This window comes from Colletes gigas, unplaced genomic scaffold (genome assembly GCF_013123115.1).
Source record: "Colletes gigas isolate AHSC1104 unplaced genomic scaffold, ASM1312311v1 Colletes_gigas_Sc00017, whole genome shotgun sequence".
NCBI classification, from domain to species: Eukaryota; Metazoa; Arthropoda; class Insecta; order Hymenoptera; family Colletidae; genus Colletes; species Colletes gigas.
In genome coordinates this window covers 2,956,885-4,110,317 of record NW_025106646.1, presented here as the reverse complement: position 1 = coordinate 4,110,317, position 1,153,433 = coordinate 2,956,885, and the positions used below count along the sequence as shown (strand labels likewise).

At 37.9% G+C, this 1,153,433-nt stretch overlaps 11 protein-coding genes and 1 long non-coding RNA gene across 20 annotated transcripts in view; 6 read left to right on the top strand and 6 right to left on the bottom strand.

Annotated features, from left to right (window-relative positions):
* Positions 1-380,062, top strand: part of LOC122400377 (E3 ubiquitin-protein ligase MIB1) — a 704,083-nt gene extending 324,021 nt beyond the window's left edge. Inside the window, exons 10-15 of one of the 2 annotated variants that reach the window (XM_043401814.1) lie at positions 375,122-375,341; positions 376,238-376,548; positions 376,843-377,017; positions 378,072-378,240; positions 378,539-378,696; positions 378,877-380,062. In XM_043401814.1, the coding sequence (XP_043257749.1) occupies positions 375,122-375,341; positions 376,238-376,548; positions 376,843-377,017; positions 378,072-378,240; positions 378,539-378,696; positions 378,877-379,017 (1,174 nt within the window). In that variant the 3' untranslated portion in view covers positions 379,018-380,062. Of the gene's footprint in view, positions 1-375,121; positions 375,342-376,237; positions 376,549-376,842; positions 377,018-378,038; positions 378,241-378,538; positions 378,697-378,876 lie in introns of both variants that reach the window. The other variant, XM_043401813.1, reaches the window with a different exon arrangement.
* Positions 348,572-350,977, bottom strand: LOC122400380. The gene is made up of 3 exons (XR_006259347.1): positions 350,402-350,977; positions 349,872-350,213; positions 348,572-349,100 (listed from the first exon to the last, which is right to left on the bottom strand). It is a non-coding gene; the product is annotated as an uncharacterized LOC122400380 (long non-coding RNA).
* A 3,444-nt stretch (positions 380,063-383,506) lies between the features above and the next one.
* LOC122400329 (cytoplasmic dynein 1 light intermediate chain 2) lies at positions 383,507-389,266 on the bottom strand. Of its 2 annotated transcripts, none has more exons than XM_043401724.1 (10): positions 389,118-389,266; positions 388,853-388,926; positions 388,229-388,345; positions 387,913-388,143; positions 387,523-387,733; positions 387,248-387,436; positions 387,065-387,179; positions 386,864-387,004; positions 385,265-385,418; positions 383,507-384,903 (listed from the first exon to the last, which is right to left on the bottom strand). In XM_043401724.1, exons 1-10 carry the CDS (start codon positions 389,204-389,206, stop codon positions 384,788-384,790), a joined length of 1,437 nt encoding a protein of 478 aa, XP_043257659.1. In that variant the 5' UTR covers positions 389,207-389,266; the 3' UTR covers positions 383,507-384,787. The 2 variants fall into 2 exon arrangements, with proteins under 2 accessions (XP_043257659.1, XP_043257660.1); XM_043401725.1 differs by having other exon boundaries at positions 386,888-387,004.
* A 3,195-nt stretch (positions 389,267-392,461) lies between these two features.
* On the top strand, positions 392,462-394,716 carry LOC122400344 (WW domain-containing oxidoreductase). Its single transcript, XM_043401753.1, has 7 exons — positions 392,462-392,873; positions 393,010-393,074; positions 393,300-393,536; positions 393,598-393,793; positions 393,866-394,051; positions 394,152-394,407; positions 394,475-394,716. The coding sequence occupies exons 1-7, from the start codon at positions 392,779-392,781 to the stop codon at positions 394,694-394,696; spliced, it is 1,257 nt and encodes a 418-aa protein (XP_043257688.1). The 5' UTR covers positions 392,462-392,778; the 3' UTR covers positions 394,697-394,716.
* A 669-nt stretch (positions 394,717-395,385) lies between these two features.
* LOC122400351 (MICOS complex subunit MIC27) lies at positions 395,386-398,595 on the top strand. 3 transcript variants are annotated; one of them, XM_043401769.1, is made up of 6 exons: positions 395,386-395,524; positions 396,127-396,308; positions 396,592-396,716; positions 396,832-397,065; positions 397,865-398,004; positions 398,546-398,595. In XM_043401769.1, the coding sequence occupies exons 1-6, from the start codon at positions 395,507-395,509 to the stop codon at positions 398,573-398,575; spliced, it is 729 nt and encodes a 242-aa protein (XP_043257704.1). In that variant the 5' UTR covers positions 395,386-395,506; the 3' UTR covers positions 398,576-398,595. The 3 variants fall into 3 exon arrangements, with proteins under 3 accessions (XP_043257704.1, XP_043257706.1, XP_043257703.1); XM_043401771.1 differs by lacking the exon at positions 395,386-395,524 and adding an exon at positions 395,693-395,855; XM_043401768.1 differs by lacking the exon at positions 395,386-395,524 and adding an exon at positions 395,693-395,855 and having other exon boundaries at positions 396,109-396,308.
* A 1,561-nt stretch (positions 398,596-400,156) lies between these two features.
* Positions 400,157-401,406, top strand: LOC122400367 (probable 28S ribosomal protein S6, mitochondrial). Its single transcript, XM_043401796.1, has 4 exons — positions 400,157-400,318; positions 400,750-400,889; positions 401,005-401,169; positions 401,245-401,406. The coding sequence occupies exons 1-4, from the start codon at positions 400,274-400,276 to the stop codon at positions 401,345-401,347; spliced, it is 453 nt and encodes a 150-aa protein (XP_043257731.1). The 5' UTR covers positions 400,157-400,273; the 3' UTR covers positions 401,348-401,406.
* Positions 401,407-402,263: 857 nt separating this feature from the next.
* On the bottom strand, positions 402,264-420,888 carry LOC122400338 (myophilin). The gene is made up of 4 exons (XM_043401745.1): positions 420,693-420,888; positions 403,848-403,984; positions 403,564-403,768; positions 402,264-403,105 (listed from the first exon to the last, which is right to left on the bottom strand). The coding sequence occupies exons 1-4, from the start codon at positions 420,747-420,749 to the stop codon at positions 402,935-402,937; spliced, it is 570 nt and encodes a 189-aa protein (XP_043257680.1). The 5' UTR covers positions 420,750-420,888; the 3' UTR covers positions 402,264-402,934.
* Positions 420,889-426,869: 5,981 nt separating this feature from the next.
* LOC122400373 (dystrophin-like) lies at positions 426,870-1,129,451 on the bottom strand. Its single transcript, XM_043401810.1, has 61 exons — positions 1,128,798-1,129,451; positions 1,125,980-1,126,333; positions 1,125,152-1,125,242; positions 1,109,840-1,109,901; positions 1,109,554-1,109,646; positions 1,108,788-1,108,865; positions 1,108,612-1,108,704; positions 1,108,335-1,108,424; positions 1,108,067-1,108,265; positions 1,107,590-1,107,738; positions 1,107,123-1,107,518; positions 1,106,369-1,107,010; positions 1,104,688-1,104,810; positions 1,104,124-1,104,603; positions 1,103,886-1,104,043; positions 1,103,435-1,103,802; positions 1,103,003-1,103,355; positions 1,102,480-1,102,914; positions 1,102,235-1,102,387; positions 1,101,551-1,101,712; positions 1,100,965-1,101,267; positions 1,100,754-1,100,897; positions 1,100,486-1,100,656; positions 1,100,192-1,100,374; positions 1,100,011-1,100,127; positions 1,099,773-1,099,892; positions 1,097,996-1,098,917; positions 1,097,457-1,097,941; positions 1,097,031-1,097,255; positions 1,096,431-1,096,946; positions 1,095,711-1,096,348; positions 1,095,200-1,095,347; positions 1,094,323-1,094,436; positions 1,094,041-1,094,217; positions 1,093,860-1,093,967; positions 1,093,295-1,093,381; positions 1,084,898-1,084,912; positions 1,050,036-1,050,045; positions 1,019,684-1,019,895; positions 1,007,027-1,007,125; positions 976,549-976,654; positions 939,099-939,350; positions 906,918-907,129; positions 903,143-903,297; positions 902,345-902,534; positions 798,202-798,258; positions 575,290-575,462; positions 536,481-536,625; positions 523,893-524,016; positions 515,085-515,251; positions 434,038-434,297; positions 432,756-432,914; positions 431,849-431,985; positions 431,088-431,292; positions 430,912-430,997; positions 430,508-430,835; positions 430,266-430,377; positions 429,533-430,171; positions 429,187-429,301; positions 428,714-428,821; positions 426,870-427,954 (listed from the first exon to the last, which is right to left on the bottom strand). The coding sequence occupies exons 3-61, from the start codon at positions 1,125,240-1,125,242 to the stop codon at positions 427,854-427,856; spliced, it is 12,750 nt and encodes a 4,249-aa protein (XP_043257745.1). The 5' UTR covers positions 1,125,980-1,126,333; positions 1,128,798-1,129,451; the 3' UTR covers positions 426,870-427,853.
* On the top strand, positions 1,127,290-1,127,925 carry LOC122400374 (H/ACA ribonucleoprotein complex subunit 3). The gene is made up of 3 exons (XM_043401811.1): positions 1,127,290-1,127,450; positions 1,127,677-1,127,719; positions 1,127,787-1,127,925. Exons 1-3 carry the CDS (start codon positions 1,127,397-1,127,399, stop codon positions 1,127,882-1,127,884), a joined length of 195 nt encoding a protein of 64 aa, XP_043257746.1. The 5' UTR covers positions 1,127,290-1,127,396; the 3' UTR covers positions 1,127,885-1,127,925.
* Positions 1,129,452-1,130,728: 1,277 nt separating the features above from the next.
* Positions 1,130,729-1,137,231, bottom strand: LOC122400326 (trafficking protein particle complex subunit 10). 2 transcript variants are annotated; one of them, XM_043401721.1, is made up of 12 exons: positions 1,136,894-1,137,231; positions 1,135,932-1,136,149; positions 1,134,763-1,134,956; positions 1,134,486-1,134,681; positions 1,134,289-1,134,400; positions 1,134,022-1,134,209; positions 1,133,719-1,133,937; positions 1,132,866-1,133,629; positions 1,132,094-1,132,760; positions 1,131,564-1,132,010; positions 1,131,015-1,131,336; positions 1,130,729-1,130,872 (listed from the first exon to the last, which is right to left on the bottom strand). In XM_043401721.1, the coding sequence occupies exons 1-12, from the start codon at positions 1,136,970-1,136,972 to the stop codon at positions 1,130,748-1,130,750; spliced, it is 3,531 nt and encodes a 1,176-aa protein (XP_043257656.1). In that variant the 5' UTR covers positions 1,136,973-1,137,231; the 3' UTR covers positions 1,130,729-1,130,747. The 2 variants fall into 2 exon arrangements, with proteins under 2 accessions (XP_043257656.1, XP_043257657.1); XM_043401722.1 differs by lacking the exon at positions 1,130,729-1,130,872 and having other exon boundaries at positions 1,131,113-1,131,323.
* Positions 1,137,232-1,137,490: 259 nt separating this feature from the next.
* LOC122400340 (RNA polymerase II subunit A C-terminal domain phosphatase) lies at positions 1,137,491-1,142,150 on the top strand. Of its 3 annotated transcripts, none has more exons than XM_043401747.1 (7): positions 1,137,491-1,138,114; positions 1,138,352-1,138,655; positions 1,138,714-1,138,958; positions 1,139,373-1,140,138; positions 1,140,210-1,140,377; positions 1,140,495-1,140,774; positions 1,141,752-1,142,150. In XM_043401747.1, the coding sequence occupies exons 1-7, from the start codon at positions 1,137,888-1,137,890 to the stop codon at positions 1,142,027-1,142,029; spliced, it is 2,268 nt and encodes a 755-aa protein (XP_043257682.1). In that variant the 5' UTR covers positions 1,137,491-1,137,887; the 3' UTR covers positions 1,142,030-1,142,150. The 3 variants fall into 3 exon arrangements, with proteins under 3 accessions (XP_043257682.1, XP_043257683.1, XP_043257684.1); XM_043401748.1 differs by having other exon boundaries at positions 1,137,892-1,138,114; positions 1,138,426-1,138,655; XM_043401749.1 differs by having other exon boundaries at positions 1,137,977-1,138,114; positions 1,138,344-1,138,655.
* Positions 1,142,151-1,142,537: 387 nt separating this feature from the next.
* On the bottom strand, positions 1,142,538-1,146,410 carry LOC122400364 (28S ribosomal protein S17, mitochondrial). Of its 2 annotated transcripts, XM_043401793.1 has the most exons (5): positions 1,146,394-1,146,410; positions 1,143,247-1,143,337; positions 1,143,061-1,143,177; positions 1,142,868-1,142,944; positions 1,142,538-1,142,758 (listed from the first exon to the last, which is right to left on the bottom strand). In XM_043401793.1, the coding sequence occupies exons 1-5, from the start codon at positions 1,146,408-1,146,410 to the stop codon at positions 1,142,581-1,142,583; spliced, it is 480 nt and encodes a 159-aa protein (XP_043257728.1). In that variant the 3' UTR covers positions 1,142,538-1,142,580. The 2 variants fall into 2 exon arrangements, with proteins under 2 accessions (XP_043257728.1, XP_043257727.1); XM_043401792.1 differs by lacking the exon at positions 1,146,394-1,146,410 and having other exon boundaries at positions 1,143,247-1,143,416.
* Positions 1,146,411-1,153,433: the final 7,023 nt, after the last annotated feature.

Genomic DNA, 1,153,433 nt, shown 5'->3' with positions numbered 1-1,153,433 from the left:
TAAATCTGGACACGAATATTCAATAATTACACTCTAAATGTGCTTACTTAGTACTTTAACATCTTGAAAACGAATTTTATCTCGAGTGAATACCATACTTAGTTCCAAAGAAAACCATTATTTACGAAAACATACTGGATAGTAATTGTGCAAACATCCTGTATGCGAATTTAAATTCATTTTCAAGTAAATAAACAATGTGTAATCCGGTTTTATCGTACACGAATTGTATAATCAATTGCTGAAACTTCTTTGAGTATATATCGTCAAAGTAAATATCAAAATAAACATAGAAGACAGCATAAATTATAACAATAGTTATATTCATCGGATTGGGGATGAAATACCCTTTAAAATGAGTGGTAGTTCAAGTCGATAGCGTAATTAGTTCCGGAGATATAACAAGTTTTATTTTAAGTCGATCGCGTGCCTAGTTTCGGAGATATAAGGGTTCGAAGCGTTTGTTTACTTTTCATTGTTGACATCGTGAGGTCATTGAACTACTTAGAAATGGTAGGCCACTCGGTCACGATTTTGAGGTAGGTCAGCATGATGCACGTGCAAGAGAGAGATCCGACGCGTTAAACGGGGACAAAAATATTCGAATTGGAAAAATTGCCCCTTCATTTAAATTATGATATCTCCAAAACGAAAAGTCGAATCGACCTAAAACAAAAATCGTATTAAAAGGGAAGCTTTGCCGCTTCTAATAGTCTGTCAATTATGAAGAAAACACTAGTAGCTTCGGAACTGCACGGGTTTATAATTTTAGTATTTTTAATACGCGTTAATAGACTTTTGTAAGATTGAAAAATGCTTTATTTTTATAAACTTGACAAATCCAACAGTCTCCATCAAACTTCTATTACATTGGAATCTTTCACTTAGGAATTATCTTCAAAAATACAAAAATAAATCTAAAAATAATTGAATTATAAACGTAAGTAGAAAAGAATTTCTTTTACACAACGATCGTAAACAAAGGTAATCTAGTTCATTAGACACAATTACATTATTTACATATATGTATTGTCAATATTAGGTTCTTTCACTTTTTTTGTAATTATGAACAAATAAATTGAAGGCATTTAAGAAGAAGCTGGGAAAATAATAAACGCAAAGTTAATTCACGTTCTATAATTTGGTATAAACACATTCTCAAGTTAAAAGAAATATATTTTAGATTTTATATATCCCATACATCGCATATTAAGTTCCAAGTTTTGAATTTAAAATTTTGTATGCTCATTCTATAAATGCCATGCACCAATGTGAATAAAATGTACTATATCCACTTTTAAACGTAGAAAATATGAAAGTATGCACACTGTCGTATATTTTTGTTCCATACTGTAAGACAAAGCCGATAGCATCTCGAAAACCTTGAATCGATGCGTTTCGGAGCTCCTGGCGCACCAACAGGGGCCTAATTCGCGAAACATCCCTCGTCGGTGGTAACCCTGAAAGTTAACCCCAGGCATCGTGCTACTTTATTACCTCCGTACGGGCATGTACCGCGCAAGAACACGCACCGCGTCTAATCGCAATAATTGCGGCATTTCAAGAGCTCACCGGTGAATGCATTTCCCGCGCGACTCAATACACCGGAAGAACAACGTCGACTCGCTAAAGTACAGCGGCGCAACTGTGTAACGGAAATTGCAGAAACACCGGCACCGAAATCCAATTATCATTCGACGGTGGCTATATTTTCGTGGTGGCCGGCGAATTCTACGTTCAGCGGTATCAACTATTATTTAAATTCTCTCGAGATAGCGTTTAAACCAGAGCACAACAACCTACGGGCCCGTAAAGTGTCTCAACCTGCTGGGTCTGTAACCCTATTTCAACCCTCGAGCAAACGTAAATTGTTATCCGTTGAAGTTGAAGGTTCATTAAGTTTCTATTCCTGTTACGGCGCGAAATAACAATTAGGACTTATTCTGTGTTGTAGCGTAACAGTAAATTCATAAAGCCAACGGATGTAGAGTCACACCTTCCATACATGCAAGTTTTTGTCTGTCACCAAGTGCCACTAAGACGGCTATTTAATTATTAAATTCATTCGAATCTGCATGGCCCTCCAAATCCAGTTGTTCTATGACTTTACTACCTGCAATAAGTCAGGTATTGCAGGAAACATTTGGGCACCAAGTGCTGACGTGGGCCCGTAGCCGCTTCACGGGAAACCTCAGACGAGGGAAAATTATTAAAAATAACAGTTAGGTGCCGTCTCCTAGCGACCAACTTCGCCTCCAAACTGATTGGCCGGCATATTAGCAATTTTTAATCAATCTAAGACCGATGCTTCCTACCATGGCCTTGGGTATGCCCATGGCGAGGTTAGCTTCTTAGGCAACCTTGGCCCAGACAGAAGATCAAAATTCACGTTTACACATAACTCTTCAATATTATATTCTAGACTTTGTACATTTCGGCTATCTGACGAAGAATAAATAGTTACTGGTCGTTACCATATTCGACTGATTGTGATTAACTTCACTCGTCATTAAAGTTGACGTGTGAAGTTGAGCATATCAGAAAGTTTCTTTCACAAAATAAAAATTAGTTCGCTCAACCCCTCAACAATTCCAAACTTAGCGAATTTCGAATTCATAAAATCATCGACACAGTGTCGTGAAATTCTCGTACAATTCGTCGGTAAGTTGCACGCCAGACAGCGCGTTATCGATTCGGTAATATTTAATAATAAGATGCGAAATGAAAATTATAATATTGCGAGAGAGCAAACGTGTAACGGAAATTGCAGAAGCGCGGAGAGTATCGGGATCCAATTATCACTCAACGGTGGCTATATTTTCGCGGTGGCCGGCCAATGCCGCGTCCAACATTAGCTCGGTTGCAATAATTATTATTTATCGTTCCCCTCCTCGGCGTTATATTAGTACGCGTTACTCCACAGCACGGCTCGCCGCGCCTTCGTTTCCCAGCCTCGCAAATCGAATTGATTTCCGGAATTTATCGCGCGACAGATTTTCGCTTTGTCCCGGTCCCCTTCCAGCCCCGAGCGGCAGAGTCGAGCTTTGTGCAGAAAACGCGCAAGCATGTAGGTACATACGCGCGACCCGGCCGTGGCTAGGTGCAAATAATAAATTTTCTACGAATAATAAATCAGCACGGTCGACCGGTTTACACACGAGCGCAAACAGCCGCGGAATCGCGCATTATACCTGCGAGCTGCAATGACGCGGACGAGCGACTTCTACTCGCGTTGTTTTCTACCCCGAGTTTAAACGAAGCTGAAGTCCCTCTCGCGTGACCCAAAACGTTTGAGCGCGAGTCATTGATACTAGTTGTTCCTTTCCATGTTTTTTGTATTTTTTTTTCTATTTTTCACTTTTATTTCGCAGTTCTCCGTTTTCATCCGTTCTGTAGCAAAATTCCGGCAGAACGGAAACGAATATTACAGCAGTGATATTTTTGCTCGGTAATATTTTAAAAACATATTGGTTATTGAGAAAGTCTAGGTATTTTTATGCCCTAAGGGATAATACCACAGACAAGGTATAGGAGTAGACCTTTGACCTTATGGACTTTCGTGGACCAATCTGACTACCATACCGACTTGAAAATTTGGAGGTGATTTTAACGTCCTCTTCTCATAGATGATGGTCAATTGAGAGACTATTCACTGAATTAGTATTGATGGGCAGATAACTGTATTGTGTGTGTAAATATATGTGAGTTTACTATGGGAGGGATTGAAAAGTACAGCGTCAAACAAATTTATTAAAAATGAAAAACTAATTTAAAAAAAAAATCTTCAAGGGTTAGGTGCTGAAATTTTTCGGCGAAATAAAAACTAGAAATAGTGCTGGAAAAATGATTTTCGGTTCCGGGAGTCAATTTCAATCAGTTTTACTGAATAGACATACCCCCGAAATCCTACGCGTTTTCGAGAAAAAAATTCTTTACGGAAAATATAATTTCGGGTCAGAAATAATTGCCCGAAATTACATGCGTATCTTCGAAACATCATAACTCCCGAATGGATTGGACGATTTTCATTTTTCAAAATGCAAATAACGCGTATTATGGCGAAGAATATGTAGAAATTCAAAGAATGTTCGAAAACTTGTTCCTTAACCCCATAAAGTGAGGAAAACCCCATAAAAATGGTCCAATTTTCAAACAGCCATAACTCTTACAATAGTGAATATATTTCAATGAAACTTTTTTCTGAAGTAGAGCCCATGGGTACCTACAAAAAAGTATTAGACAACTTTTCTGTAGGGCGTCAAACATAATCACTGCAAATCAAAAATGAATTTTTAAGAAAACTCGACAGGGTGCCTAAATTTTGCGACGAAAAAAAATTTCAAATCGTTCTAAAAAAATTATTTTCAGTTGCGGGGGTCAATTACAATAATTTTTGGCGAATAGACATACCTCCGAATTTCTACTCACTTCCGAGAAAAAAATTCATTACCGAAAATATAATATAATAACCAGAAATGTCTCTCTGACGTATATTTTAATGTTTCAAAATGGAAACAATACGTATGCACAACTTTCATTCTGTTAAAAAACAATAGAATTTGTGTCATTTCATTTTCTGTCTCATTTCCTTTTGTATCAATTTCTGTAATCTATTGGTAATGTTACGAGTGACACGAATAATGGTAATGAAAGACAGAAAAATGGGCCAAAAAAATACATTGGATGTAAGGTCTACTCGTATACATACCTCGTCGTCTGTGATAATACATCTCAAACGATAAAAGTATATTTAGTATATGTTGTTTGCTCTTTATTAAATATTCATTAAAGCGAAAGGTGTCTAGTTACTCTTAGAATAACATTTAAAATCTTTGAGAATGAAATAAAAATTGTTCGATTGGATTACATGTTAAAATGGCGGAACAGAGGTAACCTCCCAAAAAATCAAATACGTGCAGTGTCGTGTAACATGTTGATTAATTGATTAAAAACACTTTTAATTGTTATGAATCATGTTGTATAATTATTTAAAATAGAAAGAGAAGTAGTTCTATTGATTACTTACATCGCTTTTATAATAAGACGAGATATGGTCGATTCTCACGTGGCGATCAGCCTGTAGCGTCTTTACAAACGAGTGCACACTTACGATGATAATTATAATTGCTTTGTATTAATTTCAACTGAGAATAACCGAGATTAATAGAACACTAATTAAACACAATGAAAGTAACTTTTAAACAATAAACACGTGTAACTTCATAACCATAAAAGCCGTAAAAATTAGCCAACACGAAGCATCGATAGTTCTAGGAGAAATCGATGCGCGCGCCTGACCTCTATGCGCAGATGACAATAATAATAGGACCTAGAGCGCAATTCTGTCAAATGCGCTCATTGGTCGACGTAAGTGATGGTCAGTCACATGAAAACTATTAGTAAAGCCGAGAAGTGCTGCCATCTTAAGTGAATTCGAACTAGAAAGTAATTATCTCTCAACAATCTTATTAATTCTATGGGTCTCTGAAACACGTTGTCTCCTTGTCAGTCTAGTGTACGATCAGTTCTATCCTTTGCTGACATATTACGAATTAAACCTGTACCTGTATACTCTCTTCCTCCAGAAACTGTCATCCGTATGTATAATTCGAATGTCTTATACTTTTGTATTCATAACCTGTCGCGGTACTTTATTTTCAAGATCACGAATGTTCGACAGAGAATTGAAAAAAATGGCGAAGCGTGGTATTACCATAATCATCGTATTAGCCGGCGTCTCGTTAATTCAATCCTGATTCCTTGAGGCTGGTGCAGCAGCCAGTTCGCGGGGATCCCAGTACGCAAGTAAAACACAATTAACAGCGGCGCATCGGGCGCGGTAATTAGCTCGAAGACGGGCCGGGAAGCTCGCGGCAGCCAATGTCGCAGGAACACGCGCTGAATTTAACGAACCGTGCGTCGGGCGATAAAGTTCCGTCGACCGGGAACGGAATAACAAGTTCATCCTCGCGGTCGGGGCGTAGGATCCGGGCCGCGGATATTACCCGCGAGGCCGACCGTAAGCGAGCAAAGAATATCGTTTCATTTCGCTAAGGTGCAACGCGTCCGTAAATCCGGCGCGGTCGCGTAACGACGAGCGAGGAAAACCGTCGGAAAAACCGTGAACTCGAGGAGCCCCGCGCGGGTCGAGCGTCGTGGGTAGCGGCACGGAGGCGGTCGCTCGGCGGTGAAACGCGCTCGAAAGATAATTAAAATGTCTTGGGTTGCCGTGCCAGGCGCGAATTATGGCCCGAACTTGCCGGTGGTGGCATAAGCGAGCCCATACCGGGGCGGCTTTCGTTCCCGCGATTCACCGTCGCGGTGCCGCCACTTAACGAGCTGAGAACTCGTGAACCGGTTGTAGTGTCTTTGTAGCGGGAAAACGGCGCGCTCTGCCTGCTCCTCGAGGATGGGAAGCATCCCTGCCAGCAGCGGATCAAAGCAACCGAAACTTTGCCGATTGAAATGCGGGAATCTAGTCGAACGCTCGTGGGAATGACAGCACGTGAGGTGTTAATGGCTCCGCTGCGCGCGCGTGATCTATGCAGACAAAGTTGCTACCCCCGGGATCAAGGTCGACGCGTGCATGACGAACGCGAATCCTATCCAACTGAAACGCATAATTTTCGGGAAAAAGAGCATTCGATTACGCGACAACGGGATTCCAGGTAAAATGGCCTGCTTTGTTTTTCTTTCTAAATTTGAATTTCGCGCTTTTTTCTTTTTTATAATTTTCAATATATACTGGGTGGGTTACCACGTAACGAAAAATATTTCAAATGAAGTTGAATGGGGTTCGAGAGAGTTTTAATGATACTAATTTTCTTGAGGGTCATTAAAGTTTTTTTAAATGGGATTATACAGGGTATTACATTTAAGTGCGAATGGAATCCCATGAGGTATTGAAGACATCAAAAAAGTGTTCTTACAAAAGTTGTTTTATTTAAAGGAGCAAATTATGTGGTATAAATAATTTTTATATACATAGGTGGAGTGGTAGGGGAGATTTCAAGGTCAAGCTAATTTTTTTAAATGGAACCATATATTCTTTATTGCATCAGTTGAATCACCTTGATGTTCCTTACAAAAAGTATTAACATATTTATATTAAAAAGTAATTAACTTAGGAAATGTGGAATTATTCTTCTGTTCATACATACAGGGTGTTCGGCCACCCGTGGGAAAAATTTTAATGGGAGATTCTACAGGTCAAAATGAGACGAAAATCAAGAATACCAATTTATTGATTGAGGCTTCGTTAAAAAGTTCTTAAAAAATTAAATGAAAAAATTTCAAATCATACTGAAAAAATTATTTTCGATTGCAGAGGTCACTTACAATAATTTTTGGTGAATACGTATACCCCTGAAATCCTACCTGCTTTCGAAAAAAAAATTCTTTATCGAAAATATACTGTGTGGTCAGAAATTTTTCCCCAAAATTGCCGTTCTACGGGCGAAGCTGTAAACGTTAATAACTTTTTAACGAGGCCTCAATCAACAAATTGGTATTCTTGATTTTCATCTTATTTTGGCCTCTAGAATTTCCCATTAAAATTTTTCCCACGAGTGGCCGAACACCCTGTATATTTCGAACGCATTATTCAACATTATTATTAATTATTTTGTTGACGATAATGTCTCTGTTATTTTCAACAGCAGATAGTTAGTCTTGGTTTTAAGGCCAGAATTAACTTCATCGTTCGATACTTTTTATTCCCGAATGTTTATGAGTGTCCATGTTTATAAATCGATGACTGCGAGTTATAGATAAAATTTAACGACCGTGCAGCTTGTTTGTACGGAATATCCGTATTAATCTTTTCGCGGCGCTTTAAAAATATGCAAACACATTTCGATGCATAATAAATAATTTATAAAAATATCGAAGACACGGATTTTATAGTGAAATATGCATAAAATGATATTGGAATCAACAGGATAATTGGAACGAAGCGTCAATTTGAGCTCGACGTTCCCATTCACGCGAGTCCGAATGAATATTCAGTAGTACGGCGTGGAATAAAATAAATTATATAACAAAACGAATAAGGTAAAAATTTGTTGCGAAAATCTATACCGGTTGAAATAAAAATACGCGGCGAATTAGAACGTACCCGGTATATAATGAAACCGCGACGAAATAAATTGGATATGAAAAAAAAAGCTACTGAGTAAAGTGTGCTCAGTGGGCGATGAAAATTGAATGCAACGCGCGGTTAATCTTTACGAAATATAAATTGATTTGTCGATTATTAAAAGACGTATTGCGCGAAGGCCTCACGCTAGCCGAGAGGCAAAGCGAAACGGTGTCATAATAATACAGAGAAGCGAATTACGTATTCTGAAAATCAGCTTGCGAGCTGCTGGACTTCTGGCAACGGGGCGAGTTAACGAACTGTAAATTCGCGAAGTTCGCGTATCCTTTTGAAGGCGAGGGAGTGTTGAAAATCCGTGAAGCAGCAGGAAACTAGCAGTGAAATGGTGGTTGCAGAGGCACAATCGAGAGCATGAAACCGATGAATAGGAGATTGGTAATGAGTTCGAATTGACGTTTAAATATTTGAAATGTTTTCAAGCATTTTCCACTTCGTCGGCTATATTATTTAATCCCGCGAACGTTTCGTCGGAGATTTCTTGTTTGTCGAGTACAGAACGTTTCAACTCAACGCTTAACGATTCTACTACGAATATATTGTCTGTTCGAGACTTTTAGCTTATCCAAAAGTGTCCTTTTTATATAATAATTTAGGACAAAGTGTTATAAGGAGTCTCTTGACTTTTCAAATTCTGATTATAATCGTAAAAAGATTTAATTTCTCAAAAGTTCCACAAAGATTCACTAAAGTAATAATAATAGCAGTTTGAAGACAGAAATATATTTGAAAATATGTTGAAATTAAAAAGAAACTAAAAAGGAGGTGAAACTGTTCGTATCAGAATTATCATACTGCAGAACCTCGATTATTGTACGCGTTGGAGCCTCGCTAGTTGCACTGCATCGACAAGTGGTCATTTATTGTTAGTAAACAGAAACAGTTACAAGAATTTTCAGCGTTATTTCTATATAATAATGGACGTTTTACTGTATTAATATTAATCAATGTTTGTGGTACATATTCATGAGGGAGAAACGATCGTAATGTGGTTTGAAGAATTCCTGATTCGAATGGAAAACATTATAAAACGGATTTCACAAACAGAGAACAGAACGGTGACAAATATTTTTCTTTGATAAAAATTCTACACGATCTTTTTAATGCCGTGGTTTCTGGTAGAATACCAACGCGCGCGTATTTGAGAGATTGTCGCTTGGAAAACCGAGTCTCAAAGAAGTAAAGAGAGACTTTTTGTTTTTTAAGGTAGATTTAAATTTTACGTGCACTTTGCCAGCAGCTTGCAGGTATTTTAAGAAAAGTTTGCCGTGAATAAATACGGAGGCTCCACTTTCGAGTAGCAACGCAGCGCTTTTCAATTTCAGACGTTACAAATATTGATCGTAAACAAGTAATTTGTACAACGGACGTTTTTCTCGAAATGAAACAAAGGTGTCTCGATTTTCATGTCGTTAGACACGCTTCGGGGAATATTTACCAAGCGTTGCTTCTTATTCTTCTCGTCGTTTCCGAAGAGATCTTTGACAGTGACGAATGCACTCGGAGCACCAGGCATCTCTGTTTTTACCCAGAGAATCTGGAGTAAAAAATGTCACAGTCTTTACAAAGAAACGTAATGAAAAAGGTAGGACCATTTTTTACGTTGATACAGCTTCTACGAACTACTGTAATTTCTTCCTTCTCTTCTTTAATTTCCGGTTGCTTTCAACCTTACGAGATTATCGTTAGACGTCGCTAGCTATTTATTTCTTTTATTAAATATACAAAGTGTTCCAAAATTAACTAGTTAATAAGTTTCATTAAAAGAAAGAATATTTTCAATATTATTTCTTTGTTAAGTTAAAACTGTTTTATAATTTTGTTCAACTAAAGGCACGTATACATTTTGTTCTCTGACTCTTCGTTGTTTTTCCTCCGGATTCAAGATTTTTTCTGTACTTTTCCTTTTTTTAAATATAGAAAATTCTATATAGAATTTATTTTTATATAAAAAATATAGAAATGTGCACAGTGTTCTATATTTTTATCCAGCATTCGTCAAAAATGGCTTCATATTTTTCACTCGTGGTGGAAAATAGTCTGACTCGCTGCTGACCAGCGGTCGAAGGTTATAGAGATTTATCCTACAATGGTCGAAGATAGGAGGCCGTCAGTGGCTCGAAGTTGCCCAAAGGACATTGTCGAGTTACTGGTTCATGCAGAATTTCCACAACAGACCGGGTTAACGAGCTGTGAACTCGTGAACACACCTTGGAAATGTTACGAGGCGTCGCAGGGAACACAGTAGGAAGTGAACCCCCGTGGTAAATTGCGCGTGTATAATGATAATGGCGGGAGACATGGAATCCATCTGCGGTGACACGTCTCTTCTGCGAGTGTCAGCCCGTTAATAGGCGATTCGTGATTGCGAATTGGGAGTACGGCCTGAAGCGTGCATCAGAAACCTTGGCCTCCTATCAAAGTCGCACGAAGCGTCTACGACGCAATTTAACACTTTGCTCCCCAATGTCTTTGATAGAAGACATCGAAAATGGGCGTCTCTCATTCTGAAATATGTCTTTTTTAACTTTCTCTGGGTGAATGTTATTCAACAAAATTGTAACTTCTTTTGCTGCAAATTCACAAGGTTCATTCATAGGGAAATGTAGGACAAGATACGGAATAGCGAAGAAAGGATTATTACAGAATAGTGTATTTACTGATAATATATTTATAAAAAATATTGCAGTTAGTATTAATATTTATTTATTCTATTATATTAAAATAAACTTGCAAAATGTACAAAAGAATGATTTTTATCTTAATGACAATTTTATAATATTTTTTATACAAAAAATTTTACAAAAATTGGATCATCGATGAATAAGGTCTAACCTGTGTACAGTAAGGAACAAAATTGAACACACATACGAAATTTTATCGAAAATAATTTGTTATTCAATATTTGCATGTAGAATACAAAAAGGCAAAATACTTCTTTATTACGAAAATGTAGTATTAAGTATGTGTAAACGTATCGAAGCAATTATCAAAGTTAAAGGTTCATAAACGAAATATGAAGTGTATCAAAATCAGAAAAGAAAATTGTACGAAGCGAAATAATAATGATATCACAAATGTTAAATTTGTTTTGAAAAGCCAGAAAATTATAGATAATACTAAGTACTTTGTCTTTTTTGTATTCTACATGGAAAAATTGAATAAAAAATTATTTTTGATAAAATGTCGTATATGTGTTCAGTTTTGCTCCTTACTGTGTATGTACATATCGTATAACGAATGTTTAATTATTTTATTTTCGAAACAGAGGAAACATTTTAAAACGAGAAGGGGGAATGTAGTTGCAGAAAATATTCCATCCATGCCCTTTAACGTATCGATTCCCGACATTTGCATGGACACCAACGAGCCGAATTGCAAATTTACCGAACGATTTCATTAAGAGTGAAAAGAATGACGCAGTACAAGATTCCGCGATGTATTGTTCGGGAGGGCGAAAGCAAATTTCATTTAGTGGCGAGCGTGTCCGGTATCCGGATTGAAAACAACAACGATATTTTAGGACGGTCTGCGTTTTAAAATCAGCGTATCGACGATGTCGCGAAAGTTTTAATTGTAGCCCCGCCGATTGCATTATTTCTATCGGGTCGGATTTGTGGAAAACACGTGATTAAAACGACATGCACGGCATACGAAATTTTCCCTCCTAACGAGCAGAATTTTTACGAAACGCTAGCATGCAAAAATCATCCGATCGATTGCTACGCGTCAGCCTATTTTTGCATTTTCAACGTTTCACAAATTTTTCACAAATGGTTTTTTTTACAAATATTTCTCATTAAACAGATTCTTCTTAGTTGACGATTAATTAGAATAAATTACTTAACATATTTTCCCAATTTTGGACTTTATATAAGAAAGTTCCCTCAAACACCTTCTCTATTGGTCATCCATTGTACACCTCAACTTTGGGGGTGGAAAACAACCCCTTAACGTGAATATTAGCAACTGAAGAAAATAAGTGCCCTATCGATGGATCAAGTTTCATCAAAATTAGAGTTTGATGATGTCCCTTGTTAGCAAGGATATCTTCTGTTTGGCTGATAGAACATTTTGATAACGAAGGGAGTATCGTACCTTCCATCGACACATTGGCTAATGAAGATAAACGTAGTCCATGCGAATTCAGCCAGTTGGAGCTCTTTTTTTAAAGATCGTACCTTGCTAGGCTAGGCTAGGGCAGAGTTGCGCACGATCCGTTCGATCGGCAGGTGCATCCCGGCTGATTTGTTGCTCGCCTTATCGCCGCCGGCTACAGGCCTTCGATACCAGTGATCGTTTCCTATATTTTACAGCGGTCCTGATTTATCGTTCGTTTCGCGAGTTCCCTGCTGCAATTATCAGTAACTCGCTCCCGCCGGGCCAGAGATTAGAAGCCGATCTCGTTGCTCGGCTCTTGCGGTGTTTTATCGGCTTCGGCTGACGATTTACCCTGCTTTGTTTATTGCACGTCCCACGGGAACGCACGAGTCTCGCGGCAGTCGACGAAGGAAGTCGCTGGTGTTTCCGTCGTTCATCGATAAGCGCGATGAAAAATAGGAAATTTTAACAAGGAACGTCGTACGAGAGTTCTACATTCCTCTAATTATATTTTTAATTAGCACGAATACATCAAATTACACTAAACATTTTTGTCTTCCACCTTCGTTTAGGAAACTATTCTTGAGAACGTTGTTCGTAGAGAATATTGCTCGAATGATCATTAAACGTGATATTTAAAATCGAGATTGAGATTTTATGAGAACTGCGTATACAAAGACTGTCCGCTTTCACTGTGGTAATTGTTGATTTCCCGTTGGATTCTACGACGTCGTCAAATTACGTTTAAAGTCGGGGTTGTTTTAGAAACGCGAAAGTTCCATCGTACTTTGTACTTTCGAAGCTTTCTTTACTTTCAGCTTTGTTTCATCCCTTTAGCGAAGTTTGTTTCTTTCGTTTGAGAAAATTTTGTTGAAAGGACGTCTCCATTTTGTCGCGAAACGTCATTCAATTTAAAAGAATTTTGATGCCGCGAGAGAAAAATTGTTTTCGTATCCTGTAATGTCTCTTTCCTGTGCGAGGCACAAAAAGATTTAGGCTTGCGTTTCCATGAAACGAATCTTGGTCTAGAATTCGCGAAATTTGTAATATATTTATAGAAGCCAAAAAATGTGTTATGATCTTTACTTTACTTACGATCTCGAACATTTAACGAACGTATAATTTCGTTCACATAATTTTGCTCCAATTCTAACAATTTCCGAACTGTTCGATAATGCTAATGTATGACATTGTCCGAGTTATGTGCTGTGTATGCCATTAATAAGCGTAACATGAGTGCGTACTTTCGGATCTGATTCGAATTTGCTTTGTCACGTCATTGTATAATCTCCTTGGATTATTCAGGAGCACGTTACGCTTTATATTTTGCCCCGTAATACTGTGAAATGTATACTGTATCACAATACGGCTGTTAGTAGCCATTCGGAATTAACCTAATAATTAAATTATTAGGTACTTAATTATAATTAAACAATACGTTTACAACCGGACTTATCACCCCAATGAGCGAAACAAGGTTAACATTATATTCCAATTCCTACTAAATTATTATTTATTAGAATACTTTTACCTGGTCGTGTTTCTCACCAAAATGTTTCAATTGCTATGGCTGTAATAATTTATACAATTTTCTCTCGTATTGTACAATTTACATAAAACAGAAAAAGACACGAAGACATAATTCTCTATACATTAATTTTCTATTAAATAAAATAAAAAAACATAAAGAAAATTGCTAGGGACACAGTTATTGGAATGTTTGTAAGTTACAAAATTTACGTTATTGCTAGATATTTAGACCATTTGTACGGTCCAAATGTTAAGCATTTCTCAGATCACAGAATTCGATTAATTAACGTGATTATACGAGACCGAGGTGTACGTTATACGTTCAAAATTACATTTCCTTCGTTTCCAGTCACCATACACCGCATCTTTGCCCAGAATTCGCAAATACCGTTGCAGCTAAAACACAGTTGCTGCAACTATAACTGTAAACCCGCTACGTCATGTGCGCTATTTGTTCAAACGGTAGCGTTCATTCGGTATACAAATATACTTAACTGCGTGGCATTATCTGAAGTAAATGTGGTGTATAATCAAGCGACGGAATTGTCTTGCTATTTGCCACTTCACGGAATCGAATCATACCGTATGCAATAGAGTGCATCTAGGGAAGCGAGCTTGTGGTATTCCTATTAGCAATCCTTTGGTGGGATGTTTAATTTAAAATAGAAATACCGAAATTTCGCTGTCGTACTTTCCAAACATCGTGCATACGTAAAAGATAATAATAATTGTACAAACAAAACGATATTTAAGAATTAATTGCTCGGTTAAATGTGTGATAGAAACGTTAAGAAATCACATTTCGAATTAAGAAACTCACATTTCTATGCTCATCGACGATCTCTGGAGGCTGTTTGAACTCACCTTGCGATGCCTGACGAAGTACAGTTTGAAAAAGCAACGAATGCGAGATGAAAGGTTTGCGCAGAAATTTGTCTGACGGGCCCGTTGAACATGTGAAGAACGAAAGGAACGTAGTAAAGAGCAGACGAGGTATTACTTACTTAAAAAGGAAGAGAACTTTCCACCTGTAAGGATGAATTCAGGTTACTCCTTTCAGCTGTTACATTTAATAAACGAATTGTGAATAATCTTGCAGTTCTCGGTTCGTTATTAGTTCACTTCTGACTTCTGCTAATACGAAAATCTATATCCACGCTTCTGTACTATTATTTAAATCGTTTCATTTGAATGTATGCATGTAGAGATGTTCGTACATCATGATCTAGATAAAAGTTTGGTTACTAGATAGTTTATTCTTTTAGTTTGAGTATAGATTAGGAGTCTGACACGAGTACAACACGTATCTTTATTTTTGTTTAACTAAAGGTCAAGTCGTTAAAATAAGTGTGACATGTTTGATACACCACCGATCGATAAGCCGTTATTTTAATTTTTTAATTTGACGTAGAACATTAAAAGTCACAAATGCATTGATTTCTTAGACAAAAATAATCGTGGCTGATAATATGTACTAGTCATTTATTTAAACTGCAGATATTAATAGATCGTTCACGTGCGAATCTTTTAAGCTATATTCAGCGACGATTATAATTTGTTTATCAGGAAACATTTAGTATTATGTTCCATCAACGTCTACCGATAAGAATTAAATATTCTGGCAGACCGAAATTACAGCTGAAGTATTTAAAAGCTAGTTAATTCAAATTTGCCCACCAGAAAAGCATGAAGACTACTTTCTTACGAGTGTCCATAACGTTCCCTAATCTTAAAACAAAGTTTTCGTATTAAACTCTTGCTCCCTTCTTCCGCGAGCACACATTTTTCAGGATTAAAAGCATGGACTTAAAAAGAACGTTCCTACGAGTGAAGTAGACTTTAATAATAAAGTACATTTTTGACAGACTAAAATTATGATTCCAAACTGAAAGATCGCTGGTAGTTCATTACGCAAATGAAATATATTGCCTTTTGAAACTCTCGTCCCGAATTTAGGGGGAACAACCATATCTCCAATGTATTAGTTAATTAGTTCTATTCGAAATATAAAAAATATTATAAAAACAAAATTGATGATTCGTCCGTTTTTTTTATAGATTCCACACATATGGATAGATAGAACATGATTCAGAAGGTGTACAATTTACCAGGAACTAAACGTTTTAGGAAATAAAATAAAAATAAGAAATAGTATGAAGTTTCACCACACTCAACGTTCCCCAATCGTCTTTCGTTGATTCCCTTTCCGTCCCTTCCACACTTACGCGCTGAAACACAAACACACACACTCCATTCTGCACTCACACCCTCTTCATTCATATTCCCGATACTCCCTACACTTCCACTTTAAATTACCTGTCAAACATTTTACGATAAAAGGAACGCTAGCGTGCAGAGAAATTTTTATGCTCCGCGGTTTCCAAAACAGGAAACTACGAAAGGAGGCTCGCGTCGAAACTTTGAAAATCACGAATAATCTTCGTGCGATACGTTTAATTAGAATCGCGGTATCGATGTTGGGGCAAAATCTAATTTTAATTTACATCTGGCAATTGCCAATTGACTGTAGAATTCAACTTATAAGACGTATGAATTTGCTGCTGTACATAATTTGTCAATTTGTAACAGGCTCGAGCACATTTATACAATATTTATATTCGAGCATGGTTATATTTGCAATAAAAATTTGTTATATTACCAAACGAACTTCAAATTATCAAAATTGGGAAATGTCCAGTTATAATGGAAACAAAGGAAAATTTTCTTTCTGTTTTATGGTTTGATGTGTATTTCTAGTTTGAGTGAATCACTACATACCTGAATTTATATATTTTTATTATGAATTTCATTAGAATTCATCGAGTCTCATATGTTAATTTACTCAGAAATATGAAATAACAAATAACATATCTCTAAGAAGGACGTGATCAATAATAGAGACATCTACATTAAGAATTCAGAAATATTGGAGTTAGCAATTTTTGCCAATCTCGTATCAGAAAAATGGCCTGCACGTAACGCGAGACCAGTCTCTCTCGTTTGCGAGTTTCTACGGAGGCGGCGTTTCCACCCCCGCCGACCGCGAGAAACGCGTTCGCCAACTATTTTCTCCGCTCATCACGAGGCAAAGGCCACGTGCTGCGAAACGCAACTGGGAAAAGCAACGAATGCCAACGGGACGGTTCATATGGAAATTCTTTCCGGGGGTGGTTGGCGAGCCACGACTCCGGCGAGGGGTGGCGCGGGGGAGACATTATCTATGTGAAGGGGGTGGAGAGGTCGTTATGGAATTGCGGCGCGCGACTGGTTCGTCCCTACCGTTCTCCCGTACCAAAGAGAATGTTAGTACCCGTCCCTTTTCCCTTTCGGCCCTACGTCCGATCCCGTAGCAATCCCTACCAGCCACTCTTTCGCCCCCGCAGGGGTTGCTTTAAAGTATCTGGCTGGCGCGGTGGCGTGACCCCGCGATCACCAGGGCGGACTTATCCACAGGGGTCTAGTGGTTCTCATTTCTGGATTCGGTTTAGGTTCCAAGGTCACCCAGATTATGCTCTATGCCTTCGTTCTCAGGGGAATGGACGGCGTGCAAGAAAGTAGTCGGACTGGATCAAAGTAAAGTTGCGTGTCATGAACCCAGTTTCACGGGAGGTCACGAACGGTGTATTGGAAGTCCTACGTGGACCGTATCGTCAGGGATCGCGTGTTTATTTTGTATTTCAGAGACCAGACTTAACCCTCCAATGGCGAACACTTTCTTCCAGAGTCCTGTATCCGCTTTAATAAAATCCACATTCGTATCCTGCGTTTACTCTGGTCTTCGAACTTTTCATAGAAACATTTTTAACTTCAATATTTTTTCATAAAAATCACTCTTCGTTACTCTTTGAGCGATTTCACACGTTCGTCAGTGATTTAAACGAGCGCAGAAAAAATACCTCCAAATCGAACAGAACCTTGATCGTTCATGCAGAATTTTAATTCTTTCGGCATTTGACGGTAATCGACATGGAGACTGAAAAAATTCAATATTTTTAACAATTGTCCGGATCAAAATTTTGTGCTGTAACCGAGAAGAGAGAAACTAAGCGATAAACAGAACAAAGATTTGTTTTATTCTTTCGAGAGCAATACTTCGTCGAAAAAAAAGTACAATGGAGTAAATCGTTCTTTTCACTTTTTCTTGGCACCATTCCATGGTTCTCGACACTTGTATCGTTGTATTTCCTTTTCAATAAATATAAAACATACCGGGGGCCACCGAATCGCGTGAAGTTTCAAACGTGTTAGGCCAAGTTGAAATTTGTGGCAACAGCGTTAAAACAAAATGAAGAGAAGTGACTTCACACACTGTATCCCTTATGCTCAGGGTCGCCGACTTGTTGCTTAATGACTATCCCCAACTTGTTGATGCAATATAATAATTGAGGTTCTACCTAACGTATGTACTTACATCTACCTATCTACTAAACTATCTAAGTCTCGTGCAATATTCAAAGTTTTGATGTAACTAACTTATGCATCTGCAATTATCTACGAACTATTCAACTCTCGTGTAATACTTGAAATTCTACCTCGTTAACCTATATACCTGCAAAGAAAACATGCAATATACAATATAACACTCCGATAAAATTTCTTTTCACCAAGTACATTGTACATGATATGAAATGTTTTATATTATAAAAATTGAGTAAATGTCTACAAAAGGATACTTGAGTTATTCACAACTTAAAAAAGAACTCTAATTGTAAGACGTATGACCCATATTGAGTTTAAACATTTTAAACCGAAAAATGTTACGTTTGAACTAATCTTTCCTGCCTCCGCGAGTTTGTTAAAAATATTTTCGCCGTGCGACAAGTATTTTCGCGCAGAGAAATGGATCGTTTCGAAGTTCACGTCCCTTAGTTTCTTCTTTATGTCGTTCACGGACTTCGGACTGTACTTCTTTGAGCATTTGCGAGAGATTGGTAAAACAAGGGTGGAATAAAGTTTCCTTCTATTTTATGCCGTTGCATTGGTTTTATACCGTCGTGTTCCCTCGACGGCAAATATTGAAATATACGAGTTACCGGTAGTTGCCAAGTTATCACCTATTTCACCGAGAGTTTCGCGTTTGGCTGGCTCGCGACTTTTGGCAACAGCCCGCGCACTCGAAAATACAAGAGGCAGTACGGAAATTGATAGCCGATCCTGGATCCTTGCGTCAATGGAACGTGCTGATGTATTTAATTGCGTAGACATTTGGCACTCTTGTTGGATAAAAATATCAAATCTCGCGTAAGGTATCGCGGATATACGAAATCCCGTGTTTGCCGGTATTGGAAAACGATTGAATCGAATGGAATAGTAAGATGTTTTCGAGTAAATCTGTGTTCTTAAATATACAGGGTGTTCGGCCACCCCTGGGAAACATTTTAACGGGAGATTTTAGAGGCCAAAATAAGACGAAAATCAAGAATATCAATTTCTTGACTGAGCCTTCGTTAAAAAGTAATTAAAAAGTGAAATTAAAAAATTTCAAATCATTCTGAAAAAATTATTTTTGGTGAATACACATACCCCTGAAATCCTACGCATTTTCGAAAAAAAAATTCATTACTGAAAATGTAATGTCTGACCAGACATTGACATGTTTCCCTGAACTTTTTCGGCGAAAAGAAATTTTTTCAAATCGTTCTAAAAAAATTATTTTTATTTGTGGGGTTCAATTTCAATCATTTTTGTTCAATAGACATACCCAGGAATTCCTACAGAATTTCGAAAAAAAAATTCGAGTAGGCTGAAATTTTAAATGCTGAAAAATTAAATTAAAAAATTTTAAATCGTTCTGGAAAAATTAGTTTTAGTTGTGAGGGTCAATTACAATCACTTTTGGTCAATAGACATACCCCCGAAATCCTACGCATATTCGAGAAAAAAATTCTTTACCGAAAATATACTGTGTGGCCAGAAATGTTTCTCTAACTTTTTAACGGAGCCGCAATCAACAAATAAATATTCTTGATTTTCGTCTTATTTTAGCCTCTATAATCTCCGAACACCCGAACACCCTATATACAGTGTAAAAAGTACTGATACACAGGATGATTTCAGAACAATTTTTATAACAATTTATACATATCTCTAATAATATATATCATCTTTAAATGCAAAGAAACATCTATGATCGAAGTAAATTGCGAGTAAAGTATAAGCAAAAATAAAGCATCGCAGAAAAATTAAGGAACCGCGGTATTTTATTTGACAACAGATACGATATGCAAAATATTTATGGTGGGCAAAGTTGCCAGCACGTTTACCATTACATTACCGAGTTCTTCGTGCAGCATCGCGTCGGGCGAAAATTCCTGACATCACGAATCACTGGAAATTCCGCTCGAACTGACGTTGAATCCTATCGCAGAAATATTTTCTGCACAGCTTGACGAGCATCCCAGCAGTAACGTCTTTATATGCTCGACAAGATTGCGAATTATTTCGATTGGTCGATGCCTCCCCACAAGCAACTTACTTCTTGTCGAGCGGTTTATGTTTTTCCAGAAATTCTGTCGGTGGTATCACATATTATTTTATGCTTTCCGAGAGCTTTTTCCGGTAAATTTATCGATGCGTATCGCGATTGAAACAGGTCTGGGACCGTTTCAATAATTTGATACACGCATAGTTTATTGATACTCGAATTTGACTCGACTTTAAATTGTATAAATTGGAGTTCACTCGTTTATAATTTGCAGAAAAGTATTAACTCTCTGTTATTTCTTTAAACAAAACATAAGAAGGTGTTAGTAACGAAAACGTGTTACTGAACCGAGATACCAAATGAATTACAAGCAAAGTTCCGTCATTCTTTGGGATAATGTCTTTCTGGGCGACATCGTCGTATTTTGCAAACGTATCACTTCATATCGAGGTTTCCAACGGTCTGGAACGTTACCAGAAATTGCACTCAAATCCGTCTATAGTTCCAAGCTATCGCTGAAATGTACCCATCAGGATTCAGACCTCTGCGACAGCGGGGAGCAGTCGTTAGGTTGAAGAAATAGCGGCCTAACGGGTCTAAGAGTATTGTGAAATCCCACGATAATCCATCACGGAGAGGAACAAACCCGTCGGCCGTGGTAACAGCTCCGCGATTCTCACAATGACGACGACGGCGACGACAACGTTCCTCTCCGTCTCCCGTCTCTGTTCTTCAAGCCTCTCTTGTGTCTCTTTATCTGCATACTACCTACGCGCGATGAGCAGTTATAAATTAATGCACGCTTTGTTATGAAACGTTAATTAAAACGCGTGAATATTAATTAAAACGCGAATTTTGCATGCACACGTTTACCCAGGCGTTCGTGTGTCGACGAGGAGCAGTTTGTTTAGAAATTCTCGATTCCCAGAAAGACGTTTGTGGGAACATAAACAAGAAGGACTCATTATTTTGTTGCTCTATTTTTCCGAGAAATTTTTATTACGTAACTCTTGACAAAAATGTTAAACAGTTTAGAAAACATAGTAAAATATTACTAGATCTTATCAAGCTATTGGCAAAACTTACATTTAGGTATATCAAAAGTAAAGTTAACAATTTTAGTAAATCGTTTCTCTAAAACGGATCTTGAGTAAGAACTTGAGTTCTAATTGGTTCCTAAGGCCTCTGACGGAGCGTACCGCCATTTGCATTGAACGTTGAGTCCTCGTAGCTCTCACGGTGCGTTCTACTTCTACCGAACACCTCTGTAAACTAAAATCCACGAGCTTAAAAATTACACGGAGCCCGTGACCATGTCACGAGCCTTGCCAGCGGCTAACGTTAACACGGAGCACGAAATTGAAAAAGAGGCGAGGATGGCGAAGAGGAAGAGGGTTCGAGCAAAAGGAAAGAGACGTTTGGGGCGGAAGGGAGCAGCTGGATCCTGGTTCTGCAGGATCAACGTTCAACGCGAAGAGAGGAGCAAGGCAACCTAGCGGAGCCGAGGCAAAGTCCCTCAGGACGCAGTCTGCCCTCTGATTACTGCATTCAACAGAATCTCCGCCATTGTCTCTGGCGCAGCGAGTGCTGGAGACTATATTAATATTACGTACCGGGCCAGAAGATGTCCATTTCATGCTAAATAATCCAAGGCTGCACGCGGTGAGGGCTGGCCTGGCAGCCTCGCAGGACTCGTAACCTCTTCCGTCCCTGCCTTTCCGTCCTCGTTGCGCCAAAATCGAGTGCATCGGGAGTAGAATAATCAAGGGATACGTGGACGCGAGGGAACAACAGCTAGTCGAAGAAAAATTAAGGAAAATGCACGAACAGAATTGAGGGAATTGGATTTGTATTCAATGATCGACGAAAGGAGAACTGTTATCGTTGCAAACTGCGTAAAGCGCAATAAATTTAAAGATCTCGCTGAAATTGAACCTTACTTGGAGCGAAATAAAAAAGGTCAGCCGACAAAGTCCCCGAGCATGTGCGCGATAAATTCCCGTGTTTCGATCGTGATTGATTTCTCGACTGAAACTCGATTATTGACATTCCGCGCGGCACGGTCGGTCCAATTAATCGGTTCCGCTTTTTTCGTCGTAAGGGTCGCTAAATCGGGCACGTATCATAACTGGTGATTTACGCCGTTCATTACGTCCGTTCTAACATCACGCGAAGGTAGTATATCTTAGCTCTGACTCGCCGTAACTGGACGCAATTGATGGCCGTGCAGATCTTGTTAGTGACAAGTGAAATCTCTGCGACCTATCGATGTTCTACTTAGCCCGTTATCCTCGTCCATAATTGAATCTTCTGTACGATAGAACCGTACGCCTGAATACTAATTATCGCGTTGAATGTCATTTACTTAAGATAGGCAAGCCGATTATCTTCCTATTACTCGCGATATTAGCAAAACGTGTATTGCAAATCCCGTATGGGCGAGGGAAATACGGCAGACGCGCTCCAAACGGTAATTGAATAGTTCAGTACCGATGAATAATCGTCTGAGAACGGCGATGCCATGGCAACGGTATCGGTTAGTCCTTTTAAGAGATTTACGGACATCAAAGTCGATGGGAAACGTTCTATTCGCACCGAATCAGTTGCCCGTATCATCAAATTTCTCTAGATTTTTCCCTTTATTCGACCCTATATTTGATTAAATCCAGTGCTTTTCTGGACGCTTGAAAACGCTTCGTTTCAAATAGCGTTATGATTAGATTAAATTGTGTGCAAAACGAATTCGACGGAAGAACGACAAATTAAAAATATGTTTCGCGTAACGTTTCGAGTACCTTGGGCAAAGCCAGAATAAGAATGTGCCGTAACTGTATTTTATTAAATAAAGAGCCTCGTAAAGGGGACAATAAAGGCGGCTGTTTCAAATTCTACTATGCGGAAAAAAATCATTCGTTCCTTCGTGCGCCACTAAAAGTTCTCATAACTTCCGTACCGTGTATTTTACCTCGCGAGTTGGGATGCCTAGTTATCTCTGTTACGACTGTATGGTTGTGTTGCAACTAGCATACTTGTCACTATTGTCTTCACCGCGATTTTTTACTCAGTCCAGTTTCACGCAGTTACTTGTATCCTCCTTGTTACGCTTTCGATACCCTCGGGAGAGATCTAATAGTATACAACTGGCGAAAAAAAATTTATTGCAATATACGAATTATATTATTCTCCATTATAGCTTCACACTTGCTCGGATTCCAGCAATATTTCCTTCCAACGATCAAAGGAAACCAATAAATGGACACTCGTAACTCTCCGGGTTTACGAGCAGCGTCCTGGCGTCGTGTTGCTTCGAACCGAGGCGTTTAACACTGTCATCGACGACTAAATGAAAGCTGCAACGTCGGTGCACCGGTCTCGTAATCTTCTCGAACAATTAACGTAGGTCGCGACAACGACGTACGGTCGTCCAGAAGCCTCAGGTGAAACGAAACCGGGATATTTACGGCGCGAGCTCGCGGCATACGTGCTTTTGTCGACGACGCAGGACGAGAGGGGCCGAGAAACTGTATGCGCTGCCTGCTGGTAACAAGAACAGCGTTCGGGGAGCGGTTGCCGCCCCTCGGGGCCTGCCAGTGCGACTTTATTGCAGCAATAAGAGTTATCACCTGGTGATAACTGCCCCCATAACGCTTTCGCGCGATGAATACATTCCCACCCCTTTTGTCTTTCGCTGGTAGTTTCGTCTCCTCTCGCCCGTGGTATCCGCCATCTTATCCACGCCATCGTCACGGACTTTAGCTTCTTGCGTCTCTTTTTCCATCCTGGCTGCCTTTCTTTTCGCCTTTTTATTTATTTCCGCCCCGTTTTTTGCTCCATCCTTCTACTCTCTTCTTTCCCGACCTCCCATTTCTTCCCCCACCTGTTTATTCTTATTCGTGTATTTCTTCCGGCTTTTAATATATGGCGGTGCGTTTTTCATACTTTAAGAGTGTTAGGATTTTTCGATAGCGCTATTTTTTAGAACAACTGCAAACAATAGCCATAAATTCATTTAGCCGTGTGGCGAGCCACCAAGGCACAAGTTTGCTCGTTGTTTCTGGCAGACACGTGCAATTCTTGCGTCTTGCCGCCTCGTTATCGATAGCACTTGACGCGAGTCCACGGTGCGTGACTCGTAATCGTTACCAAATCTTCTGCATCGCGACCAGATCACCCCCCACACATGTTAGGATAAGTGAGAGCGAACTATAGTAAAAACTACACACACAGGGATACTCTGCATAGATTTAATAATTGTGTCACTATCCTTAACGAGTTTATTTTTATTTGGTCGTTGATGATGGTGGGTAAATTTTGACCCGTATTCTGTCTGTCGCAAGACGGTTCATAGATTCTTTAAACAAAATGTTAAATAAGTTCAAAGTCCGCAATACAATTTTGTCGCATAATGCTTCGTTCTCAAAATACAATTTGCCTGACCCGTCTGACTATTACTCGATATTTCTACTTGCGCTCGTATCCAAATCGTACTTCATTCACACGGTGAACGTAATTTTGAAAATTACTAAGATTTGAATGAACAAAAATCTATTCCTTGACATTTTCAGACCAAAATAATTTATTATTTCCGAACTGTATTTATTATCGTGAAGATTATTTATCCAAAATTAAATTTAAGGTTGCATACTCATACTCATTTCAACCGTAAAATACTATGAAACATGGTCACGTAAATCAAGCATGAAATATGTATTTTTCCAACGAGTTAAATATAAAATTAATCTATTTCGTTTCTGGTGATAGAGAAAATTCCCTTCGTCGAATTAAAAGTAACTGAAAATTCCAAAAATATTTTGCTGACATATTAATATAATGCAATTCATAAATTTCTGGCTAATTTTTTATGTCGCTAATGGAACCGCGTCTTTCTGTGAAAAATTATACGATAACCGAGACTATGTAGGCGAAGAGAAAATACAGGCTTTGATAAATGACGCTGAAGAGACGAAAAATGCTTTGTGTAAAATTAAAATTTCATATGCCAGACGTTCGTATGTAAAATGCGGCAAGTAACGTGGCCTTCGGAGAAAATGTGTTATTCATCACCCCTATCTACCTACATATAATAATTTTAATAAGCTGTTTTAACACGTTTTGCCTCCATTATGCTATTTATTTTGAATAATCTTTCTATCATCGCCTCGGAAGCAAACTACGTTAAATTTTCAATAATTTGACGATTAATAATCGCGCGTTCTTCTAACTTCGAATAGATAGTCATCCGAAGCCGAGTATCCGTTGACGTTGGAAGGCGATCATAATTTTGATAAGAAAGCTGTTAGTAATTTCTGCGCAATGTGTGTGTTAATTGCTGGTTAAGAGCTGTCGTGAATATTATCAAATTCCCTCATCACATAAATTTCCACAATGTAAAGTTACTTCCGTTATTACACATCTGATAGCTCACTGGTGTAACTAATAGTGGTATTACAAGCGATTTTGTTCTAACAAGCGACTTTAATTTCACAAATAACCGATGATCTTGGAAGCTGTTAATTTCCTCTGAAGTTTATAGTTTATTGCCAGCCTGCATCGATTCCCCATTAAATCACAGAAGCTCCGGGTAGCTTTTCGATTGGCCGATGCCAAGTTTCTGATGAGATTTAACACTCTTCTACAGTTTGCTTCCTGTTATGCAACTTGATCTGTTTATTCTTCGACTGTTCGTCGAAAGAAAAATCGTTCGATCTTCTTCCAGCCGCTGCCTTTATCCTTCGTCCTCGTAGCGAGATCTGGCTCTGGTTGTTGTTGCAACACGTATCTCGACTTATTCCCGCTCGGGTCACAGCTGACTGTTCTCACATTCTCGAACGACGGATAAGCAAGCAGAGAATTCGCCCGAGAACCATTCCAGCCGGTTCTTGTTGGCTTTGCTTTCGCCTCGATAGTTGGAGGACCTTGGTTCCTGGGGAACACGCTGGCTTTAATTAACTTTTTAGGGGGATCCCGCTTTAATTAATGGTTTACTTTATTTTCTTGTTTTGCAAACACTACGCCAGAGCAGGACGGAGTATATAGTTTCGTGCAAAATTGATCGCCGAAGGAGCCGTAGGACGAGATAAAATTACTACACGAATTAGAAAATGCTCCGGGACTGTTACAATCTCTACTAATAATAATAAAACTGAATTATACAATTTTACAGACATTTTTCACATAGACAAAGTTTAAGATACATTTTGCTTTTCATTATTGCAGTTTAAAACAATTAGTCATCATTTTTTAGCAATTTTTAACAAACCGGTATTTTAAATATACTGCACTTCTTCCAGTGTTTTTCCAAATCGACGGCAATCTCACAGACGACTTTTTATTTATTTATACGTAAAGTTTTAATTATCACGATGTCGCGAGGTATTTAGCGAAGTCAGCGCGATTTCCCGCGCAAGTTTTCGACGCTAGTTGATTAAAAGTTTCCACTGTACCTCGGTGAATTCGACGATCCAGCGCAAGGTCCAACTTCCTGACGATTTTTGTGGAAGGATACAGAGAAGGGTTGCGTTCCCGCGAAACGAGAATCCCGAGAGTGTATGTATAATTGCGAAATAGCAAAGAATGTACCGCGATACCGTTAAATGAAAGTTTAATCTAATTAACGGAGTTTCGTCGGAAGCGCGACTCTGCGGGATAAGTAGTTATATCGATTCGGACTTCGCTATTGGTTTCCAATTTCGTTAGTGAATACGCTTTGCATCGAAATTGAAACGGTATCGGGGCATGATGTATTGAAATGTTGAATTTGAAGTCAAGTGCTGAAGAAACAGTAGACGACACGCGCCGGTATCTACATGAAACGATTTTGTTCTTTTCGTTATCGTTTCTTGTTGCTTTCTTCCTTTTGTGTTCTCGTATATTTCCCTTACAAAGAACAGATTGCTACGAAATTTTGTACACTGATCGGTGAAAAATATTAGCTGCCTTAATTTCTCTTGTTCGAGGGGTGAAAACTACCCTTCAAATCTTGGATAAAATATCTGTTCAAAATTTACGATGAAATTTTTCTTTTGACTCTATGAGTGGAATTTATTATACGTGTATGTATAAACGAAGTCCAAAAAATGTATTTTCATTAAAGAAATATTATTAACACTAGAACTACCGACAATTATAGTGTGTTTATTTGTACTAAAGAAATTGAATATATAATGCAATGGAAATAAGTGTTTAGACAGGGTGTTTCCTTAACTTTTGCCCACCTTTTTTCGAGCACTTCTGTTAATCTGACAAAAAAATGTTTCCAACAAAAGTTTATCAATGTCTTATGTATTACAAGATAAAATATTGTATTTAAAAAAATTATTATTTTTTCAATAAGAAATCGAGGTCACCTTGATTTTTTTAAATAGCATTGCATATTTTTTACTTCATATTATTATAGCTTGTGTTAAGACGAATTCAACGACCTGCTATACCATGACCTTCGGATGACCTTGAACTGAGAAAATTGACTCCAATCAGCAAAAACGATCAAAGATGAAAATTGCTTTACTTTAAGATACATCAATTGCCAAATTGATAAGTTTATTTCAAAAAATTATATCATTAAATAAACTCAACGAAAACAAGGGTACCAGGTCGGCTATGAGGATGAATCTTGAAAGTTTAGATAATCCAGTTCATAATAACTTGTGACAACATTGTTACAACCTATGTTCAAACTGCAATCCATCTTCTACAGCACAGAACTCCGCTCTCTGTACTACACTTCTAGTTGTCACATCAATTAACACATTCCGATCTATGTTACTACATGACTGTACAATGCGTTCTCGAAGATCTTGAACATTGTCAATTGGTTTTTCGTAAACGATGGACTGCAGATGTCCCCAGAGATAAAAATCTAAGGGGGATATATCTGAAGAACGCGGTGGCCAGCGAATTGGACCATGTGTTCCTATCCAACGATTTCCGAACTTAAAATCGAGATATTGACGAATTATGCGAGCATTGTGGGCAGGGCATCCATCTTGTTGTAAATACATGCTGTTGAGAGGAATATTATCTAATAAGCCTGGGAGTTTTTCTCGCAGGAAGTTAAGATATCGCTGCTCTGTTAAGCTTGCTTCGGTGAAATAAGGTCCAATTAAATAGCCATGTAAAATTCCGCATCAGACATTGACACTAATTCGAACTTGAAAATTACGTTCTCGTATCCAGTGTGGATTTTCCACAGCCCAATGATGTTGATTATGACGATTAATACGTCGCTCGCCCCACATACACGCATGCATACACTCTTTCTTACAATATTAAACTGCCAGCAAGTTAGTAAATGGTTGAAAATCTAATAACAGCCTTATGATGAAAGTAAACAGTAGATTATCGTAAAGCCGCAACGGAATTCTGTGACATACAACATTTTGATTACGCATATCGTTTCTGCTGATTGAAGTGAATTTCTTCAGTTCAAGGTCATCCGAAGGTCATGGTATAGCAGGTCGTTGAATTCGTCTTAACACAAGCTATAATAATATGAAGTAAAAAATATGCAATGCTATTTAAAAAAATCAAGGTGACCTCGATTTCTTATTGAAAAAATAATAATTTTTTTAAATTCAATATTTTATCTTGTAGTACATAAGACATTGATAAACTTCTGTTGGAAACATTTTTTTGTCAGATTAACAGAAGTGCTCGAAAAAAGGTGGGCAAAAGTTAAGGAAACACCCTGTATATTCTCTTATAGAAAATTACGATAAATTTTCAAAAATTCAGTCGAGTAAATTTTTTACAAGTTTTATTAGAAATTACGAATGGGTCATTTTGACTGGTTTGATGGTTCTAGTGTTCAGTATACCCATAGAACAAAGAAGAAATTTTATTTCATTGTAAATTTGAAATGATCGTCTGATTATTGAATGGAACTTGTGTAACAAATAGTACAGTACCTGTTTAATTTAATTTATTACCTATTTTACTGTATCGTTTATGACAAAAACGAAAGAGCGATCGAGGCAACCACTGCCATAACATAAAATTGTATTCCTCGCGGAAAATTTATTTTTTGTTCGAAAAAAATTCCCAAATATTTATTTTTCCAGATTATGATCGCGTTGGTAAAAAACCGTGCTAACCGACTGGAAAAAATTCAGTAACCATTCGATGCAGTGTTTCGATCGGAGAAGATCGTAAAGGGTCGCGTTTGATTCTCTCGTGGCATCGATTCGACCGTGATCGTCGCGTAGGTCGTTTTACTTGGAAAATTGTGATGAGGTGTCAACCGAAAGTTGGACACCGAAGAAACTCGAGAGACGGGATAGAGCGCAGGTATCTCGAAAGCTCATGAGTTGAACCTGCGGGATTGCAAGTGCTGTCACGTGCCGACGAGTTGTATCGATATTAACGACGACAAGTTGAGACCACGCACCGTGGACACGCGAACCCGACAGTCACGGAAATTACTTCCTTCTTTTTTCTTTGCCCCGGCCACGGTCGGCCGTTCCCGCTACAAACAGCATAATTATTCCCGCGAAACGTTCCCACTTGATAAAGAGTAATCTGATGATGTATTTTAAAACGTCGAGGCGCGAAAACGGCCGTGTAATCATTTTTTCTGCGCCACGCGCGGGATTTGTGTGTAGTTTCCATTTCTTTTCACCCTTTTCCGACGTATCCCCTTTTTTCTACACGCTGGACTTTTGTTTTCGCAGTCAGCGTACAGTATCAGGCGAAATAAAGCCGAACTAACTATTATTGCACTTCGAACAGATCAACATTCCGTGATTTTATCCGCACGTTTCTCTCGTTGTCGGATCTGCATGTACTTCGAGGCTTTAGAATTCGAGATACGTGTGCAGCAAGCACGCAGAGTTTACATATGCACGTCACGCGAGAAGTAAGGATGCGAGAAAGAATGGTCAGACACGGGTTAAGGAAAATATAGTGCCGTGAGTAAGTAGAATGTAGACAGCGTCCAGCAATTCCTGCTTAGTTGCAGGCATTTCCACTGAAACGTTCGACGCAATACGACGTGACGTTCTTGAATGGGAATGACTATTTTTCTGTGGTTGAATCAAACAGTTTAAATTTTGATCATCGTTTGAACTGCAACTATTGAGTCGTTTAATTAAATTGCTATTCTTGAATTGAATAGCTATACACAGTTTTCTAGGTATCGAACATATTTTATCTTATTATTCTCTAGATAGTTTCTAATTATAACATATTTGCAAATATTGTTCTTATATTAGGAAAGAATTTTAGGAAAACAAATGTCAAAAAGTGAATTTGGTTAGAGAATACCACCACCATTATTTTTGCTGACAAAATGTAGAAAAATATTTTTACGAGAAATCACAAAAATTTCAAACATTGAGAGAAAAATATATTTGCCGAAAATATGGGTAGTGAAGCGAGAACATTTCATAACATTCAAAAATATTCCAAATATTAATTTAAATGGAGTAATGAGCGACATGGGGTTTTATTAACCAATCTTGAAGCTTCGAAGTGCTTTCGATTCAGTTGTCGATACGTAGCACGTTATTTTGAAAAATGATGAAACAGGTGGCGATGAACTATCGCAAGCTGACTCTATTTGTTCGCGCCGATGAAGGAAGACATCCCGTGAAGTTTCGCCGGAAAACCAGATCCACTCGATCCGATCAAACATCGTCGTGGTTTCGGATCGGTTATTACGGTCATGGCAATTTAAAAAATCCGGCAACGGGGATTCCAGGCTCGTGCCCGCGCCAATCGTTTCGCAGAATCGCAGAAATAGCCGGCGAGATATTTCGGCTTCCAATGCGACGCGATTAATCCGAAAAGTGAGGCGCAATATCCGAAATTACGACACACATTTATCTCGTTCTATCCGTAATAACGACGAGGAGAAAACGACGGGGACCCCAGGACAGCGTATCCTACGATTAACGAGACGGTGTTTCCGCATTTTGTTTCGCGTCGGGTACACGCTTTGAACAGCACCCATCATCCCCTTTCCTCTTCGTCGTCCATCCTCTCGCCGATGTCGAAATTTTCCACGTTGCACAGCTCGTGTAATGCGAATTACGCGCGGTCCGTGTGCTTTATTAATGCATCTGGATCGTCTGGTCTACGTTCGACAGAGAACCGTGAATTCGTATTTCGAAACGGCTTATAAACGTCGATCAGGAATAATGATCGTGTTTGTATCCGACCGATCGATACGTTGCTTGCGTTCATTTTGTATAATAACGCGCTGCTTTGGCAATAGTTCTAGGCCAAAACCCTACAGGGACACGAACGGCATTGCTAAACGTTTGTTATCATTTTCATCGTATACAGAAAACAAATGATATTTTGAACGTTTGGTCTCTACACACAGAAAATCAGATGTCAGGTGATCGTGGGTCTGAAAACTGTTCCTTTTCGATTTATAAACACCTTATTTACACCATTTTTAGTTTAGAGATAGTCCTACACAATGCAGTGTATTAAATATTATTTCATTTGCACGTCATATTCCGTGTCTGGGTTAATATACTCACCTCTATCATTTTTCCTATTTTTATCATTTGATTTTATAGATCCTATATCCTACGAGATATTCCTATGCAATACAGTGTATTAAATATTATTTCATTCGCATAATTATCTTCTTCGATGAACCATGCCTGAGTCAACATAGACTCATGTCTATAACTTCTCCTATTTTTATCATTTGATTTTATAGATCCTATATCCTACGAGATATTCCTACGTAATGCGTATGAAATATTATTTCATTTGCAGAATTGTTTTCTTCGATCAACCATGCTTGGGTCAACATAGATCCACGTCTATCACTTTTCCTATTTTTATCATTTGATTTTATAGATCCTATATCATAGCAAATAGTGTTTTTAAAATTAAGACACTAAAATTTGTAAGGATGGTCGAAAACGGGATAGGGCAGAAAGCGTATACAAAAATGCGAATAGCTACTGAGGACGGTTATCTTTTATTTCAACTGCCCCTTGCCGCGGGCCTAGCTCGACTGACTCCTCTTTTCTCAATTTGGAAAAACGGGACCCACCGCTAGGGTGGGCCATGTGCAATCTGACGGAGCGCTTTCCCTAACCTTGGCGACTACGGGTCTCGCTCAGGCTAAGTGCCATAAACCAACGGTCAGGGAGGTCCTTGGTGCCGTACGCGCTCTTGTGGCTTACAAATTTATATTATATTTTCGATAACAAACACAGTGTTTGAATAAAATTAAAAGAATTCAAAACAGTATCTACTCTTCCCAATCTATACTTAATAAATAATTTGTTGATATCTAATCTGTTTTGTTGATTTCAGTCACTCTTGCAAACGCGAGTCAGAATAGACCAAGTCACAAAGTTTTGTTAGTATTAAAGCGACGCTACGCGTTCGATTGAGTTAATTTGAAAGCCGTTGCGCAAACTCGAGATACAATATATGAAGTTTGAACAACACTTTTGGCTCCGTGTGTATTTAATACCGATATCAAACGTCACGATTATTGCAGCGGCTGGTCGTTTGATCAGTTTCTATGCGGTTCGTCATTGTGCATTAATGGTATTGCTGTGTTGCTTGATACTCGTCCCGGCGTGCCGCGGCGGTGGTTAGCTGGCACGTGCATTCGTACCGGAAAATGCACGAATGACAAGCGTTTCTGAATTACAATCTCACGTTTGCCGAACTCTATGGCAGAGACGTGCACGTATACCGGGGAACGTGAACATGTCCCAAATACCTACGGCCCGCCTCGCGCTGCACATTTGTCTTATAGTTTCGGAGATATTTTAACCCTTGTCCGGATAACCCGATTCTCCGACACAAACAACGAACCTTTAAGCCTCTCGTTATAATATATCCGCCTCTTTCTTAGGATTCAAAATTTTATCGTATCAAATTCAAAAAATTCTTAAACTCGATCAGACGAGAAAATTGCAAAATTTCATTCGATTTGTCGTTCTAATGTTTTATTGCTTTGTCTGTTGCAGGTAAGAGATACGTCCACTTTTTAATCGCACGGTGCATCGTTATTGGTGAGTGGTTAAATGGTACTTAAAGATTATCGAATAGTTCTTTGTTACGAATTCTTTGCCTCGAAACACGTTCGACATAGGTAACGAGCTTTCGACCCAGGAAGTGGTCGTAGTTTAGTCGATATTAAAACGTGACTTCATATTGACAAAACTTTCGCGAAGTGTTATACCAGTTGCCGTGAAGTGAACATGTTATAGATCTCTTTTATTGGATATTCTATATATGTTCCTTTAAATATTCTAGCGATAGAACGAAGTGACATGTATGGTCAACATATTCCTTCTGATATTTAACAATTTTGACATGAAATGAAAAATAATGTTCGATGAAAGAGACGAAAGCAATCGCGATAAAGCTTTTACCAATAAAAGTTATGAATCACAAGTTATAATATTTATGATCTTCGATTGACAATTGTAAACCGTTTTATTGCGCGAAATATAATAAATGAATATACTCAAAATTTTCATACATCGACTTATCGTGATTATTCGCTGATTTTCATCGAAATGAAGCACTTTGTTATTCAACGATTGCATTTCGAGGTACTAATTGCTATGGAAAACGTGCATCGGTGTACTCGTAATACATATTTGCACTCGGATTTCATTTGTTTTTTTAATCTTAATTGATATTGACGCTTCCACCGTTTTAAAAATATAGTGTTCTCTCGTTTTATTGCTTACTTCACGGCAACTTGACAACAATTCTTTCATAATAATCGGTTCAATTCGTAAGCACATATTCCTTAAGCAATGTGTTTTCGTTTGTATCGGAATAACTGAATTTCGACATTATCCTTGGTTCCGTGCGTTTGGAGCAGTTTTCTTAAACAAATTTATTTACTTGGTCTTCTCGCATGGTGCTTTCCTCGCAGCGTTTCCTCTTTGTTTCCATTTCCCGCGAGCGAAACCCTCCCCCGTAGCTCCGTTTCCTTCGCGTTATTACGTTCGTTCCTGAATTCAAGACGATTTTTCGATATTCACCAGCACCGGTAATGACGAGCCTCTTACGAATATTCAGTCGCCCTCGCCGTTATGAATATCATCCAATTATGGGGGAGGTATCTCTGTATCCCGAATATTATTACGGAGCTTGTACGCTTTCGGAAAAGTGTATCTAAAAATATCGAACTTCTCATTCCAATTTTCTCGTTCCAATTCGGTTTAAAAGTCTTTCGTCGATGTAACTCTCGTCGTTTGAAATCGAATTTACTTTTAAAGTTAAAATACCGACGGTACATATTAAAGCAAGAAACGATTTAAAAATTCAAAGACAGGAAATAGCTCTTACATACAAAAATGAACAAATTACGAATACCAAAAATAGTCATCTTTTGACATTGTTCTTCAAACTCCTTAAATAGTTTCTCCGTCAAGCGTACGCGAAACGTTCTTTATAATTTTCACTTGAAATTTTAACGGGACGGATAATGAAGTTCCCTTGAAGGCGCGTTTACATAATTGCAAGACAAGGTTTGCCCGTAAGAAGAGACAGGAGCGTAGTCTCCTCCTAATTTTTATAACTTCGAGGACAGAACAAGGGACAGGTACATCGAGCAGTGTGTACTCTGCCTTACACTGAAAATTATACTTAAATATTTGCACTTCCACGTTTTTCTATCACGCCAAATACCTTGCATGTTTGCTAATTAGACGCCTTTTCGCTTTGAGGATACTTCCGCGCGGCCACGTGAAACAGATCAACGATTAATCAGACAAAAAGCAACAGTGGAACGAGTGCCTGACGATTCAATTTTATACACTTGAGAGGATAAGTTCAAAAGCTTAAAATATGTAATTTGTAAAATTTGTAAATTACGCAATATATCGAAATCTCCTATTCCCACTCGTATTCGTGCACTATAATGGTGATTCACTGAAAATGAAAAAAGCTTGTTTCTTGTGAATTGTATTTCAAACTGGAATGAGCCCATTTCTTTATATATTGAGATATTGAAGGGTTTAAATAAAAAATAAAACTTGTCAGCAGTCGTGATATGTTGTAAACACTGGTGTTCGTTAAATCACCAAAGTTAAGCATCATTGGGTGTAGTCAGTATTAGGATGGGTGATCGTTTGGGGAATATTGCATATTCTTAGCATTATTATTATTGTGTACTGTTTATATTACACTTCTTTTAAAAACAATAAAAACTATTTCATAAATAGAAGTAACACAATGAAACAATATTCATAAGAAACAATGACAGAATGACCATTAGTGTACGAATACGAGTGAGAGTAACTGTAAGACGGTTGTTGAGTATATATAATGAAATTTGAAGCAATATTCTCAAATTTGATGGCCAGCAAAGGATAAGCGTTGGAAAGGAAACACGCCGACATCGGCAGGATCCTGAAGGATCCTATAGCGCGTCCAGGGACTTCGTTCCCGAGAAGGTCGAGCAAACAGTTTTAAAGAGTCTCGCAGCCTCCTTCTCCAGGACGAGTCGAGGTTGAAAATGGCGCGACGAGGGAGTGTACGGTGGGTGGTGGATGTGGGGGGTGTGCAGGGAAGAACGGGGGTAAACAGGAATACTCTCAGATATGCGGGCTATGGTGCTAGTAGCAATGATACAACAAAGGCAAATGGAAGAAAGTATTGTAGCGTGAGGGGGGCGGGGCGGGGACAGCTGCGGCGGAAGAAAAAGAGCCCCGGAAAGACGTCGCGCGTTCGAAAGGAACGAGGGGGGGTAGACACAACGTTTAAATGCTTTTCGATACGAGAGACGGAGATTTCATCAAAGCGCGAATTCCTACGAGCTCGAGGGAAGAGCCTTGTGGGAAGAGGCCCGTTCCTCGGCCCAGGTGGCCGTCGAGAGGAAGGAGCGACTGGAGCCGCGGCTGCTGGGAACCCTGGCTCCGTTGCTGGCGGTGGTGGGGAGCTTCGTTGTGAATCGAGAGGGGCAAAAGGAACGTAGGGGGAGGATGGGGGACGGAGAAAGACACAGGAAGAGGAAAAGAGCAAAATGGGTGACGGACAAGGAGAAAGGGAGAGAAAGCTCGAGGGAGTGAGGTCCACGGGATGCGTCAGCGAGGAGAGATGCAAAAGGGATGAAACGGAGGAGGAAAGACGCGGGCACCGTGGCCGAAGAGGGACGACCGAATTCACGAAACGAAGAGAAGACGCGTCAGAGGAGTTGGAGGGAGGCGGCGGGGGCTTAGGTTGAGGGGGCGGAGGTGGTTTGGGCAAGGTAACGAGACAGAGAAGGGGCTGAAAAAGCCAGGAAGACCTCGAGGGGAACGCAGACGGAGGAGACACCAAGGCGGTGTGGTGGTGGAGACACTTGCGGGGAAAGAAAAAGACGCACGCTCGGGAGACGGAGATGGAGAGGAATTCCCGTGAAAGACAGTCGACGGGAGAGAATGTGATAGAAATTGCGTGTGCTGTGGAAAAGGGTTAGCGGCAAGGGGGAAGGATCAGAGAGCGAGGGAGAAACGGAGAAAAAGACCGAGAGGAACGGCGCCCGTGAGTCTTTGGGGGAACAGGGTTTAGTTCGAGAAAGAGGGTGTCTCTACTGTACCGACCGCCGTTAGAGTTCGAGAGACAGAGTGGCTGCAACGTAGGGAGAAATGGAAAGAGATAACAGAAACTAGGCTAGGATAGAAAGAGTACGAGGACAGGGTCGAAGGGTGGAAACGAGAAAGAAGGAACACCCCAGGGGTGGTTGAGAAAGAGAGAGAGAATAGAGGTGGAAGAGTAGGATGTATAGAGGGGGGAGAGAGAGAGAACGGCAGAAGGGGTGCGAGCAGGCGTGTTGGGGGTGGATGGGCGGTTGGGTGGGTTCTGGTACGGTTTTCAAGAGGAAAGAGAAGGAGAGGGGTGAGCAGCGAGTGGTTGGTGCATTATTGATCCCAGTGTGTGCGAACTGGGCAAAAAGAGGAGCCTCCGGCTCAACTCGAGAAAGAGAGGGACCGATACACGAATAGGGATGAGAAAGAACCGCCGATCGCAGACAAATATTAGAAATGCGTTCGCCTCTTACCCGGCGTGCACCATATTGACGAAAAGGGGGAGAAGAAACGTCTATCGTAATGCGGCGAATTCACACCTGGCTGGATAATCCGGCAAGAAATTATAGGAGCGCAAGGAGGTCTCGCCTGTTCCCTGGTTACTTTGGCCATTTTGGATGGTCCTGATGCCACGGTTCGCGAAACGATCCACGATTTCGTTAACGACATTTACGCTCGCACCGTTTGTCGAGAAATACGTTTGCGATACAGCTTTACTGTTAAAACAACCAGGAGCCAAAAGCCTAACTTTATCGTGTTCGTTAATTCGACGGGTTTTGAAATTTCGTTTGTCGTTACTTTTAATACTATAATATTTTATCCTTTGCTGGTATCAAACTAGTGTTCTAAGTTCAGAGGGGGGTAGTTTGCAATTTTTTTAACGGCAATTAGAAATTATATTGCTACCTTCTTTTTCTATTTGAAGTAAATTGACTTGTTAACAGTTGTGATTTATATAAAATCTGAGCAAAAGCAATGTAATAGTGTAATATGTAGGACAAAGTTTATAAAAGATAACTTAGAGTTATTTCTCTTGAAAAATAGTAAATTCTCTGGTAACTCCTATCTTCTTTAATGCTTTAATTTCTTCGTGAATTAATCGCAAAAGAACTGTTGAATATCTCTGTTCACACTAAAATTTGATAAAATCTTGATAACATCTCTAAACACAGTAAACGGGCAAAAATCCTTTAACAATGAAATAAATTGTCAATTTTTATTGAAGTAAATGAAATTTATTCTTATCTATTACTTCGGCTATGGAAATCTTTACTGCGCACAGATTTTACACTTTGTTATAACTTTGCACAATTTGACAACATAAAAACGAATGACGACTGATAACGATCAACTTACTCGCTTGGAGTCTCGTCGAGAACTGCTGTTCAGAATACAAGCAATTAAGCAGGACATTCAATAAGCAACTAAAAGAATAGCAGCAGCTTCTGGTACGATCCACGATTCGTATCTATGATTGATCGCGAAGTGGAACAACAGTGGCCGGGAAAGACAGCTCGGAAACCTGCCACAGATGCGATCAAACGACTGATTGTGAGATTAAAGTCTGATGTTTGGGAAGAAAGAGGGGCGAACACGAAACAGGAAAGATGCGAATGAAACAAATTACCGGGTATGAGGGAAAGCTAGCGGAAATACTCGTACAACGCGTAATTTATAAAGACTTAGTTGCTCGAGATAGAAAATATCGTTTCGACGAAAACATTATTTCAGTACCTGATACACAACGCTGTTTCATTTATTGACGTTGGATATTGGTAGTTGCAACAATTCACTTATTCATTAGACGTTTTTATTATACACATCTGAAGGTATGTAGATACAAATAATTTCTATCGAAATTGCACAAAATTTTGCAGTTTCAAAACTAATGTAATTAGACTATTTTTTTTATAACAGAACATTGCGATGTTTCGTTTATAAATTGATTTCTTGCTATTTTACGTGTATAAGATGACAGGTTTATTGGAAATTTAATAGCATTTAAGATGTTTTATTTGCTTTGAAAATGTATTACCATGTGACATTTTATTTAGAATTTATTATAAACTAATTTATTTTATTTTAAATCATTTACAATTTTGCCGTTTCTCGTAAAATTTCTGTCATAAGCAGCGCCGTACGGTTAAGAGGAGTAATTTGTTAGAACGTCTCGTGTTCCGTACGAAATGTCAACCAGCGCAAACGAATTTCCTCGGCCCGAATAACCAGAAATTACGTATGCCGATGAAAATAATTCAAGCCATTAACGTCAGCGCATTTTAAACGTTTGTCAAATAAATGGTAGGAATTCTACGGATTCCAGAAATGTCGGCGCGTCGTCCGGTCGAATATCAAGCCCGAGTATTTCTGAAGTGTCTCAGAGCATCGCATGAAATTCACGTGTGTGTTTTCCCGCATTCTTCGCGACCATCCAACAAGAATTACAAAGTCGTAATTCACGCGGGAAAGGGATTCCCGGATTTTATTCGTGCCCCTGCAACGAAAACGTTGGTCGAAGAAAAGGAAGAGATTCGTTCTCGAAAGCGAAGGACAGAAATATTTCTGCAATTTCCCCGCGAACGTATAATCGGGTGCTATCGTAGCAAACCACTGACTGAAATATTATCAAACACGTTCTCTCGCATAAATAAGTTACGTTTAATAACCAACGCCCGAGAGAACGTAATATTTTCGACATTCTTGATAAAATAACCTATCACGAATGTTTGTATGTTACTATTTGGATGTTAAAAGATATTTGTCCATTATAAAGAATTTTAACAATTTTTTTTATTTCATTGAGTATTATTTTGTAAATACATTATTAGCAGTAATTTGTAGTTGACTGTGTCGATTCATAATACAGAAACTTGCTTTTCGTTAAAAAAGAAAAGGGGGGGCAAAATATTAAACAGGGTTGCCAGGGTATTTCGAAGAAAAGTAGTTTTTTGGTGAAAAATACTTACTCTGCAATTCATGATATAATCTGAGGAGTATCAAATTAACCACCGAAACAAAAAAAAAACATTCAGAAACACTGAGAATTATATTATAAAAAAAGTAATTTTAATGAGAGCAAGAGGGAATGCTCGATACACAAATATCAATTTAAAAATTTTGTACTGTTCCAGTTTTATTTCGAGACTTTTCACTATTTTTAAATCTTCGTTTCTTTATGACTCAATCTCATTTTTGTTTTCAGAGAATTTATGCAATCTTAAACAAGCTTAACCAATATTATTTTTTGAGCAGAGAAACGTCAGTTACGCTTCGAGGCAGTGTATTATTTGGGCGCGTACGCGGGAAATCGAGATCTCCTAATCACTATGCGGTGTCACGATCGAGTTATCGTCTCTCGTCGGTCGTCATAAAAGTGTTAACGGTCAACGGGTGACCAGCGCGAGGGGGAGGGGAACGTGTTAAATAGTTTCCGCGTGAACCGAGAACGACGGCTCGTTCTTCCCACCGAGAGGTTCGAAATCAAACGCGGCGCTCGAGGATCAATTCATTCGCGTTTGAAGTGTTCATTGTGCCGCGTTCGCCACGGCCTCTTTGCAGCATTGGGAATCAATAGACGGAAGGATACAGCGAACGCCGCTCGGTCCGGGCAACAATATCCATAAATTTCAACCCCGGTGAACAAACAGCCACCGACAATCCGAAATCGAGAAGTTTCCACACGTAGGAGCGTGGCGGGTTCGGGGGCCGCCTTGGTCTCTGAAAAATCGAGCTCTCGATTTGCCCCTTTCATTTCCCTCCCGATGGTCGCGTTCGCGTCTTTCCGTCCCCGTCCGCGTGGCCCTCGATTTTTCTCCTTCTTCCCGTAATCCATTTCTGCCCTGTGGCCCTTCAATCAAGCCCGCGATAAGTGGCGAACCGGATCCCCGAATCCCGTGAACGGTCGTCCCGGGGAACGCGTTTTTGGTCCTTCGAACAATGGAAATTGCGCTCCTCTAATTCCAAACTTCATTATGTAATTATCGTCTGGCACAACAGCGGTTTACAATCGACTGACATCGTCGTAACTGGTTGACTCGCGGTTACTTGGGACCGTCATCCGTGTGCAGGGGGTTTTATAGATCCTTCGAAACGAGTGTCCCGTAGTCGTCCGTCGACTATTAACGGCCCCGTAAGCCTCGACTTCCGGCACTTTATGGGCCGGTTAGTGGCCGCTGCAACGATGTCGAAGCATACGTAAATTATGTACAGCCGATTGTGTCCACCCCGGTAATGGTCGATCCATTGTTATTTGAGAGATAAGGGAATCGGGCGTGATGTCTCCAACTGTGGCGCCCTGGAGGGCTGCTCTTTCGAGCAATTTGTCGTTTTCGAATCTTCAAGCTCTTTTAATACTGTGCCATTTACTAAAACGAAATTTTAATCGACACAGTGAACTGGAGACAAGCAATTATACAAACGAAATTCTGTTTTGTTGCAGTTGTACATCCAATAGTGGCGATTGTGGTAACGAATTAATTTCTAGACACATTCGCTATTCTTCAACTATAGTTGAATGTGAATAAATTCAATTTACAGTGTTTGAAACATTTGATGAGCCCAGTATCTGTAAAGTCTTTAAATGAAAATGATTAATTTATAATTTAGGAAACATACAGTATATATCTTTTAGTTGTCGTTTAACCAAATAAAGAATTTATTTACCAAGTTTTTATTTCGAGCTATAAAGTCTCCCTGACCCACTTTGTACCACATAAATGGGATAAAAGGAACATGTTTCGGTGCAAATATACATCCCATAATTATTACATACAATTTTACATGCTACTATTTAGATAAATGTTTGTACAGTTGCCAAACATTAACTGTTTCCTTCGGTACAAGAGTATCGAATTCTCTAAGTAGGTACCTACTTAAAGCTAGATTGTAATTCTCGTAATTGGCAACGTAATAGTAACTATAAAATCTTTATGGCGTCGTTAAGGTTCGCTTTATTAGCGACACGGCTGCGAACTTCAATTAATAGTTAAACATCTAAATTGATTTAATTGCAATCTTGAGCCATGTTAGTTGCTACCTGGTGATCTGCCATAAAAGTTCCGTGTGTAGAACAATGTTTATGTAATTCGTAGTTCAGAAAAACTGAGCAGACATCTGTCATAATTTTAGAAACTGCTCGTATTACCAATCAATGTTGTAAGAATAATTCGTGCACCATTCACGCGTTCATTACAAATGTAAATTTCATGTAAAACTTAACAATACATTCCTACGATTCTAAATCCTCGATATCAATTCAGATCGTATCTCGGATGCAGCAATTTGCTCCTCCATTGTAAACAAAATGCAATAATAAATTGTCACGTGTTTATGTAATGGTCAATGTTTATGCAATTCGTAGTTCAGAAAAGCTGAGCAGACATCTGTCATAATTTTAGAAACTGCTCGTATTACCAAACAATGTTGTAAGGATAATTCGTGTATTCATTCACGCGTTCATTTCAAATGAAAATTCTGTGTAAAACTTAACAATACATTCCTACGATTCTAAATCCTCGATATCAATTCAGATCGTATCTCGGATGCAGCAATTTGCTCCTCCATTGTAAACAAAATGCAATGATAAATCATCGCGTTCGCGTGCCCGTAAGGTGATTCCGAAGCGCGTATCCTGCACAACAAAGAGTCGTCGCGTTATCATCTTCGTAAGAATTCCGCGTCCCCACCCCCTCTTCCCTTAAAAACCGATAACAACCCTCCTTTCGTTCTCGCATATTCGACCCAGATTTTCATTCGAATACCGCGCGTGTGCGTGCGTTGCAAGACTCATTGCACGCGACGTCTCTCGCCTTTCCCTTTGTTTTTCGCTTTTCTCCTTCTTTCGACCCTTGGCTCCTCTCGAGCAGCTTCTGAACGTTTCAGCGTGCATCCGGCAGCGTAGTCTGCCTGAAAACGTCGACACAATGGCCCGAAAAATAGTTGTTCCCATACTCGTAGCGCTACCAGCGAAGAAACGATGAAACATAACTGATATACCTACGCAGAACGTAGAATAGTCCCTTTCTAATAGTCGCTACTTCTCCTTCGATATTGTTCGCGACGTTGTCCCCATCAATTCTTCGAACATTGCAAGCTTTGTCATTAAATAATAATAATAATTCTCTATTTAACGGGTTAATTACCTTTTGTATACATTTAGAAACTGATATTTAGAAATTAAGAAGGGTTAGAAAGTATTACGAGACAAGTAAACGCGGATTAAATAAAATAAAAATATGTTAAACCTCAATATTTGGTCGAGTAGCAAAATTTCCACTTTATCAGTTGCTTAATCCAATGCTAAAGAGTTGATTTCTCGTCCTTTCCTGTCACATTCATGCTCTTGCTTTTTCCGCCTTGTCTCCTCGGGGCTGAGCGCGATGTCAAACGGTGCTTGCATCGCGATGCAGCCGCTGAAGGTGATAGTTCCGCTTTTCAGGTCAATATTTAGGTCATCGTTGAGATTTTTTTTACGAAAAACTATGAAACATTCGAAGTTGAACTTCCACACAGCTATTCGAGTTTCTCCATACTAGATGAAAATCAATTTTTATTAATAACGTAGTCGTGTCTCGCCATATTGAAACATTAGATCGAATTTTAAATTCAACTGTATAGCTCGTATTAAGAAAATTAGAATTATTTCTAATAAAATGGCAGCTTTGTGCGATTTTCTATTTTCAGTAAAATTTAAAAAAATTACTGGTGCAGTGTTTCTCGTATATTTGAATGTCTGGGATAGTTTTTAAATTTTTGTAATCGACTATTGTCCGTCTTTTCGATACCAATACCCGAAGGTCCGTTGTCGGCGGAGCGTGGCCACGACTTTTATCGCACGTGGTCCTTTCGCGCGTGAAATCGTTCGTTAAATTGACAGAAACCGGGAGAAAAAGAGAGAGAGAGGTCCTGTCCTTCGAAACGTGAAGGAACGTGGCCCGTGGTAACTTTTATTAAGTTTCCGTTCTCCTTGGAGAAATTCGGCGACTTTCAGCCGGGGGAGCTTTGCGATAGCTGTGTATGCACCGGGCATACCCAAAATTGAATTGTATTTGCGCGGTGGATTTTCTAGACAATGTTTTCTATTTCTTTTTTGTCGTGTATCTGAATTCCACACATAGGATAGAATTTATTATCAGCGTCACGATATCCTCGGAAAATACTGCGAATTCCGAAGCTGTAATTTATTATTCCATACGGAAGCTTGTGGCTAAGAGGAAAATAGACTCTTTAGTCGGTCCTATCGCGAGCAGAATCGAGGAAATTAAATTTAAAATTTAAATTCAATTTTGAACATTTCGATTCGAGTACCGAGAACGAAACAAGAAAATATATACGATTATAAAAATATAAAATAATACGAAGAATCAAAAGTGGATTTAAAACTGAATTATTTGCTGTAAGGACGAGCATAACGAAATATTAATGATACCAGGAAAATATCGCGTACCATTTGCTATATCGTTGGCCGTGAAAACGCGGCGAGGCCAGGCGCAAAAAGCTGAACATCGCCTCGTTATTTCATTAACCAAATGAAAAAGCGACTCGCCGCTAAGAAGTATTTCACCGCTGAACAAGGATCGAACGGCTCGTGTCAGGGCTGCTCGTCGCGAAAGTGCCATAAAAGTAAATACACTTGGCCGGAAGCTGGACGGGAAAAGAGACGAGGGTGAAAGTTACGAGATGGCGGACGAAAAAGAATGGAAAGGGATGCTGGAGAGTGCTGATGGAGAGGAACACGGAACGGTACAGCAATGGGACTCTGATGCCGTTGCTGGTGATTGTTCGAGCTCTCGCGTAATTGTCACGCTGATTAACAGCACAATGCTGGTCGAAATTAGGCTCTAAACACGAAGGTTCAAAAGATGATGAATTTTTCCTGCATTAAATGCTGAAACTGATTGTCGAATGCTAATGGAACATTGAAATTAGTCGTAAATAATTGTGGAATTCTTATTACAAATACAGATTTTCTTCTTCTACTCGCAATACATATTGGCGCAGCTTCATTCGAGAAAATTCAGAATCGAACAAATATGTACTCTATTAAAATTCCGACTCGACGTCATCGAGTGACTGCTAGGTCCTGCATCGATTGGGAACTTTCAATTGCTAATTAAATCGGTTCCGTGGATAGGAACGCGAGTTCTGGGGGCAGACAATGATCGTAAGATAAAAAGACTGGGGAAAAAGAGCGGAAGGAAAAGCAGGGCTCGGGAACGGCGAGAAAAATCAGAGAGAAAAAGGAGATGGCGCGGGGTTACTTCTCGAAACATTTTGTACACGAAGTACCCTCTTCGTCCCGGTGGACCCGTGGCCATTCTGCTAATTAGCCCGATTTAGGGTAACGTTGTTTTTACTCTTGCAGCGTCTGCACGGCATGCTCGGCGCTTTAATGCAGCCGACGCTCGTGGGCGTCGCGGCGCATCTGCCGCTGCTTTTAATTTTCGGCGTCATACCGTGGATATTGGCCGAGTAGCGTTCCGCTTCGTTTCGTTTCGGCTCTCATTGTCTCGAGAAACTGTCGGCTACGCGCCGACTACGCATGCTCCTCGTTTCACCGGGATATTGCGGAAATAATGGCGACATTAATATTCCGTGGCGCGGCGTTTTCACCGTCGCAAAAACTCCCCTGGCTTCCTGCGAATATTCTTCTGGCTAATGCATCATACGCCGCGAGTCCTTTTTCCTTTCTCGATTGATTATCAACGCTTGTTTTCGCCGCGGCCTGTCCTTTTTATCGATACGAACCAAGTACAGTCGTCGCGACACTTACAGGCGCGAGACGTTGAAAGGAGGATGTTAAAAAAGTGCCAAATTTGTACCCCGCCAGGCATCTAAAACATTTATAATATACATATACAGATTCTGCACTTCGAATTGTGCACAAATGTTTATAGCAAATGTGATGGGAAAGTCGTGAGAAATGTAGTTGAAGTTGACGATGGTACGAAAGACGAATCATAACTTTCTTACTTCAAATGACTATAACTTCGAAGTGAATGCATGAAACGTAACAATTCCGACGCTATTTTGTGAAAATGTACTTTGTAGCCTAGTATAATTTGTGTAATGTACGTGTAATATTGTAGCGCACGTTATAGTGCAAAATAGCGTCGGAATTGTTACGTTTCATGCATTCACTTCGAAGTTATAGTCATTTGAAGTCGGAAAGTTATGATTCGTCTTTCGTAGCATCGTCAACTTCAACTACATTTCTCACGACTTCGCCATCACATTTGCTATAAACAATTGTGCACAATTCGAAGTACAGAATCTGTAGAATGATACCGTATAAATATTTTAGGTTCATGGCGGGGTACAAGGCATTTTGTTAACATCCACCTTTGGTCACTCCAAGATTTGTTCACAACTGTTAGAGAAAAAAGTTATTCTATATTTTTATCATATTTTTGATTAAAGAACCACCTGATGGCCTTTCGTGCAAAACTTGGTTCTTTTTTCTCCAAAAATTGATATTTCGTTGAGAATCGTCGGGTTTAGGGCGCTCTGTATTCGACATCGAGTTTCGAGCGAAAACGGGACCTCGTTTCCCGCGAAAAAGCTATATCGTTGAACGTTCTGAACGATCGGGCTGTCGAGCGTGTCAGGGAAACAGGCGGAGATCGTAGAATTGACCCGTTCATCTTCGACGAGTCATCCTGTTTCGTTGCATCCTTGCGAGACGAACGAGGTCCTTTCCGCGGAGAAATTGCTGACGCACACCGAGCGACTGGAAGCGCAAAGAAGCGGAAGACGCGCGCGGATTCGCACAGGAAGCGGATACTTTACGAGGAAGGACTGCCATGCCCGGTCCGGTAAGTGAACGAACGAGGCTCGACGCCGCGGCAAAAGGCGAACGAGGCCGAGGAAGTCAGTTATGGGTGCTCATAAAAGATGATCAGCTCGTAAAATTGATCACGACTCGATAACCCTGGCTGACGCTAGACTACCCTCGGGCTCTCACCTCTTTATCTCAGGCCCAAAGGTGGCTGTACAACAGGTTACCCGGAAAATAAGCGAGGCGGTAACTTTTGACTCCGCGGCTTTACCGGAAACTACCGCTTGGGCGATATCCTTCCGGTGGATGGACAAATTTACGAGGAATCCTTCGATCGGTATTGGCATTATTCTCAGGTATCGACCGACCAAAGTAAAGTAAAGTTGCGGGATAACAATTATTTTCTCAACAAAAATATTTTCATATCCATTTATAAGTTATATCTTTGTGCCGTTAGTGCTTAAAATTCAACTAACTTTGTATAAACGCACAGAGAATAATTTTTCAAATTATAAATGGCCTTTGAAACGCGCACGGTGCTCGAGTAAAACTTTCGAAGCAACTTTCTGCAACTTTTTCGAGGGAAAACAACTTTCGTTTGTATAATTGTTAAAATGGCACGCTCTGGATGCGAAAGTGAATAAGGCAAACGAAATAATTAGTACTGAGTAAGAGTAGTTAGACGTTGGAGGACAGCTTTTCTGTTCTGTGGCGAACGAACGTTTCTAACCGTTTTTTGCGACTACCTTTGTTTACTCTCGCGTTCGCATTATCTTATTTTTCCATATATGTATATGTATATCAATAACACAATTTAAGTTTTTGAAATAATTGAATATTTACGCGAATGTATGCGAATGTTTAAGAAGGCGTTTTCGAAGAATGAAGAATTCGTGCTGGCACGATCGCGCAAGGAACACGTTTCGATCGTTGCACGATCGAGGCAGTTTCAATTCCTTCGAACAATGTTCTCCCAGTTGCGATAAGAGCCCTTCGAGAAGCCGCTCAAACCAATTTCCACTCGACAGGATTAAATATTTTCTGTTTAAACACGGGCGGTGATTCTCTTTGGTTCGTCGCGAGTTACACGTTCGCGAGGTTCCCAGTGTGCGTCAACCCTCTTTTGCTTTCTCGCATACTGTTGCCAGGAACAATCATTTCCGAGGGACGATCACGGGCCACGAGTTACGTTGTAGAATAATACGCGGAAAGGTAGCGTAAAAAGGTGGCTCGAACCTCAATTAAATTCGACGAGAAGGATAGTAGGTGTTCCGATGTCCATTTACATAATATCGGGTCGTTGGACGAAAATACGATCCACGTTTTATGATCGTAGACCGTATCGAGCCAGTTTATTCATGTAACAAATAAACTGTATGTCTGAGTCGAAATTGTTTAAGAATTTTACAACTACGTAATTAAAATTTCATTTATACATAAAATGAATTTCGTACTAGAAAGCACACGGTTCTCGTGTGTTTTCTATTAATTAGAGAGAATCACAGGTGTCTTTGACTACGAGGACTTTTAAAACTAAATTTTAAAATGGTACAACGTGTATTCTACTAAAGAACAATTCACGATACAGAATTATACAGTAACCTAATAAATGTATATACGTAATTACGAAATAGATAGTTGATAATGTACGGAGAAATATAAGGAAGTAAATATAGAAGCAAAGGAAAAATTCCCGGGGTTCCGGAATCTCGAGGAGCAAATAATCGAGGAAAAACACAATCACTAGTTTGTACGTGCGTGCACGAAATTTCGAAATTAATTTTCGTTCCTGTTGAGGGTCTTGGGGTAGCCTGGAATAAATTTCCGATGCGGCGGTCCGAAGAATACTGATTCAATTTCCCCGGGAACGTCGGCGCGTCGTGGAACGCCGTGGAGGGCGTCTAAAGATGCACGGTGGGGTGGAGAAAGAGCAGTGGGTGGAACGGATGTGAACGGAGGATGGGAGGAGGGGGGCGGTTAAAGCGACAGGGGCACGTTTCCGCGCAAAGAATTAAATAATACCGTTGGGCGGTTAGAGATCCTCGAGAAATGTACGGCACGTTTGCAATTTTATCTCCTGATTTGTTTACTCGCGTTTATTCTCATGTTCCTTTCTCCGGGTGGACGCAAATGTATTCCGAACGAAGATCCTCGCGCTTGGAGACTGGGTTAAGATGCATTTACGAGCACGAAACGTTGACGAACGACGCTAACCGAGTCATGACGAACATTAGCGATCTATGTCCAAATTAGTACTTCTCAAACTTTTCGACCACCTGTTAAAATAATTGCAGGAAATTTTTCATTGAGATTTCAATTGCCAGTAAGCATCTGTTCATTCACAAACCCAACATAAAGTATAATTATTTTATTATATCACGACGAACACTAATTGTCTACGTTTATCCAAACTAGTGCTTCTCAATCTTTTCGATCACCTGTTAAAATAATTGCTGACAATTTTTCATTGAGATTTCAATTGCCAGTAAGCATCTGTTCATTGACAAACCCAACAAAAAGTATAATTATTTTATTATATCACGACGAACACTAATTGTCTACGTTTATCCAAACTAGTGCTTCTCAATCTTTTCGACCACCTGTTAAAATAATTACAGGAAATTTTTCATTCGAATTTCAATTGCCAAGAAGCATCTATTGTAAAATTATTTTCTCCTCAAAGAATGTAAATTACAAATTTAAAAACTGCTATTTTTGTTCGCCATTGTAAAACACATAAACCTGTATATACGGTTTCAAATGCTTAATATAAAAAAAGAAAAGCAAATGATAGGATGCTGGAACAACCTGTGCTCCATTTTAAAAATTCTTCGCGACCTTTTCTTCGACGTTGCGCCGACCTGGTGCGGTTGAAAGGTCACGTAAACAGCCCGGGGAAAGGGCAATTTCCTCTTTCCACGTCCGTCATCTTTTTTGCGGATTCGCGGAATACACCAAGGTCGTATCCCCATCCGGTAGGCGTTTGTCAAACCGTCTTTGTTTTTATTTCTCCGGTCACTAGCCATTCCCTATCGTTGCTCATCAACCCTCGACGTCCTCCATTTTCGCTCGTCGCGATCCTCGAATATGTTTACGATTCAGTAAAATACTGAGAAATTTTAACGTGACTCGGGCCATCCCTTTCCAGCCTCCTCCATAAGTAAATAAGATCAATTTAAATACTTTATCTTTAAAAGATCCAAATTCCATCGATCACAGGAGATCGTGTCTTAATTAAAATTTTAGCCAGTAAATGATAGATTTTTACAATTTTTAAACAATTTTATTATTCGTTTTATGTCACTAGTTTGGACTATCATCTTTGAGAGTTAGATCCTTCCTCTATGATCCATGGATCAAAGTAGGTTGTGTTTGATCTATAGCCTGACTAGTTGGTGTTGTTTGACGTTATTTGAAGGAACCAAGATTCTGGAAAAACGAGAAAGGCGAGAATGTTGCGCCAAAGCACAAGGGTGTTATTTAATTGTTTGGGCTGTACATAGTCGCTTTGATCGCATTAGTAAAATGATCACAAGGTCGTAATCTCGCACGCTTTCGGTGGCAAATCACGGAACGAACGCGGATCATACAACGTACACATACACGCCCAGGAGCATCGAAGCGTTTCCTGGGGGCGGATCGATACTGTACATACATAATCCTTCTATATCGATACACCGCAATTAACGTCAAGATAGAATTCTCCATTAGATGCTGCTCTACCGATCTCGTATTTCCTGTGGATGTTTGGTCATCCGTGTGACCCAATTTTAGACATAACACGTGTATTCTAACATATTAAAGTTATTCAACTTCGACGACTTAGCGAGCATTAATTAACACATTCTGGATCTTTAGACCATGTTCTATACAGAATTATATCTAGACACTGAGTGAAATAAACTGTGTTAATTTTGTCTAGTTGATTAAATCGCGAACTATACATTTTTTTAAATTTATATTATGTTCCCATTATACCTGAACAGGACTTGGTACACAATACGTTGCAATAAATAAAAAAATGCGTTTGGACTATTGCTAAAAAATAACCAACGAATAGAGACTATTATTTTGTTCTATAAACAAGTTTGAGAGCGTATGTAGGGGTTTGCAATGAAAGTATTAACGTTTTTAGAGGTATCCTGCGAAGGCAAGATCGTCCAACGAAGTATTAGTATGAAAAATCGGCAGAATGGCGCGCGTCGATCTTCGAATATCGTTGTTTACTTTCCGATTTCCTTCCTACGAACGGATTTGCGTCGACGATATCTATTCGCTTTCGAATTTGTAGCCCCGATATTGCAGATAAATTATCCATCGCGTTGATCAGTCATGCGCGAAATACACCAAGATATGCGCCATAGTGGGTGGAACGTATGCATGCCTCGGGCATATCATTGGGCTTCTGGAATGGCGGTGTGTTCCTTTCGGATATGACACTGGGGAATGTCCGCGTATATCCTTCTATTCTGTCACTTTACCCGTATAATTCGAACGGGATTTCTGGCTGTATATCGCGAAGTCGTTGACATTTCCATCAGAATGGCTCAACGTTCTATGTTTACTTTCACGAGTTTCCGTAGAATTAATATTAGATGTTCCGAACTGTTCAGAATTATAATATCGCGTACCATTATGCGATATTACGACGTCCTCGAAGTACAGAGCTATTCTAAAAACTAGGACAGGCTCCAGCTCTTTTCTAAACGGTGTCATGACTTTTTCTACCTTTTTTACTAAACACATGATCTCTAATATCGTATGAGAGTTTTGAAACAATGTTTGCAAAATTGATGGAAATTGGTCTAACTGAAGTGGAAGTCTGTTAGAAATTAACCTAACTTATTGTTAGGCCTATATATATCAGTTAATTTTAGTTTCGATATGTTCAAATGGTTGACGTTATTTAAGAATGTTTGTCTCGTGTAGAAAATTGTTTTTATTGTTCACATGACTAAACGAATGCCTCCCGGAGAATTGTCTACATTCTTGTCATCAGAGAACGATTCATCTCATGTATAGACAACGCTGAATCGAATGTTTGACGTTGTTTGAAAATGTTTGTCCCGTGCACAAAATTGCTTTTATTATTTACATGGCTAAAACGTTCACATTCTGTCAACAAGAAAGGATCTTCCGTATAGACAATATATCGCATATTTTATGACCCCAAAAAAGGAAGTTAAAATGAATTGAGGAATTGTAGAATATCGTGTTGACCGAAACAAAAACCACCAGTTACGATTATCCCACGCGTTTTAAAACTCTGATCTATTGAAAAATCCGTGACAAGATTAAGAACCGCTGCTCCAAGGTGAACGCGTTACGCGGTTTACCCTGTATAAAGCTTCCGTAGCACAGCGTTCAGCTTTGGTGTGCATTAACGCAGAGTTATGGGTTCCATTAATTTTCGAACGGCGTTGATACGGTAGCCGCGGTCCATGGAAAAAACTTGGAAATCTGGCGTAACAAGACCGAACATGACGATATTCGCGAAACATGGTTACGTGCGTTTGTGTGGAAATACGTACGCGCGCGCGCACCGAATCCCGGCTGCATCGTCGGTGCATCACCGGTGCATCTCACGTAGGCTTGATCGATGCCATAGATACTCCCCGAGGCATGTCGTAATTTCAACTCGCCGTGCGATTTGCAATATCGCGCGCCGACCGGAGCAAGATGGGAGAAACTGCGCTTCCAAGTTACGCGGTTATCTTTCACGCGTGCACCGACATTGTCTTGCAAGAATGCAAACTTCGTCGCCCGGCCTTTCGTCGAGATTAGGTAGCCATACATCGACGTTCTCTCTGCGAGAAAAACGAATTCCTCGTCGCGAAGATTATTCCTCGACATGATTACATTCATGTTGAAATTCGAGGCAGTCGATTTTATTTCTTATACAAAATTATAGTTATTAATATTCTGGTTAAGAGAAAGCTTCGTTCATTTAGATCCTTTAGTCTTGTATTTAATATTGTGCAAGTTTTTGAGACAACTCGACTTTAGGTATAGATTTCGTGAAGTACTTTGGCGATAGTTCCAGAACTCGGCACCAGAGGGGCACGTTCAACTTGTACCTCTCTCACAAGTACTCGATCCAAGAATGATAGTAGATAGAAACTGCGATGTTTCAAAAACACTTTAAACATACCTGTGTTTATCGTAACACGAATGAACTGTTTTAAATACAGAAAAAAGGAAGTAATAATGAAACGGTGCATAGCTCAAAAATTAGTATCCTCTTTACAGTGCATAGTTTGCGAAACGTTAACTTGAAACAGCTCCGTTGTGGAAAGTCGTTAAAAGATTTTATGCGAAATAGTAAATAATAATTACTCCATTCCATTCAATGCTTATTCCGAAGCTCGATAATTGCGAATTTTCTCGACGGGAATCGTAGGAATACGGCGTTTTCACGACGCTATCATTCCTTTTCCAAGGATTCTAGCCACGAGGCGGGCTCCGAATTCGCCGAGTAATAAAGTCGACGTTCGGCGAGCATGAATTTTCGAGAATTTACGCGTTTCGCGGTGTTTTACTGATGTCATTACCGACGATCGCAGTGCCCGGATGAATGTAGAGTGGATTCCGGCATTGACGTCATCGGTGAAATGAAAATGTTTATGTCTGTTTACGAACGGAGCCCGTGTAACGGGGAGAAATTGTACAGCGGAATTAAAAATTGACCAGCATACGCAAGCGCGACGATATTGAGTTTACACACTTTCGTTCCCGTTTCACTTTGTCGCTACGAAAATTGAAAGAGATATTGTGTCGCTATGTTTGATCGATTGAAAAGACAACTGCGGAACGCGTACGTGCATAAAGGACATTTCGAACAAAGGACTCAGATTCGACGTTTAACATTGCGTGAATCGTAAGTAGACGTTTTCAGGAACACGTCAAACGTATAGAAGTCATAGAACGTTAGAACGTAATCACTTAAATCATTTCGTCGTCGTTTACGATTCTGCAATCAACCTCCGGGCTCTAAAACTCTTGTTTCAAATTAATTTGAAGCTTTATCAAGGAGGATTCGCTTGTAAATCGTAAATAAACTGCATCGTCTAAAACAGCGTTTTCTGTTTTCATGATATAATTGTGTTCTATTAGAGAGTATTTGGCAAACCAATGGAACGTTTTCTCTCGCTTTGGGAGTCGAAGAAGATTCCTAGATTGTTTAACCGTGACTCGGTTGACGATCCATGCGACTCATCAGGCTCGATCGATAGCCCTTCAGGATCGTTCGTCCATATTGAAGGCAGAGTGCATCTTCCAATAATGGCAGTTCATTACTGTATAGTTTCGACGAAACACTCGAGGCAGCGCCATAATTCGGCCGTTCGTGCTGGACGAGCGGCGCACAAACTGCACCTGCACCGTTACTGGCCGTATCCAGGAAGACGTAGCGGCAACAACGGTGATATAAACGGCAGCAATCAGGGGATTGATTACGAGCGATTAGTGAGGTGTTCCGAACGGCTAGCGCGGAGAGATTACAATGTGCCAATTATTGCGAGGAGCGTTTTATAGCCCTATTATTATCTGCACCGTTTCCAACCGGGATTACAGAGCTGCCCCCTCTCGATGAGTCGATGATTGAGAGTCATCGTGAACGATAGGTACGTGTCGCTAATAAAAGAACTCTCCACGAGTGAGATTCGTTGTTGATATTTCGCGATTGCCAATTTTTATCATTCCACAATCGAATTCTGACGTTTTATTCATTTATAATGGGTTCAAAAAGCATTCGTTACTTTTTTGTTTTTGTAATAACTTTATTATGTATTTTGTATAGAACTCGTAAAAAGATTTGCCTAACAAATGGATCGATAATAAGATCCAAAATTGGCCAGTTTCAGTTATTGTTCTTTTATCGAGGTAGAAATCGAAACTTTTAACGAGGAGCGTCTGAACTACGACGATTAAGATGATTTTGGAATTGTGCGACGAGTATCTTCGAGAAAGTAATATCTTAAGCATGTCTTCTCGTGATTTTAGTGAACTTATCGAACCTCGAGCAGCTTTTTGTCAATTAAAGTGCCTGCCACGATCAAAGTGCCACGATTCTGCCGATTAAACGTCATGTTTGATAGATTAGCCGATTTGCAGTTACGTCTTTGTTATCCGTCCGACTTAACAAACGGCTCCGGAGTCCCATCCTGTGGTCTCATCGAACAAAGCAAACGCACAGACGGTTATTAGAATAGTTAATGCGATCAGAGGGAATCCGCAAATGGATGATCGAGACGGATCCTTCAAAGCTGTTATACCAGAGTTCTTAAAAGACCCACAGAGAATCTACATTGATTATTGAATTGAATGAAGTTCACTCATCGAGAAAAATGTGTTCATAATTTTATAAATTATTTTTTTTATAAACGATATCTGAGGAAGAAGTTGCACATTGTTTATTAAAAAGTTATAGACAGAGTTCTTTTTTGACAAAGAATAGATTAGAATGTTTAATGTTGGAATAAGAGGAGCCCCATTCGGTCATAAAACCATATATCAACAGTTTTAGCGTTTCAAGTACTATCACTATGCAACCACCCATTAATAAATGAAGAACATCACACTCGGATATGTCTTCTTGTTAGTGAAATTCATTTATCATTCTCGTTGCTCTTTCCTGAGTCATTTATCCTAGCGTTGAAATGATAAGGCGGGTTTCAACACTTTTAACGAGCGGAATGGGTATTCTAGCCGCTCTGAATAATCTTTCTCCATTATTGCAACACAGACCTCCATGAGTAGAACAAACGCTACAGAGGACCTCCATTTTTAGTTCTATTATTCGTAAACCTGTTAATGCAGCGAATGATATATCCTATTATATTTACAATGAGAGCAATAATTTTATTTAATAACACAAACAATCACTTTGTATATAAAACAGCCCTAAAATTTTAATAAGACAAAGTTTGATCGAGGATTCAGGATTGTTAAGTCGACACAAAGAAGCTTGACGAGAATTTGAATGCAATTATAATGCATTGACTTTACATATTAAAGACATCTCTTTGCATACTTAACACTAGATTTACAGTGAATTCCATACTTGAAGTTTCAGGATTCATAAATATTACTTGTTAGCAATTTATATTAAATTTCGTTACTGTAATCGACTCTATATTCTAATTAAAAGAAAAAATATGTGCAATCAACATCCGTAAATCTAACCTTAATACAATTTCAAATATGGCATACAGTGGAACATTTATCTGAACTCTGTTTACAGAAACGAGATCTTAATTAATGATCTGGCGAACTTCTGAATTTTTATTGTCTGATCTACTTCATATAAAATAAATAAAATAAATTTCAACAGTATACAAATATAAAAAGTGATTTTGTAGTAACGACACGTATAATCGTAAATATAAGAAATTCACAGTGATTGAATTCGGTGAAATGGCCTGAATTTTTATTATCTGATCTACTACCAAGCATCACTTCGTATAATATGAATAAAATAATTTCAACAGTAATTATAAAAATATAAAAAGTGATTTTCTAGTAGCGACACGTATAATCGTAAATATAAGAAATTCACAGTGATTGAATTCGGTGAAATGGCCTGAATTTTTATTATCTGATCGATTACCAAGCATCACTTCGTATAATATGAATAAAATAAATTTCAACAGTATGCAAATATAAAAAGTGATTTTCTAGTAACGACACGTGTAATCGTAAATAGAAGAAGTTCACAATGCTCGAATTGGGTGAAATGGCCAGTTCGTGCGAACATGGTGCAACAGTCGCGCAATTACGATACATCGGCGAAGTTAGCGCCAGTCGAAAGTGATGATGACGTCTAATCCGTTTACATTCAGGACGGGTAAGTGTGTAATAAAGTGGGCTAGCCGGTCCCCCGTGTTCCGCCCTCATAAATTGCTGCTTATCTTGAGCGGCGTGATCCACGCCGCGCCATTGTCATGCTAATTCACGATTACCTGTCCTCTCCGCGTCTCGGGGACGCGGGATTCGGTCGTGCGCGGTCGCGTTTGTATTTGGTTTGACGCTGCACCGATGGGTTTGGGCTCGCTACTTGGCGGCGATGACGAGGAGAAGGGTATACGCCATTAAGCCGCCACTCTCAAATACAACGCGCAATTAAACAGCGTCGCACGTGGTGACGCGTCGCTTCTAAGCTATTAATCAGCCTAGCTGGATGCGAGCATGCGTGCACGACGTGCGGAGAATCTTTAATAACGGGATTATTAATTGTTTTTAGTCGTGACACGCTCACGCTGCCCGGGCGCATTTCTGCCACGAGAATCCCCCCGTTTCGACAGTCGGCGGTTTTAATTTCAAATTTTTCGCCGAAAGTCAAAAGTCAGTCTTTGTTCGCGTTTGTAAATAGCAACTTGTTCTCTCGTTGAATAATTCGATTCACCCGAGAGTCAGAGCAACGTAAGTGGCCGCTCGATGGCCCCTGGAAACGCGCGGGGAATATTTAATTACGGGATTATTAATTGCTTTCGGTTGCGTAGCTGCGTGGGATTTTGAGCAAGCGACGGTTTAAAATGTCGTCAAAGGTCGAACTCGTAGATTAATTGGTCCAAAATAGATTTCTGAAGGTAGAAATTTTAACAAATATATATTTTAACGATGCTTTGACATTATGACTATTATTTGAAATTCGACTATTATACAGAATATAATATACTATTATATATCGTAGTACGACGAAATACTGATACATAAAAGTGTAAAAATATTTGTGGTGTTGGAGTATTTTTGCAAAAACATAAATAAATTTCTAATTTTACTAACATGATCTTGAGACTTCCAATTTGCTATAGACGTCATATTGTTTTAAACGCTCTGCTAAAAATCATAAATCTAAGCGTTGTGATATGCTACTATGCACGTTAAACTCGAAGAATGTCCAATGGAACATAAATAATATTTCAAGCTATGTGTCTAGATACATTCGTGACTATTTAAAAGTGTCAAATGTCAGGTGAAAATGTCTGTCTATTCTTGACCACGAACGTCATATAACAGTTTTCTTCGTTGTATCTGCAATGCCTGACTTTTGCTTCTATATTGTAGTGATTATACATATTTCAGCTGTCTCGGGTAAAAATGAATGCCGGGGTTGAATTCTTTTTCGCCCAGGAAAATATTACCCAAAGAAAGTCGTTGACGTTAATTACCGTATTATCGCTCTCTAAGATCAAGTTACGCGATTCCAATTTCTATTCGCGTCGCCAGTTTAGAAAGAAGAGTTCATATTACTATCTTCGAACTTTTCCTTATTAAAACAAGTTTTTAAGCATTAATGTCATCCTCAACATGACGGGTTTCTAACCAAAATATGAGCGATTAATGAAAATATTATTAAATATTTAAATCAAGAACAGTTCATATGTCTATCTTCGAACTTTTCCTTATTAAAACAATATTTTAAATACATATGCTCCGCAGTATTTTAAACAAAATTGCATTTTAACGTCATCCTCATCATGACGGGTTTCTAACCAAAATACGAGCGATCAATGAAAATATTTAAATTTGAAAATATTATTAAATATTTAAATCAAGGACAGATCATATGTCTATCTTCGAACTTTTCCTTATTAAAACAATATTTTAAATATATATGCTCCGCAGTATTTTAAACAAAATTGCATTTTAACGTCATCCTCATCATGACGGGTTTCTAACCAAAATACGAGCGATCAATGAAAATATTTAAATTTGAAAATATTATTAAATATTTAAATCAAGGACAGATCATATGTCTATCTTCGAACTTTTCCTTATTAAAACAATATTTTAAATATTTATGCTCCGCAGTATTTTAAACAAAATTGCATTTTAACGTCATCCTCAACATGACGGGTTTCTAACCAAAATATGAGCGATCAATGAAAATATTTAAATTTGTAAAAATTGTGAAATATTTAAATCAAGTCTCACACATTGAAATCAACACGTTTCTACACTCATGCGGTATTCGTAAAATGAATCTGTTTACTTTTATGGTCATTCTTCTTACGAATGAATTTGAAGGAAATTAAATAGTTTGAAAATATATTTGGAATAAAATCGTACGTCAAGGGTTTAATGGCTGACTTTTTCTAGGCAAGGGCACGTGGACGGAACGTGTCGAGGATACTGTACACGACGATGAGAAAATATGTATTAGAGCCCATTTGGTTGCTGGTGGCTTCCGGGAAAAGTGATTTAAATTTCGCGGCCGCAGGCTCCCGGTTGGCAATCCAACGAGTAATATCGTCGATGTAAGGGAAACGTTATCGAGGTTACGCGGATTCTTATTACCGAGCTTCTGGAAATTTTCCCGTGCAAATTAAAGGTGGAAAACTCGTTTGTCGGTCCGTGGGCTGCGGGATCGAAACAAATTCGCCCCGCGGAAGCGGCGCCTGTAACACAGCCGGTTTCCATAAAAATCATTTCTACTCTCGCTCGCCAGAAGACCGGCTGCGCCTTTTTATTCTCGCACTTCCGTGCTCGCTGTAATTGGATTTCGTTGGCATTCAGGCCCCGGGAAAGTCGCGACGGTATAGTGTTTTTATGAAAAATTATTTATGCATTTGCCAGTTTTCGCGTATGTTAACGCGCCCGGCAAATTGATTCTGTGAATGGGACGTTACGAACATCGGGACCGGTAATAAGTGGCGGCGAACGAATTAGGTCAAACTGTTTGCCGCGGCGGGGATTTAATTAAAAATTTCAATACCCATCCGATGCGTGTGTTTGGTTAATTTCTTTTCGACGCCGGGCGAAGTTTCGCCGCTCGGTACGCTCGCAGTTAAGCGTGGAAAGGCGAAGATTGTGTAAATATTAATTTTTCCTCGTTGCTTCGAGCCTTCCTTTCCTTTCACCGTCCGTCCAATGTAATTTCCAACTACGCGCTCGAAAATTGCCTTCTCGATACGTTGAAATTAATTCAATCGATATTGCCGTATTGTTATCAATCCGTTCGTGTAACTCGTAAATCCGATGCGTTTGTATTATTAGCTTTCCGTACGTGCAAACATTACCCTAGCATATATTTACAAAATAATATATCTCACGTTACATTGTAAATGTACATTATGTTAATATATGTACATATACAACGGTCAGCAACCACGAATTCATTACGCTTGCATTTTCCATCGATCCTTGTCAGGCATCGAACTAGGCGAAATTAATATAACGTAGCATTGTACTCTCGATATATTTTTTTCGAGTACGTTGCAAATGGAAGAACCCCATGGCTGTATACATATTCATTTATTCACGGACAAAACGATTTAGTACAAAGAGAAGCAAGGAAAAAAAAATTGGTAAAATAACTATCGTATGTTGCAAGGGTGGTTTTAGACTTCTTGAGGATTTACCGATTACATCTATGAATAATCATTCTACTTATATATTTTTTGAGATCCATATGTCGTGTGGTGGTTAAAAGACCATTTGGGTCCATTTTTGCGCGAAGAAATTTACCATTTACAATGAATCAGATGAAGGAGACCTCGTGTGGGAGGTCACAGATAAGCCTGACCGTAGTTGGAGAAAAGAGAAACCTCGAAGAGGTCACGATGGAGGAGGCGGTGGGCGGTAGAGGGTAGAAATAGGAGGTCGGACTGGAGGCCGCAAAAAGTGCAGCCAGCGGGACGACAAATCAAATTTTCGCTCCGGCTGCACGGGGCCGTGGCCCATTGTTGCTTTTTATATGCAAAGCAAGGCTAAATTATGGCGGGAGAAAGGAGGCGGACGGATCCTGCGGACGGGTTGTACCCATTGTGGTACTTGCTGACCGGAAGCATCATTGTACTACCACCGCTGCGAGTGGTAGCTTCTATTTAAATATATTTCGTACGCTGTTCCAGGCTCTCGCCCCTTTTCGGGTTTCTACGTGTTCTCTCTTTTCAGACGGGAGCCCAGAGCGCGCTGCTCGCTAAATTTTTATATCCACCTAACAATTTAGAGGGCTTTTTCTTCAGACCCCTTTCGATCGTGACGGTACTCGTGGCCCCTCGGTTACACAAACTTTCTTGTCACTTGCGAACCTTTTCTATTCTGATGATAAATCGGTTGTTTAGTCATTATTTGAAATAGTTTAATTCTTGCCACTTGTTAACGGACCTTTTCAATTCTGATTGAAAATAATGTCCATGTGATCGGTTGTTTCGTTCGATAAAAGCATTGATAGTCGTTAACCTTAAAAGTTTGAGAGACTCTGCTAGAACCCAAAAGTAATTTTTGCACACAGAAATAATGCATATTCTTTTCTTTGCGGAGGGCGAGTCACGTAGCCTGAATTTTCTTGCGAACACAGGTGGTTATAAATATGTAAAAAATGGACTGTATTAAAAAAGAAAGACCCAAGAGAAAACGTGTCCCTACAAGTGAATATACCCAAGAAGACTCGTTGCTCTGAATCTTCGATCCAAGGTTCTCAAGTGAACATTGTACGGTCGTAAGGTTCTTAGATTCTAAGTTATGCCTCTAATATTTGAGTATTCCTTCTGCAGGTATTTGGGTCGTTAAGATATTTATAACACGGGCGAGAATAATAGGATAGGACAAGGTTCAGGGCATAGTATTTCGGAACATGAATCAAGCTCCGGTAACGCATGGACTAAGGTGACGCAGGAGTCTGTTGATGCAGAGATTAGATAATGCAGGATTTGGATAACACAGGGGAAGGTCGGGTTGGTAGGTAATATTAGGTGACACGTTTTCAATACATGCATCCAGTGTACATAGTTCGCTTAATAACTATTTGATTCATAATCTGTTTACTCGGTACGTGTAGGATGGAATCACCATTTTTAGCACGTTCGATGTCAAGGTTTGAACGCTTGGTATACGCCTGGAGGTACAGATATAGCCATATTCATTATTTATTCAGAATTTTTTTTAATACATATAGTACCAGAAGAGAATTTTGTTTCAAATTGTTTTGTATTCTATCAGAGGATAAAGTTTAAAATATCCAGTAAATTCTTTCGTTTCATTTGTGAGATCTATACAATAATCAGGAAACGTCTGTACGTAGGAAAGAACATAGAAAATTAATGTGTTCGATTATGTTTCGGATATGGTTGATCCTATCACTAGTATTCTCGCCTCATCGTAGCTCGCTTCCGCATGGTAATGTGCCGTAGTTACGCACCTCATTGTCTCGGTCATCGTCATGATCATCGCCGTCCACGTTATTATCGTCCGGGTCGTCGTTGTCGTTCGCACGATCATGTTCACTGTCATCAGTGTTATCATCGTCATCGCGCTCTTCGCCACAATATTCGTCGATGATCGCCGGGGCCGCAAGTATCGATTGAATTTAACATAATCTGACTCTGTATGCATGATGCAACTGACTGCGAGTAGCCATAAACCTTGCACCCGGAACGTCGACAAATTTCTTCAAAATTATCAATCAAATATCGTTTTATTATCAAAGGCCTCAAGGCGTTGACATTAGTAAGAAAATTCAAATTTATTTGTAAACCAATTTTCCATTTTTTCCCTTGGCCAGCAATATCATCAGATCTCTATTTTTAATATTAACGTTCGAGTTTGAACTCGTTTAAATTATTTGAATTTTTTGATATTCCATAGTAAACATAAACGATTTTTAGTCTCGTGTACTGTGCGGCATTAACGAAACATACGAAGTCGAATTACCAGTATGGAAAATCTGAATTGGAAGTAAAGGCCATTTCATTTACGACAACCAATAGCACAGTTTGTGAGGTATGGTTGACAAAATCGACCTGCGAGGTCGTATGCATTGCACGAAGGGATTTTTAGGTATATTTCGCTCTTGCATGTTTCGCCTTTCAAGTCGCAGTTGCGACCATTCGAACAGTTTCATACGCTGCTATAGCAACGAAAACATTTCCGTAGATCATTATCGTGGCATCCAGAGAACGTTTATAGCACGCAGCACGTTGCAATTATCCATCTTGAATTTTTTGATCCGCCTCGAAAATTAATTAATACACGTTCGACCGGGGTTGGGTAGAAAAATACAAATTGTTTGGGCTTCGGCCGTTCGAAATCCAATCGCTTCATTTTTCTGCGAGCGAATCGAGTGCTCGTTAATAACAGCGAACACAATGCGGCGAAGAAATTGCAAGGCCCCCGTGGCAGTGTGCGTTTCGAAAGCGGCACAGCGTTTCATTCGAGGCGGCTATTGTGAAGAAAGGAAACGAAGGAAAAATTCAATGTTCGACATGCGCTCGGGGGAACCGCGTCTCTGCTGCCTCTCTCACGACATAACTTCTGCAAAATTTACTGGCGTGCAGTGCCGTACCACCCGCCACGATTTACCTGCACTTCTATCGTCCGGTACGCTTTACGTGCCCACACCCACGTGTTCGCGTTTCGAGGGAAAGAGAAAAACAGAGAGAGAAACAGCTGTCGGTTGCACGAGGTCGTAAGTATTTCTACACACTCCGCGAAATGGCTGCATACAAATGTGCCTACACACACGTTCCTGTGTACGTACGGTGCTCGTATTATCAGTACTCAACGTTTCCCTCATATACAATTTATTTATTTTCTCGTATACCCTTTCAGTCGATCAAGTTAGATATGTTGGCCGAAAAGATGTTGATAGAAAATTTTTTTTAATCATTTAGAATTTTCTACTTTTTATCATAAGCCTGGTCGTTGAATGTTTCAAAGAAACTTTCTGGTAATCGTGAAAAACGAAGTTTAAAAATAAGGAAGAAGTAATTGAACTCATTAAAAACGTACAAACAAATAGATTGATCGTAAACATAGAAGGGAAAATTTGTCTGATACAATCGTTTTAGACATAGTAAAAAATATTCACATTTAATTTCAAGGAACCAAACGGAAAGAATTCTGTGTAAAATGATTTTTCATGGTTTACTTACCACCCATGAATTATATTTTGGTTTTGAAAAGCTGAGTCATTGACAGGCATGGTCACTGAATGTTTCAAAGAAACTTCCTGGTAATCGTGAAAAACGAAGTTTAAAAATAAGGATGAAATAATGAACTCATTAAAAACATACGATACAAACAAATAGATTGATCGTAAACATAGAAGGGAAAATTTGTCTGATACAATCGTTTTAGACATAGTAAAAAATATTCACATTTAATTTCAAAAAAACAAAAGGAATGAATTGTGTGTAAAACGATTTTTGGTGGTCTACATGCCACCAATTATATCCTGATTTAAAAAATACAAGGATACGTGTTTAACGAGTAATGATCTGTTCACTGAATCAACAATTTATTATAAACTTTAAATATTGTCTTAAAAACACGTCAATTAGAAGAATTACCGTCTAACGGTCGACGAGATATAAATAAAGATTGATCGGTTTAACATCGACTTAGTTAATCCACCGTGAATCGGTAGTTAAACCAGCCTTGCTTAGAATTTCTGATCGTTTCGCCTGTAATCCATTTTAAGCTTCAATAACGATGCACGGTTGATCATAAATTATAATTAGTCGCTCATAAACCGACTTCCATACTTCAGTCAAGACGTTCCGGTTATAATTAAGTATCGAATCGCCGGGAGTTTCGCGAAAGTTTTTCATTTCTGGGTAATCAGATGCCATTGCGTTTAAACTCGGAAGTTGAACAGTTTTGCTCGCGAAATGCATTAACTTCGATATTAACCTTGGCTCGGTGGCAGCTACGGCTCGCGCCCGTTAAATCTAACGTTAATATAATTTTGTTTTTATGTCGTCGCGCGTAAATCGAACGTAACTACCCGGCTGCTGAGGCAAGTTGTCGGGGTCGCGTATTTTCGTGCTCGGAACTCGATTACCGCGAATAAATTTGCCCCGAAATCGCACGTGCGTCTGATCGATCCGTCTGGCAGTTGGATTTGAATCGATCGGAAGAAAAATGCCGAGCAGCCAATTAAACGCTTAGTAAACCGAAACCGATCGGTTCGCTGATCTAATCGCGTAATGGAAATAATTGGTCAATTACAAAATCGGTTAACCGCTTTGTTGTGCGAGGCTGCATTCTATCGTTTTACAGAAACTAAATAAGAACGAACGAGGTGAAAATGTAATTGAACGTTGGACAATTTTTAAATTTCTATGAAATTACGAAATAGCGGATTGCTCTTATTTCAAGCATTGGAAATAATAATACCAGATAAAATAAAATCGAGTATGATAATAAGGTTCGTTGAGAATTTTGTATCTCGATTAAAATTGTGAATAAAAGATCCTTCTGACGTTGTATTCGCTTATGTAGTCAGTTACTATGGCATGGGGAGGTCATTGTTTGACCTACGGGTCATAGGTTGCCAACCACTGGTCTAAAATATGACTTCTAATAAGCCAGAAATATAGCGATTGTGTTATCTAAAGTAGACTGTACGATTTATAGCTGTGGCTATTAGTTAAGGTCTCATCGTATATACTCCTCAGTGATACAAGATTTACTGTGAAGACGATAAAATTCAATTAGCATAAAGACGTGTGGTTTACTGCGACAATGATTTATGTGCCAGTTGAGTCTACTCATCATGGTGCTCTGTAGCAACACGTTCGAGTTTTTGAAAAGATAACTTTCTAGAGCGATATAGTAACTGATGTACATACGTATTTCTGTAGCTATTTCGTGCAGTAAAGTCCAAATGATGCTCACAAAAATAATCAAATATTATTGTATTATTTTTATACGTTTCGGAATTCTTTAAAGAATATTGTCAAGTATGATTTTACAATAGAAAATCGTGGTTTTACGAACTTTTATTTATTGGGTTTCTGCCATGTTTTCGAGCTTTTGCTTCACTGTACGGCGTCGCGTCGGTTCAACAGTTCCGGTCGCGTGCTTCGAAATCCTCCTTTATCTCGCGTTTCGTGCAGCTAATATCGCATCAAAGGGCATCGTTGCATCCATAATGTTCATAAGTTCGCGGCATGGAGCGAATAACGAGATCGTGGCACGGTAACGAGCCGTCAGGAGGCAACATGGGGTCCCTGGGAAAATCGACGGACCGACTGCCAAAATGGTTACAATTGAAATACTATATAACCCCCGTAATTCGAATTAATAGGGGAACGATTCAAAATATATTGCACACAATTGGACAAAAATGTTATTAGATAGTTTAAACGAAAAAAATTAGAATTTTCTATTTTATGAAAATCGCTCTTTTCTTAAAATCTTGAAATGCTAGATAGATATTGTTGAAATGCAAAGGAAAATTCAACCTCAAAGGATATCGTATTTAGTTTTATTAAATAGAGACTAACAGATTATCGAAGCAAATGAAACTTCATGAAATAATCATTGTCAGTAGCGTAAAAAACCATTTAATAGAATTGTTACGAGTGAAATCATCCGAATAATTTAATTACAGATTGTAATATTTTAATGAACAGATCAGTAACACGTATTGAAAGTAGTAAAATTATAGACGCGTGCAGTGCTGATTGTGAGCCATTGTTAGAAGCGGTAAACCTTCCTCTTTGAATTGGTTTTTGGGTTATGTCGATCTGACTTTTCGTTTTGGAGATATCATAATTTATGTGAAAGGGTAATTTTTTTAATTCAACTATCTCTGTCTTTGTCTAACGCGTTGGACTTCTCTCTCGCACGTCAACGACCTTGCCAAGGCCGTAGTGAAGGTTCATTAACCTCACTTATATTTCCGGAACCAGCCACGCGATCAACTTGAAACAAAAATCGTTATATCTCTGGAACTAATTACGCTATCGGCTCGTATATACTCGTTTTAAAGGGCACTTCATTCTCTATCCGATGAACATAATAACTGATTATAATTTATGCTATCTTCTATGTTTATTTTGATGTTTTACATGGTGCTCATTCTAACAATCACACCCATTTTTGAGGCGTTTACACTGATCTGACAAAAAATGTTTGCAACAAAAGTTAACAAATACTCTGAGAAGAACAAAGTGCAAAAAATTTTTTATTTAATAAAAAACTCGGATCAACTTGACTTTTTTAAATAGCATTATGTATTTTTGACTTTGTAACATTACAGCTAAACAAATAACTAATTGCACATACTGCACAATTACCTTCGAATGAATTCTAGCTTAAAAATTCACAGTAATTGAGAAAATAATTTTTCTAAATCATCTGAGGAATTTTCAAAATAATTAAATGCTACAGTTAAAAGCCATGGAAGCATTTCGGCACAAAACACTAGGCACTGTTTTTGTGACGCCTGTGGCTAAGCAAGGCCTATAGAAAATGTCTAGTGGTGGGTCGCATCGTCTGGTCTCGCAGACACTTGCTTGTACCTAATACATACGTTACTGTTAAGTCAGGTGTACATTGGCGTCACCATAACTCGAGCTGGCGGTCGGCTGTGTTTACATTGTCGCTGTAATCCGATCCACGGGCGACGCCCAACACACCCTTACCCCTGGCACCCCCGCAAATTTTTTCTTCTCGGAACATAATAATAAATGTTTTTCTCTCTTGCACCTTCAACGACGCGTTAACCTTTAAACTACACCTATGGTCCTTAATTTAAACACGAAATTATTATTTTTTCTAGATTGATATAGAGGGTGTTCGGTCACCCCAGAAAAAAATTTTCATGAGAGATTCTAGAGGCCAAAATAAGACGAAAATCAAGAATATCAATTTCTTGACCAAGGCTTTGTTAAAAAATTATTAACAAAATTAAATTATAAAATTTCAAATCATTCTGAAAAAATTATTTTCGGTTTCAGGGGTCAATTACAATCATTTTTTGTGAATACATATACCCCCGCAATAGTATGCACTTCCGAGAAAAAAATTCGTAGGTGCAGAAATTTTTCGGTGAAAAAAAAATTTCAAATCGTTTGGAAAAAATTATTCTTGATTGAAGGGGTCAATTACAATCATTTTTGGTGAATATGATATACCCCCGAAATCCTACGCACTTTTGAGAAAAAAATTCTTTACCGAAAACACAATGTCTGACCATACATGACATGTTTCACTGAAATTTCCTGCGTATATTTAAAACATCGTAACTCCTGAACGGATTGGAGCACTTTAACGTTTCAAAATGCAAACAACGCGTGTTAATAGATCTCTAAAGCCCCAGAAAAATTGGCCGAAAGAATACATTGGATGTAAAGTCTACTTTTACTTTAATGTTAATAATTTTTTAACGAAGCCTCAATCAACAAATTAGTATTCTTGGTTTTCGTCTTATTTTGGCCTCTGGAATCTCCCATTAAAATTTTTCCCAGAGGTGGCTGAATACCTTGCATATTTGTTACATATCAAAAAATACTTCATTCAAGAAGAATTTTTCCATGAGTTAAATTCCTTTTAAAGTTGCAAAATATTATGTGTATAGAATTGCTATAACCTTCTTTAGACATCTTATGCTAGTAAAAAATTATCAAAACGTAAAATAGAATTAGTTTTATTTACCAAAATCTGGGAATACTTTTAACCAGAAAAATTCATAAATTACTGTGGACTGAACTATTCTTTATTTCCCATATATTATAAAAAAGACTGTAAAAAAAGTTATAGTGCACTATATTCAAGCCTCACATTTCAAATATTTAAATTTCACTAACATTTAATGGTTTAAAGTTTATATTAATATTTTACTTTTGTAAGCAACAATGTCGATTTTTATCGATCAGTAACACGGCCATAGTCTGCGAGACTAAATTTGGATTTACGAATTGAAATAAAATTTCATACTGGCGTAGTAGTATTTTGTTTTTCAGAAATTATACTGACGAAATATTGTTACGGAGGGCACTATTGTAGTAATTGCTCGAAAGCACTTGAAACTATGATATTTCTCGACCGTTACTCCCGACCGCAGTACTTCGAATTCGAACACAATACCGGACGTCGTCGAATAGCAATTGTAACTGCTGCGCTAAATTCGTTAAATAAGTCGTAACATTACGTTTGCCAACGGTGGCATAACTGCTGAGGTTGCATACGTTAAGTAAGTTGCAACACAGGGAACGTCAGTTGTTCAATTAACACCCTGCCACAATCGGACTTCAAGTTTCCACGAGAAGTTTAAGCAAAGCAGTAGTTACACGTAGTTGTTGATAGATCTTTAAGCGTACCTACTATCTACTAGTTATTAAACTGTTCCCTGGAACACGGTTATCACCACGAATTACATCTCGTTAGCAACGAGCTGCGAGCAATTTAACGATACAAGGTTTAATCGGTTATTCTTCTTATTCGTATACCTGTTGGTTAACTTGGATCTGAGATAAACTGCAATTTTCTAGTTAAATTAGGGTACGTGTCTCCATCATAAGAATATCGATTACTTAAAATTAATAATTTTTTATTAATATACAATGATACCTGAATGAAGTATGTAATCTTGTACTCATTAAAGTTTTTAGTTTCATAAGTAAATTAATTCTAAAGTATTGTATAACTGTTTGAAAATAATTTATTAAAACTAAACACAAAATAATGATTTCAAAGTATTTGAAATAATCTGATTATTTTAAACGATTTGTTATCTTATTTTAAATAAAATAAATAAATCACTTTTATGCAAACGGGCGAATTTAATTTGCCAAAAATTGAATTTGAAGCGCAAAGCCTGCAGTTGATTAATTATTGTCACTGTCGGCCTATTACTCTCCCGTTAGGCAAGAAAACTTTTTACACGCTCGTCTGTTCTTTTTCAGAGGCGCGACATCAATGGTAATGTTGACGATAAAAAGTTTGCGTCAAAGTATACTTTTCCGGTATCAGTTTAAAACTTCGCCCCATGAATTTAGGCAGGAAGGAATTTTATTGAATAACTTTCGCCATTACAGTCGCGTCTATCGATTGCAGTTTACGGTGGCCTAAACTTGGACGCACTTAACGAACGTCGTTACGAAATCCGAAACGAGTTCTAGTGTTTTAATCATAATTTGTTCCGGTAATGACCCGTCGTTGAGAGCCACTTGACGTAAGACTTTATTGCTGGAAGTTCGGTCAAGCATCACTTGACTCGACGCTTATCATGCCTCGTTATCTGTTAACAGTAGTAAAAAAAAAAAAATAGGAAAAACTATTTTATTCGCTTCAATTTTATTTTCTATTTATTCGAACTATATATCATTTATTATTTCAGATAGTATTCGAAATTTTTCTTTGAATTTTATTCAATTCTAAGTTGATTCTCTGATTATCGAAATTGGAAATTAGAAATGAGTTCGTGCCAATTACGGTTACCCGCGTGCAAACATCGACATCACTGATTGTTCAGAGTTTATTACGGTTGCCGAGTGAATCGTGGAATTAAAAAAAACCTGCGGAAACAATGGAATCGTTGTAATTAGTGATTAAATCGTGCGACCACAGTCGTCGTTCCATGTTCGGTTCAACGAGGCGGCCACGTCTGCCCAATATCGGCCGTGATCACTTGCGCGCCGTCCGAGTGACTGACAGACTAGCCACCGACAACTCTGCTGTCAGTTTGATAGACCAAAGCAGAGCCAGACGTACAGTTAAATGGACGGGTAAACGGATGACCAAATAGAGACAGAAGTAGACGGATAGATAGCTGAAGAGATAAGAGACAGAAATAGATGGCCACGTAAATAGATAGACACACAAAACGGATGAACATATGGGTAGATAAGAAACCAACGCCCGAAGGCGCAAGAAACCGGAAATCGAAACTAAATGGAAGCGAACTAAAACACATTTCCTACGTGCGGGTCTTCTTTAGTAGACTCGTTACTCTAATTAATTAAAATAATGACGTTACTCTAATTATAATATATAATCATATTTATAAATTAAGTATTGGTGGTTTGATTAAATCGAAAGAGACACCAAACTATAGTGCATTGAATTATTTTGGATCTCTCTAAGATAACATACGGGGTTTGCTCAGCTTCTGAGCTGTTATTATCAGACTATTAGTCTCGCAACCCTAACTTGAATATTTATTGTACGCTTCTGAGAAATAATTCAGTATACAGCGAACCCTAGAGTAATAGGGTTAATTGGTTCCGCCTAGTCTAGGGAACCAGTTATCTCGATAAATATTAACAACATCGTCCAGAAATATAGACTATAGAACATTTTATAATCAGGAACACTGGTGAACTCAATAATTCGAGAACCAAAATTCTGCAACTCGAAGATTTATCTATTGAACTTCGTTTTCGAATCGCCAAGGTTCGACTGTACATGTTCGTATTATTATTAAGAAAAGATTCGATATAAGTGCCGTGTGAAAAAACTCGATGTACGGATCTTGCATTGAGAAAAAGCAGCTCCGAGGCAACGTTTTGCATTCGCGTTCCTGCGTTATCTCGTTTCCAATTTGTTTCCGAATATATTATATCCGTTGGCATATTTAAATACTTTTTCAGTATTTTACAGTCCCCGTGCGTGTCCCGTGTCTCGCGATGGCGAATCACGATCGTTCTCGCGCGCGCACGATAAAAACGACCACCGCGCGAGCGGGCGCGAGATAGAAGAAGGATGAAAGGGCCCGGCGGGGAAAACGAGCCGTGCATCGCCGGACTATCCCGTTATCGTTCCCGCTGTCCAATTATTACATTGTAAATGGCGCGATGAAACCTCGACAGCCGCGTTTTACCGAAACTGTCGCCGAGGGAGCGCGCGTGCATGCTTCCATTCGGCCAACTCCTGGCGGTATATCGTTCCCTGCCGATAAGCTGCCGTCACGCACCCAGTCGCGGCCATTTCGGCCCGTGCACGGTCCCAGAAATATTATTTGGGAACGCGAATCCCACTCAAACGGTGCCATTTTCCACCAAACTCTGACTCCTTATTATCTTGTTTCGTTTAACTCTTTGAGGCATGCTGGGATTAAAAGTGTCCCACCTTTTTAATGCACCGTAATGCATGGTGGGACATTTTTAGTCCCACCTCGAAGTATTGCAATAGCTGCATGCGCATAGGTTTATATTTCCTCATCTTCAACAAATGTTACAAATGTATTCACTTGCATTGGCAACATTCAATATGCCAATACAGGTTCATCGAATGTTGCAAGCTAAAGGTTAGCTTAAAGCTAAATTGCGACAACTATTACTATTTTTTTTTTTTATGTTTTTACATTATGTGATACCTTTATTAATAAAAATATAGCAATTTTGTTTAATTTAAAACGCAATAAAATTTCTATGCAACATGGTTCTATTTTATTATCTGAATGCCTGTGCCCCAAAGAGTTAACAAGTGAAGCAACCAGTTTAGCACAGTTTTTTTAAGTTCTTTCGAAAGCCACCTGCGGCCGATCAACGCGAAATTTGGAATAGTTAAAAAGGAGGGATGAACTAAATACAAAATTTCAGCTCCAGGAGTTTAACAGTTTCCGAGATTCTATGTTAGGTTTGACTATTTTTTGCCTTGACGCTATACATATAGAGTGTCCGGCCACCCCTCAGAAAAATTTTAATGGGAGATTCTAGAGACCAAAATAAGATGAAAATCAAGAATATCAATTTTTTAGTTGAGGCTTGTTAAGAAAAAGGACGAGATTATTTTTCAGGCACTGGATACATATACATTCATTGCCTGCTGAGAATGTTCCAGTTACAACAAATTGTTTTTGTCTCGAATGTTTCGTTGCGACGAGTGACCGTCGCATTACATATTTTCATCTCCAACAGAACGTTTGAGTACTACCATAGTTTTGCTTTTATATAAATTCACATTTTGTTCGTTTTGTGTCTATGTTTATTATCTTATATCCTGACCTCATCAACAAGGCTTCGCAAAAAAGTTATTAAAAAATTAAATTAAAAAATTTCAAATTGTTCTAAAAAATTATTTTCGATTACAGGGGTCAATTACAATCATTTTTGGTGAATAGACATACCCCCGAAATCCTACGCACTTTTGAGAAAAAAATTCATTACCGAAAACACAATGTCTGACCATACATGACATGTTTCACTGAAATTTCCTGCGTATATTTAAAACATCGTAACTCCTGAACGGATTGGGGGATTTTAATGTTTCAAGCGGCAAACAACGCGTATTTTGGTGGAGAATATGTAGGAATTCTAACAATATTGAAAAAGTTGTTCCTTGATCCCGTAAAGTGAGAAAAACCCCATAAACTTGGTCCAATATTCAAACGGCCATAACTCCTGCAATAGTGAATATATTTCAATGAAACTTTTTTCTGACGTAGTGCTCATGGGTACCTACAAAAAAGTATTAGACAACTTTTCTGTCGGGCGTCAAACAAAATTACTAAAAATGAAAAACTAATTTTTAAGAAAAATCGGTAGGTGCCTAAATTTTTCAGCGATATTGAAAAGTTTCAAATCGCCTTGGAAAAATTATTTTCGGTAGCAGGGGTCAATTACAATCATTTTTGGTCAATAGACATACCCTCGAAATCCTATGCATTTTCATGATAATAATTCGTATAGGTGGACAAATTTTTCGACAGAATAAAAAAATTTTAAATCGTACTGAAAAAATTATTTTTGGCTGCGGAGGTCAATTGCAATCATTTTTGGTGAATATACATGCCCTCGAAATCCTATGTATTTTCCAGAAAAAAATTCGTTACCGAAAATATACTGTGTGGTCAGAAATGTTTTCCCGAAATTCTCTGCGTATGTTTAAAAAATCATAACTTCTGGACGGATTGATAGATTTTAATTATTCAAAATGCAAACGACGCGTATTAATGGAGCTCTAGAGCCCCGGAAAAATGGGCTGAAAAAATACATTGGATGTAAGGTCTATTCGTATACCTCATCTGTAATGAGAACTAATGTAAGGCTGTCGATACACCAGAAAGTAGAATTTCTCATGCTGAGTGAGAACCACTATTATGCACTCGCAGATTGTCGTTCTACATGCGAAACTTTAAACGTTAATAACATTTTAACGAAACCTCAATCAACAAATTGGTATTCTTGATTTTCGTCTTATTTTGCCCTCTACAATCTGCCATTAAAATTTCTCCCAGATATGGTTAAACATCCTGTATATGTATATTTAGATTGGATTAGAGTAATGTATTCCAAAGTAACATTTTTATATTGCAAAATAGCAGTAAGCTTCGTTAAACCAGTATAGCGTCGTATTTGAAAATATAATAAATCAATTAAAGAAGTTACGTTTATGATGTTTATGCGGCGCTGGTAAATGTGTAATGGTATACTTATGATCGATGGTGTTATGCGGCCAGGCTGGTACACGCATAGCGATGGAAGGTACGCCGAATCCCGCCAAAAACGTTGCGTCGCGGCTTGCGACCGTGTTCGGTGGTTATAAAGTGCACAAGGTGATCTGCGTGTGAGTGCGTGCGTGTGTGTTTACGATAGTTGTCGCGTACAGGGATTTCATAGTTTGTTGGTCGCTATTACTGTCGCCCGATGCACTGGAATTATTGCGCTTATTGTGTCGCGCGTGTTCTCGTGTTGGCCCGATGCACTTGTGCGCGCACACGACACGCGAGTCACGCGTGCGGTGAAAGATAACTTCTGTGGGCGTGCTCGGGTATAAAATGCCCCCCCATAAATGCTAGCGGGTTCGAGGGTTTCGCACACGTACAGGGCCGCTGGTCGAAGAGAAATCGTTCCGTGCCAACCACGCCATCGCCATCGCGTCTTTCCTTTGGAATAACGTTCCTCGTTTTGTTCCCTTTTTCACGCGTTATGGTTACAGAATTTTCAACTCCAAGCTCGAGACCACGAAACCGTCTGTTTGAATTCTATTCAAAGAAAATGGGATCTTTACTCGTCACACGTTTTGTAAACATAGTTTTTTTACTTTTAAACCGTCTGATTTTTTCATCATCGACGCAGCTAGCGAATCGAAGAAATAAAATAGCAAAAATATACACGAGATCGATACGTAAATATCGTATTTAAAAAGATTGGAGATATTCCGATTGAAAATAAAATTGGCCAGTGAAATTCGCGCGCAAAAGAGTAAAATATTTATGAAATCGTATCAAGAAATTGGGGACGTAGATATTCGCAAAAGTGAAACTTAAATCGTTTTAATATCTGTATCCGACTGCAGAATTGAAATTCCCACGTTGTTTTGTACTTTTATGTCATACTTCATGTATTACCGTGAGTGTCTTTCGTGTTCAAACAACAGCGCTCCGTTAAAATCTCTGATTTCACTGTTTATCTTTGACACGCGACATCGATGAAATCCAATCACGAAACTCGTATTTCTTCGTTTGAAATGAAATTCGTCATTATTTAGTCTGATTAACGCGGGATTGCTTTCCATCGACGACAGGAAATGTACCGTAGTTTTTTAACCCGTCAAATAATAACGAATCGAGAGGTAAAAAAAAAAGAATCGCGAGAAACACATACCTCGTGGATTTATTTTAAGGTCGCGTCTGTTTTATTTCGGCCGCGCGTTTGTAGGCCGAAAGCGCGTCAATTCTTTTCTAATCGATTCGACGGTAATTCGCGTTCGAGATAGCTCCATATGCAGGTGTTTGAACAACAACGCGGCCACGGTTTGCTGCGATCTCCCATAGTGTTGCGTAACTCGTCGGATCCGTCGCTATTTATATCATAATCGTCCGTTTATATCGCTTTGTACACTCTATCTTTCGGGCTGTTCGGCCGTTCGAATCGGATTTACGCTGTCGATACGGGCGTTACGCGCTCGAAAGAATTTCTTTCCAGCCACGCTGATTTAAACGCGCAATCGAAACGTACAGCGTCGATAAATCGAGGCCTTAAATCAGTGTTTTTCGAAGCACCGCCATTCCTATAGAAAGTCGCCTTACGCTCCAAATGGGGCGCGAACGAACATCTTTGACGCAAAAAAAACCGTGGATAGCTGTAGGGGCATTCCAGACATCAATTTTTTACGCGTTCCTTGGAATTTAAAAGAAGAAAAAGTTATGGCATATTTTTGAGGAGATTCTGATAACGGTTGTAACACTGTTTCAAAATATATAATAAATATTAATACAAATTTCAGATATGTAGAGCAAAATTTATTTATTTAGTATACGGGTAAAAATCCAGTGTACAAGAGAAAATATACAATTTTTATAGTTGTGGTAGACAACAGTGCTTGTAGATAAACAATATGCGGGGTGTTCGGCCACCTCTAGCAAAAATTTTAATGAGCGATAGTAGAGGCCAAAATAAGACGAAAATCAAGAATACTAATTTGTTGATGGAAGCTTCGTTAAAAAGTTATTAACAATTAAATTCAAAAATTTCAAATCGTTCTGGAAAAATTATTTTCGGTTGCGGGGGTCAACTACAATCATTTTTGGTGAGTACACATACCTCCGAAATCCTATCTACTTTCGAGAACAAAAATCGAGTAGGTGCTGAAATTTTTCGGCGAAAAAAAATTTTTCAAATCGATCCAAAAAAATTATTTTCGGTTGCGGGGACCAATTACAATCATTTTTTATCATTACACATACCTCCAAAATCGTACGCACTTTCGAGAAAAAAATTCCTTACTGAAAATATAATGTCTGACCATACATTGACATGTTTCACTGAAATTTCATGAGTATGTTTAAAACGTCATAACTTCTGAACGGATTGAGGGATTTTAATGTTTAAAAATGCAAATAACGCGTATTTTAGCCAAGAATATGTAGAAATTCTAAGAATATTGGAAAAGTTGTTCCTTAACGCCGTAAAGTTAGAAAACCCCCATAAAAATGGTCCAATTTTCAAACACCCATAACTCCTGCAATAGTGAATATATTTCAATGAAACTTTTTTCTGAAGTAGTGCGCATGGACACCTACAAAAAAGTATTAGACAACTTTTTAGTCGGGCGTCAAACAAAATTACTAAAAATCGAAAACGAATTTTTAAGAAAAATCGACAGGGTAAAATTTTCGGCGAAAAAAAATTTCGAATCGTTCTAAAAAAATTATTTTCGGTTGCCGCGGTCAATGTCAATAATTTTTGGTGAATACATATACCCCCAAAATCCTACGCATTTTCCAGAAAAAAATTCATTACTGAAAATATAATGTCTGACCATAACTGTCTGTTACCCTGAAAATTGAAAAGTTTCAAATCATTTTGAAAAAATTATTTTCGTTTGCGGGGGTTAATTCAATCATTTTTTGTGAATACTACGTACTTTCGAGAAAAAAATTCTTTACCGACAATATATACTGTGTGGAAATGTTTCTATAACTTTTTAACGAAGCCTCAACCAACAAATTAGTATCATTCATTTTCGTCTTATTTTGGCCTCTAGAATCTCCCATTAAAATTTTTTCCAGGGTTGGCCGAACATCCTGTATATCATAAATATTAACACAAGTTTCATATTTATTATACGGGTACAGATCCAGTGTACAAGAGGAAATATACAATTTTTGCAGTCGAGGTAGACAACAGTGTTTATGTATAAACAATATATAATATAGAAATATCTGTAGAATAAAATAGAATTCGAGACTTATAATTTAATTATAATTTATAGACCTGATTTTTAAACGAGAATTTTAATGTCGAAAAAATTCAAGCCTTGATGTTTTTAGACAACTGTAATAGCTTTTCGATATCAAAAAATTATTTCTTTTTACGATTCTAAAATTCTTTCTGTAGCTGTGAATGAATTGGGTTTGAAGGGGTTGGAGAAGGATGTTGGAAAGTTTTGATCGTTGGTATACATCGTGGATGATGCGTCGAAAACACGGACGGTATCCCGCTAAAGCATCATAACCTGGCGAAGAATTCACCGCGTAATCTCTACCAATCAAACGTAAAACAAACATGGCCGATGACAAAAGCCCGAACACCGCGACAGCCCTAAACCAGCCTAGTTTCGGCCAATCCATATTTGTTCGGGAAATCCGCACCTGGCTCGTGTTCAGCGACTGTGCAATCGCGCCGCAGTCAGGATGCAGCAACCATGGCCGCCAATGTTACCACACTCTAGCCGTGAGACCTGTCGGATTAACGTTAGTGTTATTTATGAACGTGCTCGCTCGTTTTGAATAATATTTTGTGGCTCTGCTTTGGCCCTGTGGGCGCATCAGCCGCGATTTTTGTTGGGTTTCGGGTCGATACGGTGCAACCGAGGACGATGGAAGGTACAGGATAATACGAAAACTGTCGCGAATGCATTTTATGGCACGACTATGGTTCTTACAGAATATTTGTTAACCCTTCAACATTAATGAACTTTACGAATTTTTTGCAGACGATGTATAAGCTCGTTCGAAAGGACCTTTTCAGTATGTGTGAAGCATATTTCGAACGTTGGAAAGCAATTTTTATTACTTGTCTGTAATTATTTCTAGCGAAAGAAATAGCGATTGTCTTCTACTATGTAGTAGTATGCCTGATGATAATGATTCTAACTTTCTCGGTAACTGGAAGTCAGAATTTGAATGTTGCTCCTATTTTTAATCGTATTTTCTATGGCTAATGAATTTTTGAAAACTCGAACTGATAGTTATTATTTGAAGTAGTCTAAAAATTAATTCTTACCACTTGTTAACAGACCTTTTCAATTCTGATTGTAAATAATTTCCATGTGATCGGTTGTTTCGTTTGATAAAAGCACTGATAGTCATTAACCTCAGTCAGAATGTGAATGTTGCTCTTATTTTTAATCGTATTTTCTATGGCTAATGAATTTTTGAAAACTCGAAAGATTATAGGAATTATAGCAGTTTGAATAGAAAATTGTTTTCGGTCAATATTCTGTTCAATATCTTAGGAACTAAGTAAAAAAAGAAATAACAGGAAATACTATGATAACTTAAAATACGTGAAATAGAGAATGTTATCAAAAATGTGTGCCAAATTTGAAGTATAATGTCTCTTTAAATAATAACAAAAAAAAAGATATCAAGGAATTACTCTTTATATCTTCTCTTACAACTCAAGTTAAAGTTAATAGACATCTAATATAAAAAATTGAACAAAAATTGGGGAGAACGAACATACTGATATAAATTTCAGTGTTATCCATAGTTGCATTCGTTCCTAAATAAATAAACACGTCTTGTGTAGAAAAAGACCAGAAAATTGCCTAAAACTGTCATCAATTTATAGAATTATCTTTGACAATAAATAGTTTGAATTAGTGAAGACTGTATAAATAGTATTAACCCTTTGCACTCAGAGACCTTTCTTCGACCACTTACTACTAACTCGAACACACTTTCTTACGAAATAAATAGTAAATACTCCAAGTAAACATCTTTTTTGTCCATTCTCCTCTTATATATTTTGTCTTACATAATCACTTTAAAACTATAATATCGTTTTGTTTCCTTAGAGTGTACATCCAAATTCGTTGCTGGATGTCCCTTCAGAGGGGGCAACCCAGTACAAAGGGTTAAAACCCAAATGTTCTAGACACTTTTCGATTTTCATCCATTGTTCGAAACACGCAAGGTATTTATCCAGTTAAGAACCAACGTTCCTTTCGACCCAATACGCGTTTCAGTCGAACGATGGATGACTTCGCGAGTCAGTATCATGCCAAAGCAGTGACAAGAGGCGTGGTCGTCGCAGCGACACCCGTTATATCAGGTCTAACACCTGCCACGGACGTACGTACATGCATAAACCACGATACGTGTGTACGTATCATTACGCAATTCGTCGTAAGGTATTGACACAACGGCAAAATACATAATCTGCCGGCACGAACTTAGCTCCAGCGCTGCCAGATATTCAGCGTGAGTCAATATTTGCGAGCAACGTGGAATTTCTCATAGCGCACCGCCGTACGTAACCCAACAGGTACGTGAGCGTGCACTCACTTTGTCGGGTGTACATATCACAGCGAACGATGTCCTGTGAACTGGGTAAGACGATCAGGTTGGGGATTTAACCGTCCACCTATCGAAGGGATGCTGAATGGATTGATTGGATCGATACCACTGTCCGTATCATGAACGAGCTGCATAGATGTCCCATGAATCGGCGATCGCGATACGCTCGAATTCAATTCGAAACGGTTTTAATCGAACTCCTGGAAGTTGTAAATAGAACTTGCTTATTCTCAATATTTTTTATCCTTCGTCGGTATTTAAAACGCATACCGTTGAGGCGTTCGTTCTGGGGGAAATAAATGTTATCGTTCCTTTCGATTTGCAAAATACAAAATTAGCAATACGAATGGACTGTAGGAGACTCTCTTGGGAAAGAATACACTCGCAAATCAGTTTAAAAACTTCTATCGCGAAACTCCGCTATCTGTGCCAAGATTTCTATTCTTATCCTCCCGTAACCTTTGACCGTTCGCGTGAGTCTATGTTTGTGTCAGACTATCGGTATTCATAGTCAGCGACGAAGGTGTTTATGTGAACATCGTCTGTTTCAAAATAGCCGATGGTATCGCGACAACGTCAGAAATAGGAATTATCAGCGAAATCTAGGATTCTATCATTTTGGTGACCGCAAATGAAGTTTTGTTATTAACGAAGGAGCTAAAAGGGGACTAAATAATCTATTTAAGTTTTGATAGTTTCAACCACCCCTTAATTAACTCTGCCAGCGATGGCTGGGTCAGTTGTGACCCATGCGTGGACTTGACTTTACTTTTAGACTGAAATTGATGTTGAAAAATAAATTACTCAGAGAATATTCGTACAGAAAAGCCACAGGACATATTTTCTTTCATAATGTTAATATAACATAACTAGGTGTAATATAATATAGAAAAGCTCATTAAAGAAATAGAAAAAGTATAGAGAGCTGTATTTGGGTACTGAAAATAAGGGTAAAAAAATAAAATGGCAATAAAGACCATTTCCAGCCTTGCAGAAATGTGAAGAATATTTTAAAAATATATTTAGTGTTGTATGTACACAAAAAAGCACTCCATGGAAGAATTGTATATTGCATTATATAGAAATTTATAATTGTTGAAAAGTGATTTTTAAAGGAAGTGTGGATTAGAACCGAGGGTTAATCGATACAAATTTAACAATCCTCGAAACTCATAACCCTTTTATTTTTATTTATATTTTTCAAAGGTATTGAAAATTCTCGAAGTCTCGAATTGTTCCCATCTTTCTCAGTCCCCTAAATCCGGCACTATACCGAATTGCATGGGTCGCTCGCCCCTAAATCCGGCTTTGCTCGCAGCCAAAAAAGATGCAACAAGAAGGGAGTCACCTTTTCGCGAATCGGTTCGTTTCCTCGAGGAATCGACGCTCCCGACCCTGTGATTCGTCCCTGACCTTGCTGACCGTCCCAGCGAACGAGCATTCGAGTGACCCGGCCACGTATTCATCGATCGCATGCAAAGTATTCGAGTCTATGCGAGACCTTCCCGGCTCGGAGCCTCGAAAATACGCGAATCGTTGGAAATGCTAGTCGAAAATACGCGCGGAGAAATCAACGTAGATCGAGCGAACGATCGAAGGGGAAGCGATTGCCCCGGCATATCGATGAGACTCGCAGCTTCGCGAAGTCGACGCGAATTTCTCAGGATGACGTTATCGCTCTTTGGTGGTGAGGGGTGGGGGGGTGGGGGGGTGGGGGGAGGTTAGGTGGGACGAAAGGAAAAAGACGCTCGGTAAATCCGCCGCAAGACATGTAAATCGTTCGCTGGTAGCTCGAGTTGCGCGTACACCGTCCCTCGAAAGTCTGAGGATCAGACGTTGCTCGCGAAGAAATCCTTGAATTACTCATGATTCCAGATTAACCCTTATGCCAATAACCGAATACGCGAATACTCTTTTGCATAATTTAATTTTTTTAAATTTGGATGTTGAAATTCTTGGATTTTGTTAGCATAATATTATATTCGCTAAAACAACAAACCATATTTGCAAATAAAATTCTATCATCTCCGAATTTTAGATGAATTTTAAGGAACGATCTTGAAATATTTATAACATCAATATTTTCTACTTATCTTTTGAATCGAGTTGTGACTTCGAGAGTACTCAAATGTGGCTATGTCGCGTTTGCAATTAATTATAAATATTCTGAAATTCACCCCTTTACAAGGAAAGACCATTGTTCGTCTAGAGTAGAAATTAATATTCCATCGCGTGGATAGAACAACACCGATACCGGAAACGGACGCGCGGAACGGTGGCTTCTTTGCCGGTCGTCTAAAAAGGTCAGCTACACGGATATCGCATCACGATACCGCAAAGTCAGGTTGCGTTGGAAATTGCGTCAAGTCACCGCGGCTTTTCTTTCTTTCGTCAACTTTCGCGCGAGCGACGCCAGTCCCGGATGCACTTGCGACCCAAAAAAGGGATGAGGAGGCCCTTAAGTAAAGGGAAACATTAATCTGAGCGCGGGATTGGAAGTTGGCTCGAAGGCGGAGGGTGTCAGCTGTGAGTGACGCACCTTCAGCTATCCCCTTCCGCAACCATTTCTATCAACCTCCTTCAACACTTTGCGCCCTTGCGCCATCAATGTATCTCGAAATACAGCTCCACCCCATTTTTCGCGACTTCTTTCCCGCTGGGGGGATTCGCCGCCCTTTAAAAACGCTGCCAAGACGCGGCGAAGGGCGGACAGAATGTTTTCTTGCCGATGACACGTTCCGTCGAATCGCGCGATACAAACGCGCATTATTTCTTCGGCGGTTAAATCAGTGGTTTTAAGTGGTTTGAATAATATCTTGCTGCGAATACAGATCGACATTTATTTTATACGCAAAGGCTCCCAGAATTTAACACCAAACTTTTAAGGTTTATTAAAAAGTAGTTGCAATGATATGGAATACGAAAAGAACAGCAACTGCGATACAAATGTAAAAATATATTTGAAATATTTACACTTTGTTTATCTGGGAGTTTCAAAGGTACAGTAATAATTCTTAGAACGAACACGTGATTCGTAAATTGGACATTTCTATCCCTCCCAACTGGGGGGATGCCCCTTAGAACTAACGAAGAGTGAAAAACAACGTGAAACACGATACGAGTTGGGTTTTTTTCTTCGATTGTCGCCGAAAGACAATGGCGACTCCAGGGCTCAGCGATATCGCTGGGTTTAAACATCTGCTGGTGTCGAATTTCGTTTCAGCTGTACGAAAGATGAACTCGCCAACCTCAAAGCGATGTTCATCTTAAGAATCATTACTATGCAATGTAAACATACATCAGAAATATTTGCATTTAGTCTGTTTATACGAGTTGCATTTATTACCTGGGGTTTTCAAAGGTAACATGATACTTTAAACATTTAAAGAAATAATTGGGGCTGCGTTTCAAAATGTCCATCGTTTTTAAAAACACAAAATATGGACTGGTTTTTTAGCAAATACAGCAATATGCTACAGATCCCATGTAAGAGATGCGAATGATATCGCAGAATTTATGAAATTGCTCTAAATATTTATTAGACTTTCAGCCCTCCAAAATTGTCTTCAACAAAAATTACAGAATTCAGCATCGCAAACATGTCAGAGTCTTTTGACGGCTAAGAACATAAGCTTCCTTTGAACGATTTGAATCTGTCATTGATGGCAGATCAAGACTATTCATCAGCATAATTTTTCAATTATTTATAAAACATTAGCAAGAAGTTTGGGTCAACACCGTGTATCTCGAATGAACTTAATCATTAGCTCGTTTACACGAGGCATGAAAGAAAGCTTATAGTCAAATATTATACCCAGAGACTCGATCAGACTGCTAATGTTAATAACTGCAAAGAATATTTCTTTTATTGCAATGGAAGAAGATCGAATTTTTTAATCGTGATTTTTGATATTCTTGATCAAACTGTTTTATTTTAGAGAATACTTTGTAAAACCAGCGCGCAAAAATTATATAGAGACACTAGTAACGCGTCCCTTTTTTCTCTTTTCAGGTGAGTAAGGTGATCCTGTTCACCAGCACAGGTTCGCGTTAACGTCACCTGAACGGTGAGTAACTGGATTTCTCGGTACGCCAAAACAAGGACTCTCGCGAACAATTTGATCGCGGCGAAACGCGTTTATATTCGTTTGTACGATACAAAGTGTACAAAGTCAGAATGTCTTCGCTTCGAAGTCCTCGGTAGCTCGTATCCGTCTTACGAGCACCTTCTTTAACATAATTCGTCGCTCGATTATTTACGAAAGAACCGCGGTCGTACCAACATCTTTCACGTTCGAACGATGACTCGGATCGAAAAACTCACCGACAGAGGATGAACTACGGATAAATAATGCTTTGTAAAAGTAGAGTTCGGTTCGTCGGATGCATAACACAACGCGCCTGTGTACCGGCGAGTGATGTATGTCCGCGGTACCGCGTGATCCATAGTTCATCGCTAATTAACAAAACACGCGGTACTACGTGATCTATAGTTCGTTGCTAGCCGGCAGAGAACGTAGTACTACGTCGTGCGCGATTAATTACTGATCCACGGTGACGCAGAGCCGCGCGATCCGTTGCTTCATCGCTGATTAACAAAACATGCGCTACTGCATGATTCATAGTTCGCGTTTGATTGATGCGAAACAGGAAATCGCTGGATGTTGAAATTTAAAATATAAAGTTGCGCAGTGATCGTTAATCGACATGGGTGTAATTAAAAGAGTATTATCAAACTCTGGATTCTGTGGATCGGTCGATTCGTCTCAAAAACTATGTCGTATTTGGTTGGTATTATTGTTCGACTTTGAGAGAAAAAGATATAAAACTCAATCATTGGACGAACATCGAATGATGTACAAACTGAATTTTATTCATTTTTATTAAGTGTCCCTCGGTCAGTGTGTTTACTCCATCAGTTATCGTTTGATCGAACGTGAAATCACTTTGTTGTAGTTAATATTATTAAACGTTGAAATTGCTAACACATTTATAAAGGTATACCTTACGCAGCAACAAGTTACACACTTTGATAATACTATGTGAATATAATTTTGTTTTCAGTTTTCATAGAATTTGTCGAATGTTTTCGTTATTTAATTAATTGTTATTGACACAGAGAATATGTACTTCTTAATGCATTGTTCCTAGGACTGCAGTCGAATGTCACACTGGACAGTCGGGAGAATCTTGAAGATAATTTGTAAGAAGTGATAATATTAATTGCTACTCTAATACACACGAGTGTTTTCCATTTTTTCAAATTTTAGGAAAATGAACCGAAGTAAATTTGTAATATCCTCGTTAATGGCGGCCAAGAGTCCGCCGCCTCTTCCACCCTCTTTTTACGGGTCGATGGGAGTTCGAACAAACTCTATTGTATATTTCAGCGTTAGAACGCCTCGATACAATATGTCCCTATGATTCAGCCTTTTCTCGCGTAGGAAACTTTTTTTCATACGCGTAGAATGGCAAAGCAACGGGGAGGAACGTTGTAACGCGGAAAGCGAGAGCAGAAGCAGGAAAATGTGCTGAGCGCTGGAGATGAGAAAAGTTTTGTTGACTCGTCAAAAATTTAATTTCAACTGAAATTTACTCGAGTCACCGAAAATCTTTCGCTAATTCGCCGTAGATTTAATTATACCCGGGGCTGAAATTGAATTGGATCGTCGGTTGATTTAATTGGGCCGCGTAACTTTTTGCTAAAACGGAACTTTTCTCCAAATTCCCAAGGAATTATCTCGCCGGGCGACAAGCACGTGTATATCCCGCTTTTGCCCGGATCCGCGCGCGCCCTCGTCCTTTCGCTTCCTATTTTACCGCCGTCGTGTCGTTGATTAAATTATTAATTGGATTTTAATTACCTTAATATCGAAACCGCGCGTCTGTTTTCACGCCTCGTTAAAAATTCGCTTAGAAAGTTGGCTCGTCGCGTCTGATCGCCGACCGCGGTACAAACGAAAGTTCATCGTTGTAAATAAAAATCCTCGCTGAGAATATCTCGATGGTCTGGTCGATTATGTATCTTACAGTAATATTAATATTTACAGTATTTTTCTAAATTCGTTCGTGGTCCTCCGTAATACAGTAATGACTCTTAAAATGAACGTGATTCGTAAGTTGAACATTTCTATCCCTTTTATTATTGCTAGATAAGGCTGTGGCTTGGGTACTAAAATGGGATCCCTTCTTCTTTAAGTTGCGTAAAAGAAAAAGAGATCCCTTTTATGGGCGCTCCTTGCCCCCTCCCACGCCTTGGGCTCCCATTTGATCGTAATTCGAATCGCCGGGGCTCGTGGCCGAGAAAGTCGGATAGGAATCGCTGATGCCGTGAAAGGAATAGTGCATTGATTGAGTTAACGCGATATCGTGCAAGACCACCTGGGCTTCTTGACGTTTTAAGGGCGGCCCAGCCCTACGTCCATCGCGAACCCCCTATCTCACGACACACGGCCTAACGTTCTCTATAATTCCGGTTTACAGGATCGTTTGTAAAATTCGTAGCATTAAAAAGATAATTACGTTTCTGGGTGAGTGATTTTTCAGTCAGATTACACTCTTATTCGTTCAGATTTGTGAATGTATCCTTTTTTTATTAATCACAGCATTCCAGTTTGTCCAATGAACCTTTGGTAAATTCTTTTATCGTGTACAACCCCCCATTGAGCTATCACCACAAGATCTATTTTATTCTTTGGTTACCAAGTTCGAGGGATGCTTTCTCTTTAACCTTCTTTCTATCAATGTTTCGTACACTTTTACATTAATTTGATTAGAGTACATTACAATTCACTCCTCTTGTTTAACTGCATATTTGTTGAGAAATCAGATTGTGAAAATCAAAGCAAAGAATATACGTTGCTCGAAAATCATTTTATTTTACGAAAACATTTACGAATCTGATTGAAAAGTCAACATAAAATTCAAGTGTAAATTCGTACCAGCGACTTTGTACCTTTCGGCTCGTGGAAGAATACAATCGTAAACATTAACCTTGATGAATCAGGTTCGATGCTTACTTGGAAAACGTTCGAAACACACCTTTCCCCCGGAAAAAGCGTCGGTCTTCCTCTTCCATTGGAAGGGCGAAACGTGTCCGACCTAACCCAAACAATCGTCACCGATAGTACGAGTACGGTCGTCGCAAGCTGAAGACGACATTGACGAAGCAAATTTAGCTATGTTTACATTCATTACAACGTCGAACGTTCGAGACGGTGTATCATAAATCGTACGTTTATCGCGCACGCATCCGCTATCGGTAATTGAATTAGTCACTCAAGATTAATTTGTCGAGCAATAGTTGGACTAATGGCGCCTGCAACGGTCAATCTTGTGCATCCGACCTCAAGTGGGTTTAATCAAGAATCAGTTAGTTCGCGAGTGATCAATCGTGTATATGTTGAGAAGATCAAAATGGCAACGTTTTACGGAGACGAAGGAAAAATTGGTGACAAAGGAGCTGGAGCATCGGTGAGTAAATGTATCAACGTTGTTTATTTAAACCTATATTTTAACTCTGGGAAAGGAAATTTCAAGTTCCTGAGATTTTCAGAGATATTTCATTTTATGTTTATTTTATGAACTTTTATTTTATTATACACTGAAGGAATTTATTTATTATAGTACAATCTTAAACAATGTTTGAGCACCTTGCACAGTTTTCTTATTTATTTATTACTTACGTATAATATTGTTATTTTATGTAATTAGAAATATAATTGATAAACGTCACTGCCCTTTACTTAATGCTACTTTGTGCTAGTTTTTATAAATGTTAAAATACTATCTATATATCTATTTTTCAGAAATTTAATAAGATCTTTTAATTGTGAGTTTGTGCCAAGTTATTTCAAAGTATAGCAACTCAGTTGATACGTAGACATTAGGAACTTATGGCAGCAATGATTCATTTTATTTATTTATTTATTATACAGGTAAAGACCCATTTGTATACCAAAAAAAAATATTTTCTAAGGAGTAGGAAACATTGTGAGCAATTTATATTATACAAAAAATACCTGTTTCTATTATTTCACACCTGCTTGGTATCTTGATAATTCCATACTATGATCAATGTTTACAATTACTAACACAAGTAAAACTAAGTAAAGGACACATACGAATAGAATATATTTCCACATAACTATTAATGAAATATAAATTGAAAGGTAAATTTCAAGCTACACAGATTTTCAACTACACTCATCTTAATGTGAGATACTATAAATTGTATGTTTGTTTGTGCACTACACTGTTGTTCCAACACCATAATTGACACATATTGAACATGTGATTTCACAGCTACGTTGTGTTGTAAACGGTCGAAGGAAACAACAGTTGGCCGAGGTTTGCGCGATCGCACGTAATTGCGATCTTCTCGATAAATCCACGCCGGATTATTTCGATCGTGATTTTCGAACGCACCGATATCGTTGCGGGTGATTCGTGATAGCCTACAATGTTCACCGCCGCGTATCAACGGGAGCCCATTTCGGTTGGCTGGCGACTAATCGATTACGCCACAAATTATGTCATTCTGTTCTTTTTATTGCCGTCGAGAAGTGATTACTCGTGTCGTGAACGTGTGCTGAAGCGTTTCCCGGATTTCCAAACTCGTCAGTAAGTATCGAACAGTCTCTGATACGTAACAGCATGGATTTTTAGATCGCGGCTCGTACGCGAATCGGTGTTATTTTATTTCGGATTTATCGTTTCATAATTAGAGGCGTGAAGGAATTCGAAAATATCGAATCGAGTTCCTGAGAATGTTTGGAATTTTCCACGGATTTCTGAAAATTTCGAGATTCCTGAGAATGTTGAGGATTTCCCGGAATGTTTAGGATGCTATAGAAAGTTCAGAGCTTCCGAGAATATTAGAGATTCTCGAGGTTCCCGGAAAAAATTAATTATTATTTGCTACACTATAAAATTATAAAGGTTGAAATTGAGGTGAAATTTTTCTCTCACAACTTTTATGATTTTATAATTTTATAAATTCTAATTTAGTTTTTTTTTCAAGTATTTTGACATTCTGGAGAGTCCTGAATATTCTCGAAAATATCGAATATTTTCACACACCTTTATTTGTAATATTTTGTTCAAACTGAAACTTTTCATTGGCAATTTTCTTTAGCCGTTCGTTGCTTACGCAACAAATTCAAACTTACATTGGACGCATTGTGTTTGCGTACGTTTTAAATATAGTTTTTCCTCGTGCATGAATTGTAGAAATAGGTAGACTATTGTTTTAGCTATTTACAGCATTCGTACGAAATGTTCAGAATATCATGCAATGCAAAGTTGGGCTTATTTTATGAAACGTAGTTAAAAGTATTGAATAAAATGGAAAATTCTTAGTGTAGATTAAGATTTATATATTTTTTAAGCCTAACTGTGTAATATTCCATTTAATTCACTGCTAACTGCTTGTGTAGGAAAATGTTACACTAAACGTGTTTCTAAATATGTAGGTAGCTGTAAGGTACGTGATAATCGTCATTTCTTAATCGATTATCGAGCACGTTGCATTTTGCATACATCTATTGAATTTTGTCATAATTGCATTTTCAACGTGTACTGTATTGGAGAAAGCTGTTTATCAAAAATTAATCTGTAAAATCTCGAACAGATCTCGAGTTCTTCGTTTCTCGACGAAGCAATTTTAAACGAGATTTTTCCAGAAAGTAATTATTGCCACTGTCGTTCAACGAAAGTCACAAATTACTCGTACGTGTTCGCCTTTATTTAAATGACGGTGGAAAAAACGGATATCAATCAGAACGAAATGACCCTTTTTTCGTCGTAACTGCCAATGAATTTCTGAAACAAGCTCCACTTTGAATGCTGGTCTGACCCCCATTCTATTCTATCCCATCCTATTGGTTTGGATTGCCATCTAAACTATTTGGAAAGCATCAGTCGTAGCAAAGTCCATAAAAGAGTTCCCCGGGGACCAGGTTGCGTTTCCATCTGCAGAGAAGGGAAACACAGAGTGGTTTGATTCGGCAAATAGAAGATACCCGATTGATATGTGTTTCCATTTCCATGTATAAAAGGAGATGTAATCTGTTCGAGGTCTGCGCTTTAACGAGTAAAAGGAACGTACATGTTTGATAATGCGATCTTTCTGCTCGCGTTTTTACTGTTTATTCTTTTGGCATGTTGCACGATGGTTATCTTCGAACTATCCATTCCGATACTTTTTACGTTGGAACGTAGAACGTTCAGAGCTTGATAAAAAATGAATTCGATGAAGGATTTCTAGCTACTTCGTGTGTACAAAATTTCTTTTTCTATATTTAAATTCATTTAATATGAAATACCCTATCATTTAAAATGTTTTATTAGTCCTGATATTTTCAATAATACAATAGTAACGAATAGGACTTCAAAATTTGTTGATACGGAAGTTGTGAAATTATCATTTTGGTTTGGAAGTTCATTAATTTGACTACTCGCTAAAAACGAGGTTTTATAATAGTTTCTCGATTATTAAATGTCATTGACTCACACGTACAATTTATACTTATCGTTTCTCAGTTTTAATTTTGTATTTCTCTATTGTTTAGTATGTTTAAAAACAAAAATAGGAAAGTATTTGCTGATAAGAGAGGAATCTTATGGTGCCAAGTGTAGCGTTTCTAACCTTCCATGTTGTTTAGAGACCATCCCCACCACTTGGCGTCATGTAATGAACGCAGCCGTCGCGCAATAATCGAGACTGTACTGTTCTGGCGCGTCTACCGAACATCCTTGCTTCTAGCGATCGGTGGATTCCTCGCCAGGATTTCAATCGGCTCGTATAGTCACGTAAGGATATCACCGTGAGTTAGATCACGTCCTAGTCCCGTCTGGAGGACTCAATTCGTAGCGGGTACGGTCTGGAGAATAGGTGAATAGATGGATGTTGTAAATGCCGACGTATTTAGGGAACCGATTCGACGCTCAAGGCTGGGGCTGGGCTGGCAGGCAAGCAGGTTCGCGTGTCTAGACCGGAAGTGGTTCTCGTGTTAGGCGTGGCTCCTTGATATACAACCCCTTGTATCTCACGCAGCTACCGAGTACCCCGCCTTGGTATGTGCCTCCACATATACGAGGTGTCCAACAACCTTTGCCTAGCCTCTTCGGCCGGAACGAAAGCGATCGATTCTGTCCTGGCTCTAAAGTTACCTTGAGGCCAGTGATTTCTGGTTATCCATCGACCATCCACTTGCTTATTTCGGACGGCGTGTGCACTGCAGATCCCCCCTCACTGAACGTCTCCCGCAGTGTGGGCACTTGCGAATGTAAATAGTTTGTCGGAAAATAGCACGGAGTCCATGTCGTCCAAAGCAGCGATTCTTAGGGGTCGTAGATAGATTTTTTGGGGTACGTAAACTTACAGAAATGTTGAATGTTTATCTAAAAATAGTAACTTTGTCTTTTCAATTTTTTGACATTTCGATTCGTACGAGAGTGAAAGCTTTAGTAACATCATTTTTACATTACCAACTTTTTGATATCAGGATTAAGAGGAGATTAGAAGCTTTACTGAGACACAGATGACATCCAAATTCTATATCATTATTTTCACATTATCAACTTTGTGACATTAAGATTAATAGGAGATTAGAAGCTTTACTGAGACATAGTTGATGTTGACAAATTCTGTAACATTATTTTTACATTACCAACTTTTTGACATTAGGATTAAAAGGAGATTAGAAGCTTTATTGAGTTTACAGTTGAAATCTAAAATTCTTTAACATTATTTTTAGGAAAACAGAATTTACGAACACTCGACAAAATACTGAACATTCATTTAACAATTATTTTCATCTCACTGACGTTAAAATTGAATAGCTTTCTTATAATTCTTTATTAGGTTTTAGTAAACTACTTTTTGCACACTACTTAATTTTATATTTTCAGTTCCTTAAAAATCCGTAAAGTTCACTATTTTCCCCAGTAATTTGCACATATTGTTAGTTTTGCTGGGTCCTTTCCTCGCTTTCTCTTTCTTTTTTATTTATTTTTCGACCGTGTTCGACAGATTTTTCTACATCATTCAAAAGTATCTCAGATAGAAATTCATGTATCATGAATAGTAACGTTTTCTATTGATCCTGAATAAATCGTGGGATTCTGTGATTTCAGTAGGTTAACGACGACCCAATTCACGAAAGTAGATTTGTGTACGTTAATTACCATTTGTAACCATAAAAGTGAATTAAAAAATGTTGAATCATATTCAGTCTTTGGCCAGGGAGAAGCCTCGATAGGCTTTAGCGTTCTTCAGAGTTTCTCGAGGGTCCATCAAGGAACAAGTAAGCTTCCTTATGAGATTATACTCTTCTTGGAGGGCAGGCAATCGCGCACGCTGCAGTTGCCTTAAAGTTTCAATATCCTTAGGCGCCATTTGGGTGGTCTAGTAGCCCTCGGCTGGGTATGGCATCCCGTTCATTATTGGCCGATTCAGGAGGCTTCGCGGCGGAGGAACGTTTTGAAACCCAGCCGAACGCATAGCAAGGTATCCGCACGACCGCAATACCTACTCGAGATTCACAAATTGGCTGGCCACTTGCAACTTCGACCGCCTATATGTCCAGTCTCGTGAAGAGTCGTAACTGCTGCTCGTAGGCTGCCGTATAATTTGGCTCCAGCGTCGATATCACACATTTTCTTTATCCAAACGAATCGACGCTACTTTGGAATCATCCGTAGTCAAAACTAGCTGATCGTTCTTAAAATTTTGGAGTTCATTTTTGTGCAATGGTACTTTCATTAAGATTCAATTCACCACTATTTGATGTTAATAACTAGACTGCGGATGCTTATGTCAATAAAATATGTCAAAATATGTAAGTAATATATGTCACATATGTATCAATAATATGCCAAAGCATACAGGAATATGCAAAATATACTCAAAATATGTTGAAATAATTTTATTATTTAAATGTAATAATAATCAGTTATAATTTAAATTACAATATGTTACGAGTATTTTTTCAATATTGTTGAAGAGTAGTTGATGTAATTTATCGCTACAAAATGTGATTGGGGCATATTTGAATTTGCAGAAGTATGTTTTAATTGTTTTAGGTCCTTTAACAATCTGACCTCATAAAATTCGTTTTCGTAGAACCTATCTGCCAAGAATGGCATACAAACACCAGCAAATACTTCAGAATAACTGATTAATACTATCCGTAGCATCTATCAACTGTTACTATTAATGGTTCGCTATAAGTAAACACGACATGTATAAATAGCTATGTTGACATTTCTGCCATGCCCATCTCACACAAACGTTGAATTAATAAACTGGAACATATATTCGGAAGCCCATACAAGCATTAATTTCATGAAAAGAAATGCAATTAATATATATGACATATGCAGCATGTTTCGACATATGTTTTTATAAAAGATATATCAAACATATACCTTATGCAAAATATGCAAAATAAAAAATATATTTTTGAAGGTCTCTAGTGATGAAACAAACTTCTATTTAGGTTTCACTCTTTTATCTATTTCCTAGAAACATATGCATCTGCATAAACATCCACAGTCTATTAATAACTTAGCAGAACATTCCTGAAAAAGAAATCTTCCAGATTCCAATCGATTATAGAAATGCCAATAATATCGCTGTTTGCGTGAGTTCGAATGGAATTACGACAGGACTCGAGCGTTTTTAGATCGGGTTGAACCAGGAAATATGTGTCCCGTAGCATTTTCGTCATCGTTGCGGAGGACAGTTTACGTTTCCGATCCCCGAACATGTCTTTGGAACTCCAATTAAACGGTCGACGGTGCTCCGTTGGAATGGGACATGAATTAGGATGTATATCGGGAAAATCAGAACGTGGCAGCCGAAACTGTCCTTAATTCCAGCAGCCAGGAGAAACGGCCGCGACGGCGAGCCATTATTAAGTCACGTTAAGCCGCGGCATTACGAAAATCTGTGCTGCGCGCAGCAATATCGCTTTCGACCTATCGACGATGAGCTGTTACTCGTCGTCGATACAACTGCAATCGTGTCAGGCAATTTTGCAATTTACGAATGACCGGATCATTTCAAATGTTTGGCCCCCGCGTAATTTGTTTCATCGTATAAACTCGATCGAGATAATGGAATTACGAATGTAAATCTCTGCCCGAAAAATGATTGCTGTTATTAAATGTAATTGTTAAGAATACAATCGTGTTATCTCTAATCTCTTTATTTTTTAAATAAAATTAGATAGATGTTTCAGTTATTTCACATGTGTACACAAAAGCATACAGAAAATTAAACTTATAATATTTAGTGAACAAAAATTGCATCAATTTCAAATCGTGCTATTTGTTTGCCCCTCAGTGTAGAGCTAGACATTTTAGATACGTAAATTCATTTATAAATTACAATCTATTAACGAATTTTTTAAATCAACATTCATATAAACAAAGCTGTAGGCAAAAGCTAGTTTATGAATAAAGGTATTTATTTTAATAATAGCAATAATAATGAATGAACATTAGGTTGAAATAAAATTGTGTCGAGGCATCGGATTGGGACTACTCGATAGTTTAAATAAAACAAATTTTCGTGCTAATGTATGGAACGTGCAGCTTCGATATTGTAAAATAGAGAAAATACGAATGTCTTTTTAGATTTTCCGGCGTCGAGTTATAATCATTCACGCGGGCACAGCGAACCAGCTAAATGGCCGTCAAACTTACACGGGAACGCAATCTCGCAATGCAACCTCCGCTTACCAGGAGCCTTATTACGCCTCGAAGTGGCATAAATTTCCATGCAAATTTAGGTTGAACGTTGGTCTAAACTCTCGCCGGTTCCAAAATGCGACTTCGCTCCCGGGAAAGCATTCAGCTCCTTCCTGATGATGCCCGGGAGAGTCCACCTGCGCCGGTCTACCTATGAAACACCGGCCGTTATCACTTCGCGAACAAAGTTCTGAGTGCAAACGGTGAATGCACCCGTTACGTTGGTTATTTCACGGTAATACGTGCGTCCTATCGATGCATTCGGAGAACGTGCTTCCTTACAGTCGTTGTCGCGATCGGCGCCCTTAAAGTTAGGGTAAGGCCCAACGCCCTCCTTTTATCCCGTATAATCTTGGTCAGTTAAACAAACGATCGATTAATTCCATAAAATCAAACAAAAATCTATGTACACTCCCAAGACAGAAAGTCAGCACAAGCGTGCATTAGATCTGGGTTAGGTTAGGAAATTGTCTCGACTTGATCCAAAATGCTAACTCAAACTCTATCGTGCAAAACGTGCAAAAAATCAATAGTAATTTAATTCGAAAGCTCCAAAAATTCAAATCTTCGATCTAAAATTTAAACATCCCTTTAACGCGTATTTTGAGCAAATTCGACACCATCAAAACGTTGATCAAAACACTTCCAAGACTTCCAAGATAAATGGGTTGTCTTTAACTTCTCAATTTGATATGGAAATTGTCTCGACTTGGTCCAAAATGGTAACTCAAACTCCATCGTGTAGAAAGCGCAAAAACTCAATAGCAATTTAATTCGAAAGCCCCGAGAATGTAAAGCTTTGGTTTAAAATTTCAACGTCCCTTTAACGCGTATTTTGAACAAATTCGACACCAACAAAACGTCGACCAAAATAGCTGACGGCTGTGGGAAAAAACGTTTGTTTTAGCGTGGATTGACCCGTATAGAAAAGGGAGGTACGAATGGCAGGCGCAAAAACAGCGTTGTTCCTTAGCGCCCGCAGCGCGAACCCAATCAAGCGTCCTTAAATAAACTTGAACACGGTTTCCAAAATACAGTGCTGGGCGTCAGCTCAATGCACGTCCAAATTGGGTAATTCCCGAGGCCACGGGAAAACTGGGACAACGTCAGTAGCACGTATGTCACCGCATCCACCAGCAACGACGATAACTTCAGCCTCACCGCCAGCAACGACGACATCACCGCGGACGAGATTACATTACTTAGGGGTCTGCTACTTTGCGGTCCCGTCAAATGCGCTCAAACTAATTTTCGCCACCGTCGGAGTGGCAGAGACGACACACCGTCGTCGTTGTCCTCGCGTTGCTCTTGATGCTGTAACCTGCACCACGGACGCCATCGAAGGCTGCGTGGAAAAATATGGCTCCGAGAGGAAACCGAGTGCAGCAGAGAAGAGTCCTTCGGGTCAGGTAACAGTAATTTACGTATTAGGTAATAATTATATCAGCTTTTTATTTATTCTGTCGTCAGAGGTTTGAATAATGGTGTTCGATAAAAACAAGGGTTGGTAACTTTAAGGGCGCATATCACTCATCGAGTGAGGCAGAAAATGTTTAACGCTAGAACTACCAAAGCAGTTAAAATGATCAATTCGTAATTTCTAATAAAACTTGTAGAAAATTTAGTCGACTGAATATTTGAAAATTTACATTACACAAATAAACACTTATTTTCAATGCATTATACATTTCTTCGTGTATCTATCGTTTCAATTTCTTTGGTACAAATAAATATACGATAATTGTCGGTAGTTCTAGCGTTAATAAGCATATGCATGTCCTAAAGTAAATTCTTTTGATGTAAAATTAACCTTGGAATCGAAATTTTAATTTTCATTAATGGATGCAGTATCGATTCCAAACGCGTATTTCAAATTAATCTTTCTTCTACTGGAAGTATTTTAAATTATTTAATTCGTGTATTATTTTGTATTCGAATTAATCCTTTTTTAAATAATTTATTAGAATAGCGTGGAAAAAAATTAAGTTAATCTGCTCTTACGTTACAGCCCTTCGTGCATACGTTATAATTCGCGTGATCCTATAATCTTTACTAATAAATGATTGGCGGTCGCGTGTATTTTCTGAATAAGCCGATGTACGAGAGAAAACGCGTACCATCCTTCAGTTTTACCTGATATCCTAGGTAATCTCCAATAACGGATCGTGTATCCACCGAATAAACGTTGTGTTCGAAAATATCGTCAGTGTTTGTGAAACATTTCTGTCGTAACTATAAATGCTCCGTTTAATTTAAATTAACTTCGCGAGTTCGACAATTCACGCACCGTTCGTTTGAACTTCTTCTAACGAAATTATATCTTTTCGCACGGACAGTATAAATTACTAGATAATAACTATTCGAAATCTAAAGAAATTAAACGTTTCCTCTATTTTTTCAAATGAAGGCAAAATTATAGAAAATCTTATCAATTGCTTACTGAAAAGGAAAGGAAAATACTTTTTCGAATCCCCTGATCACGTCTTAACAATTTTCTTAATTTCTTATACTTTCATTTTAACCTTTTCAAATTTTTCAAACTTGTACTCCAGATTTTTCAATTTATATATTTATGAAAATATTGTTCCCTTTGAACAACCATTAGCTTCGATTAATATGGTATTAAAGGGACGCGTCGAAAAGCATTGCGACGTTTCTACTAATTTTTTTCATTTCTTTTTTTAATTTTTTCACCAGACACGGATTTGTGCCCATCTCAATTATTAACCGTTATTAGTCCGTCGCGCTAATGAAATGTAGCGGGATGATATTTAATTAAAACGAATATTTAGGTCGAGCTGGCAGCCGGCTGCTGTCCCTGTCGACGGATTACAATATCGGGCCTTACTTTCCACCCTCTCACGCCATCGAGGGGCGCACTCGTGTCCTGTAATTACTATATCGCGAGCATGAACCCGAAGAGAAGTCGAAATTTCATTCTGTACGGTCGAAAGAAAACGCGTTGATCGTTGATCTGTGTTAACCTTGTCACGACTGAAATTTGTCTATAATAATGAACAAAAATGTTCATATAATTGTAATTAATTAGATTGATGCATATGAGATGTCGATTTTGAGTTAACCAATAATTATTCTATTTTCGATTCTTTTTTACAAGGAAGCACAAGTAACTTGTAAGATACTAAATATTAAAAACTGCTTAAAAATATTAAAACTCCATTATTAAGAGCCGTCTATATTCGGAATATTCGTATGAATTTTTTATACGAGTAGAAACTTGAGAAAACGGTAGAAGTTGTTAAAGTTAGCATTTGAAGAATTTGCATAATTCAAAGCTACGGATTTTTCACTAAAGAATTAATCAAGTAGTTTATACCATCCATGTCAATGATACGAAATTAATTGGTTCGTGACAATTGATTTATCGCAGAGTATCTATTTCTATCGTATTGCATAATATTGCGTTGATTTCTGTTGCTTTCCTTGTTGCAACTTCCACGTAACATCTGCCTTAATAAAAACAAATTTAAGAACCTTACCTTGAAATTTAAAAGACGCTTTAAAATAAAGAAAGAAAGTAGTAAATTTAAGAAACACAAAAACACAATTCAAATTAAATACATAAATTCTGAAAATTATTCGTTCATCATTGAATTGAAAATCCTGGTTCTTCCTGCCTACTGGAAAACCAAATTCTTGAATCTGTGTTTATGTATTTACTTATTTCATAAAATTGTTTTTCAATGTATTAGTATATCGAGAAGGATAATTCAATCGAAAACGTATCACGAAATATAAAGTATTTTATTCGACTCATTTTAAAGCGAGGAGAGATACAAAATGAATTTAAAGCCCGTTTTTGCCCATATCGAAACGCTCGCGCGATCAATTTTATTACACACACGCCCTTAAATATAAATCACATTTCCAATTAACAGCAGTCGAGTTTACCCATTCTTCTCCCGCGCACGCGATTATATTGCGGCTGAAATTAGAAGCGGGACTAATTACGAGCCGCGATCCCATTGCCTCGACAACGGTGATCTATTCAAAAAGAATAAAGAGAAAACACAGAAAGAAGTCATCTCGTTTATAGAAATGCATGCTTCCATTAAATGTGACGGTGCCACGGAACGTGTGCAAAAACCGACCACCGGAGAGAATTGTTTAAATCCAGCGTCGATCAATCAGCACGAAAACACTTCGGCCAGCGGCTGCAAATTTATACAATTAAGTGTAACAACTGTCGGAATAATTAGAATCGTTTATTGTCGCGGCGAATAATTTAAAAATAATTGCACTCGTCCTGGTGGCCCACAATTCGACGAAGTCGCGACGCTGTAACAATTCTCGCGAATGATTCAAGCTATTACAGACACGTCCCCGCTTTCAAGTGACGTAATTGGAGGGGGCATGTCGCATGAAAGCGGGGTAGTCTACAATCGTAGTACAATGTAAAAAAAAACGTACTTGAAAGACGAAACAAATTTTACTTTGGTTGTAATGGCAATGATATGAGCAAAGTAAAATAGATTTTATTTATTATATTATTTCCTGTTCAATTTTCCACAATACGTTTGCATTAATTTACGTATTTTACAGTGAAATACTGCAAGAAAGAGTCAAATGTTTTTTGGGGCAAATTTTCTTTACGAATAATGAATAAAAATTGTATGTTCTTTTGTAAGTCGTTGGTGGTTTAAGAAATTTTTTAACGAATTTAGGTGCGTGAATGAATTTATAAATTAAATATAGAGGGAAGTTAGTTGACGAATGAAATTCGTATTAATTATTTATAAATTAAATTTGTCTAATCTGAACAATACATATATTGTTGTGTGTTGTTCAGATTCATTTCTGATAGAGAAAATTTGTATGAACAGATATTAAAGTTATACGAAAGGCGTAAGAAGCCAAGTATCTAAATTTTAAGTCAGCTTTATGACGAGGCTGTTTAAAAATTCAGATGTGCAGATATAAATTATTACGTAGTGGAAAACAGTGTTTTGCTTGTTCGAAAGCTAAGACTAGTTTGTAGAAAAGAAAAAAAGATATTAAAACAAATTAATCTCCAAAGATAAATTTCTAATTGTCATACCTTAAAGTGAACTCAATTAAATGAAGTATGTTTGAAAATTCTCGAAGATTCTTTTACACTACAAAGAAAAACTAAAAATGATTTTGAAAACAATTAGGGTAAAAGCACCAGTAATGGACATCTTTATAGAAACTAAAATATTTTCTTTATTATTCATTAAATTGCTATATACTAAATCACTGTACTTGATAGTGTCTTCTTCACGCGACTCTAATATTGTCCAAATTCACAATTCTTTTACTCGTTGTCAGAATTTGTCACAGTTTCAGTCTTATTCGCATCTACGTGTTTATCGTTACTACGCCTAACACACAGTATTTACGTCACATTTTTTGTAAGAAAAGTGATCTTGAACTAATTTTGAATTTAATAATAAAAAATAGGAATCCTTGAATTACCTTGTTAGTAATAATAAAATATCTAAATAGTAAAAAGAACGGGTCGATGCGTTACGAAAATAAGATTACATCAATTATAAAGCAGTACATCGGTTTTGCGTTACGTTCGAAAATTATTAATACAACGATCGATTGCTTCGATTAATCGTAGATATGATAATAATTATTTTCAAGAAAGTTTGACAGCGCTACAATATTCACAAAGACTTCGTTACACTCGATCAAATGTTTGAACGCAATACTGAAACGTCAATGCCTTCGACGATAATAAAAAAGCTACATTCTGAACGCTATCCACGCTTCCTCGATCCCACTATAGAGTATTTAGACAGTACAGCAGAACAATGGAATTCCAGTGGACTAGTCGTAAATTGGAATCACACTGAAATTCCCCAGCAAACGTCTACGGTTGCACAACTACCGAATCACACGAACTCTACACACAGAAGGAGCGAAAAATTAGGTTAACAGGGAACGTCAAGGAAAACGACAATTCGTTCTGCGTTACAACGTCGAGGCTATTCTAAGAACAAGGATACTACCATGCACGAAATACCATGAAACAGCACCGATGTTTCGCGCTGTCGATCAATGCGCGTCATTAACCTCGATCTTGAGTCTAAAACGAAGAAACACCCCGCAGTCTATCACCGTTTTACCACGTAACCAGTGACCTACCATTAAAACAATTGATTTCTCCTTCCCCCGGTTACACGATTCCCTTTCGACGTCTCGGAAAATTCGTAACACCGTTTGCAAATACTATCGCTAATCGACGCTGCCCGGTCACACCTACGCGAACTATGCTCTTAAACGATAATTAATCAACACCGTCCGCTGTCACGAACACTTCACGTTCTCACTGCTCGTCGTTGTTCTCTTCCGGCGGACGACTCGCGGTTGAAGTCTAATGTCAACTACAGCTGGTTGAAGGGGACCAAATGCGTCAATCGTGCGGTATATTTGACCCGTGTTCAACCAGCTAAGCTTAACATTACTCGCGGGGCGCCCCCTCAGGTTGCCCTCCTCTTCGCCATCCTACGGTCGTTCCGGATCCTCTCCGTCTCGGCGTTCCGACAGGAAGCAAAGGAAATCAAAGTCGAGGGAAGAACGAGGTCGGTCACGGTGACGCCCATTATCCGCGCGATCTTCCGCCCGCGCCGTGTTCCAGCCCGCGAAACGTCGATTCCAGAAACGTTGCCCCGGCTCTGCCGATGACATTTCGTGCTCCTCGACCCGTAATACCAGATACCCTCGCCCCGTAATTACTGTTCTTTGCATCGGGCCTGCTCCTCCTCCGGTTCTCGCGCTGCAAATACACTGTGAAATTATCAGAGAGCGCTCGATGACAGAAATCAACGGGCACGGTTTGCCCGGGACAACCGTCGTCTCGTCGCTCCAACGTTTCCAAGGGAGATTCTTAACTCTTTGCAATCACATTTTCCAGACTTGTCTCATCTTGCGAATCATTATCGGTGGATGATGTTGGGAAGAGAAATAAATGCGTTACTAGGAAAATTCCCGTGTTGCAAAGAGTTAATCCTGAGCGGCGAGAAACCTTTCGACGCGTTGACTGGCCCACGACACTTAAGAGCTACACGATTTTTTTCACCGAAGAGAATTCGAATCGTGGATAGTTTCAAAGTTTCCCGTTCGCGGACAGTTGGAGAGGTTCGGTAGGCGGCAGTCAAAGCGTTAAAGGAGCTCCCTGGTGATTCGTCTCGCTTTCGCCGGATAAAATTCATCGCGATCGACACATGTTCGAAACAGCTGGGGAGCCGGGTAGAATCGATCTGGACACCCCCGATGGAAATAGGTGAGCGAAGACAATGGCGTTGTCGCGCATCTACGCCGCAGCGTATCGAGGGAAGAAGGCAGACAGGGTCGCGCCTCGAAACCGCTGCCTTCTGGGCGGCCATTAAGAGTGTCATTGTGCGCGCGGGGGGGTTATTGGCAGGAAGAGGGGCATTAAGGCGGTAACAATGGACCCCGTCTGGATCCTCCGACGCCCTTCTTCCCCCCAGCGACTGTCGCCCTCTGCTCCCCGGGCGATCTTCCATCCGCGACGCTCGAGGTGCCTCGATGATCGGGAATGTCGGTCATCGTAGATCGCGACGAATCTGGCAACGGAACGTTCTATACCCTCTGGAATTGGATTTTTCAATGAACCGGTGTCTCGCGATGACGTGCCTGCGCGAATAACTATTCTCGGCTCGGCGCGATGCGCGAGTAACACGAGACGCGGCCGTTTAAATATATCCCACGCGTCGGAGACCGCGACCAGATCGCTCGATCCGCGTACATTCTCGCGTCGAGAGTCGGTACGATTATGGAGAAACGTTTCTCGAACGATTCCGGAGGATCCAGAGCACGGTAAATGGTATCTGTCAACGGGGGGTTTTCGGGGATAACGCGATATACCAGTCGAGAGAGAGAATCTCCCGTGGAGCGAGGGATTAATGGCGTACCTTGTTCTCGGTCGATCGGCTGCATCCACTCGAGACAACACTCACTGAACGAATTCTCCGGCACCGTACGAATCCTCACTGACGCTGCGGCTGCTCGTTGGATCACTCGCATCACAGTCGACGATCCGTATTCGCGTTCCTCTCGAGCCGCCGGCACTTCACTGTCCCGCTCCGTTACCGCTGGGATTTTACTTTACGCGAATTATTTCGGAACGCCTCGCGCAACCGCGCAACCCGCGCGGTACGTTTTCGCGTATTTTTAGGAAAATTATGCAACGCCGGAAAACTCCACTGTCCCGTTTCTGGCTGTTCGGGAACGGGTCTCGTACGATCCGGGTTACTCCGTTGGATCATCGAGACTCTTGAAACGATCGTTCCGGCGACGGAACGGGCGAACGTTGCCCGTCGACCTTGATCTAGCCGTCGACTCGACGCTGGTTTATCGCCGTATCGACTAGACGCGACTCGGTTACACGAGTACCCGGGACCCGGCGAAGTTCCGTTGGACGGTTCCGCGGCACTCTGCGTGCGTTCCTTCGTTCGACGATATTTTCGTCGTACGCGACGACGACGACGACGTGGCTTGCACGGGAGAGGGAACGAGTCAGAGGGAATATCTATCGGTCGGCCTATATCCGGAGCGACTCTTCTCGCGCGGTTAGTTCCTCTACCAAGCACACGGTGTTCAGTGTCAATACGAGAACCTAGGAAGATCGTTCAACGACGCTCCGAGTCCACGAATTGTCGCGACAGACAGTGCTCTCGGACACGAAATCCTGACCAACAGTGTTATTAGCCGGCTATTTTCATCGCCACTTTCACGTTACTACTAAAATTGTCAAACGTGTTATCATTCTGATGTCACGGTTAGTTAAGGAACCTTGATTTGAATTCCTATTTGAATTCCAGTTATCTCTCCAACTCTTGGATGTTCTATACTCAACTACGAAAATTGCCCACGGAATACGTCTTTGAGATAGCAACGTCGTTAGTCGTTTGTTCGTCCACCGAACGCACGGATGATTTGACAGTTGCAAATCGCTAAACACGACACTCGTTTTCTCTAACGAGGCTGAGAAGAGCTTCGTCCTATACAGTTGGAATTTGAAATACGAATCTTCGAATTTAGCGTTAGAACGATATCCACAGTAATAACCTTTTTGAAAAATTCTGATCAGCACACCTGCGATCTTTTTGACTCTATCGTGTACCTGTTCCTCTCGAGTAGCCTTCGAACCTCTCGATTTGCAATCACGAAACAGTGATTAGAGGGAAAAGTCGATGGAATGATAAAGAATTTGCGGGCGAACTACGAACGGAATTTGAATAGAAATTTGTCCGTTTTCGGATAAATGGAAGCGAACGAAATATCGTAAATATCGACAACGCGTGGCATAGGGGCAAGAAGAATGGGAAAAGAGCGACTCGATCTGAAAAGTTGTCCGCAATATTCCCGTCCGGCGCAGGCAAATGGACGGGCAAGTTCAATATCGAGTATTCTCGCGTCCATTCAGTCCGTTTCACTTTTATCTGCTTCGATTTTCTCGTTCAGCCGTAGCCCGGCCGAAGAATGTCGGCTAATCGACTATAAAATTGTCAATAGCTCGACGCGTTCCGGGCATTGTCCAGCGTTCTTTTCATCTTCGCGCGAGATTCTCGAGTACTCGAAAAATTGTCCTCGTAAACGTACTACCTTCGAAAGAGCAACGATACCGTGGTTAGAAACGCTCGGAGACCAGCGACTTAAAATTAGACGGTCTCGAAGGAGGTTGCGCTAATTCTAACAGGGATCGTCCGTCACCTTCAACTTTGAGAATTGCCTGGTCGATTGGAAAATCTTACGTTTCGATCACTGAACCGTCGAGGGGCGGCCGGATGACCGCGATCAATAATTTCGTCGCACTATTTCGGTGCACGAAAAGTCGCTAATTCCAGTCCCGATGATGAAAAATTGACGAGACTTCCAGAATTTGTCCTCTAACGAGAAAAGAACGATCGAGAAACGAAGCGGGTAATTCTATTTATCGAGGAGAAAAATGCGTTTTCACGGTACCGCTAAGCACTGTTCTTCACGAACGCGTCTCACGCGATCGAAACAATTTCCATGTTCGTTCCAATCGTTAGCGGCGAAGGAAAAGGCTGCTCGACACGCAGAAACGTCTCTCCGCGATGGAAAATTGAAACCCGAAAAGAATATGCCACGTTAGCACAAAAGGATCGTTTGAGATCAATGAGACAAATTTTCAGGAACATTTTCCACTACGACGACAGAAGTACGGAGAACCGAGATCTCCCTTTAGTCGACATTTTCCTCCGAACGGTTAACAAATTCTCGAGTCGTGAAATAATAACGTCGCCCGAAAACTATCGCCGCGACGTCTTGCACGAGTTCCACTTACAGTTTCCGTTCCGTTCGCGGCGAAATTCGAACGCCACCGGAGTCGAATTAGTTATTTAACCCCGAGGAGTTACGTCGGGCACACGAACGGTGCACACGAGCGTTTCGGATCTTTTAAAGCCGCTGCACCCTCGAGGGTAGGCTAACGCTTCTTGAACACGCCGCTATTGTTGCAACGACAATGGCCGAGGCCGATACTCATCCTTGAGTAGCCACAAAGCCTTCACACTCCCTGTCGATCCAGCGTCGTTCCTGACTCGACGTGCTCGCGTTTCTGAAAAATTAACGCGGAGCTCGACAGCGGCCCCGACCTCGAAACGATCGCGCCCCTTTAAGCCGCCTTTGAAAACCCGCCCCGTTACGGATCGCGGACACCGTCTGCGCCTCGACGATGTTACGCGAACCAGCCAGTTTTCTCGCGACGGAATCCGCACGTATCTCGACCGAGAATCTTCGGTCGCGAACGAATGGCGTGTTCTGTTCGACCGCACTGTCTGTGGCAGCTTCGCGCGAGTTGCCTCTGTTTCCGCTTTTCCACGACGAATCGTACGATGTCATACGCGACTGGTTTTTCACCTCCTGGAGCGTCTGGCCACGCGTTACGCCATGACTACTGTGGACTCGGGGCGTCCGCTCCTTTAGCGAGTCCATCGCGGACAGTACCTCTGCAGCTGCACTCTGCTGCAGCGCTCCGAATGATATAGATATGTGTATGTGTGTGTAAGTGTGTGTGGGTATGGGTGTGTAGGTAGGTGTGCATGGGTGAGTATGGATGGGTGTGGGTGTAGGTGTGTGTGTGTAGGTATTTGAGAGGGACAGAGATAGAGTAGGAGAGGGTTGGGAGTGAGGGGGACGGTGCAAGTAAAGGAGAGAGAGAGAGAGAGCGCAGCAACGGCTGCGGTCAGACGGTCCGACCAAAACGTGAACGTACTACTTGGTGGGCGTCCGGGCCCGCACTGTGCAGCCGACGGCAGGCGTCGCGACGCTTCCCCGTCCGAACACGAGCTGGTGCTTAGAGGGTAGGGGACGAGCAAGGGTGGGGGAGGCGCCGGCGCCCCGCACGCTTGCGCCAGCGTACCACGACCCTTTGGACGGAACGCACCAACCCTGTCCTATCCCCCGAATACCCACCCATTCCACAAGCCCGCACACACTGGTTTCACGCGTGCACACACGCTCGCACACACCTCTGATCCCTCTCCCTCGCGCCACCCTTTGGAGTGGGCCACCCACCCCCGCGTGTTCAGGCAAACCGAGCCACCCAACCCCGACCTGCTTGTCAGCCAGCCAGCCTGCCTGCTTGCCTAACTGTCTGCCTACCTCCTACCTGCCTGCCTCTCCCCTCTCCGCGTCCCCACGGCCGTCACTATGGAAAATATGAATTTGGGTCAGATACCAGCCGCCGTGCCCTAATGAACCTTTAATGTGACCTATTTCTTTTTTTCCACCCCCTCGTCCTTTCCGCCTCTCTTTCTTCTTCGCCTCCGTTTCTTTCCCTTTCTCTTACTCTTTCGACGCTCGTACTCGACCCCCGGCCGCCCTTCCCCCCTTTTTTACTCCCGATCTCTGCTACCCCATCCATTCATCCTCTCCGCCTTCTTCTTTACACCTGCTCCACACGGCGTAAACGCGCCGGGCACACGCACGCCTACGAACGCCTCTCTACACCTTGCTTCCGCTTCTTGTGTCCTCTGCCCTTTTTTTTTTGCTCTCTTTCTTTTTCTTTTCCCTCCGCGCCACTCGACCAGTCACCCTTCCGTCGGATCACCAGTGCCACCGAGCACGGTCGTCGTCATGGACGAGTTTGTTGGCATGGTCGGATCGCGCCCGACCGATTACGATGTTCCGCACCACCTATCCGCGCGCAGAGCCCCACCACCCCCTGGACGATGAATAGGATACGCCGTTACACGACTCTGCCTGCGAGTTTCGTGCTGTCCGAGTCCGGCCTGTTTTCTGGCTGGCCACCGATCAAACGATTCGGCCTTGTTTAATGGCCGACGACCACTCTCGTTTCTTTTCGACCGCCTTGCATCGATACGTCCTCGCGAGACTCGATCCATCGAGACGTGGATCATCGTAGTGTTTCTCGGTCTGTGGGTCCAATTGTGGAATTTTATTTTGTTGTAGTCTCGATTAACGATATAACTACCGACGCTTATGGTGTATTTATTTGTACAAAAGAAATTAAAACGATAGATACTTGACGAAATGCATAATGCAATGGGTAACAAATGTTTATTCGTTCTTTTATAGAAAATCATAGTAAATTTACAAAAATCTGGTCGAGTAAATTTTTAATAATTATTATTAGAAATTATGAATGGGTCATTTTAGCCACTTCGGTAGTTCTAGTGTTAAAGAAAATTAAAGATTCAAGTCGATCGGTTGAAAAATCCTTTTATGCAAGTTTGAGAAATGTAGTTTCATGAAAATCGTGTTTAAAGTTTTATATCGATTCTACTACTATATTGTTGTAAGATTCGCTATCTTGCTGACATATTCTTGAGTCGTGTAGTAAACTCTCTGTTTCCTCAAATATCTTTTGTCGACCATGCCAAACTCTCGTAAGATCTCGAGTTTCAGAAATAATTTTTGACAAAATGACGTCTAAAGTATTACTTTTAGTACCGACAAATGTCTCTCTTTAAGTACAAAAATTCAAACTACCAAAGAAGTTCCTTCGAAATACTTGGAATTGGAACAACCTAAATGTTTCAGGGCGAAGATCCATACAAATGCATTAAAGTTCTCATTGTTATTTTGTGTATTTCGGCCAAGTACATCGTTTCTGAAAGTTATTTGCCTTCGTGTGCAACAAGACAAATAAAAATGAAGGAACTGCAAAAGAGTAAAGCATGAATAAGATGCAGATATTGTAGAGGATCGACTACAGGGTTATGAACTCGGGTTGCGTGCCAAGTACACCCCATTTTCACCCCGTGCAACGTTCTATTCAAGGGCTCGTAACTTAGATAATTTTTCAAATTTCAGGAAACCTGTTTCTTGGCATATTCTAGACACCTAAAGGATGTACAAAATTGAGAATAAAAATTTGACTACTTTCTATTCAAGCTAGAAATTTATTTAAGGGATGATTCTCATTAGGAACGCGATTATTTATTGTAATTTTGTTTTATGGAAAATTTAAGTAATACATACGAGGACATTCATAGGTAGATTCATTGACTATTGAATTTATGGTCTCGAATTTTTGCAACGCGATGTTGGAAATATTTCATTCAACCGTTGCAATAAATAATCCATGCAAAATTTTTTTACTGCTGATACGATTTACGCTATAACTTGGACTGAAAGCAAATGGAACAAATTATTAATGCATGTAAATCTGTACTAGAATAAAATATAAAAAATGTAATTTAACAACGTGGTGAAATTTTATAGAATTTTGATGTTATTATAAAATGTTTTTTATATTGGATGGGGGTTGAAAAAATTTTTGATTGATAGATACGAAATTAAATCCGCTACGACCTGTAAACATTTATGTACGCGAAATTTTAGTTTCATCGATTTAGTAATAGTTTTGCGAAAAACGTTTTGAAAATGTTTATTAGACCATGCGTTTGACCACTATTTGACAAGCTTTTAAAAATATTTTATCACTTTATTATTTTTTCAGATTTCAAAATGAAACTTGTGTAATATATTTTGTAACAATTAAACTTTCATATATCGTATAGAAAACTTAAAAATTTTCCCATATGTGCATCAGAACGATCAAAAACACGAATTTATACCTAGTATTCGTTGCATTCGTCGTTCCTCTTTAAGTATTATAGCTTCGGTATCTTTTCATAGATCGATAGTAAATTCACAGGACATGTTTTCATGAATATTATTCGAAATTCAATAAAAAGTAGATCAACTTTCTAAATATTCCTAATAAAAATTCACTCTCAAAGCAGTAAAAGTGCATTATAGCCTTTAAAACATTTTTATTACTGGAGTAACATTACAAGAAACACACACCGGACAGTGTAAACAATGTTTGAAGCTTTTTAGAAGCATCGACTGCATTAATTCCATATTATTTGGGTTAAATAATCTCATCGATATTATCAAATTCGAGAGAAGAAACGAATAGAAAGATGTATTTCAAGACCTCGATTAAACCAGTGTTTTTCACGTTGCTTTTTCATAACGAATGAAATAGATGAACGTTTTCCACATCGAATCTCGCACATTGAGTTTCGACAACAAATAAAACAAACATGTGTGCTTCCAACACTGCAATACAATGATTACACCGGTCCGAATCAAAATGAATTTTGTACAACTGGAATGCATGTTTGTTATTTGTATAATGTTACAGAAAAAGCTGAGTGCATTCAATATTTATTATTATTATCCATTATGAATATTTCGTATCCAAGTTGATAGATATTCTTCAAAATGTAACACAGAACTTCTATTTCTTTTTTTTTAACGTTTTGTTAGTAGAATAAATTGATTTTCGTTCGATTGTACTCTCTCTAGATATTTATTTTGATACACCAAAACTTTCATATTCTTTTTTCATTATAGACGTCGCGAACGATTGGATACTAAATATTTAATAACTGTATAAAATGCATATATTCTCCACAACGGATCCACCTTTTTGTTTTCAGTCGTAATTATTAACTTTAAAAATGCCAGAACACCAATTTCAGTTAAAATTAACCTCTTGTACAATAACAAGTCTGACTCGTTACAAGTTCTTAATGTTAATAAATTGTAATGGCAGATTCTAGAGGCCAAAATAAGATGAAAATCAAGAATACCAATTTGTTGATTGAAACTTCGTTAAAGAGTTAGTAACGTTTAAAGTTCCGTCTGTAGAACGGCAGTCTACGAACAACTGCGTGCATGCAATAATGGTTCTCACTTAGCATGAGAAATTCTGCTTATTGACGTATCAACAGCCTTACAATTTTGTGAGTGAGAACCACTATCACGCATACGCAGCTGTTCGCAGGCCGCCGTTTTACAAGCGGAACTTTAAACGTTAATATCTTTTTAACGAAGTTCCAATAAAAAAATTGGTATTCTTGATTTTCGTCTTATTTTGGCCCATAGAATCTCTCATTAAAATTGTTTCCAGGGGTGGCCGAACACCCTGTATATTTGTTTTTAATTAAATTTGAAATTGTGTCAAAGCTGAATACAACGTTAAATTTTCTCTTATACCATAAGCTTTTAAGTGAAATTTAAAATTTATTTATTTATAATTGAATAACGAAAGTAAATTCATAAATTTGAGAATCATATTACCAATACGAATAAATTTAAACAAAATTAAATAGTATACGTTTGAAAAATTATTTTTCATATCGATGCTTTGGAATTGTGTCCGATATCGGATTGGGAGGGTTAGAAACGATGGGGCAGAAGCGACCCAGCTTCTCAGATTAATTGCCTTGCTAATGAGAACCCGCTGCACGTAATCCATCGTATTTTTTAATCTCAAGGACGCATTAACGAGCGAATAGTGGAAGCGTGCGTTAGGTTGGTACGCATTGACAGTGATTTTTCAGACTTTCAGGGATTTTCACGCGGGTAATTACGTAGCGAAATATCAGGGCGACGTTATCGATGCTGTCGCTGGGGCCCGATTAGAATCACACTTTCAACGCTTTCTCGGCGCTGGCTGGTATCGAAACTAAAATCTGATGTAAATTGCATGTAATTACGTTGCCGCGCATGTATTACACGGCATAAGCATTCCGCGGCACGCCATGTTAGCCAAGAGTGCCGGTTGTACCAGCGAAAGAACCACGTGTCACAGCCGATTACGCGATACGTATCTAACAATCGTAACAACAGAAACAATTAATTATCGTCAGGCGTGTTCGGATGATCCGTCAATGATTATGGCCTCCGGCTACGTAATATTATGGTATCGATTTCGGGCGCGCAGTTTACACGGTATTGAAATATATTCTCAGTAATTAATTAAGTTTCGTTCCGATCGCTGGTAATTATACAAATATGACGTTGCTTCGCGCTTTTTGTGCTTTATTAGAGTTAACAAATTATTGTAACTTTCGCGTTGTACGATTAAAACAAAATTAATTAGAATTATTCCATTAGCGACGAATGGCCCTGGAAGTTTAATTTAAAATCTTTATTAGCTTTTGTTCGTGTATGGATAATTATCTCAAATGGTAATATTATGAAATTATTAATTAATTTTGTACGGTCGTGGAACGACAATAGCGATTTAAAATCCTCCTGTTATTTTTGTTCGACGTAAGTGGAATTTTATTTATATTCTTATTCTATTCGAGAAATCGAAACAATGTTTTTATTGTTCGGAAAAGCAAGGAAAACTTTCAAAAGACAACAGAATTTTTACTGGGGATGTTCATACAAATATTTAAAAAAAATAATTACACATCTTTATCTTCAGTTTAAATAACATAAGGACGAAAGAATAATAATAAAATGTTTCGTTAAAACTCGACAGTCGTCTTGTTAAATCGGTGCAATTAACGGTGCCGAAGAGACGTGTTTTCGATTGTTTGAAGTTTTTAATCACGTTACGACTAGGCGGTATTTAAATCGTCAGACGCATATTAGGATTAATAATACAGTTTCGTGAGTTAATTACGAAACTGTATGCAAGTACATTACGTTTCAGTGCTTCATGTAGCAGAACCGCGATAAAGCGACGAGATAGGTTAATGGAAGGAAATTCAGCTTACGCATTTTTATTAAGCCGAAAGCACACCAACAGTGTCAAATATTAGACTTTTGCCAAAACTTCTGTCCGTTGGTACATATACAATAGGAATTTCATTTCTGAAAACACCTGCTCGAAATGAAACTGCGCGGCGGTGTTTTGATAATTACGTTTAAAACGGTTTCTCTCGAACACATTAAGGACGCGGGTATGAATATTTGTTTAAAAAATTCTACGAAGTTACATTTCTAATATTGCGTACGCAAAACGAACCGTTTAAAAGGAAGCACTGGAATATCTTCGTTGCTTGCGAATTTATAAAAATATTGTTCGATAATTGTCTAAAATATTCTTTAAAATTTACTTTCGCTCAGAGACTAATAAAAGGTAAACTGTTTCTTTAAATAGAAATAGAAATTCAATATATATTGAGTTTCTTTGTGATTTATTATTGAAATAAAATTTTACCCAACTTTGCTTTTAATTAAACAATTTTATTAGCGAATTCGTAACGTAAATTCTGTCTAACCGACTATAGTTTTTTTTCGTTTCGAAATGCTCCTACTACTTTTTCCAAGCTGTTAATAAAGATTACACCGACGAGAATATCCTCGTTGTGTAAGGGCACTCTTGTTAAGAGTGATGAGATTTTTACTTTGTATTTAGCAAAAAATTAACGAGCAGAACTTGCGCTGCAATATTTATGATAAAAATCTGGATAGAGGGTGTTCAAAAAAACGTCACAATCCTGAAATTACCTTTCGGGCCGTCGTTGCGCGTGACTTCTGCACAGCAACCGCTAGCAGTGAAAACTTTGATCGTTGCCCCGTAGCGCTCATAACTCAAATTATACGTACTTCGAATTCTCCTTGTACGTGGAACCTCAAGTACGTATCTGAAGTACGTAGCCCGCAGATATTGAAACACAGAACTCCCATAACTTTTCATTATAACGTCGCGTTATCTTCTTATTATCTTTTATTTCTCGTAGGACTTACCTCATCTTCCTAAGGGTTTATCCTTGTTCTCGAAAAATCATTTCCTTTCGAAGATAATATTTAATTTGAGTCGCAGTCTCTTGAAAATTCAGTACTTCGCCTTCAAAGTAAATCGCTATGTGCTAAATTGCACTATTTTTATTAATACAAAATTAAATGCTACTGTGCAATACCATGGAAATCTAACCAATATTAATGAAATTTCATATCAGATTTCTAATACAAATTAATTAAAAAAAAATATTTTAATGTAATAGATACTTTGTGTCATTTTTCAATTAAATTAAAATAATTATTTTTGGTTTTTCACTGCTACTGAGAGTTTGAAATATAAAATATTAGTTTCCCTATGGTATTATACAGGGTGTTCGGGCACCCGTGGAAAAAATTTTAGAGGCCAAAATGAGACGAAAATCAAGAATACCAATTTGTTGATTGAGGTATCACTAAAAAGTTATTAAAAAATTTCAAATTGTTCTAAAAAAATTACTTTCGACTGCAGGAGTCAATTACAATCATTTTTGGTTTATAGACATACCCTCGAATTCCTAACCATTTTCGAGAAAAAAATTCATTACTGAAAATATAATGTTTGACCATACATTGACATGTTTCACTGAAAATTGAAAAGTTTCAAATCAATCTGGAAAAATTATTTTTGGTTGCTGGGGTCAATTTCAATCATTTTTGTTAAATACACATGCCCCCGAAATCCTACGCATTTTCGAGAAAAAAATTCATTACTGAAAATATAATGTCTGGCTATAACAGTTTGTTACCCTGAAAATTGAAAAATTTCAAATCATTCTGGAAAAATTATGTTCGGTTACCAGGGTCAATTTCAATCATTTTTTTTTAATACACATATCCCCGAACTCCTACGCATTTTCGAGAAAAAAATTCATTACCGAAAATATACTGTGTGGGAATGTTTCTATAACTTTTTAACGAAGCCTCAATCAACAAATTAGTATCCTTCATTTTCGTCTTATTTTGGCCTCTAGAATCTGCCATTAAAATTTTTCCCAGGGTTGGCCTAACACCCTGTATAATATTTTATTTACTCGCATTTTTCCACTAAAGTTTTGTTAGTCTTAAACAAACTGGTGTTCCAAGCACGCTGCACTTCCTCGATTAATAAATACTACAGATTTGTGATCGAAGGTTTTAAAAATACCGTGCCCAGTGTACTAACAATCAATGGCCGACTTGGTCCAGAGGCAGACGCGTCGAATATTTTTTTCGAACAAGGTCCGCAGTCAACTGACGCTGCTTTGACAGCGACTTCTAATACGAACACACGCGCTCGATGCTACAGAAGAATATTTGACGTGCTGCTGACTTGACGCTGACGTAACCATAGTGCGAATCGGCCTTTGTAGTGGCTCGTACTGCTCAAAGGACAAAAAAAAAAAATTTCAGACCTTAAAAAAATCCAGAAATACCCGTATCTCAACGTACATTCCATATCTCCAATGTTGACTCCAAATCTCTGGGGTTGTTTGTATTGATTTCTTTTCAAATTCAACACTCTTGTTTAAACAAACTACTAACACATTAATCAAATAATATAATGAATTTTGTGCTGCTCTGTAATTTTATTCGATGTTAACTCAGGTGCAAAAGGGTTGAATGTGTATTTTGTTACTGAAGACAGCGAGACAACTTCAACAACAGATGTTTCAGATGATTTAACACGTTGACTGCCAGTCTATAACCATAACATTGTTTACGAGGCTAAAACTTTGATTTTAAACAATTGTAAACTACATAAAACTTCTCGTAGAACTTACTTTCGTGACCTCACTAAAATTTATGAAGCTTATTCAAATTTATTTTTAACATTTCAACTCGAGAATTAATTGTTTTAGTTCCACTGTTAAAAGTTCTGTCACCCATATATGGATGACATGGCAGTCAAAGTGGGGGGAATTCTCGTGCATCAGCGTCACAATTTAATGTTTTATTTTTTATTTTTTTCGCACAGAATTAAAAGTTCTACTGTACTAGACTTTTATGAACTTGAAGAAAGATCCTGAAACTATAGGAAAATATTTTTCTAGTCCACTTTTTATTATCTTTTATTAAATAGTAGTTAATCCTATCCGACGATGTAATAGTTGGTGTACAGCGTAGCATCCATCATAGAGATCAGAACGCAGCAAACGAACAATTTGCTTAAAGCTGCTTTCCACTGATACTGAACCTATTTTAAACAAAAAATACAGAAAATTGAAAAAATTATAACATTGAAGAAAAAATTTCTATACCAAAAAGAAATTGAATCTGTACACCAATTCTGGTTACATCGTCGGATAGGATTAACTACTATTTAACCCCTTCCCGTACTTTAACGAGTCTGACTCGTGATGAAGATTTTGGCCCAAACGTAAACATCACAAGTCAGACTCGTGGACTGAAAATCAATAATAATAAAAAATGGAGTAAAAAAATATTTTCGTACAATTTTAAGGTCTCTCTTCGTGTTCCTAAAAGCCTAGTACAACCAAACTTTTAACTCTTTACGAAAAAAATAAAAAAGGAAACTTTACATTTTGACTCTGTTACATGAGAATCCCCTCTTAAACCGTTCGTTCTCGTAATTATATTACTTGTCGTTGAAACGAATCCCGGAATCGCACCTGTTCGTCCGAGAGCTGTCAGCGGGTCGCGAAAAGAGGCTGACGGGGAAGGTAGGAAGCGCGTGGACGCAAATGAGCTTCGTTCCCGCCGCGTGTCGTGTCCCCGACAACGGCCACGACCCGACAGACCCGCCCTCCGCGTATCGAGTCTATCTATTTAGCGGGCAGCAATGTAGGACGAGTAGCATACGTATGTATATGAGTCAATTAGCATACAAAACAGTTGCATTTGCGTTGATATTAGACCACGACTCAGAGCCGGTAGCCGGCTTTATTAAGCGTATCTTTCAAAACCACCGACGACGGTGTTGGTCCAGGCTCCCCTCGAGCCCCGAACCCGTCGACCCCTTTGGGGTTCTCGCCCCCGTTTATTACGTCACCTTCGCCGCGGTCGTAAACTTATTCATTCCGGAGCGGGGCTGATACAGCCGGGCGACGAGCGCGAATACACCTGGCCCGCGCAAGACGCCTCCGCGACATTGAAAGCTAACGACGTGAAATTTTTAAGGGTCGTTTTCCCACCGAATAGGATCGCGCGGATCTGCCGTGGTTCCCGTGGTTTTTCCAGCGGGATACTTTCTCGAACCACGGGGGCTCGAACTCAGCGCGAACCTGCGTCCCGGAACTAAACTATGCTAACGACCCGAATTACACTCGCGTGCAGGACGTTATGAAAAAAGACGAGACTTTGAGAGTTCGCGATGCTCGCGCGAAGGAGCGAAAAGTGCTTAGCTCCTTCGTTATTGGATAGGAAAGATATCTCGAGTAATGGGTCACGGCGAAAATTAAATATCTCGGCAAGCAAATCGATAAACTGTACATTTTCCAGATTTAGCCAAATATTAACAGAATGGAATTTATGTGGTCAGTTTGTGGTTTTGTTCGAGAATACTCACATTGTTCATAAATAAAGTAGATAACAAGTTTGTAGAGCAATGCATAAAAGATGATAGTAGAAGTATGTATTAATATATTAGCTTGTCTGATATGTTTATGCCGAGTTTCGTACTACAAAGCAATATTTTAAACATATGGAAATTTATGGTGAACAGTAAACTCCTTGTTTGACATCTTCCTCCCCTTACTTTGGTAAAGCCATCGTCGCTACAATAAAACTTAATTTTTTATTAAAATGTAGTCCAACGTTGATATTTTCATTTTTTATCCACTAATAAACCTGCAAATTTTTGTATACGCTCCATTTCTTATCTCTATTTATTGAGTGGATCAGAGAAGGTTCAGTTTTATTGTATGCTTACAAAAATATTCATGCAGTATATTTTCATCCTATGGGCCCATACTTCGAACTTCGACACAATATCAATTTGTTTAAAATTTCTATGAATTGTTGATGCTAGTATGTTTGAAATTTCAGAAGTACCCTGAACTGACAAATTTTATTTGTTTTCTACTAAATTACTAATTTTATCCTCGTCAAGTTCAGAATATCGAATGATACGAACTTATGGGACGATCTAATAAATAAGCACCTCTATTTATATTATCGGTGCATAAAATGCTTGGAAATGCAGGTCAAGTATGAAATTAACATTAACATACAAAAATATTATACCCAGTGTTTGATAACTCCAGTACCTCATACGTTCGCTATAGTAAAAATTGTGTTTTTTATTTTCGTCAATTTGAGAACGTCGAACGTCACGAACTTATGGGACGATCTAATATTTTTTTAAATTAGTTTTTATACCGTGTTTGGTATGCAATGGCCCCGCTGTATGTTCGAAAGGTGTTGAAAGCGACTTTCAATTTATTTAGCGACGAAAGCAAGGACGAGTCGCGACAAAAAGGAGAAAACATAAGGGAAAATAATTACAGAAGCAGTCCTCCGGTACGGTCGAGTGGATTTCGAAGGTAATCCATCGAAAATGGATTTTCCCAGTAACCGGGAAAAATTCTCCTCGCGCAAGATTGCATTTTGTTAAATGCCAGAAGCGAAAGACGATAACATCCATTACGCCACAATCGATACCGTTATGAGCCCAATAATTGAAGCTCGGCGCCTCTAAAGTCTGCTAATTGGAGGCCTTTCACTTGAAGGCACAGAGCGCGCGAACGATTCACGCGGAAGTTTCGTTTCACCCCGAGCGAGCGAACTTCCGATTTCGCGCTACCGTTCCAGCGCCGCGAAACATCACGAACCCGGAAAAAGACCACCAAATTACGAAACTATAATATTTTTTGTGCACATATCTTGCTCTGAAAACGGATGAAATTAATTCACTCGTCAAATATAAAGATTTAAACATCACAAATATGACTGCCTTATAACGTCACAATATTTATTTACATCCAAATCTACGTGTCAATTCGCTGCTTTCTTCTCACAAATATTGCAATTTATTCTATCGTTAATCATGAGGCTACTCATTCGTCATTAACTCTTATATACTAAAATTAACACATTTTAACATTCGCGAGATTCCTTGTACGAACAAATTTAAACAAAATTAAACAGTATACGTTTGAAAAATTATTTGGTATTAAATCGTACGTTAAGGGGTTAATTATTTTTAAATTCTTAATTCTTTATTTTTAAAAGAAAACCAATCGTTTAGAATCATTAAAAGCAATGTTACGATCAATGTCCTGTTACGATAAATTTTGTTTGCCTTAAAAGAAATTTCTTTGGTGGGTTTACGAATCCAAGGGAATAGTCTGAAAATTTGGAGAGGATCGATAGTATAGTATCCTGGAAAATAATTCCGAAACATCGGTTACTTTTCGACGCGCGTTCCCCTCTAGAAACGACGTCCCTTTGCCATTCTATTTGTCGAATGTAGCCATCGCAGGGGAGTTTATTCGCGACATTATCGGGCAACAGAAAAGTGTCGTCCCGCTATTGGGTTACAGAGTGACCAGGCCCGTAACGCGATCCTCTAAAGGGGATGTACAGGGGCGAGCGAATTGCTCGGAAGAACTCGAGTCGCACGATTTTTTCGTTGTCCACTTTATTCTCCTCTACGGTTTCTCTCTGTTTACCGCGCCGGTGAATAGCCGTATCCGGGGCTGATTTAACGCGGGCTCGGTTATTCGCGGCGGTCGTTAATATCCAGCGAAAAAATTTCATTTAGCAGCAATTCGTTCTTCCTTCCGTTTTATTGGCATCGATAACGGGACTTCCTCTCAGTATTGCGTCGCTGCATAATTTAACATTCACCGACCGAATGACGAAACTTTAATAAAATTATAATCCATAGACATTCCATCCAAGTTTATCCTTTAGTTACTTCGCGTCGCGAGGGTTGAAAATTCGATATTCGTTCGCCAATTGCAATCCGGGCAAGCGGGTAAAATGAAGTATAAATGTAATGGGCTGCATTTGATTGCATCGTTGATTTTTAGACGAAGAATATCGTGTCTTTTAATACATTAACCCCCTGTGAGTCTTTATTAACATGAATAATTAGCAATTTTGTGATGTGACCTCTAACAATAAAAAAATATTCTACTTCCCCACAAAAATATATAAATACTTATAATTAAAATTTTATTCATACACAGGGTGTTTTGCTACCCCTCTGGAAAATTGTAATGGGAGATTCTAGAGGCCAAAATACGACGAAAATTAAGAAGACTAATTTGTTGATGGAAGCTTCGTTAAAAAGTTGTTAACGTTTAAAATTCCGCCCATACTGAATTTTTTTCTCGAAAGTGGGTATGATTTCGGAAGTATGTCTATTGACCAAAAATGATTATGATGGACCCCTGCAACCAAAAATAATTCTTTTAGAACGATTTGAAATTTTTTAATTTTGTCGAAAAATTTAGATTTTTCTTAAAAATTCGTTTTTTATGTGTAACTAATTTGTTTGACGCAGTACGGAAAAGTTGTCTAATACTTTTTTATAGGTATCCATGTGGTCTACTTTCATTCTACATTTTAATGAGATACGTTTACTATTGCAGGAGTTATGGCAGTTTGAAAATTGAACCGGTTTTATGGGGTTTTAGTCATTTTACGGGGTCAAGGAACAACTTTTTCAATATTGTTATAATTTCTACCTATTCTTCACCAAAATACGCGTCGTTTGTTTTCTGAAACATTACAATCCTCCAATCTGTTCGGAAGTTATGGCGTTTTAAAAATAAGCATGAAATTTCAGTGAAACGTATCAATGGTATGGTCAGACATTATATTTTCGGTAAGGAATTTTTTTCTCGAAAGTGCGTAGGATTTCAGGGGTATGTCTATTCACCAAAAATTATTATAATCAACCCCTGCAACCAAAAATAATTTTTTTAGAACCATTTGAAATTTTTCAATTTCGGCGAAAAAATCCACCATCCTGAATTTTTTTCTCGAAACTGTTTAGGATTTCGGAGGTATGTGTATTAATAAAAAATGATTGTAATTGACCCCTGCAACCAAAAATAATTTTTTCTCAGAATGGTTTGAAATTTTTTAATTTAATTTTTTTATAACTTTTTAATGAAGCCTTAGTCAAGAAATTGATATTCTTGATTTTCGTTTTATTTTGGCCTCTAGAATCTCTGCATGTTATGTTTATGGAGTACTAAAAGTTAATAAGTTTTGTATGAAATATAAATGTAATAGGGTGCATTTCATCGTATCGTTTATTATTCAGTTTTGTTCATGAGAGACATGCCTTATGGGACTAAAGAGACAGAAACTATCGCAATAAATATATGTTAGTTAAACTTTGGGAAGAAGTTGCGAAGGAATATAATTAATTAAGTTTTTTTCGGGTGGTGTAAACGATAAAATTCTCCATTTTTTTGTCCATTTCCATTAATGGGACGAATTGACAATCTTCTGGTCCTGTTCTTAAGAAATATAGCGTTAATATATGAGATTCAATTGCAGTATTTCTACAAACACGAGCTTTCTTTCGATACTCAACTATACTCGTGCACGAATTATAAATACATAGACTGCAGATCTTTATACAAATTCATATTTTTATTAATAGAATTAATAAAATGGGAGCTTTGTAGAGGGTTGTCTTAGCCCCTAAACATAATGAATCATATCTTATTTCAAGTATTTCTCATACGTTTGCATGCATGCATTACTGCATTCTGTAGGTTCTTGAGAAGTAAAGTTTCCCACAAATACATAGGCATTCGCAATCTAATTACAAGTCATCGTGCTATAGAAAAGTACATAGCGAAAGAATTTCCACAGGTTGACCTTTCAATTTCTGCCAATCGAGCAATCCAATCCAAGGCGCCGCGTATCCCTCTCCCGGATGATCCAGAAAACAAATCACCCTAACGATCGCGATCCATCACTCTGATCCGTCTTAAGTAACAAGAAGTCGTGTCTCTTCTATATGAAATCGAATAGCTGCGCGATATGTATTGAATATCCGGACGAGGCGGAACACGCGGGGGTTTCGAGGACGACAATGGAGTACTTTTCTCGTAGGGCGCGCACAGAGGCCCGCGTCTAACGATTACGGAAGCCCTGTGAAAGGGCGAGGACTGTCAATAAGATTATACTGGCCCGGCGGCGTAGCGCGATTCCTTGATTCATGCGGGCAAAGAAGTTGAATCGTCGATTCGGAGCGTAATGGGTTATAGGTACGGACAGCCCCGAGTCGTCTGGGTGGGGTTTCCAATCACTTAGCTAATCACGCCAGTCAGCCAGCCACTCGTCCAGTCACCCAGACGAGCCGTTGTTCTTTCGTTTATCGGACGTGGCGGAACAAGTCCCCCGCCTGATTCCTCAGGGCGTGTACCGGCGTCGCTAACTCGACTTAATGGCCCGCCAACCCCTTTTATGTACCCGATTACCAGGGAAGAAGTTTCCACGAATTTAGGCCCAACAGTTTTTAACTACATACTATGTTTAAAAAACTCGATTCTTACGAAACCTAGCGATAGTAAAAATAAGCGTTCTTTTTCAATTTTTTACGAAAAACCTATGAGATTTTTCTGTACGAAAGTTTTGTGTACTTTGTTATTTATCTTTCGAGAAAACACACAAATTTTTTTAATAGAAAATAGTGGAAAATGTAGGAGTTAAAAAATATTTGATGATTACGGAACCTGAGGATATCTTTTTTTATGGTATTTTAGTAAAGTACAGTATTTTCTCTATATAAGCTCGGAACTCGTCCACGATATAGGCAAATATCATATCCCCTCTACTTATCCCCACTGCGTACCGTTAGAACTAAGCACTCGCTGTATCGGCGAGTATGCCTTCCTATGGGCGGTTCCCCAAGATAGCGGCGCGTTTGACAGTCGGTCGTCGAACATTGTCATACGATACGGGCTCAAATTACTAAGGCAACACTAGTGCAGTAATACAAATTTTTTATTTTTCGTTTTCTTGTTTTGAAACTTTTAACATGTCTGTGACAGTTTTCTGATTTAATTAAGATCAAGTACAACATAATTTTTATTATTGTTTTTCATAAATTATAATATACATTTGACCTTTCTTTAAAGTGTATCCTCATCTGAAAAAAGGAATTGTAATTTAATTGACCTATCATTTATTTGCCGAAATCGGGAGACAACTCAGAGTAAAATAAGTTGGTTAAACAGTTTAAATTCGCAAGTTATGTATATCTTTTCGGGTTATATCACTATTGCAGTAAACGATCGATACATACATATATGTACTGAAGTTATGACACGATTTAACTAGTACATATACAATATTAAATCAACAACGAAATTCATCTTTATTTTTGTTCTTCCTTTTTTCAAACTTCATCAACATATTCGTGACACTTTTCTGATTAAAATGACATCAAATACGATATACAATTTAGGTCCTATTTACTAACGCAATAAGAAATCAAAGGCATGCATCGCTCAAGTGACTCCACGTCGGCTGTATCGAAACACAGGCGATGTTTACGCGAGCCTATACAGAATCAGTATTTCATTCTGCGACCTCTACCAAGAGAGGTAGAAGTCAGAATTAGAACACCGATTTCGTATAGGCTCGCATAAACATCGCCTGTGTTTCGTTACAGCCGACCCGAAGCGAAGGAAGCGATAGCAAATTCGGCGATGCTCGGCCGCTCAGTCCCTCTTTGTCATATGCTCGCTGTTCTTTTCTATACTCGCCGCCTCCAGTAGGCGTCAACAAAGTATCAAGAATCGTTTCTCGTCCACGATATAGCCGAGCGTTGAGCCCGAGAGCGTCGCTTCTATAGAGACAATACTGTAGACTGGAAAAATATGCACTATTTGAGAATTTTTTACACGGAAACCATGAGACTTTCCGATACGAGAATTTCGTGTACTTTGTTATTCATCTTTCGAAAAAAGATACAAATTTTTTTAATAGAAAATGTTGAAAAATGTAGGAGTTAGAAAAATTTGAATCTTACGAAACCTGACGATATTTTTCCGTAAGGTCTCCTAGTAAAGTAGACTGGAGAATATGCATTCTTTGAGAATTTTTTACGAAAAACCCATGAGACTTTTTGATACGAGAGTTTTGTGTACTTTGTTATTCATCTTTTGAGGAGACACACAAATTTTTTAAAGAGAAGATAGTGTAAAATGTAGGAGTTCAATAATGATATGTACGGACTGTTCTTCAAAAAACAAGTCCAAATGGCTGACATCATAGCGGCTATTTTGCGCATCACAAACAAATGAATCGATGTCTATTCTTCTCAGTAAGGATACAGTTATATTTCGAACTAAAAAAAATTCAATATCTCAATATTTTTCAGTTTTTTTTAATTCGTACCATCAATTTTTCCTCGTTTCTCCATCTTTCAGATTTAAACAAAAATATAATAAGACGTCAGATCTTAATATCTGTAGTTCCAGCTGTAAAGGCATATCTCCTGAAGAATAAATTTCAAGTCAATCGATCAATTAGGACTAGCAATATCGTGTCAGCTTCGAAAATGTAATTTCAAGAAAAACTCGTTTAAAGTTTCTGGTGTCTTAACTTCGTTTTATAAATTCCCTCAAATGACTTTATAGACATATTTTCAATCTTCCAAATTTTAAAAAGATCAAATTCCTGCCATGGATTACCAGAAGACCCCCTTAAGGCAATGAACACAAATGGCATCGTACACATATCTATTTTCAAGTTTTCAAACTTCATTTTTTTTACGTAAATTATTACAAGACTCCCTTAAGGGAACGAACACGTTTTGAACGGCGTACCGGAATGCGAGATCGATAGGATCGAAACGCGGAGGTCGGGAAACAACGAACCACGAGGGTGCGTCGAGGCCGGGTGAAACAGGAACGAAGCAGAAAAAGGATCGTCCTCGTTATTCCCCCGAAAACGAAAAATCTCTTCGCGTCTCTCGCCGCCCACGCACATGTTCTCCGCGGTACAAGGGAGTAGAAAAGAAAGGTACGGAATCGGGACAAAAACGGGGGCAGACAGGAGACGGAAGAGGTGGAACGTAGCGGTGTCCATATTTTTCGTCGCGCGAGCGTAGTATAGTTTTACAAAAACAGCGTAATTCGTCTTCCTATTTCCACCGAGTAAATCGTATCCGTGGATGTTGGCGAAGGGGGGGGGGAGGGAGGGGAGGGGGCGCGATCCTGTAAGGAAAAACAAGGAGAACGGGCAAAGTGGGGCGAACAAAACCGTTAAGCTAACGAACGTGTCGGGGGCAAAGCCGAGATAAAGCCAGAGGTACAACGGGGCGCTCTTTTCGTGCCAGCTGCATGCATGCACATGCGAGCGCGGAATGCATTGCGTATATCATTCCGCGGCCGCGTGTACGCCGATTGAATTGAAGTTACGACGGCAGCGGCGTTCCACCGCTGGCGATAAAACGATTCACGGCTACGCCACGTGTGTGCATTAAAAGCCAAGAGAGCGAAAGAGATGCTCGCCTGCCTCTGCCCGATAGGAAGTAGGTGACGGACTAGATAACGTGCCCGTTACGTCACGCTGGGACAATGTTTCGCCGAGGGGTTGCAAAAGTGGGTATTGAAACGGACGATTCCAACGGGGGACTGGACCTTAGGCTCTACCAGTCTCCTCGACCCTGTCGATAATTTTTAATTTTATTGCAATGTCGCTAAATCGCTTTGGGATTCTCGTTTTTTGGACAGTTCGTTGATCAGCGTTTTCAAAATGTACTGTTTGGGGGGCCATCGTTCGTTACGTTTTGTCCGTGAGACGCTTAAAAGGGAAAATAAAAGGTTTTCTGACGAGAGACCAAGTGTTATACTTTGATTTCGATGACACTTGAAATTGAAGAATATTACATATTTTTGTTAGCTGCTGGTATTCATGCTTATAGTGTATTTCCCATCCCCAAAGTTGGGGTGTGGAACAAATGTACAATAGATGAGAATGTAACTTAGTGTTTGAGAAAATATTATGTTTTTTTTCATTATAACACGGAACCCAAAATTGGGAAAATATGTGAATTTATCTGTTTGTGTAATGTTGCTAAATTGCTTTGGGATTCTTATTCTTTGGACAATTCGTTGACTCGCGTTTTCAGAATGACAAAATAAAATACTTGCACTGTTTGGGGGACCATGATTTGTTATGTTTTGTCCGTGAGGCGCTTAAAAGGGAAAATGAAAGGTTTTCTGACAAGAGACATCACCCAAGTGTTATATTTTGGTTTCGATGACATTTGAAATTGAAAAATATAATTTTTGTTAGCTGCTGGTATTCATGCTTATAGTGTGTTTCCCATCCCCATAGTTGGGGTGTGGAAGAAATGTACAATAGATGAGAATGTAACTTAGTGTTTGAGAAAATTTTATATTTTTTTTCATTATTACACGGAATCCAAATTTGAAAATGTGAATTTGTCTGTCTGATGAGAAATGTTTGTAAAAAATCCATTAACTCGAATATAGTGGCACCACCTATGATTTAGCGATATTTTCATTTACTCTATCTTATTATTCATGAAAAACCATACATTTTTTACGTGTACCAGTTTTACTAGCGTCGTTAGTTTTCGAGATTAACGAAATGAGTTTTCCACTCCAAACCAATAAAGTTAGGGCAATCCATAAATTTTCCTTTTATAATTTTACCACCTTAAATTGAATTCTATTTATTAATAAAATTAATTAGACTATGAAATTGACTATGAAATAATTTTTATGTTTTTAATTATATCTTCGTGGCTATGTTATCGATAGATCGGTGAGGTTTCCTCGATTAAAACGCGCTCAAAAATGACCTCGTTCGAACCAATTTTAATTATACTAATTAGTTTAAACTAAATTCAATTGATTATATTAAATTCAGAAGTAATTTAATCAACGTATAATTTAATGTGGTCTGAATGAGGTCATGTTTGGACTCATTTTCATCGAGAAAACCTCGTCAATCCATCGATAACATTTTCGTAGAAGCATAATAAAAATATAAATATGTTCGTTTTTCGTTCTGAAGTTGGAGCCCAATTCAGTGTCCCATTTATTAGTACTAATAATTATTATTGTTCAAACACCTTATTTTGGTGTCAAACTAAGTTACTGTTGGCTCAAAACATTGACTGACTAACCAACATAGTGTCAATATATTAATAAGATTGGTTTATTTCTCGTAATATCCATAATTATCAAGAAACAAGATTTTAATGGAATTTTGCAGGGCGATCGATTCACGTTTACAATAAGCATTAATATACTTATAATCCAGAAATATTTTTTACTTTCATTCAGAATAATAGTGCAGTTCTGAATTTTTGATAAAATGAAATCTCATAACACGCTACGTACGAAATATCTGTCGAAGGTTTTAGAAATAGCACGCTGTGTTTTCACGCTTCGGCAGCAACGATGACTGGCAATTACGCCAATAATTACGCTCTAAAGATTCTTCAATTCTTGAACGGCCATTGTTGACGTCGAATGCTTTGATTCTGAATTGTGCTTTGCTGGGGATTTTATTGTTACGAGTGTTTCATTTTATGAATAGAACGAGATACAAAGGGATAAGAAGCGAGAAGCCGAATATAAATCGCTCGAATGATATTCATTAGTAAAAAATTTCAATGCAGCTTCAAGAAGACGACTGAAAGAGAGTAACAGTAATTTCTTAACAATGGATAAAGTATGATTCGACAATAGCGCTAGTTATTGCGCGCGAATGCCCAAGGGGCAATGGATAAAGTTATTTCATGGTAATTTAGCTTTTAATGAAGGGTAAAATATATTTGTGACTCTATTGTCTGCTCTGATTGTGCGAAACCTCGTGGCCAATTTCATTAAATTCTTTGTGTCGAAACTCTCGAGTTCATCAAGAAACATCATTTTATCCGTATTAGTATCCACCTGACATTTGTATAGTACAATAACGATGCTAATAAATTAACGTTTCAATAAATAGATTTTTTCCTATCATCACAAACAACGGAGAGATATTTAAAGTGCAATACCGAAGATTATTTGAAGTTACTGGTTGGTCAATTAGCGTTGTTCCGCGTAAGGGCGCCAAGTGTACCTGGGCGATTAGCCTACAACTACATATTTGCTTCGAAGATCACGAGCACGTTCCAAATCCAAGAGGTTTAAACTCAGAATTACCAGCCCTTTGCACTACGTATCATCGAAAAGTACTTACATGACACCACCTTGACTTCAAGTATTTGATTACAAGGACTTCGTTCTGGTTTGAGTCTATTTTTCATCGAGTGACTCGATTGCCAGTTGGTCAGATGTGCCCTCGAGAGCGAGAAAGTCAAAGGAAATATGCAGTTTTGGAAGGTTCAGTCGTCGAGGCAAAGGGAGACAGAAACTAACGCGCGAAAAAGGAAACACGGGGGAAACGGAGGAGCAGAAAGCAAGAGCGGCACGAGAGACTCGTCAACGGATTGTTTTTTTTTTTTATTTTTAATAAGAGGAAAGGAAGAAGAGGCGCAAAGGACGGGAACCGAGCGCGAAGAGCGGCGCGTTATCGGGCCGCATAATTATCAATGCGACTGATGCATATTTCATGCCGCGGCACCGTGAGCTTTTACATCGCGGAGCAGGCGAACGAAATGAATGGACGCGCTGCAGACAGCGATAGCGCCCCTCTCATAATTACACGCCGCGGCAAGACCGTGCGCTCGCTAACCGACCGACAAAATGTAATAAATGTACGCCGGGAGTCCAATAAACGTCAAACGCCGATGACAAATCGTCAAACAATATCCGTGCCATCGACCACGTCCGGCGATTTGTTCCTGATTAAGAACGGGTTGATTAACCCCGTCGATTCGTACGATCCTCCGTTCTCGTTGCATCCCAGCGCAAGGAGACTCCGAAAGCCTGAAGTCCAGCGAAGAATTTTATTTTCAAGATTCAAGAGTCTCCGTGCGCGACAGATTTCTATCAGTTACGATTTTCATCCGTTCCTCTGATTGAAAAACTTTCTTGGTAGTCGTTGATTCTCGTTCGACGATGGATACATCAATGATTCGTAAAATGAGCATCACACCTGGGTTGGCACGTTCATCTTTCGTACAGTGGATGTTTAAACCCAGCGATATCGCTGAACCTCGGAGTCGACTTTGGCTTTTGCCGACAACCGAAGAAAAAACCCAGCTCGTATCGTGTTTCATGCTGTCTTTCACGCTTCGCTGGCTGCAAGGGAGATCCCCCCCAATTGGGAGAGACTGCAATGTTCAACTTATGAATCATGGTCCGGAGTGCATTTTAAGAATTCAAGAAATGAATTTGCAAAATTGTACGACACATCGCTGGATGAAACGAATCGAAGATAAAGGAGATTATATTCAAGACGAAATATTACGCTTTCGTTGTCGACCCTCGTACTTCTGAAGAAACTATACCTTTTGAATTTTTGGGGACATTTTATAAGTAAATTTTAAAACGTGAAATTTTTCTGTACGAGTTAAGAAGTATTTATTTTATTTGATAATATCGATTGCAGCGTGTCAATTGCATTTTCCAAGAATTTAATTCTTTGTCTAAACACCTGTGCGGACACCTGCGAAACCGTTTAGAAGCGCCACGAGTTATTACGGGCACGTTGTCGCTACAACGAGTAATCGAAACTTGTAACTTTTCGAAAAGTTCAATTTTAAACTCGCCTGGGTTCCAAATTGCAGGCCGAAGTTTTCTAGTTAACTCGGAATAAACACGAATCGCTCGTCTTCCGTAATTTCGGGGACTTGAAAAAAAAGGACAACGAGCCAGAAATGAAAATACCCGACTTCGTAAAACTCGACAAACTGTGGGCTCCTATAACGAATACATTGACCTAGATAGCTGTAAACTCACTTCTCGTTTCGTAACGATTCAACAATAACCCAGGCACGGGCGAAATTTTATTTCAATAAGAGATAACGAATAGAAGCAACGAACAGCAATTTATTTACGACTAACGAACGAATTTTTACCCCTGTAACACTTCGCTCGATTGAACCGGCATTTTTGATAACGCTTTTACCTAAATAAGCGTTCGAATAATATTCCGGAATAGCGCAACTACGCTCCTCGAATAGAAAAAAAGTTTGAAATTTTTTTGTTGCGAGAATCGAATAAAAAATAGTTATCTTCCTGTTTGGAAAATACAATTTTTACTGGAGAACACGTATACGGTATCGGAGTTATCAGACACTGGGGATAATATTTTTTAATATTAAGTATGCAGTTACAGAATAATATAATATTATTAGTTTTATATTTGCAAGAATCAAATAAAGAAATTTTTATTTTTCTATTTGGAAAGTACAAGTTTTACTATAGAGAACGTATAAAGTAACAGAGTTACCAGATAGGGGAAATAATATTTTTTAATGTTAAATATACAATTGCAGAATAATATAATATTATTAATTTCATACTTGATCTGTATTTCCAAGCATTTTTTGCACCGATAATATCTATTTATTACGCAGTTTTTGTTAATCAACAAACAACAGTTTTTACGTACAGTGCCCGACTTCGTAGGTAATATTTTGCGAACAAGTTATCCGAAATCCAAAAACCAAAGATATTCTTAATATAGATAAGTTTGGTTATATATTCGGGTTTTTTTTGTTAATAAAAAAAAAAGTATTGCATATATCACAGTTATCTTAGTTCATATTATAGAGAGACCAGTTCTAAAAATACTATACATGTATCTATATACACTGTATATATTGATGAGTGTCGAAAAATGTAGTTTCGAGAAAAATAGCTTTAAAGTTTTACGCCCAGTTGTTATACCTGCGCGTGGTGCGTTTCAGCAGGCTATAACTTCTTTAGCTTCCCGAATTTCACTTCAATATTTGGTAGATTGTGGCGTCGCCTCCCATGCTCACCACCAGAGGGGTCGCGCTCTCACAAGCGCTCGATCGACCCCTCGAACGACTTTCCAATATCCCAGTCGTCTAAGGCAGAGCATGCTAGAAAGCCTTACCGATGAGAATATTATAAAAATGCTTTCGATATTGTAATTATTTTCACGAGGCGATCGAGGCGAGTTTTCATCCGTGACAGGCGTCCGTCGAGAGCAAAGAAAAAGAGCGATTCGCGATGTCGAAATTAGAAGAACCCAATTACCGGGTCGCGTAATCTCCGGCTGGAGGATCGGATCTGGAACGAAACACGAGATCCTTTCATCGCTCAAGCTCAAGAATGGCTCGCGGAACGAGCCGACAAACGGAACACGGAATCGCTCGCGAATGGCGAGAAAATATTAGCCATAAATTCTCGGGCTTTCGCGCGGAAAACAAACTGGAGGCTGCCTTCGTGCTTCCGCGGTAACGAGGATCCGCGTGGAACGCAGAAATTGCCGGGGACTTGGTCTCGTCGCGTTGCAAACCGCAGCGCGGGACGTCGGGGGAATCAAAGCCGGTTTAATTGGGTGGCGTTAAAAATTAATTAAAAAGCTCACGGGATAAATTCGGCGGAAGAGAGGATCGTTCGAAGGGCCGGTCCGAAATCCTTCGTTTCCTTTGACGGTCGCGGAATCGATAACGAGGCCATTAACGTTGAACGGAGCAATCTCACGCGCGGAAACGAAAGCGATAAGAGTGGTTTAATATTTATCGGACAGAACTGGAGGGGGATAATGGATTTTATAAACCGCTTTGAAGAGAGGCGTAGAACCACGCGGATAGAAAGGGAAAAGGTATTCCGAGAGGCGGGAGAAGACGGAGCTTGACAGTGGCGCATTAGCCGACAGGCACGCTGGTTTTGTTTGCAACTTTCCGAATCAATTATTTATCGACTCGTTAACGGGTTTTCCACCTGGACGAGTGATCCACTTCCCCTCGTACCTTTTTCTTCCGCTTTTCTTTCGTTCGTTTTCAATTCCCTCTGACGGTTCCTCTTTTTGTTTTTCTCGCGCGCGGAACAAGCGTGCGAGAACTCGTTAATGCGGTTCCGGGTGCGATCCGACGTCGCTGTCGGCGAACTTTCCGCGATCTCGTCGCGTCGATGCACAGATACTGTAATGCCTCGCTAACTGCCGCGGTTTCTGCCTCGTTAGCTGCGCGGCCCTCTCCCCACCATTCGATTGTTTCGAATTCTTCGACTGTACATCGCTCGTTTTCGTCGTTCGTCGCTTTAGCGACACGGGGATCGACACCGAGGGGCAGGTGAAAGGCCTTGAAATCAATAACTTTCGGTCGCTCAATTTATTTTTACCAACACAATAACAATTGTGAATCGTGCAAAAAAGATGAAAAGTCTTTTATAATATAATTATGCCGATAGGTGCATTCAGTCTCTTATTCATTTTCGCGTATACAATATTTTTTAATGAAAACAAATATTTTTTCTGATTTTAAAATGTTTTAATTAACAGATAATAACATTTTCTCCGCATTCGGAATTATTCAGATTCTGCGACTTTTTCTCTTAATTACGATATGGCCTCCAACTATGCGGCCTTTTCATATTCAAATTTTCGAACGAAAATTGTTGAAACGTCAAGCTCGTAGATTAAACTAATGAAAATCTACCTGTTCTTTCACATTCCCGTAAAGTAAACCTTTACAATATTCCGTGAAATCATATATCATAATGAAAGTAATTCTTTATCGGATCTGAGCAGGATATATTTAACTTCGAAAGAAAAATGTGTAAATTATCAAACGTTTCGATCTAATTTTCCAGAAATATTCAATGCATTCATATTCATTTGCTGTGCGTAAATAAACATGTTAAAATGCAGGTGGAGGTTCCATTATTTATAATTCGTGTAACATTCCTTTCTTGTTTCATTAACAAACGAATAATACAAAAATTCTTCAATATAAATAAATACTGTTGAAATAATATCATTTCACAGGAACGTTGGCACTAGCAATACTCGAAAAGATAAGAAAATCAAGAAGAGTTGGAAAAATGTAATCAGCGAAACATTCTTTTGTTTCGTAAGCAAAATAAAAATCCATTCCGAATACAATGGAAATAGCACAACGTTGGAATACAAATTACTTTTACGTCTTACTGTGCTGCGCGTGAAACCGTGATGTACCCTTATTAAAAAATTTCCCGACTTGGGGAAAAAAATTATAAAATTCACGGATGCACTGAACCCAGTTGAGCAATCAGTGGCATTATTTAACCAAAACAAACGAAACTCGAGTCACTTTGGTCTAAAAGACGCAGTTGCACCATTGTCTGGCCAGTGATATGACTTACTACTTAAATCTCTTAATGTTTCTTTATTTTATTTATTTATTTATAAAGTTTCATCCAGCTGAAAGAGTTATTCGTAACGTTGATTTTCAGAGGGCGTCTGTAGGTAAAATTTTTATAATAACTGATGTACGATTATTCGTTTTAAAAGCAAAAGTCTGTTTGAGATTCTCGGTTCCTTTAAAGAATCAATTTTGCAGCTGAAACTAGCTTCAATTTAATTATTTTGTCAAGATTAGAATTGCACCTCCCAAAATTAAAAATTAAAAATTTTAATTATAAAATGATACATTTCATGACGAGTACAAATTTAATTGCTTCGTAAAATAAATTCTTATACGTTGGAGTTAATGGTTATCTATTGTTCGAATAAAATTTTGCCCTTTTCTGTATTCATATTAGATGCTTTATTGTTTGCGTGAAGCTTTCGATCGAAAACATTAAATCATGGTTTCTTATTTTTCCATGTGGAATCTTTATGGGTTTTCGTCGGTGGTTAGAGTCGTTGAGTGTCGCAGGGCCGCAGCTCCGACGGTCGTTTTTCGTGATTATTGAAAGCCACCGGTCAAAATTATGCTGATAAATTATCGTACGCATTTGTGCAGCTGCTCTGCATACGTTTAACGTGCTCGCGTTACGACAACAAGGGCCTCATTTCGTTCTGAAACTGAATCACGTTAATGCGCCCGGGCATATTATTACACGTAACACTGCCGCAAACAATAATTAAGAGCCCGGCCACAATTTATCTATCATTAACGAAAATAAGCAAACCGTTACAAATTTCGAAAGGGTTCGCCCCCGTGAAATTCACGTTGGCTGTTAAAGCTTCAAATTTAGATTAACGTCCAACGACAAACTATAAACAAATGATTTAGAGAAAAGTTGACGCGATCGTTCCATGTTTTCGTGATCTTATCATATACGTGGAAATTTATCATACAGTTCTTTTTAATATTTGTTGAAAGTAGACTTGCACTGTACTTAATTTAATTTCTTTATTTATGGATATGAATCACTTTGTATACAAATATAATAACGAGACATAAGTACAAAAATATCTGTATTTATAAAATCTTATAAATTTATAAACCATATGACATATGAGCCAGTAACGAAATGACGTATTTAAAATTATAAAAATTTCTTTTGTATTACTTTACGAACTTGTGGTCTACTTTATTTAGTAATTATTTGAGTAATTTCTAGGAGAAAGAGAAATTTTGCAAATTCCATTCTTTTAATTATTTGGATAACATTGAAAGATTTACAGAAATTCGGTTTTTCTATTTAGTTTCTGAGACATTTAAATCGAATGAGTAATTGAACAAATTGTTGTTATATTGTACTTGGTTGTATAACATTGTACGTAACGCCCACGCAAACATCGCGGAACCAGAGTAACCGTTGCTAATGTTGATCTCGACCTAAGTCAGTAGACAAAGCGACAATCCTCCGAAATAGGCTAAGTGGTACACAACGTTAACTGGAATTTCTCTTAGCGAAACCGTCTCGCGATTCTTCCGACTGAATGAAACGGAGTTGGCTCGCGACAATCTTAATCGTAATACGCGGTTAACGATCGACAATGGTTGTTCCTTTATTCATAACGGACGCTAAAGCACGTTCCATTATGCGTCCAACGCTGGTGAACTTGAGCAGGAGGAAACCAAGCATGTCAGCACGGACTCGCCTCATTTTACATCCCAATAAACCGGTATTAGCCACCGCAATAAATACTCCTCGTGCATTGTTTGCGCCGATAGGAGCTTCATCCGTCTGCCGATTAAAGCTGACGTTGCAGGAGCCGCCTGGTGACCTGATACGAATGTTATTTTACGGAACAGATCATCCGTAGTAATTGAAATTATATTAATAGAAAGCCTCGAGCCTCAAAGCCTCAACAAGCCATTTTGTAACTTTCGATGGCTGCTAACAGTGCAAGGTAATTCATCTCAAAATCTAGTGAAAATGAAAACGAAGTAGTTCCGTGCATAAAAATTTCGAGAATTTATTAAAACTGTAATTCGTCGAGACTCGATCTTTCATCTAGCTTTCTCTGTCGCTATATTTTTGCATGTATTTTATCGTCGTTCAGCGCGACGAAAGTCCGAATAAAATTTCGAACGAATTGATCCAGGCGATCGTTTCAACTGGCATATTTGGTCGCGCGATATTCGAGGAACTGTAAAAATTAGAAGCGAAATTCAACTGTTATCGTTGCTAGCAGGTTGCTCGGTACTTCCGTTTGTTTCCCCAGCCATTTTCTGCGTCACGTGGTCGGCTTGTTTGACCGATTTAATCCAGGAGATCGGCCGGCAACTGCGTTAGTTTTAACGAGCCACCGTAAAGGATGATCTAAATTTATTGAACGAACGGTAATGGCCGTGCACTTTCCAACTGCAATCTGGCTGTGGATCAGAATTCACTCGATTCGTTTGAATTTCCAGAGACTGTCCTGAATAGAATTGGGCGTGTTCGGCTGGAATATTAATAACTTCGGACCCCCCTCCGGAACACACGGGTACATAATCATTCATATTCATGTATTTTTTTTTTTTTCTTTTGCTCCTCTACAATAGTGACGAATCCGGGTATTAATTTCTCCTATCCTTCCCATTGGTATTCGTCGACGACATTTTCTAAACGACATCGTTTACTGCTTATGGCAACGAAACTCGCTGAAAAATATTTCACGGCAAATGCAGTCACGAATTATATATTGAGTTGGTGCGTACGAAACTTTAGTATTTTTAAAACATAGTTCGTTTAATCAAAATAATATCAAAACTTGGAAGTTTATAATATTTTTTGATATTTTACTTATTAGACGCGGTTTTAATTTCGAGTAATTTTCGAAAATTGATAGAATGAAATACCATTGTTCCTAAATTACAATAAATTCGAGACCATACGTACCGCTGTTATTTAAAGATTAATTGGACAGTTATTTGTTCGCGATACGTTTTCCAGAGTTGGAATTGTTGTAATAGGACGTATAATACCATTGAATTTCAATTTTGTTACGGCTTATTGTCGTTTTCAAATTAGCCATTCCCTTTATATAAAATTATTTCAGCAATGTTTTCTCATTCGCGACAATTATTACGTTATGGCAGCATTATAGTAAACTGTTCATTTATGAAATCGAGAAGGCAGACATTTTCATATAACCGATCATTAGTGATGTCCGATTTCACGTTTTTCATGCAGTCTCTTTAAATAAGTTTAATCTTTACCCACGTGCATTGATTAATATTCGCATGGATTTCAATGAGCCATTTTCACGACGCAGCTTTGCATAATAACGACATAAATATTGCACGACACGTTCACCGAGTTACATGTATATTATAGCGTCACTTTTATTCTGTATAAAACGTAATGCCATAGGTTTTTAACAGGCATTTATTACTCCTAAATTTTACATGAGTTAACCATTTTATTTAAAATTCGTTGATACTGAGAATTTCTGCCAGAGCCAACTTTAAACTACGAGGATGCGAAAGAAACATAGCAAACGAGTTCCTCTGCTTTTGCACCACAGCGTTCGCGTTGCGTTAATTTTATCGTTTGAAATTTTTTTATATAAGGCTGCACAAGCCTGGAATTTTATTATAATATGGCTCAATATTTGGATTAACTTCTTCTGTTATTGTTCTATTACTTCTTGTATTATTCTTGATTATTGTCACGATTCGTCCTTTGAAATTCTTGCAAATACAAGATACATACATAAACAACGTTGCTCTATTATTCACTTTCCAAATAATTAATAGGAAACGACGATATCTCTAAACACGACTGCGCCATTAATATCTCAGAAACCGTTTTCTCCGTTTCCGGTTTGCAACCACCGAACAGATATACATAGAAATGTAACTGATAGCAGCCAGTAAATTATGTTAGCTAAGGAAACAGCTTGTAACAGTGTTAATAGAAACATTTCATGAATTTAAACTATTAAACATGTTATTTTGTGACTGGTTTCTACTCCTATTATTATAGGGCAACTTCAAACAGAGCAATTTACAAAATTTAATTAGTTCGTAGATATGTGTATATTATTCGAGAAACGAATTAAATTTTCTCATAACAGACATGCTTCGTTCCGAGAAACTTGTTTTCATAGAGCGTAATTTTGTACAGGTAATAAATAATTTTCTGCAGCGAATGCTTCTAATTATAAAATGCTATTTATCGAAAAATATTACAAAAAAGAGCAAAACGGTGTACATTTTACCATCGTTTTTAAAAGGATCAAAGGGTTAAGAAACGAAACTAACAAAGAAATGAAAAATTCCGCTCTATGTGAAAACAATAGAGATGCAAACAAACAATTTAACGGTGTACATTTTACCATCGGTTTTAAAAGGATCAAAGAGTTAAGAAACGAAATGAACAAAAAGTTGGAAAATTCCGCTGTATGTGAAAACAGTGAAAATGTCAAGGGGAAACGCAAACAAACAATTTAACTGTTCTAAAAAATCTGTATTCCAAAAATGCTAGAAAATACCACATCATAGATTTCATATGTTACGCTATATTTTGTAATTTTTTATACTCTTACATACTTTGTCAAAATACAAATACTTATCTCCGATCTTATATTGAATACTGTCTGTGAAAAGCATAATTTAAAAATATATTAATGCTGATTTTGATAACAATAACGGTCAAAGGTGGGTAAAAGTGGTACGTTAGACTATGCAACGGTCTAGAAAAGAATTGATAATATAGTGATAAACAAATTGTGCGTTAAGGGGTTAATTTGTACGCGTATACGTGAATCCGTGTACACGTAAAATATGGGGCTGTAGTTGCCTCGCAGCATCGTGGATGAATGGCACAACAAACAGTGATCATCGCGCGGTTAGATCGGCCAGTTCGTACCGTCTGACCACGCGTGGCTGTTACTACTGGCGCGACCCTCCGGTCGTTCTGTCCATAGCTCGTCGATAAAAATACACCATAAAATGGCCCTGTGACGATCGTAACTATCCAACGGACTCTTGACGAGCCTGGATATCGTCGTCGATGCGTCTACCCTGTTTAGAGCCATTGCAACGATACAAATCGCTTGTTATGCATTCTCTTCATGGTCGCGATATTAGGTTACGCCGACAAACGCTTCGATCTTACACACGTCAAGTTTATTTATATCGCGTTAAGAGTCGTTGAAAAGCTGACGAAACAGAGTTTTCATCGATCGGAATATTACTCGCAACATTTTTAAAAGAAACTTAACGATTTCAAAATTTCTCGAGCGTACAAGTGTAACATTTTAGAATCGTTGTTTTATTTGCGTTTCATATTGTATTATAATTTTTTTAATCGCATGAAGATGATTCTAATTCACATGAAGAAGAATGTCGTTTTTCTATATATTAATGTTATGTAAGAAGAACTTTGGTTCGTAATAGCGTGGATAATGTGACTCGAAACGGAGACGAATGGAATTCTCTAAACAGGCAAACGTTAACTGTATTTATTAAAAACTAACGATTCCTGCGTCGAAACTGATTTAACTTTCAATTATACGAAAGTGTAATTTGGCCGGCTAGAGATTGCTTAACGGACTTCATAATTCCATTTTATTTTTGTCCGCGAATAGTTACTGTTGGGACACTGTGTCTCTTCGTTATTCTCCGTCACATTACAATTATAATCACGAAATATAGCATTCGCAGGAACTTCGTTTGGAAATTTTCGTCCCTTGAGTCGTAACCGCGGAACTTAGTAATTATCAAAATTATTACAAATTCACCCCCAACGGTACGAAACCTTTTCCTCGTTCCGTTTGTAATTCCAACCGACGCAACTCGTCGCGAAACAAGCAGAACTTGTACGTCCGTTTAGGACCGGGTGGACCTGAAATTCCATTTTTGGTGTCTCCGTTCTATCGATCGGCCTTCAAATCATTAAACATTCATGATTCTCAATCTGCTTTTCAAATTGAAAATTCAACGAAGCAATTAGACCAAAGAGTTCCCGAAAATAAACGTAGAGGCGACCAATATTTTTCCTGCTGTCTCCCTGCAATACTACTTCGAAGAATCGAAAAACTGTCGCGGTAAACTATGAACAGTTTCGTTCCAACGTCGGCTATGCCATCTCTCCGATGAAATTAAATCATTCCCTGCATCGCGAGCGAAGTTTCAACTCGATCTCTTGGAAAGTGATTCAAACAATTTTCAATACTCGACAAAAACTTCCGTTCTCTTAATACAAAGTCTGTTTATTTCGTCAAAGTATCATAAATCTCTAGTTTCTTAAATATGTGATTCGAAACGTCAAAACATTTTAACTTTCGTTTACATGGAAAATGCAATTTTGCACCTTCGTCGATTATAATTCCAAACCGATCGAAGAAGACTAAACGGAATTATTCTTTCCAATTGTTTATCAATGAAAGAAGAAATTCGAAGTATCTCGGGCTCATGGATCCCCAAGCTCGGGCCAGGGAGCACACGATTTATGCGTTGCCAACGACGGGTGGCGTCGCACTGTCATCAAACCGAGGCTTGGCCCGCTGGAACCCCCAGCCGACGCCTACACCACACCGCGCATGCGCGTCCAGCGTCCCAGAAACTCTGAACACGGACGGTTCGTGTTTCTGAACACTTTGCGTAAACCCGTCCACGCGTCTCTTCATTGCGTGGCTCCGCCACCGTCGGCAGCACTGTCGCCCTCCGCGCTGCCACCTCTCCGGCAACGTCGCCGTCGGTAACCACCCGCGATCCTTCTCTCCCGACAGGCTCCAGCACGTACCACGCACACCCTGCTAAACCCGGTAGACACGTTTCTTTTACTGGCGTGCAAGGCCTAGCTCGTCCGTTGGTAGTTTTATTGAGGCTCCTAGGCTGTTTAAGATGTTCAGTGGAGTGATCCCCGGCCCCGTGGCTCGTGAGCTGATTTTTGGTTCGTGTCTGAGGATTATTGATTCGATTCCTCCCGACGATTCAGTAAGCATAACATTAACCATTTATTATCCGTCTCTTTCGGAGCCAGGACATCGCGGATAAAATCGCCCGCGGTATCGTGGCGGTCGTCGATCGAGGACCATGCTCGTTTCAGGGGGGAGGCATCCTCGTTTGATGCTTTTCTCCGAATTTTGTGAGACATGTACAGGTTAGTTCTAATAGCTGGGACGAGCTGTCGGTCCTTTCTGAAGGAACTAGTTTTTAACGATATAATTTTTTATTTTTCGATTTAGGACTTGTTGATCACGTTTTGATCGTTAAATGAAAATGTTTAATGTGCGTTTGTGTATATATTCGTTTGGTGTCTGTCTGTTAACACGATTGCACTCGAACGGCTGAGTGGATTTCAATGGAACTGTATGTTTGAGTTACATAACCTCGTTTCAAGGTCTGATTTAATTCCGTACAAAATGGAACCATGGCTAATAATGTTTACCTTTTTTATTTTTCTTTATTTTTCTGATATTCGTTATTTGTAAAAGATCAACAAAATTTTCTGAAGTGACTTAAAAAGAAATTTTTACATTAATACCGTGTACCATAAACGTGTTGATTAATATATTCATGAAAATGTTGTTTTGTGTAAATAATTATTATTTTCAGTTAAAATAGTATTAATACGATATATTTTTTAATTCCTTTCGGTACAGGGGTACAAATAACAATTACCCAAATTATTTTGTAATTTATACAAAAATAATTTGTATACAACGCATATTCTTATTTTTTAGAATTTACATCTGTTCTTGTAATGTGTATTACAGATATCCTCGTTTATGCTATAATTACGTTGTTTATATAATTAAACTTCTAATTAAGAATCTATTTTCGTTTTTCAATTTCAAATGTGTCAAACTATGGGAACCATAAAACTTTTTTTTTTTATAACGTTCTAGAGTACACAAAATTATTAATATTTTACTCTGACAAAATCTGTACGTATTTCAAGAATGCCAAAGAATTATCAAGGGCCTAATCGTGAGTTTGAGATATTCGATATTTCGAGTTTGTCTAGATAAGTCGATCGAATAGACCGCTGTGATTCATAGCAGTGCCTCGTTTCTGAAAACGGTCAGTGAAGGTTTTATATACCAACGTGTCCGTCTGTCGCGAATGGTTTAAGCGTCGCACCGGGCGATGATTCGCCACGATTCAGACGTCCCGACGCTCGACGTCGATGCTCGTCCCGATTTCGCCATCCCCTTTTCCGCTTTTTGTTCGCCCCCAGCTGTTGGTAGGCTACCGTTTGATTTATGCCCGGCACGTAAGCGAATTAAAAAGTAATGCTTTCGGTTCGTAGAGGTGCGCGAGGAATGGGTAAGTTTATGGAGATCAGGATGGATAGGTCGTTTTGATTCGAGCTCAGAATGCAGTATGACGCGCTGAAACGTTTACCTGACAAAATATTTGATCGAACGGAAACATGCAGGATTAATGTTGAATAAATTTCGTACTTTCCGACGGTGGATTTCAACTTCTAACTAACGTTGATCCGAAACGAGCAAAGAGTATTAATCAAAGTAAATACGATACGAGGATTTTTATTATTGAAATATCGTATGAATGTAAATTTATCGTCTTATTCGATTTTAACGTTACAATCTCATTTTTTGGGCAGGCTTAAAAAACCAAAACTTATGTTAGATGTAAAACGCAAGCTTCTATTATTGCATGGTCTCTAAGCAACAAGTAAGGCTTGCTGTACTAGTGGGGCTATTGGTACTCTAGGAGTACTAAATTTCTTCCAATAATCGAGATTCTATAGTACATACTTCTGTTTGTATTTAATTTCCTGCAAAGTGTTCAATATAGTCCAAAATCTTTTCTCACACTTTATTAATAATAATAAGGTCGAAAAAAATGCAAATAATTAATCGATTTTGTAAAGTTTGGTCTTTTTCCGATTGAATCTATTCGCTGTCGTTCAGCTTGAAGATTGAGTACATGTATAGCGTACTTTGTTGATAACTCTGTTCAAAACTAGTTCTTTTCCTACGTGTTTCTCTACCCCACGTAACCTTACAAAAAAAACTGGACAGTCTCGTTCCATCGGAGTCAGGCTAATCTTGTTCGACGGTAGTTTTATGAAAGTTCTCGGGCTATTTAGGATGTCCAGCGAAGTGACCGGACCCGAACAACCGTATCCGATGTTCCATTTATGTTAAAGAAATATTGATCTGATTCCGTTCGATTTGAGCAAAGCACAACGTTATTAATTTATTGCCTTTCCACGGGTCGCTGGACATTCAATCTTCTAGTTATGAACAGCCTTTGCTTTCTATCCACGATGAATTTATTGATTTGATTGCCTTCGCTTTGAGCAAACAGAGCTCTGCTCTTTTGTTCTGCTGCACCCTTTTCCAACTTACTTATCCGATTGCAAAGCGAAGTGGAACTCGAAAACTTAATTACGATGGCAACAGACCCGCTCTCTCAACCATTGCTCGGTACAAATTTCAAAATTCTCTATCGCTGCTACTTACTTGCTTTATAATCCAGCAAGCAAGTCGCATCTTTCTAAATCTTTAAAATTATCTAGTATTACTCGATTAAATATTACGTAAGATAGCTGCAAAGGAGACTCAAGTTCCCTTTATCAGTCCTCGATAAACGTTCGAATACATTTTCGAATCGCTTCCCTTATTTTCTATCCTTGGAAAGAGGATTCGACCATTTCGGTTCGAAGTCTCGCGTCTTCTTCGTTTTATCGTGGCCTCTAGGATGCCCTGAAATATCCAATCAACCGACTGGACCTGGCAGTCGCGACACGGATGCTTTTTAGACGAGCCAGTTCAAATAGAATTGATCCTGCCCAAAAAACGAAACCGTAAATATTTACTGACCTCCTTTCCAAATATATCGGGAACCGCGTCCGGAAAAGTCCGCGATAACCTGGAAAGATGTTACATGATACAAAAACATCTCCGTGCAGAGACCAGTATACAATTTAATCTCTGGAATTAATATATCACGGTGTTCGTTTCAGCGTCTAAAAGAAGGACCCGATAAGAGCTGAAAGCTCAAAAGGAAGCCTTTTGAAAAGGTCAGCCCTGCGCCGACCAAAGCGATAGTTTTTCGTGGAAAGTATCGGAGAAAAAGCGTTCTCCAAAGAATTCAGCTCCGCGCTCGTAATTTTCATAGAAAACTCAAGAAATTGAGATATCCTGATCGTACAATTTCGAAAACGAATAGTGTTTGCGTTCGCGGATTTTCCGTATCATTCGCTGGTTAGTGCACTTGCTTGGATTAGTTTGCATCTCGTTTCGCAAAGGATTCAAAGTGTTTTGGTGAATAATTTGGTTCTTTGAAATACCACCAGATTTTAAATCTAACTCGTTGAAACTTCCTTTAACCCTTTTAGTGCCGAGCGAAAAAAGGGTGCCTATGCGAAGAATACCGAGCCAATTTGACGAGTTTGTTATGGTTAGAGAAAAAGCTCATAAAAACCAAACTAAGAATGATATTTACAAAATTCAAAAAGCAGCATATTACGAAATAAAGAAAGAATAAAGTAATGGCAATTGCATTTCAATATTTATTGCAAATCATATAAATAACATAATTATAAAATATGATAAAAAGCATAGAAACAAGTTTCTCTTCTACAAACAATATTTACACATAAGAATAATCATTGTTTGATCACAGTTTTATGTAGGTCACGTAGCATAAAGTATAAGTATTTGATTTTCAATGATTTTTTAATAAATACTCAATTCAAAATTTGATGAGGCTTTGTTAAAAAGTTATTAACGTTTAAAGTGGAGCCTGTACTGAATTTTTTTCTCGAAAACGCGCAGGAATTCGAGGGTATGTCTATTCACCAAAAATGATTGTGATTTACTCCCACAACCGAAAATAATTTTTCCAGAACAATTTGAAATTTTTTTTCCCCGTTGAAAAATTTCACACTTGCTCTAATTTTTTTCTAGAAAGTGAGTAGGAATTCAGGGGTATGTGTATTCGTCAAAAATGATTGTAATTGACCCCCGAAACCGAAAATAATTTTTTCAGAACGATTTGAAATTTTTTTTTTTCGTCGAAAAATTTAGGCACCTTGGTCTGGGTTAGGTTTGGGTCAGGTCTGGGTTAGGTCTGGGTTAGGTCTGGCTTAGGTTTGGGTCATGTCTGGGTTAGGTCTGGAAGAAAAATTAGATTTTCGGTAAGAAATTTTTTCTCGAAAATGTGTAGGATTTCGGGGGTATGTGTAATGATAAAAAATGATTGTAATTGACCCCTGTAACTAAATATGATTTTTTTAGTGTGATTTTAAAGATTTTAATTTCATCTAAAAAGTTCAGTACCTACTCGAATTTTTTTCTCGAAAGTGGGTAGTATTTCGGAGGTATGTGTATTTACCAAAAGTGATTTTAATTGGCCCCTGCAATCGAAGATAATTTTTCCAGAACGGTTTGAAATTTTTTAATTTAATTGTTAGTAATTTTTTAACGAGGCCTTAGTCAAGAAACTGATATTCTTCATTTTCGTCTTATTTTGGCCTCTAGAATCTCCTATTAAAATTTTTTCCAGGGTTGGCCGAACACCCTATATAATATGACGACTCCAGAATACATACGTTTCCGCCACAAAATAGTGTCGAGTTGCTGGTTCGCCCGAGCGAAAAGGGCTTCTAGAGCAAAGGGTTAAACCCAAAAATAATTTTTTAAATGCTTTTGCAATAAAATTAGACCCTTTATAAAGTTTTACAAATTTTTTTTGAGACAGATCTTTCTCCTAATGCGAAGAATAAGGCACCATCGCATACGCAACGATATATCGTCGTTGGCACTTTTCGCAAGTGTAGCGAACGACGATATATCGTCGTTCAGCACTAAAAGGGTTAAGGAAACGTTACAGTTTGTTACAATAAATAGCTTTCGATAAAGACAAAAATATTCTCGTACTGGACGAGTAGTTTATATTCATGTTGTACAGAGGTCTTTCGAACGCGTAGATTCGCTGCGATAAATCTTTAAGGAACATAATATTTTACGACTCTGACCTGGTAGAACCGCTCACAACGTTTAAGGAAGTAGAAATAAATTCATATTGAAATAATCGTTTCGATAGAGATTTATTGGAATAAACTGTCGTTCACGAATAACGAACAGGGATTTGTTCTCGATAAAAGTTTATAGGAATAAAAATTTCTTGGACCAATATATATTTCTCACGAAACACGAATTATTTTGTGTTTGTACCATAAAATCTTGGAACCTGTTTTTCTCGTACTAAAAGTAATATGCAGTAAATCATCGATGTAATCCTTTCGTTTGAAATTCCAGTGGAGCAGAAATTGCATTTGTCTCTGTGCTCGGTTGCGAAATTCTGTTACATTAAAAAATGTATCGCGCGATCGATTCGGTTTCACTCGTTACAACGTCAAATGCGTATTCCATTGTTCCCGGGCCGCAATTTCGCATCACAGGCTGTGATCCCTGGGCTGTGTCCGCGTCAGAATGCAATTTTGCGTCGTATTTTTCTCGAACACAGGATAAATATAATGCTCATATATTTGCTTGCCCTCGTCAGTTCCCGTGGAACAATTTTATTCCTATATTTCTGTCCCCGAGAGAGGATATACGGTGAAACTTTACAGTTATAACACTTTGCGTCGACAAAGTATGACGTTTCGATGTGTACGTGTCTGCGTGCGTGTGTGTACTGACCTACATCGTGTATGCGTTACGCGTATCTACGATGACGTTTGGTAGAATTTCCCGCACGATCCATTGACGGCTTACTTTGCATAATGTCGTGACATAGGAGAATTTTCCAGAAAATCCTACGATAGCGAGAGAAATTATGGAACTTCTATGTCACACGGTGACCCAATGACGACGGTTACATAAACTAAATTTATACGATTTTCTTTTACGGTTCATTTTTCTGTACTTCCGCAGTTCTGTCCCGTAAAAGTTCTTTGTAATTTTGACGTTTACGGTTGACGGGCACGAAAGAAAGAAAAAGTACAGATACGTGTCTCTTTATTTCGAACATCATCCTAATTTCTTTCAATTGTACAATGGTTATTGTTGGTCTTTCAAAAGCTGTTTATTCGGTGTGCCATCTTTTCTTCAATTCCGTTATGGATCTATTGAATCTGAATTAGAGAATCATTTATTTTTAAATTAGAATGCATCTCTAATTAAATCTAAAGGCGTTATATCCGTCACGTATTTTAATATTTGCATCTCAAAAACGTCCAAGTTTTTTAACGATCGTACATCTTCATGTTGCTTCGAGAGAACAATGTTGAGTTGCTCGTTTCGACTTTTCGAACGAGTCAATTTATGTATCGCGCACTTCGCACTTTAAACGCCATCGTAAATAATACTATAATGTTCCATAACACGGGAACAAAATATTTTTGCAGCAACGTTGTTTGAAACTTTTTAGTTAGCTTTATGAGTGCACTCCCGCAAAGTTTGACATCTACATTTTACATTGTTTACATTCATTTTTACGTCTCTCCGATTGCACGTATATTTTACGTATGTGCAGATTTTTACGTCAACATTTCTCGCACGTTATGAAATTATTACGGTATATTTTTGTGTAAACGCAAAATATTTTTAAAGAAACATAAGATAAATGTGTCTTTTAATATTATAGAAAAATTAATTAACCCACGAAGTATCAAATTACTACTTTTTCAAATTCGATGTTTACCTTTAATATCCAGTATTCAAAAATACTTTGATAAACAAATCCCATTTTTGTGTAAACGCAAAGTATTTTTAAAGAAACGTAGAATAAATGTTTCTTCTAATATTATATAAAAATTAATTAACCCACGAAGTATCAAATTACTACTTTTTCAAATTCGATGTTTTACCTTTAATATCCGGTATTTAAAAATACTTTGACAAACAAATCCTATTTTCGTGCATTTCGTCAAAGTGAAATTTCCGTGCAGCTCGAGACATTTTTATTGTGAAAATCTGTGTCTCGAAGAGTCGACACATTCATTTCGAATGGTGTCTGCTTGAAAAAGTCGTTAAACAACTGTCCCATCGGGGCAGAAATCCCTACCCTCCGGAGTGGTTCATAAGCGTTTTACGGCATTGATACATCCATCGATTCGGTGTTTGATTTCCAACTGACTCGGTGCGAAACGTTTGCCGTGTTCGAAAAAGGACGAGGGTGGAAAAAAAAAAAAGAGAGAACGTAGGGAAGAAATGACAAAAACGGAACGGGGGTCCATCGACAGCAGGGTAGGTAGAAAGGAATAACATAAAAATGTTGGCGGCACTCCAAAGAGCTTGCCAACTCTCAAACGACTACTAAATCAAAATACCTACGGGGGCCGGTGCACCATCCGAGGTAAATTTTATTCCAAATCCTTTTATCGCAAAACCTATTTCCCCGGAAAAATGTAAATCTTGGTTACCCGGCCGCGCCCCTCGTTCGCCTTCTCTCAAATCGACCATTTCTTCTTCCGTAACAGCACCCAGGACGAAACTGTCGTGTTGCAGTACTGTTTCTCTTCCCGCACTCTTTTAAAGTCGTTATGTAGCCCATGCACGGGATGGTTCGCCTAAACGTGTTACTCGTCACAACAGAAAAAATATTTTCATTTTTTACGGTATCAAAATATACTGTAAAAGCATTCTTCTCTTTTGTGTATCGTAATTTATTTTTGTGCGCTGTTTTGAATTAACATTTCCTTCAGAAAATATTTTTGTGCTAAAATTACCTTTTTTTTATGTTTACAAGGTCATTAACCCTTTGCACTCCTTTGTTGAATCCCACTCGACATTTTTTCAAGTCCAAAGAGATATCATACACTTGAAAATCACAAAATACAACAGTAGTGTAAATGAAACAGATATTCAATTGAATTTGTTTAAATTGCCCTATTTTTTAGTTAACGTAAATTTCAAATAAAACACTTAAAAGCGTTGAGAGGTGCTGGTAACAAAATTGAAATATAATTCGGAGTGCAAAGGGTTAATTGTTCATTTCCTCATAAATATATTGTATTTGTCTCCTTTGCGTATGGTTGCAGAAATTAAAATGTATTCAACGATGTACTATATATTTTTCTATTAAAGTCACTTTGTAAAGTATAAACATCGATAACATTGAAATCTCGTAAAAAAATAACCTCGACGCAGAAATATTTTTTGCATTACTTTGATACCGTACGATAGAAAATATTAGTTCTAAGAGAGATGTCGTGACGAATACCTTTCGATCACCCTGTACGTCTACATATATAGAAAGAGAGTAGGTAGTGGGGTAACATTAAATCGCGTGCTAAAAGTACCATAGGAACGAAAAACGAGAACCGAGTAAAATACGAGCTACGAGCAGATGTTTTCCTTGTTTGAAGAAACAAAGTTTACTGCACTTGCCAGTTTATTGTTTCGGATGATACCGTTCACGGAGTATATAGGTCGAATATGTAAACTTCGTTCTTCCCGTCGGGCGAAACGAAAATGGCGATTTGAAAGCTCTCGGGTTTTCAGTTGTTGCAACTTTTACGGTTGGTCGAGCAAATGATTTTTAGAGTAGAGTCACAGGGAGGCTGCAAATGGACTCGTTCTTTCATTCGGTCACGTAAATGCTATAAAACATATGGGGCTGATTCTTCGAACAATGCTTGGGTGCAAAATGCAACTGCACTCCTTTTGTATTTTTTTGCGTATACTTGATGTTGCTCGACATTTTGTAAGAAACGCGAAAAAATTAATACTGTGCGCTTTTGTCTCGAAAATAAGACGTTTTCAACCCCCTGGGAACACCCTTGTTGTTCTCTTGAAACCGTGGACACCTAGAGTATTCCAAATCCAGTTGTTTGTAAATTGATTTAAACATTGGAATAGAAATACCACGTATTCTTATTATTTTATCAAAAATTATACTTTTACAGGGAATCGAAAGAAAAAGGGTATTTTAAAAAAGTTTGTGAAATTCACGTTCTCAATTTATTTAAGTAGTATTTTTTTTAAAACCGTCTTTTACTATTCACTGATTTTTATTACCGCAAGATAAATGCAAATGAAAATGTTCTTTAACTTTGTTCGAACATTTTAATCCCATATTCTCAAACAACATACTTGAAAATGTTTCAAAGAATTTTCCACTTATTCAAAATGCACGAAACTCGTGTCAAAGCTGAAAGACCCCGGGTTTTAGAATGTACCAAAGGACTTTATATTTTCACACTCTATTAGTTTATTTTCATCTGGGTGAAAATTATCTTAGTACGAAAAATAGGAATTAATAGCAAAGCTATGGATCTCTTATTGCTCGAAATAAATACAGGCTGTTTGTCTGCGTTTATTTGTTCGAGCTTATTCTGCGCTAAAACGAAGTTTCCCTCCGTTCTCTGGTTCGTAAATTTTCGAAAACGGTAGATACGTCGCGTGAATAAATAACATGGTGGATAAAATAGCCACATAAATAACTGAACTTTTGAATTATTTCGTTATCCATAGACAACTGCTTTACTGAGCCACTTCGGTGTGCCCCTATTTATCCCTTGGCAGTAGATCAAGTTTCCTTTTCACGTGTTTGTTCGCTATACATACCCGTGCACGTCTGATATAAAGCATAATGTTGAATCGCATATTGAAAACAGTATCGCATAGAAGCGGCTTTACTTTCATTCAATGGCATTCAACGGCGCTCTTACCATTCATAGGTAAATTTTCTTTCTTCTCGTGAAAACTGAACGTTGTGGAATTTTTCAAATTTAATATAAGCAGTTCACGAGCTCTTCTCGCTCCAGAAGAGAAAGAGAGAAAGAGAGAAAAAAGAAAAAGGAATATTCCCGTGCAACATAAACGGTCCCGTTTTCCCACAAAGAATTCAACTTCGCTTTTCCAGTGTCTTTGATTTCCGCGCGAAGTGGCTGAAAGTTCTCTCTTTTTTCTTCTTCTTCTTCTTCTTTTCGCGAATCATGCATTCAACGAATCCGCATATTTTTCTTACGAGAGTTTTGCTGGATGTGCGCGCCCCGGAACGTCTCCTTGCAAGAAAGCGAAAAGTGAGAGACGTTAGCGGAGTTTCCCAAATTGTCTCGACTCTATTTTCCCGCAATTGTTCCCAGAACGAGACTGTCACGTTATTGTCTTGTTATTCTTTCAACTCTCTGCGATGGCTACTTGAATTTTTCCTTTCGCCCTCGAAAGCAACGCGTTACTCCAGAAACAAAACGGTTAGTTTTGTTTCCATGTTGTCAGTTCAATTCTTTTTTTTGCGATGTAAGAGTTTGTCAAATATTAGAGTGCAACATATTTCGACTATAGTTGGTAATAATTTTATTATGTATTTGACAAATTGTTTATTTATTGTTTAGTTTTTGCTATTCTTTCAACTCTCTAAGACGACTACTTGAATTTTTCTTTTCACCCTCGAAAACAACGCGTTACTCGAGAAACAAAATGGTTAGTTTTGTTTCCGTGTTGCCAGTTCATTTCTTTTTTTTGCGATGTAAAAGTTTGTCAAATATTAGAGTGCAACATGTTTCGATTATCGTTAGTAATAATTTTATTATCTATTTGACAAATTGTCTAGTACCATTTACTATCAAATCAAATCAAATTTTATTCCAGAAGCTAAATCAGATATATTTTTTGTCGAGCATAGAAGACCTTTTCGATTCTCTGTTTGCATCCGATATCTGATGCTTTAACGAGAATTACTCTTGAGAATCAAGAGATCCGTCCGTGTCGCATTTTGACGACCTATTTTCCACGTCGTCGACTTATACTGACAAAACGTGATAATTGAAGTACTTATACATTCATAGTGAGCTTTACCGGCGAGAATAAAATGTGTATTTTAAGCTCGAACCCTTTCTCTGTTGAAGTTTGTCTACGTTTACTTGAATTTATAAAGATTCTTGTTCATTTAATATGCTATTTCAAAAATAAACGTCAGCTTTTGTAAAGTGTGTCGATTCCTGTAACAATTTCGTTAAGAAAATGTGTCTACGATCCATAAATTCGAGAACGTACTTTAACGAAGAGGAATTGTATTTTTTTATCGAACAAGAGAAATTTATTATTTCACACGGGATAAACATTATTCTAGATTATTTGCTCTGGGAACGTCTGAAATTTTGTACAATAATATTGCATGCAGAATGTTGATCCACGTTAATTAGCTGTCCAAATTTACGTTCTGTTCGGAACTACTGTTTTGTCTTCGCAAACTCATGATTGACGTTTATGTGTTTTCGAATTAAAATTACAGACACGTAATTACCAGAGCTTTTAAATTAAAAGAATTCTTACTAAGCATTTATTAGAAAATTAATCGTTTCATGCATATCCAATTTTATAATTTGTACATACCCTGTCGTTACAGATTGTTTTATTTATACATGTAGCTTGGACAATATGTTTAACAAAAAAAGATTATTCTTGAAATGGTTCGTTTTCTGACATAAATTTATTACTGTTTACAGTGTTTTGACGTTACTACTTTTTGTTAAATTATTAACTGTCTCGTACAAGACTTAAAATCTTTTTAATTTTACTTTAGCGTGTTATACGGAGCTTATAGTTTCGCTTTGATCGTATTAAAACTAATTTGCACATCCCAGTTAGTACGGTTTGATCTTGTATTCTCGAATGAGACTGTTCAAACCTTTAGTAGAAATTCAGCCACTAGTTGGCGGGCCCTCCTCGCCTCATAGTTTGATCTAAAAGTTCCTCTTATAGGAGAGAGTTTCCAACTAGGAGGATCCGTTAGATAAACCTTACTTAATGAATTCTCTAGCAGATCTGGGACAAAATACCATAACTTTTCAAAATTCAATTCTATTAGTTAATCTACTACGATGACAGTACTCGAGAGAATTTGTTTTATCTTGAGAGAATTCTGAATGTTGCTATTGTGCGGAACTTTTCTTCCTAAAATACTGCAGCTGGAAACGTCTTTATTCTAATTCGCGGAACGCGTAATCCGTCTCTATTCTAACTCGTCGCGAATCTGCTCGAGACAAACGCAGCTAAATAGAGTACCACAAAGACGTTGCAATTTGGCAATGCACGAGGGACACTTCCGAACGCAACAAAAGGTAACTTGACAAATTTCGATTCAATGTTGACGCCTGGTAACGAGTGCTGAATTGTGTTTCCAAAGCACGTTTGTTCTAACATTACCAACTTGAATAAGAAACAATTACGCCGAGACAATTAGAGTTCTTTAATCGCCAGATTACTGCACTAATTGCAGAAGCAAATTCTACGACAAGCTTAATTCTATTTCAGCCACTGTAAAGTCGCTGAAATTCTACGAACGCGGAAGGAATTCTGAATTATATTAAAACAGTACAAATACAAATACGTAAGTGATTCAGCGAGTAAGACTGTTTTACAATCTAATACAAATTATCCTGGCTTAGGTCTATTTTTCAAACTGTTTCGTACCGAAAAATCACTTTCTCCTTAAAAGTATTTATGAGGACGGTTGGCCTCTATAAAACATTTCTTATCTCTTATACCTGAGTCAACCCCCTTAGTTAAGACCTTAAAACGCTTTTCGTGTAAGATAGTTGAATTCAGTCTCTTCGAGTCTCCTCTTTCTTATGCGAAAAAGGATCGAGCGGCCAACAATGTTCCTTTTTTTTTGTTATTAAAAGAGAGGGACTGTCGTTTCAGGGAGTGAATCACCTTTGACACGATGCTACGTCTGTTTCCTTATTGTAATTTAACATTTTTTTTAGATCTCAAACCTCGTAATGTTAATTCTCGTTATCCCTGTTTTTATACATATTCATTTCTATTTGTTACTGTTCCCTTTGCTTCGATATTTCCAGCTTAATAGTCTTATTAAAATTATAAATAAAATTAAATCTTGAATTCAGATCAAAATTTTTTGCTCTACGTCTAATCAATCGAACTATTCATCGAGTATCTATTTCGATTTCGTACTTCTGGTTCGTACACGTCAAATACATTTAACCTAAACTCGTAAATAATTCCATTTACGTATAGCCCTGCAGTTGGTAAAATTTCCTCGAATCGTTTATTTGAACTAGACGCGAAGCAAACTTACGTGTGGTTGTTTCAAATAATTCTGTTTGCTTATTTCCGTCATACCTCTCCAGTTTACCTCTAGAACACTTAAATAATTAACCTCACCAATGTATGCTCGTCATTAATCGAGCAGTTTCATTGTCATTCGTCAAAATTTTCTTATACCTTTGTTGCCGTTATATTTCATGAAAGCAAATTTTCATTCAACAAAATTCTTGGATTTTCAGTTTTGTGATATTTAATTATATTCATTTTGCTTGTTAAATTCATATAAAAAATTATTTGTTTCGAAAATTTCTTCGAAATTTATATCTGACATACACCTATAATACAAAATTAATTTATTTTATGTCGACAAAATATAAATAATGTAGATGTTACTGTTTTTATATAAAAAAAAACATTATGTAGTAAAATTTTTACAAAACTATTTTATACGTGTCTCACATGTGGGCTCTGTTCTAATGTTCGGCCACCCCTGGAAAAAATTTTAATGGGAGATTCCTGGGGCCAAAATAAGACGAAAATGAAGAATATCAATTTGTCGATTGAGGCCTCGTTAAAAAGTTATTAATGTATCTATGTATGTCGTGTGTGAGTGTATACATATATCCGTCATTGAACGCATTAGAAATTTTCCTCGAAGGGAAGAGAGCAATTAATTTTAAAAGGAAATTTTCAAATCAGTCTGCGTTTAGTTGCGTAATTTCGATCGAAGGAGCATCGGAGCACAAACGCCATTCGTTTTAAAACGGAAAGAATGGCGGATACGAGCGACTGGGCCGCGGGTAACGCGGTAGAACGATAAATTGTTAATAAATTATTCATTAGAGACTGGTCGTTAAGCGGACCGATCGATCAGACGGCCATTAATCGGATACAAAAATGTAAGGAACGCAGCTTCTTATCGCCCGGAGGGTGAAAACCAATGAACGAACAACGTCGTTCGAGGTAAAGAATACATTCGCTCTGTCTGCTCCCTTTTTTTCGGCCATCGCGTTGACGTCTGTTCACTGGCAATGATTAATTAATCGCGTTCCAATGAAAAATCGAGACCGGTCCCGTCGACAACTTAATCCGTGAATTTGTTTCACGGAGCTGAGCTTTTTCGATTGTGTTTTTTCCCCTCCCTCTCCATTGGCTCGCTTGGAAATTACGCGGAATTGGACATCGTCGAGAGGATTATCGGGGGACCGAATGCTCCTGTACTTAATCCGTTCGAAGAAGGACGACGATGTTCCCGCTGGTGCTTTCTTTGCCTGCTTATCCCTCGCCCGTTGGATTTGTAATTCATCCTGGATATAAATCGGGGTAATATAGATCACGAAACCGACTTAATAAGTACTCGCGAGTAACGATTCTTCATCGATCTCGTTTCGAACCGACCGACAGTCGGCATCATTGTCCGACCGTTCCCGTTGTTGTCGCTCGAGCTTTGCTCCCGATACTCGGAAACGCTTCTGCCGTTTCATCGGTTTTAATTGTGTCGCACGGCTCGAAATCGTGGACGCATGCTGTAACGGTATCTCTCTGATTTCATTTAAAATAACGAAACTATACCTTCGGAGTTTTTATCAATTTTATGCAACTCGTCTCCTGGGAAGGATATCACTGTTCTTAAGAAGTTTTAACACTAAACCTACCGACACTTCATGTTAAAAATGCAGTAATTACGCAAACATACTGTATACAAATTCATTTTCGATTAAATAACCAATATATAACTCAGTTTTATCGCACACTAGTTCTTTGGATACATAACATCAAAATAAATGTCAAAATAAATATAGAAGGCAGTATAAATTATAACAGTAGTTATAATCGTACGATAGAGGATAAAACGCCCTTTAAAATGAGTGTTCGTTCAAGTCGATAGCGTAATTAATTCCGAAGATATGACGATTTTTGTTTCAAGTCGATCGCGTGGTTAGTTTCGGAGATATAAGGGTTCGAATCGTTTGTTTACGTTTCATTGTTGACTTCGGCGCGAGGTCAATGACCGCACGTGCTCGCAGTAAGTAGGTGACTCGGTCACGACTCACGTGCGAGAAAGAGGTCCGACGCGACGCGTTAGACGGAGACAGAGATAGTTGAATTAGAAAAATTACCCTTTCATATAAATTACGATATCTCCAAAACGGGAAGTCGGATCGTCAAAAACCAAAAGCCATTTTGAAGGGGAAGCTTTACCGTTCCTAACAGTGGTTCAATTATGGAAAAACTACTAGTAGTTTTGGAACTGCACGCGTGTAAACTTTTACTATTTTCAATACGTGTTGTTAGACTGTTCGAAGACAGTGGAGACTGAAGATTCTTTCCTATCATCTTTGCTATATATTTCTTATTTATGTTATAGTATTTATGGCGCTAAAATAACATTGTATGTTAAAAATTCTAAACGAAATTTTAAAAACTGCCATTTGAACGACCGTGGTAGGTTTAGTGTTAAAATTTCTTTCGTGCAATTTTTCGAAGAATGATATTTTACACTTATTATACCTATTGTTCATTTAAATAGGTCTTCTTTATTAGTATGAATGGCTTTGAAAAAACTGCAAGACTGGACAGTAATTAAATATTAATACGATTATTGTATAAAATATGTAAGTTTAAAAACAAGCATCCTTTTTATATTTACCTTTTCCGTTCTGCTTCGTACGATCGATTGTTCCGTTTATCCTTCTATAATTGAATGTTTTCGTAATAATATAAATCTTTAATGCTGTTGCTATTATTTACTTTCTCGTAGAAGCTCAATTTTCTTCAAAGAATTGTATATTCTTGAGGTTTTGTGGATCAATTGAATAATCACACTTGATTATTGAATAATATATTCAAAAATGGAAGATACTATTGTATAGAGTACAATGTAAGAATACATCATTCACTCTTTCACTCCGGAACAGCTCTCTCGTTTACACATACAAGTCTCTCTCAATACTCCCTTTACAGTGACAGTTACACACTTGCCTCTCTCTCCTTCACTCTTCGATCATACCATATACAAATCACCTAGTCCAAACCACGCTACACTCATTACACGCATACCCGTTTCCACAACGCGAACTTTAGGCTACATTCGTCGAAACAATATTTTCATACACGCGCGTCACACTCATCCTTCCATACAAACATCACTCGCTTTCATAACATATTATTTCATACTGTATGACAACCAGTACCACAGGTTTTTCCTTTCTAAGTCGCTGGAAGCTTAACAATAAAAGTCTGGCATTTCTCGCGAAAGATATCGCGAAACTTGACAAGTGGAAAATATTTTCTGCGATATTACTAATATAAACTTTCTCGACTAGCACGACATGTATATCTTCGAGAACGCGATGGCCTTCGGATTCTCGTAATTATCGGATGTATCGAAAAACTTAAAAATATCGGAATTTGTAGTATTTTTGAGAATTTCGAACATTCTTAGAATCTCATCCTGATCGCGAGAAAAATTCTAATTAATACTCATTGTAAGACTATATTCACACACTTTCTTATTATAATTTATGGAGTAGCCTCTTTAACTATAGGGTATCATTTTCTAAAGTAGGAAACATGATTTTTAGGGTGTAACGCGGGGAAAATTTGTTTCTAAAAAATAAAAGATACATCGTCGAGGTGTAATAATTGTGGTGTACATTTTTTCGTATGATTTTAATTTCTCCATCTACTGCTAATCTCGCCTTAATGGCATTGCAACCGTAATGTAATTTAAAAGGAAATATCTATTATGTTTTACTTTACTAGATGCGATATCATGGTGCGAGAATGCAATCAGTCTAATTGTTTCAACGAATTAACTTTGATTGTCTCAGTCTCTATCTGCGATCTTTTGTACTGAAACGCTCCTTTTGTTCTACGTCTTCGCGCTATGCCCCTCAGTCTTACCAACTTATTGCTAATTCTGTTAAAATTGTATCCACTCCAACGGAGATGAATCGCTATGCATAAACTAAACTGAAAATGTCACTGACATTGACCCATTGCACCTATCAGTATTATTATCATCTAGTATATAATTCTGAATATTTTGGTCAGAATTATAATAACTAACTACGTGTTATAATATTTTGTGTAACCAGAGAACTAAACAGTATTTACACTTGTGTCTCATTGTCAGTATCTTTGAGCATTAAATATCTCATAAATCGGTCATTATGCAAAAGCATAGAATGACTTTATAAAATAAATTTTAGGCAAATCAGATATTTTTGGATTCATCGACTATTGCAACAGCTCGTTTTTAAAACAAAAGATTATACTTTCTTTACGTGACAATTCCTTTTTAGTTTATTGTGACTTGTAATTTCTTATATTTTACTCATCGCAAAATTCGGATATTAATTCAGTTTTCAATTGATTTTTACTATTTTTCAAATACACTGTTTTGAGAATTACTAAAATCAGCAATTTTGAGGCTAGATTGAATTCAGTATTAAATAATAATAAATTTCGTTGGAGTTACCAGAAAGTGCTCAATGTTTTCTTGTATAATTAATGGAGGGGAAAGGTATAAATAGATTCGTATACGATTAGCCGTCGAACCCATCGGGGACGCAGGAAAAAGAGAAATCGGTGCCCGACGACCATCAGGGAAAGAACGTTGACGCGATTACACGATGCTGCCTGATAGATGAAGGCTGAAAGAGGGCAAGAAGAAAGTAACGGAAAGGCTGCGAAGGGACGTTTCGTGGCGTGTGAGGCGCGAGAAAGAAAGAAATGGTTAAAGCTGCAGAGATTAGGTTCGGGAGGGGATAGATAGAGGCCCGCGAGGCGAATAAAGAAGGGTAAGATTGATGCCACCGAGTAAATTGAACGTTACGAGTGACGACAGCGCGACAAAGCCTGCAAATAATTCTCGTCGAAACCGTAATTTATTTCGTCAGAAGGGATCTCGTTGCACGGTCGCGACGTGTTACAACGCTCAGACCGGAAGTCGCTGGATTACAGCGATTTAATGGACAGGTGTCCCGCGACGGAGGGCCGTAAGACGACAGACTTTTATTTCTTACTTACGAGCCTTCCACTCGCGAGCTTGTTGTTCAACGTCTTCAGAAATACTAACACACGCACAGTATTTGAGAAAATTACAAATTTTAAAAACAAAATAATAGACTGAAAGTATAGGTTCAAACTGAATGATTAAAACACCCCCCTTTAATAAGAATTTTTAAGAAGCAGTTAAAAATTTATTTTCTAAGCTGAAATGCATCCTTAACATACAAAACAAAATAGTACAAATTCTTTAAACATAAAACAAAAAAATATGGATTCAAACTGAATGATTAAAACAGCCCTCCTTTGATAAGAATTTTTAAGAAGCAGTTAAAAATTTATTTTCTAAACTCAAACATATCCTTAACAGGTAAAACAAAATGGTAGAATCCCTTGAAACTCAGAACAAAGAATGTAGATTCAGTTTGAATAATCAAAACACTCTCCTTTGGCAAGAATTTTTAAGAAAAGAATAATGGTCGATATTTGGAATTTTTATTTTGAAGTTCTTGCGTAGAGTTTCGTTCGGGAATAAAAACGAGGTAAAGGTAGAGGGGTCGAGTGGGTCAAGGAACGGGGCTCAAACGAGAACTTTGGCGCTGTCGAGGTTTTTAAAGTTACGCCGCAGGAAGGGTTTAACCGATGTCACCGGCGGGCCTCGTTTTTCCGTGCTTTATCCGCGATTTCTCGTCGCAGGATCGCGAGAGGAAGAAGCTCACGAACGAGACGCAGGTTATCAAACGACGAGGGAGGGCCGGGAGAAAGTAACGCGAACTCTTTTAAGACGAGAAATAAGAGCGACTCGGTTCCTTATCTAGATAGGCCGCCATTCCGTCTTGAAGCAAAGAACGAAGAAACGCCAGCGACAAAAAGTCACGAGCACGACACAGTCCGTGGGTAAAGGGAAGACGAGAGGGAAAGGGGAAAAATAGGGGGAACAGGAGGAGGATAACTGCTCTATTAAGATTCCTAATCTGAATGAACGCTCGTTCCGGTCCAGTGGCAATGGCGGTTCATCCAGGCGTGCCTGCTTCGGTTACATCGCGCTGCCTTTGAACGACTTAACGACGATTTTCGAAACGATCGCGCCGAGTTACTGGGATTGAATCGAATACTGGAGCCACGATGCGCCATGTAAACAAGTAGGTACTTCCTGGCGAACAGCGGAGAGCAAAATTGAATCAATAATAGGGCTTCTCTCGAAAACGATCATTCGTTTGTGCATACTCTGATTTAAAGAATGTCTAAAGAAGCAATAGGTAGACCAATAATAATCATCATAAACAAATATACAAATGAAAGTTACGTAGAGCGATGATATCTTTAATTTTTTCTTCATAGATTCCATTTGTCAATTTTACACTCAGTTTTAATAATCATTTTCCTGTTCCTATGGATAGTTCTATAGTTTCGTTTGTATTTGTATTTCTAAAGAAGCAATAGATAGACTAGTCTACAATAAATATACAAATCACAATTATGCACAGTGATGATATACAGTATCTTATTTTCTTTAATTCTTTCTTAGATGGATTCCATTTATAAATTTTACTTTTATTTTTAATAATCATTTTCCTGTTCCTATGAACAGTTGTATAGTTTCTGTCGAATTTGTATTTGTAAAGAAGCAATAAATATACATATCAGAATTATGCACAGTGATGATATACAGTATCTTTAATTCTTTCTTAGATAGATTCCATTTATAAATTTTACTTTTATTTTTAACAATCATTCTCCTGTTCCTGTGAACGGTTATATAGTTTGTTTCGCTTCTGTTTCCCATCAGTCTTACTATCTCCTAATTATACATAGCATCTTGACTGTTCCGTAAGATTCTTGTTCGTTGCATTGACAAATGGAAGGGATGGTCACTTGGCAACGAGTGAAGTTGGAAGGGGATGTAATTTGTAGTGGCGACCATAGGTAGCAAGCTAAATAGGTAGATTATGTAATTGAGGCTCCTTCTCGTTAGATTGCTTACCTTGATTGCCTCAGATACGTTCAGACCGTTTTGCTGCAATAATACATGTTCTCCGGTTGGAATCAATTGAAGCAATAATAGTCGTCATTTAGAAACACCGGGTAGAAATGTAATAACGAAGATCTACGGATTTAGAAAATCTGGCCAGTTCCCGAGCACATCGACTCGATCGATCGTATATTTAACTTCTGCTCTCGTTTCGATTCTCCTTCGTTGCGCAGCCTAAGTTTCAGCCGTGGAGAAAGAAACAGTCGATGCCTGCTATAACGCGATATCCGGTTCCGGAAGTTCGCGTATAGGTGGACGTCGCATCGATAAAAGTATCCTCGGGTCGGCGAAGTTGCTTTTATTGCGACGACGTTATTTTTCTATTGCTATTGAAATAGGTACTCAACGAAAGATGCTGATGCCGCCCGCAATACGGAAAGGGAACGATAAAAATCTCTGAAGTTGCTTTTACCGTTATAATGGCGAACGTACACGTTTTATGCCGTACCGAGGAAACGAACGATTATGTACTTGTAGTTCGTATAAACTTTTTCCTTTCGTTCTCGATACGTATTGCCATACGCGTTCGCTATTAACGCTAGCTGCCCGTGAAACTGTTTTACGAATGGCGTGATCTCGTGCACAGAGTGTCCCGTTAGAAAATAAGGCAACCTTAATATTATAGTTGCTTTGAACGAAAACTTTGACAGTCTTGAATGTGCTTCCATTAGTGTGTTTTGATTTTTCAATTTGTGGTTATTTTATATCAAGATTTGGATAACAGTATTATTATGATCACTATATTTCTGCAATTACAATTTTGCTTTAATTTCCTGTATTATAGAGGGTGTTCAACCACCTCTGAGAAAAATTTTAATGGGAGATTCTAGGGACCAAAATAAGACGAAAATCAAGAATACCAATTTGTGGATTGAGGTTTCGTTAAAAAGTTATTAACGTTTAAAGTTCCGTCTGTAGAACGGCAATCTGCGTACCACTGCGTATCGACAGTCTTACAGTCTAAAGTTCTACAGGCGGAACTTTAAACTTTAATAACTTTTTAATTAAATTTTAATTAACAAATAGGCATTCTTGATTTTCGTTTTATTTTGACCTCCAAAATCTCCCAATAAAATTTTTCCCAGGGGTGGCCGAACACCCTGTATATTTATTTTTAATTAAATTTGAAATTGTGTCAAAGCTGAATACAACGTTAAATTTTCTCTTATACCATAAGCTTTTAAGTGAAATTTAAAATTTATTTATTTATATTTGAATAACAAAAGTAAATTCATAAATTTGAGAATCATATTGCCAATATAAACATGCTTATTTAAAGATTAAAATTGTTGCAGTGTAAGGGGCAACAATTTTGCGCAATCGAATGCTGCGACTTACGTAACTTCTCGACGTCGTTTCGTTTTAACTTTTCGATGACCGTGAGGTACAAGTTTAATACGCTGCTCCACTGTATAAAATGCACGTGTATCGGGTATAAAAAAAAATTAGACTCCTGAAACTAAATTATACTGCTGGCACTTTTATTACTAATCTCATTATAGGACGATGAAGAAGGCGAATTAGTCCGGAGTAAATTTATAAGTTGAGGGTCATCCGTTTTATGTTTCTTAAAGCTTACGGTTCAAGAGTTTCGAATATCGTACAATGTGATGAGAGAAGGAGATAAAAACTGCTTAGCAAAGGAGTCTTAAGTAATATAAAAACGAGAATTACTTTAATAGAAAGGCAAAATATGAGATTCGTATTTGAAAAAAAATTATTCAAATCGAAAATTTGCAATATCCCACAATAATTTGTTTAATAGTTACTTAAAACATCTTAAGTAATAATTCAGAACAAATTTAATAAAATACATAAATTGTATGGTTTAAAAATTAAATACTTTATATATTTGTATCAATGGAATTATTGAATAGCTTTTTAAGAGAATAGAGAACCGTATATAATAATGAAAAGCAAAAAAATCAATGTTTGGTAACCTCTTTGTACGCTTACAATTACCGTAATATTTTTAAAATGTTTCAATTAACAGTCTAATTAATATATTCGTCGTTTCAGTTAATTAACAGAAGAAAGATTAACTTTTTTTTACGATTAAATAATTTCTATTTGAACTACCTTATTAGGTGTTCATGCTCGTTAAACTACCATTAATATTGCACAGAATTCAAAGTGGAGGAAGCTTGTAACGAAATCTGTTTCGATTAAAAAGAAGCAGGTTCCAGGATTGAATCTATTGTTGAAGCATTGCACGCAACGCAATAAAAGAGAAAATGAGAAACGATCGAGTGAATAGACTCCATCAATTTAGTTCTTTATAATGAAACTGTTACAATGAACGGTAATTTACCATTTTTAAATTACGTAGCCTTTTATGTCTGTTTGGTTCATACTTTGTAAATGTTACAGTAACATGTGAAGACAGAAATAAAATAAAGAAATATCTCATATGCAACGGGAGATTATTTACTTGCTAATGCAAAACGAAACTTTGATAGATTGCGTCGAACGAATAATTTTTTAAATTATTCAGTAAAAAATAAAGTCGAGAGTTTGTAAAAATTCATTGGTTGCAGATAGTGGAGGGACGCTAACGTAAATGTTATTCAAAGGATTAAAAAACAAAATTCAAATAATTTGAAATATCGTCTCATCGTATACCGACTTTGAACCACGCAATTAGCGCAATTTGTTTTCAATATTTCAGCGGCGTCGCAACTTTTATAAAGTAATCAGGAAAATCCGAAACACCACGGTAATTAACACGAAGTCTGTCCACCGCGATCTGGTATAAAACCACGTAACAATTTCTCTCGATTCCGTCCACCAGGAATCATGTCTGGCATCGCCTATCACTTGTTATTAAAAATAATTTCCGATTATACTTACAAATGAAGTTGTCAACGCCCAAATAACGCGCTTTCTTCCATATTTATATCGTACGTAATTAAGGAATTACAAATTCAATATACGCTCGAATTAATTATTTATCGATATTTATTTCTCGCTAAAGTTTATTGAGGACTTTACTAATTCTATCGAAAACACTGGAAAATACTATCGTGTACTTTTGTAAAATATTTCTACGAAAATGAAATGACAGTTTAGTTGTTGGAATTGTGGACTTAAAATATCAGTGTCTTGGCGTGCATTATACTAGAATTTTTTGTTTATATACTTAAATTAGGACCTCGTCTCGAGGTGGGATATATTCATTATTTTGTAAAAGTAAAAATAGATCAATGGTTTTTGCAATATAGTTTAATTTTTACATACAATACTATTTTTTAGGTTTCAAGAAACGATAACATACAACAGAGTTTTAATTAACAAAGTTTAATATAATAATCGTCTATTTTAATGTAGAAATACAAGTATATCAACAAATCTACCTTTATTGGAAAATGTTCAATATACTTGTTTACTTCAAATCATTGCTATTGTATCAGCTAATTTCGAGGAGCAATACTTACTAAAAAAATTATACAATTGAAAATACGAGTATTTTATTTTATATAAAATAATTGCACAAAATAAAAAATATTAACACTCAGGTACATACGTTTATAAAATACACGTTCAAAACCATCTCTAGTTCTAAACTATAAAATAAAAGAATTTCTGAAATTAATTGGCGTTTCGTCCAGGATTTGCGAAGAAGATTGACCCGGCGGACTTTGGCCCAGGAGTTAAAATAACATCGATTTGCATGAAAAATGAGGAAGTAACGGCGGCTTATACTCGATAAAGGAACGCTCATTCGGTTTATGCGGACGATTTCTGATGCGATTCGAAGTATTCCGGGAAGGCGGGAATTTCGAAATGTTGCGAAGAATGGTTTTAATTGGATTCGAATTCAGAGGAACGTTCTTTCCGGGCGAAATATCGCATCAGCGAGTTATCGATAACTGAAACGAGTTGGGTGGACAATCTGTCCGCTATTAAATCCGCCGCGCCTCTACCTTCAATTTTGCCGCAAGCGGCTTCCGCATGCGGTATGCAGGAGTGGATTCTTTCACCTCTGCCATTCGAATAATTTTGTGGACGCACGATGACGAATGTGCGGGGTTGGAAGCGACGTCGAGCAAATAGAATTGGCGTGACGAAATTAATTACTTTTATACTCGTCTCTCTCTTTCGCTCTTTCCGTCTCTTTCTCTACAGTTTTTACTCCGCTTTCATCCCTGTTTCCCTCTCTCTTCGCCTGCTTCTTCCACGCTCCGTCCATGTTTACTCTCGATCACAATCTCGCCTCTCCTTTAACATCCTTTTTCCATGCTTTCGAAATCTCTCGACCGTAAGTCGATCCGTATATCGATTCAGCCGGTAACGATGATCGATTAATTTGCGCGTATACCCGGATAACTGGTGAAGTAGAAGTCGAGTTAACTTGCAAGATTGATTATCGATTTCCGATATACTTCTTGCCGTTGATTCCGAAATTCAGTTATTTTCCTTGCTCCGATAGCTTTTCATATTGTGAAACCGATGTGTATTATGTTCTTCGAATCGCCACGGTGAAATAGAAAAAACGAACGATTCGGGACGAAAATATCGAATGCCGTGTGAAATTGAAATCAAAAATTTTTGGGTCATTTTCACCCACGATAGAAATTTTGATATATTCGATTCTAGTATTGCCTCAAAGTACTTTTTAACGCAGTAAATTCGCTTCGAATATGTATTACATAATTTTATGAACTTCGAGGGAAGTTACAGTGAGTGTAAAAAATATTCGTACAGTGACTAATTACGACTAAAATGCCGACTAATAATATTTATTAAACAAACATGTTACGTGTATCCTTCAAAGTCTGTAGAACAACAGCATCAAATAAACAAAAGAAATATTTATATTGTTTATATAAATATCAAGAAAAGTGAACAAAATGACAGAAATGAATGTGTAATAAGTATTCTTATTAATTTACATAACCAGTGCAAAAGTTTAGTCTGTATTATAAAAAGAACAAGATCTACGATACAAGGAAAATAATTTTGTGCTCATGCATCCTTATATCGCGTACAATACAAGAATATGGATTGCATATAATACGCCAGCACATTTAAAAAACTCCCACAATCACCAGAAAACAGACTTTTAATCAACGAATGGAATAATATTACTAATAAAATCACATCTAATTGAATTAATTCAGTACCTAGAAGGCTAGCTGCAATAATAAAATCAAAGGGAAACCCTACTAAATACTAATTCCGGTTATTAATTTTACAATTATTTGTTGTTTTTATTACAAATGTTTAAATTACTTATACACTTGATAATGGCAATAGAACTGTACGAATACTCATTACGCGTTCATTTCTGTCACTTTATTCATTTTTCTTGACATTTGTATATGAATATTTTTTTTGTTTACTTGATATTGTTGTTCTACAGACTTTGAAAAATACATGTAACATGTTTGTTTAAAAAACGTTATTATTCAGCATTTTAGTCGTAATTAGTCACTGTATGAATACTTTTTACACCCACTGTATCTGTAAGAATCTGTTTACGTCGTCTCGTTGAAAACCAGTAGAATAATTCACGTTGGGAATGTTTACAAGCGGCGCGAAGAGGGATATTATTGTGTCAGGTAAGGTCCTTTGGAACATGGTGGGGCCTTTATCGAACGTAGTCGGCTTCGAAATTTTTTTTGAGAAGAGTGACGAGTCAGTCTTGTCTGAGCAAGGGCAGTGGAAAGTCGTACGAAGGACTTTTCGTAAACGGTTCGAAAGGACTCTCGGTTTCGTTTACGTATAGACGAAGTGAACTTGTGTATTGAAAGTGTATTAAATATTACTTTACTATAATTAATGTGAATAGTGCTGGTGAATCGACGATGGGATTTTCAACTCATTCTTCGACATATACAGGGTGTTCGGCAACACCTGGGAAAAATTTTAATGGCAGATTCTAGAGGCCAAAATAAGACAAAAATTAAGAATACCAATTTGTGGATTGAGGCTTCGTTAAAAAGATATTAACAAAATTATTAATAAAATTTGTCCACCTACTCGAATTTTTTTCTCCAAACTGCATAGGATTTCGGAGGTACGTCTTTTGACCAAAAATGCTTGTAATTGACTCCTGCAACTGAAAATATTTTTTCCAGAACGATTTGTAATTTTTTAATCTCGCCGAAAAATTTCAGCACCTTCTCGAATTTTTTCCTGGAAACTGAGTAGGATTTCGGAAGTATGTGTATTAACAAAAAATACTTGCAATTAACTCCTGCAACCGAAAATATTTTTTCCAGAACGATTTCAAATTTTTTAATTTCGCCAAAAAATTTAGGCACCTTTCGATTTTTCTTAAAAATTCGTTTTTCATGTGTAACTAATTTGGTTGACGCTGCACAGAAAAGTTGTTTAATACTTTTTTGTAGGTACCCATGAGCACTACTCTAGAAAAAAGTTTCATTGAAATATATTCACTATTGCAGGAGTTTAGGACGTTTGAAAATTGGAGCAATTTTATGGGGTTTTTCTTTTTTTGCGGGGTCAAAGAACAACTTTCCGTATATTTTTAGAATTTCTACATATTCTACACCAAAATACGCGTTGTTTGCCTTTTGAAACATTAAAATCCTCCAATCCGTTCGGGAGTTATGATGTTTCAAAGATTCGCATAAAATTTCAGGGAACCATTTCAGGCCTCAGATTATATTTTCAGTAATGAATTTTTTTTCGAAAATGCGTAGGAATTCGGGGATATGCCTATTGACCAAAAATGATTGTAATTGAACCCCGCAAATAAAAACATGTCAATGTCTGGTCAGACATTATATTTTCGGTAAGGAATTTTTTTCTCGAAAATGATTGGGATTTCGAGGGTATTTCTGTTGACCAAAAGTGCATGTAATTGACTCCTGCAGCTAAAAATAATTTTCCCAAGGCGATTCGAAATTCTTTTTTTTCACCCAGAACTTTCAGCACTTACTCGAATTTTTTTCTCGAAACTGCGTAGGATTTCGGAGGTATATCTATTCACCAACAATTATTGTAATTGACCCACGCAACTGAAAATAATTTTTTCAGAATTTTTTTAAATTTTTTGATTTCGCGAAATTTCTGGTCGGTATGGAACTTTAAACGTTAATAAGTTTTTAAGGAAGCCTCAATCAAAAAATTGGTGTTCTTGAATTTCGTCTTATTTTAGCCTCTAGAATCTCCCATTAAAATTTTTCCCAGGGGTGGCCGAACACCCTCTATATTTACCTGTGGCGCACACGTATGTAGATTGTATACTAAAAGAATATTATATTTCTATATTTCTATACAATGACACTGATTTTATGTTACACGAAATGATGGTACAATTTACTATGATTCTAAAAATGTCTTGTATATAAAAACCCTGTTGCGTCGATATAACAGTGTAGAAGAAGTAGGAAGTAAGTCAGTGGTGTCGAATGGAATACAAAGCAGTGCAGAACATAATGCTTAGCATGCAATCTATCGTGCCACATACGCGCACGTATAAATCGCTGTGATCAGTGAGTCGTTGAGAATCGTAACGATCATTCCTTCTTCCCTTTCATGGCTCGCTCTCATTTTCCTCCCATTTCTCCTTTGCTTTTGAAACTGAATTCCTGTCACGACAGTAGCATGAAATGGAATTGTTGAAACAGCGGCGATACGAACGGAAGAGAAAAAAAGGGAACGAAGACGAGTATTATAAACGACCAGTACGAACGGTTCTTTTAATAAAATACGTGGGTAATTTAATTAAATTGGAGTTTAATTTTACTTCGGCCATTAACGAGTTGTTTTTTCTTTTCGCATTTAAAATTGAAAATTACTACGTTCGAATTTTTCTCGTACGAGGAATATAAGTATTATTTATTCTGCTAACGATAACATTTTCTACCAGGGAGCGAAGATATTTTCGTATAAACTAAGCATCCGGGATTCATTATAGAAACTTCTAACTGAAAATGTTTCCTTTCGTACCGTGATTCCGCTTTGTTTTTTCCCCCCCGAATGCGATGCATTCGCCGTTTCCATTTCCAAGCAAATAAACAAGCGAACTACTTGGCAAGAAAACGTCTTGGATGGAAAGACTTCCGGGCCAGTAAACGGAGAAACGTACGATGGTAGACGAATTGGATAACAGAAAACGAACAAAATTAAATAGCGGCAACTTCCTACCGGAAAGTAGAATGTTCGCGAGTAGAAAAATGTTTTATAGAAGAAATTACAAACGTTTTGTAAAAGTGTATTCCAATATTAAAGTAACGCGAGGAAAAACGACTTGATCCGCTTACCATGTGTCCAGAAAAATGAAAAATTTATGTTAACGCAGTGGAAATTTCGTATTACAATTTTATTCGTATTTTCGAAAAAGATATTTCACGCATTCTTCTGACATTTTAATACTCGGGTTTATAAAGCGTAAGGGACGTTCATCATGTAGTGTGTTACTAAAATTTTTGGTACCAATTAAAAAGCAAAACAACTTTAGATTTGTCATTATGATGGGAAAATTTAGTAGAAAAATGAATGCAAAATTGATGCCAAGAGTGACCATACAAAATAATAAAATTATTTAACGTTAAGTTACATTATTGATTATATCCAAAAACACTACTTTCTCTATGTTTTGTATTTTTTTTTTTTCATCAATATGACAATTCGAGGCATATGTCAAATACGTTATCAAAAATTTATATCATCGGTAAGAGTTTAATTAACTAAAAAGTATAATAATCATGATAAATTTCGTGTCTCGAAAGAGGAAAACGTGGTACAGAATAAAATACAGAACATTTTCTACCGAGCTATCCGTCTAGGCGAAACGTCACCTTCGTCGGAGTACGGTTCAACGATTGTACCATGAGTTATGCTTCGCGGAAAAAGAGATAGAAGGCCAGAGTCACTGGAAATCATACGTTCAAGATCCAACGAGAGGACACGCGTCCGTTCTCATTAGCCGACCCTGGCCGATGAAGTCAGCGAGGAAGCAGTTTTTCCTCTCTAATTAGAGTCTGGCTATCATTTTCCCTGCAGAAGGCTTCGTAGCGAACTTACCGGACAAACTGTTCGGATTTTTCTCGAAACCCAGCTGTCGGTTGCGTAAAAAGCGAGGCGCAAGAACCGCCACAGCCAGCAACAACTGTCGACCATTGTATCCGCATTAGGTGCGTCCCGACGCCTGTATAGCGCTTCGAAGAACGACGACGGTTGGTGTCGTATACAGCTGAGTTGTATTTCATAGCACGGCTCCGTTCATCCTCTCAGTAGGTACCCGGACTCTTTCCACTTTTCCACATTTCTTCCCTCTTGATTTCCACACATCCTCTCGTTTTTCGTCCACCTTCGTTCTTTTGTCCTTTTGCACCTCTCTCTTTCCTACGTACCTCGTTCCTTTTGCTCTTGCACTTACTTGTTTCTCTCTTATTTCCTAAGACATTCTACATTCATTCTTCTCATACTGTCTCTTTGGTCATTTTACTTTTCCTGCAAACTATTATACTGGTCACAATGTAAGATCGCCTTCTCCATAACACCTGGGTACCTAAATAAAACTATACAGGGTGTTCTGCCATCCCTGGGAAAAATTTTAATGGGAGATTTCAGAGGCCAAAATAAGACGAAAATCAAGAATATCAATTTCTTGACTAAGGTCCCGTTAAAAAGTTATTTTCAAATTAAATTAAAAAATTTCAAACCATTCTGAAAAAATTATTACAATCATTTACAGTCAATTACAATCACTTTTGGTGAATATACATACCCCCGAAATCCTACCCAGTTTCAAGAAAAAAATTCGTTACCGAAAATATAATGTCTGATCATGAATGAACGATTCCCCTAAAATTTCATGTGTTTCAAATCGTTCTGAAAAAATTATTTTCGTTTGCAGGGGTCAATTGCAATCATTTTTGGTGAATAGACCTACCCCTGAAATCCTACCCACTTTCGAGAAAATAATTCGAATAGGTACTCAAATTTTTAGACGAAATTAAAAAATTTCAAATCATACTAAAAAAATTAAATTTAGTTAGAGCGGTCAATTACAAGCATTTTTGGTGAATAGACATACCCGCGAAATCCTATGCACTTTTGAGAAAAAAATTCTTTACCGAAAATAGAATGTCTGACCATACATAACAATGTTTCACTGAAATTTCATGCGAATCTTTAAAACATCATAACTTCTGAACGGATTGGACGATTTTAATGTTTCAAAATGCAATCAACACGTATTTTGGTGAAAAATATGTAGAAATTCCGAAAATGTTCGAAAACTTGTTCCTTAATCCCGTAAACTGAGAAAACCCCCATAAAACTGGTCCAATTTTCAAACTACAATAACTCCTACAATAGTAAACGTATCTCATTGAAATTTAGCGTGGAAGTAGAGCTCATGGATACCTATAAAAAAGTATTAGACAACTTTTCCGTACAGCCTCAACCAAATTAGTTACACATTAAAAACGAATTTTTAAGAAAAATCGACAAGTAGGTGCCTAAATTTCTCGACGAGATAAAAAAATTTCAAATCGCTCTGGAAAAATTATTTTCGGTTGCGGAGGTCAATTGCAGTCATTTTTGGTCAACAGACATACCTCTAAAATCCTACCCAGTTTTTAGAAAAAAATTCGAGAATGTGTGAAATTTTTTGATAAACTTCAAAAATTTCAAATCGTTCTAAGAGAATTATTTTTGATTGCAGGGGTCCATCATAATAATTTTTGGTCAATAGACTTACTCCCGAAATCCTACCCACTTTCGAGAAAAAAATTCAGTACGTGCGGAATTTTAAACGTTAATAACTTTTTAACAAAGCCTCCAACAACAAATTGGTATTTTTGTTTTTCGTCCTATTTTGGCCTCTAGAATCTTCCATTACAATGTTTTCCAAGGAACATTACATTAATGGAAATATGCTAAATACTTCTAAACAAAGTCGTAATATTGCTTTCTGTGGAGAAAAAATTCAAAATGGTAGTCTTTCTAAGGCAAATAAAATATACGATATAGTTGTTGCCTTTGTATATAATGAACACCTATTTTTAAATTTTGTTTTCCATCGAATTAAAATTTCTTAATTTTTACAAATTTGGTACAGTAAATACAATAATGTCTACAGCTCGTACAGTTGGTTGATATGTTGGTAGTTACATTTTCAACTGTGAAATGTCCTCTTTCCAGCGTTAACAATAGGTTCACCGTGCAACTAAGATCCGTGAAAATACAAATCATGTTACAAAAGAGGATGGTCGTTTGTTCCGGGTCGCTGTAGTATTTTGTTCGGATTAAATTTTTCGTGGAAAGCGGAAGCAACACCCGGTGGCGGCTGAAAACAGGGGAAGGAAGAACGGAACACAAGAAAAATAACGCTGTTGTATGTTTCGGGACGCCTCGCGGATGATCGTAAAATGCGAGTTTATAATGGACAAGAGGCGAGCGCGTGTTTAGGGGGATTTTAGTAAACGGTGGAAAGCAAGCGGCGAAGTAATTATCGCGTGAAAATCAAACGCGTAAAAACGACCAGTTAAATTACTCGTTTGAACAAACGGTCGTTATAAAGCTCGTTTCGCGTGTTACTTTTTTGCCGAATCGACCGAGCTCCGGAATTCGTTGCTCGAGCGAAACGCACGCTCGTCGCGACGTTAATCGGTGTATATCGCATCGAGTTAATTGTTTTCCCGACTTGTATTAGACAGAATTAGACTTTTAAAGAGCTGATCAAGTTTAGAAAAAAATTAAACGACGATAAATATATTACGACATTTAAATTTTCACTAGGGAATGTGAACTGAAAATATTAAAATTCACTTATAGAATTAATAAAGGTCATTTATTAGTAAGTGTATACATACATAGAATTCTACTTGCACAAGGGAGAAACTCTCGATGAATTAATCGTGTAAGCCGAGGACTTAGTATACTTCCTTTTGAGCCCCACGGAGTCGTTTTTACACTATAGTCCTGTGTCTTACGAAATTCTGGTACGGATTACTCGACTATCCCTCGAGCTTTGCGTTATCAGAACATCCATATCTGACGGGCAGTAGTTTCAGAACCGTGTTTCAATTTTCCGCAAAATCTGCTTCGTATCAGCGCAAGGAACAAATATAAGACGAGTCCATTTTCTAGTCTTCCTGTTGATCTGTGGGAGCTTAAATAGGAAACAGTTTGCAATACGATTCTCAATTCATTGAATTTTAACGTTCTACGCAGAGTCGAATCCTCAAAATAAATCACAAAAGTAGAGTGCTTTTATTTAGAAAAATAAAAAAAATTGGAAAGGTCTAAGTCAAGAAATTGTTTAAACGGACCTTCACAATTGGCAGATTTTTAAAACTACAATTTTAAAAATTTTAATCATAAGTAATTGCCCTTTTTCTTTCGTTTCAATTTTCTCTGGGTGAGGAATGTTCGCTAACGAACTAAGAATTATATCTGCATAATTTCAAATCAAGGGAGATAGTTACTGGGGAATAGACGTTGAAGGATAGACGCAAAATATTTCGTCCGCAGTGTCGCATAACAGAAATTGTAACACGAGATATCTCGTCCATAGCATCGCACAAGCGACATTGTAGCAGCGAGATATCTCGTCCACGGTTACGAAAGGGTTAATGAGGTGGTGCAGTATCATAGTCAAGTAAATGGGATTATTAGTGCCCACAAAACGAACGTTCCTGTTACTTTCCTGTATCTCAATTTCTTTAGGACCTCGTCATTACTGAACTTAATAATGAGACTTTTCTTTGGCTCGAGAATTCTCACATAATAAATGCTTGAAATCGACGATTCTATTTCGTAGACCGAGATATAAAAATATAATTCAACGTTCGACGTTTCGACGAAGAGATATATGTAAATTTAGTGTAGATTTATGTTATTTTTTATTAAGTATTACTACACAAGTATAATTTTTATTTCATTTATTGCATTGTCTAAAATTTCTAGAAAAATTTGATTTGCAAAAGGATGAATTTAATTTGTGAAAATTAAACATTCTTTTGCAAGCCTTGTCAAAGTTTAAATTATTAGAAAAATACTTTTGATACATATCAATAATTAAAATGTAAATGCTTACGTGCATAAAAATATAGCACAAACTAGCATTTTAATATTCTGTAACGAGAGATTAGAACAATTACTTTCAGTCTATATTTCAGGTCAATATTTAGAATTTTGAGATTTTATAAAGCTATTAATACGTAGGAAAAATTTTGTTGAAATAACGTAAGTCGAGAGGAGGATGTCCCTTTCATAAAAATCTGAAAACACCAAATACTAAGTTTCGTTCCCCAGCATCTGCGTTAGACTACTCGAATGTTCGCAAAAATATTTGGCAAATTCTCCGGCGTACTGCAAGGTTTTTTCCCCTTCGAAATACGTACCATCCCAGGTTATACTGAGTAAGCTACTCGTTATCAAAGGATTCACACCGAGGCGGCGGTCTCGCGTGTGCTCAGAATTTCCCCAGAAAGAATTGAATGTTCCCTGAAAAATCCGTATAGCTCCGATACGGAAAGGAAAACCGGGCGAAACGGCGTTAGTACTTAGGGCCCTCTAAATCAGGAGAAGCTCGAGTATAAGTGAAACGAATAAAACCATTACGGTTATCCCTGGTTGAGGGTAGGAAAGCCGACTACGTCATTAGGATCCAGCGAATGGTCCACGTATTGTTGCGTGTCCCCTTCCTCTTCGCGTTCCATTTTCACCTAACGGACCAACATTTTCGCGCGTATCCTTACCTTGATATTGCATCAACAGGACGGTTCTCACGCTTCCTCTGATCGATTCTACCCATTGTTCTGGAAATCGTCCGCACATCTTCATCGTTCGGTCGAACAATGGCGAAAGACTCGCATTTTAAGGGCCCCATATACAATCACCACGATTTTTTAGATATTACGTCATCCCCTAAATCGCATTCTCATCGTACCTTACATAAGCTTTTGTGTATTGTTTAACCTACGTCTTTCAAACAGTATGTATTCGAATACAATTCATTGTCATTTAATAATTATATTCGATAAACCCATAAATGTATATGGATTGTCAAACTCTCAGTATATATCAATAGATTTATATATACATATATTAACATTTGTCTGAATACTTATTTTCTTAACCTCGTTAAAATTTATGAGCCCTATTCAAACTTATTCCCTATAATATTTCAACTTGAAAATTAATTATTTTAGTTCCATAGTTAAATTAATTTGAATAGGGCTCATAAATTATAACGAGGTTAAGAAAGTAAGTATTAAGACAAATGTTAAGTTACGTATGTTATTATTGTCTAAAATCTCTTGGTTTCGTGAAAAATGTTTTAGTCCGACAGTCGACGCGTTAAATTATAAGAACCATCGATGCTCGTGCTTCGCGACAACTTGCAAAATCAGCGTGTATATGTATTATGGAGAAGATATTGCGTAAATAGCTAATTTAGGAAGAACGTGTAAATATTTGTGCGAACTCTCAGGTTCCGAAGTTCGGTTTAATATGTTGTTAATTTTGTATTCATAACACGAAATGTATGCACATACATTAAACAAGTTCACAGAGCGTTTGGTAGTGGTGGTAATTAAGGGTTAGAAACCGCCATCGCCTCAGAGGAGCACAGTTCCACGAAGACTCGTAAATCTGTACCGAAATTATACCGCGTTGCGTCGAATCGCGCGTTAGTTTGAAAATATCGCGCAACAAACGTCAGAAGAGCCGCCGGCGGTCGTTTCTTTCGCAAAATTGCGGCTCGTTTTCGCTTGGACAAACTGAACCATCCCCGACAAGTTCCGCTGGCACGTTCGTTGTACGTATACAAGCCATTTTATGTCCACCTTTCGCCCTCGCCATAAACAGGTGTACAGTCGTCAGCGGTTAGCACCGGTTTCTGTCGAGTTTGAGACACACACGCCACCGCGTAGTTTTCTCTCGTTTATAGTTAATTGTACACAGAATCTCCTAATCATGAAATTATCAACACAATTAATTCTCGTTCCTTTGCTTCGTTCTTCGACAAACAATTGTGCAAATTTCTGCAAATGTTTCTACAAAACCTGGAAATAATACAAAAATTACTATTCAATATATTTTTTAATTCAGAATGTATTACTAAAGATTTGTAAGAGAAAGTGTACTTTGTTGAAGATTCACGTTTACTACTTAAAATTGATATTTACATAAATTTGAATACCAGTAAATTTTTATAAATGTCCCTTTAAAGAGGTCAGTGATACTTAATGGATTAATTCAAAGTTGTATTTTAAAAATTGTTATTAAATATCGGTATAAATTTCCAAAAAATACTTTTGAATCTAATATCAGTGGCTAAGAGAAAATGCACTTTATACAGGACTCACGTTTGTACCGTAAAATTGATATTCACATAAATTTGAATGCCAGTAAATTTATCTAAATGTCCCTTCAAATAGGTCAGTGATACTTAATGGACTAATGCAGAGTTGTATTTTAAAAATTGTCATTAAATATCGGTATAAATTCCCAAAAAATACTTTTGAATCTAATATCAGTGGCTAAGAGAAAATGCACTTTATACAGGACTCACGTTTGTACCGTAAAATTGATATTCACATAAATTTGAATGCCAGTAAATTTGTCTAAATGCCCCTTCAAATAGGTCAGTGTAAATGGATTAAGGCAGAGTTGTATTTTAAAAAGTGTTATTAAATATCGGTATGAATTTTTAAAAAATTCTTTTGAATTGACTGTGTTTGATTAGGAAATTTAAATATTGACGCTAACGGGAAATCAATTTTTGGTCGAGGTTTGCGCGTTTCTCTGCGAGAGACTGGAAAGTTGAAAAATTCGGGCGCCTCGCTGGAAAGGGACGATAAGTACGCGATGATAGAGACGCGAAAAACTGGTCTGTAGCGTTTGTTTCGGAGAGCCGCATCTTGTGTCGCTTTCAGACACTAAAATGTCTCGACAGCTTCTGCTGACACGGTCTCGTACATACACAGCGCGTTTTATACGCGGTGTTCCGCCACTCGACGTAAAAAAAGAGCCACGATCGCCAGTGGTTAACGCCAGAACGCTGCCACTGAACGTCCCTGCACTTTATTCCTTGCTTTCCGCCCCAGTGTCGTGCCTCTTGGATTTTATACGACTGCCATTCACTATCGTCCACCCTCTCGCGCAGGGCTCTTCTGCCTTTTACTGCCGAACAATACGTAATTCCGACCTCCGTTAAGTGTACCGTCTGGTATGCAAGCCTGTTTGTTTCGCGAGCAACACCCTTTTGATCGCATTTACAATAAGGTCACATCGTAATGTTCAACCCTTTTTTACATTTCATTCAAAAACAATATCTCGAAATCCCTTTGCAGGCACATTCTTTGGGCAGTCCCACATCGATCTACGTTTTAAAGATAAAAATTTGTCCAAAAACTAGACTGGCAGTACTGATATAACGAAACTTTTATTTAGGGCTGTTATAAAGATTGACACCGATAGAATTTTTTTAATAAAAATTTTCACATCTTATAATTACCATTAGAATCTATAAATTGAGATTAAAAATAGTAGCGGTCGTTGATATTGGATTTAAAAAACTCGTGAAACAATCCGTTTTCCGCGAAATCGATGGTAACCTTGGTAATAAAAATGGCGATTTCGTCGACATCCTTTTTTTTTCGCGCGCGGATCATCCGCGGCGAAGGTAGCATTTTAGGGAATCGTGTTTATTTTTATTTTCAAAGGAAAACGGACGTCCGGTTGTTTTGCAAAAAATATTACGAACATCGGATCACGCGTGCGGGCGACTCCGAAACAAGCAAAAAACCGCGTACGTTTGTTGTCGCCATTGCTGTAATCCTCTTTCTTTTTGTCAGAAACATATGTACACGCATAGACCATCGACCATGAATTTCAAACTCGAGAACGTCCGCAGCTGTTCCGCTTTTTACCGCTGAACAATGCACAATTTCGCCCTCCTGTAATTCCACTCTTCTTCTGCGAGCAGGACACGTCCTTGCTGTCCTCGCAAATTACACGCTAACGAATAACTTCATTTATATTCGTATATGCGATTCGTCGCGACGAGGTACGAGTCTAATAGCAATAAATGTAGCAACGTTAAAGCGCCCTTCTGACGCGTACGCGGGATAAAACCAACTTGATTTTCGTTTCTCCGGGTAAAAAATTACCAAGCGTACGGATATTTTTCTCGCGTGATTAAGTACTTGCCCTATTTAGCGACGTTGCGTGTCATTTTTTTTAATAGCCACTTTATTTTCAAGCACGTCCATGTAGCGCTTCCTTTAAAAAGTCGCAGAAAGTTGAACCTGTCAAGATTTCAGAACTGTAGTTAAACAAATTGGACAGTTGCGTTGAAACTGTTTGAATTCTACAGTTAGTTGGTATACTAAAGGAGCGCTTTTTTAGATTCTCTATGGTTTCGATGTTGGAACGAGCTGCTTACGATGACAATTTTCACTTAACATTACATGTCAGAGGAGTCCTGGTGTAGGATATTTTAAGTGGTGGAAAGACTTGGGAGGATACAATTCTATAATTGGTGCTTGGAAAAGTCGTGGAATGGTTTTTTGGAGAAGAAAGTGGGATGAAAGTGGAAGAACGATCGGGATTAAGAGGTGGTCTTGGAAAGAAAAAGTCGAGGACGATGCAAGGGGTGATGATGCCTAGGTGGTAAAACATGCTGCTATTTTCTAAATTTGGGAAGGTTTTTGGCGATCAAATGTCGTTATCGCAACAGACAGTCTCCACATAAAACATCGATAACGCTTGTCTACTCATCTGTAAACATTTATACTTATATTTATAAAAGCTTGCAATATTGAAGAATCATCAGAAGGAGTCTAGTACTTAGTCGACCTAATAGTTGTACGAGTTCCATAAGAAAATAAAGTGTTGACAATTCTACTGGAATCCAACAATAACTCATGCCATATTATTTAAACACCCAGAATTTAATTTGAAGTGGTTTTGCACATTCAGAAACCAGAAACAACTTTTCTAGAGGACTCGTTATCGTTGTATTTATTGACATAATTATCAAACAGCTATTTTAAATTAATGGTTAACTTCTGGTTCCGAAATGTCTGTACTTATCCCTTATTTGGATATTTTTTTAACCGCAAACGTTTGTCTTTTTATTTGTCGGTACTGGTAATTTTCCAACATATTGCTTGATAATTCAAAAAGGTTATTAATTCCGCTTCGATTAACGGCACCTCGGAACAAAGACCCTTTTCCACGGATTTCTGTTTCATTTCGGGCGGTATGAGTTATGACCGATAATTATTTGAAGGTTCAGAACAAAGGAGGGTTGTGCCAGAGACGGGATTAGAAGGGGGAAAAGCATGTAAGCCGCGTAAATGATAACGGCGAACACTGTGCGCGGCAGACGATAAGACTTAATTGCCCTCTCGATGTCTTTCTCGTTCTCTAAGTTCCTCATTTCAAGGAACATTCGGCTTTCCGAGCTGTTCCGTTTTCCTGCGCCATAACCTTAAATTTGTTTCGTCGGTGTACATAATATTTTGTGAAATTAGCACGGTAGAATACTCGATTATCCCAATATTAATCGATCGATTATCCAAACGTCATGTTTCCATCGTATTTCCTTCGTAATTTCTTTTTTTCTTTTTTTTTTGGAATGAGAGGCGACGCGATACTTGGTATTTTCCGGGAGCAAATACATCTCTACGATAATTACGATTTCACGTTTATTCGAATTCAATATTTAAACACGTAATATGCGAATATAATTCAGTACTAACGATCAATAAACGAGTACGTTTGTATACCAAAATGATTTGTTTGAATTTATGAAATAGCCGCTGATATTTCTGTGTACATTCTTCTGCGCTGAATCCATCGTAACGCGTGTCAAATTAATGCGAATACTCTCGTTGATTGAGTTCGTATATTACTTGTTCGGAAATTAGTTTAGGAAAGCTTCTGTGAATTCCGATGATTTTTGCCTGTATTCGCATAAATAAATAACGTTGCAATTATAATCTGTTTAACAGAGTAAATTATCGTTAATGAACAATATACATTTTGACTTTTCTTCTTTTATGTGCAAAAATTTATCTCATTCTAGATATTCTAGTATTTTTAAATAAAATTCTTTTCAAAAGAAATTAAATACTTTTTCTTTTAAACTGATGCTAGAATAACTATTTAACAGGAATTAATATATTTTTCGAATATTTCATTTTACCCAAACGTCAGTTCTCTTTTCATATGAAACTCTTCGTACCTAAGCTGCATAACGCTGAAAAATATACATCGAAAAATAATGGAAAATCATTTTCAGATACCCTGAAAATTGGAGTTGGTTCGAGAATATTTTTGAAAAATAGATACACGTAATTCGCGCAACGTATAATTTGATATACGTATATCACGACCAACAGTAATTATAAAAGTAAAATATTCTGTCAGAGAACATAAACTCGGAACGTTTCATTTCTATTTGGGTGAAATTCTGCAGAGCAGTTTCACGAAAATATTTTACCCCGATCCGATTTTTCCCATTGTGCATACGCATGTGGAAACCACCGTTCGTGTCGCGACGCGTTAGATCTAAAATGCTGTGGAAATTATGTTCTCCATAACGACGAAATTTTCGAGAAACTCGCCTTAAGTAAACGTTCGTGTTCGATAGTGTTTTTGCTCGTTTCTTGAAAATATGTCACTGTCGGTGTTGCATAATCGTACGTCACGCTACATCGTTGCGTATTCCAATTAAATTGAATTGCGAAACGCGCGTTAAATGCCCGAATCGCTTTAAAATGGCCGACGGCCAGTTTCTACCTTCGTTCACTCTTTATTTTATTTTCCGCGCTACGAAATGTCTTTATGTAGGGTGGCTGCGTAGCAATTTAAAATTAATTGTGAAAGTCACGAGGTCCTGAGAGCGAAGAATTTCCGCATGATCTTTGTACTTCCTCCTTTCGTTACGCCAGATTTATTTCCGAGTACAATTATGCTTCAGCGTGGCCATATTATTTAGCCTACTATTCGATCTGTTATGGTGATTTATAAGTCTTTTTTGCATTGAAATATTAATCGTATGTAAAGATTATTATAGTAAATATAGATATTGGATAATAACGGCGTTTCTTTTGAAAAATTTAATTTTTTAAATAAAAGCGACTCAGTATTTTGTTTGATTTTGAGGTTCAGAGTTAACTCAATGATATTTCAGAAAATGTAAAGTATAAAAAAAATCAAAATTGCATAAATTTTTTGACCCAATCAATAGATAACGAGTAATTTTAGCTATTTTAAAATTACTTTTATGCATTTTTAGGACTGTGTATTTCACAAAATTATGTTCGGTGGTAGTTTATAAACGAATGAAGTCGCGGAGAGAATCGCTCACGGAGCGTTACTTTGTGTTACAGATACGAAGAGCGCGTAAAGACGACCATAATGTCTCCAAGTGTCCAATTCCATTAACGTGTATAAGCGGCCAAAGTGCTCGCAATTATATACCAAAAACAACTCGCGTATATACTCCCGTAGTACTGAAAGGGTTAATATTTTGGCTTTATCACGATCCTTCCTTAGAATATACCTACAAACACCAAAAAGTATAAAGAAACTATATTTATTTTAAATGCAATAAGAATGATTCTAAATAGATAAAAACAGCTCTAGCAACGCGTATCAAAAATAAATAATCTTTATTTTATAATTGAGCCACTGTTAGAAGCGGCAAACCTCTTTGAAACGGTTTTTGATTTATGTCGATACGACTTTTCGTTATGGAGATATCGTTGTTTATATAGAAACGTAATTTTTTCTAATTCGACTATCTCTGTCTTCGTTTTACGTGTCGAACCTTTCTCTCACACGTGTGATGTATAGTTACTGTTTACTATGAGCACGTGCGGTCAACAACCTTGCCAAGGCCGTAGTGAAAGTTCGTTGACCTCGTAACATAAACGATGAAAGGTAAACAAACGCTAATTATGCTATCGGCTTGTACGAACACTCATTTTAAAGGGCATTTCGCCCTCTATCCTATGAACGTTACAACTATTATAATTTATGCTGCCTTTTATGTTTATTTTCATATTTACTTTAACACTATACACCCAAAGAAGTTACAGCAATTTCTATTGACTATGCAACTGGTGTGCGATAAAAATGTATTATAAATTGTTTATTTAATTGAAGATGAATTTAAATTTCTATACAGGATGTTTACACAATTACTAGCCAGCATTTTCTCGTAAATAATAATTTTCTTTGAAACTAACTACGATATCGACTTGAGACAAAATTCGTTTCCAAGGGCGTTTTATCTTCTATTCGATGAAAATTAAAAAATTTCGACGTAATTTGTACATTTTCTATATGAAGTTAAAGTACTATGTATGCACTGGCTCCAACGGGGTCCCCCCAGTTAGAAAAAAAACAGAAATATTCAACTTACAAATCAAGTCGTTCATTTTACGAATCATCGCTGTATTTGCAATCTGTTTCTGAAACTTTGTATAACATTTATCGCTGAGAAATCCTCCGTATCGATAACATTTGCGCAAAGGGACGTCGTTAGAAAATTCACAAGGTTTCGCGCCAGGATTCTCCGTAATTAGGCAGACGCTGTTGGCACCGGAACGCGACCGAAGATTGGACTCGGTTCGAGGCTGAAAATTGTTGAACGCAGCCAGCCGGTAGGCGAGGATCGGAATTGTTAATGGTAGACGGGAGGGTGAGACGAATAAATAAAATGGTAAAGAATGAACGAGACTCGTAGGCAAAATGGTCGACGGATCGGTTCGCTGGCGGTGCGAAAGGCAGCGCATTTCATTTTCGGGGAAATTACCTCTTGGCGCCCGAATGAATTTAAGTTCGACGGGGACTGGGTGTCACAATTCTCTCAGCGATATTTACCGCGACGGTTTCGCGCAATAGGAGGGTATTTCGTTCGAATCGGTCGACCGAGAAACTCGCCAACTTTGCGAACGCGTATGTTTGCTTCGCGGGAATTAGATATTTCTGGCGAATTCCAGCCAGCCGAGCATCGCGGAATCGTTGATCGCGTTCCTCGAGCACGCTCCGCCGTTCTTTTGTAGCTATTTTAATTGTATTCAACCCTAACCCCAATAGTGTAGCAACTATGCCTCGAGTATCAAGTTCGAATAATAGTAAGCTTTCTGAATAAATATACCATCGTTCAGAAAATTTGAGTAATATTCAAATTAATTATTGCATAATATTACAGCGACAGGTAAATATTACGAAATTGTGCTACATCCAAAAATGTTCAAATTAATATCATTATGTATACGTAAATGGATGTTGATATACGTGGAAAATCCTTCGATAATAATCTTTGTGTAATTTTAGGAACAGGATGGTTAGTTATTACGGATACGCCAATTAACGTAATGAAACTTCCACTGATACCTTTATTAATATTACGTATAGAACTCTATTATTTCTTCACACGCTTTCCTCGATCCTTTCACATTCTCCCCGTTCCTCTTTGGTTTTTGTGCTCATGCACACATGCATATGTTATTTCTTACAGTAGCAAAAAAAATTGAGATTCATTAAATTAACTAGTTCGGTAGTTACAACCTCTGAAAAATTGTTAAATAAAAAATATGGAGTTACGAGTCACTTTGAGGCTAAAATATGAAAGTCTTGGAAGCTTTTCGAAGATAAAACGAGCTTATCTATGGCAGTTTCCATTTTATTTCAAAGTTCTGTCGCTCCTGTTGGAAAACCGTGTATATATATATATATATTTACGTGCGAGCAGCCTTCTTTTACGGTATTGATCCCTTCTGAAAAATTAAACGAGAATTCTACCAATTTCGCGGTATTCACGGCGCGTTCTGGAAACGAAGAAAAATAATCCGCCGGTAAACTTCGGTAGTGCGTTCGCGTGCCAACGAAGATAATTAAATCTAAAAAATACGTAGTTTCGGGAGCCGGCTTGGCACCGGGACAATTTATACGTCTAATAAACCCAATTGCGCCTTACGTAACGTACACACGGTCAGAGGGGCGGGGAACGGGCCAGAAATTCTCGATATTCCCGCGGGGAACACGGACTTTTCCAAACGAGTCTTGGCACCCGTAGCCCGTTCCGTTTCGGTTTCGTTGATCGCCAATACCTGGCCGTGGCTGCATCGATCGTAAAAGGATTTCCTGGCGAATTGATCAGCCCAGTCGCGAACTGTCGAGGACCTCGACGCCTGGGATTACGCGTGCAATCGGAAACGCCTGTTTGGTCTTCGGTCATAATCTCCGCGGCCATGGACTCTCGTCGTTACACGCTCGACTTCCTTACTTTGTTTGCACGGTAATGTCCATTAGCGAGCCAACGATCCGTACGTACGTGATAATTAGCGTGGAGAGGAGGAGCGAGCACGACGATGCCGCCTCCATTGTTGCGTCCTTGCCCGGACGATGAAGCGTGACCAACGATAAAAGTTAACAACCGAAGCTTCGCAAACACGGTTAAGAACCGCGGTTAATTACGTATCGCTACTAACGCGACCCGACAGATTGTGTTTTCTTGCCGTGGACTCTGTATTTCGTTCCCGTTCGACGAACTCCCGCATTTATTTGTCATCCGCAAATTAACTGACCCCTTGATATCATTTACCTTTTCCGATCGACCAGAAATACAATATTACATGTCTCATTTAGCGCGGTACCCGCTTCAGGCGCGCACAGGACGATTCACGTAGGTACTTTGGAATTACACTATTTACACACCCACACAAAATGATAGCACACGCGTGATATCTTCAATTTCTCGTGTTAGGATTATGCTAGGAAACTCTGAGTTATATGTGTAACGTACCTTCTACGAATATGTAAACATAACATAGACTGACCTTACTTCAATAGGTTCTCTTAGGAGAGAAAGACATAATGATAGTACACTTCAAAGATAAAGACATATATTTCATATAACACAATTATATGTTTCATGTAACAAAGGTATACATACTTTATATGACAATATATATACTAAACTACTTTTCTAATAATGTGTACAACCTCCTTTGTTTTCTATGACTTCCACCATCCTTTTAGGTAAAGAATTATAGAATTCTTTAATTTTTGTTTGGACTACATTTTCCCATTCAATTGCAATGCAAGTTTTTAATTCATTTATATTCGACAATTGTCGGCCTTCGGTATACGCTGCTCGTGAGAACATTGTCCAGCAATTCTCGATGATATTAACCCTTTGCACTCCGAATTATATTTCAATTTTGTTACCAGCAGCTCCCAAAAAAAAAAATTATTAATAATTATGTATAATTTTTAGTTTTATAATAAAAATTGACTATATAGTGATATTTTAAAATGAAATGACTCAATCGAGTTAAGTGTTTTATTTGAAATTTACCTGTTAAAATATCTGTTTTATTTACACTGTTGTTGCATTTTGTAATTTTCAAGATATCTCTTTGGTTTGGATTTGAAAAAGTGTCGATTGGAACTCGACAAAGGAGCTGCTGAGATAAAAATTGATGTCGAATCACACTCGACATAGGAGTGCAAAGGGTTAAGGTCGGGTGAGCACGCCGGCCATTGAAGAGTGGAAATGTTCACCTTTAAAAAATACATAATCTAACACGAGAAATTAAAGATAGCACGCTTATGCTATCATTTTGTCCGGGAGTGTATACATCCACGCATTGAAATCACTAGAAAATGTCGTATTCCCTTGGTAGATGGAAAATTAAAATTTTTTTAACACTAGAACTACCGAAATGGTCAAAATGATCCATTCGTAATTTCTAATCAAACTTGTTACAAATTGACTCGACTGAATTTTTGCAAATCTTCCATGGTTTTCTATAAAAGAATGAATAAACATTTATTGCCTTATACATTTCTTCGGGAAGCCATCGTTTTAATTTCCATGGTATAAATAAATACATAATAATTGTCGGTATGCACCTTAATAATCTCCACAAAAATTTTTCCAATTCTGATCTTGTAACTTCGTGTCGATGACATATATACACAGTGATCGCTCGTTAATGCTAATAGTGTTGAGGTATACTATTCTGAGAACTACTAACTGTATACATAGATAGAACTGTATAGAACATTTTAAGGCAAATTAATATTTTTTTAAGAATCATATGCACCATAATAATTTTCACAAAAATTTGTCCAATTCTGATCTTGTAACTTCATGTCGATGACATATACAGTGATTCCTCGTTAATGTTAATAGTATTGAGGTACACCATTTTGAGAATTGCTAATTGCATAGATGGATAGAACAATATAGAACATTTTAAGGAACATTAACATTTTTTTACGAATCATATGCACCATAATAATTTTCACAAAAATTTGTCCAATTCTGATCTTGTAACTTCATGTCGATGACATATACAGTGATTCCTCGTTAATGTTAATAGTATTGAGGTACACCACTTTGAGAATTGCTAACTGCATAGATGGATAGAACAATATAGAGCATTTTAATGAACATTAAAATTTTTTTACGAATCATATGCATCTTAATAATCTTCACAAAAATTTGTCCAATTCTGATCTTGTAACTTCGTGTCGATGACATATACAATGATTCCTCGTCAATGTTAATAGTATTGAGGTACACCATTTTGAGAATTGCTAACTGCATAGATGGATAGAACAATATAGAGCATTTTAATGAACATTAAAATTTTTTTAAGAATCATATGCACCTTGATAATCGTCACAAACATTTTTCCACTTTATTCTGATCTTGAATCTGAGAAATTCGAGCCCGAAATATCACCTACCATCGTAAAGGAACGCGACAGAGGGAACCAAGAGTTTTTCAAGTTTGAATATCGAAGGTGCATCCGCCAAGGAGTCCGTGTCGCTGAGAGTTTGAAACGATTCTCAGAAAGGAACGTTCGCATTGAAGTACATCAATAGCTCCATCCGTGAAATGTCTGTCCATTAGAGGTACACGGAACGGTTCCTCCGCGCAGACAACGTCGTTTCCTAGGCTCGTTTTGAGAGTACTAAAATTTTTAAGCGCGCTATTAGGTATCCGTAAGTACGGTGCGTCGGTCGCGCAGATGTTTCGCGTTTGACACGCACTGGCGCGGTACATTTGTATCCGCGGGGACATCAATTCGTCCGGTTTACGACGGCTGGTGTGAATAAAATCTGATCCAGTGCCTCTTGAATATTAATGATCCCCTCCGTGTTCGCGCTGTCCGCGATAAACGCGTTTATGGATGTATCGAGGTACGTTTTGCTTTTCTGTTCCTCTTCATTCCACCGCGCCTTTTTACGATTCGAGTTCGTATGCTTCGTCCTGTGAGAAACAAGCAGAATGTTCATGATTTTCAATGAAAGGAGGAACGATTTGTTCGCCAGTAAAGTTCCTCGTTCCTTCGGGACGTTTCTTTTACGATGAATTTCGATTAAAGTCGAAATATTTCATGCTATTTTGTAGAAATTTTACGGGGCAATTTCTGAAACGCTTCGAATTGAACGCTGAATTACGCTTCGTAAAGTATAGAAATATGTGCACGACTTTTGCTTTGTGCCACTGACAGCAACGTATTACGGAATTAGTTTCCGTACGATGGCGGAAAAATTTAATGTAACTCCTGCTAGCAGAGCCATGTTATATGCAAGAGCATCGTGTATTCGAACAGCCACAAAATTTCTAAGTGACAAGCTGTATCGTGGTGTTCGCGTCAAAGTCGTGACGCAACTTAGGAAATCTCTATCTAAATCATCGGCTTAAACAGCCTCGTCGAGCTCAGCAAAATTGGACGCCACTATCCAAAGAGAGATTCAGCAATATTCTCCTTGAAAATTAATTACTTAAACCAGCAACGAGAAAGCAGGGTCGTACGGTTATTAAATTACGGCGCTGATAACGCGAGTTTGATAATCGTCTCACGGTTTTTCGAGCAATTTCGGGATCACCGTACGAAAAAAAATCGTATAAATATTTCGAAGCTCGCGGTGAAATTTAAAGGGAAGCGAGTTTTTAATTGCTTTGAACGCTGCGTTACTCAACGAGACAGATTATTTATTAATAATTTAAAATACGTTTCGGTTAGGAATACCATTTTACCAGATAGAAAAATTAAATCTGTGTAAGACTTAAAAGTCTCAATAAGGTTTTACAAATTTTAGATTACGTAGTTTCCAATTCTTAAAAAATAAGACTTTAGCCTCGTGAAAAATGTCAGATTTTGTCTGTCAGTCGATGCATTAAAAGTACTTATTACAAAATTTTAATCACTTTAATTATCAAGTATTTTGACAGATCAGTGAAAGTTAGAAAATTGTTACGTCGAAGATTTATTGTAAATATTTGGGATTCATTTCTAAGTAAGACAGCAATTATAATAACGTGATCGAGAGATTGATAGGATCGATTACTTTCACTGTAACGTTGAAGCTTGGGAATTTCCATTAGTTTCGCGTCATCGTAGCGTCCGAGGAACTTAAATTGTTCGGATTTAACGAGCTGTATCGCGACCGAATCAAAGCGAAATGCGACTTTAGCAGATCTTGCAGTAGATCAGCTTAAAGACCCTGGTAGAGGGACCAATGAAATCAGCAAATTCGGGCCACGCGAACTCCGTGAACCAAGGTTCGGCTGCCGGTAGCTTCTCAAAGTTGGAAACGACTAAAGGGATAACGATGGCTGGGGAATCGGGAGAAGAAAGAATAGAAGAAGATCGGCACGACCTCCTTTCCACGCAAGTTTGGAGATGAACAAGTCATGCGAACCAACTAGCATTACTGTCAGCCTGCCATCTTGGGAACTAAAAGAACCAGACAGAAGAATTGCAGGAATGAGAGGGTGCCAGCTGAATAAGACGTGAGTCACATACATAGAGCCACCACGACAAAATACCGTACCTCTCGTCGACAGAAATTTTTAGTTCATGCTTCCGCAGATCCAAAGTGGCTGCATACCATGCAAAAACGATTCTTGTTTTCGTAAAAATATTACATTTTCAATAATGTGTTATCTTTCTAGATTCTCTAAATTTTGCAGTAAAACAATTTTTATTTTCGTATCAATTCTTATATTATAGGTTTACCGTGTTATCTTACTACATTTTCAAAATTTTAAAAAGAAATCGCTTTAAAACGATTTTTGCAGTAAAATAATTTTTATTTTCGTGTCAATTCTTATATTATAAGTATACCATGTCCTAGTATATTTTCTAAATTCAAGAAGATTCTTCGAAAGTCGTTCCTTTACAGTGAAATAATTTTTATATGCGTACCAGTGCTTACATTGCAAACATGAAAACATACTACGTATATCAACTCTTGGTTTTATGAAACAATTATTATATGTTAAATACTATGCTGTTTTACGTGTTGGTTGACACAGGTAGTAGTGAATATATTTATTTGTGAACGTGTTTACCTGTTGTACGAAATTCCTTGGTATTACACGAAATACCAGTCTCGTCGATTCTCCTTCAATTAATTGTCTCAATTATGTTATCACATCCGACATATTTCGTTAGAGCCGGCGCATTTAATCTAATAAGACAGGTATGTCGAACTTATGGCTTTGCGGTTCGAATAGTCTGCTATTAGATTGTATGCGGTTTCTGTTTAACATGTCCGAATTAATACATCAGTAGGTTCCCCTATTAATTAGCTTCTATAGAGGTACGTTCGTGGTGAACCAGAACGTAGAATATACGATATCGAGCTGCGCGGCGTTATACATTTAACGTCTCAAAGACATAGATTCAATACCAAGCAATTACGAATGCAATTAGTTTCGGTAAAAACTCGGAACTCGGCCACTGGAAAGGATTATTTCAGGATTATTTTAAATATGCAAGAAATTTTTAATTCAACGTTCCTGGATTAGAGTCGAATTATATCAGTTATTTAGTCGTTTCTCTAATTTATTCAGCCTTTTAAGTAAACGAGAACTGTAACTAAATAAAACATTCGTTCCACTTTTTAACGAAGCTCCATTAAGAAATATTTTCGCGAAACCCAAATAACAAATAATTAATTTCGTGGCTGGAAAATAAATCGTCCAATTGGAAACGCATTAATTTATTTTCCATTCGAGATGCTCGGTATTTTTCGAACCTTGAAAATTAATTTTATAATAATATATTTCGAAAATTTCTCAATACGCCCAATCCTGGTCGTAATCGACGGCGAATCGTTTGCAGAGTAATTAATCAAATCCCCCATGACGCTCGACGAACAAAATGGCGACTAGGAGTAGTTGCGCGAAAGTCGAAGGCGTCGTGTAATTAATACTTCCGAATGGTAATTAACGAGCCACGACAGAGTCGCAGCGAAAGGTGGCGAGGGTGGGATCGATTAAGGAAAGCATCAACACATTCCTTGGTCTTCTTAAGGGGATAATGCCTTCGGAGAGAAAATGATAACAGCAGGCACGAAATAAGGCGAACCCCAGGAGCCCTGACGGGAGCCGCATTGGCATTGGCGGCAGATTCAATTTAAGATAGCCGTGAACTCTGGACTCTCTGAATACGCCGTACTATATTAGAGTTCATGGAAGTTTACTGTACCAACACCCTATACACCCACGGGGCGAGAACCGGTTGAATTGTGCTCCGCGGCGTTAACCACTCCGACGATATATCCGGCGGTCTCATAATTTCTAACGGACACGCAAACATTGTTGCACGCCAATTATGGACTCACCTGGCACCTTTGGCTTCTTTTTTCTACGAGATTCGCGACGTCGATAGAGCGCGATGTTTGTTCGAACTAGCCGCGAGGTGTCACGATGATTTATCGTGTCTCAAATAGACTCGTCTAGTTTTCGCGAACTGAAACGTGGACGTAACTCATTGTCGACGTGATAAAATTTTCTGTAGGACCGGCGATTTCAGTCATCGTCCCATATTTTATACTAGAATTTCAAGCAATATTTCAAACGTTGCCCCATAACGTTAATTATTCAACACTGTTTTTTTGATATTTTCAAAATTTATTGCTCGTCAGAAAGCAAGGATTTGATTTCCATTCGAGAAACATGTGTTTTTGATTCCATGTACATTTTTCTCGATTCTGTTCGCACGGAACACTATTGCTTAAAGTTAAAGCAAAAGTTTCACCGTCCGGCTCATTTAAATTTCCCGATATTTTAACACGAGCGCAAAAGACTACGGTAAAACGATAAATTATCTTGACGTGTACCTAACAAAGTCCAAACTGCAGGGGAAAGTTTCAGCGATAGGAAAATTGGTTTGCCTTGGGCAAAGTTATTAAAATTCGTGTTCTACGCACCGACTAGCGATCTTTTCGAAGTTTCACTCGTAAATTTTGCCCGCCATCGACGCGATAGAAAATACGCGTGTCCCGAATTAAATTGTTCCTCGTTTTCTCGCTCTCGATTTTCTGAGTCGATTTTCAGCCACCCGGAATCTCTTGGCGCTTATTTCATTCCGTACGTTAACCCGAGCCGCGTTACAAGTTCTTAACGTGACCATACTCTGTAACATAAATCCATTTTACTACCCTGCAGTGTAATCTCCCAAGTCAAATTCCTATCTCGACGAGAGACAACTATGTTCTCGACATTGATTAAAGTTTTAACCTGATTCCTGGCCAATTACAATAACTATTTGCCCTTATCTGCATTCTTAACCCGGTTGATATAAATGCGTTCAATTTTTTCATTAATTTTTTCATTAATTTTTTCATTAATTTTTAAAAGTATGTATTCCTATTTGGAGATAGAGAAAATTCAATATAATAATAAATTAATTATGCAAAAATCGTAAAAGTTTTATTATACGTTTGTACAAGTTTATTATAGCATTTAACAATATTTTATAGAATATGATTGTTATATATTTTTGTGAATATTTTTATGTGTTTGAAGTTTTTTTTTACTGTTCACTGAATGAGATAACTTGAAATACGCTTAAAATAATTCGTTCTCTTTCACATTTCGCGATAAATGACTTATATCGTGAGAATTAAAAAATAAAAGAAAAATTTTTAAAAAGAAATAAATACTAAATTGCAACCAGGGTAAAATCAACTGTATAAATGCATTTATCTCAGATATTTTATTATACATTTGTACCTATTTATTACAGCATTTTGCAATATTTTAAAGAAAACGACTGTTAGATATTTTTGTGAATATTCATAAACGTTCCAATTTTTTTTTTTACTGTTCACTGAATGAGATAACTTGAAATACGCTTAAAATAATTCGTTCTCTTTCACATTTAGCAATAAATGACTACTGTCGTGGGAATTAAAAAATAAAAAAAGAATCTTCAAAAAGAAACAAATACTGAATAGCAACCACGGTATAACCGACTGTTTAAATTCATTCTTCCGGGCAAAATAAATATTTTTCGCTCCCGAAGACATCACAGAACACGCTACGAAAGATTGTTACGTTCCCCGAGGCAGAAAATCAACGAATTTTAACGTCCTCTTTCGCGCTTCCGCTTATTTCGCGTTCCCCGCGAATAAACGTAGCCGCGAACGAACCCTCGCGGATGCTTTGATGGGGATAAAAAGTGGTCCAGCGTTGCTCTGGCTCTAATTATCGTTACTGATCGCGGAATACGAAACTAGCTCGGCGTCTTCTGTTTGCTACGCGAAGCCCATTAAAGACAAACCTGGGGTAAGCGGGATCGATCGTACTCATCGAACCTAGCAGAATTCTGCCAGCAGCTCTCGGGGCCGAGTACAGAATAGGATAGGTTTGCATAGGATTCTCGCTGATTCGAAAAGGGCCGGGCAGACGATGACAGATCAATACGCGCGCTATCTCTCCTTGTGCTTCTCTTCTTCTGCGCGGAATCTTCCGCCCTTACCAGGATTCCTTTCGTGCACTCTACTCCCCTATAATGGAATGCTATATAAGCGGCCGTCTTCTACCCCAGACTGATCCTTTTATATGATAATTGCAACGTATTTGCCAGAGATCGTGTATAAACTGGCGGGCTTTATTGGGACGAAGCACTGCATTGTACCCGTGGCGCAAGGTCGACAGATTCGTGTGGCGGTCCTCGTCCTTCTCCATCTTCCACGATCTTCGACCCTTTGCTTCGGTCGACCTTGTTCTCCCGACGTTTTCCACCTTGTCCCTTTCGCCACGGCGTTCGCCGCTCGGCTCTTCGCCCGATTTTCTTGCCCCCCCCCTTTGCAGTTTCTCTCATTTTTTTTTATTTTCGCGAGACACCTTTATGGATGAATGCTTTACGAGAGTAGCTTTTTCCCCCATTGTCTACGCGTAATACGGTTTATAATGGATTTTTAATGCGAAACGCTATTACCCGATCTCCGCTGTGTATGATTTATTTATTTAACGTCGCGTCGGCTTCGATGCCATTAGCAATCGCGGCGAGCTTGTAAAATGTACATCTTACAGTACTTGTAATATTATTTACTTGTATTTTAGGTTTCTTTTTTTAATCGAGCATTGCCATAGTGGATCACGAGTGAAACAAAAATATATAGGACAAAATTCCATTCTTCTTGACCTTGATGATAACACAATTCTTTCGTTCAAATGGCAAAAATTTTATTGAATACACAGCATAAAATTATTACCCGTCAGATGTATTGCAAATCAGAAGCAATACTTATACAGGGTGTTCGGCCACCCCTGGGAAAAATTTTAATGGGAGATTCTAGAAGCGAAAATAAAACGAAAATCAAGAATATCAATTTCTTGATTGAGGCTTTGTTAAAAAGTTATTAAAAAATTAAATTAAAAAATTTCAAATCATTCTGAAAAATTATGTTTGACTCCGGGGGACAATTACAATCATTTTTTATGAATAGACATGCCCCCGAAATCCCAGTTTCAAGAAAAAAATTCGTTACGGAAAATATAATGTCTGATCATGAATGAACGATTCCCCTGAAATTTCATGTGTTTCAAATCGTTCTGAAAAAATTATTTTCGGTTGCGAGGGTCAATTACAATCATTCTTGGTGAACAGACTTACCTCCAAAATCCTACGCACTTTTGAGAAAAAAATTCAGGAAGGTGGACTCTTTCAGCGAAATTGAGAAATTTCAAATCGTTCTAAAAAAATTATTTTTAATTGCAGGGATCGATTACAAGCATTTTTAGTGAATAGACATACCCTCGAAATCCTACGCACTTTTGAGAAAAAAATTCTTAAACGAAAGTATAATGTATGGTCAGAAATGTACCCCGAAAATTTTATTCGAATATTTAAAACATCATAACTTCTGAACAGATTGGTCGATTTTAATGTTTCAAAATGCAATCAACGCGTATTTTGGTGAAGAATAGGTGGAAATTTTAACAATATTGAAAAAGTTGTTCCTTGACCCCGTAAAATGAGAAAAACCCCATAAAACTGGTCTAATATTCAAACTGTCATAACTCCTGCAATAGTAAACGTATCTCATTAAAATTTAGCATGGATGTAGAGCACATGGATACCTATAAAAAAGTATTAGACAACTTTTCCGTACAGCCTCAACCAAATTAGTTATACATGAAAAGCGTAACTCTAGGTACCTAAATTTTTCGACGAAAACAAAAATTTCCAATCGTTCTATAAAAATTATTTTCGATTGTAGGGGTCAATTATAATCATTTTTGGTCAATATACATACTCCCGAATTCCTACGCACTTTCGAGATAAAAATTCCAATAGGTGGACAAATTTTTCGACAAAATTGAAAAATTTCAAATCGTTTCGGAAAAATTATTTTCGGTTGCAGGGGTCTTTTACAATCATTTTTGGTGAATACACATACCCCCGAAGTCCTGTGTATTTTCGAGAAAAAAATTCTTTACCGAAAATATACTGTGTGGCCAGAAATGTGCCAAAGTTCAAACAATGCGTATGAATGGAGCTGTAGAGCCCCGGAAAATGGGGCAAAAAAATACATTGAGTGTAAGGTCTACTCGTATACTCGAAACCTCAATCAACAAATTGGTATTCTTGATTTTCGTCTTATTTTGGCCTCTAGAATCTCCCATTAAAATTTTTCCAAACTCTATATTCCAAAACGTTATAAAAAAAAATTACTTCATTAAAATGGCAGACATTTCATTCGATACACAGCGCAAAACTATTACCTTTCAAATATATTACAAACCCGAGACAATACTTATGACTCCTTATTTACTCCCTTACCTTTGCCAAACACTCAGCTAAATGAAACCATCAATTGGACCAAACAAGCACAAAACGAAGTTACATTTTAAATGTTTGAGTATCTCACATGTATGACTGTATGTGCACGTGTATGACTCCCCAAAGAAATTATTGCTTGAAAATTCCACTTAAAGGTCGAGTAAAATCTTTGCAACCCCAGAAAACATTCTCCTATTCGAAACGACGACAGCCACCAGTGATTCGGAAGTTGCTCGAGACTTGCTTAAGGTTATTCCACAGAGGCCACGAAAGAACAGTAACGTTTCTAATTTATCCGCGGCACCTATTTGAAACCCCACTTACGAGGTCACTAAATATTCATGTAGAGTCATCTTAGAGACCGCGGTGGCCCAACGCCCGGAGGGTTCTAAGCAATTTCGAAGAAAAGATTATGTTTCAGCGAACCAGCGTCGGTCGTCGAACGAAAGTACCTAGATGGCGCGAGGACGGAGGATCGAGGAAGAGAAGAAGAAGAAGAAGAGGGAACGTAAGGGCTTCGGGAGAGTGGAAAGACCCTGGAAAAAGTGAAACTAATTTTCGTTCGAGCCTGAACTCTCGCCGGTCTCTTCTTTCTCCTGTTGCCTCCCGGTTCGGAAAGTTTCCTCTGCTTACCTAGCAAGAAGTTGGTATCCGTGGTACGTTAATCCCGCAAATAGATGACTTTACGAAATGGTACGAGGCTGTCTGAGTGAACGGCGCATCCCACGGTGAAAAGGATAAGCTCTGCCTTCCGGATGCGGCAGAACGTTCCTTTTCCGAACGTGGCCGAAACGCGAGCGCGGTTTGTAGGCTGCCGCCTGCCTGGATATCTTTTCGAAGACCCCGACAAACCATTTCTTCGCGAATCTGGCGCTCCAGTAATTTCCCGACTACGGAGCTCTTCATCGAGCAACGAACAGTTGCGCCAGGTGGGACGCATGGGGAACGCGCGTTGTCGATTTTGCACGGGTAGAAATTGGAAATCGCGAGAAAATGGGAACGTTTTGTAGCGGCTCGCCTGAATGATTTAGTTTTAAAGATACGTCGAAATGCATGCTTCAGATTGGAAATTGTTCGATGTCGTCTTCATGTTTATCTTTTTTTTAAGTGCAAGCTCTAATTTTGATTTACCTTCTAATACAGTGGATGAAATTTCTATAACTGTTTTGATTAAAAGTGGAGCATTTTGATAATGAAAGGAAATGCTGAGAACTAAATAAAAAATAATAGAAGACAGAAAATCTGTGAACATAGTGACGAAATTTGTATGAGAACAGTCTTTCTTTGTTTCGAATATCTTATTTAATTCTCTAATTTTTTAATAATTGTGCTAAAAAATATGCTGTGGTAAAAGGAAAGAATTTTTCGTTTAGTAAGTGTAATTTTATATAGTATAAGTAGATCTTATGTTTCATCGACAACCGCAACGCGATACAAATTACAGTCGATACTGCTCGATGCTTTCGAGTATGAGATACGTCCTTTTGGAACAGCGTTGTTTCATCGATATTACATTTATTGGTACAGTATCGGTGTGTCATTCTACCCCCGATTCAGTTAGCTGCATCGCTGGCGAAACGTCGAATCAGTTTTCCAAAAAGATACGGTTTGTATCCGAATGCTTCGAGCAATATCGACTCGCAGAATCTGTACAATGAAAACCTCAAATATCTCGTAATAAAAATGGACAACAACTTTCATCCGTTCAATGATTCCGCAGCTATTTTCTCTCTTTTATTTTCAGTTACTTTTCCGTTTTATCCCATCTTGCGTGACCAGTTTGTGTCGTTGCTTCTCACAGATTTAGAATTATTACATTTTAATATATTCAAAATTTAATTTATTATATTCAAACTTTAATGTTTCCAAAAGTTCAGTAGTGTCCATACACAATGCAAATGCATGTTTTAATGCAACTCGTAGTTATCATAAATGTATTTTCAGATATGAGTATTAGCATTACATAGGTGGCAAATGATTTATTTTTTTTAATGTTAAGTGTATCATATTGTATATAGTTTATGCACGAAAAAATAAACGCTTGTATATAGATAGTGTTCCATCTGTTAATAAGTTTTATAATTTACAGTCAAATGTGATATCTATAACAGGTATAAAAATGTATTTTTTTTGTTCAAGCAATTTGTTGTACTATCACTTATAATAACAATTCGTTAGTATACAACAAGTAAAAAGTTTTTGCATTCTTTTTAAATGGAAACAATACCGTAAAATAAAGTATCTTTCTCGTTCAACGTACGTATACTTAAGATACACAATGCATACAGTGTATCAAAACTATGCTGATATTCGAATATTTTCAGGATCGAGCGTAGATACGAAACATATGAAAATTTTTCCAGGCTCGTTTTCTTAACGCCGCCGTCCGTTTTAATCTTACAAATCGTGCAATTTCCATAGCGACACTTTTTTTCAGATGTTTCGGCGAGACCCATTTTATTCGCAGCACGTTACAGCCGTTGAAACGCCGGGAAACTCGACCGCTTTCACAGTCACTTAGTTTCTCAAGTAGAGAGGGATGGATAAGGAGGGCAGAGAGGGTGGAAGGAAAAGGGCGAACAGAAGAGCACTTAAACACTCTGACAGTTAAATTTAAACTGCCCCGTGTTGCGTAGACTATCATCCTACGGTGTTGATCTGCACGATAATGTCGAGATTCGACCGTCGCCATCTCCCTGTTTCTCCAGTTCCTTAACCCACTTTGCCTCATAGTTCCCTGTGCTTTCTTAATAAGCACAATATATTGTTTCCTCGCTCAAGCTTACTATAAAAGTACTATTTCATTAATATTAGCTTTGCACGAATCAGAATTTTAAATTAAACTTAATAATTCAGAATTGTAAAATCTTAAGAATGTACATTTATTATTCAATTTCACAAATCGAGCATGGACCTCTCGATACACCCATGCTCTTCGAATAATTTACCGAGTAACACTAGAGTGGAACAATATTAATTTGTTTTTCGCGAAACTTTCTGTTCCGTCCATTCAACGTAATAAGTTTTTTCTCACAGTTTCTGCGAATTAATATTTCAAATGCGTCAACAAGAATCGTGGTGAAAGAAATTGTATAATATAATGAAATATCGTTTGAAAATAGATTGCAGTTATTGTTAATGTCATTGATGCAACGAGAGATGAAGTTGTTTCAGATAGAGCGATAACACGACATCGTACATTTCGATACCTTATTCGTCACATTAACCCTCTCCTAATTCACTTTTCGCCCCTCTTCCGGTGCCCTCGTATATCGTATTTCCCTCTCGCTCCTTTTATAGCGGCTCTGTTGAGTTCCCTCCCCTGCGTCCAATTTACATACAATTTCACCTTTGCTCATTAACCCACACGTATACAGACACCTTCCAGCTCTACGCGACGGCATAAACGTTTGGGCGTTACAGCTCTGCGGCAGTATAGTGCATCACTTATGCGCGAATCCGATGGTCACTGCCAGCAGAGGGGCCTCGAGGAGTCTTTTACGTTGAATCTTTATGCGGTAATGCGATTCCATGATAAGGCCTCGAATAACCGGTTAAAGGTTCTCCAATGACCGTAGCTGCTGTTTACAGCACGCAATTCCCGCTATCTACTCTAAGATGTCTAATAAAGAGCAGTTGGTGCAAGTAGTTTTCTTTGTCATTAAACACTCCCGCAACGTTACCTTTCCCATTCAAACCCCCCTGACCGTGTGGTCCTTCGAAAATGTCTGTAAATAAAGGCGACTTGGAATTTTCTGTCTCTAATTTATTGTACCCACTTAAGATATACCTAGTGCACCATGAATCCTTTTGCTATCTTTTGAAATTATCAAGCGAAATTTTCATAAAAATTTCATATTTGTTCCACAGAAGTATATCGTGGAGCATCCTTATTACTAAAGCTAATTTTAAAAAGAAATTACATTGAAATTATGTTTCACAAGTAGTATAGCTTGTGCAATACTATTTCATTTGTTTTTCTTTCATTAATTGTAATATATAAAGTGTAAGGATGTACCTAATATGAGACCCTTATATTCCTGTTTGTTACATTTTCAGATAATTTATGTCTACCATTTTTCGTTGAATTTTACAATCTTATTACACAAATAAATTATTATAACTGTGAAATATAATGTAACTTTTTCACACACACATAACAAACATAAACATACTTATGCTGCGTAAGGTATACGTTTGATTTGTAAATTGCCTATTAAAACGTCGACTGCTATATCATTCACGTTTTTCGTGCGTGACTAAAATGTTAAAACGAATTATATTTTGTAATAAAGTAATTTTAGAAACAGAATTTAACGCTAACAGTTGTTCTTTTCGTTTGTTTCAGGTAAGTCGAACGATCCTGTCGCCAGCAAAGCACAAAATTCCCGGTAAGACGTCCGGTTTTGATTCGCGGAATTGTTTTTCGAAAATGTCGCGTCCGAAGGTTGGCGTTTCTCTCTAAATCCGATTAAAAAGGAGTCGCCGATGCACTTTGACGATTAATCTTCCTTTCGTGCTCGTCTCTCCGCGTTATCACTTCAATTATAATTATGAAATCACGAGGCCGTTCACAAAGCGACAATAGGAACGCGTCATTGTCGCAAGTGGAAATGGAGGATGAAGGAGGCACTAATGAGAGAAAGGAAGAAGCACATGGCTTGTTAAATAAACTGTCTCCGATTCAAGGAAGGTGACACAAAAGGCTCGATTATCTCTCTATCAACGTACGTACAATGTTCATACAAAGTAACAAGGTAATTAAAAAGCAGAAGTCCTTTTTCCAATTAGTAAAAATATTGCTTGATCTCGCAGTCGGCTCGACTTTGCGTAAGATTTTCTACTACGATTTTCCCTTTGTAGCGTCGTTCGTGCAATGACGAGTAGAAACGCAGATATTTTTAGAAATCTTCACATTGCTGACGTCATGCGATGATGAAGGATTTTCCTAAACATTGATTATTAAATACAGAGTTTTCTGTACAAAATATTCCCAAAGAAAAATAACGCATTTCGTACTAGCAAACACCCTTAAAGAAAAGATACATTTATCTTGATATCTCAAAAACTATGAAATATCAGAGAATTAAATTTATTTAAAACGTTTTTTTATGTAATCAGTTTAGACGGAATATAAAACAGTGTTGTGCTAATAAACGCGTAATATAATGTAATAAAGTAGTACTCAGTGTTTGCGAAGCATGCTCTGGCATTACTGCTGAAATGAGTTCACAAATGCAAAAGGTTATTAAACGTACCGTACATCCTGAAGAAAGTTTTCGAAGTCAGGAGTAATACTTTTGAACATTAATCTTTTAAAGGAGCAAAGTAACGAGAAGGTATATATTACTTTCATTATCAGTTTTATTATCCCCCGTACTTTATAAACATGAAAGAAACTATATCTACATTTATAATTCCTTAATAATGAAAGTTTTCGAAAACCTTTGAGTGAATTTTAAATTCGGAATAATATAAATTTAATACGAAAAGAATTAATTATAACACGATGAAGTGTAATTAACTTTTTTTAAAATGAGTTTTTTGAGTCCTTTGATAATATTAATTAAATAGGAAAATTGCAAACAATCTGGGAGAATTATATATATTACTGTTTTAAAAATCTTAATGTTAACAAAGTACAGATCCAGGATGAGTCTGTTAGAAGTTTTACCCTTGACGGTTCTGGGGTAAGTCCCGTGCCGTTCCTCACAGTGCTCTTACCGGAAGGTCCCACGCCTTCCCCACTCCGTGGCCAGATCCTTCAGGACAAAGTCTTTATTTTTCTAGCAGTACGACGTCAGGTCGTCTGCCTCTTTTAACTACTCTCTCTCTATCCCTGAACAATCAATGCCTTGACACGCGCTAGCTGGAGACCCAACGCGGTTGTCCGCTATCGCGTCGCCCGACGCCAGGCCTGTTTAGTCTCATTCGCTCTTTAGGCCACATGCACCCCAAAACTCTGTCATAAATCTATCGTAGACTGAGTGTCCTTCGGTGGTCCTTACTTTCGATTCTCTTGGAAAATGCATTGCCGCTAACACGGCCAATCTGACATGCATCACGCTCTCGGGAAGCATCCATTCGCACATCTGTTTTTACTTCCCAATTGCAACCCACTTGATTACTATGCACTTCACACCAGTATATGACAATCGTACATTCCATGCTGTATATAGGCCATATCCACCACACAATCAGATGTCACCTAGTCCGACGTCTCAGCGCTTTACAGAGTTCGTGATCATCTTTCCCATCGCCCTTTCCGACGTCTTTACGCTTTACGGAGTTCGCGAATGTGCTGTATATTATCTCTTTACTCAACTCTTTTCTAATCTGCAGCCTCTACGCATGTCACCTTTACCGACGCTATGCCGCGCTTTACGGAGTATGTGATCATGCTTGTGCTACCAATAACAATATGCAACCAAATGTATCTTGTAATATCTCAATAGTCAAATACATCTCATAATAATTTTGTATAATGCAGTAAATTACTCAACCATTTCTTTTAAGTAGCTCTTGTATATTTCTATTACAATATTAAGTTACTAGCGCACATCGAAATAGACATACTTTTACATAAGGAGTACATAAATACAATTCAACTAATGCAACTAAAAGAAACGTAATAAGCGAAATGCTACTTAGCATAGTTTACAACACTAAAGTATTAAACAACAAAATATTATATTTGCGTACGCTAACACGGCTATTAAACCGACTCGATATCTTCATTTTCACTTTCAAAGTCTCCTTGCCAATCACCCCTCCAAGCTCTTAAACGGTCTTTGGGAACCGTTTGGGGTCTACCTGACTTCCCTAAAATTTCATAGCGGTCGTTTGTTAGGACTTTTAAAATGGTGAACGGGCCTATGTATTTATCCTCTAATTTCGCTCTCCTGTCATCAGCAGGTTTAAGAAATACTGTATCGCCCTCCTCGAATACAACATTATTCCTGCGTGCCTTATTAAATCTAGTCTCCTGAGCTATCGCGTTTTCCTCTAGTCGTTTAGCTGCCACGTTTCTGTCGCTAAGCACATCAACTATCTCATTTGTCGGTGGTAATGCTTCTTCCGCGCGCATTATAGTACCTGAGCCCTGTTCTAATCCAAACAATAATCTACTAGGCGCGAATCCAGTCGACTTTTGTACGGTTGTATTTAAAGTGAGCATTAGCTTAGCCAACTTGCTCGACCATTCTGACCCTTTTTTTGTTTCTACGGTAAGGAGATTCGTTACGGTTGCCACATACCGCTCGGCTTGCCCATTGGCCCGTGGAGCCCCGGTAGCAATGAAATGTACCTCACTTCCATGTTTTTCTATAAACTGCTTCACCGGTTTATATGTGAAATTTGTACCTCTGTCTAAAATTACTAAGCGCGGTATTCCGAACAAAGTGATTCTTTCTTTGAACACTTGTAATGTCTCCGTGCCGCTTAAAGTTTTTAATGGTATCAACTGTATATATTTTGTGAACGCATCTACGATTATTAAAATATGTTGATAACCTTCTTTGGTAGCAACAAATGGACCAACACAATCACAGTGTATAGTATCAAACGGTAACGATTTTTTCGGTATTGAATGTAAAAATCCCTGACGCGGTCCTGTATGGCGCTTGGAGACTATACAAGTGATGCAATGATCGATATATTTTTTTACAAATGTACGCATCCTTGGATACCAATACTTCTGTGCTACACGATCATATGTTTTGTCGAACCCAACGTGGCAGTTTTCATCGTGATACAGACGCAGCACTGCAAGTCTGCTTCCTTTAGGAACAAAACTACGATATATTATCCGCCCGGTGTCCCTACGTATTTTCCTACACAAAATTCCGTTTCTTATTTCAAAATCCGACGCGATGGTATGATTTGATTGTACTTTGCTTATAATATTTTGAGTCTCTTCGTCTTTTTTTTGTACTACTTCTAACCAGGACCCCTCGCAAACAAAATCCACTCGGTAATCTCTACGTGGGTTCCTACTCAGGTAGTCAACATGTTCTACCTGCTTGCCTTTTCTATATTCTAATTCAAAGGTGAAGTCCTGCAGAAAGACCCACCACCTAGCAATTCGCGGCACGATATCCCTTTTTGTACTGGTGGCTTTTATAGCATTGCAATCGGTTACAATTTTGAAATTGATTCCTATAAGATAGACACGGAAATGCTTCAGTGCATTCACAATCGCTAATGTCTCCAATTCGTAGGAGTGGTAACGTGATTCTTCGGGTGTCGTGCGTCTACTATAATATGCTATGACTCTAAGTTCACCCTCCGCCTTTTGAAACAGAATTGCCCCATAGCCAATAGAACTAGCATCGGTATGTAGCTCCGTCTCCCTTCGAGGGTCGAAAATAATCAAAAGAGGTTTTGTGCTCAAGCGTTGTAAAATATATCTTCGCGCTTCCTCCTGTTCATTACTCCAAATCCACGGTTCATTTTGCCTAGTTAGCCTTGTAATGCACGCCGTCCGCACTGCAAATTCAGGTATGAATTTGCGGAAATAGCTCGCAAGTCCCATAAACTGTCGAACCTGCTTCACGTTGGTCGGTACGGGTGCCTCTAACAGAGATTTAATTTTCCCCGCCCCTGGTCTAATGCCGTCCGCGGATATTTCCCTCCCCAGATACTCTATGTGTGTTTTAAAAAAGGAACATTTTTTTAGATTCAATGAAAATCCCGAATCGTCGAGTGCCTTTAAAACAATATCTAAGCGTTGAAGCGCCTCTTGAATCGTTTCTGCCAGAATCAGTATGTCGTCTATATAAACCAATGCTATCGTGTCTCTCAATTTTCCCAGAGCTTTGTTTATCGCGCGCTGAAATACGGCAGGTGCATTACAAAGCCCAAACGGCATTCTAAGGAACTCATAATGTCCGTCAGGTGTTACAAATGCTGTCTTTTCTACTGAATCGTCCGCAATTGGAATTTGATAAAATCCTGACGCCATATCTAGTGTTATAAAATGTTTCGCTTTTCCTAACCGGTCTAATTGATCTTCAATTAAAGGTAACGGAAACCTGTCCCTCACCGTGAATCTATTCAAAGCCCGAAAGTCCACACACATGCGATCCTCGCCATTCTTTTTCTTTACCAGGATAATAGGGCTCGCGTAAGGCGACGTACTCTCCCGAATAATGTTGTTTTCGAGTAACTCCGCTATGATTTCCCGAACCTTCTCTCTTTCCGTAATGGATAGTCTATAAGGTCGATAACTCACCACGCGATTATCCTTGGTAACGATTCGCATCTCCCCGGTACTTACGCTTCGGACCTTGCTTCCTGTTACTATCATGTGTTCGTATCGTTTTAGTACTTCCATCAGGTCCTCGCGTGTCTTCCCTTCTAATCCCTCTGCAACGCAGCAAAGTAGATCGGCTTCTTGTCTACCCTCTTCGATCTCCGAGACGCGTTGCAGCTTCGTCGTGCCGTCGGGATTGGTGACGATCCGTATTCCTCCATTGCTTAATACGTTCTTGCCCACTATTAAGTCGAACGGAATGGCATCCTCCGGAACAACAAACAGGTCCAGTTCGACCGCTACTCCTTCTGTTTGGATCACAGCCGTCGTACTCCCGATTGTCGTGGCAACAGAGCTTGACAACCCTCTAATGGTGGTCGCGTATGGTTCTATTTTGCAATTAGCCCGTCGAGCTACCCCTTCTTTAACGAGGGAACAAGTTGCTCCACTGTCTATAAGACTGTCTTTTATCAGAGAGTCATGTAGGAGAATGGGTGTGAGTGTATGTTCTATCGAGTAACAAATATTTGTCTGGTGGTTTGCTGCGGTTAGGTCAGGTTTTCTACCTGAACCGTTGTTTTCATGTGCTGTACGTTGCTTGATCCAACAGCTATCTTCCGCGTGCCCCCTTTTGGAACAAAAGGCGCAGGTAACGACTCGTCTTTCTGGGCTGCGCTTCGGTGACCTGCGTCTTTCTGGCGTATGACCCCTGTCCAACCGTGGTCGTTTCGGGCAAAACTTGGTCGTGTGCCCCACGTTGTCGCAGGTATAGCACCTTTTATGTAGGTATGACGATCCTCTTCCGTCTCGTCGTTCGCGCGCTTCACGCCCCCCTGCTTGACTGGTTTTAGCCTTCGTGAATTGGGCCATCCCTATCGACAATTCCGCGGTCGTTTGATAATGCGCGTTTATTAGTGATTGTCGCACAGTTGGGTCCGTCACATGCCCAATTACCAAACTGATCAGCTCGGACTGCTTAAATTGTATCTGCGTTTGACTGTAGAATTTTAGCTTTTCCCGTGCGTATTCGGAGTATGAACTGGCCGAATCGCTAATGTAATTTACGGCACGCATTAAACGATCACACAACCTGTCCTCGGAAACGAAAAACGAACAAATGTCTTCGCGAAACTGGACCCACGTTCTAGGGTTGCCTTCCCACGTGTTGTACCACCTCTTCGCGGGTCCGGATAAGGCATGCGTGGCAAGACTCAATCGACTTGACGAAGGTAATTTTTCCGTAATTCGCTCGACAATGTCGCACCACCTATTGGCGTCCTCACCAACATCCTCACCCCCGAATTCAGGAATCGCGTCGACCTCTTTGGTCGAGCCTTCGGCAGACATAGTCGGAACTGCACTTGCCGCATAACTTTCCATAAATTTACGGAAAAGAGTTTCAATGGATGTAGCTCCTTCGCTTGAATTCGCCATTACCACACACTCAATTGTCTAAACGAAATTGTTCACAAGCACGCGTAACAACTAAATTTAAAGTAGTCTAGAAAAAGGGTTCAAGTCACTAAAAACACAGAATAGAGTCAAGTCTCAGATAGTTGCACGTCACACAGACACGTGTTGAATTGTATCGCGGTCAACGCACCACAACAACCACACCTGTAAATCAGGATAACACTTTGATCAATTCGCGTGTTAGATTCTATCCCACTTCTGATGTTAGAAGTTTTACCCTTGACGGTTCTGGGGTAAGTCCCGTGCCGTTCCTCACAGTGCTCTTACCGGAAGGTCCCACGCCTTCCCCACTCCGTGGCCAGATCCTTCAGGACAAAGTCTTTATTTTTCTAGCAGTACGACGTCAGGTCGTCTGCCTCTTTTAACTACTCTCTCTCTATCCCTGAACAATCAATGCCTTGACACGCGCTAGCTGGAGACCCAACGCGGTTGTCCGCTATCGCGTCGCCCGACGCCAGGCCTGTTTAGTCTCATTCGCTCTTTAGGCCACATGCACCCCAAAACTCTGTCATAAATCTATCGTAGACTGAGTGTCCTTCGGTGGTCCTTACTTTCGATTCTCTTGGAAAATGCATTGCCGCTAACAAGTCGATATTTTGTGTGACGAAATAATATTAAAAATTGAAGTGACTAGGTAGCTTTCGTTAACATTAACTCAACATTCGTTGAAAAATTGATTCGCTAGCCTGCAACGGGAACGATATCACGAAATTGCATCGAATCTCTTCCACGTTGTGACGAGAAGACATTTCTTTGAAGGAGCCCTTTTGTTTCATCCCTTGCCCCTTCCCTGCCACGTGAAGGCTACAGGGAAAGGTTTCCTTGGAGAATAGGTGCTCGTCGAATCGGTATTTAATCTAGAGCCTTCGCCTCGCATTCTCGGCAGCTTTTCCCGCACCATTCAGTGTCTGCTCGCGTGTACGTGGCTATGTTTGCGAGCGTTTACAGTATCGGCGTTTCACGTCACGCTCAACCCTTCGTCCTTTTCGTCGTTCCTCCATTCCCGGCCTGAATTCTCAACCGAACGTACAATGACTAGCGGAAACATTAGTAGGAAACGTTTATTTCGTTCTAATAAATATTGTGCACCCGGGGCTCAATTAACCAATGAGCAAAATAAACACGTGTCCCTTTGCTGTCTAAAACATTTCTGATATTTCGTTCTAGCAAGCTTTTTTCATTTGTACGACTCAAATAGTATTCGATTAGACTAATACGAAATTTACTAAAAAGATTTGTATTTTAAAATTATTAAATATTATTGCACAGAGCGTTCCCTTCAACTAGAAAAGTTCTTACAAAAATTATTTTTGTAAGTAGCGCAGTAGGAGAGATTTTAAAGTAAAAATAATTTCTTTAGATGGAACTGTATGGATTCAGTTTCTTAATTTACATGTATTTCTGAAATATCCTGTATAGTATGATTTTATCTTATCAATAGTGAAATTTTATAGTGTGTAGATAACATTCAAATTAATTTCGTTCTAGCAAGCTTTTTTCACTTGTACAACTCAAATAGTATTCGATTAGACTAATACGAAATTGACTAAAAAGATTTGTATTTTAAAATTATTAAATATTATTGCACAAAGCGTTGCCTTCAACTGGGAAAGTTCCTAGAAAAATTAATTGGTATAAATATTATTTTTGTAAGTGGCGCAGTAGGAGAGATTTTAAAGTAAAAATAATTTCTCTAAATGGAACTGTATGTTTTCATTCATGTAGAACTCATTCTATGACAAATTCATTTAGTGTATGGATTCAGTTTCTTAATTTGCATGTATTTCTGAAATATCCTGTATAGTATGTTTTTATCTTATCAGTAGTGAAATTTTGTAGTATGTACTCGTAGATAACATTCAAATTGCCGATTTTAAAATAGTATTCGAATTCTTTCACAGATATTTAAAATATGGGACGACAAATTCAGACACTTCCCTCTGTATCTTTCCCCGACCGGGCTCCCTAATCGAAGTCTATGCACGTCGGGGCAAAGAAAAGATAGGGCAATTACTGTTAAACGAAAGTTTCATATGCGCCTCGTGTTCCCGCGGCGATATTGGTTGTTTGTTTATGTGCCGCACATGCACGATGGTGTTTCGTTCCTTCCCCAGGTGTAGGGTTCTGCTTTCGGTTAACTAACTATAATATGGTTCGATGCGGGTGCCAATTTTGGAAAATTAACAGAGACGAATATGTAACAATACTGTCTTCAATATTATTTTGATCGAGGATAATAATTGTTTAAGCAAAACAATATTTTCAGAATTTAATATATTTTACTAATTTAGTCTAAATATACTGCGAATAAGATTTCGTTTAATTTTTCCCTTATCAGAGAAGATGAAGGAGATATTTACTTAACTTTTCTATATAGAATTATCCACCCACGTTATTGCCAGGTGAATATTTAATTCGAAATGTATTGAATGGCAGGATTTTTTATTATTTTCTTTGTTGAAAAAACTACATCAAATAAAATATTTTTCATTATTCCTACACTAACAAGCAAATATACGAAAGTCATACGATTCGAAGAACCATATTCCCTTAAAACGAAATATAAAAAGTACAAAACAATTTAAAGTTTCATTCAAGCATCGCCAAACGGAAACATAGCTTGCCAAAAATAGAAAGGAAAAAAAAGACAATGAACTTTGATCGACTGTAATCACATTTTTAACGTCAAATTGATTTCTCGATGAAAATACGGAACCGGTTTTTCTCACGCAATTTCATCGATCCCCGCTGGATCCGTTTAGGGGTTAAACGCACCCTTAAAAGCGTCCGCCAAGAACTCGTGCAATCTCTGATAATCTCAGAGGCAAAATGACGTTTTTCACGCTTCTGAAGAACTCCTTGCTTTTCCGCCAACGAGTCGGTGGTCAGGTCGGCGCGTTTTAACCTTTTACAGCTTTTTTTTACGACTTGTTACGACAATGCATCCTTTGACCCCTCCGTCGCCTCTTAGTCGCTTTTCTCGCTCGCGCCGCCACTCAACACGCACTCATTCATAACAGCACCCACGCCCACGCCCGCGTACGAACTTTTATAAATATCTATAACCGCCCCCCACCTGTCTGTCAAGTGCAAACTCGTTTGTACGTTAATGTTACTCTGCCAAATCCCTGTAATTTGACAATATTACTTATGATATTACTCGTTTAAGAAGTCAAGTTTGGTTTTTAAGATAAACTTCGCCCTTCAATTGCTTCTTTATTATCGTACTTTTACCATTAGAATAATCACGATATCTCAATTTGATTGCTTGCTTCGAATTTTTTTGCTTGCTTTATCGCGATATTTTTTTCCACTTTCAAGACTTCTTTTTTAATTTTTCATAATATTACCCGACGCACAGTGGTGCCGTTTCCCGAAAATGCGGTAAAAAACATTTTCTGACTGATCATACACGATACTTTACCAGGTATTGCAAATATCAAAAAAGTGTTTTTACGAAAGCTGTGTTCTTTAAAGGGATGTATTATTTGGTGTAAAGAATTTTTGTGTAGGTAGAGTGGTGGAGATTTCAAGGTCAAGGTAATTTGTTTAAATGGAACCATATATTTTTTTGTTCATAATATGATAGTGTTTTGTGTGACAAATTCAATGACCTACTACATGATATCATTATGAATTGGATCAATGGAAATCAAAAGGCAAAACATCAATCTTCAAAATGAGACCAAAACGATACCTTCAGCTCGCTTCAGTCCTAATTAAAAAATGAAATGAAAATTTCAAACGTTGAGTTAGGCATAATTCAAAAACTATCATAGATACAAAAATGTAATTTGTTATAATTCAAGTAAAATTGATTTCATCGCTCATCATTTAATTTAAAAAAACAAGAAAGTTATAAACGACGAATTTAGTTTCGGACGATTTTGAAATTGACCACATCTAGTCGTTTTCAAAATTAACAAATCGCAAAAAAAATTATGCTAAATCATGACTTATACTTTTTAAAAAATGACGTATTACCAAAACCAAGTATTGTAGTATTCTCACTCGTCATGTGATGTTTTTATTATAAGTTCCGAATATTTTTCCGGAATACGTCGTTCTCGTCGCGAGAATTCGGGAATTCGGGAGTTTCGAGGGAGGAGCAAAGATGACGCGTGGGTGTTTGGTTTGGTCCCCGGGGCCATTGGTTCGCGAATCGATGACGCAACGTTGAAATTGGAAAGGATGTCGAAGAATTATGAGACGAGGAGAAGTGGATCTCGCGACCTGTCCCAGCATCGATGACAAATTTGCTTTTCGTCTCGGTCGGAACGAGGGGTAAAGCTCAGAGTCAGAGTTTCCGAGACTCGATTCCGTTTCTCGACCGCCTGAAACGTTGCCACGTGGAAATCAATTATTGAGCCGAGTCATAAATATAAATTCCGTTTTGCCTTTCTGCGTCCATTCTTGTCTAAGAAACTTCCCGTCTGACTTTAATCTATTATAGAAAGTATCTCGAATAGATATTCGGAAAATACAATCTTCTGTTATTATAAAAAGTTAACATTTAGTGTTTGGTCCATGATTCAAGGAGTGTTTATTTTTTTCAAAGCAAAAATTGTATTTCATTTCGAAACAAACCGATTCAAAATACTATCTTTTTAAACAGTCGAAGTAAAATATTATTATTAATGTAAAAACTATTGTTTCTATTTAAATAAATAACACACTTATATTGAACTTGTATCAATCGATTCTAAATAATGAGTGGATAAAATCTGAAATATGTCTAAAATATTTTCGTACAACTTGTGACAGTAAAACAAGATAATCTCGTTAACCGGTTTGAAAAGAATTTCAAGCAGAGAAATATTTGTTTATTCGTCGATTGTTTCGATTGACTCGTCGTACGAAATTCGAAGAATTTAAACTTAATTTGCACGAGGTCAGTGATTGATCGAGAAACTTTGGCGGCGTGTTAACGACTCTACTTTAATCGGTTTCGGTTCAGTACGGGCTAATGTAATTCATGATGATCGGTTTAGTATTTATAATTAAGGGTAAGTGACTAACTATCCGACGATACCCCGCTTACGCAGCTCGACCTAAGTGAGTCAATCAATCAAGAAGATTATATTCTTGTCGGCGAAAGTTTCAAGTCAGCCGTAAATTTCAAACGAGAGTAACCGATACTTTATCTTCGAAGTAGCTCTCGCGTTTGCTCGAAATTTCGAAACGTCCGTTTCCCGAATTTTCTTGAACTTCGCCTCTGCCTAAAACTCCGCCGAACGAGAAGTTTTCGAAAAAGTCGGAACACGGCGACGCTGGTTGCTGATAAATTCGTTCTTGCGCAAAGGGACCCAGTTAACGCTAACAAAAGGAGCGGAAAGTTATTTGGAACGCGAGCGAGTTTAAGAAAGTAGTTATAAATCAACAGTTTCCGTGGCGATTGAACATCCGGCGTTCCCCGACCCTTTGTTTCTGCGACTGTTGCTTCCGTAGCGCGCCTCCAGTTCCGTACATTTCATCGGGAGATAATGGAATCAAAAGTACCTTGGAAATAATTCACTTTTCGTTGTAATGCTACGCAATTTATTATTAATCTTTATTGTTAGTTGAAGGTACTCGTTGCTTCTGCATTTGTTCGATGAAACTTTTTACGGTTTAAAATAAGATTTTTATTATTTAATGTCGGAGATTTGAAACATCTGTACCTTTTCTATAATTCATGTTTTACGTTGCATCGACCTTCGGGTAATTAGCGACGACTTGATGCTGGATTTCTCATAGATATCTTAGGATATTTTCTATATGTTTCTATGGCATCGAGGCTAAAATGATGTTTATCTTGTATTTTTGTCTTTGGACAATGTATCTTCTGCATTCATACAGTAAATGGTTGGTCGTCATGATTTTGTTGCATAGGTTACAAGTTAGTGATTCGGTTTTTTTTATTAGATACTCGTGTGTGAGTTCACAGTGTCCTGTTCGTAGCCTTGTCATGATTATTCGGTCTTTCTTCTTCACGTTATTAGTGGGTAATGGTTGAAAAGAATCTTGTGTTATTTTGTGCGTTTTTGTTCTTTTAGACGAGATCCATAATGTGTTCCATTCTTGTTTTCTGGCGTGATTTATTGCAACAGCAAGGTCTTGATATGGGATTTGTCTTCCATCTGATGGAAGCAGTGTTGCTTCTTTGACTGCAATGTCAGTTTCCTCTTTGCCCTTGATTCTCTGATGGGATGGGATCCAAGTATGTCTGTGTATAGGTGTTGAATGTTTGTTATGATTTGGAGTTTGGGCATACTGTTGGTACTTCCCATCCCGTTGATTACGCTCATGGAATCTGTAAAAATGATGGAGTTTTCGTGGTTATCCTTTAGTGTATGACGAAGGGCTTCAAGAGCTGTATAACCTTCTGCTGTAAAGATTGACACAACTTTTGGAAGATGGTGTTTTTTGGTCGCGTTGTCGCAAACGATGGCAAATCCAACCCCTAAATCTGGTTTGGATGCATCGGTGTATATTTTTTAGTAGTTCAGATATTGCTTGCATAATTGTTGGAAATTGTGTCTATGTACTGTGTCACTTATTTGATCTTTAGGAAGTTTTGCAAGATCTATATTTATTTCAGGAATTTTTAAGATCCATGGAGCTGTTTTCTTGTGACTACGTACAATAGGTGATGACGTTGTGATCAGAGCTAGGCTACTGAACTTGGTTATTCTACTATAGAAAAGAATTGGTGATTTGGGTTTTTGCCTTAGAAAGTGCATGTATCTATTTGTAAATATGTTGTTGTACGTCGGATTATCTAGGGTTGAAGACATTTTTGCAGCGTATTTTAAACTTAAGTATTTCCTTCTTTGGTCGAGTGATGTTTTCTTGGATTCAAACAGTATACTACTTACTGGGCTGGTTCTGTGTAGTAGCTAGTCTTAGAGCGCCATTTTGGGTCTATCATTTTTAGTGTACTTGGTTTTGCCCAGTTGTAAACTGTTGAACAATAGCCTAGTTTGGACCGTATTAATGCCTGATAGGTTTTTATGATAATTTCCTAATCAATTGCCCAGCTATTGTTTGCTAGAGCTTTTATAATATTCATTTTTTTTTGTGCAAGAAGTTTTTAAATGCTTCATATGCGGCACCTAGGTTAATTTGTGGTAAAAAATAAGTCCGAGTATCTTGATTCCACTTTCTCAATTTCGAAGTTTCTCATGTAGAGCTTGGGAGGGTGTTGGTTCTGTTTGTGATGACGAGAGAATGTGATATACTTTGTTTTTTAGCAAGAATATTTCAGTCCTGATTTTTCGAATCATGTTAGGAGATCGTTTATGCTTCTCTGTAGGAATTTTATGGTTGTTATAATCTTTCCGCAGCAAGTTAAGGTTCGGTCGTCTGCAAACAGGATTCCTTGTACTGGAAGTCTGATGCTGTTTAATATATCGTTTATTACTAACAGAAATATATTTTTTTTTCAAATATATCAAGTAATATGATTTTGAAAAGGTGATAGTCGATTGCTGGTATGAAATACGAAATCCATACTTGGGCGAAGAAACGAATCAAGCAATTAACTACCATCGACTAGAGAGGCGTGGACCCCGGGCAGAGTGCAGGTAACGGAAGACAGCCACGTCGAATGAGAAGTTTCTAAAAAGGGCGCGGGATCGGAACACGCTTTTAGAAGCTCCTTCTCTCGGAAGACCTAGTTAACCGTGCCGTTGGAAACTACGCCGAAAGTTCCTAGAGACGAATAGGATGGCTGCTAATTGTTACTCGGAGCGGAACGACCAGGACGCGCGTAAAATCATAGCCAGTGTCTCCCTGCGAAGGGACCAGCGAAAACCCGGGCCCCGTAGAGCCCGGGGATCCTCTGGACCAGGTTGCACAGAGAGTTTGGATAGTTTGTTATAATTAGCGAAGGAGACGGTGACCAACGGTGTCGTTTCGCCTCAAACAGTGGGGCTAATGTTCGCGATCGGGCCACTAATTCCGTGATCGAAGTAGACTCGAACTTCAGGGGATCGTACCTTCGTGCGCGAAGAATCGCCAAACGGGTAGCAACTATTTTAACTGCGACCTAACAATCGGATCTCCATTTGCTCGGTTCCTGCTTTTCCGATCCGTAACGACCAACTCCCTCTAATCCACGTTTGCCCAACGTGTTTGACCTGGAAACTTTGTTCCGACATTCGTTCCCGGTACCGCTCCAGTTTTTCCTGCTCCCAGTTAGGTTATAGTCGCCTCTTTCCTCCGGGATAATCGGATTTCCCCTTTGATCCCTTTGCGAGCATTTCGCCCGTTCTGATTGTTTCCAGCTATTTCTGGCCGGGGGTAATTGTTTATTCTCGGATTCGATCTTGTTCCTTTGTTCGAACGTTGCTTCCATTGTTTCTCCACGACCATGGTAACGGGAATATAATTATTTCATTAATTGAGTCTCTATGGTAATTGAAATTAAAATTGTGTCGGCTGTAACGCTGTAAAGTCAAAAATAGTGTTGTTTAAAAAAGTACTTTGTGCTTCTCGAAGTACTCGTTAACTTTTATTTCAAACATTTTTTTGTCAGATCAGTGTAAGTGCCTAAAAAATGTACAGCGTCAAAGTAAATAACAAAATAAACATGGAAGATTACATAAATTATAGTAGTTGTTATGTTTATCGGATTGAGGATAAAGTGGCCTTTAAAACGAGTGTTTAATCAAGTCGATCGTGTAATTAGTTCTGGAGATATAAGGGTTTGAAGCATTTGTTTACCTTTCAATGTTGACATAGGCGCGAGGTCATTGGCCTCACGTGTAAATAGTCACGTTAGACGAGGGGGTTAGACTTTTCTTTACACGTCGATATTTCCAAAACGGAGAATCGGATCAACGTAAACCAAAAAGCACTTCAAAGATGAATCTTTCTCACTTCTAACAGAGGCTCAAATATGGAGTAAACACTTGTAACTTCAAAACTTCACGCATTTAAAGTTTTAATAATTTCAATACGCGTTATTGGGCTATTCTAAGACGCTGAGAGACAACGGAATTTAAAATAATTACTGCTTCATCGAAACTACGATATCTCCAAAACGGAAAGTCGGATCGTCATAAACCAAAAACTGTTTCAAAAAGGAAGCTTTACTGCTTCCAACGGTGGGTCAATTATTAATAAAATACTAGTAGCTTTAGAATTGTACGCGTCTAAAGTCTTATTACTTTTAATACGCTATTGTAACAAATTGAACGTGACCTTTTACTGACGAGTACGGGAAGTGTCGCCGCAACCCATAAGCGATTATCGAGGCAGGAGAAGATATCGTCAGCCTTCATCGAAGCACCCATGATTCGTGATCATTCTAATGGAAGTTACCGGTCTTTTTCCGAGTTCATTAGGGCCGTGATAAAACGCTAGTATCGATTTCGCATCAATCCCGTGGACTATCGCCGATATACATCGTGTTCCTGAATCTGATACTCGGTCGAAACGCTTACGCTAATTTTTACTTAACTCGACTGAATTCGGCTCGGCGTGTTAACTGGAATTATTCGGCGCACACAGATACGTACCGTGTAATTTACGATGGTATCAGTTCGTACTACTATTTCGTGCGCGTATGTACGTGCTACCGAAAACACCAGATATCGCGATGATTAATTGCCTTATCGTGCAACGGGGCTTATGAAACATCGTTGCAACAGCATTCCAGCTATCGTCTAACGTCTGCCGAGTTTAAACTATGAATTTGTGCATTCGATGTACGAAGTGGGAAGCAATTAACGTTAACGTAAATAATCGAAATTCGGTGGGAGAATTGTAAACTATGCTTGCACCGCCATTATCGTCTCGTTTTGGACTGTGAAGCAGTTTCCAACCGTATATTTCACCCCAAAGCTCTATAGGTTTCGATAGCTGTTGACCTGATTCTTTATTCACAACCAACGTACGCGAGAAGTTGACATAGATCTGACGGTGGTATTTTTATTCATAATTATCTTTATTTGTCAAAAACTGTCACATTGATTCTTTACATATTTTTTTGTACGTGATTACGGTTTTAGACAATGAATCGTCAATTTTAGTTTTAGCACGTGTTTACTTTGCAGACTTCTTATCACAGACTGGGTCACTCACACGCATACTCATACTTGTATATATGATCGTCGGTACAGTAGTTAGGTATATTACCGAATTACAGATGCTGGCAATATCGATACACATTCTTTTTCTTTTTGTGTTATTGCTAAATTAAGATCAGTAACAATATATTTATACCTATTTTGATTACTCATTATAAAATTACTCAGGTATAAAAAGTGCATTTTTGGAATTGTTAATACATCTTTATAATTGATTTTAAGTCAACAATCGTTGCAACGATAAAATTGAGCTTTTAGTTGATCTGATGGGGTTCTTGCACATCGCTATTTCTTTTCTTGACGAATATTTTTCTACAATAACACGTCTCACTATTCTAAAGACAGCTTGAAACTAGGAGAACAGATAGAACAATATTTTGCATTTACATATAAATTCTTAATAAAAAATATTATTATCCAGTAAAAGCAACTTAAGAAATCTTTTAGTGTGAATCACTAGCAACAAAATAAATTGAACTGATCAAGTTACGCGATGCAGAATCTTATGGAAAAGACTTCATTCGTTAAGAAAGCAACCTGACAATATTAAACGACCCTAGCTAATAGACTTAAAGGGTTGAGGGTTATATAACAATTACTATCGTATCGCTCTAGACCGAAAATCGCGTCGTGCTCGATAGATCGAGTTAATTCAACGCAAAACGAAAGAGTACTCGAAAGAATTCCGCCGCTCTAAGAAGTAGAAATACTAAATCGTCGCGCAGGCGAGGGGTGGGGCGGGCGCAACTTCGAAATACCGAGTGAAATAAAGGCCCCGGTCGGAACTTATCGTCGTCTCGCAGTTCTAGAAGATTCATTCGGCGGAACGCCGCTGGCGAAAAAGGATTCTCGGTTGTACCTAGAGCCAGTTGCCCTCCAGTGGGGGGAGGGTTGCTCGAGGCTACGACGGTGCCACCGGAGCAGCTTATCACGATTACCAGGCCGCGTAACAATATTAATTTAAAACTTGGCCGCTGGAAACTTCTCTCTCTCTTTCTCTCTTTCTTCCCGTCATTTAATTTTCTTCGAGCCGTGCCCTTCTCGAAAAAGAAGAAGGTGCCGAGTTCACCGTGGCTCTTCGTCACGCGGCAACCCCCTACCCCCGGAGCCTCTTCTTCCCTCTTCTGCACGGTGCCCTCGCTTTCTTACCGAGCTTAGCGTCCGACCCTTATTTATAGTCCTCCCACTCGGTTCACGGACTCCTCGTGAACTCCAGCTCGAGTGGAAGCCGGGGTCTCTCGTTCCGCTCGGCTCCGATCATTTAAAAGTACAATTTGTCAATTTCTTCGTCGGTGCCAGGCCACTGGCACGTAGCCGGTTGTCCGGGGTAGACAAGCCCGGCCTGCAAATTACCGTGTTTTCAAGTCGACCTGCCAATACGTGAAGACGAACTACCGATGAATTTTCCTAATTAATATGTATCCGCGCTTTCGGGTTAGCGTTGAAAAGTTCACCGTGGCTCTTCTTGCCTCCAGACTCATCATCCACCCGTTCTGTCGGTTAACTTTCTACCGATACTTCGTTCTTTCGCGCCCCCCCCCCTCTTTTGCTCCTCTTCTGACGCGTCGTGGACGCTGACGCTTCCTCGCGATGATCCTTTTGGACTCGAAGATCGACCTGAAAAAAAACCACCTCTACACGGTCTTCGATGATTAATGTACGTCCGGTGACGTCAAAATTCCTGGCCAGTGACGCAAGATTTTCGGGAAGAAGTTCTCGGACGAGCGAATTCGAAAGCTGATTTACGAGCCACCGGCGTCTCTCTCGTTAGTCGGAACCGGTTATTGATGGCTAGATGCTCGCGGGTCAGTTTATGGAAACCGAGTTCCGGCTGACTTGTTCACCTGAGCCGCACCGATACCGTTCGGAAAGTTCCTGTTTACAAGAGACGGACGCGAAATGGTCGACTTCGATTTTAGTGTGCATTTGCAGAACTATGGTAGAGTGGTCCCTGTTAACGTATGTAAAATATTGGGTGCAGATACTCGACAGTTTTTGGAATATAAATAATCAAAGTGGGACAATTATAATATTAGTTAGTATAATCCCATGTACAGGGTGTTCGGCCATCTCTGAGATAATTTTCATGGGAGATTGTAGAGACCAAAATAAGACGAAAATCAAGAATACCAATTTTTTGATGGAAGCTCTGTTAAAAAGTTATTAACGTTTAAAGTTCCGCCTGTAGAACGGCAATCAGCTGTTCATGCAAGCAGCTGTTCGCAGATTGCCGTTCTACAGGCGGAAGTTTAAACATTAATATCTTTTTCACGAAGCTTCAATTAAGAAATTTGTATTCTTGATTTTCGACTCATTTTGGCCTCTAGAATCTCCCATTAAAATTTTTCCCAGAGTTGGCGGAACACCCTGTCTTCACAGGATGATAGAATTTAACAAGGTTAGGACACGAACTGTTTGTAGAATAGCCCCTGTTGACGTATGTAAAATGCTAGATGCAAAAGCAAAAAATAATTCTTCAAATAATTTGTGACACAAATCCTATTCTTTAAAAACGTAATTATCACCCCTTTTGAAAGTCGAAGTTGATAAAGAATTGTTATCATTATCGTTTATTTAATTGTTTAAGGCTTCTTCGGTCCTCTCCCTTATCAGGTACAGCATCAGTGTAATTGCACATAAATTTTTAAAAAAATTGTGAAAATACCGTGTAAAAGGAGGGGTGCTTTTGTGGCTGCAAGTGGTTAATACTAAAAAATACAATTAATTAAGCTGTCGAAGGGTTGGTAATTATTTCGAGTTAAGATTTGCTGGATGCCTTTGGAGCGCCCAAGGGTTGGGAATCGGAATGACGTAGGTGGGTAGACGAGGCGCGGGGGTGGAAAGGAAGAAGAAGAGAGTAGAAAGAGCCCCGGAAGTTTTTTCTCGTAACTTCTGGCAGAATTCGGACGAGCCCAGAAGGGGTAATTGTTGGATCGTCCGATAGGGGCGATGAAAAACGTAAAGGGACGGAAGGGTGTAGGGATAAGGAAGTTACGTAAAATTAGAGATCCGATAAAAGAGCCGGGATAAATGGTGGACGAATTTCATTAAGCGACGCTTCGGTTGAGAATTCGGTTTTCTTCGTCAGTTTTTGTTATATCGTTCCGCAACGTTTCCCCGGGCTATATATTTTTTAGTTTATTTCGCTGGACGTCGTTGTCGATGAATTCGCGTGATGGTAAAGCGTGAAATACGACCGTATCGTTAATATGTTTTTCGTGTTCGAGGGAAATAAAAAAAAACGAAAGAAGCGCAACGTTTTAATTGTCTTACATTTTGGAAAATATTTTTGTTAGAGTTGCATCTGAGCAATTTTCATTTTTTTTTTTCTGAAACATATAATGTTTACGTTCTATTGATCGTAAGCGACATCCGAGTCCGTAGTACATCTCGCTCTGGTTCGCGTTTCTTGCGAAGTCACATCTGTTTTTTACCGAGACATCATCGTTCGTAGCGGCGCGACACTTTGATACAAGATCGGAAGTTTTCGACAGGCCAGGGTTACGAAGTTTCGCTCGGTAAAACGGCGAAATTAATTACACCCTAGTTGCCAGGGGAATACGCCAACGGCGTATTATCGGTTTAATATACCGCCACGGTAGTAGCAGCGGAGCTTTTATCATGGATCGATCACCGATATTAAATGAAAACTGTAACGAAGTGTTGCATCGTCCATCAAATTTCCCCAAAAGTTTCATCGCGGCTAGGCGAATGATGAAACTGCCGATTGACTTAACGTCATTGTTGCTGCGTTTACCAATGCTCCGAATTAAAAAAAAAATAAAGAAATGCACAACAGAAAGAAATATTACAAAATACGCTTAAATGCTTAACTTTCAGACTTATTAAAATCTCACTGTTGTCCAATATTAGACGCTTAATTAATTTACGTCTAAAAATACTGTTTGTACGGTGGTACTTCTTCGTAATTAAACAGAAAAACAAATCGAGAATTTGTGAGAAATTTTATTTACCAAGAATTTCTTATTTATTTCAATCAAAACAATGGAAAATTTGTGCTATACAAGTGTTATCTAAATTTATTAAGATGTTCTATATAAAGTCAGTTAAAAATAGTAATAGACACGAGCATAAAATAATACAGTGGCCTTAAATATAATTAAATAATCTATATTTCTAGCCGCCAACAAAAAATTTTTAAATTCTAGTTCAGGAAAAAACTATATTCAAGACAAAATCTCAAATGCTCTCTTTCTAGCTAAAATATTCGCAGCAATGGCTCTCTGACAGTTTCATAATTCCTAATAAACTCTTTGCACACTTTCAACTTTTTTTAAATTTGAATGTTATCGATAATTGATGGATGAGGGGAAACAAACATACCACCCTTGCTATTCGGTACCATTGAAATTGTTCGAAATCGTTCGTTTATCGGAGCATAATTAACTTATCACATTTTCAGTCGGAATTTCACCTGTAAAATTTGCGTTTCCGCTGGCAACAAATTGCAAATTACACCGGCCTCATTATGATTCATGGAATATTCCCTAAGCGGCAAGGTACGCGTCTCTGCATCCACGACGGTTCCGAGTTCCTTGGCTCGTTCCGGATCTACGGTAACATCGAAACCCTTTTACATTCCGCGTTCGTGTTAACCAGCTCTGTTGCAAGATTAACGCGTTGTAAATTTTCTAATAAATGTCAATCGTGGAAATTATCCATCTCGGGACGATTCAATCGGTAGGAAATATAATCTTTCTTCGTGAACGACTTCGTTGCATGAAATACAAAATCATTTATTTTTGTATTCAATTTTTAAGTCTTCTTGTGTTTTTTTTTTACTCACATTAACATGTTCGTTTGAACTTCGTTAGCGTTTCTATCTTTACTCTGCAGCATAATGAAACGTATACTTTGTTAAGGGGCACGTATTTATAATTCCGCGTAATAAATTAGGGAACGGCCTGTATAAGTTAGAAGTTTATTACGTGCTCGTCAAACATTGCATAAATAACAGCGACAGAGCGTTCACGCGGTACTATGTAATATTATTTCCAAAGCCAAAGCAAACCCTTTTAATTGCAATACTCATGCAGGCGCATTACCTTTGCAAATATTCGTACACGTAAATTGTAGAACGGAACGTCAGCATATTTTCATTTATAATGCACATTACGTTTTGTTTACGCGAAAACATTCGCAACTTCACTGTTTGTTGCACGCATGTCATTAAAAACGAGCAGTAACTTTATAGTCTAACTAATTTCAAAAGAGTCGCTTAAACGTTGTTATTAATGTAAAAGAGTTATACGCCTAATAAACGCAGTAATTCAAACAACGTGTATAATGGTGCTTTAATTAATTTTTTCGAATAGTTAAAGTGATTAAAAACGGATAGTATATTATTTAGACTACGCTACACTTAACTGCATGTAATTTTAATAATTCCATAATAGCGAAAAAGTAATATCTTCGATGAAGAATATTATTCAGAAAATTTTGCTACGCATAGTCGAGATATTTCGATTGAAAAAACGAACCCATTTTTAAACCTGAATCGTGTGTTAGCCGTACGTTGCATTTTGTCTCTGTGACATCGTCATAGTCGGTCGTTAACGCGTCGCATAAAACGCAGTAAAAGTGAAATAGTGCGACCGTTACTTCCCGAAGACAGTGAACGATGTTTACGAAGTTATCGTTCGGTATCCGAACCGCATCGTGCGATCACCTATTTGTTATGGTTTTATGGGGTGATTTAGTATCTCTCGATATCATGTTAGTTTAAGAGTCAGTCAATAAACTTGTCACGTGACAGACTGAATTACTCGGCTGAGACTAGAATCTTTAAAAAAAACTACAAGTTTGTGCAAATCAATTCATATTTATTTCGACCTAATGAGAAAACTTTTTTTCTGATTCAATTTTGGTCCATCGTGTTTGATTAATATCTCGAAACAAGTCTCGAAAAACGAACATAGTGAAATATTTTTTAATCAATTGCAACTTAAAAGAATTATTAATTTTATGTTAAAACGAGTTTAAAAAAAAAAATTGACGACGTTGTATTGCTTTGAGGGGCACGTTGAACCATGGAAGGAATTTTATTTCAGTTTCTTCTTGCATACTATGTTAATGAGAAAACAACTTTCTTTCTAATACAATTTTGGTCCATCGTGTTCGAATTAATATCTAAAAAATATTTTTTAATCAATTGCATATTATAAAAGAATGGTTTATTGAATTATTAATTGTGTGTTAAGACTTAAAAAAAAAAAATTAATTTGCTCTGCTTTGAGGGTTACGTTGAACCATGGAAAGAATTTTATTTTAGTTTCTTCGTGCGTGCAGTTATTTGGTCTATAAAAAAGTTCGTAAATCGATGAAACGTTGTCTGGTATGCTTGAACCGGTGGCCGTTGAGAGCTCATCAAGGCGGGCCGTAACCATTATCGGAATTAATTATTGCCAGACGTTATTGTCGCCGGGGCAACATTAACTTTGGCGAATTTCGGTAGATTACTGTACGAAACTCGTGTAAGAGCAATGGACCATTCAGTTGTAACAAGAGCAGATGCGCAGTCTCCGTGCATGCAGGACCGAAGGAGGATGCTGGCTGCACCCTCCTCGAAGTGCAGCGTCGAGTTAAGTTTCCTCGAAGTGCACCACAACGAGGCTCTGCCCGTGCCAGGGATGCTGCACCTCGCGGTAACTGGCATCGCGTGCATGTCGAAGGCTGCTCCCGTAATTCCTGGAATTAGCAGAATCCAGAACGGCTTCTATCGGCGATAATAGCGCTTTGACGCTATTCCCGGTACGATCAGATTGTCCTCTCGCCTCTAGTCGAGTCCTCGTCGTATCCGCCAGAGCCAGGTGTATAATGCTCGATCGAAACGAAATGGGGAGACACTTTACGTTTGAATATCTCACAACAGGTTGCTAGAAAACCTATCTACCCTGTTCTATTCGACAAAACATAATCTATTACCTATATTTAAATCGCTAGAATTTTATTAGAATTCTTCATTCGTCGAAATATTGCATCGAAATACATTTCTATTTATTGGTGATTTAAAAGCGAATTTGGTACACTTTCCATTATTAAATTTCTTATTTCACAAAAATATTTAAAACGTTTGAACACATCAAAATCACTAGATACAACTTCCTAAAAATTTCAGAAGCTTTCCTATTAAGTTTTACACAAAATTCTATAGCATACTGTTTCTTATTATTTTTCAGTTTACTTTTTTGTGACACGCTCATCTAATAATTAATTGATTAAGATGTACATAATATCAATACTTTAATAAGGTTCTTCAAAATTATCAACTTTAACATTATCAACAAAACTATCAACAATAAAGAATACAGTCTCGTAGCTATAATATGGGCAAAAAGTTACCAAAAAATACAAAAGTATTTCAAACGTTTGGATACATAAAAATCATTCAATGCAACTTCCTAAAAATTTCAAAAGCTTTCCTATTAAGTTTTACACAAAATTCTATATCATACTGTTTCTCAATATTTTTCAGTTCCATTTTCGTAACACGCTCATCTGATAATTAAATAAATTAATTCTGATAAAATAAAAATACAGTTTCGTAGATATAATAGGGGCAAAAAATCACTAAAAAATACACTCGAAATAATAGAGATTTAACTATTGCATATGTTGCACACATAATATACGTGCACATACAATTTCTTTTCTATAAATTTAAAATATGGAAGCTTCTTTTTATACTCGAAGCAAACACTGCATTAATTATGGACAACAATTTGCATAAGGAAACATAATCCAAGCAGGTGTAGCGGAAAAGCTAGTATTCAATATTCGTTCCCCGACATTAATTACTTGGCACGATTTCTATAATCCTACATTGCTTACATAAGAATTAAATCAAGCCAATTAAAATCTTTTTATTCGCCCGGAGACTTCTTCAGGATACTGACCCAGATTGTTCGTTGCTATCTCTGTGTGATTTTTCCCCCCTCTTGGAAGCTCGTTAAATAAAATACGTTTCTATGAATATTCATTTACTTGCACCGGCGTCCCCATTATATTTGTCGAAACCAGTTGCTATGCGTAAACCTCGTTAACTTGGCATCGATATTTATGATGCGTCGTCTTTCTTTACAAATAGATGCACGTATAACAATTATTCACAGTCGTGGGATTTATAGAATCGTCTTCAACGTATCAGATTCTTTTCATTTATCGATAAAATGCTGAATTACATAATCTCCATTACGATTTATAGCAGCTCCCCATTTTAATTCGGTTCGTTAGAAGTCTTCATTTGCAATCGAATTTATTTTTGTTAGAACCTATAATTGCAAAAGAGTCGTGTCAAGTTTTCATCATATATTTACATTGTTTCTTTCTTCAAACAAGTTTATACGTTGTACAAAGTGCAAATTAGCCCTCAAGCAAAAGTGAGTTTACCATATTCGTGCATATTTAAAAAATTGTTTACTTTTATTCCAAGACTATTATTGACAAAATGATACTGTACGTAAACAAAATATAACAAGAACGAGAGGAAGAGTTTGAACGAATTGTTTCACAGCCTAGCCCACCATTTTTGCTATAACTATGAGTATAACTATGAGCAGTTCGTTCACGAGAATCGTTCGAATCCGACAAGATCTATTAAAATGTTATCACCCGCGTTTCGTTTTGATCAACAGTACAGGATAAACCTATTTGTACATCCGCCGGAAATAACACGGTGACATACTTTCCTGGTCCTTTTTGTCCTGCCTTTATTCGATATGCGACCTGTCACGGCGCAAGGACACCCGGTGAAAATATTTCCACGTCCAGGACGAGCGTACGTAAATTATCGTATTACTATTGTATACATTACTATCGTGCGCGATAGTACAGGGTTCATAAATCGTGCAAACGATGATACATTGACGTCGGACGATCGGTCTCGGAACGCACACGGCTGCGTGGCAGTACAGAAAAAGGCGATCAATGGTTTAAGCCTCCGAATGGAAACGGAATAAGCGTCGAAGCTCGATGGTACGACGCGAGGAACGAAGATAAGGAGAGGACGGAGAAAAACGAGCCCTCGTAGCACGCGAAACGAGCAATTCTGACGTTCGCTACTCTTTTTGGGACGCTTCCGATCAGTTTCGAAAGACCATTGTGTCCGCTCTGCTTCTGCTCCCTCGTCGGGGGTGGATAAACTTGGTCGAAAGACGGGATGTTTGGATAATCGGACGCCTATCGTTCGGGATATTAAAAAATAATTCCAGGTTAGACGCTACACGACTTTATATTATTATCAGAAATTAATTAGGTATTCTAGCGAGAAGCTTTTTAAACTATTGGAAATTTTTTCCAAATAAATTGCAACCCCTTTCGCGGCAATTTTACAAATTTACAAACCCTACACATCTTTATAATATTATCAGAAACGTTTAAGGAGGTATTCTAGTGTGAAGTTTTTTAAACTATTATTGGGGAATTTTTTCCAAATAAATTATACCCCCTTTCGCGGCAATTTTACAAATTTACAAACCCTACACATCTTTATATTATCAGAAATTAAGGAGGTATTCTAGCGAGAAGTTGTTTAAACTGTTCTTGGGGAATTTTTTCCAAATAGACTGCAACCTCTTTCGTGGTCAAATTTACATGATTTATTTGTACATATTTTAGAGACAAATTTGTTGAGCGAAAGAAAGTGAAAAATAAAGAATACCACAGCAAAGAAATCGAAGTTTGACACGTTGACTTCCATATCTGTTTTTCACTTATAAAAATGCATTTGATATTTGTTCAAATTTCAATCTCAGAGGCAGGAAGACTCAGTAGTTTGATGGTATACTTGGAATTTTATAGCATTCTTAACCTTTTAAGCGCTGAATACTCCTAGACAGACGGAATATTGTATGCTAGTGTGAACTCTGTTGATTACAAGGCGTAACTAAATTATAAATGTAATTCTCTTAACAAATTATTTTATTGAATACTTAAAAATTTTAAACATGCCTTAACCCTTTAACGCTCATATTTTTCGGATTGACCAAGAATGATCAGTTTTCTATATTAGACTTGTTCCTAAGCTATATAAAAATGCGGTTTTTGTTAATTACAATGTTGTGTCTAACGTATAATTTAAAGAAAAAGAAATGTTGTCATCTCTTAAACCGTTAAATTAAAAAAATTTCGTTTTTCCAAGCAGTCAGACTCGGGCATAAGCGTTAAGGAGTTGAATAATTGTGTTACAGTAAGTGGAAGATAGAAAAAATTGCCCACACAGATAGCTTTCGTAGGGTGTGTAAATGCGTCCATAGCACTCAGAGGGGTAAAATACTCATATTATTTAAAAATTTACATTACAAGCGTTTGAAAGAAAGATTCAAGGCTTGAAATGCCAATCACCAATGACCACCGTGGCACTCAACTAGTGTAACTACAATTTGATACTCAATTTTGTATCTTTTATTATTTTCCAGTTACCTACTGTGCATTACTTTTCCAAGCCATTCCACATAGTTTACACTGTAGAATTTCTCAGTTATCCTTCAGAATCTCGTACTGTTCCATATTGCAGGTCGACCCCACCTAAGGAAAATGGCGAGTAAATGCCGAGGGTTAGCTATTCGGTGGTCCTTCGTCGTTAACCCGACTAGCCGTGTGTCTTGCGAGGCTGCATTTCAAACAGATAAGCCGACAGATGCATCCCAAGTCTCTCCGCAAGGTGTGTGTACACTCCGGGGCCCACGCAAGCACACGGCGTGCAGTCGTGTCGCTCGCATCAGCGCAAAAGGGACGTTATGTACCAACAAAACATTGATTCGCTAAACTCGTGATGTAATACGTCCATTTGAAATGAGCTTGGCCAACGGCCAAAATCCTCATCACAAAACACTGTGTAGGCAGCTAGCAAACAGGCCCGCCAGTGGAAATAGGTCTACCGGTGAGTCGCGGCTTTATTCGGCGATCGATACGGCCAGCTTTGGAGAAGTATCATAAACCTCCATCCCTCTCTCAACCCCTCGTCTCCGCCACCATTCCTACCATCCTTGTTCCCCGTCTCCCTTCGCCACGCGTACCCGCTGTCCCTTCGTTTCTCTTTCTTTCTCTTCGATGTCCCTTCTCGTCCCTGTTCTCTTCCTGTTCTTTCGATGTTTCGATTCCACCCTCCTGCGTGCGTTTTTACCTCCGCCCGGAGCCACCCTCTTCTGCTTTCCGCGCACTTGCCCGCTGCCTCCGTGGACCAGGATTAAGGGTACTTTGGCCGCGTTCTGGTAAACACGTTCGCTCAGTTTTTGACGCGACTCGCTCTGGAACTGCCATTAACCGTGTCAAACGATCAATTTTTCTTTTTTATTTTCGATTAACCCCTCGTCTCTTGAGCAACGTGGAATTTGCATTCTTCAAATTTTTCTCTATTATTACGGTCGTCTATCTTGGGATCTGGTATCTCTCAAACTTTACCTTCTCGTGAACGTCCTCCGTGAAGGAACGTGTTTAGTAGATCGATGGCAGAATTTTTTAAATTTAATTTAATATTGTAAGAATGATATATTTATGTTTTAAAAATTGTTCCCTATTTTGTAATTTAAATTTGTATACGTTGTTTGATTTTAACTAGTTAGAATTACAAAATACGTAGGAAATAGTTGTGGTACCTTTCGATTTAATTATTCTAGCCTGTTCGGAGTAATTAAGTTTTCGCTGCTTAACGAACGCGTGCATATATTTTTTCATTACTCGATTTCACCATCGGATAAACACAGCATTCGTCCGTTTGACTTCCTTTCCGTCTTCTCTTTCAATTACCCTCTCGTGCTTTCCAGCCATTCGTTCTTTTTCTGGTGAACTAGTTTCAGAATAACGGTACGCCCTGGCTTTCGCTATAGACAGACTCGAAACCGACCCTTTTCGTTTTGTTCGGTATAGGCGAAATATTTATTTAATTCCATTTGCTCGACCATTCAGCGTTCGAGAGCTTTAATTTGAGACTTCGTTGGAACTACGATCCGTGATTGCTCCCTGCCGAAAATATGCATTGATTTTTCTTCGATTCTAAATTACTATCTAGTAATAGACTTTAAAAAATATCTTTCTTCACACACCAAATGAAAAATGAAATGAGATAGTGGTATTCAAGCAATTATTTTGTACGCTACCAATCAGAAATTCAGATGCACTTGTGTCGTCCATATTTTGTATAATAGCGTGAAATTCAGTCATTTAACTATTTTTTAATTTTGACACGTGAACAGGTATTCCTCTAATTGAGATTTATTTTAATAAATTTGACATATCTAAATTACCAATTTCCTCTCATTATTTCCAATCAATTTTATTCTTAAGTTATTAACGTGTCAAAAAGAAAGTGTAACATTTGATGGGCCCAGACGAAGACAGGGAGGAGTTGAAGCGCGATTTCTGTGAAACAAATTCCGGAGAAGAAACGTTGACCGGGCCATTTAACGAGCTGATAAGCCTTTTTCTATGCACGTTTGGGTACCCGAAACATTCTCGACGTAGGATCGTGGGCGTTGATGGGTTAAGAACGAGCCCCGGGACTACTGGCGCTGTCTCGTTTCTATCGACGTTTCATATTCGACTTCTAATGGCCCTTCGGGAACAGCACGGCGCCGGTATCGGAGATCCATCGATCCGTTCGTTCCACTGATACACGTGGACATCGCGATCCGAATTCAATCCCATTCGATGCGTGTCTTTACGGTTGTCCGTGCACGACTGCACATGCATGTGCACTCGTGTGTACCGTATTATATTGGTTCGTACCGGTGGCCACGTATGGATTCTGTTGGAGATCGTCTGCAGATACACGCTCGGTCGACGGTAACGTTGCCGCATGCCAATAATCTGTGATTGTTATTATGGGTGTAATTGGCATTCGGGCGGAAATTTTGATCAGCTGAATGGCGGAACAGTTTCTTTCGACGGCCATCTTGAATCGATGCGTGACATCAAACGCCGCTTTAATCTTTCAATGCGAGGCTGAGGGAGGCCTCTCTTAACACTTTGGATTTAGAGTACCATTACGTGAAAACTATTGCACCTACAACTATTCTTCTAGGAATATATTACACTCTTATATGGTTGGAACGCTACAACCCCAACTGTTAATGTTGTAATTGCTATTAGAAATTTTACTTGGGTCACAAAATACTGCGTAAAAGACAAGGTTATACCGGGTGTTCGACCACCCCTAGGAACAATTTTAATGAGAGATTCTAGAGGCCAAAATAAGACGAAAATCAAGAATACTAATTTGTTGATGGAGGCTTCGTTAAAAAGTTATTAACGTTTAAAGTTCCGCCCGTAATGAATTTTTTTCTAGAAAATGGGTAGGATTTTGAGGGTATGTCTAATGACCAAAACTGATTGTAATTGACCCCTGCAACCGAAAATAATTTTTTCAGAATGATGTGAAATTTTTTAATTTAATTTTTTAATATCTTTTTAATAAAGCCTTAGTCAAGAAATTGATATTTTTGTTTTTCGTCTTATTTTGGCCTCTAGAATCTTCCATTAAAATTTTTCTCAGGGGTGGCCGAACACGCTGTATATCTGTTTAAATAAATTCATTTTACTGTTTACAAGGTATTAAATTTATTCCAAAAGTGAGATGCAAAATTTTTATCTGGATTCAAATTTCTAATAACGAATAGAAAATTTAGAAATTTTACTGGGGCCACAAAATTCTCTATAACTTAAAAACAAGGCTGTATATGGGTTCCAATAAATTTATTTTATTGTTTACAGGTGTTAAATGTATCCCGAAAGTGAGATACATAATTCTTATCTAAATACAATAATAACGAATAAAAAATAAATACCCATGAAACTTTTAATCTTAGGATGAAATTTTTCACAAGAAACGAATAATATATTTACTTGACCGTAGAATAAATATTGCAAGAGAATTACTAGTTACTTAGTTTTATTAATCACCTTGAAATAAAAAAAAATTCTCATTTCAAAAGAAAAATGTTCCCTCGTACGTGGATCATCGTAAGCGTCGGCCTTTTCAATTTGTTATTCGTTGTTGAACGCAAAGCCCCAAACTTTTTGACCCAAACGAACGTCGCGCCGAACAAAGGTGGTACACTGAGAAAAGTAATTTTCTTTTGCAACCCATCGGACGAAGTCTAGCCTTGCATCGAGCTCGCGAAGGCGCAGCAACATTCTGCTTTTTAGTAATCAGTAATGCACGCCGTCTCTCGTTTCTTTTGCAAGAATTTTCTATGAGAATGAAAGATGCACTAGGGGCCATTAAGTCAGATGACAGTCTTTACCTGGGCTACCAGCTACAGAGAGCGTTGGGTGACGTTCCTTGAAGACGAACCATTGCATTCGCGTGCATTGTCACGCACTCCTCTGACCTGAAATAAATGATTCTCCGTTCTTTGTATGCCGGCGACCCTGTTTCACCCTTAACAAAAATAAAACGCGCGTTTATGAACGAAAACAAAAATAAGAATCCTTCGAAATATGAATTCTTAACGACTAAACTGACGTGTAAAATATTTTTTATAAATACAGAATGTTACCAGAGTTAGTCTTGAATTAAAATAAATTAATAAGTATTAATACTTCTTATAGTAAGACTATTTTCGACTCTATAAATCACGAGTTAAGAGGGTTAATATGCTAAAAAATATATAAATCTTTATTTTCCGTAATACTAATATTATTTAGTAACAATGCTCATCATATTTAGAATTGATGATTTAAAATAACTTTTCTGTTTGTTACAGGTAAATAATAATGGTACTTATGGTTGAGTGGAGTCGAGTACGAGTAAGTACCAGATTTATCAATTTTTATCTATTGTTTAGACAGTGTTTAGCGAGGTCACATTTTATTTCAACATCGTGTTATCATATATTACATTACACAGGTGAATGAGTAATGAAGCTCAGAATATTTTTAAAATATTAACTTTCAGTTGTCTAAAAAAATTGACAGATTATTACATGATAGATCTAGTTTCAAGAAATAACTTTTGACTCAAAATTTTATTTCTGTCTCGTATAATTTCAAACTTGCAAGAAAATGACAAATAGCCAAATATTTGAAGGTAAATTTCTACCCCTTAAAACGAATTTGGGGAACAAAAAAAGTGTGATCTATCTATGTCCTATGTAACCCTAAAATTTTAGAATTTTTTGAATTTCCGAGTTGAGGATCATCTTTTATCGGTTACCCCCTTTTAACACGCCATCATCAACCCTTCGTTGTCTTGATCTTCCTCTTTTCTTTGATTTACATTTTATTAGAATATCTTTCTTTCGTTGAATTTATAATTGCGCTAATAGCAGCCTAAATTTATTAAGTGAGCTGAAATTTGATAACGTTGTAACGCGATTAAATACGAAATGGAACTTTCTGTTCTCCATTAAGGAAGAAATTTTGTTCTCAAGTGTGCTTCTCGAGACGGATGCGGCGAAGAATAAATTCCCAATTTCACCATGCACCATTGCTACATTGTTGCTTGCATGCACTCCGAGAAAATGAAATTTCTCGCAAATTAGATTTCATTCATGTATTCCCCATTGAATACACATAATTGCTTCCGGCTAAATAAGTTAACCTCTGAAATTTATACAGGGGTTTCGATGGAAAGTAATAATACGCTGAAGAATGGAATAATGCTTTTATTACATATACAGCATTAGTTACTGCGAAATCCAATCCCAAATATTAAATACGATTATTATAAACATATGTGTCAGACTGTTTGAAATAATTTAGTTTGGAATATTTGAATAATTTGGGATTATGCTATATAAATATTCAATTTCTTTCAAATCACAATTCGAGGTACAAATTGAATGTAATTGTTACTTAAATTACTAATAATTTATTTGCTTGGTCGTTTACTATTTTATCTGTTTTACATTTCACATAACCCGTTAGTGGATTCTAATTTACGAATGAAACGTAAATCGAGCATCTATAGACATTGTTCTCAGCAAAGGGTTAATTTTCGCGTATAAGGAAGCTTGTCGAACGCTAGGTACGTCGTTGTTTCAATTAATTGTACGACCTAAAGCACGATATTAGAACTTAAGGTATTGAGACGTTATTACACGTACCAAATTGCTATTTATATTCTATTTCATTTACCGGTTCGGTTTCCTGAGAAACGAGACGGTGCGTTTAATCTCAGAATGTCGATTCTCATCTGAAACAACGTTCCTAAAATGGCTGCTGAGTAATTAAACTGAGAGCTGTAAGGTGCTTGTTATTGAATAGGTATGAAGAGCGTAATGGCATCTCTGGCAACGTCTAATTGGACGCAATTGCATTGGCAACGGTTTGTGAGCAGGAGATCTAACATCTCAGTTACAATAATACTATTTATAAAGTACAGTTTACCAAAAATTTAATTCACAATTGCCGGAGCAAAATAGCTTAACACTTTCTAATTCTGATATTCCATCGGTTGTTTTCGTCGCGCTGGTATATTTTGGATCCGTTATTCCGGCAACACGGATAAGGAAATGTCTGTTTTCGACGATAAAATAACTTCCCCGTTAGATTTCGCGATAGAAAACATCGGATCGAAGTTCGGTGGAAGTAAGCCATGCGAGTTTTCTGCAGAAAATTTCAATGCTCCATGGAATGTTCGCTGATAAAGAAGTTGTAAAGAACCTTTTCAATTCGTTTGAAATGTTACTCGTAATGCGATTGTAATCTCGATACGTATTGCAAAAGTAGAGCTGGGGGAAACGAGAACGTCGGTTTACATAGATTTCTATATACGGTTTTGATCTTTTGCTCGAGGAATTATGCCACTGGGCTGATATTTACCAACCCCTAACTGCTATCGTGGCTTATTACAAAATTAATATAATTTCGTATTCTCCTAATTCAGGTTATCTTTAGAAAAATAATAGAAATGGAAAAATTATGGAAAATATTTATGATTTTATTTTGCTTCTCGAAACTTTGCTACGTCCGTTGAATAAAATCAATTAGTATATTTCATGATATATCTTAACACTGAACTTGCCACAACCGGTCAAATGACCATTTTTAAAATTTTTGACATACGATGTTATTTTAGCGCCATTTAACTTCACGACTTTTCTTACAGTATACGTACAATGAATTTCTCAATATTCACTTTTCTTTTTATTGTTTGTTTTCTGAGAAAAATGTGTACTCTATTTTGTCTACCACGGCCAGTCATCTGACCGGTTGAATGATTTATGCTTTTTGTAAAAAAACTGAACAAAATTTGGTATCAAATTCTGATTAGCTTCCGATGTAAATAGGAATATCAATATACAGCGAAGATGAAAGGTGAGGATCTTCAGTTTCCACTGTCTTAGAAGAGTCTAACAACACGTATTAAAAATAGTTAAACTTTAGACGTGTGCAGTTCAAAAACTACTAGTGTTTTATTAATAATTGAGCCACTATTAGACGTGATTTTATTAATAATGGAGCCGCTGTTCGAAGTAGTAAACCTTCGTCTTTGAAATGATTCTTAGTTTAGGTCAATCTGGCTATCCATTTTGGAAATATCGTAATTTAAATGAAGGGATAATTTTTCAAATTCCATTCTCCGTCTTACAGAGGTCTATCAATGCGTATTAAAAGTAATAAAACTTTGGACGCGTGCAGTTCTGGTGCTACTAGTGTTTTGTTAATAATTGAGCCTCTGTTAAAAGCGCCAAAGCTTCTCCTGTAAAGTGATTTTCGGTTTATGTCGATCCGACATTTTGTTTTGAAGATATCGTTGTTTATATAAAGACGTAGTCTTACGTGACGGACCTGGAGCACGTACTGGTCAACGACCTTGCCAAGGCCGCAGTGAAAGTTCATTGACCTCGCGACGTAAACAATGAAAAGTAAACAAATGCTTCGAACACTTATATCTCCGGAACTAATTACGCTATCGAGTTGAAACAAACTTCATTTTAAAGGGCTTTTCATCCTCTATCCTATGAACGTACCAACTATTCTAATTTACACTGATTTCTATATTTATTTTCATATTTACTTTTTTCACTATGCACCCAAAGAAGTTTCAGCAATTCCTATTAATTGTACGACTGGTGTGCGACAAAACTACACTATCTGCATTAATTTACGTAATTAAAAATTCATTTAAATTTGTATACAGGATGTTTGCATAATTATTAACCAGGAGTTTGTCATAAATAATTTCAAGGACGTTTTATCTTCTATCCGATTAAAATTAAAAAATTCCGACATAGTTTGTCAGTTTTCTGTATGGAGTTGAAGTACTAAGTATGCACATTTAGTGTAGAATTATTGAATATTTTTGTACAGATTTTAAAAGAGAAAAATGTCTTACAAACGAAGTGTCGGTAGTTTTAGTGTTAAAAATAAATGTGACCGTTAATGTCACTCGTGCAGAAATTGTGCTCGCGAAGAATCACAAGGAAGCTTCGTAAAATATCGACGCTACTGGTTTTCGATGCACATCCTATTCATCTCGCGTATCGACGCACAATACGTGCAAAATTGGAAAGAAAAGCACTCGACGTTTTATTTCTATCATTATTTAACCAGTTGCTTTCAACGTTCCTTGCTCTTTGACCGTCGCATTACTCCCGTGACGTCTGATTCAATTTTATTTGATAGCAAAGAGCCGCGCGCCGAGCGTTTCCTGGTGCTTTTAACGGGTCTGTCGAAGAATAATGTCGATCATCTCATGAAAACTTTATTCGAATAGGAACCGTGTACAGTCATTATAAGAAATTGATGATCCGAGAAGGGGACAGTTGGATGGGAAACGGAACAAATTTTCAGGTCGCGAACAAATGATAAAAACAACACGGTTAATTGAAAAAAAAGGAAATGAAATAATATCCTTTGTTATCGAACTGAACGAGATATATAAATTTACCTTAACTCCGTGCTTGTTCGTTCTTTCGCATGGATGTAGTTTATTAAATGAATTGCTCGTTTAGAGGTTTCCTTTTCTTTGGCTGCGTCTCTATTCCATTCTATAGATACTGACTCGAAGTTATTCAAGTATTTCTGTAATTGCGCGCCATCGTTTCTCCGTCCATATTTATACAATTAATTTTCGTGCAAAGCAGTAGCGTACTCATGCAACTAACAATGGTGTTATCAAAAAATTTCAGAAAATAGTTTGTAGTTTGTCAGTAGCTGCTTCGTCGTTTCTGTATTTTTAATTTCTCGTTTTCATTATTGTATCCTCGTTGGAAGTTATCAAGCACTTTACGCGTGAATTTCGTTGTTGAATTATTATCCCGGCGATTATGGCGGCCACCCGCGCTGAAATTCTGAAACTCTGTCGACATATCCGTTTTTTAAAGTGTCAGTCAGTGCGCCAAATGCTGCTTTCGTGTAAAATAAAATCCTATTAGCCGTTGAATCTGCTTCCATTGCTATTCCTCCCAAAATCCATTCCGATCGTCGACGAAACAGTTATTTTTTCGCGCACAGATTTAAAAGAGTTTTTCATTTAGAAAGAGCGAATTTCTCTGTTCCATTTTTTATCTCGAATAACTCTAATTTTCTTTAAACGTTACCTTTAATTTGGACTAACTTCCTCTGCCTGGAACCTTATAGATTACCAAAAATATACATATACGGTTGAAACGTTAAAACAAATTAAAATAGTTGGCAAAATAGTTTAATAAAATTGCAGTTAATTCTAATAGTATATAGTATATTCGTCACGTGTTTGTCTTAATTTATTTTATAGAATATTTTTAAAATGGCGTAAGGATTTCAAAAACGGCTAACAAGCATCTCGTTGGTTTCTTCGGTCTATACTTGAGAATTAAAAAATAAAGCCACCTTGCTTTCCGTAGCGTTCTGCGTACGTGCAGAGATATTTTCGCTCATCAATTTTGCAGACCTACGTGGGAGTCGTACCCATCTTGCAATTCTCAGTTCCCGAACTCTGTTCGTCGACAGACGGAATAGCAAAAGGTGAAGTGAATTTGCCGAAGGAAAGGCACTTACTCCGCGTTACGTCAGAGGAAACTTTCTTTAGAGACTTTCTTTTTTTATACGTATATATTGACAAATGCGACTCGCGTCTTACCTTGATGCAAGGTACTTCGAGGGTAACCGTGATGTATGTTCGACGTTCGAAGAATAGAATTCTAATGGTCTTTTCCCTGGGACGTTCAAAGGACGAGAATTCGAATTTCTTCTGCAATGTTTCAACGCCGATCTAATAAATCGATATCTTTTTCTTTCGTATATTACATATTTCTTATTTTCTACCAACTAATTCTTTAGACAGAAACATTGCTGTCTTTTCCTTGGGACGTTCAATGGACGGGAATTTGAATTTCTTTTGCAATGTTTCAACGCCGATCTAATAAATCGATATCTTTTTCTTGTATATCATGCAGGGTGTTCGGTCACCCCTAAGAAAAATTTTAATGGGAGATTCTAGAGGCCCAAATAAGATGAAAATCAAGGATATCAACTGAGGCTTCATTAAAAAGTTATTAAAAAATTGGATTAAAAAATTTCAAACCATTCTAAAAAAATTATTTTTAGTTGCGGGGCTCAATTACAATCATTTTTGGTGAATACACATACCCCTGAAATCCTACCCACTTTCGAGAAAAAAATTCGAATAGGTACACAAATTTTTAGACGAAATTAAAAAATTTCAAATCATACTAAAAAAATTAAATTTAGTTACAGGGGTTAATTACAAGCATTTTTGGTGAATAGACATACCCCGAAATCCTGTGCACTTTTGAGAAAAAAATTCTTTACCGAAAATAGAATGTCTGACTGTTTCACTGAAATTTCATGCGTATGTTTAAAAGATCATAACTCCTGAACGGATTGAAGGATTTTAATTTTTCAAAATGCAAACAACGCGTATTTTAGTGGAGAATATGTAAAAATTCTAACAATATCGAAAAAGTTGTTTCTTGACACCGTAAAATGAGAAAACCCCCCTAAAACTGGTCCAATTTTCGAACGGCCATAACTCCTACAATAGTAAAGGTATCTCATTGAAATTTTTTTCTGAAGAAAAGCCCATGGGTACTTACAAAAAAGTGTTAGACAACTTTTCCGTAGAGCGTCAAATAAATTTATTAAAAATGAAAAACAAATTTTTAAGAAAAATCGACAAGGGGTGCCTAAATTTTTCGTCGAAAAAAAAAAATTTCAAATCGTACAGGAAAAATTATTTTTGGTTGCGAGGATCAATTACAATCAGTTTTGGTCATTAGGCATACCCTCGAAATCCTACCCACTTTCGAGAAAAAAATTCGAAAAGGTGTGAAATTTTTCGATAAAATTAAAAAATTTCAAATCGTTCTGGAAAAATTATTGTCGGTTGCAGGGATCAATTACAATAAGTTTTGATGGATAGACCTACCCCCGAAATCCTACCCACTTTCTAGAAAAAAATTCAGTACGGGCGGAACTTTAAGCGTTAATAACTTTTTAACGAAGCCTTCATCAACAAATTAGTATTCTTAATTTTCGTCTTATTTTGACCTCTAGAATCTCCCACTACAATTTTTCCCAGAGGTGGCTGAACACCCTGTATATTCTTGATTGTCTTACAATTAACACGTTAGATTGGAAAATTGCTGTCTTTTCCCTGGGACGTTCAAAGGACAGGAATTTGTATTTTTCCTGCAATGTTTCAACGCCGATCTAATAAATCGATATCTTCTTTTTCGTATCTTATATATTCTTCATTTTCTTATAATTAATACTTTCGTATTAGTATTCTTGAGAATTACAATCGTTAGCAGGTCATTTGCTCCTATTACATACAATATTACTAATTATACAATTTTAGTATTTTTTAAGATACTTCGATATTGCCAACAGTATTCCATGATAAATTTCCTTTAGTAGCAGAGTAAAATTCGCGTTGAAATGTATATCAGTGGAAAGTGTACATTTGCTCGTTCGCGGCTAATAGATGTTTGATCGTACATCGAAAACGGTCGCAGTGTCAAAATTAAGCTTCGTCAGTAACGGCAATCCCTTGAACCCCGAAATGCGTGGAATTAGATTACGCACCAGCATCAGGAAAAAGGTCACCGCCGGAATCCAATTTACCCTTATCGCGGGACAGAATGCGCATCGATATTTCCAAATCACAATTTGGAAGCTTCGACTGCAAATTACGGATAGCAATTACTATTCTAATTGTGAATTAAAACGTCCCACCCGTAAATCGACGATGTTTGTACCTTTTTAATCTCTTCTCCCGCTGATTTTCGTTCATCCTTGGCATTTTATGTTCCGTCCGTTATTACGGCAAAACTTGTTTACGATACTCGTAAAATATCATTATAAGAAATATAATTTGGGCAATCGCGCAAAAACGTAACGTATCGAACACGCGTATAACGTGTCCATTATAATGTAAATTAATCGCCTGTCGAGAAAATTTAAAGTATTTACTAAATATACGGTCTTGGGTTGATTTTAAAATACTGAAATTTGGTTTAATTGCCTTCGTAAATAGTTATTTAAATTGGACAGTTTTTACAAGATAAAGGAGATTTGAATTTGGAGAATTCTTTTGAATAAATTATGATCCTTTGCACTCAGAGTAGAAGCTTTTGTACGAATCTTGACAGAGCTAGTATTTGTGAAAGAATGTTCGATTAGTTTCATTTCTAATGCAAAGTTCAAGCGTTACCAAGGATTACACGATCCTAAGAAAAATAGAACTTGTACGGAGCGTAATATAATATATTCAAAGCTGAAATTCTCTTGATAATAATCCCTTATTCATGAGTACCTCGATATCAAACTTTACACGCTGCTGCTTACGCATGATGTATTCTGCAACTTGGCACTCTTCCATATCCGTATTTGTATACGTAATAAACAATAATAATAAGCTTATGAATCTTCCTAGATTTTTAGGTCAACCGCATCACGCGAAATTGCTTACACGTACCAGTAAAATGAGAATTTGAAAAAGCTGTTTACATACTTGAATACGAAATCTGCCCCATACGAAACTAAAAGAAAGTTCGCCTCGTTGCTCAAAATAAATTCACGTAACCATAGATATTTTTTATCAGTTCTGTTTAAATTCCTTCATTATAACAAATAACAAAGAAATTTGAATTACTCTGTCAGAAGCATATCTTATATTACTCAAAATCACTTAAATTCACGTTCGACGCAATCTCCAAGAATCTCATCGATCTCAGCAAAGTAGTTTCACAATGCAAAAGTAAAAAAACTTTTCCGTAGCCTCAGACATTCTCGATCGCGTGTTGGAGCACATCCAGAAAGGTGGAAATAACTTTGTGGCGTAATGAAAGGATCCACGATGCTTTATTTGTCAAAGAACAAAGAAATTTGAATTACTCGGTCATAGAAGCATATCTTATATTACTCAAAATCGTTTAAATTCACGTTCGACAAAATCTCCAAGAATCTCATCGATCCCAGCAAAGTAAAAAGCACAAACTTTTCCGTAGCCTCAGACATTCTCGATCGCGTGTTGGAGCACATCCAGAAAGGTGGAGATAACTTTGTGGCAGAATGAAAGGATGCTTTATTTGTCAGAGAACAATGATGTTGGTTCAAAGTTCTCCGATGGTCCAGTCTCGGGTCGAACTTAAATAAAAACTCGATTTTGGTAGGAGATTACAAAGCGGAAAAATTTCGTCGGACGTCTCTTCGTCTGGAGTAGATTTTACGAATCCAACGATGCGCGCAGCTACGGAATTAAATTATACATTCGCCATCAGAATCGAGTTTGGCCCGGCGTTGGGCGCGATGCACACCGGCGGTTCTGTTTGTTTCGTTGATTTATGAAGCATGGCGGGGACACAAAACACAACAACTCCCGCGCTCGCCCATCCCAGCCGCGACTATCCACGGTAAAATAGAACAACGAGCCGGTGACGTCACGTGTAACCACGCCTACCAGCTGCCCACCTTGCCAGTCCACCCCCGTTCTCGCAACCCTCCTCTCAACCCTTTGGTATAACGCCACTACCAATTCACTTTGTGCAGTTTTATGCATATTCATTCGGCGTCGTAATAGCCCCCGCCATTAATTCGAGCCGGTCCTACCGCGCGCTGGTACATGTAAATCCAATATGTCGCTCTCGTGTAACCGACTTGCTTGCCCTCTTCTCCACCGCTCCCTTTCCGTTCCTCTGGGCTGCCTTTCTCCGCGATACAAAACGAGAGTCCGTTCAATAAATAATCTCAAAGACACTTTACGTTTTATCGTTTCATCGTTAATCGTTTAGCCAAACTTACCGTAACGAGTGATCGCGGGAGGGATGAAAGGACAGATCTCGAGCTGCTTTCGGGTTGCTTTCGAACTTTGAAAGACCCAAGTCGAGTAACAAGTAATCTCTGTGTCTCGTTGTACCATTATGACACTCGGTCAGTTTGTCCCGTATAATGTGTAACTGTAGAAAATGGGACGGTCCAACAAGTGAGTCGATCGCAACAGCGAGAGCCCATTAGTCCGGCCGGAAGTCTGCGGAGGAATAAACCAGGACCAGGTCAGTCGTGCGGTTCGAGGCCAGACGAGGGAAGAAAAAATCTGAAGGAACGACTGGAAACAATGGCTGAACGAAGAGGGAGGTCGCGGGAGCGTTTCTAGCCGGGCAGCCGCTCCGGGTCCTTGTTTGGCATGCTCGTTACCCAGAACTAGCCCCAGAAGACGACGACTTGGCCGACGTCTACGACTGGGCAAGGGTGGTTTGGAAAATTCAACGAAACAGCGAATCGATTTGGTCACGGAGCAGCTGGCCGGGGACAGAAGCAATCAGAAGTCAGGAGGAAGCAGCCGGGGAATGAGGCTGGTCCTCCCGACAACGAAGAAGGGGCAAGGGGAAGGGGGGTCGAGTAGGTGGTCGATCGGTGGGGTAGCCGAGGGGTGGAAGACGAGAGACCGTCGTCGAATTCGGTCAGAGAGGGAACACCCTGACCGGAACACGGGAACCAAAGGAGCTCGAGAAAGAGGAACGATAGCGGGGAAGAGCACCCGAGGGGGGGAAGGGAACGAGAAAGATGAGGGTTAGAGGGACAGAGTGCCGGGGTACTACTAACCGGAGGTTAGAGAATGGGTTGGTTTAACTCGCGCTATTTGAGATAATTGATAGCCAGAATGGGTTCACATCCCCGAATGGCCTATATAGCTGCGAAGCTAGATGTGCCCGACCAAATGCAATTTCCTTCCAACTGGACAGAGGACTGCATTAGCGATACCGCCCCATACTATTGCCCGGTGTTGCTGGTCCAGGCTTATTCCGGAGGAATCCGCCCCTCCTCGCTCGCCCTTGGAACGGTTTACGGGTTTTCTTTTGGGATTCTCTGCCATTGACCCGTGGGAGGGGGGAGAGACCGTGAAACATTTATTGCGTCCACCGACCGGAAGAAAGATCTGATCCTCGCCAGAAGAAATCTCTCATTGCGTCAGAACGGACCTGACCTCTGTTTTTCCTGGGGGGGCGTTTTTCCTCGCTTATTGAAAATGCAGACCTGGGAACGATTACGCGTATTGGGAACGTGGGAGGTCTCTGGGGGGTTTTACTTTCAAACGAATCGTACCGGGTCGATCAAAGGAAAAACACCAAAGTTAGATCTTGGGGGTTTTAGTTTCTTATTTCTGGTAGTAATTGACTTGTAAGGACAATTTTGTTTCGTCAGTAAGTCACCTCTAGCAGGTCCTGCCTCAGACGCTTGGATAGTTGGTCGAGGAGCGTATATAAGGTGTTTGATCACTCCTGAGAAAAATTTTAATGGGAGATTCTAAAGACAAAAATAAGACGAAAATCAAAAATACCAATTTGTTGATTGAGGCTTCGTTATAAAGTTATTAACGTTTAAAGTTCCGCATGTAGAACGGCAATCTGCGAACAGCTGCGTGCGCGCGATAGTAGTTCTCACCATAGACGCAGTATACGAGTAGACCTTACACCTTATGGACTTTCGTGACCCAATCCTACTGCCATATCGACCGAAATTGAAAAATTTCAAATCGTTCTGGAAAAATTATTTTCGGTTGCGGGGTTCAATTACAATCATTTTTGGTAAATAGGCATACCCTCGAAATCCTACGTACTTTCGAGAAAAAAATTCTTTACTATTGTAATACTATGTGCCCGTAAATGTTTCTATAACTTTTTAACGAAGCCCAATCAACAAATTAGTATTCTTGATTTTCGTCTTATTTTGGCCTCTAGAATCTCCCATTAAAATTTTTCCCAGGAGTGGCCGAACATCCTATATGTTGGACTAGGCAGGCGGTCGAACAATTGTGAGAGAGAGTAATTGAGCGTAGCACTCTGCTGGCGAGCGCGGAAACTGAAACTGTCGCCGCAGACTGACTTAAATTACACTTTGCCATAGAAGGTTCATGAGTTTCTTAAACTGAAGTAACCAATGTTCTATGATAGATTCGATATAATAATAAAGATAAGAAGATATACAGTGACTCACAGATTACAGTATTAAATTTGCAAAATACAATCTCATTTTTGGAATATTAGACAAATTTATTATTTATTATATAGTAGATCCGTAAATCAAACGATGCTGTTTTCTCCGAAACAAATTCCATTTTACAACCGAAATAATATAATATAATCAATAACAACTGGATTTGCTTGTGAATCCTATAACTTTCTTTTTCAAATCTTGATAAATTTGTCTCATTTTACTTAACCAAAGTTTATGCAATAAAATAATAATAATTTTAAATATCTACTTATGTCTCTAAAATCAACATGATTTTGTCCGTAGAACCACTGTATAATACAGTCTAGAATTCTGAAGATTAAAGATATTCCGGAATCGAGAATGGAAACTTAAAAAATTTGGAGAATTCCGACGGTTTCTAGTTGCACAGAATGTTTTGGTAAAATAATAAATAGTCCCATGGCAAGTGGTGGGGGTTCGAACTTATCTCGTATGCTAATTTTTGGGCACGCATTCCCGAGTATAAATAGCCAGCAACAAAAGCATCAAACCATAACCGATGCTCCAATTTATACCGGCGCCGCGGCCTCGCGGTTGACAAGCGTTTAGCAATTCTAGCTCGAATTTATCGACGAGGCGGCGAAACGCAATTACGCTACCGAAAACGATCTGCCCGGTAAATATAAAAACGGTCGCCGGCTCTCGCGCGGCTCGTTACCCGCGAGCTGTCTCGCAGCGCGGTGTCGATGCAGTAATCCAATTTGCAGCTCACCAACGGCATCCAGCAACAGCAACGCGGCCTGGGAACTCGAACGAGCTGCAACGTTGCACCAGAAGCACTTCCACAGCGTCGCCTGAAATTAGGAATAGTTTGTCTCGTTATAGCTCGCCTTGGCAACGCGAACGCTGCTACGGTCGCGCGAACGTTCCTTTGTGCACGCTGATCAACGGCCGTCATTCTACGTAATATCGTTTCGTTATCGGCGGTTATGTGTATTCTTTATCGGCTTTCGGTTTGCTTAACGTGTCATCGATTCCCTCTGTTCTCTTCTATCGGAAAAAGCTTGGTTGTCGACGGTTTGTCGCGGCTGATGGCAGTCGAACGAATCGATCGTACGCAGATGTTGACTAGTTATTCCGTCCGTTTGGAATCGTACGTAAAAAAATTTTAAGTCTCTGTGTTTTGCGCGAGATGGTTCGAAAATATAATTTATATGTTTTCTGGATTCACCACGGAGCAAGAACAGTGCGGTACGCTCCGTTTCTAATTCATAATTGTGTGTGCGATTCGTTTTGATGTGGTGGTGCTGTTTGTATAGAGGTTGCAGCACGTGTTAGCAATAATTTGCACTTCTAGGCGCGTGTACGAACCCTTATTGCCGGGGCGAAGTCGCAGTAATTGCATACTTATATTTCAATTAACGTTCGTTTTCCACGCGTCAAGGAAACAATGCCGGGAGAATATAACAACTAAACATTTAAATTAACCTGGACTACTGCTGCACAATATAAGCAAGACATTTGCATTGGAAAACAGGCCTCTTGCATTCTTAATACGTTGGCTTGCACATGAAATATTTCATTTTTACGCAAAAAATCGCATGACCGAGTACGGTAGAACCGTTATTACCAGGCATAGATTAAGAGGAAGGCTAAGGGGGGTTGCTGCCCTTGGCCACACCCTATAAAGGGCCTCTTAAATATTATTAACGTCAAAATTATTTTCATATTACTAACTCCAGTCAATTCAATCAATTTTTCAATTATTTTTTAATAATTTTAGTCCAAAGTAAACTTAACTTTCTAAAAATTATTTTATTAATTACAAGTAACACTTACATGTACAGCCTTTGGCTTCGTCCTATCAAGGTCCTCTTACATATTATTAAAGTCAAAATTATTTTCATAGTACTAACTCCAGTCAATTGAATCAATTTTTAAATTATTTTAACGCGTCCAAAGTAACCTTAATTTTCTAAAAATTATTTTATCAATTACATGCAACGTTTGACGATAATATCGTAGCAAAAAGAGAACAAAGTTGAGAAACGTACGTAGCGTGAAACGTTTAACAATCAGTCACGCTGAATTAATTCGCCCGGTTGGAATTTTCATTCGTGAAACAGCTGAGTCTCGCAGAAAAGTTCTTGAACGTAAGCTCACCACAAATAAAATGCTTAGGTTAAACTGATATTACTTAGATTAAAGGATATATCGCTGTATTACGCTCTACTAACGGAAAAGATATGAAACACAAGGACTTTCTACCAGACTTGATATATTTCAGTAATAAGTGATTATCGATCCTCCTGAAGAATGGGGGAACGGCTACAGGTCTGTCTTCTTGAAAAGAATAAGTAAGCGCTACTTCAAACATCGTCGGCAAGCTGGTATTTCATCTTCTCGTTTCCCTCCATCATCGACCTCGTTTTCATATTTTATTCTTATCCCTCTTTGAATCTTCCCTCACTTCGACGCAACCATGAGGAACAGTTTAATCGCAGGAAACGCGTAATATCTTTTTGAATCGCCTTACGGGTCCCACGGTGCGCGCAAGTCTGTTTATTTATACAGGCTCTTTCATTACACGTGGCTCAGCGGTGGGCAGTGGACGTAGAAACGTCCGTATAAATATTTATTCATATGTCACATTTCATCTTTCCTCGAGTTAAACCAATTCTTGTGCTCCAGTGTGTTATGTTTTCTAAATAGAGAATTACTATATTCATTATGTGCCACTAAGACACTTATAAATTACAAAACACAAAATAAAAATTTACTGTAGCTTTTGACAAAATTATTTAATATTATTTAATATTCATTGATTTATAAATGATAAATTTATTGTATATTAATTGAGGATTATATATTTATAAATTGGTTAGGAATTTGATGAATCCATAAATGATATACAGATTTAAAAATGGGATACCTTGTTTGGTTTATTTTTTTATTCAAGGTATTTTTTTTAGTTTTTTTATTTTATTATGTGATTCAAAACCAAATAACATTGATTCATTTTCTACATGAAATACTGTACTTTAAATAATGGCACTATTTTGAAATGGATAATTTTTCAAACAACATTGAAAACGAATTTTAAAATGATTTCAAAAATTTCTTAAAACGGTCAGGTCTGACACGAATATTCTACCGCAAAGGCGATTCAGGATTGGTCCCAAGGGTTCGATAAGAATTCCGGCGCGCGTAACTTGGTGTCCCCGCTTTGAAGTCCTCTCGATTCGTCGTAAAACTTTACGATCATAACGGACACCGAAAGGTAACAGCCCTCGAAGACAGTGTGTAGGTCACCAAACGGTGGCAGCTGTGCGGATCGTTTGCTCCGCGGGTGCTCTGTTATTAGAATAAACACCGAATGCAAGTATTCTTAGGCCAATGTCTGCCGGAAGCTCCTGCCAGACGATAACTCAGCGGAAACGACGAGTACAGGGCTAATATGTGGCCAAGGTTACTGCTGTCGTTTGGGAACAGGGTGCAACCTTTTAGTACGGCTCGACCACTATTCTAGACGATCTGTCGGTTTAATATCAGACTTGGTCACAGTATATGTATAGTTGACTACCGTGAACCAAGTATCCACTTGTCCGCGCGAGTCGCTTCCTTGCGAGGCGCTCGTAAGGAAACTGGAGCGATGAATCTATGGGTATAAACACCCAAGTGTTTCGCATATTGCTCGTAGTAATTTTATTTCCTTCGCTGCCGCGTCGGAGTGAAATTTGTTGAACGATACGGTGTCACTTTTCGCGATTACGAGAAATTCACAAACACACAGATTTTTAATATTAATAGGTATAGTATCAGTTGGTCGTAGTTGTCGAGTTCAGACGTAGGTGTGAATCAGCTTGTGTCATAATTAGACTGCTGATCTTTATGCAAACTCATATTTTTATTAAGAGATTTAATGAAATTGGGGTTTTGTAGAGGGATATCTCAACCCCTAAATATAATAATTCGTATCTTACTTTAAATAATCTTTATATTTTTGCATTCTGTAGTTTTTTATAACATAGTGGAGCAGTGTTAGTGTTCATTGCATCAAACTGCAAAAAAATCTTCCAAAATAGAACCTAACAACACCTGTCGAGGAACAGTGTCTCTACATGTATTTTCTCTAATAACTCTTCAGTGGCAAACTCAACCAATAAAACAAGAATCCACTATGACAAAAGATCAAGAGTTTTACTCCATAGGATTTGCATAGAGTTCGAATACTTTTGTGACCTTACTATTTCTCCGTTCCTTGTTTATCGCTTATGTAATCGTGTAGAATAAGTAAAAAATGTTTGCATTTTTTGAAATGGAATAATAGTGTTGGAATATTTGCAGCAGCACTTAGGAGTATAATTTGACGAGGCATAATATAAATTAGGAGCTCCTCACGCGTTTCCAATACAGGTTATCCGGTTATAGATCGCTCTGGAGAGAATCCTTGGACGCGAGTGGAAGGACCGAGTGGGGGTTCTAAGTGCGTGTAACGAGATCCTGGGTAATGTGGGATAGGGCCAGGGTGTTGTTACAGCCATAATCACCATAACGTATGCCGCGGGGCTTGCGTCAATGTTGACTCCCGTGGTCACGCATACACTCAGTCTGGAATCCTACAGCGACGCCTTCAGTCGCTCAGGATTAAAGGGATCCTTTCTGGGGACGAGCAGCAAATTAAGGTGAAGTTACTTCGGACCGGTGGTCTACTTTGACCCTCTGACCACTTCGTTGCTTTAATGATCGCGTGCGAGATTGGTTCTCCGGGGAGTGTAATTCCCGGTTGAACAATTAACCCCTCGTTCCGGGATTTTGACAGCAAAAATGGCGAGAATTCGTGTCCTGCGACACCCAGACGCCTGGGCGATCCGAAAATGGCACACATCGATCCTTGTCACAGTTTGCCTCAATCGCTACGTTGCTAGAGCCTAACTGCCCCGTCAATCGGACCATTAAGAGAAAATATTCTTCCCCAGAAATTCGTTAAAACAATTCTTTTAATATTCATTTGTTTCATTACTATTTGTGCAACACTTTATTTCTATATTCAATTGATCCCAATATTATCAATTTTTTCACTTGTGCCTTTCTTGCATTTCTCACAATCTTTCGTCATATATTATCTTTTTAGAATTTATGCATATTTCCCAGAAAAGAAATGAACCAACTCACATTAAATTTCCAAGTCTTCCCATACACGAATAAAGTAAAGTATCAAACGTATACAAACTGTAAATCGTAGCCAAAGGAAGGAAAGAAAAATTCGATCGAGATACGTTTGAAAGTTCGAGTGCATTCGTTTAAATTTTTACGTACGAACGCGACTGGAGAATCGGATCGCTTACGTTCGAGTAATTCCTTCTTAGAACAGATCTAACGCTGACCGTAGATTCTGATTTTTCACGGGGCGACGCATATCAATCTCTCGAGAGCTCACGTACACGGCTTTCGGGGATCCAATTTGCAAGATTCTTCTTTCCCCCGGGAGGCTAAGACATTCTCGAGATCCGTATCGAATTGGACGAGGAGTAAATCGTTGCCGTGGAATTTCCCCGATCCTCTGACCGTCGTGTCCGGTACATATGCAAACTGTTTTTCTCCTACGTCGTTACGTGAACGCGCGGAGACGAAGACGGGATCTTGGCCCGGGAAAAGTAGAAGATTCCGTAAGATGGGCAGCGTTGCAGGCCGATGCTAGGCTACTTGACGGACCGTGCTCGAGATACTAAGTCGACGGTGGTCTCGTAAAAGGAAGTCCCTGCAAAAGATTATGCTGACGTTCCGAGAGTGCCTTAGGTATACCTTTTCACAAAATGTGCCTCGACTCGGTATGTATCTTTACGAGTTCAACGTCACCCTGAACGCCACGCTCCTTCAGTAATATCTCTGGATTTCACCTCGTCCGTCTAACTGTCTCAAGAGGTATACGCAATGTCAAGATAGCGTAACATCTTCCCCATCTCGTCCGTGTATCCAAATTTCGCGAAAATCCGGATCACTGGCTTAGAACCAGCATACCCTTGTACAGAAAACATCATAGGATCTGTTAATTTAATGGAATTTGATCGCGGGTTAGTGAATTGGTCCATTAATAACATGGTGCAATAATCGAGGTTCTACTGTACGTGTAACAAAAATCGTGAATGACAAAATTTTACGTGGAATTTGGTCACAAATTGGTAGTTTGGTCGATTAATAACATGATGCAATAAACGAGGCTCTCATGAGTTGCAATAATCGAGGTTCTACTGTACGTGTAACAAAAATCATAAATGACAAAATTTTATGTGGAATTTGGTCAGGAATTGGTAGGTTGGTCGATTAATAACATGGTGCAATAAACGAGGTTCTCATGAGTTGCAATAACCGAGGTTCTACTGCATGTGTAACAAGAATGAACAAATTTTACAGAGATCGTTACTTGTATTTTATTGTATTGCTTTTCAGATTTTAAATAGTAAAGTTTTATTTTGTTTTTACTTTGTTTTAGGAATTTCATAAATATTGGGACACTCTTTTTAAAAAAAACTTTGTGTTTAAGACGGGTAATATACATATATAGCTTCAATATTTGTATAGTTTGTCTTTAAATTTACTTGATCTGTACCACGAAGGAATTATTTTTTTAATCCAGACTTTTTTGTCCTGTAAATATTGATATTATTTTTGGGTGTTTCGTTCACAATATGTAAATGAATTCTATTTTACTTTGCAATATTTTCGTGTAAAAATACTGTTACTATCGATGTAAAAACATTGTATGTAAATACAGTCGTAAAATTTCAAATATCTGATCATAAAACTCCTATCACAGTCCAGATTATAGAGAAATTATTGTAGAAATGCTTTTTTTCGTTGGATACGATTTAACAGTAACGTTCTAATTCAAACAATAATTCTTTGAGCGCAATAATCTGCGCTATAATATCGACCATAGTAACGTATTAACCCAATAATTGCATGAAGAGAGCTGGCGTAAAGTGCTTTTCCAGAAACTCTCGTTCTCTAATTTATTAGCCGCGACCACAAGCAACGCTAAGTATAATTACATTATCGTTCACGATTATGAACGTGCCGGGGTTTGCGCGAGGCATATGCATATTATCAACTTGGCTCGAACTATACAATCAATTTTAAACTTCTTTTATATAATTTATTACGGACAGGACAATTTCATTATACGCTATATTCCCTTCTTTTATAAAAACTAGAAGCTTTTAAAAACAAAAACAACAGAGAAATTACAAACAAAAATTTGTATTACACGAGTATTTAAATTATCTGCAGAGAATGTATATAGCGAACAAAAATTACGAAATAATAATAATATACTTTTATTGCACCAAATAATGTTCCAACGTACAAATAAATTTACCGAATCAAATATAAATCCATGAGACTAATATTTAGTTAATAGAACACTTAACTATTTATATGGTTTAACCCAAAAGTGATTGCTAATGATTGAAATAATTAAAATGGAATTATTTTGGAAGACCTCGCCAAGCTCTTCAGTGTCTAAAATTTTTACCAAATTTAAAACAGAGCTAAGAAATTATTTTCGTGTATTGTCGAGGTTAATGGCAACTGTTCTCGAGTTCCAAAAAGTGTTTCGTATTTTACGGTCGGAAAGAATAAAAGAAGAAAGCATAAGTACACGGCGAACTTCTGTCTGAGTACCTCGAATATCCAGTAATTGTCCGGCTATAAAGCGACCCTATAGTCACCGGTGTCCGGCCCTAACTGCGAAAGTCGCGCGAAGGACCGGACCATAATCCGGAAGTGACGTGACAAGAAAGTCAGTGAACCAGCGGCCGCACTTTGGCACTAATTACTGGTCTACGCGTCCGTCGTTGGCGTGTAATTTCCTCGCATGGCATCCTTTATCGCGTCTAATGAACCTGGCACCAGTTTCAGCCAGACAATTGCCCGATAAAATCGAACACGCGTCCAGACGCGACCACCGGATCCTAATTGCAGAGCTAACAATTTATCTGACTTTTCGTTCCAGCATCTTTGCTGGCAAACCTTCTAATCGAGCCCTTTGGTTAACAAACGAACCAAATCAATATTCTTCATATTGCCAGAATATTACCTTTCCTGTGGAAAAGTAAATTGAAAGAATAGTGTTAATCTTTATACAAGGCGTTCCACACTTTTACACACTTCAGCAGTGTGTTCTACGAGTAAAAATAAGACTGTTATATAACAAAAATATGAAATGTGATGTAAACGCTGTTGAATATATCTATGATTCCATTTCAAAGTGAGTTCAGCCTTTGTTGAGGCACTTTTGGCATCGACGTACTATTGAATTTATTGTTGACTTCAGTTGGTTGCGATTTTGTTGACATTCTTCACACACGATATTGATTTTTTCAGTTAATTCATCTCTTGTACGTATTTCTGTATTGTAAACTAGTTCTTTCAGAGTGCCCTATAAGTAAAAATCTGAAGAGGTCAGGTGATCTAGGGGGCTACGAAACTGGCCCCCCTTGACCAATCCATTGTTGGGGATAGTGTCTATTAAGCCAATTTTTTACTGTCATAATGTACTGAACATCCATCTAATTGTATCCAACTGATTTGACGGAATGATAAAGATACATTTTCTAACAATGGCGGGAGATCATTTGTTAAAAACGTTAGAAAAGAACCGCTCAGGAAAAAAATGAAGTTCGATTAAGAAATCATCACACATGCCCAACCAAACATGTTCAAATAAATTCATTTTACTGTTTACAAATATTAAATTTATTCCAAAAGAGAGATGCAAAATTTTTATCCAGATACAAATTTCTAACGAATAAAAAATTGATCGACTTTACTGAATTACAAAATTCTCTATAACTTAAAAGCAAGGTTATATATGTGTTCAAATAAATTTATTTTACTGTTTACAGTAAATAACACTTTAGTCATATTTTCACTTGTAGAACACACTGCTGAAGTGTGTAGGGAAAAATGTGGAACATCCTGTATAATAGAAATTCTATATCCACAATTTATAAGAATAATTTCTTAAGTTAGTAAAAAATTATCAGATTCTGCACCCTCCAAAGAATCCCTAAAACCTAGCAATTCGTGACGAAATTATTAATAACAGAGGTACCGATTTGTTATGCATGTCTGTTGAAAGTTGTTCGTTGCAAAGAATCACGGAAGCTGTGACTGTTGGTAACGTTGCACGTGACCGAAGTTATCTCGAGCACAGATCCAATTTGCGAAGATGATTTTTGCCTCTGAAGGTGTTCGAATCGAAGAAAGAGTTTTCGGGCGAGCTGCTCGTAAATCAAAGCCAGCTCCGTTCCCATGGAGTCACTAATTGCCGGCGCTACACGCCCGTCGCCTTCCTGCAATTTCCTGCAGGTGATCCTTTCTCGAGCTTAATGAAGCCGGCTGCGATTCAAGTCCGACAATCGTCGCGATGAAATTGAAGATAATCATCCTCGGGCGAGGCACGCCTGCCTGGCAGCCCACCGCCGGGTCGCGACGACCACGCACACAGTATTCCAAGACTACGAAAAGCTGATCAAAATTCAATTTCCGAAGCAACCAATACGATTCCATTACTTGGAAATTAGCAGGAAAAATTAATTTTAAAAAATTGTTAAATCGATGCTTGGTTTTAATTTTGATCGAGTTAAGTGGCTTTGAAATACTTTGTTTATTCGAAACGGCACTCGTATGATTAAATAAAGGGTGGTTTTATTGTTATTCTGATGGTCGTACGCGAGCACGTAGAGAGCTTAAAATTTTATCTCCGATAAAAAAAAAAGGAAAACACGTTGGTTTCGTATGAAAGGTATTCTTGGATGTGTGTACAACAGTATCTGAAAAGAAAATCTTGTGGTTGGTCTAACAAAAAAGAAATTAGTAAGGTTTGCATCTCGTTATCTACGTATTTTGTAACTTTATTAGACATGTAATTTCTAATTCTCTTCTTCAAGAATGTATTCGTGGATAATTAAATTTGTTAAACGTGTGGAAAAAATAATTTTTGACGTATCCAGCCCGTTGCTGATGAATAACCATTAATTTAATCAATAGTTCAAGCGTCGCGAGCTGCTAACGATTTATTGAATCGCCTATCGTTGCAAGCAATTAATTTCACTAATCGGTTAACGTTAATTGCGATCAATCCTGGCGATTAAATTAGCTCCGGCTGTTGCGCTAAAAAGTACAAAAATCGAGGGTATTATAAATTTATTACCTTCCTTTTAAAGAAACAAAATGCCGAACAATTACGAAAAAAAATGATTCGAAATTAAATTTTGTACGAAAATAATTTTCTATCCAATACTATGTTCAAAAAAACTGTATTATAAAGAAAATAATACTTAATATTAATATTATATATTTTACAAATAGAGTCATTCTTACTCAAGTTATCTTTTCCACATCAAAAATAAAAATTTTGCAATATCGATTGCGTAGGCTTTTCGTCTATAAGCAAAGAAATGTTTGAAAATGAAATATCTCGAAATATTTTTGTAGATAGGCCCCTCTTTCAAATAGTTATTCGATCAATGACTAGGAAAACGACTTTTCGAATCGATGTTCCAGGAATTGATTTCGAGGCACTCGATTTTGTATCGAATCGATTCGAAATCGATTCTGGAATCGATGCATGACCTAGCGGACAACGGGCGTCGAGAGAACTCTCGATTCGATGTAGCGACTCGATCGAGTGTGCTCTTCCGATGCACATCGAGAGTGAATCACTTCGCTACAGGTCAGCTCAAGCGTGCACTTCACCGGATACTTCACTCGAATTGGAACGCAGTCCCGGACACGGTTCTCTTTCGATTTCGAAGCGTATTAGACACTCGGTATTCTTCGACCTACGCACACTAATAGAGGGGAAAGTTCACTAATGCAGAGATTCCCCAAAGGGGACCACATCGTATTTTTTGGGCGCCATCAGTGAATAACATAAAAAAAATATTACCAACAAATATATATTTTGATTTGATCATTTTTTGGCACGGAACTATAGAATTTATTTATCGAAATATCTCACAAATATTTATCAATATTTATGAAATAGGTGCAAATTCATTTAAATATGAAATTTTAGACACTTACGTGTTCTAAAACGTAGTTCAAATTTCATGATTTGTTTACACTGTTATTGGTAAATATTTTGCTTGTTTTATTCCTGAAATTAATTATTACTCTGAAGTTGAAATTTCTAAAAACATAATTTAGACTGTATTTCTTTGGTAAACCTACACCCCTCTTAGTCAAACTAATCAATCTCTGCATTCTTCTGTAAATTTTGAGAAGGACTTTGAACAAACACAATCACGAAAATGAAAGGTGTAACAAACTCTAACAAATTATATTCTTCTAATCACGAATCATTTAACCCTTCAAGTTCAATCTAATGCATCCCCTTCGACCTTCGAACGTGTCGTCCAACGTTTGCAGCAATCTCCTTGCTCGATATTACCTCGAAAATTTCGAAAATTAATCACTCTTTGTCTTAACGCAGTCGAACCACTAATTAATGCGCTTCGTGTATTCGAGAGGGATGAAATTCTACCAGGAGAAGATTATCATTTTACATTTGCCGGATTTATGGTAAGGGTCACACAAAAAGCTAAGAGCGAGCAGAACATGTGGTCGTCCCGTTGGCATAAATAATTCGTGAAATTGGACACCCGAATTAAACGTTTCCAAAGCCATGTCAAAATGTTTTGTTGCCACGTGACCTGAGGAACATTAGAATTCGTCACATAAATAGTTTCTGTACAAATGATAGATTATTAGCTGGAATTGTTTGGAAATTCAAATAACCCTTAAAATTCTCAGTGATATTACACAAATGATAGGTATTTAATTACCTGATGCTGACGACCTGAATTAAATTTTTGATAGTTCCTAATAGCATTTTCATTTTTTATTATGATCTGCACAATATTGTAATCATTAGAAGTTTCTATTCCAAATTGCATCTTTATATCGTTAATAAATTTTTCAACCAGTGTGATTGCAATTTTTAGGATACATTACTGTATATTTTAGGATCATATAGAATAGTTGTGTTAAATTTAATGGAATTTGGTCACGAATTGGTAAGTAGGTCGATTAATAACATGGTGCAATAAACGAGGTTCTCATGAGTTGCAATAACCGAGGTTCTATTGTACCTGTAACAAGAATCGTAAATGAACAAAGTTTACAGGGATTGTTACTTGTATTTTATTGTATTGGTTTTCAGATTTTAAATAGCCAATTTTTACTTTGTTTTTAGAATTTAATAAATATTGGGACACTCTTTTTAAGATTTAGCTTCGATATTTGTATAATTCGTCTTTAAATATTTACTTGACCTGTACCACGAAGGAATTAGTTTTTAATGTAGACTTTTTGTCCTTTAAATAAGATCAGATTATACAGAATATGTAAATGAATTCTATTTTACTTTGCAATACTTTCGTGTAAAAATACTATTATTACTATATATTTTGAGGTCATATAGAATAGTCGTGTTAAATTGCATCTCGTGCATCTTGCTTTAATTTGCCAGCCATTGCATGTTTACAATATTACAGAAAATGGATTCAAACTTAAACAGAATATATTTATAACAATTTGCTCGATCGTTGCCTTTCTTTTACGGTAAATAGCCGCACCGTTTTTGTCAGGTTCATTACTATTAAACGTGTTTCCACGTTAAGCGTACGCCACGCGGAACGCAATTCATAAAAACGTTTCTCTATCGTTCTCGACAACTTCGAAAAACTGATAAGCCTCCCCCCCGTACGGTTGGCTTAACTGTTGCACGACAGAAACGAAACGTTAATCGTTATCAGTCTACTTCCAACTTCCATCACGCGCCATTAAAGTTCACCGCTGGCACGGCGAGTAGACGGGAACTGTACCAAAACTGCCAAACTTACAAGCAGCGGGCGGCCACTTTTGCCTCGCATCGCCAAGTGAATTAAGTAAAATACACGACCGTCTCGTAGCCCATTAATGATTGGCCGGAAGTCGAGCGCGATCTCGTTACGGTGGCTCGGGGGACACCGACCGGGGGAGGATTATGCCCCGGAACGACGTAGTTTCGCGATATTCTTGCTTCGACGACCTGGTCAGGGACAAGGGTTAGGGAGGGGAGGTAAAATGGCGAACCACGTGAGTGCTTCCCTGTCTGGGATAAGCCTGGAAAATGCCGATTTTGTAGCCAGGAACCGCGTATACCAGGCTCCCAGCGACCGTGGGTTACACTAACCCTGTCTCTGCTCAACGGATCCAAGCGTATAGCTAGAGTTGAGTATCTACTTTCGTATACGGTCTCCGTAGTGTCGTCAAGAGTCCGGAGCTACTTTATCACTGCAGCGTGGCTGCTGAGTGGAAAATTTAGTAAAGATAACTGGGGAGCATTAGCTTGCTCCGTCGAAACTTTGTCGTTGGTTGCTCGCGGCTCGTTGTTGATTTCGTCGAAAAGTTTACGAACCATCGAACGTCTGTGGGGAACTTTATCAGCGATGGGACGCGTGCCTCGATTCTCCAGAATTTTGATGCTCGTCGATTTTTAGCATCCCTTCGATGCTAATATGCATTCGATCGCGGCTGTGCAGCGTCAGTTTCGAAGGTTGGGTCGGCGTACGTTGTTCTAAAGTGAAGACAAAATTATAAAAGTATTTACAAACGTTCCTAAAATATATTGGTTACTATGTAATTGCGGATTTTTCTGACAGATGGATTTAGTTGAATTGTTAGGTATTTGTATGTATTCGAATCGTCAAACCCATATTGTTGTCTGATAGTTAGTACAGGTAACCCACCTATAACACGGTAGATAGGATGTGCGATTTTTTGTATCTATAGAAATGTTAAATCAAACTTCGTAAAAGTGCTTACTGTATTGTACACTTTTTATTATTATAGGGTAATCATATCTAATAACATTTTTTATTTTCATGGCAAGCAATTAATAAAAACCAATTAAGGGGAGAGACTCATGAAAAATGGTAAAACGAAAAGTGATATTTGACAATTTTTTTACCGCATAAGGATTTGATGAAACTTTTTGCCACTTTCGACTTTGGATGAAATAATAAATGTTATTTCTGACGTCGACGGCGTTAATCGGTGTTCAGTCTAGTATTTTTTTCCTTTGATCTAGAATAAAAAATCAAACGACATTTTGTTCATAATAGTACTACGCGTCGCGTGAACTAACATATTTAGGAGTTGAAATAACCCTCTACAAAGCTCCCATTTCATTAATTCTATTAAAAAAAATATGAATTTGCATAAAGATCCGCAGTCTAATTTTTAAATATTTAAGAAATATCTAACTACGCGTTATGTTGCTATACAGATTGAATGTTTCAAGTGTCCGTGAGTACCCTTCCACTGTATGCGTTCGCCAAAAACTCGATTGATTCTCGAGCACGAAGCATCTTGTCAAAGGAAATCCCGTGTTCTTTACGATTGAACTCTCCTCTGGCAAAAAGTTCCACGGCAAAAACCTCCGGAGTTATGCATTATTTCAAGCGACTGGCTTTCAATAACTGGTTTTTTATGAAAGACGTCCCTAGCAACCGTAAAACGACACTGAATTATAGAACCACGCGATCTCTCGCCCCGGAACGGTGCCTTTTAATTAAAAAATTCAACCGTCTGCTTACGCAATCAATCAGCCCCATCCTAACACAATGACGCGTTAAAACGTCGAAAGGAAGCAATGACTTCGACTCATATTCTATAATTTCAATTTGAAGAGAGATTCTCGTTCAGCCTCCACCGAACGATGTCTTCAGAAATCTATAGAAAGAGAATCGATTCGATTGTGTACAAAGTTTATTACGAGAATTGTACGTGTAAAAATATATTTTAACAGCCGATTGATTTACAATGTAGAACATTGTAGGCTCGTCCTGTAAATTTCTGTGGTAGAACAGGGATTGTGGAAAGGGTCTCCGAGCGTCTAGAAGACACGTTGCGTCTGACGAGAACACGAAGATAATGTTCTCCGTGCAAAGAGTCGGCGACGATTCTCTGTCGTTATAGTATTCACGCCATTCGCGCTCTTCTCTTCCGCCAGAGAAGAAAAGCTCAGATAGTGGGTTGCGTACGATGCGCACGCCGTCGTTTTCTACTTTGTCGCGAGCGTATTAAAGTAGATTGGGCTTTTTATAGATGCGTAAAGAACGAGATAGCGACGGTAAAAGTACGCTCGGCCAGTGTCGTGGCAGTTTCCACTGTTGCTGTTCGTTTGTTCTGTGACGCGTAATCTAGGCGCGAGTGCCTTCGAGGCTCTTATTGGTCGCTGTTCGGCTGGACCATTTTAACGACGCTTTCCGTTAGCTTTACGTATGGCTTATTGTACCATCCTGTGCCCAAAGCAGCAAGAATTTCCGATCATTTCAAGTGCAAACGGCCTTGAAACAAGTGCACTGCAAATTGACTTAAAAAAACTAGTGATGTACCATTTCAATAAAAAAATATTATTTTTTTAAATTATAACACTTTAAATATCCAATTTTTTATCGTGAACAATTTCAGTACACTTCAGGTGATTTTTCCATTAAAGTTTTGTGGACGATCCTGAAACAAATGCACTGCAAATTGACTTTAAAAAACTACTGACGTGCCGTTTCAGTAAAAAGATATTATTTTTTTAAATTATAACATTTTGAATATTCAATTTTTTATTGTGAACAATTTCAGTACACTTCAGATGATTTTTCCATTAAAGTTTTGTGGATGTATCGAGATACGATTTCAGTGTTTGACAGTTCGTTGAAGACGATTCCAGAGGTATAAATGTCTTCGATGTTACGACCGATGTCGACGTAAAAATAAAGGAACTTTCGAGCGGTCGTTGGGCTTTTTTTTTTGTTTTTTGCCTCGAAACGCTCGTCACTCTCGGTGCCTTTGTAATAAAATCGAGGTCCTGGACACGCGCGCCACCCGAAGAACTGGCGATACGCCAACTTTTTACATTCCACTTATTCCGTAGCTCGCTGTACATTGCGGATCTTGTTACGTAATTTCTGTTAATACGAGCGACCGTCGGGGGGAAACGATGCTTATCGTGTTTTCTTTTCGTTTTTTGGTCCCCTGTCGCGGTTAACCCCCGATTTTAGGATCCCGGTTTAACTGGCTTCGGATTTCATTGGCGTAAAAAGTCCGAGTTACCTACAGAGATAGTTCGATGCACGTCGGTGAAGATAAGATTGGAAGGAAACTCGTTAGTCGCGTTAACTAGATTTCCTTTTTGTCGGGGAACTTTGTTGCCGGATTCTAAGTGATTGTTTAACGATCTGCGGTCGGGAGAATTTTTGTACCGCCGCGGAAGGCAATCAGAGTTCGAAAGTAACAGCGTGCCGGATGTTTAACTCGAAATGAAGTCGATTATGATAAAAACGCGTTGCAAGGGATAGTAGTGTTTACTCGAAAAACCAACGAATGTCGCGTCTTTTTGTTCGAGCAGATAAATCAAGTTCGTTTCGTAGTGTTTAAATTAATTTCTAACGTTTTAAATGAAAATTGTACGATTTTATAGTTTGCCTATTGGCTACTATATTATTTAGATAAAAAGATTTTTATAATGATAAATTTAACTTTGTCATTTCATTACAAGACTAATGAAACGTTCATCTATTATAAATACATAAATATTAAAAATTTTATAATTTTATAAATAAGATTCGATTTTTATCAATTTGAACGAAAGACGCATGTTCTTGTTACGGTTATGGATCAGTTGGTTCCCAACAAAATTCAGGAACGATGAAATATTGGTAAGAGAAGATGGCGTGGTCCCAAACTTTTGCATTTTGCTTATTTTCTATTCCCGCATTGTGGCATGTAAATTACAAATGTACGGAGAGCCCCGTGGCAAAATTTTTCTCCTCATAATTCATGCGTGGCTCGCTCATGATATATCGCGAGGTCTCGTCGAGCTAAACGGCACCCAGCGACGCTTAAAAAATTCGACTTTCGGATGCTGCCAATAATTCATATCAGCTCCGGTATTCTCGTTTCGCATTCAAAGCCCTTTGTCACTCTGCTCGTCGTCGGAATAACATGTCTGACCCAAAAACGAGGGTCGTTTCGACAGGGTTTGGCGTAACTCCAACTTTCCCACAGTCGTTGTTCCAATCTTCCCTGAAACCCGTAAGAAAATTCAAGTTTCACGCAGTAATGTCATTCTTGCAACCAACCGGTTAAACTGAACGAAAAACATGGTTTGTTTCATGTGCATACATACGATCGTCAAAGTTATTTCATAAGTCTCGATACAACCGAATTTCAATATGATCTGTGTGATTGATTAGAATAGCTTCTTATATGAAAGTACGACAGCTTCTAAGGATTATTTTTGAGGTCTTGTTTTCGAGAAAATTGTATTTGAAAATGTATTAAGCATACGTGCAATAGAATGCATCTTGGGCATCAAATCAAGTAGAAATAGTCAATAATAGTCGGGCAAATCGTATTCGATTCAAATTTAACTACTTTGTAACACTTTCTCAGGATAATTTTAAGGCCATGTTTTCACGAAAATCGGTTTTGAAAGTGTATCAAGCACACATGCAATAGAATTCAACTTGAACGTCAAATCAAGTAGAAATAGTCAATAATGGTCAGACAAATCGTATTCGATTCAAATTTAACTATTTTGGAACACTTTCTCAGAATAATTTTGAGGCCTTGTTTTCAAGAAAATCGTTTTGAAAATGTATCAAGCACACATGCAATAGAATCCAATTTGGACATCAAATCAAGTAGAAATACTCAATATTGGTCGGGCGAATCGTATTAGATTCAATTTTAATTACCTTGGAAAAGAAGTGTCATACGAAAAAATGATATTCTTGTTTTTCGACTCATTTTTACATGTGAAATAACCCCGTGCAAGAATTGTACCACCTGTTCCATCTCATCTTGTGTATCTAAATTAATCTGTTTTCTACCAATTTTATTCAAATATCTGTTGTAAATTAAAATATACTTGGTAGAATTTTACGACGGAGCAAGAAATATTGTTAACACAATGAATGTTTTGCGTTAACAAAGAAATATTTGAAAGTGAACGTAAATTTTCGTAATTTCCTAATGAAAATTTGTATTCTAAAAAAACTTTATTTTTTCTTTGCAGAAATTACAGTAATGTTTATAACTATATGACGCTGTAAACGTACCAAAAATTAAGCATTCTTTCTCGAATTTTTCCTTTAGTACACGCTGCAGCGTATTCGTTATGATCGTGTGATCGATTTACGCGATTCAACGTAATGGTGGATGCATTTATGATTGCACGATAAGCTTTCAACATTACCGCAGCCACGAATAAAACGAAACTTGGTATACGATAGTGTAAACAGCAAATTCAGACCGCAACACCTGCTACTTAACACTTTCGCCGGCTATGCTGTTGGTGAACATAAATAATTCATTCGGCGCAACGCGAAACACCTTACCGCTTGCCGAGAGTCTTCTATCATTCAACGTGTACCACCACCGTCAGAATTACATGGTTCGAGCTGAAGCGAAAAATTAAAAACATATTCCGACCGCGTTGATACTCGCCTTGGCACAATATTAACAGTAGCTCATACAGCGTATCGAGTCGTTTCATTAAACGTTTGCACGAGGTTTGTTTAAATAAATTATACTAATGAAGAAGTACAGAGAATAGCAAAATTGAACCAATAATATCTACATTTTTAAAAAATGATAATTTGCGTGGTTACTTAAGATTTGACAAAATTTGACGTAGCGTTTGACAAAGTTTGATATAAGGGGCTATTGCAAACGATACAACCTCGCTTTCAAAGACAAATATAGAATCTACTTCGTATTTAGAGAATAGAATGCGTCATAAAATGGTGCATACGATATCAAACTAACATTTTGGTCAATGAGATAAGCATAAGCGTATCTGAGAACGTGGTCCGTAAGTTTGGAGAAATTCATTTGGAACGGTTACAATGTCTCGCGGAGTTCGCCAACTGGAAATTGCCGTTGAATAACGAAATCTGCGGCGAAACGTTGAACGGGACGGTAAATAAACCGCAAGCGTCGCGGTTAAGAAATGATTAAAGATTCGCAAATGCGTTACAGCGCCGAGGGAACTTTGCACGTGCCCGGTGTATTTCCGCGGTGCCGTTTCGCAGCTTACGGGGCTTGCATTAGCGTAACATTTGTAACGAACTGCTCAAGTTGGACGAAGTTCGGTCCGATGGAACCGCGGCGTACTTGTTGTTACGGGCGTTTATTAACGTATTATGCAACATCAACAGATGCACGTAGGAGGAATAAAATGGCGTACAGTCGGACGTAACATCCAGCTCCGACAACAACACCTGTTACCGAGTACTTTCGTTCTCGCGGTGATCATAAATTATTCATACGACGCACCGCGAGCTGCATTAACGTTCGTCAAAACTTATTTTTACCGGGAACTTCCTCGTCCCGAAACCGTGACGGCGAATCTCGCGGAGAAGCTCCGGAGACTTTCTTAAGGATTCCCGAGATTAGCAACCATAATGCTTTGTCGGTGAGCTCTTCCCACCAGGGACTCTCATACTTCTCCAAATTGTCCGATTTTTATGCGTATTTTTTCATTCTTACTCAATATTACAGTAATGTTTCTTAAAATGAGCACGTGATTTGTAAATTAAACATTTCTATCTCTCAAAACCAGTAAAGATCGAAATACTGATATCGAATTTGAGCTCCGCTGTACGAAAGATGAACATGCCCAACGACGTTCATTTTACAAATCATCGCTATAACAGGAGAACGCATAATAGAAAAACTGAGAAAATCGTAGGCAATTCGAACAATTCGAAAAATGTTTTATATCCTATACAAATTGTCCTATATTCATGCGTATTTTTGCATTCGTCTTACTCAAAATTACAGTAATGTTTCTCAAAATGGACACGTGATTTGTAAATTGAACATTTCTATCCCTCACTGCCAGTGAAGCTTGAAAGACTGATATCGAATTTGAACCTCCGCTGTACGAAAGATGAACATGCCCAACGACGTTCATTTTAAAAATCATCGCTATAACAGGAGAACGCATAATAGAAAAACTGAGAAAATCGTAGGCAATTCGAACAATTCGAAAAATGTTTTATATCCTATACAAATTGTCCTATATTCATGCGTATTTTTGCATTCGTCTTACTCAAAATTACAGTAATGTTTCTCAAAATGGACACGTGATTTGTAAATTGAACTTTTCTATCCCTCACTGCCAGTGAAGCTTGAAAGACTGATATCGAATTTGAACCTCCACTGTATGAAAGATGAACATGCCCAACGACGTTCATTTTACGAATCATCGCTGCAACAGGAGAACGCATAATAGAAAAACTGAGAATAATTCGACACGGTTATAAGAGTTGTGATCCGGTGTCGTTCAATTAGGCGAACAACGCCATTTTTGTTTTTCTTTTTTAACAACGACGCGCTCGTATAAACCATCCTCCCGGGCGGACGGACGAACCATAATATATTATATTCGGTGAAATCGAACTGATCCCAGCCGGATTCCGCGCGAAGTGGAGACGACCGAGTGATTTATTTTGTCCGGTGGCGCGAAGCGAGCCATTGGGAACATCAAACGCTGCGCGAGAAATCAAAACGACGGAAGTAGAACAATGGACTTTACCAACCGATGCATTTCGATACAGTGGCCGTTTGGTATGTTCATCGCGTGAATTCTTCCAATCAGAAATCGAGTCGTTCGTTCGTACTTGAAATTCGACGAAAATAATAGGCAAAAGAGTAACGTGCCCGCGAAGCTTTCGAGACTTACGAGTCGCAGCGACAAAAATGGCGGTGTAATGTACGGTAATTCGAAATACTTAACAAGAGGCGATTCGTTGGAGTGGTTGCGAACCGCTTTTAAAAACGACGCGAATCTTGCGCATCGTTCTTTTACAAGCAATCTACGGGAACCTCGCTATCAGTTAAGGTTTCAAGTTATGCAAATTACGTTCTTCTGTACATACTTACCGCCGGAGTGCTGTTTACCTTCGCATCGCCGCCAGAAGAAACTTCGCGTTCCAGAGTTTCGGTCTTATTTCCCTGTTTCGTTCGTGCCTCGAAATCGCCTGTCGTAAATTGATCGAATTACGTCCATCAATGTTTCAGCGCGCGGCAACGCGCGATACAAAAATTTACACCCGTTCAACATCGATTTTTTTTTTACTAACGAATTCTTCCGAACGCAGAAGCAAAAATGGGATACGGATTCGCAAGAATGGTCAACGTCAATTTTGAACGTTTTATTCTGTGATATTTGGTCATTTTTGTATTTTATATTTCATCGAATGGCGTCGACTAAGACATTGTTAATGAAATGATATAATTAGTAACCAAAAGAATGATTTTTCGAATCGGTTTTGTAGGACGAACATAATTTTTTAACAAGAATCGAACATCCTTATCGTGAACTCGATCGTTAGATACGTGTTACACGACGTTTCGCGTAGAATGTTACTTTTCACCGTGATTTATGAGATCCGTCACTCGGTTCCCACGTCCCACAGCCTCCATTGTTACATTTTACGTCGATCCCTCTTACCTTTTTCTCTGGTGGCGCTCTAAGTGCTTCGTCGGGTCATTAATACAGGGTGGATGAAGGCGAGTTGTACAGATGAGCATATGGTGATTATGCAAATATTTCTCGATACCAATCGCCGTTTTTTGAGAAAAACTGTCATCTAACCAATATTCTTCAAAGTCAATAAGTAACGTCGAATTTGTAAAATAGATGATTTTCCCCCTGTTGAGCGCGGAAGCGGGCACGCCGCTTCCAGTACCGCGCTCAGCAAAAAAAAAACCTCGAACAAAGCGAGATTTATGCCAGGGAAGAACATCGATGTTAGGCACTCAAGAAACACACGTGCGTACCAGTACTCAGCCCTGGCATAAATCTCCAAAACTCGCAACTAGCTCCTAACTCCTCAAGGCATTGTAACATAACGTGCAGGCCTAAACAAAGGCACGGGACTTGGTTCTGCAACATCTACGAACACATCTACGACCATCAGTACTTGGTTCAGGACTTGGAACAGAAAACCTCATCAGCTACGCACACATCTTCGATCATCATCATTGCGAACCAAAAATAACCTGAACCACTCAAATAAAGCTTGTACATAGTTAACTCTCAAATCAATCAATCTCTAATTCCTCCAGCCGGAATAAGTAAGTTATTTCGGAAAGACGCGAGCCCGACGTTGAGTGCCGATCGTTACTCAACGGATACCGCGAGCCGCAACACCCCCCTCTATGGAAAGTACTGTTCGTAAAAAATATTACGTATTTTGAAAGCTGACATTTCAACGCCTCGTTTTAACGTACGATCCTATTATAAATCAAATTCACCTCGATTTTTTTATGTGGAAAAACAAAATCATAAACTTGGTTGCTAAAATATGTTATCATAAGGGAAGTATAGTCAGTGTCAAGTAATTTTGTTTATTCTCAGGCTTTGCGAAAGCTGACTAAAATGTCTGACCCAATACGGCTCGCAATTCCTTCCAAGACTGATCTTCCTCTCTCCCCGCAGTATCAAATCGATTTTCTAGAAAACAAAGCCTCGTGTCAAATTGCATTTCGTGTTTTTTTTTATTTATTTTTGCGCGGAGGATCACCCTACGCCAGGTCGTACGTACCAGCCGCCTTCGTTCGCTCTGTATATTCCAGATGGTCGTACGATGAACCGTGAGGGAAAGCAAGGTGGAAATAAAGAACTGGGAAACAATAACGCGATCGAAACGAAACGAATTAAAGGGGATTGCCGGGGCCCACGTCCTTCCCTGGGAAAACGAGCAAAGTGCTCCAGTGGAAAACACGAAAAAAGGAAGTCTCTCTTCGGCCTGTTTTCTCGACTTAAATTCGAGAGACGTGACCGAACGGTAACTTGGTCGTAGCCTTCGCAATGGAATTAATGAAAATACGACACGGCTTAAATGTTAATGACTTTCCTTCGTTGTTCGACCTCCCTTTGAAATCCTTAACAATCCGTCGGCGAAGATGGGTTAATTTAAACCCCTATTCCGTTACTCTGAATCGAAAACTCGAACTCTAAGTAACGAGAATTATAATCAGCTGAAGAAGAAATTAATTTCAGTTGGGACGTAGAACACCGAATCTTCGTTTCTTCTATTCGAGCTACAGACATTTTTGTATGAATTAATAATTTCTTTGAATTTACAAATTACATCAGCAGTCTACAATTTTTAATAATTATGTAACTTAGACAGTTATAGATTGTAGAAATTAATAATTGTTTTGGTCCACTAACTTTAAAGAAATTTTGCAAGTTCATAGCCAACCAGTTATTATAAAACTGTTAATAGTTATCGTGTTTTAAAATATTTGTAACTAATAAAATACTGTTTAAATTATCAGAGCATAGCATTTGTGCTCGTAAACGTACGAATCGTATAATTAACAATTGTTAATGCGTCGAGTGGCGAAACTTCGCCTTAAAAATTTAATCCTTAACGCGCAGCGAAGGGAAAAAATTAATCTCTCTACTTAATAAAGTAAATATCTCCAGAGATTTAAACATGTCCTCTGCGAATGGGTTGTAAAATACAGGAAAGTTAATTTCCTCGGATACACCAGGGAAATCGGTCGTTCTATTTCTGGTGTTTATGTAATACTTTTAAGAGACGATGAGAAACATTTATCTATGTAGAAGTTTATAAAACTAAATGAAAATTTTACATAAAATTTAACGTTCGAAGTGAATATTCAATTCGATTCCCATAAAAGTACGTTGTAAAATTTGTCTAATGTCAAATTAGTGAATCGATGATTGCTTAGCTTGATTTCCGAATCGGTGCCATCTTGTAAACACGTTGGCCAAGAGTGATGGCCAAGTCGTCAAAGTTGTTACAGTAATTGCAACATACCAACTTTGGTAATACATTTGAATCATTCATAAACGTTGCTTGAGCATGTATTTTTTACTATTAAATAGTCAAAGTTGACCAATACAAACCTGTAAAGAAAATGTCAAATACATGTGTGCAACCAAAATTCAAAAAAGGATTGTCCCTGTCGAAGAACCTTTTATTTTGCAAACCAGAAGCGATACTTTTTAAAAACAAAAAACAACGTCTACTTCAAAGATTCTCTGGGTCTCATATTTTTGTACTATAAAAACATCTTACAAAATCGTCTTTTATTTATCGGGGCATATTTCTATCCGAGGCTATTCAAACGAACGCCACAGTACGTATCACCGACCGATTTCACGGCATCGTGATTCTGTCATCTAAATTCTGCCACTAGTAACTACCCACCCCTATTCTCCTCCCTCCACGTGTTTCTTGTTTTGTTTCTTTCTCTCTCGCCCTGTCGATCGTTGGTTCCTCGTCGTGCCTCTCCTTCCGCTTCATGCAAAGACTGTGTATTTCTCTCGAAATCCCTCAGCCCCTCTGTCCGTTCATCCCCCTATTTCTGAGCCGTTATCCCTCTCTCTTCATCGCGACAGCCACTACGTAACCATTGTCCCATGAAATTGGACGTCATTCACGTACCGAATGTCCATGACTCTTTCACAGCGCTCCACACCGCGTCGAGGCTGTAACGATCGGGAAGCAGAAACTACGAACGCGTGTCAGTCGATTTTTGCGGAAGATACGATGCCCGATGTCCGATTCCCACTTACTCGCCGCATAATTGGAGAACTTATTTCCAAAGCGTCATCGAGTCGCGTACAACGTTCAACCGGTCGTGCAAAATCAATTTACGAATGTTAGAAGTTTGGCAAAAATTATTTCATTAGCAATAGAATCAATCTCATGACACTAAAAATTCTTTTTTTTAACCATACTGGTTCAGTTGTCATCCGATTGAAATGCTAGGTATAATAGAACGTCGATTATCTGAACTAACAGAGAGACAAATTCGTTCGGATGATCTCCTTTTATGGATTATTAGAAGTTACGGTTTCCATTGTGTACAGTCCTGAACGAAAATATAAGATTTGTATATTTCTGTATTTTGTACGCTGAAAAGTAAGAAATTGTATAGGGCGATTCTCTGTTTGGTATACTTGGTCTTCAAGTACGCTGGCGAGCGAATCGCCCTATACATTTTGTGACAGTATTGGTGAATTAGATGTGAATATTTTCTGACCTGAGGTGTAGATCAAATATGTGACAAATTTTCTATTCTACGTATGCTTGTGTCATTATTCTTTGATATCAGTTTTATAAAAGACAGTGTGTGAATTATTAAATGCGACAAAATATGAACCAAACACATTTGGCATCTAACAGCAAGAATCCCACTAACAAACAATTGCACCACCAAATTTTATATTTTTAAATATAATGTATATAACAAATATAATATACAAATTCGTGGGCCCCCGTTGATTAAGAGCTGTTCAAGAGGGGTTCGCGGGGAAAAAAAGGTTGATAATCGTACCATCGTTAAAAACAAATTAGACATTTAAGGTGCTCGAGTGTGGGTGGGTCGGGCAATATAACCGGATGATAACGGAAAACCCGCGGATCGTTGGACGACAGTAACGACGCATCGATAGCGGGAGTCGCATTTTTCTGCCACCGTGCGCTTATAACCTCGTTCATCAGGACCGGGTAAAAACACTGGCAGTGGCGGTGCAATAAAATTACTGCAAATCGTATTTATTACGAGCACTGGTAATTTTATCGGGCAAATCCGAAGACAAAGTGCGTTCGCGAGTTCGTTCTTTCGTGGCGGCGCGCTCCGGTTCCCGCCATGCCAGCTCGTTCATCATGATGATCTAATAACTGACCGCGGCAACGCCGGCGAGGGGAATAAAATTAGCCGCCACTGTATTTATTGCGAGCACAATTATTTCGCCGCGCGAACGCACCGGCCTTCGAAACGCGAATTCGTATTCTACGCTCGTCCCGGCTGGCGCACGAGTAAACGGATTAAGTAATTACACGAAACGATGCCACGGTGCAACGAAAACGCAGCCATCTGCGCACGTGAACCTTTACCACGCTAATTCCGCTACGTTGTTTTTTTTTTTATACTTTTTTACTTATCAATTTTAAAGTGCTCGAAGATTAGCCGATGCAACGAATTTACAATGTATAGTCCGGACAACGATATAGCAAGCTCGTGAAATCGAGTAGGCGTCAAAGTAAAGATGTTTCAGCTGCCGGGACAAGCGAGTTGATAAAAATATGAACAGATAAGGACCTTTGACCATGGTCAGGACGGTTCAAAGAAATGTTTCATCCAGTGTCGTCATTTTTAGAAAGCCATTTTTAAGGTACCGCCAGAGGTAAAGGTCTTACTGAAGTCTTTATATGCAGATAGAAAATTAAAAAAGGTAGTGCTGTTACAGACACAGAAAGACATTCCAAATATTTTAGGTAGTGAGTAGTATTGTTGGATGGCCAATCTGATGACTCAATGCTGATAAGCGTATCGGAACCGCTGCGTCCAAAATGACTGAGTCAGTCTTGTTTTTCACATTTCTATCTAAAGTACAGAATCCTGGACGAAGTTCATCCAGGGCAAATCATCGACAGCCAGTCATCAGGTACTAAGGATCACCGACATCCCCTCCTCAGCGAAAAGCCTAACATATAAGGACCAGCATCATTAGAGCACGAGCTTTTTTCTTTCAACCCTATTACGGTAGCGGTCTATCGAAACTGTTATTTCCGCGTCGTTCTGCGTCTGTCCGGAGTGTACGTTTCTGACCCCATGTTTTCAATTTGTAAATAAAATACCATTTATTAATTGAAATACAAAATCATACGTACGCTACCATTAATTTATTATTGACACCCTCGAGTAGGATGTCATCTAGGGCGCTAAGTGCCGCAGCAGCAGTCGTTGTCGACTTTCAAGGGTTTAGTTTACGAGCTCGCTATATCGTGGCCCGAACTATACTTTGGAAGGCTAAAAAAAGGAATTTTTTTCGAAATTTTGTACGCTTCGTTAGTTGCAAACGACCACAGGTTGCAGCAAATGTGCATAGAAGTGCTCTGTTTCGAAGATAGAAAAGGTGTAATGTTTTATCAATTCTTAACAGAAGGAATAAAAAAAGATAGATTTTCTTATTACGAGTTTACTGGTACAGTGTAACTCGTGTAGTAAGGGTCTAGTAGTTGCCACGATAAACTCGGTATTTTCTTTATTTTATCACCGCTTCTTACGAATAGAAACGATCGAGAAGGCTTGTAAAGCTTTTTAGTCGCCTCGTTATCGTTGCGAAACGATGTTTCTTTGCGTCGAATAGCTCGTAAGGTTTGAAATTTGTTCCAAACATATAGAAAGTTAAGAAGAATGTAAACCAAAACGTAGGAAATTTACAATCGAAGGTTTTCTTTTACACTTCTTTTCTGTGATCAGTAGTTTCTGAGATGTTACGTCAATTATGTTTTCCACCCCCAACATTCGATGGTCCGTCATCCCTTCGATATGGAAACAGGTCGATAAAAAGAAAAGGAAACTCGTGGAAACTAGTCTCTAGAATTCTATGAAGTTTTATTAAAATTTGTTATATATGTGCTTTGATTTAGAATAAACGTTGAACATTTCTATCCATTTCACTCATTCTCAGTGTTCACTGTTGCCCGAAATGCGATGAAGCCTAACAGAGATTAGACTTGGCAAGACAAATCAAAAATATTACACCTCCCTCGATAATGTTCGCGTCACGGTCCCCGAACAAACGTTAACAAGGGATCACTGTAAATTGCTATTTGGAATAACAGACGAAAATATCAAAACTATAAAAATAGCAAGATGTCTGTCTCATTAAAGCCTTCCCGTACTTTAACGAGTCTGACTCGTGATGAAGATTTTGGCCCAAACCAAAATATCACGAGCTAGACTCGCAAACAGAAGGTCGGCCCAAACGTAAACATCACGAGCCAGGCTCGCGGACAGCAAATGACGATCGAATTGAGTTTTAGTTCCTACCGGTACGCCGCAAGAGTCAGTCACGATTCATATAATCTCTGTTACAAAGCAGTTTAGCATCAGTCTGGTCTGTTTACCGCGCGTTGACGCCTACCATTTGCCACGGGATGGTTAAACCTCAGTTATTCTCAATAGTGTATTTGGTACGCCATTTAATTACCAGCGATCGAAAGAGAAAAAGAAATGGATCATCTAATGAAGAGTAAGTAGAAATTCAGTCAATTGACGAATATACTTGTTTTAAGCTTCATTTATATTAACTTTACTTATATATAAGACCAGCTGAGTATATAATATTGAACAAGTTGTGTGGTCAAAGATAATCGTTTTATTTTATATTCTATTGTCAGTTGTTACACAATTTATACTACTATAATATTATAATAGAAATATACTCAAATTCATTTTTCGACCCAACATATTATTTACTCGATCACAATAAGATTAGAAATGTTCAAAAACCAATGCACCAGTCATTCTCTAATATCCACTATATCGATTTGCTTGATTCGTAGAAACTGTTTTGAGTTTGTATTTTTCAGTCACTTATCTGGGCAATCATTATGAGAGTTATGATATCTAACAAGACACAATACTGTAAATATAATTGGAGTATAGTTCGAGCCTCGATATAGCGAGCTCGTAAAATCGGGGTGACGTCAAAGTAGACATGTTTCAGCTACCGGGGCAAGTGAATTGACAGAAATACGAGCAGATGAGGACCTTAGACCATAGTCAGGGTCGTACGAAGAAATGTTTTATCCAGTATCGCCATTTTTAGAAAGCCATTTTTAGAGGTATCATAAGAGGTAAAGGTCTTATTCAAGTCTTTAATATCTTAATTTACTGGCTTATAATATATGCAAACAGGTATTGCAGTTACGGACACAGAAAGACATTCCAAATATTTCAGGTAGTGGCTAGTATTTACATGTTTTCCATTTGTATATAAAATACCATTTATTGATTAAAATACAAAATCATATGTACACTCAAACAAGATGTCATGTACGACCCTAAGTGCCGCAGCAGCAGTCGGTGCCGACTCTCAAGAGTTTAGTTTACGACCTCGCTATATCGTGACCCAGACTATACATATTTGAATGTGTCTTTAAAATCGCCCACGTCAACCAACCCCTTTTTTAGGGGTTGTAGAACAGTTTGCAAACACAATTTGGATATGTTCAGAAGTTTTTCGATGCAATCTGGGAGATTCCGTGAGATTAAATTTCGAAAGAATATACTGTATGGAGGATCCCAGTCTCCGGTGCGCGATGCAAGTGTTCCCCTGTTACACGTATCCGGGCCGTTACTCGCGACGCAACGCTCGAAAGCGGGCGCGGCAACGCGGGCTCGTTCATCACGACGATCTAATAACCCTCTACACGGAGGGCGGTGCAGCGGCGTGCCGCCTACACCGGCGAGATGGACGGCTCGCTTTGTTGCAGAAATTACGGGATTCCAGCCACCGGTGCCGAGTGTCCTCCGCGACCCCCCCCGTGCACCCTCTTTCGCTTCCCTTGGCCCGCCTAACCCTCGGTGGCGTTGTTGTCCGTCGCCGACGATCTCCGTCGCCGCTTTCTCGCGTCCTTTTGTGCGCGTCCTATCTTTCTTTGTCTACGATCGAAACGAACTACCATCGAAGCTCCTCTTCTCCAGCGTGCCCGCCGACCGTACCCCGATATTTGTTCGGGTCGAACGCAGAGAGACGCCGAAATATGTTGCTCTCTGGTCGCGCGGTCCCTTTGTAGCTTTTATGCCCGTCCCGTGACGAGCGACCGCTTCCGGACGCTGTCCTTTTGTTTGAATTGCGATCGTGCGGGGGTGAGATAGGTGCTCGTCGCTGATAGAACCCGGCTGTAATTAAATTCTTTTTTTAAACGTACTGGCTCGATTGTCTCCCGGTCGAAATGCTAGGTATAATAGAACGTCGATTATCCGAACTAATAGAGAGACAAATTCGTCCCGATGATCTCTTTTTACGAATTATTTGAACCTACGGCCTCCATTATAGACAAAAATATGAGACATCTCGTATATTTCTGTATTTTTTATGTTGGAAAACAAAAATTATATAGGGCGATTCTCAGGATAGTGTAGTTGGCCTTCGAGTACGCTCGCGAGCGAATCGCCCTATACATTTTATACGTCTAACTAAGCCCAGTTGACTTTTTTTAGTTTCTCTATACAGGATGTTCGGCCACCCCTGGGACAAATTTTAACGGGAGATTCTAGAGGCCAAAATAAGACGAAAATCAAGAATATCAATTTCTTGACAGAGGCTTCATTATAAAAGTTATTAAAAAATTAAATTAAAAAATATCAAATCATTCTGAAAAAATTATTTTTGGTTGCGGGGCTCAATTGCAATCATTTTTGGCGAATACACGTACCCCTGAAATTCTACTCACTTTTGAGAAAAAAATTCGAGTAGGTGCTGAAATTTTTTGACGAAATTAAAAAATTTCAAATCATACTAAAAAAATTATATTTAGTTACAAGGGTCAATTACAAGTATTTTTGGTAAATAGATATACCCCGAAATCCTACGCACATTCGAGAAAAAAATTCTTTACCGAAAATATAATGTCTGACCATACCATTGATATGTTTCACTGAAATTTCATGCATATCTTTAAAACGTCATAACTTCTGAACGGATTGAAGGATTTTAATGTTTCAAAATGCAAATAACGCGTATTTTAGTGAAAAATATGGAGACATTCTGACAATATTGAAAAAATTATTCTAAAATAAAACTGGTCCAATTTCAAACGGTCATAACTCCTACCATAGTAAAGCTATCTCATTGAATTTTTTTTTCTAAAGCAGAGTCCATGGGTACTTACAAAAAAGTATTAGACAACTTTTCTGTAGAACGCCAAACAAAATTACTAAAAATCAAAAACAAATTTTTCGACGAAAAAAAAAATTTTAAATCACTTTGGAAAAAATATTGTTGATTGCAGGGGTTAATTACAATTATATTTAGTGAATACACATATCCCCGAAATCCTACGTACTTTCGAGAAAAAAATTCTTTAGTATTCTTGATTATCTTATTTTGGTTTCCAAAACCTCCCATTAAAATTTTTCCCATGGGTGGCCGAACACCCTGTATATAACATGATTCTGGACCTGTCCAAAATAAATAGTCAAGGCCATAAAATATAAATCAAGGTATACAATTTCTTCCTTTATGTATAATTCTACGATGAAAATATATATTCTCCTTCCATTGTATATTTTTGAAATTAAATTTTCTCAAATCTAACGGTATTCATTCTTTCATAAAATGAATAATATGTACGTATAAATAATCATTGTCAATAACATTTAACGTTCTCCGATTTTCGATAAAGAAAGCGTTTCATCGTCCATCGTAACGATCGAGCAGATTATAAAAGCAATTTCTTTCGACGATATTTACCCTAAATGCTTCCTCTATCGTCAAATTAACCCTTCGCTTCAGTGTTCGAGCACGTCGAGCCCGCCGTAATTGTTTTCTTGCTCCTGGCGGAGAATAATAACGATTTGTAACAAAAGAATGCAGTTGTCTGTTTCCGTACCACGATCGCGTCTTCGGTATGTAAAGCTAATGCTTCGAGTCATTAAGGCTCATCCTTTTAACGTCTCCATAAATATTCCCTAATGCGTTCGCAAATGGCACGTTCCCCTTAAAGATTCATCAAACGAACTATTTTTTGCGCGGAGTAATTGCTCTGTACAGCAATCAGAAATAAATCACACTACGCGAAGCTAGTATTCAAGTAAGATAATCGCAGCGTGTGTAAAATAAATATAAGAATTGGAAGGAATTATCGTCTCATGAAATCGTGCTGAGCAGAATTAAGGTTTTTATTTACTTTTGCTTGCAATGCTGTACGAAAAAATTCTTACCTAATTTTCTACAACGAGAAATATTTATTTCTTAATTGTCATATTCTTGTATCTACGAGGACCGTTCAATAAGTCCTTAGAAAATCCAAGACCTGACGCTCGTAACATCGAAAATGGTTTGTTTTTAGTAAGCATCATGACTCACTAAACAGTAGTCAAAGTCTCAGTTATATCCACCACATGGTTTCATTTTTCCCAGTGACTTTTTTTTATTTCCAAACTTAAAAAAATGGCTCAGCGGACCACAATTCTCGTCGAACGAAGAGGTCGATGCCTGTTATGAGGACCTTTCGAAATCTTACTTTTTAGATGGCTTAAAAAAGTTGGAGAAACGCTTGGAAAAGTGTATAGAGCTAAAAGGAGATTATGTTGAAAGATAAAAAGAAATCTCTCTAAAATAATTTGTTTTCCTATCTTTTTCTAAGGACTTATTGAACTACCCTCGTAGTGTCTTGTATTTAGTTCTATGAAGTTATCGAGGGTCGACTGAAGTAGAAAATAATAAATTGCACACGTATGAAAATATCAAAGCGATCTGTAACGCTCATTATTAACGTCTCTCTTTTATATGATATCGACGATACAGCAAGTATCAGCAACTATTAGAGAAAAGTCACGCGGGCTCTGACTGTTCTCAAGGACGCTGACTGAGCTCGCAGTCGGATCAGAAGCCGTGCCGCATTGCGGGGTGCAATTCTCTCTCTCTCCTCTCTCCCTGTCCCTCTCTTTCTTTCTCCTTCTTCTGGTTCAATCGTTCCTTACTACCCTTCTCGAACGTGCATTGACAGCACGCCGGCAAGCATTCCACGTCCTTTCAGAATCCCTTCGTTACTCGTCCTTTGCCCCGTAATTACCATAAGAATTATGGATGCCCGGGCAGAAAGAATCGTCATTGGTATTTCATCGGGAGAGCAAATCCGACACGAAAAAAAAGAAAATCGAACGAACGCAAGGAATTTTATGCCTTTCGGGGGAAAGTAAAGCGAAATCCCCCGAGAGTTTCTAAGTTCTCTAATTGGTACTTATATCAATTAGACGGGGATGCTTCGTCGGACACCGCGAGCTTCGAATTTACGAATCGAAAGGGTGGATCTCAAAGGAAAACACACGGGCTAACGTGCTGATTACAAGAGTACTTTGCACAAATAATCATTAGTCCGATCTGAAAACTATTCATCTAGTTTGCGTTCAAACGATTATTGTGGAAATATTAAAGATATTCGAATAAAGTATTTCTTAACAAAACTAAGTTAATAAAGAGTAGGTTCACAAAAGAACTATTTAACGTTGAATTTACGAAAACTAATAATTTTATTCAAAATCGTTCTGTTGACAGTTGCAGTAAAATGAAATTTTTCTTTTGACATATGTCGATCAAATACAACATAATTGCTAACAAATAATATTTATGAATTCTGTAATTTTCTGTTTGAAATTTGAAACCCATCAAATTAATAAGTGTTGTTTTAAAAAAAGGGGGAAAAATAAAGTCGATATCTTCATTGATCGATACAGAACTGTAAGAAATATTGGCAATAGCCGACAAACAGTGGACGATTAAGAGTTCCAATTTGCAACGAAAGGATTAATAACAGTGTCCAAAACGCCGTTACGGTTTACAGCTGAGAATTTCGTTGCCAGACTTCTCGTAAAGTGAATTTCAAACGTCATTTAGTATCTGGCTCTTTGAACGGCTCGTCAATACCTTTTCCTCGTTCTCCTTTTACCTTCAAACTACTCAAACGGGTTATTCGTGGAATTAACGTCTATGTATCTCCGTTGAAGGTTTCTTTTAAGAGGAAATTGCGAAGACGTTACCATCGAAGTTGTTTATGAAGTCCTTTCAAGTCAGACTTTGCCAAGATCCGTAAAGGGAACTTTGCAAAGTGAATCGAAAAAGGACTTTATTACTTCTGCTGTACCTCCTTCGTGTTTTCAATACAGAGAGTAATCTGACCGTGCTGGTGTATTATACGATTACTAGATCTTCCATGATTATGTCTAAATACGTAAATCTGCGTTATTTCTTCGCGACAGAGTACCGCTTTTAAATAATTCTCGTTTTAATTACACATCCTCGAATTTAATTCAACCATTAAAAAGTCCTGGTTTTAAGGATTTAGCTCATTTTGGTTTACGTAGAATTATTACGCTTATCTAAGTAACATGCTTGCTCAAAAATTCCATTAATTACGTTATCCACAAGTTCGAGGCGATATTGATTTTGTATTAAAATATTTTTTACAGTATTATTTTCCTGGAATTATAAGATTGATAATAGAAATGACTAAGGCTATGTTGCTACTCTGTTTCTCAATATTTATTTTATATATTTCGCGGTGTTACTAAAAATTGCCTAAAAATGATACTCCGTGTATTTATCGAGACCGTTTGTTTCGTCGAATGAGTCTATTCGTCCCTTATCATCCCTTAAAGCGCCTGCAGTCTAGTTGCTTCCTCGAAATAAGAGAGCCAGGCGATTCTGTGAGGGCAGTGTATCACCCACGCCCTCGTAATCCATTCCCAAATCGACTGTCCTTTCTCTGACCCGGCGTTGCCTCGTGAAAAGAGTTAAATAAACCATTCCACGTGTCGTTCTCTATTTGGGTGGAAAAATAGCCGCTGCGTTACAATTGTCAAGCAGTGCAGCATGTAGTCAGTTTATCTGTGCAATAGTACCACCCGGCGCGTAGCGATTCTGGACTGGTGAGTATTGAGCGTAGGATCAAGGGGTGGTTTGGACGAAGGGGTTACCGGACCGAGGGTGGATATCACACCGTCCTGACACGCCAATCCTCCGTGCTTTTGCCTTGACGCTCCTTTCTTCTCTCTCCGATTGTCGCTGGGGTTTCGTTTCGCGTGTGCTGTAAATTTTAATCCGCCACCGACGGCAAAAACCAAGCGCCAGGTAAGTGGTGGGACTAAACGCTCCGGCTTGCAAATTTTTAACGGGCGAGTCGAGCGGAATTCGAACGTCAGAATTCGCTGTTTGACAAATTGGAACGATATTAAACTTGGGGTCTCATCGAAATCAACGCTGACGAATCAAACGCAAGTCAAGATTTGATTATATTTCGTTCTTTTCTCTATTTTATCTCCCTGTTTTTTTTTGAGGAAATCAGTGAATTACATTATTAGTATTATTTACATTTTGGGTACGATCTCAATTATTTCTATTTCCCACTCGTGGGTAAATATAATACCCAATCGTGTTCGAAACGACTAGTCAAGTAATAAATTACTCGAAACTGCTTCCTCGAACTGGGTCAAACATCGTTGGACCCATTTTGCAATTGCTTTGACTCGATCACTTCCCTTTCGGTTCCCGCGGAAGCGGAACTTCAAACGTACAGAATATATATTCTTGTCAGACAGAAGGAGGAAAAAAAACGAATCTTCACCGCACGTCCGTTTCACCGTTAACCTCTGACCTAACCTCTTTCACAACTCAGCTATTCACCTCTGAAATTATCAAAAGAGGCTCTTTGAAATTTCCCCGTAAACACCGGTGCTGCTTTTGATTCTCTCTCTCGTCCGTCATCAAAGTGCCAGCGCGGCCACAAAATGCACGCAAACCGTAAAAAAAAAAAAACGAAGAAAAAAAGGGAACAGTACCGTCCCGCTATCGATCAACGCGGAGTGCCTCAATTTCGCGAGCAGCCTGTTTTTCGATCACAGAGGCCCACCCCGGGCACAAAGAACCGACCGATCGACGAATCGAAGCTCGCGAAACGAGGTTCCACGACGACGCGGAGGATCGAGAAGCGGACCGGGAAGACGATGAGGATGGAAAAATAAAACAGAAGGTGGAAGACTGTCAGAATAGGACGAGGCGTGGTTACCTCGTCCGGGTCTGTAAATCAACCGAAATGCTTTGGAATTGAGTTGTGGTACTCGAGGGGCCAACAGCGCCTCACCGCAAACTACGCCTGCAGGGAGATGAGATACTTCTAGTTATACATACACGTCTCCGAAGAACCGCGAGGCGAAACGCCGCTTGGGAACAAGCTATCGTCTCGTGGAACCGCTCCGATCTACACCCGAAGATCTCTGCTATACTCGCCCAGCTCGGACGATTAAACGCTCTACCAAGTTATTTAACCCTTTCCTTACCAGAGCTTATATAGTCGCAACGTTCAACGCTTCACAGGGGGGACCTCGAGCGCAAATGAACAGCGCAGAAGCAACGTTTAGTAGCCCCAGAAATTGTTGAAGGTGCTGCAAAATAGCACTGGGTCTGTGGTGACTGACAAAAGATGGAAAAAGTGGCTTTTGATGCAACGAAATAGTTATACCTCGCAAATAGATGAGCCAATTACTTATGGAAGTGGCCTAGAAAATTGAGAAAATTGTGATTTTGACTTACTATCATGTCGTGGTGAACTATATTCCCTTATTATGGAAGAATTTGTGCCAAGTTTCCTCAAAGTAAACAATAAAATAAAATTGTCATTTTCATTATTATCTGCTACATCTTTATGTTTACTTTGAGCACAAGTTATTTTCCACCCTATATTTGGTAATAATATTTGGTAAAATACTATTTATTTACAAATGTAAGAGCAACAAAATATTTTTCTCCTTCTGACTTTTGACAAAATTTTCGTGCTCCGATTTGTTCAAATTAAAAAGTACTTGCAACTCTATAACGAAGAAAAGAATATCGTGCGTGTCCCGGCGAAATTGCGTTTGGAAAATTTACCACTATGTAAATAAGGGCAATATAAATGTCCGAGCAAGAAACTTTTGTCTAGTTGAAGATTTAAATTTGTGTAGTACGCGTACACTATATTTACAGTTTCTCGCCCTGCGCACAGTTCTACGTTTTATTTTGCCAATAAGTTAGTTGCTTTGACGTAACCGCGTAGTAAATTACCTACTTTTAAATTATTCACGAGCTCATGGCGTAGCGGTATCCTACACTGCGACCATATTTTTTCGTGCGGTCGCAACGTGTATACTCCCGAGTTTTCATTAATCGCTAAAAAGAAGGGACGACGCGATATAAAAAAGAGATTGCTGCTAGCTTTTAATAAATTAACAATAAATTTAATCTGCCGCAGTCCTCTTTAATTTATTTATATACTCTCCCGTTAATTTATCAGTTTGTCCATCGGATATTCAACTACATTCCTCGTATCTTTGTTTTAAAAAATTTCGTGTTTGCCTCGATTATTTGCAATTATCGTGCAACGGAAATAGCTTAACATTCTAAATTGCTTTCATTAAGACTCGGTCTCATACTTTCAGTCTACAAATTCTTTCAATCAATAATGACAGTCATTACGTATGCATTGGTTCTGCTAAAACCAAATTCCTCCATTTTACGCCATTAAAATGTTCGTTCGATGAAATAGCGAGTAATACGTTAATTACTATCGTGCGCCGAAATTTGTGCTAAATATTAAAATAAACGTAAGTTATGCATAAAATTTCGATATGCATAGTACCCGAATCGTATAGATTGATTGTATTTTTTACGAAATTTATATTTCCTACCGGGAAAAAATCCGACGAACGACAAATTATTTGAAGGGTAATTTCTTCCATAAGATAAGAATCAGCCTTTCTACGACCTTTTTTTGTTTCACGCAATGAATAATGAATCTCTCGTGATAGGAAATGATTGGAAATCGATTTTTCTGTACGAACGGTGGATTTCTACCTCTTTGTCAAAGTATGTAGATTCGAGATGGAATTCTTCATCGAATCGAAATCGAGGTAATAACAAACGCGAAATTTATCATGTGGAACTTTCGAAGATACGGAACTTTATTCACGAGCGGAATTCGTTCTCTTCATTTCAACTGATATGATATTCATTTGATACATGGATCGACAAGAGTCCAACCGGTGGCTGAAAATCGAAAATTTTCTTTATCGCGTTTTAAAAAGTTTAATTACTTAGAAACATACTCTTCAACTTCTTATTCTGGAGTTTAAACGCCATTCACTTCACCGCGATTTTGAAACTGTTTGTTAATACTTTTCGAAATATTTTTTTTTATAAATTGTTTTTTATAAATGGAAATAGAAATGCATAAAGCTGAGGTAGAAGTATTGTTAAAAAATATAGAATGTTTTTCGTCGTATCCAGGATATTTCGTAAATATTCGAGGAATTTTTTAACCAATTTTCGGATGTTTAGATCCGAGGAATCTATCGCTGGAAGGAAACGTACTGGGGCTGCTAGTTATTCCGGGCAAATATTGTTTCGCTTCGGTTTTGTCATATTTTTTTAATTCCGGGAATAAATTCGCCGGTCTTTATCGATTATTCCGTTTTAGAATGGATCGTAAACATTCGAACGGCAGAGGAAAACGAACGAAACTCGCAGTTTTTACAATCTCACGCGTAGCGTCGACCGCGCGAAATGTTGAAGCGGCAAACTACTTCGGTATCGCAATTTCATAAATTGTCCAGTCTGGAAATGTCGCGCGACGACACACGATTTCTCTACTTCCGCGGTACGAAATTTATGCCCATGCACGTCGAAAACCAGAGCAATGACAAATCATTTCGGCCACGCGTGTTTTCTCTCAATTTTACTTGTGAATTATCGTCCGGTCGCGCACGAAAATCACACGTATAATAATAAAACAATAAACGCCCTCGATAACGTTAGATTTATTCGGTCTTGTCGCCGACAAATGGGGGAAATTAAATTTAAATTTTAAATTCGATTCGAGTTCGAGTGCCACGTTAAAAAGATCGAATGGTACGTGAAAAGAAAGAGAAAAGAGAATTCTCGATCGTGTCAAGGGGGGGATTGTCGTTACAAATTAAATTGGTTTTTAATTTTAATTTTAATTAAAATCGAGATGGCCAAAATTCTCCAATGTTAAAAACCAAAAAAAAACTTTAGAGAAAATGCAATTTTAAATAAAAAAGTTAAGAAACATTTTCTTTCCTCTCTAGTAAAGAATAGAGTAAATAAAATCGTATTCCACGCGTATTTAAACCACATTAATAAAGGCATTGTTTTTAATTAAAAGCGCGATGTCGGGAAATAAAGTCACGCGTTCGTCTCTGTTAATTATCGGTCTTTTTAACTTTAATTAATTAAAACAAACATCATTTGGCGCGCAGCGTTATGTAGATACTTGATAAAATATATAGGAAATAGACGCTTCTGTTCGCTCTTTTAGGAGCTCGAAGGGAAATAACGGGTCACAACGGCGCAATATTAAATCGTGGAACCGGAACATCCACAGAAAACGAGAAATATACTCGACGCGCCCTTTGCTCTCCCATTATTACCGAAACACGCCACACAGCTCTGGGATCTCGGAAGAACGTAATGTTTCCGCGTGCAAAATGTCCGGCGAACGGACAAGGAAACTCAGGATTTGTGTTCCCACGTTCGCGGTAGTCCGTTGCAATAAACAGCCCCGTGTTTCATAAACTTTTAGCGACACACTTCCTTTGTCGCTGTCGCGCGATAAACACGTAAATGCTTCTTTCGCGCCGGACGAAGTTCGACTGTAAGTCACCATTTACCGTACTCGGCGTGGAATGTTTACAAGCGCGGGTGTTGCGAACAGTTGGGCTACGAAACAACATAAATCGTACGGAAGCTAGATTTCATAGAATCGCCCGACAAACAAAAGAAAAACTAGCGTCGATGAACGAATAAAAAATTCGACAAATTTCAATAACCGGTTCGATAGAAATTCATTCAGGAAAAGTAGTCTCGTAATTTCTTACGTCAGATTTATGTTCTGATTCCCTACTTGTAATAGAAAACGAGAACGTAATAAAATTACATAAAATTTTTCCACTCGTATTTTACAAGCACATTTTGTTAAATAAATGCTCGACTAACTACAAATCAGAGTTAAACTTGTAATTTCTATCTTACGATGGATCTATCTACCGACTCCTCACTTGTAATAGAAAACGAGAACGTAATAAAATTGCATAAAATTTTTCCACTCGTATTTTACAAGCACATTTTGTTAAATAAATGCTCGACTAACTACAAATCAGAGTTAAACTCGTAATTTCTATCTTACGATGGATCTATCTACCGACTCCTCACTTGTAATAGAAAACGAGAACGTAATAAAATTGCATAAAATTTTTCCACTCGTATTTTACAAGCACATTTTGTTAAATAAATGCTCGACTAACTACAAATCAGAGTTAAACTCGTAATTTCTATCTTACGATGGATCTATCTACCGACTCCTCACTTGTAATAGAAAACGAGAACGTAATAAAATTGTATAAAATTTTTCCACTCGTATTTTACAAGCACATTTTGTTAAATAAATATTCGACAAAGTACAAGCTTGGGTTATGTGTTTCACATTTTTTAAAAATTAGTTTTACAGTCAAGTTTAAGTTCTGTATCGATGAAGACCGATTAAATTTTTGAAACGTAATTTGTTTGCGATACTTACGAGCGTGTAAGGTGTCCCTTTATGAATAAAATCTCGAGAATTCCCCTCCGATTAACCTGTTTCGACGATACAGGTCAGCTGTTTTTGTTCTGTTTCTACGTTACGGTATGATTAATAGCGTTGATGAAAAGAAGTCACTATCACAATTTTCTCAGCAGTATAATCTTTCATCGGTACCTTTGTCCACAATAGGGCACCCGAGCAGCATTTATCATTGCAGCGGCGCATGAATAATTGTCCTGCGCTTTACACGAAGAAACTTCCTGTGTGCCTTACATTCTCTTCCTTTATTACAACTTCTCCTCGCTTTCCATATATCAAAACCGAATCTACCGATCGCTGATTACTTGTGCGTTTTCGAAGAGCGTAAAGCCCGTCGTACAAGCGGAAACAAAAAAAGAAACTAATCGAAAACACAGTGAATGTTCCATCGTTTTATCGTCAGGAAATTCTATTATTTAAAAGCGTATTTCCTTCGAAGACGTTGAATTCTATTCTCAACGAAGCAAGTTCGATCTCTTGCAAGGTATCTTTTATTATGGGGTTTCATTTAATTTATTAAAAAACATTCTCGCTTTAGAAAAAGTTCTGATGACTTATATTGCTGAATAACTGTCGTTGTACTTCTCCAACAACAATTCTAATAACGTCTTTGAAAGAATTGTTTGCAAATAATTGGCGTAAACTTTTTCCTAGAGTCTTTGAAGCTATGTACAACAGTTTTATTTATACCAAACACTTGTACCATTTTTATTTCGTTTTTTTTTTTAAATGCAATCGTATCGCTTTTCCAGTTTTGTCTTTAAAATTATTATGCGTTGCAGAAGTATAACGGGGAGATAACAAAAGGCTTTCTCTCGAAACTGCTAATTAGATTACTTTAAAAGCCTCCGTCATGCTACGAAACGTGTACAAATCAACGTCACGGAAACTGGGTCAATTAAATTAATATTTTTCAGCACAAAGTATAATTATCTACTTTTATCGTTACAGCGCAGCTTAATTAAAATGTTATCGAATCGCCAATTTCAATCATGGAAGTGAACCCATGGTAAGTGCGCGGACACGAACAATAATAATCCCAAAAGTGCTGGAAAACAAGAATATTTTAATTACACAGGCATTGTTGCGCGTCCATCTTTCTTCGCTAATCTCCTTCGCGAGGATGTTTAATTACCTCCGCGCTAAGAAACAAGAAGCCGCGCGAACGTAATTTTTGCAGTCAAAAGAGACACGAGGAGGACGTCGTGATTCCGACGTGGAAATTAGATTAAAACGAAACAGGCGCCCGGGTATAATGAAAACTGAACGAGCTTCCGAATTTTCGACGTGGAAATTACGTCACAGTACGAACGCACACGCCCGGAAGAACATTTACAGCAGGCATGTCAAACTTAATTTTGCCCGAAGACCAATTTTACCGTGGATGTAGAATTATTTCACCGCGCTCAAAAATATTTTAAAAGACATTATTCGATCGTACCAACGTCAATTACGACACAGTCGTTTGTTGTGCAGAATGATTTTGGTAAAACTTTGGTAAATAAATTATGAAGAACATAATATTCTTTATGTTCCTCAAAATTTTCGAGATATTATTCGAAATGGAAAGGGGTAGAATTTTTCATGAAAGGTTTAGTATCGAAAATGGGGCGGATATTAATATTGCCTAATATTTCATTCGAACTCTATGAATTAACACTGGATCTGTGGTGACTGAAATAACATAGAAATATTGACTTTTGCTGCATAAAATTAATTTTTGATGCAACATTCTGACGAAATAGTTATATCTCGCAAATAGATGAGCCAGTTGTTTATGGAAGTGGCCTAAGAAATTGAGAAACTTGAGATTTTGATTTAATGTTATGTCGTGGTGAACTATATTTCCTTATTATGGAAAAATTTGAGTCAAGTTTCCATAAAGTGAGCAATAAAATTGCATCTTTAAGTTTACTTTGAGCACAAGTTATTTTTCCCCCTATACTTGATAGTAATACTTGGTAAAATACTATTTATTTACAAATGTAAGAGCAATAAAATATTTTTCTCGTTCTGACTTTTGACAAAATTTTCGAAAACGATTTATTACTTTTGTCGAAATATTTTACACGGTGTTGCAATGACCAAAATTTTGGTAAATAAATTATGAAGAACATAATATTCTTTATGTTTTTCAAAATTTTCGAGATATTATTCGAAATGGAAAGGGTTAGAATTTTTCGTAGAAGGGTTTAGTATCTAAAATGGGGCGGATATTAATATTGCCTAATATTTGATTCGAACTCTATGAATTAACACTGGGTCTATGGTGACTGAAATAACATGGAAATATTGACTTTTGCTGCATAAAATTAATTTTGTATGCAACATTGTGACGAAATAGTTATATCTCGCAAATAGATGAGCCAGTTGTTTATGGAAGTGGTCTAAGAAATTCAGAAAATTGAGATTTTGATTTAATGTTATGTCGTGATGAACTATATTTCCTTATTATGGAAAAATTTGAGTCAAGTTTCCATAAAGTGAGCAATAAAATTGCATCTTTAAGTTTACTTTGAGCACAAGTTATTTTTCCCCCTATACTTGATAGTAATACTTGGTAAAATACTATTTATTTACAAATGTAAGAGCAATAAAATATTTTTCTCGTTCTGACTTTTGACAAAATTTTCGAAAACGATTTATTACTTTTGTCGAAATATTTTACACGGTGTTGCAATGACCAAAATTTTGGTAAATAAATTATGAAGAACATAATATTCTTTATGTTTTTCAAAATTTTCGAGATATTATTCGAAATGGAAAGGGTTAGAATTTTTCGTAGAAGGGTTTAGTATCTAAAATGGGGCGGATATTAATATTGCCTAATATTTGATTCGAACTCTATGAATTAACACTGGGTCTATGGTGACTGAAATAACATGGAAATATTGACTTTTGCTGCATAAAATTAATTTTGTATGCAACATTGTGACGAAATAGTTATATCTCGCAAATAGATGAGCCAGTTGTTTATGGAAGTGGTCTAAGAAATTCAGAAAATTGAGATTTTGATTTAATGTTATGTCGTGATGAACTATATTTCCTTATTATGGAAAAATTTGGGTCAAGTTTCCATAAAGTAAGCAATGAAATAAAATTGCAGTTTTAGGTTTCCTTTGAGCACAAGTTATTTTCCCCCCTATACTTGATAGTAATACTTGGTAAAATACTATTTATTTACAAATGTAAAAGCAATAAAATATTTGTCTCGTTCTGACTTTTGACAAAATTTTCGTAAACGATTTATTACTTTTGTAAAAATATTTTACACCATGTTGCAGTGACCAAAACTTTGGTAAATAAATTACGAAGCATTGAATTATTCGAAATTAAAAAGAGTGGAATATTTCGTAGAAGGGTTTAGTATCTAAAATGGGGCAGATATTAATATTGTCTGATATTTGATTCGAACTCCTCTATGAATTAGCAAAGTTTCAAGAATGTCGAAATTGCCGAAGTTCCCTTGTTGGTTGAAATTATGGTCGCATACTACACAATAGCAGTGGAACTTTTGCTATTCTCTAGGCGGACCTAGATTCCATCGATACCATTCCATCGTCTTTCACATTTTTCCGGCGCTACTCCTGCACCGGTGGTCGAGAAATCAGCGTCATTCCGCTGTTTCTTACCTTCGTTTTTCTATTGTCTTATCGCATAGAGCCGGAGTATCCCCGCTATTTGGGAGATATTAAACGAAGACTGTAATTACTCGAGTCGTTTCGGGATTTCTTTCGTTGGGCTAATCCTCGTCGACCGTATCAAAAGAGCATTAGAGTATACTTTCGCGCGAACAACATACCCCGCCATGTTTCGCGTAAACGATGAACAATATTACACCAGCTACAAATTTTATTTCCGAATTAAAATTCTTTCTATTTTGTATAACCTTCAGGAAAAGGATTCGATAACATATAGAAACAATAATTGCAACTGTGCTATTAATAATATTAGTAACACTAATATCTACTACATTATACACCATCAGTAATATCGACTATGATATTATTCATCACAGGAAAAATTTGTTTCGAGCTTTTTCGTTCAGAACCAAATAACAAATAATTTATTTCGCGAACTGTCAAATAAATCATTCAATTGGAAATGCATTAATTCATTTTCCCCGTTCGAAATATTTCAAATTTGTTATTTCGAAATACATTATTTTTAAAATAATTGAAAATTCCACCTAACGTAATAGCACATAAAAGTCCAAGTCGAACGATTCGTGGAATTGTTTTCTACTTTCTACCGTTTTGACGCCGCGACTCGACGCCCCGCAGAACAAACAGTGATTTTGTAATTAAATACCGTCCTTTACGAAATCATTTATGCGCCGTAATATGCGGTGCTCATTAATTCGCACAAATTTACCCATTATGCAAACGAGGAACGTGTGCGTCGGAACCCTCGTCGATACTTCTATTCGTGTACCTGACTATTGTCGAAAGTAGACGCGAAAACCATCAGGAAGTCGATTCGCAGTAAAGTGGATACGGAGAGAAACGAGCAAATATTAGAGCTTCGGCATCAGCTGTGCTCTATGATCGCGGCACGATCCACCCTTGTTTCCTCCCTTTTCCCTTTTCGTGTGTCCCTCAAACTCCTCCCCCTCTCCTCCTCTTCCTCCCCACGTCGTTTCACCCCTTTTTCGCGTCACTCTCTCCTCTGCGTTTCTTTTACACTTTTGTTTCTCACCAACGTAGCCCGCTGCTTTTATTTCTCTGGAATTTCTAACCCCTCTCCAACCCCCCTTGTCGCGCTCCTTTCCTTTTGATACTTATTCGTGCCGAGTTTCAATCATCTTGTCGTTTACACCATTCTTCTCTTTCGCTTCGCTTTTTTCCCTCCCTCCTTTTCACCTTTGCGGCTTTCTAGCTTTCAGCATAATCACATACACCCCCTCCCTCCCCTTCCTTTCCGTATACTTTTCTCGAAACGTTTTTCCGCCCTATTTTTTCACGCTCCTTAAGACTATTTTCCCCCCGAATAATCCCTTTTTCTCCATTTTCTTTTCTCGCCGCGTTCTTTTTCCACCCGTCTCACCTTTCTACACGTTTTTCACCTGTTCTTTCGTTTCACAAACGTTTTTGCTTCTCGGCTTTCTTCCTTTCTTCGCCGTTTAAGTGCATCGCGAGCACAACCGACCCCTCCTTCGTTTTATTTTCGAATAAAACCGACCAGTACTTTGAATTTTTATAGAATTTTTGTATTACTCGCCATCTGTGTATCTGTGATTTTTCTGTAATTCTATTTTTCTTAAGTTGCTCTTTATGGCATTGTTAAAAAATCTATAGACGTACAAGAATCATCAATCGAAACGATGAAACTAAAAACTTTTATTTCCTTAAATGAATCGTACCGGCCCTCCGTGGTTATCTTTTGTAATTTATTTGCACGTTGTTTAATTAAATACCTTTTCACGAGAGATGTTTTTATAAAACAAATGATTAAACAGTTCTACGATCTCCTCGTTTACTCGTTCCCTCGCGGAAGCTAAAGGTAAGATTTGGATGTAAGGGGGTCATTTCTTAAATGTACAGAGCAAGCAAGGATCTTAGCAGGATTAGACTTGATTTATACATTACAGGGACAAAGGTAAAACGGGGCATAAATCTAGCGACTAGAATTGTGTGAAGCACGAGAGAAACAAAAAAGTTTATATTCACTTAACGTCGGTAGAATTAGCGTCGCTGTAAGCGAATGATTATATTACGGAAAACGAGGGTAATTTAGTTACGCGAAACATTTAAAATAATTTAGCACTCGCTTGATCGTCCAGAGATTGACCCAACGTTGAACGAGTTAACCTCGTGGCATCTAAAACGATCTGAGCATGTAAAGGTGAAAGAAAAATGTATGATGAAGGAAAACTTAAATCAGATTTCTTTATTTTTACATCCCCTTAACAAATAATCCCAAATAATAAACCCAGACCATAACTCCTATAATAGTGAGTATATTTCTATTATATTCTATTATATTTTATTCTAACACTATTATTCATTTTTTTATAATCATAGAAAGCACCAAGAAATTCGTTAAAGCAGTATTACTCCAAGAATGATAGTTGACAGAAACTGTGATGAAGTCTGAAGGCCATATTTAATGATTTTATATTTCCAATGAATGAAAGGTGTTCTCGTATACCTCGTCTGTGCTTTAGCCAACGTATACTCGTTTATTTATCCTCTATCTAATTGGGAATCTACGTAGCTAACCAGGAATATATCTAATTTATCGATCGACTATATCTATATAGTTAGATCTGCTTTGCCGGCAAAGTAGGCAGATCTGCTTTACCAGCAGAGTATATCTACTTTGCCGACCGAGTACTTAGATCTGTGTTCCAGAGGTTCCCAGCTAATGACTTACAGTTTGTTGATGATCATGACTGATCATTAGACTGCAAATGTTTATGACATAATGCATTTAACATGCAAAAATATAAGAAATACTTAAAGTACGATACGAATTATTATACGTAGGGGTTGAGACAACCCCCTACAAAGCTCCGATTTCATTAATTCGATCAATAAAAGTATGAATTTGCATAAAGATCCGCAGTCTACTGATTATAAAAAAATCATTAAAGGCGTCGGGCGCTGTTGCACCGTGACATTGTTGTCTTTATACGCGCGTGTTGGAGTCACAAAAGAGGAACGTCGTTCACCGGATGCCCTCGAACGCGTGCACACACACACAAGGACGTGCACGTACACCGTCAGCACGTGCACACTCGCCCATGGATATATCGAACTCTTATGCATAATGCATTAAGGGATGACGGGAAGTATGGATATATTACTCGCCAGAGGCCAATGTTATTCTCCCTGGCGTCTCACTGGTTAATGTTGATAAGGAACCAACGTAACCTCGACGAGCGTGCGGAACGAAGATGGTGGCGAGGGCGAGGGCGGGGGCGGAACGTTCATTAAGGCGAACCCTACTCTCTGTTATTCTTCTTCTTCGCTCGTCTGAAAAACGGCGTCCCTGAAATCCCGTGAAATCGCGTTACAATTCCGCGGAGAAAGCTCGCTGGTTATTCGCGACGGGAGAATATCGTCGGAATATGAAGTCTTGGTCGCGCGGCGTGCTTTCTAACCTCGCGTATAGATGATTGTCACGTACCACGGAAACCCGCAGTCGACTGACAAAGCGTTAAGTCTTTTCAGCGAACGTCGCGTTTTCAAATTCAGAGTCGAATTCTCCTTTCCGTAGATTTCCTGATCTTTGGAAAACTAACCAGTCGATCGCGTAAGCACGCAACGATGTTTCTATTTGAATAGCTAAAATGATAGAACTCTATTCATTTTGCAATCTTCTACCATTTTAGGTATCTTGAAACATTTCTTTCTCCGTGTCATTCGATTATTAGCAAATTGTTTTATAAAATATTTAAATAATGTTCTTTACAGGTGATGTACTAAATTTTAACTAAAGGACCTACTCTGTTATACTTAAAACAACCCCATATAATCGATCCACCTCCAAATTTCATTATTTGTGTAACTTTTAATTCATTCGATATTTCATCTGATTCGAAACGATTTATTTTGGCCTCGTCAAACCATATAACTCGTTTCCAATCGATGTCCATGCTAGCTTTCTTAAATTTATATTTTTCGACCGACTTCACTTTTCGAAAATTTTTCCATTTCATAAAAGTTTTACGAACATTGAAATAAAATTGATACCATAAATGTTCTTTATTATTTATTTAAGGATGTTGGAAAATTTTGTTTTTTAGAGTGCGACTGCGATCTGAATAATTCAGAAATATTACGGAATAATTATAAAATGTTGTCTGTAATTTCTCCTGCAATGTTCAAACGCATATCGTGCATATTTACAATGCCTCGGAAACGTTTATTTGCATGTAAACATAAACCTTGCAACAAATGGATTTCATTTTATGAAATTGCTCAAAATATAAAGTTTACAGATGTTTGATTTCGAAAGAAAATAAATCAAACTTTTTTTTTATAAACAAAATTCATATCGATATTACTAATTTTTTTATCGCGATATTGAAACGGGAAATAGATTTATATTTTTAATTGATTTAAAATTCACGTTCCACTCGCCCGTATTTCCAAAGACGAAATTATCAGATATTGTGTTAAATTTGTGGAAGATCATGCATTTCGAAATAATTTCAACATTCCACGAAAAATAAGCAAGAAAGACAATTTAACTGTAACTTCAGCCGGCGCACTAAATACGTTATTAAATTTGTATTTGCAATATGGCTTCTGCAAGCACAGTGCAAATATGAATTTAATATGAATGTAATAAATTTTGGAATAACGTATGCCTGAAGAAATGTGACGAATGTAAACGGGAACAATTTGCTATAAAAAGAGTTTAATAATTTTAAAACTGCGCTACTGGAATACTTAGTTACGTATCTTTACTTTTCCTGTATTATTACGTTTGTAATATCAAACATTCTAATTTAATTACGAAAATATTTCCGCTATGTAAAGAATTTGAAGTAACATTATAGCATCATAATAATTTCGAAACCTTTTCTGTTTTAGGTAAGTCGAATGCTGAGCTGACTTCATTTCAGAGCTACTTAAGTAAGTAATAATTTCCCCTGACAACAATTTGGCAAATAATACAAAGTAAAACCATATAGATGAATAAAATTAAATAAATATCAAGGATAAAATTATACGGTTAACATTAATGAAATGCTGCATTTAAAATATTTCATTACAAATCAAAAGCTTTCGTTAGTTCAATTTTCAGCGAGTTTCATCTCGTTGCATTATGTATCTTATATGTCTTTGATTTCTATAGTATTAAGTATGCAATTACGGTAGAAAATTTTCGAGAAATTTTAAAACGCAATTCCAAGACTTCACCACAATTTAAAAAATACATTTTCAACACTTCCGGTTTAAAGGCTATTTTCACCCTTTCAAAATGGATATCAGCCAATAAAAAAATCAAGTGTTAAATATTTTGTTTAAAAACTACCTCTTTCACAAATTTTATCCAAATCGACGTTTGCGGGTTTGATATGTTACACGTAACGCTATTACTACGTCAGTGATCGTGATTTTTAACGAATCAATTAATAATAGATGTATAATTGATTTATAATATAATTTTTATTGAGTTAAAATTTTCTTAGAATTTAAATAAAAATGTAGAATGAGCCAATTATAAATAAGGATATGATTGACTAGTAGGACAATTTCTATTAAATTTGACGTCGTATCAAGAAATAACGTACGACGCTACATCCTTGTTATACTATAGTTCCGGGCTGTCGAACTTATGGCCCTCAGGCTACATATTACTCCCTCTACAACCTAACTACTCCCACCACATCCTGCGTAATAACGTGACATCGTACACTGTCACCTTCATTCGATGACTATACTTCGTTCGACAAGAATAGGTAGCATCTATCTTCGTTCGCCGACCATGAATAATTCAAAATGCCTTTTAAAAGATTTAATTTTATTCTGCCAAGACATAAATGTCCAAAATAAGAAATCATTTTCTAATTCCGCACGGAGATCGAATTTAGTAAAAGGTAGAAAAAAACTTTGGAGGGATGAATTAAATACGTCAGTGTCTATTTTTCTACGACCTGGTTGTTTTCATAAGTGCAACGACGCAAACGCACTTCGTTTTTAAACGGAATCGTCTATTTTTTTTTTTCAACTTGCATCAATTCTTCGTACAATGTTTAAAAAGTCAATATTTTCTGAGATATCTCGCGTGCTCGGTGTTACAGCGACGGTCAGAACGATCCAAAAATCGAAAGTTACAATGTCGATCGCGATGAACGAGGCTTATTCGACTCGAATGTGAGAACGGTTTCATTAAAAGCGAGCCGTTTTAAAATATGCGAAATTTTTAATCACGGACAAAGCAACAGATTCGAAACGTCGACGGCGCCGCGAAACATCGTAATTTCTCCGCGAAACGAGACCCGCAAAAATATAAAAGGAATAGCGAATAGACTCGTCCATTGATGACGAACCAACCAAAAATATGCTCCAGAGCGTTTTCACCATTGGAACGGCGGCCGGGTGCGTGTTGTCGGGGATTCCTCCTGTCGGCCGAAAATCGTACAGTCAGAATTCATGCCTCGAAAAATCCGATGAAGGTTGCACCATTAAAATACGCGAACCGATACCGAAATTTTGACTGTCGAAAGTTCCCGGGGGAACGCGGTTTCAGTTGTTAATTCTGAATCCGCGGTTTACCCGTACCTGTTTCGATAGAACGAGGTTGCCCAAATTGGAACGCCTTCGGCATTTCCTTCGATTCTAACATTTCGAGAAGGAAATATTCTTGTATTAATCGCTTCTGAAATTAAAATTTTGATCGTAACAATCCGATATCACTATACGGAGAATTGCTTTAAAAAATTCTGAAGAGAAAATAGAGTACACAAAAATTAATATAAGAGATTATCCTCTGTTAAAAAATTTATGCCGTTTGGTTGCCACGAGAATGTGGGGTCCTTAGACATTGAAATATAATTTTGTTAATTTAAAGGGGGATTCCCGTGTAACAGCGTTAAAATTTAAAGTTTTCTTTAATTTTTTTCGGAAAGAATTAAAAGTTCTGTTGTATTAGACTTTTAAGGGCATGAAGAGAGACATCTAAACTATACGAAAATATCTTTTTAGTCCATTTTTTATTGCTGTAATTTCTTAAAACTGGTTGCTTTATATACTGAACCTGTTTTAAACAAAAAATATGGAAAGTTTGAAAAACTATAGTAAATTGGTTTAAAAAAATATTTTCGTATAGTTTAAGGGTCTCCCTCCATGTCTTTAAAAGTCAGGTACAATAGAACTTTTAATTCTATACGAAAAAAATAAAAAAGGAAACTTTAAATTTTAAGGCTGTTAATCCTCCCTCAATATAGAAGAAAACGATTGTTCCAACCATATTTATCTCCCTATTAGTTTGGATGTGGGAGTCTCTACGCTATGGGTGTTTTTACCCGTGTAATAAATGAATAAAATAATGAATTTAAGTTTAATTTGGTACGTGGAAACATGTGAAAGAGAAACAGATAGAAGGGGAACATCGTATATGGGGGAATATCATTCGGCGGAGTTTTGCGAATTTCACAAATCAACCGTGGCTCGATTTCAAAGCCATTAGGAACGCGCAAAAGTACGAGCCAGGGGAGAACTTTAACGTTGATCTCGTGACGGAGGGGATCGGTCTCTGGCTAGCCACAACTCATCGTTAACACCTAACGCAGACTCGTTCCTGCAGACGTGCGCCCGTTTATTCGCTCGTCTCTCTCGTCTCGCATGCACCGCGCGTATTTTCACGCTCCTACGAACGTGTTCGAACCAAAGGGCGGCTAAGGGGTTTCTATAGTGACCATTCGGCGATAGGTTTTTAACGGGTTGGTCTGCGTCGACGTCGATCTCCCGTTTTGGCCCTCCAAATAACATCCGTTTAGGCGAGCGTCCGCTCATTCCCATCGTTCGATACTTTCAAAATTACTAAAATACGCGAGATTCATTCTTGTTAAACATCACACTGCAATTACAACTACACTACAGTGTCTGACGAAAACGTTTTCAACCCACCGTCGACCGTGCGTGGGTCTACTCCGACCCACGTCCCACCTAAGCGCTACAGAGGCTATAGAAACGAATTATTTATTATGTGCATACATTGCAAGGAGTAGATATTGTTTTTTAGATCTTTCTTGATACACTGTTTACATTTTATTTTATCTAAACACTATATTTATTCAATGTCGTAATTTAAAAATATTATTAATACAGGGTGTTCGGCCACACCTGGGAAAAATTTTAGTGGGAGATTCTAGAGGCTAAAATAAGACAAAAATCAAGAATATTAATTTGTTGATGGAGGCTTCGTTAAAATGTTATTAACGTTTTAAGTTCCGCCTGTACTGAATTTTTTTCTAGAAACTGGGTAGAATTTCGGGGGTAGGTCTATTCACCAAACATTATTGTAATTGACCCCCGCTACCGAAAATAATTTTTTCCAAACCGATTTGAAATTTTTTTTTTCGCCGAACTACCCCTGTCGATTTTTCTTAGAAATTTATTTTCCATTTTTAATAAATTTATTTGACGCTCTACAGAAAAGGTGTCTAATACTTTTTTGTAGGTACCCATGGGCTCTGCTTCAGAAAAAAATTTCACTGAGATATGTTCACTATTGTAGGAATTACGGACGTTCGATGATTGGGTCACTTTTATGGGGTTTTCCTCATTTTGCGAGGTCAAGGATCAACTTTTCGATTATTTTTAGAATTTCTACATATTCTTCGCCAAAATACGCGTAGTTTGCATTTTTAAACATTAAAATCGTCCAATCCGTTCAGGAGTTATGATGTTTTAAAGATTCGCTTGAAATTTCAGGGAAACATGTCAATGTATGGTCAGACATTAGATTTTCGGTTAAGGAATTTTTTTCTCGAAAGTGCGTAGGAATTCGGGGGTATGTCTATTCACCAAAAATTATTGTAATTGAGCCCCGTAACCAAAAATAATTTTTGCAGAATGATTTGAAATTTTTTAATTTAATTTTTTATAACTTATTAATGAAGCCTCAGTCAAGAAATTGATATTCTTGATTTTCATCTTATTTTGGGGTTTAGAATCTCCCATTAAAATTTTTCCCAGGAATGGCCGAACACCCTGTATAATACAGAAACTATAAACCCAAATAATAAAAATAGAAAAAATGGTAGATGTGGGTCCATACTGACCTCAGGCACATCAACGCAAAGCTGACTGAAAATAATTGCAATCTTTTTAATATTTTAACATTTAACGCGACTCTCGGAGTAATTAACAAAAACAAATTGATAGATTATCGAAACATTATATTTATTCAATATCATAATTTTAAAAATATTATTTACTATAACAGAAACTATAAACTCAAATAATAAAAATTGATAAAATGGTAGACGTGGGTCCATACCGACCCCAAGCACATCAACGCGAGTCTGACCGAAAGTAATTCCAATCTTCTTAATATTTCAAAGTTTAACGCGACTCTCGGAGTAATTAACTAAAACAAATAATCAAAATAGGAAAAATGGTAGACGTGGGTCCGTACTGACCCCAAGCACGTTAACTCGAATCTGACCGAAAGTAATTGCAATCTTTTTAATATTTCAACTTTTAACGCGACTCTCGGAGTAATTAACAAAAACAAACTGGTAAATTCCGATTTCAATCTCAGATATAGCCGCAGACGCAACCAGCACGAGCACGGTATTTACGTTGGAGCAAACGAATAGGATCGCAGAGAGAGTTCGTTTCGTGGGCGTTCAATTCCGCGATCGTTTCCCAGCGGCTTTTATAAGCGCGGAAATTAATTGGCCGCGCAAAGGATCGTCGCGAAACGCGGAGTATAATCATGTACAACAGTCAATATTTAGATGTATGACGCCGTGCGTCTATGGTATCTTGTTTACTGCATCGAGTCCGTAATTTCAACGTTCGGTTTGAAATTCTGGCGTACCGCATGACCAATCGCGTTCGAAAGGAAATTACGATTTTCCAGCGTGCGCCTCAGACTTGGCTTGCTCGTTATTGGCTCGCTATAACCCAGATTATTTCGTGCGCGAATTATATGGGGACCCGTCTTGATTCGCGATCGTTGAACCTCTCGCGAATTTTTCCGAATCTGGCGCCGGTTCTTTATTGATCGTAGTCTATGTCTCTTCGCGTTCGTTCGTTTCAATCGTACCGGTAATGTATTATCCGCCGGTCGTAAATTCAAACGACGAAGAAACTGGTCATCTTCCCTGTAATCGTTTAAAATTCATGCAGTTTTTATTATTGCCGTAGTCGGTGTTCCGCTACTTCGTGAAATAATAAATTAGGATGCTGGGAGAAATATTCTTGCCGCGTTACGTTTACTTTGTGCCTGACTAAGCGAGTAGCTTTTATACTTTAAAAGCTCGGTAAATATTCATGGCATCTATTGGCCTCGAGTTCCCTAAATTATGTATCATTATTAAATATTTTATACGGTATAGTAAAGTACGTTTTAGTCAATAGCGTATAGATTGAAAATTCGTGACGTGATAGCTCTGTGTTCGACGGTAATTTGAACAGACGGAGGCTAAGACTATGATCGAATAAAAATTTTACATCGTTAAAAGTTTCGTTCTGTGTCGTTAACTCGAACGGAATATATTTATTCGATATCTTAAAGCAGTCGTTAACGTGGCTTGATATTGTTACGAGTTGAGAAGTGGTCCCCTAAGAATATTGTACACGCGCCCAACAGACTCGCGGAGCTTTTATCTTCGATCAACATTTTAATGATGAAATAATACTATCGCGAGATAACGAAGAAAGTTTCCAAACTATGTACATCTCATTAAAATTCTGAAATTCAACAAATCCACCGTTGCATTGCTAAAATCCCAAATAATATGGAATTCAGCAGGGTGTATTACTGTATAACGAGCTATGAACGTAGAGTAAATTAAATAATGTTCGAATTACTTCTCCACGGTGCTTGCAGTATTTCTGGCGGAAGATAAAATCGCTTATCGGTTAATTTATTGAAACTCAACTTCGAGTTCGTTTTATCCCCAAAATCTCTATTGTTTTCGATAATGTAGATGCATTAAAAATTCATTTTTGTCCAGAATATATTATTAATTAAAATAGATTTGGTGAAATTTAACAACAGATTTAAAGTAATGTATTGTATACGTAGGGGTTGTATAAAAATGAATGGCAATTTAAAAATTAAAATTTCCTTATTGTACAGTTTTATTTTCTTTAATACGAATAATGGAGGACTGTGCTTCGTTACGATGAGCTGTTTAAAAATAACAGGAAGCTATGCTGGTGCGTATAAACAATGTTCCGGTAGCAGCATCCTCAACAGTATCATCAAAGATTAAAGCTAAGAGGAGCGTACCCGTAATTCCAAAGTGTGCTATGCTAACATATATCACAATATCGGGCAAACAACATTCTCGAAAGAGGTATAACAAATTCATGGTAAAAGACCCTGGGCAACACTCTTCGAACACAAATCCCCGTTATAAATTGCTTTTCGACACAATTTCTACGCCCTACCGACGTTCCCATATTTCTCTGTTCGTGCATTCAGGAAGCTTTCGCGTGCATTGACGAGACGAAGTCCTCGTTCGAACAAAATGTAGCCAAAATCGTGCAATCTCACGATCGATCCTCAAAAATGGAACCGTATCTAGTGGTTATGCAGTCTGAAAATGCTTGAAAATCTAGAGAATTTTCAAAATACAATAATGATATATTAATAACTAAACATTTTTATTTAAAATTTAATTTAAAGCTTGTGGTATGTAATCGAAGTCCTCGTTCGAACAAAATATAGCCAAAATGGTGCAATCTCACGATCGATCCTCAAAAATGGAACCGTATCTAGTAGTTATACAGTCTGAAAATGCTTGAAAATCTAGAGAATTTTCAAATTAAAATAATGATGTATTAAAAACTAAACATTTTTATTTAAAATTTCATTTAAAGTTTGTGGTATGTAATCGAAGTCCTCGTTCGAACAAAATATAGCCAAAATGGTGCAATCTCACGATCGATCCTCAAAAATGGAACCGTATCTAGTGGTTATGCAGTCTGAAAATGCTTGAAAATCTAGAGAATTTTCAAAATACAATAATGATATATTAAAAACTAAACATTTTTATTTAAAATTTCATTTAAAGTTTGTAGTATGGAGACGAAGTCCTTGTTCGAACAAAATGTAGCCAAAATGGTGCAATCTCACGATCGATCCTCAAAAATGGATCCGTATCTAGTAATTATGCAGTTTGAAAATGCTTGAAAATTTAGAGAATTTTCAAAATACAGTAATGATATACTAATAACTGAACATTTCTATTTAAAATTCCATTTAAAGCTTTTAGTATGGAGGAACAATTTAGCTATTTCTCAGTGTGCAATGTTCAGTCTAGTTTGTTGAAGCGACCAGCAATGCTGGCGACGCTAAGCTGCGTCGTATAGCTGTCATATTACCTAATAATACGAATCTACGGCGGATTGTAAAGTAGCCGTGCGAGTCGACTGGTAGGAATGGTACAAACCGGCCAGCTATAAAGACGAACGCGGTTATTAAAAGGGATTCGCATTGTCAGTTGCGGCCGGGTGTAAATCGACCAGGCGCAAAATTGCGAGAGTAAGCCACGGATCGGAATGGTTAGGTAACTATTGATCAAAGGAATCCTTCGTGAAATATGTCGCGCCTGATGATAATCATCTCGCGTGAACCGCCGCGCATAGATGACGTTATGACATCATGAACGAGAGGATGTTGCATCGATCGAGAACCGATTGCGGGCCAACGAGTATTTATTGGAAGCTCTGCTCGGCTAGAAACATCAAATACCACGCGTGTTAGGGTCCATGATGCAACCTAACCGTTTGAAAGTAGGTTGTTTCGAGCGTGTGTCGCGCACAGTGGAACAGATCGATCAAGTTAGTGTCACGATCGTAGATCTCTCGATAGAGACGAAATGAAGAGATGATCTTCTGTTTGAATCGAAGTTAATGTATTCTAGAATACGAGAGAAATAGAAGGAGTATAATCTATTGTAATTGACTCCAGTAACGAAATACAATTTTTCTAGAACGATTTGAAATTTTTTAATTTTGTCGAAAAATTTGTCCACCTACTCGAATTTTTTCTCGAAAATACGTAGGATTTGGGGGTGTGTCTATTCACCAAAAATGATTATAATTGACCCCCTCAACCGAAAACATTTTCCCAGAACGATTTGAAATTTTTTAATTTTGTCGACAAATTTGTCCACCTACTCGAATTTTTTTCTAGAAACTGAGTAGGATTTCGGGTGTATGTGTATTCACTAAAAATGCTTGTAATTGACTCCCGCAAACGAAAATAATTTTTCTAGAACGATTTGAAATTTTTTTTTTTCGCCGGAAAATTTCAGCGACTCCATTTTTCTTAAAAATTCGTTTTTCATTTTTAGTAATTTTGTGTAACGCCCTATAGAAAAGTTGTCTAATACTTTTTTGTAGGTACCCATGAGCTCTATTTCAGAAAAAAGTTTCATTGAAATATATTCACTATTGTAGGAGTTATGGCTGTTTGAAAATTTGACCATTTTTATGGGGTTTTTCTCACTTTACGGGATCAAGGGTCAACTTTTCGAATATTTTTGAAATTCTTACATATTCATCACCACAATACGCGTTGTTTGCATTTTGAAACATTAAAATCGTCCAATTCGTGCAGGAGTTATAATATTTTAAACATACGCATGAAATTTAAGGGAAAAATGTCATGTATGGTCAGACATTAGATTTTCGGTAAGGAATTTTTTTCTCGTAAGTGGATAGGAATTCGGGGGTATGTATATTCACCAAAAATGATTATAATTGACCTCTGCAACCAAAAATAATTTTTCCAGAACGATTTGAAATTTTTTTTCGTCGAAAAATGTAAGCATCTACCCGAATTTTTGTCTCAAAAGTGAGTAGGATTTCGGGAATATATGTATTCACCAAAAATGATTATAATTGACCCCCGCAACCAAAAATAATTTTTTCAGTATGATTTGAAATTTATTAATAACTTGTTAACGAAGCCTCAGTCAAGAAATTGATATTCTTGATTTTTGTCTTATTTTGGCCTCTAGAATGTCTCATTAAAATGTTTCCCATTTTGTATAGAATGTTTTTCCGTGCAATACGTACTTTAGATGTTAAGAAAGGATCATGTTTAAATTCGGTAAAATCCCCTCCCCTATGGATTTGTTTCAAGTTTTGTACATTCGTAAATCTGTGTGACCGTCATCAATTTCTGCTGTCAATTCCTTCCCTCCAAGTCTGTAACGGTCGAATGGGACATACGGGCAAAAATCGAAATAAATGCATAAATATTGAACGATCGGGGATAATTTAATGCGTCTAGAGTTAAAAAATAGTATTAAATCACTGCTTTCGAACGATATACGGTTTACGGTTATTTCAAACGATTTATGTTCATATTTTCGATTTATCTGAGGACAAAAAAAAATGGTATCGTTATTGCAAAAATATGTATCGATTGATTTCGATAAAAAAAACTATCTCAATTATACTTTGTTCGATACTCTTTCGGATAACGTAACTGGTATGTTTGGGAAATTTATGGTTTACGAATTGTATCCTGTAATTCGTACCGTGTTTCGTGCTCGTAACACAGAATTTGACACTAAACTTTTACTGTGTAATAACTTCGACCAATAACGTTTTACGGTTTATTAGATAAGAGTATTTTTTAACTTCGTAGATAATTTTTATAACTTATCTATCACACATATTGCTACCGGCGTATTTCATTTTTAGTGCGTTTCTTTTTATTCGTTGGTCATTGTGTATTAGGTCGTTGATTTCGTTTTCTCTTCAGTCACAATGTTATAAAGTCAAAAATACATACTGCTATTTAAAAAAGTAAGGATGACCTAAGCTTTCTATCGAATAAAAAGAATGATTCAAAATTTGTATTATTACACTTTGTTCTTCTCAAAATACTCGTTAAAGTTTCATTGGAAACATTTTCTGTCAAATTGGTGTAATCGTCTGATAAATCGATGCGACTGTTACGATGAACACTCTATAAAGCGCCAAAATAAATATAGAAAACAACATAAATTTTAACAGTTTTTATATTCATGGGATAGAAGATGAAATGTCCTTTAAAACGAGTGTTCATTCAAATCGATAGCCTAATTAGTTCCGGAGATATAAGGGTCCGAAGTGTTTGTTTACATTTCATTATTGACGTCGCGAGGTCAATGAACTTTCTTACTACAGCCTTGGCAAGATCGTTGACCAGCACGTGCTTGTAGGAAATAGTAAACATTGCGTCGCACGTGCGTGAAAAAAGTCCGGAAATTATGAATAAAACACGAGTAATTTTAAAACGGTTATACATTTTATGTTAATAATTTGAATACGCGTTATTGGGCTGTTTATTAAAATATTACAACCTATAAGTAAATTATTCCGATAATTTTATTCGTATCATTTCTATTAGATGTTTTTTTAGATTACTAATAACAATTATTCCATAAAATTTGCTTTGATAGTTTGTTAGCCTCTATTTAATAAAAACAACACAAATTCAATTAAACCTCCCTTAAATAAATTTCTCTTCTTAAACTTGTTGGCAATTTTAATCGCATCTGTATTTCTTAATATTTTCACTCGAACTCGTCGCCTGATAATTCTTAACCTTCGGTCGGAAGTGTCTACAAAATTTAATTCGTTTTACGCAGAAATATCCACTATCGCGTAACTCTCTAAACGTTCGCAGATTTATGAGGAAAAGAAGAACAAGAATTTCGAAACTCCCAGTAACTATACCCCTTTCCCCATATAATAAGGGAATGATATTCATTTCTCATCCTCGCGGAACTTCCGTCCAAGTACGGATCCGTGGTGTATATTAACAAAGATAAGCCCCAGGAACGTCGAATCTGAAGTTGAAGCTGGAGTTGGTCCGTCGAGCAAAATGTCGACGAAACTCGAGCTGGAGATGAGATTGAAGTTTCAACTCCGACCTAGGACTTCAGCAAGGACGAGCGAATGGGAGGTAGAATTTCATAGGTGAAACCGTGCGCGGGTCTTGTACCGAGACTGTTAGCGACCATCAAAGAAACCCGGTCTCTGAATAATGAACGAGCTTCCGTTTAGATAAGAAGTTGGCGCGGAACTCGATTGGCTAGTCTCTGTTATTAATACGCGTTACTACTGTCTCTATGGGAACGTTTCTGCAAGTTATTTAATTGTACCGACTGCTACGAATTCCGTACCCGTTCTTGCTATACCCTCAAACACGATCAAAACACTGCAAACATATTTTACCTTTCTTCTTTCGGACGAACAAAACTTGGAAAATTAAAACTAAAAATGCGTAGCTTTTTCACCGTGGTCCTTCGATTATATATTTTTTCTTTCACAACATGGAATGTGGAGTAAATCACTTTTACTTTCTATACTCAAACAATTTAATTACGCAGAATTTAATTACAAGACCACAACTTTGCATACGAGAAAACGGGCAATATCTTGACTTACTTTCTATTCTCAAGCAATTTAATAACGCAGAATTTAATTAAAAGACCACCACTTTTCGAGCAATATCTTGAGCAAAAATAATACAGTGATTATTTGTCCTTGATTTTCGCCACTATTGGAATGTGGAGTAAATAATTTTTATTTTCTGTACTCAAACAATTTAATAACGCAGAATTTAATTAAAAGACCACCACTTTTCGAACAATATCTTGACCAAAAATAATACAGTGATTATTTGTTCTTGATTTTCGCCGGAGGATCTACACGACCCAATTTGACCACGATGAATAAGTGAACGCTCCGTACAACGGATTCAATTTTCCGAAAAGGTCGCGCTCCGTGAACGATCGTACGGAAAATCGGCGAGCGTGTTTGCGAACAGCGTGCTTACACGATTTAGAGAATACTCGTCGAGATCCTTGGGCGTTCCATCGGCCGAATTCGATGTCAAGATTGTTGAACAGTTTATGGGTCTCCCATAGCGCCTTCGTCCGTTCACTCGTTCGATCGACGCCCCGACCTGGCCCGTTCGTTTTATTTTCGTGGACGATCGTCGGCAGCTGTCGCAGGTTGTGCGAAGCGTAGTCGCGGCCAATGGCCCTTCGGCCCTCGAGCCGATCCGTCGATTCAGCAGGGCGACTGCTGGTTGCTATGCCATCGACACGTCGTCAATGCCTCGAAACAGGTAATAAATCCGAGGCAAGGACCGTAACTCGGGCGAACAGCTCGAAAGAAAAGTTGAATCTCCGGGTACGAATCCTCCCGCCGAGTCCCTCCTCCCTGGTCCCGGGTTACGTATCTTAGCAGTTTATAGTTTTCTGAAGCGAAAGGCATTTGAATCTCGCCCGGGATCGTGCTCGGGAATTCTTTCTTTTCGACGCGGGACAGAGACGGACGGATCCCCATAATAGGAGCGATTCAACCGGTGCATGGAACTCGTCGAACTTCTGGCTCGAAATCGGTGATTACGACTTCGACGGAGGAAGTTGTAACGCCACGCGAGTACAATGGCCCCCGGGGTTCGGGTGTAATTCCTGCCGAGGGAATCGGGGGGATACCGAATTTTTCGCGCTCGGAGACTTCGGCGGCGGAAGTCTCGTCACGACTGACGATCCCTGAAATTGTTGGAAGTTGGAAGTTTAATGGAGGCGGCTGAGACAAAGGCCCCGACGGTCAAAGCTATCGGTTATTCGCGACAGGGGTTAATAAAGCGACAAAGAAATTGTGAAGAATTTAATGGAAGTCGACGGTACACGGTTGTCGTTCGGGGTTGTTCTAAGAAATCTCGTGGCCCGACCGTGGGTGTCCTTAATTCCACGTACGAGCGCTCTTCCGGCTCTTTCTTCCTTCCTGTTCATTCGCGTTCACGTATATCCCCGCGGTACATTTTACGGGCGGACCCGTAATCGAACTGGCGGACCTCGACTCCTTTCATTGCCCGCGTAAAGCGTTTCGATTTGCAATTTCCCCGCTTAACTGCCGTGCTGTCTTCCGAAGCAGTTTAGATAGAGGAGCTATGTTCACCGGAATCGTTCGTTCCCCCGTGATCGTACACAGACTTGTCTTCCTCTTTTCTCAGGCGACCTGAAACGCGCCGGGTCTACCGATTCTAATGGATACCCACTCCCCACCCTTGCTCTGCACTCGTCTCGAGGCGCTAAAAGTGTATTACGAGCGGAATCGTACACGCTTATGGGATTCATCGAACGACTAACAAACCGAAATTTTTCTATATCATATCGTATACAGCGTGTTTGCTTCAAGCCTCTCACACAGTTCGTAATACTCAAGGAAGTGAACATTACGAACTCCAATACTATAACAGAACATTTATAATTAATTTAGTCACCTGTGTATATCAATTATTTACTAAAAAAGTTAATAGAACAAAGAATTTTACATTTGGAAATGGCATAATATTGTAAAACGAATATTGTTTGCTTTAATCCTCTTTTACATGGATTTTATTTTATCCTTTCAAAGAGGAATTCTTTCTAACTAATATTTTTTGTGAAAAATAAATGGACGAATCTGCACAGTTATTAGATTTTTTCTTTATTTGATTCTTTGGTAGAGAAATTCATTTAACTATTTACATGTGGTTTATGATCATCTGTGTGTACCAATTATTTATATATATGAGAACTTCACATTTGTAATATTGTAAAACGAAAATTGCTTGCTTTAATCCTCTTTTACATGGATTTTATTTTATCCTTTCAAAGAGGAATTGTTTCTAACTAATATTTTCTGTAAAAAATAAATGGAAGAATCTGCAAAGTTATTCGATTTTTAGTTAATACAGAAGAAAGAAATACCCTTTTACATTATTTAAAAATTACTTAAATTGTAAAACAAAAATAACTTCGCTCAACTCTGAATTTTATTTCATTTTACAAGAAAGAAATTAATTTTTGCACATTTGAATATGAATAAATTACCTAACTTTCAGGCGAACAATATGCGATTGAATCTATAGAATTATTAAAATTTTCATAATTTACATTTGATTTTTAATCACCTATTGTAATCGAATTATTTACTAAAAATACTTCTACATAATATGACAAGAATCCACTTTCGATACAAATAATTAGCCTTTACACGCGTTATTACAAATTATTTAAAAATGTTATTACTTCAGAATGACCTCTATCAGAAAGTAGACCTAAAAATATTAATGCATTAAAACAATCAATAAAGGAAAAATGGAAAGTACAGTTACTTATAATCGATGAATGCAATAACATTAAACATTGTGATTACCGGATATTAAACCAGAAAGATGTTCTTCTGGTTTCGTTTATCATACTTGTGTTTGTATTTTCTTCCTTCGAGTCGACGTTCGTGCTTCCTTATTTTATTGTGCATTTCTTAACGAAAGGAGGGAATTAAACAAATAACCTTGAAGGATTTCTGCCACAGTTTGCTCTCGTGTTCCATGGCGCTTCCGTGTCTGATCCAGGCGTCACTGTGTCTAGCAAAGTTTTCGGTTAGTGTGCAGGGTCCTCCTCGGCGACGATAGTTTCTGTGAAATGGCTGCACGGAATCGAGGAACACCGTTTGCTTCGGTAATTGTCAAGCGAAGATCGATCGTCGAGCAGGGGCCGTTATCATCGAACAAAACGCGGGATTCACTTCCTGACGGACCAATTTGAACAGCGTTTCTTCAGCACTTACGTAACAGTCGGTACGTATCTCTAGGATCACGCGAATATCTGAGTCTTTCGTCGGAATTTCGAGACAACGTTGTCCGTACGCTTCCTTCCATTCGAAAGAAGTCTCTAAATTATTCAGACACGTGAAAGATATAGAGAAAAGATCGATTACGATGATTGAGAATCTCTGAGACGAGGAATTGTCTTATTAAAAAAGATCCTAACAATGGGATCGCTATTTTCTAATCAACTTTTTCCCCCTTACAATTTCACGATTTCTTCCATAATCATAGATCAGCCATCTTAAGTATATATTCTTTTACAACGTATTTAGAACACATTAATTTTATGTTCAATGTTGCTATTTCGGAGTATCGAAGTTGAAAGTGAATAAAAATATGCCACAGTCAAGCTTTCCTGCAAATTACAAAAAAGAATGCATAACAGTATTCTTTGTTCTATTAACTTTTTTTTAGCAAATAATTGGTACGCACGGGTGAACGTAAATCAAATGTAAATCATGAAAAAAAAAAGAAAACGTATAGAATGGGTCCCCAGGGAAATTTGTATAAAATTGGCTTGACAGTCGATCGTGTTGAGCGTTAAACGTTTCGATACACGATAAAATGCATTACGAGGGGGCAAACGAGCAGGAGCAATTTCAACGAAAAACTTGGTTCGCAATTGTGATTGTCGCCACAATCGTGCCACGGAAAGCTCTCTCTTCTTACGTGGTCTCCTAAATTTCGGACGCGGAATTGTTGAGCGCGCACGCGGCAGACAAATGGCGTTCTTACAAAAACTCGTAGTTCCACGCTGCTGCTGGCTGGGCCATTACGATTTAAATTAGTTTCCTCGCGGGTCTGGCCACCCCGGAGGAAGAGAGAATGATAATAGAGGGAAGAAAATAAAACTGAGAAAAACTGGAAGACAGAAGATGGCTAGCGTATTCAAAAGGTCTTTCCCCGGGAATATCAACGAGATATATGTATACGGATAGATATTTATTCAGGAACTAGAATAATAACGCTTTTAATCATGCTGCTTATTTTTACGCGATTTCACCGACGAAATATCCGGTCAACTCGTTAGTGTCGCCAGTTATTATCCTTTGCGAAGATTGTTAAACAAATTCACTTATTTAGAATCATTAATTGAGACTCAAATTAAATTTAGATCATCGAACTAAAGAATTTAAATATACAAAATAATTTTGCGAAGATGGTTCCAAAGAATCTCACTGTTGAGCTATCGAAATCTATGTGTATCAATCTCTTTATGCGGGTAAAAATTGAATCGACGTAATTTTCTTTTCGAAAATAATAAGTCGTATCAAGAGTCGATTTTCATCGATGTCATTTTGGAACAGTAATTAACATTCAAAAAATTGCAATCCACCGACTGAACATGATACAAGTTTATTTTTAAATTGCAATAGGCACCATTATAATTTAAATTTCTTTTTGAAAATTAGTAGAAAGAAACTATTTCTTTACATTATATCAATGAAAATCTCGTATTTAAATAAAAATGTGATTAATATCATTTTTTAAATTTACTGAAAGCGGTTCTCAATCGCCCACGTTGCTGGACACCTTAAATTGGCTAATCATCGAATGGAATAAAATTTCGAGGATCCAGGCAGCAAACATGCCACGGAATTCGTTGTCGTCTGCGGGGAACACCTGTGAATTTCTTCCGGATTTACAAGGCAGTCTAACCCGGCGCGTTCTTCGCGACTCATGATTTATTAAGGTACCACCACTACTGGTGTTTCGGGCTTTCACGAATGAAATATCGTAGGAGCTGATTTAAAGTTCCCCCTTCCCCGCTTCCTGAAAAAATGGGCTAAGGTACATAGCAAAGGCGCAGAGACGACAGGGCATAAATTAAGTCGCAATAAAACGGATCACGTCGTACTTTCGCGCCCGCGTGTTTCTTCCGCGACGTTATCATGGATAGTATTTGACTTGTAAAAAATACGCGGGCTCATCCGGCCAGGGTACACAAAACGCCAACCGAAAGTATTATTTGTTGCGGGGAGCTCAGCCTCCATTGTCTTTCTTTTCATTCGAATATTACTGGACAGTGAATCTTAATTTTATCTCGTGATTATTTTTACGTTTTACTCTTTTTATACAAAATTTTAATGGGAGATTCTAGAGACCAAAATACGACGAAAATCAAGAATAACAATTTGTTGATTGAGGCTTTGTTAAAAAGTTATTAACGTTTAAAGTTCCGACTGTTGAACAGTAATCTGCGAACAGCTGTGTACGCGTGATAGTGGTTCTTTAAACGTTAATAACTTTTTAACGAAGCCTCAATCAACAAATTGATATTCTTGATTTTCGTCTTATTTCAGCCTCTAGAATCTAACATTAAAATTTTTCCTAGGAGTGGTCAAATACCCTGTATATTAGGTGCATATAAAATGTTTATGTATTTTTACGAAATGAATTTATAATAATAAAATAATGTCAATAGCTAAGAAGGACATAAATATTATTTTTAAAACATCAAAATTTTTAGAAGATATACAAATATTTGCCCACCACTCGTTAAATAAAAATGAGAATTTCAATTATAGAATTAAATATCTCACGAGTTATGAAACTTATTTGGATAGATTTTTATTTTGTAGGTTAATTGCGTTCTTTACGAACACTTTAATAAAAAGCATCGTAAATGCGAACAATTACTACATATAATAGGATCGGAAAGAAACGTTCCCGGCGCGTTTGTCGCGGCAAGAATTCAAGCCTTACGTTGCATTTTCCTTCCAGCAGTGAGAAAAGTTTCTTTCAAAGATCAGAAATTTCTTTGGACGTGTTCCCGTAAAGGCATGAATCGTTCCCTTAAAACTGAAATGAGTCTTGCCGCAGATAAAGAAGATCAAGACCCGGCGCAGAAGAAAAGCCAATTTAAGTCGTAATGGGACGTTGGTCGACAAGTTTTCTCGCCTTTTCGAAAGCGATCGTAGTTCATGCGGATCTTCATAGGAAGGTGCAGTTACGAGCTTCGTTAATTACCTTCCAATTAACTTTTCTCCGCGAAAAGGGATTTCGGGGCACTCGGTGATTTTACGACGCGGTGTCGTCGATTCCCCGTAGCTTCCGTCGATAACGCGAAAATCAACCTTTAATCCCGACGATGTTGTATAACGAGACGACTATAAGCGTAGGATCGTCTTTTGAAATCTTGCAGAAGCTAAATTCCATCCGTGAACGTTGATACTCTGATATGTTTTTCGCGAGAGGGATTTATATCAACATTTTTGCGATACTTGTTCCGTCTTGTCAGAATATAGTAGACCAAGGTTTTGAGTTTGGATTAATTATAATTTATTCAATACTCAAAATATAAAAGTAACGCCACACTCCACGACACTACGCTGTTACATTGTAATCCCCCTTTCTCACGCGCATGCGTAGTATACGCAAAGCTCGGAAGGGATTAGGGGCGAAGAGCAACATCGATCGTGGATTGATCTATTCTCACACCCTTCCTATCAATACGATCGATTCACACATACTCACGCGTACGCACATACAATATTTTCATTCGCTTAAATTTAACGTACGAGTACATGTAACATGAATCATCCTTGGTAACGTTGTGGGATCGGGAAGATAATGACTCCGCTCTGTTCCGTTCCGCACAATTTTATTGTTGCTGTCGTACAACGACGTGACTCGTGGTGCGGGTTACGCTCGACTCTCTGGTACGATCATCGCCACCGTACCAAGAGGCCTTCGAAAACAAAAGACGGTCAGAGACGACGACAACGGCTTTTCGGCTCACGCGGCTCTGGTCGTCTCGTGTGCAACCATCGTCTCGTGTGCAACCATACATTGTAGCGGCTTCGAACGACTAAGGCGTATGTGGTGCCTTGGCCGCCACACTACCCCCCTGCCAGTAATTGGCACAATTACGTAAAATTGAACGACTACATTACCACTACCATTTACTCTATTATATAAAATACGTTATCCTAACTAAGATTTACATTACAGTATTTGAACAGAGTTGAAAAAAAAAAAGGAATTTACATGGAGTTTAATATATAATACGTAATACCTAAAAATACATGAAAGTACATAAAAGTGATGGATAAAAATAAATGGTATATGATACTTATTATAATAATGCGCAAGCCTTAAGTACTACCGCGTAATTTGAAATCGCTCGGGAAAACGTACGCGTCTACCTGAACGCGTAACACGTTGTTGTATAACCGGCGCATTGTCAGGTACGTTTGTTTGTGTGACCGGCTGATTTTCTATGCTCACGGGATCCGGTCTGTTTTCTGCTAGCATATAAGCAGGCTTTAGCCTTTCAATTGATATATTTATTTCCTTACCTCTAATGTTTATTGTAAATGTTTTTTCGCCTCGGCGCACTACGGCGTATGGACCTTCATAAGCGGGTTGTAAAATAGTTTTGGCTGAATCTGTTCGGATGAAAACATGTGTTGAACTGCTAAGATCTTTGAAAACGAATGTACGATTAACGGAATGGCGTGATGCATTAGAGGGACTCAATTTAGAAAAATGGTTGCGTAGTCTATTAGTAAAATCGGAAGCATTTTCTGTGCTTTCCGCTGAATGCGAAGACAAGAACTCTCCCGGTAATCTTAATGGCTCGCCATAAACTAATTCCGCTGAGGTAGCGCCGAGGTCTTCTTTCCAGGCGGAACGAATACCGAGTAGAACCGTCGGAAGTATTTCTGTCCACTTGTCGGATCCGTGGCACCTTATAGCCGACTTGAGCTGTCGGTGAAAACGCTCTACCATCCCATTGGCCGCTGGGTGATACGCCGTTGTGCGAAGGCGTGTGGATCCAATTAAATTGTTCAGCGCAAAAAATAATTTGGATTCGAACTGCCTACCCTGATCGGTGGTAATCCGTACGGGAGCACCAAACCGCGCTACCCAACCGTCATAAAAGGTTCGAGCTACGGTTTGGGCCTCCTGATCGACCATGGGGAAGGCTTCCGGCCACCGCGTATATCTGTCTACACAGGTCAGACAATACCTGAAACCTTCGGACACCGGTAAAATTACTATGTCTAAATGAATGTGTTCGAATCGCGCAGAAGGTTTAACAAATGTAGCCAATGGTGCAGTCACATGACGGGAAATTTTTGATCTTTGGCACGGTATACAGCAACGTGTCCACGTGCGAACATCTCTTTTAATCGACGGCCAAACATAACGTTGCGTTATGAGCTTGATCGTCGCGTTAATACCTGGATGTGATAATACATGTAACATATTAAAAACTGCGCGTCGGAAAGGAGGGGTGACATAAGGTCTTACATTCTTAGTCGAAATATCGCAAAAAATTTCGGAAGACGTGCCAGGCAACGAGACTTTGCGTAATCGCAGGCTAGATTCGCTATTCAACAACCGCTGCAACTCCTCATCCTGGGCTTGCGATTTTGCCAATTCTTCGAAATTAATCGAGTGGTTAACCGTTTCCACTCTGGACAGTGCATCGGCAACGACGTTGTCTTTACCGGAAATATGTTGAATATCTGTAGAGAATTGCGCAATGTAATCTAGGTATCGGAATTGTCGAGGAGAGCATTTATCTAATTTCTGTTTGAAAGCGAAAGTTATGGGTTTATGGTCTGTAAAAATCGTGAAATGTCTGCCTTCGAGCATATGTTTGAAATGTTTTATTGCTAAATAGATAGAAAGTAGTTCCCGGTCGTAAGCTGAATACTTCTTTTCGGCAGATCCTAATTTCTTAGAAAAGAATGCTAATGGTTGTCGTTCGTTGCCGACGCACTGATGTAAAACAGCTCCTACGGTGTAATCAGAAGCATCGCAGGTAACCGACAATGGAGCGTTGACCGCAGGATGAGAAAGCAGGGTTGCGTTTGCTAAACTATTTTTGGTATTTTCGAAAGCCTGACGCGCTTCCGAAGTCCAGGCTATCAGGGTCTTGCCCTTTAAATTGCCGGCTAGAAGGTCGTTCAAGGGTGCTTGAAAGCGAGCGGCATCTGGGATAAAACGGCGGTAAAAATTAAGCATTCCCAAGTACTGCCTCAAATCCTTCGCGTTTTTCGGAAGGGGAAATGACTTTATGGCTTGTACCTTGCCGGGCAAAGGTTGAGTGCCGCTTTCATTTACCCGATAGCCTAGAAATTTAACTTCTTCCTGTCCGAACGTGCATTTATTCGGATTAACAACAATGCCATAATCTTTTAATCGTTTAAATAATAATTCTAAATGGCGCAGGTGATCGGCTTGGGATTCTGAGGCGACCAAAATGTCGTCTATATACGCGTAACAAAAATCGAAACCGCGTAAAATTTCGTCGATAAAGCGCTGAAATGTTTGCGCGGCATTTCGTAACCCGAACGACATGTACGGGAATTCAAAAAGCCCGAACGGCGTTGTAATGGCCGTTTTTCCGACGTCTTCCGACGCAACCGGAATCTGATTATAAGCTCGGACGAGATCTATTGTGGAAAATACCTTTTTGCCACTCAGTTGTTGCGCAAAATCCTCAATGTGACGCACGGGGTATCGGTCGGGAATTGTCCGTGCGTTTAACGCTCTATAGTCACCGCAAGGCCTCCAAGCTTCTTCGCCCTTCTTCGGAACCATATGAAGGGGTGCTGACCACGCGCTCTTCGAAGGACAAGCGATGCCCATCTTCACCATCGCGTCGAACTCCTTCTGGGCAGCCCTGAGCCGGTCCGGTGCAAGCCGCCGCGGCTTGCTGGAAACGGGTGGTCCAGGGGTTGTCTCGATGTAATGCACCGTTTGGTGCGTAGTCCTCATCGGGGTGCCGCTAGGCCGTGTAAGTTCCGGCATCTGCATCAGGAGCTGGTGGTAAACGGTAGTCCCTGCTACTGTCTTCACCGACGGCGTTTCATCCTCGGCTCGTGTTCCGCGGACCGTTAACGACGTGGTCCGATCGACGAGGCGACGATTGCGGATGTCCACCATAAGATCGAAGTGATCGAGAAAGTCTACCCCGATTATGGGTTTGTAACATCCGCAACCACGAATCGCCACACGAAATCCCGTCGTAGGCCGAGGTGCAGGTTTAACGACACTGTCCCGTAGGTGTTAATTACACTCCCATTCGCCGCCGCCAGCTGGTACTCCGATCTTTCTCGCAATCCGCCTAGCAGGCGGCGCGGAAAAACGCACAAATCGGCCCCGGTATCCACTAAAAATTCCGTCTTCGAGCTGTTGTCTAAGATGAAGAGGCGGCGTGATGCTGGATTTGTGTCGCTGGCCGCCATCAACGACTCCCCAGGTCGTTTCCCTGATCCGTGGCGTTCCAATTGCACGGTGCAACGCACCTCTGCGCGGCCGGACCGAACCGCCAATGGTACCAGCATTTCCCTTGATGGTCCATTTGTCCTCCCGCGGGCCGCTCTCGCGATCGCGATAGAGATCGTCTGCGGTAGCGCGAGTTTGGGTGATTTCGGTGGGTCCACCTGCGACGGGAAGATTGCCCCTGGTCCACCAAGGATTCACGGATGGCAGAAATTTCCTGCCTCAAGGAAAGAGCCAATTGTGACATCTTAATGTTTAACATGGCCTCGATGCTCGGGCCCGGCGGGGGTATTTGGCAGGATGCAGATACGCCCGTAATCGCGGCCTCCGTGACGTGTACCCGCTGTGTCATCGTATCCGCAACAGCGTCTGCCAACTCTGCTACCTTATCCAGCGGGGTGTCCCGCTGCGTGGATAAAATCACCTGCATATTAGCAGGTAGCCGGCCCATCCAAAGCGTCCGCAATACACCGTCCGAAAAAACCGTACCGGCCAATCCGCGCAGGTGACGAAGAAATTGGGACGGTTTTCTGTCCCCGATTTCCTCGTGTTCCAATAACCGTCGCGTTTTCTGTTCCTGCGAAGCACTAAGCCGGCGAATAAACTCATTTTTGAGCGTCGTGTACGGATCCGTGGCCGGAGGATTCATGATAATGTCTCTTACTTCCGCGGCGTGTCGCGCACTTAACGCGCCGAGAATGTACCCGAATTTCGTGGTCTCCGACGTTACATTGGATACCTCAAAACTTCTCTCTACTACAAAACTCGGGTATCCGTACAGCGACGCGATCAACTGCCAACGGCACACCCGCGGATGTCCCTGCGTTAACGTTAGGGTCAGTCATTTTACCAGTCTTGGTCACAAAAGATTAATTTCACCGCACACACACACCGCGCCTACTATTTGTCAGACCGTGTCCTTTCCTTATGTTCTTAACACTATACACTTATTTCTCTACACTAACTAATATTGTCCGTATACAAAAAATGTCCAAATTTTCTTAAAAAAAACTTTACTTGCGCGGCGAGATCACGTCGGGGTCACCAATGTGGGATCGGGAAGATAATGACTCCGCTCTGTTCCGTTCCGCACAATTTTATTGTTGCTGTCGTACAACGACGTGACTCGTGGTGCGGGTTACGCTCGACTCTCTGGTACGATCATCGCCACCGTACCAAGAGGCCTTCGAAAACAAAAGACGGTCAGAGACGACGACAACGGCTTTTCGGCTCACGCGGCTCTGGTCGTCTCGTGTGCAACCATCGTCTCGTGTGCAACCATACATTGTAGCGGCTTCGAACGACTAAGGCGTATGTGGTGCCTTGGCCGCCACAACGTTTTGGTTAGAATGTGTGCTATCATACAGTCACTTCTTAAATATTTCACCTGTATCTCGCCGTTTTCACATGCTTCACGCGAAAAATGGTACCTAATATCAATGTGCTTATTTCTACCATGATATACGCTGTTTTTACGCCACTGTATTGCACTTTGATTATCGCAAAACACAGTCGTAGCACCCGCGATCGTTTCTTTAAAACCCATATGGTTTAATAAACCCCGCATAGCATTTGTTAAATAAATTAACCCTCCAACGAGTTACTGATATGGAACATTTTTCATATTGTCTCGTTCTTGTTGCGAATTCGGTGTATCTTTCTTGGTTAATTTGATATTAGATTCGGTCGGAGTCGCAACAGGTTTTCAATTTTCCATCCCAAATTTTTCTAATAAATTGTCGACGTAGCTTCGCTGCATCAGTTTTATATTGCCCGTTTATCCATCTCTCTCGACATTGATCGATGTTGCCGATTGATCCAGTTAACGCTACTATTTTTCTTTCACGCGAGAGACGCTATTACAGTCAATCGTTTACTTTCACTTACTAGCGTAGCTCTGGACCTGTGACCTGTCAGAATATACGTTACGACAAGGGGTTTGGATCGAGTAGGTAGATATCACAAAACAATTAACCAATTTATTCGATACTCAAAATAGAAACGTAACAAACACGGACAACGTGCGCGGTCATAGTCCTCCCGGACAAACCACGCTGCACTCCACGACGCTACGCTGTTACATTGTAGTCGGCCTCTCTCACGCGCATGCACAGTATACGCGAGGCTCGAAAGAAAGAGACCAGGGGCGTAGAGCAACATCGATCGTGAGTTGATCTATTTCTCACACGTCTTTAGGTGGAACGAATTTGTAAATGTCTGCGAAGAAAGTTATTGCTCGGCGTATCAGTTCACCGGGCACAAGCATTTCTTCCCGCGAGCATTATGTCACGCGTGAAGATATAGATCGTGTGCATGACACGGAACCGGAAAATCTGAGAAAAACTTTTATTTTATATTTATTTTTTTCACGTACAATCAACGCCTTCCCGGCTCTACCACGATTACTGGAACATATAATATTTAAAAAAGAGAATTTTATTTGTGTCAGAAACGAGTTATAGTAATTATTGAAATTTCTGTGAGAAGTGTCTCTTAGATTCGTTTCAATATGATACCTTTCAGGTTTTCGAACATTTAAAATTTGATTTTTATTCTACACTGATTTGAACTTTTTGTTGCTCAGAATCTGATCTATATTTGTTTTATCAAATTTATCTGAATCATATATACTCGTCTATAATTTCGATCGCAATTTTTATGCACGAGAAATTTTTCTTCGACCTCCGCGGGTGCATCGCGTCTGAATCATTTAACCGCGGTCTGGATAGTTCTAACACGGTCTTCGAAGCTGTCTTCGTTCATTTTTTTCTCCGCGCCAACTTTTCGAGACCTCGTGAGAGACGCGACCGGGTATCCATAGCTACTTGATAATTCCGTGTCTGTCCCGCGAATCGCGAACTTGCCGACTGAAAACTTGAGCGTTTAGTCACGTTTAACGGACGTGATTTAAAAGTTTCTAAAGCAACGTACAACAAGGCCAAGGTAATTGCGTTTTATCGCGCAAATAGTCTCGGCGTCGTGACGGGGAATCGATAGAAAACTCGCGATATGCTTTTCGATACGATGGAACGTCGATTAATCGACGCAGAATTAATCTACACGCATATTCGAAGCACGTAGGAGGTGAATCTACTTGCTAAAATAAGTAAACAATGTCATATAAACATAAAGTAATTCGCGAAAATTGTCACTTTTAAGTTTTCAAGATAATAAATAGAAGTATCAAGACAGTACGTATCAAATTTCAAGTCAATCGAATAATCTATGCAGAAGTTATAAAGCATTAAACAGGTGTACTGTAAGAAGGTCATAAAAATGTTCGAAAAGTAGAAATATTATTTATACCTTGCTCGATATTAACTCTGGATCTTTCGTGACCTCGGTAAAAATTACTGTATGAATGAATAAAAAGTGGTTTATTTTACGAGATCGACTTGGCACTAATATATGTGTAAGAGGGTTGATTAATAACTGAGGCCTACAGCCCTATAAATTATGTTTGAGATAAGAGGAATTAATGAAACTGATCTAAAAATAAAGTAAATTTATCGTGCTTTAAACGTGCGTATTTATTTCTCTACATAACAATATTTCCATTTCGTTCATAGAAAAACATTTTGGTTCCAATTGCATATAGCAACGTGAGCTTTGATAATTGATAAAAAATGTTGACTTCTGAACACCTCCTACAACTTTCTGAAGAACTAGATGTCTAATAATAAGACTGCGAATCTTTACACAAATTCATATTTTCATTAATAGAATTAATGAAATGTGAGCTTTACAGAGGTCTCAACCCCTAAATATAATAATTTGTATCTTACTCTAAGTATTTCTTATATTTTTGCATGTTAACACTAAACCTACTTGCACTTCAATGTATACCCATTCCCACCATGACCGATCAAATGATCAGTCCTTTTTCCACAACCAGAAAGTTGTGTTTTGATGTTTATTCGTAAGATATTCTTCTTTTTTATTTTCATCGGATAGAAGATAAAACGACCTCGAAAACGAATTTTCTTTCAAGTTGGTATCCTAGTTAATTCTGGAGAAAACAATTATTTACGAAAAATGACATAGTAATTATGCAAACACCCTGTATACAAATTTAAATTCATTTTCAATTAAATAAACAATTTATGATTCAGTTTTATCACACACCAGTCGTACGATGAATAAAAATTGCTGAAACTTCATTGGATATATAGCGTTAAAATAAATGTCAAACTAAACATAGAAGATGACAAAAATTATAGTAGGTGATATGATCATTAGGTAGAGGATGAAATGCCCTTTAAAATGAGCGTTCGAACAAGTCGATAGCTCTATTAGTTCCGGAGATATAGCGATTTTAGTTTCAAGTCGATGCGGTGGCTAGTTCCGGAGATATAAGGGTCCGAAGCGTTTGTTTACGTTTCATTGATATCAATGGACTCGCGCGCGTGAAAATAGTAAATAGTAAACAGCCGAAACTAGGTCACTCGGTCACGACTCACGTGCGACAAAGAGGTGCGATTAAGTAAAATACCCTTTTACATAAATTACGATATCTCGAAAACGGAAAGTCCGATCGACAAAAACCAAAAGCCATTTTAAAGGGGAGGCCTTGCCGCTTCTAACAATAGATCAATAATTAATAAAACACTAGTGGTTTCGGAACTGCACGCGTCTAAAGTTTAACTATTTATGAGGGGGATTCCCGTGTAAGAGCGTTAAAATTTAAACTTTCCTTTCGTATTTTTTTCGTAAAGAATTAAAAGTTCTATTGTACTAAACTTTTAGAGACATGAAGAGAAACCCTTAAACTATATAAAAAAATTTTTTTAGTCCATTTTTTATTATCTTTTATTAAATAGTAGTCAAGTCTTTGCATCCATCAGCATTCATCATAGAGATCAGAATGCAACAAACGAAAAATTTTCTTAAAGCTGGTTGGTTAACATCGTTGAATAGGATTCAAAGACAACTACTATTTAATAAAAGATAATACAAAATGGACTAAAAAAGTATTTTCGTGTAGTTTAAGGGTCCCTTAAAATCTAGTACAATAACTATTAATTTACGAAAAAAATAAAAAGGAAACTTTAAATTTTAACGCTGTTACACGAGAATCCCCCCTTAAGTGCAGTCTGTAGTTTTTTGAAAATTTACATTTCCCATAAATACATAAATATCAGCAGTCTACTAATAATACATTATTCGAGTCGTACAGGTACAGTATTCCAGAGTTAAAAAGTTTGTGTTGGCTCCCACAAAGTTCGTGAAGTCGATTATTTATCAAATAGAAAAGAAAACAACCTTTATTTGCCAACACAGTAATTTATTAACAATTCGAATATATAAACATAAAACGAGTTAACAGAAAATGTTCAGTATGGATATATAAACGGTTCAATTCGTACAAGTTCTTGAAAAGCTGAATCTAATCCTTTAAATCTTGAATTCTCAGCTCGTTCTGTTTGGTCATTGCTTAAATACAAAAATTCTATTATGGGAGGTGTCTTGATTGGCAAATCGGAGCTGGCCCATCCCCCGTATAGGGGTAGTTGGTCACAATGTCAAGGGTGCAGATATCTGGGCTCAAAATACCCCTTGAAAACTACTTAGTATACGTCAATTTCCTATTGTCGAGTGAGGCAGTAAGATGGTAAAGTTATAAATTCCTTAAATTTAAATAAGTCCGATAAATTCTGTGCTATTAAGTAATTTGGAGGATCTTAAACCTTAAACCCTTAAACTATTAATATTTGAAAGTAATAATCAACGCGTCCTAAGCTGTTTAGAAGTCCAAACACTGCTAATAATATATTATTCGAGTCGTACAGGCGCAATAATCCAGAGTTAAAAAGTCTGATAACGTTAGAATTGTTTAAACTTTGAGTCTGAAAATTGAAATAAAAATTCGTTTGGTTTTTGCCTGGAGATTCGAGGTTGGTCCTTCGAGCCTTACCGCAACAGGAGGGTTTCTCGTAGAACAATGCCATTATGGGAACGCGGAAAGAACGATCGCACCCCCGATAATTCCTAGCAGCCTTTCAATTCCCTCGCACGAATCGGCCCGCGGCGCTGTTTAAAAATTAACGACGGTACAGGATGAATCGTGTAGCGGCGCTGCACTCGATTGTCTCCCACCCCGCCCGTTCGTCGTCCCCCTTTTCGCTCCGGACCAACCCTTTTTCGCATTGAAAACCATCAGCCGACGCGCGCTTGGTCTCCGCCGGCAAGTTATTCAAATCCGAGGCAAGTTCTCTCCTCCTCTTTCGGCTCGCGGAACGACTCGATCCCCGAACGATTCCATCCCTTTCGCCTTGGAAGGGACGCCGTGAACCTCCGGGCCGGTTGCCTCGTAAATAACGTTATTTATTCGCGAATTTGTTTTTCCTCGTGCGGCGGTGCACGATATGCCGGGAACGACGGCGGAATGCATAAAACGGCTTCCGCGTCGTTTTTCAGCGTGAACGCCGACTGGATGGCCGTATCTGCCACCGGGAAATTTTCCATTTGTTTGAACGAGAGATAGCGAGCGCGATAGCTGGCCCGATCCGTGGCACGAATTTCGCTCGCGAAAGATGGCCGAGTGGCGCGCAGGGAAATATCCACGGTTAAGGGCTCCGTCCGCGTTGCATTATTTTAAAAGCCGCGTTTTTCGTAACGCGAATGCATTTTCCGCGAGCTGCAAAATTGAACCGATAGCACTCGTTCGGCCTTGTTGGCGATTATTTTTATTAGGGAGATAAATATCCCCATTAGGGACCTTTTATTTGTGTTTTGTTTAAGTAACGGGGAGGATGCGCCCTACAAAAGCTGTAAATACTCAGAAGTATATTATTTGTTATTTTATATCTCACTTCTTTTCTCAGTACATTTATTTCTAAGTATATTAATTGAGACCTGGTCATTTCCATTAAATTTGAAGGATTCTGATAAGATAAAGCTACGTTAGATTGTTATTGAAAACATGAAATTCACAATATAAAATATACAAACTTTCCATTGAGACGTAAAGAGCACCCGATTAAAATTTCATCCAAATCGGATGAAGATAGTAGAAGTTACAGGCAAATCACAAACACACAAATTTTTAATTTCTTATTATAATTCCGCGTAACGCTGAGACTAAATTAAAGCTAGGAACATGGAAAATGGATTCATTATGAGAACAATACGATTTCTCGCAAACAATGGAATTCGTTACATAAAGAGTAACATTGGCACGAATTTATGGATTTGCCTGAAATTTACGTAATTTTTCTGCGTTTCTATCGTTACCATGCGGCTCGAATACCATTTATCGAAACTTTCGCAGAGTGAAACAACTCTCCCTTTGTCCAGCATCAGCAGTAACACGATAATTCGTTTTCGTGCACAGTGGATTAACTAGCAAATCCAATTTTTTCCAAAACAACGCGCCGGAAGTCGTGCATCCCAAAGCCGCGCAGATCCTGCCGTGAAACAAAATGTGTAATCGACTATACGGTACCAGAGACGGAGCATGGATCATTTGTTTTATTAAATGACGACCGGGAACGTTCGATAAAATCCTGATTTATTGTTTAATTAATTACTGTTAGAAGTATCCCGGGATAGTATCGTCGAATCGACATTGAAATACCTTCTGTTTGTCTATAGTGTTGCGATTTTTGTCCAACGCTTGATACTACCTCGAAGCCACCCCCAAAATATTTTGTTTCTAAACCGTTCAATACTATCTTGCTAAACCTTGTTTACAACTCGTACGTGGAGAACCAATTTCAGTAAGTAGAGTCCATTCATTGCATTCCGTAGCTCTTGCCTAATGTTTTGACGTTTCAATCAACCCTTTATCTTACGTTGGTGGGATGAAACACCATGTTTATTAAATTACCTCGCGTTAAACCCGGAGTATCTTAATTGTTGACACGATAATAATAAGCCAGAAATTTGTCAGTACGATAATTCAGCAAAAACTATGATTTGCATCCAAGTTATCGATTGGAAACTTTGCAGAGGGAGTGGTAAACTGGTTGCTACTAGTGGCGCAGAGCTCGCAAGAGAAACAGAGAAAGGGTTTCAGGGGTTGGGGGCATAAAACTGCGCTAAACACTCGATTTATGAGGTTGAGACAGCGGTGCCGGTATGAGCGTTCACCCTAATAAATAACTGACAGTCTAGGGAGCAGAAAGGACGGGGGTGGGTGGGCTGCGAGTGGATGTGATCCCAGCTATGCGTGGAAGCCTCGGGCTATTCATGATGCAGCCATCGCCGGATTTGCATTGCCGTCATTGTCGCGATTTGAATCGGTAGCTCGTTCGCTTGCTCGTACGCGCGGACCTGTCGCGGCTTGGCCCTATTGTTGCAAACAATTCGCCGGTACCGCGAGATTAAGGGTTGCTCTAAATCGAGGACGAACTTGAGCCACGACCGCGGGCCAAGAACTTGCATTCTCTCATTTGACACGTAAGTGTGCCTAACGAAAATATCCCAACGTCCAGAGTTATCATTTTTACCCTTAACGATCCAGAAGAATTTCAAGTTTAAATATTTTTATTAAGAAATATTTAATTTTTGCATTTAAAAATAATGGACAAATTAGAACTTGTAACATAGATGGATGAGTGAAACCCCGCAGAAACATATGGGTCAATCCAATATTTGACACATCGTCTGCTGTCCAAGGGTTGAAAGAAGAAACAATGGGAATCGTAGAGAAACTTGAAGTATACAACTTGGGACTTGCAGCAAAAATGGATGAAAAACTGTAGGAACATATGGGCCGACCGAATATTTGACACGCCATCGTCAGCTGTCCAAGGGTTAAAGGAAGAAAAATTCGCGAATTGATTATTCCCGTTTCCGTCAGTCGGGCAGCGAATTCCACAACAAGTAGTAACTCGATTATTGACTCATGACTTTAAACGGTTACCGTTTTATCGCTAGCCGAATTTCGCTGACCGAATGCACGCGCTATTCGATTTCACAGACTATTCATGGGGATAGAAAGGGAGAGAAACGCGACCGACCAGGTGAGCGCTGGAGTCCAACGGCGCAGCATTAAATTTGTCGACGGTAAAATAGGTTTGCGTACAGCGGCGGTAATGCTCTTGATTAAGCCGAATGAGTTACGCTGATATTATTCCCGTAAAATAATAATATTAGTCCTCGTATTATTGGCTAATGCTGGCATTTGCATTAATACCGGCGCCTCTAATTTACGGAACGCCTATCGGTCGTGCATGTTACACTGGCTGCCGATTACGTTATTGCTCGTCGGTACAAAATAGACACCGAATGGACACTACGCAGACTCGAGCAAGAAAACGGGCTGATGTATAGGACGATCGTGTTGGGAGAATATCAAGAGCACTGGGTGATCGGAATCGATGTTATGATACGGAAGTAATGGATGACTTCCAGGGATTTTGCTTTCAAGTCTTCGTCCAAGTTCTCTGTCCAAGACGAGGTAAAGAATATAAACAGAAAGTTCCAAACGGGTCAAAATGACTTGTTTTGTCATTTGTCATAATGATTACCAGATTTTTAATACGACTTAATTTTTTTGTTACTTTCGTTAAAGTATATCAATATTTAATTTTGGGCGTTGAGTGTTGTTTTGAAAAGAATTTCTGTCATTTTGGTATCCATCATTTTAGGTCTGTTTAATTAGAGTAACATCTGAGCTATTTTTAGGGAGTTAATTGATTTTCTTTTACCTGAATCCACCACAAAAATAATATTCCCTGGTCGAGGGATAAACGGGAATAAGAAACGAACTTATTTTTATTCAAATAAAATTTTAAGTAAAAGTTTGAATGGAAATACACCCTAAGTTTGTTAACATAGTAATGAAGGAATGTTTAACGGGCGAAACGTATGAAAGAGAAGGACACTTTGCATGAAATCGACTGTACAAACTCGATCGTTTCGCTTGGATAAATGCATTGGTATATGTGAATCTGTAGTCAAAGCCGGCAGGGCGGGTGGTCGGGCGTGAAACGTCAAGAGAAGCTATAGGGGTCAAATGACAGACACGCGCATCTATTGGCTACTCAGTACGATCGTCACGTTCCCCGCGACAATTTATGACGATTGGAATAGCGGCCAGTTCAGCCATTACACGTTCGTGCAACGGTACCGGACTACTAAAGTCCAGAACGAGACACCTTGCCAAACTAGTTCAATTAGCGGGCCGGCGTAAAAACGGATTCACCGTCATATCAGTCTCTAATGAACTTCCTGATAGGAATAATCCACGCGTACTCCACCATTCTTCCCGTAAACCTCGATTTTCTAGTCGACTTTTATCTCGGCCGACTTCCTGAACGGAATTTAACCGAATATACTCACGAGCTATCCCCCGCCATTTTTCACAGATTTTTCCTCTAGTCAAACAACCTCGGTGTTATCCACAATCTGCATCAAATTTTAAACCAAAAGAGGATATTTGACTTGATGGCTATATTTATATTAATTTGAAACCAAGCAGATAATATAGTTGATTAAATAATTAGCAAAAGAAGAAGGCATATGTATGAACAGACCAAAGTTTATCTTTAAGAGATGTTTCATTTTTACTTTTATACATTAAATTTCTTTGGTTTCATTTATATTTAATTCGTACAACTGAAATTATAAGGGGACGTTTAAATTGAAAGTGTCATTTCTTAGTCATTTTGGTGTCAGTCCTGGGTAGTGAGTATGAAATTTTGAAACAGCTTGCTCCGTTCGAAAAAAGCATTCGAGCAATATCGTGCAGTGACACAAAGATCAAAGGACTCGATTACGAGCGGTCGCTGAGCAATGATTGGGGGCTGACGAGGATAACGCGCGACAGACTCTCGATAATTGGAGGACTTCGGCAACGAATAGGATTTTGATAATATGGAAGTTCTCAAAGAACCGTGGTACCAAGCCTACGTACAATAACCGCGTTTTGCATTCGCGATTCTGTTTTTTACCCAAGTTTTAAACAAAATAATTTCCATTCTTTCCAACGATACAACAGGTACCAACTATTTACATTCAAAGTCTGTGTGTTTGTGATGTTCCTAAGACTCCTCGTTTAATCTAGATTTAATTTTATTTGATTACTCTTTGTGTTCCGCCGGTAAGTATAAAATTTAATAAACAATAATGTATCAAAAATTTTAGTATACAGGGTGTTCGGCTACCTCTGGGAAAAATTTGAATGGGAGATTCTAGAAGCCAAAATAAGACGAAAATCAAGAATACCAAATTGTTTATTGAGGCATCGTTAAAAAGTTATTAATGTTTAAAGTTCCATATTGAAAAAGAATTTCAAATCGTTCTGAAAAAAATATTTTTGGCTGCGGGGGTCAATTATAATCATTTTTTATGAATAGACATGCCCCCGAAATCCTACGCAGTTTCAAGAAAAAAATTCGTGTAAGTGGACAAATATTTCGACAAAATTAAAAAATTCCAAATCGTTCTAAAAAAATTATTTTTGGTTGCAGGGGACAATTACTATCATTTTTTGTGAATAGACATACCCCCGAATTCCTACGCACTTTCGAGAAAAAAATTCCTTAACCAAAAATCTAATGTCTGACCATACATTGACATATTTCCCTGAAATTTCAAGCGAATCTTTAAAACGTCATAACTTCTGAACGGATTGGACGATCTTAATGTTTAAAAATGCAAACAACGCGTATTTTGGTGAAGAATATGTGGAAATTCCAAAAATATTCGAAAAGTTATTCCTTCACTCTGCAAAATAAGAAAAACCCCATAAAAAACGGTCCAATTTTCAAACGACCATAACTTCTACAATAGTGAATCTATTTCAATGAAACCTTTTTCTGTAGTAGAGCTCATGGGTACCTACAAAAAAGTATTAGCCAACATTTCCGTACAACGTTAAACAAATTTATGAAAAATGAAAAACGTATTTTTAAGAAACATCGACGAGGTACTGCCTAATTTTTCGATGAAAAAAAAAAATTTCAAATCGTTCTGGAAAAATTATTTTTAGTTACGGGGTTTAATTACAATCATTTTTAGTTGATATACATACCCTCGAAATCCTACTCACTTTCGAGAAAAAAATTCGTGTAGATGAACAAATCTTATTAATAATTTTTACAATAATTTTGTTAATAACTTCTTAACGAAGCTTTAATCAACAAATTGGTATTCTTGATTTTCGTCTTATTTTGGCCTCTAGAATCTCTCATTAAAATTGTTCCCAGGGGTGAACGAACACCCCATATACATATGTGTAAATAGAGATATGAAAATACTTTTTCAAACTTTAGTCCTTCTGCGGATTTGACGGATATATTAGTAAATAAATAAAATTCTGAGATATATTTTCCGTTCGTTAATGACGCGCATTATACTTATGGCGGCGAACATCGAAATAAAGAAAATAATTAATGTCATTGCAGGCGCGGTATCGACAGATATCGCAGAATGGTTCTTCGCTTTCATGATTTTCGTGCCGTACTGCAAATCACATATACGCCGATAATGAATTTGCTGGCTAATAAATTAACGTTATCAACGCATCTGGATTAACGTTTCGGCTCGTCATGTTAATATAGTGCACACTGTGAGTGCTCGTCGACGTTAGTGCCGTATTTGCAAATGTTATGGACACGTCCAAAAGCCGCGCAGTGTACACGATCAGAGCACTGACATAATAAAGATTTATTTACTCCTCCAACGTATACAACCCAGTCCAGCCTGTGTTTCTATCCGAATATATGGATCTAGTGGACTAATACGGAACTTAATCTATCTTCATTTTCGGTGCGAAACTGATGGATAGATTTACATACGAAAATATGTCAGACGGGAACGGCAGGGGAGATGGAATATAAAAATTTTAAAAATCACCACAGACTCGTTTTATCACCTCTTTACGAACGAGCACTTCTAAATACGATTATTTAAATTCACGAATTGCTGTATTATTCAAAAATCGCGTCTCTGCGGCCCCATCCGAATTCGTGGATCTAGTGGACCTAATTAATCTTTATTTTCTCTGATTTTATTGGAATTAAAATGCCTCTGATAAAAATTACCTTATTTCTTCCTATTCGATGAATTATTAATTTGCAACGAAACGATTTCGATCAATTTTGTAATCTTAACAGTTTATTATTTGATTTAAAATAATAATTAAATTACACAATAAGGAACAATATTATTCAAACAATTAATGTTTGCGTCACACTCAGCTCCGGTAGCGTTGTTTAAATATTTCCGTCGAGCGTTGGAATACTTTCGTGAGCCACTGGAAATCGGTATTTCAGCGTCGTTGCCCCGCGAGAAGTCGTAGCCTCGGCTTCGAAGCAGAATATTACCTTCTTCTGAGGAACGCGCTAGAACGCCAAGCATTTAGGGGCACAATGAGAGGCGGACGTAGACACGAGACTCGATACGCCGGGAATGGAACACACCACGGAGATTGTACTAATTAAGCCCCACCTCCCATTAATTGCCAACGTTCCTGCCTTGTCAATGCTCGCCGTTCGTCGCTATGGCTGCGGACACCAGCCGTTCATCGCTGTGGCTGCGGGTACCAGTGATGTAGTTAACAGAATTTCGATATCGACATGCTCCACTTACGTAACTACTTGCTTCTGGATGCTGGATCCAGAGTTGCTCCAACTTCGATACCACACCAGGCTCGGTCAATAATAACAAGTCTGGTTCGTCGCGTGATAAGATGTTTCCAAAGCACGTTTACCGGACACGTTTTAATCGCCACCAGCCTCGAAACATTATCGAATTTCAACCCCCGATATTTCTTTTCCCCGGTAACACGCGCCAAATTTGAAATTTAATAGTTCAAATGAATTCTAAAGTAAAAACGAATATGAGCTGTTTATTTTGAAAGTGGCGTAAGTCCATTTATGTTCGAATCGAGATATTGAAGGGTTCGCGTTGGATTAAATTTAAAAATATGGGGAACAGATGACATAGTAGAATAATGTTTTTGTATTTCTAAGGGTGTCAATTAGCATAATTAACATTATTTAAGAAATAATGTTTTTGATGGCTATGATTGGACTTACACCACTTTCAAAATAAACTTTTTCATCGCTTCATTAACCAGCAAATTTTCGTGTTACAAAATCTTAATGATTTTAAATATATTAGTAACAAGTTGCTTCAGAATGAAAAGACCATGTAAAAATGTAACTATTAAGGTAGCTAACTCGATTTTTTTGGATGGACTTACGCCACTTTCAAAGTAAACGGCTCATATGTACAAATGTATTTGGACGAACACTTTTAGCTCTGCAATTTCAGTATTTGCGATACGTATTGTGATAAACTAATGGCTTGTAAGGTAAAAAATCATCGTCTGATTTAAATTCATCGATCGCCCGGAAGCGCCGGTTCCTTCAGTTGATTATTTTCGAGCCCTCCGATGGAAGAGTAAAGAAGACCAAAGGCACCGGGCGCAGCTTAATTAGTCAGAAATGCATTCGCCATCGGAAATCTTTCTTCGGGAGGGAACTTGCAAGTATTCCCGGAGTCATCGAGGATACTTTGAAACATTAAAGAGCCCTGCCCTATCCTGTTTTTAATTAATTCTGCATAGAATTCGAGGGAAGCCAGTCGGTAGTTGGATCCTCGTCGAAGGCGAACGATATTGAATCCACGGATAACTTTTCATGGAGTTAGACCTCGCCTATCCTGGCACGTCGTTAAGAAAGCCCCAGAGGGTAGGAAGGAGAAGTACGATTTTATTGGACTGACGCTCTAGCACGAGGGAAAAAGGGGTGTACGTGTTTACATTACCAAGTAACTGCGGCTGCCCGCGTCGCACCGTTGCTTCGTTTCGTTATTGTTCAAATACGATAAACCCATTGTTATTATTATTTCCATTCCGTGTCCTTTTTCTTTTCCTAAACCCTCCACACCCACTTTTGCACCTGTGATACAGAGTACTTTATATCGTCGAGTACGAAAACAGTCTAAATTAGTAATTCCGTTTTATATTTTGTTGTCTCTTGTTTCTCGAGATACTGAAAAATATTGTAAAATTAATTCTTCCCGGATGATACTGCTAATAATTAACAGAGAAGGTATATTTAAGCTGTAATTATAATTATACTTTTTGTTTACGAGGTGATTAGAATTTCTTAGATAAACGTTCTCAATTTCCTTTTTAAATTTAAGATTTGTTTTTTTTTTTTTACCTAGAAGGTTACTGGGGATTTTATATGAAACTTCAAGAAAGATAAAGTATGCTGGAGGAGTGTGATTCTTTTATGTTTATATAGGGTGCTCTGCAGCGAGTGGTACGACCGAAAAGGAAGTGCTTCTACGTGCAAAAATAAATCGAAAACGTGGAATAAAACTTTTTTGCGGGGAGCTTCGTTTACAAGAAAATCGATTTTCAATCTCTCTACGCCTCTCTATTATGTTTACGTGTTTACATGCAAAGCATTGAACTAAAATTATTATTCTATATCTTCCATTTAGTTTCTAATGAATTTTATCGTCGTTGGAGTGACCCAACATTTAAAAATAGTGAATAAAAATTTTAGATGGATAAAACTTGACCCATTTAGTAATTTTTCACTCCAAGTGCATAAGTTATACTTTAATTTAATTTTTATAATCGATGATTCCGCCCTAAATATTCCTGTTCCACGTTCGAATAATTTGCGAAATCAGTTCAGCTTTAAATGCCAGAATAAGTAATTATAATGCCGATAATAACTTTTACAATTAATTTCAGAACTTTCAACTGTGCGCTCGAACTCGAATCCTTAGAGTTTCCTACAATACAGGTCCATTATTCATCCATTTCCGGCTTCGGCTACGAAATTCGACTTTTAACTCTGGGACATGGGTTTAGTTTCTATAATCGAACGATCGTCCAGAAACTTTTTAACGATCCTCGTAATGGTTTAGACAAAATTATAATAGCATTAAAGTACGTTGTTTTCGTCGTGAATCATTGTTTGCGCTATATCATAATTATACCGCAACAATATTTAAAGCTTTCGTAACAATTGCAATCATTTCTAGAAAAATCCACCTTTTTTTTATCAAAGTCAAACTTGCTCAGATTACTGCAAATACGAATCTTTATAATATTTAAAATTGTTCTATCAATTTGATAGCGTTCGTAAATTATAGATACAAAGTTCACAGACTGATACAACTCGTTAAATCCGAAAACAGCAAATATTTGTAAAATAATCCCTGTACGATTATATGTACTCTACGTAATATAATACACGATACAACATTTAGTTCTTATCTGCGTTATCGTGCTTATTATATGCTCCATTAATGATACTATCTAGTGGCAGGTAATATTTACGGTGGATAATACATAAAGTAAATTCGCTACATGGAAGTTGCAGCTAAATGCAGTTACTACTAAATGGTTACAGCGTTATCAGGATCAATAAATTTAAAGTATATAGCTCACTGAATTGAAAGAAACATAATACTCTAATTGAATGTATCGATGTCTGGGCAAAAATCAAATACAAAATAACTGTTCAAAATTAACTTTTGAAACTAGAGTGTTAATACGAAAGTAAACTTAAAATGGAAAAGGAAATAATTTAGAAGTTAAACGTCTACTAAATAACTTACATTTGTAAAAGTTCATAGTTAAATTCAAGTCCCCTGATCGCAACAATTTTTTGAAGAAACATTCTTTGCTTTAACTGAAGAGGGAAGAAACTGTTAACGCAGTATGTCATGGTTAATGCAAGTTAGTATATAAAAAATTCACATGAAAATGTGTCGCCTCGTTATAACCTCGTATTTTTGTTATCTACGTCGTCTCCCATCTCCATTGTGCAACTATCTATTCGAACGTGGCAGAGTTGCAGTTCCGAACTGTGCATTCCAAAAGCTCGGATGTCGTTCGCGGGTAATCGTACCTCCACCGGGATTTCCAACGGTTGAACCTCCACAGTATAATACTTAGTTTGGTCTCAGCGGTGGGAACGGTTATTCCAGCACTCGTTTATCAAAGTCAACGAATGGACGATTCTAGATTGAGTCACGAACTGCTACGCTTCTGAATTACCTAGCTTGCGCTAAGAAAAAGATGTCGACCGTGTCTTTGCTAGCAACAAAGACAGATGTGCCGCGTGCCATTTTTTATTTTCCCCCGGATGCAGTTAGTGTCGTTTAAAACTAAACAGCAAAACGTTTCGTCTTCCGTTTACTCTGTAATTTGCATTAGTGTCCCTTCTTCTTCACCCTGGGAGCAAATTTAGTTTATTGTTTGTTATTCGCTCTACGTTGATATTAATAACGATGACGTGTGCTTGTCAAATATTAAAAGTAGCGATCGAATGAGATTATTTAGTTTCCTTTTTCTTATTTATATGTTTCTTACTTTTTGCGAAATCTAAGGCAATCCTGTTGAACCTCGAGTAGCTCTTAAACACGTTTTTAATTTTTCTTCCAATACAAGTTCACTATACCAGTCAAATGTTAATTAATATACGAGACATCGTTGTTCGTTGATTGCTCAACCAACAAAATTTAAATCGAATTAGTGCCAAATTAAAGAACATTTGTGTCTATAGCTAAAATTTATGTTCTTTCTATGTATGATCGATAATCAATTTCACTTATCAGTATTTCCATAAATAATCGTTGAAATCTAGTTGATAAATGATTCACTATTTTATTAAAGACAGAAATATAAAATGTGACCAATTCACGCGAACCAAGGATTAGTAAGTCGACAAAAGCTTAAAATTCTGTTAATCGTATACGCATTAATTAATAACAGTTAAACGTGTCTTGACCCGACAGTTTTATGTATTCTAAATTTGACTGATGATCTACCTGTTATTACATATTTTCATTTATTCCATTATAACGTAGGAAACAAGTGTTATAGATACTTACAAATTTATTAAATAGACATTACACAAATGTTCGTAGAGGAAAAATAACAGTAAATGCAGAATTTTTATTCAGATTTTAAAATGACTCATTTGCAAACTCGCAAAAAAGGATAGATTTTTTACCGTTAGAATGTGAAAATATTAATATATTAGACTTCATGATGAGCAGACTGCGGATCTTCATACAAATTCATATTTTTATTAATAGAATGAATAAAATGGGAGCATTGTAGAGAGTTGTTCCAACCCCTAAATACAATAATTCGTATCTTACTCGAACTATTTCTTATATTTTTGCATATTAGGTGCGTTTTGTAGTGTTTTAAACTTTAAATTTCTCATAAATGAATAAATATTCGTTTGAAACTTGACGTGAAAAACTTACGAGTTAGACTCGTCGTTGCCAAGGGTTGAAAAGCGATAAATGGATTTTTTTGAAAAATGTCAGGTTGGATGTACCCCTTAATTTCTTCTCGGCTCTCTGACGTATCGGAAACGTCATCCCTTGAACCGCAATCACTATTGGGACGCAGAAACACGAACAGCCTCTCGCGGTAGATCGAGTTTGGATGGCTGCCCGTGAAAATTCGTGATTGTCGCGGAAATTCCAGTCCCTCGATTTTCCAGTAGCCCGACATCGGTGGTATTTATCGGGGCCGGGTAGGTTTCGGTATGCGGCTCACGAAACAACCCCTACTTCTTGCTTCCCTACACAAGAACGCCACCCTACGGCCCTGACGCGTTGCACGTGACCCGTGGATAGCGATGGGACCAACACCCACCCGTACGAATTCGATAACTGACGGGAAAATATTAATTTCTCGTGGCTATCGATTTATCGACGCCTTCGTTAATTAATCACTTTACTGAAATTTTATCCCGGTGTTTTATTAACGGCGTTATCGCATTATATTGTATGATTTTACTTCCGCTCTGTTTGCCCCGTAGTGTAGATTTATACCAATATAAATCAAATAATATTTTTGACGGGCTAATAACATTAATTTTCAGCTGTGCTCCGATGGAATTTAATTAAATCTTTTAGTTTTTTACGTGTACTTAAACGGAAAATATTTTCCCTCTACGTTCAAAGGATATTGCTATTTCGGGAGCTGAAATTGCAACTATTTCTATTGCCTTTACAGGCTTCTGTAGCACGAGTTAGCGAGCACAGATTTTATTAACATCGGGAATTTTTATGAACTGTTATTGCGTGTATTTATTTCAGTTTTATCGTCGTATATTGATATAATTTTTAAATATTGTTGAAGCCTTTTATAAAATGTCTCCGGTAATTGAAATTGACAAAAATAAAGCCTTAAAATGAGTACTTTTGATTACAACGTATACAAGGTTAAAAATAACAGTTTTAAAATTTCTGAATGTTCTGGTAACAGCATCCAGAATTAACAAGGGATAGTGTTAAGAAATATATTTATTTCGATGCATAGATATCAATGGAGCAAAAGAACTGCCAAATTGGGCATTTCGAGGCCCATCGAACGTATCTTATAATTTTATTAAGCAAGGAAAAGGGTTAGGTCTGGGTTAGGTTTGTTCTGAATGTTCTGGTAACAGCATGCCCATCCAGAATTAACAAGTATATTTATTTCGATGCATAGAGCAAAAGAACTGCCAAATTGGGCATTTCGAGGCCCATCGAACGTATCTTATGATTTTATTAAGCAAGGAAAAGGGTTAATAAAAGCGAGTATGACTTGTTTCGAGTTGTACACGCACAGTTCTGGTCCCATCGCTATTTAGCAGCATCCCTGGACAGGGTACAGACGACGTGCTGCAGTCGAGACGAATGCAGTGGGACGGGCGGAAGATGGCGGCGGAGGGAAAAGGTGCCATCGAGCACGTGACACACATATTGCCTACCTTTCGAGAATCCCGAGCCAAAAGGCTCCCCTTCTTCGTGCTCGCTGGCTGGAATGATAGAAAAACTAATCTCCCAGATTAAATCTCTAATTCACGCCGTGGTCCGCGGTCGATTCGAGAAAATTTCCTTCGCAGATAAAACCAATAGAAGTATCGTGCGTTTATGAAAAAGACTGGCTTTATCTTGGGGCTTGTACGCTGACTGGGTTCGCCAAGAACACGGTGGACGAAAAAAAAAAAAGAAGTACGCGTTGCTACGCCAGCACAAGGGAGACACGGTAATTGAATTCCTTTTTGATTCAGCAGATTCTGCCACACTTTTAGAGGCAGGAATGTAAGTTTCAACGTGAATTTTAGAACGGTTATTCGGCGAACGGATAAAGAGCGTTCGCGTTCCTCTGTTACAGTTACGTTCACCCCGGACACGGTGTCTAGTTACATTGATTTGTGTCTAATTAATGTTGCTGGAACTTCGTCGTAAAAGCGACGCTGACCACGCAGAGGAATTAGGAACTTTCAGGAATTTGATAACCTAATATTCTAATTTTAGCATCAACGTGAATTGAGGGACGAAATACAGGTTCCTTAAATATCATTTTACATTCAATTTTCTAATTTTTACGTTCAGTCAATTAAAATAAATAGAAGTAATAGTCTTCTATTTAAAAAGTTATTTTATTTAGAAAATATCCAAATGATTCAATAATCGGACTTTTAAAATTTATAAGGATGCAATGCAATACTGAATAAAATATATTTCTAGATTTCAGCTAAATCAGATGCTTCAAATAGTATTATCACAAACAAATCAAATTCAATCACGAATTAAAGCTCTGCACAAATGGAATACGTAAAATAATTTATTAAGGTAGGATTGGAAATGTGACTTCAATGTAACTTTATTTCTATAAGCAAAGAATAAGATTCGTTTTACCACTTCAATGAAAGTAACAGTAATCGTATGCAAAGTTCCGATCGAATTTCCTACTGCAAAGTCTGAGATCTAACGGGACGAATTTCGAAAAGTTCCCAAATTAATCTGAGATATCTATCGAGTAATTCTGAGAGCATCGAATATCCATAAGGGGCGAAGATTCGATCGTTCGAGCAAAAGACAATGACCAAGTGACGTTAAACAACCATTAAGTCCAATCTCAAACTCGATTCGAAGCGACGTTAAAGCCGACCAGAAAATAATATGTTCCGCGAAGTACTTTCGAAACTAGCGTCGAGCGAGATAGTCCTATCAAGCAACTTCGATAAAACGCAACGAAACGTATTTCAATGATCGAGTTTCAGGGATATCGATATTCTTCGATTCCTCCAACTTCGACATCTGCTGCACCCGCGAGCTCGATGTTGCTTTCTCTTTCAACGATAAAGTTCATTAATTATTTATACTTAAGTCGCCGGTTTGTTCGAAGTATTTGAATATTGAATACAAATGAATCCTCGTAACATTTCTTTTCTAGCAGAGTTGGAAGTTTTTCGTTAAGAAATCTTTGAACAGAAAGCAATCGTTGTAAGAAGACGCGTATAATCATACATCGTATAACTGATTTATGATAAAATTTGAGGTAAATTCTTGTACTTAGATTTTGTTCTCATTTTTAGCGTGGTTGCAAATGCACAGTAAAATTCACAATTTCTCTTCGAGTTTCCCCCAGCTTCCGTTCGAAAGATCGCCGCGCCCCATAAAAATCGATCAGTAAATAGCACTTTCCGTGGAATACTCGGTGGATAGAAATTTTCCATACACGGCCGCCGCGCGCGATCTATTCTAGCGCCGTCGTGGACCGAGGTCACGATGTGCCCGGTAGATTATGCATAACGCACATGCATATATGCATCAGAGAAGACGCGTATCGGGTCGACAGGTGTGACCTACGGATTTTCGATGCGGCCCCCGAAGTCTCTCGACTTCCGTCGATGCGAAATCGTCGATGCAAAGAATGTCCGCCCGGTCTAACAAGGCGGAGGAAGAGAATTTTCGGATGAGAAAAGGGCCAAGTGATGGCCCGGGAGAGGGGAACGAAGCGGGAAAATGTGAAGAGGAATGATGCGAGGATAGTGTAAAGAGGAATCGAGTATTAGATGGCCTGGCGCCAACCGGGTGCCTTTGCCTTCCGCAGCCAGCTCGGTACTCTTGACCCCTGTCCACTCGATCAGCCTATACAGGGCGTTTCTAAACCGTTTTACTCAATTTTACCGCTCTCTGTTAGCCCCACAATACGTCGATATTTTCCCAACTTTTCCATAAGTCCATCTGATGGAAAATCCACCGAACAGTGCATCGATCAAAGCCTGGAAAACAAGAAATAGTCGATAGAACATAGTGAAACTAATAATTAATTGGCAATCTTAAACGATATAATCAAAAATCTTTTTTTATTATCACACGATTACGATCAATTCCATTGGGAAATTTTTAATAAATATGTTTACTAAGGCAATGACATGAATAGTATACTGGTGAATACATAGACTGAGATATTAAATAACAAGGATGAAAGAAAAATAAAAGACAGAGAAGCAAACAACAAGATATAAGTAGCTAAGGGATAATCAATATAACCTTGATACCTTTAAAAAAATATTTTTTTTAAATATAGAATAGAAATTTAATAAATACTGTATATTATACGTACGATTATTTATATCGATATATTATACCTGTGAAATAAGAAATTCTTGATATACAGGGTGCTCGGCCACCCCTGGGAAAAATTTTAATGGAAGATTCTAGAAGCCAAAATAAGACGAAAATCAAGGATATTAGTTTGTTGATTGAGGCTTCGTTAAAAAGTTGTAGGAACATTTCCGGCCACACGGTATATTTTCGGTAAAGAATTTTTTTCTCGGAAGTACGTAGGATTTCGAGGGTATGTGTATTCACCAACAATGCTTGTTATTGACCCTTGCAACCAACAATAATTTTTCCAAAACGATTTGAAATTTTTTTAATTTTGTCGATAAAATCTACCTTCCTGAATTTTTTTCTCGGAAGTACGTAGGATTTCGAGAGTATGTGTATTCACCAACAATGCTTGTTATTGACCCTTGCAACCAACAATAATTTTTCCAAAACGATTTGAAATTTTTTTAATTTTGTCGATAAAATCCACCTTCCTGAATTTGTTTCTCGAAAGAGCGTAGGATTTCGAGAGTATGTGTATTCACCAAAAATGCTTGTTATTGACCCTTGCAACCAACAATAATTTTTCCAAAACGATTTGAAATTTTTTTAATTTTGTCGATAAAATCCACCTTCCTGAATTTGTTTCTCGAAAGAGCGTAGGATTTCGATGGTATGTATATTCACCAAAAATACTTGCAATTGACCTCTGCAACCAACAATAATTTTTCCAAAACGATTTGAAATTTTTTTAATTTTGTCGATAAAATCTACCTTCCTGAATTTTTTTCTCGGAAGTACGTAGGATTTCGAGAGTATGTGCATTCACCAAAAATACTTGCAATTGACCTCTGCAACCAAAAATAATTTTTTTAGATTTATTTGAAATTTTTTATTTGAGTGAAAAATTTCAGCAGCTTATCCTGTAGATTTTTCTTAAAAATTCGTTTTTCATTTTTCATAAATTTGTTTGACGTTCTACGGAAATGTTGTGTAATACTTTTTTGTAGGTACCCATGAGCTCTACTTGAGAAAAAAGTTTCATTGAAATACATTCACTATTGTAGGAGTTATGGCTGTTTGGAAATTGGACCATTTTTGTGGGGTTTTTCTCACTTTACGGGGTCAAGGGTCAACTTTTCGAATATTTTTAGAATTTCTACATATTCTTCACCAAAATACGCGTTGTTTGCATTTTGAAACATTAAAATCGTCCAATCCGTTCAGGAGTTATGTTGTTTCAAAGGTTCCCATGGGGAATCATATTAGATTTTCGGTAAGGAATTTTTGTCTCGAAAGTGGTTAGGATTTCGGGGGTATGTCTATTGACCAAAAATGATTGTAATTGACCCTCGCAATCGAATATAATTTTTCTAGAATGATTTGAAACTATTCAATTTCGCCAAAGAATTTAGGTACGTATTCGAATTTTTTTCTCGAAAATGAGTAGGAATTGGGGGGTATGTCTATTCACCAAAAATGTTTGTAATTGCCCCCCGCAACCGAAAATAATTTTTCCGTGAATAAGTTAATCACATAAATTGATCAACAAATTGATGTTCTTGATTTTCGTATTATTTTGGCCTCTAAAATCTCCCATTAAAAATTTTCCCAATGGGTGGTCGAACACCCTGTATAAATTTTCTATCAAGAATTTTATTTACAAGGTGTTCGCATTAAATTCACCCCGTGTAACGTTGAGAGCGAATCAGTTGATTAAAAGGACGAATATATTTCTTGCTAAAAATTGAATTACATTTAATGATAATATTCCTCGCGTCGCCATAATTTGCCAGGGATGAAATTCTGCCACGGTGCGGGATATGGTTCTCGATCTCAAAATTTTACCGTCCCTTTTGGAAAGAGACGTTAATTCTACATATTACAGTGGTTCTCGACGAAGATGCCAGGAATGTTATACAACAACGTATTTAATGCGAGAGCTTACTGTCGGTCGACCATTCCGAGTGAATTCCTGCCTGTAATTTCGTACCTTATTAACCGACGGCGGTGTCTAATATATTTTATTCGAATTTTCCGCCGGTGCGCGTACAGCGCGATAAACTGACAAAGATGTGCACGATATAGCGCACTGAAGTTTCACAGAATTACCACCGTGCTTTGTAATGGACACCGAGATATTTCATATTCGCTTCATTGGCAATACCGAGGCAAGTATTTAATTAAATAACGCGGACGGTTCGACGATAGTTCAAGTGTGGCGAATTAAGATTAAGTTGCACTGTTCTGCTCATCGAAAAAATAATTCTCCGTTCCCCGTTTCGATCTTTCGTAAAAAAAAATTCTGTCGTGACATGTTTCTACACATCCTTAAAAGCAAAAAGTATAATTTTGCTTAAAAATGAATAGAAAGTTATAAAAAATGCATTTAAACAGACTTTTATCGTTGCAATTCGTTCAGTATTTTTAGGTGATATTTTTCTTTAATAAATAAATCCAAAAAAATATAATTAAAATTATAATAACTACTGTTAAATTTTTGCAAAATAAATTAGTCAATACAGTTAATGTTTTTTTTTCAATGATAGTCGATTTGTTTTTTAAAAGAAATTTGTAAAACGTTGAGAATTTAGTTTTCGTGTTCCAACGAAAAACAAAGTTCTCCTATTACCGGGTTGATTTATAGCAACGGAAAAATATCTCTTGTTGCACTTAAATCGATTCGAACGATATGCAAAATACTTTTAGTCGGATCGACGGGAGAAAAAAAATTTATTTTATCACTTGATTACCCGCAGTATTCCCATGCGTCCACCTCTCCTCATAAGTATTAATCGGCAATATATCACCGGATTTAATTGAATCCTGCGGTTTTTCGTCCGAATAAATAATTCGACCTGCCTGTATTAATGAAAAATGCAATATTCACGCGCGAATAACGTATCTGTTGGTGCAACTGCGCTTTGTGAAAATGGAAACAAAGAAACGATACCAATAAAACGTTCCCTTTTGTTCTTTTTAGTTTTCATCGTTTCGTATACCTTTCTGTTTGCACAGGGTATTTTAACATTTTCATACATTAAAATTTTGAGCTATATTGATATATTAATCTGTATACTGTACTTTAGAGCAGTAAAATATTTAATTTAATTGACCATTAATAATTACAATTAACGATTTATTGATAATAGCAGCATTTCCAGAGATTAGGACATTTTCCTTAGCAAATGTACGAAAATAAAATCATCTAATGAAAAAATAAACTTCGTAAGATCATAATCGATGTGTATAAGTGTAGATACGCACGTATAACAGTTGCAAAAGCGCAATGAATGCGCACACACGATACCTCAATATCAAATTCTCATTTGTTACAGTGAACTTTACATTCCAGTGGCAATTAATTCGATAACATTGAGTCATCCGTGGAATTCTACCGTGGCATCGGCGATCTCAAATTTCCCGTGTGTTTTCCCAGGTGAATGCTACCAAATCACGGCCGATCGATCGAATTCGGTATCGTAGCAGGCCCGATATCTGCAGGAATTGTATTCCCGCACCGATACGCTGTAACAACGCTGTCCGAAGAATGCCTCGTTCAAATCTACTCCCCTTAAATCGCAAAAATCACCATTTAAATCACGACAACCGATGTGACATAAAAGAAATGTACCCAAAACCAGCTTGAAACACCAAAAAGGTACATTATAAATATTCATTAAATTTATGGTGTTCAAGATTTCTTGTATACGACAAGTAGAATGTGTTATTTTTTATTCAAATAATTCTGTCATTGATTTTACCACGTGTAAAATACTTACAACATGTATCCAAAGTTTCTTGCATACTCAAAACTAGCCAACTTAAAACACCAAAACAGTACATTATAAATATGTACTCATAAAAATGATGTTCAAGGTTTCTTGCATACGACAAATAGAATGTGTTATTTTTTATTAAAACAATTTTGTCATTGATTTTACCACGTGTAAAATATTTACAACATGTATTCAAAGTTTCTTGCATACCATAAATTTTATGAATATTCATAATGTACTATCTTAATGTTTTAAGCTCAAAGGGTACATTTTGTGCCGGTGTCTTTATGAAATGAATTTGAAAAAATGCAGTATTTTTTAAAGTCTCGAAAGTAAGAACACCTTAAGTTCGACCAATCCAGAGACAAAATTCTCATCAGAGTTTCGATCGAATATAATCGACGATCCTGATTTTCGATTTTAAGGGGGCAGTTCATGTGAGGCCCCCAAAAATATCAATTTTTTTTTTATTTCATTTTTTGAACGTATATATATTTAAGAATGTACTGTTCAATTTTGAGAGATAAATTCTAGCGTTTGTGCCATCTGGGTGCCAACATTCTGGAAGGAATTCTAATATGGAGCTGGGATTGATTAGTATGATCTTGCAGACTTTAAACGCGTTTCCCTCGAAATGTTATTTTCTTAACTAGCGTAGATAAAATCTCAAAAACTATACGTTCGATTGCTCTGAAATTTGTTCACGTTAGTCCACTATAGCTCTCGCCCTTCCCAAAATTATTTAAAATTTTATTAAAAAGTTTGCGAAAAATATGACAAAATTTTGCCAATTTTCAACATAAATTAATTATTTTGTTAAACAGTTTATAACAGGAAACCTACTGAATAAAAATCTTTTTCATTTTTTTGATATACTCAACCTGGAGCAATCACCTACGCCAGTGTTTAAACACATGTTTACTGTGGGCGTAATAAAAACATGAAAAATCAATAAAAATGATTGAAAAATTTATTTTGTATTCCCAAAGGATAGTCAAATAAATTGCAAAAATGAATTATAGCGTTAGATGTAACATTTAGTTAAAAAAAAATTAATAAAGATGGTTAAATTTTCTAACGTACACATGATACTGAGACTGCCCCCTTAAAACATGGATCGTCCCCCTTGGCGCGGATAGGCCGTCATCGGGGGCGGAGAAAAACTCCCAGTTGTAAGGGACAATTCAATAAGGTCGCCGGAGTGTGGATTTTTCTGATTAGCCGGCAAAGTTGGACAACCGGCGGCGCGTGATCGTCCTGCTGAAACGACCGCCGCGAGAGCTAAGAGACCGTCGTGCCTTTGTCTTATTTTAAAACTCGGGGGCTCCGCTCGGCCATTCGTGTCATGCCTCGAGAAATGCACTCAACACCTCTGGCACGGACACACCAAGTTTCAATCGGTGTCGAAGCGCTGCTCCGTGAGCTGCTTACTGTTTTTCTCGGGCCGCTTCCGTAACCGTTAAATCGATTCCACCTACCATCCGAACGATGATCTAATTCCGAGATACATTTCAAAGTCGTTGATTGAAAATCAAAGGGGAGCAGACGGTACCTCGCAGAATAGAACTATATGGAAGCTGCTGGCTCCTTCGCTGAACTATTCAGAATTTTCCCAACGATGGAATTTCAGGATTACGTTCAAAATGAATTCGTCGAACTTAAGTTTATTGGCTAACCCTCCGGGTGTTTTCCAAAGGGTTTGTCGTTCTTCTAATCACTAGACTACAGATGTTTATGCATTGTAGGAAATTTTAATTCTAGAGAATACACCTAATAGGCAAAAATTATTATATTTAAATTACAAAGCTCCCATTTCTAACCCAGACCTAACCCACCCTCAGAGTGTTTTGCAAAGGGTCGTTCTTCTAATCACTAGTGTACAGATGTTTATGCATTGTAGGAAATTTTAATTCTAGAGAATACACCTAATAGGCAAAAATTATTATATTTAAATTACAAAGCTCCCATTTCTAACTCAGACCCAACCCACCCTCAGAGTGTTTTGCAAAGGTTCGTTCTTCTAATCACTAGAGTACGGATGTTTATGCATTTATAGGAAATTTAAATTCTACAGAATGCACCTAATATGCAAAAATTATTATATTTAAAATTACAAAGTTCCCATTTCATCAATTCTATTAATAAAAATATAAATTTGTATAAAGATCCGCAGGCTACTAATCCTATTCACTATTCCTCGTGAGGCGATGGATCCTCGCCAAGTGCACCTGGAAAAAACATTCTTTGGCGAAAGATCCCGGTGAATGTCTTCCAAAGAAGAGCTTTGCAGAAGAGAGTGGTAGCACGTCGGAAATATTTTTATTCGGAAATCAGGGAATTCCTCGATACGGGTGGTTTTGCATTTAGATGACGACGATGGCGCGGAACTTTCTCGTTTCCCGTTGCAATTCGGCATGCAACGTCAACACAGATAATGTGGTGGGAGCCGCGTCGCGTCCGCAGTCTCTGTCTCATCAAGAGGAACGCGACGGAATCGCAAACCCTCTCGCGACGACCAAGTGTCTCGGAGCTCGTGCAAGAAAGGGGGGGCGGGGGGACAGGACAAAGCTGTAAGGATTCGGGTCGTCAGGAGAAATAGGAAGAAGGACGAGGCGAAGGAGACAGGTGGCGGACGCCCAACTCGAAGGAACTCGAAAAGCTGACGTTTCGCTTACGTGCGGGAACTAGCAAACGGGGGATACATTCTGCGCATCCAGATGAATTTGTCAAGTGAGCATCGAGGGCCCATTGAAAACGATGAAAATTGGACGGCCGCGCGGACGTACGTCGTCGACGAGCTCTGATCGCGTTTTCCATGGACGCTCGATCCAGTTTTCGCCCCATTTAAATATAGCAATCAACTCTATTCGAACGTTGACGGAATCGTTTGACCCAATTCGACGCGTTGCTTCCGTTCCAAATGTTTAAATATTTCTACGTTTCGACCGTGTGTCGTATCGAGTTCGGAGGACTGAAATAACAGGATCGTTTATTACCATTTATTATCATGTGGCGCTACTTTGGCTGCAGGATGAAACTCGTGAGAATCGTAGGAGAACTGAAAAGGAAAGGAGGAGGCGCGTTTCGTCCGGGACTGCTAATGGCCCTGCCTTAGACGACTAGGATATTAGGAAATCGGTTTAGGATTGTATAGCAACCGAGGGGTTGGTCGAGCGCTTGTGAGAGCGCGACCCCTCTGGTGGCGAACATGGGAGGCGACGCCACAACTATTTTCCTTCCCTACCTCGGTGTTGTTTCAACTTCGAGAACTCTTTTTACGGCGTACAGTTTTCACCCGCTTGAAAACGCTTAAACTACGGGGGCAACGATTCCTCTTTCTCCCTCTCGTTCTTTTCTAGTAATCGTCTACTCGAGGATCGCTTATACCGTTGTGTCGTCAGATTTCCAGAGTTCAAGTAACGCGAGAGCAGCCTTTTCGCGACTGTAGCACAATATCGGACCGCCGGAGTTCCCTAATTGCCCATCAGAGAAGTTATTGCTGGTAATACTCGTTCGTAGCTACTTGAATACGAACATAGTCGTTGTCGTTTAATGCGCTGTACAAAGTGTTCGATTAGTATGCAGAATTTCGCGCGAGGCTGGAGATTACACGGAATGGGTAAAAAGAATAGTCTATACATAGATAGGGTGTTCGATTTTAATTTTAAGGGTAACTTTGTACGCCAAGATAAAATAAAAATCGAGAAAAAGTTATAGTTAAAGCCTCAAATATCAAAATCAAATGATATTTTTTAAACTACGTTAGGTGTATAGTTTGAATAATTAAATATAAAACGTAATAATTTTCTGTGATCTTCGCTTTAAGTTTCTATCCTTCTAATCTGCTACTTTCATATTCATTTTAAATTACTCGTTTCACTGGAATGTAACATAATTTCCTTAAGAAGGGTTTAATGTCAGCTGCGTATTTGAAACGAAGGTATTATATAATCAAAGTTAATGTACAGTAACTTTAATGTGCATTTAAAGTTAAAAAATTGATATTTAGAGTTGGTCTAGGTGAAACAGAATTTTCCTTTAAAGGAAAGGGAACTTTAGACGCTTACGTATATGTAAAGTGACGGTAAAAAATGATTATTCAACTAAATATTAAAATTCGTATAACGTATACTTCTTATACGGTTCGTGCACATGTGTGCTTAGAATACTCGCCATTTCCAGAAAATTTCCTAAGTACTTTGCAAAGTTTCATTATTCTCATATTATATTGCGCAACGCGTGTAAGATACGTGCCTCTTTATTCGATTCACGTGTTCGTGTATTTGTGTGCCCACGCTTTCCTCGCGAACATCATTGTTTTTATAATACGTAGATGCATAGAGAGGAAACGCGGATTTCTTCGTTTAATGTGCAAACAAACAATCGTACGAAACGTGACAATTAAGACATATTTAAACACAAGTTTTAGAAATGTTTTTTACAATGCTTGAATACGATTCTCAAAAATAATAATCAATTTCTTTTTATTGAAACACTATTAATCCTTCGTGCATCGAAGAACAGTAAAATTATTCCCAGTCGATCTATAAATCACATGATTCGCTTTAGAGGCCTTGTAACGATCCCTTCTGCCCCAAAGACTGGTCTTTTCAAATAATCGTTATCGGGTACAAGACGATCTGGGCCGAAAGGACGATGATTCGAAGTAGCTCCAGAAAGGATCTTCTTGAAGAGGGAACGAAGGACAGCGGCGGGGGTGTTTGGACGAGCAAGAAAAGACGAAACAAGGGAAAGAATACGCGCGTGCATCTCTTTTCGTCGTATTACCATAGCAATGGCGGCAAATCAAATTGAATAAAAATTTATGTATCAGAAAGGCAATAAAACGGAATAGATTTGGGGCAGAATGGGGCCGAATCCATCAGCCGGGATCCCGATAAAGGTGGATCGTTTGGGTCCAGGACTACGTCCAGGGTAGGATCTCCGCGCGCATATCCCTTCCGATTGGAGCGGGATTGTCGAATTGTTGCCACGAAATTTATTCCACCTACACAGCCGCGCATACAAACACGGGGGCGCTGTATAAGGGTATAAGCGTGCACCAATGCCGCCCTTTTCCCAGTGAAATCGGCTTTACGATATTACGCTGCCTGGGGAAGCTTGGGACATCCGGTTTATGCGGCCGCCCTCTACCTTCGTTCTACACCTTCGCGATATGCGCGCCGGCCATCCCACCCCACACCCACCCCCTTTCCCCCCACTCGACTGTGAGTCGGGTTTAGTGATTTCTTTTGGAAAATTCTTCGACAGGTTTTTCTGCTCGAATTTCCCGTGCCCTTTCTATCGCGTAAAGATTTAATTTTTACGTTCGCCTCACATTCTTAACACTGCATGTCAATTTTTTTTTTTAGTACACTATTGAATCCTATACGGAGTTACCAAGCAATATATGCAAACATAAACGTAAATATATGGTCAGTGTAAAAAGTATTCGCACGGTACTTCATTACTTTCAACCTTTTGGTACAAAAAGAATGTAAAATATTATCGTTTTCAAAAATTAGTAAAATAATTATTCTGCAATACTGTGCAAGGATAGCTAGCATGAATAATAATTCTATTTATACAATTGTAAGATCCATGTGTTCAGCGATGGCTTACAGTATAAAATACAGTGTGGTAGATAGGCTACAGATATTTAGGCATTTATGGGAAATTTTAATTCTCAAAATACTACAGAATGCACTTAATATGCAAAAATAGAAGAAATACTTAAAGTAAGATAAAAATTATTATATTTAGGGTTTGAGACAGCCCTCTATTAATAAATACATGAATTTGCATAAAGTCTATTCATTAATTTGATGTTAAAATGTTTCCTGACAATTAGTCTCATAATTTTCCATTTCTTTGCGATTTTTTGCACCTTAAAAATTTAGCGATCGTTATTAAAGTCTCTACGATTGTTCAAACGACTATGTTTGCTTGAATCGAATTAAATATTCGCGTGATATATTCGAACGTACAGAAATGATAGTGTAGGAATCGCGATTTTTTGTGGGCACCTGACATTTCTGGAATCACCATTTTACAAGAAGAATAGCCGTGACAAAAATGGCTGCCACCGTTCAATCGAGACGAAGACTTCGCCAGGTGAAGTATTTGATCACCCCATAGGAACGGAACGATGAAGAGAATCCTTTTATTCTTTCGACGACGACATCGTTCCGGTGAAGTATTGCTCTACTACGAAATTCGGGAGGAATCCATATCCAGGATCATTCTGTGTCACATTGAATCAGGCCGAGCATCGTATGAGCTATGAGATTCGATTTCATGAGAATGTATTCTTTACGACAGTAATTTTAACGTTTTTAAGCCTGGAATGGCACTGGGGTCCTCCGTGACCCTCCAAAAAGCGTCTTTACAAATAAATACAAAGTGATTTATTTTCCTAAGTCATCATCATTCTGTACAAAAATTTGGCGTCAACATAAAAGATTCAAATCAATGGAGGATGTGGAGACCCCGGTGTGCAAGAATTAGTAAACGATATTTCATAGAATGAAAGATAAAAGAAACACTGTAATATGTCGTGTGTGAAAACGTGCCGTTGGCCAATACGCGTGGTTTGGTGGTGGGGTGCGACAGGCCTCGCGGAACCTCGCGTTGAGCGGCTCTCTTTCGCTACGGATCCGTTATCGTGTCAACATCATCGTCTAAGGAAAGGAAAGGACTCGCCAAAAGGCTTCGACACGCCCGGGAAAGGATCTTCTGGCACAAGCAGCTCCAAATCCAGCTACGTGGCCTCTTCTTCAGTAATCAAGGCTACCGCCCGCCATCTTCTTCTTAAAGAGAGTAAAACCAATTTTATTTCTTTACGAGTCGACCAGCAACGTGTAAATTCTACATAAATCAATTGTCGTGCAACCACAATAAATCATTCTCGTTCTAATTCGCGAGTCTCTTCAATCGGACACCCAACATCGACACTAGCCACGAATTACATACTTTTCGCCCCCACGCTGCTGTACTTCCGTCGAATAGACATCTTGAGGCTTCCTTTCTTGCTCTATATTACCTCGAACATGATTCTCCCCCCGAAGTCTCGCTAAAGGAACCGTCGAATGGATAGAGACGCCTTTTCTCGGGCAAATTTTAAAGCTGGTTCTCTCTTTCTTCGCGAAACCATCTGATCAAAGCGTTTCTCTCGCGAGTTCGCGAGGCGCGCGAAATTGCTTACCGCATTTTCTAATTCGAAACGCCCCCTCGGAGCTACCGATAATACTCCCGTTTCGAAAATATCGTCGAACGCGTTGCGTCGGTGGAAAGAACGAGAGGATTTTTCTAAACGGAAAATGAAAAAAAAACTACAAAAAAGAAACAGAAACTGCTCGAAACAGTCCCGGCTCCCTTTACGAACGAACGCGAAGCCGTTCCCCGTCCAAATGAAATTATTGATCGTCCATAGTGTGCGATCCGGTTTGCAAGAGTGGCCACGTTAATTCGCAACACATGCGGAAGTTCCAGGCATCCGATGCGGGGGGAGGACGAGAGCGGTACATGCGACTGCAGTCGCGCAGCCGGAACGGAATTTCGCGAGTGCAATCGACCGGCCCGACGACTCAGCGCCGATCTATTCGATGCTATTCCAGCTAATGCGGTTTCGGCGAGCGTGCAGTTTTGCGACGCGATACAACGCCGCACGGCCCGGACGGAATATCAATCTTAAGCCAAGCGAGAAGATAATCAGGGCTCGCGGGCTCGTCACCTGCGACGCTGGTGTTGGCGATTCCGTTCCAACGATCACGAAACGCCCTGGCGAATCGTTATCTTAGCGTTTGATTTATCTTCGGGACGAATCGCTGCATCGGTGCGCCTGGAAAGTAGTCACGATATCGGTTTCGATCCTTGAAACGGCGTGGAGGATGTTCGTTCTGAGTAGTCAGTATTAGTAATTTGACAGGCGTTTCAAAAACGATATATAGCGAGGTCGTAAACTCGAGTAGGTGTCAAAGTTTACACGGTTTAGCTCCCAAAACAAGTGAATTGACAGAAATACGAGCAGTTAAGGGGCTTAGACCATAGTCAAGGTCGTACGAAGAAATGTTTTATCTAGTGTCGCCATTTTTAGAGGTATCGTAACAGATAAAGGTCTTACTCAAGTCTTTAATATCTTAATTTACTCTGCTTATAATATATGCATGTAGAAAATAAAAAAATGCAGTGCACAGAAAGACATACAGAAAGGCACCCTCAAGCAAGATGTCATGTACGACCCCAAGTGCCGCAGTAGTTCCCAACCCTCAAGAGTTTAGTTTACGACCTCGCTATAAATTTTGTTTAGAATTAGTTTAAATATTAACAAATATACAGGCTGTTCCTCCCTCAGATTGATGCTAAAATGATCTTTCTCTCACAGCAGATGGATTCTCAGTTGCCCATACATGATTATTGTGTAAATTAAATATGCCTCGTCAGTCCGTAGCACTTTTGATTGGAAAAGATTGTCTCTGTTTACAATATTTATGTACCATTCACGAAATTGCGTCCTCTTAATGAAGTCACTTGGTAATAAGTTTTGCACATAAGTGTAAGAATAAATGAGTTCGAAATTTATAGTATTTTTACAAAATCGGTTGACAAACGATCATTGTATATTATTTTTGGATTATTTTCCAATGCAACGTGTTTCTACTTGAACCGGTGCTGCATTAATTTAAAACTATTAACCAGAAAAGTGTCAAGTAGATTATCTCGGTTATCGCAAATCATCCTCTTACTTACGACGCGATCCATTTCCTTGGATAGCACGGTATCCCGCGCGCCAATATTGCTCCCGGGGAAAATTAATGTTCCGCTGCGAGGATATTAAAAATACACCGCAGTAAAACGCGAATTCCTTCGGAAAATGTATTCGATCTGACATGAATTATGAATGCTTACACAGATAGAAGTTACCAGTCATTGATCATCCCTAATGACATTCGTTCCTACCCTGTACACACCATTCTGATTGTCATAAATCACCGCCTGTAAAACCTTGAAATTAGGTCACCATAAAATTAATTCCTCCGAAAAATATTCTAGATAAGAAATCATCCTTAACACTAAACCTGCCACGACCGGTCAAATAACCATTCTCTAAATTTCGTTTAGAATTTTACAATGTTATGTTATTTTAACGCCATTTAACACTAAATAACCTTCCTTTTTCTCTTTTATCAGACAACGTACTCCTAACGTTTGAATGGTGTGTATAGAATGTTGTATTTTGAAGTTTATTCATAAGCTTTAAAAATCTGTACAGAAATATTCAATAATTTTCATTCAAATGTGCATACTTAGTACGTTAACTTCGTACAGAAAATTTACAAACTACGTCGAAATCTTTTATTTTTCATCGAACAGCAGATGACACCCTTGAAAGTATATTTTCCAGTTAATTCAGTTTTATCGCAGACCAGTCGTATTATCAATAGGAATTGTTAAAACTTCTCTGGGTATGTATCGTCAAAGTAAATTTCAAAATAAACATAGAATACAGCATAAATAATAATAGTTGATATACTCAACGGATAGGGGATGAAATGCCCTTTAAAACGAGTGTTCATTCAAGTCGATAGAGTAATTAGTTCCGGAGATATAACGATTTTTAATTTCAAATCGATCGCGTGGCTAGTTCCAGAGATATAAGGTTCCGAAGTATTTGTATAGGTTCCATTGTTGACATGGGCGCGAGGTCAATGACCGCGCGCGTAAATAGTAAACAGTGCGAGGGAGAGGTCCGACGCCCAAGACGAAGACAGAGATAGTAAAATTTAAAAAATTACCCTCTTACATAAATTATGATATCTCTAAAACGAAAAGTCGGATCGACATAAACCACAAATCATTTTAAAGGGGAGGCCTTGCCACTTCAAACAGTGACTCAATTATTAATAATAAACATTTTAATATTTTTAATACCCGTTGTTAGACTATTCTAAGACAGTGAAAAAACAAGATTTTCTCCTTTCATCTTCGCTATATATTTCCTATTTACATTGCAACCTAATCAAAATTAAAAGAGAAAAAGAAAGACCGGTCATTTGACCGATCTTGCTAGGAATGAATATACATAAAATGTCGATAGGTTTAGTGTTAAAACGTATTATGTTACTAATACAAAAACAATCTACACATCTCTTGCTCGTTTTTCTACAATAAGTTTCAATTTCTCAAGCTTTCGTTAAAATATTTAAACCAAAACTAAAGTTTCAGATTTTTTATCGCCTCAACTTGAGGTCGTCCTCTCCCACTGTGTTTCGATCATTATTCTTTCTACTTTCTAAGACTGACGTTCAAGATGGAGTTTTCTTAAAGTATCCAATTCCTGGAAGACAGCCCCCCTTTAATTAATTAAACGATTCTGGGGAATTGAAATCCATCGAAAGGAACGTCCGCGAGTAGAATCGTCGAAGAAATATCGAACGAAAGGTGAAAAGTAAAAATCGAAAAAGAAGAGTTGTGCATCCTTTTTTCCGGGCGGTTGGTCGCGAACAGGAACGTTGGACCAGCAATTTCGGCGCGGTTTCGAGCGAAAAAGGCGTACCGCAGCTGGTGCGTTACAATCGAGAGGCTGTCGCCGTCCAGCATTCCGATATGTTTGAATATTCGTTCGTGCATCGTCGATTCGCTAACCCCTGGCTACCTGGTAATTATCGGGCGACAGTCGCAACGCTCGTTGTATGTCTCGGCATCTCACGTCATTGCCTGCCAATTCGATTGGATCGGTGATTTTAATGTGTCGCGTGTCCAGGACCTCGTTACCACGCATCAATAATGACGTAGCGTGTGCAAAATCAATTAAATCAATTAGCAGGGCAAACGCGAGGCCGTGGCTCAAAATCGAGCCGCTTCTTCGTGTTCCACCGGTGATTTCAGCGCGCCGGAAAATACGAGTACACCCTTCGTTCAAGAAGTCATTCTAGTTCGCTGGTTCGAAAAGCACCCAGCTACGTATAGAAGATACACCTGACATCCTTACGTTGAAATTTTAATTTATTCTCACTCATAATTTCCTTGCGAAAAATTTTACGATGACCTTGTTTAACACTTTCGATTAGATATCTCAATTTCACGTACACACGTGTAGTCGTGCATTTCACACGTATGTACTATTAATATATCCATATTTTATTTTGATTGTTTTGTGTAGAATAATGTTTTCAAAGTTTCAAGCACAATCGAGAATCGTCGATTAGTCGAATTAGTTGGGGAACAAGTCTGTCAAATGATCAACCCAATCACGAACACATGGATTTTGATTATGCAGTGGCGATATATATAATTTGCTATCTAGTGTCAGGAATTAAAACTATGTTGCTAGAAACTTGAACTTAATTTTACATTAATATAATAATAGCAGCTGATATTTTTACAAAATAATTAGCCTATGCTTTTCGTTGGAACATAAAGAACATGTAAACAAAATTTCATCTGGATCGGACGAAAACAATAGGAAGTACAGGAAAATCACAAACCCACAGGTTTTGAGTTTTATTTTAGTAATTATATAATTATAATTATATCTAGCGTACGCAGTTCATAGCATTGAACTTTTGTACTTATCTGGGACTCTTTTCCAAGTGTTGAAATTTATATAAAAATCATTGCAACACTTTTTAATCATTCTTTACTTATCGTCATTTACTTTTGTAACCTTGCTTTAAGCAGTTGTACGAAAAAAATTTTGTTGTCCGGTTTACCTTCATCCACCTCTATGCTTATGCTTTAACTATTCTCGGAATCTGAGGACGATCTCTTGAAGTAACGAAGTCTGATCCCGATGGAGAAAGATCTTGTTCCCAACACAATCTCGTTCCTAACTCTTCTACGGTTTACTTGGATACTCTTCTACGTAAGTAGTTTACTTTGTCTTAAGTAGGCACTCTTATCTCAGGAGAATATCGTAACCAATGTTACCAGTTTTCACCGTTTCTGAACTTGTACTTCTAAAGTTTCCTTCAGATCTTTATGTATAAATTCGTACACGCGCAAGATACGTCGAAATGAATAACTATCACAAGTATCTCTGAAACGCAAAACACATTTAAGTAGAGAGCAATTTGAAAGACAACAACAACTGAAATTCTAATTGTAAAAATGAAACCGGAGACATCCTAGATTTTATAATAACTTCGAATCTCTTTGTTATGCAAGCATATACTCCAACCATAGGAAACTTTCATATTTGTCTGTCTCTTTGTGTTATACATTGTTGCTCTTTCAAGACTAATATTTTTATTATACTGTTTCTGGAAACGACCAGAATGAAATGGTTGAAACGTTAGAGATACTTGGAACAACCTCGCCTTTTAATAGCATAACTTTGGAATTACAGAAAAGTCAGGACATCTTTTATAAAGTCGTGTATATTTATGATTCTCTGGATGTTGGAGTACAGAATTATCTTTTGCTAGTAAGACCAGCTCTTTGAACCTTGTTCTCCCTAAACGCGTTCGATCCACCTTAGCGAGGGCTAATTTCTAGTAACCTGGCAAACGTGACCCGAGAATTCTCGATGACTGTGTACGATTAAAACCTCATAGGAGCCCCGGTGTGCTTACCGAGCACTTGTATGACGTCCTTGAGCAAATGCAGACTCTACGAAGAGCCAGATGCTTCCTCTGTCCGGGACATGCGACTAGGAGTAGCTGGATGTCTGGTAATTTTCCTTGGAAAATCAAGTTTCGCCGTTATCGATCCATTCCAGAAATCGGTCATCTTCGTAAAGCTAAATCCAAAATTTTAAAAATAGTTAATCTACCACAGGTATCAAAAACACCTAGTTATGTATACAATTTCATGGCCTTAGCAACCTTTGTTCAGAACGTTTCTAGATCATAATTAATGTCTGCACTCGTAGAATAAATACAATATTAATAAACTGTTTAAGAAAAGATAAATGTATATTAACGAAAAATTAGTGCATTGGATATGCTAGAGATATTGTTTTAATTTAATTTTGAAACGACTACTCGAAAGATAAAATAAAAGTAAATTGCCATCCCTAACAGTTAAAGTTTTTTAGCCAATTCTATGTTACGAGCCTAGAAACGATCTCAGTTTCGCACTTTGCATGCAAAGAGATTCCTCTTCGCAGTGCTACATTCACTATCTGCCCTATTAACATTTTTTCATCGTGAAATTCATATCCGTAATTTACACTATAAATAGACAATCGAATATCCAATGCATTATTTCTCATTACATATCGAGTAATTACTAATTTACATTTCATGTAAAGCGAAACGTATGTTTTCGAACCTAAACCTAAACAGTAAATAAACATATTATGATCGTCGATTTTGGTAATTTAAAAATTCAAGATAAATTAATGAAGTTATTTCTGGAATCGTTCTGTACAATCGAACCGATAAATTTCGTTTTTCTCCTATCGAATTACGAATTTTATCCTCGACAATTAAAGGGCAAATAAAATTAGAGATTATGGAACGACCTAATATTATCATCTATCTATAAATATATACGCAAAACAGATTACGTCACTCATCCTCACTACACTTTCCAAGCCTCCCACGTAATCACAGTCCTCGCAATCTTCCTGTTTTCGCGCGAGTTAAATGTCTTAAATCTGCTGTGGCTCGTGATCGAGGATCTTCGAAGTATCTTCGCGATCGCTTCTACTTGGCTGCGACTTCGGTTGCCATCGCCGGACCGGAAATAGACCCTGTAACCGGAGAACTCATTTATGGAAATATGGTAGCGACCGTGCGTACGTCCTATTTTTGACTTCGTTGAATGTGCCATCTCCTTCCAATTTCTCCCTCCCAGTTCGTCTTTCTTCCTCCCTTCCGTCAACCCGATCCGTGCACTCGTTCAAACTCTGCAATAAAATTAGCCAAGATTTAATAAACTGGTAAGCAAACTCTTGTTTAACCAAACTTTGAGATTACATAAACCATTCGGCAGGCTCGAGAACTCTGTTGTGTCTCGAGGCGCCGCCTTCTTGTTTTTTTTTACCTACACCTTAAACAATCTGCAATTTAGATATCTGTTCACGGCGATACTTACGATTCATTTCCTATTCGCGCGCGTTGCACTGCAGCCGATATCAGAGCACTTTTTCCTCGTTTCACACCGACTAGCCGTAACATCTGCAATAAGAAAATCTCTAGCTTACGTGTGGAGAACTCTGCGGGAGAGACGAACGAGGCCTGGGAACGGCTCGAAATATTTTGTCGATTTAAATAAAGCTGGCGACCACATGGTAGTCACGGCAAGCCCCGTAAATAGAGAACACGAGAGAGGCCACATGGACGTAGAACCGATGTTCGAGCCGCGTGAATACATGGAACCGGGTCTATTTCTGGCCTTTAGCTGCCCAGTCCCAGGGCATGGCCGGCTAATGCAATCCTTTTCTCGTTGCAATAGCCGCCTTGTAACTCTTCATCGGCGACCCGATACGTTACCGCGCACTTTTCTCGCCGTTTTTATCGCGGGTACCGTGAAATTTCGATGAGAATTACTCCCGCGGGGTTCGAGACACGACTTACATTCCTGGGATTTCGTCTCGAAAGTCTTGGTCCTCGGTCACGGACAAACGCGATCGAAATCGAGGCTTGTGGAGAACGGCAAATCCCAAATCGTCTGTCGATGATACACCTAGGCGCAGCTCCATACTTCTTTACATTCCATACGTCGCATTTACTATGGGAAGTAAGGAAGCACGGAACAGTCGCCCGGCTCGGGGAAGATGCTCCTCCACCCAGGGAATCATCTTCCTCCTTGATCCCGATCTATCTTCTTTCGGCGATCACTGTCTTTTCCCCGATCGCGGCGAGTTCGATTCCCGATACCTGCCTCTCGTGATCCAGTCGTTCGATTACGTAATCCACTGATTCGGTATACACCGTTCGCCGGGTACCTGATACCTCGCACTTCCTGTTCTGCTCGATTCGCCGGACAGAGGGGCCGAACAGGCCCTCCGTGTCGGACCTACGGAGCCACCGGACGAGTCCTTCGAGAGGTCGAGGATTTCGGTCGCAAGGTGCAACGATCAAAGACCGAACAGCAGTGAGGAACTTCTAGCGAATCCTCCTAACCGGCTGGCTGCCTCAGACTGAATGCTGCCAAAGCTTTGAGCACGCTTGCTTCAACGAGCCCTCTAAAAATGGCCGCACAGATCCCATTGGCCTCTCCGTGTCGTGGCCGACACCCCCCGGCACATGTAAGCTTACACTTGAGACTACCACGAGGCTTGCTTGCTCCCTCGTAGCGCATCGCGCCAAATTTGTCTTTACCCGAAAATAGTCAGTCCCACGGCTGCCACCACATGGCGACTATTCCTGGTCCAGACTCGAGTGATAACTTACCCAGGCCTCTGTCTCGTTCCACCGTTCCCCTCCACCGGCCCTCCTCATCCTCATCCGTCGAGCTTCATCTTCCCCTCGCGCTCCTTCGACTTCTTCTTTTCTTCGCTCGCGATGCCGTACAAAGACGTATGTACCGTGCAGTTCCTCGCCCCCTTGCGTTACGGCGTCGTTAACCAGGGAACCCGAGGAGAACTCGATAGAATGACGGTTCCAACCCTTTTGCGATGAGCTGCGCCACCGAAATTGATGTTTCCCTCGAATTTATGCCCACCGCGAGAGCTTTTTATTTGGATGAATGGAATAACCGAGCTTTCCGTTCCTCTCCGTTTGCCATTCTTAGCCGGCGAACTTCGGGCAAAACCAATTTCGCTTTCTTTTTACCTCGCCGGGCAGTTATAGAATCTAACAGGGGGGGCAAAGCGTTGAGATATGCCTTGGTTGAGATTTGACGCCCCGGTTACAGTCTGTCGAAAAAGTCTCCGTTAGAGCTGTCCGAGTAGTTGGTGTCCAAACTAAGACGAAACTCATTTGTTCGAATCTATTTGGTTATCCAAGTAGCTGGGATATTGAGAAAATTCAATCCGTTTAAGCGAAAGGAGAAGATATTTTTAATCTTACTAACTAGCCCCGAGTTATTTAAGCGAATATTCTTTTTTTAAATAGTGAATGCACTTACCTCGCCCTTCCTCGTGCATAACATTATTTATATACTGCGATATTTTAAATTAAATATTTGGCAACCATTTCTGGCGGAAGAACGAAACCCTGCATTCCACGCTTATCGTCTCATCTGCAATTTCATACTTGAAATAACGCTGGATCATCGACGAAATTTATCTCGAACAGTAGATTTTTAGTCAAAATAAACGCATCCAATATAACTGTAATTTAAAAGTCGAGTGATGTTTCGAAGTAAGATCTTCGCTCTACTTACTTTTTTCTATTTGATGAAGTACTTCTTAACATTCTTCTTCGTTGAGTCGAGTATATCTGCCTGTAATGTATTATGAAACGACCATAACTTGTCGATGCATGCAAATAATAACGAAATCGAGAACGATTGCAAGAAAAACAGCACCGATCCGAATCTTGAAGCATAATAATTGTTCCGCGCTGTAAATTCAAACGACTCGAGATTTACTTTAACAGCGAAAAATTAAAGCAGGGTCGATGCATAAATTGCCGGCACCCCGCGTGGCAATAAAAGTATCAAACGACGCCATTAATCGTTAATGTCTTTTGTGAGCGGCATTTTTCCGCGTCGGGTTAAGGAAATTTCGTCCCGGTAAACAAGCCGCGTAACGTTGGTTCCTCAAAATAACTAAATTGATCCAATTAAACTCCTCTAAACTATGGCTTTATGGCCCGTGCCGTGAACACTTAATGAAACGTGTATCGCGCACCGATAATAAAACGATACAACCGGAGACAGTTTCTATATAATGGAGTTAAATTAGCCAAGAAACGTCCTTTGTTTCGGAATATACAGTCGGATACAAAAATATTGAGAAAAAGAAAATTTTTTTTGAATGTACGTACGCTTTGAACCTTGTGAATGGCTTAGTAGATGTCGATGCAACTGTATATTTAAGTTTCACATTCTCATTGCAAGATGGAGTTTTAGCAAAATCGGTGGATGATGATAGTTACGTAATTTTTTGTTGTAAATATATTCATAGAAATTTTGCAGAATATTTTCAAATCTTAAAGAATATTAAATTTCACATGAATGAGTTGAAATAAATGAGTTGTGAACATCAAAGGTTTTTCTCTAATTTACGTATATTATATCAGTGTTTACTAGATTTCGTAATAAAGTACACATAGTGTGACGTGTTTTTAAAACAGTTGCCTGGATGAAGGCCAGATTTTCATTCTAACGTGTCACAATAATACGTAGTTTCTCTACTTTTGCGTAGGATTCTCGATTACAGCACACCAAAACAAGCTAAATTTAACGTTGCACGCATAAATTAAAAGTTGTTTGGAACGAATCGCTCGATATTTATCAGCTATCAAATAAATAATTAATCTAAACCTGTGCAGTTGGAAACCTCCAGCATGAATTCGAGGTTAAAGCGTGTTGCACTGTTCGTGGTTTTAATTCTAATTACAGCGTGGAATAACGATTTCGAATCGGTAGGACTGTTAAATTAGACTTATATTCGAAATGCTAGCGCGCTGGCTAGCACGATCGCTTGTCGCAAGTATTATTTATAGAATGTTATTTGCAGCAATAACGGTGCTGGCAAACGGCCAACGCTTGTACAATGTACTATTAAAGCAGTAATTAATTGCAGTTTTATTTAATCGTGTCGCGAACTCGCACCTGATATCTATGGGCAGATAATATTTTGCAGAAACGACAAGAATGTTAATTACCAATCGAAAACCTGGATTTTAAGAAAGTAATCTTTCCAAGCGAAGAAAAACTACTATGAGCTGCAACAGGGTAATCTTCAGTCGAAACATCGGGCATTGAACTTCGATAATGATTCACGAATAAACATAATACATTTGACAACTGCAATCATTCTTTTTGGCAAAGATTTATACAGAGTTTAAAATACATTTTCTCTCTAAATTCTCCCCACTCTGAATGCATACTAATGTGTCCAAATCGCCTGGAAAGAAGTAATTTTTAATAATTGGGACATTTTCGTTCCGAAGACCTTAAATGTACAGTTGGAATCGAGGGATGCAGCAGAGTTGAACAAAGTACACATGAGAATGATGAAAATGATAAATTCTTATCGGCCAGGTTTAGGTTCGGGACCCACCGTGCGTCGTTTCGTTTCGACTCGAGTGGAAGAGAAGAGAAATCCTTCAGCTCGCGTCGCGACGCGACGTCTCCTCCGGATCTAAAATTACTGGCAGCCGAAGACGATGCATTCGCGGTCCGGTGAGCCGTGCGAAAACGAGCCACTACAGGCTTACGCCCTAATACAGCCCCTATTTTTGGACGTCGCGCTGACGCCACGACGGGGACAACTCTCCCGCAAAAGAAAATCGACGTTCTTTCCCTCCCTCTGCCCCTCCATCCATCTTCCCCACCCCTCTTTCCACTTGCCTCTCTTTTTTGTGCTAGCGCTGCGACGAGGAAAAGTTATTATTACTTTTTGTTATTGTTCAAAGCGTCGCGGAACTCTGCGTTATTTCCCTCCGCTAATCAGCATAGGGGAAAATTGCCCAACGCTTAACGGTCGCCTAAACTCTTCTCGATCTCTTTGTTATTACCGAATATAAGAACAAACCGAGTGAAGAAGCCATTTTCAGCATTTTGCAGAGTATTATAACGAATTACTGAATCTCACGAGTATTATCACCAAACTTTAACCGATATTGGCTGTACACGTACGTGGCCCTAGTTACACGGACACGGAGAAACTCGTCCGCTGGATGTGTATCGGATTACGAGTTCGTCGTTGAAAATAGCCTTTAACAGCGTACTAACGGTAAAGACTTAAAGCAACCTCCGACCGAGATGCGGGGCCGGAATTCACTTTCAGAGCAGTTTTTGACGTCCTGATGAAAGAAAACCACGGGATAACGTGACACGGGATCCAAAGACGAAAAGGAGGGAAAAAAATGTGAAAAGAAGATGGGGCAGAGGGGGAAGGACAGCGAGCCCCGGTGGTGGTCCTTTCTGCTAATTATCATTGTTATTTTAGGTCGAAAGATAGAAAGTCGTCTAGATCCTAAGTGGAACGGTTTTTTAGGTTTAGCGGGCCATCGTTTCTCTCTCTTTTTCTCTTCCTCTTGGACGTTTCACGGGACGCAAGAAGGGAGTCGTTTGCTCGCTCGAGGGGAGGACTTTTAAGCGGCTTAAGGATATTTGGCAAACCGGACGAATGTTTCTTTTATGTGGCCCCTTTGAGACACTCTTCTGGCTCTTCATATTCCTCGTCCTTCTCGCTCCCGCTTCCTTTGCCTCCGGAGATAACGGATTACAATTGCTTTTTATAACGCAACCATCTGGGAAATTTTACGAGTTAACGAAATTGTGGGGGAGGAAAATTCCTTTTTAATTCCGCTAACTTTCGATACTCGAAAATTTAAGTACGGCCGCGCGATAAAGAAGTACCGACATCATTAAAACTTCTGATGCACACCTTTGCTGACTAATGTTTCATATTTCTTTAGTTTTTCGGGGCAAATAAATTGAAACTGAAACTAGCACAGAGAAATAACATTTCCTACATCGATGAACTTTGTTTGTCAAATGTGGCTTTGACATTATAAGCTGTAAAAAGGCAAACTTTCCTCGTAAATAAGCGAACAACGCGAATTTTCATCGCGACAAGGCCTACACGATCAAGGGCTCGTCAACGTCCATCGAAAAAAGCTAACAAAGGATACAAAAAACCTCGCCCTGAGAGTCTCCAGGCTCATTAATCTTTCCATATTCGTACCTTATAACTGTTTTGCTATAACACTGGATAATATTAATATTTTTTTGCCCGACGTCTAAACGAATCCCGGTTATTTCCCTCGTGTGTATTTCTGCCCACAAAACATCGATCGTGGACCACCGTCCACATAGCGGCGAGAACAAAAATAATTCCGACCATACCACCGAGCTACCCCCTGTTTACAATTATTACGTTAGGAAAGAGTTGAGCTGTCATGCGATGGGAAGGAACGCGAGCCTCTTTCCAGCATGCAACCAGCGCACAATCGATGCGAACAGCTCCCATTCAAAGTCAAAAGAAAGCCAGTGGAGTAAAGTGGGGCGGAAGAAGCGGTTGGCGAAACGAGTCGTGGGCGAAAGGAAAATGCAAAGGGGTTCGAAAGAAGCCACTCTCTCGAGCGTCTAAGAAAGTAGCGGAATTCCCGGCTACGCACGAAGGGTGCCTGAAACACGTCACTTTTTGTCCCGTGACAAATCTATAGAACTTTACATCAAACTTGCCGCCCTTTCCGGCAAACACGAACCAACGAAAGGGGGTTAATGCTATTTGTCTCGCGGCTGCTGGAAGGATTATTTCGAACCCCTGCGGAGGGAAAAAGTTATATAGTATCAGACAAACGTATTGGGACAAACACTCTTTGTCGTGCAATTTTAGCGTGCGGTACAATACGTATTACATTAATTAAGGGGGAAATTCTCGTGTAAGAGGCGTTAAAATTAAAGTTTCCTTTTTAATTTTTTTCATAAAGAAGTAAAAGTTCGGTTATATTATACTTTTAAGAACATGAGGAGAGACCCTTAAACTGTACGAAAATATTTTTTTAGCCCATATTTTATTATCTTTTATTAAATAGTAGTTAAGTATTTTTAATACTATCCAATGAGGTAATAGTTGATGTACAGCGTAGCATCCATCATAGAGATCAGAGCGCAACAAAAGAATTAAAAAAGGAACTTTAATTTGAACGTCTCTTATACGAGAATCCCCCTTAATATACAAAGAAAGAACGATATAAGTGTCATAATAAAATGAATAAATGTATTTTTAAAATTGAACGCGATTAAATGTGACAAAAGTATTGAGACGAATAATTTTACAAAGCACACAAAATTAAATGGTCAATTATAACCCATAAAATTTATAAAGTATAACAAAATAATTTCTAATACATTTTTGTGCTAGAATAGTGAAAATTCTAGAGTTCCATTTAAAAATGATTAAAATTATATTCAGTTTATACATGTCTACAAAGGTTTCAGTCTAAAATCTTAAGGACCATATCCGATGCTCCTTGGTACGTATCCAATAAAATAATTCATAGAGACCTGGGCAAACTTCAGTATACGCCATCTGCAACAACTTAGCCTACACGAAAATAGTCTAATTACCAATCTGTTACAAACCACAGACCACACCTACGGTCTCAAAACACCTTCTACTCCTAAGTTAGCTAATACATTTACGTAAGCACTATATTACCCTTAGCTTCTTGTGCACATCCTACATTTTGTTTCTTTACTTATTATCTTTCCTTTGTTTTTCTTTCACCCTTAATATTTAATATTATTGTCCTAGTCAACATATTTACTAAAAATTAAAAAATAATGTTTGTGCATGTTGGACATAGTTTAATTTTGTCTCAGGCCATTTTTCTGTATCTCCAACTATTTTTGAGATATAGTTTTCCTCAGTTGTGAGAAACAGAACCGAAATGTAACAATTATAGAACTTATATAAAGCCACTATATCGTTTCTAAAAAATACATACGTAACAGTTAAAACATTTTGTTTGAAAAACCGAAACCGAAACAAAAAAGTCGACATCGAGGAGGAAGACTTTGTCGAACGGAGACATTGTCGCGAATGGAAACGTAAACCGATACGAAATCGGTAACGACGACGCAAGTTTGGGCATTAACGCGATCGGCGGTACGTATAGAATGATTCATTTTAATGCATTCGGAAAGCAATAAACGATCAGTTCAGCAATTTCGAAGCAACTGCGACAAATTGAGGCGTCACCTAGCGCGGAGTGGAATCGCTTTGACCGATTTCGCCCGGGGAACGTAATTTATGAATGGTTCGCGCGAGCGCAGCTATGCGCGCAGAACTCGCGCCGGGAAAATCGCATTACACGAATTTCGAGCACGGAATGCGTAATGAAACGCGACGTCGCGAGCACGGATTCGTTTCGTTCTGTTCGCTCTGACGAAAATTGGAAGCTTTCGGGGAAAGAGAGAGAGAGAGACTGCCGGGGCAAACAATCTGGAAAATATTTACCGCCACCCCCTCGCCCCCGTCATACGATTCTTCCCGCGGCGAGGCTGCTTTTAACGATAACGGTATCGATAAGTCGAATTTTACCTGCTGCCTCGCAACTCTTTTTAACGACTGCGTGCGTTAAAGTGCTTGTACATTTGGCTGCTCGAAAAGCGTCCCGTTTCGTTCGCGTATAACGAAATTTTTTATTTCGCTTGTAAACCATCTTCGCCAACAATCGACAACATCGAAACCACTATTCGTGATATCGTAGACATTTAAACGATATTGTACTCATCGTTAATGATATTAAATATACTTGAAACTGATATAAATAAATCATTGGTGTTTCACATTTTTGTTTTATTTAAAAGGCACTTCTTAAAAGGCGTCTCGTTTCGTTCACGTATAACGAATAAAATTTTTCATTTCGTTTGTAAACCATCTTCGCCAACAATCGACAACATTGAAGCCACCATTCGTGATATCGTAGATATTTAAACGATATTGTGCTCATCGTTAATGACATTAAACATACTTGAAACTGGTATAAATAAATCATTGGTATCTCACATTTTTCTTTTATTTAAAAGGAACTGCTCGAAAGGCGTCTCGTTTCGTTCGCGTATAACGAATAAAATTTTTCATTTCGCTTGTATAAACCATCTTCACCAACAATCGACAACATTGAAGCCACCATTCGTGATATCGTAGATATTTAAACGATATTGTGCTCATCGTTAATGACATTAAATATACTTGAAACTGATATAAATAAATCATTGGTGTTTCACATTTTTCTTTTATTTCAAAGGAACTTTCGCAGCACTCTTGGTGAGAAAGTGCTTCGAGGATGCCAGGTTCGATTGCAATTTCAATTACCCAGATAACAAAGGATTACAACGAGCGACAGAGAGAATACCTCGATAAAGGTCCATAAAGTCGGTCATAAAATTTGCCAAATAGATCTGTCGCCTCTCCCTCTCCCTTTCGCCCGTTCATTTTTTTTTCTTTTATTTTCCGGAGGGTTTTTTGGAGTGTTGCCAGCTCGCAGCTCCGAAAGAGCTCGCGAAACTAATGACGAGACGAACTCAAAACAACAGGGACATTATGGCCATTAAAATCTAGATTGCACTCCCTTTCGAAAGTCTCTTTCTGTTTTAAAGCGCGGCGGCGGAACACGAAGCGACAATTTTACGGGATAATAAAACTTCGTAAATTGCGAACGTAAGAACTGATACGTCGTTAATGGACGACGTTAACCGCGAAATCAGCAGAAAGTGGTGGGGATTTGTGCGCGGCGAAATGTTCCGGTCGAGTTTATTAGACACTGAAGCCGGTGATTGGATTCGAAGCGTCTCAAAATATCTGCCGTCAGGGAGCAAAACTGGAGAAGCCTCGAATCGCGAATACAAATTTTAGATATTTCATAAAATATTTTATAAGATATTTTATAAAGTCAACACATAAGAAAATTCTCGAAATACTTTAGGATTCGCAACATCTTTTGAGTCTCGATCCCAGGTTTGTTCAGTCGCGGTATTTTCGACACGCCCTTTCCAACGTAATTACGCCAAGAATCAGAAAGAGAAATAAAGAGGAATTGCTTGTTTACGCCCGCGGAAACGAAAGGAGAGAAATGGAAAACGTCGTTGACCCTTGGCCCGATTTTGGGGGACGGGGTAGCAATGAAAATTCCAGCTGGCTGGGCTCGTCGAGAGCGCGACTGTATTCAGGTGCACGTACCGCGGCACAAACAAACCCATTATTTTAAAATAATGTAAAATCTTATTTTTCCCCGGTAACGAAAGTCGTTATGAAGAGAAATAGGTCGAGCTGGAATCCGTGCTTTTATCCGGGAGCTGGACAACAGCCGGGAAAGAACCAACCAAAGCAGCGCGTTACAATAAAGTGCCGCGAATAGAAAATTGGAGTTCACAGAGGCTCGAATGCGGTGTTGAAATTAAAATGTTACGTCACCGGGTGTCTCGAGGATTACTACTCGCGAACGGGTATTTTAAGATCTTATTTAACATCCTGGGGACCCCACCCTAGTAATCTCACTGATAACGTGAGAATTACCAGCTGCTGCATAGAGACAACGCTGCATAAAGACTCTGCTTTTCCCCCCTTCAGATCCTATCCTCTCGCCGTTCGTTTCTATCTCCGGTACCAGTATTGTTTGATTTACACGTAATTCTGTTTTTCGACCGCGTTGGTCCGCGAGGATCGTTAAAGCAACGGGCCAAGTCGTCGTTAAGGTGAATCCGCTTAGGAGGCCGTATTACGTTGCACTTGTTTCGCGAACGAAATTAATTATCGTAAGAGACAGAGCTCTCAAGATGGAAGGCATCGATGTAGGTTGTGGCATTAGCATATCTAGATCGAGCATACCAAACTCATTTTTACACAAGAGCAAATTTACATTTTGCTATCATGTGGGCCGGTAGATGTACAAAGTGACGAGTTATTCGAACTATGGGTAATTGTCGGGCCGTGTGTGTTTATGCAAATGTGTATTTTTATAGGAAGCACAGACCCGGAAAGAAATGTATTTTCTCATTAGGGGATTCTAGGAATATATTTTTTTATTTTGCATACCTGCATAATGCATATGTTCTGCATAAGTGCATATTTTTTGCATGCATGCATAGATCTAGCGTACGCGCATGCTCGATCGATAGCTTGTCGAGCGGGAATGAGCAAAACAGATAAATCTTACGAACCGATTTATGTCACTATTCCTCAATAAAGGTTCGATTCTTCTTTGTTGTGTCTCACAGATGTAATCGTTAAACATAAACAAGTCTATGCAGCAACCTGTTCAATTTTTAATAAAGTTTCTTTTCGTTTCTGAGCGTTAACTTAAAACGACTGCAAGTTGAAGTCACCGTTAAATACGTAAGTTCGGATAAGGGATGAACAGCTTTAGTCCAGTTTTTGGCGCGGATGCAGATATTTTTTCCAGAACGACCCGATTTTCAAAGAATTTCCTTTATAGCCGCCGCAAATGGCTCATAAAATTCAATGGAAGTGATCCCCCGCCATGGAAATCCGTCCGAGGAAGAGGGATGGCCTCGGGCGATCATAAATAATTTCATTAAAAAAACATTCGATCGGAGTCGAAACCATCTGCGTAATCAGGGGGGTGGACCGAGTTATAAATTCTTAAGAAGAATAGGAAAAGTCCGATGTCATCTCGAGGTCCTCGCGCGAAAGAATTATTTTGAAACGGCGAAAAAGGCGAGGTTGGCGAGGGCGGCGGGAGTGGAGCCTTAGGATCCTTTCCCACCTCGTATAACAGTCGGATGACGTAAGGGAATCGGGGGTCGGTGCAATCGCACGGAAAATTTCTTTCCCGTCCGCGGTACAATGCGACCACTTATCGTTGATCCTTCGCCGTGGACATCGAGGACAATGAGTCGAATTAATTAATTAATTTTCCCGTATTCCGCTTGACAAACCCGTACAGACCTTTCGTAATTCTTTTCTAAAATTAGAACGAATAATGGAGATGAGTCCTCGTTCTTAAATGTTTAACTACTGCTTCGTGCATCGCGTGGGTTACACCGGCTATTTTGATAATCATATTTCATATTTCTTTCGATAATCATATTTTTACACTCAATCGAGCCATTAATATTGTTTCTTGCTTTTACATCCTATTGGGTTGTCCCATAAGTTCAATAACACCTCATTTTTTCGACAGAGACGTTACTTTTAACTTTCATTTAAATAATTGAAGTTCTTCTACGGATAAGAGGATTTGATCGATCTTAAACCTACTTTATTCCGTGGCTTTAGATTCTTTGACTATTTCAGTTAGTATTGTAAAATTGATGTCTCTTTATGGCCACTTCTAAATATTCTATCACTTCGCGTCCTTCTTCTCTATTTCCTGTACCTTTTTTTTTATTTTCAGGATTTATTGATTCTAGCATTTGATTGGCACAAATATCGAGCAGCTCGAATAGAAACTATGTTCTCGAAAGGTGCAGCGGTTTCTATCTATATTACATTTCTGTTTGCTTACGCATGTGTGGTTTATGCGCCACTACGAATGGCGAGTTCGTTCGATATAGTATTTTACGGCTTCAACTTTGTTCCGACGAATTTATTGCTGATGCTTCAAAACGAGAATCCCCGGAGAGAATTTCTCACACGACCTCGGCCTTAAACCTGACTCACCATGTGTGCACGCTGGTGAAAAAAGGTTCCCGATGTTGCGCAAACAGATGGATAACAGTCATGTAACGTCCTGTTATATTATCACATGCTAACCCTTGTGTTGGCAACCGGTTGCCCATTTCTATATTTCCTACATTCTTTTATATCCCTACGAAAATATCGCTACGCTGCTCCAGGTTCCTCAAATACCTTTACGGTGATTTACAAATAAATTTTTATAAATGAAAATGCACCAAAAGAATCTTGACCTTTTGCACTTGGAGATTTTTCATTGACCACCTACTATTAACTCAAACACACTTTCTTATGAAATATTTTAATTTTTTTTTTAATTTTTCTATAGAATCTCTTTAAAACAATAATATCGTTGTGCTCCCTTAGAGGGTACATCCAAATTCTTTACTGGATGTCCCTTCAAAGACAATTCAACAACAGACGTAATAGTTAAATGTTTTAATAATAACGTTGTACAATTTGTAGACAGGTAATATGTATATTATTTGCAATACTTTCTTAAACAGCAGCTTCAATAGTAAATTCTTTTATACACTTTTTGTGTATAGTTCACAATCTCGAACCATAGGAAAATCATGCAATTTGTAAAACAGTTCTGTACTTTAATTTCTGAACGATTTTAGAATCCGTAGAATAAACAACCGTTAAATATTACTCGTTTCGTCTGCAATGTCATTAGGATTTCTGAAACGAATTATTCGGATTCGGATTCGAACAAATCGATTTTTTATAAAAATTTTCCAATCTCCAGATACATATATTCGTTATGACGAAATTGTTAAATTAATTTTATTTTCATCACCATTTTCGTCACCTGCAACATTACAGGTTATAGAAATGAACACAAGAGGAAGTGAGACAGAAAATGAAATTACAGAAACATTTCTGGCCACATATTATATTTTCGGTCAAGAATTTTTTTCTCGAAACTGAGTAGGATTTCGGGGGTACGTGTATTCACCAAAAATTATTGTAATTGACGCCAGCAACCAAAAATAATTTTTTTAGAATGATTTGAAACTTTTCAATTTCACCGAACAATTTCTGCACCTGTCGATTTTTAGTAATTTTGTTTGACGCTCTATAGAAAAGTTGTTTAATAGTTTTTTGTAGGTACCCATGAGCTCTACTTCACAAAAAAGTTTCAGTGAAATATGTTCCCTATTGTAGAAGTTATGGACGTTTGAAGATTGGACCATTTTTATGGGGTTTTTCTTATTTTACGGGGTCGAGAAACAACTTTTTCAATATTGTTAGAATTTCTACATATTCTTTACTAAAATACGCGTTATTTGCATCTTGAAACATTAAAATCCTTCAAACCGTTCAGAAGTTATGACGTTTTAAAGATACGCATAAAATTTTGGAGTGATATTTCTGGCCTGAAATTATATTTCCGGTAAGGAATTTTTTTCTTGAAAATGGTTAGGATTTCGAGGGTGTGTCTATTGGCCAAAAATGATTATAATTGACCCTTGCAATCGAAAATAATTTTTCCAGAATAATTTGAAACTTTTCAATTTTGCCGAAGAATATCTACATTTACCCCCTGTCGATTTTTCTTAAAAATTCGTTTTTCATTTTCAATAAATTTGTTTGACGTTGTACGGAAATGTTGTCTAATACTTTTTTGTAGGTATCCATGAGCTCTAGTTCAGAAAAAAGTTTTATTGAAATATGTTCACTATTGTAGAAGTTATGGACGTTTGAAGATTGGACCATTTTTATGGGGTTTATCTTACTTTACTGGGTCAAAGAACAACTTTTTCAATATTGTTAGAATTTCTACATATTCTTTACTAAAATACGCGTTGTTTGCATCTTGAAACATTAAAATCCTCCAATCCGTTCAAGAGTTATGATGTTTTAAACATACGCATGTTTAATTTCGCCGAAGAATTTCTGCACCTACCCCCTGTCGATTTTTCTTTAAAATTTGTTTCTGATTTCTAATAAACACAACCATGAGCAATGTAGTAATACAATTTACTAATAAAAAATAAAATTCCTACGCTTTATTCGTCAACTGTTTAGTATCGACGTCACTGCTGGATGCAGCTGTGACTTCTTTGTTTGTGTGAAATACGTATAATTACGTAAAATAATTAGAATTATACGTTGTGTGTAATCCGTAGCATTTACCAAAGAACAATCGGGGTAAGTATGCCGGTTATTCGGAGATTCTGAATAACCGAGTGCCGGATAATCGGAATTCTACTGTATTCCCATGGCAAGTCCCATCGTTGCCTCCGTTAGAACGATCGCGTTCGCCTTGATCGAAACGTGGGTGACTAACGAGGATGCCGATCTCCGGGTGACTCCTACGCGGCCGCACCTGCGACTTGTCTGCCGCCATATTTTACGCCGAAGTCATTTCCATCGCCGCGAGAAAGTTCGAGGTTCCCGCTTCGTCTGCCCTCTCACCCTCATCCCTCACCCCTTCTCCTCAGCGCCCGCGGCGACCGTAACCAACTCCTTTTGCAATAACTTTTAAAGGAGCCCGGAATTAATATATTTTTTCAGAACGCACGCTGGAATGGCTGGCCGGGTGCCGCGGTCGGGTATTGAACGCATAAATTACGCGGCTCGAGCCAAAGTGCTGCGATTGAAGTGCTTTCTTGCCCCCTCTGCCCCTTCCTCCCTTTCCCCGACACCGGAGGTTTTCCTCGTTTTTTCCACCGTCGTTCCGTGCTCTTTCTCTCTCTTCCGCCTCTGCCGCCACCGACCACGAAGAACCAACCCCTTTCCATCGACGCTCGACCCATCCCACCACCACGGAATCCAAACTCCGCGGATGGAATTAGTTGGTAGTTGTGATTTAGTTTTGGTTCAAATACTCTGCTGCCCCCCTCACCCTTCTTCCCTCTTCGTCGTACCGACGCGTCGCTCGGTCCCTCGTCCTCTCCGTTGCTCCAAACCCCCCCGAGTAACCCCTTCGACGTTATCCCACGGGAATTTCGATTTTCGTCACGCCGATGCAACCCCGAAGGTTCGAGTTTGATCAGGATGGCGCGCGAAAGGAGCCTGGTCCGCCAGAAATCGAATCGTTCTAGTAAGGCGATCGACGAATTTGCCTGAGAGACTCTTAATCAGCGTACAGTGGTCTGGAATAATTTGTTTACTTTGGAAAAAAGTAATATTTTTAGAAAAATTTTTATACGATTTTGATGTCGTGTAATTTAAAAGGGAACGTCGAACGACCGGATCGATAATTATTTTTAATCCGCGTCCAGAAAACAGACGAATAATAGAATCCATTAAAAAAAATTCGAGTTCCGGGCCGCGGAATAGCGACATTTTAATCTCCGGGTTAATTCAATCCATTTTATTTTTTTACGATTAAAAATTAAGCGTGACCCGTGACCAGCTTTTAAAAAAGCAATTTTCGAGCGCACGCCGAGCGTAAAAATAAATTGGGTTTAATCTTCGGAAGTAACTTTTAACATTTTTCAGAATTTAAATCATCCGCAAGAATGGTTAACGTATTTGCAATAGTTTTTTTCGGAGGAAGGTTGCTCCGCGTAAACGTTTAACCGTGACAAAACTTCATTTATTGGAAAATTTATAAGGTTAAATAACTGCAAACGTGGTCAAACTTTCGATATTTTTGTATCGAAATACTCTGACAAGAGACAAGAGAGATCTTTTTATTAACGATTATTAAAATCAGTGGGGGTCACTTCTGAAGCTTCTTTTATTAGAAAAGATATTTAAACAAATTGTTTCCTTCTTTACACGATTCTGTCGATAAATCGTCGTAAATAATGTATCGATGGTGTCGAAAGTATTAAAGTGGAGCAGACGCCGAATCAACGTTCGTTCAAAAAATTTACATTATTATTCCAATTACGTCGTGGCGGAAGTGAAAATCTTCGCTGCGTGGTTTTTCTTTCGTACACATTGCGGAATGACAGAAAATGGGCGAATCGAATCAACGAATCGGAGAGTCGAAAGAGACGTGGACCGCTTTGAAATGCATCAGTCCTTTTCGGCCACTGGGAGTGCCAATTCTGATAGAAGCGCCGGAAATTGCGTCACAGTAGCTAACGTTCTTCATGGTTTCTGCATATTAGCTTCTTCGCCTATCATTTTCCTCTTTTCGTTTCTCTTTCTATTTTTTTTCACTTCGAATCTCACCCCGATTAATTTTAAACACGAACTACTACGTGCAGAGATGGACAACATCTTTAAATAACAATTAGAATTTGAAAATAAAATTTTGCTTATATATTTCTCTACGTGGAAATTATTAGTAAAAATGAATAGTCTATTAATGAAATATTGTGTAATACAATCTTTGGAAAGTTTTTCAAATCAACTTTTAAATATTTGCACGTGTTTTAATATGAATATTGAAACACCGGTTTCATGGAAATAATTCAGCTTAATATTTTTTTAATGCAACACAAATACAATAACTTTTAGAAAAACGAAAAGAAAATTGTGAATATGTTTCGAAGCCTGTCTGTGAATGGTCCACTTCTTTCTAAATCAATAACGAGCTCTTTGTCCAACACTTTTCTTCCGTTATTCGTAAAAATGCGAAAAGGATGAAAATTCATATATTCAAATTGATTCTCGTGCAAAAAGGGTAAAGTACAGTCTCACTTCCGTCGTTAAGAACGGAATTGAAGTGCCGATGCAATCACGAACCATACCGATTGCTCTGTACGTACCACTTTTTAGCCCAAGCAAATCAAGCGTATTTAACAACAGAGCCACGAGGGGATTGCCAGTGTCGATTGACAATGTCGATGGTTGTGCATCGTTGAAAGTTCCATTAACCGAGCCCTAACTCGCCTTTTCCCTCGAAAAATTCACAAATCAATAGGAAATACGCCGTTCGGCCAGGCGATTTAAACGTTCGAACCATTGCCAGTCTTCAATCGTGATATTGAAATCGGTATACCGACGTTGTTGTTTCAAAAAACGGTGAAAAACAATTTATAATTGAAGGTTCATTTTACATATATTTATCGTAACAAACGGGCTTATTCTATTTATCAAGTAAATAAAAAGTAACGTTTCACGACGACAAAATAATTTAATAATAACGAAAAATTCTCTTTCACGCAAAAATGAAAATATAAACTAGAGAAATAATATTGATCTCTATAATTCGAAGATCTGTTCCCTTCCCTCGAGATTCGAATTATCAAGATTAGAGTGTATGCACTGATTATGATAGGAAGTCTCTGGACAAAGTATTTAAAGAGTATAATTAATGAATAAGGTATAAATAAAATGTAAATACGTAGAGATTTTACTATGTAGGGACCAGGTTCCCAGGTTCCAAGTCTTTCGTTGTCTTTTCCCGCAAATGAGAAGAGAATTTATTTCAGTGTGCGTCGACGATACGCGTTTCCGGAATTGAAGAATTGATGGACAGCAAGTTGTGGAACGAGAAATTGAAGCTTTATTTATCGCGTAGAGTTCTGATCGAATCGGCTCCTCGACGGACGTGAATGACTGATAGGAAATCCGAAAACTTCGAAACAATTTCCCGAGGCGACGCGCGGCCAAACGAAAAGGAAGATAAATGGAATTTCGCCTGAATTCCGCGAGGGTACCGAGATAAACAGTCCCGGGGTTTAGAAATTCGCTATACGCGACTTTCCGGCTAGGTGAAAATATTTTAAGAGTATCGAGGATCTCGTACGGTAACGAAAATAGCGTTGACGTTCCTTAGATATTGCAGAATATGTACGGATAGATGGTTGTTTCCAGACAGCGAACGCTGCGTAATTCAATCGAGGCGTGAAAAGTGTCGAAAAATTTATCGAATGAAGATACAAATGCTATTAAACTCTTAACGATAATTGTATCGCGAGAGGAGGAGGCGATTACGTTGTTAAAATTTCAATTACGAAAGAACGTTCGGTGCGTTTATCGCGCGATGCTCTGTACGTATATCGGGGAAACGCAGTTTATGCTCCGAGATGTTATTCACGGAATCTCCGCTATTGTTGATCCCGATTCGCCTCGTTCGTGCGGCCAATCAACGACCACGGGTTACAGATAACTTACCCGAGGAAGTACGTTACACATCGGTTTCGCTGTTTACAGCCCAAAAATTCCGGCACGTTTACGCGCCGACGAGTTATTCGTAAAACAGTATTATCTAAACTCGGCCGGTAAGCGTGCAGTGTCGAAATAGAAGAAAGGAGGAAGTCGAAAATTAGATTTCCACAGCGTGTACATTTAAACGTCGAACGCCGGCGTACGGTCCAACGTCCGTGAACCGTTGACCAGCCTGATTTATCCAAGAATTCGCTTCCGTTCGTTCCGTGGATCGTGTTGAAAACCGTTCGCGGCGATCGAAGTGGTTTTCGAGAGCGATGCACGATCCCTGGGTTGCACTGTGTCAATTATATTTAGCACTTTGCCATGCGATCTCTCCGCCACTGACTCACTGCCACCAAACAGAACGCGTTTCGCGAACAGAGGCAGAACGAGCGAACGCGCGTCGAAAACGGAGGCGCGTGTACGTACACCGAGTTCTCGGTAGACTCTGAAATGATGCCTCGTTTGTCAGTGACTCACTAAATGCACGATATATGGCGTGTATATGGCCGTGCACGCGTGTAGGACGATATCGATACTATGTGGACGAGATTCGAGCAAGAAACATGCTCGTATGCTGAACCGCGCCATTCATCAACACTCGAACCGGCCATCGTTAAATATTGGCTTCGATCGTATGTTCCGGCGATTTTTAATAAATAACTGCACCCTTCGCCAATGTTTTTAAATGGCAAATCGACGCATCTTACCGGCTAATTCATTGTAAAGCTTAGCTTTCGCGTTCGACAGAAAAGAGAATGTCAGATGCTCGTCAATTTTAAGGGGTAAGACCACTGTAAAAACCTGAAATAAAGCGTTTTTTGCGATTTGTTGGATGGATGGAAAAAGAAAAAGATAGCAATATTCAAGAATGTTATTAACCATGTCGTTAAGTGTTAAAAAAAAATATTTGTTCAAAAATAGTGCAAAATAACGACGCTGGAGCCATTCTCGCGAGGCGTGTTGAATTTGAGGCGCTCTGCGGCACGCAGTGTAACTTACGCAGTATTTGGAAAAAAACAAAAAATTTTCTCTTAATCTACATGAGTACAGCTAGAGAAATACGTATAGGATCTTCGATAAGTTAATTTTAACATTATTTATTGACAAAATTGAACTTTTTACTTCCAATGCTCGTCAATCACACAAAAATTAATCTTTCAAAAATCCCCTATGTATTTCTCTAGCTATACTCATGTAGACTAAGAGAAAAGTTTTTGTTTTTTTCCATATATTGCGTAAGTTACACTGCGTGCCGCAGAGCGCCTCAAATTCAACACGCCTCGCGAGGCTGGCTCCAGGGTCGTTATTTTGCACTATTTTTGAACAAATATTTTTTTGTTAACACTTAACGACATGATTAATAACATTCTCGAATATTATTATCCTCTTACTTTTCCATCCATCCAAAAAAACGCTTTATTTCAAGTTTTTACAGTGGTCTTACTCCATGATATCTTTCAAGCTTGTACATTTACATATATAATAATTATAACCGAAGCTATAACCGTAGATGGCTCGTTAGTTATGGAAAAAAATAAGTGTGAAATTTGGAAAGTCACTTAATTAGACATATTTTAGTAACAGATAATTTCGTCTGATGCTAACTGTGGAGTAGTGAGAAACATAGGGGACTAATAACATTTTGTTATAAGTTCGAATCCTGTGACTCTTGTCTCATTTTTTCTTTCGTTAATTATATACATTTAATTTAAGCCGTAAAAGAGCATTCTTTACTACGTTTTAAAACATACATAAAAGGTTCTATTAATAATACTTCGTTTTAAAAAAGATTCATAAATCATCAATGTGGCCTATGAACTCATATCTTTGTCACTCGTCTGGAAATGCTTATATAAATTATAATTTCGAAAGGCGCGCATTAAGAAACTACCACGATCATGTTAAACGACTACAGCCAAAGTACACGTCGCTTTAAATTGTTTCGTCCGCGAAGGGTTTAAGAAGACACGTTTGTAGAACATTTAACGTTCAAATAGCAACATGATGCGACATGTGTGCTCGTGTGTCACGAACGTGCATCTAACAGAACGAAACATCGTATGACAGCGACATGTTCGATATTTGAACACATCACACGACGTATACAGTAGAAGATACGTCATACGAGTGTCATCTACAGCAACCAAGTAACGGATGACGCCATCCTGACGATATTATTGCAACTGGCGCGTCCATGAAATTTTTCATCAATTTATTTATCGTCCGTTGGACGTTAATTTACATGTTTGTTACTTAAGCGACCTTGTGCAACCAAGCAATTTTTTTAAACGAACAAATCGTTGAAAATAACATTCTTTATAATATATTCAACAATCATTCAAATCGATGAGGAGGTATTTTTTCTAGATCTTTTCCTTATGTTGTATTTATTTTGTACGCGTACACAAAGTAGATTTTCTATCTCTTTTTTTAAATGAACAAACCGTTGAAAATGACATTCTTTATAATATATTCAACAATCATTCAAATCGATGAGGTAACTTTTCTAGATCTTTTCCTTATATTGTATTTATTTTGTGCGCGTACGCAGAGTGGGTTTTCTATCTCTTTTTTTTAAACGAACAAACCGTTGAAAATAACATTCTTTATAATATATTCAACAATCATTCAAATCGATGAGGAGGTATTTTTTCTAGATCTTTTCCTTATGTTGTATTTATTTTGTACGCGTACACAAAGTAGATTTTCTATCTCTTTTTTTAAATGAACAAACCGTTGAAAATGACATTCTTTATAATATATTCAACAATCATTCAAATCGATGAGGTAACTTTTCTAGATCTTTTCCTTATGTTGTATTTATTTTGTACGCGTACACAGAGTGGGTTTTCTATCTCTTTTTTTTAAACGAACAAACCGTTGAAAATGACATTCTTTATAATATATTCAAAAATCATTCAAATCGATGAGGTAGCTTTTCTAGATCTTTTCCTTATATTGTGTTGGCGCAGTGAGGAAAAACAAGCTGATTAGAAATAATAAGTGATAATATATTTAGTATGAACACATAGTAGGAATATATGTATATTAGTAATTATTAATATTAATGAGAACAAAGTATTTTTTATCTGCACGGGGCATACAATAGACAACAAGGGCGCCCCCCAACGGTGGACATCAATAACACGCGTTTTTCGTCTCCTTCGCGCGCGCGAATTATAACTAGTCTACATATTGTATTTATTTTGTACGCGTACACAGAGTTTTCTATCTCTTTTCTTACGATTCAAGTAATTCTATCTGTAATAATGCTTTTAAATAAATATTAAAATAGAACGAGGTGAGCCAGGAAGAACGAGAAAAGAGAAAGGGAGAAGGATGTAAAAATACTGCAAGAAACCTAAAGAAGAGAAAGGAAATAATAAAGCAGAGAAACTTGGAGAATTTGTACGCTCTCCTCTTAATAAGGCATTGAAATCGAATAGCGAAAACTGCAAAGAGAGCGATTCTTCCCGACAAATTAATCAATTTACGGCTATTGACGCCATAGCGGCGGTACTCGATCCCTTTTGAATATGTATACCGATAAAATCGGTCGGTGCACGGGGGCTCGTGATTGCAGCTGCACTCAACCGCAGCGCGGGCCCTTCGAGATTCGCCTTAATAAAAAAATACGCCACCGAAGCACCATAAAAATTTTATAGTCTCCGGGTGGCGGTCTTTCTGGTGCAAACGGAGAGACGTAAAATGCGTAATGACGCCGAGAAATCGAATAAAACGGTGGAAAGGGCTGTTAGGCGCGAGCAAATCGATTCCGCGGTAAAACGACAATTATACGAACTGACGCGAATAATGGGCTTAATCGACGTTAATTGCGCGAACACTATTTTCCTGTATCGGTGATTTATTGAATTAAACAAAGCGTCCCATTTATTTATTTATTAAACACCCGAAGACCAACGTTGGGCAAAATTTAATCAAATCGACGATTAGCAATTACGATCGATTAACGATCGCAAATTGACAATTATCTTCTGTAATTGTGAAAATCAATTGCTCGCGGCATTTGCACCCGGTCCTTTGTCAGTTGCAACATTGAAAAAAATTAATCGTCTTGCGTTATTGAGAACCATTGAGTGATTATTTCTGATATTTGATTTATTATTTTTCGAAAACCCGGAATTATGAACGATAGTATTGGGGCTCCGTGCAATTGGTGGGATGTTTTTCTTAAACCAACATGAATAAATGAATAAATTTAAATAAATTTATAGTATTAGTCGTTGAAAAATATATAATGAAACCAAAGGTAAAAAAATAAATGAATGAACAGTTCTTTCGACGGAAAAATGTAAGAATTCCAGTAATGACCATAACGTTGAGGATAAAAAATATATCGTTGCCTGTACGGCAGGTGCCTTTGGGAATACATCGATTTGGTCGAAAAACGGAAGCTCGATGTCTATCGAAAATCTACGTGAAGCGTTCGAACACGTGCACATATGCGTAGGACAAAAACATATGCATGCCTGACGTGCCCCAAACCGTGCTGGTGCCTCGAGGAGGTCCTGTCAGAGGACAGCTGTCATGTCTCTTTCTGCCTGTAGCCTCAAGGAAAGTCTCTCCATGGGGTCCAACTGGAACAACCATAGTTAGAAGTGTCTTTCGAGCGCACCGGTGAAACCAAGTCTTTATAATTAACATGCAGCAAAGATAGCAACGACGAAACCAACTTCTGAAATTAGAACCGCGATTGTTATATAGATACGCTAACTGCAACGTGTACCTTAGCCTTTCCTTTTTTAAATACCGCTGCATAATCTTTGATGCGTGACCGCTCTAATTAGAAAATTACTTTGACAAACATTCTCCGATTCTGAACCTAAATATTGTTCCTATAATTCTTTGTAAGAATCTTAATTGGAGCAACTAAATTTTGACCATTTCGCAATGTTACCGGGAACAATGTATAGATCGTGGGTACACTATCGTGAACATCTGTTACTAAATACATAATCTATGGACGGCGCCATTACTAATCAGAGTTTACGGGGTGTGTTAATCAACAATCGCGTCTGTTAATGATGTCGCGGTCATAAACCGAAAGGATTTCAGTTGATTTCCGCGTAAACTATTCGCATCGACAGGTCCGAAAATACCCGGACGACGAATATCTGTTTGATTTCGGACGATTTATCATCGGTTAACTGCACGCGGCGACACTAATGCGAAGCAATAATGCGGCATCGAATTACAAACGTTTGTCAAACAATGTAATTGATTGCACATCCTTTGATAACAAATCCATTTTGAATTTGCGAGAGAAAATCGCGATTTCCGTTCCACCTGCTTTAAACGCGTATTGTACGAGCCTTAACGGCGACGATCATTAAGTTGCTTGTATTTCCGCTTTTCGACATTGCAACCAGCATCGATTTATTGATAATCGTCTGTTAATGCTATGATTCGATATCTGCTCTTTACTTTTACTCGTAATATTCTTTAATCTTCCTTCAAGAGTTTACTAGTTCGTTAAACTTATTGTTTTTCTTCTTTTCACATACAGGGTGTTCGGTCAACGCTGGGAAAAATTTTAATGGAAAGATTCTAGAGGCCAAAATAAAACGAAAATCAAGAATACTAATTTGTTGATGAAGGCTTGGTTAAAAATTTATTAACGTTTCAAGTTCCGCCCGTACTGAATTTTTTCCTAGAAAATGGATAGGATTTCAGGGGTAGGCCTATTCATCAAAAATTATTGTAATTGACCCCCGCAACCGAAAATAATTTTTTCCAGAACGATTTGAAATTTTGTAATTTTGTAGAATTTCACACATTTTCGAATTTTTTTCTCAAAAGTGGGTAGGATTTTAAGGGTATGACTAATGACCAAAACTGATTGTAACTGACCCCCACAATCGAAAGTAATTTTTCCAGAACGATTTGAAATTTTTTAATTTTGTCGAATTCCACACATTCTCGAATTTTTTTCTCAAAAGTGGGTAGGATTTTGAGGGTATGTCTAATGACCAAAACTGATTGTAATTGACCCCCACAATCGAAAATAATTTTTTCAGAATGATTTGAAATTTGTTAATAACTTTTTAATGAAGCCTCAGTAAAAAAATTGATATTCTTGATTTTCATCTTATTCTGGCCTCTAGAATCTCCCATTAAAATTTTTCACAGGGGTGGCCGAACACCCTGTATATTCTAGTTTCTGTTGAAAAAAAATTTCGAACATTTATTTGAAATATTCTTTTTATACATTTATCGAATAAAAACAACGTTAATATTTTGTTTGATACCTTTTGTTAGCCAGTTGGATGTCAATTAGTTTTTTTAAATATTCCATACTAACATTCCGAACGAATGTCCCGTATTGGATGCAAATTAGCAGGAAATATTGCGAAATTCTTTCCTGTTCGACGCGTTACAGTTATGCGGGAAAGTTTCGGCAATTAAAATTAGTAACGAGTGGTGCCCCGATGCGATGATACTTTTTCTTCTGATTGCAGCGCGATGCGAGTACTCCTCTCCAAACTTCCGAGACCATGGATAGTTGACGAGAAAAAGGACGACGGTTACACGGCCCTTCATCTGGCTGCCCTCAACAATCACGTCGAAGTTGCTGAACAGCTGGCACGTGCTGGAAAAGCTGACCTGGATTTGCAAAATGTCAATTTGCAGACCGCGCTGCATCTCGCCGTCGAGCGACAACACACGCAGATCGTTCGTGTACGTTTGTTTCACCGGGAAAAGGAATTTCGCCTACGATCCGATATTCCGCAAATGGTCCACTAAATTTCCCCGACGTTTCTCTCGAAAAAAGATTTCAAACGTTGAGCTTTCCCTCGGAAAGAATCGCGATACTTCCCTCGATGAAAAACGACCGTAACGTTCGACGACTTAAAAGCTGTTTTCAACAATTTTTTCGGGGTAAAATTCTTCAGAAAAATTCCTTAATTATATCAAAAAGAACATTACTTGAAACTCTTTTAAAATATAGAAATATTAATTGTTGCGGTCGTGATAGTAACCAATGTGAAAGATTTCTATCTATGAGGAACATTTTTTTAAACTATGAAACAATAATTGTGAATTGAAAAAACTAGTTTGAAACTACCCATTTTATTTTCAAGTAACGGATAAAAATTTTATTAGATTCGTTCGTGAATTTTGAATTAAAATATAATAAAATGAATATCATTCGAATGACGATAAACCCAATTTTCGATAAGTCCTAGCACACTAATCAGGCTGTATCTCATTAATGACACGGATGATTGCTTTAAAATCGTCAACAGTTCACGATTTATTGGAATAAACAAAAGACTAACATGGCCTCGCGAGAAAAAGTCTACTAACGTCAGTGAAATAATCTTATCATTGAACTTCGATCCCAATAAAGCGATAGTTTGAGCAATCTTAAAAAAATCAAATTCACGCTAAAAGATGGAACCATCGAACGGTAACGCCGCCGTAGCTGGAACAATATTCCAAAGCGGATACAGGATTTACCGTTGTCCGTGTAGTTGGAAACTGTCCCGTACATATTAAGATGTTATTGAAACAACGGATTAATTTTGCATCGGTTTTCGATAATTAAATGCGGATCGTAAATCTTGGTACAGCTGCTGGTACGCGAGGGCGCCAACTTGAACGTGGCCGACAAGGACGGCGACACGCCTCTTCACGAAGCCTTGAGATATCACACGTTGTCGCAGCTGCGACAGCTGCAGGACGTCCAGGACGTCGGACGCCTCCTGATGGGTCTGGGCGCGCAGGGCCAGGACAAGAAGAGTAGCTCGTTCATTGCCTGCTTCCTCGCTGCCCACGGAGCCGACCTGGAATTGAAGAACAAGAAGGGACAGACTCCCCTTGACCTCTGTCCGGATCCGAATCTCTGCAAAACGCTAACTACTTGCCACAAGGACAGAGAATCGTTAGTAATCCTACTCTCTTCCATCCCTGTAATACGAGAAACGTCACACGGTTCGTTGGGAACGAGCCCTCGAAAATAAACGCTGTTCGAGAGACGACAGTGTTGGGCATTTGTCGAATAAAATCAATCCTATAGTAATTTATTTTAATAACAGCTTAATTTTCACCTCCTCGTTGTTGAATATTGCATTCTATGCTCCTGAAATATAAAAAACGTTAAAAAATGCCCATCTTTGGCGTTTACTGAAAATTGACAATTCGATGAACAAATTTGTATTTGTAATTATACTTTCAGACACAATATTGAAGCGACAGTCCCGTCAGCGACGATCGACGAGTGTTTGGTCTGCTCGGATGGAAAACGTGAAATGCTCTTCAGCCCCTGCGGACATGTCGCTTGTTGCAACACTTGTGCGCCAAGGGTGAAGAAATGTCTGATCTGCAGGGAGAACGTTCTGTCCAGAATGAAGGTAAGGCATTTTCATGTGAGAATTCCGTACGAATAACCTTCGTACCTGGTAATGGATCAAGAGCAAGTATGTATGTATCCTTCATCTAACAAGGAGACCTTACACTCGTGGACATTATATAGGTGTATACCTTGTATTAAAAAATCTTAACCCATTTGCATCATCGCTCTACTTAAGCTTCCGCATTGAAACATCAGCGACGTTCAACTGACGATAGTAAACAGTCGCGGCTCGCGGAATATTCCGCGCTTGGATGCAAATGGGTTAATAGGTTACTTCGCAATGGACCTTCGTTTTCGAGATATTTTTATTTAAATTTTGATACGTACAAAATAAAAGAATTATTTAAATTTACTTTAGGGAACAGGATTTGGTTAAGTTTTCGGTACTGAATTCAAATCCCCGCCAAGTTACTTTTTTTCCTTTATTATTTTGAAATGCAAAAATATATTTGATTTATTATGTATATATGACATAAATATTAAAACAAAAATCCCTTAAATTTTTAATACAAAAAACAGTAGTGAGTATAATAGTAAAATATCATTATATATCATTATCAAGTGAATTCTGTATTAGTCATTCGCATCGTCAGTATCGATATTTATGATTTTCGGACTTATTCCAAATACAAAATTTACTGTACTTACAACTGTTTTTTGTGTTACAAATTTAAAGATTTTTGTCTTAATATTTATGTCATATATACGTAATAAATAAAATATATTCTTACATTTCAAAATAATAAAAATAGTAAAATAAATTTAAATAATTCTTTTTTAATGTACGTATCAAATTTTAAATAAAAATATCTTGAAAACGAAGGCCCACTGTGAAGAAACCTATTAAGGTTTTTTGATACTAAATATGTACTATAACTTACACCTGCTATCGTTTCAAAAGCAATGTCCACGACTGTCCCCCTGTAAATAGCCAACTCTAATCCGTGTTACGAGTCCAGTTATGAAAATGGATAGATCCAATTAACAACATTAACAAAAACGAGATTACTTGTTTACAGATTGAGGAGTGTGTCGTTTGTTCTGATCGCAAGGCTGGCGTACTGTTTCGTCCGTGTGGGCACATGTGTGCTTGCGAAGGTTGCGCTGCGCTTATGAAGAAATGCGTCCAATGCAGAGCCCAGATTCAACACATGGTGCCGTTGTCCCTCTGTTGCGGTGGAGGAGGAGACGTCACTTACGTTAAAGGCTGCAATACTTCAGGTACAAATGCTATTTTAACTATTTTAAGTTTCAAAGACTTGTGTCATCTTGAAAGTTTCCGCCATTTTGGACCGTTCACATCGAAGGAACGTAACTCCGTTGAAATTTAATATTATTACTCAATATAACCACCATTTTGTTCAACACGCGTTTGCCTACGTATTAGTATTGTAACTTTCGATACTCGAATCGAGTTTATTTTATATAAACATGTTTACTACTGAAGCAACGATTAAATTTTGATGGAAAATAGCGGGAAACATTTTGTACTTTACGCGCATTATTTTATTATGAAAAGGTACTATCTCGGAGGTAAAAAGCGATCCAGAGGAAGAACCAACAACGAGCAAACAAACTACCGGAAACGGGGAACCTCTCATGAACAACGGAAGCATAGATAAAACTCTGAGCGATATAGAGAAACTTGAACAACAACTTCAGGACATCAAGGAACAGGTATTAAACGTAAAACGCATCAAACGCTCAAATTGTGCAAATTAATCGATTAATTCAAGGTAGCATTTACCTAATTAAATCTGGCAATTCATCCGATCGTTGCTGCAAATCGAATTCAATTAACGAATTCGCTTGAACGAGCAGGTATATTTAATTTTCGTGGTACTTTTGTTTTTACAGACCATGTGTCCAGTTTGCCTGGATCGTTTGAAGAACATGATATTCCTATGCGGCCACGGAACCTGCCAAATGTGTGGAGACCGGATGTCAGAATGCCCGATATGCCGGAAGGCGGTAGATAGACGGATTTTACTCTATTAAACATAGGAAACTGAATACTTTTTCAGGCCGGAGTTTTGTATAGGTAAAAGATTAAAAGAATAATTAAATATTGCGCCGACTCAGACGCAAATTTTATACCACTTTAAAGTTTCGAGATCTGAATTATTATTATAACCAGAGTTGGGCAAATTTTGTTCCTGAATAACGAATAATATTTTTGGATTAATTCGTAAACTAACGTCCGTTTACGTTCCATTTGTAAATTTATTCTACGACGCGATATTTAATTGTTCCTTTATTAGAAAAGAGTGACTGAAGGAAGAACTTCATTTCTTCACGAAACTTAAAACTTCGGCTCTTAATTATGCGACGCAATTATAATTGATCGATCAATCGAAATAGATTATTGACTGCGGATCACGCAAAACACGAAACGGACGTAATAATTATAGCGAAGTATGAAAGAAATTAGTCACTGTCTAATAAGTATAAGCAGTGCTGTGTTTCCTTTCTTTCTTCAATTAATTTTATCCGACATATAATCAATAATAAATAGACAATTGTCTTCTAGTAATTATCATTAGTCGATAAGCACATTTAAGACATTTCCATGTATTCATACTGATGTTTACAATTACCGCGGTACATAACTTGTACGCACAATTGTCATTTGACTATATTCGATAAAAATTCAAACAGTACTACGAATGGTATTGTTAAACTACAATTTCCTACAGAGTCAAGCCAGCGAATCTTTCACGAAGCTTTTGCTTTCCTTAATCGGGTATAATCAATCAGTGGGGCAAGAAAATTTGTATTTTGCAATAGTGATAGTTAAGCAATGATGCTGGAATTTCAGCGTGCTATTATCTATTTTACATTGTATTAAACATGCATTCTATGCTCTTGTCTTTTGTTACAAGAGCTCTTTTGTGTTTGTTATTAATTTTTTTTTGTAACAGATTTTATAGTATATAATTCTCTTGTCCTGCAGTCACTGTGCATAAATTTCTTGTAAATATGTTCCACCTATTCTTTTCTCAGCCTAATAATTAATATAGCTGCATCTGCTTTCCCTACTTGAAACCACATAAACAGGACTATTATTCGCAGTTTTGATACTTACAACGACAATGGATAGTGCCAAGTAGTTTTGTAAGCAATAGAAAATTTAGTTTATCATTGAACATCTAATTATGGAGTATTTAAAGAAGTTAATCGTTATGATCAACGTAATTCGAAATAATTTTATATTTCGATTTGACTTTATATTTCATATTTGAAGAATGACTTTAAAGTTAATATTAAAAAAATCATAATTAACAATTATTTGCGTAAGTATGGAGTGTACAACTATCCATGTCTTATTAGACAACAAAAATAATTTTCCTTAATAGAAAAGATCATTGAAGACATTCATAACATTAAAGAAACTAAACGTTGAAAGAAAACTTTTGATCTATAAAGGCAACTAAATTTAGTTCTATACATTTTTCTATACCTATAAATTCAAATGATCTATATCTTATTATTCTGTACAAACGTCGTAGATTAATCTGAAAAAAAGCATGAGGAAGAATATTGCTCTTTGACGATGTTCTCATAAAAAATTTTTTTGTAGTATCGAAAATAAAGTGTAGCATTATAAATAAGTAATTCTGCTCTCGACATAAATATTATAATTGTATTATTAGCGTTTAGTGTCTTGCTTTATTATTGATTCATTATCCTTATTTTCGAAGGATATTCATTTTTGTAAAAATTATAAACTTCCAACCATTAATTACAGTAATTAAATTCACCAACTGACATTTCTTTAAAATTGAATTATGTACGTTTTTATAGGGTATGATCATGAGTTTGTTTCATGATACAAAGATGTGATTCATCACATTGTATATGGTATAAATTATTTTTCTTCTTTTTGAATAACATATTCAAATTGATGCTTATATATTGGTTTACAAACGTTTAGAATAAACGTTTTCTAAATAATAAAAATAATAACGCACAACATAGACCATGATCTTACCCAAAATGTTTAATTTTTATTTTGAATTTCTTTAGAATGTATGCAATACTTTAACTATTGTTTCCCTGCTCTTCCATTTACAACTCCTTTTTAAAAGTTTTTGCGAGACAGTTATTATATTTAGAATAGGAATCTTATTAATTAGACTTAAAATAGGTAGCTTAATAATTTAAAAATATTAGACACTGAAATCTAATTCAAGACTCCAATGCTTGAAAAATTAAATCCTTCACAATTACCACATTTAATTAAATACTATATAACAAAATATAAAATTAACAATGCATTCAAAAACATTATTAATATGCATTTTTATATTTGAACAAATTTAAGAAACTTTATTTATTAATTAAAATCCACATAAAAATACTTTGATTAGTTATTGTCTATTTGTTATATTAAGAATAATTACACTAACTTGGAGTCTTGAATGGTATGATACAAGATATAAATTTCAGTGACATGTAGCTTTTAAGCCATTCCTGTTGTCATAGTATTTCTGTAAAATGACTCTTCATTTAGAGATACTAATAAATTGCATTTAAAAGAAGAATTGTAAACACACCAATAGAAGTATCATAGGGTCGTGAAACATTATTGTAGTGTCATGACAGAGATGCCAGACGGAGCTCCGGGTGTACCGGGCACACCTCATTCCACTTTCTCACACTATGCCAGTAGTTGACAAAGGCAAACTGATTTCTCGACAAGCTTGGGCATTCTGGTCGTCGATAGCGTTATAGTCCATCATAAAGTAGCATGTACTTTTAAATTTTCCTACAGGCCTCTGCTGACCACTGATGACCACTCCTGATACTTCTGACAACGTCTCTGCTGGTCTCTACATCTGAGACTCTGCTGGTCTCTACATGCCTCAACTTTTTTTTTTTGTACGTGGGGAAATCCTCATGGATACCCACGGAGCCCGCCTGAAGGGAGGGTCGGCGGGTAATGCCAGACTCTTACCGGCTAAAACCCCACAGTGACCATCCTCAAGCGCCAGACAGATAATTTGGAGAGGAAACAAAAGGTAAAAATGATGAGAACACTTTAAATTCTTTGAAATTGTATCATTTACTGCTGTAGATTTATATTACACAAACGTTCTTACATATATATCATGCCAGTAATTGTCAGCAGAGGCCAGCAATAGCCAGTAGCTGTGTTATATTATATGTTGTCACCAGTGGTCAGCAGTAGTGAGCAGAGGCAAGCAGAGACCAGCAGAGACCAGCAGAGGTTAGTAGGGGCTGTTAGTGGCCAGCAATAGCCAGTAGCTGTGATTATGTGTTGTCAGCAATTGTCAGGGGATGCCTGCTGTTGTCAACAATGGTCAGCCAGTAGCTGTCGTTATGTGTTGTCAACAGTTATCAGGAGTCATGTGCTGTTATTAGCAGTGGTCAGCAGGGGCCAGAAGAGGCAAGCGGAGACAGACAGGACCCAGAAGAGACAAACAGAGGCCAGTGGTGGTCGTTATATGATATCAGAGGTTGCTAGGAGTCTCCTGCTGTTGTTAGCAGAGGCCAACAGTAGCCAGTAGTAGCCTTTATATGTTGTCCGAAGTTGTCAGGAATCGATTTTTTTTTCGTTATGGTACTTTGCCTATGTGCATCTACATAGGTCAGAAAGTAAAAATGCCTGGGCAGTCGAGAATCCAAATCGTATGCCGTTGACGTGGGGTTGGATTTCAGTTGTTCAAGAGCGAGAAGGCAAATGTGAGCCTTCCTCTCTCGACTCCCACGAGACGGTCCGAAATTACTTCGGGCAGCTTCGGAGAATCGAAAAAGAGAGCATGTGTCAGTTTGCCTTTGTCGACTCTCTGAAACTCTATGAGCTCACGTACGCGTGATCTGGCGTAGGTGAGAAAATGGAATGTGTCCACGGTGCACCCGGGGCTCCGTCTGGCATCTCTGTCTCTGTGTCATGAAGTATTGACAATATTAAAGAAATATTTTAAAAACTTGCCTTTATGTTTCCATTCTCGATTTCATCGCTTCAATCAATTAATTGATCGTAGATCCCATCGTCCGTAATTTTGACGAAATCAGATTGTAACGCGAATACTTTGATCACAGCAATTTACATGTACTATCGTTTACTTGTATTATTTTGTTACACTGTGCGTGTAATTGTCTTAATTGTATTCAATTTGAATAATAAAAACATCTCAAGCCTTACAAAAATACTAATTCTCTAAAAATTTTGTACAAGCTATGAAATTAAGGAGGACGTCTTCCACAGCGCGATGTTTAACCCTTTCGATACGGCGAATTTGATTGCAAATATGATGCTACTGTATGAGACAATCAAACCGTAAATCAGAGATCTCATACTTTTTCTTCGTCAAAATTTACAGAGTTCCCGTCACCAGTCATAGTGTATCCCATTTTTGTCTAGGACAATAAAACACGCATATTTCATTGGTCCCTAATATACACTACCACGAAGAAGACATAAAGAAGGATATTATTCGTTGACTTGGTATGGTTTATAATAAATTTATGAAAAATTATTCATTTTTAATCAAGAATTTAAATTACTTCATATACAGAAAGCGACATATAACTAAATTACAAATTCTTTCCCTTTACATAAAATTCTTTTAGAAGTTGATAAAGAAGTTACAACATGTTACACTTTCACTCACTTCATAAACATGCACGCCAATTTTATATCGCGTTATATTCTTGAAGCCAAAGATAGGTTCTGCATCTTTGGTAAAGAAACTACGCACAAATCTAACGATAACTCGTATAAAATTCTATTCGTATTCATACAATTCGTTTACGATAATAACGGCACTTTATAAATTAGACCGAATATAAGAGAAGATTCATTAGCCGAGTTATGTCAACGAGAATGATATTACATAAATAAGGATATATTTTTATTAAAGGAAACGGAAGTACGAGTTGTTTTAAGAATACCACAAAAGATTCTCTCATCTTCAATGGACAATCATTAAATAATTAATTATAACAAGGTATAAGGACATGTGCGTAAGCATAATTAGAATGTACTACTATGTTAAATATATAATTATATTAATTTAATAATTCCCTAATTCTTATTTTGCATCAATATTCGCATTTAATCAAGCGCAACAAATAAGTCTGTTAGTAAGTGTGACAATATACTTATGTACTGTTCCTTTGTTTTTTATTTATTTTTTAATTAAATTATAATGTCCTTGATGAATTAAATGTTAATTCGTTGCGACCCACGTCAATTTTTAATTACATTTAGTCGTTTAAATAAAGTATACTAAAAATATTATTCAAATAATACAGGACAATTCATTCTACTATGGTGATCCCACTATTAAAAGAACATTAAAAATTGACAAAAAATAATTATTTTATAAATTTTCACTTGATTGTGCTTCACTTCATAAATTAGTAAGTATACTATAACAAATTCATCAAATTCTAACATCATGTTATCTCTTTCTTTTATAAAATGCAATTAAGTATTTGTGCTTTGCACAATGTATGTACAAACTAATAATTAAACTTTGTTTTTTTTATGAAAAAATTGTTTTAAATTAATAAATATGAAACTATTCGTTAAATCACAATACATGGTAAATTATTAAAAATAAGCTATTAGGAATTTCTATGTGCATCAAATGCGTTTGATAAATACAAATGACAATGCTCGATATCATTAGTGCAGTCATTTAGAATACCATAAATGTGTACTTAGATGTCTTCGAGAATTTACCAATATAAATGGTTTGTAATTCAATGAATGGGTCGCAAAGAAAATACAGTTTATTCAACATTCAGACGAGGAATTTAAATTGGGAGGTGAGATTTTCTTTGCTTTAATCAAACGATCTAATTCCGCCGCAGCATCATTACACATGGCCGCTTTGTCTACTGGTGGGCTATCTAAGATGGAGGATAAAAATATTAGTAAACATGATATACTGAAATATCATAGTACAGCAATTCTTAATCTTTGATCCATGGACTTCAAGAGGGTTGTGCATAGATATCTGTGGGTCCACGAACTTACACATAAAAATTTTAAACATTTATCGATGTAAGTTTTCGTCTTGTTTGATGCATTATATGTGATCTAATCGGCATATTCAACACCGTTTGAGAAGCATTGGTTTAACTAATATTTAAGAATGTTATTCTGGGGAACATTGCATAGAAAGTGTCCACGAACTCCATTAGACTGCCAGAAAAGATCCATGGAGGAAAAAAGTTAAGAACCACTGCCATAATAGATTATAATATTTACCAATTTTTATTGGACTTGTGCCTACACTACCCGGTGGTCCAGGCGATCCGGTCTTTTTATGGAGAAGGGAATTAAAAAAGTTAGCTAAAACACCTTCCCCGGATTGCGCATTCCCAGCAGCTTTAGGATCCAATTTCTTATTTTGTGAAGCCACCTATTTGAAAAATATTTAGTATTTGCAAACTAGAATTTCCTGTCGTAACAATGACAGATCATACCACATAGATTAGAACATGCTTTCAAGAGTTAACTATAAAAAGCACATGGCAATCCTATCCAATGAATTACTCAACAACATTATACATATTTTAAATTCATGGTACTATTAATGGCACAAAGTATCCAAAAATCCTGTATGCAAATACATTTTCTATATACTCTAAATGTAATAAAATATACATATTAACATGTTAACGTAACTATCAATTTACATTCTAAAATTTAAGGATCCAAAGTATTGTTTCACGTGTTATCCATTATAGAACAATCGTATTGTATAATTATATAATTACAAACTATGGACTAAAACAAATGAGAATATAAACATTAAGGGGGCAGTCAAGTCACAAAATTGTCAAAAACTTTTTTGAGATTGTTGTACATATATATTGATTTATTGAAAAATTCTAAAAATTTGAAAAATCAGCTCCGAATTCCGAACAGCATGCAAATAAATATGTTATTATTGTATTAGGTAGTAAATCGTGATACGTTTGCTATTTACGAAAAATAAATTGACAATCAATTTAATCCGAGGAATACAAATATAGACGTGATTCAAATTGGGGTTGTAAAATCCAAGACCTACCTTCGCAACACATTTCGCCGCAACATTCAACCGCCAAACTAATACATTTGAGAGTTATTGTCTCGAATGATCGATGTTGCAATGGAACGTGGTGTAATTACGCGGTGTATGTGTAGTGTTGTACTCACACCAATCGAAATGTTCTCGATGACTTTTTGTATCGCGACAACTACCTGAGTCTTGACAACGCGATTAACCCCTTTAATTTGTTGTAGGAACAACTCCTAGAACCGACTGTGCAGATTGTAAGTATTGATACCAGGTGTTGTTTTATGATTGTATTGTTCCGCGAATCGAAGGTTTGCATTATAATTATTCACTTCCAAAAAAAATTGAGATTAAAGAAGGATCGATATTAAAAACTTTGAATTTTGACTACTCCCTTAAACAATGCGGATACATCTAAACAAATTAACGACACATATGAAAAAAAACACGCAATGATCTTAAAATGTTAAAGTGTACAACATACAATGTTAAGATCAATGTACACAAAAACTGATGGTGAAATGTAAATGCCATGTATTAAGTAATTGCATCTCACAATGGTAAAACCACATTCGCTGAAAAAATTAATCGAAGTCAAAAACAGATATTTTCGGGGTACTAAAAATGTCAAAATTAGATGTTTTAATACAGGTAAGCATTATTTATGAAGAGGTGGATATGGTAACTGCGCACATGATGTCGCTGTATAAATTAGCCACAAAAACGTCATTATTCAATGATGAGTGATTATTAATTAACTGTATGTAACATGAGAAGCATGCTCCAATTATAAATGGTATAACCTGAATAACTAGGTCGTTGCTTGCCTGGTTCCTGAGTGTTGGCGAACGTGTTGGATCTTTTAAACCAAATAATGCAGCTTGTTGTTTCGCTAAGAAGGCTTGCTCCTCTTCAGCCTGTACTTCTACTTCCCTGGTCACACACTATTTAACAAAAATGTAATGTATTTTTTATAATGAAATCCTGAATTTTTGTATACATACTTTTCTATTAGTTGGTGGTTGTGCAATAACGTCACGATAATAATCATCCGGTTTCATTGACTGTAAATTTTCATGGAGAATACTGATCTTTTTCATATTATCCCAACCAGCAGGTCTATAATTACAACAATGTTAAGAACATAGTAAGTATATATGAATGTTCGATTGAAAGAAAGTACGTACATAAGTACTGCGTCTTTTTCAACAACTAAAGCAGGCGTTCTAAACGGCAATGAATAAATTCTATGCGTAAGATATTTATAAAGCAGATCACAGTTTTTGTCTTCTTTTGCCGATGTATAGAATAACCCTGCACCATATTGCAAACAGAATCGCCTTATCCACTGTTGCATAAAATCAAAATGTTCATCTCTATAAAAAAAATTCAAGTTTATTGATCACATAATTTATTAGCACTCATTTTAACAGTGTCACTTGTTAATTTTAATGTGCCTTACTTGTAGTCGTGTTCTTTTTCAAGAGTGGACATATAATCGGTTTTTGTAATAACAACAACAACATCTAGGCCTAAATTTGTTGTAAGTACTCCTTCTGGTAATGGTAAATTATCAATTGTTTCATCATCAAGATTACGACTAGTGCGTCGTAAGGGACTACCGGGATCTAACTCGTCTCCAGGCTCTGTGTAATCTTGCCATTTTTTGACATCTAAATATACGAGAAATAAATTGTTTTTGGGATTTTCTGACATAATTTATAAACACTCGATCTTTCCGTATTATCAGAGTTTTTAATTCTCATAGGTAGTCGCGGTCCGCATTATCTCGGATAATCGAGACTTTACTATATATGTATATGTAAAGCATAATATACAAAAATTAACTCACTTAGCTGCCTACATCGTTGTCTAGTATCATTATCTAATGATAATTTATCAATATGATCTCCCAAAAGGGCAGCCCAAGATTGAAGTTGATTAAGAATATCCCATGGGGTAGTCATTGCAGCTACTAACATAACAAGCGTATGTGGAAACCTTTCTCCATTTAAAGCAAATCTCAAAAGATTTGCATGACCAGGATCCCCATCCAATACCCATACAGATAATCTAGTTTGGTCTAAATAAAAATTTTAACTGATATTACTTTACAATCTTTTATCTTTCATGATTAAAGAATATTATTCACATTAAATTGCTATTACCATCTCTATAATCATCTCTCACATCAATATATGCAAATTCTAAACCAGACCCTTTTTTTGGATCTTCAACACCTTGCAATTTAGCAATGAGTGTTGTCTTTCCACTTTCATTATCACCTATAAATAAATAAATTTTGCATTAATTACATGCAGAGTATATTATTTCAAACAATATTAAAATACTATTTTTATACAAAACAACAACTCTACAAATTTTTAACATTTTCAGATTCTTATATAAGCTAAAAAATAATAAAGATGCGCCACTCTACATCAGAAGTAACTTGTGTTTCATGCACGATGATGCTTTGCTACATTTTCTCTGTACACTGAAAACAATTCTGAATACCTTTGCAGACCGATGGATAAGGCTAGGTGAACCTAATGCATGACTTGCTATGGTCTCTTGGTTTCACATTAAATATCAAAAATAAAATATCTAACTAATTATACAATATAGTCACCAAAATATACATTTAAATATTAAAGAAATAAATATATTATTAGATAAAACGATATCTAAATTAAATCACATATTACACTATGATACGTAATATTCATGCGATTCGCATACATAACGTATTAGAACAGAATTAATAAAGGAAAGGAATGACTCAAGTTTACCTAAAACGAGTATATTCTTATTTGAAGGTAACTTGTTGTTGCCACTATTTTGTACTTCGGCTAAAATAGAGGACCTGTAAAAGAAACAAAAGAAAATAACATAAGTTATCAGACAATTCTAATCAAAAATCACTTGAAAGCTAACATTCTTATTTGTGATATGTAGCATACGAAGAACATCGAAATACTTACGTACTACAGTTATTTATGAATACACGTATAATCTACATTACGATATTTACAAAAGGGAGTTCTTTTGACATACCACAAATTGTCTTTATTCTCTGCATCCTCTTTATTTTTTGACTGAAGACTAATGCTTTGCAACATCATATCAATCGCCGTCGCTGCCATTATCCGTTTGAGAGAATGACAGAAATGGACAGAAATGAAATGCTATCGATTGTGCACAAACTGCGCATCGATCTGGCCACACTGTGCGCATGGGGGCACCGTGTAGCTTGTACCCAACTTCACTCAGAATGATTTTATTGTCCGTTCAACTTAAAAACGGAATGAGAGTAAACTGTTACAGGACTATATCGCGTAAATTCGGGTTTAGTACACATAGCGTTGCGACAGGAATATATTGGAACTGAATTAATCACCATCGAGTCCGCGATTCAAGCGAGCGAGATTCAAACGAATTCGCGTTTTATAACGTATATTACTATTGTATGAAATTCAACGCGGGCAAATCAAGCTGGGAAATACCGAGTATTATAACCTTTCTTAACGGCCGCGTTCAGAATCGGTGGGTTTACGATACAGACGTGACTTCTCCGCTATTTTTGAGATTAAAATTTCGAGACCTTTTTAATTAATAGATAGCAGAGTGGGTGGAAATGTTACAAAAATGTTAGGAACTGCCCTACCGAGGTAACGACGTTGAGGATTGGCTTAACCAGTCCTCCCTCCGCTGAGCAAAGTTCGTCGCTGTCACCTTGGTAGGGGCCACCGAGGATTGCTTATTGTAAAAATCAGAACTTAGACATCAGATCAATTCTCGAGAGTGTACAGCGAACATCTAAAATACGACCAAGTTTATCAGTCTACAGAAAATAAAGTACGAAAATTTTAAAGTGTTTTATTTTGCGCGCCTCGTCGAGCAGAGGGGTTCAGCACTCCATGGGCACCAACCCAACTCCTTATCTCCCTAGATCGCTGATCGGGACCAGTAATGCCAGATTGAGCACCGGGTGCACTACTCACACTATGCCAGATCACGCGTACGTGAGCTCGTGAAGTTTCGGAGAGTCGACAAAGGCAAACTGACACATGCACCCTTTCTCGATTCTCCGAAGCTGCCCGAAGTAATTTCGGATCGCCTCGTGGGAGTCGAGAGAGGAAGGCTCATTTGCCTTCTCGCACTTGAACAACTGACATTCGACCTCACGTCGACGACAAACGATTCCAACTCTCGACTGGCCAGGTATTTTTTACTTTCCGACCTATGTAGGCGCACATAAGCAAAGTACTATAATGAAAAAAAATTTTGTGACATTTTTCTTACGGAAATACACGTTTTAAGACCCCCTGATCATATTTGAATTATTGAAAAAAAATAAATTCATTTTTATTATTCCTATATATGAGCGTACATATGTATATCATTTCAGATATCACTTCTGATACATCTGGCAACGTATAACCATTACTGCTGGCTACTGCTAGCCTCTCGCAGCCTCTGCTGGCTTCTGCTGGCCTCTGCTAACCTCTGCCAACATGTGCGGGCTTCTGCCTGCCTCTGCTGGCCTCTGCTGACCACTGCTGACCACCACCGATGCTTCCGACAACGTGTGACGATTACTACATGTTACTGCTTGCCCCTGCTGGTCTCTGCTTGCCTCTGCAAGCCTCTGCTGTCCCCTGCTGACCACTGCTGACCTCTGCTGACCCCTGCTGACCACTGCTGACCTCTGCTGACCCTTGTTAACAACTTCTGCCATGATATATATGTATTAAAACATTGTATAATGTAAATCTATGGCAATAAATGATATAATTACAAAGAATTCTATGTGTTCTCATCATTTTTTACCTTTCTTTTCCTCTCCAAATCATTACCTTAGTTATAAGACTCCCTGAAACTCCTTGGTTTCCCTGAACCCACTAGGAAGTCCTGAAACACCTCGGAAGTCCTGAAACTCAGAACTTTGCTAAAAATTCAGGGGTTCCAAGAATTTTCGTCGTTTCCAAGAAATTCCAGGACTTCCCAGTTGTTTCAGGACTTTCCAGTTGTTTCAGGACTTTCCAGCTGTTTCAGGACTTTCCAGCTGTTTCAGGACTTTTTGACGAAAAAAATGAATTCTCGATTTTGCCAGCAGGTACGAGAGTGACGGTTACGGATTTCTAGGAAATGACGAGGACATTGGGAGGATATCAGGGGGACATGATATGGGAGGAGGTGGCACGTATCTTATAACTATGGGAATGATTTCGAGAGGAAAAGAAAGGTAAAAATGACGAGAACGCATAGAATTCTTTGAAATTATATCATTTATTGCCATAGATTTACATTATACAAAGCTTTAATACATATATATCATGGCAGAAGTTGTTAACAAGGGTCAGCAGTGGTCAGCAGTGGTCAGCAGGGGTCAGCAGGGGTCAGCAGAGGCCTGCAGAGGGATGCAGAGGCAAGCAGAGACCAGCAGGGGCAAGCCGTAACAAGTAGTAATCGTTATACGTTGTTGGAAGCATCAGGGGTGGTCAGCGGAGGTCAGCAGGGGTCAGCAGAGTCCAGCAGAGGCATGCAGGGACCAGCAGTAACAAGTAGTAATAGTTATACGTTGTCAGAAGCATCAGGGGTGATCAGCAGAGGCCAGCGGAGGCTAGCCGTGGACAGCAGTGACAAGCAGCGGCAAGCAGTAGCCAGTCGTAATCGTTATACGTTGTCAGAAGTATCAGGATTGGTCCGCAGTGGTCAGCAGGGGTCAGCAGAGTCCAGCAGAGGCATGCAGGGCCAGCGGAGGCAGGCAGAAGTCAGTAGTAATCGTTACACGTTGTCAGAAATATAAGCGGTGGTCAGCGGAGGCCAGCAGAGGCTGGGAGAGGCAGGCAGTAGCCAGTCGTAATCGTTATACGTTGTCAGAAGTATCAGGAGTGGTTAACAGCGGTCGGCAGAGGCCAGCGTAGGGCTGTAGGAAAATTTAAAAAGTACATGTAGTCGTACCTTGTACCTCGTACTTTTTACCTTATACTTCAGGTAAAAAGGGGTATAAGTGGGTAAAACATTTATGGCATTACCTGCTAACTCAAGTTAGCCACCAGTAGAGGCATGTAGAGACCAGCAGTGGTCAGCAGAGGCCAGCAGAGGCTGGCAGTAGCCAGTAGTAAGGTTCTTTACTTATGTGAGCCTACATAGGTCGGAAAGTAAAAATGCCTGGGGAGTCGAGATTCGAAATCGTATGCCGTTGACGTGTGGTCAGATTTCAGTTGTTCAAGAGCGGGATGGCACATGTGAGCTTTCCTCTCTCGATGCCCACGAGAAAAAGAGGGCACGTATCAGTTTGCCTTTGTCGACTCTCCGAAATTTTACGAGCTCACGTACACGTGATCTGGTATAGTGGAGAAAGTAGAATGAGGTGTCCCCGGTACACCCGGGGCTTCTTCTGGCATGTATGTTGTAAAGTCATTAGCGACTATGTACATACAAATTAGTATGTATGCATATACATAGTCATAAGCTTCTAGTATAATAGCAAAATCATGACTTCTAGTTCTACTTGAAAAGGAGCCTTTATTATATTGTTTTTCTCCAGTTTTGACGTTGGTAATACATATTACATATAGATACATACATGTTATTATATATATATGAATTTATGTCAAGTACACGAATTAATGCGCCTGATAAACACTGACAAAGCAATTAATGAGTAGATGCAAGTCTATGTAAAAACAGCAAATAATCATTGAAGAAAATGGTAGGCATTTTAAATGATTCTGACAGTGAAGATGAATTACCTCCTGGATGGGAGGAAATGACAACTATTGACGGAAACGTCTATTATGTAAAGTAAATTATATTTATGATATTTTTATCAATACATCGCTATTGCAATACATTGATAAAAGCTATTACTATATAAAAGATTTAGGTATATTTATAAAATAAGGATCTATCGTAACAATGTTTATTTTTCTTTCTTTAGCCATTATACGAAAGGTACACAATGGACACATCCTAGGACCGGTCGTAAAAAGATTGTTGAAGGGGGTACAATATTACTACATAAATCACTATAATAATGTAGATCATTTCAATTGTCAACTGATTATCATTTATATTATGTCAATGTAGAAAATGAATATGAATGAGAACATTATAATGTACAATAACTTTTAAAATATTTAAACATTTTTAAATTAGTAAACATTGTACAGTTACTAAAATATTATAAATCAATATGATAAAAACTTTGTTATGTTATTTGTTGATTAGAATTACCATCTGGATGGGAGAGATGTGCATTAGATGATGGTAAAGTTTTATTCGTTGATCATGCAAATCGTACAACAACATATACTGATCCACGACTTGCATTTGCTACGGAATATAGAGAATTATCACAACCTGTACGGCAACGGTTTGATGGAAGTAGTACAGCATTATCTGTTCTATATGGTCGAGATTTAAGAGGCAAAATTGCCATTGTTACAGGAGCCAATACAGGCATAGGTAAATAATCGTAAATGTTATCTAAATATATTTGTTTATTATTGTATTAATGTTTTTGTAGGATTTGAAACTGCCAGATCATTAGCTTTGCATGGTTGCAAAGTTATTTTAGCTTGCAGAGATTTAAAAAAAGGCGAAGAAGCAGTACAGAAAATACAACAAGAAGTGGAAAATGTAACATGTGAAACATTACACTTAGATTTATCCTCATTACATAGTGTTAAAGAAGCAGCTGAAAAATTTAAACAAAAATATGGGTAATTCTACATTATAAAAAAAATTCCTAATTATCAATTTATTTATATTATTAATGTGTTTGCCATTTTCAGAACATTAAATATTCTTATATTAAATGCTGGAGTTTTTGCAATTCCTTACGAAATTACAAAAGATGGTTATGAAACAACATTTCAAGTGAATCATCTTTCTCAGTTTTATTTTACACTTTTGTTAGAACATCCAATTCGAAATTGTCCTAATTCTAGGATAGTGGTGGTGTCAAGCGAATCTCACAGGTGTTATAAATTTCTTAATTTAAAAAAATTATAAATAATAAACATGTTTTACTCTGTCATGAGAATCTAATTACAATGTTTTATTTTTACTTCTCGACAGATTTTCATCGCTTCGAACAGCGGATGATTTTCATCAATTAACTCTTTCCCCTCCTGCATACAAGTATTGGTTTATGGGAGCTTATAATGATTCGAAACTATGTAATATTTTGTTTGCACAAGAATTGGCGAAACGTTGGTCTTCTGTGAGCGTATTTAGTTGCCACCCTGGAAACATGGTTTCATCTTCACTATCCCGTTATTCGTGGATATTACGATTTTTGTTCATGCTAGTGCGACCTTTCACAAAATCACTGGTATGATACTTATTTGTTTCAAATAAAAGTATAAACGAAGTCTTATTAAATTATTCAAATTTTGTAGCAACAAGCAGCAAGTACATCAGTTTTCTGTGCAACTGCACCTGAACTGGAAGGTGTAACTGGAGTTTATTTCAATAATTGTTACCGTTGTGATCCATCAAATGCAGCATTAGATCCTGCACTTGCAATAAGATTATGGTCTGTTAGTCAAGAAATGATAATAAGTGTTATGAAGAAAGACAAACTTTGGGAAACGTTAGCGCTAAAGCAGCACATGCTTTAATAAAATGTAACTATAAATGAACGAAAATCAGTTAAACGCAAAAACCAAAATGTATTGTTACTAATAAAAAATTTATATTTACTTTTATTTTATTAAGAATTTTATTATATATTTAATAAAATTATTTTTATGTCTTTTAAACATTGACTCGTCTTTTTCCATTCTCGATTATAAACATTTCCAAACATACAGATCCCTTGATTTTTTGAAAACAATTCTAATAGAAACACAGCAGTAAGACAAATTACTGATATGCGTGAAAATAGCGCAATTTCACATTTAAAATGGCTAATTTATTATTAAATTAATAGTTCCAATCTTGCATAAAATATAAAAAATATAAAATTTAAAGAAGTGTAATAACAATACCTATTCAAAATCATTATGAATAATTACGTGCACAAATTTTTAGAATCTACTATTGGTACAATATTTGGTAAAGATATAACTTGCAGGGAACCAGTACATCGTTGCGATGATTATCAGCCGGGTGTTTTAATGGAATTCGGCAGAACCGGTGTAAGAGTGAGTAATTCAATTAATTGCTCACTTGTGTTAATTATTATAAATATTACAATTGCCTTTTTAAAGAATAAATAATTTCGATGTATTTTGGAGTATTAGACGTAACAAAATATGCGCTGAAAATGTTAAATTCGAGATTCCGCGATTTTCTTCTTTTTGACCGTTAGAAATTTTAAGCAAATGACTGCGTAAACAAGAACTTGATAAAGCATGTCAATTTTATACGAAGTAATGTAAGTTTTTAATTATAACCAATAAATTCTACGTCATTTCAAGTTTTTATATATGCTGGGAGTAAATCTGGTAAGTCCTTTTTTTGTATTATAGTCTAATTATATTTTATTACACCAATAAGCAACACTCTAAGAATTCTTCATTCAATGAAATTTCTGGGCGTATTTCTGAATTAAATACAACTTTTGAATTGAACACTAGGTGTCGCATACTTATAAAACATGCCAAAATGTTGGTGTGCTTGAGCACATTTTGCTAATGCCAATATTCAATTTTGTACGGAGTTAAATTAAATATTTCCGAAACTGTGTTAAAGTTTTTTACGTAATTCGTGAATGAATTATAAACTTTAAACATAATTCGATCAAACTTGATATATTATAAAATGCAACGAACAATGGTAATTATACAGTTATAAAGACATGAATGAAATTTTAATCATCAAAGTGTATCGTTTATTATTTTCGATTAAATAGGTTCCTTTTACGTAATCTTATTTATATGTCTTATAGAATATTTGCTTATAGAATATAAGCTCATATTTTAGTAAAGTTCAATAATGTTACCAAATAAACAGGTGTATCTCAGAAAGAGATATTTATATTTATTTAAGTAGCTTAAATATTGTTACTAATGTATGAAAGAGAAATCAGATATGTGTTTATATGAAGTTGTTCAAGAAATTCTTGATGCCGTGTGGACTATGTGCTGCGGTACCAGTAATGAAACCTGTCAATCCACAAAAAGAACAAACTACACCATGTAGTAATGAAACACAACCAAAGAAATTAATAAAACCGTCTGATCTGCCCATTTATTCTGTTGATGATGGGCAATCTAAACAGATGCCATGGTAAAGCGCAAGTAATTTCATATTGATGAATGTATTTTTATTCTCATGCATAAAAATATCTTATAAAAAAACCCTATTTAATTTGAATTTAAATCTGAAAGGCTTTGCTATTATCCATGGAAAGGTTTGGAACTGAACCCTGTGGATACTAAGGTTTCTCTGTAGTCTAATAATCAGTATACATAAAAGTTTCTGTCATAGTATTGCTTGTAGAAACATTTTATTAGACAATTTTTGCAGATAATCGATGACTTAAAGAAAAAACCATCATTGTCTTTCACAGCATAGAAGAACAACCATCTATCGTGGAGGAAAATATTAGAAAAGCACGCCAATCGGTGCAGGGATTAAAAGTTGTCTATGATGACGTTTCCCATAATGTTTCATTGGCTGTTGAAAATTTTAATTGTACGTATTTACATCTGATAACTATTTTTATTTGTGAACAATTTATTTAGTAATAATATGTATAGCACATAAAGCATCAGCTTAACTGTTCTAATTAATGATTTCTTTTTCATAGTTGTAATCGATTACCTGCAAGATAAAAGCAATTTTTTGCCGCGAGTAGGAGCTGTCGGTATTGGTGGTTTATCAGGATTGGTACTAGGTCTTCGAGGAGGATTCTTTAAACGTTTACTTTATACTTCTGTGGGTGCTGGTTTTGTAGGATCCATTTGTTTCCCTCAAGAAACAAAAGAAACATTTAACACAGTGGAACATTATGGAAATATTGGTTACAATTTCATTTGTGGTGGTATGTATATTTATTATTATGCGGGGTGTCCCGTAGTATGTGGGACCCATTTCAGGATTAGATTCTACACGTGAAAACAATAAAAAAAGTTTATAGAGACATACGTCCTATTCGACCTTGTTTTCGAGCTACGACGAGTTGTATTATCTTTGGGGTTACAGTAGTATCCACACTTTTGCCCATTCAAGTCTCCGCGGTTATCCCCACCAATTCTTGCAAGTTACGCTGCTTCGAACATCAAGCGTGTCGAGCGTAACTTGACGCCGGTCGTTGTCGATACACTGTATTGTGTGTACTACAAGGCTTCCATGAAATTCGAATAATTCCTGGAAAAAATTGAAAGGGTAAGACGGTCAATGGTAAAACGTCTCCAGGCCTGTGTTTAGATGCAAGAAGCTCATTTTGAACATTTGTTGTGAAGGTAAGCAAATACGGTGTGTTGAAGAAATTTGCCATAACTCGAAAACAAGGTCGAATAGGATGTGTGTTTATATGGATCTTTTTAATTGTTTTCATGTGTAGAATCTAGTCTTGAAGTGAGTCCCACATGCTACGAGATATCCTGTATACTTCATAACAAATACCATGTATTAAATTAAATAGTTTTCCAACTGAATGGTGGTAGCAAATATGTTAATGGCGATCAATATAAATAACTGTTACGATTATTGATCAATATAATTTTCTTACAACAAAATGTTAAGCAAGTTACATTAAAAGATAATATTACAAAATGATAAATAACAATTCATAAAGTTTGCATTTTTAATGTGAAATATAAACTATTAATGAATTTTAGTGAAACCAGGCGATAACAAAACGGAAATTTCACTTAACGATTTCCCATTATTGAAAACTATAGTTGAGTCAGATTTTTATCAAAAAGTGTCTCAACTTTTTGAAAAGATTCCGTCGAATACTACAACTGAAAAAATGGAGGTAGGATGCAACAAAAATATTTCGTTATTGCATCATTCCTCCCTTATCCTTATAATCACATTAATATAGTTTGCCTTTTTATTCTAAAATATATTCCGAAATGTTATATAACAGTTTAATTAAAGATAATATGTTTCATAATTGTTTATTGTACATTTTTAAAGAGTAATTTAAATTATTCACGAAACATAGATTAATTATGAATTATGAAAGTGAAATTTTTAAGAACTTTGTTTATTAAAGAAACGTTTTGATCATAGTACTTGGAAGGTCTGATGAAGATAAATTAAAATCCTGCAATGCTTCCTTTCAACATAATAACGAAGATAGTTTAAAGCCTCTAGAATCAACTATATTCACAGAAAATTCCTCTACACCAGAAATACAAAATTCGAACAATCAAAAAAGTTGGAATAAATGGAATTAATTAGGTACCCCTCCTATCTCGATTACCTACATTTATATATAACCATTCCCCCTATTCTTATTAAATTTATGTTTAAACTATAATAATCATATGTATTTTATTATTTTATTTTAGGAGAAATCACCTGAAAATAAATCGAAGTGAAAAAAAAATGAACTATTGTATGTAGTAATAAATGAATATTTCACAATATGAATGGAATACAGAAATTATATAATGTCTTAATATAATTGTAAATAAAAATGTATAAAAGCCTGATATTAAATAATTTAATTAAAACATAAGAATCTAATTAATATCTAATTTTCTTCAACCAATTCTCTATAAATTTTTGCATGTAATTAATTAGTTATACACGTCTTGTTTGGGCTTCAGTGAGTCGACCAGGTTTATGACACAGAACTGCGTTTTGGTATGTTTTAGGCCGTCGCCATATTGAGAGCGGCTGAGCGGTAAAACGAATAGCAGCAAAGTGCCAAAAAAGAAATGAAACCTATAAATTTAGGCCTATTTTCTATAAATTTAGCTGCTCTCAATGTGGTCACAGCCTTAGTCAAGGCCAGCATGTGCAAAAAATATAAAATTTCGTCAAGCAAATACAAAGTGTCATAAATTTGGTTGGTGAAAGCTGTCTCGAATTTCGAGTGGTTGCAAGTTGCAACCTCAACGGACTGTCGAATGGCGCATGTACATATTGCGTTCAAAAATTATGGTTATGGTTATGGATATGGTTATTTTTTTAAATGACTGCAGAGGGCCATACCTCTAGTCCCTTATAGTCTCTGCTGTAATATTAAACTCCAAACGTTCATGAACTAATCTCAGGAAAAGAGTAATTAAATAATCGAACTATGTGTATCGATTTATCGAAATGACGGATATTGTATCTCTTTCTCCTTATCGCACTCTCTTGCTCTCCTTCTCTAATCGATTACGACGCCACCAAGCGTCGCAGAGAGCATATTATTTCTCGATAAACTTGGACGGTTTGCCGTAGATGGAGCCATAATCGACTAGAAAAGGAGAGCATTAAAGTGCGACAAGGAGAGAGAGATACAATGTCCGCTATTTCGATAAATAGCTTGATTATTTACTAATTACTCTTTCCTGGGATTAGTTTATGAACTTTTAGAGTTTAATACAAGGATACCGTTTCTAACCATTCCGTCAGTAATTAAATAGTTATTAACATATATCGGAAGTCGACACATTTTTTCGAAGTTTTTAACGTAACAACTTAGAGAACCATCGCTAATAACTAATTAATTACACTTCTTAATTAGAACGAAATGGTTATAAAAAGTATCCTTGAATATTGCCAAGAATCTATACTATATTATTAAATTCTAAAAATTCCTAATTAAATTGATTGAATAATATGTTTTTATAGTACTTTTATGATTGAAAATATTTGGTTTTAGAATTCAAAGAGATTTTTAAAAGAGTATGTCAAAAGTGTCCTCACTAAATTAAACGTACAATGGACCATTCAATAGGTTATTGAAAGAAAACACTCCGTTTATAAAAATATGAAAAAATTCAGAAACGCGTCAGATATTAGGGTATATGTTGTGGAATTTTTTTAGATTTTTGGTTTGAAAAATCAGGTTATAAAAAATAAAAAACCGCTAGGGGTGCAGAAAGAGACCTGAAACGGAATTCAAATTTCCCTCTATGAATACCTCTTTCACCCGTCGCACCCCAATTAGCTCCGAGACTTCGGAGACTCCGAATCGGAGTTTAAACGTTGCCTGATCCTAACCTAACCTTAAAAGTTGCCTATCTCTGCAGGGAAGTGCAGTGTTTTTATTAATTACTTTGAAATAAAAGTAATTCATAAAGATGCCAACATACGAAATGCCACTATTATTACGAATCATGAAACAGGTATCGTAATAAGCTGCAGCTTTTTGTATAGTTTGTATTTATGTACATACGTAAAATATATTTAACCTATATAACCTATTATTCTGTTGTTTAATTATGTGATTATATATTACAAGAATCCTGTTCTTTAATTCAATTTTGTGTTTTTAAGACCATTTTTCTTTTCTTCCACGCTATGAAAATTTGTAATACATCCTTTACTGGAATTACATAAGTAAAAATATAATTGGTAGTCATTTTGTGGTTAGGTACCTTCCAAAGTGTGTTTAATTGTTTTTTTCTTAGATCGACCACTTTTTCGTACAATTTAGAATATACAAGTTTCGGCATAGCAAATAAAAAAATGAATATTGTTTACTTATTACATCAAATATTATTTTATATACTTTAAAGCTCAGTTTATGTAAGTAACTAACAAATTATATTTACAGTCGGAATATGCAAATGTTTTGAGGAGAGTGGCAGATAATATATTTGATAAAGGTGGATTCATTAGGAAAATTGAAAATTGGGGAGAAAAAGAACTTCCATGCAAGGCAAGGAGTAATGGAAAAGTCTATAAAGAAGCTTGGTAGGTCTATCAGTTAAATATTATTTTTGTTTATATTTAGTACCATGTATCTATTAGAAATATATTGATAAAATAGATGAAATATTATAGTTATGTTATATTTTTTGTATTTCAGTCATTTCCTATTTTGCTTTGATGTTCCACCATCCTCGTTGAAGAATATAAAAGATGATTATTCGAGAGATATAGATATTGTAAGAGCATCTATATATAATAAAATTGTACCAAACTCAGATAAGGAATGCACATTAAATGAAGAACTATTACCTGCACCTTATAGGTAATTATTTTTATTAATGAACAAGGTACTTATGGAACAGAAGTTGAAAATTTCATCAATTTTTTTGTCTCACAGGCCTAATGTGCAGAAATTATTACAATTAGCTAAAAACCAAAAGAGTAAGAAAAATGAGTTCAAGTACAATTCTGGGCTTGATTATTATCCTTTCTTGAGATAAGCAAGGTATTCGTTGTTATTTATTACATAATATAGTATTTTGTATATATCGACCAGGAATAAAGCATTTAAACGTAACTTGGTGATTCAGTTTAATCATTGCACATTACAAATAAGTACAGGTGCGCATGAACCTGAAAATGTTGGGAACTCGACGGTCAGGATGGGTCGGGAAAAAATCGTATTTGATCGGATTGTATTTAAAAATGAATCAAATTTACACATTTTTATATAGAAAACATAGCTCAAAGCATATTTTTATAATAAAAAATGCACTGCTATATGAAGGATAGTTTTGTTGCTTCGACGCTACATGGCGGCGCTGTTAGAAATAAAGCGCCATTTGTTTCTGCGCCACCTAGAGTTCTTCTGGCTTACTACTATTGTACCGTGTGTCTTTGGTCTGTAACGAAGCCTCGTGCTCACTAATTGTGTTGCTGAGAGGAAGTCGAGTTTTGCTCATTTGAACCCCCAAATTTTCATAGGCGCAAGCACATGCGATCAAAGAATATTTAAAAGCAAAATAATAATGAAAAAATTGATATATTAAATATAAATGAAATATAAACACACATACACGCGTGTCTCGTCTCTCATACACTCTCCCAACGTTTTAAATAATAATTGAAAATATGGGTTCTCAGTTTGTAAGCCAGAGATCTGTATTTGTTCAATGAATAGAACATAATATTTTTTTATTCTCTTTTAAACTTAATATTGTTATACTGAAGTTTATACAAGGTTATTACTCTCATCGCCATGTTAAATTTTATTCAAATCACCTGCGAAAATATCGTCTTTCATAATACATTTAAAATTAAACGAAATCTATGAAGGGGGGGCATCATCGATAACGTCACCTTGCATTAAAACAATTTAATTAAAGAGAACGAAGAATAATAATTTATTTATTTGTCCGTGGGTTGGTTTATTAACTCATATCATCAATACATTATGAAAAATTATTTTTATAATCATCAAAAAATATTTGTACAAAATACTTAATATAATTATATATCATTTATCATTATACAATAATTATAATAGTTATCATCTCACGTGCAACATGAATTTTTTAAAGTATAATTTGGTTACACTGTAACTCGTATAGGGTTTTACAGTAACAGTAACAGAGTACCTAGCTGCACCAGTATCTCTGTTTTATAATCTATATGTAATATTTAACAAATACGGAGTCACATTGTCCAATCTTTGCTAGCGGCATAATGTAACGTTATTCTTACATTTGCAAATAAATTGGTTCCTTTTTCAAAGAGCGAATCACATTTTCAATCGTTCACGATTCAACAGCGATATACGTATTTTTAATACGAGACGTACGTTTAAAATGTTCGGTTTAAGCACAGATGTGTAACATTGAGATTGCTCATTTTGTCAAAACAGTACAAAAGAAATCTTATAACATACCCAACGGTATGCGCGTATTTTACTATCTCCTAATGTAAATGCATATGAAGTCATCTGGTTCATCGTCCATGCGCGAGGATCTATTTTGTGCGCCATCTTGAATAATTTGGACCACGACAAGGAATTGGAATTATTTCGGATGACGTTACGATAGATGTGTTTACATATGTCTAGTGTTCCCAAAATTAATTCCACTTTGATTAGCACCCTTGTTGCTGCCATATTGTAGACTTATCACACCCTGTCCAGCTCTTAATTGATCCTCGGTAAAATTACGTACATTTTTGTCTGCCTCTTTTGGTCCGATACTTGGTTTCCCATAGTTACCCGCCTAGAAATTTAATTTCAAATCAAAATAATGCTGGAACTATCCAATCAATCATTTCTTCAGAACGTGTCTAAAGTTTAATAATTTTAGTATCATGCATAGCTAGTTCATAAGCTCGAGAGGATTCACAAAAGATTTTATATTTGTTATTTCCATGATGTATTATTTACACTCCATCTGTTATCGATTTTAAAAATTTTAAATAATTTTTTAAGCCTTGAATCGATAATATACAAAGAGTTGAAAAGCTCTATTAATAATAGTGAAGAAATATTTCATTTTTCTCCTGATCGAGCGATTTCCAATCGTGTTTACATATTTCTGTTGACATCCAAGTTTATAGTATTTGTATTAAAACGTTTTAATTTGAAAAATAAGTATTTTCAAGCCTATGTTTATGTGATTTGTACCAGTATAATTAGTAGACTATACTTTCTGTGCAATTTAAATTCTCCTCGTACCTTTCTACCGAGAGACTGCAAGCAAATCACTACGGAATTAAGATTTTGTCTTTCCCAGAGATCGACAGTCTGGAACGTCTCTTGCGCCGGGACGCCCAGCGCCCTCGCGGCCTCGAGGAAGGCATTTATATTTTCCATACACTTGAAAGCGAGACTGGTTTTGTTAATTTTCTTCACCGAGCCCTCCTTGATATCGTTTACTAATCTGAAACGAGGAAACACCGATTAACACCGAACGAACCGCCATCGCGACGACGAGTCTGGTTTTAACGGAGTATAAATACTGGCAAAGAAGTACTCCATCCTTTAGGATGTCGTAGAAGTTGTCCATGTCCCCGTTGGTGTTTATATTTTCGCCCGTGATCGTCTTGATCCATTCCAAACATTCCTGTGCCAGTTCCTCGCTATATTTACTGTTTATCTGCAACAGAACCGATTTGGGACCATCAATCGCTGTTTCCTCGAACGTTCGTCAATGGCGGCTGGAAATAACGTTATTGCGCGCGAAAGCTTTCGATAAAATACACAATCATCCAAAATATGTAAAATAAGCTCGAAAATTTGCTCGAAATACCAAATATATTTCGGTTGAAATTTTCTAACAAAACTTATTCCCCAAATAAATTGTTGAAAATATATAGATGCTATTTTCCCAAACGTTCATCAATGGCGGCTCGATAAAATAGGCAATCATCTATTCAGAAGCTGTAAAATAGGTTCGAAGATTTTCTCGAAACATCGAAACAATTTCGGTTGAAATTATCTAACAGAACATGTTCCCCAAATCAATATACTATAAATTGTTGAAATTTCATAGACGCTGTAAGTTTTTTGAATAAAAATTTTTCCGCAAGCTTTATCGAACGAGGACGGAGATTCGTATCAATGTTTCATACTCGATGGGATACAAGCCTCCTGAGCGCTGTCTGTTATTAATTATGCGAGCGATCCAAGTAACACATCCTGTAGGGTCTGCGACACGAGCGTCGCTAAAGTCACTGACCCAACTTGTTTCAACACTTCGTTGTTCTTTCCGACGCGTCCCACAAATTCTCCCCAGTAAACGCAACCATCGTTTCGGAGAAAGTTTTTGTGCCGTGTAAAGAAACCGGTGAACACGTTCCCGCCCACGCTATCGCCGCGGAGGGTTTCAGAAGTGGACAGGTTTTTCCTATTTCTTTCCTTCCTTTTCGCGTATCTTCTACTTTCCTCCTTTAGATTTTAGGAATACACCGGTGCACCGTGAAACGACTATCTGAACGGAACGATATTACAAATTGTGATCTTCGGGGAATATAATACCAGATAAACGAAAAAGAATTTTATTAGATTTTTATAATAATAATAAGACGATTAAAAACTTAAATTAAAAAATTTCAAATCATTCTGCAAAAATTATTTTTGGTTACCAGGGTCGATTACAATCATTTTTGGTCAATACACATACCCTCGAAATCTTACTCAGTTTCGAGAAAAAAAATCCTCACCGAAAATATAATTTCTGGCCAGAAATGTCTGCCTGAAGTTTCATATGAATCTTAAAAACATCATAACTTTTGAACGGATTGAAGGATTTGAATGTTTCAAAATGCAAACGACGCGTATTTGGATGAAGAATATGTAGAGATTCCAAAAATATTCAAAAATTTGTTCCCTAACACCGTAAAGTGAGAAAAACCCCATAAAAATGGTCCAATTTTCAATTAGCCACATCCTACAGTAGTGAATATATTTAAATGAAATTTTGGGGGGAACTAGAGCTCATGGATACCTACAAAAAAGTATTAAACAACTTTCCTGTACAGCGTTAACTAAATTTATTAAAAATGAAAAACGAATTTTTAAGAAAAAACGACAGGGGGTCTAAATTTTTTGACGAAAAAGAAAAATTTCAAATCGTTCTGAAAAAATTATTTTCGGTTGCAGGGGGCAATTACAATCATTTTTGGTCAACAGACATACCCTTGAAATCCTGCACATTTTCGAGAAAAAAATTCAATACGTACGGAACTTTAAACGTGAATAATTTTTTAACGAAGCCTCCATCAACAAATTGGTATTCTTGATTTTCGTCCTATTTTGAACTCTAGAATCTCCCATTAAAATTTTTCGCAGGTGTGGGCGAACGCCCAGTATAAAATCTTTTCTGACATGTAAGAAATTGTCTATGTAGCACATAATCGTGAGAGAGGGGGTTAAATTTTGATCAATAAAGTTTGCATCTCTCTTGAGCATCTCTGTGCTCTTTGAGGAAAATAATACAAGATAAACGAAAAAGAATTTTACTAGATTTTTATAATAATAATAAAAATGAAAGTATTGTAAGTCATTTTGAGAATATATAAAATGTTTTCTGACGTGTAAGAAATGGTCTATGAAGCAAATTAGAGTAAGGGAAGGGGTTAAAATTTCGGTTAACAAAGTTTGCATCCAGAAGTTCGGGGGATCGATGGAGAACGCGCACAGTTATTCACGTATAAGGCTACCTAAAAAGGAAAGGTTGCAAGCTTGGACCGTCGCATTTATCCTGGTGCAGTATGCATATTCCGTTAGGCATACGGTGTCTCGATCGTGATGCATTTTGCGTCGGAAAGCAACCAGCGTCCCGATCGTACGATTAGAATAACATACCGGTCTGACATCTGGTAGCATCGTAAAAGTGTTTTCCCAGCGATTTCGAATTCTTATGTTAGAAATTTTGTTGGACACAGCATTTCAAGTATGTACATCAATTTTACGTATGTATATCGATATTGAATTCGAAGCAATAGTAATCGAATTCTATGGGGTCTCCACGTCTTTTGATAACGTTTGAACATTTTTATTTCAATTTATGCAATAGAGAGAGTTCATACTTCATCAAGTATTTTCAGTCAAGCCTGTAATTAAGATTATTGAGATTACGTTACTTAAATAGATACAGTCAAAATACTGTAGCCATTTAAATATTCATTAGGCAGAACAGGCTTCAAATTATAAATAAAGAAAAAGGTGTTTTTGTTGAGAAGGTGGATATACAAATTTTGTCTAATTTATGCGTTATAAATATTAAGTAATTTATTTTTAAACACAAATTTATACTACTTTAATCATTATATGACTAAATTTTTTAATTCAAATTTTATGTATAAATTACTATACAGGGTGTTCGGCCACCTGTAGCAAAAATTTTAATGAGCGATAGTGGAGGCCAAAATAAGACGAAAATCAAGAATACTAATTTGTTGGTGGAAGCTTCGTTAAAAAGTTATTAACGTTTAAAGTGTCGCTCTTACTGAATTTTTTTCTCGAAAATGCGCAAGATTTCGGGGGTATGTCTATTCACCAAAAATGACTGTAATTGAACCCTACAACCGAAAATAATTTTTCCACAACGATTTGCAATTTTTTAATTTTCTCGAATAATTTCACACCTTCTCTATTTTTTTTCTCGAAAGTGGGCAGGATTTCGTGGGTATGTCTAATGACAAAAACTGATTGTAATTGACCCCCGCAACCGAAAATAATTTTTCCACAACGATTTGCAATTTTGTTTCTCCGTTGAAAAATTTAGGCATCTAATTGGATTTTCAGTAAGGAATTTTTTTCTCGAAAGTGCGTACGATTTCGGAGGTATGTGTAATGATAAAAAATGATTGTAATTGATCCCCGCAACCGAAAATAATTTTTTTAAAACGATTTGAAAAATTTTTTTTCGCCGAAAAATTTCAGCACCTACTCGATTTTTTTTCTCGAAAGTAGATAGGATTTCGGAGGTATGTGTACTCACCAAAAATGATTGTAGTTGACCCCCGCAACCGAAAATAATTTTTCCAGAACGATTTGAAATTTTTGAATTTAATTGTTAATAACTTTTTAACGAAGCTTCCATCAACAAATTAGTATTCTTGATTTTCGTCTTATTTTGGCTTCTACTATCGCTCATTAAAATTTTTGCTAGAGGTGGCCGAACACCCTGTATATACCTTTTAAAACAGAGTTTAAATTGTAAATAAAAATATGTCTGTAATAAACATTTGAATATATATAACATCAATTTGAATTTATCATTGAAACAATTATCTTTAATTAAAAATTGATATATTTGGTCAACATAAATCAGAAAATTAAATTCGATATCGCGAGGGACATGTTTGTTTCTACAATAATAAGGATATACATTTAAGATTTGACTAATATTACAATTAACATTGTCATAAGTTTATAACATTGCACGAGGTGGACATTTTCTTGCTTTGGTAAGTAAAATATGCTTGCCGCGTGATTCGAATGGAAAATAAGAATTTTCGAACGACGTAATATTGCGTTTCGAAGGCGTCAGGCGTACCTGGACGAAATAGGAAGACGTTCGGAACACCTTTTGTCGACATGGAAGCAATTAATGGCAAGGTAATTGTTTGTTTATACATTGCGTGATAAGAACATAAATCTCTTGCATAGACAAAATTCGAAAATTACTCTTAACCTTGATGAGCTTAATCTTTGAACTGCTCAAAAATTTGGAACACACTCTGAGTGTTTAATAAATAAAAACCTTCTTGTATATAAATACTTGTTTTAAGGTAGCACTTGGTATAGTATCTTTTAACATTAATGAAACAGATTACATTTAATAATTACTTCATTGCTTACTTTTTTACAAAACCATCGCTCAAGTACAATGTAGAATTCAATCAATCATCTACTTATTTTGATATTGATACTGTGTCACATATAAGTGATATGTCTTATGCTATCAAACAGATTATATCAAAAAGCTGTTGATATAATCTGATAAGATTGTTAAAAATGCAGACTGTTGAGGGTAAGATTTTTAAGAATTAACAATTCTTGTGTTAGGAATACAATTATAATTTTTGAAGATAATATTTTCAGTAAAATATTTGTTTACATACAAACAAATATTTTAAAAATTTTAACAGTGTTCCAAACTCTTTGGTTACAGTTCCTACGTGATTATTGATAACATACGTGAGAACACTGATCTAAAAATCTTATAGATCTACAGATACAATCTTATAGATCTCTATCATCGATATTGTCAGGTATACAACAAGTAACGCGAGTCACAATTCGGTCCCAGGGTTTGGCATGCAAAGTGAAATCGCCTAATAAGAATTTTCTTTATACAAATCAGGCAGTTCATCAGAACAATGCCGAGTTTCATGCAAAGAAGTTTCACATTAGAGGTATTCGCTTTCACCAAACGCGTCGTTCGGCTTGTTGAAAGCGCGCCTCCTTCCTCAAGTTAGAATATGTAAGTGCAATTATTATATATAGCACCATTAACATCAACAGTGATTCTTTAACGTCGAAACACCTAAGCTTTCATAGAAAGTCTTCTTTTCAAACTCGATCGTCCGATGAAATATTCCAAAAATCAAAGACCAGCAAAATTTTATTCGAATATTAACTATATTAAACAGATTTTTATTATTCAAAGAGTAACTTTTGAAAGTTTTATCTAAGAATTTTACCCATTTATTTTTTAATTACATCGTTCATTTGTTTTTTTTCACATTTCACGAATATAAAATTGATTATACAGTGACGTAAATGATTTTAGGTATCGTATACATATTTTTGTCAATTATCTTTGTTCAGAAGATACTGAGAAAGAAATATCTATTACGCGTATGCATAGTGATTCTTTTCTCATGCACGTAAGAATCTAAAAAGTCATCAGTAAATTGTGCTATTGCAGGTATTCCTTGCTAATTAGGTTTCCCAATTGTTTTGCTACGTCAACCAGTTAACGAGCTGCAATTGAAGCGTGACGAATTTCGTCTTTTGAGTTATTAATTATTTGCTACAGAGGTAGCAACAGTTTTAACTAGGGCGGATTACGTAAACTGCACGTTCTGAGGTTTCGAACAGCAATGCTTAACCGTTTATGGTCAAAGACCGAGACGTTCTTGATGGTATAGCTTCATCAACCGCGGCTCCGACACGACGTCACATTTAATTAACGAAATATTACCTTCGAGTAAGACGGTATCAGTCCGATGCAAATTTATTCTAATTAAGCGACTGTGCAACATTTCCGCTCATTAGCATTCTATGTTCGACAATTATCGCGCACCCTGTAGGATTCAAATTTTAGAGTTTCTCGTCAAACATTTATTGACAATTCTGGAGAGCTAATTAAATATTTGAGGATTATAATAATAAGTCATATTTATTTAGACTTTGCAAAGTGTATAATAAGATAATAAGTGCATGTACCCTAAAATATCAACAGAACGCCATTTGCGAAGCAAATTGGAAGAATAACGATCTAATTTGTTATCTTTATTGTATTATTTTGATACGTATATGTGTCATTAATTATGAAAGTGATCTAAGCTAGGTAAGTGTCTTTCGATAATTATCGCGCCACTCTAGGATTAAAATTTTAGAGTTTCTCGTCAAACATTTATTGACAAATCTGGAGAGCTAATTAAATATTTGAGGATTATAAAAGATGTTGTATCAACATTGGGATTTTCTGTATCTCTAAATCATATTTATTTAGACTTTGCAGAGTGTGTAATACGATAATAAGTGCACGTACCCTAAAATATCAACAGAACGCCATTTGTGAAAGAAATTGGAAGAATAACGATTTAATTTGTTATCTTTATTGTATTATTTTAATTATGAAAGTGATCTAAGCTAGGTAAGTGTCTTTCGATAATTATCGCGCCACTCTAGGATTAAAATTTTAGAGTTTCTTGTCAAACACTTATTGACAATTCTGGAGAGCTAATTAAATATGTGAATTATAAAAGATGTATCAACGTTGGGATTTTCTGTATCTCTAAATCATATTTATTTAGACTTTGCAGAGAGTGTAATACGATAATAAGTGCACGTACCCTAAAATATCAACAGAACGCCATTTGTGAAGCAAAGAATAACGATCTAATTTGTTATCTTTATTGTATTATTTTGATACATGTATGTGTCATTAATTATGAAAGTGATCTAAGCTAGGTAAGTGTCTTTCGATAATTATCGCGCCACTCTAGGATTAAAATTTTAGAGTTTCTCGTCAAACACTTATTGACAATTCTGGAGAGCTAATTAAATATGTGAATTATAAAAGATGTATCAACGTTGGGATTTTCTGTATCTCTAAATCATATTTATTTAGACTTTGCAGAGTGTGTAATACGATAATAAGTGCACGTACCCTAAAATATCAACAGAACGCCATTTGTGAAGCAAAGAATAACGATCTAATTTGTTATCTTTATTGTATTATTTTGATACATGTATGTGTCATTAATTATGAAAGTGGTCTAAGCTAGGAGTTGGAGAAAATTGAATTTACTTAAAGACAGGTGACTGTGTTTAAAATTTGGAAAGTTTGAATAAACACGATTTAGAGAAACACTGTAACGATTGATATCCAACAGTGCAAAAAGTATTTCTTCATTTTCTGCTACAAATGTGGGATTTTCTTTTTGTTTTTACTCAGCTTTTATTTAAATAAAGAACTAAATTGTATTCGTCGATACTGAAGTTACAGTATTTATGCATTTTTTTTATTTAAAATGACTGAATATCTTTAATATTCAGCAGCTTATTCATGCTTGGCTGTCGAGTCATTTAAATCACGGCCTTCGCTTGTCAGTAATTTGTCAAGTACAGTATTTGTTCCGGCACAGTAGAACGTTGATTATTAGAGTCGGTCGAGGAAATCAGTCGAGGAAAACTACAGTTGTAACTATGTAATAAAACAGCAGGGTACAAAATAATCCCGAAAGACGCACGTTCGTTGCAAGAAAGCATGGTAAACGTAATGTAGAAAGTAAATAAATAATTCTGAGATATAGTTAAATTTTGTATTCCTCATAAAATAAATATTTGAACATCAATTTCCTTTCGAGTTTTCTCAAAAAAAAATGACGAGTTAAAACAAATCCCAAATAAAATTTAGCAAACATATCTTTAATTCACTTCAAGGTTGTCATATTAATTTTAAAACTTCTGCATAGGTTCTTAAATTAAATAACTATTTTTCAAATGATCACTAACCAATTCGAATTTGTTTTCAAACGTTTTAGATTATTATTATTTTTGTACAAGCTTCTGTTTCTGTTATTCTTTCCTACTAATCGACTCATACGGATAATAAATAACTTTATTTCTCATAGCGTTCGTAAACGTTTAGTGTGAATTTTGAAAGTTACGTAAGTTTTGCATAAGCCCAGGTGAGTTTAAACATCGTTGCGACGTATTCACGAGCCTCTCTTCGCGTTCGACGATAATGTTCGAATTGTATGCAGGCGTCCACTATCTCGATGATACCAGCCGACAATGTAGACCATTATACGAATTCTATATATAGGTATTAAGTAAGCGTGCGATAATTTCATTAACGGAGAAACGAGTGATCACGCGTCAACGTTGGTATTCGCGCAAAAAATGTACATACTACCAATTCATGCTGACTAACCGAAACGAAGCGATGGCCGCTCCGAAGTGCCGTTCGTCGATTACGAAAACACCTGGCAAGATTTGCTTCTGTGATTTCGTGTCGACGATTCTAGCAAGTCCGAAGGTCTGCCAGGCGAGGTGACTTTGCAAATACCTCATTTTTCGTTCCACGTTCGTGCAATTATCGACTCGATTATTCTTGCGTTAAATCGATTTAAGCATCGCTGAAATCGTTTGTGACTAATTCCCCGATTAAAGTTTAAAAAATATATTTTTTTACTTTTACTCATAAACTACATTCCGCCCAAAAGGTTTATTCCTGCCTTCACTGAGCACTGGATACCTTATTTCAATTTCTTGAACGGGATAACGCAACATAGAGTCGACCTTGAGAAAATACCGGTTCGTTAAGACAAACTCCCACATGCAAATCGAGTAGCCTAGACTTCTCGTCGGATCATAAAGAGCAACTAAACGGAATTTTAAGTAAATTGGACGGAAATAGTAAAAGCTATAGGGAAGTCACAAACACACAGATTTTTAATGCGAGTAGATATTTGCAGTGACGATATATTCATTTGACAGATGCTATCTAGAAGTCAAAAGTGTGGATTATAGTTTAAATTCAGGGTGCATGCAATCTTGAGTGGATTTATTTACCTATAACACTTTATATGAAACAATTCTTAACTCTCTATGGGCTGAATTTTTTTCTTAAATGTAAACTTGCAAGGCATTAACTTCGATATTTCAGGTTGTTGGTGCTGCCAACCATCATCAATATTGTTATTGTTTATCTCAGAGACATTATATAATTACGTCATCTTAGAGGGTTAAGAAGTAAAACTTCGATGACCAATGTATTAATACGAATAGCAGTTTTTTTTATTCTTTGATGTTCTCTTTGCATCATCCCTCCTACTCTAAGGGTTGTATCCCCTGCGTTAGAAATCAACGATTTGGAAAACTAATTCCTTTGAATTCATTAACTAACTAATTATAGTTAGCATAGAAAACACATCCTAGACGGAAAAATGAGAGGAAGTGGCCGATAATTCTACCACAAACCTAGGATAATCTTCTCGAACACCCGTCAGGAAACAATAGTTGTTATATTAAATTCTACGAAGACCAACGTCTCGACCACATAAAGAGTGAAAAGCAAAACGAGAAGTTTAGGGACAGGGTGTGACGTCTACCTATATAGATTCCACAGCATACCAAGCGTTCTTGAATCCGGCTCTTCTCGAGCAGGCTTCTAAAGTTCGACGGGTGTGGTGGAGAGTCCATTGTGTTCGAAATTATGCGGGGTTACAACGGACCCTCACCTGTATCATTTTTCTCGCTCTAACAAAGAAACGCTTTCGTAGACCGCAATCTCTTATCTCGGGATCTTTCGTTTAATTAGAAAAATATTGAAACGTCAATGGACCACGTGTTCCCACGAATTTTTTCGTTCCAGTCGAAAGGTATTCGAGCTTTCACAAGGTAAAAAAGATTCTTTCTACCGTGGTTGACAGTCGGAATGTTTTATGAAGGGCCCATTATACCTGGCTCCAGAGTTGAGAAGGTAGCCCTGGGGCCAAATGACTCGGAAATTTCCTGGGATCTCAGAAAATGTTTGCATACACCAGCATTCACATTTCGTGCTACAGTTCATGGCACAGAATCGCAGTCGTTAAATACTGAATGACTGGAGAAAGAAAGGGGCTCGAAAAACACATTGCACGAATCTCGATAAAAGTCCTTTCAGAGACTTTAGATTTAAAATTATGAAATACAAATGTTGTTTCCTGGAGGCACGAAATTTTGAAATGAATATTTATTATTTATTTTACATCGTTGTCTCCTCAGAAGTTTTTGATAACGAGGCATTAAAATAATTTTGGGTCAAAGAGCACGGTTAGAAATGTCTCATCGAGTTGAAACTTTTAGTGAAACGCGCGGCCATTAAATCGTCAAGAGGAAAGCAAAAATAAAAGGAAAATATCCTTGTTTCTTACATAATAAAAGCAACATGCTCAAGCACGCGTTGCCAGCGCAGATTGTTACGGGCAAACGTGATTTGAATGCGTCAGAAGAGGGCAAGTGTTTGCAATTAAAGGATCGCCTTGCTCGCGCTCTCTAACGCTCGCGACAGTGACGTTTTTAATGGCACGTTAGCTCGTTCACGGTCGTGTAAACTGGGTCAGAGGCCTGCCATCGACGGACCACTAGACAAATTGAAGGAAGCCCTCTCAAATCGCGTTTCTGCTTACGTCGTGTCGCGTTAAATTAATTTATCGACTGTGGAATTAACGTTGTTATCCGACTTGTTCGACGCCGAAACGATCGAATTGCTATTCTATTTCGACGATACTGCTAGAGTAAATTTAGTAAAAATGCTTAGAAGAGATTAATACTCATTGGGCTCTCGAAATTTATCGATACTCTTAAAACTTTCAAATATTCCAAGATCGTCGAGAGATTCGAGCTTCGAATTTTCCGCCATTTTGCATTTCAACTGAGATTCAGTACCGTTCTAATAATTATGAATACTGTATTCGTACGTACTATATGAACCTTGCCTATGAACTTTGCTCCGTTTCTTTGTAACGAAAAAAAGCACGATTCGATTCGTGCACCTTTTCAGAAAAAATCGTTGACCCACTTTCCGTGACCTCGCCATGCATTATTCCCGTAAGGTTTATCCACTTACACGCAACACGTTTTCAATTCACGAGCTACCTCGAAGGTTGTTGCTTACTGTCGGCCATATAAGGGCCTCTAAACGAGATGAAGCCCGAACAGGTAAGGCATCGTGTACCGTGCTCGTACGTGGAAGTTTGCAAATTGAATGAAGTCACTTACGAATACGTCACGATTATACAATCGCCTTGGAATCGTCATTTAATCTATTTATCGCCTTTGCTCGTCCGTACGAAGTAAATAATCGAATCCCCGTGCAGGTTTGTGTCACCGTTGTCTAATGAAACCGTATAGTTCAACGTCAGCTCCGCTTTCTCATACTGGTACTCGAATTAAATCTGATTAGCTCCCACTTAATGAGCGTGGCTGCAGATTTGCTCTATTCAGCGAAACCTTGACGCAAAAGGTCGACGTCTGCGACAAAATGTTCCAGATCTCCGAGGGACCAAATAACTCGAAATATAAAAATCGATTAACGCTAAAAAATCTTTCTTATTGGAGATCAATTTATAATAATAATAGAATATTAAGAAAAGTTTATCGCAGCGTATGGTCCTCAGTACAAACAATAAGTTTTAAGTAAGAATTAAATTTAGAATTAAGTAATAGAAAATTATTCTTGAAATTTGAGAGCTGGAAGAGAAAAAGAAAATAAAAACGAATTTTAATTAGAATATCAAATATTTAAATTTCAAAATAACAGTATTTTGTTTCTTTTTTTAAATTGTTAGTACACACTGGTGGAATAGTGCTTAATCTTGCTTACAAATAGAAGGGTTAACGGCCAATTGTTGAGATCAAAGTTTCGCTATGCGATTCACGAAACTTTCCTTCCTTCGTCTATTTTGTTTCTATTTCCATCCATGAATAAGGCAATGATAGCAGATGAATAAAAACATTTTTATGCGTACGATACGAATCGTTCTTTCCTATCTTCGTATCGCTCGAATTATAGGAAAAGGAGTAACTGCTGGCTGATTAATATTCATGCGATTCTTAACGAGCACTCAAGATTCGGCTTGGATAGAAATTTATAGCATTTTAACTACAAAGTTCACGGTTGTTTCCCGACCATGAAATTTGTTCCATCACTCGTGGGAATTTACTTGTGTTAATTTCAAAGAATGCAAGGCCAGGGAGGGGAGACGGTGTCGAGGTTGCTGTGATAGTTTCTGCAAACTCGGTCATCTTTTTTAAACGACAGCACAGTCTTCAATTAATTCTAACTTCGCATCTGCTTGAATAATTGTTTCTCATATGTGCGTAAAAATGATTTGAATATTCCCTCTAATTTGTCCAGTGGTTCATACGGGCAACATAAAAATGTTATTGAACCTTGAACTCTTAAATTATTTTGTGGATCTTGATGGGAAATTGTAAATGTCGTGTTTACAAAGGTTTATTACTATTAACTATCGTTTGATCTATTCAGCTTTCTATCTTGAGCCATTCACACGATCTCAGGTCACACGACAGTCAACGCATCGAATTAAATTGCATAGAAACGGTAAATAATACTATAATCGGTTACAATGTATAACTCGATTTGTTCAGATTTGCAGAACTTCAGTTAAATACATAATCAGAACAGATTTGGTAACGTGTTCCAACGGGGATCGTTCGATTAAGTAATAAATCATCGGGGCGAACGATCGATAATTAAAGTCGACTTAGACCGACGCTTGACAAAGATATGACATAAGGAAGAAGCTATGCTCGAATGACTCACGAATAAGAGAAAGTTCTTCGAGAATGGTCTGTAGTTTGCACTTAACTTCGTTACGATACCACAAAGAATACGAGAACACTCGATTATACCCTCTAAGGAAATTCGTCCAAACAGAAATTCATTTTAGTCGCCATAACAAGTGATCCTAGACGACTTTAGATAGTGCTTTTCATAAAAATTACGAAAAACCTAATATTCTTGTCCGCCATATTGATTTTAGAAATGTGACATCAGATTTATTACGTATTCGCAGGTTCATGTTTCTGCACAATGTAAAAGTCGCAACGAAATTGTAGACAGCAGTTAAAGACCCGTATCGGGTGAACCGTAAAGTTTCTAAACGACTCATTTAACCGGATAAAAGTATTTTATTCGTCGAAACGCAGGGATTCCAAGAGAAAACGCGACCTCCTCGTTTACAAGGAAGTTGACGATTAGTTATGTACCGATGATTCCTTTCATCGATAAACTTTCATATTTTTAGGGCCTCTTACAGTCGTCTATCTTATCGAGAATGTATCATCGAACTTTTTATCGGTTACTCATGACTTTTTTAAGGTGTTTCGATGATTCAGAACCTCGTTTTCACGAAGAGATCGAACCAGACGTAAGATTCCACAAACGTGTGCCTCGACTCGCTCTACAGAATTCGTATTGCATTGCTCGGTGTCCTTCGCCTCTATTGCCATGCTCGGCCTCGCGCGTCAACTAATGATTTGTGTACGAATTCATGTCTGTTCGCGAACGTGGAGTTTCGCGAGCCCGAGATTGCGACAGCGAGAAATTTTTGTCGACCCGTTTGCTCCCTGTGGCTAATTCCGTTAAATATTTACACTTTCGTTTTTCGAGATGGGTCCACCTGTAAAAATTCTTCGAGCAAGCCGAAGTATTCCATGCTGTACGGTGAATCAGAATCGAATATTACCTGTTCAGACTTTCATCACATTATTTAATACTTAAGTAATCGGGTCAAGTTGAGGACAATTTTCTGTTTACGTATTGTTCAAAATTTTCAAGCTATGAGACAAGTTAGATTCCAGGACAGGTGACAAGAATATTAAAAATAAAGAACTATTAATTTAAAGTATCTTTTGAAACTACGTCGAATCGAATATTAGCTGTTCAGACTTTCGACTCAACACGTTATTTAATAATTAAGTAATCGAGTCAAGATGAGGACAATTTTCTGTTTACATATTGTTCAAGATTTTCAAGCTATGAGACAAGTTAGATTCCAAGACAGATGACAAGAATATTAAAAATAAAGAACTATTAATTTAAAGTATCTTTTGAAACTACGTCGAATCGAATATTAGCTGTTCAGACTCTCGACTCAACACGTTATTTAATAATTAAGTAATCGAGTCAAGATGAGGACAATTTTCTGTTTACGTATTGTTCAAAATTTTCAAGCTATCGAACGAAACAAGTTAGATTCCAAGACAAGTGGCAAGAATATTAAAAATAAAGAACTATTAATTTAAAGTATCTTCTGAAACCATGTCTCGAGTCGCGAATCGAACGTCGTTCCGTGGAGATTTGAATGCCGGAACAGGACGATGAATGACGTAAAAGTCAGCGAGCGTGAGAATTTCATGGCAGACGAACGAAAATCGTAGGCAAGATTCTCCGAGGAGCCTTTGGCTGTTCGTTCCTAAAACGGAAAGCACTTTACAGCGTTTCCGGTGGCTAATACAGATATCCTCCTCGGGGATGAAGCATGTCTATGTTTAGATCCGAAGCATAATACCGCGCATTCATCGTGCGACGTTCACGGAAACACGTGGCCGTAATTGTTATCTCTAATTTCTAACGCATCACGTCCACGAAAAAGGACTCGGTTAAAATAATAATTTTATAAACAAAGAAAATATAATAATGATAAGGTTCGACTTTGATGTGCTTCCTCTAATAATTTCAATTCCTTTTTATAAAACGTCTTGTTTCGCGTAAAGTATCGAACAACTGTCACCGAGGGGGATCTTTGAACCGATAGATCCCATTAATTATGAAAAGTGGTTATGCTTCGCGCCGGCGAGCCTGAAGATACCGATAACAATGCTATCGTTGACCTATTGCCGTGTTGGAATTAGCGTAACACGTGCACGCTATTCGATCGATTATCATATTACCGATGAATTGCATAATGGTCTTGGACCTTGGAAATTCGAGATCATCGCACCTCGACTATCGTTTTACATCTTTTCATTCGAGCCAACGCCTCCACCTAATCGCGGAATAGAAACCTCGTCGTATCAGCGAACTACATACAACGAATGAACCGTTGGCATTCCGACGACGATAAGCGCGTATCTTCGTAATGAGTGCTCGTTCCTCCACGAGTGCTATAATGAGCGTCCTTCGGACTTGTTACTCGCCGATTGTTTCACGAGGAACAAAAAGAACCGGTTCGAAGCCGGTAAAACAACGGATCCCTTGTGTTTTGCCCCATTTTTCCCACCCTTGTTCAATTCAGAGACTACACCAGCTTTTATGCTACGCGATGCAACAGTGTTCTCCGATTTGACCATCATTTTTTCTATTGTCCCACGCAAATGTTTACGTCCTAATTTAAACGCGACACCGGTCTGCTTCGTTTCTTCTCTTCTGATTTTATTGCTGTTAGAAGAATTAATTAAAATAGAATTAAGTATTAAGTAACTCTTTTATGGTAGGAAATATAACAAACTAATCAAGTCATTTGATGGCTTCTGAGGAATCGAAGTTTTGTCCATAGAGGGAATTTTGCAGTAAAAATTGTCAACTTAGAGTTAGATTTGCTTCTACATCCTGCTTATTCGTCAGTTTTGGCAGCCTCGGACTATCGTTCGTTCCCAAAATTGAAAACTATTTCGAAGACGAAATGTAACCGAGTCGTAGGATATTACGTCGAGAAACGAGAACTCAAAATACTGCGTTTTCGTTCCTCGAACGACCCTCGTGGCACAGAAATATTAGGAAGGCGATGTCGAAGCGATTACTGCGAAGAAGTGTACCATGGCCAGCGAGTTTCGTGAGGGACGCTCCCTTCTTTGGCAGCAGAGTCTCATTTTAATTCCCCGGTCGAAAGGAGGGACGTCTGGCAGCTGTTGCCGACGAACTCGCGAGCAAATTCGACGGAAAGGTGTGCACCTGGTGTATGTACCTTCAGGTGTCCCGAAGAGAACGCTCCTCGAGCGTATCAAAACTTTGATACTCTTCCGTGAATCCTTCGTTTGCGCTCGACTTATCTGCGCCCACGTACCATCGCCTACAAAGTCACGTATACCGTTTTCTTCTACAAATTTTCGTGGAGCAAAATTCCTTCTAATAACATTCTATGATCTCCCCTATCGCTGTGTAAATGTGCACCGCGCATTCCAATTGCAACTTATAGGATTACGTTTCGATAAGCGTCACAGAATCTCTGCGACACGAGTATCTTAATCTACAGACGTTCGACTAGCACGTACTTACACCTAAATCTAAGATAAACACACGAATATCACTGTTCCTCGGTCGCGACGAAGCAGTATGTTTACCGATTTTATCCTACCGCCGAAGAAACAAAAACAGAAACGGAGATAGGAAATCGAGATGCAGCCAGATCTTCGTTCTTAATTTACCAAGCTTATCCATGTTTGTTGAAAAATATTATCGGTTAAGGGAACCGGCAGGAACGTATAAATTCTAGGTTCATAAGGGTCAATGAATTTCAATTGTAGCAGGGTCAGTGGCGAGTACCCTTGAACTCCCCGTCAACAAAGTCTACTATTTGAATTCTAGTGTCGTACGGAAGTCTATCGACGTGGTCAAATGTTAATAATTACCGAGGTACTCTTCAGCTGATTTTCAACGCGATAAATATTCAAAATGTTATTCATTTCGATCAATACAAATACACTTAATATGTGTGCTAGTGTTTCCTTCGTTCACGAATACCTTGGTAACTATTAATTAAATTAAATAAACCACAGTCATAACGTTAAATATTAATGAAAATATTTGTTATCGTTTATTTAAATGAAAATCCTTTCGAAAGGTGACTCGAAGACAGCAGTCAGGAGTAATTAAAATTATCGAGACGATTTCCACACCCCGTAGATCACTGATCAACCGAAATATTATTTCACCTTCCTGTCGTTCGCGCGAGTTCAGGTGCAATGAACCCCGGTCACCGCGCATGCGCGTACACGCACCCTCAGTAGGTCGAATTCCTCGGGGGATGGTCGCGCACTGGGTCACGGTGGCACACCGACCAAACTCGACGCTTAGCGAAAGAGTAAAATAAAATAGATTCGTCCCTTACCTTCCTCTGGGCTTCAGCCGCGAAACCCGACTTGGCAGCTCTGTTACTGGCCATCATACCCTCGACGTGACTTTACAACAACCAACAAAAATGAAAACGAACGAACCTCGCGACGATCGTGATCACTCGAACGGAAAATAATAACGGTATATCGCAATGTTCACTGTTCCACGGTCGCGGCTCGACTGACACGGCCGAAACCGTACCGGCGAACGCGCGCCTTGCTGGAGAGAATCCTGTGGTCGCTTATTGGTCGCCGCGATGCTGGACGGGTATCGAGTTTTCGTCTGACGCCGTGACACGTGACCTCCGTTCTCCAGTCTGGCACGAGAATGACGTCATATGGCGTCCGACGAATTCCTGAAGATGCTTTTATGCCGCGTTCGAAAAACTTCGCCGCTACCACCCCTGGCGAGAAGTTTCCCAACGTGTACATTAAATAAAAAATTTATGAAAGGTATTCTTATTTCAACCCTTAAGCGGATTATTGGGGCCGCTGCGGCCCTCTACAAGATTAAATTAATAGTTGTTCATTATATGTCAATGTATGTCCTCCATTAGTCCATTAGTTTTTAAATGCTTTAAAGGAAACTTCATTTTCATTTACCAATCTGGTAAAAATCGACATTAAGTAAAATAATTCAGTTGTGATTGGGAGTCCACGTAAGGATTAGAGTGACAAATAATCGTTATAGAGGGTGTTCGGCCATCCCTGGGAAACATTTTTATGGGAGATTCTAGAGGCCAAAATAAGACGAAAATCAAGAATATCAATTTCTCGATTGAGGCTTCGTTAAAAAGTTATTGAAAAATTAAATTAAAAAATTTCAAATCATTCTGAAAAAATTATTTTTGGTTGCAGGGGTCGATTACAATCATTTTTGGTCAATACACATACCCCCGAAATCCTACTCAGTTTCGAGAAAAAAATTCCTCACCGAAAATATAATTTCTGGCCAGAAATGTCTGCCTGAAGTTTCATGCGAATCTTAAAAACATCATAACTATTGAATGAATTGAAGGATTTGAATGTTTCAAAATGCAAACGACGCGTATTTGGATGGAGAATATGTAGAGATTCCAAAAATATTAAAAAAGTTGTTCCCTAATACCGTAAAGTGAGAAAAACCCCATAAAAATGGTACAATTTTCTAATAGCCATAACTCCTACAGTAGTGAATATATTTCATTGAAATTTTGGGGAGAACTAGAGTTCATGGACACCTACAAAAAAGTATTAAACAACTTTCCTGTACAACGTCAACCAAATTTATTAAAAATGAAAAACGAATTTTTAAGAAAAAACGACAGGTGCCTAAATTTTTCGACGAAAAAAAAAATGTCAAATTGTTCTGAAAAAATTATTTTCGATTACGGGGATCAATTACAATCATTTTTAGTAAATAGACCTACCCCCGAAATCCTTGCGTATCTTCGAGAAAAAAATTCATTACGGGCGGAACTTTAAACGTTAATAACTTTTTAACGAAGCCTTCATCAACAAATTGGTATTCTTGATTGTTGTATTTTGTCCTCTAGAATCTCCCATTAAAATTTTTCCTAGGGGTGGCTGAACACCCTGTATACATATAGTTAGGAAGAATAAGGAACGTAGATGGGGTCTAAATGAAGTAAATGAGTACAAAATAACTCGAATTTTCATTCATTATAAAAAAGGAATCATAGGAAGAACAAAACATGAGAAGGAAAGAAGTTTCCTTAGATCGAGTTCAAATCGTTACGTCCATTTTCTGAGTACTTTTGTCGAATCACTATATATAGACTTAGAGTCAATGATAGTTTAAAATTAAATGACTAACATCGATATTATTATCTTATATATACAAGATTACAGCTAGTAGTGGGTATAGAGTCTGTTTGTTATAAGTCATCGATAGAGTCTCTGCTTTTGGGAGATTAGAAATCTAGAATTCCGTTTCGTCTGTCTAGTCTAAAGTACAGTTTTCCATTGTTCTTTAGTCCAATTATACGCTATTTACCGTTGCTATTGACATTGCGGTTCCCGCGAAGAGTTCACATGTTGAGCGAGTTTTATCCCGGATGAAAATGGTTCGTCTAATAGTAACAATGATTTTGTATTTGCGTGAATTTCTTGAGACCTGAGTGTTCTTTTATACTCGAAAGTCTAATTTCATTTCCTGGGGACCCAGGAGAAAATATTTTCTCTATGCAGAGAAATCGGTTATTGCATATTTTTGTATTTTATTGTAAAGTGTATCGTGTTTTATATGAAAAAAGAATTTATTTTTCGTAAATTAAAGTTTTTCAATAGACTCCAATAAACTAACTTTTGTCACGGAAGAGGACGATTGCATAATTCTTTTCGATACTTCAGTTTGAAGAAATTACTAACAATGTCATCACCGTAATTACCGATATTAATTTTACACTCGTGTACGGTAGTCGAGTATTTCGAGGGCTTGCTTCTTTTACAACCGCCGCTTTGTTAACTTTGAGCCATGTGACTAGCGTTCGCTTGATTTGTGTATACCGATGACGTCAACTCCAGATGTAGACTGATGCAGACACGACAATATTATCGTTATTACAATATTTCATGAGACCAAATTTATTTTTATACGATGAACCAGAATTTTTCAAACCAAAGAGCGCGACCCCTAAATGGGGGAGATCTTTAGAATTCAAACGACCACTAAAATATGATATTATGGAGAAAATAAACAAGTAGACTGTTTATTTTAATTTATTAACTATGTAGTACATTCCAACATGCTTATTTTTCCAAAGAATACTAGTTGCGGAATAAAAACGTGAAAAACTATCGAAGTGGAACGAAGAAAGTGTAGGAAAATTGGTGATCATGTAAATTTCGAATTTATTCGAGCGAAATCAACGCGGTGAAATGTACACAAGACAAATTCTTCATCGTCCTATTGCCAGTTCTGTTTCCAAAACGAGTTCTCGTCGTAGCGTCCTAAAGCAACAGAGGGACTCGAGAAAGCGGTCAGGATAAAAATGGTCGAAGGATATGTGTAGCCTGTATCTGTCGGAGGTTCCATGACCCAGCGAGAATTTTTGCAAATGAGTTTAGGGAATTAAAACTTGATTTCTGTATCGACGCTGTATACGTTTGCTCTCAGTTTTACTCAGGGTGAGAGATTTGACTCTAATCTGTCTAGATACATACCACGAATCGTGCCCTAGATATCTCCTGAGCCAACTGAACGCTGCGATTGCACGTCGGTTTACCAGTAACTATACTGTATACTAAGGACGTTCACTGCCCCGTGAGAAAAGCATCGTCGTAACACGAGGAATGCACGGAATTCACTTAATAACGAGCTCTACTCGAGAGGCACAGGTTTGAAGGAGTGTATGTAAAGCTCTAAGCTACTGTTTACATTTAGAAAGTGGAAATATATTCGATAATCGTACAAAAATCATCACGTACATTTTACAAACCTTTCAAACAAAAGGGCACGATTAATTAAACCCTGTGTGTTTGTGACTTCCTCGTCGCTTCTACAATTCTTGTTCAATCTAAACCAAATTTTATTTAGTTGTTCTTTATGTTTCGACGAAAAGTATAGGCTACTTAATTTATGGAAATATTAGCTATACAGTAGACTGCAAGGCTTTAGCAGAAGGTTTTTTTTGTCAAAATAAACTTGCATGTTATAAAGCTTTAATCTAGTATAAAATTTCAAATCTAAATAATTTACGTACAAAATCAAGTTTATTTTAACGCGAGTATCTACGTAAAATTTAAAAAAATTTCTAATGTAAAACCTTACACAACTAGTATCGTTATAAACACGTTGGACCACCGATGCTTTTACGGACGAATTGTTTCGAAATTGTAGAGCACTTTTCATTTGGTCATCGTGTAAGAACGTTCAATGAAACGTGCCATAATAGGAAACGATTACGATCGACCTTCGGCGGTCTTAGCGTACGCTAAAATTTCTGCTTACGTATTTTCGTATACATGTCACGTATTGATGACTCAATCGGCTGTACTCGAAGTCCAAACGAATGTATAATCTTTGAAAACACGTCTCGCGCGCGGAATACGGAGTTCTCGTTTCTAAGTGACTTACTAGCACCTCTTGAAATGTACGATTTGGCTTAGGCACCTCTTAGAAAAAATGGTAACGCTGGAACTTTGATAAAAATCAGGTGATTCTCTACATCCAACTATTTTTTCAATTTTACATTGTCCCGTTAATAAAAAGCTTTCTACCTGACTGGACAAAACTATAAATAATTGCACTTACTATAAGTGCTGTAGACACTTTGGATCAATTGATAGAACCATACCACTTGTCATCGTCGAACAAATCATTGGCCAATGACACTGCTTTATCATATGCTCGATGTATCTGCTATCTGTGCATACATGCTGACGGAAAAATATAGAATATCCATATTTCCATTTTATAAATTGAATACGTATCATTTGGAAGGTCTTGGCTCGAAGTTATGCTTCTTCGACGTTATAGGACCCCTCCATTTCCGGTTCGGAAGTTACCAACCATTTCTCTATTACAGTCTTGTCAACGTGAATATGTGCACGAATACTAAATTAGATATTATTTTTTAAAATAGTTTACTATACGGTTCTATTACAAAATATACATTCAAACCAAAAAAAAGATTAAAAAGGAACTTAAAAAAAATAAAATGCGAGCTCTGTACTCTGTATTGTTAATTAAACTCGTTTCCGGTCGCCGACGTACGTTTTATGACAACGAGAATTCTCGTTACTGGTCGCTAATGCGTTAATACGATTAGTATTGTTATTAGTAGTATTACTATTTGTGTAGAAATGTTTGTACGCGTTTGTCTGCGTGGGTACCCGGTCGAGCAAAAAATTCGAATACCACTTTGGCGTTACGCCACTGCGTGGGACGATGCACAGTACAGTCGTGCAATGCACCAAGGTCGAGGCCACGTACGCCAGGTACGAGAGTCCATCTTGCTCTTGTACGCGTGCGACGAACACGCGTCTCCTGATCACGCTATTTGCCGCACGCAAACGGGCGTTAAGTGCAAGGACCTCCCCTCGATTATTTTAGAAAGTTTTGCTAATTTGGCGAGTTCGATTTTCTTACCATGCAATTTCCGTTCTTGGATGAAGGAAAACAAATTTGTGTACAGACTATACAAGAGTAACGAGCTCCAATTTTTTCCTGGATATTTTTACATATTTATATCGGAAACATTATTTCCTGCTTCTATTTGCTTTCGAGTTGCTCGACTTAATAAATGTCAAGGTCCTTAATTCGAAGGGTGGATTCACCCGTTAAAAATGAAACAAATTCGCTGAAAAAAATACACGTCGAATATTTTGGCAATTTTTATCCGCGTGCAAAGTTTCATTATAATCGGCGTGTTATAATAATAATAAAGAATATAATAAAAACAGGATTATTAAATTTAGATTACCGAAAAATCTCTCTCGAAAATTGAATAATTTTTTTATCTTTTATTTCTGCGATAGACTTTATCATTTTGATATTTCTCGTACGCGTTGCTTTTGCTTAACTCGCGTCATTTTTTATGTTTTCAATTTCGTCGAATAAGCGTAAACTATCTTAAAATACCGTGTAATCTGATTAGAAAATGTTGATGACATTTGTGGAATTTGAGACGATGGAATGTTCCTTACGATTCGAGTATTTATTCTCTTTATGATTCACCCGATACTTTTAATTTTTTTTTTGTAGCAACGATAAAATAAGTTTACTGTAGTATTATTTCAAAGATAGTATCGACTTTCAAAGTTTTATGAAACTGTTTCTCGCTCGTACCAAAAGCAATCACGGCTGATCACTCCATTTTTTCTTCCTCGTCAATTCACTTACTGTTTCTATCGAAGGATGATTAAAACCGGATCGAATTAAAACCGGTCAAGGTAACGTCCTTGCAACCTGGATGGTCTTCTGGCCGAGGAATTTGGTTTCGCGAGAGCTCATCGATCAATCTATTTCGTTCGAATGATTATTTACCGAATTACCGCGATAAAAAAAATGTTGTTTATTGACGCGACAAAAGAACAATTGGTATCGCGGTAGAGAAACCTGGAACAAAGAGATTATTTTCTAGACAACTTTATTACATATCAGAATACAGCCTACAGTTTGTAAATTAGATACTTATCGATATACTCTTAAATATAAGTAACATCCGGCAGACTTAAATATGAGACATTGCCATCTAAAGTCCATTTAAAAATATGAAAAAACGATTGTAACCGGATAAAAAATAAATTTGAAAGTCATAATGCACATTGCTTTGCTTTATTATCGATTACAAAAAGTCCCCAAGTGTACGTGTGATAACGTATGTATGTATATATGTATATGTATACGTAAGCGCGCCCGCGTGTATAACGATATGTATTTGTTCCGTGTTTGTTTGTGGTGTGTCCATGCATGCGTGTATGTAGGTACGTGTAGATGTAAAATACAGGATTGCAGAAGTCACGGAAAGATGTCAGGTATATGGATTTCCTTTTATATTTCCCGTTTCCTTTTTATATGTTGTCTAGAATCACAACATGTACATCGTGTTATGTATTGATGTCGAGGAAGCGCCCGTGGCAGTGAACAGAATGGGTATGTTAATATAACCTACGATCTATAATAGATTACGTGATTTGATACATTGCTTTTGCATGCATTGTTAATGATATTTCCTTTCATGTAATTCTTTATAATCATTATATTCATTTTCATTTGCTTCTTCATCTTCATCGTCGTCATCTTCTTCTCGTATAGTTTAACTAGCAAGCATATAACAACTGATTTTTTTTTTTCTCGTACGATTAGTTTCATGATATGACGTGTCAATATGTAGTAAAGTTACTCTCAGGGGACCGCCAAAGCCAAACCATAAATTGTCTTATTAATATAATTTAGCTATACAACGGTGTATATCAAAACTTATAAAATACCCAAAACCACTATGACGGCTCCCCTGACCCTGCATTTGCGCGATATATCATTTCTCTGATATGATGTTTAGAGCCAGGCTTCTTATTGGTCGTTGATTAAGATTAATGTTTCGTAGATCCCCGTACAATGTACGGATCGATCGAGTTGATTTTTTTCTGCTTGACGCATTGTCGTTAATCGTTCGGACGTTCAATGTTCTCGAACGTAGTCGTGTAAGTCGTTACTTAAAAGCCGGCGGTGGCGCCCTTTGTCCGTTTGCTTTCGACGAGTCCTCGCTGGTCATCACTGTCACCAGTTCGCCGACAGCTTTCCCTAAGTCTCCTAAAAGAAAAATGTACGTTACACCGTTTTCGCTCGAGTCGGGTCGGTGACCTGCGTTTCTGCACGATCGAAAATCGCTTTATCATCTAATACACATATGTATGATTATTCACATTTAGCCATTTATATTCATTAGATCACATGCACGCATACACGAATGACGAGAAGAGTTCCTAGTGCGGGCGAAGACTTCAGTTACGGACTCCTGATTGTACATACGCAGAGACAAAAAAGCAACGAGCAAACAAGAGAACGAGAACGTAATTTGAATACAACTCGTCGTATATAGTCTATGATTCGATGAAAGATTATTAGAATCTTTCTACTAATATTCAGTTTGTTCATCAGCGATTGAACGACTTCAAAATATAGTAGAGCTTTGGATATTGGTCGACCTAGGTAGATGTGTCTATTTCAGAGTAAGATAGATTTAAAAACATAAACATATTGTATTTAGCAACCGGTGAATTTTCAAGGCATCGCTGTGCAACGAATATATACGACAGTATTAAACAATAAACGATTCTCGATTCGACAAGGTTAAACATGTTTGACAGAGTTGCGCGGATAGAAGATCCAGCTGGAAAAGAAGCGTTGATAGTCTCACCTTACATCCATCCTGTGGCGTGAAAAAAAACAGGAAAGCATTGTTATTGTTAAGCAGAAATGGGTCGTGCATAAAACGTTCGACACAGCAGTTTATTACACTACATAAATGATTACACGATTGTGTAGGTAGTACACTAAGGAGGAACGAACCTGCCATGTGTAAGAGATTACCCACATTATGGGCAACGCTGTGAGAATGCGGTGGCGGTGGTGGCCTCTCTAAACTGCTCACTCTTCCCTCGTTCGAGCCTCCACCACCTATGTCCATACACCCATACCAATAAGCTTATGCTAATATATTTGGCACTATGTGAAACGCGCATTAATATGCAGTTAGTATAGCCACGACAGAAATACCTTACGACCATCTATTCTGACTGCGATTCGATTAACTACGTTTACGTTGACAATTGTTCGCACACCTTCCGCGATGTGTACCGAGAAAAAATATTTGAACTACGCGCGATGGATGTTAAAGTCGATCAAGTACTGATGGGGAACGAAGACTCGAGTTTGCGGAGATGATTATTGAGCAACGATAGGACATTGATGAACTAATTGTATTTAAAATTAAACGTTACCGCTCAGGAGGTCCCAAAACTAGTCAACGATGTGTTACGTACCCGGAGAATCGTGATAGTGGCCGTTCATTTTCGCTGGAGAATCGGTCGCCAATTGAGACGCCGTGACGCTTCGCGTCTGCAACGTGCCCGTTTTCGACGGCGATGAAGCATTCGGCTGCAACAAGCAGCGAATGTTATTGCAAAAAGTCTTACGGATCGACCTTGAAGCGTTCGATACGCTGCTCAAAATAATTCCTTTACTTCTCCTTCAAGCATGACTCGAGAGATGAAACTAGTCTCTTAATTTATAAACTAAGGCTTTAGACATTTCAAGATAGAAGCTTCCTGAATCACCTCGAGCAGCGTATAAATGTATAAACGTTGAATGCGTATAATTTGAACTTACATCGTCCAACAGTTGTCTGAGTCTTTGCAGCTGCGCTTCTAGCTGACGATTATGATCCTCCAGTATCTGCATACGCGCCTCTAATCTTCCTTTGTGCTGTCTCAACATTTTCGCTTCGGCTATCATGTTGCAATCCGGTTGTCTGTTGCCATGCCCGTCTTCGGGCGTGGATCCCGGCGTCTGTTTCGAGCGCAATCGTTCGTATTCCGCTTGGAGGGTCGCGTTCTCCTCTTCGAGCTCGCGTATCATCGCCTCGAGCTCCTCCCTTTGCTCAGCGTCAATCGCGGCCATCACTTGAACCGGGCTCCTCGGCACGTTCACGTTATCGCTGCCGTTCAAACTCTGACAATAATGGGCTATCAGCTGATGCTCGTCGTCGCTGTCCGGCGTCGAGTTGCTTCTCGTGCGAGACAGCTCGACCTCCGCCAGTCGGGAGGCGTACATCTCCAATCGCGAATGCATGTCCTGGCTCAGGGAACTGTGCTGCGGCGAGGGTGCAGGGCTCTCCAGCGCGTCTCCCTCTAACACGGTCTGCACTGGCAAATAACCAACTCTTGGGTGCTTCTTGAAGTATCTTTTCGACTTGAATTTGTTCCGGAGCGCTCTCGTGAAGTCACGTACGTCCTCCCCAGACGTGGTCTGCGGCATAAATAAACAGATATTGTTGCTAGGAGTCACAGACACGGGGCGTTTTGTTCCGCGAAACGATATACGAGCGTATGGAGTAGCTTACCGCGGTGCAGTACTCCTGCATCGGATGAGTCAGTTTATGGTTCTTCGCTTTGCGACCCGAGAAGAAGCAGGTCTGGCACATGTCGAAGTTAAAGCATTTCAAGCAACGGTATCTGAAATTCGAAGAACGAGCAAAGTTTTAGTTTATAGTCCTATCTACTATATCTACTTTCATGAGGAAAGGGCTGGAGATTCTAGAATAAGCTTTGAATTTAGTGTTTGTGTTTGAGGACTGTATCGTACCTGAATCCAGTGATAGGATATTCTTTGCATATGTTACATTTCGCTTGATGCTTAGCGCTCTCTGCCGCGGAGAGTCTATGAAGCACAGGCAGCCAGACCATACTCTGCGGCTCTTGCTGCAACCAGCTCAAAAAGTGCACGGCTTCTATTTCGTTCTTGTCCTTTCCGGCTTTTTCGAAGCAGCTGCGGACACTGGGCTCGATGTTCGATCCCCCGAAGGCCGCCACTTCGCCTAACTGCCTGGGCACTTGAATGCAGTCGTGCAACAGTAAACCCAGTTTACGTTGATCCACCAACCTATTCGGATCAGCGATCAGCCGGAACAGATCTGGAACAAAACGACCAGCGTTATATATTTCGCGTTAAGGATACGAAACTAAAAATAAAGGATCGACGAAGCTTACATCTATACTTTTCTTCCAAGTGACCCTTGCACAACAAGACCAAACCAACCTTGAAGGAAAGCACGCGAATTTGACCGGTTCGTTGACTGAAAAGCAGAAACGAATTGTTAACTGTAGAGATATCTTAGATGCTTAGACAATTGGGAGTACTGATAACGTTGGTTGATCAGGCTTACCTATCATATACATTGAGGAGCCAGTTGATGGCTAAATCGATGCACAACGGCACAGACACCTGCGTCGGATTGTCAGCCGTTATCACTTCGTACAGAGACGTCAGGACTGTCACCATGTCGGGAATGTCGATTAGTTTGTCGTTCTGCGCTCGGAGCCCGTGCGAATCGAACTGCTCTAACGCGGTGGAGAGGCTCAACATGTCCACTGCAAAGGGAAACCGATAAAAAATTTAGGGCTGAAAGCACGAACCGTTCATCAGTAATTGTAGCCATTATACAGATGACAATGAGCACTTGGATTTTAGGATTGGAGGGAATGGTATTATCACATTTTCTTAATGGAATAACCTAATGGCGTTATTAATAAAACAGTCTGAGTTAATGGGTTTGGTCTAGAAAACGTCGACAATGTTGCAGTCTCTGTACTTTTTATACCAATAAACTGTTCTCGATAAATAATAGTAGAAAATTGCCTCTGCAATCGACTCCGATAGCTAATAATCGGTTTATAATAAAAGCGATATTAAAACGTTTCATCGAAGTCAAAGCTAATATCAGAGAATGCAACCACGGAAGAACGAGGATCATCGACTCGCGAAGCGAAAGAGACCCACGCGAAAGATCACATCTATCGACGATGACGCGGTACGTCATCGCAGTCGGCCAAGTGATTAATCGAGGAAATTACTGCGATTAATGAACGTGCTGGGTGCAAGACCGTTCGAGTCCCATCCAAGCCAACGAACGAATGAAATACTCACGACACAGCCGTTTCTGAACGGTGCGCAGCTTCATCGCGGTCCTGTACGCGGAGAATCGTACTTCGTTCAGGTCTGCTAGAGAAGACATCAGTTCTATCATCTTAGGATGATCCCAGTGGGTGGTCTCCGACTGATGGCTGAAAACGTACCTGGGATTAGGAAACGGAACGCTCGAACCGACGGAACGCGGCGGATTAAGACATTAATGAAATTTTGTAACAGGAAGGATTCCGCGGATAGAAGTTGGCAAAGTCGAGGGCTGGAAACTTTATTTAATCTTTATTAAATCCGGACGATTTTTGGCACGAGCTAAGTTTCGAGTATTTACCCACGGGTCGACGGATTCGAAGATGGCGGTCGAAGTATCTCGCGATGTTCGGATAAAATTTAAGCAAAATTGATCTTAATCCTCGACCGATCGAATTGCTTAAAACATTGGTAGAGTCTATCTTCGGTCTATCGTTGGATTACCAGTTATTGGTGATTTCTTTAAACTTGATTGTTTTAAGTGCAATCAGGTGTTCGGTTAAACGAAGCGTGTACCGCGCTATCCGGAAGAATTTATGGTCTGAATAAACGTTCGTTGAACGGTATCAAATTACAAGGAACGTAAAAATAAATTGTAGAACATCAGCTATAAAAGATAGCGTTAGGTATTAAAATTTCAGATTCCTTTCGACTCTCGGTTCCGGATCTAATTCGGAATTTCTATCGTTTCGTCGGTCCGATTAAATATTCGCTCTCGGACGTTAAATCCCGAGCTACTCGCGAATTCCCGCAAACTTTTTGTTGTCTCAGATCACAACCGTCTCATCAATTATTCGTTTGCTTGCGTTAAGATCGCGCCGGTGGGGGGATAACGGTCGTAAATTTAAGGCGACTGGCTGGAGCAAGGAAGATCGATTACTTGATATAGTAAGGCACTTTGGCGGGTGTGAGGGCTCTCTCCCATGGTGGTTCCACGCTGCTCGCGAGAAAAGCCTGGCTACCCGGAGTGCTGCCATCCTTTCCAAATCCGCTTAGCAACTTGTAACGCTCGTCAACCGCCACTTGCAGCACCTTCCACCTGCGAAAACACGTGAAAAAGTTACAGTCTCGCGACTTCTCGCTCGGATGACGCCCGAGAAAACCGAGAAATAAGCGCCGCGATACCGATAAGTACCTCATCCACGAGAACGGGATAGCCTCTATTCAACGTAAATAAAAAAAAATAACAAAGAAGTGTTTTACAGTAACTTTTCTAACTTGTTATTATCATCTGATGGTTAAACAAAGTCTTCTGTCTCTTAAGTGACAGTTGTTTTAGTCGTCCAATTAATTAGAAACGATTCTTCCAAACATTATTATTGATAGATAAACAACAGAGAAGAAGCAAGCTATTTATTTAAAAACAAATCTGGCAATAATGTCAATACTGTTCTACTCACATATAATAAATAATTCAAAATTTAAATGCATAAATAAACCAACTTGAAAGAAGTAAAATAGACTAGACTAGAATAGGCTAGACAGAGTCTTCTGTCTTTTAATTGACAGTTATTTTAGTCATTCAATTAATTTGAAACGATTCTTCCAAACATTATTATTGATAGATAAACAACAGAGAAGAAGCAAGCTATTTATTTAAAAACAAATCTAATAATAATGTCAATTATGTTCTGCTCACATATAATAAATAATTCAAAATTTAAATGCATAAATAAACCAACTTGAAAGAAGTAAAGTAGACTAGACTAGAATAGGCTAGACAGAGTCTTCTGTCTTTTAATTGACAGTTGTTTTAGTCATTCAATTAATTTGAAACGATTCTTCCAAACATTACTATTGATAGATACGCAACAGAGAAGGAGCAAGCTAATTATTTAAAAACAAATCTGGCAATAATGTTAATAATGTTCTCATATAATAAATAATTCAAAATTTGAATGTTACTATTTTACTGTATAAATAAATCGCCTTAAAATGTTTCAGAATTGTTAATCGGTTTATATCTATCATGGCAATGGTTGACGCGACTTCTGGCGTCGTGGTGTTTCTAGGGTTAATGTTGCGTTTTCAAGCGTGCGCGGCTTATTCTCCGGTAAGCTGAATTCCATCGAATAAGCAATGTTCCCGGCTCTATCGCCGGAAATCTCCAGTTCTCGCGGACGTGAAAAGGCAGCAGCCGGAGGAATTCCAGTGGAACGTACCTGGTGTTGAGATCTTCGAGTTTCGCCAGCAAAGCATGACAAACGATGACGCTGCTCGAGGCGAAGACGCTCGCTTGATCGTTCGCGTCCTCGATGTTCCTTTGAATGGGCACCAGCCGTTCGCCGAATTTCTGCAATTGCTCCAGCAATTCCGTCGACTCGTTGGCGTCGCTTGGATTTTGCCAGCCGCTCTGGATCGCCTCGGCAGCGGCCATCCGCGACGACAAATCCTCGAGTAACTTTTGGAAGACACATATTTTCTGCAAGCAGACGCGAACGAGCCGATTTTACTTCACTTTTCTCCGCACACGGTAAAATTAATATTCTTTCTCTTCGCCAACGATCGAAATAAACGAGCGGCCAAGAATAATTTATATTCATCCTTAGCATCTTTGGTTTTCATTCGACGTTTCGACGATAGTTATCGAGCCTTCTTTGGAATGGCAATATTAAAATAAAAATAGCTGGAATTCAGGGTCTCTAGAGAGTCGGTATACATTTTCTGGGTAACTATTTTTGTTTCCTGGTTTTCCTCAATATTTATTTTAATATATACTACTTTTTGCCTTAGTTCTTCATCGTACCGCCTTACCCTTTTATTTGACAAACGAAAGTGTATGTTTGCAGATGTGTGTTGCCTTTGTCCTCCGAACGAAACCGGTGGGTGGGACGAAAAGACGAGAGGTGGTGGGGATAGCCGTTCAATGTCCCTGAGCGGTCAATATATTCTGCTCCAAGTGTGGAAGTTTGAGTAATTACAGTTAGGCGTCACTTAAATTCTCTATATCAAATTTTAATAATAACATTTTTGATTCGAATAATTGCTATGAACGTTAGATTCTGAAATGACACACATTTGCAAGCAAACCTATAGAATGCAGTTTAAAAAACAAAATTGTCTCTGTTAGGTCTCGTTAAAACATTTAATTTTTCCTTTTCTGTTCTGTCAGAAAACAAGCAGTCTCCCTCTGTGTATTATTTAAAGCAACGTATATTGCTTTAAATATACGTTGGACTCAACCGGAAACAATATATAACGTTTTCATTAATTTGCATTCTTCTGCTGAGCGTTATTATTCTAGTTGCGTGTTGTTTCGTACACACACGAATAACATTCATATTTCTTTAGTGGAAAAAATTCGATAATTGCAATTAAAAATCACTTCAATTTTATTGTATATGCAAACGATGTATTTTAACGATATAAATGGAAAAAATTACATCGAATCGGTCTTGTACGAAATTTTAATAAAACTTGACAAGCAATTTGTTAATCCCTTTTCAAGCTAAATTATTTATACTAACGTGCAGGAAGGAAATAATTATTAAAATCTAGGTGACGATAATATTTCATTCAATAATTTTAGATGTGTGACCGTATGGCTATGGCAGGAATGAAAGGGTGTAATTATGTTCATTACGAACGAATGACTGTTCATTCAAAGGGAAGAGATATTTCTACAAAGACAATGAACTCATTCTACTTCGGTTGCTTCCGTGGCCGTATCTGAAAATAGTGTTACTCTACAAACGAGCGAACAGCGTTTCTGGGAGTACGACACCGCGTTTGTGGGTCGAAAAGAAAGTTACAAGCGTAATTGTCGGGCTAGGAGTTTATGGTCTCGAAAACCACGTTTATGGATTACTGGATTTCGCGTGGCCATACGCGAGTCAACTGCGAATAATTGCTGTTAAAATTCAGCAGAAATTGCGACCGCGAATATTTTGGACTCGGTGAAAAGATTTCTTGGCTTTGTTAGGCCGACGACAGAATCTGATCTTTCGACAGAAACAATGTAGTGAAACCTCCATTGTACGAGAGTTTTATGGTAATAGTAAAAGTTAATTGTTGCAAGAAATTCGTAGAGGAAGTGCAACATATTTGGAACAGATGATTTGAGTTCAAATGCAATTACGCGTCGAATCATCGAGCTCTTCCAGCAAGATATAAATATGTTTTTGTCTTCTTTCCATACAGTAAATTTGTTTATGCAAATGGAATGCAATCCCTTTGTCGGCCCACGCGGAAAGTTGCCCAAGTTTTAATTAGGGCCATTCACGCACATCGAACTTTCTAAGTGCTGTTTAAACACAATTTAGATAGCATACAACAAGCTAATGAATAGGGAATTTAACTCAGTAAACGTTCATAATTTCACTATGTGTTCAAGAAACGTATACGCAAACTAGTTTCGATACGTTGTAGAGTGAATATAAATTTCAGAATTTATTGAAACAAATATAGAGACACGTAGACAAGAGAAGATCCAAGGACATTTCCATAGAAATAAATTTCATCCCTAACGCCCTCGAGACAACACTTTAGTTAATCCCTGTAAAAGGGTTACAGCAGCCATCAAGATGACGCGTCTTTTTTCCACTCCAATAAATTACATTTAACGCTGAAACGGCGAAACCAATTCGCGAGTCTCGCAGGATAAAAGGAGGCGTAACAATAACCCTTAAACAACACCTAACATCCCTTTCAGGTCGGTCTGACGACCCGAAAGCATCCAGTCGCTCTTTCCATTCATTCGATTACCTTCCATTCAAGCGTTCCACCCATCCATCGAGCGTTTCTCGTTTCCCTGGTTAAGCCGCAGCCTTTTCGCGGTCGAAACCTCGACACAGAAAACGAGGGTTGAAACCTCGGGACGAGGAGTTGCGGTTGAGGAGAAACCCATTGCAGCGGTACAGACGCATTTGCGCGGTCCTTTCACATTTTATTTGCGACAGGGACGGTATTGGATTTACAATAAAATAAAGTGTTTCCTGGTAGTTGTCGGAGGAACGAGAAAACGTCTCCATCGAAGAACCTGAAAGTGATTAACTCGAAAAGATCTATCGAACTGCTGATGCGGACTAAGGGTTGACGAAGTTATTACGAAAAGTGTCGAACAATAAAAATGATTGGCATCGCTGACCAAGAATATGTAACACGAAATTTTAGGTGTTGATATCACGTTTCTAATTTGGAGTCTCAAAGAAAACCCACTGGGAAGGATGCAGGCGTGCCTTTTCTAAAACGTACATAAGCAAAGACAAAAGAGGAGACGAATGGGTGTAATGTTTCGTGCGTGAAATGTGAGTACACTGGGAATGCGCTGGTTACAACTTCCGGAAGTTGCACCTGCGACTACCGTAAGTAAATTTTAAGACTCGGAATTCATATTTACCTAAGACGGTCGCCCGTTGTTAATTTTCTACTCGATGGAATCGCAAGAGAAAATAAATTTATCATCTAGTCGTTCCCTTAAATTTCGATTTTTTGAAACGCCAGTTTATAGTATTTTTACATATGATGTTTAGGACCAGTGCACGACAAAGAATTCCGAACGTAATGAATATAAAGTAGAGAAGCAGGAAAGGAGGGGAGAAAGGAAGTACAGGGCAGAACTGTTGAAAAATAGGGAAACGAGAACAGACTGAACAGTAAGGAACAGAAGAAGGCGAAATAATAGGCAGAACGTATAGAGACGAAGGGCGAAGCTAGGAGAATGAAGAAGGAGAAGTTTAGAGCACAGAGTCTCTCAAATTGTGGTCTCTCAATTCTCAGAAGAAAATAAGAAGCATACAGTGGAATAAAAGTATTTGTCTCATAGCGTTGTATTCTTATCAAAAACACCTGCTAAATGATCCCTTCATCAATCCCTATTTAATTTTTGAAAAGTAACAGAATCCATTAAATTTAGGTTTATCCAATGTCTGTTGCATAGAACTATCAAACTTATAAAATTTAACAAAATTAACAAATGGTAGGAAATGTAATTGAATTTTTAAATTAAATTATCGAGAAGGTGACACGGTTGCAAAGTGGAGTTCTCGTGCAGAGACGAGTTTGCTTGTTTTACATCTTTCGTTGGCGGTTCCCAAAAAATTTAGAGAAAGAAGAGCAGCGGCTCCCGTTGAGAATCTCTGGCTTAGACGAAGGAAAAGCCGGAAAAGCGCGGAACGAAGAAAGGGTCGGCGCGGAAAGAGCAACGAGGAGAGAATGAAGGAAACCCGGAGCGAACAGTGGAAAAGGGTCGGGAGAGTCTGCATTTGCATTCCAAATAAACGCCGACGACGGTCGTTAAATCGCTCTAATTAGTCGTCCCGCTGTGAAAGTACTTTTAAGCGGCGCTTGTTCGGCATCCAGCGCGCGCGTTCTTAAAGCGAAACGCGAAGAAAAAGGCGCCGAAAGAGAAGTCGATGCCGGAAGTAAGTTCGAGTTGTCGACGACACGGAAAACGAAGCTGCCCAACTGGCGCGCCGATGGGTATTCACCGACCGAAACAATATACACTTTTTCCGAGTTTGTCACGCTTGGAAGAATCGCTGGATGGTCATTCGCTGATAACTGGAACGCTGGGTTCGCGCAAATAACACAGGATGCTTTAAAAACGAGGATAAAAAAAACTCGTACGAACGTAGCTCCGGAAATTCCACCTTTTCGAGATACAATTTTTATGTGTGAAGTAGAAGTTTAGTGCAGGAAGTCCCATGAATAAAGATCTTAATATAAATAAAATTACAAAAATGTTTTTCCCAACCTTCAGGTGTTCGACATGTTATTTCTAACGAAATTATAATTACAGTTAGCAAAAGTACAATTCCAAGTATTTCTGTTATTTATTGAACATTTAGCTTTTCTGAGTTCCTGGTATTCGGCTCGTTAAACGAAATACTCCGAGATCTAATTAATCGGAGCAACGTACGGGTAAATTCACATGCAAATTCGCCGAACGATTCTCGGAGCGAGGCGTTGTAATTGTTTAGTCCCATTCGCTGGTCCCGTTACGACAGTCCTCGTACCGTTCTTCCCTGACACCGTTCCAACCGCAGGTGTCAATAAACCTAATTAGCGGCGCGCTTAGCGACCTCGTAATTGCAACCCCTGGCTACGGTTCAGCGCCGTGGCGGACTCTACGGTTCCGTTTCGGTCCGTTCTTTCTCGCGACGGGCGAAAAAGTTATCGTGACCGTATCTCGTTATGGGTCTGGATTTATTTGTGCGCACGCGATCATGGTCGTTGCACGCACCAAGCACCAGGAACGAGCAAAAACCGCGATAATTCGATTGTAACAGTTCCCATCTGACGCGGAGAGAATCTTTCGATTGCACGCGAGACTACTGCACGAACGACAGGCGAACGTTAAAATTGAAATATGGCGTGTTCCCGGCGAAATTAATTGGAGATTTAAATGATCATTTTGATGATTTGTAATTTCATTAAAATATCTACGGTTATATAAATTAATATGTGTATATATTAAACACTGATTGTTATCGTCGAAATTGTACGTAATTTGTTTTTTTTTTTTTTGTTTTAATGGTGTAGATTTCAATTTCAATTTCAAACATTAAATCATAATATGATTTTATCCAAGTGAAATTAATTGGAGGTTTAAATCGTTATTTTACAGGTTTAGAATTTCCGTAAAATATGTCCGGCTTTATAAACGAAGAACAAACTCTTCGAATAAACAATTCGAGGCTGAAAAGTTGTTTTCGCAACGCGAAACTTTCAAAGAATTATTTGTTCGCGATCCAGCATATTTTACTTTTTGTATTTCTATGTAACCGTTTTATCGCGCAATTGTGCAAAGAGGCGAGGTACATAGAAATGCTGTTTCAAACCTAATAACATAAATTTCCATACAAATATATTCCATAGAAACATTCCAATACAAATACGATCAAATTCTATGCACCTCTCGGCACAAAATAACAAGGCCATTCACCTTTCACGTTCGAAAATTGACATAGAGAGAAGTTAGCACGAATAATAAACGAATGATAACATTGAAATATGGCGTGGTCCACGTGAAATTAATTGGGGGATTTGAATCATTATTTTGCTGCTTTCAAATTTCATTAAAATGCTTGATTATACAAATAAATTTGTGTACCTATAATATTAATTATCCATTGTTATATTCGAAATTATATAATGTTTATTTTCCTTATTTCGATCGCGAAGGATCTATCACTAATAACAAAAATTCTTTAATATGAATATTAGTTTCTCCACGACGAAAATTACAGAAAAATTTTTGTTTTATAAGTGTTTGCTCACAAGATCAGCATTGCACCAGTAGCTTTGAGCAGTAAACATCTGCTAACTCATTCTTGTCATCGTGTAATCTTTTTTGCAGATATTTCTTATCGAATACTTGGTCCTTCTGTAAACTTCTGCCGCCCTAACACTCTCTGCACTCAAGACATTGCACAACAGCACACTGTTGTACTTCCAATCTGCGTTCTTGCACGGAAGCCATCTTGGCAACTAACCAGGCTACACTATGATACAAATACAAATTCTCGGGCCTAAGCTCGTATTAAACATCTCAAGTACAATTTCAACTGTTCTAACATTCGCAAAACCTTATCCAAATATTAACTTTGCATTTTCAGCGCATCTTCCACCATCATTCTCCCAGGATTATTAGTATCTTTATTTTAAACTTTTGTATTTATGCCTCTATACTATTATTAAAAACAATTGACAATAAATCAGACTAAAATGGATGTTATAACTACTTGCTTCTATATTCCAGAAATTTTTCGACAAACAGGGCGGGCGAAAGTATGACAGAGGGTGGGGGCGTAGGAGGCGGAGGACGAAACAATTTTTCCTCCTCTTGGCCGTCTGCAATGTCATTTATTATGTAGCCGACCGGGCAATTAAAGTTAATTCGGTCCGTGCTTTCGCTGTTCTCCATTTCTCTCTCTCTCTCTGGCTGTATTCTCGTACCCCTCTATCTCCGCCGCATCCCCGTGTCGCGTCCTGGCGAACTTCTTCGCGGAATTTACTAAGCTAATTGTCTGGCGCCGTCCGATACTCCGTTTGCCGTTCCATGGTCCATTCGGTAATTAGCAGCGCGTCGTGCAATTTTCTTAGAGAGATTCCGGAGGAAATACCGCGCGGTCGTCGCGACGAACTTTTCACGCCGACGCTAGACGCCGGTAGCGAAATTCTTAAAATAAGTACGAACGAGAACCATTCGTGACATCCCACTATATAAATTTAAAACAGGTTTTCACCTGGACATTTCCCTCAAGTTTAATAGAATCTCCCCTATTTATGGTGTATACGATGTTTTCAAAAGCTTGTATATGTATTCAATGTTCTTCTTCATGGTGCGGTACTGTTGAATATTCATTGTTGCATCGATGAATGACGTAAGTCGACATCGTTTATTATGCGTGTCAAGCACGGACAGAATTATTGTTGCATTGTTCCTACCAGAGGAAGTTCTTCCGAGATTATTTTAAGAAACACACCGAGCACCGGTGGTTAGTATTTATTTCTACAATTGTCTTAAAATTTCAATGTTCCCTCTTTTGGTCTAAAAAACAATGTCGTGTCGCTATAAGAAACGACATTAAAAAAATGATCTTAATATCCACGGTATAATACATACAGGAGCCTCGAAGAGATTGTATTTGAAAAAAAGCCCAGAATAACGTCAAAAACACCTATAAAAACTCCGATGGAATCGTTAATCCGAAGCGACGGTATTTTAACGACAGAATAAATATACCTGTCAAAGTGACGCAGCGTCAAAGTGACACTTTGGCATCAGGTTGGTAAAATAAAACGAGTCGCGACGAACAACGGAAGAAGTGTATGGACCGAGACGACCACCGAATTCTCTCATAAATATTCAGTTTTCCCGCGGTCGTTTCTGTTATTTATTACGTCGCGGAGTACGAGGACAAAGAGGAGACCCGTCCGGAGGTGACTAAGCGGCAATATTGTGGCGCCTCGCCGCTTGGCAATACGCCATGTGCATCTATTATAAATCCGGCCTCGTAGCCTCGTCGAAGTACCCTAGACCTTCACCTTAGGCGTCTTCTCCGTGATTCTGACCCGCGTTCCATCGATTTCTCGAATGAAACGACGTTTCTCGCGACTAAACGGCGCTAGGACCGTTCAAATTTTTGTAATTAGCGCCAAGTCCGTGACGCGTGGGTCGTCGAACCCGTAGCGCTCGCCGGAAGCCACGCGAAAATGGTACCATTGCATTCGTCACCAGTGTTCCAATAAAAAAGAAACAAACGGGACGCAACATATCACACTACTGTTTTCTATAATTTGCATTAAACATCTGAAAGTTGATCTCTAGATGTAGATAATATCATTGGTGTAAATAATACAGAATTGTTACAAAAAAGCGAGGGACATAGATTATCCTTTTGAGACTTTTCAGTTAAGAGTCGCCATTTTTAAAAAACGATTCTAAGCTCGCAGCGCGAGATTGAAAACGTCCGAAGAATCGACCACCTGTTCAAGATCGGAAATTAAAAGCGATTCGAGTTTTTCAACTAGCTCGAGCAACGACCGCGTTAAAATATGTAAACGCGCCGAGTTTTACGCGACAAATGCAACGATAAATCATTCTGAGAGGGGAATATTTTCGCGAAAATAATAGGCAGTAGGTAAATCCGTTATACCCGTTCACGCAGATAAGTTCGGCGCGTATAATTTGGTGTTGGGCGCGACGCTGTAACAAATGATTCGTTCGCCGGAATAATCGTTCGACGATTTATCGGAATTATTTGCATACATTAATATGGCGAGTTCACCCCGCGGCGAACGGATCGATTGGGAGCGTTGACGAGCGTCGTTCGTCATTTTTACGGCTAATAAATACTCAGAAGTCGACTGGTTCGCGGAAGTTGAACGAACAAAGTCCGAAGCTTGACGCGAGCGTGACCGGCTCGGACGCTCGACACGCGTGCGAAGAATCTTCAAGCCGAGAGGTCTCGCGTTCTGTTCGTCTTCAAGATTTTAGAGGAAGGTCCCGTGAAAACGCCGAGACGATAAAAATAGCTCGAGTCGAGAAAGTATTATTCGACTATTCGACGGGAATTAGAATCATCGTGACTGGCAGGCAAACCTTAGAACAACATGTCTACCATCCATTTCTATTCACTTTCAATTTGTTTCAAATATTGTTGTTCTAAGGAGAAAAGCTAGCCTTTCTAATAAAGGGAATTTGGGAACCCTGAAGTTAAAAAAATTATACTTTTACGTTATTTAGTTTTCGATTAAGATCTTGAGATTGCATCCTTTAAATTTTCTAGCCATAGTTTAACGATTTAAGAAAGTTATATCGAAAAGAACGCTGTACAGGTGAAAGAAACAGCACTTAAAATCTTGTCAGGTCACTTGGTTCGTTTGTACGAGAAATCAACTTTTTTTATGAATTGAAATTTCTGAAACCATAAGTTTTCGAAATTGTGCCCTTAAAATTTTACGTTGATATTTGAAGTTTTAACAAAGTTATAGCCTTTTGAAGAGAACAGTAAACGGGTAAAAAATTACAACTTCTGGAACATTAAAATAGTTTTCCTCCGAACGACTTTTTTTTACCTAGTGTTGACAAAGTCTCGAGCAGTAAACCAAGCTGTTCGTTAAAAATTTTACACGCGTATTAAAAATATATCTGCCCATCTATGTTATATCCAGTACTAAAATTATTGTACTATTAATTACTGTTTTCATTTTACAAAGCAAACTTTCTTCAGTTTCAGTTAAAAATTTTTAATTTTTCTTGCCCGAAGGCTGTCGTTCTTTCAAGAATGTTTTCCTTACGTAATATAGTTATGAGTGATCTTGACGTCGTTTCATCATCGCAAGCTATTTATCTTTCGTCTGGAAGCTACCACTTAACGTTCGCTATAATCAATACCTTTCAGTTTTGTTTAATCGTAATTACATACATTTACAGTTCAACCATTGGCAAGTTAAAATATCAAATTTGAAATTCGTGCAATAATTCATTTTTAAAACATACGTTAGAACCCTATACGAATAAATCATTCAAAAATATGAAACGTTGAATGTAAAACATTCTCTCAGAAATCTTTAAAAAGCAAGTATTACTGTGCCACATTCAACCTTTTCCGCTACAATTTTTATTCTATTTCTTACGAAATTCAAGATATAATCTGTATTAATTGCACGACACACTCTGTAATAGGCTGTACTATCTAAGTGCGTTACGGTTAGAGAAGTTCGAAACATACCGCTGATGAAAATTCGCAAAAAGCATTCGCGATGTACCGATAACGTTAAAAAGGAAATACGATAATGCCGGTTGCGAAACAGACAGCAAATATTCCGGCGGTGGTCGTCAAACGATATTAAAACGCGCGGAAACACAGTACTCTGAAATTCATATTCCTGTTAAAAAGCAGAGTACGATCATACATCGGCGAAGTTTATCGCCGAAACGCATTTATCCGTAGAGGTGGCCGGCCATTGGAAAAAGATTATTCATTAGCTTCATTCGCAGGAGATCGTTAAGCAGCTTGCAACGCGTATTTTATACAGAGTGTTCGGCCACTCCTGGGAAAAATTTGAATGGGAGATTCCAGAGGCCAAAATAAAACGAAAATCAAGAGTATCAATTTGTTGATTGAGGCTTCGTTAAAAAGTTACTAAAAAATTAAATTAAAAAACTTCAAATTGTTAAGATATTCGAAGTGATCGCTCGAGGCTTTTGTCGTTTGTGCGCAAGTATATTGTCTTTTGGCTTGTATTTTGTCTGTTATGTAATCGATAGCGTTGCAGATACATCGTTTCGTTCCGTGTTGTGTTTGTTTCTTTAAAAAACCAGTGTATATTCAATACAAATCATTTACGGAAAAAATTATCTTCGGTTACGGGGGGCACTTACTATCAATTTTGGTGAATAGATATACCCTCGAAATCTTACGCACTTTCGAGAAAAAAATTCGAGTAGGTGCAGAAATTTTTCGACAAAATTAAAAAATTTCAAATCATTCTGCAAAAATTATTTTTGGTTACCAGGGTCGATTACAATCATTTTTGGTCAATACACATACCCTCGAAATCCTACACAGTTTCGAGAAAAAAATTCCTCACCGAAAATATAATTTCTGGCCAGAAATGTCTGCCTGAATTTTCATGCGAATCTTTAAAACATCATAACTTCTGAATGGATTGGACGATTTTAATGTTTCAAACGGCAAACAGCGCGTATTTTGGCCAAGAATATGTAGAAATTCTAAGAATATTCAAGAAGTTGATCCTTAACCCTGTAAAGTAAGAAAAACCCCATAAAAATGGTCCAATTTTCAAACAGTCATAACTCTTACAATAGTGAATATATTTCAATAAAACTTTTTTCTGAAGTAGAGCTCATGGGTATCTACAGAAAAGTATTAGACAATTTTTCTGTACAGCGTCAAACAAATTTATTAAAAATGAAAACCTGATTTTAAAGAAAAATCGACAGGATAACTGCTGAAATTTTTCACTGAAATAAAAAATTTCAAATCATTCCAAAAAAATTATTTTTGGTTGCATTGGTTAATTGTAAGTATTTTTGGTGAATACACATACCATCGAAATCCTACGCTCTTTCGAGAAAAAAATTCAGGAAGGTGGATTTTATCGACAAAATTAAAAAATTTCAAATCGTTTTGGGAAAATTATTATTGGTTGCAGGGGTCAATTACAAGCATTTTTGGTGAATACACATACCCTCGAATTCCTACGTACTTCCGTGAAAAAAATTCTTTATCGAAAATATACCGTGTGGCCGGAAATGTTCCTACAACTTTTTAACGAAGCCTCAATCAACAAACTAATATCCTTGATTTTCGTCTTATTTTGGCCTCTATAATCTCCCATTAAAATTGGTGGTTCTAATAACCGTGCCAGGCTACAACTCTGATCCAAATGAAACCGTAGAGGGAAATTTTGAATGGTTTAACCTTTAACTGGTACGATTACTGTGAATGCTCACCCTCACACTATAATTATAATATTTGAAATTAAATCAAAATTATATTCTTTTTAAAACACAAGTTTATGTGCAGAAAAATTAAATACAGTAATATTTAATTAATAAATGCTATGACAAACATTAAGGGATAATGGCTTCTATCAGGTTGTGTAGTGAGTTTGGTATTCTAACATTTTATTATGTAAAAGCATATCACAAAAGCATACAAAACTTTCTTTTACGGTTTTTTCTTTATCTTCGTTTACAACAAAGTTATAGCCAGGTCCAGTTATTAGAATCGCCCTGCACGGCGATGAAATATCTCGCTGCGCCGCGGACGGAAACATTGCGCGCATTGTTAAAAATATTTCGTTCCTAGCAAATGCAAGTCTGCCAGATATATCGGGACGCTTTTTACCCAAAGTGAGGAGACGAAATATTCCTGTCCATTTTCGCGTGAAATTCCATTGTACCGACAGATGCTCTTAAAACGCGGATCCGTTTAGAATATGTTTCCCTGAATGGGCTTAGAACGCGATCGAACCGATATCTTTCGCAAATATTTACGACTGAAACGTGTGCTTGTCGTGGGAAATGCAACGCGTTCGAAAACTCTGGTAAAGTGCTGCGCTGACGTGTCAATCGTTCTTTGTCAATTTCCATTTTTTAATCCCTTCGTTTCCACTGCCGCGCTCGATCTATTTAAAGTACTCTAGATCTATTGTATTCCAAATTTAAAACGAGTTCCTGCAAAAGTAACTTTGACCGTTTCTCTTTAAGGTTTAGTCAACAGTCAAAAATTCGCCAAAATTCTATTGAAACCTTGATACTGTTTTTTCGAGGGATTTGTATTTTTATATTTGACGGTACGGATCGGTTACACTCGGTGCTGGGTTCAGTTACGCTTTGTAAATTTCCATAAAAATGGTGAAAAAAATTACAGAGATATCTTCTTAACACGAAACGAAGGTTTAATGAGGTACGGTTCGCACGGAACGAAATGCAATACGGGTACATAATATATTTGCATATTATCTTGTTTATCTGGGAGGCCTGTTTTTAGCAACACCTATCATCCGATTCGAATAAGATGTTGCAACGTTCATTAAATCATTTTTATTATTTTTGCTCATGCAAATTCTGCGACTTTCGATACATTTTGCATGTAGGAATGCTTTAAACTGGACGGCAATTAACATAAACTATATATGGCGAATATTAATTAACAAGTATTACTACATATAGGAATAAATTCCAATATGTAGTCGGGCCTAATTATAAAACAGAATTTGCTGGATAAATGTCCGCTAGCAACGTACGTAAATTGAAACGTCAATCTTTTGGAAACGAGGCGTTACAAATATTTTTGACGAATTAATTCCAACTGTTCAGGTACAGATTTGTACTTTTATAATTTTTAAAATTATATTAGAAAGAGTGTTAATTATTTTTGACTCTCAAATATTGTTCATTTTCATAGATTTCTTGTTTTCCGTTAATACGATGGGACGATACTACAGGATACTCGCGAACGTTAGCTTATATAATTTTAATTTTTATTTATCGCTTGCATGGTAATCGAGAACCGCGATATTTCGTCGTTAAACTAAAAACCCTTGACCACGGAACGGATACGAGTATTAGTGGATATATCTTTAATTGGATTTACCGTTTGACACGCGACAGCCGAGGAATAAGATTCCCCGGGGAAAAGTAAATCGATTAACGAATACGGAATTAGCTCCGTGAACAAACCAAGGCGGCGACGTTCGATTTACGGTTTCATAGTGGAAGATTTTTTTATTTCGTTGAAAAGTTATTTAAATTACAGTGAACGATCAAATTATTATCGCCTTAAAATTGTCTCTTATTTGAAGTTTGTCTAACAAGGAGTCTCTAAATTTATAATTGTATTTACGACGAAGTTAAAGCGTGATTTGTAGTGCTTTCGGACAAATGGCGGACGACGAAGACGAAGCGTTATTAAAGGCAACGTAAAACTAACAAATTAATTATCAAGTGGCAGACGTCTTTGGAAGAAGACCGCTTTAAAGACACTCAAAGACGCCATATACTCGGATGATAAACATGATTCTATGGTGTAATCATGGTCTCGAGATACCAGCCGCAATATTAGCGTTATGAGGATCGGTTTCTCCTTTAATGCCCGACGCTGACGCCGCTACGACGCCGCCAATCTGGCGATCTTAATGTCGTTTCTTGGATGCAATAAATGCGTATTAATATTCATACGCTTCCATAAATTCCTGTCACAAGTACAGTACGCGTTGCTTTATTCCCGATGGAATAGTCTGCAATTACTTTTCATCGATAAAACCGTATTATTATTATTTAATACTACGGTATTAATTACTTAATTCATTTTTTACTACGTTCTTCGTAATTTTAATACGTTTAGGACTCATAAGTTTCCATATAAGTAACTCTAGTACAATAAAACTCAATATTAGTATCGTTTTTTCGTCGTCTTTCAGGCTTCAGTGGCCCAAGTTGAAATAGAAATGATCGTTTTTTAATACGTTTTTCGTAATTTTAATACGCTTGAGACTCGTAAGATTCCATATAAGTAACTCCAGTGCAATAGAATTCAATGTTTGTATCGTTTTTTTCAATGTTGTCTTTCAGGCTTCACTGGCCCAAGTTGAAATAGAAATGATCGTTTTTTAATACGTTCTTCGTAATTTTAATACGCTTAAGACTCGTAAGATTCCATATAAGTAACTCCAGTGCAATAGAATTCAATGTTTGTATCGTTTTCTTAATGTAGTCTTTCAGGCTTCAGTGGCTCGAAGGAGGAACTCCCCAAATTGGTAGGGATAGAAATGTTCAACTTACGAATCACGTCGTTCATTTCAAGAATCATTACTGCATTGAGACCAGAATAAAATCGAATTGGTGTCATTATCTTTTGTTTGCTCTGCATTTTGTAACCAATACGAAGGGTTGCAGCAACGCCTAAAAATTTTGTTACGTAAACACAGTTTCAGCCATTTCCGCTGTCATCCGCAACAATATTTCCACGCGTCGGCAATATTAAACAATCGAAGCATGTCAGCGCACTTTTACCCAAGACTAATGGTTTCCACGGTCCTCGTAACTCAGCGTTCCCACCTTTCGACGCGCGAGATTGCAATACACGCGTGTTTGGTGTTTCGACAAACGGTTGCAAGGAATAAAAAATGAACTTTCCACGGTTGCGCGAGGCGTTTCCTGAAAGGCAGCTTCTAGAGGAACCGTCCCCTCCCCGGGCCGGTGGTAGCAGTGCTGTATCATGTTCCCTTATCTCGATCCGGTCATCTATTCCTTATCTTGAATCAGTCATCTGGACTTAGTCGTGGGGGCCGCGGTCGGGAGTAGAACGCTACACGAGAATCGGATTAACAGTCGGCGAGACGGTAAGAGCAATTTCCGTGATTGTATCTCCAACATGAGGGAGGGCACGAGCACGGGATACTGATACGCCTCGCAGTGGGTTGTTTCCCAACGACGCCGTGGCATGGTGTTAATTACGCCCGATTGTCTGTTAAACTGACCAGTACCCCGTCTGATTAAGCGAGCCGAACTTCGCGTTCCACAACTTTTGGTTAATTAATTTATCGTGCGTCGTCGACTTCGTTTTGTTCGCGCGCCGACATCCCGGACGACTCGCCCAGAATCTCGTGAAATTAAACCAAACCAAGAATTCGAGATCCTCTTAACGCGTTCAGTCATTTTTGATCCACGCTTATAAGCTCGTTACACGTCAGATTTCTATCCTTATAAATTCACGATTTATTAATTAAATTAGACACTGAAATGCAGTGGGGTTCAGTAATTTCAGTTTCCACTCAGACCTTCACTCCGTTTAGCTCAGAACTTAAATTCTCATTTTGGTTATTCGATGTCGATACGTTGATTGAATTCTATTTGTCGTCGCTGACGTAAGAAGGACTCAGGAAGCCTGGCCATCGAACCCACCGAGCTCCAGGCTCCCATACTTTCGCTGAAACCTCAACTTTCATCCAGTACACGCGTCCGTGAGCAGAGTGCAATCAGGTGTCGGAGTCTCCCAGCAGCGTTTCACCGAAATTGCCTAACTGCACTCTCTGCTTCTCGTCATAATACTCGGGGTAAACGCATTCTGATCTTAGCTGCGGCGGCGTCGTTGTTCGCGGATTCACCCTACGAGAATCGGATTAGCAGACGGAGAAGCGGTAAGTGCAATTTCCGCGATAGTATCTACGGATGAGAAACACACAGAGAGAGAAAGAGAGAAATGCAGCGTGTTCGAGGGAGAGAGACACGGTGTACAGAAGCAGCCACCGATACGCAACGGTTTGTCCCAGCAACGACGAGGCTGGCCCCGGTGTTAATTACGCGCAATTGTCTACGAGATCAGCGGCTCTGCTCCCCTTACTTCCCCGTGTGCCACTTGGCGGAGCTTATAACAAGCCTGCAGGGGTATACAGTAACAATAATTATCGCGCTTGTGTTAACGCGACGTTGTGATTACGCGACAAGCCGGATCGCTGTTGCTCGGCCTTTGGGCCGCCTTGCGATCCTGATGACCACGAACAATGGAAACGTACGCAGGGTGCGTAAAGGACTTTCAAACGCCTTCAAACTTTGCCAAACCAAGGCAAACGCTCTAGCAACAAAACGGATCGAACGTCTATATTAACGGTTAAATAAAAATAGAAGTATTCATCTGCTGTTTGGTCTCGTTGGACAGGGTGTAAAGTGCGTTTGAACGAGTACGAGCCTCGCGTTTGTAAGTTTGTGTCTTTTATTCAGCTGGAGAGTCAAGCGCGGCTTTTTTTACTTGAAACGGATATTTTTATATAATTATAATTATGACTTGAAACACACTGTATAACTAAACTATGGTTCCAAACTAGGGTTTGATGCCCTAAAGGGTCACAATATCCGGACTCGAATCTCATCGAGAATCTTTGGTGCCAGTTAAGAAAAGAGACTACTGAGTTAAAAGAAAAATCACTTAACATTTGTCATTGTGATGGGAAAATATACTGAAATTAGTCTTGAACGATGGAAAAAATATAAAAGTTATTCGACGTCAAGTCACATTATTCTGTTTTCATGTAACAAACACGTTTCCAAAAATGCATGGAACACATTTCGATCTAATAAAAAGTACAAGGTACTCGATCAATTTCGAGGGTCGGTGTAATTAGCTCTCGTTCTCGAGCTATGAATTTTCAAGCACCCTGTCGTGCACGTGTGTGTTTAGATAGAACCAACAATGGTACGTGTGTCGAACACGTGTAAGGGTTTTCCAGCGCGGCGGCCGCGCCTTTTTCAAGAAAACGAGAACCAGAGGGATGAAAAGGGTCAAGATGGATGTGTAGAGTAGAGGGTGACGACACACACCCGGGCGAAAGATGCTCGGGTACGCGGAAAACGTCGTGCAAAGAATTCCTGCGAGCCACGTAGGAAGAGCGCGTCTTTCAGAGGTCGAGGGCGCGGGCAGAACTTAATTACTCCAACGTTTCTCTCTGCGCGCGCGGTCGTGTGATCATTACCAAACGTAATTAAAATCTCGTGTCGTCCGGCAAATTAATTTCACGGCTAACGGATCGCGTCGGCCCGCTCTCCGCTCGGCCGGAAAGTTCCGCAGCTGCACGATCAATTAATCGTCAATTTATTTTTGCAGAATTGTGAAATAACGCGGAAAATTGGTAACGAGCTCGACGTCTCCGGCAAATACACAGAGAGAACGAGAAAGAGAGAGGGAGATAGAGTACAGTGATTGATCAGCGCATAATATTAAAAGTTCCACTTCTTATCTCACTATGTAAATAGAGACGTAGCTTTTACCGGAGATTGCCGGGGAAAACGTTCCATCCCTCGGTATTTTCGCCGATAAACCGGGGAAATTAGGTGTCCTCAAAGAATAAGGATCGTAACATTCGTTCGTCGTTCAGAATTGTCCATTGATCGAACAAAAATTAGAATTTGAATTATACAATGATATCTCGCGCTGAACGAACGAAAACTGATTTGAGTAATTCGATCGACTACACTTTTATTTTTTTTATTTTATTCGCCGTCCGTTGTGCAGATAAAATTTTACCTGCGTCCGCGAACAACATTTCGGGAAAATGGCGAGCGAGGCGTAAGCAATAGCGAGGTGTGGCTGATACAGTTTTAGTTTCAGGGTCGTCTAAAAGGATCTCCGCGTCTTCGAGCAAAGTGCGAATCTTCTGGTTGTGCGCGGAAAATGAATCGATTTCCTCTGTGCGGCCTTTATCTACTAACTTTACAATTTTATTCCAAAGTAACATAAAGATTTGACTTTTACAAGATTATTAATGGAATCAAAACCAAAACAATTTTTTATTTATAGATGGTCGTTGAGTTAATCCTATCTCTGATACCACATTTCATACTGTATCTCTGATGCAATCCAAATAGATTAATATTACTATTATTGGTAATATTACTATACAAATTTGGTCTAGAGTCAATGACATAAAATATATTCAAACGCCATATAATGAGATTCTCTCAAATCTCTACGCTATGCATGATGTTCAATAAGGTACTTAAAAATAATAGTACCGAAAATACATATTTTTTTGACAGCGAAAATACATTTTTGAAGGCAGAAATGATCCTCTTCAATAAAAAGTTTGGGGATGAAAATTTATTTAGCCAAAAAACATGAAAAGCTCCAGAGCCAGAAAATTCTGATTACGCCATATTATTTCTCATAAAAAACCACGGAAATTTCATGTTCATTACTTTTTTCTAGCTCTACTCGTTTTCGAGTTATTCGATCATATAGGTTTCCAACCCCTAACTTTGGAACGTAATTTCATCTCTTAAACGTTCAGATAAAAAAATTTCTCTGCCTTGAAATCGACGTGTACTACTTAGGTGTGTCTTGTTAGTAAACAGAATATGCAAATATTGAAAAATAGTAAAGTTAAATAAATTTATAGAAACATGAACAAGAGTTTGCAAAGATAGAGAACGAATAAATATACGGCAAATAACTCCTGTGTCATTTCTTCTAGACATAAATTAGCAATTACATTATATTATTGTAATTAATGAACCATTCCCGTTCGTTTGAATAAATAAATAACGTGACAAACTCAATTTAACCTTCCATCTGGCCACTCGAAGTTGGTTTAACTCTCACGCGTTGCTAAAAAATTTAAAAACGTTTAACGTCTCTTTTTTCAACAGAAAATTCAATTTGTATGTAAATTTATATACACCGAGCGAGAAAGTGATAAATAAATATATGTTTTTCATTATGTCGATAGAACGTGGGTGGCACAAACAGAGAATCGACCACCCAAATAAATTTCAAACACGTTTCGAGGCCAAATTAGTCGTACAGAGTCGTTTCTTGCGCGGGTTGGGGAGGAGTACGCGAAAAGCGCGGGAAGAAATTATTTTACGCGGGCCGTGGTCGCAATCGCGTGACAATCGGCGGTAGGCGACGCGTTTAATTAAAGATTCGGCCACCAAATGAATTTTGCATCGTACTCGTAATTTCACTCTTAGCCGTTTATTCGATTCGCCGGAGCGTCGACCGTTTTCCTCTCCAACCAAAAAATCCGAGCGAACGAGACTGAAACGGTCGACGAAAAAAAAGATCACTTTTTTCCCCCGGCGAAGACGCGACGAATTCCGCGGACGAAACAACCACGAAAAAATCACGGGCACAGGGAAATGGAAAACCGTAATTGCAATTGTATTAATTTGCACGCCCACCGGTGGTAATGTCCGGGACTCCAAACTTTTTACCAAACACAGCCCCCGAGCGACGCGCGTCCCCGTGTTTACCGTGGAGAAATTCAGTTTCGCTGAAATGTGTGTTTTTAACGCGCTCATGAAACTTCATAAAAGTCCCAATGCAGTCTGTTTCTGACAAAAAAAAAAAAAAGGAAATTATGGGGACATGTAACTTTCGAACAGTGACGTTAGTTGCGTTCGTTTGACTATGCATTTAGTTTCTAGATTCGTCGAACTTTAGCAGTGCTTAATATTAGGATGCCCCAGAAAATATTGCACTATTTTAGTCTCCTCGTCGGTTGCTACTTTTTTTATTTTTGCAGAAAAAGTTTTGGTTTTATGTGATCAACTCGTTCTAGCATTTAGAACTACGAAAAAAAGATAAACGAAATATAATTTTAATTAGTCCTTTTTAAATCTTACGATTGATGTTCGTTTTGAAGATTTAATTCTGATATTTATCAAACTTGTATCATTATCATGTAATACGATCATTATAAAATTGAATACTTATACGTGAATAAAATTAGGATCGTTATAACTTTTCCTTATTATCACCGTGATCTCGTTATTTTTGTGTTCGTTAGAATCAAATTCGACTGTATAAGAACTTAGTACGAATGATAACGTCAAAGTGGTACAGTGACAATGAATACATCGCAGAAGAAATTAATCTGTGTTTTTTCATGGTTGTTTAAAAAAGATGCATTCAATTTCATTGTTTCTACATCAAATGCACCCAGCTTGGTGCGACAAAAATTGTTTGCGTGAAATTCGGTTAACCGAATCAGAGCGAACGTTAATTTCGCGCAGCTCGTTTCTGTTTTCGTAAAAATTTAGCATTTCGGGGTTTTGTAAATTCATTTGCGGCGAATTAAGCAAATGGAAATTATAAAATGCTTGGGAAATAACATTTCTAACTTTATGTTCACCCTTGTTAACCCACTAATGACCAGTGTTGCGTTAATGCAACTTTAATGCAATTTTTTTCCAGTTAATTTGCATTATTGTATTTTGTATTTTCTTTTGACACTGTGGTTGTAGAAGGGAATTTAATTAATAACATTTTCGTCATTATTCCTTCTCCTAAATTTCAAAAGTTTCTAACCAGAAGGTGCATAATCCATCATTCAAACTAATTCTGATTTTATTTAGAAATAATAAGCCAAAAAATAAATTGGCAACTAAATTAATAGAATAAGAAAAATAGTATCTATACAAATTTTCAATATTATAAGTTCTGTAACCACATAAATTCACACCCACACATGGGAATATACCCTAAATTCTTTGAGGCACACGATTTTAAAGGAAAGAAACCCTAACCTGCATTGTCTTACGGATATGTTGTTTAATACCTTTTTGTAGGTATCCATGAGCTTTTACTTTAGAAATAAATTTCAATAAAGTACATTCACTATTGTAGGAGTTATGGTCGTTTCAAAATTGGACCATTTTTAAGGTTTTCTCGTTTCACGGGGTTAAGGAACAACTTTTCGAATATTTTTGGAATTTCTACATATTCTTCACCAAAATACGCGTTGTTTGCATTTTGAAACATTAAAATCCTCCAATCCGTTCAGGAGTTATGATATTTTAAACATACGCACGAAATTTCAGTAGACTATCCCTGGTCAGACATTATATTTCCGGTAAAGAATTTTTTTCTCGAAAGTGCGTGGGATTTCGGAGGTATGTCTATTCACCAAAAATGATTGTAATTGATCCCCGCAACTGAATATAATTTTTTCAGAACGATTTGAAATTTTTTTCCGTCAAAAAATTTGTCTACCTACTCGAATTTTTTTCTCGAAAATACGTAGGATTTTGGGGATATGTGTATTCACCAAAAATGATTGTAATTCACCCTCGCAACCGATAATAATTTTTTCAGAACGACTTGAAACTTTTCAATTTTGCCGAAAAATTTCAGCGATTTAAAATTCTTTAATTTTGTCCGAAAGTCCACCTACTCATTTCGGAGGCATGTGTATTCACTAAAAATGATTGTAATTGACCCCCGCAACCAAAAATAATTTTTAAGGTCTACTCGTATATCTGGTCTGTGCTACTACGTTCATGCTCGCATGAATTCACGCGAGGATATTTGCTGGCCCGTGCCCCGCGTATTTTACACTCGAAACCGTACTAGCTCTTTCTCTTCCTCTTCGCGACCCTCGTTTCCTCATCGTCCTTCTTTCTCTCGCAGATAGAGCGACGCAGGACGAGATTGCGGCGCACTTAATGGGCCTTTAACCCCTGCGTTCGCTCCACCGGCCCGCACCGCCGCCGCGGAGACTTCCGGTACAATTTTCCCATTGAGCAGCCCAGCCCCGCTGCCCCATTAAAATTCTCCCCTGCTCCCCTTTTCCGTACCCAGACCGAGCGGACAGCCCCAGGAAAGTCCAGGAGCCTTCTGCTCTCGGCGGCAGTTCCGACTGCCTCTTGTTTTCTCGTTACACCTCGGCTTCCTCTCGGATGGGCGCGGTGAATGGCGGCTGAACAGAACCCGAGACCGTCTAAATCGAGTCCCAGGGATTCGCACTCGACTTTTCCAGGCTAAATGCCATGGGGAAACTCCGTGACTGTAGCCTCGGTGATTCCTTGCGTTGAATTTCTCGGGACTTGGTACTAAACTCGGGGGTGGACAGAATTCTGTCGTTCATCGGGACATTTCAGTGGAAAGAATCCTGAAGTGTTGGCAACCTGTACTTGTTAAGAGTTTATTATTATTAGACCTTCGAATCGATGAGGATCTGTAAAAAAAACCCCACAAAATTGATCTTGATCATTTTGCATATTCTTGATTTGTCTCTTTCGAAAAGAGAGAGTTTTCTTTCATTTACAAAACCCTCGTGGACGTGTTGCGTTCCATTTTTTGAGCCACAAGTCAAGAGGGTGCAGCCGTGTCCCCTTCGTGGCTTAGACAATGAATAGGACCGATTGGGTCGGTGGATACGTGATGAATTTTTCGTCACTGACCTTTCTCCATTCTGGCAGTTTCTTCCGAACTGAACAGATGTGCCCTTCCAAGTGTTTCAAATAAAGACAAAGTTTAGTTTAAAAAGTATTTGAACTGTATGTTTCATTTTTATTCCACCACCTATTTCCAATATATATAATAATATATAAATGTTATGAAGGAAGTTCCCTTGGTCAGCTCGATAAGTAATAAAATAATTGAGAGCCATTTAATGACATCTTTTAACACGTGTCTTTGTTCTTGTATTTTCGTTCGAAGTAACACTATCATAGAAATACAAATCGATTAAAATTTTTCTATTTAATCTATGTCAATATAAAGTCGAGTCTAACGTGACATAGAAACGAAAAGGGTTGAAATGTGAGCGAAACGTGAGTTTCGAAGAGCCCCTTTTCACCGACTATAAACAATAATGCACGGGAATAACGAAGAGTGCGACGAACGGAGCGTCTGGAGCGCGACTCAACAAACGCAAGCGTTCCACTTTAGCGTAAAAATCCACTCGTGAGCGTTTTCTGCGGTGTGAATGTGGAGCGAGCAGCTCGGCTCCCTTGTGTAATACAAGTTGAAAGGACGTTTGAAATCGGAGATCCTTAACACGATTGTCTATCTGTGTAATCTCTGGCCACTTAACAAGTGGACAACCGCTGTCGCCCGGGAAACAACGCGTAACGTGTGTGTGATTGCGGCAATTAGCTATTACGATGTCCAGTCCACGTGCGATTAGATTTTAATCAAGCGTTGTACGCCAGAGGAAGCGTTGGTAATTTGGAATACCGAGGTATCTGAAAAACTACCAACTTTATTTAATTTGTAGCACCTCGAATAAATAGAGGATTATCTGTTGATCGATACATCATAATTCTGACACCAAAATAAAATTCTATAATTTATAAAAATTTATACAATCGACACCTTTGTTTTGAAAAGGGCTTGTCACCAGCTACTAGAACCATCCTGATAGCGAGACAATATCAACGAACAACGATATCTGGTAGAAAAAATAATCTTCTCGAACCATAAAATATACATACGCTTATTGTTATCTGATGGGAGCGGTAAGTTCAGCGGAACGAATATATCCGTCACAGTAGATCCTATCTGGTGTTATATCTAAGTTCTCACGATTCTAAAATAACCCGTCGCGTCAATCCCTAAAATAGTTCCTTCGAAGAATCTCGCGACAACGATGCTTCCCATCCCCAAAGTGTTTCACGCGACGAGCACGCGATCATCGAATTCCTCGAGTTTTGGAGCCAGATACAGCGCTCATCGTGAATACTTAACACCCAAAAATTACAAGTTTCTTGTCTATAGTCTCAGCTCGTAATATTCAAATTTTCAGAGCTCTGGTACATTTAAATAATATATTAAATAATACTAATTTTAAATTTTAATTAAAATTGTTCTCCTCATACAAACTTTCATCCCTGCTCGTGACACTCAAATTTTGGGAAACTGGTACATTTAAATAACTTTATTTTTTGTCAAATTGTTCTTTTAATTTAAAATTTTTCTTTTCGTAGAAATTTTCAGGGCGACTGTTAATTTTCGTGCCTGCTCGTGACACTCGAATTTTGGGGGATTGGTACTATTCGTGATACGTGCTACCTTTCGATCGGTGATGACAGACCTAAATGCAAATTAAACGCAATAACATAGGCGTTTACGAGCGACCGCTGTCCGATACACCTATACCTCCATGCCAAGTGTGTTCTAACAGGTTTCAAAGCGCGATCCACATTCGCGAAAGGTCGTTGCACTTGGCGCGGCACGACAATGCTGATATTTCGCCCGTGAACGCCACGCGGGGAGAAAGTATTCGCAATATTTTAGCACTTAACTCGAAGCCACGGAGATTCCGCGACGGCAATAAAACGCCTAACATTTTGCGGCGATATTGAAACATTCGCCATTTTACCCGCGCCGAGCAGTTTCTAAGGGAGTAATAAACGCGCGGAGGCTGTTCATCGTTCTTATTTTTCATTCAGCACTTTATGCCAAAGTAGCAGCAACGTTATTCGCCGTTTCGAACCAGGAGCATCGATATCTGAATTTCATCATAATATAATATTTGCTCCCACCAAGGACGGGGTTTATCCACGTTTATTGTTACGGGCGACCCTAAAAACTGGTATTACGAATTAAGAATTTAATAAACAGCGTTGAAAAAGACCAACGTGAAAATTCAAGGAACACAGTGCGCTTTGAAAGCGCGCAGAAAGTAACAATTTAACTAGACTCTTAAGATTATTTGTATTTTAACCTTGTTAAAATGTTAATGTGTTAATATTTAGTGTAGGCTCGTCTTTGGCTCGTAGAATAACGTTTAATCTGTTGGGTACACTGTTGGCGAAGTTGTTCAAATATTCTTCAGAAATTCCATTCCAAATACGTTCAACCCGCCCACGTAATTCATGATCAGAGTTGGGTGTATTTGAATACTCAGCTAACTGATATTTAATATAAAATACTAATTTTAAATATCTCTAAACGTTAAGGATAAACAGAATACTTCCCTTTACAATAATTTATAATTTTCTTTAAAATTTTAAAACATAATTTATGCTCTTAAATTACTCTGCAATTTAATCAAACATTCTTGTAACACGATGTGTACGTTAACTGTATTTACCCCAAACGACATCATATTTTTATTTATATACAATTTTATTATAATATTTTTTATTCTTATTTTAAATTCTTTCTATTTTGTTTTATAGTTCTTTCTGGTGGCCCATTGGGGGACCATATGGCCCCCATAGAAAACTTCTGGCCTAGAAGTATTGATCGCAACTCTGCTTAGAACAGTTTTTTCTTAACAAAGGGAACGCGACCCCTAAAAAGAAGGGGCACATTATAATCCGCAGGGGACACGAAAGAATATTTTTAATCCAGAGAAACATCCATAACTTAAGCATCTGTTTCTATTACCTCACTGATCAACAGTGATCATTTTAATCGTAAAAGTATATTTTTATATCATTCTAACATCTTTAGGGATGAATTGCTTTTTAAATTATAGGAATAAAGTAATTTAAAATTCTAGATAAGAATATTGTTAAAGGAGGAAAATTATACGGCGCCTCTCAGGAATTTTGGAAACTAATGATTTATAAATAGTCATGGTACCGCAAAAGTCAAGTATGGTCGACACTTTTTAGAGAGAAAGACAGTACAATCTTGAAAAAAATTACGAACCATATTTATTCAGATGTCCATATTCTACTTACTCACGATACTACATTCTCTTTATGTCGCGACTGACCTTTCTTTCTCTCTACGATACATGTATGTTCAGACCATAGTGAAGAGCAAGAAATATCTCTAAGTTATATCGTGATGTACTCGTATAATCGTACAAGAGTATTATATTAATAGATAAAATAATTTTGCACTGTCTCTATTAATATGGGATCATTATTATTGTAGATCAAATGCTACTTAAAAATGCTCTGTGGACGATGGGTTACTATATTTGTTTCAAAACTAACTATCCCCATCAAGATAAATTTAAAAACAGTGGTCTTCGACCATACGATGAATTCTTTTTTCCCATTCATAATTTTATAAAGAATTAAATTGAAGATAGTGGATCGTACAGTGTATTTTATTAAATTTCGAACAATGAAGGCAACGGTATCATCACTACTGGTGGAAACAGTTACTGCTCGATGCTTTCAAGAGCAATGCAAATAAACTGAAAGTCGGAAGAAGTGGCAATAATGAAGTACTTCAGCATTGACCATCTGGATTATGCATAGGCTGAAACGCTCGTTGTTGGTTCATTTACTCTTGGCACCCAAGTGGACGATTTATTTGGTAATATCTTATCACTGCCAGTGTATTTAATGTTATTTGTGCTCCCCCAGTGTATATTGACAGATCAATAGTTTCAATGGTTGCTACTTGCGACTTGTTTTGGAGATCACTAAATTCTCAACAGTGGAACAACATTTTTTAATAAGCTTTCCACGTTTTTATTTTATTTTTCACCGAAAAACCTCGAAATAACATTACAAAATCGATCCGCTGATACATTTTAAAAAATTTTTGCACATTTTGCACAATTTAAACACATTTTGCATTTTGCAAAAGTAGATTAAAATCGAAAACAGACAATTCTGGTCCTCGCTTAGAAATATGCCTTTGCACATCCACAGCCTACTAACAGGCGATACACGACTTTCAACGAGGTTTCGTTACTGCTGTTCGTGTTAAAAAATATGCTTCTTGATGAAGATTTCAACCTCTGTGTCGTCGCAGAAGCGAGGCCCTTAAACTGCGTAAAATTCAAAACGATCGTTTCGACGTCGACGTCTCTGGTTCGACGCGACTCCAGGGCAAACTCGATAGCAAAATTTTCGAGCTTTCGAGTGTCGAATTTTCCAAACACTCGATACTCCCTTCCAACGAACGTCCCATTACGCGTCCCGTAGGAATTATATTAACATCGACGATGTTCGCTCTCGCGACAATGGCCGGGGAGCATTTAATCCTGGCAATTGTGCGACTTCGAGGGCTCGTTCTCGCTTCCGTGTGCATCGTGCCGGAGCACGAAAGTGCTCCAGACTCGGGGGGGAACAAAAGGGGACGCGGAGAGGCGGGTGCAAGCTCGTCCATTGCGAACGGAACAAATTATTCATTGTTTACGAGCGAGCCGGATGAACGAACGCGCGGCCCCGCTCGAGAAGGTAAATCGACAGGGATCGCGACTTCTCTCGCTTCGGATCATTAAAATTGTGAAGGGAACAATTACGCTGGACCCAGTTACCCTGCGAACTCTCCCTTTTTCTCAGACCATCCGCGCTGACTCGAGCCTCGAATAAACGGCGCCGTTCGCAGCTGCTGATCGACAAGTTTACGAGCGCAGCATCGTTTCAGATTGTTACCCGAAAACTGAGACGATTTTCGCGGGAAATCGAACGAACTTTCGCCCCTCGGGACGCTGTAACTCCATACTTTCTTTCGAGGAATCAATCTTTTTGTGAAATAGTATATTACTGTCTGAAAATGGCGTGACCGACATTGTAAAGATAATTGGATAATTTCCACCGCAATAACGCTGAGACGTCGAACGATCCATGATAAAATTTGACGAAAAGCAGATGGCTGCCAGAACGAAAGGGTTAGGTCTGGATTAGTTAATTACTCGTAATTTTCTTGATATTTACACAATGACTGATTTTGACAATAAGTTTCCACCGCAATAACGCTGAGACGTCGAACGATTCATGATAAAATTGGACGAAAAGCAGATGGCTGCCAGAACGAAAGGGTTAGGTTTGGATTAGTTAATTATTCGTAATTTTCTTGATATTTAGACAATGATTGATTTTGACAATAAGTTTCCACCGTAATAATGCTGAGACGTCGAACGATTCATGATAAAATTGGACAAAAAGCAGATGGCGGCCAGACCGAAAGGGTTGCGTCAGTTTTACGACACGTTGTACGAAGATACCGGGAAAATCAATTTTACCCAAGTTTTTCAAAAATGTTCGTGCGCAAAGGGATCCTCTTCAAAGGGACAAAGCCATCGAGTACTCTCGTAGTAGAGGACACTCCAATCTGAACTCATTTCCGGTGAAATTGCTACGGCGCTACGATATCAAAGTAATTCGAGTCTCGCGTCGATCCAAGACGTCTAGAGAGTGGAATACGTCACGCAAAAAAACGAGCAAGAAAATCCATCGTCTAATTATCGCGAGACACGAGACACGGAGACGGAGTAGCCTCGGCTTTGCTCATTATTCTGATTACACGACGGGATCGTCTACCCGCCGCGTAACATCGTGTAACATCGTGGATAAGAAAGAGGCGGGGTTGGAGGAGAAGACGCGAGCGAAGCCGATGACCTTATAAACCTTAAGAGCCTAGCGAGATCGCCTCGTATCGCGTAAAAGCGTGCATTGGCCTTATTACCGCCTCGTAATTAATTCTGATGTTAAACGACCGAAGCGAAGAGGGTGAGAATCCCCCTCGGGGGCGGGATCTTAAATCGACCGTAAGAAAGACGCGCCTTCTCGATCCCTTGGTACACAGCCACCCCAATGTCCGCGCGATCTTACAATTTCTACCCTCTCAAGGCGAAAAAACGAACATCTGTTGCACTCGAAAATACCAGATCGTCCCCTAAGTTCGCGTCGAAGGTGTAATTATCGCGTTGCATTTTATAAACATGGTAGCTGTTGATGTATATAGAATGAAACATTGTTTGTTTAATCCGTGGTTGAGGCGTGCTCGTTCGGATATTGTAAAATTGCAGGAAGTGTGTTGACTAAGACTACTCGAAGACTACCCCTTTTCAATGACTTAAAGGTTGCTGAAATTTAAAATAATTGAAATTCTATACCAGACAAAATCTCTCGAATTGTCCACGAAAACGAAACTTTCTTTTTAGACAATTGGAGCCCACCCACAATTAGCCATTGAAAATTCAAGATCTAGGTTCATTTTCTTCAACATCTAATCTTGAGAATTAATTTTTTTAGCTTCTCAGTGAAAAATCATTAATAAACTAAACTATCCTCGTGTATGTTACTTTTATCGTTTATTCGCAGGTCGAAACGCTTCCATCGAGCAGGGTTAAAAGGAATAAAACGTTGCGTAGCACAGCCATATTCGAGCGACCAGTTTCTTTTCCAAAACTTTCTCTGTCATTTCCTTCCAAATACGCATGTGGGACAATCTCTCGAATCTCATCGTGCCATCAGGCCTTTCAAAAAGAAATACTTTTAGCGTTTATTAGCACGGCCTCAGCCTGCTGCGAGGATCCATAAAACAAACGCCGACCGCGCAATCATCCCTGTAGCTTATCTCTCGCCGCGAGAAATTGCATAAACACTTTCCGAGCCACGCTCACACCCTTGTATCTCGATAATGTGCTCGACGCATTATCGTCTTGCGCGAAATTACGTCGATATTTCACGTGACGCCAGGATAAACATCCCGCAGCCGCTCAACAATCCTGTGTGAGCCGCGTACACAAAATTTCGTCGCTCTGCATAATGCAACAACATTAATATTTCACGTGTCGCGTCGGGCGTTTAAGGTAGTCTCGCCGTGGCTCGAAAAATAAGCAACATTTAGGATCTATGGTTTTAGATACACAACGTGTTTGTTATGTTCAAGATTAATCAAATAATCGTGACTTCAACTGGAATACATCTTGTAATATGTACATAATTGAAACGCTTGAATATGAAAAAATTTTATTTTTTTCTCAACCTTTCAAATAAATAAAACAAGTAATCTACTCTCTAAGTTAGAAAAACGTTTTCGAGAATGATCGTGACAGAATAGACGTTCAAATGAAAATTACAGAAATATCTACCCTTACAAATTAATTTATATGTCCCCAAAAGTCGGTCAGTTTTTCAAATTTAGTGTCCAGCAATTTGGAAACGCGTTTGCGCCGTCTGACAATTCGAGGAAACGCAGTGTTTTAAAAGTCTAGACCGAAGGACCCTCAACATCGGCGTTAACGCGGGGAAATTATGGCGTAGGATATTGGGAGCATCTCGAAATCGACTTCCTGACGAGTCGCGATAAATTATCCGCGGATAATTATCGAGTGGATGTGTCCGGAACAGACGAGTCGTATTCGCCTGGCACGTCGATTAGTCTTTCACGGACGGAATACTCGATACGACGTGTGATGTGTGAAATCGTTACCAACGTTGCTGCACGGTCATGATTCGGCCAAGGAAGTTCACAAACAGAAGCCGCCAGGTACCCTGGAGGTAACGGAATTTCGACGATACGAGACAGTATTATTAACGACGAGACGAATCATTAGTTTCCTTGAATAAAATAAAATTTGTATTTGGGTGATGGTTGATCGCTTTCTCAAAATCCTTATTGTCGACGCGTCGATTATAAACACAGACATTTTCCCCTATCTTCGTACGTACTGCGTGCCTCTATATTATTTTGCCCTTTCTTGGGACCACCCTGTATAATGAAGTTAAAATTTATGAACGCATATTTCAAGAGAAAACTTGCTTCTGGCGATGGCTACTTTCGAAAGGCCTTGTTGTGCAAATTACAATTTTCAAGTAATTGGTACTCCGAAACGGTCGTAATTTGCATTTTACGTATTCATTGCGAAATTGGAACGTTGCGATTTTTATTGTTCGTACTGTATGCATATAAATATTGCACGACGATCCATGCACGCTGAAACGAAATGAATTAACTTATCGTGCTTGTTCTGATTGACAAACGATCTTTTTCTTTCTACTTACGTAAATCAAATTGATACAACTTCTCATAGTTTCTACTTTTGTTAAACTTTGTAGGTAAGAAAGGATTTTTCAAATTTTATAATTTCTTCTAAGATCCAAATTAAATTTGGGCACGTTTACTTGATCTGTTTCTTCTATAAACCTCTTTTCCCTAAATGATATTTTACAACATTGGTTGAGTCAATATTTTTCAAATGGCTCCTTTTAAGATTTAAAAAAAAGCTTTCACACAAATATTCAAAATGTTGACTTATTCCAGTATGATTCCCAGCCAGTCATATATAAATATTCTACTACTAAAATGTGTTCCAACATCTTGTCTTCCAACAGTAATGATTCTTAAGATGAACATTGCACCGGAGTTGGCACGTTCATCTTTCGTGCAGAAGAAGTGAAATTTGACATCAGCAGAAAAGACAGCTCGTATCAAGTTTCAAATGTCGTCTCACGTTTCACTGGCTCCAAGGGGGGATTCCCCCAGTTGGAGACAGAGATGTTCAACTTACGAATCACGTGTTCATTTAAAGAATCATTACTGTACATCGATCAGCTCGTCACCGATTTTCCTCAAAGCAGTCACGGTTTTGCACACCTCCAAGAGACTCACGAAACGACTGGTCTCTCAAGGGGTGAAACCGTGTCTTCGGAGGAACGTAGAACGATGCTGTTCGCGGGAAACTAACGAGATGCGAAGTGGAACCGACGATAAAAGGACCGGCGATATGATTAACAGCCACATTACGCCCGTGGCTGAGGGGGGAGGCAAAGAGAACCGAACGGAACGACGGGGGTACTAATTATTACAATTATCCGCGGACAATTACGACGTTAAATTGCATTCCCAGTGGCAACGCGGCCCTCGGGGAATGCCCCGAGGCAAATCCGTTGCCTGTGCATCTGCCGCCTACCACAACGGGGGAAAAGCAGAGGATTGCACCGGTGGTGCGATGGATCGACCACCGCCGGTGGCTGCAACCTCCGCGACAGCCACTAAGAGACGGAGAGCGAGAAAGAGATGGAGAAAGAGCAGGTTATGCATACAAAACACGGGACGTGCTAGCGGTAACTTAATGTCTTGCATTAGTTCACGGATGTTTACCGCGGGTTTCTTCCCAACCCACCCCACCGTTGCAGGGTGACACTTGGGAATCTGGTCGCCATTCCTTAGAATGCATTCTTGGGTTAGAGATCACGGAAAATACTCTGTAATTTCATCCCTCTATTTAAATAAATTAATATTTACTCAACTCCTGCATTTATCATTTAATTTATTTATGTATACTTTATACTATCTAAAATTATTTTTACACTTTTTTTTAAATTGTCCTCCATTGTTCTGAAAGTTAATTATTTTTCTTCTATAGATACTACGTCCAATATAAAATTCGTAAAATTTCAGTTTCACGTATGGGTGATTTTACACCAAGGAACTAACAAAATTAATTATGATATATATTAATGTATCATCTTGTGTAAGTTTCTATGTAATTCTGCTACCTTTTTATTTTTTCACTTCTTCATACAGGGCGTTTACCCGACAAATAAATAAATAAATAAATAAAGATTAGATGTTAAAGAAAATAAATCTAGATAGGGCTCTTGAATTTTAACGAGTGAAAATAATTCCTACGACAAATTGTGGGTAGTTTCCAATCGTTTGAAAGCAAAGTTTTGTTTCTGTGAACAATTTTAAGAGCTCCATATGGCAGTCCACGCGTTAAAGTCTCCAATAACTGATAGTCGGAAGAACGTTGAAGTGTGCTGGAAGACAATAGAAATTAACTATTCCGTGTGGTATTTCCACTTGGTACGCGTCATGGGGTTATTGTTTTATCGATGTTCCACGTGGCAACACGTGGGTGCGTGTCCTTAGCCACGCGATAAAGGCTCGATGGGCGCGCCGTGACACACAAATCGTTGACACGCAACCTGTCTACCTGTATGACGAAAGAGAGGCGCATGATAATGCACCGAACGGTGGAATGAGCTGGCTGCATCGCCTTGCGCATTCCGAGCGTACCGACGCGTCCCACCGTCGAATGCCTCGGCGCATTTTAAGCTTTTTATCCGTCGTGGTTAATTAAGATCATTTCGGATCGCGGTTTAGAAACATCACTGCCATTAAAATACCCCTACGACTCTTATCGTTTAATCGATTATAATACTGTGCAGACGAGCAACATTTTATTCGAATACCACATAACGACGAACGCTGATTTTATCGAACTAATAAATAATTTGACGAAATAGCTGTATAATTGGTTTCTTCTTGCACGTTAATACTTTAGATAAAAATAAGTGGTAAACGAAGAGACAAATAAATTAAATAATACGCCTTTATTACACACATTTTATACGTTGAGCAAAAAAAATAAAATTCAGTTGAAAATTTTGTCCATCGCTGCTTTGTACGTTATCAAAGAGATTATGTGAAAATCCTGACCGCCACAGCGAAGAAAGGACGGACTTTGGTAAATTTTAATTACTTCCTATATGGCGGATTTAACTGCTACGATACAAAGAGTTACGAATTAAATTTTTGACAAATCCATGCACAAACGGTCGTGAAACGAAACGACAAAAACGGAACGCCAAAAAAAAACAAGCAGAATTAAAATGAACGATCAAAGAATTCGCGATCACGGTACTCTCGGATTTTACCACTGGATATCGTAAATTGAAAAATTCATCGAATCGATGGACGTAATAATGAAGAAACCGGTCAATTTCGCGCACCACATTTCAAACCCAACGCAGGAACTCCGAAATTAGAAATTTTTTAATCAATTGGTCCCGAAATACGCGCTATGAAGTGAACTATTCGATATTTCAAATCCATTGAAAATTAAAAAGGTTGGTGAATGTAATATTAATTCTTGCTCTCTTGATACAATACATTCGATAATCGATAACATTCCTATTTAGATATAAATAAATGAAAAACAATTGTTTGTTCGTCGCTGGTAGAAAGAAATATTTTACAACGAATCGATAATAATTTAACTCTTCGAATAAATAATTACACATGGATTTTATACGAATTTTGTCCGTCTTTAAAAATAGTGGTACACTGTTTTCTTTGGAGCAGACATATTTATTGAAGGGGGGAAATTTCGAATGGACGAATACGATAAATTAAAAAAAGAAAATATCATTATCGTGATTGTTCAGAAGTTCTATATATACCGTGTGACGCGAAGAAAGTGCTGTAACGAAATCACCGTTAACCACGGGTACAGGGGCTCTTGTATCGATGGGCAGACATCGAGACGACAATAAATAATTCAATGAGTCAAATTAGAATCGTGCTTTACAGCTGTACTACAGACGAGAGCTAGCGTTTCGCGGCCGGACAATTTAGTGGGCGTGCGTGTACTTGTATTTAAAACGATAATCCTTACAGCAGTCGCGTTACTGCTAACATTATTTATTACGTCGTTTTATCAGGCAACTGGTTCGCCTTGAAATCTAGGCGCTCATCCAACAGCGGTTCGTGAACCGCGCGAATGCACGCGGTGCTAACTGCGAACAACCAATCGCTAATCGAAGATAAAAGTCCACCCACCGCGAACTATCTCGAGGCTCGATCCATATTGTGCGTAACCTCGATCGCGTAGTCGTATCGCGCAGAAATTAATCGCTGAACTCATTAATATTCCACGGACACAATTTGCACCAATTAAAGCATCCTTGCAGCCTACGAAGATTAATCAAAATCGAAACAAAGTAACGTAACTATTGAAAAGTAAATTTTTTATAATTATTTACGAATTTTGGTTTAATTTAACTAGGGTCAGCACGATTGAAATATGTTACATAATGATTTTTCGAATTAATTCTAATGCCAATCAATGTTTGGCTAACAGGTTGTATTTTGAATTTCAATTTACTGACGTATAATAAAAAATGAATAATTTTTATGATTTATGGAATTTCGAGTCTATAAGTGCTATTATATTTGATTAAAAAGGCAATTTTTGTTTCTTTTGATCGTAAAGAGTAATTATAGATTTCAAAAATAATAAGTCAGAAAGCATTATATTATGGATAACTATTAGAAAATAAAAGGTTACCAAGCGTTTTAAATAGGAAAAAGTTAAAGCGAAATAGGTGTAAAAGAAACTTACGTAGGAATGGAAAAAATAGCAAATGTGCATAAATTTAAGATAAAAAGGAATTAGAGAGAATCCATTAATAATATTAATGCAACGTCCAAAGACAAAACTAGAACAAAAACGTTATATTTCATTCCTTACAAATCTGTAGTTGCACTTTACGACCAAAAAAGGGAAAACCTTTATCAAGCGTTTTACGACGATTCTGTGCAAAAGAAAATAATTTTTATCTTTACTTAATTATTACTCTCTTACTTTAAATCCGTCTCCTTTTATATAATATATTTGATTATAATACATTTTGTTGCAAACGTTTAGAGGGAAAAACGCGATGATAGAATTTAATTCTTTTAAGGATCGTTACTCGCGAATGTCTCGAGGTCATTTTCGTTTCTGCTAATTGAAGTATATTTCTGATCGACCATTCGCAAGCCACTGACACGAAAATTGACAATTAGTACGAAACTTAATTCGTAAGGTCGAATCGATTGTTCTGACACTGTACGTTGCAAGGAGCATTTATCGTTAATGCTGATGACAGATCACAGGCGTTGTTCAGCTCGTTAAAATTGTCGTTAAATTTACAGTCAAATTATCTCCTAATAGAAGCACGTGATTTCTTGTCGTAAAATTAAAGCGTCATTGAAACCATAGAGCAGAATTTCTCCTTCGAGCTAGAGTAACTCTCTTGGGGATTGCAGTGATTTGGAAAATAATAGTAAAATAATAACCAAACTTGTTCTATATACATATATACTCTTATTTTTAAATAATCAATTATAAATAAATACACAAAATTAGTGGAAAGAGTTTCGAACGATTTCGATAAGGGAATTAACTTTTCGAAAATCTACAGAATTCAGTAACGATAATGAATTTTCTAAAGCAAAATGTCCACGATCGAATAAAATCTGAACATTCATCCTCAGGAAGCAACACGTGGGACAATTTCCTAACCAAAGACGAAATTTTACGAAAATGGTATAACAAAGTTACTCGTCAATTGCGAAAAAATTTGTCGAAGGGGTTGGAAATTACGTAGAGAAAATCTTTTGTTCTAAAAGAAGATACAAATAAGAATTGCGTGCATAAAAATGGTACTTTAAACAGCGATGTAGATCAAAGATAGTTCTCCGTTATCGAGGATATCGAGCGTGTTAATATTGATTTCTTCGACTGAATCGCGATTGTTATTGGCGTTTTATTTAATTTTTCGATCCCCCGAGCAGACAAGCGACACGGGACAACGCGTCTCGCGCGCATTTTCTCCGTTGGCGACACAATGATACGCGTGGACGTGCACTCGGCGAGATTAGCAATCAGAATGGAATGGTTTATTAAAGGCGTGTCAACGCGTGTATATATATACCTCCTCCTGCTCGAACGACGAGATCACCTCGTAGTAGAACTGCTCGGCCATCGATAGATCGATCTTCAAAGACGTCCGATCGCCCTCGTCTGGCTGCTCCTCGTCCTCCTCCTCCACTCCGTTCTCGATATCGTAATCCTTTATCGCCACGCTCCTGCGCGACAGGATCTCGATCGCGTTGTTCTTCACCAGCTCCATTTTCGACTTTTCCCTTAACGTTATCCTGTTCCCTGAACATCCACGGACACCTTGTCGACGCGCCCGAATCGTCGTTAAAAATTACACTCGTACAACGCGGAATCTATCCGCGTTCGGAAGCACGTATCCCAGACGGTTAGGTACAAGGAAGCACTCGATACGCGATTTAACTCGATTATATAACTTATCACAGCTGATTCACTTTTGGTTGACTTTCACTATCGGTTAGCCGGTCGCGTCTCGACGACACTCGTCTGCACTCGTTACATCGTTTACCACCAAACAACTATTCAACAACGAGGAACTATGTGTACGTAGAATCGTGGATCGTTTCTCTCATAGTTTAAACTTTAGCCTCCTCGAGTCGCGATCCCCTTCCCTCGATCGTTGGACGCCCGTGTCGCGATCGCGTCGACGAAAATCCGGATCGTTCGATCGATCGACTCGCTCACCGAGGCGGGACAAAGTCATCGTTCGTCCGTGGAAAATCCGCTAGCTTCTCTCACGCGTACGCGTTCGTTTTCCACACGAGGTACGAAACCGTCGCGCTGCGCTCCCTGCGAACGATGTCTCGCGCGTTAGACGAGCACTCGATATGGAATCTCGCGCGAAGAAAATGCGAGGAAAGCCAAGCGAGGCGTGCGTGAAGCCTGCACGCTCGCGAGCGAACTGAGCCGAAGCAACGAAAGAGCACGTATAATGCCGCTTGTGTCGGGCTCGCAACGCGGTGTCAACCAACACCGACGCTAGATAAGCCCTACCAGCCGTCCACTTTTCTCAGCGAAAAATTCTACGGCTCCCCAGAACCGACTATGTTCCAAAATTCCCCAAATTTCGAGCAAATTTCCACTCGACGATATTATTTTTCAGTCACTTTTAAAGAAAACTTGACAATCGTGGGAAACACTATACGTGTAATTAAATCGTAAGCTCATACGACCGCTGAGACTCAATTTTATGTCATTAAACAAAAGAAAAGATACAAATTATAATAAATTTTGTGTTCCTTGATTTCTACGTCCACTTCTAAAAATGGGACTGTCGATGTGTTATCTTACAATAATTGTTTTTTAGTATTTATATTAAAAGATCGATCCTCAGCAACGATACTATTCGAAATTTTTCTTCTAATTTAATTCATTATTTTCCACGTTTATTTGTGGAAACAGGATTGTCGATGTGTCATCTTATGATAATTGTTTTTTTAGTATTCATGATTTGATTTCACTTTTCTTAGCGAAAAATTCTACGGCCCTCCAGAACCGACTATGTTCCAAAATTCCCCAGATTTCGAGCAAATTTCCACTCGACAATATTATTTTTCAGACCCCTTTGGATTCTCGATTTAAGAAAACTTGACAATCTTGGGAAATATTACATGTGTAACTAAGCGCTGAGGCTTTATTTTATGTCATTAAACAAAAGAAAAGATACAAATTATAATAAATTTTGTGTTCCTTGTTTTCTACGTCCACTTCTAAAAATGGGACTGTCGATGTGTTATCTTACAATAATTGTTTTTTAGTATTTATATTAAAAGATCGATCCTCAGCAACGATACTGTTCGAAATTTCTTTTCTAATTTAATTCATTATTTTTTACGTTTATTTCTGAAAACAGGATTGTCGATGTGTCATCTTATGATAATTGTTTTTTTAGTATTTATGATTGATTCTATTTTTCTCAGCGAAAAATTCTACGGCCCTCCAGAACCGACTATGTTCCAAAATTCCCCAGATTTCGAGCAAATTTCCACTCGACAATATTATTTTTCAGACCCCTTTGGATTCTCGATTTAAGAAAACTTGACAATCTTGGGAAATATTACATGTGTAACTAAGCGCTGAGGCTTTATTTTATGTCATTAAACAAAAGAAAAGATACAAATTATAATAAATTTTGTGTTCCTTGTTTTCTACGTCCACTTCTAAAAATGGGACTGTCGATGTGTTATCTTACAATAATTGTTTTTTAGTATTTATATTAAAAGATCGATCCTCAGCAACGATACTGTTCGAAATTTCTTTTCTAATTTAATTCATTATTTTTTACGTTTATTTCTGAAAACAGGATTGTCGATGTGTCATCTTATGATAATTGTTTTTTTAGTATTTATGATTGATTCTATTTTTCTCAGCGAAAAATTCTACGGCCCTCCAGAACCGACTATGTTCCAAAATTCCCCAGATTTCGAGCAAATTTCCACTCGACAATATTATTTTTCAGACCCCTTTGGATTCTCGATTTAAGAAAACTTGACAATCTTGGGAAATATTACATGTGTAACTAAGCGCTGAGGCTTTATTTTATGTCATTAAACAAAAGAAAAGATACAAATTACAATAAATTTTGTGTTCCTTGTTTTCTACGTCCATTTCTAAAAATGGGACTGTCGATGTGTTATCTTACAATAATTGTTTTTTAGTATTTATATTAAAAGATCGATCCTCAGCAACGATACTGTTGGAAATTTTTCTTCTAATTTAATTCATTATTTTCCACGTTTATTTTTGGAAACAGGATTGTCGATGTGTCATCTTATGATAATTGTTTTTTTAGTATTTATGATTAATTCTATTTTTCTCAGCGAAAAATTCTACGGCCCTCCAGAACCGACTGTGTTCCAAAATTCCCCAGATTTCGAGCAAATTTCCATTCGACAATATTATTTTTCAGACCCCTTTGGATTCTCGATTTAAGAAAACTTGACAATCTTGGGAAATATTACATGTGTAACTAAGCGCTGAGGCTTTATTTTAAGACATTAAATAAAAGAAAATTGAAGCAATGGAAAAGATACAAATTAAAAAAGTTTTATCGAATTTTTTATTCTTCATTTTCTACGTCCACTTGTGATAATGGTATTGTCGAGGTATCATTTTGTAATAATTCTTTTTTAGTATTCATGTTAAGAGGAGATCGATTCAAAATATCTCCACATTTCTGTCAAATTCCACTGAATTTTGATTTCTCTTCTAATTTAACTCATTATTTTTCACGTTTATTTCTGAAAACAGGATTGCCGATGTGTCATCTTATGATAATTGTTTTTTTAGTATTCATGATCGATTCCAGTTTTCTCAGCGAAAAATTCAACGACTCCTCAGCCGCGAGCGGGCTGAAGGATTCTTGAGATTTTTAACAAATTCCCGTTCCTGTTTCTCGAGAACATAATTTATGAGATCGTTAAGAATTCTTGCAGAAATGTTCTTCAAGTTCGAGAATCTCAAAAAATAATATACGTAATTATCTTTAGCACATCAATGAACAAAATTTTAGAATTTATAACCGTACGTTTAATTAAAGCTTGCAAAGATTTTCTATTTGCTATCTGTTTCATCGAAGATAAACTTACGATAGATTACTGCGAAATACGATAACATTTTTCTATAAATTGTTAGTTATAAATATAAGTTGATACATCCATATCTAAATATATAAAATTATTTTATCGTTCTATTTCTTATATTATATGTTGTTTATTTCAACTAATTATAAAATTATTTGATTATTCTGGACCCTACAAATTTTTTTTTCGCTTTCAAGATAAAAATACAAGAGCGAAAAATAAATACCGAGTATAATTCCTCTATACTATTTTCCTCGACTCGTCTCCGGGCGTCTAAGTTAAGAAAATCGAGAAATCTCGAACCAAAGACAACAAACACTTCGGTTTGGAAAGCACCAGATAGCAGCGCGCGAAAAGGATAAAACAAACGTCGAGATCTCGCAGATTCCAAACACAGTCGGGGAATTTTACGAACGCGGGACGCTCGAAACGATGTTTCAAGAACGATAACAGGAAACGTGCGTGAAACGATCCAGACACGAAACAGGACTTAGAACGAGCAGAGGCCGAGTGGATAAAGCACGAATCATTTCCGTGGAACGGGGAAAAGAACGAGTGGTGAAATTATAAGAGGAACAGAGGATGCCAGTTACGAACAAATGAACACGCCAGTAAATGGTGTGTTTCTGTACAGGAACTGGTTTTTAACGCGAACAGTGAAAATGTACGCTGACTCGTGCAACCTGAGAGAACGCGAGAAGCCACCACGGTTGTTTAAAATCACAAAAAAGTCACGGAAAGAATGTCGTTATTTTTTTACAGGCCCATAATTATTTTATTTCAAACCTTCAGTGCAAATTGAGTTTCAATTATTTTGCATTGTTTTTAAGTACCATATCAACGTTGCACGATCGACACGTACTTCGAGGGACGAGTAACGATATAAAATTTTTTTATGAAATTTCGAAAATCTGGAAAGTGTAAATTATCACGTGGTAGGTGTTTATGTGTTATTTGGAGAAATTTTATTTCCCGACAGACATGCGTAAGTCCTGTTACGAGGGGCTTAGAAGACCCTGTTAAGGAAGCCTCACGCTTGTTACGCGACACCGCCGCGAGGACCCACGCACCGTCTGCTTGGTTTGCTCGTCTTTTTACGATCGTCTATCGCCCACTGATTTCCTTCGACGACGCCACGGGACGGTTTTCATTGAAAAACATCGAGCCAAGTTAATTGGTAACCGATAAGGCGACGTCGATCGCGAGCCGCGTGAGAAGTGACCGTTAAAAATAGAAGCGGATCGTGCGGAAAAATCGACTCGATAGAAAGTTGGCGCGCGACTAATGAAACGAGCGACTTAAAACGCCGATTAACGCTTTCGCGACCGATTGGTGCTGGCGTTTCGTAGCCTGTACAAGTTCGAAACCGTGTCCTTTTTTTCACAAAAGGCCTAGAAATTTCATGTTTCGTTGCAAAGTTTAATAATCATAGACACGAAACTGGTCTCTGGGAAACAAAAATTTGAACTTCTTACCGTAAATAAATTTTGTTAATACAAGTGTACAATATTTATGATACAGACGTGTAATTTATATCTAAATGCCTGTTTTAAAATATTTGTCTATTTGTTTGTTTGAGTTTGAAAGGGAAAGAGCCTAGGTGTGTACACGTTCGAACGGCGACGCGTTATCGGAAACATTAGCGTCGTTTCTGGACGAACGAAGCGGCAGTTAATGCGTGAAAGTGTCCTGCAGGAGCGCGGAAAACGAGGAGCGTCGTTTACGACTCGCCAGAAAAAGGAAATGGAAAAATAGGAATTGATGTACTCGCCGTAAAGTGTATCGTCGAATCGTAAAACAGTATCGTGAAACGGAGCTTTCGCGCGGGAAAAACGGCGACAAAAGATATAAAACGGCCGCGATTCGCCTGCACCTTACGTCGCGATAAAGCGTACTGCGAGAAATACGCGCTACCTACGCGAGAACGGGGCGACGAAACAGATGCGTGCGCGCAACAAAGCGCGAAAGGCGAGCGTACTCGAGCCGCTGGAATCGTTCGTGACACGATAGATCACGTGGAATCTCGAGATTACGATGAAAACAGAGTTGTGCGTACGTCGACGCGGGAAGGGGACGCGCGAACCATGAAAATGTTTCCCGCAATCGCGTCGTGAAAGCCCGTGAAAACTAAAATACAATTTCAGTGAGATCGCGAAACCTCTAACTCGGGGAAATCACAAGTACGGAGTATGAAATTCTATGAAATACGATCTCTTTTTAACGTCACAGTGTAATCATTTCATCTTGCTTTCGAGTTGAAACGTCTTTTATGTTGGAATGATTCTTTCGAAGGACAACTACATATTTATGAACAATACTTAATATTTGACGTTGGATTTTGTATAGTCCGGGCCACGATATAGCGAGGTCGTAAACTCGACTAGGTGTCAAAGTTTACACGTTTCAGCTCTCGAGACAAGTGAATTGACAGAAATACGAGCAGCTAAGGGCCTTGGACCACAGTCAGGGCCGTACGAAGAAATGTTTTATCTAGTATCGCCATTTTTAGAAGTATCGTAACAGGTAAAGGTCTTACTCAAGTCTTTAAAAGGAAGTGCAGTTACGGACACAGAAAGATATTCAGAAAGGCACCCTCAAGCAAGATGTCATGTACGGCAGTGGTCGGTCCCAATCCTCAAGAGTTTAATTTACGACCTCGCTATATCGTGGCTCGGACTATATAATAAAATTTTTTTATACGAAGCTTCGTTTTCGAGAAAATTGTAATAAGAATACATACAATGCAGTTCGATTTGGACTCGGTGTAGAAGTAGAAACAGCGAACAATGGACCGCCGCGCCAGCTAAATCGTAATCAACAGAGTTCGATTTGGACATCGGTAGAAGTAGAAACAGCGAGTAATGCACAGACGAGATAGATGCAGATACATTTTTAAACTCGATTTTCTCGAAAACGAAGGCTTGTTCGAGAAAATTTTATTTCTTCTTTTGGATTTATTTTTTTTTTTTACGAAGCACAATCCTCTGTTATCGGCACTAGGACTGTTTTTATTTTTTGACTGTTGTTTGAAATGAAAAGTAGAATTTTTTTTTACGATTAAAAGACGATTATACTTTTGTCGTTTGCTTGGTTGAAGGTAAAATACGATTTCAAGTAGAAATAATTAAGGGAAAATAGAAAATCTGCCAATAAACAGGTCGCGATCGACTGGTCGAACAGGCTTGATATATATATTATATACTAACGACGTCACGGTCAGTTCACGCGATTTCACATAAATCAAGGTTAGGCTAATAACAGGATACCGCTGCACCTCGCCTTTGTGCCTAACGTGTACTTACGATTATAGTTTTCTCTTTCCACTGAATTCTAATTTCTTAATTATATAAGTTTGGTGGAATAAAGACATATTATTATTAAATTTGCAGGGTTTTCGTATTTTTTTAAAACACTTTGTGGCTCACGGTTTACGGTCCATCAAAGTGCATTTCAATTAGAGACTGTTGAAATTTTCTTGTACAATACTCTTTATATTCATCGAATATACAAATATCCCATGCACTGAGTTATAGATAGTAACAGAATTAACTTCTATATGAATGAACAAATTTTGAGAATTCGAAAATACTTCGATGTTTGAAAGAATCGAACCTTTCATAAATAGCACTCGAACCGTATATTCAATTAAAAAACAAATGAAAATACATAACGTATAATACGAATAAATGTGCAAAATTTAAAATTGCTACCATCAACGGTGAATATGAAAAAAAATTAAAGGGCGTATATTTCATGTTTAAATCCGGGAACTAAGAGAATTTTAGTTTCGAATAAACGGTTCCCAGTTATTTTGCAATCGATAAAATGTAATCTTCTCTCGTCACATTCTTAACATATATCGAGCAGCGGACCGCTTTTTAGATTTAACGTGAAACTATTCCACCAATTTTTCGTCGCGTTCTTCGTTCGAAAATTCCGGCTATATCTCTGGTCGGCGTTAAATTCTGATTTTAATTACTCGGGATTACAGGTTGCAATATACCGAATTCCGTGGTCGCGCAGCGTCATATATACCATTACACGTTGGGTGCATTACATTATGCACCATCTGCATACCGTTTTGTAGTCGGTATTTGGAATTTTGTTGCGCATTTCCATCCCTCGACAGGAACGTGGCCAGCAACGCGCAAAAACTGCGACGGAACGATAATTATTCCAACTTTGGAGCCCGATAAATTATTGATGAATTGGATTTACCGGGACGTTCCGTAAAATAGCTTCGCTTTCGATGTTGGTGTCAAATACGAAGGAACATGCCTATAATTACGTTCAAATAACGATACGATGAGTAAGTGCTTCCGAAACTCGAACAGCAAATTATCTTAAAAAATTTAATTTCTATTTTATTCCATTGGTAAATTTTTTCTTTTTAAAAGGTTGTACCAGTGTATTATAATTCAAATTTTCAAACAAACTATGCACACCGAAAATAGCCATTGTTTTCCCCCTTGAATCAAATATTTTCCTCCACTGAGACATCTTAAAATTATCAACAGTAATTATTTCTAGTGAAAAATCTAAATACACACGAACAAAGTTGAGACTATGACTTAAAGTTTTGTGTAAAAAATAAATACGATCGTTTACATTTACATTTACATTTCTACAACGTTTACATTTCTGGGACTGGAGTAATGCCAGAAAATCAAATATGCCGGATAAGTGGACTATACCTATTGTATATGAAGTAATAACAACGAGGAATTGGAGCATTTTTATGGGGGTTTTCTCACTTTACGGGGTTAAGGAACAACTGTTCGACAATTTTTAGAATTTCTAAATATTCTTCACCAAAATACGCGTTGCTTGCATTTAAAATCCTCCAATCTGTTCAGGAGTTATGATTTTTTAAACATACGCATTAATTTTCGGAAAACAATTTCAGGTCATATATTATATTTTTAGTAATGAATTTTTTTCTCGAAAGTACGTAGGAATACGAGGGTATGTCTGTTCACCAAAAATGATTGTAATTAACTTTCACAATAGAAAATATTTTTTCCAGAACGATTTGAAATTTTTTAATTTCGTCGAAAAATTTGTCTACCTTCCTGAATTTTTTTCTCGAAAGTGCGTAGGATTTCGGGGGTATGTGTATTCACCAAAAATGCTTGTAATTGAACCCTGCAACCAAACATAATTTTTTTAGAATGATTTGAAATTTTTTTTTTCGTCAAAAAAAACCCCTGTCGATTTTTCTTAAAACTTCGTTTTTGATTTTTGATAATTTTGTTTGACGCTCTACAGAAAAATTGTCTAATACTTTTTTGTAGGTACGCCTGAGCTCTACGCCAGAAAAAAGTTTCTTTGAAATATATTCACTATTGTAAGAGTTATGGCTGTTTGAAAATTGGTCCATTTTTATGGGGGTTTTCTCATTTTGCGGAGTCAAGGATCAACTTTTCGAATATTTTTGGAATTTATACATATTCTTCACTAAAATACGCGTTATTTGCTTTTTGAAACATTAAAATCCTCCAATTCGTTCAGAAGTTATGATGTTTTAAAGATCGAAGAAATATTTCTGGCCTAAAATTACATTTTGGGCAAGGAATTTTTTTTTCGAAACTGAGTAGGATTTCGGGGGTATGTCTATTTATCAAAAATGATTGCAATTGACCCTCGCAGCCAAAAATAATTTTTCCAGAACGATTTGAAATTTTTGATATTATGTCTTTTTTTAAGAAGTCACTAATTAGTACGAAAAACGCTTTCTTTGTAATGTATTTGTTGTTCATTACTTGCTACATAGTTTCTCATAATTAGACTGCGGATTTTTATGCAAATTCACATTTTTATTAAAAGAATTACTGAAATGGCGGCTTTGTAGTGGGCTGTTTCAACCCCTAAATATAATTCGTATCTTACTTTAAGTATTTCTTATATTTTTACATATTAAGTCATTCTGTAGTGAGAATTAAAATTTCTCACAAATGCATAAACATCCACAGTCCATAATTTATATTTTGCAATCGTCAGTGTATCCAGTCGAATTGAACTGCATCAACGACTTCAGTGTCGAATTATATTACAATTCTCGGTACTTATTTGCTAAGATTTTTAAAAACAGTGTATCGCAGGTAGCCAGAGTTCGGCGAAAGCGTGGAAGAAAAATCATTATTTATTAAACGGTATTTCGAGTATCGAAATAAGGGTTAACGTATCGTAAAAAGCATCGACTTCAGTGTCGAATTATATTACAATTCTCGGAACTCATTTGCTAAGATCTTTAAAAACAGTGTATCGCAGGTGGCCAGAATTCGGCGAAAGCGTGGAAGAAAAATCATTATTTATTAAACGGTATTTGGAGTATCGGAATAAGGGTTAACGTATCGTAAAAAGCATCGTTGCTTACCGGATGAGCCACTGGAAGCGTACCCGGGGATTCGGAGGGAAATTTTTCGCCAAACGAGGGGAATTACGGACCGGCTATGAGTCAGGATCGGGACCAGTCGTGGTACCATTTATGGGCACAAACAAGCTAGAAACGATTCCCCTTTAACCGCGTCGGGCTTAATCGAATCAATTCGAAACGAGGCTCGGCAATCCTCGGAATTGAAGAGCGACCGAGCGCAAATTAGGGTCACCGGTCAATGGGTGGACGGGCCAGGAACGAAAAAAAGACACGACGCGTCGATAATGTTTGGAACGACTACGTCCATGGGCCAAAAACGTTGACTCACGGGCACGCTGGATCGACGACTAATTTCGAGAACGGTACGACTTCGTCGCGTCAAACTACGAGCAGCCACGTTCGGTCCGGCACTCGCTTTATTATATTCATGCAACGTGCCAACCCGGCTTCGCCAAGTTCCGCAATTAGGTTATAGTAGTACGCGGTGCCTCGTGAATCGAGCTAATAAGATGAATGGCGCGCGATTGTCCGGCTGCTTTTGATTAACTTCAACGAACTATGTGTCGCTCTGACTGAGAAATTGCGCGCTGCTAGCTAGATGACCGCTCGATAAATCAGCAAAATAAGAAACTGACAACTTGTTCTAGAAACTGGGAAGTTGCCTAACGCTTTCAACGCCAAGTGCACTTCGCTGGGCTCGAAAATAACGCTAATAACGTTCGAAGAATGTTTTCTAAAATTTTCAAACGTCTACACCATATACATCGTACGCGAAGAAATAGTATCGTTGTTACTTCGTGACAGGAAGTCGTACAGTGATCTTCCTGGCATTATTTTCGAGGCTGAACACTCTACTTTTGATTTCCCAAGTTGTACTCGAAGATCCATTCGCGCTAAGAAACAAGTAAAAATGGAAATCAGGGTTTAAAAAATTCTTTGTATTTTAACATTTCCCGAAAGTTTAGAAGATTTAGAGATTAAATCTACACTTTACAACGAATAAGATTTTTAGGATATTTACTCCATAAGAATTAATTAATTAATTTCACTATATTGAATATTCTATGCTACATGATTTTGGAAGATGAACGCATATTTTGACCAGAATATAATGGTGTACTTTAATATTTATGATCGTTAAGGTGACAACACGTTCAAAATGGAACAAAGTGACGAATAAAAATTGCACACGAACTTTTGAATAGATCGTAAAGAAAAAACTTTAATCTTCAAATTCATGGTAAAATTTTAGACGAGTATAAAATTTGTTAAACTCTTGGGGGCGGTTTGAATTTGGAACACTTTTTAGAGTAGAATTATCTTCCTCCGGTAAAGGAATCTCCAAGAAAATTCGACCGAAGAATGTGAAAGTAGAAGGTTCAACTTTTAAAATAACTCCGGTATCGGACGATTTCTTTTTTCGAAGTTATATTAATCTCTTCGCAGTTTTATTTTTGTAACAATACGGGCGATTGGTCTGACTTTAAAAATATTTGCCAGGATGGGGTTTCGAGCGAGAAAAATTTAATGGGCTGGATTTCTGCTTGCGATTCATTACTGAAACGCAATCAAAGCGAGCTGTTTTTAAAAATACTCGCCAATACTGGCGATTAAAAATAGATCGTTTACAATTATGTAATTCGAAAAAAGTTATTGCCTCATGAAATAGAAATTTTTCAGCTGTCAGACAAATAGCAAAAGGTCATTAATAAAAATGGAAAACACGTGATTGATTTATAAATAAATGATAAATTGTATGTATTAAACAGTTAAAAAATAATACAATGTAACTGATGTAAACATATTAGTTTTCCTCTGTCAAAATAAAACGTAAATGATCGATGTTTGATGTTTGATCAGTATATATGTATAATATTTGAATACCATCCAGTAGGATAACATGTAACAGATGGGTTACTTACCACGCTTCTTCGTTTATTCGGTTTTACAGACTGACTGACCTGCGTGTTGATTTCAGAGAGCAGTAATGATGGTCATTTTACTCCTCAGACATTGATAAATATTAACTTCTCGACGCATGGGAAATTTACAGGGAATACAAGTGATTAAACTTTTTCTGCCCAACATTTTTTAAACCACGAAACAAATATGTTGAGAAACATTTGGTAAAAACCATCTGGCATCGTTCTTTACGATAAAATGGCGCAAATTTTGAAATACATTTTCAAATATTTAATTGAAGTCTTATGAGGTTGAGGAGGACTCTTGATTTAAAGTTGGTTTCGTATAATTTGTTAGAATGAACCATTACCAAAAAATGGTACCATTTCCTATTTTTTTTATTACTATTCCTATTTACGTGACCATTTAGAATACTGAATTTCCCAGTGATGGAATTGCATACAATTTAAATGCATTTGATGCAATCTTTTAAATTCGAGAATAATTTGATGTATCCAATCGATCATCGACGAATAAACCGTGATTTAAAATACGAAAAATTCTGTAATTACTTGTAACAGATACTGTGCCATTTTTAGCTACGAAAATCTTTCTTTTTGATCCTCCGTGTCCGGATTTGGGACTCCGGTTACGGGCGAGTCAACGTGTCAATATCACGTGAAATAGCATCAGGCATTGAAACGCGTGTGACCTTAATTTCCCGTGTACACGGATTACGTGTGTGAAATAGAGGGCTCTAATGCAGACCAATTCGACAAGCAGTCTCAGCTCTAAACCAGAACGTTTTAGCGGCCGGAGGAACGACCGCGCAGAAAACCATTTGACTCTCTTCGGCCAATTCCATTTAAATCCCCGACATTTCGCGAGCCGTTATCCCGGATTTACCGAGATCCCGCGTACACGTGTTTCCGTTCGAGCGGCTGTGTGCACCCGCCTTTATCTGAATACAGGCTCGTCCACGCCAGCCACACACGGCGCACACGCGATAACGAAGAGAAAACCGAACGACGGGAATATCTGAAACCTTTTAACGAGCGATGACGTTTCACCTTCCACCTATGCGTGTGCAAATTTAGTGGTTTTACAGCAAATTCGTAGTTTATATTTTCGACAATTTGGCGCCTCAATCAAAGGACACCCTAAACTTTTTCTAAAGCCACGAAAAACGTTTGTACCTTAATACGAATAGTTTTGAAAGAACGTCATTAATACTTTTTACTGGGAGAATATATTTTTCATGTTACGTTTACTCACTTTCATGTACACATGGAGTAAATAAATTGGTGTCAATTCGAATTTATCTTGTCCATTGATTTATTTATTTGTTACGAGTTTGATCGGGTTATTACGAAAATGACGCGTGTCTGCTTTTCAGTTATGACGAGGCTCAATATGACGAGCTCTCAGCGTTGGTATCGCGCGGGTTTGCTCGTTTTGCGACAGGAATAGCTGGAAACGCGCTTCCGAGCATGGTCCATTCGGACCTCCAAGCAAACGTTTCTGGGTAAAAGGCTGTGGTTACGAAGAAAAATCCAAACTCCTTACGCGGGAAAATAGTTACTTTCGAAGTGTCGATACCGTCTTCGCCAGCGATTCCACAAGTTTTTCAAACACTCCAGAAAAACTAACTTCATACGTATGCTCTATCAAAAACATTTCAACGTGTTCACTGTCGATCCACCCGTTTCTGGATGACGAGTTCACTTACAGGAACAAATCAACTAAACTCAACTTAAAATATTTATTTTAAATGTTATTTAAGTAATCCATATACTGTAAAGATAAATGTTAAATAAAACTTAAACCTGTAATTATGACGCTATAGTAATTAAATTTCATTGATATTCCTTTTCATCATCACTTGCTTTTGTCCTTAACTACAAATGCGTTTAAAGTCATTGTATGTAAAGTTTTAGCAAAAATTTTCATTCGTAAGGAGTAAAGAAACAAAGAATTGTCCAAGTCACATAAAAAACTGTTCAGCGATATTTCGTCGATTTTTTAAAACAAATTATAGAGGAGGGTCATTGACATAAAGATAAAGAGAAATTACTACTTTCATTTTTTCTTCTTCCCAAGTTTATCGCCTCGCGTAAACTATCATAATCGCTTTCGAATTATTGACATTACTTTATTACCGAGTTCCTTGGATTGTCGCAGGGCAATCGGAGAAACAAACATCGTCGCGAGCGAACGCGTTGCTCGACAACGAACCGAAATGTCCCGACAAAGTCCGTAAGAATTTTTATCACGAAACTCCACGGGTTCACAGAATTCCCGGGGGATCGTGAACAAACATCCCCCATCCCTGGTCCCCGTCGCCTAAGCTCGTCCGTCCTCTTTTATCCGCCTCGGGGAGAAGTTCCTAATGAAAAGCGCGCTCTTTCCGGTCGTGTATTACGCGTTTTCCAGCCGGGGTTAGGCAAACACGCGCTTAACGGAGGAAACTAGGCGAAGCCGGGAAATCAGCTAACCCCGGTCCGTTCTGGCGTTTGTTAATCGGATACGACAATGTGACAACGGCCCGTCGTTCGCCATGAATGGACCGTAACGTAATTAAGATTCCAGAAACGACCGGTAATCGGACGAGAAAGAGGGGCAGGAGAGGAACAGCCGGGCCCTTTGTCTTTGTACAATGATATGCAGCGTGCAACGCTAACCAGGGCTTTACGCAGACTGTGATTAAATCGCAAGAATTCGGCCGTGTTTAATATATTCATTGTGCGGGATCTTGGGCGCTGCTGATCGGGAACAATGGGGTGATTGAAGGGGCTCAGGTGTCTTACACCCCCGCTGAATATGGATTTACGTATAGGTCTCGTCATCTCGTTTGATACACTCGACGGGACAGGCATTATTTCGTTGGAAAATTCGAGAAACGAAGGATCGAAAAGTAGATGATTCAAGCGTTTTAAAAACTACGTTTAGTTTCTATATTAATTCTATAGTTTCGAAAATATACGATATGAAGCTTTGAACATGTCTTCCTTGAGATCATATTGACGTTTAACGAATAACACTTTTATCTCAAAATTCCACCATTTTATTAAGTTTGAATATCTTCGAATTATCCTAGTCCGCTCATAATTGTTGAGCTAGTTCAATCTGAAGGACCTCATTCAGTCTTTTTGTCAAGTAATAATATTAACAAAAATATTTACGTTGTTTATGTAAAAAAATATATTTCGTATCACAAAGTCACGCAAAATAAATAGTAAAAACGTCAGATGGGTCGATTGTGCCTTTTAGACGAAATAAATTTTCTAAAAATGTCTATTTTTCACACTATCTCCTTAACAAAGTTATTTTTATTAAAACAGTATTAAGATTGAATACTGAACAACGTAAAATAGCAAGAGAACAATTAGTACTAACAACAGTGTTTTGCATTTTATTATTTGTTCTTACAAGTGTTCTTAGCAATATCACGAGATAAGATCATCCCTATTCCAATCCTTATTCAGCCCTTAGTAAGACCCCATCTATATCATCTGCTTTTGCACAACGAATTCAATGTTAAGATCAACTTTTTATCCGCAGAGAGTTCGTGCATTCAGCTGCTGTGCCATATAACGAATCTCCTGTAACTTATGCTCGAAAATAGCATGTTCTCCGCGATATCTGAACACATTCTGTCTTGCGTATTTCTCAACAAGTTGCTACTAAATGAAATATGTCTCGCTCGACAATTAATTAACTACAAAATCTAATTCATAATGATTCATGGGAGTATCATCGAGGCTCTCGATCCAAGCAAATATGGCGCATAAGCGATTCCAGTTTATGAATCTGACGGTCGATAAAATAATTCTGAACTACTTTGCGCGTCCTGTACATTTAATTCGAGCCCCCACGATATTTATTGCTCGATTTAAGCGCTGAATGCCGCCTCGTGCACGGTGTTCACACAGATCTCGGACATCCCATCGTGCAAGGTGCTGTAACCGTGCATCCTCGATTCGCTAACTTATCGAGTATTACGCGACGATAAATATTAAGCTAGCCGCTTAAGAAATCCCGATTGCCCGACGACAGAAGCGAGCAATCAGCGAAACTCTTCGCGCAATTAAACCAACGCCGGTGGGTTCAACGGGGGGAATCATCGCGTATGCTTTCGCGAGGATCATTTCGCTGGCATAAACGCGAGAACGCGGAGAGTGCCACGCGCGATGGAGAGAGAGAAGAACGCCAGAAATAACCCAGGTTTACGACTTCGAAAAAGAAAAAAGGACGGGAGGGAGAGAAAGAGAGATGGAAACGACGAAATCTCCGTCGACTTCTCCCTTCTTCGGCGACTCCTTCCTTCGAGCTCTCTTTTCTCTTCTTTGCCGCTGACGAGTTTCTCGTCTGAGCACGCGGTGCCTCCTCTGCTCCTCTTTCCAGCAGACGGAATGTTCGCGTAGAAGTGTCCGGGGGAAGATGCATTCGCAATGGCACGGGTCAAAACAATTCGAGCGATATGTCTGGACGGGAGTCAAAGAGCAACCGGGCTTTTTCGACGCGGAGACACCCGCCACGGCGAGGCAAGAGGAACGGGGCCGCGCCAGACGATTTTTAGGACGAGAAAGATATCAATTAACTCGTCGAGACCCTGCGTATCCGTTCGATGTTTGGATCAAGAACCGTTTAAAAAGGAAAGATGAAGTTCTCGTGACTACCAAGGACAGGTTTATCCAGCTGTTCTCCAACCGATAATGTATTTAACCCCTTGACGTACGATTTAATGTAATTTTTCGAACGTACACTATTCAATTTTATTTAAATTTATTCGTACAAGGAATGACCACGAAGAAGTATAGATTTGATTAAAAATGTGTTGATTTTAATATATAAAACTTGACATCAGGAACTTGTAACGAGTCAGATTAGTCATTGTATGGCAAGGGGTTAAACGAATTTGATTTTATTTTTTTCTAACTTAACGTTTTCGAGTCTGGAATTGTTGGAATAAAATATACTAGATAATATTAGACGTTCGAGGGGAAATATAGGAGGAAATACAATTACATAAATTTCTGTTTGAAAATTATTTCTTTTGGTATACAGTGTGTTCGGCCACTCCTGGGAAAAATTTTAATGGGAGCTTCTAGAGACCAAAATAAGACGAAAATCAAGGATACTAATTTGTTGATTGAGGCTTTGTTAAAAAGTTATAGAAACATTTTCGATCACACAGTATATTTTCGGTAAAGAATTTTTTTTTCCAAAGTACGTAGGATTTCGGGGGTATGTGTGTTCACCAAAAATGATTGTAATTAACCCCCGCAACCAAAAATAATTTTTCCAGAACGATTCGAAATTTTTTTTTTTCGCCGAAAAATTTAGACATCTATCCCCTTGTCGATTTTTCTTTAAAATTCGTTTTTCATTTTTAACAAATTTGTTTGACGTCTTACGGAAAAGTTGTCTACTACTTTTTGGTAGGTGTCCATGAGCTCTACTTCAGAAAAAAGTTTCATTGAAATAGAAGAGCGCTAGTAAAGCCTTATTACGATTTAATATTGGAAAGAAAGCAACAAGAATAGAACCGGATCTCAGAATTCGGAAATACAAACATGAAAAGTTCCGACGAGAGTCTTCTCTCCGTACTCTGTGGTATTAATATTTAAAATTGCTCCAGAGAATCTAATAATAGCACGCTGTTTCCGCTTCAGCAACGCTGAAAGATTCCGCATGCAAAAACAATGCAAAATAAACGTCTGCTCTATTCGATCTTGCTTTCGAGTTATACCAAGTTTCTTCGAACAGTCTATTATCGACTAAAAATTCGTACGTAATGTGACAATCATTATTCACAAAAAAATAGCATATTTTCAGTTGTACCTTTCCGATGCTATATCAATAACTTGATTTAAGGTGTACGATTAGTAGCAGTATTATCGTGTAATGTGACAAAGACTTGGTCATCGTTAATATATTTAATCGAGTTCCAACAACCGTGAAAATCGAAAGGCAAATTAGGAAAATGAAACTACAGGTTATGGAAAAGCTTTGAGTAAAATGGAATTGGACGAGCGGCGATTTCCTCGTTTGTCGCGGCCAGGGCGAGGGAAAATCTCGGATACGGAACGGAAGGAACCGCTAGCGTGTCCAGACGATTTCAGCTTCACTGCAAGTGGAACACGATGGAGTAACGCGAGGTACAAAAGACCGTTATGCTGGCGGAGCATTGCGAAACGACACAAGGGAGAAATGGGTCAAACGATTCAACTGTCAGTACGCTTGCTACGGGATGAAACGACGAAAGGACGGTACCTGACGTATTCAATGCGAGTCGCGTCGTTTTTACGAAACTGGACGCCTCACGGAACCCTAAACGAAATCGATCGAGAGGCGAGAGTGTGCCTAAGAATGCGTTCACTTTCAATCCTGAGGAACGCTGGCTCGAGGGGGAACGATGGACGCCGTCAACAAGTCCTTTCTTCGCTTGGAAATCTCCGATTCCGGTACAAACATCCAACCTACAGCGCGGGACAAAATCATACGGTACTCTGCATACTTCTATTTTCACGTAGCCAAAGGAAAAACCCCTTTCTCAGAGCGCGGACATCAAATTTCGTGTTTATACGAGCCCCTTAGTTTACAAATGGCGTAATTCCGGAATTATTAAAAATAAAAAGCGCCAAGAATTTATTACCCCATTTTCTCTTAACGCGGATAACCAAAATAACATTAAGAAAAGGTCCTCGCTTTTTATTTTTCATATCTCTCGAACAAGAGGGAGATCTACGAGAGTTTTTAAATTAATTTATTATCGTTGCGAATTTCGTTGGAAAACAAAGCATGACACGTTTGAGTTATAAAATACGAAACTATTTCACCGGTTTGAAATATAAGTACATTCTTAAAAAACGGTTTTAGGAATTTAACGCTGTTCTATTATGGCGTTAACGGACAACGTTTACGCAAAATTGATTAAAAGCACTTTCCTTGCTTTTTATGCGCGATTAATATCGAGGAAGAAAGATGTCTTCGCGAACGGGATCGATTTCAAATCGGTGGGGTGCAAACAGGGTTGCGTGTTGTCGGCAGGCTTTTAACGATGAATAATGCTGTTCGACAGCTTTTTCTCGAAGCTCGTAAAACGATACCACCCTCATCGTGGGTCCATCGTGTTGCAAACTGATAGCTGTTGCTGGCTATACGTGACGATGCCTGGGAATATTTTAATCGGGACGCACCTCGTGAAGATTATTGCGCGAGGCCTCTAGAAGCTATCGACGATTTATCACCGAATGCGTCACGAGAAACGGGGGAAAAGTATAAATTGAAACGTACAGCCCGCGGGTATCCTTGGCGCGAGAAATTCTACATTAATTATTGTAAACAAATTGTTTCGTGATCGTAATATTGCTTCGCCGCACGATCGAGGCATATTGGTAACAAGAGATAAAAAATGTAGATAATGAATGGACGAGACACACGGGGTTACAGAGGGTTAACGCTGATAATTTGTCATCCCTGAAGAAGATTAACAACTTTGTTCGCGACGTCGAAGAAATTGTTAAGAAGGAATAATACGTATTCTCGATCTTTCTCAATTTAAAAAAATGATGGATAACCGACGAGTCAAACTATACTCGTGAAAATGTGAATCTCTGTCATGTTTCGTGCCACAAATTAATTAGGTAATTAATGGTCCCTAACGAAGTTCCCAATAATCTTCCCATTGTTTTCCTTCGATTATAAACTTCGCGGAATTACTGGGGATATTTACTTTCTAACAAGACCGTTCGTTACCTTAGACGGTAGAACTTTGTTAATCCAGTCTAATTGGGAGAGAGAGATTGTTAGAATTGAAGGGATGTCAGGCTGCGAAGCGGTCCCGTATTAACAAGACTTCCCCTACCAAGGATACTCAATTTTTAATCGGCGAATTAAAATTTATCGAAACGTGTGATTATTATTCGTTGGTAAAAATACTGCTTTAGACATTTTCTTCAGCATTTTTGAAACCAGACTTAAATTATTCTGCGATTTGGTAAACCTCACAACGCGTCAAACGATTATCAGTAGACTGCGGATGTTTATGTATTTATAGGAAATCTTAATTCTCAAAAAACTACAGAATGCATTTAATATGCAAAAACATAAGGAAAACTTAAATTTAGATACGAATTATATTATATTTAAGGGTTGAAACAGAGCTTCCATTTCATTAATTCTATTAATAAAAATATGAATGTGTATAAAGATCCGCAGTCTAATTATATCAGACAAAGTAATATAATTCTGATAGATTCAAAAGCTTCTACAAAATGCACTTAATATGCAAAAACATAAGAAATATTTAATTAAGCTACGAATTATATTATATTTAAGGGTTAAAATAGCTCTCTACAAAGCTTCCATTTCATTAATTCTATTCATAAAAATATGAATTTGTCTAAAGATCCGCAGTCTAATTATCAGGCAAAGTAAAATAATTCTGATAGATTCGAAAGCTTAATTTTCTGGACAATTTCGATAGTACAACGATACAAAAGCGTACTTTGTCTCGTGGAAACATATGCAGTAACTGCGAAGAACTTTGGTCGAATCGCTGACCTAACGAACGTTTTTAAGTGTATCTTCTTCGTTTGGATAACGAGAGAGAAAACTAACTCAAAGGAACGAGAAGAGAAGCCAGGGACAGCGAATAGAAGTCGTTGCTTGGGATGTAAGATGGCGAGCGCAAAGATGCGCTCCGGTAGAAAGTTTATTGCGAAAACTAGATTTCGCTGTGTTTTACGAGGAACCGGGGAAAAAGTCGCCCTCATCAGGGCGGTCGGAAAGTTTCTGAATTATAAACGTACAGGGTTTACAGTCGACGCAGATGTGCCCAATCATGGAGTACAATTAAACCGGCGTTCCTCGGAGAACACGTTATAAAATTTTGATACAGCTGGCTCGTTATATTCTAACTTGTTTGCAACGCGTTCCAGCGAAGAACGCCATTCGCCCGCTAGTGTGCTAACGACTAGGGTAGCTTTAGCCGCCAATGACGTTTAGGTTTACTAAGTAATGAGAACTTAATGGACAATTCATTGACTCTTGGAAGATTTGTCGACAGTTGCAAATATCTTAATTTTATAACTGAGGTAACTATAATGGTGTCAAGACTGAGTCAACATGATCGACAGTATGTCAACAATTGGCAAATTTGCAATTATGAATGTCCCTGTTTTGAGCAAATTTTAAGAAACAATTATATTATGAGGTAAAGTTATTCTTTGCAAGTTTTATTTATGGTATACTGAAGATGATAAAATTTCTACATGTTTATTAATTGAAAGAGGAACACATGATCGAATACACTAAATAATATTTCGATTGCAATAATTGTAACAATTCCTCTCTGACATAGTGTTTCTGAAAAATATTAAACCAAAATGGTTAAAATATCAAGAATGCTTGAAACTACCTCATTTTATACTATTTGACTTCCAAGCAGTGATTCAAACGTTGAAGTAATATTTATCATCAAGTTCCTCCACTATTTCATGGAGACTCAGTCACTGAAATCATTAACATCAACGTGAATATTTGAAATGTTTACATTTGAACGTTGAAGAATTTCTAAAAGGAATACGAAGAGTGTTTGAACGTGTAATTTCTGCGAAAACATCGAAAGCACGAATTAGAAAACTGTTGAACTTTTATGAAATCGATTCGCGAGTCAACATCTTCTTCGTACATCTAGCCTTGGGCTGTTTGCAATTACAATTGCTTGTAATTCCCGATGCAAACGATCGTACAATGTTACGACTTATAATCAAAGAGTAGCTCGATCGCCGGCTACGAGCCAGAATCAGCGAAGTGGAACAATTTCGCGCTTCCGTTTCAGGACATTTCACGTTGATCCGACGACGATATCGGCTCTCCACGTTTTCGAAGTGTCGGCCATTAAGGGAGAATTCAAGCACTATGGGCAAACTTGAGGAAAAAAACGATGATCGTGCGGACATTTACGACCTGTAAAGAGATCCATTTCGTCGAGTGCATTTGAACGTCGACAAATACCTTGAAGCTGGGCGAAGGAACCTCGAGGAGGAGCAAACTGTTAAGCACTCGAAGCCTGGAAGGCTCGCGGAAGCCTTGAAACTTGTCTTTCTCTCTTTTCCGCAACCGTGATGCTCGTGAAGTTTACTTTGACTAGGCAACGTGTCCAACTAAATTACTGTCATCCGCGGATAGCCTTATATCGGGTAGAACTTCGGTAAATAAGCGCCTCTGTGTCGGGCGAACGGCGTACCGAGCTTTGATGAAATTTCGCCGCGTCATCGATATTCGTGTACTTGAATCCTCCATCGAGCGGAATCAATTCCATTCAATTTGTCCCTTTCGGAACGTTTAATTTAAAAACTCGCACCGGACTAAATAACACGTGCATTCTATCAAATTCCATTAAACCTATGTAAAAGGTAGGAAATTTATTTGTTTTATTAAAGATGTTAAGAAATTTTGTTTCGATTCCTACTAATGTACAAACTTAATCTTCGATGGCCTAATGTTTTCGTTCTCAGCGATGAGAGAGCAGTGCATTAACACGTATACTTTAGATAGGCGGTGACAAGAAGTAGAGTACCCGAAACTGCATATTTTCCGGGGCAGCTTAACGCGTTCTCACGAGATACCGTTCATGATCGAATTATTAACTTCGTATCCGTTAATAAAAAGTAACGGAACGCAAACAGAGCCTCTTTTGATCGTCCGAGCAGTATGCAAATTCTGTACTGGGAAAGGGCCACCGAGGACAGGAGGGGGGTAGCTCGAGTAACCGAAGGAACTTAGCTTCGTATCGAAACCGGTCGTTTTCGCCTGGCAATTTCGTCCCCGTATCTCCCGCAAGCATCCACGCGACGCCGCAGCGTTCTTTGATCCTCGTTCTAATTAGCAACGCGTCGCGACGAGTGCAATACTGCGTTTCCGCGGTACGCTTCGGAGTTTATTTAATTCGTCGCTCAGAGACGACGCACAGTGGCCCATTTTGCCGAAAAGCTGGCCAAAATATGAAGGAGTCTTTTGATCTGTACGAGAATTGGTAATCCAGGGTTTTCGAGGTCGCTGATTACGGTATCTAAAGTAAAAATTTGGAAAAACAAAATAGCGGGTCGAAAATGGTGGACGGATATGTTATTAAAGTATCGTAATGACCTGAGAATTGGTATTTCGGGGGTTTGGAGGTCGCTGATTACGGTATCTAAAGTAAAAATTTGTAAAAACAAAATAGCGGGTCGAAAATGGTGGACGGATATGTTATTAAAGTATCGTAATGACCTGAGAATTGGTATTTCGGGGGTTTGGAGGTCGCTGATTACGAATCTAAAGTAAAAATTTTTAAAAATAAAGTAGCGGGTCGAAAATGGTGGACGGATATGTTATTAAAGTATCGTAATGACCTGAGAATTGGTATTTCGGGGGTTTCGAGGTCGCTGATTACAAATCTAAAGTAAAAATTTTGAAAAACAAAATAGCGGGTCGAAAATGGTGGACGGATATGTTATTAAAGTATTGTAATGACCTGAGAATTGGTATTCCAGGGTTTTCGAGGTTGATGATTATGAATCTAAAAGCAAAATTTCAAAAAGTAAGCTCAGGACGTTCGAATATGTTGACAAAAATGTATTGTAATTAAAATTGAAATTATTGTTTCTGATGTATTAGTTTGATATTTGAAGGAAAAGGGTAACCTTTGTTTATTTTATGTTTGTCGATCGAGAATATTTATTTACGATCGCAAAAAAATTTTCTTCGATGAGCTACACCCTCTTTAACCTAGTCGATCTAGCTCGGGGATATGAACAGGATCAACCCCCTAGCCCCTACACACTAGGGGTGGGAAAGACCCGGAATTACTGTTCTATTGTGAGGACACTTCCTCTTTTCGATGTGGTCGAGTCTATAATTTATCAGCAACATTACAATCTTCTTTTCAACGGTCAAAACTTGTAACCAAATATTTAAAAATCACGAAAGAAATATAAGAGTCCGCTTTTTGTTTTTAAAATCTGAAATATTTCACTATTCTAAATTTAATTTTTATTTTTAGAAATACGAAAACAGTAAGAAAGCTTCAAGTAATTATCGTGTGAAAAATGTTTTTATATTTCACCCTCGCTACGAATGTTTTCAAAAATGTAATTACATCGGGAGGTCTTATAATAAAAGTAATATGTAAAATATTACTTTCCATCGACGTAATGTACATCAATATCATCAGTATAATTTAGTAAAAATTTAAAGTGTCCTCCTATATAGAGGGTGTTCGACCACTTCTGGGAAAAATGTAATTTCCGGCCACACGGTATATTTTCGGTGAGGAATTTTTTTCCCGAAAGTGCGTAGGAATTCGGGGGTATGTGTATTGACCAAAAATGATTGTAATTGACCCCTGCAATAAAAAATAATTTTCCCCGAACGATTTAAAATTTTTTAATTTTGTCGAAACATTTGCCCATCTTCTTGAATTTTTTTCTCGAATGTGCGAAGGATTTCGGAGGTATGTGTATTCACCAAAACCTATTGTAATTGACCCCCGCAATCGAAAATAATTTTTCCAGAACGATTTGAAATTTTTTTTTTTCGCCGAAAAATTACAGCAGCTACCCCCTGTCGATTGTTCTTAAAACTTCGTTTTTGATTTTTGATAATTTTGTTTGACGCTCTACAGAAAAATTGTCTAATACTTTTTTGTAGGTACGCCTGAGCTCTACGCCAGAAAAAAGTTTCTTTGAAATATATTCACTATTGTAAGAGTTATGGCTGTTTGAAAATTGGTCCATTTTTATGGGGGTTTTCTCATTTTGCGGAGTCAAGGATCAACTTTTCGAATATTTTTGGAATTTATACATATTCTTCACTAAAATACGCGTCGTTTGCATTTTGAAACATTAAAATCCTCCAGCATGAAATTTCAGGGTAGCATTTTTGGCCAGAAATTATATTTTTGGTAATGAATTTTTTTCCCGAAAGTGCGTAGGATTTCGTAGTTATATCTATTCACCAAAAGTGATTGTAATTGACCCCCGTAACCAGAAATAATTTTTCCGTGAATGATTTGAAATTTTTTAATTTAATTTTGTTAATAACTTTTTAACAAAGCCTCAATCAACAAATTGATATTCTTGATTTTCGTCTCATTTTGGCATCTAGAATTTCCCATTAAAATTTAGTCCGAATACCTTGTACATTATTAATATAAAAATTTTTTCGTCGAATCCAGATGAAATTTTATTCAATTATAATTTATGTTCCAATGGAAGGTAGAGATTGTATAATTTTAAACAAACCATAAAGGTGTATGCGCGAACAGACAAGCTCGCCAACTTAACAGACTTGACCTACTTCAGGTCGGATTGTTTGAATTTTCCTAACTTATGTGTATGTAATAATTTTGAATAAATCCTTGAATAAACACAGTATTATAATGCAGAGGCTCAAATATAAACATAAAGAAAATGAACGAGCCACTTTACGGGTCAAAATAATACTACGGATTACGTGTCGACCTATTTTTCTGGACGATTGCATCGACAAAGGTTAAGTTTAACGACATATTGAATCGTCACGGGACGCACGCGACTTACCGGGGTTCAAGAGTTGTCTGCCACTGCAATTAACATTAAATCCCCGCTGCGGACACACGCATTTTATTCGGTTGTACGCTTGATCCGTGGATTTACTGCGAGGCCTAACGCACGTTTGCATCTGCGTCTTGTTTTAATGGCGCATTCATCGTGCTATAAAATCATCGATTTATGTGTCGAGCCCCTGCCAAGCCCGGTCTCCCGCGTTGCGAATGAACACGGGTTAAGAAACGAGAGAATAGAAAACGCGGATGCTTCGTACGATACTACTCATAATACGAATACAACTGCTCCTAAAAGTATCCATCGCGATACTTTCTTTCGAGTTATTCGCGATTAATCGGCGTGCTCTTTTATCGTTCCCTCGGCTCGTTCGATCGTACTGTTTTCGACGAGTTCTCGATACGAGATCACCGTCGACCAGTAAATATAGAAAACGAGCGATACAAAAATAACGGAAGAGGATACATGGTGGAAAAATAGGTCGAAAATAGAAGCATAGAATATAAGAACAGCTGTTTACATGATTCACCGTGAAATTCTTCGCATCCTTCGAAGATCCCGACAAAAGATCCCGACCCAGCGACACGCATTCAACAAGAACACTCGCAGCTATCGCGAGACACTAATTCCACAGTTCTGTGGGAACTTTTCTTTTTACGCGTGACCTCCCACACACGCACAACGGACGCGGCGCAGGGACGGGGACGGGGAACGCGCAGGCGCAATCGCTACGCGACTAATATCGCGGCGTTTCTCCCCCTCCAGTCGTCGTAGCGCCCGCCGCTGTCACATTTTTCGATTTCGACACTCTCACGTGTGTGGCACCCACTCTCACCCACTGCTTTCCACTTTAACACTGGATCGAACCGCGCGTTCGCGCGGCGCGCCCGACCGGCGATAACCTTTTGACAAAAGAATCGAAAGCGACACGACGTCAGCGAGAAAAAGAAAGCAAAAACAACGCCGAAACTGGCTCCGCCGTTCGCGCCGGACGAAGCGGAAGCCGGCTTATGGAACTAGAGTCCCCTCGTGCAGAGCAGCCGGCCTTTCGGCCGATCTCGGCCGTCCTCGGCCGTGCTCGGCCGTGCTCGGTTCCTTTTGCTACCCCCACTACCGTATCGTTTGGTAACGCAGATATCGACCTTACCTTGCGTTGGTTTATCGATTCTCGATCAAATTTGAAAATTCTTTGAGTCTGCCTTTTTTCTACTCGAAATTTTGTAACATTCGTACAGTAATTTATTCACGATGCATATTCGAATAGTTCAATTTGTATTCGTACGTTGCGAAACATTCTATAATTAAGTCCGATACCAGAGTTTGAAAATATATGCGTTAAAATTAGTCTGTAAAGCCTTAATAATATGTAACTGAATAATGTAGAAACGTTATTGGAGGGCCGGTAAAATTCAAGGGAATAAATTTTGCTTTTGCGTAGGAACATTTTCGCGGACCACTCTAGGTCTCTTGTTGGTTTAGCGTGTTTCTTTTCCCGCGCGATCGCGTAGCAAAGAGAAAGCGAGCCGGGGGCGCGTGTGCCCCGCGACTAATCGATAATTAATTAAAGGTCGATCGAACGTAAGTTAGCCGCTAAAGTAATAAGGGTTTAATTAACTGCTAATTGGCCGACCGTGGGTGAACCAATTAGCGGTGTTTTATCGGGGGACACGCGGCTGCTGCAACGTCGGCCCCGAATATAAATTTCCTCGTTGCTCGCGCTCACTCGATACCAGGGCAGCGATTTTTAAAGGTACTCGCTCCGGTTTGTTCCTTTTCCCGAACGGCTAGCGTTGCCGTTATTAATCTGCAGTCCGTAGCGAGGAATAGCAGGACGTGGATATATACGGGGGCCGTGCTAGACAGGAACGAGCGATGAGTAATGGTTCATTCGTCAATTATAAATACGATTCCAGCTCGCTGCGTAGCGAAGTTTAGTATTAACAAGGACTGTCCATTTATCTTCGGGCAGTTTATTTTATATACACCGACGTGATGCATCGACCGGTTTATCTATTGTTGAAATTAATCCGCCGTTTATTATTGCGACTGCTTATCGCGTGCCTGTACTCGATCCTACGCGGATCGCTGTTACGATAAATTTCTATTACAGGGATGTGCTCGCGCCTTTCACCGTGTTTCCCGCCATTTCGCGTACGCGTCTATTATTAACTCTAACGCGGGGCGACGTGTTTTTCCTATTGCGTGTCGCGTGAAATTCGAATAAAGGAGAGAAAGGATGATTCGCGTCGGACGAATGCGCGAGGCGAGACGTTTGAAAGGAAATGCCATTGCTGGTTTCGAGAATGATGCGAATCTCGGTCGGAAACAGTTGCCATGCGCGAAGGAACGATACAAGACGACTCAAAAATGGCGCCACCACATTTCCATTCGACAGCCTCTTGCAAAATAGTCGAACGCAATCGAGTGTAAAGGTTGACGGTAATCGATGTTGAATACTCATGGAAAAACGGGGAAATTATACTATACTTGATCATAAAAATGTAGTTATAAGGTGTTGAAATTAACAGTAATCAAATTGTTCCAAATAACAAATCTCACTATATTGTTAACTGAACATAACATGAAGGATCCAAATACGACTAACTAAAACGTTCTCGTTACTACTCCTATTTGAATCTTACAAAAGATTTAGGTAACAAAGCTACAGCAATCATACTAGACTTCTTTAATGAGAATCGTATTAAGCTATAAAGAAGTCACTTGTTAAGCAATTACTAATTATTAAGAACATTTCTTATAGACTTCTTTAATGAGAATCATATTAAGCTATAAAGAAGTACCAGTGTCTTCTATACAGACTCATAGCTACATGGAAAGTCACTTGTTAAGCAATTATTAATTATTAAGAACATTTCTCATATAGTCCTGTCCAGTAAAAACAAGAATCTACATAATGTTATATGTATAAACATTCAGACTTATGAGCTTGAAATGTAATGTTCTTTGAATCCATGGTATCAAATAAAAATTATCAATAATATAATTATTGACTGTGATTAACACTGTATTTAAAAGTTTTTTAAAAATATTACGTGGCCAGAAACCAAAAATTTGTATTCGTTGTTGGTGAGTATAATCTGCCTCTAATAAAATGATCAACGGTCGTGTTTAGCGCGGCATTAGTTTAAATACAGTTTCAAGCCGAAACGTGAGACGGATCGAGTTCGCGGAATTATGGAGCGTGCATCGCGACATCCTCCGGAGTTATTGCGATCTGGTCGTTCGATGTTGTTACCCGGGTACCGGATACGTGTATTCGGTCCATTCGCACCGGCGAAGAGCATTCGCTGATCTATTTATTCAGCCAGGCTGAAGGTAATCGCGATACGAGATAAGCGCGCGACGTTGTCCTCGATAAAAGACGATACACCCTGTTTCACCTTCTTTTCCGCTTCGTCTCCAACACGGGAAACGTTCGAATGCTTTCCAAGATTTTTCTTGCCCCGTTCGAAACAGCTATTCGGTAAAACACGACGCAACGATCACGGATCTAAGAAACTCTGACATGCATTTTATAGCTACTTCCAACGAACGTTTCGTCAATTTCGAATCTGTGTCGTCCGTAACTTCTTTATTGAAAATTTGGTTGGAAATAACAGAACTTCTGTTTTTCCTATTACTTTCCTCTTAAGTGAATCGATGCACCAGAAAAATGAAAATGCTCAGTTTCTAAACCTGGAATTGTATTTTATTTTTTACGTAGACTGGATCGTCGTTTTCTCTCAAATTCTATTCAGAAGCATGTATTCGATACCCTTGATTTATTCAATCAATTTGTATTTCTTTAAATTACTTTCTATATATTATAGTTTTAGTTTTATAAAACGGAGCTCTATATATTTTTATCAGTCAATATTTTCGCTTTCATCGTGTGAAAAGTAGGTGAGGTGGAAGCACATAATTTTATATTAGATTTTATCACGAACATCATCCATTTTGTTTTTCTATGTTTTATATAACTTTGTACATAGTTTTAGTCTTTTAAAACGAGTTCTATATATTTTTATTAGTCAATATTTGCGCTTTCACCATGTGAAAAGAAGGTCAGGTGTAAGTACATAATTTTATATTAGATTCTGTCACGAAAGACAGGTTTCTTTAGAAATTAATTGATATTGACAAATAGTCGTCGAACAGAAGACTGCATAAGAGCAGGTTCGTGGCAGCCGCGTTTCAACTTCGACACGTTCCGTTCAATAATTGGACACATGAACATAATGTAAATTTAACAGCGTCGCGGGTCTGCGTAGAACTCAATACCGATATATAACTCATGTTTAATGCACGAGACAGAGGCGTCAGCGTGCGATATTACAATAACGGTAGAGACCGATTCCGTGATTTTGCGACGGTGTTTTGGAGCGATCGTTCAGCACCGTCCGGTCTCTAAATCGAACCTCCCATCCTCGAAACATCCTCGGATAATCCTGACCTATCGATAATAATTTCGCAAACGTTCGCCGCGGAAACAAAAACCATTTACCATACGTTCGATTCGCTCCTCGTCGGGCACTAAATCGATCAAACTCGCGGCTTCAACGGAAACGCTTTAATTCCAAAAGATTAAATTTTATCCTATCAAAATGCACACCATCGGTATAGTTTTCTACGATCGTGATATCACCGTATTCGGTATTTCAGTAGCTCTGAATTTTTCTCTTCAACACATTGAAATGTATAACTTCGGAGTTTTTAGAAGTCGTTGATCACAAATAAATAACAAATTCGAAACGATGGACAGAATATTCAAAATTAATAAGGGTAATCAATGAAACAGATTAATAAAACTGGGATCGATTCTCGTCGAATAAAGTTTTGTTTTTTTTTTGCAATTTTATTGTGGGTATATCGTGCATCATACAAGGTGATAATTATTGTATAAATAAAATGAACATGTCTTAAAATTGACCATGTATTTTCATCAAAATAAATTTCTCGTTTCACATTAAAATTGAAATAAAATTGTAGTCAGCTTTTGAAGAGGTGTTATGAAAACTTTAAATAGTAGTTTTAGATGGGCAAAAAATTTTGTAAACATTCGAGGGCAGTTAGAATTACATTTTTTAGCTAAAAAAAAGAATCTCCAAAGTTCGATTTAGGAACCTGAATGTACCTAGAAGGCTCACCCTTTAATACGACGCCCAGTAAAATTATTGAACGACGATTAATTCCTCAAAGTTATAATAGCACGAATATTAATAAACATTTTGACCAAGTATCCCCATATTTACGAGCTTGTATCGAAGTAATAAAATTGTAATTCCAATAAATCATACATGAATTGATTTAAATGAATGATAATAAATATTTTGTCCAACATGTATATAGATACAAATAAAATATATTGAAGCTCCATTTACATGAATTTATTAATGCGGCTAATTTCGAATCGATCGAACATCGCCAATTACAGCCCCAATAATAAAAGTTTGGACCAAGATAAGGCTACCGCGACGATAATCAACCCTTAATCGCGGCGTTTAATGTCCGTCGCGCCTTTCGCTTATTCAAATCGCGCCAGGAGTTGTTGTCGGTGACTCCGTCGTCGTGTTGGAATGCGACTTATCTGGTTATCAACGGCGCGGATCAGGCCCGAAGTTTATTACACCTTGGAAATATTTGCACGGGAACGTGGAAAGGCATCGACGTCGCGGCGGCGGCGGCGGCGGCGGCGCAGCGTGGGTGCGTTGAACTTGAAAGACGCGACCGCCAGGTATATTTGGACGCGCGAGAAGACTTTAACGCGCGGCTGAACGCTTTGGGAAAATGACAGAGGGGGAGGGGGAGACACGGATAATAGCTCGTAAGTGTTTGCTTCCGGTCCGTAGTTTTAATTCGAGTTAACGGCAGGGGTGCAGGCTTTCCTGTCGTGAATTCGCCGATAATACTTCATCGTTTTGAAACGGAAATACTGACGCGTACGACGGCTTCGAACAATGAGCGTGTCATGGAACTCGAACACGCGCGTTACAATTTTTGCTATACGAAATAGGAACGAGACTCGAGAATTAATTTCTCATCTGACAGCCAATTGGAAAGGCGTGGCTGGAAAATATCTTTTTCGAGATGGAAATTACTACTTGCAATTTGTGATTTAGTTATGGGAATGAAAATTTATTCAAAATTGAATGAAACTTGTTTTCTTTTTTAAATTGACAATATACGGGACTTCGACAAAAATTACACTTAAATCATAGACGTGTCATTTTATAGAAAATAATTTAGTGTGATTTGCACACAAGTGGCCCACAAATGGCACGAATGATCGAAGCTGATCATAATATATAAATAGTAGCAACGATTTGAAATGTAATCGAAAGTAGATTAACGAAGAATTTAAGTATCGAAGGAGTTTTATAGAGAGATAAATGTTATCGGTTTATGAAAGTACTGAGAAGAATTTGAGCGTGCCATATCAGGAATAAAAAGTGTTAAAATACAATGCCCCTTTGAGTTTCGCTAATTTCCATACAATAGTTAACTTTTTATGCCGTTCGGTAGGTTTCACCGAGATTGTGCTATCTCGAAAATAACTCTTCAGAATTCCGTCGCGTGGAAAAATCCTTTTGATTCTCTTCTTCGTGCTTCAATATAATACGACTGGAGATCGCTCGAATAAGCTGTAAACTTATCGAAGCGTAGTTCATGCACATTATTCATAACCGTGTACCGTGCTTTACTTATTCTTCTGCGCAGAGAGAGAGAGTAATATATTATACGTCTTCACAAAAGATTCCAGACGTTTGTCCGCTTCTGTGCACACGACGGTGCATCGTACCGCTTTATCTAACAGTTTAAACCCCTTAACGTTTACTATCTTTAGTACCGTTCCAAACAGAATATGGAAACATACAGCAAATCTCAAGACCGTTGTAAAATGTCGCGAAGCATATAAACTTTTATGGGCGTAAAATGGCACTCGCTATTAAAATTAAAATTTACGAAGTCATCTCTGTATTCGCGATTTTACGTCGATCCAAGTTTACGCTTAGATCGGAAGCTAAAAATCGCGAGAATATGATTCGAGAGACTATGACGAAATAATGATAGCTTCGAGAAGATTGAAGACCACGAATTCATCTTCGTATCCGTGATTTCGCGCGTAATGTTCGTTACTCGAAGAATAGCCCTTGGGACTCACTCTTCAATCAAGAGCTGAAAATTGCAGGGACTTAATTCTACGGACTGTTGTTAAATGACGATAGCCTCGAAATGATTGAATACGACCGATGTATCTTTCGATTCGCGATTTCGCGTAAAATGTTTCGTACGTGAGGAATGGCACTTGGGAGCTCGTTTATTCTGCAATCAAGAACTGAAATGATTTTATGTTCCATCCTCAATCAAGACTTCGAGCTTACAGCGATATTATATCTGAACGACGGTATTCTCGATAAGATCAAATATGAAAAATTAATTTTTGCACTCGTTATTTCGCGTAAAATATTTCATAGACGAAGAGTGGATCGAGAAGTAAAACTTGCAGAAACTTTTATCATGACCAGCCACAAGAAAATTGAATACTGCAAATGTATGTGTAAAATGATTCCTGGGGCCACGTCTGTTCTTTAATTAATATTTGAAATTAGCAGCAATTGAATTCCCAAGACTATGATTAAACGATAGGCTCGAGAAGATGGAAGATCGTAAATGTGATTTCGTATTAGTGATTTCACGTAAAATGTTCCATGCGTGAATGGTACTTGGGACATAATTTACTCTTCGATCGAGACGCGACCATTAAAGGAATTAGATTTCCGGAGGCTATCTGTTGAACGATGATAGCTTCAAGAAGATTGAATGCAGCGAATTTATCTTCGTATTTTCGATTCCGCGTCAGAATGGCTTGCACGCCCGACGCTTTGAGTAAGATTTTTCTTTCGTATCGGTGATTTCGATCGTATTCATTGTACGGTTTGTTTGCACGCGTGCCTAACTCGCCGTAAACTGGTTCATTATGTTACAGTAGCCATAGATTGCAGAGATAAATACATTTGTGTCTTAATGTCTGGACGTGCGTTCCCAATGGCGCAATAGCGTGCCGGCTACAAATTTGCTTGCTAATTAACCAATTAGCAGAACATTGCTAATTGACTGATTAAGTACCCACTCGTCGGGAACTAGATTGATACTGATGCGGTCGCTGCCCGCGTGTATTAACGTCGCCGGAAACCGTACCCGCTGGCTTCGTGATCGAAAACGTACACTGGGTGTCTCGCAAACCCCATTTTACCAATAAACGACAGACGTTTCGTTCCAACTAAATTCCTGGCGCGAACGATCTTACGTCAAGTGCAGCACTGCACGATCGAAGTTGGAAATGTAAATATTATTAACACTAGAACTATCAAAGCAGTCCATTCGTAATTTCTAATGTTACAAGATTAGATGTTAGTTTATTAAAAGTTAAAGGAATATAAGATAATACTAAATTGAAATCATACTCGTCTCTCTCTCTCCCGCTCGTATCGCTCGTTAGTCTTCCTGATCGCAACTGCCGAATTTCGCGTTGTTCGTGGATTCGTACCTCAGAGGAGGGGGTACTCCCCACTGACGATTCGTGGTTCGTGATTCCAGTATCGACTAGTTATCGATTCTCTCGCTAATAAAACTTGTAAACAATTTACTCGACTGAATTTTTAAAAATTCACCGTAATTTTTTATAAGAGAATGAATAAACACATATTTCCATTGCATTCTACGTTTCTTCGGGTATTCATTGTTTGAATTTTTTTGATACAAATAAATACACTATAATTGTCGGTAGTTTTAGTGTTAAAAATAATACTTCGTTTAGGGGATCTTGTCTTGGAAGGACTCGAATTTTGACAGACACTGTAGGATATTCGGGTTCATACAAGTGACAATCTAGAAACGAATATATTAAATGGAAAATGTTATCTCTGTACAACTCGGGTCATAAATAACCATAAACTAGGTCAGTCTAAGAAGGAGTGGTCGTGTCACCGGTAAATAATGCTGTTTGAAACCATTTTTAAGAATTTATTTTTAACGAAACAAATGGATGTGGACAGGAATTTTGAACGGTTCGACAATGGCTATCTTTGCAAATATTTTATTAGTATGTTTTGTTCTCTTGTTCTCAATTTAACCCTTAACGCGTCCAGAAGTACATTAAGTTTTCTGATCGCTGAGTCCAAGCTGTTTTTCATACGAAGAGAAATTATGTACCAAGTATGACATAAAAGATATTTATTTTTTCAGCGAAAATTCATTGATATATTTTCACACTAATAAGATAGTGAATTTACTATAATAAACATTCCTATTTAAGGAATAAAAGTGTCATGGCTCGTATATGACAACATTGGACCGTTAAGGGTTAAATATGGCTAATTAAAATATGTCAAAAATAACCATGTGCTTGGTTTTTCTCATCAGAAAAAAATCATACTACAAAATTATGTTGAAAGGTATACAGAATTCTAAATTATGCATCTTGTAATTTGCAATTTCTCGAGTCTCCTGTGTTTCGGTAAAAGCACAAAATTATAGCAGAAACGTTGTATGGGGGCGATTGGAAACAGATCCAAATAACAAGATTCGTTAAATACAAAAATGAAAATGTCAATTATGGAATATTTCGCACGGAATCGCGTAAGAATTTAACCGTTTCCTATTCTTGTGTATTGTTCTTATCGGTTATCTGTTCGAATAAAATTTTGGCCAACCGTGACGTGAGCTAATTCGTCGAATGTGTACCTTCGCGAGCGTCGTTTGCGCGGCGCGACTTCGCGTCCGCGGGAACTGCGCAGCCCGGGCCCGGGAATAATTCAAAAGATAATCCGATAGTGCGGTTATAATTTGAAAGATGGTGTTTGAGTTTCCACGGACCGACCCGGATACGTGTATGCATTCATTCATCCGCCACAGACTATGGGGATACGCTGCGCGGCGCACACCTATTCAGACGGGCACGTGTGCGCCAACGTATGCCGCATGTATTTGGATAGAACTGCCGCCGGCTATATTCTCTGATTGGGGCTGGTCGAGCTTCCTCTTGCCTTGCTTCCTGCTTTGCATACCTAACTACGGAGGCGAATTCCTCGACGAGACAAACCGGGATCGGTCGGTTCAGCTTAATTTCCAGCTTAAACCCGAACATCTGGGCCAATGGTAGACGCCTACTTTCCGAGGCTTCGACGCCACGCGAGACTCGCCTCTCGTCATCGAAAAGAAATTTCAACGTTGAAGAAAAAGAGAACATCTGCCGTGTATATGAGAGGTCTGATTACATACTTGTTTTTAATATGAGAAGCTGAGTACTGTGCACGTTTAGAAAGATGACTAGTGGCTGGCCAGAGAGGCAAGAGGGGGAGTTTGTAGGCCAGTTAGACCCGCATTCCTTTCACTTGCCAACTTCTCGCGGACGCACAGTAGTAGTTCTACAACAGACAATAACTAAGTACTCATGTATGACTCAATGTATAGGGTTATCCAAATTGAGTGTCACATCCTGCAACAGATGGGACTACTAAACGGTTTGATTGTTCTTTGTTATATTTCACACACGCCATCACTAAGCATAAACAAATCATGATGGAACGCTACACTGTGCAACAACGTGTACAAATTGTTGAAAATTATTAGAAACGTTCAATTTCTGTTCGAGTTTGTTTTCGTGCGCTTCGCGAAATTCTTGGTCCAAATAAGCAACCTTCTGACGAAACAATTCGTCGAATTGTGAATAAATTCAAAGAGACTGCTCAGTTTGTAATGTAACACGTGATACGTATCAACGTGGAGCTAAAAAACAATATTATAGCCGCCATTAATGAAATAGAACCCCAATTATGTAATAGTGTAATAGACAATTGGGCAAAATGAGTCAAGCTCATGAAAAAAAGCCTAGTCGGTCATTTGAATGATATTGTGTTCCACGATTAATGTTTCGAAGTGGACTTTATATTAAAATAAAGAAACCTGAAATATCTCAAACAGTTTGTGTTTTATTTCAATTTAAAGATGCGACACTCAATTTGGATAACCCTATACAGGGTGTTCGGCCACCTATAGCAAAAATTTTAATGAGCGATAGTAGAGGCCAAAATAAGACGAAAATCAAGAATACTAATTTGTTGATGGAAGCTTCGTTAAAAAGTTATTAACAATTAAATTCAAAAATTTCAAATCGTTCTGGAAAAATTATTTTCGGTTGCGGGGGTCAACTACAATCATTTTTGGTGAGTACACATACCTCCGAAATCCTATCTACTTTCGAGAAAAAAAATCGAGTAGGTGCTGAAATTTTTCGGCGAAAAAAAATTTTTCAAATCGTTCTAAAAAAATTATTTTCGGTTGCGGGGATCAATTACAATAATTTTTTATCATTGCACATACCTCCAAAATCGTACGCACTTTCGAGAAAAAAATTCCTTACTGAAAATCCAATTAGGTGCCTTTTTCAACGGAGAAAAAAAATTGCAAATCGTTGTGGAAAAATTATTTTCGGTTGCGGGGGTCAATTACAATCAGTTTTTGTCATTAGACATACCCTCGAAATCCTGCCCACTTTCGAGAAAAAAAATAGAGAAGGTGTGAAATTATTCGAGAAAATTAAAAAATTGCAAATCGTTGTGGAAAAATTATTTTCGGTTGTAGGGTTCAATTACAGTCATTTTTGGTGAATAGACATACCCCCGAAATCTTGCGCATTTTCGAGAAAAAAATTCAGTAAGGGCGGCACTTTAAACGTTAATAACTTTTTAACGAAGCTTCCATCAACAAATTGGTATTCTTGATTTTTGTCTTATTTTGGCCTCTACTATCGCTCATTAAAATTTTTGCTAGAGGTGGCCGAACACCCTGTATATAATGATTCTCTTGGATGGTACAAAAATAATCCACTTTCTCAACTTTCTTGGGAACTACGAGTCTCGATATTGATCTTTTATTCCATTCATTCATTAAAATAATAACAAATAAACGAGGTGTTGGAAGACTTTGTCTTACCTAATATTGTATAGTGAAATTAACTCCTTCTCGTGGCATTTAGATCGACGAAATCCGGGTTCAAACGGTAGGCGCCAGCGCACGGTAAACAGACCAGACTGATGCTAACCTGCTTTGTAACAGAGATTATAAGAATCGTGACCAACTGTTGTGGTGTACCGATAGGAACTAAAACTTAATGACGATTGTGATTTGCTGTCCGCGAGCCTGGCTCGCGATGTTTACATTTGGGCCGACTTTCTGTTCGCGAGTCTGGCTCGTGATATTCATGTTTTGGGCCAAAATCTTCATCACGAGTCAGACTCGTTAAAGTACGAGAAGAGGTTAAAGAGCCATTAACACACAATTCTGTTTATTTGTGTATTGTACAATGTACCTCAACAAATGTCTTATCTTATATAAAAATTCTTGATTTTCTTCTTATTTTGCAAAGCAGAATCAACTCTTAAAGATCGTCCACGTTGTAAAATATAGACAAACACCCAATGTAATAAATTGTGGAAGTATTTACGCCTTCCCTCGACTGCGACCGTTTATCGTTGTCATCGTTCGTCTCTGTTGCTTTTGACATTTCGTCGAGAGAAAGAGAATTCTCAATGATATTTCAGCCACCACCGGAAGGCGCCGACCTCGTCAAAGGGTACCCGCCAGCGTGGATTCTTCGTAAAAATATAGGTTTGTTTTCGAAGCAAACACTGGTCGACCCGAGCGTCGCACAAATAGCAACACTGATGAATCGCTCTTTATGGTTTTCAATCTCGAACGTTCAACGGGAAAGGAGCACGTTGATCCATTGCTCTGAAGCGTTCTAAACGTTGCAGGAGACGTTACGTTTCATTTTCTCCCTCGAAACAGTGCGATCCGCGTTAAAGGCGAGCGGAATTTTCGAAACGGGAATCGTAAGTTTAATGGTAAGACGCTTTACAACGCTGGATATACGACGAAACGTAGAAAGCATGGATCACGTTAACGTTTATTACAGCGCGCTGTCATCTTCAAACGAAAGCTGTAATCTCCAGGAATGTTTCTTATTATTCTGGGAGAAACACTTTCTGAAGCTTCTCAATAATTGTTTTGGAAATTCAATTGCAATCCGTAACATATTTTGAATTATTGTTCTCTTAGTTCTGAATCCTGTTCCATACCTTTGCCAAGGTGAGGAGCATTTACAGATGTTTACAATTAGAATATTCGTGTTTTTAAACTTTTTATAGGAATATAAAACATTTTCGATAAACGAGTTTTCGTATAATTGATCGATGGGAACAAAAATAGAAATTTGAATAATTTGTGATACGGAACACGATTAGAGTATCGCGTTAATAGACATAGCAACTGCATATGTTAATAAGAAACTGTTTCCTTCTCAAATTCAAGCAGAGTATAGGCCAGAGCAATTTACATGTTCATTACTGACGATCAGTCTTTTCGATAATAGAACACTATATCGTTTGGTTACGCCCACCGTCCCGTTTAGTCACGCCCATCGCCGTTTTATCTTGTGGATCAACAAGGATCTCATCAGTATTCGATTCAGTCCCATTCAATTCAAATTTTCTTCAAGTTTTATTATTAATATCGCATACTAGCTTTCGCGCCTTAGTACAGTAATGCTTATCATTGTTACAATTTATCCCCTTGCAGTATTAGAAAGCACTAGTTAACTGCACCACTAGACAATGTTTAAAACAATAAGCAAATTCAGACTCAAATATAATCTTATACTCACGTTACAATTTTAAGATTTGGGGCCATTTTCAAAATAACTGTAAATTATGCCACGAAATTGTTACCTGAATAATTAAATAAAAGTACTACTCAGTAACGAATATCAAAAAGAAGATCATAAAATCAGCATATCTAAGCAGTTGTATCTTTAAATGAAAGTGTACAATTTCATTGGAGAACGTCTTTTCAAAGGTCAGATCTATAAAACCTATTCAATGTCTCGTACAGCAAAGAGTTAAGAAGTATCGTTTTCTTTTTACAAAACGGTTTGAACGATGCATTAAAGCTCACGAATTCTTTCCCAACTGTTCTCTTCAGATCGCATTAAGCTCGTACGAGCATGCAAGACCACGTACACGAAACTAGAATAAAATCGTTCCCCCAACACGTTGGTCAGTTCAGTTTGGTACTTCCGTCAAACGGGACCAAACTCGAGGGTTACGAGTCAAATTAATATCACGTTACCGGGAAGAGAACCGAAGGTGTCGTTCGTAATTACCGGATAGCCGATAATTAAGACACGAGACGGGCGAGCGTGGAATTTAAAAGTTAAATTGTGTTTCGCTCATGAATTATGCATTCGCGGTCCTCCTACCGATTTTGCCGCGGGAACTTTGATCTCCTTGGGTGTATCGTATCGATCAAATAATCGTAAAAGGATCGTCGACCCGATGCACTTTTAATTGCTCCGCCCCCAATCACTCCTTCACCCGCCGTCGGTTTTGTTTGGCGTCACGTCGCGTGTACAATTTTCGACGTCTTCTTTAAGGGTCGCTCTTCAGTCAAATGAATTAATTGTAAGCGACGAACGGGTGATTCCACGGTGATTAAATACCATGGAACGTTTCCCGAAGGGTTTCGATTATTTCGCTCCAAGTACTTCGACGAAGCGACGCCGGCGACTTTTCGCGTGGGTTCACCTTCTCAAAGGGCTTAACAGAGACGAGTAATTAATAAACCGTTTCATTACCAAATTATCGAAGAGTCGCAAGAATAAACTATCTGCGGATAATTAAAATTTCATCGTTCGATAATCAAATTCGCAATTAATAATTAAATTATACGTCTCGATATCGATTCCATTTTGGTCATCGACTACAGAAATATTATATTTTCTCTTGTACGGTAATAAGTTTTCACCCGTATAATAAACAAATAATTTTATATATTAGTAAACAGTCGAAGAGTTTACCAAATTATTTTTACCCTTATCAATGTCTATAAATTGTTCTGAAATCGACTTAAAATATTTCGATGATGTTTACCCAAACTTGTATTTAAATCCGAATTTTAGCTTGAGACATTTTCTGTTGTACAGTAATAAGTTTTCACCCGTATAATAAACAAATAATTTTATATATTAGTAAACAGTCGAAGAGTTTACCAAATTATTTTTACCCCTATCAATGTCTATAAATTGTTCTCAAATCGACCTAAAATATTTCGATGATTACCCAAACTTGTATTTAAATCCGAATTTTAGCTTGAGACATTTTCTGTTGTACAGTAATAAGTTTTCACCCGTATAATAAACAAATAATTTTATATATTAGTAAACAGTCGAATAGTTTACCAAATTATTTTTACCCCTACCAATGTCTATAAATTGTTCTCAAATCGACCTAAAATATTTCGATGATTACCCAAACTTGTATTTAAATCCGAATTTTAGCTTGAGACATTTTCTGTTGTACAGTAATAAGTTTTCACCCGTATAATAAACAAATAATTTTATATATTAGTAAACAGTCGAAGAGTTTACCAAATTATTTTTACCCTTATCAATGTCTATAAATTGTTCTGAAATCGACCTAAAATATTTCGATGATGTTTACCCAAACTTGTATTTAAATCCGAATTTTAGCTTGAGACATTTTCTCAAGTTATGACTCGTTCGTGCTCTGTAAAATTGATGATCGAGTTTGAAAATTTGCTCCTAAAATAGGAGAGGGCTCTCGTTTCCGGCAAACAACCGCTTTGTGCGGAGCGGATCGCGTTCCTCGTCTATTAAATCGCGTAATACCCTTAATTAAAACATTCCCCGAGCTGTTATCCACCCACGATTGAGAGACTTTTTCCATTTCAATTAGAAAAACCTTTGACCGCGTACAAGTGCGCGAAATCAAGGACGAACGAGCCTCGTTTTCCATCGCGGAAACGTCATTTTCGTTTCAATTAAGATGAAAACTCCAGGACCGTGTTCATCGGTAGCAAGAATCGACGAAGATTTGCATTAATTTCCGCGACGAAAGGTGAGTGGACATGCTCGAGCCGGGCCAAGGAAGGTCCGAGGTTTCGAGTGACTCTCGTTCCGACGTGAAATCGTCGACACAGGACGAATTATACACGCACCGAGGTTTCGTTACGAAGGGAAAAGATGGACCCGGCTTAGAGACTGGCAGGGCCACTCGAATTATATTAAGACGGATTCCTCGGTCCGGCAGACTCGATGTTATTTTAAGCATCGTTGAAAAGAAGTTATTACCTTCTTCGTCGAACTCGTTAAATTCTGGGTTAAGCATCCGCCTGACCTTTCAATGCGATTTTACTTGCTCCGCCGCTTCAAAGTGCTGAAAATTATATACTCGAACCTCCTCGACGGTCAAGGATGACATCAGAGCAGAGCAAAATTTAATTCGAACAACAAATAACCGATAAAACCAAAGTATAGAAATTTATTCGATATAATTTTATTTTTTATCCGGATAAGATAAATCAATCTTGCAGAAATCAACGAATAAAATATCTTTAGACGAAGACGTTATGGATACTTTAAAGTTATCTTCTTCGAAACAAGCCCAAGTCTCACAATGTAACTTTCCGTCGAACACCTCCTTTTATGATTCCACGAATAAAACAAGAAAATATTAAATGTTAATGTATGGGACATCTTTATATTCATACTGTTTCCTTTGTGAGAGGAACAGTTTCTTGCAGACTTGGATTTTGTAGGCTTTTCAAACTTTCTTAATAAATTTCACGCGCTTTATTCCTCATTTACATTTCCATAATTCCTATTAATGGATTCTTTCAACTTTTCAAATTTCATTATCAACCTTGCAAGAATTTAGTTACTATAACTTTTTGTTAATACACTCGTCAGTGTAGTACGATTCGCTGGGCTAGACAAATTTTAACGTAATTTTAGATTTAAAATTTATTAGAGTGACTGTATCCAAATAAATTTTGCATTTTCATTCCTGCAATATCTTCTTAATAATTCGACAAAATAATTTATAATAAAAAATACCAATCTCAATGTTCGAATACTTGTAATTCTCCGAATTATAGGTCGCAATAAAAATTGTATTGTCTAGAATGTTATAGGGGCTGTTTCTGACCATATTTAATTTAAAATAAATTAGTCTATTATCTATAAAATGGCTATTTGATATATCTCAGATCCCATGTGTTGAGAAAAACTCATTAATTTGATGATAACAAATAATGAATATTTCAATAGCGTAGCTGTTATTTTATAACATTCTTACCAATAATATTATCGAAAATTTTATAAATAATAGGGTTTGTTCGTTCAGAATCTTTTAAAGAACGTTGTAAGTTCGAATCTACGGTCAACAGGGAACGCGTAAAAATTTATGTAGCCAACTCTCCGTCTACAAGAAGCATCTGTGCGTCACAGAGGAGTTTACGTCGATGGAAACACGCTTGTAGAGATGGTATCGACCAGTTCGCGTAATACTGACACGTATAAAAGAGGCGATATTGCGTACACACATCGCGAATCCCATTGTATCCCGAACGACGCCGACTGGCGACGTCCCCATCGACGAAGACACTCTGTCGCGAGCGAAATGCAAATCGTAAAACCGCTTATGAAATCAGAATTCACTGCTTCAAAGGGGAAAAAATGGAACGTGCACGATGGGGAGGGGGATAAAAATGCATTCCACCCACACATCGATTCACGCTTCCAGTTTCGTCGAACGCGATTATCGATGGATCGCGATTGTCGACTCCGACGCGCGGCGATAAATCCTCGAACTTCGAGCCTCGAGAGGTGGCGGGATGTCCTGGTTGTCCATCTCTTTGACAACTCCGAACTCTCAGGAACGTTTGCATAACGTCGCTATTCTTAAATGAAATTTATTCTAGGATTCGAACGTGCACGTTACATTCATAGATCGTTGGGAACCGATTATTTAAAAATATTTCTCAGCCGAAACGTCGCTAAAATCTTCGATCCGGCGCGAGCCACTTGCAGTTTTCGCGATTTCTGCAGAAACGAGTACAATTTGTACCAGAAACTGTGGCCTATTCGAGTGATAACCTCCCGCGCGAACAATACAGAAAAATCACAGAAAAGGAACGAACTCCCTTACGCGCGATAAAATCTGCGGTATATTGATCGAAATACCTCCACTCGTCGACAATCACTGCTTTTGTCGCGCTGACGAAGGTAATAAAGTGTATTTGCGTCCCACCGTCGATGGCGGATCGCGGGAAAACGAAGGTAATTTGGTGTACCGTGGGGGGGAGCGTGGGTGGAACCGTAGGAATTTCGTCGTCATTAGGTGCAGAAACGGAGCACGGCAACGAAAAATCACCCTCGCCGCGGGGACGGACTTTTTTCCAGGCGTCTTTCCCGGCGTTCGCCGATACACGGAACCGGGCTGGTTTTCCCTCCAGGGTACAAAGTCGTTTCGACAAATGAAACGTCCCCGCGATAGAGAAAATTGTACCGGCAATAATAAAGCGATACGACGAACCAACGGGTTAGGGGAGTGGGGAGGGGATGAATTGAACCTAGACAGCGGGACCAACCGCCCTACCACTTCTTCCGATGCCGCCGATAAGTCCAAATATTACGCCCACTTGTTTATCCTTCGCGATGTACCGTTTAATCCGATTGTATTTTTACTGGGGGTACTGGGAGAATTATCGTCGCGAGAGATCCCTTTGTCTCGAAATATCTACGCTTGACCTTTTTACCGTGCAAAAGAATATTGATTAACCCCTTGGCTACGATTTAATTCAAAATGAGTTTTCAAATGTGTGCTATTTAATTTTGTTTAAATTTGTTCGTACGTGGAATGGCCACGAGAAAGAATAGATTCGTTTTGCTAATACGTCGTGAATGTAAAAATGTAAAAATGTTAATATATAATATTTAATGTCGAATGAGAAGCTTCATGAACTTTTGACCAGCCAGACTAATAAATGAACTACATATGTCATTGCATGTGGAATAAATGCAGTAAAGCGACGGAGAAAAATTAATAAACCAGTACAAAATGGAAGAGGAAAAACACTTATACTTTGTTAATTATTAAACGAGGAATCAATCATCCAAAGGACCGAGTATCCACGCAAATATTTCATAAGAATATACAAAACAGTATCTCGACTAAAACAAAATATTTTTATCCATAAATTACGTCAGAAGAATTATGTTTACGACAGATCGTGTATTTCGAATAAGATTTCCAGTTTGATAGTAATCGTGGTAATTTCTTTTCACGTTTGACGACCAGAAATACTTCTAATTTCGTCGGAACGAGACCACGCGGGAAAGTTTCGAATGGAAGCGACGGCGTTCGACGCTTTGCGGCCGTCTATAGTTTCCGACGGAATCAAAATATTTGTATTCATATCGGGTAGTACGCCGCGCGGATAAGTGGCTTTCAATGTAGGTAAAAGGAGGGTAAAGTACTCACGTTGGCGGTGTCGTCGAGTTTCCGCTTCCACACATCGCTACGTTCGATTAGGGCGTTCCATTGCTCCGAAAGTTTGTTCACTTCACGGCGAATGCTGCGCGTTAATTCGCGTGCCTGCTCCTCCGCGCTTCTGTAGCCCCTCGAATCGCCGTCCAATTCTCTTCCGGCTGAAAACGAACAGTCAATCGTAAATGTGACACGTATTTTGTTCCTAAACCATCGCTGACGAACGATTATGCCAAAGATTTACCGATCTTTGGCCAACTTCGTCTTTTAACATTTAACACAACATTTTTATCGTTATTCGATATATTGCAAATAATTCAAGGTAGTCTGTTTTTTTAAATGTTCAAACGATTCTACCGACCTTAATTACTTTTTCTTGCAATTCATTTTGCAATGTGTTTGTCTAGAAAATTGTCTTTTACAATATTAGATACTGTCTAAGCTTCGAGGTTCAGAAATTAATAGATTTATGTAAACAAACTGAATTTACACAATGACCTAATAGAATGTTTCGATTTTCAATTTAACATTACATTTAACACTTAACTTTCTTATCGTTATTCGATATATTGCAAATAATTCAAGGTAGTCTGTGTTTTAAAAAGTTCAAACGATTCTACCGACCTTAATTACTTTTCCTTGCAATTCAGTTTGCAATGCGTTTGTCTAGAAAATTGTCTTCTACAATATTAGATACTGTCTAAGCTTCGAGGTTCAGAAGTTAATAGAGTTATGTAATCAAACTGAATTTACACGATGACCTAATAGAATGTTTCGAGTCTTCGTCAACCACAGAAATTAACGACATCAAAATCTACAATGTAAAAATATTGAAATACTTTGAAGTCGATCCAAGTTAAAGTAACAAATTCATAATTCCCAATTTTTTCCATCGAATACAGTGTGAAAAAAGATTCATCACGTTCATCGTAGAGCGAAACAACTTGTCCACCCCCATCGATTATGCTAGTCACGCTCATTGATAACTAAGAGTAGAATGAATCGCAGAAATAGAGTTACTGCATTGGTGTCCAGGAGAGCAAGATTCAGGATACCTATGCTGCCCTATCGCCAGTGAATTAATTGACCTATGAATCACGCATCATATCATGCAGGTCAGTTTTTATGCGCATGTTTAGCATTGATAACGCCTACCGTCTCTACCTGCTCGTAGTTGCTCTATCTGCCACGTGTTATGATGATTTATGTTTATGGTACCGGCTGCCCTTTACTCCGTGACTCGTCCTGGCTACCGTGGTTAATCGCTCGATCCTGGGATCCATCGATCCACATATCGTGCAAAAATAAAGAGACTTTGGAATTTGAGCTTCTGAATCTTCTCGTGATTACTATTTGTCTTCTCTAATGGAAAGAAATTCTCGAGTTTCTAACATGGAATCAGAGATGGGAAAAGTTTTTACTCAAATACAAAACGATCTACGTTATTTGTTCGATCAAAATTGCATTGAATTGTATCACAAAATATGCTTTACGTTGTTGGAATGACAGCTTATTTGAATAACTATTTAATCAAATAAACGTTGCGAATCAATCGTTAATGCAGAAATTCCGTTCATCGTTTATTATTCAAATGAAATTCCGTCCATCTCTGCGCGAACATTACACAAAATTTGGGTACAATCGTTAAACTAGTAAAAATTATTGCTAGAACAAAGACGAAATTCGCTAAAAAAATTAATTAAAATATGGCGCGAATGTTTAATTAAGACTAGAGGCAAACTAATAAAATTTCAGTTAGATTATTACTAAGTACGATTATGAAAGCAGTAAAAATAAATGTGACAAACCTAGTCTCGAAGGAATTTACAAATATAATAAATTTTATGCCCGAGTATTTCTTATTATTTTCATATTTGTTTGTATTCGCGTACTGTATTTACATTCTCTGACCATTCTACTCGAAAACACAAATGCAACAGAAGTGCAACAAATATCGACAGGTGGGTAGAAAATGGTATTCGGGAAACGAGCTACACAGAAGTCGAGAGAAGTTGTCTACATCAGACTGAACCTGGATTGCGAGAGAGACGTCACGATCGCAGAGTGAAAACACCTAAAAACAATTTTCACAGAATTGAATTAGGCACTCGTGTTCTTCATCGGTAAGCAATCCATTCAACAGTTCCACCATTCAATTTCCAGGCACGTAAACCTTTCCCCGTCCCCTTTTTACCTTCTCCGGTTGTTTCCCTCCATCGTCTTTCATCCCCTAATTTCTTTTTCCGCCATTTCTCATCTACGCGGCTTCCCTCTCAGAAACTCGTGGCGAGACTCGCACAATTCCAATTCTAAATTACAAATCTTCTATTTCCTCGTGTAATATCATTTTCTTTCCAAGAAATAAGTATCTCTTTCGTTACCCCAATTCAGTATACAATATATTTTGTTATAAAAATATTTATCTTTTATTGTAAGGTGTATAGTGCTCTATATAAAATTAATTTTCCATAAATGGAAGATCGTAGAGAGAATGATCTGGATTAGAATTAACACATGAGAGGTCGAGTTATGGGCTGAAGGTAGTTTTGGCGAAGGCTACGGAGCCGATATTTCAATTTTTTGGGCACTGAAAGGATTAAAGAGTGCAACCCTCTTCAGGAGACGTTGAAGAAACAGTTCATGTAAAAACGAGTAAAATTACGGCGTGCATTACAAAAAGTAGAACGTTTCATTTGTCTTGCGAGAAACACTACGTTTGTCTTCATTATTACGGAAAGCACACGTTTCGTTTTTCCCCCGTAAAAAGAAGCATGTTTAGTCGGTTAGCTGCGAAAAGAAACGTGTTTCTCCTTTTCACAGTTGTACGACCATTTTCTTTTTCGAGAGAAATACATTCAGAGATTCAATGATATTTTTAAGTCGAATACATTATATTTGATACAACTTTAACTGAAGCCTAAGATTGTAATAATAATTAACCAAACGTACTTGTAAAATGGATATGCAATTGACAAGTATATATTCAATATACAATATAGAATAATGAAACTATTTTTAATTGAGCCAATTAAATAAAAAAGTTACGTTAATAAACAAGTAACAAATCTATGATTTGTACCAAATGTAACTTTGATAAAAGAGAATATATTAAGAATAATGAAGTGAAATTCTTCCAAGAACAAAATAACCAATGTAATAGTATAAACATACTAAACATGGGTGGATACGTTGCATCTATGTGGTCAGAAGTTTTCTATGCGAATATTGCATAAACACAGAACGTTTGCCCAGGCAGAATATTGAATTTGTGGACAAACAATAAACAAAAATATGAACGATATTTATGCAGTACAAAGAAACAGCTGAATGCTGTTTGTAGGGTTTGAAAACAAAAAGTAAAAAAAAAAGTGTGTGCTCGATATAAACATGTGCTCTATTTTCGTTTCAGATGGTCATCTTTGTGCTTCAATATAATATGGAAATGTTGAAGAGATCGTTCGAGTTTACCAGACTGCGAATCTTTATGCAAATTCATATTTTTATTAGTAGAAATAATGAAATGATAGCAGAGTGTTGTCTCAACCCTTAAATGTAATCGTATCTTCATATATTTCTTATATTTTTACATATTAAGTACATTCTGTAGTTTTTTTGAGAACTAACAATTACTTACAGTATAGTGTACATACGTGTCTTCGTCTGAATTTCCAAGCAAGGTTCATCGAACGACGAGTCAAAAAATGGTAGATAATGACTGGAGAGTCGACGAATCGCGTATTATGATTCGATTTCACGGATGAAATCTCGACTATCTGTCGGAGAAGTGTTGCTATATCTCCGGAGATATACCTGGGAATGTTGTATGATCTAACCCCGCGATGTGGCGTTATATCGGTTGAAATTTATTGACGTTACGACAACGCCCGACGACTGCTCGATGCCGTGCACGTTTCATCGAACGTGACTCCCTGCAGAGTGACTGAAATCGTGCACCGTGCGACGCGGGTTGTCCTCCAGCAGGAGACCCCTAATGTTCTGATCGAATTCCGAATCTCTGCTACGCGATAGGCCCCCTCTTCTTGCTGATTATCTTACATTGAGCACACCTGAACGTGTTTCTGGCGCATCGAGCAGGCGTGCGCAAAATAATTACACCGTTTCGAAACGCACTCACGAACGCCATTCCTGTTACTCGTCCCGTTTTTATTCGATTCCGAAAACTGGAAATCCAAGGAAATAAAACGTTGTCGACTATCGAAGGACTCTGGAATTTTTGTAATACTCGTCGTATCGTTTGGAAAACAATTCACACGTTGTTTGACCAAGTCGTGAACAACGCTTTGGTGCAAAAGCGAGGTGGACTGTCTTCGATAAGTGATAATTTAAATTAGAATTATAGAGTAGAATAATCGATATCTTCTAAATAAAAATTACTGCTTTCTAAATCTGAACACCATTTCCAGCTACTCCCGTTCCGTTTTAATCGTATTTTTATCTTCGTTAGAATAATAGAACGTTAAATATCGAAAGTGCAATTTTGATATACATAAAATATCGAGTTTTATTAAAATTTTTTTTTAAACGACACCTGGAGCTATGCCTTCTAGGTTTTACTGATAAATAAATCTGTACTAACAGAGTGCTTATGTTTGAAACCAACAAACACCAAAAGGGTTGAATTCATCAACCAAACGGACAATCAATACGCAGATTTCTTTATTCAGACCTCCAACAGGTTAAAGACCCTGATTTACAACGCTACCAAGAAAGTACAGAGTCGAATCGGGTCAAAGCGCCTCGAAACGAATTTCTTTCAGCGTTTCGGGACCGATTCTTCGCCACCCTAGGAACTCGTCTTACGATTATTCTCCGTTTTATTCGAATTCCACGGGCGAACGACAAAGAAACGCGGGAATTCTTCGAGCCGATTGGTCGGGGTTTCGTTTCCATCAAGCCTTCTCTCTCTCTCTCTCTCTGTCATTTTTTTTCTTTCTCTCTGTTTCTCGTAGGTATTCTCTCGCGTCTAATTGGTATGAAAAATCACGGAAAGAAGAATGGCGCGAATTACTGGAATTGAAAGCTCCACCGCGGCTCTCTTAATTACTAGGCCTGCGCTATTGGTGAATTCAGTCGCGCGTTGCAAAGCGGCTTGGCGGGAACTAACGAATGTACTTGGCCGACATTCTTTACGCTTTCGCGGAAACTTTCGTCCTACGGCTCGCACCGATGGGTTTCCGCCATTCTGGCCAGTTTTTCGGTTCACTGAGCTCCCTGGATTCTACAGTTTCCTTTCGCGTAAATGATGAAATATTTCCCTATTCGTTAAATATTTTTTTTTCTCCAAATTTAAGAGCATCAAATTCTATGTGCAAAGCTCATCGTATCAAACTTGACGATTTTCTGGAAAAACCACCCCTGAAATGTAGAGTAATACAATGATTTGTAATGCATCTCAAAACAGATCAAATAATATTAGTCTTGCGATTTTTACTCGTAAACAAAAGTAGACTAAAGTATAAAACTCAAATTTTTAATATTTAAAATTTCAATGTCAATACAAGTCACCAATTCTGAAAGTGATCAAATAATGATTAAATCACTCAAAGAATTTATAACGTATCTCAAAACAGATTAAATAACATAATATTAGTCTTGAAATTTTTATTCGTAAACAAAAGTGGACTAAAGTATTTATAAACCGCAAATTTTAAATATTAAAAATTACAATGTTAATACAAGTTACCAATTCTAAAAGTGATCAATTCATGATTGAATCACTCAAAGAATTATTCAAAGAATTTGTAAAGTATCTCAACATAGATGAAACAACGTAATAACTAATCTTACAATTTTTATTAATGAAGGAAAGTGGACCAAAGTATAAAACGCAAATTTCAAATAATTAAAATTTCAGTACCAGTACGATTCATTAATTTTGAAAGTGGTGCAAGTCCATTAATGAGTTTGAAAGAAGATATTGATCTAGTTAATTCTCATGAAAGCTATTTGTATAATGACTTTACACTCAATGTAATATGTAGAGGCTCGTGCAAACTAAGTAGATCCTATCAGGATTGTTTAATCGATGGGTACGCAAATATTTCATTATCCTGGAGCAAGGGTAAGTGGGTTTGCACTAGCTTCGAAATTGGAAAGAAATATCAGTTTTTAAGCAACGTCTCTCGAAGAATAATGGAATTTCGGCGTGCATCTACAAAAAACTTCTGCGGTCAATGTTACTGGAAACACTCTCGAGGGAACCATGAAGCGATATCAATCGAGTTCAAGTATCGAAGTATACCGAAACTGAAATTTTCCAGGGTTAAAAGAGACCACCCGAAGGACACCGGAAACTCCACGAGAGGCTTCCGCGAAGTTTCACAAGGGAAATGCTGTTTCACCGTAATATAAATGCAATTTCCTTCTTCCTCTGTGCCGCGTACTTCGCATAAAAGACTTTCGAAAACATCAAATGTGGATTATAATACCGTGGTTAGTTCTATCCTTTGAAAGGATAATGACTTAAATACATACGGTGCGATGGAAAGATAACAGAAGAATTTTCATTTTGGGTAATCGAGTTTGCGTATAATGTGATTGGGTATTAAGTGCTTATTACTCGTTTTTCCTCTCTCGTATTAGCTTTATCGAGAAGCGTGTTGAAATTAAGATATTGCCAATTACCCTGAAATAAACTGAACCGTGAATGTCAGTGACATTTAAAACTCGATAAATTTCTTGGTTTTCTTTCGTCGGGTGTATCTATTAAAAAATATGACGCCTTGAAATTTCGACACTTCGATCTCAGATTTACTTAATTTCTTAGATGTTCAGAAATCAATGTGAGAAATCATTTCTAACGTTTGATGTCATTTCGAGAGTTGTTTGAAGCATACTGTTGTTGCTCTAAACGAATATCATTTCTAGGATTTCGCTAGAATCGGAGAAGCGTATTACTCCGACTGTTTTACATTTACAGTGAAATATGCCGCTAGAAATGCCACGATTTCAAACTATATGGCAGCACCAGGAGTCGGAGAATTGTTTATATACGACGGCCGAACGAATACGGGAACGTATGCAAACATGTTGCAAGAAGTTCTGGAACCATGAATACGTAACTTGTTCGAACCAGTACAAGATCTACATTTTTCAACAAGACGTCGCTGCTTGTCGTAATCCAGAGAAAACTAAAGGTTTGTTGAGCATACGCAATTGTGTATTTCTTGGATTACAAAATTAAGCAAACCAATGCAAATACTTGGAATCGTATTTCTATTTGGAAACCGTGTACCTTCGGAACAATAGTTTAATTCTGAGTAATTCAAGGGTCGTTCAATATTTGTTTAAAAAAGAGAACAGCGACCGGAACGCTAGAATACCTGAGTATATTCAAACGTATTGTGTGTGTGTGTTTTTTTGTCGCTTTTGGGGTCAATGTCCAGAATTGAAAAGGGTAAGATTGATTAAAGTTGTATTTTCAAAGAGTAGCTCTCCTCGCGGGAGTTTGTCGCGAAGAATGAAGGGGATTGTTAAGTGGACTGATAAAATACGAGAAGTTTCCTCTTCTAGTCTTCTTTGTCGTTTTTTCCTCCTTTTACTTAAACCACGGAACAAGAGCGGCCCTTGGAAACGAGCTTCATTCGTTCTTGTCACTGCTTTTCACGTACAATAACCGCGGCGAGCATGTAACCGTGGGCCCTCTTGAATATTTCATTTAGATAATTCCACCCTCTCGAAAGCGGGATTATTAAGAAAAGTGAAACACGGAATTTATGATTATTTGACCGGGAGACATTCAGCCCCGGAGTTCTTGCCAGAAAATGGGCTCGTCCATTAAACGGGGAAACAAACTCTTCTATACGTTGCGCGAAACAAAAGATAGTACGCCTTTCAGTCTCATTGTGACGATAAGAAAATACACCGATATATATATGTGTACTTCTTTTCTTTTAGCAGAGGTTGCTGGTTGTGTCACCTGCTTATAATGGTTGTTAGCGACACGATACGTCCAAATCACTTTTTTTTTATTTTAATGCAATTTCAACTTCCTAAGTGTCTGTATAATACTAATATACATTGCAGGTTGAAACTGCGTTAAAATAAAAATAAGTTCGAATCAGTTCTTACGACAACACGGGAGGGCAAATAAAACTTAAGTACTCATTTTATCCTTGTTTCTGGGGATCATTTGTATCAGAGAAATTTACTTTACTTTAGGGAAATTTTAGGGTGATTTACCAAACCGTAACGAATTAAACAAACACGGTTCGAGGAAATGCAAATCGAACTTTAAATTCACCTCTCTTAACACTTTTTAATACTAGAAAAATTAATTCTCGAGTTGAGGGAAATAAATCTGGATAGAATTTGTGAATTTTAACAAGGTTACGAAAATAAGTACTGAAATAAATTGTAAGTTATGTAGCTTACAATGGTCTAAACTTAAAATGTTACTTTTGTAGAATATTATACGGTTCTGATCTGGCAGTGAACGTATTAAAACTTTTGTTAAGACGGTGAAAAATATGGAAAAGAAATAATTATCGTCTTAATGAATAACGTTTCGACCATGAGATTGGTGATCTTTAAATGAAATGAATGAAATAAACACGCGTAACTATTATATGATGAGAGTCTGAATACAATTTTGTATCTTTCGAAGCCTAGAGTGCTATAATATAAAGACGTATCAAAAAGAGTATAACCCCTCGACGTACGATTAATTATATTCTTTAAACGTTCACGATTTAATTTTTTCCCAGAAGCCAAACGTAATTTATGTTACAGAAGGTTAACTTGATGTAATTTTTAAAGAAAAGTAAAAAGATTCCAGCTCACCTTCGGAATCCGAGGTGTCGGAGAGCGGCGGCTCGTTGGCGATGTACTGGCGCCCGCTCAGCAGGTTATTCTCCACGATCGGTCGTTTATCCTCCAACTGCCTCCTGAAGCCGCGATGATCGTCCTGAAACACGCAAGAAACACAAAAATAAAAATCACTCGACAAGTCTGAAATTTTATATTCATCGAATTAGCGACTAACCATAAAATGACTCGGGGAACAACTTGTACGTGATACTTTGCTGCAAACTCGATAAAAATTCTACAGAGACACGTTCAAAAATCACGATGCGTCACAAGTGAATTCATACGAACTTGAGTGTAAATTAGAAAATAATTTTATCTTTCGTTTAAATTGTTTCCTCACATTACACATCAATCGCTTCGTAAAGTATATACAGGGTGTTCGACCACCTCTAGAAAAAATTTTAATGCGAGATTCTAGAGGCCAAAATAAGACGAAAATCAAGAATATCAATTTCTTGATTGAGACTTCGTTAAAAAGTTATTAAAAAATTTCAAATCATTCTGAGAAAATTATTTTTGGTTGTGGGGGTCAATTATGATCATTTTTGGTCAATAGACATACCTTCAAAATCCTAACCATTTGCGAGAAAAAAATTCCTTACCAAGCATATAATTTCAGACCAGAAATCTCACTCTGAAATTTCTTGCGTATCTTTAAAACGTCATAACTTCTGAACGGATTGAAGGATTTTAATGTTTCAAAACGCAAATAACGCGTATTTTAGTGAACAATATGTATAAATTCCAAAATATTTGAAAAATTGATCCTTGACCCCGCAAAATGAGAGAAACCCTATAAAAATGGGCAAATTTTTAAATAATCATTACTCCTACAATAGTGAATATATTTAAATGAAACTTTTTTCTGAAATAGGACTTAGGGGTACCTACAAAAAAGTATTAGAAAACTTTTCTGTAGGGCGTCAAACAAAATTACTAAAAATCAATAACTAATTTTCAAGAAAAATCTAGGTGTCTAAAATTTCGACGAAATTGAAAAGTTTCAAATCATTCTGAAAAAATTATTTTCAATTGCAGTGGTCAATTACAATCAGTTTTGGTGAATAGACAGACCACAGAAATCTTACGCACTTTCGAGAAAAAAATTCGAGTATGTGAACAAATTTTTCGACAAAATTAAAAAATTTCAAATCGTTCTGGAAAAATTATTTTCGGTTGTGGGGATCAATTACAATTATTTTTGGTGAATACACATACCACCGAAATTCTACGTACTTTCGAGAAAAAAATTCTTTAGCGAAAATATGCTGTGTGGCCAGAAATGTTTCCTCGAAAGTATGTTAAAAAAATCATAACTTTTGGACGGATTGAAGGATTTTAATGATTCAAAAATCAAACAATGCAACAAAAAAATACATTGAATGTAAGGTCTAATATAATATTCAATGCAACAATAATACAGACATGCCCAAAGATATTGGCGTACGAAAGTATTTATTTCCATCACTTTGCAAGTACCATTTCCAAAAAAATGAAAGATGCCTTGTTGCGATTACTTTTTAGGAAATGTAAGACAAAATTCGATTTTTTCCCCCCGCCAGAAAATGTAGGAATCCCCCTTAAAAACGAGTTCGTTCGTTAGAGAACCGGCTGGTATCAGCTCCGCGGCACTCGAGCGTTTTTCTCGCGCGGAGAACTTTCGAGGCTCGTTCGCGTCCGCGGTGCTTGTACGCCCAGGAGGACAAGTAGGGTAATCCGACGTGCTTTTAAACGTCGTCGACGACGCCCGGGCGTCATCGACGTCGTCTTCGTCTCGACGTGTGCATCCGTAATTTCGTTTGACGAGGCATCGCGAAGCGTCGACCACGCGACGAGGTCCGCGCCGCGGAAACTACGAAAAAGTATGCACGTGAAGTGGCCGGGAGAAGCAGCTTTCGCGATATCGCGCGACTTCTCGTTAACGAGATTACGTATCTTTTTCTCTCCCGTTCCAGAGAACCTCGAGAATTTAGACACCGTGGACCGGAACACAGTTTTCTCGCCGACTCGTTTCTCTTTCGCCTCGTTCGCGACGATGTTCCACACGACACGCTCGTTTCCTTCTAGATTTTCCCCCCTTCGTCGCTGTTTCGCTACAGTTTTCGCCCTTATTAAACGACCTATAATACGAGGATACTGTCTCCATCACCGTGTCTCTCCGCGAACGATTGTAGAAATTGGGACAACCTTTTTTCGTTCTTTTTAAACGAAGGTTCAGAAAGCTCGTAGTGGAATCTTTTCCTTTGGTGCAAATGCAATATACATGCGTTTATCTTTAGTAAGAAAATGACTCTCGAGATAAAAACATTTTAACAAATTATCAATATAATAAAGTATCACTCGAACTACGAAAGTTCCATAACTTTATTACGAGCCTGGAGAAACGAACTCGTTTTTGAAATTTTATGAAGGAAAAACTATTTGAGATGTTGGTTTGTGACTTTGCACAATTATTTACGTGTATATTGATAAGTTACATAAATTTTTTCATAGAAAACTGCACAATAGTTTCGTAAATATAAGCATAATTGCTGTAAAAGGAAAAAAGGAATAATTAAACTACGTAAGCGTGGCAGTGTTTCAAAATAATTCTATCGATTTTTTCGCTTTTTGATGTTTAGCTCGAATTCCGTACATTTGCTCTGATAATTCACCCATAATAATACGATACTGCAATATATACCAGGAGTGTAAAAAATTAAAAATAATTTCAGTTAAATTGTAAGAAGTACTTGTTCCTATTTGTATGCTTTTTTCGCAGTCTCGTTTCTCTCTCGCCTCGGCCGTGACGATGTCCTCAATGACGAGCTCGTTTTCTTGCACATTTTTCTCCGTGTCGCTGTTTTGCTGTAGTTTTCCGTCTTTGCCCGGAACGGAGGGGACGCGGTGTCTCTCGAGTCACGCGAAATCCTTTCAAACAGCCTGGAATAATTCACCTACTTTCGTTGTTGCGACGACCGAAAGCCCTTCAGTCTTGGCTGAGCTGATGATGAAACGCGGGGTTATTAGGTGGAGTTTCCCGCGTTTTCGCTTCGCCGATCGCGAAATTATTTCGGCGGAGCGTCGTTGCCCGACCTCTTTACCTTTGCTTTTCCGCGCTTAACGCGTCACGGAGATTGAATGCGTTCTTAATTCGAAGTAAGAGCGGAACGTCGATTAACGGAAATGTTCGTCGCACAATGGCCTATTAACGGAGTTAACGACTGGTGAGGCTTGTCTACGACCTGCTCGAACCAGGAGGACCGGGAGATTTTATCTACTTAAAAGGATCTCCATACATTTAGTATATTCCCTTCCATGTTCTTAATTTGTTTTTTCCTTTGTGAATTTTTCTTCGTAAAATAAATTACAACTGATAATCTAAGACAGATTAAATTGTCTAAAAGGAACGTGGGTTTTTTTCCGGATCAATGATACGATATTATTAAAACTAACTATTGTATATCTAGTGATAACCTAGCGACACTAAAAATGTGTTAATTATTGAAGTACATCGTCTCAATGCTTAAGAGAAGAATCACCAGGAGAAGAAACCAGCATAAACAAGGATATTACTTTCCATGAAGAAATAAACGTTCATAATAATCAATAGAAATTGTTGAAACTTTATTGGATGTATAGAGTCAAAGTAAATGTCAAAATAAACATAGAAGATGGCATAAATTATAATAGTTGTTACGTTCATATGATAGAGGATGAAATGCCCTTTAAAACGAGCGTTTGAACAAGCCGATAGCTTCATTAGTTCCGAAGATATAGCGATTTTAGTTTCAAGTTGATGCGGTGGCTAGTATCGGAGATAGGGTTTGTTTACGTTTCGTTGTTGCGCTCGCGAGTTCATTGATCTCGCGCACGTGACAGTCGTAAGCAGTGCGTAAGACAAAGAGGTCCGACGCGTCAGGTGAAGGCAGAGATAACAAAATTACCATTTACATAAATCACGATATCTCCGAAACGGAAAGTCGGATCGGCAAAAACCAAAAGCCATTTTAAAGGGGAGGCTTTGCCGCTTCTAACAATGCCTCAATAATTAATAAAACACTAATAGTTTCGGAACTTCACGTGTCTAAAGTTTTATTACTTTTAATGCGCGTTAGTAGACAACTCGAAAGTAAATTATTCGGATAATTTAATTCCTACCAATTGTTGTTTATGCTAATCTTTTGATACATTACAATTTGCTACCACAATTTTTAATGATAATGACCTCAAGCTTCCAAATGCCTTATTTCTCATCGTTGTAATTTAATAGCTAGCAGGAACATGAAAATTCATTTCGTGCAGGATACAGGACATGTAATTACGTGATTAATTAGTTTATATAGAAAGAGCGGTCGTTCGTCATAGGATGTTGCTCGAAAATCAATAATTTGAATTGCAATCGTACAGGGCATAATTGTAGCAATAAGCAAGAAACTTGTGCACTAATTATGTGCTTATGTAACTTATGCACAAATTATACGGTGTTCCCGAAGTGGAAGAGTTCGAGAAATATTTAGCAGTAGAATAAATAAAGCTAGTTTTTGATCATGGACGTAGAAATATAATGTATTAGGCTATTGCATATGTTCGTGCCTTTTGCCTTTTTAGATCGATGTCTAATTTATAAACAAATAAGATATACAACTGACAAAATATAAGAATGAGATTGTTTTCCATCCAAAGAATCCGAGCACAACTTTAAATTCAGTTGTACAACCGGAAAAGGGGTGATTGTCCTTTGAGTGGCCATAGCATTTGACTCTGACAAAGAATCTGGCGTTGCGAACCTCGAAATAAGGTCGATCTGTTAGTACAGAAATTGGGAGCAACTGAAGCATCATTCAACCAATTCAGACTCTAGACGTTTTCTAATTGGCGACGTCGAGATAATCGTCTTATCGACGCGGTTATCGGAATGACGGGTTAATTACGTAGTGCCTTCTATAATAATCTGGTAATGCTATTCGGTAATAGCGCGTTGCTGCGACATCCAGTCAAGTCATATCTTCATCTTGATATCTGCTATTACTGAAGATCGTAATACTCGTTTTATTTCGTGTCCACGAGGTTGTGACTCGATCTTTGATAGAATGTACAGATAAGAGAAGAAAGTAGATCAACTTCAGAGGCGCCAGCATGTACATACGTGTGTGTTAATTGTGATTGCTAAAGTTTAATAAGGATAAGTGCATATCCTTATTATGAATTTATAGATCAATGATATTGGAACTGAAATTGTTCAATTTAAGATGAACATTTTTCCTCCTTCTGTTTATTGTTAATTTGAACATGTAAACAAAATAAAGAATAATAAAGTATAATTCACACCCCTTCCCTTATCTTGAAGAACACTGGTGCAAGTAAGCACCCAGCATCGTTTTAGAGATCAGTGTTATTGGAACTGAAATTGTTCAATTTAACACTTTAATGGCCGCACGTATCACTGATATTGTAGACCAAAGTGAGATACATGAAGATGCTAGGAATATTATTAAAAGGAATTATAAATGTAACCTCAACAAATGTAGTAAGTTTAATGTATGATAAAATGGTGACTGATACAGTAGATCACGCACACGTGACAGTGGCCAACGTTAGCCAGCTCGCAAAGTCACATATACGTGACAGCGGCCATCAAAGTGTTAAGATGAATATTTATCCTTCTTCTGTTTATTGTCAATTTGAACATGTAAACAAAATAAAGAATAATAAAGTATAATTCACACCCCTTCCCCTATTTTGAAGAACACTGGTGCAAGCACCTAGCATCGTTTCAGAGATCAATGTATAATTTAGAATTCCAAAAAACTACTGGAAAGGCTCATTTTATTTTTCCACTAAACACCGTTCTCCTCAGTTTCGCGTCTGATTGGCTCTGAATAATTTAGGAACGGCTGGCAATTAAAGGAATTCCAATTTCCTAAAACGGTCTCGGGGAACCGAATCGCCGCGCGATCGAAACGCTCGTTAAAATCAATTTCGGTCGGGGATAATAACCGTCGTTTCGCGCTAATTTCTCGCTCTGGCAATTTTCTTTTTTGTTTCGCGCTCGATCGATTTCGCGTTAAGCCGCGTTCGAAGTCACCCATCGGGGGTTGCCGCGCCGAACAGCAACGATCCGTTTACGACGAAAGCGCGTTTTACGTATGCAACATTGGCGCGAGCCGTTTCGATTTCACGCACGAATATGGCGGACGAAACGAACCGGCGATTTCCCCGCATGCCACCCAGGAACCCAGGTATCGATTTAACGTCGTGCAATTTCTGCGACCAGCGTTCGGTTCGCGACGAATATCGACGCGACATTTTTCGACGCGGTCGTTCCGCTGTTGGTCAGTTTTTCGTTTCGTCGCTCACCTCGCCGCCGAGACTTTAATATTCGATTATTCGAGTGTGAAAATGTATTCCGTTTGTGGATATTCTATGGCGCATTATGCACGGTGCACAGTGCGTACTGCATACCACGTATTGCATATTACATACTGGATAGTGCTTAATGCATGTTGCATTACGCCCACTGAATATTCCATAGTGAATAATGTGCAGTGTATAGTGCATATTGCGCGGCGTATTGTTTGCGCTACACGGTGCATGAGGTACACTATTGTACTGGTTGTTTCGGCAATGGCGCTGCAAGGGATGATTTTTTGCAAGAAATGAAGGTTTTTAATACGAGGATTTGTTTTCGAAAAAATGGGAGTCTGAAAATTTATTTAATACACAGTATACCGACTTTACGTTCCTTTCTGTTTTTGGACATTTGTAAACATGGACAATGTTATTTATTCAACCCCTTGACGTACGATTTAATTAGAAGTATAATAGAATAGATTTCTTTTATGAATACCTTATGAATTTTAATATACTTTCATGAATAAGAATAATGTCTCGTTTTTTTTTAATAGCATGCTGACTGCTACTATATGTTGCATAGTGCATTGTGCACGATACACTATATGTGCCACATTATTGCACATTACATATTGAACAGAGCACAGTACACGGTGCACAGTGCATAGCATATTCTGCACGACGTTTGATGCATGGTGTATATAGCACATTGCACCTTGCAAGTTTCACGAGTGCATAATGCACATTGGTCGTTGCATTTAATGCAGAGTGTCGCGAGTTACATTTAGCATATGGAGTATTATGCAGAATGTTTGGTGTACAGTGCATATTGCATACCGAATATCGCAAAGTGCAGTGTATGAATAATTGCATACCAGACGGACCATATTACATGTACGTGGTGCATTGTTTGTATCGTGTAGTGCATAGTCCGTATAGTGCATATTTTGTATAAGATCCGCGGCACGGTGAGTGTTGCTCATTTTACATTGCATAATGCAGAGTGCACGGTGCATCTTGGAAACTGCATATTGCATTTTCCACAGTCGAATAGGTGGTAGTTCCTCGTTCCCGCTACGTTCGTTCACTACGCGGCTCTTTCATGCACTTTGCATTTAATATATTTTACTACGTTACGTTTCTCCATCGTCCATTAAGATTGCAGCTCATAGCGGTGGCTCGAAGATTGCGCGTTCGCGGCCCGTTGTAATCTTACACCGTTAACCGTTCCGGGGTCCCGCTTCGTATTTGTATAAATTACTATGTCGCGTCGTCCTCGTGTGCACAACTATTTGCGTTACGAATTAGAACGCCGTTTGCGAAACTATTCCCTGAAATTCCGAGATCACGTGGCCCACTATATCGTTCAACTGCTATCCCGCCCGCGGAGTTCTGTTGGATTAACTTCTGGTCTGGTCATTAGTCGGCTCGCATTTGTGTCTCCCCGGGGGGGTTTTCTACGCGGCGGCGTTAATTTCCAACTTACAATTACACGTCAGATTCCGCGAAATATTTAAACGTCGGGAAAACTCAATTTTTCCGCGATCCTCGCCTTTAACACGAACCGAAATTCATTTCTACTAATCATTCTTCCACCCTTTGTCGTAATTACAAATATAGTTTCAGCATTTTATATTCTATTTGTTTCTTCTCGTTGTTCGTCAGAAATTATATAGTTGCCATGAATTCGTGAAATATTTAAACACCAGAAAAACTCAATTTTTTCGCGATACTATTGTTGATATCTTTTTTAGGTTCTTTAATTTCATTAAATAGATTAATTTTATTAATTTTTAGTATTTTAGAAAGATTAATTTCTAAACGATTAATTATTTTTAAATTTAACCAGTGATCCCTAGAATGATTACAAAATTATCCTCCTTTAGATCATTCATTTAATAAATTACCATTAATTATTAAAATAATAAAAATTAAATATATTTTATTTGAAATTTATTAATATGGCAGATAAGTGCAATGAATGTAAGATTCTTAAATAAAAATTATATTTTTTATTAATAATTTCACATTGAATAATATTTTCTTTTCAAGATCCAAGTTCACCATTTTCTAATAATTTAAATTTATTTTATAATATTACAATAATTATAATTATTTCATTTACATTATTAATTATATTAGATATTATTAAATACGAACCGAATTTCATTTCTACTAATCATTCTTCCACCACTTGTAATTATAAACATATTTTAAAAGCATTTTATATTCTATTTGTTTCTTCTAGTTGTTAACCCCTTGACTTACGATGTAATTCCAAATAATTTTTCAAACGTATACTATTTAATTTTATTTACATTTGTTCATACAAGGAATAGTCACGAAAAATATTGAGTTGTTTTACGAATACCTCGTGAATGTAAAAATGTGTTGATTTTAATTTATAAGACTTGATGATGAGTGAGTGGTCTCATAATTGTGAAACTTGACATGAGGAACTTTTGACGAGTCAGACACGTTATTGTATAGCAAGGGGTTAAATATTCGTCAGAGATTACATAGTTGTCACGAATCGTTTTATTATGTTTACATGTTTCTCAAATAAAAAATGGATATTTTATAGCAATAATACTCGCGAGAGATAATGGCGTAACCCAGACATTTAATTCGGAAGTTTATTGTCAACAATGTAACTATTTTCAAACTAGATTTTTAAGAAAGTTCGAATCCTGAATTCGAATTCTGAATGGGCTTTCACAGAATAAGATCAAATACGACAAACCAGATTGCAATAAATATCTGTCAGCTCGTTTGTCAGAGAACATTTAGGCCATCCTGTAGACATCTTCTCGAGGTGGAAAACGGAGTAATTCAATGAAGCTGGAATAAAATCGCATCGAATCGACGAACGAAGACTTTAATCGCTTTCGCAGACGATCCGGTAAACAATTATATCTAAATACTGTGGAACGAAATTTCCTCGTTTTGCGACGAGCGCTGCTTGAATACTGTTCTCGTTCGAAGCTGCTCTGAGTATACAGATAGTGTGCACGTGTTGCAGCTGCCGTTGCATGTTGTCACGTCGCGAACGACGACGACCAAGCGACAGCGTTTCAAACGACGAGGAGCAAAAGAACCGAGAGAGGACGCTACGCTTTAAAGAACGATATTTGAATTTCATGCATCGCAGATGCGACATTGGCACATCACGTAAACCCGAAACTCGCTTATTGTTCGAAACACCTGTACACCACGACCTTTTTGCCCCGGTTTTATCTGTTGTTCGTGTCCACGGGCCGAACTAACTGATATCGCGGCGGAATACATTACGTTTTATTGTTGAAATCGCGTAGATAAAAACTGAATAACATTCGTTACGTACGTGCGGAACAATCCCCCCTCTCCCTCCCCCTCGGTGTTTTTTGTGCATATAAATACTTGTACGGAATTTAATTGCTGATTGTAGGTGAAACGAGAATGTAAGGTATCGTTCATACACCCTCAAACACTCCTGCACCGATCGGATGGATACGTCGACTATGATTTTTATAAAAATTGAGTTTTTAGAGAGTATTGTTGCAAACAAATTGGGGAAATTTAGAATGTTCAATTTATCGAGCAAACATTAACGTTATCCTTTATAAACTACGAAATCAACAAGTTTCAAAAATTTCTGTTCAAGTTCTTAGAGATACTTTTACAATGTATTTAAATGTTAGGAAAGTTCGAAATATTGTTTAAAAAAGTGTTCGATTTGGCGTAGAACGATGTTAAAAGCGTTCAATTTTTTAAATGGATTCTTGCATATCCGATGCCGGCACGAATTTATTCTTTCAGTGAAGAATCGATCCCTCGTTCAGCCTCTCGTGAAATGTGAACGACCATTATTTCACGTGGATTTCGTTCTTTGTTTTGCGATAAAGGCAAGTATTTTCGTTGGAGCTTCTGCGTTTTTCTCATCGGACGTTCCCAAAGAATTACTGGGAAGTAGATAGGATTATTTATTCCTTTGTGAGCGTGGCTGTCAGACAGTATCTGCCAACTGTGGGGATTTGCGTATCGACAGAATGTTTATTTTTAAATGCCGGCCATGTTATGGTCGACAAACACGCATGTAATACCATTTTTAAATTGATTACCGTTGGAGAAATATTTAATGAACAGTGATTAATTTTTTTCTTTGTAATGCACTGTAGTTCAACAAATGTTCCCCCCTATTTGTATGCTCATCACTGTGCATTGTAATATATTTCAGAAATGGTAAGAAAAATTGTATAGTTCCTTGCCAAAGAATGATCAAAAAGGATCCCTCTAAATTTTATTGTGACAAGAAAAACAATTGTTACGGTGTAAATATTCCAGTGGAAAATAGAGTAAAAACTACCCTCAAGTCTGTAGAACCACGTGTAAACTGTAAAATCTAATCTTACTTGATACAATTTTCACAAGGCAGTAAAACCTATAAATTCCCAATAACAATAGATAAATTTCACGTCAAAAGTTGTCCCAAGTTTCTTCTCTACAGAGGGTAGTTTTTAATAGAAGATTCTAAATTCTCCAGCTACCTAATTCCAGTAATATTGATTCCAAATCAACTTCTTAGAAGAATCGAACGAGCCTATATCGAAGAGCAGCCCCTGATAAGTAGCGTGTGCAGATGTCGTCTGTCGATGATGTTTGTGATCAGGATCGCTTTACATGCACCTTATCATCCCCGTACACTCGACGGGTGGGCGCACAAGCACTCGCGAGCTGCGAGCCGGTACATGGACGTTCTAATCTGGATTAGCCCGATCTAGTCCGTCTTTGTGCGTGGAAACTGGGCCGACGGGGGTTGTGCTCCGAGCAACCAGCCCCTTCGCCCTGATGACGCGTGCTCCTCGCCATCTGTGTCCGCGCGCGCGCTCACACACACTGTTCTCCTAATTGCGTCATTTTCGTGTAATCCAGTCCATTCCTGTAGGTTACGGGGGACGCTTTGAGGTACACGAGGCTATTTGCCCGAGACAAGATTGCAGGGGACGAGGTGGATTCCAAGATGATGTTGTTGACTATTCGGAACATTGCAGCGAACAGACTTTCACGCCATACTCGGGGTCAGGTGGTTCGCTATTGCTTGAATGACGTTTGGGTGGTATTAAATTGTCCCATGTGAGTCGTATCGATCGACATTATCAAATTTGTCGACTGTTTCGAACATTGCAACAAACAGATTTTCACGCCATACTGGGACTAGTTGGTTTGCTATTGTTTGAATGACGTTTGGGTGGTATTAGGTCATCCTATATGTTCATGTCGTACGATATTATGAAACTGAGGATTAAAGTCGTTGACTGTTCAAAACATTTCAATGAATAGGCTTTCACACACAGGAGTCAGGTGGTTTGTTATTGTTTGAATCACATTTGTATGATGTTAGGTCGTCCTATGTGTTCGCGTCGTTCGATATTATCAAATCGAGAATTAAATTTGTTGACTACTTGGAACATTACAGTGAACAAACTTTCACATGCAGAAATACTCTGGTCAGATGGTTTGCTATTGTTTGAATTATGTTTGGGTGGTATTAGGTCGTCCCTAAATCTATCAAACAACGTGGATGTCCCATTTAAGGCGACATAAGAAGATTGTTGGTGATTATAGCAGAAAATTAAAAGAAAGTATATGTTTCCTGGAAGTATCTCATTCACATTGCATCGAAGAACAAATAAAGAAAGAACAGCAAAAGCTGCTTGAATACGCTAAACAAGCGAGGACAGAAGAAAAATACGGACGATATACTACGTCGCAATAATCAAAAAGGAAAACCACTACGGGATGAGAATGTATGAATTTAAAGTAACTCGATAAAATATGACGAGAATATAAAAGTTGTAAATGGGAAAATATGGAGTGGTACAACTCCTGCTGTATGATGGTCGAAACAGGGTGAGTCAAATGTAATATGAATATTTTTTAGGAGAAAATGTAATCATGGTAAATACAAAATGGAGGTAAGTTTCGAAGAAGAGGAAGCAGTTAATGCACAGAATTTTAAAGTAATCTTGTATCTTGCACTTAGCAGATTCAATACAACGTGGGTAAACAATGTTAATTAGTTGAGTGTCATCAGCATACACAGAATGTTAATTTAAAAACTTTTCGTCTAAACACCTCGATTCGCGGTTCTGATAAATATTTCTATACGGAGAAACATGCAGTATACCAACGAGTGACACATATCGAAATTTTTGAACAGGCTAGGTTGAAAAATTGTTAAAAACTCACCTGTTGTTTCTGCAAGGCAGCTACGTCACCGCAGACAGGACCCAGACCAGTGAGCTCTGTATCTTTTCTTATCACCCATTCAATGAGCTCGCGCAAAGATAAGAGCAGAGCGTTCCAATGTTCCGTGTTGCTCTCCAATCGATTTCTGCAAATAAAAAAATCATACTCGTTAAATTTCAACAATTTACAAAAGATCCACGGAACAGATAATTCCTAAGATACAACACGTTGGCTCGTAAAATATATAACAACGCCCTCCCACCCCCTTCGAAGTTTAAAATTCCTATTATTCGATCTTCGCGGAAAAAGTTTGTTGACCTCGAGTCTGCGTCACTCGCGACACGTAAAAGTAGGAACGATAAGCGTCATCCATTAGGAGCGTAGAAGGGTAGGAACGACAATACGCAGCCGTGAAAACGTACGTCTGGCCGTAAATACTGATAAGGGGCGACCCCGCGTCGTTGCAAAGAAAAATTTACTCTCGGTGAGAAAGTGAAAAAGAACGAGAGAATGAAAGCTCTGAATGGAGAGGAGAGGAAACATCAGGGTAGACGAAAAAGGTGAAAAAAAGCAGCTCCAGAAACATTCAAACCTAACTATGCAAGGAGATCAAGGAACCAGGTCTCGAAACTTCGTCGAAACGGAAACGCTGATCACAATTAATGGTAACGCGAGGTAACTGGATTCTTCAGGATCGTTGCACGGTCGCGCGGAGTCCGGGTATAAATAAGTAACGGAAAATAAGGAATATTCCACGGAGGCTTAGCCGGCCAAGGAGGCGAGAGGAACTTATCGAATCGGAGAAGTTGCAACCGAGGAAACGAAGGGAAAAACGAGCGTCGACGCGAATGGAAGACGAAGAGGGAAGCCCGGTGGAGGGGGAACGAGCAAAATAGGCAGCCGGAAATGAATAAGGAGAGAAAGAACCAGAAGGGATTGAAAGGAGCGAAGATCGAGGCGCGAGAGGAGCTGGCAGGAAGGATGGTGCTCGGGATTTAGATTTATATTCCGCCATTGTTGTACCATTGTCGACGGAGCAGTCTCCCTCACACCCCCCAACATCCAACTCCTGTCTTCTCATCCCTGCAACCCTCCTTTTCATCCACGGAAGCCGCGGACCCGACGTCTGGTATCGCGAAGGAACAGCCCCGCGGCCGGATATATTGCAGTTATTGTAACGTCGATGAAAGTCCTGCGGAATTCCGCGAGCCAGCCCCCGTATACTTCCGGCCACTATATATACATATATACGCGCACCCCGGAAGGCATTGTGCCTTCTTCTTCCGCGAGATAAGGAGACCGGGATATATCGCTGCCAGAGTGTTGAATACCGCTAAGAAGGATAGCTTGACTTTTTGCCCTCCCCCGCCTCCCACGCTCGATATAAACCGCTGGCAAAAATTCGATCGTCCTGGCGACCAGATGACAAACTCCGGGACGGAGGGGGATTCGGGATATTTTAGCGACCTTTCGCCGCGAAACGTCCGACTTTTCGATACAGATAACCGTAGAGTGATAGTTTGCTAAAAAAATTAATAAAACGTAATTTTGAACGATGAGAACAGGTGAAGTTGGACGTCTTAAAAATTGCTTTGCTTTGTCGAGGCGTCTAGGGAGTTCTAATATTTTGCTTCTTGTATTTTTCTGAGTGAAAAATAGTCATTCGTGATCAAAATTATGCCTTATTTTATCAGTAGATTGCATATTTTTATTAGTATTATAGAATTAATAGATCGAGAGCTTTGTAGAGGATTGTCTCAACCCCTAAATGTAATAATTCATATCTTTAAGTATTTCTTATAGTTTTACATATTAAGTGCAGTCTGTAGTCTTTGAGAATTAAAATTTCCCATAAATGCATATCTGTAGTCTATTTATCACACTGTATTGTATACTGTAAGCCATCACTGAACACATGGATCTTACAATTGTATAAACAGAATCATTATTCATGCTAACTAACCTTGCACAGTATTGTAGAATAATTATTATATTGTCTCTCATATAATTTTCATTTTGTTTTTCTTTACGTATTAAATTCTTTGTGTACCAAAGAGGTTTTCTCGTGAATAAATGAATAATAATAATAATAGCACTGTTAAATATTTTGTTGCCACCCTTGGGAAAAATTTTAATGGGAGATTCTAGTGGCCAAAATAAGACGAAAATCAAGAATATCAATTTCTTGACTGAGGCTTCATTAAAAAGTTATTAAAAAATTAAATTAAAAAATTTCAAATCATTCTGGAAAAATTATTTTCGGTTGCGGGAGTCAATTACAATCATTTTTGGTGAATAGATATATCCTTGAAATCCTACCCACTTTCGAGAAAAAAATTCGAGTAGGTGTGAAATTTTTCGGCGAAATTAAAAAATTTCAAATCGTTCTAAAAAAATTATTTTCGGTTGCGGGGGTCAATTACAATAATTTTTGGTGAATAGACATACCCCCGAATTCCTACGCACTTTCGAGAAAAAAATTCCTTACAGAAAATCTAATGTCTGACCATACCATTGATATGTTTCCCTTAAATTTCACGCGTATGTTTAAAACGCCATAACTTCTGAACGGATTGAAGGATTTTAATGTTTAAAAAGGCAAATGACGCGTATTTTAGTGAAGAATATGTAGAAATTCTAACAATATTGAAAAAGTTGTTCCTTGATATCGTAAAATGAGAAAAACCACGTAAAAATAGTCCAATTTTCAAACAACCATAACTCCTACAATAGTGAATATATTTCAATGAAACTTTTTTCTGAAGTAAAGCTCATGGGTATCTACAAAAAAGTATTAGACAACTTTTCTGTAGGGCGTCAAACAAAATTATTAAAAATCGAAAACGAATTTTTAAGAAAAATGGACAGGGTGCCTACATTTTTCGGCGAAAAAAAAAAATTTCAAATCGCTCTAAAAAAATTATTTACCGTTGCAGGAGGCAATTACAATCATTTTTGGTGAATAGACAGACCCTCGAAATTCTACCCATTTTCTAGAAAAAAATTCAGTACGGGTGGAACTTTAAACGTTAATAACTTTTTAACGAAGCCTCCATGAACAAATTGGTATTCTTGACTTTCGTCCTACTTTTGCCTCTAGAATTTCCCATTAAAATTTTTCCCAGGGATGGCTGAACATCCTGTATATCAAGTAGTAATGAATGAAATAAAGGAAATCTACAATATAACCTGACTCAGAGTGCGCAGTTCCTAAAAACGGAAGTGTTGATTTTCGCTCGGCGATCCTTTCTCTCCGGAAACAAATAGTTCCGCGATCGATATCAACGATGTCGGCTGTTTAATCGATGTGGTCGTCGAACGATTAATTGCTCCAAGTTCGGTGCACCCTGATTACCGCCGGGACAACTGACGTTCCTCGGGGTTAATGGAACATCAACGTAATCCGTGTTTGTGCTGGAGAATTACAATTGGAAAAACGCGAAAAACGCCTGTACACAGCTCGTCTCCCGACCGACACGGAAGGATCTTTAACCCTGCTGTTCCACTAGAATCGGCGATTGCATGCACGCAAGATCGTATAAATTATGAGAAAAGTAAGCGAGGAGTAAAATAATACTTGACAAATAATAATTCTCGTTCCGTGACAATTTGACGGGTGTCAGTAAAAGAATAAAATGTATTGCTCGCGAAATATTTCATAAAATTTCAAACTAAAACCCTGTTTCATATATTCTAATACTGACTGGCACTTCTGTTTAAGCCATTCGATATTTTCGTAACGAGGGAAACAAAAATTGGTAGAATTTTTGTTTTAAATACGCGAATAAAGCTAACAGGATTGTTGGGTTACGTCCAACGAAGGAACGGGTAATATCGTCGTTCTTTAAAGTCGAAAACCAACAGTGGGGGTGGAGGGAGGGGGTAGGAGAAAATAAACAATTAGATTGGATCGCGCAGGGACTTTGGTAAACGATAACGCGACGAGGACGAAAGTTTTTGAACCGCGGTTCGATTCTCGATGGCGGAGACTCGGAATAACCCGAAACGCGAGCGTGGAAATAAAATATACATATACACGGGAAAATGTGCCAAACGGAAATACTGGCTGGCCGTTGCAGCGATTTCGGATAAGCCGACTTCCCATCGGGGCGAACAATTTTTCTTTTTTTTTTCTCTCCCTCAGAACAAACGTGCACCTCTAATCTCTCGCATTAACGAACCGCTTTAAAAAATTTCTGTCACGCTCCCCTAAATCTCCGTGTCATATTTTATGGGCGGGGGAAGCAACGTTGATCCTCGTTACGATTCGAAAGCACGATAATTTATAAATAGGGGAAAAGATTAACGAACGTGACGTTCTATCGAAGATATATTGAACGTTTTTAACAGCTTGTACGTTCTTGAGATCGTTTTCGGGATATCAGAAATTTATTAGACTGCCGGAGATTATAAGAAACTTGGAAAGGGAAACGCGACTGTGATAATGACTTTTTCTCGCGATACTAATTATTTGGAAAGTTGTTACTAGATAACTTAATTAAATATGAGATTGTTTTTTAACTCGGAATATATCTTTTTGCAGGATTATGTTTAATTAAGCATTTAGTCGTTAAGTAATTGGTTAAAACAATAGTTTCATATTCTACATATTTTTTATATTTTATAATACTAGTATATTATAAACTTAAGATGTTCAGGCACTGAAAATCGATTTCACTTTTCAAATGATTTCCCTTTCAAAACTAAATTTTCGTATAACTTCTTAGATAATTATTATTATTAAAAATTGTTAAATATTGCAATTACATTTCGACAACTTTTTTAATTGAAAAATAAGCCATTTTGAATATTAGATATAATTTTAATCTTTCTGCGATGAAGTTCGAATATGAACCATTTTTGCAAATTTATCAATTCTTCGAATTTATGAAACGAGGTTAAATATACCAGAGTATAAGCATTTATGGAATTTTTTAAACGTATAAAAACATTAACGAGTTCTCAATACAATTTACAATGCGGCTTAAAAATTACCGCAGACTTAACCGAGAAAGGGTACATACAAAGGAATTCTTTTGGCGGTTTCCGTCTGTTGTGTATTGCGTCCAGCTTAAATCTAGCTCTCAAGGAAAATCCAGATAACGACAGTAATGAATATAAAAAAAATTTAAGTCTCGCAAAAAGGTTGAAGCGATTTGTGAACAGGCTAAGACGACAACCTCGAGCTTTAAAGCTCGCTTTGGACTGAGACGAAACAATCAAACGGAACAGCCTTGTGCTCCTCTGTCTCGTGGAAACAAAACTGGAATTTATTTATTTAAAATACAGTAGGATTATCGTCTTAGCAGACAACTTCTCCCAGTCTCTTTATATTTGTCAAATCCCATAGAATTTTCTTGAAACAATACTGCATCAAATGGCACGAATCATGAAACAATCGTTTATTTTTAAACAGTCCTTTTTACGAATACTACTTCTAAAATGGAAACGATATTGAAATATAACAATTAAAAATTTTTCATTCATCAAGAATGCAAGTTCTGAAAATGAAATTTAGCCATCTTTGCTTAATTTTTAACGCAGTCATCTGAGTTTATTTTTCAGCAAATTGACTTTTTTTATAATATCCTGTCTTCTAAATAAAAGTATTAAGTAAAAAAGATGTTTTGTACTAATAATTAATAACAGTGCATAAATATACATTGTTCCTGATTGCATAATAATAAAATTAGGCGCTCACACAGATAGAGAGAAGCCCCAATTTTAATGCACTTATCTTCCAGACAAAAATCTGTAATTAAAAGCGAAATCTCGCAAGTAACCCATTCAGAAATCACTCGGGTGTCGTTAATATCCCCCAATTATCGTGTCATGCGACACCAGCGACCTACATTTCGAATCTACTTCGCAAAGAAATTCTACGAATATCAGGTTCATCGTCCGTGTTCTGAAAGCCTCGGTTTGGTTTCACCCTGTCCGAAACGCGCTCCATTTTCTCGCGATATAAATTAATTCTCCATCGACTTTTTCCCCCATGACCCTAAAAATTCAACACTGTACGAATTTATCCAAAACTATGCGTCTAAAAATTATAACGATACATCGTAAACAGTAGAAGTTTGCACTTTTGTGTTCTAATATTTATTATTAAATATCAGGTAGAAACTCGTATTCTTTGTTATGAAATCTAACTAAAAACGTATTTCTATTAAGTGAAAGAAATAAAATGTTACAGAAGTATTTACCCTATACGATTTGGCGTTAGTAATAGTTTCAAAGGGCGATATTATGTACTGCATTTCGTCATGATATTACTATATAACCTCATCGGTAAAGCTTATCTAGCGTATCGTGCCTTAGGCGCGTCGCTATCAATCATTTGAACAATCTGTTAAACTAATTATGTACTAATAACTCATCGAGAAATTGGAGACTGTTTGACAATCGATTAACCGCTTCACGTCTAATGCAGGATCTGCTGGATAAACCTTAACGATGAGTTTGAATAGCGTGATGAAACGCAGCGATATTACTCTTCGTATCTAGAACGTTAATTATTACAACAGAATTTTTTTTAATTTACAAAGAGTCTCAGAATCTTACTGAAAGCTAAATGGTTCCTCTTTTGATCTTTCAGAGATACTGTTTGATTTTTAATTCCAATTATTTGCATCACGTTTGGTATGATCTAATATCAAAATAAATCAAAGTTAATACAGAAAAACGTTTTATTATTTGAGAATTCTATAATTGTAACACGTACTTATAAGTACTTGGGTAAATTCAGGACATTGAATCGTAAGATTTATTTTAGATTTATATTATTCATATCGTGTTTGGTAAGATCTATTATAAAAAAATAAATCAAAGTTAATACACGAAATGATGTTGCTTTATTATTCACGAATTCTATTAATGGAATACGTACATATGCACCTATCCCCATTAATTCCAATAATTGAGGTTTTACTATATTTTATAATAATAAACCAAGTTTCTTGGTATCAAATTATTAATCCCCTCCTCGAGGTTAATTGGCAAACACGAATAGGAAGATATTCGGACACTTCAAGACAAGAGAAGACAAGATATTATTAGTTTGACAACTAGGTAACTGCGGACTTTTTTAATAAAATGATAGATTTTTTCATGGAACGAAATAACTTTATTTAGTAATGTATTGCCCATTTCTAACAATGACCCTTTGCCATCTTTCAGGCAATATCATAATTCCATGTTCATAATAATTCTGGTTTTTATCGGCAAAAAACTGAACCAAGTGTGATTTGATATCATCATTATTATTGAAATTTTTACCATTCAAGAAGTTTTGCAAAGAACGAAACAAATGATAATCTGACAAAAGTGATATTTAGCGAACCAATTTTGACACTGCCGCTATTTTAAGGCTTCGTCGCCATATACAGCAAATAACTTTTTGTGAGCTTGCAATGCATTTTTCCTTTGAAGAAGTAATACAACAAAATATGACGATTTGCTCGTTTTAAATTTCCATTGTTCAACCGACGCGCCAAAAAAGATACACAATCGATCGATACAATGTTTTTTCTGAGTGACAATTAAAATACTAACTATCAGACAACAATATGGGTTTTACGTTTCGAATACAAATAAATACCTAACAATTCAATTAAAGCCATCCATCAGTGAAATCCACAGCTACATAGTTGCCAAACCAATGTAACCCTCGTGGAATTTTGTCTAGATAATTTATTAAAAAATTTATGAAAAATTGGTCGATCAGCTTACGGTCTGTTCCGCGTTCCGTTCGATTTTTAACCATGGTTTCCACCGTGGGAACGGAATTTCCTCGTGTTTGGGGGTTGCCAGCACGATCCTTCGAACCCCCATCGACAGATCGCGGCGGCAGACGCGGCGATAATCGACTCTTCGCACAGAATCGGAAGAGGCGGAGAGCGAGGGCCGCTCCGACAAAGCCTTTTGATCTATCGCCTCGTCGGTGGTTCCTTCCCCGGCGTTTGCCACCGAGACGTCCTCGTTCTCGCGGTCGTACTCGTCCTACCGGTTAACGCAATAAAGTCGGCAAATGGAATTGCCGCGAACGGGCGGAGCGTTATAATTCCACTCCGGGGAACAATTTACCGGCACAATTCCAATCCTAGCAAGGTCGTCGCAGCGCAAAACCGATCCAAACTTCCTCGATAAACAACAACAACGCGACTATTAACGTACCCATGCCAGGAAAACTCGACGCCCAAGCTGCTATCCAAACTCCCCAAAACCGTAAGTCCTTTTTAAACTCGCTGATGGCCGTGTGAGAATCGCTACTGTTTCTAGAGACTTGTATATTAGTTAGAAAGTAATGGAAGACGCGTATTCGCCCCACGATGATCGTCTTTCAACTCTTATCAACGGTGTAATGCAAGAAATTTTACAAGAATTAAATTTTGTATATTTCTTATATCTCTTCTTTTCGAGTATGATAATATTGACGTTTTTTTAGAAAAAAGGCAGTACAAGGATCCGGTATTAATTCTTTGTTACTTAAATATACTTATTTATGCCAAAACTATTACTTAGAAAATTATATCCATATTGTTGTAAAATAATATCTAAAAGAAAATAACAAAGATAAATTCAGCTTTATTTTGAGTTAAATTTCCATTAACCTACCACGATCGGTCGAATGAATGTTTTTAAAATTCCGTTTAGACTTTCTAACATACAAGGTTAATTTTACCGCCATTTAGCCATCAAGTCTATTCTTATTGTTTATTTTTTGAGGAAAATATGTAGCCTTGTTTATCTACCTCGACTGGTCATTTGATCAGCGAAATTCTGAATAAAATTCTGATTAGCTTCCCATTGTAAATAGGAAATATATGTATACATAGCAAAGATGAAAGGAATCTTCAATTTTTACTGTCTTAAAACAGTCTAACAATGCGTATTAAAAATAGTTAAAGTTTACATGGGTACAATTCCGAAACTACTAGTGTTATTTCCATAATTTAGCCACCGTTAGAAGCGGCAAAGCTTCCTCTTTAAAATGGTTTCTGGTTTTTATCGATCCGACTTTCCGTTTTGGAGATATCGCAGTTTTAATAAAGAGCTAATTTTTCTAATTCGACTATCTCTGTCTCCGTCTAACGTGTCGGACCTTTCTCTTTCTCGCACGTGCATCGTGTTGACCTATATTAAGATCGTGAGTGAGTGACGTAGTATTTCCAAGAATTTACTATTTACTGTTTACCTCGAGCACGCGCGGTCAATGACCCCGCAACCGATGTCAACAATGAAAGGTAAACAAAAGCTTCGAACGCTTATATCTCTGGAACTAATTACGCTATCAATTTGAATGAACACTCGTTTTAAAGGGCATTCCATCCTCTATCCGGCAAATATGTCAACCATTATTATTTATGCTATCTTCTATGTTTATTTTAAAATTTACTTTGATTCTATGCACTCAAAGAAGTTTCACCAGTTCCTATTGATTATAAAACTGATATACGATAACACTGCATTATTAATCGTTTATTTAGTTGAAAAAGAATTCAAATTTGTATACAGAATGTCTGCCTAATTACTGGCCAGAATTTTTTTAATTGTACGAAGTTAAAGTACTATTCATGCAAATTTAGAGTAAGATTATTGAATATTTTCGTACAGATCTTAAAAATGCATGCTTTAAGAAAAAGTATGCGACATAAAAGAGACAGATATCTTACGAATAAACTTCAAAACACAACTTTCTATACATATAATACAAAAATTAGAAGTATGTTGCCTGGTAAAAGAGAAAGAGAATGACTCATTTGTCATTTGATCGGTAATGGTGGGAATGGGTATACATGAAGTGTCGGTAGATTTAAAGATAACAACGTTTTAGAAACGGGTCTTCGATCCATACTTGTCGACTTTATTATACCACGAAACTTTTAACTGCATCCGGATGTCGTTGGATTTAATCGTCAACCGTGATAGCCACGTTTTGTAAAGGTTTTACACCAGTGTCGGCTCCTTTCGATCGTCAACCGTATCGCGATGGGAACTGAACGAAACGATCGCAGTTTCACAACATAGGAGCGAGGGTTAAATAAAATTAACCCTGCTCTGCTTACCCCATTATTTCGGCTACAGTAATAGCGGTGCTTTATGGTGTTCGTCGTTATATGCCCGATAAACTTTTCCACGCGGCTAAAATCAGTTGGTTTTACGCGGACCTTTAATTTAATAACTGGACTCCTTTACGACTGCGCTCGTGTACCAAATTAGACAGATAAACCGTGTCGATTAATAGGTTTCCGAAATCGTTTTAACGTCGAACCCCCCCACGAAGAGACGTTTATAACCGACCAAAATGCGAATGAGGGATCAATCATGACCGCGTAGAATTTATGGGACGCAATAACAATAATCTGCGAATGGTCCCATAAAAATTTCGTCGACGACGTAAGCGATTCGAAACGATTACGGAAACTATTGACCGGAGAATTAATCAAATTCACGTGTACTATTGTACAGGAAAGAGAATACATTTTTACGATAATTTTTCTTCGAATGAAATTGTAGAAAATTCTATAGAATTATAAAATCGAAAGAAAATTGTACTATCTAGGAAAGTTAGACAACAAACCTTCATTGATATAAATCCTTAGAATTTTATTGTTTTAAATATAGTCTCGAAAATTGATACTTTTGATGAATTTTCATGGACCACAGCTTTCCAAAAACTTTTATAAAAAATGCACTGTATTTTGAAGAGACATCCAGAGAGGCAGTGACTCCGTTAAAAAATATATTTTTTAAAATTGACAAAATCTCGAGTCGTGTCTAGATGGCTGACGGGAAAATGTAGTTTCCAGTGTATCGCGATCTTCGACAGTAGTTGGCGAAGCAACTTGAACGGCGAAAAACAATACTATTGTTACCGCAAATCGATCAGCGCACAGTGGTCTTGCTGGCTGTGTACATACCGCGGTACAAGCCAATAGAATTAGCGCAGTGTACGATTGGCCAGACTTTGTTCTAGGTTTAGCGTAACCCAATAAGCTTCCAGTTCATTCCGATCGGATTGGAAGCTCGTCCCCGTCGTCGAAAATCCAAATCTTCGAGAAGACAAGGACACTGTCGCTGAAATAACAGACAGATCCCACGTAAACTCGTCGAAATCTCTAAGGTCAATTGGAAACACCAAAAGAATAGATTTGCCCGAATCATTAAAATTATTTTATACTTCCAAACACTATCCACCATTTGGAAATCCAAATTTTTAAACAATTTCACGTTCACTTCAAATGGAACGTAAAGTGTTTCCTTGTTTCATAATTAAAAAAATGTCATGTATTATATTAATTATCCGATACTAGAATAGCTTAATTTCTATAGTATTTGATTTTTCACTATTCATTGTCGGACCCGATTTGGGACAATTCGCACAATGGACTAACAAGTTTCGCAATAATAACAATTATTATCATGGAAATACACTCATTTGTGTATGTTTCTGACTGAATGCGGTGTGTAAATATTATATAGCGGTGATTAATTTACGGATTGTGTTTCATACACAAAGTAAATTATTTTGAAAGCAAAACGTTGAAACGATACCTGATACTAAGCTACAGTATTTGTTTTATTACACAGTTTAAAAAACTCAAGATGCCTTCAGATTTTTAAAGAACTCGTTTTGTACTAATAAATTCTTCGTTTAATATAAATGAACTTTCGTTGAAAACATTGTTTTATCAATCTATCGGTAGCAGCACAAATATTTTGACAATCAATTTACAATTCACTTTGTACACGATGAGCTGAAAATGCAGTTTTTACCAAATTTTTGTGCAAATTTCTTTAGCTAGTCGAAAATATAAAATCAAACGCAATGCATCATCATTTCGTAGATTATTTTTAAACGATGGAACGAAATCAATCGGCGCTTAAAGGCAACATAAAACCATTTCTAAATTTTAGACCATATTGTTGATAAATTTATTCTATTTTTGAAGGTGAAATTTTAATTGTTTTCGTATTACAGGTCGTCGAATTTTTATTTAAACTAATATCTCGCCTCGAAGTGCACTTTCTGGCCGGATACGGCGTATCACCGGTGATTATATCGTGGCAATGCGATCGATTTTCTTGGCCAGACATGGCAAAATGTCGAATTCATCGAGTTTTCGAGTTTAACATCGACGTACAGTTCCGCGTATCGATAATATCACTTTTTTCTAATCGTCATCGACCACGTTGATCCCTATCGATAACTCGTTGACGAATGACGAATCGATAATCGCGAACGGCCATCTATAGCCGCGGACTGCGCTTTATATCGACAGACACGCTGTATTTATAATCCCATTAATTTATTGGAATTCGTTTAATCCGACGATTAACGCGCCGCAGTCCCGTTTCTCCGATGATATTTCATACTTTTTGTAGAGCCAGTGAGTAATTCGGAAATCGGGTGTGATGGATGACGATTAATTCGGAAAGTATGGTTAATCAGTCGTGGAAAATCGAATCGTCGCTCCGATAATGAAGATCCGCGTTATAACCGGGATTCGTTTGAATTAACTTCGCGAACGCTCGAAATTTCAGTTTTCACATATTGGGTTTGGCGTTTGCGAGCGATAATCAATTGTTATTTAAATATAGGTACGATAGAACCTTCATTGAAAGAACATTCAGATAATATTTGATCGTATTATAAATTCATGTCGTTCATAAATATCGAATCTTTGTATTTATTAGACACCTAACTAAATTTATTTATACTGTTTACAATTAACTTCATTTTAAATCTACGAAGCAAGGAGAGTCTGAGACAATTGTTAAGTATTATTAAGCATATGTGTAAGATAGGAACGATATTTTGACTAATTTATGTCACTTTCTTAAAGAGTTCTTTCTTCAGGTGTATCTGGATCATTTCGATCATTTCTGTCACACGAAAATTAAAAAGAATTCAGATAGATTACCAAGTTAAATAATTTAATTTTAAGTCGCTATTTATCTGAAAAAGATATCAAAAACTTTATCGATTACAAACGAGACTGGATTTAAGATACGTCTTAGACGTGTCTGACAAGGTCGTTTCTGGATTTAGAAATCGAATAAAGTACTCAACGTAATTGAAGGCAAATCAGAATACTCTAACGATCTAAGAATAAATTAGATGTCGGATTGACCAGTACCAAGCTATCCTAAAACGGAAGTAGGAAAGCGTACAGAGTGACTTTTTGGAAGAGATGGATCAACGGAGTTTCTCTAATTAAGGGAGCTTTTCAGAGTAGCGACAAAGATATAAGCTTCGAGCTACCAAACGTACTATGGCTAGGTATTATATATAAATGATGCACAGCAAACTATCTCTCTTAATCCTTGTTTCAAAGCAGTTTCAGACTACGGCATATTACAATGGCTATCCAACAAGAATCATTCCCAAAACCGAATTTATACCTCAAATTAAATGCTTCGTATAATTTAATAGTAATAATACGTCTTTGTCGTGTCAAACTTGCATGCATTGAGGAATTAGAACTAAGGGAAAAGAAAAAAATCCCTATTATTCGAGTATGAATTATAGAATACATTCTTCTGTGATAGAAATTAAAAAATAATTATCTTAACAGATATACATATACATTTGTGACATCCATACACATAATTTTAATTAATCTTAGTTATCAGTCTCAAATGAAATAAGTATTGCACGTATTAAAACAAAAGTTATTTAAATAATTCAACCCTTTTGTATATACCCATGTAACTCTGAAATTCCTAAAGGAGTTGAAAAGTGCTTTAAATAAAAATTTCATAATAAAATATTTTTCAAATTTGAATCGAACGGAAGTAAATATTTTCGAGAGGTTATTCGCGACTCTCGAAGAACGTAGCAATCAGGATCGTTAGACGAAATACTTTCGGAAGTCAGACGTGAAAAGAGAAACGGAAAATACTTTCTTCGAAACGAGAGTCCAGCGAACTTTTCATGCATTCCCCGTACGGCTACGGTCCGAGAATTCGCGGAGGTTGAATCGCGCGGTAGTTTCTCGTTTCAAGAAGCGCGACGGCAGAACGAGGAAGAGGAAGAAGAAGGCCCTTTTCACAGAGAGTTTTGAATATTGAATTAAAATCGCGAGATCGCGACGACCCAGTGACCGAACGCCACTCTGCCCTCGTGAGTCGCGAACGGATCTTTTGTCCCGAGAGAAACTCATTTCAGATTTTCCTTTGAGCCATCGAGACCTCGCCTCCGGGCACAAAACCATTCTTTCATTTTTTATCAACGCGCGCCCGGTGCTCCCCTTTTGAAGCCAGCGTGTCCCCTTAAACGCTCGAGTACATACGCGAAAGACACCATTTTCTTGGACGTTCCGAGCGTTCGATATCAGATTCCACGTCCCTCCCACGCTCCACAGCGCGAAAAATATTTTCACGTAACACTTTCAACGCCCAACCGCGTTTCTCATTTTCGTTGGACGTGACTATTACGTAACAGCATTTTTTGATTTTCATATTAATTTTGCGTAAAAATTATTTATTCAATTTTCTACGCAGTTCCCTCCTCTTTCACAGCGATCTAAGAGCCAAGATTCTTATCCAGATAATTTTATTCGGCACTTGTTAAATAAGAATACAAATTTCAATCATAAAATTAAATATTTTACAGAGAAACAAATTTAACCGTTCGATAGGATAAACGTCACAAATAAATTGTTACATACACGTTGATCTTGCAACTTATTTATTTTTCATAATCTGATCACAGGATATTCATTTAAAAATAATAGAATCATAAATTGTTTATTCTATTATTTATACACTTTTAATTTTAAATCATTCCATCGAAATTGGAATGAAATTCTGCTCAATACATAAAATCATTTGACGTATTTATACACACGTGAAATAGATTCTTGTTTCGTTGTGGAAGTAGTACTTTATTAAAAAATATATTAACACAATATGTGCTTGATCTTGTAACTTATTTATTTTTCATAATCTGATTTCAGGATATTCATTTAAAAATAATAGAATCATAAATTGTTTATTCTAGTTTTTATACGCTTTTAATTTTAAATCATTCTATCGAAATTGGAATGAAATTCTGCTGAACACATAAAATTATTTGACGTATTTATACACACGTGAAATAGATTCTTGTTTCGTTGCAGAAGTGGTATTTTATTAAAAAATATATGTATTAACACTATATGTGCTCAATACGTAAAAGTACTGCAAGATGCTCATCATCTTTTCGCGCATAAATTGCATTTTTATGTACTTATATTATTAAGTAGTCGTGAATTTATGTAATGCGAAATCTTGGCCCGAACGAAAATTCCAATAACCAGCCAATTAACCGTCCTCTTAATGGGAATTTCCCTTACCAGCTCTCCTTTTCGAAGCATCTTCCGAGCACGAGTGTCCTTCAACTTTTAAAAGCACAATTTAGAAGCATTCCAACATCCTCGTGATATTTCAAACGCACCTACAGTCAGGAACAAAGGACGATATACACGGAAAGATCCTATCTTCGGCACCACCATTTCCTTCTTAACGAATGATTACCCTTATGATGCCTTTTGTTCGTCAACAATTCATCACCGACTTGCAAAAACCAGCATGACAAAGGAACCCCAAAATATATAAACAATGGAACTCCAAAGTAGATCTCTGACGGAAAAACGGAAAATAAAACATCAGAAACGAACCGGGGCGTCCCGCAGAGAAACTAGATTAAATAGAATAATAATTATTCGCGAAATACTGCTTCACCTTCGTGGCTGATATATGAGAGCAAAATAAATAAAATTTACTAGAATATATCCCAGGATATTAACATGTTAAATCATTGCAAAAGGCGAAAAAAGAAACTCATGAAATGTTTATGAATAATGATACAAAATTACGATTAGAATAAATTTAGAAATAAAAAGAGCAGGGAATGGGTGAACCTTAAAGGATAGAATAGGAAACGTAACCAATTTTATAGGAGATTGCAGAAACAATACATGCTACAATTGGAGTTATTATAATTAAACAACGTTTTGGTCCATTTTCATAGAACCCTTCTCACGTATTTAACAAAAATTAAATGATCATTGCAAAAGGTGGAAAAAGAAACTCATGAAATGTTTATGAATAACGATAGAAAATTACGATTAGAATAAATTTAGAAATAAAAAGAGCCTTGACTGCCACGTCATCCATACATGGGTGACAGGACTGTTCACTGAGCAGTTAAAAAAATTAATTCTCAAAATTAGATGTTAAAGAAAATAAATTTTAGTTATTACGAAAATAAGTACTAGGACAACTTTTAAGTTGTGAGTACAACAGGCTGAAATCAAAGTTTTGATCTTGTAAAAAATATACTTGATATTGGACCAAATAGAATATAGTTTAATTTAAAAAAATATACTTGTTATTCAACCAAATAGAGTATAGAGTTCTGGTAGACAACGTGTTTATAAAAAATGAAACGCCACCCATTTTACAGTCGACTCAAGAAACACTATAAGCTACAATTGGAATCTACCAATATTATTTAACAGTCGTTGGAATGAAATAAAAAATCTCGTGACCTTTCTATCGCACCTTAGGAAGGGCGATACACCCCGAAGGACCCTATCTCTCAAACCGCCATTTCCTCCTCGGTGAACGACCGTCCCCGGTGGCTCCTTTTGTTCCCGCGAAAACCTCATTTCTCAGATTTCACTTTGAACCGGGTCGGAGACTTCGAACCCTGAGGGAACAGGCTCGGATCCTCGGACTTCCCCGAGGCTCGCGAAGAAGCGTGTCGTCTCTCGTCAACTTTTCCTCCCACGACACGACGGCTCGAGCGGCCCTGAAGAATCCGCCGAGCGGAAGCCTCCATCCGGCCAGCCGGAAATTAGAAATTTCTAGCGGTGTCACCGGGTCACCTGGACCAGCTTCACGCTCCACGGACCCGGAGCCCTTTCGTTTCTCCACGAGTCGGTGTATCGGGAAGATTGCCATCGATTCCCATGTGCACGAGAGACCCTCGAGAACCTGCACGAGAATTCGCCAACGATCGCCGTGGTTGTCGTCCTCGATCGCTTTTCGGATGGTTAGTTCTTTGTTTGTCCCTTGGTTTTTCATGGAACATCGGGTCGCGTGTTTCCCAAGGACGATCGAATTTCGTTCCGTCGAAATTCAGCGCAGACGTTGGTCCGTCTTGGAAACGAAATCGTCGAAGAAGATTGATCGCGGGCGCTCTGTGACGAATTGCGACTGGTTCGACCGTCGATTGTCTACGCCATCGATGCTCATCCTTTTCGTGCGAGCTAGTCTTTTTGGTCGATCGACTTCGACGTCTACTGAAGGTTGATACACGGATACAGTCAGTATTGGACGTTACTCGAACGAGGGATGAAGTCTTATTTGTTGCTCGATTAAAATTTCTTGATCGTTCATTAGTGTTTATACATTCGAAGACGGCGAATAAAATAATTTTCTTGAACGTCGGTCTCAGGTTAAAAGAAATTTCGGTGTTATTTGTAATTTTTGCACAAAATATAGGAAGCATTAGATTGGAAACGAATTTTTTTTATAATTAAATTTTGATTCGATGCTCAAGAAGGTATGTGTTTCGGCCACGAACAATTCTTCTTGATAGAACAATCGTTGATCGTGGTCGTGCTTATCGCACAGCCACTCTGTGCTCCTAACCCTTAGTTGAACCCTCAGAAGCTGGTGCTTCTGATACGCAGAATGTCTTCGTGCGGAGACTAACTAGTGATCAAGTTACTTGTCCAAGAGTAATCTGACGAAAAGTCCTGAATTTTCCCATAAGGAAGCCTCGGTTTCCCCTGCCAAGGTGACAACGACGAACATTGCCTACCGGAGGGAGGATTGGTCAAACCAATCCTCATCGTCGTCACCTTGGCAGGGCGGTTCCTAACAATTAGCAACATTCCCGCCCACCCTGCCGTCCAGTGTCCAGGTAGACCATGCAGGAGTGAGCGAGAACGCTGCGTTGTTATTAATTTTTTGGGAAATACCCAACGACCGCGAGACCCCGGTGGTCCGCAGCTGTGCGCCAACGCGGGTTTACGATACGTCAATCGCTATTGAGGCAAGGAAGAGCTCCAAGGATTCCAAGTCCCGTGTAGAGTTTGGAGATTCCTTAACGACCATATCCTAATTTATCAAGAAAAAATGTCTTGAAGGCCTAGTCCTCAAAAATAGCGTAAAGTCACGTACGTATCATAAACCCGCTCGCTGTACCGACCCTGAACAGTATGGATACTATAAATAAATAGTATGAATATACCAGTACGTATAAAATATATATGAAAAGCGGGAGCTTGTAAAGCTACATCCGTTGAATTTATGAATCTACCGTTACGCCGCAGAAGGATTTGAGAAAGATAGTAGCATGGCGGAGAGGCAAAGAAAAAATGTCTTAACGACAAGATGAAATATTAATATGGTAATCCTCTTGAAATTCAAGTGTATGGTCGGCCGTGCACCTGCAGCGTCGCGAAAACTGCATGGCGCAATGTCGTTGCTCTATTTGAACGGATTTGCATAATTTTCTATATTTCAGAAACTACGGTGATATATTCATTTCCAACTTCAACCACTTCCGTTGGCAGCCGATTGCGGGCTGCGCGCAAGCGGGACCGTTTAGAGAAATTCATAGTGCACTACGATGCACGACAGGGATTCATTTTATACCCCAAAAGAGTACATTAGAAATGTTTGCCAAATAATAATTGATTCAGCGAATTTGTATGAAATTCCAGGACACGACACGAGAGTTGCTAATTCTCAATAATTTACTTTATAATCTTTTTTTCAAAATATTTTCAATTGCTATTTTACATACAGGGTGTTCCGCCATCCCTGGGAAAAATTTTAATGGAAGATTCTAGAAACCAAAATAAGACGAAAATCAAGAATATCAATTTCTTAATTGAGGCTTCGTTAAAAAGTTATTCAAAAATTAAATTAAAATTATAAATCATTTTGAAAAAATTACTTTTGGTTGCGGTGGTCAATTATAATCATTTTTGATCAATCCTACACACTTTCGAGAGAAAAATTCATTACTGAAAATATAATGTCTGACCATAACTGTCTGGTTACCCTGAAAGAAAAACATTTCAAATTGTTCTAAAAAAATTATATTTGGTTGCAGGGATCAATTGCAATCATTTTTGGTCAATAGATATACCCTCGAAATCTTAACCATTTTCGAGAAAAAAATTCCTTAACGAAAATATAATTTCACGCCGGATATGTCACTCCAAAATTTCGTGCGTATCTTTAAAATGTCATAACTTCTGAACGGATTGAAGGATTTTAATGTTTCAAAATGCAAATAACGCGTATTTTACTGAAGAATATGTGCAAATTCTAAAAATATTGAAAAAGTTTTTCCTTGATCCTGTAAAGTGAGGAAAACCATATAAAAATGGTTCAATTTTCAAACAGCCATAACTCCTGCAATAGAGAATATATTTCAATGAAACCTTTTTCTGAAGTAGAGCTCATGGATACCTACAAAAAAGTATTAAACAACTTTTCTGTGCAGCGTCAAGCAAATTTATTATAAATGAAAAACGAATTTTTAAGAAAAATCGACAAGGTGCCTAAATTTTTCGGCGAAAAAATAAATATTTAATCGTTCTGGAAAAATTATTTTCGGTTGCGGGGGTCAATTACAATAATTTTTGGTGAATAGACATACCCCCGAATTCCTACGCACTTTCGAGAAAAAAATTCCTTACCGAAAATCTAATGTCTGACCATACCATTGATATGTTTCCCTGAAATTTCACGCGTATGTTTAAAACGCCATAACTTCTGAACGGATTGAAGGATTTTAATGTTTAAAAAGGCAAATGACGCGTATTTTAGTGAAGAATATGTAGAAATTCTAACAATATTGAAAAAGTTGTTCCTTGATCTCGTAAAATGAGAAAAACCACGTAAAAATAGTCCAATTTTCAAACAACCATAACTCCTACAATAGTGAATATATTTAAATGAAACTTTTTTCTGAAGTAGAGCCCATGGGTACCTACAAAAAAGTATTAGACAACATGTCCGTAGCATGTCAAACAAATTTATTAAAAATCAAAAATGAATTTTTAAGAAAAATCGACAGGTGCCTAAATTTTTCGACGAAAAAAAAAATTTTGAATCGTTCTGAAATAATTATTTTAGATTGTTGGGGTCAATTACAATCATTTTCGGTGAATAGACATACCTCCAAAATCCTACGTACTTTCGAGAAAAAAATTCATTACCGAAAATATAATGTGAGGCCAGAAATGTTACCCTGAAATTTCATGTGTATGTTTAAAAAATCATAACTACTGGACAGATTGAAGGATTTTAATGATTCAAAATCAAGCAATGAAAAAATACATTGGACGTACATATGTCTACAGGCGGAACTTTAAATGTCCATAACTTTTTAACGAAGCGTCAATCAACAAATTGGTATTTTTGATTTTCGTCTTATTTTGGCCTCTAGAATCTCCCATTAAAATTATTCCCAGGGGTGGTCGAACACTTTGTGTACACCATTGTTAAGACTGAATCACACTTGTATAATTCATTATAAATTTTTAAACTAGACATCAAACGATTTCTTTATTTTATTTTCGAAGTTGCAAGTGATTCAACACTCTTCGACTGCTTTTGAAACGCAACATTTTATATTCTTGAAGACACATATTGCTTCACGTGACGCAGAGGACATAACTTTGGTATCTGCTACCCTGTCCCAGAGGGGCTATCAATACGCGTCCACACTTTCGAAACCCAATAAATAATAGAACTCTGGTCACCAGGAATATATTTTTCTCCGACTAATGTCCATATTTTTCGAACACCTAATAAATTTACGCCAAATTAGCGTTTGTTTTTCGCTCGATTGAAATCGCGAAACAAAGATAACTAGATTTGCATCGCTCCCGTAATAAACCGAGCCGCTAAATATAATTTCGAGCGATGTAACCTAACGATATCTCGATAATTTGAAATCGACGTCGGCCCAGAAGAGGCCGTCCAATTCATCGGCGGTCAGATTTGATTCAGATCGAATTAATCTATGCAGATTAAACGCTTACCGGCGTTGGGGAACTGCGAAACGCTTTTCCCCGAATGACTCGAACCGGTAGTTCGATTAAACGCTTTACCGCGATGAGTTACGATTCTGTTTGGAATAACGAGTGCTTTAAATCGGAATTAATATAGAAGATTTATTAAGGAAACACCCCATTCGAACGCTAGCAATAAATCGGACGCGAACAGTTCCAGAATCCCTCGTTTGTTCGCAACCTACCCTCTGTTCTCGTACACACGCGCCAGGATTTAGCCTGGCTAAGTAAACTGCGGCTCGTATATAATTCTAAGAGAATGTAACGTCTAGGAGCCTAATCCCTGGAAATCCATGTATACTATGAGAAGTAGCGCGAGGTCCGACTATTAGCAAGGTGAAAAATGTCGGTCGTTTCCCAGCTGATTTGCGATCCGGCGCATCGAGTAGTTTCGCAGCACGCGACATAATAGCGAGTCATGAATCTTCGTCTACCGTGGAAGTACCTGGTATTATCTTGCCTGGAAGCTTGAACCAAAAAAAATGAAGTTCTGTTCCAGGCGAAGATGGGGGGGAAAAAATAGCACAGAAAAGTTCTTTAAATCATGAATTTAATTTCATTTGCTCTCGGTAACGGTATCTGTTATTTTTATACTTTTATAATAAGTTTACGCTTTTGGAATTCTATATGTAGCGTAGTATTAGTTGGAACTTCTGTCAACTATTTTCTTCTTTCGCTAATATAAATTGATAATGATAATATGTCCTTATTGTATCAAACTTGCGTGTATTAAGAAATTAAAATTAAGTGGGAAAAGAAGAATTCCTATTATTCGAGTAAATTATTGGGTTATAGAATATATTCTTCTCCGACAGAAATTAAAAAATAATTATCTTATTCGTTACATTGCAGTCCACTTGTCTGAGAAGCAAAATATACATATATACAATTGTGACACCATACATATAATTTAAACTAATTTTAGTTATCAGTGCCGGATGAAAGAATTCAAAATGCACTGCATGTATTAAAATAAAAGTTGTTTTATAGTTATATAAATAATTCAAAAACCACCCCTTTCGTATATACCTATATAACTTTGAAATTCCAAAAGGTACTGAAAAGTGTTTTAAATAAAATTTTCAGAACAAAATAATTTTTCTTGCAAAAGAAAATCTTCCAAAAATGTTTCTTTTCCTTTCATCTTCAAAATTGTATTATTATTTACATCTTGTGTCTAGGAGTAAAAAGAAATGAACTTTTGGTACAATATAAGACCTTCGCCAGTTTATCGAAGAAACAACTGAATAATGAAGATTCCATCAAAGCAGTTGCTCGAAAACGATAGAAATTACGGAATAAATCATAACATACGGATCGAGTCTCTCTTATTTTACGATTCGATAAATTGACATGGACGTTAGGTTCACTGACAAACACGAGGTACTGTTGGTACAATATAAGAATGAACCTTGGCCAGTTTATCGAACAAACAACTAAATAATCGAGATTCCATAGGAGCAGCTGTTCGAAAACGATACAAATTATGGAACAAACCATAACATTCGGATCGAGTCTCCCTTATTTTACGATTCGATAAATTGACATGGACGTCAGGTTGACTGACAAACACGGGGCACTCTGCGAAGTAGACCAGGACTCATAAGGACTCGAAACGACCGAATAAGCTGGTCTGGTCGCATCTGGCTCGAACGGGAACGTAATGCCTGAGAATATAGACGTCGTGAATACGCGGATACGGTTAGGCAAGGAGAAGACGTGCATTTAGTGGCAACGGACGCGCCACCCCCGCGCGGGAAAACCGACAGCTCTTCCGGAGATTAACGCTAAGCCACACCTTATCATACTTTAAGCTCGTACCGCTATCGTGCATCCGATACACCGCTGGAAACACGTAGGGCCGGAACCGCGTAATGAGTTATGACTGCTGGGAAACCGGAAGGAAGGAAGCTCCGGGGCCTGAGCGACAGGTTGATTTCGGTGCATCGGTATTGCAACTCGTGCATTCCCTCGTACACAATACGCTGTGCATTCTGTGCAAGCTGTACGCTTCCTAATATTCCCACGTTCCGTTTCAGCACTCTTTTTTTCATCTACCGATGGATACAAAGGGCTAGCAATTTTTAAAAATTTTTACGAAAACACGAAGCGTTAGGAAATCGTTCGTATCGATGTTCAAAGCTGAGCAATAATGTACACTGGCTACTTGCTATCGGTTACTTATAGTATCAAAATATTCGCACAGACGAATTACCATCCCACGGCAATTATTTAATGCTATAAATAGTATAATCAAGTGTCAAAATAGCATTATCTGTCAAAGGAAAAGAAATTATAGTAATGACTCTTAAGATGAGCAGTTGGCACGTTCAACTTTCGTACAGTGGAAGCGAAATTCGACACCAGATATCTATGCGTGTCGCGTTTCAATGGTCGTCTCACGTTTCACTGGCTCCAAGGGGTATCCAAACGTTCGACTTACGAATCACGTTCACTTTAACACTTTCACGTCCGCACGGTTCAGAAAAATTTTCTTCTCTTTCGCCGGCACGTTTTGCAAATTTGTTCATTAAAATGTACAAATATAAAACACAAAATTCATTACAATATAATAAACTTTGCTTCTTTCTATGAAATGATACGTGTAAATAAATGTGATTTATCGAGGTTATTGAAAAAAAACATTAAAATTTAAAACATTGGGATTTTCAAAAGTGTTAAAAATCATTACTGTACAATAATTTTTGTCAATCTGTTACTGTAACCACCTAACAGAGAAAGGGAGAAACATTTCAAAGGGAAAATTCCCTACATTATTTTGTACCTCGTCGTTCATCGAACGGTGGCAACAAATATCCTACAATGGCGGTGGTCATTCGTTTCTTGCGTCCGTAATCAGCCAACTTTGTACGTCTTCGCTTTGCCTGGCTGGCGCGGGCGACGACGTCGCGTAAAAATAACTTCGATTTGGCCGGATCGGTGGAAGGGGGTGAAACCGGGTGGCCGATTCCGAGCGGAAAAGCGCTGTACGTGACAGATTTCAGCGTGTTCGCGAAACGACGGTAAAAGAACGTCGATTCACAGAACCGACTCGATAAGGGCCCCACACGGTGATTCATCACGATTCGCGATTATCTACCTGTCACTTCCGGTTCAGCTGGCGGACGAATCAACTATGGCGACTGTTCGCTATCGTCGGCCACTATTTTCGCCCCGGGAATCGCGGCCCCATCTTCGATACGTCCGCGAATTCAACGGCGGGCCCTTCGATTTTTTTCGATCCGTTCGACGCGTCGCGATTTATATAATTGAACGTGCCAGGTTGTTTTTGTCCTCTGTTTCGACGAGTTCTTGTTTTTTCCGACGATTCGATCTTCCGGATACCGCGAGTCGTATTTTAACCGTCCCAGAGAATATGGTTTCGCTGGAATCGAAAGATCCACCGATTACGAACCCGTAACGAATTTCGCCTGGTCTCTTTTTTCATCGAGCAAATTGGACGCGTTTTAAGGGCGCAGTCTCGTGTGTACGTTGCAAGATTTAACCATCTTTATTAATTTTTTTTAACTAAATGTTACATCTCACGCAATTTACTTTTTTAATAAAAAAAATCAAAAAGATTTTTATTCGGTAGGTTTCAAAATAATTAATTGGCAAAATCGTGTAAGCTTAAATTAAAAATTGCAAAATTTTGTCATTTTTTCCGCAACTTTTTAATAAAAGTTATATAATATACTCATTATAAAAATACAATTTTGGTACGGACGAGAGCTATTAGTACGTCGAACAACATGTAAACATTTAAGGGCCATTAATTAATTAATTAATTCTTGTTATTACAAACTAGTGATAAGTAAAAATTAAAAACAATCATTTATGACAACTGGAATAATTCATAATGTCTCATATTAATTGTAGGATTGTCATCTCTACAGTCTCAGGAAACACTGATTAAAAACTGGATTGGTCCGGCACAAGCAAATAGTATAGCCACGCAGGATTCATTTTAACTAATAACTCACAATTCGCGTTGATCTGACTGCTTTGTGTCTCAATAATTATGGCTTTATAGCAAGGAATGATGTCATGTAGTAGGTCGTTGAATTTGTCTCAACAAACACTATCATATTATTAACAGAAAATTATATGGTTTTATTTAAAAATAATTAGCTTGACTCCACCTATACAAAAATTATTTATACCACATAATTTGCCCTTTTAAATAAAACAACTTTTGTAAGAACACTTTTCTGATACCTTAAATACTTCATGAGACATTCCACCATTCACAATAAAGGTAACACCCTGTATATATTTTTAAAAAATGAAATTTAAAAAAAATTAATTTTTTTGAGGTCTCACATGAGTCTGCTCCTTAATATTGTTCTCCCCGTCGAGTAAATAAGAACGATTTTCAAGATTATAAACATTCACGATGAAGGCAGAGAGGAATATTGCACCCGAATAAGTAAAATTGCACAAGTTTTCGGGGCAACGATGCAAAACTGTCGAAATATTCCTCCAGAAATGTTTCATTATTCTCGGCTCGTTACGGAGTACAACTCAGACGTACGGGAAGTAAGCGTGTACTTGGCAACGAATTCACCGGGCAAACGAGAGCGCTAAGTTAAAATTCGTGCAAAATATTAAAAGCACCGACGATAGACGAAAGTCACGGTCGGATTTTTAAAAGATAAAAATCGTAACCGCGATACGACCAAAACGGAAACAAAATCCCGTAAGAACAAGAGGATTAAAACTGTGGAATAAGTCCTTTTCATGCAAGATTCTGCTCCCATAAAGACTGGGCTTAATTAAAGACGAGTCTTGGTGCTACGCTTTTCGAGCTTTTTAAAACCATTTCTCGTACGAAATAAAATCCTGCATAGAGAAACTATACATTTATCATTAATTTCGACTAGTATAACTTGAAACTAGAATTTAAAAAAGAATTAAACAATTTTGAATGAAATGACGATTTTTAATGAAATTTTTGTATTAAGTTGCATATCTTCGTCTGAAAATCTGATTAAATTCTGTACAAAATTAGCCCACGAACAGTAATGTCCTCTTTAGTTTGTCTGATATACAGGGTGGTCGGTCACCACTGAAAAAAATTTTAATGCGAGATTCTAGGGGCCAAAATAAGACGAAAATCAAGAATACCAATTTGTTGATCGGGGCTTCGTTAAAAAGTTATTAACGTTTACAGTTCCGCCTGTGCTGAGTGAGAACCACTATCGCCTGCACGCAGCTGTATGCAGATCGCTGTTCTACAAGCGGAACTTGAAACGCCAATAACTTTTTAACGAAGCCTCGACCAACAAATTTGTATTCTTGATTTTCGTCTTATTTTGTCTTCTAGAATCTCCCATTAAAATTTTTCCCAGGTGTGGCCGAACACCCTGTATATTTCTTGCGAGCTTTGTACAAAATTATTTATTTCAGAGTGGTTCCCAGGAGAATAAGACTGTATTTACTTGCCAATATTTGTCCCCGACTGTATACATTTATTATTTATCGTTTCATCGTCGAGACTGTTCGCAGACAACGGCGCTCGCGAAATTCCATTTCTAGGATCGTTCCATTGTTGCTTCGTTTCCAAGGCGAGCTGTCATTCATAACGCGCAAAGCCCCCAGAAAACGCTGGTCTTATCGTAAACCGGGTCTCCGCCCGCGAGCCTCCCTCTCCAATTTCTCCCGGCGGCCATTGTTCGCGAAGAATGCAACGAACGTGCACTCGTAACTCGATTACAGCCGCGTCGAGTCGTCGGTCGGGGGTAAAACGACCGCTGGTAACGAAGCCTCGAACGATTGCTTCCGACCGGGAACGGTCCTTCCCCGCCTTCCGGAAAAAGTCGCGATGCTTCCACGCGACAACAATTTCGACGACGAGCCGACTAGGACTGCGTTAAAGGAAACTCAGCCGGCGTAGAAACGGCCTTTGAAGTCTTTTCCCCGGGAATCGCGGCGTAAACACGAACCTCCACAGCAGTGGTTCTTAACTACGTCGAGATGAAACATATACCGAACCGTTGTGCGTCAAAATAATTTACAAATTCGATCGAGGATATATGTAAATTCCAAAGGAGAATAATTTGTTTCAGCAAATAAGAAAATAATTATTTTTTTAGATAATAATTTAAATTCCATGGTAAATGATATAAACGTTGTTATAATTTAGTTTAAAAACTCGATCGAGGAGGTGATGAATGTAAATTCCAAAGGGAAACAATGTTTTTTTCTTTGGAGGAAAATAACTTAAATTCCATGCTAAATACAATGGTAAATGATGTGAACGTTGTAATAATTTATTTTATTCCTTGGGAATATTGGAAGATATTTATTTGATTAATTATGCATCAAAATATTTAAATACTCGCTCGAGGATAAATGTAAATGACAAAGGAAATAGTAAATAATTTATATTCCATGTCAAATATGGCGATGAATTCTAGCATCTGGAAATATCGTGAGATGTTCGTTTAAAAAATTCAGTAATTTTCAAGATTGACGATATTTCAAGAAAGCACTTATTAAAGCACGAGATGCATCATTTTTTGTATGTTTTCTATTTTGTAATTGTAAGACTTCAGAGTGTTGATATTCTTACAACGAATATTAAGCACTATACAATATTTAAATTAAATATACTTCGAATAAAATGCAGTCTATTCCTGAGAATAATAGTCCTCGATTAAAAGGACTGTGGTACTACGAGTAACTAAAACGTGGACCGTATTTTACTTCAAATAGACCGACCATAACACTAGAACTATCGAAATGGTAAAAATGGCCCCTTAGTAATTTCTAATAAAAATTGTAAAAAATTTACTCGACTAGATTTTTTGAAAATTTACCAGTTTTCTATAAGAGAAATAAACATTTATTTCTATTACGTTATGCATTTCTTCGAGTATCTATCGTTTTAATTTCTTTTGTACAAATACCACAACTAGACTGCGGATCTTTATGCAAATTTATAGATTTATTAATAAAATTAATAAAATGGGAGCTTTGCAAAAGGTTGTCTCAACCTCCAAATATAATAATTCGTATTTCTAATATTTTTGCATATTAAGTGCAAACTATAGTTTTTTGAGAATTAAAATTTCTCATATCCACCGTCCAACCATAACAGTCAAGCAATACTATTATGTTGTAGTTTTCCAAGCTGTCTCGCGACCACGAATAGATTACGAGTATTCTTTTGATCTGAGTTTAAGAACCACTGCCTTGGAGGGAACGTATGTTTCATAGTTTCGATGATTTCGTCGTCCCCGAGCGTGTTCGACGCCCGATGCTTCGAGCGCGACACTCGGTATACGTGAATGCACGGGTGCGCTAATCGTTTCGCGAGTAATGGCGCCGGTACACACAAGCGAGAGCCGGAGTGTCTTTAATTATTCCTCCCGATTCGTGTCCTTCGTCGACAGCTGCCTTTGCAGACATCCTCTGTGTCTTTACGTTTGCGCAAGAATACGTCTCCTCCGGCGGGGAAGTTTCTCACTTTTAATTCGACTTCCTTTCCTGACTGGTGATCTCTGCAACGTTGTCTACGCGTCATTCCTTTTAGTTGTACCGACAAATCGTTAACTTTCAATATTTCATTACAGTTCGTAGCAACGCACGCTTGAATACAAGGAAATGACCACGTTCGTACAAGGAATGACCACGAAAAAGAATAGGTCAAGTCATAAGACTTGATGAGTGAGCAGCCTCATGATCGTGAAACTTGACATGAAAAATTGTCACGAGTCAGACACGTTATTGTACGATAAGGGGTTAATAAATTACTCAATAACTCATTGTTCAGTTGGGTAATTTTTGCTCGTACTGTGGACGAGCTAACGAACTTAGGGGATGATGTACTATTTAAAATGTTCGAGCCCGTTAATAATAGTAAATAAATTTACGTACAATAACGTCTCCGAAACAATGGATGAACGCGATCGAGGTCGACGAATTTCTGAATAATTTCGAAGCCGTTCCGATTGGCGCCTACAAATTTCGTGGACTTTTTTCCAAGCCTCGGTTTCGAATGACTGGGCACGAGGGGTCGGAAAAAAGCGACGGCCGGATGTTGAACAAGTCCGAAAGGTCCGTGTATCCGACTGCCGGATACGGCTCCTGCCCTTTTCGCGTGCGTGCCACGGTAACTAATTGCACCTGCTATTGATTTTACCCGCTATCGGTATCTTGTTTGCGCGAAATCCGCAGAACCAGCGCGCAACGAAAGTCGCCGTTGCGATTTTTATCTCGAACGCGCCGCGTCCACGAGTTATAAATCTCTGTCCACCCCATGGAGACCACAGTTCCCGCGATTTTTGATCGTCAACCTGTCGCGCGAACGTAATTTACCTTTTGGCACTACACGATTCCAGCAATCTAATTTTTTTTTTCGAATAATAAAACCATTTTTTAACATTCTTATCAGGAAACAAATTTTAATTTTCTCGCTGGAAAAAAGGGATCATTGCTTATTAATTTTCAAATATAAATGTTCGAAGATTTCAAAGCTTATGTGAAATATAGTTGGCGATTGAAAGAATGATTCTTCGAATTATGGCCAGAATAATAATTTGTAAAAGCATAGTTTCATTTTCATAAATCTACAAATATACTTCTGGAAAAATTATTTTTGGTTACAGGGGTCAATTATAATTATTTTTTATGAACAGACATATCCCCAAAATCCTACCCACTTTCGAGAGAAAAATTCATTACTGAAAATATAATGTCTGACTATAACTGTCTGGTTACACTGGAAAAAAAATATTTCAAATCATTCTGAAAAAATTATTTTTAGTTGCAGGGGTCAATTACAATCATTTTTTATGAATACACATACCCCCGAAATCCTACTCAGTTTCAAGAGAAAAATTCAAGAAGGTGCCTACATTTTTCGGCGAAAAAAAAAATTTCAAATCGTTCTGAAAAAATAATTTTTGATTGCGAGGATTAATTACAATCATTTTCTATGAATACACATACCCACGAAATCCTACGTATTTTCGAGAAAAAAATTCTTTACCAAAAATATACATTTTCGTCTTATTTTGGCCTTTAGAATCTCTCATTAAAATTTTTCCCAGGGGTTGTCGAACACTCTGTATAAAGATGAAGAGTCACAGTGAACGAACTAGAAATTATTAAAATTTATTTTTAAGTTATTTATTTTCTCGAGAATAATAAATTCGTTTGCCCAAAAGATTAAAGTTCGTTTATGATGATCGAAACGTTTGTGGATGTAAATTATGCTTGCACGAATTACTGTTCCGACCTTATTGGTACGTAACGCAACGTGCTCGTAACAAAGGAGTTCAGGGTTTGAGTATTGTTCACCAAAGCTCCAAGGAACTCGATTCTTTGTTTGTTCGCAACGACGTAGTTTGCCTCGACTTTCCTTTTCTCTCTCTCTGGTAAACCTCCTTCAAATGCTCGAGTTTCGCTACAACACAGATAAAGGATTGTGTAATTCGCGAAGCAAACAGCGGCGGACAGCTGTTGCTCGAGCAAAAACGTTACGACATCTGCGAAGGAAAGGCTGTTGCCGGACCGGCGCCAAAATTAAGCTAAACTATTCTTTAAACGGAGATCAAACGGTCGTTATTCACCGACTTACACTCGACGAGGCATGAAAGTTCGAATTTCAAGAATTACCGACCCTTTGCGAACTGCAAAATGGTTTCTTGGTCGATCTATAACATTTTTGCAATGTTTCTTAGCTATCGGAGTGTAAAATAAAAGACAATGGTAGAAATTGGCCAATTTTGAAACTGTCTGGCAACGAAAGTTTTTCACGGTATTTATTTTTACGTACGTTTTAGAAGATTTCGTTTGTACTAATTACGATAATATATTATCCGCTGTCAATGTAACGAGAGTTTAAAGTCACTGGAGTTGGGTTACATGAATTGAAAATCATTGGTGTCAGATTACGCCAATAATTTCCAGAATTCCCTGTGTCGGATTACATGAGTTGCGAGTCTTTGGTGTCGAATTACACGAGTCGCGAGTCTTTAGTGTCGAATTACAAGAGTTGAGAGTTACTACTTTAAAGTTAGTACTTTAACACCGATTTTTGTATTTATTTACGATCTCCTTTATCATTTCAAAATTATACTCCTATCCGTAAAGATCCTTTGACCATAGATCATACAAAATTAAATTCTACGAGAAAATAAATGGCTTAAAAAATCCATTAGTAAAGAGACTCTACTAAAGGAATTCAAAATGGTCAACTATTTTATTCAGCATCGGTTAAAAAACCAATCTCGGAACCTCGAAGCCTGACAAAGGCAACAAGGCATCGTCCCTCCCACTCGATAGTCGAATTTCTCCCAGTTAGCGAGCTTGTCCGAAACTTTTGTCACTGATATAACATATTGGTCGTATCGGTGTTTCCTGGGACCGCGTTGAAACCGGTGCCAGAAACGATCGTTGGTCGAATTATCGGGATCAGCATTTCCAGCGGTATTTGTGGCCTGATTGCGGCCGAAACCGGGGCGCAGGACGATTCGCGAACGGGTGGAAGAGAGAATTGGTTGCCACTGATAAATATGGCCGACGTTCGGAGAGACGGGAAAGACAAAGGGGACGGAACAGAGGGGGGGAAAAAACCGACGAGGATCATGGGTAGGTACAGGTGGACAAGGAGAGACGAGGAGAGGACCGGTGCACGCTTCCGATTCTCGCAGCCTTCGTTGCATCGCGTCCCCGGCGCGAATACGCTTCCGGTAATCAAGCTCCGCGAGCTAGCTCGAAGCCTCGGACTAATTAATGGAGACTGATTGCTCGACTCTGTCCGGGTTAACCCAGTGCTGACGTCGCTTTATCGGCGCTACTTAAATTTTCGAGTCCTTCCGCGAACGACGGAACGATTCCCCCAGCCCTTTCCGCGAACACTTTGAGCTGCGGGGGCGGACGGGAGAGGATTGAAATTAATTCCCCGGGAGAGGACTGGCCCCGTTATCGGAATCGCGGGCAGAATTTTGCGGCATTGAAACCTCCAACGACGAAAAGTGTTCTCTTTGGAAGATAGACCCCCCGTTGGTTCTTAATCGGTGCACGTCACTCGATTTCCTCGTTCAAGCAAATACGTTCGAGAGGTCTTTCCATTTAAAAAAAGAAACGACTCCTATTCGTAAATTTTTTCGAAATCTCAATCGTTAGGAGCATTACGTGGAACAGATCGCGGAGATATTTAAAAAATTGATATCGCTATAGAATTTTGAATTGACTTTCTAAGTACTTACTGTTTTTTTTCTTAAATAAAATAGGGCTTCTCACAATACTTAATATAAGCAACTAAATTTCTAGTTAATTACAGACACAGAAATTCGTTGTTTAGAAATTAAAAAATAAACATCTGAATATTTTCAAAACTACTTCTTTTCAGATTATTTAGTTATATATTTTCATTGCTTTTACGAGTTCCGAGAAAAAGTTTAGAATCAACTCTAAGAGGATCATTTCGGTCGACGAACTGTGAAGACGTTTCATCCCCCTTAAAGTATTCATTATAAAACAGAAAAGAATGCGTAAATAGTGTTATGTAATATTTTATACAATGCCACGAGTGAAATAAAATGTTAATTTCGGAATGTTATTAGACGCTGGTATTACGGTTTAAGTAGTTTTTGCTCCGTCCTACATCTACGAGATCCTTTCACGCAAAACACGCAGGATTAAAGCGACTGTGGAACTTTATGTATTTGCGAGATAAATTCCTGGAGGACACCGTTCTTGACTGCAACTTTCTGCCAAGGACGGTTTATTAAACAGGGTTCCCTTCGTGTCATTTAATATCTCTCGAGAATACACAGACTAGATATCAATAAGGAAGTCTCAGGGATTCTGTAATAAAATATAAACGTTTGTAAAGGAGTTTCGTGCTTTATGAAAGATGCAAAAATAAATCCATTACATCTGTTCAAACAGAAATCGAAGCTTTATTTGAAATCTTAAAGTGTCCGACTAATGGTTGACTCGTTTCACTGATAACTGTATTTTGAGGAAATACTAAGTAAATTTTGTTACTCTTCTAGATCGTTACAATTATTGATCTGTCAAACTGGTAATTGTTTCCAAAATAAATATTCAACGTCAAAATTTTACTAATATTTCAAAGTAGAGAAACGAATCTTTGTTAGGAAACCTGAAATGTCCGACTAATGGTTGACTCGTTTCACTGATAACTGCACTTTGGGGAAATATTCAGTAAATTTTGTTACTTTTCTAGATCGTTACAATTATTGATCTGTCAAACTGGTAATTGTTTCCAAAATAAATATTCAACGTCAAAATTTTACTAATATTTCAAAGTAGAGAAACGAATCTTTGTTAGGAAACCTGAAATGTCCGACTAATGGTTGACTCGTTTCACTGATAACTGCACTTTGAGGAAATATTCAGTAAATTTTGTTACTTTTCTAGATCGTTACAATTATTGATCTGTCAAACTGGTAATTGTTTCCAAAATAAATATTCAATGTCAAAATTTTATTAATATTTCAAAGTAGAGAAACGAATCTTTGTTAGGAAACCTGAAATGTCCGACTAATGGTTGACTCGTTTCACTGATAACTGCACTTTGAGGAAATATTCAGTAAATTTTGTTACTTTTCTAGATCGTTACAATTATTGATCTGTCAAACTGGTAATTGTTTCCAAAATAAATATTCAACGTCAAAATTTTACTAATATTTCAAAGTAGAGAAACGAATCTTTGTTAGGAAACCTGCAATGTCCGACTAATGGTTGACTCGTTTCACTGATAATTATATTTTGAGGAAATATTCAGTAAATACTGTCATTTTTCTAGATCCTTACGATGATTGTTTTCATTTTCCTTGTGTGAACTGTCAAAATAGTAATCGTTTCCAAAATATTCATAAAAGATATACGTATACGTTTCCTTTTCATCTTCATCTATCAATAATAATTAGACTTGATTTTACATATTAGACATATACAGTAAAACTTTTGGAATGATTCTCAATATATTTACTGTTCTATAATACTACATTTTCATAAACTCAAGGTTTCAACAAAATCAGTGAAGGTCTTGCACGCTTCTTATTAAATACTATGCTACAATAGTTCGCGCACAAACTAGCATAAAATCTAAAATAAAATATCTCAAGCGTTATTAAAACCTGTCGCGGTCGATGGTCGGTTTAAAAAGGAACAGGAAGCGATTAAAGCGTGCAATATTTTCCGGGACGCCCTAATACAATTTGCCCATCGCTGATAGATGCACGCAGCATCGCTTCGTCTCCCTCTGCATCGAAATTTCCCGTCAGGTTTGGTCACCGTCAAAGCGTTTAACTTCCGCTTGCAAAATTTCCGCGAGAGTTTCGTCCGCTGCGGATCCGCATAGTTCGCCGCCGACTGAAGTTTACCTCCGGTCGAAGTCTGGAATTAACGTTGCTATAAAGTTCCCGCAGGAGAATCCGATTACGCGGCGGTCGCAGGAAGCGTCGTCAGGATTTCCGTCGGAGTCCTTTCCGAAAATATAAGAGCCCGCCGCGTAATCGAGCCGCTGTTCCGACCCGCCGCGAGGACCTTTTTATTCCCCGTCCGACAAAAAGGAACACCGATAAGACCCATGAGCGACTCGTGCGTACGCGACAGAAACAAGAACTCGCAATTTCCACGGATAAAAATTTCAATATGGCCGCGGGGTAATCCGCGGGCATACAGAAACCCGGACCGGGCTGCTCGAGGCAAAGATTTCTTCGCGCGCTTTCAAACGAAGTTGTTCCCGCGGATTTGCAAACTTTCCGCGAGAGAATCCAGCCAGGATTTGCTATAAACTGCTCTCGATGCAAATCGATCGACCGACTCGGATTTCAGCTAGCATCGAGTTGCTATTCTTCGATCATCTTCACCAGACTATTCGAATATGTTACGCTTTTGTAATAACGCGCCTTTTCATCTCTACGAAATTTGAATATTCAACTATTCTATATTTATATGTTCATTTCAATTTCAATAATTGTGGTCCAGGATATGACGATATTCCTAACATGTTTTTTAAATCACGTAATTTTATTATGTCTAAAGTCTTATGGTTAATATTTAATATTAATCTTAATTCCTAAATCTACTAACTCAACGTCAATTTCAAACTTTGGACACTCAAAATGTCACGTCCTAAGATTATGGAAAAGTTAATTTCGTTTCGTTATTGGCAAATGGACTGTGACTAACCTTGTGGAGTATCATCATTACTTGACCAACTGTATGGATAAAGGCATGCACGTTGATACTGTTCACACTGACTTTTTTAAGACCTTTGATTCTATTAATCATTCAATCTTAATGTTCAAATTAAAGGCATTAGGAATAATGCTATATACTTTCTTGCAAATTATCCTTGCAACGTATTGTAAATTAATTTATTTTGTTAAAATTTTATAAGCGATAATGTTTGAATCCACATTTGTAGTTCCTTACATATTACATCTTTTGTACTAAAGGGTTTATTCCCGTTAATAAATGAATAATAATAATTTGTTATAATCCAGAGGAAACTATAAGCTCTGACAAATATATCTCGGTCATTTTTTTAAATACATAGCCCACCATATTGATTTACCAATTCTGAGTTTTGAAAATTTGTCTTCGAATTCGGTGGTCGAGAGCCAGTAAAACTACTGGGTACGAAATTGCAAAAATCGTAAAAAGCGTAGTGAATTTTGCTTACTTTGACCACCGGTGCCTCTGAAACTAATTTTCAACTAAAAAATGAGTCGCGACGTCTATCACGCGACAAGGTACCGCAAAAAATTTCGCGTCCAAAATGGCGAAACGAAAAACGAATGGAAAACGATTAAGACAAAGTTATTTCCGTAGACTCGCGAACTTCCGGCGAAAGAATCCAGAAAGAATTTATTATAAACTGCCCTCGATGTAAATCGATCGCGCGACTCGGCTTCGCTCGCTCCCGCGCGTTTTTTTCAGCGGCTTTTATATAAAGGGTAAATGGGGAATCGATTAAGCGAAACGAGAGGAATAAATGAACATTGACTTTAGAACTCTCTCTTACTCCCTCGCTGTCGCCTTTTTTCTCTCTGTGTTTCAGGTCACCGTGGTAATTTTTCATCCAGGAATTTCAAAGAACTAGCAATGCTCCCTTTTCATCTTCCTTCGAGAATTGAAAGATGAATGGAGTTTTTCAACGCTAACGCTGAAAGAGCAGCTTGGTAATTTTTCATCCGCGAATTTCGAAAACTGAGCAACGCTCTCGGTTATCGTTTTTCACCGGCGAACACTGGACAAAATAAGAATCACGAAACTCGGGTTAGTTAAGGTGCCCGTTGGGAAAATTTCATCGACAAATTTTCAAATTAAGTTCGCGTTCTGGTACATTTTTTAACGATCAAACGTTAGCCAGAGCATACAACACGTTTTAAATTTCGTTTGGCCGTTCGTACTAATTACAATGATCAATTATTCGCTGTCGATGCTGGATCGAGCGTTTTGAAAGACGTTGGTGACGTGGTATAAGAGCTTAGAGTCGCCAGAATTGGATTACAAGAGTTGAAAGTTGGTGGTATTAGATTACGCAAATAATTCCAAGAGTTTCCTGTCTTGAATCATATTAAAGACGACACATCGGTGTCGAATTACAAGTGTTGAGAGTTACCAGTATCGAGTTACAAGAGTTTAGAGTCACCAGCGTTGAATTAGATGACTCTAACCGAGTCTTTAATATCAACTCAGGTCTTGAGTAGCAGGAAGGTGTTGAAACTAAACTAGACGTCATCAATATTAGTGAATATTTAAATAACTATTCGAGCGCAAACGTTAATCCATTAAAAGACAGAACTAAAAGTAACCATCGACCCGATAATGTTGATAGAATTTTGAAATATCAGGATCAAACATGTGCACCGATAATCCGGCAACCCAGCTGCATGCGATCACAGTGGGGATTCCCAATGCGCAGCAGCCAAAGCTGCTTCATCAATTCCGAGTCAAAGTTTCATGAGAAATCCCACGAGGTTTTATCACGAACCACCGATAGAAAGATATAGAGCCCACCCACCGCCAGTCAAAGGTTTCGCGTTTCTCTTTCAGAACTCCCTATTTTCGCAGTAACAATTTCTGCTTACGAAGGGTATTACCGCGGCGCATAACTGCTACGCTATCAAAGGAGAATGGCGCGCTGAGAATTTCTGGGTTCATAGTTAACCTACTGCGTGTGCACACCCACAGCCCCACCGCCCAGCTTGCAAATCTTTGGAATTGTTCGCGTGACAAAAGCCATTGGTCTGCCAATGTTGTTACGAGAATAATTCTCGGTTCGTTGTTCCCGCAGACTCGCGAATCCTCTTTCGAGACTCTTTTCATCCTATCTTCCCTAGTTTGCAGTTTTAAAGCGTGCTTAAAAAATACATTCAATCCGTGGTATCTTATTTCACAATGTGCATCCTCGTTCATTACGCGTTTTCGGCTCTTTGTATTTGTAAAGCCACGGTGTACGTGAATTTACCTAACAATTAGAAATTAAATGAATAAATAACTGATATAGAAAAATAATTTTATAAAAGGCACTCTGTATTTCAAAGAATATTAATATGAGCGAGGATTTTATTGCTATTGGAGAAGCAGTTAGCGTTATCTTTATTTTTTTTCCGCCGCGAGTAAAACGCTGCATACAAGTGTCATTTGGAATTCCTCCCGCGTTAAAAGTTACTACTCCCCCGTGCGAAAGCTCGTAACGCTGTGACATTTTTCCACGATTTTCGTAAATCGACCATCCTTCGGCGCGAACCCGACTGACACAAGCTTAATGTGTTTTTCAAATATGCAACGGATTAATAAATCGATCCGGACACGTGAAATGGAATCCGAAATCAGGTTTTCAGAAATAAACGGCCGCCGAGTGAAAAAAAAAAATGTTACCGCGCCGAGTTTTTATCTCAAAATCGCTCTTGCGTACGAAGTGCATTCCGGTTGGCAATTTCTATCACTGGGAAAATCTATCGAACGAAAAGAAATTACAGGGAGACTGATGAAGCAACTCTGGAGTCTGGAGCACTGTTTTTCAACAATTATTCGTGTTGAAAAATACTGAGTTGCTTCAGTAGTTTCCTTGTATTTTCTTTTTATTCTTGTCAACTCTAGTCTCCAGAGTAGTCATTTTTCAACATCAACAGTTGTTGAGAAATACTACTCTAACTCTAGAGTGATTCAGCAGTCACTTCGTGTTTCTTCTCGTTCTTGTCTTGGATGAGTCAATGTTAAAAGATATGGATCAAATATTTCTTGCTACCAATACATTCCTCCAAAAATTTAGTAACCGATCAAGTATCATTTTAAACCTTTCGTTTATTTTCAAGTTAGTGTCTTGAGTATTCTGTGAAGGCAACATTTTAAAATCAACTTCACTTTGTTATTTAATTTTTCCATTTTCCTTTGATTGTAAAACCCTTTCCACGTCCTCTATTCAAGGTTCGCTCGAAACCCAACCCCGACTTATCCCACGTAATTCATTCGACCACTCCTATTCTCTTGGGTCCTGAATTCTGAGCCACTTTTCGCTGACCACGTTCTCTCGCGCACGCAAAATAGAACGTCTGTCTCGGAACGGCACACCTGTTACCGTTCACGGGAGCTGAAAACTTCGGTGTTCCACTTGTCATCGTTCTCACCACGAACGCTAATTGGTTAAAAGAAAAGGAGAAAAAGAACCGACGCGAGCGAAGAAGGGAGAACCGCAAAGAAAGGTGGTCGTCACTCACCGTATAGCCATACTCTTCGCTTTCAAGTGATGCCATCTTTGGTTCATCTCGTCCAGCCGACGTTGCAGCATAACGGCGTCATCTTGGCTGGCCAAAGAGCTCAACAATTTTCGTCCCGTGCCATTTAGGGACGCGTACACGTCTCGGTGTGTTTCTATCTCCGATTGGAGGTCCTGCAACAGAAAACGAAGTCGTTCTGGTGAATGAGAAAGCAAATATCGTCCTCCGCTTTACGACGATCCATTTTGCGTTTTTCAGAAATCAGAAAACATTTATTTAGAATATTAGTTTCCAGAAAAAAAAGTATTCGAAAATTAGAGTAACCAGAGCAACCACGCAATTTTCATTGACATTTATATTATACATTTTTTTAAGCCTTATTCCGTAAGAATAGATAATAAATTCTTTCTTTAAATTATATCTAGTTTCGCATATTATTGTTTTGAAAATGGATAAGGTATTTAAAAAGGTTCCTAGATCACCGGAACGCGACGACATCGATAGAATATCCTCTCCCTTCTCAGAATATTTTCCATCGAGAATTTCAAGAATTTGTGCAACGTTTTTCCGGGAAATTTCTCCGTAGAAATACGCAGAAAGTATTCTAGCGCAGGCGAGAGAACATTCACGGTGTTTCGTCATCGCGACGACGTGAATTGCAGCGAACGCTCGGGCCAAAAGTGATTTATGCCTGGTTTCCATGTACAGCGCCGCGGCGAATTTGGCGTCCCCGGGTGCGCCGTCGACCGTCAATGAAAATAAATCGAGGCCGGGCGCAAGTGAATTAAGAAATATTCGTCGCAAAATTGATCCTTCGCACATTTTCATTAACCAGAAAAATTCGACCACTGCGCAGGAAGGTTGGAGGTGCTCGTATTTCACGTTTTTCTATTTTTTTGAGTTTCACAAAACGCGGTGGAAATCTCCCAAGTAGCGTCTGTATTTTATGGTACATCCTGTACGTTTGATGGGGAGGAAAAAAAACAAGCGAAAATAGAGGGAAAATATTGCGGCGCGCAACGATGCAAGAAACTTGCTTCGAAAGCGCCGGTGCATCCATCAAAATGCTTTTCGTCGGAGTGCTCGTCGAAAGTGCGAATCGGTGACGTTTAATTGGAACGGCGGATATCTGTGTCGTGGACGATGAAGTTTGATGATCGACGTCAGATTTATCGTCGAACGAGTTGACGTACCCTTTTTGATTGCACCGCGACTGAAGACTACGGAGAAGTCTCAAGAAATCGTGACAGTATACAGAGAATCTGAGTTTCGTTCGTTTTAAATATGATTTATTTCATGGTGAAGTGCTTGGGTTGAAAAATGTGTAACAAAATACAGAATTCTAAGATCATTTTAGGGATTAGTCAAGTTGTGTCTGTTTTAAACAAATCTGATTTCAAATTTTACTAAAATATCTGTACAAATTTATATAATATTGTATTTAAAAACAGAAGTATGTGTGTACAACTTGGGTATATAAGAATTCATAAACTTTTATGAAACGAATGAAAAACCAACTGTTTACACTATTATACAGTTTGATTATGAATCGAGCGAATATTGAATGGAAAGTTACCCGAATAGATGTCAGTTGATAAACTAATTTAATTAAAAGTAAGTGATACCTTCTCGACGAGAGGCACGATATCTTTATTAACGAGAAACGATTCAATTTACCGATCGAAAAACGCTGGAACGGTTAATAGAATGACTTTAAAAACTGTATTGCGATCTCGAAATTCCATTCCGCTTCCTTTTATCGGCGTCTTTTAATTTTGCCAGGGGGAAAAAATTCCCGGGAAAAATAATCTCTCGTCTGCCAATCGGGCATCCGATCGCGCGATACCGATCGGTTCCCAAAGAGGACCGCGGCAGCGACTCGTCGTCTTAAAAGCGCACTTTCGATGCAGATTAGATTTTCCGGGGTTAATGAGTACCTACGAAGTGACCCAGTGGCTGGAACAGGAACGACGAAGGGAAGGAAGCGTTTAGAGAAAATTCGACGGCTAGATGGCCCGGAAAAAGTGTAAAACGTAAAGCGTTTTTCGTCGTTCGTCGATGCTCCCGTTCTTCTTATCGCGGTCGCTCGTGGCGCAATTACGCAAATGCGAGTTATCGACGGTGTGGCTCCAACGGCGTAGTACTTTACAGGTCTTTTTTATTTTTATATGTTTTTTTCCTACGTCGATAGATTTCCATCGCCCTCGGAATCGCGAGATCATTTCGTTCCAGGTCTCCCTCGCGTCGCGCTGAATATATATTAAAATACCCTAGAAAAAATTGTTTCGAGACTGTAATTTATTTAATTTTAGCAAAAATAATTTCAAATACGAGTTTCTCCGCATATGGGGTTGCATGACTTTTCACTTTGGAACTGATATAATTAATTCTCAAGCTGAAATGTCAAAGGAAGTACAAAATAGAATTCATGAATTTTAAGTTACCGAGAATAATTATTAAGACGAATTTTAAATTATGTGGTTTATAATTGTTTGAAATCAAAAAAGACGAAAAGAGAGAATCTTCAGAATACATACAATAAGACTAGAAGCGAATATTGAGAAAATTCATTTGCTATAAGAAAAGTCGTCATTTGACCGGTCGTGGTACAGGCATAATAAAGAGACCGTTCTAAAACTTAAAAGTGTTTGTGTTGTTAAAATAAAATTACAAGTTCTTGTTATTGCAAACACTCGTTTAATTTTTGCAACAAACCTGTGGTGTGACAATAAATCTTAGGAAAAAATCCAATAATAGGATTTTTTTTCATTAAAAACATTAGTTTTATTCTACGATACGATATAGGATGGTCACTGTAGGTTTAGTGTTAATATCGATAATATGAAGCAAAATTCACAGAACTTTTCCACACTGGATCGAACGTTTGAGAAAATAGTTCACGAACAACAAGAAATCCGAAATCCGTTGCAGACAGGAAAAACGCGAACGCCGTCAAAACGTGAGGTTTTCAATTATCCGTTGGTCGGGATCGCGCAAACAACGGTAATTAAATCAATTCCATGGGTGTTTGTGGCGCGTTCCGATGCAATTAAAGCCGCGGGGATCCTTACGCTCGAATCGAAGTTCAGCTTCGCCCCGCGGCAAGAGGAATATTACGTGTCTCGTCGCCTTGCTTTGCCTCGTCGCGCTAAGGACGTAATATTACGTCTCTCGGTGGAGACTGCTTTATTGCCCGACGGTATGGTTCCCGATAATATTACGAACACACGGTATACGTAATTGGCAAAGGAAAACGCGGTTGTGAGCTGCTCCGCGAATGATACCGTCGCGTTTCATTTATCATCGCGTGCACCTAACGAGCTGTGCTGCACCGAAACGCGACGGATGGCCGACATTGTTGGTTAATTAGAACTCTTAGCGGCCAACGCGCGACGTACCCATTGTCCGTCGATGCGGTTGCAAATCTCGCTAACGACGCATCCGATTCGAATATTTCAATCCACGCTTGATAAAATTTCGTTCCCGTAAACAGGGCCGTATCCGCGAGATTGGCAAAGACAGAATAGGCAAAAGTATTGTTTTCAACCTCGTTTTGCACGATACCTTTATAATAGCCTCATTTATTTATTTATACAAAAATTATAATCAATTTATTTTTCAAGATTTCGTAACGTAATCTTCTGTAATCGCAATTAATTTTTACTCGTTGTTGAGACCCAACACAGGTAGCCATAGAAGAGTCGCAGCGTCTCCATAAAACACTAATCATTACCTGTGATTTTGATTGATCAACATTTCCTGAAATGTTTAAACAACCCAGCCCCACCTCATCACCATCTCAGATCCACCCTCGTAACACAATCGACCAACCAGAATTCATACATTTCACCATTCATCAAACAGAACTCACTCAACCAGCACACGAAAATTACTTAACAGCATAGAGTAAAAACCATCAGCGAATCCAACCTTTGTGCAATTAGTTTATTATTTTCTTTGAAGTTTAAATAGTGTTAAAGAACTTTGAAACTGTGTCAACAAATCATCATCCTTCAAATCACATCCTAAAACACAGCAACACTTCGCACATTAATTTGTTGAGCAACTGATAGATCATCATCCTGCGTCGTAACAGATTCTTCTTCTTCTTTCAAAAAATAAGAGATCTTAGCCTAGTAAAACTTGGGTTTTTGTATTGAATTTGTATGCAAGAAATAAGAAAAGCACGAGAACTCCCTCAACCAGCATACGAAAATCACTTAACAGCATAGAGTAAAAAACGAATGACTGTCGTATACAAACGTCGAATAGGTAGACTGAAATGGATGTTTGGAAGCCCACATAAGCATTAATTTTATGAAAAGTAATGCAATGAACATATATGACATACGCAGTATGCAAAATAAATAATATAATTTTAAGGACCTCTAGTGATGAAACAAACTTCAGTAGAAAGACAAACAGTTTGTAGGGAATACGGAACACTACTAATTTACATTTTAATTTTCCAAGCCCAGAAATCGAATATAAAAATGAAGAATGTTGCTCAGGCGATCGCGAAGGGTTTCTTCCGACTCAAGTTCGGTAGACTGATCGATTTCACACGTAACGCGGAAATTTTAGGGTACACGAAGGAACGATCTTGCGATGGAATGGTAGGCATAATTCAAGGGGCTTCGTCTTTCGAACGGTTCGCTGTTCCACGTGACGTATTTAATCGGCGGTGTGCCGAGCTTAATCAATGTCTGACACTTACGCGGCCGCGCAGCCGGTGACGTGCATACCGTCGAGGATTTCTAATGAGGAATTGCCGATTACCCGTCGGTATACTGAGATTTCACGACGATTCCGCTCCGCTGCGCTTCCCTCAGACTCGTTCCCGATGGGACAAAGCCAGCGAATTTACGTGATCTATGGAAGATACGAGCCGAAAGGGATTCACTCGAAACGACGGGCTCCTTAACAGTTTGTCACGTCCCGAGTACGTTATTCGCGCGAATCCCTAGAAGTAATGTTCGACTATTTTTGGCGCTTTCGAGATTCCATTTTGAAAAGCGTCTGGAGAGACCAACCAAGATCTATGAATATCTAAGACGTTCGTTATCAAACTAATCCGTCGAAAACAAACTGAGAGTTTCTGCGAGCAATTACACACTGGTCGATTACAAATATGCGTTCTTCGTGTAATTAGTCAATTTAAGTCCCTATGGTTCTAATTATGAAAATGGAAGTTAAAATATTGGCTTTAGTTTTCCTGATACGGGGACTGAAACACGGAAATTTTGTTAGATTCGAAGAGTGGCATTTGTGCAGATTTTTACATTTCAAAACGATAGTCTTTTATCTAATGTGTAATGTTAGAATATTGTTGCTTATTAAGCGACAAGCTAAACGCAAACGACATTAGGCAGGTGTGAACGTATGTAAATTTAATGATTTTAGTTTCGTTATTTTAGTAAATTTATGACAAATGATTTCATTGACTATACTACTGTGAAAATTGTGCGCAACAAATTTAAAAAATTTTGTTTCATTTTAACATACACATACTTTATTTATCCAAAATGTCTAGATTAAAGTATATTACATTAATTCGTTGTACGTAATTTGAAATCTGAAAATAAATGTGCGTATCTGCAATGCAATCGTTGAACATTTGCACGCCCGACTTCATTGTCGGTGCAACGTCGAATAGGAAGTCTTTTCATTTCATTCTTTATGCAACTTTCATTTCATTAACATATATATTTAATATTCGTTACTATTTTTGCATATATAGTACGAAAACCATTTCACGTTAACGAAGGTGTAAATTTTTTACCTACTCTTTTGCACAACACCTAGTTATTCGAAGTAATCAAAACAACATAACGAGTTGTACATTTCTTTTCCTGTTCTAAAGGCAGCAGCGATGACAATCTATTTGTCATTAAAAACATATATTTCTCTACGTATTGCATATTGCATATCAAATGCCTGATAAAATTACCAATCAACGATCATCGAAGGCATACAGCCATTTAGAGTTTTTAATATTTTTGAGTAGAGTAAAACTCTATGTAACTTAAAATAAAAGATAAGAATTTATAATAAATGGCTGATATCAGTGTCGAATCGTAACTCGCCGCCAGAGTTGCTCGTTTATCTGTTTGAATTTCGTGTTCCAATTTTTCAACGATTCGTAGTTATTTCGTTTAATTACTGACAGGATGTTTCGCGTAAATAACTGAATATGCGGGTTTTTAAAAATCCGCTGAACAGGTTTTTTCCCCGCGCTTGTAAACGAGACGCATCGGGGAAATGTTTCTCCCTTAATTGCCTCGGCAATTACTCGTCCGAAGGTACGTATCGACGCGAAGGTATTCGTCTGCGTGGACGTATGGCGAAATAAAATACTAGATCCTTCAATTACGTGGCTAAATTTGTCCAGTTGGCGTAAACAATTCTCTACGAATATGTAAATTCATTGTTCGGTTTTTAATAGTCTGTAATACATTCTGGAAACGAAATTAAACTTGCCTTTTCCAATATGGAAAGGTAAATAATAAAGCAGTATTTAATTTAATTTAATATTAATTTGTCGATAATTATAAATTCTGAATTCCTTATTTTATACACGTTTTATTTCACTATTATATGTACATATTTAACGATGGAATTTCAGCATGGATTAAGGAGAACGCTAGGGGAATATATTAAATGTTACATTAATATTCACTCAGAAAGATATTATTGATTTGCAAGCGTTTTTTAAATTAATTTAATTATATGTGAAACCTTAATTTTATCGTATTTCAGTGTGTCGATAATTTGACAGGAAGACGTGAAAAGTTCATGTTTCAAAATAAAAATCAGTGTATTTATAACTTAATCAACTTACGAAAAAGAATTTGTAGATAAATATTTCCTTCGATATTCATGTTAGGAAACTATAAGCGATGAATTCTTCTTTAAAATGGCTAAATTATACAAAATCGTTAAAAAGTGAATTGAAAATAATAGAGAAGTCTATCGATAGTTTTTTATTCTTAAAAATAAAGCTCCAAATCCCACCCTCACTTTTCTTATCAAGTGTACTTCTCTAGTTGTTCCCAACCCTGGGCTTTAAAAACCTCGATGTACGTTTAATACAGTAATGATTCTTAGAATGAACAACGCTTTGAGGCTAGCATTATACAAAGCGATATCATTTTATAAATGTTGGATCGCGTTTCAGTATCTCCAAAAGATATCCCCCGATTAAGAGGAATAAAAACGTTCAACTTACGAATCATTCAACATGTCTGAGGTCATTTTAAGAATCATTGCCGTAGTAGACTCAAATTTTTAAGTAATAATGATCGTCACTAATCTCTTGTAAAAATTGTAATAGGCGTTTCATTAGAAACTTTATTATAACCCTTGAACTGTAATATACGAATGATTCTTAAGATGAACACCCCAGCTCATATCGTTTTTTAAATGTCGTCTCACGTTTCACTGTCTCCAAGAGATATACTCCCAATTGAGAGGAATAAAAATGTTCAATTTACGAATCATTCAACACGTCTGAGATACATTTTAAGAATCATTGCCGTAGTAGACTCAAATTTTTAAATAATAATGATCGTCACTAATCTCTTGTAAAAATTTGAATAGATGTTTTATTAGAAACTTTATTATAACCCTTGAACTGCAATATACCAATGATTCTTAAGATGAACACCCCAGCTCATATCAATTTTTAAATGTCGTTTCACGTTTCACTGTCTCCAAGAGATATCCTCCCAATAGAGTGGAACAGAAACGTTCAACTTACGAATCATTCAGCACGCCAAGGGTTCATTTTACGAATCATTGCCGTAGTAGACTTAATTTATAATTAATAATGATTGTCACCAATCTCTTGCAAAAATTTTAATAGACATTCCATTAGAAACTCATTTTATTATAGCTCTTGAACTGTAATACACCAATGATTCTTAAGATGAACACCCCAGCTCATATCGTTTTTTTAAATATCTCACGTTTCGCTGTCTCCAAGAGATATCCTCCCAATTGAGAGAAACGGAAACGTTTCAACTTATGAATCACCCAACACGTCTGAGGTCATTGTAAGAAACATTACCGTACTAGACTTAAATTTTTAAGTAATAATGATTGTCACCAATCTCTTGCAAAAATTTTAATAGACATTCCATTAGAAACTCATTTTATCATAACCCTCGAACTGTAATACACCAATGATTCTTAAGATGAACACCCCAGCACATATCGTTTTTTAAATATCTCACGTTTCGCTGTCTCCAAGAGATATCCTCCCAATAGAGAGGAACAGAAACGTTCAACTTACGAATCATTCAGCACACCAAGGGTTCATTTTACGAATCATCGCTGTAGATCGTAAACAATTACCTTTGCTTCGTTATTTTCACCCGTTCACCTTCCCCCAACGTTACGCCTACTGTGATTACCTGTTCGAAGAGGTGAAGTTCCGCCAGCAGCATGTAGGAAATGTAGATGTACCGTGCGTCGTCCGGTCTCCATCGGGCACGTACCCCCCGAGAGGGATTCCCCTGTAGGGTGGCACGCCCCCCGGGCCAGGTGCCCCCCTTGCGTACACTTTCACGATAATCCACCGTAATTACGTACCCGGGAGCTCCCTCATCACCCCAGGGAACCACCTGCGTTTCGAGTCGCGGTTCTAGTTCCTCCCGATTTACCTGTTCACCATCGACGCTTCGACGTTCGCCGGACACTCGCGCGCACTTCCGTCGTCGTTGCACGCGCCCCTGCCGTCGGACGTCGCGGCGCCTGGCCACATTGTCGTCCCTCGTGGTGCCCCCGTTTGCACTCGCGATTAACCGTGTTTTTTCGGCGTGATCGGTCCGGCCGCAGTTGCACACGCAGATTCCCGTGCACTCGCGTTGATTATCGATCACCCATTAACGAATGCTGTACACACGAGAGTTAAGGGATCGCGTCAGGGGTTTTGGTCGGTGACGCGCGACACGTGGCCGGATTTCGGATTTGCCACGGACCGTCGAGCGGAAAAATGCTCGGGCACGTGCCGCGATTAACCGGCAAAGAGCATTTTAAACGCGCGCGCCTCTAATTAGCGCCACGAAATGAAACGTCGTCTCGAGCCACCGTCGAACGGCCAGGGTAATTTTCGTTCGCCACCGACAGCGACAGAGGGGTTGCTTGAAATATTTGCGCGCCGCAGGATTGGTCCGAGGGAAATTAGGCGACCGTTTCGAGCACCGAGTTGCGTCTCCCTGGGAACACGGAGACACCGTTTTTACTCTTTGCTTGGGAACCCCGGTGTGTTTTGCGTGAACGGTTGACGATAGTCGGGGGTGTACTTGCGGGGTGAACTGCCGTCGCAAGAAAACGGACTCGAGATAACGCCGGGCAGAGCAACGCAAATTTGCACATTTAACGAATTTGAGGGTTGCGTTTAGCAAATTTACACGGGACATTACTCTTTGATGAAATTTTCTTATTCCGACGCGGCGTACGTCGACGCTTCTTGCACTTTGATAGAATCTGCGTGTCGCTTTCGCGGCAATTAGTAAGCAGATTACATGAGTAGTTCGTTCGGATTACAGTTTTCCCGAGTTTTTGTTTCTTTTTTTTCTTTAACTAATTTTCGCTGCTCGAGAGATAATCTCGTTTCGAAAGTCTTTGAAACTTTACGTTGGTAATTAAATTCTGATTAGAGAACTGGGCGTGGTGTACTGTTATTGGATATTATGTAAACGTAAAATTACTTTATAGTTTTATCGATTACATGGCGGAATTATGGGAGCTCTATTGTTGGGGGAAATCAAATTCCACGAGGAAAAATGGCCCTCTTATCTTGGAAGAGGCTGAACGATTATTTGCAGTGGGTGGTCCAATTGTTAGGTATTAAAGATGCATTGGGTTAAAATTAAACAATTTTTAAAAACAGGGCCGGTTGGTCTAATATTACAAGCACTATGAGCCTAATATGGAAGTTGAGGACCTCAGTAAAAAAGTAAACATTGCCTAAACCGTTATTATATTTTAACTTTGACTGTTACCAGTCAAAAGAGCATAACGTATCCTATAAATTCATAATATTTAAGTTTTTATAAAAATTCTGCAAGTAAGTGAAACATGTGTATAAAAAAAAGTATTCCATCATATTAGAGCAACTGACCCTATTTGCTATCTGTTTTCTTCTATATGTATTACACAACAATATTTATTTTATACAAATCTATAATACTTTATGTGTTCATTATTTTAATATGTAAAATTCAAATTATTCACAATGAACATCTGGGAAGTGTCACTAACAATTTGATCACCAATTGTACTTCATGACGAAGATTTACTAAACCTAAAGGGACACATTTGAGCGAAATACCTTGAAATTTAATGCTGCTAACTGAGAACACATGTTGAAAATACAACGTAATTACAAGCATCAAGTAAATTGAATATACTGGTGAATCGTGTGAATTCCATTGTTACGGGAAATTCAAACCCTCGACGAGAAACTAACCCCTTATCCTCAAAGGAGTTGAATAAACTGGTTCATTAGGGCGAATATACGGTATTTTGTTACAGAAATGTTGATAATAATAACCATGCAGATTAATGAAAATAAAACAAAATAGCCTCTACATTAAATTCGCAGTTACTCTAAAAATTATCCACAATCATTGAACAAACAAAGTTCAGTAAAATATATAATTTGTTACAAACATTTCTATAAAATCCCAAATTCACCCCTCGAAGGAGTCAAACAAAAATTGTTCCATACTAAATTCAGTATTTCTAAGATTTTTTACTGTACTGAAAATTATACCAGTTACACACAAATAAATAAGGAACAAACGTCACGATCTTCCCCCTAAAATTCTCAGTCATACAAATCCTTCTGAACACTACTTTCTCACAGAAACAATATTCCTAAATATCGTGAAAATTAAATACAATTCAGTACGTAATCTATATCGTAAGAATTTTCGCGTTTCAAAAAATATCCACAGCACAATTTTCAAGTTGCCATCGAGAGTAATACAATTATAATACTCCAAGCCCACTTACCGAAAAGCGATTAGTCGGGTACGAGTGCTATCGAGGACATCAGCGGGACAATGTCTGCCCCATTGTTACCGAAGATCCAATTCCTCGAAGAGAAATTATACCCTTATCCTCAAAGGGGTTGAACAAACGACGGCTGGAATAGTGGACACCCTCTATCTTGTTACGAAATCAATGACGCGTATCCACCTCCTTCCGACAGGGAGGATAAAATGTGGTCCGGCGATAGAATAGCGGCGCATTCCGTCGGATTAGAAACCGAGCCATCCGGGCCGGACCCGATTGAAACGAGGGGGCGAGTGGCAGCTCGATCGAAATAAAATGTACGAGGCGCGGAAAGAAGCCACGGGGATGAATAATGCATAGACGAACAGCTTGTGGTAAGTAACGAGGCGGATTTGTAAAACACCGCCTTGTCCTGTCACGGCGTCCCGATGAACCGCAAATAATTTAGCCCCGAACGTCTCGTGGGGAGGTGGAGGGGGCTCCGTTTTATATGCCGTTCGCCCCCGATTTTTCCTCTCCCCGATCCTCGACGGTATAAGTAATTTCTCGATATTGGATTCGCGAAACTGTGGAGGACGATTATGCCGCGAAAACGCCAACGCGGATTCTCCTTTGCGAAACGGCTGTCGAAGATTCTCTTGGAACGCTCGAGTATTTCGATTTCCCAAGATTTCACCGTCAGATGGGACGACATCGTCTGCGTTTTAGCCTCGACAGGAAATTTCGACAATTTTTAATTTTAGAATATTTTTCCACCCGTTAAGGAATTAAACGACATTTTATATATCGTTCGAGAACATTTTGGCTTTCGAGTATCTTTAAAAAATGCTCCCACTTGCGTCGAATTTATTTTCTTGTAATACCACTGTTATTGAAAAACGTAAAACGATAAGTGGATTCGAGGTTAGCGCGTCGTTTCGCCTCGGAATTGAATATTTCGCGAAAGTTCCCAGGAATTTGAGAAAATTTCCACAAGCACGGGGGCCACGATGTTCTTGCCGGATTGATAACAATTTCCGAGGTGAAATGCAAAGCGAACGTCGTACTTTCGAACGAGTTCGGAGGAAATCTCGTCGTTCGTTTTCTATTCGTTACAAATTCGACATAAAGTCTTCCTTCCGAGGAATGAAGAATTGCTCGAGGAACATGCATTTTTCAGACAAAATCAATTAATCGAACGAGTATCAGAGAAATCTAAGGTCGTTGAAAAATGACGTTGCTCTCGATCTTTGATAAATTCCTCGTCCGTTGCAGAACGAATTACTTTTCTTCGCTCTTATAAGAAGAAGAATGATAAAAAAATATAACAAACGACGGTCTGTTACGTCACGGGAAACAATACAAGTACATATATTGCTCGAGCAGTTTAAGCAGAGAAATGGATAGAAAGTTCCAGGAAGAAATATGTGTTCTCGACATCGAACATGCCGAAAACATTCATTCGATAGTCGTGGAATGTTTTATTCAACGATCCACTGCTTCAGATTTTACTTCAGCTCTTAATAAGTAAGATTCTTCCTCTACGTTTAATCAAATTTCTCGTGTTTCCGAGTTTATGTATATCATGAAATTTGCATAGAACCGATCATTTCTAGTACAGTACTGATTCTCAAAATGAACATTGCTCCAGTTGAACGGTTACACGTTCATTTTTCGTACAGTGGAGGTGAAATTTGACACCAAGTATTTCTACACAGCGATATCGTGTTTCAAATGTCTCACGTTTCACTTGTTGCAGAGGGGGATCCCTCAGATAGGATAAATATGTTCAACTTACGAATCGCTAAGGTTTATTTTAAGAATCATCACTGTACTGGACTTAAATTTTCTGGGATTTACTATTATTTACTATTCTATGTGGTTGTTAGGGTTGAATGATGAACGATAGAGATAGAAGATCCCTAAAATTGGCGTTTGAAAAATAGATTTCCCAATTTTTAACATACGAATCACTGAGGTTCATTTTAAGAATCATCACTGTTCTAGATTTAAATTTTCTGGGATTTACTATTATTTACTATCGCTTCATTTACTATTCTATGTGATTGTTAGGGTTGAATGTTGAACGATAGAAATAGAAGGTCTCTAAAATTGGCGCTTGAGAGATTTCTCAATTTTCAGTAGTACCGATACCCGTTTCTAAGAGTGACTCAAATCCCTATGGAATCAATAATTCCACCCCATAACTGGAACCGATAGCTATCAATTTCAGTATGGTGGCTTAGGTTATCGAACGCAACGATCCTTCGAAATTGTTGCAACAAACAGAGGAGCGATTAATATTTCAGTTTTCAATCTCGAGCGGCGTTATTACGGTCGATATCGAAACTGGTGATCGGCAGCGGACGCGTCGCGTCCCTACGACTGTCAGACGCGGCGTCGTTCATTTCTCTCGGACGTCGGGGACGAGAGTACCGTGGGGTTCAACGTCGACGGAACCCATTAACGGCGTCCACGGTTCGACACTTTTTTCCCCCCAGCGCGTCGACCCCTTTCGGGCCAGCGAGCAAACCTGCCAGTCGGGCTGCGCGTCAAAAACTGAAACGCCCCCTGCCCGGTGGACAGCGTCGGGGAAAAATTTCATTTTAATATCATCTAAATGTCACGGCGCCGTTAGAAATGCACGTTGACGCGGTGCCGGCCCGGAAGAACCGTCGCCGTTTGTCTTCTGTCGAAAACACGCGGCTGAACTTTCCCCGGCGCCGGAAACGAATTGGGGAAGAGCGCACTCGTTCCTGGAGGAACTTTCCGGTTCGTGGAAAAAATTTTCCAACAGGAACTACGGGTTAAGACCGACGGACCGCGAGATTGCTACGATAGATCGGTCATGGGACTGAAAAAGGACCCCAATTGCGCGATTTCATTTAGCTTTTTAAGTTAGTAGCATAGGGACTCCTGCTAATAATAATAATAAAATGTTTTACTTAGAGGTTTGATCGATTGTTATTTAGGAATATAAAACCATTTAACAATAATTTGACTATGCAGATGAAATGGATATTAAATTCTGTGTGTTGAAAAAAATCAGTCGAAATTTACTTAACATCAAATGTTTCCAAGCATAATATTTAATTAAAAATAAACTCACTCCTATTATTTAGTAATTGTTATAAACTCATTTAATAATAATTGAACTATGTAAATAAGATGGATATTTAATGCATATTAAATCCTATTGGAGAAAATTATTCAAAATTAACTTACAAAATTTACAATCAAATACATAATTTAACTAAATTAAATTCTAAATTTTTGTTTATTCCCTATATTCGTAATATAATTTGAATTATATACACAAACGAAACAAGCTTGAATCCAATAAATTTATATTTGTTTGTGCTATGTTTACCAAAAAGAGCGCGCTTTTGAAGGGTTGAAACGTTAAAAATTTATGCTTGACTTCTTTGGTTTTTTATATTTGTTCTGACGCATAGTACCTGTTTCTGAAACGTGGGTTTCTTTCCAATGCCCTGTATTTACTAGCTCGAAAAGTTCTAAATATTACTCGTAGGAAAGTTAGTCGATGGAAGACATTAAGCCGCGATTTTGTTTCGCGATTCGTCGGTGTGGGTCTTTGGTTAACGCAGAGAAGATCGAGGCGGCTGGTAATGCCGGTGGTTCAGGGTCTGATGGAGAAACTGGTGTACCAACCGCCGCCGTAATGTTACTGAAAGAGGCCGATGAGAGAAGGGGTTTGGGTTAAGCGGCTTGCGGACGATTAGAGAGCGCCGCAGCAGCCATCGTCGCGCTCTAGCTTCATCCCCCATTGGCGATCAAAACCCAACTACCTTCGTGGTTCGGTTAAATACATACTACTGAAAACAGAGCTCTCCTTCTTCTTTTGTTCGTTGAATGATTTTTTCCCCCCGTTTCACGAGAACCGCGAGCAGAGATTTATATCAGATAAACTTCCTCCTCTTAACCATTCGACCATTTTATAGGAATTCGTTCGCTTCGAACTTCAAATATTTATTACTCCAATAAACATCGAACATTTTTTAGTACAACCCTTAACCCTACAACCCTTAATATAAAATTCACTCCTCGAATACAAATATCACACGTAAGAAAATCTTCTTGTTTAACACTAAACCTACTACGAACCGGTCAAATGACCGTTTTTAAAATTTTGTTTAGAATTTCTAACGCACAATGTTATTTTAGCGCACATTTAGCTTCACGATTTTTCTTATAGCATACGTACAATGAATTTTTCAATATTCACTTCTATTCTTATTGTTTATTTTCTGAGAAAAATATGTAGTCTCTTTTGTCTATAACGATCGGGCGTCTTATTTTGGCCTCTAGAATCTCCCATTAAAATTTGTCCCAGGAGTGGCCGAACACCCTGTAATGTTTCAATCCTAATATTTTCTGATTATATGCTGTCACCTGTCGGGTTTTAAAGAACGATTGTTTGCAATTGTGGAGACTAAACACAGATAGAAGGGTCGCAGCAACTGTCGCATTTTTAAGCTCGACAATTAAGAATTTTCGAGACCAGAACCATCCCCATAAAACTCGACCTCCTCAACAGCTGCACGTCACTGGTATGTTGACCGACCAACATTTCCTGAAATGTTTAAACAGCCAAGCCCCACCCTGAAATTCACCCTTGTAACACAACCAACCAAAATTCATGCATTCCACCATTTCATAAAATAACCTTAATGAATCACAACCTTAACCTACCGCGACCGGTCATATGACCGTTTTTAAAATTTCGTTTAGAATTTCTAACACACAATATTATTTTAGGCCCATTTAACTTCACAAATTTTTTTATAGTATATGTACAATGAATTTTACAATATACCATTCTTATTGTTTGTTTTTTGAGAAAAATACCTAATTTGTCTTGTCTTTGGTATCAAATTCTGATTAACTTCCGATGTAAATAGGAAATATATGTATAGGAAAGACGAAAGGAGAGAATTTTCAGCTTCCACTGTCTTAGAACAGTCTTACAACGCGTATTATAATAGTTAAAGTTTAGACGGGTGCAGTTTCGAAACTACTCATGCTTTCTGCATAATTGAATCATCGTTGGAAGTGGCAAAGACTCCCCTTTAAAATGGCTTTTGAATTATGTCGATCGGACTTCCCGTTTTGGAGATATCGCAATTTATGTAAATGGTAATTTTTCTTAACACTAAACCTACCACGAACCGGTCAAATGACCGTTTTTAAAATTTTGTTTAGAATTTCTAACGCACAATGTTATTTTAGTGCACATTTAACTTCACGATTTTTCTTATAGCATACGTACAATGAATTTTTTCATTCAAATTTTCCCAGGACTGGCCGAACACCCTGTATATAGTCCAGTATTCAGTTTCCATTGTCTTAGGACAGTCTAATAACGCGTATTAAAAATACTAAAACTTTAGACGCGTGCAGTTCCGAAACTACTAGGGTTTTATTAATTATTAAGGTATTGTTAGAAGCGGCAAGGCCTCCCCTTTAAAACGGTTTTTGGTTTTTGTCGATCGGACTTACCGTTTTCGAGATATCGTAATTTATGTAAAGGGGTATTTTTCTTAATTTGACTATCGCTGTCTTCGTCTGACGCGCCGCGCTGGACCTCTTTGTCGCACGTGAGTCGTGACTGTCGTGACCTACTTCCGCGTAGTATTTCCAAGAATTTACTACGCACTGTTTACTATTTTCACGCGCGCGAGTTCATTGATAATCAATGAACGTAAACAAAGGCTTCGGACCCTCGTATCTAAGAAACTAGCCACCGCATCGACTTGAAATTAAAATCGCTATATCTCCGGAACTAATAAAGCTATCGACTCGCACAAACGCTCATTTTAAAGAGCATTTCATCCTCTATCTGATGACTATAACAACTACTATAATTTATGCTATCTTCTATGTTTATTTTCACATTTACTTTGACGCTACATACCTAAAGAAGTTTCAGCAATTCCTACTGATCGTACGACTGTATATTATACGATATAATGCAAAAATTAGGCGATTAGAAATCATTTGACCGGTCATGGTATGAATAGGTATACACGAAGTGTCGGTAGGTTTAGTGTTAATAATTCTAGAATTTATTTATTCTGTTATTCGAAGTGAAATAAGTATTTCATCCCACAACCCTTAAAATAAAATTCACTCCTCAAATACAACTATCACACATAAGAAAATCATCTTGTTTAATAATTCTAGAATTCCAATATTTTAGAATTTATTTATTCTGTTATTCGAAGTGAAATAAGTATTTCATTCCACAATCCTGAATATAAAATTCATTCTTCGAACGCAAATATCACACATAAGAAAATCTTCTTGTTCAATAATTCTAGAATTCCAATATTTTAGAATTTATTTATTCTGTTATTCGAAGTGAGACAAGTATGTCATTCCACAACCTTTACAATAAAATTCGCTCTTCGAATGCAAATATCACACGTACGAAAATCTTGTTTAATAACTCTAGAATTTTAATATTTTAGAAATATTAGCGGTAAATATACCGAAGTAGACCCATCAAAGACAGTCGAAACATTTATTACAAATCGAAGAATCGACAACAACATTTAAACAAATAACAATATCTTGCAAACTGGTACCAATAAATATAACGTTAAAAATTTCCTTCCCTCCCGTTTGAGAATTCTTTAGATTTATACAAGATTTTGCAGATTTTATTCGACTACATGTAATCGAATACGTGCCAAGAGGTTTTGCTATTCGCGATCAAAGCTCGAAAGCGCGTCGAAGGATTTTCCATCATTTTTTTCACCGCGTCGCGAAACGGCGAAGACATAAATTTCGCGAGGCAAAGACCCCTGGCCAGCAGAAGGCGTTAACGCGAGACATGTCCATATCGGATATGAAACTTCCTCCAGGAGATGGAACGCATCGTCCACATAGTCGGGGCCGTCTCCAGGGCCCACGGGAAAAGTTTCACGGAGGAACGTCGACAAAGCTTGCGGAAATGTCGAGCAAAGCCTGGTCAAGTGACTCGGGAAACAGCGAGGCCCGTACCTTCAAAATCAAATTTCCTGCCTGGGAGCAAAGAAAGGGACTCTCCGAACGCGTTCCTTCCTCCCGTAGGATCCTCCAGCTACGAGGAACATTAAACTTCGTCGAAAATACGTTTGTAAACAAAATTGTCGTCCGCGTGCTGCCGTTTTGTCTTCGTCGAGTCGAGAAGAAATCGTTCGCGAGTGATCTCGATGGCCAAACAAACTGGACACGAGACGTTCTCAGAGCACCTAAGGGTCTACATCGATGACCAGCGGGGGATTCGACGCTCTCGAAAGTGTTTTTTTTCGTCGTTCCTTCGATTCGAGAGATCCATTAGACTCGCTTCAAGATCATGATCGACGTTCAACACTTTCCTCGTCGACCGGAACGACTGTCGCTGGGATTTCGGTTTTACGATCCGCAGGGAGGATTTACGATTCCGTCAATTTCCCGGAACATCTCACCGTCCATCTCATCCTGGTCGAGCTAGTCGTCGTAAAAATCTCACTGCGTATATTACGGCTTCGAAGAGCTCGTCCGATAACAGACCGTGTCCCGCTGACTCTGGTGCTTTAATAACGTCGAGTCTCGAAAATAGGTGTAATGGAGCATGCGGGACGCTTGGAAAATATTTGGTTGAGCTAGCATAATAATTGAAAAGGAACTAAATACCTGATGAGTGAATTATTTAATTTAAACGAGTGGAACGAGAGATTGGAAATTTTTGGAAGATAGGGCGAACAGATTGGAGGCTCGCAGAGATTAGAACCTGCGAAGGTAATTAGCAGAGGCGAGGTTAGTAGGCCGAAAAGAATGAGCCATAGGCGGCGCGGATAACGCGAATCGATCCAGCCCCAGTCCATACGTATTCGAAATTCGAACGTTCGCTGGCATTACGATTTCGTACTGCCGAATTACGATCGTTCTAGCTGCGCACCGGGGTATGTACAGCTCGACTTTACCGCTCTGTGACGAAGCATTTCATTGTTCGAGCTTTTGGCCCGTCGTAAACGTTAATTCGAAGATTTATAGCGCGTAAGACCAACACGTTGCACTGGTGCACTTAACAACAGACCAATTCGTACATGAGAAAGTACTGCAATTTAACGGTTATCCGCGTATCAACGCACAGGTAATCGTAAAATATTACTTTGCCACGACTGAACGTGACACGAGCATTTCAGATCTTATCAGAAAAGTAATTTTCACGTTATAACGTGACTAACAGAAGTACTCGATAGTTTGATAGTGCATAGTGAAAAATGGGAAAAAGAAATTTTAATAGATTGACATATATGTCCTATTAGTTTTGTCAAAATTATAACAAAATTTATTTAGGTTTGATACACATGTAGTGTGCTGTATGTAATAACAAAAAAAAGATGTCTTTCAATAGGTAAAAGACATTTTAATAGATTGATATATATGTCCTATTAGTCTTATAAAGATTATGACAAAATTTATTCAGGTTTGATACACATGTAGTGTACTGCATGTAATAATAAAAAAAAGATGCCTTTCAATAAGAAAAAGAAATTTTAATATATTGACATATATGTCCTATTAGTCTTATAAACATTATGACAAAATTTATTCAGGCATGGTACACATGTATTATATGTAACAGAAAAAAATGCTTTTAAGAAAGAAGAAGAAAGTAATAATAGACTGACATATATGCCTCATTAGTCTTATAAAAAGGATAGTTTGATAGTGCATAATCGTTTCAATTTGTGAAGCATTTATTTTGTTTCGACCCCCCCCAAAAATATAGAAATATAGAAACCCTGGGTTGAGACGAATTTCTAAAATAATATCGAAGCGTTCTACTGTTTTTTAACTATATATCGATGCCAAGGGAACGTGCAAAATAAAAAAATCGCGAATGAACGATTTGTACGCGCGATGGTGATCCCCAGCAATGCTTTTGTTTCGGGGAATTTTCCATAATGGAACGGTAATCGATCGAAAATTTAATTCAAAATGATATTTCGCTACGCATGATGCTTTGACGAAGGACTGTCACCGGGGAGAATATGGTCGCGATTGTGAACGAAAACAGTGCTTGTCGACGGGCGGACAGTGATTCGTGCCGGGGAAATTTTGAAATTTGACAGCGATTAACGCGTGGCCGATCTGGCGGTGTTCTTGTTCCGTGCACAATCGTCACGGTACGTCGACGTAAACGACATCACGCCGGTACACGACGGAGCAGTCGACGAATTAACGCCCCATTGATGTTCCGATGAAACGGTCTAACTCGAATCAACGATCTCACGCTGTTTGTTCGACGAATCCCTATAATGCAATCCCACACGCGGACGTATTCGCTCCGCAAACCTTTTCATCACCCAAGGGAGACTGTTATTAACGCAATCAGTCGGAGAAATAAACCGAATTTCGATACAAGAAGAATGGAGAAATCGTATGCTTATTATACACAGAATTTCTCGATATATTTGTTCATTGTTTCAGTACGGTAGAATTCTAGAAACTGTCGAAAAATAAAAAAGAAAATGACGTAGACTGCAAACCTATGAGATGTATCTACAGGTTATTATTTTTATATCTAGACATCTTTTTGAAGAAGAAAAATGATTAAAACGCAGAATAGCAAGTCTAACATCTCGGATTTTGTTTTTTAACGGAACTTCGAATCGACACAAGAAACGATAGAATTTTCTGCTGCAGAGATTCCAGTTTTATTATTATTACTCATTTATTCACCCTTTAGTACAAAAAGAAAGTTAATATGCAAGGAGAAACAGAATAAAAATTGAACAAGAGAAAATATAATCCCTCACGAAAGTTAGTAAAATAATTATTGCTATAGTTTTACTATTTTTAGCAAAATTTATAAACGGGTCCACGTTGAACGATTAATACGTTCATCTTTCGTACAGCGGAGGTGAAATTCAACACCAAATATTTCTACACAGCGATATCGTGTTTCAAATGTCTCACGTTTCACTTGTTGCAGAGGAGGATCCCCCAGATAGGATACGAATGTTCAACTTACGAATCACTGAGGTTCATTTTAAGAATCATCACTGTGCCAGACTTAAATTTTCTGGGACTTACTATTATTTATTACCGCTTCATTTACGAAAGTTAGTAAAATAATTATTGCTATAGTTTACTTTTCGCAAAATTTATAATCGGGTCCAAAGATATTGGGGGCGCGCGCGTGAGGCGAGAACAAAGCGCGGGGCTGAAAAGCGCGAATCGACCGTGACGACGATGGTTCTCGATCCGTTTTTCGGTCGGACAGTTTGCAAATAAATGAAAATTCCCGTCGGTAATAGGCCTCGATCGCATTACCGTGTACTCGAACAGAATAAATAGTGGCTAAAACGCGCGAGGAACAGGGCCAGAGCGCGGAATTCAATCGAACTCCGTCCCATATCGCGCGCGCGCATAAAAGCCGACGGGTGTTCCGCCGCTGCGAGTGTTTGCGCGTTTCTCTGTAAATGCGCATCGAATATGCCCTTTTCCCTTCTACCCAAGCGCCCCTTTCTTCTCCTGACCCGATTCGCCAGCCCCCCGGAAACCTCTTTTATCCGTTCCGCTGATTCATCGATCGTTATCGAGACGATTCAACCGCTCGTCGATCGCGTGCAACCGAATTTCGGAAGACACGCGGCATTTTCGTGCTTGAGAAACAACTTCTGGGTTGTCGAACGTAATCTTTTTACGAGAATCTTACCCGAGAATCGACAAAATTGCCATCCACGCGAATTTCTTGCAATTTTTTGCACGTTTGTAGATTTATTAACTCGCGTTGTCAGTTTTCCCACGCGGTAGACGAGGCAAAAATAATTAGCTTGAACGTTATTCCGTAACGGAAAAGTCACGTAGCTTTCACACATTTTTCACGGGCGGTTTTTCTTCCTTTAGCGTCTCTGTATTCGTGACTCGTTATTCGTTATTCATTAGCATCGCCTGAGTCCTCCTGGAGCCGACGTGGAGTGCAAGCATTACGCCGAGGCACAGTCTCAAATTATATTTGAATTTTACATTTTTTCAATCGACTGATATTTCTGTGTCAATTTGTTCTTTTAATTAAATTTCTTCGACCACTTTTGTCAATTTGAAATGTACAATTTCTCATACTATTTTCGTAGTATTTATCCACGTACGGGTCCAAATCGATTTTAATTTTCCACTAAAGTTCGTTATTTTCTAGTCGATGGGGTAGGAAAATATTCGTGAAACCCTCATTCGTACGTATATTTTTCTTTTAATTATATTTCTTCAACCATTTTTGTAAATTTAAAACGTATTATATATGATAGTATTTCAATATTATTTGTCCACATATGAGTCAAAATTGATTTGAATTTCCCACTGAAGTTTGTTATCTTCTCGTTGATGGGGTCGGAAAATTTTCGAGAGATCTTGCGCATTTGGTTTACGATTCTCGAGACGAGAAGAAGTTCTAGATTTTTGGTTAACGCAGATTTAACGCCACTTATACGCGCTACGATTTATCACTTTCCCGGAACGTTTTCATTTTCCAGCGGATAGCCTGGTTTGGACGAATTTCGTGCGAATTCCAGTTCGGTGTACGTAAGTGGAACTTTCCGCCATAACGATAGAGACACCGTGTTAGTTAGTCGTCCTCTTGGCATCGGCCCGAGCTTTAGTTTTTCCCGGGACATCGTGGCTTGTTTTGTCCACTCTATTTTCCTTATTTTTAAACACGAGTCGAGAGGCTCGGGACACAGTTTTCCCCTCTGTTCAATTTTATGCCCGCAGTGAAACATGTGTGTCCAGCCTAACATTTAACCTGTTTTTCTTCGAACTTTCCCCCAATTCCTCCGACAAAAAAAAAAACCCCAACGTCCTACTTTCGATCGAATTTTCTATTACTCTAATTTACAATACGATGTTTGCAGAGTACTGAATTCAGAGATCCATAATTCATAGGGCGTCCGATTCGTTTGGCCAATTAATATGGTGCAAGTAAAAACAGAACTGGAAAAAATGTTCTCCGATCCTCGAGATAATTTTCTAACGAGACGTTGGTCATAAGCGCCAAAGTATACGATAAATTCGATAATTCAGTACCGTAACTATGCCACGCAATCACGCGCACGAGCCCCAGTCGCATCTGTCACGGCGAGCTGCAGAATCAGCGAAGGCGTCGCGCGCACGGGGGTGCATCAGCAGCGTCGTCCGCCGTTTGACAACCATAACCGGCAAATGTGTCGGCTCCTCGTCACATATTCAACCACCTTGTCCCTGTTCCTGGCCACCTCGAGTAAGTAAACTCGGTATACAGTGCACAGACACGGGAAAAGATAGCGTTTGCGCCGGTGAAGCGTGACTCGGTAACCATGAATATTTATCGCCGCCACTCAGTGGCACGACGCGCTTCTCGTCAACCGGCCCGGTAAGAGCACGCTGTTGCCCACACAGGATTCTCGAAAAGCATCGTCGTGTCGCGGAAAAGGTCAACGAACGCGCTCACGATTCGCGAATTCTGCAAAATCGTTCGCCATCTCCATCGAACGAACGCGGATTATGGAAAATTATGAGCGACAGTTTTAAATTGAGGGGTAGTCCTATTATAAACGTTAAAAAAATCAATTTTTTGCATTATGTGATTGTGTCGAAAACTATGAATTTGCAAATAAATTCATTTAATAATACAGAAAATATCAATGCAGACAAATATGTTTTAAATTGAGGGTAGTCTTATTACAAACGTTAATAAAATCAATTTTTTGCATTATGTGGTTGTGTCGAAAATTATGAATCTGCAAATAAATTCATTTAATAATACAGAAAATATTAATGCAGACAAATATTGTTTAAATTGAGGGGTAGTCTTATTACAAACGTTTAAAAAATCAATTTTTTGCATTATGTGGTTGTGTCGAAAACTATGAATTTCCAAATAAATTCATTTAATAATACAGAAAATATCAATGCAGACAAATATGATTCAAATTCTAGTAAACTTTGCTTAACCATATGAAATTTAAATAATTTAATTCAGAATAATTTCCACAGTTAGATTATATTTAAGGTAGTATTAATATTTTTTATTTGAAAGGCTTAACCATTTCGAGACAGATTATTATTAAAGAAAATAAAGGAAGTACATTTCTAACACTTCAGGCGATTAATTTATTCATTACAATAGGATAAAACAACAAATTGATGTTTCTTTTACTTAGCGCAATGTTACAATCCCATTAGCCTTCTAAAGATTATGATAATTGAGGTTTGTTACATATGTAGCTTATTATATGTAACAGAAAAGAGATGCTTTTAAAAAAGGAAAAGAAATTTTAATAGATTGACATATATGCCCTATTAGTCTTATAAAAATTATTACAAAATTTATTCAGTTTGACATACATGTAATGTACTGCATATAATAATACAAAAAAATGCCTCTCAATAAGAAAAAGAAATTTTAATATATTGACATACATGTCCTATTAGTCTTATAAAAATTACAATAATGTGTATTCAGGTTTGATACACATGTAGTGTACTGCATGTAATAATAAAAAACAGATGCCTTTCAATAAGAAAAAGAAATTTTAATATATTGACATATATGTCCTATTAGTCTTATAAACATTATGACAAAATTTATTCAGGCATGGTACACATGTATTATATGTAACAGAAAAAAATGCTTTTAAGAAAGAAGAAGAAAGTAATAATAGACTGACATATATGCCTCATTAGTCTTATAAAAACGATGATAAAATTTATTTAGGTTCGATACGCACGTAATATACTAAACAGGGTGTTCGCTACCCCTGTGAAAAATTTTAATAATAGATTCTAGAGACCAAAATAAGACGAAAATCAAGAATACTAATTTGCTGATGGAGGCTTGGTTAAAAAGTTACTAATGTTTAAAGTTCCGGTCATGCTGAATTTTTTTCTAGAAAGTGGGTAAGATTTTGGGGGTAGGTCTATTCACCAAAAATTATTGTAATTGACCCTCACAACCGAAAATAATTTTTTCAGAACGTTTTGAAATTTGTTAATTCTATCGAAAAATTTAGGCTGTCGATTCTTCTTAAAAATTCGTTTTTTATTTTTAATCAATTTGATTGGTGCTGTACAGAAAAGTTGTTTAATACTTTTTTGTAGCTATCCATAAACTCTAGTTCCCCGCAAAATTTCAATTAAATATTGTCATTACTGTAGGAGTTATGGCTATTTGAAAATTGGACCATTTTTATGGGGTTTTCTCATTTTCCGGGGTCAAGGATCAACTTCTTGAATATTTTTGCAATTTATACATATTCCCCACCAAAATACGCGTAGTTTGCTTTTTGAAACATTAAAATCGTTCAATCCGTTCAGAAGTTATGACGTTTTAAAGATATGCATGAAATTTCAGTGAAACATATCAATGGTATGGTCAGACATTATATTTTCGGTAAAGAATTTTTTTCTCGAATGTGCGTAGGAATTCGAGGGTATATCTATTTACCAAAAATGCTTGTAATTGACCCCTGTAACTAAATATAATTTTTTTAGTATGATTTGAAATTTTTTAATTTCGTCCAAAAATTTCATACTCGAATTTTTTTCTCAAAAGTGGGTAGGATTTCGGGGGCATGTGTACTCACCAAAAATGCCTGTAATTGAGCCCCATAACCAAAAATAATTTTTTCAGAATGATTTGATATTTTATAATTTAATTTTTTAATAACTTTTTAATGAAGCCTCAGTCAAGAAATTAATATTCTTGATTTTCGTCTTATTTTGGCCTCTAGAATCTCCCGTTACAATTTGTCCCAGGGGTGGCCGATCACCCTGTATATAATAACTAAAGATGTTTTTAAAAAGGAAAAAGAAATTTTACTAGATTGACAGCATCTACATTTAAATTTAATTGAGACATGTATGTCCCAAACAGTTTCGAAAGGATCATGTGAAACGCAGTAGTAGAAGTCAGTAATGGGTCAGACGGGTACTGCAGCGCGATTGTTCGAACCTGACTGAATCCTTTCGTCCCGGTACAAAGCGACAGCATAATAAATAACGGGTTCCATCGAACTCTGACGACACATTTTGCTTCTGAAAGTCGCGTCAGCGGCCGCTGAAAATTATCGACCGAGTCTCCCCGAAAGCATTTTATAATTCCGCGGCGTACACGCGCAAAGAGGATAGCGGTTTATGAAATACCGAGGAAAACGTTCGTGCAACTTTAATTTGTATTCATACTCTTCATTACGCGCGTAATTAGTTGGAACGGCGTTTCGTGTTCCGATCCTTGGAGACTGAAATAGAATAACTACGAGCTCGCTTCGGTGTTCCAGACAAGATTGGATTCACGATCCCGGAGTTTGAACGCGACCAGGTTTACGTAATCCACCTTGGTTCCGCTTTATCTTCCCTTAGATGCCAATCAACAATATCAGCAATTTATTTTACGCGCGACTTAAGCACCATGACTCTCGAAACGCCTGCAAATGTTAGCTATTGATCGCTGAAATCTTTCGCAATTATTCCATTACGGTTTGTCGTTTTCGATGTCCACAAATTGTTTCATATTCTTTTATATTGCAAATGGAAATATGTGTACAGCAATAGATAAATCTTATTGTTCCGCGTGAAGAACATTACACATGTTATGTTATTTTTCTCGTGAACTTCGAACAAATAAATCGTGAACTCTATTTATGAATATGAATCATATTCAGAATAATAGGAATCGTTTGTAAACAGTTGAATTGAACGAGCACTAAATCTGTTTCATGGTTATTATTTCATACATTCAGTGTTTAACACGTTCACTGCCAGATCAAAACCGTATAACATTCTGCAAAAGTAAAATTCTGATTTCAGATCATTTCAAACTAGATAACCTAAAATTTGTTTCACTTGTTTAAATAAGCTTGTTAAAATTCACAAATTCTGTCCAAATTTATTTCCCCCGACGTCTTAGCTTGAGAATTAATTTTTCTAGCATCATAATGGTAAATTCTATCATCCATATATGGGTGATATGGCAGTCAATGTGTTAAATTGAAAAATGAAATATTCTACATGTGCATTAATTATTTTGTGCTTTAAAACAATATCGAAAAAACCGTTTTAAAAAGTCTAGTGACAGTTCCTCGGAAGAAAGGTCTCCCCACAGCTGTTCGACGAAGAGAAATCGATAGTATAATAGTTTTTTAATCGCTGAATATAACAATGCATGATTCTGAAATTTACTTACAGAGTCCCGATGCAAGAAAGTGCTTTAGAAAAACTCTTTGTACGAACACTTTATAAGCAGAGTAGACGAAGTACGGGGAAGAAGGCGGCTCAAAGAGCTGTGCAAATAAAGATAAAAAGGCGGGAACGTTCATAGGATCTCTTCGATACGATCGCCATCCATCATGCGGTTGCTCTCTTTTTACCGATCTATTCTGCGGTGCAATAACGTCGAGCTTTGAGCCCGACGCAACATTTCCGAACACAAGGGCCTCGTATACTTAATTAATTACTCTTTCAGCCTTCCCCTCTTTGCTATACACTACGACGACGGGACGAAGAATAAACGTACACAATCATTCATTGCGATAGCGGGCAATCCATTTCAGAAAAAGGGTTTTAATTAACGCTCGACCGGCTTGGAAATTCATTAAACTTTCCACAAAAGGGAACAGCGCGTTGGAAACTTTTCAAGAAAGCCACCGCGACACTTAATATTTTTCCCCCCCCACCCCGTGGATTTTCGAACTTTTAACCTCGAGGCGATTGTTCTTGTCCCGTCGTTATCTTCGACCGGGATTTATTAATTCTAGCAACTATTATCGAGAAATATTGAAATAGATCGCGTCTGATCAATTTTTGTGATAAATAAAGTAATTCGAATCTGGATATTAAAGAATCTTTTTGAAGTTTTTAGGCCCTACTGAATTTGAAGTTTTTAAACTTCAAACAATAACACATAATACGCAAATGGTTTTTTATTCTAACTTACTCCCAACAAGATGAATGTTCATAATATTAGATCTTCCCATAAGTTCGAGTTTATGTAGTAAACGGATAAACATTGTTCTATTAAACTATCTACATTATGATTTGTTGGTTAGTTTAGTCGATAATATTTTGTAAAGTTTAAATTTAATATAATATGTAAAACTCAAGCAATATTTTGTGCACTAAACCGTTAAATAAAAATTGGAATTCAAATAACAGAATAAAGTTGCTTTAACTGCAAATTTACAACTAGATTTCGAAACTATTTTAATATTAATGGAGGAAACCAGCATAGATAAGAATGTTCCTTTTTACGAAGCAATTAATGCCTATAATAATCAATAGGAATTGCTGATACTTCTCTAGATATATAGCGTCAAAGTGAATTTTAAAATAAACATAGAAGGCTGCATAAATTATAATAGTAGTTTTATTTATCGGATAGAGGATGAAACACCCTTTAAAACGAGTGTTCATTCAAATCGATAGCGTAATTAGTTTCGGAAATATAAGGCTTCAAAGTGTTTGTTTACTTTCCATTGTTTACGTCGCGAGGTCATTGACCGCACGTGATAGTATCAGTTCAAAACATAAACTAGATTCTATTAACTATGAGGAAATTTGTATATTAAATGTATTTGTACAGTGCCTCAAAAATGGAAAAAATTTTGCAGAAATTTATCGTATTTATTGCATAAAATAAAATTGATAAGAAACCTGAGAGACACAGAAATTAAAAATTTATTTTAGCCCAACATCTGTTGTAATGTCAAAGTACCAAAAAGTTAAATACGATATTTTTAAGCATAATATATGCTTCGAAAATAAATATGCAATTTTCCAAGCCTCCAGAAATCTATATTCTTCAGGATCCATGGATCTCAGGTTAAGGACCACTGCCTTCTATAATAGAATCTTTCCGATATTTCCGACGATCTCAAAGGTTTCACCAGTTTTTCGCCTCCCAGCGTTATGAATATTTCGCGAACGCGTTTTACCCTCCCACTTTCAACGACGAACGACGAGACGAAGCCGATTTTATGACCCCGACGATGCGGTCGTATTAGATTATAATTTTCTAATTTCGCCCTGTCAGCGCGACGCGTTTAACAAAGTTACACGATTACGCTATAATTACCAGCCGGCCGCTGCAATTCCTTTACTGTGCGCCCTTTACGACGTACTCTTTCGTGTCTCTCCACTCCCAAACCCTTCGTTTTCGTCGCCCTTCTTCGAAGATAGGCCCTCTCCCCGCGGCTACCAGACGTTTCAATTAGCGTCCGCTTTACGCCGCGAAAATATGGAGTGTTTTACGGTTGGTCGCCCTTCGTGGCTCGAATTTAACGCTACAGTTATTCTTTCTTCGGCCCAAACATCGATTACATTGCAAGGAAAAAGAAAGAAGGAACAATTAAGGGGAACACAATATCATAAAACACTTTCGACAGATAAATATTCATCGAATCATTTGCCTTCGTAGATTATTAATTCCAACCATTTATTCAAATTGGTGCCTCGAAAAATACCGACAGAATTTTCGGGAAATTGCTCGCGCCGAGAGTTGTAGCGAATTCTGAATCTATGATTTCGATCGAGCTCTGTGTACTTTGGTCGAAAATTATGGACCGTGATTTTTATGAATTTTAAAGCGCGTTATTGGGTCTATTTTCCACGATCGAACTGAAATTTTTGCATTCACGATATCAGAAAATGGTGGTCGAATTACAGGCGATTGTGTTCACAGAGCTCGCAATGCCGTCGAAATTAGAACGCCAGTCGAAGCATTTTGGAAAAAAATTTTGGACAAAGTACATCTTTTGATACAGTCAAATAAATTAAAATAAAATTTTAGGTTATAGGAATGTGTATTGTGGAACCAAATTAAAGAAGATTGAAAGGTACTAATTATAGAGTGAACCGAATGTAAGCCTCTAAAAAGAATTATTAGAAAAAAAAATATAAAGTTCGAATTTTGTCTTAAAATTGAAACAATTTTGCTTAATAGAAAACAGTAATTGATAGTGCAATCACTCCAGCATCACCCGTAGTCAGACATTTGTTGCACAATGCAATTAGTGGAATAGGTGGTTAGTTGGTCCAATAAGCAACTCAATTCCAGACAAATGATTATTGGACAAACTAACCACCCATTCCTCAAATTGCATTGTTGAACACAAAGAGCACACACTAAGATACGCTATTCAGTCATCAGATATTCGTTGTTCCTGCATATATACTTTCAAAGCAATTGCTTAATTACTTTTGGAGATTTTGCCAACGTCAAAGAAAATGTTAAATTTCAAGGAAGTTATTTGAGGCTCTCAAGGGTTAAAAAATGCGATAGATAAAAAAGTGAATTTTTAATTGAAACCAGAACTTTGCTTTAAATTTGTACAGTCGACTAGCGCTATTATAGTTGCTAAAAATTCGAATTTCAAGTGTTTATCATTTTTGGAGGGAAAGATAATAGCTCTCGGAGTGCAACGGGCTGGTTCAAGGCCTCGAGGGTTAATTTAAGAGATTTGAACGGGTAACATAGTGTCTCTTCCGGGAAGTTACATCTGGATAAAATTCACGAGTGGAACAGAGGATAGGTAATTTCGAAGCGAACTCACGGAAGCCATTGGACGCGCCATTAACCCATAAAAAAAGCGAAAGAACCCAACATCGTGATTACAACGTCGAACAATGGAGCAGGCTTCCGATCGAGCGCAAAAACTCCGACAAATCTGTGGAAATGCAATTAGAACTGGCTGCGGAGCGGAGAAAGTTTAGTTGCCCGGATGGTAGGAAAGGGCTTTGACTATTAGCGAAGATGACCAATGCTGGAAATCATCTCTGGCGTTCCGCCAAAACGGAGGCCGTGTATTTCGAGAACGTTGGACAGCTTCTACATTGAAGGTATCGTAAAAACCAACGGTCCTCTGCGACCTCACTGGGTCGAGAGGGAGCCGATCTGCTCAAGAAACTTAGAATAAAAATACCAAAAATATCTGAAAGGTCAGCGATGCGGCCTCGAGATTAAAAACTCGCGACTTACGAAATTCAATGAGGAGGGACCTGTAATCTCACGATTGAACACTGAAAGATTACGAAATGAACGGTCAAAAGGCGGTAAAATCAAAGTAATGAGGGAACGCTCAAAAGCTCGCCGTGAAAAGGATACTCAAACGTTTACCGTCCAAAGAATACTCAACAGCTTATTTTCAGAAGCTTCGATGCTCAGAAACTCGCTCTTGAAAAGTCACTGGCGAAAGGAATTCGAAAGCCTGCTGATGAAAGCATAGCGACTCAAAAGTACGATATCAAGAAGATAAGTAATCGAAAGCTTACTGTAACGAATCTGGACAGTTTAGACTTCGCTGTGAAAGGCTTGATATCTAAACGACAGCGTAAGGGCTTGCTATGCAAAGGATAGTGACTCAAAAGCTCAGTCTCAAAATATCGATGCTCAAAACCTTACTGCTAAAGCTTTCAAAGTCCATTGCAGAAAGGATAGGCGCTTAAACACTCAGAGTGACTACTTTTGAGCGCTCAAAAGCTCGATAACAACAGCTATACTATTCAACTATTGAAAAGGAAGTATACTGGAATATTCATAAATGTAATTCGTAATAGTTTTCGTCTTCGTATTAACTTTTACAATAATTGTATTGTCCCTGGACAGGATCTTAACCAAGTTCGAAACATTGAATTATACTATTTTTTAACTTTACTTGAAAATTTTTAAACTATTTACGACTTACACAATGGGTAGGAAGCTCGTTTTGCTCAAACCTGGAACCAAATGCATCGACCGAAAGCTCAACGTTGCAGATGCTTTGGGCGTCAATGGAGGTTTGTTAAATTTCAAAACTTGGTAATCGATTGTCACGTGAAATTAGCAATTGAGTCGGGATTTATTGGGGAGTCGCGTTGCACCGCGGCCAATTGCATAAACAAAAAATATTTGATTATGCAAACGCCGTTGCAAGTCGCGACCGTTGTAAAAGCGTCGAATAAAATGGCGCGGGCGCCACGGGTTTCCAATTTCGCGCAATCGATAAATTGTACATCTAATTTCTCGTCTCTTTCGGTTTTGCAGGGATGGCCGCCGTTTGGCCCGCGTTCCCGCGAAACGATACCGCCGCTTCGATCTCCGAAATCACCGTAATCGTAGGCTGCGAGTAATCGTTTTAGTCGGTCGTTGGAATAAGCCCGCGAATTTCGACGCGCTCCTCGTTGCTGGCCAATCGTCGCATCGTGAAGCACGCAGTTCGTGACGCTATAAAAATAACTGATTTTAGCGAGAACTGCATTTAGGGAGATACTTGATGATTAATTTGTATTGACGAAAGAAAGAATCTTTTCGTACTCTTCAATCGTCGGAACAAATGTTTATCTCGCGAATAGATAGTATTAACGAGCTTGAAGCGTGAAAAAAATTACTGTTCGATTATTGTCACGGTTTGTAATTCTCGCAGAAATCAGCCAATTAATTTTATCGCGCTACGGAGGAGCGATTAAAAAATAATTGCGACCACCCGCGCTACGAGAAACGGAGCTTTTCATTTAACTTTGACGCCTATGCTGTGAAACATTGCATTGTAAATTAGAATAATTACGAACAATGTCTGCAATTTTCAGATGTCTGTTTGAAATAAAAAAAATAAAACGTTAAATACGGGTGAAATATTTGTGTTTGGTAATTTATCACGGTGACAATTTAAACGTAAAAACATGAAAACAATCACGTTTCGTGCTAAAATGTTTCAGGAATTACTGTTCGAATTTATTTCGCGTCTAATGTTCACAGAAACCAGCCGATCAGTTTTGAAATGAAAAAAATTAAAAAAGATTGTTTATTTGCTGAAACTATTTTTTAAAAACAAAGTTCGAAAATATTCAAAGAAATTACAGATGAAACATTTCCCTGTATTCTTGCCGAAATCGGTAAGCTATTTTTGTCGCTTTACTAATTAATGTAAATCCACCGAGACATTATTCCAACACGTAAGTTTGTTTAGTGTTTTAAATTTCGGGAAAGGAATCGTCGAAACGACCGATTTAATCGTCCGCAATATTGTTTACAACAGCACCGGAACGATAACGGCATTAATTTTCTCGGTAAACAGCGTAATTAAAATCGCCAACGAAAGCGATTCAATAAATTTCAAACGATAACGACTGTCGCTGCATGGAGTTTGGAATGGATGTTGGACGATCCTTTATCGCGACGCGTATAGTTTCCCTTACGATAAATTAATATTGCAGGTGCTGGTTGAAACAGGATGCTATACGACGAATAGGACGTGTTACAGAGACGCGCAGTATGCGCGAGTTGTAACATAGTTGACGTGTTCATGCAACGACGAATGTATCTAGCGCGAATATATTATAACCGTGTGTAAATCTATTTTACGGTTGAATGCACTCAACGATAAATTCACGTAAGGACAAAGGGACCTAAACTAAACAATATCTCTTTATTCGTTTCACACGTTTGCACTTTTAAACCATTGCAATATCATCCGTAACATTGACGATACTCGTACGATCTCCATAAAAATAAAATGACAAATTTTGTCCATGAAAATTCTAAGGCGTGTCAGTATTCCCAAGTAATTAAAATCCAGACCTAATAGAGACCAAAACCATTGCAATATTATTCATAACATTAACGATACTCGTACGATCTCCATAAAAATAAAATGACAAATTTTGTCCATGAAAATTCTAAGGCGTGTCAGTATTCCCAAGTAATTAAAATCCAGACCTAATAGAGACCAAAACCATTGCAATATTATTCATAACATTAACGATACTCGTACGATCTCCATAAAAATAAAATGACAAATTTTGTCCATGAAAATTCTAAGGCGTGTCAGTATTCCCAAGTAATTAAAATCCAGACCTAATCCAGACCAAGACCATTGCAATATTATTCATAACATTAACGATACTCGTATGATCTCCATAAAAATAAAATGACAAATTTTGTCCATGAAAATTCTAAGGCGTGTCAGTATCCTCGATTTCTCTGTTCCATGGTTGTCAGTTTTTGTACGGAAACGTGCAACAAAAATCGATATAAGCAATTAATTACGAGCGTTCCAGGGCTGCGTCTCACCGGCATCGTCGTAACGCGGAATTCACAGACACGTTAAGTAAACGTAAATCCATCACTCGTGTAGTTCTTCGCTGGTCGGAGTCTGTAATTTCGCGATCAACCCCCGTTCCGGATAATTAACATCCTCCTAGGCGGATCGATATAAAGCTCGATCGATTCTCGATTTATCAATACTATTATCTCGACATTTCTCCGGTTGTAGTTTCCGTCAGGTCGATCTCGATGATGCATCGCCGCAGGCAAGTGCAATTCCTCGGTGCATAATTGCGACTGCACCGTTGCATCCGAGCTGGTCCTATCGGTTCGCGGCGCAAACGATCACGCTCGCGCGCTTCGGGCAAACACAGACCCGCCCCCGTGCCTCTCCTACTCCAAGCATCAATCATCCTTGATATCTGCGACTGTGTATATAGAGGACGTAATTTGTAGGAAATACGATTCTAACGTCCATCGAGAAACTCAAGGAAAAACGAAACGATCCTCAGAATTCTCAAAGACAATTCCATTAAGAATAAAAAAAATACATACACGCTTTTAGACACAAGTTTCTCGCTTTCTTAACTGCGATCCTAACGGAACTGTGGGTCGTCTATGTTCCTAGAGGATTCCAGTAAGTAGGGGTGTATAACTTTGAACTTATTCCATAAATTCAATGACTGAGAAGACCCGGATATTTTGAGAAAATCTGAACTAACGACCCAAGTTCGGATTCCATTTAATTCTCTGCTCGGTACTGTTCTTCGATTACCCAGGACAGCAGTTTCGAAAACTCAGGACAGAGTTCTAAATACTGGGTTACAATGGGAATAGTCTAATTCGGAACTTGTTCTATAAATTTTGGTATCGAAATTACAGAAATTATGATTTATAGAATAGTAATATTACTCCCATTGTGAATCTATTATTCCTCCTTATTTCTAGTTTGCTTCTAGGCATAGAATAAAAGATACTATAATACTCTTCGAACAAATTATAACCATTCATACTCACGATAAAGAGTTCGCGATCTTTCTGTCTTACTATTATTAAACATACAATTTTTCGACATTTTTTGTTGCAGTCATGTAGAACACTTCAATATCTCTTATAATATCAGGGATATTAACGTACGAAAAATCAGAATTTCTTTGAAGGTGTGAAAAATGTGATTAGGTCCACATGTATTGAATTTCTGCAAAATTTCAAATTTGTTGGACTGTATCAATTGCCCAACTACCCTTTTGAGTCTCTCGATCCTTGACCATGGTTCATCAATGGACATCCTATTACACGAACGACCCTTTGCCTCCCTTTGGATTCCCATAAATGGAGTTGCACCGTAAGAAACAATTTAACCCTGAAATTAATGCATGAACTCACAATTAAGAAGATCTACGTCTCCAGAAAATCTGAAGCGACCCTCCAAAAACTACTCTTCGATCATCCAAGACGGTAATTAGAAAATCTCGGCCGCGACAAAGTCTCCCGTCTTGAGGGTCGCGCGATCCGTCATCCGACGAAGATTCATCGCCATTAGATGGTGCAATTTCTCGACGCATAATTGCGATTGCACCCTCGACGGTATCGGTTCGAAGTGCAGGCGACCGCATGCGCTTCGGGGGTGGCTTCTCGGAGAGGGTCTCAATCCCTATTAACAGCCGGTTCAGATAGTCGAGCCGCGGGATAGCTGGAGGGAGGATTTGGCAGAGCCAAGAGGCGGTGGCTACCCTCCATCGAAGGGATGAGAGAGACAAGGAGAGGGTACGCCCATACCGACATCGCAAATGATTACATTGCGGCCGTCCGCTAACTGGCCAGCGACCCTCCGCGCGCGGCGTATCTGTCGATCAACAGGGAGATACCGAGCAAGGTGTTGATGTCCGTGGTCGGAGTTAGTCAACCTTGTCACCCCTATAGCCACAATCCCTCTGCTCTTTCGACTTTTCCATCACGACCGCGTCCGATCATCGAGTGCCACTCGAACAGTCGTTTTTATTTCTTTCTCTCTGTCACTGTATCCTTCACACGTTTCATACTCCCTTTTCGCTGTCCCCTTCCGTCTGCTTTCTAGCCCCCTCTGATTTCGCCAGGAGAATTTTTAGCCGTATACTAAGTTTGTATAATTTAAAACAAGTACTAGCACTGCTTGTGAAATTGAAATTAATTTAACCCCTTGTCGTACCTGACTCGTCATAAGTAGACTGCGGATGTTTATGTCAAGAAAATATGTCAAAATATGTAAGTGGCATATGTCAAATATGTATCAATAATATAGTAATAATCAATTATAATTTAAATTACAATATGTTACAGTTTCTGTAAAAAATATGCAAATTAAAAAATATATTTTTAAGGACCTCTAGTGATGAAACAAACTTCTATTTAAGTTTCACTCTTTATATCTATTTCCTAGAATCATATGCATTAGCATAAACATCCGCAATCTAGTTATAAGTTCTCGATGTGAAGTTTCACAATCATGAGGCTACTCATTTATCATCAAGAACACATTTTTACATTCATCTATTTTTTTCGTGGCCATTCCTTGTGTGAACAAATTTAAACAAAATTAAATGGTATACGTTTAAAAAATTATTTCGAATTAAGTCGTGCATCACAGAGTTAATGTAGTCTACATAGTCTTTATTTAACTTCAATAGTCACTCTTTTGGCTACTGTATCACTGCTATTACAATTACAGCCTAAACAGATCCGGGACGAAACGTTGTTTTATGTTTACACTAGTAAAAGAATTATACATTGTATATTCATTTATTTGAATGATAGAAGTAAAAGAAAACGAAATTAAAATTGATTCGCTTTGATTTTAAGCAACAAAATGTTAGTGAGGATTAAAAAGTAAATGATTAAGAAAGTTTGCAGAACAGAAAGATCCAAGTGAAATGAAAAGAAAGGTTGCACAATTATCCAAATTGATTCACAGTAACATCTGCCTCGAATTCGAATTCTCCAGCCAAGCATCGAACGCGCTCGGTTGTCACAAGCAAGATTGTCCGCTGCTACTGATATATTTCATTACTTCATATCCCGTCGAAAGCACAGCCCCGCGTGTCTATTGGCAAATTAGTAACGGTCGAAGATTCTCGAAACAGAATTACGGAAGTGAAGCCAATCATCCAAAGACAAATAAATTTCTTAGCTAGATTAGAATCAGAATTTGCAATTCTAAAGTACAAAAGTGCCATAGTTTCTTTATAATTTCAAGAAACACAACGAATGTCTGGACTTAAAATGAACCCCCGAAAGCCTTCAGAGAGATCCTTTCGCTTCGATTCAGGACAGTTTCGACAACTTCGCTGCTCCCTTTATTAAAAATTATGTACGCGGCGCGTGAAGTTTGATGGAAACGAAGGCAACGGAAGCTCGTTCGACGCCGCTGGAATCGCGAAGTTTGGAAATAAAGTTTACGGGAACTTCGCGGGGGTAAATTGGTAAGAGGCGCGCGTAGCTGATTTATAATTTTAATACGGTCGAGTTACGATTAACGTTACGACGAGCAAATGTTGCGCGTGGCAGACAGTCGGGTTAGCGGTAATCCGTTGCCACGCAATATGACACAATCGCGTTTAACGTGTTCCATAATTTCGCGCTAATCGCGGCGAATCACGGCCTCTATTGGTGCAACGATGTAATTCAATTCTCTAGAATGTCATAGTTCTCCGGGGGGAAGTTATCGTGCAACGTAATGCGAAAGCGGCGTCGCATAATTTATGGACGTGTTCCAATAAAATCCTGAGAAACACGAATTCTCGACTCGAGTCCATTCACAGCAGGCGTTCTGAGTAGCCTTTGTTGCAGTATTTTCCAAAAGGGCAACGACCCAAAGGGAAAAGGAGAGAATTTATAATGTAGAAAAATGTTAGAGATCTAACGTCTCTTTTATTATTAAATATTTTCTATATTTCACCCCCAATCTAATTTAAATATCCAAGTTTGGCAACTGCATTGCACGTAATCGTTCGAAAGTTAAATGAAATTAGACACGAGAATGGAAAATATAAAAATTCTTTTTCGTATGCGAATATAATAAAATATGAGATAATTAAATATTAATCTACAGGTTAACCGAGTTTATGTATAATAATAACCTTGTAACATTCAAGATAAAATGTCAAAAAATATATAAAATTTAAATGACAGAAAGGTAAATAAGATAAATTTAAATGTTGAAGAATAAATGAAAGAGAAAACAAAGCATACTTAAGCTGCTTTGCAACGAATGTTTTTAAAGCAGACGTTCAATTTAAAAGCTGTAGCGAGCCTTCTAATAATGAGATGGTGTTCGAAAGTCCTTGAGAGTTCTCCACTCAACGTGTAGTAATGAGAACGAACATAAATATAATGTACACGTAATTTGTTCATTCGTCCGGCTCAGTTTGAGGCTATAACGTAATAGTAAATTCATGAAGCTAATGGACGTGATTATAGCCCTGGGTTAATAAAGATATAGTAGTTTTGTAATTTCGCCCGCGTGCTTCTTAGATCTACACGCTTTATGATCTCGCAACTTGCTGGATCATTTGTCAGGGGTACGCGGTATGTATTTCCATGCACGTCACTCGAGATACGAGATACTAGAAGATAACTCCATGGCAGTGAGCATCCAACTCCGAAGAAATATTTTTAAAGAATCAAACACGGTTAAATATTTTACAATAAATTCCAGTTAAATTTTAGCACTCGAATCAATTTCTTTCAATAGATCTACCTAGTTTGAACCAAACAAAATTATATTATATTAACAAATAACCAATAAATCTGACGTATAGAAATTCGTAGCTCGTGTTTGTTGTGAAGTACTTTGTTTACAAATGAAATTTAATTTGTATTTAAAGAGTAACGAATTAATTTCGATGCGATAAAACCGCGATTATTTTTTTAAATCTTTTATTTTGTCTCTAATAATTCCATTCGTTTAAATAAAACAGGTCAAGTTTAATTTATATCAGAAAGGTATTCCAAAAAATACGTATAAGAAAAATAAAAAATTGAGTGTAACGTTTAACGAAGAAAAATTCGATTAATTTCGAATGTTCTCGTCCAGCGGGGTAAGAATGCGAGTAGAACGAAGGTCTCTGATAACTACGGGTTAGAAACTTTCCCGGAAGCAATCGAGACGATGCGAAGAAACGTGCATTAGTTTTCGCGATTTCTCATAAGCGTGCAAGCGAGCGGGGATCCCGAGGCGAAAGGAGCTCACTCCACGGGATTAAATCTACAATTTCAACGAACGCCCACGGGCTCGATCCGCGGCGGAGGTAGTAAACCTGGTCGTTAACCATTATTCCGGTATCGTTCTGTGCATCTTTACACGACGTACGCCTGTACAACAACCGGTCGAACGCCGTCGGTCCGCGGACCGATCCACTCGCCGAGGCGCGTAAATTATTAATAACCGCTACGCGCGGATAGCGTCTGAAAGCAAATCGGTGTTCGAATGGCCGATAGAAGAACCCACCGCTGTCGGCTGATGGATTGTCAAGGAAGGTTACTTGGAAACGCGCCGCTCCACCGGATGATGGATTGCCAAGGCGACCAACTAATTCATAAGCAGCCCCTCATTGCGAATTCTTGCTATGACTGGGGGAATTCTACCTTGGTCTCCCCGGGCACGTTGCAGAAACGGGGAAAACGAAACGAGAAAAAGAAAAGCGGGTAATTTGAGTGGAAGGACGGCTGGATGCACAGAATCGTGCAATTACCGTGTTGTGGAATCAAACGTTAGAGCATCGAAGTTCAGAACGGTGTTACTGTGTCTATAAGTCTAATCTGTTTCCCTTTTCTCGAAATGTAGTCAAAAGTCTCTCATACAATTTTACGTTGTCGTCAGTTGTTATATTCTTTGCGAAATACAACGTATGTACGTTAATGTTAGTTTACTGTTAATGTTAGTTCGATGTTGGCCTCGTGGTGGACATTTTTTTTATATTTATTTAAGCTTGATACATGTGAGAGTTTTAGAGAATGTATACAAATGATATCTTGTTGATATCTAATTGTTTTACCGTGACTTCGACATATGTTTACATCCTTGAATATATTAAATTTGACACTGACACTGTCTCGAGCGATCCATAATTTTCTGTAATTTTAGTGAAATATTTCTCCTGTGTTTTCGTAATATAAGTAAAGAATAAAAGAATTTAAAGTATTTTGTGCTCTAAAGTTTTCATAAACTGAGTTACTTCAAGAATAATCTGTTCATCTTTGTAGAATAATCGTGCACGTCCATGTATATTTAAGTTCTTAATATTTAATAAATACGTTTTCTTATTCCGTTTCCGGCTGGTATTTGTCGATATCCCGAGACGTTTGTCAATATTACATATATTCGACCGTACCATTATAAAGCGAATCGCTAACGGTAATTCCGTTTTCAGGTAATACATAACTGAGTGTATGCATCTCGAAGAGGCAGAGACAGACATTTATGATTTACGACGTTATGCAAGTGTGATACGTTTTGGAAGACAGTCATAAGTCGCTGGCAATATTCTGCTCCGCAACCATTTCCTCTGACGTATCTCGAAACGAAACAGAGGAACACAAACGGCGTGAAAAATGTTGAGAGCACGGATAACGTAAGCAAAGACGAAGAGAAATTGCCCTTGTTACGACGCATTTTTCACGTCAGCCTGTTGATCTATCCGAGGAAACAGAATATTTATACTGCCTTTCGTCCGGAACTATTACTCTCGAATTGTGGTGGACGTGGAACATTGAGTGATTCGACCAAAATCGATGAGGAGATCAAAAGTTAGTCATAGATCTATCAATATCGATGAAAAATCATTCTGCTTCGAAATATTTGCGTACTTCGGACAAAGTTTACAAGACACATCTTTATAACGATAAGAAACACTGTATTATTCTATCAAATGTCGAAATTTATTAAAAGAAAATTTTTAAACCGAAACATTTGCTGCAGGTACAACCATTTCGATGCATAAAAATTTACAAGTAATGTATAAGCAAATCTATGCAGTTACTTTGCAATTTCACAATAATTGTATTATTTACTCAACAGTATCCGATATAAACTTTAATGGGACATTCTAGAGGCCAAAATAAGACGAAAATCAAGAATATCGATTTCTTGATTGAGGCTTCGTTAAAAAGTTATTAAAAAATTAAATTAAAAAATGACAAATCATTCACGGAAAAATTATTTTCGGTTGAGGGGGTCAATTACAATCATTTTTGGTGAATAGACATACCCTCGAATTCCTACGCACTTTTAAGAGAAAAATTCTTTACCGAAAATACAATGTCTGACCCTGACATTCCGGTTCCCCTGAAATTTCAAAAAGTTTCAAATCATTTTGGAAAAATTTGTTCGGTTGAGGGGGTCAATTACAATCATTTTTGGTGAATACAGATACCCCCCAATTCCTACGCACTTTCGAGAAAAAAATTCGAGTAGATGGACTTTGTCGACAAAATTATAAAATTTCAAATCGTTCTGGAAAAATTATTTTTGGTTGCAGGGGTCAATTACAATCATTTTTGGTCAATACACATATCCTCGAATTCCTACGCACTTTCGAGAAAAAAATTCTTTACCGAAAATATACTGTGTGACCGGAAATGTTTCTATAACTTTTTAATGAAGCCTCAATCAACAAATTAGTATCCTTGATTTACGCCTTATTTGGGCCTCTAGAATCTCTCATTAACATTTTTCCCAGGGGTGGCCGAACACCCTGTATAATATGTGCAAATAAAGAACCTAAATCAATGATAATTTGTAAGTTCTCCATTACGCGAGGTAATTATAGAGACAAATAAGCTTTTGTTCGTGATTGATATAGATTATCCAGAGTCATTATGAAAAGTTGATCGCTTAAGGAGAACGACCGTATCCGTGTCCTAACAAATGATTGACAGATCGAGTCATTACACGTCCGACGGGCCGTGTACTCGCAAGTAGCCCCGTCGTCGTCCCGATTTTCTCGGATTACAAATGTCACGGTGGTTCCGCCAGTGGAGTGAGATTAAAACGAGCCGCGTGGCGTGGGTATAAATCAGGTAGCACGCAGGTGCGTTGCATCGATCAACCGAAATAACGCTCACGGCTGCCTACACCGTCGAGTAATCTGCCACTCGCCCTCGAATCGAGGTCAGAAACCGCACGACAATGACTGGACCCCTGCCGAACGAAAGCAACGAATCGATATCACGATCGTACGATGGCAATGCCTTTCGAATTGTCCCATTCAGTTCCATTCGAGCGATAACATGAAGGAAATTATCGATCGAAGAAACGACGAAAGAATGCAAGGCGAAGCGTTCGTCTCCGATGTAAACGAAGAAAATAACAGTAATTAATTTTCTCATACCTGTCCTTCGAGTTGTCACAGTTAGTTCCATCCCAACGACGATAGAAATTATTTTGTTCTACACGATTACGAAATCGAAAACGACGTTGAGACGGATCGGAAGAGTCTACCGCGGCTTTCGTTCAGGGATCGTTTCGTACTTAGGGAGATGGAAAAACGTCTGGAAGGGGCGGGACGCCGACGTGGTTCGTTGGGAAAATATAGCGGGGAAAATTAAAAGACGGAAGGAACCTGGCTTTTAGCTCATGCGTTTCGATGTTTCTCTTTTTCGTTGCAATGATGGCGCTGCACAATGTTTGAGATTGAGTTTTAACTACGTGCACCTCAGGCATCCGGCACATCAATACAAATCTATTGTAAAATAAAAAAATTAGCAAGAATTCTTCCTTTCGATCATATATTTCAAATTTCTCTGCTGTTCTTATAATTTCTAAATTTTTAAAAATTTTGCACGATCCAAAAAAAGAGTTTAATTTACCAAATTTCTATATAGAATAACAAATTACAGTTGCACTTTTATTAAACGAGGCTCAAAGTATTAAAGTGAGCTTCGTCGACCGAATATTTTCTTTCGTTTAAACAATTTCCGTGCCCGTTCCTTTTCTCGGTTCGCGAACGGCGTCCTATTTTCGTCCCGTTTCGGACGTTCGACGATATCGTCGGCGATCGAACACGAAGAAAGAAGGATTACCGTGATGTTATTCGAACAAATTCTCGAACCTGATTTCGCTCGATCGCTCGCGCGGGATAGATCGGTTGAATAAACTCGGCTGGAAAATTGAAACGTCCATCAGGACCGGGACCTCTCACGGTTTCTGGGCGAGACGAGCGGAGATAAGACGCCTGGACGTGGATTGATGATGTAAAATATATAGTTGCTGGAGTTTCGAGCCGCAAATTCGCGGAAAGTAGCGGGAAAAAGAAGTCGACCGACCGTTCTTCGAGATTTCGATGGTACAAGCTTTTGGGATCTTCGTCCTCTCGAAACTCGTCGACCTGGCCGCGCAACAATGTTTACCAGGGCGAGAGGGCCTCCATCAACGAATCCTTCCCTTTGTCTGCCTCCGACCGCGAGGTACACACCAAAGCGCTCCCGTTAATTGCCGCTGCTGGAATTTCCCGGTCCGCGGCAACCCACCGAAAACTCCGCGATGTACGTCGACGCAACTCTCTCTCGAGCTTTTTGGCTGCCAACGTTTCAAATCAGTACTCCAAGAAACCGATAACACCGATCACCGGGGCTCGTAAGCAAGAATTTCCCAAAAGCTTCGACCGAACTCGTTCGGACTCAGGGTCTCCTTTGACCCGAATTTGTATTATTTCGCGTTCCAAGATTTCGGATTGAATTCCTCTGTTAATTTGGCAAGCTTATTTCACTTTATTGTATGCAAATGTTACTGGATTAAGTATGAAGTCGAATTATGTAAGTGAAAGCTCTAGAATCATAATCTGCATTTTTTAGAGAAGCTTTAAATTTCACCCTGAAAACTGTTCTTAAATTAAATTAAGAAAAATTATATTTATTTCAAAGTTGTAAATTCAATCTTATTGCAAATGTAAGAGTGGCAAGATCTTTTAAACTATAATAATGTAATAGAGATGACTGTAATTAGTGTAATCGTGAGTTTGGAAATAAGTTGTAGGAGGAATTACCAAGCCCCATTAGTAGAGAAATCCGTGACTGTGCCAGACACCTTTATCGCCATTTCTATAGATAGCAGTAGAATAGACCGTGCGTGTCAGACAGGAATATCAGATCCTATACCTGCGAGTAGAATAGGCTACGCCGTGTCAGCCATATACATCTCCCTCAAGATCACTGGCTATATAGTCATGTATGTACACTTTTATCAATACGCCTGACGTATTGAACGAATATAGAACATCGGTGTACTGAAAACTTTTGCAATATTCATATTACGCCTAATATTTGAGAAGAAATCTTGGAGGATAAGTTCTCCCACAATACCTGATTTCATACTCAACGAATATACCCATACCGAATCTACTGTAACGAAAAAAACACACAAAAAACATCGCACAACTTTAAAATCCAGTAATTAATAACACACGCGACAGTAGTGACACGAGAAAAAGATAACTATAAATAGAAAATTAAATCAAAAATATAGAATAAAAGTTTTATCTTTAAACACAAGAGTCTACATAGACGTCAATGGAACTAAACACGAAGGTTTGTATTTGATTTAACAGTTCTCGATAAATATTATTCCGCTTGGTAAGAAGATTTTCCGTGTCGCTAAGCTTTCAACTCGAGGCTTTAGAGGCTAACCGAGGGAAATTTCTCGGTACGATCCGCAGACGGAAAAGAGTAAAATCTTCGAGTGGAGAGCAAACGGGCGACAACGAGGAGAAAACGGGAGGATTTCTCGGACGGGGTTGCAAGGCTGATTTAGCCCGACGGAAATTCGTAGCAAGTGAGCACCAGTCAGCAGAAGTCGCGACGTTATCGCGGCGGGACGCGCGTACGCAAACATTTTCGTTTAATGCAAATGTAAAACAGGCAAGCAGATATAATGAAGAAGATTACGCGGCATGTGGTCAGCATAGATAACGAAGGCGCGCGAACCGACTCGCGGACACGTACGTGTTCACGATCGTTACACGTATGCACGCCAAACGGTGGAACTATGCTAATGCCATCATAACTTTCTACATTATCATATTCGATGTCCCGCGAGCGCATTAAGGCCGTGTTGCCATCGCGAATCGATAAAAACTTGATAGAAGATCCCGGTGATCGCGGTCCACGCATCGAGGGGCCTAATATAAAATCGATAATCACCCGTAATTTGATCCCAAAACCGTACCCAATGGACGCTGAGAAAAAGCTAAAAATTTCGCCAGAGACCAGCTTACGGTCTCCACCGATCGTACAATGAAATATATTGCAAATAAGAACAGGCTGTTCTCCCAAAAAGTTTCTTCTGTGTCGGCTTTTTAATTCAACTCCATAGAATCATAAAGAAAAATATTTTTCCTAATTTCATTTAAAACCTCCCATCTACAAATTTATTACATCGCTACCTTAACGAAACAACGGTTTATCAAATAGTTTTATATTTTGATTGCACAAGACCGAGTGTAAACTTATTTATATTCACGGAACGCAACGTCTAGAGAATGTACACGCAGGAGGAATATTGCTCAGATTAATTTTAGTGCTCGTAAAATTTCATAAATGCAAGCGTTTTACATCCGACGGTCTTGTATCGGCGGACTATGTTACGTTAAGAAGGACAGTTATCGGGCAGAACGTTAATTTCATTAGCTTCTGAATTTGTTAACGATGCATGGATAAATTATTGACATTCTCGTCGAAATGGTCCGTGCGTTCCCCTTTTAGCACGACCACCTGGCTCGTTGCATCGATGTTTTTATGACACCCATTAACGGCGGCGCGTTTACGCGCGTAACGATTAATGAGGTTCGGCGAAAAGTTACGAGGAAAGTTTATGCGAGTGGACGTGCCGCGCTTTTTGCCAGGAAAGAGCCTGCAATGTATCGCGCGATTCGTCTTCTCGCGTTTGTTTCTTTGCGCATTGTCGGACAAGACAACGGACCATTTCTTGCACGAATTTATCTAACGGACAATGAAGGGAGGAAATTGCAGGGGGGAGGGGCAAACAGATATGAGAATTCTGTTGTTGGAACTACGGGAGCGTTCGATCGACCCGTCTGGGTCGAGGAAAAATATAATCGATGCGAATAATCCACTAAAATTATTACAATCGAAATAACGATTATATATTCTTTATAAAATAGCAAATATAGAAAAATATGTTGGTTCGAACAAGCAAATATTATTTCTTGAGAATTCGAAATCATTGATATTTTTTTTTTCACGAGGCTATATCAATAACACAATTTGCAGTTTAATATTTCCACAAACGAGGACCAAGAAAGTTAATGCATTTTTCTATTCGATGTGGACGATTCGAAAATTGGAAAATTCGTTCTATGTATGTAGTTTCACAAATTCGAGTGGATTACTATCGGAAGTAACGAGTCTTCGGTCATCCGTAACGGGTTTTGCGTATTAGTGGTTGCCTGTATCAAGTTACACGAGTCACTGGAACGCACTTGGTCGTCTCTGTCGGGTTTCACGAATTCATGGTCAAATATATCAAGTTTCACAAGTCAGTGGCCATATGTATCGGATTACACGAGTTAACAGTCATTAGTATCAAGTTTCACGAGTACTGGTTCGGGTGGATCAGGTTTCAGGGGGACCGAGATATTAGGTATATTTCGAATTTTACGGATCCGAGTCGTGTCTACTGGGATTTACAGGTCAGTGGTCGTTTGTATGATATGTCACGAGTCTTGGACCGTACGTATCAAGTTTCCACGATCGTCTCTACCTAGTTTCCATAATTCCACGAGAGTCCGTATCCACCAGTATCGTCTACACGACGGTCCACAAAAATATGAGAACGTCGGAAAATTGCATCGTTGTAATTACCATTTTCTACGCACCACGCTCCACTGATGTAACTCTCTGGTAATAAAAAACACAGCAGTATTGCACGCGAAACAGTCAACTAGGGCGCAAATATGAACGGAAGAAAGCAGGCTATAGTTTCCCTGGGCGCAAATGCAGTCCCTCATTACAGTTCGTCGTAATGGGTTTGTAATTAATGAAGCATCGACCCGCATGCAACACGATTCGGTCGATTTGCAGGGGACCGGATCAGAATGATTTTAATCAACCCGGCCTCCTCGGTTGCTCGCGCTAAAATTCCTGGGGCCCCTTTTTAGCGCCGGAAGTTTTGTTCTCTTTGAAACCGCGCGGCTAAACTTTACACGCTGACCAGCTTTCATCGAGTCAAAGGATCGTCCTCCAATCGCGAGTGATCAGAAAAAGAGGCACGTTCTGACCTTTGATGTCGCCCCTCTGAGTAATTAACGAGTGTTTAAGTGTCTCCTTCGAACGGAATTTGAGCACCTCGTTACTCCGTTTCATGTTTTTACTCGAGGTATTCGCATTAAGGAGTCTGACTAACTTAATATTAGAGTCCTGAAAATTGGCTAACGAGATTTCTATCGAGGCAAACTGTTTCATCGAACACATCAATTTCAAAGTTATTTATTTATTCTTTGTCGAGGTATAGAAATATATAGATTCATTCTCTAACGTTCTATTTTGTAAATGGAGAATTAATGAATTAAGTGACCTGGTAAACCAGGGTCACATTAGGTTCGATTATTCAAAATATTCGGTATTTGATACATTTGATTTGTGATTTTTTTACTAGAAACGAATCACTCCATAAATTAAATTGGAAATCAAATACACCCGACGCTATTGTTTCCACGAAGTTCTTGGGGTAACCGTAAAAATATAATCTCACGGGTTCGGCTCGACGCTTTTCCAACCCTGCTATTACGTCGTATATCCAGGAACGAGCCTGGCACAAAATACGTTTTCTCTGCCCCCCCTGGTAGGAACCGACTCGTACGTTTTACCTTTTCCAGAAAACACATTTCCTCGTTCAAGGAGTTGGACGTCAACGATATCGAGGATCGAAGGATTACCCAGGCAGAGGTCTGAAAATCCTGCGGCGCGACTCGGATCGCAACGATCGCATTATCCGGTCGCGTTAATGGGTTTGGCTGGTCGTCATAAATTCCCTTGGACATCGTTCTTTTGAGCACGGAATAATTCCACTCGTCGCCTAGTCCCACCAGGGACTGACTCGCGAGCAAATATCGCGTTAGCGTCGTCCGTTTAACACATTGGCTGCCATGCGTAACCAATTGGATACGCATCCTACCATTAGCCTCTATTCGCACCTTCGCTATCGCCCAACAAACGAATCAGCGATGGATTTAAACTCATCTCAGACATTTTTTATATTTTCTTCCAGCAGGTGTAATGCAATTTACAAGCGTTTATTTAATACAAACGAAGAAATTTGTTACACCATTTTTTATAATTTAAAATTGGTCGTCATATCACAAATGTTTTAAGGATTTTTCCTTGCTCTTTACGGTTAGCATATAAATCCATGTATTAGTCAAGATAGTCTGTGATCGTGCGCGCGCGCGAGCGAAAATTCATTAAGCAACGACGTTAATTTACTGAATTAATCGATCGGAAAAATAGTAGGAGACATCGGTGCGGAATATGAAATTTTTGCGTCGGATTATATATCACGAAGCCGACGTCGTCACGGTTTCGTCGTTGAGATTGCATATTCATCGAAACGGGAACGTGGTTTTATTTGAAATTTTAATTTGCCAAGGAAGACCAGAAAATATCCGAACGAAGGAAGCACAGAGCGAAGGTTTTTTTCTACTTTCCGGTTCTGAAACTTTCGAGTCGTTTAGCAGAAACTGTTTGGTCTACGATGGTCGTGAGTGAAGTTGGTTTTGAGTTACGACGGTTTGATTGCACAAAGAAATATTTGTAAATGTTTGCGCAGGACGAAAGAGGTTTCACGGCGAAGGAAATGCGAACTGCGTTGTTGGGAAACATATGAACTTTTTTTTTAGGAATTAGACTTGATGTGTGTTTCCAAAATATAGCATTTATGGAAATTTATTTTTAAGTAAATTTAAACGAGCATTTTTATACTTCTATCTTCCATGTGGAAACAAGAACTCGTTATAATAAACATACGTAATTAATAAAGATGCAAGCATAACGATTATTTTCGCGAAGCATTGTTTTTAATATCTCTCTGCATCTTTCACATGGAAACGAATAATTTTCCGTTTTCTCGTTACGATGAATATGAATGGAGAAACATGCAGATTAAAATTACGAAGAATTATTTTTACGATTGTTTCTGCTATTCCTATGCGTTTTCCACGTAACAATGAACAATTTCCTGTGTTTCTATCGTAATCAATAGTTTACCCGTAACTGAAAATCAAAGGACCTCGCCTTTTAGCTCCAGCTCGTAACATTGACGAAATTAAACAATTTCAAATGATTCTAAAGAAATTATTTTCGATTGCAGTGGTCAATTAGAAGTATTTTTGGTGAAGACATATACTTTCGAAATTCTACGCATTTTCGAGAAAAAAATTCTTCACCGATAATATAATTTGGATTAATTGTGTAATACGCAAATTTTGTGGTTTCTAAACACAAAAGTAGAATAGTTGTATTCCTTTGATTAATATGTTAATTAAAAAAAATTATTAACGAGATATACTTAATAAATGAAAAAGTAGGCGCAATTATTTTTTACGGAAACAAGCTTTTTCGAATCGATTAGATTGCCAAGCTCGTGTTGATTAAACGATGCTCGCGAAATGTATCACGCGTTTAAAAAACTTTTCCTCGACAGTCGAGCCGTCGACCGCGGTGCGGTAATCCCGATACGATTTTAATTTGTGGATCCATAAATCAAATCTTGGCTCGTATTGGTGTTATCGAGTTTGAATTTTGTAAACGGTCATCGACCCTCGCCACTTTCATCTCGTGATACAATACCTGGTGAAACACCAACGGCGTGTTTAGACGGGTTATTTTATTTCTACAGGATCATTGACTTAATTTTTCTTTCACCAAGCTCATAATTATAGAATTACAATCACTCAACAATTTCTATACAAAGTAATTTCTATAAATCTTCCCTTGACTTTCGAATTACCGAAATTCGACTCTGAATATATAGGGTGTCTGGCCACTCCTGGGAACAAATTTTAATGGAAGATTCTAGAGGCCAAAATAAGACGAAAATCAAGGATACTAATTTGTTGATTGAGGCTTCGTTAAAAAGTTATAAAAACATTTCTGGCCAGAAATTATATTTTCGGTAAAGAATTATTTTCTCGAAAATACGTAGCATTGCGGGAATATGTGTATTCACCAAATATGATTGTAATTGACCCCCTCGACCGAACAAATTTTCCTAGAACGATTTGAAATTTTTTAATTTTGTCGACTGTCCACCTACTCGAATTTTTTCCTCGAATGTGTGTAAGATTTCGAGGGTATCTCTATTAACAAAAAATGATTGTAATTGACCCCTGCAACCGAAAATAATTTTTCCAGAACGATTTGAAATTTTTCAATTTCGCCGAAAAATTTAAGCACCGATTTTTCTTAAAAATTCGTTTTTGATTTTTAGTAATTTTGTTTGACACTCTACAGAAAAGTTGTTTAATACGTTTTTGTAGGTGTCCATGAACTCTACTTTCTCCAAAAATTTAAATCCAATATATTCACTATTGTAGGAGTTATGGCTGTTTGAAAATTGGGCCATTTTTATGTGGGTTTTCTCACTTTACGGGGTTAAGGAACAACTTTTCGAATATTCTTAGAATTTCTACATATTCTTCATTAAAATACGCGTCGTTTGTTTTCTGAAACATTAAAATCCTACAATCCGTTCGGAAGTTATGGCGTTTTAAAGATATGCATGAAATTTCAGTGAAACATATCAATGGTATGGTCAGACATTATATTTTCGGTAATGAATTTTTTTCTCGAAAGTGGGTAGGATTTCGGGGGTATGTGTATTCGCCAAAAATGATTGTGATTGACCCCTGCGACTAAAAATAATTTTTTTAGAACGATTTGAAAGTTTTGAATTTCGCCGAAAAATTTAGGCTCTTCTTAACCCGTCGACTCTTCTTAAAAATTCGTTTTTCATTTTTAATCAATTTGGTTGGTGCTGTACAGAAAAGTAGTTTAATACTTTTTTGTAGGTATCTATGAGCTCTACTTTAGAAAAAAATTTCATTGAAATATATTCACTATTGTACGAGTTATGGTCGTTTGAAAATTGGACCAGTTTTGTGGGGTTTTTCTAATTTTTCGAGATTAAGGAACAACTTTTTCAATATTGTTAGAATTTCTACGTATTCTTCACTAAAATACGCATCGTTTGCATTTTTAAACATTAAAATCCTCTAATGCGTTCAAAAGTTATGATATTTTGAACATTTGCATGAAATTTCAAGGAAACATTTCTGGCCAGAAATGATATTTTCGGTAAAGAATTTTCCTCGAAAGTGTGTAAGATTTCGAAGGTATGTCTATTAACCAAAAATGATTGTAATTGAACCCTGCAACCGAAAACAATTTTTCCCGAATGATTTGAAATTTTTTGAATTTTCAGGGGAATCGGAATGTCAGGGTCAGACATTGTATTTTCGGTAAAGTATTTTTCTCTCGACAGTGCGTAGGAATTCGAGGGTATGTCTATTTACCAAAAATAATTGTAATTGAGCCCCACAACCGAAAATAATTTTTTCAGAATGATTTGAAATTTTTTAATAATTTTTTAACGAATCCTCAAACAATGAATTGATTTTAGTCTTCTTAAAATGTTTAGTTATATTAAAATGTTTCCCTAGGGTTGTTCGAACACCCTGTATGATAGTTTGATTACACAGTAACACGTTCCTCTTTTTCAGTATAAAACTATTTGTTACAGTTTTGAAAAGAAATCAGTTTACATATTATCGAATATAAATATTTTTCAAACTTTGAGACCAAAGTAAACTTTTTAACCAGGGATTCGTTTTGTTTTGTTTTTTTCGTTATCTAGTACTAGTCGCCCGTTCGCGCGTCGTAAATACGCTCGGCCTCGGCGTGTCACATTTTTCGCGCGCATACGCCAAATGCGAAACTGCAGAGCAAATATTTCGCGCGTTTCGCGCTGCCGGTAGAAATCTGTTTGTCGTTCCCTGTCCACGCGACAAATTCGAAACGAACACACGAGCCGACAATTTGCACTTCAGGGTATCTTCGATTCTATTTGCTCGCACGTCGATCGGTTTGCTTCGTTATCATTTCATTTGCTACCATATTTCATTTGTAAGTTTGCTTGTTAATACATTCCAACGAGTCTTCTATACGTCACGTGAAAAAGAAATTTAATTCAATTTCTATCATAAATTTACGTAAATAATATTCGTTGTGCATTTTATATCGCTAAATTTATTACTTCGATCATTATGAATACATTTATTATATCAATTGAACGATGTTCGTTAAATCGAAGTTTAAAATTCATAATTTTATGGAACGAAGTTTCCTTCTAAGAAATAATTTAATCAGTCCAATGAAAAAGGGAAATACCGAGTTCAATCGTCACATTTCAAAACTGTTAATAAAATATTATTTTGAACGGATGTTACTCGATGCAAAGCGACGAGAGGCAATTTTGGTACGCTCGCTAAAGCGTTAATAAATTTCAGTTTCGGTTATAATTTATCGTTCAAGTTGAATATTATTCATATAATTTCAATTAGGACGAACGGGTCGGTTTACCGAGTTTTCAGAAACATTCATGAAGCGCGAGTGGAGCTTTGATTCGCGTTTACATCGAAATAGAATACGAGTTTGAAAAGTGAATTCCAAGGCCTGTTTATGCAGAATTAATATCAACAAATTTTAATTTCAATTACAATTGCATCCCGCTAGCGGAGTCGAGTTTCATCGTGTTTTCGATTAATTCGAAGCCATCTTTCGGTGAGAATCATAACGAGATGGAAAAAGAAAGAACAAACATTGTGCGTTAGTTAAATAATCGAAAATCAACGGATAAATCTACGAATCTGCGGGATTTAAATGAAATCGTCGTTTTCGTCGTTTTGGAAGCAAATCGTTTTCGCGCCGGCATTGAAACACGCATTTTTAAAATATTGTACAAAATTCATTTCCTTAAGGGGCCATTCTACCTTGTAGGCATGAAAAATACGTGTTTCTTTGTGATTTTTTTTTGCGGGTTATTAAAGAGCGATTAATTCCGGATTTTGTAGATACATATATTATATATTTAGCTATATTTACGAATTTTTGCAACGCATAATATCTATTGATTACGCTGTTTTTGTTGATCATCAAACAACAGTTTTTACGAACGGCACCCGTCTGCGTACGTGATATCTTGCGAACAAGTTATTCGAAATCCTAAAACCAACGATATTCTTAATATAGATGAGTGTGGTTATAGCATGAACTAGGATCTTTTCAAAAAAACAAAAAATGGCAAAATGGCAGCTATTTTACGAAAAAATACTGAATATTTTCATATATTTGGTTGCTTTTTTGTTAATAAAAGAAAAAGTATTGCATATATCGCAATTATCCTAGTTCATGCTATAGGGATACCAGTTCTGAAGATACTGTATAAATTTGATGTTGATATCTTGAATAGTTTTTTAGTTATCACGCACGCAGTGCCGAAAAATGTAGTTTCGAGAAAAACAGCTTTAAAGTTTCACGTCCAATTGTTATACCTGCGCGTGGTACATTTCAGCAGGCTATAACTTCGTTAGTTTCCCGAATTTCAATTTAATATTTGGTAGACATATTTTCGAGACTACATACTAAAGGAAAATGCAAAAAAAAAAATATCGATTTTTTTAATCCCACAAGGTAGAAAGGCCCCTTAACAATGGATTTATGGGGCCGCTCTCGGTACAAACGGTTTGCGTACTCGTCGAACGAAATAAAATTCCGTTCGCGTGCTTTCGAGCCAAATGAAATAACGGCCGACTTCCAAAAATTCTTTTGCCGCGTTGCTCGCGCATTGACTTGACTGCGCGTCCGAATTTCGTCAACCATGCTCTCGTCTGGCTGGTCATCCGTTTGAATGAAATGACAGAGACCGGGACGAGGCCGGCCAGATCGGCCACCGAGACCGGCTCCGATCGCAAAGCATCGAACAGGGGACGATCGGCTGGATTCCAGGAAACGGTTCCCGGTCAGTGAACTTTCATTTCGTACGTAACGCAAACGAAATCAGTTGCGTCGCGTTTGCATGACTAAACAACCAGTTCAATTTCCTTTCAATAGCACGGGGCAACAAGGAGCCGTGTCCAGAAACTTTTTTTCCTGCCACCGACAAAAGATTCCAAAGGCTACACAATTCCCCTTGCACCTTTCAATCCTATCGGAATGTCGCTACTCTCCCCTCTCCTACCCCTTTGCTCTACCTTCCCAACTTTTTAACCCTTTTTCGCGTAATATCTTCCCTTTTCTGTTTCCTGTATCGTTTTCGTCTCTATTTCGAGTGCAAACGCTTTAAACGAAATTGTTTCGTCGAAACGGATCTACAGTAACGAGGAAAACTGGACACACACACGACATTTTAACAAAAATAATTTTTTATTCGATATTTGCAGGTAGAATACAAAGAAGACAAAATACTTAGTGTTATCTAAAATTTTCTGGCTTTTCAAAACAAATTTAATATCTGCGATACCATTATTTCTTTCGTTTCGTACGATTTTTTCCCCTGTAATCGATTTTGCACCGCGACTAATTTTGAGTAAACATTTCAAATTTTGGTACACTTAATATTTTGTTCGTAAACCTTTAACCTTGATAATTGCTTCAATATGTTTAGACGTACTTATTACTACATTTTCGTGATACTCTGGTGTAATGGAATACCATTGTTCTTGCACTCTTTGTCACAAATCAGTTATCGTTGTTAGGCGAGCACTATATTTATTTTCTGTTATTTTCAAGTATGCCCAGACATTTACATTTAAGCCTAGCCTTCTTCAGGCCATTTCATAGTTTGAAATAGTCGAGTTTGCAGCCAATTTTTCACGCTATTCGCACCATGCCTAGGAGCGTTGTCATATTGGAATACAGCATCGACTCTGATACTGGCATATTTTCAATTGTTTCTAGTAAATTTTTATCTAAAATATCCTTATACGTATACCAGTTCACCGTACCTTCTGTTTGATGTGGCGATCCTACATCATATGCAGTAATACACCACACTATAAGTGACACACCACCAAATTTCATTGTTTGCTTCACATGACGCGGTATAAGAGGTTCTTCTTGTTTTTTTCAACACCAACAACATCCATCCGATGAAATTCAATTGATTTTCGATTCATTGGAAATAATTACTTTTTTCCGTTGCTCCATATTCCAGCTTAAATGCTTTTTTTTTTTTAAATTCAGACGGGCCTTGACATTCTTTTTCGATATGGCAGGTTTGTTTTTCTTCTCGATTGCTGTAAAATTGGCTTCTTTTAATGCTTTACGAGCTGTCTAGTTACTAATTTCCTTTTCAACATCGCTGTCTAATGGCTTTGCAGTCATTGCAATTTCTAAAGTAACGTATCTTGTACTCTTCTCTTATTACTTCAAATGTATCATGACGTTGTTACACTTTCTCCGTATTTTATGTACAACTCCCCGATTAACAGCAAATTTTCTAGCAATCACTTCCGTTGATAAACTCAATTTTAATTGGAAAATGACATTATTCTTTATATCTTTAGATAATGACTCCATAACGTTATATCGATGCAATTTTATTGCACCAGAGTATTACGTAACTGTAACATTAAGTATATCTAAACGTATTGAAGCAATTATCGAGGTTAAAATTTTATGAACGAAATATTAAGTGTACCAAAATCTGAAATGTTTCTTAAAAATTAGTTGCGGTGCTAAACTAAAAAAATTTTGTTAAAATCTAGTATGTGTGTTGAGTCTTGCTCCTTACTGTATATTCGTAGAGAATTAGTAATAGCAACCTCCAGCAAACGGATTGAAATGCGTTTACGTGCTGCAGATACGTTTACCACCGAAATTGATACTCCGGTGTCAAAGGATTGATTTGGGATTCGTTGAATTACGCGACTGTCGTGTCAATGTCAATTACACCAAGTATCGATCGTGTGTTTAATATCTATAATTTACCATGAAATTGTCGTTCTTCGGCTTCTAGATTTATTTAATGGATACTCTCGAAGCAAATAAAATTTCTTTCATTCATATTGAAATTTTACAATCGGTTCAAAAATTTTGCCCACCCATACTTTTCCGGACGATAAAAAATCTTTCAATGACTTTCACGTACAGGTAACCCTCCTATAACACGGTAGATAGGTTCCTAGAAAATGCCGTGTTGCGTGAAACTGTGTTATATAAGACCCAAAGCCAGTACAAAAAGGGGGGTTACGAAAATTTATTAAAAACAAATATTTTTTTTAATTCTACATAAGCAACTTAATTTTTATGAAAAATATAAATGTATGTATATGATAGTTTAGAATATGCACTCGGTATTTATATACGTGGATGTAGAAGGATTTCACATAGTCAAACACGTTTTTCGGTTATCAATTTATCACAACGTAGTTTTTAAATATATACAGTTTGTAACAGTGCTGCCAAAATTTACACTCTAACAAGTGGTACCAACATTGTATTCCAATATAACAACAGTATAACACAAAACAACAAAAAAAAACAAAAGATATAATTTTAATTTAACACAACCTTAATTTAATAAATTATAATTTGTTTATATATTTTCATGTAAAGCCACTATAGTTCACTATTCCTTCGCGTCATTACTTTTAGGTAATTTAGTTTTTAAATATGTTAAGCAAAAATCTTATTATCCAGTGTTGTACAAAGGTTTTCGCAATTTTCTTATTGTGTTAAAGCGAAACCGTGTTATAAGACGCCGTGTTGTACGAGGGCTACCTGTATTTCATTATTTAAAAACAAGTGTCTGGTAAATTTCGAATTTGGAGCGAATGTTACCTAAAACAAAAAATACGAAAATCTGTCGAACGTACATCACTGCGGAAGCATCGGAAGCTTCTCCACCAGATATCCATAAAATATTCCATGAACAGAACAGAAATAACATTTGCAACGAATCGAAAATTCTTTGTTCGATATCCACCGTTCGATCGTTCGCGCACTTCCGCTACAGTAAACAATAATTCACTCGTGAAAAAAAAAAAAATGTACCAACGTTGCAGCAGTTTTACATGATAATATAAAAAGACGAAAAACGAAAAGATCTCGCGTACCGAGCGTAAACGCGTATCGATTCCCCGGCTCGTCTAACGAGGACAACGACGATGGGCAAATATTTATCGTCGATTCGTCTGCTGCCATCCATTCCAAAGGAAAACATTACTTAATATTTTCCCGCTGGAATACCGTTTAGCCGACGCTGAAGGGTAGACGAACGCGGGGAAACGATGAATGTAGAGGGAAAGGTAAGAGGACTCGTTAAAGCCACGCAAGAAACATATTCCCAAGATCGATCAACTTCCCCAACGGAAGTGCACGCGGTGAACGAACAAGGAAGACACGGCCCATTGGCGAATTTCGAATCATAGTTCCGTAAAGTCGGTGGTCCGTGTCGGTGTTTCTCAAAATTTTCTTTATTCCCCCATTCTGACAACGCTTTCCAAAGTGCTTGCAATTTTGTGGACCAACGGAAAACAAGAAACGAGTATTTCTATTCTTGAAGGATGAAACTACCCTCCAAAGTTCTGGGATTTTTATGGTATCAAAGCTATTGGGGATAAGCAAGAAAATTTTTTAAATAAATTCTTTGTTACTAAAGGAGATTTTTATAATTATTATGTATCTAAAGATAGTACCAGCAGTATGTAACTGTTAATTAATGCAAAGAGTTAATCGCGTTGTTCAAGAATCATACTATTCCAGGAAGAAAAGACTACAGGGATCATTAGCTCTAATGGCCCCCAATTGGACTTAAGGGTTGTCTTCCCAGCGACTACGGTCCGTAGATAGTAAAAATCTAGATAGCGGCGCTAATTTTTTAAATTCTAGAATATTAAGATCCTCCAGCGTGAGAGTCGATTATCTGACGTTGGTCGTTGAGCTAATTTTATCAATTCATTTGACTACCTGGTGGACCACACGGACGCAGAAACATCTGTAGATATTTAAATTAATTTTTTAAATTTCAGTTCACATCGATTTATAGACAAAATTCGTTCCAATCGAGTATTTAATGGTACGTTTGTGTATAAACAGAGACTTGCGTGCGTTCGAGGTGCAAATACGTAAGATGTCTGTTCTAGATAAAGCATCGGTGTACTCCGCCTTGTCGTGTGCTCGATTCTCTCGTCCGCGTGTACTGGAATTTCTTTTGTACGTCGAAGAGGCTGTAGACGTTCGATTGAGACGGATAACGTTGCTCGATCACCGCCGGCTATTTATCGTCCAATTGGCCGGCGAAAAACCGTCGCTGTCCCGGATAATAATACATTCTTCCTCCATCCATCTCTTTCCCTCCCTCTCTCGTTCCCTGTGCATCGGTTTCTTTTATCCTACGGTGGTCTTCGTGTTCTTCCATCGAGTTGTTCCCGTGCCCGGCGTCTCGAAGAAGCAACACACGCGACAGCTTTCAATTTATTAGCAGACCAAGAATTGAGAAATAAATCGCGGCGTTTCTGGATATTGGACCCTCGAATTATAGCCTCCCGCGAGGATGGGGGCTCCGCCAATATATTTATTTTACGTCGACGGAGGGCTACTTAGCGAACGGTTAAGGGGGGGACAGGAAATACGAGCTCGCTGGAGATTGCTAGTAATTGGTTTAAGTCTTGGAGGGACAACTAGGGTGGTACTTAAGGAACCGGTGAGTCTTGAGTTTGAGGCACTTGGCGTGCGCCGTGCGAAGGATACTTTTCGTTTTTCCATCGCCCAGGGTAAGTCGTGAAAGTCTATGTTCGCCTCGTAAATTACGGTATTATAGACAATACGAGGGTCACGATAATCGTACGGGTATAAAATGGTTTTGGGGTTAAAGTGAGATTACCTTTAAACTGATATTCATGAAACTTATTTATAAATATCAGCAAATACCACGAATACATAGCTGTTCAAATCATTAAAAGTATATATTGAGGAATTTAATTTTTAGAAATTAGGAAAAATGGTTAACGTTAAAAGTGCCCGTTCGAAACCAGTAAGAAATTGAGGAAAGGGTAGGAAAATCAGTGATGTATTCAGACTTAATCAACATGATACGATTATAACGTAATTTCGAGTATTTGAATAACTATGTGACAGTGACAAGGATAATCTACTGTAACTGGCTTGGAGTAAACTTCCCTCGATCCAACTTGTAGCGAAAGTTTTCATACTACTGGCTTCGCAAGTTAAAGTTAACTGTGAAATTTCAAAATACAACGAACTAAATCAGTCTAACGGGTAATTCATATTATTCGTAAATTCGTACGTAAACTTTTGATTCTCACTAAATTGTTGATATCTTGCTTTTTCATCGTTGCTAAAAAATTAGACAAATAGATAATGGAAATATTGATGAACGATGAAACTATTTTTGAGTTTGCTCGATATGATCAAAGAACAATTATTTCATGCAATTTAGAATAATTTTAAAATAGATCATTAAACTCGTCCTCCTTTTAGAAAGCTACACAATTTCCAAAACAATGTCAAGACACTTTATTGGTTCTTCGAAGCGATGAACCATGCACAAGATATAGAACTTCTAAAATTCCAATTCAAATGTATTGGTACTCGAATATTCCGCAAACCTTATTCTAAAATTATTGCTATCATATTATGTATAATACTTCTCAAAGCTATACAATTTTAATGACCAACACTTCTGTCTATTATTTAAAACTGTTAGCAACAGCGAATATCTAAAATCTAGTGTATGAAAGTTGATACCTTTGAATCTTTTTCTCTCTACTTCCTCCAATATTCTGAAACTCGCGAAACTTCTGGACCGTCGATGTAATTTAAATAAAAATCCCTGTCCGATTACCTTCGTTGGGCATTTCAAACTTCATCGCAGCTCCGCTCGGAGAATTCAATAAATTACTTTCAGTTTCTTTTGTTAAAAAGGATGATCACGGACGAATCGCTAATGAGACGAGTTAGGGAGGATCTTTATGTAACTTTCGTATCGACAAAGATCCTGGAAACGACGCCATCCACGGGCAAACCTATTCCTTTTCGGCCAAGAATGGTGAAAACCGATAGCGGCGGGTGTCAAACGCACGGCAAAGACGAAATTCGAAAAAGTTTCCTCTCCTCGCGAACGGAACAACGTCGAAACTTCATCCGACGAGCTGCCGGATGTGTCACTGACCGAAGACTGGCCAAACAAACGGGATTAGAAGTTCGTGTAGACGCTGAAATTCCCTCTGAGGGTTCGGATGGCTCTTCCTGCTAATGGTCTTTCTGTTTCAACAACTTGCGGAAGATAGGTTAATGCGACCTAAGCTTAAACTCGACCAACGAAATACCGTTTTAAGCCGATAAATACGCGAGATGTCGATTGATTATATACACGAAACATTTTCTAGGAAATAAATTGAACTTTAGAGGGTCGGTTTCATTCTTGAGCATCTCTGTACAAAGTGGTATAGATGCAAAATTATTGTTAAACCTCGCAAATATACTGATTTCCTTATTAGATCACAATGATTTTTGTCTGGAAAAGCAGCAAAGATACAACAATAATTCTTAAAATGAACATCGCCCTGGAGTTGGCACGTTCATCTTTCGTACAACTGAAGTGACACAAGTGAATTCGACACACGCGGATACTTACACACAACGATATCGGGTTTCACGTCGTCTCACGTTTCACTGGTTACAAGGGGGAACCCCCCAGTTGGGAGTGAAACGTTCAACTTACGAATCATTACGCGGAATTCCAATTTGTTCCGCGACACAAATATTACCTTCGTCGAGAACAATAATGTTTCTCACTGTAATTTCACTCCGTGACACACCAGCCTTTGATAGAACAATTCCGTTTGTTCTTTTGGAAGGTATGGTGTAAAAGACCAGTCGCCTCTGTCTCCGCGGTTACTTTCAACCGTGGTTTCCACGAAACACCCGCCCGGTAAACAGAGTCTTCATAACTTCCGCTCTGGCAAAAGGTTCGAGTGGATCGAAAATAAGTTTTGCGCTTCGCGAGGGGCGGATAGGGGCCGGAAAGTGGAGGCTCTCGTGAATGTTTCACGACGAACTTTCTTTTCCCCGGCATTTAGTCACGAGCCTCTAACTTTGCCCGAGGAAGGAAGTTATTAATCTGCGAGAAGTCAATCCCCTCTCTCTCCCCTCCGGTGGCACTCACAGTCGGCCCCATTGTGCTCGTGCCCGTGCAATTACGCTCGCCCGTTGAATTCGTTCGCGACTTTCGTCTTCTCCGAGGGCCAGACTCGTGGAAATGGCCATCTGCGGGCCACTTGATCGCGTAATTTGACCTTTCGTAGCTTCGCGGCGGCGTTGCACGCCGGTTTCAAACGCCCGAAAAATGATCAGAACCCCGCAAATACGTCGAACAAGCTTGAAATTGTGCGAACTTTTGGTACACAAGCATCACGGATTTCATTCCCGATGGTTTCTGGATCCGGAAACGAAGTCTAACCCAGCACCCTAATGAAAGTTTTACAGAAACCAGATTTCTATGGAATTTCGCTGACTCGATTTTCTCATTTTGATTCTTACGTGTTTTATATTATGCAGTGAACATTCAAGATTTTTACTTTTTATCGAAAAATGTAGAATAAAATTTGTTCGTGCAGTTGCTTTGCTTTCGTGATTTTTCTGGCGCGTCTGACCATACATTTACTGTTTCTACTTGCACAGCTGTTCGAGTCGTGCTTCGTTTCAGGCGTACACAATGAACTTTCGAAGTCAATTTTATTATTTAGGACTCTATTAACAATAATTTTCATCACGATGGTGTAAGAATAAAACCGTGGATCCACGCTTTATTTCCGTGTAAAACTAACAGCAAGAGTGGAGTCAAAAGCCAGCTAAAAATTCACCGGAGCACCGATCGAAGAGATTTAATTAATGTTCCAAAATATTGTTACACAAAAGAAGTCTAGGATCGCCAGGTTGCCGTCAGAATTTGTGCTCTAGAAATTTTGCGTCGAAACGCTGTTCTTTGTTGCTGTCGCGTCAATTATAGGAAAACCTGTCGTCCAAACGTAAGGAAGCAGCAAGAATTCGTACATCGAGGGGATTGTTTCTATTTTCGATCGAGACAAAGCTGTCGCGCGCTCTCAAAGAAACTCCAGTCAGCTGACAGAAACACTCTCTAAAAAGTGAACCTTCCTCCCCGAGGAATGATCGATTGCTCGGAGAAAACGACCCCGTTTCGCGGTTGTGATTGGCGTTTTCAGGGCGGACCGGGATGCCTGGTTGCAGCCTCCGATTCCCTTTCGCGCGAACGTCGAACCCCTTGGCCCACTTTCGCGTTTATTCGAGCCGACGTCGTTGGTGCTCGTTTCGATACAACGGCCAGAAGTCGTAGAAATCGGCCCGAGGCAAACGAAAACCGATAGCTACCGGTTGCCGATTAAGCTTATCTCGCGTCTACGGCGTCGTTCATTGTTCGATGCTCCTCCGTTCGATCGTTTCAATTTCCACTTCGAGAAATATTTTGCAACGCGAATGTTGTTCGTTCGGTTCGCTGGAAACTTTGATGTTGCCTTTTTGGGGCTTTCCCGCCAACAATTTTCGCCAAATATTGCAAGAGACTTTGATATTTGATTCTACATCCGCGCAACAAAATTTACGATATTAAAAAAACTGATTTAAAGGATTACGAAAAGAAAAATATAAAGCAAAGTGTTTTTGTAGTACATTCATAGTACGCAAGATTTTGGTATGAAATATGTAAGAAAAGACGCAACCAAACGATTGAATGTTATAAATTATGAGGTGGAAAATAGGAATTCCGTACGTTTGGGTCGTTTTCGGGATAGAAACGAATTTCTTCGAGGAAACTGCAGGCAGTGCAACTATTGGTCGTTCGTCTTCTAACTCGTCGTTCAGCGTGTACGGATTTCGGAGGAATCTGTGCGGGAAACGTGGACGCCGCATAAATTCAGGAAGAGCAATGGTCCCCCGCGAAACGACGCCGCGATAACTTGGCACGACAAGACTTAATAAGAAAGTTATCGGTTATCGGGCTCACTAAATCCAGCAGTTAGCGAGTGTCACGGCCCATATTGGCTCGTTTATCTTACATGCTCGACTGTCTCCCGCTATCGGTCTATTTGATATTCTGGCCGCGAGTGCGAGGCGTCGTCTCACCGGCTCGTGTACCCTTCCTGAACGTTTCGAGAGAGCCTTGTAATTCGCCATTACGTCGCGGAGAATTGCCTCTGTTATTTCGTCGGTTTGTCCCACGAACGAACCATCCGTTCGCCGCTTTATCTGTTACAAGTGCACGACAACACGATAGCTTCAAAAACAAACACGTAAATATTGCAACCCCTCCTTACATAAATGTTATTTTATTAAAACTAACTCAAACTAAATTATTTATACTGTTTATTAAATTTCTTAAAAATCGATTTCATTAGGTTCCTTGTCGGATGCATTATACGACAGAGGGTTGATTCGCCCCGTTATTTGTAAGAGGATTTTGAATTCTGTTTTATTTTAAAATATAATACCTTAACGTTTCTTTTACTGCACTTTTATTACAAGTGCACGACAACACGATAGTTTCAAAAACAAACACGTGAACATTGCAACCCCCCTTTGCATAAACGTTATTTTATTAAAACTAACTCGAACTATGTGGTAAATTATTGACACTGTCTATTGAATTTTTTAAAAATCGATTTCACTAGGTTCCTTGTCGGATGCATTATACGACAGAGGGTTGATTCACCCCGTTATTTGCAAGAGGATTTTGAATATTCAAAAGGAATATTTAATTTTGAGTTTTGTTTTATTTAAAAATATAATACCTTAACGATTTTTTTTAGTGCACTTTTATAAAAATAATTCATATGTTTGGTTAAAATCCATTAACGAGGAAATACATTAAAACGACTCTTTCCGCGACAATGGCTTCTCCATTTCAACGGTTTCCGCGGGAAAAAGAACTCGACCATTTCGCGCTTAATGTTCGTAAAACGTTAGCCTTAATTCCTGCCGGTGTATTAAGACTCGAAGCAACCCAGCGACAGTTCTTCTCGCCGGTTCTTTTATGCTGCAGTTGCGCGCCGATTTAGAGGCGGCTTGAATGGCCTCTCGCGAGTCGTTTTTCCGCTTCTTTTCTCTCGTTGCCGAAATCAACGACCTGGTCGAAGGTCCGTTCCGACTCAATTAACCGAATATTCCCTATTTTCTCGCGTTGCCTCATGGCCAACGACCTTATACCTTTCCGTACCACAATTTTCACTCGTCTAAACAGTTTATCTGCTTCTATTTACGAGTCTGCTGGCTACTTTGATGTCAGAGTTTCACTTTTAACTCTAAAACACGCCATTTTATTCGTAATTATCTCCAGGGGATGAAATAACGTTACTTCGTGCTTACAACTTTCCATCAAAGAATTTTAAAAATTAATACTTAGTTTTATAGGTATTTTTTAAGAATTTTTTGAAATATATTTCGACTCTCTCTTCATTATTTCCACTGTATTTCTGGACGAACTATACTTCTGGACACATTTGAAATACAGATAAAATTACCACAAAAATATTCACCTTTGCGTGGAGTTATAATTTCATTTCGAATGTCAAAGGAATAGTGCATGGAATAAATATAGTGAGTTTCTTGAGTCCCCCTCGAAACAATCTGTCTCATGCGATCCTCTTGTTGAGTACACGCCGACAATGGGTTTTCTCCATTGTCGAGTTGCCTGTTGGCTACAGGGCTTACTGAATCTGGGTTAGGTTCACTTTTCTTCCTTTCTTTCTCATGAAATTCTGTTTGCACGTGTCTCTGAGAAAAAATTTTTTCGGTTCAACCGAACGACTCGTTTGCTCCATGAAACTTTTGTTTCCGACATGTATCGTTCTACAGACAGCTTGTAATAAAATTTGCTTGCGGAACTGCAGTTTCAGGTTAGGTTAGTTCGGAAAATTTTAATCGCTTCTTCAGGTTCTCAAGATCCCGTTAATTTCACGATTCCGTTTCGCTTATTGAAAGACCTCGCGGAAAGAGAACTCACTGATCCGTAATTCGAAGCAGTCTTTCAGTTAATTGCTCCCAACCAATGCTCAATATAAAGGTAATTAAAAGCGTTGGATAAAACTGTGTGACAATCGAATCGTCTTGGGCGTTGATATATTTCTTTTCTTTATTCCCAGACATTTTTCAAATAATTTAAATTACGGTACCATTTTAGTTTTGAATACTCTTCGCGATATTAATAATTTCTGCAATTTCTTCGTTCGTGCTGCTTCGTTTTAAATTAGTTACAGACTTCCTAGAATTTTATTCATAATCTGAAATATTGAGTACTCCTCGTAATAAAACAAAAAACCTGTTCGCACGGCCATTTATGTTTTTAATTTCAAAACGCCAATAAGGACTCCGTAACATCCTTTGCTACAAATTGCAGTAAAAGAAATTCTGAGAACGTTGCTCTTCAAAGGAATGTTAACAATGTTATACAATATTGACTGGAGCTAAACGTCTCGCTGTTTAACGAAGCCAACTGAAGACGGGAAACAAAGAAATTTATCTTTAATGAAAAAGAAAGGAAAGATTAATTTCTGTTTGAAGTCGTGTAAAGAATAAGGTACGAAGACACCAGGTTTTGTTCTATCGTCAATTTCTCGAAAGCAAACGTCGTCTTACTGGCCATCGAATGAACTCGTCACCGTTTCCAGGACTCTCGTCGATTTATCCCCGCGGCAAATCCTCGGACCAGCGATGACATAAGCAGAGAAGCTGCGAGCCAACTATAAATAAACCGTCTTCGTGAGTGCTATTCCCTGTTCGCCATCCCCGTGCGTTCGCGTGTTGGTTCAAGTTGCTTGATTCCCGCGAATATGGAATTTTGATGAAGCCTCGGATATTCCCGATTGCTTCTGTTACACCTTTCTCCCCCGTTGTTCACCCCGACACGCGATGCGTTAATAAATTATTTCATACGTTGCACGCACCGACAACGGAGATTTACGTCCAATTAATTTCGAAAGAGTCTCGATTGAAAGTCGCAGTACTCTCAAAGTTTTTAATTATTAAACGTTCAGATAACAACTAACTTGCTACGAGGTGAGCTACGTTCAATATTAGTATGGTTTGCTCCACTACAATATTTACTTTCGAGAGGAAAAAGTGTCGGCTCCGTAATTCTACGTCGAGGCGAACAAAAAGTGTTTACATCTCGAGAGGAAAGAGTTTCCGGAACTATGTTTATACGACCTTTTTTCTTTCTCAAAGCAGACACCGAAGTTTAGCGACCTATATTCGAAATACTCTATACGATATTTAATAATTATTATTTGATTTACTGTAATCTCTATTCTTTACAATCTTACATTGTAATTAAAAAGTATATTATATTATTAAAAATAAAAATCTATTGGCGTTAACTCACAGTAATAAACAAATGAATAAAAAATACAATATGGAAATTAAAAGAGTTTCTCGAAGTGTTCTGAAATGTTCAAACCTTAAAAACAAAATCGTGGAATAAAGTTAAACTGAGAACATAGAAATGAGGAAGCAACTTTCAATCTCTATATTTTCACGAAAAGCTTGTGCCTTGACTAAAAACAAAGGATTTTTGACGATTGAAGAGCAATAAATATCTTAACGAAAATTTCCAGTTAAATGATATCACACGTACAATTCATATAATTTGTATTATTCCCTTATTTATCTTGTAACCGTGTATTTAAATACACGGGAGCCTACGTGCAAAACGTAATCCCCGGACACGTATCTTTCACCGTGCTCTATCCCAACAATCGTGGACTTTCGCGAGCAGAACAAGGGTCACTAAAGTTCAACGTAACAGCATCCCATCGATTCTACGAATAAAAAGGCTCGATACGGGACCACGCGGTGGAAAAAGAAGCAACCTGTCAGGAGAAATCCTCCGTCGACGTCGCCTCGAATAAAAGGAGAGGTTTCTCCCGCGAACCAATTATACGGTCCCGACCGCAATAATTAGCCGGTTCGCGACAGATATCGTTGCTGCACGTCGATCAGGAAGCGATTAGAGGCTGTCGGAAAATTTCCAACGTCGGGGGATCAGTCTCTCTCTAATTAATCCCACTAATTAGTCGCACTCGCCGGACCGGCTTCTGTTCCAACCAGTCGCGCGCGTCCGCTCCCCGCCGATACTCTTATCGAGGATCGCCGATTATTCTCTCGACTTCCAACGCGGGGGCCGTTAGACCAGTGTCGTCTGAGGATCTCGTAATTACACGGCCACGGGGGCCAACGACTTAAACTTAATCGACCGTCGATGTTGCCTGTAATCCGCGGTGGCGAGCCCAGGAAGAGGCCACGAACGTGCCTAAAACCGAGCGAAATTATACGCGGCCGTGTACACGACGTCATTAATTAAAACACGCTGCCGCAGTGCACTCGACTGGAATGCCTTAATAGTTCGCCGCATTATACGGACAGTCCGCCCGGGCAAGATGTATTGCTCGCGGTCTCTATTATGCGGCCTCGAGAGGACCACTCCGATAAAAGCATCCGCAGCCATTCATGGGGCTCCATTGCCAAGTACCAGGGGAGATTTTTGCGTTTCTCCGCGCGAAAACAGTCAGCAACGCTGACTCCAGTGCACGATTCGAGCTCCAACGAAGCTGGAAACGGAATTGATACAGTATTCCTTCGTTATATGCGCGAAAGCACCGTGCGTTATACATGATGTTCAGCCACCCGTCGAAAACATTTTAATGGAAGATTCTAGAGACCAAAATAAGACGAAAAACAAGAATAGCAATTTGTTGATTGAGGCTTCGTTAAAAAGTTATTAATCGACAGCCTTAGAGTCTTGTGAGTGAGAACCACTGTCTAGCGTTCGCAGCTGATCGCAGGTTGCCGTTCTACAGGCAGAGCTTTAAACGTTAATAACTTTTTAAGGAAGCCTCAATCAACAAATTGGTATTCTTGATTTTCGTTTTATTTTGGCCTCTAGAATCTTAAAAACCTAATTTTCATGAAATTTTTTTATTATGTACGCGACAAATTCAAAATGTTATACTTCACGATTTCTGGCGACGAACTACAAATACAAGTTAATAATTTCCAAAATAATATTACATAGGCTACGTGTATATTACAATATTGTATGAACACCCGTCGTCTGACCCTTCATTCAGATTTACTTTAAACGTAACCGTAAATAAAAATGTCGTTTTCGTTTCATCAGATTCTATATGAGAAATGGAATCCTCCGTGTCTTTATCTTTGTCTGAGTCCTTTCTGTGTTATTTCAACCAAGCTTCAGACGTTCCGAAAGATATACACGCGCGTACATATTCAACCAAAAGTCACGCTGGCTCCACAACGTGAAAAGTGAACTGAATTTTTCATGAATACGTTAGAAACGATACGTCCATATTTTCGTCTACGAGCTATCCTTTCGCGTCAAATAATTCAGGTTTCAATGTACGAACTTAGAGACGAATTCCGGGGTAGAAAGCGCATTCAAAGTAGGACAGAGTTGTACGTTCAAATCGGCTTAGTTAGCAAATTACAGCGAGCGCTGGCAACTGCAATTATGAATGAGCTCTTGAATCAAAGTAACTGTTCTAAATGTCTCTCCTTCCTTTCAATTGGAAGCATAGAAGTGCATTTAGCGCATTGCCACTCGAACAGCAAAGTGAATCAAAGACATTTTAATGCCCCTCTTCTATCACGCGTCGACGCGACACTAAAACACGGACGAACAAAACCCGTTTCCGTTATATTATACTAGCTCAATTCCAACTAATTGAAAGCCTGTTAAACCTAAATAAACGTTTAAAGTGACATGATTTATCACTGAGGAGGTAAAAAAATTAATTTTCAACATTATATATAAAAAAAAATAAATCTAGATAGGAATCTTGAATTTGAACAAGAGTGTAAAAATAAATTTAGTGACAAACTGCGGATAGTTTTCGATTGTCTAAAAACAAAATTTCGTGGAAAATTTGAAAAGTTCGAGTTAACGTGTTAAAGTCTAGAACGACGAACAGAGTACATAAATTGTGAAACAAATAAATTTGGCTGCGGCGGAGGTATTTCAACCGCAAAAATGAGCGCGTTTTCGAGGGAATAATTCGAACGGCGCGTCGATGGGAGACGAATGGCGCGGAATAATAACGTTCCCGTTGGCCCGACTCGGTCTGACACGTTATGAACTGCGTCTACTTCGCGCGAGTTAGCGGCTGGCAAGCGCCGCGGCGCGTCATCGCATATTAAACGCGAAAATGACGACGCCGCGCGTCGAAATGCACGCTCGGGGCGCACACGTTGCTCGTGGAAACCCGCGGACAGAAGCGTTTCAAGTATTCCGCGAAACGTTCGAAACGCTTCGCTGGCTGCGAAACGTGTTCGCAGCTTCCGCGGCAGACTGTCATCGAGTTCATCTACCGCGGATCCCGCGGATTAACGTGTTCCGTCCGACAAGCGATACTTTAATGCTTCCGGAATCTTTTTCTACGCTTTTTTGCTTGTCAAGCCGCGGCTTAACTTTTTTTCAGGGACGTCAACGCCGGAACGAGAAACGCAATTAACGCTCGCGGGACACAGTCAATGAAGCCAGCCGTCCGAGGGAACCCTTTTATCGACGTCGCATCTCCGTGTTTCTAACTGTTTCGATCGACACGAAAAATATTCCACGATCTCATGGCTTTTGAATCTTTCGGAATGCCGCTCGTCGACTTTGTCTTCGCGACACGTTGGATTACTCTGTGCTTTAGATACTGCAATTTAATCTTCTCATTAGGCTTGTCGTGATTGAAGGAAATCTAGCATTTTAATTCTGCCTCAAACGACTTCAAACGAACAAAAATGCTAGTTACAAAATGGCAGGACTGAAACATGAAATTAAAGAAACACTGTTCTGACACGATTACTCTCGGTGCTCCACTGTTTGATACGGTTTGAAAGCTGATACGCATCGATAATTAGAATCATTTCTCTCATATTGCTGTTACTCTTTACAAAAATACGGGAACTTCTTATCTTTGAAGCTACTCTAAACTGACCCTTTACACTTTCTTGCCAAACTTGGTCAAACACATGATTGAGAAAAATCCTCGACGTCCCTGGCCCACTGTCCCCCATTCTGAATACCATTAAATTTGAAGGTATCAGCGGCTAAGGTTGGCTAATTCTTTGGGCGCTGCCAATTAGGCTCGCCGAAATCCGATCCCTGTTCGTCGGACAACGAAGTCAGGCACGGTTTCACATCACGGTTTTCGGGGCAGCACGTCTCGATACCGCCGCGGGACACTCGATAGTCGTTGCACGCACACCGAGGAACGGACAAGCCACAGTTCAGGCGGGACTGGACGATGATGCCGCTGCAGCCGACGCCACGACGACGCGGCGTCGTTAACGAGAGGCAGGGCCATTGTTTGCGGCCTAGTTCTGCCCATCCGCCGGCGGCTTTCTATGCCAAAGGCCCCGGAGCGCGTCTGTCGATACTGCCACAGCACGTGGACGCAATTTAAGTATTACCTCATTACGTCACGTTCCCCGACCGAGCTCCATTTAAGAAACTTGGAAACGGCTCCCGTGTCGCGGCGGTTAATGGACAGCGTCGGGACGCGGGGACGCTGCCTGACGGCTTATTTGTTATGCCGGTGGACGCGCCATCCCGCGCGACGAGGGTGACGTTAAAATCCACGAGGCAAGGGCTGGATCGAAACTCAAGGGATGAGGGGATACTCGCGATACGTTGCTTTCATTTTTTTTTTTTCATTTTAATTTTAGCTCCGCAGGATGGTAACGTCGTAAGTAAAATTGTTTCGCCCGGGGACGATGGAATCGATGTCCTGGTTTATGGAGTAAACGAGATTCCCGTGCCTGGGGAAACCCGGAGGAGGTATACAAGATGATTTATACAAGGGGCGAACACGGGTTTGGAAATCGGTTTTCGAACGACAGTCGGAGCGGAGTTTACAAATGGCGCGGGTCCAAAATTATTAAGAACGCGGTTCTTGCGAAAGTAGAAAGTATTCAGAATTTTTGTTTCATTTAGTAATCTATTTTACGTAGAAAATACGAGTCAATTTTATATAGTAAATGGAACTGTAAAAATACTTCAGTTTGTTCGAAACGTTGTCAATGTTTGGACTATTGTAGTGAAAAGGAGTCGTACAATAATCTTCGTGGGATCACTTTAAAGGCTGAACCCTCTATTTTTTCCTTTAAGATTGATGTACATTAGGGTGGGTTCGATTACTTTTTGAAAATGTTTTGTGCAAAATGTCAACGAGATTAGACAACAGGAACACGTGTCGCATTTGAGTTAAAGTTTTCACATTTTTATGATTTCTAATATGAAAAATAGCAATCACAGCTCTTGAAGTGTACATGGATGAGTAAAAATTATCCAGGAAATATAATTTATTATTTTACCCATAAAAGCAGGAATTATTCTAAACTTGACGAAATTATTTTCAACCCCACAACGAACAATCGCTAGTCGTGACAAAGTTCTTTACAGTCTGACGACGTCGTAACCGTACCTCCTACGGCGCAGACATTGGTGGCTATTCCCTTGAAAAGGGACGCAAGTATGCATCAAACTGAAGTACAGACTAGCGAGTTTTAACGCACGAGAAAGGAAAGCTGCGAAGGTCGCAGCGTGAAGGGCCATTTCCTCTCGGAGCTCGAAAAACGCGACTACGACTTCATCCACTACACGCCCTGCTCGCGTCGACCCTTCGGCCCTTGTCAAACTCATTTCGAGGACCAGTTTGCATTCAGCTTTATTTCACGGCAGATAATAATATTTTCGAATCAATTTTTCACACACCAAACTTTATGACCAGGAATAAAATAACGAAATCTCAGTTTGTATTTTACTTCCTTTTTTCAGCTCCTCCTTACGCAATGTTATTATCATTATACGTAAGGAAAAATAAAAATTATAGAGAAAATGTTATCGCTTATAAAAGTTAGTAGTTTCAGATTACTCGAAGATTGTTTAATTATATCTCTTTATACGATGATGTTTGAGATCTGATGGTTTACCGAATAGAACAGAGATTCCTCAGATATTTTGATAGCACGTACAAGGGGGAGTGTTCGCCGAAAAACATTTGCTGCTCATAATACGCTCTCGTCGTCGAGTCAGGATCGAATCCTGGAGCCCGTAATCCTTCGATCGGACGCGTCTCTGCGCGGAATGGTTCAGGAACGTCTCGAGAAGTCGTCTCGAGACTTCCCCTCTTCGGGAACCAACGATTTTCTCGGTTTTATTTGGTCTCAAAACACTCTTCGGCGAGCCGACTCGTCCTCTTTGCATTTCCATCGAGGCTGCTACCCTTTCTCGCGACTCATCCCTCGCTCTCACACCTCCCCCTCTCCCTTTTACCAAGCCAACCTCCCTTACTCAACGGGTAACAAGTTGCACGCAGCTCGTGTATCTTCCTTTGTGTGCCAAATTTATGTATTTCGGAGCTCGCCAGACAAGTTTTCGCCGCAATAGCAGCTGCCGCGAACGCGATTCTTCGCTAGGCGTACACAAACGCGGGCAAACGAAGCACGACGATGTCGAACAGTCTGCAACCGGAGAATTTTAACTACGCGTGTGATGTTCGGAAGCTAGTTTTGCAATTTGGCTACTCGACTTTGGCACGAATTACGAATTAGCGTCGTGAACGTATTCCAACGAAGACCAAAGCGCAACAACAATTACAAACAGTGCACAACGGGACAAATCGATTTAAATATAAGAATTCTTCTTTAAATTGAAGCTTACATATCATTAAATGATTGTATGCATTCTTTTTAAATTGGAATTATTTAATACCCGTTTGTAGTTAGATTTTCATTTCGACACGTTGGACATTGTTTGAAACCCATTAATAATATCTGTCTAGCGTTTCAAGAACTATTCTCCACATTTTTAGAAAGACAATACAGTGAATTATTTTTATTCTGAATTCACACTTCATTAGACCATAGTTAGTCTGACAACTATTATTTTCCTGTTAGATTTAATACCGATGTGCCGTATTACCGTCAAGAGCTATAGAGAATCTGCTCAAAAGACTGCCTTGTATATCCAATAGTTTCGAAGATAACGCAAGAAGACTGAAACTTTAGGAAGTTTCATCCTTCAAACTTGAGTTACGAAGTTTCTTAAAAATCGGGCGGAAACACTACGTGGATGTTCCTTACCAGTTATGCGAGCATCTTGTGTAGTTTTGGCTGTCGTGAATTTTGTTTCACCTCAGGCTACCCGCACAATCCCCTTTTCTAATGACACGAATAATTCAAAAATATTTTCGATGCTAGTAACCGATTACTTATGGTACTCTTCAAACAAAGGAACTTCGAGCAACGAACACGCAACAATTTATATAAGAAACCCAGATCATAGTTAAACTATAGTCTATTCACGTATGCTAAAAGCAACGAAAACATCGCAATATCGTTCCAGGTAAAATACATCTGCATTATTGCATGCTATACGTATTCTACGTGCAAGGAAAGACTGCATAGGCGTAGCGTCCGAAGTCAATTTTGTAAAAATGCAGAAAACACCTGGTCTTGTGCACTGTTTCGCTTAATGTCTGTGGAATCACTGGAGAACGCGTTCAGCGAGATGTTTGAAAGAAAAGAGAAGGAAAAAGAACGAGTTCTGTCTGCGAGATACAAGGGAAGAATACGTTTAGTCATCTTCATGCTTGAAAGAAATTTTGCTCCCAGGAGGTTCAGGTATAGTGGAAAATGCTGTCCGAGACTGGAACGAGCCACGAGTTCCCGAGATGAATGATGGCACTGTTTTTCAAACAACTTGCCACGCTTCTGCGCTGTTATTCTACGTTTCTGTTAATCTCTTGTCTATTTGCGAGACAATAAAAGGTAATTACGGCTGTACAGCGGGCGTTGTTATTCTTACAATCCCTTTGCACGAGAACTGAAAAATGTTTAACAACTGCCACTGTTGTTTAAGAACCATCGCGCAATGTAATTTGCCCCTGAAGCGTACTTGGATAAAAATAACATTAAAAATACCAATTCCAGAATTTCTTTTGGAAAATGACAGCTCATTTATCCGCTGCTTTGCTTACCAATTACGTAAAAATTTTATGAATGATATTTAAAATACTGTTTTATGGTGAAACTATGGAAAAAATTGATTTTCGAAGTTACAAAGCAGCAAATATTTTAATCGATTCAGCATATTATAAAACAGTTGTATATCCGGTAAAATTCCATTATTTTTCATCGAAGCGCCGTTATTTCAGCAGTTTGTAATATCCTTTTCTTCGATATAGCATCGCGGAGAGACAATATTTTTTCGAATAATAGAGGAACGAGTACGTCGCACATTCGATCGAAGAGTAATTTAAATAAGCTTTTATTTATTCAATGCGAAATAAAATTTCATTTCGTAATTTAAATTGTATTTTTTCATCGAACGTACGACGGACGGAATGTTCGTTAAATTTGTTTCTGAACGAGAATTTTCACTATTTTTTCACCTGTGAAAGGCGAATAGATCTTGTCAAAGTTCGAATATATCTTCGTGGATGGAAGGTATTTTATTTTAATATTTCTACGAAATTATCTTGCTGTTTAACTATCACTGTATAAATAGCGAACCAGTACGATAATAAAATATTAAAAATTCAACACAGCCACTTGCGAGTATTTTGTTCTACCGCGAAGATATACGCGCGACAGAACGTTTCTCGAGCGAGTTTCGCGGATGCTCGTATATTATGAAGTTTCGCGCGATGCTTTTGCACACAGGCACCCGAGCGACACGATCGTTAAACGAAAGTGAATATCGATCTGGTACCCGGTATCGTGCCAGAAACTCGGGTAACGAATTCTGGAATACAACACGGGTGCTGTATTTTCCCCTGTTCCTCTTTCCCGCCTTTTTTTTTCTATTCAACGGACCGCGTCTAAATCAATTTTTATGCAAATAAGGGCACATCCGCGCCGTGTGGGCTTTTCGAACCTCGAGCTCGAGGATTTTTCGTTCATTGATTTACACTCGTTTACACACGTTTAAAGCTGCGCCCGTCGGATTCGTTGATTTTTCACCGCGGAATCCGCGCGGGAATCGCACCCGCTATTCGCTCACTTGTTACCCGTATACGTATCGTTAAACCCGTGGAAAGGTATTGATTTAATTTCGACAAATACCACGTACGCTCTCTTTCACCGACGATACGAATCATTATTTCAAATTACGGTTGCGCGAAAAAAGTCATGGACTAATCTTTGGGGAAAAGATGAAATTACGACGGTCGAATGAGGGTGTAAGGTGTTCCAAGACGATGGAAATAGTCGATATCTACAAAAACAAGTCGAGAAGTCCTTTGCCATTTTACAATTTGAGCCTTCGTTTTGGAGATACAGTCGTTCTTATCCTGTATGTATTTTTTATAATAATTATGTCTCGAGTGAGACAAGTATAGGATTATTATTGCACGTTAAAATTCAAAATAAGGGTGCGAGTGTTAAACTGTAGAAATTGTTTTGTTTTTTCAAATAAGCCTCGAACATCGAAACAGGTTTCTCTATTTCAGGTTCTCTTAAAAAATATTTTTATTTAGTTATTGATGGACTCATTTGTTGAAGAGGATCTAAAAACCAGTCTATTTCAATATTTATTCATATAGGACTTTTAAACGTTTATAACTTGTACTAAACAACAATGAATTGCAATCATGGCAATGTTAAATTGAGGAGTAAACTGAACAGAAAATCAAATAGAGCGATTCGAAGGACCGTGGATAGATTTCAAATTAATTAAAATTTTACGTACCATAAATGACAAAGTGTAAATATTATTGCAACATCTATGAAATTTCTCAATTTCTGTAAGGGAAAGAATTTACAAAATTCGTATGGGTGAAGAAATATTTAAATGATTCAGTCTTGACCATAGTCCAAGGTGTACTATGCTATTGGGATAATACTATGTTAACATAGTATATTTTCATCTAATAAAATTCAATTCTCTCGGAACGACAGCGTTTCCATTTTAACTTACGAAAGCGGCAATTTCGCGCGGTACAACCTGATATTTACAAATCTCGTTCATTAATTGTTAATTCCATTCCCTTCGGTCCACCGAGTGTTAATCTATTCGCCATTGTTCGGCGTGGCAGTTCGCGGCGCCACTTCAGAATTTCGTGAAATTCCCGAGCGAAACGCGCGTCGTGCAAATACTCTTGAACGTCGCGTCGCTGATGAGCACGAGTGCTCCAAAGTCGTCGATTTCCATCCGGAAATCCAACGAAGATAATCACATTTTAAACAGAGTTCCGCACACTTTTACCCGAACAACGGGCAACGTTTTATCTAGATTAACCTTTCATCCGTGCATTACGAATAAAAGTTTACCGGGGTCGAACCGTTCATCGCGAATGAAAATTTATCTGGATCAAACTTTACCCTGGATGAAACTTTCAAATAAAATACAAAAGCTTGTGGTCCAGAAAAAACTCTTCGTTTAGGTTTGTCAAGAGCATATTACGAGGTGTGTAAATTAAGTAATGAGACTGGCAACGTAGCGTTCGATCTGTCAATATTTGGGACGCGGGACTTGGAGAGACAGTAGCCTTTGATACAAGTTTGTACCCACTAGAGTCATTTCGTAAACAGATGTCTCTAGTGCGTTCTAAAAATGAGTCAAAAGTCATGCTGATTTGCTTTTTCGATGGCTAGGGAATCGTCCATAAACAGTTTGTGTCTCAAGGCCAAACGGTCAATAAACACTTTTACCGAGAGGTTCTAGAAAAACTTCGAAAAAGGATCATGCGTATGAGGCTAAACATCAAGAACAACTGGGTGTTGCATCACGACAATGCGTCTTGTCACACAACAATTTCAGTAAATGAGTTTTTGGCCAGTAAACGCATTCTTGTGGCTCCTCAGCTTCCTTATTCGCCTGACTTAAGTCCTTGTAATTTTTTCCTCTTCCCGAGATTGCAAAATCACCTCAATCGACGACATTTTGGGACACCGACTAGCTGAAGGCTATACCAGTATCCAAGTTCTAACACTGCTATGAGGATTGGAAGAATCATCTCCAGCGCTGCGTGGTTTCCCAAGGAAGTTATTTTGAGGGGGACAATATTGAATTGTAATTCTATTCGAATAAAGAAATTCTAAACATCAGTCTCATTACGTAATTTACACACCTCGTATACTTTCAACAAACGTAGATAAAAGAAATTTGTGTTTGTACAAACATTTATTAACGACTGACGAAGGCTACAAACGTTGCCTCGACGCGACAAAAAGCGAGATCCCTAAATCATCGTCGAACGAAAATCCAGCAAGAAAATCATAATCGCGCGGGCACGTTCGTCGTTTCCATTAATCCTAATTAGTTCCCATTCACCGATTCGCAATAATCTCCGTGAGCGTTTCGTGCAACGCGATCGCGTACCATCGGCCGCCCAATCCAGGCGAAACTCTGACCAACAAAAGAGCTGAAACACGCCCATCGAGCAACGATTCAACGACGCGCGTGCATTTCCGCGCGCAAACGGAGCAAAAGAAAATGGACCAAAAGGACCGGAGAGATCCAAGGCAATAATCGTATCACACGGCCCAGCCTCGATAGCGCGTCGCGATAAATACGAGGCGCGATAAATCTTCGGCCATAAATACAGATCGGAATTATGCAATCGCGTCGAGTCGCGTCGTCTGCCCAGAACTCCGTGGCCGTTGGATCGTTAAACCATGGCCGAGTTGATTTGCAATTTCCTGTCGGAATCGCCGTGTCCAGCTTGGACACCGTTCACGTTGGGACTCTCTCGCGGTTTTGTCTCCAACTTTTCAAGCTACTCGAGACTTCGCAGTTGGTTCGAACCCGTTTGAGGAACAAAGTAGGCGGGAAAAGTTTAAAAGTCTTCGATGAGTTCGATCGACTCGAATCGGTTAAACGGCTCGAGTGACTTGAAATTGTCTTTGGCGTTTGGAACATCTCAAACGCGGAGATTGAAAAGATTCTTTACAAGTGGGCTCTTCCTTACGAGGAGGACGTCAGATCTGATCCTCATCGATTTTAATGATATTTTGCAGGTTTGCAGATTCGAACGTACAGTAATAGTAACTGGAATTATAGCCATGGATGGTCAGTTAGTGGTGAGTAAAAATAAGTGTAAAGTTTGAAGTGGTTTAAAAATGTTTCTGGAAAGATCATCGTTGAAATCCTCTGTAAAAAGTTTCAACACTCAAGTTCAAACGAACTCTAAGGACACGTTGATTTATATAAATTCCTGCTGGACTCGACGTCGTTATTTTTCTCCTGCTTTTTCGCGCAGGTAACGATTGTCCTTCATTTCCCGAGTCGGTCGCTTATTGGAACAAGAATATATCGTTGGTTTCGCAGCCGGACAGACCGTGGCGCTCTATCGTAAAACGATTACTATACCTCAGACCGGGGGCCTGCGTACAATGGCTTTTGTTATAATGGAACGTTTGTTTCGCGCATTCGAGCGGCCTCGCAGGGCGGAGAGGAGGCACTTGGATTTTTCGCCCGCCATAATTCATCGCGGCCCACGCGCGATTCTTTTAAAGGAGAGATCTACGGGCAACTCGCTCCCGCCTCGACCGCTACGCGAGCGTTACAATTTGTTGCGGATCGCTTTTTACTTCTATGCCGCTTCGAGAGCCCGCTGGCGCTAGTCCCGGCGATTTACGACGACGTTCGACTGCTTTTCTAATAAATACGAGAATTCCCTGCTCCTCTGATTGCAGACGGTTGTCGCGACGTCCTAGCCACGAGATCGCCAAGATTAAGAACGCCACGAGATCGAACAGGCCGCGTATGTAAATCAAATTCTACGCAAATTCCTGACAAATAATATTTACGCGTTCTATAATTTTATGTATGAACGTGAAGCGTCGCTGTAACTCAAAGAACACTGTACTGCATGCAATGATCGTTAATGTTCGCTAACTCGAACGTTATCGAGGAAGGTGTACTATTCCAGGAATTATCGACTGTTATTTGTATTAATTTAGAGGTACACTGACAGTGTTATTATTAAAAACTTAATCGTTTTTTTACTCTACAGACTCTAAAATCATTCAAAAATTAAAGTACATATATAGTTTTTTTTTATAAACTACGTGATCTTCGTATAGTAGCTCAGTATTAAAATAGAAAAGACTGAATTAGCAATAACGTTACACTTTTTAACATATTTTTCTGGTTTTTTAATCGATTTGCATCTTTTCAGAGTGCTAAACATCCAGTTTTTATGCATTTCTCCCTTCTTGTTCGAAGATTGATCAGTCCTATACGGGGTGTTCGGCCACCCCAGGGAAAAATTTTAACAGGGGATTCTAGAGGCCAAAATAAGACGAAAATCAAGAATACCAATTTGTTGATGGAGGCTTCGTTAAGAAATTATTAACGTTTAAAGTTCCGCCAGTACTGAATTTTTTTCTCGAAAATGCGTAGGATTTCGGGGGTATGTCTATTCACCAAAAATGATTGTAATCGATCCTCACAACCGAAAATAATTTTTCCAAAACGATTTGAAATTTTTTATTTTTGTCGAAAAATTTCACACCTTCTCGAATTTTTTTCTAGAAAGTGGGTAGGATTTCGCGGGTATGTCTATTAACCAAAAATAATTCTAATTGACTCCTGCAACCGAAAACAATTTTTTCCGAATGATTTGAAACTTTTTGAATTTTCAGGGGAATCGGAATGTCAGGGTCAGACATTGTATTTTCGGTAAAGAATTTTTTTCTCGAAAGTGCGTAGGAATTCGAGGGCATATCTATTCACCAAAAATGATTGTAATCGACCCCCGCAACCGAAAATAATTTCTCCAGAGTGATTTGAAATTTTTTGTTTTAATTTCTTAATAACTTTTTAACGAAAGTTCAGTCAATAAATTGATATTCTTGATTTTCGTTAAATATTTAAATACTTAATAACCAGGTTTACAACATTCATTACTATCTGTTGTCCGCTATTTTTGACGCTTTTCCAATGAATTTCAGTTCGACGTATCTTTTGATTCGCGAAAAGAGACTAAGAATGAAACTTCGAGTAATTTTCTCCAGTCTGAATCTTTTTAATCCGTACCTGTACCATCGTTACAATGTTTAAAATTTCTATCGATGAAAAGCCCCGTTTTATTTCCACTGTAGCAACGTTCGTTCAGTTTTCTAACGAACGCCAATAGAGGAGCTCCAAGAGAAAGATTTGGAGCGAGTCGTCCCGTAGAAATAAGTCGTAAGAAGAAGTCTCGATCGGATTACAGCGCAGCGAGATTTGTATCCGGATTTTTCGTTCGCCGGACGACTGGTCTAATCAACCAAACTATCCAGACTCTCGACGGATTACTTCTCCTTAAGCCTACTCGAAACTGACTGCACAGAACGCTAACTTTACTTCGGAGTTTCCATTGGCCGAACTGTCCTTAACTCGAAGACGATTTGTATCATTTTATGGAAACACGACCTTTCGGGGCACCTTAACGACGAACTTCGATCACTTCAGGTTTCAAACGGATCAAAATACCGTGTACGTTTCTCCTGGTCCTTGACAACGGAGGATTGGATCTCCGTTTGGAAACTCTCCAAGACCTGCAACACACGACTTCCCTGTTTCCACCTACAAGTGGATCCAACGTGCAAGAAGGCGTCGTGTTTGCAGTCGTACGACTGTCGCAAAAAGCCAGGAGATCTGCGTTGAATCTCGGGTGGCTGGAATCGCGTGAGATGTTTCATCTTATATTCCGCACGAACGAAGAAGATTGGTTATTTTGGAATTTATTTAAATTTGTAAAATACTTTGCAGGTTTTGATATGCATGGTTTTAATTTAACGACTCTGGGATAAGTATACTCGTTTACAGTCTCCGTTTATTAAAATTACTGTTTTATTATAGCCGGGGTGTCAGCTAATTTAATTGCAAATTAAAGTCTTCTCTGTTCAGACGTGATATCATTAACGGTTAACCTTTTAAGGCTTGCTGTGTATCGTAATATACGTGAATTTTAAGATTAGTTTTCCGATATAATAAATGTATACCTGTAATTTATTTTCATTAGATAGTAACGAGAAATTCTTGGCCATACGAGCCAGTTTTGTATTTTAAAACTTTGGATCAAAATATAGAATATTAGTATTAAAAAATTCCTATCGGAACGATCCAGCAGAAACAAATTATATTTTACTCGATTTTGTAATGTAATCTTTTGTGTTCGAAAAAGATGCTAGTAATGCTCTCCATTTTTCATGCTGTCGCAATACACTTTCGTTTCCCCAGAAATACTAACGCGACCATTAATTTCGCGCTAAATAAAATACAAGCGATTCGACGCTGTCCAGTATCTCTCGAAGGAAATTAGAAAATACCGATGAAATCCTCGAACGATGAAGCCTCATCGAAACGAACGATATTCCTGAGAGAACATCCAGATATTAACGAGCCTCTGAAGAAGCTAAATTCTAGATTCGTCGACGATCGCAAGATTCCGAGCAATTTCGGGCGTTTCAGCGGGAAAATGTCTTGCGTTTCTTGTTCCCCCTCCAATGGTAAAACAACTGCAACGAGCAGACACTGTAACGCAATTACGATCGTTTACGGTTTTGTCACGGCCATTCATCCAGGGATTGCTCCGCAATGAGTTGACGAGCTCCGTGTATTCGTAGCAGGCAATGATTTCTCATGGGAGTCCAACCTCGACGACGCGGTATGCCGTGTGTCTCTCTCTTTCTCGTCCCTCTGACCGTCTAACAGAGTTTCTCTCGAAGGCACAGCGAGACGAATCGAGTTCAAACCACCGCCTGCAGGTGCAGAGGGGATATCGCTGCTTTGCTTGTCGAATTAATAGAGGAGAAGCGGAAGAGCGACGGAAAACCGACCCTATCGTAACGATCCGCGGCCGTGCTCGACGAGCGAAACGCTTCCAACCCCGTGATTGAGAAGAATCCTAACGGGGTTGCAACCCCGAGCGTGGCTCGTAGTCATCCGTCGCGCAATTAACCCTACGACTTTCATTTTTGGGGGCATTGATGCTGTTTTAACTTGAAAAGAGACTGCAACTATTTTTAATACTTCGTACTGGTATACAGGGTGTTTGCCCACCTCTGGGAAAAATTTTAAAGGGAGACTCTAGAGGCCAAAAAAAATCAATTTTTTGACTGAGGATTCGTTAAAAAGTTATTAAAAAATTTCAAATCATTCTGAAAAATTATTTTTGGTGGTGGGGGTCAATTATAATTATTTTTGGTGAATACACATACTCACGAAATCCTACCTACTTACAAGAACAAAAATTTGAGTAGGTGTTGAAATTAGTCGGTGAAAAATAATTTTTCAAATCGATCTAAAAAAATTATTTTCGGTTGCAGAAGTTGATTATAATCATTTTTGGTCATTAAACATATCCCCGAAATCCTACGCATTTTCATGAAAAAAATTCCTTACCGAAAATCTAATGTGAGGCCAGAAATGTTTCCCTGTAATTTCATGCGCATCTTTAGAACCTCATAACTTCTGAACGGATTGGACGATTTTAATGTTTCGAAAAGCAAACTACGTGTATTTTGGTGAAGAATATGTATAAATCGCAAAAATATTCGAAAAGTTGATTCTTGACTCCGGAAAATAAGAAAAACCCCATAAAATTGGTCCAATTTTCAAATGTTCATAACTCCTACAATAGTGAATATATTTCATTGAAATTTTTTTCAGAAGTAGAGCCCATGAATACCTACAAAACAGTATTAGACAAATTTTCTGTATGGCGCCAAACAAAATTAGTAAAAATTAAAAACGAATTCTTAAGAAAAATCGACAGTGAGGATTCCTAAATTTTTCAACAAAAAAAAAATTTCAAATCGTTCTAAAAAAATTATTTTGGGTTGCGGGGGTCTATTACAATAATTTTTAGTGAATAGACCTACCCCCGAAATCCTACTGACTTTCGAGAAAAAAATTCAGTACTGGCGGAACTTTAAACGTTAATAACTTTTTAACAAAGCCTCCGTTAACAAATTGGTATTCTTGATTTTCGTCTTATTTTGGCCTCTAGAATCTTCCATTAAAATTTTTCCTAGGGTTGGTTGAACACCCTGTATATTATTTTTTTGCGAGTGGTGAAATTACCCTTTGGGTCCAATTAGAATAGAATATTCGGGGAGGTTAGACAGAAATGATCATTTCACAGTACTTGTTTACGTTAATAATTAGAGCTCCGTGCTCTGTAAAAATACACCATCGTAGAATCGAAAATTTAATATTTTATTGAGGCTTGTAAGCGGGGCAATTTTTCCATGTATAATTATTTATTTCGTACGAAAATAAAATATGAATGAAATTACTGTGAACAAAAGGAAATATAAATGGTATAAAAAATAGTTTTAGGTAGTTTATAAATAACTTTCTTATTTTGGATGAACGAAGGCAGTGCCTCGATTTTTAGAAGAAATATTACTTCATTTCAGAGTATGGTACAGTTTTAAACGCGTACCTAACATTTTCGATAGTTAAATAAGATAACTGGAAGCTCCAAAGGTATCAGCTTTGTCTGAAAACTGAAGATTTATAATAGTTCTGGGAGATTCGAGGCCGTGGTGCGCGAAAGGTTTAATATTTTTGTTCCGCTGGAACCTGTTAATATCCGTGCGAACGAAGTCTGCCGTAAAATAGGAAGAAGGGTTCTCGACGAGTCTTTTTCCCCCGTTTCTGCCAAGGAAAGGTTCTCGAATGACTGAGGGTATCGAGTGACTGTGTGTGCGGACGACGTATTGAATTTCTCGATTTCATGCGTGCGGTTCGTCGTTTCGCGCGACGAAACTACGTTTCCAAAGAGTTTTCCGCGAATTTCGGGCTACGGCGCGGTCAGAGCGGCGAATAAAAGGGAGATTCGGTATAAAAGCGAACAGATTTCGCGACCGAGTAATTCCCTTCCTCCGCAATAAGAGGTCTCGATAACGACGTAATTTCGCGGGTATCGTCTCTGGGCACAATATCGGGGACGGGATCGACCAGCAGTTGCCCTGCGGGTTAAGCTGCGGATCGCGTGCCCCGATGTTGTGGTTTTCTTCGCCTCGAATTATGGAAACTTCTGCGATGGAATTTTCTACGTGGGAATTAACAGTGAAACACCTCCATTGTTCCAACCGAGAAACAGAAATAAACGTTTTTCGATGATGTAACACAATATAAAACAATTTGTATTTCAAAATAGTGTATTTCCATACTACACTTATTTTTAATTATTTTTATCTATCACTCTGAGTCAATCTTATGAGTTATCATAAATAAAAAAAGAAACATATTTTCATGTGTGTAAAACTTGCTCTTCCTAAGTTAAATTATTTTATTATTTTCGAAAATTAAAGAAACAAATAATTCTACGCTGCGCATGTATCTTATATAATAATACGCGAGGTAAAGAAATTTTTCCTGACTTTCTACACCTAAATAAGAAGCTAATAATATTGTATACAGTGTGTTCGGTCGCCCTTGGGAAAAATTTTAATGAGAGATTCTAGGGGTCAAAATAAGACGAAAATCAAGAATATCGATTTCTTGGTTGAGGCTTCGTTAAAAAGTTATTAAAAAATTAAATTAAACAATTTCAAATTGCTCTGAAAAAATTATTTGTGAAAAAAAATTCGTTTGCCGAAAATATAATCTGAAGCCTGAAATGGTACTCCGAAATTTCATGCGAATCTTTGAAACGTCATAATTCCTGAACGGATTGGACGATTTTAATGTTTCAAAATGCAAACAACGCGTATTTTAGTGAAGAATATGTAGAAATCGCAAAAATATTCGAAAAGTGGATCCTTGACCCCGTAAAATGAGAAAAACCCCATAAAAATGGTTCAATTTTCACATGTTCATAACTCCTACAATAGTGAATATATTTCAATAAAACTTTTTTCTGAAGTAGAGCTCATGGATACCTACAAAAAAGTATTAAACAACTTTTCTGTACAGCAAATTTTTAAGAAGAATCGACAGGGGGTAGGTGCTTCGACAAAATTAAAAAATTTCAAATCGTTTAGAAAAAATTATTTTCGATTGCGAGGGTCGATTACAATCATTTTTGGTGAATAGACGTACCCCCTAAATCCTGCGCATTTTCGAAAAAAAAATTCAGTATGGTCGGAACATTAAACATTAATAACTTTTCATTATTCTTGATTTTTGTCTTATTTTGCCCACTAGAATTTCCCATTAAAATTTTTCCCATGGTTAGCCAAACACCCTGTATAATCGTCATAACTCGACGTTCTTAAAAGTCTCGATATTCCTTAAGGAACAGTTTAGATCATAAATTAATTACTTTCCATAATCATAGCCAGAGAAAGCTTTTATACATTATGAAGTACCATCAACAAAAAGAATATACGTTATACGGGGTATGCTGCAATTTTTGTTCAACGTTTCATTTTTTGGAAAGTTCCCCAGTTTTGTTTGTACGCGCGAAATATATTTGTGTTAATCAGTGGATTCGAATTGTCGATATGTTTTAGTAAGGAGAGCTCCATAACGTCGCGTATGGACGAAACGATCGGTCCGTAGACCTCTTTTTCCATCCTTTTCTACCAATCGCTTTTCCAATAGTTAATGACCGATCGCGACGCCAGATACGCTGCAGTAACGAGCTACAACGAGCGTTCTTTTGTGGGAGCACCATGTAGTAACTGGTCTCCTCGTTTTTCCGCGATTTCACAAAAATCCTCTGTTCCCGTTGACAATGCGTCATTCCTTTCTCTCTACGTATTTGAAGTACGGATACAACTACCCACCGAGAAATCCTTTAATCTCTCATTGTCCGTTATTTGTTTGTTATTCCACGGAATATAGTTTAAATAACTCGCCAAAACGGATACCCGAAACTTCAAACGGAAACGTTTCGATCGGTTTCGGTATTCTTTTACGACCGTGCAGGAAATTTTTAAACACGATGAATATTTCGTAGTTAAGTAAATATTTAATACTATCGTAGTTAAACGATGTTATCGCGGGATCCTAACGAGAACAATGATACGAAATCGTCCAGGAAATGCTCCTTTACAATTCTACTAAAGAAGGTGCAGAAAAGCCACTGCTAATTAAATATCTACCACCGAGATCCGCGTTCAACCTCCGGTTCTTTGTATCTAATTTAACATTTACTCCGTGTAATTAAGATTGCGCTTCGCTAATTTAAATTATAGATCTTTTTACCTTTAAATTGTCGAAAACACGGTAATGGATCTTTAGTTGCGTGTGAAACGAAAATCTTCTGAATTCAGTCATAAGTCACTCATAACAAATATTCTTCGTTCATGATACAATGAAAAATATAAAAAATGTTATGTCGCGTTAGTGACTTTATTACAACGATCGTTGTGCTTTATAAAATAACATTTGCTCGCTTTTAACGTATTCCACTAGCTTTCGAGGACTCGAGCTTGACCGAGTCTCGACTCGAAACTAAATTCGGACCCAACTTTCCGTCATATAACGAGAGAATGTAGAACGAATCACGAAGGAAGGATCACAATCATTTAGCTTTGATTTTAATCTACTCTTGCAGGACAGTTATAAACATTGCATACTACAATTTCTTTTTCATTAACAGTAGAACTATCAAAACAATCAAAATGACCCATTCGTAATTTGTAATTGAACTTGTCAAAAATTTATTCGAGTGAATTTTTGAAAATTTACTATCATTTTCTAGAAGGGAATGAGTAAATACTTATTACAGTATATACTTTGTTAAGTGTCTATCGTTTTAATTACTTTGATACAAATAAATACACTATAATTGTCGGTAGGTCGATCGATTATTTTCATTCTACGATAAAGTAATCTTCGTATGCAAAAGTCATGCAATACAAAACGAAACAATTTTAACATTATTTTCCAGGAAATGTACTAACCACAAGAGAAAATTTCCAACGTTAGGAATTTGGAAATTTTCAAAACTATCCTGTTTAAACAATTTCTGAGTGACTAAATAGCTTCAAATGAATATCCACGGGTTTAAAACTCATATAGTAAAAAGCAAAACAATTTTAATATAATTTCCCACGAAAACTACTAACCACAGAAAACGAAATTTCCAACGATAGAAACTTGGGATTTTTAAAACCCTGTTCAAACATTTCTTAGAGTCAAAATAGCCTCCAAACGAACATCCTCGAGATTACTGACACGAAAACTAAAACTCGCTCGAAAGCTTAATTTTTCCCGCGTTTAGATCGTTGTTTACGAGCGCTGTGCGTCGTCTCGATTCTTCTTCCGGTGGTGCAACCAGACGAATCGCTTTTCCGATACGCGTAATGACCGATCCCCGGGAGCAAGCGTAACACGCGCAGATACAATCGTTCCCGGTTTCTCGCGACCAGACGTCCCGCCATCAGTTTTTCACGATTCCCCCGGAACCGGAAACAAACGATCGTCTTCGTTCGTGCGGCGTTTCGCGAGCTTCTTTTTATTTATCCCGGGGACAAACGGCCGGCAGACAGCTGACGTAGGCGGACAAAGACGCCGGACAACTTTACTCGTTTCGCATAAAAGGGATACACGGATCAACGGAGCGCGTTTCTCTCGCTTCGCCCTTCGCCCTTCGCCCTCGCTGGCCCTCCCGCTGCGTCGTCGGGCAACGCAGGGAGATAAGGAGAGGAACGTCACAAAGGAACCGTTGCTGGAACCGTTCCTCGCTTCCCATTGATTTCGTTCAACGACTCCGGCTCGGCCGATCTCTCGTTTACCGCTGGTTTTGGTTAACCGCACCGTTGCGTTTTCGCTCGTTTCTCCCGCCAAAAAGACTGACTTCTCCGGTTGCCCACAAGAACTTTAACCCGAATCTTTGGACAGGGAAGAAAGGATCCGGGAGAAAACGTACTTGGAGTCAAGATTGGGTCGTTTAAGTGTCCTTTCGAGACGATACGGAGAATGATGAGAGGGTGGGAAGACTAAGGGGGCAGATTACGTGCTTGTAATCTCCGGATCGGGTATAAAAGCGACGTTTCAGAGAGATATTGCTCGTAAAAATTTGTCCACTCTATATTTGCTGAGGTGGCATTTCTTATATATTTAATATATTTCTGAAAAAATTTATTGCTATTTGACCTTACTTCGTAGGGTATCGATAAAAATATTTTGCCCTCGTTACACATCTTACGAACCATAAAAATTCGTATTTAACGAGTTACCATTTTCTACTGTCATTATAAAAAAATATAAATTTGCCGATTGCATGTATTTTATTTGTGAAAAAATTTGACACCTGTATATTTTCAACAGATGTACAGGGTATTCGGCCCCCTCTGGGAAAAATTGTAATGAGAGATTCTAGAGGCCAAAATAAGACGAAAATCAAGAATACCAATTTGTTGATAGAGGCTTCGTTGAAAAGTTATTAACGTTTTAAGTTCCATACCGACCCGAACATTTTTCGGCGAAATTAAAAAATTTCAAATCATTCTGAAAAAATTATTTTTGATCGCGAGGGTCAATTACAATCATTTTTTATCAATACACATACCTCCGAATTTCTACGCAGTTTCGAGAAAAAAATTCAGTGAGTGTTCGTATTTTGCGGCGAAATTAAAAAATTTCAAATTATTTTGAAAAAATTATTTTTGGTCGTGAGGGTCAATTACAATTATTTTTGGTGAATAGACATACCCCCGAAATGCTACGCAGTTTCGAGAAAAAAATTCATGTAGGTGGACAAATTTTATTAATAACTTTTTAACGAAGCTTCAATCAACAAATTGGTATTCTTGTTTTTCGTCTTATTTTGGCCTCTAGAACTCTATTAAAATTTTTCCCAAGGGTATAAATAAGTAACAAAATATTCTTCGCCATGTGAGCCAGTTTCGTATTTAAAAACTTTGGGTAAAAATGTACTCGAACGTTGAATAAGTTAATTTTATTTAAGAATGTTCATAAAGCAATCGAGGAAAACATACTAAAGAGTATCAAGTAACAGATTAAAAGCGCTTTAATTAGAGAGTATCTCTACGTTGTATCTAGTGTTTCCTAATAAGGATACAATTATCTCGAGCGACGCGACGATGAAAATGCATCGTCATTTTCGTTCGATCCCGTTAACTGCGCTAGGACAACTGTATTAACATCCGGTCTGAAGGGCACGCCGGCTATTACTCTTAACAGCGCGTTGTCTAGACGCATCGCAATTGACAGCGCAGCGGTAACCACCGATGAATAATTTATGGTTTCCACGGGTAATAAGGGTCGTTAAACCGCGAACGGACGTGCGAAACGAAAAGAAAGGATTCGCGAGCACCATAGGCGCGAGTATCGTTCGATAAAAAAAAAAAAAAGAAAAGCAAATATTATCTACCGTGGAAGGACTTCGATCGGCGAGTAATTGCAACCGTTCGTCCTTCGAGCCACGTTGGAACCGTGGATTAATCGCACGCGATGCAAGGTGGTAATCTTTGTTATGAATGAAACACGACACTATTTATATAAAGAATCGCGACGACTCAATAAAACCTGTTTGATTCGCTTCTTGGCGGAGTTTCATTGCCACTAAGCTCCTCGTATACAATTTGAAACGAGTTACGTATGAGTTATACGGTATACAGACAGATGACACGTCATCATTTTACGGAGAGATTTAGTAGCGAATTGTGTAATTACTTTACACGGAGACTTCGATGATTATTTTATAGGCGAATTTAGAATAGAGATGGGAAATAGAATTTGAATGATAGATCAAAATAAAACAGTTTTTTTTTTATAAATTTCAATATCTCCAATATCTAATCGAGGTATTTACACCGAAACAAGATTATTAATATGAAACCCAGAGACAAATTCCATATGAAAACCTTGCTGTTGCAATAAATCACACCTCAGTACAAGAATGGAACACATTATGGATCTCGTCCAAAAGAACAAAAACGCACGACAGAGGAAAGACCTCTTCACATTATACACGGAAATAATCATGACGAGATTACAAACAGGACACTGTAAACTCACATACGAGTACCTAATGAAAAAAACTGAACCACCAACCTGTAACCTATGCAACAAAATCATAACGACCAACCATCTACTATACAAATGTAGAAGATACATTGTCCAAAGACAAAAATACAAGATAATGTCACCTATACCTTTGATGTCACAGAAACATATAGAAAATACCCTGAAATATCTAAAAGAAATGACAAATTAATATAATTTTTCATGCCGTTTACCAGCTTACTTGAACGAAGATCATGTAATATAGAGAATAGACTTTCGTCAGGAGTGAAATTACAAATGTTTCAAGTAAAAAGAGATATTGTCTAGAGAGGAAGAACATCGACCAACTGAAATTGAGAAATAGCAACCGTTTCGTCCTTCGACGCGCCACGTTATCGGTGGATTGTCGCTGGCGATGCAAGGTGACGCGTCGATTCGACAGCGCGTACAAATTGTTTTCAGTCGGCACGACCGTGAGAATAATGGAATTATCTGCACGAGCATCGGCGCGGCCGGGGAGTAACAATGTTTCTAACGGTTTCTTTCATTACGAAACGCGAATCGCGGAAGCGGTTACGTAAAGGTGTATGGGCGCACGATAGAGCCTGTCGATGGTTCGATGACTACGGGGCCATTGTTCTTGAAACTTCACTCGTTTCGATAACAATCGCATTGATACCGTTTTCGACGTTAATTAGAGGTAAATTGGGCGTCCATAGTGCGTCCAATATTTTGGATATTAATTAGTATTTATCGTGACTCGATGAAACGCGCAATTGTACGAACGTTATAAATAAATGGATTTGTTGACTCCTAGCGCCGCTTTTCGCGGAATAAATATCCGATTTCCACTTGCAGTTATAGCGCATTATTCAATATCGCAACCTGACCATTTTATAATCCCTGCGAGATTCGTTCGATTTTAATGTTACACTGACGAATTTTATCGAATCTCGCATTTCTGCTGTTGCTTGCGATTAGGTCTCGAAACACGAGGCTACGCTGACAAAAATGTCGATTTCTCACCGACCTTTAATAATTTTAAATTAGTCTGAGTGTACCTCTCCGTTTATTAATCTCGTGCGAATCGTATTAGTTTACTTTTTAGAGATTCCTCGCCATCTCATTGCGTTTCTGGGTTCCGTTTGCCGGCGAAAATTTCGCCAAAGATATTCGGAATATGGATGTGCATGGTTTACTGTCGGGAATTGTTGCGTGCAATTCGTTCGGGCGAGCTTTTCCGTCGGACGAAGGATTTCTTTCGCGCGAACAGCTTTTTATATTAACACGTCGAGCCGCGTGAAATATGAGTCTAGTGAAATCTCGACGGAACGAGGAAAAGTCACGCAAGAAAATGTTCGCCGCGTCGTCACGGAATGCACGATTTGTGCACGCGGTAATGGCGACGGTCGTTACAGGCTAGGTTTATTGGTTTATTGGACTTTTCGATCATCAAACTAATCCCGTTCGAGGTAAACAAAAACACAACTATGACTATGATTATGTATTTACGAAGAAGAATTGTTAGATAAATTATTAAGAGAATTGAGAGAAAATTGGATTAATTTTGTATATTACTAATTTCAGTCTGTGTATAAGATATAGAGACTACGATATAGATCATTGATATTATACTGTGGGATCGGGAAGATAATGACTCCGCTCTGTTCCGTTCCGCACAATTTTATTGTTGCTGTCGTACAACGACGTGACTCGTGGTGCGGGTTACGCTCGACTCTCTGGTACGATCATCGCCACCGTACCAAGAGGCCTTCAAAAACAAAAGACGGTCAGAGACGACGACAACGGCTTTTCGGCTCACGCGGCTCTGGTCGTCTCGTGTGCAACCATCGTCTCGTGTGCAACCATCGTCTCGTGTGCAACCATACATTGTAGCGGCTTCGAACGGCTAAGGCGTATGTGGTGCCTTGGCCGCCACACTACCCCCCTGCCAGTAATTGGCACAATTACGAAAAATTGACCGACTACATTACCACTACCATTTACTCTATTATATAAAATACGTTATCCTAACTAAGATTTACATTACAGTATTTGAACAGAGTTGAAAAAAAAAGGAATTTACATGGAGTTTAATATATAATACGTAATACCTAAAAATACATGAAAGTACATAAAAGTGATGGAAAAAAATAAATGGTATATGATACTTATTATAATAATGCGCAAGCCTTAAGTACTACCGCGTAATTTGAAATCGCTCGGGAAAACGTACGCGTCTACCTGAACGCGTGACACGTTGCTGTATAACCGGCGCATTGTCAGGTACGTTTGTTTGTGTGACCGGCTGATTTTCTATGCTCACGGGATCCGGTCTGTTTTCTGCTAGCATATAAGCAGGCTTTAGCCTTTCAATTGATATATTTATTTCCTTACCTCTAATGTTTATTGTAAATGTTTTTTCGCCTCGGCGCACTACGGCGTATGGACCTTCATAAGCGGGTTGTAAAATAGTTTTGGCTGAATCTGTTCGGATGAAAACATGTGTTGAACTGCTAAGATCTTTGAAAACGAATGTACGATTAACGGAATGGCGTGATGCATTAGAGGGACTCAATTTAGAAAAATGGTTGCGTAGTCTATTAGTAAAATCGGAAGCATTTTCTGTGCCTTCCGCTGAATGCGAAGACAAGAACTCTCCCGGTAATCTTAATGGCTCGCCATAAACTAATTCCGCTGAGGTAGCGCCGAGGTCTTCTTTCCAGGCGGAACGAATACCGAGTAGAACCGTCGGAAGTATTTCTGTCCACTTGTCGGATCCGTGGCACCTTATAGCCGACTTGAGCTGTCGGTGAAAACGCTCTACCATCCCATTGGCCGCTGGGTGATACGCCGTTGTGCGAAGGCGTGTGGATCCAATTAAATTGTTCAGCGCAAAAAATAATTTGGATTCGAACTGCCTACCCTGATCGGTGGTAATCCGTACGGGAGCACCAAACCGCGCTACCCAACCGTCATAAAAGGTTCGAGCTACGGTTTGGGCCTCCTGATCGACCATGGGGAAGGCTTCCGGCCACCGCGTATATCTGTCTACACAGGTCAGACAATACCTGAAACCTTCGGACACCGGTAAAATTACTATGTCTAAATGAATGTGTTCGAATCGCGCAGAAGGTTTAACAAATGTAGCCAATGGTGCAGTCACATGACGGGAAATTTTTGATCTTTGGCACGGTATACAGCAACGTGTCCACGTGCGAACATCTCTTTTAATCGACGGCCAAACATAACGTTGCGTTATGAGCTTGATCGTCGCGTTAATACCTGGATGTGATAATACATGTAACATATTAAAAACTGCACGTCGGAAAGGAGGGGTGACATAAGGTCTTACATTCTTAGTCGAAATATCGCAAAAAATTTCGGAAGACGTGCCAGGCAACGAGACTTTGCGTAATTGCAGGCTAGATTCGCTATTCAACAACCGCTGCAACTCCTCATCCTGGGCTTGCGATTTTGCCAATTCTTCGAAATTAATCGAGTGGTTAACCGTTTCCACTCTGGACAGTGCATCGGCAACGACGTTGTCTTTACCGGAAATATGTTGAATATCTGTAGAGAATTGCGCAATGTAATCTAGGTATCGGAATTGTCGAGGAGAGCATTTATCTAATTTCTGTTTGAAAGCGAAAGTTATGGGTTTATGGTCTGTAAAAATCGTGAAATGTCTGCCTTCGAGCATATGTTTGAAATGTTTTATTGCTAAATAGATAGAAAGTAGTTCCCGGTCGTAAGCTGAATACTTCTTTTCGGCAGATCCTAATTTCTTAGAAAAGAATGCTAATGGTTGTCGTTCGTTGCCGACGCACTGATGTAAAACAGCTCCTACGGTGTAATCAGAAGCATCGCAGGTAACCGACAATGGAGCGTTGACCGCAGGATGAGAAAGCAGGGTTGCGTTTGCTAAACTATTTTTGGTATTTTCGAAAGCCTGACGCGCTTCCGAAGTCCAGGCTATCGGGGTCTTGCCCTTTAAATTGCCGGCTAGAAGGTCGTTCAAGGGTGCTTGAAAGCGAGCGGCATCTGGGATAAAACGGCGGTAAAAATTAAGCATTCCCAAGTACTGCCTCAAATCCTTCGCGTTTTTCGGAAGGGGAAATGACTTTATGGCTTGTACCTTGCCGGGCAAAGGTTGAGTGCCGCTTTCATTTACCCGATAGCCTAGAAATTTAACTTCTTCCTGTCCGAACGTGCATTTATTCGGATTAACAACAATGCCATAATCTTTTAATCGTTTAAATAATAATTCTAAATGGCGCAGGTGATCGGCTTGGGATTCTGAGGCGACCAAAATGTCGTCTATATACGCGTAACAAAAATCGAAACCGCGTAAAATTTCGTCGATAAAGCGCTGAAATGTTTGCGCGGCATTTCGTAACCCGAACGACATGTACGGGAATTCAAAAAGCCCGAACGGCGTTGTAATGGCCGTTTTTCCGACGTCTTCCGACGCAACCGGAATCTGATTATAAGCTCGGACGAGATCTATTGTGGAAAATACCTTTTTGCCACTCAGTTGTTGCGCAAAATCCTCAATGTGACGCACGGGGTATCGGTCGGGAATTGTCCGTGCGTTTAACGCTCTATAGTCACCGCAAGGCCTCCAAGCTTCTTCGCCCTTCTTCGGAACCATATGAAGGGGTGCTGACCACGCGCTCTTCGAAGGACAAGCGATGCCCATCTTCACCATCGCGTCGAACTCCTTCTGGGCAGCCCTGAGCCGGTCCGGTGCAAGCCGCCGCGGCTTGCTGGAAACGGGTGGTCCAGGGGTTGTCTCGATGTAATGCACCGTTTGGTGCGTAGTCCTCATCGGGGTGCCGCTAGGCCGTGTAAGTTCCGGCATCTGCATCAGGAGCTGGTGGTAAACGGTAGTCCCTGCTACTGTCTTCACCGACGGCGTTTCATCCTCGGCTCGTGTTCCGCGGACCGTTAACGACGTGGTCCGATCGACGAGGCGACGATTGCGGATGTCCACCATAAGATCGAAGTGATCGAGAAAGTCTACCCCGATTATGGGTTTTGTAACATCCGCAACCACGAATCGCCACACGAAATCCCGTCGTAGGCCGAGGTGCAGGTTTAACGACACTGTCCCGTAGGTGTTAATTACACTCCCATTCGCCGCCGCCAGCTGGTACTCCGATCTTTCTCGCAATCCGCCTAGCAGGCGGCGCGGAAAAACGCACAAATCGGCCCCGGTATCCACTAAAAATTCCGTCTTCGAGCTGTTGTCTAAGATGAAGAGGCGGCGTGATGCTGGATTTGTGTCGCTGGCCGCCATCAACGACTCCCCAGGTCGTTTCCCTGATCCGTGGCGTTCCAATTGCACGGTGCAACGCACCTCTGCGCGGCCGGACCGAACCGCCAATGGTACCAGCATTTCCCTTGATGGTCCATTTGTCCTCCCGCGGGCCGCTCTCGCGATCGCGATAGAGATCGTCTGCGGTAGCGCGAGTTTGGATGATTTCGGTGGGTCCACCTGCGACGGGAAGATTGCCCCTGGTCCACCAAGGATTCACGGATGGCAGAAATTTCCTGCCTCAAGGAAAGAGCCAATTGTGACATCTTAATGTTTAACATGGCCTCGATGTTCGGGCCCGGCGGGGGTATTTGGCAGGATGCAGATACGCCCGTAATCGCGGCCTCCGTGACGTGTACCCGCGGTGTCATCGTATCCGCAACAGCGTCTGCCAACTCTGCCACCTTATCCAGCGGGGTGTCCCGCTGCGTGGCTAAAATCACCTGCATATTAGCAGGTAGTCGGCCCATCCAAAGCGTCCGCAATACACCGTCCGAAAAAGCCGTACCGGCCAATCCGCGCAGGTGACGAAGAAATTGGGACGGTTTTCTGTCCCCGATTTCCTCGTGTTCCAATAACCGCCGCGTTTTCTGTTCCTGCGACGCACTAAGCCGGCGAATGAACTCATTTTTTAGCGTCGTGTACGGATCCGTGGCCGGGGGATTCATGATAATGTCTCTTACTTCCACGGCGTGTCGCGCACTTAACGCGCCGAGAATGTACCCGAATTTCGTGGTCTCCGACGTTACATTGGATACCTCAAAACTTCTCTCTACCATTGAAAACCACATCTCCGGGTCTCCCGGACAAAACTCGGGTATTCGTACAGCGACGCGATCAACTGCCAACGGCACACCCGCGGATGTCCCTGCGTTAACGTTAGGGTCAGTCATTTTACCAGTCTTAGTCACAAAAAAAAAAAATAGTTTCACCGCACACACACACCGCGCTTACTATTTGTCAGACCGTGTCCTTTTCTTATGTCCTTAACACTATACACTTATTTCTCTACACTAACTAATATTGTCCGTATACAAAAAATGTCCAAATTTTCTTAAAAAAAACTTTACTTGCGCGGCGAGATCACGTCGGGGTCACCAATGTGGGATCGGGAAGATAATGACTCCGCTCTGTTCCGTTCCGCACAATTTTATTGTTGCTGTCGTACAACGACGTGACTCGTGGTGCGGGTTACGCTCGACTCTCTGGTACGATCATCGCCACCGTACCAAGAGGCCTTCAAAAACAAAAGACGGTCAGAGACGACGACAACGGCTTTTCGGCTCACGCGGCTCTGGTCGTCTCGTGTGCAACCATCGTCTCGTGTGCAACCATCGTCTCGTGTGCAACCATACATTGTAGCGGCTTCGAACGGCTAAGGCGTATGTGGTGCCTTGGCCGCCACAATACTTTGACAGGTCGGATAATCCGGGGGTCGATTAATCGGGGGCTCAGAATGTACATAAATTCAGAGACAAATACTGCAAACAGTATTATATTGTCGATATATTGGTAAAATAAATCAGAAGTTCATCCAGAAGCAAACTGGATTGATCACCAAAGTAGCGATTTTATTTAATAGTGTTGGAACCAAACTTTCCTCAATCAGAAGGAAAAATTTAAATATATGAAGAATCAATCTAAAAATATCAAATTTAATATAGAGTATATCATATGATACTAAACTTATAAAATTTGACAGGTTTTAAATGAAGCAATGTAAATTACAAATTTAAGATCTTCGTTGCACTATTATTCCCTACTATTATAAGTCACGTAAACCTGCACGTATTATTACAAATGCTTAATAATAACAAAAATAGTACAAGCATTAATCATGCCTCCAGGAGAAAACAACTTCGACGAAATGGAATATAATTTCTCCAAAATAGACGTTTCTATTTCGACCTAGAATCAATTTCAACCTAATCCAGCATTCTAAATATGAAAAACGTGGACCGTTAACGGGATATCAATACATACGTGCATTCGTCGCGAACAAAAAACAATGCTCCTCCGCTTATAAAATTTGACAAGGTTTCAATATAAATCACAAATTTAAAATCTTCGTTGCACTATTCTTCCTTCCTATTGTAAATTCCATAAATTTTAAATATTAATACGAATGCTTAATAAGATAAAAAAGTCCATCGATCATGCCTCCAGGAGAAAACAACTTCGACGAAATGGAATATAATTTCTCCAAAATAGAACGTTTCTATTTCGACCTAGAATCAATTTCCACCTAATCCAGCATTCCAAATCAGAAAAACGTGGAACGTTAACGGGATATCAATACTTTAATTCGTCGCGAGCAAGAAATAATGCTCCCCCGCTTATAAAATTTGACAAGGGTTCAATGTAAATCACAAATTTAAAATCTTCGTTGCACTATTTTTCCTTCCTATTGTAAATCACATAAATTGTAAGTATTAATACGAATGCTTAATAAGATAAAAAAGTCCATCGATCATGCCTCCAGGAGAAAACGACTTCGACGAAATGAAATATAATTTCTCCAAAATAGAACGTTTCTATTTCGACCTAGAATCAATTTCCACCTAATCCAGCATTCCAAGTAAGAAAAACGTGGACCGTTAACGGGATATCAGCCCGAAAATAAACTCCCATTCGTCGCGAGCAAGAATCAATACTCCCCCGCCAGCGTGAATTCATATTTCATACAGACGTTGCTCCGCAAGATTTCCTTCCTGGGATTCGAGACCGGAGGGCGCTTCCGCTTCCGAAACCGATTTACAAACTGCATATTCAATTCCCAAATAATACCTTTGTGCCCGCACGGAGGGGTGAGTAGGAAGCCGCCCGTTACGCGCAAAGAGAAGAAACGCCTCCGAACGCAAATACCACCGGGCGTCTATTTGGTTTCCAATCTTTATCGCGCTGTCTAGGTGTTACCGCCGACTGGTGTTCGGTTGTGTGACTCTGCTTGTCCCGGTGTCTCGTCGTCGGATGTGGTTCTTTAGACGGTCGCGCGCTTTCTCTCTTAAAAAACAAAAAGCCCGTCGCGAATGCGAGCAGAGGGTTGAGCCTGCATTCTGCCACGGTGCACGAAATATCGATCGAGTTCTTTTCAGACCGCAACGTCGACACTCTACCTACCCCTCCATCCTTTGTCATCCTTCAACCCTGCCCTTCCCGCTTCTCTTCTTTTCCAGCTTTCCTCTCTCTGTCTCGTTCCCATCCTTTTTTCTCCTCTCCTGTTTATATCCCCGACTTCCTGCGTCCCAGCCACCGCGGGTTCTCACCTCGCTGTCGACTGGGCGAACGCAACCCTTACCTCCACGTGGTTTACACATCAAAGAAAGCTATTTGTTAATGAGGCATAATTATCCCCGCCCTCCTTTCATCCCTCTTTTGTGCACAAAGCCAGACACGCGTTGTCCGTAGGTTGGGGTAGCGAAAATACCGAGAGACGAGAGATTTTGGAACCGTTGGTGGAGCAAGGGTTGCGGGGGTGGCTCGACGGAATGGACCTGACGATTTCTTAGTGATCACTGGTGAACTCGAATTTGGAAAATGATTCTCGATAGTGGCAAGGATCCTAGTTTCGGAATTTTCAGCACGAGATTTTAAGAAATTTGTATTTTGAAAACATTTTTAGCATCTGGTATGGTAAACAAAAATACTACTAATCACGAGCTTTGTGATGGGGTAAGTAAGTCTTCTCAATGGACACTATACAAGAAAAGAGTAGTACGAATTATTTAAACTAATATTATGAATTTATCGGATTGCTAACATTTTTCAAACTTGTAATCTTGCTTTCAAACGCTTGAAACCTGTCGTTTATAAATTTTTAAATAATACTAGCCCCATTAGGAACACCATGAAATTATCGAATATTTCTATATTTATATGCCAAGAGTGAAACTACATTTGAGAGCAGTCTCAAACGTGGAGAACAAATTAAATTTTTGCCAAAAATAACTGAACATCTTTGTTATCGTCTTTTACAATTTTAACATGCTAAAACTCACTCTTGAAATTGGTGCTTACAGTTTATAAAATGACTTGTATATCGTGATAGAAGAAAAATTGTTGAAAAATACACAAAATATTCTGAAGGTATATTATCTTATTTTAGTGCATTTAAATATTTACCATTAAATATTTAGCACGCTAAAACTCACCCTTGAAACTGGTGCTCACATTTTATAAAACAACCCATATATCCTCTTAAAAGGAAAATTCTTTTTTTTTAGAATTTTCTTCGCATCGAAAAATACATAAAACATTCTAAAGGTATGTTATTTTAAAAAATTTCCTGCAAAATATGTAACATGTTAAAATTCACTCTCTAGTGTTTACCTTTTATAAAACAATCTATATATCCTATTAAAAGAAAAATTCTTTTTTTCAGAATTTTTTTGCCATCCAAAAATAGAGAAGAGATTCTAAAGGTATATTAATTTATTTTAATATATTTAAAAATTTTCCGTACTCGTTGGAGGTGATATAAACTAGAAAGAAGACGAGCGGGTGTCAGGGTCGAATTAAGCGATCGAAGGGCATTGCAGCGCGTTATATAATAACGAGAATGTCAGGTTGGTTTGGGCCGCAGGTGATCATCAGGCGATAATAGTATTAATACATCATCGCCGTGAATACTATGCCTCGGCGCTCTCTGATTGCGCGACGTGCACCGCTGCAATATGCGTTTTATCAACGGGAAACAGGCCGATATAAACGGCAGGAGACGGATGACCGGCGTCGATGGAAAGATTAAGATATTACAGCTTATGACAGAGCGCAATCATCGCGATTGATGCGCGCGAAACCAACGGGTTCGACGATTTTATCGTCCATGCGAACGCAACACGCTACATTTCTCCATCAAAGGTACGCCCCAGTCGCTGTCAAGATAAAAAAAAACCGTGCAAGATCGAGAAAATTGAAAAAAAAGCGTGTTTTTAAATCGCTTCATAACTGGAAAATATATTTCCAACCTTCTATTTTGTAATTCGATAAAACAACCAAATCATTAAAGGCGTCAAAATTATTACTAGATTTCACAAATACAATGCACCGAGTTCAAACTTCAATAGTGCATTCTAAGATATTCAATTTATTATCATAGTTTCGAACTTGTTTAATTCCTTTTCTACTATTATTTCTTCTTTTAATAAAACAAAATATTCTTTGTACCTCTCTTGATGCTTCGTGTTCGACAAAAACAATAACAATATGACAGAAGACACGTTCATTATCGCGTCTATGGGGAAACGAAATTAATTCGTAAACGCGATAAATATCGATACAAATATTACCAATTAAAATTTAATACAAAACGTGATACATTGCGCAGACTGTTTTCATATATTTTTTAAAAATTCGTACATCCAATGTGTCTCAAATCCTTTTTATCGAACGCTACGAGCGAACATGCGACGATCGCGGAACGATATTGTTCTACGACGACAAATAAATTGGAACGAAATTAGTAGTTTTTAATTATTCTTTTTATTTTATTCGCGCTGGTTATCCCCGTTAATTCCCTTCGGTCAGTCGTACCGGGATATAATGATTTTTACGTAACGCAATTAACGTCGCGCGCGTTACGTCGTTACTGCGTGTGCGCGGAGGTTCGATATTCAATTGGACGGATTTCTATTATCAGCGACTTTAATTGACACATCGGATTACAAGTAATAACGCGGTGCATTCACGAAGTCCTTGTCGCGAAAATATCGGAATAACGCCGACCAACGGGCGCACGCGCGCGTATAACTGGCTTATCAAGTTGTCGTTATCGCGGGATTATGGTGTAGCGTCGAGACTTTAAAATCGCCCATCGATTAATAATTGGAATAAACAGAGTCGCGATTTCGAGCGTTTTGGCGTTCGCGACGATGATTTCAATCGACGAGCGCAATGAAAATAATTGTCGAGGGGCGTGTAAAATTTGGCTCTCGATGAACCACCGTCTCGTTCGTTTCGATAAATTTTGAAATGATTTATAATATTTTGAAAACGGCAACATCATTAACGTTTGCAAGATTTTCGACTTTGTCAATCCATCGAGTGGTTTTAACGATCATACTTTGTGCCAGATGGGTAAAATCATTAGCTGGATTTAAATTTAGAGAACAACTTGTGAAATAAAAATTTAATTGATCGAGAAATGGTAGGAATAAATTTATATGCTTTTATGGGGTTACTTATTCGAATAGTGCTCATCTCTGTTGTAAATTTAGTAATGGGAGGGAATATGGTATGTTGCACTCAACTATAGTGAAATTTCAAGCCTTCAATCTTGACGTTAAGACTCTTTACTAGGTACTTCCACTTTATGATTAGATAGCATAAACCCTGCTTTATACGTTTCCTCTCATTATCACTAATAGTTACTTAGAAACCAGTGTCCATACTTTTATTTCAACTAGTAACTAGTTAATAAAGTTTTGTTTTAAATGAAATTCGACGCTTTCATTTTATATAATATTCAAACTACAGAATTATTATTTCGATAAAAAAAAATGGGTGACACAATCAGAACTTTCGAACGACAGTCCATTCTGACGTTTGAACGAACGAAGAACATTTATATTCTGATTAATTAAAATTGCAAAATAAAAATTACTGCACGATATCGACGAGCTCCGAATGAATTTATTACGAACGTTAAAATTGATTTATATATTAATATATTACCCGATAGAACGTCTGATGAAATTATTTTTCCGTCGGCAGATTAAATATCGAGTTTCATCTCCTTGAATACTTAACGCAGCTCTTTGAAACTTATCATCTTGGCCATCTCTGGTACATAATATTTTATCATGTACACCGAGCTATTATCCCATCGATGTTCCTCGAAGTACAATATATTATTTACTAACGCGCCTTAGAGAATAATACAGACCCTGTTTACAAAGCGACCAAGACAAAACAGGTGAAGTACTCACAAAGGCCAACACTCTGACCGACACTTCGATACATTTCGTAACGCTCGATTCGATTCAATGCATCGCAAAATGATAATAATCGTGTTACAGTCAAAGTCAGTTTGCAGTACGTTTAAATTCTATTCAACACCCTGGCGACTGAACGCTTATTCTCCGTTCACATTCCGTCCCTTTGAATAACAAATTCGAAGAAATAAATGCTCCATACGTTGCTCAAACGACTATAGAAGATAGTCGTACTAGCACACAGTTTCGAAAAGCTACGGACATTTACAATTATGTATAATAGCTTATTTAGATAAGTAAGGTAATTCTTTTCATGATTCAGAACGGAAATATTAAAATTAATATGATATTTACGATTTAAAATACGTCATAAGAAATCTGGATAAAAGCAGAATATACCTATTGATGATTTATACAAGCATATAACATCCGAGTGCATGCAGTGGAGAACAACATTTTAAGACGATTAAGTTTTTGATAAATTATGGCACCACGTTGTGAAAGCTAAATGGAAGAATTCGTAGTTTTAAAACTGCACATGTGTGATCGACTTAACAACTTTTAGAGTATAAACAGTACTTGAGACTGCTATTTCCTATCGTGAGTATTAATATAAAAGCTTAAATTCAGAGTTTAGAATACTTGTTCCTAAACAAATTTCTAAAATTGATTTTTGTTTTCATCCAAAATCGTTGAATACGAAAAGCTTAGTCGTTTAAATAAAATTTACATCTTTATTGGTTTTCGGGGAAGCTTGCAACAGTTTATTTGTGTCGCACCATCTATCAAGAAAATAGTACAAAAATAGAAAATATACTGAATCGTATAAAAGCAGCCTGTAAATAGACGCGAGTCAAAAATAAACGTTTTCTGAATCTCGATTATACAACACCGCGAATTAATAGAAGCCTCGACGACGTTCGCGTGCTTGGAGATTTCTCGAAAACGTGATTCGTTTTTAAAAGATATCCGGGTACAGTCGAGAATGCACCGCGGTTATCGCGGTCAGTGAAGCCAGTATCGTGTTTGATACTGAAGAACCGAAATGGAGCAGCAAAACCTGTCACCAGAGTCTGGTATCGCGCGGCGGGAATCAAGATTCCGTGGCTACCTTTTATTTCGTGTCCTCCACGATTCTCTTCGTAAATATTTGGAAAATTGAACGACCGACGAAGATTATACGTCTTCGTTATGCCTACTCTTTGCCACGTGGCATACTCTGATATTCAGTTATTAATTTAAAAATCGAGCAAGTGGCAAAGATAATCTTTATTGTGCCTACTTTAATATTGAATTATTCAGGATGTTCGTCCACCCCTGGGGGAAATTGTAATGAGAGATTCTAGGGGCCAAAATAGGACAAAAATCAAGAATACCAATTTGTTGATGGAGGCTTCGTTAAAAAGTTATTAACGTTTAAAGTTCCGCATGTAGAGCGGCAATCTGCGAACAGCTGCGTACGCGTGATAGTGGTTCTCACTCAGAAAACTCTAAGGCTCTCGATTAATAACTTTTAAACGAAGCTCCAATCAAGAAATTAGTATTCGTGATTTTCGTCGTAGTTTGGCCCCTAGAATCTCCCATTAAAATTTTTCCCAGGAGTGGCCGAACACCCTGTATAATTAAATGTCTGGAGAAAATCCAGATCACGAGTCGAAGCGTTGGATATCAACAATACAGTTTTAACTGTTACTCAAACGTCGAATAACTCAATTTTATTCACGATAATTCTAAATAAAACAAAAATTGAAAGACTCCAGTGACCCCACGAAAAAAAACTGTTAATCCTCTTTAATTCAGATGAAAAAGACAATAAAGTCTTCGTTAGTTTCTGAAGGAAAACACAACACACTTTGCACGACTATCGAATTAGCAAAACAAAAATAAATAGATACTACGGGCAATGTTGTTAAATCGTAAAAGACCATCTGGACCTAAAAATATCGTCCGCATGGCAAATGGTGCTTTATTTTCGCGTTACCAGTATAATAAAACAGCCAAGTTGCTCGCAGAATGACCCTATATTTCTATTCGTGGCGTATTTATGTTCAATGAATTGTCTGTTATAGATGGACGTTGATCGTTCATCGCGCCCAGGGTCTGGGGAAACGTGACGGCCATAATTTCCAGGGGATCCGTTTCTTCGATTCCACGCAGTGATCGTTATTTACCGATGCCGTACGTCGAACTCGAGGTTTCTCGGAATCGTACAGCTCGAGAAGATCGTTGCAACTTTTGATTCCGCGTCTGTACGATACCCGCGTCAGCGCCACGAAGATCGATGAATCTCTTTAACGATTCGATCTGCTCTAACGTCGCGTTGCTTTCTTCGTTGTTTGTCGTTGTATCGCGGACACGATAAATCGACAAAATGTCTCTGCCATTAACCTGCTTTATTCTCGCGACGCGGTTTATCTCTTTTGTATAAACATCGAGCGCCCGACTTCTTCCGCCATTAACGCGTTTTAGCTTTTACCGCGACGATACGCTATCGCTAGGGTAATTTATATCGCGTTACCATTGGCGAACGAAAAATATAAAGTCGAACGATAATCGAGTAAATAATCATCAATCAACCGATCGCCGCGGAGAGCAATCCAGCGATCATTAATCAGATTTAATTTCCAGCGTAACATTTAATATTAAGGTTGTAGCTCACACGCTGGGAATTTTTATCCCCGAAGGACGAGAAATCATTTTACTCCGACACTCGTGGAAACTAATTTGCGACGCGTGAGGTGGTCGCCCGAGAGCGACGAAGCTCTCTAAAGGAGTCGTTAATTAATCGTCAGGCACGAGTTAATTTCGTTAAGGAGAGAGTCCTTCGGTGGAGTATAATTAATCTTGAATGATGACGTTCCAACTGGCTCGAGAACGTCTTCGCGTCAAAGGACCGATCTTCAAAATGCGCTACTTAATCCTCCAGAGTTATCAAATCGAATTTAATCAAAATCGGGAGAAAAACGTACACACCGCGAGATAAATTATCATATATCGCGTAAACTTTCGTATAACTGAGCAACAAACACGAAACTTCCGTGCAAATAAGAATATTCAGGTTTTCTATTTGATACATTTTATTTATACACAGTTAAATTGCATTAAATCGAATACAATTACTACGTGGTTTAAATAACATTTTCTTTTCACCACAGTTATAGAAAATTGACGTTTTTTTCAATTTAACGCATCGAAAAACAGGTCAACGATTCGGCAATAATTTCGATCTTGAGATCGAAGAAGATCGAAGAGTCGGTAGAAGCAGTCTGGTCATCGTCAGACGCGAACAGAAGAGCCAGGCGGGTCGGAAAAAGGCAGATATTTTTTATGGGATCAGTGAACTGGCTACAAAAATAGTTACAGTTATTTGCTCCCTGCCGTCTGTCGTTTTCGGGGTTATTTATTTAAAGAAACGAAACACAAAGGCAGAGCACGGTAAATAATTATTGGTAACAAGAGTTACTCTCCGAAAATAAATTATTCTCATTTCAGAAAGCTAAACTTACTGTGCACAATTATTTTAAGGGGCCATTTTGATCAGATCTTCAAATTTTTGACGCATTTGCTGAAAGTTCGAAGTCTTATAAAAATACTCTGCATTATTAAGCCTCGAAATTCGAAATATTAGTATATAAATTTATAAAATGTAACACGAATTTTTAAATAACAAGTTTTTGTAACAATTCAAACCTGAATTAAGACAATTATTATCTATTTGTCAAGTGAAAGAAATCACATTGTTTTATTTACGGACAGCAATAGAAAATTGAAAACTGAAATGAATCATTCAACATCGATTTACGCACGTTGTTCGATAATTTCTTAATACGTTCAAAAAGCTAATTTAAGAAAACAGCGCGCGACTATTAACGTTTGTCGAAATTAAACCTCTCAAAACGTCAGAGTATAATCAAAACGGTCCGCGAAAATAGAAGTAATATTATCGTAATGCTGCTTTAATGAAAGCAGGGATATTACTATGCAAATGCTCGTTACGAAATAATAAATACGAATTATGAAAGACACGTTAACTTAGTCGGGGCAGCGAGAGAGATGAAATATCATCTCCGCTGCCGGAATTCTGTAGCTTTTTCATATAATTGTGGGCACAGTTGAAACTCTCGACGCGCACATCGTTGGGACTTTATTTAAATTTTACACGGGAGCAGATTACCGTTCAATTTTCCGCGTAACGAAATTCGAAAATATTGGGAAACATTACTATCGCGAAAAGCATCAAACGAATTCGAAACGCCCGGGTGATGCAACGAGGCCAAAGTTCGCACGGTAAACCATATTTGGATCGAGTTAATTCGCCTAACCGGCTTAACATTCGTTTCGATCGAACCATAATGCCGGTAATTGGTATCCAATTTCGATCGTTTAATTTCATTCGATGCAAAAAGTCGATTCGAGTCGAGCGAACCGCAAAAAAATTTCCCTCGTAAATAAAGTTTACGATATATCGTGGAGAGGAGGAGGGGGGAAGGGGGGCGAAACGCGAATTTCTGTCGATTCCGCCAAGTCCCTAAACATGAATAAACATTAAAAACTCGCGTTTCTGATGGAAACGTTTCCATTCGAATATTTAACGGAATGTCGTTTCGGGAATAAAAATAAATTTTTCAAACGCGTCAAGTCTTAAATTTTTAAATATGATTCGGATATTTACTTGTTGGTACGAAACAATTTGTTCGTGGATTAATCGATGGGAACATATTTGTTAATAAATACGATAAATTCCACAAGTTGTTGCGAGGTAACAGTAATACGAACCAATTTGTGAAATCGAATTTATGAAACGAAATTTAGCGGTTTTATTCGTACCAGCAGTTTGCAAACGAAAACTTTAACGTTTCGACTTTTTTCTTTTTCGTATAATTTTGTGATTGGAATATACAAAAAATTTGTTAAATAAAAATTGAATATAAGTACTGATGTATAGAAATTGTATTTAAAGATAGATTGTGCGTTAGATTGATATAATAAATATGAATGAAATAGAAAAAATTGTGACGTAAGTTTTCCGTGTCACGATAAACAAACGTATCGTGAATTTGGGTTAGATTGTTAACTAATCGAATTATAATCCGAGCCAGAATCAGATCCTCGTGTCCGAGGTTTCTTTAGGAACTGATTATCGATTAAAAGACTCACCGACTCGGTCATAAAGTTTCCGATAGCTGGTCCCGACGTATCCGAAAGCCAGACACCGAGCAGATTCGAAAAAGTTTTAAACCATTCCTAAAAAGACTGCTGTGTCGAAAAAAGAGAAGCTGAAGATGTCTATGCCAGTCTAGGATCCTTCGAGAGCTACTTAGAAATTCCTAACAAGTTTGTAAGAAGAAAAATTTATCAAGAATCCGTCCAGTTACAAGCTCCAGGGAAAGACAATAACGCAGAGTGCTTCTAAAAAGGTATCTTCCATCGCGAACTGTTCGCGATTAAATGTAAAGACAGATCAAACAGACCTGGATGAATCGTTGCTGTAATGTTGAATTACCAGCCTTCTTTTCGTTGCAAACATCCTACTTACTTATACTGACAACTTCATTCTAGCAGCTACCCTTAAAAAGCATCGTGCATATCTTTCCTTATTCTCTGTTTGAAAATTTGTATTTCCTCGAAGTCGAAATTAATGTTAAACGAAACAGATGAGAAAGTTTTTTATTCATTTTCGTCGTCCTCTTTCAATTGCGAATTTTATGAAAATGGAAACCAATTTATCATCGTGCACGAAATTTTTCTCGTTTTGTAACAAATAATAACCATTTATCGATACAGATTTCATTGCAACGCGTCAGGTTCCAAAATAAATTTCATTGGTTATTACATTAAAGATACTGTATACCTACGTTAAACGAGCGAAATTTTATATTATTATTGAATAAATAATGGAGTGTTTAAACTACTAATTTCCGTGATGTATTAACTGCGTTGGTAATTTAATTCGTCTCAATTGACGCAGAATTACCGGTACGCTTGATATTATTATAACGCATGGAAATCATCTGTAACTTAATTAATCACCTATTTTATGTAACACATCGACAGCCAACGATTTTGGGGAGTTTTTAGAGTGTTGTGTAATTTACAGAAATATATGACTGGTTGTCGCTGGAAATGAAAAGGAGAAAAATTATTGTACGATATTGTTCTTGTAACCAGCTGTCGTTGATAATTTTTAAAAATTTATAAATATATATTTTAAAAAAGGAATAAACAAAATAGTGACACTTGTATTGCATTGTTTCACTCGGGACACCTGTATTTTAAAAACCAAAACAAGGAATTTATTTTATGATTTTGTATTTTATACTAAATAACACGAAAATAAATTTGTTCGATTTTTGGATCCAAACTATTTAAATTACGATAGGACTATCAATGTTGTCGTGCAAAGAAGGTTTATTTATAAACGTCCTTTTAAATTTTCTATGAAAAATATTATTTCTGTTCACTTTTTATTGTATATTTACACGTTTATTTTAAACTTCTAATGTGGTTCTATAATTTTAGACTCCGAATAATTAAATAACTTTTTAATTCCACTGAATAGTTAGTAAGTTTATATTAAAATTTTATAATTTTTATTCGACAAATAACTCATAAATATTAGGTAAACGTGCCTATCCCTGATATGAATTATGTTAACGTGCTCAATTCTTTGAGGCATAAATTTGTAAAGTAAAAGAAGTCTCGAGTTGCACAGCGATATACCAGTAATAAATTACGCGACAATGCAAAACACACTACTCTAGATAAACTACGTAATTCTGCTGAGAAATGTGAAACGACATTTCTCCCCCCATCCCCCACCAATGTAACATTTGTCAGAAAATACTGTAACTAAACAAACTGAATGCGACGTAACATAAATCTCCATATCTCTTGTTATTTGAAATTTTCATGGTGGGTTGAAAAATATCATGCATATCAGAGCATTTAAAAAATTCGTGCAACCGAAAAGGTACTTCAATACTTCATTAAGCAAATAAAATAGGTCTTTGTCTGAAAGTTTAAAAAACATCTTATTCGACTTGGAAAAATATTTATGCATTTTCATTCTCGATAAAATCGAAAAATAATAAAGTTGTTTAGTTCGACGATTGCCAAGTTGAAAGTCTGAACAACTAAGATTCAATTTTGGTTCGGCGTGCGTCGACTTTGCCGACGGAGGAAGATTCGTAAAATACGCGAAAGAGTTCGGTTTCGATCGGCGTAGGAAAGTTCTCGGGCAGCCAGGTATTGCTGATCTGAGGACTGTTCGATTACGGTGTACCGAGCCGTAACCACCACGACGAAGTTTGGCTTCGACGATCACTGATTGCGTGGGCGACTGTTGATTACTCTCGTCGCGCTCTCCTCGTGCAATCGATTGCGAAACTTTAATTAAAGCCTGCACCGTGACCGAAACGACGAAAGCCCGCCGATAACGCGGCTCCGCTCCTTATATACAGGGTGTTAACGAAAATGTGGGACCCTTTTTCTCGCATAATTTTACATATAAAGAGGCAAACCGATTAGCCCTTTACCATTTTACGGAACGGAAGCTTCGATACCGAAATATAACCAAATATGTGATTTCAAACGCCATTCTTATATCAGCTGGTCATATGAAGTTTGCACAAACATAGTAACAGCTTGTATTATATAACGAGTACGAAATTGAGTATAAAAAATTAATTTTATTCTGTTGTTATCGATTCTCTCTCGTTTTAAATTAATAAACTAGATACCTTTATATTATGGTTTATATGTATATATTAAAGTATGTGTTTTATATTTATTCTTAACACTGTAAACTATACAATAATTATACACTGCTTGGTGAAAATGAATGATTCAGGTCGAGGCTTGGTGACCACATGTAAGCAATGAAAGTGTTTATTTGGTGTTTTACAATGTTTGAAGATGTTTGCCAGAGGTTTGCTGTAACCCTGTGTCGAAATGTGAAACGGAAATTGCAAAACGAAAAAGGACCCTCTGTCACGGGGAATTGATCCTGATAAAAGGTTGCACATTTTCGTTAACACCCTGAATATCCGGTCTAGCACGGTTCGTCGAGTTCTCCGCGCGTTTCGCGCCGTTTGAAAGCGACAGTTCGATTGTCTGCCAGAATACTTTCACTAGTGGCATTCGTTCGTAGAATTGCTGGGAACGAGGTTAGGCTAAAGTCGATACTCCTGTCTTACAAGAAATAGTATACTCTTGAATAGTTTCTTCGTTTTGAATAATTAAAAAATTAAGAGGGTTTGGTTTTGTATGAATGGATATTTATGGAAGTGAATTACAGAAATATAGAGTGAATTGAACTGCTAAAACGTTTTGGATTAATTATAAAATTATAAGTAATTTTGTACTCAAAGTCAAAAACCTTAATTCTGTATTGTAATAGAAATTTCAAACAACGTTAAACCAGCTTTTTGTATGCATTCGATACTTTTCAGAATATGTTTCTAAAATTAATCATTTCCATTGTAGTGATTTAAATTCATAATAATTACTCTCTTTAAACTGTATCGTTTTTTGTCTCTATTTTCCTTGTCTCTAAGGTTGATGAAAAACTGCATTTCCATTTAGTTTGAATTTTTTTCTAAACTAGTCCCGCTAAAATTTTGAAATAAATTACTTCTGATTCGTAGTTCATAGTTAACTATGCTACAGTAAATGCAATAACATTAATTATAATTTTCTATACAGAGTGCAAAATGAGTCCATCATTACAATAGAAGGTTGAAGCAATTTTCAGAGGAATGTAAATTGCATTACACAGCGAACAATTAACATTTCAATGAAATTTCCTCGCGGCTTCCCATTCTGATTCATTGCAGCTAGTATAATTACAAAGAATTCTTAATTTTTAGAAAGAAATGCATCTGTCTTCGGTTTGTAGTTCATTTTAAATTATTTTAAAGTTTAATTAAAGTTTGAAACTTAATTATGTCTAATATTTTACGAGAAGTCCAAACTTAGTTAAATACGTTCGTAAAATTTCGAAAATACCAAAATACTTTGATAAAGAATTTTCAATTTTCGTGATTACTCTTTTAAATTGGTTCCTGGTCTCTGAACTTTATAAAAAACGGTTTTTCAATCTAGCCAGAAGTTTCCAAATAGTCGATTTTGAAACATAACAGTTCCGTTTTACAGTGGACAAAATTATAACAAAAATTTGAAGCACATAAATATAAATCCAATTTTACCACGAACAACTAATATTTCAATGTGATTTAACCTCAAACTATTTAATGCAATCGTTACATTAAATTAAAAAAAGAAAACAATATTACATGAACGTTCGTTTCCTAGTTAATTTTACTTTTCCCCGAAATCGATCAAAAACCGTATTTCGACCCGACAGAATCCGCCATCCATTCGTATAATCAATTTTCAAAACGAACGAGTCGCGTCTGTCGTTGACTCGTTGCGATTTGAATTGCTGCGAACGCGGGGGAAATTAATTACAAGTAATTCTACCATAATGTACCGTGAAAAGTTACATTCAACGACGCGTAACAATTGCGAACCGCGTACAAATCGTGTTGCAACGCGCTCGAAGCGTTCGCGCGAGTCGTCATAATTCCCCCCCGATTCGGCGCGTGGATTGATTCGACCCCCAACGATAGAAAAAAAAATTCATATTCCCGGTGTTTTCTCTAACTTTAAGCGGTCCGCGTAATTCCGGAAACGCGGTCGGGCTCGCTGAAAGCTCGCAACAAATTATTATATCAAAAGGTGAGGCGAAAAGGAGGAAACAATGGACGACGGGGGAACGCGAGGGGGCAGCGCGTAATAAATTGCGGCGCGCGTTTAAATACGATTCGTTACACGGGCGAAAAGAAACGGTAACGAGAGCACGCGGGGAGAAGGGAACGGAATCGTGCAAATTAATCATTGAGATTCGTTTGCGCCGCGAATTCTATTTGCACGCGACGAAGTAGAATGCGCTCGGTTAGTTCGGTCGACGTTGGACGACGAGAGGAGGGTAACGGAAACGGGAGGGGCGGGGACGGGGGGCCAGAGATGGCAAGTTACACCGAAAACTTCCGAGCTGAAAGTTTCATCAGCTTCTTAGCTCCCCGCCTCTTTACTATTAACTACCTCGCCGGGTGTAAACTTTAATAGGTGATCAGTAATAATGAAGACAAATCCCCTTGCGAAACCGCGCGGTTACGCTAACTTTTACGTCAATGGTCCTGAAAACTTTTCCCTCAAGCTCGCGAAAATCTTCGCGGGGATTTGGAATTTTTAACAAAGCTCTCTGATTACGCCAAACTCGTTCCTAATTCGGCCCTACTGTCTCCTAATCTCGCTAGTCCACAGCAGCCACCGACGAGGGGGAGGTTCAGTGTCTCGCCGGCGGTACACTTAATTTGTAACTGACCAGTTTCGAGGGGACAGATAGCATTCTAAAATGATAATTGCGGGAGGATTATTTTTCTAGAATATTTCTGTAAACTCCATGGTCTGTGCATGTTGATTAATATTACTCAACTGGTAATATTATTTAATGAATTAAATGACAATGTTGAGTGTCTCGCCAATGTTAGAATTAACTTGTAACCGACCAGATTCGAGGGGACAGATAGCATTCTAAAATGATAATTGTGGAGGGATTATTTTTCAAGAATATTTCTTTATACTTCATGATCTATTCAAGTGAATCAATGGTACTAATCTGGTAATATTATTTAACAAATTAAACGACAATGATGAGTATTTCGACAGCGTTAGAATTAACTTGTAACCGACCAGTTTCGAAGGGACAGATAGCATTCTAAAATAATAATTGTGGAGGGACTATTTTTCAAGAATATTTCTTTATACTCCATGATCTATTCAAGTGAATCAATGGTACTAATCTGGTAATATTATTTAATAAATTAAACGACAATGATGAGTATTTCGACAGCGTTAGAATTAACTTGTAACCGACCAGATTCGAGGGGACAGATAGCATTCTAAAATGATAATTGTGGAGGGATTATTTTTCAAGAATATTTCTTTATACTTCATGATCTATTCAAGTGAATCAATGGTACTAATCTGGTAATATTATTTAACAAATTAAACGACAATGATGAGTATTTCGACAGCGTTAGAATTAACTTGTAACCGACCAGTTTCGAAGGGACAGATAGCATTCTAAAATAATAATTGTGGAGGGACTATTTTTCAAGAATATTTCTTTATACTCCATGATCTATTCAAGTGAATCAATGGTACTAATCTGGTAATATTATTTAATAAATTAAACGACAATGATGAGTATTTCGACAGCGTTAGAATTAACTTGTAACCGACCTGTTTCGAAGGGACAGATAGCATTCTAAAATGATAATTGTGGAAGGACTATTTTTCAAGAATATTTCTTTATACTCCATGATCTATTCAAGTGAATCAATGGTACTCATCTGGTAATACTATTTAATGAATTAAACGACATTGATGACTATCTCGCCAACGTTAGAATTAACTTGTAACCGACCAGTTTCGAGAGGACAGATAGCATTCTAAAATAATAATTGTGGAGGGACTATTTTTCAAGAATATTTCTTTATACTTCATGATCTATTCAAGTGAATCAATGGTACTAATCTGGTAATATTATTTAACAAATTAAACGACAATGATGAGTATTTCGACAGCGTTAGAATTAACTTGTAACCGACCAGTTTCGAAGGGACAGATAGCATTCTAAAATAATAATTGTGGAGGGACTATTTTTCAAGAATATTTCTTTATACTCCATGATCTATTCAAGTGAATCAATGGTACTAATCTGGTAATATTATTTAATAAATTAAACGACAATGATGAGTATTTCGACAGCGTTAGAATTAACTTGTAACCGACCTGTTTCGAAGGGACAGATAGCATTCTAAAATGATAATTGTGGAAGGACTATTTTTCAAGAATATTTCTTTATACTCCATGATCTATTCAAGTGAATCAATGGTACTCATCTGGTAATATTATTTAATAAATTAAACGACAATAATGAGTACTTCGCCAGTGTTAGATGTAACCGAACAGACTCGAGGAGACATATAACATTCTAGAATGATAGTTGAGGGATAAATTAAATTACAATAAAGTCACTTCCATGCGACTCATTCAAACTTCTACAAATACCTCACGATAAACAACTTACAGGAGCACAGTTCTAGGAAAAATAATAATCCTTCGGTGAAATTTTGCATTGGTGCAAATAAATATTATTTCAGAAACTTGCAAGAGTATTTAAAAATTAAATCGCCTATTTTATCTAAAATAAAATTCCAGTTACAATTTACAGAATAATACTTAAAATACAGGAATCGGTATCGTTCCTAACTAGATTCTGGAGGATGGAGAGTGTTTTAGAACGAAGATTAAATTTCTGACCTTTCGAAAATGTTTGTGAAACGAAACTGCCTCGAGAGGGCCAAACTGCGAGATGTTGCATTATTTCGCGAGAATATTCGGTTACACGGAATAAATACAAATTACTTTGTTACACGATCCGATGCGGAGAGAACGATACAAATTGCGTACGAACAAAAATGCCAAACACATTTCAAAATAACGTTCGCGAGTCGAAACCGCACGACCGGGCCGACCGAATAATTAAAAACAAAGAACCGCGTAAGGATATTTAGCGATAAATTTCTGCGGGGGAAGAACCAATCCCGAAGACGCGAGTGTTTCCCATGAAAAATTAAATTCTCATCTGCCGGGGGAACGATAAACTCTCGAAGTCACGTAGAGGAGCAACATTCTGATGGCGGGGGACGGGTCGACGAAGGAACGCGCTTCCGGCGGAGGAGCGGCGTTCTGCGACGCGATTCGATAAAACGCGGCGAACCGCGAGTTAAAAGCGGGAGACAGAATTTTACGCGCTGGAACTCGTGGAACGATAAAATCGCGGAGTTACGGCGGGGCTAACGCGTCCGCGGCATTTTTAATTTGCAAACAGGTAGCGGCGGGTGTCAACTTCTTGCGTAATTCAAGAGACGATAGCGCTCGCGCGGCCGCCTTTAATCGCGACTGGCAAGATTACGGGGCATCCGAGTTATGGGCTTGTAATTTAATAGTCGAGCACCTGCGGCACGATTAACCTTGCGAAAAATGCGATACGCGTCCATCGATGGAAACGGATACGTGCTCTGGCCGGCTACCGTCAGCCTAGGACGTTGAAAGTTCGCGATTTGCGACGTCGATAAAACACCAGGCGTTTTCCGCGTCGTCGCGACCGATCCGACGCGCTGTCGATCACGATCATTTTTACGTTTACGCGACGTGTAACCGCGATGAAACGACCTGTTCGCTGATTAGTGCTACACGGAACGTGGACTGTTTTTTTCCGCGTCCTAGGCATGACATTATTACGATCGAATCACGTTGTTTTACCGTTTGCGTCGCAAAACGACCCTGAGGAATTTTCAACCGTTAGAAATTTACTATACACGGTCGCGAAATTTATCACAATGTACTACGGTTTCTAGTTTTCTTGGTAGGATAATATTCGCTTGGCTCGCTTGGTAATACAATTTTTCAAACATTGTGTAATAGAAGAAAAATGACATTTCTAAATATAGAATCATATTCTATTTCATTCTGTAAAGCGACAGTATTTTCTCTTGTACAATTTGCATTTCGTCTTTCCTTATAAGGATTTTTCCTGTGTATAAATGAATAGTAATAATATTCTTGAAAAGTTACATCTTCGTTGATCCAAAGACGAAAAAAGAATTTACACTTTGTGAGGAATGTTGTAATACAAATAGTCATATACAACACGATATGAAAAAGATTCTTCGAAAAAATAATTAATACGCACAAAAATATAGACACATTTTCTGTAGCTTTTAAATAATTTGAGAATGAAAGGCTCACCTTGACGATGTGGATGACTTCAATTATGAGATGAGTTATTACTGCTTGCGTAAGACTGCAAATCTAGTTGTCATTCTCACCACAAGTCTTTTACACTGGATATATTTATAATTTTCTACGAACCGTTCGTATTAAATAACGAAAAATAGGAATATATAAAATATTGAGCGTGACTTCGTATTTTTATAACGCCATCCCTCCCCATAGAACTCGCAGAAGCTGAACGGAAGGGAGAATGATACGAGTTGCGGGAGGGAATCGATCGAAACGGATTCCGATAGTCGAGATACGGGGTTAATAAACCTCCCCCCTCCCCCCCTCCCCCATATAGTCGTCGCTCTGATCCAGAATACGCACGTGTGTACAAACAGAAACAACCGTGAAACGTTCATCGATGAAAACGAAATTCCGCGATTCCACGGACCCCCGTCCGCTGGACTTTCGAACAAATTTGAAATTTATCGTCTCGAATTAGTCCCCGTAAGAAGAATCATTGCCGACTGTACAGTAATTGCGTTTCGCAGTAGCGATAAACGGTGCAAACGAGAGCGCGAAGGACGAGCGTCCCTCGAGTTTCATTAGAGCTGGCAAACGAACTACTTGAAAATTATGTATCGATAGAAAAGTGACCTGCGAGATAGGAATAATGTTGCTTGACTCGAGCTTTACGATAATTATAAATAAAAATACACGAAGGTCTAGAAAAATTAATAGTACAAACAACGAAGATAAAATTTTTCTCGTTTGTGCAGAGTGCTTTGTGTCTCTTTTTGCAAACGCGTTATCTGACTGTCGTTATTAATATCTTTTATATCTAATAGGATCTCTACCTCGTTATGGTAACATGTTATTATCAAAAATGCATAAATTTATTTTTGTTTCATTCTGTGATAACCTTGTAAATTTTATGGTATTTGTGAGGTCGTCAAGCAACAACATAGTCGTTAATTTAAAGGTATATAAAACTATAGAATCGGAAAGGAATCATTATATCGAGAAAGAAGAGAAGAGTAAAAATATATTTGATAGAAAATTTAAATATGAAGGGAATCGTGCAAAACAAGAAAGACGAAAATATCATAGTTTTATAATTCTAATATTATTTCTTTTGGAATGTTTTAGCACTTGAAACGTTATAAACGTTAACCTTTAAATCAAACTGTATTATAGCTCTGGATGCCTAACAAATTTAATAAAATTTACAAAAATTATTAACGTACTGTTGATAAAAAAAATGGAAGAATTTAGAAACATTAAGTACTCAACAAAATGGAACAATGTCTATTCAAAGTTTATTTTTTTATTTTCCCTAACAAATTTTAAAACTATTAAGAATGTAAATAAATGTATACAATTACTTTTCACAAATAAAACACAATAAATCCTCAAGTTACAAGGAACCTCACACTGTAACTGTAAATAATTAAACTTTCATGAAAGAGTTCAAACTTCCAAACAAAAATTCTACACAAAATATATTATAAAAGGAATGAAATTAAAAATTATTCGACACTGTCAACATTCCTATTACTCGTGGTACCACATTTCTCAAAACTCTTTTGATTTTTCTTTCTTCCAACGATACATTGTAACTCGATCCTGAGAAAAGCTTTATAACGAATTTACTACACCGAGTGAGAATTCAACCGTGAATTAAAAAGTGAATGTAAGGATTTAAATAGACGGTTATTTCTTGTCTATCTTCGTAAGCACCACTTGTGCTTGAATTCGTTAACCTATATTCGAGGATTACCTTGGTACAAGCACGGAACCACGCAGGAATTTTGTAGAGGGAACCGTACGACCGGTGCGGATATCGAGGATGAGTTAAGTAGAAGATATGCCAGGAACGATATAAATTCGCTCATGAGAGCACTGATAGCCCTTAGATCGACCGATACGCCGTGTTAACTTAATGACCACGATGTCTGCCAAGACGAATGGCTTTCCCGGTATCTGGAAGATTCTTGAATGCAGGTACCTGCCCGCCGACTAAATAGCTCGCACGCCATTGTTAATTCCGCCTCCATTCGCCATTTTCCCGATTAATCGAGGACCGAACTCGGAGTCTAGTCGATTGCCTTGAATCGGTTAAATTGCTCGTCGATTACGGTAAACATCGCGTGTGCGTGCGAAAATTGTCCAAGACGCGTGCTGCAAATCTATCGCGTTCCCCGCGCGAATACTAAACAATATCCATCGTAGAATATCAAATGATTCAGACAAAAAAGATACGAGTTATTCGACTAAAAAACAAACCGATTCATAACGCTACGTAAATAAAACTCAGAATACTTTTATTTTAAAAAGTAAGAAAAAACATCGTTATCGTCCACTTTTGTCGACTACAAAGTGCAAGAAGCGTAAACACGAGGGTCTTACTGTACTCAAAACCAAAAATCAATGTACTCGACAGCAACATTACTCCCGGATCGATCGATCGTCGAAAATCCAGTGCAATACGTTACCGAACGAAGAAAAGAAAATACTGCTATCCACCGTTAAAAGAACTCGCTGTAAAAGAAGACACTGACGACACCACACTAACGGGCGATCACCGCGCGACACAGATCGTTTTCACGAACACTTGATCGACCACGCACGCGCACTGCGCAACGTTCGAAAACCGGCGGCATTCGCCGCGACAAAAATGCCGCCGCCGCTGCCGCGCCTGGATTTCATTTTTCCGCGAGAACGAATCCACTGGGCGATTAACCAAGGATAACGCGAAGACACCGAGAACACTGTTCGTATTCGCGTTCGCGTTCCGGCAATTAGCGCGCCGTCGCGCATGCGCCCTGCCGTTTTTCCGTTCGACGAGCACGCGGTTCGAGCTTTTTCCGCCTCGACCCGAATATTTCGACTAACACTTCCAACGAGAGGAACCCGGCCACTTGGTCCTCCCCTCTACCTTCGGCTGGCGTCTTCCGGTACTCGACATTGTAGGAAGTCAACGGTGTTGTGTTTGCGTGCGCGATCGTCCATGGTCGACGGTCGCCTCGTGTTATGGTCGCGACGAATGCTACGAGCAAAAAACCTGACCGTTGCTTACGTTCCTGGAATTTTCACGCTGTGCCTTCGCGTGATTTTCCGATTATCGCCCAAGGCAACGAGAAATAGATTTTCTGATAATCTCTACCACGCCTTTAAACGTGGAACGTTAACAGGAATTGTATCTCGGTTATTTATGAATGAAAATGTAAATGAATCTGCACGATTTTTACACGTGTCTGGAAGGAAATCTCTTAAGACTGCTTCGGAGTAGTTAGAACTGTTTTTACTCGGTTTCTTTATGCAAAGCAGATTCTGTCTGCGACGATCATTGTATAATCAACGTAATTTATGATTCCCTTTCACGTTCTTCGGAGGGATTTCATCGAGCAAGACGTTGTTCACCAGGAAGAAAGCTAATTCATTTCACACGACTCGTTATTATGTCATGAGACGAACGCTCCGATGACGTAGGATCGATGCTACTTTCGTCGATGAAATCGTGTTTGGTGTTCCATTTAGGCGACGATGAGTGATTAGGTTACCGAAACAGTGAAACCTCTTTGAATCGATCGTTTACAGAGTTTACGTAATCCTTTCATATTGCATCATTTTTCTACCACTTTGTTCCTTTCAACTATTTTTGCATTGTGAAGTCACTCAAAGTCGACAACCATTTTAATAAGCTCACTGGTTGTCTCTATTGTGGCGACGAGAAAACAGCGCTGTATAAAACATAAACATTGTCTTCCCATCGGTGATGAGCCAAGTTTTCTACCCACGCAGCGGTTAATCGATCTTGCTAAGTAATTTAAAACTTTGGGTACAGTTAATCCAGGAGCTAAAACGGAAGACTCGGTTTGCTGCACGATTCAATCGTGTCTAGTTTCTTAACCAGTCGGCCCCTCTGTTCCCAGACAGTTATTTTTCAGATCGGAAACGCAACTTGCGACTGACAGATAAAATATGATTCATTGTTCCGTTTATACAGGCGAACGACTGACATTCTTTTTCATAATAAAGAACACTGTATTGAGCACCGACGTATCCGTTTATTGATGATGTTGCACCCACTCCACGGGTGATCAATCTTGTCAAGTAATTTGAAACCTCAAGTACGGATGATCCAAGAGCTAAATCCGAAGACTCCAATTTCATTAGTACCCCATCCAGTAGAATTGCATATGTTACGATGTCAATTACTAATCGACAATTCCTCTGGCAGACAAAATATAATTGTTCCATTTATGCTAACACTGTTCCTTGTTGTGAAATCACCCATGAGTCTACACACATTTTAACACACGAATCACTATAAGATGAAGGAGCACTATGCAAAGCAATGATGTTTCCTATCCACCCTTGGAGTAATCAATTTCAAACCTCGAGCATAGACGATCCAAGGAATCAAATTTAAAGATCCAATCGATACAGTAACCAGTCACCTGTTTCACATTCGAAGGGCAACATTACACGAAACCTACACATACTGGCACTCCCATCGCGAAGTCAAACTTAGTCTACGTGATTCGAAATCTCAAGACAATCTTGGAGTTAAATCGTAAGACTTTACCGAACAATTCATTAGCACCTAGCTCAACTTCTTCGTACCAGCTACTTTCCAACAATACTAATTACAGCGAGTAATTATTATACAGCGATTTTATTCGTACGGCTAAATAGCAAACACTGTTTTCCCATTGCCAAGTCACTGCTATCATTGTCATAATAATTCAAAAATAACTCAACACTTATACATTGTCTATTATCTAGTAATTGTTACTAAGAATCGACGATTTTGACGTCGATTGAATGACACGGTTACGTTGGATTCCATTTAAAGAACACTGTACGAAACATCGAAGTAGTCCCAAATCGGTAGCAACCTCGTCAAACGATCGGAAACCTGACAGACCAAAGTCAGATCCGCTAACTAAACGGTTCACCGGTACGTCCCGGAATCACCCTCGCAGAAAGTCGCACCCTCGTTTGCAGAACCACTCAGGCAATTCCCCAAACCGCGTCGCGTCTCATCCGCCCTCGAGCGCCGCGACGTCCTTTGCACATCTCCTCGGGGACGCGGCTCGTGATTCCGCACCGACGCGCGTCGCCACGGCTCCGTGGGATCAGCTGATCGTCGCGTGACTCCGAAATCGTCCCGGAACCGAGAGATCGTAGCATTCGTAGGCGAACGGAGCCTGAAATTTCCAGCGATCTCCCGAAACGGTCGCGTCGACTGTCGAATTCCCTGCACCGGGGACTCGGTGGCGACCGCGTCCAAGGCTCGTTCCTCGGAGACGACGAGCCGGAGGCGGCGTCGGACCGCTCTATCGAGGAACGAGGATGCCAACGGGCGATCTATCGCGGGAGAACGCAAGGCATGAGTGCGGAACGTTGTGGTGTGTACACGGCACTGTCGTCCGTACCCTCGCAGGCTCCGTGGGTTCCACACTCCAGCCACCGTGGCGGTTGTTCCCGTGGACATACGTGTGTGTGTGTGCGTGCACGCGAGTGCACGTGACCATCTACGTGTGCCGGCTGCACACCCACGTGCGACGTAGACGCGTTCGTGTGCTCGCGGAGAGGGAGAGGAAGAATCCAAGGATGAAGGGAGAGACGCTGGAGATAAGAGATAGAGAGATCCGGAAGAGACAGGTAAACGGCGAGCTGCGGTGGAAGAGAATACGACAGGCTAGGCGATCGTAGCGGAGAAAGAGACCCGGAATACGTCGAAGAGGGAGGAGTGGACAACGTGAGGGCACGACGGAAGGAAGTTGGAGGGACAGAGAACGATTCTGACGATGGTGAATAGAAGGGATTGTGCCATGTCGAGAAGGAGAACAGGAAGAGAGTATGTAGCGAGTATGAGCGATTCTGGATCGCGGGGAATCGTGTTCTACGAATCGGTAAATCGCTTCTGACCGATAGAAAATTAGATGTTCCAGCGGTGAACCGTTCTCTTGGTCCAAGTAAATTGTTGGATTTTCTTCTTGCTCGATTTCGCTTCCTATCGAAATTTTACCCTTGATAAATTCCTGTTAGAGGATGCAGATTATAGACCATGATTTTTTGGTTCCAATTTTTTTTTATGTATTAACTCTGTACCGTACCGAATTTGACACAACAAATTAGTTTTGATCCACTGCCACTGATTCTTTTTTGTTGCAAATTAATAGCATAAATTAATATTTGAAAAGCTCTGCTGTTGAGATATTGTACTTGTAACGTAGAAAATGTAAGGCTTTGATACGGGGGAATATAAAGAATTTATTTTACATTTCTAATTATTTATCCTTGTAGAATCATCAGAAGATGAATCCAGGGTAGATAAGGATGTTTCTACAAAGCAATTAATAGCTACAATAATTAATAGGAACTGCTGAAATTTCTTTAGGTATATAGCGTCAAAGTAAATGTAAAAATAAACATAGAATACACCATAAATTATAATAGTTGACATATTTGTCGGATAGAGGATGAAGAGCCCTTTAAAATGAGTGTTCATGCAAGTCGATCGCATAGTTCTCGAGATAAAAGGGTTCGAAGCGTTTGTTTACGTCGCGAGGTCATTGACCGTACATGCTCGTAGTAAATAATGAATTCTTGAAAATACTACGTCATTCAGACACAATCTTGGAGTAGGTCAGCATGATACACATGCAAGAGACAGGTACAACGTGCTATTGTGAAATTTTTTAAATTAACCCTTTATTAAAACTACGATATCTCCAAAATAAAAAATCAAATCCACATAAACCAAAAACCATTTCAAAGTGGAAGCTTTTCTAACAGTGGCTCATTTATGCAAAAAACATTGATGGTTTAGAACTGCTTGTGTATAAAATTTGTGTACTTTTAATACACGTTACTAGATCATCCCAAGTCTGACGAAGATAATGGAAATGGGAAAAATACTATACTTCTAAATAAATCTTTTCTCTAACCAGTGATCGAATTTTACGTTTCGAGAATAGACGTTCCTTCGAAGAGAACTTAGAATCATGACCGAGACGTTGAATTTTTGTTCGTGAATTAACAATCAGTTTTTTTTAACTTTGCATTTGTTCGTCAAATCGCAACCGCATGAAACGAACAGAGAACTCATGATCAGGACGAAGCGAATCAAGTTAAGGTTGCTACGGCAAACAATGGGAATAAACCCGCATAAGTGAATGGACGAATAAACCTAACCGGATGTTTCAACGCGACAGAATGCAATCGTGTTTGTATCGTGACGATCGGGAATCGTCATTTCTTGGTCAGAGATTTTTGGAAAAAATCGACCGAGGCAAATGGTTGGACTCGCCGCGGCGTAATTGTACAGCGTCGGTCGCCGCGACGCGATAAATAATTGCAAGGAAACTTCAATCGCGTTTCGCCAGATTGAAGCGCCATTGTTCTGTCGGCGATATTTAAGATAACTCTGAGATAAAGTTGAACGTACGGTGTACTCGTTCGTAGAAGCAAACGACAGAACCCGGACGAGTAGAAAGGGAACACGTCGAAGATCCGTTTGGAGAACAAGGGGGAAAAGGGTTCGGAAGAATGATGATAGCGCGTAGAATACAGAAGGAACCCGCGAGAGAAGAGTGGAATGCGAGGAGAAAGAGAGTGTGTGCCAAGATATGCACCGAGCAACGCTGGTTCGCATGCTCAAAGCGATTTTACAAATCGAGAGTGGATTCTCTTCCGCGGATGTTAGCTTTTGAGACGAGCACCTTCTTGCCATTACGTTCCCAACGGAACCGTTGCGTGAAACTTATCTGCAAATTCTTCTGTGAATCTTGAATTCGACGGCGAAAATAAGAAAACGTAGTTTCCCATTGTTGTCAAAGAGTTTGTAAAGGCAATGCACTCGCTACGGCGTGAAAACGTAAAGGGAAATAAGAATCATAGAGTAAAAGGTTAAATTTAAAAAAACGATAATACAGTTCTCTTTCTCCCTTGGAATGAAAGAACTTTTGTCAAGAACAATTCTCGTAAAATTCTTTGTCTCCAAGATGTATTTGGTCGTCTTGGTTTAGTATTCAAACGACAGCTTTTTTACTTGTATACGGAAATGCAAACGACAAACGATGTTGCGTATTTATTTGAATCTGAAGAAGAATTAGACCGATCGACGCCAGAGGTTGCTGGAAATGGTAATATAAAGACAGCATGATATATTCAGCAGAGGCAGAAGATACAAAAGAGACTCTAACACAATAAGCATGCGACAAAGAATGAGTTAGTGGAACATGGAAGTAACGATACTGGTTCCCGTGTACAACGTACAGTACATATCAGAGATAGAAGAGTCCCTTTATTTCTTCTCGTGCTTGCTCTTCCCTTGTTTCAATCTTTACTCTGATTTCGTACCTGCGCTTGAATTAACTTAACCTTTGACTAATCTTTACTCTGACTCCATACCAGCGTCGGGAGTGAACTTTAACCTTCAACTTAAAGTGGCAAACGTTCTTAGTTCAACAAGAAAGCTCTGGCGCCATTCCATTTCGTGAAAATTATTATCTTTACAACGCGTTCGAAAACATCGATGTTGGAAAGTAAAACATCGTCTACAAATTAGGAAGTTAACTCCTTTCTAACACCATCAACCTCTAGACAACTTAAACCTTTTTCACTGGATATCTTTGGTAGAAAACGAACGAGAAGAAATTATTTCAATTTATAGACAATATCATGAAAATGATTCTTAATAAAGATTAGTAGGAAATAATTGAGGCATTATACGATAATAAATTAATTATTCGTCTCTCTTACAAATAAAATACTTAAGAAGTTTATACTGCAAAGTTTTACATTTCTAGTATAATTGATAGTGAGAATTATAATATGTGTCAAAAGAATAAAATAAAATAAAATAAAGTACTGGTTAACCCTTTGACTTGCGATTTAATTTCAAATAATTTTTCAAACGTATACTATTTAATTTTGTTTAAATTTGTAAAAATGTGTTGATTTTAATTTATAAGACTCGATGACGAGTGAGTGGCCTCATAATTGTGAAACCCGGCATCAAGAACTTGTGATGAGTCAGGCACGTCATTGTATGGCAAGAGGTTAATTCAATATTTTTGAAATGCTTGTAAAGAGATTTAATTAAAAAAAAAAACAATTCATACTCAATGAAGAATTAATTTTTAAGAAGAAACGACAATTGAAAAAATTAAAAAATTCATGCTGAATTTCTCCAGTCCATTATTGTTGGTAAAAAAAAAGATATATAAGCGAGAAAAATCTTACTTTGATAATAAAAAGGAAAATTCGCTCGTAGAATATTCCGTTGAGAACGTTAACATAAATTGCCCGAAACCGGGGGTCAGAAAATGGAGCCACAAAGGTCGGCTCGAAGTTCCTGGCGATTTTAACGCGGAAGTACGCACGTGCGCGATACCTAGCGTGTGGTTTTCGTAACGAATTCCCACCGCATCGCTCCTGGCTTCCAGCGATGCGCAATTGCACTCGGCGTGAACGTGCAACAAAAATGCAAATGCGCGCGATAATAACGAGAGGCGACTGTCGCTGGGGCCATCGACGCGAACGAATCTCCTACAGGGCTTGCAACCGCTCGGTTTCTTCTGGGCTAGGAGAGAATAAGAGGAGACGGACTTTGTCCAAAAAGTGGAAGAGAGGGTACCGGGGCTTGAAAAAAGGAACGGAAACAAAAGAAGGATTCGCCGCTCGAGGGGGTACGGGGGAAAGGATCCGCCGAAATAATAAACCCTCTCCACGCGAAAATGTATTCTTTCCGCGCCGGCTGCCGTCGCGAGAAAAAAGAACCTCCCCTTCCACCGTCGCCCCAACCCTTGCTCCTCGTTCTAACCCTTTTCAGGTTTGCACGCGTTACGTATCTGTGCTCCGTATTACCTCTCGTTTTTCGGTTCTCTATTAACTGTCGGGTTAAGTAGCAACCGTTATCGCGCCGAGACCTATTCAGACTATTTCTTGGGCACGTTAACTGGATTTAAAGAGTTTGCTGTTACGTGGAAATTAATTATCGTGTCTGGGAGAGACACGATTTAATGGGGGGGCAGTCTCATGTGTACGTTGCAAAATTTAATTTCTTTTAACTAAATGTTACATCTAACGCTATAATTTATTTTCGCAATTTACTTAACTTATCCCTTGGGAATAGAAAATAAATTTGTCAATAATTTTTATTACGCCCATGGTAAACATGTGTTTAAACACTGGTGTAGATGATTGCAGTTTTCAAGGTTGACTAAATCAAACAAATCAAAAAGATTTTGCCCGTAGCAAAATAATTAATTTATTTTGAAAATTGGTAAAATGGCGAAAGCTTAAATTAAAAATTGCAAAATTTAACAGTACATTCTTAAATACATATACTTTCAAAAAATGAAATAAAAAAAAATTGATTTTTTTTAAGTCTCACATCAGTCTGCCCCCTTAATCACAATAAAATTTAGTGGTAGAAACAAGTATGCTAGTTTCAGCAAAAAGACAACACCGTAAAGTCTTTTTCACTTAATGTTAATCCTCGTTCAGACTCTGGACCTTGGAGACCGAGTATAAGATTAAACGTCTGCATAATGATAGTTTGTTGCACGGTGACACTGATGTATTTAATGCAAATGACGACAGGATGATGGAAAAAAATACAGAAAGCAGAGGAAGGAACACTTTGCTGACGAGATAGTTTTTATGTTCTAAACCATCCTGATCCCTGCAGTTTCGAACGCTTTAAAATGCAGAAGCACGGCGTTGTCGTCGTTACTCTCGTACCCCGTTTCATTATTCAAAGCACGCGCATATCATTTCATGGAAATTATCATTTTTATTCAACTAAACTGCGCACATCCCTGTAGCGTTACATTCTTACAGAATCATATAGCTAAACAAACCTTTGTGTTCTCATTTCGATACACCAATACTACTATATTACCGAGTGTCTGAAAAAGGTGAAATGATGCAAAAGAAAAATATATCCCTCCAGTTCTTAAACTTCGTCGAGTAATATATTTACAGAAACGAATATTAAAATAGAGGTTCCACTATATTACTGAATGTGTGGATACCAAAGAGTTCATAAAATAACCTTCGCCTTCAGTGCAAAAAAAATATACGGGATGTTCGGCCACCCTTGGGAAAAATTTTATTAGGGGATTCCACAATAAAACGAAAATCGGGAAATTTCTTGAGAAAGGCTTCATTAAAACGTTTGCAAAAAATTTCAAATCGTTCTGGAAAAAATATTTTTACTTGCGGGGGTCGATTAGAATCATTTTTGTTGAATAGACATACCCCCGAAATCCTACGCATTTTCGAGAAAAAAATTCATTGCCGAAAATATAATCTGAAGCCTGAAATAGTACTCCGAAATTTCATGCGAATCTTTGAAACGTCATAACTCCTGAACGGATTGGACGATTTTAATGTTTCAAAATGGAAACAACGCGTATTTTATTGAAGAATATGTAAAAATTCCAAGAATATTCGAAAAGTTGTTCCTTGACCCCGTAAAATGAGAAAAACCCCATAAAAATGGTTCAATTTTCAAACATCCATAACTCCTACAATAGTGAATATATTTCAATGAAACTTTTTTCTGGAATAGGGCTCATGGGTACCTACAAAAAGGTATTAGACAATTTTTCTGTAGGGCATCAAACAAAATTACTAAAAATCAAAAACGAATTTCTAAGAAAAATCGACAGAGGGTACCTTACATTTTTCGGCGAAATTGAAAAGTTTCAAATCATTCTGAAAAAATTATTTTCTCTTGCAGGGGTCAATTACAATCATTTTTGGTTAATACACATACCCCCGAAATCCTACGTATTTTCGAGAAAAAAATTCGAAAAGGTGTGAAATGTTTTGATAAAATTAAAAAATTTCAAATCATTCTGGTAAAAATATTTTCGGTTGCAGGGGTCAATTACAATAATTTTTGGTAAATAGACCTACCCCCTAAATTCTACTTTTCTCCTAACTTTTTAACAAAGTCTCAATCAAGAAGTTGTTATTCTTGAGTTTCGTCTTATTTTAGCCTCTAGAATCTCCCATTAAATTTTTCCTAGGGTTGGCCAAACACTCTGTATATTCCCACGGTTGTTAAATTTTGACAACTAATATATTTATACAAACGAATATTTAAAAAGAAGCTCTACTATACAGCTGATTGTCTGAATACAGAGTTCATAAAATAATTACCCTCGTCTCCAAAGAGGGTGAAATGATGCAAAAAAAATACCCCCACGGTTCTCAAACTTCTACTAATATACTCATAGAAACAATTATTACAATATCTGAATTTTTCCAACCGAAAAATTTAATTTCGTATCTTGTATTTTTAAAAACACACAGTAGCAGATTGATGTTTTATTGCGAGCAGTTCGGTATAATTGCTTTACTATCTGTAATTGTTGTTTTGTACGTAACCCTCTGGGTAAAAGGGCTTCATGAAAATGCCAGGGACTGTTCAGAATCTTATCTTCATTCGCGATCTTAACGTCGAACGTCGTCGTTACAGTTTAGATTTCTTCCTGATCTCGCGCTGTATTGCCGGAACGAGGATCGTTGGAACAACCATTCCCGGGCAAACGATTTTTCCGCAGCGCGGAACAACCGTAAGAACGATCCGGAAAACAAAGAAAACCTCGGTCGTTGCTCGCGGGGAACGAGCTACGCGATTCCGGCGCTTTCGAACTCCGCCATTAATTTAGCAACGGGGCAAAATCGCGCGAGAAGTTTACGCCGCGCGCCTACGAACTGTAATCCCGCTCCCAGAAAATCATTTAATTCGTCGCTGTGTTTCGACGAACGCGCTTTTAAAGTGCCAATAAACTGAGGAACTTCGCGGTGCTTCGAGTACGTGTTTTCGAGCGGGGAGATTCGATACAGGAAGTCCTACAAAGCTGTTCGAAATCACTTTGCGGGGAACAGTTCCGATTTACGGTGAGATTTGTCCAGAGAGAAATAAAACAAACGGATTTTTAGAGAACAACGAGGATACACAATTTTGTTAAAGACTTTGGTCATTCCTCTTGTCTGTGTTGACTTTTACGAAAATTAACAAATAATAATAAATCCTAAATTGGGATTTCGAATTTTTTTATTTTTAATAATTTATTGTTCAGTTTTCCGCTTTCATTCTTAATACGTGACAATTATGGAACAATATAATACTGTTATTAATAGTATATTGATATTGCAATATTTGTAATATTTGGTGCGTGCAAGGATATCATTAATATTAAAACGTGATATTAATACTGCGATCTATGTGGTATATTTATAATTTAATTACGTTCATGTAGGAAAGTAAAAATTTTGTTAAATAATTAAAATTGAATGCCGTTAATGTAGGTCTTATATTGCGCCATAATTGTTATAGCATCGTTAAAATAGTAGATATGTAAAGTATTATAAGAAGTTTCAAACCCATGAGATTAAACGATACGAGTTTCTTAGATCTTGTACAAGTCGTTCGAATTTCAAATGTTAAATATAATATTTTACATTCATCTCGTTTAAACAATGATCCTCGAGATCAGTTTCGGGATCGGGGCACTTTGTGGAGTGTAATTGTACTATCACGATTCAAGGTAATAGTTCACGCATGGATTCGAATCTCCATAACCAGTTTAATGTCGAAAACTAAAACCGATATATTATAGAACTTTGTGACTCTAGAGTTGAAGTACGTGTATCTAAATAGCACGATGAAGTTCCATGCATTCTATAATGATATGCAATTGTTCGACATCGTTTCAACGAAAACTGTACAGCGGATTTAACTAAAAACATTAAACAAGGAAATGTGGATTATATTTGAAAAAAAGAGAACAAAGTTCCACTCTATAATTCAGATTCCAATTAACACCACGTTTGAAATTTTTATCTGGATAACAACCACGTCCATTGCTGGCGTAGAATAGATTCCAACAAGTAGTTCGGAGAACATTTTGGGATTCCTGTACATAGTAGCCCCTGTGTACTTCGAAGTTGACGACCACTGTCATAAAGGAATGTTACGACGGATATTGACGCCTTTAACGCGAACTCGAAACGCCGTAACCAGTTTAAGGCCCAAAAGTTCGTTTGATATATCGCGGACCGTAACTCGAGACAGCGTCATAAACGACGAATGACATTTATGGGGCCACAGATTTCGATGTACGGGTCGTAACTTCGTCTCGAAGAGGCCGGAAACTAGCCGGAAAGCGCGATACCGCAGGTAATGAAAATAAAATTACACGCGTTGTCAAAACGCGAATTTCGTCGAGAGCGCTTCGCCGGTGGTCGGACAAATATTGGATTTCGCGTGTCGGAGGCCACTTAAAGCATTACGCTCGCATGAAATATTGCGGCGAATGTGGAGCGCCTCTTTGAGTGACGTTTAATCACAGATAAAATTCTGCGCGGTACGACCCTGCAAAGACGAGTGGCGGAAATTTTACAGCTAATCCGAGTAGAAATTACGACCGACTCGCATGCGAGGTGCTGGAGTGTCATCCGGATACATGTTTCGAACAACGAATGGAAGATAAACTGCCTTATATCCCCCCGAATAAACAATTAGAAATGAATTTTTTTAATAAAATTACATTTCATGAAGAAATTGAAACTGCATGACAGAGGCTTAAATAATAATTGCAAGACTCCCAAATGCTTCAAAGTGATTCAGCATTTACACAAACACACTTTTCCTCTTGTTAAACTAAATTAAATCACGTGTGTTATTTAAATTACCAGGTTACCTATTTTACAGTTCTTAAATAAGAATCGAAGACAGAAAATCTCATTCAAATTATACACAATGTACGAAATCTTCGTCCATGATGTAAATCTTAAATTAATTAGAATTTCGTTTATTCTAACGTTACTATAAAGTGTACTTAAAAAATAGACCCCAGTGTGTTTCACGTTTATACGTAAATAAAAGTTTTATAAGTCGTCGTAGAAGTATTTTTTAAAAAACTGCCTTATATCCCCCCGAATAAAAAATTAAAAATGAAAATTGTCTTCAAAGTGGTTCAGTAACAATTTATACAAACACACTTTTTCTCTCGTTAAACTAAATTAAATCACGTGTGTTATTTAACTCACCAGGTTACCTATTTTACAGTATTAAAATTAGAATCGAAGATAGAAAATCTTTATCCGCGATGTAAATTCTAAATTAATTAGAATTTTGTTAATACAAACGTTACTATAAAGTGTACCTAAAAAATTGGTCCCACCGTGTTTCACGTTTATACGTGAATAAAAGTTCTACAAGTTGTCGAACGAACCAGTTTTGTAATTGTAATTTTGAGAAAATCTACTGCATATTCACCCTTCGTGAAACTCCCAAATGATCAGCACAATCGCGAGCCATGATCCTTTGACTGGAACGCGCCAAACTGCATTTCCCATCCAAAACACAATGGAAACAGCTCCCAACAATGCCAATGATCGAAGCGTTTCCATTCGATGGAACAACGATTGAATCGTTGATGATAGGTCGAAACGCGATGCTTGGAACGTTTAACGTCTTGCAAACCAGGAAATAGCGATTGTCGTTTGATAGTAAAAAAATAGCGCGAAGGGCTTGGAAACAGGAAGTTTGCAGCTGGGCGCCAGGCAAACAGGACGTATTAAATAATCCAATTTATGCTGTACGCAGAGACAAGAAGTATACTCGCCCATTGAATATGATAACATTATTTCGTTCCGCCCTCGGCTCGCGTCGCGCTAATAAAAATGATCGCATAAATTACTTACTTTACACTGGCTACGATTAAGTGTTTTCTCTCGGGTTACGTACCTGAAACAATAAAGTATTGTATGTGAGCCACGACCGTTCAAATTCACTGAACGGCGTTAATTATAAAAACTATAAAAACATAGAACTAATCTTTATAAATGCAAATCTACAAACTCTAAAAAGATACTCATTTCTTAATTGTCACGTGTCCCATAAACAGTAGTAAGTGTCTTTTTAATAAAATATTTCAATAACAGAAGAATGAATTAATATTGATAAAAATAATTTTTGAATAGTTTGAAACGCATCTCGAAATTTTTTTATCAAGTTCACAGAGAGCATAAACGTTTCGTTCCAACTTAAATGCTTCAACTTTGAAAACCGAACGAATTCAACGGTTGTACTTGACGATTAACAGGAGCGAAATCTTTTACATTTTTACGACCGATTTAACGGTCGAAGTCTGAGCGAAGTTCCCGTGGCACGGAGTGCCCGCCGCTTTAAACTTTCAACAATACCGAAGGTTTGTATTTTTAACAAAAACGAGGAGACGCGGGGAAACCGAAAGAAAATAAATGCGATTACTTCTTTCGATGGCCGCGGTCAAGAAAATTTACGGGAAAATGGAGGTCGACTCGAAATCCGACTTAAAGCAACGCAAACAATTTCGAGGTAAACGTATTTCGTGGCAACGCGTACACTATTATTGTTGTTATATAATTTTGTATAATAAAGTTTCTACACGATCGAAATAAAACAACGCCGCGGGAGTTATATCTCTCCTCGACGGAATTTTTACAAATTTCCGCGCAGCGATCGAGCTGATATAAAAATAACAGTTATGGTCAGTTATCCGATGAATTTTCTCTCGCAGCGTCGAAGATTAATAAAAACATCGGAAGGGGGAATCTCATGCAAATTCCTCCGTCCCGCGAAAGAAAAATTCAACGTTGCTCCTCGATGGATTGGAAATCGCATGGAAAACGAGAAGAACAAAGAACGTTTGGCCGTACAGAGGGGAAAGCAAGGGGGGGGGAAAACGAGCGGAATAAACGGAATAACGAAGGGACATCTCTTTAAACATTTCCTTATCTCATTCGCTCCCCTGAAAATCATGAAACGTTTAACTGAATCTCCCTCCCGGTGTGCTTTCAATCCGAGTGCAACCTCAGGAAACGTTCAGCCCGCTGTGTTATTACGCTCAAGATCCCCGCGCGGACCGAGAAAGAACCGAGCCACTTCCTTTTTTCCTGTGCTCCGACGGTATTACATGCGCGATTGCCACCGAATCGGAAACTAGATGCAGAAAGCTCGCACGCTGGTTTCACAAGCTAAAGGATATCAACCCCGCCGGCGAAGGGTTGAAAATTAGGGGTCGGACTCCTTGTTCCATTCTCCTGTACTCGAACTTTTCGCCTTGTAAGACGGTACTACGAAATGTCGTCGCTTTCCTTTCAAAATGAACCTACTAGAATTATTCGATCAAACAGTGTCATCTATGTTTTCACATCTCAGAATTTTTTTTAATAAGGATATTTTTTATTGAGATTTTCCAAACGTGTCTATTTATCTTACAAGTTATGTTCTTTGTTCAAAAGTATTACAAATTGTGGTTGTTATAGCTTCTTGTTTAATGGACTTTCTAAATATGTTTTCAAATCTGAGAATTTTCTTTTAATGGTAGGTAGGCTATTTTATATCGAGATTTTCAGACGTGTTTATTTATCTTGCAAGTATGCACAAGTATTTTTTTCTATCCAAAAATATTAAAAATTGTGGTTGTTATAGCTTCTTGCTTAATGGCTCTTCTAAATATATTTTCAAAGTAAGAATTAATTTTTATTCTTAAATACGAGGTTACATCAATATTAAAAACTGTCAAATTTGAAGAACCGCGTGTTTCAAACCACAACAGTTCAAAGTAACTTTTTTCAAACTCAACATCCCCAAAAAACTTTTACTGAAATTATCAACCATCTTCGTTTATACGAAAGAATAAAAAGCAGCGATTTTCGTCCAACTTCTTAGTTTGTATCAACAGTGGCACCGACGAGAGTCCTGGCCAGAGACTCGTAGCGAAAAAGTTCAAATATCGTACATTTTCTCCGGAGGAACAGCAATGCTTCGTGTCTTCTAGCTTTCAGCCGCACAAGGGCAATTTTCGACCAAGAAATCCACTTAACAGGTTAGAGGACGACTTTCTTCGAGACCGTCTTTGATCGTTCTTCCGAAACGGATCGATCGATGTTACAACGTCACTCTCAGACACTCTTGTTGTTTTACTCGCGGTTGTTTCGTCCCGGTTGTCCCCCCGTCTCCGTCCCCGGGAATTGTTTCTCCTCTCGTAATTGTCCGATTCGCGTCGAGGCCGTCGCGATTAAGTTCCCCGACTTATGACAGGACCTCTTTATTCCTCCTTCGATTTTCTATTTTATCCGAGGGAATATCTCGAACCCGGTGATCTTACCCGGGCCGGGGCTCGCCTCGAGGAACTCTTAATTGAAGTTCCGACCCCCTGGCGACGACACGAATTCTCGAAGAAGCTTTCGCCCGTCGACTTTATTAAGGACACTGTAGTATCGCGCGGGCGTCGAGGGCGCAGGACAATGCTGGGGTTCTTTTTTAACCATCTTTTTACCCCTCTTCCTTCGTCGTCTCTCGTCGCTATTTTCCACGAATATAACAAAGAATCACGGGCGACGCTATGACGGACGAGAATGGGAGTCGCGAAGAAACGTGGAAAATGGCACTGGGTCAGGTGGCGTCTCTGATTAAAAGTGAAGCCGGCCAAGACGTCCGCGGGAGTCCTAAAGGAACTTCGACTTGAAACGTTTCAGAGCTTCAATTGTCGCGTCACCCGGAGTTAACTAAGGCTGGGGTTACTCGAACAATGTAACAATCTGGATTGGTGTACGGGAAATCGGATAAAACGTAAACCGAGGCGAAAACAACGGCTACGTTGTTGGCGGTAATTTTAGTCAAATCGTGTACGGTCGATCGATTCGCGACGACGCTATTTACGGGGACTTTCGATGAGGGAAATAACGTGCACATCTGTCCGCTATCGTTTATGAGACATTGTTGCAATCTTCATTGTAAGAACTTCTCTAGGCTTCGTATTATCCGTTTATGTACACATAGTTTTACTTCCACTCGTATTCGTACAATGGTTAATCACTATAATCTAATGGCAGATTCTAGAGGTTAAAATAAGACGAAAATCAAAATATCAATTAGTTGATTATGGCTTCCTCAAAAAGTTCGTATAAAAAGCTATATTTTCGGTAATTAATTTTTTTCTCGAAACTGCGTAGGATTCCGGAGATGTATCTATTCACCAAAAATGATGGTAATTGACCCCCGCACCCAAATATAATTTTTTCAGAATGATTTAAAATTTTTTAATTTTGTAGAAAAGTTTGACCACCTTCTCGAATTCTTTTCTCGAAAGTGGGTAGGATTTCGGAGGTATGTCTATTCACCAAAAATGATCGTAACTGATCCCCGCAACCGAAAATAATTTTTCCAGAATGATTTGGAACTTTTTAATTTCATCGAAAAATTTATGCACCTTCCTGAATTTTTTTCTCGAAAGTGCGTAGGATTTCAGGCGTGTGTCTATTCACCAAAAATGATTGTAATTAACCTCCACAACCGAAAATAATTTTTCCAGAGCGATTTGAAACTTTTCAATTTCGCTGAAAAATTTAGGCACCTGTCGATTTTTCTTAGGAATTTGTTTTTGATTTTTAGTAATTTTGTTTGACGCTCTACAGAAAAGTTGTTTAATACTTTTTTGTAAGTATCCATGAACTCTAGTTCCTCCCAAAATTTCATTGAAATATATTCACTAATGCAGGAGTTATAGTCGTTTGAAAATTGGACTAGTTTTATGGGGTTTTTCTCATTTTACGGAGTCAAGGAACAATTTTTCGAGTATTTTTAGAATTTCTACATATTCTTCACTAAAATACGCGTCGTTTGCATTTTTAAACATTAAAATCGTCCAATCCGTTCAGGAGTTATGATGTTTTAAACATACGCATGAAATTTAAGGGAAAAATGTCATGTATGGTCAGACATTAGATTTTCAGTAATGAATTTTTTTCTCGTAATTGCGTATGATTTCGGGGGTATGTCTGTTCACCAAAAATGATTGTAATTGATCCCCGCAACCAAATATAATTTTTCCGTGAACGGTTTTGAAATTTATAATTTAATTTTTTAATAACTTTTTAACGAAGCCTCAATCAAGAAATTGATTTTCTTGATTTTCGTCTTATTTTGGCCTCTAGAATCTCTCCTTAAAATGTTTCCCAGAGGTGCCCGAACACCCTGTATAATTGAAAAGGGAAGTTTGTTTCTTATGAATTCTTCTTCCATTTATTTTTACCAAACTTTGTTACAAGTTTATTGCAACAGTATTAACAATATAGTTTTGTTTTCCTTTTGAATATTAATATCGTCAACTTTGGTGCTTCAATATTCTATAATATTCCAACAATTTTGAACAACGTAGTATTATTTACAGACAATATATTTATATATACAGTTTACTACCATTGGTATTCGTAATGGTGATTCTATTTTTATTTTACCAAGTACTGTTTATTATTACAACAGTATTTCTATTTACAAAGAAGCTTTTTTTTAATATTAACAGACAAGTAATGCCCAATTACAAAACTGATGGAGATGTATAATAATATAAACAATATACAATACTGTCAACAATAAACAAATTAACAATAACGTGGGGGTTTCCCCAAGCGGTCACCCATCCTGTACTGCACGCGGTCCAATGATGCTTTACTATTTTTTTTCGGTGATTACACAGGAACCAGTTATCCAACGTGGCACGATCGTCAACAAGTTATGTTTTTAATTTATTCAAATATAAACCCCTAAATATCTCAATGTACAAGATGTATGCACGCTCAATTCGTGAAAAACAAGTTTTCTTGTCATTTACAATGAATTACCATTATAATATACGAATAAAAGTGAGAATAACTGTACATTTTTTATTTCAAAACACTCTTAAAACTAAAGAATAAATAATATAATTCCCTAGCTTTATATTCGTCCGATAAAGCAACTGCCTTTAATTACTTTGTAAATAAAATTAAATACAGTACAATGAACAACATTTGGTGCACATAAATAGAACAAATTCGTAAGTTGCTTTCCATTCACAGGGAATACACCATTATAATGTACAAATAAAAGTGGATGTAACTGTATATAATTAATTCCAGAATACTTAACTCTTAAGTAGTAAATAATACAATCTTCTCGTCAGATAAAGTAATTGTCTTTAAGCGTTAGCGCTACTGTTTCTCTTTTCAAACATTTACAAAAAGTAATTGAACTTTTCGTTTCGAGCCAAATATTAGGAAACGAAGTTTTCAGCGATTCGAAAATCGCGCCGTGTAGAATCTTGAGAACCAGACGCGTCTGTCCGGGCTTTTTGTGTACCCCCTTCCGGTTCGCGTGCCTTTCCAAGACCAATTTGTTCCGGCAACGAGCAGAGAAACTGTGAGTAACGCGATTATTCTCCCCGCACAACGGGAGTTATCGTCGAATTAACGCTTTCGAAGGGTCGCGAGAGGAGTTTTGTTTTTGCACGGCGACGATTTAGAGTCCGCGTGTGCCTCGTTACGGCGCGTTTCCGCGAATTCATGCAGCCGCACGACGAACTCTCCCACCTCGCCTCGAGCACGGGGAAACCACATGAATAAAAAAAAAAAGAGAAAAAGGGGAAAAAGAAAACGCAGAGGCAAGAAGAAAAAATATAAAGAGAACGGGAGGGAAAAAGGAGAAGACCGGAGCCATTACCACTTGACTCGAATTGCAAAGAACTCCTTCGTTACTCGGGATTCCACTTGACCCAGTAACGAAAGGTAACGATCCCCGATTCCTTCCCGCCAACCAGACCACGTTTTCTTCGCGTTTATTCAATATCTCGCTGAACTCGCGAATCCTCTGCCGCCCATGGTATAACGGGTGGATCCTAACACGTGGACACTGGTCCACAGCTACGGTACAAATACAAATATGGTTGACGTTGACAAAGTCTATTCCAATATCTTTTGTAATTTTGTCGAATTTGACAACCTTCAGTTTAAGGGAATATCAGATATTTTACTATAAATCAATTAACCCATGAAGCTCTGAAAAACGATCGTAAAAATATTTTTCTACGCTTGATTAGATGCTATTTGAAATAATCGTGTGCCAGTTTGGTTGAACAGTCAAATGATTTATTTCTTCATTTGGCTCCAATGAAATAGATGATATGATTTTTTAATTTCATTCGAATAGTTTCTCAAATATGTATAAGTTGAGAACGTTTTTAGCATCTGTTCCTATTGCATAAGAATTTTTACTTCTATTTTTTATTAATCCTATTCAAATAGAAAGACATCCATAAATCAATTAATTCTCCAGCAGTTCAAGATAATGTTTTACTGTCATTTTAACAGACTGATTAACGCAGTTTCTGAATTTGAGTTTATGTTTTTGAATTTGTCTTGTGAAGAGTTGTTTCATACGAACGATTAAATTCGGCAAAAAAGGAAAGAGAAGAATCAGAAAAATTATAATAACAATTAGTCAGTTTCTGCGGATGTTTTATGCAATTTTCCATCTCACAAATTCGGCGAGTATCTCCGGAGACCTCGGGGCATTAATTAATCCGCAAGAGTGTCGAGGTACGACAGACCGACCGTGTCTATAGTCTGAACAAATTGCCGGGCGAGCGTATCATGAGTGTACAATGGTAATTAATTAGGAATGAAATAATGATCCAGCCAGAGGGAAGGTGAATGACTGATCGAGTTTCCAATTGGGTCGAGGCGCGCCATGCAGATACGAGCTTTCGCATTATCGATGGAAACGCGCGATGTTTGAAATTCCGAAACGGATGACAGGGAAATGATCGGTTCGATCATTGTTGATCAATACGACTGATAAAGAAGACGATTACTCGGGGATACGTTCCACCGCGACATCGATCGCTAAAGTCTCGCCTATTTCCGAAGTTACGCGGCAAATTTAAATTCTAGTTTCCGACAACTTCGTGAAAATACTGCACGAAGAATTTGGTAATTAAGTTTTCGAACAATCTGAAGACCAGGCAAAAATGTAGCAAGCTATAATCGAGCACAGTTCACCCTCCTTTTCGATATAAAAATTGAGTAATAAAAATGATTTCTAAAAAGAACGAGTTCTTAAAAACTATGCTAATAAATAAATATTGGTAATATCTGGGAATACAAGTATAAGAAAAATGAATAAAATAATTAAATAAGCATTATTATTAATAATAACACTTTCCTCACAGTATTATATTTGATAAATATTACATTAATATTTTAATTGAATGACAGAATTTGTATTGTATATCGCAGCTTTTAAAAACTCTTTGATTACTCCTGCAAATCATCTTGTAATAGTTTTAGGCAACGTACTTAGTTAATGTAATGTAATGTTCGCGTAACCATGTTTTGTTATAAAGTTAGCTAACGTAATTTTAACGCTGAGAGCATATTATTAGACGCTGTTCCGTACTGAGTATAATGTCTACGGGGGCGTGTAGTAAAATAGAACAATGTGTCAAGTATTTAATAGAGGATCAATTAATTGAGAATTTGAAATTCCCAGGACGAGAGAAATTGATCCGACAATAGCCTTTCTTTGAGGAAACACACAGAATTACATTAATATGTATTAGCTGGTTTGAAGCAATTTAAGCTACGGAAAGCACTTTGCATACCAATTCGGTCGCGAAAGGGGTTATTCGTATCGTGAATCGGCGAACGTGGAACCGAGGAAAATTAAAACGGCAACGTAGCACATCTAATTACAAAATTAGAAAACGCGATGTAACAATTACTCGTGAACACCATTTTCTTATTTTCACTTTCATTTTTGATCCTTCGCGTCGAAGACACGAAATTTTTAAATTATATTCTTTAATAACATTAAATCATATATACTTATTTATCTTCAAGTTATTTCCATATTTATTTCTAAATTTTCTCAAACGTTTATAATTATAATCTTATAAGTACACAGGATGTTTGACTACCCCTGGAAAAATTTTTTATGGGAGATTCTAGAGGCTAAAATAAGACGAAAATCAAGAATACCAATTTGTTGTTTGAGGCTTCGTTAAAAAGTTATTAACGTTTAAAGTTCTGCCTGTAGGACGGCAAATTTGCGAACAGTTACGCGCCCATGATAGTGGTTCTCACTCAGCATGAGAGACTCTACTTACTGACGTATCGACAGCTTTACAGTTTTCTGAGTGAGAGCCACTAACGTACGTACGCAGCTGTTCGCAGATTGCCATTCTTCAGTCGGAACTTTAAAGATTAATAACTTTTTAACGAAGCCTCAATCAACAAATTGGTATTCTTGATTTTTGTCTTATTTTGGTCTCTAGAATCGCTCATTAAAATTTTTTCCTGGGGTGGCCGAACACCCTGTATATCCTACGAAAACTATTTTGTTTATTCTAAAAATGACTCGAAACGTGTGACGTATGAACTCGAGTGAAAAGAAAAATACGAAACAGATCTAAGAATTTGTCCAATTTCCAGTCGCGTCCATACACAGTCAGAAATCGCTTCAATAAATTATTAAACAAATTATAAGATACGCGTAGAAAATGCACACGAATATTAAAAGAATCTCGAAGTGAGATAATCGGTGAGCTGTTATACAAGATTCGTAACAAGGAACTATTTAACGCAATACTTGATAATACTCATGATGCATCTAAATCGTGAGAGCATTACTTTGTATGTTCTATAGTTGATCTCGTACATATTCAATTTCTCTACCCTTATAATACGTTTTCCTCTGGGATCAGAAACGAGTACCATTACGTTCTCCGTTGCAAATGGATTAACATGCTCTTAGTAACCTAAAAGGAAGGCACCGACGTTGCTATTCTCGTAAAGAAGCCACGAACATAGTCGAAAATTCTGCGGAAGCCACGAATATATTTGAAATATCCAACGGAAGCTTCGAACGTACAGATGCACGCGAGTATGTCTGTCAAGTGATACGAACAAAGTCGAGTGATTTTTTTAAACAGCACGTGATTCTGTGATACGAGGATCGGGAGCACGTGCGCGGAAGTAGGCAAACCACAGTTCGAGTACCACTCGTAAACATCAAAGGAAGACTATGATAAGGTAATCATGTGATTACACACGGCAACAGGGGAAAAAATAAATCACCGTGCGTTCCAAGTATCACGTGGTTAATTTATCGACCAATATTGACGTTCATTAACATCGACTTTTTGAGAAAACCGTTTCCACACAGAGTATTGCAAACCGAACAAAGAATTTTAGTGCAAAACTAATTGATACTATAAACGATGAAGATAGCTAATATTTCAATGAATATTCCTTTCGAGTGTTCGTAATTATAAATTTGATTTCTATTGGTTTTTGCAGTCGTTAAAATAATTATTATTTCGAGAAATACAAAACGTACAATGAACGTTCAATATTCTAAGCAGTATATATTCATTTTTATGAAAGTGATTCCAAGTATTCGAAATAGTTTTTGTACGATTAAAAATAAAAATATTACTTAAGGTAATGTTACATCGAGGAATTTTGTGGAAACTAATCCTTATCTGACAGGCCATCAGAAAATTATTTGTAACGTTTTATACTCTTGTGTTGAATGTATATCGCGAACATTAGGCGTTCAGTTCTGAAAGGAATGCTTTTTCCATTCGTCAGAACTTCTAAGTAGAAAAGTGTCGTCTATTGGTTGGTGCACCATCCTGTCAGACAAGCACGCAACTAAACCAATGGAAGCTCGTAGTACTTGTCAGCACTAACACACCTGAGCTCCATATTGTATATGAAGTCGAGAGAACCGGCTAGCGATCAAATTCCATTTACCACCCTTTAGATTGTCTCGACTCAGTTCTATGTTTGTGTATATGTATACCGTAACTAGAGTACCATTCCTACAAAGTTAAAAACTTCTCTCAACTATTAGAAGTAATTTTATAAATGTTACACATAGTACAAATATTTTAATATCGTAGGTTATTTTTGTGAGTCAGATTCAGGTTACTTTTTTGAAGAAAAGAAAAAAGACATTGTTGAAATGGATATATACTAAATGAGAATTACATAGAAAAATAAATAAGAATTTTCTCCAAGAAAATATATTTAATCAAATTTTGGAATTTTCACTTTCATCATTCACCAGTTTGTTTTTTCGATATAAATTATATTAACATGGACGATAATAATAGATATACTAATCTACCCAATTTTTTCGTTTTAGACCACCCTGAGAGCTCCCAATCATTTATAGCCAGTGAAATGTGATTTTTAAGTATGTGTTTATTGCGAGTCAGATAACAGTAAAAATTGTTGCTTAAGACTGAATAAAAAAATATAAATTTAAGACTAAAATATAGTTAAATAAACTACAAAAAAGAATCGCAACGTTGGACGCAGCATTCGCTTGAAAAAAATTCACGAAGATTGCTAAATTTTTCAACTTCCAGTGGAATGACTCCTTAAGAGATGGTTTGTACAAACATGAGAAAACACAACCATAAAATCACGTCTGAAATGTAGTCGAATAAACTAAAAAAAAGAATCATAACGTTGGACGCAGCATTCGCTTGAACATTCAAGAAGATTACAAAATTCCTCAACTTTTAGTGGAATAACTCCTTAAAAGATAGCTTGTACAAACATTGGAAAACACTAAGTCACGACTAAAATGTAGTCGAATAAAGTAAAACAGAGAATCACAATGTTAGACGTATGTAGCATTTGCTTGAAAAACATTCACAAAGAATTGGTAAATTTTTCAACTCCAGTGGAATGACTCCTTAAGAGATAGTTGGTACAAACATGAGAAGACACGGCCATACAGTCACGACTAAAATGTAGTCGAATAAACTAAAAAGAAAAATCACAACGTTGGACGTAGCATTTGCTTGAAGAACATTCATGAAGATTGGTAAATTCCTCAAATTCCAGTGGAATGACTCTTTAGGAGATAGTTTGTGCAAACATGAGAAAACACAGCCATACAGTCACGATTAAAATGTAGTCGAATAAACTAAAAAAGTGAATCACAACATTAGACGTAGCATTTGCTTGAAAAACATTCACAAAGACTGCTAAATTTTTCAACTTCCAGTGGAATGACTCCCTAAGAGATAGTTTGTACAAACATGAGAAAAAATAGCCATACAGTCACGACTAAAATGTAGTCGAATAAACTAAAAAGAAAAATCACAACGTTGGACGTAGCATTTGCTTGAAGAACATTCATGAAGATTGGTAAATTCCCCAACTTCCAGTGGAATGACTCTTTAGGAGATAGTTTGTGCAAACATGAGAAAACACAGCCATACAGTCACGATTAAAATGTAGTCGAATAAACTAAAAAAGGGAATCACAACGTTAGACGTAGCATTTGCTTGAAAAACATTCACAAAGACTGCTAAATTTTTCAACTCCAGTGGAATGACTCCCTAAGAGATAGTTTGTACATGAGAAAAAATAGCCATACAGTCACGACTAAAATGTAGTCGAATAAACTAAAAAGAAAAATCACAAGGTTGGACATAGCATTCGTTTGAAGAACATTCATGAAGATTGGTAAATTTCGCGACGTCCACAGAGGAATGACCACCCTCGAGGCAGTCTATGTTTATATTATCACACTTTCCCCAATTCTGCATATCATGCTTTGCACAGCGTGGTACGGTCCCGCGCGACAGACAGTACTTTGAAATCGTAAAGTCACGAAGATACACGAAATCGTGTGTGCAACCTCTTGCACCCTGCTTTCATGTATATTCTTAATAAGTTACTCGGTTCGTTGTGGGCAGACATCCAGAGACGCGGCGGGCATCCAACCCCCTAGACCAAAGGGGTTGATTACAATGTATGAATATTCAGGGGCGAGCCCGCCCTCGGTGTTTCTCGTTTCCTTTTTTTTCGTCTTCTAAGCGAAACGCGCGAGACGGAGGTCTGGGACCCCGGCTTGGCCGCCGTTCGGCCAGCGAACTTTGGAAACCGGCTTAATGAATTCCCGCGGACGTAAAATCTTCGTTAACGCCAGTTTGCGCTAATTAGGACAAATTAAGGGAACCCCTGGCCGTAGCACGCGCCTCCCTCCCCATCTCTACGCCATTGTTGTTGATTATTTTCAGTCTCAAGTGCTGGCAATTAAGGAGAAATCCGCAATTCTTTCGAACGACTCGTTGCCTCGAGCAACAGCGATCGCTTTACAAGCTATTGCAAGAATAACCGTTAATAATACAACGAGATAATTAATGGGAAAATGAACAAATAACAAAGACGGCAGAAAGTTGGATAATAGATAATTCTTTTTGGCTAAGTCTATGTCTCAGACACAATCTATATTGCATCAATTATGTGGTTACCTGATCAAACATAAACAAATGATAGAAAGTATACAACATAAATTCCTCAGTTTTATTGCAGAAAAGGATCTACATTTAAATTGAATGCTACAGAGATGAAGATAATTGTTTGAAGAGTTTTGACGAGGTATACAGATATAGTACATGCCTCAGATACAATGTATATTCCATCAATTATATAGTCATCAAACCTGATCAAACATAAACAAATGATAGAAAGTATACAACATAAATTCCTCAGTTTTATTGCAGAAAAGGATCTACATTCAAATTGAATGCTACAGAGATAAAGATAATTGTTTGAAGAGTTTTGACGAGGTATACAGATATAGTACATGCCTCAGATACAATGTATATTCCATCAATTATATAGTCATCAAACCTGATCAAACATAAACAAATGATAGAATGTATGCAACATAAATTCCTCAGTTTTATTGCAGAAAAGGATCTACATTCAAATTGAATGCTACAGAGATAAAGATAATTGTTTGAAGAGTTTTGACGAGGTATACAGATATAGTACATGCCTCAGATACAATGTATATTCCATCAATTATATAGTCATCAAACCTGATCAAACATAAACAAATGATAGAAAGTATACAACATAAATTCCTCAGTTTTATTGCAGAAAAGGATCTACATTCAAATTGAATGCTACAGAGATGAAGATAATTGTTTGAAGAGTTTTGACGAGGTATACAGATATAGTACATGCCTCAGATACAATGTATATTCCATCAATTATATAGTCATCAAACCTGATCAAACATAAACAAATGATAGAAAGTATACAACATAAATTCCTCAGTTTTATTGCAGAAAAGGATCTACATTCAAATTGAATGCTACAGAGATAAAGATAATTGTTTGAAGAGTTTTGACGAGGTATACAGATATAGTACATGCCTCAGATACAATGTATATTCCATCAATTATATAGTCATCAAACCTGATCAAACATAAACAAATGATAGAATGTATGCAACATAAATTCCTCAGTTTTATTGCAGAAAAGGATCTACATTCAAATTGAATGCTACAGAGATAAAGATAATTGTTTGAAGAGTTTTGACGAGGTATACAGATATAGTACATGCCTCAGATACAATGTATATTCCATCAATTATATAGTCATCAAACCTGATCAAACATAAACAAATGATAGAAAGTATACAACATAAATTCCTCAGTTTTATTGCAGAAAAGGATCTACATTTAAATTGAATGCTACAGAGATGAAGATAATTGTTTGAAGAGTTTTGACGAGGTATGAATTTTGATAACTGAAAATGTACGAGATAACAGAAGGAATTGTAGCTCCTTTTACGCTGCAGTGTTCCTCCTCAGCAAGTTATATCGTTTCATATAGTGCACGTAACATATTCCAGACAAAATCCGAAGAATCCGGCCGCAGGTCGACGGGAACTTCGTAAAGCAGAAAAATCTGACTGAACTATTTTAACACACTCTCCCATAGACGGTGGCTTTAGAAAATTCTTCTCGAGCTCCGGTGCCTGGCACGAAGTACCCAAGAGGGCACGGAGCAGAGGTAAGAGGGGTCTCAAAAATACCGTTGGAATTTTAATATTCAGCCACCGGGAAATTCCCGAACTAATTCTACGACTCAAACGCAGGAATCTCCGTTTTCTGCCGTGCTACAACCGCGTTTACGAACGCATACTGAACAGAGAAATGTGTCACCGACAAACGGAAGTTCGGAATTCGCTCAACCTTTGACGAGCGGAACGGTCCGTGTTCGATGAACCTTTGACCAAGTGGCTGTTCGCGTGCAAACAGCCAGAATCCACGCAGCCTCGTAAAGGATTCTCTGACGATGATAAATTCATGCGCACCAAAGATAACGCGTCTACGTACGAGACGTATCAAACCATCCCAAATTTCACAGCGTAGCCACGGTTTTCTTTAATTTTTCAGGCACACTGGGTCCTTCCAAAACTGGGCTTTTCAATAACAAGTCCCATAAATGTTCAATCTCTCTTTTGAAAATTTCTACAAGCTCTGATATTTAGATAGATAACACTAGAATTAAGAATCCTTAGGGATTTACGAACTTGAAAGTGTTAAAAATTATGTAACAGTTTTAAAATACTGTGTGACGTTCTCAAGAATCAAATTAAAAGTCGTGAATCTTATTCTTTCGAGAAACGTGTAATATGTGTGTAGGTATGTTGATGTTTAGGGGTTTGGAGGCGTTCCATCGAAGAAGTTAAGTTTCTATAGGTATTAATTTCCCGAGGTTGTCAATAAAAGCAAGTTTGAGGGAAACCTCGACTACGACGTCAAATCTTAGACGATTTGACAGAGAGTGCATCGGACGTTATGATCAAGTTTGAACTTTTAACGCGTTTCCAGCGACGGCAAAGGAGGAGGACTGGTTTAGGAAGAAGCAAGGCTGATTGAGACGTCAAATGGAATTTAATCGTGCCTGGTGCTCGGTCGAAGGCACGAAGAAACTTTAACGGGGACGTAAAATCCTGAAACTTCTTATTAAGCTGACTGTGGACGCAACTGAATTTTCGTATAATTTGTTATTGCGTGTCAAAGATGACCTAATGGCTCCCAGAAGGATTTTTTCGAGGGATCAAAAGCCAGGGGAATTTTTGCTGGATCAACTAAGAATTCATCCGGGATCTCTAGAATTCTCCTGGTCTCGTGAATGCAACTTCGATCGAGTCGACTACGAAGACTGTAGTTAGCTTTCTGAAAGCGAAGTTGAGAAAATAAGAAGATTCGACTGGAAGGTAATTACTTGCCAAGCAAGAGAAATCATCAGGTAAATTGAAAGCAATCCTGACGAGGACCACATTACTAAGTGGATCTTTAACTTTGGATGAACTAGTTAAGAGACCACTTCTTTTAAAATTAAATCTATAAATGTCATGCTTAATAAAAAATTCCAGAAGTGAAATTTGAAGATTGAATATTTCACAAACGAAGTCCGTCAAATATTTCAGACTTGGATAGAAAATTAAATTGGAAAGAAATTAATTAAATGAAAGCCATCGACTGCGAACTGGTCCCCAGGGAGAAACTTCAAATTAAACCTGAACAATACAATGCAAGTGTACGAAACCACCATTAAAATTATGGAAATCGTGAGACATATTTTATTTTCAGTACCCAGATAATTGCAGAACGATCAATTATCAATTTTCGACTCCCGTTTTCGCTAGTCTCGTAACATCAATTTAACGGAAATCAAATCGATCGAGGGGAACGCCAGCGAGAATTTTTAAAGCGACATTGACCACGGGCCAGGCCCGATTTTCGATAACTCACTTTCGGATCTGGCACGTTAATTGTTGCAATGTAATCAACCCGTTCGCCGCGTGTTAGCTCTACGCCTCTCTCATCTGTGTAATCGTCTGTTCTATTGACGGACGAACGCCCCGATGAATTGCACTTTGTTAAATTTGCACGGGACGCTTTGTTTCGGATCGATAATGCGTGTCAACGACTTCCTCAAAAATATCGTCTCCATAAAAACCTTCAAACACGACCATCGACGCGATTATCGTCTGCGCGAACAAACCTCGTACGTTTCCCTGTCCCTTCTGTGCTTTACAATGGGAAATAGAAGCGGCTACATCGTTCTAAACAAAATATTTAATAATTACATTTCTAGCAACGAACGTAAATTATTTTGATGTTACTTGTACATATGTTCAGTCGCCTAACGTTGGAAGTAAATACCTCTGCATTCTGAGAGTTTTTATTAATATTATAGTAAATTGCAATACCAAATGCAATTTTGTGATTGTGTTCTATGATTTAAATTCTATTAATATATTTTCTAAATTCAATTTTTATGTTATTGAATTGAGCTATGGGACGTACTATGTTTGGACAGAGGGTTAAATAGATATTTTTTTTATTCTAACACAGTTTCAACCCTCCAATGGAGATTATTCTGCCAGGTAATTAACAATAGCGTCTACATTAAATGATACTAAGGTTTCCTGCATCAATTACAAGCAATTGCTGTAGGTTTCCGAAGGAAAACATAAATCAATAATGGAAAGGGAAAAGCCCCGTATCCGCAATTTGTCATTTAGATCCTTTGATCAATAAGGAAGATTACCACAACACATAAAAGAGCATCCAGAAATTGAAGAACAAATAGAAAGGCAGACTAGAGGGACACAAATGGCATTGTTTGGAGACCTCGAAGTGGCCAAAAAATTCTATTCGAAACACCATTTACAGGGTTTCCCACTCGGCTCAGGCAAGCTAAGCTCCCTCTCCCGGTTCTCAATTACCGTCATCCAAATAATTATCGCTCTTCGCGATTGTCCTATATTCCAACGACGAAAAGCACTACTCTCGGTCGTTTCCTGGCTCCTTACGTCCCCGCCGCGCGTCTATTCATCTCAGCCGCGCTTTATCCGCGTCCACCGCGGGTAAAAGCTCGCAAAGCGGCCAACAAAATCATAATTCGAAGTTCGTGACCGGACTGGGTCCCGAAGCTCGCGTAACTATCGGATACAGAGTCCAGCTTTTGCCCTTAAACCGTGGCGAGCAACCAACCGAGCCTGGCGGAGGCTCGCGGGGGTGGGTTGTTCAGGAGAGGCCCTTTGATTGCCTTGGCCGAACTCCGTGTGTGCTCATTTGCATAGGTCGGGCAACGCTCCCCGTCGGTCGTTTTCAACCGTAGACTTCCGGTCCGCGTGGATGCGCATTAGCTCGCAGCCGCTTGCCCGGGAATAGGTTATTGCGCCGCGGATTTAACATTCCCGAAGCGTTTATCGGAACGCAGCCGGTTACACGGAACGCGGCGGATATAAAGGTAATCAAAGGCCGAGGATCCGGTGTTGGAACGATTGATTGCATTCCAAGACCGAACCGGCCCCCGGGAGCCTGGATATTTCAGAGTTCGTTATTGGAAATCACTGTCCGTCTCGTGGCGCCCGCTGACCGACGGCTGTTTTATTGCGCGTCGAACCGTGCGCCTTGAAACAATCATGATCGTTTAAATTCCACGCGACACAAGAATTTTAGCTGTTTTGGGGCCCCTCGTGCGCTACGTTCGGCTGCAACGGCAAAATGTTTCCCATGGAACACGTTTACCGTGAATATTCGTGTTTTTGATGTGGTCAAATATTATCCACCACTTCCCAGTCGGATCAACAACAATCTATTATCAGAAAATTTACTCCACTATTTACAAAAGAGGATCAAAGAAAATGCAAATAATAAAATTCATCCTCCCAAGAATTTTAAAAGAAATATTACACACCGAATTAAAGAAAATATTATACATGCATAGTTGAGACTCGTGAAATACTATCAGAGGTTTGATATAATGTGAATAACAACAAAATAATACGAATTTTAAGGAGGAAAAGAATCTTGATGAAAGATTGCTAACTAACTAATTTCTATTTCTCGCTGAGTACTGTAAGCCCATCTGAGACCTCACTTTTTAACCACGGTGTATACACTACGGATCTACTTCCATTATCGAGATAGTACTTGTTTAATCCTGGCAACGAGTGTTGCGGTATGTGGTAACTATTGATGGAGATCTGCCAAACGGGTTGGAAAAGTTTGGTGGTTGCCTCGCGGGACAACCTGTAGAATAGAAGATACAACTGTGATCCTAGCGCAGGATTTAACACTAAACCTACCGCGACCGGTCAAATGACCGTTTTTAAAATTTCGTTTAGAATTTCTAACAAAGAATATTATTTTAGTGTCACTTAACTTCACGACTTCTTTTATAGCATACGTGCAATGAATTTTACAATATTCACTTCTATTCTTATTATTTGTTTTCTGAGAAGAATACATAGTCTGTCTTACCTAGTACTACCAGTCATCTGACCGGTTGAATGATTTATATTTTTTTTGTAAAAAAAAGTGGGCAAAATTTGGTACCAAATTCTGGTTAGCTTCCGATGTAAATAGGAAATATATCTATAGCAAAGACGAAAGGAGAGAACAGTTTCCACTGTCTTCAAACAGTCTAACAACGCGTATTAAAAATAGTTAAACTTTAGACGCGTGTAGTTCCGAAACCACTAGTGTTTTATTAATTATTGAGCCACTGTTAGCGGCGGTAAACCTTCCTCTTTGAAATGGTTTTTGGTTTTTGGCGATCCGACTTTCCGTTTTCGAGATATCGTAATTTATGTAAAAGGTAATTTTTAAAACTTCGCTGTCTCTCGCTTCCCCGTGTTAGAAAAGGCTATTAACGCGTATTAAAAATAGTTAAACTTTAGACGCGTGTAGTTCCGAAACCACTAGTGTTTTATTAATTATTGAACCATTGTTAGCGGCGGTAAACCTTCCTCTTTGAAATGGTTTTTGGTTTTTGTCGATCCAACTTTCCGTTTTCGAGATATCGTAGTTTATGTAAAAGGGTATTTTTCTTAATTTGACTATCTCTGTCTCCGTTTGACGCGTCGCGTCGTACCTCTTTGTCGCACGTGAGTCGTGACTGTCGTGACCTACTTCGCGTAGTATTTCCAAGAATTTACTACGCACTGTTTACTATTGTGGCGCGCGCGAGTTCATTGATATCAATGAAACGTAAACAAACACTTCGGACCCTCTTATCTCCGGAACTAGCCACCGCATCGAGTTGAAACTAAAATCGCTATATCTCCGGAACTAATAAAGCTATCGACTTGTTCGAACGCTCGTTTTAAAGGGCATTTCATCCTCTATCCAATGACTATACCAACTACCATAATTTATGCTGTCTTCTACGTTTATTTTCACATTTACTTTGACGTTACATACCTAAAGAAGTTTCAGCATTTCATATTGGTCATACGACTAGTGTACGATAAAACTAGATCATAAATTGTTTATTTAATTGAAAATGAATTTATGTTTATATACAGGATGTCCGCGTACTAGCATTTTTTCTCTGGAACCAACTACGATATCAACTTGAAATAAGATTCGTTTTCATGGGCGTCTCCTTATCTTCTATTCGATGAGAGTTAAAAATCTTCACTTAAATTGAAATTATTGAACATTCTCGGGGGCTAGTCCTTTTATTTTAAGAAATTTTAGAAGAATCTGAACTCTTTAGCCAGGTTTCTAAATAAAAAGCTACTATTGTATTCTACTGTCTTTATTCTAATTTTCCATTCGATATTAGATAACATCAGGACAATATTTCTCAATCCACTTTGATATTTTTATATTTCTTTGTTTTTTCAAAGTTCCTGTACAGTATGTTTTCTAATCAGTAATTAATAACGATCGTCGATGGGCGAAAGAGAACTCCCGAAACGTTTTTGCGAGAGCTTCCCATTAAACGACTCGCTGTTTCATCGTTAAACACGAAAAATTGCAAGTGTTGCACGCGTATCTCGATAAACGTTACACCGCTATCGGTTATCAACAACAAATACGCTCGGTCCGTCTGTTTCCAATTTCACTCTATCCAAATATTATTTGCAACGATAAACATAAATATCCATTCGAGGGGCGGAAAACAAACAGAGAATGAACTTTAACCGTTAATCTGATGAGGCAACCGTTTTCGTTTATTCCTTTTTCTTTCTCGTTTCTGAGCCCCCCACGTCCCCCTTCGTCCACGGCGCGGTTCCAACATTTCGAATTTTCCGCTCCGTTTCCAATGTAAATTTGTTTCGCCGTGGAGTTTTTCTGTTTCCCCGAGACGGCTGAATTCTATTTATGGAACACGCGCGCCGCAACGATTCGCGATACATAAATCGTTCCGCGCGAGCGCAATGCTCGTTTCGCGCGAAAATCGCGCGCCTATAATTAATCGCGTCCCGACGATTGTTCCTGGGATATTTAGCAGCTCGATATTGGAACTTGTTACGAATCGACATTTACCTTCTGTCGCCGGACGTCCATTTTAATGGACGCTTGCACGCGCATGGACGCCAAAATTATGTTCGAATCGTACAAAAATAATAAATAACGAAAAAATAAGAAGCCTCATTTGCAAATACAGTGGCTACTATTTAAATTATCACTTTAAAGAGACTATAGTCACCGTTAGTATCGAAAGGGTTAACAGTAATAATTTTAAACGCTGGGTTTCAAGTTAAAAATGTTATACATATCGGTGAAACACAACAGTTTCGTAATTGAAATCCAGACAAAAGTTTTAGAAGTGAAATGAATATCTCGCGTACACTATGCAATCAAGGAATAACACTCTTTCTGGTTGGCCATTTTGGTTCACAGAAAATGAAGTTGCATTTGACCACTCGATCGTAGAAGAAAAACCTAGATTTCAATTTCTCGCGTATTGTTGCGGGAACGCGCAGAGTAAACGAGCCGGAATGAAAATTTTCCCTCCGTAACTCATTCGCAACCTTTGATCGCAGGAACAATCACTCTAAAACGGAAACGAAAAGCTGAAAGGAGTCGTTTTCCTTTATTCTCTGGCAACTTTCCGGGAACTTTCGTACCGAGGAAACTTGGCTCGCCTCGACAAAGCCTCGACAAAACCTAGGAATATTTTTTCTTCGTCGTCTTGTCTTTACAATCTCCAAATTATAACGATAAATCCAATAATGGATGTTTCAGGGTACGTGGAAGATACCAGCAGAGGCTGATATAGCACAGTGAATGGTCTATGGAGAAAACTAATATGTGCACTGCGTTCAACGGTAACATCGTCCACTATTCCAAAGCTTTGAGGATGTAGATACGACGTTCGAAGGCTAACCTCATTCTGGTCAGTCATCTAGCATCAATGAAAACTCGCCTCGTATCGTCCTCAAAGCGTAGCCGAACGCTACTTGTGAATTGGCAACGGCTTTCGATGATCTAACGTGGTCATCCATGATTGTTTCCATAAGCTCGGTTATGATAGGACAAGGTCTTGCGTTTGAGCACCAGTCGTTCCCACAGGAAGGACTTTACGAGGGACATCGTCGTTGGAGATAAGTACGTCAAACACGGGCTCAAACTAGGTCCACACGAAAAGCAGGTTCTCTCATCTGCTGGTGAAATTCACAGGGAACATCATCAGAGCACGATTTTCCATTGAAACTAATATTTGATATGCAATCTTGGCAATACAGCAATGATTAGTAAGTTGAACTTTTCTATCAACTGGTGGGGCACCTTGGAGAAACGTGAAACGTGATAAGACATGAATCACGTATAAAAGACACTCTAACTCGCTGTCCTTTTCTTCGAGTGTCGAATTTGATCTCTGCTGTACGAAAGATGAACCTGCTCCATTCATCTTAAGAATCATTATTGTAGTGGGAAGTTGTTAGTTTTCATATAAAGATTCTTCTCATTTTTAGTTTCATTTTTTATATTTAAAAATGGTTCTTTGTCAATTGAGATAAAGTGGTCTTTGTTTTAAATAAATAAAATTAGTTAAAGAAATAGTAAAACGTTTTCACACAATTTTAATATCGACTTCAAGCTCATACCCAGGAAAAGTGGAACCATTTAACAATTATTGTTTGAAAACAGAGACTTATCAACATTACATGCATTCGATATCTCAGAAGATTTATTTAAAAAACAAATTGAAATTCAGGATACAAACATGATTCACCGTATTTGGAGGCTACTATACTCTCATCGAATATCTTCCCCGGATTTTATTGAAGGATAAGATTATCTGGGAATAAATTCATGAATTTATATACAAGTGCCTTGTCAAAGATTTAACTGATATCGAGTTCCGTTCAAATATTGTTAATATTTCTACGAGTACGTTGTCAACCGTTAGTCACGACCTCCTTTATCTTCTTTTTTCTCGATTTTGGTACACCGTACGATCATAGTCGGATAGTTGGCTGAGGCGTTCGCCGAATGTTGCATTTCCAAGCCAAGGAGCCCCGGACAAAATACATCAATCGGCCACGAGATCGCGTACAATCAAAATTCTATTTATTAAGTCGTCGCGATCCTTTTTCGTCCCCAATCCTCCTTGGTCGGAAGCAATCTCGTTTCCCAATCTTTGAATAAAGAACCGGCTTTCGGGCCGATATCGAATTTCTTCGTCGTCGCGGCCGACGTCGGAAGCTGTGCTGAATCATGCACGAGCGGAAGGTGGAAAAGGAAAAGGAAAGACGCGGACAATATCGAGGAAACGGGAACGTCGGTGGAAATAAAACCCTTATACGCGGGATCTGGACACGGTGGACGGTCAACAGAGAGTTCCTCGAGGGTTCTGCGGGAAACGATATGTTCGAGCAATCTCGGAAAGGAACGAAGTTGTTCGACCAGAGCCTGCGCCTAATTGCCAGGATCGAGGCTACGGATTTTAAGATTCATTTTCGACGCCTCCGCGACACGGAAACGGCGCCAGAGAAAAAGAGGTGCGAGGGGAAGCCCCGAATGGGCGCGTAAAACTCGATCGACACGGGAAGAAGAAGTCGAAGAACACGAATAAGGAAGGTTCGAATTCGACGCAAGACAGGGAAGTCAAATTCACGTTTTTATAAGCTCCTTCTAGTGGACCCAGCGGTGTCCTAAGCGCCGAGTAAAACACGCGAAGACAATGCAGAGAAAGGGGAAGCAAAGGATTGTTACGTAAGGGTAATTTCTTTTAGCTTTTTCGATCGGCGAAGCAACGATTCAAAGCGTCCATTGTACTCCAAGTGTTTGTTCCGAATGATAATTCGAGACTATTATCATTTTTTTTCTTTTGAGATCCCAACTCTTTGTGCTCTGAACATTTTTTGTAACTTGAGTATTATATTTTTTCCCCCAATATTTATAAATGTAATGTAAATTATGTTCATTTCTTTCGTTGATTCAGTTTGTGTTACCATGAATGAAAGGTGAGAGTTGGAAAAGCGAATTTTATCCGATGAGAGTGATCTCTTATAGTTTATGTTCTTAATCGAACAAGTTAGTTTCTATATAGATTTTGTTTAAATATTAATTTAAACCTGCTTTTTGAAACTACTCTAGGTACTATATTGTTGTGAAAACTTGCTTGTATATACAGCAGTTTTCAAGATAGCATTAAAAGCTGAAACTTTTGAGGGTAGTTTCATCCCTTACAAACAATAAATGCCTAACAACCTCGTCGGGAAACTTTCCCGGTATTATATTTGAAAATTCCTTGTCTTTAATGACAATTTACTATTAAGATATAATAGAGGACAAAACTTCTAATGAAAAATATTAATACTAAAAAGGAAAATTAATTTCTTTTTTTTTAATGTAATAGCATTAATATCACACGTACATAATTTTGTAACTGAATTTTTGCATTTGTAAATTCAAGCAGAATCCAAAGCACTCTTTCTGTATTTTTTCTCTTAAGAATATGCAAGGGTACCAAAGTTCTGACTTATATTTTCCATAACTTCATTTCACAAATCCTGTCCCCACAAATGTCTCTTAAAGGGGGATTTTATCCTTAGAGTTGACGAAAGAGCGGGTAAGAAGTCACAATTAAGTTGGGTTAACAGCATCGATGGGTCGAATAGAGTCAACGAAATAAAAAACGAAAAAGGCTGTAGATCCGCGGATTTAAGGAAGAGCAAACGGTCAACAAAGGATTCCCAGAGCGATTCTCTACGTAACAATACACCCTCGAAAAGCGGGAGAAAAGGAAGAATTGTTGTCAGAGAGACAGGTTTGAACGAGGACGGGAGAGGGGTTTCCCTTCTCCGTCGAAACGAGGAGGAAATGCGCTCCAGTGTCCTGTTCGAGGAGCGAAATAAATCACGATCCTCGGGCCACCTATCTCAGTCGCAACCTACGCGAGATGATACATCGTTGCGTGTGTGACGGGACTTTACGCGTCACTTGGAAAAAACACGAACTCGCGAAACTTTAAGGTAACGTGCGTACACTGTTACCTTCTGTCGTGACTTATGCCGTAGCTGAAGATAAGGGACGGACAGAGTAACGTTACGCGAGTCTTGGCTTTCGAAATACTGGTCTGTGCTTTATTTTGGCGAAGGGTTTATAAAGGTCGGTATGGCCGTAGAGTAGGGGTGCTTGGTTTTGGGCCTGATGTCTGACTCAGCTGTTGTTGCTACTAGGTGGTGATGTGGATGGTGACTCAGATGTTATTGCTGCGTGGTGAAGATATGGATGGTGATTCAAATGTTTTTGGCGAGGAGTGCTGACGCGGTTGTTTGTACTGACGAATGCGGGTGGTATCACACGTGCAACGTGCGCTTAAAAGTCGATTTCAAGTGTCTCGAGAAAGTGTTTTTCTCCTTGAGAGACGCGAGCGGTACCGTTCATAAGCGGGAACATAAATTAAACCCTCGTGCCGAGGAGCTGACTCTTCACGACTCTGAGAATTCCTTTGATTTTAGAACTAAATCGCGGACGCTCGTGATTAGGTCGGATATAGACGCCTTTGGACAACGTAAAAGTGCTTTACTGCGATGGATATGCCCGCCCCGGGAACTTAATAAAAGAGATATGTTCTGTGCTGCTTCGAAAGTGAACGATGCTGTTAGGCTCGTTCGCGAAAAGAATCGCATTCGATGCGAAACAGCGTAAAATAGCGAGTAATTGGCATTATTTTTTAATATTAAGAAACATAAATTATATTTAAGTTTATATGGTTATTAGACTAAAATGCAAAAGTAAAATATTATTATGTTTTCTGTTCTACTAGTCGATTCGCGTGTTACCTTGCTATTTTCTAATTGAAATAATTTTATTCGAATAAAAGTATCACTCTGATTATTATAATAGAAATATATAAAAAATAGAAAATAAATTTCACATGCCTGGTTTGCATAATATCGTTCAGTATTGTTTAAACGTTACAAAAGCAGATTACGAGGAACAGGTTCGATTCGGGAAATCATAGTTGTGTGCTCGACAGTTTTCTTTACGGGTTCAGGCTTTTCCACCGCGTATGTCGCCTAGTTTTTCCTCTCATTCGGGGAAACTTCGTAATAACGGGTATCCAATTTCTAATTGTAAGCGTACGGTGCTTGAATAATCAATAATGCGTAATGTTTTAACGACGTTGTAATTCAATTATAACGAGCCTGCCGGCGAGGATGCTTATTACAGTTAACTGTTTCCCGAGAGCAGAAGTGCCCGTCTGCGGAGCAGCCAACAAACTCGTTGGAAAACCGGGATCACCAATGCCTACGAACTTCCGGCTTCGAATTACAGTGTTCAAATGTTTGTCGTACGGATACATGATTATGTCTGTTGAACATAAGAGTCTCTCGAATGCCTAAGGAAATTGTCAAAACGATGCTTGAAATAGATTTTCAAACATAGAGAACGAATATTGATTTAAAAGTAAAGTTTTAATGTTTCATACTTTTGCAAAAAAAAAAGATATTCTTTCCTAAAACACATTTTAATCTATATTAAAATCTTTATTCATGGAATTCCCTTTTAAACTACATAGTTTCATTAATTTTCTAGATACACCATTGCAGGATATAAAAAATTAGCCAGAAAATTTTATTTATATTCATATATACTTTATTATTTTATTTCGAATCGTAAGACTGCTCGATGAGGAAACTCAAAACACCTTTAAATGCATTCGTATATTTTCTAAACTCTTAAAAAAAAAGAGAGAAGTTAGACATTAGAAGTGCAACGATGATATCTAAAATCGAAAGACTGTTTTGAATTTTATATCACGAGCAGAAGTTTGATATAAAGTATATTTGACTTGGTTGATGGAAAGATACATTAACTCATTTTTTATCTATCCTTCCAGGTACATTGAATTCTTTCTCAACTTTCAATTAACCTTGATTTATTACCACTTTCGCGTAATCTCGCGCTTCATCACCCCGGACATTCTTCGAATTTCCTGCGGTATATTCCGCTAGAGTGAACTACACCGAACAGATTATTATTTTCCGTGACACGGTAATTTTTCTAATTAATAGTCTGGATAATTTGTCAGGCGTCGCGCGAGGAACGGGGCGAAGAAAAATGGCGGACCCGGCTTTATCGTGCGCGTTAATGGGACTTATTTCTACTCGATCGGGGTGCATTAATTACGACCACGGTGGACCGTGATTTAATCGATCGATCGAACTTGGAATACGCTGGTCGCGAAGACGTATCACCGTCTGAGTATTCCCAAAAACTTCTAGTAGCAAATAATTATTTCACCCACAAATTTAACAAGCTCTTCGTCTAAACTCTAGATCGCGTAACATTTTCTGAGAGAAATTTTGCATCGTACATTATCTTCCTACGACCGAGTCCTAACTAAGTAATGTCCAGACCAAGAAAGTTACAAGCGGGTTTACACCGTGGCGACAATTTGCTTCGAAGCACGCGCAAGGTCCTTGAGAAGGGTCGATTTTAATAGGACATAATCTAGGATAGTGTTGTCCGCTTTATCTTCCTAAACGCCCGTATTGTGTTTGTGTGTGACGTTAGCCAGTGTTTCCGTGCCCATGCAAACAAAGAGAGAATTGGAGAAAGTCCCTAAGCCCCGAAGCTTACATTGGACGGTACTGATCTGGGACAAAGACACACGCAACCTTGGTATTCTGCGAATCTCGGATGCTCCGGGAGTTTCTGGATCTCCTTAAGACTCTAGACTCTCCAGGGTTCTGGCGACGTTGCACATGGACTCAGAGATTCTTCGAAATCCTGAGATCTACTGCTAGTTATAACCGAGTCCCACGGGACCAAGATGGCCGATATTGGGTCCTGCAAACTCTACACTGTTTATGCTAGGTCATACGAGATCTACCTTAATCCCATTCAACGTCCAGCAACATTGATATGCAAACAGGCTAGCCACACAAAAGGTTCTACCACTAGTTTTCATACCACAGAGCCCAAAAGTCATTTGCGGTACCACGAATTCGACGTTGACGCTTTCTTTGACCGACCGTATAATTTTGGAATTATGCGTATCAGGTTAGGTGAATCTCGAGTCGCGTGTATCCGGTTGCAAGAATCAAAAGTCGTTTGTATAATGTACTATGAATATTCAGTGTCTAGTTCGTCGAGCCTCGAGTTTCGAGAGGTTTCCGTGTCAGGTATCTTGACTTTGGAGTAGTTGGGTCGCACCTAGGGTTTGGAAAATCTAGACTATCGTTCGATACGCGTGCGAATCGCGTTATAGCAAATTAGAGTCATCTTTGCCGTGCACCACGAATTGAGTGAAATCAACTTGATTCATAGTAGGAGACGAATCTGGAATTATGTGTACGATCGAACGTGAGTCTACAGCCATCTATAAAGTGTGACATGAATCTAATGTTGCCTCTATGAGGATGGAGTTTACCAATTTCGAAAAACGAAAACGAACAAGCAATTATGGATCTGTCAATCACTCGATAAAAATTGGAGGTATAGAATAAAATGTTTCATAGAGAACTAGGACACGAATATAGAGTCACTTACATTGTATGTTATAATTCTACACTCGTTTCTATCGTGCAACACGAACGAAGAGTCGTCACTATAGCAGGGCAATTATATTTCAGAATTGTCTCTATAGCAAGGCATTAAGGTTAGAGTCATCCCTATAGCAGGGCAACTATATTCTAGAATTGTCTCTATAGCAAGGCATCAAGGTTAGAATCATCCCTGTAGTAAGGCATCGATTTAGAGTTGTCCTTATAGCAAGACATCAATCTAGAGTCGTCTCTATCGCGTGATACGAATCTATAATCGTCAGCATCGTGTACTAGTACGAATCATTCTTGTGTTGTTCGTGTAACATCACAAATTTGGTATTGACTCTATCGTGTCTTACGTTTCCAGTGTCTTTGGTGTCAGATTTCACAACTTCTTTCATATACAGGGTGAGGCATTTTAAACAGGTCACCTGAATAACTCGCTTGTTTTTGAAGATAGGAGAAAATGCATTAGACCAAACTTATTTGGTATCGGGGGGCTCATAATCTGGTATTACCAATTTTTTTGTAGGTGGAGGCGTCAAGGAGATATGAAGGTCAACTTTGTTTTTTTAAATGGAACAGTATATTTTATTACTTACATTCTGATAGAGTGTTTCAAGGCGAATACAATGACCTATTATTAAGGTCATTCAAGGTCACCCAAAGTCAACTGCAATAGAAAATAAATTGTGTCAGAGTACATTTCGAATACTTGTGTATCACGTGTGTGTATTGCGTGACACGGGTCACAAAAGATAAACAAACATTCAATCACATTGTACGCTTATCCGTATCCTCAAACATTATTGGTAATTTTACTACCGACTAGAGCACAGCTTCGTAACATTTATTCAGTCTAAGTGTTTAGTTTTCTAAAATGCGTTACACGATAGCAGAGAAAGTAGAAATGGTTCTTATTTATGGTGAATGTCATAGAATTATGAGGGAAGCGGTACGTGTGTATAGTGAAAGATTTCCCGATCGTAATAATAGACCTTCACTTTCTGTCTTTACAAACATTATAAAAAAGTTCCAAGAAACTGGAACTGTGGATAACAAAACACGTAATCTTGCCAAACGAGCAACTGATGATGGAAACTCGATAAATATTGTAGCAGCTGTAATACAAGATCCACATGTTAGTACAAGACAACTGGAACGCGAAAGTGGCATCAGTCAACGAAGTATTTTACGAATATTACACATTAACAAATTTCATCCGTTCCACATATCACTTCATCAACAATTAACTGAAAATGATTATACAAAACGTTTACAATTTTGTGAATGGGGCTTACAAAAACTACAAGACGATGAAATGTTCTTGAGTAAATTGTTATTTACCGATGAGGCCACATTTACAAACCATGGAGCAATTAACCGTCACAACATGCACTACTGGTCGGTAGATAATCCACGATGGTTGAGAGAAGTCGACAAACAGAGACCTTGGTCTGTAAACGTCTGGTGCGGTCTTCTTCATAATAAAATAATTGGTCCATATTTTATTGATGGCACGCTAAATAGTAGTAAGTACCTGAGAATCTTAGAAGACGTTTTGCCAGAATTGTTAGAAGACACTTCACTGGACATACGACAATCCATGTGGTTCCAGCAAGACGGATGCCCTGCTCATTCAGCACGCAATGTTACAGAATTTCTAAATAGAAAATTTGGAGATTCTTGGGTAGGTCGATCAGGAAGTAACAAATGGCCGGCACGATCCCCAGACCTGACACCTCTCGATTTTTATTTGTGGGGAAAATTAAAGGCAGAAGTGTACCGCGAAAAACCAACTACCAAACTTGACATGCAAGAACGTATAAGAAGAGCTTGCTCTGTAATAGATACAAATGAAATTTGCCAGGCAGTGTCATCAGTATTGCAACGATTTAGACTATGTATCCATGTTCAAGGTCGCCATTTTGAACACTTGTAATAGCAGTATCAAAGTATCCAAGTGTTCGAAGAGTGCTTTGACACAATTTATTTTCTATTGCAGTTGACTTTGGGTGACCTTGAATGACCTTAATAATAGGTCATTGTATTCGCCTTGAAACACTCTATCAGAATGTAAGTAATAAAATATACTGTTCCATTTAAAAAAACAAAGTTGACCTTCATATCTCCTTGACGCCTCCACCTACAAAAAAATTGGTAATACCAGATTATGAGCCCCCCGATACCAAATAAGTTTGGTCTAATGCATTTTCTCCTATCTTCAAAAACAAGCGAGTTATTCAGGTGACCTGTTTAAAATGCCTCACCCTGTATATCAGATTACACAAATATATAATCAACTAATGTATCCAATTTCGTGACATCTAGCCTATGTGTATCGGGTTACAAGAATCTAGAGCTGCTCCTATCATGTTTCTAAAGCCCTACGTATCAGCTTAGATGACTCTAATTCAAGTTACTCATATTATATGACTCAAATCTACATTATATTTCCGAATTCTATTCCATATTCACTGATTCAGAACTATATCTGGATCCTATCGTGTCTGGCCAATAAAAAATTCGTTGTCGTACGCTTTTCAGACGCTGTTCTCTTCCACTTTAAACATTGCAAGCACGTTCTATGCAGCTTATTACGGAATAGCGAGTATATGCGTGCGTATTCGCACGCGTGTCGCCCAGTTTGATGCTGCATCGTAAGCGGGCGTTAACGCTTCATCGAGGCTCGGCCGTAAATTCGACCAGCAATGAGTTTCACTAATTTGCCAGTTTTACAGCCAACGAACATCGGTATTCGCGTTTTACTGCGCTCAAACGTTCCTGCCGCGGCTCTAGTTTTCATCGACGCGTACCATTTACCGGCGAAATAATTGAAAAACATAGCTAGTTCGTGGCAATTTCGCGGCGAAAGCTTCAAAGGGCTCGCCGCGACGGGAGTACCGCAACGCGCGCGACGGAAAGGGGATCATTATTCCGGATTCGATATTTTCTACCCCCGAACAATGGCGCTGAACGCACGAGAATTGAAAATATTATATTTTCCAGGCGCCGTTTTGCGGCAGGTGCGCGCGGAACGACGCGTTGTCGACGCTAATCAGAAGGAATATGTCCTAAAACTGTCAGAGTGAAAATTCGCGTGCCAGCGAGTTACGCGAACTCGCCGTTGGCCTGGGGGGACGGACGATGTGGCCGCGGTGATATTTATTACCGGTACTTATGGGATTCGGGCGTTATTATTTCACCCAGCAAGAAGAATTGCTTTCGCGGTAAAAAGGTCGTCAGATTTCTTACGACCCGCGGAGGACGAATCCATTCTTCTGATTATTAAACGCAAACTTCTGAAGAATTCTCGCGTGTCCATAAATTATTCCCTGTTATAGAGTGCTTTAAACGGCGCGATATCGAAGCTACAGATATCTTCATTACGGGATCTCTCTCAATCGTTAACGATTTATATCTTTCAACGATAATAATAAAAATGTACTAGGGAATTATTAAATACTTATTTTTGTTAAATACGTCACGTTTAAAAATATTAATGTAACTCTTTGGGTGCTATAAAATGACTATAGCATGGACTGCTATAAATCTGTCGATGTCTCTATTACGTCTCACCAAAAAATTACTATCGAAAGTACTACCAATTAGAGCTACCAACATGTAGTTGAAATTCAACAATCTTTAATCCTTTTCTGTTGAAAATGTTTATTATTAAAAAAAATACAGGTAGCCTCGAAATGATCGAAACGTTTCCATTTCCAGAGTAGTGCAATTTAAAACACTGAGTTCGTAATATTTGACCATGAGGGTATATTTTTTAATTTTTCGTGGGACGCAAACGAGTTAATCGGTACGGCGTGTAATCTATATAGATGGCTGGACCGAGTTACAAATTACGCTTCGACAAATAATGGACCACCGGGAATCTGAAAATATTCGAGCATCGAGATCGCGTCGAAAGGAGACAGAAGCATCGTTCTCGTCAAGTTTTCCAATTTTCCCCGATTTCTCTCGCCTCTCTGTGCCAGGACAACGAAACTTCGGTCCGTTGATTCCGCGGGCGTCAGGCCGCAATACGTCCTGAAATATCGTCGCTGTAAATCACCGTCCGCTCGACCGTGACGCGGTTGCATTATAAAATGCAGGTAAATTAATTTCGATAGGGTGTCGGCCGTTTCTACTCGCGCGTAGAACGGGCGCGACGATTGATCTGCACGCGTTCCCCTCGCACGTAGACGATCGAAATGAAAATTTATCGCCGCCCCGGCCGACACTTAGTCGTCGTACGGACATCGAACGATATTTAATGGCTGTCCTGCGATGCAAAGTGCCCTCGGATTTTGATTTAATTTCATGGGGCACGCGCTGAAGTCGGGAAATTTGTCTTCGTTCACGGATCTGCGAAGAAAGATACTCCGGGGAGCTGGCGAGGAATTCGAAACAGGGATTTTCTAACAATTTCTACCAATTCGGTGCATATGCAATGGAAAAATATTTTTACCAAAGTTTACATTTTATATTTTTCACAGACTTTGAAATTGCAATTATTCTGATTTGAAATTTTATTGCGAAGACCTTCCGCAGAGTTTCAAAGTAGAATTTATATTTTGTACCATATAAAAATTATATTGAGATTAGAAATAGTGTTATTTTTTTATATTTGAGACGGATATTTGTATTCTACTTTTCCGGAACTCTGTTGACTATTATGCTAACGGGAGCGTATCTAAATGGTTGAGAAACACTATGCTAGATTTCTTAAATTATTTAGAAACATTGGTAGTTACTGTTATTTGCTTCAGCCATTTGATAATTGTACTTAAGGAATGGAGGATTAATTCGTTATCACAAACTTGACTATCTGATGTTTATCGACAAGAGAATTGAATTTATAATACCACTGGAGTGATGTTCGATAATATTCCAAACAACAGGAGTCTAGCAGAAGTTCGCTAAATCATTCACCAAAATTTCGTTCCAATAAATGGAGTTGTACCGTAATTACAACACAATGGGATGGAGTTTAGTAACTTGTGTGCAGGTAAAAATTTCGAACAATGAAAACGGATAAGCAATTACTTATTAATCTCCCGATAAAAGCTTGAGGTGCTGAATAAAATATTTCACAGCGAAGTGCAACACAGATACACAGTTACTTCTATTGTATACCATAATTCTGAACTCGTCTCTATCGTGCAACACAAACCTAGAGGCCTCTATCGCGTGACATAAATCTAGAGTCATTCCTATCGCGTGACATAAATCTAGAGTCGTCTCTATCGCGTGACACGAATCTATAGTTGTCTTCATTGTGTGATATAAATCTACAGTCATCTGAATCGTGTACTATCACAAATTATTCTTGTTTTGGCTCTATCGTATCTCACGTTTCCAGTGCATTTGGTGTCAGGTTTCACGACTTCGTTTCTATGTATCAAATAACACAAATATATAAGTAACTCGTGTATCCAATCTCATAATTTCTATCCTATATTTATCAGGTTATAGAAATCTAGAGCCACTGCTATCATGTTTCAAGAGTCCCTGGTATCAGATTACATGACTCTAATTCAAGTTGTGTATCGTATGACTCAAAGCTTCGATCGACACTATCGTGCCCCACGTTTCAAGTGTCTTTGGTGTCAGATTTCACGACTTTCCTATATATCAGATTACACAAATATATAATCAACTGGTATATCAGATTTCGTGACTTCTAGTCTATACATATATATCAGGTTACAAAAAATCTAGAGCTACTCTTATTAAGTTTCAAGAGCTCCTTGTATCAGATTACATGAAATAAATGAAGTTGAAACAGACGAAGTTGCACCATAGTTAAAACACAATTGTATAGCGGCAGATAAACGACCATGAAAATACTGTTGCAGTGGCAAAGCGGTCATCGGTTTCAGTCACACGAATGACATTTTCTAGCTGGCCAGAGTCAACACAGTGTCGATTTCGCGAACCGGAAATCCCCGGTCTCCACGATGGAACTTCTCCAACGATACTTTATTGAAATTACAGAATTTTAATTGGGACTTCCCGGCCGGGGTACTCGAGGGTCGCGATCTCTCTCGTAACCGGCATGAAGTTAATGAACCACTCGTGATTTAAGTGGTTTCGCTGTGTGGAACACGAGGCGCGCTCGCTTTTCGCGCAATGATCGTAATGATTGCCAGCGAAACATTTTTTTCACTCGCGCTGAATCGCCCATTCACGGCTAGTCGAAGACCGACGGGTTTCCTGCTTTATTTGTCCGACGAGTTTTCCCGGGACGATCGCGATTTTCCGCGAAACGGCCGCTGGCCTCGAATTAATTTTGTTACAACGGCTAGCAGGAATCGCAAGATACTAATTGGCCCAGGAATTCCCGGATTTTACCTTTCAATGCTTTACGCAAACCGTCGATTTGACGTCAGATTACATATTTAAAATTACGGAACGCGTAAATATTATTTTTTAGCATTTCACGTTGAATTTGATCGATGCAATGGCACGAATATACAGGATGTTCGGCCACCCCTCGGAAAAATTTCAATGGGAGATTCTAGAGGTAAAATAAGACGAAAATCAAGAATACTAATTTGTTAATTGAGGTTTCGTTAAAAAGTTATTAACGTTTAAAGTTCTGTTTAAAGTTTCCGTACTGAATTTTTTTTCTAGAAAGTGGGTAGTATTTCGGGGGTAGGTCTATTCACCAAAAATGATCGTAATTGACCCTCTCAACTGAAAATAATTTTTCCAAAACGATTTGAAATTTTTTAATTTAATTTCTTAATAACTTTTTAACGAAGCCTCAATCAACAAATTGATATTCTTAATTTCCGTTTTATTTTAGCCTCTAGAATCTCCCATTAAAATTTTTCCCAGGCGTGGCCGGACATCCTGTATATTCTAATTAAAAGAAAAATTGCATTTGTCGACGTGGAAGGTTTATAAATAGATTACATAAACTATGGAGTATGGCAAAGCTTCATAAGAATCGGTGCAATTATTTCGAAGTGTGTTTTCCCCGTCTGTGGCGATCGGGGGAAGATAATGGAAGAAAACTGACGTTCTCGTGTTCCCGGATGGATCCGCAAAAACCTCGATGATCCAGCATTTCATCCGGACCAATAATGGCTCGCGGCGTTCGTCCCATTTGCTCGATTCCGCCATTATCCGGCCGTAAGATCTTTCCCGCTTCATCTTCGATTTATCCGTCTAATTTTGTGAATTAATGACCACCGTTGCCGACGAATTACATTGTTTAAGTGGCCCTCGAACCGATTCGTCGATCCCTCGGTCGCGAATCGCCTCGCCCCGGTCGTTATAATTCGCGACGATGGGAAATCCCTCTGTCCCGGCCAATTACGTTCGCAAGTTCGTTTTACTTTCCGCGTGGTTTCGTACGCGCGTCAGCATGTAATTACGTAAAATTGCACGCGGGAGAAGTTTCCCGGGAGTTTCTTTCGGTTTAAACGTGCCTCGAAGCTGGACCTGCTCGCGATGGAAATTTAGATCACGATTGCCAGGAGTCGTCCAATATCGCCGAATCGGAGAAAGTATTACAATGTTCGATTTTTTCGAACAACTTTTTTGTTCATACTGTGACGCCATACTTTTTGGCGTCGATTTGATAATAACGTTATTATTTGATGATAAGACGGATGTCAAAAGTGACGAAAAAAGATTTCTTCGTTTAATTGTACGAGCATAAATTTTTCCAATTATTTAATTTATTTTTAAATTGAATTTAACAGGGACTATTTTGATCAATAAAGTTTCATTCTAACACTAGATTTGCAGTTTCAGATTCCATGTACAATATTATAGGACTCGTAAATATTATTTATTATCAATTTAGGTCCCAATTAAAAGAATCAATGTCCGTGAATTTAGCGTTAAGAAATATTGTAAGGATTTAAATATTTATGTTTGTTTTTCAAAATATTTTAAAACGGAAACTGAGATTTTGTAACCAATTTTCCGTGCACGAGTGTTGTAATCAGCTCTCGGGGAAAAACAACGAGTGCAAAGAAGTTTAACGTAGTATCGACGGAATCCGCCAGACTCCAGAATGACGTTTATGTACCTAAGCATGAAGTGTGGTGTTCTAGAGTTAACTGTTACGACTTTGGGTCTCGTAAATCTAATAACTCTCGTAAAATTTAACAACGGCTGTAATAAAGTTTGTGGTTTCTTGGGCGACATCAATATTAAGATTTGTTACCTAAGCGCTTACGTCCTCTTAATTTTGTATACAATAATAACTCGTGCAACGTATAATTTAAAAAAAAATTAGCGCTTTAGAAAAGAACTACCAACTATTATGCATCGTTTAGGGTTGATTTAGTCCCGGTAAACGGTTAAATAGACTGCGTGGATTTCTCTCGTGATGGCTTGGAATCGTTTTGACATGTACCTAAGTAACTCTTCACGTCGTCCGACGTTTACTTGAGGGAACGCTTACTTAAAAAAATTTAATCATAGGATGCTCGTCGTTTGTCACTGTCTGCCACTCGTTTACAGGCTTTACGATGACGAGAACACGCGACGTAGTCGTTCAGAGATTAGAATTCCAATACTTGAGTGGTTATGGCAGGCAAGCATCTATATAACCTTGTTGGTAAACCTGTTACTAAAATAAGATGCCTTTCGAACAATAAATTGCCATAGGGTTGATACGAGACACCTTGTTCAAATACTTTGCATATTGCGATAAAGAATCTGTTCTCTTTGCTGTTACATAATATTTTTACTGAAGATAAAATTAGTCATTGCTTTGATGTTATTTACATATAATTATGATACTTTGAATCTCTTGCTCTATAATCAGACTTGTGCTCCATTTTAGCGAACAAACATGAATTATACTCGTGATACATTTACTATAATAGTAGAGGGTGTCCTGTAGCATGTGAGACCCACTTCAGAGACATTTCATACAAACTGTCATTTGACTCTATTTTCAAGTTATAGCAAGCTCTGCTTATAGAAACGTAACAGTTGAACTACTTGCACTCAACTTTTTACGAACAAAGCCCAGTATCTGACGTTCAATCTCATATTTGGATTTTGTAAACACTTTCTGTGAACATTAGAGTATATTGAAATACTTGGGAAGTTTATCTACTTAACGAATGTCAGATATCAACCCTGAGACAAACAGTAGGGTAAGCCAATGTTCTTGGAGGTCAATTTGAACACCTGTTATAAAGGTAACTAGGTAAAATGTGTTCAAGAAGAATTTATACCTTGAAAATAGAGGCATAAATAGGAGTTTGTACGAACTGTTGTTATTGTTTTCCTGCGTAGGATCCACCTGGTCGATTCCTGCAACTTGCACAAGGCGTTTGTCCTACATATCGTCGCGCCCTTAATATTTTATCGACGACATTCCTGGGATTCCCGCGTGGAAAACAGCCGAGTAAGATGGGACGCGCATTGTCATGAAGTGGCACGGGCAGACGTTGCGCGCGGAATGCAAGGGGATGGCGAGCCCAAGGGTTGCGGCGCAACGAAGGGTAGATGTGGAGGGCAACGGGGGCGGAAGAAGAGCTTTGAAAGGTGCGATATCTCGCCCAGCGTTCGAGTACCATCGACCCCTCGCGCGTCTTGCTAAAAGGTGATACGACACGGCGGCTCTGGCTGCATTTAACAATCGACTTTTCGAACGTAACCTGATGCACTGTTCCCTGCCCTTCTGTTAATCTCGCGTTAAAACGCTGCTTACAGATATTTCACCCTGGGGACCAGAATTTTACTATAATTTCTTTCTCATGAGGGAAACTCCCCAGATTTATCAATCAATTTTGAACAAATTTTGGGCAGTTATAGCAGATGCATTGTTCCCTGTTGGGGACCAGAATTTTATTATAATTTCTTTCTCACGCGGGAAGTTCCCCAGATTTACCAATTAATTCTGAACAAATTTTGAGCAGTTATAGCAGATGCACTGTTCCCTGTCATTCTGTTAATCACGCGTTAAAACGCTGCCTACAGATATTTCACCTTGGGGACCAGAATTTTATTATCATTTCTTTCTCACGAGGGAAGCTTCCCAGATTTCTCAATTAATTTTGAACAAATTTTGGGCAGTTATAGCAGATGCATTGTTCCCTGTCATTCTGCTAACCCCGCGTTAAAACGCTGCTTACAGATATTTCACCCTGGGGACCAGAATTTTATTATAATTTCTTTCTCACGAGGGAAGCTTCCCAGATTTCTCAATTAATTTTGAACAAATTTTGGGCAGTTATAGCAGATGCACTGTTCCCTGTCCTGCTAATTTCGAGTAAAAACGCTGCTTACAGATATTTCACCCTGGGGACCAGAATTTTACTATAATTTCTTTCTCATGAGGGAAACTCCCCAGATTTATCAATCAATTTTGAACAAATTTTAGGCAGTTATAGCAGATGTACTGTTCCCTGTCCTGCTAATCTTGTGTTAAAACACTGCTTACAAATATTTCACCCTAGGGACCAGAATTTTATTATAATTTCTTTCTCACGAGGGAAGCTTCTCAGATTTATCAATTAATTTAAAAAAAATTTTGAGCAGTTATAGCAGATGCACTGTTCCCTGTAATTCTGTTAATCACGCGTTAAAACGCTGCCTACAGATATTTCACCTTGGGGACCAGAATTTTATTATCATTTCTTTCTCACGAGGGAAGCTTCCCAGATTTCTCAATTAATTTTGAACAAATTTTGGGCAGTTATAGCAGATGCATTGTTCCCTGTCATTCTGCTAACCCCGCGTTAAAACGCTGCTTACAGATATTTCACCCTGGGGACCAGAATTTTACTATAATTTCTTTCTCATGAGGGAAACTCCCCAGATTTATCAATCAATTTTGAACAAATTTTAGGCAGTTATAGCAGATGTACTGTTCCCTGTCCTGCTAATCTTGTGTTAAAACACTGCTTACAAATATTTCACCCTAGGGACCAGAATTTTATTATAATTTCTTTCTCACGAGGGAAGCTTCTCAGATTTATCAATTAATTTAAAAAAAATTTTGAGCAGTTATAGCAGATGCACTGTTCCCTGTAATTCTGTTAATCACGCGTTAAAACGCTGCCTACAGATATTTCACCTTGGGGACCAGAATTTTATTATCATTTCTTTCTCACGAGGGAAGCTTCCCAGATTTCTCAATTAATTTTGAACAAATTTTGGGCAGTTATAGCAGATGCATTGTTCCCTGTCATTCTGCTAACCCCGCGTTAAAACGCTGCTTACAGATATTTCACCCTGGGGACCAGAATTTTACTATAATTTCTTTCTCATGAGGGAAACTCCCCAGATTTATCAATCAATTTTGAACAAATTTTAGGCAGTTATAGCAGATGTACTGTTCCCTGTCCTGCTAATCTTGTGTTAAAACACTGCTTACAAATATTTCACCCTAGGGACCAGAATTTTATTATAATTTCTTTCTCACGAGGGAAGCTTCTCAGATTTATCAATTAATTTAAAAAAAATTTTGAGCAGTTATAGCAGATGCACTGTTCCCTGTAATTCTGTTAATCACGCGTTAAAACGCTGCCTACAGATATTTCACCTTGGGGACCAGAATTTTATTATCATTTCTTTCTCACGAGGGAAGCTTCCCAGATTTCTCAATTAATTTTGAACAAATTTTGGGCAGTTATAGCAGATGCATTGTTCCCTGTCATTCTGCTAACCCCGCGTTAAAACGCTGCTTACAGATATTTCACCCTGGGGACCAGAATTTTACTATAATTTCTTTCTCATGAGGGAAACTCCCCAGATTTATCAATCAATTTTGAACAAATTTTAGGCAGTTATAGCAGATGTACTGTTCCCTGTCCTGCTAATCTTGTGTTAAAACACTGCTTACAAATATTTCACCCTAGGGACCAGAATTTTATTATAATTTCCTTCTCACGAGGGAAGCTTCTCAGATTTATCAATTAATTTAAAAAAAATTTTGAGCAGTTATAGCAGATGCACTGTTCCCTGTCATTCTGTTAATCACGCGTTAAAACGCTGCCTACAGATATTTCACCTTGGGGACCAGAATTTTATTATCATTTCTTTCTCACGAGGGAAGCTTCCCAGATTTCTCAATTAATTTTGAACAAATTTTGGGCAGTTATAGCAGATGCATTGTTCCCTGTCATTCTGCTAACCCCGCGTTAAAACGCTGCTTACAGATATTTCACCCTGGGGACCAGAATTTTATTATAATTTCTTTCTCACGAGGGAAGCTTCCCAGATTTCTCAATTAATTTTGAACAAATTTTGGGCAGTTATAGCAGATGCACTGTTCCCTGTCCTGCTAATCTCGAGTAAAAACGCTGCTTACAGATATTTCACCCTGGGGACCAGAATTTTACTATAATTTCTTTCTCATGAGGGAAACTCCCCAGATTTATCAATCAATTTTGAACAAATTTTCGGCAGTTATAGCAGATGTACTGTTCCCTGTCCTGCTAATCTTGTGTTAAAACACTGCTTACAAATATTTCACCCTAGCGACCAGAATTTTATTATAATTTCTTTCTCACGAGGGAAGCTTCTCAGATTTATCAATTAATTTAAAAAAAATTTTGAGCAGTTATAGCAGATGCACTGTTCCCTGTAATTCTGTTAATCACGCGTTAAAACGCTGCCTACAGATATTTCACCTTGGGGACCAGAATTTTATTATCATTTCTTTCTCACGAGGGAAGCTTCCCAGATTTATCAATCAATTTTGAACAAATTTTAGGCAGTTATAGCAGATGTACTGTTCCCTGTCCTGCTAATCTTGTGTTAAAACACTGCTTACAAATATTTCACCCTAGGGACCAGAATTTTATTATAATTTCCTTCTCACGAGGGCAGCTTCTCAGATTTATCAATTAATTTTAAAAAAATTTTGAGCAGTTATAGCAGATGCACTGTTCCCTGCCATTCTGTTAATCTCGCATTAAAACACTGCTTACAGACATTTCACCCTGGGGACCAAAATTTTATTATAATTTCTTTCTCACGAGGGAAGCTTCCCAGATTTCTCAATTAATTTTGAACAAATTTTGGGCAGTTATAACAGATGCACTGTTCCCTGTCCTGCTAATCTCGAGTAAAAACGCTGCTTACAGTCATTTCACCCAGAATTTTATTATAATTTCTTTCTCATAAGGGAAGCTCCCCAGATTTACCAATTAATTTTGAAAAAATTTTGGATAGTTACAGTAGTCTCGTAATAATTAAGACCAGTTGCATTCGTATGGAAAAGTCAGCGAGACGGTACAAATGATATTTCCATCGTACTTAAAATAAAAATATCTGTATTCCACAAGCCTGCAAAAAGTTTTGAATTCGAGCTTGGACCGTTTGCGATATCTCCTCGTTAGTCCAGCTCGAAAGTATTTAGCGAAACAATGTCGGTCATTTGCGCGATTTCTTCGTGTAAGTAAAAATTGCATCCGTCGAACGAAAAGAAAATTCAACCCAGTTTAAGCTGAAGCTACACTTTAACGAACGATAATCTTCTGAATTTCCTGCAGAAATTCTCCAATTGCAGGTTCTATGCTGGAAAGCATTCCGCCCCGAATTTAAACGCGTAAAAAGAGAACTTCCGGTGTATGTTACTGCTATGAAATATACAAGCAAGATACTTTAGGAGTTTCTTTCTTTTTTGGCTTAATGAAACTTTTTTCTGTGAATGAATGTAAGGTTTTTTCGCCTTAGAATAAAAGCTGATTTTTTGCTTATTTCAAATGAAATAAATATTTTAAAAAATTGAACAGTGCAGCAATCAAAAATATATATCGAACGATCAAGCTCTGATTTATTCAAACCTTAAAGAATCACAGAAAAGACAAAGTTGAAAGTACTTATTTCGTCCATTTCAAGTGATTTTAGCTACTGGAGACGCAGAGACGCTTGTCGGACGAACGTTTCGTAGAAGTTGTTCGAAAATGCGAGAAACTGCACACAGGTAAGAATGGTGAAGAAAGTATTAGACACGTGTCTGGTAGACGATACAGGGCAATAAAATTAATTTCGAAGATATGTCGACGTTACGTCGGCAAGATTGAAACTTCTGTGAAAAGGAAGCGCATTCCAATTTGACTCTGCAAATGAAAGAGGCTAGAAACGTCGGAACGCAAAACAGAAAGGGAATAAAATGTTCCCGGCGACGATGGGAACGTTGAAGTTCCATCCAATTTGATTCGACTCGAGTGTTTCTCACGCCTTAAGCACCTCTTTTGCTGAAAGTATCGCGATGGGCAGGCTCGTTAGATTAACTACGCCACATCGTTGTAAAATGGACTTACCAATTGTGGCGAACAATGGAAATGGATCTTCGTTTACGTACCTGCAACAGAGAAACGGGAGATCTGTTAAAAAGATTTCTAAATGTACTCTAAAAACTACATTTTCGAAACTGAACAACGTGAAAATCGTGGAAAATTAACTCTTTTATACGTTGTAATATACACTACCGGCCATAAGTGTTTGCCCACCCTCAAAATAACACAAAAGCAAAGGAAATATTAATCAAAAATCAATTTTTTTAAATTTATTTTTTAATAGTACAACTTATATCTCTAAAAACAGTTTTTTTCCAATTTTGTTACAAAAATTATCACAATTATATCTATATTTTACTTTCGTCGATATTTCCACCGTGAGCTTTTATTATTGCTTTGCATAATTTCGGCATCCTGTTCAATAATTTTGTAAGTGTGAGTGGTTCTATTCTGGACCATGCATCTTGTAGTTGTTGCCAGAGGGTTTGTGTAGATGTTGGGGCTGCTTTTCGTACCTGTCGGTCTAGTTCTTCCCATAAAAGCTCAATGGGATTCAGGTCGGGGCTTTGAGGAGGCCAGATCATATGTACAATCCTTTTTTTTCGTTCCAATTGTTGTAAATACTCGCGACATAATTTGGAAGTGTGTTTGGGGTCATTGTCTTGTTGAAACACGAAGTTTTCACCGATTAGTCGCGTTCCAGATGGAAGGGCATTCGTCTCCAAAATTCCTCTGTAAATTTCTTTATTCAATATGCCATCTATTTTGACTAAGTCGCCCACTGATGTGCTTCCGAAACAACCCCAAACCATAACCGATCCTCCTCCGTGTTTTACCGTAGGTGATATGCAGGATTCAAGGGCTCGTTCTCCTGCCGATCTTCGGACAAAGTTCCTCCGTTTGGAGCCGAATACCTCAAACTTAGACTCGTCGGTCCAGAGCACTTTTTTCCAGTCTTCCAATGTCCAATCTTTATGCGATCTTGCCCAGGCTAACCGTTTTGCTTTATTTTGTTTGCGTAGAAGGGGTTTTCGCATAGCAATTCGTCCATGCAAACCTGCTTTCCGTAAGCGCCTTTTAACTATTGTCAAACTTACTGGTTCAAGGCGAGATGCATTTATTTCAGCTGTAATTTCCGGTGCCGTTTTTCTTCTATTACGTTTGCTTATTATTGTAATTACCCGATCTTCTGCTGGTGTGGTTATTTTTGGCCGTCCTGATCGCTTTTTGTTGGATAAACTACCAGTATCTTTATATTTTTTAACATTATAGTCCACGGTTTTACGGTTTAACTTCAATAGCTTTGCTATTTCTCTATTACTTCTTCCGATACTATGATGGGACACTATTAGAGCGCGTGTTTCAATCGATAATTCTTTTCTCCCCGACATTATTTGAAATTTTCGCAAAATTCTTTAAGCACGTGAAAATCAACTGTTTACTCTACGAAAGTTTAACGCAGAATGAAATGCAGTAGGAAATTTAAGAAGAATAAGGTGCCCGTACTACCTGCGTTCATATTCCCTACTAACCGTTATAAAAACTTCAGAAAAATGGGTTTTTTTACCTGAACTCTAAAATTGTCGTTTTTCATAAAAAATTGTAAACTCATTTACAGTACCTGATTGTATATGTACAGAAAGTTTTGGATGGTTTTTATTAGTCTTATAATTAGGATTTAATGATACGGACATTTTCATATCAATAAAATGCCTGCCATTTGAATAGTAACGAAATTTGAAGGTGGGCAAACACTTATGGCCGGTAGTGTAAGTGGACTGTAAGGATTATTATAACAAGAACAACTTGTTTGTTAAGACAATAAATGAAAATGATCGTTAACACGTTGACTGCCAGTCCACAACCGTAGAATTATTTACGAGACAAAACTTTGATTTTAGACAACTGTAAACTACATAACTTAAAACTTGTCGTAGTACTTAATTTCGTATCTTCATTAAAATTAATGAAGCTTATTCAAATTTATTTTTTTTAGCATTTCAACTTGAGAATTAATTGTTTTAGTTCCACTATTAAAAGTTCTGTAATATGTGGATGATGCAGTCAAAGCATTAAACTCGTAAGCAACTGGTATGTGTAATAATAATTTCCACTAAACGTGGTTCCTACGATTTCCAGAGATTTATTTCAAAGTATGTAACAGTATTTTTCTAATTTAATTATATCGTATCTTTTAAAATTTTGTGGGCATTTCGATCAAAAATCTCTTTCTTTCGTTTCAGAGTCTAGCTTAAATTTTACAGAAAGTGTCTTCGTAAAATAAACCATTTTTTATTTATTCAAATATTGCCGGTGTTATGAAAAGACCCCAAGTATTCCAGTGTAGAAATTCAAGATTTTTTTTATGAAAACATTCGTTTATATGGAGGAATCACGATTTAAATTCGCAAAGATGATAAATCGGAGAAAGTAATTTCTAGGGATCGCGTATCGAATTAATCAAAGCCCCATAATCCGAAGTACAAATGAGAACGTCGATCGTTATTTCACTAAGCGGACGTGATCCATGGTGAACGGTTCGGGTGCGCACAACACGTCGTTGTCTCGTTGTTTAATGGTCGTTGGATCCGGTTGCAATAATAATGCCCGCGGGTTCAGTAACCTAACGATTCGTCTCCTAACTCGGCCAGGTAGACGCGTTAAAGGTGAACTAACACGAATTGTACCTCCAGGCGGAACGAGACTGTTACGTCTCTTGTCCACAGACATCTCTGTCGACGAATCCCGGTAACAATCGCGCGCGCGACAAAGTTATAATGGAGACTTCGTAAATATACAGCGAGGAGCAAGGATGAATTATTTATCTCTAAGAATACTAAAGAATACGAAAAAACAAATACATATATATTTGTATCACAGTTAGAAGTGATGTAAGAAACTTTTTGAAGAATTATCTTTCTGTTTATCGATGGGAAATTAAAAACAGATTAAATCGATTTTACTACTACGTTCTATAGTTGATAGTATTTAATTATTTCTTTTCAATATTTTGTTCACAATGAGTTAGAAATATTTTTGTAACGAAAATCTTCGTAAACGACCATTTAACAAAAAATCCGCTCTACCATCGCGTTTCTTCCATATAATTCCTTCTCCATACGTCTGCGTCTTCGATAATGTAAAAAAGACAGGAGAATATCGATCATCCGGACGTCGTTTAAGCGATTATTCAAACAACGTCATTCAGAAAAGAAAATAAATATCCTGCGCACTTGCTACTTTATATACTTGTACTTTATGCGAGAAACGAAAATAAATGAAAACGTAGAAAATGCTCTAAGCGTTACGAACAATCTGATCTTTTCAATTTTATTTTCATAAAGCATACAATTACTTTAATATACAGGGTGTTCGGCCACCCCGGGAAAAATTTTAATGGGAGATTCTAGAGGCCAAAATAAGGCGAAAATCAAGAATACTAATTTGTTGATTGAGGTTTCGTTAAAAAGTTATTAAGGTTCAAAGTTCCGCCTGTAGAACGGCAATTTATTTGAATTTTTTTCTCGAAAGTGCGTAGGAATTCGAGGGTATGTGTATTGACCAAAAGTGATTGCAATTGACCCCTGCAACTGAAAATAATTTTTTCAAAACGATTTGAAATTTTTTTTTTCGCCGAATAATAGGCACCTGTCGATATTTCTTGAAAATTCGTTTTTGATTTTTAATAATTTTGTTTGACATCCTACAGAAAAGTTGTCTAACACTTTTTTGTAGGTACTTATTAGCTCTACTTCAGAAAAAAGTTTCATTTAAATATATTGACTATTGTACGAGCTATGACTATTTGAAAATTGGACCATTTTTATGGGGGTTTTCTCACTTTGAGAGGCCAAAGAACAACTTTTCGAATATTTTTGGAATTTCCACGTACTGTTCGCCAAAATACGCGTTGTTTGCATTTTGAAACTTTAAAATCGTCCAATCCGTTCGGAAGTTATGATATTTTAAACATACGCATGAAATTTAAGGGAAAAATGTCATACATGGTCAGACATTAGATTTTCGGTAAGGAATTTTTTTCTCGAAAGTGGATAGAAATTCGGGAGTATGTGTATTCACCAAAAATTATTATAATTAACCCCCGCAACCAAAAATAATTTTTTCAGAACGATCTGAAATTTATTAATTTCGTCTAAAAATTTCAATACCTACTTGAATTTTTTTCTCAAAAGTAGGTAGGATTTCAGGGGTATATGTATTCACCAAAAATGTTTGTAATTGACCCCTGTAACTAAACATAATTTTTTCAGAATGAATTGAAATTTTTTAATTTAATTTTTTAATAACTTTTTAACGATGCCTCAGCCAAGAAATTAATATCCTTGATTTTCGTCTCATTTTGGCCTCTAGAATCTCCCATTAAAATTTTTCCCAGGGATGGCCGAACACCCTGTATAGACATTGAAAATATGTAAAATTATTAGAGTGGTTAACCTTTAATTCTCACAATTTTTAAAATTTTTGACTGAGAAAAATACTATACTCGAGGATGACTACATAGGTCTGCAAACTCTCTATACAAACCTATCCATGCAAATAAGAAAATCACAGAAAAAGTCGAACGATCTTTACTCTATTATCCCAAAGAAAAATTGCTATGGCAAAGGAGAAAAAAGATTTGCAATTTTTGAAGCCATAATATGCCGTTTGAAGGCACGCCGGATACGTTATCAGCCAACCACGGTGACACTTCGGTTATGGCGGTAATGGCACCGTTTAGGGACGAGTTAAGTCACGGCAGTTTCGAGAGCTTTTACAGAAACCGAGAGTAAAATCGTGCAGGTTGCCGATCGCGAGGCAACGCTAGCTCGTCCACGTTTGAGCTTGTATGAGAGAACTGTTGAGACTCTCGCGAGTGCACCGGTTCGCCAAGTGGATCCTGAAATATGCAACGGACTATCATAGTCATATACCACTTCTCAACCTCGTCGCGCTTCCTATCCTTTTCTCTTTTTACCTCTATATTCGGCTTTATCTCTTGTCGCGAGTGCACAGAGGGGGGAGAAATTGTGCACGGTTGCGCTTAGGATGCGCTGTACAATGGACCGGGGGAAAAAGTGGGCTGCCCGGCCGGAAGACGATGTTAAGTTTAAGTGGCCCCCGGGATACCGAATTCTGGACGCAATATACGCCATGGGAGAGCTTCCGGGCCAGACATTACGATTACTGGTACCATAACATCGCGATACAGTGGCTCGCTGAACTATTCGAACGATTAGATTTCTGATTTTCAGCACAACATTGCCGTACCAAACCCCTCAAATTACCCACGAAACCAAAACTTCACTTTTAGACAATTGCAAACTATTCACAGTGATGAGATTTATTTTTAGAGACTCGTTAAAATTCAAGAGTCATGTCTGGATTCATTTTCCTTGACATCTAATTTTGAGAATTAATTTTCTTGGCTGCTTAATGAAAAATTATGTTATGCATATGTGGGTCATTTTCTACCCAGGATGACTTTATTTATTTAGAAACGAATGCAATTATGGACAAGACTATAATGAAATTTATATCAGTGTGTTTGTGTTTCTTTCCTTGACAACATATTTTTGTTTATACTTTTGTATCATTTTGTACGAGAGAGTTTACAATGTATAGTGAAACAGAGTCTATAGCAAGCAGGAAATATGATTTTGTTAGTGTTTAATATCAGCTGAAGTGATTGGACGTTAAAGCGTTACACGAAAAACAAACAGAAAAAGAACCAAATAATAGTAATAGAAATTATTTTTAGAGATTCGTTAAAATTCAAGAGTCATGTCTAGATTTATTTTATTTGACATCTAATCTTGAGAATTTGTTTTTTTTCTCCTTGACAACATATAGAGGATCGTTTGAGGATCGAAACAATATGTCTATAGAAAGCAAGAAGCTCTATAATTTTGTTAGTGCTTAATATTCTCAGAGCTTGATATTACAGTAATTGTACGTTAAAACGTCACACAAGGAACAAACAGAAAAAGAACAATAGTCCACCAGCTACGTCAAAATCGAATATCGGATTATGAACGTTTGCTCTCGAATCAAACAGTCCAGACAAGCATTAAACGTGTCATCGCTCTATGCAACCAGGGATTAAATTGTGGCAAATTGGGTTTTTGGATGCCCCTTCATTTCTATCGCACACAAATTGTTTCGATTTAGATCGAAGCTTTCATTCGTACTGCACTCTACCCAATTACAATTCTATTCAACCGTTTCGAATACCTCCGTTTATGTAGAATCAGACTTCGGAATAAATATTGTATTTCTATCGAAACGCGTGACAAACCGAAGTTGTTTTCAAGCGTGAATAAAATTCTCCATAGAACATACTTTCTTTCGTGGGTAGAAAGACAGGGAAATATCAGACGAGTGGAACTAATCCGTGGATGGTATCTAATACGCGAATATCAGTTTGCGATGGTACACGTGGATTGATTCACAATTGCAAGGAAACGAATCGAAGCATCGATACCATCGGCCCGATGCATGCTTGAAATTCGTCAAACGGTTCGCGGGATCATATGTGCTGTTCGCACACACGCCCACACAGAGGCTGGTGTTCCTATCAAAGCTTTGCCGATGACATTAATTTCACCGTCGATTCGTTAACCGACAGCGTAATGTTTAGAACGACGGAAGTTAATACCGCGCTCATCGACAAGTAGTCCCGAAAGCCCACTTTGTCGCGCCAGACCCTCAAAGCAATTATAGGCAAATTAATAACGACCATAGTTGGAACACATTAAATTCTACATTAATCATACGCGTTGACCTCGCTCTTGAAACGTCAGTCAACGTACAAAAATAGCAGTTTAATTTATTTTGTTTATTTTTATCATGCAGATTTAAAATAGTAATAATGTAATAGAAAAATCCTTCAGTACAAAAAGAATTTACTATATGAAGAAAAATAACACAAAAATTGAAAAATGTTATCTCTCATAAAAGTTAGTAAAATAATGATTGTGAGTGTAATACACTGAAAGGATAGTTTTAGATTTCTTAAGGACTGTTCAATCGTGTCTATTTCATGTGTCAATAGAAAGAAAAAAATCGACTCTTTTTTACTCCAAGCACATATTTTTAAAGTCGTCTTCGTCTCTCTCGTCAAATACAGTCTATTTTTATTTCTGCAACTCCTTGAGGGACCCAAATGACAGTCTTTGAACGCGGACGAAATCAGTCGAAGAATTTTCGCGCGATCGGAAGGACTTCGGTAAAAGAAAATCTTAATTAGAGAGTTGCCTGGCGACATCTAAGACGAGGAAGTCAGGAAACGGCGATGAGCGTAAAAAGAAAGACGAGGGCGTAATGGCGAAAGGAACTCGATCCGTTCCGTTAACGGACCCCGTCTCCTTCTCGACGGCCAGGTTCGCTATTAAAATTATATCGCTGCTTTAATTCGATTATTCGAGTCGCTTTGATACGCTCGCGGAACAGGCATTCGGTACGGGTAAGTACGATGGCTCCGTAATGCGATAAAAATCCTTCCCCGGCACTTTCTCTGGAAAGAACTATCCCGGCTAATAAGATCGGGCACATTTGCAAAGGGCTGCCTTTTGTTCCAGCCACAGTGACGCTTGTAACATTATTGCGAACATTCTGGAAGAACCGGAATCGTCTAATGGCACGAACACCGGACAGGGGAAGTGGCGACGAGGGGATTGAGAGAGGGAAAGAGCGAGAAAAGAGGAAGAAGCAAGAGGATCCTTTAAACGTAAGCTGCCAGCTCCCAGCAGGCGTTAGGAGATAGGTGCACCGGGCACTTAAGATGAGAAAACCGTCATTTCAAAGGCTCACGCGAGCTTTTCCTTGCCTCTCGAGATGGTAAAAATCCCAGGATGTACCTTACTGATAGAAGAACGAAGGGTGAAAAACGAGGAAAGAGCGAGTCCAAGGCAACCCAGAGGAAAGGATCTCGACGCTAATTTCAAGTACAATTCTCTTTGGCTAGTGATCGATCAAGTGTTATGATTTATAATGAGGAGTAAACTTTAACCCTTTGACTACGATCGACTTTGTCGCGCGCGGGAAAACTTTTTACACCTTAAGAAACGTATACATTGAACACTCGTAGGCGTATAACGCACACAGACGACCGATCGAACAGACTTAAGAGTATAGAATTTTAACTCCACATTGAATATTCCATTCGAGCTGGAATTTTCATTGTAAAACGAAGAATTTATTATTTAAGTATATAAAATTCAAGAATCCTCTTCGAGATCAATAAATATTAAATATATTCGTGAAAAGCTAGCCTAGATAAAAATATAAATGAAGAGTAATAATAAGAAATGTTACTGCAAGTTAAAATATTACCGAAAACACATACTCGTGAGTAAAATAATTCTCACAGCGGGCATTAATTTTTATATGTACAGATGTCGCACGTTTGCCCATATACTACATAAATTATGCATTTCATTCCTTTAGATACTTCTGCATAAAACGTCAAACGTAATGCGACGAGACGCTCTCGACGACACGAAAAGTAGAAAAATTGTATTATTCAGTATTCGATAAAATATTTTTTTAACAAACTCTAAGACTTATTTTTACAATAAGTTTCTTTGTCATAGCTTTGTCAGGATCAATGTGTTGCTGTAACTTATTAAATTTTTATAACATCCTTCAATATTTATATTTTTCATACATTTCCATTCATCGTCGCTGACAAAACCTACGCAATCGTCGGAATGCGTTCATCGATAGAAATTTTACGGTGGTGTGTTTTCGAAAGCAGAACTTCGATTCTATTATAAATGCCACGCGCGTTGCTCGTAAATCGTCGAATTTATTCCGTTTATTAATTTCTGGATTTACGACGCTTGGGCTAGTCTCTGCTCCTCGACGTATCGGCGCATAACGCTACGCGGCGGTCTAAATTAAAACGTTGAGATTTGTTTTGCCCCGAAACGCGGCCACGTGCGCCCGGAAAAGTGCATCGAGCGTATATAGAATTTTGATACGCGATTCGTAAATTTCGCATTTCGTTCCCGGAGTGATTTATTAGGGGCACGACGAGTCTCGCGATTTCGCACGGAAAATGCATCGAAATCGACCGAAAATGGAAAGAAAGAACGCAACAGATGCATTACGGTGTCCCGTCTGCCGTCGAAACGATGAATTTTCGGATTCTGACGGCGATGACAACGCCATTTTCATTTTTCACTTATATACATCCTAGCCCTCGAAGAACATTTTTCCCCGTTTGTTAACCAAAAGTGTTTCAGTGTTCATGTTACGACAAACGAGCCTCGAAGCAACGAAATATTGAGCTTGCACGAGAATCAATTGGGGAAAGACAATAATTTTGAATACGTAAGCAGAAAATTGTTTAATTGCAGTTTCTTTTTGTCTATTTTAAAAGTCGAATCACTTAGTTTTAGTTGTTTTGTTTGCCAATGATCTTAGAAAAGAGTAATGTATTTTTACTTATGATTGAAAAATAAGCTAGTGGTACTGGTTACCTTCGAACATTTCGAACAAACTAAAATGCACCACTTAGCCAGAGCTACTTTTAAGTGAAAATAAAGCCATCTCGTTTGCTTAGGATTTTTAACAGAAATTTCTGATAATTAGCTTTACGACGAATGATAGGGAATTTGTGCTGGCAGAGAAAAGAAAGAGGCTCGCGGCAGCCTTTGTACCGAAGGATCCAGATAAAGTTGTCGCATCAGGAAACAATTAGATTCTTTATTTACAGAGAGTCGCGGAAGAGTAGTTAAATAGGATCAAGCTAAATATAATTAAGAGGGTAATTTTAAGAATTGAAATAGAGTGTTCCATTAGTAATAAGGATAATGGCGATAATGACAACTGCGAGTCCATTAATATTCGAAAGACTGGAAATTACGTTTCGACGTAAAAGTAGCCTCGTTAATAAAATTTTCATTCAAAAATATAATGATCTAATTTTCGTGAAAAGCTAACGTCACGTATGAATTTCAACGATGTTTTTCTACCTACTATATGTGACACTGCCATTAAAAATACTCATGCTCAACATATTTTATTTACAGACTCGTTGCATTAAACTTTTCAACCGAATTGTGTTCGATTTTGTTACTTTCGATTCAATTATTTCTGAGATTTAAAGTAAAACAGAGGCCAATGTTACGTCATCTTTTGCATTTTTAAAATCAGTGCGCTTCGAAACATCGAAAAATGTAAAATCGCGTTGGAGGTGGTGGGGAAATTTTAACGGACAACAACGCCCTCCTGTTATATTCTATAACCAGCGGGAAAGCAAAAGGTTTCAAATTGCAAATGAATACTGTCACGCCCGAGACGCGTTAACGGAGGTTCATTGAAATATAACGTGAGAGCGGTGACCGTAGTAGCTGGACGCGTAAGTCAATTACCTGCAACGGGCAACGCCGCCGCGGCTTTTAACAACTCATTATGATGTCAATTATAAAACGCCCCGTCCATGAAATAACCTTATTTTCGTAGAGGAAGCTTGAAAAAATATGCTCACACTTTACCAACAATTAATAGAAAGAGAGCAATAAACCGTAGAAAACCAACGGCGACTGTATGGTTGATTAATTTTCAAAATTTTCTGTTTATTTACTCACAAGATAGTCTAAGATTTCTTTTGTTAACGATTAGTGATTATAATAAATACCTGTGATGAGATATTTCTTTGGAAATTAGCTACTTATTCGTCAACATTAAGCTTTTGCCACTTACCTGAAACAGAAAAGAAAAGTCGAGTTAGTGGCAGAGAATAATTCAACGAGGCAAGAAGCTAGGAATATTTTGTCAAATATTCTAATCTTTTAACTCTTTCAATATCAACGATGAGTATCAGTTAAATATATCATTAACACCAGAACTACAAGAGCAGTAAAAATGTCCCATTTGTAATTTTTAATAAAACTTCTAAAGTAATTTTCTATAAGAGAATGAACAAACATTAATTTCCATTGCATTGTACATTCCTTCACGTATCTATCATTTTAATTTCTTTGGTATAAATAAATACTATAATTTTCGGTAGTTCTAGTATTAAACAATTTTTTAAATTTGATTCCACATACAGGGTGAGACATGCAATTGCAAACTCGAATTAGGTGACTATCCAATATCACTGATATTATTGAAGTAAACGTATGTAGAAATACGCCAAAAATAACGATTAGATGCTTGTAAACTTGAAAAATACAGTTGTTTTACAGAGAAACGTAATAAAACACAGCTGAACATCGGATGCTGTCACTTCAATTAAATTAGGAGCATCTGAATTCACATGTTTTCATTTCGTAACAGTTAGAAGAACGATTAAATGTCCGCTATAACTGAAACAGTGACGTACTATACCAATGTCACTGGCATTCGTGTCCATTATTGGGGTAAAAGTACGTAGAAATACACAAATTCTACCGTTTAGAAGCTTGTAGACAAGAAAGAAGATATAAATAGAAAAAAAACTGTATGAAAACTAGAATGGTACCACACCATCTATTATTTCTGTGACTTTAGTTTCTCCATAATTATTTTCTTCACTATGATATCAGTTACTCAAATGCATGATTCACCCTGTACAACGTGAAATATACGGTAAAGGGTATAGCCGAATAAGGGGGTCAAATGTGCCCTTGAACGAAATGTGACATACGATGGATCCATCGATAGAGCATCAAGAAAAAACGTTCTGTGCCAAATTTTAACCCTCTATCTTGTTTGGAAGGGTAGTTATTGAGAAAATTCGGATTAACGATTTTCTGCCTATTCCCCCTATTTAATCGAGTACAAAAATTATGAAAAAAATCTGGTGCATTGCGACTATTGAGATACGTGTTTGAGAATTTTTTCCGATTTTTCGATTTCAAATCCTAGGTGTGAAAAATTAAAAACGCAAAAAAACGCAGAAAAATACCGATTTCGTATTGAAGCTTTCGAGACACTAGATTTATATAATTACTGTAAATGCATATTGTCATTGGTTATGTCCCTGAATTTTTTCAGATTTTTTGGCAGGGTACGCCGTAGTAGCAAAAATGAAAAACCGAATTTTTCGGCGTTTTTCGCGTGAAAAAGCAACTTAGACTTTGAATTTTTGTATTCCCTTTAATAGATAACTATATTCTGTGGTTTTAAACATTTCCATGTTGAGTAAAACAGTGTATACAAGAAGAAAAGCAAAAATAAGTCAAGAAAAAAAATGTGCTATGCGCGTTGTATTCAGAAGTATCAGCATTATTTCCAAGAGCTGCGATGGTGCAGTGAGTAAGATGCTTGGCTGCGAGACTGCTGCAAACTTTTTGACGCGCGTTCGCGCCCTGCTACGGTACATTTTTTTTTATTATAATAATTTTTTTTTTTTCAATTTCTAACTAAACGACAATGAAAAACTATTAGTTTATTAATATTTAAAAAATATTTTTACCTAAAATATACGCAAAAACAATTATGGAGCAGTTTCTATTCCATCATTTCTCTAGTCGTATATTTGCTTAAATACCCTACTGTTTCATTTTTTCTACGTTAAATGAATATACGTACTTAGTTTTAAAATGGCATACCTTTAATAACTTTGAATAGTGGAAGAAGATTTCTTCAATAAAAAGAACATTAGCAGTCTTTGCATATAGTTACGGATATCATGATGACAAGATTTATGATGTGCAAGGTTTATGAATGTTTGCGTCTATTGGCAGTCTAAATTACTTATTTTAGACGAGAAATTGTTCTCTTATTATCCCTTTCCGTTACACATGTCCACATTTTCGCTTTGTCGACCAGATACGCGTTTAGTGTCTTACTACCTCAATATACATAGGAATTTCCTTCCCATTCGACAAAGGCTGCTTATATTCTTTTTATTGAAGAAATCTTCTTCCACTATTCAAAGTTATTAAAGGTATGCCATTTTAAAACTAAGTACGTATATTCATTTAACGTAGAAAAAATGAAACAGTAGGGTATTTAAGCAAATATACGACTAGAGAAATGATGGAATAGAAACTGCTCCATAATTGTTTTTGCGTATATTTTAGGTAAAAATATTTTTTAAATATTAATAAACTAATAGTTTTTCATTGTCGTTTAGTTAGAAATTGAAAAAAAAAAAATTATTATAATAAAAAAAAATGTACCGTAGCAGGGCGCGAACGCGCGTCAAAAAGTTTGCAGCAGTCTCGCAGCCAAGCATCTTACTCACTGCACCATCGCAGCTCTTGGAAATAATGCTGATACTTCTGAATACAACGCGCATAGCACATTTTTTTTCTTGACTTATTTTTGCTTTTCTTCTTGTATACACTGTTTTACTCAACATGGAAATGTTTAAAACCACAGAATATAGTTATCTATTAAAGGGAATACAAAAATTCAAAGTCTAAGTTGCTTTTTCACGCGAAAAACGCCGAAAAATTCGGTTTTTCATTTTTGCTACTACGGCGTACCCTGCCAAAAAATCTGAAAAAATTCAGGGACATAACCAATGACAATATGCATTTACAGTAATTATATAAATCTAGTGTCTCGAAAGCTTCAATACGAAATCGGTATTTTTCTGCGTTTTTTTGCGTTTTTAATTTTTCACACCTAGGATTTGAAATCGAAAAATCGGAAAAAATTCTCAAACACGTATCTCAATAGTCGCAATGCACCAGATTTTTTTCATAATTTTTGTACTCGATTAAATAGGGGGAATAGGCAGAAAATCGTTAATCCGAATTTTCTCAATAACTACCCTTCCAAACAAGATAGAGGGTTAAAATTTGGCACAGAACGTTTTTTCTTGATGCTCTATCGATGGATCCATCGTATGTCACATTTCGTTCAAGGGCACATTTGACCCCCTTATTCGGCTATACCCTTTCATGTTCAACGAACGACTTTTTAATCCTAATTTCACAACGCCGTGTCGAAGTAAACAATAATATACTGAAATTCTGTTTTACAGCACAGATTTGTGCGGTTTCGTAGTTGATTCAGACCAAAAGCTAGGCTCGCTGTCGACACTCGCGGTTGTCCTTCCGCTCTAACCGTCGTACGAACGGTAAATGAAAAGTTCGCCCCAGCCGTCGTCAGACGTTTCCACCCACGCCGTCTTCACGCGACCGTGACATCGTTGAGAACACGCCCGACCTGCTAACGGTTTCCCGCGGACTCGTTTCACCCCGAGACCACAAACTCGGCGGTGGATCCTGGCTGGTGGGATCCCTGTGCGGCCACTTCTCGCGAACCGCCGCGGAAAGTCTCGAGGATCTCTTCCGGCGACAGGACGAACGAGTACGCGGCGCGTGCGACAGCGTGGGAGGGGGAGGGAGGAGGCGGATGAAACGAGGAAAACCGAGGCATAAAATTGCATTTGCCCGGGCGGCCGTCGACGCCGTGAGCGTCGGGCATCGGTGCGCGTCCGCGGAGAACCGCCGTGTAACCCGTCGTTCTGTTTGCTCGTTTAAAGGACTGTCCCGCCCGGTCGGCGATTTAATCAAGTTCAGCCGCGGAAAAAATATTACTCGGCTGAGTTTCAATCCGTGGGACGTTAAATGGCCGCCGGGCGAGTCGGTTCCCCCCGTTGTGCATTCGGCCCGCGTACGTCAACCCGCCGGGGGTAGGGGGGAGGGAGACGTGCACCGGAGGCCAGGACGGCGGAAAAAGAAAGACGCACAATTGAAAACCAGGGGAATCCCGTCGTCTGCATTCGCGGCGCGTCGCCTGTAACGTTCCTGGCAAATATTTGGTAGCTCACGACGGGGACACGTTCCCCCCCCGTGTTGCTTTGATCGTGCTGCCTTTACGGCGTAATTGTGATAAATTGATACCGTCGATTCGGAGAACAATTGTCCGCGCTCGAGATGCTATCGTTGGAAGACTCGAGGAAAGAAGTACCAGTTACACTCGTATTCCGTGTACTATAATGGCGTATTCGTTTTATGTAAATGGAAAGAAATTTGTGGAATTTTTTCTATTTATTTTTAACAAATTTTACTTCTACTTTACTGTGTTTCATTTGATTTACAATGCAGTTTCTTCGAACGAATATGAAGCTGGGCAATAATATAGGGTTGGACAAAAAATATGTGCAGATTTTGGCAATACTTGTCTTCAGACATTCTCAATTGCAACTTCGGATCACATCTTAAAAACCCATGGTTAATCAATAGTTAATCAATGAGGATTTCTGGGGAGGAATATGTCCATTCCATATTAGATGTTTATCAATTATAAATGAACCTTTCGATAGCAGAATAATTAATGTCGACCGTAGAGAGATAGTCGAAACCGATTCACTCCTTGCCTGACTCGTTATACGCCTTACTACTTGAAAGTGTGGCTGACCAATGTCGTATATTTTCCCTTAATTTTTTCTAGATATGAAAATTCGAAATATTTATGGTATTATGGATTTATTATAGTGATTTTAATTACTATCCTTCTTCGAAATGTTGTGCACAAGGGCCAAATAAATATTTTTAACTGTAAATCTCTAAGCTATATTGTTTTGATAGTTATAATTAATTCACTCCTTGTTTGGTTAGTTCTACTTCTTACTACTGCAGATTTTGGCAATACTTGTCTTCAGACAGTCTGAAATGCAACTTCAGATCAAATCTTAAAAGCACATGGCCAATCAATAGCGAACATTTAACCAAAAATAATAACAAAAAAGTTTGAAGATTAGATTTGTTTTATAATTTGGGCATAATTTTACAAATGAAATAAAAAAGGAATCAAGATGCAAACCAATAAAAATGTATGTAAAATGTATGGAGAGAATGTAATCAAACAACGCATGTACCAAAAGTGGTACTTTTATATAAAATAAAAATGTTGTATCATCTGTTTCTCTCTCTGCAAAATTCCTTCGATTCCTAAGAGGCTATCAAATGGCCCTTGAATAGTTTTTTGTGGAAAATAGAGAGATTTTCAGGAACGAGAAATTATAAAGTTGTTCGAAAGTAGAGAATAGGTTATAAGTTAGAATAGAGAAATTATTGAATAAAGATAGTTCATATTATAAAAGAATTACTTTCTGTTACATTTACGAACTTCTTGACCAACCTAATATTATTTATTATTTAGTTTTAACAGTTTAATACTCCGGAATGAATTATATATGAAAGAAACTTGTTCTTTTATGATTTTTTCCCCATTCATTTTTCTTAAATGTTGTTCATTATACTGTATTTAATTTTATTTACAAAGTGGTTTTTCTGTTAATATCAAAAACAGATGTTTTATCAGACGAATATGAAACTAGAAAATTATACTATTCCCTATTTAGTTTTAAGAGTACTCTGGAATAAATTATACATATATGTACAATTATTCCCACTCGAATTCCGTACACTATAATGGTGCATTTGCTATAAATGAAAGAAACTTATTTTTTTATGAATTTTTTCAGCATTTAGTTTCACCAAATGTTGTTTATTATACTACTACTGTATTATGTTACTTCTATTTACAAAGTAGTTTTTTTGTTTTGTTTCTATTAATATTAACAGGTCAATTATCCAATTACAAAACCGATGGAGAATTTATAATATAAACAGTATACAATAATAATACCAATAACAAATATACCAATAAAGCTTCACTTCGATGATCGAACGAGAACCAATGTTTTCAACGTGACATAACCACGCTGAACATAAAAGCATGAAATTTGTGTTTTCTACTTTCATTTATCTGCATTAACTCTTCGAGGCTTAGCACATAATCCTCCACTTCAATATTTCATTTAAAATTGTCCATTCAGTCGACAATTCCACAAACTAACAAAAGACCAAGCAGTCGGTGCTGTTCCAAAATTAATAAATACATTAACAAATAAAAAAAACGTATACAAGCAAAAATGCATTAAGTTATCGACACATTTTCTATTTATCGAAATCTTCCTCCTCATTTTGAGTAATATTTTACGTTAAATAATCAAAAAGAACGTCTATCTTCACGTTAAGACATTCTATGCAACTTGGGTGTACTTTTCGTTAAAGAGCCAACACCTCGCCTTTGCAATTAAATTCTTTCGCTTCCCAGTGAAACGTCTCGTCGCTTATGGGTTATCATCATCAACCGAGGCTACTTGAATCTCGCGCGTAATTTTTTTCCCCCAGGAAAATTGGAACAACGACGGCCACAGAAGAGATTCCCCTCGCGGAGTGGCCATCAACTCGAAAACCCCCAGTCGCGAGACACGCGTGCAAAAAGCCCCGGGTGAAGCGTACCCTGGTGTCTCCGTGAAATCGCAAACAGCTGCAACCCGTCGCATATTAATGGTAACAAGCACCCATAACAGGATAGCACTCGAGGCGCCGGCTGGATCGTCTGGCGCCGCGAAACTAAGAGAGGGGAACGGCTCACGGAAGGAGGAAAGTTAGGGGACGAAATTCACTTTATATTGTTTGGGGAGGCGAAGCACTCCGAGGGCGGGTTCGATTGTCTCGTGCATTCTACGGCTGCGAGGCATCGGGAATGCCGCAACCAAGGAAATTGATATTGGCTCATTCGACTCGTCTGACTAACTTCCAGCTCGTCGAATCGGGCCAATTCTATTATCTTTCACCGCGAGATGTTTCGAGTGTTGGCGGGCCAGAGATCCTCGGCGCCGATCAACCGTTTAATCGCGTGCCCGACCCACCGAGAAAACTTTCCGAATTCTCTGTGCGCTCGTTTTCCCGTCGAATTCCCTGACCCGTCGAGAGTCACGTTCACTATCCTGTATTTTCAAAATTCTCTTGCAACCTTTGCGCCAATAAACGGGCAACTGTTTCGATTTCATTCTCCATTGGTATGTTCTCGTTGACGTATCGCCATACCGTTTTGGATCCTCGTTGTTTGTACGATTCTAGGTTACTTTTGCGGAATAAAAATACATGCACAGAGGCGTGGTAAATACTTCGTGCTAGTTTTTATCTTACGTGTAAATAAAGAATTGTATTTGTATTTTAGAAATACATTTTTACTGCAGTATATTTTTATATTTACAGTGTTCAACAAATCGTACACTATTGCCCACCATATTTCTTTTCAACGAATTGAACAAATAAAATTTGTATATTCACTAATGTTGTGGTTGTGTTTATTACAGTATATCTTTATATTTATATTATGTGTTTGCTGGAGTATATTTTTATATTTATATCGTTCAAAAATTCGAGTAGATGGTACACTATTGTCCACCATATTTCTTTCCAACGAATTGAACAAATAAAATTTGTATATTCACTAATGTTGTGGCTCTGTTTATTACAGTATATTTTTATATTTATATTATGTGTTTGCTGGAGTATATTTTTATATTTATATCGTTCAAAAATTCGTGTAGATGGTACACTATTGTCCACCATATATCTTTTCAACGAATTGAAAAAATAAAATTTGTATATACATAAATGTTGTGGCTGTGTTTATTGGTTAGCTGTGACGCAAGAATATGTTTTTGTACTAAATTCTTAAAAATGTGGTATTTGTAAGGACGAAGGCGATCCCAACCCCTTAATGGAAATCCCGCCATTAAGTAATTCCGGCAGCCAGGTCCTATTCTCCACTTTTCGTTGATTTCCACTAGCCTTGCTTCTGGCTGATTCCTTATTTTCAGCGGAACGCTTTATCTCGTTCGAATTTTCCGGGTCGTGGCGACCCTTTTGGCGCGAACAACATTTCCGCCGTTTCTCGACGAAGGCGAATAAGATCCTGGCACGTTTTGAGCCCCCTTCTAACGCCCCTGCACCCTCAGCCTCGTGAATGAACTCGTCAACGGGGTTAAGTGCGCCTTTCACGAAATTCTTTCGCGTGGTTCTAGCGTCTTGCTTAACGCCATCGCGAAACGAAGCGTCTCGTCGTGTATGGTTACAGGGGAATCGGAGGATCGAGGGCTTTCAGTGACTTTCTACCAGAATCGAACAAATTTTATTCCCGAATGACGAATAAAAGCTTTTTATTTAGGTTGCTTCAACTTGAAAAATGGCTAGCAAGTCAGTATTTAAATATATATAAATTACAAATTTATTAAATACAATCTAGTAGATTAATGTGCTTCAAAAAATTTATTACATTGATCCAAAACTATATTTATTCTGTATATTATTAATGTCATTATATATAAGTATATCAAAGAAATAAAAAATCTACAAGAACCAGTGCAATATATACGAGAATATAAAATTCAAATATAGAGTCAAACAAAAATTTTGTTTACTAGTCATAACGTGATCGGTGTGAAATAACAGTCCATCGTGAATTCGAATTTACGAATGAAACGTGAACGGGAAGTTGGTCCATGAAAGAATTTAATATTTTTATTCGTTGATCGAGGATTAAATTGAACCGACTCTGCTTACGATTAATAGAACAGCTGTCATTTGTCAAAGTTGACGGACAGGAGAGTTTCGTGCAGAAATAGAAACTGAACATCGATCGCGTCGAGGGTCGGACTCGAGACAAAGCTGACGCATCCCGAATTATTAATGTATTTTTTAAATGCAAATCATGTGACAATTTTCGAGATTCCAAACCCGGAACTCGCTCTTACAAACATTCACTGAAAGCACAATGGAGGATTTTCGTATTTTCTGCAAATTAAAAATGCTCTAACAATTGTTTCTAATTTTGAATCAATTCATTGAAGGATCAATGATCGTGGATGTTTTATTCTTTTACGAATGGCCAAGCCTTTTTTGCCACTATAAAACGCTCGATGCCGACGTGTATTGGAAACGATATGCACCGCATAAAGGGGTTAACTTTCTGATATTCCTGCACATTCATCAGAGTACATTCTTTTCCAACGGCAAACAAATTTCACTGTTGATTTCCGCTTCCACTCCACGCGTTCGTTGCGTTGCTCATTTGATTTCAAGCTGCCACGTGCGTACACATTTTTATGATGGATATAACGAATCGGCGGTAGAAGAGCGCAGTAAAGCCCGACGCGAAATTCGCAGCGAAAGTAAGTCTGGAGGGTGAAAATCCTAGTAGTGACTAATGATTTCTCGCTTGACCTGGTTTTCATTCGCCGTGAACACACACCAGCGTTCGCGTGTACGTTCCTACGTTTTAACTACGAGCCAGCCCCCGGAGAAAAGGGATGAATGCGAGAAAGAGGGGCGAAACGCTGTAAGGGCCATTCGCGAAAGTTCGTCATTATTTTGTACACGCCGCTCGCCGACGGTCCGAGGATGTCCGAAATAAACTTTCATCCCAAATTCAAGTAAAACAGTAAACACAGCAACCATATCCTCGTTCAATTCTAATACGATTAAATCAAAAATTGTCAAGAATAATTAAATATTATTTTAAGCAGTATCTAACCGGTAAGTATACAATTTAATTTTCATATTTCGGTCTCCAGTCTTGAAGAACGCCTCGTACGAGGATGCCCGAAATAAACTTTCATCCCAAATTCAAGTAAAACAGTAAACACAGCAACCATCTTCCTCGTTCAATTCTAATACGATTAAATAAAAAATTGTCAAGAATAATTAAATATTATTTTAAGCAGTATCTAACCGGTAAGTGTAAAATTTAATTTTGATATTTCGGTCTCCAGTCTTGAAGAACGCCTCGTACGAGGATGCCCGAAATAAACTTTCATCCCAAATTCAAGTAAAACAGTAAACACAGCAACCATATCCTCGTTCAATTCTAATACGATTAAATTAAAAATTGTCAAGAATAATTAAATATTATTTTAAATAGTATCTAACCGGTAAGTGCAAAATTTAATTTTGATATTTCGATCATCAGTCTTGAGGAACGTCTCATGACAATTTCTATAGAACTTTTTTATTTGAAGTTTCTAACGTGGAACGAACATGAAATAAATTTTCTCGCGAAAGCATCGTTGAACGATGCGTTAAGCGAAACTAAACCACCATAACGTTTGTAACAGGTACGCTTTGGAGCAACTTTCGTCCCATTTTCGTAGCGGCGTTAGACGCGGCGCGATACTTCTCGTGAATTATAAAAGAATTCAGCGAAAGCGTCATCGCGTCAGCGAAACTCGACGAATTATTTTGTAGGCTAGAATTCTCGAGGCCTACCGCGAGAGCAGTCGACTCTCGAGAAAGCAACGCTTCAGAAAATAAAAAATTACCCGCAGACGCCAACAATAGCGCACTCTACTCCACTACACCCACTCGTCTGGACTAGCAATAGAGCCGAGTTTTGCGGAACCACTGCCAGACACGCGTTCCGAGTATAGTTGTACTCTAATGGCAAAACAGTAAAACTATAAATCCCAAAACTATCTCGGTTATCGAAACACCTACAATACGAACTTCTCGCTAACCAAATGTTCTATCATCTAAACAAAATCTTTGTGTAATATTTTGGTACGATATTTGTATTTGGAACATTTCAATTTACAAAATGTTTTAGACAGATTAACAAATTAGGAAGATTCTTGTATCTCCCAATCTTCAGATACACTCCTTAAAAGTAGAATAATAATGTTAAGAAGATCGTGCATCATATTGTAAGGGGATCCTTGGATCCTTCGCCTCTGTGTGAAGACTTTAATTTTCTTCGACTTCGTGATGGTTTTAATGAGTCATTGTACATTCGATGGTCAATAATGGTTGGATTATGGTCATAGATGGTCAACAATGAGGTGGACATCAAGATCAGAAATCCAGTGAAGACCAAGGAAATGCCACGATATAGGATCAATGAAATATATTCACTATTGTAGAAGTTAAGATCATTTGCAAATTGCACCACCTTCATGGGGGTTTCTCACTTTTCGGGGTTAACAAATAACTTTTTGAATATTCTTGGAATTTTTACATATTCTCTATCAAAATACGAGCTGTTTGCATTTTGAAACATTAAAATCCTCCAATCCGTTCGGTAGTTATGACGTTTTAAACGTACGCATGAAATTTCAGGGAAACATTTATGGGTCAGATATTATATTTTCAGTAATGAATTTTTTTCTCGGAAATGGTTAGGATTTCGGGGGTATGTTTATTCAACGAAAATGATCGTAATTGACCCTTGCAACGGAAAATAATTTTTTCAGAACGATTTGAAATTTTTTTTTTCGCCAAAAAATTTAGGCACCTACCCATTTCGTTTTTGATTTTTAATAATTTTGTTTAGAGCTATACATAAAAGTTGTCCAATGCTTTTTTGTAGGTATCTATGGGCTCTACTTCAGAAAAAAATTTCAATGAAATATATTCACTATTATAGGAGTTATGGCTCTATAAAAATTGGACCATTTTGATGAGGTTTTTGTTAGTTTTCGGAGTGAAGGAGCAACTTTTCGAATATTTTTGGAATCTCTACATATTCTCCACTAAAATACGCGTTGTTTGCATTTTTAAACTTCAAAATCGTCCAATCCGTGCAGGAGTTATGATGTTTTAAACATACGCATGAAATATAAGGGAAAAATGTGATATATGGTCAGACATTAGATTTTCAGTAATGAATTTTTTTCTCGGAAATTGGACAGGAATTCGGGGATATGTCTATTAACCAAAAATGATTGTAATCGACCCCTGCAACTAAAAATAATTTTTCTAGAACGATTTGAAATTGTTTAATTTCGCCGAAACTGCACCCACCCTCAGTCGATTTTTCTTAAAAATTTGTTTTCGATTTTTAATAAACACACGCATGGATAATGTAGTAATACAATTTATTAATAAAAAAATAAAATATATTAAGATTCCTACGATTTATTCGTCAATTGTTCAGTATCGACTGATGGATGCACGCGGCTGTGACTTTATTGTGTGAAATATAATCCATACCATTTACCGAAGAACAGTCGGGGTAAATATGGCGGACAATCGGAACTCTACTATAATATTATTCCATACAGTATCTAAATATAATTAGCTACGAATAAAAGGATTTAAAACTACATTTTTAACGCTAAAATTAGTACTGTAAAAATGTTACTACTATTTTATTTTTACAGTAAATATTTTATATTTGTACTAGACCCAGAACGTTTCGAATTGAATTAGAAATTCGTTTCTGCTGTGCAGAACTAAAAAGTTGACATCCGAAAAAATTAAACCTGATTGATTCTGATATAACACCTTACCTATAAACTTATTATTCGAATGGCGTGACGAACAATAGAAATGAAAACTACCAATTTCTCGAATTTCACTAAAACTCCTCGAGCATAATATTTCTAATGCCTAGAACATTAGGAGAATGTAAAAAGAAACCCTTTTTTATTTCAAACTTAGATCATTCAATAAGCTATGAAAGCAAACAAGAAGAAGCGTTTAAACTTCGTTAGAAAGTATACAAACACGTCGGTGTTAGTTTGAAAATGTGTGACAAGTAGCGATAAAAGGAAATTTGAATAGCAACAAGTAAAAGAGAAAAGATAAGTACTCGGTAAAAGTAGTGAAGCATTAAATGGATTCAGAACGTTTCGAGTTGAATTAATTTTCTCCTGCTAATACTGAAGGTTGTCATTAAAGTAACAAAAATAAAAATTTGCTATATACGTGCAATCATTGGGATTCAGTGGCATAACAACCGAGTGTAACGGACCTTTGAGGAATTCCTTTAATCCAGCAATCATGTCTCGAATCGGAAAGAGGCAATCGTTTTGGCGCGTCGAACCCGTTCTCCGCTCGATCCTCGCGATTCCGCTCGCGTCGTCGCGAGCCATTTGTCATAGCCGCTGGCCCGGCCCCAAATCCAACCGATAAGAAGGCACTTAAGTGCGAACACAAGGAATCAATTTGCGCGTGCCCACCTCCGGGGCTTTTCCTCCGAGGAAACGTAGAAGGAGGAGATGCAAAGGCTTCGCCTATGGACGATCCGAGGATTTCACCGTGAGCGAGCGTCTTTCGGGGCGCGCGTCTTCCGGATTATCGATCAAACCGTTCCTGGACCGGAACCGGTGAGAAATGAGCGTGTGGAACGAACGAAAAGAATCGTATGCACTCGTTATACGAGAGAATCCTTCCACGAGCCACACTCTGTCCGATCCACGTTTTCCCCCGGGGAATTTTCTTGATTTCCAGAGGATGTTTAACCCTTAAGGGGGTATTCATGTCTAGAATGTGATATTTTCAGCTTTTCTCGAAATTATTTTTAAAAAGAAACTATAAAACTGTGTATCGGTTGTGGCACACGTATTTACTAACATTTAAAGTATACAAATTAGTTTTGTAAGATAATAACAATTACGTGAACTGTGACTGATTAAAAAAAGTATTCTAAAGAAAAAGTGTCTTGCTGATGCGTATGTTTGCGACCGTTCCTTTAATCTGAATCAAAGGAACAAAATGGCATCTTGTTTTGCACGAGTATGACTATGGCGTGAAGCACCAGAAATTAAAAATGTTGATAATTAAAAAAATTATGGCACTTTGGAGTTAAAATACTGTCAACGACACATACACTAAGAAAGTGTACGATTTTTAATTTGTAACTCCAGTTTAAAATAGGAAGGTCGATTTGTTAATAACGTTACACCTTTTAATATATTTATTTTTGATGTTTTTGAGGAAACCAGGTTATTCCTCTATATGAACATTTAATGACCAGGCCTTCAACTCTATTCTGTTGTTCAAGCAGTTCAAGTGGAGACCATATCGAGAGAAAAGTAGCGAACCTAATCAAGGGACCACTGTGTTCCAAACAGTACATACTTTGTTTCCGGAGAAACTGGAATATCAAAGTATAATTAACTCCTGATAAATATAAAAATACTCAATAATATTATGGTTATAGAAAACTGTTAAGGAAGATAAACTCTACCTAAGACTAGCAACGAAAGTATGTTCCTCGAATATTAACTCTAATCTTTAATTTTAGACTCCAAAACATAAGCACAGTGTTTATGTACGTTTATAACGGTTGTAGTTTTAAAAAATATATTTTATTTAACCGATACAGATCATATTCTCGCGACGTATTGTTCGAGTTTATGCAGTTTTCGACAACGTGTAACTCGAAGGAGGTTTTGTTTCGGCGTTCCCGGTAAGCACTTTTGATTATAATCGCGTCTACGGTTCGGTAAACTAGATCTTACGCTCGTGTCCTTGGTATCTGAGTACCGTACTCGGGTACTTAGAGCGAGATACGAAACAGATCTCGCGAGTTGATGGTTCCCGTTTACGATGCACGGGATGCTAGTAGATCCTTTCTCTCGGTGCACCGCTGCTCTTACGATAACTTAATATCTCACGGACTAATTGAGGCAGAAAGCGCTGTAACGACGAGCAGGATGCATACGTCGTCGAGATGCGTTGCAGCTCGAGTGTCTCAACGTGCATGCGGCGAATTAACGAAGTACTGCGAGTGCAAATGTTATAATAAGATTGTGTCGCGCCTGCAACCTACATATATCGGGTGCACCTCGTCGTTTATTCACCCCTATTATCACTTTCAATTTTAATAAATCTAGTTTATCGTGGACGTCATGATTCGAAACGTCTTCCAAAATGATTCAGATATTTTTTATAAATTAAACGACTGTATTTTGCGTTCTATTTTCCGAATCTCTGAGACTTGGTAATTACAGAAACGCCGAGTAAAATTATTTTCCAATCTTGGAACTGGCTTAGAACTCTTGGCAAGCGGTCGAAGAACTTGATAAACATATATCGGATGCACCTCGTCGTTTATTCACCCCTATTATCACTTTGAATTTTAATAAATCTAGTTTATCGTGGACGTCATGATTCGAAAGGTCTTCCAAAATGATTCAGATATTTTTTATAAATTAAACGACTGTATTTTGCGTTCTATTTTCCGAATCTCTGAGACTTGGTAATTACAGAAACGCCGAGTAAAATTATTTTCCAATCTTGGAACTGGCTTAGAACTCTTGGCAAGCGATCGAAGAACTTGATAAACATATATCGGATGCACCTTGTCGTTTATTCACCCCTATTATCACTTTGAATTTTAATAAATCTGGTTTATCGTGGACGTCATGATTCGAAAAATCTTCCAAAATGATTCAGACTTTTTTTATAAATTAAACGACTGTATTTTACGTTCTATTTTCCGAATCTCTGAAACTTGGTAATTACAGAAACGCCGAGTAAAATTATTTTCCAATCTTGGAACTGGCTTGAAATTCTTGGCAAGCGTTCGAAGAACTTGAAGACAGGTCCAGCGAATAAAACTTGATATTTCAAATTAAATTAATTACTCGTTTTAAGTTAAATGTATAATCCTGAGTAAATGTGTTTCTATTTCAATGGCATCTCGGAGCAAAGTTTCTTGATTTGAATACAACCAAACAGATTCTAATAATAAAAGAGCTGCCTAATATAAATTCTCATTCAACCAATTCTACCAATGTTCTGAAAGGAGTCTGTTGAAAGAAAAAGTTAATACTTTCGTGGACAGTATAAATTTTAATCAGCTGCAAAAATGGACCATTACATTGAAGTACATAATAATTTCAAAAAATAAAAATTATATAGAATTTAATGCACGATAATGTGGCTTCATAAATTTGAATGTCGTCCGCGAATGTGTTAAGAATCACAATTCAAGAACAATAAGTAAAGGCTCTCATTTGATTAAAAGGACTATTTTGAATGTAGAAACGAAGGGTTGAAAGAAGAATTTTCGAAATAATAGCGATTTGTCGTATTCCAGACGAAACTGCTCCGTTAATTACGCGACTCTTTCGATGATTTGTAACCCGACGAAGGGTCGATTGGATCCATTATACCGGGGGAGCATTAAAGGAGTCGCAGTTCGTGAATATCGTCTCTAGCGCTCAAATGCGCACAATGCAGCGAACTATCAGCATCCTCCCCGCCCTAGAAAACTCTATTATATTTGCGACAGCCCGAAGGCACAATACGAGAAACAGGATTTTTCAGTCGGTCTCTTCCACACCCGCGTCACGGTTTTCGTGTGCGCGCGCGCAGGCCTCGTTACTGGAAGTGTTCCGTGTCGTATATTCGCCAAATTTCCGGCACGTTCGCCCGATAACCACCCAGGAGAAGAATGAAAAAACATTTGTCAGCGACGGGAAGGAAGTTCATTCCGCGTCGTGGGATTTATTTCCAAGGATCGCGTCGAATGCATTACGGAATAACGTCGGTCTGGCTCGGGGGATTGAATTAGCATCGCGGGGAACGGTATCTGTAACTGTAGAGCGGCGAATTTGAACGAGAGCCAGGTGTAAATAAAATATCGTTAGCATACCGAGAGATTCGTGATTCGTAAATACGATTAAATTATCGAGCGATTTCGTACGCGAAACGGAACAAAGTATGCAGCTTTCACGTGCGTGATTCGCAGATTAATGTCCTCAGCCATTTTCTGATTGACTCGAAGCAAAAAAATTATTATCTAAGGGAAATAGCAATTTAACACGTTAAAAAATTTTGATTTTAGACAACTGTAAACTATACAGGGTGTTTGGCAACCACTGGGAAAAATTTTAATGGGAGATTCTAGAGGCTAAAATAAGACGAAAATCAAGAATATCACTTTCTTGACAGGGGCTTCATTAAAAAGTTATTAAAAAATTTCAAATCATTCTGAAAAAATTATTTTTGGCAGTTCCGAGAAAAAAATTCATTACTGAAAATCTAATGTCTGACCATACATCACATATTTTCCCTTATATTTCATGCGTATGTTTAAAACATCATTACTCCTGTACGGATTGGACGATTTTGAAGTTTAAAAATGCAAACAACGCGTATTTTAGTGGAGAATATGTAGAGATTCCAAAAATATACGAAAAGTTGCTCCTTCACTACGAAAACTAACAAAAACCTCGTAGAAATGGTCCAATTTTTAAAGAGCCATAACTCCTACAATAGTGAATATATTTCATTGAAATTTTTTTCTGAAGTAGAGCCCATAGATACCTACAAAAAAGCATTGAACAACTTTTCTGTATAGCACTAAACAAAATTATTAAAAATCAAAAACGAAATGGGTAGGTGCCCAAATTTTTTGGCGAAAAAAAAATTTCAAATCGTTCTGAAAAAATTATTTTCAGTTGCAGGGGTCAATTGCAATCACTTTTGGTCAATACACGTACCCTCGAATTTCTACGCACATTCGAGAAAAAAATTCAAGTACGTGGACAAATTGCCGTTCTACAGGCGGGACTTTGAACGTTAATAACTCTTTAACGAAACTTCAATCAACAAATTAGTATTCTTGATTTTCTTCTTATTTTGGCCTCTAGAATCTACCATTAAAATTTTTCCAAGGGGTAGCCGAACACCCTGTCTAACCTAAAACTTGTTTCGGTGCTTATTTTCGTAACCTTGTTAAAATTCATAAATTCCATCGAAATTTATTTCCCTCAATGTCTTAAGTTGAGAATGAATTTTTCTAGTATCATAATGGTAAATCGTGTCACCCATATATGGGTGACGTGGCAGTCAAAGTGTTAAACATTTCGATCAATGCTCTTTTATTACAATTCAATATTTTAGATCGATTTAAAGGAATTCAGATAATATGAATTTATTGTATATTAATAGCACTCGATAATGAATATTTTCGTAAACACGCCGGATCGAGGAAGTTTCACGGGCGCAGGAAATAAAATTTCCAAAAGAAGACGTTCCTCCATCGAACTTTCTGCAGCTCGAGGCTGGTTAATAAAAAAATTATGAGCTCCTTGACAGCGTTGCATGTTTCAGACGCGTCTGCAAACAGCCGTCGACGTAAAATTCCGAATAACTTTCGTCTTCCGTCGAAGTTTGACAAGAGGCGAAACGCAGGATCGAAACGATTCCTAAACCGCGATCGGCTCGATGTAAAAGAGGGGCTTCGTTTACAGGAGCACGTCGCCCGGTATTGAATGGAAGTTCGAATCATAGCTCTGATCAAAGAGAAAACGGAATTCAAGTTCCGTTTGTCTTATCTCGCGACTGCAAGTCAGATCGATGTCGAATATCCGCAACACGTGGCCCGTGAATCGGCGGAGAAACTTGTACTCGAGAAACTTGCTCGCGCTTCGTTGCCCAGGGCCGTACCAACTATTCGGACTTCCTGTTTTCAGGCTCCCCTGGCGCGAGCAGCGAACCTTTAAGCCGTCTTCGCTCGTATTTCCTGCTACGCGCGCCAGAAATTTATTTCTTCGAGGTCTGCTGGCGACGAAAATAACAGACTGTGTAATACGTCCGCCTAGATGGCTATATTTTAATAATTTATTTCACTTTATTATATTCGAGGGATGACGAGAAATACTGTTCACGTTGAGATAAAGTAAAAGTAACCATATGGAAATTGATATTCCTCGCGATAAAATTATTGCAGGTAAAATATTGCAATCACTGTATCCATCTGACCTTGTTTCATTTGATTTCGTGTAATGAGAAATTCTCTCCGCGAGAAGTCGTTCAAGAACATCGAAGAAATAAATATACACGTTTCTGGATTTTTTAATAAATAAATCTGAAGAATTTTATTATAAACATGGCAAATAAATTGTATACAAAATTTGCAGTACCTGATATTCTCACAAAGAAACACAAAATTATTACACAATCTAATAGCAACCTTTGCACGTTTAAAAGAAGGAGGCATTCTAATAACAGTAATTTTCCAAGATAAGAGTAAAAATTAATTCGATTCTCTTTGAATGTATTTTCTACGTGATATCTGACGTTTCCTCTGATTGATAATTTTCTCACAGCATCGAAGCTGGATCTTCAAGTGTGACAACTCAAGTTACAAAACTGAAACACAATCACGCGATTCGCGGTGAATTGTAATTCAAATCGGGATCTCTCGTTTACAAATAAGTTATCGTCGACAGGGTTCCGGAGTCTGGCTCGCGAGAACGGGAAGAAACAGAATGGAATGTTGAGAAAAGGCGCGCGTGAAAACAACGCGGGGGAAGCAAAGAGTGATACAATAATGGAAGTAGAAGAAAAAGAAGAAATGCTCGAAAGAACCGGGTAAAAAAAGCACGCGAGAGGGACGTGTACAAAGAGGAATGAAATTCTAGAAGCTCGCAACAAATCGCACTCCAGAAAATGCCTGGCTCCGCGGAACGGGAAGAAAAAGTTTCGCGAGCAGCGGCACGGGAGCGGAAACGTTCGACGCGGAATTAGTTGTATTCAGAGCGCGTTTCGAAACTGAAGGATTTGATTCGTTCGAATGGGAAAGGCGTATAATTTATACCCGCGCTCCAGTTAACTTTCGCAACTTGCAGCCGTAACGCCCGTTGGATACATTTTAAATCGTTCTCGAGAAGAACAGATAACTTTCCCACCTCCCCCGAGGGGAGTGGATAGCGCGAGCTATAATTTAAGTTACGCGAATTCAGCCCCGTAACGAACAGGCTCCGAAAGAAATCCGAAAATTTCCTGGAAACTTATTGAAAGAAAAGAGGATTACCTTAAGCTCCTCGAATAACGGCTAATAAGATATAAGTTGCAGATACCCGGCCGCCATGAATAAGAATCATGCATAATTATACATTTAATTTTCGTCCGAGGATCCTCCGGCCGGCCCGACTTTGCGAAACTCTGGATCCAAAGTTATGACAGTAAAATTTCTTTTAAGTCGATAGCGGCGTTCCCGGCGTAATGAAAGAGCTCTTTAAAACTTATCCAAAAAGAATATTACTGAGATCGCGAAGATTTTGTACGTAGAGAATCTCTAAAGACGCACGATTGGGAAGCCCAAGAGTCGAAAATCGAAGTTTAAAAACTCCAAGTTGTATGTATTTGTAAGTTGAATTAAAAGTCTGGATACGGGCAATTGGATGTCGAAAGCATCGAAGGTCAAAGTTTCGTAAGCTCAAGTGCATGGGGTTGTAGAAATTTATAATCGAGTTCCAAAATACTGGGGGAGCCCGGTTCAACGTTCGGTAGAGAGAATTCGAATAGGAAATTCAGAATTTAGATAGCTTCCAAGTTTATGGGGGTTTAGAAACTGAGGAACTAAATTTCAATTGCAGTTACTACCTTCGACGTGTCTTCCAAAGCTTTGCAGAGGTGGGGACGAGGGAATTTCAATGAGGATTTCTGGGGAGGAATATATCCATTCCATATTAGATGTTTATCGATTATAAATGAACCTATCGATAGCAGAATAATTAATGTCGACCGTCGAGAGACAGTCGAAACCGATTCACTCCTTGCCTGACTCGTTATACTCCTTACTACTTGAAAGCGTGGCTGACCAATGTCGTATATTTTCCCTTAATTTTTTCTAGATATGAAAAATTCGAAATATTTATGGTATTATCGGTTTATTATACTGATTTTAAATACTATCTTCCTTCAAAATACAAGAATTAAATAAATATTTTTAATTGTAAATTTCTAAGCTATATCGTCTCAATAATCGAAATCAACTCCTTGCCTGACTAGTGGCAGTTCTTACTACTTAAAACTGTGGCTGACCAATATCGTATATTTTCCCTTAATTTTTTCCGATATGAAAATTCTAAATATTTCTGTCATTTCAGGTTTATTATAGTAATTTTAATGTATATAATCATTTTCCTTATATCAGAAGCCCTTCGTGGTCTAATTCAACACTGTCTTCTAGAGTAGTGTCTGACATCTTTCGACAACATAACGATAACAAAATACCACCGACCATGGTACAAATACTTATTAATGATTCTGTTAAAATTTGCTACAACCTTTATATACCATCTACAATGAAAAGTTAAGTGCAAGATTTACCACACAGCAAATGATTTTAGTAAATAAACAGTGAGGTCATAAATATTCATGGGGCTCGCTGTACGAGCAAAAACTTGGGTTTTACAAACAAAATTCCCAAGGAATGCAAACAAACTGACCGTCCAGATCGTCTAGAAGAACGTTCAAAATTTTCCTCTGGAATTGAAAAGCTTAAACACAGCGTAGTTTATAGGTAAACGCGTCCGACAGCAAAATGCTGCCCTAAACGCGAATCCTGGCCGGAGAATGACTGTTCCGTCAAGTTCGGGGAAGCGCATCAGCCGATATTCCGCGATCATGAATATATCAGGGAGGTCGAGCTGACGTTCGTTCCGCCGTCAGAGGAAACGAGCGTCTTCCATTAGGCTTATTGGCTAATCCCGCGGCAGTTCGCCGCATCCGCAGCCGTTCGCAAATTGTTCAAGGATCGCAATCCAGTGACCGGCGGGCTAGACGAATGCAAACCGTTTCACCTGATACCGCGTCCGAACTGTATCATCTCGGGAGGGATATGGGCCATCCATCTGGATAAGGAGTGGCTCCTGTTTTGCCCCTCATCTGTCTGGACACTAATGATCCCCGTCCTCCGTCTCAGTCTCCATCGCGTGGCCCTCTGTTCCGCCCTCTTCTTCCATCCTGGACCTACCCCATCGAGCTTTCGAGGTCTCTCGGAACTCTGTCTCCGCTACGCCGTACCCGTGACTTCATTTCGACATTTCGATGGAAAGTTTCTTAATATCGGATGGAATTGCGGAACCCCGTGCGAAACTTCGAGGCGGCCAACTCCACGGCTCATCGACGAAACGTCCGTGGACAACTGCGCGGGGATCATTTTTTCGGCATTAAATCAGGCACCGGAGGGGGAATCGAAGCAGGGAACGATGCAAGTTTTCGAGCTCCTCGAACCTTTCCACCTCGAAAGTATCGTGGAAAGACACAACGATCTGCTTTTTACGAAGGAAAGAAACGCGAGAAACTTAAAATTTTAAATTTCGATTCTCTTGGTTTTATATTCACCCCTAATAATAGTAAATTTTTATTTGTAAGAAGTGTATATGTGTTTGGACCAGGGAAGTGAATATGTAGATAAGAATCGAGAGGGTTCGACTTGGACAGCAGACAGACACTTTGCATCGAACTTTGGTCGAGAATAGTCACTTATGGTTTTACATTCACGTTGTCATGCTCTTTTATGTTGAATAGTTATAGTAATATTAAATAATATAGTTTATATTCAAGTTAAAAAGTATCCGAATATTACATATTATAATCACGACAGTTATCTGAAGATTGCAATAAATAAAATTATATTCCTCAGCAAATTTCATACTACTGTTTTATAATCATACGAGAGTAACAGTATTAAATAAGCTTCAAATTGACAAAAATCGTGAGAATGGAAAATAGAAGAAGTCTAATTTTATCCAACAAAAGCCGTATTTCTTTAGAATTCAAAATTCTGTACACTCATTCTGCAGGTTTTCTTTTTCTAAATATACAAAATATAGAAATACGCCAAGGTGTTTCGTATTTTTATGCTCGTATTTCCCCAATCAGCTGGACGATAAATGCACATGGCCAAAATGGAACATTGGACCGGCCATTGTTTATAATCCGTCGGAATATTCATGGGGCGCGCTTTCCTTGCTTAAACGTTGAACTTCCGCGGAACGAATTCGCGGGAATTTCGCGATGGAAATCGTAGCGGAATTGAAACTTTGGGAAAATTAGCCAGATAACGATAATGCGATAAGGGACGTGGCGGGCGCAGAGGGGAGCGGTGGAGGGGGATAAAAAGAGGATGGTTACTTCCACTGTGCATTATTTAGTTGCTCGTGGCCGAAAGATTGCGGTCATAAAAAATGTGCCCACGTCCGGGGGGAAGGATTTTTCAGAGTCATTATATAAGGGGAATATTCATTGCGTCCATAACTCTTCCGCAACGTTGCATTTTAATAATACACGAAAAGACTCTCAGAATTGAAAAATCGCGCCACTTAACTCTATCGCCGACTGGATGGGCAGACTGCGAGTCTCGAGACGACTTCGGGTTGCTCGCCTCTGTATCGTCATGTAATATTTACGAAACCGTATTTCTTCCAGCGATGTGTAAATCCTATTTGTTCTCAGAAATTGCTACCATTTACGGTTTCGAAAATCGTATCGTTTGGAATAATTTTTGAAAGAGAACAAAGAACAGAATGTATAACTTAATTTTAAATATTCTATCGAGTACTAATTTTCACATAAATTAATATTACAGATTATAACTTCAAGATGCCCATTATTACGTGAAACGAATTAATTTGTTACGAAAGTTGAATAACATGAATGAAAATATGTAAATATTATTATTCTTGCGACACTTTCATGGTAAAGAGCTTCTGCCTTGAAAAACTTTTCTGACAACCATTATTGTGACACAAATATTTTAGAAGTTGTAATAAATGTTCCATGAAAACACTCACGTTAAAACTTTTATCAAAGGCAAATTTCATAAAATAAGTAAAGCTCTATATCCGTAGTACACAACCAATCAATATTTCCAAAGTGTACAGATACAAAAACGAGAAGGAACTTTTTGACGACTGTTACACGAGAAGCTTCAATCTCATCTCTTATAAATTTTATTCAATCGAGAAGTTTCATTTTCAACAACTTTATTTACCGGTTCTCGTCGGAATTTATAATGCGAGAACTTTTATAATAAAAGTTCCATTTCGATTGTTTCAACGGGGGGCTATTGAGAAAGTTCCATAACTATTTCAAACCGTAGAAATAACAGATGTATGTTAATGATAATTAAATAACATATTTGTAACATGAGAACTGTTATTACAAAAGTTCTACTTCGATTGTTTTAGAGGTACCTATCGAGAAAGTTTACTGTTTTAAACGTTGGAAATAACCCAGAATATATTAATAGTAATTATCATATTTATATTCATTTCTAACTTATATTATAAATCAGCTTATAATTGTTCAAATGTTATTTGAAGTTCACTTTAATAAAATAAATAATTAATAAACTAGATAATTTTATGTTAAGTCAATACAAATTCAATCTCTGCACAGTACACTGCAAGTAGAAATATCAAATAACGAGTAGACATAGCTGAACAAATCATTTTGAATCACGGAGCATTTTACGACAATATTTTATTCCACATTTTCGCCTTTTCTCGCGTGGAGTCATCCATTTTTCACCATTGTTAACTGATTTTTCTAGCAAGGAAGATTTTACCAGTTCGAGTATCGCCGTCCCTGCGAACCAAATCGCGCAGAAACGTAAAGCGATTGGCTTTCAGCGACACGCGACAGTTCCATTTGTAATTTCTTATGGATTGTATACGTGGAAAAGCAAGGTTCGAGGAGCATGTTCGCGAAACTACTTTATCGCCTGGAGAGAAACACTCTCGATGCGAACGAAGACCATTGGGACCCATTCAGAAATATCGAAAGGAACGTCACGCGTTTGTCTCCGTTGTTCTATCGTCTAAGCAAACAACCATGCGCGAAAGTGATAAAAGCGTGGAATCGTGTCCCATCGAGCCGTGCCAACCAGTTGACGGGGAACGATGGGACACGTGCCGTTTCCAGCTGTAAAGAAATTGTCGATGGATTCTAAGCTTTCTGGAAAGCGTCCGCCTCGAAAGAGAAACAACGAGATAACTGGTGGGTTTCGAACCACAAACGGGTGAATTTCTTTAATGGATACAAATTTCGAACGAAAGACAGGCTACTTTCGATGCATTTGTTTAATACAAATTACATTTTGCATTTAACGAATAAACTTTTATAACCAAAATTGATAAGTTTTAACAAATAGAACCTTCCAACTGTTTTTGCCTGTAATAATAAAGTTATATAAGTGATAGAAAAGGGAAAAGTACCTCAAATATGTAAGAAAGAAAACGAACTAAGATGTAGAGAATAGATAATAATTCAGTTGTAAACTGTCCTTAAAAAGAAGATGACACGATAATGGAGTATCAGAGAAATACGATCAGTAATTGTTAACGAAGAACAAATTACGGATCTCAAGTGCAGCGAGTAAAATAAGAATAAACAACGACGACGTCGACTGCAAATAATGCTAATACCCATAAGCCACGAAAAAGTAAACAGAGAAAGAAAAAGAGAAACGCGGACGAAGCTAGCGAGCTGGCTCGTTGCCGACATTTAACTGTAACGCAATAACATTGACTTACGTCCCTGGAATATCACTAAATTCGTGTTCGCGGATATTACCCGGGTATCAAAACGTTTGTCGGCGACTCGACAAACATCACGAAACGCAAGTAAATAAACGTTAAATAATGTTGATACAGCATCCTAATGTAGATTACATTTTAAGCTAGTTGTGCACGGTGCCCTCTCCGTGAGAGCTAATAAAACAACTAAAAACACACGAGAGTATGACCGTAGGCGGTTATCGAATATTTGTATACCTAGCAATAGTGGAATATGCAACGTCGGGACGTCGATAGATATCCGGAATCAATTGCTCAACTTGTCTGACCAGCAGTGATCCGTTTCTACTTGAAACGTCCCTGGCAAATTCCAGGTACTTTCGCCTCAACAAACGTCAAACGTGCTTGATGAAATTCAAATTGGGGAACAGCTGACCAAATAAGTTTTCAAAATTGTTATTCAATGTCAAACAATCTGAAACATTGGGATACTTAATTTATATGTATGTCATCTTATAAAATATATAATTGTTTTATTCTAGTTTAGTTTTGAAAACTATTGATTTCTATATGATGTCAAAATACTACATTTCGATCGATGAAGAGAGATTTTTTCAGGTATAAACATTCCTAAGATACTGACTAATAAATGGCAATCAATAAAACGTATTTGGGAGATTAAATCCAATTGAAAATTGTATTAATTATTTAACATTGTAATGAATTTCAACGAAATTCTGTATCGATAAAGAATGTTATTAGACAATTTTTGAGGTAGTTTGACCACGTTTAACATCTTTTTTTACGCAGACACAGTAGTCAATCAAATAAATATCTCTGAATAGTAAATATTCCTTAATTTTCGCATCTGTTAATCCTCGATTTTTATTTCGTGTGTATTTAACATTTACACCTTCTACGTTGCTTTCATGTTTAATTAAAAATATAGTGTCGCAATTTTGCTTCAAAGAGACTTTGAACAAACTTGACGAAATAGATTTTGTAACGATAAAAAATGTTATATTCTCTAAAAATAAATTCATGTTTTGGTTGAAAGCGCAGTTTAACTACGATTAACATTTTTTCTTCTACATATGTATACAGTAGCCAATGAAATAAATACCTCTGAATAGTAAATTTTCCTTAATCCTCGCACCAGTCCAGCCTCTATTAATATTTCTTTTCATTTTAAATTCAAAACCTAGTATCGTAATTTTGTATTTAAACAGAAATCATATTTTTTCCACCCATAAAAGAAATTCAACGACCATAAAATGAATCGTGGAACCTAGAAAGGATCTACAAGACGCGGAACTAGATCGCAGAAACGTCGATCCGCGACGCGTCTCAGGGTCGGAGTAGCTTTTACCCTCGCGTCCGACCATATCCGTGGCGACTCTACTTAAAGAAAGGAACACGGGAAAAGCGGCGGTCGAGAGGGACGCGGGACGGTTCACGAGCCTGGAAAAGGAAGATGTAGGTCAGTTTTCTCGGGCCACGTTCTATAGGTAGGCCGCTCGAAATAATTTAGTGGCGATCGATGATATGCCATCTTGCTGAAAATAGTGCTGGTCGCGTCCCGTTGCGATACCCACGCAACACGATCCTACGCGACGCGAGCACACGTTACTAATAGCAATCGCCCCTTTCTCTCGCCACGTTGCCCGTCCCTACGGTATCCAATTATGTTGACATACAGCGTTTGCATTCTCTTCCACATAACGTCACCGCGCGAAACGGTTCACGGACGAAGTCGGATGTTGTCGTTAACGGGTCGTCGACGGGTTCACGCACACCGAGCCTGACACATCCGGGGGACACCCGAGAACCTTTCGTCGCTTTAGGATGTTTCGAAAATTGAGTTTGCGATGGATCGCCGCAGTCTCGCGGCCTGTAACGCGCCAACGACGTTCCGGCGAGCGGAGAAGCATTTACGCGAACGCTGCTTCCGTTTCCAGCCGCCTCCCGCACACGCCACCCTCTCTATCCGACGGATTCTCTAAGGCCGGAGTACACGTAGCCGCGGAACACGGGTTATGGCCGAGTTTAACGAAATTTCGAGTCGCTCAAACTCGGGGCTCCGATGGATTCCGGGGGATTTTACGCGCGATGAATCTCGTAATTCCGTTACTTCCGGAGGAGGAGGCAAGATGCTTATTACAACGATGCCGGGAGATTTTTGATAATCGGTTTAAAAGAGTAACGCGACTCCATGTAGAACGGTGGCTCAGAATATTTACAATGGAAGATGCTTGTAGAAATTTTTTGTGGAACTAAGTAAGTATTTGAGTACTTTGGTTTATTATTCTTTGGAGAAACAAGAAAGATATGCAAAAATTGCAAGGTGGTTCGGAAGTCCTGTTACCAATATATGAATATATATATTCAATATATATACAGGGTGTTCATCTTTGGGAAAAATTTCAATGGGAGATTCTAGAGGCCAAAATAAGACGAAAATCAAGAATATCACTTTGTTGATTGAGACTTTTTTAAAAAATTATACAAAAATTTCTAATCATTCACGAAAAAATTATTTTTGGTTGAAGGGGTCAATTATAATCATTTTTGGTGAATAGACATACCCCCGAAATCCTACGCATTTTCGAGAAAAAAATTCGAGTAGGTGCTGAAATTTTTCGGCGAAATTAAAAACTTTCAAATCGTTCTAAAAAAATTATTTTCAGTTGCGGGGGTTAATTATAACAATTTTTGGTGAATCTACATACCCCCGAATTCCTATTCACTTTCGAGAAAAAAATTCCTTACCGAAAATCTAATGTCTGACCATACATGACATTTTTCCCTTAAATTTCATGCGTATGTTTAAAACATCATAACTCCTGTACGGATTGGACGATTTCAATGTTTCAAAAAGCAAACTACGCGTATTTTGGTAGAGAATATGTATAAATCGCAAAAATATTCGAAAAGTTGGTCCTTGACCCCGGAAAATGAGTAAAATCCCATAAAAATGGTCCAATTTTCAAACAGTCAAAATTCCTACAATAGTGAATATATTTCATTGAAATTTTTGGGGGAACAGGAGTTCATGGATACCTACAAAGAAGTGTTAGACAACTTTTCTGTAGGGCGTCAAACAAAATTATTAAAAATGAAAAACAAAATTTTAACAAAAGTCGACAAGGGTAGGTGCCTTAATTTTTCGACGAAAAAGAAAATTTCAAATCGTTCTAAAAAAATTATTTTCGTTTGCAGAAGTCAATTAGACATGTCGCCCAAATCCTACGCATTTTCGAGAAAAAAATTCATTACTGAAAATATAATGTCTGACCATAACTGTCTGTTACCCTGAAAATTGAAAAGTTTCAAATCATTCTGGAAAAATTATTTTCTATTGCAGGGGTCAATTACAATTATTTATGGTGAATAGACATACCTCCGAAATCCTACGCACTTTCGAGAAAAAAATTCCTGAATTTGGGCAAATTTTTCGATAGAATTAAAAAATTTCAAATGGTTCTGGAAAAATTATTGTTGGTTGCGGGGATCAATTGCAATCATTTTTGGTGAATACACATACCCAAAAAATCCTTCGTACTTTCGAGAAAATAATTCTTTACCGAAAATATACTGCATGGCCGGAAATGTTTCTACAACTTTTTAACGAAGCCTCAATCAAGAAATTGATATTCTTGATTTTCGTCTTATTTTGGCCTCTATAATCTCTCATTAAAATTTTTCCCACTGGTGCCCGAACACCCTGTATATATTGAAGAACCGATACTTGTAGAAATTTTGTATGGAACAGTTTTTCTTGAACGATTTTTTCAAAACAGTAAGTGTTTTGGTACTTTCATTTATTATTTTTTGGAAGACCAAGAAAGATATAGAAAAATTGCAAGGTGGTTCGGAAGTTCTGTAACCAATATATGATCTGGCATAACTTTTTCAATTCTTCGCTAAATCCGATGGTTTTTTTATATGTTTTCTCCCTTGTTTCTCTCCGTGTTTTGTAGTCACGTTTCATATTGATTCCGCAGTTGTTGGGATGACTGGGAAGCGAGGAATAATCGTGACACTTTTCCAATCTAGAATAAAGCCGGCCAGAGTCGCAAATCGACTCAATTCTACGAGAATGACGGTCCTCGTTGTTGGCAGACTCCTGGAACCGTTCGATGTCACGATAAACTGTCATTTTCGAGGAGTTAAAAACAACGGAATCGATATGGAACATGACTAGAAACAATCGAAAGAATGGATAGCATCGCAAGAATGCAGCGAACTATTGAAAAAGTTGCGGTAAGATTATTTTTTTTAAATTTAATACCTCTTTTTGGATTTATTTTTTTTTTAAATCACACTCTGCTCAATAGTTCTAATCTCCTCCGGTATTACAATATGTATTATGGTCAATAACGATTGAATATTTCTAAACATTCTTAATAACCGAGCTAGTATAACTGATACTAAAATATTTGTGCACGATTAACAGATAATTCTACAGTAATTTTTACAATTTATCAATTGTGGAAAAAGAGAACGCGAATTTTTAACAACACGGATGTATCAAAACTCAGTGAAAACAGTGAAACATTGCTCTGCGGGAAATTTAAAGCACTCGGTTTCTCCGCAGTGTAACAAATACATAAATGAATATTTATGAATGTTTTGCAAGGGCGTGCGAAACAAATGAAAAAGTTTCTCCGCGTCATCGACCCGCCTAAACTTTCCGCGGGTTTACGTACCTACTTTACGACGCTGGCGTAAAAATTTTTGGCATCGAGATCGACGTCTCTGTCACGAATGGGACTGAAACTCTTGAATTATACCACCACTATCGCGCTCCGCTGATTGGGATTTAAACAACGCGCCCCTGGAAATCAAACCTATGAATTTCAACTGCCGATATCTCGAAAACGAGGCTCCAGATTGCAAAATTCCAAAGGACTTTTCGATTTATTGTCCCCTTCGACAATTTCGCACGTTTCGACTTCTCTCGTAATTCTGAGACACTCCGTGTTTAGGTTCGAGTATTCAATAAAAAAATTTACGCAGCTTTCCTATTGCATTAGAAAATATTAACCTCTTCAGGGACGAATTTTTTTTTTTTATTTATTATTGACAGTAACTATAATTATAAAAAAAAAAAAACTGAACGTCCACATATGTGGCCAAGGGCGTGAAGAGGTTAAAACGCTACTGAAAGGTAATACGACGCGTTCGATTTGTTCATAGATGGTCCAAATCGTATAGTTTTCACAATAGTCAAATATAATTAGGGTTGCAAAGGGTAGTAATTGAAGATACGCGGTGTAAGTAACCACGTCATCTAGAACAAACGCTGAATCACGACTACGAAGCGACGGGCGTCGCTGAATATTCATCGTAAGCTTATTGCAATGCAGTCGTCGGTTATAACGAACGCACTAACGTCATCGTTATCGTCATAATAATGCACGCAGGTTCGCGGTTTGTCAATTGGAGCGACATCGTCGTTCTCGATCGAATCGACCAATCCTGGCTCGTTCTCTGATTTTCACTCTCCTTTCTTCGACACGATGTAATTATTATGACGATAAATTACAACCGCTAAGCGAATTTGATTGCACGTGCCAATTAGCAATCGACTGCGGCGGGCGTGTCTCGATTTTGTCAAACGGAAAATTCGGAAATTTGACGCGCAACAATTTTGAAATAATTTATCAATTTGGAGCTCCACTATCATCCTCCGTTTAGTAGATATATTCGATTCAGAACACTATTCTCACACTCTATCTTTTCTTTTTCGCTTGTTTCAATCTATTTTTACTCTTTATTTCACGGAATTAAGCAAATTGTTGAAAGCTTTTCTCGCTCATATTTTTTAGCCGAAGTATCTTGCAATAGAAATATATTCGAATTACATTTTCATTCGCTTTTATTGCAAGTCGTACGTTTCCATTTGAACGGGGGAATCATTAAAATATACAGAACGTCCGGGCTCGTGTTTTGAAATAAATAATCGTACCAAAGGATTGAATAGGAGTCTCGACTGTATTATTTATACAACGATGACCGACGTAAATATGGCGATAATTATAGTACCACGAGTTGTACACAGGGGATGAAATACCACCCTCAACACACAATTTTCAATCGTTTCGCCGTTTTCTTTCATTTCGTTGCAATCCTACGAGAATTTCTCGCGAAGCTTCGATCCCTCGTGGCTGCCGATGACCTTAATTTTTTATAAATATTCATGAACTGTGAATATCGACCGTTCGACTGGTAACCGAAATACTGGTCAGGTATCGGAAATCGGAGTCCGATTATTCTAACTAAACTAATTATTCTTTATCGTTATCCAGTTGCCGTTATTCGACGACGGAACGGGTAGATGGTTAAATGGAATAATAATTTTTAATATTTCACGTATTCCTGTACTCGAGAGATGGCGAGATCGACAGTAGGAATTAATGATGACGCGCGTCCGTTTGATACGGGAAGAAGACGATGTATTCAACCTTGGGGAATACCTCGATTAATTGGTCAGGTAAAGAGACAAAGGTGCCAAACGGAGACGTACTACAGATTTCGAACATTCCTAAACGAAATTAGTCGCGTGTGACAATCATCCATTAGCGTCAAATTACAGTAATAAGCACAGCCTTCAATTACGAAGATTTACCTGACGTATTTCTCAGTCTCGGATAAGAATCTTCCCCGATGATCGTACTCGCGAAGACATATTCTTATTAATCTTTCGTTTCATATTTTAAACGATGCCCTTCGAGACGCAGAATCGTCAAATATATTTTACCTCAGGTTAATTTTATTACAAACTCTATTATTCTATAACTGAATATCACTATAAAATAATATTACATGGAAACATTGCAACAAAATGCATGTGGTATCAGTTAAAAATAAAGAAAAGCGTTCAGAATTACATACGTTACAAATTACTCCAACGAAAGTTAAATAACTGCAACACGGTTACAAATTTAATTCTGTGTGTTACATTTTCAATTATAGAATGTAGAAACCAACGTTGCAATCTTTGCAACATAGATTTCGTTCTCTTCTTCTTCACGACGAATGTCGATTTATTTATTACAATATTTTTTCTGCACTATGTAGAAAGAAATTTCTGTTGAATTTCTGAATGCTAAATTTACATTTGTTTTAATTGATGCATGACGTGTATTATATACTGCAAAATGTTCGAAGGCCTTTGCTTTTCAACGTCGTAATTAATTCACACAGCGTGAAATATTGATTCGTATATAATTAAATATTAATTAACTGCTGAACGAGCCATACGCTGATGTTACTTTCATACACAACGGAAGTCTACCAAATGTTTAATCACTCGAAAGACCGATCGCACTTAACTGAATTCCAGTCCCCCTGTCAATTATCGAACTCCGCTTCCCTGTAACTCGCAGTTATGGAGTAACAATGATTAAACTAATCCACGAAACCATGAGCTTCTTCGTACATAGCAGCGCGATAATGTGATTCCAGCGAGATCAGCGTGTGGATAAACCAGCAGAATCCAGCGCCTAGGACGAATTATTCCAATTATTTAATGCTGGAATGTTTCATAGATATTGTAGTGCTACGAATAAATTTCATGAATTTGACAGTTCAAACGCTATTAAATTAATTGTCAGTCGCTTGATAGCTACCGTCGATTTAACTAAATTAATTAATCTCGAACGATTTTGAATTTGAAATACCGAACATTTCTTTCTTAGATGTTTAAAGAGTGTATTTATTTAAAAACACATTCATGCGAGTATTAGAATCCATTACCAAATTTTTCATATTTACGCGGGTAAAAAGTAGTTTACGAACGAATCTAAAATTTGCATTTGTTACTAATGGATTAAACTTGTCTCGAATTGGTGGAATAAAATTTTACATGGAATTATTTGTCTCATTTCGGGGTGTATGATAATATGCTCTCTTCTGCTGTGAATCGATATTATTAACATTATTAATTATTACGGATATTTTATTGAAACTAGTCAAGATTTGACATAAAAAGGAGAGAATCTTCAGTGTTCACTGCCTTAGAATAGTCTAACAACGCGTATTAAAAATAGTCAAAGTTTATACGCGCACAGTTGCAAAACTACTAGTGTTTTCTACATAGTTGGCTATTAATAGAAGCAGCGAAGCTTCCTCTTTAAAATGGTTTTTGAATTATGTCGATATCACTTCCCGTTTTCAAGATATCGTAATTTAAATGAAGGGGTCATTTTTTAAATTCTACTATCTCTGTCTTCGTCTAGCACGTCAGATCTCTCTGTCTCGCACGTGAGTCGTGAGAAACGTGACCGAGTGAAAGTTCATTGACCTCGCGACGTCAACAAAGAAAAGTAAACAAACACTTCAAAAGCTTATATCTCTGAAACTAACCACGCGATCGACTTGAAACAAAAATCGTTATATCTCTGTAACTAATTATGCTATTGACTTGAATGAACGCTCGTTTTAAAAGGCGTTTCATCCTCCATACGATGAACATAACAACTAATATAATTTATACTATCTTCTATGTTTATTTTGATATCTACCTCGACACTATATACCTAAAGAAGTTTCATCACTTCCTATCTATTATACGACTGGTGTGCGATACAATCGAATTACAAATTGTTTATTCAATTGAAAATGAATTTGAGTTTATATACAGGATATCTGCATACTAGTATTTTTTCTCTGAAACCAACTACGATATCAACTTGAAATAAGATTCGTTTTCATAGGAGTCTCCTCATCTTTCATTCGATGAAAGTTAAAAATCTTCACTTAAATTGAAATTATTGAACATCCTGTAGAAACCCTGGACTAGATAAGATTCTCGATCCTTTCTCGGAGGCTAGTCCTCGGAACTTCGAAGACGGAAATGCAGATTTAACGACCTCCGACTCTTCTCGCGGAGTACGCAGAACAGCTGCGCGAGGAGGATCGAGGGAAATGCGACTAGGCTAATCTCCCGTTAATTGAATCAACCGAGCGCAGCCGCTTCCTGGAGCGCGCCTAAAACCTTTTCCCTGCATCCGCGTAATTGTCTGCTCGGCCAATGCGCCGAGTCAATGAGGTAACGAATTAGAGACGAGCTGAAAATATCTCTGGGCACGCTGGGGACGTCCCGATCGTTCGAACGTCCTGGAGGACGACGTCGATTCGAGCAACCAGCGACAATACATTCGCCGTGACGCTTGTAATTAGAGAGAAACTTGACGATTTAGTGGCCATTCGCGCTACGCTTCGTTGGTTAACCGGTAACTGCGAAAGACACTTTAAGGACCCTCTTAATGCACCTGACTACAACGGCTCCCTGACGGCGCCCGCCATTGCGCAACCGTGTCGGAGCGAAGGATTCGAGGATGAGCGCAAGGATGATAATTGTCTGGCGGCTCGAGAAGCTAGAGAACCGTGGAACGGGAAACCGCTAAAGCGTTCACAGGGAATTCTGTACGAAGTGTCGATGAATACTTGATTAATTAAGGGAGGAGCGTGCAGCCGGAAATTTTGGAAAATCCCCGGGTTTCCCTGTACAGTAGAAAATAAAACTCGCTAAGGAGACCCTTACAGCCCATTTACGTGATTTTTTCACCGATTGTGGCGTGTACAAGTTTTGCATTTATGCTATGGTAAATCGGTTTTTTTTTTAATGAATTGCAAGGTAATGATTGTGATATTATGTACATATGTTGAAAATATTATAATCGATTTGTGAAGAAGACTGCTGAGAAAGGAGATCGATAAAATTGTCGGAATAAATAGTTACCCTTATTTTTACTAAATACCTTCACAGAATTGAATGTTTTATATTTGATTTATCTACGTACACAAATTTATAAAAATTTGGTACCCATATGACTTACTATTTGGAAACAATACCGTGGGGATGAAACGCCCCTAGTTCCTCTAGGGATGGGGGTGAGAAATAGTCGAAAATGACTGATATTATTGTCGAATTCATAGTTTTTGGGGTCGCTAGGCTAACTGGACACGATCTCGATGAAATTTAAGTTGAAATTTAATCGAACAGAACATTTTGGAAATTTTTATAAATTTCTTCTAGAAGAAACTGAACGCCCAAGAAATCATTTTCTACTGTCTTTATGTACTGTGAAATCATTCATCTTCAGATATTATTGATCGTTTATTCGAACGGTATATTCGATATATGTTTATTTTAGAGAATCGATCAACAACCCCTATCGTGTAAATGGGTTGTAATAGTTCAAGTTTGACCGAAATTACTGGTGGAAAATCAAATTTTATTTGTGTCATAGCTTTATGATGCGTAGAATATTTAATTGGTAATTAAAATCAATGTTAATATTATTATACAAATAAATTGTGTTTGATCAAGGAACAGACCGATTGAAAAGAGACAAAATTAAGCGATCATGAACACGTTGTAAAGGATATGTAAATATCTAATATTATTATTAATTTATGATCAATATTTAATATTACATATTTATGAAGTAATCTTCTTTTTACATCTTTTTTTTTTAACCTATTTATTCGTGATCTTTGACTATAAATTGAGTCTTGTTTATTCTATAAATGACTCTGACAAATGGATCGAGACATTAGATAAATAGATGCTCGTTTCAAGATTGATTATTGATCTTTTCTATTCTGACATATGGCTCATTCGATGGAACCTCGCATCTAATATGCTTCATAAATTCTCGATTCAACTTCACGTTCTGCCGTAGTCATTCAAGTGGTTTCATATTAAAATCTCCTTTCTTACGATGCATTTTTAATATTGATTCTTCTATAATTTTCATTTATTATATCAAGGCACTAAATTATCAATCTCTTTCCATGCGAAACATTCCCATACCATTAAAGATCCTCCAACAATCTTTAAAATTGGAGTAATAAATTTAATTAATAATTATCTCAGAATATTTATATATTTTTTAGCCAAATCTATTCTTTCTTACTTGTTTTATTAATGATTTGATTTTAGTTTGGAAGTATCTGTATTTTGTACTTTTCGTAAATGCTTAGTTCCAATATTTCTATAATTTTTTGTGGTATTTTAGGATGATACATCATTTCTGCCCAGAACCTCTCAAATTGTCAGCATTGCTTAAAAACTACAACAAATGTTTGTAATAAATTTCGTCAACTGCTTTGATTTATTCCAATGTACATTTTGCAGCTACAATTTATTATAAATGTAATAAAGCCAAATGAATGATTCAAGCTGCATGTTTCAAATCTCTCTATGTCTAACACTCCAAATGGCTATGTAACGTATTAAGTTAAACAGAAACGTGTAAGTTTGGATACACCATCGTCTCGTCTACGTGTTGCTTAGGGAAAATGCAAGATGGAGCATAGGTCACAATTAAGTTTGACTTTCTAAAGAACAAAATAAACCAAAATTCTGGCAATCGTGAGATCGATCGAACAGAATATTAGGAAAGTACCTTCACAGCACAGTAATCTACTAACAACATACGAACACATGATCATACGGCAACTGTACTGCGAAGGAACTTTCCTCGAACCATGCAGGGGGAAATTGAAAAGCATGTCTGGGGATTAAAAAAATATTTTTGAAAGCTCTTGCAAGTAACATGAAAGAACATACAATGTTGGAATAGTTATATGCAAATGGGGACTATTGAGAATTAAAAAGACACCGAGATGGTAACGTTTATGTAATCAATTTTTACACAATTTTTGCAAACTTTATCGACTGCTTTCTCATTAACGGATGGAGCCAAATGTTTAGACTGTACCAAAGTAGAGTAATTCCGTCTAGGGGGTATTTATGATCGCCTGATAACTCGTAATATGCTCTATGTTGCAGTGATATTAAAAATATTACTGCTACTATAAAAATACCACAGTAGATTCAAATTTATTTCAAAATACTTTCAGACGTATTTAAAAAGTTAAAATTTGTTTGTAGTCAACGAATATAGTTTTCATATCACTGTCATGATTACATCAAATTACTAAACACATCAAAAAGTATGATACTTAGTTGTGCATACGAAATAGTACACTGTTACATATGAAATAGTATATTCTTGAGAAAAATGAAACTTACTTTTGAATAAATCCATTATAATCAACAAGAGGTTTTCTATCATAAAATACATCCTACATATTATTTAGTTGCTCAGATCTTCATTGTACAGGAAAATTTAACTTTCTCAACAATATTTGGAGTACCATTTATTCTCGTTTTTTTTCTGCCTTTTAACGCGTTCAGTTATATTTGAATGAACTTCTTCAAGTAGATTCTCAGCTCCAGCCGAAATTCAGAGTAAACTACCCACTTTAAGGAATTATCCACTCCATTTTTATTTTGGTTTTACTTGTGGCGTTTCTTAAATTTTGAAGAATTTTTCATTAAAGTTGTCTTTTTTTATTAATACCCTGCCAAACATAATACTAATCAGTATACAAGGCGATCAGAAATACTCCAACTAATCAGAATTACTCTATCTCGCAATATTCAGCACAATAATTCCGAGCATCTATTTGTCTCCTTTAAAGACTTCTTTTCGCGAGATCACCAATTAATGATTCAATTTCAATTTTGTCTTTTTCTTTGCGGAATTAACCTAATCAATTTTTTTAACGTGACACTCGTGAGGATAGAATTTTCTTTTCGCGAGATCACCAATCAAATATTCAATTTTAATTTTGTCTATTTCATTTCGGAACTACCCTAATCAATTTTTTCAACGATTAGATCGCGGATTCGATACGCTCGCGGTTAGAAATTCATCCGTGTAGCGGAAACGAAGCGAACGAGGAGGTAGAAAGAATGTTTCGGAAGACGTATCCGGGTTATACGTGCACACTTAGGGGGCATTCTTTATTCAAGGGAAAGCTGCCGGGCCAATATTCATTCTTGTCTGCGTTGTTCTGGCAGGCATCCAGTTGCTCTGAGCAAGGTTACTCACGAAATTCGCTCGAGATTTATGCAGCTATTATTTCCAGCAAAATGCACCGTGGGCTCCCCTTCTAAACACGAACACACTTCATAACCATTCGTTCCCGCGCGCCGCTATCTTCGCCGCTAATAACGCGCCATTAACGCAACGGTCGCGACGCGAAAATGTGGCCAGGCCGCGGTTAGGCATTAAAAGGGAATCAATGTCTGCCGGAGAGGGGGAGGGGGTAAAAAAGTGCAAAAGACCTCGTCGATTAAGAAGTCGTTCGTTCTTTAAAGTGAAACAGAAGATTGAAATTCGTGCAACGAAAGGTTTCTTTTTTTACAATTACCTTTGCTTGCTCGGTGGGATGCCGTCTCCTTTCGATATTGAATTTCTGTTGATTTATCTGGGGAAAAAAATAGCAGGATTTGATGTGCGCGAAGAGAAGGTTCGAAGTAGAATTGTTTTTTTTTTTACTTTTTTTTTTGTTTCTTTTTAAGATCGCAATAAATAATTCTCCCGCGTTCGACGCAATCGAAACGAAAACGACGAAAGTGTAGCTCTCTAGTTTAAGAAATATCTCAACTACTGGCGTTTGTAGCGCTACAAAATTAATACGAAAAATCGCTCGGACGAATCGAGAGGCGAAAGAAAACAGAAGACCGCAGGGAGGGAAAAAGGAACGGCAAGGAAACGAGAGAGCAAAGTCAATTGGCGGAACGTGAAAGAACGTTGGGGGAGGGATGAAAAAAAATAGAAAAAAAAAAAGAAGAAACGAAGGATTCGACGAGCCAGCGTCGCACGGACGAATTAATTCGCGGAACTCTCGTCGGAGATGCTCGACCGCATTTCAGTGCAGTTCCTAAGCCCCGAAAGCTCGAGCGTTTCGAAAAGTACGAAGTTCGACGTGCGTCGCGACACGCCTCGAAAGTTCGAGCCTTTTGGGAATTTCAAACGAATCCCGTAAAGGGACGATGGGAGCTCGTTAAGTACCGCCAATACTTGTAACACGCCCACGCGAAAGATTTACCGCGAAACGATGCACCTGTAACGGAGGCCAACCCTCCTGGAAACGCTCCCCCAAGCTGGGGCAGCGTTCGCCCCTCGATCGCGATCAAACGACGCATTTATTTCGTAATTATTACGAGTGGTTTCGAATATTAATATCTCGTGCTACGCAATCGTGATAGTTTCTTTCCGAAACATTTCCCGATGCAAGCTCGAGAAGCCATTTCTCGCTGTAACTACACTGTAACCAACGCGAATTAAATTTTGTAACCTCTACTATATCTGGACGGATTATTTGAAACGAGAATACAAAGTTTACGGAACGTTATTTGGAAATAATCGAGATATCGATTTATTTGAAATAATAAATAGTAAGTTTATTTAATATTTGCAAATAGAAAGTATAATTCTACATTGTGCATTTTAAATTGCAAATACGACGATGGATATGAGAAATATCAACCAAGTATATTTATCCGTCGTTTCGATGAAACGGAATTATCATTTTCGAAGTTATTTGATAAAATAACGTAAAATAATCGTGAGATAAGATGACACGTTGTATTTCGTACAATGTTATTTCAGAAGTACCCAGGTCTGATGTCTCCTAGCCAATGAACTTTCTATCTACGATCCTGAAACACCCTTCGCGAAAATTGTTATTCCTGCGTTTAAACATTTAAAATTCATTTCGTCTTCGTCGCATGATTAAGAATCGATGCTAACTCGTCAGCGAAAGCACGAAAGTTTTGAAGTTACAGGTTGTCATAAAACTCAAACAATCTTCTCGTAGATTTCTATAACACTGAACGATTTTGGCAACCTAAAGTTCCGAAATTTCGAAGCAGTTTTCGCCGAATCTTTCTGGAAGAGTGAAAGTTAACTGCAGTCTCGGGACACCAACTTTTCCAGCCAGCTACGACACGAAGCATTAAACGCGCAATGAAGAATTCATCCTGTTAATAACTTAACGCATCTCCCCTGTAACGAAAGCTCTTCAAGATTACCGAACTTGTTATTTAACGATAAAATACGACGCGAGGCATCGAGTGCAACTTGAGATATGGCGTCTACGATGGAACGAGAACGATGAAATTCTACGAGAATCGGGGTAATAAATCCGAAACACTAACTTTTAATGAAAGAAAGGTTTTATTTCGAGCGTACTATTACTTCCACTCTTGTTCAAACTTCGAACAAATTATTTTAAATCGATCGTATTACTCTGGTCGTCTGCTACATAAATCGTACCGTTTGACTGTTCCAATATACAGTGTGTTTTCGAACCAGTGGTGCAATCCGAAAATGGTCAAATCCGCGAGAGAAAATAAGTCGAAAAAGTAGAGTGACATTTTTCGCGCGAAACTTCATTTTCGAATAAATCGATGTTGAAGATTCATCGAGTACGCGAGCACTCGACTATGCTGCAGACGTGTCAAACCGATTTTGGTTCTCGAGCCAATTTACGCGTTGCTATCACGGGCCACGGAAATGCAATTACTTTGCAACAGTGAAAAATATATTAAACGTCACTTTTTACTTTCAATATTATCTCCATCCAAGAATTATTTATTCAAAATTCAATTCAAAGACTATACTTTTTACTTATTTTTTATGTAGATTTTTAGCCCCCTTTAGTTTCGAGGATTCGAGGATTCTGTATGTAAATGCCAAGTGGTATCACATGTCGTGACGTTTCAAACATAAGTACCGTCCAAAGCGATCATATTATCGCTAATTGCGTACGCATAATAAAGCAAGTGTGGCAAGGTATCGAACGAAATGCGATGTACATAAAGTCCATGGAAACAGAACGCTGGTCGTTGTATACTTAACAAAATATCACGTCGTGCAAACAGTCATTACCATTGTTATGGCACAATTTAAGCGTGCCAGGATTACGAAAACACACGATGAACACCAATTTATCATCCGCAAGATTAGAATTCGACAGACGAAGTTCGCGCCAGAGGAAAAGAAACTTTTAAACGATGGATTGTTCAGAGTAAGAAATATCCTTGTCGAGTGTGGAGAATTCCAAACATACTGTCTTCTTTCGAAGAATTTACATTCTACACAATTTGTGTTATCAATCAGGTTTTAATTAATTAAAATGTCGAAAACATGACCATTCTCTTAAAATTCTTGGATAGCTTTGCTCTTCGTTTGTATTTCTAAGAACCTCAGAACAGTGCTTGCTCGATCGAAAGGCAAATTCTTCTCCGTGCAGAGACAAACAACGTCAAACCGTGCCCACACGAAAACTAGTGTGCCAATCAAGTACAAACACCTTCGACTCTAGCGTATGACATCGACCAATGAGAATATCTAACCGTTACCAGTGGAGACTCTCCAAGAGCATCGCTCGGAGTCAAACAAAGGAAGACAAACACTCGTACGGCTCGGTCAAACACAAGAGATCGCTGTCACACGCGCGGATAGTCCCCACGATCGCAAGATCCACAATTTTATATTTAGTTTACCACTTCTCGATGGACATAGTTTGTTACAAGAATTACTTCGACCAACTACAACATACTCCAACCGACTCCAACTTCTTGCTACACCAGTTACCATTCGAAGGAACTAACTTTTTCGTTACACGTCTCGTATACATCAAACTCGGTACATCACAGAGATATTCGTCTCCGTTTGTCGAAGTTTGAAGACCAAGAGTATCAATTTTATCAATCCTGTCAGATTTGTTCGTAGTTGAATACAGAGTTGTATCGTATGTGTAACCCCTTGTGAATCACACGATCCACAATTTGATACTTAGTTTACTATTTCTCGATGGACATAGTTTGTTACAAGAATTACTTCGACCAACTACAACATACTCTAACAGACTCCAACTTCTTGCTACACCAGTTACCATTCGAACGATCTAAATTTCTCGTTACACGTTTCGTGTACATCAAACTCAGTACATTACAGAGCTACTCGTCTCCGTTTGTCGAAGTTTGAAGACCAAGACTATTGGTTTGATCGATCCTGCCAAATTTGTCCGTAGTCGAGTTCTATCGTATATGTAACCCCTTTAAGACACACGATGATACAAATAAAGACTTCAAACTACGCCATTATTTGAAATCGACGTCCGTTTCTTGCCATCGCGAGCCGTCCACGGGCCAAAAATTGTTTTCGCCGTGGAGTTTGCTCCTTTTTCAGCGAGGGTACAAAACCGAGGAGACAAATCCCGCGAACGAGGAAGAGGGTTGAAAGGTTCGACGTATTTCCAGTCCCGACGCGACACGATTCAGCCCCGTGTTCGGAAGAAGGACTGCGGTGGCCGCGGCTCACGGTCCCACGGGAATTCTGATTACTGATTTACGAGGTTCCGGCCCTGAGAGGAGCAGATCCTTCGTTCGAGAAGGCAGGACCCGGTGCAGATGCCACGAACGCGCTCCGAGAGAGGTAAATCCTATCAGAAGTACTTAGAGTTCAGCATTGCCACTCTCTTGCTCCGTGGCTCGTCGTTCGTAACTGGCAGCGGTTCCACCCTAGTTAACTCCCTCGGCTCGTCCTTTATCTCCCCTATCGAGCTTGATTGGGCTATGACCAAGAATTAACTTGCCCCCGATGCATAGATGGTACGCTACTTGCACCACGGATACGCGTAATCGACGATGAAATTTTTTGCGTCACCGATTTTCGAACTTCAACGTTCTCGAAAATCTTCTTTTCTCCCCCATTTTTATTCTCTTCTTAAATTTGTATCGAAACGAGCAAAAATTTGGTTAACTTGGTAATGCAAGTCTCTTGGAAGGAAGAGACTCTAACTGACTTCGATTTCATGGAGCTTTTGTTACTTGATAAGAGGTTTCTAATTATATGTGTGAAATATTTGCTGCTTGATAGTTTTAAAGATATAAACGTTGAATTTTGAATACTACCCCATTTTTATTCTCTTTTTAAATTTTGTATCGAAACGAGCAAAAATTTGGTTAACTTGGTAATCCAAGTCTCTTGGAAGGAAGAGACTCTAACTGACTTCGATTTCATCAAGCTTTCCGTAATTGATAACAGGTTTCTAATTATATGTGTGAAATATTTGCTGCTTGATAGTTTTAAAGATATAAACATTGGATTTTGAATACTATACAGGGTGTTCGGCCACCTCTAGCAAAAATTTTAATGAGCGATAGTAGAGGCCAAAATAAGACAAAAATCAAGAATACCAATTTGTTGATGGAAGCTTCGTTAAAAAGTTATTAACGTTTAAAGTGCCGCCCTTACTGAATTTTTTTCTCGAAAATGCGCAAGATTTCGGGGGTATGTCTATTCACCAAAAATGACTGTAATTGAACCCTACAACCGAAAATAATTTTTCCACAACGATTTGCAATTTTTTTTCTCCGTTGAAAAATTTAGGCACCTAATTGGATTTTCAGTAAGGAATTTTTTTCTCGAAAGTGCGTACGATTTTGGAGGTATGTGTAATGATAAAAAATTATTGTAATTGATCCCCGCAACGGAAAATAATTTTTTTAGAACGATTTGAAAAATTTTTTTTCGCCGAAAAATTTCAGCACCTACTCGATTTTTTTTCTCGAAAGTAGATAGGATTTCGGAGGTATGTGTACTCACCAAAAATGATTGTAGTTGACCCCCGCAACCGAAAATAATTTTTCCAGAACGATTTGAAATTTTTGAATTTAATTGTTAATAACTTTTTAACGAAGCTTCCATCAACAAATTAGTATTCTTGATTTTCGTCTTATTTTGGCCTCTACTATCGCTCATTAAAATTTTTGCTAGAGGTGGCCGAACACCCTGTATAGGGCAGTGTTGTTGGGTAAATCTATAGTAAATTGAGAGTACTCGAAACACCAGTGTCTTGTTCGTATTTAATAATAAAATACATGGAACTCGGTAACTGGGTGCTATCTAAATTGATATTAGTCCTCGTGAATTAAAATTGAAAAATAAACTGCTAATTTAGAAATAAGAATTAATTTATTATTTTAATTATTAAAATTTATTATTTTAACTTTGAATTCCCCAATACCAAAAACCTCAACAGTGATTATCATAAACATTGTAACAGATTTGAACACGTGTACATAGAATTAAATTTGTACACAATACAAAGCTATCTTGGTTCACGTAAATGTATTTTAGTGATTAAAATTAATTTTCTTTATTGATTCAAATTGTGGCTGGAGTTTACAGGCTATTAATTTGTCCTTTCGTGTACTTTTACGTACAAATGGACGCGGTCTGAATTTTCACACGCAACAGCGTGCACAGTATGCGGCATAACACGATGGTAAATTTGCAGTTACATTTTAGATCTCAAAGCCAGCAATATGTATTTACAAACACGGTCCGCAAACTCCCTGTCATGTTAGTGCAACCTCTTTAAGTTACAACGTAAACGTAGTTTGTACTTCAGCGCGGAATACAGAAACGTTCTGTATATTTTAGGTAAACAATTATTTTCGTTTCTAAAATATGAGTACGTCCCCGTTGAGCAAACATTGAGAATTCTGCGGAGAGTGCACGGAGGCGCCTCTGTATTCTCAAGTTTCATTGGATCGAGTATTCAAAAATGATCAACGGGTCTACGTTAGCACAGCGAAACAGTTAAAACGAAATCACAATTAAATATGTTATTTTTAATAGTTGCAAATATATTCGAAACAAATAAAAAAAAATTTCCTAGAACACGTATCACAGTTGGAAACGTATAAAATATCGATTACAAAGCATTCAAAGAATTCTGATAATATGTCGAAAAATGAATATGTTCAAAAATACTTTCTATTTCCTCGATTTACCATTAAAGATTCAAATAACGAATTAATCAATTAGAAATCATCTTTGAAAAAAGAAAATAACGCGAAACGATGAAAATTTGATAAAATATTGAATAGACACGCAATTTTCATTCACACAATCCTATATGTATAATCTTGTTCAGAGTGACAAAATCTGTAGTCTTTTCACGCAGTTCTCATGTTACAGCAACGGGGGATCTCGAGGCTCAATTTATACGCATAATGGTAACTATCTACGTTGTACTTTTTATTACCCGTGGTTAAGAGCGAACGAGGTCGCAAAAAAAAAAAAGGGGAAGGATCCCTTTTATTCCCGCAGCAACAGAAATGTTAAAGAAGCGTGTTCGTTGTTCCAGCGCGGGAGGGAATGGGAAGGTACTCAACTATAGTCTCCAGTGGCCATCTTATGGTCTTGGCGTGAATGGTCAGCTATGAATGTATACGTGGGTGATGTACACAAAGAAAGAATAAGCCGGAGAGAACGAGTAAGAGCATCGGCCCATGTCGAGGACCGCGTAAATGGTGCATCGTGTTACTTAGCTTTTAACGGGAATTAATACGAGTTACGACTTCCAACGGCAATGCTCGGAAATTTCTCCGAGCCATAAAACCCCCTCCATGGATTACTATCCAAGATTAAAAAGAATTCGTTCGTTTCTTCTTTCGACGGGACCTAACGATATTTAAAAGTAGGCAACTGGAAATTAGCTGGGTCGTGAGATTTATTATCGCGCTCGTACGGGTACAAAAGCTGATTACACGGTGACGAGCAAACCTAACCTCATTACACAAAATAAAATAAATCTTTATAAATACAGTGGAAAAAGAAATTGATAACCAACAGATAGATTTATTGGAATACTAAGTTAAGGATTATAATTAATGGAAAGAATTAAATTAGAAAAACGTGGCATTTTTAGACGAGAAATCAGTGTTGAATATACTTCCCCAGAGTCTAGATGTTTTCTGGAACTGATATTTCAAAATAGTTTTCCTCGAAATCCACGATTATTATGTGAATAAAAATTATGTTCAGATATTAACTCATAGATCCTTATTGCATCGTTGTTGTATTCATGATTTAATGTAATTGTATTACAGTTAAATTTAAAAATATTATAATATTTATAAACGTGTTCTATTAAACACGTTGACATTTAAAAGACTAATTCAGGAGCAGAATATTTACACCCAGTTTCACAGAAAGTGTGTTTGCAATAAGTTTGTAAAACATATTTGCACCAAATAGAATCGTTACATAGTTAAATAAACTACCACACACTGTAGAATAAAATAAAAGTATCATCTCTTTCAGAATTTAGCTTCGTAAGTAGAATTCGAATATTCCTAACTCGTCGAATTACGAGTAACTTTTCTCGAATCTAAAACTATTCGTAAAGGTCCCTAATCTCAAATTTCTTCAGCAGGAATTTAAATTGTATCAATTTTAATACGGAACCGCGAAATGGTCGACGTCGCGACACGAGGAAACGTTTCCTTTGTCGCGCTTTAAACAGCCTCGCCAAGAAAGTTTCGGCCCCCACAATGGAAACGCGGAAAAGTTTTACGGTAATGGTTGGAGAAAAAGAAAGAGGCTCTCTCGCGGCTGAAAACGCTAGCACCGGGATCCGAGAGCACGGTCAACTACTTAACATTATTTGCCAGTTTAACAGGCAAACAATATCGTTTGGTGTAAAGTCGTTTCCAGGCATTTGTTGCGTCCCGCCGTCGCGACTGTCAAAGGATACGCGGAGAAATATCGAGAACCCGTGCAAATAGGAAGGGAAACGTAAGACGGGATTCGCTTCTTCGTTCCAGTTGGCTGTGACACGCGCGAGAAGCAACATTTTCGCGTACGTGTCGGTGAGAAGTCTGCGATTTCCCGGGGATATATCGACGTGACGCGTATAGAACGTTCGATATTACGCGTTCGTATTAAACCTGACGTTTAAAAAAAAGACCATCAGAATTTTAGAGTCGATCCTGAAACGGATACCATAGGGGCGGAATATTATCCACAATTTGGATGGCAATTCGTATCGTTCGACGTTAAAAGAAGATTATGTTTTCAATTCTTTTGGAGAAATTGTGTAGTTTAGAAATTTTATTCTTTATTTTTTCTTCGATCTATAAATTTTATCATGGTGACTTCTTTTTTTCGAGTAAAACTGCTTGATTCGACGAACAAAAGTCTATGGTTGTGAGAAAATTTATTAATTTCTTGGTTGTGCACGCCAACGAGTACGACTTGGCGAAGGCGTCTGACCTGTACTCGATATTTCTACTTGTTTTGGCATCAGTAGATGTTAACAATGATACTATTTTTTTCAACTATTTCTAACTAGTTAGAAGATAATAACATAGCCAAAAATGGCAATAAACAGTCCTTAATCCTTTCGTTCAAAAATGATTAAAATGTCGCAGACAATAATTTGCTTGCAGTCAGAAATTTTTGAAAAACAAGTTTATTGTTTCTTCGATCAGTAATAATTATAAATTTTATCGTGGTGGTTTCTTCTCTTTTTCGAGTTCAACAGACAAAAGTCTGAGTGTATAAGAAAATTTATTAATTCTTTGGTTATGCGTACCAACGAGTACGACTTGGCGAAGGCGTCTGACCAATACTCGATATTTCCACTTGTTTTGGCGCTTGCAGACGTTAATAATGATACTATTGTGTTCGACTATTTCTAGTTAGTCAGAAGATAATAACATAGCCACAAATAGTAATATAGTATTACTGTAACTATTTACAGACATCGATGAAAGTAGAAATAACGAGTAATGGTCAGAAGCGTTCGCCAAATTATACTGGACGCCATCACATTTTCAATTCTTTTGGAAAACCGTGTAGACTAGAAATTTTATGGAAATTTGTGCAAGGACTAATGGCCATGAGTGTACCATATATTATTTTTCCACCCCTTTCTGCGAATTTAGGATACTTGTATAGGGAGTGAGAATAATTTAAGATACAGATAAAATTAAATTCAGTATATACACTGTCATGTTTCATAAAAATTGACGAAATATTTTTAATGCAAACGAACTTTATTTCCACTTTTGGACTTTATGCAGTCTGAATGATATTCTCAACTGAAAAATATCAGCAATGGGCAGTATCGCCAGTGGAAACAATTTGGCGTCACCAGTAACCCCCATATATCGCTCAAGAATGAAATCCTGCGACGTCAAGTTTATAGATCGTATTAAGCCTAGAACCATAAATAATCGTTCGAAAATGCCAGACTGCGCCTTTAAACGCGGAGAAAAACGGTCCCAGGGTGTGTGTAAGTGAAAAAAAGGGTCGAACGAGCGCAGTGTATTTGTCAACGCGTTTAAAACACGCGCGGTCTCTATAGTGCAATTGCGCCTAATTTCCCGGGGGTGTCGTCTGTCAGACGATTTTACAGTCGCATTTCTAAACTGCGAGTCGCTTCCGAAAGAGGTGCATAATTTAGTCTTAATCGATAAGAGGGGGTAGAGGGGCGAAATTCCACGAAACGGTTGGAATTGTTTAATTAAATCGGTCGACGGGACGGCGTCTCCCAGGAGCCGGCCACCACAGACGCGACGCGTGCTAATATTTTCGCGCATGCGAAATTCAATTCGAAGTTTCGCGGTTTCGCGTCGCGACGTAACAAAATCAATTCAGACGGGGCGGCATCGAGACCATGAATTTTTATAGCCGGAGAACGGGAGCGATCACGCGGGGGGAAGAGAAAGAATCAACCGCACGCGTTATCGGATATCGAATTCGGTACCATCGTCTATTTTTCAGGGGTTCTGTTCTATCAATTGAGCGGTTCGCCGGGAATGCAAATTTCTCCTCTCTAATCCTCGACGTCGAAATGGCGGCCACCTAGTCGGCCGGATTGCTCACGAGCCAACGAAACTTGAAATATCAAAACGCGATCGAAATGTCTTCCCAGAAAACATTGCAAGTGTCAAGAATCCAATTTTTCAGGAGGAAGAATACATGCTGACTTTAGAGTATCAACAAAATTTTACTTACTTTCATTAATGATAGGTAGATTGGTAGAAAACAAGGCAACTGCCAAGAATTTCTTTTTCAAGAGGAAGAATGAACACTGTTGCATTTAGAATATTAAAAAAATTTGATTTACTTTCATCAATGATATATAAATTTATAAAGAGCAATGTAAGTGCAAGAATCGAATTTTTCAGGAGGAAGAATAAATACTGACTTTAGAGTATCAACAAAATTTTACTTACTTTCATTAATGATAGGTAGATTGGTAGAAAACAAGGCAACTGCCAAGAATTTTTTTTCAAGAGAAAGAATAAACATTGCTGAATTTAGAATATTAAAAAAATTCGATTTACTTTCATCAATGATTTATAAAATTATAAAGAGCAATGTAAGTGCAAGAATCGAATTTTTCAGGAGGAAGAATAAATACTGACTTTAGAGTATCAACAAAATTTTACTTACTTTCATTAATGATAGGTAGATTTGTAGAAAAAAAGGCAACTGTCAAGAATTTCTTTTTCAAGAAAAAGAATGAACACTGTTGCATTTAGAATATTAAAAAAATTCGATTTACTTTCATCAATGATATATAAAATTATCGAGAGCAATGTAAGTGCCAAGAATGTAATTTTTCAGGAGGAAGAATAAATACTGACTTTAGAGTATCAACAAAATTTTACTTACTTTCATTAATGATAGGTAGATTGGTAGAAAAAAGGCAACTGCCAAGAATTTTTTTTTCAACAGAAAGAATAAACATTGCTGAATTTAGAATATTAAAAAAAATTCAATTTACTTTCATCAATGATATATAAATTTATAAAGAGCAATGTAAGTGCCAAGAATCGAGTTTTTCAGGAGGAACAATAAATACTGACTTTGGAATATCAACAAAATTCGATTTGCTTTCATCAATAACTTATAGATTTGTTGAAAAAATAATCTGTATTTGTTAAAAGCCTGCAAATGCCACGTTAACAAAAAAAATTGAAATGATAGAAACACAGAAACGGAGAAAAATCCCTGAGGATTGTAAATGCCATTGTTAAATAATACATGTACTGTTCAAATGTAATGCACGACAATCCTTAATCCTTTCATTCATAAATTATTAAAAAGTCGCAGAAAATTATTTGCTTGGAGTCAGAAATTTTTGAAAAATGAGTTTATTTTTTTTTCGTTCAGTAATAACTCTATAAATTTTATTATGGTGGTTTCTTTTCTTTTTTGAGTAAAACTACTTGATTCAACAGACAAAAGTCTAAGTTTATAAGAAAATTTATTAATTCGTTGGTTATGCATATCAAAGAATACGACTTGGCGGACGCGTCTGACAAATACTCGATATTTCTACTTATTTTGGTGTCTATTAAACATTTAAAATGATATTATTTGTTTCAACTATTTGTAATTAGTTGTAAAATACTAACATAGTCAGAAATAGTAATATCGTATACTGTAACTATTTACAGACATCGATGAAAGTAGTAAGAACGAATTATGGTCAGACGCGTTCGCCAAATCACATTGGATGCTGCACCCAGAACTAATCTTTACACGAGAAAATTTGATCCTACATTTTCAAATTACTTTACCGTGATTTTCTGTAAGCTAATTAATTTTCGAAATTTTTATTCTTTCTACTTTGACACGGTATTGAGTTTAACACGAGATATTCATTCGATCGTATGACACGGAATCATCTGTTATTGAGGTGATATTATTATATTTCATTTTTAAACAAATACTGTTCGTAATAAACGAGCAACTAATAACAAACTTTACACAATCTATCTCCGGTTAAACGATTACAAAATAGACAAGATCGTTAAACGCAAACAGAATGCAAGAAATGAATTTCCAAAACCCAAACGCGAGATTGTAGAAAAATCAGACTCGCGTGGAATCTTTCCTCGACGAAAAAGTGAAATTCCAGCGAATCGCCGATTAATTGAACAGCCAGGAATGCGTGGCGCGGTTAGGCATGCTGGATGGTAACGGATATTTGTGGCTGCGAAACGGAAGACTTCACTTAACCCACGTAAATGTGGTCGACCAATTAGTACGCTATTTTCGACGGAGAAATCTCAAACCAATACATTATAATTACCTCTTCATTTAACGAGCACGGATTTTTAACATTCCACCGACCGTAGACTCCGCCTACAACGATCGAAAATCTTCAAAAAAGCACGAAGTTACTAGTATCAACAAAAATCAGTAAACATTGGAATATAGTTTTCATCCCTCGATCCTTCAATGAGACTAATTTAAAGGTTCCCCAAAATACATTTGGTCGTACTCTAATTTTACTAATTTACTTTTCTGTTTCAAAAGTATCAATGATTTTATTTTTCATTGCATTTAGTATAGCTATTATTTACATATTTCTTTTTGTTATACAAGTTGACAAATAAAACTGATACAATCATTCTAGAAAAATTGAAAGATAAACCCTTGCGATAATTTGACAGAGATATTATAATTTTTCTAAGTTAAACTAAATACATTTAACTATAATTATGAGCCTTCAGTGAGCTATATTAGATAACACGACGATTCCAAACGAGAAGCACCACTCTTGTCGTCTTTCTAACCACTTTTGTACTCGCACGAATTACCAGATTGCACAGAAAATATGTGATTAAAACAGAAAAAAATAGTTTCTGACGCGAGTACGGTGCGCGTTAAAAGGGGACGAACGCGAAAACACGCGTCACCGAGGAGGACATCCGGTCGACGATAAATGAAATTCCATCGTCGGTTCCAGCGATTTCAAGAACTTTTAATATCGACGTCAAACAACGTCGCGATACCCGCAGACACGGGATATCTTTTCGACGAAACACACAGCCGGGGTCTTTGTCCTCATAACTCATAAGTTTCGGACTATATCGTCCCGAACCGATGTATCGATAATTTCAGTACCGGCGCTCCTGCGGTCTCGAGCGGCGCGCAGAGCTTTCCTCCTATTATCGGGCTACCGGAAAAACGATAGCACTGCGCCATTAACGCCACTGATAACCGTTATTTAAGGGAGTTTCACCGGCCGGAGAGCGGCTTTTAAATTTAACGGAAGAAAAAGTTTGTAATAAAAATCAATTGAAAACCGACGGTGCCTGCGCGCCAGCTGACTACACGGGGCTCCGCTGCCAGAGAAAACCGTAGTGAAATACGGCTTTCAGCATTTTACACCTATAGGCTGGTGTATTAGACTGGAACAAACGAAAATGCATTATCCCCCTCTTCTTTTTCCTTCACAGAATCTCGAAGGACACGTGTCGCGGATGAATGGCCGCCGATAAAATTCGATGCATTCAACGTTTACGGTTAGGTCTACCAAAAATTTCGCCGTACAATTATTTCAGGTGAACAGGAAAGCGTAAAATGCTTCGTGAACATAGGAAGACTCACAGTATGCATACAGGGTGTTCGGCCACCCCTGGGGATAATCATAATGGGAGATTCTAGAGGCCAAAATAGGACGAAAATCAAGAATACCAATTTGTTGATGGAGGCTTCGTTAAAAAGTTATTAACATTTAAAATTCTGCCTGTACTGAATTTTTTTCTCGAAATTGCGTAGGATTTCGGGGGCATGTCTATTTACCAAAAATGATTGTAATTGACCTCCGCAAGCGAAAATAATTTTTCCAGAACGATTTGAAATTTTTTTTTTTCGTCGAAAAATTTAGGCACCTAAAAATTAAAATTTTGTTTTTCATTTTTAATAAATTTGTTTGATACTCTACAGAAAAGTTGTTTAATACTTATGTGTAGGTATCCATGAACTCTAGTGCGCCCCAAAATTTCAATGAAATATATTCATTATTGTAGGAATTTTGGCTGTTTGAAAATTGGACCATTTTTATGGGATTTTTCTCATTTTCCGGGGTCAAGGACAAACTATTCGAATATTTTTGCGATTTATACATATTCTCCACCAAAATACGCGTAGTTTGCTTTTTGAAACATTAAAATCCTCCAAACCGTTCAGAAGTTATGATGTTTTAAACATACGCATGAAATTTAAGGGAAAAATGACATATATGGTCAGGCATTAGATTTTCAGTAATGAATTTTTTTCTCGAAAGCAGGTAGGAATTCGGGGGTACGTGTATTCACAAAAAATGATTATAATTAACCCCTGCAACGAAAAATAATTTTTTTAGAACGATTTGAAATTTTTTAATTGTTTCGAAAAATATCACACCTTCTCAAATTTTTTTCTAGAAAGTGGGTAGGATTTCGGGAATATATGTATTCACCAAAAATGATTATAACTGACCCCCGGAACCAAAAATAATTTTTTCAGAATGATTTAAAGTTTATTAATAACTTGTTAACGAAGCCTCAGTCAAGAAATTAATATTCTTGATTTTCGTCTTATTTTGACCTCTAGAATGTGCCATTAAAATTTTTCCCAGGGGTGGCCGAACACCCTGTATAATAAAATAACGAAACTAGAATCGAATCGTTTAATTCTTTTGTTATTTTCTAGTAAATAAAAGCGTTCCATTCACGTCAGAGCCGCTCTGTAACGGAGTCACGAGCCATAAACTGCAGGGAATTCCATAAACGAGAGTGACTTGAAAAAAACCGTGTCCGTTCGGCGAGTAAATCATAGGACCGTTCCAAAGTGCGAACGTTCGATGGAAAAAGGTAAAAAAGACGCAGGAACATCTGCGTTTATCCAGGAAGGTCCACTGGAATTCGAGTCCAGATGCACTCGAAAGCGAACGAACCAATTTCCCCCCCAGTGCGTTGCAGCCGACGCGGATGGCGCAGGTGCGGCGCGCCGCAACAGCGGCTTGAATTAATCACCCTGATAAATAATAATAAGTGGCGGCGTTCTCGCGCCTAGTTAGTTCGTTATTAATACGCAATTCATATTAAACGAACCCTTTGCTCAACCATAACGACGTACGTGCCCGGAACGTCCCCGTTGGCCATCTAACGGCGCAGAGCGTTCCAGGTTCCGCGTCTTTCCGTCGAATTATTTAATAATCGAACTCCAAATACGTCAGAATTAACCAAAATTAGTTTAGTTTAATGCAGTCGTTTCGACCAGTTGTATTTTGCATTGCCTTACGTGCTAATAAACGTTCTATACCGACGAGGCCGAAATTCCACCTGGTCGAAACGTTTAATAAACATATTAAACTATGCTCGCGGAGCTATGAATTATTTGAATAAATTTTCTGGAATAACAAGCGTTTAGGGAATTTCTGGTAATATGGACACCACGGGGAATACGACCGCTATTGGTCAGATGATTCGAATATTGCGCTGGAGAATTTTTCCGTCCCTGTTCGTGTGCCTTTCCTGATCGTGAATTATATTGTAACGTTCGTTCCTCGCCAATTAGCTTTTTTATTATTTACGTTGCTCCAAAGAAAAGCTTCTGTTTCATTTTATAAAATGGACTGCATGGTGTCTTAACTAAGTATAAACTTTGAGAAGAAATTAAATTTATGCACGTTCGAATATTCTTTTAACAATGAGTTTCGTTCACCGAATATTTGATGGATTAGAATGTTCGGGGGCAGAAAAAATTCGACAAGGAATTCAAGCTATAGCTGGTACACGGCCGCAAGTTTGCTGCTGTGGGCAAGTATCGCGCGTGTTTCATAGTTAATGTCGCGTAATTAATCGATGGCTGATGGCCCAGGCTCGCATCGTCGTCGTGGGACGGCAAAACGGCCGGGCCATTACAAGTTTTCGAGTAAATTTTGCATTCGTTTCCCTCTGTCCGTCGTTGCCAGCTATTCGACGCCGCTGGCTGGCGGAACGACGCGTTGTAAGAGGGGCTGAAAGTTGTTCCGCGAGGCAGATTGTCACGGAGCAGGTCTAAAGCAGCTTATGACTGTACCACTATAGAGTAGTCACACAGAGGGTGAATGGTGGAAACTTTTCTATTAGTGAAATTTATTATTATTATGTGCACGAAATTAAACGAGATCAAACAACAGTGTATACTACGAGTCGATATTAACGGAGCAGCTTATGACTGCACCACTATACAGTAGTTACACAAAGGGTGAATGGTGGTAACTTTTCTATTAGTGAAATTTATTATTATTATGCGTACGAAATTAAACGAGATCAAACAATGGTGTGTACTGCTACTCGATGTTAACGCAAAATGATCCCATTTCTTCGTGACGAGTATACTCAGCGTATATTATAGCTGGTTAATTTGTTACACGTTAAAAGCAACGAGTTTCTCATAATTAAAGCATCGGTATGTCGGTTTAAAGTGTTGTCAAATAAAGCTACCATTTTCCCCAAGTGTTTTGTTCGGTCGTTTGAAAATTTCGACACCATCGGGGGACGTGGAATAAGCACGATCGCGTGTGATTATTGCGAGATTGTAATTGTATCGCGGCTGAAACAGTAAAACGAACATCGTGCGTTTTTATCGGTTTTCATTTATTTAAGCGAATTCGAATGATATCTAGTGGAATTCGACGATAAATTTCCCCGGCGAGTATAAAATAATATAATATGTTCCATTTCCCTGGTTTGATTCCTTTTGTATACAAACAATACAATATAAAATGTATCAATTGTACAAACAAACGAAGCGGCGTGCAATTAATAATCAAAATGAAAAGTACAAAAATTACTCTATTGTCCAGACTATAGAGAAATGTTATAAAAAATGGGAGTCGCAATTTAGAAAAGTTCATTCGGTAGGTACAGTCTTGACTTAAAGTTGAAACAAGGTCAACATCAAACACCTTTTCAAACCCTACGATTGTTGTTTAGAGCAGCTTTTTCGATGAAATTTCTTCATCATTCATCATTGATATAAATTATTTATCTTGATTAATTAAGAATCTTTTCAATTTGTTCGTTTTAGACTATCTTGAGAGCTCCTTGAGAACTCTAGTCGTCTACGTCAGCGAGATTTAAACATGTGTTTATTTCGAATGAAATAACAGTAAAAACAATTACTTAAAATTGTATAAAAGATGCAAATGTGTGCCTAAAATGTGGTTAAATAAATTATGAAAAAGAATTATAATGTTAGACATAGGAAAATTGCTGAATTTCGCAACTTCCTCTGAAATGACCCCTCAAGAGAGTTTGTACAAACACGAGAAAACGCAACGATAAAATCACGACTACAATGTAACCAAATGAACTACAAAAAAGAATCACAACGTTGGACGTAGGCATTCGCTTAAAAGAAATTCATGAAAATTGCTAAATGCCATAACTTTCAGTGAAATGACCCCTAGAAATGAGATAATTTGTACAAAATACAACGATAAAATCGCGATTAAGACGGAGTTAAAGAAATTACAAAACAGAATCACACCGTGGGACGTAGAATTCGCTTGAAAAAAATTGTTAAATTTCGCAACTTCCACTGAAATGGCCCTGAAGAGACAGTTTATACAAACACGGGGAAATGCAACGATAAAATCACGACTACAATGTAGTGTAATAGACCACAAAGAAACACACAACGTTGAACGTAGGCATTCGCTCGAAAAAAATTCATGAAAATTGCTGGATATTGTAACTTCTACTAAAATGGCCCCTCAGGAAACAGTTTGTACAAACGCGAGAAAACACAAGGATAAAATTGCGATTAAAACGTAGTTAAATAAATTACAAAACAGAATCAAAGCGTCACGCGTAAGATTCTATTTAAAATAAACTCCTGAAAATTGCTAAATGGCCCCCTAAAAGACATTTTGTACAAACACGCGAAAACGATAAAATCACGTAGTCCCTGGGAACGAGTACACGGCGTGCAAAAACGATCGCTATTCGTAAATCATAAGTACCGTATAACGCGGTTAGGATGAGTGAATTTATCAACGAATCAGACAGATCGAGCATGAAATCGGGCAAATCGCGTGGATTCTCCCCCTCCGGTTCACGGTCGTATATTCCATAGGATGGGAGGGCGGCGTAAAAATCAACCGACAATCCCGCGGATTTCGTCGGCTCGTAAAATGATTATGCAAAATGCAACGTAGCTTTGGGCGCGCCGGGTGCGCGTTCGCGAAGGGGTGCTTTAATTTTGGAGGCATTGTCGGGCCCCCGGGGAAAATTAAAAGCTTATCTCGCACGGTCCTTCCTTCGTTCCGAGCTGCAGTCGACGTCGCGCGCTCGACGCCTGAGCCCCGCCATTGTCTCTCCGCGGAATTATTATCAACACCGGCGACGATGTTGCTAGATAGTAATTGTTTGAACGTTGATTCCGTCCTATTGTTTGTTCGTCAGCCGCTTTCTTCCCCCGGCATTACGCGTCCTTCTCCTACGACGGTGTGCAACGTCGGGGGGCGGCGAAAACGTAGTTTCCAGCGGCGCGGCACCGTTAATCTTGAAATCGATACGCCACAGGGAGTCTGCCGACGAGTTCACAAGCTTGTCTCTACCCCACCTTCCATTCCAAGGGGAACGATGTTCGTTTCGCGGCCGTTTGCACGACGGTCCCGTTATTACCGTTCTTTTCTTAGCCCTGGTCCTCGACGACTCGATATTACGGATCGTTTTCCGTTAATACGGTTTGTTTAGAGCTATCTGTCTTGATTGGCCGATATCCGCCAATTGAAGGAGCCTCGTTGCGAGAAACGAGTACCTCCGCGTGCAACGAATCCGGAGGAACGGGGCGAGAGACACTTCCGGAGCAGACGTTACAATATTGTCTCAGAAATCAGCGACCAGAGACACGCTTCTACCCACACCCGGCCTACGAACTACGCTGCAATTATTTTAAAAATACTCTTCTGACTATTTTCCAATCGTACAAATATCAATTATTGTATTATTATTTGTGAGGTACGGACTGGACTCTCAAAAAGCATTTTGTTTCAAATCAAAGTTCCTTAATTTCCTTCGAATTTCCACTTTGAAATTGTTATTGACATCGAAAGAGAAATGATTCTTAGAATGATCGCTCAGGGGTTGAGGCACGTTCATCTTTCGTGCAGCGGAAACTCGACACCATAAGATATTTAAACCCAACGATATCGCTGAGTCGCCTTTGTTTTTTGCCGACAACCGAAGAAAAAAAACCCAGCTCGTATCATATTTCGTGCCGTCTCACGTTTCACTGTTGAAAGTGATAGAAATGTTCAACTTACGAATCATGTACTGTATTACAAAAGAACGAATGCACACACAAACCAGAAACGATGTTAAACAATTTATACGCGACAGCTTCTAATTACAAACAAATCTCAATATTTAATTTTGGCTCCGAGTTCCATGGTTACTCTCCTTTTATAATATTAGTATTACAAAATTAATTCTTTCGCGCAACGAGAGCTCCGAAAGACTAAAAGCGTGCTGGCGTTCAAACAGTTCCAGTCAAACGGACTAGGAGGAAAAAACATTTTCTATTTAGAAAAGGCGCGTTTCGGTACTTTCAAACCGGACCGCGGCGTCCGGCGTTTGGGCGTCGCGAAAAGGTAGAAGAGACGGAATGTAACGAGTTAACAAAGATAAAAGGCAACGGACAGCGAAACTTCTATTTATTACTCGACTCACGACGACAATGGACTGGAATTAAAGCGTGGCGCCCGGGCTTGAGTAATTGTTTTACGAGCGGATAAAATTCGCGAACAGTTCGCGCGCGTTAATATGCGGGCATTTTGTTTCGCGGCTATGCCCGGTTTACGCGAAACTTCCCTCTTCCGTCGAAAATTTCTTGGAAATCGCGATAAATCGTGATTCAATCCCCAGGTTTCTTACTACTTATACTTACTATAATTGAAATATATGAAAGCATTGCGGAAGTACTTCGTTTCGTTCGGTCGGTTACTTCGTTAATTGCTTTCCATTCAGCCGCCGCTTCCTGTCCTCGAGTGGGGGAACAAAATATCGTCCCGATATTCCAATATTCAAAGCTTAAGCAATCCCTCTGCAGCCTTGGTGCACTTTCATCATTCGAATCCGTACGCCGCGTTTCGGCTACCAAGATCAATAGACCACAGAGACGGCCGCGTAAGCTCGAAATTTCATTTATACCGTTGATTAAAGCCACCTTCCTGTGTCTGTTTTCGCAAATTCCCCGGGCAGATGCCCCGGGAACGTATTCGTAACGCAGCTTCGAATTGCGTGGCAACTTCGCGAACGACTTACGAAACCAAAACATGTGTCCTTGGCGAAAATTACTCTTCGGGGTTAAGTTTCCCCGCGAACCGTGCAGCGCCGTCGACGTTTAATTTTACACGGCCGATATGTCGATAAATTAGGTGGAATCGCTATATTACACGGTGCAGCGAAGTAACGGTCGTGAACGGAGAGTTCTTGAATTGTTACGCGCCAGTGTCTGACCACAGAACGTATTTAATCGCTTGAAATATTGTGATTTCCACGATCGCTCGGATGCTCGCGACGAACAACTGAAATAAATGGAGCCGGTTCGTTCCTCGAACACGATATCTAAGGAACTAAATAATATTTCATTTTATGTTTTCTACTAGCGTATCCATCGAACGAGAGAAAATATTTATAGGTGTTATTTTTATCCTTTAAACAAATGAGGAAATTGTTTACGAAATTAAATGTCCTAGTCGATTCTTAGTTTTTAGAAGAAAAGTCACGGTGTGGACTATTTCGATTCATTTAGAATAGAAAGTTTATTCAAAATTAAATATTTTCAAGCACGATATTTAATAAAAAATACACTTATTGTATTATTTGGTATTTTTGTACGAATATAGAACTATTTAATAATAGTTTGATTGTATTATATTAACTGTATGCTCTTTTTGGATTTATATTAATGCTGTTCCACTGTAACTTCTTTACTGTAATACTTATATGTGGAATCTCCGAAGGGTGATTTTACATGCCAAAATTGGTCGAAAATGTATGATAAAATGTTCTTGTGAAATACAAAGTTATCGAGATAACTGAATATTAAAATATGAGGAGTATGCCTGTGATTGAATAGGGTTTCACTGGTGCGTCCGACCAATGCTTGATATTTCTACTTGCGCGCCTGACCAGTCCTCGATATTTCTACTTGCGCGTACTCAGTGGATTTTCAAAACCGATTCCCTCGAGAATAAAACATTTTATAGAGTAATTATATCTTAAATTATTTACTTATTTTCCGGGATAATCTGCATATATTCTTCTTTCTGTATCATGTTCTTTGCGTAACTATTTTTTTCTACGCAAAGAATTTAATTATCGAAAATAAATAAATAAAAATTCTCGTCTTAAAAGTTCCGTGAAATCAACAGACCAGAGTTTGGTAAACGCGAAATAAAAATATCGTCCAAACAAATTTCACTGTAAAATCATAAATTCTATACTATCTATATTACCACGAATCTACGTTAATGAATTGAAGAATGTTTATCTTTCGAATGTCTTCGTTATCGCAGAAACCTGCCGTGAAAACATACTCCAAGGCATAAACAGCGACAGAACACAATGGAACGAAATAAAAGATAATAAGAATGTCGCGTCTCTGTCACCTAGCTTCTTCGCGGTCAAACTGTAGCATCCAGGGCCTTATTAAACTCGTCGACGTATACGGTGTGTACGCTTCCGACGGCACGGTGGACGAAGGCAAAAAACGCGCGAGTTTCGAAATCGAAATCCGATGGACACACGGGTCGGGTCGTCGTTGTCATCAAGATTTATGAGCCGGTGGTACATCTCCGCGTGTCGTTCGACCCCGGACTCCCTGTTGGCGGTAACATCGTAATGATATAGTGTCGCCACGGAGAAGTTTACGTTAATGGACGTGGAGGGGGTGCGAGTAAAATGTGTCCGAAGTTTGGACGTCACTGGTGCGGCTTTAAGAAGTTGTCTCGGTCGACGCTCCGCTGGGATAGGTTCCATTGTGCGAGGAGGTCGGCTGGTAGGTGGTCCGTTGGATGAAGCTGAAGCGGATGTCTCGGTAACGGGGCGCGGTGCGACGAGCAGTGTAGGCTTTTGTCGGCAACTTCCTTCCGCTATAGTTCGCCGAGTATATTGGCTTAGTTTCAAGGGACGTACTTGGATACACAGGTCAAATATATTCGCGGACATCTTCGTCTCGGGTGACGACGCCTACGGCTACGCCCACGCCACCTTCGAAAAACCGATTTCGAATCGGTACAAAAATTCCCTTGTAATCATTTCGTTTCTTATTTAGAATTGGTTCGACCCTTAGCACTCCAAGGAATTCAGTTTTCTTTTACGTCGAATCGACACCTGGACGTTACTGGTGCTGCTTCTCTCATTTTGTTTGGAATTTCAAACAAGGTTCGAGGATTGTTTGGGACGCGTTTGTTTTTCAATGTTACTTAAATTACTTAACTGCACATAATTTGGTCATCTGGTAATTTTACCTCTTACTAACTTTCAACAATAGGAGGTGACATTTACTAAAGTCATAGCCATAAAGCCATTAGTTTTCAAGGGGTAATTTGGGCCCAGCTACCTGTCCCTTGGCATCGCGGACCACTACCCCCGTACGAACCAGCAGTGGGTAGGATTTGTAGACCACGAGGAATGGGCAAACTCGGATTTGCGAATTAAAATACCTCCCACAATTCAATTTCGTATTTAAAAAGGACAGAACAGGACGAACTGAGAGTATACAAGAATACAGTACCAGAGAAGAGAGTACGAACAGAGTGCAAATAGAGTACACGAATAGAACAGAATGCAAGAATGCAAGTTGTAACGAACTAAACCTTTCAAAAACTTTTACGAACCATTCATATATCATTGTTACATTTCCTATTAACACGTTTATCTATATATATTTGTTAATAAAAGTATCGTGTTTGTAAATAGATGTTATATTTTCTATTTGCTATATAAATCGGCTTCACGAACTTTGTGGGAGCCAACACATTTGTATCGTTAAATTTTGTGCCATAGATTTGTGTCGTTCACGAATTTCAAGGTGTCCCTTATATGATCCTTGGATGTTAAGGCCATATCTGACCTAATGAAATAAACCAGTCTTTGCTGGTCGAATTCTCTACATTCGTACAGAATGTGGTTTGTTGTCAGATGTGTGTTTCCACAGAAGCTACAATTTGGTCTTTTTGTCAAGGATGTACTCGTGTATTATTTTTGTATGGCCACTTCTTAATCTGGAGATTACAGTTCTTTCTTTATTGGTAATGAGACTGGTGTTTACTGCCATGAAGAGTCTTGTGTGATATTGTGCATGTTGGTTGTTTTTGGGAATGCAGTTTTATGGAAGCAATTTTTAGGCGTATTAAAATTATTCTTTGTCCTCGGAGTGTTTGTAATTTTAAAATTCTTCGTTCGGGTGTAAATTAAGTGCCTTGTGGAAACTGACTAAAATTGCAGAAGATTATTCGAAGTGTAAGTTCGATGTAAAGGAGGAACTCTAGACATTGTCGCGAAAGGGGACGCAAATGGTCGATAAATAGGAAAAACGCCGCCATCTGCATTATACGCGCGCTAGGTTTGACGCTATTCCTGGAAGAGACTTGCATCAGCTGCTCGCGACTGCTAATTTCCTTCCTGTCCAACTGCCTGGCAGACGTGCACTTATTGATTTCAATAGAATTACTTTGGAAATGCCTCCCTTATTAGATTACATTAGGCGACATCTACCTTTCCGTAGCCTTTCGAGCATTCTCATAAACTGGCCATCGAAAGCTGGTCCCTTTCTAGAAATTCCATCTGAAAATTTTCGTCGACGTTCGCGACTTACGCTTGCGTCTTACATCGATGAACTTTCGAATTCAGGCACGCCAAACAATGTAACAGTAATGGAATCGCTGGCAATTTTGCAATGACATAATATTTTCCATGTTTAATTATAATTAACGTTTGCTTCATTCACACTAGAACTACCAAAACAGTCACAATGTTCGTAATTTCTAATAAAACTCATGCAAAATTTGTGAAAATTTCACATCAACATAATACATTTCCTCACACATCTATCGTTCTAATTTCTTTGGTACAAATAAATACACTATAATTGTCGGTAGTTCTAGTGTTAATATCAAATTTCTGAAAGTCGTCGATTTGGCGGGTTTCAGATTTCAAATTTGAAGTTACAGAATCTATAAATATTATTTGTTAGCAATTTAATTGAAAGAAAAATTGCATTTCAACGTAACCATCGACACGACGAGATTTAATAAAAATATGATCAATAACCGCGCAAATCTAGGGTTAAACTTGCTCGAGACTTAATTGTACCTTCCCCAGGTATCGTATCTCCATTTTCCTGTAATTTTCACAGTATCAACATCGACTGAAATTCACATATCAAATATAAAGAGTGCTATTGAACGTACGCGATCGTTCAAGATGCAGGGGGAATGATAATATCCCGGAAACGTCGAGACGGAAGGATCCTCGAGAAGAGGCGAACGGAATGGGGGAGGGTAAGGGGTGTCATTAGCGCGAAAGTATAGTCCTCGAAAAGTTATGGAGCGACCCAGACGTTGTTTGTAAACTTTTAACGCTACACTGGCAGCCATACCGTCAGTTACACCCCTTTAATCCAGCCGCAACCGAGACGCATCCGGGCGTATGAAACGTAGCCGAGGATATACATATTTAATAACGGAAATGCATAACAATGAGCACACTTCTAGACGCTGGTTCCACAGTCTTCCGCGAGGCTGGCGTTAACTTTCTGCGTCTTAATCCCTTTCCCGCGAATTGCTTCGCCTCGGTGGCGCGCCTTTGAACGTTTCCCCGCGTTTTCGCGTCCCATCGACTCCCTTTGTCATCGACGCGCCAAGACGCCTCGCAGCGTCGCGGAAACAAAGAGAATAGATGCACACGGATGCTAGGAAAGAAGTGGCCGACCAGACTCAAAGATAACGCCGCGACGCGTAAAGGAACACCACGCTACAGATTTATTTTAATTATTCGTGATTCAACGGCGAACTTGGATCGGTCTCTCGCGGATTAAAATTGAAATCCTGTTCGAAACAAACGATATTGAAGTTCAAGGGGGACTAAATGTTACATCTATAGTTTATTTTCGGTATGTACTTAACTATCTTTTGGGAATAAAAAATAATTTTTATTGACTTTTCATGTTTTTATTACGCCCACAGTAAACATGTGTTTAAACACTGACGTAGGTGATTGCTCAAGGTTGAGTAAATCAAAAAAATTAAAACGATTTTTATTCAGTAGGTTTCCTGTTATTGCCCGTAGCAAAATAATTAATTTATGTTGAAACTTGGCGAAATGGCGAAAGCTTAAATTAAAAATTGCAAAATTTTGTCATTTTTTCTGCAAACTTTTTAATAAAAGTATATGATATACTCGTTATAAAAACATAATTTTGGGAAGAGCGAGAGTTATTAGTATGTGGAACAACGTGTAAAAATTTCAGAGCCATCGAGCATATAGTTTTTAAAACAGATTTTTAAAAACGCTGCAATTCAAACAAAATTTGAGATCCAAGAAGGTCTGCTTATATTCTGATCTTTCCGTAATTAGTTACAATTGAGAAAAACAATCATTATTATTCAAAACCCATAAAAGAAAAGTGGAAAGAAGAAAATGTGGTTAGATACTTTTGCACGTTAAGTTTCGTAGCATTATTTTGTTTAGACAAAACATAAATAGTGGAACAATTAATCTTTAAATAATCGAACAACATCTCCCCCTTTTTACGGAGCTAGAAGTTGCTAGTGCGTCTGATTAATTATAGTGTAATCCCCATCCCCTAAATCCAGGAAAGTGAGTCCATAAAAAGGAGATTGTATTATAACTAATCAAACCTATGATTAATGAACCAAGGAGTAATATAAAAAAATTATTACATTTACCTCGGAGGAATACGAGAGAGAATTTGCACGGAATGCTCTCGTTGCATTATCAAATTTCATTGGTACCAAGTTTTCTGCATCTTGTAAGAGACCAAGGGGGTGGAACGCGTTTCATTTACGCGGTATCGTGTAAACCAAGACGACGTTAGTACGGTGTCTTGTTGAACATATTAAATTACTTCGTGCGGTATACGATACAGCCAACTTCATCGTTCCGTCCAAAATTATCCGCAGGACGTGAATTTTGCGTGCACCGCGGCGCGTAAAAATTTTTGTATCCGTATCGAGCCAACGTGGACGTTTTGTTTCGAGGCCGGGCAACCCACGGGTTGAAAATCTCGCGAGAAAAACACCGTGCAGGAGTAAACGCGCTGCCGGGATTACCTCGTACGCGAGATTTCATTAACTAGTGCGTCGAGAGGATCGGAATCCTGTAATCAACGATTCCGGCGTATCCCTGCAACGGATGCGAGAGGAAGAAACAAGCTTGTAATAAACGATGAACACGGTACGGTATTAAAAAAAAATGTACAAAGAGAGACTTTGCCCCGTTTGTTTTAGCCGTTTTAGCTCGGCCTGTAACGATAGCCTCCCCCTCTCGATAGAAATTTGCCAGGAATTTCCATTACCGGGTAGACCTGATTTCGTGCCTGGCATAACATTCTCCGGGGCCGGGTGCATTGTTTTGCGCTAACTCGCCACTATGGCGCGAAACTTTCCGACGGCCAATAACAGAAAATAGAATTCGAAAGTACGTCCCGAACGAACCGGAAGAGTTTCCGTTCGGGATGTTCTCGTTAAAATAACGAAGCGATTTATTTTTACGCGTTGGCGCTTGCGGGAAATTTCCCGCTCGAACGGAATCTCGATCCGCAACGTCTCGATTCGAAATAATCACTACGCGGAACGTAAACGGACATTCCCCGTCGTTGACGAAAATTTTTAATAAGATTCCTCGAGGTTTTCTGTCGCTTTGCTGACCGGGGCAATGAGAAAGCTATTTCTGCTTTCGATAAATTTATGTACGCTGCGGAAGAGAATTCGATAGGAAAAGTGGAGGCTTACAGCATTTTAATTATAATAAAATCACGATTTAAAAAAGTAAGTGGAAAATGTAAAATAAAATTTGTTTCGTACGAAAAATTACATGTGCATTGATTATGTTTCCACGTTTTAAATTATTGTCCCTAAAAATAAAACGAGACATTTACGTACGACGAATTTTATTGTTAAATGGATCTTGCAAGCGAAAGAATAGAATATTAAAAATAAATAGTATATTAAATACGTTACAAAACCGAGTCAACCTATTGTTTACTGCCATTGATAAACAAAATATTGATGTTACTTGTGACTGTGATACAAATAAATATAATGTCTATTTTTGTATATTCTTTATACGAAACTTGTGGTTATTTTTCTTATTGTCTGTAAGATTATACGGCGTACGATCCATTAATTTGATACCAGAGGCGTCAGGCCCGAAAATGTGACCGAAAATCTCATCCAAATGCAGCTCGAACCGAAATCTCGTTTACATTTATCGTGGGAGGGGTGTACGAGCAAACACACACACGCGAAATGAACCGCGTATTCTAGCTTACTTTGCGAACGACCTTGTTGCTCGGCTGTTCCCGTGCTTTGAGACGCGATATTAAGACTCTGACTAAACGCGACCGACTTGCAAACTAATATGCCATTCGGTAACTCCCGAAGTATTCAAAGAGAAACCATCGCGGATGGAAATTCCAGCCACGATCATCAACGTTTCATCCAATCGAGACATACAAATGTATTTGAAACTATCTGACAGTAAAAAACACTTTCTATTATTCAATTCTCAATTAATCATCCAACTTATGTGCCTCGTTCCATTATTATATTCGTATAATAATTGATCTACAAATAACTCCGGTATTATACGAAAAAATAAATGAATCATTAGAGAAGTATTCACTGTTTCGTTAGAATTGTACGAAGAAGCTAAAAAAAATATATACCTCAGACTAAAATTGTTTAATGTTTTTAAACACTAATAACCATCAATAAATCAATTATTATACAAACATAATGGATTTTAAGAAGAATTCTTCTTAAGAAAAAAATTCATTTCTGATGATTTATTTGTTTTTTCTTATAACATCAATGTTATAGTTGTAAATCAATTATTATATGCATATAATGGATTTTAAAAAATAAACTGTCCCCTGATTTTCATATTAAGTAAATCCACAAGAAAAATACTTCTCTAATGATTCATTTATTTTTTTATTATATATAAGATCAGTGTTTTTTATAGATCAATTCTCATACAGATATAAAGAATTTGTAAAGAGTAAGTCCGTCCCCTGATTTTCATATTAAGTAAATACATAAGAAATATACTTATTTTAAATTATTATGATTTTAAACAATAAATTATCCTCTGATCTTCATATTAAGTAAATCCATCAGAAATATATTTCTATAAAAATTCGTTTATTTTTTCCTATAATATCAATGTTATATTTGTAGATCAATCATCATACGAATACAATATATTTCAAAAAGTAACTCGTCCCCTGGTTTTTATATGAACTAAATTCATAAAAAAAATACTAATTCTTTTACACTCATCAATTCCAAAATTATTATATTCGAACGTGACCAAGAATGTACCCAAATAAACCTCGTCCAAGATTAAAAGTAAACGAGCCATCTAGGCGGTCGATTTTAAGTACTCCCACTCTGTATAACATTATCAATCCCTCGCAGCAAAGTCGAAAGTTTGATTTCCTTGAATTTCGTTGGAATTTCCGTGCACAACGTAATTTCTGTTCTCCGGGCGATTTTCGTGAAATTTCATCCCCTCCGAAGACGCGATTTCTCTCTTTCGTTCTCGGTGAACGGCGGAACAAAGGGGAGGCGAAAGAAAGCAAAAGGCGTTGAGACGTTGGCGGGAAAGTTGCGGGAACTCGTGGAATCCGAGAAGCACTCGTTTCCGCGTTTGCTCCGTCGCGACTTATCGTTCGTTGTAAGGCAAATTGTACGATGGGAATATTTCGAGATTAGCCCCGGTGTACTGTTCCTCCCCGAGACTGTACTCTCGGGCCAGGAATTTGTGTTTTCAGACAATAAAGGCTCGTCTTGTAGGTAGATTCCGAAGGAAACGGTCGATGGAGTGTTAAGGGTTTCGCGGTAGCGTCTTGAAGAATTTCATGGAATTCGCGGGGGGGAAAATATTCGTAGACCGGATCGAGTTTTACAGAGGGCTGTACAATCTCATTATAGCACGGTTTCGCGTGGGGTTTGCGGAGAAAAGAGGAAAACAGCCCCGGTAACGGGCGGAACGCTGATCACCTTAAACAATCGTTCCGCGAGATACCGCATTTAGACGGATGAAAGCGATGCGGAAGAGCGGACGTCATTTTTTATTCCACGGCTATTATGACAGCGACTCGTTTAATATAACATTCTCGTGCACCAGTGGCGGTCGAAGTAATTTAGAAGAGAATCGCGAGACCGATGAAATTTTAACGATACATCCCCGTTTTCGAGAGTTTCCTTTCTTTCCGTAATTGTGAGAATGAAAATTATCGTGGATCTTCGAAGGTGCAATAGATAGACTGCGAATGTTTATGCATTTATAGAAAATTTTAATTCTCAAGAAACTGCAGAATGCACTTAATATGAGAAGATATAAGGAATATTTAAAATAAGATACGAATTGTTGTATTTAGGGGTTGAGACAACCCTCTACAAAGCTCTCATTTCACTATATTCTATTAATAGAAATATGAGATTGCATAGAAATTCGCAGTCTAGTAATAGACCATGTTTTCTGCTTTGTACGAGGACGTTGGAAAGGTGGAAAAATTATTTTCAGAGTCACACAAAACAACAAATGGGAGACGATAAAATTAACTGGATGTTTGGTAAATTTTTGAGATATTTCATTTGTGTCGTCCCATGGGAAATTCTATTTTTTTTATTAACATTAAAAACCTAATTTGCATTGGATCGAAGTGAAGCAAATAACTTACAAAAATACAGAGTATTCTATGATAAGTATATGAGATTTCAAAAAGTTGTTGGACAGTTCATTTTAAGGAAAAGATATCATCCGAACTTTAAATTAAAATTTTTAAATTTATTCTATTTGTTTATATAATTATAACTTATCAAAGTTTTAAATTATTATCACGACAAAGTCCCAAGTTTAATATGGAATAATGTTACGATAAATTACTATACTTATAAAGTATCAAATTAATATATTATGAAAAAACTTAAAAAATTTATAAGGAAAAGTGTTTCCAAATCAGTATGTCATAAAAGAATTCAATTTTCTCATATTTTTAAAACTCATTTGAAAAATACTTCCCTAAAATATGAAAATTAAATTTAAAACTACTGTAGAAGCATAAAATTAATATAAAAAGAGACTCTTGAATCTGTTTCATGTCAAGTATAGCCAAAAACATTGCACGTAGAAAATATAAATATAATAGAAACAAATGAATGAGTTACGTTATTGTGAAATTTAGTCGACAATTTTCACATTTATTTCGAAACTCGCGAACGTTCAACTTATGCTCGTATTAAAATTGTGAAAATTGTAATGTTAGGAATCCTATGTCGCAAACATTTATTGTCCGGTTTGTTGATGAGAGATAATTTCCTCAAACGCAGAAATTAACATTGTTCTTGGCAAAGAGCAAACGCTGCTGAAGAATTTAATACATATAATCATAAGCCGACTGTTCCTCGGTTGATTATTCATGCATTAACTTCTATCTACGAAGATTGGAGAAAGGAAGCCTTATTGAAACGCTGGTCGGCTGTTTCGCGCAAATAATAACGAACTCTCATTCGCAAAAAAATTTGCAAAAAGGTCAATATAAAGCAGAGCTCCCATTGTAGAAATCATCTTCACTTTAACGATTTAATAAAAATTTTTGTTAATATTTTAGAATGTTTCCAAGACAAGAGTACATTCGTTCGTAGAACATATTTCAATTATTTTCGTACAACAGCAATGTTATATTTGTAGATCAAGATATAAAAGATTTGTAAGAAGAAAGTTGTTCCCTGATTTTTATATTAAATAAATCTATAAAAAAAATATTTTTTTAATGATACAGTTATTTTTTCGTATTATATCAATGTTATGTTTGTAAATGTAGTTACTATACGAGTATAATGAATTTATAAGAAGTAAGTCGTCCCCTGGTTTTCATATGAAATAAATCCATAAGAAAAATACCTGTTCCCTTGCATCCCTTGAATATATTTTAGTCATTTTAGTCATGTATTTCTCAAACACGTTTCGACGATGGGAACATTGTGTTCTGAAACGGTTTCCACATTCAGTTTATCGTATAGCAGAATATGATAGCAGAGTAACAAAGGGGATGTGAACTATTAAAGCTCGAGGACACGAACTAAAAATCTCCGCAATCCGGAATACCGAAATACTACCGGTATTTATTTCCTTTGTGGATTCAATATTAGAACGGTATCGATATTTCGGTAATAATTGATTTCTGTATAGCTTTGCTAGCGTAATACCGGTTTATTGGCCGCCATAATATCATTAATTCCCCGCTACAGTAAACCACCTGACTGCAGGTGAGTACGAAAATGATCTTGTTTCGTATATAGTCACGGAAGCTCTTCGATTTAGAAATCGTTAAACGAACCAAATTATCGAACGAACGACAGTTTTAATAGAAACGTTATCGAATAGAAAAATCTCGTAATCACTAATATCGCTGACCCGACTATAGTTTCCTTCCTGGCGAATGTCAAAAATTTGTTAAAAATGGCCACGTTTCGACGATCGATCCGTCGAATCGTTTCTCAGCCTACGGCTGGGAATTGACTTTTCGCGCGTTAACGTCGCAATTTCCTCTTGCATTATGCAGCCCGTACGCGCGTACACATTGGTCGCGGTGGAAACTACGATAAATCGATCTCGAAACTCGCGATAGATCCCCCCACCCTCTCCTCTCTCGTCCCTGGCCTGTCCATCAAGCTTTTGCATATAAATAATATCGCTGGATGGCGGCGCGAAATCGTAAAGTTACACGAACGGGGAACGAGAAGTTGCGGTCTTCTCTCGCAGTTCGGGTCTCTCGACTTCCTTCGAGGTTTACCGTGTTCGATCGACCGACCAGCGTCGTCTCGAAACGCGAGGATCGCATTTATTTTTCAAGGGCGAAATTTATGTATGACGCGGATGGACGCAGCGGGAAGACGGGATCCGCTGGGCTCGTCGTTATCGATTCAAACCAACGAAACTGACGTCGAATCGCTTCCTAAATTCGCGGAAACGGCCGAAAGAGAAGATAATTTCACGATCGGACAATCGACGGGAACCGAGGATGCATTTCCACGACGTTACTCGTGTCGAATGCGACGTACGAGCAACGATTTCCTGTTCGGGGTTGGCAAGCGGAGACGAAACTCGCGGGACTTGGTAAAACAAACAGAGGGGACTTAATAAGCACCAAGTTTACGAGAACCATCGGATAGGGCGATGTGGAGCCCCCTTTGACGATAGAACGTTAACTCAAGACCGTACTCCCTTGTTTTGGGCGAAAAACTCGACAAGCTAAATTTAGTTTCGACGCTAAACCCACCACCGATCGGTCAAACGATCGTTTTCTAAATTTCCATTTAGAATTCACGATTTTTCTCTTAATATACGTTCAATAAGTTTTTCGATATTATTTTCCTATTGTTTGTTGTTTCAGAAAAATGTGTAATCTGTCTTGTTTATGGTTGAAAAATTTATATTGTTTTGTAAACACCTGGACAAAATTTAATATCAAATTCTGGTTACCTTCTGACATATTATAAATAGCGCAGTTTATTGCTAAACCTACCATCGATTGATCAAACGATCGTTTTTTAAATTTCCGTTTAGAATTCACGATTTTTCTCGTAGTACACCTTCCATGAGTTTTTCGATATTATTTTCCTATTGTTTGTTGTCTGAGAAAAATGTGTAATCTGTCTTGTCCAGGGTTGAACGATTTATACTGTTTTGTAAATACCTGGACAAAATTTGGTATCAAATTCTGGTTAGATTCTGACATATTATAAATATGAGAGTTTGTTGCTGAATGAATAAAAATACTTACATGGAAAATGTGCAATCGAATTTGTAATTTGTAACGAATATTTCTACATAAAAGAAACTATTATTGGCTATTATCTGCATTCAATATTATAAAACACATGTTTCTTTAAAGACCAGTCATGTAGTCCGTAGGTTTAGTGTTAAAGAGATACGACACAGTGATTACATTTTCTGATAGATTGTAATTGCCTCGAAAATATTTTATAGTTTTATTTAAATTTTGAACCATCGATTTTAGCACATAGTAGAGCATGTGAAATATTATAACGAAATTCGAGAGACGCGAACGAAGCTACCTGAAGAAAATTACCTGCCTTTGAGGTGCATACGAGTTCCTCTGGTGCAAAGCAGAATACGCAGGAGGAATGATACATTTGAATATAAAGAGCCACTTAACGAGAATGTTACATCGGTAATTAAATCAATTTATGATGATTTACACGGGAAGAATTACTGGAAAGATGGTTGAGAAAGAACGTGGTAAAAATGTTTTCGAAAATAGCTACCGTCATATTTTACGATCGATTGATAAATTTGAATTTGTATACACGTGTTCTATGAACATCGTTTTACTGTTTGAACCAGAACTGTACACAAATATCCCTCATAGTTCTTCGCAATAACAGATTAGAAGTGAAAGATGTCCTGAAACATCGATATTTGTCACACTCTGCGCCATCATTTTGTTGTATCTATTTTTATATGAGTGATTGTGATCCGGGATATAAAGATAACTCCATAGATTCGGAATAATTTTGAATGTTTCGTTTTTGACAAACTTGATCGTATAACGAAAGCCACATTCAAATCTGAACACGATTTACATTCGAGTATATGGCTTTGTTTAAATACTCATACCTCACTCGTGTAAACCATGCATCAATCTTTTCTAAAAAACGAATAAACATGGGAACAAAGTTACTGCAAGTTATTTTCCCTAGCTATATTTCATTTATTCCATCGTTACCATCATATGTATTGCACCGATATAAAATTTTCATATAAAAGTTATTACTTTGTATTATATTTGAACTTTTAATATTTCATTTGTCATAACGATGTAGACTGTAGGTATTCGATATGCTCCGTTAGAAATAAATGTAACAACAAATAAGTATCGGTAAAGTGTCATTTTTGTAAGTGAAACAAATTAAAAGAAAATTCTTCGGTTCAACGATTGATTTGAAACGGAAGCATAAAATGAAAGCACTGAACGAAGATAAAAAGAAAATGAGCTAATTAAATAAATGCGTTAAAGAAGATTAACCAATTCAAGAAAATGTATCAAAGAAAATCAGTGAATTCAAGAAAACGAGTCAAAGAAAATATAAGTAATATTGGAACTTTGAAACACAAGTTATTCACAAGGACGAGGAAGAAATTATCAGAATACGAAACATTATATGGCATACCTATTTTGCACATCGTTACGATAAATGAAAATAAAGTGTTAAGTATTTTATAATACACCCATTTTATGGTTGTACGCAGTATTATCGCTTCATTACGAAATTAGCGTCATCTGTTTACATATTTACTCGTTACCGGATATTAGGACTTCCTGAAATTAATGCAACGATAGTGCATCGGAAACAAACCAGCTTATCTCTTTAAATGGAACAATACTACGAAGAATCTGATAACGAAAAGTAGGCAATGATTTAATAGAAAGTTTTTCGTTCAAAGTTATTTGAAGCCACATCTAGCCTGGGTTTCTGAAGTATTTTAAAACGAATTATAATCGTAAGAAGACCATCGAATAAAATGGACGCTAAAACCTTCCATCACCTTAATAGATGTAATTGAATATTTGTCAATGTTAAGAAACTTCAGAAATAGAAACGAAGGGATTTGGGAATAGAATACAGGTTATTTTGTGTCTCGTGACGCGAACACACAAAATACACAATGATGGATCGTTTCTACGTTGCTCATTAGTGTCATTCGTTCGGAAAATCTGATATTGGCTAGAAAAATGGTGTCAACAAGTAACAGAGTTCTTTTCGCCTCTTCAAATTTTAATATAATTTTCAGATCCGTATAATTGTAAAATATTATTTAATTTACGCATCAGGGCAGCAGACGAAAGATCCGTAAATGTGATAAATGCAAAACGTATTTTCTTCGCACTGGATGTAACTGCATCGAATCACAGCTAGCTCATTGCAACTAACTTCCAACGAAACAACAATACCGCATAATATAACGCTGTAATTGGAGACAATGTAAACAAGGCATAGCAACATGTGTTTTGTTTACCAATTCGCAACGCGATTCTGCTCAACAATACGCGAGTACTGCGCAGTTCCTGATTATTGTGTGATCCGTAATTACTGCGTGGTTCGTGATAATTGTTCGATTCATTTATACACAGTAACAGTAACTTTTTCGCGTATTTACTTTGTACGTTGAAAATATTGAGGCTTTTATACAGTTTTATAAAACCTGCGATACGCAAACTTTTATTAGAGCTATGTTTCCGAACGAATAGGGAGCCAAATTTACGAATTAACTGAATTCAAACTGTTTTACTTTTGCATTATATTTAGAAAAATCGAAAAAGCAATAAAAAATAGCGGTCTGTGGTGGATTTTGACGTCACTTTTCTAGCCCATATCAAATTTTCCAAAAGCAATGTCACTCACTTTAATTATTAATCGAGAAAGTACTACTATAACTTCCAACCGTTATTTTCTTCTCAGCTATCTAGGTAATTTTCCTTGTTATCGTAATACTTTTGTCTCTAGCTGCAATCGACAAGTAGGAGAAAAAGGAATCTATGCAAAGGAATCTCCCCCCTTCCGAAAAGCTAGTTTCAACGAAGTATATATAGGTGTTTGACAGAACCTCCGGACCGTTCGATTCGGTTTGAGAACTCGTGCTCGGCTTCTCGGCCCCTCGATTCATCCCGCGTCAAAAATAAAGCAAACGACAACGACCGGCGAGTGTTAATCGAAAGCAGGCTAAAGTAGATCCCGGAGGCCGCTCTCTCGGATCGATCTAAAAATATATACCTGATCTGCTAGGCATGCAACAACACACGGAGCGGCATAGCCACTGACCTTGGCGAACCTCTCCTGGGTGTCGAGGATCTCGATGAAGAGCGAGACCTTATCGTCCACTATCTTGAAGCCGTTCCTCGGCTGTGCCAACAGCTGCTGTATCGCCTGGGACGTGGTGAGCGGCGTGGCCGGGCTAGTGGCCGGCGTAGAGCTTCTGGTTCCGGTGCTGGTCGTTCCGGAGCTGCTGTTGTGCAGATGAGTGCATCCCAAGAAGATAGGATTACCGTTCGGCGATACGCCGCAGTTGAACGGCCGGAAAGGCAGACCGTGGAATGTCGGACTGGGCCTGGGACCGGAAGCACGAAGAAGAGACTGAGCGGATGGCAGCGATAGACGTCTCACCGCGCTCTGATTCTGACTCTGTTGCTGCTGGGTCTGCTGTTGCGATCTCGAGGGCGACTTGAGGATCTGGTAGTCGCTGGCGGCGGATGGCAGAGATCGATACCCGGAATCCGACGGCGACGCGGGCGGCATGGGGGCGGTTTGCGGCGTGGTAGCGATGCTGTGAGGCCTAGGTCGAAGGGCAGCGCCTGCCGTCCACGTGTTCGAGTTGCCAGGATTGGTCAGGATGCTCAGACCGGGCCCTTGTGACGTGGGCGTGGGTGGCTGGGGATGAGGCAAGGTCGAAGCGTACGCCCTGCGAGGTATGGGTTGGTGCAACACCATTCCAGAGGAACCCCACTGTATGGGCTCGCCTGTTGTACGAGCGGACGATGGTAAGCTGGTTGCTGATGTTGTTGGAGCTGCTGGAGGCATGCCTGCTGTAGCTGTAACGGGTGTCGAGGCGATGCTGTGTGACCGCCTAGGTACGGGTTGTTGAAGCTGCCCGTTCCATAGAGACTGGGGTGGTACAACGCTGCGAGTCGTGGGTCCCATTGCACCGTTGACGGATGAACCGTTGCCCCGTGGCTCCTGTTGCCCGTTGACACCATTGACGCCATTGTTGTTAACGCCGCTGGCGGATAGAGATACTGGAGTGCCGGCGACCGAATGGGCGCGCCGTTGTACCAGCCCTGGTACACCGGCTGATGTTGTGCTTGGTGGGCCAACTGTGCCCCACGATGGCGGTGCTGCTGCTGCTGCTGCTGTTGATCCTGGTGGGGCTGTTGCAGCTGTTGCTGCTGGTGATGGTAGTGTTGACGTTGCGTTTGCTCTAGCACCGAGCTGACCAAGGGCGTGGACGTTTGCGACATGGTGGTATGGTGGAGCGGCAATACTATGAGGACGCCTCGGTGCTGTTGGTTGGGGTAGACCGTTGGGAGTAGAGCGAACTTTATTTGCGCCGGATGCTGGTATCGGAGCTGGTGGGGTGTACAGTGGGAATCCGTGACCATTGTGATTCGGGCTACGGGAGGGCAACTGGTGGATCGGGGACGATTGAACGTTGTTCCGCTGTTGTTGCTGCTGCTGGTGCTGCTGTTGCTGTTGCTGCTGGTGGTGATGATCGTTGATGGAGTTTCGTCGTGGCGTAGTCGCGGGATGTGCTGGGGCCGGTGGGGGCGGGGGTTCCAGTAGATTTTCAAGTTCTGCAGACAACGACCACGCTGAAGATAGTGCTGATAGTGATGGTACTGTTGGTAGAGCTGGTAGCTGGACGGTGGTTGCTGAATTGCCAGCGGAGTCGGAATTGTTGACTGCGGTGGCAGGGCTTGGCGAGGCGGACTTGTTGACGCGTGCGGCGCGCTCGCCGCCGACGACAGCGGTGACGTGCTGTAGATGACGATCATTCAGGCTCGCACGTCCGTTGACATTGCGATAGAAACCGGGACCCGGCGCTAGGTTCAGGCTGGTCGGCTTCTGTTTCACGCCGCCGTTTGGCTGCGGAGACGAAGCGGGTTTCGGTTCGCCCATTTGGTTATTATCGGCGTCAGGACCGACTAGGTGTCCAGTTGCACGATCATCATCGTGCACTTGGCGAGGAGAAACTTTAAAACTCTCTACGATTATCTACGATCGTTCGGTTCTTCTTATTGTCCACGGATCATAGTTTCGTTTTCGATCCTTAACAGCCAAAAGTCAATCGATACACGCCTTGTTCCAAACAGTTTCAACGTTGTTGTACTTGGTGGGAAGCAGCTCGAGGACGTTTCGCGCGCGACATATTGCACCGTGCGAGCAAATCGATAAGCTCCCGGCGTTTCGTCGTCTGGCAGTTTAAGCATTTGCTCCTTCGTTTGACGTCGAGAGTCTTGATTCTTCGATCCTCGAATAATCTCTACGGCCACACGCGACGCAATTCAGGCTCTATTTGTTCGCTCGTTGCGCGTCGTTGCTTCGTCCCAGGCCGCCGGTGATCGTATAATATTTCGAAATAACATTTGATTAATCGTATGCCGGCGAACGTTAATTCAACGCTCGGAATTCTCGCTCGAATCGATTGTTATTAATTACTCGTCGATTGTAACTCGTATTAAAGTGCGAATTCATGACCGTTATTATATTTAGAGTACTGGCTCGTTAGCCGGGCACCGACAGAAATCCAATCCCCCGTGTTCGCAATATTTTTCAATAAATCTCTCTCAACTGGCTTCACATTGACCGTGAACAACGGTATAAATCTCTCAAATATATATTTATATATCTATATACTATATCCAAAATCTTCGATTAATAAATTTTCACTATTAACGACAACGATCACTAAAATTCTCTAATGACTTTAATAGAACTTCGATCTACGACGATTTTTCTGCGTATATTTTCTTCTACTAGTCGAACAACGGATGACTACTCGGCCAGGCGTTTCGAATTTGCCTGAACACGTGGTCGATCGTGCGTGCACCACCGGGGCACACCGGTGGCTTCTCGATCGACGATCGAAACACAAGAGCTACGTTTCACTACGAAATTTCGTCGACGGAGTCCTCTCGTCGGATCCTCGCGACGAATGGACTTTCCGTTAACGCGCGCACTGAACACCAGCCACCACCCGGACACGCATACGAGATATCGCACAGCGTAACTGGTCCGACGTGAAATGAAACTTCCTTTTTACCACGGTACAGCACTTCGTCTCCTCTTGCTTCGTCTCAGCTCGCGGCTCGCCTATCTCTGGCATCGTTCTATCCTCCCGCGACGGTCGTTTCCATGTCGACGTACCACCGGTGCCAGCGATCTACCATCGTCCACGGGCGCTGATCGCGTAACGATGGTCCTCCTTCATCTCCGGAGCCTGGACGTATCCGACCTTCGAGCGTGCGAGCGTCTCCAGCATGGTTTCCGCGACGACGACGAAGCGAGAGGAGGATCTTCGTCCGAGAACGGACCGCGCGCGTAGTCCTCGGCGAACCGCGTGAGTTCAATGTGCGCGGGTCAGGAATCGAAGAGGGAAGTTCGGGACAGGAGGTCAGTCGGGTGAGACTGACGCGTGGCTGCCGTGCCGGGGGCGGAGTGGCGTGTTCCTCTTTGGAATACGGCGGGATTCGAGCCGCGAGCAACCGCACGCCTGCGCCTCGCGACCAATCCTCCCCCTCTCGCCTCTCCTCTCGCCCGTTCCTCTCGCTTCCTCATCCCTCCCACTTGTCCTCTCTCTTTGCTGTTCCCTCGGGAACATTGGTACGGCCCTGCTCTGCCTCCCCCGCCCCCCGTCGACCCTCCTCCGCGACTCGCCCACGAACGATCTTTCTCTCTCAGTTTCTCTCTTCGTGGCAAAGTTGTGCAGCCGTCAACGCCGACGTCGACGACGATCCTCGCGCCTGCTTCGTCCCTCGACCAGCGTTCTCGCTACCAGAGAGAACAAGAGAGAGGAACAACAGCCGGGAAAAGGGGTGCAAAAACAGCAGGAAGAAGAAGGCTACGTTTGTCTCTTTGAGGACACCTCCTTTGCCGTCGTCCGCACCTTTTGCGTCTTCCTTCGCTAAATACCCATCTATGGAACGAGTTTCATCGATTCCTCCATTCTTTTACGAACAGAAAACTGTTTAATAACGAATTGAATATTTAAAGCAAGTCCTACCGAGGGAAAAGGCGAGTTTTTCGTCGGTTTTGGTGTAATTACTAGGGCTTGGAGAGGAGACGGAGAATAAAAAATAGTCTCGAAAGAGGCTTTCTCGCGTCTGTGCGGCTGGTCCCCGACACTGACGACCATTTACACGCGAAGAAGGGCGTAAAGGCGAGAGAAACGAAAAAGAGGGAACCGGAAAAATAGTGTCTCTCGGTGGAGGCTCTACGCAACCAGCGCGTTGCCCTCCTGCCATCTATTTGGAATCCTCGCGCCATCGTTTCGTCGTTCCTCGTCCTCCCTCTGTTTGTCTATCCATCCCCTTTCGCAGCGCTCGTTGGTGATACGAGCAGCATGCGTCGACCGACAACCCCGTTTTCGCGATCTGGGTATGTGGGCCTCTGGCCACGCCGGCCAGAGATGCTTACGGATCGATGATAATGACTATGGGAACTATAACAGTACGATTATTGGCGATATCCCGGACGCTAGGCACGGCTGACGTCGACCGAAAGTGCGTCAGATAAATTGGATGGATCGTTCTTTGTGGGTCGAGGATCTTACGAGCAGGTTCCAGATCGCATCGACTGGAATAGTTTTTAGCTATTCTGGCTTTCGCTCGACACGTTATTTAATCATTCTTGACTATTCGTCATTCGATTCTTTTATTATTTTACAATTTTATTGAATACGACGGTATGTAAAATTTCAGATGGAGCCTCATTTTCTTTGTTAAAGTGAAATATCTTAATAATCTCTCGATTCCACGATCAATTAAATTTTGAATATTAACTTCTCCAAAAATATCGAATAATTATTAAGCTGTATAATAAGTCGCGTCGATGGTGGTACTTTAATACTTTACTACAAACTTTCACCGAAAAACCGAACAATTCATAGCGAAATATATTATTCACGACAAGATACATTAAAAGCAACCATACGAAAGAAATGGCCATTACTCATAAATAGAAAAATGAGTTGTTTTCCTCCATGAAAAATTATTATAAATTATTGCAACTTAGTTTAAATGTTTTACCATGTTTCCACTTATTTCATTGAAAAATTTTCTCGATGAAAAATCATCAAAAACCATCGAGGAAATAAATATGCACGTACCAATATTTTTTAATAAATAAAGCGATAAATTTTATCGCAAACAAATATTTAAATTATCCACAAGCACATAATGGACTTATTACACAACCTAATATAAAAAAGAAATCAGTATCGTTCGAATATAGTGCAAATTTAAAAATTATTTTTTTCAGTATTTTTTGGCAGTTTAAATACAAAAAGGCAAATGTGCATGACCCAATTCGTCGAAAGAAAAATGCAGCAGCACTGTATCAATTTTTCTCCTTTTTGAGCTCACTGACAGATCCGTAAAACCTTTTTTTCGTTATTGTCTGTATTCGATAAAATTCAAAATAAAATTACGATTCTTTGTCGAACCATTTCACTTCTCTTTTCAAATTCGAATACGATTGATTCGTTTGTTTCCACGCCTCGCTAACTTTTTTACAAAACTGGATAGTACTAGATTTAGTTTTGACTGTAATCTTCGACCATTTATTTTTACATATACAAGAAACAAATATTTCGTTCGAGGGGTGTTATGTTTCGATATGTATCATGTACCGATATTATCAGTGGTTCTCAATCGATGATCTTCGTTAGAAGTTATATTGTAATTTCGACGAGACGCCAGGAGGGATTCTAGATGTTTCATGGCTCCTGTAACATATTCTGTTTTCAATATAACCGCATAGAAATGCTCGACTTCTGTCACTATAGCCGTGTAACGTATCTCGCGAGCGGGAAATACAATCCTGCGCCACCGATATCCATAAAAAGTTTCGCGAGACTCGGCGTCAAACTTTTCGCATAAAGGCATCGTCAACACGGGGGACGTCTCAACTTCTCCAGCAACACAGAACACACGAAAAAGAAACAACCACCATACGTTTCGTTTTAATTCTGTTTCCTCTGTACACGTACGCGAATCTGAGCCTCCATGCGATCGAAATTTCTCAGAGAGGAGGTTTCAGGAAAATAGACAGGGAGATCGGCCACCCCTGGGAAAATTTTAATAAGAGATTCTAGAGGCCAAAATAAGACGAAAATCAAGGATACTAATTTGTTAACGGAAGCTTCGTTAAAAAGTTATTATCAAAATTATTGTTACAAGTTATTAATACAATTTGTCCACCTACACGAATTTTTTTCTCGAAAGTGCAGAGGATTTCGAGGGTATGTCTGTTGACCAAAAATGATTATAATTGACCCCTTCAAATGAAAATAATTTTTTCAGAATGATTTGAAACTTTTTTTTTCGCTGAAAAATTTAGGCACTCAGTCGATTTTTCTCAAAAATTCATTTTTTATTTTTAGACATTTTGTTTGACGCTCTACAGAAAAGTTGTTTAATACGTTTTTGTAGGCGTCCATGAACTTTACTTTCTCCAAAAATTTCAATCCAATATATTCACTATTGTAGGAGTTATGGCTGTTTGAAAATTGGGCCATTTTTATGGGGTTTTTCTCACTTTACGGGGTTAAGGAACAACTTTTCGAATATTCTTAGAATTTCTACATATTCTCCATCAAAATACGCGTAGTTTGCTTTTTGAAACATTAAAATCGTCCAATCCGTTCAGAAGTTATGGCGTTTTAAAGATATGCATGAAATTTCAGTGAAACATATCAATGGTATGGTCAGACATTATATTTTCGGTAAAGAATTTTTTTCTCGAAAGTGGATAGGAATTCGGGGGTATGTGTATTCATAAAAAATGATTATAATTGATCTCTGCAACCAAAAATAATTTTTTTAGAACGATTTGAAATTTTTTAATTTTGTCGAAAAATATCACACCTTCTCGAATTTTTTTCTAGAAAGTGGGTAGGATTTCGAGGGTATGTCTATTGACCAAAAACGATAGCAATTGACCCCCCCAACCAAAAATAATTTTTTCAGAATGATTCAAAATTTATTAATAACTTGTTAACGAAGCCTCAGTCAAGAAATTGATATTCTTGCTTTTCGTCTTATTTTGGCCTCTAGAATCTCCCATTAAAATTTTTCCAAGGGGTAGCCGAACACCCGGTATAATCGATTTTTATATAAACTGTAAAACTAGAAAAACAAAGCACCTAGACATCGACATACTTTATATAATTCTCTTCTATTTTCTGTAAGAGTCTTTCCAGATTTTTACTAACTAACGGATGGAATTATTTTAAGTATTCAATAAATTCTTCATGGTTCAGAATTTTCCTTTCTTCAAAATGTTACACTTAAAATTTAGTAACACGAAGGATAGAAAAATCTCGTGTACAAGAAATCCCCAGAACCCAATTTTCAATTTTTGGCTAAGATCGAGGTATTTTGACAGCGGGATCAAAATATGCAACGAATAATTAACAGGGGCGTTATTTCGTCGTTTACCCGGTTCGGTAATGGCGCGCGCGAAAGCCGAGGTCGCTGCATCGAAACCGCTTTAACGCCAGTCAAGGGTCGTCAAACATCTAACCGAGTCTTCCAATCGGTGGGGAGGGTAGTTGGTCGTGCGCCAAAATCTATTACACCCCCGCAAATTATGCCGCAAGACGGCACTTCCGCGTGCCTGCATTATCCGTGATATCGGGCGGTGCGGTTTCGAGAGACGCTAGACGCTCGATGGATACAAAATGGGAACCGGTTGCGCGAAAGTCTCCGAAACTTATTCGATCCGGCGGCTACCGTCGAACGGAATTACCGGAAGTTCCGACGAGACAGCGACGCGGTTGTTGCCGGCGGATAAATCATTCGCTATAACTCGCGACACAATGCCGAGGCAATAAAAGCGCGCCCCGCCGGCGAATTCGGCGGCGATGAAAGGAAGGAAGGAAGGGCGGAAGGAAGGAAGGAAGGAAGTAAAGATGGCCGACGAATCTCGTCCAGGGCTGAAGAAAATTCTCCGAGGCTACGCGATGCGATGATATACCGACCACGTTGCGTACGAACGGTCAAAGCGTCCTACTATTTCGAGACTTTCCAGGCTACAATAGTGCCTTGCTCATTGCAACGAAATCGAGCTCGCCAGATCACAACGTAGCGAGGAACGAGAGAAACTTTCTGATGGAACTTAACAGGAGATTCCCTGGACATTGATTGCACGTATTTTTAGTTAAATCCGTCGTATCGATGGTTGCATTGATCAAATCCACAAATTATATTTATTAAGGGGCTATTGCTGTTTAGACTGTCAGTTTTTCGGCATTTTTGTTTGATTTTTTTTTAACCCTCGAGCACACAACTGGGTCTGTGGTCTAACTACAAGGCAAAGGGTGAGGGGTCCGGACCTGGAGGGAAAAAAGTTTGAAGGTTCTACCAGGTATTCCACAACATAATAGTTCTTATCAAGTTGCTGAAATACTAAGACCTCGGCCTTAAAATGTGTCTTATATCCGGAGTACAAATTGGGCTTATATGGGAGAAACGATGAACCCTCACAGATTTCAATGGAATATTTTTTCTAGATCAATATTCACAACTTTTTGTTAATATTTTCCCAAGAATTAGGGCAGGTTGAGGAGATTTGATCGCAAATGCATTGCCTGTATAATTTCGATGGGTAGAAGATTATTGTTGAAAAAGAACCTGTTTCGGTTGATGTTGAATTTTATATAGCTACAGTTTATGAATTTCGTCAGTTCGTAAACAGTACATTCGGTTGATTACAGTTTAACCATACAAATACAGCACCTTAATCTCGGTAATAGGCACGGCTCAGCTCTTGAAACTTCAGCAAATAATCATTCTACAATGTACAGAATGTCCCTCGAGTAAATGACGATGCATTTCAGCCTATGCTACTCATCGTGAGGAGATAAAGGATGTTCAATACCGTTTCGAATTATGAAGTTCGATCAACACAATAGAATTCAACTTAATTTCGATAAGAAATCACCACTTTCCTTATAAGAAAAATATGCTAAATAAAACTCTTCACTACTTTACACTTTATGTAACCGAATAAGCCGTACTGAAAATTTTTCTCAGGATCGAATTCAGTTCCCAAAAATGTCCCGAAACGTGGAAAATTGGAATTTCTAGTGCTCGAAACTCGGTTCAGGACAAAGGGTATAGCCGAATAAGGGGGTCAAATGTGCCCCCAAACCGAATGGAACGAGCCCGGGGTCATTCGATAGCAAAAAAAAAATAACCCATGTGTGCAAATTTTTAACTTGAAATCTCGACCGTGGGGGTAGTAATGGGGTGAAAACGAAAATCATGTTTTTGAATTATTTCTCTTGACCTATTGAGTAAAAAAATGTAAAAAAATTCAGAGACATTTCGGGTACCGGGGCACATACTTTGGGAGATTTTCAGATTTTTTGATTGAAGAACCAGGTAGTGAAAAATAAAAAACAGCAAAAAATGCCGAAAAATGCCGATTACGTATTGAAGGAGGCCCGGAACTACTTTTATACTTTTACAGTAAACAGGTATTACTATTACTATTACTCTCAATTTTTTTCAGATTTTTCATTTTGGTGCGCCGCAGTGAAAAAAAATAAAAACCGAATTTTTCCTCATTTTCTGCGTATTAGAGTAACTTACACGTTGAATTTTTATGCGTCCTTCAATATATAAGTGTTTTGTAGACTGTTTAATGTTTCTACACTAAGCAGAATTACATAACAATTGAAACAAATAAAATAAAGCCAACCGTTGAGCGCAATATATCCTAGAAAATCAACGATATTTTCAACGGCGTCGATGGCGCAGTTGTTAGAGTGTCCGACTGCTGAACCGCTGCAAGTTTTTTTACCATAGGTTCGCGTCTCTCTTCTGGACTTAGGATTTTTTTTCCTTCATTATTTTTTTTTTCAAATTCTAACTATATAACAATGCTTTATATTTATTTATAAATGTTCTGAAAGCATTTTACAAATATTTTAACCTGAAATATGTATAAATATAGTTTTGGAGTGTTTTTTGCGTTTTTATTTTTTTTGTCAACCACGATTATTGTTTAACATCTCTTACACTGAAATTAATGTGAAATGTTAGTTTTCAAATCTCTTACCTTTGACTATTGTGAATGGATCGGCGCAGAAGATTGTATATTGGCTTACTATTACTTCTTCTCGCCCTTCGATCAAGCAGATCTTTCCTTCTTTTTCTCTTTCTTTGATAAATATGAATGTTTGCTACGGCTTCAGTATCTAACGTAGACATGTAAGGGCCATTCCACGCCAAATCTATTAACCCACTCTCTGCCAATGATACTTTTTTCTAATAAACCCATTTTTAAGTACCAGTTTGATCGTTTCATGCTTATTTTTGAATGAAGTATCATTGCTCGATGGAAACCACGGGGAAAAAATTCTATTTACGGGAACATACCAATTATCACAAGCCATATCTTACTTAGCGGAAGTTATGGATGAAGATAATAATATAATTGTTCGTTGCCTTAAGCAGACAAAAAATATTATTAAATGTGAAGTGAGATCGCGTCACATCAATAGTAAAACATATAGATGTTACATTAACTACGTACCAAATTCAAATGGTTACTCCGGGATTAAACGCTATTGTTGCGAATGTGCGAATGTTAACCGTACTGTCGGTTGCTGTTCACATGTCGCAGCAATAATTTATTATTTATCGCATGCTCGGTACCTTTCACGAATTGTACGTCCTGCAGAAATTCTGAGTAAATTATTTAATATCGAACAAGTAAATCCCGTAATTAACGTCGACAGCGACCAAGATTGAGCCATGCTTTTTTTTATTTCCAACACTTATGTCCGCCATTTACTCTCATCCGATCCATGTAATCACTTCTAACCCATCCTTCGCCTCTCCTGATGGAAGAAGCCCACCACCTTCCCGTAGTTTCCATCGAGCAATGATACTTCATTCAAAAATAAGCATGAAACGATCAAACTGGTACTTAAAAATGGGTTTATTAGAAAAAAGTATCATTGGCAGAGAGTGGGTTAATAGATTTGGCGTGGAATGGCCCTTACATGTCTACGTTAGATACTGAAGCCGTAGCAAACATTCATATTTATCAAAGAAAGAGAAAAAGAAGGAAAGATCTGCTTGATCGAAGGGCGAGAAGAAGTAATAGTAAGCCAATATACAATCTTCTGCGCCGATCCATTCACAATAGTCAAAGGTAAGAGATTTGAAAACTAACATTTCACATTAATTTCAGTGTAAGAGATGTTAAACAATAATCGTGGTTGACAAAAAAAATAAAAACGCAAAAAACACTCCAAAACTATATTTATACATATTTCAGGTTAAAATATTTGTAAAATGCTTTCAGAACATTTATAAATAAATATAAAGCATTGTTATATAGTTAGAATTTGAAAAAAAAAATAATGAAGGAAAAAAAATCCTAAGTCCAGAAGAGAGACGCGAACCTATGGTAAAAAAACTTGCAGCGGTTCAGCAGTCGGACACTCTAACAACTGCGCCATCGACGCCGTTGAAAATATCGTTGATTTTCTAGGATATATTGCGCTCAACGGTTGGCTTTATTTTATTTGTTTCAATTGTTATGTAATTCTGCTTAGTGTAGAAACATTAAACAGTCTACAAAACACTTATATATTGAAGGACGCATAAAAATTCAACGTGTAAGTTACTCTAATACGCAGAAAATGAGGAAAAATTCGGTTTTTATTTTTTTTCACTGCGGCGCACCAAAATGAAAAATCTGAAAAAAATTGAGAGTAATAGTAATAGTAATACCTGTTTACTGTAAAAGTATAAAAGTAGTTCCGGGCCTCCTTCAATACGTAATCGGCATTTTTCGGCATTTTTTGCTGTTTTTTATTTTTCACTACCTGGTTCTTCAATCAAAAAATCTGAAAATCTCCCAAAGTATGTGCCCCGGTACCCGAAATGTCTCTGAATTTTTTTACATTTTTTTACTCAATAGGTCAAGAGAAATAATTCAAAAACATGATTTTCGTTTTCACCCCATTACTACCCCCACGGTCGAGATTTCAAGTTAAAAATTTGCACACATGGGTTATTTTTTTTTTGCTATCGAATGACCCCGGGCTCGTTCCATTCGGTTTGGGGGCACATTTGACCCCCTTATTCGGCTATACCCTTTCGTTCGTTATACCGAAGACCAAAACTTTCGAACATTGTTTTCGTATGATTCGTGTCGCTCAAGAGTGTTGAAATTCAACCACCGATGATATCTGTATCAATATTGTAGAGAGGAACACGAGGATTACAAAGGACCAACAGAAACGCCAACGACGCATAGACGCTAACACTGAGAAAATAATGGATTGAACATTCTACGGAACTATTTGCTACGGGAAGTAGAGGAGGTAAAAGTCCCCACTAATGATGATTGCATTGAGGACGATTACAAAGGATTAATAGACACGCTATCGTCGTATCAAGCACGGACGGTAATAGGAAACTCGTGTATTAAACGTTCTACGGAACTATTTGCTACAAGTAAAAATGGAGTCTTTAACTTTACAATGTCCAAACAAATGTTTAACTCTGCAACGAGCACGGTCGCTGCGTGCAATTATTCAATTAAACGTTCGTCGGGGAAAGTCGGGGGGCACTTTTTCCGGAAGACAATCCCCGTGTCTGCAAATAAAGCGGAAAGGAAACAACGGAAGCACGGCGAACAGAATCTACGGCGCAAGTTGCCTTAATGGCGCAATGCATTGTGACAATCCGAAGTACCAGCAAGGTCCTCGCTCCGTCTGCGACGGTTTGCGGTTAGGCGAACGCAGGGACCGTAGTCACCTAATATGATGTACTACCACTTTATTACGGTGCAGAATCAGCGGGAGTTCTGGCGCGTTCAGATCCCAGGGTATCGTCGAAACGAAACACGTTATCGTCCGCGCTGCGTGACGTTCCTGCCACGTTACGCGCGCATTATTAAAAACAAAATTATCGCGTAACGATATTTTGCGCCGGGGCGGTTTCGTAAATTGTGCCTGTGAAAATGCAAAACGGCCCTCAGAGCCGGGGAACCCATTTTCCCGCCACAGAGCTTGTGCCGCAACCAGTCGCGAAACGACCGTTATCAAAACACTGATAAACATTTCGAGAGGACCGTAGTCTGGGCGTGTTATTACGACAAATGCAAATCTGATATTATATTAACTTTTCGTTGCTCGTACGGGTGACACGTGTCCCCGTATATTCCTCTTCAGTTTTTGGAACGAAAAGTTTGGGCTAGCAAATCTTTGATTCCTTAGTATACGTATAAGTTAATCCACTGACGCTGCTATGGCGACAAACATAATACCATAGCTCGATTGAAGTTTCATTTATGACGACACAAACTGAATTTAGAAAATATATAAATAAAATTTAAATTATAGATATTCATATACATGCTTGTGGAAAGAAGAATATCTTTTTATTTTTAGAAATCACATCACAAAATTTAATTTGGTATTGCTGATCGCTCATATCAATAAATACTTTTGGAGTGTAAAGGGTAAAATTATCGTTAACTTATTGTTGCATAATTGTAAAAACTGAGTTAACTTGAACGTAGAACTTAGAGAGTTCAAAGTTCGAAAAGGTATAAATATAGAGTGAGAAGAGATCGACGGGGTTATTACATAATCTATTTTTCGTTCGTTAAGTATGTAAGTGCCCCGTTGTATGACCCGATCAATGTCAACTCCGGAACATTCTTTAGAAAACTTTCCACTTTCTCAACTTCCGCTTAAAATAACAAGTCGATCGGAGTGAGCGTGTTCGCCAGGCAGAAGCAAAGACGAACAACGAAACCTTGACCTGTATCCATTTTAAAATCTCGTTCACCCTTTTTGAGGTCAACATGCACAATGGGGACCACAATGACAAAGAGCAAGATCCTGAACAACCGATAGCGACACATCGACCTTTTTACACTAAAAAGTCGCAAAAGCATAATTGTGTACTGTAGAGTCATTTTCCTAAAGCACTAAATCTGTCGTGACTGGACGATTCCGTACAAAAGTACATAAAATTCTAATAAAAATAATAGTAGTATATTCTTTCTTCAACTACAGTAGACCTTTTTTCAAATTCATCGAGTCAATTCAGAAAAACTTGACCATATTATAAACCATACCATATATTTGTAATTCTTATTATTTTTCTGTACTGTATTATATGTGTATTCTAATGGGGTCACTCGTACAGTAAATTAGTCTTCTTTCCCTGGTTATAGAAGGTTCTTTATGCACATCCTTCTATCAGTTCTACATGGTTTCCATTGGCAACACCATAAGTGAAATTTCTACAATTTCTTAATCGACTTATCATTTTTACAGCACGGTGGAAAATTTTATATCAACATTGCGAGTAATGTTTCATAATAAGGTAATTCTGTATTATTGCAGGATAATTGTTTAAAATTTTTAATATGTAGATATAAAAGAAAACACTGCATATAAAATTCCTGATTAAATAATACTAATAGTAATGTTTCATAATAAAATAACCCTGTATTATAGCAGGATAATACAATTTTGAATATATATAAGAAAACACTGCATATAAAATTTCTAATTAAATAATACTAACCCTTTGCACTTCACTGATTGCTACGACGACGTACATAATATGGGCACACAACTCGATTCAAATTTAATTTATAGTAACACAACCAAAATAAACGAATAAAATATAAATTACAAAGCATTTTAAAATTTTGTTACACTTTCAAATTTCAAAAGCGACAGCAGAAAATTTCAAGCTGTCAGTCGATATTGAAAGCAATTCTTGGAGCGCAAAGGGTTGGAGCAACAATAGATATTATCTTTGCACCCGGGCGACCAATAACTCACGAACTATAAAAATATTATTCGTGTAGTATAAAAAGTGCAAAGATAGACGACCATACGCGAACACCAGTTTTTCGCAGGGAAACCGGGCGCCGCGCGAGGCGCAAATTGAAACCATGACGACAAGAGGGACAAATTGGCGGGATTCCGGGCCGCAGAGGCCGAAGACAGAACGCACTTCGAAATTTTGCATGCGCGCCATTGTACGCCCGGAGTATTAAAGCTGCAAGTAACACGCGGGATTAGTCGAGCAAACGTTGGCCGAGTTGCCACAATGGGTTCGTTAGTAAGTACGCGCTAACCGTGGCAGACAGGAAACTCCAAATGAGGAGAACGAACAACAACCAGCCATCGAAGCCCCTTACGCGCCCGATCCGCAGCTCGTTTTCTGCCTTCGAAATGGTCGCCTTTGCCGCTGCCACGACTACGCTCTTCCTCGACTTCGCCGGATTACGACCGCGAGAGACGGATCCACTAAATTCGCTTCGTTTGCAAGCAAGTGGCAACCAGCACGCGTGCACATCTCACCTCTCGACGACCCCGGGACCCCTTTATCAATATTCGTCCGCGGTTTCGCTATCGTGGTCGACTGTGGCCCCACTGTCTCAATCGCGTTTAATTACGACCCTTCTGGCACTCGAACCGCGGTTGTAAATTTCGAAAACCGTGATTAAAATTCGAAAATGGAAATTTTTATTTCCAGAGGTTTTATTTAGTTTTTAAACTTTAGCTCGCCTATTTCGTTGTGCGATAGAATCTTTACAAATAACTGTTTTATATGGTGTATTTCGTAACACGTTGACTACCAAACCATACAATTTTTTACGATATCAAAACTTTAAGGGTATAAGCATTTTTTTTTAGTTGTGTTCTACCACTTCGAAAGTCTGAAAAAATTACACACCACTAATCGTAACAAGACCCAGAAACTAATACACCGCAATCCGCTTAGAGAGTAGCATAAAACCTATCTTGAAAGACAAGCTGATAAATATGCAACAGGCTATGACCTGCCTGAGTGGCTAATAGCCCACAAAGCAGTTGATACGACGTTAAATAACAAAATAAGAAAAAAGACCCAGAATTTGTAAAAATATAAACGTAGCCACTTGATAAAATCGGCATATTTAAACTATTTCAATCGTTTAAAATTCTGAAAAAATTCAAGAACCGTTGTACACCTTCGAGTAGAGTGTCCATGATTTTTTTTGATAATTTTTTATTCGACAGAGTAAAAGAACTGGAGTTTGAACTGTAAATTATATTTTGTCTTGTCATTACCCTAACAGTAGGGATAGTGAGTTAATATTAGACAAAAAAAATGTTCTTTGTGGGACCTATTCATACGTTGAAAATTGAATTTAGTTTAGGGGTAGTTCAACATGAGAATTAATTCTTCTAGTCCCAAAGTGGCAGTCAATATATGTTCCGAAAATACGAATAAATATTCAGAATACGAGGATCGAGCAATTCTCTGGAGACAACTGCTTTACTAAATTGTTTCCCACATAAACAGTTAACTGACAAACTAAGAAAATAGCAAAAAGATTTATATCTTCTATTTCAAGCCAACCAATCGTCAAAAATAAATTTTAAGTAATAATTAAATTACCAGTAAACACCTATTACATTTATTTATTTAATTCTCCCCTAGAGTGCAATATCACGATAAAACCACGTTGTAGAAAGTTTGGAAAACGTTCCATTAATAAAAATTAACCCTTCGAGCTCCACTGGCGACAAACACAATGCCACAGCTTGATTCGAGTTCCATTAATAACACAAATTGAATTTAAGAAATACACGAATAAAATTTCCGCCGGAGTGCAAAGGGTTGATAACATTCGACTATCCTTCCTGGGACCAGAAGAACACGATATCCTCCCATAAAATCGAAGAACTCGAGCCGCGAAGATTCTTTTTTCTCTCCATAAAAATAAACGAGATATCCGGGTGACCTGTCTTGGCTACTCCAGAGGCACGAGTTACGTCGCCGCGATTCTTCGCGAGGTTAGGAGTACCCCGAGCGACCTCGGCCGAGTATTTTTGCGCGGAACGAGTGGCTTTGTGAAGGAAGAATGGCGGGAGTAAGTGCTCCCGTGAAATATGGGTTACCGAGTTAAGCGCGAAGCAAGGGAAGCCGTGGACGGTCGCTTTAATGATACATCCGGGCTCGCTTCTTTCGCGAAATCCCCCTCAATTAAATTTCAAGCCAGATACGCCATTCTGTCCGCGCCTTCTCCGCGTCTCTTTCTTACCGTCGCCCCCGTCTACCGATAAAGTGTCGCCGTGAGGCGGTATCAATTCGATAGGGATCCCTGAAAGCCTCCTTTCGATCTTACACGCCTTTCGTCGAATGCCACCAGCGAGACAGACGCCTGGACGACGCTTCGGGGGATCCGATGGAAGCGTTTCTCAAATATGACGTTCGATGTCCTCCTGACCCGACGGAAACGGAGGATCGGACGATTGTTGATAGAAATCGATTGTTTCACCCGGGAATGCTCGGGAATATATCCCTTTATACGGGTTTCTCGGCCATCGAGAATTTTTGATCGAGACTTTTAACGATACTCGAGACTACTATTCGCTGGGATGTACAGTTGCGAATAAAAAGGTCTTTCTAAGATGATAGATTGTTATTTTGGTCGTGTATCGTCTTTCCATTTCACGCAGAAAGTTGTGAATTTTTTACAAATAAAAATAATTGATACTTATGGAAGAGAAGATTATTCGTATTCTAACTTCTGTCGAAGGGTAGATCCGATTCCTCCTTTCTTGGAAGTTATTCTAATCTCCTACAGTAATGATTCTTTAAATCAACGCGTGTTTCGTAAGTTGAACATTTCTATGGATTCCATCTGGGGAAACACGAGGTGAAACACGACACGAGCTGGGTTTTTTTCTTCAATTGTCGGCAAAAGATAAAGGTTACTCCGAGGCTCAACGATATAGCTGGGTTCCAACATTTTCTAGTGTCGAATTTCCGCTATACGGAAGATGAACGTACCGATGTTCATCTTAAGAATCATTACTGTATCGATCTGTATACCAGATACGTTTCACTTGTTACTAAATGTGATAATATATTACTGAATATACTTTTACGTCTGAAAATACCTGCAGATAAAGACGTATGTAAGCTCAAAGGAAAGAACAATGCGTGACAGTTACATTGTAATAATTTTAACTCTCCTAATAACAGTTAAGGCTTATGGAGGTCACTTTATATTATAATATGCTCGAGCAATCTTGCGACTTATTAGAAAATAATAAATCGTTTATCGAGACACAATTCAATTCCTCGATTCCTACATGACATTCATTGTTTGCTTCGTGGGTCAAATATACTTGTGTGTATCAATATTTGATACGAAAGTCCATAAACGTTGACACGAATACATGACAAGCGCAATATCGATCTATTACCTACTGCATCATTTTCGCATTCATTCAAAAATAAACGCGATTCAATTGTACCCAACCGAGTGCATTTCGAATTGGAACATTTTCTAATCGATTAATCAAAGAATCTTGATACCCAAATCATGCACGCTTATTCGCACGTTGTAAATTGAAGGTGTTCAAGTTCTCTGGCGTTTCCAGTGAGTAATTACTATTTACTTATATATCGCGACAAGTACGAATAAAACACTGTACGCTTGCGTGCAATACTGGTCAGTAAAGCGACCTAGTTAGCACTTCGAAAGCAAAGGGTTAATTTCACACATTGATAAGTCACTGAAATGACCGTTCCGTTCAACCTCGAAAAAAGAGATCCCTTTGACAGGACGCGAGCAAAAAGAAAGAAAAAAAAGAAGGCAGAACAAAAGAAAGACAGAGAAGATACACATTTGAAAGCATTTTTGAAAAGGGCGAAACGACAGCCGGCCAGTTTGCACGTTTGAAGTGATTTGTATGGCAGCGATAGGGCGTTCCACTTTAATCCAGCGGAAATCTCATATCGTCCATTAACGCCTAATTGAAATTCTCTTTCGCCCGGATGAATCTGGCCCGTTTCGCAATCAAATACGCATTCCGGGCCGGACTCTGCCGCGCGACGATCACATTTTAGACGAGTGCCGTCCCCGCCGCCCTTCAATTACCGATAAAACCAATTAAAATTCACCGCTGCCTCGTGAAAGTTAACGATTCGTGACCAGATGCTACGGACTTGCTTCCCGTGGCTCGAACCCCGCCAAGATTGAAAGGTCCCGCGAATTTTACGAAGGTACTTCGAACTCTCGTTACGAGAGTGAAAAAAAGAAGAAGAAAAATATAAAAAAAGACCGCACCTGTTCCACGATTTCAAGTTTCGCGGAGAACCCGTCCCTGAAGCACCTTCGAGAACGTCGACCCGGACGAAATCGGCGGTCCTATCGGATTGAATTAACGCCCCCCGTTATTCGGATTACCTCGTTATACCAAAGAGCATTGGAAATGAAAGGGTTATTAATTCGATACCCGCGGGGAATCCGACGTCCACGTATAACGTGCCATTGACGCGTTCGACTTACCGATTCTCGGATACGTTTCTCGCTGACAAAGCGTGCGACCAGACGTGTCTCTTACCTGGAACAGAAGAACAAATTTATCGGTTAATGAGGATGACGAAAGACGTTTCGATATCGTCGACATAATTTTCAAATCGACAGGGTTGCGTTCAATTTTCATTTCATTACGTTTCTGTTGAAATTCGCGGAGTTCCAATAGATCATATCTTTGAGTCCTCCTGGAACACATGGTCGAAGGTTTTATCGTATTCTTAGACCAATTAAGGGCGTTTTTTAATCTTATTCAAATTCAAGACTAGAATCACGAGTTTTGTATTTCATTAATCCATGTAAAGATTGGTGCTTCAACCCTCTGCACTCTAATAATTTATTTCTAAAGATTAGTCGTGCAATTTTGTGATGCCATTTTAGTAAATTGTCCCTTTTCACAGAAAAAATTTCTAAATGCCTGTGACTAAAAAATTGTTTATTTATTTCTTCAAGTTGTGGTGGATTTATGGCGAAAAATTTTAATGGGAGATTCTAGAGGCCAAAATAAGACGAAAATAAAGGATACTAATTTGTTGATTGAGGCTTCGATAAAAACTTATAGAAACATTTCCGGTCACACAGTATATTTTCGGTAAAGAATTATTTTCTCAAAAGTACGTAGGATTTCGGTGATGAATCTATTAACCAAAAATGATTGTAATTGTTCCCCTGAACAGAAAATAATTTTCCCACAATGATTTGAAATTTTTTTTTTTGCTGAAAAATTTCTGCACCTACTCGAATTTTTTTCTCGAAAATGAGTAGGATTTCGAGAGTACATCTATTTACCAAACATGATTATAAATGACCCCTTCAACTGAAAATAATTTTTCCAGAACGATTTGAAACTTTTCAATTTCGCTGAAAAATTTAGCTACCCCCTGTCAATTTTTCTTAGAAATTCGTTTTTGATTTTTAGTAATTTTATTTGACACTCTACAGAAAAGTTGTTCAATACTTTTTTGTAGGTGTCCATGAACTCTACTTTCTCCAAAAATTTAAATACAATATATTCACTATTGTAGGAGTTATGGCTGTTTGAAAATTGGGCCATTTTTATGGGGGTTTTCTCACTTTACAGGGTTAAGGAACAACTTTTCGAATATTCTTCATTAAAATACGCGTCGTTTGTTTTCTAAAACATTAAAATCCTCCAATCCGTTCGGAAGTTATGGCGTTTTAAAGACATGCATGAAATTTCAGTGAAACATATCAATGGTATGGTCAGACATTATATTTTCGGTAAGGAATTTTTTTCTCGAAAGTGCGTAGGATTTCGGAGATATATCTATTGACCAAAAATGATTGTAATTGACCCCTGCGACTAAAAATAATTTTTTTAGAACGATTTGAAATTTTTCAATTTCGCCGAAAAATTTCAGCACCTACTCCAATTTTTTTCTCGAATGTGAACAGAATTTCGGTGGTATGTCTATTCACCAAAAATGATTATAATTGACCCCCGCAACCAAAAATAATTTTTTCAGAATGATTTGAAGTATATTAGTAACTTGTTAACAAAGACAACAATTCTCAATCAACAAATTGATATTCTTGATTTTCGTCTTATTTTGGCCTCTAGAATCTCCCATTAAAATTTTTCCCAGAGGTGGCCGAACACCCTGTATAAAAATAAAATCTGAAATACCTCGTTGAATATCTTTTTGTGGTCAAAATAATATCACCAAAAGATGAAACGTTTCCCTTAGGTTTGTATTTTCGCTTAGAAAAGACCAATTTGTCCCAGTTTCTAGAGTCACCCTGTATACGGGATCCGCGAGAATCATTTACTTTGGTCCAGCATTGTGCTTTTCGCGACGAAAGAAACCGTCGAGCTGCTCCTTCGAAAGTTCGAACGACGCGGAGTTTTAACGATAGCAAAAACCGATCCGCCACCCTCTTTACGCGCAGGGCCGATCGGAAAATACTTGGGGGTTGCGTGAAGTTTCTTCATCGTTCATCGGCCGTCCCTTTGCAGGGCGAACCATTGAAACCTCGACTGGAACGCGCAGACCAGCGCCAAGAATTGCACCGGAAAAAGATGGACGCTGGACGATTGCGGGGGTGGAATAGTGGCGCGTGGAAGAATGCTGGTTTTCTTGCGCGGAACGAACAATAAAGTGTTCGTTGCAGCCTGAATTAATCTATACAGAGGTGAAAGAGCTTCTTTTTTAACTATTATTTAAAGCGACGATCATAGACTTAATTTATTCGATCAATAATGCGTAAGTATTTCTTATCAGAAACTTAATTTATGAGTCTTCTTACTAGTCTTCTTACTGTACCTTTTTACAAGTTTTTACAGCAAAGATTATTAACAAGTAATAAGTGAATTTTCCAAGTTCGTACAACACGATTTCATCGTCTAACAAGTGTAAGTGTAAGGAACGTTTTCCCCGAAGTTTGGTCGTTTCTTTCAGTTACATCCTGTGTAACGGTAAACTATCAAGACGTTAGACGGTTAGGAAAAGTTTACAAAATCGTATAAAAATTACTTCAATTACGGTATACTGTTTCCCAGCCACACCGTATGTCTTAGCTGTTAACAACTTTTCATTCTGTGACCCAAGTTTGCTGCGCCAACAATTCTATTATCCAGTTTAAAGACTTATAATTCTGAAGCATCTTGCGTGTATGAAGTTCCACGAAAGCTTTAAAACGCCATTAAGAAGATATAACATTGCACGTCTAACGAGCTAATGTACGCAATAATTCTGGAAACTGGGACGAGCTTTTTTCCAAGCGAAGCACAGTGGGCCAGATCGAAGAATTAGCTGTTCATTTGGCAAAAACTCAGATTCCTCATATCGATGTTTAACAAATGTATATTATTTTCTAAATGTCTGTCACATTCGATAACAATGAATTTAATGAAATTTATTAAAAATTGTGGTTAAAACAAGCATTTAAAAATCAAACTTTTATAGATATCATTTTTCACCGTAAAAATTACTTTTTTTCATATTGATGCCCCGGAAAACCTATTAAACATTATGTACCCATTTATTGTTTTTATGAATAGCATATGTCTATATTGTGAACGCACCTGAAATTAAAAATTATTGTTCATAATTTATTTAAAAAAATAATACTCGGTGAACTAAAGAGAATCGTCAAAGTTTTTCACCTTTAACAAGGGGTATCTTTAAAGTTTTAAAGAGTTGTGCGTTCTATCAAAGTGGAATATTTTCTAGCGTTATTTCTCTATAAAATCATGCAAGATTCACTTCCCCCGTCATCCCACCCGATAAATTATTACTGTTTAAAACGTCGCGTGACACGCACTCCAGCGACGAGTTGCGTCGCACGAGACGCGTTGCCGACCATGCATTCATGCCTGGATCAGGTGCATGGAATGCATATTGCATATTTCATACCGCCTGCAAGTCAAGAAGTGGCAAATACGAAGTGTAGAAGAAAAATCCCAATATGAAGATAGGAAAAAGATGATTAAAAGAAAACTAAAAGAGGAAATGCACATATTAGTAGACATTCCGAAGCCAGGTTTTGGTACAACAAATACTGGAAACGTAGCGAGAACATTTTTTTTAAATTATACTTCAACAGCCAATATTACAGGTATTTTATTATTTTATATAATAAATAATAAATTATTAAATAATAAGGTAATAAAATAAACAATAAATAATTTTTCATGCGTAAATCAAGTATTAATTTAAAGACTTGGTGTTATTTTAGTTGCTTTGTCAAGTTATAGACAAATTAGTCCCAATTTATTTCAAGAGTATGCAATGGAAACATTTAATCTATACGTTACAGAATATAATTGGTTTTACATGCCATCAAGTTTGCATAAAATTCTATTTCATGGTGCAGACATAATAAAGTGTGCTGGTTTACCAATTGGAATGTTGTCAGAAGAGGCAATGGAGGCAAGAAATAAAGATTTTAGAAATATCAGAAACGATCACGCGAGAAAATTTTCACGACTAGAAACAATGACAGAACTTTTTCACACGTTATTGTATACATCCGACATTTTAATATCCTCAATTTCGGCGGAAAACCGAAAAATTGGTAAAAAACATACACGTTTTGATATTTTCAATGACGAAATTGAAAGATTAATGTTAAAAGAAGACCTCCAAGACGATGATGATACTTCATAGACAATAAATTTTAGATAAATAAATTAATCATTTGTTTGAAAAGCCTGAACAGCTAGTTTTCAATTATTGTTCATTATTTACATGTCATCGCTATTTTTTAGGTATTTCTGATGCTATGACAAAAAATATTTCCAACCAAAAATTAATCACCGCTTACTCTTCTACAAATCCCAATATGAAAAATCAAAAGAATTTTTTTTTTTAATAAAACATTAAGGTGACCTTGATTTTTTAATTGTCACAATATATTTTTTACTTAATAATGTTATAGCTGACGTCAAGACAAATTCAACGACCTATATACTACGGTCTTTAAGTCTTGAAATAACGTTAAAATAGTTGCGAACAGCTAATTCTTCGATCTGGCCCACTGTGCGAAGGTGCAAATTTCGATATAAATTTGTGTATCGCAGTACACCCTAATGTGTTTTTTTTAAACGAAGCCATGCATTTTTTTACATAAATCGAACCTTCTCGTCATTCTGCATACAAATGCAGTAAAACGTGGCCACCGAAATACGCACTTGCACTCGTCGTTTTAAATGGAAACAAGCACTTTGTTACATGAATCGATTCTTCCCGCCATTCTACGCGTAAATGTACGGAAGCGTTACAATAAGCTCTCGCTTTTTAAATACCACACATTTTCTTTTCTACAAAATTCAACATATAAATAATTCTGCATATAAAAGTTTTAAGACACGACCATTGAAAATACTTCACAAGACACTGCATATTTTATATTCGTACTCGAGAACTATTCGTTAAAAGTGTATCATATTAAATTACATAGTTTGTAAACAAATTTCATTACGTTTCTATTTTGACTCGTCAGGAAGTTGGAAACAAATTTGTAAATAGTTAGTAATTCAATAAATACAAGAAACTGCAGTGGAATTCTTGCAAAATAATATTAAAAACGAATCCTTTATTCTTTATGTTAAAATTGCAGCAAAACAAAACGGAGCTTATATCACGAAGAAATAATTCCCACGGCTGAATTCAACGTTTTCGTGTCACAAATGTGTTTTCATCTATTCTGGGGAAAAGCGATACACAGCTTGCGGTTGTTCGCGGGTCAAACGTTGGCTGCGTGAAAGCAGAAAAACTTCACAAATCTGATAACAGAGATATGCTTACGGCATTCAAGTCGAAGACATCGTGTTCGAGTCAAATCGAGGATCAGTCGCGACGAAACAGTATCGTCTCTGAGCCCGGTAACATCCGATCGTACCCTCCCCCCGTCCACCCCCTCCCGGAGTAACTGAATTTTTCTGCTCGCTCTCGGGGATTCGGATTTCGCATAAATTCCAAGCGTAGATACGCCCCGGATAAGGAGAGGCTGCCGGTTGAGGCACAAATCTCGTTTGGAATTTTTCATTTCCTCGATGGCGATCGGTTTCACACAAAGATGTCATCCGTATCCGACATAAACTCCCGATATAAGAATCCCACCCCGGTCCCCACCCCTTGGAGGATCGTAATTTCATCGCAGATCGTCTGACGTTTAATTCCATGCACGAGTCGGTGAAAACCAAAGGTGGACCGCTGAAATTTTACAAATAATAGGGGCTGGGAGGCTGTAAAAACCGAATTAAAAATTCTCCCTTTGACCATCGTTTATATCGATGTACATTTTAACGTTTGGTAGACAATTTTCGAAGTAATTTGTCCTCGTAGAAAATTACAAGGCTGATGTTTAACCCTTGTAGATGCTCTTAATTATTTTAAAAATTTTTTAGAGAGTTTTTATAAGGATTAAAAATTAACTTTGTAGGCCAGAAAACCTCTTGTAAGATTTCCTCTTCTTGAAAAAATTAAATTTTTTTAAAAACCTTGTCGATGAGGCACGTGGCAGGAGTTCAACGTGATAAGAAAGCAATAGTTTACCCGTGGTTAACCTTTTATAATAAAACTATATTTCGATACATCTCTCGTGTCGCAAGACGAACTAACGAATAAAGGTGGCGCATCCGCTTATATTATGGTGGCGCCCCCTCCGATCGACTACGTGGCTCTCTCGATCTACAATCGACTTCAATAAACCTCCTCTTATTTAATTTAGAAAAATTTATACAAGGGTCCAAAATTAGTCTTGTAGGCCAGAAAACATCTTTTTAGATTTCCTCTTATGAAATAATTTAAATTTCTTTAAAAATCTCTTCTCACTTACTATAAGAATTATTTTAGAAATTTGTACAAGGGTTAAAAATTAGCTTCATAGGCCAGAAAACCTCTTCTGAAATAATTTAAATTTCTTTAAAAATCTCTTCTCACTTATCATAAGAATTATTCCATGAATTTGTACAAGGGTTAAAAATTAGCTTCATAGGCCAGAAAACCTCTTCTGAAATAATTTAAATTTCTTTAAAAATCTCTTCTCACTTATCATAAGAATTATTCCATGAATTTGTACAAGGGTTAAAAATTAGCTTCATAGGCCAAAAAACCCCTTCTAAGATTTCATCTTCTCAAAAACCCAAAACTTCTTAAAAAACGTCTCTTTAATAAATTTTAAATTTTAAAATTAGTCTTCCAGGGGGCTCAGAAAATGCCTTTAAATTTGTATTATTATTACATCAACGAGTCTTACGACACCGGGTACACTCCGGTGTGCACGAAAGGTGCAAACACAAAATTTTTCGTGGTTTCTCTCGATATTTTTCCATTCCACGGTGCGAAGTTCGTAGCGCGTCGTTGATAGCGAAGTGGTCGGAAGAAATTCATCGACCTTCCGATGCACAGGGAGTGTTTCGCGCGAGTGCGTCCGTTCGACGGCCATTGTAAAGCGTTTGAGTGGCAGTTTCATTACGGGGGCAGGACGTTTCGAACCAAAAAAAAAAAAAGGGAAAAACGAAAATGCGTTAATCGTTCCGACGAAATGCAACGCAGCGTCGAGAGCGCTGTTTCGCTTTCAATTTCTTTCGCGACCGAATTATCGTCGACGGTCGTTAACTTGGAAATTCTGCTTTACGTGCTCTTCGAGGTTGGAAAAAAAATGACTATGGGCCCCCCTTCTTCCACCGTAGTAGCGATGCACAAACAACGGGGTGTTTAATCACGGTTGCATCGGGGACATTATTGGATTATTGCGTCGCCAGGAGGCATTCGGGTTCGGTTAATCCTGTGACGCGTGACGTGTATTACTACGGGCATCGGCGATAACATTGATATTACATTATTATTTGCATACATCGCGAATGGATTCCTGCCACGTTGCTTTCGATAGCTGTCGGACAGCGAACGAGAATTTGTCGATGACCGCCACGGTGAAATAGAAAATTAACCGCCCGCGAATGTACTCGGCGGTTCTTTACGTTCCTTAATCGTCGAACAATTAATGGCGCGGCTGTGCGTGTTTAACGAAGGAAAATTCAATGGAGAATTTGAAATTAAAGCGAACAAAGAAGCGCAAAATACAAGGAGGAATTTCGTTTATAAGAATTTTAACGAGAAAAGAAGCAATTTAAAAAGATATTTTCTTAAATCAATTTAGTACAAAAGAAGGTTTTCCTTCGTTCCTTTGAATAGAAATTTACTGCGCTGCGGGAGAAATTTTCGTAGTACTCGATCGAGAAAGTCAAAATGTACTGCTTTGAATAGTTTCAGATAATTAAATTCTCCGCATTCCGTTGTCACTGTTTGTTTTTCCTAAAACTAATAATACACAGGGCGAGCGTGAAGATGACGTAAAATAGGAAGTTGAAAATGTAGAACAAAACTTGTTTATTTCCAAGATAATTGAATTTTAAAATTTATCTGCCCCGTCTGACCATTATTCATTGTTTCTACTTGTGTCAAAGTCCAAAAACGACGCTTAGACCATCGAGGCTGGACCTCTACAACCTCCTGATCCCAAAATCGCGATCATTTGTCCTCCCACGATCTCTAGAGGGTTATCAGGCTCAGGAAAAACAAGCCTCCTCATTTTTTCGAATCACAGAAGATCAGGCACTCGAGGACTTTTCTCGACATCAAGTATATTTGCTCGTAAGAACGTTCTCTCTTGGGTATTTCTCCCCGGAATAGACCACATAGACCTAAAATACAGTTGAAGTAGGCGCCTTTGTATTCATTGTTACCGAATAAATATAGTTCTGTTGCAATATTACGCTCCCAAATCGCTCTAATTGAACTAGCACCCACAATCTCCATTTTCTCGAGATTTAAATTACCATTGCGTCTGGCAATAATTTCTGGCCAACAATCAATGTTATGTCTAATTTAATATTTTTATAAATAATTACTTAATATTGTATTTTTGTTCTAACTTCTTTCTTGTATACTATACAATATGATAATAATTTCTGGTTAATATTGATGTTATAACAAATCCAATACTTCTACAAATAATTATTTTAATAATATACTATTATAATCTTGTTTTAACTTCTTTTTTGTATACTATACAATATGATAATAATTTCTAGCCAACAATTTTATATCAATGTTGTATCAAATCCAATATTTTTACAAATAATTATCTGAATAATATCCTATCATGATTTTGTTCTAACTTCTTTCTTGTATATTATACAATATGGTAATAATTTCTGGCCAACAATCAATGCTATATCTCGTCCAATATTTTTATGAATAATTTCTTAATATTATAATTTTGTTCTAATTTCTTTCTTATATATAATACTATACAATATGATAATAATGTCTGACCAACAATCAATGCTATATCTAATTCAATATTTGTATAAATAATTTCTTAATATTGTATTTTTGTTCTAACTTCTTTCTTGTATACTATACAATATGGTAATAATTTCTGGCCAATATTGATGTTATAACAAATCCAATACTTCTACAAATAATTATTTTAATAATATACTATTATAATCTTGTTTTAACTTCTTTTTTGTATACTATACAATATGATAATAATTTCTAGCCAACAATTTTATATCAATGTTGTATCAAATCCAATATTTGTATAAATAATTTCTTAATATTATATTTTTGTTCTAACATCTTTCTTGTATATTATACAATATGGTAATAATTTCTGGCCAACAATTTTATATCAATGTTATATCAAATCCAACATTTTTTTGCAAATAATTATCTGAATAATATCCTATTATAATTTTCTTCTAACTTTTCTTGTATTCTATAGAATCTCGTTTCGAAGGATACATATATAAATATAGTTGAATTTCTTTTTACTATGAAATATCGAAATACGTCCTACCATTTTGTCTATCGCCGTATCGCAAACATCGACAATTTCGTGGAAGAGAGACACGTCCTCGTCGCGAACCTTTAATTTAATGACGTCTAACGAGAACGACGCGCGTGTTTCGACTAATGAAAACAACTTGAATCGTCGAGGCCCGAAGGGAAAAAAACGCGGGTATTTCGCGCGAACGAGCAACACGCACGGGACACTGGCTAAAACCGAAATAACAGGAGACAGAGTCCCCTGTAAAAAGGAACGTCGCGTTATCCCGTGCAAGTACAAAGCTAGGCTCTTTCATCGATATTCGCAGCGATTGTTCCCGCTCTCGGCTAGCAGTCTCTCTGGAACGCTGATTTGACAGCTCATCTGACCTCTTGATTCGTTGTTCCGATTTCTTTTTTCCCCTTGCAACAGCCTTTGTCGAGACTCCGGGCATCCATCGATCTCCATTGTACCGCGGAATCGTGCCAGCGCCATTTCCGAGCCCGCGTTTTCAACGAAACGACGCTCGATCCGGTACACATTTTATTTGTATTAGGAACCCGTTGGATCCGCGCAGTTAATCGCGAATTCCAACCGGAGATCGAGGGACGATTATGTATTGTTGAAAGAGAGAAAGACCCGGGAGGAGTTGCTAGCCTTTTATTGGTTTAGACGTTCCGGGCAGTAAAGCGTGCAAATGAGCAAAAATTTGTCGAGAGCCACCCACAACCAGGAATTAATGACAATTTTTATATTGACTTTTTCTTATGTAGAGATTCGTACATCTTCTTAAAACGCGTATGAATCGGTTAACGTATAAATTAAAATGTTGTATAGTTTCTTTACGAAAAAGAAAATACTCAATTTCTATTTATCAAGAATTATAAACAGGACTGAGAGTAATTTGAAAGTGTTCCATATTTAGCAAATCACAAAATAATTTTTTTTAACTAGATTTTATTCAATTTCTGAAACAAAGCATCTGCCAAATGCATCTACAGTCACATTTAAACCGATAAAACATTGTAAATATCTCAGAAACTAAGGCAGACATACGGTCCAAATCCTACGTGTTGGGAAAAGCCAATTTTAATTTCACTCGAAATTAAATATCCGTACATGTAGCTGTTCGAAATCTCGTTCCGCGTAATTAAATTTTATTAAAATTAATAACATACCAATTTAACGTTCTAACTAAATTTATTAATAAATCCGAATATTTTAATGGGTAGCGGGGGAAATTAAATTTTATTAAAATTAAAAAGAAAGTACGTAATTTGCGCGCCCGCGTTACGTTTCAATTTTGTTAAAATCCCCATGATATCGATCGCGGAGGATGATCGATTTGGAGCGGAACGAACCATTGACTTCTCGAGCCGACTCTACGGTTCTCCGCGAACGAAACACATGGAATGAATTTCGGCGGGTCTTCCCCGGCGAAAGGGCCCTTCGAAACGTGGAACGACCGGGCGAGACATTATCGGAAGCAGATCTGGCCGGAAGTTCGCTTGTATTATTAACGCTCGCGTTCCCGTCACGTGCACGTCATTAAAACGATACGTGCTGAATAGGTCGAGTTCGACGCGCCCTGCTTCGTATTTACAGACAGGACGCGGCTCACGAGGCGAATTTGTAAAGATGGGCGCCGTTCCCGACCAGTGTACGATGCTGCCGGTGGAAAAATAAGAAAACGAGACAGCCCGGGACGTAAGAAAAGACGTAGGCTTGGGAAAGAGAGAATAGTCGTAGTTTTCAGCGTTTAGACAATATCGTGGAACACGGAAAATACGAGACATTTTAAGAAACGACGGAGCAAACATAGTAATGAAATATGTTTATAAATTGTTGGTATAACCGATATGTTATACGCGCTAAAATGGAAAAATATTATATTCTGCAATATATCATACCGTTTTGTCGATCCTTTTTTCCTATAGATAGAGAACTGGAAAATTAGTACAAATTCACTCTCTTAACTTTGGGTTCATTTTGACCTAAACTCGAATTTTATTATTTCGTATCCCTGTACAAGGTTTTCGATTCAATTTCTGCAGTATTGCATTTGCAAATTCTTTAACCATATTATCGTTTATTTTTACGAATCTATTATTATTTCTGGTAAAAATTAAAAGTATATGATTTTGCTTCAGTACAAGTGTACAGGATGTTTGGTCACCCCTGAGAAAAATTTGAATATTTTAAAAATTATTAATAAAATTTGTCCACCTACACGAATTTTTTTCTCGAATGTGCATAGGATTTCGAAGGTATGTCTATTGACCAAAAATGATTGTAATTGACCCCTGCAATCGAATATAATTTTTCCAGAATGATTAGAAACTTTTCAATTTTGCCGAAAAATGTTTGCATCTCCTTGAATTTTTTTCTCGAAAATGAGTAGGATTTCGAGAGTACATCTATTTACCAAAAATGATTGTAAATGACTCCTTCAACTGAAAATAATTTTTCCGGAACGATTTGAAATTTTTCAATTTCGCCGAAATATTTCAGCACCTACTCGAATTTTTTCTCGAAAGTACGTAGGATTTCGGGGGTATGTCTATTCACCAAAAATGATTGTAATTGACTCTCGCAACGGAAAATAATTTTTTCATGAATGATTTGAAATTTTTTAATAACTTTTTAACGAAGCTCCTCAATCAACAAATTGATATTCTTGATTTTCGTCTTATTTTGACCTCTAAAATCTCCCATTAAAATTTTTCCCAGAGGTGGCCGAACACACTGTATATTACAAACGCCAAATAAAAAAATATCATACTCTACAATATGTCACACCATTTTATCGATCCTTTCTTAAAGATAGAAAACTGAAAAAAGGTGTAAACACTCCCTTAATGAGGGATCCATTTTAACTCGAACTAAAATTGTATTATTTCGTATTCCTGTACTAGGTTTCCAATTAAATTTCTGCGCTATTATATTCGCAAATTCGTTACCCTTATTATCGTTTATTTTCACGAGTCTATTATTACTTTGAAACCAGTTTTCAGAAGTCAAAATCGTCCCAGAGTCCGCTGATCGAGGGTCAAAAATAGTTTATCCGAAAATATCGTTCGATTCCAGTACACGTCGGGCCACAATTCTGGATTTTGTAAATATTTTTCTGCAAAAAATCCTTCGCGTTACAGTGCTGCATGCACGACGGGACGTTCGAAAACTGGATCGCTGAAACGAATCCCTGTGACATCCGTTGGGCAAATAGAAGGTGACGCGACAACTCTGCACAGCATCGACGAAATAACCCGCCCGGAGCGGATCGCGTGGCTCGCATATTTTCCCTCCATAAATTAAAAATGCATAGAAAAACGTGAAATATCTTCGCAGCGATCTAGCCCCGAGGTCCGTGAGAGGGGGAGGGGGGCATCGATAGTTCGAAAATTAAAATGTAACCTGCACGCTGCTCGCTACCAGCGGCGTAGGGTAATCAATTCTCGAACGGGATATAGAATTCGTTGGGCGTTCGCGAGCGGCTACGGATCACGGGGAGCCTGGCATTTCTGAATTTTAATGAAGTCGTTGCGACGGGCAATTAAATCGCCCGTCGATCTGATTCCCATTGCTGTGAGAATTAAATCTGAAACGCGACGTTTCCGGCAGTCGCGAACGCGCGCGTCGGGAAAGGAATCGAAATTAAAATCGCAAGGAGTAGAATCCGGCGGTAAAATCACGGCGCAAAGCTGGTAAACCAGCAATAAATTTATTTAAGCTCGTTAGTTTGGGTGAAAATTAAGAGCTCATAGAAAGGATCGACGATACGCAGGATGAGGAAATTAAGTCGCAAGAATAGGGTTGAAATTACATTTTCAAAATTTCGACTTTCGTTGTGTTAACGAGCAGTGAAATAATATAAACGGCTCCTGAATTCAGACGAGCAAAAGCAGTTATGTGTAATCTCTCGAGGTATAGGCAAGGTCTAGAAGAAGCATATTAGTAATAATAAAGGAACACTCATAGACCGCTAAAGTTACGTTTAATTTATATATTCAGTTCACGTTAAACGTGATTATAAATAAATAAACGTAAATTATTTTCCTTTCATCGCGCATCCCTTTCACCATTTAAATTTCTCCACAATATCGAAGACAGTCTTTATTTACGTATATGAATAGTTTGATTCTTCTTAGTCTGTGGGTCAATAAGCAATTTCAAATTAAAATCGAAACGATATTGAAACTAAACTTTATTAAACGCCTCTTACGTTGAAGAGAAACATAATTTTGGTCAGTCATAAGTGCCACTTTCGACACAACGCATATAATTACCAGTTTGAACGATAAATCCTGATTTAATGCCAGTAAATATTTACGCTTATTGGAACAAATGTTGACAGAATTAGTAAGTTGACTGATCGAACACGCGAATCACGTGGCGACTATGTCGTAAAGGTGCACTGCAACTCCATCCATGTTTCTATTTAATTTACATCAATCATTTTTTCAGTAAATTATTAATTCTTTGCACAAACGATGCAAAAATTGTTCAGTCTCGAATCTTTAAAAAAATGGAAAACAATTAAATGTAAAATTACCAGAATGCTCTGTTAATAGACTGCAACAATGAAAACAACACCTGGGACATTAACTCGCGATACCATTTAATGAAATATCGATCGATCAGGTATTTCCAGGTACGAAACGGCGCAATTTCGGAAGACAAAGTTTCGCAGACAAAAGTTCGGCCTGCCAATCGGGATGCCATTAAAAATTTTATTAGAGAGCGTGGAGGGGGGGGGGTATCCGGGCGTTACAGACGGAGAATAAACTCAATTATTTCGACATCAAAGCTACCATTTCTGGGCACTCGTCATCGAGCCGTGTCCTCCGCCGGTATATTTCCTCTTTCCTTTCCCTCTAGTTCTCTTTTTACTTTTAGACTTCGGCCTCCTCGGTCCGTTCTTTCGCCCTTTACGCCTCCCGCCCAGCCTCGTTTCCTTCCTCGTCCCCAACGTAAAACGAACGGGACTCGTCCCGATATCGACAATCGCCCGCGATACAAAACTAATGGCGCCCAGAGATTCGTTATTCGTCTCGCTGGTTCCGCGTCTTTGGAGCTTTTCTGGTACCGGCGCCGCTTTCAATATTTCCTTCGAAACTTCGTCGTTCCTCTTTGTCTTCCCGGTTCCTCTGTTTAACGCGAACCCGTCGATTTCGTGCACTTCCTGCAATTTCGAATATGACTTCAACCCTTGCGAGACAACGCGCCTTGATGCTCCAGAGAAAATAATCCCCTTATCGCCACGTTTGATTTACATTCTCCTTTACGGTTCCAAAGTATAATCAGACTGACGATTTAACTGTCCAGTAACTAGAGAGTATCTCTAATTATGAAAACGTACAAAATTAAAGGCGAAATATAAGAATGAGATTATACAAAAGGGAACACAAATATAATTCGTTCTACAGAGGCTGATATGAAACAGATAGTACCCAATGCAAGTAGAAATAACGAGGTATGGTCGGACACGTTAGAGAAATCAAGAATGAGATATACAAAAGAGAACAGAAATATAATTGGTTGCATAGAGAATGATATAAAATGAATAATACCCAGTGCAAGTAGAAATGACGAATAATGGTCAGACACGTTAGCGAATGTATGAATAAGAATATACAAAAAGATATAATTAGTTATATGAAGAGTGTTCTAAAATGAATGATATCCAATGCAAATAGAAATGACGAATCAGACTTTAGACACGTCAGTGAATGTATGAATAAGAATATATAAAAAAATATAATTAGTTATATAAAGAGTGTTCTAAAATGAATAGTACCCAACTCAAGTAGGAATAACGAGTACCGGTCAGGACACTGGTCAGAGCAGAAACAGAAATACTCTTTCTAAATATTTGTTCTATTACTGCGATAATTCCGTACTCAATTTAATCTACGAATACAACTCTTCCCTTCATATTTCTTTTCCCTTCGATAGATATTTTAAAAAATCTCTGAGATACATTTAAACTTACTTTTAACGTACGCAATCACTGTCAATAAATAATGTCACGGAGAAACCCGATATTGAAAAGAAGTATTTGAAGTCACTTTTTTACCAAAGGTAATATAATCTCTGCCTGTCATTTTATTTTATATTAGAAACGAAGTTCGCGCGGTATCGATTACACGAGTTTTTCAGAAACATTTCTTGTAAAGAGAAGTTCTAATATTTGGGCGGATAGGCTTCCAAACGAGCTTTCCAACGCGTTTCGAGCAAGTTTGAATCCACGTTAGCCCCGAAGCAGTTGCACAATGTTCTCGACGCCAGTTCCACGACGTCGTCTCTTCCCGAGGAAGAACGATCAATGGTCCAGTGGCAGTCTCGATTCGTGGGCAGGGGTTTCCATCCGCAATTCCTGCCGTTGGGCAGCTTCTAAAAACCGGAGGCCACCTGCCGGACAGACTAATTTATCTCTCGCGCGAGGTTTAAAGCCTTTCCGTCGTTTATCTTGCCGCCGACGACCAGAGGATTCGCCACTCGCTTTTTTACTCGTTTACCCAATATCTTTCTCTTTCTCCGCCCCTCGGTGCATTCCATTTTTTCTCCTTCCTTTTTCCCTCCGTTACGCTCTGTCTGGCTTTAAATTGAAAAACACTTCCTGTACACGGGGCTCTAACAAACGCAAGAAACTGTCGCTTCTCGGACGCTGACGATACGCGTCCGTCTTTCGACTCCACCGTTTCGCAGTCTCTTTGCCCCCTCAGTGTTCCACGCTCCCCAATCTCCAAATAATACGTTCCTTAATTGTTACAAGTTACGACTAAAGTTAATAATATTGTTCGATCGTTCGTAATTCCAAGACAGAACTATTTTGTAGCCTTTATAGTATTTATATTCAACTCTTTAACGCTAGATTTAGGGAGATTGCACATATTTGTATAGAAACTCTTCGCGTTGATGATTACATTAAAATGCAATTTTTCTTTTAATTGAGATTAACGTAAATTGATGACAAATAATATTTACGAGTTCTGTAATTTTAAATATACAATTTAACACCTATCACTCTAGTGTTAAGTACTGAGACGTATTTTGCAGTCTTTACAGTATTTAGGGAGATTGCACATATTTTGATAGAAACTCTTCGCGTTGATGATTACATTAGAATGCAATTTCTCTTTTAATTGAGATTAACGTAAATTGATGAGAAATAATATGTACAAATTCTGTAATTTTAAATACACAATTTTACATCCATAAATCTAGTGTGAAGTATTTGAAAACATTAACACCTAAGAAAGCATCAAAACATCAAACATGTTACACTGGGTCCGATGAAGTCTAAAATACATTTCGTGATGTCTCCTCGTCGTCCACCATAATTTACAAAGTTCGACACATTTAATATCGAAATAACGAAATCTTGTTTCGTTATGCAGAGGTCTCGCGTAATTCTTGACAGCGACGAAGTTTCTAATGGCATCCGGCGAACGAACGCGAGCCTTGGAGACGTACCGATTCGCGAACGGAAACGCTCCAAGCACTCGCGGAAGGGGTAGATCCGTGGCACGCAACAGGAGGAACGCAAGCAACGTTGCTGGTTGAATTTTACTAAGGCGATCGTCGCGTCTGAAACGGATATTAAAAACAGCCGTGGAACATTCCGAGGCGGAACGCTTCTTGGACGCGATTTGCCCGCAGAATCCTTAAGGCGTCCCGACAATGCCGATGGCATGATGGATGGGAGAGAGATTCCAGTTCGACGCGCATAAAAGCGACCGGAAATTGAAACACGCTCGCTCGGGGGAACGCCCAGCGATTCGGTTCGCTCTCTAAAACTAACGTGTGGCAAGTTCGCTAAGTCGTCGGGACGCAAGATATACGGACGGGACGTGCGTCGGCGATACGCGGCGCCCGGAAGTAGAGTGGCGAACTCGATTCGGGGAATTCGATCGCACGTGACCCGGAGGAACTTCCGTTTGCGACCCTCTTCGAGGCAAATTGTAATTCTTTGACAGCCAGCTGTAAGAATGCGAGTCAAGTTTTGGACAAACTTGGACAAATGTACAGCATGTTCAGCATCTTTCCGTACACACTTCAACGTTGCGTTCTACAAGTAAAACTAAGACTAAAATGTTATATAACAAAAAAATCAAAAATGCTTTGTTAAGATGTTGAAACTCGGTTGAGATTCAGAACATTAAATCAATTTTTACTGAACATAAACTTGAAAAATAGTTCAAAATTTTATGACAACAAAAAGTTATTATCGAAGTAAGAATATATAATACTTCAGCACCCAAGATAAATGATAGAAACTAGACTCTGATAAAGAAATGTTTAAGGTATCCATATAATTCTTCAGTTGCTCTTTTTAAACAAAATTTTAATAAATTTGTTTGTTTAGTAAATAAAGAAACATCACATTTCATATTTTTGTCATAACTTTTTAACAAATATTTATGAATTTTTTGTTATATAACACTCTAGTGTTATTTTTACTTGTAGAACACATTGCTGAAGTGTGTACGGAAAAATGCGGAACACCCTGCGTATTTCACATTGTCAACTGAATGTCTAATGATGGTCAAATGAGTACAAATCAAAGCTTGCTGTATACATAGTATAGAATAGAACTTTTATACAAATTTTAAAACCTAAATTGTCTAATACTGCACAGTTTGTTTTCTCTTCTGAAAAATTATGGTTTTTGACTCGTATTATTATTCCAGCCCCGCTAAGAATTATTCTGGAAACGAGAAAAATTGTAGCAGTCAAGAGAAATAAAAACCACCCGTATAAAAACTTTTGTACACCTCAAAATAAAATTCTTTGATGAGCAGGTGTAAGAGTACAAATAAATTTTTGGTCAAATCAGAACAAGGATATTTTAAATTGTCAACTTGATATCTATGGATGGCCAAATATGTGAAAGTCAAAGTATAGTGTAGAATAGACCTGGTTTTATACAAATTCTAAAACCTAAATTATCTATTACTATATAATTTGTTTCCTCTTCTGAAAAATTATGTTTTTAGACTCGTATTGCTATTCCAACCCTTTTAAAAATTATTCTGGCGACGCAAAAAAATCCGGTGGACAGAGAAATAAAAACTTTTACATACCTCAAAATAAAATTAATATAGTGCAGAGTAGAACTGGTTTTAAAAATTTTAAAACCTAAATTGTCTAATAGTATACAATTTTTTTCTCCTCTGAAAAATTATGTTTTTTGACGAGTATTGTTATTCCAGTCCTGCTAAGAATTATTATATTTTTGATTATGAACAAATCACAGAGCTGTCTAATATTTATAAATTTAAGAATCATAGGACCTTACAAGAATCAAAAATTCGAGAATTATAAGAACAATTACTAACAACATGAATTATTTACACTTTTTATTTATGCAAGTATCACATATATTCCAGGGACAGAATGATTAAAAAATTTGCAAGAATTATCACAACGTAAAAACAAATTATGTAAATAAATATTCGTACAGAATAAATAATCAACTGTTGTTTTTTCTATGAAATTTCGTTTCGTCTTTTAATTCCTACGGTTCTGAAGTTTACTGAAGTAACTTTTGACAATAAATTTTGAACGAACGTTAGATTAGTATTTAAATCATTGCATCTTCGTTTTTACGGCCCGATACGAAGAATCCGAGGGGCGAAAATTGATTCGCGAAAAGAAAGAAGGGGCGGTGGTAATATAGGAATATAGGGCGAACGTGTTTGGGACAGTTTCTCCCGTGAACGTCTCACTGCTTTATTCTTCTTTTCTTTGTGGCCAGAAAGGCTAGCGCCAAGCTTTGCTGAACTTTTTCCACGCGGTAAAATGGAGCACCGTTTCTGCTGCCAACAACAGTGATTTCTACGAATATTACGGATCGATGTGTTGGATTTCTCTTTCATGAATTTGACGTCTCGGATATAAAGTATAATTGATCGTCCCGAGAAAATGCAGAAACCAAGCTCTTTTCAAGACAGAAATCGCTGCTTTCAATTTCAAATGAGAAATCACAGAAAGTAAAATAGGAAACGTTGTTGCATTAATTTAAAACTGTAGAATGCATCAAACACAGAGGTAATATTATAACTTTAGTAGTAGTAAGATCGTAAGAGGCTAGAATAACTAGAATCTACTGAAGTTATGCAGTAGATACAGTACATATTGAAATCTAAGGATCTAGAGCATCAAAATTCTAGGCCCACGATGTCGAGAGTTGGGCCGTAAAATGTGTCTACGCCAAGTCTACGATCGCCAGAACAGGCGTCTACAATTTTAGGGTCATGATACACCCCCATTTCGATGGTATCATTTCGATGTTACAGTGTGTTCCAAATACCATCCCACACCTCCCACGACTCTTATTCATATCGCGTCGTACTATTACAATCCCTATCCAAATCACGTCTCACAACTTCGATCTAGTTCGGATAACGAGATGTTATGTGGCAAACTAACCGCACACTATGGACGGGGGTAACTGTTCGATGGACTCGAACAGCTAATTCATTTCATCCCAAAATATTAACAGAGAACACTGACAAAATAGGTATTTTTATTTTTCTACCGAACTATGACAAGAAAACAGGAGTCTTCGAATATCTGCAAATTTTTGAAATCTGCTTCTTGAAATAAAATATTCTTTTCCGATAAATGGAGAATGTATCGTTCCGTTTGAACAAAAACTGATAACCTTAAACTATTCGCGATGTTCTGGAACTGAGAAAAACTTTACCACGCTGTGTCCCGCATAAAAACAAATAGCCACAATCATTCTTCCCTATCTCCACAAATAAACGAGTTATCTGGGTAACCTATCTTAACTGTCCCGTGTAACAATATTTCCCAAAGTGAAAGGAAAAGCCCTAGGGAGTGCCTAGAAAATTTTCAGTATACAAATATATGGATAATTTAAACATTTCTCTATCCAGAAATGTTCCAACTCACTGTACAAGATCCTAAAGTTGAAAGGTTTATAGAAAAATAATGGTTCCTAAAATCAATCCCTACGACGTAAATTTTTATTTTAGTATCAAACATAACCAAAGACATCCTGCAAAAGTCTAATAAAAATTCTGCGCAAGTTCCTTTCACTGCCTGCATCGGAACTTCAATATCGAAGTCAAAACGAAGATCCCAGAGTCGAAAGGCATTCTTAAAAGAAAAGTAAAGGGTCCTAAAGTCGGTCCCATCGACGTAAATTTTTATTCTATCAAAAATTTAATAAAAATGCAGTCCCTTTTCACGTGCCATTGGAACTTATTGGAGTCGGGATGAAGAATCGAAAGCAAAAGGAAAATAAGCAAACGCACTACAACCCTGTTTATATTCCATTCGGAATAAATCTCGAATACGCGATCCGATCGATGCAAGACAACTCCCAGCAGTGTAATTCTATTTCGCGTATCGAGCGGTTTCGATGCCGATGGAAGTGGGGAGGCTACTTTCGAGCGCACTCTGCGGGAAAAATCGAGTATGGTAATACGCGCGAAACACGCGAGACGACGCGCGTCCTCGGCAGTTTCCTTTTAACCGTACACAACCGCTTCCTTATTTCGGTACACCGCTGGAAGGGACCCCAGTCTGAGATACGAAGAACGCTTCTGCGCCAACATAGGCGACGATAGCTAACCCGCATCCATTCTCGTTACCCTTATACGACCGGGCACGGACCATTTTGTCGTAGAATTTAAATAAAGCGAAGAGTTCCCGGCTAAACGCCCCGAGCACTCTCTCTTCTATTCGCCTGCCAGCGAACAGATCGGTCTGTCCCGATGGATATTCTTCCCTATCTATGCTCGTTTCAACAGACTGGGTATACGACCGCTCGTCGTAGCTGGTCGTTCTCGACCGTAATCCAAAAGCATTTCCCCAGAAAACGGTTGCGGTTCGAGTTAGGAGACAGAGAGAAACTTAAATTCATCCGGGTCCACTTTGACCCGTATAAATAGACTGTTTAAATCGGAGTTGAAAAGGTTGTGAATAAATAACGGTAATGTACACTGCTGGACAAAATGATAAAACATTTGATGTATGTACAGGTAACCCTCCTATAACACGGTAGATAGGTTCCTAGAAAATGCCGTGTTGTGTGAAAATTAAGACGCCTTTTATTGATGAAGGCCATCTCTGGTGTTCCAAAGGCATTTTGTGTATTCACAAAGCATAATTTCGCCGGGCTAAGTAACGCATTAATTCGTTTGAATCAGAAAATTTCTTCTTAGCCAAGCGGTAAGCAGCGTCGCTCTATCATCATCAGACGTCTCGCTAATATGGTGAGAGTCACGCAATGTCGGGAAATCCCATCCGACAGCGGGGTTAAACGGTGCATGCATCATAAAATTGCTATTTATGGTAGCATCCCAACCTGCAATGGCTGTTCTTGCTGCGGCGGTGTAGGATAACCCTCGTGCCATAGAAGTACGCTCCCTTCTAAGAGCGAAAGTTCCTACATTGTTACACTGCGAACTTCCCATAGACACGGAGGAGTGCATAGATCCCATGACGCGTGATAATCTAGATGCATTCATCATAACAGCGTCACCGTCAATATTCGATACTTTGAGCCACCCAAGGATTGCCGTATTAAGTCCATGAGTAGGTCTTCCTACTACCATTTTATATCTTCTATAATACGTAGTGTCCTGGAAACACGTGTGGCGAGTACTCCAACGAAGGCATGATTGCATGTCATTTCCGTTTGGAAAGTCAATATCTTGTAAGCTCTGTCATCCTCCGGTGTTAAGTTTCTCAACGTTTGGTCTGTATCCTAACAGATTCATATTAGGCGGAGCATTAGGAGAGGGCATTCCTTCCAGCAAAGGATGCCAGGCACCGAACAGATTTAACTCATTCTGTCGAAGAGTTTCCTCAACTAATCTAGACGTTATCAAAGGGGATACATAGCATTTATAGACATTGTGGTTATCCGCACCACATGCTCCAAACCCTCCAGCTGGTTGCGCTGGTGCATTTTCTCGGGCTGATAGTGCGCCTTGTGGTATTGCTACATCAGGAATATTCACTTTCACCAAGTCACCTTGTGGAGTCGTGTTGGCTATCGACTTCCTATTTTAGGAATTAGATTTATCGGACTATCTTCGTTACTAAACCGATTTTCCTGCGTTGACAGTGACATGGTCGATTATGACGGCGTTCAATAAGCTAGTCATATGCTGAAAAGCGACGAACGGCATCTCTCGCCGGATCTTAGGATTTTCTTCCTCAAGGTCCGCGTAAACACGTTCGCATAGAAGCGGAAACGTGGAGGAATCGACATTCTGACTGTTAACCCTTCTAATAGGATGCGTCCCGGAGGGCCACTCTTCCCATAGAGGCTCATTCTGAATTGTTTCCTTTGATGCTTTGCCAACTGCAGGCGTTGGTTCGGTAGGATCTCGGATTTCCTTGGTTTCTGACTTCATCGCCGCCGGTCTTTGTTGCTTAGCACTCTTCAAGGCTTCAACTCTCTGATGCTGCCTCTCATTCATCCTCCGCGGTTTGGAGGGTCCAGCGGGGGGCATCGGCTCCACGTCATCTACCCATTGTTCTGGTAGAGGTGATTCAAAGTATTTCCGTTGGTTGTAAGTAGCCATTCTTCTTGTTCTTGGCCATCCGGCCATCTTTTCCCAACTCTTAAAATAAAGAGGAACGACGCTATAAGGGGGATTACATTCCGAAAACTTATTAAAAACAAATAGTTTTTGTTAAATCTTCATAAGCAACGAAAATGTTTATGAAAAATACAAATGTATGTATTATACAAAATAAAAAAATATTATTTTAATTTAATAAATTATAATTTGTTTATTTTCATGTAAAGCCACTATAGTTCATTATTCCTTTGCGTCATTATTTTAAGGTAATTTAGTTTTTAAATATGTTAAGCAAAAATCATGTTATCCAGTGCTGTAGAAGAACAGTGTTGTACAAAGGTTTTCATAATTTTCTTATCCTGTTAGAGCGAAACCGTGTTATAAGATGTCGTGTTGTAGGAGGGTTCTCGCAATTTATGAATCGTGTTATAGCGAAACCGTGTTATAGAAGGGCTAAATATATTTGTATATTTCATGTAACACAATAGGATATCTTCATATTACTCACCCTTTATATTAGATATGTCCTTCAAATTCATTTGGCTCGGTTGGCTAGTAACTGCTATTTTTATTCCACTATCGATGCTCATGCATCTATTTAAGTATCGTCATTTTCTAGCATTGTTATTTTTATGATTCTCAGTTCAATCGTTTGTTTAAAATATATTACAAAAAAAAATATAATGATATAGTACAAGAGAAAATATAATGATATTTTTGCAATTGAGATAGAGAACAATGTTTTCAGATAAAAAAAAAATATATATACTGTATAATATAAAAACACATATAGAACAAACTAGAATATATAATCTTAATGCTTCAAACAGAATGATTAAAAAAAGAAAGAAATAAACAGTGGACATGAATTTAAGCTAAGGTAAAAGATCGAACGAGTTAATAATTCGATCGTTCGAACTGGCAACTTTAGCGAGAACAGGTTGGAGCTGGAATCGAATCGGAAGTTAACAATTACGTAGCAATAAAGCTGGCTGTAACTTAATGACGGCTGTAAGCAATAACGCTCCGCCAGCTGGTACTCGTAAATCGTAAGAGTTTCGAATGTGCGTCGCGAAGTTTAGCCGTTCTCAGTTAATTTCGCGAGTCTAGTTCCCGGACGTTAATATGGCGGCCGGTATAAACCGGTCCCGAACCGTTATAACGTTTGTTCGCGTCGAATAAAGAACGTAAGACGGATACGGAATACGTAACGCGACGTGGAGGAGGCACGACGTAGCAATATTTACGCGTCCGGGTGAATCAGCGTCGGGTGAATCTATATTCAGACCTTTAGAATCCCGGTAAAAAGAGTGAAAAAGCGCCTCGCGGTCGCGGAAGTAACGCGGATGGGCCCCTCAGGGACGCGTCAACGTCCATATTCAGACGAGCCCGGCGATTTTTCCGGAATTCCTTATCTTCGGGGGTCTTGGCCGCGAGAATCACCGAGGGAATTCAAAATGTCGACGTTTCAAAGAACGCGACTGACCTGTTTTTTCGCGATCCGAGGCGCGCGCGGACTGTCCCTTTGCGGTCCAATTTCATTTTCCCGGTTTCGCGCCAACTGAAGCCGAATAGGGGCAGCGGGGGATGAAAAAAAAAATAGAAATTCTTTGCGTACCACTCTCGTTTCGGCTCGCAATTACCGCGGACGACAGTATCTTGCTGATGCTCTTATTGTTGGACGTTGTTGGAAACGCGAAGCAAAAATTTCTGTCGCCGTAGATTAACCCTCGAACGGCGTCGCGTCGACTTTTCTATTCGAACAGGTGCTTTGGAGCGCTCCAGGTGCTGATCGGAGAATTTTTAATTTTACGAGTATTACTGCGATAATCGTATTCTACCGAGATTAAAATATATTTTTGAAAGAGGGAATTTAGGTCGTTGGAAACTCTTGCTTTTAATTGTATTCTGGTGTCGAAAGTTTGGAAAAATTGTACCCTGGGTCGTTTCTTATGGTTAAGAATTTTAGATGAATTGAAATTTAGAATTTTAATGAACGCGACCTGATAGTTTTATTCGGAAAAAGAGTATTTTTCTATTTTTATACTGGCTACATTTCATTAAAAAATTTTATTAATCGTTCTGTACTAACACCAAAATCAATGAATACATGAATAATTGATTAACGTTCAAATTAAAAACACACGAATAATTTACTAATGCAAAATATGCCTCATGGCACATTGTAAAACAATTTGATACTAATTTATGTTATTATTTATACTCACCAAAAAGCAATGGTTATTCTATGTAAACTACAAACGAATTTGACAAGTTTCTATAATTGTTCTCGACTAAAAATATTTTGACGAATTACAGCAACTAAAAATAATATATTTAAAATAAAATAGAAACGTATTTTATAACTTATTAATTTTCATACATCATTTATAGAAATTATACTACAGAGGATTCAAAATATATTCTCGTACATTCTATAAGTAAAAATACAATCTAATTACAACGAATTGTGGATCAGTAACGAAGAAATAATACTATTTATGAATCATAAAAAATCACACGAGGATTAAATTGTTTCGATAAAAAAATGATTTTTCACAAAAATGTACGTTTCTGAGAATTAAACGCGTATTTTAAGATTGTTATAAATTTCTGATAATTAGCACATTTCCCAATAGTGGGTTCCAGCAATTCGAACGGACGGTCCCCGCTGCCGCTGACAAAATATTTTAACGGCCTCGCTAAATTGTCGTTTGCTCGATGAGCGTCTTTCGCATTCTCTTTTGCAGCAATTAAGTTTTTCCCTCATAGTTACGCCAACTGCTATCCGCCAGTTTAGCGAGGCCGCTTTGTTCCCGTTTTGGAACGACTATACAAACACCTCCTGCCACGGACATGCAGGCTGATAACGTCTGGAATGCACCGGAAGCATTGTCCTGCGTTGGAAGATATACGGGGTGGACAACTCAAGAATATCAAAATTTTCCAACCCCCTCGAATACGCAATAAAATTAGAAAATTGCTCAATTAACTGAATCCATAGCATTAAAAAAAAAGGGGTTTAAATTATTCAGAATGCTCTGCTGGTCCATCTATAAATAAAGTTCACGATGATTGTCATTGAATTAATAGAAGGAAAATACAGTGTTCAGATAAAAGATCGTTCAGAGTGTACTAAAAATAATGTTTAAAAATTTCAACATATCCCTATAATTTTATATTCGTTAAAAGCACAAAATAAAATTCGAAAGATTTACTGGGGAAAACAAAAACTATATTGAAATAAAAGGGTTGATATTGTTCAGAGTGCATTTGGATTACTGTGCTATGTCCAACGAAAATATACAAGGTAAATTGTCCAATCTCTTAAAATGTTCACTGAAAAACGAAAATAAAAATTCTACAGGCTGTTATTAAATTAATGGACGAAAGCACGCGATATCGAAATAAAAAAGCTCGATGTATATATCTTTCAGAGTGCACTCGAAACAATACCAAATGTCATATGAAAATATGAATAGAAAATTATTCAAGCATAACAATAAATTCCTGTATCCTTAAAGTACTCTTAGAAAATTAATTCAAAAGTTGGCAAATATGATTCAGATCTCTGAACAAAAATTTCTAAAATAAAAATATAAACAGAAAATTATTCAAGCGTAGCAATAAATTCCTGTATCCTTAAAGTACTCTCAGAAAATTAATTCAAAAGTTATCAAATATGATTCAGATCTCTGAACAAAAATTTCCAAAATAAAAATATAAACAGAAAATTATTCAAGCGTAGCAATATATTATTCTATCCTTAAAGTGGTCTCAGAAAATTAATTAAAAAGTTGTTAAATATGATTCAGAGCTCTGAACAATAATTTCCAAAATAAATAATAGCAGAGTTATTTATAATGCGACATAAAATTTCAAACATTTCCTATTAATTAACAAGGTAAAGAATTGTATAACCGCGCGTTGAAATGGGATTCCAAAGTGCTCGTGGTTTTCTTTGTTGTACACACTGTTAATTCGACCGCAGCAAATTCGAGCGTTGAAGCTGCAATTGGCCTCAATGACCGTAGTCAGAAAATTACGAAAACACAGAGGGTAAAGGTTCCGACGATAAATTCAAATGATCCACCCCGTGTGCAAGCATGTACGCAGTTATAGGATGGAGGGTATAACAAAGTCGGCAGGTAGAACTACTGGCAAGCGGCGACATCTGCTCGCAACGTTATCTGAGATATCCTCCTTGTTTTACGCCAACCCCAACCCTCCCCAAGCCGGCCAGAGAACTACGAACTATTGGATTTGTTAAGTCAACGGCAGGTCGAAAAGAGAAACAGGAACTCGACGATTGTGTAAACTACAACGATTGTTTGGTCTATCCCGAACAATACCTTTCCCCGTCGTACACGAGTAAATAATTCCCTGGATGTATGTGACCTCTAGCAAATTTTCACTAGCGAATTTTGAAAATAAATCGACGCTTTTAGGCAAACAGTGTTTTAAATCAACGAACATTCTACTTAAAAATGATTTAAAGCAAGTATGTTCAACTCTCTAGGTTTATATTATAACGAAGATATTAATATTTAAATACAGTTGAAAATGGAATTACAAATGCAATGAATTCGAAAAGAATTTTTTTACAAAATCGAGAATTAAATTCTAAATAGATTTTGAAAAACTGCGGCTGAGTAAATAGCGAATGGTGGAGTTTATGAAGGGACGGAGAACAATTTTAAAAAAATTGGCATGTTGGAGTTCGATGTACGAAACCAGCACCACTGAAATTCCCTTCCGCGAAAAAGGGAAAAACGAAAAAGAAATAAGCGGGCAAATCGATACGAATGTTAGAATAAAAGCACCACCTGCGTTTGGTAAACTGCGACAGTTTTTAAATGGGAATTACGATGTAACGACCGTTTGGATAAAATTTAAGTAACAGTTACAGCTCGTGGGAGTAAATATTTTTAAACTGCTTGATTGAGAAGAAGCACAGATAAGCTGTAATGAATTTAATCTTCTAGTTTCAACAAATTGAGCAGCAAAACCATTATTTATCACGTTGACATCGATGGTGCGTACAGAAAAGTTGTTCATCCAATTGAGGATTTATCGTTGACAGGGGAAGTTATCGTGCCGCGCGAATTTCAGAATTATTACTAGATTGGTTTTTCCGAAACAATGAAGATGACACAGTGCGGTGGAAACGACAATATCGAGACTGCCTGCGAACCAACGCAATCTCGATTATCCATAAATCGTCGATTTTTCGCCAACTCTTATCAAGCAGTAATGCAAAACATCGTCATGAAAAGATATCGTCAACCTGCATTCAATTCTTAAACAACATTAAACTCTAGTATATGTACTTAGACTTAGTTTTTCCTAAATATTCAAGCAATTCTTTAAATTTCAACGATCCAGAAAAACATTCACATTTGCAAATGAATGTTAAGAAATTATTTTTATAAAGTTTTTAATCGATCTCTAACTGTTTTAAACATGTGGCACACCTAGAAGTAATAAATTCTGCCAACAGAAATCACTGATTGCTCTTGGAACGACAAATGAAATTGTTGTACAAATTTTCCAACGAAAAATTGACGAAATATAAATAACAGACTGTTCGTAGAACAATTAATGCAACTAACATTTTTACAAAAGTTTTTTATCGAGCAGTTCACAAAATACAAGTGGACGATCGTTGAAAGGTAATGTCACAGACGAGGTATACGAGTAGACCTTTCACCTAATGTATTTTTTCGGCCCGTTTCTCTGGGGTCCCGGGACCCCATTAGCATTTTAGTGTCACTCGCAACATTACCAACAGATTCAGAAATGAATTTCAATACCTTCCATAGTCAACTCACTTGCATTTACGCAAAACTACAGCTGTTTGTAGTAATAGTTTCTCAACTGACTGCCATTCATGTGAAGAGGACGCTAAAATCACCCCCGAATTTTCAGGTCGGTATGGCAGTCAGATTGGTCCACGAAAGTCCATAAGGTGAAAGGTCTACTCGTATACCTCGTCTGTAGTAACGTTGTTTCTTATAGTACTATCAAACGATAAGCAAGTGGTTCCTAGAATGCAACAGACAACTGTAACTGCAACTGCAGTTCTCGTCTCTTCTTATATCGACGGCGACTAAGAGTTTGCACAGAAATACGTCGAACGATCGCGTGCATGTGGCACGAGAATAGCGTATTCTTGGTTCTCCGTCGAGAAACCAGAGGATAACATTCCGACATCCATCGTTGGTAACAGAGAGAACTTGCGTTCAGGAAAACTACCCTTCCAGAAAGAATGTCATCCCTTCTACGTTACCGACCTTCCAATTCCAGGAATATCGTGCACTACCGCCCTCTGAGGAGGCTGAGAGCGCATGCGCGTACCGTTTCGATCGCGAACAACCCCTTCCTCGTTAAATTATACGTACTATCCAAGTTCGAGGGGGTTGGTATAATGGAAGAGAAACCACATAGAAAATAAAGTGGTAGAACACAGGGAACGAACTATTTTTTATACAAACTAAACAAGAGGAACGTCAACCATAACGTAATTTACAAATACGATTTAAATTGAAATTTGCATCGCTGAAATACACAGATCGCCTGAAACGTTAAATATTAAAAATTCACACACAAAATATTCTTTTCCCGAATACGAGGGGTGGAAGATACGTAAAACGTTTAGAGACATGCAATATTCGTTAGATACAATTTATAAATAGCAAGTTCAGAACTTGATCTTGATGAAAGCTAGCTTTGAATCAGATTTTCATTTCAAATTTTTGCAGAATTATAACTCTATGCGTCTGAGTTCTAGTTTTGCAAAATTGAAATTTTTCAACGACTAAATTATTCTATTTATTTTAGCGTTTTGAATATCTTTATAAAGAAATTCAAATTAAATGTCACTTATTGTTTTCGTGCACTATTACGCTTGTGACCATTGATTTCCAAGTTTCAGAATTACAAACACAAACTGAGTTAGATAACAAGTAAAGCTGTGAAAATACATGCTAGTGTGTACTTACAAGATTGTGTATATTTTCAAATTTTTAAAACTCTTCGAATTACTCTGTACCAATACTACACTACAAAATCAATATAACACACTATAAAATTGAAATCATACGTACACCGTCGCTCAAAAGTTTGGACTTTCGATAAATACTGATATTTCTTAAATATAATTTGATTCGAAAATTACAATTATATTTGGATTTATACATTGCATTCCTGTGAATTTCGTACAATCTCTAACCATAAACTTTTTCGAAATAGTGAAAATTTGATGATAGAAACTGTAGTTTAATAAAAGAGTTCTCAGAACAGTTTGTAAATATTTTATTACATTTGCTGTTGTATCGATTACACGTTTATAATTTATAATCTCTCTCAATATTGCATGACGTTTATTAAAAAATTGAATTGCATTAATAAAGATATCGAAACACACGTAAAGACAAATTTCTTCATTTCTTATAAAGCTCGGAAAATTGATTAAAAAATTAAAAATGTGTCAAACTCCACTTTTCTGCACAAAAAGCTTCAGTTTCTGTAAAGATCGTAGGCAGTCCCAAATCTTCGAGCGCCACTGTACGTAGCCAATCATCGACCGAAAAAAACTAATTCGTACACTAAAAACCAATAATTTCGACGGGAGAAAAAGAAAGTCGCTACAACACGGAAGACACATCGATTTCACGCGGTACATTCGTCGCGGCAGCCCGAAGGGATGCTGGTAGATGTGGCCGTCGTCGAATGCGAACGCCGCCTCTCGAATTTTACCCTTTAATGGAGAAACTTGACGGGAGTCCGCACTCCGAAGCGAACGCGTTGCCTTTATACCCGTCTTTTACGAGATTCTTGTTCGGCCTATCCCCCTTTCCCTCCCCCGCTTGGCTTCCACAGCGTTTACGACTTCCGCGTTTTATTTTCGCCGCGCCCACGCGTACGCGTAAGATTCGGCATCTTCGCGTGTAATGTGATTTTTTGGCGATTTAAAATTTTTACGCGAACAGGATTGCTAATTCTTAAGCGTAATTTCCGTGTGATTTTGCAGAAATAGGTAATTCCAGTGTCCTATGCAATTTTTTATTCGTTCGGTTGCTTGGACAGAATTTTATTTTGTAAAGAATTTTACTTATTTGTGCATAGAATATTTGTAGAATTTGTTACAGTTTTATATGTTCAAAGAATGGCTATCAAAGAATGAGTTTCGACATATTTTTCATTTTACTTATTTGTGGATAGAATATTTGTAACCTGATTTGTATTTGGTTTTGTAGAGTTTGTTATAGTTTTGTGTGCTCAAAGAATGGGTATTAAGGAATGTGTTTCGACAAGAGTATCCAAAATTTTTGAGTAAAATGGTAAAAGGTAACTTGAAAAATAACAATGAAAAGGGAAGAATTTCAAGATCTATGATTATGTGATCTTTTTCGACCATTGAGAGAGTAGAATAGGACACCACAATATGGCGACTTTTGGTATATATTTAATTGCTCGATAATGTACTGATTCGTGGCTTATTTGTATTTATATGCAATATTTATAATCACTCGTTTAAATCTAATCATGTAGGATTTATTAGAATTTTTATTTGATTTATTATCAATAGCTACAGCTTTTTTCAGGGCATGTTTTACCATGAGGTGCTACAGTAATTATTAATTTACTATCAACATTACCTTATATTCGACAAAATTTAGTTGAATGTAGAGATTTTTAATTAATAATGCTACTTTAAATCGATTTTACCTTTCAAACTGATTATTTTATTTTTAGTAATTCTTCATTCATTTTATTTCCATATTAATGGATCAAGTAACCCTTTAGGATTAAATAAAAATCTTTACAAAGTTTCTTTTACAATCACAATATCACAAATGTTAAATTTGTTTTGAAAAGTCAGAAGACTGTAAATAATACTAAGTATTTTGTCTTTTTTGTATTCTACGTGCAAATATTGAGTAAAAAATTATTTTTGATAAAATGTGTGTTCAGTTTTGCCCCTTACTGTATATGTTTCTAAACATATTCGACAGTGAAAGCCACGTACTCTGCATTTGAACATTATATTAATACTAGGCTTACGGAGCGCGTCAATTTGACGCATTAAAATCCCAACCTAACGTTACAGAACTCATCAATATTATTTGGTAGCAATTTATATTGGATTTATGTTGGATTTAATTGATGCAATGATGTGAATATATACCCTAATTAAAAGAAAAACGTTTTAACCTAACCGTCAACGCGAAGGCTTTCAATCAAAATATGTGCAATGAATGTTTGGAAATCTAAACACAGCGAATTACGATAAAAATATAAGTAACGAGTATCAATAAACCTAGTGTTAATATTCAGTGGAATTTTGTAATTTACAGATCGACTTAACCCTTTGCACTCCGAATTATATTTCAATTTTGTTACTAGCAGCTCCCAACGCTTTTAAGTGTTTTATTTGAAATGAACATTAACTAAAATATAGGGCAATTTAAATAAACAGAGGAACAAATAAATTCAATTAAATACTGTTTTGTTTACACTATTATTGTATTTTGTAATTTTCAAGTGTACGATATCTGTTTGGTTTGGATTTGACAAAATGTCGAGTCACACTCGACATACATAGGAGTGCAAAGGGTTAAAGATTCTCATATACCCGAACAAACGATTATATCCCTCAGATTTCCTCCTTACTATACGTGTCCCACATAACTGAAAATTCGTGTAATCGTTTGAAACAGCGTCGTCGACGTCCACGCCGCGAGGAATCCCCGGAGCAACGAAGCTGCTCAGCGCGGTGGGCCGTGAACGGGGTAACCCACCCCCGTCGATCGGGCCAGTGAACAACCCTCCTAAGCGGTCATTATCCGTTCAGCGATTACACGGTGAACGTGCAACGATCAAACGGCCGGGATTCAAAACGTTAATTCACTGCAGCGAGCCGTGTGCAGCGGCGCCGTCTACCGAACGCGGTGAAAACGCTTCTGCTCGGACGCCGACGACGAGGACCGCGAAGGGGGTGGCCCGTTCGCGTCGCGAGTGCACTTGGACGAGAGATGGCCCGATTGAAAAATTACCGATCGAGGGCACTCGAGGCGGTCTCGTCGAAAACCTTGGGGAAGTTTGGCGAACGACCCCGCGCCCAGGAGCGAAACGAGCGAATAAAGGGCGAAAACGGCGCACGAAACTCGAAACGATTATGCCGCGGAAAATGGAGAAGGACGGGGGAGGGAGGCGTCGGTTTTTCATGGCCGCTCGCGAGATGGAGGCCTTTAGGTATAATTTCCGCCGCGGAGAAAAATATTACGCGGCGTGATTTAGTGGCGCGTTTTCGCGGCTCCGTGCGCCGTACGCGGCGCCTATAAATTTCCGTTATGCGATGTCTTTTTGGCCAGCGGAATTCAACGAGTACACGGGACCCGTGGCTCCCAACGGGCACGAATAGTACCGGCGGTATAATGGAATAACGGCTATTAGGAGCGGAATATTATCGTCGGCGTGTGCTCGGCCGCGAGGCGGCGGGCGTTTCATCGATCGTTTCGGCTGCGCTAAGCCCGACGGGGCGAGAAAGGGAAAGTGGCCAACCGGGTTTGCCGATTCTTTCGCCTTTTCGTGACCTTCGAAAAATACCCCGCCGTATGCGCAGAATTAACTGAACTGTAGAAAGAAAGAAGCTGAGATTTTTGCAATTCTCCCTCCACCCTCCTGAATTTTCGATATGTTCGAGGCGAGGGAGGAGACACTATGGGTCTGTGAATAATTATATTTCTGAATTTTTCATCAAATTTAAAGGAAACTTGAAGAATCTTGTGTGTTCTTGTATTAAGACGGTCTTCTACTGTAAATCGCCAAAAAATTCGATTTTTTTTTTTTTCTTGCATTTTCTTAAAGGATATAGGCTTAGAAATATGTGTGCAGAAGCATATCACTTAACTCCTACAATTAACGAAGCTATAGTCGAGTTATATCTGTTTGAACGGTCTGATCCTTCTGTTTAGATGCGTTTTTCTCAAAACTATACTTCCTGAATTGGCTTCAATGATATCTCAAGATCTACTTGATCGATTTCGTTCAAATTTGTCGTGTACCTTCAGTACATGTGTCGCTATAGCCCGTACTAGAATGAAGTGAAAATCATTATTCTTTCTATTCCTTTTTAGCCTGCTAAAATTAAAAACAAGGAAAAAATCGATATTTCAACTTAAAAATGCTGCCATTTTTTTAATTATCAAATTTTTTCTTTATTTCTAGTACCATATTATAGATATTGAGAGAAATGTATCCAATTCGAGAATCTTTTTCAGTTTTTTATTTTAGGTAAACAGAATGGCTGGAATCATGGAAGCCATGAGAACACTTTTTCGGAATGCAAACTAATTTGGACTATTTCTCGTTGTAAAAATTGGTGGATATTATCAAGTCACCAGTAAACTATTCTTGTATAGTTTCTTTGAAAAACTTGAAATTTTAGCAATTCCAGTCTAATTTCAGTGCTAATTTTATTTAAAAATTTCAATTATTGATAAGCTTAAACAATTCATTAGAATCCTTTCGATTTTATTATTGAATTTATTTATAAAAAATACCAAAAACAACGTAAAACAACGCGTGTTACAGTAGAAGACCCCCTTAATAATTAAATAGAAGGATCAGTTTGCTTAAACAGGTATAGCTCGGCCTAGTAATACGTCTAACTTCGTTAATTTTGGAAGTTCGGTGATATGCTTTTGTACATATATTTCCAAAACTATATCCTTTAAGAAACTGAAAAAAAAAACAAACCGATTTTTTGGTTTACAGTAGAAAACCCCCTTAAGAGGTTTTGGAGACGAAAGAAAGAATTTTTTTCGAAGAAACCGTTGAACTTTTTGATGAATCGATTTTTTCACATATTGGTACACGTTCTGAGAGTACTCATGATTTTTTTCACGAAGATATAGTAACAAGTACAACTAGTAAAATAGTAACAAAGTTACCGAAACACATAATGAATTATTCCTCTTCGATTGGTAAAATAACATTTTTTCTCGACGAGGGATGGTTTTAGGTCGAACCCTCCGGGCAACAAAGGGGCCAAATTGGTCGAACGAAAAGTTCCGTTACGCAGTTAGAACCGCGAAGGAAAATTCGTTACCCCGGCCGACCGCAATTCCGCGCATCCCATTTGCGACTAATAACGAAGGGTGTCGCGTACCAGGAAGAAGAGCACATTTTCCAGAGACCGACGCGGGGTTGTTCCGGCGCGGTTCGTTGAAAAGAAAAAAACCCACCAAGTGAAATTGCGTTAAGGCAGATTAGCCACGGTAGGCTTGATTTAACGAAGTGCGGGGCACGCGGTACGATTACCATGAATATGAGAAAAGAAAGCCGGGCTCTTTGTCCGAGCCTAAGCGAAACGAAAGTTCAGGTCACGTAAGCAACTGCCAAGCTTATCGATCGATGAACTCTACTTTCCGTGTAAACGGTTCGCGAAGGCATCGAACTCGCGAGGCACGGTGTGTTAAGCGACAAGCAGCCTAAAACGATGGCGGACGCGTTGCTCTCGGATATTCGTGACCCAGTTGTCAGCGACAGCGCGGGCGTAGAGAGAATCTAAAGTGTCACGGGGAGATAAACAAGATTTGGATTTAACGCGAGACCATTGATGCACGGCTCGAAAGCACGGGCTTGTCGCGAGGCTTGGTTATAGAGAGAGAATTGTTAGGTGCTTTGGCTCGAAAATAGAACTACGATGCAACAGATTACGCTTCGCCTATAGCGGGCGATTTGCAGATCGAAGAGGGTTGATGGTCTTGACACCGTAAGCTCTCATCCATGACTTTGTCGCCTTCTTTTATGAAAAACAGTTGGATAAGTACTCTATAGTTTAAGGGCTACACAGTCTATTGCCGCTCGAAAGTTTGTTGCACCCTTCGATCTTTACGGAAATAAATCATTCTCACGCATACGTGTACTTGTTTTACTTAAAATTGTACCCTTCTGTATTGGAAGACCATTATTTGTAAAATAAATACAGCATATCGTAAATATACTTTGGAAAAGCATGAACATTTTGTTGAGAAAACACAAATGTTCGGATTTAATCATTTATATAAGTGTTTGGAAGATTGATTATCTAGTTTTAATTTGGATACACAACAGTATAAATTAAAAAATTTCCACTTCTTTGAGGGGCTTCATACTGTTAAAATTTCCATTACGAATTTATAAATCTAAACTCACTTTCATAGAAAAATATGAAGTTTGGTTCAAGGGCACATTTGACCCCCTTATTCGACTATACCCTTTGCTTCGATAGTCTATTAGTTTCGATTTAACAAGACTAACACGATTTCAATTAAGCCGGTTAAATGAGGTGTCAAAATTTAGATATACAGTCAACGAGAGCTAATCGGCTTTGTGGATCCGAACGGGGCACATACACGATCGATAGGAAATGGAACGTTAATTTGGTATTTCAATTTTTTGGGGCACAGATAACTTAGAGTTGCAAGAATTAATAATAAGTCCCGGAAAAAGTATACAAAAGAAAATCATTATGCACGAAGCAACAAAGCGAAACGTATGTATAAATGCGAAATTTCATTTGATAAGGAATTTAAAGAATCAAGAAAATAATTATTAACCGTATATTTTTCAGTTTTTAATTCATTCATTAACGGAATACTGCAAATTGTCCCTGACGTTCTTTCTAAACAAAAAATTAGATTGACAAAATTTGTAGCTAATCTTAATTTGTAGAAAATCTTCGGTATAATTTTAGGAATAATTAACAATAATTAAAAATTTCTTCGATTTTACTAATGATCGAATTAATCTGACCACACCTATATTTATATATTTCCACGGACATTCTCTTAATTATTTAAGCCTTGTCTCGGATCAGAATGTTTTTCTGGGCAACAGAGGCGTTCAACTACCGCTTTCGTTCATTTAAATAACTTTTTGTGTCCCGTACTCTGATGTTCCGCTGCAGCTAATTACATGCAACCAAATCTGGCACGTTTTTTGTGCTTTTTCTAACTGGTATGCTCAACAATTCCTTGTTTTGCCCCCGTACGAATATTCACAGCGTTTCCATTCAGGTATGTTCAAAATTCTAAAAGTACATCGAACGATTCAACAAATAGAACACGAGCCCCGGCGTCAATGATACATGACCATTGAAATTTTCACAAAAATCGCTGTTCTTTCACGAAGAGATTTCAAATCATTCGAACGTAAATATTGAAAGGGTATTTCTAGTCCGGCGCTTTTAAACAATCGGTCGTTTGCATTTTTCACGAGTTGGAATATTAAAAATAAGCTTCTGAAATATTTGACCGAAATTCGTAAAAATAACAGAGCCACGAAAAATTTAAAAAAGTTAAATTAAATTCTGCTCTCAGATTTCAGTGGCATTTTTGATGACTTATTTATCGTTGAAATATACTACTTGAAAACACTAATGTAATGTCTCTGTGAGTATCTTATCTAGCACAAGTTCAATATTTCTAAAAAGAAATATGTATATTCCCATTTTTTACGCGAAAAATGTAGGTCTTCTGGTTTGGGGGATGAAGAAAGAACACTCTCTAAGCTAATTTTTTTTTTTTAAGAAATTGTAGGACTTTTCAACGAACCAATTTTGTCACACGTTGATAGATGTTCTGAGAGTACTCACGATTTTTTTCAATAAGAAATAGTCAAAATTGTGAAAGTTATTGAGACACTCTATAGTCTCCACTTCGTTGAACATTCTACTCTAGACCAGAATATTTTAAATTTTCTTTCTTAGATTTTTTGTTTAAACCTAATTTGAGATTACACAGCTTGTCAATATTTATTTTAATTGTTATTTAAATAATATTTGTACTATAAGAACGAATATTAAATAAATCTTAAATTAATGCTATATTGGTTAAATTTCATTAATATCCTTTTTCATCATCTGTCCACTTACTTTTGTCTCCGACTGCAAATGGAAAGAAACTTATGGAATTTTTTCTATTTCTTTTACCAAATTTTGTTTATTTTACTGTATTTAATTTTATTTACAAAGTAGTATCTTTGATAATATTAAAGACAGTTGCTTTATCGGACCAATACGAAGCTGAGCAATTATATTGATGTGGCCAAAAAGTGTGTGCAAATTTTGGCAATACTTGTCTTCGGACATTCTCAAATGCGAGTTCAGATGAAATTTTAAAAGCCCATGGTTAATCGATAGCTAACATTTAATCATCTTTTGGCCCTGACCGTATAAAGAAATTTCCTTAAAATTGTGGAAGAATCACTCCGCAATATCTCGGGGCGTACTTATTTTTGTCCCTCGGGAATATATCAAACAGCCGTTCGTCCTATTTCGATTTGAAGTTATTCTACCTGCGATCCAATATCGGCGAGCCATAACTCGAGCCCGACAAATCGCAATTCATGCACACTGACGCTGCTCCATCTTGAACCGGGGGTATTAGGAATTCCTTGGAATGTTGCTTCGAAAGGTAGAGACGCCGTATATGCACGAGTTACGTTCCGAGCTAGGGCCAGGTCGATAAGTCATTAGTAGAATCGGACCGGCGAGCGTGAACCGTGCACAGAAACACGTTGTTGCGTGCATTACAGCGGCTGCAGTCGCATTCAAGAATATTGATAGTTCGATAGTTCGGTTGAAAACGCGTTTGCGGCTGGACACAGTCCGGCCATTGTCCTCCCTGCGCAGACATTCAATTTGAAACCGACAGACCGCGGCAATATTACTTCAGACTTTTAGTAATCGCCAACGAGCAATATTCAGCGCCAACGAACTGAAAACACTTTCAAAACGTGCGACAAAATTTAATATCAACCCTCTCTACGAAAGACAACGTACGCGATATTACTCGTGATAGATAGTCTTTCTGAGAGTATGCATTAATGTTAACTCTCTTTCGTCCAAAAAATTTCAAAATGTCACTAAAACATATATACATATACCTAGCAAATTTGACTTCAAAAGGTGTTACAGTTTATTTGCAAAAAATTCCTCGAGAAAGTTAAAAACAAGCACATTTGACGCTAGAATATCACCTTAACCCCTTGACGTACGATTTAACTCCGAATAATTTTTCAAAACTTATACTATTTAATTTTGTTCGTTCGTACAAGGAATGACCACAAGAAAGAATAGATTTGCTTTACGAATATGGACCTCGTGAATGCAAAAATGTGTTGATTTTAATATACAGAGTGTTCGATTACCCCTGGGAAAAATTTTAATTGGAGATTCTTCATTACAAAATTAAATTAAAAAATTTCAAATCATTCTGAAAAAATTATTTTTAGCTGCGGGGGTCAATTAGAATAATTTTTGGTGAATACACATACCCCCGAATTCCTACCCATTTTCGAGAAAAAAATTCGAGAAGATGCTAAATTTTTCGACAAAATTAAAAAATTTCAAATCGTTCTAAAAAAATTATTTTTGGTTGCAGAGGTCAATCATAATCATTTTTGGTCAATAGACATACCCTCGAAATCCTATCCATTTTCGAGAAAAAAATTCCAGTATGTGTGAAATTTTTCGTCGATATTAAAAAATTCCAAATCGTTCCAAAAAAATTATTTTCAGTTACAGGGGTCAATTACAATTACTTTTGGTCAATATACATACCCCCGAATTTCTACGCACTTTCGAGAAAAAAATTCAAGTAGGTGGGCAAATTACCGTTCGACAGCCGAAACTTTGAACGTTAATAACTTTTTAACGAAACCTCTATCAACAAATTGGTATTCTTGATTTTCGTCTTATTTTGTCGTCTAGAATCTCCCATTAAAATTTTTCCCAGGGGTGTTCAAACACTCTGTATAAGACTTGATGACGAGTAGCCTCATGATTGTGAAACTTGACATCAAGAATTGTAACGAGTCAGACACGTTATTGCATGGCTAGGGGTTAATATAAAATCTGTGAGTTTGTAATTTCCCTGTAACTCTTACTTAGACCGCGGTTGTTTATGCTTTTAAGGGAAATTTTAATTCTCAAAATACTACAGAATGCACTTAATAATCAGAAATATAAAAAATACTTAAAGTAAGATACGAATTATTATATTTAGGGGTTAAGACAGCCCTTTACGAAGTTCCCGTTTCAATAATTTCATGAATAAAAATATTAATTTGCATATTGATTCGCAGTCTACTCTTAGTATGTATTTTTATTGGATCCAACTGCAATGTTTTTTAGTCGATATTTACTTTCCAACAAAAATAATAAATTACTCCATTCGCGAAAATATCAATTATAGTAGAGAAATATTCTCCAATTCTCAACAACGAATTTTCCTTCTTTTTGAAGAATTTCTATCTATATTAATAAATTTCAATAAAAGAAAGAATTACTGAAGAACAAATTCTAAGTAAATGACCGTAATATTCGAGCAGTTCACCTTTATTCTTCCCCACGAAACTTAATTTCCTATTGTACCCCAGTCACATCGTTTTTACGAATGCCAATCAATAACGTAGCTCGAAGTTCATTAAACTCATTGAGTGGAAGCACAGCTGCCCAGATAGCATTAGTCACCAGGATGTAATTTGTAGCCCACACCCTATTACGCGTGCACATGTTCCGAAACCGTGTACACCGAGGCACCGGATACTTTTCGTGGGTTACTTTAGAATATACAGAGAAATGAATTCTGCGGAATACAAAGCTATTTTTGGATGTACGGAATAACGAAAGGCAACTCTGGTCCGATTAATGTGGAGTGCGGATGCATAGCGGTATTTCGCGATCTAAATCCACCACTATATGTAAATCTACGCTGCTTTTAAAAAATGTCAGTTTTTAAAATAGACGATGAAACGTAATTTAATATAAAAATTATAATCCATTGTAACTCGTTTTAGACATTTTATTTCTGTAAATTTAATCTATCAATCTAAATCCACCGCGATTCGTAAATCTACACTGCTTTTAGGGAGTTTCAGTTTTTAAAATAGACGATGAAACGTAATTTAATATAAAAATTATAATCTATTCCATCTCGATTTGGACATTTTATTTCTATCAATTCTTAAGAAGGCAAATAAGCGAAGATTCGAAAACGTTCGAATATAACACGGAAAGCCTCAGAGCAGCATTTGGGAATTAATTCCACCTGCAATCGACGTTGCAGTATTAACTGATGCATAGTCGTAACCGCAACGTTTCGAGCTGTGTGGATGAAGTTTACAGATCCTACATGCCTTGTAAATTCAAACCTCGCCGCCGTTCGACACACAACTCTCGCTAATTAACAAAAATATGCGCAAACTCGTCGTGCAGCGACCGTGTCGTTAGTAACGATACAACGGACACCATAGTTACGGGAAAGTCCTTTGATAGGGCGCGTATTCTTAATTACGAATATTATTCGCGCGACAACGCGCGCCATTTTATCCGCGGAACGGGCTCACCTCAAGCAGCATCGTATTTTTCGAGAGTATTAAACGCGATCGTACGAATTCAATACATTTGTACACCGGGGGCACGAAAAACGAACAGACGAAAACGAAACGGACAACCGGGCAAATACACGGTTCTATTAAACTTTATTATTTTCGAACATCGCGTGTACGACGAATGTGACTTCGAGAATACGATCCTTCGACCTGAAAATAACTGACATCAAGTGAAACGGAATTACCGATAAGTTCGTGTACAATAATAACCTTTGGATTTTTGTTCCAAATAGTTACTGGTAACGATTTTTGATAATTATAGACTTTTCAAGAAATTATAACAAGAATAAATATTTCGAAATTTATGCTGGACATTCAATATTCTCAGTCGTATTAAAAATGCATGAAAATTTATACTTCGTTATATTCGCGTTATATTTATTAAATTTTACGTAAGTCAGGGAAATCGGAATAATGATGAGAATGTCTCATTTCTTTTTAAATAAACATGATCGTAAGTTAGAAATATAGTTTACACAAGTTGGCATACGATATGTTTTATCGAAATAAAAATTATTTCTATCGATTCGAAAACTTTTATGGATAGTGTAACTACAAGAAATGAAGGGAAGTAAAAGGGAACAAATATTTGACACAATCTCCGCTAATAGTTGTAACGCGTTTGACAGTGAAAACATAGTCAGATTGCAGGGTAAATAACATTGATTTTCAATGGCAGCCATTATTGGATAAGTGGTCAGACACTGTTGAACTCGTCCTGACGATTTTCCTTTCGTTCCCGATTCTCGGGATTAAACGTGTGATTAATTCCAATCGTTTATACAACTGTTTATCAAACAATCAACGTCATTGTAACTTCGCTAATGATGTGAACGGTAATTACATTTGCGCCCCAACTGCCTATCTAAAAACGTACACCGAATTCGTTCGAAATGGTATTTGCAAGAGTATTCGTGTCGTATGTGGGGCAACACACTTTAATCTATACGTGTACTTAACTGTAAACAACTTTGAAACGTTCCTACGACTTGTTTGAATTCAATTTTTTTCAATTTAGTTTTCTATTTAAAAAATAGAGTTTTGTTTCTAAACATTACCTCGTGACAACCCTCCAAAAAATTAAATAACTTTGAAACGTTCCTATGCCTTGCTCGAATTGTATTTTTCTCAATTTAGTTTACATTTAATTTTTTGGAGGGTTGTTACGAGGTGATGTTTAGAAACAAAGCTCTATTTTCTAAATAGGAAACTAAATTGAAAAAAATTGAATTCAAACAAGACGTAGGAACGTTTCAAAGTTATTTCATTTTTTGAACAAGGTAATTCTTGAAAACAAAGTGAAACTCTATTTTTTAAATGAAAAATATTGAAACGAAAGTATATATTTTCTTCATATAAATTAGTTCTCTTCATACTGCATATATCAAGATACGACCATTGAAAACAAAACATCTTATAGTTTCTATTTTCTGTTACGAGCATCTAAATATTTTATACAACAATTCCTTTTAATTGTATCTTTTGTGTTATCGACGAAAGCAAAGGACTATGAATGGTACACATACAAAAAGTACCAATTAATTCGCTCGATTTTATCCTGCGAGACAAGGTAAAAAAAAAAATAATTATCATAACGCCGGAGACATCTGCCACGTGGCAGTAAAATGTTCCACGACGGTATGTCAAAATTTCGCCCGGGTTAACATGGACCGTACACGAACACGAGGCTCGCGATGGAATCCAATTTAACCAATCCCATGGTTCTGCAAAATTGAACCTCCTTTTAGGGGAATAAACCCAGAGGCGTACGAGAGGAGGAACAAACAGAGAACGGAACAGTGGAAAGAGTAGCTCAGGCCAGATACACGATAATATATAACCCTGTAAACAATATTATAAGCTAATTTCCCGGAATCGTGTGCAGTATGTTCGTTACGTGAACGCGTGGACCGTGGATTAATTTCATTGAAATGGCGCGATAGACCGCGTACACGGGCAATATCAATTTGGCCCCGCGGATGATCCGTCAGTTACACGGCATTGTAAACAAAACCATCGCGCCGGACCGTGTTCTGATCATTCTCATGAATTCGTTACAGCGAACCATTTAACTTTCTCATCATCGCGCGGTTCGCGCTGAATTATTTGAACGATGCACACCCCTTGGTAATTTTCGCACAAAAATCGCGGAATTCTCGATCGAAACAAAATAGTCGGAACATTCTTGCGGGAGTTTGTAACGAGATACTTAAAAAATGGGAAAGAAATATAAAATCAATTTTAATTTCGATAGCACGTTTCCTATACAGGGTGTTCGGCCACCTCTAGCAAAAATTTTAATGAGCGATAGTAGAGGCCAAAATAAGACGAAAATCAAGAATACCAATTTGTTGATGGTAGCTTCGTTAAAAAGTTATTAACGTTTAAAGTGCCGCCCTTACTGAATTTTTTTCTCGAAAATGCGCAAGATTTCGGAGGTATGTCTATTCACTAAAAATGACTGTAATTGAACCCTACAACCGAAAATAATTTTTCCACAACAATTTGCAATTTTTTAATTTTCTCGAATAATTTCACACCTTCTCTATTTTTTTTCTCGAAAGTGGGCAGGATTTCGTGGGTATGTCTAATGACAAAAACTGATTGTAATTGACTCCCGCAACCGAAAATAATTTTTCCACAACGATTTGCAATTTTTTTTCTCCGTTGAAAAATTTAGGCACCTAATTGGATTTTCAGTAAGGAATTTTTTTCTCGAAAGTGCGTACAATTTCGGAGGTATGTGTAATGATAAAAAATGATTGTAATTGATCCCCGCAACCGAAAATAATTTTTTTAGAACGATTTGAAAAATTTTTTTTCGCCGAAAAATTTCAGCACCTACTCGATTTTTTTTCTCGAAAGTAGATAGGATTTCGGAGGTATGTGTACTCACCAAAAATGATTGTAGTTGACCCCCGCAACCGAAAATAATTTTTCCAGAACGATTTGAAATTTTTGAATTTAATTGTTAATAACTTTTTAACGAAGCTTCCATCAACAAATTAGTATTCTTGATTTTCGTCTTATTTTGGCCTCTACTATCGCTCATTAAAATTTTTGCTAGAGGTGGCCGAACACCCTGTATATTTTCATTTGTTTTCAACTTAAAATTATATGTTTGAACAAAAATGTTTTGAAAATTATTTAAAGCAACAGAGTTTTAGAATAATAAACTTAAGCGTTTCAGTGATTGCATTTATCCTGCAACGTTAATGCTAAAAAATTAATGTACATGACTAAAATATAAAGAAAATTTAAATTTTGATATCACGTTTCCTATACTTCCATTTGGTTTCAACTTAAAATTATACATTTAAATAAAACTGTTTTGAAAATTATTTTCCTCAAGAGCAACAGAGTTTAAAAATAAATTCGTGTGCTTGATAAAATTAAACTTAAGCGTTTCAGTGATTGCATTTACCCTATGATATTAACGCCCCAACATTAATGACTATACTAAACGCGCCCATAAAAGTTTGTTGTCGCTTTAACGCCCCACCGAAAGACTCTAGAGCTCCCTAAGGGACGTTACCACCCACGTGCAACCCTCTATCTAGATCTAGATGTTACGGTTTAATAGAAAAATGCAACTGAATTCGCTATGCCGTGTATTTTCACCTTTCTCAGCTGGTATTATGCGATTAACGAGCACCAACGATGACAATGTTTAAATAAACTATTTTTGTGAAAGAAAAGCACACAAGCCACCGAATTTTCCGAGTCAGAAATCTAATAAACGTTTGGAATTGTTTTAATAAATTTGTAAAGGATATAGAAACGTTTGTTAAATGTTCTTTCAGGCGAGCTATACGATTCTACTTATCGATCCGTTCACAATTGGAATACGGTCCTATTATCTGGCCCTGTATTACAAGACAAACAAGACTATGATTGAGAGAGTGCAGCACAGATTTATTCGGCTTGCTTCCTGCTATGCCAATACACTCGTGCCTGGGTATTAGCATAATTGCGATACCATGCAGTTGCAACTTGGATTATTGATAATCGGATGTCATACAACTGACGTGCTCTTTGCATATAAACTAATCAGCTGATTACCAGCCCTGACATGCTGCACGAAATGAATGTTCCTCCCCCGCTAATAAATGCAACCTATCGATAAGGATAATTGTATCGCCATTATGGCTACTTGTGCAAAATGGATAAGGTTACAAATTACTTGAATAAATAAATATTTAGTAGTATAACGTAGACCAGAAATCGAATTCTTTAAGTCTATCGTCTTTTTGTGAACTTCAATCCTATTCTGATGAAAAAAATTTACTGAAATAATTTTGCTTTCAAATTCTTTAAGTCCATCGTCTTTTTGCGAATTTCATTCCTATTCTGATGAAAAATTTACTGAAATCATCATTAAGACTACTTGTGCAAGAACGAACACTTCTGATACAGTCTCTTCTCGAAACATAAGGTTACAAATTACTCGAATAAATAAATATTTAGTAGTATAACGTAGACCAGAAATCGAATTCTTTAAGTCTATCGTCTTTTTGTGAACTTCAATCCTATTCTGATAAAAAAAATTTACTGAAATAATTTTGCTTTCAAATTCTTTAAGTCCATCGTCTTTTTGTGAATTTCATTCCTATTCTGATGAAAAATTTACTGAAATAACTGTGCTTTCAGCTAGTAGTAATAGTTGAATAATTGTATTTGAGATTTCAGATTCGTAGCGTTGGAGTGTCCGTGAAATGTTCGAATTTTAAATTATTATAATGTTCCCAGTCCTGATCGATGCACCAAAAAGTTGTAATGATGTTCTCGCCGCGATACGCTGTCGCGTGATAAATGCAATTCGGAAAGGCGCGCTCGCGATCGTGAAACAGCAAATTTCTTGGACGATCGAAATTGCAAATCAGCTGCCTCGAAATTCTGCGGATTCATTCTTGCGGATCGATCCGATTAGCTAAGTTCTTGGAAAAACTGTCCACTGAATTAATTTAAACATGTTACAAAGATACATTAGATATAAATATTGTTATCGAGAAATAGATGTTCATTTTTTATTATTCGAGTAACGTTTCATCCATTTGAATGGATATGCAGAATACAGAAAAAATTTGATAAGTAGTTTCAGTTCTAATTCAGACTGTTGAAAACTGAAAAATCGCCGTTTTGCAACTAACCATTGTGAACAGTGAGTTTCGTTCGATCACCAAGAAAACCGTGAATTGAAATTGCATACAAATTCTCACATTTTTCCGTGAACCTATTTTCACTATAACAATGTAAAAGTGTTCGAAAGAAGAATTATTTTTCATCGTAAACCAAAGAAAATTTACTGATATAATATCTCGAAATAAATCACATTATTTCTAGAATGATATTAGTCATTCAAAATTCCATATTTTAGGAGTTGCAAAAACATCGAATTAATTTTTAAAATTTAAAAATAAACATTCCTTTAAAAAAAGCAGATGACATTCTAGTCTTCGTCAAGTATTTACCATCTCTGGAAACAAATGATTTGGTTATTTTTGTGGGGAATTCTTGCTTATCAAATTTTTCAGATAGTTTTAAGAATTCGCTCTATATTAATGAAGGCATATGATAAAATCTCGAACGAAACCAACTTTCGCAGTACTCTTACGCAAGATATCAGTTTCCCACGAGATATAATATACAAACTAGAAAAACGTTCCGCACAGAAGCTGATGCACCGCCACCGCATTGTGTCGATACTCGATATCAAGCTTCTTCCTTTTAATGGATATGCCGATACGAAGACAGCTACCTTCGACACACTTTTATGGCAATCAATCGAAGCCGTAAAATCTACTCCAGTCAACACGTGACCCATAGAGATCTGGTTTCCCGTCGCGACCACCGTTACAACGTCTCGAGGAATCTTACGACCCGACTGCACGTGACTCTCTGTATTAACCACCTAACCGACGTGCTCGAGTTAACTCGGCTCCCATAATCGACAGACAAACGAGCCAAGTTATACCGTTCTTAACGACCAAAGCAATGAAAAAGTCAAACCGAAACGAGAAATGCAAAATATTTACTCTTCAATCAAATTTATGTATCATTAAATTTGAATCCAACTGCTCGTAAACGCTTGAGAAGTCGAAATAAGAAAGTGAGAAAATTTTTGAGGTAGTCGTATTGCCCATAAAAATGCACCACGATTGCTGCTAGTTATTTCGTTCGAAGAAGCATTCCCCAAACTGTGACAAAGAAACGAGACTCTTTGTCTTTACGTTCGTTTGCATTCTATAGGCGAAGTGACTGAATCCAACTTCCACAGACATTATTAACGACCCCGCGGAGGTTAAGAAAACTTTTCCCTCGCAATTTGAAGTCGTTAGATAGAAGTTCCGATTTCTCTGTTGCGTACAATTATTTGCGGGAAGCGGTAGAACACTTCATATACTTTAGAAGCAATTCCCAACGCTTCTAACACTTGAGATACAAGTGTCTACTGCAGTGGTTCGAAATTAAAAAACGGTAATTCGACTAATATTTAACACTGGAACTACCGAAGTGGAAAAATAACCGATTCGTAATTTGTAGTAAAAATTGTAAATATTTACTCGACTGGATTTTTGCAAATTTACCGTAGATTCCTATAAGAGAATGAATCAAGATTTATTTCTTCAAGTACCTGTCGTTTTAATACCATAATTTATGGTTAATACTAGATTTACGGAAAGTTTGACGAGTTTTAGATGTCATACTTAAAGTTACAGAACTTGTAAAAATTATCTTAGCAATTTATATAAAATTTTATCGATGCAACGATATGAATTAAATTTTAATTAAAAGGCAAATCAAATTTTAATTTAACCTTTTAACCTTTTTAACCTACGGAATTAATGTCCGTAAATCTAGAGTTAAGAATGTTATTTCGAAGAATTTGTATAAAAAGTATGAGATCCACGAAACAAAAAGGTTACGAACCGATCTATTATCAAGTATAGTTTGATCTATTCTAAAGGAGCGTAGGTAACTTCGATTCGCGTTAGCGCAATCCAATTTCCCGTAGAAGATACGACACGTTTGGTGTCCAAGTTTCGGTTAATTCGAGCAAGAAGTCGAAGCTGATACGAAGAATCGATTGGTAAATTTGTATCGACAGATATGAAACTTACCTTAAGCTGATGTTGCGGTCGTCTGAGCGCACCCTGGTCCCGTCGTCCACCTAGTCGATCGGCCTCCGCTTCCAATCCCTCCATCGAGGACTCGGCTTCGCTCAACCAAGCCAAGAACTTGTCCAAGGACCGGTCGAAGTTGTGGAGGGAGTTCATCGCGGAGTGAAGCAGTTTTCCTCGATTGATGATACTACGGAAGATTTAATGGACGTATTACCGTACAATCGTCGTTGAAACGCGTTCGACTCGAACTCAATGCACCGATTCGAGCCGAACAACAGGCAACGGGAAGAAAAAGATCCCATTGCTGGACGGGGAATTCAAATCTTTTTCCTCGAGAGAACAGTAAACCTAGGAAACCTTTATTTATACCTTATTTTATTCTCGTCAATTATTCATTTCTATTTCTATTCAAGAACAGATATCCAGGTCAATGATCTTTGCTAATTCACCCTATTCAAGTCTGATAGAATTTAATTACGAGAGACATCTCGAATGAAATTAAACTAAAATTGAAAACAGGTTCTGGGTTGCAAAATCGTGTTATCTAGGTCAATTTACTTTTGTCTCTATTTGCCAGATACTCTCAAGAATTCCAAAGATAACTTGGACGAGAATTGGAACTCTGTCACTACCAAATGTAATTTTCAAAATAAAAATAATGCATTATTTAGACCAAAGCTTTGAATTTCAGGTTTCAAAACGAACAGTTTTTGTTATAAGGCTATAGTTAGCACAGTGTTAGGTTGACACGCAAGGTGAAGTAGTGAAAAAGTTAACGCAGCGTCTACAACATACCTGGTGTTCAGATTGTTGTATCTCTGATTGATGGTCTCCGTCATCTTTTTCACGCGAGTAGTGTCGTCCTGCTGATAAACGGCTATCAGCTTCTGCGTGAGCTGATTGAAGAGCTCAATGTGATGCTTGTACTGGTGCAGCTCCGCGTGGAACGACTGGAAGAACGAACGGAACGAAATAAAATGAGGGGGGAAGGTCAGCGACGAGGAGGAAACTTATCTAAGTCCGATCTCGTATCAAGTCGTAAGTCGAGCTCCGTGTCTCGATAACTTAAATAAGTTGGATCTACGGGCGAGGTAAGGGTCCAAGTTTTATACCGATATGCCGTGCGATGGAAACTTTTACGCCGCCGTGGAACTACTAATCAACGTTCAGATGAAATTTATAATCGATCTGATTAACCCCTTAACGGTCCCGACGCTCGAGAAAATATACAAATGTTCAACGTACATGGAAATTTAGATTACCTGAAAATTGATAAATGTAATTATACTGCTTTCTTTTAAAACGACGGACCAGGGAATTTTCATTTTTTTTATTCAATTAAAATTAACTACTAAGATCTTTATAGAGAATTATAGAGAATTAACTACTATTCCTATTAAGCAAATGATCAATCTTTTTGTTTCTCTTTTACGAGGCAACGTACTTCTAAAAATTCATTGTACATATATTATAGAAAAATCGTTAAATGTCGCTAATATAACATTATATGTTAATCATTCTAAACGAAATTTTAAAACCAGTCGTGGTGGGTTTAGTGTTAATGTTGAAAAAACATTTTAAAAGTAAATCCTGATATTTGAAAAATGTCTGATATATTTTAGACAGCGTTGTATAATAATATTGAAAGACAGAATGAAATATCTTCTACAATATTTAATTTAGGAATCGTTTTATATAAGAATACATTTGGGAAAAGAATCGTATCGTAGGTTGATAAAGATCTTTGAACCGTATAAAATTTTCTCGAGAAGATTTCTCCATCTTCGCTCGGAACAAAGCTATAGCCTGGCCCAGTTATGAGACTCGTCCCGTATACAAACGGTATGTCAGGTTTTCTACAGCAGATTGACTCTTGAAAGAAAATGTAGAAACATGGAATAAAAAGAACGCTTTTGTTTCTATCCACCGAAGTTCTAAAGACAACATTTGTATCGTGCATGGTTAAACGAACGATAATGACCGATGTTAAATACAGAAATTGTACGCAAGCATCAGAACGCGAAGCGGAAACTTGTGTTTTCATCTAGCAACCATCGAGCAAGTGGACTTTACATTTAAATTTCAAAGTTCGAGACCGATCATCGAGACTAATTGAAACAACAAACTACTCGATTCATGAATATTGTAACGCCGGTATCGAGAAAAAATAATGGTTGTTGATGGATTTGCCGTCATTCGACGGAGAAAAGACAACATTCCGGAATAACTGCGAGGGCTCGAGACGAACGAAGCCCTGAGCGTAGCCCGGATTCCGAAGACACAGTGGTCTCGTAGAAATAAATTATTCCATGAATATCTCATTCGTCTCTTTTGAATGTAAACAGAGTTTCGGGCCGCGCAATGTACCATGGCGAGCCGCGATCTCGTTGATTGGAACTTTGGTCGTTCCTTTCCAACCCTTTGCCCCTCAACAGCTATTTTTCCCCCAGGATGAATGTTATTCCAGTACAGAGAAACGTTGCTAAAAAAGAGGTTACTGGCCGAACGAATACTAATCCGTTCGTTCTCTTTAATCGTAAGCTATAACGAACTTCCACCGACTATCTATGGTCATTATTATTCGCCGGAGCCTCGTTCGCATTTTATTCTCGCCGGTCGTAACGGCGGGTATGGCCTCTGAAGCTGAATTACACGGGGAACTTTGGCTGTCGTTTCCGTAATTACCTGGTTAAAATTGGATTACGCGATCGTCCTGCTACCCGGATACCAGATGAAACTTAATATTAACAGTTGTCGAGGAACGAAATTCGTAAGTTCCAGGCGATCGAGGGTCGCCAGTAAATTTAAACGATTACGAGCTGCAACGCCTTTGGCAAATTCTGTCGCATATTTGTCGACGAACGGCGAACAAAATTATTACAAACAGTATTTGAAATTCGGAGGACGAGGAAGTTCAACCACGACGGTGACAATTTCATTTGGGTCGTGGCATGCAATTTTTTACTATTATAGAAGTTTGTTAATATCACAACCTTAATATTTTTTTCAAAATTTATAAACTATACAACCTTGAAACAACTTTACTGGTAATTATTTATTTTAATTTGGTCAGAATTTAATGCATCTTACTAGAGTAAATAATTGTGGACTCTACTGAGCTCTAAGGGGAATCCTCCAAATGGGAACAGAAATGTTCAATTTACGAATCACGTAATCATTTTAAGAAGCATTACTTGTACATAGTGTACATTTTTTTGGAACGTTTTTCACGCTTCCTTGACCATAAGGGATCCTCCAATTTTGGGAGGAATAGACAATTCAATTTACGAATCACGTAATCATTTTAAGAATTATTACTTGTGCATCATGTACGTTTTCTCGGAACGTTTTTCACGCTTCCTTGACCATAAGAGATCTTCCAAGTTGGGAGGAATAGACAGTTCAATTTACGAATCACGTGATCATTTTAAGAATCATACCATGAATTTTAAAAACGTAACGAGTAGATATTAGAGTATCTGAGGAGGCTGGAGAACCGAGAGTACATTATTCTGAGTACATCGCCGTCATCGAGACGAGCAGCGCGTTTTATCGGTGAATACGATCGCTTATTTATCGGGGAACATCGAATAAAATTATTACAAATAGTATTTGAAATTCAGAGGATGAGGAAGTTCAAACCACGACAGTGAAAGTTTCATTTGGGTCATGGCATGCAATTTTTTACTATTATAGAAGTTTGTTAACCCTTTGCACTCCAAATTATATTACAATTTTGTTACCAGCGGCTCCCAATGCTTTTAAGTGTTTTATTTGAAACTTTCCTGTTAAAATAAGTGTTTTATTTACACTGTTGTTGTATTTTGTAATTTTCAAGTGTAAGATATCTGTTTTGTTTGGGCTTGAAAAAATGTCGAATGGGACTTGACGAAGGAGCTCCTGAGATAATAATTGATGTCGAGTCACACTCGACATAGGAGTGCAAAGGGTTAATATCACATCAATATTTTTTTCAAAATTTATAAATTATACAACATTGAAACAACTTTACTGGTAATTATTTATTTTAATTTGGTCACAATTTAATGTATCATTCTAGAGTAAATAACTGTGGACTTTACTGAGCTCTAAGGGGAATCCTCTAAATGGGAACAGAAATGTTCAATTTACGAATCACGTAATCATTTTAAGAATCATTACTTGTACATTGTGTACGTTTTCTCATTTTTCACGCTTCCCTGACCGCGAGGGAACCTCCAAATTGGGAGGAATAGATAGTTCAATTTACGAATCACGTGATCATTTAAAGAATCATACCATGAATTTTAAGAACGTAACGAGTAAATATTAGAGTATCTGAGGATGCTGGAGAACCGAGAGTACTTTATTCCGAGTACATCGCTGTCATCGAGACGAGCAGCGCGTTTTATCGGTGAATACGATCGCTTAAGATCGTGAGAGACGCGTGCTCGTGCACTCTGTGAAATAGTCGGGCGAGAAATAAAGACTAGATAAAAACGGCAACCTCCGGGTTGGTTAACGCGCGCGGGTTAATGCAGAAGTTCGAGAAAGAATGAGAGAAAGAGGAGGGCTGAGAATTCCAACGTACCTTTTGTTCCCGTAGCTGCGCCTCGAGAACGTCGGCGGTGTGCCCGACGGCCCGCATTTTCTCCAGCCGAGTTTCCATTCGTGCCAGCCAGACTTCCACCTCGTTCCTCTTCGCCTCGTATCGTTGACTGTCCCCGAGCATCGCGTCCAACTGCGTCTTCCTTTGCATCACTTTCGAGTTCGTCTCGTCCCAATGCTCTCTCAGCTTCGTAACTGCAACAACAATCGGTCGAACGTGCACCACCGGATCATCTCCATCATTCGCGACGCGACTAACGACTATCAGACGAACGCGACGAACGCGTCGCATGGCGTTTTAATACGCCTGCAGGAGGCTGCGTTTGATTAATAGGCGAGATTCGATCGGGGTATACTTCTTTTGCCTCAAAATTTGCTGACCTTTTTGAACCTACTCGACTATCTACGAATTACGTGCTTTCTAGAAATCGGAATAAGACTATGATTTTTATGTAAGTTTGTAAACTCTTTGTTAGAAAGTTTGAATGCAGTGTGATATAAACGTGGGGAATAATTATAGTTTCTATTTCAAAGTGTTGTCTAATTTTGTTCAGATAAATATTACATCGATTTATTATTGTAAATTTTTTTTTTCAGAGTGTTCAGTAAATGGGAATTTAAAGGGATAAGTCACCTTAATACTACAATTACTGAAATTAATTCATCTAGATTTTTAAAATTTTATCGTAATTTTCTGTAAGAGAATGAATACACATTTATTTCCACTGCATTCTAGTGTTAAGGTAACAGTATCTTTCATATTTGTCACAACTTCTCAACAAAGTATGACACTTCAGTGTCAATGAACGAAGAGGAAAACAAATTTGACCTCGATACGAAAAACAAGTAAAATATAAACTGCGAGCATCGACGCGTTCAAAAACTTGGAAAGTTTGATGCGAAAAGATCGATTAATTTTTCCGCGCCTCGCTAATCGCCAACTTCGTTAACGGGATTAAGTACCGTTTGCGAATCGAACTTCCCGTTCTACCGGCGTTCGAAACCCGAACTAAATGAATAAATAATCGGCGAAGCTATCGAAAAAGTATTCCGATTAATCAATCGTTTCGGGGTCGCTCGAGCCACGAGGATTTAATTATTCGTGGCCCCGCGATGGAAAGGAAAGTTTCGATGTATGCTCCGTGAATGATATAATCGATGCGGTTTGCACGATTACGGAAGTTCCGATGCACCGACGACGGTGGATAGTTCGTCGTGGAGTCGTGCTCCGCGAAATTCGAGCGCCCGCGGAAACGGATGCATGCGAAAGCTCGTTAATCGAACACGACGAGACGAGGCACGTGTTCGTTGTTTCAAGAAGCACTTCTCGCGCGTACCAGGGGCTAAAATCCACGTTGAAATTCGCGCCAGGCGCGAGGAACCACCTGGAAACTGTCCAAGCTGAAGTAGCTTAGCGAGGGAGGCGCGGCTGGGAAAGCAAGCGTAAAGCACTGGCAACGTTTCAACGTTCGTAACAACAAAATTCGCACGCGAGAACAGCACGCTTTGGTGTACCTTTGAGGAGGCATTGCATGGACATCATGTTTCGCGCCTGCATCCCGCCGAACAGGATCGAAACTAGAACGGAAACAGCCGTGATTGAGAGCATCCATCTTGTCGGCTTCTCGAGGAGGACGATCGAACTTGTGATTTAAGGAGGGACGCTTCGTGGGATCGCGTGATCGTAACCTTGGTTCTCATCGGAAAAACTGTTATACAGTAGAGACCCGACTATCCGGAATGTTCGAATTCACACAAACGAAGAAAAAGGAATTCCTCAAAGGTCCGTTACACTCGGTTGCTATACCACTGAGTCCCAGTAATTGCACGTACGAGGTGTGTAAATTAAGTAATGAGACTGACAACGTAGCGTTCGATCTGTCAACATTTGAGACGCGTGACGTGGAGAGACGGTAGGTGAACGTGTAATAAGCCTTCGATACAAGTTTGTACCCGCTAAAGTCATTCGGTGGTCCGTAGCAATTGTTTTCGTAAAACAGTTGTTTCTAGTGCGTTCTAAAAATGAGTCAAAAGTCATGCTGATCTGCTTTCTCGATAGCCAGGGAATCGTCCACAAACAGTTTGTGCCTCAAGGCTAAACGGTTAATCAACACTTTTACCGAGAGGTTCTAGAAGAACTTCGAAAAAGGGTCAAACATCAAGAACAATTGGGTGTTGCATCACGACAATGCGCCTTGTCACACAGCAAATGAGTTCAGTAAATGAGTTTTTGGCCAGTAAAAGCATTCCTGTAGCTCCTCAGCCTCCTTATTCGTCTGACTTGAGTCCTTGTAATTGTTTCCTCTTCCCGAGATTGAAAAATCACCTCAAGGGACGTCATTTTGGGACACTCGAAAACATTGAAGCGGCTGTAACCGACCAGCTAAAGGCTATACCAGTATCCGAGTTCCAGCACTGCTATGAGGATTGGAAGAATCGTCTCCAGCGCTGTATGGCTTCCCAAGGAAGTTATTTTGAGGGAAACAATATTGAATTGTAATTCTATTTGAATAAAAATATTTTTAAAAATCAGTCTCATTACTTAATTTACACACCTCTTCAGAATTGGCAGGAGAAAAATTAATTCAATTCAAAACGTTCTGAGTCTAGCTCATCAATCTTATAAAATAAAAAAGAGACTAAACTATTTACTGTAAAAATAAAATAGTAGCAATTTTCATACAGTACTAATTTTAGCGTTGAAAATTTAGTTTTTAAGTCCTTTTCTCATAGCTAATTATATTTAAATACTATATGGAATAATATTATAGTAGAGTTCGGATTTTCCGGCATGTGGTATACTTACCCCGAACAAGAAATTAACAAAGAAGTTACAGCCGCAAATATCCAGCAGTGACGTAGATACTAAACAGTTAACGAATAAAACGTAGGAATTTTACGTATTTTATTTTTTATTAATAAATTGTATTACTACATTACCCATGGTTGTGTTTATTAAAAATCAAAAACAAATTTTAAAGAAAAATCGACACGAGGTAGATACAGACATTTTTCGGAAAAATTAAAAAATTTCAAATCATTCTGAAAAAATAATTTTCGGTTAAGTGGTTAATTGCAATCATTTTTTTTTTTAAACACATACCCTCGAAATCCTACGCACTTTCGAGAAAAAAATTCTTTACCTAAAATATAATGTGTGGCTAGAAATGTTTCTGTAATTTTATTTCGTGTCTCATTTCCTTTTGTGTTAATTTCTGTAACCTGTTGTTTGTTAACACAAAAATTGTAATGGGATTCTACAGTCCCAGAAAAATGGGCCGAAAAAATACATTGGATGTAAGATCTACTCGTGTACCTCGTCTGTGATTATATTCCTCGTTTTTAACACTTTATATGTAGGTATAGTCCAACTATTAAGTATATCGTTTTACTAATATTCTGACAAATTCAGTAAGAACTAAGAACTGTAATAGAAATAGAATTGAAAAATAAACAGTTACAGAATCCAATATATCCATAACAATTTATAAGTTTTCAAATCCTAGATTAAATCCAGATATCCTAGTTGCATTTGATGTAAATAATATAGAACTCAACGATAGTTTGAAATGATTCTGGAACGAACGAGTTTACGAAACGAAATGTATAAACAGAAGTTATTTTAGGAACGAATTTAAAATGTTTGTAAAATTTTCCCAACTCTGGAAGATAGCTAACACAGTCGACACCTGAGAGAATTCTATGTACATCGAATTGTGGATCTTTGGAAGACTTTGGATCGACCGAATGCAACAGAAATAACATGGTTGTCCTGTGAATCTACAATTCTGTGGAGTCTACCATCCTCAAGGGAACTACGAGATTCTGTGATGTTTCTAGTTTGCTTAACACTGTAGGTACCTTCATCAGAGGTTGAAGTATACGCCGGGTACTGAATAATTTCAGTCTCTTAATAGAACATCTATTAGGCGTAGCGTAAAAGGAAACTAGAAACGTGTTATTTAGTCATTTCCAGGATCGACGATAATGCCTGCTGTGTAACAGAAGAGAAACAGCCGGGTAAACTCCAGGACAACGCAAAGTTTAACATGTCTCTGCTGCCAACGTTATGCTAATATCTACAAACTAGATTTCGAGAACAATGTACAGAGAATATATAACTCTTTCTGGGATTTGGGAAACGTGCGTTCACGACAATCAATTTTGTACAAGTTTCGACGATACGTTTATGTAAAGCATTTTCTGTCTTACATTGTTATTTCTCAAACTGTGAGCATATTTTATAACTAAATTAAAACACGGCTTTTCGTAATATTTTATACTTATAAACGTCACTACGAAGTTATTTGTCGTCAAAAAATTTAAATATCAAAAAGGAAACTGTAAACTAAACAGTTTAAAAACATTCGTACTTTTTGTTACATCTAAGTATCGAAATTAAATTTTCGGTTTGCAACGCAACGCTCGAATTTTTTAATATCATTCAATGAAATAGAAATTCAACATTAAATTGTGTTAAACAAATTTTAATAAATGCTAACGCAAGTTTGTCAATTTGTTTCATTATTTGTTTTCGTAAATTGCTCCGGTAAATAACGTATGTAAAATTAAAAAATATGAAACCATTTGAATGAAAATGAAAATTTTAAAGAATCGATGTACAGTCGCGTCGGTATTTAAGTTGACACTTATCATTTTTATAAAATAGCCGTAAAAGGATACAATAAAAATAAATAAAATACGAAATGTTTACAAAAATAAATTTATTCGTGTCTTAAGTAAATAATGTCACCTTATTAATTATGTTCATTTGAGTAACAATAGCATTAACAAATATTTTCTAATGAACGTCTATCGGAAAGTAAGTTGGCAATGGTTATAAAGTAAATTATAATTCTATAAGTAACAGTAAAAAAAATATTTAATAAGCAGTTTGATACCCTTTGGCTTTAATTACTTCCAGTAAACGATTTGGCATACTGTGTATTAATTTTGTTAACGTTTTGGGCTGTATTTCATGCCATGCCTTTTTTAGTGCGGCTATCAATTTTGGTTTTGTATAGCGGTCCGATTTTGGTATTTTTCGATCGAGTTCGTCCCATAAGTGCTCAATCGGATTTAAATCAGGGCTCTGCGGTGGCCAAGAAAGCAGCAATATATTGTTTTCGTCGATAAATTTTTTAACGATCTTTGCAGTATGTTTCGGATCGTTGTCGTGTTGGAATATGTATCCTGTATCTAGCCCAAATTTTTGAATTGATGGAAACAATTTTCTTTTAGAATATCGACGTATTTCGCTGCTGTTAATATACCACCAATAACTGTTAATTTTCCTACATTTTCATTGTTGAAGCAGCCCCATAACATTATAGACCCTCCACCGTGTTTCACGGTGGAGGTGATAACATTTTGTTTAAAAGCTTCTCCTTTTTTTCTCCACACATATTTCCTTCGTTTGTTTGATTGTAATTCAAATTTTGACTCATCACTCCAAATTATGGATTCCCAGAATGCAGTCGGTTTATTAAAATGCTCTTTTGCAAAATTTAAACGTTTGCGAGCATTTGTTTCGGAAATTTGTGGCTTCTTCCTAGATATTCGACCATGCAACCCAGCTTCGTATAAACGGGATTTTATTTGAGTGGTCCCTATTGGCAAATTTAAATCTTCTTTGATCTGTTTGGCAGTAATAAATGGTTCCTTTTTTGTTATTTTAACAATTTCTCGATCCTGACGGGGAGTTGTTTTTCTTTTTCTTCCCGTTCTAACTAAATTTTCAGGTTTCCCATTAGTCTTTATCTTTTTATAAATTTTTCGCACCCCTTCCTTTGATATTCCAAAATCTGTGGCAATCTGTTGCAAACTTTGTCCTTCTCTCCTTCTTTTATAAATTAATAATCTTTCAGACTCGTGTAATTCCCGTATTTTCGGCATGCTACAAGTAACCAATTCTTAACAATAACAATACATAACAAAAAAAAAACATTATATAAGAGACTAAATACATTATCAAATTATTAAATGCGCGTTTAATAGCAAAATTTTATTAATGAAATAAAAACTTGATTACGTCAACTTACTTTCCGGCGAACCAAATTTAGGAAATATTTTTACAGATTGACTGTTATTTGATTGTACGCGGTGTTTTCACTTTGACACTCACTGGTATACTGAGGCATTTCTTGTACATAATGTAAACAATGTCAGAATGTACGGAAGGACGCGTACAAGTGTTTAAATTATGGAACAATATCGTCAATACCAGAAATACAACAGCGTCAACATAAATACCGACGCGACTGTATGTACATAAATATACAGATTTATACAAAAGTCATTCTTCTCAACAGTATTTGCATACTATTTATTTCTGACTTTTACACAACTATATAGTATACTCTTTTACAATTTATTATTATTGTTCTACCTACCATAAAGAATTCTTTTTCTATTTTTAAGAAACACGAGCAAGAATAATAAACTAAAATTAAAATTTTCCTTTAAGGGAAGCTTCAGAACCACCGTTTTTCTTCACGATAATTAATTTTGCGAACAGCTGTGAATATCTCTTACTCAAAACGCTTTACATTATTCATCGGTCCATTAACCTCAGATATTTTGACAACGAAGTAAAATTGATTGACTGTAAATGTAAGTGAATTACGTTTTCGAACCGATGCTACGAAAATAACTACAGTAGAAGGTATAGTAAGAAACGAAGGTTACTTCAAGAAGATTGCAATCACTCGTATTAAAACCTTAATTTTAATTACGTGACGTCGTACGTGTACATAAATCCCGACGAAACGCAGTCGATCAACGTTTGCATCGCGGCTAATTTTCCCGAAGTCACGTGGCAAAAATTACAACCAGAATGCATTTACACGTAACCGGAAGCATATGCTACTTTCGCAGACTGATATAATCCGACAAGCCACGCATGGCAGACTAATGTTACGAAGTTAAGAGTGCCACAGGGTACACGGACGGAGTACGTGCATTCAGATCTCGGGGCCGGAAGCGAAGTGGCTTGATCTATCACCCCGTTTCTAAAGGAGCGCCGAGCAAAAGACGAGGACGACGTTGTCTTCCCATTGGGTTCTCCTCGATGACTTATTACAAGAGCAATTCGCTCTCGTCGACCCCTACACACCGTGGCCCACCCTCGTGAACTCCAGCCACACGCGTGACAAGTGTTCGACGGGGCATTAAAGATGGCACGTACGCTCTTCAACTTCCTGCAAACCCGATCGTGTTACCGAACTCTCAACTAATTAAACAAAATAAAAGAAGTTCTCTTTCTTCCACGATTGACGCAGAATAAAATTAAGTTAGATACCAATTATTATATCTAGGGGTTGAGACAACCCTCTACAAAACTCCCGTTTCATTCATTCTATTAAAAAAAATATTGATTTGCAGAAAGATCCGTAGTCTATTTACTATATAAATTCAAGACCTTCGAGTTTAATATGATTTAAAATTGATGACAAAACATTGGATAAACCGAACAATTGTTTTGAAATATATGTTGTAACCCATGAGAATTGAATAAATAAAATTATATATGCCCTAATCGATACCCAAATTTAACAAAACGTGCGTCTGGTTGGCCTTTGAAGGTAGTCGAGTTGGTTGTCTGGATACCGGAACGTTTAAAAAAAAAGGAACGTACGAAAAGAAAAGAGGAGAACAAAAAGGGCTTTTTGACGGAAAGGACGCGCGTGAGAAAAATTAAAAGAATTTCTTGCAAAGGACTCATCCGTTTTTGTTGAGTATTCTAACTTGTTAGTAAAGCGTGTGTTTTAGTTATTAGTTGATCGTTTATTTAGTTAAAAGTTTCAAACAAAATGAAAAGAGTGACGAGACACAGGCTTGGTCGCCCGAGAGGACCTGATAGAAATAATCCAAGAGCAATGGTTGATGAAGTTGCTTCTCCGACATATAAATAGAGTAAAACAAGGAAGAAAAAGCTATCTTGCTGGGTCAATATGATTCCATTAAATGATTTCAGAAATACGAAAAGAAAATATAATTAAAAGTGTAAAATACTTTTTGATCGAGTTTAGAAAAAAACGAGACGCTGTTGATTTTTCTTAAAATATAGTTTTTGATTTTTAGTAACTTTGTTTGACACCCTACAGAAAAGTTGTTTAATACTATTTTGTAGGAGCCCATGAACTCTACTTTCTCCAAAAATTTCAATCCAATATATTGACTATTCTAGGAGTTATGGCCGCCTGAAAAATGGACCATTTTTATGGGGGTTTTCTCATTTTCCGGGGTCAAGGACCAACTTTCCGAATATTTTTGCGATTTATACATATTCTCCACCAAAATACGCGTAGTTTGCTTTTTGAAACATTAAAATCCTCCAATTCGTTCGGAAGTTATGGCGTTTTAAAGATATGCATGAAATTTGTATGGTCAGGTCAAAATATCAATGGTATGGTCAGACATTATATTTTCGGTAAGGAATTTTTTTCTCGAAAGTGCGTAGGATTTCGGAGATATATCTATTGACCAAAAATGATTGTAATTGACCCCTGCGACTAAAAATAATTTTTTTAGAACGATTTGAAATTTTTCAATTTCGCCGAAAAATTTCAGCACCTACTCCAATTTTTTTCTCGAATGTGAACAGAATTTCGGAGGTATGTCTATTCACCAAAAATGATTGTAATTAACCCCTGCAATGGAAAATAATTTTTCCAGAACGATTTGAAATTTTTTAATTTCGCCGAAAAATTTTCGGCTCGGTATGGAACTTTAAACGTTAATAACTTTTTAACGAAGCCTCAATCAACAAATTTCTACTCTTGATTTTCGTCTTATTTTGGTCTCTAGAATCCCCCATTAAAATTTCTCCCAGGGTTGATGGAAAATCTTGTATATCCATTCTGAGAACGTTCCATAATGACACACGTGGTACAAATGTGCGCAAAAGATTGCAAATTTCGCGTAACAATGACAAAAACGTTTAGTCCAATGTGTAGATCGGGCAACAAGCGAATTACAGACACGGAGTGAATCCTCCCACGAACCGTGTGCAAGGGACGCGTCACGTGCCGGAGGAATCGTTAGCCAGCTGATATTCTCTGGGGTCGTGCGTGGACATAACTGAAGATCGTGATATTCCCAGCAGGCGGACGGGAACGTTTCATCGGCCAACGTACGCGTGAACTTCGATAATCGCGTGTTTACGGAAGCAATTTCGCGGAGACTCGATCGGAAATTCCGCGCGAAGTTGGCCCACGTCAAACCCCCCCCCGACACGCTTAGAAACGCAGAATTACGGAATTTTTCATTTAATTTCTACTCCCAAAACTGTACGAGAATTTAATTAAATTCTCACTTCCTACATTGTAAAGAAAGTTAATTTAATTCCCGCGTCCTGAGTTACAAAGAAATTTCATCTAACACCAACTTTTTTTGTTGAATAAAATACTGGACTTAATTCGCGGAACGATGCAACGCGAATGGCGGGATTAATTTAAAGGGAAATGAAAGTTGCGAGGATACGAATTTATCAGGTTATTTTGCATCACTTCGCAGAAGATATTAATTCACGCGTCTCTTATGGGTTTTCATCTCGCTAAATAAATTTACTTTCAAGTACTTGTTTTAATTCCTAAATAACAGTATTTTTCCACGCGAGTACCTAATGAAAAAAACCGAACCATCAACCTGTAACCTATGCAACAAACTCATAACGACCAATCATCTACTATATGAATGCAGAAGATACAACGTCCAAAGACAAAAATAGAAGATAACATCACCTTTAACCTCGATGTCACAGAAACATATAGAAAATACCCTGAAATATTTCAAAGAAACCAACATCTACCATAAAATATAACCATGGGTCGATGCGACGTAGAACATGAATTTAAAAAAAAATATATTTTTTTTCATAGAAGATGGTGTCTGACAGTTTGTGGTATCCTTTGTGAGCAAGTAAAACTCTGATCGGGTGCCATAAGAAGCTTTTCGCGTGCCCTTCGTTTTCCGGGTGCCTAATGCGTATCTATTAAATTCGGACGAATCGTCTAATACATTCAAATTGGCAGGCCCCGCGCTCGGCAAAGTGAGCAGAGTGGTATTTGGATTGGAATCGATGAAATACAGGGTGCAGAGGAAGCGCGATATAGATAGACGACGAGGGGCGTAGGAAACGGGAAACGAAGGAGGGAAACGGAAACGTCGAAGCGGGAAAAGGACGGGCAGAACATCGGTTACTTCGGTGAAATGAAAATTGAAGTCGAGCAAAATCCTTTCGGAACGTTATCTGGCTTCAAACTTGCGAATTCCACTTTTATCAAGCAGCCAGCACGCGAGCGTTGAATTTAATTGTGAAATCGTAACAGGGGTAGCGAAAAGACGTAAACCTGGTGTTCGCAAACGAGATTGTCCGGCCGTGTCTGACGACAAGCTTATTCCCCGCCTGCCACTGTAAACTAAGACCCATTCCCGATGCGGTCACAATTATCCAGAATAGTTTAATGGCCCCTGGGAAACATAATCCACTTGGCTGACGATTAAAGCCATCCACAGAAGAGGATCTCAAATATTTACGTAAATGATGCATTTAGGGATACCCATAAATATTCTCGCGCGACTGTAAAACGGACGTTGAAATATTTTTTACCAGGGTGAAATTCCACGTTCGTCCGCGACATAGAAATGGAAATTGGGCGTAGAGCAAAAATTACGAAACATATTATATTTTCATCGTAGTAAACGAAAACGTAAAATTAAAACTGACACGAGCGAGGTGAATGAACTCGATTGAAAACTTGATGGAACTTGTCAGTTTTTTAAACGAAATTGATGTACATGATCTAGAATGAGAATATGTAAGCTATTGATGGTCGCTGTTAACGCAATCTTAAATAAAATAAAATACAAACAAAGAAAATTAAATTAAATTAAATTAAAAGAAACAAAATAAAATAAAATACCTTCAGAATATTCTCAGCGCGAATATAGCAGCGGAAACTGATATTACGAATCGCGAAACGGACGCTTCCAGGTCTGTTGTTTTATCGCGACATCGGCGGAAGCAATTTCGAAAGGTAAAAGACGAGCAACGGACGGACAGCATCCAGGGTCGTTTCGAATAACGTTCAAACTCCGGGGTCGAACTTCGTTAAGCGTACTCTGCCCCAAAGATTTCTACAGACCCTTGACAAGTGGATTAAGTTCAAACGTGGCTGAACAAAGTTAGCCGAAAGTTGCTCGCGTTGTTGTCTCCGGGACTGGTTAAAGGCTGTCGGTATCCGGACGTCCGAACAAATAAAGAAACTCGCCTGGCGAATCAAGGGAACGTAGAACCGTAAGGAACGATACGACGTTCGTTCTGTGACGTAATTTCTGTTCGTCGTACGCGCGGGCAGATACATCTCCGGGAAAAGGGACGGGGGCCACCGAATGTCGGTAAACAGCTGCAACGAAGGGTTCGAGTGATTCTTTCGAGCCGCCGGGGGATCAAGAAAATTAAACAAGTTCGTTTGCTAAAATTTTAACGCGCGCTGGAAAACTTCGCCCCTTTTGCCTCGCGGGAAAAACTTCAATTAAACTCGAAGGACGCCCTCGTTGCCGAGAAGGATGCGAGCCCTGAGAATCCTCCGTCGAGAGAAATGTGCTTATTTTCTCAGACGATCAACTTCGACGATGTTGACTGAAAGTACTGTTTTATAGATACGAAAAGGATTGGTCGATCGATTCTCTCGAACGAGGTTGGAACAGAGCCGTAGGAGCAATTTAACCTGAGCTAACTGCGTTGTCGACGTACTCGTCTTCTTTCCAGCTAATATTTCAAGTGGCTGTTGGACACGAATAAGTTTTTTTTAAACACGTTCGAGTTTAAACGATTGTAAATTACAGAAAATTTGTTTCGATATTTAAATTTATTTCCCTCGACATCACAGCTTGAGTATTAATTTTTAATATTATAAAATATTTCCTGCCACCAGATATAAATTTCAAAATTCAAAAGCCCTCTTCTAACCGCCTGTGTAGCCTCGGATGAAAATAACATCGATTTATTTGGTTAAAAAAAGCGAACATTATCATTCTGTCCTAGCTGCAAGACTAATAGATTCTGTCTGAGACACACCTTTCAGTTGGAAACTATCTGCTCGTCTCGTCCCCGAGGGAGTTGCAAATGTATAAAAAATAGGCTATTCGTAAAAAAGGACCCAAGAGGAAACGTTCTTGCAAACGAATACACCTCGAGCCAAAACGAGTCGCTGAGAAGTTCTGTGATTCAAAAGAATGAGAAGACTGGCGTCCTTGAGTCTGGACTCCCTGGGAATGGGGATCGCCAGGGGATGGAAAACACATTCGTGATCTTCGGATCAAGAGATTATAGGCATACACCTAGGAACTCTAAGCTACAAACAACACTCAATGTCTCCTAATACAAGACAGAGGGGGACAAAATTGTACTCGAATAATAGATAGCTAATAAAACTTACGTAATTTATTTCTGACTTATATTCGATGGAACAAATAAATTCTTAAATTCTTTTCTTCAATTTTGAAGTTTTTATTTAGATTTATCGTTCAAAAGAAAGATTTGTAGAGGAAGATAAATGTCCATTTGTTATTATTTGTTAGCATCGACATACTTTTGAGGATGTTCATGCTTGGGTCAGAGACTAAATGGAGATGACTAGCTATTGAACAATAAATAGGATAAATACAAAATTCTGACACACCGAATATAAGCACAGTATATGAAACAATTTAATAAAGAAAACATTTAATTTGTACGGGCAATAAATATTTTAAACAATCAGAAACGATTGATAAAATTTTTAATCCTGTTTATGCAGTTTAGAAACATGCAACGATGCAATTTTATTTGACATGTTTACGTTTACGAATATTTTGCGTTTACGTATCAAAAATTTGTTTGCCCGTAAAGTCGAAAAAGTGTGAGCATTAAGGGGTTAATGGATCTCTAAGAGGGTGTATTTCATAGTCAAAGGATTAATGCATCCTTTTATTCCAAGACTCGTGCTTTATAGCCAGTCCTAGTCACCGATTGGATATCAAAAGAACGTATCGTTCGCGGGAATTTCGCTTTCACGGCGGTACATCGACGAGCAATAAAAATAACGCGGGTTGATGGAAGAGGAAAAACTAGCCTCTAACGAAATAGAACGAACGGACCGCGGAGTAGTTCGTGTATGAAACTTTACACGACCTGAAATGGAATTTCCGATAAACTTCGGACTCGACGATTCCAAGACGAGGACTGCGAGATCCGTCTGGCTCGTTGCTTCCTGGCGGACGAGTTTCTTTTCCTGTTCGCGATCGATCGACGCTCGGGGGTCGTGGCAAAAATGAGGAGCACGAAAATCGCGACCAACGAACGACGAAACACATAAGGGAAGTTAGAGGAGAACCGAAGGAGAGCCACGGATACGTGACGAGTGTGCAAAGCGTAACATTTTCGAGGCAACTCGTTCGCGAGCCTCTTTATAACCGTTCCAAAAACGTACGTCGCTCCTCCAGACCCCTTTTTCTTTGGCCCCGGCGCATCCTTTCGTTCCCATCCGCCGTCGGAAGATGATAAAGAGACTAACGGGCTTCTCTCCTCTGGCAAAGTGGAGTTTCGTTTCGCGAAAAACGCGCGGAGGCCGTTAGGTTACTTACGCGGGGCTGGCCTCGCGCGGAAACCGGATTAAACGGGCCGCGGTGTGCCCGTTTAAAGCGTGTCATTGTTAAAACGTCGTTGAAATCGCTGACTGCGAGGAGGCGACGGTCAACGAGTTCCCAGACAGCTGCAACGGAGATTTCGTTAATGAGATTCGGATTCCATTTGCGTCGCGAAACGCCTCTGGTCCCTTTGTCTTTGACATGTGTCGCGCTACCCCACGTCCGCTCGCGAGTTTCCACAGTTACCATCATTTTTCTCGCGCCCCGTCATACGTTACCGACGAACTTCCCGAGTTTGGAAACTTCCGAACTACTTTCATTAAGCATCGTTCCCTCCTGTCCAGGCTGTGAATTATTTTCCCGCCATCGCGATCGATCCCAGGAACACTCGCGAAATTGTAGAAACCGTCGGGACTATCGTCAAGTTCAGATTTTGACGTTTCAGGATAGTAGATAACCAATTTGTCTCTATTGAATTAATTGCGGCTGATTGCATGGAATATTCATGGCCACCGATGGCTTACAAGGGAACATCGAGAACTTTCGGACACCGATTTCGATGAAACTTTGCACAAATGTCCAGCTTTATTTTTCGACGTTAACACGTTCACTGATAGACCCTCGAAATTGTCCAAACGAAACCTTGTTTTTAGGCGATTGGAAACCAGCCACAATTTGTCATTATTTTTACAAGTTAAAATTCGAGAGTCCTGTCTAGATTTATTTTTTTCTTAATATCGACTCTTGAGAATTGTACAAAATGGTGCAAAGTGTTTTTCGAATTAACGATGCATTAATTATAATTAGTCGCATTTTCATTTTTTTTTATCTGTATTTGTTTTGATCCGTGGCTCGAAATGGATCACAATCTGCAAACAATTTGCAGAAACTGCCGAGTAATTTCGACGAGCGCCGCAGCAGGCCGTGTAAGTCCATCAATCATAAAACGAGCAAGAAACGAGAGAAAAAGGTAGCAGCGGCCAATTTTCGAGGAACTCGCGCTTTTAGGAGACGCACCACCGCGAAATAACGCCAGCTCGTGAATATTCACATTAAAACTGCTAATATCCATTAAAGCGGATATACGCGTAGCGTAATTTCAACGTCGTCCCTCCGCGTTACTCTATTTTTCCCCCTCGCAAAAAATATCGTTACAATTTTTCGCGAATCATCAAATTCCGACAGGACTGAATTATTATGATTTTTGTAGCCCAAGATTTTTAGATATTTCAAGCTCCATTAAGAAAGAATATTATTCCTTATCGTCTCTTGACGCAATTTCTTGTAATTTCAAAATATTAATATCGAAGCTAGAAATATTTCTCCTTATATTAGGAATTTGTATACAGGGTGTTCGGCCACCTCTAGCAAAAATTTTAATGAGCGATAGTAGAGGCCAAAATAAGACAAAAATCAAGAATACTAATTTGTTGGTGGAAGCTTCGTTAAAAAGTTATTAACGTTTAAAGTGCCGCTCTTACTGAATTTTTTTCTCGAAAATGCGCAAGATTTCGTGGGTATGTCTATTCACCAAAAATGACTGTAATTGAACCCTACAACCGAAAATAATTTTTCCACAACGATTTGCAATTTTTTAATTTTCTCGAATAATTTCACACCTTCTCTATTTTTTTTCTCGAAAGTGGGCAGGATTTCGTGGGTATGTCTAATGACAAAAACTGATTGTAATTGACCCCCGCAACCGAAAATAATTTTTCCACAACGATTTGCAATTTTTTTTCTCCGTTGAAAAATTTAGGCACCTAATTGGATTTTCAGTAAGGAATTTTTTTCTCGAAAGTGCGTACGATTTCGGAGGTATGTGTAATGATAAAAAATGATTGTAATTGATCCCCGCAACCGAAAATAATTTTCTTAAAACGATTTGAAAAATTTTTTTTCGCCGAAAAATTTCAGCACCTACTCGATTTTTTTTCTCGAAAGTAGATAGGATTTCGGAGGTATGTGTACTCACCAAAAATGATTGTAGTTGACCCCCGCAACCGAAAATAATTTTTCCAGAACGATTTGAAATTTTTGAATTTAATTGTTAATAACTTTTTAACGAAGCTTCCATCAACAAATTAGTATTCTTGATTTTCGTCTTATTTTGGCCTCTACTATCGCTCATTAAAATTTTTGCTAGAGGTGGCCGAACACCCTGTATATTTGTGGAGAAAATTTCCTTCACTTCTTTTTCAATTATTGATGCAAAAATTGTATGTTAAACTTATGGCATCGATGTGAGGTTGACTCAAATTTACATAAATGGAAACACCTCAAAATGATATGTGTAGACTGTGGATCTTTAAATTAATATTTTTAATAACAGAATTAATATTTCGATACAATGAAAATTAGGTTTTTAATGTTAATAAAAAAAATGGAATTTTCCATGGACCGACAAAAATGAAATATCTCAAACATTTACGAAACATTCAGTTAATTTTATCGTCTCCCATTTGTTGCTTTGTGTGACTCTGAAAATAATTTTTCCACTTTTCCAACGTATTCGTATAAAGCAGAAAACATGGTCTATTACTTATAGTGAAATGAGAGCTTTGTAACAGCTGTCTCAACCCCTAAATATAATAATTCGTATCTTACTTTAAGTATTTTTCATATATTTGCATATTAACTGCGTTCTGTAGTATTTTGGGAATTAAAATTTCCCATAAATATATAAACAGCCGTAGTCTACACATATGTTACTTTTACGATACAGTTTGCTTTAGGATGATAAATTGTATTTTTGCTGGATAATAAATATCTAACAGGGTGTTTGGTCACCCCTGGGAAAAATTTTAATGGGAGATTTTAGGGGCAAAAATAAGACGAAAATCAAGAATGCTAATTTGTTGATGGAGGCTTCGTTAAAAAGTTATTAACGTTTAAAGCTCCGCCAGTATTGAATTTTTTATCTAAAAAGTGGGTAGGATTTCGGAGGTAGGTCTATTCACAAATAATTATTATAATTGACTCCCGCAATCGAAAATAATTTTTTCAGAACGATTTGAAATTTTTTTTTTCGCCGAAAAATTTAGGCCTACCCCTCGATTTTTCTTAAAACTTTGTTTTTCATTTTTAATAAATTTGTTTGACACTCTAGAGAAAAGTTGCCTAATACTTTTTTGTAGATACCCATGGGCTCTGCTTCAAAAAAAAATTTCAATGAGATACCTTTACTGTTATAGGAGTTATGGCCGTTTGAAAATTGGAACAGTTTTAGGGGATTTTTCTCACTTTACGGTGTCAAAGAACAACTTTTTCAATAGTGTTAGAATTTCTACATATTCTCCACTAAAATACGCGTTGTTTGCATTTTGAAAAATTAAAATCCTCCAAACCGTTCAAACGTTATGACATTTTAAAGATACGCATGCAATTTCAGGGAAGCATTTCTGGCCTCACATTAGATTTTCGGTAAAGAATTTTTTTCTCGCGAGTGCGTAGTATTTCAGGGTATGTGTATTCATATTAACTGCTTGTAATTGGCCCCTGTAACTAAATATAATTTTTTTAATATGATTTTAAGTTTTTTAATTTCGTCTAAAAATTTTAGTACCTAGTCGAATTTTTTTCTCGAAAGTGGGTAGGATTTCAGGAGTATGTGTATTCACAAAAACTGCTTAAAATTGACCCTTGTAAATAAATGTAATTTTTTCAGAATGATTTAAAATTTTTTAATTTAATTTTTTAACAACTTTTTGACGAAGCCTCAGTCAAGAAATTGATATTCTTGATTTACGTCTTATTTTGGCCTCTAGAATCTCCCATTAAAATTTTTCCCAGGTGTGGCCGAACACCCTGTATAGACTCAAGCATATTAGCACATTCGTTCGATCATTCTCAATTTAAAAATCAATATCCTCATTTTTCTCCCTCTCTAATTGAGACAGATATAATTTCTAACTAAAGAAGAGAATGTCCGAACGCCGTTATCAACGCGTGAACTTTTAACTTTTTTCACTCATGGTTCGCGAAACCGTTCAGTTCCATTCGTAACGCGTGTTCCCCAATGCATCCTGGGCGATTTTCGTGTCGGGTCTCGTCCTTGTAATGCTCCGTGATAATAAGGTTCGTGTAACGAGTTTCGTCCTGCTCGCCTGTCGGCGTAATGAAATTCCGCCCGTGAAAGCCGTTGGAGTTCGAAGAGTTCGAAACCGCCTAAACGCGTGTAACTCACGTTTCGATCAAACTTCCTCTTTACACGTCATTTACCGCCGTCGTTCGACCTTTCGATTGTTCCTTGGACGTCCATGAAAATTGCATCGTCGTTCTGATTTTAACGCTCGATAATTTCACCCTCGACCAAAAGAAATTCACGACACGTGCAAAGGTCGCAGCGACGTCGCTGGAATATTTCTCGTAATATTAGCAGTCCGTACGAGAAACAGAAATCTCTCGTTGAACCGATCTGAATTTATGTTTACTACGGCGATTTCAAAAAACCTTTATATACAGATTTTTAATTATATTAAGTGGCCTCTTTTTCATACAAAATTCAAAGTGATCTCGAAAAACGTTCGTGTGCATACTCTCTCAAAAATTGCTTTCTTAAGAAATTTACTTCACTAAAAGATAGCTAATTCTGTCGATCCAACATTTTTAACTGGTTTTACGTACTCGGTACAGTTGAAATTAAAAAATTTGTAAGAGAAGATATTTATTTCACCACTTGCGATTTATTCCCAGCTTCGCTCAGAACAGGATTATTTTAATTCACCTCAGATCCCAGAGAAAAAACAACGAATTAATGTAAAACTGTCCGAGACGCTCGATTCTTAAAGCTGGTTAGCAATGCAAAAAATTGAATGTTAAAGTGAAGTCTGTTCGCATAAATATTCTATTTACCGTGTCGTAGAGGCCAACACGAGAAGTATAGCTGTAGGGAAGAAAGATTCGACAAAGTCTCAAAATTAAATCTGCTACTATGGCTCGATTTAATAAAATCTGTGTAACAATATTCGACACGAAGGTTCGAAAATTATGGATTTGAAGGGACCTCAGGCAGGTTTGAACCACGCCAGGTGACAGAGAAACGCATCTATCCGGTCTGAATTTGCCCAACGCGCATGGAAACTCGCCGAAACAGTGTGTACCGAGGGATTTCGCGAGAACCAGAGACGATGGCAAAGAGAAGCAACCCTGAGAACTTTCAGTTGGTTCTAATGCGATTAGATTGCGAGATGGGTCGACGATAACTCCATCCTTCTCTCATACCTATATTCAGACGGAAGTGCCGGTCCGGAATAAATAATTCCCGCCTCGAAAACGAGAAGGAAGATGTCGACCCCCCGAAAGTAGTTCGATGAAAATCGTTAAAAAATTCTCGTGGTATTTCCTTCCGGTTGACAGAATCAGAAGTCCGAGACAACGACGTTCGCGATGTCGTTTGAAGTTTCTAAGTAGCACAGCGTCCGACAACGTACGAGGACGAAGAATTATACTCGAACGCTTATTTGCGTGCGTTTGCAATTCCATCCAAGAAGTTTCTCTCTTGGCCTTTCGCGACGAATGTTATTTGCTGACGGCTCGAGCATCTTACGAGACATCTCGCAGAACCGTTCGAACGGCACTAACTAAAGCTTGGTAACTAATTAACGCGTCCCCCGTCTCGTTTCCATCGATCTTTTCAAACTTTTCTGTTTCGAAATTAATATCTACATGGGGGAATCAATTCTGTACGTTCCGAAACGGTGATTCTGAAATTGTATCTTGGACATTTTATAAATTTTGCAAATGTATGAATTTGTAATTAATCGATCGGTCAAGTTAGACGACCACGGAAGCAAGCACTAAATTTCCCGTAATTTTAATTTGGCACTACAGGAAATCCTGACTTCACTTTCGAATTTGTTCAGCTATTTTGACTTCAAATCGCCTGAACTTGTAAACGCATACTCGTAGGAGTTATAGTATCGATGTTACGAAGTTGAAGTCGACCAAACTGATTTCTATAGAATTGATTTTTTATTATTTTTACCCAGAAATGTATTTTTATGCTGTGACACGTATCTCTAACAATTTGGATATGTTTCGAATATTCCTTCTTTCTATATCCAATTCCTTCTACTTGGCGTTTAAATTGAAATACTGAATTCTTCATAACGTGGTAAAAATATATGTCATTTTCTTTTCTCTCTACAATACATTTAGAATACAATTTTCCTGACAAAATGTAAAGAGATACTGATTGGAAGTTGTAAATAATTAGAATGGTATCGTAAATGTTCGTCTCTGTAGATATTTATGTAACTTAAATGCTTCGTTCTATGAAGGAATTCGACAATTTTATTCCTTAAGGTTTATGCAATTCGAAACATGATTATTCTCTTTTTCTTTTTTTTTTTTTAAATGCTGCATTTTCTCTAAGAGTAAATGCAGATATTTTTTACTTTATTAAGCGCTTAAAACCATACATACAAACGATGAGGAAAAAATAGCAGTTCTTAAGTTTGTAATTTACATTCTTCGAGAAAAAAATAATTTTACGAGCCTTTATGTCAACTTTGTAATTAAACAGATTAATGCTCAGAGACAAAAGTAAGTGGACAGATGATAAAAAAGGATATGAATGAAATTTAACCAATATAGCATTGCCATTACATGTTTAAGCTTTCTTTAATATTCATCCCTATAGTGTATAGATTATTTGAATAACAATTAAAATAAATATTAACAATCGATGTAAACCCAAATTAGGTTTACTCAAAAAATCAAATAATTAGAGAGAGACAGAAGTAAGTAGACACTACTACAATAACTACTAATTAATATTTAGACGTTCATTAAACACGACGTTCGTAAAATGTTTGTATACATTTCTTGTCGCAGAATAATATATCAACTAAGTGTCTACTTACTTCTGTCTCTCTGAAATGGGTTCATTTTTTGTTTAAACTTGATTTGTTAATATTTACTTTAAATAAAGCTTAAACTAGTAACTATGATGCTACAGTAATTAAATTTCATTGATATTCATTTTCATCATCTGTCCGCTTACTTCTGTCCTCAATTGTATCTGTTTAAAATTTAAAATCGGTGAGTATTCACAATATCTTTGAACAATCGCAGAAGGAAACGATGAATTGCGAAAGGTATAATTCTCTGTCATGGTTCACACACAAATCGCTTCCCAGAAAATTTATTACCTTTGTTAACAGATTGCGTGCTAATTATATCCAATTGGCCTCCTCTCTTTATAAAATCAACCTTGCCTCTGATCCCAAATGTGGCTGCGGCTATCCTGAACAAAAGCCTAATCATATTATCTGGCAATGCACACAGTTTGAGGTTGGCAGAAGCGAAATGATTGCTAAACTATGTTCATTAAATTTTTCCCCCCCTTACACGGTTAACATTTTTCTTTTTCGACCAAGTATCTCCTCGCTAATGGTTATTTTCAAATTCCTAGAGAAGCATTGTATATATATTTAATCTAAATCAGCTGCTGCTTTTCTGTAATTTATAATTTTCTATCGATAATTGTATTCAGATAATCTTAATGTAGGTATATATCCTAATTGTATTACGCATTTATATGCGTTGCTAATAATCCTGTAGAGGGTTACACAGCATTCAATAAAACGATGAATTGAATTTCCTCGTACTGGAGGGTACGAAAGAGCATGTTCCAAGAAATTCCGAGCCAAAGTAGAGACAAAACTCGAGAAATCTTTTACCGTTAAACTCCGTACGGATGCTCGGAAGCAATCACCGCGAGGAGAGATATTCCGGCGGCAGGATCTCTTGTCCATTTCGAAAACGTCCTGTCCGATCGTGCCGGACACCCGCTGCCAATACACGTTTCTATCTGATCCACCGGGTCGCAGGTTACGTGGCCGATTCACAGGGACGTGGTCGTTTTACCCCTCGACTTTTTCGTTACTTTTACGGTCAGTGGAGTCGGCGCGAAGCGAACGACACACGACACGGAGTGTCCCAGGCATCGAAATTGGGCGAGTCGCGGGACAAATAGGAACCATCAACGGCAACGAAAGGGAGAACGAGGGGTGGCTTCGAAGGGAAACGAATGGAGGAAAAACGTGTGTTGCTTGATCGCGTGTGCTCGGTTACGGAGATAATTTTCGCGTGTCGTGCAGCGGTTCCGCGACGGCCACTTCGATACCCAGTGCGGTGCACGGATCGCGCAGTTTGTCTTCTTTATTGTCCGCGTCAACAGCGTAACGTGCAATTTCTCCCTAGGAAATTTCACGATAATGAAGCCCGTTCTTCCACCCCTGCTTTTTGCTATCGAATCGAACGGGACGCGATTCGAGGCGCAAAAACGCGATACGATCGAAAGAAACGTCCATTTTATGGACGTAGAAAAATCAGAATAAAAAGTTATCTATATTGGTAAAATAACTAAAATTTCTTCTCAACTGCCCCTTAAATTTTGGATTAAGAATGCGCATTTCTAATATTTTTCCGATTTATAAATATATATACTGAGAAAATTAAAAAGAAAATTCTTGAAAATTAATGAAACTAGTAAAAACTAGTAGTAAATCTAGTCGTGTTATAGTAAAAATATTTTTAGATTGTAGATTTGATGAAAAATGGGAAAAGAATAATTTCTAATCAAAATTCATACCACATGGAAAATATCGACGAATCTATGAGCAATGGGGCAGACGAAATTTTTTTTTCTCAACATATATTTCGAAAAGTTATTTCGAGGCATTTCCATGGAATTTGTATTGTATTCACCGACGAAATTACGAGCAATGGGCAGACAAAATTTTTTTTTCTAAATATATATTTCGAAAAGTTATCTCGAGGCACTTCGATGAAATTTGTATTACACTGTACAAATATTGTACAAAAAATTAAAATTTCATTCGAGAGGTTTATTGGGTAAACAATTATAGTTGTTTTTTTTACATAGCGCAAATGTACTACCAATCGATAGACACAACGTGTGCTATACTTGGGCATTAATTAGAACAACGTACACAGAAACATGCCTTGATATAGAAGAAATAAAATTGTATACTATTGAAAATTCAATATTATAACATAGGAATATAACTTACAAATCAGAGTATAGATAGAAATTCATGAGAAACTCGAACTGTACAACAGAAAACACGACATAAATATGTTTTTCAAATTTCCATCTTATGAATACAACATTTTTAGTAATAATTTATTGTAACCACTGTCAGTTTATTTTAATCAACTTCTAATAATATACACTTATTTTAACGTAGTTAAATATATTATTCCTTTCCACTTCCGATTCATCAACAATTTCTATTATTGTGTTATTCGTGCAAAATGATTTTTAGAAATAGTCAGAAATAAAAATTCTTTAATGCAAAAATTAATTTCACTTACAGTGTAATGTCTCGAAATACGCGATCCGAAATAATTATACAAATATATATATTATTCGATTTAAACAAATTTAATGATATTGCGCATAACAGCCAGAACCACGCTATTAGAACGTAATTTCTGTTTTCCGTACGACAAAGTGACGGTAATTATGAACAATTTGACACAAATTATACATATCAAAGGGTATCGTAAATTGTGGCTGTTGCAAACAGATTTCCCAATGAGAGCGATAGAACTTTGAATCGAAATAAAATAAAAACTACAGAAGGTAATCTGACGCTCATTGTTCTATTTTAATCTATATTCGATGACATTACATGTATATTGCGAAAGAAATTTTGAAATTAATCAAGCCTCCTAAGTTTCTTTTGCAACAATGGCTAAACGAGGTCCGTAAAGAGTGGCATCTTGATAGGCGTTGAATTTTATCTCCATCATAACACAAAACTACTACTCATGAATAAGAAAATGCAATTCATAAGCGGAATAAAGAAGATTTTCTCTCGTATCATGACACCCTTGGGAACAGTTCCCTTCTGTTCTCACCGATACGCAGTGTATTGTGAAAAGTAAAAGTCAAACTTCGGAGACGCATAAAATTTTCATACAGAAGTCAGTTACAGTTAACGACGCATCAGTCTTCGCAAAGTAAGTTCAATAAAACACCGTATAGCTTAGAAAAGATCCGCCAGGAAGTCTGCTGCGGGGAATTAAATGATTCACGTGGTGAATCTACGCCAAAAGTTCAAACGTTTGTGTCAATGAACGTTAGCATTCAAGATTAGAACGTTCGAGGTTGTGAGTGTTACGTAACGAGACACATAAAACGTGACTGGATTCTCTACTCGGGTACACGGTGTAATTCGAGTATCAAGACACTCGACTCGAATTCTAATGGTCGAGTAAACGAATCCTACTTCTCTCATAATATTTCTTTCTTCCTTAACACGTTTCAATTATCTAGATTCCGGTGTACATTCTCAATTATTTTAACGGGCAAGAAGATAGCAGCACCATTATTTTCTGCTTCCTAAGTTGTAATCCAGTTCAAAGGAATGCCATTTTGACTTCATCGAGATAATCCGCGAAAGGCTAGAAAGAAATAAAGCTATTTTCTCGACAGTTTAATTTTTTATGAAATCCTATCAGCGTGAGGCTTGCAAAACTATGCTTTTGCGGTTCATTTTATGTTCAGATAATTGTTCCGTTAAGGAAATGGAATACGAGCTTCTAGTTACGAAAGATCTTTGAAAATTACAAATATAATTGCACGAAACATAGCGAGCCTAGTGTTTGTGCAAACATTTTCAAAAACATGCAAAGTATAAAGCTCTTTTTATAAGTTAAACACACACTATAATTATATCACTATTGCTCAACTTGTAACAATTTCCTTCAAAACACAAGTTTACAGAAAAATTAAATAGAGTCAAATTTCGGGTGAATTTTTACCCCCAATACCCACTAGGGATCGATATTCGTAGAAACGTATCCTGTAAAGAATTTTCGTTGTCAGACAAGACCAAAAGCATTGTTTGACAAATGAAGTGGCTTGCAAAGCTATTCTTTCGCGACTCATTTTGTGTTCAGATAATCGTTCCGTTAAGGAAATGGAATACGAGCTTCTAGTTACGAAAGATCTTTGAAAATTACAAATATAAATGCACGAAACATAGTGAGCCTAGTGTTTGTGCAAACATATTTAAAAACATGCAAAGTATAAAGCTCTTTTTATAAGTTAAACACACACTATAATTACATCATTATTGTTTAACTTGTAAAAATTCCCTTCAAAAGACAAGTTTACAAAAAAATTAAATACAGTCAAATTTTGAGTGAATTTTTACCCCCAGTACCCATTAGGGATCGATATTCGTAGAAACGTATCCTGTAAAGAATTTTCGTTGCCAGACAAGACCAAAAGCATTGTTTGACAAACAAAGTGGCTTGCAAAGCTATGCTTTCGCGATTGATTTTGTGTGCAGATAATTGTTCCGTTAAGGAAATGGAATACGAGCTTGCTAAAAAACCTGTACCAACCCTGAGACGTCGATGTTCGCAATTTTTCCCCTCACTCCAGTTTGGAGTACGGAGTCATCCCGTCGCGAGAGCTTTAGAATGCGCGCAAGGTACCATTTTGTCGTTTCCCCGGTACGATTGATTTTATCGTCGTGAAACGCCGGGGAAGATAAAGCATCTTTGAACGCCGCCCGGTGAAATGTAAACGCGAAGGAACGCCTCTCCTCGAACTTGGGATTTCATTACAAAGGATCTCCGAGGCCGTAAAAAGGATCACGCGACCTTCGTCGACAAGGGACGAGAGGTTGTTCACCGCGCAGAGGTTTCTTTTCGACGGCGCACACGTGACGCATGTCGTTTTCCCATCACGTACAGGATGTCTGTCTAAGGGAACGAAAAGGGACGAAAAGTTCGGATAAATTACGACGAGCCGAATGAGAGTTTCGCGTAGACAGAAGTCATCCGTAATATCGGGTTTGCCTTCACGTCGGACGACCCCAACCGAGGAAAATCGAGAAACCGTCTCGTTTCCGTTGAATCATCGGGGGAGAGAAGACAACGGTAAAAACTTAATAAGTCCAGAGCGATAAATACTGGACGCTAAACGGTAATTAGTGCCTGATGCGTCCTTATTAAACCCCTACGTCATCCGGCGAACCAGCTTACTCGCATTCAAGCCGCGAGTTCTTGCACATTTTGCAACTTGTTCGAGATCGAGTTAATTAAAGAAATTACCATTGAATGGGTATAATTAGATCTCTCGTGTATTCGGGCATCTCCATTGAATTAACCTCCCTTCTTTGATACACAGATCTTTTCTGGTGATTCTATTGAGGATGAAAATATCAGACGCACCATTCATTGGAATAATTATCAAACTCGCGAATGGATCTGCGACAGGGGATTTCTCGATTTGGCGATGACGTGCGTGAATACAACATAAAGAGGGGTTGAATGTAATAAAATTAGTATCGAAATAGTATGTATAAATATAACCTGGAAACTTTTACAGTATTTTCTATTTCTAAACGAATCCTAAAGAATATTAGTTAATGCATCGCACCGAGAATACCTCTTCGATGATAAATACCTTTTAAAATACATTTATTTTTATTATTATTCATTTATTAACGAAAATAAACCCTTTAGTATAACAGATGTAATATGTAAGGAACTACAAATATGGATTTTACATAGTCAAACATTATCACTTATAAAATTTTAACAAATTAATTTAGAATACGTTGCAAGGATAATTTTAGACTTTCTAATGATTGTTCAATTATATCAGTTTTAGTGAGTAATAAATTTGCATGACTAATCATTCTATTTACACAATTCTGAGATCCAAACTTTGTGCGGTAAGTTTCAGAATAAAATAGAAAGTGATTTCTTAAATATCTGGATGGTACATACAAAGGAAACAATTGAGTAATCGTTGAACACGAAATATGAACTTTGTTTAGCTTACTTACAAACATAATATCTGTGATTTTTCTTCTATTATGCAATGTTTGAAGATTAGTGTTAATATGTAAGTTATCATAATTATGTGATTCAAGAGGTATGGGACACCCACTATGGTTAGCAACAAGACGAAGAAATTTGTGTTGAACTCTCTCAATGTTGTCGATACATGTTTTGTAATAAAGTTGTGTTATAATTATTTTTAAATCTGGTACGAGTTCATTTTGTCATACAGTGAGACATTTAAGGATTTGTATATGAATAAAAGGAACTTGTCGATGGTCAGTCTCGTACGATCACAGAAATGAATCTACATTTGGTCGCGGTCAAGTACGAGTACTTTGGAATGGGTGACCCCGCATGTTGATTTGTTTATTGTCGACAGTATTGTACACTGTTTTATATTACACTTCTCTATCTGTTTTGTAGTTAGCCATTACATAAAATTAAAAAGTTAATATTTAAAAAAAAACAAAAGAAAACTACTTCATAAACAGAAGTAACACAGTAGTAATAGAAACAACATTCGGGTAAAAATAAATGGGGAAAAATACTTATAATTAATATTGATATTAAAAGAAAATAAAAGAAAACTACTTCGTAAGTATTTAAAAAAAACTACCCCATAAATAGGGAAGTAAAACACAGTTGTAATAAAAACAACACATAAATAGGGTACAATACTTATAGTAAATACGGCATCATAGTTGTACGAATACGAGCGTGGGAGTAACTGTATATCTTCAGTTAAAAAGTCTTCCGTACACACCGTATCGCTGAAACCCAGTTTAGCAACGCAAACCAATGCCGTACGAAGTTCCCCATCGATTAAGCGAGTTTACAAACGAATTACCGGCGGTGTCGTCACGGAGCGTGGCCAAATGAATGAACGGTGTCGGGGAAAAATGCAACGAAAATTTCATCTAGATGCAAATACTCGTAGCACGGGCGGAACGACGGAGAGAAGAGGAAAAACACGCAGACGGTTTCGATGTTCTCCGCGACGCTGTTTACTATCTCGTTACCATGCCTGACAGTGATAAACTCACTCCACTATGAAAAGCAAGGCCACGCGAGTGGGTGGGAGGGGGGAGGGGAGGGGGGGAGGGTGACTTTGCATGCAATCGTAGCTACGGAGTTACGACGCCCTCGTCTCCTCGCTTACACCCCCGCGCACGATTCTACGCACGGACACCCGTTACCCTCTGCTACACTACCCCTCATTCAACCCTTTGAAGCGTGGACGCAGATAGTTTTTGCGGAATGCGACCGAACAATGGAGTGAATGACAGTGGAATAAACGGTGTTCTCAATCGTGACTGCGACGGGTTCCGTAAGCGCCATTCAACCGGACGATCTTTTCCCCCTTTTCTTTCCCTATGGCTGTCATAAATCTCCTTTTCGTCCCTTTGACGCGTTATGACGTTCCTTCCGCGGCGGATTTTTAATTGCCGTCATCGAGAACGAAATTAATTACGCGACCACCGCGTAATTGAGATCTCTAACCTTGACACGGTTGGTCGACGAATAATTGCTTCGCAACAAACGCATAGCATTTCACGAAACTGGTATTTCACGCGTTATATAAAAGTTTGAAGTGCAATTCGATTTCTTGGGGTCTAAATAATAGAACCGATCAGCCGTCTACGCGATTTAATTTCATTACGAAATACATTTTCTCTATCGTTCGAATATGATCGAATTGATCGCGTAAGGTTGAAGATAGCTATACAGGATGTTCGGTTATCCCTGGGAAAAATTTTAATGGGACAATCTAGAGGCCAATATAAGACGAAAAACAAGAATACCAAATTGTTGATTGAGGCTCCGTTAAGAAGTAACTACTAAAATTATTGTTAAAAATTATTAATCAAATTTGTCCACCTACACGAATTTTTTTCTCGAAAGTGCATAAGATTTCGGGGGTATGCCTATTCACCAAAAATGATGGTAATTGGCCCCCATACCTGAAAACAATTTTTCCAGAATGGTTTGAAACTTTCAAAATTCACCGAATAATTTAGGCCCCTGTCGATTTTTTCCTAAAAATTTCTTTACGATTTTTAGTAATTTTGTTTGACGCCCTATAGAAAAATTGTGTAATGCTTTTTTGTAGGTATCCATGAACTCTACTTCCACCCAAAATTTCAATGAAATATATTCACTATTGTAGGAGTTATGGTCGTTTGAAAATTGGACTAGTTTTATGGGGTTTTTCGCATTTTACGGAGTCAAGGAATAATTTTTCGAATATTTTTGGTATTTCCACATATTCTTAACCAAAATAGCCGTAGTTTGCATTTTGAAACATTAAAATCCATCAAATTTTTTTCTCGAAAATGGTTAGAATTTCGAGGATACGTCTATTGACCAAAAGTGATTGTAATTGACCTATGCAACCAAACATAATTTTTTCAGAAAGATTTGAAATTTTTTTTTCACCAAAAAATTTGTCCACCTACTGAATTTTTTTCTCGAAAGTGTGTAGGATTTCGAGGGTATGTCTATTCGCCAAAACTGCTTGTAATTGACCCTTGTAACTAAATATAATTTTTCTTTAGTAATAACTTTTTAACGAAGTCTCAGTCAAGAAATTGATATTCTTGATTTACGTCTTATTTTGGCCTCTATAATCTTCCATTAAAATTTTCCCCAGGGATGGCCGAATACCCCGTATAATGGTAGAATCATCCAACGGTTAATTAATACATATTTTTAGTTACATGACGCACAAGCTCGAACGTTACGCTGTCGCGCAGGCTAATTTTTATTTCAATTTAATGCCTCGTATTCTGTTCGCCGACGCGTGTTTGCTCCATTACGAAAATGAACGTGGATATTAGCGTTCGTCAGCGTTTAAAGTTTTCCACGGGTCTTTATCGCGCAACGTTCCGACGCTGCCACCGGTATTTCCAAGCTGCACCGGACAGAAAACTGTCCAGGATGATCCGGAGGCAGTATTTTTCGCCTTCATCGTTCCAGAAACGTTGCTTTCTATGTCACCGAGAGGCCGTGGTGACGACTGCTAGAAAAAGATCTCCGGAACGAGGATTGGAAAATCGTTCCCGTGCTCTTATTTAAGAATTCAAAGGGAACCTCGAAACGAAATGCGATGAATATTTCAAGGAAAGTGCCGAGCTATTAAATTGTGCACGCGGTTCGCTCGAAATCGCGCCAAAAGATTTCCTTTGACCGTCAGCTAGACCGAGCCTCGTCGATACGTATCCAGCGCGGGTTACAAAGTTATACAATGGAATTACTCTTGCACTTTTGAGATCGAGGCTCGTTTGACTAGATAGTAAAAATATTCGAGGGAAGGGAACGTATACTGGGTGTCTCGGTAACTCAGTTGCAAATCGATATTTTCCTCGCTTTTAACGATACCTTGAGCTCAGTCAGCTAAATTTCTATTATTCGGTATCGAATATCGTGGAAAATCACGAGTGAAATGCGAGTTCATTCTCAGTGTCTCATGTTGTACGAGTTGGGGAAAGCAAATACAGTATTGGGCATAAGTATTGGCAGAGCTATTGTGGTGCAAATGTTTATAACTACTAAACAAATTGATTTAAAAAAAAAACTTTTTTGGAATATTCATTTATTATCTATTTTAGTTTGTTACATAACAGAAGCAATAATATATATACTGTGATCACAAAACAATAACAAATGTAGTATCCACCCATAAACTGTTCAATAAATACATTTTTGTTATCGGTTTGTGAATCAATGTTTACATATTATTGCTTCTATTATGCAATAAACTAAAATATATAATAAATTAATATGTCAAAAAGTTTCTCACAAGTTGCTGTTTCTTGAGTAAATATTTTCTAACTCAAAATCATCGCAACGTCACTTTGTGATGCATCCTCAGGATCAACATTTCACATCGTATCTGTCCAAATAAAATAATTCCTTAGATACTTGCTCGTAAAACTTTGCTTGTATTATAAATAAGATAGAGTATCGAATATGGAATCTCGAGTAGTTTAGTTTAGCTTATTACAATATACGGATATTATTATTTGGAGAAGAGATAGAACTGTAACTCCTTAACACCGAACGTACATTTGCACTGGAACGCGTCAATTCACTGCGATAACAGTTACATCGCAACAGAAGATCGAATATCATCCTGCCCAGCTTCGCTGCAACACCAATTCCTATAGACGCGTTGAATCAGATCAAAGAGCGAGGTTACAATGCGCCGCGGAAAATTCATACGCGACGGCTGACGGCCAACCCGGCGCGTTTGCGGTCGGCTCAATCATGCATGTCATCCGAACGAATGATACGGACCGACCAGACGTCCCTGGTGATTAACTAAATTGCAATTGTTCCCCTTGGTTCGGGGATGAGAAATTACCGAGGCCGGAAAATGGTAAATAAATTAACAACACGCAGGGGGACGACATAATTTTCAAATCACGAGCCGAAAAAGCCTACAATTTTACCCCAGACATTCTTAAAAGCATCGTAACAGAATAAAATTTACCACTAATAATTGACACGATAAATAGAAAAAACATTCTTTGACGATTTATGCTTCGAAGTTTTACAAAAGTTTAGATTTTTCATTCCAATGTAACGTTATTGAGCAAGTCATATTAATTAATATAATAATTAACGAACGACAGTTTCATTTTACGTCAACTTCAACGATGTTTGTATTTTACCATCGCTATGTTTTTAATAGAATTTTATACATTTTAACGTTTGACGGATGTCTGGTAAAGTTCGATGATAGCTGCTCCAATTCAGTTACTACTGTATCGAATGTCCCACGAGGTTCGTTTGGAAGTTTTACTTTGTTTATACTATTTAATTTGTTTACAAAGAGACGTAGGCGATTTAAGAATGTATCACAGGGTGATTGACCAAAATTCAGTAAATTGGACAATAGCGATTCAATCGTAAGGGATCCCCTATTGAGTTCCCCTATTCTATCAACGAAATCACACATACGGAGCGTAGCAAAACACACGATTTCGGGGCCATTTTCACGTCACATATTTCGCACCACACTATCAGAACGTCAGAAATATTGCCTCCAAGGCCCTCGTGGTCATAATGCGACACTCCTCAGACTTTAGCCACCATACGTTATCCAAAGGGGAAACCCAGAATTGTGGTACGAATTCTGTGACAATTTCTCTTTCCAGATATGAAGGTAAATTCATACAATATCAGTAAAAGGCGAAGAACGCTTTTCTTCTAGTTTCGAAAAATCTTTAAAAATTACAAACATAATTGCACGAAACATAGTGGGTCCAGTGTTTGTGCAAACATATTCTAAATAAAAGCATGCACAGTATAAATCTCTTTTTATAAGTTAAACACACACTATAATTATATCATTATTGTTCATCTTGCAAAAGTTCCCTTCAAAAGACAAGTTTACAGAAAAATTAAGACAGTAAAATTTGGAGTGAATTTTTAACCCCAGTGCCCATTAGGAATCCTGTAAAAAGTTTTTGTTGTCAGACAAGACCAAAAGCATCGTTTGACAAACGACGTGGTTGAAATACCGAAAAGGTTGTCGCGCGAATAAACAGAAACACGCAAACATTCTCTCGAATTAGCCCATCCGTCGAGTTTGACAGAAGGATATACCCAGTGTGCAAACAATTGCGTCACGCGACACGCGGTCGTGGAAAATCCTCGAAATAAGGGTGAAAGAGCAGGAAGGACCTACCCTGATGAGGACTGTAGTCTGACGGGCGACGTGCTCGACCGTCCGGGGATCCGGAGGGACCTTCCGGTAGAGGCGAAACGACGTCCGACGAACCTCGTCTCGATCCCATACCGGACGAGTGCTCGGAGTCTCTGCGATGTCTGGCCACGTGGGGCGAGTCCTGGGGGGTGCCGTGACCAGAACTCGTTGGCGTTCTCATAGGAGAACCGTGGGACGAATACCTCCAGCCAGGAGGTTGTATCTTCTCGGTGCCTTCAACCGAACATCCCGCGTGACGGATTGGCAGACGAGTGCGTCACGAGCGACGAAAGACCGACCGGAGACTCGACCATGACGATAACAATTTCCCGTTTCTCCGCCGCGAAGATTAAGAGGAGGGGAGGATAGAGCAAATCCTTATACCGATTTATATTTTCATTAATAAAATTAATAAAACGAGAGCTTCGTAGAAGGTTGTTTCAACCCCTAAATACAGGATGTTCCGCATTTTTTCCGCACACTTCAGCAGTGTATTCTACAAGTAAAATTTTAATGGGAGATTCTAGAGGCCAAAACAAGACAAAAAACAAGAATACAAATTTGTTGATTGAGGCTCCGTACTAATAAAATTATTATTCAAATTTGTCCACCTACACGAATTTTTATCTCGAAATTGAGTAAAATTTCGGGGGTGTGTCTATTTATCAAAAATGATGGTAATTGACCCTCATACCTGAAAATAATTGTTCCAGAGTGATTTGAAACTTTTCAATTTTGCCGAAAACCCCCTTTGTCGATTCTTCTTAAAAATTCGTTTTCAATTTTTAGTAATTTTGTTTGACACCCTACAGAAAAGTTGTATAATGCTTTTTTGTGGATACCTATGAACTCTACTTCCACTCAAAATTTCAATGAAATATCTCCACTATTGTAGGAGTTATGGCTGTTTGAAAATTGGATCATTTTTGTTGGGTTTTTCTCATTTTGCAGGGTCAAGGAATAACTTTTCGAATATTTTTGGAATCCCCACATATTCTTCACCAAAATACGTGTAGTTTGCATTTTTAAACATTAAGATCGTCCAATCCGTTCAGAAGTTATGACGTTTTAAAGATTCGCTTGAAATTTCAGGGAAACATGTCAATGTATGGTCAGACATTAGATTTTCGGTTAAGGAATTTTTTTCTCGAAAGTGCGTAGGAATTCGGGGGTATGTCTATTCACAAAAAATGATAGTAATTGACCCCTGCAATCAAAAATAATTTTTTTAGAACGATTTGGAATTTTTTAATTTTGTCGAAATATTTGTCCACCTACTCGAATTTTTTTCTCAAAAGTGTGTAGGATTTCGGGGGTATATCTATTCACCAAAAATGATTGAAATTGATCTCCGCGACCAAACATAATTTTTTCAGGATGATTTTAAACTTTTTAATTTAATTTTTTAATAACTTTTTAACGAAGCCTCAATAAACAAATTGATAATCTTGATTTTCGTCTTATTTTGGCGTCTAGAACGTCCCATTAAGATTTTTTCCAGGAATTGCCGAACACCTTGTATAACAAAATATTCATAAACGTTTTGTTGAGAAGTTATAACAAAAATATACATTGTTAAAGACTTGGTAAAGTCGTATAAAAAATTGGCTTAATAGACACTATCCCCAACAATGGATTGGTCGTGGGGAGCCAATTTCTTGGCCTCTTAGATCACCTGACCGTACCCCTTTAGATTTTAACTTAAGGGGCACTCTGAAATAGAAAATTTACAATGCAGAGATAAATTAATTGCAAAAATCAATATTACGTGTGAAGAGGTTCGACAAAACCGCAACTAACCGAAGTCAACAATAAATTCAATAGTACGTAGATGCCAAAAATGTCTCAACAAAGGCGGGCGTCACTTTGAAATGGAAACATAGGTATACTCAACAGCGTTTTCATCAGATTTCATATTTTTGTCATAACTTCTTAACAAAGATTTATAAATGTTCTGTTATATAACACTTCCGTTTTATTTTTACTTGTAGAACACACTGCTGAAGTGTATACTTTAAGTATTTTTTATATTTTTGCATATTAAATGCATTCTGTAGTTTCTTGAGAATTAAAATTTCCCATAAATACAAAAACATCCGCAGTCTAGTGATAGAGAAGAATATGAGAAGAGAATGGTAAAGAAGCAGAGGGCAGGAATATATGAAGGAGTATACAAAAAATAATATTCTTAAAAATCGAAAAATTTAACCAAATCGTGGAAACGATAACCAAAAGACCCCGTTTCTCTTAACTTTACGTACACTCGATCGTGTTTAAATTGTAGTGATTTCTTGCTATCGACCGCAAAGAGTGATCGATTCAATGCGGAATCACCAACTTTGCAAACGCGAGATCGTTGTCAGTGTGGAGAGGTTTGACGCACGCATCTAGCAACGCGGTTTACGATCGTGATATAACGGTCCTCCAGAGCTTTCATATCAACAAAAAAAAAAACCTGCAATTTCATTTTCCCGCCGAGACCGTATTCCACGCTGACTTTTAGGGTAATTGAAAACGACTGAAACTCGTGTAACGCTGAGTAAGCTTCGAGGTGATCCCTTTCAGTGTAGATTGTGCACCCCTCTCCCACTCCCCCATATTTTTGTCTTTTTTAGACTTTGTAAATATGCTTGTGCTGGGGTACAATAGCGCGTTTCGAAAAGATCGCGACTGAACAGCGACAGATAATTTTCTACATTTTACTCGAAAATATTGCGAAACTCGTGTAATTTCGTGGCACGACTAATTACGATATAATTTGATTAATGTTGATTTGCTAACTAACATCATCGTGTGTGATCCAAACTATTCCTATTTGCTCTGTCGATTAGTTTACGTGCAGCTGTGAACGTATAACGACAAAGTAAATGGAAATTTTAATTTCTTTCGAAACAAAACGTTGCTTTTTTTAATTCAATAATAGAGATTCTGGTATTTTTAATATTTTTGTGGTAAAATACAAATTTTGTATCTAGATACAAATGGTAAATAACGAACAATAAATGCTTACACATATACATTCGTTACTCGTTAAATATAAATTAAAATTTCAGTTCTGGAATAAAATATTCCACTACGAATAAATATAAACTTAACCTCATACCTTATTATCCTACTCCTTCCTATTATCTCATTATTTAAAATTTATGAAACACTAATGAGCTCAACCATTGTATTCTTTTTATATACGCTTCTACTAAAAATTCAACAAACGTTCACGATATTTATTATCTAAATGTCCTCGAAACGATATCAATATATATTTATAACCTACCTGTTGCCCTAACGTGAAAAAAATTCTCCGATTTTCCGACGTCCTAGATCATACGATCCTAGATTATAGATCCAGGAACTATGTACTGTACATGAAGTTTCTTTTTCAATTACAAAACAATACCTATTTTATCTAAATGAGAATATAAATATGTTACTTGAAATAGTTCGTATATTCGCTATTTATATGATTTAATTGGCAACATATCGTGCGAAAGAAATTTATTTAATATACTTAGTACCTTCTAAAATAAATAACCCTTGATTATTTTCGCGGAAAAAATTGTTCAAGCTACTGAACAAAAATCAATAATTAACCCTAGAATGGTATGGTGATGATATTTTATATAAAGGTTAAGGTGACATCGTATACGAAGAATATATCATTGCATAATTATAAAAATTAATTATACATCGATAATGTATACAGAAAAGTCAATATTACGAGATTTGTGAAACTTTCTTACTATTTTTTAATATATTTTAGAAATGACAAATTCGTAAACATTGCAGAATTAAAGAATGCCACAATTACCACGTGCAATGAAATCGACGAAGAAATTTGTAAAAATTTAATCGATAATATGCCAAAAATATTTTTGATCTTTTCATAAAAAAAAGGTACTAACTACTAACTATTCAGATATTTTTATTCTATGTACAGTACATTTTTGTTGTTACGATTGTGTAATATTAAAAAAACTAGATTTTGTAACCTATCTTTTTGTATCTACAAAAGACATGAATGAAATTTTGTTTGAAATCGTTCATCATATTTCGACATTAATTATTTAAAATTTCTATTTACTGCTTCGAAATATACAAAAATGTGGATGACACGATAATAACGCAAACGTGCTATATTTAAAAAAGACCAGAAAGAAAAAAGAGACGATTGGTACCAGGAAATCGTCCGAGTTTCGCCTATACTGTTATCGAACGACTTTTTTCTGAATAAGAGGCAAAGAATGGGGAAATGACAGAGTTCGGGGGCCGTGGAAGTGGCGGGCCAATGAAATCATTTTCCCAGAAACGGAATTCCAAACAGGCGGACGGGGCTATCTTTTAATCACAGACACGTCGAACACGTCATATCTCATCTATCGACGCGGTTCAATTACTCGGCCCGACGATCACCGCGGAATCAATGAACGTCCCAATGACGGATTTCACTCGCGTCTCGTATGACAAGAGCTTTGATCGATCCGGCGATCGTTAAAGAATCGAACGGCGCCGATGTAACCCTCTAGTTCCGTGCATACACGCGAATCAATTACACGCGTTTGAACGTATCACTTTGCCCGGAAAAAACTGGAACAAATCGAATTATTTCGATCGTACTCAACTTTATCGCTGGACGCGACAGCGTATGACGGGATCGCGATATAAACGAGAACCGGAGTGGATCTTGGCAAAAAAAAAAAAAACGAGTGAAATTACGAAATTATTTTTTTTTTCACACCATTCGTATTTTTTCGAGAATAGCAATTACGAAGATACTGCCGTCGACGCATTTAAACGTGATTCGGTTTAATTTCCGGTACGGAGCAGCTATTTTAATTGCTATTTTTCAGAAATGCGTACAAGATTCTAAAGTGGAACGATTTCGCGTTTCTGGGAACGTAATTAACTCTACGACCACCGTATTTTTATATGCACTAGTTTCAAATAAAATTAGTGTTAGAAAAAAAAAATTGCTGTTTCGTTAGAATCGCGATAAAGTATACTTTGCGTCTAGAAAAGTTTGACTGTGTTTAGGTGTAAAAATTTCTAAAAGTATCAAGACTATAATAGTAGTACGATGAAATATGAATCAGCAATGAGCAGAGATTAATTTTGTAAAATCCCTTACTGTGCTCTCGTTTTAATTCCCACGCGTCCACCATATTTCCGTAAATAATAAATCATGCCCCGTGGATAAATAAAAAAATTCAATAAATGCTCAAAAAATCAGGAGAGTCGAAGCCTCGTATTAATTACAGTTATTCATTTTAATATTAAAGAGAATACAGTATTTCTAAATTTACTAATTTATGTACGTACTCGTAAATTACTAAAATACTCGTTCAGTTGCTTCGTAATCATGTTAAAGAATTATTTTTCTGCAAGTGCAAATAAAGAAGTCCTAAACTGGTTTCAGTTGCTTTCCTTAATTTTGCAAAAACCAGATAATTCAGATCGTTTCTCTTTAATTGCTGCATTTAAGTGTTCTGGGCGCGAACACTACAGGTCCGAATTTATGTTTTGCTTATTTGAAAGGGACTCCTAATACAGAATTCCCTTCCAATTCCACCAGGTGCAAAGCATGATCTTCCTCGGTTGCAGACCAGCCTTTGGAGTAATTAACGGTTCCTCGTTTCATTTGCCCTAACATATTTCCCGTTCCAAATTCTGTAAAGTGTGCATTTCTCGTGGCTCGTTACGCGCGTAAGAAATTAATTGTCCTAATCGCGTTTAAAGAACGAATCGTAGTGCAAGTGGGATTCGCTGAATTTGTTTTCCTATCAGAGGGTGCGGTACTCAGATATCGCGGCGACTAACGCAAACATCTTCATGAAAATGATCGGATACGATCTTCTTCGAGATCTTTAACGTATCTACGATCCTCCCCTCGTAGCGTGATGTGGATTACTTTCCAACGCGTTTACTTGGAAGCCATCAACCGAGGACGGTCTATCGGAACGTTTCGCATCTTCGAGGAAGAAATTACCAACTTTAAATTGAAAAAACCTTTTGCGAACCGTATTTACGCCAACAAGAAATCTTCCTTTTACACTTTTATAGCATTTTTACCTTTGGGATAATAAAACAGATTTAAATTCAAATCGAACGCCTCGGCTCGAGCTCGAGGAAGTTTTATATAACATAAAAAATGGTGATCTACGCAACACCTGGATACATATTGGAAAGATTAAATTGATAAAATAAGTAAAAAATGAAATTAGATTTAAATTTAATTTTCATGACATCTATTTTGAAGCAAATGAGAATCATAGAAATGTTTGAACAGCTACTGGTATGAAACAATTTCCAAATGGAAAATGTACATACTCAATGCATTTAAGATTCCGTGTAAGAAAAAACATTCTCCTCTGTCAATTTGTTATATTGTCCTTTATGAAACAGTTACAACTTGATTTACAAAATCACCCTGTGTAACACAGTGGATTTTACGTGGAGGAAAGAGTCTATTCTTTTAGTTTTATACGGTTCGCAGCTTCGGTTCACGTTGAAATATGCTCCAACCCGATATGGCACAGAGGAAAAACTTGCGGAGCAAGTTTGTGTGAATCAGGAAACCAGTTCCAGTCGTTTGTGTGAAACGAGAAAAATCGACTGGGGCGGCAAATGGAGCTCGAACGATCTCGTCAGAGACAACAAAAATTAACCGTTAGACGCGTACTTTTTTCTACGTAAAATCATCGCACTGAACATAGAGAGACACGAACGGATCCAACTAACATCGACTGCAAAACTTAATACACGACAAGAGTTTAATTTGCTCGATTATGAGCATTAACCCCTTAACGTACGATTTAATGTAATTTTTCAAACGTATACTATTTAATTTTGTTTAAATTTATTCGTACAAGGAACGGTCGTGAATGTTAAAAATGTGTTGATTTTAATATATAAGACTTGACGACGAGTGAGTAGCCTCACAATTGTGAAAATTGACATCAAGAATTGTAACAAGTCAGACTCGTTATTGTATGGCAAAGGGTTAAACCAGACGAAACAGTCACGCCTAATCGTTATCGATATTGATTAATGCGAGCGACGAATTGGAGCGAAAGAGAGCGTTTGCTGGTCAAGGAAACCGACAACGTTCGACTACACGTTTCTCAGACAACGGAGTCCGTAATCTTCAGCTTGGTCTGGGAAGTTCTTCCACACGCAGTGAGTTCTCCAAACTTGGTACCGTCTGATTACCACCTGGTTTAGTAGCTTTGATATTACTTGGCTGACTCAACCTTCAACGTCGGCCGAAAACACATCGGCAACTTTATTGCTTCGAAATCGCAATTTCCTCTCGCGATGGGATAGCTATTGCTTGGAAGACGTCGACGACAACAAGAAACATTTTAATTTCCTTCGAGATAAGATTAAATTTGCAATTCTTTCTCCAATCTCTAATATTACTCTCATGTTTCGTTAACGCATTTTTACTAAAATTCAACATAAATCGTTAACAAATAACATTTACGTATTTCGTGAATCTCTCGTTAATCATTTTCAATCGAATATCCAGACTTTCGTGCGCAGCACTACAAAGCAACTGAACGAACATCCTAATAATTAAAGAAACGGACTTCTTCACGAGTTTCATAAAACGAATAACCGTGTATCACTATTCCCACACTGGATAATTACGTCGAATCCTCAAATACGAGTACACACCGCGATAAAACCAAACAGAACGTTCCAATTGGGATCGAAATCGTCACCGTCAGAGTCTGAGTTTCCATGACGAGTCGCGGGCGGTCTTTCTCGCCGGATGCGGAAATCACGATTACGGGACGAAGCGGCCAGTTAATACCTTGGTGAACGGCCGTCGAGTGATGAGGGATTCCGGAGAGGACCGTCTGGTGCGTAGGCGAAGAATGAACGAGACCAGCGGGCCCGAGAGGGTTGACGAACCCGTAGGTCGGATTCCCTTGCATAGGATTGCCGTGGATAGAGTGCGATGGTACCATTCCTGGCAAAGGTATCCCCCTCGTTTGTACCTCGTGAGAGGCGGAGACGGGGACGTTGGTGGCTGGATGGCCGGGAACGGGACTGCCGCCATGTATGGAACCTCTCCTCTGCTGCGACATAATTGGAATTCGATGACGGCGACGAGGACGAGGACGAGAACGACGACGACGGTGACGGGGCTGCACGCGACGCGGAGAGCGAGAGGGGCCTTAATGTCCCCAGGAGATCGACGACATCTGTACGATCGAATTCATCGCCGCGAGGCGGATCGTTCGAGAGCCTTCGCCTCTTCTTGCAAACGGTCGTTCGATATCGACGAACTGTCCTAGAATCCACGCGTCCAAACGACAATTCGAGCAGTAAATTGGTCCTCGTAACCGTGGTCCGTCGAAGCTCGATGGACCGAATTATCGTCCTCGGTTTGGCGATCCCGCGAGAATATTAAAACCACTGATCCCCCCACGTCGAACGTCTGGAGCACGCTGACGGGAACGTTTCAACGTTTGCTTCGATCAACAACGAGTTCCGTGGGCGGCTCGTCGAGGAGCGCGGATCTGCTTCCGCGTACTACGATTATCACGCATCCTTCCGCGAGAATAATTAACGTCGTTCGGCCTACCGGATGACGGTCCCTCGTGTCGCGCGAATTTCACGGACTCTGCGCCCCGGAGATTTATCGCGAAACGTTTACCCCGGCGACGAGTCGAGCTACGCCATTAACATCGCTGATTCCCAACAATATATGAAAATTTCCCTGACAATCGATACGTTCGATGATTTATTCGTTCGTCCAGCGAACGTGGATCGTAATTACGGATCGTTTACCCCGGTTACTTTCACGACTCGCTGTGCACGGAACATCGATAATACAGCCTGGATATATCGACGGTGGAACTTTCAGGCGTTTCTTCGTCGGGTAATCTTTAATTCCACAGGTTCCCCGTGAACACGTGACGAAGCAAGATCGAAGCGTGGAAATAAGTTCCTCTCGCTTTCCGCAAGATTCGCGAGAGCGGCGTATCTCGCTTTAAGCATCAATTATTAACGAGGGCGGCGCAAGCGTTTTAGAAACAGGACGGCACGTGTTGGCACCTCTCGACACGAGGTACTCGAAGCCGATTGTTCTCGCTGGTAACTGGCGTTCGATCGAACGGTCTCGTCCGATACGGTGGCCACCGGATCTTATCCGGCCCCGGATGATCCTCCTTATCGCGGCCGCTGTTTGCTATCCGACCTCGATCACGGCGACGAAAACTCTCTGCAATTAACCGGCCCGGTTTGTCCGCCGCGACCTTGGCACTTTCGACTTGTTGATTTAAGACACTTGTTGGCTTGAACCGTTATCGCGGTCACCCTCGAAAACGGCGTACTTCCTAATTCGTAACGGAGGAAAATATGCTTCCACCCTCCTGTGCGCGAAGACGTTGCACCCCGATCGGAGGAAACACGAAATGCCCGGAAGCACCGACGAGAGAGCGTTCAAAGATCGAGACGCGTAGGATTATCCACCGGGCGTACGACACTGAACACTTCTCGTCGCAAGAAAGTCCACGTGTCTGGCGACGAAAAAACTCGCACGACCGACGCCAGCGTTCCTCCGCGTCACGCTTCGGAAGCGTAGCCGCGTTACCCGCGACGCACGGGCTCGTAGTCGCGAATTCGTCACGCGAGTCGACGAAGCGAGTCGCACACCGAGCCGTTGAAAAGGCGGCAGCGTATTTTACGCGAGCACGTTTTCGGCGGCGAGAGCGTCGCGACGCCGGCAGCGTCGGGGTGAGTCGTCCGTGTGCGACAGGGAGCGGCCGCGCGAACACTGAAACCAACCCATGCCTCCTCCACCACCGGCAACACAACCACCATCGACGATGCCGCACCCTCTCCTCCACCACCGCCCCGCCACCACCGCTACTACTACTACACCCGCCGTAACTCCCCCCTCTCCCACTCTCTCTCTGTCCCTCTGCCACCACCGCACCACCACCCGACACTACCGGTAGGTGGTAACCACCTTCCTCTCTCTCTACCACCACTATCACCGTCCACCATCCTTACAACCACCATCAGCAGTCTTGCCAACCCGCCGGATTCTCTACCCTTCAACCACTATCCATTGCCACCACCACCACCCAGCGACGCCGTTTCTCTTGCGTACCTAACCCCTCGTCTATCCCCTCGACTACCGGTGCAGCAGGTAGATACTGACGACGCTACTACTATCTATCCCCTCCTCCCTCCCTACGTCCCCTTCTTCGACGCCCTCCACCTTCGAACTCTGCCGTCCCTCCGATATATACAACCCTCTGCTCCCTTTCCCTTTTACGGTTACCAACCCCCTTCGACAGGGATGGTTCGCGTGTCTCTATCCCGGTTCCCTTCGCTCTTTCTTCCCGGCGCGTCGATGCTCACACGCGTCCCCCTCGCGTACACCCACGCACAGAGCAAGGAGATTCTCGCGGCGCACGGGGTATCCCCGGGACGCAACGACGTGTCGCGATACACGGGCGCGTTAGGCGTGCGTAATTACTCCTCGACGTTGCTTGCGCCCGCGACGCAAACCGACGACGGTTGTATGTTAATGAACGTCCCCGGCCACGCTAGTTTCTCGCTCTGCCGTTGGGTCGATGGACTTTATAAAGTAGTCTCGCGCGGAAGTTACGACGCCCGACGCGCGTCCTTGATCGAACGACGACAGCGATTCCGTCTCGACGATCTCTCCACGGATCGCGCCGTGACGAAGACACTGCTCGGATGTGATTTTCTTTAACGACCTAATGCTCGTTTACCGTGGCCCCTTCTCGTCTACGTCTCGCGAACGCCGTATTCTTAACGAGAACTTACGTTTCACGGTATTTACCCCCCCTCCCCCCTGAAAAGGTATTTTAGAAAATTGTTTATCCAGTGAAAAAATTGATATTGTTAATCGAATGTATGTACGATCCTTTTACCATGTGACAAATTCGAGATTAAAATCAGCTATTGCAATTTTTTTTATATTTTTTTTAATCGATCGATCACTGATCAAATTCAGTATACCTGATGTGCACTTAAGGCACTCGATTGAACAAACTTTAAATGGCAAAAGCTTTTAAATGGTGCTATACTTTAATGTGAATTTTCACTTGCACGCTGCGATTATAATATTGAAAATAAAATGAAAACTATATTGTTTTTAAAATCCGAATTTATCTAAGTTAAATGCACACTATAATTATATCATTATTGTTTAACTTTTAATACTCGAAATAAAATGAAAATATTCTTTTCGAAACACAAGTTTACAGAAAAATTAAATAGAATAAATTTTAACTAATAAAACGATGTATAAAAATTTCGTTCAGGTGAATTTTCACCCATGCTACCAGTTAAGGGTTAGTGTTAACCCCTTGACGTACGATTTAATTTCAAATAATTTTTCAGACGTATTCTACATCATTTTGTTTAAATTTATCCAAACAAGGAATGGCCACGAAAAACAATAGATTTATTTTACGAATACTTCGTGAATGTAAAAATGTGTTGATTTTGATATATAAGATTTGATGACGAGTACTCTCATGATTGTGAAACTTGACATCAAGAACTTATAACAAGGGGTTAATATCACTTTTCTTATTTGTTAAAAACCAAATCTTCGCGACTCCGAAAGAAACAGTTTACATGGGTCCAAATGGACCCAAAGTCCACAGGACAAGGATTGAATTATGCCAAGTTATATTTTTATATCTTTCCCGCTTCTCGAGTCGCATTTAATTATCTTTCATTGCACTTTTAAAGGTAGTAACTTTGAAAAAAGTTGTAATAAATACGAATACAATAAAATTTGGCGAGTCTTCAGTCTTCGTACAGATAACCTTTCGCCTTTTTGCGGCGGACTGTACTTCGCAGCGATACGCCTCCTTGGGAGGTGTCGACACCGACTCGATACGCTATCGTTTACTCTACAATTTTGTTACGAATCAAGTGCTTGGTGCGCGTATCAAACGTACAGCGTGAACTGTGCGTCTAGCCTTACCAGTTATCGTTTCAACGTCGATCGCGTCGTCGTTTCAATGGAGCTGTTCGCTGCTCGATACCGGTGTACGGTTGATAAATTGAGTTTCAGGAAAATGGAAATTTGTTTCTGGATTGGAAACGCGGCGGGGAGGCCGGATAATAATAGATCGCGCAGTTTTTGATAGCGATTGGACGTGGAAATCCAATATAATGGTCGGTGAAATATCGATTTCTTTTTTCCTGTTAAAATACAACTCGAATTTAAACGCAATTTCACGGCAATAACGGCGTCTGATGCAAAGAGAAACTCTTTACCGTCAGATTTATAGCGACGCGATCAAAGTAAATTCCCGCCACTGCTGCACTGGGGCGAATCATTCCGATGGAAATCGATCTGTAACGCCTCGCGATCGGACATCTCGCGCGAAATATTAAGAAAAACATCGAAAGACGATCGGGTCAACGCACCGTCTAATAATTTTAAGAGCAATCATAACATTTAGGAAATATTCACGCGTTTTAAAATTTTGACGACAGTAATATTCCGTCCGATAATTCTAAAGATGTAGCTACGTGGCTACAGTAAGGGTGTAAGAGGGTTAAAAATGAAAGATGACTGCACGCTGAGTGACAATTCAAATCCGACAATTTCCTTCCGCCATTCGACCAGCCACGGTGACCATAAATTAGGAGGCTCCGATACGACCATCCTGAAACCTTCCCTGGTTTCCTTCAAATACTCCCACATCCCTATTCGTGACTTCTCGATTGCATTTACCTCCCCCTGCACCCCCGCTTCTTCCGTAATCCTTTCCTACAGCTTCCCTGAATAACCAATCCCTGTGACTAACCACACCCAATTCCTCCTTTGTAACCCCGATCCCTCCGCTCATCAAAACCTTAGATTTAATACTAGCCTAATCACTAGTACATGCTAACATTGGATGATCGATACACCTCGGATATTTGTGCACGATAAATATGCAAAAAGTATGCAACATTTACGCACAAATGATTTTACAATTATTATGGCGTGTTGTATTTCGAGCCACAACAAACTCGATGGCGTTAGTCCGTGACGTTTATTGATAAAAATTATTTCATACGCTGAAAATTACCGCTCCACGTTGCACGGTGTTATCGGTGCCTATTTGAGTTTAGTCAAGCGATATTCTGACACATGCATCGGTTCTTGTGCAAATTCGTCGCTTAAAATGCTTGACATTTGATTTAATTCAATAAAATCTGTGTTTCTGTTTTGATAATAGAAGTATTTAATTACTTGAATAACCCCCCGATAAATATTAAATACTACAAAAATTGTTGTAAAATATGCCACTGAACTATCGAATACCTCTATTATCCATACTGAAATTCGAACAAATGTTCAGGACGATTCTAAACATAAAAAACAAGCAGTCAACGTGTTAATTTTATTTTAAAAGCTCTTCGCATGTAGTTTCACTCTGAAGTTTTAGTTTAAGTTTCATATTTCTAATATAAGTTTAAAATGTCATTTCATTAGTTCACAATTTATAATTCATTCTTTTATTTCGTTCAGAGTAAAACTACCTCACATTTTGATAACATACAGGAACATGGATAATTACTTTCGTTACTGTATTATTGAAAATCCAAACTATCGAAACGTTCGAATCACCACTGCCAGCCTACAAAGCGTGTTGTTTCAGTTTTGTTTTGAAATAAGCCGATTTAAACAGCACCTCGTCGAGCAGGAACAAATTATTGTTCGATGGGAACAAAATATTATATTCGGAGGCGATACACGTATCGATTGACTGAAACGCGCGCGTCGTACGCGAACGAAAACGCGCCATTTTGCGGCTGTCGAGTTCAATCTTCGTGCAGAGGAGGAACACCGTGCTACGATCGACGAACTTGTGTCTTCCGTCGGGCGCACGGATGGTTCGTACGGATCGGCAAAGAAAGAAACGATGCTGACATTCGTTTCGGTAATGCCTTTTCAGGGAAAGGGAGGAGAATATTTCGTTCCAGCGTGAACCAGAGGGTAGCGAGACGGGCCAAATCCCCGAAGTCGTTTATTAACGGCTAACCAAGGGTTTGATAAGTGTGGGTGAGTTTAACTTCACGCAATCTGATTGCTCGTATTTACTTTGGTAAAAGAATGGCGCGATTAAGAAATGGAAAAGAAAAGAAATCGTAAAGTATACTATAAAAATAAATACTTTGTCTCTGATGTGTCTCTTAAGAAGCTGAATAGTTCTGATTAGACGAGCAACGGCGCAACAGGTAATAGAAAAATTCTCGTGGAAATAGTTTTAGTTATTATTATACATTTTTAAAAATTGTATCTTGTAATGGCTGAAAGAAAGCAAGTGTCTAACGAAAGGAGTGAATCAAAATATCGTTGCGACAAGAGTACTCAACAACCAAAATTGTTTTGATAAAACACTGAGGGAAGTTATAGATGGTGTTTTTATTTAAAGACTAAAGAGCTTTCTTCTTATTCGTTATTCGTAATTTTTATCTAGATTTGTCCATCTCTGACTTTCTCGTATGAAATTGAAAACTTTATAAACAACCGTCGACAAGAAAGCTTTGTAAGAATACGAAATCTTACCGATGTATCTGGATACAACGAATAAAATTACTTTTCGACGAAAATGCTTCAACGACAGGAAGTTTCCACGTACTAAAATTGTGTTTAATAATATTACGAGCTTGATAACCGTAATTACCTTCGCTAGCCTTCAAGCGACAGCGTAATCAACACCCTTGTAATACTTAAATGGCTAAGAAGTGCAACGCGATCAATGCTTCAACCCTCAGCTAATTTCCGACAGCTCGCACGAGACTTGGAAACTTTTATTCGAAAATAGGACAATATTTTAGCATAAAAGGATTACTGTTTTTAGAAACTTAATAATATATATAATTTTACTGTTTAAAATGAATAAAAATAAACTTCTGTTATATCTGAAGCATATATACAATTAATATTTATTAAAGACTGCTTCAAAACTTTCTTAATACGTGAAATTTCGCTACGTGTCGTATAACGCGCGTCTACTGGCTGCTTATGTTCGCGAGTGCGTTAGGTTCCTTGCAATTTTACTCCTCTTACAAGGGTGCCAGACGATTCTTTACCATTAGACGGCTCGCGTAGACTTAATCACCCTAATTAGGAGGCTGAACTTGAAAGGTGAAAATCCCGGGTAGAAAGTAACATTTAGAAGCCTCAACATCGAAGACGAAAGTGAAAAATTGGTAAATAAATGTTTCGAGTTTGCAATTAAAAACAGACGTTGATGTAAATCGTAAAACTTACAAATTTCAATGTCCGGAATTGGAAGTTTCTCAATTATGGTTCAATTCGAAATTCTTTACATTCAATTCTTTTTTTGTTTTTCCTATATTTAAGTTTACCTAAAAAATCTTTTTCCATTTTCTGTCATTTAAGTAGATTGCACGAGGCATGTTTCGTTTATTTGCGCGTAGATCTTCCAGCACGATTTTTTAATATGACGATATTCGATAAATACACGGCTGCAATTTTTCTGTACCATTGTTCGACTCTGATTTACGTGTTCGCGTATCCGCGGGTACGGTGGTCTCATTGAAAGGAGCACAAACGGAATAGAATAAATGCAATCTTCGATCGTGCGCCCGGTTCCCTCTGTCTAAGGCAGCAAAATCGCCCACGTACATGAAATATACGGCCGGGCGATATTTTAAGATCTCCGGGTGTAATAATACTATCGTACTTTCTCGGGCGTTACAGCTGGTACGGCGAACAACCATAAAAATTCAACGAACGAGATCGTTCCCCGGCGGTGTGGAACGTTATATGGAAGAAGTTAAGCACTGTGCCTATAGGTAATCTACCCTTATCTTCGCCAGCAGATTCGAGAACACTCTTATTCCGCAAAATGGCTTTCCTGTAAATCGCAGGAGAATCGTTTCGCCGCGCGAGGATAATCTCGCCCGGCCGCTACAACTTGTGATACTAATTCACCGCGGTCCTAGACGCATAAATGCCATCCCAGTCAAACGTTTACATCGCCAAACATCTTAATTTCGACGCATCTGCGGTTTAACAATGACAAATTTATAAGCAATATCGTTATACAACTTAGTAGAAATCTTCAACACTAGAACTACCGACAATTATAGTATTTGTACCAAAGAAATTAAAACAATGGATACGTGAAGAGATGTATAATGCAATGGAAATAAATGTTTATTCATTCTCTTATAAAAAACCACGAGTAAATTTGCAAACATTCAGTCGGGTCATTTTTATTACTACAATAGTTCTAGTGTTAAAAAATACGCTTTCATTTGGATCCTCGGTTAGCCGGACCTTTCACTATGAACATGTTACCTACCATTCGCTAAATTTATTTTGCTTTGGAAATTGAACACAGTAAGGGCATCGTAGGAGTCAAATAACTATGAAGGGCTTTTCTATAATTCAATTCATCACCTCCTACTTCATTGCTCGAAGATACCAACAAAGTAATTAGAAATTTGTATCATATCGTTAATAACTTTTCGTAAATATTTTTGAACGGCGAAATTACAGAAAATTGTGATAAATTTTCAAAAATTCAGTCGAATAAATTTTTTACAAGTGTCATTAGAAATTATGAATGGGTCATTTTGACTGCTTTGGTAGTTTTAGTGTTAATTCAACAAAACTGTGGGTAATGTTAAACCTCAATAAAAGAATCTACACGATCTCAAATATTAAAACACATTACTGCATGTACAAAAGCTTGGAAATTGATAATAACGTATCCTATCCTAAATCTTCGTTTGCATTTTGCATTGGGAATTGTTTTTCTACCATTTTTAAGCCTAGTTTATTCGATTGTAAAATTTTCTTTCGGTGTACTTTCGCTTTGGACGTCTAATAAATAATACTGCACAACAGGTGTAACCGACGAGTAACCCGTTCATTAATTCGCAGAAATGTTTGTACGCGAAACAGTTGATTCACGACAGCAGCGTCAGGAAGTACGGCGTGTGCTTTCATTGATTGCAAAATGACACGCGACGTTTCACGGGTATGTCAATAATCGTCAACGAACACCCGCGAGCGAAGCATATTTTCGCGAATCGGGCTGGAATTTGATAAGGGAGGATTCTGGATCGAGCGCCTCTGACGAAGATGCCGACGCGCATACCGGTGGCTCATTTGTCCAGGAGAAAATCGTTAGCATTATTGGAATTTTCAACGAGTTTTGGGGGAGTGCTCTCGTTCGATCTCCTCGTCGCCCGTAAAACTCATAACCAAGACATTCTCGTTCTTTGCCCCGATCCCGCGCCCCCGCCTTGGGTCATTTCTAACCCTACGCGCAAAAAGACTTTAATAACTTCCTACTTTGAAATTCTCTCCTTCGTTTCAACGAATGTCCGACGAGGTAACTCGTGCGTGGACGTCCTCGTTAGCATCCGATTTTTCTTTACGTATTGTACGAGCTGGATAGTAAAGATTGAACCGAGAGAAATAACCAGCTGAGAAAATGTAACGTATGCAGGCTGAAGAACATCGAAAAGATGATTACAATTTCTTAAAGAAAGATGTCGTCCTAATGAAGAGGTCGTTTCAGAATTTCTTACGTTTTGTTGAATGGGATTTTTTTTACGGCGATAGGAGCTCGAATGTCTTACATATTTCTTCGCGAGAACGTAGAAAATTTTTTGTTAAGAATTTCTCGGACACCTCATAGTGTATTCATTAAAGATCATGCTGTAAAATCTATACATTTTATTTTTAATCACATTATCCGTTTATACGAGGTTCATTGTAAAATCACTGATAACTGTGCCAGAAAATACAAAATCCTTTCTGGAACTCTTGGACAATAAATTAAAAACTTCTATACTATATAAAATTTAGAAATTAATTATTTGCACTGGGAAAATAGACTAGTGAAGAGTTGCAACAGTAAAAATATATTTTCAAAAAAGATGTCACACGAAAAATTATAAAATTTACTTGTATTAATCTTTCTTTGCACGTTTCGTTTTTTATCGAGTAACCGAGTTACAGCGGTCGAATACTTTTCGTTTCCCCATTTATCTGGGAAGCCTCGAATAAATCGGCGAGCAATACGTCACGTGGGTTTCTTGTTAGTGTCAGAAGTCGACAATTATTTCTCGCGCAGCGTTTCCCAATATCGACGAACCGGCTCGGAAGATACTGACGATTATTTTCCAATGAAACGAAGTAATCGGCCGACCATCATCGATCGACCGCATTTCAACGATTCGACGGCTGGTCAACGTCCTGATAAATTTACGCGTGTAAATGCGGCGTAATAAATTCCAGCTACGAGCACGGTTGGACTCCTTTAATGGCCAAACGTTAAATGTTTCTGTTTCGGTCTATTATTCGAATCCTCTTCACCGACAATTGATAGGAATTTCTAAATCTTCCATCTACGTATTTACACAAGAAGAAGTAAATTTTGTACATAGATCATTAAAAACTTTGTAATGATGTTTATACAAAATTATATTGTATCTGAATTTGCTTCAGAATAATCGTTAATGTATATACGAAGAATTATACAAATATATACAGAACAAGGAATGCTTAAATGTAAATAGAAATATTAGTTAGATACATGTTTCGGTTCATCCTAACTAAATTTTATCGAAAAATGCAGAAAAGAATTAATCTCAAAAAATTTGTAATAAAAGATATTTGAGCTAGAAGTATTCGTAAAAGCAAATAATTTAATACTAAACCTATTACGACCGATTAAATGACTGTTTTTAAAATTTAACTTCACGACTTTTCTTATAGTATACATACAATGAACCTTTCAATGTTCACTTCTCATCCTATATCCAATGAACATGCTTTGACTCTATGCATGTAAAGAAGTTTCAGCAATTCCTATTACTTATACGATCCATGGATTATAAATTGTTCATTTCATTGAAAATTGAAACAAAATTCGTTTTCAAGGGTGTTTCATAAATTTGCTTGTAAAGTTTGTAAATTGTCTGAATGATGTAACAGTACTAACATAAGTATGCACATTTAAATTATTGAATATTTTTGTACAGATATTTGAAATGCATGCTATAAGAAAAAATATGTAACATAAAAGAGATATCTTACGAATAAGCTTCAAACCACAACATTCTATACGTATAATGCAAACATTAGGAGTACATTGCCTCATAAAAGAGAAAAAGAAAGACTGGTTAATTGATCGTTCATGGTAGAGATGAGTATTCATGAAGTGTCGGTAGTTTTAGTATTAATATCGCACCCAAATGCTCAACAGTTAAGTTCATCTCATATTGTAATTTCGTGTTAGCTGATAAGGCTCTTTGAGAAGGTATTTACCCCTTGACTTTTGTTTAAATTTGTTCGTACAAGGAATGGGCACGAAAAAAATTAATTTGTTTTACGAATACTTCGTGAATGTTAAAATGTGTTGATTTTAATTTATAAGGCTCAATGGTGAGTGAGTGGCCTCATAATTGTGAAACTTGACATCGAAAACTTGTGGCGTCGCCTCCCATGCTCGCCACCAGAGGGATTGTGCTCTCACAAGCGCTCGACCGACCCCTTAGTTGCTACGTATACATTCCTCGAACGACTTCCCAATATCTCAGTCATCTAAGACAGGGCCTGCTGGAAAGCCTTACTGATGAGCCCACTAACAGGCCCGAACGAAACACGCTCCCTCCTTTCCTTCTTTGTCCTCCCACGATTCTCACGAGTTCCTACCCGCAGCAAAGCAGCGCCACAAACTTGTGACGAGTCAGACACGTCATTGTAAGGAGTTAATTTTCTAAGAAATCTTAACAAATATGAGTATATCGAGCCACAATACACCAATTACTATGATGTTCTTATTACGAATTGACTACAAAGATTCTGTTGCGCGAACGTAGCTACTTCCACGAAACTCTGATACGACTAGTCGGATTTTCCACGGTTTTCATCCACAGCCAAAAGTACGGATCGCGATACCGTGTCCCGGTGATGACGATATTGTTCCTGTCCTGTGCACAGCAGACATACGGAAGCGCGATTACAAAATGCAAGGATCTCGAGCAACCGCGATTGTTCGAGTCGCTGGCGTTCTGATTCTGTCAGGAACGTGATCCCGAACGAAGAACGACCGACGAGAAAAAAAATGTCAAGTACAATTAACGGTGCAACAGGCGCGATAAACCGCGTTTGTGTTTCAATTCTGGCGCGAAACACGCGGTAAACAATACGCGACGGACGATGGGGGAACATCGCGGAAACAATGCGGCGTGTACAAAGCTTCGAAGCGCGCGAAATCGCGTTTAAACGCTAACGGGGACGAAACGTGCGGAGGAATCTAATCGGGTGTGACGTTCTCGGTGGGTGAAATTCGATAACAACGCTTCGAACCCTAACAGGAACCTCGTCTCGTTTTTATTAGAGGCACTAGCTCGCCAAGGGGATCGAAATGGGCGTTATTAAGAATTTGTCACGATCCACGTCGATTTTTCTGGATTGCAATTAGTTGCTGAAATATTTAAATTACTATGATTCCACTATTTGTCTAACGAACGAAGAGTTTCGTTTCTATTCGAGCCGTCCTCGCGCGTCATTGAAATTCATTTTCTTAGAATTTAAATTACCGGAAAGGCACCTCGAAGCCAAGGTTCGTAGCAAAATAATGCAAATCAGAGAACGAAGGATGCCTCCGTACAAAGTAAGTGGAGCAGAAAGAAACCCGTCTGTCCAGGCTGACGTTGAAACTCCTTTTCCGAGCGTCAGTCACGCAGGATCGAATCAAGACGTTTTTGCCCCCGTTTTCTAATGAAATATTTATTTCGTACGGACTCGCGGTGCACGCGTTTTCACGGAGAATGTCATTAAGGTGAATTCAGGCATCGGGCTTCTACCAATAACCGTGCATTTATTTCGGTATTTCGATCCCTCGGGGCTACGTCGCTAAGAACTTCAGAGCCCTCCCGGGTAGACGAATTATTTCCCTTTGAATTTGTCTACTTTCGCGTCAGCCTTGCCTCCGGAGGAACAAAGGACAAGAAGCAAAGAAGCTTTCTAGGAGATTTTGGTTCTTGCGGTTCACGGTCCCGCGCTATCCATTATTTCAGTCTCTTTCAATGACCGTGAGGAACATTTAACTGAATTAATCCTTCGTGCCTACAATTAGAAAATTAATGACCCGCTGCAGTTGCAAATAATATTTAAATCGTGCGTATCTTCGATACTTTGAATAATACAAATGTCATTTGACCGTTAATTCTATTTATTTGTGCGACTGTATGGCACGAAATGTGTACAAATATAAAATAAACAATTTATTGACGAAAGTAAAGTGTGCAAAACAGTCTATGATTAAACCGCTCCAAATAAAATACATTAAAGATATTTAAAATTGAAGTGTTTATGAATATGAAATTCTTAATACTTAAATTAAATAACGAATTACTAAATTTACAGTTCAATTTGGATGGAAAGATTTCATGTATGTTCCTAATAAAATATTATTATACAGGGTGTTACTGAACGGGTGGTACCATCGAGTAGTGGATTCTATGTACAAAAATAAGTCGAAAAAAGAAATAAAATTCGTTCATTTGAAGCTTCGTTTACGAGAAAATCGAATTTTAAAATGTGTTGATAATACATTTATTATTACTCGGTGCTAAGAACTGCTGTATCAAAATTTACAGATCTTTTACGGCCATCAGATTTATGGTAATTATGAAATACACCATACTCACTTAATCTGTGCTCTGTTTTCTGTATCACCCTTTTGTTTGGATGACTCTGTTGCGCTCCAAATGCTTTCACCAACGTATTCACGATTGCTGTAGCGAGACATGGTTGCAATTCGACTGATACAAACAGACTAACGATAAAAGTGGCCGATAGTCGTACTACTGGAGACGGAATGTAAACATTACAGAGGGCAACGAATATGAAAGCGTAAACGAAAACGATCATGCTACGTGAGGGCTTGAAACAATTATCAAACTCGATCTTCTTGTAGACGAAACGAAGAGAAAAATATTATTCCTTTTTTCGACTTATTTTCGTACATAGATTCACCCTCTGTCCGATAGTACCACCCGTTCGATAACACCCTGTATAAAGAAAACTGCAGTTTAAAGTAACTGTCAACGTAACGATTTTGGATAAAAATACATGCATTGTTCGTGAATCTTTTTAATAAATCTGAGCACAAACGCTCCAGAATCCGTGACGCTGTACTGTATGGAATCTAAATATTGCCTCCACCCTGGAGATTAGAATCACACGGTGTTGGCACGGTCGACAAGTTTCTCGCGAAACGAAATCCGTGTTTTCTCAACGCGATGAAATATCGGTGTCGGGAGCCAGGAGATAAGTGCACCAACGAAGAAGAGATTGCTAACGATGGGATCAAGGTCAGGGCAAACGTCGTGTCGGGCTCTTTTTACGACCTGTTATTTCTCGCGACGGGGGTGGAAAAAAAAATATATATATATATATAGGAGAGGTTTCATCGCGAAAAGTAATTTATGACGGGGTCAGGCGAACGTGCGTCGTGGTTGGGTATGTGGAGCAAAAATGAAACAGCCACGCGACGCCTGGAAGCTGACGGAACCGAATCTCCATAACGAGAAAAAGCGACAATCGCGAGACGCGAAATGAAAAGCAATAGGCGGGTGTGCCCGCGAAATCGCGGCTTTCGAGCAAACTTCTCATTTTTCATCGTCTCGAAGCGCGCGAAGCACCGGGAGCCGACTCGGCACGATTTACGACCGCGCCAAGAACGGATGCGCCCGAGTTGAGCAGATGTTGAAGAATACCGAAAGAAAATCCATAGATCTCCGGGTGACGAGGAATCAATGGAAAGAGAGAGAGAGGGGCGGTAAATAAAATATACCGACACGCGGACGCGAACCAAGCGCAAATTCCCCAGGAGTATTTCCTTGGCTCGCGTATCAGAGATTGCGTGACCTGAAATATTAAACGCGAATTCGCGAGCCTGATAGGAAAAAATCTCGCCCGACGAATCTAAAATCGAAGTAGAAACGACAGCTCGAACGAAAGAAAGATAGAAAACGAAAATATTTTAAAATCTATCATAAACGTTTGTGCAAAATATTAGTTATAACACAGCATATCGTGAAAATAACTATTTTGTATTTTTTTGTGAAATATTTTCACAAGTTCTTTCGATCTTCTGTTTAAAAACAACTTTTCTTCTCGAATTCTGTGCTAATCCGGCCCTTCGTTATCTTAAACAGAACCTGAATCGCGCGACGATGTATTGCATGATCCCTCTTAATCCTAATCTGTTGTACTTTATCTTCGTCCTTGCGACGAAAAATAAAAATTACGATGGATGTCCGTTCTTATATCGTTATAGCGTTCTCTCGATCCAAGATACGAATTTTGTTTCGTAGGGGATCGCTCCTAGGCAAAGAACAACCACGAAATGTCTCGAGCTTCGATTTCGATGAAACTTTGCAGATTTGTGGCGCAGCCGAACATAAAAGATACGTATTTTTCTTGGCTTCGTAGCTTAAGTTCGAGGGGCGAAACTACCCTCCAAACTTCCAAGCTTCCGATGCTATCTTCGGAACGAGTGGATGTACAAGGAACTCTTCTAAACAAATTCTGTCTGATTGTTCGTATCAGGAATAAAGTTACCAAGATACTCCAAAAATTTACTACCGTTTGAAACTTTTACCCTCATTCATTTGATGTATTTAGGTATCGATACAAAATACAAACTAGAGATACTCAGGCTAATTGTGAATATAAAATAAACATAAGTCCCTACATGCTTTAAAGAATGTTGAAAATATGAGTGAAAGAAATGATTGAGTTTGTACGTGTACTCTTCCGCCAAAAATCATAAACAATTTATTTAAAAAACGTTCTTGTATGACTAATACTACATAAAATATTGAAGTTTTAAATAAACACAAATAGTACAAAGCATAGTCGTGGATCAATTTCGTATAATTGTGTATCGATCTAATTATATCATTATTGAATAATATCTGCAACCGATAAAATATTCAACGGTCGAATAATACGAAACTAAATGAAACAAAATTATTTATCATCACACACGCGTGTTTTAATTAACAAAGATTTGAATTCGATTATGTTTCGGAGACCTTTCAATCTTCCCCATCGAATCGATTACACGCGTTCCAACTATTTTTTAACTTTGTTCTCCGTTAAGAACTTTCGCTGCTTCCTCGATAAGTTTATATTCAATTTATATAACACCTTTCGATATTTCCCGAAAAAATGTTTCAACAACTCCGCAGCACAAGTTCTTCGCGAACTTCCTTCCCGTCGAGAAAATTCTATAACGACCGAAGAAAATGACAAACGCTCGATAAATATTTCCTCGCGCGGACGGATAAAAATTATATTTCCCACGTGTCTAATGTCGTCGACATTTTTCTAAGCCGCGAATCGATCTTCGAGGAGAATTTGTGCCCGATAGAGAAAGTCTGCAAAGTCGATACTCGGTTCCTTCGCTTTCCACGGTGTCCCAAAAAAAGAAAGGGTGACGCAACCGCGTTGGCTTTATTCCGGTCACGTAGAAGATGCATCTGAAGCAATTTTATGGACGCGTCATCCGACCATTTTCATTTTCAGCCTCGGCATTCCGGCAAAACCGTTTCGTTGGTTGCACATGTCATAAATCATGGGCGTGTCCGACGTTTACGCGTCCTCGCTTGCAGCTTGTTACACGAAAGAATCTTGCGGTGTGTTGCTCCGTGTGCACAATGTTCGCGATACCCTTCGAGGAGGAGCCAGATGTGTTTCGAATCACGGAATAACAAGAAATCTGCGCACTTCCATTAAAAAAAAAAACGCGTGAAAACGGATATAATCCGTAAACTGTTTTGCAATACCAAAACTTCGATTGTTGACAATTGTAAATTACTCAACTTAAAATTTGTTGAGATATTTATTTCTGTCATATTAATATTTATCAATTCTATTTAAATTTATTTCTTTAAAATTTCAGCTTGAGGATTAATTGTTATATTTTCATAGTGAAAAGACCTGTCATTCATACGTGGGTGACGTGGCAATTAAAACGATTTATTGTTTTTACTATACTTACTTGAATTATGTACAGTTGCAGACAGAATTAAGTGAACAGATAAAGGGAATAAGTATAAATTTTTAACCAAAGTAGTATAACTATTATGGAATTAATTATATTATGTGTCTTTATGGTACATAGATTATTTAACATATAATTGAAATTAATATTTACATTTGTATTGAAATAAGGAATATTTAACGAAAATATTGACAGATAATAAAATATACTAAAATATAAAATCAATATGCAGTACGACCACCCTTTACTGCAATAATTGCTTTTAAATATCGTGCAATGAATTTATCAGATTTTCAATGGAATTTTTATCAATATTTTCAAACGCCAATCGTAAATATTTAAATCAATTGTTCTTGTTCTACCTTTTTCTAACCGCACGTTGGAATTTAATACTATATTGAATGATTAGATTCAAATCCGGACTTTCTGTCAGCCATTTCAATAATTTAATATTGGAATTCTCCAAAATTGATTCGTTTTTCTTTTAGCAGTGTGCCTCGGGTTGTTGTCCTGTTGCAAAATAAATTCTTCTTCGAGCCCCATTTTCATAACTGCCTCTTCTAAATTTTCGTTTATTATTTCAATATATTTGTTTGCATTCGTTATTATTAAATTGCCAACTCCGTTCCACGAAAAACAGCACACAACAACATTAATGACCCTCCACCAAATTTAACAGTCGACGTGATAATACAAGACAGGTTTTTATATGCTTCGTATCTGTTTCTTCATATATGACGCTTCCTTTTTAATTGCTGGAGTTTAAATTTGATTTCATCCCTCCATATTATTCTTCTCTGGAATGATGCTGGTATATTTATATATTTTTTAACAAAAGCTAAACGTTTCCTTTTGTCGATTTATAGTATCTTAACTCGGTTTCCTGCCACTTTCGTTGTACTATTTTCAATGGCGCACTTAATTTTAATATTCGAACAATTTTTCGCGCTGAAATTCTTGGATTTAGTCGACATTTACGAGTAATTTGACGATCTTCTCTCACAGTGGTACAACGTTTAACTTTTTCGACCACACTTTTAGAAAAACTGTACTTTTTTTGCAGTAACTTCATTTATTTCGACAGTTCGCTGTAATCAAGTTACGAATCTGATTTGAAAATTCTTTTCTTACTGACATTCTGTTGTTTCCTTACGAATAATCTGTTTTATGCAAAACTTACGCATCAACCAAATAGTTTATTATAAGACTGCAGCGTGAGAGTGAAAAGGATACTTCGCGCTTGTTTACATTTTTCGCGTTGCAATAACATCTTGAACGAGTGCAATCAACCAACATTTTCGTTATACTTCATTTCAACACAAATGTAAATATTAATTTGAAATATTCGCTAAATAATCTATGTACCATTAAGACATATAATATACAAAACTTAAGTGCATAATAGTTATACTATGATTAAATTTAATTCATACCTATTTCCCCTATCTGTCCACTTAATTTCGTCCGTAACTGTATTTATCAGAGGATGTGCTTGTATTTTATGCTGTTTACCATATTTCTATGGTATATAATAATTACAAAATGGTGGCCACGTTAAGAAAAAGTTGACACATTACTCGAGATTACCTTAAGAAGTTCTAAAAGGATCGTCGTCCGAAGTATCTGAAAGTTTCGTCGAGGCGTTACAGGAAACGTGTGGAGGATATCGCGAGCGAAGCTTGCATTTTTAAATCTAATTAAGTAGGTAACGCCATAATGCAACTTGAGTATACCAGTTTTTCCAGAGAGAATAGCAATTTCCCCAAACACTGGAGGTCCTTAAGCAGCTTCGCTCTCATCGTGTGTAATGGAAGAAGCATAATGTCTCCATCAACGATTTCCCATTATGGTTGTCGCAGGCGGTTGCTTTTTCTCCTTCTTCCTATCGCGTCTATCCTCGCCGATCTCGAGCCACGTAGAACAAAAGCGGAAGGTACTTACTTCCTCCTCGGAGATATAAGTGTTTTTATTCCGCGCGGAGTGTTCCTACATCGAGAAACGTGTAACCATCGATCGACACCGAGAGGAGTTTTCAGCGTGGCTGCGAGTGGCCATCTTCGTTCGAAAGAAATTTTTAAGCTGGAATCGATAAATTTTTAAGAACTTCGATTCTGATAAAAGTTTATGGATTTGCAGCATCCAAAGATACGGAACATCTGTTTCCTTTACTCGTAATCGTTCAAATTTAAGAGAAGGAAGTTTTTAAATATAATTATGAAACTTTTTACAGAAAAGTGTATAATCGAGTTTACCACGATCTTGTTTCAATTACAATTATTTACTTTGAAATTATAAAGAATTTAAAAACTTTCAAGTATCCACCAAATCTTGAGATCTCAAACTCGAAGAATTACATGTTTAACCATAGCTCAATTCAAGTTTCATTTATGATAACAAAAATTGAATTTGGGAAATGCATAAATAAAATTTAAATTATAGGTATTTATACATTTTTTTGGAAAAAGAGTATTTTATTATTTTTAGAAATCGCGTCACAAAATTGCATTTGGTATTGCTAATTGTTCATATTAATAAAAATTCTTAGAGTGTCAAAGGGTTAAAAAACTACATGTTCCTAATTTTTTTAAATTTGGGTAAGGCCATTTCGCGAATGTTTCTCGTTAAATCGAAAGAACGTCCACTAAAACGCTCAAGAAATATTTATTCAAAGTGACGAAACACCGTTACCAGACTCCGAGACGTTTCCCATTAATTGACGTAATTAAGCAATTACCCGGGAGGCTGGGCGCCAGCGGACGCGTCCCGATGCTTAAGTTGCAATAAGTTACCCAAAGTACGTATAATTTGGACGATATGCAACGCTCCTAAGTTGCCATAGATTTGGGGTAATTGCAAAGCGCCAAGACGGAGGAGTCGTCGTCGTCGTCGCGGCGAAAACCGCGTATGTTTTGTCCGGAAAAGTACAAGAGGGGTTCGCAGCAACACCCAGATGCTTAGGGCGATGCGATTCGCGCCGGGGAAAGATAAACCATAAGTAGCTCGCGGAAAAGTCCAGATGGGCCGAGCTCCGCCTTGGATTCTCAAACTTATTAGGGAAGCACTTTGCCAAATAGAGCGACCACTCCGAACGCGACACGATGATGTTTTCTTACCATTTGCGACTCCGTGCGACGCCTATGCTACTGTCTGTTTCATCAAATGTTTGTAAATACTAGTCGAGCACGCTCCGGTCAAGTAAGAAAAATATTAGATTGTTATATATGAAATGTACGATTGTATAATACGAATTCTGTAGTCTGTAGATATGTAAGATACTATTTTAAAGCTTGCTAATTACGTAGCAATATGTTTTTTTCTTATCTTCTTTTATATAAAATCCTGAGATTTCTAATTTAATTTAAGTGTCTAAGCCTTCATCCAACAGTGCAAAAGCTTTCCACATTAAAATGTAAAACTTTGTCTCACTTTCATCTGTTTAAATATCTCGAACTCTTCCTTCTTGAAAAAAATGTTTTCCAATCAAGAGTCCGTGAAAAACATTTTTCAAGAATGTATAAATTCGGGAAATCTAAATTTTTACGAAAATAGAATTAGGAAACATAAAACACGTTGAGGAAGAATGTATAGAATGTAATGATAATTACTTTGATTAATAAAGTTTATTATTGAAAAGGATATACTCTCTTAAAGTTTGTTTTAAAAATCGAATGTTTTATATGTAACAACCTAATGTTTTCTTCGACGACGTGTCTGAAAAATCATTTGAATTATTTTTTTTTTTGTGTTGGGTTATTAGCGACGGTGCATTAAATTATACTGTTTGGTCAACAACGGTCTAACGAACTCGAGGAGATCATGAATCTTGCTTATTTCGATGTTAAATTTAATTCCAATTTTATATTTGTTACAATAGAGATTTAACTTTTTCATTTTTCATTAAGTGTGTATGATATAACTGTGAATTGCAAAATGATGTTGCTTGTAACGCAAATCTAACGCAACGAATGACACACATTTCTATGAAAATATTTAAAACTAGCACTCTATGCACCTCTAAACAATTCTACAAACAAGTGAAGATTATCGAAATCAAAAAAATAAGAACTTTTGTATTATTCACAGCTTTTTGCAATGTTTCGCTTCATTCAAAAAATGAAATCAAATAGTTCAAATTTTGCTACCAAACAACTAAGAAAATGCAATGGGAAGACATTTGAATTTTTCTACTAATAAAGATAAAATATTTAGATAATAGAGATTGAATTAATACAAAACAAAGGCGGTCATTTTACAAAATTCCCTTCAGAAGCTCTCAAATAAAACTAGTACGTTCGTACAAAACTCGTCGTTTTTGGGCAGCCAAACCCACCCCTGTAAGAATTCCTTTCGCAAATTTGCCAATCGTTTATCATTCGAAAATAAAACGCTGAAAGGGCCGGAAATGTTAGGATACTTCCGCCTCGCGACTCGTCGAAATTGAATAACTCTTGGCTCGAAGCGAGTGGACTCCTTCCAAGGAGTTCTATGCTTCATCGGCTCCATTATGAAACATCATCTATAAAAGAGAATGCCAAGTCCCGAGTTTACCGCAACAGGTTGTACTTTTCGCGCATCGATACTTCTAATGCGATTTCAAAGAGACGACACACTCCTACGTAACTCCGCTAACCGTTCGCGCGTTACGTGAAACGAGTTCGAACAAACGACTGTTCAAATGACAAATCTTCGTGCCTCGTTTTCATTATTTTCTCGTTTACGCGCTCGTTAGATTTCACTCCAGCCCCTCTTATCGAAAACTTCCGGCAAAAATGTCGCGTTCGCGGCCACGTTCCGTATCATATTTATCGTTCCTCGCGACGAGAAGACAACGGGGATGAAACGTACCGCGGCGACGTTTTCAATGTCGTACTTCCAGGAACAAACAAAAAATGCAAAAAAGTAGGTTTTAAAGTTCCCCGCGTAACGACTTGGCCGAGTATTGCGCGACAGTAACTTTTTATCGAATTTCTGTTCCCCGTCGCGGAGTTAAAAATCCGGAACGACCGTGGCAGCCATGCGTTGACTACGTAACGCGACAAGAATGGGGTGCGTTACTGGCACGGTTTATCCCCGGAGGCTGTGTGCACGCGTATCCGTTCGACTGTTGTACACACGTCGCGATATACACACACGTGCACAGTCGTAGGCTTTGAGGTAGCTCTTGCCTCCATTCCTGGGGTACAAGTCGACTGCTATCTCGCACACCATCCTATCGCCGTAGCCGATAGATGTACGTCCTAAAACCAGGACGCAGGAATGCGACGGTGGCTTCCAAACCAGCCTTCAGAATGCACCGGCCATTGTGTATTATCGTTAGCCGAGGAACGATCCGACGATGCGTTGCGAGTGCATAATTGTTATTAATACGTCTGCCTGGAGGAATTTCGCGGGTCTCGTATCTCGGAAACGGAGACGTAAAATTCGCGGGTACGGGCGTCGTTGCAACGTCCTTGTTTAAACGAGATATTTAATTAGTGGTCCTGTGCTATATCGTTATCTAGATTTTCGAATGCTTAGAGCGTGCCTCGTTGTTATATTATGGAAACTTGGAACGAACGAGTTGTAATTTCCAGCCGAAAATTAAATCCGTCGAGCGCGGTGGAGTTTTATAGGCGATATAAATCAGAAGTCCGCGAAAAGAATTCCAAATGCACGCTCGAAGCGTGAAATGGCTTAATTTGGCGCCAGAAGATTTTTAGTATCGAATAATCCTAGAAATATATCGGTTTTCGAGTATTTATATGCCAGAATTTGAGGTACGAGTGGAAAATATGGAACGAGTCTGATCATTATTCGTTACTCCCATTTGCGAGCTTTAATTTGTTTGTGAACTTTAATAGCGTGATGTGATTTCAAATTCTAATTCTAGGTTCCATTTTTACTGTCTACTAAATAATTTAAATTAACTAAAATAGATCACAGTATACCATAGACAAAGATATAGTATTAGTGAAAGTAGTAACAACGAGATATGGTCAGACACGTCAAACCAATATTTTTCAAACTTCAGGGAATTTATTCAGTAATATCTAAGAATAAATTAATCCTTTCGGTAAATAGTATTGAAAAATACCTTGTTTCTTGGTCACAACGATCTTCAACGAAATCATAATCAAAAGTAACAAATACGTGATAAATAAAAAGTGAAATTTAATGGCACGAATCATCAATAATTCTGTTCTTTTATTTAGACTTCAATCAAATTAAGGAAGAAGAGGTTAGTCAAAGTAGAGACAACGAGATATGGTCAGACACGTCAAACCAATATTTTTCGAACTTCAGGGAATTTATTCAGTAATATCTAAGAATAAATTAATCCTTTCGGTAAATAGTATTGAAAAATACCTTGTTTCTTGGTCACAACGATCTTCAACGAAATCATAATCAAAAGTAACAAATACGTGATAAATAAAAAGTGAAATTTAATGGCACGAATCATCAATAATTCTGTTCTTTTATTTAGACTTCAATCAAATTAAGGAAGAAGAGGTTAGTCAAAGTAGAGACAACGAGATATGGTCAGACACATCAAACCAATATCTTTCGAACTTCAGGGAATTTATTCAGTGATATCTAAGAATAAATTAATCCTTTCGGTAAATAGTATTGAAAAATACCTTGTTTCTTGGTCACAACGATCTTCAACGAAAACATAATCAAAAGTAACAAATATTCCTAAATAAATCCTTTATTTAGACTTTAATCAAATTAAGGAAGGAAAGGTTTGTACGTGCGAATAAATGATAAAAAACGGAGCAACAAATGTTAAGGTTTTACTTCTACGACAAGCATGTTTTATCTCCCACTGTACCAGATAGTTCTTTTCCTCTTTTGAGGGCACACGAACCGCTGTAATACATTCGTCGACTCTCAAGGGTGAGATAATAGGGCAAATGTTACAGTAAATGTAGTCTGAAGAAGTTCATGTAATACACAAATTTCGAATTCTAATTCGGATTCTGTTCGATACAAAAGTTTATTGTCAATGCTTAGAAATATATAAGTAAATAAATTACCAAAAAAGAACTAACCGTAATTAACCCCTTGCAATACAATGACGAGTCTGACTCGTCACAAGTTCCTGATGTCAAGTTTCACAATTATGAAGCTGTTCACTTATCACCAAGTCTTATAAATTGAAATCAACACATTATTAAAGTCACAAGGTATTCGTAAAACAAATTTATTCTTTTTCGTGACCATTTCTTGCACGAACAAATTTAAACAAAATTAAATAGTATATGTTTGAAAAATGATTTGGAATTAAATCGTACGTCAAGAGGTTAATTAATATCAGTTAATCAAAGAGATAAATTAAAAGAGTAAAGTAAATAAAAGTTTAAAAAATAATTTTAAAATGTTCAAAAAAATATACCGCAAGTTATACTTTGTAATTGTATTCTAAAAAAATCTAAAAATCTAAATAATTCCTAGTGTTTGACCGTACCTTTAGAAACCTCTGTAAATCACTCGAACCGTGAAGGTCTCCTCGAGTAATCCGACTTATAGGTAGGCTCTCAAATCCTCGTACCGTCGAATTAACTGAACGTTTTAATTAACGACACGGGAAGAATTTAATTTTCCAACTTCTATTCCGTGCAACACTGCCGAAGAAGATGAAGTATTCGATTAAGCGAGACGTCAGTCTAGCAACATGCCTAAAAACAATGCGTGGAATTCTACTCGAAGAAAGTTTCGCCTCCCCCCGCGGAACTACGGTAGCATCGAGACAAAAGCGAGACTACGGCTTATCTCGAGACGTTTTCCTCCGGGTTTCGTCGTACCCCAGATATTCGTCAGAAGTCAAGGAAGTACCGACGACGAATACAGAATCCACCAGACGAGGAATCAATGTGGCGTACATGCCAGCTAGTTGCATCCACCTACGTATATCTTTGGGAAATAAACTAGCACCGACGTTGAAGCCTGAAGAACTCCACTCTGCTTCTCGCGATAAAAGGGTGTCTGTTCGAAACTCCGACTTCCGCTATACGTGATCTACCGTACGGTCGAACATTCTCTAAGTGGGTAATTCAACACGAGGAAACTTTACAAACACGAATTTTAACTTTTACTTTTTAAATTGAATGGTTCGTTTCATAGCGCTTTAAATAATTTGAAAACGTCAACGTGGGAGTTATCAAACGAGAAGAGGTTTACCGTTCACGTAAAATTTCATGGTAGAAATATCGTTTCGAATTCTAGTACAAAACTTAAGCAACGATCTAATATATCTCATCTGTTGATGACGTCAGGATACGAAATAATAAACTTTGACACCCTTAACGAACAAATTAGAAATTTATCAGGTCAAATATGCGGTATACAGAAACGATACGATGGACATGCAACGACGTAATGGACGACAATCGAGGCGATGTAATCGAACAACATAACGATCTCGCGATGATCATTCGACCTTCTTTTTAACATTATTAAAAATAACGTCAGCTTTTCTGATTGTAAATTGCGATGGTTTCAAGTGACGTGCAACGTCTCGATTGCTTTTCCGTTGCATCGAAGTAACGGTGGAATGCATAAAATAACCCGTGTCCGCGGAACAAGGGATGCGTTCAACCGGTGGAGGTGGAAGGCGAGAGCGTCCCGGGTGTTTCGTGCTCGTAATTAAAGCCTGTAAGGGAACAGCAACACTTGAGCCTAGGTGCACATTTACCGCGGTCTGATAACGTGACCGTTATGAAAAATCTGCATGAAAAGCCCGAAACGCGGCCGCCTTCCGATATACGAAGGGTGGTTTCCGTGTCGAGCCACTTCAGTGCTCGGTTCAATCTCGAGGATACCCGTGCACGCCACCCCACCGAAAACTAGACGCTAAGTTACCAGCCGTAAAGCGGCAACTCGCGCGGAGCTAGCGACTTTTAAATCGATAAAGGGAACCCTTTTATTTTTGCATTTCCCTCCCCCCCGCGCGGCAAGCTTGGCTAACTTTGAACACCGAGGATTATTTTTAGCGGGTTCGAGCACGGTTAAAAATAGATCACGATGAACTTTCCCACCGCGAAATCGCAACTTCGACCTTAGACGAGGCTCTCGCGCAAGATGGTGCACGTATAAGCTGACGGAAACGCGATATCTACATCGATCAGAACTTAAAGAATTTTAAAGAACGACATTCTTTGAAAATTTGATCGCCTTAAACATTTTTACTGTGGATGACGATTTCCTTTTGTCAGTGGAAAGCACTGTTCTTAACTTGCGAAGTTTACACTATGATAATCGATACTTCGATGCGTAGTTTAAAAAAGAAATTACGTTTTGGTACTATTTTCACGAAGGAACCTTTGCTTCAATTATGAGTAACGCGAAGACTTTTTTGCGTTAAATAATGGTTACCAATTATAAATTGTTAACGAATCGTTAACTGTTGCGTTGAACAGTTTATGCGTTTAATTGGGATCTCCGAATGCGCAAGGAATGCAAGTTGCAACGCATTACATAAAAGATGTGCACAACTGGCTGATGCGCGGGGAACCCTTTCTTCCCTATTTCGCGCGGAGTGGGCGGTCGCTGCAAACAATGAACGAAAGAATCGTCTGGCTATAATGCACGGCCCTAGGTACCAGACGGGACTGACAAGTACCGGGCACGCTAATATAGAAGGAACAATGCGACATCAACGGGAGAGAGTTTTCCAGGGCTCTTGAAACAATTAGCGGCACCGCCGTTAATCTCCCGCTCGACCCTCTCTATGGCGCCAATCTGCGCCAGATTCGCGGGGATTTAAAAAGTTCCGAAACCAATCGAATTACACCGGCGTTTAGCAAAGCTAATTTCGAACGTGACGAGCAATCTCCAATCGATGTAGGGCTCGAAAAAATATAGCTAGATCCAGGATATTGCGAAAACTACGACCATACGATGCCCCAAATAATAGGGAATCTTTCAAATTACTTGGATGCGCTCTAAAATTACTTGGATGTACTCTAAAATTACTTGAATGCACTTTAAAATTACTTGAATGTACTCTAAAATTAGTGGAATGCACTCTAAAATTCCTTACAATGTTTACCTATATGATGGACACACAACTGAAAATTAGAAATTCAATTAACTATGAGTTTCATTGATTTTAAGAGAACTTTGTAAACTAGAAATATAGCTTGGCTTCGTCATAATATGGGATCTTTAAAATTACTTGAATGTACTCTACAATTACTTGAATATACCCTAAAATCACTCTGAATGTTTACCTATACAATGAGCATACTACTGAAATTTATGAATAGAATTTATTCTGAGTTTAATTGATTGTAACGAAACTTTGTAAACTAGTAAAATCACCGAATACGATATAGGGCTTGAAGAAATATAGTTGCATCGATGGCATTGCAAGATCTCTGACCAAACGATATCCCAATAACATGGGATCTATAAAATAACTTGAATGTACTCTACAATTACTTAATGAATTCTACGGATACTTGAATGCACTCTAAAATAGCTTGAATGCACTTTAAAATTACTTGAATGTACTCTAAAATTAGTGGAATGCACTCTAAAATTCCTTACAATGTTTACCTATATGATGGACACACTACTGAAAATTAGAAATTCAATTAACTATGAGTTTCATTGATTTTAAGAAAACTTTGTAAACTAGAAATATAGCTTGGCTTAGCCATAATATGGGATCTTTAAAATTACTTGAATGTACTCTACAATTACTTGAATGTACTCTACAATTACTTGAATATACCCTAAAATCACTCTGAATGTTTACCTATACAATGGGCATACTACTGAAATTTATGAATAGAATTTATTCTGAGTTTAATTGATTGTAACGAAACTTTGTAAACTAGTAAAATCACCGAATACGGTATAGGGCTTGAAGAAATATAGTTGCATCGATGGCATTGCAAGATCTCTGACCAAACGATATCCCAATAACATGGGATCTATAAAATAACTTGAATGTACTCTACAATTACTTAATGAATTCTACGGATACTTGAATGCACTCTAAAATAGCTTGAATGCACTTTAAAATTACTTGAATGTACTCTAAAATTAGTGGAATGCACTCTAAAATTCTTTACACTGTTTACCTATAGAATGGACACACTACTGAAAGTTATGAATAGAATTTCGTTTAATCGATCTTAACGAAACTGTGTGAACTGGTAAAGTCATCGAACACGTTTGATAATTTTTTATTAACATTCAGAATTGAAAATTGTCTTTTGAGATTAGCATAAACTTCGAACGAGTTCTTAGGATGGGACACAAGTTTTCCTACAATTTTTTCGCTGACGGTGCGAATCATTTGCATAGGATCCATTCAATCAAAAGTAAGAAACGAGTCGAAGGGACACCCTAGCAAGGTTCTTGGTAATAGGAGGCTGTCTCGAGGAACAGATGGTTCAATTTATTACAGGCTTTAGTTGAGCAATCGGGGCCGATAATTAAACTTCTGAAATTCGCCCAGAGCTCCGAAAAGTGCTCGGCAAGCAGAAACGTTGCTCCCGGTATCAATTACGGGGACAAAAACTTATTAAGGTCGTCAAATATCGATACGAATATCGATTTCCTGCGGCAACGATACTGTCGTTACAAAGTCCATTCGACATCAAATTCCATTTAATATTTCCAACAAACATTTCACGGTTTTCCATCGGGGTACGACGAGTTTGCATTGTATAGACGAAAATAACCAAATAAATCGCCGGGAAAACCAATAAATTACGAAATTAAACAACGCATTTCCATCGATGGAAAGATACGAATACCAACGAGTCCGGGAGCAATTCCGAATTAAATTCAAAGTAATGAAAGAAGAAGCTTCAACGAGCTTTATTTCTTCGTAAACGTCTCGACCACGAGATTAGGTTTCGTTACTTCGTGAACACATCGATCTTTCTGGTATTCCTTGAGATCAGGAAGGTTCTACTAATATCTTCCAACAGAAACGACTTACCTTTACGTTACTATCATTAAGTTTATAACATTATTTATAAATATTACAAATAAAATGATAAATATCAACTATACCGTAGTATAACTAATTCATATTTTTAAATATCTATAAATATGCAAACAAAGAAACAAAGTTTACCTATTAAAGCTTCTTGTCACTTTGTATTTAACACTAGATTTATGGAACCACGCCAATTTAACGTGTTTCAAATCCCATACTTTGACTTGCAAAACTCATAAATATTATTTGTTAGCCATTTACACGTTGATGGATCTAATGATACGAATCTATATCTTAATTAAAAGTAACATCGTGTAATGGATGTCCGAAAATCTAGTATTAAATATGGAATCGAATCGAAATTTCTTCTCGTGGATGGCGTTTAATCGTCGAATAGAAAACAAAAAGAATTGCATGAACTTACCTTTACCGTGCAGCTGCTGTCTGTTCGTGTCCGCGCGTAGGTTTTCCGCAGTGTGAACCAGCTCGTCCAGCTGCGGCTTTTTCTGTTCCAGCTCTCGTAAAACATTCTGCGGAAACCAAACTAGGATCAGTACTTCCCACTTAAAACTTGGAGGACGATTTTAAAATTCCCAGGAACCACGCGCGCGGAGGAACGCTGACGACGTAAATCGAAGAAAGAGGCACTCGCGGTGCCGTTCGTGTTTAATAGCAACCGTGAATCGCAACTTCGATTCTCAGTAGCAGCAAGTAGAACAAGTTGGGAAATTAACGGCCGGCTGTTGAAGCCGGGGAACGTCGGTTCGTTGCCAGACAAATGCTGTACAAATTTTCGACGCGTTCGCTGAACATACACGAGCCCCCCAAGGATCGAAATCCTCGAAATTAATCGTTTTTACAAGGAGCTCTGCATTCTTAATCCTTAGACGTACGATTTAATTTCAAATAAATTTTCAAACGTGCACTATTTAATTTTGTTTAAATTTCTTCGTACAGGAAAGTATAAATTTGTTTTACGAATACCTCGTGAATGTAAAAACTGAAATTTATCCACGTTGCTGAATTTTTTCCCCGAAAGTGCGTAGAATTTCGAAGGTATGTGTATTCATAAAAAATTATTGTAATTGACCCCCGGAACCAAAAATAATTTTTTTAGAACGATTTGAAATTTTTTAATTTTGTCGAAAAATTCCACACATTCTCGAATTTTTTTCTAGAAAGTGGGTAGAATTTCGAGGGTATGTCTATTAACCAAAATTAATTGTAATTGACCCCCGAAACGGAAAATAATTTTTCCAGAAAGATTTGAAATTTTTTTTTCGCCGAAAAATTTGGGCACCTGTCAATTCTTCTTAAAAATTTGTGTTTGATATTTAGTAATTTTGTTTGACGCCCTACAGAAAAGTTGTATAATTCATTTTTGTAGGTACCCATGAGTTCTACTTCAGAAAAAAGTTTCATCGAAATATATTCACTATTGTAGAAGTTATAGCTGCTTGAAAATTGGACCATTTTTATGGAGTTTTTCTAACTTTATGGTGTCAAGGAACAACTTGTTCAATATTGTTAGAATTCCTACATATTCTGTGCCAAAATACACGTTGTTTGCCGTTTGAAACATTAAAATCCTTGAATCCGTTCAAAAGTTATGATGTTTTAAAGATACGCAAGAAATTTTGGAGTGACATTTCTGGCCAGAAATTATATTTTCGGTAAGGAATTTTTTTCTCGAAAATGGTTAGGATTTCAAGGATATGTCTATTGATAAAAAATGATTGCAATTGACTCCCGTAACCAAAAATAATTTTTCCGTGAATGATTTGAAATTTTTAAATTTAATTTTGTTAATAACTTTTTAACGAAGCCTCAATCAACAAATTAGTATCCTTGATTTTCGTCTTATTTTGACCTGTAGAATCTCCCATTAAAATTTTTCCCAGGTGTGACCGAACACCCTGTATAGTACATGCGATATTCATAACTAGCGTGTTGTCTGAGTTTTTTGAGGTCAGATAGTAAGTGTTTGCGTTCGTTGTTGCTTTTGTTTGTCGTGCCTAAGGACAAGAAAGTAATATTCAGGATTACCAGACAAACGTTCGGCGAAACCCTCGGGTCGATCACCTGTTTCTGCCTCCGTTGTAGCTGCTTTCTGCTACACGGACCTATCGATCGGCTGTAGGCATTCTAGAAACCGAGCTACCATTTTCGCAGTCCATTGTACCAAGTACGAGTGGCTTTTTCGGGGTCTCATTAGCATTTTCTACGGGAGATGCGTATTATTATTCGTTTCTGTCGTCGCGTACAATCGTATGGGGCCATCGAATTACGCGTAACAGCGACCAAACGAAACTCTTGGCTCTATATTTATTAAACAATGCAATGTAAAGGGATTAATGATGTCGTTAATTGTTTATAATGTTACAACGAACGTAACCAGTGCTCAATTATACGAGACTATTAAAACCATCAACGCAAAATGTGAAACACACGATAAAGTTTGAACGTGAAATCGCATTAAAAGTAAAGTATCAGACAAACTAGATAACGAAGTTGTATTCTGTCATTAGAACATCAATATCGATTTTGTTTCCATTCATTTTTTCATCGGGAATGTACGATTTTATTTCGAGACGAATTCAGCAAGTTAAATAAGCATTAAAAGTTTCTGAACAATATTTTATATTATTATTACGACTGCTGGGCATTGAATTAACCATTGTTTTCAATTTCAAACCGTGATTCTCATCTGTTGTTTCCCATTACAATGCGGAACAGGAGTATTTTGCGAAGCAACAGCTGAGCAAATTCACCGTTATTATCCGCAATAATTTTGCTCTAATGGACTTTATATTGCATCATACTATACGATTAATTAATGCAAATACAGTTCAAAGAAGGAAAAAAAAAATTATCCCTGGAATCCCAACAACTGACGATAATAAATTATGCGCGTCATAAATTTTAGTTTATCTTCGCGGGTGTTGGTAATTTATCCCGATATTTCGAACCCAGAGAGAGAAAATTGGATTACAAAATATAACGCGTATTACGTAATGCAAGTTTGTTCAGCTTTATTGAAACTCGTCCGTAAAACTTTCAATTATCGAATAGAAAATACGCTATCGGCGAGAAAAGCGTAAGAAAATATTGTTCGATAGTAAACGAAGAATGCAGCGAAAATATGATTAAATATTTCTTCCGTGATTTTGTCATAATTCGGGAACGTAAACTTTATTTAACACCCCTGTTGCGTGTATAGAATGATTGCTGAAACACGCAGTATAACGGTCGTTCGCCTTTCATTAAAAGGCTGATTGCTCGCGTGAAAAATTACGCAAGAAGAGCGGTGCGATGTACTTTCATTATGCCTCGTTCGTATAACACATTTATCGCACGCTGCACCGTAGCCGTGAAAATGTTTGCCGAACCGGAGATTCCAAGCGGATTACGAAAACAATAACCGTGTTAAGTCTTGCTAATCTGCAGCAGCCCGAGATAAAAGGACACCCGAACGACTGGCTCCTTCTCACCCGACTACACCGAATCCTAATCCCATTCTCGCGCTCGCCTAACGATCGAATTAATTTTCCTAAAGTCGACTAACCGTGAAACGCGTTCGCCGCCCTTTCTTCGTTTTCCACGCCGCTGTTCGCTTCGTTTTATTGCATCTCCTCGATCACGACAACGGTAAACGACCAGACGAATCGATGCAGACCAGCAAAAATTAATATCAAAGATCAACACGAACGCGGTTTTTCCTTCGGCGAGTATGCAAGATAAGAGGTTTCATTGTTGAGAATCTCGAGCAACAGCTGACGACAGTTCGATGAACCGTTCGATCACAATAATCGATTAATTTTCTAATAAAAATAACCATTATTTTTTCGATAATTAACGTATCGAAAATGTATATTTAATTATCGAGAAATCTATGTTTTTTTTAGTCTTTTATTTTTCGATAATTAATGTGGGATCAGAATTTCACACAAACAAGAAATAGTATACATGGCGTTCGGCAACCCCTGAGATAAATTAAGACAAAATAAGACAAAACTCAAGAATATCAAATTCTAGGAGAGGCTTCATTGAAAAGTTATTAAAAAATTGTAAATCATTCTGAAAAAATTATTTTTGGTTGCGGGGCTCAAATACAATCATTCTTGGTGAATACACATACCCCTGAAATCCTACCTATTTCCGAGAAAAAAATTCGCGTAGGTACTGAAATTTGTAGACGAAATTAAAAAATTTCAAATCATACTAAAAAAATTATATTTAGTTACAGGGGTCAATTACAAAAATTTTTGGTGAATAGATATACCCCAAAATTCGAGTAGGTGGACAAATTTTTCGACAAAATTAAAAAATTCCAAATCGTTCTAAAAAAATTATTTTTGGTTGCAGAAGTCAATTACAATCATTTTCGGTGAATAGGCATACCCCCGAATTCCTACGCACTTTCGAGAAAAAAATTCCTTACCGAAAATGTAATGTCTGACCATACATTGACATGTTTCCCTGAAATTTCGTGCGAATCTTTAAAGTGTCATAACTCCCGAACGGATTGGAGGATTTTAATTTAAAAAAATGCAAACAACGCGTATTTTAGTGGAGAATAAGTAGAAATTCTAACAATATTGAAAAGCTTCTTGCTTGACACCGTAAAGTGAGAAAAACATCCTAAAACTGGTCCAATATTTAAATGGCCATAAGTCGTACAATAGTAAAGGTATCTCATTGAAATTGTTTTCTGAAGCAGAGCCCATGGGTACCTACAAAAAAGTATTAGACAACTTTTCTGTAGAGCGTTAAACAAAGTTATTAAAAATGAAAAACGAATATCGAAGAAAAATCGACAAAGGGGTGCCTAAATTTTTCGACGAAAAAAAAAATTTCAAATTGTTTTAAAAAAATTATTTTTGGTTCTGGGGGTCAATTACAATCATTTTTTGTGAATACACATACCCCCGAGATCCTACCCACTTTTGAGAAAAAAATTCGATAAGGTATTAGAATAATTTGTAAAGGCATAACTTGATCTATAAATAATTTAATAATTCATTTTTACTACAGGCAGAAAAATATATGTAAATGTATCCTAAAAAGTTCTGCTTTCTAAAATCGAAGTTTTGAGACAGAATGTTGAAATATCGAGAATATTAAAAATTACTAAAATTAACCTAACCCACTTTTTGAGTCTATTAGTTAAAATTACCTTTACATAAGCCATTATTTTACTTTGGTTTATGTTTTGAAATACTCTCAGAGATTCTGCCAAACAGAGAAATAATCTTTTCCTGATAACTAAATCCCTCTTCCACCCAGAGTCGTTCTCTTCAGCTTTTCAATATACGTCAATGTTTGTCGAGGCACAGCGTGAGAGAAATATTCTTTTTCGTCGAGACCGCCGGCACAGACATTCTTAAGATATTTCAGATCCGATCGTCTCTTCTTTTAATCCCGTTCCATACGGTCGCACAAACGAAGTTATTTATAAGCCTCTCGTGTAATCGATCGTGCGTTACTTCCGTGTCACCGACGGCTCGGAAACGGAGTATACGGGGTGTCCCATTAGAAACATAGTTTTAATATTTTCGTTAACAAATCGACTGCCAAATCGATCTCATCAAAATTTCTTCGTGCATCGCTGAAAACTTTAGTATTTTTTAAATAAATCGTTCAAAAAATAAACATTAAAATAATATCGCATCGAAATAAATTTTTGCTTTTATACTCAAACAATTACTGGAATAACAACAAATTTCCTAATTTAAATTTAACTGTTTTATCATGGTCAAAATTAAATAAAATAACAATTTTACTAGAAACTCTAATAACTGTTACTCGATATGTATGAATTAACTAGAATAAAATATTACTTGAAAATAATTTATTTGTATTTCGAATAAAATGAAGTTACATTTCTTATGTTATTTGTAAAGTAAAACGAAGAGTATTTGCAATAATTTATGCTTGTTCGGGACTCGATGGGTTAAGAAGTGATTCTAGGGAGACACTCTATATACACGCCGCTCAAGAAAGTTCAACGAGACGTTGCACGAAAATATGAAATACCGAGGCATCCAACGATATAATGTATGATGATGCATCGCATCGTTATGGAAATACGAATTTAAATACGAATATTTCGCGTGGGCGCAATATAATGGGGACTTCGTCACGTGTGAAACGAACTTTGCTAATGCAAAGTGAAAACAGTGGCCAGGTTTATGAGAGAAAAGGTGACAAGGAGGAATACATTAGGATTTTACGTAAAAATATCCGCTGGAAAGTCGTTGCAACGTTACCGTACAGGGTAATCCTTGCTACGAATATAAAACAGTTATAATTTTACTCTCACGCCGAGAATATTAATCGATCTTGATAAAAAGTTTCAGGTTTGAGGTGCAATACAAAAAGAATAAAGAACACGTATTACTTTGAAACACAGTTCTGCAAAATTAAGATACGAATTTATTCTGTAACGGATTCATCCCTCTGGGGCTATTCTCCAAACAAGTGGAAGACAACGTTTAATTACTAGCATATTGATACAATTACTAGTCCATTATGGAATGATATTTCAAAAGGCAAATTACAGAAGTAGACTGTAATAAAATAACACCGAAACAGACACTCACTCGATAGATCAAGAGAAATGAATACTACTGATATAATGTTTCGAGTCTGTATGAATTATTGATTCATAATAATAGCCGACGTTAGAGGGTTGTAAGAAGAAACAATAAATTGTAATTTTTTGGGATGCAACTAATAATAAACCTACCGTCATCTGTTGTATTAATTTTTATTTAACACGTAGTTGAATTTTCTATTTACATTTATATTAGGTCGTTAAATTTTGGTTGAAATTTTGTTTCTCGAATATTAGCTGTTTTGTCGTAACCAAACTCATCCATAAACATCAATTCTGCAGAAGAAAAAACAATTCCTCGTCTGAATATAAAATAAAACCGACGAAAAAGCACAAACGATTTTTTAATTTAAAAAAATCGATAACAGAAACGAAATGGAAGCGAATGTCGGTGGTGCTGTGTTTGCACACGTTTGACGACGATTTCAACAGTTGAAGATCGATGTTTTTGCAAAATCAGTAACAAATTTTATTCAATTTTCATTATTCACCGATTCATTCTACGGTCGGATCAAAATCACTTGAGTTTGCACGCTTTTGAAGACGATTTTAGCGATTCAAGATCGGTGATTTTAACAGAGAAGACAAGAAGTGAATTAAAAGAAGCGAACGTGCAAAACCACTGAATATTCTCATTATTCACAGTCAAATCGATTCATTTGTCTACGGTCGGATCAAAATCACTTAAGTTTGCACGCGTCTGAAGACGATTTCAGTGATTCAAGACTGATGGTTTGAACATACATGTAGAAGACAAGAAATGAATTAAAAGAAGAGAACGCGCAAAATCACTAAAAAATTTTATTAAATTCTCATTATTCACCGTCAAATCGATTCATACTTCAAGAGTAGGATCAAAATCAGTTATAGTCCGGGCCACGATATAGCGAGGTCGTAAACTCGAGTAGGTGTCAAAGTTTAAACGTTTCAGCTCCCGAAACAAGTGAATTGACAGAAATATGAGCAGCTAAGGGCCTTAGACCATAGTCAGGGACGTACGAAGAAATATTTTATCTAGTGTCGCCATTTTTAGAGGTATCGTAACAAGTAAAGGTCTTACTCAAGTCGTTAATATCTTAATTTACCTGCTTATAATATATGTATATAGAAAATGAAAAAAGATAGTGCAGTTACGGACTTAGAAAGGCACCCTCAAGCAAGATGTCATGTAAGGCCCTAAGTGCCGCAGCAATAGTCAGCCCCAACCCTCAAGAGTTTAATTTACGACCTCGCTATATCGTGGCCCGGACTATAACACTACGATAATCGAGAATCCTTGGAATCTGGATACTTTTCGCGACCACGGAATCGTCAGTTCTCTTTCGCGTTAAATTCGCTTAATTCGTTCCGCACAGATTCCTTCGAATTGGATATCTTTCGGTACTTTTCCGAACAAAAGGGATTTCGATAGCGTTGAATCATCGGGTGTAACCGTAGATAGGAGCGCGTTAACCGAGCACTACGCTTCGATTCATTCAAAAACGCAAGGGCCAATAGGCTGTCCTATCCTCGTTCTCTGACTATCGGAAACCCCCGTAGGATCCGATCCGTTGAAACAGGAGCCACGGGAATTTCAATAGACGCTCGTTGCACTCCGAACGATGTCGTTCGGCCTGGAAAAGTGATATCCGGAACGCCTAGCGTCGCGTCCATTTTAATCCGCCCAGTCAACGGACTCGCCGTGAGTCCTCCGGACGTTCTTTTTTTCTTCTTCGCCGAGGCTTTGCGCAGTCGAGCAGCACGACAAAAACGTAATCTTGACTAATGTTCGCAAAAATGGAAACAGAACTTTGTAATCCGCTTCCGTCGATCCCAGCGATCGTACTCAGATTTCCCTCCTTCGAACGAAAATTATTGCTCGTCGATGACATGCACCGAGGGCGATTAAAAACTTCGCGAAACGGCCGATTATTTTTCGTAGGGTTAGATAAACTTATCGAGGCCTCGGCAATTTAAAAAAAAAAACATATGATAATTACGATTATATTTTTTATAAGGGAGTTTTATTACCTCATTATGGGTGTTAATTTGTGACTCTTCCAGTCGTATTGAGAATAAAACTGAGAACCGGTATCAATCAGTTGCACTCTGATCCGACAAGTACATTTTATTTGTGTGTTTCTACTGTTTCATAATTAACGTTCAATTTGACGTAATTGGAACTTGCATGATCTATGAACGTTCGGTCCCGTGAGATATTTATAGCATTCGTTACGATAAACGTACTGCACAGAAATAGCTTCTAAAACGGACGCTTCAGAGATAAAACAGGGCTCGCCTATATTATAATATCGGCTTATCCGAGTGCTTCTTGCATGCTTATTGCAATTAGCGTGGAATTGCTCTGCATTCGATAAATTGCACTTTATTCTTTCATGCATCGTTTTTACTCTTCCAGTTTCTTCCTTCAATCTCATATCTTCTAGAGCTTTTGAAACAATTTTGTAATTCAAAGTCGACTCATTAACTAAAAATATGCATTCTTTTTTATAAATCCAAAGGATACCAATATTTTAAACGAGAAAAACAGTATATTAAACATTTTCTATATAACAGACGAACTTTTTTTTATCTAGAGTTAGATTCATATGAAAAATAAGCTCAAAGACTAGTGTATCTCTTGTGATCCACACAAGATAACGATGCATACTGTTTCGGATAAGTGGTGAGTAATTAACCTGTAACCAGTACATCAAATTCTGCTTTGTCTAATCTAACGCGAGAATATAAACTAATCGCGATAACGTTTGACCAGTAGTTCGACGCTCCCCTTCAAAAGTATCGCGGTTTGTGGCGAGCACCTATATCCGGCTTCTTCATCGCTTAATCAGGCTAATACAAACGCAAATAGTATTGTCTTAGTTTTCACCAAGAACACCGTTACGAGATCGCGGTCCTAAGTAAATTGTACTTCGCTTCACGGAGCATTAGAAAATTGTGGAAAGCTAAGATAATACAATTTCCTATGTAACTACGATCTTTGATCGAAGATTCTGACATTACATTTTGACCAACTCGATAGAATGGCAGCTTGGAAAGTGTTAAACAATATCGCGTACAATGATACGAAACTGGATCGTCGAGCGAAGTTTACGAAGTGTATCGACGGCGCAAAGAGCAATCTCTTAACGATCTATTTTGTTCTCTCGCTCTCCCTGTAACTCGAGTTTCGCTCGAATAATCACGCTGGGCGAAGCCGACGTTTACGTCTTTTCCGTCGAATCCAATTAAAAGGTAATTGAAAAGAAGGGGAAAGCTGTCTTATCACAAACGATCCCCGTCTTTGCTAAGAATTCGCTGTACCTTATGGACGGAAGATAAATTGCCGGTTAAAGTCACCTTCGCCTAGCGGCTCGAATAACTTTTCCAACTATGAAATATTCCCTCATAAGCGACAAGACGCGCCTCACCCCCCCCCCCCCACAGGTAATACCGTTCATTACCGGAAGGGTGGCGAGGTAACCGTTGTAAAGTATGGAAACTTACTCGATCGGTTCATGCATTATTCAATACGACGTTCCTGAAAACATACATACTGTGTCCATCCCCTGATTTCTTATGCCGCATCCATAGCGACGCGAATCCTCTATTCTTCCAAGTGTCGCTGGATAAAGTAACATTCGAGACGATCGAGCAAAACTGTTCAGAACGTCTTATCGAATACAAAAGACTTCTCTCGTCGAGAAGAAAAAACAAATTAACGAGACCGTTTAGCAGCAAAAGAAGAATTAAAGTTGCTTTTTTTAAGGTATCAATTTTTTGTGTTTATGAAAATTAATTACGACTGAAAAGTGATTTTATCCAATTTCATGATCACTGTATCTACCTAAGAGAATACATGAAACAAATATAGTAGAAGTTAGGTTCACTTTTATTCCTTTTTTGTCAAGCTCCTTTCTTGGGTAAAAATCTATGCTTAAAAAATTATTTAGCTACTTATAGTGAATTAATAACGTTCCTGCTACAATAAAACCATTATTCTCATTTATTCAATTTATTCCTCCCAAAACTACTGATCTCTGATATTTTATTTTTCGGAAGAAATAGTACGACGGATAATCTAATTTATTTGTAATCCGCCACAAAATATTCAATTTTAAGTTAGTATGCAGATAATTTGATTTAAATCGTTCAAAAGTGGCCATGCTGGGTGTTTTCAGGTGGTTCATCCATCAGTTTGCAATAATTAATCGTCGTGGTATCGATGAAGATTGCACTATTTATAAAGGATTAGCTACTAACTTTAAACTTCACAATTTAAACAAAAAATATAGAAAACGGGAGTAAAATGTTGCAAATTTTATAACCTGTCTTATTTTTGAAATTCCCAACTTCGTAACTCACTATTAAATTTATCGAGAACAGGACTGTGGTTTTGAAAATTCAGTACAATCTTGAATCTTGTCAATAATAATTCTTTGATTTATTTGCACCATATATTTTATTAAATATAGAATCGTGCTCCAGAAATGATACCACGCGAACGTCTCGACTATGAAACAATACGCTGTTCCTGGCACGAGTGATCCAGTCCACCATTTTTATTCGATACTTTGCGAGGGTCGTAACACACGCATCGCGAGATTGTGGGTCGTAATTCATACGAGCGGACTAAATAAAACGACGCGTCACAAATTTTGGGGAACAGAAGTGTAATTCACAGGACTGTCTTGACCGACTATAAATGATCCTGGCTTTCCTGAAAATTTACGACGCGCGACCGTCTCTATAGTATTCCTCTACACGATATTCCCGATCATCTTCGTAAAACGCGCCTGCGTTGGAACACGACGCTCGAATTGAGGCAAGCATATTCAAATTATACAGAGTATCTCGTTTAAATCCACGGGAATATCCTTGAAACTCTTGGTTTAACACGTTTCTTTCTATCGTCAAAGACAGGTGAGTTATTGAGGTGGTTGCTGTTAATTTGATGAAAATAAACCACAAAATTTGAATTTATATATTCGTCCTGAGTTTTGTACTACAATTTAAAGCAATCTTTTAAACATATAATGGAATTTTCCTTTTCGTTCGAAAAATCCCTCCCCTTCCTTTGGCAAATTGTATCGTTGCTATGAAACTTCTTCGATTTTTTATTAAAATGTAATTCAACGCTTTTCGTTAAAACGTTGACGTTTTCAAATTCTTTCCTCACTAATAAGCCTGGAGATTGTTGTATTTTATTTCTTATAAGGTTCGGTTTTATTATATGCTAACAAAAATATTCGTGCAATCAGAGCTCAAGCATCATCAAGAAAGTTTCGTTCCGTAAACCAGTGCGGATTCCAAACTTCGAGCTTTCGTTGATGTTAGTATGTTTAAAATTTCAGAAATATCCTGAACTAGCAAATTTTGTTTGTTTTGTATTAAATTACAAATTTCATGCTCGCCAATTTCAGAATATCGAATATCACGAACTTATGGGACGACATAATACTGTACTTGGAAATTATTACAATGTAATAAAACAGACCTTTATTTCACAATATATTTGACTGACATCGCGTCACCATTAGTGCTTATTGGAAAAAGAAAGCACCAACGCCATCCTTCCTACATAATTAGTATACTGTAGCAAATCATCACACACCGTATGAGTTAGTCGAATCTTTACCTTTGTACTGTCACCAACTAAATACAGAGCAGTATTCATTATACACTGTACTCATAATCAACAATTCGTGCCTCCAAAAATAAAGTAATAACCAACAGTGCTTGAAACAATTTTTATCGCAGGACAAGTTACGAATAAACATCGTATAAAGTTTAAATTTGGTACTTGCAATAGTTTCCTTAAAAATGGAAGGATTCAAACTAGGCAGACCCCTTTAAACGAGCATTTTATTATCCAAAGTACGCTCCGGTGAGCTCCGCGCAACCGCATCAAGTGCCTTTAACAACCCCATGGATTTATCGTCGATTAATGCAAATCAGGTTCGGGTTAACAACGCCCGGAGAAAATATACGACGCCCCGAGGTTCGTTTCTATTCCAGTTATTCGCTGGCGGAACTAACGATCGCGGGGTTGCGAAAGTAACGAGACACGCTCGGAACGTGGCATAAGGAAGTTGCATTACGCGATACGCGGCCGACAAAAAGCGCCGCGAGTCCGGACGGACGGGACGTTGCTTTTACGGAAACCCCGGTACAGAGAGACGGGAAAGAAAACGGGAGAAAGAGAGTCGAGAGACGGGAGACAGAGAATATACGCGAGATAGAGAAAGAGAGAGGGAAGAGGAGGTTCTAAGAAAGGAGCAAAAGAAAGCGGAATTACGGCGCAACAAAGGATATCCCTCTAAACCGACCTAACGTCTTCAGCGAGGAAAAAACTCGACGATGTATCCAGGGGTGGTTTTTGGTAAGATCTTCGCTAACGTCGTTAATTTTCTTTTCTATTTGCCTGGTGAAACGGTTCACCGCGACTATCCTCGCAAAGGGTACGCGAGGGACGTCAAAGGGTAGCGAGGAGAGCGTTGTTATTGCATCGCGGCCAGTAAAGAAGCGAGAAGAGCGGGGGGAAAAAAAGAACGAAATTATTGGGCAACGGAACCGTGAGATTCTTCCTGGGGAGGAACGCGTGCATCCTCGGACAATATTCGTGTGAAATTCGTTTTACGAGCATCAAAGCGAACGCTCCTCTCGTTTCAACTCAATCCGGCTTGAAACGACGATGACTCCGTCGAACCAGGAAAGATTGCGGCCACGGCTCTCGATTGTCTCCTTCGGTTCGAGGAGATTAGGAGCAACGAGGAAACGAGTTATCGAACAACAGAGCAAACTCGAAAGCGCAGTACGTGGAACGTTTTATGGGATTGGTAAAAGAGTCTCCTCGTAAGACGGCTGGAAAAGGGCTAAGAAATCAGAACCGTACAGTCGCTGCAAAAAAGTTTCTCTACTACGGATCTATCGTTCTTTCATGAATTTTTATTTCTATCACGCCTAAAAAAATATTAATGTTAATATGTTTTTAATTTTTTTGATGTTACCTATTGAATCACTAATTTTTTAAACAACTTACAAATTAAAAATGAACGCTACGAATACGATAAATTTATAGCATGAGAATACTAGAGTTGAACACGATTGATAGATTTTCCTACGTGTGACCTCGATTAATCTTGAATATAGACTAAATTCTTGGTGTAACTTGGTGTGACAATCTTGGTGTAGTCATATTCAAAGAAAAATACGAAAAAGAGTCAATTTTCCTGAAAGCTATAGTATCTAGAATGTTTTAATTTTTCCTAATAACACTTTCCATTACAGTAACTGGTAAAAATTGTACAACTGAGAAGAAACAATTGAGATTTTTCGTGTAAAAATATATTGAAAATAGAGAATAGCATGTTTTCGTGCGAAGTATTAATTCTGAGAAGTTCATTTTAGAAAATTCGTGGACTCCGAGTGTGATTTAGAACACCTTGACCTCCACGTCTGACCATTATTCGTTTTTTCTACTTGCAGTTATAAATATTCACATTAATATAGCATAGTACTATAATTTTTTCGTCGATCTTACTATCCTCTAACCAATTAGGACCTAATAAACCAGATAGCATCATAACTTTGTCAATATTTAACAATTGCAACAGTACTGATGGTACGTCTGACCATATCTGTTAATTTCTACTTACACATGTAAATATTCATGGTAGTATAGTGTAATACTATTATTTTTGCGTGGATCTTACTATCACCTAACCAATTAGAACGTAATAAACCAGATAGTACTACAATTCTGCCAATATTTAAAAATTGCAACAGTACTGTATGGCACGTCTGACCATATCTGTTCATTTCTACTTACAGTTGCAAATATTCATGACAGTATAGTGGAATACTATTATTTTTTCGTCGATCTTATTATCCTCTGACTAATTAGGGCTTAACAAACCAGATGCTATCATAACTTTGACAATATTTAACAACTGCAATATTACTATATGACATGTCTGACCATATCCGTTAATTTCTACTTACAGATGTAAATATTCATGGCAGTATACCGTAATACTATTATTTTTTCGTCGATCTTACTATCGTCTATCCAATTAGAACGTAATAACCTAGATAGTAACACAACTCTGTCAATATTTAACAATTACAACAGTACTGCATGACACCTCTGACCATATCTGTTCATTTCTACTTACAGTTGTAAATACTGACGGCCGTACAGTATAATACTATCATTTTAGTCCATCTATTGTGCAGATGTGGAAACCTATGAATTGGTACAGCATAATTTAGGATATCGACAAGAAGCGATTGGAACCCAATGGTTATAAGGGACACGTGGCTCTAGAGCTCCTTAATCCCTCCAGTCAAGCGATTTATGACGTCGAGTATACACACAATAAACGATCGAACAACCAGATATCTCAGACAACAGACTGTTCTTCGTTCATCAAACAAAAATTAAAGAGATTTTAATCGGCGCGCTTTAAACAAGATTGAAAATTAATTTTCCAAACACGAATAAATGGCTCCTAAATAGAAACGATCGTCTATTACAAATCGTATAAACCTCCAAACAGACTACGAGCCGAAAAAAAAATGATGTTCTCTGTATTTTGTCACTTATCGAGCTACCCTGGCGCAAGAAACTCGGTCGTTCGAATCGTCCGGAAAGAAAAACCGCGAACTACGCGAACAGAATCGATTCGCCAACAGAGCAATTAAACTCGGTGTACTCCGGAAGCGTAGTGCAGTTTCTCATAAACCCAATATTCCCCCGAGGATTCTCTGCGGGCATCGGAGACCGCGAGACCGGTAAACGCGAAGCGGCACACGGCGGTTCCGCGCGCGACGGCTACGATTTTTAATTACATCCATTCGACTAAACGCAAAGGAAAGCGGAAAAAAGGAAGAAAACGGCTGGCAAGTTTACGAGTTGCCGGTTAATATTAAGCCAGCCCCGGTAATTCCACCCTTTCTTTTTGCCCACTTGTCGCCGAGGCGGAGTCTCGCGGCAACTAGGCGAGCGATAAATTTCTGTTTCCGTCACAGTCATTAACTCCGTTAAATGCGAGCAAATATTAGTACGGGGGCGGGCGTGAATCTCGTGCCACCGCCTCGTCGTTGAAACCACCCCCCATTCAACGGCAGAGGTCGTCTTCTATGTTTCGTAGGCATTCCCCGCCAGTCCTTTTTGCATCTACTTACGTTGAACCGATGCTGCAGAGTGCCGGAGCACACGACGGTGCTCCAAGTGCTCGGTCTTGGCTCCTTTCGATCCATCGCGCCGAAACTCGCGTCCCGTACCGTAGTTAAACGCGTTTCCCTACTCTTTTTTCCCCCGACCGTAAAGGGTAGTTTCGCAGTCAGGGCTGTTCGCATTCATCGCACTAATATTTGTTCAGGTTCCTTCGTAACTCACACACTCGGCTCTTCCGAGCACCGTCCGACGGGAATCTACACCCATTCGTTCCGTGTTTCGCGCACCGCGGACACACAACCACTCGAACGCAGGACATCCCCTGCTTTCGACTCTTTCGTTCTCGTTTCAGCAAACGTATGTAGAATTATTGAACAAGCGCTGTTACAGAGGATTTTTCACGCAAGTGGGGAGGAAAAAATGGTCCTGGGAGGATTAAATTCTCATTCACTGGGAGCACTATTTTTATTTTTTAATCGAATCACTTCCTCGGTCTATGTAACAAATATTAGGTCGGGGAAAAAGAAATCCATTATTTCTCAGTTAGATGACTGTAGTGATATATATCTTGTAAAGTATTGATCAAACAAATTGAGACATTTCGTACTAAAAAAATTCTTTTACAGTTTTTTGGCTGGTTGATTCAGTCGTGAGTTATATGGTGTACAAGATGGAAGTTAACAAAGAGAAAATTCGGTATATTTTACAATTTTGCTTTGATGAAGGCGAAAATGCAAGCCAGAAGGCTGAAATTGTGAATTGTGTTTATCGTCCCGATAGTGTCACAGCCAATGTCGAAAATGTCGATAAAATCATGGAAATGATCGAAGTAGACTGATGTATTAGCAGTCGTAGCACCACTCAGGAGCTAAAGATCGACCACAAAACAGTTTTAAACCATTTGCATGAAGCTAGATTCAAAAACAAACTCGATGTTGGGTGCCACACGAATTGATGGATCGAATTTCCATCTGCGAAGCCTTAGCCAATCGGAACGAAATCGAATGGCAACAAATTATAAAACAAAACGATACATATTTGACCCAAATCGAACAATCCGAACCATGTTAAATAAAGTCTTGAAATAAACGTGAAAATAATTTCTTTTCCCCCAACCTAATATATTCAAATGAATTGTAATTTAAAGAGTGATAAAACATATAAATTGTAATCTTTTTGATAAATTTTTTATCATGAATATTTTAAAATCTGTAGCAACCCTTCGCTGTTATAAAACCTCGAAGAAAATGTTTAGAATTTCCCAGTGACCACTATACAAAAATGATTATAATCTGTCCTGAAATTTTTCACGCGTACCTGCCGCAATGCTCTTAAAAATGTCTCTATCGTTGGTCGTCCTCTTTTTCCGCAAATCTGAGGACAGATTTGGCGGGGGTAGATCGCGTGGCGCGACGAGTTCCTGAAAAGCGTGTTCAACGTATCGCGAGTACTCGCGTCTGGAACCTGGCGCACGCGAAATCCCTTTCGTCGTGCAGGTAATCTTCGATAATCGATATTTTGTCTGCGCCGCTTCGCAACGCAAAACAAGCAGTCTACCATAGTGGCCAAAAATATAAGACCACCCCCTACGTAGTATGATTTTTGCCTCGACAGTGCTCATCAGTTCGTTGGGCGGTAAAATCGTTGTTAATGTCGAAAAAGAAGCTACAAATACGAGAGATAAAATAGTTTCGACCCTAAAATACTATAGCAGTCTACTTGCACCCTTCCCTGATCGTTAATAAACTAAAAAATTGTCTTATATTTACTACAGAGTTTCATGTAAAATAAAATTATAAAAAGCAATTGCTATATTGAATGTAATTAATTTCTTTTATATTAATCTTATATTAGTCTTATATTAATTAAAATCTCCGGTGTTGTATTCTAATTTATATTTTAGAAATAAATTAATTTTATATTGTACAGTGGATCGAAATTTAGCACGAATTAATTTTGTATCGCGAGTGAAATTTAGTTCAAAGTTGTTTTTTTGCTCCCTTATTTGTAGCGCCCTTTACACATTAGTGAAATACTGTGAGCAACAAACAATTAGTCGTTACCAAGGGACCAGCGATGTTCGAGGAAGGGTTGAAGCCAGAGACCGGCCAGAGAAGGCAAACGACCACAAAAAAGAATAGGAGAGCCACGTGCAACGAATCGAGGCAAGCTTTTGAAATCAACATCTCAAGGAAGCCAATTTGCAGACGGCTTTTAAATGTAAATTTTTAGTTCAGAGTAGCGGTACCAAAACCCTTGTTCTGGGTGGAGAACGTACCGGGTCCTGAGCCACAATTTCGTTCTTCGACTAACCCAACATCATGACGAGGATACGAGAAATAAACGAAAAAAATGTTACAAAGTTTCTTTTTTCCCCCCCCCAAACAATAAGAACTTGCGAAGAAAAATGTAGGTTTACATGTCTGTCTATTACTCATTGTTTCTATTTGCAATAGAATTACTAAAAATTGTTTATATTATATTTGTTTTTGTTGTTTCAGCTGATCTTAATTCACCATCTTATGACAGATTAAATTTTGTTATAACTAGACTGCTGATTTTTATGCAAATTCATATTTTTATTAATACAATCAACGAAATGGGAGCTTTGTAGAGGGTTGTCTCAACCCCTAAATATAATAATTCGTATCTTACTTTAAGTATTTCTTATATATTTGTATATTAAATGCATTCTGTAGCTTTTTGAGAATTAAAATTTCCCATAAAGGTATAAATATTTGGAGTCTAGTTATAACAAATAATACCATCGTCGACACTTAACGAGTAACGAACAGGCACAAATTTTCATCGTAGGTTTTCCAGAAAAGAGGTACACTAATTTCCATATTTTCGATTTATTTTTTCACATAAACTAGCCATACTTGTATCAACGAGCACTTTAAATTTCTACAAAAAAAAAAAAAAAAAACGACAGCAAAAAATGAATTCATGACCACGGAAATAAGGTATCTTATTTTACAATTAAGTATAGGAGTAGACAAAATTAAATTACGCGAACGGTGGGGGCTTATATTTTTATCCACTGCAGTATTTTGACGATAATTCTTGCGCCTTTTAGTCGAGTGTCTTGTTGCTTGTTTCGCGCGTAATTCCGTCCAGAAACGTAAATCGTGAAATATGCCCGTACGGAAGCGTAACCATAACGTTCGAACAAAGAGATCCTCTGACGGCGTTACGCAGGAAGGGATTCGAAGTGACGAGACGTCAAACCACCAACTGTCAGCCTGTCAATCTACGCGTGCCTCCGTGGGACCAACCGAGGCGGCGGATAATGCGGCATGCCACAATGTCAAAACTCCTAAATGAGCAATGACAAGGCCGGTGTTGGGGCGTGAAATATATACAACTTCCACTCCGCGTAATTATGTAATTAGGAACGAATTTACTGTAATCGTAACGTCGATTCGAGCCTCTGTTCCGCCGCTAAACGAGGACGAGTCAGCGTCCAAACGGCGACAAACCCAAGATACTTCGAAATTCCGAGTTCGATATTGCTCGAATAATTGGGAATCAATATTTATGAAACGCTTATTAAGCTTTTCTGGCCGAGCGATTAATCTGGATAATTATTCGTCGTTCGATCGACGTTGCTTGGCTATCCGTTGGTTTGTTGCAGTTTGACCGAGGCTCACGCAGTTTCTCTGAATGAATAATTTATCAGACGATCGTTCGTTGTTCGATAGATATTATTTCATTCTAATAATTTTGCGAAAGAGAGACTAGATATCCAAGAGAACGTCTGAACTGTGTGTACGTGTAACGGAATTGAGAAAATAGTAATTTCTAACACTCTTCCTATTACTTATCTACCAGCGCGGAACACCATATTCTTTTCCCTAAAAAACAGTAGGGAATTTGTTGGGAAAACTTTCCTGTATCTCCAACGGTTTTCCAGATAGCATTACAGGGGTGAAACTTTGGAGGGTCGTTTCACCCCTTAACCTTGAGTTTCCGCAGCCAAAGAAAAATACGCGACCCTTATTTTTATCTGCGCCACGAACTTGCAGGAGTTTCATGAAAATCAGACTTGAATACTTTGTTGATATTTCTTGTGTTTGTTCGTGTAATATCGTGTTTGAAACATAGACACACATAAGGGAAAAGTTGCAGCTCAGAGTAGACTTATTCTTTCGTAAAACAAAAAACTAGTTCACGTTTAAGGGTTATGCTAAAAAAATTCAGATACATCAATATAATTATTAAAGTTCGAGTTCATATGGTAGTTTTTTAATCCAAATACATTTATTGAAACCCACATAAACCGAGGTATGTAAAGAATATTGTTTCACTAAACAAGAAATTTAAAACAAAGTTTATCTCTCATGCCAAGTGAAACCCAATAAAACGAAGAGTTCTATTAGAATTAGATTCGTAATAAGCGCAGAGGTTGCTGTTGAAGCAACTACTTTGGACTTCGTTTCGATAAAATATTTCGGAGAAACTCGTTTCACTTTGTCTTTTTACGAACAAACAAAGGAAGACACAGACAGACGGAAGGAGAGAGAAAGTTGGTCGCACGTTGTATCGATTTTCGTTTCATTTGGTATTTCGTCGGTTGCATCGTCGTCGAAATTTCATTGGCGCCCTCTCGTTAAAATCGCATTATCGAATTCACGCGCTGATAGCTAAGCTACGGCGTTATTGTTTGCCGTGAGAAACGTTGCGCGATGTTAGAGAGGCTCGTTAGCGATTCCCAAATTACAGACTTCGTTCCCGACGACCACTGCGCAAATTTCTCATTAATATCGAACGTAACGAACTCGTCTAATACGTGTCACGCGTATCCAATCGATGTACATTCTGCGAAAACACTGTCAACTTTTCGTGAACACGGGGATGTAAAAATTAATTAACGAAGACACGTTCGCGATCGAAAACCAAAAATATTTTCTGCAAACGATTTATAAGCCAAGATGTTCCGTTTGTAAGTACTTTCAGTTTCGATCAGTCGTCGTCTCTGTGCTGGTAAAACAAATCTTATTAGTTTCATCCAACGAACGGGCACACTATTCAAACAAACCAAGCGTAAACGTAACCGGGGAGAAAAATCACGCGGGCGCACGAATTAATTTACACTGTTACAAGCGCGACGGAAGATGGGGACAAAAAGGAGAAAGAGAATAAAATTGAAACGTACGGGCAGCGGACGATTAAAATTTAGTTGGTTAAGAAAACATGGCTGAATGAATTTCGAGCGCGCGTATTTCGGTGGAAGCTCGCCGTGAAACTGAGTGAAACTCGCAGCTTCCATGGGTATCCATGGTAGCTAGGGAACGGTATTATATATCTCTTTTTCTCTCCTTCGTCCTATGAGATACAGAGCCTACAGAGTACGAAATTTCACGTAACAGAGGGTGACGTTTAGTAAATGCTTTAAACCAGTTTCAAAACAGTCGTAGCAATTTCGAGAGCTGTTCGTTTTAATTGAAAAATTTTTCTATCTTTCACCGGACTGTGGAACATACCGATATCGAACTGTAAAAAAATACTGGAATCCCAATGCGTCAAATTTGACTTTTGCAAAAAATATTTAAAAAAAACAGTAAAGTTCAGTGGAAAATTGAATAATGTTTGCTGTGTTAATATATCGTTTTTGTTAAATGATATGTTGTTGAAGAGGAAGTCATTACGGAAATTAATCTACTTTGTTTCAAGTAATTCCTATTTTAAAATATTATTTTATTAAACAGTTTGCGCTTTAAGATCATTCACAGACGTGGCTTGTTAATTCTATCTGGTGTCATAGTGCGTGAGAAATATTCTGCGGATAAATTTAGGTCACAAAAACAGTGAAAAAAATATTTATATCAATGCATATTCGAATCCAAGTATACAAACTCTTTAATTTTAGTAGGTTTATTAAGTAAACAGAATTATTATATATTTTCAATTCAATTCAATTTAATGAGATATTTCCAACAAAAATTTACAAAATACTCTGTTAACAACATTTCGAAAACCACTTCGTTGATTTAGAAAATAAGCAACATAACTAAAATCGAGCACTTTACAAACTTCGACTAAAAGCTTCAGAAAATATTCTGTAAAAAAGCCGAGAAACATAATTTTCTAATTGCAACGGACAAGAGAAGCTACAAGTGGAAAGCACGATTGTAGAAACTCAATTTACTGTTTTTGTATCTTGACTTTTATCTTCAAAGCGATGATTAAATTTACACTGCAAAGCACAACTCTTGGATGTTTGACACGGTGTCTTTGATCGTGTTGTTAAGCGTGAGCTCGAATCTGTCGCTGCTTTGATACCTAATCGGATCCTGAAGGGGTCGACGAAGAAGATACGCACTGCGCACACGCAATCTAAACCCTCCGTTATAAATGTCGGACGTCCACGTTGACGGTCAATTTCACCTTTAGAATTTCGTTCCTGGAATTACTATCGGAGAAAGAACTCGTCGAGAAACTATTCACGAATTTAACCCTATAAATTCAGAAGTGGTAAAATCTGTTTTCCCCCCCGGATTCACGAAAATGGAAATATTTTTTCTCGAATATAGAAATCACGTAAACCTTCATCGCGATGCATAGATTCGAATTTACGGAGATTTTACATCATGCAGACCGTCTGCCTCGCACTGGTTTATCGTCAACGAATACATTACAGCTCATCGTCAAATTTCATTCGTAGATGCTCTCGGGCAAAGGCGCAAAATATTATAAGAAGATGGCGGAAATAGAAAATTATAGTCGACAGGAATAACCTTAAATCGCACGACTACGGTCCAAAATGAATACAAGAGAAAACCATTAAAATACCAAGATATCGATTTCGAATACTGGTAAAAATATATTATTATTATTTTAAAGATTCTTCCAGTGAAGACGACTGGTCAATTTCTTTCAAGTTTTTATACATTTCTACTTTAAAAGGGAATTAAAATAAATTGTCGATGAACCACTTACCCTTTCTGTTCTTAATATTCTATTAAGAATAATTTCTCTATTTTAAAATTAATATTTCTCGAAATAGTAAGCTACTATGTATGTACCAATGTAGAAAATGGAGATATAAAAAACTGATAGAATCGATCAATATTAACCAAAACAGAAATAAAAACAGAAAACAATTTATTCACAATATTTATTCGAGTATTTTTTTATATAAAATGAAAATATCTCCTCGCCTACTAGCTTTCAGCAATTCTAAAATTAATTTTCAATAACGTAAATGAACTAAAGAATAAATTTTTAATTACTTTCAACAATCTCTCTCTTTCCATGCAGAGGGATTAATTTTACTTTATTAAAAAGTTTAATTTGAAAGTCGAATGTTGTCACTCGAGACTCTCACCTATTCTCATTTTTTTTTTAAATCACCGAGCATTAGCATTGGGATTTTTAATCGCTTTTTTGCGGTAGTTATCGTAAAAATATTCGCTCGGAGATAACGAACGTCGACGATCGAATATCCGGTTGCTTCGGTTACGCCAAAATACTCCGTAAAACTTCGCTGAGACGTGCGTAACGCGCGAAAAAGTCTCGCGAAGAACGTTCCCTCTCCGCTCGAATCGAAATAATCCGAAAGTAATTTCAATTTAACGGCCGAACTCGCGGGACACTAATTACGAGAATCGTTGCAGGGGAAGTTGGCCGTGGAAAGTTCGTCAAAACTCGGTATAATTAAATGGCAGACCGTGCTCGATTCTCTTTAAGCGAATTTCGCTCGGATCGGAGACGACGAAAGTAAAACGACAATCTTATAATACTGAGAAGAAGGAACTGAGAGAGACTGGTAAACAAGGAAACAACCGTCAGATTTCTTTTGTTATGAAACTTTTCGAAAATAGTCGTTTTTTTTACTTTAAGGGAGAAAATTCTCCTTACATCGGAGTTCTCCATTTTGTGTTTATACAATTTTTAAATCATAAGAGATACTGTTAAAGGTTGGGAAATACATATTGGACTGATTCTGGAGGCTCGTAAATTAGTCAAAAAATTGTCTAATATTTCAGGATGTTTTAAAGCTTTGTTTTTTTAACTTTAAGAGAGAAAATTCTCCTTACATCGGAGTTCTCCATTTTGTGTTTATACAATTTTTAAATTATTAGAGATACTGTTAAAGGTTGGGAAATACATATTGGACTGATTCTGGAGGCTCGTAAATTAGTCAAAAAATTGTATAATATTTCAGGATGTTTTAAAGCTTTCTAGACACACGTGCACGTATACGTACGACGTATCGTTTTATTCGAAATTTATTAACCGATATTTTTCAATCACAAAAATTTCAAAACTCTAATTTAAATGCACGTGTTTCTGTTGTCTAATCTCGTTGAAATTTTGCACAGAACTTTTTTTTACCAAGTATCACAATCTGAGGGGGTGCGTGAAAAAGTAAACGAAAGTCGAAAAATAAGGACCAACCCAGTGCAATTTCTAGTCTTGCTTCGCGTAATAGAGTTATTAACGTTATTTGGTATCAAATGCAAGACCAACAGTGCATATTTCCATTCGAAATAAATATTGTTTTCTCGAAAATACAACGTTTCGATCGGCAAAAATGGCACTTTCAAGACGTTTTAAAGCTTCATAGACACACGTGTACATCCACGCACGTACGCAGGTTGAGCTCGTATTACTAGTTTACGCCGTGAAAGTGCTGGCTTACGAAAAAGTTATTTGATACCGAGTGAAGAGCCACGCAATGCTCAAGTGCATCGCGATGACGAGGCTCGCACGTGCATCCGAGAATGGAAGGGACTATTCTCCGAATGCCGATGTAACCGGGAAATTGCAAAGTCGAGGAAGCTTCTTCATAGCTACGGCTCTCTGATGTTATTACCCGGTAGCTTCCAGACAGGATGTAAGGAGCGAATACGAGGAGAAAAGTTCCGGAATTCGCATTCGCCGGCGAAAGTCAGGCGGAAGTGCCGAGGACGACGCCGAGCGAGTTATCAGCAGTCGAAGAACAAACCTTCGCGAGCATGCAGGAAGCCATGAGTCGGATTTTCATTGCTATCTAGCGCAAAGGACGTTGATAAAAGAATGTTTGTCTCTGTCCCGGGAAGAAAATTGGAAAATTGGCCTGGTACCACGCAAACAGAATATTTGTGATTCCCCTTTGATAGACTAGATTGGCCATGGAACTCTTTTTTAACAAAATAATCGCCATACCCGTCTTAAAAGAGATTCTGGAAAGTTACTGTACGGAAGGACAGGGTAATAGAAAAGTTCTAGAAATGCAGTTGTGTCGAAAGAATAGCAAACAAATTTGTATTCGAGGGACTATCCGATTCCAACACCGATTATCAGAATAAAAAACGAGAAACGTATTAAAAGTTTCTGAACTTTAATTAAAAGCACACATTTAAAAAGTAATAATCTTTACTATCGATTATCGAACTGACAATTTAGTAAATAAAGAATAGTCTTAGAATTACATTCTGTTTTAAAATATCTAAGTACTTTTTTAAATACCAGTAATTAACTATAGCTTCTCCGATGCCATTTGCATTCTTCAATATATTAATTTTTATTGTACGTCATTATTATTTATACTACATTTTTGTAGTATTTAATTTCTGGATGGTATAATATTTCCAGAATAACAGAATGTGATCTCACTAACGCATGAGCGTAAGAATTAATCAGAACCATGTAAGCACTCTGTATTTTCAGTCGTAGATTCGATATAAAGCGTTCGTTTAAAAGGAGTCTGATTGTGCTTGATGTCTCATTAGCACGTAAAATTATCGAGGATTCGGTCGAAGACAGCGGCTTCTGTCGTTCGATTTTGCACGCTCCAGGAAGCAACAGTTGCACATTGTCTAAAGTGCAACGAAACGTCGCGTAAAATTTGCACGGAACGTTACAAGAAACCTTCGAACGCTATTCTCGAGGACCCAACTCCAGACGACTGTACGAAGGCCGATGCAATTAACGTTCGTAATACACACAATTTAAATGCATGCTCGTGCCACGCTTCGTTGACGTGCGACTTCCGCGATGCACTCGCTGCAGTTCCTGCGATTCTGATTTACTTGAATTCGGTTTCGTTGCCGCTGGGGAGCACGAAACGACCGTGTGTTTCAAAATACGAGCCGTAAAAAATAATCTCGTCGCGGTTTTTTCAACGACGAATCGGTAGAATTTGATAAAAAAATCTTTAATTTGAAATTCACGGTTAAATTTTGTAATTTTATATATTCCATTTTCAAAAAACGAAGAAAAGTGGCAAAGAATACTGGATAAATTTAGCCACTCAAAGTTCTGTCGCTCAACCAAATTAGAGTTGAACAAATTTTATTCACGAATAACGAATAAGAAATTTAGATTCATTCGTAAATTAATGCATAAATCTAAGTCCATCAACAGACTTATTAAACCAAGATTCGAGCGAAAGAATTCGCTGACAACAGCTAGTTTACGAACGAATTTGAAATTTTTATTCGTTATTCGTAAATAAAATTTGCCCATGTATTAAAGGAATTATTATTTGTTTATAAGATTTCACAGTCAAGATAACATTTCCTATTTTAAAAAAATATTCGTTGATTTTAATGTGTAGATTTTGTATCGAAAGTTGTAACAAATACTTCCGTACACCCTGTGGAACAAAATCGATGCTACAGGAAGAATTCTATGCTCGCTATGGCAATGCGTATTTCCCTAAAAAAATACGATATTTCGAAAAACGTGGATAGCATTCAGCGCAGAAAAATATTCAAGAAAATTCACACGACCTTTCGTTTTGACAAATTTTTATTAAACGGAGTGAATAAAACATTTTGTCGAATATAAAAGGCAAATATTAAAATACGTACGACTTTTTAAATAGTAACGAATTGGCAACAGTAACAGTTGACGAATAAAGCGTAGAAATTTTACATATTTTATTTTTTATTAATAAATTGTATTACTATATTACTCATGGTTGTGTTTATTAAAAATCAAAAACAAATTTTTAAGAAGAATTAATAAATTTTAAATTTTTCGCCGAAATTAAAAAATTTCAAATCGTTCTGGAAAAATTATTTTTAGTTGTGAGAATCAATTACAATTATTTTTTGTGAAAACACGTAACCCCGAATTCCTACGCACTTTCGAGAAAAAAATTCATTACTAAAAATATAATGAGTGAAGCCAGAAATGTTTCCTCGAAATTTCATGTGTATATTTAAAAAATCATAACTTCTGGACGGATTGGAGGATTTTACTGATTCAAAAGTTAAACAATGCGTATTAATGGAGCTCTAAAGCCCCAGAAAAATGGGCCGTAAAAATACATTGGATGTAAAGTCTACTCGTATAGCTCGTCTGTGATTATAGTCCTCGTTTTTATCATTTCATATGTAGGTACAATCCAATTAGCCAGCATATTTGATTTGTCAGCATTACCCCAGTCCCGAGTATGCCGAATAATCGGAATTTTACTATATTACAATTTGAGAAGAGAATTATCGAGTCGCAAAAAGAACAATTTCAGAGGCACGATCGAACAGAACAACTGTTTTCAGAAATATTGTTATAATTCTGTTATACTGAATGTACCCGTACTGTACCCAGTACTGTTACTTTGTGTCTCGTAATTATTGGTTCCGCATATCGAACGATTTTAATTCCAATAATCAGCAGAACTCAAAGAGACCTGATACCGTTATACATAATGAAGGACCTCCGCCCCCTCTTTGTCTGTCTCTTCCATCTGTCTGCTTTCCGCGGGTTCTTTCGTTTCTTTCATATCTTTAGTTCCGGCTTCCCAATCGAAAATCAATAACAACACCGTCGTAACAAACCCATTGTTTTCGGCCACCCCTCGGATCGCGTTCGAAAAGCTCAGTTTCCCCGTGTTCGAGTCACGCTTTAACGAGAAAGAAAGCTACCCAATCTCGCGAAATCGACTACCATTGATCAACGAAACGCGCCCATTCTCTCCTTTCAGACGCAACCGACAACCGGGGCGAGAAAAGTAACCGAATTTCCGCCGCGAATCCGTGAAACGCTTTAGATCGGCAATTTTCCAACCACCTATGCGCCAACAAAAACTAAAAGTGTTCAAAATCGACAATATCCCCCTATAGACTTCCCTCAATTTTACACGGTCGTAGATCCTCGCGATAGTCATCGATTCCTATTGTCAATTTTACCCCCGAAAAATAAAATAATTTTGAAATTTACTCTATCAAACAACAGATAGTTTTTAGATAGTTTTTTACAGAGACAAAACCACAAATTACAGCAATCTTTTCACATTTTAAATCAACGAATTTTTAGGCTAGGACCACACTTTCCTCTCTTTGTCTTGCAATTAAAAACAACGAAGACAGACAAGATTGACGTTCCTATGTCTTTTCAATTGTTAGACAAGGAAGGGCATAAAAACCCTTGTATGACCCCTGGCCTTACTATCTCTGAACACGGGTCACATTAAATTATTTTCAATCGGCCAACAGTTTTCATCCCTCTTGCACCCCTTTTCACAATTCAAGATTTGGAGGAGAATCGACAGGAAAAGTTATTGAAAAATTTTGAACAAGGTTCTTTAAAGTAACATTAAGGACGATTTTTTCCTAGCGGAAGCCACGGACTCGAAGTGGAAAAAGTCGATAGTACAGGCACGAAAGGGAGTTGGACGAAGTGCTCGTTCGGTTACGAGCCTCTATTGAAGAGTTCACGAAAGAGCTGCCAATCAGTCTTAATTAATTCATTCGATCGGGCCTTGTCGAACAATATACCACTCTCATTAATACGGAAAAGATCACGACACACTAACGCATGCACAAATGTTACAGACACCTTCTAATCCTGTCATGGTCTTCACATCCACTCCACTTTTATGAAATTAGTACTTCACGTGTTTACCCTGCCCTTGAATTATGTATTAAATATACGAGTATCCGGGGACGAGAGTTCTTCGCCACTCTGAGAAAAAGGGTGCTGTTCAATATTTAAAGAAAACTCAATTTTTCAACTTGTTTCACTTATACCGACATTAGGACCTTGAACAGATACACACAACTATATAATTATTTATAAAATGTACTAATACTTCAAAACCTACGATAATTTTGTAATTCCTATAAGAGCAGGAGAAATCTTAACGATCAAATACTAAAAGTAACAAAAGGGCGCGGAATTATATGCAGTAAATTATTCTACAAAAATCGATCATTTTTAGATAACTCGAACACACATACAAGGATCGTAATAAATCTTATAAAAATTATCAAATTATTTAATCGCCAAGTTCGAATAATCCCGTTGTAGTATTTCTCACAATGACAAGCGAACACCAATTTTTAACGAAGAGACGGACTATCGATAAAACGCGGACGAAATAAATTTTCCTTTGAAAGGAAATTGTGAAACGAATCGTTGATGGAGACCACCGCTGAATGCGACGAAGAAAACAAAATCCGCGCAAGAGCAATCAATAGTCTGAGCATAACTATTGCGCGGAAAGCAACAATGTATCGTCGACGCACAGTGGAAGGCGTGGCAGCGTTCATTGGACCTTTAATGCCAATGCCAATGTCAGGGTTTTCCCAGTCAGTAACCCAGAAACCCCCACTCTCGACGTACAGAAAAACGAGGGGGTGACATCGCGCCCCAACGTCTACAATTCCATCGAAACTACCCCCGAAGCAACCATCGGTCGACAAACTCTGCAGGGAACTGCAGGACGATAACAGGCCGGGGGTGTCTGTTGACTTTACCCTCCAAAAGTAGATAAGGGTGGAAAGTTCCTCGTGGATACTGCAGAACGCGATTTTGTCGACGTCAGACCGTTCGGTGAAAACACGGTATAGGATAAATCTAACATTTTATGTAAGTTCCGCATGAACTGAAGTACCGACCTCGCAATAAAAAAGGAGTTTTGCAGCGCACTCTACGTTTTAAAATTACTCGGGGAACTCCATGCATAAGTCGAGCGCGAAAAATTGCGAGGGTAGCAAATGCAAGAACTTCGTGAATCCTAAGAGTTGGAAAAATTGTAAAAATAACTTTGGTACGATTCCTATAGTTTTGTATAAAAAGATACTTCAAATATTCTAGAGTACTATTCTTAGATTTTATTGCACTAATTTACTTTTTAACGGGAGAACGATAACGCATAGATGTTTAATATAATTTTGTTTAAGATAGGATCGAATGAAGAAAATAGAAGCAAACAAGGAAAGAGAAACTAGCCATATTACTAAAAATTATGCGTTACAATATTAATATTTATCCTTTTAACTTGAGTACTGTAAGTGTGCACTTTGTATATCTTAATAATATATAAACGTTTATTTAGTCCCATTCCCTTCGTGTGATCCTAAACATCTTTTTTATGAGATATGCTTCCACGTAATGCTAAACAATTCCTTCGTAATAATCAAAATGGTGAAGTAGGATCTGAGAATACACGAGGCTTGGAAAATTTCAGTAAAGTGCTAAGGAAGCTATACTTTTGTACTCTTGAATTTTGTTAAAATATTTCCATTTACTCTGGCATTTCTGAAATACTTCAAGCCCTATCTATTTTAGCAGCAAGCTGTGAGAATGGACGAAACGTGGTGTTTCAATATTTGTCCCGACCGATAAAACATACGGAACGTTGAATATTTTCTGAAACTACAAGAAGGCCCTGCAAACGCATATATGTATATGTATGAATGAAAGCAAATTTTCCATACATTACGTAAAAGATTTTGGCCATCTTCAAATATGAAAAATGATACGTCATACTTGCAAAGAAAAATATTCTGGATCTTCTTTCTTGCAGAAGGAAGAAAAATTAATTACACATATCCACGTTACTTGGACGAGATACACATTAAACGACTTGCATAATTCAAATTTAATGATTAAATTTATCGACCCCTAATTCCTTTTAAGCCCCACAACGAACAGCTCACGAAACTCTGAATGCTAACGAAATTGTTGAATATTGTATAAAGACAGCACTTTGCGAAAGTTTCCTTATCCAACACACGTGAACGTTCGTAAATATTTATACAACATTTTACGAAACATTGAATCGTCAATTTACATTATCATAAAACTGTCTAGGATCATGAAAGATTCAAAAGTAGCACACCTCGAGACGCTTTGTATTTTTAGAATCGGCAAGCTTTATCGTGCAAGCGAGGATAATGCACTTACCTTCTGTTTATCGAGTAACTGCAAAATTTCGTCGACGTCGCCGACAACCACCGCCTGTTGTCGTAACATCTCTTCTTCGACTGTGAGCCAATCGCGTATCTGCAGCAAAAAGTGTACCATATTCGTGAAATAATATTTCCCCAATGGCAAAAATTATAATTTTAAATTATTTCTAGCCATGAGAGTCAAGGACTGCAATTAAATGTTTTTCTTAACTCGACTAACTGTATAATGGTAAAACGTAATCGTAATAACTTCGTGTAAACTGTCTCAATATAGGGCAGACTGGAACGAAGTCTAGACAGAACGCGAAGTCTGAACAGTCTGAATTTGATGGCATAGGACTACGAGGGCTTAAAATAATACGACAATGTAATAATATGCTGGACCAGTAACTTTGCAGCGTTAGGGGTATAATAATATTATATTATAGCGATATGACGGTACATATGAAATCGTAGAATACTGTGGAACAGTCATATTATAATAAGTAGTGTGTATATAGAATATTAAATTTATATATTTTTTTTTATGAACGTCTTATTTACTTTTACCCGGTTTTTAAACTTTACTTACTAGAACATATACATCGTTTTACACGGTTCCTCTGTGTTACATCTCTCCAATTAATATAGTTATGTAAATACATATTTATTATTCTCTGAGTACTTAAACTCGATGTATGTTTGAAATACGAAACCAAAAATCCATTGTGGAATCCTTGGAATACGTAGTAGTTAAGAGGATTGGAAATCAAGAACCATCGTTTAGGAGAAGCTGCTGATGCTTTGAAGGTGATGGAATGGAAACGGAAAAATATCATCGATCAGAAAGGAAAGGAGGGAGAACAGGATAGGACCGAATCGAGTATTTACAGCCGGAAATTAGCTGGGAGTGTCTGTCCGTAAGTGGCCGACTCTGTGTCCTAATACACAGGCGGGGGTGGACCAGACGCGGCGAACGCGCGTTTATCACAGCAAAAATATTACGCGGGCCACGCAATGTTTTCTGTACGCAGTTACCTCGATTACGGTGAACAGACCACGATAACGAGATTATCGCGTACGGTTACACCTGCAATTTCTGTTGCGGATACGCGTTTCAATATCGAGGGGGACGACGGTTTTTCTTCGTAAAAGAATCCATCGGCGCGTGTAATTAAATATTAACAGTACACCGTTTAATTGCCGTTTCGCCGAAACAATCACACGAAACCAATAAACAAACGTGCTTTGATAACAGCCGAATCGTTCGACGCCAACAGGTAATTGCTGGACCGTGAATACTTATGCATTTATGGCAAATTTAAATTTAAAAAAAAATACAAAATACGCACTCGATATGCTAAAATATAAGAAATACTTAACGTAAGATACGAATTATATTTAGGGGTTAAAAGCTCTACAAAATTTCATTAATTCCATTAATAAAAATACAAATTTTCATAAGGATCTGCAGTCTGGCAATTACTTAAATTAAAGTAACAACAAAATAATATAAGAAATGTATTAACGGAAAACAAGAGAGAGAATTGCTATAATAAAATTAAAGGTGAATAACAACATATAGAGATCAAAGGTCATAAATAAAAGACTGACTTGTAAATCTTCTTGTACGTTTCGAAAAAGAAACTATTTGGTCATTTATATATTCACGGATTAATTAACCCTTATCGCTACGAGAATATTATAGTTTGCCCTTTACGATGGCTTGCGGTTGACAGCATTACTGTCGGCTACAGTGATAAGGGTTAATGTTTGACGTAAACAGTAAGTGGTTGAATCTGTAAAATTATTACAATGCCCAAATCCTGGAAAATTTACAAGGATCGTTATCATCAGTTTCGAAAGTAAAAATTTGACTTTGGAATACAATTCCGTAAAAGCTATTACAGTTACATAAAAAGTGCTCGTTACTCAAACTTACACATTTCATATAACATTACTAAAGCAACAACAAATTAACTCTGATTAATCTGACTAGTGTATCTAAATTTACAATATGATATTTTTGTTTTTAGAAAGTTAGTTATAGAAAGTTTTGTTATAGAAAGATATCTTTTTGGAGATATGAAATCAGAATGTTTGCTTTTTAAATATATTTTAAATACCGTACCTTTCAATCTATAAGCTACTATTGACACGTTCGCGAACAGTAAAAATTTTAATAAGCTGCAAAAATGAACAGATGATTTATTCTTTAGTCATTACATCGCAATGTATAATAATTTCAAAAATTATATGGAATTGAATGCATGATAATGCTGCTTATAAATTTGAATGTTATAGCATTCATATCAGTTTGACTCACAATGAAAATGAATGCATCCACATCCGCGAACATGTTAATTTAATTGATTGCATTGACCAAAATGTAACATGTAGATGATGCGTTACGAGAATTATTTTGTACAGAGAACGATGTTCTTTGGAGGAGTATGAGCGATAGAAACAATTAGAACCGTCTTCGGATCGAGAACAACGCGGTCAGGAAACGGATGCCCGTGTACGAGCAATGTTTCTCCGAGTCGAAAGCGTGTAACTTTCGGCAAGGTCGATAAATCGCGAAAGAGATAAGCCGGAATGCTACAGGAAATTAAGGTCTCGCTCGGTTCGACGTCCCCCGAAAAGTCCCTCCGCCTTCGAGTCTGAGCCAGTGTCCTTCCTCTCTGGCTTTCACCTTAGCCCTCCGCTCCACATAAAGCCGGCCTGATTAAGTGCATGTTGTCGAAGAACGATCATATCTCTCGTGTGGTTTTCTTCGCGACGGACTTTCTTTTCCCCTCCTTGAAAAGGCTCGACGGCGAAGCCCGATGAAAATGAAAGGCCTAGACGACCCCTGAATCCCCGGGGAGCACGCCGCGAAGGAGGGTGAAAGAATATATTCGGGTAAGAAAATATTCCTGCGAGTCCTCGTATATATGCCACGAGACTTTTCACGCGACGGTAAGTTTGATATCTGACCCGCTGAAATATGAACGGGGACGATGATCATCGTTACACATCCGTCACGCAGAAATTTAGAGCCCCGTAAAATTCCACGATATTCGACAATGGGATAGGGAACGCTGCTGACCAATATTTAAACACGTTAACGATAACAATTGTTATACAAATTTGTTACGTACAAGGATACAGAACAGCGTATTTTAAATAATAAAATATAATACGACGCAATAATGTTGTTTAAGCAAATTTAATAAGCTATTTTCTGCACATACCTGACTCCTTTTTCTCCTGAATATTGTGTAATGTTTATTTCTCACTGTTCGGTCATACCTGGGGAAAATTTTAATGGGACATTCTAGAGAAAAATACTAATTTGTTGATGGAGGCTTCGTTAACGAGTTATTAACGTTTAAAGTTACGCCAATACTGAATTTTTTTCTCGAAAATGCGCAGGATTTCGAGGATATGACTATTGACCAAAAATGATTACAACTGACCCCTGCTACTAAAAATAATTTTTTTAGAACGATTTAAAATGTTTTAATTTTGTCGAAAGATTCACTTATGGAATTTTTTTCTAGAAACTAGTTAGGATTTCGAGGGTATGTCTATTCACCAAAAATGATTGTGATTGACCCCCGCAACCAAAAATAATTTTTCCAGGACGATTTGAAATTTTTTTTTCGCCGAAAAATTTAGACACCTACCTCCTTCGATTTTTCTTAAAAATATGTTTTTGATTTTTAATAAATTTGGTTGGCGCTGTACAGAAAAGTGGTCTAATAATTTTTTGTTGATATCCATGAACTCTACTTCCCCTCAAAATTTCAATGAAATATAGTCACTATTGTAGGAATTATGGCTGTTTGAAAATTGGACCATTTTCGTTGGGTTTTTCTCATTTTGCAGGGTCAAGGAATAACTTTTCGAATATTTTTGGAATTCCCACATATTCTTCACCAAAATACGCGTAGTTTGCATTTTTAAACATTAAGATCGTCCAATCCGTTCAGAAGTTATGACGTTTTAAAGATTCGCTTGAAATTTCAGGGAAACATATCAACGGTATGGTCAGTCATTAGATTTTCGATAAGGAATTTTTTTCTCGAAAATGCGTAGGAATTCGGTGGTATGTCTATTCACCAAAAATGACGGTAATTAACCCCTGCAATCAAAAATAATTTTTTTAGAACGATTTGGAATTTTTTAATTATGTCGAAAAATTTGTCCACCTACTTGAATTTTTTTCTCAAAAGTGTGTAGGATTTCGGGGGTATGTCTATTCACAAAAAATGATTGTAATTAACCCCTGCAACCAAAAATAACTTTTTCAGAATGATTTGAAATTTTTTAATAACTTTTTAACGAAGCCTCAATGAAGAAATTGATGTTCTTGATTTTTGTCTTATTTTGGCCTCTAAAATCTCCCATTAAAATTTTTCCCAAGGATGGTCGAACACCCTGTATATGCTTAACGAAGAACTTATGTATCATCTTTTCTCTTCGAACAAAAAACTGGCAAAATTATAAAACACACGATTAACAATGTTTCGGAATCTGTTTCTCGAAAAAACGTTATGAAAGATTCCTCGAACTTCTATTTACTCGCACCACTGTAAACAGTTTCAGCTAGCCTCTGCAACACGCACATATGCCGCGATAAAACCTAATAAATCCAGTCGAAACACTTTATGTGCTGGAAAAAATGTTCGTGCTAAACTTATTTCTACAAAAAAACACCCACAAACACAATTGAAACTCTTCTGTAAGCCGATTGCTTTATACCGACAAAGATGAAATTTTACGATATCCAATTACTATTTTTCGTGCGCAGAAAATAATTTACAGGGTGAAATCAAATGTATTTCTCTCCGATAAACCGTTTTAAATAACTGAATTAATGGGTTAGTTATTGGGCAATTTAAATTAGATATATGAAAAGCAATTTGAAGAGCAAGATATTTCCAATGTTACAATAATTATCATTTTAACAAGGAAGACGTCCCTCTATAGTTAAATCGCTATAACTGCAAACAATTTTTTAAACATTTTGTAATACAATCTCTACACAAACGCTTAATAATTAACGTTTGCATCACTGGTTAAGTGTTGGGACTTCGTTCTAGTTAGTTATATATTTATATTAATATACGAATGAAACGCAGTTCACAGTGAGGCACACTTTCCGGCAAATAATTTTCCAAGTTGCAAAATTTCCAATAATTTTGTCCAAACGCGAACGTGAACACGAATGGGAGTGAATCGACGATAAGTGTCATCGAGGATACGAGTCGCGGCAATTTAATTAAAAATATCGTGCATCGAACGATAACCGTGGTTCTGGTCTGACCTAAATCGCGGCTCTTCTACTTGTTCGCGCCACTGAAAAAAAAACCGCTTAATTTGAAATATAAACGCAGGGACGGCCGAATCAATACGATTCGACCAACGATGAAAGCATAGATGGAATTCGTTTTAAGGGCAATCCTCGAGCACGGCGAAATTCCTCGCGGAAACGATCGAGAAGTATAATAGTTTCCGTGGGAATCGGTGCAACGGAAGCTGCACAATCGAGGGTAAACGATCCCGAAGATCACTGCGCGGCGGCTGGCATTAAAAGATCAATCTTAAATCGTAGACGATTATACAGAGCCAGGTATAACATTGGCGCGTCCGATATTAAATTCTTGGATAAAATCGAGCCAAGTTACTTTTCCATCTATCGTCTGCGCGGTGTCCGTGTTCCTTTCAACGAGCCGCTGAAAAGCTCTCGCATTCCGCGCGTACCTCGTACGAGAAGCTCAACAACTGTGAAGTTCCTCGACCATCGAACGCGACTTTCCATCTGCTTTCCACGGGTTGTTTTATCATTTCTCCCGCGAATTGTTCCGCTCTCCTACGTCGGAAAAAAGAAAAACAATTCCTTGGCCGGGCGTTGTTCGACTTCGTGAAAACGCAAAGCACTCCGTAGGCAACGATAGACGCGGAAATGAAGTCGAAACGAAAGAGCGAATTTAATATCAAAAGAAACGATGGTACCGTTCCATGTTTCGCGAAACGCGCGCGTACCTCGGTCGCCGGATAGGAAAACATTTCGCTGCCAGGGCTCGACAAGAATCTAATAAGCTAGATACCAACCATGACCGGCTCAAAGGAAAATGGAGTACAAAATAGTTCCCGTGCCGGGAGACACGAGGACAAGGGCTTTCCACGTAATACGAAGTCCCGGGGATACACTCTCGAAACGTGACGCTCGATTCAGACGGGAACAGGCGAGTTTCTGCTGCGAAGGTAAACAACACATGTTGTGTCCCGCCAGGAGCGAACGTGGCGAACGCCGTTTTAAAAACCTTGCCCGCAAGAATGGTAACGAGAATAAATTTTCGAGCGCGAATCGAGCCTGGTTTGAAACATTAAAGAGTCGATTTATCGAAACGCTCCACCCCGGCGAGCGCGTTACCGCCCGCGCGGGGCTCGATCAATTCTACAGGTAGCGCGTAAATAAAACCCCGAGACCAGACGAAATAGAATTTCATCGGCAACTCGATTCCTGCTCGAGTCTCGTTACCTCGAAGCCTCTCATCGCTTTATGCAAACAGCACAATACTTGTCAGCGAGACAGCATAGCCGGAAATGGAAGGAGGGAGATAGCTGTTATGACGTCGTGCTCGCTCCTGACTGTTGACTCGGCAAATAGGAAAAGCGTACCCGTTTGGATCGACACAATAGACCAGATGACAATAAAAGTTACCCGAGGAAGATAATTGCGAACTTTTATCTGGGGCTGCGCCACTCAAGTGAAATTGCTCGTGCAAAGATCAAATGTGTGGAAGACACCGGACCTCGAAATAGGTTTCTGAAACTGGAGCACGAACACGCCCGCGTATATCCCCGAAACGATACCGAACGTTCAACGAGGCTCACCATCGTTCGACCATATTTGTTTCTCGAATTTGCGAAAAATACGACTTTTATGAAATTTCTTTCCCAGTCGTAAAGTTTTGGATCTTAATCAAAAAATAACATTAATATCAAGCAAGCTTGTAAAATGAACTGCATTCGTATACGAGGGTCATTTAATAAGTCCTTTAAAAATCCAAGACCTAGCATTTGTAGCATCGAAAATGGTTTGTTTTTAGTAAGCATCATGACTCACTAGACAGCTGTTAAAGTCTCAGTTATATCCACCACATGGCTTCATTTTTATTGTCGATCGAAGCAAGGAACTTCCTCCTGCATCAAGACAATGCACGGGTACACACCTGTGCGGTTTCGATGGCCAAAATCATGGAATTAAAGGTCGAATTATTACAACATCCACCGTATTCACCGGATTTGGCGCTCAGTGACTTTTTTTTATTTCTAAATTTTAAAAAATGGCTCGGCGGACAACGGTTCACGTCAAACGAAAAGGTCACCGTCCATACTGATACCTATTTTGAGGACCTTCCGAAATCTTACTTTTTAGATGGCTTAAAAAGGTTGGAGGAACGCTTGGAAAAGTGTATAGAGCTAAAAGAATATTCTGTTGAAAAATAAAAAAAAATCTACCTAAAATAATTTGTTTTTCAATCTTTTTCTAAGGACTTATTGAATGGCCCTCGTATAAAGAATTTGCATTTTGACTAGAACTATTTCTTTCCCAGTAAAGTTTTGGATTTTTATAAAAAAAATAACGAGAATCTTAATACCAAGTAAGCTTATAAAATTAACGACATTCGTATATAAAGAATTTGCATTTTGACTATAGCTATTTCTTTCCCATTTGGATTTTAATGAAAAAGAATAACGAGAATACTGATACCAAGTAAGCTTGTAAAATTAATCAGAAATAAAAATTCAGGATGATTTGTTGAATCGAATAATTCGTTTCTAATATTTCGTCTCGCTGCAGTGATCAAAAAAGAAATCTAGGAAGGATGAATAGAAAATAATTGAAAACGAAATATTAAACATAATTTCCAATATTCGTTGAACGTAATTTGATAAAACGGCTGCACGTTTGCTGAGATTAATTACTATTAGGCACCACGTGCGACAAAACCATTCAAGTAACAACATTCCCATCGAATATGTGAAGAGTCGAGGGGCCACTGGTTTCAAACATGCAAATGCCGAGCGAGATTTCGTGCTTAAAGTACCCTCGGCAAGAAGGACAATATACTACGCGCAAAGAGTTAAAGGGGCTTGATAAAATGGTTTGTCGCACAAAGGTTCCTCGTCAAGGAACTTCCGACAAAGATACAATACCGAAGAAAGTGTGGGAAAAATGGGGTAAAAGGAAACGATATCTCGCTTCATTGTATTACTGCATTTATCATCCCATTATTCACATTCTAAATTTAATTCATTAAATGTACGAATATTGTTTTTAATATATTCTCACGAAAAGAGAGAATCGAAACGAAAAGCACAACATAAAATTTGAAAAGTCATCTGTACAGAGTGTATATTTTCTGATCTTCTACGTCTTGTTATACTTTGATTTTCCTAAAATTATACAATCAACGAGGTAAGCTAGCTACTAAATTATTGCACGTACAAAACGTCAAAGGTCTACACGCTGCTTATGTCCATGATTTTCAATTCCCCTTCTAGCGAAACTGTACACAACACTATGCGATTTTCCCAAGGGAACGAATTCACTTTGTACCTACCCACTGCCAATCCGGGGTCAAATATTTTTACAATGCATTTACCGAGCAATCGATGCGACGTAAACAAGCGAAAACGTGATCAGAAAATATTAGAATTTAGAATAGATTCTTGTGACGTTGGATTTAAGTATATAAATATAGATGGGATTCATTATACTATATTGTGGAAGTGCAATATAAATGAGTATAATTAAGAGATGGTGCAAATGTTGCATTGAGATGATTGTCGAAAGGATAATGAGTCAAAAAGAGAGTTCTCTGAATTAATATACCAACCACATTTTTGCGAAGACTTCTCACAATTTTCCCGTAATAAAAAAATTTTTGAAATTTGCCTCGATCGTACTACTATCGATTACAATACCATTCTTCCTTATGGGAGGAAAAGAAAAAATTTCGAACGCAATTTTACCGATCATGACTTTCGTTTTATATTGACCTGTAAAGCCACCCCCTAAGAGGATTGCCATTAGTAGTCGAACATCGTATATGTAGCGCCATCGACGGGGTTTAAGAAACCCGGCTGGTGTATTTGGAAGTCCGAAGCAGACTGCTATAAAACAAATTACGGTTTAGAGCGAAGATCATGTCGAATCAGTCTGCGCGTCCAATTTCTGCGAATTTCGGCCACCCTTCGCGAGAGCTCCCTTCACGGTAAGAACGTTTCGGTTCGGGTACGGGATGAATGAAGATCAGGATGGCGCGAAGGCAGAGAAACGGGACAGTAACTCGATAAAATTGACCGAGTTATACGGCTGCATGAGCGGTTCGGTTCACCCCGCGTCGTTTCTGCGCTGTCCACCGCCATCGCACAAATCTAATTCCTGTTCCTGATAACCGAACTCGTGCCGACCGCGGCAGAATATTCTGCCAGGCTTACCGCTTCTTCCGAATTTTCCGCCGTCAGGGTACTTCGAAGCGCGGCTGACTAGATAAGTCGATCGTGGAAACGTCGAAGAAGGAAATCTTTGTCGCAACAAACAAGTGCCGCTGCTGAGGCTGCGGAAACGAACGACGATCTGCTCGATACGAGAAACCCGTGACGGAGTAACATTTGCATAATGGATATCCAATGGTTTTCGAAAATTTTCAACTTTGCACAAAAAAAAAGTTGAACGACTCTGAAGTGAGAAAATAAATAGTCAAAAGTAAAAGTAAAAGAAATGTGATATTATTTAGAAGCAAGAATAAATAGAAAAATAAAATTCTCTTGAATTGCTGTATCATATAAGATTTTCTTCGATTTAAAGAATATTAGTTTACCATAAAATTCAAGTGTTACGATATTAAGAAAAGGGACTTGATTAATTTGTCAACTAAGAGGCTTGATTGTTTCATGACTCGATAACGGAAATGTACACTTGTTTACACCGTTCGCGTTTTTCGGTCGAGTGTGAATCAATCGATGCCCGAGCACCGAATATCGAAGGGGAATTAATTTCAGCGACACGCTGGCAATCTAGTTAGATCGTCCCTCCTACTTTGGCAACCATAGAACGCGCGTTACCCCTTATTTCCAGGGGCAGATTGCCCGATGCCACGGCGTGTGAATTTAAATGGGCCCATCGAGCAACGGATACTTCGAACGCAACTTCCACCACCTTCGAGAACGCGTTCCTAAAGAAACGTAGATTCTGAATAATGTTTTTTGACCTTTCTGCTGGACTCGACGGCTGCTACATTGTTAGGTTTCAACGCAGACTGGTATTCGGTCACGAAGGGAAAGAAAGATTAAATTCCGGAAATACCATTATAAATACGGACAGAAGAAAACTCGTCGAGGAAACGCGTATTAAAAGTACATAAATTTTACACGCGTGCGGTTATGAGCTCACTCATATTTGCTCCATAACTGAGACATCATTAGAAGCAGCAAAGCTTCCCCTTTGAAATGATTTTTGATTCATGTCGATCCGATTTTTTGTTTTGGAAATATCGTAATTTAAATGGAGGAATAATTTTTGAAATTCCATTATCTCTATCTAGTCTATTAACTCGTATTAAAAATAATAAAACGTTAAACGCGTACAGTTCCGAAGTTACTAATGTTTTATTAAGAACTGAGCCACTGTTAGAATTGGTAAACCTTCCTCTTTAAAATGATTTTTGGTTTATATCGATTTGACTTTCCGTTTTGGGCATATCGTAATTTTAATGAAGGGTTAATTTTTCGAATTACACTATCTCCAACTAACACGTCGCACCTCTCAAACCCTTTTCAAACCCTTATATCTCCGAAACTAACCACGCGATCGACTTGAAATAAGTTTCATTTTAAAAGGCTTGGGACTTTTTATTTGAACTTTTTAAATGAAAAACTATGTTTTTTGGAAAACTTGTCTTCTAGCTTTCTGATTTGAAATAAAAATTCATCGAAATCTTCTATCCATACAAATATCATGATTTCTATCAATTATAATATTTAATAATTTTTACTCATAATTACTTACCTAGCGAAGGAAAAAAAGTTCTTCGTGGGTAACACGAAGCTAATAACTATGAATTTAGAATAGTTTATTAAAACACAAGGGAAAATCATACTCTGTAAATTTGTTCAATAAACAAAATTAAAAATTCTGTTAATACGTTTGGATGTTTCGATAAAATAATCCTCATTAACTTGAATCTCCATTTCATTCTATATTATCTGATAAAGGAAAATGATATTACATTTCAATATGTTGTTTCATCGTGTCTCCATTAAAATATGACAGAATGAAACAGGAGCTGGATATTAATTAATTCCTTGTATATAATTCTGTGATTGAAAATCTCTCGAAACGGCATATAGGTGGACGAAAATTATCAGAATTGAAGGTACTACGTCGACGAGTTTACTCGTGAGAATTATTCTTTTCTGGCAAACGGACTTTTTCGAATATTATCCTTCCAAGACGGTACACGCACGCGGTACGCAGCTCAACACATTTTTCGACAGCGTCACAGCTTTTGTTGCACGCGCTATGCTGACGCCGTCGGGCACGCCTGTTCGTTACCTGGTTGCCATATTCTCGTCAGTCTCTTTCCACGTCCGCGTAATTTATGAGCTTTAATTAGCCAAGGCACCCGAGGGCAGACCAGGTTCCGCACTATCGTAACTAACCCTACCGCCATTGCTTTTACCACCCCCGAACTACGCTTGTCCCGGTTCGTTGTCGTCCACGCCGCCAAAAGACGACAAACTTTTGCGCAGTGCTTCATGCAAGTTGGATTCAACGTCGGATTTTCGCTTCGGGCCGGCTTAATGGCGATCATTATTCTTTAGACGTTACCGTTTCAACCCCGTTGAACCAGCCACCGACCCTTTGTTCCGCGATACAGTCTGTTGCTCCGAACAATTTAATAGGTTATCGTTTTACGCGGAAAATAGTCGACAATTTCGAGACTCCCTGCGGGAGCAAAGCATCCGAGACGCTTGAATATCTTGGATGGTTTCGAAGGTATAAGAGTCTTGTCAACGACGACGTTGTGTATTAAAGCTACATTTTTCAGTGAATCTTCTTCACAATCTTGAAGCTATCGAAATTTTTACCAACGAACGACAAAATAACGTCAAAGAAAACTTAATAAAGTATCTACACAATGCCTACAATTGATAACTTATATCAATGAATAATATTATATCCATAAAAAGGCAATGCTTCGCGCGATTATCTTGGCATAAATGATGAACCGAAAAGAATCTTATTATACTTATTGTGTTTTTATAACAATGACTGAAAGTATAGTAAGTTATTGGAACCATACGGTTATACTCGTTGAAGGGTTAAACAGTTTGTCGATTTGATTGTCCATATATTATTCGAACATGCGTTACTTGTAGATATCAAAATAATTTTTATTAATGTCCGTTCTACCTGAAAACGTTTATGTGCAAAACATTCATCGCTGTCGATAAATATTAATCATTATTTAAGAGATACTATTGTTATTTTTTAAATGGGTAACATTCTATAAAATTCTAAAAACGCCCCAGATTTTCTGTAGCCAGACTAGAATAACCCCTCGAGAGCAGTCTGAGCAGACAACTGAAAAAAAAGAAGAAGTCTTACCTGTAGTACCGATTTATCAAAGCCCGCTACAAGAGCAGAAGGTGAGGAAGAAGGTGAAGGTGACGACGAAGGCAAGGAGGTTGAGACTAAGGGGCTACTGGTAGCAAGGGGGGTCGAGGGTGTCGAGGGGGCAGGGGAAGATGCCAACCCCCGAGAGCCCCCTGCAGTTGCACCCGCCGACCCCGGTGCAGCGCCTGCACTCCTCTCGAATTCTGCAACAAAAAAAAATACGAACATTAGACACGTTAAAAACACAATCTCCTTAAACACTTGGTACAATTTTTTTTCGTTGTATCAATTAATACCAATTCTATAATACAATTGAAATCATGACCAAATACGGTGGAAACTGGTGTATGAAACCTACATAATTTTTCAATATTTATCAAATAATAGCCACCCTAGTTGTGGTTACTAGTTTAGTTGAACGTAATAATGGATTTGGTATTATGTTTAACGTGTGTATCTAATTTCTGACGAGTCAACACTAGAAGGTAATTTTGTTTATAAATAATTCTCCCTAAAAGCTGCAGGTTTATTTAATTCAAGAAACAAATAATTTAGTTCTTTATATTTTCTGTGTACTTTATTATGTACTCGGGAGAATGGCATCACTTGCTGCGAAGTTGCTACTAGAAGGAGCTATAAAAAAAAATGCCCGTGAGTTATGTTCACGATGTGAGAAAAATCCGTCGTCTCGGGCATAAATTGCGTTTCCACAATAGTGATTCCGTTGGTTGTCAGTTCACGTGGTACGAAATCCTCGGCAATAACGATATAAACTTTTCCAAAGCTCTGTTCGCTAAATTTCGATTCTAGGAAGGTACATTCTCTCTGACACTTTGATATACAAACGTTGAAATAATACAGTCTCAGATTGTACTTTTACAAATTGTAAACATTTTTTTATGTTTTCAGTCCTGTACTGAAATTGTTAAAGTTTTAAAAGCACCCATTTAAACCTGTGTCTCTGTATTGAGTGGGAAAAAAATGTTTTGCCCTGGCTATCGTAAGTATTCTACACTTCCAAGTAGAAGAGTAATTATAAAACAGATTCAGTAATTACTTATAGATGTACAGTTAAACACTACTTCAAGGACGACGCGAACCGTGGTCTCGATATGTGAATTGCACGGGACAGCCGTGTATTTTTTAACACTGTGACCCATTTTGAAGCACCGCAGAACGACTCTGCTCGCAGCCAACAGCAAGAAAACTTGTAATTTTCCGGTCGGTCGACAACATTGTATTCTTTCTCGCGCGCGGCGGTAGATAATAAAAACGAAAAAAAAGGGAACTCGGCTTGAAAGAAGCCAGTAGAGGCGGGGGTGGAATGGTTTCGAGGCACGTACACCGAAGAAGACACGGTCAATTCATTGAATAGGAAAGTAACTTCCATAGTTTATAAGTTTACCCACCGAACTCGCTTCGGATCGAGTTAGAGGGACGAAGGAGGGAAATTGAAGCGAGATCGCGGCGGATCTCGGACGGAGTGCCGGTAAGAATCTTCGAAGATGCATTTAATATGCTCCGACTCTAATGTAATTGAAAACTTTCCCGTGGACTCGTCTTTTTTTTTCGTAGCGCTCGATTTGTGATGGCTCTCGAAAAGCCAGGAGCTCGTGAAAACTCCATAAATTACTGTCCTGATAAACGAACCGCTGAAACTATCCCCCAGTTTTGGTCTCTTTCATTTTCGACGAAACTGTACTCCGCGACCAGTCCAATTAGAACGATACTCAATCGCGTCTGACGTTTCCCTGATTTATTATCGCTCGCAAAGCTTCCTTAGCTAATAATTTCGGCGCACGTTTCGTCAAAAGCAAACGTATTCCCGCGGTCGGGACGAATGCCCTGAATCTGCTTTGTTTCAGTGATAGAAATTCTGAAGTTTGTCTTTTGTGTTTATCGCCTACGTATCTGGTTTCGAAATGGGTGGATTAATCTCGTTAATGGTTAGTCCCCAGAAGTTGTTGTAAGCCTAACTGGCAAGATCTATTACACACCTGTATAACTGTTAAATATATGCACATTTTTCTTGATAATAAACTATGTACGCATTTATGAGATATTCTTTGGTTGGATCGGTCCAAGCTTCCTTGATATCGTGACAGATCATTAAATAAATAAGTACGAGCAGAGAAAAAAACATTTACGTAGTTAAATGAGAATAACATTAAGTAGAGATGTGCAAAGAGAGGGTAGATATTTTGCCCTCAATGACAAGTCTGACTAATCACAAGTTCTTGATTTTCATAATTATGAGGCTACACTTGTCATCGAGTCTTATAAATCTGTTCATTTTATGATCATTTAAACAAAATGAAATAGTATACATTTGAAAAATTATTTGTAATTAAATTGTACGTCAAGGAATTAAGAGAGACAAAAATAAAAATAATAGACGTATCGAACGAGCAAACATTGATGCTTGAGTGGAGATCTACAACGAGAGGTTAGATATTTTGCCCTCAATGACAAGTCTGACTAATCACAAGTTCTTGATGCCAAATTTCATAATTATGAGGCTACACTTGTCATCGAGTCTTATAAATCTGTTCATTTTATGATCATTTAAGCAAAATGAAATAGTATACATTTGAAAAATTATTTCTAATTAAATTGTACATTAAGGGATTAAGAGAGACAAAAATAAAAATAAAAATAAAAGTCGTATCGAACGAGCAAATATTGATGCTTGAGAATATGAAAATCTGCATGGGGAGATATCAAAATGCAGGAATATTTCGCGAAGAATTCTGAACGGGACCGATGACACGAAATATGTCTCCGGGGATCGTAAGTCGTGTACGAGACGCCCTCGAATCCAGTTTTACGAAAGCCATTATATTTTTATTCCCGGGGCTTTGCGTTCCCGGCAACGCCAGGCCGAGACATTATCTTAACAACCGGGCGGTCGCTCGTTTTATTGCTGAATTTCGTTACACTCTCCCCGTAGCCAGCAACAGAAACGGAAGCAGCCAGAGAGCCGAGGAAACGGAACAGAAACGACAGAAACTCGTTTGCTCGCATAATTACTCACGGAGCCGCGGAACTTTCACGGACGAAGAAATATTTCTCGAGAGCGGCAATATATCTTAATCCATTCGGCGAACTCCTAGAAAACGATGTCCTTGCTACTAAGGACGCCACCCTCGACGACGCGAGAGTCAACCCGGTTAATCGAGGGGGGGAAAAAATGGTCGTAATAACCCGCGAACATCCGGCGAGACGAAACGAAACACGGAATTTATCTTACGGACTCGAATTTCATCGCGGTAGTCAAATATTTGCTACGATCTCGATGCACGTATGTACTTTGTTTAAAAGGAGAACTTTGAAGATATCTTCCGAGGAGTAATTCTAGGTCGGCGTTGCTCTTAGCAATAAATCTATTTTTAAAATACGATAAATCAATGCTTAAAGCGCCAAGAGAACTTTAGGAGAAGCGTAATGGTTGATTGTATTGGGAAAATTTAAGTGAAATAAATTCGCAGGATCAATATATCCGGCAACAGTAAATGCATGTGCTTTTGACAGATTTATCGTGGTGGTTCCCCAGTCAACGTGGTAAAAAAGAAGACAGACGTAGAAATATTGGTAATAATATACAGGCCGAGGCACGTAACGTTGTCACCCTAAAATCTCAGTTTCTTCCGACGATACGGGAAAATGTCTGATAAAGAAATTGTTTACGAGGGACAAATTTCGTGACTGGAAGACAATTTACTTTCAGGTCATATTTTACAAACCTTTTGTTAACTCAATTATTTTTGGTTTGAAAGAAAACAATATTATTCAATAACAATAGTAGACATTTAACAATAAAGGAGAAATACTACTATTGTTGTCCAGTCACTTGTAAGATGATATATTAATAAAGTTAATTTTTTTTACAATAATTATCTACTTGTTTCTTAGTAGATAATACCTGCTATAGCCAAACTCATCCAACTTAAGAATCTTCTTTCGTTTGAAACGTGTAGAATAGCTGAAACCACGAGACGATTTCTGTTTACTACGTTTAAGAATACGCGATCAATAATAATTTTTCTTCGACAAAATGTCTATGTATTTAAATATCTTATACATTCTTTGGTAAAGAAATCACCAAAGAGAATCTAAAAGTATGCGTTTCGTAGTAGAATGATTAAGGTTCTGCAATTTTTTGCCACAGGTACGGCTTACGTAATTCTCGGCATGGGGATTAAATAATTAAATTAATAACGAACCAATAGCACAGAATTTATAGGTTGATACGAAACTACGAGATGCGTCGTGCATTCTTGTCTGCGTGTATGCACACCTGTATTCCACCCGGATGGAACAAAGTTTCCCGCAGGTAAGACATAGGACATGCCGCGCGTGCTCCGATGTATTCGCGAAGTTCTATCATAAGTTGGCCCGACTGCTAAGTCCTTCACGCATTCTAAAGTTGGATAGTCTCCGAACTAGTCGTGCAACTTGAGTTACACGCTAAATACATAATAACAATGCTCGTATAAAGCCTGTCCCCCCTCTCGTCTCCCTGTATCCCGTTAGATTATGCTAATCAAGAAGGCAAATCCCGCTGGCAGGAGGAAACAGAACGCATGAACTCCGCTTAAAATTCACCTCGCCTTTTATTCTTTAAGGGCTTTAGAAGGGCGACGTGGTAGACATACGTGACTCGTATCGCGAGATGATGTTTCTTTTTTTTTCGCGAAATGAACGATAAAAATACAAATTCGGACGCGCGAACAAAATACCGCGAGTAACGGTGAACGCATTCGGGGATATTTTACGTCGAGTAAAAATTTAAAAACTCGCAGCCAGAGTTGGGAACATTTTATTCGCGAATAACGCTGACTTTTGCTCGCGGCTCTGCTCGTCTGGAACACCGTTTTAAAAATCAGTTAATTCGTTCTTATCTACGAACGAGATACGAAAATTAATTCACCAACGAATTATAAAGAACTTTAGGATTGTTTGGACGTTGGGCAAAGTCATAGATTATTCGAATACTTTAATTAATATCTCCATTTAACTTGCAGTTACGATGATGCAAACAATATTTCAGAAATAATTTTAATGGTATCAACGTATGGAAACGTTGAAAAGATTTATTTGTCCCGAGGTTTTAACTTTTAACGTTGGTATTATATTACAACTACGATCAAGAAAATTCCAAGAAACTTAATAAAATTTTAGCATCAAATTAATTCGCGTTAATGATGGAAATAGATTAAAGCGAAGCGTGGAATTAACGTTTATAAAGAACTTTTAAATCGCTGGATTTTACGTAGTGGAACTTTAGCATGTCCACGTGGCTTGTTTAACTCGGACTTAATGGACTTCTTACAGGAAAAACTATAAACAACATCGCAGAACATGAAGACTGTAAATAATGAGAGTTGTTACGATATCTATGAAAGTGAGCAATAAATTGGAAATTTTGAGAACCGATTTTTATTAACTCTTTGACAGCCACTGTCACGTATACGTGATTTTACTATTTCAATTTCAGCATTAGGTCTTTACTGTAATATCTTTACATTCATCCTTATAATAATATTCCTAGCTTTCTCGTGTCCCTCACTTTGATCTACAATGATATAACCACAAATTTCACGTGGATTTATAATTCGAAAATTAAAAAATAATTTGTAAATTTGTTGGAAATTGAACTCAAGAAATTTTCGACACGCAGACATAAAAATGTCTTTGATAGTAATTGTTGGTCGATGGATAATGTTTGCCCGATTCGATAAACGCAGTGAATTTTTCGAATTCGAGTAAACAAACCGGACGACCGACCGCGCGTCGTTTCTCCTTTAATTTCGATTCTGTAACGCGAACGCCTGGTCCGCGAAACGCCACCGAAAGCGAGGGTGGTTTCTGAAGAGGACATTCGTAACACTTGTCGCCGCAGCAGCTGCCAAGAGGGAGTTATTGCTCTCGTAACAACGGCAACAGGGGTGGAACTTTTCCAACATCGTACCGTCAACGGGAATCACACGCTTGCCCAACGTCGGTCTTTGAAAACGCGTCAGCTCTTTATCAAGGCTAACAAGAAGCGTCGACTCCCGCGACGATTCTACCCGAGTGCTTGTCACTCGAGAAATCCATCTTTTCGCGTATCTGTCGTATTCTAAATAAAACCTCTTATCCAACACGCTCCGACCGCCGTTCGATCCGGCCGTATATCATACAAACTTGCCACGAAGGAAATTGAAAAACTTCTTAACTTTTAGATATCTACGCTTTTCGACGAAACGAGGACCTTTTTTCTTTTGTTTTAAAACACGTTATATAGAACGGTTTCTAACCTGTGGCTGCACCTGGACTTCTGGGGCCCCGCTAACTTGCACGCAGAAATGTTGAATATTTATTTTCGTTGTTTAACGCGTTGACAACTGGTGGTCACTGGTGACCGGATATATTTTTTAATAATATCATTGCCATTAGGAATACTACAAAATAACAAGTACTCCATTGAACTATTGAATATTTCCATTTGTTATAATTTGTAAAACTATCGAGAATATCCCTAGACAGAGAAAACTGGTATAGCAGTCAACGCGTTGAAAATGTCATCTTTATCTTTTCGATGCTTTGATATTAGAACTGAAGAACTCACCACCCATGTCTTATACAGAGAAATTGCAAGCATTCAAGTGTGGAGACTGACGCCTCAGAGAACTTTTAAACAGTATCTCAACGAATTTTGTAATGCAAGACCTTTTTAACAATTATTTTATCTCGACGACGTTAAAAATTAATTCGTCCTGAATTAACCAATCCTTTTCGAGTGCTTTTGAAGGCTTCTCCTGGCTCTGCGAGAAGAAACGACCGGGAGGCCCCACTCTCTAATTAATCAACGAAAGTCGCGAAGGCCGCGGGTACGGCAACGTATTTGGGAACATTTCGAGTCTGTTGCGGCAACGATACGCGATAAACAACGTTCCCTGACCGCGCTATTTGTAAGAATAACAGAGAGATCCCAGTGTGTAACGCGTGGGCGCGATTTATTCCGCGTGCAGCGAGGAAGACAAGCTCGTGGCTGCGGGGAGAAAACCAGAGGGAAAGAGAGGAATAAGGACAGAAAGGCAGAGGCAGAAATCCCTTGTTAGCGGCAGGTCCGTCGAGACAAGTGCCGCGGGTGGTTCCGCGGTGAAAAATAGGACGAATTTACAGCGTGAAACATCAATTCTCGGTGGCAGCAATTTTATTCCGTCGCGGTGGCCGACAGAGAAAGGGAGAGAAAGCGGCGCTGAGAGAAAGCTGCAGGGGTACTTGAAGCCCACTTCCTGGTGAAAAATAGGAAAGCCACGCTGCGAGCTTAGCTCCACCGTCCATTCCTCTGTCCTCCTGTCTGCCAGGGGGATAAGCGACGCGACAGTACGTACGAGATCCGAGGGAACGGAACGCCGCGACGATGAAGGAGTCCCTGTCCATGGTTCGAGAACATAGTCACGGGAATAGCGGGGATAGCCAGTGAATGAGAGTGATAGATTGCGCGACTCCGTCCTCTGACACTCTTCCACCAAAGGGCAACGCGACCATTGTACTCCGCGAACCGGAACCCAAACGTTGGACAATATAGACTTCCGTTCTGTTAAACGGGGCCATCCTTGATTCCCCTGCACGCAACCACTGTTTGCTTCCTTCCAAGGACTTTGTGTTCAAACCGGTCAAGAGCTTTTGTTACCAGAAATAACACTGCAGCGACGCTTGGCGCCGATGATTTACGTTCAGTAACCGGGCTAATGGACGCGAGGGACAAAGGGAACTTGTAAACTAACGATCGAAAAATTTTTACCGACGAGGGAATCTCGATTTTGGCGACAATACCAGGGAAAGGTGTACAGTGACCGTAGAAAGATATAAACTCTCAACCTGATAATTATACGGACGTTTCGTTTCGTCGATTCGATTATGAAAAACGGAATTTTTCACTTTGCTGTGAAAAGGAAACATTAGATTTCATTGTGCATAGATGAATTTATTAACAGCAATGATTGTCTATTTTTATATGTGTATATAGAAGGGATGTACTATCGAGTATCAGTAGAATGTAAAAAATTATTTAATTAAAAATATTATTTATATATTTAAGTATATGTTCGTTGTGTGTCATCGTTAAAAAAAATAATTTAGAATCATTCTTCGATATGTTTTATTTTTATACCATTGATTATTTTGAATCGTTCCTTGTATTTTGATGGCTAACTTGCATAATAAAAATGATTTATTGTATATGATTTATATAATTTTTTCTCGTAGTATGCTGAATAAAACTGAGAACTAAAATAAATCGTATTATCGTTATGTAAAAATATTAATCCTACTTATTTACAAACTACCTATTTGCTGACACTTTTAACTGTCACGTAGAGTGAAGCAGTACCAGTGATCGAGACTTTCCGTACTTTTAGTTAAATGTTATCCTTCGGCTTTGCTTCAGCTGTCCCAGAACCATTAGCCACCGAAGACCTAGCCCAAGACCGTACAATTTACTTCGTTAGAAATCCGCTTAAAGTGTCGTATGAGTGAAATGACTAAAAAAAGGAATTCTGTCGCATCAAAGAAGTCGGACAGTAAGCTTCTTGGCCACGTTACTTCGCCTCGACGTAAAGGTAACTATGTACATACGGTCTGTTGGTTCCATCGATAAAACGAAGCAAGCGGTACGTGAAGTGGTTTCTCTATTTAAATAAAAATTTCAATTCAAATTTAAATTAAAATATAAATTTTGAAAAAATCCACGCAAAATCTCCAAAGAACTTGCAGGTAGATTAAAGGTAGAGCACTATAGAAACTATAGAGACGAAGAAATCCAGTAAAAGTTCACCGCCAGAAACGCGTGACAACAGTCTGAAAATTAAGGCGTTAAACACGAGCCGTCAGCGATCGAGCCAGTAGTTCAGTGTCACAGGAAACACGATAGAAAAAGCACGGAAAAATGATTTACAACGATAAACCGCGATAAATCTAGACACTTCGTCGCCGATACGAAATCTGTAAACGTGAAAAATATATTCCAAATCCGTAAAAAACGCGATTTCAAGAAACAATCGATTGAATTAACGCGCCTGAAATTTTCATTCGAGTTTCCGAATCGAGCGCGATTAAACGGTAAAAAGCAGTCGGTAGAAACTGCATGCAAGCTCCATCGACGAGCTGAAAAGTGAAACACGGGTCGGTAAACGACTGCTATTATACAGTCATTAGCGAATCAGAGTAATTAGGGAGAACGAGTTCCCTCTGTCACGAACGCGAAATAAAGCGCGTAAATCGTCGCGATGAAAGGCGCGGCCGCGCGAATTCCTCGGCGGTTCAGCCAGACAAATCGTCGCCAATAAAACAAATAGATGCACGGCGTCGATACGAATGTAAATGAAACGATAAAATCTTGACGAACGAGACAGGGACGACAGGATTAAAAGATTTTCGCGGATAAACCAACGAAAGCACTTTTTCCCTTCGCGCCGCAACGAACCCCGCCACGGGTTAAAACTGCACCGGTGAATTAAAATAAAGCGCTCGCTCCTATGAAGAATACTAACTTTGCGGCGAAAGCTTAAAACTCGGTATTCCGGTTAATACTCTCCCTCGTTTTCCGTGATTTTCAGTAAAATAATCCCGTAAAGTTGAGCAAATTTTCCGCCGCTTTCTTTCCACGGCGATCGTAACTTAGTTTCTCTTTTTAACAAAATGTAAATAGCCACTCTAACGATACGGACAACCGAATAATATTTGACTATAATTTATGAAAGTGTACACGAAATGTAAAATACGTATCGATCAAGAGTCGTATATTGCTATTACACTGCAGATCTTCAGGCAAATTCATATTTTTATTAATAGAATTAATGAAACAGAAGCTTTCCGAAGGGTTAAAGATGCAATCTTTTACATTAATTTGTACCACGTGTGCAATTATACAACATACTCAGAACAAATGTATAGAATGCGTAAATAAGAAATGCTATTTAAAATATCTTGTTCTTTTTCTGGATTCGATCAAAAAGTGTTTTAAATTTTTAATTATATTTTCTTTTCGTATTTCTGAAAACTACATTTAATGGAATCATATTTACCAAACAATTGGCAATATAATTCTTTCTGTACATTTTAAACTCGAAGGTCTTGAATTTATTTAGTAAATAGACTGCGGATCTTTATGCAAATTCATATTTCTAGAATTAATGAAATGGGAGTTTCGTAGAGGGTTGACTCATCCCTAAATATAATAATTCATATCTTACTTTAACTATTTTAGGTAATTAAAATTTCCCATGAATGCATAAACATCCGCAGTCTAATTATTATCGATTCATAAACAATAAATATTTCATCCAACCAGTTCTGAGCGGATCAAGAGCCCCGTTGACTATTTTGTACGAAATCGTCTACGGAACAGCATTGGCTATAACGATGAATAATTTGATGGGGGGGGGAACAGTGCGTGGAGTTTTCTCGCTTGAATGAAGCCCCCGTTACCTATTCCATCGAAAGCGAGAAGAGAAAGGAAGAAAAATAAAAGGGACCGTGCTTTTCTCCCCGTGGAACCATCACGGCAAAGGACGAATTAATCTGGCTTCACGCAGAGCGAGCGGCCCTTTTGCCCCGCGTTTTCGATGTAATTGAATCTCTCGTCTTTGCCAAGGCAATTGTTCCGCCCTTCTTACTGGGTCGAGAATTCGGGGCTGCTCTCTTACCGCGAGAAATTAATTTTCTCTTCCACAGAAGCACTACTCGAGATGGGGGAAAAACACGAGCAATGGAACTTTGTTCGGTTTTCGATCGCGACGATGATCTTGTACGACGCGACGATCATTCGGAAACGATCGACCATTTTCTATCGAACGTTTCGGCCCGAGAACACGTTCCATTCAAAGCTAATACTGTTAAATAGTAGCGTTTGAAGTCGGAAGCCTCGGAGAAGGGATTAAGGGCGATCGCTACTCAGACTTTATTGGACTAATTTTAATCTCGATAGAGAACGATGAATGAATCAAGGCCACAACTGGAAAAATAAGGTTGTAATACGTGCAAAAATCTGAGTCTTTTATTTCTACAACCTGTTTTTGAAATCGGAAATTGACGAATTATTTCGATCGATTCGAATCTTCCTTTCCAAGGGAGGAATGCTAATTACGAGGGTGGAATCGTGTCAGAAAATCGCGATTACTTTTTTCGGAACACAGACGGAAGAGGGGGGCCAAGCTACCAACGAAACTCCATTAAGCCTTATCATATTAGGATAATAGGATTGCTTTTATTACAATGTCCTCGAACCAGGATTTCTGTTTATCAGTGAAAGACACTCCCTTCTCATTCTTTCGGATACTTTCCTCGCGAGAAGACCCGGGGACGATGCGAACGAAAGACGAAGGGGACGGAAAGGGGTCCCGGAGAAAAATTACTTTCGCGTCGAGACGTGACGGAAATGCCGGAGCAAAAGATTGGAAAATTACGGGGCGTATTTAAATATTACGAAGGCCCCGTCGGGAAAAGTTTAACGAGAGCGCTCCGTCTCGAACGACAGCTATGCAGTCGCAACTTTTAACGCAAAAGATGGCACCTGCAGGTCGAAATTACCCGAGATTTAATAAATTCCAACGTCTTCGGAACGCTGTAAAAAGTTGTACGAAGGACGAGTACTAAACGAAAGGGAAAAGGGGCTTCTTTACGAAGGAAAAACGTGGAAATGAGAAGCAGACAAAGTTTAAAGCGTATGAAATTAAATACGTTAACGAGTCTCGCGCGCTGGCGATCTTTTCAAAGGTGAAAGAATACACTTCTTAAAGAGTAAATGCCACCGAGAACCTTACGCTTATCGCGTCACTTCGTTCAGTCGTTTCACTACTTTATTACTTCTCTTTGGTAACAAAAAATATTTGCTAATTCAAGTTTAATTAAATCAAAATACGCACGAGAGACCTGCACAGTGACTAAGAACACTTTTCGGTTGCCAGAAAGTTGCAGAACGGTTCTGCACGGTCCCGTTTCCGTTTAAAAAGGTCTGTCAAAAACCGTGCGTATCACGAGGTACCTTGCAGCACCTAGTACATCTTTCAACGTGTTTCATAAACGATAAAAGAAAATGAAAAACGTTCGGCAAGGCGGGACCCAGCTGTACGAGTAAAAGGCGCCAAGCAGAACTCCTTCATCTCGTCGACAAAGAATATAAATCATATGCTTAAGGAAGTGGTTTGGCGGCACTCTGGTTCTTTTTGTAAGGAAGATTACGGTGCAAAGGACTTTCCTCATTTTTCTCCGGGAAGACCGGCCGAATTAACATATTCATAAGATATTTATCAAGGTATCTCTTTGACACCTATTTTATAAACGCGCCGCTTATGAAACGAATAAATTAGACGCATCGGGGGCCGAGTTTCCTGCGCCGTCGGAGAACGGAAAGCGAAACGTGTGTTTGTGGTTTGCTCGACGAAGAAACTCCTTATTATGGGAAGAGAAAGAGAAAGAGAGAGAGAGTGTGGGGGATGAAAGGCAAAAAAATTCGAGCGAAAAGAAAAATCTCGTTCGACAGGATAATACCGTCTGCGCGCACCCGGTGCGCTTTTGCCACGGTGTATGTGCACAGAGAGGCGCATACATAATTCCACGGTGTTGGCAGAGTCCCGAGACCTCGAACGGGTCTCGTGTTACGCAGTCGTCTTAAACAACCTTCGTAATGGAACCCGTGGATTTGACGCGATCGCTGGGAACGCGCACTCCGCGCAATGGGCGCGCGCGTATGCGAGGTACGCTCGCCGGTGTGCAAACACCAGCCTCGGTTGACGGCGTATACATAATTCAGGAATGCGTGTGTCGTCGATACGGCAGCGAACGACGCGCGATAGTTGGCCACGTATGCCCCATGCTGGATGCTGGGCGACGCGCGCCCGCCCCTTCGTGTTTCTACAACCCTCTCGTTCCGATGCACTCCGCTGATTTTTTGGCCCTCCGCCAACACCGACGCCGCGCAAGAATCCGTTGTTTTACAGCGCCCGGAAGTTGTTCCAAAGAACGACGTGTGTCTTCGGAATCTTCTTTTTTTTCGCGAAAACAGCTACATGCGTCCAGATTTCTTAACCTTTCGAGCGCTACGAACGCATGTATATGTTTACCACGGCACAATTATCAGTAAAGGGAGTGGTAGGAAAGAGAGATTTTTATTTTTCAGCCTAGAGACTTTCAAAGTAGTTAAAATTAAAAAATTTTGATGAGTACATTTAGAGAATTTTATGTGAAGTAAGCTGCAATATAAATATTGTGGACGGAATTTGTTCCAAAGAACGACGTGTGTCTTCGAAACCTTCTTTTCGCGAAAACAGCTACATGCGTCCAGATTTCTTAACCTTTCGAGCGCTACGAACGCATGTATATGTTTACCACGGCACAATTATCAGTAAAGGGAGTGGTAGGAAAGAGAGATTTTTATTTTTCAACCTAGAGACTTTCAAAGTAGTTAAAATTAAAAAATTTTGATGAGTACATTTAGAGAATTTGATGTGAAATAAGCTGCATATAAATATTGTGGACGGAAGTTGTTCCAAAGAACGACGTGTGTCTTCGAAACCTTCTTTTCGCGAAAACAGCTACATGCGTCCAGATTTCTTAACCTTTCGAGCGCTACGAACGCATGTATATGTTTACCACGACACAATTATCAGTAGAGGTAGTGGTAGGAACGAGAGATTTTTATTTTTCAACCTAGAGACTTTCAAAGTAGTTAAAATTAAAAAATTTTGATGAGTACATTTAGAGAATTTTATGTGAAATAAGCTGCATATAAATATTGTGGACGGAAGTTGTTCCAAAGAACGACGTGTGTCTTCGAAACCTTCTTTTCGCGAAAACAGCTACATGCGTCCAGATTTCTTAACCTTTCGAGCGCTACGAACGCATGTATATGTTTACCACGACACAATTATCAGTAGAGGTAGTGGTAGGAACGAGAGATTTTTATTTTTCAACCTAGAGACTTTCAAAGTAGTTAAAATTAAAAAATTTTGATGAGTACATTTAGAGAATTTTATGTGAAGTAAGCTGCAATATAAATATTGTGGACCTTGAGAAATTTATGAATTTTTCGCTTTGTCTATATTGATGCAAAATTGGACATTTAGAAAATGGGGTAGTAACAGCATTGCTTTTGTGGGAAATGAGCTACAAGTCTAAAATATGGGAATACAATTATAGTTTATGCAGTTTTACAATATTCTGAATCTGCGCAAGCATTGAATCCACAGCTCGTTCTTAATGTCTTCAGAAAATTTAGTATTGCAAAATATGCAGACTGAATCATTTGATCCTGATTGAAGCTGTTTACTAATACGAAATGTATCATATTGATCTACCATCTTTCGATTTTACTCTTTTCATAATAACTCTAAAAACCCATTGATATTATGAAACTGCGATTATTATAAAATAACATACTTTTCTACTTTTCTTTAAAATCACAAAATAAATAACCAAAAATTGCACTTGAACACATATATTTCTACCCTATCTTACAATCCTACCTTTTCCTCTATTTTAAAAACAAATTGTATTATTTAAATTTAATTTATATATTTTAAATTTTAACGGAACCCATAAAATAAGTCATTAAGAAAAATTACAACCTAATTGCGCCTTGTATAATCATTCGACTGAATTTGTACTAGTAATCAGCACCGAAAGGATTAAGCAGAAGTCGGACAGAAATTAATTTTTCTGCCCCACGCATACATTTACAACAGTTTCTTCTAGGACCAGAATATTTAATATTATGTCAGTTTGCAATGTTGCAATGAAACCTGTTTGGAAATGGGCATGTTTGATTGTAGAGTTAAAGAGTGATGTATTTTAAGAACTGGAATTTATTTTTATTTAACACCTTGACGTACAATAACGTGTATGGTCATCAAGTCTTATATATTAAAATCAACACATTTTTACATTCACAAATCTCTTCTTTTTCGTGGCCATTCCTTGTACGAACAAATCTGAACAAAATTAAATAGTATCCGTTTGACAAATTATTTGGAATTAAATCGTACGTCAAGGGGTTAATAAAGTTTATTAAAATATGTAAAGATTATGATTTCAAGAGTTTTTAACTAATACTTGCGCCACAGAAAATAATATTTTATTTGATCTACTGTTTTCTGCAATGATGAAATCAATGCTAGCAAGTTTGATACGCACCCTATACCCTAGAAGTAACAACAAACTCATTAAGATAGATATTTCCAACGGATTCTTTTTATACTCGAAACGACAAAAGCTGGTAAACGGTCCCCCAAAGAACATCGACAGGAGCTTAACGACGCTAAGGCATGAAGCTCTTATCCGAACTCTAAGCTCATTTTCTGTACCCCGGCAAATCGTCTTAAGGGAGCTTTCTTCTTTGAAAATGGCCAAACAATTGTTTTTTTTCTCTTTTCCAATTTCTACTAGTACAAAAGAACGTATCTCGAAAATATTATACGTGAAAATCTCGAAAATGAATGAAGATAATCGTTTCCTATATGTTTTAAGTCGCGAAATACTTCTCGTCTTATAATATATTTCGAAATTGCTTGGATTCGTTTGTAATAACTCATACAAAATTCGAGAATTTAAATTTTTGACAAATCTGAGCAAGATTTGGGCAAATTTTATAATAGTTATGGTTTCAAATAACAAACACTGAAACTTCCTTTCTTATTTTTCGTTTCATGTATAAGAGATAGCGGTTAAGATTCCTTTTAATATTTGTAATTAATTTAAAAGCGAGCACCGAAAGTTGATTGTTTGTGTTCAACCAACATTCTAGGGGATTAAAAAGCTTTCGAGTGTCCAAGGTTTTCTCCATACGTCCTCTAACATACGTATCCTTCGTCCACTTTCAGTAATAAATTGTATATACTCCAAGTGCATAATAGAATCTACAATCAGCAGCATGAATTTTAAATTCTCACGAAAAGGCTGGCACACAAGTGTTCACGAAAGTACAGTCCACGATATTTGATTAAACGCAGCGACGTTTTCAGTCAAACATTTATTATATTGCCCAAATACGTAAAGTATTCTCCATCACCGTACCAAAATGGAATAACTGTCTTGTCTTGTATTCGCCCGTGGTTTCTCGCTCAAATATTTCTAAAAATGCGAAGAACACTCAAGTAAAGTTTCTGATCGATTCTCGTCGCAGTTTTCCAAAACAAAAATATGTTTTAAAAAAAGAACTTTCTGCTCTCAAACCGAAAAGATGAAAGTCCCCTTAAAGGGTAAGTTCCAATTTCTCGCTTTTCTTTCATTCGTGCAACCCCCAAACCCCCGGCAACCCTTTAATCTCCGAAGTTGGTAAAGCTTACCGCTTACTTAGTCGTAAAGCCGTCCGGCACGGAAGAAGATTTTCGAAAACTTCGTACAATATTCCCCGCGACCGCGGACGTTTAACGAGCCGCGTAAATGACAAAGTTTACGATCTCGGCTTTTATTTCGAAAGTTCCGAGATCGCGAGACATCGCGGTCCTCCTGAAGTCGATCCCACGCACACGCACAATGCAGCGCGGAGCTCAAACACATCGCGGAAGGGAACTCCACCCTCGGCACTCCAGTAAATAATTAACCGTATAGCCGGGGCCTCGAGTGTTCACTCCTCGAGTGAAGGATTCCCCTCGTTCCATCTTTCGTCAGCAGACGTTACCTGACCGAAGACACGAGCACATCCTCGCGATTCTCATTAAAAATACGCACGGCGAACCCCAACGCGCGACTCGCTCCGAAAACCAGAAAGAAACGGACGAAGAGCAACGGATTTTTAAGAACAGCCTAAAAATACGTTCATCGTTCCGGTCACGAATCGACGTCTTCCACCCGATTAAAATAGACCGCGACGTTTCTGGCCCTACGACCAAGTCATTCCGGCCAGTTATTTTCGCCCGAATTCCGCCCATTTTCTTGCACGCCCGTAGCCTTGGCGCCGAGAATTTCAATATTTAATCTCGACCCAGCCTCCACCAAAATCGGAATATATTCCGTATCTGGTTTATTCCTATGAACCCTACGACCCCGATGGAGACGACTTCGAATTAATTATTAATCGTTCCTAAAAGGCTTCGCTGTTTCGGTCAATGAGAGCAAGTTCCTCGGGTAACCCATATTCGATGAGGATAAATGTAGACTTTGTTGGATGCAATAATATGACGGAAATACGTTCTATTTGTATCAACGTTTCGACCTAATACGAAGGATCGAGCATAAATAAAAATATAACAAAAGAATAATCGAATAGAATAGACACGAAAAAGAATTTTGCGTTGGAAAACTTGTGGAAGATGTCTTCATTTAAATTTTTTAAAAATTATTCACTTAGCAAAAACAGATAAAAATTGACCCAGGAAATCTACATGCGACGAAAGAGATATTTTCCAGCTAGAATTGTTTTCCCCCCCACTGTGAAACGCCCAGCTACGAGATAACTTGGTGCTTATTTTATTTTTGCATGAATAAATGTTCTCTAAATTCTTTTTCTAAACGTTCGTTATCCAGTATTAGAGTCGACAGCGAACGCGTTTAATTCAAACAGAATTTACATACCGGATGAAGTTATTTTTAGACAAATGTTACTTCCCTGCGTTATCGAGAAGTTTTTTCAGTTGCGGAAATTAAAACAGTTCGGGCATTACCATAACGAGAGCGTGGTAAAATTCTGGAATCCACGTTTCACAACAGAATCGAGAGGACGACTTTAATACAGAGTCGCACCACTTTAAGGAGATGAGACCGAGACTACGCAGACATTACTAGATCCCATCGTTGGATAAAGCGTACAAATACGAAATGACGTCGTCGTTCGTATATTCGACAGTAAAGAACTCGGAATTTCCACGTGAAATGCAGAGGCGGACAGGTGGTGCTTTTAGTTTACGGTTCTCGTTACTACTTTATTGTGTGTGTCGAGATCGATAACGCCCTGGATATAACGATATATTTTCCACCGGTAATCTGCGCAGTAGCTCCGATAAATCCCAACTGTATTTACAAGAAGCCTTCTTTCATGATTTCGCTCGTTCTCTCTGCTTTTACGTAAATCTTCCTACTTCGTCTTGTTTCTCGGTTTTGAAATTTAATCGAATTCCGTATCGTTTCGTGAAACGTCGACAGGAACGTTCAAGCTAAAATCTATACAAGTAAATAATTGAGAACATTTATATAAACACTCGTCCTATTTGGCACTGTTCCTACGTTACAGTCGCTTTTAATTTCAATTATTCTTATTTAAAACTGATAAGACGTTGCTTGTAGCTCAATTTTGTTAACTATAGAAAATACTCTTATATTTAATCCAACATTTATAGTAGTCCACGCATTTGCACTAGATTATATTTTGAATTGCATCGATATCCTACAAACAACTTCGAAATTTTGAAATTTAAATAGGATGTAAATACAAATACTCAGCTTCGAAATTTTCAATTATGAATAATTTCAATTTACTTTTGTCAATAGCAGTACATACATATAGAAAATTTGTATTAGAGTAAAGGTGAAAGAACAAATAGAACATCAAAATAAAGGTTATCTGAAACATTGCAGAGTTTCCAAACACAGCTGACGATACCACGTGTGTACATATTATTTTAACAAACATCGAAGTCGATAACAGTTATGTTGAACATTCTAAAGTAATATGTTCACTTAAATTTTATAATGCTCGATATCATTTTAACGTTGTATCGTTATAAATCACTGAATTTCTTTCCGAACCAGCTATAAAACTATGTGAAAAATTACCATATTCCATGTTAGGAAATAAGAAATTGATCCTAAAATCTACCTTCAAAATCAATTTAAGAAGAAATTTCTTTTCAACGTCTTGTAAGTCCTGAAAGTGATTCAATCAAACTGGTGAACTTTTCCACTTTCACTTTCCTTCCGAGGAATTTTCTTCGCGTTTACCTCCGCTTCTTCCACGACACCTTGCATATTTTCTACAAATTTCAATATCCAATTCTGTGGTGACTATACTTGACATTACCCTACGTGCTTCAATTCCTCCACCGATTGATAACGAACCGAATCATTTATATTACGAGAAAACAAAATCAATTCACACGATCCCTTAAATTGAAATAACGATACAAAAGAATCTTACCAAAGAATATGTCTGTTCGGTTTATCCAGTAATTTAAAAACATACAATTTTCTAATATGACTAAATCCTTAAAAAATATTCTCAAACGCTTCACACGTTTCCCTTGCAAGATTACATTTTAAGCTACGAGGATGTACGGGACTATTCTGCGTAGAACTTAGAAACTGGAAAAATGTGTTGTACCTTGGTAAGATAAAGATTTTTCCACGCTATTTTCAACCGTGATTCTTATATTTCAGCGCTACGAGTATCATTCACGTTTCAGAGAAAACTACGTTGAATGCGAAGCTCGGAAGCTTTCAAGTCGGAAAAAAATTCTTCCGTTCTTTCTCCAGATTGCTGTGCTCTTCCAACGATTCCCTAGCACGGAAACGCGGAAGTATGCGTTTGAAAAAAACGACCTCCTGAACCCTCGATACCCCGGCCTGGTCGGTGAATCGCGAAAACGAAGAACCATGTTTGTCGCGAACCAATCAACTTTCCTTTTACAATTTCGTGTCTGAACTAAGCGGACGCGCGATTCCAACGATCGTTCGGGAACGTAATAAACGCCCTGGCAACATATTTCGTCGACTTCGAGGCGGACATTCGTTCGTAATGAAACGCGGAGCTTGGAAATCGAAGAATGTTAAAAAAATTCATTAAATTCGACCGACAACTTTCTACGTACCAGTCCACCGAGCTCAATTTCGTCGTCACGTTTTGAACGAAGCAAACAAAAATGAAGAACAAGTTGAAACCGATACTCTTGATACGAAAAGTGGAGGATACCTCTCCTATAACACGGTGCAAACACTGTTTCGATATAATATATAGAATTGTTTAAAAAAACTCAATTTTCGTTGTAGAGAAAACTAACACGAACCATAGAAGTCAGTCAAAAATTATATACTTGCGAATGTGAGAACTCTGACGCTTTTCTTTATTTTATTAACAATGTTAAGATATATTTGACGAAAAGAGAATTTAGAAAATGCACGCTTACGTATCTCTCGGGAACTACGAAACTGTTCTGTTGAATATCACGCCGCGATACGCACGGTACGAGAAGCAAATAGATACTGCGATGTGAAATGAGAAAGGTCGTTGTGAAACTGAAATTCTACGATTCCAAGGGTACAAATTGTTTTCATTTTGCTTAGCCACGGTCGACGTTCGACTCGCTCGTTTGGGTCGTTGTACCTGTGAAGCTCGGTCTGTTATCGGTTCCTCGAATACAAAAACGTGAAACAATCTGCCTGAAGGCGATTTCCTGAGTTACGACATGACATCCTCTCGAGAAAATATAAATACTGTTCCATTAAAATTTGTAAAGTAAGAAAATTCGTGATACTATAACATTTAAATTTATAAGCCACATTGTCATGCATTCAATTCTATATACTTTTTAATTTTTGAAATTGTTATGCACTTTAATGTAATCGCTGAAGAATAAATCACACGTCCATCTTTGCTCGTTAAAATTTGTACTGTCCAAGAACGTGTTAATTATCTATCCTCGTTCGAAAGATTAAAATTATATTTAAAACTACGAGTAGCGAAAGTTTTACCGTATTTGTCGTTCGAATATATGTGTTTCTCCCATCCCTGCCCCCTCCGATCAATTTATTTCATCGTGGAGTATCTGCGTTAGGGTCAGAGGGACAGAAAACTTTTTAGGGCGATAAGTTAGGTGGACCACCCTGTATATTAACTTGCCTAATCTGCCCGGAAGAGTGCCAGATAAGGAAACCTCGCAGTACTGGTAGCCGGGAGGCTCTCAATCTAATAATGCTCATAAACGGCAACGTTACTGTGTGCACGTGTTCGAATATTAATGCTTTGTAGCGTGCCCAGGGGAAGGGAGCGTTTAGTACATACGAGCAAATAATACGCAACGGCACAGAGTTTGGAATATTGTCGTTCAAGTGATTATCGACATTTAGGCATTCCCAACCGCCAACAGCAATTTCCGACCACGCGTGTACACGCCGCATATAGCGTGTGCTCTGCAAACTCCAGGTGTGCAATTAAACTGATCTGCAACGCGTTAATTTGCCTGGACGAGCAAACGGTGGAGCCCGCATCGGGGCATTTACTTAGAAAAATAGGGAAAATCATCGATTTCGGGGGACAACAGCTAGCCCGACGAGTTTGATAAACTCGGACGGAAGGTAATTGATAATGGACGGACTGTTTCGAAATTATCGGCAACGACTCTGTAGGGTGATAAAACCTATCAAAAAAGATATTCCTAAGCATACATTCCACGGTTAGAAATATCTAACAGGGATGGGACACGCTTGAAATCTCGAAACACATCGAAACTCAAAATTCTGCGTATAAGAAAACAAAAATGAAATGTATAAAATTACTCTAAATCGCGCTAAATCTCGCTTTCTCTCTTACTATTTAATTTTCGATGTCATTTTTTACCCATCTCTACAATGTATTCATAAATGTTTTGAACAGGGTATTTTCCCTGCAGATGTGTAACGCGTTGCTGGAGGATAGGTTAAAATACAGCAGTATGCATTGCACTTTTGCTCGATACTGTATTTACAACCTAGTTTGAAGACCGCTATTGACGCGATCGATCAGTTTACAAACGTTTAACCAGGAAAGTCAACGCAACCCTTTGTTCACAGATCCCATTAACACGGCTGCTAAAAGTGCCTGCTTAGGGAGAGAGGAACACCTCGCGGAAATGCTATTGTCAATTCGAGGCCAATTTAAACTCCAAAAGAACTTTTAACGACTTTCATCCCGTCGGCGAACCGGACACAGCGAAAAGAGCAGGGAACGCCGAGGCGGGTCCAGGGTGTGAACGCAATTTATTCGAACACCGGCTTAACGATATTCTCCTCGTCTCATGCTTAATATCGCCGGGTCTCTCGATCCTCCCGGCCCAAGGAAGAAATTTATTAAGGTTGGACGTGAACAACATGGCAGTCGAGAGAACGTGAAAGATAAGCCCCGGGAAAAACCAAATTAATCATGGCCGACTTGACGAGGAACGACTCGGAGGGACCCAATTGCAAGAAGAGAGAATCCAAGGAGAGTTCTGTCGCGGATGGAGCAACACGAATAAAGCTGAACGCAACGAGAAACACGAAGGAAACGGGTTTCATCGTACGGTGCATCGTACAGGATGATCGAACGCGACCGAAAATCCAACTTTCTCAACAGAAATTCGATGTTCGGACCTGCTAGTCGGGACGAGACGACTGCTGCTGCTGTCGTGTCGCGTAAGAGTGGCGAGAGGCGGACAGAAAGTAAGAGCAAACGTGTGTTTGTGCACGATTGTGCGACCGGGGGATGCATTCAGAGCAGAGTGCCGTTGTGTATCGAGCAAATATTGATTCTGAAGCATACCTGTTTGCTTGACGGCCGCTCCGTCGTACTCCCGTACGTTCCTCTCTTCTCTCCAACGATTCCAGATCTCCAACGCGCGTATATCCGGCGGAGAACGCACGGACAATATTATCAATGCAAACATGCACAGTCGTTACTTTCGACTAAGACTGTTCGAACAATCAAGTTTGAGAAACTATACGAGCAACTTGCGACGGTATGCACAATTGCCTGCGGGAGAGGGAAACGGTAATTATCTGAAGAAGATAACGCGATAAGAACACAGCGTACGAAAGCTTCAATACAACTGTCGTCCATGCTTGTTTGGGCTATGCAAATACGATAGAAAGAGAACGCTGAGAGTAACACTACATGTAACTTTGATTTCAGAAGGTTTCAGACCACCACAAAAGTACAGAAGTTTGATTAGGAAGCAAATGTAAAATTATCTAATCAGAAGGATAATTGGAAAACTAATGCAGAGACGAGAGTTTGTAGAAAATCAAAAGAGATATCAAATTTGTTATTCGTTCCCATCTGAAGTACGTAGTATTTCTTCGTTAAAAAAAGAGTAATTACGATAAATACCTGTGACGAGAAATTTCTGCGACAATTAGCTATTCAACTTCCACATTTTCGTGACTTACCTGAAACAAAAAAGGAAAACAGGGTCAGTGACGGAGAACAAACAATTTTAACTTGACGAAGAGTTTCTTACGCATGAACGAGGAAACTAATGTACTCAAAAAAACTTTCAAACAACATAGTTTAAAATAATATTCCAAACGCCATAAATAAGAATGAAATTTTGACTTTGAACGATCTCCAACACTTATTAAAATTTTGCTTTTCGGATCGAAGCATTTATTTTTTCAACGGCCAAACGAGAGGCGTAGAAATTGTGAAGAAAATAAAATATATTGTCTTCATTGTTTAAATGCATAGCGTTCCACTGAATACTGTACGTACGCTAAATTTTTTACAGCGGTTATGTAAAAGAAATGGCTGGTCGAATTTGCACGGTCAGAAAACTCTCCCGTTGGGGAACAGTTTGAAGTTTCTTCGACTCTATTCGACGAGGCTAAAACGGTCACAAGCATTTCTCTTACAAATCCCTGTCACATGCACGAGTTGCCGTCCCCTAGTCGCGTACGGCAGATACGTACAGTTTAAATGAACGTCGAACGGACGAAAAAATGGATCGTTGAGTCCCAAAGCCATTAACTCGTTTAACCACGAACATCAAACGAACCGCGAAGACCGATCGTCCAGCTTTGTGTGAGAGAAATCGATTAGCCGTCACTGCCAACACTTAAAACATCGAGATCCGACAGTTGACTTATTCATCAGCTGCGCGAGTCCATTAATTGTACTCCTATCGTTCGATATGACCAACGTGAGAGTTCTCGCAACAACTCTTAATCCCTCTCGTACGTTCTCAATGATTCCAACCAGGAAGCGATATAGTGCGTACATACGCTTCACACATTGAAACCCACATGCTCAAGAATGGATGTTCCATTGCGAGTCTAAAGGATGACGCCATTGTATCTTTTTTATTATACCGATAATGGATGCCACATAATTTTCTAATTGCCCTCAAAATATTCTAGATTGTTCTAAAATGTTGTTACTATGTAAATATATCTCCTATAAATTCTCGTTTCGATGAGTGACTTAATTGATTACGCGGTAAAATAGGTTTAAATTTCTTTTAGAATAGTTGAAATCGACACGAGCAACTTTGTTCAAAAAATTATGGAATGGTTAAAATGTTCAAAAATTTAGAAGCTCGACCGTAGGAAATTGAACGGAGCAATATATTAAAAATACAAAAAAGAAAGGGTGGTTATTCGATCCAACAAACGAATAAATTTGCAAATATCAAATGTAATTAAGCGATAATTTGAGCAATATTTGCATAATGAAAATAATAAAAAAAATAGTTAAATTTAAAAATTGAGAATTAAGAATCTCTTGAAGAACCCTTTAACGCAAAGGCTCGAAATTGGAGCTTCGTTAGCTTCATCGTAGATCCATCCCTGTCTATGTACATGTATGAACAGAAATAATTGGCGATGGCGCAATTCCCTCGACGCAAGATTAATAATTTTATGTAAATTTCTTCGGTAATCAATTGTATGAGTTATTGGAAGAAGTTCCATTAGATGCTGCACGTCTCATATGGTTTATGCATGACGGTGCTTCGTTACATTTTAGCCGAATAGCAGGCAGTTCTTGATCGAACGATTTTCTAACGTATGGATAGATCGTGCAAGATCCATCGCCCAGCCTGCTCGTGCCCCCAGGTGTAAATCCGCTGGATTTTTATTTTTTGAATCGCTTCGAAGTGTTTATTTATTCACCACTTATATCCAACGTTCGAATACGTGGAATATTTAAAAGAGTAACAAACTCTACAAGACGCTACAAACTTGCATTCAGATCGTGAATAGCTATTTCTACTGTCTATAAAGGTTAAAAAGCTGTATCAAAGTATAAAATTAGTTACAACTTGAGAACAAGATAAAATAGGAAATTCGTTTACATAAACTTCCTTTAATATTTTTGTGTCTTTCACACGCTGCCTAAATAGGTCCTACGCGTTACAATGCACCCTGTACGCTCGAAGCCCTAGAATACCACCCTCATACACAAAAGTTTCTCCCCACATTTTTATTCTGAAAATGTAAATCAACATACAATCCTCCAAAGAGTGGAAATTCAGAATGGTCTTTCAACGTTTCACCAAGAATCATAATATCAAGCAATTATCATTTTCAAATAAATAAATTTTAATATACCTACAAAACTATGAGTTTTATTTTTAATAGTAATTCTTCAGATTCCTAGTAACACACCATTTTCGTTTATTTCTGCTTTCATTATCCCTATCACTAAATCCTTTGTATATACAGGGTGTTCGGCCTCCCCTAGAAAAAATTTTAATGGGAGATTCTAGAGGCCAAAATAAAACGAAAATCAAGGATACTAATTTGTTGGATGAGGCTTCGTTAAAAAGTTATAGAAACATTTCCGGCCACACAGTATATTAACGGTAACGAATTTTTTTCTCGAAAATACGAAGGATTTTTTGGGTATGTGTATTCACCAAAAATGATTGTAATTAATCCCCAAAACAAAAATAATTTTTTCGGAACGATTTGAACAAAATTTTTTTCATCGAAAAATTTAGGCACCTACCTGTCGATTTTTCTTAGAAATATGTTTTTCATTTTTAATAAATTTGTTTGACGCTGTACGGAAAAGTTGTCCAATACTTTCTTGTAGGTGCCCATAAGGTCTACTTCAGAAAAAAGTTTCATTTAAATATATTCACTATTGCAGGAGTTATGGTCGTTTGAAAATTGGACCATTTTTATGGGGTTTTTCTAACTTTACGGGGTCAAGGAACAATTTTTTCAATATTGTTAGAATGCCTACATATTCTGCACCAAAATACACGTTGTTTGCCGTTTGAAACATTAAAATCCTTCAATCCGTTCAGAAGTTATGATGTTTTAAAGATACGCAAGAAATTTCAGTGAAACATGTCAATGTATGGTCAGACATTATATTTTCGGTAAGGAATTTTTTTCTCGAAACTGCGTAGGATTTCCGGGGTATGTCTATTCACCAAAAATTATTGTAATAGACACCCGCAACTAAAAATAATTTTTCCAGAACGATTTGAAATTTTTTAATTTTGTCCTCAAATTTATGCATCTACTCGAATTTTTTTCTCGAAAGTGCGTAGAATTTTGGGGGTATGTCTATTGACCAAAAACAATTGTAATTGACCCCCGCAACTAAAAATAATTTCTTCAGAACAATTTGAAAAAAATTTTGTTCGCCGAAAAATTAAGGCACCTACTCGAATTTTTTTCTCGAAAGTGCATAGGATTTCGGGGGTATGTCTATTCACCAAAAATGATTGTGATTGACCCCCGCAACCGGAAATAATTTTTCCGTGAATGATTTGAAATTTTTTAATTTAAGTTTTTAATCACTTTTTAACGAAGCGTCAATCAACAAATTGATATTCTTGATTATCGTCTTATTTTGGCATCTAGAATCTCCCATTAAAAATTTTCCCAGAATATTATATTTTTATAGAACTTCAAGACTTTAAAAACAGTAATAAGTTCTATCGTGAGCCAACAAAATCCTATCGCATATTTGAGAGCGTGTTATTATCACTTCGTAGAAGAGTACGTAAAGAGCTTAGAAAGTTATTCATGAACCGATATTGCTGTCGACGCTTCGAGGTTCAAGGAAATCTAACGTAAACAAAGATTGTCGCCTCTTTATGCCCCTGCATAAAACCCAGTAGCGATCGAGAGTCGCCTCTCGAGCGCAAAGAGTTAAAGAATATAAAAATTTATTAACGTAATATGGAAAAATGTACCCGGCCATCGGCATAACGGTAGAGGAAAAGAAAAGGAAAACGAAAACGTTATCGGTCGAAACGAAACGATTCGTAAAGCCAGCATGCACGCGCGTCCGTAGCATTCGAGATAAAGAAAGAGAAAATGGCGTAGCTCGAGAATGAAATCCGGCGGAACTGCATGCTGTTGGAGAAACAACCTGAATCTTCGAAGGCAGTAAAAGTATGTGCCGGATGAACAAATTTATTCGACTTTTTACGACGCCGCTTTTCCCCGCCCCCGTGCTCACTCTCGCTCTCTTTCCTGCGAGCAGCGATGTACAGCGAGAACCCGCCATTAGACCAGGTCCGTGTATAAAGAGAAGTATCTCCACAGCGTAAAAGCAGCTGGCGCAGAGCCGTACAAAAGCCTAAAATGCATATTTCACGAAATCCACAAGACGAGACGGGGACAAGACGCGCGTATAACTGTCGTGCTTTATTTATGAATGCCTATCCTTCCTGTCTCTCGAACGCGCTTCTTTGCCTCGCCGAAGGATTCGAATTTTTGTGGGACCAGACGGTGATAAATTCTGATATTTGCGATATTTCTTACACTTCGAAGACATTGTGAGACACAGTCTCCTCGGTGAATCCTGTAATTTTTATTTTAATTACTGAATATTTTCTATTAAGTCTTGTGGAACCGTAGATAGATACTTGAGAGTCTGTGAAAAAGATTGCAAGGTTTGCATCTTAAAGAGTGTTTTATAAATTACCATTCGAAGGGAAACCACAGAGCTTCATATTTATAGGAAAGTTACGTCTTTAAAATCGTCTCGAGACGCAAAGGGTTGAAGCAAACAATATTTTTGGATACCCTAAGCGTTTGCAGGGAGCAGATAAAACTTGGGAACAGTCTGTTATGGAATAAGCTTAATCTCCATCGTTGAACACTTACCGAGGATCGTCAGAGAGCTGGAATTCCCCAAGTTCCGCAATAATATTCCAAAGGGAAGGGATTGAAACGCGAATCGCACGAGTTCCAGATTACGCGAGAAAGCGGAGAGGGTCGGCGGACGTCTCAACATCACGGGACCGTACACAACGACTGAGCTTTCCGTGTACGGTAGAAGCTTCAATGACAACGGTGTACGAGTACAAGCCACGTGTACACGGCGAACGTGTAAGACAAGAATGCGGGGGGTGATTTTACAACGGCGGTTCCTACGATCCCCTTGCGGCCTGCGGTAAAATAATCCCGTGCAGCTCATATCACATGCGTAACAACCCCCGAAGAGATCGAAAAATCGAATCCTCGAACTCGTAAAGTTACTTGGCTTCGGTGTGGGCTATGAAAACCGGAGTACGTCCATCTCACGTAACACCAAGCGTCGCCGCGCGATCACCTTCCACCCCCGCGTGGTTAACTTTTTACCGTCGACAACCTATGTCCAACTAATTTTGCAATTAAGATTACATAATAAATTATGCAACCTATTTTTTAATAGGTTCATAATTTCATTTTAAACAATTTAACTGGACTCTACAGACCATAGTTTGAGTACTTGAATTTTCACAATAATTTTCTCGGTCATTCGTTTCTTTAGACATATTTTTACGAAACTCAATTTAAATGTAATTGAATTTAAAATTGAGTTGCTATTATATTTTCGAAGACAAGAATCGTTAATATTATGTTTTATGTATTTTTTCAACTAACAATACCATGAACATTTTGTGTAAATATTTTATGTAATAATTTTCCAACACTAGAACTATCGAAATGGTCAAAATGACCAATTCGTAATTTTTGATAAAAATTGTAAAAAGTATACTCCACTGGATTTTTTAAAATTTACCGTGGTTTTCTATAAGAGATTGAATAAACATTTATATCCATTGCATTGTACATTTCTTCGAGAAACTTTAATTTCTACAGTACAAATAAATAAATAAAAACGTCGAATGAGCACCGTTCGCTTGGAATAAATTCCCTGAAAATGCTTACTTTTAGGGCGAGAAAAAAACGTCTACTCCTTACAGCTCCAACGGGGTGCAGGAGGAGCAAATGGCTTCGCAGATCCGCGGCAAACGGCACCTTAACGCGTCTGTATGGACGAAGCTCACGTGGCAAAGAGGAGACGATAAAGAACGGGGGCAGTGCATCTGGCGCGATTTATCTCTGACAACGTTCCGGGAGGAAAAGTCTAGTTCCGGTGCTCTGATCTAAGCTACTTCGCTCGATCCGCCTACCAGCGCAGGGGACGTTTACTGACGACGTCATTTTGAACTGCCGTCTCCATAGACGAAGACTCGAACACCCTGGCTGGCAAAAAAAAATCGCGGACGAACGTTCCAGTTTGAATCTCGAGTCGCGACGGAAGTGCATACATACGATAAATCTAGCTATGAAATTGTATGAAGCCAGGTAAGAACAACGCGAAACTACTGGAAGATCGACCGATGCTAAATCGTGGCTCGAAGTGCGCAAAGTGCCTGGGTTAGGTCTGAATTTGATATTTAAATGCCGCGTAAAATCGGGTAAAGGTGAACGGGGAGGCTGCATTTAAGCTGCTGTAATATTTAGTATACTAAGGTCATGCACTTAAACTGCTGGATATTCTCAGTGGTTGCAAAGAAGACATTTTGGCTGGCCAAGAACCGGAAAGAAATATCTCTGTTCTTTATACGGCATTTGCTATACATTTTTACTTGTTGAATATTTAGTTGCTAAATAAATACGACAGTGTTTCGACCTAAGTATCTATTTAATTAATGTAGTTTTACAAAAGCTGTTCTTAGCTTGACGGTTTTCTGCTAACTGAGCTTGAAGCTCGGAAAAAAAAACGAGACGTGTCCTCTTCAGGTAGTATTGACTTTTGCAAGGGAGAGGACTGCACCCATGGACACAAATTTTCATTAAAAATACATGCATGCAATGCTTATTCTCAACATTGCTGTTAGTGAACCGATCAACCTCCGAAGTGCGCAAAAATAAAGCAAAGAGACGCTCTTTTTAGAAGAGCATTATAACTTTAAAAATATTCGTGAACCTTTACTTTTATTTTGTATCTGTTTTTCTATCATAAAATAAATATTGCTGCGCAGGGTAGAAGGAATCATTCTACGTTGTAAAATGGAGTCGAGTAACCTCGAGAAGAATAAGACAATTAAAAGGCGAGACACGTAGATGCGTGGACGCGAGGCGTTTCGTCGCGTCGAACATTTTTTTCCACCGTCTCCTCCTTCATGACGTGACCCGACAATCACGGCAACGCCAAATGTCGTTTCTCATCTTTCCGGCTGCTTTTGTACCCAGCGAGCGCCGTAACTCCCTTTCATTCTACCCCAATTCTAGAGAATACAAGAAACCTCCCCCGGTCGCGCCGTCTACCCCTCCGAGCTTTGAATCCGATGATGATACTCCAGGTAAGGCTAGCGGTGCAATAACGAGTTCCGTAGGCGAGATCCAACATTGATTTTTATATATGTAGCCCGGATATCCGGGCGCCAACCGCCTCCAACACCTATCCCCGACTCTTTTCGCCCTCTTCCGCCGAGTTGAGCCATTGTTCGCGGATTTACCGTCATGGCTATTGCGGATTGCTTCGTTTCAGACTCGGCACGGTAAACAGCCCCGTCCTGCTTTCTACGTCCGTGCCCGGGCACTGCGCCGATAAATTAGTCTAATAGGTCTTCTCCAGTTAATTAACCTACCTCTCGCTGCCCTTTCCATTTATCCGCGCCCATTGTTTCCCGTAAGAAATTTCATTCGACGTCGACAGACAACGGAGAATAGAATCCGACTGATTTCTTTGACAACAGCCGCTATCCGCGGGAGCATTATTTTGCATCCTTTCATTCCTGCTAACCTTCCATTCAACGAACCCGTCCGTAATCAGTCGAACGAAACGGGGAATTGCTATGGTTCTTTCAGTTCACAGCTGCGCTTTGGAAGACAAACGTTGTCGAGTATCGGAATGTTTCGCCACCTGATCGCTTCGATATTCCGACTGTTAAAGGAAAGATTGATACGAAAATTCGCTTAAAAAATAAGACTCTGTCGAAATATATTATAACGATAAAAGATTCGAAAACAAAATAAAAGAAGAGAAAATATTTGTGATACATCGAGCATTGACTATACACTTGAGAGAGTACTCTAATAAGGATTTTTATTTTCGAATGAGCACAATATGTACTTTCAAATTTATGTTTCAGTTCTCGTGGAAACGATGCTGTGTAAAAGTAGCCACAAAACGCGAACGGTAATATTTGAGAGGGAGTTTAGTGCGGCAAATAGCGTGGAATTTTGTATACGAGAGGAACAACTTTCCCTGCTTGTACCGGTAAAGCACAAACAGGCTTTAAGCTCTGCAGGGATGTCCGTGTAAGCGGCTAACATATGTGAAGCTAACTGTAGGATTACAGTTCACGGCAAAAAGGGTTTTAAGATTTATTGTTTAGAACCGCTTAAAAGCGGTCGTTTCGTGCTGACCGACGCCCTCCGCTTCGGGTTTAGCGTTAAATTTAGTCGCGCGAACGGCGCAACGGTAAATCGGAGCAATAATTATGGTAAATTTCGGGATTAATGCGCGGGGACAAAGAACAAAATAGCAGAGGTAAGTACTGAAATTCGCTGAAAACCAAGCCTCCCGGTTCGAACAACACTGACAAAGATGCACTCTTCGACGCGTCGCGACGAAACGACTTAAACGCTCACTTCGTCCGTCGTTTACGACGCTACAGCGATAAAAGCTTCGGCGCGGTATTTCACGCTGAAAACGTCCCGATTGGTCTGAAAGAAAAATGCGCCAGCATTCTCGCGAATACTTCCAGTGACACTTGCGGCCCGCCGATGTAGTCGACGTGTAACGATCGTAAAGCGTTTAACGCTAACAGCTTCTCCGCCTCTAACGAGGTTCAACGCAATTTCACAACAAAACCTGGTTTAGGATAAACTTATTAAACTAGTAACCGATCAATGAATTTAACAGACCGCCATCCATCAAGACATAAACTTCAAATTCCAATACATGCTAGAGAACCATTAACGGTAAATCACTGGCCAGTTCGATCAATCCACATCAACCATTATCGCTACACGCGTACCAGTAAGTCGTTGCTCCGGATCTCCCCTAAATCCTTCAAATCGCCATCAGACGACCAAGAATCGATTCTATCAGACCGTCAGACCATCGGTTCCAATCTAACTTGATTAGCTATTCGATTTGAGGTTTGATTAAAAACGTCATCCTAATCGAGCGTTGCCTCTTCGTAACGTCGTCTTGATACAATTTAATAGACTAAATCTAATAAGCTACACGCTTGGTAGATATCATTGTGCCCCCATTTCGCAAAACAAAATTAAAACCTTCGAAATAATGAAAACTAATGAAATAATTAAATCAAACTTTGCATCTTTGCACTCTCATCTTAATAAAATTCAATGGGCTAAATCCTATTTTAAATTCAACATGCTGTGTAACTGTTTCTAAGGAAATAAATAAATCTCAACCGTCACTCATATAGGAACTGTCTAATTTTAGTTAATAACACTAAACCCAATGACCCATCAAATATTATTTACACAGGATAAGAGAAACATCAAAGTGCTTTCTATTTGTTGCTTGTGCTAAATGTGCTGAGTGTTACAGTTGTAAGAAATCGAGACGTACGAAAACAAAATACGACTGCAAACACGAGAAATTTCTCCCGTCGTGCCAACGCAGGAAATTCAAGAAATGCGCCGTTTCTCGAAGAAGTAAAATTGAAAGTATTCAGATTCGGGGTCTAACGACGTTAAACACCTTGGAAGGTTGTAAGGGACGGAGAATCAAACAGCACAAGTAACATCAAAGACGTTATACCCTCGATGCCCAATTAACGCGTTTGCCCAGCCCGGGAGAATCTACGAATTCCGAAAGCCTCGTTCGCATCGAGGGGTGGGAGGGAAGGGGGCGTTCGAACGACATGGAAGGACCGGAATCAAAAGGCCGCTTGAACGTTTCTTGACGTTGTCGGGTTTGCTTAAGGTTTCATTAACTAAAATCCCTGTTTCACCTGGAGGCCGCGGCCGGTAATTAAAATGTCGTCGACAGGGACGCAACTTGAGCTTTTAATTCAAAGTACTTCCGGTACGATTCTGTACAAGGCGTTCCACAATACGTGGTATCAACTTCGCGAACTTTAAAAGTTTGCGCAAACGTGTGACCCATTTTACCTTGTAACATTTAGAAATTTTATTTAAGACAATACCATTTATGGGAAATTTTAATTCTCAAAAAACTGCAGAATGCATATTATGCTATATTATATTTAGAGACAACCCTCTACAAAGCCCCTATTTCATTAATTAATAACTCAAAATTAAATTCGGATGATATATACAACTAAATGTTAAAAAGTCCATCTTTTTTCAATATATTATACCGGTTCAGCTGTGTTCGACTTTTTAATTCGTTTAAATTTAAAATGCATTTTGTATACAGTTCCTTCATCTTACGCTTTTCTTGCACCTACAGTGAAAAAAGAAACCCACGGTTTTATTATTTACTTTCACCGGGTATTTTGAGCGAAAAGAAGATAAAGTCTTGGTAACTTTTTCATTATTTTTGTATCCCCTGTAAGCTGTCGCGCGTTATGAAACGCCCTGTACCGGCTCCGCCGCGTTTTAACGCGCAAAACCTGCTCGGTGGGACCTCGTTAAGTAGAATACCTACATAGACTAGTTTGCGCGCAATATCGCGCAACCTTTGAAAGTTTCGCAACACGCGCTCGAACCGTCAGTTCTTATACAATACTTTCGATGAGCCCCGTTCGAGCAAGCGGGGATGCAGCCCTGCCACTGATAATGGAAGACATTACTTACGATAACGGCGCTAACTTCGCCCCGGAATGGGATGGGCGTTTTATGTCGCGAAACTTGCCCGAAACAGAGAAAACAGACGAACTCGTGAACGCTCCACTGGTCTTGCCCGCGCTTGAATAATGCTCGCGCGCAGCTGAACACCTTAACGACTCACTTAAGCAGCGTGCCGGCCTATTTTGTTTATGTTAAGCGCACGATTTACGGCGGGCTAACCGTGGCTTTATTTATTTCTTCCGGTCTAACACAGGAAAGATTTCTCCGGACTCTGCGCGGACTTTTAAATAATTTGCGCGAGAAAAAGAAGAAACCTCCTTCGTTCCCGATGAAGCCTCGAAAATAAACGTTTCAATTTATCTGCAATTTTTCCTCGAAATTGTTCCGAATAAACCAACAGTTGAATTTACAAAGATCGCAGAAAATAATTGAAACATTTCCGAGCGTACAATTTTATTTTATTTTGGCTTTATGATGAAAATCATTGCATTCGAATGTAATGCTTCAGACTGAGATTCGAGTTGCAGTTTGGACAATTTGGAGCACTTTCCTTTGTTATTAGGTGCGAACGAGTTAGTTTAGCGTGCCCCATTAATATACGTGTGATTTCTACTTGGTCGTGTTTCGCCAAGGGATCGCTGAAATCGCAAACTCTCGGTGTATTGCAAAGTGAAATGCAGCACGACGCGAGCGACTTCAGGCAGAAGCCAACTGTTGGAAATAGGAACGGTTCATCAACTAAAAGCAACAGGGCGCCATTCCACTGGCCCACATACGAGACGAACCGAGGAGGCCATCGCCTCCCTGTAATCATTCTCCGGCGCCTTTGCTGGGAAAAAAACTGGAATATTAATGGGAATACGAGAACCGCCGTCGAATTTATACGTTCCCCGTCCCTTTGGCGAGTAACTCGGCAACTGTGCACACAAAGTACCTTCGTTACCATTCATTTGGCCGTGTTACGTTACCAATACCTCGGCAACAAAAGCTGCCAAACGTAATTGAAGCTGCTGGAACGCTGGTAACGGTAATTTACGTTACCAAATAAGGCAGACCTCCGATACTCGTACGTAATGATCAGATCAAGCTTGGTAATTAAATTATCTGCCGAATAATTCAGACGTGTTTAACGACATTAACCTATAATACGAATTTTAACTTTTCGACCCGAATAACTTCCACGCGACTGATTAAAAATATTGCGCCGCGCGGAAACGAACGCGCGAAAGCCCAATTATTTCCAAAGCTATAAACAGCCATGAACTGAAAGAGTAATAAATTAACCCAATTATAAATGTGTATTTGAACGCATTTAATATTGAACTTTGAACCGTACAGTACAGAAAAACCAACAAAACTTTCTGAGAATCCTGATCGATTCTGATATCTTGATTGGACGAAATATATTGATCGATGAAAATTTATTTTACGCGTCAAAAAGTCAATGTGATAAAACTAAACTTTCTTAAGTAGGTTAATAAACTTTCATTTACAGAGCCAAAAAACTAAAACATTTAATAGCTGAAGATAAGAGAAAAGAACCACTACAACGATATCCCCAGTCAGATTTACATCGTCGTAATGTTGTGTTTTGTATTTAAAATTACTTCATTTGGAAATGACTTTCAAAAAGAATAATGTGAATTCTGTCATGCATACTTTATTCTACAAATATTGCCTCGTTCGATTATCGCTTATTTTGTCAATTGCAAAGCTTTTTAGTAAGTAAACAATTTGAAAATTTCCACATGCTAAAGCACAACCTTTTAACAAAACATCAAAGAAGTTTTATAGCGACGATATAATGGCTTTGACGAATAAATGGGAGGAAGTTATCAAACGTGGAGAGGTTTTATTTTCTTAAAATTTCGTGATAGATTTGAAATATTACTTAAAGTTCTAGTACGGAACTTATGTTCATGAACTTATTGTCACGAACTTATGGGACGACTTAATATTTTGTCGGTCAAGGCGTTGACGGACAATAATGGTGGGAACAGCAGACGCTGCGTTCCGCGAAGAAAAACAACGTCGGGACGATAGGATATTACGGTTCGCAAGTTTGATAAAAACAAGTATGGAGTCGCGAACGAGTCCCTAGGAGCTCGCAGAACCTCTCGATGTCTTGATAGCCTGTCGGCAAGTTCGTACAACTTTTCATGTCGTTTTCCCCCCTATTGGTCCACTCCAGAACGGAATTGTTCGCGGTGCTTTCGACTGTTTTTTTTTATATAACCGCCCTCTCCCCCGTTGGTCACGCCCCCATCCATCGGAATCTGTCCGCATAACGGAAATAAAGGGCCGAATAAACGTTTCCCGAGCAGATGGACCGAACACACGAGGAAAATCCGATATTAGCATGCCGGGGCCCCCGCCTAGTTCGTGTTTCTTCCCTCTTCGATCCACCCCGTCGACTCTTTCTTCCTCTCGGTGCGCGCCGCGTTCGTTTTCTTTTTTCCCCCTCGCCTCTCTTATTTCCTTTTCCACTCTGCTCGCCTCTATCGCTTACTTCGACGCACGTGGAACCCAGTACGCATTCGAGCATCCATAGAAATTGCCCCTTAACTACCCACCCACATTACCATATCCCAATCAAGATAACCTCGAGCCTACCTTCCAGCTCCAGTCTCTTCTCTTTCCCTCTCCCATTCGGATCTCTCTTTTACCAGTAAATTTTCGACTCGTAAATAGACTCGCAAAAGCACGAGGCCCGAGACTAAGGCTGGGGTATTCTAGCCAGGCACTTTTAAAGAGTCGATTTTTCTCTCGAGTCTAGTCTGTTTTTACAGTTTCTTTTTCAGCGACAACTGTTTGACGACAGTTCACAAGATTTCGAAAGAAAAACACGCATTGTCACCGATTACAAGCCTATATAATATTAATAGTTATGTTTGGAGACATTCTGAGAAAAATATATTTAATAAATTTAACTTAATCGTAATTCAAATCAAAATATATAGTTCGCATAAGAATATTATTATACGGAATAGTGGCTTTAAATGAATTAGGAATATTTAGATTATATACAGGGTGTTCAGCCAACTCTGGGGAAAATTTTAATGGGAGATTCTAGAGGCCAAAATAAGACAAAAATCGAGAATACTAATTTGTTGATTGAGTCAAAAAAGTTCGTTAAAATGTTATTAACGTTAGAGTTCCGCCAGTAGACATACATCCAATGCATTTTGTCACTGTTTGAATTTTGAAACGTTAAAATCCTTCAATCCGCCGAGAAGTTACGATTTTTTAAACATACGCATGAAATTTCAGTGAAACATGCCAATGTATGGTCAGACATTATATTTTCGGTAAGGAATTTTTTTCTCAAAAATGCGTAGGATTTCCGGGGTATGTCTATTCACCAAAAATTATTGTAATAGATCCCCGCAACTAAAAATAATTTTTCCAGAACGATTTGAAATTTTTTAATTTTGTCGTCAAATTTAGGCATCTATTCGAATTTTTTTCTCGAAAATGCGTAGGATTTCTGAGGTAACTCTATTCACCAAACATGATTGTAATAGGCACCCGCAACTAAAAATAATTTTTCCAGAATGATTTGAAATTTTTTAATTTTGTCGTCAAATGTAGGCATCTATTCGAATTTTTTTCTAAAAAATGCGTAGAATTTCGGGAGTATGTCTATTGCCCCAAAATAATTATAATAGATCCCCGCAACTAAAAATAATTTTTCCAGAACGATTTGAAAAAAATTTTTTTCGCCGAAAAATTGAGGCACCTACCCTGTCGATTTTTCTAAATAGTTCGTTTTTCATTCTTAATAAATTTGTTTAACGCCCTACAGAAAAGTTGTCTAATACGTTCTTGTAGGTGTCCATGAGCTCTACTTCAGAAAAAAGTTTCATAGAAATATATTCACTATTACAGGAGTTATGACTGTTTGAAAATTGGACCATTTTTATGGGGTTTTTCTAACATTACGGGGTCAAGGAACAACTTTTTCAATATTGTTAGAATGCCTACATATTCTGCACCAAAATACACGTTGTTTGCCGTTTGAAACATTAAAATCCTTCAGTCCGTTCAGAAGTTATGACGTTTTAAAGATACGCAAGAAATTTTGGAGTGATATTTCTGGCCTGAAATTATATTTTCGATAAGGAATTTTTTTCTCGAAAATGGTTATGATTTTGGAGGTATGTGTATTCACTAAAAATGATTATATTTGACCCTCGCAGCAAAAAATAATTTTTTTAGAACGATTCGAAATTTTTCAATTTAATTTTTTACTAACTTTTTAACGAAACCTCAATTAAGAAATTTATATTCTTGATTTTCGTCTTATATTGGCCTCTAGAATCTACCATTAAAATTTTTTTCCCAGGGCTGGCCGAACTCCCTGTATAATAATTTCAGATCAAGAGACGTCGCTTTGGGAAACTCTGATAAACAATGATGGGGGCATACGATTCAGTTGCTTAAACCGGGATAAAGATAATGTCTTGAAAGCGGGGAATGGCTATGTTCGGAAAACACTGGACAATCGATACGAACGAAACGGTTGAGGAATCGAAGTTTACAAAGGATCTTGATCTCATAAAACTTTTCGGAATCGTTCTCCGGACTCGATATCCCGCCGGCGACGAGATAATTTCCGCGGCGTAATGAAATATGGATTTGGAATATCAATACTCCCGGTTCTGGCCGATTCCAGGCATCAGCTGGGGATCGATGGGACGCGCGCTTTTCGTCGCGTTCTTCGCCCGTCTACGTGGCTGCGTTCGTGTGTGAATTAGGCGGAACACGGCCTCCAGAGAAATTATTATACCGCGTCAAAACAGCGTGAAGTTACCATTCCCCCGTCGACGTACCTCGGGGAATACAAGGGTATCAGTGTTGCCCCGAGATTGTGCGCGCTATATGCGTCCGATGAAATCGAAACGGAACGTGTTAATCATATTAACGGCCGTCTCTCGTCGATTAGACGCATCTCGAAATTACTTTTCGAACCGAGTGCCTCTGAAACGTTTCGTTTTCGCGGGGTTGAACGTCCCAGAAATTTAATCTCGTTACCCTTTTAGCGCGTTAGATTTACTACACTGAATTTCTTATGTCTTAACCCCGTGACCCGTAACGCGACAGTACGTTCCATTAAATTTGCATTGCAATACTGCTGAGTGAAACGTAAGTTAAACTTCACGGTTTATGTCAGGGTCGGTTCACAGAATTCTATGTAATTTCACTTCATAACATATTTTTCCCTCGGTAATAACATATTTCCCGAGTGTACAGATTGTGTATAACGCAACAAACAAAGTCCTAACTGAGAAATTCGACCACATTTTTATCTCACAGAGTTATGTGTCAAGCGTAGGTAGGTTTTAGTACGTAACAAAGGTTGAATGAAACATGGCTAACACGGTACGAAAGTATTATACGAGACACAGGCATATATCCCGCGCCGTGGTGCACGTGTCAACACATTACGAACCTGTAAACTGCATCAGGAGCGAGGATAAAACCCCGGCTGTGGGGCATTTTAACTCCATCCGGTCGGTTGGGAGTGAAAACCAAAAAGTCGACTATAATTCATGCATCAACGGTCCTGTACAACGTGACGCTTTTCAAAAACCGATCACGCACGCGTGTTCGTGGTCCGCGGAAACAGCCCTGGAGCCAATTTTGAGTTCCATGTATTCTAAATCCCAATCGTCCAGCTACGTCCGCCGTAAACAAATGATGTTCTAGTTTGTCTAAAACCCAAGAAACAATGCTGTTGTTCTTGAGAACGCGAATACAGTAATGAGTCTTAAAATGAACCCAAATACAGGCGTGGTTCGCAAGTTGAGCATTTCTCTATCCCCCTTGGAGCCAGCGATGCGTTAAAGACGGTCCAAAAAAACATACACGATATACAGTAATGATTCTTAACACGAGCCCCAAACATGATTCGTAAATTGAACATTGCTAACCCTCCCAACTGGGGGGGATCCCCCTTGGAGCGAATGAAGCGTGAAAGACGACATGAAACCCGATACGAGCTGGGGTGCCGGCGACGACTTTTTTCTCATTCGCTCGCGTTCGCTGTCCTTGTTTTCGGTTGTCGACTATGGCTGTCGGCGAAAGATAAAAGCTACCCCGAGGCACAGCGATATGGCTGTATATGAATATCTGGGTGGTGTCGAATTTCAGCCCCGCTGTACGAAAGATGAACAGACGAACGCCGGAGCGACGTTCATGTTAAGAATCATTACTGTACGGCATCTGGTGCGACAACACAGGTATGCAGTTAGGTGAACACCCAAGTAGAGGTGGGGTTCGAAAGGCACGCGTGTCTGGGTGGTTTACGAGGAGCAAACACGCTCGGCTATTTCGCACGATAGGGTCGAATGGACAGACACGCGTGATTCCCTCTTCGTCTGGCGTTCCTCCCCTTGTCCGTTCGTCTCTATCTATCTTTATATCTATCTGCGGCCGCATCCCAACACGCATTATCTGCAGGACGCACTGATAACGCCTGCACCGTTCCCCTCTGCTCGATTAATCCGCGTGCTCCCGAGCAAATCCTCCCCTGAAAACGGATACACAGAGCACAAAGCCGCTCGTATTCGGATCACAGACGACGACTGCATTTAGTAATTAAACGAGTCGACCCATCGCCTGGGATCTCTGCGGCGAACTATAGCCCTCGTTGGTAGTTTAATCGTCTTGACGGGACGTTATTGGCTCGTGCACGTTACGAGCCAATATACTGCGTTGCATCGTTCACGTTGTCCCGATACGATGAACCGGTAGGCGAAAGAATGTAATAGACGAGTTTCTGTTTCGTTGGTGAACCAAACGGTGGACCAAATCACAAACCTATTTGGTCGAGTCCATCGGTAACGACCGCCTTTTCGTACCAACTTTGTGCTCTGGAAAGAGTTGCAGAACAAGGTACGAATGGTTCCTATTTCCTGTGTGCCCACCTTCCATTGATTTGCTTTCCGAATATTGTGTGAAGGGAAACGTATTTTTTCATTTTTGAAAATCACCATCCCAAAGTTTACAAGACGATGTGCGAAAAATTGAATTGAAAACCGACGGTCGAACAATTGAAACCAACCCTTTTTAAAATATCGAACTAGCTTTATCCGTTTTACCAGTTGATTCGTCGTTTGGGATTCTCGTAACTACCCTTGCAACAATTCCGATCGTGGAACGGAAAAACTGTAGTACCAAAATTGGTCGAATTGGAATCTTTTTCGAATCGAGTGCCCACGTACAATTGCCAATAGCTTTTAAAAAAAGCAATAGGTTAACAATTCCTTTTTTGTGTATCTATATTCACGAATTATTTCCAGTGGCACGTCATGCCTAATTATGAAAATCTCTTCTAATTTTCACGCTTGTTAATTTTATATTAGGGTTTTATATTAGATGACTAACAGATTATTACAAATTACTTTATCACTTCGAGAACGACTCACACTTTTCTTCTAGAACATCCCTAACAGCGCGGTCCATATTTATATATACAGTAAATATAGTAAATGCATTTATTTCAAGACAATAGGTGTCACGCGTCTGTTTACCTGCGTACTACTTTATCGTTTTTTCAGCTATTCTTAACAACGCTTAACCGTTTCTATCTACAATTGCTTTAACGAAGGATTGCTAGTTGAATAAAAAAAAGTTTTCTACACGCTGCTTCTTCTTTACCTCGCACGGGACAATGAACTGGTACGTAAGAAGAATATCTGAACTATACCACATTGATTTCCTGGAAGCACACGCCTGTGCAATAGTGGAACCATTGTTTATACCGTGTCTCGGGTGGGTGATTTCAGGGAAGAATCGTGCATTGTTTTAGCCAAAGGCAGAGAGGAGGCCGCGAAAGGGATTTGTCGGGTATTGTTCCCGAACTAGCGCGAAAGTAGTCTATTCGCCGTTCCTGTTTCCAGCTAGGACTGCTTAGTTCCATTAACGCTCCTAATTTGCGAGCGAAACTTGCTGCTGTCCGATCCAAATCAAATTACGCGGCAACGCAATAAATACGAACACCGTTCGCTAAATTAAAGTATCTCATTTCCGCGTCGCCCCTATCTCGACGAACCACCCTGATAAAACCCGACGTATTAATTTACCATCGATTCGCATCGATGCGCTCTTAGGCGTTTCGATTCAACCGATAACGCTGATAAAATGTCACGCGCAAATTACGAAATGTAGAAGGAGGTTTCCCGCCTATTTTTCTTTACATTTTTCCAGTACACAACGCAGAGCTTTATATTTTTAACCCTTTGTACTCAGAGACTTTTCTTCGACCACTCGAACACACTTTCTTATGAAATAGATAGTAAATATCCAAGTAAACATACCTTTTTTTTACATTCTTCGCTTATGTATTTTGGATATCCCTTGTGCAATGGGTTAGAAATCAAGATTCTTTCGACGAACTGATTATGGAAAATAATATAAGTTTTCTTGGAGCGCGTACAAATAAATGTGCAGAGTCTGAAAAACGTAATATCGACAGCGTGCGTGTAAAAAATTCACGTCATTGTCTTGAAGTTCCAGGGTGGAGAACCCCTTTAATTGGTCTCATCGTTAGCGCGTATAAATTAATCCGTCCTTTTGAATCGCGAAATTCATTCGCAATTAACCGCGAAACGGCAGTAATAACTAGAAGTCGCGTCGAAATTCGCCGTCAGAGATTCAGGTTGCTCTCCAAGTGTAACATGATCCACCGGTGCCAGATATATAGACCTTTCATCGCACACTCGGCGAACGTTTAATTCAACACAATGGCGGGCCCGGCCGGCACTGTTGCATTCAACGGGAACGAATCGATCCCGCGTTTCGAATCAGGCGGACTTTGAATAAGACCCGGCTAGGAACGAAATGATGAGATGATTAATGGAAAACCCGTCATAAAATTCGCTCTGCCGCGAGCCCGCTGTCGGATGGTTCGATTCATGCGCGGCATAGTCGACCGAACGCCCGCGGCTTTCACGACGCGCTCTTTTTTTATTTCAGAGGATTTTAATGATACGACTGGAAAAATCGGGTAATCTGCTTTGGACGCGACCCCCGACGATCCGAATTAACGGATCTCGATAGCGAACGCGGTAATCGTATTTGTAATGTGCCGTTTTTTTAACGCTCGCAATCGTACACGCACACTGAGGGGTTGTTAAATAATAAGCGACGAAATCGATAGAATTTTTCTTGCGCAGAACAAGTCGGTAAGAATATTTTCCTGGAAACTTGATAAACTAACGGAGATATAAGCTTTTGTCTTAACACTCGACTTCGTTTCATGAGCACTTTAACTTTGAAGATGAATTATGTGTACTATGCAGGATGTTCTCATCGAAGCAAGCAAAAAAGTCTTAACACTAAACCTTATGACACTTCGTGTATATCCGTTACGAGGCAACGTACTTCTAATTTTTTCACTATATGTATAGAAAGTTGTGTTTTGATATTTATTCCTAAGATATTCTTTTCTTTTACGTTAAAAAATTTTGTGATTTTCATCGGATAGAAGATAAAACACCCTTTAAAACGAATTTTCTTTCAAGTCGATACCCTAGTTAATTCCCGAGAAAACAATTATTTACGAAAAAATGACATAGTAAATATGCAAACACCCTGTATACAAATTTAAATGAATTTTCAATTAAATAAACAATTTATGATCCAACTTTATCGCACATCAGTCGTACGATCAATGGGAATTGCTGAAACTTCATTGAGTATATAGCGTCAAAGTAAATGTCAAAATAAACATAGAAGATGGCATTAATTATAATAGATGATATATTCGTTGGATAGAGGATGAAATGCCCTTTAAAACGAGCGTTCAAACAAGCCGATAGCGTAATTAGTTCCGGAGATATAGCGATTTTAGTTTCAAGTCGATGCGGTGGCTAGTTTCGGAGTTACGAGGATCCGAAGTGTTTGTTTACGTTCATGGCGCGAGTTGAATGACCCAATAGTGCGTAGTAAATTCTTGGAAATACTACGACTTCCGCGTCACGCGACTGTCTCGACTCACGTGCGAGAAAGAGGTCCAACGCGACGCGTCAGACAGAGACAGAGATACTCAAATTAAAAAAATTACCCCTTTACGTAAATTGCGATACCTCGAAAACGAAAAGTCGGATCGACATAAACCAAAAGCCATTTTAAAGGGCAGGCCTTGCCGCTTCTAACAGTGGATCAATCATGAAGAAAACACTAGTAGTTTCGGAACTGCACGCGTCTAAAGTTTTAGTATTTTTAATACGCGTTGTTAGACTATTCTAAGACAGTGGAAACTGAAGGTTCTTTCCTTTCATCTTTCTATTTACATCGCAACTTAGCCAGAATTTAATACCAAATTCTGTCAGGTTTTCTACAAAAAAATATAAATCGTTTAGATTACATATTTTTCTGAAAAAACAAACAATAAGAATAGAAGTGAATATTGGGAAAATTCATCGTTATCAACAAATCGTGAAGTTAAATGGCGCTAAAATAACATTATATGTTAGAAATTCTAACCGAAATTTAAAAAAACGATCTTTTGTCTAATCGTGGTAGGTTTAGTGTTAATAAACGATACATATCATATCATTAGTCTAACGTGATTTCGAATATAAGAATTCCTAGAGTCACTGATTTTGAAAGTCCCACCTAAATTACAAAATTCTCGAACTTGGAGATTCAATGAAAATGAATATCTTCTTATTTTCTGTAACTTTTCCTACGCTCCGCTTAACAAATATCTGTGTTTAATATCTCATAATATAGTATCGTTTAGCCACGATTCAATTCCAAGTTCGCAAGTCCCTCGAACGGGTGATTTCTAGAGTCAACCTTTTGCTTGCCAGCTGCTCCACAGATAGTACAAGTTTGTTTAATTAAACGCTGATACGGTCTAAGTATTCCGGAGTCTCGAATGGCCCCGGGAGTCGAACTTATCCGAAGTTATCTCGAGGTTCAAATAAATCGTCGATATCCGTACGAAATGTGGCAGAAAAGTTTGCCCTACCGCGATGAACATCACGATGACTTCGCCGGATATTTGGGCAAGTTTCAGCGACGAGTATTGAGAAACGCGTAAAGCGAAATCAAAAGACTGACTGGTGCTCTAGTACGGGGATACCTAAACGTTCGTTTTCAAAGGATTCTGCCGCGTGATCGCCACGTGCGAACAATTTCACCCCCGTCTTTGGCCCGTGACTAATGCCCGCGCTTTGAGTCCTGACATGTGCTACCCGTCCCACGGAATATTTTCCTTTCGAGAAGCCTAGCTTTTCCGTCTTACCAAAGCGAATACGTAAACAGGGCTGCCCGCAAGCGTCTTGCAAATACAGTGACTCCTAGCTTACGTTTTCGGGAACTCGAAAAGGCTAGAAGCTAGCCACAACAAAGCTAACCAAAATGCTAAACTCGCTGTTTCTAATTTATTTCTGCGCGTACTTATGCAATAGAATATCGCACGTTCGACTGGGCGAAAATGCGTCTTTAAATTATTTAATTATATTTGACTTATATTTAGAAGTGTAGGTGTGGCTAGAGAACAGCAGAAACTATTGTATTGTGAGGAAAAAATTTTTTCAAACGAGAAATCACCCCCTTAGTTTTACGTTATCCGAAAGATCGTAATTTTAAATACAAAATAAATTGTTCTCTGTAGCAACGTGTTAAAGAAATTCATGGCGTTCATGGTTATTCTCGAACCCGAAAATAAACGTAGCTTTCGTGCACAAATGAGGCGGAAAGAAAAAGGGATCCCGTAGCATTTAAGAAGGCAGATACGACGGAGAAGCTCGACACGAAATTAATATCGGAGGCTAGAGCTTCGAGGATACAACAGCCGGATTTCCCGTTTTCAGCTTCGGTCTGGGAAAAGTCGAACAAATTCGGTTAAAACGTTGAATAAATAAAGGCGAGCCCTTGGGTGACCGAATTAAAGCCGGTCGAGCTTGTACCCGGGTGTAATTAACGCGACCGATTTCCCAGTGAATTCACTTTTTAAGTATCTCGCTGTCTAATTTACTTTAAACGGTACTCGTAATAACGGAGCAGCATTTTACCAAATTCATAGTTACGGGCTACGTTAATGCCAACGTCTTTCAAGTTTGTTCCAGATGTTTCGTCCACGTACTTCGAAATTGGACCACCAAAATATTTAACATAATACGGTCCTAAAAATGAAATTACTTTTCGAGCAAATAATTTGCAAATCGTATAAAAATGTAATTCTAAATATTTTTCGTAAAATTATAGTTACGTCACAATAATATATTGAAACTGACACAATAATTTCGTTAAATTGATGAGGCTTTTTCATTGAAAATAAAACCGAAACACGACTCGAGTCGAATTATTTTTAATTATGTATTCGAGTCTCTCCTCTGTGAAGCATTCGGGTACCGTGTGGAGCTGAAGGGATGATGAGCAGAAGGAATGCGAGTATCGTAGTGGATTAGTCACACCTCTACGCACACACATTTCCGGTCGTGGTTTATTATTGACTGAAGTAGCCACATCTACTAAATCCAGACCACAATGTGCTACCCAATACAGCTGTTCGAATACACGAATATCGTTTGGAACTGATGCTCCGGATGAGTCACATATTGTAATATTATTAAAAAAACTTGTTTTCATCTCATGGACCGTTCGTCGCGCTGGGATTCTGATGATAATCCAGAACACGCCGGTTTCTACGAAACCTCGTTTTACCACGGAAATACCGAAACTGAAAAGGAACGCTGGAAATATCCAAACGGACGCAGAATTCGAACATCGTGCGACGAGTGTAACGCGTCGAGGGCAGACAAACGCGCTTGCTTGGCCGATGCATCGCGATAACATCAGCAAATCCGAATTAACGGACCGCGTGATTCGCTTAGAGCATTAAGTGTTAATCTAATTGCGTGGAACGCGACACGGTGTCGATGCTCCGAACGCTCGAATTTCCTTTCTGGGAACATCAACGAAAAAAACCGGAGTTCACGGGGTCACGAACAAATGGATCGAACACGAGTCCGCGACGTTAACTACGACGTCCTAATTTCCACGCTGGTTATGATTCAATATCGTTGCAAGACGTTTCCGATAGCCGATCCCTCGACAGTCGTCGAATAAATTAATTTCAAGTTATTACGAGCATCGCGCGAACAGTCCATCAACCCAGAAACCCAGTTAATAATGCAACCATTGCTGTCGATGAATCAAACGAACTGTACACCCGCGGACCGGGGCTTTTACACGTCCGCGGACGAAATTTTCAAACGCAATCGATCGAACGCAAATATTTTATCTGGCCGTTTAACGACACACCGGCATTGAAATTCCACGCAGAGACCGTCACACGCCAACCGGCCAGGCTGTTCCGCGGTAATTAGAAGCTTCGCTTGAATTAATTAATAGCGAACTATTACGCGTTACAAATATTAGTCGGCCGCGGACTGTCTGCGTTGCGGATTAAAATATCCGTTACCACTCATCGGGTTAAAACGAAACGATAATCCGTTCAAAAATACCTCAAACGATTCGTTAAGCCTCTTCCCTTGGCAAACGTGAGTTTTGGAAAAGTGGAATCAATTTTTAAATGTTTCGAATAAATTTCAAATTGCGAGGCATGATTTAGAAATGTCCGAAAACCCATTTTTAAGGTTTCAAATATTCTTTAAAGATTGTTTTCAGTATTGTACTACCTTTATGAAATTCATTTATTATTCTATAGTAATATAGAAGATTTAAAGAATTGGAAAATGGTAAATCATGAATAACGATTAATGAAGAAGTGTATCATTCTCTTTCTTTAACCTAATAAATTATTATCCATAAACATTAAATTTTGTTATATAAAATTTTGAAATATTTTACGGAGCAGAACGAGATAGCTGGTGAAGATCAACTATTGTCTTCAGGCTAGAGACTAATCGAACGTCCAATACGATGAGCCGTGCATACGAATTGTCAAATATGAGCTGCGCGTCTATTCAGCCGCCTCGATATGCAAAGAGTCGTAAAGGCTTCGTGAAAGCGGAGAGAAAGGAATGGAAAATCGACGTCTTATTCAAACGCGCCGGGAGAACCGAATTAAACCTATAAGATTAAATCTATTCAAGTCAAATCTCCTGTGTACCATATGTCGTAGCCTCTTCAACCGTTATAGATTACACGTATTTCGTAGTACATGAAAATTGCAAGATAAAATCTATAATACAGTGCACATTTAATGGATAATATTCACTTAGCCGGAATTGCAAAACCACGCTCGTTTCAATAACAAATTCGCCGGTTGTTGTCACGAACTCGTGCATTATTTATCAAGTACTCGCAACGGTGATCGTATCCAACGATCAACACCAACGTTCCACGCTTTTCAAGTGAAATATAGCTGCGTCTTTAAACGGACTCGCCGGAAGCGCCTCGAATGTCAGAGCCACGAGGTGCCGGCACGGATAGCAACACGAAATCAAGATCTAGTAAACACGAGCCACGATTGTACTCGCTGTTCCGCGAGAACGCTATCCAAAGCAGTCGTACTTACATGATATATTTCATAATAAAGCCATGCAACTCCACCGAGAATCGCTGAATCCGTTCCTCGCAAACACACTTGGCCACCCACCAAAAAAAAAAACAAACAAACAAAAGAAAAAAGGAAACAACGATATTTCCCGAAGAGCTAGGTGTATCCAGCGGAATGGCACGATACGGGGAGAGGTGGTTCCCGTGAAATAACGAAAATATCACGCCCGTGAAACGAGACGAATACAGCGAGATACTGGAGGCACAAGCACTCGCGATACGTACACGCACTCGTAACTCGAAAATCTCGGGCAACCGCGAACGCAATCAACTATCCGCGGGAACTGGTTCGCAACCGAGGAAGACGAGGTGTCTTTTGCGGATGTGTCGTTACCCCTTGGCCGTCCGAGGTCGTACTGTGTTTTACCCCGTCGCCCCCTTTCTTCGCGAACCCGGCTGCACGAGAACGTCCCGAGCGCAAGCGCCGTTTCCACGCGTTAGCGAAATCCTCGTCGACCCTCCACGGGGGTTGCTACCGCGGTCAATGTCACCCGACATCCCTGACTCCGGCTCCTGACACGGAGATATAGCCACTTTCGAGCCAGACGTCCCGAATCGTCCCATTTTCGAAACCGAATCCTCCAGGATTCGACCAATTCCTAGGCGATCATATTTAGTCGCGGCTACTGCGGATAACATTTCTTAAATGCTCGAACATTATGAGCTTTCCCGGATACGACCACTTTTTCGAAACTGATTCAACAAATGTTCAATAAATATAACAATTTTAAAATAGTGAGACATCATGATGAGATACACGTGATTTGTAAGTTGAACATTTCTACTCCCTCCCAAATGAAGGGATCCCCCTTGGAGCGAGGCGTGAAAGACGATGCTTTTCTGCTCATTCAAATGTTCATCTTATGAATCATTATTAGACTGCGGATCTTTATTCAAATTCATATTTTTATTAATAGAATTAAACCCCTTAACGTACGATTTAATTTCAAATAATTTGTAAAACTATACTATTTAATTTTGTTTAAATTTGTTCGTACAAGGGATGGCCAAGAGAAAGAATAGATTTTTTACAACATGAATCTGAAACTGTGTTGATTTTAATATGCAAGACTTGATGACGAGTGAGAAGCCTCGTGAAACTTGACAGTAGGAACTTGTGACGAGTCAGACTCGTTGTTGTACACCAAAAGGCTAATGAAATGGGAGCTCTGTAGACTCAACCCCTAAATACAATAACTCATATCTTACATATTTCTTATACTTTACATATTAAGTACATTCTCTAGTTGTTTGAGAATTAAATCCACAGTCTAGTTAATCAATGTCAGAAACTGATTTTTTGAAGATTGCTCAAAATCCTGAGCAGGGTTAATAATAGATAGAATCGATACGCTTGGCCATCAGGATTTACAAGTGATACTATGTTGGTGTATTCGAATTGGACAGCTGGAACAGTCCCAATTTTCGAAACCGATTCCTCGAGGATTCGCTGAATTCGTAAACGATCCTGCGTGTTCAGTCGCGGTTAACCCGTCCCAGGTCGCTCGACCAAATGTCATGGGAGAGATCGTGCACGGAGGTTTCCTTTGGATTTCAATTTAAGCAATAATGCGTACGTAAACCAAAACCGTTAATATTCGTAACTTCATTTCGAAATCGAATCTATGTGTTCAGTCGCGGTTAATTGATATAACAGCACTTTAAAAACTCTGAAGCATCGTGAATTATAACTGTTTATGCTTCTGGAAGGTTCAGCCTCTTTACGGATTACTTGGCGACGCGCAGTGGGGTGGTATTTGCCTCGAAAGGGCAGACGAAACTATTTTAATATTTGCTCGATCTTCAAACTGCCATAACTTTGCTAAGATTCAACAAAATTTAATGAAACGGAAACCATCTTAAAACTTCAACTTTCTACTTTTCGATGGATTAAACCATCTGTACCGAAGTGGATATACAATGTTAACTGTACTAGTTACTAAAATTGATTTATATTATTCCATTCACGAGAATGATTAACAAGAATTCTGAAGTTCTAAAGCAAGCGAATAATATACTCTGAACGTAACAGAGATTGAAAACAACTTTGTATTTCATACAATGCTTCGAAAAATCAGATTATTTTATTTCACCATTTGCAGGTATTATTTTTTAATAAATCAGGAAAATTTTTTGCAATTTCTGCGTTGTTTTTCTGTTTCCCCTTTTGAAAACATACTTATGCTCCATATACATAACTTACAATTCATCTCAACTTTCTCCCACCAATTCAAAGTTAAAATGTAGCCGTCCCAAAACTTTGCACCGTTTGCTACACCGCTATGTGTGCGTAACGACTTGGTAAAAAAGTTAATGGAATACGTGAAAAAATTCTGGAAAGTTTGTAATGCACATGTCTCTAATTAGACCATTGCGTCCATCATCATTCTTACAGTTTCTTTTTTGCTTGCTTTACAGTAGTAATCTAAAGTCGTCTACAACGTTCACAGTTGATCAGAAGATCTTGCAATCAACGTATAAATATTTTATTTCTCGTAATATTGGGTCAGTGGGCTTGTAAAGATAATCACGAGACTCTAAGTTAAATAGCCTTTTATATCTAATCGTTGCATAGATCGTAGTAAAACGAATAAATGACAAAGATTTGGCCCCGTTTCACCGTGTAATTCAAGAAACGTAACAGCGCGTAGACATTACTTTAGAACGTTAATTCATGCATTCAATATCAGCGGCTTGAAGTAGAAGTAATTAATTCCATCCTCGGAACAGACTATTAGACATTAATTCGCCGGACCGTGGCGAACTCAATTTGCGGAACGTTTCTAGCGGAAATGATCCCAGCCGGAGCGAAGTGCTTGCAGTCGATTAACGGAATCGACATCGTCTGGCATTTCTCATTCGTTTTGACTTCGGTGACAACAACACTGATTATGCATGCGATATAAGTGAATTATAAACTAAATTGCACGATCATGGAAAGCTCGATGCAATCAAAATTTGCGTCTAAACGAGTTTCTCTAATTGATAATGATCAATAATTTCTTAGTAAGAACTGTAAGTATCAGTAAATTACTTTTCCATCTGGTTCCGCCAATAGTAATAACAAATAGCAAATTTTACTCCCATCGTTTATTATTAAATAAATTCCAAAAGAGCGAGTTGTTTAATTTTTGTTCGTAATTATTACCGAGCATTGCTTCAAATAAATAACATTAAACAATTTTAACCATGCGTGTAATAAAATGCGAATATCAGTTTAAGTAGAAAGAGTGGTTAATGATCAGACGCGTTAGAGTAATTGTATTCGATTATCCTGAGAATAAGGTCTCAAACAAAAAATAGTGTTTCATTCTATTTCTCTAATTAATATATACAAAATAAAATGCCAAATTAATATATACGAAAGACGTGTTTCAAAAATAGAAATTGAATCCTATTTCAAGGGAGAGTGAAACTAGATATTACAAAATAATGAGACGACTCGAGAACGTCCGGAAAAAATAAAACTTGTGTACACCTCCTACATAATACCATCAAAACACTACGGAACCGTCGATATTAGAGCTTAACTTTTTTTTTTACGCGTCGTTTCCGACATCGTGTCGCTGAAACAAAAAATACACACGTTGTATAGAGGAAGTCTGAAAGAATAGGGAAGTTATAATTATTGACAGCTGACGAGCCAGCCCGCGAGACTGGTATTTTTACGTGGGCAGCGCGATGTGTATTAAAAAAAAAAGGGGTTAATCTTCTATCGAGGCCAGTTCGTTCAACCCTGTAGGGATATGCAATTCTCCGTTGAAAGAGGGCAGATATTGAACTTCTTTTCAATAACTCCCCCGGCTGCTTGCGTTTTCCACAACGCCGAGGAAGAACTTGAATTTGTATCGAACAATGGACACTGTTCTATAGTAACAACGATACACGGCGCGACCCAGATTACTCGCGGCTCCCGATGAAAAATTCGATTCCGACTCTGTTGAAACTGTCTTTCGATACCAGAGACACTGACTATTTTTTCACGATCAATATTTGTAAAAGAGCAGATGCACAGCAGCCGCCGAAATTACTCGCGCACACGCACGACCGGCGACGAAAACGCGTCGCGAGAAAAAAACGCGCACGTTCGCGGTGGAACCGACGCCTTTTATTTTCGATGCACCGGATATCTTTTTCAAATATTGCGACGTACCACTTTGCGTAGGAAAAAAAACAAATATATCAACCACGCGTCGGGGTGATGAAAAAGCTGAAACACGAAGGGACAAACGGAACGAGCATTCTCGCCAACGACACGAGGTTCTAGAAAAGCTTTCTCGTGATTCTTTGCTGTCGCGGTATCAAAATATTAGAGCGAAAATAAATACGAAAGCCCGCGTGCTACGGATTCTCGCTGCCATTCATCGAGACGGAATTGAAGTTAACAAACGAAAGTTGTTGGAAGCGTCGAGCACGAGGAGGAAGCGAAAATATCTAAGCATGTATCATTTGGAAAACGCGCGAACATTTATTTTTGGTGTAAATCGGAAATAGAACACGATTTTTAATGCGTTATAGATCGCACTTGTCGCCTTTCTTTTAGGATCTGCTGCTGAGTATAATAATAATAATTCACATTGAAAAAATCAAGTGTCACAAATAGTGATTTATTAATGAGAATTTCAAGATGAAATGTTTTTCGAAAATAAATAAATAGGAAAATACAGTACCACCTCCGTGTAGTACACGATTCAACGCGTGGAGAACTATGTTTCTTTTCTTATAGACAAGACAATGATAATTCTTGATTTATCTACTATTGTACGAGTGATATAACACTTCCCATTTTCTCAGGGATTTGTGAATTTACTTATTCAATATCGATAACTTTGAAGATGGTCACAAATGATCGGAAAAATTAAATATGAACACTGGGTTGACGCGATTGCGATCCATTTTCAACGAGTAAGACAGGAAATGATATTTCCAGACCTGTTCTTTTCCTCATTTACATGGCAACTCCGACTGCAGACTCTCGACTCGCGAAGATAAAAGTTTCATAAGGAGAAACAAATGTCCAGCGACCAAGAATGTATCCCTTCGATCGTGAATAGTCGCAAAGAGCGAAGGGGGCAAAGAACTGGAAAAATGATCAGCGTCGTTGTCCCCTTTTATCGTCGTCGATAACTCCGCGAGAAACGATCGTCGTATATCAAACTCCGTTGTGAAAATCTACTCGCAGCGGAAACGGCGGGAAAAAATAAAAATCGCAATACTCCGAACGGTGTAAAAATACTCGGAGCATTCTAAAAGTCTCTGCCCCTCCTGTTACGACTTCTGTTTCACGGGTTAGCGATAACGCGATTCTTTCGAGGATTTTCCCCGGATTTCGTGCGTAAAACGGACAGAGAGGGACCGACTCGAGGAAAACTGTGAAAGGTGCAGTTGCGAGGGGAAAGAGAGGGATGCACGTGGAAAGGCGCCAACAACGGGGCGCACGATTTACGAGGTGTCCTCGGGGAACGCACTGATTTCAAATGTTTCCAACGTCTCACCTTTTGCTTCCTCCCTTCTTTGACCGTGCCAATATCCAGAGAACGCTTCTTGCGCCAAGAATATATCGCGTTATGGCCGAGAACGGCGTGGCATCGCACCGTAAACTTGCACCGAGTCTTTTTTCCGGAACCCCCTAACCCTTTCATCCCCAATGAGATAATACGTTCTATGGAATATTCACTGTTGGGGATTTTATTACTCTAAATCAACGTGAAACACTTACTTTAGTGTTCTATTTATTTACAGTTACCATTACTCGGGCAAATAGTTTCTCAGTCGAGTACAATCACTGTGTTTCGATTATTTTAATCTTCGACCTGTTTGTATTCATTTTTTAATAAACATAGTATAATTTTGAAACTTGAAAACTTCTTCTGCATTTTTATATATATTTTATCGAACGAAGTATTATTGAAAAGATGGCTAGAAGATGGCATCCCCACAATAGCGTGAAACTCTAAACTGGAGTGAGGAACCAATCAGACTCGCATTCCTTTCACCAGCCAACTTCCCGCGGACGTACAGTACAATATCCCAGAACCGTTTTTTTTAACGCTTGAGAGACGAGAATGAACTTTGCAAAAAGATTATCAAAACAGACCAAAAAATACGCGTTTTACAGAATACCCTCTTAATGGGACATTCTACCTTGTAGGCACGAAAAATACATGTTTCTTTGTGATTTTTTTTGCGGGCTATTAAAGAGCGATTAATTCCGTATTTTGTAGATACAGTTATTATATATTTAGTTATATTTACGAATTTTTGCAACGCATAATATCTATTGATTACGCTGTTTTTGTTGATCAACAAACAACAGTTTTTAGGAACGGCGTCCGACTGTGTATGTGATATCTTGCGAACAAGTTATCCGAAATCCAAAAACCAACGATATTCTTAATATAGATGAGTGTGGTTATAGCACGAACTAGGATCTTTTCAAAAGAACAAAAAATGGCAAAATGGCAGCTATTTTACGAAAAATACTGAATATTTTCATATATTCGGCTGCTTTTTTGTTAATAAAAGAAAAAGTATTGCAGATATCGCAATTATCCTAGTTCATGCTATAGGGAGACTAGTTCTAAAGATACTGTATAAATTTGATGCTGATATCATGAATAGTTTTTCTGTTATCACATACGCAATGCCGAAAAATGTATTCAGCAGGCTATAACTTCGTTAGTTTTCCGAATTTGAATTTAATATTTGGTAGATATATTTTCGAGACTACATACTAAAAGAAAACATAAAAAAAAAATCGGTTTTTAAAATCCCACAAGGTAGAAAGGCCCCTTAAGTCTTTCAGAGCCCGAGTATCTTCCACGAAGAATTGGAAGGACGTCGAAGGATTCGATCGTCCTTGATGAAGAAAAGAATGTTTCGATATCGATCATTGACCAAGGGGTGAACTTTTTCGGGCAATTCGAATCGCAAGCAGGGCTCATAAGTCGAGCTCCTTCGGTGCGATAAATTCACAAGGGCGCACCTGCTACCATTCGTGGCACCCTTGCGCGCATTCATCCCCGGCTGGTGGTCTTCGTGGACTGGGAACGAAAGAACGAGATGGGAAGGTAAAGCAGAGGCATGTCAATGTAAGGCGGGGATTTTTCAATATCCTATTCTCTGGTCTGTCGTAAGTGCAGGAACCACGCTATCGGCGCATCGTCGTCCTACCGAATATATTCTCGAATAAACCGACGCCAGGCGGATGGAATCGCAACCGGCGCAGACGTCTTTTCGTTTCTGTTACGCCTTCTCTTTTTCGCGAATCAATTTGTCGACGGGATCTATCTAGATCGTAGAACGGAAAGGCTCGATGAAGAACCGAGGCGAAAAGCGTTCGACTGATCGTCGAGAAATTATATGGCCCAACTATTAGAATTCTCGATTTGCGCGAGGTGGATTGCATTCGGAGAGAGCCGCCGTCGAATATCGACAAGAGGCTTCCAACCATGCGGATAAAACGAACGTCAATTTCACGCGATCTATTTCTGGGATCCTCGCGAACGCGGAGGAAAGTAAATGGGGAATCAGAACATTTTTTCGATAGTACATTTCAGGCCTGAACGAAAAGCGCAACAAGAAACGACGGACTTGGGCGAAAACTAAGGGAGGAAATAGGAGGGACAGGTTATGAAAACAGAAAGGTCTTGTAATTTCTTTCTGGTAGGCGTCGAATAGAATAGTCAGGAATGTTGCCACCCGTTTCGTGACATGAACGAATCGTAATGTTACCGAAACTAAGACGTAAAATCGAACAACATCGAATCAAAATTCAAAAGGCAACCCGATATTCGATACGAAGGGAGGCAATGCATTCGCGTTTAGATCATATCAGTCGAAGTCGGAGTACATCAATCAGTTGCAGTTCTAATCCAGTTCGGTTAATTCGGTTGCAAGTTGTAAATCTAGTTTAATCTAGGACGAGCCCATTCATAGTTTGAGTGAAAATAGCAGGTCGTCAGTAGTCTAATAAGCTACACTCCTCCGGAATTATTCATTTATTTATTTATTAATACCCCACGTAAATAGAAAAACATACACTTCGCATAATATGCAGCATAAATTCGAGCATTAATGTAGGGCATTAATCTAGTTTAATCTAAGACAAGCCCATTCATAGTTTGAGTGAAAACAGCAAATCGTCAATAGTCTAATAAGCTACACCTCCGGAATTATTCATTTATTTATTAATACCCCACGAAAATAGAAAAACGTGCGATAAAAACATACACTTCGCATAATGTGCAGCATGAATTCGAGCATTAACGTAGGGATTACACTCGCGAACATCGAATAAGTTGTTTCGTACGTAGTTCCAGCGTTGCTGAACTCAAAAACTGTTATTGTGCGAATGAAATATGGCTGGTAACGAAGAGGATTTTCAATGTGATTTGGAGGATCATCCCGTAATATCAAATTCTCTCCATAAATGTTCCAATAATCCCGCGTCGCGATGCTCCCAGCAATACCGCAAGACAGATTATGCAAGACCAACCTCTCGTTATGCTTGTGTTAGGATCCTCGGAACTGCCTCTCCGCTCGCGCCATTTCCCATTAATCTTGTCCATTGTTCCCTTCGTGCGAAACTCCGGATTCTGGAACGCTCGCGTATTATTCCCCCGTGTCGTCCTCTCTTGGCCTCTGCGCTCACAATCGCGCAAACTTCTCCCGGGGAACGTCGCGAAATCCGATGTTGGAGGCGACAACCAGGAAGGTGGAAGGACCCAAAGTTCAAACCTTAGACCATGCCAACAACAAATAGACGCGATTGAATCGAACGGCGCCGAATCGCTGCGAAACCCCCACTCGAAAACGATTCTATGGAAATTTGAGAAAATCGGCTGTAAAGAAGTTGAAGACAATAATACAGAATTGAGAGGAAATCAACCGTAAAGCAATCGAAGGAAACCAATTCCGTAGAACTGGCTAAGAAAGCGGGCACGGAACTCCAGGGAAATTAATTGCTCAAAATTTCGAGAAAATTAACTCCATAAAATTGTGAGGATGCGCATGGAACTTTGAGAAAGTTAACCTCGCGGATAAGAATTGAAAACCGAGTGAACTTGTTAAAAATGTAATTAACGATAATTAGAACTCTAAGAAAATCAATCGTTCAGGACGTCAAAGAAGTTAATTCTACGTAATTCTAAGGAAATTAACTATGCGGAACTCTGAGAAAGTCAGTTTAGCAGGAAAGAACTGAGAAACGAGAAGAACTTGGAAGAACGTAATTAATGATAGTTAAAACTTTAGGAAAATCGATTATTCAAGATTTCTAGGAAGTCAACATCAAACGTACGGAACTCTATGAAAGCCGATTTATTAGTAACAACTGAAGAACCAGAGTAAAGAAGAACTCATAAGTACCTCATACTTTTTTGTAGAAATTAAAAAATTACATTGTGTAGCGGCCATTGTATAGCCACTACGCCCTTGCCAGAGTATGAATGGGAATGGAATGTAAGGATAGTTTTAAGCTTTCTATTTTTCCATTTTCCCAGGGTCTCGTGCGAGCCTGGTCGTCCTGTTAAACACTTGGCGACCAGAGCCGCGCGAGGCGTCTGTTTTTCCTCAAGGTTTCGCCTGGGCCTCGGACCACCCTGATCCGGGCCCGGCGAGCCTCTTGACTTTTATGACTCTCTTTCGCTAAACTTTTCCTACACTGAGGATTTTCCAGTTTCGTTTTTCCGTCTTTCTGTCCTGTCTCTTTTTCTCTACCTTTGCTATTAGGGTAAGAAATTGTATATATTCAGGGGACGTGAGAAGAAAGACCCCCAGTCTATTTTAGACCCGAGTCTGGCTAAGACGTCGCGCGTTTGCGAAGCCAGTGTTATTAACTTTGACCTACGTGTGGCTACACCCCCGACACCCGCGGAAATAAACTCTTTAATAATTGTTGGGGTAGATTGAGGTTTGTCACTTGAACCTCCAGCCCTCTCAATTGAAATCAGAGTTTCATTTTAAAGAAGAATGCAGTACTTTTTATATTCACTGGATGTTAAATTAAATTCCACAGAGTTTTACATTATACTAATCGATCCCAACCGCAGACAAGATTTCTAATTTCATCAATTTCGCCGTTGCTACTCGTTCGGTGATGAAACGGCCTGGTGCAAATGGTAAACCGCAGTCTCACGCGAAAGCGATCGCGTACAAGTCAAATCAAAGTTTCTCTCCAGCCCAATCGGGAAATATCCTTTTCCATCTCGGAACTTGGCCTGGGAAGTTCTCTCGACGGTCACGAGCGTCTCGAATTAATTACGTCGTTGGTTTGGATACAAACCAAGGCGATGTTCGAAAGGAAACCAAAGGAAAATTGAATGATCGTCGAGTCTCGAGCGGAAACGACTCTTTCCACAAGCTTCGCCGACCAAAAAGGCGTTGAAGCATAATTCGTCAATATGATTAATATTAGCATGGTTTACCGTAATATGGAACGACGTGGAACTAACTTCGTCACGTTATATCGACATTACCGTCTGCCATAAGCCATAAATGTTATTATAGACGTTGCTATAACCAACATCAAAGAGAAACATTCTGTTCTAAGTCTAAAGTTAACGTCGTAACGTTATTAAATTTCTGCGACAATTTAACGGCCCCTATGATGTCCTCTCGGAGCGCATAAAATACGTCAAAAGAAGTAAAGGAAGCAGATGAGATTACAAGCGACGAGAACCGAAGGCAGTGTATCCGTGTCTTTTTAACGTCGCTACATTAAGGTCGTCGTCCGCCTAACGACATCAAATGTCGCACGAGTCTCCATTTACATATACAAAAATTGTAGAAGGTTATCTAAATTGGATCGCTTCCCACATTTCCTTAAGTTTGAATATCTCTAACAAATCAAAAATATTTTCTGGTTATTCTGTATTTAGACGATACAGCGAAGACGATACAGACGATACAACTTTTTCCTGAACAAACATTAACAGGAATTTGTTTCAAAAAAATAAAAAATTAATCACTCGTTACCATTTGCCACCATTGTCTCCGAAAGTGTTAAAAAGGGTTGCTAGTCGTTGAATTCGTAACGAGAAATTCGAAGTAATTTGAAAGAAAAACTACGGTTCCGAAGGAGTACGATACAAGATTAGGTTTATCGATGAATAGAATTTTGTTGGAAACTGTTGCTCCGAATCGAATAGCCAGTTTACGAAGAGCCACGGGAATCCTAAGGTCGGCGAAGTAACGACGCGAGAATGTATCGGGTTTGTTAGTACGGTACGTATTGCACTTCTATCGTGGTACCGCAGTGAAAACAGTAATCAAACTTTGGTTCGTGAAGGCAAAGCCACCCCAACCGGAGGCCGGCGCACGTTTAAGGGGTGTTCTTCCCTTCGCATCAGTAACTTCTGGTTACCCTTCCCACGTACGCGAGCGGCTCGGATATCCGTGCAGCCAGTACGTACGCATACGGTAATTTGTTCAAGCGTACACATACCGATAACATCGTCAACTTGATGTCCGGCGTGCGTTCAAGTTACACCGAAGCTAACTTTTCTGACGTACACGCGTAAGGGTTGCGCATAAAAGCGACCGGCGATAATTCGATGTTAGGGAGTCCGTTTCCGTGACGATATCTAAGCCCCACTGCTTCCTAATACGGGTATCCCCAAATCTCTGCACATAATTTACTCTACTTTGAGCCCATTAACACTGAACCTACTGACTGTAAGATACCTTTCTCTTTCATGTCGCATAATCTTCATTAAAAATTCATTTTAAAAATCTGTACATAAATATTCAATAATTTTACTCTAAATGTGCATACTTAGTACTTTAAGTTTATAGAGAAAATTTACAAACTACGTCGATATTTTTTAGCTTTCATTGGATAGAAGATAAAACGCCTTTAAAAACAAATTTTATTTCAAGTCGATACCGTAGTTAATTCCGAAGAAAAGAATTATTTACGAACAAATGCTGGCTAGTAATTACGCAAACATTCTGTATACAAATTTAAATTCATTAAATGAGCAATTTATAATCTAGTTTTGTCGTGCACCGGTCGTATAATCAATAGAAATTGCTGAAACCTCTTTAGGTATGTAACGCCAAAATAAAAATAGAAGACAGCATTAATAATAATAAGTAATAGAATCAATAGAGGATGAAATGCCCTTTAAAACGAGTGTTCATTTAAATCGATAGCGTAATTAGTTCCGGAGATATTATGATTTTTGTTTCAAGACAATCGTATGGTTAGTTTCGGAGGTGTAAGGGTTCTAAGGGTTTGTTTACTTTTCATTGAGACGTCGCGAGTTCAATGGCCACGTGTGCAAATAGTAAACAGTGCGTAGTAAATTCTTGGAAATATTACGACTTCCGCGTCACGCGACTGTCTCAACTCACGTGCGAGAGAGAGGCCCAACGCGACGCGTCAGACAGAGACAGAGATACTCAAATTAAAAAAAATTACCCCTTTACATAAATTGCGATATCTCGAAAACGAAAAGTCGGATCGACATAAACCAAAAACCATTTTAAAGGAGAAGGTTCACCGCTTTCCACAGTGGCTCGATAATGCACAAAACAGTAATAGTTTCGTAATTGCACGCGTGTAAAGTTTAACTATTTTTAATACCCGTTGTTAGACTATTCTAAGGCAATGGAAATTGAAGATTCTTTCCTTTCAACTTTGTTATGCATTTCCTATTTACATCGCAACCTAACCAGAATTTGATACCAAATTTTGTCCGGTTCTTTACAAAAAAATATAAATCGTGGTAGGCAAGATGGACTACATATTTTTCTCAGAAAAGAAACAATGAAAGTAGAAATGAATATTGAAAAATTCTTTGTACACATACTATAAGAAAAATCGTGGAATTAAATTATTCTTCACGTACAAACTAACCCAATTTGTAACAATAATTACACTACAAATATATATTTCATCTACAAATAAAATGATCTAGTATTTTAAAACAACACAAAATATAGTTGTTCAAATTTGTATGATAACCTCGTTAGAATTAGTGACCCATAGTCTAAGAAACTTCAGTCCAGATATTAATTTACGATTAAAGCGTTGAATGAGTTTTGCTTATAATGCTAAACCAAACTAGGTTAATGCTAGATGTTCACTCGAAAGTTTTACTCTACGAGGACTCTATGGAGAGTAACAACTCTTTCACACAGGGGAGAAAAGGAGAACCTCCATGGCAGCAGTTGTCTCGACACTTGTATGTTCGATTCCTGCGTGTCCATGTGAAAGAACCCTTACTCGAAATGCTGCATCCACTAGAGAGTTTACTCGTAACAGCGACTGTCAAGAGTAAAGCTCTCAAATGAAGAACCTAGCGTTAAAATTCAAATATGAAAAAGCTCCTGAGGGCCACACGGCCTCCCTTCTACTGCAGCCTGAGCGCAACTTCTCGAAGAGGGGGTGTGATAAAGAACCCTTTCTGGTTCTCCTTGCACGGTAGACGAAATGTTTAAAAGGCCTAATACAGTACTGCTTTGTTTCTTGCATGAATCTGCGTTAGGTATACTTGCAACGAAATCATCCCTACTATTGTTAAATGTCTCTTAAGCTTGCAAGATCTTTTAGTCATTAATACTATATACTCATTGCAAAATAACCTTTCTCAATATATCTTATATTGTACATTTACAATTTACAAAAAATTACAAAAAAATGATGAGTTAATGAAATCCAACTAGAAACTACTCTGAAAATCCAGGTTCGAAAGGGTTAAAACCCCATTTAAGAAGCTTCAAACATATAATCTGATGATCCCGATTTGATTGCAAGAAGAAAGGCAGTTCGTCAATGATAGATACTTACAATTAGTATAAATCATTATGGACTAACTGGACGTAGACTTTTGAACGACGTTTGATCGTGATGAGAACTGAACAGAGGAGATAGCTCGATGGCGATGTATCATCGTTTGGACAAACAAAGGAAACTGGACGTGACGTAACAAAATCCAACTTTGGCGTAGGCGAAGACCACCCTTCGGTACTGACCCTGGTAACGGCCCTTACGGGGATTCCACAGGCCTGGCATTAGTAAGCTGGCTGCTTCCTATAGCATGCCCACTAACTGCTACCTGGTCTTAATGGACCGTTTTACCCCGACCAACCGAACGACCCACCGCCGTCAGATTACAAGCCTGACCGCCGTGGCTACACTCGCTTAAACCACCCCTAACTCCCTTCACTGACCCCGGTCGCCCCCTCGTCACTCCTTTCCCGCCCTCTTGACCATGGAGCAGCTTGATTGTCGGTACAGTAATGAACGCGGCTTAGACACCGTCGACGAAACCGGGAGTCCCCGGCCTCTTCTTCTCTGCGACGCTGGTAATTGTTACGGCTTTCTCACGGATCTGCAGCGATGCAATCGCTTCTGCTATCGCGCTGCACCGAACCCGCGCCAAGATATTCGGCTTAACGCGAAACAATCCCGCGGGGGACAGAATTTGCACGTCCTCGAGTTCGACAACGACGGTAACGGGGATGCTTCGAATGTTGCGGCTCCGCGAAATTTACGCGAACGAGAAACAGAAGACGGAGGAACGATTGTACAGACGGTGCACAATAGAATTCATTCGTAGCACGACGAAGATGCTTGATTTATAATTTCCGAAGGACGAGACTGGTCGAACACGAACATTATCTAATAAATCTTTAATCAGCTTTATTGTTTTGCAATTTTATTCAGAAAGAAAATATATATGTACAGGGTGAAGCACGAATTAATCCCCACGACTTTTCAGCCCCTTTCGATAGAGCACCAAAAAAATATTTTTTTATAGAAGTTAATCAGTATTTAACCGACAAGAAACTACAGTTGCTTAAATTTAAAAATAAAATTATTATATTTTTAAATGAAATTAGGTATTTTTAATTTTATAGTATTCTAGGCAACGTCGAAACAAATTCGACACAATGACTTTCAGATGACATTGAAAGAAAAATTGCAATGAATCGATTGCCACAATATTTGAAATTATTCGGCGATACATAGCACCAAGACTTCGCACTTAGACGTAAACAAATGAACGTAAACATTACGAATGCTCATTTATTCAATTTCAGAACTTAAAACACAAAACAAAAGGAAAATTTATCGTTTATCAGGTCGTTGAATTCGTTTCGACGTCGCCTCCGATACTATGAAGTTAAAAATACATACCTGGTTTCGTTTAAAAATTATTAAACAATTGCAATTTCTTGTCGGTTAAATCCTGATTAACTTCAATAGGAAATATTTGTTTGTCAGACCATCGAAAAAAACTGAAAAATTGTGGGGACCAAAACTTGGCCAAAACATTGTATATCTTTGAATTATTATAATATCGAGGAAAGAAGTTATTTCAAAAATAGAATCTTCTCCTTTTACATTTCTGAATTTTCTTAGGAATTCTTTTACAGCAATTTTACTATTGTTAATTTGTCATTCTAATAGATTAAGTTGTAAACAACTGTGTGCTATATAAATGTATTAATTATTTATCGAATATTTTCTTACGTGAAATTCTTACTGTAATCAGTCAATGATTGTCGTTCTATGAATGGAATCTAGCGTACTGTGCGGCGATCCCCCTTTCCTTTGAACAAAAGAAAATCACGAACGTGGAAAAGCTCGTGTCAAAATGAATCGACGTAAACGAACCTGTACGAGATGTGCATACAAATAATGCTGAATTGAAGGTAAAATTAGGAGATAATCAATAATTACGAACGATTTGTAATTGAATGAGCCGCGAAACGTGCGGACCATAAATGTTAACATTAGTGAAGCTACCACAGCTGCCGCGGAATAAATAATTTCAGGTTATTCGTATGATCATTATTTTCGGGAATGCTTGTTTCAATGTCTAGAAATCACGGTATACAGAATCGATTGCATTTATGCAGTTTATTACCGAAACTATTACTCAAAAGGTGCATAATACTGTGCATAACAATTTCAACAAAACAAATATAGTTTTGTATGACCAAAGTTCTCAGTTGCATCCGTGTCACTAAATTTGTCTAATTTCCTGTATACTTAGATATCGTAATAATTGAGGCAATCGAACAATTTCTATCCTTAATTTTAATCTGGAAACAATCATAGTTAAGGGAGTAGGGGGTTAAATCTCTGAAAGAATGGATCCTTACGTTGGAAAGTAAGACACTGCCATACAACGAGTAGAAGATTCCACGTACGTGGATAATTCTATGAACAAAGTCATGATCATTGTCCGCGGCAAACGGAACGATACGGGTATTTAAAATCATGGAAGCGTTATTATCATTGAAGTTACGTTAATGAGGAGACCTCCCATTGTTGATGAAGCACCTAACGATTCACTAATGAATTGCAAGAATAAGGGAGGACGAAAGAAAGGGGCTGAGCAAGGGGAGTGTAAATGAACGAGTCAGTAACTCAATAGATTCGTATGAATAGCACCGGATTGGAATAAAGCTGCGGAAGGGCGAAGTTTGCGACTTCGCGTCCCGTGACCGTATTTGCGTAGATTTCCCCCAGCCGCGTAAAACTATTTGAGACCCCGGTATCCGAACGGGTAAAAGTGATTCTAACGTCGACGGAAATTTTCCAAGTTTCAGTAAATGAAGGAGAGCGCGGAGATAACGATCCTTCCGTACTGTTGGCTCACCGTGTGCAAAGCGTTCTTCAGACGGTACCCGAATCCGTACTCTTCTCACGTCCTATCGGAAGACACGGTGCATCGAGAAATTAAAGATGGCAAATACTTAAGCAAAAGGATTTTCAGCAAGACCGCGACGATCTCGCTGCCCGATTGGATCCAGAAAATCGTGACAAAACCTCAGGTATTCCGTCCCCCCCGCGGGGAACGTAATTCTTCATCAGTTGAGTAAAGCCCGTTCCTCTTTCCAGTACCAAAGAAATTCACAGGTACTGATACTCGAGGAGGCTATCGTTGACCTGTGCGCGAAACGTTTGATCTCGTTAACGAGGAACCTCGATCACAGAAAGCTGGTGATCGCCTCGGAAACGACCGAATACGTACCCAGCTACTTCGATCCGAACAAAACTGTAATGAAACGGTCCACCACCGTTCGATCGCCTTTGAACGGTCTCGCTGGTCGAACGATCGAGAGACTTTGTCACGGTGTTGTGATCAAAAACGCCAAGAAAGCGGTACAGGTAACAGACAACGTTGGAACGATTTATTGTGATTCATAACCGTGCATTTTCCAGGGATTTTTGCACGTTCTCGCGCAAGACGATGGAAGATCTGCACGAGAACAAGACGTTATCTTCGGTTAATTTCATATTACGGCTTTACATCATTTACAGCGTATTGCATCTATTTTTATATTTGTTTTACTATTTTTTCTGGAGAATTAAATTCGTGTCTCGTAGTTTTGAATCTTTACAAGATCTTATGGATCGATGAATTGTATTTTTATATGTATGTATCAACATTTGTGAAATACATTAACGCGTGATGTAAATAGTACAGAATCGAAACTGTATTTTGAGAACGCGAAATATCATCGCGATGCAGTTGCGTTAAAACACAAGTCCATTAGTATAGGCAAAACAAGGAATCGAGAGGCTCGTTCCACAAAAACGTTCGTAGAATTTTTACGAAAATGGGGCACGTACAAATGAGCGAATGTTTGAAATTAATATTCACAACGAGCCCTCTAACGAGAATTTAAATGACAATTTCGCATTACCCTTTAATACAAAATCTCATTCTCGGTAATGCGTGGTCGACGCCAAGTTACATATTTCAGCGTCCAACGCAACCCCCCCAAAAAACCATTATTTCGCTCATCCGTCCACCCCTCGTCATTCGCTCTCTACGACATGGGTATCCAGTGGTTGTGTATACCACTGTCCTATATTACGCACCACCCACACGTGCGTTCAACGAGCATTCATGCGTGGCAGTAACGTATGGCACGACGAAACCACCCCATCAGCACTGGAAGCTTTTTCGTAATACAATAAAATTTCACGGCTAAGCTGGCTCTTATTAGATCCCGGAGAAGTGCCTCTTCGTCTTATTTTGGACGATAAATCCTCGACGCTTGACATTTTTTTTTACTTCCCTCGATGAACATCCACGCGATATATCTATCGACTCGAGTGAAACATCGCTCCGTGCGTACTGTGCGTTTGCGAGAAGATGGCTAGCGAAAGGAATGCGAGTCTGGTTGGTTCCCCACTTTAGTCTAGAGCTTGGCGAGTCCAAGGTCTTATTGGACGAAATGACGAGAGTGAGGATGGTCAAGTTCTCGCGGACGCACAGTACAAACCTCAACCACGCGCTTAAAAATAGATTCCACGTTCTTTTCAATAGCAACTTTGATTTAAATCATTTTTCAAGTCGTTCATTAATTATTTTCAACGACATATTGAATTCGTCGGCCCAAATTATCCAGAGACGCAAACGCCCCTTCTTTCCCCCCGACACAATAGGGTGTACTCCAACAACGAGTGGTCGAAGTTGTACGTAAACAAATCTCCGTGAATAAATCGCGCGTGACAAACAACACCATAACTCGTTGCGCGGTGTTCTCGTCTCGAGATTCATTATATTCGACCAAGGGTTTGACGGAATTATTGCCGAGCATGGAAAACCGGCATTTATGACGAAACGACGTGAATGGCCGGGAGCTTTGACGCGCGAAACTCGAAATTCGGTAGGCAAGATAAATACGCGGCGGTGCTCTCCGCTCTTGGAAAAGGGGGGGATTTCGTTCGATAGGAAAGCAGCACCAGAGAGAAATAATGGAGGGTCAGCTGCGCGGGGCGGATGTCATTACCAGTCCCGGCATAAAAAGCTGTCTCTCGTACAACACCCTGGCGCAATTAGCAGAGCGTCATACAGTACAATCCCTGTGTCACAACACCCGATATTTCGCGTCGTTCGCGTTCGCGACGTGAGCGCGAAAATTTTATCCCTTTTTTATTGTCGCCGTCCGCGAGGCACCGACGTATCGCGAACGCGTTCATGCGGGTAGGCTGATTTCAACCGAGTACCGAATAGGAATGGTGTTTGGAATTCCAAACATCGTTTATTATCGGACAGTCTAGGACGCATCTTTCATTTTTCAAATATTAATAGTACGAGACCCTACAAATGATTTAACTGCACGTAATTTGGTCATCTGGCGACCACGTTCAACTTTACCTCTTAGTAATTTACCTCTTCATTAATTAGTTTTCTATTTTTATTCCTGAAGAAGGTACTGTTCAAGAATGAATTACATCTAAAGATGTAGTTAATAATCGAATAGGAACATTAAATGGAATAATTAATCGATTATCTACATCTAATAAACGAAATAAATCTAATTTATTATATTAGAATCAAAATTAAAATTTTTAAATTCAGGACATTCATATCTTCAATATCATTGAAGACCAATAGATTTAATCGTAAAAAAAATAGGATTTCATATTTCATCAATAAAATATAATGTTTCTAAAGATGAAAATGCAATAATTATTAAAATTGTTCATACAATTTCAATTGTATGATGTTTTAATAAATTTATAAAATTATTAACTATATTTTATATAATTAATAATGTAAATTAAATAATTATAATTATTATAATTACTGTAATATTATAAAATAAATTTCAATTATTAGAAAATGGTGAACTTGTATCTTGAAGAGAAAATATTATTCAATGTGAAATTATTAATAAAAAATATAATTTTTATTTAAGAATCTTAAATGCATTGCACTTATCTGCCATATTAATAAATTTTAAATTAAATATTTTTCATTTTTATTATTTTAATAATCAATGGTAATTCATTAAATGAATGATCTAAAGGGGGATAATTTTGTAATCATTCTAAGGAACATTGTTGGTAAATAGGTGTTGTTATATTTCCTATTTGCTAAATAAATCGGCTCCACGAACTTTGTGGGGGCCAACAAATGAAAACAAAAAAAAAAAGAAGGAAACGATGCTGAAAAATGGCTCGACAAAAAAAAAAGGTACACGATGCACCTGCTATTTCCTACACGATCGAAAGTTGACGCGACTCGATAGTTTGCGTAACAAGAATGTACGACATGTTGAATGAAAAGTGGATACAAAAATACCTCCCCCCCTTCTCCCTCCGCGCATCGATGACTGCATCTTAACGCGCATTTTGCGCGACGAAAATTTTACGCTTTTCTCCCCTCCTTTGTCCCTTTCTTTCCTTTTTTTCTTTTAAATTCATATTGCTACGCTAGGCATAAAACGTGACCGCAGGAACATGAAAGCCTTAATGAGCTCTCTCGCTAACGAGGAACGAGTTTGTTCAGGTGAACATCGTTTCCGTCCTCGACGCGCGCTAGACTCGTTGAAAGCAGCTTTTCTCGGATCGGCGTAATTCAGCGTTAACGTGATCACGGCTCACACAATATATATATATTCCCCTAATCGCGTCAGCTTGAATCAATCTTCAATCCGCTTCTGCCACGGACCAACGAAATATTATGTTGCGCGAGAGTTACGAGTCCGTAGCGATAATCAGCTTTACTTCGTTGTCAGTGTATTACTGTATAGTCAATTATCGGTTACTAGGCGGGCTAATGAACACGATTATTCAATGATTCACGGATTGTCCCCGAATTCCGACAACTCGCAACTGTGAGGACATCAACAATACTCTTGCAAGATACACCTAAACGTGTTCTTAAACTATACAAAATTCTAAAATATTGATCGAATCAAAATACAGTAAAAGTAATCAAATCTGTTCGCCATAATCAACTATCGTGTTAACGTTTATCAAAATATGTCTAAATTCCTTTATCTTCCGAGCTCTTTTATTTCATAGTTTTGATTTAAATACATGTTCGACTTTTAAATCATCCTAAGTAGACTGCGGATATTTATGCATTTATGGGAAATTTTAATGTTCATATAACTACAGAACGCGCTTAATACGTTAAAATATAAGAAACGAATTATTATATTTAGGGGTTGAGATAACCCTCTACAAAGTATTTCATTATTTCTATTAATAAAAATATAAATCGCATAAAGATCCGCAGTCTGATCATAAAATACACTCCTTCGAAGTGGAACAAAATATTGACCAAAAATCATGCATCAAATTTGAAGGGATTTTAATTGATAATTGTTTAGACACCATTGAATATACGAAACGATAAGTCATAATGTTTATTTTGTATAAAATAAACCAATCGAATGAATGCATAGAAGTAATTCAACGGAGTTACTGGAAAATTAGCGTGAACCGGCATTCTATCCACCCTACGCGTCCCTTTGGGAGACATAAAAAGCAACCCGCCTAGATTTTTCCCCTGATCGATTATTTGGATGAGAAGAACTCTCTTGCTCCGCCCCACCTATCCAATGAACGTGCAACTTCCTAAAGTTTGCATTTGGAATTCACGTCACGCACGTTCACGATAACGACTGTGGAAGATAAGAACTTAAAACTTTTGTTACGGAGTACATCGTCGATGGCGATACTAATCATCTACTTCAAACTACGTGTACATACCTCATCTTCACGCTATCGTCAAACATCGGGTAAAATTAAGAAAATTGAATTCATCGCGTAAGCAATATTTTCGAGATTAAACGATCTGTAGATACGTTCGAACGGTATTATTAAGTAACTCGATTCCCAAAAGGTTCTGCTAACTCTTCTAGGGTATTGAAAACACGGATGAAGAAAGAGTGTGAAGACTTTCGCGAGTTCTGTCACGTACACCCTGGATCCTCGAGAAGTCTTTTAGTTTCTTAAATTAATCCCTTCCGAATTAACCCCGACAATTCCGTTCAATCCTGCGATTAAAACCACGTTTAGTCTATCAACTTTGGAAATAAGATTTTGAATAATGTTTCATCCATAATTGCTTGCTGGTAATTATAAGTCCATTGCAATCTACTTCTATCAATTCCATAACGAGTTAACTTAATAGTAACGTAAGTACAGTTTGAAATAGAGATTAATAATTCTATAACAATAGAAGATAATTGTATAAAAAATAAACGTGAAATTTCTGTAACTTTAAAATTTAATTAAAACGCGTCACGAGCTCCCATTATCCTACCCAGCTATAAAATAAACGTTTCACGCTATCGATTAACGATTAACATTCTCGAACTCTTCCCTTTGTTGTGATTAATATCAAAACCATTACATTTTCTTCGGCATCTTTCGATGCAACGAGAACACAATATAAAATGTAAAGTGATAGCATTGCGTTAGAAGACGCATCAAAGCGCAGTCTTAATCCGTTTTTAGTCCTCGAAATTTTATTACAACGAGACTGGTTTCATCTTGATGCACCACCGCTGACAAAGATAGAAAATAACAGAGGAAGAGTCGATAACAGAGATGGAACAGGAACAGAGGACTACGAAGCTTGAGCTATATTCAGTCTGGCGATGTTCTACCACGACTACATCAGAAGGCTTATCCGCTCATTATGCGGCCCGACGATCGCGCTTATACTACAAACCTACGACCTTTCCGTTAAGCTCTCCGTCGCGGGATCAACAAACCCACGGTTCTTCGTTCCTGAACCATCGCGATTAACCCGACACGATCCTGAATTATGCGCCTCGCCGCGAAAATTTAATTCACCGTTCAAATAGTTTTCCATTAAAAAATATGCCACGCCAAATCGATTACATTGTTACAACCTTTTACAGCATAATCGAACGGTTAATAGCAAAAGATACTATTGGGTTGTTCGGAAAGTAGTTTCGTTTTCTTACCCACAGAGACGTTAATTGTATTTTTAACCAGCCAACTTTATTCTAAACCGCATTTTCATTATACAGGATGTTCGGCCACCCCTGGGAAAAATTTTAATGGGAGATTCTAGAGGCTAAAATAAGACGAAAATCAAGAATACTAATTTGTTGATGGAAGCTTCGTTAAAAAGTTATTAACGTTTCAAGTTCCGCCCGGACTGAATTTTTTTCTCGAAAATGCGCAGCAATTCAGGGGTATGTCTATTCACCAAAAATGATTGTAATTGATCCCCGCAAACGGAAATAATTTTTTCCAGAACGATTTATAACTTTTTTTTTCTACCGAAAAATATCATATCTACTCGAATTTTTTTCTCGAAAGTGGGTAGGATTTCGGGGGTATGTCTACTGACCAAAAATTATTGTAATTAATCCCCCTAGCTAACAATAATTTTTCCAGAACGATTTAAAATTTTTTTTTTCGTTGAAAAATTTAGGCACCCTGCCTATTTTTCTTAAAAATTCGTTTTTTATTTTTAATAAATTTGGTTGGCGCTGTACAGAAAAGTTGTTTAATACTTTTTTGTAGGTATCCATGAGTTCTACTTGTCTACTAAATTTCAATGAGATTCGTTCACTATTATAGGAGTTATGGTCGTTTGAAAATTGGACCATTTTTGTGGGGTTTTTCTAACTTTATGGGGTCAAGGAACAACTTTTTTAATATTGCTAGAATTTCTACATATTCTTCACCAAAATACGCGTTGTTCGCCTTTTGAAACATTAAAATCCCCCAATCCGTTCACAAGTTATGACATTTTAAAGATACGCATAAAATTTCGGGGAAGCATTTCAGAGTCTTACATTGATTTTCGGTAACGAATTTTTTTCTCGAAAATGCTTAGGATTTCGCGAGTATGTGTAATAACCAAAAATGATTGTAATCCACCCCTACAACTGAAAATAAATTTTTAAATCGATTTGAAAATTTTTTTTTGCCGAAAAATTTCAGCACCTACCCGAATTTTTTTCTCAAAAGTGGGTAGGATTTCAGGGATATGTGTATTCACCAAAAATGCTTGTAATTGACCCCTGTAACTAAATATAATTTTTTAGTATCATTTGAAATTTTTTAATTTCGTCTAAAAATTTTAGCATCTACTCGAATTTTTTTCTCGAAAATGGGTAGGAATTCAGGGGTATGTGTATTCACCAAAAATGGTTGTAATTGACCCCCGCAAACGAAAATAATTATTCCGTGAGTGATTTGAAATTTTTTAATTTAATATTTTAATAACTTTTTAACGAAGCCTCAATCCAGAAATTGATATTCTTGATTTTCGTTTTACTTTAGTCTCTAGTGTCTCCCATTCAAATTTTTTCCAAGGGTGGCCGAACACCCTGTATATTATAAGAAAATTGTTCCTTTTCACGAAAGAAAAAAACGAAATTACTTTTCGAACAACCCACTATTTGCAACTGAATAAACTAAAATCAACCGTACAGAAGAAAAGGCTATTACTAATAATTAAAAAAAGAGTTGTTTTCCACTACGATAACGTACGATCTCGTATGTTTACAGAACAAAAATTATTACAACTTCATTGGCTTGATCTATCCCAACCATTGCATTCGCTAGGTCATGCCTCGTCTGATTTTTACTTGTTTTGTAAATTAAAAAATTCTTTTAATGAAATGATTGGTATTCCTTGTGGGTAAAATCATGTTCATTTGTTATTCAGAGTATTCAGATATTCCTAAAAACAGTTTTGATTAAAAGTATGCTGACTCGGCGAAATTCATCGACAATTCTTAATGCATAGTTCGATCCCAGGACAAAAGTAGAAGAAAAGACAGCGCTATTCGGTGAAAAGACTGCACTTAACGTGGCGGGTATATATCGTCCCGTAGGATGGAGTGGAAGTGATATGTGGCCTCGCTTACCAGGACGACTAAACGCACTATTTCTTGTTCAGTCGCCAAGCTTCCTTCGAAAATCCTGCGACGGTTCCGAAGAAGTACATTCAGAGGGAGTAAGAATAGCCTTCGTTTCTAGCGAATTCCTAAGGGTGAATCGATTCTAACCACCTGCAGTTTTCGTACAATTGCGAAAGATTCATCGCTTACGTAAAAACAAAATACATTCTTTTCAGTACCTACCTTTAGTACAGTATAATTTCTTAAAAGTTTACAATAGTAATTTCTTAACAGTTTCATAATAAATTACAAAATTAATTATTTGACTTATCGAAAAAATAAATAAGAAGTATTGCAAATACGATAAATGTTTGAGGGCATAGAAACTGGAAGTTAAAATATTTTTGCTGTTGTAAAATAAATATGAAATGAAATAAAAGTGAAAATATTTGAATATCTCTTCAAGAAATATTTTTCTTAAATTGAGCACAAGTGTCCAAACTTAAAAAGCCCGAAGAAACGTTTCACGAATAAGAACAAAGGCGCCACCTAGCGATAGTGGCCGAAACTAGAAGGGCATTCGAATTAAAATTCCTTCCCGCGTAAGGAAATACAATTGTTCGAAGCTATTGAAACGCATTGGACACCCAATTTTAAATTGGACATTCAAACAATAGAAATAATATTATAAAGCCTGAAGACTCATGAAAATATATACCGATGTTAATGATTTATGCGTAAAAGATGAATCTTACCTGTTTCTCTCGCAACCGTAACCTGTTCCGTAGATTTTATTTCATGACTCTGCGACTCGCCACTATTCTTCACAAACTGCCAATCTTCCCTCAGCTTCTTCAATTTTTCCTGCCGCACACAAATTTCAAGTATAGCCATGAAATTAAACACAAAATTCATCACTAATTCGTTAACACTATTTCGTTCGTTCATCCATACGACCAACAATTCGAAAATGATTGGTCGCTCATGGCGCCACCTTCTAGAAACAATCTTTCCCTTAACGAAAAAATGGGAGTAACTATTGTCTAAATGGTTGGTACTCCGTCATGGCGGAATATATAAATATTAAAATATTTGTAAAGAATTGAATGATTTTCAGATAATTAACAAACTATTAAACAACTGCAGAACAGAACAAAATTCGAATAATTCAATGAATAAAAAATTTATTATAATCTTTGAATTTCTTAAAAAAGAGAAAACTTTTTTATTTCGTTAAACTGTATCAAATTTAAAGCATGCATTACTATTTTAAATATAACCTAAAATGTTGTTTCTTTTCAAACTTATTGAAATTAAATTAAAATTTATTTTGTACACTTACGTGTAATTCTACAGAAATGGGCTGTTTTGCAGACTCGCATTCTTTCTCCAAATTGGTGTAATTCTCCAACACGTCTTTCACTTCCATTTTACGATCTTCAACTTTAATCTACCATAATATTATTAAATAATTTCTTTTTCAATGCACTCTTCTAGTGACAAATGAATATTTACACTCTTACCATAACATTATTGATAACGTCGGTTCGTCCTTGTTGAGGTAATTCGCGAGATATGTTTATTCTCGTCCGCGTTTCCATAACCCATACCATAACGGCATCCAAAGTACACATATATTTTTTAAGAGAGGCAAGTTTATTTTCAACATATTCGCGATGATTAGAAAGACTCGAATTAGCCTAGAATATTAATTCAAATAATTTAATTACATTTAAGTCGTTTCGCGATTCAATAGATGTCTTATTTCCATCTACTATAAACGAGTTTAATATATTCAATAATACCTTGTCCATATCAGCAAGGAGTTTAGTACATTCATCCTCCCCTGGATGTATACCATTTTGATTAACTAAATTCTGTAAAGATCTTTTACGGGAAGAAAGTTCTTCTTGTCTTGCCTACAAAATACGAATTATTTCATGTTAAAATCGTTATGAAATCCAATTGTATGTGTAGGAATGACCAATCAATATTATATCGATTTTCAACAATCGATTAATTCTGTCGTTATTTTTTCAACGATTAACTTCTTTAATCAACGATTGGCGATTACTTTCATCAATCGACTAATTCGAACGTCGATTTTTTGACAATTAATTTTTTTTAATTATTTGCGTTAATCGCTTAATCAAATTAAAAATTTTAATCGATTGGTACCCAACGCTGTTTATGTTTAATACGGAAATAAATGAAAAGTGAGAGTTCATTGCTATTTGTGTCTTGGCACAGTTTCGTGTGTGCAGTCATGAAATGTGAAGGTATTATTAGGCTCAGTATCAGTTTATTTAATAACGCAATGGCGGGCATTGGCCCGTGAAAATTAATTTCTGAATAAACATTATAGTAGAAAGTGTACATAGAGAATTTCACATAAACTACAATAAGCAACATATCCAAATTACAGTGATAATATTTGTATTGTTCAGACATGAATGTTAATCGCGTACACGAATTTAATAGAAACATTACTGTATAAATTTGTATAAAAATACTGTTAATTAAAATTATACTAAATACTACACCGTGAAATCATAAATAAAGTTTATTATAAAAAGTGTCGAAATTGTTTTAAGTAAATGTTGATACGTTTATTAACAAATGTTGATATGTTCGATCGTTTCCGAAAATTAAATTAATTGTTTTATAAATACTTCAACTTACCTTGATCAACGACAATCTTATTGATAACGAAGTCTCGTCTGAAGGATTTGCTGCTGATACCAACAAGGAATTTATTTGCTCCAAGATATTGTAAGCACTTTCTAAGATTCTTCCTTCGTTGTTCACTTTTCTTTCCATAGCAAAATTTCTTTAAATATATATTACACTTGTTGAATACAGTATAAAGAAGAAATTAAATAATATTACTGATACTTGTAACTTAAAAGAATTTATCTGAACGTTTGCTCATACCGAATCCGCGAATGTAAACTAATTATATTTTAAAGGGTTAATTCGTGTTTCTTTATTAGATTAGAGGTTATTCTGCGTTGACCGCTACAGCACCAGAGGCAAATCACAACTGAAATAGCTCAATACGAAGAGCGTTACTTTCGGTGTAACGTGTCTATCAAAATCTTTGATCTGCCATTCTCAATGTTAGAATATACGATGGTAGAAAATTGTTTACGACTTAAATACTAAACTATAATCAATAAAAATTAGTACATACTTTTCTTTCCTTGCATTTAAGTCGACTACGATATTTTGCCAGCGACGCTTTATGGTGTTGATCGTTTCCTTTAGCTCGACCATGTCTTCAGCTTTAGCACGAGATAAAATACTAGCACTCGATACATTAATATTATTCTTAATTTTCTGCATTCTAGACATTTCTTGTTCCAATTCAAATACTTTTGTCTTTGATGTTTTAGAGTAACCAAGAGAATTCAGTTTTTTCAATGTCTCTTCCATTTTATCCAGCCAGTCAGAGAAAGTCCGACACGTATGATAAAGTTCTTTCCACTTTTCGTAACATTTATTCCAACGATTATACCTTTCTACATAACTCTGATTAACATTCATCCATTCCTCTCGTAATTTATCACCCAAGCGTCTAATTTGTTCGGCTTGTTCTCTTCTTAATTGAGAAGCAACGCTTTCAAACACCGAATTAATTTCTTCGATACTGGGTTTAAGAATGTTTAAAGCATTACTAATTTTTTTCAAACATTCCTCTTGGTTTCCAAACATTTCATAGTCATCGCCATTTAATGGTACTGAATTCAGAGATCTCGTCACAGTCACGACTGCTTCTCTGATCTTGTTCACTCTTGTAGTAAATTCTTGCAAGTCAATTCCGCCCACGTCCTAAAATCATAGAATTAGAATTTTAAATCCCTAATGAGATTGTTTATAGTACGGAATATTAAAAGTTTATATTTTTACACACCACTTCAACTTTTTTGTCGGTCACGTGTTTATCCTTATCCTTGCTTCCACTATATCTTTTAAATTGTGAACTAACTTCTTGCCACCTGCTATTAATATTATAACGCACAGTTTCGGAGTATCCAACATTCAGTCTTTTTAATTCAATAGACAGATCATTCAATTTATGAATTTGCTCTTGTTTAGCGTCAAATTCTTCTGTAAACGATTCTAAGTGTCCTTCGTAATTATTGACTTGTTCAAGTTTTAATGGCACGTCTCTGAACCAATCTTCAAATTCTGCTATTATGTTGTTATACTGTCGTAAAATTTCTTCGCCCCGTTGTGCTTGTATTCGCCTAGTTTCAATCTCTGACATCACTTGATGCCATTTACTCCTTAATTTATCCTGATGTTCATTTTTTATCTTTTCAGCCCTAACAGGATCAGACATATCCACTGTCATAACTAAACCATCACCTTTGCTGATCAGAGCTGCTGCATCTGGAGCAAGAGTACTAACTTCTTCCTCCAGTACCTAAAGTATAAAGTATATAATAAATCCTGCATAAAACCAACGCTACCCTTGCATTTATTTCAAAGAATTAAAATGCTCACACACCTCCAAACGCTTAGTAGGATCCTTTTCATTACTAATACCACTGATGCTCATTAACATAACATCCATCCTGTGCAACATCAGTTGAGCAGATTGTTCGAATTCCAAAATACATTTTTCCAAACCAGTTCTAGATAAATTCGGTATAGTTTTAAAAACTCTCCTATCAACTGGAACTCTTACATCAGCTTTATGCTGCAATTCCTGTGATAATCTTTCAGCCTGTATCTATATACAACAAAATTATGAGAAATTTCTATACACGCTAACTAGTTAATGTATATGTTAACCTTCACCTATCATTATGTATATACAAAAATTTGAAATCGTAACTATTACTGTTGTGATTATCGGTAGAAATATATTATTAATGACACGTTACATACATTATGAATGTTACAATGGCAAGGTAGGTGCCATTAAAATTACCTTGCCCAAGAGGTGCTCAACATGTTCTCCTAAATTCGGATCTTCCCCTTCTGAACTGGAACTTCCAACATCAATTTCTGTGTCATCAGAAAATATTAAAATATCATCAGTTTCTTTATCGCTTCCGTAAAAGCTATCGCAATCTTCTAAGGTATCATCCTTTGATATACTTCTTGTACGTTTAAATAACGAAGATCTCGTATTTTTATCATAGTCTAGATTTTCGTTCTCATCATTACGTGATTTAGAAAACTCAGTGCCTTTTACGAATGTTAACCATTTATCGTTAGTGTGCTCTTTTCTTGTTTTTGTGTGGCTGATCGGTAAGAGAAGAGGAATGCCAGTGGTAGTGCCTCCTGAATTTTTCTTTAAGTTTGTTCCACTGTCCTCGAGAATAAGATATTCAGCAATACTATCTTTATCTTTCCACATAGAAACTGTAGTTTTATCAAATCTATTTATTTTACAAGGTAATTGTGTGTTTACTGGAGTGGATTCGGGAATTTGTGTTGTATTGTCTTCTATCATCATCGATTTACTATTTAAAATTTGATGATCTGACTGAACACCTTCACTATTTAATTTAAGAGATAGTTTCTTAATGTTTTTTGTAGAATGTGGATCTACTGACTTATTTTTCTTTAAAATCGGAATAAGCTCCCTTTTCTTGTTAATGACTTGATTACCACTACCAATTGTACTACTAATCTTTCCCCTAACTTCTTTATCTTCTGAATCAGTGTCGACCGATTCTGGTTCTGTCTCTGTATCCTCAACAATTTCTACTCTCTCAACGACTTGTGGCATTAATCCGACACTGACATTCGCACTTGGTAATATTACGTGATCCTCGGGGGATGCAATTGATTTTATTATTTCCATTTCTTTCACTTCTACGATACGAAAAGGATTCGTTTGCATACTATATGGGTTATATAGTTTCGATTCTGTTGTAACCAACGTATTAGAAGAAACTTGAAAGAACAAGGAGCTATTTTTTGTTAAGAAGAATTCTTCGTCAGCCATGGATGCATCTGTGTCGGGGGATGACGAAGGCAAATCATCGTCGATATGAACAACTTGCGGCTGGGAGGTTTGAACTACATCAGGTATAGAGCTCATGTCTAACTTCCGTCTAACGGTTCTACTAACATCTACGATTTTGGTTTTTATTTTTTCCGACTTTACAAGCGACTTTCGACTTCGATGAACAATATCAATTGGCGAGCTTTCAGGTGTACCCATAACATTACTTTGATTATCATCAAATGCAGGATTAAGATATCCTATTCCATATACTTCCTCATTCTCATCTATCAATTTATTTTCTTTTTTAACTAGCTGCACCGAAGTCTGATCCGGCAGTCTAGACGATTTAATGCGTCCGTAATTGTCTCTCCCCTTACTTTCACCCACCTTAGTTTTTATTAATAAATTGTCTGTGATTTTGTGGATCCATTCCTGTGAAAATATGATAGGTAACAGAAAATTCATGGACAGGCAACAGTTAATTGAAAGAGCATGTTAATAGTGACAATATCAAGCATGGCCAAATGAAAGTGACAATGCATTTCATTGTGCAAACAAAGCTTTTTCTTTGCGTGTATCCATCACCAATACAAAAACTTGGAGCACATTTTTTTATTCATTCCTTATTACTTTTCTTGGAAATCATATTCAGACTTCTCTATAAAATTCTATACAAGGGGAGAGACAATGTCGTAAATAATCGATAACAATGTTTTCCATCCACCAAAGATGATCTGTTTTTCACTAATAATGACAATATTATTTACATAGCTAGAGACACCTCTTGGACAAAATATTCCACATAATTTGCTAATATGTACCAGTGTAACTTACACATAAACATCAGTGAAGTGTTAACTATATACATAATAGTGATCGAACGTAAGTTGTATAATTCAATACAATCGATTCATATATAACTAAGGGAAAGTTTTCAAAAGCAAATACAGAATAATTAATCTTGAAGAATATCGCCATTAAAATCACGATAACTTAATTTGATCATAAATTGGCAATCAATTAACAACAAAAACGACTATAGAACTTCTAATATGATTTAATAATATAATCTGCTTGCTGCTAAAGAATTTAAAAAATTAAACGCAAAAATATGAACTAAATATGTATGAATTACGAACGGTTTTCCTTTAAATGAGATATACGTAATGGTACTATAAAGCACAAGCATTACATATACCAAATGTTAAAATAAGAACAAGCAATACAAGCCATGAGAAAATAAGCAATGGATGATGATATTCAAACTTATTACATAAATGTACGTACTTGTATTCTATTGGATATTTCTTCCCACTTGTCACAAACTTCGGCCACTTTTGGATAATACGTATAACGTTGTAACTGATTAACCTTTGGTTTTGTTTCTATCATTTCGCTTTGAACATCCTAGAAATGAGCAAACACGTCGTAATAAATTTTCTAAAGGATGCAGCTCATACTCGATACCCTCAAATAGTATCGTCACTAGGTACCTGGACCATAAGAACTTAAAAAATCTCATTACCTTGCACTGTTCAAAATGATTTTCTGTCAACTGATCAACTGGTACAGTATCTAATTTATTCAACTTATCTTCGACTTGTAAAAGCCATGCATTTATTTCGTCAACATTAGGTTCTTCCTGTAAATATACACATTCGTTTGTTTAATCCAGTACAATTATTTTTATCATCTTAAATGTTTACCTCGGTGGCATTACAAAGTTTCAATCTTCTTTCCGTGTTCGCTAATCTAGTCACAACGTCTGACAACTTTTCTTTAAGTTGATCTAAATACATAGGGTCACAAAGCTTGGAAAACTCTTCTTGAGATTTTAATAACTTATCTTTCACAGCATTTAATCTTGGGATTACCTCTGTCAAAGTTTCCTACTCAAACGATTGTAAACATTTATTTTCACGAATAATGTGTTAAAGAACGTTTTAATAATCTTATAATGTTAATTTAAATATTATTTTAATTTATGTTTATATACTCACTCGTACATATATCGCATTAACTGGTAGGTCTGGCATATTCTTTTGTGTATCTAATTCTTTGTTAATACTATCTATGGACATATTAATGTAAGACATATTTTTATACATATCGCGCGATAAATCCAACGCAGATTCCAAGGCCGATTTGGATTCAGTTATATGCAATCCCAGCTACAATAAAGAAGTATTTACTCATTCTATGTTTTATTATGAAATTATACGCAATTCACAATTAATAATTATAATAATAATATATATACATATATACCTTATTATACAATTCCTTCAACATATCAATTTTTCGTGAAAACTTCTCTGGTTCAAGAACACTTTTATCTTCAACTAATTTCCTACCAGTGACAATAATATTTTCTATTTCACTTTTAATTTCACTCAATGTTTGATAAAAACGCTGTAAAGTATGATCGTTCATAAATTTTGTTATAATTTGCAGCTCCGTGAAATAAAATATATATTACCAGACAATGTTTAAGTTGGCCTTCAATGGCCTCTGGATCTTCTGATGACAATTCTAATAAACAAGTTGCTTCTTCTATTCCTCTAAGTTCTCGTAAAGCCCTAGATAATCTTGGTTCTAAATTCGTTGGACAACGAAAACGTTGAAATTTCTTTTGAACTTCAGAGAACTTTTGCTCTATAAGAGACAGTTGCTCTTGCAGTCTGAGTGCAGCTTCTTGTTTTCCAGAGGCTTTATATGACTCAATTTGCATTGCCATTTCTTGAAGTGTTAACCGTTGGTGTTCCATTTCTTCCATTAATTTCTGGGTTTAATAAAATTTATACTTATCATATTCTGATTTGTTAATTAGAATCATAAAAATCATAAAATTATAGTGTCATCATTCATTTCAATTAATGATTCGATATAGTGTACAAATAACATTTTGCGGAAATAGCAACATTCTCTCTGCCATGCTTTTTCATAACAATGCTTTATATACAATATTCATTAATATAGATCGTATTTAGCAAATATATTAATTTTTCGTTTTCATATATTCATTTACGTTTAGTAAAAGGGTAACAAAATTGTGACTAACAGACCTGATAATCATGAGGCAAATCATCAGCAGTAAGGTCACAGTCAAGACGTGCAGTTAGTACAGAATCTATTTGCGTTAAGGAATGTTGAAGAGCAAGGATGCGTCCTTCTGATTGTTGTGCTTGCTTCACTGATCCTTCCAGCAACTTGGCTCGCTGCCCTGCCTACTCAAAATATAATTCTAATTTTCTACATAACTTTATTAAAGCTTTTCTGTTACACATACTGTTATTTAATATTCAATAAAATGAATATTATAATGTATTAATACTCAACAAGCGAAAAGAGAAAAACCCTAACAATATATTAAATTACTTTATTCCTAAATAATCTAAGATTACTTTGAAAAACAAATATGAGCTATATTATATTTTTGTTGTAGTGTTACAGTTTAGTAAAAGCAATAGAACAAATCATATAAAATGATTATAATATAAATATAAATATCATAAGAGCAAGAACAATTTTTTAAAGCAGAATAAAATGACTTTGAAACATAACATCTTTTAATATATTTATCTTGACAAATATTCAAAATTCCTTTAGTAGTGGGTTCATGCAGTTAAGAAAAAGTATGATTTTTTATGTTACACACAATATTTAGAGAAGAAAATCATTGTCTCAAGCATCATAAATGTACAGATTGTATAATAAATAAATTGACAATTTACATAATGTTCACATACCTGGTTATTTAAACTTTCCCAACGGTTTGTCAAGCTCTCTACATCTGTTTGAATGGATTGTGTCATGATATTACTGTCAATCAACTGTTTACCAATTTCTTGTATTTTTTCAAGCCTTAATTCTGGATGGTTTCGTATGTAATTTTCCAAGTCCTTTTTAAGACATAATAACATTATTTTTTTTAATTAATTACAAATTTACAACCCGTTTTCTATTATTATTTTCTATTATTATCTGCACTTACATCAAGTTCTTCCGATATTTCTTCGGCATCTGCAGCAGTTTCTGTTGATCTTTTGAGTCTTTTATCTAACTTATCCAACCAGTCACTCTCTTGTGCAACCAAAGCACGAAATTCGCCATATTCATGACTAGCATTTTGTAAATGTCTATATCGCTCATAAATACGATCTGTAACATCAGTCCACCGGGCATTTAAAAATGTGAAACGTCTACCAAGTTCTTGAACCGAGGATCCTTCCGAACTTAACAGCTTATCATTGCCCATTTCATTAAGATTTCTAAATTCTTCTACGCGTTTATCAATCTTTTCTTTCAACAATTGATATCGACCACGAACTTGAAACAGTTCAACCGAAGATGTTATTTTAGTTTCAACCGGTATTTCTTTCTCGAGAGCTGATAACCATTTTGTAAAATCTTCTATTCCATTTATTATCTGTTGTAATTTAAAATGATACATTGATAAACATATAAAACACGTTTCAGATTCATAATAGCTATTTTCACTTTCCGCTTTCACTTACCTCGTCGTTTTTCTTTAGAGTATCTTCGTACTTATCATTTAAACCTTTAGCACCGTCTACAATTACATTCCATTTATGTGATATAATTTCTAATTTACTGTTCAATACATTTGCAAATTTTGGTTCAGAATTTTCAAGCAGTTTATTCGTGGATGTTTGAAGTCTTTCTATTTTTGGTTTTGTTTGATTTATGTCCTCACAAAGAGACTGAACCTGTTTTAACTTGAACTCCATAGCTTCGACGTCATTTTTTACATCGTCTTTTGATAGTTCCTCTAAATATTGATATGATTTTTCAAGCCAACATTCGAGATCAGAGAGTTCATTATTGAATAATTTCAAAGACTGCATGTCTGGAGAATAACAAAATATATTTTATTAACTTTGAAAACGCTCGAATTAAACAATTAAATTACATTCATATAAAAGTACCTTTCAACAAATTTTGTTGACGTTCTTCCAGTATTATAGGTATGTCGCTCCATTTTGTATTAAGGTCTTGTAATTCATCTTTAAGTCTTTGCCCCTGAGACTCTCCGTTAGTTTTCATTATTAATTCATGCCCAATACTGTTTACATAATTGAAAATCTCTTGATGTTCTTTCAGGGAATCTTGCAGATCACTGAATTTTTTTAACTGCTCCGCCATTGTTTTGTCATCTGACATTACTATATGTTCCGATAATAACATACTTTCTACGTTATTAATAAAGGAGGTGAGATTAGCAACTGCCTCTGTATATTTCTTTGGTGGTGTTTTATCAATCGCTTTATTTAATTCAGCTAGCCTTTCAGACAGCCTACAATAACATTTCGAACATTTATGTGTGTAAAACAAATATAAAATTATTATAATTATACCACAGATTAAAAAATTATTTACATTTGATATAATGCTTCCCAACTAGAAACAAACGTTTGTATATCTGCGTTTACATTGCCGCTTTCATTAATACCAGTTTGATTTTCCGATAATTCTTTGGCTTTCTCCATCAATTTTTTCATGCGTTCTTCGTGAGATTTCATTGATTTCAGTTTTACCTGAATAATATAAATCGTACTTGAATTAGCATCCCCTAAGTTCTTTATAAAAATACGTTTGCTAAAATATTAATAATTACCCTAAACGGTTCGATTTGATTGTTTCTTTTATTCGAGTCCAACCATTTGGAGTAACTATCCAACATTAAATTTAAACTAGCCAATTCCGTTCGAAACTTTTTTACTTCCTCCAGATATTCTATACGACTTCTTATTTCTTCCAGCCTATTGTTTATTGCCAACCAACAATTCTGTACATCTTTGAGTTTCGAATCTTCCGCGTCAGTTGATTCGTTTGCGTTATTTAACTCTTCAAGAAGTTGTTTCCCCAATTCCAGAACTCTGTTATAGTCGTCTTTATGTGACTCTATATCAACTACTGTATCATTATACACTACTTTCTTTTCTTCAACGCTTAATTCGTCGAATACTCCTTCGGAACGTCCAATTTCTAAATCAACATAATCAAGCCACTTATAAAGATTATTCAGAGCCGACTCAAATTCGTGTCTAGCTGTGCTATCTACGCGACGTTTCTTTGAATCACTATGCGGTATAGACTGAAAAGATGAAACAATAATAGGTATATATCTTGTCATATAAGAAATTTAATAATTACTATAATATTTCATGACTAAATATACCGTTGCTGAAATTTCTTCTTTATAAGCGATACTCGTTACTGTTTCACTCATCCATTCATTACCCGAAATCACTGTTGTTTCCCTCTCAGACTTCAGATCAAATTCGAATCCCGAATTAGTTATCTAATGTGGAATTATATCATGAAATCATTTCTTATGCAAACAGAAATAAAGGATAATAATACATGGGAATACACTACCGCTCGTAACTGTTTAGGCACTCCTCTTTTCATGTATTATTGATACAGAATTATGTTTACCATAAAACGTTACAATAAAGTGAAATATTTATCTAAAACGCAGTTCAATTATATAGACACCCATTATATCGGATTAGTTTTATTACCCTCTACCTGAGCTTGGCCGGGTGTTTATTACGATGAAGTTATAATAATAATCTGTAGGAATTCCCGGGAATATTTTTCAATCGGGTAAATTGTAGGTAATGATGTTTAAACTGTCTTATGAAAAGATTGTAGTAAAATGTGTAAGCTATGGTCAGTTGTAGTTTGAGCGAAATATCGAGTGACAGTTATTTAAAATGCCTCCAAGAAGAGAACCAAGTACTGAAACACGTGCACTTATAATAGCTTACCATACAGCTGGCATAAGTAATCGAAAAATTGCCAAAAAAATGAAATTAAACCATGGACAGGTCGACTATAACGTCATAAAGTATCGGGAAAATGGCAGTTTTTTAAAATAAAAGACATAGTGGAAGACCAAGAGCGACAATATCTGTAGATGAGAATAGTGGTCATCAGCAAGAAGAATAGACGCAATACAGCCCCGGAAATCACCGCAGAATTAAATGTTGGTCGCTCAAAACCAGTTAGTGTTTCTACGGTGAAACGTCGCCTACAGGAAGCCAAGCTTAAATGTATATCAAAAGACCATTACTACGCAAACAAAATAAGCAAAAGCGACTTAAATGGGCGCGTGAATGCCAATATTGGTCCATAGAAGATTGGAACAAGGTTTTATGGACGGATGAGTCCAAATGTGACGTGTTCGGTACCCGAAGACAAATATTCGTGAGATCTGTGGGCGAACGTGCCAGAGAAGAGTGTACTAGCGCTACCATGAAGCATGGAGGTGGTTCAGTGATGAATTGGGGCTGTTTTAAGAAAAAAAGGATACCGAGAAATTTTGGAGAACCACGCAATACCTTCAGGAATTTGACTTTTGGATCAAAATTTAATCTTTCAACAAGATAATGACCCGAAACATACGTCTAAATTATGTAAAGACTATTTACGCCATTTAGAGGAGGAAGGAACAATTGAAATTATGGAATGGCCTCCTCAGAGCCCGGACTTGAATCCGATCGAGTCACTGTAGGAAGAGCTGGACCGGGTAGTGCGGTATTCAGCTAATGATATGTGGAACAAGTTTCAATCAACTTGGACCTCAATAATTTCAGAAACTCTCGTAAAACTTATTGCGAGAATGTCTCGGTTGTGCGCTGCGATTGTTCGATCAAAAGGAGGTCACACAGATGAGACAACAATTTAAATTAAGGGTTTTAATTTTCGCATTTATTTAGTATACTTCCATAAATGTGTATGTGGATGTACATAAAAAATAAATATTTTTCCTGAGTTTTTATATGATTTATGCTTTTATTGAGAGTGCCTAAACACTTACGAGCGGCAGTACATATACAACTCTTGCACATTACCCTTTGAGTTTGTACTTCCATTATTTGTCCCACAGCTTCCCATCGATCTTGGAGATTTTCGATTTTTTCTAATACATTAACACACTCCGGCGATGTACTTTGTCCCTCTAATTCTTGGACTGATTCTTGCAAGGACGTCAATTTCTTTTGATTCGCATCCATTTCCATCTTCAAAATCTGTAATTTCTTTATTCTCTCCAACACTTCGCCAATCTCCGATGCCGGATTCGCTTCCATTTGTTTTAACGTAATTTCGGTTTCGTTCAACCACGACATCAATCTCTTGTAATCGTCGTTGATATTTTGCCAAAGCAAAGAAAGAGACTGCAAACGTTGCCTTCTTTCTTCTTTCCATTGACAGATATGGGTCCACCGTTCATCAAGAGCAGATAATTGATCTTCCATTTGAGCATAAACTGCCTCTGAATTTTCCTCGTCGACAACAACTACCATATTTCTCATTCCATCAACAACTCCTTGTTGCGCCTCAATATCTTGCTCCAATTCACTTAATTGTTTCAGTTGTTCGTCCAAGGCAGATGGATTCAATTCAACGGCTGCCATTAGTGAAATTCTATCTTCAGTTCCTGTTAACCACTGCCGCAACGCGTCTAACTGGCCTTGCTGCATTTGCATTAAAACCTGTCATTATCGATGAAAAATTATTAACAACGAAAAGGAAGAAGACGATTCAACCACTGCTCTCCAATGCCTAATCCCATTATACCAGTGTATTTACACAAATACAACACACCTCGTGAATTTTAGTTTGCCTCTCCATTGCACGCATTCGAAGCCCTTCCCATCGAGAATTTAATAACGACATTTGAACGCGTACTTCGTGCTCCTCGTCCTTATGCAAACCTCCTTCTGCTAATAATCTCGCACCTTCCTCCAATACAGCACCAACCCCGCCCTGATGTCCAGATAACTCCATTAAAAATGTTTCGTGCTCGTGAAATTGTTGCTTCAACACTTCTAAACTAGACCCTGGCTCCGGAGCATGATTCAATTTATCTTCTGCCTCTAGAAGCCAGGTCAACACTTCCTCGAGAGCAACTTGATAACCACCGAGTTCCACCGACACGTTCGTCGCTAGACTCATCGGTCGTGAAGTCGGTGTTCCGAAATTTGTGAAAGATAACGTACTCTGAAAATCCATTTTTCTATGAAAATACATATGTATTTTATAATAACGATTGCTGTAATCATATTATAGACCTCGGCTCCAGGCGTTGTAACCGGACTACCATCGCTCGCCACCGAAAGATCTATTTCGCCTATATCGTCCCCGGAATGTGGTAGCGATTGAAAGAGACACATAACGTACATCATTATCGATTTTTTATCTGGCACTGATGTATTCACATCTGTAACAAACGATTACCCATGTAAATTCAAGCCAATCCTAGACTTTAGATAGACTTCACATTTAAATACATTAACATCAGTCTTAAATCCTTGAACTTTACGATCAATAGAATTTATCTTTTTATTTGCAATAGAAGGATTAACTGGAAGTATACTATCAAGTTCATCAATTGATATTATTTTACATATTATGTAAAGTCAAACGTGGCCCATCAGTATTTGTGTGTCTTTATTTTTTATTATTTTTCCTCAAAAAGGATGGGAATTAAAGGGGCAATAAGTAAAACACTCGTGAATTTTTATTCTATAGTTCAAATATTAATTTACCTTCTGGATCCAACAGACGTTCGATGCCCAGCTGTTCTTGGGCAATGCGAAACGCATGATCTAGTCTGGCGTTTGGATGTTTTCGCGATATATTGTTAAAATCAAACAGATGCGGTTTCCATCTGTGAAGAATCGCATTGAACGCTAAACCGTCCGACCAGGATGTCGTAAAGTTTTTAATATCAACGCCAGAGTAATGCTGAAAGAAAATTTCGTTGCATTTTTCGTGCAAATAACACGGTATTATACCTGGTAAACAGAATTTTACCTGCGAATTCTGACGACACCACGCTAAAAGTGTTTTTTCCAAATTTGTTTGTTGCAGTTCCGTCATTAAGTCTTTCAGATGATAATGTACCTGGATAAATGTTTTAAATAGTATTCACCTTATCTGTAGTATTTTTTACACAGTATGCCCTTATATATTATATTAATAGAAATTTCTTTAGGCTTTGCATTACACGACCGAAACGTTTATAAAGAAAAATTATTCGACGTTTCCTGATAAATTTCATCATCAGAAAAACTTCGCTCGTAAAACTGACCTGCCAATGTAAAATAATGCTCCACACTAATCCAAGTGTTAGCTTAGGATTACCGTCAACGATATCGTTACTGCTAATATTTACAAGCTTCACCTAAAACGACACCAAAAAGGATATTAACTTCCGTTGCAATACGTTACGTTCCTTCCGTTTAAAGCTCGATATCATTGACTTACATTATTTTGCTCCAGAATTTGCAATGCTTTGTTAACATTGTTCAGATGATGAACTCTCATTCGACCACGTTCTCTTTTCTGTAAACGTGGTAATTAAATTGATGCTAAAAACACTGTTAATTTTTACTTTTATAAAGTTTAGCATCACGTCGACTGCATCTAAGGAGTTATTAGCGACGAAATGATATAAACTACCATTTACACGAAGTGTAACATAAATTAAATACTATTGAGAAACATTGCTTCCCTCTTATTCTTAGAGTTGACTTAATTTTTAAAGTCTACACGCTGATCACGGATAAGGTAACGTGTACGTTTTTGGAATCATCGCTAAAATAAGATTATGCATAGGTCGTGCAGTATATAAAAAGAATGTTGGGTGAATCTTCGGGATAAATAAAGACACCTATGAAACGACTCAAGTACGCGGAACACTTTTCGCTCGGAATGCTCTTACGCCTACTGTGCATAGATAATCGCCACTCTTATGCAAATATTCGTAATACCCGATACGCGCACCTGCTTAGAATTCTATTAGCAGAGCTCGTATCGTACACACACGGCATACAGACTAAACAAGACTGCACAAACAGGCGATTAAAAAGAGGACGTCTATCAGAACGATTTGAAAATTACATTAAACGCAAAATGAATGTGTTACGCGTATCGTAAGAAGCAATCGTGCTGATCGTTTTACGCAAAGCATCGTTCGAATGTTCTACGGTATAACGTAATTATTTATTTATAATTATAACGATGTACTCACATAAACTTTCGATGTAAGAACTTCCAAAAGGGACAGTAAACGATTGCCATCTCGTAAGTCGACGAATAAATCGGTAATCGGTTCGTGGTGATTCTGAGAAGATTATATTTAACAGTTAATTTCAAATTTGTACAATGTATAGATCGCGAAAGAAAAACACGTACAAGCGAGCAATTTTTCATTTTCAGAAACAAGAAAAAATACTTAGAATTTCGTTAATTTCATTAATATTTGGAATGAAATATTGATTAATTTTAATACGTATGTTGAAAAGTAAAAAACGTACTTTGAGCAGTTGCGAGTTTATCCACTTCGCGAATGTTTTCTTCTGCACGTCTTCTCGTTCATCTGCAACACACGAGCATACGATTGCATTAATTGGAAGATAATTCTGTATAATCGAAGTAGCTCGACCGCATTCACATTACTAAGTATATGCAATCGAACGTATTAAATCTAATCTTTATAGTAGCGATAGTTATTTACGATTCTAAAATAATTCAAAGTAATGAACTAATGAAAAGTATATCAGGGAAAAATAAGATATAATATTCTTTATGCGTACTGTTTAATATTCTTGCTGTTAGTGATATAATTAGGCGCCGTTTAAGTGATGTAATTATATAATGGTATAGTATTACAATAGCACGAAACAATTATACAGCTGAATAGTAGCGTAGTTGTACATTTGCATACATAGTTGCATAGTAGTGTAGTACGTAATGTAGCTGCATAATTATATACGGGTTGTAGTAGCATAATGACACAATTGTATAGCTGCCTACATATACAGCGGTACAACACGACAGATCACTTGTATAGTGGTATGGATATATGCTTGTTTAGTGGCGTAATAATAGTGTATTTAGCACTAATACTCTAATTTTACAGATTACAGTTTTTAAATACAGGGCGATCGGCCAAACATGGGAAAAATTTTAATGGCAGATTCTAGAGGCCAAAATAAGACAAAAATCAAGAATACCAATTTGTTGATGGAGACTTCGATAAGAAGTTATTAACGTTTAAAGTTCCGCCCTAACTGAATTTTTTTCTCGAAAATGCGCAGAATTTTGGGGGTATGTCTATTGACCAAAAATGATTATAATTGGACCCTGCAACGGAAAATAATTTTTCCAGAACGATTTGAAATTTTTTCTTTTCGCCGAAAAATTTGGACACCTATTCGAATTTTTTTCTCGAAAGTGGGTAGAATTTCAGGGTTATGTCTATTCACCAAAAATTATTGTAATTGACTCTGCTAGCTGAATATAATTTTTTTAGAACGATTTGAAATTTTTTCTTTTCGTCGAAAAACTTAGGCACCTACTTGTCGATTTTTCTTAAAAATTTGTTTTTCATTTTTAGTGATTTCATTTGACGCACTATAGAAAAGTTGTCTAATACTTTTTTGTAGGTGCCCACGAGCTCTACTTCAGAAAAAAGTTTCATTGAAATATATTGACTAACGTAGGAGTTATGGCTCTTTGAAAATTGGACCATATTTATGGAGTTTTTCTCATTTTACGGGGTCAAAGAACAACTTCTTCAATATTGTTAGAATTTCTACACAATCTTCATCAAAATACGCGTTGTTTGCCGTTTGAAACATTAAAATCCTCCAATCCGTTCGGAAGTTATGATGTTTTAAAGATTCGCATGAAAATGCGGGCAGACATTTCTGGCCAGAAATTATATTTTCGGAAAGGAATTTTTTTCTCGAAACTGCGTCGGATTTCGGAGGTATGTCTTTTGACCAAAAATGCTTGTAATTGACCCCTGCAACTGAAAATATTTTTTCCAGAACGATTTGAAATTTTTTAATTTCACCGAAAAATTTCAACATATACTCGAATTTTTTTCTCCAAACTGCGTAGGAATTCGGGGGTATGTCTTTTGATCAAAAATGCTTGTAATTGACCTCTGCAACTGATAATATTTTTTCCAGAACGATTTAAAATTTTTTAATTTCACCGAAAAATTTCAACACCTACTCGAATTTTTTTCTCCAAACTGCGTAGGATTTCGGGGGTATGTCTTTTGATAAAAAATGCTTGTAATTGATCCCTGCAACTGAAAATATTTTTTCCAGAACGATTTGAAATTTTTTAATTTCACCGAAAAATTTCAACATATACTCGAATTTTTTTCTCCAAACTGCGTAAGATTTCGGAGGTATGTCTATTGATCAAAAATGCTTGTAATTGACCTCTGCAACTGATAATATTTTTTCCAGAACGATTTGAAATTTTTTAATTTCACCGAAAAATTTCAACACCTACTCGAATTTTTTTCTCCAAACTGCATAGGATTTCGGGGGTATGTCTTTTGATAAAAAATGCTTGTAATTGACCCCTGCAACTGAAAATATTTTTTCCAGAACGATTTAAAATTTTTTAATTTCACCGAAAAATTTCAACACCTACTCGAATTTTTTTCTCCAAACTGCATAGGATTTCGGGGGTATGTCTTTTGATAAAAAATGCTTGTAATTGACCCCTGCAACTGAAAATATTTTTTCCAGATCGACTTGAAATTTTTCAATTTAATTTTTTAATAACTTTTTAACGAAGCCTCGATCAAGAAATTGATATTGTTGATTTTCGTCTTATTTTGGCTTTTAGAATCTCCCATGGAAGAGACAAGACAAGGGGTGGCCGAACACCCTGTATACCAACTCAGAAAACTTTAAAAATAGAAAACCAATTCTTTAATTATTTTGTAAAATGATGTATGAAAGAACAAACTAAGAAAGACATTTAACTTCAGCTCTTCTACATTCACCACTGCTCATCAACAGAAAGTTATGCGACAAACAAATGCATTTGAATATCAATACAAATTTTTTTTTTAAGTATCTTTTCTATGCCAACAGCGATGGATTCACTGTCACTTTGACACCATCGCAAAATTATTGTCGACGTGGCAACGACGGCTCGTCATCTATCACATTGACACTCGTTGACCCCAGTAGATGCAGCAGTAAACTCTCCAAATTTAGGTCGGCTAACAGAAAGTCATAAGCACAGTGCTTAAATACCTGCGGCTGCCTACAAACGGCTACAAAGAAGTTTCATCTTTGATGCACACGGCAAATTCCTTTTTTGCATAACAAGTGGCAAGGCCAACGAGATTCGAAAGACTTTGATACAAAATCTATTTATACACATGTATCAGTGATTGCGAAAGTGGTGTAAATCAAGAAACTAAAAAAATTCAGATTTCCGTTACACTGATTCATAATTCAATATTACGGATGAACTTTTGCCAGATAACCGTAAAATAAGCAAGTTAGTATTGTTTATATTGGTCTGTTGTATTTTTACTTAAATCATAATAAAATTCATACTATCTGAAAGCTGAGTCAATTTCCTACCATTCCTATGTTTCATTCATAGCCAACTAGCCTTCTATAACTAAAATTATTATTGTTTAAACTGATCACATCGCAGTGTATAAATACTTTTGTCAATAACTGTACTTGTTTGTATGCGTCGTTAACAGTGAAAGGGAAATTTGTCTCGTGACATTTATATAATATAATTCGAAAATAAAAAAAGAAGTAAAACGCTATCTCTGAAAAATTAAATACAGCACGCACGTGGTATTATTTTGTCTGGGACTGTATCTACCGAATGCTCCAAATACTAACGCAATGATGCATCCAGAGCAGATTAACTTCGACTGCATTGGTCAGGGAATTAATCACGGTCTATCAGAACCCTTCGAGCCGCAATCCAAACAAACGTTCATTTTTCGTTCCAGTTTTCAATGAGACGTTCAACCGAAATAAACACGAGCACGCGAATATGGCTAGTGGCAGTGAATGAATGAACGACCGTGGTGGCTATCTTGCGTTAGAAGGGGTACAAGATAGCGAAGAGACTGCAACGGGAAGGGAAGCAAGGGGCAAAGGAATCGCGAATGACGATCACGTCGTCGAAGTAAAGTATGCCGTAAGATACGCGCGCAAGAGCGTGTGTCTTTCCTGGACGGGCATCGGCCGACGTGGAGCTTTCCTTACGAAACCGTGCCGCTTCCGAATATGGTGCATCGAGTTCTTTTACGTCCCCGTACGAACGCAAGTTTTCTTTCCGCGCTGATCGCTGGCGTATGCCGGCTCCCCGACAGTATCACCGTCCTTTTGTACCAGAAAACGGAATGCATCGACACTAAGGTGGGTCCTTAGCAAAATTGACCAAAGAACAATGTTAATTAACTCTGCGCCACAGGATTTCAGATAATGAAATGGACCCATGTTGCATAGAAATTTTATTACGTTTTAAATTAAACAAAATTGGTATGTTTTTATTAATAAAGGTATCACATAATGAAAAAACATAAAGAAAATAGTAATAATTTAATTAAATTTGTCGCAATAAACCTTCCGCTTGCAAAAATTTTCATATCGTTCTAAAAAAATTATTTTCTGATGTAGGGGTTAATTACAATCATTTTTTGTAATTACACATACTCCCGAAATCCTACGCATTTTCGAGAAAAAAATTCCTTACCGAAAATCTAATGTGAGACCAGAAATGCTATGCGAATCTTTAAAATGTCATAACTTCTGAACGGATTGGGGAATTTTAATGTTTCAAAAGGCGAACAACACGTATTTTGGTGGAGAATATGTAGAAATTCTAAAAATATTCGAAAAGTTAATTCTAGACCCCGTAAAATAATAAAAACCCCATAAAAATGGTCCAATTGTCAAACAGCCATAACTCTTACAATAGTGAATATATTTCAATGAAACTTTTTTCTGAAGTAGAGCTCATGGATACCAACAAAAAAGTATTAGACAACTTTTCTGTAGGGCGTCAACCAAATTATTAAAAATCAAAAACGAATTTTTAAGAAAAATCGACAGGTGCCTAAATTATTCGGCGAAAAGAAAAATTTCAAATCGTTCTAAAAAAATTATATTCAGCTAGCAGAGTCAATTACAATAATTTTTGGTGAATAGACATAATCCCGAAATCCTACCCACTTTCGAGAAAAAAATTCGAATATGTGTGAAATTTTTCGGTGAAAATAAACTTCAAATGGTTCTAAAAAAATTATTTTCGGTTGTGGGGATCAATTACAATCAATTTTGATGAATAGACATACCCCGAAATCTTGCGCATTTTCGGGAAAAAAATTCAGTACGAGCGGAACTTTAAACGTTAATAACTTTTTAACGAAGCCTCCATCAACAAATTGGTATTCTTGATTTTCGTCTTATTTTGGCCTCAAGAATCTCTCATTACAATTTTTCCCAGGGTTGGCCAAACACCCTGTATATGTAGGCGGGAGGTCGATCGAGTGTTTGCGAGAGAAACGGTCCCTCTGGCGGCGTGTACGGAAAGCGATGAACCTCACACTTTCGTAAATATATTAATTAAAACATTTATTGTATACGGCATTAACCTCTTACACTATCTCGAGATCTCGAATTTCATAATGTTTTTCGTTAATAAATCAGTGACATAATAATTATTATTTTGTAAGATCACTTGTAATCGCCTAGACATAGATTTGATGCAATTAATTGTTAAGTATCTAAGCGTTCTTTAAATCACTTTCATGACTCACGGGTTTTGAAATTTTATTCACAAGACTGCATCGTCGACAGAAACTTTCTAACCATCTTTTCCTGTTTTCAGACGTACGGTTCAATCCTTTCGCTGTTTCGTTCGTACGTTGTACGGCCAAGGCGAAAAATACCAAACTGTTTAGCACATACCGCATACAGACTGAGGGAACTGTTAATAAGCCTACGCAGCTAGAAACCAAGATAAGTCTTCAAACCGTATTCTCCTGGTTGCTAACAAACATACAGAGTATCCCAGATCTAAATCGACAAACTTTGTATAGCATACGTATATAATAGAGATTATTGTATGAAAATTATACTACGTTACTATTAGGTCGTCCCATAAGTTCGTGCCATTCAATATTTTGAAATTGACGATTATAAAATTTGTAATTTAACAGAAAACAAGCAAAATTTGTCAGTTCAGAGGATTTTAAAAATTATAAACATATTAACATCAACAATTCATACAAATTTGAAACAAACAAATATTGTGTCATGATTGTATGAATATTTTGGTAACATATAATAAAACCGAACCTTATAAAAAATAAAATGCAACGATCTCTAAGCTCATTAGTGGGTAGAAAATTTGAAAATGTCAATGTTTTGATGAAAAGCGTTGAGCTACATTTTAATAAAAAATCAAAGAAGTTTTATAACGACGATACAATGGCTTTGCCAAAGAAAGGAGAGAGAGTTCTCGAGCGAGAAGAGGTTCACTGTTTCTTATCAAATTCTATTATATGTTTAAAATATTGCTTTCAGTTGTTGTATAATACTCGGTAGGAACATATGGGGCGATCTAATATAATTATATAATAAATCTTTATTTAAAAAATAGCCTAAAATCGACGTCCCAAATAGGAATACCCCATTAAGCACACAGATGGAAAAAGAAGTAACATTTTTGACTCGTGTTTACACTAGGTATCATCCTCTTCCGGATGTGCGACAGTTTCGACCGCACCCTGTCTATAGCGCCACTTCCTGTGACTACACACTCAACGGGACGAAGAATAATGACCAGTAGACAGATCTTGCCTGATGAAGATAAATATTGACTACCCAACAGCTCCAAGATACATGAACAATACGCTATGTTTGAATGTAATAGCACCATGATAATAACACAACAGCAGTAATAATTTCTGGATTTTATTAGAGGAAACTATTATACACGTAAATTTCAAAGTTTCAATGTATATATAATGTAAACGGGTGACGAGAAAAATTAAAGTCTATACAGAATTGCAAAAACCACCTATAATGTTTGTCGCTGAAAAAGTTCGATGTACTAAATATAGATGTGTGCATATGTGGACGCACGTCTAACAAACGTTATGTGGAGTCCAAATCTGGACACTAGATGCAAGTGTTTATGCATGCACATCTGCTCGTTTATTTTCGAAGCAACGAACGTAAACACTAGTGCCCGAGCAAGAAATCATCAAGAGAATCTTGTATGTGGAACTACTTTGCCCTGAAGCTCTAAAATAAATTACGCTTGCTTATAGGGTATAAACGTAATCCTTACGATCAACCCCAAGTAAAATCGCAAGTTGCGACTACGAGAATCGTTTAAAAAGTTCGCAGCCCCATCCACCGATGGCGATACTGACCAAGTTCTGTTTACGTATCTTAAAATGTCTTATGTTCCATACATAACCTATAAATTTTGGTGTGCGTAAGTCGCGTAGTTTATTGCAGAATTTAAAAAAAACTATCTCGCTTTTTTCTATGAAATGGATAACATTGTACCGCGATTAAATTTTTCATTAAAAAAGGCATAACACTGTTATAAATCTTTAAGGGAATGAAAAATGTATCGACTAATAGTGCAATACGTGCAAGGTTACGAACCATAGATTAAGAACCATTTGCTTTAGACCGTCTGAATGAAATATGTCGTAGTTGAAGGAGATTGTATTAAAAAATAAAAAGAATTTAAAATTGAAAAAGGTTAGGTTTCGTTTTCAAGTCGTGAAACTGCTTTTCATTTCTACTGTCCGTATCTGAATTCGTGGGCATCGGAGTTTCCACTCTCGCTCCAGTGCCTTCCGAACTGCTAACAATTTCCAACCACCCTCGCTTCTCGATTGCGAGGGTTGAACGAACCGCAAGTTCGGAACACGTAATGCTGTTAACGCCTCGATAATACATCGTCGAGAAAACAGTGCCAGCCATCTGAAACCACCGCTAAACTTAGCTAAATGCGCGCTAACATGCGGTCTCTTCTCCGCTATACACACATTCATTAGAGCAAATCAACGAAACAAACATTTCTCGTGGCTTTTCCAGCCGTCGCGCTGACGCTCGCTTACCCCGAGTTTTATAAAAAGACATTGAGCGCTCTCTGTCGTCGACAAGGCGTCGTTCGAGAAAATGATTATGATTCATTACTCTAGAAAACGAAAGGAAACGAGCATTCTTGGCGTTCTCGGGTTTAGAATGTGTTAAACAAACGATACCAGGTCACTTTGTAAATCTTTGTATATTTAATTATGTAAATTTTTGACCGAACGTGACCATTAGCTAGATCTTTAGATCAGGCATATCTGGATGCATGGGGCATGTAAATATGTACATTTACTTCTTAACCACGATATTTCTTGTTTCCTAATGATTCATTGTGGTCACAGTAGTTCTAAATTATCGTACGTAAATAATTTCGTGTGAGTCAGTATTGAAAATAGTCGCAAAGAAGCACTCTAATGCCAAAAAAATTTTCAAACGAAGAGTAGTAAAACGTTCTTCATATTAAATAAACAAAGTGTGGCGTCGCCTCCCATGCTCGCCACCAGAGGGGTCGCGCTCTCACAAGCGCTCGACTGACTTCCCAATATCCCAATCGTCTAAGGCAGGGCCTGCTAGAAAACCTTACCGACGAGTCCACTAGCAGGGCCCGTACGAAACGGGGCCTCCCTCCTTTCCTTTTCTGTCCTACGAATTCTCAGAGTTCCTACCTGCAGCAGAGCAACAGCGTCACAAAAGTTTATTTCACTATCCTTCCACCCTCCCCAAAATATTTAATATTGCTAGAAACAGCTAGTATAACAAATGTCTTACAGTCGAGAGTTAATTTCGGACTCAGCATATTAGGAAAGAAGAAAAGTAAAACCTCGACGCGTCAATTTTATGTTTACAATCATATTAATCATCCGATTACATCAGTGGCCATTACGCCATCGATAGCGCGCTAAGGTTTGCAGTATCGCTGTCGCAGCGCGATCTCGAGTGTCGGTTACCTCAAGGACGCAGCATTTTTCACGAATCGACTTCCAGTCGCAGGAGAAATGCTCTCCACCTATGTGTCTTTACGCTTACGCGCGTATCGCCAACAGAATTATACGCATCGAGTCGTAATTCCACGTCAGGTCTGGCTCTTACTCAACTCCTTAGGAACGCCGTTTCGCTCGGCGAAGTCGAATTAACGATCCCCTCCCCTCCGCGTCCCTCTTATTCTCTCGCTACGATCGTTAAGCATCATCGAAAAGGCTTTCGAACAAGAGCCTGGAAAGCTGCTCGGCATCTCGTCTCTTCATTAAAGAGACGCAGATGAGAAAATTACCAATGGACGACGCGAAACGTTCGAATTTTGCAAATTTTATTCGCGTGTAACGAATAAAAATGTTAGATCAATTCGTAAACTAGCTTTTACACGCAACTTCGACAGCCTAGATGTAAATTTGACTGTTAACACCCTATCTACCGCTGGCTGATTAATCGACTTTTTGTTTCAAGCGGTTATCGACCGCTGGCCAATTAATCAGCATTTCGTTGCCAGCGGTTATCGACCGCAGTCGATTAATCGACTTTTGGGCGCCCAACGGTTATCGACTGCTATCCGATTAATGGGCTTTTGAATGACAACGGTTATCGACCGGTTTTTACTTCTACAAAATGAATATTAAACAATATTTTAACAATTATAAATCACGAAAGAGGGGAATTATTTTACCTCGAGTTTGACCGTGTCGAACTTAAATAAAAATTGTGCTACACAGCCGCCAAAATTATTATTATTTTATTAAAATTTTGCCTATCTCTCGGCCGTAATTTGCCGAGTCATGGCCTAATCTAAAGACCAGCCGCGACGGGAGACCGCGCATCTCTGTCGTTCCGCGATAAATTACCTCAATTTCGCCGTAAACACACGTGTCGCGGGATCGAGGAACTCTTAACCCTCGAGGGAGAAAATTAGTCTATAAATACCCACGACTTAATCCTCTCCGCGATGGTTATTATTAGTACTCGCGAGTTTATGACAGAACCTTTACCAACGTCGGATAGCAACTTAAAAACGTGAGTGTAAAGACTAAAATGTCTAATCTCAATAGGCACGTTCTCGTGTAGGCCAACGATTCTCTCGTTGACTAGACACGGAGCGTTTCGCGTGCCTTTCTAGGACGATCGTGCGAACGACTGGCAGCATAATAGACGGCCAGAGCTTTTCGACTAACCGTTCGGGTGTTGTCTTTTCATTCATTGGCGCTAGCCTGAACACACACGTGTAGTCGGCGTGTGTGCACTTTACAAACAAGTCGACGACTCGGACGACTGCCAGCATATGCGCGTCAAACAGTCGTTTAAACGAGATGACAATGCGGACTGCATCTACTATACATTGGAACGCGTGTCGTTGGCCGTAAACACATCATCCAAAGTTCGCGGGTCAAACGGTCTGATGAGATCGCATAAAGTTGACCCGCGCGCGTTCTAGTATTTAACGTGGACTGACAATAACACGGCTGGACTTGGAGAAATTCAATAACTTCGACGATAGTTGTTCGAACGGGTTTTCCTACGCCAGTGAACTGCGTTGGAATGGCGAACCGTGTGATCTGTTTGGGCCAGAACTGGAAATTACGCATCACGTGCGTCGTGTATCTTTGTCTGTGCACAAAGGGAACGTTGGCATGAATTAAGAAAGAGAGAGGAGGGCTATAACCACCAGTCTAATACTTCAAGGACTTTATTTTTCCAAATATCAATTTTATCCCACGTGACATTATATTTTTTTTGTCATAGCGCATTTTTCATCCATTTCTCTATGCGTGATCACCTTGTCAGTTATGCTACTCACTGTGGGGCACCATGTGTATCAGAAAAATACCCAAGCGTGGATTACATTACTCAGTAGGTCTGGGTTAGGACTTGGTTAGGTAATATCAGGAATATAATACGATAATCTAAATCTTAGTTACGGACATAATTTCCATCAACTTTCTACGATTGTATTTTTGCATGCATCGGTACCCTTGGCATAGAAATACACTGGTGTAGAATTGAAATACATATTTAGATTCAAAACGAATGGAATAAGTAATTCTGAAATTATCAAACGATCAATATTCGAATATACATGCATCGAACATTCAAAACTACGTGCACCCCGCCAATTTTCATTCGTTAAATAAAAGTCAAACATTTATCAATAACATTAATCATTAATCTTATAGCGAGTAAAATTCAATTTCCGTCCTTTCAGTTGTAAAACAAATTACATTTAATTTATAATAGAAAATCATAGAAAACTGCGTAAAATTTTTGTTTAATATGTATAACTGTATATACGTTCACTGAACCTTCTGTACGAAGCGTGTGTTCTAATCTAAATAACGCCACTTACGCAGCCCGGTTATCAATTCTTGACATGCACGTGTACCATTACCTCTTTCTTGACGTATACACGCGTTTCGCGTATATGATGAATAAATATTTCCAAGATTAGATAAGGCATACCTTAGAACGCAGATAACCTCATTGCCTACTGACGGTGAGAGTAGAAAAATCGTACAGGTGAGCAATAAAATAATGCAGCTTATATTCAATACCGATACACTTCTAAACGCTTATGCATCCAACGTGTAACAAAACCGAAGCTTTGCGATTCGTTACGAAAGAATGCCATTTGTACGGTTCAAACAATGTCTTAAACATTCTAATAGATTCTACGGATTCACTCTCACGATCAGTGACCTACACCTAATCTTAAATACTTTGTTCTATTCGCACGCTTTCCAATTGGCGATCGTAACGAAGATCAATCGCAAACTAGTTTGGTGACGAAACGAAGGAAAACAAGTACCGGCTTTCTTACACCCAAATAAAAACCTCCGGTGCTAATCGATTCGTACTAAAGACAAACTGTCAAGTCACGGAACGAAAGATACGGCAGCGAAGTAAATCGAAACGTCAAGTCAGGTGACATGTAGAAGATAATGAAGTAAAAGTGACAACAACTGGTGAATTCCGCGCGAAACAAAGTCACGATTACGAGCCGACGTACCTATGTAAACGACTTCCATCTTGAGACGTTGTAGACGCAGCCACCGGATCGTCGACGTAATAATATCCAAGGGCACGTTAAAGGAAACACAAAATCACATCGATTACGGTTGCCACGCCGGGCAGGCCGTCACACTCGCACGAATGAAACGCGAACACTGGGAACAACGACGAATTGCCGCGGTGAAACGAACCGAACCGAACCGATCTCGAAGATGAGGTTAGAATCGCGCGCGCGCAGAACGCGACTACGACGCTCCGTGTACGACACTTGTTGATTCCACACTGTCAAAAAGATCAGAGCACCCGTATGCGCGGAAACATGACGTCGGTTACACACATGGACTTCTAACTTTCTCTCTCTACTCGCTATCCGTCTTCTGGCTCGTACCCACTAACGATGGCGTTTCCTTCGAGCCTCCGAGATCTTCGAGCGTGATCGAAACCCGAATGACGTGAACTACGGTTGTCGTTCCGTTTTCGCGCAAACAATGGATATCGGGATGGTGCAACACAGAAAGAGAACCGTTTCGCGACGAGACTGCTGGAGTATGGCAGGACGATGACCGATTCGCAAGCCAAGAACGAAAAATGGAAATGAAAAACCGACAATCGTTCTTACTTTCGCGCGAGCGTCACTAGACTACCGAACGTACTGCACACCGGCCGAGTCACGAGCGAACTGGCAACCTCGGACTCTCGGAGTTTCGAACGAGTAAGGCCCAACTTCCCCCACCAATCCCGCCCTCTAGCGATGCACACGAGTGTCTATTTCGCTTCCTACTGTAGATCATCTATTTCTTTCCTTTATTATCCAATGGACTCCCCCTTTACCTAACATTTCGTGGAACTTTGTCCATAACCACGTAGGAAAACAATGAAAAGATCGATACAATTTTTATTCTATCGTTTGTGTTGGAGTTGCAGTTAGTTCGAGAATCGATCCAACGAATGTTTACTTCATTGAAGAAATATTGTTTAACCAATTTCACTTTAATCATAATATTACATTTATGAAATATATATATCATTCGTACAAATTGGTAATTTATAAGCAATTTACTAATGACAACGAATTGTTGTTAACGGTAAAGAGTTGTAACAATTGTTCATTATGTCCCATAAAGTGTCGAGTTCCAAAGAAGCCCACAAAAGTCATGGTCTACGAGTATTGAAACAGAACCTCGGGCTCCTCCCTTGCGGGCCGTAAGGCCCAATGTATCACAGGTAAATAGGATCTCAGAAATCGAAAGAAGTAGTCTCACGAACGGATCAGGTAGACAGAGGTGGACAGTCCATCCTTGCAATACGATTTTCAATTCTTACATCACTACCGCTTATCGTAACGATATAAATTTGTTTACGAAATATAATTGCATGTTAAATGTGATAGTAAGCAGTACAAACATATAATATAGAAACAAATATTTAAAGAATGTATCAACAGACAATATATCTAAACGTAAACATTTGTATATAATGTAAGTATATATTTTGACTACCGTAAATGCACTATTGAATGGCGATGTAACAAAATTACTGCAATTCTGAGAAATGCGTCTATGGCTTTGCATCGGGGACCTCCCACAGCGTTACGTCTCCAATTAGTCGACTAATCACTTCAATTTCAAGCATAGATACATAATTGTCCGACGTATCTAAAATTACAATCGCGCGTATCTTTCACGATTATTTCTGCAATTAAAAAAAAAAAGTGATCGTGCAATATTATTTCCTAATGTACTTACAAATATCATCATCCATACTTATTTTCTTCTATCACTGAATATTTCGTTACTGAATACACAACTTATTGAACTTGAACTGTTAGAAACACAGGACTAACTGTACCACGTGAAACAAATCACAAACAATATACCGCTTGTTGTAACATCATCACTCAGACAATAACAATACGATTCAAAGTTTATGCAATGTTTTGTTAAGTTGCGTTTATCGATGGATTTGTTGCACGTTAATTATATGTTTTTATCAGAATATTAGACGATAGAGTCAGAAAGATTATGCAAACGAACTCGTGGGAAACTCATGGTTCGAATCAGTCAAGTCCATAAAATGACAAACGCAATAATAAAACTAATATCATATCATGTAAGTATCATTTTCTTAATTTTGATTTTTATCCACGATTCACGATACATCTTTTATGAGTAGATAACAATACAATATAAAAATTATTTTTAAAAAACTTGAAAACAATTAACGGTATATTATTAATGGCACACGAAATTATATCCACACGCCTTTTTTTGTAGATCTAATTATTTCATATAAAAATTCCTGAAATATCTAAATGGTCAATGAATCAGATCTAGAAATATTTGAACATCGCATACGCTCTTTGATATGCTTTCATTGGATTCTAATAACACTGCACAACGTGATTTCGTCGAAAAGGAACAACCTCATTCGATGCAGTCTGTCGCGGCACTGTAAGGTGCTGGGAAGCTTGCTTTGTAGGAGATCTTCTTTCCACAAGTCAGTGCCGACGCATCAAATATGAAATTTTCGAACGCGAAAGAAAATATTTTCAATATCGCTCGGCTGTAACGAGAATGGTAAGACTATTTGTCCGACTAAAAATTATCAAGTCCATGACGTTTAACAGAAAAAAATCAATATTAAATATACATATGTACTTAAAGGTCACCCACATTTTTTATCTTTTTTTTGTTTAGAGAATCCTTTCGCGTAAATATCAAAGATGGTGCATGAAGTAATTGTAAGTAATTAAAAATATTTAAATATCAAAATAACTAAACCGATTTAATCTCGAATTCATTTAAATCGAACGTATTTCCCGAGATATGTATATCAATTCACAGATAAGAACCTACTCCTATACTTGCATCGATCATTGTCCATGAGATTTCTCTAATTGAAAATGTCTGTCAAAGGAGTCTTTAAGTTGCACATTCAAAAATAGAGTTTTTTTAAGCGCATACTCCTAAGAAAGCACTTCGGGTAGATACTTTAAAGTTTCACAATGCGATAAGGCACATCTTTGACGACGTTCAATAGTTTCGCTTCACCTTGAATCGTCAGTAGAAATATAATTTACATAGCGATACGCGGGAATGCATTATATGTCATCGTACACCTAACAAAAGTGTATTAAAGTGAAATACTTTCCCATATTTAAAATAAATGTAATAATTTTTATTTCGATTAATGAAAGTTGTGCTGTTCTGTGCAGACAAGACAGCTTTCGTATCTCTAAGTTCAAGTATTACACGCGATTGTACGACAACTTTTTCTGTAGATATTACATATCTTCGAGCTACGAGGCAAGGTAAAACGTAGTGCGAAACGTGATCATGTTGATCATTTCTATTTATAATTACGTAAATAACATGCGGCGTCAGTAGTGATCATGCTTCTTTGACAAATGAATGAAATTGTACTACTGGATGTGCGTCGGGTCTAATGAGAGATCTCGCTATGGTATACATATGTATAAACATCTTTGCATCGTTGCGTCAAGCACATCGGCAAAATTGTACACGTCAAATTCTTTTAGTACTGTTTAGAATTTAAATCTCATAAAAGAATAACAAATTTAATTTCGACGGTTGACAGAAACACTGCTAGAAATTTCAAATTATTTTTGTTTTCTTTCAAAGTCTTCTTTAAGATGCATCAACGATCTAGACGTCTGCAATTTTCTCTTTACATAAATTTTTGCTAATTATGATTAATGCTTACCCTTGATACAACAGATTTGCTCCTCGACGCTCTCGCCCCGCCATGGATCCTCCTCGACTTGAACGATCCAGCGAATTTTTCTCGGTTGCATCTGGAAAAGAGTTGATAAATTACAACTGTCACGTTTTAATTAGAAAAAGGCTAGTTCAGTCGAAGCTATTCATCGCTTGCACAGCGGCGGACTGCATGAGATTAGTAGTTCACGCTAGATTTAATGTCAATGTATCGGTATCGGTGCACGATTATTTTTTATGGATAGAACGTTTGCTGATAATGTAAGTTGAAATGCGTGTCTCCTACTGTAATCGTAACCGCCGTCTTCGTACTATTTTGTCTAACTTAATGATCTTTTTGTAATGCATCTCGATTTCTATAAACTGTTTCTGTACGTTCCTCAAAAGTGAACACGTCATACGTAGTTTGTTGACCTATATAGAAAAAAATTTAATTTATCATATAAACTATTCACATGACTACCTGGTAAATATTTATAATCACTGTACGATGATCAATGTTTGAGAACTTACGCTTATGTAACCGATTTCAGTTCTAATTCGTTCAACGTCAATAACAATTAACATGTTGTTAAGTAATGAAAATAGAGAGTAATCGGTAAATTTTAAGAAGCGCTCTAGTCACGTGTTAAATAATTCTATTCTGTGGAAAATTGACCGATTATTGAATGAATTTTATTAGTACATTGATAAAGTTACTATCGATGAAATTATTATTACAAGCATGAGTAACGATTGTAAAATGAATCTGAATATAAATTATCTTTACGCTTGGATAAATTTGTCGCCGTACGACTAACGTCAGAGCAATTACCTCAAATCCGGCTCGTAGAACATTAGAAAAATGTTTGTAATCGTGATGTGTTCATAGATTCGCTACTGTGTACGCTGTTGCGGGCAATATTCGTTCCACACTGACAATGATTTCTCTGTCAACGGAAGTGACACCCTGCACAGTGACTATCTGCCTGTCCGTTGTACCGACCATGCGTGCCTGAACGCCGACTTCGCTAAGAAGAATTGTCAGAACTTCTACACCCACGGACCTGTCGCTTACATATGCGAACAATCAGTGCTCTCGTCGACGAGATATTCCGACGCGAGTACGATCCACTCGTAAATTCTTCTTTGTTATTAATTGAACTACACCATTCATCGTATTCAATCGCTTCAATGTACATAACATACCGGTATTACAGTCAAAGTTGATCAAATATAATACAGGTAACCCTCCTATAACACGGTAGATAGGTTCCTAGAAAATGCCGTGTTATATGAGACCCAGAGCCAGTATAAAAAGTTACGTTCCGAAAATTTATTAAAAACAAATATTTTTTTTTAATTCTATATAAGCAACTTCATTTTGATGAAAAATATAAATGTATGTACAACACAAAACAAAAAATATTATTTTAACTTAACGCAACCTTAATTTAATAAATTATAATTTGTTCATATATTTTCATGTAAAGCCACTATAGTTCATTATTCCTTTAATTTAGTTTTTAAATATGTTAAGCAAAAATCATGTTATCCAGTGCTGTACAAGTACAGCGTTGTACAAAGTTTTTCGCAATTTTCTTATCGTGTTAAAGCGAAACCGTGTTGTAAGAGGGTTCTCGCAATTTATGAATCGTGTTATAGGATGTCGTGTTGTAGGAGAGTTACCTGTATGTAATAATATTTAATAAAGACACGAATAAAAAATATTTGATCCGTGTCTTCGGTACAATGTTTACACAAAAGTAAATAACAAAAAATATGATATGAATCCTGACCTTACAATATTTTATTAATGTTATGAGTATACTAACGAAAGCAAGATTACTAGAAATATTGCTAATGCTCGCTTGTTACATATAGAATTTTCTTACTTTCTAATTTCATTCTTGATATTATTGTAAAATTTGAACAGAATTAAATATAAGATAGTGAACATGCTAGATGGAAATTACTGCGTTTAATATCACGGAATCGAACTTAAAGGTAAAACTTTGTAAGTATTTAATACGTAAAATATGTATTATTTTATTTTTTCCTTCGTACTGTTTTTAAACTGTACATTTTCAAATTTAAAGTTGAATAAATCAATTTGTGCGTCAACATATCATTGTGCTAAGTACGCATGCGTTACAAAGGTTCACACGTTCAGCGGTTCAACCACGCGGTGCATGCGAATCCAAACGTAAGACATAACCTTAGTGAATAGAAGTAGTAATTAAAACGCAAAAATGTATTTAATGTATTACTTGAATGAAGACGGAGATCGAGTGTATACTTTGAAGGTAACATATAATAAACATGTTTTACTATATAAATTACACAGTACATCTTTCGTTATTGAAATGCGTAACTCTTTACACTTTGTAATAGATGAGTAATACATTTTGGTTTTATTTGTTATGTTGTTATATTAACAAAGATTGAAAATTCGAATATTACAAAAGAAGATGTATAAGAAATGATGTATAATTTGTTATTTTTATTTATACGTGGTTTATTATTTCACAGAAAATAGATCCAAATGGAAAGCCTACGTTGTCAGCACATCCAGGTAAATGATAAGTTAATAGTTTGCTTTATAAAAAATATCAATTATTTAATATTGAAAATGATTTTAGCTCGATTTTCTCCCGAAGATAAATATTCAAGAGAAAGAATAACATTAAAAAGAAGATTTGGTCTATTACTTACACAACAACCATTACCTACTTATTGATATTCCTTTATTATTTGTAATTGATTATATGTTCTACTGTGTAAGAATGAAATTAAATTTATAAAATAAAATATACATTTGTGTATGTATTTTTTACAACCTAACATTTGATATATATATATATATGAATAATTAAGCTTTCAACGCCTACAACTTCCCTTTCTGATAAACTAGGTATGGCTTTCTCCACAAATTGTCACACTTATTACTTGCAACGATACTTGAATATAAATTATAACAAAATATACTTGTAAACATAGTTTATGAGACAAATTAATTATTCATTTTATTCAATACAAATGCTCTTTTATTCAGTATTCAGTTTATCCTTAACATGTACATATAAAAAATAAAAATTATATTTCAATTTATTATACATATGTAATGACTTCAAGTAGAATACAATTTTATTAGAAAAACGTACTAACAGGATTACATAAAACCAACTTCAGCATTTTAATCTTAACATTATGTTAAAGATATTGCAAAATTTTCTGAACAACTACTTATGCTATTGACAGAATAAAAATTTTCTGAGTTGGTACATGCAGTAATATTGCAAATTAAAAAACTTGTACCAACATGTAATAATATTTGTTACATTGTTCTGTGCCTTTTAATGTATATCTCTACACCGATTTTTAAATGATATTTAGAATGTATCTCTTTCCTCTAAATATATTATGTTATGTTAACTTAAGATGATAAATAACAATGTACATACACTATTCAATATATTTATGTACATATGTTTGGACATATACAGGAGGCGTCTGAATAACATGTACAAGCGAGCAGGAGATAATTCCTTATGAAAAAATAAAAAAAATATACGGAATACAATTTTTTCATTTTTAGCTTTGTTTTCGAGATAATCAAGTTCGAAAATCGATTTTGTATTTTACACACTTACGGCTAAGATACGATTCAGCAAGCAACGTAATAACTTCTATCCTGTTTGTAAACAATGTTCTAAAATTTTTTGATACCCTTGTCGATTTATCAGTTCATCGTGGACACTCAGTTTTCATTAATTTATAACAATGATGACTTTCACGAATCGAAAGTACGTTGATATAATCCGATCGATCAATCGAATTATTAAACGAACACAGCCATGAATTTTGAATTTTTTCATAAATTTTGTACTTAATAATACATAACAAATCGATTGTTGTTCTTTACGGATTGCACTAATTTGTAAAAATCCTGTGAACATTATAAACAAACACATTATTTATCCTGTAGACATCATATACCGCTTGATTGAATCTCACCTTAGTCGTAAGTACGTAAAATACAAACCCGACTTTCAAACTTAATTATTTCGAAAACAAAGCTGAAAATAAAAAAATTGTAGTCTTATATTTTTCTTATTTTGTTATAAGAAATCACCTCCTGCCCACTTGTACATGTTATTTGGGCGCGCCCTGTATAGTACATTTACGTATATGTATATGTACTAGTCATTTTTTATCATTTAAAAGTAACATTTAATATTTTAAGTGAACAATTCTAAATACATTCCAATTGCAAATAATTAAAAGAATACCTCTCTTACCAATTGTTTATAATGTTAATTATATATCCATTAATAAATAAATAATATGGACATAAACATTTCTTTATATTATTCTAAAATACATTTAATATTGTTTAAAAATATCATTTTACTTTATTATAAATGCCAAATATTGACACTTTTCCAATATAGAAATATTGAGTACTGAGTATTATAATATTTATCTTATTTACATGGTTGGTGAAAATATTCCAATTAATTGAAAAATGATGTACTAGTTAACATGGCAACGCAGCGATACTTTACGCTATATTCATAATTAGAATAATAAAGACTAAGAAATAAATGTAACGAAGATAACATTTATCTTGTTCTTTTTACATGTGCTTACATTTTACACAAATAATTATTACAGAACACATCTTTATCCGTGAGATAGATGTTAGTTATTTCTCATAATATTTGCATGTAAACTATGTAATTTTAATTTCTTATTTTATATTATGAGTATGTTGTTGACAGACATTTGTACAAATTTTACAGAATTACATGCAGCAAGGAAAAATTTAATATTTGATGACTTTAGTACTAAATTGACAAACATTCTGTAAGAGTCTACAAATCAACTGAAATTATTAGAAATTATTTCATAAACTTCGCACAGAATAAATTATATAACAATTAAATATTTGGAAGATAGGAAACAATTTGAAGTATCTATACTATTATATGTACATAATGTAAAAATTATAAGTACGTAATTTTAAATAAAAAGGAAACAATTTTTACATATCTTCCAATTAAACTGGACAAAAAAAAAAATATTAGTTAGATTTCAGATGTGGACTATATAACAATATCAACAAATGAATATTGTTCGATGAGTTCATTAGAATATAAATCACATTATTTCACAGGACAAAGCATTATGTTGTAACAGTATTTCTTCAAATATATGTTTTCATTTTAATTATAGAAGTCTCTTAATTTTACTTACTGTTCACATATTGTCATATATTTACTTTGCTTCTAATGGCAAAACTTAAACTATTAATTAACTATTACTGGTGGAAATAAACAATGATGAGATTGAAATTCGATTTTTTGACAAGCATTATACAAACATATAACTCCAAGCAATATATATAGAATCTACTTGTCCAAATTTCAAATTTCGATTAAAGAATATAAAAACATGAACAAACCAGTATAGCAATAGTTGAAAAATGAATACAAAATTATAATATTAATCGGTATCATAGAAATATAACAAATAATATAGACATATATTTCATAATGCCATCGATGTACTATACGCTTTTAATATCAATGCGTTTGCATTTAATTTGCTTCTGAAGGTGATGCGGGTAGAACGTGAACTTGCTGCGCTTTACTAGCATTATAGACTTGTCCAGGACTGAATGGTTCTAATCTTGGATTAGAACCTATTTCAGTTTTACGAATGTCTTAAAACAAATTAACAAACATTATTAATGCAAATATAAACATAAAAACACAAAACAAGTGTCATTCGTCTTTCAAAAAGGATAGCTTTTTTTTAGTAAGAAACAAAATACAAACAAATATAACAAATATCAATGTACTTACCACTCTTTGACTCCGATGCTGGAATATATCGGGACAATCTAACAACAGGAAGGGGTAAATAACCACTGGTTAATGGCATCACGTCCAATGTGACGCTTTGTTTTTCTGAGACTTCCAACGACACAAGGCCAGCAGTACGGCCGCATACAGCCCACATGGCTTGATCAGCAAGAACTTCGTACATTAATTGAGGCGGAGGATTTGGATTAGGACTGGGTAACATACGTGTTACTGTGAGATAAAGATGGCACATGCTACTAGCACGACAAAATTCACCTCCATTCCCAGCTGGTTCAACTTTTGAGGACACTGTAAACAAAGTCTGGAAAATGATATTATAAATAGAAACTTGTCTTTTTAAAATACTTTTACGTAAAGTAAACTCCATAAATGCATTTATAAAATCATTTTCATTTTATATTTCATAACAAACTAATAATAAAGCTCAATACATAAACTACATAAATCTCGTAAACTATTAAAATACATTTCACTAGTTTATGTCAATTAAATAGAAAAGGCAAGAATAGAAATAATTTATACTCTTACCACATAATCTGTGATATCGAAATTGCATCTATAAACACTGGATGCCTTTTCCATTCTTTGCAAATTATGTATATGCAAAGGATCATCACTTAGTTCTTGAGTATCGTTAACGGGGATGTATTTTACGCGAAAATCAGTCTTTATGGGCATCATAGATTTTTCATCCTTCCCAATTTCAAGTTCCCACATAAACGACACATTTATTCCATTACCTATTATTAATCTCTGTCCCGCAATTGGATTTAAACTTTTAAAATTAACATCTATCGATGTTACTGTTGTTAATTCTGGCTCAGTCAGTTGCAGAAGTTGACTTGTTAATCCTGTTACAACTATTTGAAGAAATTTTCTTCGTTTTGCTGTGTGAAGTTTCATATTTGACATGAGTGGTGGACCAAAATGCAAAAGTATGCTTTCTTCGGCACCCCATGGACATTGTATATTCAACTGAAAAAATATTAATAGTTATAAGTATTTTAAAAATATTTTTATCTATACATTCAATAAAATATATGAAAAAGAATAAGTACCTTATGTTCCATTGATAAAGTATCTTTCTTTGGTGGTAGGTCAGCTAGAACTCTTAATTGTAAACATATTGTTTGAAATGGTTCACAAACTGGCAAAGGTATTTCTAGTTCTTTAGACATTATTTCTTGTGAATTATTAACTTGCACTACTAATCCTCTAGACGTACGTAACTTAAGTTTCATTTCTTTTGTTATTTTTATACTCCCACTCATAATAACTAATTCTATGTCTTGGATAAGGCCTGCCAATAAATCTCTCCCACATTTCACAGAAATTGTTGGTTGGGTCTTAGCTACTTCATAACATAGCCGAGGATTTAAAACAGGCGACAGAAATTCCAATCTTTCTTCAATAACCAACGACAATTGACCAACTATGTAAAAACCAGGTTGGTCCACGCGTCTAACCAATGTAAACGTATTTACGCCTGGTTTTACTATAAATTCATCACACGATAACGCTTTACTAAAATCACCTTTTGCATTTACAGATGGTTTCCTGTGTTTTGTACTGTCAGAACGTCTTATAACAGGTTTAGTATTTCTATGTACGACACTAGCAGATCCAAGACTTTTATCTTCTTTGTATACTAAATACGAATATACCTGTAACTGAAGTAAACTTGGATCAAATGGCTTCATATCTTCCAAAGTACATTTTGACAACCTGAAAATAATGATTTATTAAAACTGTAACGTTCACAAAATATTTAAACACATTTTTTTCGGGATTCCGCACACCTCTATTATTTATATTATACTTATTACGTACAACGGGATTGCAGGTTCAGCTGGTAATTTTAAACCCTTCTTTTTATTAGGTACTAGAGGTTTCTGAATTTCTTCAACAGATATAGATGCTTTAGTACATTTTACTTCTCTCGGAAATAAAGATTGTATACTGATCTCAATATTAACCACGCAATCTTGTACGACTTTATCCATCACTTTAAGTTCCATACTGAGTATTACAAAAGCACATCCAAGTTCTATGAGTAACGGTTGAGGCGATGAGATCATTTTCATATATCCAAACATTTCTTCATAATATGAATTACGGACAGTAATGTGTAATACGTTCAAACTGGAAATTGCTGCGCAAACTTTTGTATATTTCTCAATATCATCCATTCTTTTATAACACTGTGCAAGTTCTAGTTGAGTTTGTGCAGCCAAATGGTTCCAACCTTCATCCGTGTAAGTTTTTAAAGCGTCCGATAAAAATGCTACGGCTTTCTGATTTTCTCCGAGTTCGCTATAAAATTGTGCTAGTTCTTTTCCTATTAATCTGGCTGATCGAATTCGACCTACATGTTTATAAGTACCCATAGCTAATTCTGCATGCTCGAGATATTGTTTTTTGAAAGCTTCCTTTGAAGAAAGAGCTTCTTTCAATTTATCAGTGGGTGTTAATTTTCCTTGTATCTGTGGTTCAGAATCTCCCATACCAGCAATAAGATAAACAACAGTGTGTAACTGCTCGCTAGAAGGTTCATTCCCAGGCATTAGACCACATAATTTTCCTAAATCTCCTAACTAAAATAAATGACAATTACATATAATACACGAAGTAGTATTTATTTATACAATTTACACAAATCTTAATGCTGCATTTAGCAACTTACTTTATCTCTGGCAAGAGCCCAAAGACTGGCTGTATGTAGAGAGCAAAGATCTAGTTGTTGATTATTATCAATATTATAAGACGATAATTGACAAGCTTGCAATACCTCCAATGCACAAAGAAAAGACCAACATTCAATAGATCCTTCAGGTCGTTGAACTTCTAAGATGCGTAATTCGCTTAACGTATTATGAACAAATGACAAACACCTTTGTGCAACCTAACATACAATTCATTTATGTTTATATTCGAAATGAAATTATTCATAATTAGCAAATTTCACGAATCAAAAAATCAGTAATACCTCCCATGGTTTGTTAAGTGCTAATAACATGGCACACTGTCTACTGAATAAATAACTTCTAAGATCTAATAACGATGCTTTACACTCGGCCAAAAGATGTCTTAAATGATGATTTGTACCATTACTTAAGTTAACACCTTTCCAATTATTTAGTGGAGTTTGAAACAAATTTAACCAAATTGGAGTATCTATAAAAATTTTGTTCAGTTATTAATACCACAATTTTAAGAAGAGAAACAAATAATTAAAAAGACAAATATATCCTACCTCCCACATTAGAATTAAGCACAAACTGTGTAAAGAGAGCATCTAACTCATCATACTGCACTAATGCTTCATCATACAAACCTAACATTTGCAAAACGAATGCAAGTTCTTCCTAAAAATGTGAACTCTGATTAAAATCTAATATACTTTTAATGTTTCGTACAATAATATAGTTTAAACTAATTCTATTATTTTACCTGCAATAAAAAATAATGACAAAAATTCCAGTTTGGGTGATTTCGATTTTCTCTCTGTTCTCTAATAATATCTTCAAAAGAAGATAGTGTTTTATCATATGCAACAAGCATTAAGTGACGTATGCGATTAACTAAACCTCTCCATGATTCAGCTGAGCGTATTTCTGATTTTACTGAATTTATTACAGAAAAACATCTGTTTGACAAAAAACATAATAACAAAAATAATTCGTAATAAAATATTTATCGAACATTCATTAATTGATTGTTACATCACCTGTCACCATTCTTAGAAGCGAAATCACTACGAATTTTGTCTAGAACGGTTGTTCTAGGTAATAATTTATTAGTTTTCTTTATATCGTAAGTTTCTACTATAACAATCATCCAATCTTGGATTTGGTATTGCATTAACGTTTTCAACCAACTATCTATATCGTCTTTGACATTGGCTTTATAAGTATCTACATCCTGCAATCACAATATGTATGATAACACAGGGTGTTACCAGACGAGTGGTACCATCGGGCAGGGGTTGATTCTACGTGCGAAAATAAGTCGAAGAAAAGAAATAAAATATTTTCATTTGAAACTTCGTTTACGAGAAGATCGAGTTTGAAAGTTGTTTCCAGTTCGCGGTCATATTCGTTCATATATGTTGTTTTCTATAATGTTTACATTCTTTCTTCAGCCGTACGATTACCGACTACACTCATTGTTAGTTTAGTTTCGCTACAGCAATCTTGAATATGTTGACACGGTAAAAGCGTTAGGAGCTTGTAACGGGACTGCTATTACTATTTACTGTTTTCGATGTATACACTACAGGCAATTGTTATAATATAAAATAAAGAAACCAATGTTAGGGTAGTACTCCGAGAATTAGACAAATTTGTAAATCTATGCTCTGTTTTCCGTATCACCCTTTTGTCTGAATGACGACGATTCGGAAATCGTTGCCTGTAATACTTAGCTCCTGCCATTGCAGCTCCATTAAAAGCTCCAAACGCTTTCACCGCGTCAACATATTCAAGATTGCTGTAGCGAGACTAAACTAACAATGAGTGTAGCCGGTAATTGTACGGCTGAAGAAAGAATGTAAGCATTACAGAAGACAACAAATATAACAATGGGTTGTAAACAATTTTAAAACTCGATTTTCTCGTAAACGAAGCTTCAAATGAAAATATTTTATTCCTTTTTCCGACTTATTTTCGTATGTAGAATCAACCCCTGCTCGATGGTAACACTCGTCCGGTAACACCCTGTATAAATGTAAAATCTTCAATTATACTATCGAATGTCTAAAAGAAAGTATCTAAATACTTTATATTATTAAGTTTTTAAATATTACTTTTTGTTTGATCGAAATAGTTGTTTTTTAAAACATGAAATATAATATATTTTAATATATAACATTAAAAATTATAATGTTAACGTACTTACAGAACATTCGCTCCAATAAATATGAAATATTGGTTGTTTTATCAGATGTCGATCCTCCTCGGTTGGAAGAATATCCTTGGAAAATGGCACAAAAGTTGCCCCAAGTTTGACTTGCTTCATAGGTCTACTGAATGACCTACGCCATTCTGCTGTATCTGCAGGTATGGCTTGCAACAAACCATTTTCCATCGTAGAAAATAATTTTTCATCTCCTGCATCTATTTGAAATAGATCAATATATTATGGTGAAATAAAATACATACAAACTACTCTTATTTCTAAATTTGATTTATATATATTAATGAATGTATGTAATTACAGTTAATTAATATAAGTGTTAAGATATTTGCTACCATGCTTCATATATATGACACATTAATTTTTGTGAGGAGCCAACATGACATTTGTACAACACTAATAATTTTTTACTTTAAATTTATATAAATAAATAAAGTAATACCTATAAACCACTGTTAAATTATATGTGAAATACTATTTAGAATATTCAGAGTTGATTTATTTATTACATTTTATTTATACATAATTAAAAGCACCCAATATATTAAATGAAATGGTAATGCAAAATAATAATAAAGAATAATGCATAGAGACATTATACAGAATATAATGTAATTAATTCAAGATTGAAATACAAATGAAATTGATCTAAATAAGGGGTACAATGTTTTGAATAAAAGAAATATTAACCTATTTAAAATAACATATGTTCACTATAAATTAATGCCGATTATTAAAGGAATTTTAATTTTGAAAGACTTTATTATTATATACTATAAAGTTTTAAACGAATAAAACTTTATCTTAAATAATTTCAATTCGTCTATAAAGAGAAAAGAAATGTCATGAAGATTGACAGTTGAGGGCGTTAATAATAGTGCTTAGCAATAATGTCATCACTGAAAAGAGGTTAAATAAATTAAAATTTTCATTAACAAACTTACATGTGATAATTGGTTTATTATCCATAAAGATATTTGTCTTGCGTTCACCACCCAAAGACAACCCCCCATTGCAATTCATTTCTAAAAATTGGCAGTTGCTTCGCGAACTTGCTTTCAATCATTACAACTTTACGTCACTTTTGCCAGTTGATACAAAAATTACGTTTTCATTGATTTTAAAAGGAAATGTTTACTGTTCCAACGTTTCCTCTGAATTAAATCAAGAATAATAATTTCATTTATCACAAGTTGATAGAAATTCAACATAATCTAACAGATCCAACATTTTATTTCCATCTTTTGGATAGATTCCATTGAGGTTGGATTTGGAATCTTCGTTTAACATGTCGTGTAATATCGATTCTTACAAAAATCTCGATACCTCGTATCATTCAACATGTGTATGATAGACGTATGGTGACGTATGTAACTATCTTGGTGACTTTAATGCTATATATATTCTAGGGAAGTTTTTACTAAATATTATATCTAAATATATGTTATACGATCATATACTTAACAAATTTTGTAATTTTCTAAGGTATATCATTGTTATATATTTATAGAATTTTAGAAATACTTGGCAAATATATTTCTCTAAGGTGAAGAATTTCTGCTTTAAAAATATATCTAATATGATGTTAAATGAGTGATTAAAACGTTTGAGGGTATATCTTAATTGAACGTTACGTATCGCTTTTCTACACCAGTTACATAAAATATGGATAACGTTTTCAAATCTTGTAAAATCTGGAATTGATATAAATAAAACTATACGTTTCATACATAAAAGGGAAGTGTACGCATGTGGCTTGGCGTATGTGGGATGAGCTCACTCGCATATGTGTGTGTGTTCGTCGGTGAAGAAAAATTGAACTTCAGTGTGTTTATATTATCTCCCGCGCAAAAACGTTAAAGGTTCAACGTTCGATAAATTAATTTTTTTCAATAGCAGATAATATTTTAACATCTGAATGTTCGCTATCAAAGAATTATGGGCACAATAGAGATCACATTTCCATTTGGTGGACAGCCAGGGAAAATATTAAAATGGAGGGTTCGGATGAATACAATGGTATCAGCGGGCAGAATATTGTTTTTATATCAAAATATTACTCCTGGAACAGAAGATGGCAAGGGTCCTGAGAAAAAGTATCGAGCCACACGATTTGGTCGTGTCTCAAAACTTTTGGCAAAAGAAGGAGATATTATTCAGCCTGGGTACACACTCTTCTTAACCTTATGTTTGCAAGCTTTATTAATTTAAAAGCGTGATGTGAATTTTCGATTTAAAAATCTCATGTATTTAGTATGAATAAAAATTGAATTCATAATTTCTTGCTAAGAGCTAAAAACATCAATAAAAATTATGCACTTTAATAAAATTACCGTAATGTATATCAGTTTTCATACATTTTTAATTTGTTTCAAAATTTGCATAAGTGATTAGTATTTCAGGCAATTGATAATGACATTAGAAGGATGTCGACATCCTACTGTAATGAAGGATTTATGTGCTGAATGTGGTGTAGATTTAAGGGTTGAAGGAATTGGCAAAGAGAGCGAAAGTACAAAAATATCACAAGCTAGTGTACCAATGGTACATAGTGTACCGGAATTAAAAGTATGTCCAGAATTGGCTGAAAAAATTGGGAAAGAGGATGAAAAACGCCTTTTAAATGATCGCAAGTTAGCATTACTTGTTGATCTTGATCAAACGATAGTTCATACAACAAATGATAATATTCCTCCTAATATGAAGGTACAATACACACGTGTAGTGAATTATTCAATTACTATTATTAATGTACCTTTCGCAGGATGTTTATCATTATCAACTTTATGGACCAAATTCCCCATGGTATCATACCCGTTTGAGGCCTAATACACGACACTTTCTCTCTGAAATGAGTCGTTTATATGAATTACATATATGTACATTTGGAGCAAGAAATTATGCACATACTGTAGCTGCATTATTGGACAAAGATGGAATTTTATTTTCTCATAGAATACTTTCTAGGGATGAATGTTTTGATCCTGCATCAAAAACAGCTAATCTCAAGTATGATTTTAAAAGAGTTACAGTAGTGCCCACTTAAATGTCCGCGGTTATCCCTACCAATTCTTTTGGAAGCCAAGTCGCTTCGAACATCGAGCGTGTCGAGCGTAACTTGACGCCGGTCGTTATCGATACATTGTATATATGGTTTTCATCTATATATATGCTTAATCCTCTTTCTTTATCTCCGTTGAATTCTGAGAAGTAACCATGCCCACATAAATGATCGCGACCGGTCCCGAGCGTGGTCACTTATGTGGGCACTACTGTATTTCATTTGATTCATTTATTTAAGAGCTTTTGCATAGTTCTGCTATAGAATAATATATATGTTTATATTTAATTATGTTAAATGTTTCTATATATGCAGTATAGATATATATGTATACAAATATACAAGATATCTAAAAATTGTAGGGCTTTGTTTCCCTGTGGAGATGATCTGGTATGCATTATAGATGACAGAGAGGATGTATGGCAGGGATGTGGGAATTTGGTTCAAGTAAAACCTTATCACTTTTTTCGTCATACTGGTGATATACATGCACCACCAGGGCTTGAGAAAAATGACATAGCGCAAAGTGATGGATCAATTTTATCTGAAGTACAAAATATGAATGAACCTTGTACAGACAATAATGAATGTGAAACAAATAAAAATGGTGCATCTGAATTATTGAGTGAAGGAGTTTTAACAGATAACAGTCTTGAAAAAGTGATTCCGGAAACGATTGAAGACAACACTCTATCCAAATCTGAAGAAAAGAATGATAAAAATACCAAAGATGACACCATGAATAATACTACTCAAAATCCTAACTCTAGCAATGAAAACAACAGTAACAAAATATTGGAGGAAAAAGAAAGTATACTATCAGCAAAGCCAACACAAGATATTAAAAAAGAGGATACAAAATTCAATGAAAATAATGTTTTAGATGAAGATGACGATGATTATTTATTATATTTAGAAGATATTCTTCGAAGAATTCATACGGAATTTTATGCTAATACAGAACAAGAAACGAGGCGCAAATCATTGAGGGACGTTATTCCGCGAGTGCGAGCACGAGTATTAAAAGGAGTACATTTAACTTTTAGTGGATTAATACCTACTCATCAGAAACTTCATCAAAGTCGAGCATATAAAGTTGCCAGAGCATTTGGAGCAGAAGTGTCACAAGTAGTGTATTAACTTTTTTTCATACTATTATATCTTGATTTTGTTTATTATTATAAATCATTATGTTTCAGGATTTATCTGATAAAACTACTCATTTAGTAGCTATTAGACCTGGTACAGCTAAGGCTAATACAGCCAAGAAAAATGAAAATATAAAAATCGTAAATCCAGATTGGCTCTGGACTTGCGCAGAACGTTGGGAACATGTTGATGAACGATTATTTCCACTTACTATAAAGGTATACTAAATTTTCATAGGTACTACGAACGTAATGTAATGATTGTGAACATAAAGTGAAATGATAAATCTGATTGATAATCGCTCCTAATTTCAATAAAGAATTATACATTTTCAGGCTCGTGCTTCAAGAATACCACCTCCTCACTGTAGTAGTCCAGAACACGTTGAGGACCAAGAAAAGAGGGCAGAACATAGTTTCGCTGATAGTATTAACCCTCTAATGTCATTTACACCAGAAGAAATAGAAATTATGGATAAAGAAGTTGAAGAAGATATGGATGATCAAGAAATGGATGCACCTGTTTTTTATACAGAGGATGTAGATAGTACCGACGAATGTGATAATAAAGTTCGCAATAGGGATTCTGATTCTGAAGATTCCGCGAATTGTGAACGTATGTATAATATATAAATTATATTTTATATGAGTGAAATGTTTACTTAACCCTCCGGCAGGCGCGCTCGTGTACAGACCTGTTCCCCCTGTGATCGGCTCGACTTCGGACTTTTTTCTATTCCTCGTTTGGAGGTTTTTCTATATATTTGAGCCAAAAGTTAAAATTTCACAATGTCAACGCCGCGTGTACGGAGTACGAAAAAAGGCGTGCGTTTTACTATAAAGAGCGCGCCTGACGGAGGGCCAAGGCTGGGGGCACACGAACATTATGGCAAGTCGACGCACGTGTTGCCTACTGTATTTCTCGGTATACAATGGAAAACATGCGTCAACGTATTCCAACGTGCGTTCTAACATAAATACGTCGATGAAAAATCAACGCACGTTGCGATGGACGTTGAAAGCAATACACGTTCGTAGCGTGTAGTATCTAAGCCGGGGGGTTTTTCCTTGTCTAAAAAATTGAAAACAACTAAGACAGACATATGAACGCCGGTCTTGTTTGTCGTTGTTGTTTTCAATTGCAAGACAATGTACAGTAGTGCCCACATAAGTGATTGAATTTTTGCCCGCTTAAATGACCGCGGTTATCCCCACCAATTCTTAAAAGCCAAGCGGCTTCGAACATCTAACGTGTCGAGCGTAACTTGACGCCGGTCGTTATCGATACACTCGCACTTATCCTCTTTCCTTATCTCTGTTGAATTCTGAAAAGTAACCATGCCCACATAAATGACCGCAACCGGTCCCGAGCGTGGTCACTTATGTGGGCACTACTGTATTTCTACAACGGACGTTATAACCGTCGCAACGCACGTTGTTTTAATGCTCGTGTGTCCCCAGCTTGAGAATAGTTAGAGATCGGATTTTAGAAAGGACTAGAATTTAGGAGTTAAAAATATTCTAAAGTTTTATTGGTTGATAAAGCGAGTCACAAAAGCAATTCAATGTAATTATTATTTAATTGCGAAATAGGATATAATGTAAATGAACCAAGAAGAAAGAAGAAAAAACTTTCTAACGAAAGTTCCGAAGATGATGATTCAAGTGGAAGGGAAGACAGTTTGGATGATGATGAAGACGATGACGATCCTGTAACACGTTTTAGAAGAGGAGAAGACTTACCTGATGATTTAGATCTAGGTGATAATTCGCAAGATTCAGTCGAAGATCTTGAAATAATGGACAACGAAGATGATAGAGAATGGAATGCAATGGGAGCAGCGCTCGAAAGAGAATTTCTTTCTGAATGATTATAAAGTTCTTTTCTTGTTTTTATAAACTAATTAAGTCATCACATTACTTGTAAATTTCAAATTGATCATTTTTAATAATAATTACTGATAATATTTAAAAGTTAACATATTTGTAGAATTTTGGGTCGAATAGCTTAATATAACTTTACTTTGAGTATAAAATAATAATGTACAACTTTCACAAAAAAAGATACAAAGTGTTTTGTATTTAATTGATTTTAAAATATATATGCACAAAAACGGTATATAGGATTAATATGGTATGTTTAATAAATTATTATTTTAATATTGTTCCCCTTATTACTCTTTCCATGAGTTTTGATTTATACATTAACAATTATAAATAGTTAAACAAAAAATACTTACACGACTTCTTTTATTAAACTTTGTCGTTTCAAATTCATACGCGACATTTGTTCTATGCGAGTGTTTAAAATAAATTTTTATACTAATATTAAACTGTATTAAGAAGTTCAAAAATAAATTATATTGTTTATTTCTCTTATACATGATCTTTATTAGTTATTGAGAAGTTTAATGCATATAAATTATTTTGGATATATAGCATATGGGTCAGTATCATTTGGATCTTCATTGTATTTTACATAAGTATTTTTGTCTGTGAAATCTCGTTTGCCTTCTGTAACTCCTCTAGGTGATGATTCATCATATTTAAATCTAGAGTCTAATGGTCCATATAATTTCGAATCTTCTTCTATATCATCCCTAATATTATATAAATATAGAATTAGTTTTGTGGTTTTCGGAGAAATTATATCACAAAATAACTGAAATGTTTATATTATTATTTACATTAAATAAAAATTGTATATACCTATATTTTCCTGCAGCAACTTTTTTACCTGTTATAGGATCTGTAATATCACCTAGTGGAAAAACGATATCAACAACCTACAAACACAATTGAATAAAAACATAAAAATTAATTCAACATTTTATACTGATACTACCTAAGTACTATTCTAAGATTCTGTTATTATCTAAGTACTTTGATATACAAAGTATACCTTGTGAGTAATAAGGCGAGTTAATTGATTTGGTAAATTTTGTATTAAAACTGTATCACCAGTTTTGCAACGTTTCTCAGGATCATGAGCATACACAAAATCATATTTGTGGAAATACTGTAATACAATAAAAGATCACATAACCTCAAATACATGTTCACGTAAGAATCATTCAAATTTACATACCATTAGAATATGTTCATCGAAATCTGGTTGTTGCACACGTATTTTAGCAGCATTATGTTTAGTAGAAGGTACACATACTCCTAATAAATATCTAAGGGTAGGTTTTGTTAGCTTTTTCGTTCCCATTTCCACTACATGTATTCGTATATGCGTGTAGGTATACCCAGCTGTGTATCAATAGTTTCGATTGGTATCCGTATAGACGACTAAACAATTTACAAAATTATATGGCAATGACAATAATGGCAAGTGTCATATTTAAATGGTTTGTTAATATTTATAATGATTCATTAAATTATATTTCATAAAATAATTATTATAAGCATACGTTACTACTGGGATAAAGCTCAATACTCTAACATTTTTAAGTTCTTGGAAAAAGCAATTTTTCTATTTTTCTGATCGATCTCTTATAAAGTATTATATATTTATAGAAGTATTGCATATATTTATAAGTATCTTATATTTACAAAATATTAAGCGTTTACTTACTTATATTGTATATCATAAGTACTAGACGGATTCGCTATCATCAGCTTCAGCATCAGAAAATACTCGGGGGACCAAGAGGCTTTAATAATAATTAATCTTCAACTACTAACAGCGTAACTCTAGTTTTCGATAATGGGGCACTCAATTACGCGCTTCCTTAATTAATAACATCGCAGGTATCGAATATAGTCTAAACAAATAGCAAGAATTAGTAAAGAAATATATAAGAAATACATTATATTTCATTTTGTCATATTATTTATTTAACAACTTCTTAAATATATGTACATATGTATATACACTTATATTGGGTCTTTCTATGCTACATGGGTTACATTTTGAGGTTAATATCAGGGTTTTGTCGAAACTGAAATATGATGTTGTAAAATTAGCATGGAAGAGGGTTTACATCATATTGTTGGTTTAGAATTTGTTTAAAAATACAGGATGTATACGTGTGAAAGCTGATCAAACAATGAATTTTTATCGACGTTTACCATATTAAGAGGAACATATCGTGATGATCGATATTTGATCTTGCGTTGACCTTGAAAAGCTTTGTCACGGTGACGTTTATTTTTTTAAATTGGATTCTATATTTTTCTCAGACACTTATTTGTGCATTTTGTATAAGCCAACTGAGTATACTGCAAGCTGAATAAAATGGGGATGCATCGTACATATGTATATCAATTTTTTATAGATACAAGTGTATTCGTGAGTCTGTCACGCGGATTATTCATCCCAACGGCCATCTCAAAGAAAATTCGTGTCATCTTTTGTCACGATGCGATAGGAAAAGGGAAACGCACTCGTCAAGATCACAGCAGGAAAGATTATACGGATGAAAGGGAAATCCTGGCGAGACAGAAAAAAAGGTGGTACAGCCGATAAGAGGCAACCTCCTTCCCTTCAACATTTGCAATCAGATTGTTGCTGTAGGCTATGGACAATTGGTTAGGAGAAATATCAATGGATATCGCGGACGGATTTACGAGAGATAAACGAGCGAAAGATAAACGTAGCAGAAAGAGACTGTGACGAGGTAGGGTGCTTGAATCAAAGACCGGATATTTCGAAATGTAGGTATTACTTTTATTCCTTATTCGTTCTTTCTGTCCCGTGTATTACGCGTGTATACGTGTTCGTAGGCACATACATATTTGCCTTTGGCATCTGCGACTCGCGTTGTTATTGCGGAATGCAAAGGAGCAGGGGAATTCACGGGTGATCGCCCGGTGAATCGACAGCGACCAAGCCGTCAGTCAACCAGGAAATTCCATCGTGGGCGAAAAAAATCGGAACAACTACACGACTCAGTTGAGCTACTACTTCTGCAACAATGCAACTTGGTCCTATAAGTCTGCCTTTTTTCGAACCAACAGTTCGTCGTGCACAGCACAACAGAGGGCAATAGGAGCCTGATTCATTCGAGCAAACGAAAATCATTGTACAGAATTCGGCAGTGACAGGCACGACCGTTAAAAGAAAACACGTTCGCGCTTTATGTATACGGTAAAATAATTTAAGTACGATTTGTCGGTGAATATTTATAATGAAATTAACAATGTTATCAGCTCGCGTGCATACTTAAAGGTACGTTGTGTGTAATCAGGATGCAAGTTTTGATTCGACCCTCTGCCTCATCAATTCTCGTTTTTTCCATGTGTACGTATCTGCATTTACATATAAATATGATCGTGCGCCTTCCACGATCCCATTGGTTGCAACATTGCACGCTACGTGTACGAACAAAATGCATAAATTAAACTCATTCTGCCCGTGCACCGCCATCTGTATAGATGGCGGCAAGCATTAGGCGTGCACTCATACACGCTACCTATCAGAGAAAATGCGACATCTTTATTGGTACCGTGAAAATTTGAAATAATTGCTTCTCTGTCATTAAATAATTTGTACGTGTAAAATACAGGTACTACATATTTGTTTCAAAGTAAGTTTAAAAATAATTATACTGTTTAGAAACATTGAAATCTATTGGTAATCAAACAGTATCGTTTTGAACTTACATCCGTTAACGTACATACGTATTTTTGTTTTAGCAGATCGTAAGAGGTATTTTCGGAAAGGGCAGCTGTTACAAAGGATGAGGAGCAGTATATTTACACATGTAATCGGTCCCTGATTTATGGTTGCGAAGAGGGTAGCAGGGGTCTTTGACGCCCCACTTTCAAAGTTCAGGATCTCCGCTCTATTGCGAATTAATCATCGAGGGTAGCAAAGGCCATTCTTTATACTCTTCCACGCTTTAAAGTTTTGTTACTTATTAAAAGTTCAACAGTTCGTTAACTTTCCGATCACTTTCTATAATTATCTTTCTGGCATCTATAGGATGATTCACGTAATCTTTCCATTTATATTACAGTTATTGTTAAGCAGTATTCGATAAGTACTTTAAGGTAATAACATTTTTAATTTTGGTGCATACAATGCAAATGTATTCGCATAGAGACATAAAAGATTCAAAAGTTATGTAATAGAATATGGTGACTTTCTCACGGTCAGCGTTTTAAACCATTACGCGTCGTTTCAAGAGAGACATTAGTAAAACGCAAAGATTTTACGGAATGTTCGTGATCACCATGGGATTTAATGGTGTTGACGCACGTGAAACAAAATGTCACGGGACATTACACTCCCTTCCGGTTCATCTGGCCGATAGCTTTGTCCATGCATGAACTGCTGTCTCTTTCCGATCTTCCCCTCTTCGGACTGTCCCTTCTCTTCCTGTCTCCCTCATGAACATGGTCGCCGGCCTTTGAAATCTATTTTCATTGTATGTAATAGCTTTTTGATGCGGGGACTCAATGCAACGAAGCAAACAAAGTGCATCGTTCGGTTATTGCGGTGCATTGATTTCTGAAAGGCCGACTATGTTAGCTTGATGCGCGCGGCCCGTATATGTATAGCATCGACCGGAAACTTGTCTTCGGTGTTGTCCATTTTCCAGATTGCGAGACAAAATAAAGTAAACGCGTGCCGGGTGAAATAGTCAGATTTCCTTCTACATCCTCCGCCGATAATTTATCGCAGGAAATTCTGCGTGGGGCCATCGAGTCTCTCGAACGACGGCATAGAAGAAACTTGTACATCTATATTTTTTTAATGAAATCGCGTCTCCCTTTGGCTCAATTCTGTCGGATCGAATCATGCAAACCCCTCTTTCTCAAGGGATTACCACAATATAATACAGTCACGGTATTTTCTATACTGTACAACATATGAGTAAGGAAAAAAAGAATTTAGATTTTAGACAAGAATATAACATTTGTATTAGGTTGGTCAAGTAATGTTAAACTTTTAAAATAGACATTTTTTGTTTTTTTTTTTTCGAATACTGCATTTTATAATTTAATTGTTTAAATATTTGTATGTATAAACGAATACATTTGAAACATTGCAAAACATTCCCACTATATTAAAACTTTCATTTAAAATAAATTTTGTTTAGAATACATTTATTATAATATTATCTTGCTTTCGTATGTATATTTTTCAATTAAAATAATATTAAATGATGGGTCGGAAAATACAGCGACGTATTAATAAAATATTTATTTGCATTATCAAAAGCAAAAGAATTGTTTAACGTATTATTTGTAGTGGCTAATTTTGTATTGTATTTATACGATATAATACATTTCAGTATTGATTGCAGTAAAGATATAGAAGAATAAATAATTCGATGTTGTTGCGTTTAATCGTCTCAATGAAATTAATTTTAATTATAAACGTACTTACGTATATTCGAATACGTTTGAATTGCGCGCCGAAAATTGCTAACCATATAGAGTGACGTTAGCTACGATACTCCAAGGGAGAATCGGAAGCAAGAATCGAAAGTGATAATTTCACAGCAGTGCATAGCCCGCGCAAATTCTTCGATACGTGTGCTCATTATTGTGCAAATATTAATTGTAATATTGAATATAATAAATAATTTACAGTTTCAAAACCGAAATAAAGACACGGTGGATTTACTGAATACGATGCACACTTTGGGGGTTTCTTGACATCGATGGTGAGTTATTTAAGAGACATAACATCCGAACGATTTCAATATTTCCAAATATGGCGTGTTAAATTTAGTATATTGAATTTCACATATTTTAAAATGGAATGAAAAACAATTTTACTAGTTGCTTCATATATTTCTGCATTCCATACATGTAACGGAATTTGGTGTGTAATATGCATTGTGGGGAATGTGGATAGTATTGTGTAAATAATTTGAATTTTGAAAAAATATCCTTTTCAAGGAAAAAGCATAACCTTTAACAATGCTAATCGAAGAAGTCAAACATTCTCTTGAATATTTTGTCATTTAAGAAAAAAATCGACTTTCGATAACATTGATATCAAACAATGTAGATTACTATTATAAACTTAAAAACTAAATTATCGTGCACCGTTGCATTCGCTCATGCAAATAACACCTGGGCATGTGCATGAGTTCAGGCAACGAACACGGAAAGATTATTCTGAAAATCCTGACTAGAAAACGTGGTTATTAATAATTAATTAAACGGTATCTATTTATTATTGAATTCTTAGTTAAAATGACTCGAATTGTTATATCTAATATATCAACATCAAAACAGGTTAATATTGAAAAATATTATTATTAAAGAACCCTATTATGATTGAAATTCAAAACGAAAGATTATAATTAAAATTTTATGATAAAATAATTTACTATACAAATTGAAAATACATTATTGAAATAAATGTATTAAATTATTATTTAAACTATTCAATTTTCCATATTCGATTCTGTCGTCAAAGTAAATTTTTCAAAAGAGGAAACTATTATACAATGCATCTTACTTTGAGTCGAAAATCGAAAATCACAATATGTTTTCTTGCACGTAAAGTACATCTTCTACTCATCATATAATTAATGAATAATAAAATTAATGAAAATATTTCGCATATTTTAACAAAATTATTTGTCAATTGTGAAATATTTATTTGTAACATTAAAAATCGCGAATGCAAGAAGACCCTAGCCTGCACTAAAAAAATATAACAATTGGTGTTACTACTCACGGATATTGAAAATCTCTGGATCCATAAGTTGATGAAATGTCGAGCTCCTATAAAAGGAAACAGTAAATATAACACCCTAATCTAATTCTGAAAATTTGATGTAATAAAATTTGAAATAAACAATTTTTTTCTAAACGTACTCGAAACAAAGTACGAAGGTATTAATATTTTTTGCTCGTGAAACTGTACAATTAATGCAAATTATTTGCAATTTTAACTAGATAAAGAAATTCAAATATGTAATTCGTACTCCGCAGCTCACATATATTTACACACAACTACAGTCTGTTTGCCCATCAACGCTAATTCAGTCAATATCATCTCAACTAAAATCGCCTCTCAATTTTTATAACAATAGAATATTTTAAGCCGCGAAAGTCCATAAGGTGTAAAGTCCACTCGTATACCTCGTTTATGATAATACCAAAATATTAAAACATTGGTGGGCAATTTCATCCCTTAATTTAGAGTTACCACTAGTAAAAACCAAGCATGTTTCCTTACTTTTGACCGAACTACAAACCCAGAAAGTTCTCTAAGAATTGAACAGAAAAGCGAGAGATTTTACGGATGAAAGAGCCTGTGAATCCTTCGATCGGTTCTCACGTTCTTTTTCTATCGCCTTATTTTTGAAAGAACATTGTTAACGGTTCCATGATACTGAATATGTTTCATGGCTTGAAAACAGATCATTCTGCATATGCCAAGTTGTTGGAAAACTTTACGATATAACATTTCTTTCTTTTGAAACAACTTCACAAGCCACAGTTGCCAGTCGTGATTTATTGGACTCTGCTCACTATAATGCGCTTTTAACACTCGCAGCATATGCAATGCTTAATAAAAACTGATAAAAGTTGTGTGAGTTGCCAAACTCTGGGAACAAGTCCTCGATATCACGTTGTCCATAAATATTTATTCATCGCAAAAACTATTCATATATCTCGAAAACGGAATAGAATATTTATATCGCATCGTATTTTGCTAAGGAGACCAAAACCTTTTTACTATTTTATAGAACATAACTGAAATCCCTTAAAAATATATATCTTCTAATATTTTCTATTATATGACAATAATAGGAAAAGTTTATAAATTGAAATATGATTTGTCTGGAAGTACATGACAATGAATAATTCAAATAATTGTCACATTGTCATACTGTAATTTAAGTAACCACATATGAATCTGTCCATCTCTCTATCGTCTTCTTTAAGTATTGAGCCTATTTTATACTAAAAATGAAAGTCCTAATAATGTAGATTATATCTGGATTGGGCGAAAATGTAACAAAGATCATTAAATCTAATTACTGGGCACTGGATATTGGGCGATTTCGAACGTGGTAATAATAAAACATTCATTAAACCAATTTATGAAGGTTCTACTAAAACATTGTTGTTTGTTATCGAGAAGTGGATTAAGCTAAACACAAAAATACTATATGTCTGTTGGAAATCGTACAATTGTTTAATTGATGAGGGATATTTACATGAAATTGTAAACCACAAATACAATTTCAGGGATCCTGATACTAATACTCATACACAACACATTAAATATGTATGCGTGTTCCCTGCAAATAGTTAATCATAACTGTTATTAAAATCAAACGTTTTACATTGCTTTTTGGTGGTCAATCTTTTCATTCATACCTTAAAATAAAAATTGACTAATTAAAACTTGACGGTTCAGCTAATTCCTATTTCAACTCATGAATTTAAAAGTAAAAATTCAATTTGATAATACGAATCTTTTTACATTATATACTTTATAAACTTTGCAAAATGTTATTTATATGGTAAATAAAATTGTTAAAAAATATACAGAAGTGAAAAGTAAAATACAAATTCCGCTGAAAAACCTTCGCCGGAGAGACCTCCGGACCAAATTGTTTTTATAGTGAAAAATGAGGAAGTGTTGACCATTTCTATCACGTTTTCCAAATTTTCGTAGCGGCGACGCCGAATGGACGCGTGTTAACTTTGCAGCTACAATTCTCTAACGTCGTACAGACATTTCGTGTACACGCATCAAGAGTAACGAGCACGGAAAGTGCTTAATGCGTTTTACCGCTGCACAAAGGTCGCTCGTAGCCGACAGCTTAAGGTGCACGTATGTATCTCGAAAGGGTGTCCTCCGTTGATACCACTTTTCGTTTCTTTCCAAGTTTTGTTTTACCGTCGTCCCCCGCAACTCGTATTCTCAACCACGTGCAAATGTCATTTGCGGACATGCCGCCTTTGCGCGCACACACGTATTGTCTGTTCGCGTGAAAAAGACTAGGCAGTGTTTATATCCCCACTCTAGTTGAAGTCTACTATTGGGTTGTTCGGAAAGTAGTTTCGTTTTCTTACCAATAGACACGTTAATTGTATTTTTAACCAGCCAACTTTATTCTAAACCGTATTCTCATTATATATTTTCGCGGCTGACACTTCAAGGCTTGTTTGTAAAAAATTTTGTTTGTTTCGGAAGCTGCATTTTCGGCATATTTTGCTTTTTTATTACCGAAAAGGTAAGAATGCTGTTCGAGCAAGAATAAAATTCTGTGACGTGTATGGAGAAGATGTTTTAACAAAATCGCAATGTCGAAATTTCCTTCCTGGAATTTTGATATGGAAGATACTCCAGGTTCTGGATGGCCAGTTAAAGCCGACGAAGACGAAATAAATTGATTGAAGCAAATCGACGAATAACAACACGAGAAATCGTTAAGAGGTTTTTGTCGTATTCGACCATTTGTGATCACATGAAACAAACGACTTGGTTCCGTTTCAAAGCTCGATATTTGGGTTCCACCATGATAATGTCAGACCTCGGACAAATTTAGTAACTCGTCAGAAGCTATTGCAATTTGAATAAGATATGCCGGCACTATCGGATTATTACTTATTCCAATCTTTACAAAATTTCTTAAACGATATTTACTTAAAGCGACGATGTCAAAAATCACTTGCATCAGTTTTTTATAAATAAAGATCAGAAATGTTATTACCAGGAAGATGGCATAAGATGTTGGACCAAAATGGCTAGTACATAATTCAGTAAAATATTTATATATTATAAGAAAGTTGTTCCATTTCACGAAGAAGAAAAATGAAATTACTTTCCAAACAACCCAATAGTTTCTCTATCGTACACGCACTCTGTTCTATAAAGTCTATAGGCCGCTGTCGATCTCCATCATCGTCTTTGACTAATAATGCACATAGTGCGGATGATGGCGGGAGAGGTAATAGACTATAAAGTGGAGACATAAATACTTTTTAGCCTCCTTTTCGCAAATGGACAGTACCTCTAACGGGACGCTTGCACACATATTCGAGGGATGCGTGCTGCGCAACGCATGGCTAAGAATAATGTGCGAATGCGCGCGCACGCGTGCACGTGCACGCGTTGCATACGCGAGGCAACGACCACACGACGATGTCGGCGTCGATGTCGGCTACGCGTCTGCTTCCATGGTTACCGTAGACGCGGGACCAGGGCCGTACGCCTTCAACTTCACCTCGATGATGATGTGCGGAGGATCGATAGGGGTTGTCGAGAAAGGGGCTGGCCGCAGGCGAATTAAGAGTTCGAAAAGCTTCTATCTCTCCACTTCTCCATCTCCTCTTCCCTCGCTTTTACTGCTTTTCTTCTATATTTATTCTGCCCTAATCACGAGTCGCCGAGTAGCTTTCTCGCGTAGCTTGTCGTCTCTTCACAAAAACTCCTGATTACATAATTCCCTCGGCATCAATTTTATCCTGGACAACGATGTCTTCCTCGGAGAATAGTGTCGTAGAGTGTTGGCTCTCTTAACACTAGATTTACATACATTTACTGTATACCTATTTCTATTGAACGTCGTTATATTAAACGATACACTACAATTTGATCGATAATTATTTAGATATTCCTATTGTACGTGTATTTAAATACGTGTATATTTCATACGCACGTACTTTAATACGCATCATAGTAAGTGCACATATATCCCTGAAACATTTTACGCATACATATTTAAATATACAAGTAGTATTTCGCGTATATTAATTCACGTTTGTTTAGTTATACTTATTACACAATTAAAAATTGTACTGTATTATATGTTTATTGTTGTACTACAAATAACGAAATAACCTGTATAATAAATAATGTTTTAGTACAAAATTCCTAACATTGGACACACAAAACTGTAAGGCTATCAATGCGTCACTAAGTAGAGTTTCTCCTGCTGAGTGAGAACCACTATCGCGTGCATGCAGCTGTTCGCAGATTGCCGTTCTACAGGCGGAACTTTAAAGGTTAATAACTTTTTAACGAAGCCTCAATCAACAAATTGGTATTCTCGATTTTCGTCTTATTTTGGTCTCTAGAATCTCCCATTAAAATTTTTCCCAAGAATGGCCGAATACCCTGTACATCTCTGGAGTATTGAAAGAGATAAAATATGAAAAATCATGAGCAGAGGAGTTAAAACTATAACGAACAATGTGAGTTACGCGAGAGACGAACGAAGAGCACGGTGTAATAATATCGCACCGGAATCCAGAGACGAAAGGAATTCGTAAATTATGGGCTGTTTATGGTTTAGGAAAAAGCATTACCTTGCGAGCAATAAACGTCCGCCACGAAGA

Coding starts and splice junctions, on each gene's coding strand:
- LOC122400329 (XM_043401724.1), bottom strand. CDS start 389,206: ATGGCAGCGACGGCGATTGATATGATGTTGCAAAGCATTAGTCTTCAG. Junction 387,180..387,247: donor GAAAAAGACGCAGTACTTAT/GTACGTACTTTC, acceptor TTGTAATTATAG/ACCTGCTGGTTGGGATAATA. Junction 385,419..386,863: donor GCAACGACCTAGTTATTCAG/GTTATACCATTT, acceptor TTTTTCAAATAG/GTGGCTTCACAAAATAAGAA.
- LOC122400344 (XM_043401753.1), top strand. CDS start 392,779: ATGGTAGGCATTTTAAATGATTCTGACAGTGAAGATGAATTACCTCCT. Junction 393,537..393,597: donor AGGAGCCAATACAGGCATAG/GTAAATAATCGT, acceptor ATGTTTTTGTAG/GATTTGAAACTGCCAGATCA. Junction 393,794..393,865: donor AAATTTAAACAAAAATATGG/GTAATTCTACAT, acceptor TGCCATTTTCAG/AACATTAAATATTCTTATAT.
- LOC122400351 (XM_043401768.1), top strand. Junction 397,066..397,864: donor TTACAATTTCATTTGTGGTG/GTATGTATATTT, acceptor AATGAATTTTAG/TGAAACCAGGCGATAACAAA. Junction 398,005..398,545: donor CTACAACTGAAAAAATGGAG/GTAGGATGCAAC, acceptor ATTTTATTTTAG/GAGAAATCACCTGAAAATAA.
- LOC122400367 (XM_043401796.1), top strand. CDS start 400,274: ATGCCAACATACGAAATGCCACTATTATTACGAATCATGAAACAG. Junction 400,890..401,004: donor AAAGTCTATAAAGAAGCTTG/GTAGGTCTATCA, acceptor TTTGTATTTCAG/TCATTTCCTATTTTGCTTTG. Junction 401,170..401,244: donor CTATTACCTGCACCTTATAG/GTAATTATTTTT, acceptor TTTGTCTCACAG/GCCTAATGTGCAGAAATTAT.
- LOC122400338 (XM_043401745.1), bottom strand. CDS start 420,749: ATGATGGCCAGTAACAGAGCTGCCAAGTCGGGTTTCGCGGCTGAAGCC. Junction 403,985..420,692: donor CGGCTGAAGCCCAGAGGAAG/GTAAGGGACGAA, acceptor GTTCTGTTGCAG/ATAAACAGTAAATATAGCGA. Junction 403,106..403,563: donor TGCAGTCTCTCGGTAGAAAG/GTACGAGGAGAA, acceptor TTAAATTTCTAG/GCGGGTAACTATGGGAAACC.
- LOC122400373 (XM_043401810.1), bottom strand. CDS start 1,125,242: ATGCAACCGAGAAAAATTCGCTGGATCGTTCAAGTCGAGGAGGATCCA. Junction 1,108,866..1,109,553: donor TTCTTACATCGAAAGTTTAT/GTGAGTACATCG, acceptor CCACGTTTACAG/AAAAGAGAACGTGGTCGAAT. Junction 1,107,739..1,108,066: donor ACGTCTGTTGGATCCAGAAG/GTAAATTAATAT, acceptor CGTTTGTTACAG/ATGTGAATACATCAGTGCCA.
- LOC122400374 (XM_043401811.1), top strand. CDS start 1,127,397: ATGTATTTAATGTATTACTTGAATGAAGACGGAGATCGAGTGTATACT. Junction 1,127,451..1,127,676: donor ATCGAGTGTATACTTTGAAG/GTAACATATAAT, acceptor ATTATTTCACAG/AAAATAGATCCAAATGGAAA. Junction 1,127,720..1,127,786: donor TACGTTGTCAGCACATCCAG/GTAAATGATAAG, acceptor AAATGATTTTAG/CTCGATTTTCTCCCGAAGAT.
- LOC122400326 (XM_043401721.1), bottom strand. CDS start 1,136,972: ATGAATTGCAATGGGGGGTTGTCTTTGGGTGGTGAACGCAAGACAAAT. Junction 1,134,401..1,134,485: donor GTCATTATTTTTTATTGCAG/GTAAAATAATAG, acceptor TCACATTTTTAG/GAAGAACTTGCATTCGTTTT. Junction 1,131,337..1,131,563: donor TCGATATCACAGATTATGTG/GTAAGAGTATAA, acceptor ATCATTTTCCAG/ACTTTGTTTACAGTGTCCTC.
- LOC122400340 (XM_043401747.1), top strand. CDS start 1,137,888: ATGGGCACAATAGAGATCACATTTCCATTTGGTGGACAGCCAGGGAAA. Junction 1,138,115..1,138,351: donor GGAGATATTATTCAGCCTGG/GTACACACTCTT, acceptor TTAGTATTTCAG/GCAATTGATAATGACATTAG. Junction 1,140,139..1,140,209: donor TTGGAGCAGAAGTGTCACAA/GTAGTGTATTAA, acceptor ATTATGTTTCAG/GATTTATCTGATAAAACTAC.
- LOC122400364 (XM_043401792.1), bottom strand. CDS start 1,143,372: ATGGGAACGAAAAAGCTAACAAAACCTACCCTTAGATATTTATTAGGA. Junction 1,143,178..1,143,246: donor TCGATGAACATATTCTAATG/GTATGTAAATTT, acceptor ATTGTATTACAG/TATTTCCACAAATATGATTT. Junction 1,142,759..1,142,867: donor GTTGCTGCAGGAAAATATAG/GTATATACAATT, acceptor ATATAATATTAG/GGATGATATAGAAGAAGATT.